Genomic DNA, 1,023,357 nt, shown 5'->3' with positions numbered 1-1,023,357 from the left:
TTTTCTATCTTCTCTTCCTGACCCTCATCCCCACTCTTATTTTGTGCCCTGTTGTTTTCTACCAACAATTGCTCTCATCCTATCTGCAGAACTTAGGTATTTTATTAAATATCCCCTAACCCAATGTTTTTATAGAGGCATTCTAGAGACTGACACCCTTGCTGCAATAAAAGGGAAAAGCCTATTCTGATAGAATGATGTGTTATAACTTTATAGGGTCTTGAAAGAACGGCAGAGATTTTCTGTATTTAAAAAGAAAATGTATTGATGCCCTGTCTGTTAAACGTTGCTTTATTTCCCAGGAAATGAGGGACTACACAGTTTGCTTTCAGAGTGTAAGGCAGACTGTGTGTGCATTTTGAGGTGAAAATTGGGGGATAGGGAACAGACAAGTGTCTGCATTGTTCTAGACAATTATTTTTTGTTTAAGTTAGGATCAAGATTGGAGAGAAAAATAGGAGAATATTTCATGATGCTGAAGTTGGTCATTATCTATCGAGTCCAAATATAGCTTAATAATCAATGTATCATTATGACAATATTGATTCTTCCAATCCAAGAACATGGTATATCTTTCCATCTGTTTGTGTCATCTGTGATTTCTTTCATCAGCATCTTATAGTTTTCAGAGTACAGGTCTTTTGCCTCCTTAAGTAGGTTTATTCCTAGATACTTTATTCTTTTTGATGTGATGGTAAATGGGATTGTTTCCTTAATTTCTCTTTCTGATCTTTTGTTGTTAGTGTATAGGAATGCAAGAGATTTCTGTGTATTAATTTTGTATCCTGCAAATTTACCAAATTAATTTATGAGCTCTGGTAGTTTTCTGGTAGCATCTTTAGAATGTTCTATGTATAGTATCAGGTCATCTGCAAACAGTGACAGTTTTACTTCTTTTCCAATTTGGATTCCTTTTATTTCTTTTTCTTCTCTGATTGCCATTAGGTAGGACTTCCAAAACTATGTTGAATAAAAGTGGTGAGAGTGGACCTGTCTCTATGATTTTCCTCTTAAGAAGACCACATGTTCTTTCTGTTTATTACTACTGTTTTTAACGTTTCATTTGGTATGTTTCGGGACAATCACTTGAACAAATAATTGTAATGCCTCATCAGTGGACAAGGTTTTGAGGTGATACCATACATGCATGTGTGTGGTGCGAGATGGGGAGAAGGGAAGAAGGAAAAGGGGGGTTAATACCTAATATCATGGCTACAGGTTATTACCAATGCCTCTATTGTTAAAGACAGCTAAAACCTTCCAGTTCTTATCTGAAAAAAAACCCCCAAAAAACCCAACACTTAACATTCTTTCATGACGTTTGATCTCATCACGTAAATGTAATGAGTAAAATTAATTGAATTCTGAGACTATGGATTTCTGGATTCATGAGTTTGTTGTCTCACTGTTCATGGCAGCACCCACTCTGTACACCAGATGGCACAGTCTGTCGGCTCTAGCCACAGAAGCCTGAATCACCGAAACTAATATTGTTGAAGAGAGTGGCATTCATTATTAATTTATCACATCTGAATCACATTATTTACATGGGAAGTGGCCATATAGTTAAAAATTTATTTTGTCGTAAACACATTTATTTAATAGAGTATATGTGTGCATGTGTATGCCAAATTGAAATATATTTACACGTATAGTTTGGTTGCATAAGGCCCCTAAAACATTTAGCATTGTAATTAATTATTGTATTAAATACTTTTCAACCCTGTTGAGAAGCAATAATAAGTAATTTATAGACATTTTACCAGACGAATAGCTATATGATGCAGGTGCATTGTAAAAAGAGACAAGTAGCCCCTATGAAAATATGTTTGACAATAACCACAATGTGACACTCCTGTACCTCTACCCCTGGAATTCACCAGAATACTTAGCGGCTTCTGGTGTCTTCTTGGATAACTGTTCGTTATTTGTTAATAACCATGAAGCATTACTAGCTTCATTCAAATCGTAACTCCAACCTTTAGTTGATGTGTGTCCCATGGAGTAAGCTATTTATCCCTGTTTTCTTATCTGGAAAATGGGAATGATAACAATTGTCCCTCCTTGATAGAACTGTCCTGAGAAATCAGTGACCTAGCACTTATGTTTCAGAATATTTAAAAAATTCAATAAGCGTTAGCTAGTATCACTAGTAGTAGCAGTAGTAGTAATAGCAATAGTAGCAGCAATAGTGGTGTGGATTCTGAAGATAATAAAGAAGCAATAACAAATTTTTAACAAGAAATTTTAGGAAAGTGAATAGTCAACTGATTCTCTCTTAGTATGTGACAATTTCCACTTCCCCCTCCTCCCTCTCTCTCTGATGCACATGTGAACAGAGATACACAGCCTTTACATATCATATCTTCTGTTTCATTGGTTTCCTTTGTCAGTTCTGTTACCACAACATCACACCTCACTGTTTTACTCATTGCAGTCTTACTATACACTTTCCAGCAGAGTGAGTTACCATGCACTGCTCTACCTCTGTAGGCTGTTACTTCCTTGCACCTTGTATCTGTGAGGATTCTGCAGTTGCAACATACAGAAAAAAAGTCAACATGTCCTGGGCAAAAAAAAAAAAAAAAAGAGATTTATTGGTGTTTTATCAAAGAACCCCAAGCTTAAATGGTGTCCTCAGGTCACCATTCATCTGTCTCTCTCCTAGACTCCGTGTAAGTGGTCCTCATTCCTCCTGCGTCTGCAGAAAGACTTACTTCGTACCCTGGGCGTACATGGCCTCCAACAGATCCAGGCTTACATCAGCTCAGGTAGTCATCCTGGAGGAAAGAAAGTTTTTCCCTCTCCCAATATTTTGTATTAAAAACGCAATATTTTATCAGGTCCCTGTGCCAATTACTGTGGCGCGAAAGATAAAGATAATTTTATTGGCCAAGCCTGAGATAAATTCTCACTTTAAAATTTAGAACAGGGCTTCCCTGGTGGCGCAGTGGTTGAGAGTCCGCCTGCCGATGCAGGGGACACGGGTTCATGCCCCGGTCTGGGAAGATCCCACATGCCGCGGAGCAGCTGGGCCCGTGAGCCATGGCCGCTGAGCCTGCGTGTCTGGAGCCTGTGCTCCGCAACGGGAGAGGCCACAGCAGTGAGAGGCCCGCGTACCGCAAAAAAAACAAAAAACAAAAATTTAGAACAGAATTCAGCACTTTGGACCCCATTAGAGCCACATGGGTGGAGGAGGCAGATTCCCTTATTTTAAGCCTGGGTGTTATTTCCAGAGGAATATGATGAAGGAGAAATCTAGCAAAATAAAAATAGGAAATGTTATACACAGCTATAGGAGTGAATGTATTCAAAATTTTCAATCTCCAGCTTAATAAGATTTTTACTTTATCTATTTTGTACAAACTTTGCTATTTTAATGGAATAAGCTTGCATTTATTCTTTTTTTGCTGTTCTGGTGAGATTTTGCAAATTTATATGCAATCATAATAACTCTAGTATAACAAAGCAAATCTCACTTTTGTCGTGCACCTTAATAAATTTTAAGAGTTAACTAGATTGAAGTGCTAAATAGTAACATTATCACAAAAACTGGTTAAAAATAACATTGCCACAAGGTAACATACAATAAAAAAATCAAAATCTTGAGCAGTTTGTATAGTATACACTTTGGCAGAATACCATATTGTTCCTTTGTACATAAAGATATTTGTAAATGATGTTTCTAACTTCACCATAAGTTCCTATGTATCTGGAACGAAATACAGCTTCCTAGAAGCTAATTTTGAATAGTCATTTTGTAAAGGGATATTATTCCAACACAACTGAAAGTGAATCTTGGCTTTTAGAAGATTTCATATATGCCAGTGTAAATTTAATTTCTGTAGAACTTAGATATGACTCTATTTTATTATCTAAAATAATTAAAACATTTAGATTTAAAAGGTTAAATTATAGTTTTAGTTTTACCTCTGCTTAGAATTGTAAAATCCCATTCACCATTACTTAGGTTTTACCTAATGTAGTCTGATTTTTACATAATGGAAACTAGGATGAATACAAGCAAAAATATAAGCTAATTTTTAAAATAGCTACAATAACAAGTTTTTCTTCTTAAAGTTTTTTTTGTTTTTTTTTTTACTAATTTACAGACTTTCAGTTTGTTCACTACAAAAGTGGTCTCATTTCACCTGGTATCTGTAATAACACTAAAGGAAAGATTAGGTTATGACGACAGTAAGGAGGTGACCCAATTAAATCCAATTATCAGATTCCATTATTTTTAAAGCTCATCCTTCTTTCCTTTTCTCCTGCAATTTCCTCAGGGACTTTACCCTGGAATCCAAAGGATTTGAAGAAGCTAAACTCCTCCTTCTTCTTTGATGCTCATCAAAACTCTCGTTTTTTAAAGCAGTCAAGGAAATAAAAACTCCTACCCACTCTCCAAACATTCTTCCTTTAGGCAGGGCTCTTAATGAAACCCAGGTTGCATTTAAAGCCACAGTAGCAAAATATTTAATTTTAAAAGAAAGTTATATTAGTATACATTTAAGTAAAATTATGTGGCTAAGGCATGAGGACAAGAGGCATGAGAGTTGTCAATAATATTAAAGCGCTACCACATGGAAAAAAGGATTGAAACAGCTTTGAGCTGCTTCTCAGAGAATAAATTAAACCAATGGGTGAGATGGGCATAGTGTATACAATGAAGATGTTGTCTCACAATTAGAGTTGTTCCTGACCCAAGCAGTTGCTAATTTATTGGCTGTTTTCTAGAGGGATGCACAGGGAAGAAATTGAATTGGATGATCTCTAAGCTCACTTTAGATCCTGGTGATTAAGCCTTTCATGAGCCAGAAGGGAGTTTTAAATCCCTTCCTCAAAATCATATTATGTAGCACAGCTCCCAGCATTTTATTAATACTTACCATTTGATGATATAGATTGTTAAGCCAGAACTCTGACATCAGAAAAAAATGGTATATTATCCTTTTATAAAATTGGCTCTTTTGACATAGCTAATTGCAGTTTTAGTTTATGTTGCTGACTTGTTTCATTCTATTTTCTTCTGCAAGCACTGAGAAGACATCATTGAATGTGCAGTCAGAAAATCCCTCATAGGGGAGATAAGATATTTTACGTTTGGGCAAAAAATTATAAACATTTCCCTAGCATGCACAAAAAGAAAGCCAACTTAATAAACAAATAGTACGTATACTGTTCAAGAACTAAAAAAAAAATTTAGAGAAAAGATGAAAATATGAACAAAGACCATAGTTTTATAACTTCCTAGACTCAATAGCACAGAAATAACAGCACCAAAATTCACCTTTTTAACCTAATTTTATTTCTTGAATTTGCTTCATGCAAACTTCAGCATACTTTGTACTTATGTGTCTTGAATGTTAAAAAGAAAACTGTATTTTCACAAAATCATGATTTCAAATTCCAGAAGCACGGCTTGAAGAGTCACACACTGGTTAATGGACTGTCGATGAGTGATTTTTTATGACCCTCTTTTTGTTAACAGATAACGAGAAGTCTCGTCAACAGAAGCATCTTCAAATATATGAAAATGAGCACATCCAAAGAAGTGAGCAGTGTCCTTTGATGTTCTTTTGATTAGACAAGTTGGACTACTCTGTACATTCACTCACTATTCAGACCAGGTCAGACAATTTAATTCCAACAATGGCTTTATTTGTTCATTTACAAATCAACAGAATTTCGTTAAAAAAAAAAAAAAAAAACCAAGCCAAAAGAAACCATTCTTACCTGTTAACCTTAAGGTACTTTCTGATTAAGAATTTTATTTTCAATTTTAAAATTTGTAAAGAAGGAGCTAAAAGATTAAGGTAGGATGCAAGTCAAATTGTGATTTCTCTTCATCCTGTAATTATTTGAAGGCTTTTGTAGTGAGAGTAAAAGAGAGAAATGTAATTTGCTCTATTGTAGAACTGGATTCTGGTAATGCATGGAAGTATGGTAGAAATAATTCTAGGTAGAAGATAAAGATATTTTGGTTTGGGTCTTAGCTGTAAAACAACTAAGTATGTGACATTGGAATGTCATTTCATTTAGTCATTAAATCTCATAGTCTATAAAATGAGGTAATTACTAGATACATTATTTGCAAACAGTGTTTGCTCATGAAATTCGTTTTCAGCCATGAAGGGGCACCACCCAAATCTTTCTTTAAGAGAGAACTTTCTCCAAGGAATGTAATTAGCTGACAGGCCCCAACTGCTGCAGCTTTAAAATCTGATGTAGTATTTATGCCAAGGCCACTTTCTTCCTGGGTTACTGCCAGCGACTGAGAAGAATGGGGGTTTAAGAACTGTGCCATTTGTGCCTTAGGAGGGTAATTTCTTCTACTAGGAAACCTTTGCTCAGTCTCTCCATCAGGCTAGCAGGAGTTTCTCAGAGCTCTACTGTGGTTTGAGGGTCTTACCCCTCAATCCTTTCCCCTTCCTTCTCTTTCTTCGCAGGTATCAGATCAACATTGTGGTCTGCAGCTCACCCATGTGGCAGCCATGAGAATGTACTTCACACACCTCCAACTGCAGGGAGAATAGTGGACCAAGGGCTCCATCTGCTGTGCTCTGACATCCATTGCCAAGTTCACAAGGAGACTACACTTTCCATGGGATGTTTCCTGCCAATGACTAACAGATGTTAAGGCAGGCCCATTCCTGGTAGACACAGCATTCCTCTGAAGGCTAACCTGCGCTTGCAAACTCCCTGAAGACCTTGCTGACCCTCTCGTAAGATTGCACAGCTGTCTGAGAGTCTTCCATTCAACCTTCCCTCTCTCCTTCCCTTAGGATAGGACTTTCATTATGGTCTGATGGCTCTCCCAGCCTTCTCCAGCCACCTGTCCATTTTCTTTCATACAGGGATTTCCACCATAAAGTCCTGATATTTAAAATTCCATCTTGGCATCTGCTTCTCTGAGGATTCAGAGATCTCATTCCATCGATTCCTGCTCCTTCCACCTTCATCTTTCACAGGTGTTTTGCCCAATCTATATCTTACACTTAGTTCCATATTTGTATATGCTTTCTGGAGATCCAAAACTGACACACATTTTTTCTTTGAATGAAATTCATCAGGAAAGCTTAATCTTGTAAGTCATAAAACGGGTCTCTCCTGGCTGAAGCAAGAGTTGGGGTCCAGAGAGCTCCTTATTCACTGCCACTCTCACCCCGCCTTTGGCTCCAGTGGAAGCTCCTGAAATATCTTTGAGACCTGTTTAGGATATGGGAAAGACAGTTCGGAAACTCCTGAACAAGATGTCCTCACACATTAAATGCTATAATTTTGTAACATCTGAATGTCTTCATTGGAGTCCATATCATATATAAGGCCTTGCTAGTTCTCCCCCAAATCTGAAATTTTACCACCAGAGCCAGGCCACGGTAAGGTGTCCCCAGGCGGCAGCCACAAAAATTGAGGCACCAGACAAGGGTATAAGCTCCTTTCGAGGAGACACCGGCAAGCTGGAGTGAGGCAGAAGGAGATCACACCAGCTTCTGTTTCCTGAGAGCAGTTGTGTATGCCCCTAGGTGTGTGCCAAACCAGAAGCCTGCCCCTTAGGCCAAGGCCTAGACAAGCACATGGGCCTCTTGCACAGAAAGACTGGGCTGTGTTTCAGTGTGCCCCCTGTACAGTGTCCTGGGGCTGGTAGCCTGCCAAGACCTGCCTCTCGCATTGCTACAGTCCCATGGGCCCCAGGAACACAAGCTCCCCTGGCCGCTAGAGACAGGCATTAACGGTGTCCCCTGGGAGGCAGCTGCAAAAGCCAGGGGCCAGACGTGTATAAAAGCTCCCTTCTGGGGGATACACGTCCTCTGGAGCATGGCAGCGGGAGAGGGCGAGGATGGCGCTCACGGGAGGGGGGCAGGGCGGAAGGAGAAGAAACGAGCCTCGATTTAAAAACAAAAACTTTTAAGGTGCCCACAGATGGGAGGAGTTGCGGAAGATGTGTCCTGAGGGGAAAAAAACAAGGGTGCCTGCAGGTGGTGTGGAGGGTGGAGGAAAAAAGAGAAAAAGACCTGGAATTTATTAAAGAAATTAATCAATTAAATTTAAAGAAATTCAAGGCACCTGCGGAGACGGGCGAATGAGGTGGTTTCTACCAAAAAAAAAAGAAAAAGAAAATACCCCCAAATGATGGCGTCCGGCAGCTAGAGCAACCCGGAGGGAGGGGGGACGCCAAGGCTGGCGCCCCACAGTGTCCTCCCTGGAGGGCGTCCAGCAGCTCCGGAAAGAGCTCGTTAAGTCAGATGCTTGCCCCTCAGGCCGCTTTTATATCAGCAAACGAGCCTCCTTCACAGGAAGTCCGGTCGCAGTCAGCTGCGTCTGCGCAGTCAGCCGCGTCTGCGTTGGACCTGAGGTGGGTGAGTCCGAGCCCTGGGCTCTTTGCAAGCCACTACTCAGCTTGTCACTGCCTGGGGGTCTCTTGGACACGAGCCCCTTTGGTTTGCAAAGCTAGATGTTTGGGGGGCTTGTCTCTCGTCTTAAAAGCGGGGCTGCCCAGCGCGGGGTTCAGAGCCTTTGCTCGTCAGAGAGGAGCTCCCGGTTTGAGTTCGGTCTTGACTGTGAGTCGCTGCACCAGGGATATGGGGTTTCGGCGAGCTTGTGGCCCGGCCTCTCCCAGCTGCGTCAGTGGGATGTGTTTCTTGTTTGCCCAGTGTGAAGTTGTCAGACATCCGGCGTTTAGGTTTTATTTTAGAGGAAATTGTTCCATAGGTAGCGGTAGAGTCGGTGTGTCCGTGCAAGGAGGTGAGTTCGAGATAGACCTCCACCTCCATGTTAGGCCAGCACCTCCTTTTGTCTTTCAATTGAAAATTTTCATTTGATTTAATCTCGTATTTCTTTGTTAGACTTTTACTCTTTCCTGACCCTACTTGTTTGTTGTGATTTGGGATATGAGGAAGATTTGTTACAAATTATATGCAGGATAGTAAGAGAAAGGAGAAAAAAAGTACACGACTTGTCAAAATCGTTCATTTGGAGTCGGCTGTGGACAAATACTTTTCGAAACCTGAAGGGAATGAGCAGAGACCATTTCACCTTATGATTTCATGTCTGCTTGTTCATATTTCCATGAGAAGCATTATCTTCAGTATCTAACGTGATTGTCGCTGGTTAATGGGAATCTGAGCCTGATCTTAGGCTCAATTCTGTTTAAGGAAAATGATAGAATCTTATTTGCTCATCTGTTGCTGTGATGTACAGGATGTGTGTGTGTGTGTGTGTGTGTGTGTATATATGTATGTATGTTTGTGTGGTGTGTGTGTGTCTCAGTATGTGTAGTTGGGGCTGAATGAAGGCTGGAACAGGCAGGAGGAAAGAGAAAAGAAGTACTTCTAAATAAGGCAGGTGAAAAAGACAGCGTAGTGTAGCAATCACCCAGCAAATAGATTCAGGTGGATATATAATAAGCAGTTCCTAAAGAGAACTGTCCTATTTATGTAATCCATGGGGATTTTAATAAAAAGATAGCAACATAATACAGCCTGATACTAAGTGACTTTCAGATTCTTTGAATAACAAGGATCAAATTCGAAGTTATATTGATGTCACTGAATCCCTGCAGCTTTTCATTAGTTCCCTTTCTAGTTTGATCTGGAATGCAAATTTCTCAGGCCCATTCACTATTGTAAGCATTAAAAGAACTGCTTGTTCACATTATTCGGATATGTCATCACTTTTGGGGGTTCATTAGAAAGAGACATGGTTTATACCTGTGAGTTACAGTCAACTCAGCAGGCATTTAAAACATTAAAGTTATGTGTTCCTCTTCAAAGGAAAAGAAGCTGTGCAAGCAGTAACTTTTCACGTCTAGAGTAAGTAGGAATGTATTATGTCTTCTGTGGTAGTCAATTAATCACCTGGAGTTTTACATATGATCCTGGCTGGGGTAGAAAGCTTTAGTCGTAATATTCATTCTGTTTTGTAACTATTTCAGCTTTGAATAGTTAACATGGTATTAATTTCTTGAATTGGCTTTCATTTTGGGTAGTTTAGGAGACTGTTTCTATTTCATTGGCAACACAGATGCTATCCTGCCTCCTCTATGAAGCCTCTTCTGACTGCAAGCTGTCTTCTCTGCTCAGAGTTTAACTTTCTCTACCATTAATTTGTCACTTTCTACCTTGCACTGTAATTTCCTCAGCCTATGCATGTATTATCTCCACAAACATATTTTAAGCTACCTGAGAGTCAGGTATTTCTCTAAGATCTCTTTATATCCCCCAGTTCTTCAAGAGTCTTTCATTCATTAACTCTTGGCAAAGTTTTGCAACATAAATTTCTTCAACACATCACATGATTTTTTTCTATGTAAATATCTTGCTCTGTATTTTAACTTGTGACATATTGTGATAATGCAAATAAAATACTAATTACAACTGAAAATTTCACTCATCTTTTTTGACCTTACACCATAATTTACAAGCCAAATACCACAAACATTGTTTGTTTATATGTAATTTTTCCAAATAAGTACATTACATGTACATCAAAAATGATTTATCATCTAGATAAAAACCTACCTGGAAACCTACCAGGCATTCAGTCTGTCAGGTGTATAATATTCGCTGATCTAATCATTAGGTTCTTGAACTGAAAGACCAAAGGATTTGGAATGTCAAGAAACATGGATACCAAAGGCAGTTTTACACCTTCAAAAATCATCTCTAGTGATTTTCTGTTGCCATCCTCCCTGTGCTTTTAATCAATATTTATTGAGTGCATACTATAAATTAGTAATTTATAAGTACATGGGATACCACAGTGAAAAAAAAGTCCTTAAATTAGAGTTCATTACATTCCTCTGTGTGTGTGTGTGTGCGTGCATGCTGTGTGTTGGAGCAGGAGTCAGTAGTGAATATGTAAGATGTCAAATTGTTACAAGAGAAGAAAACTAAATCAAGGTAATTAAGGGGGTAGAGGGTATCAGATACAGATGCTAATTTACACACGTTCAAAAAGGACTCCATGATGAGGTTACAGTTAAGAGACTTAAATGAAGTAAACTATTTGGCTATTCAAGGGAACAAAGTTCTAGAACTGTAAACAGCAAGTGCAGAAACCCTGAGTGTAGACCCTGCTTGGGATGATTAAGGAATAGTAGGTGACCTTGTACAGTTAACACTACCTGAGCGAGGGGAAATGTGGCAGAAAGTACCGTTGGAGATGTGGTCAGGTGTCTGATCGTGCAGGCCACATAAAGAATTTTAGGTTATATTCTGAGTACGATGATAAACCTTTGGAAGACTAGAGTCAGTTGAGATATAATCTGACTTACGCAATGCTTATAATGGTTAAAATAGAATTACTGCACTGATAAAACATGATTTACATTGTGAGAGTCAACTCAGCACGTATTTAAAACATTAAATATATGTGCTCTTTTCCAAAAGAGCATATTAGTGTATTAAGTCACATCTAGGACCATGAATGTTAGGGATTAATTCAAAAATAGAAAGATAGTTGATTTGCAATTTTTTGCCATTGTCATCTTTTAAGTGATGGTTACACTGGAGCTGGGTACTGTGGAATTTCAAAGGGCTTTGGTGACCCGGAGACCAAGGGAGTGGTGCTACTAGTGAGTGCCGAGTGACCCTAAGTGATTTAGGAGTTCTATCTGAATCACTCACATGGAATAATCCAGCTATATGATCACAGGCAACCTTCTTTTGTCTCTTGTATGCAATCAAAAACTCTGAAAATCATGCACTGTCCACACTTAAGAGACATTACTGCCAAACGCAGCTTGCACTACCAAATAAACATGAACAAAAAACTAGGGGAGTTACCAGTTGTCGCATCCTCAAAGCAATAAGCCATGAGACAGAGGTCCGATCCTCTGCATTTGGAGCTTTTCCAACTGATGGGGGAGAAAATTTTCAGCAAGACAGCCACTGCAAAAATCTCTTCTTCAATGACAGACTGAAACACATAGCAAAAGACATGATAAAAATAGAAGAAGATCTTGTAATTCTGGCCACAAATAGAGATTCTTGGGAGACAAGATTGGAGCCAAAGTAACTATAGCAGCAACATACATTCATTTATTCAATAAATATTTTTTAAGTGGCTGGTATGTCTAGGCACCTGGAGATGCTGCATGTGCAGTGATCACCGAGACAGACCACTGTCACTCATGCATCGACATTCTATGGTGTTTTTTACCCTGACTTTCCTCACTCAAACTGCAGTCAAGACAGTCTTAGAGGAGAAAAAGTCTTCAAGAAGGGATCAGAAGCTCTGGAAGTTTTGGAAGGAGGGACACAAATTCTGAGAAACAGAGAAGGCTGGTTGGTGTCTTTGTTCAAAGGAAGGAAAATAAAAACAGAGTAATCATACTAGCTCCATAGCTGCTAATTTTTTAGGTGTATATTTGAATCACCTGTGAAACTTTGAAAAAATCCCAGTGCCTAGGCTGTACTCCAAGCCAGTGAAATCAGCATGTCTGGAATGGGTGGGGCACAAGCATGGATAATTTTAAGAGCAATCCAGGTGATCCCAATGTGCATCCAACATTGAAAACCACTGCAGTAGCTTAACATTTGTTTTGTCCTAGGTATTTTCCTGGGCAAATATATACTCCAGAACATGTGTCTACATGTATATTTGTATGTACCATGGAGATACGTATGTTTGTGTGTTTGTACGATGCAGTTATTTGAAGGTAGTAAGGATTATCTGACTGGAAATATATTTGGAGGGATTTTGCTTTACTGAATAGATCCCAGCTCTTCTGTAAGATCTGGTAATTTGATATAATTAACAAATCATGTTTGATGTTACTGCAGAGAAAAATCCACCTGAAGTTACATAAACTCTACAATAATAAAAAATACGCCAGCATTAGTTTTTGACTAGAAGTTTTATTATCTCTGCCTTAAATCCATGATCATGTGTGCTACCCTAATTTATATTTTCCTATTAAAAAAACAGCAGGACCTCTCAAAAGTTAGGCTTTATCTTCAAAAGACATGAAACCATTTTTTTGTTTTTATAACTGTTTCCCATTCAACTATTAGATGTGGATGTTACTATTTCTTATCAAGCAAACATGTTGTTTGTTATAGTACTTATCTGTTGAAAGCCTCTTTCTTGCCCGTGATTAATAGATGTGTAAAAATATCGTACTCAAGTGTTACTTAACACCATCCCTTGACCGACACTGCTGTGTCTCTATTTGTCTCTTCTTCTAGGGTACAGGGGAACTTCTCAGAAAATAGTTTCCACATCTCTCTGTTCCTTATCTTCTGCCAAAGTGCTGGCACAATGACCCCTCCAGTCTCCCCCAGTTCTCACAGTAATGGCTACAAGCCCAGCCAAACAGAGGAAGCAGCTACTTCAGGAGCTTAAAGGAAATCTGGTCTCATTAAACAATAAGGAAGTGGGCCACACAGCTCACTTATATCCTCTGCCCTTGCGGAAACGTAGATTCCTTAGTGTGAGGCAGAGAAGCAAATCAACACTAAATTACCTCTGTGTAAATAAATCATGTGACACCAATAATTAGGAAACTGAAGAGCATGGCCTGATATATGAAAAGACTCAGATTTACTTCCAGATCAGCTGACATGCATCTTTAAACCCTTTGATGATGCAAACGAAACCTTTAAGCAGTTTGGTTCGCAGCCTGTGTCTTCATCCTTCCAGCAGGATTCCAGCTGTAATTTGTCAGATTTTATGGTGTTATTATCAGATCGGGACTGATTGTGCTAATTATTCTCCTAAAAGATGCCAGGATTTAATCATGCAATAACAATATTTTGCTCCCATTGAAATGATTTAAGAAATTTATCCCATCACACTATTTCTATTGCTTATTATTCTTTTATTTTTTGGAATAGAAAATGGAGCTAATTGTATTGATACTATTTTGGGATTCATGACACTCCTTTAAACAGAGTATAAGCATGAGTAGATTATACAGGGGTTTGTTACTGAAAATTCTAAGTCAGTTGCTTTTGGCTTCTTGAACTTTTTACATTTGTGTGTTATGAAGAGCCTCCAACCAGCTTGATTTAGTTGCTGCTACTACTGCCAGATATAGCAGAGCTAAGACATGTTGCTTTGAGTTAGGTCCTAGCAGTTTTTATTTGTGTTGTAACTTAGCTTCTCCACATTAGTTCAGTCAAGCAGTTCTGTGGATATCTTGATGTGTTCCATATTTACATGGTCATAAATATCCTATAAAGAATTGTGTACAATAGTTATTGCTTCTGGAGTTATGACATAGGTTCATTCTAGGGCTAAGACTTTTTTTCTACTGGTAAACAGTTCCCAGAATTTAATTATGCATTGGTTAATTGGTTAAACTGATAAAACACTTTATAGACCAAATACGTTTGAGGCACATGAACCAAATCATAACAAAAAACGATGTCAGGCCTTCCCTGGAACTTCCGTCATGAGGTTAAAAAGTTGGGTGTTTATTAGCACAGACCAGAGCTTCTCAATTTTAATGTGTATACAAAATATGTGGGGATCTTACTAAAATGCACATTCTAATTCAGAAGGTTTAGACTGGGGCCTGAGATTCTGAGCATTTTTCAGAACTCCCCAGTGATACCCATGCTGCTTGTCCAAGAACTACACTTTGAATAGAAAGGAACTAGGGAACTGGCTTAACACCCAGATTCTTGGGCTCTGTACCTCACTTATTAAATTGGAATTTCCATGGAAATCTGATTCTCCTTCTTTAATTCCTCTATTCCAATGAATAGCAAAGTTATAAACCTCAAACCATGAGACACAATGTAAAGAACTCAACGGGGTAAGTCAGAGTGTGGTTTCTAATCAATTTTTCTAATATCTAATTTCCTCTTAAACCTTGTAGTTAGCTCATCAAATTAAGCACTCCTGAGAATTAGGCTTTTAAAGTAGAAGGCTGCTTGGGAAGGCAGTGCTCAATCAGGAGACACCTCTTTTCTCAACTGTCCCGTCAATCCAAGGTAGAATGCCTCTCAGAGCAAGGCTCTAGAAGCATGTGGACACTGTGATGCCAGCAGGCGGTCTGAGAATGCTCTTCACCACTCCTGTCTGTTCCTGTCTTCTCACAGCACTTCAGAGTAGGCTTGGGTCTGAGGCAGAATTTCCAGGGCCGCTAATCCCATCATGTGCCAGGTTACTTTTTTTTTTTTTTTTTTGCGATACATGGGCTTCTCACTGTTGTGGCTTCTCCTGTTGGGGAGCACAGGCTCCGGACGCGCAGGCTCAGCGGCCATGGCTCACGGGCCCAGCTGCTCTGCGGCATGTGGGATCCTCCCAGACCGGGGCACAAACCCGTGTCCCCTGCATCGGCAGGCGGACTCTCAACCACTGCGCCACCAGGGAAGCCCATGCCAGGTTTCTTAATGTAAGATGTTAATCTATTTATATTCAAAGTACTGTTGAATTTGAAAAATCTAATAGTTTAGTTTCAATTTTACTCCATATCATTTTACTCACAAACAGTATTAATAGAGAAATAAAGGCATAATCCTATCACCCAATGAAATTTTTACAGATATTCTTCCATTACTTTTTATGTGCATACATTTTAAAAGAAAATTTTGATAATACCTTAAGTAATTATTTTTAAATTTTAGATGTGACAGAAGCATTATGGTTATATTTTTAATAGAGTCCTTTTATTTTTTGAAATACATACTGAAATATTATTGATGAAATGATATCTGGAATTTATCTAAAAATAATATGGGAGGTTGAGCAGTGGGAATAGAAATGAAACAAGATTGGCCATGAATTAATGACTGTTGAAGATGGATGAAGGACGTGAGGTCTCATTATACTTTTCTATCTACTGTTACACATGTTTAAAATTTTCTTCAATAAAATGTAAAAAAATGTAGATCACACTATACCTGTAGAGCCAGAAAAATCTTTCTAAAGGGAAGTCTTGTCATATTTATTCCCTTCTCACAGACTTTGGTAGTTCCATTGCTGTCAAACTTTAAACAAGTTAATTCAGCTCATATGCCCTATAGATTCTCTCCCTTGTGTAATTCTTCAACTTCATGTTATACCATGTCCCTCTTCATTCTCTGAGCTTCTCTAAGTTGATTTATTTGCACATCCTGTGACATGCTTTCAACTCTGGGACCACATTTTCTTTTTTGCCTGAAACTCCTTCCTTCAACTTCTAATCCCAGTTTTTCATAAATATTTTAATTTATGGTTTCCCTTTGTGATTACTCTTTGTAATTTGGTGTCTATACTTGGTTCACACATTTTTAATCTTCTCTCATATAACTTTTATCTCTCTTCTGCTACTTTTGTTACTCTTCCAAAGCTTTTTGATATTATTACTATCACCAGTGAAATGTAAAACAGTTGAATTTTGCTTTCAGTGTTATTGATGGTATTGCTAATTCCGCTATTGCTATTTAGCTTATTTGCCTTCTTAGGCCCATCACGCCTTGCTTTGTTCAGCTTATTGTGACATTTGGTATTGAGTATATGTTTTTTTTATTTTATTGACAATGAAAATGAGATTTTAAAACTTTGATTTTATCTACTAAATTAATTTTTACATGTTTCTCTTACATGTGCATTTTCAGGGCATTGTTTTTCTCATCTTAATTTGCAGAATCTTTTCCTTGATTCTGACTTAGATTGGGTTCCTGCAAATGGAGTCTGAGATGGAAATTTTCATTCAGAGTTTCCCTGAAGAGCACCCTTAGGAACACCACTTCTGAGACGTGAGGAAAATTGGGCAGAGGGAGAAAGTGTTACAATGCAGTTAGAAAAGTGACTTCAACTGCGCCACAGCTCACCTTGAGAGTAGCCTGGAGTGGAGGCAAGGGTGCCAGGTCTTGTATACCCACCCCTGCCTTAATAAGAAGGAGCAATTCCTGGGGTGGATGCAACTTTGAGACCTCAGCAGCTGAAGACCTGTCAGCTGGGAGATTAAGTGCCTTGGACCTTAAGGATAGTGCATCAAAGGATTGCTACTATCCACTCAGATCCAATTGCTTCTTTTTGTAATTTCAGCCTGTCTGGGACAACTTTCTCAGGATTTTGACTTGTCTCATTTCCTGGGGAAACTTAAAAGTGGAAGGTTCGTAGAATGGACGACAATCTCTGTTGTTGCAGCTGATCTAAAAACTCATCATCCCCTTCCTTTGGATCCCCCATTCCCGTGGACAGCACCTCTGCTGCTCTACGAGGCATACCTGGTGAAGTGATCCAGACTTAAACCCCCAGGCACCACATCCTTCTCAGGCCACGGCATTTTTTCATTGGTCATCATATTTGGTCACCAGAGAACCAGGAGATACACTTGGATCCCCCGAGTGCCAAAGATAACCCTCCCTGTCCTGTGGTACCGCAGGGGCCCCTTGGTGCTGATCAGGTCAGTAACTCCAGTCGGAGTGTCGCTTCTTTCGTTTGTATGCTTAACTTTGGGCGTGAGATCCTGAAGTTATTGGGTGGCAACCACATCTTACTGTTCAAGAGAACTCTTCCTCTGTCTCATGGTGGGAGCATTTGCCCCTCTGGGAGCCAGGACGTCTAGGTCAGCGTTCCTCAGCCTTGGCGCTATTCACATTTGGGGCCACATACTGTGCTATGGGGGGGCTTTCTGGTACAATGCAGGAGATTTAGCAGCATCCCTGGCCTCTAGCCACTAGTCACTAGTAGCATTTTCCAGTTGTGACAATCAAAAACATAAATAGACATTGCCAAATGCTCCCCCCAGCCCACCCCAGCAGGGGCAGCAAAATCATCTCCAATTGGTCTAGGCCCACAGAGCCTAATTTGAGGGAATGAGGAGCACACATTTCCCAGCTTCCCTATTGGGAGTGACAACATTACTATCCCTTTGTTCTGGTACCCATGCACCCTAGTATTCGAGTACAAACTAATATTCATTAATTTAGGGTGTATACTGTGTCCTCATGGAGAATGGCACAGGGTATCTTCTCTAAACTGGCCTTGCAGCTGAATCTTCAAAAGACCACCTTCACTCTATTTCTGAATACAGAGCCTCAGGGCAGTTCAGGGGCCAGGGGAAAAATCACCTGGTGGTTCTGTGGGCCTAGTGGGCACATTGCGAGCCAGACCTTGCCACAGACTTCATTTGTTACCAAGTTCTCACACACCTCTTGAGCAGTGGCAACATGATGACATTTTGGGTCCTGGGTTATCAGTATCGACTCATACCCTGTGTCCTGGATCTAAAATCCCTATTCCTCTCTACCAGTACGTAGTTGCCAAGTAGATGGTCATGAGTCTCTTTAGAAAAGCACTAGAAATATCATTACCATCCACACTTGGCAGTTGTACTGTAGAGTTCTTCGTTATGGGCACCTGGTGCCTCTCCCTCCATCAGTGGATTCCAGTTGTAGACCTGGCTCAGATCTGAAAATGGAATCTGAGAATGTGACATTGGCAGGAGTGCGGCCCTCAGCCTCCTAATCATCTGTCTTCAGTTGTTGTTTTTTTTTTTATTTTATCGATTAAGCAGTATTCCTGTTAGCTTCCCTACTATCTTGTGCCTCAGAACATTGTATTCTATTTTTTTCAATAGCTCTCTTTAAGTCAGGATCACAGCTGCCACTTAGACCTTGATACTCATCATGATAATTTCTCCCCCCTGAATTCCTGAATGCTGAGCTTTAAGTGGACCAGCTGGACTCTGTTATTTCAGGATCCTTACTACTTTCAGGGACCTTTGTTCTGAATCAGCATTTTCTGTGATGAGCCTAGCCTATAGAGGACAAACTCCAGGGAGCATCTCAATGATTTTGACTCACTTTTCCTTTCTGCTTTGATAAATAAGGTGTCCTTTGGCTCTCGCACTGAACCTACTTGGCTGATGGGTTTTTCAGCCTTACTTAGTATAGCCATTGCAGCATACACACCTGTCTGAGCCTTTGGAGACTGTTAAGTACTAAATGTTTGTGTCCTCTCAAAATTTATATGTTCAAGACTTTAGCTCCCAGTGTGATGTTACAGGGAGGTGGGGCCTTTGGGAGGTAATGAGATTCAGGTGATGTTATGAGGGTGGAGTCCTCAAAATGGGATTAGTGCCCTTATAAGAAGAGGAAGAGATGCCAGAGCTTCCTCTCTCTGCTGTGTGAGAATATGGCAAGAAGTTGGCTGTCTGCAAGCCAGGAAGAGGGCCTCACCAAAAATCAATCTGCCTTCACCTTGATCTTGGACTTCCCACCTTCCAGAACTGTGAGGAATAAATGTTTGCTGTTTCAGTCACTCAGTCTGTGATGTGTTTTAATAGTAGCCCAAGCAAACTAAGACTTAGCCTTTCCTCTAGCATGTAGTTCAGGTCATCACTTTCTCCAGACTTCCAAGGGCATCCTCATAGTCTGTTAGCACTGTCTCATGGGGTTCCTGCCAAAATACTAAACCTTCTATTATGGGAGAACTCTGTTATCCAAATTTATGCCTCTCTCCTAGATCCTGCAACCATAGATGTTCTTTTTTTTTTTTTTTATAGTGATCTTGGGGTCTTCTTATTTATTTTACTTATTTTTGGCTGTGTTGGGTCTTCATTTCTGTGCAAGGGCTTTCTCTAGTTGTGGCAAGCGGGGGCCACTCTTCATCGCGGCGTGTGGGCCTCTCACTATTGCGGCCTCTCTTGTTGTGGAGCACAGGCTCCAGACGTGCAGGCTCAGTAGTTGTGGCTCACAGGCCCAGCCGCTCCGCGGCATCTGGGATCTTCCCAGACCAGGGCTCGAACCCATGTCCCCTGCATTAGCAGGCAGATTCTCAACCACTGCGCCACCAGGGAAGCCCCATAGATGTTCTCTTAGCTTTCTTTGGTCTGTATGTTACTTAGATTCTGAAGCTTCTTTGGAGCGTGTTCCTTTTCCTCCCTTAACAGGTCCAAGACTATTTGAATTGGGTTATGCTGATATTTGGCCCTAACTATGGTGCTTGTGGCCAAGGAGGGAAGTAAGGTGAACTCTGAATGGCAGAACATAATGTCTTGCAAGGCAAAGGCCTCTGCATTGCCTACAAGCAAGGGGAAATATTAATATTTAACTAAGAGACCAAGCTACTTCTGCAGGTTCAGAGGGTTCAGGGAGATCTGGAGTTTCAGAGCTCTCAGACTCATAAACCGAGATGGTCCCTAACTCAAATCTTGGGTCCCAGTCTCTAATCTGTCCCGGCCTGTGCCTCACCTTGGTGTAGCAAACTTGCCAGGGCTGAGAAATTAAGCCTCTCTAGAGCTCTCCTATACTTATGGTTAAGCTCTCTGTCTGATTTTTTTTTTTCTGCCCTCTAGCTGCAGATGATGGGAATCTTTTTATGGGCAACAAAAGAAGCACTCTTTCACATTTCACCTTAAATTAGTGATGATTCACTTCTAGCTTTTCATTTTTATCTAATACATCAAAAATTCCCAGTAGCAAATACCCAATTTTATACTTAGTGAAATTACTACTTTCCCCTCTCAAATGCTTGGACTATTCCACCAGAGCTTATATTCCTTTCACAAGCATCCGTCCCCATTTACCACCAGGGAGGGTTTTCACAGTTGCCTCGCTGGAGAACACTGTGGGCTATCGATACTCTACTGGCCATCAGAGGCAGTTTCTTCACTCTCACCTGGCTGACAGGTGAGTCAAGACGCCAATTCTCATTTCAGGGTTGGCTTCCAAGGCCATTCCTAACACCAACTCTCTTGAGTCAGGTTTCCTGGAAACAAAATGCAATCGAGATTAGGGTACAAGAGTTTTTTTGGGAACACATGTTGGGCCTCTCCTGCAAGGCTGTGAAGGAAGAAAGCAGGACTGAGGAGGGAAAGAAGCTGAACTGCAGTTCAGCTCTAGTACTTCAGCTGATCGCACGGGGAGCTTTAGCGTTGGTGTGGCCCTTCAGAGTCATCCCAACTTGAGGCAACGAGGCGTCAGGCATTTGTTCACTACCACCTCCTTCTGCAACTCTTAAAAGTGGTAAATTTTATTGTCTTCAAGTCATATCTTAAAATACAAACAAGGGGGAAAATATTTTTATTCTTATTACAAGCAAGTAAAAATTTTAAAACAAGATCAGAAAAGGAGAATGAAGATTTTTCTGAAGACCTCATAGAACAAAAGGGAGAGTTAGAGAACATATAAAACAAAACTTCTTTAAAATCCTTTTTAAAACTCTTTTTGCCCAATATCCCACTCCTCAAAACAGTTGCTACATCTCTTCTATACTCTCATTCTGTTTGCAGATTTAACTATTCTTGGAGCATTTCCAACACCACCTTGGGCTGAGTTCTCCCTTTTTATCTGTATCCATATTTTCTCTGACCATTTTTTTCTTAAAAGATAATTTGGCTCTCTCAGCTTTTGCTGTATGCAGCCCCATCCATTGATCTACTTTACTAATGAGGGATCTTCTTTGGAATCCACCTGCCCTAGAACAGTCAAGACTGGAGATAATAAATTCTTTGTATTGAATATTTTATCCTCTCCTATCTGCATATGATAATTACAGCTCTCAAACTTTCCCCACAGGGAAAATAAAATCTTTTAGTATTTTACTCGAAAATGACAAATGATCTCGATGATGATAAGGAAGAAAAATCAGAAGTCATCCGTGTGAAATTAACCAAAGGCTGCAACTTTTAACACTCGAATTGGCAGGAGAAATTCGAAAGCTATCCTCAAAAGATACTGCATTTTTCGCAGAAGCATATTTTAACTGTATATCAAAACTTAAGAATATTTTAAGCAAAACTTTATCTTATTATATGTAGAAAGATTATTGGCTTTACTCTAAATATATATATTTCAGTTAAACGGTAGATAATACAACTCACACTAAGACTCGGTTTTAAAGGGTGATTGCAAATGAGAGTGATACCTCCTCTTTGGGATGTTTTAAAACTATTATCTGATCTCTGCCTGACATACTATCTTATTTACTTTAAAAAAATCCATAAGACATATTTATTAACCTATAGGTGAATTTGGATAGAATTTTTTATGCCAGGAGAGAAAATGAGAAATTGCTAACAATAAACCGCTTGTATTAGATGGAGCTGTGATACCAGACACTAATTTGAGAAAATAAGCCAGGTAGGTAAGCATTCCTCTCCAGCACAAGAGCAGGCTGCTTATCAAAGGTCCCCAGGGGAGTTTTTTCAGTGTCCTTTTTCTCATCCTTTCAGGGCCTCTGGTAAACTGCTTTAGCACTTCTTTGGACCCACCCGAGGTTTTCTTTCGTGATTTATTTACCAATCCAAAGCCAGCTCTCTTTTTTAAGAGAAACACATTGAGGAGGGGGAAAAAAATCTATAATATTGGGGACCATTCCAAATAATTGTAAAGAAGACTACAGACTTTCTCCAATGAATTGCACCATCATTATACACAAAACAAGGATTGCTTCATACTTGATCCACTGCATTTGTACTAATTTTGGCAATAGATTATAAAAATATACCACTCAAACATAATGCAGGCATTCACCACGAAATCTGGTTATTTAGTTATGAGCTCTAAAAACCTTAGAGATTATGATGCTTATTGGGTTGAATTAAAGTCTAAAGATAAACACTCTGGAACAAAATTTCGACTCAAATCCTATCAGGCTATTTCATGTATATGATTATTTCTCCAAAGATGCTGAAATTGGGATAAGCTCAAGAATTTTATAAAAAGAAAATTACTAGATTTTCCATCTTTAGCAAAGCAGTCTGACTCTATTCAGTTACAGTTTAAGAAAAAAAAATGACGTGCTTATATCTATAGTCGCAAAGTTCAATCCAGTACCAGTGAGCAGTTCAGACTCATTCTTTGAAAGTTGTTTGCAGAAATTCATCAGAGGCCTGTAAATATTTACAGAAGTAGGCATTTCTATGTCATGTTTACCTTCGTTAAACATTTTAGGCAAGCAGGAAGATTAGTCCTAGGCCCTCTAAGGAAAAGTCATTTCAAAATTAAAAAAACAGAGAAATTACCTCTGGATGCCCCCTTTCTTTACTAAGATATAAATTTCACCTTCGCCCACAGCAGGTTGTACATTAGTGAAGGCTGTGCGTAGAGAATTTTTGTTATTTTGCTTTAAATTAAGATTTTATTTAATGAAACTGACTGCTATAATTGAGATTTTTGATTGATATTTTATTGTCATTTTATCTCATTTATATAGTGCTAATTATGGTATAATCAAGGCACTGTTCTAAATGCTTTACCAATATTGTCATTTAACCCGCAGTACATTGAAATAGGCACTATTTGATATCCCTAAAATACAGAGAAGGAAACAGGCACAGAGCAGTTAAATAATTTCCCAAAGGTCGCACAGCTAGTAACTGACAAAACCAGAATTTAATCCAGGAATTCTCTCTCTCTGGAGTCCACACTCCTAACCATTGCACATGCTAGTGAAAAGATAAATTATAAAGCTAGAAATTCTTAAATTTTATGTTTCAAATTCATAGCAAAAATAAAAATCATTTTAAAGGAACTCTACCTGGTTCACTGTTTCCCTCTCCATTCCTTCTCCTACAGTCACTCACAGTGGCCGCAGCGTGTACACTGTGAACCCATGAAATGCTACAGCCCAATGCCCAGTAACTTAACCTTCTCTTTATCAGGCAGCAAAGCATAGGTTTTAAAGGAAGGAGGCTGCTGGAGCTGTGCTTTTGAGTTTGCATCCTGATTCTGCCACTTACAAACCATGTAACTTTGTGCAAATTATGTTTCCTCTTTGGGCCTCCATTTGCATTGCTGAGAAGATTAAAAAAAAAACAAAAAAAACATGAACAGCACTTAGATAATGAGCACGTAAATATCATTATCTTCTTTTTATTACGTTCTCTTCTCAGTAGAAATGCCTACTTTGTAAGAGTGCTGCAGGTCTTAACTCTGGCTTTCTATAAAACATCTAACTCCTTGCCAGGCGCAGGAATCAATGAATGTGAATTACTTCCCTCCAAAGTTCTGGTCCACTTTCTTTCCTAGACTATGGCCATCTCTCTAGGCTCTTTCTTTCCCAATATTTTAACCAATACTGTAAATTAGCTACAGTTCAAAGTCTAAATTTGAATTATACTCTATCACTTACAGATAAAGTTGTACATGTTCGGGAGCCGTTTGAGGTCCTGTGCACTTGGGTCCTCGCTTCCTTTTTCTGCCTCTCATCCCTACTCTTTCTCATTTACATGCATACTGGTCCTGTCGCACCTGAGAAGTCACTTATCCAAACACGTTTTGATACCTCTGGGCTGGTAACCATGCCTTTCTTGCTGCTTGGTTACCTTCCTGGCTAACTACTCTGGCCACAGGCCCCATTCAAAAGTTCTCTGTGGAGCCTGTTCAGTTTTTGGGGACAGTTTATTATTCCTTTATCTGTGCTCCAAAGGCACACCCACTTACAATCTTCCAGTAGTTCTAACCATCCTCCACTGTGTTTTATACTTAGTTGTATACATATTGGTGTCACTGTGTAGGGAGTGAAGGCCTTGCACTCTCCTCTATACCAAGAACAATGCCTGGTGTGTAAGAAGTTCTCAATAAACATATCATACGCACAAAATATGGATTGAACACTTAATGACTCCTCAAGGACAATTTGAAAAAGGTAGCTATGTCAGAAATACAGAAGGGAAACAAAAACTTAATATTTACACTGGAAAATTGGTTGGCATTCAACTTCTAAAAACAAATTTGGAAAAAAATAATATGAAGCAGATACTCAGTTAATGGGAGCAACATGGAAAAGGCTATTTATTGCCAAACCGTATTTAAGAGTAATCAAGTTCTCTAAATTGAGCATAAGTCTGAAGCATGATCAGTTTAACAAAAAAGAAAAGACCAGTGTTATTTTGACTGAATTGAAAACAGAGTGTGGGGAAATTTGTGTTTTTCCCTTGGAGAACTGGGTGCCTTTATTTCCTCAATTTAAGCCAATTTTGTGCCAAACTTTAGCTGATGCTTCAGATCTTTATCAGTACTTTATCAGTACTACCTCTTTCCCTGTGTCATTACTGCATTGCTCTGTTCTCTGCAAAGTAGTTGCTTACTCACCTTAAATTTTGTGTTAATGGGCATTAGTATAATATTTTCCCTTATATTAAATGCATGTTTCCTAGAGCTTTCTGGATTTAGAGACTCACTTCAAGATAAACTAAGGGTTGGATTTGCCTTACACTGACCGTGCCAGGTCAGTCATCAAACTCAGTGTCTGTTATGTGTCCACCATCATAGGATACAGCAGTGTCAAAAGAAAGCCCTAACCACTGTCTACCTGGAGTTCACAATGAAGTAAGGAACGCAAACATCTAAGTGTAGGTGAGGTACGTGTTACAGAATAATGCTGTGTATTTGCAAAACTCGAGATTACAACCTAGTTTTAAGGATAAGAAGAGTATCATTTAAAAAGTGATGTTTAAGTATAGTTTTAAAACACAACTTAGAATTAGCAAAACAGAATAATAAAGGTTGGGGGAGGTATTTTTGGATGACAGAGAGTAGTTGAGGTAGAGGGAACGATATCATACGTGTAGACTTTAGAAGCCTACACTTCTGTCTGAGGGACTATGGAAGAAATTAAAAGAATTCAGCATTTTTGCAGAGGAAATAAAGAAATAATAGGATATATAAAGCTAGTGATAAGGACAAAATAATTTGAGGTCTTCTAGTTGGCTTCAGAATTTTGGACTTGATCCTAGAAGCTCTACCTTCTTTCCTCCTACAAAGAACAGATTCTCCCTGCAGTTATGAAAAGCCATCTCATCTAGCATTCCAAAGACTTTATTCCTGCAATCAGTACTCTCTCTCCTGAATCTTTTCTTTTTCCTCCTACTGGATCATTTCTACAAAAATATGAATACACCATAAGAGATCACATATTAAAGAATAAAAACCTCATTCCCCCATTTTCTCAGCAACCCTTATAGAAAATCACACTTAGGCATTTGTCTGTACTCACTGTCTGTACTTTCTCACCAATCTGTACCACTTCAGTGTAATTTTACCAGGATTTTGTCCCCATGCTACACTAAAACCACTTTGGCAAAGTGATCAGTGACCTTCATCACACACATGCCAGCTAATCCAGTAGCACTTAACAAGCTTGCATCTCACTCTTTATACATTTGTGTCAGATGTCCGGCATTGGTCCACCACCATATTCCTCACCTGATTGAGTCCGTACCTAATTCTGTTGAGGCCATTGTCACTAGCTGTTCGTGAGGTGAAGAGTGTGGTGGGGTTCACAGTACACCAGTAGCTTTCTTTACAAATCCTTTCGATACTCTTCTCCCTGATTTTCTAATCCTGAATGTTTGATACCCTAAAGATAAGTAAAGGTTTAAGAGTTTTCAAACAGGTTTTCACCCACCTATATTTGATGTTTCTGTACAGTTTTCTCACGTTGGGATGTACCGTCTCTGGTCTGAATGCCTCAGATAAACTGAGAGGAGAAAAATTTCATTTTAATCACTGTTACCCATGTATCTTGAGATGGATCACAGATTTTCACTTAGAACAATGAATCAATCTACTTTGGGACTCTCAGTTCAAAACTCCTTAGGGACTCTTTTCTCTTTGATCATAAAGTTGCTATAGGTAGTGAGTAGTTGAGAAAGTGCCGACATGTACTAGTCTCCACAGTGAGGGCACTTTTTCTTAACAAGTGAGTTCCAAATATAGGTTCACAGAGAGCAGCGTGCTTGCCCTACTCCAAGTCTCTTTATATAAGTAGAGTAGAAACATATGGATGAAAAAAAAGGAAAAAAGATGGCTGTTCTGCTAATGTACATAAGAGAGCCATTTCACTCACATAGTTAAGCCCGTAGTGGACTGAACTTCCTAAGTATGGACAAACCTGCTTTCTGTGAGAGTTAGGCCCTGGTGTGTTATCTTGGAAAAAAATACACCCTGCAGAGTAAATTATGAAAGACTAAAAATATTGGAGAGGAAAATAAAACAAGGGAAAGGAAGAAAGATGGCTCAACTCAGTGATTTGCAACTGTGTTTTTCTTAATAGCAAAACCCAGTGTAAACTTCAGTATGATGTCCCGTTTCTCTGATAGTAGAAGCAAACATACATGTGGAGTTATATAGTAAGATATATGTTTTATACGTAAAAGCATAATTATTTTACACGTTAGAAAACAAGCCTTATTTTAAAAGATGCCGTTTTGGGCACTGTTATAAAGGGGAATAACTAGAAACAGTGCTGTTATTAGTACCACTGCAAACAGTTACAGACTTTCAAAGTTTGCATGGCTTTTAAAATGGACCATGTCAAAATCATTTAAGAAAAATGTAGGTTATAAAATGTCACATTAGAGTTGTGCCGTATCCACTTATGATATTTTTCACTTATATTCGTAGTTAAATGTTGTCAAATTTTATTGCAAGCCTCAGAAATACTGTGGTAATAAGGATAGGAACTTATTGCTGAATACATTTTAGATATGATATATGGAGGGGTTTGACTGATACTCTGCAGCCATTACATAATTGGGTGGCTATTATGTAATGTTGCAAACCTACCATTACTTAAAAAGTAACAGCTTTTCCTATTAATATTTCATTCCACTTTTTTATCAGATGCACTTACCTTGAGCATATTTTATAATTTAATTGCTTGCAGTGACCATGGGCATCAACAAGACAGTGCAACTATATCGTTTTATTTCTATACTAACCTCATACCCATACAGCTGAAGTGGCTGTCATACCACTGACATTTTGACATGGTATGGGTATGCCTATGCACCAATGCATCTACAATATTGCACATATCTGTTAATCAAGAGCAATATCTATGCAAGCTCTGGTACTGCCATTGCCTTTCTTGGACTAATTTTTTGTTTTTATTTTTTTGGCTGCATTGGGTCTTAATTGCTGCACATGGGCTTTCTCTAGTTGCGGTGAGCAGGAACTACTCTTCATTGTGGTGCAGAGGCTTCTCGTTGTGGTGGCTTCTCTTGTTGTGGAGCATGGGCTCCAGGCGCGCGGGCTTCAGTAGTTGCAGCACGTGGGCCCTAGAGCATGTGGGCTTTGGTAGTTGCCGCGCATGGGCTCAGTAGTTGTGGCTCGCAGGCTTAGTTGCTCCGTGGCACGTGGGATCTTCCCAGACGAGGAATCAAACCCGTGTCCCCTGTGTTGGCAGGCAGATTCTTAACCACTGCACCATGAGGGAAGTCCCTCTTGGACTAATTTAAAGAGAAGAATAATGAACACTTGGTGAGCTATAAGGACGGGAATATGAGTAATGGATTAAGCAAAAGCAAAGGAAAAGTGAATGCATATGTTGTATCTTGCAATACATCTTGATTAATACTTTGTAATTAATTAGTCAAGGGTCTATGAGCTTAACATGTCCTGCTTTATCTCATGGCACAGTGTGCTTCACCTCTTGTTGACTGTCTTCCCTACTAAGCTGGATCTCTCTCTTTATACTCGGCACTTAGTACCATGGGAATAAAACAGTATAAAAATAATGACTTTGAACTGTATTAAAATAAACAAAATTATAGTATTAAATATTCTTTTCAGTCAGGACAGTATCCAAAATAAAACCTTATTATTCCAGTAATACAAAGCATTATCACCTATAAAATGCTGTTGATAAATAAGTGAATAACATCTTTAGATGTGGATGAATAGAGTCAAAGAAAGAGGGCATTTACCACGTTCCAATAGCTCTTTATCCAATTGCTCATTTCTCCAGTTGATACTGGAGAAAAGAGATTTTGTTCTAAATTGTTGAGAACACATGGGGGAAAATATGAGAATTTGGAATTTTTAGCTGAACCCTAACCTTTAGGCATTTGTCTTTGTTTATTCTTGGCAAAATGCAATCCTAGTTTAGAGAGAAAAAGGGTTAACTGGGCTATTAAAAGTCTCCTTGAACGTCAAAGAGCTCTTCAATGAACATTTTCACAATTTAAATATGAATGAATGAAACCATGTGGGTTACTTTCCTTTAAATTATACATGCGTTTAGAAATTAAGGGAAAATACATACAGAAAACAAATTACAGGTTTCATCACACTCTATATTGAGTGGTCAATATGCCGTTAACATGTCTACAATTAGTTTAAAATTTAAATGTATCTAAAGCAGAAAAACAATCACTAGGTTAGAAGAAAAGAAAAAAAAAGCTTTACCATAATACAAATCATCAGTGTCACCAAAAATTAGTTACTGACTGTACATGGTAGTGAACCATAAAATGCTACCCAGATCCAGTCTCTCCTTTCTGGGAGTTTATAATAATTCACGGACATTGTGAGCTAAGTTCATTCATTCTTCCTCAAAAAGAATATTATTAATATTTACAGCATGTACAGTGTACCACAAAGTGCGTTGTTCTTTTCAAGACTGCATACTTGGCTGGAGAAGAACCATATACACACTAAGTCAAAATCTGTAATGAGAGAGAGAGATGGATGGGGAATTGAGAGCTTTTTTCTGTCACAGCTGAAAGAGAAATCTGTGAGATTTATTTTTAAATGATGACAAGATAGTGGCTTTTCAAGCTACAATTTGGAGGGACATTCTAAATACATGGTGCTGCTAATCAAATCAATTCAGTGCACACTTACTGAGTCCTGGCTATTGTACGGTGCTACTAGCAAACAGTCCCTACAATGGGAATGACTGGGGACTCTGTTTTCAAGAGGTATCTAATGGAGTGCTGAATCTTGGAAAGAAACAGAGAAATCAATTGCATTTTTTGGACCTAAGTCATTTTAGGTTCTCCAAAATCAGATGGGAGACAGCAAATACAATATGAAGAAGTTTCTAAATGGCAGGAACCATGTCCCAGGTAAACTCAGTGAAGTGAGGCTCACATCGACATGTGGCCAGCTACAGTTATTACATATGTTTATCCTCGCTTCCCAGTCAGGGTTTTCTTCTGGGTTATTGATGCAGGCTTCCAGAATTGTCCCTGCGGACTGTGCTTTTTCTCATATCAGGAATCACATTCACAAGTTTATTTTAAATTGTGATGCAAGAGTGCCTTCTGTGTGAGCCATTTCTTCATAGCCATTGCCTTAATTCTTCTTTAGAACATGCTGCTTGGCACTTGATACCTCAATTCAAAATTCAATACCTCAGTTTTTACAGACATCATAAGAAATTTCTTTTTACTATAGCCATATATGCATCAATTAACTTGAGAAAACATATTTGTTTTTGACGTTTCAATCTCAATACAACCAGGTTCCTATTTCTCCTGCATTTATCTAAATGGGATACTGTGCCTTGGACTAGGTGTTCTAAGTATAATGAATTTATAGGCACAATCTTCGATGTACTGGTTTCTCCCAGGTCTTTTAGGAACTCAGAGTCAACTCACATCCATCAATTTAGTCTTCATTTGCAGAAAAGCATAGACGAACAATGATAGTTCTTTCTTCAAGCACATCAAACAAACTTGTTACCAGGGCCAAAACCTAACTGAACCCTAAGGTTTGAAACTTGAGCCAGATTCTGATCTCACTGGGAAGGATTGACGTATCCAATTTAGACCCATGCACAAAGCCTCTATTCTAAACACTAATGGCAGTGTTCTTGTGTCAGTTGAAGGCCCTATGGGTCTCTCACAATTCTCAGCAATGAAACAATATGAAGTTTTGAAAAAAAGAAATCTCATTCTATGTATATTGTTTCCCAGAAGACAGCACTCAGTTGACTCAGTGCTGGTTTCTGGAGATGAAAGAAGTACCCATGACCTCTAGTTCTGAGTGAAATATTCTCTTCCCAAAGGAAGCCTCTCAACTCAGTATGAGTACCTGTTTATTGCACTATGTTCTAAAGAGGGCAGGGCAAGTGAGACAAGCAGACTTTGGTGCGCAGTCTTTCTTGTCATCTTCATCAGAGCATGTTTGATAGCAAGTAACTGAAACCTGCTCAAGCAGGTCTCGGGGATTTTCTGCAAGCTCGTGTGGGGTATCTCATGAAACACAAAAGAAAGAAGCACAGCTGGGCTGGCTTAGGGTAAGAAATGCTTGCTGGAAAGTCATCAGGGATTGAGCAAGTTACTCTTGAGTTAGTATGGGATTTTATAGTGGTTAAGAGGGCGGAATCTGGAACCAGGCGTCATGAGTTCAAATCCCAGTTCCTCCATTTGCTTGCAGTACTTTTTTGAAACATAATCTCTCCCTGTCTCTTCTTTCTTCAGCTATAAAGTGGGATAATATTAATTTCTGCTATAGAGGATTGTTGCTGAAGTTAAGAAATACAAAGGGTATGTAGTACCTGGCATGTGTAACTGCACTCAATAAGAGGTAATCACACTAATAACCTATTTATTGACAATGTGACATTTATTTTATTACCTGTGGGCAGTTATCCCTTCGATACTTACTTTTAGAAAAAGCTATCCCTTAACATAAAATATTAATAAACCGACTGAGTCAAAAAAGGAGTGGGACAGGGAACAACTGAGTAAATTAAAAGTAACATTGAACAAAATAGCACATAGTACAGAATATCCATGAAATAAGGTTCATATAAGATCAAACGCATTCAAATTGGTGGCTTATTTTATGCTGCACAAAAATTCTACATCAAGTCTTTCTGTGGCTTTAGTATGTATCAGTTACAAGTCAGCAAGATGTTTTGTCCTTTTAAAAAGTATAAAAATGGTTATACCAAATAAAAACCTGTTACATGCAATAACATTTGGCAAGTAAAAGAGAAAACATCATAATATTGATAAATCCATTGATTTTTATGTGTATATGTATACATACAAATCAAGGACATGTCCCCAAAGATATGGCAGTGTGTTAGCCTTCTAGAACTTAAACCTACAACAAGGGACGTGAGGGAGAAGAAAATGCCTGAATTAGCTGAGGCATCCTGACTTGACTGAGTTAGCATGCAGCAACTGAGTTTTCACTGTCAGGCAGAATGGGGACTCAAGAAACAAATTAAGTTCAGTTTTTATCTTTTTTTTTTTTTCCATAAATACTCTTCATAGCAAAGAGCATCATAAATAAAGTCAAAATATCAAAAGGCCATAAAAGTTTATTTAATTTGGCTACATATAATTATAACTTCTATAACTATACCATTAACAAAGTCAAAATACAAACAAAACACTGAGAAAAAGTCTTTGCAATGTGTTTCACAGAAAAGGACTAATCTCCTCAATATATAAAAAGCTCATAAAAAATCAGTAAGAATAAAGACATACAGCCCAAAAGAAATATGATTCAAGGTTAGTCACAGAAAAGAACTTTGGAAAATTTACCCAGCCTCATTATATAAATTGTATCCTAATGTCATAAGCCATCTAACAACATGCTTTGTTTATGAGTCTGTGGAGAAAAACACACTCTCATATATTATGGGTGGAAGTACAGTTTTTTGTTTCACAAACCCCGTGGACTATTAAGCAATGTCTCTTGAAAATACAAATGCATATAAATTTGATCCTGCATTTCATCCAGATTTATTTGCATGTACGTGAAATGAATGTGTTTTCTTATTATAGTACATCATTTTCTAAATAGCAAATTATTGGAAAAAGTTCAATGTCTATCAACAAAGGACCAGTTAAATAAATTATGGTAAATCAAAAGAATGAGAAAATATTTTATATATTTGTTCTGTGTGAAGCTATGTAAAACAATCTACGAATATTATATGGAAAGATTTCTTAAGTGAAAAATATTTACTACATACCTTTTTATACACTTTGAATTTTCAACCATGTTAATGCATCACCTATTCAGAAAATTAAATTTTAAAAGTTAGAGAAGTTCTGATAGTCCTCACAACAAATAAAATCTAATTAGAGAGTTGTTCCATCATTGCAGGAGCAGTGAAGTAATATGTTTGTTCAACATTTTTATTATAAGAAAACTTCAAATTAAAATCATGCTGTGATACTGCTTTTCATTTATCAGAAGAGGAAAATCTAAAATTTGACAATTCACAGTATTGGTGAGGCTCTCGGGAAATAGACACTTGTACATAGCTGGCAGAAGTATGACTTGTCTGCCTACTATATAGCAACATTCTCACCTATTTCTTTCTTTCTTTCTTTCTTTTTTTTTTTTCCCAGCAGAGCCTCCCACTGTAATAGCTGAACATATTAGCTACTTGCTCTCCCAGCAATGTGTAGTTAGGGCATGGGCATATAAACTAGTAGAGACAAATAGAACCTGAGAGGATGTCTGGGATTTGGGGTTCTTATTCCCCCTTTCTAATAGAAAGGAACACACAGATGGAGAATATTTTCCACTCCATATGACACCTTTGACTGTGGTAACTATCTTGGACCATAAGGAACAAGCTAAGAATGCCATGCTTTCAGATTTTGTGTTACATGTAAAGGACATCTCTGTCTTTTAGCCACTTTTAGTTGGGTATTCTTATTTATAGCTGTAAGCATTCTGATATTTGAAGTTTCTCAGAAAGTAGATCAAATGCTAATAAATAGAGCCACTTCAAGTTACGTTTGTAACTGTTCTCCACAGGTCAAAACTGGAAAATTAGAGAAGTGAGAGAGGGCGAGAGAGAATTAGAAGGTGCAAACATTGCAATTTTCTATAGGTGTGCATTGCTTTGCTTTAACAACACCGTTCCTTACTTGTGTGGTTTAAGAAGATACGGTTTTCGGGCTTCCCTGGTGGCGCAGTGGTTGAGAGTCCGCCCGCTGATGCAGGGGACACGGGTTCGTGCCCCGGTCCGGGAAGATCCCACATGCCGCGGAGCGGCTGGGCCGCTGAGCCATGGCCGTTGAGCCTGCACATCCCGAGCCTGTGCTCTGCAACGGGAGAGGCCACAACAGTGAGAGGCCCGCGTACCGCAAAAGAAAAAAAGAGAACATGTGGTTTTAATCTCACCATCAAATATAGTTTGTGGGCATAACAAATGCTAATATAGTCTACTGAATCAATGTGGAATTCGAGAAATAGCTTCTCAATGAACAAAGGTAACACTGAGTTTTACATCTTTCTTGATTTTGTCTATTTCAGGTGTCAGCACCTCTTTGTCATTTAGACCCCTAAAAATAGTGATCATTCAAAGCAGAATAACATTAGTGGTCTCTCCTAAGTTATCCACTAACCAGCAATTAACTTATGAAAATTCGGTTCATCTATGATCCTATGAAACCCTTGCAAAATTACTACTGCCTTATAAACTCAATAAATTGAAATTCTAAGCAAAATTTGTTTTTAGGCTTTCAGTTCTATAGACTAAAAAAAAAACCCAACAATTCTGTTTTTCTCTAAATCAAGTGATGCTACCAACTGACAGATTGTTAAACTATTTGTATGTAACAGACAACTGTAAAATTTACAAAGAGAAATGTAAGTAAAGATTTCTGTTAGGAATGTCTGAACCAGTTGTAATCAATCAAAAAGCTGATTAAAATTATTAATTTACTAGACTATGAATTACTTCTCTAGCTCTAATTTTCTGTACTGTAAATACTCATTTGCCATGAAATCAATAGTATGAGCCTGAAACTGGAAAATTCTATGTCAACCAATATCCTAATATGTATGTGTGTGTGTGTATATATATATTTTTTTTAATTTAAATTATGAGTATTAAGAACTTCCTGATTCCTTCATTTTGCCATTTCATTTATGGCCAAATCATACTTCTTATGTAAATTTATTTTCATGCAACTAGAGTTTGAGATACATTTTTCCAAAACCTTGTAAAATCTAGATTAAATTTGGACATTTTATTTGCAGTGGAAATGGCATCTAAGAAATTATGAAATTTCACAAATATTTAGGGTTTCATTTTCCAGAATTACATGAAATATTTAATGTAGGACTTAGTAGAACAATTAAATTATTTTGTTAAGTATTAAATTCTATGTTGGCCATTCAAAATATGTCACTCTACTTGTCTATAATGATATATATATATATATATATATATATATATGTATTTTTTTTTTTTTTTTTTTTGCGGTACGTGGGCCTCTCACTGTAGTGGCCTCTCCCGTTGCGGAGCACAGGCTCCGGATGCGCAGGCTCAGCGGCCATGGCTCACGGGCCCAGCCGCTCCGCGGCATGTGGGATCTTCCTGGACCGGGGCACGAACCCGTGTCCCTTGCATCGGCAGGCGGACTCTCAACCACTGCGCCACCAGGGAAGCCCATGATATATATTTTTGTCTTTATACTTAGATATTTTCATCAGCGTGAAATCCATATTGTATCTTTAGGAGGAACAGAAGTTTATAAAATTAGGTAGCAAATTTAGTTGATTCCCTTTACCTTAAGGAAACAAACTGTGCATTTTCTCAAGCAGGGAACAGATGTAAGACATGCTCTGAGGGAAAGAGGAAGAAGAGGGGGGCATAGTAAAAGCCACTTGTGATCTTTTAAGCAACTTGGTTATATCTGAGGGGAAAAAAATCACAAATTCAGCACCCAAAGCATTAAAGGATAATGTGGATTTCTCTGAATGAGTCGTGGGAATATGCAGGTGGAGGCAATTGTCATCACATATCACAAACAAAACCTCCCCCAAACCCTCCTTGGGCATCCCTTGCTTGTTACAATTTCTAGTCCCTAAGGCTGATGATGACTTCCATCTTGTTCTCATTCTCTCCTTCTGCCCAGACTTCCTGCTTCACAGGCCCGCCCTCCCAAAATTCCCTTTCTCTCCTCCCTCAGCCTCTCCTTTTTTCTGCTTTCCTATCCTACCAAGCAAAAAGTGGCTCTGCTATGAGCCCAATTTAGGTAGTGTTTTTCCTCTAACATGGCTCCTGAAGGAATGTGTGTTTGTCGGGGGTGGAGGAAAGTCTCAATTCTTCTGCTGTATATAATGTCTTAGGTATATCTGTGAGAATGTATTTGTTGCATCTATCCTATGTACCTAGCGCTGTGCTCAACAACAGTGATACACAAATAGATCTGTAGATACCTATCTATATAAATAAATACACACATACATATATCTACATATAAATACATATATCTACATATAAATACACACACATATATACACAAATATATGTATATTTTAATGTATATTATATAATATTTCCATTTCATTTCATATAGGACTAACTTTTTATTTTATAATTAAGTCTTGTACTCAGACACAGATTACATGCTTCCCTAAGTGATTTCACCTCCCTTTCAAGAATGCTTTGATAAGATTTTTAAGTAATTTTATTAGTCTTACACCTGATACTCATACTCATCATTATTCTCTTGCTTTCTCTGGTTTCATCTTGTTTCTGCTTCTTGGACCCTACAGTGGTCACTACACAATGAGGCTCACAAAAAGAACTGTATGCAAAAGTACAGAATTCCAGAAGGAATGTATTAAAATAATAGTCGAAGCAAGCCCCAGCTTCATTCCCAGCTACTCTTATTTTATTAAGCTCTTTGTTCATGGTTCATGATGAGCATAATGTCTTGTCTATTCTGCTATGACAAGAGCCCCAGACTGCACAACTTTACCATCATTTCATTCAGTTGCCCAACCAGTTCAACTTCCCACGCATGTAAACATGTACTGGTTTTACAATCCTGATGGATGAAACAGTTAAACTTAGTTTTCCCAGACCCCTCCCATTCTATTTTATTTCTATGCCCCCACTTTACTGGAACCTAACTCATTCCTTCTTGTTCTGTTCTTAGTAAGAATGGTCATATTTCAATCATCTCCCCTTTATCTGAAGGCCATTATATATTCATTTTTTCCATTCTATATAATTGTATCCCAAACCTTTTGTCATTTTAAGAGCATACCACAGCTAAGGAATAACTAATTATTCAGTGTGATATTGCATTATGATTTATTGCCTTTCCTTTCAATTTCATCTATATTTTAAAGATAAACATAGAGAACTTTCCAAAATGTATCTAATTTTGAACCACTACCAGCATTCATGGGCATTTAACCACAGTTTTCACGCACTCTGAAATACCCTCACATATCTCTAAGGAGTGTGTCTTCATGGGATGTTTTTCACTTCCATGTACAAAGCAGCAGTGTGAGTATAACTGGCAGAGAACCTTAACAGAATAAAGCTTTGTTTCAGTTAACCAACAGAAGCAATAGGCTTTCTCAATTTCAACAGTTTTTTTTTTAATATCACTCATCTACTCCAATTAGAAACATAAGGAAAATATATTCACTCTCTGTGGGCTCTAAATTTCTAAGCTTGCATTAGTCCATGGAATAATGAAACAGAAATGTCTTAGTTACACATCAGTGAAAATACTTGATTAAAATTTTTAAGTGAATTTGTATAGAGGCACATCTAAGTATGGTATTTGTGTCACAAGGATTGGGTAATACCACTAACAACTACAATTATTTTTAGGTCTCTTACATCATCAGTCGTAATGCACTTGAATGGTACACGCATCTTAGTACCGGTAAGCAGTTCAAATGAGTATCATTTTATGACAGAATTGCTTAGGGTAAGTGAGTTTCCTTTTCCAGATAACTTTCTTTCAGTGCTAAGGGGGAAGGAATTCATTAGAAGTCATGGAACATTCACTGTCGAGCCATTTCCATTTTCTGAAGGTAGAAACAGGTCATTAAAAAAACATTATGGGTAATGGTAGAAAAGCAACAAGAGAATGTTGTCTCACAACTCATGGGAGCATGAGAGGGAAGGAGCACCACAATAATCAGAAATCGTTTAAGACAGCTCTCTTGTGCCAAAAAGAAAGAGAAAGAAAGAATGAGGGAAGGGAAGGAAAGGGAAAGGAAGGGAAGGGAAAGGAAAAAGAAAGGGAAGGGAAGGAAGAAGAGCCTACAGTGTCTCATGAGATATGCCTTTACCTCTCTGGCCCTTAGATTCCCCTGCACCTGCTACACACTCACCCTGCATTCTATAGATCTATTACAATTGGGAGTTGCAAATAATTCTTGTCATGTGATTCTTTCTTCTACTCTTCCACGAAAAGCCTTCTTACTCAAAAATTTAAGAAAAATAAAAAACTTTTTTGAATGATATTGTGAGAAGAGGGCTTAGAAAAATGAAAGTCTTTTATTCTCTTTCCCTTCCCCTTTCTTCCCTCTCTCCCTTCTTTCCTTCCTGTCAATCATCTACTGATGTATAACACATATTCCTCATTTTGTTATATGATATCGTTCAATTTAATTAAGTTAGATAAACATATACTAAGTATTATGTACAAGGCACTTACCACTTTTAAGATAAATCTTAGAATTTTGAAGGCCAGGGATGAAAACATCCAGAATCAAGGATAAAAGGCAGCCAGAGCACACTACCACTCTGCCAAGCAGAAGTTCGTATGCGCCCTTGTATGTACAGGCTCTCATTCTTTCCATGGTATTCACTTGGTTTAGCACTTAGGGCCTTTATTTTGAAGATCTCTGTGACTGTGGTTATGTATCCAAATCTTACGTATTTTAGTTGCTTGATTCCCATTATTGACCCATTTAGGACATTGCATTTATTCTTTCCACCTCCATGAAAGTTTATTAAAGCCCTTCTATTCTGAGTGGGAGGATTTAAGATACTCATTAAACGTGGGCTATATTATTGCTATCAAAAAGCATTATAATAGAGCCTTACGTTATTGTATACAGTAAGCCGTTCCAGGTGGATTAAAGCTTCCTGTGTGAAAGGCAAAAGTAGAAAAACTTTTCTAAGAACATATAGAAAGACGTTTACATGGACTTGGGACAGAATACGATTTTGCAAACAAAACAGAAAAGTGATAACCATAAAAGAAAAGATCGATAAGCCACAAAATTCAATTAAGAACTTCCGTCCTTCAAAAGACACCATAAAACAATGAAAAGACAAGCCAGACACTCTGAAATATATGACTTCATAAGGAACCCGTACCAATCCCTAGACAAGTGCACAAAATTCACAAACAGCAGGACATTGATGCTGAGGGAGGCTGTGCACGTGTGGGGCGGGGAGTACACGGAAGCCTCTGTACCTTCTCCTCAGTTTTGCTGTGAACCTAAAAATGCTCTAAAAAATAAAGTATTTTAAAAAATCATGAACAAGCATTTCACTGAGAAGGAAACATCGACGATCTTAAACATGGGAAGATTGCTATTGATTAGAAATGTGCAGATTCAGACTGCAATTAATCGCCATTTCCATTTATTCCCCCAAATTAGCAAAAGTCAAAATATCTGATGATGCTGAACGCTGGTGTGCATGGGAATCAGTGGAACTCTTTTTATACAGTTGGAAAGTATGTGTATTATACAACCATTTTGAAGGATAGTTTAGCATTGCCTTGTGGAGATAAACAGAAGCATTTTCCACAACCCAGTGTTTTACTCTTGCAAGATGTGCCAGGATACAGGTGCTTAGATGCTGCAATAGCTAAAACTGGAAACAATTCACATGTCCTTGAAGAAGACAATATATAAACAAATCATGGTATATAACTAATGAAGTATTATACAGCCATTATTGAAATGATTAATGAAAATAAATGAAATATAACTATATTCAAAAACAGAATAATATTAGAAATATATATTTGAGGAAGGATATGAATTACAGCAGTATGATAACGTTTTTATTGAGCTCAAAAGCAAACAAAATCTAACAACATATAGGTTGTCTATACATACGTAAAGTGACAAAATAATTTAAACAGAAAAAAAAAGGAAAAGAAATGATTAGCCCAAAATTCAGAATAATGGTGGAGTCTGAAGGTGAGACAGTGGGATGTCGTTGAGAAGCATACACAGCTGGGTATAAGGGATTGGCAGTGTTCTAGATCCAAAATTGGGTAGTGACGATAAAAGATGTATACTTTGTTATTCAGTTTCTTCTGTGAATACTACATGTTTTTTTCCTGAGGAATTACGTGTAGCGTGCATACATTTTCACTATATCCATTTATTGCAGTGATTAATTACCAATAAAATATACCAAGTATTTATAAAATTTAAGGGAATGGCAGATTCAGAGAACACATTAGTCACCTTGCAGCTTTACCTCTTTTAAAGATAACGAAGACAATTGTAGCCAAGCAAATAATTTATTTTTCAAAAGATTAAATCCAAACTATACAAAATTCAACTCTAAAGCTTATTCTATCCAAGTATAGGAATAAAAATCAGGATCAATTCTCAACTTTAGACTTTCTAAAAAATTATATAATAGCAATCAGGAGAAGTTCTTGTTCAGAAGTACAGCAAAGCAGTGGTACCTCACCCTAGGCCTTAAGGATTCATTTGACTCCAGGGATGGGAGTCAGTGCTTATGATTCTAGTTGATCTTATCACAGACTCATATCTACTCTGTCACGGGTGGATGACTTGTGCAGTCTTTGAGTCTTCTCTTTCTTTGGCCCAGTTATGCTAAAAGCTGGAAGATTCAACTACATTTTACTGATTTATGAGGAAAATAGACTTTGGAAGACAGTGGTTACCATGCCAGCCCTGCTCTGGCTAGGTCTTCCCAGATAATACTGTAGAATAGAAAATTGCTATTTGGGGAGTTCCCTCAGTGTGCTAGGAATTGAAACTAAGACAATTTGGGCAAGGTCAACTGAGGTATGGACTTAAAATATAACTACACTATATATATACTAGAACATTTTTCCAAGACACAGGAATACTTTTTTATCATTCATTAAAAAGAAATTAAACTTGATTCAGAGCCGGGCTGGTTTCCACAAAGTGTTTGTAATATTTTTTTTTTTACAAAGCCAGCAGGAAAAAATAAATTCAAAAATAAATCAATTTTGAGATAGCTTTAAATAAAGATTCAACATTTCCTTTGAATTATAGGAAATGTATTCCTTATAGAGAGAAAAAGTGTCTCTCTGACTCTGTACCCTAAATTACTTCTTTTATAATGTTCCATTTCAGGGGAAGTTCCTGCTGTTCAGACTGGGCAAACAATGTTGCAACTCCATAGGAATTTTTAGTTATAAAAAATGTGTTTTCTACAAAAGCCACGTAACTAGAAGCGTAGAGAATGTCATTACAGTAGGTTGAAGCACCCTCCTCTTCATCTGTGGGCACGTGGGCATACATTGTTTAAGCTATAGACCAGGAAATCGGCCTACAACCGGGTGTGGAGCTATAATATTTACATATTCAGATAATTCTTCCTTCTCAACAGAACTGGTGATAGATATATAAGAAGGTGTTATGAGTATAGCAAGTACAATAGATTTACTTAAATAAAATAAAAACTCATTGAGTAAAACCTTGTTAATTTAGAGTTTGTCACATCATAGAAATTATATATAAAATCAGGCAAACCCAACTTGCCCTAATGCAGCTGTAAGAGCAAATAGTTGAAAAATCAGTGAAGCACTAACAACAACAACAACAAAGCAAAATAAAACAACCAAAAAACAGCAGTAGTTTTGTCCAAACTAGAAATGATTTTTTAAAAAGCAAAATTCTTAAATATTTTATAATTCCCAAATATTTTTACTCTAAAGAAGGATACTTGTTTTCTATATGTGTCTTAGTTTTCCTCATAGCTATTAGATTCATGCCTGAAACCTAAATCCTGTTTGCTTCCTCTCTGTATGATTAGGGTTAAATGGTCATTTAATGTGTTTCAGTGTCACAACTAAGGACGCACCACTGACTCTTAAAGCAGCTCAGACTCCAGACTCTTGTCACCTCCCTTTTGTTCTTTTGTCCTTCTTGCCAGAGTTCCTTCCAGGTACACATTACAGCCGTCTTGCATTAGGAACACCAGACAGCATTTCCAACCTACCCTTGGGGACCATTTTATTTTTTTGTTTATTGATTTATTTATTTAAATATTTATTTTATTTTGGAGCATAGTTGATTAACAATGTTTTGTTAGTGTCAGGAGTACAGCAAAGTGATTCAGTTATACATACATCTATTCTTTTTCAAGTTCTTTTCCCTTTTAGGTTATTACAGAATATTGAGCAGAGTTCCCTGTGCTATGCAGTAGGTCCTTGTTGGTTATCTATTTTATTTTATTTTATTTATTTATATAAATTCATTTATTTATTTTTGGCTGTGTTGGGTCTTTGGTTCCACGTGCAGGCTCTCTGTAGTTGTGGCCAGCGGGGGGTTACTCTTTGTTGGGGTGTGTGTTCTTCTCATTGCAGTGGCCTCTGTTGATGCAGCGCACAGGCTCTAGGTGTGCGGACTTCAGTAGTTGTGGAATGCAGGCTCACTAGTTGTGCCTTTCTGGCTGTAGAGCGCAGGCTCAGTAGTTGTGGCGCACAGACTAAGTTGCTCCGCGGCATGTGGGATCTTCCTGGACCAGGGCTCGAACTTGTGTCCCCTGCATTGGCAGGCGGATTCTTAACCACTGCACCACCAGGGAAGCCCTGGTTATCTATTTTAAATATAACAGTGTGTATGTCAATCCCAAACTCCCAATCTATTCCTCCCCTGCACCCTTTCCCCCTGGTGACCATAAGTTCGTTCTCTAAGTCTGTGAGTCTGTTTCTGTTTTGTAAATAAGTTCATTCGTATCATTTTGTTTAAGATTCCTCATATAAGTAATATTATATGATATTCGTCTTTCTCTGTCTGACTTACTTCACTTACTATGATAATCTCCGGGTCCATCCATGTTGCTGCAAATTTTAAACAGCAAAACACGGAAATGCAAAAAAAAAAAGAAAAAGAAAAAAATGGTAGTAACTAGATAGTGAAAAGGACACATGTTGATAGCATGAACGCTGAAACAAGGCAGAGCTTGGCCACGTTCAGCCTCAGCTGGGAACATGCACATTAGGTGACTCAAATTTTTTGCTGCTCTGCCCACGTCTGCGAGTAACCGCAGAGGCACGTCCCTAGTATTAATTTTACGTTTACAAATAAATTTTAGTAAGTAGGCAAATTAGCAAATTCTAAGTCCTTGAATACTGAGGATTGATTGTGTTTCTCTAATGCCACTTCTCAAACAGAGCAAGCCTATCTCTTCTTGTATTAGCCCTTCTCAACTTCGAGGCTAAAGTAAGAGCTAACAGTTATGTAGCCTTTGATGGTTTCCAGGCCCCTTTCACAGGACTTCACTTGTATTTACTTCTTCGATTCTCACAACAGTTTTATGAAGTAGAGATACCATGATCATCATCTTTGTTTTGTAAAGCACTCAATGAGCACACAGAGTTTTGATTATTTGCTCAGGTTACACAGGCAGTAAGTAGCCTAGGTGGAATTAAAAGCAAGCAGCCTAGCCCCATACTTGTTCAGGTAAACAGATGCTCAGCTGTACAGCTCACACAAGTGCCTCCTCTCTCCCCACCGCCTAAATGTCCTCAACATACCCAGTGCCTTGGTCTCAAGTCATCCAGGTTTTGCTACTTCGGTTTTATCTCTGAATCAAGTTAAAGTGCAGAAAATTCTGTATGTGTGTAACATGGTCTTGCCTCCTTGGAGGAAGCTTTTCACAGTATTCTGTCCTGGGCTTACACGGTTAGATACCATAAGTGCCATATGGAACCTGTTACTTTCTTTATTGGAGATATGTTGTTGAGGACATTGCCTTCGACATTCCTCAGTGTTCCCAGTATAAAGAACCACATGAATCATTTCCCTCAGGCCTAGTGGCAGGAAGAGCCTAAGTAATACGCATGCATTTTTTTCTTTTGGAACAATGTGGGTCAGATTAATAACCATATTTCTTAAGTGAATTTTAGGCAACTGTGGAACTCTAAAGGAGGCCATGTGTTCACAACATCCTACATGGTCATTAAAGCTTATGTTACCATGTACTCATTACATGTTTTCATTTTTCTCCTTCTCTTGACAGTTCATTCTATTTGAATTTCTACCTTACATATATCTATATATGCTACCTCAAAACAATTGTGGGATGAAACACGGGGAAAGTATATAAAGAAATGAATATATAAATTAATTTGATTTGGAGTCACCTCATTTTCCCTGCCACTGTCTTCTAATGCATTCTAGCTTATAGACACAACTTTAAAAGGGGCATCCAACACTGAATGTGAAATTCTAGAAGTGCTCTAACCAACACTCCTAGCCTTATTCTCATTTGCCTTGATCAATTTTGGTTAAAAGATAGCATACACTTTGTGTCTAAGTTTCCATAATTCGCTATGTGATAGAATTATAATATTTTAGAAATTTATAAGGATATTTTTGGTAAATTCCAATTTAGATTTATAAGCATATGTTTTTAAATAAAAATCTTATTTTTAAATTGTATCAATAATTTTATACAAACAATGAAGTTATATTCAAGCTCTGCAATATATTTTTAAAACTTCTGCAGATAAATCTAAACAAGACCAAAGTGACTACATTTCCTAAGACTGAGTAGATGAACATGTGTGGGTGTGAGCAGAGTCACATCTGCATAGATTATGCTCCAAAGTAAGGAAGGACTCCTAGTTTTTAAATGTTATGTCAGCTTAGCAACATGATCACATCACCTTCAACTCTAGGAATTTATCCACTGATCACAGTTATGATGGGATCATAATCTTATGTTTTGACCATTTTCTTCTAGAAATGTAATGAAGTTATTTACTGTGGGTTATAGACTGGCATCAAAAATTGTTTTTAACTAAATGTGATGGAGTTGAAAAGGTAAAATTATCCTATGAGCCTGTATATATTAGAACTTTAAAAATAATCTTTAGAGAGTCATAAAGGAGCAAGAAGAAGAGGAGACTGCTAACTGTCTCATAGGAGGGATGAGTTGAGCATGTTGTAAAGTAAAACATGGTTTGGTCTCAATATAAGTTAACTTTATTTTATTAAGGATAATTTACAACCCAGAAGATATAGTCCGTGCTGAGACTTTTAGGAGGCTTTAAATTTTATGTGTAGGAGGCTCTTATTTTATGTTAAGAGAAGTGGCATCTGTTTATTATCCAAGAGAGAATAATCCACATTTTGTTTCCATGATTATGGATATGATATTGAATACAGTTAAAGAGCGCATTGTGGATTGATTTTTTTGACTTTAGAAAGTGCCAGAGATAGGTAGATATAAATACACACACACACACACACATTCACACACACACACAGATTAGGTAGCTGTGATTACCAGATCAGTAATGTAAAAAGCAGAATCGTCACTTTTCCAGAGAACCAAGAGGGAAGGCTTGACTAAAGATAAAACAAAATTAAAAATATAGACTATTTCCCCCAGAATTTGTTAAATTTTAAACATACTAATTTTAAGCCTTTTCCCAATATTGAATTTTAATCATTCAAATTTAAGCAGGGAACTGTAGGAAGAAACTAAGCTTGATAAAAAGTAATAAAGAAGAAAAAACCACACTAGAACACCTAATATACATTATAGCATGGATCATTACAGACCATTATTGAAGAATTTTAATTTTGGTAAAAGATACATATTTTGCCACCTAATAGTCCTGGTATTTGTAAGTGTTTCCCTATAAAACAGTTCTTAATGCTACCACAGAGAGGAAAAGAGTGTTTCCCTGAAATAATTGTAGCAGTGAAGGAAGTAACAGAATCTTCCCTAGGTATTTATTATTCTCTTTTCTTTTAGGTGGTCGGCAAACTTAAAGTGTTCAAGGCAATACAGGTACTTTTTTTATATATGGCTTTTATTCTGGCATAAATCCCTTAAAGTCAATTAAAACTCATCATGCTCAACCAACAGAAAACTTCAGGAAGCACAGCTCCTTCTAATTAGTAGACATACATGTATTGGCATAGCCATAGGAAGTATAAGTTCCACTGACAACAATATTTTTGTTAGAGAAAATGCATTTATTTATAATGTATCCAGAGTCTTAAAATCATCTAAATAATGTATAAAGAAGCTTAGTCCCTCTTCAGCGATGGAGAGTACATTCTCTGTCTGATAGTGGATAATTACAGTCCCAAAAGTCAGCAGGAAAAGAACTTTATCATGTAAACAACATCTCAATTTCTATGCAAAGGGTTGTATGTTAAGAAAACACTTAATATGGGACATAAAGCCACGTAAAACTAACATTTTTCTGAATAATGACTAAGGGTGATGCTATTTTTCTGAGTTGTGACATAAAACATTGTGTTGGGATTTGAAAATATTAGAAATAAAAGAGAAATCACCAGAAAAACTTGCAAAATCTTAACCTGTCTTCTGGTCTACTAATTGAAAGCATAACATATAAAACAATTAACGGTAACATCCACTCAGTATATACTAAGTAGTTATTCTGTGCCAAGCACTGCTTACAATGTATAAGTGAATCTAGCACTCAAGGATCCTGTTGCATTCTCTTTGCCTTAACTGGTTTATATTCTTCTTTCCTGTATTACCTTATTTTGTTTATGTTTACTATTATTGTCAGTTGTTTTTCCCAGTACTTACACAGTGTGTATTATTTTAGTCTAGATCTGTGCTATCCAATACGGCATCCACCAGCCACAGGCGACTATTAACTTAACTTAATTAAAAATAAATAACGTTTAAAGTTTAGTTCCTCAGCCTCACTAGCCACATTTTAGCAGAGCTAACAGGATTTGATGATGGACTGCAGGAGGGATGAAGAGAAAGCAAGCCATCAATGAGGATCCAGGGATTTGGCCCTAAGCACTGCTAAGGATGAATTTGCTAACTACTGAGATGAGAAAGCCTGTAGATAGAGATCAGTAATTGTATTTGGAACACGTTAATGTAAGTTATGTATCTTCACATCTCTAAGTGGAGATGTGAAGAGGGCATTTGGCTATACAAATCTAGTGTTCAACAGAGAGGTCTGAGTTGGAGATTTTAGTTTGGAAATACCAACATGGAGGTGATGTTAAAACCTAGATAAGATTGCCAAAATAGCAAGTATAGATAGAGGAGAGAAGATGAAGGACTGAGAATTTACATACTACAAAATGAAGATGTCTGGTAGAAGCTGAGGAAAGAGTGTAGGAGAGCAGTGTCCTGGAAGCCAAGAGGAAAGGTAATCCATTGTATCAAATACTTTGATAAGTCAGCTATAGGGAGAACTGGAAATTAACCATTGGATTTAGCAACGTAGATGCAACAGACAGAAGCAGTTTCTGAGGAAGGTAGGAGTGAAAGCTTGATTAGAGTATGTTTAAGAATGACTTGGAGAGGGAGTTTGGAAACAGGGCTTATACTTGCCTTTTTGAAGATTTTCGCTACGAACAGGATAGTAGCTCGCAGGTAAATGGGATCAAGAGAAAGAACTTTTAAAATAAAGAAATTACAGCTTCTGTGGATGGAGATGAGAATGATCCAATAAAGAGGGAGCATTGGTGATGTCAAGGGGAAAGAGAAGAATTACTGGGGTAGAGGAGAGGGGATAGGATCTGTGCTCCATGGATGCATTGACTTTAGACAGGCTTGTGGGGTGCTCTTCCATAGTCTTCGGTAGTAGCAGAGATCATGCATGAAAGAATAGATGTGCAGGAGGCACGTAAGCTGGTGGGGGTCTGTGGAAGTTCTCTGAATGCTTGCTTTCCTCACCGAGATGGGAGGTTGTTGTTTGAGAGTAAGCATAAGGGAAGAGATTTGGGGGGTTAAGGGTTAAAGAAGAAAGTAGGAGATAGATATTTAAGAGTTTATGATGCATAGTATTGTTGTCTGGCAATACTAGGAGTCTTTTTTTTTTTTTTTGAAGATTTATTTTTTATTTTCTTTATGTTTGGCTGTGTCGGGTCACGCGGGATCTTCGTTGAGGCATGCGGGATCTTTCATTGCCGCGTGCGGGTTTTCTCTCTCTAGTTGTGGTGCGCAGGCTCCAGGCCGCGTGGGCTCTGTAGTCGTGGCACACCGGCTCTCTTGTTGAGGCGCGCGAGCTCAGTAGTCGTGGTGTGTGGGCTTGGTTGCCCTGAGGCACGTGGGATCTTAGCTCCTTGACCAGAGATCGAACCCGAGTCCCCTGCATTGTAAGGGGGATTCTTTACCACTGGACCACCAGGGAAGTCCCTGAGAGTCTTTTGAGGTTAAAGGGCGTGAAATGAGATCAGTCCACGTGATTGTGTGACTTTTCCCCAGCTCTCATCTTCACAGATGTAGCTGTGGAATAGGGCAGAAAAGTATTTAACCACAGTTGTGGCTAAAACTAGTATGATAAAGAAACATAGGCAAGAAAATTAATTTTATATACAAAGGAGTACCTAAGCTGGGTAAAAGGGGATAGGGGACCTCATGGAGTAAGGGGCAAGGAAAAGATGGTAGCATCTAGAATGGTAGTTCTCAGTGTGTGGTCTGGGCAACCCTGGAAGTGCTCCAAGATCCTTTCAGGGAGTCCTAACTATTATCTTAATGCTACTAAGACGTTACTTGCGTTTTTCACTCTTATTATCTCATAAATCTACAGTGGAGTTTTATAGAAGCTCACGATGTGGATATCAAAGCATTGACTACAGAAACATAGGAGAATCCATCTGCCTTCTTTTAGCTAGATGTTAAAGAGCTTTTCAAGATAGAAAACAGTGCTACTTTTCTCTTAAAGTTTATTTTTGCTTGGGAAATATAGTAATTTCCCCAACGTGGAAATTGATGCTAAAATGTGTATTTATGTTTATATAAAATAAGTCTATTTTTGCTATTTTTAATAAACTTTTAAATAATTTTAATTTTTTACTTTCGTTTGTGATTCAGCACAAAGCAGCAGACAGCCACATAAATAAAAGCTTTTTGGCATCCTCAGTAATTTTTTGAAGTGTAAGGTGTTCCTGAGATTTAAAAGTTGGAGGATTGATGAATTAGAGGAAGTGATAGAGTGAAACTATTGTTGAAGTCATATTAAAACAAAGAGTGGGCTGAAAGATAGGAGGTGTTGATAAACACACAAGGCATGCAGTTGAGCTTGGGGAGGGATTAAAGTTATTGAATTCAAGGTCTACAGCTGTACTAGCTAATGAAATTTTCTGTGATGATAGAAATGTTCTATCTATTGTACATCTGAGCTGTACAATATAATGGCCATTAGGCACAGAAGGCCACTGAGCCCTTGAAATGGGGTTTAGTGCCACCAACGAAGAAATTTTAATTGTAAATTGTATCTAATTTTAATTTTAATTAAATATGTATAGCCACATGTATCTACCATATTGAACACTGCAGTATCACTGTGAGACTATACAGCTGAAATAGGTTGGAAAACAAGATTATTGCAGAAGAAGAATTCAGCCAACTGAGAGAGGCCAAAGTGTTGGAAGGATTATCTATCCATAAGTGCATTTTGCACGTTGAAATCATCAAGAATTAATATAGTAACCATCAAAATGACTAATATTCATAGAGCACTTTATATACCGGGCTGATACCTTCACACGTGTTTATTCATTTGCTTGTCACAATAGTCCTGAGATTTAGGTACTATTATTATCTCTATTTTACAGATGAGGGGACAGAGGCATATGGCTGTTAGGTAACGTGTCATACAAGGTATTGTGTGGTTGAGGGAGATTTAAACCCGGGTGCTCCAACTTCAGAGTCCGCTCTTAGTGCATTATACTGCTTTTCTTATTTGAGGTTGGTCATCTTTTAAAGTTTTCTCTAAATATTGCAGATAGGTGATTTTGTACCAGGTATACTCTGTGCTAATTGCTAAGACAGGAATCCTACTAAAAGGGCTTGTGGTGCAACTAAAGCAAGCTTTATGATAGAAAATATACTATATAAATAGTTGACAGTTGTAGCCTGACAAATGTTCAATACATTTTTGAACCTCACCGCCTGAAGTGTAGTATTGGCTAAAATTTAGTTTATAAAGGCAGATACCAATCTTTATGAACTTACATTTTCCAACTGAGCTCATTAGCCCTCTTGGCTATTTCTATAATGCTGATAACCATAAACACTTAACTAGGTATTTATGATGATAACACGGCAACACTGAATAGGCCTTTTTTTCAGGGTGCATTTAAATATCTCCAGGGTAGGAGGGACATTTCTTTGTCAGGACAAGAGGTAATGTCACATTTACTTTACCAAATCCTTATCAATACCAATGATAATAGATTGAGAATATAGCATTTTTCTCATAAATACATTTGGATTAATAATTAATTAAACAACCCTAGCAACAGAATAAAATAACACAGTTTAAAAAGATTTAAACTCCCTTTTACTAAAGTGTTTATTAAACTAAGAAAAAGGTAGACATATTAATTACTTTGAAGGTAATATTTTATTTACTTACCTTTTATTTATATCTTTTATTAAGCATTTAACATCTAGAATTTATTTATTCAGAGAGGAAGAAGGCTTGGGTCAAAGCATGCAAGCACGAACCATGGGCAGTCCTAGTGGAATTAGACTCTAAACAATAAAATCATGTAGATAAGAATCATTTACTACAAAAATAGTGCTAATATTAAAAAGTAGTATTCCTGAAAGTTAAAGTCAGCGGCTGAGGCTAACATGTGAATTCATAACTATTGGTCAAGGGTCTGCAGTGTCCTGGCCTCCATCCTAATGGATGAGCATCCAGAGGTGATCAACACAGACACTGTCTCTGCTTTCAAGTCACCACAACATAGTGTTAGAAAATTAAAGGAACCTGAACTATTCAAACCTCTATGAAGAACAAAATATTTGATCGTGAAGAACAGTTATGAAAATAAAGACAAATCTCATAAATACCACTATATAACTTTTTCTTAATTAGAGTCGTTTCTAGGAGAAGCTGGTCAAAAGAAATGTGAAGTCTGTATACATAGTAAACAGTCTTTAACGCACTAATAATGTACTCTGTATTTTCAGTGTCTCTAGTGTGACATCAGGAGTTATTGTAACTCTTTGAGCCTTTTATTCTATCTGTCAGATTACCATAATGACTCACTCATATCAGTTAACAATTCTCGAGGGTCTAAGGAGCCATGCATATTTTTAAAAGAGCTTTGAAAATTTTTTTTAATACCGTTACAGTTTGATGCTGCTACAGGTTTGGCAAACTTTATTGCTACGATGTATTTATTATGAATATCAACATATAGAACATGCATTATTATCTATGATTCAAATAGATGTTTCCAGCTATGACATTTATTTAGGAGTAAACATTCTAATCTGTTGCTATATAAATATTATTAGTTTCTTAAGCTGTCTGACTGTTTACATGACACTCCTCTGGTTACTAAAACAAATGACGCACCATTTTTGCTTCTTTATCAGAGCAATATACTTGTTTCATTTCGTTTGTAATATATAGCTTGATGAACCATTATGCACATATTTCATTCAACAAATATATATTTGTTACTAGGTGTACAGCTAAAGTTTAGCTCATGTGAAGAATACAGAAGAATATACAAATGATTCCTGTGATCCAAAAGTTAAAATTTTAATCGAAGAAGAAAAATGAAATAAAGGGTATAATATAATCGTACTGTATAGTAGATACAATACAGTAAAATTAACATCACAGGGTACAGAAAATAAAATATATTTCATTATTGACTTTCATGAGCAGAATGATTTTTGCTGTCATTTTTAGATCTAGCAATTATGTTCTATCTCTGTTCATTTTGTTGTGGCTATTTCCTGAAATATACTTAGCCCATACTTGGCTTAGTTCATTATTGTTTTAGAACTCCATTGCGAAAATGATATTTTGCTCTCAAAGTAGAATGGTTTCCTTTGGTCATCTAGGTTTTGCCTGCTTATTTGCAAGTTTCCTAATTGTGTGTGTGCGTATGTGTTCATATATATGTACCTTTATTTATTGTGTGATTGGAGCTCGTGGTCATCAAACCCTGAAGAGGTGATTTTATTAGGATGATATTTATTTTTTTAATTTGCATTGCTAATCAGCCTAAAATCTTGATGTTGTTTGATCAGCTGACCACTTCTTCATAGGAAAGCTTATGTGGGATAGTAACATACTATCTTGTGATAGTAGATCAAAATAAAAGGACCTTGGACATAATGTTTGCAAGTTACGATGCTGTTCACCTTCTCCATTTAAGGATGCATCTTCCTAACTTATCACGATATCTATGTTAGCAAATCTCAGCATCACATCACAATCGAAAAAAGGAGGAAAACATTCTATCATTTCCCCATGATCTAAACTCCATGAAGATTGTCATCTTTTTGTATTTTAATGAATGTTACAATTTTAAAAGTTAAAATATATTTTGCCTTAGTTTTATTTTATGACAGTTGCATCCAGTTATGAAAAGATTATCAATTAGCGATCTCATTAAAATCACAAGTGGGGTGACTAATTTTTGGAAAAGAAAACAATGTAAATCTCTCTTTTTGTGCATTAAGCTTCTTGTATCTTTTCCCTGTTTTAGGGTTTATTTAGTTCTTCGTTCCCTGTCAGTAAAAAGAAAAAAAAAGTCCTCATATGGAAGCATTTCTCCTTATAGTCAGATAGCTTACTTTTTATATATTTGGAAATTTTCCATGGGCAACATATACTTAATCTCTAAATTTCTGAATAACTTGAAAGATTTCATTATTTGTCTTTGCAATTGACATTTTATTTATTTTTTATGTACAAGTTATATATATTTAACTTACGCTTTTAACACTTCACAGGCACTAGATAGATACATAGATAGATATTTAACCTTTTCATGCCCTTTAACCTTACAGTGGTAATTCATTTTATTATTTTATATTAGTTTTACTGATGCTACTACTTTGAAGAGTTTTGTTCTTTGATGAGCAATGCTTACGAGGAGTTTAAGGGAATAGAAGGAGATTGGGGCTTCTACAGAACAGATGCTATACATTATAATTGCTAACAACAGTCAAATTAGAGAAACTGCTTTTTTTACTGAATAACAAAAATCATAGCCTGTTTAGGACAATGCTTGGCATATACAGTGATTGATATTATTCTCATTAGATCTTTGTTGAGACTGTGAGCTTTCTTTATCTACTTTACTGATTATGCTGACCACTTCTCCTTGGCTAAGGATGGTACAGTACAGTACAGTATGGTACTGTCCCATACAGTACAGGGGACAGAGGGTAGAACACAGAGGACTGGCCCAAGTGCTGAAGACTCGCTGCAGATCAGAGCTGAGCAACCAAGTGGAATCTCTCCCAGCACTGATTCTCATCCATACGGAGATTCTTAATTTTCAGTGATTTCTTATTACCCTTTCCTGAATCAAATTTTATTTTTCTAAACCTAAATCCATGAAGAGATCTCAGCTAGTCACATGGTTTCGACTACCTGTATTCACTTTGCTGACTGAACCTGAATTTGGAGGGTACTTGTAACTGCCGAATAGGATAATGTTCTGGGAGTGATCTTTTGATATTTTTTTAATTTCCTGTGGGTAAGAAGGGGCAGCTGTATAATAAACTGTGTCTTAGGTACCAAGCAGCTGTGTAGAAGAGTTGCCAGTCAGATACTAGGCCAGAACATCAGATATATATTTGATCACTGTTAAATTTTTTTTAAACGGGTTACTAAGAAAGTTATTTTTATAGTAAAAACTACAAAAAAATTACGTACTTTACTAAAAGGAAATTCTGAATCAGTTATTCTCTATTTTTCTTTGTCTAACATAAGTGCTGTCAATATGGGTCAGACGATTGTGCCAAAATTCCAAGACTTGTGACAATGTCACCTAACAAATACCAGAAGCCCAGAGCAGTGCCAACTCCGATCAACACGAACTTTACTGTATTAATTGCCAACAGTTCATGTTTCAGATCTGCTTAATATTGAAGTCATTGGTAGCCGTTTAAAGGTTGGCTGTGAGTTCAGAAGAAAGTCAGAAAGTTCAGTGAACTAAATAATACAAACTAGTTTAGAGACAAGGTTCATATAAACTCAGAGAGTAACACTGAAGAGGGAAATTGCTGATTTCACAGAACAGAAATGAACTCGAGGAACATCCGTCTTACTGTAACTGTGTTTTCTCGCCCCAGTTCTTCCTAGTAGCTGAATTCACAGTGAACATTAGATTCCTCAGAGCAAGCTGCCAGTCTCAGTCTGGGCTTGTGGAGGTCATTGAAAACTGATTCTTAATTGGGGTTTAAGAGAATTTCAGCTTGAAGAAAGAATAAGATGTTCCACAATATGCCTTATTTTGTTCCTCTATAATTTAGATATCCTATTTCCCCTGTAGGTTCCCTGAGTTCCAAATTAGCAGTTTGAAATTTACATTGTACTCCCAGCAGCACTAATGTGATACTTGGTATGTAACAAATTTATATACTTTGTTAAAAAAAAATTAATTACATTATTTTACAATCTGTCCTTATTTAATTTCACTAAAAATAAGCTGGTATATATCATTTAATTTTTAAAATCCAATTTTAATATAATATGAAATATAATTTATATGATTGTATCTTATATGACTATACTATGTTAATAGTATATTATGTGGTACTATAAAATATATATTATAATTAATATATTTTAAAGGAATGTGACATATTCATTATAAAATAAAAATATTAACTAATTTAATGCACTCTATTATTTTACATTATATAATTGTATTGATTATAACTAACCATGAGTGCATTATTTACTTACATTACATTTAGTATCATCACATTAATATTATAGCATTAAAAGCCCTATTGAGTACTTGCTATCTGTTAGCCATTGGATTAAGTACTATACAGCACCTAATGTTATCCTCAAAACAACCTCTGATTTATCATTCCCATTTTACAGACAAGGAAATCGATACATTAATTTCCTTGCTTGGTGAGTGGAGCAACTGGAATCTAAACCAAAGTATGCTAATTCTAAAATGATCTCAGTGGACATATCTCTGTCTCACGTACTTAAACATTACATCCTTCTTAGAAATAACAAGCACTGCACAAATCTCATTTTAAAAGATTCTATTTTGATTCCCACATGAAATCACTCAGTATGTCACCTGATACATCAAAGTTCCTAGCTTATGGTACCACCAATATAATTAAATTATTTTAGATGACACATGCATACTTCCCATGGAATAAACGTTATTGTATATTTATAACAGTGAAACCGCTTCCAACAGCCCAGTTCACCAAGGAGAAAAACAGACAGATGTTAACATGGCTCATAATTATCATTTTTCTTAAATTCCAAATTTCAATTGATATTAGAAGAGGAAAAGCAAGCTAATTAAACTCGAAAAATCAGCTGATTATTTTAACGCCCAAATGACAGCACTGATGGTCTGTTACCAAATGTCACTCTAACACTTAGTTTCTAAAACTATGATATTTAATGGAGGAAGATGTGAGAATGTGTAACAGGTGCTGCCAACTCTACCCAATCTCAGTGCTCAGCTTTTCACTCAGGTGTTTGAGCACTGAGGAATCAAAGGATATGCGGGCCTGGATCGTTCCTTCTGTTGAAGAGGGAACCCATAGCTAAAGCCTGGAGGTGCATTAATGAGCTCAGTGGGAGTACATAGCATCGAACACCTTGTGACCATGCCTTCTGCTAATCAGTATGTCACCAATATTAACTGGCTATAATTAGTAAGTAAATTATGTCCCGACTTTTTCAGTGCTTTTCAAAGGGACAGGAATTTTATTTTTCTCTTGCCACAGTGTTCTGGATGTACTGCAAATTCTCTCCTTTTTATTCTTTTCCACTCCTGTAATTAGATAAAGAGCCTTACTTTTTGGTAGAAGCAAGGGAAGCCTTCCAAGATAATTACCGTCTAAGTTTGTATTTCTTTCTCCTACGTAGGGTTCTGATTTCCTAAATCCTTTGGTTCATCTGCAGATGTAGAAGCTTGCCAGGTTCTGCTCTACCTGAATGGAGGCATTAAATTTTCATTTGTTTCTTATGTATCTGTCTTCTAAACCTTCAAAATAATTCTCACCTAATATCCCATTTGGATGCCAAGAAACCATGAGTATAAATATCTAATTCATGTAATTAGCTCACAGGCTGTATTCTTTTAAGAGATGACATGCATGTAAGTTCTCTGTAAAAAGAATTAAGTAATTTAAATGTAAAAATCCCTAATATAGGTAATTAAGCTTTCTAACTTTTAAAAGTGTTTAAATTTAATTTAAACTGAGATATGAAGATTAAAATTCCCATTAAAGAAAGATAAAAATCATATCCACAAGGACACTAAAGAAAGACTCATTTTACTGCTGAAAGGCATCTGTTCATTTAACTTCTGTTTTTCAGTGAGTACTGATAATCTAATGACATCCCAGAAAATAATGGAAAAGAAAAAAAAAATCAAGATTTCAGACATATTATCTTTCCATTCTGGAAAAATCATCAGTGAACATCCTTTTATAATAAGTTGTACCCTAAGAGAATGAATGCATTATAATTCAGAATTCTTAAAGAATAAAAAAGTCCTTCACATAGATTAACACAAATTTAGAAAACTTATAAGAATAAAGCACTTATCAACTCCCCTGAAACTTTTTAAATTGCTATAAAAAGTGTTCAGTTCTGATTCTGATTTAATAAGACTATCATACTGAGGCGGGCTCAAATATCAGTTGGTAAAAATAATAATGTATAAAGTGATCAATAAAATTAGATGATCACTCTGTACACAGCACTTGGTGGAACAAAATATAGGAATGTTTTTAGTTCCTTTTTATCTGGAATCTAAATTCTTGCAATGGAGCTGAGTCTGTGTTCCCTTTTTAAGATGAAGAAGCTCAGTGACTTTGACCAAGCAGAGCTGGTTGCACCAGTGGAGCCCCAAAGGAATATGACACAGGAGGCCTCCATGGGATGTGGTGACTGTTTTTGATCCCCACATTAGACACACTAGTCCTTAAATCTGCAAGGATAGTGGCTAAGAAATAAATGAACTTAACAAATCAACACTTTTTCAGTTATACTTTATAAAGATAGTTAGCAATGAATGAAACAATAGCTTTTGTTAGATTGGCTTTACATTAATAAATATAAAGATTTTTTGCCACAGGATTCTTTTTCTGCTCCACTTAAATTTAAAAATAAATTGATTTCAATTAATGAAGAGTCTACAGACACGTGACACTGTTAATAACAGCGTTTTCCTCGATGTGTCAACATAGCTAAAGAGTAAAGGATGGCAAACCTTTAAGGAAAGTAAAATAGACTGCACAGTGATCTAATTCTTCCACCTCTGAGTACAGAAGCCTGCCAAGTTTTAAAAAGCACACATACACACTCACAAGATCTAACAAATCGCAAAATAAGGGGTAAGCAAGACTAAAAAAAACTTTCATTAGGCAAGTCCAAGAACTTGGCAATAGAGTAAGTGCTCTAAAACACATTTTATATTTGATATGTCAATGTATCTTTTGCTATTTGATGTTATAATACATTAAAACTGAACAGTAAATAATACTCCATACAAAGATAAGAAGTCTGATGATGAGAAACTATATAAATTCCAAATTATGACTCCATTTTCCTGTCCTCCATACTGATACAGAACACAGCCCTTAAGGTTCTTCAATTCTACAGCAATTCTGCGGCAGGAAAGGCAGATTTTTTAGCATAAGAAAAAGGAGCAAAACTTTTATTTTACCATTGACATAGATTTCAGTAAGGAGTGAAACTAAGTTAAAATAGCAAGTGCCTCAAATTTTGTTCTTTAAAAGTTAAGAGTAAAATGAGTAGCTAGAGTTCATAAAAAATCGAAAGCAAGATTTGCTACATGAAGCTTGACTTCAAAATGTATCTAAATGGTTATGTACAAGTATTTAAAAAATGCTATATAATTTAAACAATAAATATTCCATAGTGGTAGTTAAGATAAGATAGTAATTTCTACTTTTGCCATGAATTTTATTTTGAAGCCACTGGATATCTAACAAACATAGATGTATAGATTTGCACATAAGTTTGTTTTCTTACATATACATATATACATACATATGTTTGTTTTCTTACATATACATATTTTCCAAACCATGTGCTGGAGCAAATTTGTATGAAAAAACTGCAGATAGAAGGGACATGTAAAAACATTTCTCTCCAAAAATTTTAGGCTGTGTGCCTTAACTAGGAAAAAAAAAAAAAAAAAGGTAGAAAGACGGGATGCTATTTTCTTGTTGCCAATGAGATTCTTTGGTAAAACCGATCATTTCCAGAAGTACTTGAGCTAAAAATGGAAGATGTCTAATCAAGGAGCTCAACACAAAGGGAGTAAATTAAGTATTCTTGATCCCAACTGTGATCTTAATTTTTACCTTATTTTTGCTTAAATTAAATATATCTTTCTATAATTCAATTTCTTCAGCTTTGTAAAGGTCATATTAATTTTACCAAGTGCCACTTATAAGGATAATTTTGTCACTTCAAGTCAAAAGTGTTTTGATGAAAGTTCAGTGTAAAACTTAATGAATAACTACTACTACTTATAGCCATTTCGTATTTTACCTAGAAGTTATTTCGTATTTTACCTAGAAGTTTTAGTCTAGAATTTAATTTATATTTAGTAACAATAATAATATATCCATATACTTTTTCCAAAACTTTAGGGCCAGATGTTTTTTGGAATTCAGGATTTGGAAATTTGAAAAAGTTAAATGGCACATATACCATATCTTGTGTCATATTTCCTCTAGAGTCTGGGGCTACAATATACAATTACTCATTGAATGCTTGCAGTGAAAACAAATTATTCATTCCGTAAGCAGCCTTATATCAATTCAGGTTAAATATTGTTGCCAAATGAATTACAAAAAGTCTGTAACTTTCAGAGTATTTTGGATTTCAGAATTGTGGACCTGTGATAGTGACCATTTTTACATACTGCTATTTAATCCACAATGAATACTAAATACAATCCTGCATGCTAGGATTACTTACCCCACTTTGTAAACGATAGAATTGAGATCCAGAGAGCATAACCGCGTTTGACGGACTCCAACCATGTGATCTTTCCGAAGACATACTGCCTCAAAAAAGGAAAGTGTGGCGTTCATGTGGATGTGAGAGAGATTTTTGCACCTTTTCAAGCTGAAGGGAAGAAACTCCCCAAGTTTCTCCCCGTATTTAGAAATTATTAGGAAGAATAGGTGCTAAATTTATATAAAATAATGTACTTCTGATAAAAGTGCAAGATGTTTCTTGACCTTAGTCAACTGTGAGTTCAGTCACTGAAAAATCTGACAGATCGTTTTTTTCAGTTAGGCATCCAGTTTCCTAATGTGGACAGTGTGTATTCTGTTATTATTAAATCAAATCTTGCATTTTCTATCTCAGTTTTCTTAATAAAACCCTTGAAATCTCAGTAATAAAATGCATAACAAGGAAAGTCGTAGTAGAAATTTGGCACTAGACTCAAATGAGATTAAATTTCAATTTACTAGTCATACCATGAGCAATCACTAAACTTCAGTTTTTTAAATTGAAAAGTGGGAATAGCAATAGTTATCTAAAAGGGTTCTTGTGAGGATACAGGAGATAATATATGGCAGGTGCTTAATAAATAGTTGGTAATCAATAAATGGCAACCCTGATAAATTCCATTTTATAAATGAGGAAGAAGGAGCATTAAATTAGGTGACTTTCTCAGTGAAGTATATCCTGAATCATGGGATCTGGCATCCAACTCAATTGAGCAAGAAAAAAAAAAAAGGAAACGGAGTGAGAGATAAGGAGTAGTACCTTAAGGATATGAATTATATCTTTTCATCTTATTTTTTCTTAAAAAAAAAAGCAAGAAATTATGTTAATACATACCTCAGAGTCTCTCAAGAGTTTGCAGTCTCTCCAAAACACCAAGGATATAAATGCTCATTAATAATGGTGGATCTGAGCTCTTCTCCCATGTTATATGTTATAGAAATTGTAGCGAATAGGTCATCCTATGTAATTCATGACTGAGTAGAAACATCACATCCAAGTTTTGAGGACGTGTGGTTTCTAGAAAGAGAGAACCATAGACACAAACTACATAATGAGACATGCCAACCATACCCTGGAGGTCTGAGCCTGACTGCAAAATAATTAGTTTAAGTACTTATTTGAATTGGTTTTGAACAAGTACATTGTTTAAAGTGACTGTAATTTGCTTGTTCCAGGTAGGGAATATAATTAAAATTTGAGTGTACAGGGGAAAAAAGGCCCAAACCTGAGTAATGCTGAATAAGGTAATCTGAAATTATTTATACTCAGACTTGTTTTCCTTTTGCTTTTTCTTTCTCTTACTAGTCAAATGATAGGGAGAAGAAACTCAAATTTACTGAGTTAGTTTACTGTGTTGGGCTTTTGACATGAGGCCTTATTTAATTGAGAAAACATTATGACGAGCTATGCCTATGCCTACTTTACGAATAAGGAAGATTAGGCTCCAAGATGTTAAGAAACTTGTCTAAGGTTACACAGTAACTGAAGGAAGCCAGGTTACTCTGACTTCAGACCCCATGTTTTGAATCCATGTACATGTCCATATTCCTGGCTGTTTGTAGTTTGTTGGTTAGTATCAGGACATATTTTGCATGAAGCTGACTGAATGTCTGATTATCATTAAGAAAATGAATTTAAAACATGTCATTGTAATATATTCTATAAAACATTGCAAAAGGATTAAATATTTAAGGTAATAATAGTTACTCATCATAATTTTATCCCTGTAGAAAAGTGTAGTATCTAACCAGTTGAATGATTTTTTTTTCAAAGTTCACAGATTTTCATAGCACAGAAATTCATAACTCATAAACTTGACAGTTTTCCACACTAAAAACTTATATGAAAAAGTGGGCTGATCTTATTCTTCAAGTGAATAAAAATGATTAATCAACCAAATGATCTTTCTTCTAGTAAAACGTCTGGTATAGTATAAATATAATAAACATTACAAGTAGCTTGGCTGCTGTGAGCTTTGATCTCCCTGAGATACAGGGAGAGGCCCTTCTCTATTCTAAATATGAAATTTAACAAACAGTCCTCTTACCATATGGTTCTGGATTAACATTACTATGTATACTGTTCATCGATATTGTTCCCAAGTGAGAAATGTTCTTCATCAAATTGTAGGCTCTACTTTCCTGTGGTGCATATAATTAACTTGTTGAAATTTGGTTACTCTAGAGAACATAAAACTGTTTCTTATGAAACACCAAAATGATAGCTAATAAGGCATCTAGTAAATTTAGAGTTGACAAACTTTTATAAGGTCAGAATTGGTTACTGGATAAAATAGTCTGGGATAACTCAAGAGATCAGATTTAGATTAACATTTATTAACAACTTTTATTAGCATGAGTTATACAACTATATTATCTATATAACATGTTAAAATGTATTCTTATTTCTTATAAATAATTAGAAATTGAAATAAGGTTTGCTCATGAATTAATCTTAGTTTATTTTAAATGCTGAGTAATTGAAAAACTGTATAACTTAATGACACATTGCTTTTAACAACCCAACTTTAAAAAACTTAATGTAATTTTCTTAAACTTAATTTTAATTTTTTAAATTAATTCCCCAATTTTTAATTATATTTTAATTCCCCAATTTTTAATTATTATTTAATTATTTTAATTAATTATTTTAATTCCCCAATTTTTAATTATAGAATAAGGTATATTTTATTTTATGTAATTCACCATTTCTCACATTATTAGTTTTCATACTATTGTCAAATTTTTAAAAATGTTTTAAGCCAAGTAACAAAATTCAGAACATACAGGCATCTTTAGATGCTAAATAAGTGTTCTAAGCTTAGTCACACAGATTTTCCCCGTTTTTAACGTAATTCTTTTTCTTAACCAAAAATATTACCTGATGTTAAGTTTAATTTTGATATCACTGAATAAATAAAGCAGAAGGAAATATTGTCATTATTTCTTTCAAAATTGTTCTTTAGAGTTCTTTTGTAACTATGTAACTATGTATATATTGTACACCCAAATGACTTCACAAGAGAAATAGGCCTGAAGTCATCTTTTATAAATTTAAATGTTATCCTACAAAAACTGTTGAAAAGTTCATACTCAATGAGTATAGCAATAACCAGAAGTCTAAAGGCATATTTTCTGATTAAGTCATCAAAATGAAATAAAATTACCTAGTATTTTGCTGGATGATTTTACTAGAAATGTAGTTATTCACTATGCATTTTCATCTTTTAAGGTCTATTGTTACTAGTAAAAATTTTAGAAGTGAGTTAAAATCATTTTAAAGTCAATTTCTAGGAAAAATTTTCACAGATTTATCTAAAGATGTTACAAGGAAAGAATCAGAAGAAAACAAGTATTGGACTAAGACATAGAAATGAATATCATTTGCAAGAACAAATAAATTACATTCTAGTAGGTGAAGGAGTTAACATGAATGGCCATACTTAAAAAAATTATTTCTGATAAAAGCAAATTTAAATTCGTTAAAGTAAAATTCTTAAAAATTGAAATAATCTATGAGAGCAAATCCTTCTCTATATTCTCAATTAAATAACAACACCTAGCATTTATTGTATGCTTACTTGTGTCACGAACTGTAGTAAATATGCACCTTCATTCCTTACCGCATTACCTTTTGTAGTCCTCTCAACAGCATGAAGTAGGGGCTTTTATTATCTGTATTTTAGAGATAAGGAAACTGAGACCTAGAGCAATTATGAATCTTGCCCAGTCTATTCAGATCAGGCAACTAAGTGTCAGAGTCAGCACTGAAATACTTTTCTTATCCCAGAGCGCACATCTTTTAATACTACGCTAGGCTGACACTTAGAACACAATTGGTAAAATTATCTTCTAATTCAGTTGAAAATTACATACTAAAAATGCCTACTTTTTAGGATGCAGAAATAGAATACTGCTGATAGAAGAAAAGAGGCTAAGATCAGAGTAATGAGAAACAACACTGTTCTGTGAAGCTAGATGTAAGCCCAGAATAAAGGCAGAGAAAGAATGACCACTAAAATAACCTAGCTGGAAGCTGATGGAAGTCTAAATAAGAATTGTGGTGATAGAGAAAGGGATGAGGGAAAATATTCAAGAAATATTTAGGGGATAAAATTGGTGGAACTTTTTACTTCATAAATTTGGATTTTGGAAGAGGCAAGAGTTGACAGTAACTCCCAGATTGCTCTGAGTTATTGAATGGATGATTTATTATTGATTGCATTTGAGTGTTTTGCCTAAATATAAATTTTCTTATCCATATACACACATTGAAACAGAATTTTCATGTAAATCCCAAAGAAAAGTTAATGACTTACAAAAACATCTAATGTTTTCTTGAATAAAGCTTCTCATCTCACTGTTTAGTCTATGTTTTGGACTGAACGTTTGTGTCTCCCTAAAATTCATACCCCTAGATATGATGGTATTAGGAGGTGAGGTCTTTGTGAGGTAATTCAGATTATATGAATGTGATGGTATTAGGAGGTGAGTTCTTTGTGAGGTAATTCAGATTATATAAATGTGATGGTATTAGGAGGTGAGTTCTTTGTGAGGTAATTAGGATTATATGGGCGTGGAGCCCTTATAAATGGGATTAGTGCCTTACAAGAATCACCAGAGAGCTTGCTTTCTGTCTCTGCTCTTTCCACCGTGTGAGAATACAAAGAGATGTAGCCAGTCTATAACCCAGAGAGGTTTGTCACCAGAACCTGACCATGCTGGCTGGCACCTTGATCTTGGACGTCCCAGCCCCTAGAACTGTGAGAAATGTGTCTATTGTTTAAGTCACCCAGTCTATGGTACTTGGTTACAGCAGCCCAAACTGACTCTGACAGTTTACGTTCTTTACATTGCTGGACTACAACCCAATGTTGAATGGAAAAAACATTCCTTTTAAACATTCTGTGTTCAACATCGTATCTCCAGTTCAGAGGCTGTATTTAAAGACTAGTCTGTATTGCTTCTTGTACTGTATACAATTTTTTGAGAGCTTTGCCTTATGGTAAAATATTTACACATTGACAGTTAATGCAGAGATAGGTAAAGTTGGTGGGAAAAAAAAAAAGGACATTGAGAAAGTACCGAGTCTGCTACCTTCGTCACATTTTTTCCAGACCTTCATCATCTGTATTAGTCAGAGATCTCCAGAGAAACAGAATCAGTAGGATGTGTACATAGAGAGAAAGACAGATTTATTTCAGGGAATTGGCCCTTGTGCTAGTGGGAGGTGGCAATTCAAAGTTCTGACAAGAGTTGATGTTGCATTCTTGAGTCCAAAGGCAGTCTGCAGGCAGAAAATTACTTCCTTCTCAGGGCTTCAGTGAGGCCCACCACATTATGCAATATAATCTGCTTTACTCAATGTCTACTGGTTTAAATGTTAATCACATCTAAAAAAATACCCTCACAATAATATCTAGATTGGTATATGACCAAACAAGTGGGCCCCATAGCATAACCAAGTTGATACAGAAAAGTAATTCTCACGTCATCCTTCTCGACCCCACCATTGGTTTATTGACATTGATTTGCCTTTCACTCTAAAGGCAAATGATTAGTTATTTAAGAGTCTTACTGTGCTTCCTACGGCCTTTCAACAAACTGGTGCAAAAGTAATAACTTAGTACACTGCATTGTTTCTGATCAGAGATCAATGCATCAAGTCAAAACTGTTAGAACAAATTCATACTTAGTATTTTCTATTTACATAAATATTATACCAATATTTTCCTGAGATTCAAGAGAATTCTCTAAGTCAGCTATTTACATGAGAATCAAGAATTATATAAAACACTGCGGTCAAAATATTATAATTTTAGGAATGTATACAATGGCGATTTCTGGGATAGAGAATCTAAAAATAACAGGTTTTTTTAAACAGGAAATAGAGTTATTTTTCTTATGTTGTAATTCATGGCAAAAAAAATTGTAATTCATTTTTATTCTATTTGAGGACTCAAATCAATTTTCTTAATGAATAGAGACTGAGAAAGCTTATAATATAAAAATGTAACTAACACTAAAATTATGTAATCAGATTCTAGTCTTAGTAGAATTTTATCAAACCTTTGACAACATATCTCATGAGTTTTCAAATATTTAAAGCAAGAAAAGTGTAATTTCATTAAAAATTTTTGAGGAAACAATTTGAAAAATTAATATACACATTTTTCAGGTTTCTTTATTATGAAAATTTACATTTATATAAGTCAAAAACAATACTACAGTAAACAACCGTAAACACTTCAGCATGCATATCATTAACTAAATTTTTCAATATTTGTTTAACATTTCTCTTTGATGTAAAATTTACATACAGTTTACTGCACAGATGTTAATTGTACCATTCTGTAAGTTTTGATAAATACACACAGCTATGTAAAACAAATACCTACTAAACATTGCCATCCATCCAAAAGTTCCCTCATACTCCGTCCCACTCAGTCTTCATTCCAACCCTTTAGTAAACAACCAGTGTTCTAATTTTTTTTCCCTTCCTTAGAGTAATTTGCCTGTTACGGAACTACATATAATTAGAATCATAACAGTTTATGCTCTTTTGTGTAAGGCTTCCATCACTCAGCACTTGGGAAATTTTTGATTATACATATTTTTGTGTGTATGTGTTTTCTGTTAGGTTTTTGGCATTTTGGCAAGTATATTTTTATGATTCCCAACGTACACATTATAAGAATTCCATGTATTAACTTGCCTAATGTTTTTGAGCACCTATAGTATATAAGTCGAGGTATTTACTTTTTAAATGTGTTCAATGGTTATGTATTTGGAAGTTTACAGTTTAGTTGGGAAAAAAACATCAGAAAGCCAGAAATATCAATTCAATTTGTTAAACACAAACTGCTATCATAGCCAAAAATATATAATTAACCTAAAGGATCGTAGTTGGCTACCTCTTTGTTGTAAAGTGTAAATAATGAATTGTTTTATTTCTTAATAAGATTGATTAAGGGTAACATAAAAAGAGAAAACATATACACATACCACATTATTTGTTTCTTCATTAGTTTTAATTTCTTCAGTAATCGTTTAAAACCACACTTCACCAAAAACTAAATTTTATGAACATCATTATTTTTACATAAATTTTTTTAAAGGATTAAAAAGAAAGCAGTTGTGAAGCCTACACTATTTGCACTCTTTTGTAAAATGAATAATTAATTTGCCTTCCACAGGGTAAATACCTGACTCTAGTACATTTTAATCAGAGCCAAGAAATATTTTCAGAAAAGATTATATTTAAAATGATGACTAAGAAATTAATTTATATGATAACCAATCTGTTATGAAGTAACAGTGGTGCTATGATAAGGGCATATCACAGCCTCATCACATTGGGAGAGATCAGGACAACATTTATTCACAACCACAAAATAAGTGATAAGGTTCTGTTTAAAGATATAGCAGTTTTATGTTTTTAAAACTAACTCATATTTGAGACAATTATTTTTAATTTTATATCAAATGGTAAAGGCAAAAATGGTTCAATGTGTGATTTAAAGATTTCAAAACAGGTACAGGACTGCAAATCACAGAGCGGATAAAATTGTCAAGCTGGAAGCATAATGTAACAGATTGCATATATCTTTCACTTTTCTCTAAGAATTACTAATAATTTCAGGCACAGAGAATAAGTATGTGACAAAAACAAACATCAAAAAGCTTTCTTAAAGAAAATACATGTGTTGCTTAAAATGTAAAGAAAATACAAAAGTTGCTTAAAATATAAATAGCATTCATACATATTAAAACATTAACTACAGAAGAAAAACACCCCAAACAATATTGGCTCAAAAATTAATGGATCCTAATATAATTTTAAAACTCTCTGACTCACTATACCTAAATTTGATCAGTGCAATTCTTACGGTCTATGTACAATCTGTAAAATACCATCCATTCATTTATAAATAAGTATTTAGCATTTACTCTATATGAGGGATCACTTTGGGCACATTAAGTGTATTGGCAAACGCACAGAGCTTGCATTTATCAGGGGGTGACTGATAAAATAAAATTAATCTATGAGTAAATTATATAGCATGTTAAAAGGTAATGAGGAATGTCAGGAGGGGTTTTGAGGGACCACATGCAATGTTAACAGGGTGGTCAGAGTTGTCCCCATTGAGAGGATGACAGTGGAGCAACAAGACCTCTCTCAACAAACCTCTCTCTCGGTTTGTTGAGAGCACAAATCTAGATAGATATCTATCTAGAGATCTTCTGGGCAACGGAGGAGCCACCGCATAGACTCTAAGGCAAGGAAACCAGGGCAGCTGGAGCAACCTGAGTGAGAGGAAGAAAAGTAAGAAACACAGTAGAGATGGGAAGGAAGCCAGAATATATGTTGTATTGTAAGTCACGTTAAGGACTTTGGCTTTGACTTTGAGTGAAATTGGGAGAGTTGGCACAAATGAGTGACTGTAATAGCTGGAGAAGAATTGGGTGATGTTTGTATTAGAGAAAGAAAGGAGTTAGAGGTGACTCCAAGGAGGGTTTCTTGTTTGTTTGCTTGTTTCTTTTAACCTGAGTATTGAAGGATGGATTTCTAGGGTGGCCCTACATTCCAGATTCCTCCAGCTTGGTGTGTGCCTGTAATCCGATATAGTACACCTTTTACTTTGAAAGTACCTAGTTTGAATGATAAATTATATGGTTTTCCTGTAGTCAATGAAATACTGGCAAGAAGCAGAATTTTGAGGAAAGGTCAGTAGTTAAGTTTTGGAAGTACTCAGTTTGATTTGCCCATAGGAATTGTGGTTAGAAGGTTGAATAGGCAGTTAGATACTGAGTCTTTTCTTTCCCCTGGTTTTATTGAGATATAATTGATATACAACACTGTATAATTTTAAGGCATACAGCATAATGTCATGACTACATATATTGTGAAATGATTACCACAAGTTTAGTTACATCCATCCTCATATAGCTACAAAAAAAAATATTTTCTCTTTGTGATGAGAACTCTTTAGGGTTTACTCACTTCACAACTTTAACATATATCTTATAGTTGTCAGAAATTTGGTCAGGGCTCAAGCAGGTGATAGTTTTGCTCTTCAGAGCTTGACTAAGGTCCTCAGTCGCATTGAGCTGGTGGAGGGCTGATCTGGAGGATCTAATACAGTTTCCTCACGTCTGGCTTCTTAGCAGGGGTGTCTGGGAGGCTGAGTTCAACTGGGATGGTCTTGCAGAGCACTGACAAATGGCATCTCCAACCTGGCGGTCTCAGTGTTATCAGACTTACTACATGGTGGCTTAGAGCTCCCAGATGGAAAGTGTTCTTCAAGAGAAGAAGTAGAAGGTGCCTGTGCCTTAGGGTCTCGGTCCAGAAACTGGACCAACATGACCTCCACCATGTAGGGAAGGAGACATACACCTCAATTCTGAGTGGAGTGTTAAGAAATTCATAGCCATTTTTAATGTACTGTAGAGTGACTAAGTGTTAATTGTGGCTGCCAGCCAGATCATATGAGGACTGAGAATTGATAGTTGGATTTAGTAACATGAAGATCACTGGTTTCCTTTATAAGAGAAGTTTCATTGTCATAATGATGATGAAAACTTGATTAGAGTAGGTTTAAAACATAATAGGAAAGCCAAATACAACACATGGGTTGCCCCTTATCACCCCCTTGGTGATAAGATTGAGTGATTCTAGTAGTAATAGTGCAACTTAAATCACTCTGAATACTTTTCTAATGCCAGAAAATTGTCTTTTATTTATTTATTTATTTAACATCTTTACTGGAGTATAATTGCTTTACAATGTTGTGTTAGTTTCTGCTGTATAACAAAGTGAATCAGTTATACGTATACACATATCCCCATCTCCCGTTCCTCTTGCGTCTCCCTCCCTCCCACCCTCCCTATCCCACCCCTCTAGGTGGTCACAAAGCACCGAGCTGATCTCCCTGTGCTATGCAGCTGTTCCCACTAGCTATTTTACATTTGGTAGTATATCTATCAATGCTACTCTTTCACTTCGTCCCAGCTTACCCTTCCCCTCCCCGTGTCCTCAAGTCCATTCTCTACCTCTGCGTCTTTATTCCTGTCCTGTCGCTAGGTTCATCAGAACCATTCTTTGTTTTGTTTTTTTAGATTCCATATATATGTGTTAGCATACGGTATTTGTTCTTCTCTTTCTGACATACTTCACTCTATATGACAGACTCTAGGTCCATCCCCCTCACTACAAATAACTCAATTTCGTTTCTTTTTATGGACGAGTAATATTTGATTGTATCTATGTACCACATCTTCTTTATCCATTCACCTGTTGGTGGACACTTAGGTTGCTTCCATGTACTGGCTATTGTAAATAGAGCTGCAATGAACATTGTGGTACATGTCTCTCTTTGAATTATGGTTTTCTCAGGGTATATGCCCAGTAGCGGGATTGCTGGGTCATGTGGTAGTTCTATTTGTAGTTTTTAAAGGAACCTCCATACTGTTCTCCATAGTGGCTAGATCAATTTACATTCCCACCGACAGTGCAAGAAGGTTCCCTTTTCTCCACACCCTCTCCCAAGAAAATTAAGTCTTTCAGAGTAGAAACTATTGACCTTGAAACTCTGCCAAAAAGTCCCTTTGAGTATTTGTTATTTTTTATTCCTTTTTACCTACATTGTTGAAGTGGCAATGTTGGAACTATTCTGTAATAATTAAATAACAAAATTTTTTTCATAAGTTGAGCATAGATTTTGTGTATTTTTTCACATCCTCAGCATCATTTATCTCAGATCAGACATTAGGGAGTAAAAATACAAAAACATAAACCATCCTTTCCTAGTCTAGCAAAGACAGAAATATTTAATATCTTGTTTTATTATAATTTATGTTAATTTTAAAATATAGGTTTTGCTAATTAGTTTACAGTTTTAGAATAAGTTCAATTTCTTAAGCAATATAGAAAAAAAACATGGAACTGGGGAAAGAAGAGCAGTGAGTAATGAGTAAGCCATTTTGTAAAAGGCACAAGATTTGTATAATCTGAAGAGAAACATGAGTTTTGAGTAAGCCTTTTGGGAGTAAAAATACATAACTTCAAAAGCGTGACGTTTTAAATCTAAGATTCCCTTTGAGTATTTTAACTTGTTTAAACATCGTTGTTCAATCAGGTGCTTCAATAAAAAGCAAAACTGTGTCTTGTTATTCACCTAATATTGTTTCAAATTTTGCACAATAAATGTTTAATACTAGTATGAATATTTAATCAGTTAAATTTCCAATGACAGCATTGCAAGCCTAATAGATTTTAATTGAAAAGATGTTTTAATTGTTTGGGTTATTTCTTATAAATATTTAAATGTATAAAGTAATTTTAATACACTGTACAATCCAAATAATTCATGATATCTAAATAAGGTGTTTCTAAGGGCCAAGGAAATATGTTCCATAAATTTCAGGCAATGTAATTAATTTAGATGATGGAGAATAGAAAATCACCTTTAATTGCAGGCACCCATTTTCCCTGGTTAATATTTTCTTTAGCTCTTTATTTTTGTTACTTTTACTTAAATAATTACTGTCTTCAAACCATCACCACGTGAATTGGTTAAATTATGTTATCAACTTGGTTTAAATGCTGCTGCACAATTCAGTCATTACTAAGTAGGTAGTGAAATATCATAGGAGAGTGTAAAGAAAGTTATATAATTGATTTAAAAGAATTTTATAAATACTTGTTTTAAATTGAAAGGTTTTCATAGAAATATGTGTCCTTAAAAATTAAGTTTCTGAGAGCTTATGCAAAGTCGGTAAACAAGCACAGATAACTTCCAATGACTGCCGTCCTCATTCACCTATATAAGAGAATTAGACTATAAAATAACGTACAGGATTCATGTTCAAAAGATGTATGAATTGCCATTAGTGTTTACTGGCAGTATTGATATTGACAAAAATGTTGGAATAAACCAAGCTTATTCATGACCACTTTAACTATTCCTCTTATCATCTTTACTCCCAGTATATCTACACTTTTCCTACCACCAACCCTTATTGCTACCACAAAACACTTCTATCTTCTGCATTTCTTTCAGCTCATCTGTTCTTAATATTCCCCTGGATCTGTTGCACCTCCCTCCATGTAAAATGTCCAATAGTCTGTTTGATTTTTAGCATGTCCTCCTTAGTTGATAATAAACTTGAAAAAAGATTGGTAATCTTATTTACACCAAAGTGTTTGGTTTATAGCTAGCATCAGTATTAACAACTATATATGGTAGCATGAAGATGATCATGCTGTACAACATGGGAAGCAAATATTTGTTTCTTTCATTTTGTGTATACCTTATTATTAGTGTCCAGGGAACAGAGCGATGTCCATGGAAAAGGTACTGTTTTCAGGGCAGGGAATGTGTTTATAGCGTAAGCATACTGTTTTGGTCAGAGTTCTCTAGAGAATCAAACCCAAAATGATATATAGCTATATATAAGAGGAGATTTATTGTAGAAACTGGTACATAAGGCTATAAAGGCCTAGAAGTTTGACAGTATGCTTTCTGCAACCTGGAGAACCAGGAAACCAGGTGGTGTAATTCAGTCCAAGTCCAGAGGCTAGGAGCTCTAATGTCAAAGGACAGGAGACAGATGATGGACAACCCAGTTTAAGAAGAGAGGTTAAATCCATCCTTCCTCCATCCTTTTGCTCTATTTGAGCCCTCAAGGGATTGGATGATGCCTGCCCACATTGGTAAGGGCAGATCTTCTTCATTCACTTTATTGATTTAAGTGATGATCTTTTCTAGAAACAACCTCACAGATACACCCAGAAATGATGTTTTACCAGCTATCTGAGCATCCCTTAGCCCAATCAAGTTGACAGATAGAATTAACCATCACTAATACATATGTTTTCAAAACTAACATCACTTGTAGTCTACTTTCATGAGATTTGCCATATCAACATGTCACATGTACTGTTTAGCTACTTTAAAAATTTTAAGTCAACTCATTATTTGACTCATAAATTTATTTAGAGTAGGAACTGTATATCACAATGGTAAATGAAAACCAGTGTCACTTGCCGTAAGTAGTAAAGATTAACATCCATTAAAAAAGGTAGTAAATATGAACATTGAAAATATTCATGTGCTGCCTAAAATATCACACACACTGAAAAAAATGAAAAATGAAATCATCTACCTTCTATTATTTAAAAGATAAACCATCTTATGGCAGTCCAAAATAGCAAATTAAAAGATCAACTATTATGAATGCTTTTTTAAAATTTGTCCAATCTCTCTCTCTCTCTGTAAATCTCATGAAAATGATAGTAAATTAAAAATTGACCAGAAAAAATAGAATTGGTGAGAGGGATAATGACAGATAAAAGATACCAACAAAATTTGTTAGGGTTAAAACAAATCATTAAAGAAAATCCTTATAATCTACCAGAGAAGAAACTCAAATATGCACAAAAGTCTACAAAGAACCAGATGATTTGTACTGATTTGTACTTCAGAAATATCAGGAGTTAAAAGCCTATATAACCATGAATGAACTATTCTTGCTCCTGTCTAAAGCTAATCCTTCCACATGTGATGTGGGACTCATCACCTCTCATCTGCTCAAGAACAACAATCCAGGATTTCTCTCCTAAATCATCAGTGCTTTCTAATCTACTGGATGCTTTTCATCAGCATTCAAATATACTATGGTCACTACCATCTGAAAACACAATATAACAAAACAAAATTTAAAATCTTCTCTTGTTCCACTTCTACCACCATCTACCACTAAATTTCTTTGGTTTTAGAAGAGTTGTCCAATCCTGTCCTCCCATTTCCTTAAACTCACTTCAGTGAGGGCTTTTCTCTCCTTGGTCCTTAGAAACTAGTCAAAATCACCAATGTCTTCCATTCTGCAAAGTCCAATGGCCAGTTCTTAGTACTTATCATACTTGGCCTATGAGAAGTATTTGACACTGTTGCTCAATGTCTCCTCTTGAACCCTTTCTTCATTTGGCTTGCAGAACACCTCTCTTTTGGTTTTCTTTTCCATCTCCCTGAACAACCTTGTCAATTCCTCCTCTGCTCAATTTCAGTCTCTTAATATTCGGGTGTCCCAGTCTCAGGCTTGCTCCTCCTTTCTTTTCTGTGTATATTCATTCCTATGAATGAATATACCTTTAGTGATACTAAAGGTCAGATTTCCTGGTTTAAATACCATGTTTATGCCAGGAATTTTCCAATTTATATTCCTACCCATATCTGTTTTTCTCTCTCTCTCAAATTCCAAATTCATATATTCAAATGCCTATTTGACATCTCTATTTGGAGGTCTAATCGCAGCATCTCAAACATCATGTCCAAAACTAAATACATTATCTTCCCCCAAACTTCGTACTTCCGGTTACTAAAAATCTTAGGGTTTTCTTTTTTTTTTTTTTAACATCTTTATTGGGGTATAATTGCTTTACAATTGTGTGTTAGTTTCTGCTTTATAACAAAGTGATTTAGGGTTTTCTTGATTTGCTTTTTCTCACATTCCACAGAAAATTAATCAGGAAATCTTTCAAAATATATCTGATATCTAAACAAAATAAGTTTCAGGTTAGCATTTTCTCTTTACGAGATTACTGCAACCTGCCCTTTGGTTAGGTTTCTCACTGGTCAACCTGTATTAATTCAATACAATACCACTCTTTTAAAAAGGTAAAAATTATTGTCACAAAAATGGAGTTTCCTTTCAATTCGTGTGCCTGATTTAATTTGACTCTCTATTGGATTCAGAGTTTCAAGGTCAACATAGTATAGCCTATTCTAATTTAGGCAGAATGATGCCACAATATTCTTGCTGTTTTTGTATATTTCTTTGTCCTTAGTTTGGGAAATATTGAAAATGTATTTCTGAACAATATAATTATAGTGATTTTCCATAAGACCTGCTTATCTGAAGGAAACAATTTGTCCTGTAAAGTCACATATCGTCCTGTGTATCTAAGAAGCTTACGGGATAGGTCATATTGCAACAAGATATAAGTTTAATATTTCAGAATATAAGCTGGTCTGTGAAAGACCTTTGTAGCATTAAATGACCTGTGGGACAAATGGGAGGCCCTATTATTTTGGCACTCTTAATGATGTACAAATGTGATAGAAATAAGCTCTTCAATTGTGTAACACTTTATCTCTCCAGACCTGTTTTTTGTCTCCTCCGCTCTGGGAAAATTGAAGCAAATCTTTAGACCTATTTCTTGTATGTGAGCAGAGCTGGCCAAAACAAATAAAATATTCAAAATACAGCTTTATTTAAAAGCACTTTAAGGATGTTTTGGGGATGTGTTTTTTCATTTTATTTCTCTTCCAAAACGTTTCAAATCAAATTATAGTTCTTTTTCAGAGTCTCAATTCAGTTCCTTCCTTCCTTTCTTCCTCATTCTTATGAACAGAGTACTCTAACTTCAGGCCTTTTGTAGCCTCCAAAATGAAAACAAAAAATTTACATTGTGGATATAAACAAAGAAACAAACGAAAATCTTACATTTCGATCATCTGTGCAACCTTTTAGCCAATTTAAATATTGTGTCATTTGGCTGATAGCAATTGTTGATAAGGAAGCTTAGCAGAATGGTTTAGAGCATGGGCTCTGAACCAGACCCTGTCTGTCCTCATTCAGAACTATCACGTATTGCTCAGTGCTTCACCTCAGAGGTCAGTCCCTTTTGGTCTCTCCGCCAAATAAGATTCATTTTACTTTGTAACAACCTATGCCCTTAACATTTAACTTAGGTGGACAGGGAGTTTTAGTCAAAAGAAATAAAAATGTGCATTTTAGAAATCTCACGACAAGAACATCTAAAGTCCAGAAGAAATGCAAAGTGCTTGTTTTTTGTTTCGCCTTTCAGTAATTTTACCGTCCACGCAGAGGTTTTCTTTTACATAGTTCCTGCCCTCTTTTTTCTCCACTGATGTTTATTTCTTTCATTTTTATCTCTCAGTCCTCCCAACAAGATGCAGATTCTCAGTCATTTGGCCCCATCCAGTTTTCTGTGAATGCAAAGAAGGGGATGGCAGATCATTTTAGGTTGAAGACGAAATCGTTGACATCCTCCCATCTGACTAGATCAGAACTAGTAGTTTCTTTGGTTAATTAAAATATTTTGTTTAAGTGTGGAATTTTAAACAAATTTTATCAAATCTATACATCTTGTTTTAATGTAAAGAGTAAACATATGTGTTCATTCGCCAATTTTTTGATATAGACCCAGGTCTCTTGTTTTGAATACGTGTCCATTAAATGAAGTTTTTCAGAGTATTTTATATTAAAGCGTACCCATAATCATCTATGATTTTCACTTCAAAATTTGTTAAAGAGACTTAGAACTTAAGGATACTTAAAGCTGTCTGAGTGAATAGTAATTCTAGATTTTGAAACTTTTTCTCCTAATTTTTAACAGTTGTTTCAACATTACTAGGTTTGACAGCAATTTTTTGATTGGCTTGTCCTTATTAAGATTTCCCAAAGCATTCCATTAGTGGAAACCACATCTTTTTTTTTTCACTCTGTTTGCATTCATATTTCATTGGTTTGCATAATATTAACTGAATTCTATAATTATGTTAACAAGTAAAATTAGCATAAACAGACTTGAGAAAGTTAACACCTGACTTTCAGTAAGAACATAGCTCTACAGGTTAGGAGAAATGGTCAGATATTTTAATGAACAGTTTAGTAACCTAGACAGCTCAGCATATTGTAAATCTTAGTGAACAAACAGACTGCAGACTGTGTTAATCAATCTCATGAGTTGGTTAAGGTGAGGTAAATTACAATAGCTTTTGTTGGAATTTTAATGGCTCATTATGCCACTAGTCTCCTTCTCCTTTCTCATCTTATCTAAAGACCCCTTCTTCCAGCAAGGAGTTGTAGCAGAAAGAAGGGACAGGGTGAAAAAAACTCCACACCGCAACAGTTACTTGTGCGCCTAAAGTCTTAGGCTAGAGTAATATATCTGTAACACATTCGATGTGCTGAGTTTTAGCAGAATTTATCCTTGCCAGCAAATAAGTAGGGTATCTGAAGAAAGATACGTAGATTATGGATGAACTAAAGAACTATATGTTATACTACTAGAATAAGAAATGGTATATATTTGTGGAATTGATGTAATTTTAATTATTAGCCCAGGTGTTACTGAACACAAGTGCAGAGTGAGGCCAAACAAACTGTAACGTTGGAATTTGGAGCAGAGAAAGATTTATTGCAGGGCCATGCAAGAAGATGGGTGGCTCGTACCCAAAAAACCCGTGAACTCCTTGAAGAGTTTCAGTGAAGCACTTTTATAGGGAGGGTGAGGGAGAGGCGTGGTTAGTTGTTGCAAACTTCCTGGTGTCAAAATCCTTTGTTTTTGTAGCTGTCTGTGTAGGTCAGGTCACGATGTTCCTGTAAGCCTCCAAGAAAATAAATGTTATTCTCTGTTCTCTAACTTTTTATCTCTGTATGAATGGGCTCTTAAACGTCAGAGCCCTGAGAATAGGCTATTCTGTATATTTCAGGCTATAGGTAATATTCTTTTACAAAAGGTGCAGAGCCAGCATGACTGAGCACAGGCAATAGAACAGATCTAATATGGAGTCAGATTTGTTCTTCCCTATTACACAGGAACAAAGAATTCTTACCACAGCCTTGGTCCTTTTTTATCACATGTCATTGGTTAATTTACATTTTTGCAAATCTATTGGTAAATATCCACTTGAACTGTTTAACTTGTACTAGTCTTTTGTCTCACATTGGCACTGTAACTCATACTTTCTCTGCTCTAAGCTTACTGATTTACTCTGTACTACGTATTTCTATTGGTTTTAACTGCATTATAGAAAAAGTAGGATTAATGGGCACTTATTATATTAGTCTGCTGGCGCTGCTGTAACAAAATACCACGAAATGGGTGGCTTAAACAACAGAAATGTATGATTTCACACTTCTGGAGGCTAGAAGGCTAGCTCAAGATGTTGACAGGCTTGGTTCCTTCAGAGGACTATGAGAAAGAATATATCCCATGCCTCTTCGCCTAGCTTTTGGTGGTTTGATGAAAATCTTTAATGGTTCTTGGCTTGTAGAAACATCACCCAAATCTCTGCTTCCATCTTTATGTACGTTCTCAGGCACTCTCCCTGTGTGTATATCTGTCTCTTCATGTGACATTCTTTTATAAGGATACCAGTTATATACTGGAGTAGGGTCCCACCCTACTCCAATATGACCTCATCCTAGTTTAAATAATTATATCTACAAAAACCTATTTCCAAATAAGATCACATTCTGAGGTACTTCTGAGGACTTCAGTATCTGAATTTTTGAAGTACATAATTCAACCCACATCACTTATTATCTTTGAATACAAGAATATGTAGAGAAATTAAATAAATGTATAATTTGAACTAGGAGAAATTGTCATACATTTGTCTAACACCTTCCCTGTAAATCCCATAAATGAGGTAAGGGCTTAATATTGCTAGGACACAAGAATGAAAATCAAAACAACACCATGACCTAACAGATTTATGCTTGGCTGAAAGAACTAGATTTTTTTTTTTAATCTAAATTCCTCATTCACAGGAATGACAGCAAATCTTCCTTCTGATTTGTGTTTCATTTAGAATGTTTCATTTAGAATTATATTCAGCAGTTATAAACATGAATGAAAATATACTGTCTACCATCAATACCTTCAAATCACACATTCTTAATATGAATTATCAGTTTTTCATAGTTTATACTCTCTTCCTATTTAGAGCTACATAAATAATTAAATTATTAAAATTCTTTTTTAAAGTTCAGTAAATATATATACATATAAAATTTCCTTTCCCCTCTTCAACAATGTTTAAATAAAACTGACATTATTCTTTTAAAGTACAGGGTACTTTAGTGACCATTTTCATTGTTTCTATTATATTTACCATCTTAGAATTCTCTACATTTCTTTTCCATGTCTCAGCTTACTTACCATATTTGCTTCCTTTCTCTTCTATTTGCATTTGAAACACTGCTTTATAAGAGCTTCATTTGTCAGTTACTCAAGTTTTCATATGGTTTTCCTGTTATTTATTTTGAAAAGTGTGTTTTCTATCTTATGATTACATTTCCCCAAATTATAGTGTATAAAATTTTTGTCTCTTGAAATTATGTCATTTATGATACACTGTATTTTTTAGACTTCTTATATAGATTTTAAAAGTAAATGGGCAATGATAAAAAGTAACGTAGGAACAGACATCATATCAAGTAATACAATTTGGACTCCTTTGGAAATCAATTACATTTTTTTCTAAAATCATGTAAGCATAAATCATATCACAACTTTATTATTTTAAATGTGTCCTTTTAGTGTTAACAGAATTACAGCTAATAAAATAGAGTCCCAGAGAGCACTGATTTGCATCTGTAATGCCCTTTAAGGATCAACTCTTGCCATTATAAGTCAATCAAAAATCAAGTTAAGCCCCTTGACATAATTGGAAGTTTCAAAGTGATCTGAAGAGCACAATTTTCTGTTACATATGTCAAAGCTAGATGGGAAAAGTACCATGGGAACAGAAAGGTCAAGGGCTAATCCACTCCAAAGTCATTAAAGATCATATTTAAATTGCTTTGGAAACTTCAAGGTTTTTAAAGCCATCATCAAATTCCCCACCAGGACAAGGTGCCTCTGACATGACAGCCACTCCGTACAGGGAAGGAAGCAAGTTCCTTTCTCTGTCAAGCTGAAATGGATCTTTGGCTTTCAAAGTTTATTTTGTTATGCATATTTATGTATTACACAAATTTAGTTAAATTTTAAAACAGAAATTTATTCTGTGTTGTAACAGAAGGATTTTTTTAAGCTCAGTGAGCCTACTTCAAATTGAATAACACTGTAGTTGAAAAATTAATTGTGGCAGTTTGCACAATGCCATCATATTAAATGTTGAAGGAAAGGAGTTTCCCATTTGTCCTGAGTATATCACCAGCATTGAAGACCTGGAAGAACAAAGTAATTACCTAAGAATTAAGCCTACAACATGAGCATATTTTTCATAAATCATCCAGATAAGATAATTACTGCATTGTCACTACATTTGGGCAGTGCAAACCTATTTTATTATAAGCATTAAATCATAATCATTCAAACTTGCTATATGACTGTGTAATCAAAACAGTGTTAGGAGACATATAAACATATCCACACACCGCTAGTAAGTTGCTGGAACAGAATAAAGTACAGAAACATATCCAAATATGTATATATTTATGCATTTACTACATAATAAAAGCTGCATTTAAATTTAATGTGAAGACAGGTTTATAACATGGTTTTGGCAGAAGATAAAAGTAAAAATGGACAGCAAATCTATGAACCAGTATGCAACTGGAGGAAATGAAAATGCCAATGTGACTGGATATCACATTTTACCCATTAGATGGACAAATTTTAAAACAATAGTTGCATCATTATTCACAATAGCCAAGATATGGAAGCAACCTAAGTGAGTGTCAGTGGATGAATGGATAAAGAAGATGTGGCGCATATATATATATATATATATATATATATATACACACACATACACATACACACACACACACACATATACACACACATACATACATACATACAATGGAATGTGCGTTAATCGGCCATGAGAAGGAAGGTAATACTGCCATTTACAACATCATGGATGGACCTCGAGGGCATCATGCTTCATGAAATAAGTCTCACAGAAAAATACACTGTATGGCAACCCTTACATGTGGAATCCAAAAAAGCCAAACTCATAGAAATAGAGAATAGAATGATGGTTGTTAGAGGCAGGGAGTGGAAGAAATGTAGAGCTGTTGGTCAAAGGGTACAAACTTCCAATTGGAAAATAAATATGACATGGGATTGTAATGTACAGCATAGGAAATATAGTCCAGAGTATTGTATTAACTCTGTAAGGTGACAGATGGTAACTAGGCTTATTTTGGTGACAATTTCACAATGTATACAAAAGCTCAACCACTATATTGTACATCTAAAATTAATATATTGTATGTCAATTATACCTCAATTTAAGTAAGTAAATAAATAAAATGTACTTTTATCATACATTCTTTTTATATGTATGATATGTCTCACAACAAATTTTTTAATTAAAAAATTTGCAAAGTGGAAAAAAATACAATACATGAAACAATTGATAATATCAAATGTTGGTGGGGTGGAAGAAACTGAGAAACTTAAAAGCCACTGGTGTACGTATAAAGTTTGCTAACATATTTTTATAAAGGTATTTGTCAGCTCTAGTAAAATATGAAATATGCACACATTTGACAAAGCAGTCCTACTTGTAAGACTTTGCCTTCTGAAATAAATGCAACAGTAAATAAGAATATGTTATAATAGTATTTATTGCATCATTATTTAGAGTGACAAAAACTCTGAATAATGACCATTACAGTAATGACCGTTATTAGAAAAACTGAATAAATTATTTAATATCTATATTTTGGAGCTATTACATTTTTAAAAACATGAGTTAGATCTGTATATACTGACCTGAAAAGCAAGTAATTTCAAGATGTAGTTTAGAGGAGAAAAAAGCAATATTTGTTTTAATGTGTGTAGTGAGATGCCATTTTGTAAGAACAAGGCAGCGGGGGCAATATATAATGGTGTGTATAGCTACAATTTAAGGCCAAATTTATGCTACCTAAGCTTTATTTTAAGTCAAATCATATATAAAAAGATCTAAGCATCTGGATTGGTTTAACACTCTATATTGCTGTCATTCAGACATTTTGTTTAAGTATTTAGTGTTTCAGACAGGAGAAACACAGGAGTAAATTATTCGCTTGGGGTTTACTGATTTTTAAAAAGGAAAGTTCAAGTGCTAAAATAAGTCAATAGGTGACTACAAGTACTTCCTAAAATTCAACTCCCCTGACAGTATCCAGAAAAAATATATACTTCTCTTCACCAATATCTCTGACCAGAAGGGAAACAATGGAGTAAGAGAGAAGACGCGTAGCTGTTCAACTTGTGTCACCAATTTTTGCCTTCCTCTTAAATTCCTAAGATCCCTGCTCACCTTAGGGAAAATCATTCTTCATCCTAGAAAGTTAGAATAATATATGACAACTGGTAAGTTCATATCACTGCATCTTTCCAATAGTCCTATTAATATAAGACATAGTCTAGTGTGTATTTGATGCACAGTCCAGATACAAATTGATATTATGATTCCTGTATGTGAGGTTATCATTTTATCATTTTTAGAGTCATTAAATGGCATTTATTCATAGCCAAACTCATAGTAACTAGATGTGCTATTGTTTCAAATAAATAAATACAATGGACTGAATTGTGTTCCCCTCAAAATCCATGTGTTGAAGCCCTAACCCCCTGACTGTATATGGAGATGGGGCCTTTAAGGAAGTAATTAAGGTTAAATGAGGTCCTAAGGGTGGGCCCTAATCCAATAGGACTGATGTCTTTATAAGAAGAGAAGGAGACACCAGGGATGTACATACACAGAGCAAAGGCCATGTGAGGACAAAGGGAGAAGGTGGCCACCTGTGAGCCAAGGAGAGAGGCCTCCAGAGAAACCAAACCTGCCAACACCTTGATCTTGGACTTTCCAGCCTTCAGAATGGTGAGAAAGTTAATTTCTGTCACTTAAGCCACCCACTCTGTGGTATTTTGTTATGGCAGCCCTAACAGACAGGTGTACAGCTATAACATGCTTTATAATAAAACATGTTATACATATTGTCATACAATAAACAATAGTTACATTGTATATACATATATATACACATACATATATATGTGCTAGGATTGCCTTAACGAAATACCAGTGTAGCTTAAACAAATTTATTTTCTCATCGTTCTGGAGGCTGGAAAGTCCAAGATCAAAGTAGTATGTTTTATATTTATACAGAAACTCAGAAATGTGTAAGGCTATGTAAAACAATTTCACTATATTCATTAAAATAAAAGCTACACTGTGATGTTCAGGTAGAAATTTGTACCCTAACCCGTGACACCAAAAGAATGGTAAGGTACATTGTTCATAGAATTTGGAAAGTCAGGTTGTGAAAGAGACCAACGTTATGCAATTATTTTCCTTATTTTCACTTCCTTCATCTTCACCCTGTTCCTCCACCTACATCTGGTGTGAGTGGAGAGAACGTTTGCTACAAATGGTCACAGATTTATGGTCCTAGAAAAATTGAAAGGTCTACCAGGAGGCCAAGTCATTTAACCAGCTGTTCCTGGATCATGTTTTATTACTTAGGATTAGACCATAATGATACAAAGCCGTTTAACATGTTCCTCAAGGAAAAGTGGAAACTTGCTTAAGTGATCGTGAATCAACCGCTCTCATAAGGAATTAAATTGCTTTGGAAAAACTACTGGGAAATCCTCACTGGAGATAGCTATAAAGAAAAAAAGTCACGTGGCAGCATGCGATTTGTGACAGGAACACATGACAAATCACTTTCCCTAAAGAAATTTTTTAGAAAGCAGTAAGTTTACCTAGAGCAAGAAAACATGATTACAGTAAAAAGAACACTCGACAGAGAAATTCGACATCTGAAAATTTATACCTCTAGATCATGCAAGCTCAATAGGGCTAATATCACCCCTATGGCAGGACAGAGGGATTGATTCTTGGGGAGAGTGAAAAACTTTTAAATACTGTAGTGGTTTGTGGCCCTCCAAAAGACCACAGTACATAAACAGACTTACAGGATACCTGTGGTGTTACAGTTTCATGGAGTGGGGGTGAGGGGTAATTAGGAAAGATTTGACTACAAAGATTCCTTAGGGAAGTGATTGCTTAAAAAAAAAAAAAAAGGTTAAGAAACACTGCTGTTAAGTCAACTGTAACATGTATGTATGGAGATGAAAACTGGAAGAGTGCTGGACCTGTCTGTTCCTGCCCCTTGATAAGGAACCTTGGCTATCCCGCACTCACAGCCCACCAAATTCCCAACCTGCCGTCTCCAAAGCACTCCCCAGACTTTCTCTGAGTTGATAGGAGGCTTATGTTGTCTTGGTTTTCTCTACCTCCTGAGCTCTTGCTTCTCTCTCTTAGTCTCTGTTCACTCCTATATCAACCAAAATGTGGACAGAGCCACTTCACAAGATTCTCCAAAATAGTATTAATTTTTTTTGTAAATGTGCTCAAGCATTTGTGAGTCTGGTAGGTTTTACTCCAAAGTTGGTCATAATAAACAAGGTCACAGAGTTTAGTGGACAACAAGCCACATTAAGCTACAAATCAATTAAGTTCTTCAAAAGCCCTGCTGGCCAACCTCTCCCCAGACACACACACAGCCTCTCTTCCTTTCACACAAAAACGTTCACACCTTTTCTCTAGAACATTAGAAGCAAAGGATCTCTTGGTTACATCCCTTTCTAACCACTGGCTTACTGTCTGTGATGGTTAATTTTCTGTGAGCAGAGGGATACACAGGTAGTTGGTAAACATCATTTCTGGGTGTGTCTGTAAAGGTGTTTCAGAAAGAGATCTGCATGTGAATCAGTAGACTGAGTAAAGATTACCTTTATTCAATCCACTGAGGACCTGAATAGAAGGAAAAGACAGGAGAAGGGCAAATGTGCTCTCTGCTGGAGCTGGGATATCCATTGTCTTCCACCATTGGGCATACTTCTAGTTCTCAGGCCTCGGGGCTTAGACTGACACACCACTGTCTCTCCTGGTTCTCAGGAATCCAGGTTTGAACTATACTGGATTTGAATTATACCACCAGCTTTCCTAGGTTTCCAGCTTGCTGAAAGCAGATCATGAGACTTCTCAGCCTCCATAAATTACATGAACCAATCCCTCATAATAAACCCCTATCTATCTATCTATCTATCACCTGTGTTTATATGTATATCCTATTGGTCTGTTTCTCTGGAGAACTAATACAGTATCACTTATGCCAAAACGACTTATGTTACATTTCTAGGTGGTTTCAATAGCCATATAGATTTTTTCATTTCTCCAGGTTTTGAGTCCCTTCACCTTTTCCTCTCCAAATTATCTTCCACATTCAACTTCAGCCACTTACTTCAACAGTCATAAACTAGGCTTGTAATTACCAGTAGCTGAACCCTTTCTGTAGTTTTAATTCCAAGCATTACCAGTTTTTGACCACCACCTCTTTCCATTTTTCTCCTAATATCCTGACTGCAAAAGTACTGAAATATCCAACTCATGGATACTCTTACTATTTCACGTTCCCTCACCCCCCTTCATGTCTGCTCTAGGCTTCTAATCCAGTTTCTACTCCATGGCAATCATTATCATCTTTTCCTTTTGAAAACTTTTAACTCCCTCTCATCTCATGTTTGTTAAAAACGAATAAACAGAAACCACAATTAAACAGAACTGGGAGACCAGAGGAGGGAGCTCTCATGCCTGGTGAGACAGCAGAGCCCAACAGGAAGGAAAAAGACAGCTCTTCTTTCCTGGCAAGGGCTCAGCCAGTAGAAAGCCATGGACTCCTTGTTTACTTAGCCTTTCCAACTTCCTTTTTCTCTCTATAAAATTGTTCTCCTTCCCTTGCCATGGGGGGATTAACCCCTGGCTCGCCATGGTTGCAGACCCTGAAGTGCAATTTCCTGCTGATCCTGAATAAATCATCTTTGATGAAGAAATAAGTGGCAGTCTGTTTGTTTCAGATTAATATGTTCTACCATCCCTATTGACAAAACAATTACAAGCCTGGTTAAATATAACTTCTTTCTTTCTCCATGCCTGTACTGGCACAGCTAAACATGACTATAGAAAAACATATAATTAATGATAAATCATCTCACTTTAAATCTGTGACCTTTAACCTGGAGAAGGCCATTTTCCTGCCTGGTAATTCTCTTTCCTTTTCTGCACTTCATTATATCATTCATCTCATGTTACAACTTTGTATGCTTCCTCTCCATTCCCATTCTCAGCTGATGATCATGCTTTCTCATTGAGAATGTTGAACTACTAGAAGTTCCATAGATTTTTCACCACCAAATCTGTCCCTTTTCTACATCTGTATCCTTATATTCTGCCTTTCTGCCATCCATAAATAAACTATCTTCATCCCTGAAAACAAATTTCCTTCATTTCTACACTAACCCTTTTCCCTTCCATCCACAAGGGATGTGACCAGTTACAGTAAGAAGGACTGTAATTGTCTTGAGTATTTCCTTCTTTTTTTAATGAATATGTTTGTGTGTGTATGTGTGTGTGTGTGTGTGTGTGTGTGTGTGTGTGTGTGTGTGTATATATATGGCAAATATCTTTGTCTTCTTTCGTCTTTTACTCCTTTATTATGTAACATAACACATTGGCTTTATATCGTCTTTAAGTATTAATTTTACATCATGGATTTCAAGTTATAGGGCATCAAGAGAAGAGTAAACATTATTCAAGGACTTTACCTCCTCTTCTTGGGAAAGGATTTTTGCATTTTCAGCTGTATGCAGGAGAGTTGTATCATGTGAGATAGAATTATCATTTTATTATTGTCTTTATTTGGAGACCACGTATGGCTTAAGGAAATGCATATAGGCGTCGAGTTGATAGGGGTGAACTTGTGATTTTATGTGTTGTTAACCAAGAGATGGCAAGATAGCCCATAACAGATTATTTCTCTGTGTGTCTTTGACGGTGTTTCTGAAAGAGATTAGCCTTTGAATCAGTGAACAAAGTAAAGGAGATCCACTCTCACTGAGGTGGGCAGGCATCATTCAATCCACTGAAGGCCTGAATAATAGAAAAAGTGGGGTAAGGGTGAATTATTCCTCTTCTTGAGCTAGAACTTCCATCTTCCCCTGCCCTTGGCCATCAGAGCTCCTGGTTCTTATACTTTTGGACTCAAGGACTTATACCAGCTGTCCCTACTTTGTTCTCAGGACTTTGAACTTGAGCTAAATTTTATCACCAGCTTTCTTGGTTCTCCAGTTCCCAGATGGCAGACTGTGGCACTTCTTGTTCTCTATAACTGTGTGAGTTAATTTCTACAGTAGATCTCCCCTCCCTGACCCCCTCAATAGATAGATAAATATAGATAGAGCTATACAAATAGAGGAAGATTTATTTTAAATATATGTGTATATGTGTATATATATCCTATTTATATTTATTTAATATATATGTACACATTCTATATATCCTATTGGCTCTGTTTCTCTTGAGAACCCTGATTAATACATATAACTGTGTAAACAAAATGACTCCCAAGCTTAGTGGCATAAAATAACCATTTATTATACCTACTGACTGTATGGATCAGGGATTCTGACAGCACACAGCAAGGATGACTTGTCTGTACTCCAAAATGTCTGAAGCCTCAAATGGAAGTGCTAAAGGCTGGATGTTAGAATTATCTGCAAATCTGTTGATGCTGGCTATCCTAGAAAGGACTCAGGTCCTTTCTAGGTGGCTTTTTCTCCTTGTGGTTTCGCCAGAAAAGCTAGTTTGAGCTGCCTCTCGGTGTGGTGGCTGGCTTCCCCAGAGAAAGCATGCCAAAAAGAACAAGCCAGATAGAAACCATAACATTTTTATGACCTAACCTCAGAAGTCACATAGTATCACTTTCACTAACTCTATTGGTTGAACAGTCATAAAACTCCTACCAGGTTTAAAAGGAGGGAACACAGACACACCTCTTCCTGGAAGGACTATCAGAGTTACATTGTAAGAAGAGCAGGTGAGATGAGATGAGAAATGTTGCATCATTTAGAAAATTACCAACATCCACATTTGCCTCTGTAGATATGGTCAAGAATTTCCTTGTTCTCTGCCTCTTTACTGATGAATCTGGCTTGGCGTTCTTATTTTCTGTAGTTCAGGTGAAAGCCAGTCACATGTAATGTTAGACACGTGTTTAGACCTATCCTAACGACAACATATATACGTACGGAATAACCTGTGTGTGTGTATGTGTGTGTACCTGTGGCATAATAAGAAATGTATTTGGTCTTTATCGTTAGTTCTTGACACAGAGCTACTAAATCCCTTGGAACTTCCTGAGAGAAAAGAGCATCTTTTGTTTTAATGAGGTGACTTTTTTTTTTTAAAACATCTTTATTGGAGTATAATTGCTTTACAATGGTGTGTTAGTTTCTGCTGTATAACAAAGTGAATCAGCTATACATATACATATATCCCCATATCTCCTCCCGCTTGCGTCTCCCTCCAACCCTCCCTATCCCACCCCTCTAGGTGGTCACAAAGCACTGAGCTGATCTCCTTGTGTTATGTGGCTACTTCCCACTAACATGCTCCTAGACAGACAGCTTCAGGATGGGGGCTGGTCACCAGACAGATCAAACCTTGATTAGAAGTCTAGAACTTTCAGCCGCATCTTCTCAATCCCCGGAAATAGGAAAGGGCAGAAGATTGAGTTAATAATCAATCATACCTGCATGATGAAACCTCTTTAAAAACCCCTAAATGATGGGGTTTGGAGAACTTCCAGGTTGGTGAACACATAGAGGTACTGAGAGAGTAGCATGCTGGGAAAAGGCATGGAAGCTCCATACCCTTCCCCCGTACCTTGCTCTGTGAATCTCTTCCATTAGCTGTACCTGAGGTGTACCCTTTATAATAAAATAGTAATAATATGTCAAGTGATTGAGCTCTGTGAGCCATTCTAGCAAATTTTTGCACCTGAGGAGGGAGTCATGGAAATATCAATTAATAGCCAGTTGATCAGAAGTACAAGAGTCCCAGGACTTGTGACTAGTGTCTCAAGTGGGGGCAGCCTGTGGGACTGAGCCGTTAACCTATGGGGTCTGTACAAACTCTGGGTAGTTAGTGTCAGAACTGAACTGAATTGTTGGACACCCAGATTTTGTCTGGAGAATTGGAGAATTGGTTGTTGGTGTTGAAAAACACTGCAGAGTGTGCGTGTGTGTGTGTGTGTGTGTATACATATATATATATATGTAAAGTTGTACTTGAAAAATGACTCATTTTCCAACATATTCTTTCTGCAGATCAAAAATAGATTAGATATCCAGTCCTAACCACAGAGCTTTTTTTTTTTTGTGGTACACGGGCCTCTCACTGTTGTGGCCTCTCCCGTTGCGGAGCACAGGCTCCGGACGCGCAGGCTCAGCAGCCATGGCTCACGGGCCCAGCCGCTCCGCGGCATGTGGGATCTTCCCGGACCGGGGCACGAACCCGTGTCCCCTGCATCGGTAGATGGACTCTCAACCACTGCGCCACCAGGGAAGCCCTAACCACAGCGCTTTATTTGGAGATTCCTCAATTATTATAAAGGTATTTCTCAGCATGAACGATTTATTTACCAGAGATAGGTATTCCAATCTAGCTTCCAAAATTGGAAGCTAGCCATGTGACAGCTATCACATCCTTTTATGCAATTTATTTTAACAAGATTAACATTTCCAGTTCTCTAATTTATAGCTCCTCTATTATGTTTACCCTCCTCTACTGTCCCCTCTGGACCTATCCAGCTGGACCCAGATTTAACCCAAAATTTATCACAGTTGTCCCGACATGGTTTGACCAGAGCCTGCCATGTGACTGAACCTCAGTAAATGGGTTGAATGACTGTAATCTGATTTAATACTTACAGCAGTTTTTTGAGGTATGTTTTACTATCTCCATTTTATAGATGAAAAAGACCACATATTTAATCTTATCAAACTTTAGTTAGTGAGAGCCAAATTAGACCCCAGAGCTCTCTTAATTTTCTGTAAAACAAAGATGCCTGTCTTTGGGGCTGCACCTGTCCTCCGCTTTTATGACTGAGGGGCTACTCATCACTCATCTGTGAGGCATCAGGATTCTGCTGCCCTCTTGAGCCTGCAGTATTTTCCTTGTTTTGTCCAGTGATGCATAGCCATGCTTATCACAAAACTTGAAACCGTGGGTAATCTTTAGTCAAATCCATTTCACCTGCCTTCACTAATCAAGATTGTTTTCCTTGCTCCTGCAAAAGACTTGCATGTCCTCCAAGCAGCACGTTGCCTACAATAAGATGTTTGCCCAAGCTGTTTTCCAGGAACTTGGAGTCAGTTGTGTCTAGTTCGAGTTGAGCTGGTTAGGACTGTATAGGACCACCGACCTTCCAACAGGGCATGCGCAGATGTCCGCTCGGTGACGTTATGATGTCGGAGGGCCAAGAACTCCATGCTCAGATCCTGCTAAACGCCTCCAAGCTTTAATATACAGAGACCTGTAGCTTAGTTATGCCTGCGATTACTGCACCTTTGTCCATTCTCTTTTCCCCACACTCCCCATGCCTCAGACCACACTGATTCTTTATTCTTTTTTTTTTTTTTTTTTTCGGTACGCGGTTCTCTCACTGTTGTGGCCTCTCCCGTTGCGGAGCACAGGCTCCAGGCGCGCAGGCTCAGTGGCCATGGCTCACGGGCCCAGCCGCTCCACGGCACGTGGGATCTTCCCGGACCGGGGCTCGAACCCGTGTCCGCTGCATCGGCAGGCGGACTCTCAACCACTGAGCCATCAACGAAGCCCTGGTTCTTTATTCTTTATCCCATAAGTACCCTTATCCCCTTGTCTTCAGGGAGGCTAACCCAAGACTTGTTTTCCCGTCTCCTTGCTTGGTTGCCTTGTGGAAAGAACGAAACAGAACCTCTCTTTGCTTAAAACCTCGGTGTCTCAGTGTTTTGGCTTGCTGTTCTTCAGATAAAATGAAGCTGTTTGGGTAACAAACTGTTGGGACAAATGTTAGAGCAACCTAAAACAGGAACAATATGATATGAGATCACCACCGTGTTTGGTAACAGAATATCATAGTTGGTATATAAAACTTGGGGTGAACTTGGATCAAAGTGCTTTACAATGTATTAGGTTCAAAATTAGAGAATCAGGTAATTATATGGCAAGAGAAAAGAAATTATCCACTTAGAACCAAAAAAAAAACAAACAAAAAAGAAGAGGAATGAATTACTAAAACTGAAATTCTCCTAATTAAGCTCATCACCAAAGAGGAGTTAATGGAAAGTAACAGACATTTAGTTCATGCTGAGGGATAGTTATAAAGAAAGGTGCTGTGTTCCCTCTATGATCATAACACTTAATGGTGGAATAAGTAAAAATATAACTATAATATAAGGCAAAATAAGGTGAGGGCTGTAATAGAGCCATAAGTAAAGTGCAATGGGGAGTTGAAGGAAAGGTCAATGCCAAACAAGTCACAGCATAGAAACTAGATTGACAAAATAATATTGCAAATTTTGTTAACCAAAGAGCAGACATTTCTTCCTGACTCTGGGGGAATTGCTCATTGGTAGGGCAGCCTTCAAAAGCGGTATAACACTAAACAGAAGCAAGGCCAATATTAAATGAATTTGATGGCTGAAACAGTTTTCTGCTCCTGGGCCTGTAATTTAAAGTCATTATTGGGCCTTTCAGGCTAATCCCACTAGAACAAGTTTAGGGGCTCTGAGCAAAAGACAAGTAGAGAGGGGGTAAAGTCGCAGCAGCAACTTCTGGTAAACAAATTCTGAAACTTAGTATTTCGGTAATCTCTTGGGAACCAAATTCCAACCATCAGAGGTATTTTATGACTGTAATATATTAAATTTACTTACATGAGTAGCAGCACAGGTGTGTCTTGAACTATAAAAATTGAAAACAACCTTCTAATAGTCATAAGAGGGTGGAGGAATGCCTTCTTTTTTTTTTCTGTTAAATAATGGAAATGCACCTAAGGCCTGGAAACCCTTAGAATTAGGTAGCAAAATTGACAAACTGGACTGTAATTTATTTGTATGTAGAGCTTACATTTTGTGGATATATGTTGTTTTCTTCTATGTTACCTGTATTTAGTTTGAGACTAACTTGATGTTTTAAGATATTTCATTCTGTAGATCTTAGTTATTTAAATATGATTTTGAATGAAGGGATTGATATATAACAGATTTTTATGGGACGTAGGATCTTTACATTATAAAGTTTTGATAAAGGCAGACTCCATTGATTTTCCAAGTTAGGAAATAAAGTAGTCCCTTCAAACTGTTAATCATATTAAGGTTGATCCTTATTTAGTTTATCTAAGAAAAGATGAAAGCCTGGTCACTCCAGGCATGCGGCATTGTCGACAGACTTTTCAGCACTCCTCCTAATTTATGGCCATTCAGTGGGAACTGAAAAATACTCAGGTGACTGATGGTAGACTTCCCAATGATTTATTCACAGCATCTGCCATCCGATCACAGCTCACATAGGCTCCATTCAGCAGTCAGTGTCTCGTAAAATGGTGTTTCTCCTGAGTTCCTTCTCTTGGGCAGGTCATTTCCCCTCAGATAGGTATTGAAAGAGTCTGTCTCCCAAGAGAATGATAGTGAAGAAAGTCACTTTTCTGAATCATATCGTATTTAGCCAGGCAGTTAATAGAAAATGGGGTGGAGGGGGTGATAAAAGGAAAAAAACCCTACTGCAGGAATCTTAACCTTAGGATTTCATATCTACTTGTAAAATCCAGTAGTGTACTTTTATTTTTTTAAGAGATCAGTCTTCCAGAAAAGTACCTGTGATATTTATTTGTGAGAGAGATGATTTCAGGGAACTGAATATAATTACTTTCTTTGTATTACTGCAGAGAAAGTAAGAAAGTAAACGTGAAAACATAATTATGCACAGTGAGCTAATTACGGTTTTGTAAAAGAAAAACAATCTCAGATTTCTACCTATTGTGATGATTAAAATGAATAAAGCCACAGATTATAAACAAACATTGTAGCAGTTAATATGCACTGAGTACAGTTAGTTCCCAATACATTTATGACCAACTGTAAGCTTATTTAATAACACAGTGGAACACAATAAGAAGGATCAGTTGCCAACTTTACGTTAAGTTGGCAGTCTCTAAAAGTTGTGTCCCGTCAGATATGTGCGTGTTTCCGACACCCTCTGAATTTTTCAGAGACAGCATAATGAAACCGAAAAGCAAGTTTAGAGCTGTTTAGAAGAAACAATGTTCTGATTGTTTTTGAGGTGGCAGCAAACCATTTGGCACAGAAATAAACTTCTTAAACAAGTGAAACACAAAGAGCTCATCTATAAATCTTTCCTTTGTATTATGTACTTAACACCAAGATATGCTTGGCTGGGAGACTAGCCTCTAATTACATCGTGAGATATATGATATGCCAACCTTGTAGCACCACATAACCATTTTCTTCTTTTCCCAAAAGAAAATGCAGTACACTAATTTCAGAACCTGGTTTGGGATCCTAGCTCTGCAATTTACTTGCTGAGTGACATTGGGCAAATCGTTTAACCTCTTCGTCCTCGGTTTCCTCACCTGTAAAATAGAAATAACTTACTCATTTCATAGGTTTATTGTAACTAACGACTAAAATGACTAAACAGACGTGAAGTCTTTGGACAGGGCTCGGCACATTATTTATGCTACATGAGCATAAGCTATCCTTATTACCATTGTGTCTTGCGTGCGGGGGTGGGGGGGAATGCACATTGCGCCATCACTGCATCATGTACACACATCTTCAAATACCCGCCCTTACTTCTCTTTCGGGCTCTTCTCTTGCAGCTTCCTCTCAGTGCCCCCAGCATACTTTTTTTTTTTTCGGTCTTCAGCAGGCTCACTTGCTTTAGCCCCCTGTGTCCAGAATTGCATCCCACACCAATCACAGCTTTCCATTGCTCCGTTTCTTACACAGAACTTAGCTTTGTCTCAGCTTCTACAAAGTTGGATCCTCTCACCTTTACTTAATCTTGTCTTCACATACCTGAAAGTATATTTACTGTAAACATCAAATTTGTTCCCTCTCAGCAAACAAAAGACCTTCTATAAACTAGTCTCCAGTATTCTAGAAACGTGAGTCGGGAATTATAAATGAGGTTTTTTTTTAACGTTTTTGGTAATACAGGCCACATTTACTACCATTAATGTGATATATGATTTATTTTCATAAATATCCTTCACCATCCAGTAATTTGATACCACTGAAAGAAACATTAAATCTATGAAAACGTTAGCAAGTGTGTGTTCAGTGCAGTAATTTAGAACACTGGAAATGGTTTTATTTACTGTTCAGGCTACTTAGTGCCTAAAAGTCATGACTATCATCTTTAGTTAAGTTCCATATTCGGTTATAATAGGTAAAAATATATGAACAGGTTTTCTTTAATCAGGACTTTACAAAAACTGAAACGAGATTATGTGTATATGTATATTTGTACAAATTTACTCAGAGAGTAGTACATATTTTGTAGAGTTTTCATGTAGACAGAGATATAGATAATGCGAACTAGAAAAAAATAATAAAATCATTCTCACATAAATTTTCAATGCTTCCCAATTCAGGAAATAGTGAAAATTCAGAACACTTAGCTAGATGAATGTAAAGAAAATTGTTTTCTACTAGAGCATTTAAAACCAGCTGTAAAAAATCCTCAGTCATTCCCCTACACACACCACTCCACACCCTCCCACCCTCCCACCCAGCCATAAACAGTCATTCTCAGTTCCGATTTAATTTGTAAGTTTCCATCACCTGGATTTTTATTGTTCTAGTAATCTTTGCATTTACTTACACAGATCCGAGGTTTTCTACTTCCAATATAGTCTGAAAAATGCCAGTACTAGTTACCATTTTCTAGGACCAATTTGTCTCTGTGTGGAGCTGTATGAAGCTGTCTTGCATCTTCCCCTTTTCTGAAGGACTGTTCTACTACTTGTGTATTTACTGAAATATCATGAACTATAGGTAGGAAGAGGATATCATCTTAAAAGGAGAAGGGTAGTAGGCAAATTGAGTCAAAACTGAGACATACTCTCATTAATGCTGTTGTGATTTACATCGTATTCAAACACCCTGCTCCTTCAGTTACAGAGGTTTAACTATTTAACTTGCAGGAGTCCCGGCTTGAAAGACAAAACTAATGATCACAGGTGTCAGAGATCACAGTGTGCCTCAAAAGGATTATCTTGAGGTCTGCTAGGATTCAGTTGGCATGAAGGAATGTGAGACTTGCTATGAAGTAGAGGAGGGAAGATTCCTACCTCCAGTAAAGAGCCATGGACATGGGGCTGGTGTGGGTGAAAGAATTGTATCTGCTGTTCAAAATTTCTTCTGGTCCCGTCTTCATGGTATATTCTCGATGGATGGCTAAACATGGGTAAGATAATAGAAAAGAGAAAAACACCTGGAAGCGTTTTTGCACTTTACTCTCTGGGTGACTCTTCTGGGACAAAGTGGTGGTATAAATCTCTGGCGGTTTCAGGGCTGGTGGAATGTGGCACTGACAGCTCTGAGGTGTGTCCCTGCAGTCTAAACACGGTTGGTGGGGACAACTGCAGCCTATGATGCCAGTATCACCGCAGGCAGCTGGACAGGTGGACTGGAAATTGTCATATGCTGCATTGCTCATGAGCATGAAAGAAAGAGGGGTGAGGGGGTAGAAGGAAAGAAAGGAAGAAGAAAAAAAGAAAATATAGACCCAGCAGAAAATGCTATGTGAAAATCAACATTGCTACTTGCAAAAGTATACAATTCTATTACCTTTTAAAGGATTAGAGTAGTAATTTCCTGTTACTACTTTCCCTTCTTTGCAAGATTTCGCTCTACAAGTTACATCTGAAGGTCACCAAATAACGAAAAAGAATGTAAATTAGAAAGCTTTTGAAAAATATTTCAGCCTGAATGCCTTTTTTTCCTTCTTAAAATTAGCTCGTTCTTTTAAACTCACTCACTCTTTTATAGCTATGTTTTAAAAACAGGGAAAAATCTATGAAAAAGACAGGGAAAAACTGTCTTATATTTTTTTTCATTTTCTCTCTTTCCAGGAGTGAATTACTATTTTCAGTAGCATTTTCCTATGAGAGTCATGAATCATTCTGGCCTATTTTGAAGAGGGTTCTCATGACATTCTTTATGCCCTACCAATGATATAAATATTTGTTGTCACACCTAAATATGCAACTAATTTAGTACCCTAAAATCTTTCGGTTTCATCCACCATTACCTTGATGTACTTCATGGCCAGATTTGAATGTAATTTAAATATATCATATTTGGTAAAAATTGAAGTTAACAAAAGGAGTAGCAAAAATAATTATATGTTTTAAAATGCACTAGATTTAAAATGAAAAGACCACAAGTATCAGTTTACTCTAAGTGATAACAATGTGAGTTTTAAGATTTTAAAAATCCAAGTTTTATGACACGTTAAAAAAATATTTCTATAACAAGTTTAAGATATTTATAAAATTGATAAATTAAGCATTTAGCAAATAATGAAAGCTCTTTCATATAAATTGTAGTCTTTATTAAAACTCTATTTTTTCTACTAATATCAAATTAAATTATGTAAGGTAAATTTGAGTATGACTAACCTGTCAATTCGATTTAAAAATGACATAGTTCCCTAGAGTCTGTCATACAGAGTGAAGTAAGTCAGAAAGAGAAAAACAAATACCGTATGCTAACACATATATATGGAATCTAAGGGGAAAAAAAAGGTCATGAAGAACAGCCTAGGGGTAAGATGGGAATAAAGACACAGACCTACTAGAGAATGAACTTGAGGACACGGGGAGGGGGAAGGGTAAACTGGGACGAAGTGAGAGAGTGGCATGGACATATATACACTACCAAATGTAAAATAGGTAGTGGGAAGCAGCCGCATAGCACAGGGAGATCAGCTCGGTGCTTTGTGACCGCCTGGAGGGGTGGGATAGGGAGGGTGGGAGGGAGGGAGATGGAAGAGGGAAGAGATATGGGAACATACGTATATGTATAACTGATTCACTTTGTTATAAAGCAGAAACTAACGCACCATTGTAAAGCAATTATACTCCAATAAAGATGTTAAAAAAAATGACATAGTTCATAACGTATTTTAGTATTAATCACCCAAAGAGAACAGTGTTGTACTATGTATACTGTCAAGAAAGTATGCAAAAGAGCAGCTTTCTCCTTATGTTCCTTTGTTAAATATAAGTTAAAATCCCCCAAAATATTTTGTTCACGTTTTTAAGTTAACCCAAATCACCACTCTGTCAAGCAGGTGTTCTTTTTTGGCAACAGTCATTGATTAATCCTTGATTAAAGGGATGAATAGGAGAGTCTCGTTCTATTTCTCTCACAATACGAGAAGCAAAAAGTTGGGAATCCCACAACTCCAAACCTGCAATGGCCATAAACCGAGTTCAGTACAAACACATATTTATTGAGAAGCATCTGCAAGCTGAGGACAGTGTTATATAGTACAAAGGCCTAAGTATGAAGACAATAAATTCCTGGCTTGCAAAGAAGAATCAGACATAACAAATTGACTATAATAGAAAGAATAACCATCCAAGAGCTGTACTAGAACTACAAAATCAGGTCAGGAGCTCTGAGTACGAATACATTTGTATCCATCTCAAATCTGACTCTTTCAATAGATTGTTTTCCTTTTCCCTCTATTCTTGCATTTTGTTCTCACTCCTTTTTCCCAAAGGAATTAAAAATACAATATTCAGTTTCCATTTCAACTGATACAAGGTTGGACAAGGTCTTTAAAGGGAATATAAAGAAGAACTGAAAACGTGGTTCAATTATTGTGGTATGTGTAATACACTGTGTTCTTTATTTTCTTAATGTGATGTTGACAAATTAAAAAGACAACGCTGATTATTTCATATGTTCAACTTCTAGGTGGAAATGGCTCTACGTATAGTAATAATCTTAAAAGCCAATGTTTTTTTTTTTTTCTCCAAGTGCCCAAGTGCTTTAAAAAACACACACACTGTACTAACAGTGATTATTCAACATGGAATGCACTTACCTACTCCGTGAATGTTTTAAATTCCCCTTTCTTTCGGAGTGCACTTAGGCACATGAAACACAGTTTGTAGAGCCTTATGGATCTCAAGGGATAAACATTATGTGCTCAAAAAAAGTCGTGTATGGTTATGGCATAGGATCCCCGATTACTTGTTTTCAGTTACTCAAAGGAAAAAGATACTTTCGGCAATTCTTAATGAGAAAACAGATGCTTTTAGTTGAATTTATTTATAACATGTGCAAAAATATAAGTATCACCCCAAATTTCCATTAAGCACAAAATTCTTTAGGAAGATTTGGATGGATAATATTATTTCAGTTTGGGAATTTGTTACAAGATAGAGAATTACTATCTGCTTATAATCAGGAGAGCCTTAGTGTGGTACGTTTGTGTATATGTGAGGGTTTATTGTGGTTATAAGGCTTTTTTCCCTATATCTAAGTTAGAAAATAGAAACGTTCTTTTCACATCCGTGTATGGCCTGGAAAATTATATATCCTGTATTGTGAAAATATTGTTATGGCTATTAAGTTCTTGCCCTATTTACCCCACCCGATTTTTATGGAGATCTAATTTTTAAAAGAATGTGAAAATTAAAACTATATACTTATAAATTATAAAGCTCAAAAATTTGATGAATAACAATTAAAGGGCTTCTCTTGTGGTGCAGTGGTTTAGAGTCCGCCTGCTAATGCAGGGGACATGGGTTCGCGCCCCAGTCCGGGAGGATCCCACATGCCGCGGAGCGGCTGGGCCCGTGAGCCATGGCCTCTGAGCCTGCGCGTCCGGAGCCTGTGCTGCGCAATGGGAGAGGCCACAGCAGTGAGAGGCCCGCGTACCGCAAAAAAAAAAAAAAAAAAAAAAAAAGCCAATTAAAAATATCTTTATTATTAAGTATCATAATATAGCAACACTACTCTAGCATTGAGAAAATAGTACATTAAAAAGTTAGCAAAGGGGGAGCTGAAATTTTTTTAACTCTCTGCTCTTCAGTGTGAATACATATTTCATCCAATTGTATTCAAAGTGGATAATGACTAATAGAGTACACATCATAACCTAGAACTGGCATCCCTACCTCAAAAATAATTTTTTCCCAGTAAATGTTGTCAAGTAATAAATAGGTAAACCAAGGAGAGAGAGCAACTTAACTCAATGGCTTTACAGGACTGGAGGGAAGGGGAGAAGAGGGGAAAGGGAGACCGTAAAAAAGGTAAAGAAAACCAGAGAAACGTGTTAACAGGGACATTTTCCATCCTTTTGTCCTACAAAATTTATTTTCCTAAGGACAATATCAAGAAGGGAAAGGAAATTGAGGTTGCAGAATGAGTTAAAAATATTTGGATTTACCTGAAAGGTAGAGAGGTGCCTTCCAATGTGGATCCGCCCTTTACTCCTATGACACTCTCTTCCTAGTGATTCTTTGCTTTTGTCATCAGGTACTTCACTGTGGTCTTTTCCCTGAACTCCTAAATCTGCAACATTGGTCATTTCATTTCCCTTCTATATAGAGCATGTCATAGTTTTTTGGTTATAACTCACTAAGTATTAAATACTAAAAACTTAACTGTGGGCAAGGCATCAGGGATATAAGATGGACATAGTCTCTGTCCTGTGATTTGTGATTTTACAACTTGAGATGAGAGGGAGAGAATACAGCCCTAAAGTAGACGATATCAAAGGTAATAGATGGCCTCACAAAGGTAGCATAGAAGCCTTTGGTAATGCTTAACAGAGCAGCCTTAGTCCGATGCATCAAAGTAAGACTTCTCTAAGTATTGATAGTTAATCTGAGTCCTGAATGAGAAGTACCTATTAATCAAGTAACTCATGATGGGGAAGAAGAGGAGAGGTTGTATCCAGAGGGTTGGAAGGGGAGAAAACAGTCTGCTCAACAAACTAAGCAAAACTGGAGGAAAGAGAAGAAACAGGTCGATAGCATGAAATAAGTAAGGGGAGACAAGGAGGCAGGTAATGAGGACATTGTAAGTTTTGCTAATCCAGCTGAAAGGTATCAGCAAGCAGACATCCCAATGTTTTAAGCTGGGGAATAATATGATCAGATGTGCATATTTAACAAAAAATTCTGGAAATAATGTGAGAACCCAATGGAGGTAGATTCAGGGAAACCAGTTAGGTGGCTAATATGGTAGTTTAAGAAGATGTTCTTGCCTTGGGCAAGGATTGTGGTAGTGTGGACACAAAGGGGTATTTAGAGACAGGAATACTCAATTTGATGTGCCTGTGAAACGTCTAACTGAGTATGTTCAGTGGGCAGTGGATTGATGGGCTGAAGCTCAGGAGAGCCATCTGGGCCAGAGAGGTATTCCTTTGAGAGAAACAGTACAGTGATAGTAACTGAAGCCACCAGAGTGAATAAGACTGTGGAAGGAAAGCATGTAGAGGAAGAGAAAAGAGCTTAAGATGGAGCCATGAGGAGCTCTTCTATAAAAGGATTATATGCAAGAGGAAAAGCCAGGAAATGAGAATTTTTTAAAAGTAGGAAACATACTACAGTTGTAGTGTCATCAAAGTCCAAGAAAGAGGCATTTTAGAGAAAAAAATAATAGAAAACAATGTAGTAATATTGACAAACAGTAACTAACATTTTTAAATGCTTCCTCACTCTAATCAGTGCTACCACAAATTTTCTTGTCATGGTACACATGGCAAATGATAATATCACTGTGGCACACACTGTTCAAGGAAGCCAGACTGGGGGCAAGGAGGTTTGAGAGAGCAGGGCACAAGTCATTTTTTCCTTGCATGCCACCCAGGAATTCAGTCTAAATAAACAATATAAGTTTCTCTGATTTTACCACACTCTGCTCCCAAGTTCACTCTGAAGTACTTTTGTTACCCAAAAAACTGGGTTCACCTCTTGGTGAGTGTCGAGCCAGAAGACACAGCGAAGCCAAAGAGCAGGAGAAGGAAGGATTTATTATTTGCAGCAAGTAAGAACACCAGGGATCTTTCCCAAAGCAGTGTCTTCTCCAACAGCAGAATTGGGGAAGTTTTAAACTAAGGGTACATGCATATACATGAGGGGCTTGAGCAGAGCAGAGTTCAGCATAAAATTGGGGCAAAGGTCTGCAGAGTCCAAGCTGTGGTTGATTTTCAAGTTACAAGGGTCAGAAAAGGTCAACATCAACATCCCTTAGGTTCCAGTTGATTCAGTGGTTGAGCGCCTCAGGCTAATCTTTACCATTGAAACAGAACTGGGAGTGGTTACAATGGATCTGTTTTCTTTGCTATTGTTACTTCTCTTGACTGATAACAGTCCTTTGTTCATGCATGCTTTTGTTCCCTGAAGATCATTAATTACTGAGACCTGTTCAAAGACAAGCATGGCTTAGGCCAAAAATGGCTTCTCTTATATCAAGAAAGCAATGCTTGGTTCACCCGGGACCCTATCTGCTTATACTTTGTTCATTCTTGGTGCACAGATGACTTTCCAAAACCCTAAATGGAAAAAGGGCAGAAACCTGTATTCCTGAGGAGTCCCCAGACATATTTAACATACTTCCCTATTTTAATTGCCTTCTCTTCGTCCTGTTGGTGAGGAAAGGATTCTCTTCCGAGGGTTATAGGGATGGCTGAACACAGGACACCCAACCCTGGGCAGATGAGATGGACAACAGTTGATAAGTCCCATGTACTCATAGGCTGGGGGAGGAGAAGGTCACACCACACAGGGCCAATGGGGGTTGCACCCTGGGCTCTGGGAGGCCGATTTTATAGTATCAGGAGGATGTGGTACCCCATTTCCCACGGAAGAGTGATTGGTGTGTGAATAATTCCAGCAGCTTACAGGGAATGGAAGTCCACTACTCAGAGGTGAGTGGGAACTGTACCTGGTCACTGTGATAGGAGGTTGTTTGGCTACTGGACCTTATCCACAGGAGCAGAGTGGGGAGGGGAACTTGTAGTTAGGCCATTCAAATCCCTCTCTGTTTTCCCCAGATCTCAAGGCACACATGATACTGGGCCTAAATCTTAGGCCTTATGCCTCATTCCCATGAAAGCCCAGAGAGTACAATTTGGCTACATGGATTTGAACACTGAATATCCCTGAATATTTTGAACTCTAAACACTGAGGATGGAACTCCCAATCTCTCTCTCACTCCTATTTTCCTCCCCAATCCCAATGACTATTTTCCAACGTAGAATAGAAAACCTTAGATTCAGTTGTTGCTTTTCCATAATGTGGAAGAATGTTTTGAGCTGAGCCCTCCAGGCTTGGTTCTTGAAATGCTAAAAGAGAAGAGGAAGGATTTAGAAAATCCTCTCTGAAGATAGAAGCCTTGCTTAAAGGCTTTTTGTCTAGCCCAAAAGGTCAAGTGCCCATCAGTCCCTGCCCTGGGAAGGCAAACAGTAGAGTTTTTATTGGGGTGAAGACTTGCAAGAACAAGTCTTTGATGGGAATTTACATGTATTTGATATTTGTGAACTTTAGAATCTCTGCTTAGAATTGTTGTCTTACTGTATTGTATTATATGTTTAGAAGTTCTGCTCTATCCATAAATTTTAAACATCCTGCATATACATAGAATACATCCCTGTTATCCACACCAACAATCACTTAAAATTTCTTTTGTCTATGGCCTTGGACATTTTTCCCCACTGAATTAGTTCTAGGACTTATACTTATGTGACTGTGTAGATGGCTTTGCTACCCTCAGAGCTGGGGATTATAGGAGAGGCAGAAACTGAGTGGCTGGGAAGTGTTAGATTTGGTGACAAGCAGAAGTGGGCAGGAATTCAATTTGGGTCATACTGATTTTGAAGTGTGGTGAGACACCAAAGAAAAGACCTAGCTTGAAGTTCAGGAAGGGGTCAATCTTGGAAGAAAGGCTTGAAAGTCATCAGTTTACAATTTACATGAGTAAATAGATAGTTCTCAGGAGAGCACATAGAAAAAGAGAAGAATGCTGAAGCCCCAGGAACATGGGAGGTAGGCTCGCTGGGTCTGTAAAACTGAAAGAGAACGCAATGATACTCACTTTGCAGACTTTCCAGAATTATCCTGAGTGAATACCCCGTCTCAGGAATCAAGTTGTTTATATTCACGTGTCCTTCTTGTTTTGATGTTTCGTCTTGGTCACCATCTGTCTGGAGTTTACCAAAGGAAACTATTTTGTTTTATGTGCCTCTGAACAAGTGTTAGAAAAGGGTTGCAAACTTTCATTGGGTTCTACTCTAGCATCACAACCCCAAACTCCCAGCCTCACACTCAACTGATATCTCTACATTGATATTGGATAATCAGTGACAGTTACGATACACTTCCACAATATTCATTACAAAAAAATTCATACTCAGTATGATACTTGTAGTGCCCAGAATGTGTCTCTCAGATATACATGAAGAATATCTATGACACTTTTGTTCTCAAAATGAGTATTTTTTGCTTTCTTGGACTAAAAGGGGAAGCATGGCTTTTAATTATAAATTTAAAATCATGGGGGAAATATGTTCCCTCTCAGAGTCTTGAAGAATTTGCTCTGCCAATTGGAGTAGTAAAATACCATTTTCCACATTTTTTTGTCTGCTTCATATTTGTGAGGTTTGCACAGAACTTCTAACATAATGTGTTTCTAGAATCCAGTTTATAATGGCACTGCATGAGTTCATTGATAATCCCGTATGACTCATAAGGAAAAAGAAACAAGAAATAGTGTCACCATGTGCTTTGTTTTGAACATGTTAACTAAATATTACAAGAACAGATTAGAAAAGCAATCCCTTTATTTAGTTGAGTAATTGCCCACTTGAATCCCTAAAGATCAGTTATTGTAACATGAACTATAAGATTTCCACTAAGGGTCTTAAATGAGTCAATAAAAGGTCATGTTTATATACGTTACAAACACTTGAAAGAATAATATTAACATTGACTCTCAGGCCATGCCTACACTTGCCCAGTGAAAGGTATTTCTCTAGGAAATAAGCAGCTTTCGACATCAATATTCTTCTAAATGTGCAGCAGATGTGACCATTGAAAATCATTTTCAGTATCTTTTCATTGAATAGTAATATAGAGGACCCAATGCTAAGTTCACTGGTATGGAAGGAAGTCTTGTTTAATGCCATGCTGTTGATATTGGCCATGCAATTCATAGATGCAGAAAGCCTCAGAATTGTGTAACTAATGTGCTGTTTCAGCACTGTTGTTTTTAATCTGGCAAAGTAGATATTAAAAAGAGAGAAGGTTTCTCACTATTCTTTTCAGTCCAGTTTTAGCAGACAAATTGATACATGTGGTTGAATTTGAAAAAATGACTATGTACTTTGCAATTATAAAAGAATATGGATTCTTCTTTCCTATCAAGGATTCGAGATCACTAAGGACACTGTGATCCCTAATAAAACTTGGTTTAAAAGTTTTCATACTCTCAGAATACACTTCTCAGTTACTTGTACTATAAAATGATGTCATGAAATATGTCACATGAGTTAAGTTGTAAAAGTCAGAAGTGAAAACATAAAAGAAAAATAAAACCCTCTACTTTAAAATTTAAAAATAAAAACCTTATGACTTTTCCTTTTGATGAACACCTAATCATATATCAAAAAATTCAGTGTGTTCTCTTAGACCCAAGGAGTATGGCAAGTTAGTAAGGAATTTTACTATTTCAAATTATTTGTTAGAGTGTTTCTTTGTCATATTGAAAAACTTAATCTCTTTGGTTTATAACTATTACATTTTTGAGAGTTACCCTTTAGAATTTAGGGCCTAAGATTAAAGTCATAATTTTAGACCTAAACTGAGGGTACACTTTTACTACAATTTCTAGTCTTTTTTGGGAGGTGAGGGGAATCTGTTGGAAAAATATATGATTCATTAACAAATAATAATAAGTCATCATGACTCTTAGAAGAGCATTAGAAAGCCAAAGAGGTCTTGTGTGGATGACACCTAAGTTGAAGTTTCTAAACTGGTGGAAATGTAATGTTTGAGAACAGATTATAGCAAAGCACTTAGAAATTATGAGTCCATTAGATTGAAGACATCTAAAAAATCCCTTGTAAAACCAAACTCTGGACTGGTTTTTACACATCTCCAGAAATTCAATTTCTTACAAAATCAGAGTCCTTTGTAGTCAAAGGAAGACTTAAGTGCAACTACATTTGGGCTAGTTCAAATTCTCTGCCCTGTGCCACCAGGAGAGATCAGATCCTTGGGTATCTGCCTGGGATCTTGGAAGTAAGCAGGATTTGCAACTGCTGGTGCAGAGTAATTGCTAATAGAAAATTGAGAAATTCTTGGAAACTCCATTCCGGGAGCCAAAGTTTGGAACTTTGAGGGTAGTTAGGATATGCAGCAGAACCCAGAAAGTGTACGTAGTTTTGAAGCTAGAACGACGCTCCAATTTCTGCAGACATCTCTAAGGCCTTACACTAAAGGTAATTTACAGACTTGGAGTTGTGAGGAATCACACTATGTACAGGTGACTCTTGCCATCTTATGGAAATGCCAGGAATTCAGATCTCATCTTTATAATCATGATTGATTTGACAACTTATCCCAACATTTCTCAGATATCAGCGTCCAGTTGGAGTGAGATAAACCTAAAAACCATCTTCAAATTGTCCTCCCATTTTCCTCCAAACCTTGGGGAGTGAATGTGGTCCAGCACTAGCTTTGGTTTTGGCAAATCAGGATAAGGAATACTGCTACCATGAAATCATTTATTCTCTGCAATGAAGGAAAAGAATCAAGGGGATTAAGGAATCAACTCTCAGGCAGGTGTGTTTTCTCCAAAGGAGAAATTGTGATCTGTGAAATTCCACAGAAGGGAGAAGAGTGGAATCTTTTTCCCCTAAATGCAAGAGACTGAATTAAACAGTAAGACCAAGTAAGTACTCATAATGATACGCTGAAAGATGGAAGTTGCAAGAAATGAAAACTGATGTTACTGGGGAAAACAGGGAAGAAGTTTTAGTTGTAGGAAATTGGAAGAGCATGACTTTTTTTTGGTGAGATAATTTCTTAAAAACTTCAGCTAGATGTGCAGAAGTGGTTCTTGCCTCAGGTTCACAAGGGCTTCAGGAATTTAACCCACCTTTGTTGATAAGATTTGCAAAATAATGGTTCCATCATTTGTTGAAAAACTTTACTTGCTATTCAGCATATTTGTTTATACACAGAGGTCCCCTCTTCTTGAGATAAAGCTTGGTAGTCATCCAGTCCAAACCCTGGCACTGCTATGCTATTTGTCATTGTCCTTATGGAGATATGTACGTATATATCTCCATACAAAGGATAAATAAGAGTGTGCTCTATTTATTTGAGGCCTCCAGGAGAAAGGTGCTCTTACTCAAAGAACATAAGTGAACAGAATCAGGCAGTTTTCCATTCCCAGAATCCCATTAAAGAATGGATGTTGGTTCTAATAGCAGAAGTAGCATCAGTGAACCTAGAGTGTAGAAACCTAACTTCTCAGTGTGGCCTGCAGACCAGCATCAGCATCACCTGGGAACTTGTTAGACAGAAATTTAGCATCTCTGGTGCTTCCCCAGTCTTACTGAATCAGAATCTGCATTTTACCATGCTCCTCAGTTGATCTGTTTGCACATTAAAGTTTGAGAACCGCTGATGTGGACTACTCTTTCCAGAAACTTGGCTGTACAGAAAGTAAAGGAGATGTGAAGGAGGTCCTAGCTAGAGGTGGACCGTAGGTTCATGGCATTTTTTTTTAATTTGGACAAACCTTGAGTATGGAAGGAGAATGACATTATTTTAATGACAATGTGTGAGGGGTAAAGGGGGCCGGTCTTTTAAATTAACTAAATAATCCTTAATAAGTGTTTTCCACACTAAAAAACAAAAACAGTAGGAACTATGTTGCACATACTGGCTAGATGCTTATCAGATTCTTCCTGAACACACAGAATAACTTCATCCACTTAGAGCTGCAAACTGCCAAAGAAAATCAATCCCAGTACACATCAGACTGTGACAGAAGGGAGACATAAACCTTCGCTGTTACTAAGCTCCTCAGATTTCATGCTTTATTTTTAACCATGGCACAACTTAGTCTATCCTAATTCGTAAGTTGGCATTATACGAGGGTTCCTAAAATATTTGTTAAAGATTTAGAGATCAGGTGATAGCAAGAAAAATGACATTGAAATTTAGAAAGATGATGATCCCTGTTATGTAGAGGCAAACATTTGATAAAACTGTTGTATGCAGTAACTTGAAAGGCAGACGAGGCTATTTGCCTATTCAGTCAGAAGCTTTAGGGGATGTGGTTGCAGGAAAAAAAATCACAGAATTACTTTATTTTGGACATCACTGACTACTTTCAACAAGGTATTACCATTAAAGAGAGAAACTCAGGAGTAAATTGGGCATTTTGCAAGCAGAAATGAAAGAGAATACAGAGTCCTGAAATTCTGTGCCTTGTAAAGTTGGAAAAGGTAGCTGCTTATAGATACTGAGCAGTTGGTGATGGTATTTTTAAAGGACTGAACAACAAAGATCCAGTAAAATGTGTCAAGTGAATAATATAAATCAAGGGTAAAATCAATAAAGTATGTACAGTCTTCCCACCCTAGATAGGTGGTCCCAATTAAATGAAGGGAGAAACAAGTTGGTAAAAAGCAATAAAATAAAGATATTTGAGAACTACATCTGGAAATGAACTTTGGATATGTGATTACTGGTACATGTAAAATTAGAATAAAACAAATCAGCGGTCTACTGGTTTGAGAGAATTTTATTGCCAAAAATCACAAATTTGAACTAAAGAAGCCTTTGACTGTTTCAGGTTTAAACAAATGAGTAATAATAATAAAACCTTGAACCCCCAATTTTCCATCAACATGAAGCAAACTTTGAAGGCTGTAGAGCCCCAAAGGTATTCTCTCTAACATTCACTTCCAATGCAGCCATGGAGACTAATGGATTAAGAGGGGTCTCCAAATGGGTGGACCAAGGGGCCATGGAGAAAATAGATGTAATAATTCCCCCTAGAGAGATGAATTGGATCTTAATCCAGGTACTCCCCCCGCAACATGCTCAAGGTGGGGGACCTTCACAAAGTCTTCTCAGTGAGATTTCAGAACTGTAATGGGCAAGTCCACTGTCTTTTATTCTTTCTCTTTCTGACTGAGAAGTTACATTCTATGTTCCAGCATTGGGCAGAGTGTGTGTGTGTGTGAGAGAGAGAGAGAGAAGGTAGCTAAAAAAACTTGTTTATTTGGTTCACAGGTTCTAATACAAAAGAAGCCATCTATGGACTATTGGAGAGGACTACACCTCACCAAAAGGTACAGCACTTTGAGTTCAATGCAGTCACTGGAAAGAATTTGATTTTTCCTCTGTGAGGAGGATCGTATATGAAAAGAAACATGTAAATTTGATACTTAATGATCAAAAGACTAGACTGTGTTAGAAAATGGTTAGATATTCATCAAACCTGTTTCTTCTTCCTTGGCAAATAGGAAGATTATACCTGCAAGCCTCCTTTGCAATTAACTTTCGCATGAACAGTTCTGTTTAATGGAAAGTGGGAGAAAATGATGAACACGTGGCTGTTATTATTTCTTCTGAGAGTGTCATGTAGTTCTCTGTTGCCTTTCTGCTGTGATCTGTGGTAATGTGTTCAAGATAAAGGTAGTACCAGATGGAAGCACCTCCAAATCCCTCCTTATAGGGAAGTCACAAGAGGAAGCCATGAGAAACAAAACATCATTGACTATATGGGTTACAGTAGCTAGCATTCTATGAAATATATCATTGATCCATTTCCTCCATCGCTACTATTTCTATTCAATCTACATAATCTCTTCATTCTAAAACATTATCAACACAAATCACAGGGTAATATTATAGGTATGATTGTATTTGTTTGTAAACATTCTATAAATTTTCACTGACTGTGGCATCACCTTCAAATTAGTTACACAGACTGTAAGGATTCAGACTGCCTGTTATTGACTCATATACCTCAATTTTTTCTACAGTCCTTGAATCACTCCCTAACTTCATTTCTCTGGAAATTTTCTATTCATTTCTCAAGGCTTCTCGTAAATGAAGATTTTTCAGTCATCTCAGCAGGGCTGGGGTTGGGGGGGGTAGTTGTTTTTTCTGCTACTCCTTCCATTCCTCAGTGCATGCTACATATCACTTTTTTTATTTTTTGCGCTTTATAGTTTATTTCATTGCCATTGTTTTAATCTTTTAAAATATTTATTTGGTTGCGTCAGGTCTTGTGGCAGGTGGGCTCCTTATTTTCAGCTTGTGGGCTCCTTAGTTGCGGCATGTGAATTCTTAGTTGCAGCATGTGAACTTTTAGTTGCAGCATGCATGCAGGTTCTAATTCCTGGACCAGGGATCGAACCCGAGCCCCCTGCATTTGGAGTGCAGAGTCTTAACCGCTGTGCCACCAGGGAAGTCCCACATATCACTTTTATTTTATTATAAATGTTTGCTATGTCTGTCTTTAATTGTGGGTATCTCCTGAAAAAAAAAGTCAATTTACCTTCATACTGCCCTTCCCTGGCATACTTCATAGCACATATTAATGTCTTACATAAATAATAAACATAATAAATGAAAAAGTACCAACAGATACGTTATTCATGCTGGCCAGTTTATTCAGCCAATTCATTGACAAAAGTAGATTTGTTGAAGAACATACTTAGGGAATTTCTTCTATCATATATTTTCCTAACATATTTTTATAAGCTCTTATTCATTATTGTTGGACTTCTCACCTAATAACCTATTTAGCACAAAGCTTCTGTATTGTATTTTATTATGTTCTTATACTTTCTTCATGGTAGTTTTAATAGTCATGTTTCAAACAGTCTGAGAAGCCATCACTCTGAAAGGGAAAAATAGTAGTTATTTCATCCTTCTCCCCAGACACGACTAGAATGAGTCTTTGATGTAGATTGTTAGTACAAAGCTAAATTGGTAGTCTAAACTGTATTCAAAAACCAAATCACATCATTAATTTTATAGAAGATGTTGGGCTTAGAATTATAAACCCTTGTCTATTTTTGTCTTATTCTTACTGAAAATTGACTTCTGATTAAATTATTAAATGCTTTGAATTGCACTATAAAAATTAACTTCTAGGGGCTTCCCTGGTGGCGCAGTGGTTGAGCGTCCGCCTGCCAATGCAGGGGACACGGGTTTGTGCCCCAGTCCGGGAAGATCCCACATGCCGCAGAGCAGCTGGGCCCGTGAGCCATGGCTGCTGAGCCTGTGCGTCCGGAGCCTGTGCTCCACAACGGGAGAGGCCACAGCAGTGAGAGGCCCGCGTACCGCAAAAAAAAAAAAAGAAAAAAATTCTAACTCCTTGTCACTATGCAATGAGATGAGATCAAATTATTTATAAACCCCTGCTCTGCCAGCAAGTGATGTCTCTTGGACCTCATCAAGAAAGAAATTCAACACAAGCTCACTTTCTAACTTAGAACTGAATTTTATAATAAGGTGTCATTCTTTAGAAACCAGCAATTATTTTATGCTCACACTATATTTATTTCCTTGGCAATGTCAGACACTTGCCTTGAACATTTTTGTATATGACTCAGTATTCATAACACTGACAGTTGAAGTCAAAGTTTTCCTTCACATTTCCTCTTATTTATTTAGTTTTCAAGATATTTTGCCACCAAACACATTTAAAGTTTCCTATGATAAGTCAGCAAATGAAAGCTGTGAACCTATAATATAAAGCACTATGCTAAACGCATAGAGCTGCAATGCAAAAGCAAAGAGCTACAGTGCAGCACAATTTACAAAACAGCTAACATCCTGGGACTTTTCAGTTTAGTTGGAGCAAAACTAGCAAAATAAGCCAATGCATTAGAGGTGCCAAATGAGTGATAATAACAAAAAACTATGTTTCTATAATTATTTAAAGTATCTTTTTAAAAAAATTGATGTCTAGTTGATTGACAGTGTTGTGTTAGTCTGGTGTACAGCAAAGTGATTTGGTTATACATATATATACATATTCTTTCTCATATTCTTTTCCATTATGGTTTGTTACAGGATACTGAGTATAGTTCCCTGTGTTACACAGTAGGACCTTGTTGTTTATCTATTTTATATGTAGTAGCTTTTATTTGCTAATCCCAAACTCCTCATTTATCCCTCATCCCCCATAGTTTGTTTTCTAATATGTCTGTGAGTCTGTTTCTGTTTTGTAAATAAGTTCATTTGTGTCATATTTTAGATTCCACACATAAGTGATATCATATGGTATGTGTCTTTGTCTTTCTGACTTACTTCACTTAGTATGCTAAAGTATCTTTGTTTTTATATCAGTTGGTGACCAAGTATCAATTGGTCATCATTGAAACTATATAAGGTAGAATATAGAATTATAGGATAGAACTATACCTCCCTTTATACAGATCCATTACTATTTGAATTCAATATAGGAGTGCCGGGCTTCCCTGGTGGCACAGTGGTTGGGAGTCCGCCTGCCGATGCAGGGGACACGGGTTCGTTCCCCGGTCCGGGAGGATCCCACATGCCGCGGAGCGGCTGGGCCCGTGAGCCATGGCCGCTGAGCCTGCGCGTCCGGAGCCTGTGCTCCGCGGCGGGAGGGGCCACCACGGTGAGAGGCCCATGTACCGCAAAAAACAAAAAAACAATATAGGAGTGCCTCTCCATTGTCTTCATTCAGGGAGAAATATTGAACAGATTTCTCTAGCAATACCTGAGTGGGGAAGTTGGTGATAGGCTTTCCTTTCCGTCCACTTAGGGGTCCAGGATCTACTTTCCAGTTCTCTGGGGCTTATGACTATCCTGAAATGATAGAAGGATTGTCTATATGAGGGTAAATCTAGTGAGGACTGAGCAAAATCTTGGCAAATGTAACAGGAATCACCTATTAACTTTGTTAAGACTCAGTTTCCTGAGAAAACTGATTTCATATTAGGTACTGAACTTAGTACCTAAGTTCAGAGATTGTTTTATGTGTGTTGTACTTATTAAAAGACACAATCTTTTTAAAGTACTTAACAAAATACCAGAGAATGATAAATTTTCAATAAATGTTACAGTTGCTAGAAGATTTGTGCCTCTTTCAAATGGGAAAATTGGTGGAAACTCAGCTGTGCTCTACTTCATTCCTCCAGTAATTCTGGCAATTCTGAGATGCTGTCCCACAGGGCATGGCTGCATTGAGAAGCAGGGGTGTCTGTCACATGTGGAAGGAGCATTGAAGTGATAATGTTACCTAGTCCAAACTTATTCTCTCCTCACCACAGGCCAGTACATTGGGAGATGCGTTTTTGGGGCAAGGAATAACAACTTTATTCTGAAAGTCAGCAGACCCAGAAGAAGGCAAACTCATATCCTAGGGAAGGATCTTACCCGAGTTAGAATTCAGGCTTCTTTTATACTAAAAGTGGAGGGGATGTGGTTGCTTGTGGCGAACTTCTTGGTGTCAGAATCCTTTGTTCTTGCATGTGTCTGCGTAGGTCAGGTCATGATGTTCCTGTAAACCTCCAGCAGGACAAATGTTATTCTCTGTTCTGCAACTTTTTATCTCTATGTGAATGAAAGAGTGTTATACCTTTAAAGGTCAGAGCCTCGAGAATAGGCTATCTTCTATATTTCAGGCTGTAGGCAACATTCTTCTACAAAAGGTGCAGAGCCAGCATGGCTAAGCACAGGCAACAGAACACAAAGGTTAAAGTAAAAGAAACAGATCCAGCATGGAGTCAGATGTGTTCTTCCCTATTACAATAAGAGTGGTTGAGAACCACTGTTCTAGATCTTGAAGCCAAGGACACTAATTATTTTGAATCTTCATAAGTGCAGATAATTTTTTGTATAAAGCAGATGTCTCAAAATTTTTTGCTGACCTGAACTAAAATTTAAAGTTAGATGTCATTCTAGTTTTTCATTCAAAACGAGATTTTATGCTAATTCCAGTGGCTTCCAAAAACAATTTTTTTTTTTTTGAGAAAGAAATCATTTGTCTAGTGAGGAAAGAGTTTCAACTGGCGCTGTGAAATAACAACATAGCTGAGTAAGAATATAATGAACAATAAGTAGAATGTGGTCTTTTGATCATGGAGAGCAATGTTTGGAGCATCAAGTTTGCTCTGTATGGGTGTTAGTATTTGTAATTATTCACGGTAACCATTCAGCCAAATTGCCACTTAGAAGCAATGTCAAGGCAAACAACTCAATCTACTTCCTCCTGGCTGTTCAAAAAGTAACAACATGCCCTACAATCACACCTAAATCTGAACACTGTCATTTCAGGAACTGTGCAGAGGAAAAAGAGAATTCTTAAAACTACTTTTGTTCCAAGTTAATGATAACCTGATGTCCAAAACATGGATTGGAGAAATTAATTTTGTTTAGTAATTTATTTCACTTTAGACTAAAATTGCTATGAAGATACCTCGGCCTCCTAGAAACAAAGGAATTTTTTTTTAATGTTTCCAGAAAAAGTTAAATTATGTCACAGGATTCCTAGACTCACTCTTTTTAATGGAAAAATGAATGAAAGGCAACTTCATTTGATATAAAATAATGTAGATTTCACTTTAGTTTTAAAGAAAATTGTTCATCTCAAATTTATAAATTTTCCATTTTAAGTATCTGCTAAAAGAGTGCTTTGTGACTATGTTAATTTTTTTCACTTTTCTGTCTCAGTTAATTGAGTACCCTGTGATTAAACTGTCATCTGTATTTAATCATCAATTTTTTAATGCAAAATGAACTGTTAAGATAGTATTTACATAATTTTATGGGTTTATGAGTTAGTGTCTCCATAATAGATATTAGTGTAATTTATATTTGCCTGTTAATATATTGAAAAAAAATATTGGTGATTTGGGCTTACTATGCAGGGACCAAATAATATATATGGGCTACATTACACAATATATTTGTGTAATATATTAAAATATATATGATTTCAGTATTTTGTAGGCCAGAACATGAATTATATTTTCAAAATCACTTCATAAATTTATAAACAAGAACATATTATATTACCCAGACACTCTCTTTCTCAGAATGTAGAAGTCCACTAACAATACACTTCTTTTAGTATATATCTTTAAAATTTTGACAATGTAGCCTTTCTCAAAGTACATGAGGGTAATCATATTTTTAAGTTTAAAAAAATTAAGACCCTTTTAGAAAATGTTTTTGGGAAAATCTACATATAATTAGGGATAAAAACTCATTCTCCAAAATGAACTCTAAATACCCATGATCAAAATTTGAAATACTGAGGAGCAGCTCTGCAACTCCTCGAGTCTCTGTGTGCTTCAACCTCCTTGCCTCCTCTCCAGCCTCCACCATGTCCATCAGGTGACCCAGAAGTCCTACAAGGTGTCCACCTCTGGCCCCCGGTCCTTCAACAGCCGCTCGTACACCAGTGGGCCGGGCGCCCGCATCAACTCCTCGGCCTTCTCCCAGGTGGGCAGCAGCAGCAGCAGCTTCTGGGGCAGCCTGGGCAGCAGCGTGAGTCTGGCTGCAGGTTACAGTGGGGCCCCGGGTCTGGGGGACATCACAGCTGTCATGGTGAACCAGAGCCTGCTGAGCCCCCTCAAGCTGGAGGTGGACCCCGACATCCAGGCCGTGTGCACCCAGGAGAAGGAGCAGATCAAGATCCTGAACAACAAGTTTGCCTCCTTCGTCGACAAGGTACGGCACCTGGAGCAGCAGAACAAGATTTTGGAGACCAAATGGAACCTCCTGCAGCAGCAGAAGACAGTCCGGAGCAACATAGACAACATGTCTGAGAGCTACATCAGCAACCTCTGGCGGCAGCTGGAAACCGTGGCCCAGGAGAAGCTGAAGCTGGAAGTGGAGCTTGGCAACATGCAAGGGCTGGTGGAGGACTTCAAGACCAAGCATGAGGAAGAGATCCAAAAGCGCACAGACATGGAGAATGAGTTTGTCATCATCAAGAAGGATGTGGATGAAGCTTACATGAACAAGGTAGAGCTGGAGTCCCGCCTGGAAGGGCTGACTGACGAGATCAAGTTGTACAGGCAACTGTGTGAAGAGGAGATCCACGAGATACAGTCACAGATTTCTGACACCTCCGTGGTCCTGTCCATGGACAGCAGCCGCTCTCTGGACCTGGATGGCATCATCGCCGAGGTCAAGGTCCAGTATGAGGAGATCGCCAACCACAGCCGGGCTGAGGCTGAGACCATGTACCAGATCAAGTACAAGGAGCTGCAGCCCTTGTCTGGGAAGCATGGGGATGGCCTCCATCACACGAAGATTTCCGAGATGAACCGGAACATCAACCGACTCCAGGCTGAGATCGAGGGCCTCAAAGGCCAGAGGGCTTCCCTGGAGGCCGCCATTGCTGATGCCGAGCAGCGTGGGGAGCTGGCCGTCAAGGATGCTCAGGCCAAGCTGGCCGAGCTGGAGGCTGCTCTGAGAACCGCCACGCAGGACATGGTACGGCAGCTGCGCGAATACCAGGAGCTCATGAACATCAAGCTGGCCCTGGACGTGGAGATCGCCTCCTACCACAAGCTGCTGGAGGGCGAGGAGAGGCGGCTGGAGTCTGGGATGCACAACAAGAGCATCCACACCAAGACCGCCAGCGGGTACTCAGGTGGGCTGACCTCAGCCTACGGGACCCCTGGCCTCAACTACAGGCTGAGCTCCTACCAGTCCAACTTGGGCTCTGGAGGGGGCTCTGGCTCCTTCAGCCGTAGCAGTTCCAAGGCTGTGGTTGTGAAGAAGATTGAGACCCGTGATGGGAAGCTGGTGTCGGAGTCCTCTGACATCCTGCCTAAGTGAAAGGCTCCCGCGATCCCTTCCAGCCTCCCTGCTCACTTGCTCCTGCAAGAAGGAGTTATGCAGGGGAGTGTTGGAACCAAAGACCTGAGGCTCAGTCCCGTCCTTAGCCCACCCCTGGGGGAGTCAACTGCCTGGGGCTCCCTCTGTTGCCCACGCCCCCAACTAAAAGCCAATCCAAGTGTCTTTTTCAGAATAAAGCTTCAGCTGCCTCTGCCAACAACAACATCAAAAAATTGAAATACTGAGATTCAAAATTAAGACAATAATAGCATCTCTGCCATGGAAATATAATGTAGATCAATCAAGTGTTAATTATATCCATGTGTAATTTTCCTATCAATTACTAGATTGTTGAAATAATACATGTATTCTATATGTCCACATATGTATATGTTTCTATAACTTTTTCCAAGAGTAAAGAATAGTGAAATAAATATTATTTTAAGAAAAAACTGTGTCTTTACAAGTTTGATAAATTGATGCCAGATTGCCCGTAGAAATATTACCAACTTAAAATATATTGAACAGTATATTAAAGTGCGCATTTCTTCATGCCCCCTTCCAATTAGAATAGTATAAATTGTAAAACCATTGCTAATCTGGTAGGTAAAGAATACCTGCAATGTTTCATTAGTTTACAGTTATTTCATTACTAGTGCATGTTGTTGTCTTTTATCTGTTTATAGTTGCTTTTCTCTTTTGCTTTTGTGACTTTTCTCTTTAAGTATATTAAATGATGTACATTTAAGGCCCAGCATCCAGTCCACCTTTAGACCAAGGACACAAGCCCTAGAAGTCAACCTAGGGCAGCAAGAATTCCCTTACATAGTAGTAGGCAGACCGAAGAGTGCTGACGTGTCTCCTGTACCAGGATAACTATATAATTTTGGCTATGGACCTGAAACTCACAGTCACTCTGACTGGCAGCTTGCCACACATGTAGCATTATATAAAAACTTCAGGCATGCCTCTGCAAGGAACTCCAGAGGCATGAGGGAGCTCCTTTCATCCTTTGAGATTTTTTTATCCTAGTTCTGCATATAAATCAAAGTGAAGAAAATTTCAGCTCAGTTGTAATTCTTGTCCATATTCAAATTTGGATCAATTCTTTGTAGTCTGGCCTACCCCTCACTTTCCAGGAACAGAACTTATTTTCTATGAGAAATTATCTCTGTGCCATATTCTGTGTGGCTTGGATGAGCTAACAGCACATAAAAAGGTTCATGTGGCCAAGGATGACCAATCACAGAACTCATCTCTGACTTCCTGATTATACTTATTCTGGAGTACATGTCCTAATCAGAGCAAATTTAAGCTTATCTTAGATTTTGCTGGTGGGATTCCTTTCTTGTTTGGGGTAGCTGAGAAAGTAGGATGCAACCCTGAAACTGCCCGTGGTCCCCTTGCCACCAGAAGAAAAGGGCTTGTATGAAAATGAAGCCAATATATAGGAAAGCATAATTCAGAGATGGAAAAAGAGTTCCGATGCTGTAGCTTAAACAGTTGAATCTAGCTTTACATAGGTTTTCCAGTTAAATGAACAAATATATCCTTCTTTCTATTTGAGCCAATTGTGTTGGGTTTTTGATATCAACACGGAAAGATTCTTGACTGATACAGTAATCCATGTTTTTTGTCCCTTTTTCTTTTGGGGTGTACATCTTTTCATTGATATGTAAAAATTCTCTTTACCTTTAATCATGTTTATGGTATTTTTTGACAGAATTTTGATGATGTTACATTTTTACATTAAGTCTAACCTTTACTTTCTTCCTGGCATGACTCCCTGTTTATAAAATGATAATACACCTATTCAGCTCACCTTTTTTTTTTTTAATTCTCACCTGCTACACACAGTAAACTTCCCTGTTTTTGCAGGTCTTTCTTTTGTTTCATTGCTTTCTTTATCTTTTAAGATAGTACCACACTCATTTTGGTCATATTATCTTTTTTTTTTACATCTTTATTGGAGTATAATTGCTTTACAATGATGTGTTAGTTTCTGCTTTATAACAAAGTGAATCAGTTATACATATACATATGTTCCCATATCTCTTCCCTCTTGTGTCTCCCTCCCTCCCACCCTCCCTATCCCACCCCTCTAGGTGGTCACAAAGCACTGAGCTGATCTCCCTGTGCTATGCGGCTGCTTCCCACTAGCTATCTGTTTTACGTTTGGTAGTGTATATATGTCCACGCCTCTCTCTTGCTTTGTCACAGCTTACCTTTCCCCCTCCGCATATCCTCAAGTCCATTCTCTAGTAGGTCTGTGTCTTTATTCCTGTCTTACCCCTAGGTTCTTCATGACATTTTTTTTCTTAAATTCCATATATATGTGTTAGCATACGGTATTTGACTTTCTCTTTCTGACTTACTTCACTGTGTATGACAGACTCTAGGTCTATCCACCTCATTACAAATAGCTCAGTTTCATTTCTTTTTATGGCTGAGTAATATTCCATTGTATATATGTGCCACATCTTCTTTATCCATTCATCCGATGATGGACACTTAGGTTGTTTCCATCTCTGGGCTATTGTAAATAGAGCTGCAATGAACATTTTGGTACATGACTATTTTTGAATTATGGTTTTCTCAGGGTGTATGCCCAGTAGTGGGATTGCTGGGTCATGTGGTAGTTCTATTTGTAGTTTTTAAGGAACCTCCATAGTGGCTGTACCAATACACATTCCCACCAGCAGTGCAAGAGTGTTCCCTTTTCTCCACACCCTCTCCAGCTTTTATTGTGTCTAGATTTTTTGATGATGGCCATTCTGACTGGTGTGAGATGATATCTCATTGTAGTTTTGATTTGCATTTCTCTAATGATTAATGATGTTAAGCATTCTTTCATGTGTTTGTTGGCAGTCTGTATATCTTCTTTGGAGAAATGTCTATTTAGGTCTTCTGCCCATATTTGGATTGGGTTGTTTGTTTTTTTGTTATTGAGCTGCATGAGCTGCTTGTAAATTTTGGAGATTAATTCTTTGTCAGTTGCTTTATTTGCAAATATTTTCTCCCATTCTGAGGGTTGTCTTTTGGTCTTGTTTATGGTTTCCTTTGCTGTGCCAAAGCTTTGAAGTTTCATTAGGTCCCATTTGTTTATTTTTGTTTTTATTTTCATTTCTCTAGGAGGTGGGTCAAAAAGGATCTTGCTGTGATTTATGTCATAGAGTGTTCTGCATATGTTTTCCTCTAAGAGTTTGATAGTTTCTGGCCTTACATTTAGGTCTTTAATCGATTTTGAGCTTATTTTTGTGTATGGTGTTAGGGAGTGATCTAATCTCATACTTTTACATGTACCTGTCCAGTTTTCCCAGCACCACTTATTGAAGAGGCTGTCCTTTCTCCACTGGGTCATATTATCTTTTAACACTTGTTAAAATTTTTTGTCCCTCAATAATTTTCCTTGCTGTTCTTACACTTGTAGTGTCTAGATAGAATTTTACAATCATTTTACATAGCATATCTCAGCTGTTATTTAAATTTTCTCAGTGATATTTTACAGTATTTCCTAAAGAGGGCCTGTACATTTTCTTCTAATTTTTCCCCAAGGAACTCTATAGTGTTTACTTTGTAAATTAATTTTTTTCCATTAGAGTGTATTACTGTATGTATTGTGAATATATTAGAAAACCATAGGTTCTGGCATATTTTTTTGTTTGTTTTTTTTGTTTTGTTTTGTTTTGTGGTACGTGGGCCTCTCACTGTTGTGGCCTCTTCCGTTGCAGAACAACAGTCTCCGGATGCGCAGGCTCAGTGGCCATGGCTCACGGGTGCAGCCGCTCCGCAGCACGTGGGATCTTCCCGGACCGGGGCACGAACCCGCGTCCCCTGCATTGACAGGTGGACTCTCAACCACTGCGCCACCAGGGAAGCCCTCTGACATATTTTTTTCGAAGATATATTAATCATCTCATATTAGTTTTAATAATTATTTAACTAAATCTTTTGGGATTAATTGGTAATGAGTTGCATTTCTGTAAACCTTAATAATTTGACTCATCCTTTCCAGTATAGATACCTCTTTTTATCCCTTTGTGAATTGGCTAATATTTCCAACAAGATATTACATATTACTGGTGATGAGTGTAGTTGTTTTATTTCTGACATTAATGGAAATACTTCAAGAGTTGCCAGTAGGGCTTCCCTGGTGGCGCAGTGGTTGAGAGTCCTTCTGCCGATGCAGGGGACGCGGGTTCGTGCCCTGGTCTGGGAAGATCGCACATGCCGTGGAGCGGCTGGACCCGTGAGCCATGGCCGCTGAGCCTGCGCGTCCGGAGCCTGTGCTCTGCAACGGGAGAGGCCACAAGAGTGAGAGGCCCACGTACCGCAAAAACAAAAACAAACAAACAAAAATTTGAGTTGCCAGTAATATTGTGATGATTGTAAGTGTATGTATATGCATGTGATTTATATATTGTTAAAAGATAAACTGAGGCATATTACAATATTTAAAAGCTTATATGAGCAAACATGAATTCCAGTCAGGCAGTGCCAAACAGAAAGTGGTTAGGAACCCTCCAGTGACAGGAGCTAGGAGCAAGGTGTCTGTTCTTCCTAACCTTGAGGCGTTTGCAGGAATTGACTTTGGCTTAGGTTTCAGTTTGCTTACGTGGGCTATCACACATACAGCTTAAATTCACGTCACATGCAATGTGGTTGGATTGGCAGGAAAAGTCTTACTTAGGTCAGAGCAGCAAACATGATTTTCTACCAAGGAGAGATATTAATATGTAACGAAAAACTACATGGGCACCTTGGTAAACTGGATCGTGCACTGTTTACCTAAAGAAGCAACCAATATTCAGTACTGAAATTGTCAAATATTCTGGTTAAATCAAAAATCACAGTTTTTATGTATAAATGCTGGCGAATTGTAAAGGATAGGCAAGATTATGTTGTAGTAATGAACAATTTGAAAATTCTAATGACTTACAGCAACAAAGTTTATTTCCTGTCCATTCTACATGGCATCACGGTTTCGCTGCAGCTGTGCCACGTGTCTGCTACATGTCATATTCACTTGAGGCTGATTGAGTTGCAGCAGAGGACAAGGAGAATGTGGCAAAGCATCCAGTGGTCCTAAAAGCCAAAATTAGTAACATTTCACATACTGACACCGTCACATGGCCAAGACCAATGTCTATGAAGGCAGTAAATATAATTCTTCTTGCAGTGGGGCAGAGAATAGCAACTAATTCAGTCTATAGTAACTACTTCATAATTTATATGAATACAAAGTGGTACAAACAGAACTTGCCAGTGAACCACCTTTGGCTTGTGGGCCACCATCTTGTAAACTTTATTTCACACTCCTTAGTTTTAAATTCTGGTTCTAAAACTATATGATTGATAGTCTCCAATTCACTGAACCAAAAAATAGTTGATTTAGTGAATTGCAGCTATAAGCCTTTCAATGTCCACTGAAAAATTGGAGAAGCAGAACTCCACAATAGCCTTTGGTGACCTTGTTGGAAGAATCATTGAACCATAAATCATGAGTAATCATTTAACAAAACTAGAATTAAAATTCTTTTCTGAAAAGTCAAGACAAACACACAATCTCATGTTTTACCTTACAAATTCTTAAACTTGCCCAAATATCTAAACAACTAGGCTTCTATGGTATATTTATTTCTAGCTGTTATATAAACTAGATAAATTTAAAAATCTATTTCCTTAATCACATAATGACCTTCAAAAATAACAAACACATTTCTCAAAAAATTCCATTAATTTTATCACTTGTCAGCATTTCTTATTAAATGTTCAGTAGACCTTGTCAAGATATTCCTCATTGTCTGAAAATGTTTCTTGAACTAATATAGTTTTTCCAAAAGATTACATAAACCACTACGGTGGACAAAGAGATGCTCTATCCTTTTCAAAGAAAGACTTCTTGTCAGAGCTGCAGGGAGTGCTGTCAGTGGACCACATTCAGCTGCAAGCTCCTTCAGGATTGCTTCAGCTGCAATGGACCACTTGCCCAAGGTTATGCTTCTTCCAAGGCTGCCTGTATCTAATGACTGATGGTTATGAGGGTACGTCAGTCAGCCTGGATGTGGAAGGTAGAAGAAACTCACAGTCTTGGCCCAACTCAGAACAACTCTAGTGTGTTAGTTCCAGAGCTCCCTATGGGATCAACCAAGGCACATCAGTGGATACACAACTTCTGCTTCTGTCAAATTCAGCTTGTGTCCCCTCCCTTCTTCCCTTCCAAAGTTAGCAATCCTGAAGGAATTCCCTAATAAGCCTCCTATAGGCTAAACTCTGCTTCAGAGTCTGCCATCAAGAGAACCCAACCTAAGACAGTGTTTGAATATCCTGTCATTACCTTGCTGTTACAGTACATAAAATAGGAAGAAAAAGCCAGAAATTTTAAATATTTGGAGTTTAATATTCACAGAATAAAAATTCTAATGAAATTTGAAAATTATAAGTTTTTTAGAGAATGAGAGAAAAAGAAACAATCTTAAAGTACTATGATAGTATTCGTAAATATTTTTAATCTTATCTATTGATTATATTGACATTATTTTCATTATATTTTATTACAAATTAATACCATGTAATGACTATTTTGTGATTAAGTCTGGCATTCATGAGTGATTCCTGTATTGTTCTATGAGCAAATACCTTACTGTAATATTGGCCAAATCTCCCAGATATGTGCTATTGATCACTAGAATATCGTCAAGTGATTGCATTTGGGGAGAGGAATGAGCTGCGTGACCTGGAATGTGGACAGAGAAGGACCATTTTGTTCTAGTGTTGTTGTTAAAAATCTTTTAATGCTACTTTTAAAAATCATTGCATTAAATATTTGGATAAAAATAGAAAAAAGAAAAGGAAAGATAGACAATGGAAAATAAGGCGGGAAATTTGCTCTTTACTGAACATTTTTTAATGTTCTAGGCATTTGGTTGTATGTTTATCTCATCTAGTCCTCCCAAGAAACCAAAATTTAAGTCATTTGTTCGAGGTGTCATATTTAGTAAAATAAGACTCAGTTTAGAACCTAAGCAGTCTGTCTCCAGAGAGTCTAATGTGGAATCACAGCATAGTGTACTTAACCCTGTCTTTAAACCAGATTATTTGTACAGAGAATGATTGCTATGGAAATTCAAGTGTTAGATGGATTGGGAAAGGTAGCAAGAGGGATTAAGGATTTGACCTGTGTCTTAAAGTACTGATATGAATTTGAAATGAAAAGGGACGTCGGGGGGATTTCAAAACTGAATGTGATTGTATGTGTGTGTGTGAGAATCACAGGTCTGCAGACATCAGGAAAAGAGTGAACAAAGCTCTGGAGGTGAAATAATACAAGGCAAACATTCTTCCTTAAATTATAGTTTTTTTAAGATGCATAATTAATTAAAAACATACAATTCTCCTGGAAAATGCATGAACAAAAACAGTATCAATATTAATATATCACTAATTTGACATATAAGTCAGTATCAAAAGCAAAATTTACTTCCCTCTCAGAGTTCAAAGCTTAATAGGCAAATTCATGGTTCCCTGGCCCCCCTCTAGCAGGCATTGATAGTGTCATATATTGACTCATCCGACCTCTGATTTTTCTATTTAGGTTATTATAAATATACTAGAGGGCTTCCCTGGTGGCGCAGTGGTTGAGAGTCCGCCTGCCGATGCAGGGGACACGAGTTTGTGTCCCGGTCCGGGAAGATCCCACGTGCCGCAGAGCGGCTGGGCCCGTGAGCCTTGGCCGCTGAGCCTGCGCGTCCGGAGCCTGTGCTCCGCAGCCGGAGAGGCCACAACAGTGAGAGGCCCGCGTACCGCAAAAAAAAAAAAAAACCTAGGATTAAGCTTGGATAAGGACATGCATCTATAAATTTGATATTAATTGAAAGGGCATCTGTTCCCTTACATAATCGTTGCTAATCATGCACACTAAGGGAAAAAAAAAAAGGCAAGAGTCGATATTTGTTCGTTGATGCACATACTCACTCTACCTTTCACAAAGGGGAAAATAATGAAAACCCTCGCTGCAAGACAACCCTGTGTGGAAGGTGTCAGGTCAAATGCCAAGTGTTCTTTGGCCTTTGACTTGAATTCCTGAATTACTGATCTAACTCTTCTTTGTTTATGCTATCCTTAGTGAACAAAAATCTTTGTATACCACTCCCACATGTTTTCAACCTGTGTGATCATGTGCCCTCAGTGAGGCAAAGACTGTCTCCCTTTATTTTTCCCCCTAAACAACGTCTCCATTGCGTAGCTTAAAAAAAACCTACCCCAGTAGGTGCTTAGTAAATATTTACTGATTTACTAAATGGTCATTTGATGTAATAGTGAGAAATTTTTTCTCCATGTATATTTCCCATTACAAATTTGCTGATAGACCCTATTGGGGAACATTGCTAATGAAGTTTAGAAGTAGTTTCAGAGATGGTAAATAACAGATTAAATGGCATATGATAAAGAAGAATTGTAATTATGTCAGAATCTTCTTTGTGAACAAATTATCGTTTATATACAAACTTCTCCTGAAGATTTTCAGTAATTTTATTATTTCTATAAATGACCATAATACTGAATGCACCATTATTAGCATTTCATTGGAATCTCAAACTGAATACATGACAAAGCATATTTTTTGTTCAGGAGAATATGACATAAACTTGCAGCCTTTTATAAATGTTCAATTTAAAGTAGAAACTATAAATATGCAGTTCTATTTTGTTTTCTTTCAACTTCTATAAAATTATTTTCATTCCTTTTTATAAGTGATTGGCATGATTCTTTAGGAATTTTTTAACCAAATTAATGGCTATTTTTTTTCAAATTAATTGCATGGCTTCTATTAATACACCATTCTCCACAAAATGTATAAGATAGTTTTAAAGCCAAGAATGCAAAGACAGAATAATATGTTGTATGGTAAAAGTGCCAGTTGGATATAAAATATATGGTAAAACAAAAACTTGTCAGATTGATAAAAATTAGGGCTTTCTTGTTGTTTAAAAAAAATTATGAGGCATGAGAGATTTAAAGCAAATATTGCTGAACATTTTTTATTTACCAGTGTCCCCTGCTACAAATCTCATTATAAAAGGTCAGTCAGATTTTAGCCTTCCATGATTTCCATTTGGTTTCTAAAATAGTCAGTCTGGAAATATCAGTGAGCACTTACTTCCAAGTTTAAGTTTTAGGGAATGAAACTAGAAATTGGCGCAAAAACATATTCAATTTTGTACTGCTGCAAAATTAAATCATTACTTTAAAGTTTTATAATTTAGGCATGCATATCTTCATTCCTTGGAAATTGTTATATATATGGTATATTCAGTAATATATTCAAATGAGATGTATGTTTATTTTTTCCAAATCCATTTAATTCCATTAATTTTATATTTCTCTACTATCTATAAAATATTAATTGTTCTTTCCTACTTACATATCCTGGCATTACATCCACAGTATTTAATGTAAAATATTTACTGACCAAACACATTTGAAGAATATGATTAAGCATTAATAAATTGAGGAGAAATGAGATCTATCCCTTTAACAATTCCACAGCACATTACTTTCACAAATTTGGAAGTTAATTCATCTGGAAATATACACACTAATTCCCAGAAGCCTGTTGAAATCCATTATCCCTAGAACATTGAAGGCAACATACATGGGAAACAGAGTGAGCTTTAAAGCAGCCACAGCTGTGGAACTTTGGACAACTTCCTATCTCTTAACTGTCATTCTTTTATCAGGAAAATGGGCTATAATGATGAAACCTAAGTTACTAAGGTTGAACTTACTAACACATGCACCTGGGCATATTAGTCCTACAAAACTGTTGGTTTATTTGCTTTTCATTTCTTTTCCCTCCTCTTTTCTCCTTGGCAATATGTTGGTGCTTAAGAATGTGACCTCTGTTTAGAATATTTACAAGTAAATGTAGCTGTGTCATTTAACAGCTCTAATAACTGGGAAAAGATATTCCACTCCTCTTTTCTTCAGTTTTCTCATCTGTACATTGGGGATAATAATATCAGTGCTTTCTTCTCAGGGTTTTTCCTGAGTATTAAAAAAGTTAAAACATGAGTGAGTAATGCCTGGCTCATAAATAGGTTCAATAACTTTAGATACTCTTAATGCCTAGAAACAGAGGATGTGATTTCTCAATAATATTTACCAATGACAGTATTTTTCCATACCTGTAGTGGGTTAAAGAGTGTCATCTCAAACTTCATGTCAAATCAGAACCTCAGAATGTGATCTTATTTGGAAATAGGGTCTTACTGATGTAATTAATGATCAAGATGAAATCATATTGGATTAGGGTGTGCCCAAAATCCAGTGAGAGTGTTCTTACAGGAAACACAAAGGATACACAGGAACAGAGAGAATAAGGTGATATGAACATAGAGGCAGGGATGGAGTGATGTGGCTACAAATCAAGGAAGGCTAAGGATCCCTGGCAACCTCCAGAAGCTCGGAGAGAGGCAGCACGGAATGGTTTCTCTGCATCCGTGATGTAGATTATGATGTATGCAGTGTGAGAAGATCAAGTCTTTGTCATCTTTACGTCCTTAGACTAAGCCCTATAAGATTTGGAGACCTAGTGTTAGAATCAGCTTCAAAGCATTCATCATCTCCCTTGGAATATTCAGATGATCATTTATGGAGCATTGGAAATATCGCTGCTGGATGCATTGGGTCAAGACAACTATTCTATTTAGGAGATTAACTCTCCTACATCTGGGAGTATATCTATCTGGAAGGGTTTGAATGAATCTAATCTAAAACCCACTGATTTTTGTCACATTATTGTAAATAAATGGAGCATATTCATAAGGCATTTCCTCAGAGCACATGTGATAAGCCTCAAATAAGAAATGCGTCAGTTCATCAGTTATGTACAACATTATGTTGTGTTTGAGACTGATGTATCAAAAGTGCTTTTAAAAAATAAATAAAATAAAAATAAAAAGTGCTTTTATGTTTTTTAGAGGGTAGAAAGATCTTCATTTAAGTCAGCATCCAGAAACAGTCTGAGCATCCCATTTCTTAAAATAAAGATGTATAAATTAAACTCTATAAGCGGTTATGGAGCACGAAAGCTGAATATGAAATCTATTATTCATTTAAATGTTTTGCTACTTGAAGTGTGAGGAATTGACATATTTTTAAAATTATATTGTTAACACCCATAATATTCTAAATACTACATAAGACTGTGAGAAAAAAGTCTGAAACCCCATCATAAAGTAGGTGGAGACTAGTGTTAAAATCAACTTCAAATCAGTTGGCTAGATTTCTGAGTGGTTATTACATTTAGAGGGAAATTAGTGTTGTAGGATTGGAACTTGTTAAAATTATGTCAGTTTTTGTCTCAAATATAGCATGGCTAGGGAAAGAAATTCAGAAATCACTTGATGACAGCTGTGTCTTAACAGAGATTTGGATTTATTTTAGAGGTCATTTGATGTCTTTGCTTCTGTTACATCTGCTCAGTTGCATTTGGTTGCTTATTTGAAAAATCAACAAATTGCTTGCATGACTCCAGTATTGTTCAAAACAATGTGAAAAAAAATATCAAATTATAGCATTGTTATTAAGGTTAAACTTTCTAACACATGCACCTGGGCATATTAGTCCTACACAACTGTTGGTTTATTTGCTTTTCATTTCTTTCCCCTCCTCTTTTCTCCTTGGCAATATGCTGGTGCTTAAGAATGTGACCTCTGTTTAGAATATTTACAAGTAAATGTAGCTGTGTCATTTAACAGCTCTAATAACTGGGAAAAGATATTCCACTCCTCTTTTCTTCAGTTTTCTCATCTGTAAATTGGGGATAATAATATCAGTGCTCACTTCTTAGGGTTTTTCCTGAGTATTAAAAAAGTTAAAACATGAATGAGTAATGCCTGCCTCATAATATAGGTTTAATAACTTCAGATATTCTTAATGCCTAGAAACAGAGGATGTGATTTCTCAATAATATTTACCAATGACAGTATTTTTCCATACCTGTAGTGGGTTAAAAAGTGTCATCTCAAAATTCATGTCAGGGCTTCCCTGGTGGCGCAGTGGTTGAGAGTCCGCCTGCTGATGCAGGGGACACGGGTTCGTGCCCCGGTCCGGGAAGATCCCACATGCCGCGGAGCGGCTGGGCCTGTGAGCCATGGCTGCTGGGCCTGCGCGTCCGGAGCCTATGCTCTGCAACGGGAGAGGCCACAACAGAGAGAGGCCCGCGTACCGCAAAAAAAAAAAAATTCATGTCAAATCAGAACCTCCGAATGTGATCTTATTTGGAAATAGGGTCTTACTGATGTAATTAATGATCAAGATGAGATCATATTGGATTAAGGTGTGTTAGATTCTGCTGTATAACAAAGTTAATCAGCTGTACGTATACATATCTTCCCATATCCCCTCCCAACACTAACCCCCTCAGGCTGTGTTCACGCAGCCAACCCCAGTCCTCTCCCTGGGATCTTACCTTAGAAGCCCGAGCCTCAGCTCCCAGCCCCGGCCGCCCCGGCGCGTGAGCAGACCAGCCTCTCGGGCTGGTGAGTGCCGGTCGGCCCTGATCCTCTGTGCGGGAATCTCTCCGCTTTGCCCTCCGCACCCCTGATGCTGTGCTGTGCTCTCCTGTGCGGCTCCGAAGCTTCCCCTCCACCCACCCCACTTCCCCGCCAGTGAAGGGGCTCCCTCATGTGTGGAAACTTTTCCTCCTTCACAGCTCCCTCCCAGAGGTGCAAGTCCTGTCCCTATTCTTTTGTCTCTGTTTTTTTCTTTTTTCTTTTGCCCTACTCATCTACGTGGGGATTTTCTTGCCTTTTGGGAGGTCTGAGGTCTTCTGCCGGCGTTCAGTAGGTGTTCTGTAGGAGTTGTTCCACATACAGATGTATTTTTGATGTATTTATAGGGAGGAAGGTGATCTCCACGTCTTACTTCTCTGCCATCTTGAAGGTCTCCTATTTATGCTTAGAAACGTACTAGGCGAGTTCCCCCCTGCCAGCCATACAGACAGCCTTGCAGGCTCCTGGCCCCACCCACCAGTTGTGCAGCCAACCATGCAGAAAGCCTACCCCACCATCCAGCAGGCCTACAGCCACTATACCAAGTATGGCCTCGTAGCCAGCCAGGCAGGGGGCCAGGCTTGTGTACCAGTAGTGAACCCCACCACAACAGTAGGTTGCGTGCAGCCCACGTAGGGGGCACCCCTACAGCATATAGCTCCAGAGATCAGAGGGGGAGCATGTTGCACAATGAAATATTATGCGGCCATAAGAAAAGAAATCTTGCCATTTGCGACAACATGGATGGATCTGGAGCATATTATGCTAAGCAGAGTAAGTCAGAGAAAAACAAATACCATTTGATCTTATATGTTAAATCTAAAAAACAAAACAAATAAAAAAATGAAAACAGATTCATAGATACAAAGAACAAACAGGCAGTTGCCGGGGGGAAGGGGCTGTTGGTGGGGTGAAATAGGTGAAGGGGGGATCAAAAGGTACAAACCTCCAGTTAGAAAATAAATAAGCCATAAGAATGTAATATATGGCATAAGGAATGTGGTCAGTAATATTGTAATAACTTTGGCGGCAGATGGTTACTAGACTTATCATGATGAAATATCATTTCGTAATGTATACAATTGTCAAATCACTATGTAGTACACCTGAAATGAACATAATTTGTAAGTCACCTATATTTCAATAAAACTGAAGTTGTTTCATTTAAAAGAAAATTTGGAAAAATGAGAACATAGGCAACTGCCATCCCATAGCAAACATTACATTTCATGCGAAAACTTTGGCATCATTCACATTAAATTCAGGAACTGAACACCTGTTTGGTATGATATTAGAATTTCTCATTAATATTACAAGATAAGAAAATGGTAGATTTATTAATTGGAAGAGAGAGATAATACTGTCATTATTATTGCATAGTCACCTACTTAAAAACACCCCAACGTAAATGATTTATGAGTACCCAGAAACGACAACCAGTACCAGACCAACTTACAAAGATTAATAACTTTCCTCTAGACTAGCAACAACGTATGTGAGATTTTAATAATAGCAGAATTCACAGTGGCAGTGAAAAACTTTTAAGTATTTAGGAATCAACCTAACAGAAAACGCAGCAAATCATTACACCCTATACATGAAAGAATGGCAAAAATTAGGAAAGGTGTTAGCAAGTGTTAGCAAGGATTTATGGAGTACCATTGTCGGTCTTTAGCAAAATTATGAGTGTAGATACCCAATGGTTCAGTGCTCTTACTTAGGTATATATGGTTGTATCAGGTTTAGGTTAGGTAATGCTTTGGTAACAAATACTTTCAAAATCTCAAACCAGTGCTGATTTATTCTTACACTGTGTGTCCATTATGGAATTCGTGGAGGGTGTTATCCTCATGTCTGGATACAGACTGACCAAGAAATACCATCTGTACTATTGCTGGTCAATGTGGCAGATAAAAAGAGTGTTTTGGAGGGGTTCTCCCATCAAAAATTCAATAGTTGGGCCAGAACTGACAGAGGTCACTCTGTCGCACTGTCCTACTCCATTATTTGCCCCAAAGGCAGAGAGGCAGAAATATTTCATGAGCAGTATTAATGGTAACCATGGTTTGCCCTTCTGGTCATTTGGCCCACTCTCCTTCCTACAGGCAAACTACACTCAGTCCAAATTTGCATCTGGTCATAGGCATCACCTTGAAGTCCAGGATCTCTGGGTGATGTCTGATAGTCTCTACATCAAACCCAGATGTGTCTCTTCTCAGTTTGGAGAAATAAAAAAATTAGGTGCCTCCACACTGCCGGTATACCCTGGTGGAACAAGGAGTCGTGTTAAATGCTATTCTTCACAAAGGTGCGGGAATGATATGGACGCAGCAGTTTATTGGTCCGTTGCAATTCTGAAATATATATGGGGAGCAAGTTAAAATCTAATGTGCTCTTATCCAATGAAATTGAGCTGTTTGTAGTGAGGTGGATGGACCTAGAGACTGTCATACAGAGTGAAGCAAGTCAGAAAGAGAAAAACAAATACAGTATGCTAACACACATATATGGAATCTAAAACAAAAAATTTGTTCTGAAGAACCTAGGGGCAGGACAGGAATAAAGACACAGACATAGAGAACGGACTTGAGGACACAGGGAAGGTAAGCTGGGATGAAATGAGAGAGTGGCATGAACATATATACACTACCAAATGTAAAATAGATAGCTAGTGGGAAGCAGCCGCATAGCACAGGGAGATCAGCTCAGTGCTTTGTGACCACCTAGAGGGGTGGGATAGGGAGGGTGGGAGGGAGACTCAAGAGGGAGGGGATATGGGGATATATGTATATGTATACCTGATTCACTTTGTTATAAAGCAGAAACTAACACACCATTGTAAAGCAATTATACTCCAGTAAAGATATTAAAAATAAATAAATAATGTGCTGTTATCAAAATGAAAGCAAAATTTTCACATGGCATCACATGGGTACTTGTTCAGTAAGTTTATCATGGCATTGTTTTTGGCTCTGGGAGTTGGAATTACCTAGAGGAAATCACTGGGGAAATGGAAAAATAGAATGATTGTTGCATACTATGGAATACAGTGCTATAGTAAAAGTAAGAAACTAAATACTAGACAACAGCATAAACGTATCTCAAAAAGTGTTGCATGAATAAGGTAGATAAACATGTAAATTTTAAAGAAACAGAAATTTAACAAATATTATCCAGTAATTTATTAAGTTTAGGGACATATAGTAAACATATCAAAGAAAATGGCTAGGTAGAAAGTAGAATAAGAGTGGGGAGCAGAGAGAAAGAGACAAATAAAATGAGATAAAATGAAACCAGAGCAGACTTGCATTGATTGCTAATGACAGTGGTCAGTGTACTGCAATGCTGGCTCACCTCTACTCTTAGCAACAAAAGGTGGTAATAAGTAAAAATTCACAAAGAATACATAAACAACACAGTGGTATACAATACGAGACTGCAATTTTCTCACAGCAAAGAGCAAAACATATTTTAAATAGATGTAATGAATTACATATACCAGTTATTTACATAACACAGAGAAGAAATTTTATATAGAAAATTTTCCTTATATTTTGTGGAAACGATGCAAGAGTGCAGACTTTTTGTCCAATAGTCTTCATTGTACATTTATACTCAATATTGAGTGATGGTGTTTGGAATTTCCTCCCTGGAAAATGAGTCCTATAATTCAACACACTAACTGCTTTAGGACTGCGGCCTATATTGGGTTGTGCGTATTTGTCATCTTTTGGTTGAGTTTTGTTTTCCTCATAAAAGCAAGGAAGCTTGCTGCTGGCTCTGCCAGGCTGCTGGATGGTTTTCGAAAATAGACTTGCTTCTGGAACAAAAGTCTAACTTCACTGACCAGGTCAAGTCTCACAACACCAAAGGCATTTATTTAAAGTAGGAAGAACTTAATTATACACATGAGAACATGGTTTCAATGCTATGGTTAGAAGTGTCTGCTGGAAAATCGGCCACTGTAATTTGAGAGTAGAGAGCATACGAAGGTGGGAAAATTGTGGACTTGAACATTTATATTTACGACTTTTCTGTTTTGTGGGTAAAAAAAGTGGATATGGTCTAGCTTAGAAAATTTTTGATAAATTAGAAAAAGGTGATTCTTATAAAATAGCCAATTGGTGTATCAAGTACAAATGCAATCAGGGCCTTTACCACACAAATTAACACTATTTATCAATTCCTGATATTCATAATATTAAATGAGAAAGCACTATGTTGAAATCAAAAGCATTTTGGTGCTAATAAGTTACAAATTCGTATGCAGCTTATCAGTGTTTTACGTTACTTTGAACTAGGTGGAAAAAGTAAATAAAAGTTAAGGAATGTATAGAACTGTATACTTATTTGGTTGCCTAGCCTTTTGCTTACTATAAATGAGAAAAAAGTAAAATAATTTTTCATACCAGTAGGCTTTATTTTACCTGTGGCCAAGATCCTCAAATTGACTTTTTAATTTGAGGTGAAATTCACACAACAAAAAATTAATCATTGTATTTTACTTATTTTTTATTTATTTATTTTTTTTTGCTGTACGCGGGCCTCTCATTGCCGTGGCCTCTCCCGTTGTGGAGCACAGGCTCCGGACGCGCAGGCTCAGCGGCCATGGCTCACGGGCCCAGCCGCTCCGCGGCATGTGGGATCCTCCCGGACCGGGGCACGAACCCGCATTGCCTGCCTCGGCAGGCGGACTCTCAACCACTGCGCCACCAGGGAAGCCCTATTTATTTATTTTTAACATCTTTATTGGAGTATAATTGCTTTACAATGGTGTGTTAGTTTCTGCTTTATAACAAAGTGAATCAGCTATATATATACATATGTTCCCATATCTCTTCCCTCTTGTGTCTCTCTCCTTCCCACCCTCCCTATCCCACCCCTCTAGGTGGTCACAAAGCACTGAGCTGATCTCCCTGTGCTGTGCGGCTGCTTCCCACTGGGTATCAGTTTTACATTTGGTAGTGTCTATTAAAATGAACAATTTAGTGACATTTAGTGCATTCACGATGGTGTACACTCTCCACCTCTATCTCGTTCCAAAACGTTTCTATTACTCCAAAATAAAACCCCATACCTCATAAGCAGTTTCTCCCCATTCTCTTCTCTCCTCTCCCCAGCCCCTGGCAACCACCAAACTGTGTTCTGTCTCTAGGGATTTATATTCTTTGGACATGTCATAGAAAAGGAATCGTACTATATGTGACCTTTTGTGTCTGGGTTCTTTTGCATAGTGTAATGTTTTCAAGGTTCATCCAATGCTGTACACGTATCAGTAGTTCATTCCCTTTTACGCTGAATAATATTTCATTGTATGTGTATATCGCAAGGTATTTATGCATTAATCCACTGATGGACACTTGGGCTTTTTCCGCTTTTTGGCTGTTGTTAAGAAAGTTGCTATGAACATGAGCGTCCATGTATTTGAGTACCTGTTTTCAGTTATTTGGCTATATACCTATGAGTAGAATTGCTGAATCAAATGGTTAATACGATGTTTAACTTTTGAGGAACTTCTTTTTTTCTTTTGAGGCTAAAGAATTTTTAGCACTCTCTCCTCATGACCACTGTGTATGTGTATGTATATGCGTGTGTGTGGGTGTGTATGTGTGTGTGTATGTGTATGCGTGTGTGTGTGTATGGTGAGGGGACTGAGATGTAACAATAGGTAACATCTAAGAAACTACCTGATCATTTAGAGTAAATACCCTTTACCTTTCCTGTATTATTCAAAAACTGTGTTTGGTATATTTAGAAGTGGAGTGAGGGAAAAAAGGTTATTTTAAATCCTAATTTAGTTTTTATTAAACAGGCTTTCAAACGGTTTATATTTTCCAATTTGAATAATTTGAGGTCTAATCTTTTAGCTTCATTTGGCATCTGAAATTTGTCTTTATACACTTAATGATACATTTATTTACTCTTTTAGAATGGCTTAAAAGCAATTTTTAAAACAATAGGTTTAATTAAGCTTAAACAGCAAAACTGGAGGTATATTCTTTAAGAATTAATGTATAACTTTCTTATAGTTCTGCCTCTTCATTAAAAATTATAAAAATACACATGGTAAAAATTAAAGACAACATATTAAGCATTAGTACAAAATAATGAATTATTTAAATAATGACTATCCTTTAAATGAAGACTCTTATTAGGAAGACTTTGATTCCCTCCATTTTTAGTTTTAGTTGTACAGAGGTTCCCATTCTGTGTGATGTATCCATGCGAACCCTTCCCATTCTCTTACTTTATAAGTGCCTTAAAATAATAATGTTATCTATTTTAAAATTAAGTTTATGATACAATTAAATAACTTTAAAATACAATTTTATTATTAGTTAATTAAGATTAATATTAGTTTGAGGTTAAAAATCTATGTATATAGATCAGAGAAAAATCTATGTATATATTACATTTTGTTAAATTCAAAGGTAACAGTTTTATTCTCCTAGGGGTTATAATTTAAGGATCACATCTACTCATTTCTCTCTAGTCACAGTGCTACTTTATGTACTTAATGACTTTGCATTAAGGTCCACAAGTAAAGTACAGCATGGTGACTAGAGTTAATAATACTATCTTGCGTATTTGGAAGTTGCTAAGAGAGTAGATCTTAAAAGTTCTCATCACAAGAAAAGAATTCTGTAACTATGTGTGGTGGCAGATCTTAACTAGACATTATGGCGATCATTTTGCAATATATACAAATATCGAATCATTATGTTGTACACCTGAAACTAATATAGTGTTGTATTTCAATTATACCTTAATTTTAAAAAAAAAAGTTCCCTGAATAGAATGATGTTAAGAAATCTCCAAGATATAAGGAGAAAAAATAGTTTTTAAAATAACACACATATTAAACTTTCTGTAAAAAAAAAAGGGGGGGGGCAAATAATATATATTTATGCTTATTTGTATGTGCTTAAACAAGAAGGATAGACCTATGAATTATACGTAAGAAGTTAATAAGAGCAGTTATGGGTAAGAGTAGGGTAGATAATGATAATGTCTAGTTGGGAGACGGGCGTGAATGGAAGACTTTTCACTGTTCATCTTTTTACAATTTATTGTTTTTGAACCCTGTGAATATATTACCTAGTGAAAATTGTCTTTCATTTATTGTAAACTGTTCAAAAAGCCCACATTTTCAAAGCCAAACTTTTTACCAGATAATGCAGTTATGAAAAGGTTATTCTTAAAGAGAATTACAGTTTTGATTGGTTTTCTTCTCCCCCAAATTCCCTAATAAGAAGCTCACTTTGTTCACTTAAGGATTAATGTGCCTTCTGTAACTTTACCCTAAGATGGGTTTTCCATGTGACATTAACTTATAAATTTTAAGTTGACTAGGAAACCCAAACACAGGTCTGAATTACAAACTTCAGTAGTTTTCTAAGCAGGAAAGACAAGGTGTGCCACTTTATAAAAACAGAAAGGCTGAGTTTACTGTAAATGAAATGATTCATTCTTCCCTGTTGTTTTTGTCCTTCTGAGTAATTCGGATGGCTCACAAAAAGGAGATCAAAGTTGGATTTTGTAGGTTTACCACACAGTATTGTCAATTTACTAGACTGGAACTATGGCTGTCAAAAAGTAAGTGGGGGACTCTCTCCCTGCCACACACACACACCCACACACACACATATATATAAACACTGCACGCCATCCAGGCTTACCTCCTTTGAGCACAGTTTGCTTTATTGCACTTTGCCAATCCTAAGTTTTTTACAAATGGAAGGTTTGGACCAACCCTGTGTGGTACAAGTCTGTTGGTGCCTTTTTTCCAACAGCATTTGCTCATTTTGTGTTTCTGTGTCACATTTTGGTAATTCTCATATTTCAAACTCTTGCATTCTTATTACATTTTTTATGGTGATCTCTGACCAGCAATCTTTGACGTTATTACTGCAAAAAGAGTATGACTAGTTGGAAGCCTCAGATGATGGTTAACATTTTTTAGCAATAAAAGATTTTTTAATTAAGATGTATACTTTTCTTTAGACATAATGCTATTGCACACTTACTAGATTACAGGATAGTGGAACCATTATTTATATGCACTGGGAAACAGAAATTCGTGTGTGACTTGCTTTATTATAGTGGTCTGGAAGCAAACCTGTAATGTCTCCCAGGTATATCTGTACACACTTACTTTGAACTGAATAGGAAGGAACCATTTTTCTTGGAATTAAATTATATATAGTTATTGCTATAATAGAACAGAAACATCTATATCAAACTACTTTAATATGGAGTTCCCACTGCAGTGAGCTTAGGTTACCTGACTGTGGTTAAATTGAATTGTGATTTTCAAAACAAATAATTAGACAAAACAAAAGTGGAGTTTAAAGACTTCCACATGTCAGTCATGAAACTCAGAAAATTAAAGCAATCAATATTTTTCTTTATCTAATTTTAGTTATGGATACAATTATGAAACATATTGAAAACTTGAGGATTAACCTGATTCTGTATTCCAGCTACAGAATTTTAAAAGTTTTGTGACTTAAACTGTTCATCAAATTTTGAAGATTAATGTGCCTACGTACTTCAGATCTAAAAAACAGAGAATATTTCATAGTAATTTAGATATTTACCCCTAACTCTTCAAAGTTGAGAATCGGTCTGTGGTAAAATTAGTATTTTATTTCTGGAACAAACTTTTCACCCGTGACTGACACCTTTTACATAATCTGGACATGAACTATAAGACAGAAAGAAAATATTGCTAAGGATCATGGCTTTGCTACAGTGAAGAAGAGTTTTCTATCTACTTTTCAGCGGGCATTGCAACAGCTATAGAAAATTGCTAAAATCAATGAAATTTCAAGTTTAAAACATGACTTCTAAATAGAACATAAGTGGTATAATAAAATAATATGTATCTATATACCATACACTTAATAAAAGAAGTAGAGTTCATTTTTTAACTAAAACACTAAATTTACTTATTAACAATAAACCAGGAAAAGGGTCTACTAAAACTTTGCTCTTTAATTACAAGGGCAAAGATTGAACTTTGCTTAAGTATATGCAAAAACAGAATGTTCCTCAGACGAGTTACCATTAACTGATGTGCTAACAATTTATTTGTTCTTAAGAGGCATCAACAGGAAGGAGAAACTATTAATTCTACCAAAGCTAACATTTCTTTCACGCCAGAACACACAGAACTGGATTTCTAAGCCTCATCCATGTACAGAATATCAAACACCTGCTAATCATCCTTACTTGGAAAAAAAATCAGATTTTTTTCTGGAAAAAATACAAAAAAAGAAAATCATTTCTAAAGAAAAAAAGGCTACTTAACCGTGTTTGAAAATAATAATATATAAACTTTCTTTGCTAACTGCTGTCATTCCCCAATCCTTTTCTTTCTCTTTTCCCTATTCAAACTATTGTATTATACTTAAAAACTAAATAAGATGCTCTTAGTTGATTTTTGCTGCGATCTAACAGAATCCCAGTCTTGTTTGTGACAGCAGTCGGCCCAGTTGAAAATGATCGATTCCCCAAACACTCTTGTATCTAAGAGTCAACATAGTTCAGGCCAGTGAGATATAAGAAGTGTATTGAATGGGACTTCTGAGAGAAGTATCTTGTGTAAGTTTGTGATAAAAAGATTAAAAACCTGTTTCTTTTTTTTCCTCTCTCTTTGAATGGAATGGTTAGAGTTCAACAGTTGTTTTAAACCAAATTTTAAGATGATAGAGTGGTGAGCTGGAAAGAGACAGGGAATCATCCTATGATCCCGTACTTCCTAGCTCTAGACTTCTTTCATCTCCTGTAATGTTGTGTTGTTTTCTGTCAAATGTGCCTAAATCTGATACTAATACAGTGTTCCTCTGCTTTTCTACAATGCCCGTACCTTTATCACGGTACATTTTTCAGTGTTAAAATTACCGATTCATTGTACTAGACCAGATTTTTAATTTCACGGAGCAATATTTTTTTCTTTAATAAATCAGGTAATAAAAATATCCTAACATCAAATTCACTTCTTAGCATCATTTCATGAATGAAATAAAAGGTAGAAATGACATTTCTACCAAAGAGATGACTACATATGTATATTTTAAAGAATTTAGATCTATGAAAGTCTTGCAACTTTGTCTTCCCAGACCGCTTAAAATTTTTCATAAAGAAGCAGGCGCCTTATCCACATAGCATTTTTTGGGAATCACTGTACTCGGCTATGTGTTTCTCAGGGAAGGCTCACTATATTGTTCTCCTCAGCATAGCATCTATGCTCAAGATATATTTGCTGAATGACTGAATCACCCAAAGAAAAATCTACACCCAAAGAGAAAAAAGAAAAAGAAAGAAAAAGTCATCTCTTTTCCTTTACTGTGGCCATGTGAAAATAATTTAAAATGTTCCGTGCTGATTAGTGCAAAAATGAAAATGATAATTTGTCTGTTGGATTGTTTGTAAAATCTTGTCACTCTGAGAAGGAAAGCCCATTGTCTGTTGGTAATCCATTCCCATATCTATCCTTCTTCACTGACAGGAGGCTGAGTCCTCGAAGGCCACAGGGCCTGCTGCCTACAATATAACTTTACACACTGAGCCTCCCTCTGTGGGCTTTAGTTTCCTGCTCTCTGAAAGAGAGACGATGCACCAGACGATCTTATAGTCATTTTCACTCTGGCCTGCTATGATTATATATCCAACTTAATCCTCTTAGGCTGTGGTGTAAGTCTCTTCTTTCCTTTTCTAACCTCCAGGGAGATGGAGATCACAGTCTCTGTGTGCTTGAAAATCATTGCTAAATTTATCCTTCGATATTCCTAGGCAACCTGAATTACCTCATTTCCTCTGTTTTTTTATTTTCTTCCCCATGCTCCCTTAACTGTAGAACCTAAATTGAATATAATGACTTAAGAATTTATGAATAATATAATGGAAGGTGGGTAGGTGTGATGCCTGTATTTTACATGTCCTAGCGCTCTGCTCATGCGTGATGTGGATAGCAGAGAGAATTAGTAGTCAATATTAAAACTGGTCCTGTACATGGAAAAAATGCTGAAAATATGGTTATTAAAAGCAATCTTAACTATTTACTTCTATGCTCTCCACCAAACTTTACAATACTGCATTAGAATATGGATGTGTGTGTTTCCGTCATTTATTTTGAAAGTAGAGTGAGGAATGCCACCTGAGGATGACTGCAATGTTGTTCTGTAATTCTGCTTTAAAAAAAACAGTGTATTCTAAAAACATTAGGGAATAATATCCATGGAAGTTTGGAACAACGTATAAAGACAGAGAGAGCAAAAGAAGAGCTCAAGAACAAAGTTTATCTTACTGTTCCCTTAGGATATTTCCCATTTCTACTGCACAATTGACGAAACTTTATTTATTTTTAAACTTTTGCACAAAGGCCCTCAGAATTCAACAATAGTTCTCAAAGTATGAAGGTAATTCATCTAACTAAAACTCATTTAGAAATATCAGCGACATCAGAGAACAATAGCAAACTAATTGGAGTGAAGAGATGCTTTGCAGAAGGGCTCTGGGCTTTGTCATATCTCAGATCTGTGGAGGCAGAAGAAATATTCATATTAATGAATCCAAAATAGATCGAATATTCCTTAGCATACATATTTCTCTGGGGCTGTTTTCCTTCGTTGATGGTGTGTCTTTCTCCTGTGTGTTTACACAAACACAGACACTGAAGGTGCTGAGTTCTGCCCTGGTGCCTCTTTTCCCTCAGGCTCCCTCCCTAGATCAAAGGACAACACTGTGGTTAAAAGGGAACTAAATTATTTTCAAGGCAGAGAAAAGGGTAGTTCTGGTGTATACCCGTGAAACTGTTGCTTAACAGTCCATTCACTCCTAAGACATTAAATAGTCTACCAACACACATTCTGATTTCATATTGCCAGCATCCAGCTTGGTCCACAGGACCAATATGGTGCTATCATTTATTTACATTGTGATCTCCAGCATCTATACTTATAAATCAGGGCAGATCAGAAGTAGAAGGGATTCTAAAACCATTTTATGAAGTTCCCTTTCCACATCTATAGAATGGGAATAAAATGGGAATAATATTAATCTGTGTTTTAGATAGCTGCTGAGAGAAATAACTGAGCCTACATAAAGCAGAATAGTACCTATCCCACAGGTCTGTTTTAAGGATTTAAATGGCATCCTATTTGTAAAGGACATTTTTAAGTGACATCTTATTTCTAAATAAAGTAAAACATTACTCAGTACTCAACAAATATTACCTAATAATTTCCCCATGATACTACCCCTGATGTTGTTTCTAACGTTGATGGCAGCCTGTACTTTCAAGGAGTTTTTGTCCAACCTAGGCTGCAAACACACACCCAGATCATTTTTTAAAAATGACATAGTACGAGGACTCGAGATGTGCACAGAGCATTAGGGAAGCTCCACACAGGTGCATTCATCCGTTTGGCTTGCTCTGGGCTTAGTTTAAAAGTGAAGTCAGGAAAGAGTCAATTTGTTGGATCACCTAATCATTGTCTTCTTGCATATTTCTGCATCTTTTTGTCTTGAAAAGCCCAAACTGGCAAAGCAGCTAGAATTTATGTGGGGAACACAATATTAGCTGTGTTACTACTAAGCCTGAAGAGACGATGGTAATAATGAAGCTGTCAAGAGATTATAAGCATGAGGAATACAAGGCTTTGGTAACAAAAATTCATGCAGGTGTATTGCCTTAGGCAGAGGAAGGAGGCGTATTTAACCCTTTTTCTAAAAGAGAAATATAGCTGCAAACATAGAGAAACAAGACTGGTTTTTATGAAGACAGGTGGTGTTGTCCTTGATGTTACAAACTTTCAACCTGACTTGCTTCTTAGAAATTTTTCTTGTTCTGCAGTGGCTGGGAGTTTGTTAGGGCCCAGAATAAGCAAAAATGAAACGTTCACATGGCCTCAGCAATTAGAAAATAGTAGCATGAGTCCTTGGTGTAGGTCAGGGCCTCCTTGAAACATATGCCATGTTCCCAAAGGCTCCTTGTGTTCCCTAAGGTTCCTCTATAGGAAAAGATCAGTTCCAAGGGTAGCCATGCAACTTTGGAATGAAAATCACACTGCTGGGTCCTTCCTTAGACACAGGGAATTAGAATTGATAAGAATTAGAGATGTGATATGGAAATGTATATTTTTAACAAGTTCCCCCAGGTAATTTTGATGCTTTGCCAAATGTAGCCATTGTTCCAAATTCATTTTATGTAGTTATTGCCTCTCTGATACGATAAAAAGACATAAATTGGAAGGATAGCCAGAAAGTGACAATAACTTATTAACCTAAATTTTTAGAGAAAAAAGTGTTAATTCAGTAAAAAAATCGCTTTAAAAAATTACTTTGAAATCCCAATTAAAACTCTTCCAATTAAAAAGAAATCAATAGGTATATGAATTCTATTGTACTTCATTATGAAGAGCTTTAGGTATGAAAATAATATCAAGAAAAGACAAACCCACATAAGTGAGTTCTTTATAACAAATTAATCTTTAGTTGTAGAGTATCCATTTAATACTATAAGCACATTAAGCAATGTCAGATGTAAGAGAATCTCTTTGGGCTTAATTTCCCTTAATGGATTTTGCTGGAAAGCCATAGAGTAATTCTAATTCATATTAAATTCCCAAAGGACACAGATAGCCCAGAGTTATCAAGTTAAATGCAAATAATCCTATAATACTTTTAGTATTTGAAACTGATGTGATATTGAAATTTGGATCTCAATTTAAAGGACTTATTTAAATTGCTTATCAAATATCCATTTGCTATTAATTTCCTAAATGTCAAATACCACTTTAATTTTGAAGGCCAATATTATTTTATAAATATATGTGTGTATGTGTATGAATAAATGTATGTGTATATATGTATATACATATATGTTACCTTGTTTTTCAGAATGCCTTTGAAATTATGACATTAAGTTTGTAAAATCCTGTTTGGTAACATTTCATATCAAGGGATAAGTAATTGGTATAATTTGTCAGTATCAACTCTGTTCAATATAATAAGTGAATTCTGATTCTAATATTCAAAATATACAGTATTTAAGGCAATGACCACATGGTTTTCTATCCTCATTTAAGTTAGTTTTTGACAGTGGTACCATAAAAAAAAATCTATTCATTAATTCAGAAAAAAATACTCATGCATTCTCTCTTCCACTCACTCTTGAAAAGGCTCTTATCAATGTCACCTATAACCTACACCAGTAATTCTCAAAGTGTGGTCTGCAGACCAGCAATATCAATATCATCAAGGAACTTGCTGGAAGTATACATTCTCAAGCTGCTCTCAGACTTAATCAGAAAGTCTGTGTTCTAGCAGTCTATGTTTTAGCCTGTCCTATAGGCGTCCTTGATGACACTAAAGTTTGAAAACCAGGCTCTGTTGAAAGCCAGTGGTCAACATCACCTCTTCATCTTACTTGATTTTCAGGAAGAAATGTCACAATCGACAACTTACAAATTAAAAAAAAATTTATTTAATTATGAAATATCACAGAAGTATAAGAATAATACAAAATACTCATGACCTCACTCCTGCAACTTACCACACATTAAAAGTTTTGCCATACTTGATTCAAATAATTGTTTGAAAAGAAATGCTTCAGATTCTGGTGAAAGCCACTACCTTACCCGAAACCTTTTCTTTCTTTTTTAAGGTAATCGCTAACCTAAATATGTGTACATCCATTCGATACATGTTTTTATACCTTTATTACCTATGTATATGTCCATAAATAAATAGAACGATTTAGTGTGTTTTAAAATTTTATCTAAACAAATAAATCTTTACAGTTTGCTTTTTTCACTCAAAATTATGTTTTTGAAATCTGCCGATGAACATATATTGCAATTTAGTTTGTTCTTCTTAAATATTATATACTGTTTTATATTATGAACAATTATTTATAAATTTTTTATCAATTCTCTACTGGTAGAAATTATTTTTTTTTTCTAATAAGTGATGCTTCAATAAACATTCCTGGAATTGTCTTTGTGTGTACCTGTGTGATGTTTTCTAAAAAATAATTATATAAGTTTCTATGTATATAATTATAAATATTTTATATTTATATGGTATATTATAAAATTTTAATGATATGTATATATTTTAATACATATTAAATATAATATTTAACTATTATAGCTGTATTACATTTAAGTATTTAATATTAAATATTTAATGTTCAGTATTGAAAATATTTTAAATTTCTATTTTAAATACTTAATATTTAAAATAATTTATAATAACTGTAGATATAAAATCTGGTTTGAGGTATATGTGCAGGCCTGCCACAAATACAGCTCCAGGGGCTACAATTTACATTTTCTTTTATGTAAACACTGCCCCCTAGAGCTGTGTACTCCGCACCCTAGGCACCTGTAGAAACTTCACTAGACATTGATAAATGCTCATAAATATACAAACGTGTTATCTGGAATGGTGTCCTTCACCATTATTCTTTTCATTAAAATTATTTTAGTTAACTTTGGACCTTTAATATTCCATATGGATTTAAAAATGACTTTTTTCTTTATTTTTATTTTTTTATTTTTGTATTGAAGTATAGTTGATTTACAATGTTGTGCTAGTTTTAGGTATACAGCAAAGTGATTTAGTTTTATATATACATATATTCTTTTTCAGAGTCTTTTTTTGATTTTTTTATTAGAATTTCATTATATTTTTATAGATCGATATGGGGAGAATTGATATATTTATTACACTTCATATCCCTACATGTATTCATCTGTTGAGGTCTTTGTGCTTGTGGATAAAGTTTTGCCCCACCAGCCTGCATGTTATTACTTGGATGTCATCGTGGTAGGGTTCCTGAGTTGGCTTACCTGTGTATGTGTGCAGGTCTGCAGTTGGCTGAGTCCTAAAGGTAGCTTTTTGCAAAACTGAAGTACAAGCTAAGAAAGGCAGGCAAATCAGGAGTCCTTTTAGCCTTTGTATTTATTGATTCATCTTGTTCTTTAGTCTCTTTCAATACTGGGTCTCTGTGACATGACCAGGGATATTATAAAGAAATTTTATCAGGGCCCACCTAAGCATGAATATTCTTTGATTCAGTTATTTCTACCACAAATCACCTTTTGGTCTTACCTCAGGGTGAACTTTCTCCAGGGTTTCCTTTCTTAGGAAAAGTTGCTTTGAAAACTGGGCTGAATTTGGAGGAAGGTTAGCTACGGGGTGATGATGCCATGTAGATCACCACTTTCTATTACCTACAGAAGAAGAAATCTTGAACTTAGATCTGGAAGAAACCATATGCTGTAAACCTATCCCTTCTACAGATTAAAAGCAAGGCAAAGAAACAAATGAAACCCCCTTGACCCCTAGCCATATATACTGTTTACAAAGGACACAGCTGGTAATAAGGAAGAAGCCCTCTGCAAAAATGCTGTGAGAGTGGGAGGCTGCCTGACATGGTATGGTTTGGTTTTAGTTTTCTATTTTCACCCAGCAGCTCCTGGCTCGGAAGCTAGCTACATCAATAATATTCTCTCAGGAAGTTCAAGGTAGAGAAAAGTCAAGCTCCTGGGACTTTACTGTTTGTGGGATTTTACTCATGGATACGGCAAAACTGCCTCTTCCTAAGAGCCCTAAAATACTGCATTTGTACAAAGTACTTTTCTCAGCTAAGTTCTTTAAGGATTTTTTTCTGTCATTAAAAATACCTGACTCGAATGGCCATCCTCAAAAAATCTAGAAACAATAAATGCTGGAGAGGGTGTGGAGAAAAGGGAACCCTCCTGCACTGTTGGTGGGAATGGAAATTGATACAGCCACTATGGAGAACAGTATGGAGGTTCCTTAAAGAACTAAAAATACAGCTACCATACGACCCAGCAATCCCACTGCTGGGCATATACCCTGAGAAAACCATAATTCAAAAAGAGGCATGTACCACAATGTTCACTGCAGCACTATTTACAATAGCCAGGACATGGAAGCAACCTAAGTGTCCATCGACAGATGAATGGATAAAGAAGATGTGGCACATATATACAATGGACTATTACTCAGCCATAAAAAGAAATGAAATTGAGTTATTTGTAGTGAGGTGGATGGACCTAGAGACTGTCATATAGAGTGAAGTAAGTCAGAAAGAGAAAGACAAATACCATATGCTAACACATATATATGGAATCTAAAAAAAAAAAAAAGTTCTGAAGAACCTAGGGGCAGGACAGGAATAAAGATGCAGACGTAGAGAATGGACTTGAGGATATGAGGAGGGGGAAGGGTAAGCTGGGATGAAGTGAGAGAGTGGCATGGACATATATACACTACCAAATGTAAAATAGATAGCTAGTGGGAAGCAGCCACATAGCACAGGGAGATCAGCTCAGTGCTTTGTGACCACCTAGAGGGGTGGGATAGGGAGGGTGGGAGGGAGGGAGACGCAAGAGAGAAGAGATATGGGAACATATGTATATGTATAGCTGATTCACTTTGTTATAAAGCAGAAACTAACACAGCATTGTAAAGCAATTATACTCCAATAAAGATGTTAAAAAAAAAAAACCTGACTGACATATTGGTAATTAACTGTTCACATAGCTCTAGACTGGATGGGGAAAGTATAAAAAATCCCCGCATCCTGTTTTTTTCTCTCACTCTGGTTATTAATACAAATGAAGACTTAGATCAAGGAAAGTTAGGATCACTGTTTGTTTGACAATTAACTAAAACATGCTCACTTTCTAAAGTATTTACTTGGAGTCTTCAAAATTTTAGTTACATTAGCAAGCAACTACATGAATGCCGCAAAACGGAGGAAAGATTTATTACTATTTCCTCAATATAATCTCCTAGAGACTGACTGACCCAATATAAGCTTAAGATAAAATTGAAAACAACTCCCTATTTAAGTAACATTTTATTCTATTTACCAATTCCTTATTATACGAATCATAAATTATTTCTTTGATTTTAAATAAAGAGAAAAATGCCAGTGGAAGATATTAGAAGTACCATACATCAAAGCAATACTTCAAAAAGCTTTGAAATCACTGATCTAAAAGCCTTGAAATTACTGACCTAATTAGTCATAATAATCATGTACTTAAGGAAATAGCTGTATTTTCATTTTCACACTGGACAAGCTTTATTCAACACAAAGGTAAGGATTTTGTTCTGTGAGTAAAACATATCCCTATTCTTTTCACTAGGACAGAATATGTTAATTTTCTCTTGCCTCTTTTAATCACTACATTTATAAAAGAAAATATTCCAACTTAATATTTTTTCCAAGTAGCCTTCCTTATATTTCACACAATATTTGGAAAGTAAAAGAAGAAAATTATTTTTACAAATGTTCATGAAAACAAAGACATACATACCAAAGGGGCCATTCCAGAAAGGTATGTTAAGTAATTCTTTTAAACAGTCACTGAAGAACAATACCAAAAAGTTTTGCACACAGTTAAAGCAATAAATTTAAATGAACCCATGACCTTTGATCTGTACAACCCAAAGTATATCTGTGGTGTGCATATTGGAGGTGGGAGCAGGCAAAAAGGAAAGGTATAGAAACTAAAAATAAACACAAAGTAAATCTATAGTGGTGTAAAAACATGTCCCCAGATTCTTTGACAGTCCTTCCATCAAGAATTGGGACTTATGTTCCCTCCCCTCCAAACTGTGTGGGACTTTATAACTGCCTTGACAAATACTGTACAATGTAATACAAGGGACATGGCAATGCTGTGGCTTCTGAGGCTTGGTTTGAAAAGGCCATGTAACGCGGCTGGCATCTCTGGAGACACTTGCTCTGAGAGCCTTCACTCACCACGTGGAAAGACTGCATTCAGAGCCTGGAGCCCATGAAGAGAGAGAAAGAGAGACCCACAGAGCTCTTTGTGTCTTCCCAGCCCAAGTACCAGATACCTGAATGACGAATCCAGAGATGACCCCTACCACTCTATCTGACTGCAATCCAGTGAGAGACCCTGAGCAAACTGTCTACCTGAGCCCAAATCCCAGATTTGCAAACAAAATAAATGGTGGTTATTCTTTTAAGCCACTGTTTAGGATGGCTTGTTACACAGCAGTAGAAAGATCAGTATGTGATAAAATTAGCATACTCGTTGTAGGTGAACGTAAAATAATAACACTTTCTCACCACTGCTATGCAGAACTACCATATAACCTCATATAAATTAGATGTCAACCTAATAATAAAAACATATTCAAGGTAGATGCTGACATAATTTAGTTTCTAACAGTGGAAATATTATCATTTGTTTTCCTTATGTTATTAATACCAATAATTGCTGTGATTTCAAGGTTACCATTTCTCTATTTTTATAACATACTTTTAGAATAGCACTACTAATTGAGATCAGGATGCAAGAATATGATTTATTCTATATTTTTCTTGCTGAAAATAAGTAGTTCTTTATTTATCTGTCAAAGTTCTTCCCTAAGAAAATTGTGTTTCCTTATTATAATTTCCATTAACTTATTCTATGTAATATTCTTTCTCGATGGAATTATTGGTTTAAAATGCCTCCATCATCTTTTTTAAATTTATTTTTGGCTGTGTTGGGTCTTCATTGCTGCGCAGGCTTTCTCTAGTTTTGGAGAGTGGGGGCTACACTTCATTGTGGTGCGCGGGCTTCTCATTGCAGTGGCTTCTCTTGTTGCAGAGCACGGGATCTAGGTGCATGGGCTTCAGTAGTTGCGGCACGTGGGCTCAGTAGATGTGGCTCGCGGGCTTAGTTGCTCTGCGGCATGTGGGATCTTCCCAGACCAGGGCTCGAACCCATGTCCTCTGCATTGGCAGGCAGATTCTTAACCACTGCACCACCAGGGAAGTCCCCCATCTTCTTTCAATAACTGCTGGTTTTCATGATTATAGATCTGTTTTCCTAAATTAGGTGCAATGTAAATATAAGACTTAGTTATATTTCTATACAGATTCACTGTTATCCTCCTTTAGCTTTATATATAGTCAATCCTTATTTCTAACTACAGTAAAATGCAAAATAAAAATCCAGATGCTATATCATTATTCTTTTGTTATCACACCATTTTCTCTCATTTGTTGCTTTTTAAAAAATTTTTATTGAAGTATAGTTGATTTACAATGTTGTATTGGTTTCAGGTGTACAGTAAAGTCAATCAGTTATATATATACATATATCCACTGTTTTTTAGATTCTTTTCCCATATAGATCATTACAGAGTATTAAGTAGAGTTCCCTCTGCTATACAGTAGGCCTTTATTAATTATCTGTTTTATATATAGTAGTGTGTATATGTCAATCCCAATCTCCCAGTTTATCCCCCTTCCTCCCTTTCCCACTGGTAACCATAAGTTTGTTTTCTACATCTGTGACTCTATTTCTGTTTTGTAAATAAGTTTGTTTGCATCATTTTTTTTTAGATTGTACATATAAGCTATATCATATGATATTTGTCTTTCTCTGTCTGACTTAACATCACTCAGTATGACAATCTCTAGGTCCATCCATGTTGCTGCAAATGGCATTATATTATTTTGTTCTTTTTTATGGCTGAGTAATATTCCATTGTATATATGTACCACATCTTCTTTATCCATTCCTCCATCAGTAGACATTTAGGTTGCTTCCATGTCCTGGCTATTGTAAATAGTGCTGCAGTGAACATTGGGGTGTATGTATCTTTTCAAATTATGGTTTTCTCCAGTGTAATTGCTGGGTCATATGGTAGCTCTATGTTTAAGTTTTTTAAGGAACTTCCATACTGTTCTACATAGTGGCTGTACCAATTTACATTTTCACCAACAGTGTAGGAGGGTTTCCCTTTCTCCATACCCTCTCCAACATTTATTGTTTGTAGATTTTTTGGTGATGGCCATTCTGACTGGTGTGAGGTGATACCTCATTATAGTTTTGATTTGTATTTCTCTAATAATTAGTGATGTTGAACATCTTTTCATGTGCCTTTTGGCCACCTGTATGTCTTCTTTGGAGAAATGTCTATTCATATCTTCTGCCCATTTTTTGATTGGCTTGCCTGTTTTTTTTTGATATTGAGCTGCGTGAGCTGTTTGTATATTTTGGAGATTAATCCCTTGTTGGTCATTTCTTTTGCAAATATTTTTTCCCATTCTGTGGGTTGTCTTTTCGTTTTGTTTATGGTTTCCTTTGCTGTGCAAAAGCTTTGAAGTTTCATTAGATCCCATTTGTTTATTTTTGTTTTTATTTTCAGTACTCTGGGAGGTGGATCCAAAAAGATATTGCTGCAATTTATGTCAGAGTGTGTTCTGCCTATGTTTTCCTCTAAGAGTGTTATAGTATCTGGCCTTACATTTAGGGCTTTAATCCATTTGAGTTTATTTTTTCGTATGGTGTTAGAGAGTATTCTAATTTCATTCTTTTACATGTAGCTGTCCACTTTTCCCAGCACCACTTATTGAAGAGGCTGTCTTTTCTCCATTGTATATTTTTGCCTGCTTTGTCATAGCCTAGTTGACCATAGGTGCGTGGGTTTATCTCTGGAGGTTCTATCCTGTTCCATTCATCTATATTTCTGTTTTTGTGCCAGTACCATACTGTCTTGATTACTGTAGCTTTGCAGTATCGTGTGAAGTCAGGGAGTCTGATTCCTCCAGCTCCGTTTTTCTTCCTCAAGATTGCTTTGACTATTCAGAGTCTTTTGTGTTTCCATATACATTGTAAAATTTTGTATTCTAATTCTGTAGAAAATGCCTTTGGTAATTTGAAAGGTATTACGTTGAATCTGTAGATTGCTTTAGGGTAGTATAGTCATTTTGACAATATTGATTCTTCCAGCCCAAGAACATGGTATATCTCTCCATCTGTTTGTGTAATCTTTGACTTCTTTCATCAGCACCTTATAGTTTTCTGAGTACTGGTCTTTTGCCTTCTTCGGTAGGTTTATTCCTAGGTATTTTATTCTTTTTGATGCAATGGTACATGGGATTTTTTCCCCTTAATTTCTCTTTCTGATCTTTTGTTGTTAGTGTATAAAAATGCAAGAGATTTCTGTGTATTAATTTTGTATCCTGCCACTTTACTGAATTCATTGATGAGCTCTAGTAGTTTTCCAGTAGTGTCTTTAGGATTTTCTATGTATAGTATCATGTCATCTGCAAACAGTGACAGTTTTACTTCTTCTTTTCTAATTTTGATTCCTTTTATTTCTTTTTCTTCTCTAATTGCCATAGCTAGAACTTCTAAAGCTATGTTGAATAAAAATGGCAAGAGTGGACATCCTTGTCTTGTTCCTGATCTTAGAGGAAATGCTTTCAGTTTTTCACTGTTGAGAATGATGTTAGCTGTGGGTTTGCCGTATATGGCGTTTATTAATTTGAGGTAGGTTTCCACTATGCCCACTTTCTGGAGAGTTTTTATCATAAATGGATGTTATTTGTTTATTTTTTGTACAAGTTAAGATATTGTAAGGATTTCACTTGCTTCCAGACACTTGAGCAGATCAGACGTTTAATTGAATCTCAGGGTCTGAAATCAACCACGTTAAGTTTAAGTCTTGTAGTAGTTAGCTTTTATGGAGTAACAAATCATTTCACAAATCAGGGGATTAAAACAACCACGGTTTATTTAGCTCCTGATTGTTTAGTTGGGTAATTGGGTTGCCTGAGCTGGGCAGTTGTTTCGGTCTGGGCTGGTTTCTCAGACATGCATGCCAGTAGAATTACATGCTTAATATAAAATTGATACTTTACCAAACACATAATTCCTTTCAATTTAAGCTTTTAATTTCCACTTAGTTGCAGAGAGAAGGCAAAGAAGTTCTCACAGTTAATGTGACTTGATGACTTGAGACAATTTTCTGTATAAAGAGAATAATCCTTTAAAAACACTATGGTTGTTAATGAAGGAGAAATATTCATTGATCAATCATCCCTAGTCTAATAAAACAATATTAAACAGAAACAAGAAAAATAAATTGTTGCCTTAAGAATCATTAAATAAATTAATTTTGATGAGAGGGTTGCTTCTTTTAGAAGCTTCTTTCCATCCTCTAAACTTTTTGCACCAAATTCTTTCTTCTGTGGTACTTACTGCCAATTCATGCTTTACAGAAAGATTCTACTATGATTCGGCCATAGAGAGAGAATTCTTTATTAGTCAGAATTTATTCTTCACTGAAGAATTTGCTTTCATACTGTGTTGCAAATTTCTGAGGCAGCAAAACTCATTGGAAAAATACTGTGTAAAAAGTTAAAGAAGCCTAAAATGATGTTCCTGTATAGAAGATTAAAAATTCTCTGCTCCAACCATTCACTGCTTTGAAGAGAAAAAGAACGTATTTCTATCTCACATGTAGATTACAATTAAAAGCAGAGAACCACCATGCCAAATTTCATTTATTCATATACCACCTTATATGAGGATCAACTGTACTAACAATATTTTTCTGTAAATTGACTCACTTCTTAAAATCAATCCTACATTAATCTCATTCTAAACAATAATGTTTATGAAATGACAAACTGTTAGTTATTTTCTTATATGACCATTAACACATGATTATTAATAGAAGATTACTGTATAAATCATCTAAGATAACTTACATAATACCCTTAGTAGGTATATTATATCTTGAAAAACACTAATTAAAATGTTCACAACTGAGAATTAAGAGCAAGATTTTCCTTTCCCTGGTACCACATTCAGTAAGAAAAGTTGTAGTAATGATAGTGAATATTGATAGTAAATTCATAGTAATGGAAGTGATGTGGAGTAATTTGTTTAGTTCTCAGAACCATATTTTTAAACCATCATGGATAAACTAGAGCATGTTTCTAATCAAAATTTTAAAAATTAGACCATTTTACAAGTCACAGATTTTCCTGCAACTAAAAATAGTCAAGTACAGGTAGAATGAATAATTGCCAAAGAGGTGTGCGTGGACTACAAGCATTAATAGATATGTTCTAGGACTCCTTGCAATATTCATATACTATCACTTTCTCATTGTTTTGGGCTGCTGAAAAATAACTATGATTTTTAATATAGGTGTTATTAAAATCCATTGTTTGATGTATTTCACAGCAAAGAAAATTTCAGGAATCTATTGTGGTTCTTCCTTAAAATGTTTAATAACAATATAACTATAATAATTTCCTAAAGTACAGTTTTTCAGTTATACAAATATTTGTTTCTTTTTCATATTGTAAGTGTAAAGTTTTGAGTTAAGTACGTCAACACAGTCATTTGCACTATATACTTTTTTTTAGTTAATCCGTTTTAACTGACAAGCCAGATGCTACACAACAGATGGCTTATAAAATCACTTTGACCTTCCAGTAGTAGAAATTTTATGAATCATTAGATGAGTCACTTGATAATCTATGCAAGTAATATAGCTATATCTGTATTTCCTCATTCAACAAAATGTAATTTGAATGAAGTGATATATTATGTAAGAGTGATATACTAAAAGACAATTCAAATCTCAAAAAATTTTTTTCAAATTCACATTATTTTTGAATTATACCAATTTTAGCTAAAGTACAGTTCAGTTTCTGTCTCCCTCCAAACTTGAATCCTATCCTTCACTTCTCAAAGAAAAGGTGCAAGGGGTAGGATTTACATCAATATGTTGGGTTTGATGTGACCTAGGTATAGTTTCCCAAGTGTGTATTGGACTACAGTATAGAAATAAAATGTATTTATACTGGGCTTGTACCACTACATTTTACATCAGATCAAGAAGGTACTGGTAAAACAAAGTAAATTGAATATTTTCTGTGTGTGTGTGTGTGTGTGTATGTGTGTGTGTATGAAACCTGTGCTCCAAACCAGTAAAACTTAAAGTTTGCACTTATATAACAAACACAGAAACATCTAAATTAAGCCAGAATAACATACAAAAGAAAACTCCTTTGAATTTTGAATATGAACACGTTGTGATAAAATATTTTAATTAATAAATAACTGATCATTAAGTAAGGTGTGCTCTTGTTTCTGAAATGAATTTGATATTATTTTGCATATCTCATAATAAGTAATTCATCTCCTAAAAAAAATGTATGGCTGTAAAAATGTATTTTAATTATTGTTACCTCACTTTATTCCATTTTTATCAGAAGTGACATTGAATGTTACTAAAGTTGGAAAACTGTTTCTTTTAAGTCAGTCTATCTAGTCAGTATTAACCCAAAGGAGAATAAATTTCAAGTTATGTGTCATTTATAGTTGTTTTTGAAACATGCCAAGTAATTCACAGTAGAGATTTTATGCAGTTAGCCCAATCTGTGATTCAGGTATTTCTTCTAAATTGCAAATTATTTAAATTTCAAATATTTATGTGTTGTATTGTCTTTAAATAAGTATATCTTTCAGTGCTCTAAAATTAGAATGAGATGATAGTTGTATAAATCTGTACATATACTAAAAACCATTCAATTTTACAATTTAAATAGGTAAATTATAAGGTGTATGAATTATATCTCAGTAAAGTTGTTTAAACATTTTTTTTCGTACATCTGATATATGGTACCAAACTGTATGGGTTATCATACAGTTCGCTCTACCCCCTTGCTATTTCTCATGACTGTATCTTTGTTTATTCTCTCCCACTCAGGCACCCTGCTTTGTACATATCTTTATTATGAACGACCATGTAGATTTTTCATAATTACTTAATATCTATTTTCTTTACTAAAGTGTATGTGAGCATTTGACAATAGAGTTTTTGGTTTCTTTTTATATTCTTAATGCTTAGCATGGTAAATAATACATGATAATAAATGTTTGTTGAACAAATTAACTCATTAAGGAGTTAATTATTATTAATAGCTTTAAATTTAATAACACTAAAAGTGGAAATGCAAAGTTACTACACATAATATGAAAAAAACAGAAGCCAAATGTTGAATATATGGATAGGTTTCAAGTTACATGGATATAAACGTACACATTCCACACTAACATGACTCGACGTTTCAACATCCTCTCTGTACCAAGCTTACTCCAAAATATGACAGATCAATTTTCTGGAAAGCCTGTTCTTGCTGCAATGAAAGTCTGGAAAAAATAATTACAACTATGAAAATTACATTTGGAGCCCTGCCAACTTTTGGTTTCTCCCATGAGAAATGCTTCATGAGTATATTTGATAATTTCTATATATCACCACCCAAAATTTGGCAGATTTCCTAGGCAGGCAGGAACATATACCAGAATGTCCAAATCAGAGAAAAAGAATTAGTGATGCTATAAAACAAATAAATAGGCTATATTCTGTTAATAGGTTAACAGTTTGAGTAAAAATTCCCCCTTTATCATGTGAGTTAAATATTTAACATGTAGTATAGATTATGAGATATTTGATGTGCTGTTATGTTCATGATAAAGTGTCACTGAAACACACCAATGTAATTGACAAATTTAGCCAGATCTTTTGAAAGAAAATACATTTAATTTTAAATTTAGTTCTTTTAAATAAATCAATACTTTGGACTACTACAATTTTAGAAATTTCCAACTTTGTTGATTCCATCTGGTAGATTTATAGATCTCTTTTTTAAAAAAACCGCCTAAACGTCACTCTCTTCCATTTGAAATCCAGCCATCTCTTAAACAGGAAATGGAAACTGAAAGCAGTGCAAAGTGGCTGTAAAACAGTGGAACCCAGTTATATAATAATTCATTATTAAACAGATTTTATTCCACAATTTAAAATATTATAAAAACATGGTTATGTGCATTAAAATCTACTCTTACATGATTATGATTTCCTATTGTATAGCGCAGCTATTCTGTAACTATAGAATTATACATATTGTCTACTATAATTATGATAATGATGAACTCAGACTTCCCCCCAAAAAAGTGTCAACCAAATGAAAGAAAAATTTATTTTGTGAGAGAACAAGTGTGAAATTTTTAGGACTCAGGTAAAAGAAAATCTCATTGCAGACAGTCACTTGGAATAAATACTAATTGCTTGGCATTGAGATGATAATTAGGTACACCGTAACACACTACTATAACATCTTCACTGATATCATCGTAGAAACCAATGCATTCATAAATATTTTTGTGAAAAATATATGTTCCTAAAACATCTGCTTACATTTTAGTTTATCAATTTTTTTCTAATTAATGAAAAAAGAGAAACTCATTTCCTTTTAACCATTATGTATTCCATATTAAATGCTATTACTTAAAATGCCACATTGGATCATTTTCAATAAAAACACAATACAAAATTTGTATACCCTTTTCCATTTTATCAGGAAGAAAGAGATTCTCAGCAAACACTTTGCTTGGCGGGCGATATTGTGACTCTGAATCATTGGCAGGTGCTAATTAGCAAAAGAGAAGGCGGTTTGCAGTAAACACCTTTCTCCATAGAGAAAGTGTTGGGCTGCAAAACCCGACTACTTTGAACTTTATTGGCTGTTCAACCAATAGTCTTTTCATGGTAACAAATGCTTGGCTTTACATTAGCATTAAACAAAATTATTTGTAACTCTGAGTGTGTGGTAAGTTTCATTGGCTTAATTTCCCAATTAGTTTTATTGCTCCTACAAAAACGAATCTAAACAGTTCCATACTTTAAGCAGTTAAAGTTTTTGTTGGGACAATTATTCCCCTCACTGAACTGCAAAAGAACCCAAGTTACAGGCACAGTTTTATATTTATTATGCAGTGAAAAAGTGCACCCTGTGTAGAATTACAAGGGTCTAATTTCATTGAAAGTTTCTGTGATGTCATAAACCAAAAGGCTGAAAAATAGAATCTTTAAAATACTCATATGAAAAGTTAAAAGCATGTATTACCTCAGTATGCTCTGTAATTTAATCTTATATTATTTGTTTCTTAAATGACCCATTTCCTAGTTCCATTTCAAAATTTGTAAATTTTAAAATATTCAGAAAACGTTTACTATTTCATTTACCAATAAGTAATAACCAATTTCAAAACTCATTACAGTAGGAAATTAACTATTTTCTTGCCCTAGAAATGGGCAAAATCATATTAAAATTTATGACATCAGTAAAAACATCTATTAAAATGCACATATAGTTTAGAATAATTTAATCAGGATCTGCCTTTTGCAAAATACTAGGCAATCATGATGGCAATAAATCCCAAAGTTACCCCAAAGTAATAAGAATGGCTCTGTTCAGAGCTTTAAACCCTTCTGTGTAGCTTGGGGTATTTTATAGGCAGCAGATTCTTATAAAGAAACGTTGCTACCATTCCCTATTAGCTGGGGCCAAGCTTGAGCTTAACTATGCAAGTTGTCTCAGTGAATTTAATTTTCACCAGAGACAGAGAACCTTTGGGTCTGGGAGACTTGATCGATGGATTACAGTATCCTAGGAAGCAATAGAAATTCTGAATATACCACACTAATATTCACAATAGTTTGTATCCTATTCCAAGCCTCCCACAGATTTGCATATTGCGTTTTAAGGTCAGATGAGCTATAAATTAAAAGGTTCAAGAATTATTTTCAAACAGAAATCAGTGTGAGTTGTCTGGAAGCTTCACAGAAGGCATTGAGAGTCATAGCCTCCTGTGATGAGTAATGCCATGTGTCTTTGGCACATGGGTAACACAGCACAGCATTCTTAGAGCACACACTCCAGAATATTTCCCCAGCCTGGGGTGGGTATTCTCAGTCTCTTCATTAGCACCCAGTCTGAAGCAGTAACACAGTAGTGGCACTTGGGCAACTGCATCTAAAGCAACGGGAGGCTGGCACAGCTGTGATAACCGCAAACACGAACATCAGCCCTTACCCACAGTAAGTGGATGCTAGTGGCACGTTTGATGAAGGCCAGTTTTAAATGTGCATGCATGAAATGCCCCACAAGCGCGCTCAGAAAAAAAGCGCAAGAGATCTTAAGGGACCAGAGGTTCCCTAGAAATAGAGAAGAGTAGAGAAAATGTGTTTATTACTTATGATATGCAACCCCGTAATGTAAACAGTGGACTTGGGTGTTTATGGTGGGTCAATGTAAGTTCATCAGTTGCAACACATGTACCGCTCTGATGGTGGATGTTGATAATGGGGGAGGCTATGCATGTGTGGGAGCAGGAAGTATATGGGAAATCTCTATACCTTCCCCTCAATTTTGCTATGAACCTAAAATTGCTCTAAAAATGTAAAGTCTTAATAAAAAAAGTTTTTTTTAATTAAAATACAATCACACTTTCAGAAGCATAGATTCTTTACATGTTTTCTTTATATACATATTGACATTCTTTGGGGGAAAATTGAGGGGAAAGAAAATGAAAATATACTTCTAGGACTTCCCTGGCGGTCCAGTGGTTAAGACTCTGCACGTCCACTGCAGGGGGCACAGGTTTGATCCCTGGTTGGGGAACTAAGATCCCGCATGCTGTGCGGTGTGGCCAAAAAAAAAAGAAAAGAAAATATACTTCCACCTATTAAATTAATTACTCTCATCTTCCTTAAACATTTAAGAGACATCTGCTGTTTGCTCTTGAGAGTGATATTTCACTTTATTGAATAAAATAGCCTAGGTAAAAACTTGCTTCAGCTTCTCATTTACTAGCACTAACAGACAGAACTCATTTTCACCAATGAAACAGTAAATACCCTGACTGTGTGAGCCTTGGAAAACTTTTATACATGATATTATGCACCAATAAGACACTTTCAGCTGCAGTCATAAACTTATATTTACTATAATCATTTTCAGTTAGTTAAAATCAGATACGTTAAAGAATCACTTAAGGGGCTTCCCTGGTGGCGCAGTGGTTGAGAGTCCGCCTGCCAATGCAGGGGACGCGGGTTCGTGCCCCGGTCCGGGAAGATCCCACATGCCGCGGAGCGGCTGGGCCCGTGAGCCATGGCCGCTGAGCCTGCGCGTCCGGAGCCTGTGCTCCGCAACGGGAGAGGCCACAACAGTGAGAGGCCCACGTACCGCAAAAAAAAAAAAAAAAAAAGAATCACTTAAGATAGTCTTGTCCTGGGTAATATAAAATATTAGGTTCATATGAAACTTAATAACTTTTTTCTAAAGTACTAATGCAAATACATGTATATATGTAATATAATTTTACATAAATGTGATCATAACATGCTTACTCTTTTATGGTAGTCTTTTTTTTTTTCCTTCTACTTGACTCTGTCCTTTACCTTCCTCGTCCCTCTCAGGTAACATGTCTCCCTGTCCTGCGGTAACACCTCACAAGAACATCTTGTGCCAGTAGTTTTGAAAACCAGTGCTTTCATTTTTATGGAAGAGATGTCTATAAGTTAGATAATGTATAGAATGTCTGGATCAAAGTTTTAAAAAATAGATGATTAGATACATAATTGGTATCTTTTTAATACATAAGTTTGATATTGCCAGATCATTTTTAGAGAATATAATTTACTCTTTTTTCTGTATCTTCCTCTTTACAGGCATCCTAATCCATTTAAATACTTGCCAGCATTACAAGCAGTTCCATTATTATCAGTGAGTTTGAGATTTTTTTTGTTGTTTTTGGAGATTTTTTTTTCGTGTTTATCAGTGCTTCAGGTTTACATTTGTTTCTTCTTGTATTTCCTCTTTATAGCCTTTGTGCGTTCTCTTTGAGTTGCTTTCGCCTGTGTATAGTGTAGCCGATATTCATACGGAATTGTAGGAATATCCATGACATATTGTCAGTTAAAACGAAGCAATTGCAGCGTAAGATATATAATATAATTATTTATTAATTTTAAAAGTCAGATAAACAAACACCTCTCTGTATGTGCATACACGCCTATAAACATTGAGTGAACAAGGAAAAAGGTGTTGAAGAGCGTCACAGCAGGTTTCTCACACTGGCTGCATCTGGGGTGTGAAGCTGGAGGGGAATGTGGAGATGATCATCTTGCATACATACATTTTTACATTGTAATGTTTCGCTTATGTCACAAAGCACATTATGATGTTTGTAATTTAAAATTCTAAGAAATTTTTAAAAATAATAGAAGGTCTCTGATTTCAGTGACATATATCATTGCTTGGAAGATAAAAAGTATATACTCTACTTCTCATAGAAATAATCGTTCTAAACACAAATTTAGAAAAGAGAGAGTAAGAAAGAGAGATTAATCTCCCACAGTACTCTTAGAAAATTATATTAACATCTTTATAACATCCTGAAATTGTCCTTTTAGTACCAAAACACTTATGGGCATGTATTTATACTTTGGCCAGTGAATTTAATGGGAAAATATATCGTGGGAAAAGTTTTCTAGGTGTAAATTAATTTGTTCATATGTTTGAGTTCTCATAAATATGGGATTTTCAGCTATGAATCGCTGCACTGAGATACTAAACATATGAAAATCAGGCTGCAAATTATAAATATCAAGTTGTAACATCTTGGTATTAGCAGAGACCTTAATTCACCATACAGTTATCAAAAAATATCTTCGTTGTGAAGACAACAGAAGATTATATGAAATTTGAACAGAATATGGTGAAGTTACTCATCGCTTATTTGGTCCAATTTGAGAGAGGTCATGATACGCCCTCCTGCCAAGGGTACTGCTGAGGGGCACGAATTCTGACATTACCGCTCCTCTGAGAGCATGCAGTCGTTATAATAAAAGTATTACCTGTTATATCATTAACCTGGTAGTTCAAATTTCTTGAAAACATTAATTATCCAGTCACCCAGCAGTGTGCTGAGGTCATGAAACTCAAGATAGGTTGATTTTACATCACTAGGGGACTGGAAAGACTGTGGAAGAACATTTATTGACCTGAAAGGATTAGGCAGGCGAGAGGCCATGTGGCCTTTTGCCTGAGGTGAAAAGGCAGTGAGTTCCAGTGACCTGGAGACTGGGCCAGGGTGGAGTTGCTTGAAACTCTCCTCTCTGGGTTTTGTGGGCTTTTCATTTTCTTACACCTCTCCCCATAAAACAGTCCTTCAATGTCATTGTTCCCTAGCATTCCACCCACCACCTTCTCCTATTCTCCCTTTTAAGTAATCTCTTTGAGTAATGTCCATAGTGTTCTGTTTTTGATAGATGACCAATAGTTCTTACGTGTTGAATTTATGGAAGAATATAAAAACAAGCAAAATGTAGGTAGGTATAGCTTAAATTTTTAAAAGTCTGAGGCTCCAAACTGTGTACGTGAACTTATTATTTTTAGAAACTTTTTTATATGGATAGATATATATCTACATATATATTTAAATTATTTCTTATATTCTATATTTTTGAGGAAACAGAAAAATTATTTTCTTCCTCTCCTATTGGAAAGGATGTGTCAGTATATTCTCATTGAGGACAAAAAAGTAGAAAATCAGACAAGAAATAGTTTAATAAAAAAAATGCAAGATAAAAATACAAAGGAAATATATATCAGTAGGTCTGAACGGAAGGTGAATATATAAAAACCACTGAAAAATATTTATAGACCAGCTAGACCAACTAAATGATCTCATGGCACTGAAATTACAGTGGAGTTTTTCATGGCACACCTTTAAATGAGAATATCTTACAGCCATTATAAAGAATAAAGTAGAAATAATATAGAATAATCTTCAAGATAAATTAATGAAAAAAGCAAAACAGTGACCGCAAATGTTTTGCTGATTTCTAAAATGCTGCATCTTTTCCCCTTTCGTATACATTTTTTTTTTTTTTTTTTTGGCGGTACGCGGGCCTCCCACCGCTGTGGCCTCTCCCATCGCGGAGCAACAGGCTCCGGACGCGCAGGCCCAGGGGCCACGGCCCACGGGCGCAGCCGCTCCTTGGCACGCGGGATCCTCCCGGACCGGGGAACGAGCCCGCGTACCCCGCATCGGCAGGCGGACCCTCAACCACTGCGCCACCAGGGAAGCCCTACAATTTTTAATATAGTCAAATCTGCTGTCTTATTTGCAATTACCTTTACAATTTCTAAGAATAGCAAATCTTGTACTCTTCATATTTGAAAATAAATATTTGTGTGTGTGTGTAAAAAAAAAGCATGGTTCAGTATAGACTGAATAGTATGCTACTATTGGTGTAAACTTTATAAAAGAGATTAACATATACTTAGAGCCTTGTGAGACTGAAATTTTTTGGAAAGCAAGAAATTGGAAGAGAATTTTTCTAAGGAGGGTAATTGAGGGATTGGTGGTCAGAAAAATAGAGACTTATTTGGATTCTAGACTGTATGCTATTTTTTTAAACCAAATTCAGGTATTATTTCTTCAAAAACAATTTTAATTTTTAAAAAAATTATAATGTTTGTATTTCTTTACCATTTTATCAATCTACACCATTAATGGGTATTATTCTTTTAAAATTAACATCAGGGACTTCCCTGGTGGCGCAGTGGTTAAGAATCTGCCTGCCAACCAGGCGACACAGGTTCGAGCCCTGGTCCAGGAAGATCCCACGTGCCACGGAGCAACTAAGCCCGTGCACCACGACTACTGAAGCCTACATGCCTAGAGCCCATGCTCTGCAACAAGAAGCCCGAGCACCACAAAGAACAGTAAGTCCCGCTAGCTGCAACTAGAAAAAGCCCGCGTGCAGCAACGAAGACCCAATGCAGTCAAAAATAAATAAATAAATTTATTTATTTTAAAAAAAATTAATATCAAAAGTTTAAGAATCATAATAAGACAGTACAATGGATAGCTCTGGAGAGCTGATCATTGAGTAGATTCATAAATATCATTGGGTAGCACAAAATGTGGAGTACAATGCAAGAGTGAGTGTTTGTCAAAATAAAGAGAGGCTTTTAATTCCTTCACATCCTTGCCGACCCTTGTAATTTTCTGTTTTTTAAATTATGACCATCTTAGTTAATGTGAAGTGGTATTTTATTTTGGTTTTAATATGCATTGCTCTAATGAATAATGATGTTGAGTATTTTTCATGTGCTTATTGGCAATTTGTATTTCTTCCTTGGACAAATATCTCTTCAGACCCTTTCATACAATAGTGTATGTAGCTCGTTGGCATACAGTCTGGCGGTGTTCAAAAAGTGAAACATAGAGTTACCATATAATCCAGCAATTCCACCTCCAGGTTCCCGAGAAAAATAAAATCACATGAATATTCATAGCATCATTCATAATAGCAAAAGGTAGAGACAACCCAAATGTTCATCAACTGATGAATGAAAAAATAAAATACAGTATATCCCTATAATAGAAAAGGATTTGGCCGTATAAAGGAATGAATTACTAATACATGTTACAGACATGGATAAACGTTGGAAACATTATGCCATGTGAAAGTAGCCAGTCACAAAAGATCACATAGTGTGTTATTCTTCTTACATGAAACTTCCAAACTAGCTAAGTTCATAGAGACTGAAAGTACATTCATAGTTGCCTAAGACTGAGAGAATGAAGGGAAATGAGGAGTGATTGGTAATGAGGACAGGGTTTCTCTGGGAGGTGATGAAAATGTTATAAAATTGTGATGGTGGTACAACTCTGAGCTTAATAAAAACCATTGAATTGTACACTTTAAAAGGGTGAATGGTCATACACAAATTGTATCCCAATAAAGCTGGTTTTTTAATAAGAGAGAGGATAGAATCCAATGTCTTTAAACATCTTAGACTCTCTATATTTCCAAATCATTTATGTTTCTTATGAGACTGCTGTGGGTTCTGGGAAGGCAAGCAAATAACCATGGTTAAGTATGAATCTTTGTTCCCATACTGGTATATTTATTCAACAAACAATTCCAAGGTGCTTACCATGGAACAATGAATACAAAGCAGGGTTAGAGATATGAAGTTGAAAAACGTGTCTGTGCAGTGGGTAAGAGAGACAAGATGAGAGCTGGATAAGTAGCACTAAATACTATGAATGTATTCCCAGATGTGGGGAGAGTGAGGGGGATATAAGGATTTAACCAGAAAAGATGACACAAAAATTAGGCCTTGATGGTTGCATAGGAAGTTAGCCAAGTAAAAGTTACCGTATATTCTGAGAATTGCCCTTTCCTTCCCCACGCCCTCCACCAGGGATTTGCCCTTGACAGGCATATTGTTATTATTACATCCTGTCTGCTGGCCACAATGGACTAGACCATAAATAACCCCCTGACCCAAACTGCTCCAGATGTTCTCTCCTAGGAATTAGGAATTTGGACTTAATCAGTCTAGATAGGTATAACTTGAACTGAAGGATATAAATTTAGGAATTATGGATCTGCCATCCTCTGTTATCTCTATGTAAGGGCTGAGAAAGCCAGGCTGGGAAGATGGATTGAAAAAAAATGATACCCAGAGAGAAGCAGAGATAAGAAATGAAAAGTAAGTACGACTGGGTTACTGATGGTTTTCTTATTCCTGCTGCCAGGCCTGGCAGTCCTGCATTTTGTAAAATACTCCAGTATCCTTCTAATAAAACTTCCCTTTTTGCTTCAGTGAAAAACAAACAAACAAACACAAAGGATAGTGGGGTGTGAGACAAGTGGGAATGGATAGTCTAGTCAGGAGCTGGCATGTGCAAGGACACAGAAATGTGAGATTTGGGCAGTACTCTATTTATTTGAATATAAATTCACACCTTTTGGGACTTCCCTGGCAGTCCAGTGGTTAAGACTCTGTGCTTCCGCTTCAGCGGGCACGGGTTCGATCCCTGGCTGGGGAACTAGGATCCCTCATGCCACGTGGCATGGCCAAAAATAAATAAATTCATGCTTTTTATGTTACAGTATTTACTACAGTATTGGAGTCATGTGTAGTCATTCATTATCAAACTTATATTCTCATTAGAGAAAATCTGAGAAAAATCACTTGATTCATAATAACAATGTAGTAACCTCCAAACATCAATGGGTCAGATGAGAAATCAATGGGAAGAAATGCCGAGTCCCACTGGTAATTCTTATTCCTCTCCCTTCTCTGAAAATTCAAGCTACTTCATGGAATACTTGATACTTTCCAGTTTTCTTCTGCAACGGCTTTGACACAGGAGATACATCTGTAATTAGAAGTAAAAGGTGATCAGTAGCAGAACTTGATCCTCTGGATTACAAATGTGCACCAAAAACACATTGAAATTTCAGATTCAGGATATTTCCAAACTCCAGAGCAAAGAACAAACTAAATACTTTACTCACATACATATATTAAAAATTTTAATTTAAAAGAATTCAAAGTGAGAACTGATAAACAGTCCGATTAAAATACTGAACTATTATAAAACAAGAGTTAAAAATATATTTTACGTGGAAATATGGAAAAGTAATAAAGATTTTCACATCTTGAATTGCCTTATATAAATGAAAAGAAATAGAAAATCACTACCAACTTTCTTACAATTTGTTACCATTCTCTGTAGACTTTTAGCCAAGAAGGAAAATCTCCCCATTTATTTTGTTCATCTAACAAAACTTTCTCTAACATGTTTTCGCCTGGATTGATCCATATGCATTTCAGTATTCAGCAATTTCTTCCTATTATCGTATAAAGAATTTAGTAAGAGACATGATTATTTTCAGTATCACATCCAGATATGGGTCCTTCAAATCCTTATTATAAGGCAGACTCACTTCAGTACGTACAGTGCCGTTATAGCTAGTGTAGTTCCCACAGTTAGCATACTGCAGGTAAAAAAAAAAAAAAAATGAGGATGGCATTTTAAGTTCTTAAGCCACGTCATTTATGCTTTACATATATAATTCACACATAATTTTGAGTAATGTGTTAGAAGAAGGATTAAATGTGTCAACCAAGTTATGTTTCCAAATAAGAACATTTCATTATTTTGGACTAGGCTGGTGGATGCTGAAGGTTTAGTACTTCAGTTTCTGCTTCAAATAGCTGCTTTATACCATTATAGTTCTTTTTTAAAATTTTCTATTATTTTTATTATATCATTATTGTTCTAATCAAAATAGTGCTAATGTCAGTTCACTCTTCTATAAGTAACTCTATTGGAAATAATTTATACATTCTGTATATCAATGCAATTCTATATATTAGACACAGTTATAAGTGTTCTTGGGAATACAGTTATAGAGTTCTTTACCATAAAACTATTATGTCAAACCGGATGTCACTTAGGAAAGCAGTATACAAGTGTTAATGGGAGACTTTGAGTAAAAAAATAGTCACTTAGGGTAAACCAATTTTGTTCAGTTATCTTCCTACTACATACCCTATATCCTCTTTTTCCTCCTTCTACTTGAGCTCTTTAGTTAGAGTCTGTATACTTTTCATCATTTGGTCTCCAGAGTCTGGCACAGGGCCTGTTAGGATACTCAGGGATATTCATTCAGTTCATCCAATCACTGAGTCCCATTCATTGCCTGGCCCTGCCCTAGGTAATGGGTTATAGCAGTGTACAAAAATTAAAAATCCCGGGGCTTCCCTGGTGGCGCAGTGGTTGAGAGTCCGCCTGCCGATGCAGGGGACACGGGTTCACGCCCCGGTCCAGGAAGATCCCACATGCCGCGGAGCGGCTGGGCCCGTGAGCCATGGCCGCTGGGCCTGGGCGTCCGGAGCCTGTGCTCCGCAATGGGAGAGGCCACAACAGGGAGAGGCCCGCGTGTCGCAAAAAAATAAAAAAATAATAAAAAATAAAAAATCCCTACCCTCATGGGGCTTGCATTCTAGAATGGTGAAACTTACAATAAAAAGTAAAAACAGATGATACAGTACACTAGATGTTAGTAAATGCTATGGGAAAAAATAGATCTGTGAACAAGAATAATAAACATTGGGACAGAGACAGCTACAGTTTGAAAAGGGGTAGTCACACATGTTCCCACCGAAGTTCCATGTGAGTGCAGACCTGGAGGAGTAAGAGAACCAGCTGTGTGGAACTAGGGAGGAGAAGCATTCCAGGGAGAGGGGAGAGCAAATGCAAAGATCTTAAAGCAAAAGACTATGTGTTCAAAAAGCAAGGATGCCAGCGCGGCTGCTGTATGAAAGCAAAGGGGATACCAATAGGAGATGAAGTCGGAAAGGTAACAGGGAGACGAATCCTGTGTGTGTGACATCTAGGTCATGTGAAAGACCTGAGCTTTTAGAGTAATCAAGTTGGGAAACACTGAAGGATTAAAGCAGAAGCATGACATAATTTAACTTGTGTAGTCTACAAGATCACTCTGGTCCCTGTATTGAGACTGAGAAAAGAAGACCTGAAGCAGGGAGACATGGCCATGGAAAGGAAGCAGAGATACCTGCACCACCAGGTATAAACACTTTAAAAAAACGAACGAACATGTAATCGATCGGGAAGAAGGAGAATTCCCTGCAAGAAAATGATGAGTATAATTTGCCAAGCTCTCAGTGTGTCAGGTATGTGGTTTGAAAGGGAGAAATCACTTTTTGAGATAACTAATAGTGGGTATGTGTTTCTTTGTCACTGAACCGCAGGTCAAATAGACAGTAGTCTATTTTTTGTGTGTGGTACGCGGGCCTCTCACTGTTGTGGCCTCTCCCATTGTGGAGCACAGGCTCCGGACACGCGGCTCACGGGCCCAGCCGCTCCGCAGTATGTGGGATCTTCCCGGACCGGGGCACGAACCCGTGTCCCCTGCATTGGCAGGCGGACTCTCAACCACTGCGCCACCAGGGAAGCCCAACAACAGTCTTTTTAATGCTAGTTGCAGTAAGAAATCTGAAACCATATCAGTCAGTGTTTTGTACTCTGTTACACTGAAGTCCATTGGTCTACCTTGCACTTCGCTTGGATGTTTTATTCATTCATGATCTTATAATGTCATTATAAGAACATTATAGTGTTTTGATAATTTGGAAAATATCGGCTCACTGAGTTACGCAAATATTACAAACATTGACATAGTTTATTATACAATATTTTAAAATAGCACTTCCGTTTGTATCATGTCCATTTCATCAGAAAAACCTTAAGTATTAGGAAGCACAGGTGGCAAATACAAATTGTTTATAATCATAATTTTCAGTTGAAAGCTCAAAATTTACCACTGGCAACAAATTGTTAGTTGTTCTTCTTGAAATGACTCACTTTCTTTATTTGTGAGAAAATGTCTGCCAGACACCCAGTTAAGAATCACAATAATTTGTTTGTCAGTTGCTCTTTCAAATAAAAAGTGTATTCCATGGGGCTTCTCTGGTGGCGCAGTGGTTGGGGGTCCGCCTGCCGATGCGTGGGGAGCGGGTTCGTGCCCCGGTCCAGGAGGGTCCCACGTGCGGCGGAGCGGCTGGGCCCGTGAGCCGTGGTCGCTGAGCTTGCGCGCCCGAAGCCTGTGCTCCGCGACGGGAGGGACCGCGGTGGTGAGAGGCCCGCGTACTACAAAAAGAAAAAAGAAAAAAAGTGTATTCCATGAAAAAAGCACAAATGCTTTTCCTAGGGACAACTATCTTCCTTTAGTATGCAATAGTAATGCTTTATGTGTCACCCAGAATATTAAAGACATATACTCGAGTTGAAATCTAATATTAATTATATTAGTATTATATATAATATTAATATTTTTACTGTTTCCTCTAGGGCATTCTTAAATGTCATTTAAGAAACTTATTTTTTTAAATGAAAGTGCTTGTTGATGACTTCTATGATAGTTTGGTGCCAGTACCTTAGCTGTGCTGAGACACCAACAATTTTACCCTCTATTGCTTTTGTATCTTTGGGGCTAATGTGAAGAACATGGTGAAACAGACAAACAACATGTAAGTATTTTTATGAGAATAATTTTGATTTCTCAGACCCCTTGCAAAGGTCATGGAGACTTCTAGGAGACTGTGGACCAAACTTTGTGAACCACTGGTCCAGGAGACTGGGAGAGTGAATGTACTGGGGAAATAAAACATGATCATCAGGTAGCTTCCAAGTTCTTGGCATGAGCTTAAAGTGAAAACTGAAAGTGGTTGTGTGTTTTTCACTAGCCTGTTCAACTGTGTGCATATTGGCTAAGATTAGACAAAGGGTGGAATTAACCAATATTGTAGTTTGGTTGAGCAAACGCTTGGAAGGGAGAAGTTCAAGGGAATTGAGTGTGCATACCAAAGAGTGATAAGGATTGACTCTGAAATTTAAGCTGTACTAGGAGGAAAGTAAAGAGTGATGGAAGAAGGAATAATAAAAAAAGATGGCAGGATTAATAAAAGCTATGTCTGAGCAGAGTCTCAGGATTGTTTTATTTGGATCTAATTTGGAGCTAGGAAGTTGGGAGGTATCATTTGGACATGAAATATTTGAGAATGAGGTTAAAGATATTTAAAATGATAAAGGATGTCTAAGGTGTGACCAGAGGAGTGGCCCTCTATATAAACTGAGTGAACTCTGAATTCCTATCATTGTTGAAATTAATAAGGACTCTATGGTCAGGCCATTCAAGATGGCTGTTCTCTTGCTTTCTGTACATGCCGTGCTTGACCGGTCACTCACATGACTATCCAGTCCTCTGAATTACAGGGCTTAATCAGTAACTGTCTAAGTGCTTGCCCCCTGCCCAGCCGCTGGTTTCCCTGGCAACAAATGAGCCAACCTGATGTCAATTCCCTCTATAAACGGTAGCCTCCTTCTCCCCTGAGTAGCAAAAACTGCTTTCATGTTCTGTCTGCCACCATCTGCCATCCTCGGTGGGATGTTGCTGCAGGACCTTTTGCTTCAGATGTGTAAAGTCCCCTATCCTGTAAACCACTGATGTCTTTGTCTCTGTATCCAGGCTCTTTCTTCAGTCTCCTGGCTGGGCAACTACAAGGCTTGCAGGCCTACGGGTGCAGTCCAACAAGGACTAAGAAAGAGAATGACTACCATGTTGTTGCTGCATGGTCAGGGCTAAATACTGGAGCTAAGATCTGCCTCTCTGGTAGTGTGGGTAGTGATAATAGATGCTTCAGGCATAGTCCTACAAGCAAGGTCCTGGTGACTGGGATTAAATATATTTTGCATTACTGTTCAAGAGAACTCTCCTTCTTCCTCTCCCCACCCCTCCCCAAGAAAGGCAAGAGCTACAGTGGGAGGCTGTTCCCACTCATTTAGTTCCAGTGTGATGAAGAGGGTAACAGGTGGGTGCTTCTTAGCAATTTTGCTCTCATCAGCTGGTGCTTTACAAACAATAATTAGTGTAGGCCAAATCCAGTGTTTATCCCTAGAGAGCTGAAAACTTTGAGTGGGCTTAGCATTTCCTTACTTGTGACCTCAAGGAATATCTTATGGTAATTTGACTTTATGAGGAAAAGAACTCAGTATACACTATTTTTCTCCTTCTGCTAAAAAAAAAAAAATTGGAGGGGAAGAAAATGATATTTAAACTCTAACATTGAGGCATTTATTTTTCGGGAAGCCCATGTATGGGAGGAAAAATAACTTTAGCTCTACATTTCTAGGTTCTTGGCTGAGATCCACCTGTAATAAAAGAGAGATTGATAGGAAAAAAACAAACAAGTCTAATGATGTATATACCTCCTGTATACATGGAGAGACCAGAAAAACTGTGTAACTCTGAATAGCCCAAGCCACCACCTTAAATATCATCTCCAGCTAAAAACCAAGGATGTTCGGGGAGAGGAAAGGCCAGTTGTGGGAGGTTACCAGGAAAAGCGTAGTAAACAAGGGTATAATAGTCATGGAGATTTAAGTCCAAGCCTTCTTCACTGATAAGTTTCTAGAGATTTGGTCTCCTCCTCTTCCTGGCACAGAGAGGGAGACACTCCCACAAATGAAGATTTCTCTTATAAATGTGAATGGACCTTACAAAGGAAAGCTTTCACCCTTTTAACCCAATTTTCAGAGCTTCTCCTGTGTCTGCAGTTTCATAAAAATAACCAGTCTAAAATAAACCTTATGCTGCATAGATATAATCTGGGAGTGGCAAATTCTGCTCCCCTTCCTACATTCCTTCTTTGTAAGAAGGAAATGTTTTAGACCACGTAAGAAACTCCAGAGGCATCACATAAAATATGGAAAAATGGAATGGGATTAGACCATAAATAGAAGGAGTATCTAGACAGGGTAATTAAAACTGGAGCCCGCTTATGGAGGTTCATGAGATGGGAGAATATGTAATGGGGATAAGATTTATTTAACATGTGCATAAGACCTGTATTTCACTTACTTCCACGCTAACAGGACTGTAATTTTTGTTTGTCATGATACTGCTATGACCCTTCCCTCTTCTATGAATTGCCAACCCATTCCAGGATTTTTCTGTAATTGAGAATGTGGAGAGTATTGGAGGTAGACTAGAGGTCAGAGAAAGTAGGGAAGGATTTAGCACAAAAGATTAAGGGAAAGAAAGCTGGGATCCTGGGGGGCTGGGTGGAGGTTCAGAGAAGCATTGTTTGTAATGAACTGAATCTCTTAATCTTTCTTTAGAAGTTGCATTTAAATACAATAATGCCCCCTTATCTGAGAGGAATACCTTGCAAGACCCCCAGTGGATGCCCCATATCAAGGGTAGTATTGATCCCTACTTATACTAACAGTTGGGCAGCATATACCGCGTGGATACAGTGGACAAGGATAGTTCATGTCCTGGGTGGGATGGAGTTGAACAGGGAGAGATTTCATTCACGCTACTCAGAATAGTGCATAATTTACAATTTATGCATTATTTCTGGAATTTTTCATTTAATATTTTCAAACAGCAGTTGACCATGGGTAACTGAAACCATGGAAAGTGAAACCTTGAGTAAAGGAGGATAGTGTATTGGAAATTTTTTAATTCTAATTTCTAGATTTGCTTACATGCTAATCCATAGACTAGACCATGTAAGCCCTGCTTTTATTAGGATTTTACAGTCTTTACATGCAGCTCACACTGTAGAAAACTCTCTTGCCATTTCCGGCATACACTATAACCAAACATGCTATAACCATGGTTCTCAAACTTTGATTCAAGGTACCATGGGGCACTGCAGTAAACTCTCAGAGGCATTGTCAGGTCTTTTAAATATTCAAGGGAAATACACTTATATTTGTTGCATACCATATGAACTACTACTATAGTTTGTTTGGACTTAAACTACCTAATAAATGGATCTGTCCTGAATTTCTTTTGACCTACAGTTGATATGAAAAAATTACTGAGACATGAAGGGTCATGAATTAGAAAGTTCTGTAAGCTTTCCAAATTTCATTCCTTCTCCCATTGCTTTCATTTCACCTTAAATAATTTATTCCCCATCTTTATTTGAAATATAATTCCTTACTAATTTTCATATTCAGTTTCAAATGCTCCCTCCTGCAGAAAGACTTCCCTTATACCTACTGACCTCCCTGCCTCCATTCTCTGAACTTTTGGTCTAATATAAAGCGGAGCGGCATTTGCCACCCCAAAATGTACCTTTTTGACATAAGGATTACTTTAGACTGGTTATTTTTAAGAAACAACAGACACAGGACAAGCTCTGAAAACTAAGTAGGTTACTCATTTGTAAGGGGCATTTATATTTATAAGGGAAGTCTCCATTTACGAGGGTCACAAATGGACCTCTCTGTACCAGGAAGAGGAGAATGACTAAATCTCTAGAGATTTATCAGTGAAGAAGGCCTGGACTTAAATCTGCATGACAACTATACCCTTGTTTACTGTGCTTTGCCTGACAAACTCCCATAACTGGCGCTCTCTACCTCCAACTTCTTTTGTCTTTAGCTGGAGATGATATTTAAGTGGTAGCTTGGGCCATTCAGGGAGCAATTCAGTTTTCCTAGGCCTCTCCTATGTATACAGGAGCTATGTATGTTATTAAACTTCTGTTTGTTTTTGTCCCATTCACCTCTCTTTTATTATGGCAGGGTGGGGTGGGGGGGTGTCTTAGCCAAGAACCTAGAAGGATAAAGGGGAAAAAATTTTTCCTCCCCTACGATTAGAACTCTACTGTCTCCTCTCCTACAACACTATATAAACTCCTTAAGAGTAGAAATCACATCTCATTTGTAGATTGAGATTTTTAGAGGTGGCAGAGACTTGAGGGATTATTTACTCCAAAATATCTTTTACACAAATGAGGGCAGTGAAGTAGAGAAGGAGTAGTTGATTGACAAAGGTAGCACAGTAACTTACTGGCAGAACCGAGACTGAATCCCATATTTTCTGACTCTTGGTAACATTTATTCACACAGAGAATTTCAAGTAACATGTCTAAAATATTTGATGAATATATTATTAAACTAATGATGAAATTAAATTGACTTTTTATCAGGATAATATAAATTTTCAAGATATAATCTCCTAAGAAAAAATTAGGTCTGATGTACCATTTGTATTACTTTGAGATTGACATTAAGATAACTGAGTAATTTCTATTCATGTGTATTTGCTGAGTGAAAAATCTGGGCTTTAAGAACTTCCCATATATTTCTACCTTAATAGGGTCAGAAGTGTGACAATAAATACCCAATACATTATCATTTGAAAAACAAAATATATATATATGGAACATGTGATGGTGTGAATTTTTGCAGCCATGTGGGAATTGGTAATTTTATGCTGTAGAAATTATGATGTTATTACCAGCTATGTTATTTTTTGGCTGTATGTAATTTTAACTTACAGTCAATGAATTTAGAGATTTTTATAAAGTAATAGCATTAATATCTTTATACTACCTACTATTAATCTTTCATTGTAATCAGATATTTGTCTTTATTTCCTCTGGCAAAGAATATGTTGAAAGTTGTTGCTTTGGTAAATAATAATAATAATATAAATTAAAATTTACCTGACATTCGCATAGCACAGGGAGATCAGCTCGGTGTTTGTGACCAGCTAGAAGGGTGGGATAAGGAGGGTGGGTGGGAGGGAGACGCAAGAGGGAAGAGATATGGGGACATATGTATATGTATAACTGATTCACTTTGTTATAAAGCAGAAAGTAACACACGATTGTAAAGCAACTATACTCCACTAAAAATGTTAAAAAAAATTTATCTGACATTTATAAAGCTTAACACTGATTTTCAACTTATATGTGTTATAGTCCAAATTACATATTTATAATATTTTTTAATATCAATACAATATTCTCTCTGTATAATATGGACTTTTTATAAGCAGCTATTTTCTTTAGATTAAATAGACCCTTGAAGTTGCCAAATCTAATCATAAACTCTGGAAGAGTTCATATGTAAACTTAGTGTACAAATGAATTCTCTTTAGACATGTATACACACACACATGCAAATGTATATTATATAAATTTGGATAGCTCTAGAATCATGGAACTACCAGATTACTTGAGAAAGTCCAAAAATAAGACTGACTTTTAATATGTTCTTTTTTATGTTTCCAGAATTTCATAGTGATCACTTCCATGAAATAAGAGTCATGAAAGTTTGAATCTTAGGACAGATTGCCCTAAAATGAATTAGTGCTTAAGACAATTATATCAACTGTTTGTACTAAAAAAAAAAAAATTTTTTTTCATTTTCTTTGTATGTATACACATATATTACACACACATATACATGTATATATACAGAGAGATGTTTTCCTGAAAAAACATTATTTAAATTAATTTGGTTCTTGATCTGAAGTACTTTAATATATGACATATTTCTATTTCTTTTTTTTTGGCCTTACTCAAAAACTTTTCAAATATTAACGTGTCACATTAAGGGATAAGGTTTTTATGGAAGTATCTGTTACATGTATTAGTTATTCAGAATGAGACTGATTTCTACGCTAAGTAAATGGCATAAAAATTTCAGTAAGAATTTGTTAATATTATATCAACTTGTAAATATTTCAACTTATGACCTGATTTTAAGCTTTGCCTTTGATTGCATTTCACAATTTACCTGCCAGTTAGCACTCTAGCACCAAAAGGTGTAGGAATTCAAATAACAAATGCCTCACATGCCTCAGTCCTTGGATTTCTGTTTGGATGATATGGGTGTCTAAGACTTTCAGGCAACCAAATTATTTGGTTTAATGAAGAGGAATTGAGACTATTTTTACAACAGTAGCAAAGATTTCACCCTTTGAGCCACAGTTATGCTTAACACAAAACACACCACTCATCATCTCTCTAACTCCTTAATGGTTCTTCAAAATGTTTACTTTAGGTAGAGAAAGCTTCTTAAATATTTCTGGAACTAACCATTTAAACAAAGAGTATACACAATACACTGTGGAATGAATATTACAGACACACAATCGTCATTACAACAAGCAGACAAGCACAAAGTAAGGGCTGACCAACTTTTTTTTTTAACCCTACACTACAGCTGAGAAGTAAACTGTCAGGACGTAAAGAGCAATCAAGATAAAAAGATCAAAATGGCATATACTGAAGTAGATTTCTCAGAGTCTGTCTCTATTACACTTTCTTTATTATACTTTCTCCATAACCTTGAGCAGGACTAAATAGATTTAATCCCTTGTGTGAATCTTATTTATCTGAGGGTATTTTATGACTGAAAACTCAACATGCTTTTAGATATCTATCCGCCCTTGGTTGAAAATAAAACAACCTCATTGGTTGTTCAGTGTATATTAAGTAGTTTTAATCTGTTCTGCTGGGTTTTTTTTTAAAGCTCCTATGGCTTCATTTTTTTTTAAATACTCCCTTGTGTTAATTGTAGCTGATTTGAACAAAACTCTGCAGTTTTGCAGCTGGTTTTCTAAATATCCTTGGGGCAGTCATGTAATATGCTTCTGTGATTCCATTTCTCTCCACTATTTAAAAAGGGAAAACTAATCCATGTGTCACAGAGAGGATATACAGGCTCTATAAAATATTAAGATTTACATGATGGAAGGTATATTTTATATATGCATCTTTTGTAAAACAAAATTAAAATCTTATTTAGTAGTTCTTCAAATCCCCCATCAACTTTAAGAAAAATCTTATTGATCATTAATAATATTGAGATATGCTTTGGGTTCTTAGGGGAAAGGGCTTGTCGGTTACATAATTAGTGACCCCAAAAAACCCCAAAACCCCGTGTCTCTCTGCTAATTGCCCTGTGAGAAGCCCAGGCCCAGAGAATTTATAGCTTGGGTTTTAAGACTTATTCCTTTCTCCAAACCTGTCTGTGGAGTGGGAAACACACTGTTGCTTTCAGAATATATTCTTGCCAAGTATTTCATTTCAGCCATGTTAAAAATATTTTCATAGAAAAATCACTTAATGAAAGTTCAATGAAATGTTAACCAAAATTATGACTAATCATGATTTTTATACATTGTACAAGATTTCTAAATGTGTTCTTTAATTTAAAAGTAACTTTCATATTATGTCATATTCCCTTTGATATAACAATTCTACTTGGAATTTATCTTAGGGAAATATTCAAAGAAGTGTATAACTATACCTACTGAAACAAACAATAGCAGAAAGAAGCAATTGAATTGTTCATCAATAGATGATGTTGAATATTATCAATATATAATGTTGATCAGCACTAAGATGATTTCTTAAATAAATGATGATATGTACAAAATGTACATGCAGTAAAATATGCAGCCATTAAAAATAAAGAGAGGGCTTCCCTGGTGGCGCAGTGGTTGGGAATCTGCCTGCCAATGCAGGGAACACGGGTTCGAGCCCTGGTCTGGGAAGATCCCACATGCCGCGGAGCAACTAGCCCCGTGAGCCACAACTACTGAGCTTACGCGTCTGGAGCCTGTGCTCCGCAACAGGAGAGGCCGCGACAGTGAGAGGCACGCGCACCGTGATGAAGAGTGGCCCCTGCTCGCCGCAACTGGAGAAAGCCTTCGCACAGAGGCGAAGACCCAACACAGCCAAAAATAAATTAATTAATTAATTAAAATTTAAAAAAAAAACTTTAAAAAATAAAGAGAACCAATATAGTCATTGAAAACATACACAATATATTTTAAGACAAAAAATGAATAAAATAGCATGTTTTATGTACAGTATAATCCCACTTTATTATAATTTTATATATATATATTTTTAATAAGAAGTTTGCACTTAGAAACAGAAAAAAGTTTATTGTAGATTTCTCAGGGTGATGGGTTTATAGGTTTTCTTAACTTTTTTTTTTTCTTTTTTGCGGTACGCGGGCCTCTCACTGTTGTGGCCTCTCTCGTTGCGGAACACAGGCTCCGGACGCGCAGGCTCAGCAGCCATGGCTCATGGGCCCAGCCGCTCCGCCGCATGTGGGATCTTCCCAGACCGGGGCACGAACCCGTGTCCCCTGCATCGGCAGGCGGACTCTCAACCACTGCACCAACAGGGAAGCCCGGTTTTTAAAATTTAATAGCTCTCTGTTTTTGGTTTTTTTTTGGCATTGAGCATAAATGATTTTCTATCAGTACTTGGAAAAATAAAGGGTAAAACGACAATTTATGAATCATGCAAAGCTTATGATATTTATTTATTTTTAACATCTTTATTGGAGTATAATTGTTTTACAATATTGTGTTAGTTTCTGCTGTATAACAAAGTGAATCAGCTATACATATACATATGTTCCCATATCTCTTCCCTCTTGCGTCTCCTTCCCACCCTCCCTATCCCACCCCTCTAGGTGGTCACAAAGCACTGAGCTGATCTCCCTGTGCTATGCAGCAAGCTTATGATACTTAAAACAGACCAATACTTATAATTTTAAAATCAAGAACTTGAGATGATAGAATTTTAAATATTTATTCAAATGTCTTTATTTTTCAGATAAAGAAACTGAAGCCTGGAGAGGTAAAATTATCTTCTTTATGTAGCTCATTAAGTACCCAATGCATGCCAATTCTGTGATTCTGTAATGCTTTTAAGTTTGCTTTCTTCATTCTAAGTAATTAAGTAGATGTTACACATGCTTATATTATTTATGTGCTTAAAGATTACAGCACAATTTTGTGCAACACCATAATCTGATTCAAAGACCTGGCCATGCCAAGTCTGTAAGATGGGCTTTTAGATAACGTACTCTCTTACCTCCTCCCATTCCTCAATTTGTTGTTTGTTCGCTTTCATTTTTAAAATATATGTTGAAATAATGCAAGGATTATGTGATCACTGAGGTTGCGAAAGTGCAGTCCTCACTATGATTTATGGGGGACCCCTGGACCCTCTCCCCATGAGTCCCGAATGCCTTCCACTGGCTGAGGTCTTCAAAATGGTAAAGAGCTCCCTGCGGTTTCACAGCCCAAGGTAAAGTGGAGAATCCACATTCCACCCATTCCTTCTAAGGAGGGAGCCTGTCAGGCCTTCAGTACAGAGCACAGCTGCTGAGACCACAGCGGAGATTCCCACAGCCCTAGACCTTATCAGTCCAGGCTCTCTCCCCCAGGGCCCCACCCCAGCATCTCACCTCAGCACCTGCTTCTTTCCCGCCACCCTCCTTCCTGTGAATCAGATAAAAACCCAGGGTGCTTTGTGACCGCGTTTCTCACGGTCATTTAAGCAAACAAGTACTCCACACCCCGTTTCTTATTTCAGGTGTGTCAAATGCCCAGAAATTTGAAATCAAATAGTAATAGAGTCAGAATGATGGCAGAAAGTCCGATTTCCTATATTTCTTAAAGAAGTCCTTGAGATTTTTATGAAGATGGGCACTAACTCACACTATGGTGAAAATTAGGATTTTAAATAATTGGACAGCTAAGACCAATTTAATTTTTCCTTGAGAAAATACACAAACAGGCAATTATTCTCACCAAATCTATTTAAAATACACAGATGAGCACATCCTAACAGTCTAATGTCTGTGAAAAAAATAGAAAACTTTTTGAAATATAATTCTTTAATTCAATGACATATTGTTGCAATATTAAATAGTATCAGTAGGTACTCCACTGTTCTTAATGATAATCTTCACACTGTTTGTAAAAGTATAAAGCAGTGAAATAATTATTTATAGTTTCTAAATCTTTTATCAGATAGAAATTCTGGCTAAAATAGCCGCCTTGGTTTTATATTTTTTCTCTTTCCTTGAAGAAGTGTGTACTTGCATTCAGTTTGCTAGTTACTAAAAATGATGGCAAGGGGCTACATGTTCTTGACAGCCTTTCTTTAAAAAGGAAATTGATGTTATGTCACATAGAGCTCTTACTAAGTAACCCACTCTAATGTTTTCTTACCCTTGGGCTTTCTCTCATTCTCCACTGCTAGTTTAAGGACCCAAGAAAGCTGAATTTTGAGCTGGAAGTTTTCCTAATAGGAACCATAAAAACCATCCTTGAGGGGGCTTCCCTGGTGGTGCAGTGGTTGAGAGTCCGCCTGCCGATGCAGGGGACGCGGGTTCGTGCCCCGGTCCGTGAAGATCCCACATGCCACGGAGCGGCTGGGCCCGTGAGCCAAGGCCGCTGAGCCTGCGCGTCCAGAGCCTGTGCTCCGCGGCGGGATAGGCCACGGTAGTGAGGGGCCCGCGTACCGCAAAAAAAAAAAACATCCTGGAAAGATTTTGATTTCTGCCTTTAGATGTGCATAGTTCTCAGATTATAGAATAAAGGTGGACAATTATTGAGTGCAACAATGACAGTTGCACAGATTTGGTTATTTCTAAGACAATAAAAATTGTAGAACCTGACATAATCACCTCCTTTAAATTGTAAAGGAGCAAAACCAAAATTATAAGCCTTCCTTTTTTAAATAGTGGAAATTATTTTCTACTATCTTTATATATTGTATATTAATAACCAATCCTACAATTAAGTATATAGTCTAACATTTTTCCTCTCCTAGTGGTAGAAATTACAGAGCGGGATTCTATGCATAATTTTCTATTAAATGATAACTGTTCCTAAGAATATCATAATTTACTACCAATTGATAAATTACCACATTACATTTACAACCTAACGTTATATTGCATATGAAGTTCAAAAGCTTTGGTTGTGAGACTGCTGTGAATGGTGATAGGAATCATGGCCCTCCCCTCCACCGCAGAAACTAGAGATAGTCATCTACAGCGTAGGATCAAGGTGAGAATCGCTTGGGGAAATGTGGGATTCTTGGGATCCTAAACTTTCCACCACGCCCTCTTCAAGCAGCTGTGATCTGGCTTCTCTAAGGACAGTGACTGCACCGTGAAACAAACCAATGACCACCCTCAGTGACAAAGCCAAAGCTTCCTTTTACTTAGCGTGTGTATTTCAAGTGAGTTTCTACTTCCTTCTTGAAATTCTCTTTCTTCCCTTGGATCCTCTATGCTTTCACTTTGGCTTATATTTTCTTTATCCCTCCTGGGCGCTTCTGACTCTTTCTGAAAGTTAAATGTTACTGTTCCCCAGAGTTATTTCCTCAGCCAATTTCTGTTCCTGAATTGTCTCTTGCCGAGTATTCACATCCATTCTCACAGCTCCAATCTGTGGTTCTACCTGGAATCCATAGACTGGTTACTGCCAAACAGCTCTTTTCAGTCCATGCTGAGTTGGCCTCTTCCAACATGTCCCATTTTCTGCTTCACATCTCCACTGTGTGTCCTACAGGAACCTCAAATTCAACTTGCCTGAAATTCAGTGCATCATTTTGCGCTTCCTGTTGTGTTTTCTATCTTGTTTTTGATGCCAACTTGCACCCACAATCCAGGCAAGAAAACCAGGAGATGACTCCTACACGTTTTTCTCTTCTCCAAATAACGATCAAAACTTGCTGTTTTCACTTTTTACATGTTTGTAATTATGTCCACTTTTCCCAGTCACTGTTGCCACTTCCCTTAAAATCATATGTTCTTTTTCGTAGTTCATTGTAGCAACCTTCTAATACCAAGGCTCCCGTTCTCAAATACATTCTCTTCTAAGCTGCCAAAGTGATTTATATAAAACCCAAATCGAAACATATTGCACCTCTGTTTCAAATCCAGAAAAGCCTCCTATTATATAGAGGATAAAGATAAAGCTTTTTGGCAGACCGTCCAAGGCCTCCCTAATCTTACCCTTTCCTGGATCTCCACCCTCATCCTTCCCTTCTTCCCTTCCACTCTAAACCCCCTGTCTGCTCAACCCACTCCCTCAGCCCCCATTGGCCCTGGGCTCCAGCCTTTCATCTTTCAGAAAAACTCCTACTTGTGTTTTAAGTTTAAAAAAATGTCCTATTTCCTCTTGGCAACCTCTGATCCATCCCCCACTTCCTTTCCCAGTGGAGATTGATACCTTTAGCAATCAGTAAATTTTATTATTATCTGTCACTTTATTAAAATTAATGCCTTCACTTTCTAACTTTCACTTCATTCCATAACCCACCAAAATCTGGCTTTTACTACTTCATCCCACTGAAGCTATTAGGAAAAGCCAACCGACAATTTTTAGACTTGTTAGAAATGGACTGTCTGAGGCATCTCACGGTGTTGGCACCTACACAGTGTATTCATATCACATGTGAACAACAGCTGAGTTTCTTGCTTATTCTATGCAGTCTTTAGCAAGATATTTGGTGGTTCTGTCTTGTGTTCCTCATCTGTAAAATGAGTATAATAATGGAATCCATCTGAAAGTTTGTATAATGCATTAATACATGGAAACTGCTTAGAACAGTTTCTGGCCCATCGTTATTATCATTGAGCTGATGTACGTAATAAATGTGTCTGTATAGGTTTACAAGTTTACTTGAAAAGAATAAATGTTATCTTGAAGAACTGACCCCAATGGAGATATAAAGCCAGATATATACATTTGTCATTTATTAAGCCAGGATGCCTTCTAAAGAATGACAGTATAATAATAATTTTGGAATATAATACAATAATACAGATAAACATATATGTAACTAGTTTCTTCTCTAGACACAAGGAAATTCTCCCATTTAAAACATGTATTTTCTTGTCCATCTTAAATCATTTTGTTTTGGTAGATAACATAATAACTCTGAAATAACATTTTTATACATAATACCAAGTTTTCTTGGCCTTTGCACTACATTCCTGATTCATAAACTCAAACCTGCATGTTGTTCTCCCCCCTAAGAACATATTTTTTCCTTTTAAAAAAAATCACTTACATTGTCCCAGAAATGTAAATCACTGAACCTCTACTTATACTTTTTTTTTTTTTTTTTTTTTTGCTGTATGCGGGCCTCTCACTGTTGTGGCCTCTCCCGTTGCGGAGCACAGGCTCCGGACGCGCAGGCTCAGCGGCCATGGCTCACGGGCCCAGTCGCTCCGCGGCATGTGGGATCTTCCCGGACCGGGGCACGAACCCGTGTCCCCTGCATCGACAGGTGGACTCTCAACCACTGCGCCACCAGGGAAGCCCTCTACTTATACTTTTATTTGTTGTTGTAGGTATTATATAATTATCTTGTCTCAACAAATAAAAACAAAACCAAGATCTTTTACAATGAAAAGGCTATCTGCTGTATTTTAATCAAAAGCAATATAAGTATCAGTGTGTGATTAAATGTTAAAGTGGAAAAGTTGTCTTCCTTTCCTTCTTATGAATGAGTATTTCAACTGATAGATACACAGTGCCAGCATATTGTCCCTTTGTCACCTCACCTGGACCTATGTCCCTTAGGCCCAACCCCCTTCCTCAAGATCGTTTCCTTTCCATATTGGAAAGGATCGTTTCCTGATCATTGTTTATTCTGTCCATGACTTTTCCGCTTTTATGATTGGAGAGTGACAATTTAAGCTTCTGAGTCAGTACCTTAAACCTCAAAAGTAACGTATATATATATTTTATGGGAGGGGTCTTCAGACACGCAATAGAAATGGGCGTAATGTCAAGTCTTTCAATGGGTTGGGAAGGTCACATTTTGGAAAGGTAAGCTGTGTGGCATCTCAATTTTGAACATATATGGAGGTGGACAAATGAATTTCTCCATCCTCCCAATATGACATCAATTCTGTTAATATAAAATATTCTGTTATCTTTCATAATAATAGGGAAAAAGGTTAAAATTCTTCCACATTTGACTGAAAAATCATAAATAATTTATAGAATAACCTCTACCTTTATGGAGAAATATTTCTAGAAACTGTGTCATGGGATGGATGGCCACAACATAGAGAATATGTACTGCTGTTCAAACATGCTTCCATCTTCAATGAGCTGGTAGGGTGGTGAGAAAGGAAATCATTTTGACAGTAAGAGAATAATAAAAGAGTAAAATGTTAGCCAATGATAAATAGCTGTGATTGTTTTAAAAATGCATACTGGCCATACAAATTTTATATTATTAATTAGCATTGTAAAAAATGTTCTGGGGTGCACTCATACTTTTTTGCAATGAAAACCTACTTATATTTTCAGAAGCTCAGGAATGGAGCATGCTAATGTTTACAGAAAATAAAGTCACCTCCCTGAAGAATGGTACTACCAGGTATTTTCCAAACAAAGGGCAAATCTCGAAACAGGGGGAATCTGTCAGGTAGAATTTTTATTTAAACTGGCAATGCCACATTTACTTATGACATTGAGGAATGAAATAATTTGTATGACCAAAATTGCAGCTAGTGATATTCCTCTACTTTAAAAAAATCCTCTAAGAAAATATAATTTTATCATAATCTACATTTTAAGAATTAAGTAGTATTTGTAAAATGTTTGCATATACATTTGCCAATCATTAGACTAATATTAAGACTTTAAGTATTGAAGATCGGTTCAGTCCATTTTAAAAAGTAATGAATGGGATTAATTATGAAACTTTAAATCTCTATACTAATACATTTTATTTAATCCTTTTATAATGCAATGACTTATAGCCCAGATGTGTTTTGACTGCTAATGAAGGACGGTCTATTTTAGTCCAGGAATTTTCAAATATATCCCAAATAGTGAAATCTTATAAGTAGTCAAATATTAAGTGTTGGAGACTTTAATATCTAGATAATTGGAAAACTTTTCAGTTCTTAAACATTTTAAGGAATCTTGGTTATCTAAAGCTAATACGGAAATGGAATGTAAGAGAGTCCCAGGAACTGGCCTCCAGTAGGGACTCTGGCTAGGGCATGTTCTAATAAATGTTTGATATGAGGGAGCCATGGTTTATGCTGATTAATCACCTGTCTAGTATGGACTCCAACAGTCCTACAGCCTCACTAGGATCTACAGTCCTTGATCCTACCATCTCTTCAGTGTCCTTCACAGCCCACTTTCATTTTATCACTCGTCCTTATCCTAGTTACATTCTGTGGTCAGTCCTTATGATCATTCTGCATATACTCTTTCAACTCCTTTGTCTCTTTCTTTCTTCATCATATTTGCCTCAGGGCCTTTGAACTTGTCCCTGAGGATAGAAAAGGACTTATTCCCTTACCTCCTCAGGTCTTTAATTATCTTTAATTATCGCCTTCTCAGGAGATCATCACTGAGCACGGGATTTAAATGTTAATATCTCCATAATCCATGCTCCTTTCCTTTTTTTTTTCCTTTATTGCATTTATTATCCACCATAATACAATCTACTTACTCATTTATTTAGGTCCTTTGTCTTTTATTCAGTTTTTTTTTTAGTAACTGTAACAGTGCTTGAGTATAGTTTTTTCTTAATACATGCTTGTTATATAGATTATGACTCTTCCATAGTGATTATGCATCTTCCTTCTTAAAATTTAAATTATTTATCCAGAAAAGAAAATACAATTCATTTTTAACCATCATAATTGGTAAGAGCTTATGCTCTAGGATCAAAGATCTTGTGTTCACTTTTGTCTCCACCAGTTACCTGAAGCATGAGCACGGGTGTAATAACAATGTCTACTTCACAGAGTAGCTGTGATCTATTAAAGGAGATCAAGCAAGTAGAGTGTTTTGTAGTATTTCTGGCCAGAGTAAATACTGGTAATTGTTAGCTATTACTTTAATTAGAATGGGTTAGGTGGGCAGGGAAATAGTACTATAGATCCTGTATGCTGTATCTCATTAAATCTGCTTGCCTGAATGGTAGACGTGAAGTGCTCTTGCCTTTGGGGACTCCAGAAATATCTGGGCTCCTCCAGACTAAAGGAGGGTATGAGCAGGTTGATGTCTGGGGCTGTGTGTCATGTCAGGTGTTTACTGGGCATATTTTAATGTATTCTGCAATTACTCATACTCACCAGTACTTATTGGAAATGTAAATAAAGAATGCTGTGAATTATGATGAATAGGATGGGGAACCATAACAAAAACTAAAGGAGCTAGAAATACTCTCTGAAACCCGGACCAGTCCAGACACAATGATAGGTCTCGTAGGGGATCCCAGGCCCTAGGGATCCCCCCAAAACCCCAGGGTTTTCCTTTTCCATCTGTGTGTGGGCTTGTGACTCAGGCTGATTCATCACCACTTAACCAGCCCAGCTGTTTCCATTTCCAGAGCTGTGAGAACCTCCTTGGCCTCCAGGTTGTCAAAGGTAGTCATTTACAGTGCTTTTGAAATTGTTGAAGTGACTCCTGCCTTAGAAAAGCAAAAAATAAATTCTGCCCTGTTTTTAGACTTGTGAATCCACCTGGGAGCCCATTCCTAAATTACACAAAGGACAAAAAGTACTCCCGCTCTCCATTTAGAAACCGCTCTCGGACTGTGCCTCTTTTGATTTGATAGCACTTTCTAACATAGAGGAAAAAGAAAAGAGGAAAAACATTAAACTCAGTAAAAATGGTAATTTCTCATAAAAGCCTTTGGTCACAATTTAGGACTTGAAAGAAAAGGAATTAAAATTCTTCTTATTCTAACAGATAGTCCTACAGGGTTGTTAGTAAATATATCTAAACGGAAATCAATTTATTTGGGAAGAATGTATTTTATAACTGTTAGCAGAAGATTTTGCAAGTCAATACGTGGTAAAGTTTTCAAAGCTAAAAGTGCTAGAGATGAGTTAGATCAGACTCTGGCTTATTTCCCAGAAAATATAATATTCTATAAAGGAAAGCATTATAATCGGTTTCTTATGCTACTCATTCAGGTATCTTGTGTTTAGGAGAAATGTAAACCAGATCTTCAAAGAGAAATCTACTTAAAATGTAAAGGAATAAGACCAGATACCAACAGTAGATGAAGCATTTTCCTGTGCAGAAGAACTTTAGATGCATGAAATTTATAATTTTCATGAAATTAGTGGAAATAAACTGTAAAGTGATATTGATAGATTTATAGAATTAGAACATACTCATTAAGGAAAAAAGAGCTCAATTTCACTCTCATAGGTAACATAATCAGAGAATCCTGTTCTGACTTAAAGGCTAAACCACATTAAGAAAATACTAATCACTGTGTTGGGCACAGACATGTGCTTGGTAGATGCTGAATGAATGAAGGAAAGTAGCTTTTAACCAGACTCAGAATGAAACAGGCAAAGAAGATGGAGAAGCTAACCTGAAATGAACTGAATAGGTAGGTAAGCTGATATTAAGTATATTCAAATTATTATTATTATTTTTTTTTAACGTGCAAGCCCAATTTCTTTTTCTTTTTCTTTTTCTGTCTTGGGCAGTCCATCGGGAGAAAATGGCAAAAGGAAGTAAAGCTTCCAATCGGCTTGGAAGAACACGATGGCCCTGGGATGGGTGGACAGTCATTCATGCCGGTCGAGGATGCTGACACTGTGGGTCCTACTTCGGATCCGACTTTGGAGCTGTTCCAGTCTATTTTGGATTCTGTTGCCCGCAGTTCGTGAGTTGGCCCAGGGCTGTAGCTTGGTTACAGAAGTAGCTGGCAGCGGGATTGAGCTCCATGGCTTTTCCTTAGAAGTTCACGGCAGCTTCCAAGTCTTCTACTTTCATCTGCTCAGTTCTTCTTCTTTCCAGTCTCAGTCCTCTTCCGAAGACAAGGTTCTCTCTGGGCTTCACAGGTCCTGCGGCATCTCCTCGCTTGCGGCGGCCGCCTCATCTCTTTCCGGGATTGTCGGAGGAAATGTGAGGTCGCTGTTTCCCGCCATCATCCCAAAAGCGGTCTCCAAGCACTGGACTGGAATACACTGAACGTACACTCTTGTGCTTTTGAAAAGGATACATAATTTAAATAGCAGAGATAAACTCATTGCTACAAGAATTAAGGTAACGTATCCTGAAAATCTGTTTTTTTTATTACCATCATCATCGTTATTTATTCTGATTTTTTGCACTATAGCAGCAAACCTTAATGGGTTTTGTATGACCAGGGGACTTTTGGGATTTGTGGAGGTATTTTTGGTTTTCACAGTGATTGAGGGACACTACAGCCAGGGATGATAGCCATACTGCAATACAAGAATAGTTCGGCACAAGAAAAAATGTCTCACATAACTTTGAAATATTTTGCTTAACATTCATATACGTGAAATACTTATAATTATCTGAATCTAGAATCTCATTCTGTTTTATACATAGGCAAAAAAATTGGGGGGACATGTTTTTAAATATACCAGATTTTCTAGGAATGCAACTACGTGTAGATGGAAATGTAAATTTATGTGTTTATTTGCTTTTATTACCAGGGATTTAATCCCCCAATACTCTGGGAATTCCACTATTTCTCTAGTTTAAGGTCTAGACTAGAAATCAGGCTTACCTGCCTTTTTCCTGGTCTTGTTCCTCGGAGCACCCTTCCCTGTTGACAGAGAGGCAAAGTAAAAGGATATTTCTCCCTAAGGTTTAGAGAAGAGGTGCTATAAAGTGGCCACCCCAGGTGTCCTTTCCCTGGTTTTACTAGATCTTACAAAGACAAAGGGACCTCCCAAGAAGAGGTAATCACAAACTCATCTTTGCCACACCAGCCTAAGGGGAAAGGAAGCAATTTAGAGAGAAGGGAGAATCCAAACAGAGAACACTCCACACAACAGCTTGTAGCCCCTAAGTTCCTCACTGGGAAAGCTCTTCCAACACAATGGCCTACTTTGTCCCTACTGAGAAAGGTAGGCTTAGGGCCATCTCTGTGGCGTAAGCCAATACTTACAGTAACTTACCAGAGCTATTTTCTTTGTGACTTTTAACATAGTTTGAGATAATTTTATCAAAAAAAGGGAAAAGAATTAAGCAATTATAACCTAACAATTATGATAGACTTTATATGCACATTTATTACTACTATATTAAAATTGAACATTTTAATATCTTTGTAGGAATGTAGAATGTTTAATTCTTCTATTATTACGTGAATTACTATATTAGAAAATACAATCTACTGGAATATGTCAGTGTATTGAATACTTTATATATGCTAGAACATTTAGAAATTTTTCATTAAAAGTTTACTGTACATCAATGCTCTGTAACTATTTTATTACACTTTTTCTCTGTCCTTACTTATAATGTGTCCGCATCCATTTGCATTAATTTTTGATAAAAGGGTGATCTGAGGTCTCACACACATGCATAAACACAATGGAAAATGTCTTGGAAACTTTTTTTTTTAATATTAATATAACTAGTACACATTACATATTATACTGGAGTGGTAATCCAGAGCTTTACTACTCAGAGTATGACTCATGAACCCGCAGCATTAACATCACCTGGAACTTGTTTAAAAGGCAGAGTTTCAGGCCCCAAAATCAAAATCTGTACTTCAAGAAGATCCTCTTTGTGATTTGTATGATACAAAATTTGAGAAACCAAAATCTTGATCAAGGGTTAGCAAACTTTCTGTAAATGACCCCATGGTATACATTTCAGGCTTTGTGGGCCATTTAGCTTCTGTTGCAACTGCTCGATCCTGCAGTTGTAGTGCAAGAGCAGTCGTAGATAATGTGGAAACATGCGTATGGTTGTGTTGCAGTAATACTGTATTTATGAACACTGAAATTTTAATTTAATTTAGTATTCATGTATCATAAAATATTATTCTTCTTTTGATATTTTCCCCCCACCATTTAAAAATGTGAAATCACTCATAGCTCACTGTGGGCTGCCTTGGCCCCTGGTACTATAATTTGGTGACCTCTATTCTACGGCACAGTAATCTTCCATAAGATGACTTTTTATGCAGAAGTAAAGTATAGAGTTGCAAAGAGAATGGCTCTGGTCTCAAACATCTGCGAATTATATTAAAGACAATAATAAAAATAAGGCAGTCATGTAAAGAAAATATCCTTTGTTATGTATGTAGCATATGCTTACAGAATATATTGAAAATTATAAAGGAGAAATTTAAAGTTATGGAAACTATTTCCTTCAGGAACAGAAGCTGTTAAACTCTCTGTTTAGCAAGATATTTTTGTAGACATAGAAACATGTACAATTTTGTACTCCAGTTTTCCCACCTAATACTATTTCATAGTACTTTTACATGTTAATGAATTGCAGCCTAATATTCTAGCATGAAGCTGTCATATTTTATAAGGCCTTCGTATCTTAAGAGACCAGTGGAAAACACAGTAAGGATAACTCAAAGTTTGGAGAATGAGTAACAGTTACTCAGCTTAACATGTTAAATCTAAAATAAGAAGGGCTACAGGCATACCTAATTATAGATTTCAGAAGATGAACAAGGGCCTCAATTGAGGAATCACCTCAAGGAAGGGTGAGCACTTGGATATATGAAGAGAAGACACCTGGGTACATTTTGTTATTGTAAAGTTAATGCCTATGTAGAGAAGCATTTTTTTAAGTAGGCATAAGGTATTTGAAAAGTCTTACTTCTTCTGAATGTGTTTCTGAAATACAAAATAGAAGTACTACACACCTAGACAAAGGAAAGCAATTTCAAAGCTACTCTAATCATAATTCAAGACAAAAAGTTATTGAGATCATACTGAAATGCTGCTAAGATGTTTAATGTACATTGCCTGCATGAAGAAAAACAAAAGTAGATAGCGAGAATAGAATGGTTCCTCCTGCTTGAAATTAACAAAATTATTTATAGTGATGTGATGACAAAGATAATATATTAAATACAAGAACACTGAAATGAATTTTGTAGCTGTGTTGGCTTCTTGCCAAAAATTGTACCATTTGCACTTCTGACTTTCCTTCACTTATTGTTATTAGTGAAAAATACTGCACTCATGACATTTCATGATCATATTTTTTATTATTATAAAAGTAATTTATTGTCTTCCAACTTAGAGATGGAAAGAACCAGGGTAGAATATTAAATTGTAATCATTTAAATTCCAAAAATGTAATTATTTTATAGAATTAGCAAAGTATAAGCATTTATTTTTACCTAACAAGTTGTAAGTATTCCTTTGAATTCCCTGAATTTGTTGAGAGACAGTGTGTGTGTTTGTGTGCACGCATGCATATGCATAATTTGTTCCTTAATCTAAAGCTATTCTTGGGATTTATTTTTGAGGATTGCTTTATAGATAAACTATATTTTAATAAAAGTTCCTTCAGTAAGTGGGTAAGCTAACACTGTACAATGGTGTGCAAGGTACAATTACGAATACTTTTACAAGAGTGTCATTTTATGTGTACGAATAGCAAATTATTAGGCCAGCTGTAACTGTGGTCACAACTTGGTTAGAGTGTACCTATGAAAGACAACAGCAGACTCCCTGGACTACCATACTGGTTTTGCAGAGAGATTGTCTCAACAGAATTATAGAAATAGCCAAAGTGAGTATGACCAAACTAGTTTTTTTAACACAATGAGATCTTGAAATGATCTTTTGTATTGTGTTGTCTTTTTTTCAAAAGATTACTTATAACTAATTGAGAACGCTTTAAAATGGAAAGTACCTCTCGAGTGATAAATTATTGCAAAACAGCTGTTTAAGAATAAGATGTCAAATAGGAAGTGACTCACATAATATGAAATGGACATTGAAAGTTTCCCTTTAAGTAGAGAGTGCCTCCCTTGACTCAGAGTGCATTTCCATATTATAGGTGACTGTGTTGTATGAGATTGCACTGCGCATCTTGTTGGAGTCTCTTTCTCCCTTGCTCACTTTGAGGAAGCTAGTGACTATGTTGGGGAATCCCCTATGACAAGACCCTATGGGGGGCACCTCTAGGACTGAGGGCAGCCCTCAGGGACAGACTGTAAGAAACTGAAGCCATGGTCCTACAGTCACAGGAAACTGAATTCTACCAACAGTGAATTTGGAAGTGGATCCTTCCCTAATGGAATCTGAGATGTGACCTCAGCTCTGGCAGAAACTATGATTGAAGCCTTTTGAGACCCTAAGCAGAGGGCCCAGTGAAGCCATGCCAGACTCCTCCCACAGAAGCTGTGAGACAATGTGTTGTTTTAAATCCTTGAGTTTGTGATAATATTGTTCCTCAGATAATATACTTACCTAGAAAACCATGGTGACGTGTCACTATTTCTAAGGATGGTTTGTAAAGAATATTGATAATGATTTTTTAAAAAATACATGCTCAGAGCATTCTTCCTTTGAGAATTAAATGTTTATAAAATAGGTGATTGAGAAAGTAGGTCTGTAAATAGACAGAAGGGAATGGTTAGAGACCATGGTAAATCTTGATATAAGAGTTATATGACCTTGGTCTCTTATATCCTTAATTTTTTGTTTTTATTTTCTTCTTCTTTTTTTTTTTAATGAGAGTTGAAAATGAGCAGTGATTTAGTGACATGGAGAACATCACTTAGCTTCGGTCATGTGATGGGAGGGGTGGCCTGACTATAGGTAGCAATTTGTAAAGAAAGATGAAGAACAGAAAAAAAGAGTAAAAGGGACTTAAAATAATTGCTATAAGAAGAAAGAGAATGATGAAGAGTTAGTAGAGGGAATGAGGTTTATGAAGGTAGTTTGATGTGTATGTGTTTCTTTAAGATGGAGAGACGAGCACATTTAAACACTTACTTGAAGAATGATTGAGAGAGAGAAGGAACAATTGATAATGTAAAATTCATAAGAGGTTGAAAGAGACAGAGTCCAATGTACAGCTGGATGTACTAAAGGCAGATGAAGGAAGGACACCACATCTAATTTCCCCAGACAAAAAGGAAAGCATATGTGCAGTAAATTTCTAGCTTTTTCTGTGAAATAAACATCCAGATAATCTGCTATGACTAAGTAGAGATTTGAAGCAAGTGCTGATTACACCTTTCGGAAGAAAATCTGTGGAAGAAAGTACTGAGAAGAGTGGACCTTGAGTTTAACAGTAAAACTTCCGAAGACTGCCAGAGAGTATAGAGAGACCAATTGAGATAACGTTTGTATCTTTAGTGGAACATCTTTCCACCCTTCCATGACCTCCTGCAGCAATGCCCAGCTACCTTGGGTTTAGTCATGGAGAAAACAGGTAATCAAGTTAATCCAAGGCTGGAGTTTTGCCAGATGGTAGAAGAATAAAAGAGAGGGACTGAGGCAATAGCATTATTAAAATAAGGCAATCTTAGTTCAAAGCAGTACAAAGAGGGAAATAAAGACATTAGAGGGCTGATGAATTGGAAGGAAGTCAAAAGGTTAATAACCTAAAGGTCCTGATGAGATGTGGCCAAATCTGGCCCTGTTTTTGTACAGCCTGCAGCTAAAAACAAAGCGTTTTACATTGTAAAACGGTTGAAAAAATATCAAAGGCGGATATTTTGAGGCACGTAAAAATGGTAAGAAATTCAAGCTTCTGTGTCCATAAAATGAGTTTTATGTTTCTAACACAGCCATGCCCATTTGTTTACATATTGTCTACAGCTGCTTTTGCATTACAAAGGCAGAGTCCAGTAGTTGCCACAGAGACCTTATTGGTGCAAAACCTAAAAGTCTTGGTCCCTGAGAGGCCAGAAAGATTAGCAATAGAAGGATTGAGAAATTAAACTTGGGGTGGAGGAATTTTTGCTCAGAGGATGATTACTGAATTAATTCTCTTGAAAATAGAGCAGTTTGGTAGTGACAATACCCAGGTTGTAACCATGAGATTGTTGCTTAGGGAGAAGCCAAATCATTAGTGATTAGAAGGTCAAGGAATTGAAAGGGTTGCGAAGTAAGTCATTCATTTGAATAGTGAAGTCATTTGAATGCCATGAGCTAGTGCCATAGTCATTGATGAAAGACTGGAGGTAATGATGAGGTTGTAGCGGCATCCATGGGGAGAGAGTGGTTAGTTCGAAAGGTATAAGCTCCAAAATAGCAGAGCTTTTTAAAAGGACAATGAACTATCGCCTTTGGGAGGAATGGGGACTGAACATGGTCAGTCTGTGCTGCTTGTCTCAGCTTCTAGACCAGAGTGGTGGGAAACCCAAAGAATCCCGTTGGGAGAGGAAGAGATGAGCTTTGAAGCTTTATTCTCGACAAATCAAGGTCTTGGTCACAGCCAGAAGGAACCAAAGGATATTTTTTAGACAAAATCTTTATTATGTAAGGAGTTTATGTTAGTGCCAAATATAGTTTTAAATGATCATCTTATATTCAGAGCAGAGCACGATGATTGAAGATGTTTTTCTTTTCAAAATTTCTCTATGCTAGCCTCACCTTGAATGATTATATTCTAAAAAATTTTTATAATTTCCAAAATTTATATTAATTAATTAATTAATTAAAATATAACTAATTATAGTTATATTATAATATAATATATTATATTATAACTAATTATAGTTATATTATAATATATAAAATATAACTATAGTTATAGTTATAATATATAATTATATTTATATAATTAATATAAATATAACTATAGTTATAGTTATATATATATAGTTATATATAGTTATATATATAATTAATATAAATATAAATATAACTATAGTTATAGTTATATTATAATATATAATTATATTTTATATATAGTTATATTATAAAATATAACTATAGTTATAGTTATATTATAATATATAAAATATAACTAATTATAGTTATATTATAATATAATATATTATATTATAATATAATATAGTTATATAACTAATTTAATTAATTAAAATATAACTAATATTTTAATTATTAATTTTAAACTGCTTTATTGAGGTATAATTGACATACGAGAAAATATATAAGATTTATGATTTGATGTTTTGACACATGTATATGCTCATGAAACCATTGCTGTAATCAAGATAGTGAATATATCCATCACCCCCAAAGTTTATTTTTAATTATTAGTATACTATTATAATATAATGTCTTATATTATAAAACATAACCTTATTTTAACTTGAAGTATTTGATATATTTTCTTTCATTCATTTGTTCTTACATTCTTCAGTAATGAATAAGTGAGTACATTGAGATGAATATATATATATTTTTAAACATCTTTATTGGAGTATAATTGCTTTACAATGGTGTGTTAGTTGAGATGAATATATTGATATGAGTATATGCTCAGGCTTTTAAGGGTAATGTCACCTAAGCAAGGAGTGTAAATTTGGTCAGAAGAAATATCATTATCCCAACATGTAAATAATAGATTTTCCTTTTTAAATCTGTGGTTGAGCTTATTTTTACAAAGAAACATATCCCTAAAATAAATTAAATTACTGTAAGATACAGATTTTATAAAATATTTTGCTCTGCAGATTGAATTGTTCAGCATAGTTTTCAAAAGCATTTTATACTCTGTTAAATTCTGACCTTGTTGAAATGTGTTAAAGACTATTCCTATATTGATTGTAGGATATTAGCTCTCTTTTATTCTGAGAGATGAGATTGTCTTTCTGCAAAGTCATTCATTTCATTAGTAGGAATGGAGAAGTATAGGGTTGCCTAGTACCAACATCTCTTCAACCGTTCACAGGAGACATCGATATATACAGCACTGCTTCTGAATGCATGGAACATTAGGAATCACATAAGAGTTAAGTTATTTAAATCCTGAAAAGTCAGTTATTCATTTGTAATGTTATTTCTAGAAGTACCTGATCAGAGATAGTTCTTAAAAGGAAAAAAAATTTAACCCATTATTCAAATGGTAGGGAAAAAAACTAACATATCAATATTTATAGACCTTCATGCAGATCTTTTCATACCCCCCAAAATTGAAATGGAACTTATTTAAATATTTTACTATACAATGTTAATATCAAAACAATATAGAAAAATATAGAAATGTTTATATATTAAAGCTTTGAATGTAATCATATTAGTTTCAAAGTGCTTATTCTATTTAAGCTTACTTATTATAACTATCTCTATTATAGATGCTAGAAAATGATGCTCAGAAAAAATATTTTGGATAAGAGGACCCAGCTACATAGTATTAAAGCAGGATTTAAAGCATGCCTTTTTACTCTAAATATAGGTCTGAAAAAAAACTTCCACTTAAAAATATAACGATAGATATGTGTAGAGAGTTGAAATATAAGAAATTGGTGTTTAGCATTATACATTATAAATTAATTATGTTCAGCATTTATTTTCTTAGTAATTATGACTTGCTAGCTTTCGACTTGTAATAAAAATTTAGAGCTATTATAATGTAAGATATGGATTTCTGTAAGATATGGATTTCTGAAGGGAAAGCTGGATAGGCAGAGGAAACAGCAAATGCAAAGGCTCTGAAGTGGGAGTGTGCTGAGCTAGGATGGAAGCTGTCCGAGAACTCACTGTGATTCCAGTGGGGTGAGGGAGAAGAGGAATGATACCTAAGGTGGATAACACAGCGGGGGTCAGATCAAGGAGGACCTCAGAGACCACTATAAGGGTTTGACTTTTATTCTAACTAATATGGAGCAGAAAAGCATTGATGGAAAGGGACCTAGACATTTCCATTTACTGGGTTGGGGGAAGCAGGTTTGCAGATTGAGGAGGCGAAGGGCAAGTAGAAACCAACAGTTCTATTTGAACATGGTAAGGTAAGAATGTTTATTAGACATACAAGTGGAAATCTCTAGAAGACAATTGGATATACAAATCTGTCTGAGTTTCATGGAGGGAATGAGGGGTTGGATTTATTGATGTAAATTTGATACCCAGCACATAGACGTTATGAAAAATCATGGTCTTGGGTGAGGTGACTGGAGGATGTACAGTGGAAGAAGGAGAACCTCTAGAACATATAGATGGATTTGTTACAGAAACTTAACCTTATGCATTCGTGGAAGCTGGTTAATAAGTCTCTTTAAAGCTGTTGTCCTCATGTCTGATGCTGGACTTTGAAGCACACAGGGCAGGCAGTAAGAAGAGAAGAAGGATATAAGGTTGGAGAGGAATTACAAGCTGGAATCCACAAGTATGAACTGGAACTCAAGGAGGAAAGACTGAAACCCCTGTCAGCAGCTGTTGCCTCTGACCTTGATGTTGTGGGTGTCCAGCAAAAGCCAGGGCCCTGTGGTGGTGGAGTTAAACATATACACCTGTCCCAGGAGACAAAAGCTGAAGGAGGTTTCTAAGAAGGTGGAGTAGTTGCAGATGTAAATATAAGAAAATATGTATGTTACAAAATGACTGCTGTTTCTCTTCTGCTCTCCAAATCTCCCGTTTCCCCTTTGGCTCAACCTAAACGGAAACAGGCAAGAAAGGGAGTTCCGGGAAAGGGAGCTCAGCTTAGCCAGGTTGACTTGCTGCAAATCCACCAAAGGGGGTGAGCATAGAGGAGAGGTAGAGGAGAGATGAGGTTGTAGGTTTGAATCCCATGGCACTCAAAAACTTAGAGGTCGGGAATACGAAGTTTTATAGCAAGTGTCCTTAAATGCAGAGGGCACGTCCTTCTTCATTAATTCCTAATTATTTTTGGCTGCAGAGAGGTTATGATGGTTGGAGCTTGGACTGTGAGATGGAGTCCGCCTATTGAGATGAATAAGTGACAAGATAGAAAATGCTTCTATTAGTTATGGATTAGTTAGCTTCTTGTTCTGCCACTTCAGCCCTGGCCCTACCCCCAGACTATGTTTACAAAAAGGAGAAGTAAAATTTGTCATATTTAAACCACTGTTGTTTTGAGTTTTCTACCACCTGCAACCAAACCTAATTCAAACTGATAGAGTGGACTCAAGAGAAAATGAGAGGCCAACACATGAAGACAGACTATAGCCAATATTTTGAAGGAATTTAACTATAAGTTGGAACTCAGAAATGGGTCCCCAGTTGGAGGATTAGTGAGGATAGGGGGAGATTTCTTTTAAGATGGGAAATGTTACCATATTTTTCTATAAGATTGGGGATTATCTCGTAGAGAGGTATTATTAATCCTCTAGAAAAAGATTAAATTGATGCAAGGAATTGTGAACTGAAAAATAGGAATAACAGAAAATTCTAGGAGAAAGATTTACTTGGGGAAAATTATATTTGAATTCTTCTCTTATATAGATGTTAATATTGTTATAGTTAAAAACTAAGAAACAGCATTCTTGGAATTCAAGCAAATTAGCAGAATTTTCAATCAGGCGATCAGGAAAAAAATGGATGATATGCCATGTTTTTAATGGTGTAGATCTTACTTCATTGAAAATAATTGGTAAAGTAGACTTTTTATGTTAAAATGTAGATCAATCAAAAAATGTTTAATTTGATTTCCTCCTTTATTTGCAACACACATTGCTGTTTCTTGTATTTTAGTCCTAGATAGAGCTTATCAAGTTATTGTGAGGATGTGATGCACCAGTTAGCTTTTCATGCTTAGCTATTAAAATTTCATTCAAAGTGTACAGTTTTTATTCAGATTCAACTTTTACACCATTTTCACAATGATAAGTGATCCATATTCAGATCATTAAGCAATTTATTAAAATTCTCCTGCAATTAATTTTAGGCAGAGCTCTAATGCACATACACTAATTTATCCTTGAAAACATGCGAATTTCTTACTTGTATATAATACAAAGTAAAATTCTAGCTTGAAATATTCTTTCTCTTTAGGTCTCTGGGGAAAGACATTGCTTGATATGGTTATATATTTTTTGGCAAGCAAATAGGGTGAGGTTGGGATTTACTTGATATTTTCTGTTCATATTTTTGCATTATTTATTACCTAGTATAAACATGGGATTATATAAAGAAATATTTACACGCAATTATATCACTGTCTCATAGTAATCGTAATATTAGAGACGCTTTAGTATAGGACATAATAGTCATAAAATCAGGGATGATTAAATTTAGAGATCTCCAAACTATTAAATTTTCAACTGAGTTTGCTAAATTTTCATCAACAGATTTTCACAGGAGATATTTTCCTATTTAATACCTTTGTTTCTGACACATTTGTGGTCATCTCTTCAAAATTCTAAGCCTCTTGTTAAGAAATAGTTTCTTCACAGAAGTCTTAATGTTTTTTAAACTAAATGTTGTATAAAGAACATTTAAATTATTTATCCTTAACTGTCAAGACCCATTCTATCAGCCATGAAAAGTGACCATGCTCAGAATATAAAGTGTCACATTATCATTAGATAAAGCACATTCTTTATTTTGTAAGAGTAAACAAACTGTGAGCACGAATAAGCTTGTACTGTGGTTTCGTTTACAATTGAAAGCATGTAGTACCAGGCTTGGCCTCCACATGGTGCTAGTGTTATGTACTGGGACATCACAAGGCAGAACTACCTGGTAACGCAAAATAACCACTCATGCTGCCCATCAAAAATAATCCCAATAATGAAACAAATAACCACTCATACCGCCCATCAAAAATAATCCCAATAATGAAACAACAGATTCAAATAAAAAGACACTATGCCTGAAATCCTGCCTTCTTTAAAATCTGACTCATGCACAGTAATAATTTTGGCAAACCATTTGTGGAAATTGTTGTAAAGCTAAACAAAAGGTGACGTGAAATAATGAGTTTAGATTTCTTGTTTCATCTTTGGGATCTCACCAGTGGGTTCAAGATCATGTTCTTTTTTCTATGGATTGTTTTCTGTCTTCCATAGATGGTTATTTGGAATGGTGTTAAGGAAAGGAAGTCCTTGGGGGAAAAGAGGCTTCGTAGGACTTCTGCCAGGTTTTTATTTTGGTCATTGTGATTCCTTTGAAGTCTAAGATTCACCTTCATAGCCAAACTGTGATTTATTTTGAATATTCTGATTTTCTGTCAGATTCTTCACAACTTTAGTGTTTGTTTCCATTTCTTTTAATGTGAAACATTCATTGAGTTGATGGCAGCTTTATGTGATATATAAAATTTTATATCCATCTGCCAAGTGTATGACAATTGAAGATACTATAAAATATTGCAAAATATTTGGCCTTTTTGCTTAGTTTCTTGCCAACTGACTAATGGTTAATTGCATTGGCTTTATATAAATCCTTCCTTTTCTTCTTTCATAATGGGATACAATTGTTTTCTTCCTTTTATGCTTACGTATGGGCCATTTGTCCTCTGTAGAGTCAAAGTGAACTACTAAAAAAATGATCCAAAAAATTAACAGAAAGAAACTAATCTTTGGTTTCTAGATAGCTTAAGCTATACGAGTGCCTTGCAACTATCACACTCTCAAATATTTATTGAATAAATTACTCCATGCCAACTGGTTTGGGCCTGGCTTTAGCAGTGGTAGTTAAACAACAATGGAGATCATAAAGAAAATGAAAGAGGGTTCAAAACTTGAAATAAAGTTGAAAAAAATATTACATTGAATTATCACTTACTTTCTTCCTGCCTTCCTTCCCTGCCTCCTTCCTTTCCTTCCTTCTTTCTTTAAAAAAACAAATAATCTAGAAACTGACCTTGAAAAATTTAGACCACTTCTTGCCAGGAAGACAAAAAATACAGGTGGTCTTAAATTCTAGAAAGAGATTAAAGAAGCCAGTGGATGGATGACTCCTTTACTGCAGTTATGGCATTTATTATTGGTCTCATACTGAGTCCCTTTCTTAAGTAGACTATGAAATGTTTTTTTTCATTTGGGTACATTAGTGGTAACGTTGTTTGAAAATGTTGGAATCTTTTGGACAAAATAATCTAAACATCAGTTTATATTGTTAAGTGATTTACTACCCCTAAATCCTTTCTTGGAAACTTCTTTCTTCTCCTGCAACCATAACTAGAAATGTGTGTTTGTGTGTGTGTGTGTGTGTGTGTGTGTGTGTATACGTATGTATACATATGTATATATATTTCCACAAATAAGAGTAACTATTATTATCTGACAGTTTTTCTTAAAATATCTGTTTGTTACAAAACTATTGTACTTTTCAATGTGGAATAAAGATTATTAATAGAAAAAAACCCATTTGCTTAGTTCCCTTAGAAACTGGATCTTTAATAATTTTGCCTACTGCGTTTAGGTCCAGTGTTGTGCCTGATTACCAAGCTCAGAAGACTCCAGTCAAACCTAACAGCTTACAAGGGCCAGTATCTAGTCAACGAAACAAGTCACTAGAATTTGTGCAATTGGACACTATAGCCTGTAATGGAATGAACAGAGTATGCGCTGCCATCTGACACAACCTGGGATGGAGGGCTTTATCTGGTGAGTTCAATCTCAATCATAGAGGCTGGTTGTCGACTAAAGCACCAACTGCCTTGAAAGGTTTTTATTGTTAAACTGTGTAGATTTCCTTACTAACATTTATTAAAGATAAGTTCCTGCTAGTGTAATAATTTGGAAGAGTCATTACGAAGTCTTATCTAAATAATATTCTCCAAGAAGGCAAGTGTAATGATTGGAACACGGGCCCTGGAGTCTGGGTGTAAGAGGGCAGATTTGCTTATCAGTACTTCACCTCAGGCAAGTTACTGAACATCTGTGTCCCAGATTCTTTTTCTGAATAAATGGCAGTAAAAATGGTTTCTATTGCGTAGGGCTGTTGTCTGGATTAAACTGGATTATATGTGAATGTGCCTTGTACAGTGCCTAGTATACAGAAAACAACAAATGAACATTTTTGTTATTATTATAGTAATCGTTTTTGTTCTATTAAAATGGAAATACCTTGAAGTGCAGTGCTAGGTGTTGAGGACCCTAATCAAGTGTTAAGAACAGGTCACCATCAGTGCCACCAGTAACTCCGAAATATGTGTTAAAACAGGCATATAAACCAATAAATTACAATGTATTATTGAGGTTTAACCATATAAACCAATAAATTACAATGTATTATTGAGGTTTCTCTTACATTTTTTAAAGATAACTAATTGGATTGCTGCCTTTTTAAGGAATTCTCTATAGCCTATAAGGAAGAGTATATAGGGAAACCTCTCAGGACCTACAAATTAAAGGATTTCTAGAGTTAGTCACACATAATAATTTCATTTTGCCATTAAAAGGGCATGAGAAATAGCACTGCTCTTTGATTAAAGTCAATTAAAGCTGATACCTGGTCACAATGCTTCTGCTTTTCCTTATTATCAAGGACCTAAAAGAAAATTAGAGAAAACCTAGTGTCAGTCAGAAATAAAGAACTTCAAAATTCTATAACATGTAAATTTTGCTCAAATTTTGTCTTTTTTTTTTCTTACTAATACAAAAAAATGGAAAAAGAAAAGGCCAGTTTATTGAATTATTAGCTATCTAAATGATGACATCAGAATGACATCGGCCAAACCTCTCTCAGGCAAGCGACTGGATTGGCTCCTGGCTGGTACTGATGGATAGGATGCCGTTCTCTGAACTACTCTCAATTACATACAAACCAGGAATCATTTAGTTGTCTCTTTTCCGTCATCCTCTTGAATCACTGAATGTGAGAAATAGTGAATCCAGACTTCTGGAATCCTCACAGATCTTGTGCATCATCTGAACGGACTGATCAATAAACACATCAACAGTCTTGGTTGTACAACCCATCAGCAGTGATGTGGCAGCGGCAGCAGTAGCTGGCAGTATTGGTGGAGCATTTGAGATGCTCTAGATTACAGGGTTAGCAGGAGTGGAGGAAGGATTAGTGAACCTGAAAGGCCATGACCATTGTAGAGAAAGTTTATCTTTAGTTCTAAAAAGGATCATCATCCTTGCTATTGTGATCTGTTGGTTGTTAATAGTTTTAATCATAATGTTCTTGAGATGTAGTACTTATTTGTTCACCTATAAATACTGTTCATGACATCATTTTTGTGTGCAAGGTTCAACTGGAAAAGCTAAGGGCATGTCTCATCCCATTCTAAAAGTGACATAGGGAATCACGTTACCTCTTACTTAGCCCTCAACTATCTGTATCTCTCTCTGGCTGAAATAAGTTTTAGTGACAGATAGGAAGGAATACAATATCAGTGACTTACTGATGCTTTATGTTTGTCTAAGAACCTGTTTCCCAAATCACAGTAAGTAAAGTGAGTACCGTTAGTTAAGGGAGACTATGTATGCTGTGGTAATAAATAAACCAAATAGTTTAACATATGTTTAGTTCCTGCTTATACTAACTTTGCTGTAGGTCAGGGTAACTTTCCAGGGCAACTGTCCCCAGTGTGGTGATTCATAATTCAAGATGCTTCAGTCTCATAGTTTCACCATTTCAATGTAAGGCCTCCTCCAGGACTTGAGAGAGACAGAAGAATTGCTTAGGAGTATTTCACTGCCTCGGCCTACATGTGATACACGTCACTTCTGCTCACATTTATTTGGTCAGAAATTGTCACATGGCTTAACATAACTGCCCAGGGGCTGAGAAGGGTAGGCTCCCATATTTATCTTCTGTCTTCCTGGGTAGGAAGAAAAGAAAGAATGGATATTCTCAAGGCCATTAGTAAATACTGTGTCCCACAATATGTGAGATAATTTTAAGTGGTGCAGAGAATAAACTTTTATAATTTTTGCTTGTGTTCAACATGTGTTTGAAAAATGTAAGTAGCGCACTGTGCCTATGAGGTCATGGCTTCATTTTATATAAATTTAAACTTTAATAGCAGACACTGTGTTCTTATGGTAAAAATGGTAAAAAGTGCCACACAGATGTCTAATGTTTTAATAACACTGACCGAAAAGAACCACTCTAAAACAAATTTCAGTACGTAAAACTTTAGGTAAACTGGGAGTACAAGGTGGGGCATTAGAATTTGCTCTTTTAGCAAATACCCTATAGCCTTCGTGATTCAGGAGCAGATAGTCATGGACCACATGCTGGGAAGAATTGTTTCAGAGGCCAGCTGCTCTTCTGCTGTTAAAATTGTTAAAATTGGGGAACCAGGGACAGAACCCACCATGGGGGAGCCTGGAACTCCTGATGAGTACTCAGTTCCCCCCTTTTTTTTTTCTCACTACTGTGTGTGACACTAACCACAAAGGGTTAAGGTTTTGGACAGAAATATTTGACCTGGCAGGCAATACCTTCAGAGCTGCCATTTTCCTTCTTACCTGGTTTTCCATGTTGTCTAAGGTTGTTCAAACTGGCAGTCTCACTCCTCTCAGATCAAATATAATAAAATCAATAGGTATTATTGCTAGTTCCAAAGCTCTTCCATTTACTGAAGCTCCTCGTTCGTTCACTGTTGGTGGTAAGTCAGTTTTGTTATTTAATTTTTTTTTTCCATTTCCATATTTTCTAAGGGAGCCTAGAAATCTCTCCCAAGGAGGGTGACTTTGATGTCCTGATTTGTCTGTAATAGTCTTGGTTGTCTGTGATTATTCATAGAAGACTCTTTTACTTTTAAAAAATGTTCTGTTTGGATGATAACTTATATGGTGACCCTGCTCCTGAGAACTCTTCTTGTTTTATTTTATGATGTGAATGAGTGATTTGGTCCCAAAGACCCTTCATTCCATTGCTAGTGGCTAGAGCCACATGGGGTTGGCTGAGGCTATGGTTAGCATTTTGAATAGTCATTTTGTGGGGACATCATCTGTGTGTTCTGTAGAGACTAGAGAGAAAGGTAGAAGGACATAGAAAGGAGTTAAAGGGAATAAGCAATGACATTGATGACTGAGGGATAAACCAAAGCACATTTCTGAGGAACCCAGAGGAGCTCATTATTCGGGCCCAGACTGCAACAGGTCCTAACCTTATCTGAAGGATGACATGTAAACACTGAAGGTGAATCTTGGTGTATAGCTCTATGTATGTCACTAACATTCATAACCTTTATCCCTGCATCAAGATTTCATGGTGTGAATTCTGTACCCCAATGAAATGGTTGTATCATCTTACATTGCCTCAGCTCCTTACTAGGGTTAGGACAGGCTCTGCACAATCTTAAGTGGAATTTCAGTTGCATGAGTGTAGCCACATATTTGTAATAAAAATTATATGCATCACATTTACTTTTTCTGGAACCCTACCATTAGATAACACATATAAAAGCTGCTATTTACTTTCTAGTTATTTCAATTCTGGATGAAAGTAAAAGAGGATTCCAAAGGTATATTATAGCACACTTAGAAAAACCTTTAGGTCTGTAGCTCATCAGACTGGCTTTTAAAATATGCAAGCGCCTACAGAGACCACCCCAGGTTAAAAGTATCTACATACTTCATGGTACTTTACTCTTAAATAATGTTTAGAGTTTGTTATCTTTTGTAGACCTTGGAAATCCAATTATTTATAATATCCAGTGACATTTACATTTTGCTAAATATACTCTGCTTGTAATAGAACATACTGTGCTTAGGAAAATGGGTATAGAATGCCTGGCTCTACATTTGCTTATATATGATGCAAAACACCAGGGTAAACTGTGTCATCTTTTTGTTATAAGTACATTATTTTAAAAACATAATTCTCAAGAGGTATCCTTAATCATTACCATGTAAAATGCAGAATGAGAAAAAGTTAGAGTTGAAATCGTTTGTTGACCATTTAACTTTCAGCTATCAAATCAAATATCCATTCACGTTTATTGGTACCTAAAAATAATACCATTCATTTCCATGCCAACAGCCACAGAGTGTTTGGTTTAGTTTTTGAGACTGATTGAAAGTAGATTGTAAGGTTGACCTATTGTGTTAAGCTTATTTACACAAACATAGTGTCTTGGAAAATAAACTCTGAAAGTGCATAGCAGTTGAATCCCAAGGTATTTTACATCCTGAGTTTTCTAATGTCTACTGAGATCTGTCCCATACAGAATCTCAAGTTTACCATAGTTATCTTATATAAGAGAAAAATCACCTTTAAAAGTTAATTATTCCAAAATTTGAGATGAAATTTATGACTTGCTTATAAAAAAGAACTTGCTTTTAATTGATTTGAAGAATTTGCCTCTGCAAAATAATTTGTTAGTTTTAACATATCTATGAAACAATCACAGGTGACAGTTTTTCAGGTTCTTAAAAAGGCTTTCCTTACAAAAGTTGAAAATAACATTTCTAAGATGTAATCAATAGAAAAAGCCAAAAATGTGAAAAAAAATACAATTTCAGTGGAAACACCAAAAAATCAGTTTGGGTACTGGATGGTGACAAATAGATTGTTTAAAACGAATCTGTATTTATTCAAGGGTTAATCTTGATGAGTGAACATTTAAAAGCCCTTCCTGACACTCCATCCTCTTGTTATACTTATTCTTAAGTAAGCAGCCTATGATGTATCATTCTCCCTCCTGATTCCCCTTTCCCATCAAAATGCGAACTTCTCTGCTGTCGCTGAGTGACGCGGGGCCGACAATACTGGGAGGGAGGGTGGGGCGAGGGCACGTGGACCAGAAACACTTCCTAGAAACAGCAAGTACGCGGCTCAACCCTGCCTGAACTTTCCCCGAAAACACAGCTCGCTGACAGAGCGGCATCCCTGCTGGGTGGATCCTGCAACTCCTAGAGGGAATGGCACTTCTTGTTTTTAATTAGCAAGGTGAAAGGTGAATTAAAACTAGCTGTTTGGCAAGTCAGCGCAAGAGGCTGACTTCTGAGAGGCTAGAACGAGCCAGAAGAGAACAGGAGCTCCACGGGGGAAGGCAGTGGGTGTGCTGGTGTGGTTGTTTTTTCTGAATGAACCGCTTGCAGAAGTGACTAAGAAAAAAAATATACAGTTTCTTCCTGAATCCACCGGCATAGTGACTGAAGAGAGCTCTAGACAGGACATGGCTCTGAAGACTCACTCCTTGGAATGTCCTCTTGCTCCCGGCTTATAAACAACTATCCTGGGGAAAGGCAGGTTTTACTTATCCAAATACAGCCTGACAAATGGCACTTTGGAACTGTGCTTTCTGATGACAACGCGTTCGATTTCTGACAAAGCCTCTCTCGCACGCTGCCCCTGGAGGGGAGTCCTAAGTAAAACTCACGCCGCCTGAAAGTGAGGATCGCTGGCGGCAGGCTGGCAGCATGGCATCTGCCGGGTACCTCATCACCTGGCTCCTGTGGGGCTACTTGCTGGAGCTCTGGACGGGAGGTCACACAGCTGACACCCCGCACCCCCGCTTACGCCTGTCACATAAAGGTAGGTCACCCTTTCAGATCCTTTTGTTAAAAAAAAATGAGAAAAAAATTAAAGTCATTTATTTAACATTGATTTTTGGTCTTCCCATACCCTTAACATACACCTGAAAATAATGATTGCAACACTGACCCAAGCTTCTAAGTACCTCTAATGAATAGGTCATACTTAACCACAGCTGAAAATTGTATAAAATCACAGCCTAACTTTGGAGATGTTATTTTTGTCTTGTAAATATTAGGTTTTGTTAATAAGTTCACTCACTAGCAGACATAACAGAAGAGGGTAGGAAGCAGGTAGTAAAGAGCCTTGAGGGGCTGAACCCACCAAGTTAGCAAAGGGTATTTAAATACCAGTTTATGCATTTTGGGAAGCAAGTACGTTGGGGAAGGACCGTAGAAATAGAGGTGCAATTGGTTTTCTGTTTTGTATTGTCCATAATGGGGATGAGAGGAGGAAAAAAGAACACTCCTGAGAATCAAAGTGATTCCTTGCCCATGATAACAAAGTCATCACCGTGTAATTAAAATGACTAACAACTGTTGTAAATGAGCTTTCTAGTTGAATTGATTATTGGAAATTTTTTTAATGTGTGGCAAAAAAAATATTAGCAATCCTTGTGAACTGATTTGTACTGATTAAAGTGTTAGATACTATTTACTAGCATCTATTCTTTTTAATGTAAATTCATAGTGCTTAACTGAAGGTCCATCTATCAGAGAGTGCTTAAATATTTTATTCTGCAGCTCTGTCTTGTAAAGCAGCATTTAGTCATAAATGATTAAAAGATAGCTTTTGCATCAGTAAAGCCAGTCATGAATAGGTTTGACGACTCTTCCTGTAAACAAACAACAAACAAAACCCACACTCTAAGAAAGTGACTTTGCTGACTTAAAAGTAACTTGGAATAGATTTTCAGGAAAGAAGTATTTATTATCATTAACCACTGAGACAGATAATAGATGGAATAGTGAGAATTACATAAAAAACATTTTTCCATTGTGTAAGCTTTTAAATTGTCCCCACTGTAGAAGGAAGTCTGTATTTTAAAAATATGAGTGTAATCTTTACTCAAAAAGGGAGGGCTCAAATTTATGACACAGTTGTTTTTTTTTTTTTAATTGACAATCATCAGTAGATTGGGCTATAGAAGTTTCTCATTTTTAGAACAGCTATAATCTATGGGTATTTTCTTAGTTTAAATAGATTTCCTATAGTACTCCCCAGTAGATAACATAAATTTAAGAAACACATTGACACTGAATTTGTGAAGTATTTAAAATATAGTGCCTAGAATTAGTATAATTCATTTGATTTGGGAAGATGTATCATGGTGTGTATCAAAATACATATTCCTAAGAAGTTAAGATCAAATATATCTAAATGTAAACATTTGATGTGATGGAATATGGACACATAAGGATGTCAGAAAAAAACCCATAATAATGGATTCTTTTTCTTATGTAGACAAGCGGATAAGCTGCCAGTTTGGGCAAGCTGCCATTCTGCTATGCATGGTATCAATCTTTTATACCTCATTACTAGGATACTTGTTTTTTGATAGCTCAATATCAGTATGTGTCCAAAGATACCTCATTTTAATATTTCATTGGAGAGCTTCTAATTTAGTCAGTGCATACCAAAACTCTGATGCATAATGTTACCATCAGCCTTATCTCCACCACATCTCTCTTAGTCAAAGGAATAACTGTAATTGATTTTATGAGTCCTGTTAAGTGGTGTGGGAGGACCACTGCTAGAAGCTATGGGTACACTAGACAGAAAACTCATGTAAGATTTCCTTTTGGCTTTTCTTAACCTTTTGATTTAAGGGCACTAGCTGAAAATGTGCAATATTGTGCTGTTATGCAGACAGTATAGAGTTACCTGAAAATAGAATGTTCCCACTTGTGCAGTTTAGTTAGCAAAGTCAGCTAAGAGAGCACAGCGGAGATGCAACCTGAAGCAACAATGCCTCCTGCACCGCAGGTGATTCAGTGGAAGAGAAGCACAGGACTGCCTGAACAGGGATATTCCATCCCTTTGATACAGTATGAACAGCACATTCACCTCTCTACACTCGAGACTCAGTGGACATTTTAGTGGTGTCTGAAAACTGGGGGCAGAATATTTTAGAGTATACTCTTCTGCTATCTTAAATGATATCCAAAATGGTACAATTTTAGTAGCAAGTAAATTAGGTGATTAGTATTATAAATGAGTGCATGGTCCTTAAAAATAAGAGCCACTGCTTATAAGTAATCTAGCACCTCTGCACTGCTGCCTGACCCCCAGTGGAGAAAGCTGGTAGGCTCCCTGGAGGTAGCCTACTGGATTCATCCAGGGATTCATTTCATAGCAGTGGTCCATGCCATATTGGAGAAAGACAAGCATCTTTCTTATATCTTCCATTATCAAGATGGTGTTGGAGAACACAAACCTCGTGTCACTTCCCAAAGAGGAGGAGAAAGTTTCATATGTTTACAAAGCTTGAGTTAAATTATATAAAAATATGTTCAGAAAAAAAAAAAAAAGCCCAGGAATTGCCCTTTTTCTCTCTCCTCCCTCCTTCTCTAACTCTGGAAGTGGCATGTTCTTTTTTCTTTTTCTTTTTTTTTGCGGTGCGCGGGCCTCTCACCGTTGTGGCGTCTCCCGTTGCGGAGCACAGGCTCCGGACGCGCAGGCTCAGCGGCCATGGCTCACGGGCCCAGCCGCTCCGCAGCATGTGGGATCTTCCCAGACCAGGGCACAAACCCGTGTCCCCTGCATCGGCAGGCGGACCCCCAACCACTGCGCCACCAGGGGAGCCTTGTTCTTAAACACAGCTTGAGAGGAGAAGACCATTAGGACCCAAAGGGAGAAAAGGCAGAGAGGGAGAGAAAAAAGGTAGAAAGTTGGGATCAGATACGGAGCATCTTCGAGCTTCCTCCCCACTACTCTTCACCCACAGTGGGATAATATTGAATTCCTCCCTCTTCTTACTGAATATCCACTCCACCCCAATATTAAGCAAATATGCTAACTTCAGGCAGGCCTTGTAGCTAAAAAGATGAAATATTTGCTCTTGTTGAGGCAATGCATATCTTTTAATGCATTTTATAGGTACAAGATAAATTGGGTTAACAAATAAAAACATACAAAGATAAAAATGGCAAGATTCTGCCCTGCCCTATAAGAATTTTCAGTCAAGATTTGAGTCCAGATTAACTATATCAGACAAGAATGTTAAAATTTATGAACAGTTAAGAATTTATAGCCAATACCCTAAAGAGGGTAGTTTGGGTATAATTCATACAAATTTATAATATTCCACTACAAGGATTTCTTTGAAAAATAGCTATGCTCCTCATGACAGAAATGAAGGAAAGAGAGAATAGAGGGCGAAGTGTCCTGGTGGATTCAGCCACTTCCCTTCGTTGATGTCTGTTCTCTCCTTATCTTTCATCCATCCTGCATTAATGGGGTTACAGGGAAGGCAAAAATAGCCTTCTTGATAATGGAGCTCAAAGAAGAAAAACACAAATGAGGAAAGCCCATGTCAAAGAAGGAATCCCAATGCACGTGGAAAGCCCCAGAAATTCAATCGAGGGAGGTTCCAGATAGGGTAGGTGTTCAAAGACCCAATGAGGAACTTCACAATTGCAGAAGCCAAGGAGAATGCCTGCTGATAAGCAGAGGATGTTCTCTCAGGATGTTTGATGAAAAGATAGCTAAATAAAGGAATGAATATGGCAGAAGATCATTGCTAAAATATGTTGATATTATAAATGTAGATTTGAGCTTTGAATACATATCCATACATATAGAACGTGGGCTAGCGAGTGTTAATTAGTCTATCTGTATTTGAATATTATAACCAATTAAATACAGATTTGTCATAGTTCAGAGAGCTCACATTTGAAGTCAGAGGTCTGTACTCCAGCTCTGATTCTTCCACTTATACTAATGGTAATTATCTGTGCCTCAGTTTCCTTAATTTGAAAATAGGGGTAGTACTGATATTTTCCCTGTATATCTCACTGGGTTTTTGAGAGGATCAAAATGGAACAATAATACTGTAAAAGCACTTTATAACCTAAAAATGATCTTATTAATGTTTCCTGAAGACTGATAGAAAATGAGAAGGTTAGAAGGAATCATGTCCTAAAGACATAAACTCTTGGGAAATGGCTTAAGTTTGGATATCAATAAGTCCTAGAATGATGCTAGTATAGATGACAGCAAAACTTGGTCTTAATTTGCATAAAACGTGTGATTTATCCTGATTGCATTCACTCCAAATCCCATTTCCATACCTTTGACCTCTAGTTATAATAACTTAGAAGATAATTACATCATCCGCGCATTTTCCAAGATTCATGGCCAATATTTTTGCAGTACAAGTGTGCATATATCTGTTTATTACACATACTTTTCACCACACATTTTAGAATTTTTTTCAGTTTACATTAAAAAACTTGAGATAGAATTCTAGAAGAGCGCAGTGATAAATAAGTTTTGAATGATCATCCTGGAGGCTGTGGTATTTATTTTCTATCCAGGGCCAATGTTATGAAGGCAGTGACTGAGCCAGTTTTTCGTGAACCAGCTCATAGCTTGGGTTTCTCAGCCAGTAACTAGGTATTATCAATAGTGACATTAGTCACACATCCCTGTGTGGTTAATAAATAAAAACTGGTCATAAGGCATGATTCATAAAGAAAGTAGTTAGATAGGACCCAGGGGTAAACACAAACCTTACTGCCCAGATCTCCATGAGGGGGAGTCAGTGAGAATTAAGTGGTGGATTTATTAAGAAACAGTTTATATTTAAAAAAAATAAAAAGCCACTGGGTAACATGAAAGGAATTACAATATGTTTTGTGGAGTTTAATTTACACAGAATATACTTTTTATAGAGGAAATCTATGTAAGGATTTTAGATAACACTATTTTTTGTATTTTTATATCTGCTACATAGAAATATTGCTTGTGCATCACAGAAATGCATCTGGAGACACAAAATCTTCTGAATGATTCTATGAATTATTTGTTTGGTTTTTTTTAATAAATTAATTTATTTTATTTATTTTATTTTTGGCTGCTTGGGTCTTCATAGCTGCATGCGGGCTTTTCTCTGGTTGCAAAGAGCAGAGGCTTTCTCTAGCTGTTGCGAGCGGGGACTTCTCTTCATTGTGGCGCACAGGCTTCTTATTGTGGCGGCTTCTCTTGTTGGCAGCACGGGCTCTAGGTGCTTGGGCTTCAGTAGTTGTGGCTCGCGGGCTCTAGAGCGCAGGCTCAGTAGTTGTGGCACATGAGCTTAGTTGCTCCATGGAATGTGGGATCTTCCCGGACCAGGGCTCGAGCCTGTGTCTCCTGCATTGGCAGGCGGATTCTTAACCACTGCACCACCAGGGAAGCCTGAATTATTTGGTTCTTATCTGTACGTTGAGTATGACAGTGAGAACACGGTTATCTTTAGTATAGAAATAGGGTGAGGGAAGGTCAGAGTTAGGAAAAGCAATAAATGAACTGGGCCAGTTTTGGACCAAAAAATAATTTAGTCACATAAAATCATTTCTTAAAAGTTTTGTGAGGACTGTGTTCTATCCATAATATAGAACCAGTACTTGTTCTTGACTAAAAAATACATGCAACAGTCATGTTGTCACAATGGAATATTCTTTTTTTTTTTTACATCTTTATTGGAGTATAATTGCTTTACAATGGTGTGTTAGTTTCTGCTTTATAACAAAGTGAATCAGTTATACATATACATATGTTCCCATATCTCTTCCCTCTTGCGTCTCCCTCCCTCCCACCCTCCCTATCCCACCCCTCCAGGCGGTCACAGAGCACCGAGCTGATCTCCCACAATGGAATATTCTTGTAAAAATTTATGTTGCTATATTATTTTGCTGTCCATGTCAGATTTGTCATTTAACGAGGGTATTTCATAGAGACCGCCTATCTTTCTGTCTGGTATGAGATCACTTGGTGGCCCCAGTTCTACGACCACATTATAAAGCACCAAACATCGGGTTGGTCATTGCTGGTGAAAATTATTGTTAACAATCTGGTGAGTCAGTTTTCTTTCATCAAAGATATCTACTGGAATCATCCTGGGGAGTTCTGAGTGGGAGAGCGTGCAAAGATTTACTCCTTTATCTTGTGTCTAAGACTCCTCTGTGGTTTAGTAGAGGAATTCAGTCTGCAGGAATCCAGAAATGGCACTTTGCGTGCATGCATGCCCCTTCATACATAGCCACCGTGGTATTTAAGTGTTCTGGTAAGTTCAGTCTCAGAGAATTTAAAAGAAAACAAAACTGAAATTATACCGCTTACAGCATTTTCCCAAAAGGTGCAAAGTAAAGATTTCAGTTATTCTCTTTGTTTCAATAGACAGGGCCAGTTGCTGTTAGTAGTCTTTAGTACAACATCTGACACTTTGGAATATTATATACATCGTACAAAGGATGATGATTATTTTAATAAAGAATTTTTTCACGGTATGGTTTTAAATAACATTTGAAGCGTAAGGGAAACTATCAATGTCATTAGTTAATTCTTGGGCTTAAGCAAGCATTATGCTTTGTACTCATGATAAGGATGATAATGACAAGACTAGATATTTTATCAGCTGTATTTTTTGAACTATTTAGGAAAAGGATATGTTAATACCCCATTTGAACCAAGTGTTACAATCTCTGATATTGGAGAGCATTTTCTGTCAAAGAATGTGATGATTTCAAGAACAGAAATGTCTGTGGAATTGACAACTTGATTTCCTGTTGCCCTGGTGGTGGCCAAAGCAATTGATTACTCAAGAAGTTTTCAGCCTGCCTTGGGTCTAATACCTAGTTCAGGATATTCCCACCATAAGGCCCCATTGTCCTGGTAACCTTGACTCTATAACTAGTGTAGAAAAGGAAAAGAGAAGTTCATGACTTGCCTGATTTCTGGGGCTTAGAAATATACTTCTCCTTCTGTCTTTAGTCATCACTGCTTTCTGCTCAAGGACTTAGCTCATAGCCTTGGCACAGTACATGTAGAAAAGTAGTTTAGGCCCAGGTTTTACAAAACACTCTCACATTCTACTATCAATAGCCTAAAAGCTCTAGACTTTGGTTGAGGCCTTCCTAATCTGAATGTTGCTTCCGGCTGTATGACATGAGCAAGTTACTTATTTTCTGAGTATGAATTTTCCCATCTTTAAAGTGGGATAATATATGACTTGCAACACCCTGAAAGAATTACATGAGATAATGCAAATTAGTGTGGTAAATACTTTAGCCTTAGGAAGCTTTTCATAAATTACTCAATGCATCAGAAGAGGTTCAGGGAGAATTAGCCTACTCTGGTTCCCTTTTTTATTCTAAAAACAATCATGAGTTAATTATTAACTTAACAACTTACAATAAGGGAAAATCTTTAGTCATCAGTTTTTTACTTGAAAGCAAAGGTTTTTAAAAAATGAAATCCAGCTCTTATTGGAGTAGATGACTAGAAGTAACTAGGGATATTGGTATCTCTCATGCTTGTAAGTTACTGTAAGATTATTTTGTTGATAATTTAAGGAAAGTTGGAACTTCATCTGATGGCACCTTGGAGACAAGAGACCAAAGCCTTGAAATAAACAAAAGTTACTAACAAAGGTAATTGTAGGCCTGGCTTTGTAAGGCACAATAGAACAGATACTACTAAGACCAGATCACACTGTCAAAAGTTCAACCAGACAGTGTCCTGTAAGCAATCAGCCCAACATGCATTGTTTGCTTTGAGAGAAAGCTTTCCATTCTGCCTTCCCCTGGACCCACACACAGGTAAGGTATCTGCTGCAGAGCATGGTTCCTTACCCTTAGTAGGTGTTCAATCAATGCTCGTTGACTGGGTGTATGAATAAAACAGAATGATTTAGAGCAGTGTTTTTTAAAGAAATGTCTGATTCCAGGGGTGGGGTGAGGAGTACCAAGGAAACCAAGGAATCATGAACAACTATTTATGGCTCCTTTGGTGAAACATACATGAAGAGGAAGGCTGGGGCTTTCTCTGCCTATTCACCTTCCTTCCCCTCAAGCGTTGCATTGTGTGCAGCAGCTGGGGTCTCCAGACACCCTCCTGACAGGTCAGCCATATTCTCTCATCTATAATCAGTCTTCTTTTGAAAAAAACAAAACAACTACTTGGTGGGCTTCCCTGGTGGCGCAGTGGTTGAGAGTCCGCCTGCCGATGCAGGGGACACGGGTTCGTGCCCCGGTCCGGGAAGGTCCCACATGCCGTCCGCCTGCCGATGCAGGGGACACGGGTTCGTGTCCCGGTCCAGGAAGATCCCACATGCCGCGGAGCGGCTGGGCCCATGAGCCATGGCCGCTGAGCCTGCGTGTCCGGAGCCTGTGCTCCGCAACGGGAGAGGCCACAGCAGTGAGAGGCCCGCGTACCGCAAAACAAACAAAAACTACTTGTTGATGCTCTCGTCATTCCTGGATGATCACTACAACGCCTTCCTTTTCTTCTCTTCTCACTTCTTTCTTTAACTTCTCCTCCGTGTTGTGTCACCACCACCCCACCTCTTTTTTTTTTTTTTTTTTTCTTGGCGGTACGCAGGCCTCTCACTGTTGTGGCCTCTCCCATTGCGGAGCACAGGTTCCAGACGCGCAGGCTCAGTAGTTGTGGCTCACGGGCCCAGCCGCTCCGCGGCATGTGGGATCTTCCCGGACTGGGCACAAACCCGCGCCCCCTGCATCGGCAGGCAGACTCAACCACTGCGCCACCAGGGAAGCCCCCACCGCTTTTTGTCTTCACCTTGCTTCCTTCCAAAGAGATATTTTGATTTCTTCCCTACCTTAAGCCAAAAATGAAATTAAAACATTTTAAGTAAGTGCTATCTATTTATTGGTCCTCAGTTTACCTGAGTATTTCTTTTGTTGTCTCATTCAATGAACAGAAGACATGACGTTTGAATTTAAAAGAAGTTTAACTGCGTTCATTAGGCATTCAAACTTGGTTGAAATTCATGACTTAGGAAATAATGAAATATTAAATTAATAGCTTACTAGCCACTTGGACAGCTTGTCCTGTTTGTCTAGCCTGAGTTTCCAGTGGGAGGCTGCTGTTCCCAGCACCGTGGCACTGTGGGGACTGGGAAGGGAGAATTAGGGTCCTGAGCAGGACAGAGCAGGGCCTGCCAGCCTGTCCCCTTTGTGGCTAAACTTGCGTTAAGTGTAAGAATATTATTTATATAAACCTGTCTATTTCCATGTAGTTTTGCTTTGTGTTCTCTGAGTTATGATTTTTAACTCGTTGAAACCAGAATAGACAGGGGGTTTTGTTTACAGGATAGAGCAGAAGAGTAGCATCCCTAAGGGTACGTCTCAGTGGTGATTTTAGGTGGCTGGACTAACTCCAGAACCAGAAAAGAACAACAGCAATGAAAATGGGAATAAAAAAGGGAGAAAATAAGGTCAGCTGGGGACAGTGACCTTTTGCCTCCTGACCAGTTTCCTCTCAGGAAATGATGGGAACCGAGGAGAGCTTTAAATTCAAAGCTCGAGATACACGGTAGAACTAAAGCTGAAGAGGAAATGTGCTGACAGCCTTGCACATAGCTATTCACTCCTGCTGATTACTTTTTTCCTAATCCTGAGTCAAAAATGTATTATGGTCCATGTGATTTCGGAGATGGTTTCCAATTCTAGAAGTGTAGGACTCCTTTCTTCTCCTCACCAGACCTCCCAGTGTGTCTAGTTTCTCCAGAACACTTTGAACATTTTATTAGGAGACAGCATGTTCTAGTGGAAAGTTTGTATGGATTCACAGTTTAAAAATCCTAGATTTGAACCTACAGCTTGTCCTATTTGATGTCTATTATTCTTGCTAAATCATTGAACTTCTGAGGCTTACTTTCCTCATAAGTGCACAGAGACTAATTTCTATCTCGTGATTGTTGTAGAAAATTGAAATGTACCGTGGAGATGTAGAATATTGTATAATAATGGCTTATAATATTCTCTAAGTTATGTACTTGTCTTTAACTATATTTTAGGATCCTTGAGGGCAAGGAGCAGTTTTTTGGTGAGACCCTTGTGGACAGAATAAAGTGACTTAATCAGATCATTCCTAAAGTCTGGGTGTTTAGTATCTACTGAAAAAAACAAAAGACAAAAAAAAAAAGAAAACTTTTTCTTGTTGTTTTTGGCTTCCATGTTATGGTCAAAATGACAAAATAAAGACTTATTTCTTTAAGAGCTAGAGCTAATGCTGAATAATTAACCCAAGAGAGCCTTAGTTGAATTTCACTGCAGAGGAGATGATGCTACTTGTGATTTTCTTCTGCTCTTCGTCCAGAGTAGGGGCAGAGAGGAGACTGAGCTGGGATTAAGCCAGTGCTGTACAAAGTGTCCTGGCAGCATCAGCATCCCCTGTGAGCTACTGAGTTAGGCTTACTGAGTCAGTGATTCTGGGGCTCAGGAATCTGTGTGTTTTTTTTTGGTTGTTTGTTTGTTTTTTGCGTTATACGGGCCTCTCACTGTTGTGGCCTCTCCCGTTGCGGAGCACAGGCTCCGGACACGCAGGCTCAGCGGCCATGGCTCACGGGCCCAGCCGCTCCACGGCATGTGGGACCTTCCCAGACCGGGGCACGAACCCGTGTCCCCTGCATCAGCAGGCAGACTCTCAACCACTGCACCACCAGGGAAGCCCAGGAATCTGTGTTTTAACAAGCCCTGCAGGGGATTCTCAATGCACATTCGAGCATGAGAGACACTGGGCTAAGTGTTTGGGATGATGCTACAAAGGAGCCTCACTTTCATATTAATGTTTTCATTTTTTTTCCTCCCTTCAGATCCATTACCCAGGCTAAGGTGTCATTTATTTAAATTACAGCCTTGGTCTTCATACATATATTTAAATTCATAAATATCTAACTATTATACCATTCTCTACCTATTATTTTTTCTATTACATAAGATACAGTATATATAGTTATTGATAATAATTTAACATATAAATTAAATTTGTTTTTAATGATTATTCTTGGTGTAAATTGTGACACATGGTGCTATCATTGAGTTCAGATAAGAAAACATTTAATGTTGATGGATTGTGGAAAAGCATTTTGTAAGATTCCAGGTGTCGTTTATCTCTCAACAGAAAGTTTTCTTGGACTAATGAAGTTAGGTGCACTTCATTCCTCAGTTATACATCCTAACCTTTCCCTTAAGGGATACAGAAGTTTCTATATCTTTTTTTTTTTTTTTTTTAATTTTATTTATTTATTTTTTTTTTTGCGGCACGCGGGCCTCTCACTGTTGTAGCCTCTCCCATTGCGGAGCACAGGCTCCGGACGCACAGGCTCAGCGGCCATGGCTCACGGGCCCAGCCGCTCCGCGGCATGTGGGATCTTCCCGGACCGGGGCACAAACCCGTGTCCCCTGCATCAGCAGGCGGACTCTCAACCACTGCGCCACCAGGGAAGCCCTCTATATCTTTTTAATATTTATTCATTCAATCATTCACTTATTCCGTGACTATTTGTTGACCTTCTTCAATGTATTAGATACTGAGCATCATGCTAGGAATTTTAGAATAAAAAACACAGTTTTCTAAATGAAATGTGGTATCCTGGGTGGTATCCTGGAACAGCACAAGAATATTAGGTAAAAACTAAGGAAATCTGAACAAAGTATGGGTTTTCGTTAATAATAATATATCAATATTGATTCATTAACTGTGACAAATGTACCACACTAATGTAAACTATTAATAATAGAGGAAACTGGGCTTGGGTATATGGAAACTTTTTATACTAGCTTCACAACTTTTCTGTAAATCTAAAACTATTCTAAAATAAGTTTATTAAAATACACACACACACACACACACACACACACACACACACACACACACACACACACACACACACACACACACACACACACACACACACAGTGCCTCTACCCAAACCCTTTCTCCCAGAAGCTTAAGGTCTAGTTGTAAAAAGAGACAAGTCATGATAAAGCAGGATGTTTTTTATACATACTAAAAGTTAGAACAAAGTGCTATGGAAACATAGACTTGGGAATGAAAAAAAACAGAGCTCAGCCTTGGAGATGAATAGGAGGAGACTCGGTAAGAAGCAATAAGCAAACTGTCTATGTGTCTTAGGCTGTCCAGCCACCATGCCTGCCATCCTTCCACTGCCGTCCCCTCTGCATATAATGCACTGTATCCTCCTAGAAATGCAGTTAGCCTTGAATATCTGATTGACTGAATTCCATTGTATTCATAGCTTTACTACTGATAGAATCATGAATGTTCTTTACTCATGTTGTTGGCTTCATTTCTATATGACTTTAAGGAATTGTCATTTTCTTTGTATGACTAATATATGATTAATGCACATTCATGAGTAGATTTTGAAAGTTTTGAAGGCAAGTATATTGCATTTTATTGTTTGAATCCTTAGAATCTAACCAATTTAAGGTACTTAATGAATTTACCTAACCTATTTCACTTAATGTAAAGAATTTCATTATGTCTCTTCACATTAGTATTACCAATCTTAATTCTTTTGTCTGATGCCACATATAACTAGATTCCTAAAAAAGATGACAGAAAATGAGCTGTTGGAGCTTGGGGGAGCATTCAGAAATCAGGAAAAAGGATGGGAATACTTCTCTTCTGCCCCTGCTCGAAAATGTTAGGCGCTAGTTGGCTTCAGGTTTTGTTGCAAAAGCTATGAAGAGAAATTCAGAACGGCTTTAAAATTTTTCAGAAAATATCCATATTTTATTGAAAGATAGTGTGAAGCTTTTGCAGAGAGTGGTTTGAGTTCATCTGGGCCATTACATGATCAATGTCCCATTTCAATCACCTTTTCTTCCCATTTGCCCCTGCTGTGATCTTCCAATGTCCAATGTAGCATTTCATTCATGTCTAGAGTGATGAACGATGAAGAGAGACAACTAATGCATGAAGTCAGTGACAAAGCAGAAAGCAAAGGGAGGGCTTTGAAAACGTAGCAACTTATCCTACACCTTTGTTTGTAAGGAATGCCCTAAATGACCAAAAGCAAGAATGCTTTTTGTTTTTATCAGTTTATCCCTGTGAGAAGGTTGTTTTACAAATAATTTGACTATGCTGCCTTTTTGTTTTGTGAATTTATCATTGAAAAGCGTAGCTGTAGGTAATGATATTGTGAGAAGAATAAGGAATAGTTACCAGTTTTATAATTATGGTTAGTTTATGTAAGGTGTTTTCCAAACCAAGTTAATTGGGAAAGAACCAATGAAAAATTCACCTAAGATTTTATTATGTATAAGCCTTATAAAAATTGACAGTATATTTTGAAATGTTGTATCCTTGAATTTTTGTTTGTTTGTTTTTAGCACCGTATGAATCCATCAGATATGATACACCTAACATAAAAGAGGAAGTTAATGGACATAAACAGAAATGTTATAAGTAAAGTTAATTCAGGAGAAAGCGCACATTTGTCACTGCCCCTTACTGCTCTAAGGAGAAAATAAATATGGAAATGGGAGGTGCTTGATTATTTTATTTTTAGAGACTAAATCCAGTTGTCAAAATAAATGTGTAGAAAATAAGATCATTTTGATTGTTTTGAGCAAAGGCAAAACTATATGTTTTGTAAAGAAAACATTAGGAGAAGTAATGGAAAATAAAAATTGAAATAACTCTGTCATTATTGATGAAACTGATATAGCTAATTTTTCCTTATCAAAAGCAAAGTAGAAAAAAAGGAAATGCAAAAGAAATTTCAACTTTGACATTATCACAATGCATAGATGCTATACGTATTTCAGGTCAGATGAACGATATCTGACGGATACTTTACAATTGCTTAGAATGTGTACTAGAATATTGAGTTTGCTGGTAGTTTTAAGGGTCTGCATAAACTTGAGTTAACCATATGGTGTATTCTTAGAATAGTCATACCACCCCATGTTTAAAATTTAAATTAAAAAGAAAAAAATATTTTTTTCAAAGTCAAATGTTAGAATTTTAGTGGTTGGCATGTTCAACTACCCATATAATTGCACCTTCCCATTAGTAAAGGAACACAGAATACTCCCTTTTTTGTTCATCCAGAATGAAAGAAAAGAAAATACAGGACTTTGAAATACTGGAATGGACATTATGAGTCACCCCAAAATATCCATTTTATTACTATATTGTACCAGTTATGGGAAGTTAATATGTTTAAACTTCAACACCTTCATATATTTTGACTTCCTAGTAATTCCCCAAAGCAAAATTCCCTTGCAATAATATTTAGATAACCATAGAAAGAAGAAAAATATTACAGTTAAGTCAATTATACTTATAATTAAAAGACTATAATTGTATCTTTGTCGTTATAATTCTCAGAAATAAGACAAAAGTTATGTACTGGGCACTGCTTTTGACAGATTTTTTTGCCAAATGTTTTTTACTTGCTCCAAAATGTGTATTCCCAAACTGAAGCCTGACATATTTTAGGATTGTAGAAGAGTTTTTCATATCTGGAGAAAAAATTGGAAGTCTCTAAGGCTTCAATAAAATTGAACAAGAATAAAAATGAAAAATAAAATTAGAAAATTGATACTAATGAGACAGTCTACATGCAAATCAAGCAGTAATCACTCAGAAACACATTCGATGCCTATTATAATCTAGGTGTCAGGAGATGTAAAATAAATAGAATACTAGGATTTTATTAGATGCAGTTATGCTTTGGAATATGTGATTATGTTTACTATGCATTTACATTTCTATATTAGTGAACTAGGTGACAGCAATTTTTTTTTAGATTGGAAATGACATTTGTCCTTTTTAGTCTGCTAATTTATACCCACTATGTAGTTAGAACAGACAGTGATATTGCTTAATTTTTGAATGCCCAGAATACCGGGAATATGAGAAAATATAGACAAAATTTGTCATTGGGAAGTTTTGCTCTTGATGGAATAAAACTCTTGCCAGCAAAGGCAGTAGTGTAGGGAACACTTTCCCCGTGAATGGTTTGTGCAATACTGTAATTTGGTTGCTGACAGCACTGCTCCATTTCACTTGTGAGGCTCCCCCAGCTAGGCTCCAAGTTTCCATTCACACTGCTAGCCACTGAAATTTCCCTTTGTCTTCACTGAAGATTTTTTCCCCTTAACAAATAGGCCCAGCTGCTACTGCAGCCGGTTGCCCACACTCCCCCGTACCGCTCTTGCTGAGGATGGCAGCCAGAGTAAAGAATAACAGCTGGGATTGGCTTACTTTGGCATCTAAATAATTTTGGGTGGGTCCATTCCTAACTTTATTATTTCATTTAATTTGCTAATCTTTCCTTCTGCTGAACTTTTAAAGCATTGGCAAATAATGTTTTTCCAAAATGTTTTCCTCATCTGGATGTGACTCTTTTATACCTGGCTGCTGAAAATGATTCATTCTGCACATTGTTATTTTTTCCACTTTTAAGCACCATTTAGAAAACAAATGCAGCAGAAACTAATTTATTCACGTGATCTTGGAAAAGTTACTTCACTTTTTCTGACTGGAAGAGGTGGATGATAAGTAGCACCTATGTCATTGATTGTCTTTGATAAGGATTAAATGAATGAACAGTTGAACGCATGTAGAAGAGTGATAGAAAGGCAAAGAAAGAGAGGGAAAGAAGGGCAGAAGAGAGCACATGAAAGCAAGAGTGGAGCAAGAGGGAGGGGAGTGAGAAAATGAGGGAAGGAGAGGAGGAAGGAAAAGGGAGGGAGGGAGGGAGGGAGGAATCATTGCTGGAACGCAGAAAATCCAATAACTCTACTTACGCAATTAAGACATGTATTTAGCACTTAGCATTTTATATATCTTATTCCATGTTCCTTCCCCGCAAAATCAATAATTAGAAAAAGACTGGAGTTTAGGAAAGCTTGTGGAATTTTACCCAAATCAGAGAATTTTATTGAAGGTCGGAATTTCAGTGACTTAATTGTATCTGTGGCATCCAGACAGGTGGTCAGACACATTTTTTCATTTGAATTTGTACATTCTCATGGAAAGGGAAATTACTGCCTGATAAGAAGGTCTGTTCCATTTTTGACTGTTCTGATAAGGAGAAAGTGTTTACGTACCTAATCCCAAATCTGACTTACTGTATCTCCCACATTTTAGCCTTGGTTCTTTCCTCTAATGCCATAAGGTCATAAGTCGTAACAGACCTCCAAATGTTTAAAGATAGTTCTCATGCCCTTAGGTCATGGGTGAATATTCTTCATGCCATGATTGTCCTGACTGATATCAGCATTCTGATCAGGTTCCTGTTTGTTAATTTCCCCCTTAAACTCGAGCACCACAGTCAACACTCAAGAGATCCCCGACTTGTTCACGGAACTGTGGTGCTGCTAACTGGTGACTTTATTTATGAAAGCCACCTGAGTTGACAGCAGCTTATTTGACAAATATGCCAGCCTTTTGGTTTATGTTGAAATGACTGTCAGTTTTTCCAAGGGTTTTTCACATAGACTCTAAGCCAGCTCTTTCCTTTATTTCACATGTGTGGTTTATTTGTTGAAGTTAAGGAAAACTCCCTCCTACTCTCTCCAGTGTAGAATGTGAATCAGAAGCAGAGTAACAGCATGTGGTGCCCTGCCTGGACAAGGACATGAGCTCTGGAGTGAAACATTCCTAATTGCAGACTATTTTTGCTGTTGTGTGTTCTCACTTAATTTTCTTAACATCCGTGTGCACATTTATTGTCTTTAGGAAACTAGCTAGTTAGGAGAGATGAAAGTTGCATGCGTTGTAGAAATTCTTTTAAAGTATTTTAAAATTTTAAAATATTTAGTGGGCTCGTTCTAAAATGTCAGTATTTGGAAGAAGTGTAATGCACATAAAAGACAATTTTTAAATTAGAATATATAAAATGTATGCTTTTGGCTTTCAAGGTTGGTGTAGACCAATAAATGTAATTGCTGATTTTCTTTATAAATATAAAATAATTTGTATAATTATAGTAAATGAAAGGTTCCTTTGAAATTCCTTAATATGAAAAAATAAAACAGTCTTCCTTCACTGCTAAAATAAACAGGAGACTTTTAAATGTCTTAACAATTTTTATTTAAAAAGAATCTGGAATGGTCACCACAACAGAATGGCAGAATTAAAATACCATCATAGCTGTGATTGCTTAATTTTGTAACTTTAATTTGCTGTCATTTTGTAGATTTGCCAGTCTCTCTGGGTATTTGTAGAATGTCCTGTAATTTGAAAAACGAGGCATATGATTTTTCAGAATAATGTTTTTCATTAACTCCTTGTAAGTCAAATGGTAAGCTGTGGAAAAATAATTCTGCAGAAGACTTTATATGTTAAAAATAAGCATCATTAAAATTAAATTTTAAAAAACCTATATATATGTGTATATGTATGTATGTATGTATATATATATATATATATATATATATATACACACACACACACACATACATTTTAACCAAACTTGTTCTGTTCTTGTTATAGGATTCACTTTATCAAATGCTCTTTTCCTATATCACTGTATTAGTTTATGACCTGTTTACACTTTTTTGTAGTTTTGAATGTAGAGGAAGAATGACTCTAAGAATAGCGTTGAGTCAGGTGGTCATTGAGTTCAAAGAACACTATATATTCAATCAATTTATATGCCTGGTCCCACTAATGTTTTTATGGTCCATCTGCTTTATTACAGTAGCCTCCTGACTGATATCTTTTTGTCAATCCAATCTACTCTTCATACTACAAGTAGAGTGATCATTAAAAATGCAAATCTTACTCATTTCAACTCCCCCCAGTAAATATTTAATGGAAGAGTAGACATGGAGTTTTAGAGAAAACACACTCCTCTTGGCATGGTACACTAGGCTTTTTGCGATGTGAACCCTGTTTATTTTTCCCCTTCTTTTTGCTTTGCATCTTTTTTGAGTTCCAATCTTCAGTGATACTGAGCTCCATGATTTTCTGGCCACCTGTCAAGCTTTTTCTTGCTCTGGACCTTTGTATATTGCTTCTTCCTAGAATGCCTTTTCCTTTTGTCTCCATTCTCCCTTCCTGTGCTGCTTACTCTTAATGTCTGCTCATTTTTAGGACTCGATTTAGACATGGTAGGTTTTTCCAGTCATCCTTTAACCTCCACAGCACTCCATGCATACTTTACAACAATTATTTACTGTATTCCAATTGTCTCTTAATCTATTAAGTTCACTAGGATGAACTCGTTAGGAATAGGGGCAATATTTTATTCATCACTATGTCACAAACACATATCACAATATCTAGAAAATAGTAAGAACTTATTAAATATATGGGTGACTGTGTTGTGTTATGGTCAACCTGTCTTTTCTGGGTGCTCGTTCTACCCAAGAAACATGTGGGAAAAGCTAAACTTCAATGGCACGAAGGAATCTTTCTCTACCCTAGGAGGGCCATAGATAGCCTGTTCCCAGACAACTCCAAATTTATTCACAAATACGGTATCCATAAACTTAATCAATTTTAGGTTGGTGTTATTTTTTTCTTGTTGTGGAAGAATACTTTTTAGGGGCTACTCTACTATGTATGAATTCCAGATCATCGTCTTTGTTGGATAAGATCTACTACATGAAGCTACCTTTTAAAAAACCCATCAAACAGTGATTTATAATTTCCTCTTTCATAAAATCACTTAGTTACCAGTGTATCCAAATTACAAACTCTGGTAAAGGAAATGGAAGCTCTTTATATTCTATGACACAGTTATGGAAAAATATTTGCTGTGGTTAGTTTCATCCCTTTATGGTTAACCTCCTAAGGGCATTTATTGGCCCTCATATATGAAATGGAAATTGGTCATTCTCAAAGGAGGATTATATATATTCGATAAATTCCACTGCAAAGTGAAGATTATATAGGAATATAAAACATAAAAGATATAAAAATATTTTAATGATGAAAAGGAATTTATTGACTATAAAATATTTTAAATTATGCTAAAATATATTTTACACTTTGTATTTCCTATTTAAAATATTCTTAACATATATTTTGGAATTTTAACCAAAATAATGTTTAAGATGAAGAATGTAAATAGTGTGAATTGGATTTTTTTTTTTTTTTTTTTTTTTTTTTTTGCGGTACTCGGGCCTCTCACTGCTGTGGCCTCTCCCGTTGTGGAGCACAGGCTCCGGACGCGCAGGCTCAGCGGCCATGGCTCACGGGCCCAGCCGCTCCACGGCATGTGGGATCTTCCCGGACCGGGGCACGAACCCGTGTCCCCTGCATCGGCAGGCGGACTCTCAACCACTGCGCCACCAGGGATGCCCTGAATTGGAATTTTTGAAGAATATTTCTTGACAGAGCTGGAATCTCAGATCTCATCTGGGCCTTGAAGGACAGGTAGGACTTCAGGAAACAGAGAATGAAGAGGAGGGTATTTCAGCCTGATGCAAAGGCAAAAGTGATGTGGAAGTTGTGGCTTTTCAGGAGAAAGCTCGACTTTTGAAAAAGAACAGGGAATACCATTGAGTAAGTAGACTGGTGCCATTTTACCAGATTCTATCTTTCTGTTAGAAGATACAGAAGTGTGACAAATTGTGGTTTTTATAGAATAAAAATTCAAATATAGTTTCTTTTCCTATTCTGGCAAAATGTCCCATCTTAGAACTAGTTATGTCCAACATGAGATATATGGTGTTTCTATTTGATCTAGAATGTGCTTGTACAAAAATTAGGAAATGCAAAAACATGTTTTTTTTATGGAAAAGAGGTCATAACACGAACGACAATTGCCCTTGCTACTTACATCAAGTTTTGTAATAATCCAGATATGTCTATATTGTGTGTCACAATTGCTGCCGTAGTTGGAAATGTTTTTGCAGTATGTATACTCCCATTTGCCAAAAGCTTAAGAAAATAGACTCACACATAATTAACAGCAGCTATTTTCCCCCAGCTGGACCTAATGATTGAAATCACAAATCGTTGGAAAAGGACCCTAACAAATTCACTAGTTCATGGTCTGATTTCTTCAAGGGCATATGTTTAACCAACGACAGCATAGGTACTTACTGAGGACTTTTTTTTTTCCTTTTTTAAATCAAGCTAATCCATTTTACTAACTTTAGGCAGGATTGTTTAAAACCTTGCCTGATGAAAAAATTCCATTTAATAAATAAAACCCTCTGGAGAGAGAGAGATTCCACAGCAAGCCCGTAGTACTGAGCAAAGCTTAGCGGTTTTTTATTATATCTAAGGTAACTCCCCCATGCTTCTTCCATTTAAGACCATTTTCTCTAGTGTCATGTGGTTCACTTACAGTAGAATTGTTTTATAGTTGCTCTAGTCTGCCTTTAGGTGGGAAGGTGTGGGTGTATGTGTACAAACCTCTGTCCTTGAGTGCTAAAAACAATGATGGAGATCTATAAAGTGTGGCATTATTAAGTTATTCTTTTTATGACCTTAGAAGTTTCATGTCATTTTCACCTATAAAGTGCCTTTCTTTAAAAATAGAAACAGGCTTCTTCTCCTGCCAGCTTCAAGGAGCCTCCACGTTCACACACGGCTGCCCACATCATAGTAGAGCCCATCTGAGCCTGTTTTTTTCTCTGAGCCATAGTCTAAGCTCTTATATTTTCCCTACATTTTTCTTATCATCATTGTTTTATTCTCTCTGTACATCCCTCAATGCCACGCTATCTGCTAAGTAGGGGGTTTAAAAACAACCTTATGTGAATTAAATGTTATCCATAATCTAAACTTTATAAACAATATATTAACATTTTAGAACTGTTTGGAGGCATCAAATCTCAAATTAAGGGTAACAGTGGTAGTAATTTCAGATTACTTGTAGAGATATACGATATATGGTGTCACAGAAACCCTGAGAACAGTGCTGGACACAGAGAAAGTGCTAAATTGATATTAGCTCCTGTTTTTAGCTGTGATGAAGATGGTGACAGTGGTGGTCTTGTCTAAACACATCAGAGTACGGGCTGTATTGTATTCATTTGTATTTTCTGCAGGGAATATAGTGCTTTGCTCTATTCATAGATATATTCAATACATACATTCATACATGTATTCAGTAAGTATGCATTTGATTCAACCACATAAAATCCTCTACTTAAGAATGATAGGAAGTTACTTAGACATTTATGTTTTGTGAAGAATCATTTGAACGGTTTATTAATCTTTGAATTCTTCATTGTATGCATGATAGAACTGCACCTTCCTACCTCCCCTTGGAGGTTAACATGGCTTTGTGACTTGATTTGGTCGGTTAAATGAGGTCAGAATTGACAAATGCCACTTCCATGCAAAAACCTTCGAAATTAAGACCAAGAGTGTGATTTGTAACGTTTCCTTTTCCAGCCTCAGCAGTCACAAATGCACTTGCCAAGACGGAGGCTCTGGTACCCTGGGTCCCAGACTTACTTGATAAGCAGGGTCCCACTTGAAGACTTGCCTTGGTTACATAAACTGAGCTAGAAATAAACATCTGTTCTTTGAAGCCACTGAGATTTCCGGGGTTTTGGGTTTTTTTTTGTTTGTTTTTAACATCTTTATTGGAGTATAATTGCTTTACAATGGTGTGTTAGTTTCTGCTGTATAACAAAGTGAATCAGCTATACATATACATACATCCCCATATCTCCTCCCTCTTGTGTCTCCTTCCCACCCTCTCTATCCCACCCCTCTAGGTGGTCACAAAGCACTGAGCTGATCTCCCTGTGCTATGCGGCTGCTTCCCACTAGCTATCTATTTTACATTTGGTAATATATATAAGTCCATGCCACTCTCACTTCATCCCAGCTTACCCTTTCCCCTTCGCATGTCCTCAAGTCCATTCTCTACGTCTGACTCTTTATTCTTGTCCAGCCCCTAGATTCTTCAGAAGCTTTCCTTTTTTTTTTTTTAGGTTCCATATATATGTGTTAGCATATGGTATTTGTTTTTCTCTTTCTGACTTACTTCACTCTGTATGACAGACTCTAGGTCCATCCACCTCACTACAAAGAACTCAATTTTGTTTCTTTTTATGGCTGAGAAATATTCCATTGTATATATGTGCCACATCTTTATCCATTCATCTGTCGATGGACATTTAGGTTGCTTCCATGTCCTGGCTATTGTAAATAGAGCTGCAGTGAACATTGTGGTACATGACTAGGATTAATCTCCAAAAGTTACAAGCAGCTCATGCAGCTCAATATCAAAAAAACAAACACCCCAATCCAAAAGTGGGCAGAAGACCTAAATAGGCATTTCTCCCAAGAAGATATACGGATTGCCAACAAACACATGAAAGAATGCTCAACATCACTAATCATTAGAGAAACGCAAATCAAAACTACAATGAGGTATCACCTCACACCGGTCAGAATGGCCATCATCAAAAAATCTAGAAACAATAAGTGCTGGAGAGGGTGTGGAGAAAAGGGAACCCTCTTGCACTGTTTGTGGGAATGTAAATTGATACAGCCACTATGGAGAACAGTATGGAGGTTCCTTAAAAAACTAAAAATAGAACTACCATACGACCCAGCAATCCCACTACTGAGCATGTACCCTGAGAAAACCGGGGTTGTTTTTTATTGCAGCCTAACCTGTCCTCTCTTGACCGACAATTGGCAACACATTTATTTGGGAAGAAAACATTTTTGCTCCTAGACATGACTAAGCAAACTGTTTTTTTCCACACACAAATAAATTATGTTCAGGTGTCACTCTGCATAACCGACCGTGCCGTGCCACCTTTCTCTATACTACATGTGGTGAAATTCTTTCCTTACAAGGAAGAAACAGCATCTGTTGTATTTGCACAGGAAAACATCTTCTGGCTGGCTGTCCACAGTGCTGAATCGGGAATGTAATCTGTCTGGCTGTTTGTCTCCTGGATTGCAGGACTTTGGAGGAACGCGAGCAGCTAGACTTACCTGTGTAATTGTTGTCTTATCCTCCTTTTTCTCTTGGCTTATCCATTAGAAAGTATAGAGTGAAGTGACAACTTGTGACAGGTATAGTTGTTAAATAATCACGTGGGACTTTCCAGAGCAAACACAGCAACTCCTTTGTCTTAGTAACAGCAAGGGAGACTGAAGGGTGGAGAAAATAATCCTCACTTCCACAGACTTGGTAATTCTCTGAGAGATTCAACCATATTTCTTGAATTCTTGTTTCCCTGCCTTTACATATGAATATTGTTTTATATTTTAAATGCTTTAAAAGATGCTGCATCCTTAGAAGTCATTTTTGTTGCGTTTTTTCAGTAAATGATTACAATGAAAATTACATTTCCTATTCTCTAATGGTAAGGAGTAGGAAACTGGGATGAAATATGTAGTTTTAGTGACAACTAAGAGAGATATATGAAAAAATATTATTTTCAATTTGTTTACACCATCCTCAAGAGTACTGGTCTTGTGTTTGTTCTTATTTTTTTTACAGTAGTTTTACTATCTTGGTGTTAAGAGTGAAAAATAATGATCAAAAGTTGACATATGGATTGTGGAATACAAAAGACTATTAAATGCAGAAAAAGTACAAATAATCTTCATTCAAAAGCTTTGTTAAGTGTATTAATATGGATTATTTTTAGGCTTGAATTCTTATTCTCATATCATATTAGACTAAGTCTGTTTCTCTGTGTAGATGGTAAATAAGGCTGCTTGTTAGTTCAATTTTAGATAAAATGAGTAAAGAGAGTACTTTCTGAAAACAGTAAGCATTCCATATTTTGTGGTTTACATTGCTCCATTAAAAATAGCGTGATAGGGGCTTCCCTGGTGGCGCCGTGGTTGAGAGTCCACCTGCCGATGCAGTAGACACGGGTTCGTGCCCCGGTCCGGGAAGATCCCACATGCCGCGGAGCGGCTGGGCCCGTGACCCATGGCCGCTGAGCCTGCGCGTCCGGAGACTGTGCTCCGCAACGGGAGAGGCCACAACAGTGAGAGGCCCGAGTACCGCAAAAAAAAAAAAAAAAAAAAAAAAAAAAAGCATGATATTGTTAGGTCTATTTTAAGCAATCATACAGTCTGATTCACAAAGGAGAATTGACAGTTCCTTCCCATGTTTTATTACTGTATGTCTTAGATTGCATTCTGTATGCTATTTTTTTATTGATGGGAGGATGGTGAGAAAGACAGGATGGATTAACTGGATTCATTGGGAGACACTACAGAACACAAGTTTCTGTTGGTTTCAGGTTTCAGAGTAGTCAAGAAGTTAGGGTGCTTCTTCCAATATGAATAAAAATTACTGTTTTTAAGTACCTACTTTGTGCTCAGTGATTTAGATGCATCACCTCAAATCCTCCAAATACCTTTGTATTATTATTCATATTTTATGAGTAAGCTAAGAGAGGCTCAGTTGTTTAAATGCCTTCCCCAAGTGAAGCCTTGTAGCTAGCAAATAACAAAACTGGATTCAAACCCAGTGTCTGTACTGTTTGAATACAACAGGCTGAATTATGGGTGTGGGTTTTGAAAGATTATTTCCCCTTAGTATGTCAAAGTGTCTTTCTCAGTGGTGTGCAGATTTGTCATTACATTTACTACCTGTCTCAATCCTTCATCTGTAAGGTGTACCCATCTCCTTTATAGGATTGTTCTTTGGATTAATTTGAATATTAAAGCTTAAATCACAGTGCTTGTCATAGTAAGATCTTAGAATTTTAAGTATTTACTGAGAACATGAGAACATATGGTTAGAAGGAACTGTATTATTACTGTGCTTTAGCTCTGAAATAAATAAATATATATTTACATATTTAAATAAACAAATATATATTTATTTAAATAAATATATATTTATGTATTTGGGGGGGGACAGTTTTCCTTTATTTTTTTTCACAAATTAAGTCAGAGGACCCAGAGACCCGGTGTGTAGCACCAAGTGTCCTGTTGCAGCAGGTACTTCTCAGATACCTTGTCTTCCAACCCAGCCCTCTGACATATCCAGTTTTTTTTGACAAGTGCAATCATTTCAGCAACAGGGCCGTTCAGATCCACTTCATGTATTCAAAAGCTCTTCCGAGAGGATCTCTGCTTGACTGCTTCAAGGATCTCCCTGCTGGTAATGGCTTTTCAGTGGTTATAGAAGGACAGTGTCACTGCCTCCAGGCTAACCCGTTCCAGTTGCTGATCCTTCAGAAAGCCCAGTGCATCCAAGACCCAGAAACACCTGCTGAAGTCTGGGTGGGTTTGCTTTAGGATTTTCCCCATGAAACTAAAATAGGTCTGCTTCTTCCTCCTCTTCTTCCCAAAGGCTGAACTGGCCCATTCGTATTTCATTTTGTCTGGGATATAAATTGTAGTCTTCTTAGGAAATTGTAGTCCATGAAGCAAATGAAGTGCGCATGGAAGGCTTAATCCATATACACCTAACTCAGACCACTGGCCTAATGATTGAGATATATATATATGCTACTTGTTGAGTAACACTCTGAATAAAAATCAATAAAGTGGGTGAAAGAAGATAGAATGTGTCAGGGGTTCTGCTTTATATAGGGTGATCAGAAAGAGTGTCTCTGTTGAGTGATATTTCAGTAGGGAACTAAAACAAATATGGAAGCTTAGGAGGAAAACATTATGGACAGAGAGACTGTCAAGTGCAAAGGCATTGAAACTAGAGGGTCATTTATCCATTCTAACAGTGAACTCAGCAGGGAGAAATAGAGGTGAAATTAATGAGGCAGATGGGGAGCTGATCTGTGGGTCTTGTCTACAGTGCTGAAGAGCGGGCTTCACCTGCAGGAATAGGAAGCTGTTGGAGTTCTGAGTTACAATGACTTGGTCTGACTTTCAGATTGAAGAGGTCACTGACTATTGGATAAGCAGGTGATAGACTTTAGGGACAAGGTTTGAAACAGAGAAACCAATCTGGAGGCTATTTTAATAGTTCAGGTAAGGGAGCTTGGTGGCTTGGAGGTAAGTGGAATTGATGGAGACAGAAAGAAGAGATGTGGATATTAAAAGTAGATCCAACAGAATTAGCTGATAGCTTCTTATGGGATGTAAGAGGAAGAGAGGAGCCCAAAAATGATTTCAAGTGTTTTGTCCTAAACAGCTGGAATCGTGGAGTTGCTACTTTCTCATGGGAAATGTTGCTGGAGGAGTGAGTATGCAGAGAGATCGTGTGGTAGCTGAATGGGGACCTGAGTTCAAGGGGAGTGATGGCTAAACGTGTGTGATGTACCACATGCTTGTCTAGTGAGGGAATGATCTGGTGAGAGGGAACAATTGATGATGCAAAAGAGGGAAGAAAGTCCTTGAGTAGGTGAGAGATGGGATTTATTAAAGCAGAGCAGAGGCTGGGCTGTGACAGGAGTGCAGAGGGCAGCAGAGTATAGGAGTATTGATGCAGAGGGTTAGGTAGGATTGATGGTGGTGGAAAAACTGGGGACTTCTCTTTTTACAACTTCTAGTTTCTCACTTATATGTGAAGCCAGGTCCTCCACTGTGGGAGAGGAAGGAGGAAAGGCACGTGCATCATTTTGCTGGGGCTTCCAATAACACATACCACAGATGAGGTAGCCGAAACAACTGAAATTTTTTTCCTAGAATTTCGGGATCAAGGTATCAGCCAGATTGGTTTCTTCTAAGGCCTCTCTCCTTGGCTTGGTCATCTGTGCCCTGTGTCTTCACATGGTTTTCCTTCTGTGTCTGTGTCCTAACCTCCTCCTCTTATAAGAATACCAGTCACATGAATTTAGGGGCCATCCTAATTCCTTCATTTTAACTTAGTTACCTCTTTAAAGAGCCTATCTCCAAATACAGTCACATTCTGAGGTACTGGGGATTCGAATTTTAACATATAAATTTTGGGGACACAATTCCATCCATAAAAAGGTATTTGAAGTTTGAGGACAGTATGATATAATTCTCGAGAATGGGCTAGGTACATTTAGGACTGTATGGCAATGTTTCAGTTAATGCTATAAACATGTTCAGTCACAGTCACAGCATTGTAATATTCATAACACTTAAGAAAATCAAGGGATAACTTAAGTTTAAAGTTTTAATAACTCTTCATGCCAGTTAAATGTAAAAAATATTTTCTGTACATATACTCTAGTTGTATAGAAGGTAAAAAAGAATAATAGTTGCTCTAGATTTCTTTACTATGCATACATATGTTCTAGGTATTTTTGCCAAGTGATTTGCATTTGTTATTTCATAAATTATGCCCACAGAGGGTCAAGATTAGAAAACTAGAAAAGCGGGGGAGATAGGTAGAGTGAACTCTCTACATCTTTCATCCCATGGCCTTCAGACTAAAGTCCAGCTTCTGCTAGTCTCTACAACAGTCTTCTATTCAGTATGAAAAGTCTATGTCTACAGCAGTTTTATATTCAGTATGAAAAATCTATGTCCATTCTCCGCTTTGGGTATTTAATACATAATATACATTTTTTTCAAAATTTATTTATAGTTTGTCTTTAAATCAAGATTTAATATATTCCACAAATATCTTGATTTTATTTTACAGTTCATTTTAGCAAATTTAAAAATTATTTATACAAATGAAGGGGAATCTCTTTGGCTTTCTTAAAACTTATCCATAATCACTCAGTATGCGATGTTTAATTTTATTACTGTAATGTTTAAAATACAGTAGAAAATGAAGAAAACCAGTCTCTTCAATAAGTGGTGCTGGGAAAACTGGACAGCTACATGTAAAAGAATGAAATTAGAACACTCCCTAACACACACACACAAATAAACTCATAATGGATTGATGACCTAAATGTAAGACTGGACACTATAAAACTCTCAGAGGAAAACATAAGAAGAACACTGTTTGACATAAATAACAGCAAGATCGTTTTTGACCCACCTCCTATAGTAATGGCAATAAAAACAAAACTAAACAAATGGGACCTAATGAAACTTAAACACTTTTGCACAGCAAAGGAAACTGTAAACAAGACGAAAAGACAACCCTAAGAATGGGAGAAAGTATTTGCAGATGAATCAACGGACAAAGGATTAATCTCCAAAATATATAAACAGCTCATGTAGCTCAATATTAAAAAAACAAACGACCCAATTAAAAAATGGGCAGAAGACCTAAATAGACATTTCTCCAAAGAAGACATACAGATGGCCAAGAAGCACGTGAAAAGCTGCTCAACATCACTAATTAGTAGAGAAATGCAAATCAAAAGTACAATGAGGTATCACCTCACACCAGTTAGAATGGGTATCATCAGATACCAAACTACAAACAACAAATGCTGGAGAGGGGTGGAGAAAAGGGAACCCTCTTGCATTTTTGGTGGGAATGTAAATTGATACAGCCACCATGGAGAACAGTATGGAGGTTCCTTAAAATACTAAAAACTACCATACGACCCAGCAATCCCACTACTGGGCATATGCCCTGAGAAAACCATAATTCAAAACGAGTCATGTACCACAGTGTTCATTGCAGCTCTGTTTACAATAGCCAGGACATGGAAGCAACCTAAGTGTCCATCGACAGATGAATGGATGATGAAGATGTGGCACATATATACAATGGAATGTTACTCAGCCATAAAAGGAAACGAAATTGAATTATTTGTAGAGATGTGGATGGACCTAGGGATTGTCATACAGAGTGAAGTAAGTCAGAAAGAGAAAAACAGATATCGTATATTAACATATATATGTGGAATCTAGAAAAATGTTCCAGATGATCCAGTTTGCAAGGCAGAAATAGAGATACAGACGTAGCGAACAAACGTATGGACACCAACGGGGGAAAGCGGGGTGGAGGGGTGGTGGTGGTGGGATGAGTTGGGAGATTGGGATTGACATATATACACTAATATGTATAAAATAAATAATAAGAACCTGCTTATAAATAAATAAATATAATCCCCCCCAAAATAAGAGGTAAATGAGAGAGAAGAATAAATTGCATACGGTATAATGTTTAAATTATGTTTCTCAATACAAATCGTTAGACATTTCTCTATACTTTCTCAATACTTAGAAATATGTCAGATGGCTTTACTTTTACTTCTTGGCAGGCGTCCCTTGAATCCTTAAAATGAATGAAATTTTATGCTGCAAGTTGTACCACAGTGTACTTTCCTTTCACTTAGCTCTCTCACACAGTGCGACTTGGGATTTTACCAACTTTGAATGCTTATCTGTACTCGTAGCCGTTTGGGTTGCATGCCATTTGAAAACCAGATGAATACTATGGATTCTTTAGAAAAATTCAAGACTTTGCATGTACATTCAAAACATTGCATCCAGATTCAAGCAGTTCATGGATTCCCATAAGACAGCCCGTGAATATCCATGGCCTTCAGATTATAGTGCTTCTAGACTAATGGTAATAGCCTGGTTATACCAATTATGACTTATCTTGATGGAATATAATGTATAACAGGAACAGGGGGATGTTTATGATGAACTGAAGCATGACGAAAGCAAAACACAAAGTTATATATGTACTATGATTACAATGATATAAACTACACATCTCGACAAAACATTTTTAAACTCATAAAACTAAAGTAGCTGTCTAAAAGTAGTAGGATTATGAAAATTTTTCTTTTAAAAATTCCTTATTTTAAAAAATGCTATATTATTTTGTATTAAAAATAATATAGCAATAGGAGAAACCTACAAAAGAGATAATACATAACCTGGACAAATGCAATCATTCCTTAGGTGCTCATTGAACATCATTCTTTTTTTCTTTTCTTTTTATCATCTTCCTTTTTGTTCTCTTGACTGAAGCTAAAATAATCATAAAAAAAATTCAGTCTGGTTATACCACCTCTGCAATTAAAGCTACTCAGTAGCTTCTGACTATGGTCTCCAAGTCTCCTTTTCATGAGATGGCCTTTGCCCATCTCCCTACATTTCCCCCACTTCACTAGCCTTTCCCAGAAAAAGCCTACTCCTCCTTGCCTCTCTGCCTCTACACTCGACTTTGCACATTCATCCTCTGGTTCTCCTGCTCTCCTCTCCTCAATGTTACTCATCCTTTAGATTTCAGCTCCAACTTTACTTGTTAAGGAAAGATCCTGTTTATTCTCCAGCTTGAGAACAGTACTGCATTATTCACACTTACAAGCATTCTGATTTTAATTTCATAGATTTTTTTGTGGAAGGAATGACTAATAAACCCACAAGACAGTTCATATTTTTTGTAAACCATTAAAAGATTGAAAACATGGAGTTTTTTTTTTACATAAATATAGATAATACTGAGAGCAAAGCATTCCAATTGACTAATTTAATCAATACGGACAGCCCACTCCCATAATATTAACATATGTAAGGCAAGTCCTCTTCAAGATAGTATAGTAAGGAGATTACAAAGGTAGAGAAAGTGCTCGAGTGGAGAAAGTATTTTATAACACTTACAGTTTATTTTTTGAGATTTAGGCTGATAATATGACCCGAAAACATCCAGCAATTTTCAAACGTTCAGAGTAAATGGAAGTAAATTAAGTTAAAAAAAAAATTGAGTCAAACATGTTATTTGTCGTCATGTGGACACAATAGCTAACTGATTGAATCTGTATTTCTTTAAAGTTATGTAAGTCCTGCCTTAAGTCATTTCACTCTGGGGGGTTCAAGAGGAAAGACAAATTAGCTCAGTGGGTGCTAATCTCAGCATCATCTCTATGGTTGGAATAGCACTTCTGAGTGTTCATATAGAAGTTCAGCCTTCACAAGTTTATGTAGCTTCATTCCTGTGGACTTAACATTTAAGGAATGGTGATATATATCACATCCTGCATTTTGCTTCAAATAGCCTTAGTATAACAAAGATCATGAAATTACACTGTTTTTAGCTTTAATTTCAAATAGTCTTGGAAGCTTTACTTTAGTAGATCCTATTCTGTAATCTTATATTGGTCACAATATAATATGCAAATAGGAAAATACATATATTTGTTTAAAACCATAATATCCAACCTGACATTTTTAATCTCATAAGACTACTCAGGAAATGGATGACCTGCTAAAATATTAAGGCTAACAAATCATCAATTCAATGGCGTTTTATAGGTCACCCTGACCGGAAGAACTGTCAACCATTTTGTTCCCTTAATTCTGTAAATCAAGACTTTCAAAGGTTTTGCATCCAAGGCAGTAGTCTGAAAGTTTTCAATTTTCTTACCAGGTACCATTACCTAAACCTGCTGAATGCTGAGTAGATATCTAATGATTGCTGTTCACCAAAGGGCAATTAGGATTCTGGTCTCAAAATGTTTAATAACATATTTGAGAGATGGAAACTTTTATTATTTGTTTCAGTTGTTCTTAATTTTAAAATTGTATCTTTGTACATATTTAAAAGTTCATAGAATAAAAGGTTTCTATGCATATCTAAATAGTAAGGAAAAAACCACTTAGGTTTAAAACCAAAAAATTGGATCACGTCTACTTGAATTCCATCTAAGAGCCCTTACAGCCAGGTATTTTTTCATAAATTATAGACAGCTTGATTCAGAGTATATACACATAGCACTTAAATGGAACAATATATCTGAAGAGAGGCATTCCCTTTCTTTCTATACATTTATTGCTTCTTAAACAGATTTTGCTTCACTTTCAGGAGTAAGGGATGAAATTCCTCTCTCCTCCTCCTTAAACCTATTTGCTTTGCAAATGTACTAATGCATTTTATTCCAACAGTTAAAGAAGAAGTGCTTTATCAGAAGCTAGAACAATTTCACTTTCCAGAAATGTGATTATATTCAGTTTCATTAGGTGAACCATGCAACTAGGGATATCAATCTTCCCTTTCGGTACCTGAAGAAACTTCTGACAGTGGGTGATTTGGTGAGATAAGCTCTACACAAATTTAACTTCTGTTCAGTTTCTTAGCACCTTAATTTTCTTACAGCTTTTAAAAAACACATGTGCAAGAGGAGTAGCCAAATCCAAAGAAGGCAAGTGTTTGTATAAATACTTTTTATAAGTACTGTTATGTTGCAATAGACAGCTCCAATGATTAAATGGCTAGGTTTTTATACAATATTTTAGATGAATGCAGAGATTTACAGCAAACAAAATATATTCATGTGGCTTAAAGGATTAGAAAATATTTACTTTTGTGAGAAAATCATTGAACTTTTGGTCTTTTTCTTTACACTTTAAAATAAAACTGTACCTGTCTCACTGCTGGTATTAGAACTAAGTTAAAGAACTAAACTAAACTTAGCACAGGGGGCAGAGTACCTTCTGATTTCCTTAATAAAGTGTCTATAGCAGCATCTAGCTTTGTTCAGAATAGGTGTGCCATTTTTCTGTACGAGTAGTTATGATTTAAATAGTATTAGCTTTCATGTCATAAAAATATGAGACCTTTTCTCACTTCCTCTACCTAGTAGTAACTTGAAGATATTCCTATTCACAGTATAAAGCAAAAAAGAACCCACTGTAAAGTTTTATGCTTTTTTACTCCTTTTTCTCTTTTATGTTTCACCTTCCTCATATAGCCAGCAAGCAGTGACAATAATCCAACACTTGTATTAACGTATGAACTTCAGGGGTTTTTGGGGGGCGTGGGGTGGGGAAATGAGAGTTAATGATGTACACATTCATACTGTGCTTCTAAATGCTTTATTATTCCCAGAAGTAGGGGACTTCGCTCAGTGGGTAAGTGGTATTTCTTGGAGAAATATAGTGCTGGGTTGGAAGCTTATTGAAGAAATACTGTACAACTTAACTGTATTTTCTTGAACAAGTATCTATGAAATTCCGTATTTTTGGTGGACTAAATATCAGTTTCAGTTTCACTTAACAAATATTTATTGAGGACCTACTATAGGCAACTTATGATACTCAAATGAGTCAAATAGCCAAAGAACTTTAGCTGGTGAGTGAGGTTCACGTGGAATATTCAGGGGAAGAGCGTTCAGAAAGGGATCTTATGTGCATATCACAGTGAATAGGATGGATCAAAGAGAGTAAGTAGTTAATCCAAGTTCATACAGTAAATAAATGACAAAATGGGACTTCAGAACACAAATTTTGTCTGAGTTAAAGCCAAAGTGGCGTTCATTGAATTGTATTGACTTTTGTATTAGTTTCCTATTGTTAATGTAGCAAATGATTATAAACTTAGTGTCTTTAAACAACACAGAGTTATTAGCTTGCAGTTCTGGAGGTTGCAAGGGCGATGTTCCCTCTAGAAGCCCTAGGAAGTATCCATTTTCTTGTCTTTTTATAGCATCTAGAGGCCACTTACATCCCTTGACCTGTGGCCTCTTCCTTGAATCATTTCAAACCTCTGCTTTCTTCATCACACCTCTTTCTCTCACTCTGATCCTTCTGTTCCCTTTTCGCAAGGACCCTTGTGATTGCATTGGATTCACCTGGATAATCCAGGATTATCTCCCATTTCAAAAACCTTAACTTCTTTACAACACTGAAGTCCCTTTGGCTGTGTAAAGTAACATATTCACAAATTTCCAGCGATCAGGGTGCGCTTGTCTTTGGAGAGGCCATTATTCAGCCTACCGCAACTCTCTAGAGCCTAGTCCATTCCTACTTAATTTTGCCATTGGAATTTATCTTTCAATCTTCTTTTTGCCTCCTAACTTTCCACTTATTTCTAGTTATCCTTTTTTCTCTAAGATTATGACCCTGTTTAGAAAAAAAAAAAAAAAGCCACAATTTTTCTTTGTTTTACCTTCATATTGCTTGAGATTCTGCCATGCTTCTAATAATGAATATTTCTTGGTAGTGGTAATTCCTAGGTTTTAATTTCTGATGTAATCCGTCTGTTTCTTGAGAAGGACTTTGAGGAAAAGTTTTAATTTTGACAGAGATAGAAACAAAGGGAGAGTATTTTATTTTGAAGGATTTTGATGAACAAAGGCCCAGAGCAAGATATATAAGGTAGAACCAAATAAAATAATGTTACCTAGTCTATAGGGAACATTTGATACTCTGTAGGATGAGAGAGGAAAAATAAAATGTGGGAGCCATTTTTCAGAAGCCCTCAAATTAATCAGTAGTATACTTATGTAATATGATTGACAGAAAAAATGATCTTTATTATAAAATTAAGTTTTCTACAAATCCATTACTGATAAAATGTGTTTATTGTGTGGTAAATGCCCATTTTTAAAAAGCGTGCTCTTCTTTTTATACACTGACCTTTAAAATTCCAAAAACTTCTTTCAAAAACAATTGTACTATTTATTATTTAGAAACAGATACACACACACACACACACACACACAGCAACACATTAGCGGGACCTCATGCAATGCTGGCTATAAAACAGGATTGGAACACTATAGGCATATAACTTTGAACAAGGGTTTATTTATTCTGCTTATCTCATTATGTAGTTCTAATGATTTTTAATACTATTGAATGGTTTTTTGAATGTCTGAATGTGGAAATTAGTCTATATGTAAACTGTCAGGTTGTAAATGCCCAATGGGCCATCTGTATACTCACTTCTGTTGTATTCATCTTGTGTAGGACTACTCATATTTATGTAACAAAAATCAACTTAATTTTACAGTCATTAAGGAACAGCTATGAAAGTATTTAATAGCTATAAATCAACCTTGGAGCGAAAGTTTTAAATGATTATATTTAAGCTCCCAGTATAAATGAACTATTTTGGCATTCATTAGATTCAAATGATTAAATTGCTTCTCTCGTGTCTCATATTCACATAGGAAGTTTTGTACTTTTGCTTAACCACAAAATACTTTACCCTCTAGAAGGAAGAAAAATAATAATCTCATAGCTTTTTAATGAAAGGGACATTGTGTTATGTATAACTTAATGTTTCCTCTAGATTTACTATTTTAGAAAGGGCTAGAAGTGGAAAATGTTAGATGCTACTGACTTACAATGACATCATTCTGTATTTAATTAAAATGTGTACTTAATACTTCACTAAGACTTTTAAAACCACAGAGCTTTATCTACTTTCAGTTTTTGCTCTCAAAAACTCGAGTTCTTAGACTTTTCATATTGGACATTATTTTCTGAAGTGTGATAAAAAGTAAATCCAAACATTTAAGCAAATTTAACTCAGAACTATTTTGCCTACAAAAATTTTCCTAGAGACTGTGTTTATAAAGAAAAACTTCCATAATGTTTTCTGCTTATAAATTTATTTAGCTGATCTTTACTCAGTGCCACGTATTTAGGCACGCAGTCTTATAGAGATACGAAGTCTTAAGAGATATAAAAATATATAACATACAGATTTTGTTCTAAGGAGAAAATTGATATACAGTTAAGTACATAGCATTTCATGGGATAAGTGCTGACAAAGACACGTAGAGATGCTGTAGAAGCAGAGGGGTATCACAACAGGTTTTCCGGAGGTAAATTATGTTATCGCTAAGCCTTAGGAGCCTTGTTCATTCTGAGTGTTGATTCTTCTGGCTTAAGGTCTGCAAATGTCCAGAGCAGCAAACTGCAGGCATTATTAATGCAGCATATTTCCAATGAGAGGACTCTAGCCTGAGTAATAGCAGCGACGCACCATTGATTTTTATATATAAACACTGACTTAGTTGTCTACCTGGGAAAGCAAAGAAGGGATGAGTAAAACCCAAGATCACTTTATAAAAGCCACTAGTATTCAGTACTTTATACTATTTAATTATTTCACTGCTTTCCCTCACTAACTCATTTACTAAAGTTGACCAACAGAATAAAGTGACATCATTTATCATGGTACCATCCTTACAGTCTTTTAAAGGATCTCTAAAACAATTACATTTTAATATGGTGAAAACTTGAAGTATATAAAAAGATACTGGAGAAATGCTAGATCCAGGATCTCACTGCATTTGTTTTGGCCCAGTCCTTGTGTCATCTGGGAGATCCAGCCTACACCTACCGCTGCAGGTAGATTTAGCTCACCTCTCCCCTAGCATTCTCAGCTTCAGTGGAGCCAACGACCGTAAATCTCCATATTCATGAGAGACTATAGTACATGTGAGAACCTTTTGGAAACCACAATTGATATGTTTGTACGAGGTTTCATAATAATAGTGCAAAGTTAGTTGCAATGCCTTCCAAATAGTTTTCTTCCTCTCAATTCCCAGAAGTACACCATCAGATGAACATGGCCATTCTTTTAATCTAAATTATTTCTAATTCCTTGCCTCATATATATATTCTTTTGTACATATATATATTTTCCCATTAGGATAATTTTTTCTTCGTATCAAATTATGAAATATTAGTTCTATAGGAACAGTGAGGGATAGTGGTGAAGTATTTGAATTGAGTTGGATATTAGATTACAACAACTTGACCCTATACTACCTACAGAGTAAATTTTCCATTAATTCATACTGTTACCACAGCAATAACCAAGAAAAATAGAGTTGTGCTATATTGTCTTATCTACGTTGAACCTATGTTTGGACAAAGTTGAATATAGTCCAATAAAATGTAGCATCAGTTACTGATCGGAAATGGGCAAGAGACTTGTAAAGCTTGCTACACTGAAACAATGTGTATGAATGTATTCATAGGACACTTTCTAATTGGTAGGACAGTTCATGGAACCACAACTGAGTGAAAGCTGGTAACAAAAGAACTAGTGTTGAGCAAAACACAGTCAAGACAGTAAAATGGATGGACATAAAAAACAGAGTGCTAAGACAGTGTATTGATCTAATGCATTCTTACCAGAGAGTCCACAGAGATGGAATATTACAGAGTGAATATCACTGAAGGCTCTCCTTGCCGGTGACACATTTTCATTAACAAAAATAACTACCATAAAAAAGTATCAAGTTTTTCCACGTGAGATCTGGGTCCTACAATAACCAGAGACCTTCATGATCAAAACTGGCTAGGCTTAGAGCTTGATTTCAAGTGTTTTTTTCTGGTTCTTGTCTAGTCTGGCTCACTGTGGCATAAGACTTTGTGTCACAGTGTTAGTGTCAGAAGAGATACTTAAATAGATGTGTCCCTTGCCAGGACTATAAAGTATATGGGTGCTATCCATAGATAGATAATTGTGCTGATGGTTCTATAAGCTGAGTATTAGTGTTGTTTCTAGAAGTGTCAGACTCTCACCTGTCCAACTGGTCTAGCCATCAGTTTATAGATTAATTGAGAACAGTGTGGTCGTGGTGTTGAGGGTTAAATGGGAAATCTGTAATTGGGGTACACCACTGATAGACTGTCATGTAAGAGAGATCAGGTTAAGAGTCCTACCTCAGGAAGTTACCATTTTCAATTAGAATATTTGACCCCACTGATATTTTTTCTCTGTGCCTAGGAAAATTTTAGGGGGCAGCCAAAAGATTCACATCAATTCATATAAATATAGGAAGGTCCAAGGTCCAAGATGCCATCATGAGATCAGAGGGTGGGGGGAGGACATATGAAAGAGATTGGGACATGCAACAGTGTTTATGAATGTGTTAATATACATACATATATCTCCTGTCTTTATTCATTGAGAGAACCTAGAAACAGTGACACTCAAGCAGCGAAGAGCATTTCCAGTACATAACATTCTCCATTAAAAGGAGCTGAGGTTCTTTGGAGGAGTGGTTGGAGTTTGCAGACTGTATCTGCAAACAGATTTAATGTTTGACTGGAGTAGGGAAAATACAAGATGAGTCTGGAGCATGAATGTACTCTAAAGAAAGCAAAGAAAAGAGAAAAAGAGAGGGAGGGGAAGGGAGGGGGTGAGGAAAGATGGAAGAAAGGGAGGAAGGAAGGAGGGAGAGGAAGGAAGGAAAGAAGGAAGGGAGGGAGGGAGTGTGGGAGAGAGGGAGGGAAGGGAGGAAAAAAAGAAAGGGAAAGGAAGGAAAAGTGAAGTGTCAAAAGGACACAGGATCCAACCTAGAAGAGCTCACTATGGCCAAGCCTGGAACAATTCAAGCAACACATAAATTTTGACAGTATTTGATTATACCAAGAGAATGATGTAAATATCTGTGAGCCCATGCTATTATAAATAAATAAAAAAATAAGTGAATGGGAAAAGGGACAACTCTTTCCTATAGAAGAATTTCAGTTAAAACTGTAGAAGAAATGAGGGAAATAGAAAATCACCCTTAGAACACCATTGTAATAATTGCTGCAGGCAAGACCCAATGATGGATGCTAAAATTAGTGGACAAAAGTTTAAGGAGAAAGGGGATATTTGCATACTCAGTAGCTATCCCTTCCCCAAATCTATCAATTACAAAGAAAAACATAGTAACTTTACAGTGGAGAAACCTGGCAGTTGCTACCTTACAGAACAATCAGTGTGAACATCACCAGACTTATCAAATCTTGAGTTTCTATTATGATGCACTGAGACGTAAGGTATATCTGTGGTATCCCCAATGCATAACCTCAATCGAATTTTGAGAAAACACCGTACAAACACAAGTTAAGTAACATTGTACAAAATAACTGACTAGTATTCTTTTTTTTTTTTTTTTTTTTTTTGCGGTACGCGGGCCTCTCACTGTTGTGCCCTCTCCCGTTGCGCCCTCTCCCGTTGCGGAGCACAGGCTCCAGACGCACAGGCTCAGCGGCCATGGCTTATGGGCCCAGCCGCTCCGTGGCATGTGGGATCTTCCCGGACTGGGGCACGAACTCGTGTCCCCCGCATCGGCAGGCGGACTCTCAACCACTGTGCCACCAGGGAAGCCCCAAATATAGTTTTAAAAATTATTGCCTACAGGTAATTAAAGTATAGTTTTGCAAATGCCGTCAACGGAAACCAACTTCCATTTATGCACTACATGTTTCGTTGGGTATTTCTATAGTGTATTTATTTATCTTTTAACACCTTTATTGGAGTATAATTGCTTTACAATGGTGTGTTAGTTTCTGCTTTATAACAAAGTGAGTCAACTATACATATACATATATCCCCATATCTCTTCCCTCTTACGTCTCCCTCCCTCCCACCCTCCCTATCCCACCCCTCTCTCCCTGTGCTATGGGGCTGCTTCCCACTAGCTATGGGTTTTACATTTGGTAGTGTATATATGTTCATGCCACTCTCTCACTTCGTCCCAGCTTACCCTTCCCCCTGCCCGTGTCCTCAAGTCCATTCTCTAGTAGGTCTGCATCTTTATTCCCATCCTGCCCCTAGGTTCTTCATGATCTGTTGTGTATTTAAAAGTATTTCAAAATATATGGATAAATGGCTCTTGCACTGAGGATCAATTAAATCCACATCTGTAGATCTGAAATATTCGTTGTCAATAGATCCAGTATCTTACTGCTTGCTGGCATTCTCTTGACTGCTCAAACTCAGTCTTTCAAAAATGGAACTCATTATAATACAACCCGGACCTATTCTTCTCCCCACATCTCTACTTCCAGTTGAGAGTACCACCATCCTGCTGGTGACTTCAGTCTGTGACTCCCACTATCATCTCTAATTTCTCCTAGCTGCTTTTCAGCCTCTACATGCTGTTACTAAGTGCTCTTGATTTTATATCTAAATGTTCTTTTAATCTGTGCTTTCCTTTGCATTCCCACAATGATCAACTTGTTAAAACAGAGTACGTATTTTCTAGCTGGTCCAAAATTCTCTCCCTCTCTCAGCAACCCCTTCCCTGAACACACACACACACACACACACACACACACACACACACACACACGCACACACACACACACACACACACACACACACACACACACACACACACCTCTCAGAGATAATTACTACTACACGGATTTGATTTTATGATATTGTCACTCCCCACTTCAAAATATTTGACGGCCAGTGAAGTAACTAAAGTTTAATAGACAAGGCTCTCCATAATTTGGCCACTAACTACCTTAGCAGTCTACTTCAGGAAATGCTTTTTAGGTCTCAGCTTAATTGACTTTACTCATGTCCTCCTTTTTACAAACACTTGCGTCTCTCATTCTCCAAGGCACCTCTCTCTCCTATTTCTCTTCCCTCTTTGTCTTAGGCAGTTAGGATTCCTATATCAAAGTATCATACCATAGCCTTGGAAGCTTATAAACAGCAGAAATTTATTTCCCACCGTTCTGGAGGCTGGAGGTCTTAGATCAGGGTGCTAGCATGGTCAGGTTCTGGTGAAGGCCCTCTTCAGTGTTGCAGACTGCCGAACTCTCTTCATCCTCACATGGCTCAAAGTGGGCAAGAGAGTTCTATGGGGTCTTTCTTTATAAAGGTACTAATCCCATTCAAGAGGGCTCCACCCTCATGACCTAATTACCTCCCCAAACCCCACCTCCTAATACCATCACATTGCATGTTAGAATTTCATCATATGAATTTGGAAGGGACACAACCATTCAGTCCCTTATACTCTCCGACCAGGTTTTCTTCAGCTGTTTCATCCACTTCCTTTATTTTAGCTAGCACCTCTACGGTAATTATTCCCAAGTTTGGTGCCTTCAGCTGAGATACTTTGCCGAATCCCAAACTTATATATCAACTGCCTACTACTTACTATATCCTCCTGGATACCAAATTGAACCTATCACTTTCCTCTCCCCATTTACTATGTCCCTCTATATTCAATCATCAGGTATTGATAATCCCACCTCCTAAATATCACAGTGATGTTAGAAAAGTTCTAAGCCTTTTGGCTTAATCCGGATGATGACCATTGGTTAGGATGAGATAGGGGAAAAAATGTAAATTTGGGTCTGTTATTTTAAAATTATATGAATCAGAGAAAATGCTAAAAAGATAGGGTAGACGCAATAGTTCTTTAAAACCTAGAAATAATTAATGCTTTGTCAATGCAGCAAGCAAAGTATTACCCCCAACATACCCATTAGCCTAACCCTAATTACATATTTATTCATTTTATCTAGCTTCTGTCACACTTAGCACAAAGCAGAAGTTTGATTTTGAATAGTAATCGTCAGCTAGAGCAGCTGAATAATTTAGAAGTCTCAATTTCATCCTTTTCCATGTAAATGATATTCTAAAAATAAAAGCATTACCATATATAGTATTTCTAAAGTTTATGGCAAAGATGTGTTAAAAATGTACATTAGCATATTAACACTGTGCTCTGTGAATATACCAATACCTATAAATATTTTTATTCCCACAATTAGAATAGAACATTCATTATAGTTATAAGGCAGTGTTGTGGTTGTGCTTTTTTTTTTTTGTATGACTGTATCTGCAAACAGATTTAATGTTATAACTGGATCAAAAAATGTTTGACTTAGAATTACGTAGAATAAATTGATGTACATCAGCAAAGAATAAAATCCCCACCTATCCCTTTCCCATCTGCTATGTTACAGTTGTCTTACCGAGTAGAGCTCTAGTTTCTTAGGTAAGTGACATAAGCATTCTAAACTTCTATGATCATTATGAAAAGGAAAAAAACTTTGAAATTCAAAATAATACCAGTTTTTGTGTTTCTTGAAAAAGTTTTAAATGTTTATTTTAGTTCAAATCATGTGAAACTGCCAATATTTCATCATTTTGCTTACAAAAATGGTAGTTTTATATGATTAATTTATATGGTTTGATCCCACTCCATTAAATCTATCAAAGTTCTTAATTTCTATGTTTAGAAGTGTACGTTAAGTTGAAATGTTGAAAGGATATTTGAATTTGGCTTTACCAAATGGTAGCTAAAACTATTTTTGTTAATATTGTACTATATATTTTAAATATAATACATAGTTTATATTTTACTTTTCTTCAAGCTCAGGGTGTGGAATACTCTGAACAATGTGTAGACTATAGTAATTGAACAGGAAGAAAATCACCACACTATAAAAATAAACAATTATAACTTGCTACTGACAGCAGGTCCCATGATATCCTATAATCCAGTGAAGGTTTCCACACATACAAAAGCATTTTAAAATAAACAATTCTGATGGTGTGTTTACAGTTTACTTACCTAAATTGTGTCAATGTTATTTCTACTGGCAGTAAAACTGAACATTTGTTTTTCTATTCTTTTGAGAATTACTCTTTCTTTGCAAATAACTCTCAGATAAAGTTATAATGTATGGATGATGTATGGAAGTAAATTGACAGAAAATCAATAACTTCCTCATCGAGAACTGGTGGCTTAAATTCTCAATTCACTAATGAAAATTATTCCTATTTCATTTTGACTAATGTCTATAAAACATATTTTTCTTGATGTTTGCCTCAGTTAAGATGCTTTAAGTTTCAAGGAACAGAAAACACAACCAACAGTGGGTTAGCAATAAGAAGGTTATTATCTCACATCTAAGGAAGACACCAGTTCTGTGATGACATCAGAGATCCTGTCCATCATTTCTTATGCTTATTGGCTTTTTTTTGAATTTTATTTATTTTTTTATACAGCAGGTTCTTATTAGTTATCCATTTTATACATATTAGTGTATATATGTCAATCCCAATCTCTCAATTCATCCCAACACCACCACCCCCTTCCCCGCCACTTTCCCCCCTTGGTGTCCATATGTTTGTTCTCTACATCTGTGTTTCTACTGTTGTCCTGCAAACCGGTTCATCTGTACCATTTTTCTAGGTTCCACATGTATGCGTTAATATATGATATTTGTTTTTTTCTTTCTGACTTACTTCACTCTGTATGACAGTCTCTAGATCCATCCACGTCTCTACAAATGACCCAATTTCATTCATTTTAATGGCTGAGTAATATTCCACTGTATATATGTACCACATCTTCTTTATCCATTCGTCTGTCGATGGGCATTTAGGTTGCTTCCATGTCCTAGCTATTGTAAATAGTGCTGCAGTGAACATTGGGGTGCATGTGTCTTTTTGAATTATGGTTTTCTCAGGGTATATGCCCAGTAGTGGGATTGCTGCGTCGTATGATAGTTCTATTTTTAGTTTTTTAAGGAATGTCCATACTGTTCTCCATGGCGGCTGTATCAATTTACATTCCCACCAACAGGGCAAGAGGGTTCCCTGTTCTCCACACCCTCTCCAGCATTTGTTGTTTGTAGATTTTCTGATGATGGCCATTCTAACTGGTCTGAGGTGATACCTCATTGTAGTTTTGATTTGCATTTCTCTAATCATTAGTGATGTTGAGCAGCTTTTCATGTGCTTCTTGGCCATCTGTATGTCTTCTTTGGGGAAATGTCTATTTAGGTCTTCTGCCCATTTTTTGATTGGGTCATTTGTTTTTTTAATATTGAGCTGTCATATGCTTATTTTGATATGTTAACTTCTGTCCTTAGGCTGATTCCTTTCAGGGCCACAACATGTCATTGCAGGCATCACAGGTAGACAGCAAAGTCCAAAGAAAAAGAAGACTTTTCATTTCCATGCAGCTGTTTTATGAGCAAGAAAATCCCTTCCTTGTCCCTTGTTTTCATTGGACAAAACTACATCGTACACCTTTGACAAAGTCAGTCATTGGCTAGGGAAAGGGAATTACCGCATGGGCTCAGACAAATCAATATCCCACTTTTTAGCTCTTCTGTGCACACATGGCAACAGTGATTGTAAACGCTCAGACAAAATAGGAGCTCTACCAGCAAGGAAGAGTACAGTGCCTTCTGTTAGGCCACCTAATGTTTCCAGTAGTCATCAAACATGTTAATGCACTAGACTTTGCCAGTGAATCTGCTCATCCTCATTAGGCAAATCTGGATGCAGTATTTAGTACCTCTGTCTGAACATCTATTTAACATAGAAAAATGTCTAGAATGATACACAGCAACCTTGAGTAACTCTAGGGAACAGAATAGGGAATGCAAGGGGAGACTACTTTCAGTTTTTAATTTATGTGCTTCTGTGGTGTTTGATTTTTTACAGTAAGGATTTGTTATTAATCTTTTATTTTAAAAACGAAATTGTTTTTCCTAATTGTATAGTAAATTACAAAATGATTGCATTAAAAAGAAATATTGTTTCTGCAACTTTAAAAAAGCATTATAAAGCAGGTAGTGCAGGGAGCAGGCAATTATGTACTGATCTGAGGAAACCGTTTCTCAAGATGCGAGGGGTTCATCACTGGACATGCTGTACCGAAGTTAGTTTGGTATTTAAGAAAAGTCTTAACATGAAACAAGGTTTTTAGATCAAGCTTAAACTGTTGAGCCAGTTGAAACCCAGAATTTTTTGAGTAGCCAGATCTCTACTAAGCAATAAAGTAGCCACTAAACACATGCAGTTATGCATTTGCAGTGTGGCTAGTCTAAATTGAGATGTGCTATAAGTGTAAAATAGATAACTGCTTTTTTAAAAAATTAATTAATTTATTTATTTTTGGTTGCATTGGGTCTTTGTTGCTGCATGCGGGCTTTCTCTGTCTGCGGTGAGCGAGTCTACTCTTTGTTGTGGTGTGTGGGTTTCTCATTGCAGTGGCTTCTCTTGTTGTGGAGCACCGGCTCTAGGCGTGTGGACTTCAGTAGTTGTGGCGTGCAGGCTCTAGAGCGCAGGCTCAGTAGTCGTGCACGGGTTTAGTTAGTCGATCTGTGGCATGTGGGATCTTCCCAGGCAGGGCTCGAACCTGTGTCCCCTGCCTTGGCAGGCGGATTCTTAACCACTGCGCCACCAGGGAAGTCCCGATACTCCTTTTCAATAAATATAAAATTTGTCATTAAATTTTATTTTGATTACATATTGAAATACTACTTTAGATATATTTGGTTAATAAAAATATGTTACTAAAATTATTTTCATCTGATACTTATTTACTTTTTTAAAAATGTAGCTTATAAAAGATGTGAAGTTACATATGTGGTGCACATCTGTGGCTCACATTATATTTCTATTGTACAGCACAGGTCTAGATGTCCCATGTGGAGGGCCAATTAGGTTCCAGTTGTCTGAAAGCTAAGCAGCCTCATGTAAAGGCCAGTACTTGAATGTGCTGGGAATGAAGTGAAATTTACCAAACTCCCATCTTTAAGCCTCTCAGGAACAAGAGCAATTTTTAATATCATAGATAATTATAATTTATATATATATAATATAGGCAGAATCTCAATAAATAATTATCTTAGGTGGGAAAGAAACTCACACTGAAGAAACAAGAGAGGAGTATAAAACAAATAAGCCTGCTTACTTGTTAAAAGTCTCAGGAAAGGAATAGTGTTGAGAGTAAGAGAAAACCTTGCCAATCAGATTATCTTCTGGACTAGGTATAATAACAACTGGGTAAAACTACAATTAACTTGAGAAAATGATCATTGGTAGAGCCAGTGAAGTACCTTGAGGGCTAAGGATGGATGCACTTGATTCTGACTTGATGATGGAATTGAACACGGAAGTGAAGAGGGTTTCTACCCTTCTTTGCGACTCACACACCTCAGTTCAGTGAGCTGCGAAAGATGAGAAGTGAGGGAGGCATCCTTCTTGGAAGGTTCCAGGGTTGTCACCACAGAGACAGGAGCTTGTCAGCCTCTGTTGGGAGCATCTGAGGAGCAGGGTGCTACAGTTGTAAGATCCCCTAGCAGCTTTAGGAAGTAGCCATGGGGATTTGGGGATGAGATTTCCAGAGATTACACTAGTGGGGCTGTAACTAAGATTGCCTGTTTCTTTGTTTCTTATTATCGTGACCTTTGTTTACTTTTCATGCTAATGTGATCTAAGGCAAATGTGGACTATTTAGAACATTCAGAAACGAGATGAAGTCATTAAAGACCACTAAGATAGAGGGAAAAGGGTCTAACACCTTTAAACTTTAAGCTATTAGCAAATGCATCTATAATAATTGTGTGACTTTTGTCATCTCCTTCACTAGCTTCGAATACTAATAAGTGACATTGCATTAATATTCAAATTAATTAGTAGAGACGCTTCACATTAGATGAGCATCAGTGTCTTCACCTAGAAAGAGAAATACCTGGCTGCTTTTAAACGGCAGTTTCTTAATGATCATCTGCCCAGGCATTTAACTACAGAGGTTTTCACAATGCTTATGTTTTTATTTTTCTTATTTTTTAAAATATCTTTACTGGAGTATAATTGCTTTACAATGTTGTGTTAGTTTCTGCTGTACAACAAAATGAATCAGTTATATGTACACATATATCCCCATATCCCCTCCCTCTTGAGTCTCGCTCCCACCATCCCTATCCCACCCATCTAGGTCATTGTTAATAAACATTTTTTGAGCTTCTTTAATGTATGAGAATCAATTATTATACCAGTATAGACACTGAGTGACTTTTAACATTAAAAATAAGTTAGTAAAGGGCTACTAGTATAAATATTGTCAGTTTCTCGCCAAATATAATTAACGTATATAAAAATCAATAATAACTGAAGTATAAAAAGTTATGAAAACATAGAAGTTGCTGCTTAGAGCTGTATTTAAATATTTTAATTACATAAGTAATTCTCAAATAATCTGTTTGGGTTAAAAAAGTCATATAACACAGATAAATATTTTATAACACATTTTCATCTCCACTCCTTTTATATAATCATTATCTTAAAAAATTCTGTAGTATACTTTCAAACTTTTTCCTACATAATCTTATGTATTGACAATATGCCATTTATAATTATGTACACATGCATATATATTTACATGACCATGTATGCACAAGTTTTTATATGTGTATGTGTGGTTTTTAGCTGTTTTCTACATAAATGGGCTCATACCATAAAATAATAGACTATTTGGGAACTTGATTTTTAATCAACAGTATATCTGGGATTCTTCCCCTATCAGCATATCTCGATCTACCTTATTCTTTTAAAGGGCTGCTTAGATTTTTATAGTATGGATAAACCATAGTAAATAAAGTAAAATAATTTTCAATAAAATTGAAGAAAGCAAATTGCTTTATTTATGAGAATAAACTATATTTTTTTAGTCTAGAGTATGTGAGCTTCCAAGGGTTTCATATGTGAGATGCCCTGTATTATCATCTGCATTTACATATAAGGAAACCATGTCCAGAGAGCGTAAGAAACATACCGCAGGTCAAACAGTAAATTGCGTGCCGATGTCCTGTATTTGACAGCCTCCCATTTGTGTCAGCAATGTGTGAATACATTTGACTGAATTAAGGATGGTATAAAAGAAGAGATTTTTGAGCTGAATATGTAGTTGTGATGAAGCAGTATTTCTGATTAAGGAAAAACACACAAGTAAATACCTAATGGAGGGAGTTCCCTGGTGGCCTAGTGGTTAGGATTCTGGCCTTCCACTGCCGGAGCTCAGGTTGGATCCCTGGTGGGGGAACTGAGATCCCACAAGCCACGTGGAGCAGCCAAAAAAAAAAAATACCTAATAGATATTATGGAATATAGGTTGTGATTGGTATTAAAATGAAATTGAATCATGCATGAATCCTTAAGTGACTATGACAACATGGTAGCAATTACCCAACATATGTGCAGCTACATTGCTTGGATAAATTGCCATTTTAGTGGCAAGTATATATATATATATGTATATGTATACATACATATATATAAATCTATTTAAATGATCTGCATTCCTTTTGCAAAGGATCGAACTCAACAAATTTTTATTGAAAATTATAATGAATTCTTCTTAATTCCCTGTGATTAATATCTAAAGACACACTTTAGAGCCATGAAGCCCCCCCAAAGGGGTAGGATATGTATCTCCACAGTCCTTTCCCTTCCTGTCTGCTAAAAAGATTCTGAGTCTGCTAGGTCGGCTCCTGGTCCTTTGCTAAGCTTAATCGGGGTAATGGTTAGAAAAAAAGTAGATACCAGGAGTGGTAGATTAAATTGGAAAGGACAGCTTTATTTCTGGAAGAGAAAAGTAATAAATTCATAAAGGAAGGAAAGAGAAGAATGTTTTTATTATTTTTTATTTATTTATTTATTTTGCGTTACGGGGGCCTCTCACTGTTGCGGCCTCTCCCGCTGCGGAGCACAGGCTCCGGACGCGCAGGCTCAGCGGCCATGGCTCACGGGCCCAGCCGCTCGGCAGCATGTGGCATCTTTCCGGACCGGGGCACGAACCCGTGTCCCCTGCATCGGCAGGCGTACTTTCAACCACTGCGCCACCAGGGAAGCCCGAGAAGACAGTTTTTAAATTCTTGGAGAAAAGACTGAAATTTTTGTGGGCAGCTTCTGTGTAAATGAGATGGGAAGATGGGGAGGGTTTTTTGCTGTACATTATGAGTGGGATCTCTCTTTACCATTTAGAAAAGATTTTAGTATAGATTGGTAAACTTTTTATGATTTTTCAAATACGAACTTAAAGTGATTAAAGAATAATTTGAAAAATAGATTGAATTTGCCCCAAAGTATTTAGCATGCTGTATACGGGTGTATTAAATTGAACAAAACATCTTGAATAAACAAACAAGAAGAAATAGCAAGAACAGAAACAGAAAGTATTGGAAAGAGAAATACAAATGCATGAGAAGCCATAAAATATAAGAAATACCAGGCTGAGGAGTGTCAGTTGGGAGTTAATTTTTAAATACTTCAACATGAAGGAAAAGGGCACATGATGAAAACTGAATTGTAAGAGAGTGAATCTTTGAGCAGGGTACAGGATAGATGTAACTGAAGAGAAATGGAAACCATATAAGAATGTACTACCATGGAACAGGCATGATTAATAAAGGGTTAACTTTCCTACAGGCATTATTAAATACTAATACTTTAAGATAACATGGATATAACTGAATTTCTGACCTAACCTAAATGTATTAATTTCTGACCTAACCTAAATTATTAATTTACTAACATTTCCTGTGAGAAATATTAAATGTAACGTAGAATTCAAAATATTATATGTAAAATGGGATTAGTAGTATATCCTAATGTACTTTTGAGTCAGATACTGCAAATATCTGATTATAAGATGTTACAAAGATATTATAAGATATTACAAATATCTGATTACAGATATCTAAATACAAGAATGAGTGATCCACATGGTTCATAGTACATCAGGAATTTATTTCCTGTAAACCTCAATGCCATGATATTGGTATATAGAAAAACTTTTGAAACTTAGATTCAGCAAAGTATACATTAATAAAAACCTTTTTCATCATAATTTAAATAAGATTATAGCTAACACTTATTGGACACTTACTATATTCCATGAATTTAATAAATTCAAAGTAAGTTGCAGTATTAACTCATTTAATCCTCAAACAACTCTTAGTTACTGTTACTGGCATTTTCGAGAAAACTGAGACATGCATAAGTTAAGTAATGTTGCCCAACTTTTCACTGGTGGATACAACATTTGAATCCTGGAAATCTGGTGCAAGAACTTGTACTCTTAACCACTGCTTACCATTGCCTCACATAGCAGTTCATCTAAGCTATATTTAAAAGCCACAGCAAAGTTCATTTTTAAGGGAAAGCAATCACTCTTCAAAGGCATAACTTTTAAAACCAATTTGATGACTTTCAAGTGAAAGGCTTCCACCCACATAATTACTTCTGTGCTTTACAAAGAATAAAGGGACATTTATTGTCCATACCACATAAAAAGGGCTGTTTGTCAGATCTACAACACCTTGTTCCAATCTAATTTGTCTTCCGTATATTCTTCCTATGTATACATAGTGAATGAACTGAAAATTAAGCTTGCTTTAATTTTCAAGAGACACGGCCTGATAATCCATAATATATTTCTTTTTTAATTGAAGTATAGTTAATTTACAATGTTGTGTTAGTTTCAAGTATACAGCAAAGCGATTCAGTTCCATATATATAAATGGAACTGAATATATATATATATATATGTTAATCCCCAACTCCTAATTTATCTCCCGCACAACCCCTGCTGCTGCCACTATCCCCTTTGGTAAGCATAAGTTTGTTTTCTATGTCTGTGTGTTTGAGTTTTGTACATAGATTCATTTGTTTCATTTTTTTAGATTCCACATATAAGTGATATCATATATTTGCCTTTGTCTGACTTCACTTAATGTGGCAGTCTCTAGGTCCATCCATGTTGCTGCAAATGGCAATAATTCCTTTTTATGGCTGAGTAATATCCCATTGTGTGTATATGTGTGTGTGTATATATATATCTATATACATATATATATATATATATATATATTCGGCACATCTTCTGTATCCATTCATCTGTTCATGGGCATTTAGGTTGTTTCCATGCCTTGGCTATTGTAAATAGTGCAGCAGTGAACATTGAGGTCATTGAGGTGCATGTATGTTTTTAAATTAGAGTTTTCTCTGGATATATGCCCAGGAGTGGGATTGCTGGATCATATGGTAACTCTATTTTTAGTTTTTTAAGGAACCTTTATAGTGTTTTCCACAGTGGCTGCACCAATTTACATTCCCACCAACAGTGTAGGAGGGTTCCTTTTTCTCCACACCCTCCCCAGCATATCCATAATATATTTCTTATAAGCCTCCAATTACTTCAAGCCTCAAAGTTAAGATTCTGTTAACTTGAAAGAGGTTAGAAACATATACAATTTATTTATTTATATAATTTATTTTATTTATATAATTTATTTACAAGAAATCACTTGACATAAGATTTATTATATGTTTGTACTGTTGACATTTGCTTCATGGATCATATTCTGCAGAAAGTTCTTCAGTTTCTGTTTGGTAAACTTTAGAAAGGATTCACAGAGAAACAGTAAACTTTAAGAACATTAGTATCCAATTCTTCCTAGATGTACATCTATTCTAACTTTTCTTTCATAGCCTTCAATGCACAAAATGCAGAAATATGGCTGTTCTGATAAGAATGACCAGCAAAGAAGAAACTTCAGCAAAGAAGTTTCCTTTGCTGAAAGAAATAAGGAAACTGTGTATTTTTCATTTGCTTTTTTTTTCTGTCTTTATTCTTACTATGACCCTTTAACTTGAATATAGCAATTTCAGAGCTCAAGGAAACCTGGAGTCTGTATTTATATTGTTGACTGTAGAGGTTATTTCCTTTGCTGGAGGATGGTGGGTAATGACAGACTGCACATAAGAAAACGGAAACCTGTAGATTTTTATTATAATGTTTGGAAGAAGATAAGTTTACTTAAAACAACTTCTATTATAGTCTCTTCATTGGCTTGCTCTTGGTCTTCAAAGATAGGATCTTACTGATTAAAATAGCTTTCCAAATCTCTTTGGCTGTTTCAAAGTCATATAAACCTGAAACATTATATCAATATAATAGTTAGAAAGGACCTTCAAGATTCTTCAAATTTGAGATTATATCTCTTTTGGCAGTCCCAAACTCTTCTGAGATCTGATGAAATTTATGCACGTTCTCCTTAGAAGAAGGTATATTTAACTATAACTGTAACATTTGCATGCTTGGCAGGAATTCAGGACTCTGCAGGTGCCCCACAAGGCCCACTAATATCAGATTCACAACTTCTAACCTGGCCCAGTGCCACTGTTTTTTACACATATAATAAAAATGATTTGACAAGATGAAGATGATGACATGGGGATATGTGCTCAGCTACGTGCATTTCTCTCTCTATTTGCATATGCATGTGCAGTGGTATATTTGCTTTTTGTAATATATGTTAAGCTGAATTTAAGAAATCCAATTTCTGCCTTCATTTACACATGGCCTTTTCTTCTTCTCTCCATGTGTCACTTACAAGAGAACACTTGTCATTGCATTTAAGGTCCATGAGAATGATCTCGTATGTTTTTGGGAATGCCATTCGACTCACTATAGTTATTGTTATTGATCATATGTTAGGCAAGTGGTATTATATATATGATTTCTTTTGATTTCACCAAAATTCTGTGAAGTAGGTAGAAGGGTACTTACTACCAATGAGGAACTGGAGACCCACAGAAGTTAACATTCCAGACTTCGAACAGCTTAGTTAGTGGTGGAGTTCTTGCTTGGCCTATATTCTCACTGCTGAAGGCTTTTAAGGAGGACTCAGTTACCCAGAGTAAATCAGAACAAACAAATAAAAGTCCTTAAAGACCTCTTGGACTTTGTGATTTAATGAAATAGAAAATATATGAACACAAATAGCTGAGATACAAAATAGAAGGTACATAGAGTGAAGAGAAATATATATAAATTTTTAAGGGTTTAATCAGAGGGAGCTGATTACCCGGTCATTTATCAGTTTGTGGTGTCTTAATACCCTAATATGATGAGGCTGATTATAATGTCTCATGTGACAGTCTGTCTCATTATTTTAATACTCATATATGCAAATTTATGCTGCCTTACTTAATGAGCACTCAATCCTTCATCTATTCAATATTTATGGAGTACCAGAAAATTGTGTTATACACTTAAGATGTAATGGTTAAAAAAGAAAACAAAAACAAATGTTGTCTCTGTCCCAATATACATGCAAGTGGGAAAGACAGACAGCAATGGAAAGGCAAATATATAAACTGGTTGCTAATACTAGTGAATGCAAGGAAAGAAATGGGAATCTCTGTTAGAGCATACTGGATGGGATCCTAGATCAGGTGGGATGGTGAGGGAAGACCTCTCTGTGAATGGGGCATTGCTGCTGAGCTGTAAGCATAGAGAAGCACTTACCTATGGTAAGAGCAAAGAAAGAGCATTGTAGACTGAAGGAACAACATATTCAAATCACCCAAGACCAGAGAATGTTTAGCATCTTCAAAGAACTGAAAACAATGATTAGTAATAGGAGTATAACATACTTAGAAATAGGCAGGGGTCAGGAGATGCAGACTCCTGCACAAGGGAAACAAATAAGGATTTTTTTCCTGGGTGTTTTGGGAAAACACTACAGGGATTAAGGAGGGAAATGACATAACTGAGTTGCTTTGGGAATGATTGCTTCTGCTCTTCTATGGAGCATGGACTGGAGAGGGGCAAGAATGGAGGAGAAGGGACCAGTGAAGAGGCTTGGAGAAATTAAAAATTCTCTTTCAGTGTTCAGAGTTCACTTGAATGATGGCCTGTCTCTGATATTATGAAGAGTACATTGTACTTTAAAAAAAAAGTTTTTATGTATAGTCAATAGTACTGTGTGTGTGTGTGTGTGTGTGTGTGTGTGTATACACATATATAATCAATTATTTGGTACCAATTACCTTGTAGTATGTAAATGTTGAATATTATATATATATATGTATATATATATATATATACACACACATATGGTAGCCATTGTTTCATTGTTATATAAAGGAGAAAATTTATCTAAAAATAATTTATCTCAGGAAGAGATTTGATAGCAGTCTCTTCTTTGGAGCATTTGGCTATCCAAATAAAAATTTATCATTAATAAATAGTGATCCTTATTTACCTGTCTGTACTGCTATGCAACTTTGCTTTCACTTGAACGCTTGATAGAGGTGTGACCGTCTACAGAGCAGAATGATTACTGGTTGTCAGACCTTCATTCAGCCAATGGGGAAAGGAGATATATTATCTTATTGTCTAGATTTTCATGTGGACATGAACAATCTGAAAACAGAATTGTACTAATTTGTGTCTTAGGAAAACTCTAAATGCAGTTAGTTTCCAATTCTATTTTTCCTTATGAGTCCAGACTTCTAATTGTGATTTTTTTTTAAACAGGGATAATACAATTCTTTTTTCCTTGTACATATGAGAAAAATACTTGCACTTGTGACTTCAATAGAAAGCAATATTCTCTCCATGACTCAGAAGTCAAGGGTTGGTATAGAGCTATGACCCCTCATTAGACCTGCCTTAAACACTTTAGTAGTCTTAAGATGTGTGATTCTATTTCTTCTCATAGCACATGGAGAGGAATAATGTTGGTATTTTGCAGTTAATTCAGTTACTTTCTACTAGTGAAAATAGTAACAGGATTTCCTGTTGCTAAGTCAAGTCCCCCAACCATTACCCTTGATTGGCATTGTAGACAAAACTTCTTGTGAATGAAATAAAAACATTCCCAATTCATTTCTACCTATACACTCTGAAAGACTGTTTTACATGGGGTTTTAGTTTAGTTTCTAATACTCTGACTTCAGTAGCAGTTTAATGAGTAATTGGTCAGCTAATAGCTTTCATCAAATTCCAGATTTTAATTATCACTTACTGTGATATGCGTTGCGTGTCATTTTATGCCATATTTGTTTTAGATTTAATCTACTCATGTTTGCAAAATTTCTTTTCCATGGTGCAAAATTCAATTTATTAAATTGAAAATATTAAAAATAGTAGTTTGAAATTTTAGTTTTAAAAACACTCTACAGGTTAAACAAATAAACATACCCTAAAAACCAAAATAAAACAGTATTTCTAGTTTAAAACCCAGTGGTACTATTATTCACTAAGAGAGGTCCTTCAAACAGGAAAATTGATAGAATTCACTTCCCTCTTTTTGAAACATGGACGTTTAAGTTACAAGAAAAATAATTCAAGGTCCAGGCCTGTAGTTGTTACTATGAGTAATGTAGTAGTCTGCTACAGTAGACTGTGTGGAACATTTTTTAAAAGTTTGGAATCTTTAATGGTGAAATAATACTCAATGGTAGGGACTTAGAAAATATGTGTTGATTTTTATTTTTAAAGGCATTTGAGGAGTTAAGAACCTTAGCCATGATATGGATCCTTGAAAGATGCTGAATCTTGTGAAGTTTTAGATCTTAATTCCAGTTACCGTATAGAATGACTTTAGCATTCTGATATTACTTTTGAAGGGCTAGGATAATAAATCAGTTTCAGGGTAGACATGTACAAGGCTTAATTTATGAAACTTTAAACTATTTAACATTAACTTTGTTCTTAAAATACAAATTCATCTAGGGAATGTAATAAACTATGCAATAATAAAGATCTGATATTATTTTGACATGAAATTCAACATATTCATAAGTACAAGGATCAAGAATTAAAAATAAAATTCTTGGTAACAGTATTCATTGAACGAACATTCACAGTATTTAGTGCCTCACGTTTGCTTGGAACGGGAGTTAAAAACTTAAAATAATATAGGCTTTGCCTTCAAGGGAAAGAGGAGAGGGTTATATAAATTGACAATTATAGTTCAGTGGCATAAATACTAAAATAGAGAGGATTAAGGAAGTCTAGAAAAGAAACTTATCAAATTGAAGTGTTAACGAAGGCCTCCCTGAGATAATTCATGAACTGTGTTTGACATAAGAGTTGGAGTTAGTTATGTGGATGAGAGTTGAGGAAGTGCGTGCAAGACAGGTGGCAATCATTCAGTTAGTAAGATACAACCACAAAATGATCATAGTCTAAATGGAGGAAGGACCAGTGAAGGTGAAGTGGAAGGGATGCACATGATAGATAGTAAATGGATAGAACATACAGGATTTGATGAGAAAATGGAAATGAGAGAGCTGATTGAAAGGAAGGCGCCTGGAATGATTCAACTTGAGGCTACAATATTAACTAAAATGAAGGTGCTAGTAAGGGTGAATTCACCTTTGACCACATTATGTACTTTGCAGTAGAGGTGATTAGTGTAAGGAGAATAAATTTGAGAACAGTCAAGAAATTGTGGAATTTGTTGAGCAGTCAAGAAATTTTCTACTTTAAAAATAGGAAATAGAGAGATTAGAATATTCTGCCTATTTGTAATTTTTCCTGTTGAGTTTTAGGAAGAATTTTGGATAAAGGACTTAAGATGTCATCAAGGTCATCCTTTTACCTAAGTCAAAATTTTTGTTGTTGCTGTGCCTTTTTTTTTTTTAACGGAATTCACTCATAGAACTAAATTGATTGTTGTTTAGGCAGGGTAGAGTGTGCTTTGGTTAACTAAAGTGGACAAAAGCAAGAATCTTTATTATGTTCCTAAGAATGACTCATTCCTTCAGTGAGTTCATTCATTGTTAGTCTTCCAGAAACAAATTTAACAAGCCAGATTTATGGACTAGTCTTAGGTACTTTTCTAGCTAGACAATCTTTAACTGGCTATGGTAAATGTGAATTAAGAAAGGAAAAATGTAACTGCGGTGTTGAAACTTGTTCCTAGGGCTTTTATCCAAATTTACTTTATATTTCTATACAAAGTGGTAAATTATACAAAACATTTTGCATTGACCCAGAATTTTTATTAACAGTTTCTTTTTCCATATTTCTTAGCATATACCAATGGTATACAAATGATATTTAGAAATATCTGCCGGTGTAGTGGGCCAGTTTTAATCACAACCTGATTTACACTAATCTATGTCAAAATATACTGTACAGTTGTGCAACTCTAAATTCTATTTATTTGTCTATATTACAAATGATAGACTGATTTCTTTAAACTTTTTCTAAGATATTTTTAATTTCAAATTTAAATATGAAAATTGGTAATTTTTAAAGAATACTCAAAATTGTTCTGCTAATCCAAACTGAGATTATCACACTAAAGCAATTAAAACATATGAGTAGATTGTATTTACATAGTTTATTATATAATACACAATTTATGCATATAAGCAATAGCTTTTAGTTTCTTTCAAAACAATCTCTGTCCTATTAAAGTATCATTAAATAATGTCATTCAACTATGAAAAGTAAAAATCTAACAAAACTTCTATCCAATTCAACATATATTTGCAAACAGTTAAATTACATGATAGGATAAATTGTATTAGATCTTTTAGGATCTATTTGTCTTAATAAAACATAGCCAAACTTAGCTGCTTATATATTAAATACTACAATATGAGTAGTTATTAACTGAATTTCTATACACTTCTAATTAATTCAAATAATGGTACTAATTGATTCCATAACTTCTGTGACTTATTATTCCAGGACTTAACAAAGCTCACAAGTCTAAAGGGCCGATATTTGAATAAGCTGTCTTTTATTATGACTACATTTAATCAAATTTAGGCATAATATATTTTTATTCTGAAGTCATCTGCTTTTTATTATAGTGAGTCCTTCGTTTCTAGGTCTTCTCTTTTTAGTTATAACTGATTCTACTATGAGAGGAAGTTTGTTTTGGAATAGTCATGGAAGAAAATAAATAGTCTCTAAGTTCATCTTAATAATTACTTTTTTGTTTGTTTTATACATTGCCATGAATGTTTAAAACAGTTTTCTGTGTTGAATGGTACCTTTTAATAGTCCCCGCTATGGATTCTATCTTTTAATAACTGCAACAGTAAAAAAGGTAATTGGCGTAGCAATATTACACGATATAACCATTAAACCAAATTTAATATTAGAAACTTAAAAAAATTTTGGGGGAATGTGTGAAGCATTTTTATTATTTTATTGCAGCATTTTCTTATGAGAAAGCTGTCATAGTCATAACGGGATGCAAACAATGTTCTTTCACAGAAACTTAGAAAGGTAGAAAGTATGAGGTAATATCCTTTGCCTTACATGTGCCAACATTATGAGTTAATACTTAGATATTTTTCACATTCTGGCAGCTATTAAATTACACATGTTCCTCAGAATGAGTGTATTTTAGGTTTCTTTATTTAAAAATAAAAAAGAGTAATATAAAAATTGAGATTAAAATTTTATATGGAGACATTTTTGCTATGTCCTTACTGCTTGTTAAGATGCAAATGCTGTAAGATTATTTACACTTAAAATAAATATGAAAGAATAACAGAATATTACATTATTTTCAAACTTCTGAATTGAGATTTGTTTCTTCCAACTATATTTTAATTTCAAAAATTCCCTTTTTCTCTCCTAGGGCAAATTTTCCTCTCTTCTCATTTTAAACTGTCTATCATCTACCACAGGCCTCTAGAATTAAAATAAGTGGATAATCTGCCAGCACTTTATTTCAATTTCATCTAGTTTTTGTATATTAGAATATTATAAGGATTTAACTCATTTAGGCAAAGCATTACTTATCTGTGTATCACATTACAGTGATTTCCCCTACCTGTAAAACAAATGCGGTACTGATTAAATGGCTACCTGTGAGACATATATCAGTTCATAAGTACTAAGACATTTCTTGGACATTGCATTATCCCCTATTTTTCTTTAAATTTTTTTTGCGGCACGCGGACCTCTCACTGCTGTGGCCTCTCCCGTTGCAGAGCACGGGCTCCGGACGCGCAGGCTCAGCGGCCACGGCTCACGGGCCCAGCCGCTCCGCGGCATGTGGGATCTTCCCGGACCGGGGCACGAACCCGTGTCCCCTGCATCGGCAGGCGGACTCTCAACCACTGCGCCACCAGGGAAGCCCGTCCCCTGGTATTTTTTGAACAACGTCTTAAATCTTGGCAAGTTACTGATATCCTATTGTTCAAATTCTAACGTCAGTGAAAGTTGTAGTGAGTATGGCAAATACAAGCTAAACAGCAAAAGGCTGTCATACAACACAGGGTTTTTAAAACTTTCCTCATGTTTTGGTCCTTTTGGACGAAAGGAGCTGTATATTCTTCCAATGTCTATTAATTTATCTTTTTTATTCTTCATTTTTTTGAGTTCTGTATAAAATATGTCTCAACTCTTGTTAGAGACTAAGGGCAGGGTAGTGGCATCCTATCTATCTATCTGTCTCATCTATCTAATCTGCTATCCATATATATCTATCATTACATGTTGATACACATGTTCATGTATAAATTTTAATATAAATATTTTAAAATTTAGATCTAACTCTTCGGTGGTTTGAATAGTGATTAGGTGCATAATGTATATAAGTGAGGTGAATATAAAACATTGCATAAGTGAGAAAATGTTAAATCCAATTTATAGGTTTTAACATGATATAAAACAAATATAACTATCATGGAAATTATTTAGAATTTAATGATGATGACTATTAAATATAGATCAGTCATGTTCTTTCAGCATAATACATTTTACACATTCATCTGAGAGATTAAAAACACAGATTTATATGGCAAATTCACTTATAGAAAAAGACCGCTAATTAGAAACTCCTTGGTAAGTTTTAGCATTTCATGGTTATCTATTCTGTGACATTTTCCTCTTGTTGGTTAGAAACAGAACCTAATTTTTAGCTGGGCTTAATGTTACCTATTTTAAAGCCTGCATTTCCTATCTCCCTTATAATTTATATACTATTTACTCAACATTTACATACATCGGAAATTTTCCAATAAAATTTTTTAAATATTAAGTGTCAAAACTCGATAGATTAACTTCTGAAGAGTGCTCATGTAAATTAAAGAATAAATGACCAAGGCGTCTAGCATATGCGAATAAAAATTTTTTGTTATTTATTAAGACGCTGGCTATGAGAAACAAACCTTTAGTTGATTATCATTCGTATAATAATTCTTACAATGAAATTTATTTTTATGCATATCGTCAATAGATTTATATCCTTATATATATTCCAGTTCATATTCTTCAGTAGTAATGTGACATCATTCACTTGAAGTTATCTTTTCTGTGTGAACTAATATAACGATACACTGAAGCTCTGCAGTTGGATAAATACTTAACCACGCAAGTGCTTAACTACATGGATAAAGCTTTCTTTGTAATGCTGTAAATAGGTGAGGTTATCTAGTTGTTTATGGGTTTAATGAAATCACACTCTGCAGATTATAGCATGTATCCTTGTTCTTCCATTAAGGATTTATAAATTGGTACTTTCCCCTATAAATACAAGGGAAAATGTTAAAATAGCTCTCCTTTTTCTATTATTCTGAGGGTAGAAAAATCAGAGAGGAGATGGTATATATCTTTGGTGTTCAGAAAGGAATTGACCCACAGCTTACAGTAACATTTAATTATCACTGAGAGCACACTCTGTGCAGTTTCAGAGAGCTATGAGCCCAAGGGCTGACATAAAAATAAAAGAAATCAAATAGTTTTGCATGAGAGTTTTTTATCTTAAAACTCAAAAAGAGTAGAGCACAGAAATATGAGTAAAATGTCAGGCATATCAGAAATCACTTTCGATAAATACTTGTTGAATTTATAGTGGAACCAAATAAAACTTTATCGAGTACATATGTAAGTAAAATCAATCAATAATATTTATATTATTAAGTACTAATAAAAATGACTATTTTTACTTTGTCTCTAAATGGTACATATATTTAAGATATCATAGTCCATCGAATACAATGCTAGATCTGATCTTTGGTTTGATTGTTTCTTGTAAGCAAGTGATAAAATTGTGATCTATTTCTATCCAAAGAAAAATTTAAGATATTGCATCCGTGCTGCCCCTCTCCTCCAACTAGGGATAGGAGGGGAGGTGTGTACTGTTACTTCTAGCTTTTTAGCAAGGTGGTCTTTTAGGGTAAAAGCAAACCTACAATGAATCAGACCTATTAAACAAATGCACATTTCAAAGAGAAGTGAAATAGTAACCTATTCTGAAGCCAGCAACTAAAATGAAATACCAAGTGGAAAAGTGTTTTTTTTCTCTCAGCACAAGCTACTGTTTCCTCATTTCTGTTTATTGTTCCCTGCATCAGTTGGCTTTTGCCACTTTTGCCACCACTCTAAAACTTAATGACTTAAAACAGTCCAGTTTCTTTTGTTCACAGTTTTGTGGTTGGAATGAGCAGGATCTCTCCTGGGCTCTATCATGGGTCTGTGGCTAGTTGCCAGGCTGTCTGGCCGTGGATGATCTAGAATGGCCTCACACATATCTGGCTATTGGCAGATGGTTGGCTAATGGGCTGTTGGCTGAGGCTCCTCACTTCTCTACGTGGCCTCTCATTCTCCAGCAGATTAGCACAGACTTGTTCCCTTGGTCTAAGGTTTCCAAGCACAGCATGAGAGAGGAAGTCTCAGTAGGCAAACTCTGTTGAAGTCTCCGCTTATATAGTGTTGACACTTATCTCATTGGCTAGAGAGAGTCACGTGGCGCAACACAGGTTTACATGGGTGAGGGTTATCCAGTGATGCAGATGCAGGGAAGGGAGTTAATTACTGACATTTTGCTAGCAATCTCCCTCACTCTCTTTTTTTTTTAACTTTTTTTTCTTTTCTTTTTTTTTCCCCAAAGTATGGATCTCCTTCTCATTGTATGTATTATGGTCTCTCTTTCATTTGGAGACTCTCTTTTATTTCTTTTCCATGGGAGAGATTCCTATCCCATATCCCTATCCTTTCCATTTTCTTTTATTCTTTCTCTCTTTTCCTAAGGGTGAAAAATTAAGTTAAATTTTATTTTCCCACTTTTATTAAGTAAAAGTTTTTGACTAATATCAAATTAGAAAAATAGGATTATATCCTTTTCTATAGCTTTGTTCTTAAATCCTAAATAGTGCTAGGAACAAACTTGAGATCTCTTTCAGGCAGAAAAAGGCCTGAATGTTGAAAATTCTACACTGAATCATGCAAGTCCCTAAGGATTTGGTTTGCATTTCTATTTAGTAAAGAAATGGGAAGAGGAGTCAAGGTTAATATTTGAAGATCAAGCTGCAGTCCTAGTATTTACATATAAAAACATGAGCATTGATCAGAGGCAGGAGAACTTGTAGCTCTAAAATTTACAATCTTAGCCCATTTTTAAAGCCTATTTAAAACCTTACAATTGCTTTTTTTTTAACATGGCTTCCAGGAGCCAGTAATGAAACTGATTAGAGCTATTTTTTATTATTTTTTTCACCTTTCACATTTCCTTTTTTTTTTTTTTTTAGTTTTTACAGCTTTATTGAAAAATAATTGACATACACCATTGAATAAGTTTAAGGTATACAGCATGATGGTTTGATTTACATATATTATAAAATGATTACCACAATAAGTTTAGTTCTCATCCATCACCTCATATAAGAGCTATTTTTAAAATCATCTTATTTTATAAAATGCTAAAGGAAACAATATTACACAAGATTAAAATATTTCTCTGATAAAAATAAGAACCCAAGAAAAGTGGAGTATCTGATATATAATAAAACAGCTATTTTTATTACTTCCACAATTTAAAAGGATAACATTAATGTATACATTTCTTTATTTATGATGAACTAGTTACTCAAAGAGGAAAGATAAGAAAGCCAAAACAAAAGACATTAAATAAGTTGAACTCCCTAATTTTGAAGGTTATATTTAATTACAGAGGTCACAGAAAATTACAAATATATGCTCATTATTTATGCTTAAGTCAAAATATCTTTATCTTCCTCTTATTTTTAGAACTGATCAGACAATTTCAGAATGGTGATAGCAACCAACTAGATTTCCCCCCTTCATTCCCAGAATGTTGATTTTTGCCAGAAAATATCAATTTTTCCTGTGACAAAATTTGTCTTAAGACAAATTAATCATTTGTGTATGTGTCCATACACTTTGTGTTATGAATTTTAATTATGTTAAATATAGTAGTCTGTAAAAGTATGAATTTGACTAATTTAAGGGTATCTAAAAAAAAAATGCTTGAAGACTGAATAAAAATTGACAGTGACATTCTTCTTCAATGTAAGAGTCTTATAGAAACCAATTCTGAGCAGTCCCTACAATTTTGAAAACAATTCTAAAAATAAAATAGCTAACATTTATTGAGTGTCTATTTTGTACTCAGGATGTGTCATCCCTAGTTGTCACAATATTGCCTGTATTCCTCTAAAAATAAGGTTGTTGAGAGCTAGAAGTCAACTTGCCTTGTATCACATAACTATAAAGTGTTGGAACCAAAATTAGAAGAGTCCAAAGTTAATGTTCCAAAATTTTTCTCTATCTCATAGTTTCTTACAGAGCTCAGTTTTGGCTGCTTGACACTCAAAAGCCAATAATCAAAAGGCAAGTGTCAGTAGAAAGGAAAGATGCTTTAATCAGAAAAGCCGGCAATCTGGAGAGAGGGTGGACTCATGTCCTGAGACCAACTCTGAAGATTCTGCTCAGCCATGACAGTTTTTAAAGGGAAAAGGGGGGAAAGAATCTCTGTGAATCATCAAGGCAGAAGGTTGGGTTCTGCATCATTCTCCATTGCCTGCAGACTAGCTGATTCCCTTCAGATGTTACCTTCCCCATGTGATCTGCCTGCAGGATTGGTAAGGGGGCTGTTGTGGGTAAAGAGCTAGTCATTGTTTAACTATTTAATTCTTCATTCTTACTTCTTTTAATCTAGGAAAAGAATCAACAGGTTAGATAAGGCATGGTGTGCATTTGGGAGGGCATAAGTCAGGAATTAGGATAAATTGCCTAGTGATCTTATTGGGTTCTTTCAAGGTTAAAGGGTGACAGAAATGGGCAAACACGAAAAGGACAAAAGAGCTGCTTTCAAGTTCATTTCTTTGATAGAGAATTAAGATTGTCATAAACAAATTTTTTAGGCAAAGATTATAAGTATGAAGTTGTCAATATTCTGGAAAACCAAAATAGCATATAAATAGACATTGACAGAATGAAGGGGAAAATAAGTTGTTCTTCAAAACATGCTAGAATTTAGAAAAGCTAACTATGTTGGGGAAAATAATCAACACTAACAACACAGACTGGGGGACAGCTGTTAAGGTATAATGCCATGAGAATGTCTTGGACCTGCAGGCTAAAGTCAAACTCTGCTCTTGAAGGGAGAAATAGCCAATACCACAGTAGGTCATGTTAGAACTTGTAATAAGATGATGAGCCCAAGGGTTAATATGTCTGATGTAGACTAAAATAGTAACCCCACATATGAAATAGAATTTTAAAAAACGTGAGAAAGGCCAGAGAAGAATCAGTCATTGATTTTAAGGTTGCAAATGTAGCATATGAGAAGAGGTGAAATGAGTTAGGTGGTTTTAGAACAAAAGAATGAAAACTTTGGGTAAGTAAGGAAGGAAGCGTATAAATCAAATACAACTTTAAGATGTGTTCAAAAAACTGAATCATGGTAAGATTTAAAGTGCTCAGAAAAAGCTTTTTAAAAGAAATAAGTTAATGTGGAGAAGCTATTGGCGGGGGTGGGGGAAAGGAGTAACTTCTTTACTGTCAATATGATAAAATGCCAGAATTCCAAAGACCTCATAAAATTTCCACCCCTGGAAAGTGAGAAAAACATTGACAGCTGTTTGTTCTGTTTCAATATCCTGTAGCCTTGAGGCAAGGAAGCTGGAGCAGAAACACTCTCAAGTCTCTTCCACAAAACCAGTATTAAAGTTTGGCTATCAAGTATATATTCTGGGCATCCATACACAAATTGGCAATGAATCACAAAACACATTAAACCTTCATGCATTTACTGTCTATTCCCAGGAAGTATTTTTGAGCTCACAACAATTTCTAAGCCTATCATTATTTTCTTTTTGAAAAATTATGTTTATTCTTTTTTACCAACCACAAAATTTTCATCCTTCTATTCCATCATTCCTGCAAACATATATTAAACAACAAATATGAGCTGGGGGCACATCCCTGGTGGCCCGGCAGTTAAGACTCTGCACTTCCACTGCAGGGGGCGTGGGTTAGATCCTTGGTCAGGGAACTAAGATCCCGCATGCTGCGTGGTACGGCCCCAAAAAACAAAAAAACAGAAAACAAAAAAAAACCCAAATATGAGCCAGGTATTGAGTCAGGTGCTAAAGTTACAGCAGTTAAAAAGACAATTTCCCACTTTCATGGAGCTGACGGTTAATTGGAAGAAAGATTTGCATAAATGGTTAACAATTGTTATACAAGAACAATGCCTATGGAACGAAAATATTTACTAAAGATATTTTAGTAAAAATGGGAGTGATATATTGGTGGAAAACTTTTTAAAATATGCTAATGAAAGTGTAGTGTAGAGAACAGTGATCCAGAAAGACCTCAACGTGGCATTCCAGGAATGCAGTTTTGTGAATGTAATTTTTTCTGTAACACTTGAGGCTTTTTTTTTAAACTCCTTACAATGTAATTTTCCCCCAGAATACAAATTCATTTTATTTTATTTAATTAATTTATTTATTTATTATAAATTTATTTATTTATTTGTTTTTATTTTTGGCTGTGTTGGGTCTTCATTGCTGTGCGCGGGCTTTCTCTAGTTGCGGCAAACGGGGGCTACTCTTCGTTGCAGTGTGCAGACTTCTCACTGTTGTGGCTTCTCGTTGCAGAGCATGGGCTCTGGGCGCACGGGCTTCAGTAGTTGTGGCACATGGACTCAGTAGTTGTGGCTCGTGGGCTCTAGAACACAGGCTCAGTAGTTGTGGCCCATGGGCTTAGTTGTTCTGCGGCACGTGGGATCTTCCTGGGCCAGGGCTCTAACCCATGTCCCCTGCATGGGCAGGCGGATTCTTAACCACTGTGCCACCAGGGAAGCCCACAAGTTCATTTTAAAAAGTGGCTTTATTTGCAAAATATATTTTGAGAGGCTATATTAAGCAATGGCTTTTTAGAGAAACGGAGTTCATTGCCCACTAAGAGATTTTAATTCTGTATTTTATTATATTTCTAAAATCGTCCTCCATAGAGAATTACAGGAAGTTTGATGGCTCTTATTTGGCACTGTTTTCTTACATGATAGGTTGGACTGGTTGAAGAATGAAGGGATAAATGGTCAATCTAGTTGAATTGTTGTCATCTTAAATTTAAAATTGATTGATTGTATTTCTTTTTTGGTGAGTTGAGTTTTAGGCACAATTCCAGACAGATACCAAGTAAGAGTTGATTAACAGCTTTGTCTCCTGTGGGCAAGAAGAATAATGTGAAGAGTTGTGCTTAGCTTAGATGCAGGAAGGCTAAATGGGGGTGGGAGAATCATTTTAAACAGTTATGTATTTATATTTTCATACATGTCAAGTATTGAGGAACAATTAAACAGAGAATCCATTGAAGTTATCAGGAAGCAGGTAAAATAAAGGCAGACTGACATATTTGAATTGAAGGGATAAAGCAGCAGTTCTTCAGTTTCTGATTAAGTAGGTCTGGGTTAGACCCTAACATTGGCATTTCTAATGAATTCCCAGGTACTTCTACTGCCTGAGGTCTGGGCACCACACTATGAGACTCACTGGCTTAGAGTATCTCTGGTTAAGAGTAGTAGCCTTTGAGTAAAAAAGTCATCAACAATAAAAACAAAAATAATAACAGTAGTGGCAGAGGCGAAGTAATGGCAAAAGAAAAAGCTGTGGGCAAAGTGTGCTAGGGGTTTGTTTCATTGTATGCTTCGTTACAGCTCATTTATAGAAAAGTTGACTTCTCACAGTCCTGCTGCCTTTAAAGTATCATGTCCTATTACAAGCGATAATCATGACACTGTAAGCTCCATGAAGCCAGGGACTTTGCCTGTCTTTTTCATCACTGTGTTTGTTACACTGTCCCTGACTGCACAGTTTATTCAACCCATGGGCTGTCTAAGGACCAGATTCTGACTCTCAGGAATCTGAACTGAGACACACACAGGCTGCCCACAGTGGACACTGGAGCTAAGAAATGAACTGATTCCACCAAAATCATGAGTAAGTGGAAACCAAGAGTAAACAGGGAATCCAGTACGTAGAGAGGAGAGAGCTGGAGAAGATGTAGCCCCATTCTTGAAAGCAGCTGGTCTGCTTCAGATGACTTTCCTGTGCCACTGAAATGTGCTCTATTTTGTTTCCTCCTTTTAGATTCTTAAAAATTCCCCAATATCTATAGAGTAACTCTCCCCTCTCTCCCCTTTTTGAAGATAGATTGGATATGTCTTTGCTCCATGCCACCAAAAAGCTCACACTAGGACCAAAAGGCTCATTTCCTTGGCATTAGTTGCAAACATTATTATAACCACTTCTAAAGGTTGCAGAAGGCAGTTTTGTCAGCTGAAACCAAATTCCCTTTGCTACAGACAAATGAGGTTTTCTAAGGAAGATCCTGCTTTTACTGTCGATACCTGCCAATCTCAAGGGAGAGCGGGGGCAGAATGTGCCTTTCTGAGATAGTGCTTGTGCTATCATAGTCATTTTATACATTCAGCTGAAAAAGGAGATTCCACTCTGGCTGCCACTGCCTGTAGTCCTGGGTGTGAACCTGGGATTCTGAATGCTTCTTGGCAGGAGCCAAAGCCAGGTGGGACAATATTCAGACACCCCCATTCTCAACTGCATTGAGGAAAAGGAGTTTATAGTCAGTATTTGGAAAAAGTAAGTCCTTTTTTCAATTTAAAACTCTCAACCAAAACAAACAAAACAAAGAAACAAAAACCTGAAAGTAAATGTAATCAGAAATCATTTTCCAAGATAGAGTTTTCAATTTTAAGGTTAAGAAAACTCTGTGGTTCTAGATTGTTCCTTTTTAAACGTGCTTTTCGAATAATTTCTTTTGAAAGATTTTCATTTACAGTATGCACATTAAATAACTAAAATACTGAATGTCATACTTATGAATTATGAATACAATGCTTGGTAGCCTCTGGCATTTTCCATACTATGTATACAGGAGTCTAGTATCAGCCATGGACGAAATGCTTCCTCCTGACCCAGGGCTCAAAGTCAATAGGGAGCTTAGCCGTGATTTCATGTGTGTTTTTCTTTCAGGAAGAGTTCTGTGACTAAAGACTGTTTGAAAACGCAGTGCTTAGATATTATATAATTCCCCACTTATATAAGCTAAAAAGTCCAATATTTTCAATTTTATTAACTATAAATCAGTGATGCTATATATACCAGCAGTGGGGTATCTGAAAATATCATTTTCGTTAGCATATTGATGAAATACTTACCCCCAATAAATAGATTAACTTTTAAAGTCAGTTTGTTATAATTCAGCTACAGGTAGATTGACACACATTTTCTAGAGTGAATTGAAAACGCTATCAGCTAGTTACTGTGAGAGCTCATATGCTTAAAAAAAGCAGCTTAATTCAAAGTGTCAGTTGATTCTTTCAGGAACAGGGCATTACGGACAAAGTTGCCTGCCAGAGGTAAGAATATTATCAGGGAAGAAGAGGCAGGCAAAATTGAAAAGCAGGGAAGAGAAAACTGAAGTATTTGCAGAAACCTGAAAATTCTACCATGCAATTATTTTAGAAACTCAACAGGGAGGTAGGCAGTCAAAATTTTAAGGGAATCAAGAGAAGAACCCCATGGGAAATATTTTATCATAAATGAAGTATAGAGGAATGAAAAGTTTTTCCTTTGAATAAACTCCTAGTTTATTTTGTGGAAGATTAAAGCTCAGTTAAAATGGATTGTTATTTTGGAGGTCAAGGTGAGTTTTCACATCTGTCATGTTGAAAAAGTAGGGCTCTCAATTTATTCTGTATTTCACACTGGCAACTTTGTACAAAGTTTGGTAAATAAAGATTCCTTGTTGGTTTTGTTAATTCTTTGAGAACAGCTGTACTTTCTTAGCATAATTAATGGATGCAATAAAAGAACACTAAAATTCCCATATTGTATATTATAATTTCTTTAGGATTTCTAGATTAGGAAATTCTAAAAAAATAACTCATAGTTTATCATGTGTCTTTATTCCATTTTTTTAAAAACTGTGCTTTGGAAAGCAGCATTATGAATTGACCGGATTAGTTTACCCCAATCCATATGTTTAAAACTCCATTACACACTTCAAAAAATTATCTAGTGTGAAAAATAAAAAGATATAATAGGAACAAAAATAATAGGCTCAATGTAGTCTTCTAAAAAATTATTTTCTAATTTGCAAATTCCATTGATAAGTGGATCATACAATTTATTTAAAATGTAGAGCAGATTTAAAGAATATTTTTTAAAAGTTAGTCTCAGCTCATGTAAACATTAGATGAACATGTGTCAATGGTTAATTTAACTCATTACTAAAGAGGGAACTAGTAAGATGATATTATCAGTTCAAAGGAGAGCCTAAGAACCTCATATGAATAGAGAAAAAGGAATTTTCAAATGAATTTATAAATACATGCAAAACCTATCTATTCACAAGGCAATAATCAATTGCATACCGTCACACACAATAAATTTGCATTTCTGTGGACAAGAATCGTTTGGATTATTATCAGTTTTTTACACGAAAGGCAATTAGGTGAGCTAGACGGGGCACCACAATTTTCTCCCTGTTTTTAAAGTATTATTTTCTGATAGTAATAATACTTTGAATATCAAAACAAATATGAATATAACTAAACCACTAAGACTGAGTTTCCACCAATGATTGCTTTTTATCGTGGCACAACGCTGTATATCTATATCTATATGTATATATATGTGTGTGTGTGTGTGTGTGTATATATATATTCTTATATATATATATAAAAGAATATATATATATTATATAAGTATATATATTCTTCCAAGTCTGTCAAATACCATTAGGGAAAGGTACCATTTTACAGAATAGGGAACTAGGGCTCAAGGAAATAACCTTTCAGAAGTACCATAGTTAGCAACTATCACAGTGATGATGTGGACTTTTTCTCTTGCTCCAAGTCCAAAACTGTTTTTGCTACTTCAAAATTGATACAGTCAAAGAAAAGCAGTAATTATTGGTGCTAATTTAGGATGATTAAAGAGCAAAATCGTTTTATTTATCAACTAAACATGTAGCTCGTTAAGTTTATACTTTATTCAAAACCTGTGAAGTGAAATATTATTAAGAATAAACATCACTTTCAACCGGTGACCTAACTGGATTTAACAATTCAAGAAAAGCAAAAAAGAGAGCCAAATTTGGAAGCTTATATTTAATTTCTGTTGCATTTGTTTATTAAAGAAAATATTGTATATCTGTTGAAAATTTGATTTTTGTAATGACATGACACATGATTAGTCATTCCTAATATACTATAGATAAGAATTTTAATCTTCCATCTTTAGGATGCTAAAATAGAAGAATTATTATTGTATTTTATTATGGTTTGTCATTGTAGCATTGATTCTCAACCATATTTTTATTAAAATATATTAGAATATTTAGTTTAGTTCTGAAATATAACCATAATTTAGGAAACCCATCTGGAATACATCTCTGCTAATATTAGTGGCTCTATTGTTTTTTCCTGCTTCATAATTTGACAACTGCACTTTTTGAAAAGTGGATAAATGTATATTTTTATAACTTTCTTTCTCTCCCCAAATGCCACATTTTACATTTTAAAGGGAAATTACTAAAAATATGCTATTGCAAGATTCCTGTATTTGGCTTTTGAAACCAAATACCAGTAGCATAGAAGACCACAAAAAAATTATTCAGTAAAATCTTGGTACCAGTCCCTATAAATTAAAACAGTGTGGAAAGTGTGTTGTTTTGAAAAATCAAGGCTGGTATTTTTTCAGATATATTACAGCTGATCTTTGGACAACACAGGTTTGAACTGCACGAGTCCACTTATACATGGATTTCTTTTCAATAATAAGTACTACAATGCTGCACGATCTGCAGTTGACTGAATGTGTGGATATGGAGGGCTGACTATAAGTTATATGCAGATTTTCTACTACATGAAGTTTGGCTCCCCAAACCCCAGTGTTGTTCAAGAGTCCACTGTATTAGAGTGAAGTAAGTCAGAAAGAGAAAGACAAATACCGTATGCTAACACATATATATGGAATTTAAGAAAAAAAAATGCCATGAAGAACCTAGGGGTAAGACAGGAATAAAGACACAGACCTACTAGAGAATGGACTTGAGGATATGGGGAGGGGGAAGGGTAAGCTGTGACAAAGCGAGAGAGTGGCATGGACATATATACACTACCAAACGTAAAATAGATAGCTAGTGGGAAGCAGCCGAATAGCACAGGGAGATCAGCTCGGTGCTTTGTGACCACCTAGAGGGGTGGGATAGGGAGGGTGGGAGGGAGGGAGACACAAGAGGGAAGAGATATGGTAACATATGTATATGTATAACTGATTCACTTTGTTGTAAAGCAGAAACTAACACACCATTGTAAAGCAATTATACTCCAATAAAGATGTAAAAATAATAATAATATATTGGCACATAGTCAAAGATAAGTGGACACTTAAGCAAAAAAAATACATTGTAAGTGACAGCCCAAAGAAAAAATAGACAATGAAAACAAATTCAGAAATATTTCAGATATCAGAATTATGAGACAGACTATAATCACTATGTCCTACTATAGTTCAAAAAATTAAAAAATAAGCTTTAAAATATTTTCAGGGAACAGAAAATCCTAAAAAGCCAATTTGAAAAAGAATCAAATAGGACATCTAGGACTAAACAATATAATAATTGAGGGTTTAATGGATGAGTTTAACAGAAGGCTAAACATAATCATTAGATGATGATAAATGCGATGAAGAGAAATAAACCTAAGAGAGAATTACTGAATTAGAAGATAGACCAAAGAAATCATCCAGAATTTTGCCTGGAGAAATGAATTATATGAAAAAAAAATCTAGGATAAGAGACACAATGAATAGAGTGAAGAAGTCTAATATACATTGAATTTAAATCCTAGAAGGACAGGAGTGAGAAATGGGAAAGAAGATGATGGCCAAAAATTTTCCAGAGCAGATGAAATACACCAATCCAGAGATTCTAGAAGCCCAGTGAATTCTCAGCAGGATAAAAAACAGAAATTCACTCCTAGACACATCATAATGAGAGTGCAGGACATCAGAAAGAATGAAGGCTATGTTAAGGATCCCAGTTAGAGATAATGAATCTTGACCTTGGGCAGGAGCAGAAGAAATAAAGACAAGGGGATGGGCCTCTAGACGCTGGTCTTTAGAATACCTTTTTCTCAGACTTACCATGAAAGACTATTTTATAAACGTTATCCACTTCATTCTTCATTAATAAAATACATTTGCTAACAAAAAAAAATCAACTGTATTATCTGAATTATTACTCATGGTGGAATGGGGCACCTTTGGTGATGTATTCGTCAGGGTTCTCTAGAGAAACAGAACCAATAGGGTGTATACAGGGAGAAAGGGATTTGTTATAAGGAATAGTCTCATGCAGTTGTGGAGGCTGAGAAGTCTCAAGATCTGCAGTTGGCAAACTGGAGACTCAGGAGAGCAATGGTGTCGTTCCCATCTGAAAATCAGCAGGCTCCAGATCCAAGAAGAGACAGGTTTTTTTTTTTTGTTTGTTTGTTTGTTTGTTTTTGCGGTACGCCGTCCTCTCAGTGTTGTGGCCTCTCCCGTTGCGGAGCACAGGCTCCAGACGCGCAGGCTCAGCGGCCATGGCTCACGGGACCAGCCGCTCCGCGGCATGTGGGATCTTCCCGGATCGGGGCACGAACCATGTCCCCTGCATCGGCAGGCGGACTCTCAGCCACTGCGCCACCAGGGAAGCCCAAGAGACAGTTTTTAAGTTCAAGCCCAAAGGCAGGAAAAGATCAGTGTCCTAGCTCATGAGTCAGGCAGGTGGAGTTCTCTTACTCAGCATTTTTGTTCTATTCTGGTCTTTGATTAGATGAGACCCACTCTGCTCTACTCAGTGTAGATTCAAATGTTGATATCATCCAGAAATACCATCACCGACACACCAAGAATAATGTTTGACCAAATGTCTAGGCATCTCATGGCCCTGTCAAGTTGACGCATAAAATTAAGCATCACTGGAAATATCCTCAAATCCTTGTCTTTTTTTTTTTTTAATAGCTCTATTTATCTCAGAGCTTTCCCCCACCATGGATTGAAATTGTTTACTCTACATTACATCTACTTTTCCAGATTGTTAAATTATGAACGTTATGAAAGCTATTATTAGGAATATATTTTAGTGAACAAGTGAAATGAAGAGCTTAATTGGACAAGGACCTCAATTTTCTCCTATAACCTGGTACACAGAAGAAATGTTTATCCCTCTACACCGTGCTCATATAGAAAGGTGTATTACTGGGTTTAACAATCTTGGGTATATGTGCAAATAAGAAATTATATTTCAGAAGCACATTGTGTTCATTTTGAATGAAGTGATAATGCCTTATTCCTGGGGATAAAACTGGAATTTGCCTCATACCTCCGTGTCAGAATAATTCTTAGTTGGGGAAGATGAGGAATAGAGGAGTGTACATTTAATCAAGTAAACTTTATGCTAAAGAAACACAAGCTACCAGCCATAAAAATTTTATTTTTTAGATGAATAGGAGGAAATAAGGATATATTTCTTTTCTTTGTACATCTGTTGGCATTTTTACTGACATAAAGCATAGAATTTTACTTGTAATTTATAGAACCTCATAAAACGTTTTTCTTGAATAATTTGTCAAATGTCAACTGTTTGTTTAAAATAACTACTTGTATCTTTTGAGAGTTCCCTAATAACTGGCGTTCATGATAATTAATGAACACTTTAATATTTTTATTTTATTTATTTATTTATTTATTTATTTATTTTGCGGTACGCGGGCCTGTCACTGCTGTGGCCTCTCCTGTTGCGGAGCACAGGCTCTGGACGCGCAGGCTCAGTGGCCATGGCTCACGGGCCTAGCTGCTCTGCGGCATGTGGGATCTTCCCGGACCGGGGCACGAACCCGTGTCCCCTGCATTGGCAGACGGACTCTCAACCATTGCGCCACCAGAGAAGGCCTATTTTATAATTTTTAATTTTTATTTATTTATTTCTGGCTGCGTTGGGTCTTTGTTGTTGCATGCGGGCTTTCTCTAGTGGCGAGTGGGGGCTACTCTTCGTTGTGGTGCGCTGGCTTCTCACTGCAGTGGCTTCTCTTATTGCGGAGCATGGGCTCTAGGAGTGCAGGCTTCAGTAGTTGTGGCGTGCAGGCTTCAGTAGTTGTGGCACGCAGGCTCAGTAATTGTGGCTCATGGGCTCTAGAGTGCAGGCTCAGTGTTGTGGTGCACAGGCTTAGTTGCTCTGTGGCATGTGGGATCCTCCCGGACCAGGGATTGAGCCTGTGTCCCCTGCATTGGCAGGTAGACTCTCAACCACTGTGCTGTTAGGGAAGTCCCTTATTTTACTTTTTTAATTAATTTTTATTGGCGTATAGTTGCTTTACAATATTGTGTTAGTTTCTACTGTACAGCAAAATGAATCAGCTCTACATATACATATATCCCCTCTTTTTTGGATTTCCTTCCTGTTTAGGTCACCACAGTGCATTAAGTAGAGTTCCCTGTGCTATACAGTATGTTCTCATTAGTTGTCTATTTTATAGGTATTATCAATAGTGTATATGTGTCAATCCCACTCTTCCAATTCTTCCCACCACCACCCCCTTCCCCCTTGGTATCCATACATTTGTTCTCTATGTCTGTGTCTCTATTTCTGCTTTGCAAATAAGATCATCTATATCATTTTTCTAGATTCCACATATGTGTGATAGTATACGATATTTGTTTTCCTCTTTCTGACTTCCTTCACTCTGTATGAAGTCCATCCACATTTCTACAAATGACCCAATTTCATTCATTTTAATGGCCGAGTAATATTCCATTGTATATATGTACCACATCTTCTTGATCCATTCATCTGTCAACGGACATTTAGGTTGCTTCCATGTCCCGGCTGTTGTAAATAGAGCTGCAATGAACATTGGGATGCATGTGTCTTTTTGCATTATGGGTTTCTCTGGGTATATGCCCAGGAGGGGGATTGCTGGGTCATATGGTAGTTCTATTTTTATTTTTTTAAGGAACCTCCATACTGTTTTCCATTAGTGACTGTATCAATTTACATTCCCACCAAGAGTACATGAGGCTTCCCTTTTCTCCACACCCTCTCCAGCATTTATTGTTTGTAAATTTTTTGATGATGGCCATTCTGACCTGTGTGAGGTGATACCTCACTGTGCTTTTGATTTGCAGTTCTCTAATAATTAGTGATGTTGAGCATCTTTTCATGTTTGTTGGCCATCTGTATGTCTTCTTTGGAGAAATGTCTATTTAGGTCTTCTGCCCATTTTTTGATTGGCTTGTTTATTTTTTGATATTGAGCTGCATGAGCTGCTTATATATTTTGGAGATTAATCGTTTGTCCGTTGCTTCGTTTGCAAATATTTTCTCCCATTCTGAGGGTTGTCTTTTCATCTTATTTATGGTTTCCTTTGCTGTGCAGAAGCTTTTAAGTTTCATTAGGTCCCACTTGTTTGCTTTTATTTTCATTACTCTAGGAGGTGGGTCAAAAAAGATCTTGCTGCCATTTATGTCAAAGAGTGTTTTTCCTATGTTTTCCTCTAAGAGTTTTATAGTGTCCGGTCTTACATTTATGTCTTTAATCCATTTTGAGTTTATTTTTGTGTATGGTGTTAGGGAGTATTCTAATTTCATTCTTTTAAATGTAGCTGTCCAGTTTTCCCAGCACCACTTACTGAAGAAACTGTCTTTTCTCCATTGTATATCCTTGCCTCCTTTGTCATAGATTAGTTGACCTTAGGTGCGTGGGTTTATCTCTACGCTTTCTATCCTGTTCCATTGATCTATATTTCTATTTTTGTACCAGTACCATAGTGTCTTGGTTACTGTAGCTTTGTAGTTTAGTCTGAAGTCATGGAACATGATTCCTCAAGCTCTGTTTTTCTTTCTCAAGATTGCTTTGGCTATTCAGGGTCTTTTGAATACTTTAATATTTTTAAATTGGAAATGATGAGCATAGAAATGTTTATAACGTAAATTAGATAGAATTAATTTTAAATTATTATCCCATAATAAAAACATTCATTTCAATAAAATTCTATTTTAATGTGCTTCATTAATTAATTAAACTATATTAATGTAAGCTATTAATTCCTATATTTAAAAATACACGTAGTGATTTTTTTTATTTTATGTCCTAGTTATAGATTAATATAAATTAATAAAAATTGCTTATCTTTCTCCTGCTCAATGAAAAATTAGGTAAGGTTTATTACCTAAGGTTCACACATAAATGTAATTGTTATGTAAATTTAGTAATAGAAAATTCACTTTCAAGTGAAATATATTGACATAAGGCTTTTTTGATCCTTAATATATTATAATCCTTACATTTATTCAGCAATTTTTAAACTAATTAGTAAGCTAATTCATAAATCAAATATATTTTGAGATCCCCAGATAATATTCTATATCATTATTATGTGCCTGCCACCTGTACCTACAAATGCCTCCACTGTAAAACTCTATTAAACAAAATATAGAGTAATTAAATTAGGATTTGTTTCCTATCCCCTGAATGTCTATGTCTTTTTCTAAACAGTTTTTTCATAAAATATGAGATACACGAGAGTGGGAACCATTGCTTATTTTGTTCATTGATGTATCATGACTCTAAAAATTGTGCCTGGCATTTAATAAGGAGGTCAATAAATAGCTGTTGAATGAATGAATAATACTTAAACGAGCCACTTGGCCTTGATAAGATAGATTGAATGAGAATATCCATGAAAAGTCCTTGGCGTACGGAAAGGCTCATTTCTCCATAGATACATACCAAATTATTATCAATAGTTACTTCAGGAAGAAAAAGGAATATGCAGGGGGTGGGGAGGAAATTTTTTCTCCTCCTTTTAGTTTTTTCTTTAATTTTTTTTATTTTTAACAAGTTCATCTTACCTATATGAAAATTTCCTATCATGCCATAAATAGAACAGACCAAAGTGCATTTGGAGCTGCCTTTCTCATTTATTAGAGGTTAGACTGAGGACAATCACAGGTTGCAGGACAGAAATTTAAAAATCTGTAGTTTAAAAAATTGGATGTCAGAATATATTGGATGCATGGCATGGTCCCTCTTGGGTGGGAGTTCCTTGCAAGGTCTCCACACTTGTAGTTTTAGTATGTCCATGGATGACAGGTTTATAATGAGTGATCCATGCCACCAAACGTAGATGTGAAACAAGGAAAAGTAAATTGGAGTTACTAAAGCATGGCAGGAGAAATTAGTATATACAGGAAAAAAATGAGAATGTATCATGAGGGTGCAAAAAGACCCAACTTCCTTATGTGTAAAATGGGTATTCCAGAGTATCTCTAGTATCTTTTTTACATCTGTAAAAATTACATGAGTTGATTTGTTCAGTGATTTGCACTGAGACATGAGCAAATCATGATTGCACTGCACCTCACTTTCTTAGGTCCCATTTATACATGGGAAACACATTTGCCTCTTGTGGGAAAAGAGAATATGTAAAAAGAAAAGGTAATAGAAGTAGTTTAGGATATAGATAATTTTAGCTAATAAAGCACATATTTTTATCTCTATGGCAGAAAATACTGCTGTGACTTCCATCATGCACTTTGTTCTTTCCAACCCATTTAAGTGGGAGAAAGAAAAAAAGGAAAAAGTAACACACTCATCCACAAACTTTTTGATGCATAAAGGAAACTAGTATTAGTTAGATTTATTCCTGTACCTTATGTCAGGGAAAAATATTTTTTGGTGAAATGAATTTTTTTTTGGTCTACAATAAATTACAATAGGAAAAGTAGTGTTTGCATCACAGAATTCAAGGCTGCATCTGTTCTGAAGAAAGCATGATTATTTCACTTACATTTAAATCTTCTCTGTTAAATTGGATTGTTTCTAGGAGAAATCCAAGTCTTTAAAGTGTTCTTATGCTTTTATAAAGTGAATATTCTGACATTATGCATTAAGAATAATGCCCAAGAAACTTTCCCTTCTTTTACCTTAAGTGGCAAGGTCATCGCTCTTCACTGGATTAGGAAAATGTTGACATACTAAGTTTTGTAAACTGGATCTTTTCAAAAGTCCAGATACTTTTTTTTCCTCTTCAGATTTCTCACATATATCTACATTTCTAGAGTGGTCAGCAAAATTGGCTCAGCTCTATACAGATTTTAGAAGCTTTAGTGAATGCGCGTATCTCTACTCAAGGTCTGGAGAAGACTGGGTGCTGCTTCCTGTCAAGTGTCGGACTGCACCCCGCAGGCCTGCAAGCCCTGTACTTGCCCATCCTTCGATCCGAAGAAAGAGCCCAGAGTGCGTGACAGAGACATCAGTGGCTTAATGGATGGGGGATCTTACATGTCTGAAGCAAGGTCCTGGAGTGACACCTCCCTGTGTAGGGCAGATGACTGACAGGACAGGGCTGCAAGCTTTGCTCCCAAGGGGAGGGGGAGGTTACCAGTTATAGGGGGAATTGATGGCAGGTTGACTCATGGGTTACCGGGGAAACAAACAGAGGGGCCCGCCCCTCACTGCTCCTTTGCTAAACTATCATGGTGGAGATGTTCTGATCTAAAGATTAGAACAACCACTAGCTGGGGCCTGGGGCATGTTGGAAGGTCAGTCATGTGTGTAGGGCGTAGGTGAAACAAGCACTGGTCAAGCAGGGGATATACAGAGAGCAAGAGAACATCTTGGGTGGCCTGATCATATAGCAAGCAATTTGGTTTCAGCTTTTCTCTGTGGATTCATCTTTCCATTTCTTGTTAATTTGACAACATTGATTTTAAGATTACATTGAAACCTTAGAAGAAATTACAGTCTTTCACACCTATGTTTACATAGAAAGTCAATAATCATTATTTTTATCGTAAAATGTGAAAATAATTGCTTTATACATACAACATCCATAACTCTGAGTTAAAGTGCTATGACAAAGAGTTGTTATATTTATTTTTCAGTTTTTGTTACAAATGTGATTATGAGAACAAAGTCTTGACACATTCAAGTGTTTTAGAGTTGCATACTTAAGTATGCAGGAGTGAAATACTTCTGACATATGGAATTTGAAATAATAATTCAGCAAAGAAAATAAAATCAAAGTGGATAGAGAAAGCAATTAGGGCAAAATCATAATAATCATTAGATTTAAATAAGTGCATGGGGATTCACAGTGTTATACTCTCAACTCTTACATATGCTTAAAAATTTGCATGACACAAATACAAAAATATTGACCTGAAAGAGACATTCCATAGTTCTTCAAAGATAAGTCAGCAAGAGATTTTGTATTTAATTTATGGATTAGTATTGTATACAGGAGGAAAAAAATTTTTCCTTCTACCATTCTAGATTCTCAGCTGGGGCTGTGTAATGAAAAGTACATTCAAAGGGAAAAAGCATACAAATTTATTTAATATAAGTTTCACGTGACACAGGAGCCTTCCTAGGGAAATGAAGACCCAAAGGTGTGGTTAAACCTGAGTCTTTTTATGCTAGGTTTGATGAAAAGTGGAAAGATATGGTGGGGAAAAGGGTACAAGCTGAGTATAGGAAACTGGGGGAAACTTAGCAAGGTCTGTTTGAATTCCTCTCAGCGTCTCTCCATCTTCAGAGACAAAGATGCTCTAATCTTACATTGTGCGAATCTCACATAAATTATTCCTATAAGACAATAGGTCTCAAGTGGAGGATATTTTGCCCCCAAGGGGTATTTGCCAACTTCTAAAGTCATTTTTGGCTGTTACAACTGGCATCTTGCTTCTCGCATCTGGGAGTAGAGACAAGGGCTGCTGCTCAACATTCTACAATGCAAAGACAGCCCCACACCACAGAACAATGTTCTGGCCCAAAATGTCAATAGTGCCAAGCTTGAGAAACCCTTCTCTGAGATTACTATTGATCGTGTTTTATGAAAAGTGCAAGGAAAACAAAGCGCTGAGTTCTCTGATATTCATTCATGCAAGTAAATGTTTTCGTATGAGTAAATTATACTATAAATTATAAAACATGCGTACCTGTGACCCTATTACTCAGTTTAAGATCTAGAACCTTCCCTGTTCCATGTCATCTGCCTGTGTGCTATTTCCCTAACTCATCCTCTTAGTTTCTTCCAGGAGGTAATTGTTATTATGAATTTTATATTTCATTCTTATTCTTTTAAAAAAGTTTGTCCTTAAATAATAGTCTAATTGTGCTTGGTTTCACACTTCATAAAAACAGCATCATGACCCATGTGTCCTTCTGTTATGTGTTTATATTTCACTCAGTACTATGTTTTTAAGAATTTTTAACATCGTTGAGAGTAGCCATATTTCATTTCTGGTCACTGCTGCCTATTAGCACATGGTGAGTGTATGCTAAATTTATATAGCCAGTCTTCTTTCGATGGCTATTTGGGCTTATTTTCCGTGGTTTTTGGTGTTATGAACGGAATGTTATAAACATTATTGTATATCTCCTGATGGATATATACAACAATTCTTTTAGGGTATATGCTTAGGAGTGGAATTGCTAGGTCATAGGGCATGTGAATGTGTAGATAATGACACACTTTCCCAAAGGTTATACCAGTGTATAGTCCTACCAGCATGAGTATGTGAGTGTTCCTTTTGATTCACATATTAATCAACACTTAGTATTATCTGATTTCTTTATATTTTTTCCAATCTGATGGGTCTAAAATTATACCTCATTGAGGTCTTCTTAATAAAATAATTATTTTATTACTAATGTTTACATATGTGTTTTGACATTTGTATTTCCTGTTTTGTGAAAGCTAATCATATTTCATGCCTATTTTTCTACTGATATGTTTGCATTTTTCTTGTTGATTTGAAGGTTTTGTATATATTTTCCAATTCTATTGTGCAATATCAAGAATTAATGATCCCAGGAAATGCTTAGAGTTTTTCCTTGTCAACTCATCAGAACTGCTTGATTAAAAGAAAAAAGAATCCCCTGATGGGTACATGATAAAAGAATGTTAAGAAAATAAATCTCATTTGGAGATATTTTATTTCTGCCATTTTAAATAAATAAATAAATATATATATATATATATATTTTTTTTTTTTTTTTTTTTGCGGTACGCGGGCCTCTCACTGTTGTGGCCTCTCCCATTGCAGAGCACAGGCTCCGGATGCGCAGGCTCAGCAGCCATGGCTCATGGGCCCAGCCGCTCTGTGGCATGTGGGATCTTCCCAGACCGGGGCACGAACCCGCGTCCCCTGCATCGGCAGGCGGACTCTCAACCACTGCACCACCAGGGAAGCCCCATTTTAAATATTTTATCTTTAATCTGTCACATTGTAGTAATAGAGAGCGAGACATTGAAATTGATGGCTGTGCTATAGTATAAAAAGTGAAAAAAATTCTCTAAAAGGTCATGTTTCTTTGATAAATGAATGGAATGTCAGACGGTAGCTTCTTATTCATACTTAGAATGTATTACTATGTTTACCTTTTGAAAAAGATATGGCACAACTTTTAAAGAATCAACAAAAAATGAAGAAAGAACAACAACTCCATTTTCCCCTATTTGGAAAAGATAAATATAAAATGGTGAAATGAAGTATTGCCCCATCATACCTATATGTGCATATATGTATAAGCATTCCACTGATATTGTTGGGTTCCACACATATGCACAGGAATTCAGAAGCTAGCCTATGGGAATTGAATAGAATAATCATTTTAAGAAAAGAAAAATTTGATCAGTTCTTCAAAGCAAGGATTTCAGATCAACACAAAGTATCATCTGTCTTATGCAATTGTGAATGTAGGTGTTACTACTTCTCCAAATGATTGGTGACCTACAGATTCAATACCATATGTGTTTAATATTGAAGGGGGATTAGATAAATGAAGACAGTTGATTTTCTAGGCTCTGGATATTTCTTTAACATATTTTCTGCGATTAACTTGTGTAACCTAAAGCAGTGTAAATAAAACCGTGGTCTTTACTTTGCAAAAAATAAGGGACTCGAGTAGATTTTCTGCAGAATTAGCAGAGGGTATTCTGACATTCTAGTGTTTATAGTGTGGATGATCTAGCTTGTTTGATTAAACTAGAAAAACGCCTTGATTTTGAATATGAAAACTCTTATTAACTATGATTTATCATTCATTTCTGAGAAATTGGTAAGACAAGGGATGCAGAGAACAAAAGGGAGTAAGAGAATTGAATTTGACCTTACAAAGATCAAATTTTTTGGGAAAATTAGAAAATATTCAGAATGGCTGACACTAAAGTGAAAACTTAGAACTTATGAGAAATTTGTCTGGGATCTAGCAGATGATGGGAAAAAAGTGGATAAACTCCTTTTTAAATATTGTTTTTTCTTCAGTGGTGATATTGGTGGAAATGTCCTATGGATATAGGATTAAGGAAAGGTAAGTCAGACATTAGATGTACAGACAAAAATGATTCAATGGGAATTGATAAAATAGTTAAATAAGAGTAGAATTTCCATTAATTTTTTTAAAATGAATTTTTATTTGAGTATAGTTGATATACAATGTTGTGTTAGTCTCTGCTGTACAGCAAAGTGAATCAGTTATACATATAAATATCCATTAATTTTTAATAATAGAGATGGGATAAAAATTAAACAGATAAAAATGTAAAAATATATCGTTAAAGACAATGTGTCAAGGAAAACAGTGACAAATGTTAAAAACAGGAAAAGAATCATTGGATTTGATTATCAGACAATAAGTGGTAGAAATCAGGATTCTACTCAGGTTCATCTGAAAAGCTATTCCATTTACACTTAGCTGTATCCTTTGGAGTATGTAATCTAGTGGTTGAATATTTAGAGATAATAAGAGCAGTACTGGTTTGTTGAGGGATTAAATGAGAGAACAGGTAATACTTTGTAAATTAAAGAGACTTACAAGTATAAATTGATAGAGGATATTGATAGGAATGTTTCAAATGACTCAAAAATTGAGTCTTCAGTGTGTGATAGAATGCAAATTTCAGAAAAAATTCTGTTTGGTAGGAAACAAAATACAGTTTAAAATGAGATATTCATTTTGGTCTATTTTTACTTCTAAATTCCCAGAAGGTAGTGAGTTCCTTTGTCTTGGGAGCATATGTGGTGTTAGGCTGAAAGAAGAAGTTACCAGACAGAGGTAAGCCCTCTTCCTGGCTTTTGTTTTCCGAAACCTAAAATGTTGAGGGTTTCTGCTTAGACCGGAGAGGTAGGAGTTGAACTTGTGGGTAAAAAGAGTCCTTAGTTGAGAAGGCACCAGAGAGTTGGGACATTCTGGGAGCAGTGTGGACTCCTGCTCTCCTTAATTTCCCTGCTCCAAGGAGGTGATCATACCTAAGAGGAAAACACTGTGTGGTTTATTTACGGAGAATGTCCTTAGTGCCTCGGCACTAAGGTTCTCAGCCTCAATAGGAAGCTTGATTCCCAAGTTTGAGAAACACCAGAGGGATGACAACCTATCAAGCGACTATGCACCTGGGACCACAGACTATTTAGAGGTGATGAGGGTGAATAAGAACTAGAGAATCTGCTCACCAAACATTCTTCTGGATGTGAAAGAGGCTTCGGATCTTCTCAGGACTCTATAGGGAGGGAAGAAGTCTCAGTAGCGCATTAAATTGACACTCTTCCTTCCTGTATAGAGGAGTTTCAGAATAATATATAATTTTACTTAGATAAGAGATTTGGGGGGTACCTAACCGGAGTACTGTAATATTATAACTTTTATAAAAAAGGTAAATCCTGGGGAAGGACAAATCATAGACCTTTATACCTTGACTTATTTCTAACAATCAATGAAAAACATGATATAGGGCTCTGAGGTGGAACAAACTTAAAGTCATTAAATATTTCTAATTACCTGCATCATAATTACAGCATCAGTGTGGGTATGAGAAATGATCAAGTTCTCGGTTTCTTAAAAAGCTCTTAAACATGGGTGTGAAAATGGAGAAAGGAAAGGCCTGGGGATAGACACAGGGCATTAAAAGGAAAGTAGAGAAGGATTAATCCTGGAACAAAGATAGGAGATAAAGGAGACTAAGGCTCTGGTTTCTGAGCCTACCTTGGACTCACTGGAGCCAGATATGGAAGAAGATATTCTACTGAGGGTGGCAAAGTTCATTTATCTGGATCTGACAGCCTCATCCAGACTGGGGAATGCTACCAATTCCTCATTCTCGTGTATTTCATTTTCTGGTGAAAGATTGATGATTACTCCAGCATTAGAGTGGGAGAACCTTTTCACATATCTGCCTCAGTAAGCCTACTGGAGTCTGGCAGCTTGCCTTACCTGCCAGCAAAAAGGCAGGATATACCCCTCTGAAACTCTGGGGGTGGAAGAAAATTTGACTTGGCCTGTGTTTGCATTAGACAAACCTACTAACCACCACCTTTAGCAGCAAACAAGAGGTTCTGGCGAGCAGCCAGTTTTCTAAGGTTAAACAGAAATCTTTAAATATGATTTAATAAGAATATAATAATATCGTACATTCTTTATTTGGGCAGTGTTTATACCAGAGTGTGTCTGACCACAGCAGACCAGTCAGACCAAACTAGCAGGGGTTACTTTCCTTGTTTAGACTGTGAAAATGGCAGAATGAGTGATTCCATTGTGAAGAGAAAGCACACCTATAGAGAAAATTGTAGTTGATGGTATTTTTGCAGAAAGCCTGTACTTTCTGCTAAAATTTTACCAACAGTTTTACAAACTGGAGAAAAAATAGGGGAAGGTTATAGACCAGTGTTTCTTCTTGGCACCCTGATGAACTGGTCTTAGAATATTAGACCTTATATAGTGCTTATAGGTGAATACTGTGCAATTCCATAGATTGTGATTTCTGACTCTGCCTAATGCTAATTTAATTAAATGCTAATTAATAACCTGAACTATAACTTATTAAAGTTTATTAATAAGTAAAAGTAAATTTTATAAATCATTCATAAATAAAATTCATAAGATCCATAAATATGAATTTATTCATAATTATATTATAATTATTATTATAAATAATTTATCCATAAATAAAGTTGTAATATTTATTAAAGTATACTTAGGACTCTAGTTCAGTATCCTAAAAAGAAAATTTGGCTCCAGTTAACATTTGGTAGCTGTTCAAAACTCTTTTTTTAAAAAAATTTTTATTTTATATTGGAGTATAGTTGATTAATGTTGTGTTAGCTTCAGGTGTACAGCAAAGTGATTCAGTTATACATATACATGTATCCTTTTTCAGATTCTTTTCCAATTTAGGTTATTACGGAATATTAAGCAGAGTTGGGCAGGTGGTTGAAATTTTAGGAAGGACAATTTACTAATTCATCCTCAGCCTTGTTTTGAGTTGCTTATAGTTTTCAATTGTTGCCATTCTTGTTTCATATTAAGACATTATGCTTACTTAATTTCATTTCCAATTATTTTGTCATGCACTTTTTTTTAAACAAGTTTGAGTAAGATAAATATCTCCATCAATAGAACTTTGACCAAGGATTTGGTAACATTTACTTTAGTTTGCATTTTGAACACAGATCTTTCATATCTTTTTTGCTAAGGATACACACACACACACACACACACACACACACACACACACACACACACATAATTCAAATGGTCACTCTATTATTTATCGCTGATTTATTTATTTATTTATTTATTTTTGCGGTACGCGGGCCTCTCACCGCTGTGGCCTCTCCCGTTGCGGAGCACAGGCTTCAGACACGCAGGCTCAGCGGCCATGGCTCATGGGCCCAGCCGCTCCGCGGTATGTGGGATCCTCCCGGACCGGGGCACGAACCCGTGTCCCCTGCATCGGCAGGCAGACTCTCAACCACTGCACCACCAGGGAAGCCCATATCGCTGATTTATTCTTCATTAGAATGTGAGACTAGCATTAAATGGGGCATGCAATGTACAATAAAATCACATCTCCAAATATTCTTTTCAGGAGTGACAATAACTAAGTTGTTGGATTTAGCAAGGTCAGCAGATCCTGAGTTTCCTATTAATGTATTTATGATGCTAGTTCATTAATTTTTTTCAACGGGTAGCATTTATTAGCTGGCCCCAAAGGTTTAAGTTTGAGAGTGTTTTTATCCAGTAGTCTAATTTTTCCTGTGAATTAGAAAAAAAAATGGAATTTTTGATTTTATTAGTAAACATCTTTTGTCCAAGGAAACAATTAAATCATGGATTTGAAAACACATAACTAATCCAAGGAGCTATAAAGGAGTGAGTTGAAGGGTCCCATATAGATGAGATATAAATGTTATGAGACTACAGCATGAGACCCCTACTGGCTTAGTGATTAGGAAAGCTACCTTCAAGGCTTAGATTCAGAGATACTTCTCTTGGAATACCAGCTCTACCTGTGTATAGGCAGTGTGTCCTTGGGGAAGCTAATTAAACCCTAGGTCTGTTTTCCCATGAATAAAATGAAAAAAAAAACTTTGTATCTACTGTACTGAGTTGTTGTGATGGTTAAATAAGATAATGCAGGTAAAGTACTTAGGACAAAGTACACATGTAAGCACTTAGTTTCTGGCACTTGCTGTGTTAACTGGGACTTCTGAACACAGTTTTGTCTCTCAAAGCTTTCTTTCTCAATGATGCTTTCATGCCTCCCTAAGTAGAGCTCTGTAGTCTCCTACAAATCATACCAGTAAATAGTCATCAACTTGGTGTTGAAAAATGATTATTAGTTATATGTGTAGCTGCTCAAATGAAGACCTAACACTACTTTCTAAACAAAATTATTATTGCTATGATATACACTGGATTCGTTCAAGCACTATAGTTCTCATTTATCTGTACTTAGAGTTTTAGATAAAAGTTGAATAAGGAAGGAAACAATATAAAACTTTATAGAGTCTACTTAAATATATTTTAACCAGCCTGCCATTAAAGGCCCATACAGTGTTAGTGTCTTCTACTAGGCAATTAGGCAAGTGCTTATTTCCAAGATGTTTTATGAAGTCTTAGAAGTAATTTTATCAGTACTTTATAGAATTTTTTTGTTGATGTCTTATTCTAAAAGGAACCTACCCCTTGAAAGAGGAAACAGAAAGCAACAATTTAAAGGTGATTTTTAGGAGGAAAGGTTAAATGGAAAACATAATGATGAAAGAATTATTGACCTAACTAAAATGTAAAGGTGAAAGTAAACTGGTCAAGAAGTTTGAAACTAGAGTAGTATATACATCACCCTGACTTTGAAGTTTTAGCTTGTGTTTCCTCTTTTGCCTGTAGCTTAGCAAAAGGGGAGCATGTTTGTAATTCTGAAGTCGAGACTGTTTAGTGCATCATTTTATAGGCACACAGGACAAATCCAGGGAAATACGTGATCCATCTGCTTAGAAAAAGAGCCATATTTAACCAATTTCCCCACCTCTATCCATTGATGTCATCTTCTTGTGCCAGGAGGGATTCATTTTACTGTTTTTGTGTAGTTACAGTAGAACTGTCTTAGTTTGTTGCTTCCCCACAAGCATTTTTACATACATATATCACCTTAAATTTCTAGAGCCATTAAATCACAGACTTCCCATTACAAAGCAGCTTGTTAAGAGGAGTTGTTGGAACTTTACCATATTGAGTAACCAGAAACACAAACTTGAGTTTGTATGAGTCTGGACACATATGCAATCTCCCTGGAATCACAGAAGAGGTATTTTAGTACTTGTAACCCCTAACGGATTTGGCTTTTTATCTTGCCTAAGAAACAAAGAGAAATCTATTCAGTTTTATGTTATCTTTGCTTTTAGAATAACACCCTTAGTGTTTCAGAGGATCCATGGAAATTAGGGCCATATTTAAGACTGAGGTTTGTGAGGTTTTGGGGGGGTTTTTTGGCTGCCATGTCCAAATCACTTTAAATCTATTTGTCTCAGTTTCTCCAAACTCAAAATCAGTCCATCTATGTGTTTTGTCAGTGCAAGACTATCAATAATAGCAATACCACTTACTGAGCACAGACTATGTACAAAGAACTTATACATCGTCTCTTACATCAGTCCTACATGTAGGTATAATTAGGAAAACTGAGGCCCATATTAACATAGGAAGTAAACTTCTGAAAGTCTTAGAACTAGTTAATTTTTGTATTGTGTGTACATATATAAAGCATCTCTTTTTTTTGGACTTACAAGCCACAAAAATGCTATTGTTCAAAATTCTCCATTATTTATCAATACAATATGAATTTATAATTTAATAACTTGGTAAAAAGTTTTTGAGCATCTACTGTGTACCGGTTATAGTGGCTTAGAAACAAATAAATTACCACCTAAACCTTGCCCTTCAGGAGTCTGACAGTCTAGTGAGAGGGACAGACATTTAAGTTGATTATGAGACCAAGTAACTCTAATAAAAATGTAAGGATAAAATCTATGTCGGGAACAAAAATCCTGTATCTTCTGTCTGCCTTCTAGGGTGAATTATTACATGTTATTTCAAGTTATGCTTTAGAAAAGGTCAAGTTTTCCTCTATGAATTTTATTTTGCTCGCCTAACTATTCAAACAGTACAAAGTGCTGTCAACTATTCTATTACATATATAATATATATGCCTAATTCTATTATTTACAAAACAAAACATATTATAGACATTTAATATATATATACCTATGTATACATATAATATATGTATACATATTATACCAAATACATATGTATTTAAATGCATTATATACACATGTATATATAAAATCTATTATATACATAACAAAATCATATAACTATAATTTATATACACATATATAACTAGTTCTATTATATAAAGAGCAAAAGGAAATTGTTTTCTGTGTTAAAATATTTTAAATATGTTTTCAGACTTTTTTAGTATAAAACAAGAGTTAACAACAAAACATTTGATTTCTTTGAATACTAATGCTCTAAAAATCCTCAGAGTTCTCTTTCAGTTTATTTAATTCCCATCATTAAAGAGTCAGGCCTCAATCTTGGCTGTCAGTGATTGACTACACAGCAGACCTTATCAAAAGCTAAGTCCTACAGGATACCACTGACTGTAGCAGTGAGGTCATGCCAGTCTCTTCCATCCCGCTCTCCACAGATTCTGTTTCCTTTCATCTAATCCTTCTGGGGCCTCTTTTAGAGTATGTTTTCCCATGCATTCCCCTTCTAAGAGCACTTCTTGGAAATATGAGAGGTTATGTATTCCTTCTGACTTACAGAAAGCCATCTATCATAGTGTGTATTTCTGCCACCATCATTGGAGATCTCACTCTGAGGGCTTATACCAGAGTCAGAGTCCTTCAGTTCCTCTGCAGGGTAAGCTTCATGACTGCTCGGAGTTTTCTTGAATTTGCTGGCAGTACTGCATTGGTTATTCACAGTTCTCCTATCTACTTCAAAGAGATCAAAGTTAAGCCAAAATCACTCCCTTCAACCGTCTCCTGTTACTATGTTGTTGATGTTTCATTGGCCTCTGAGAGGGGTTCTCAGATGAGCTAACAGTAACCTCTGTTTTTGCCTCTCTTGAGGAGAGGGCAGGGATTGATGGAAAGAATTAGGCTCAGTGCTGATTCTGGTGGAATCCAGTAACATTACCCTATACAACATTTATATTTTCTTAGCATTGTAGCTTCTCACGGTCAAGCGTCAGTATCTGTTCGTTAATTCAGTGTCTACTAACCCCTACTGTGTGTGGTGGGTCCTGTGCTGGATGCTGAAGGTGAAACAAGGAATTTGATAGAAATGATCCCTGCCTCCACAGTGTACAGGAACTTTAATTACAACCTTTACATAACTTCAGAGATTGTTTGAGAAGTCCTGCCCAGTCTTCCTCTCAAGGAAGTCAGTCTTAGACTCTAGTATTCATGCTGCCAAAACTAATGAGGTAGAGAAAATGCCGGCAACTTCCATTCCCCAAATGAATTGGTTGGAGTCATTGTTGAAGCCCTTTCCTAAAGATCTGAGCATCTGAAAGTACTCAGTCATCCCTTCACTGAGGGTCTAGGCATCTCATCTCCTTTCTTGAACTCTTTTCTCCAGACATAACATGGAAGTGACCTCTAAGTCATTTGGATACATATTTGCCAAACCTTTTCTTACAGAAAACAGTTAAAACCCCCTGTGTCTTACGCAATTTGGCGTATAAAAAACAAATTCATTAAAACCTAGAGATAAAATTAAGTTCCTAACCTCACAAAACACATTCTTTATGGTTCATTGTGATTCTAAAATTTTATTGTGCTTCAGATTTACCTAGGAAGGTAAATAAAAACGAAGGCTTTGCCCTCAGAGATCCACACACAGTAGTTCTTGGCGGAGGCTAAGGAATTGACGTCGTTAATCAAACTTTTTGCATTTTTTACTGTAAATAGTCTGTGGATCAACACTTGGTGAATATTACTTCATGTTATACATCCCATAATTGTGGAGGTAGAATATCTGGTAGGATATTAATGTTGACATCTACTTGTGAAAGTATTACATATTTTAGAATGATATATTTAGAATGGATGTATGCATTCGAGGGACATAAAGTAAGACAGAGTGTAAGGAAGAAATATTATTAAACATACTTTGGCCATATATGTCCTTAGAAAATTATCTTTATAATAGGTATTGGGTTATTTCCAATTCCAAGACCAGCAGTACTGGTTGATATCCCCATTGATATAACACTCAAAATTAATATGGTCTTACTAGATTGATATTTAGAGAAAAATTATGCTTGGTGGATAATTTCAGATCTAAAATGATATCCATGTCCCTTTATGCAAAAAAAAAGGTGTTAATAGAAAAATTGAATTTGTTCTCCAACCGCTTTCAAGACTAAAATTAACTTCAAAAATGGAAGGAAGGGTTTTTTTGGTTGTTGTTAAATGACAGATAAAACATGCACCTTAGCTTTCACCTTTTCTCCAACAACTCAAGTGCAGATAAGGCCAATGGAAAATTTGGTAGGCATGACAATAGGAAAAAAGAATGAGGTGGGGCACGTGACAGCAGTGACTTTAAGAAAAGAGGATGAGGGTTTCCCCTGGTGGCGCAGTGGTTGAGAGTCCGGCTGCCGATGCGGGGGACACGGGTTCGTGCTCCAGTGTGGGAAGATCCCACATGCCACGGAGCAGCTGGGCCCGTGAGCCATGGCCGCTGGGCCTGCGCGTCCGGAGCCTGTGCTCCGCAACGGGAGAGGCCACAGCAGTGAGAGGCCCGGGTACCGCAAAAAAAAAAAAAAAAAAAGAGGATGAGAGAGGGCTTAGCTGACATTTGGAAGGCTGAAAACCACAGAGGTAAATGATAACAGATTTAGCAAAGCAAGAAAGCTAGATCCTAAACTGGAGTAAAGAAGACTGAGAGAAAATTTAATCTACAGGAAACACCCCCAAAGTTTGGGAATTGGGAGTACCAGATTCTCTGAAATTGGGCTAAGGTGGGGCTAACATAAGAAGATTGCTTGGAATTCTGTTTAAGAAGTAATTAGATAGATAAACAGCAAGGTCCTACTGTATAGCACAGGTAACTATATTCGATACCTTGTAATAACCTATAATGGAAAAGAATCTGAAAGAGCATGTATGTATAACTGAATCACTTTGCTATACACCAGAACCTAACACAACATTGTAAATCAACTCTACTTCAATAAAACAAAAAGTAATTAGAACATCAGACTCTCCCTTCTCTACAACCAGATGTCTGCCACTTTGTATATCATCAGAAGAGTTAAGGTTTATTACCTGTAGAGGATAAAGCAGAGACTTTCTGACTGGGGAATACCAGGCACAGTTGAGAGAGAGGATAAATCTTCTAAAAAATCTGGTGATAAAGAGAAATTTTACTAGAGCATGTTGAAATTCTAGCTCTCCTCCCCCCTGGGCTCTCAGAGCCTGGCACTAAGCTATACCTAACATAAAAAGATTGAAATAATCTTTTGTGATTAATGAGACCAGCCCAAAGGTAAGATCCTATACTTCCTTAGAAAGTTGCCAAACAAAACCACCCTGTGGGCCTATAGATGAAAACTTGGAGCTTCTAATCAACTTTTTAATGTCCCAGTCTTATATATGAGCAGATAGCCTTGAGTCTCACCAGGTAGTTGAGGAAAGACTTTAGTGACGAATCCAAATTACTATAAAAAAGCAAGTTAGGGAACATAGAGGTTATGCAGAAGCAATAAAACTAAACAAAAAAGTTCATTCATATCCTCAGAGATAATTCATTGACTTCTTATGGCAGTCATGAAGCAACAAAAAAATACTATTTTTTAAAATTAGAGAAAAAAGAGCTTTTTACATTAAACACGTGACAGTTGAAAAACAATCAGTAGATGAGTTGGACATAGGATTAAGGAAATCTCAGTGAAAGGAAAACAAAGAGACAGATGGAGACAAACAGAAAACAGAGAAGAGGAAATAATTAATAAAATAATTAATGTTTCCCCAGATGGAAAGGTTAGTATAAAAGCTGAAAAGACTCAATCTAAAACACAGTATTGTTCAGTTTCAAAGTACTGGGACCAAAGGAAGATCCCAGGGACTTCCAGAGAAAAAGCATAGTTTCACACAAAGAGCAGGTGTCAGAATGGCTTTGGACTTCTCATTAGCAGTGCTAAGCTAGAAGACAATAAACCGATTTCTTCCAAGTTCTGAGGCAAAATCATTTCCAGCCCTGAATTCTGTGCCTAGACCAATTATCAATTAAATGAAAGGGTAGAAGTAACATCTCACAAATTTTGCTTCCCTTTGCACACTTTCTCAGGAAGATACCAAGGACGTATTTTACTACCAAGACAAGAGAGTAAACCAAGAAAGTGAAAGCCTTGGGATCCCGGAAACCAGTCTTCAACATGAGAGAGAGGGAAGGGAATTCCTAGGTGATTGTGCAGAGAGATCCCCAAGTAATATTTGTGTAGCTGACCTAGAGCAGGTCAGATGGTGAGATTTATTCAAGAAGATAAAGTTGATTTTAATGTATTGAGAGGAGATTGATAACAACTGCGAAAAAGTTCCGAGATGCAGCAGTGAGAAGTACATAGAAGAAACAACAAGAAGGTAATTACTCCAGAGAGGGGAGAATTATGAAATCATAATAATTATATGGTTCAGTTGTCAAAAATATTTATATAGTTATAATAATGTAATAACCAAATACTGACTTAACAAAAGCACAATTTCAGTATATTGGAAGAAAGAGAATACTAGGTATGCATGTGCACGATGTGGGTTGCTACGGTAGGATGAGAGACAGATGATAATAGATATTTCTCCAAGGAAGATATGCAGGCGTCCAATAAGCACATGAAAAGATGCTCAACATAGTTAGTCATCAGGGAAATGCAAATTAAAACCCTGGTGGCGCAGTGGTTGAGAGTCCGCCTGCCGATGCGGGGGACGCGGGTTCGTGCCCCGGTCCGGGAGGATTCCACATGCCGCGGAGCGGCTGGGCCCGTGAGCCATGGCCGCTGAGCCTGCGCGTCCGGAGCCTGTGCTCCGCAGCGGGAGAGGCCACAACAGTGAGAGGCCTGCATACCGCAAAAAACAAAAAACAAAAAACACCGCAATGAGATAATACTTCATACCCACTAGGATGGCTAGAATCAAAAAGTCAGAAAACAAGTGCTGGCAAGGATGTGGAGAAATCAGAACTCTCATACACTGCTGATGGGAATGTAAAATGGTGCAGCTGCTTTGGAAGACAGCTGACAGTAACTCAAATGATTAGACATAGAGTTATCATATGACCCAGCAGTTCTACTAGGTATATACCCCAAAGAAATGAAAGCACATGTCCACACAGAAACTTGTGCACAAATGTTTATAGTAGCATTATTCATAAGAGCCAAAAGGTGGAAACATCCCAAATGGCCATCAACAGAAGAATGGATAAACTAAATGTGGTATATTTGTACAACGGAACAAAGTACTGATACATGCTACCACCTCGATGAACCTTAAAAACATGCTTAGTGAAGAAAGCCAGTCACAAAAGTTCACATATTGTATGATTTCATTCATAAGAAAGTCCAGAATAGGGAAATTTACAGACACAGAAAGTAGATTAGTGGTTGTTTAGAGCTGGTGGGTAACGGGGTAGAGGAGGGAGCAGGGCTAGAGGGGTGATAGCTAAAGGGTATGGGTTTCATTCTGAGGGAATGAAACTGTTCCCGACTTGACTGTGGTGATGGTTGTGTTTATCTGTGAATATACTAAACCCCATTTAATTATACACTTTACATGGGATTGATTGTATTGTATTTAATTGTATGGGATGTGAATTATACCTCAATAAAGCTGCTTAAAAGAAATATTAAGAAGCAGGAAAATGACCATATTGTTTAGAGATTTGAAGATAAACATGAAAAAAGTTGTAGCATAAAAGTGATTGCCTGTAAGGCAGAGTTCCTCAGCATGGGCATGATTGACATTTGGGCCGGATCATTCTTTGTTGTGCAGAGCTGTCCTATACATTGTGGAACGTTTCAAAGCATCACTGGCCTCTACCCACTAGATATTAATAGTAGCCCTCTCTCCCCCCATTTGTGATAACCAAATGTGTCTCTAGACGTTACCAAATGGCCACTGGAGGGGTGGGAGCGGGGGCTTGGTTTACCCTAGATAAGAACCCCTGCTCTACAGATTGGGAATTGGAGTGGGAGAGCTGCAATGTGGAGGCATGGCTATTTTTCATAACAAATACTGAAGAACTGTTTGATTATTTAAACTGTGAACATGTATGTCTTAGTTTGGACTGCTATAACAGAAAACCACAGACAGGATAGATTAAGAACAGAAATTTATTAATTTCTCACAGTTCTGGAGGCGATCAAGATTTGGTTTCTGGTGAGCACTTTCTTCCTGGCTTTTAGTTGTTTCCTTCTCTCTGTGTCCCCTTACATGGTGAGAGGTAGGAGGGAGATGATCTCTCACTTTCTCTTCTTCTTCTTCATTTTTTTAATGCTACTTTTTAAAAAATTGAAGTATAGTTGAGTTACAATGTTTCAGGGGTACAGCAAAATGATTCAGTTATATATATATATTCTTTTTCAGATTCTTTTCCCTTATAGGTTATTACAAGATATTGAATTAGTTCCCTGTGCTGTACAGTCGGTCCTTGTTGTTTATCTCTTTCTCTTTTCTTATAAGGCCACCAATTCTACTGGATTAAGGCCCACTCTTATCAGCTCCTCTAACTTAATTACCTCCCAAAAGCTCTGTGTCCACATAAGTCACATCAGGGGTGAGGGTTTCAACATATGAATTTTGGGGTGGGGGGACAAAATTCAATCTAAAGCAATGTATAACTTTGAATAAAACAGAAACTAAATACTAGACATTTGCACAGAAAACCTGTGATAAAATTAGCCATAATAGTTATTTCTTTGCCAGGTTGCCAAAGAGGTCACTGTCACTGGGGATATTATTAACTATAATAGGAATACTGTTTTTTTGTTGTTGTATTGTTTCTGGGTGTTTATATTCATTTGGCAATAATATGCCCAAGTTGTATTTGTGGTGGTTTTTTAAACTACCTCAGTTCAACTGGTTATTAGATAACTGTTTTATAGGCAAGATTTTTTTTTTTTATTACTTGCTTTACTTGTTTTGTTTTCCTTTAGGTGGCCTTGGCCATAAATATTTACCATAATTTTCAAATGATTCTGGAGAAAAAGTGCCATATAAATGAAACATTAACCTAATCGTTCTTAAAGCACTTTCATATCAGGACTGAAATATATAGGTAATTACATTATTTTTATAAATTGTTATTCGAAGCCCTAAATATGATATTCGTAACAGATATTAGTTTTAATTAATCTAAGATGCACTCCTGGTAAACTAAAATCATTCGATGTTGTGGTTATTTCCCTATTACGTTCAATCCTTTGAACAGAGATTCAGTTTAAAGATTTTATTTGGTCAATTCGTTAAAAAGAATCAAATCTTCTTAATCAAAGTGATTGAAGCTTTATTTCGATTTTTAACAAATAACTAATCTTGGTTTTACTATGTACATTCATCTACGTATTAAAAAAAACAGAGTAGGTACTTTTGAATTACCCCATTTATCAAGCTGACATTTTGGCTGCTTCACAAAAAAAGCAGATTCCATCACTGGTGTATATAGAGGCAAATTCAAGTCAAATCAGTTCTTCCACTTGGGGATGTTTGATTAATGAGATCCTGCTTGGTTTTATTAATCTTTCTGCATTCTTCACATCTCACTTTTGACACATAACCATTCTCTTTGGAAACCACCTTTATTTACTTTATAATGCAGATTTAACCATAATTTAGGTTTGGAAATTTTTTCTTTTAGAAATCTTCTCATAAGCCTTATAGGACCTTTATTTCTAAGCTATGTACATTTACCTACTATACTACATGTTGTGAAGATCTTCCTATTTTCTTCTAACCTCAGTTAATAAAACCCAGCTGGTGAATAAAACATTAAAATAATTAACTGAGACCTTTTGCCTGAAGCATATTTTTCTTATCATACCTTTTAGAATATGAAAAGATATAAAAAGTCACCTTTAAATTATAGCATCAGACCAGTAGGGCTTTAGTAATCATTCTCAAGGTCAACAACAGGTTTTTCAGTGCTGTCTTTGAAGCAAGCATGAATAGAATCTAAGTTGCCATTAAGAACTGTATGGTTGCTATGTTTACTTAAAGCAAAACATATTTGATGGATAGATGAATAGTGTAAATGTTTACTGTGTCAGTTTGATGAATGAATTAAGCATTACCTGCTGAAAAAAGAAAAAAGCTTTACTTTTTTTACTGGTCTCTTGACCACCTTTAATGGGCTTGCTGCTTATTTTATGCACCGTCAAAAGCACAGCAGCTTCAGGCAGGAAGCATGGTTGACCCACACCACCACCTCTCCTTAGAGAACAGAGGAAAGCCACCTTTAGGTGGAGCCAGAATGCCCACTGAATACAGTCCAGAGTTATGAAATCCTCTGATGAGACTCAGGCAGGAGTCTTTAATCTAAAAATAGGAAGATTATAAATTCCAGCAGTTTCATAGTCAAAGAGAAGCAAAGGCTAAGTGTACGTTTAGCAGATTCCCAGGGAACATCAACTATTGGAGCCTAGAAATGCACAAGGAACAAGACAGTTTCATCCCTGCCTAATGTGCTCTGTTTTCAAAGTTTCAGAACCCAGCTGGAGACTTGATCAGAAAAAAGGGTCACTCCTACATGGAAATGGTTCATTACTGCCCCTGGGATAAAATCCAGTCCTTAGCTTAACATTCAAGACCATTCAAGATTTGCATCCTGATTCTTTTCTAACCTCTTTGCTTCTGCCCCCAGTTCCACCCCTCCTAAGTTAAAATACTTGTTTTAAAAAAGGGGGGTAGGCAGACTTTCTCTAGGTCAGATAAGAAATAGCTTAGACTTTGCGAGTCCTACTGTCTCTGTCACATTGACTCAATTCTGCCACTATTGCAGGAAAGCAGCCATGGATAACAAATGAAAAAGTGGGTGCGGGTGTGCACCAGTACAACTTTATCAAAACAGATGGCGGATCTGATTTGGTCCATGGGTCATAGTTTGCCAACTCCTGCTGTACCTCAGTTGGCTTACAAATTGTGAGTTTAATAGAGTGTGCAATCAATTTTGTAGGTCACAGGATTTAGGATTTACTTTAAACCTTAAATCCCACAACCATTGTTTTTTTACAAATGGCGAACTCCGATCTTCATGAAGGGCTTATCGGTAGGATTTCTGGTAGCGCATACGGGCACCCGGGCCTCCGAACTGTTTGAATTAGCAGCGACAGGGGGCAGCCACCAGCAGGGTTCGGTCTTACTGAAGGGGGATGGCTTTGATCTTCTTGGAAGCCTCATCCGCGAATTTCTAGTACTACGCCACCAGGGCTTTGGAGATGGACTGGCAGATTGGGTAAATCTGGGTCACGAGACCACTACCGTTTACGCCGACACGCACGACCACGCCCCCGAATCGCTCTTTCAGAAGCAGAAGCGGTTCCGGTCGTTGCTTTGCGGCAGCCTGTTTCACCTCAGTGAGCTCTTGGCCCGGTTTGCAGCGAGAGACGGAGGCTGTGGCCTTTTCCTTGTGTCGGACGACTGCACAGACTGCAGAGGGCTGCACGGCTGCGGACGTAGACAAGAGTTCCTCACTGGGCAGCGCCGCAACGGGAAAAGGCCAGTTTTGTTGTTTAATAGATGCTTGTTTTTATTACTGTTTAACATTGTTTTAAAAATTCTGGGTAATACAGTAAAACAAGAAACAAAATTAAGAAATATAGTGATTTTAAATGAAGAGAGAACTATTATTATTTACAAGTGATAAAACCATATTCCTCAAAAATCCAAGAGGGTCACCTGAAAATCCTTTAGAAAGGTGGTTCCCAGAGGTATTTACACATTGGAATCACCTGGGCAATTCCAAAAAGAATCGCCAAAAACAAACCAAAAAACCCACAATAAAACCCCACAAAAAGCGAAAACAACTAGATGCCTGAGTCTTACTCCAAAAGATTGGGATTTAATTGGTCCAGCCGGTGTTTTGTTTTGTTTTTTTTAATATGGGATAAAATAAATCAGAAAATATCAGTGCATACTGCATATAGTAAGTATTGTTTTGTGAAACCTTGTTTTCGGATATATGACATGAACCTGTCTAATGGCTCCGAAGTGAAATCTGTTTGTTACCGGTGGACGTGGTCTCAAAAGTTTGAAAGCTGCCCTGAATTACCTAGAATTGCCAGCATAGGTTTAAAAGGGGAGCTGCCTTGTCTTTCCTTGGAGTATGTTACATAGAACAGTATTGAGTTGTCAGTACCACTTGGAGTAAAGAGAACTCCAGAGGCAAGAAGCCCTTGCAGAAACGCAGTCGTGGGTATTAGCAAGGAGAGTGAGCTCCTCTTTAGGACAGTAGGAAGGACCTATGGCAGTAGGGAAGGACCTTACCCAGCCCCAGTGCCTCTGCCATCTGAGGACAAGAGTTCCAGTAACTCCCTACTTTTTCTTCTCCTGCTCCTTTTTAATTATTCAAATCTCAGTTAAGCATAGTAACAAAAGGAAAGGAAGTTTCAGCTGGAGGTAACTTCCCAGTAGAGTGCAATAGCGCAGGCTGAGGCAGTAGGGGCTGTGGAGTCTCAAATGAAGGATCTGTGTAGCATTTAACTGTTCCTCTTCTGCCTCTGGAACTTGCTTGTTTTCTTTCCACTTGTGACTTAAACATAAATTGAAGTGAGAAAGGGGAGGTTCCCTTTTAGGTTGTAAATCCTGGGACTGTACATGATGCCCTAGGGAAATTCAGGTAGAGGCAGTTAAACAGGTGGAGGGGGAGGAGGGAAACATACAGAAGGAAGTGGTTGGCGAACAGCTTATTGGTATAGTTATTTCTGTTTGAGGGCTGGAGAAATCCTAGATGTTTGTAGGGGGTGAATGAGAAAACCATGTAAAATTAATCAATTTATGTTCAGGATTTAATATGCATCTTCATTAAAGTTATAAGACAGAAGTTCTGATGAGAGTTCCTTACATTACAGATCACATGGTAGTTCATTAACAAATGAACATAAATAGTCAAAGCAAGACTGTAGCCTCACATTTATTGCATTTTGTTTTTTCAAACAGATCATAATTTTACCTAGGTTTTATCTGAAAACTGAAAAGGACTTCAAAATTATATACAATCATCTGTCCCCTTTTAGGGTATTTATTTTCTTATGAAACACAAGTATTGAAAGTAAGTTAGTCACAATAGGTGCAGAGAAGAAACTGATCCCAGGTTTCAAGATTCCTGGTTAGATTGTTTCCATCAGAGCAAATTTCTTTTTCTTCAAAAAGAAAAGGTTACGCCTTCCTGTATGTTATTATGCCGTCCATTCATGCATTGATTCATTCATCCTTTCAGAAACTGTTTATTGAATTTGTGTTATGTGCCAGTCACTTTACTAAGTGCTTCTGTCTAAAAGTAGAATGAGGGGGACTTGGTGTCTGCCCTCATAAAGTTCATGCTCTAGTTGGGGAGAGAGATGTTAAATCGCTTTGAGAATATTCCTTTCTGGAGAGGAAAGGCAATTGAACACAGGTTTCCTAAATTCTTAAATCTGTCAATGTTGATTAACTCATTTTCTAGAATGTGAGGCTAGCTTCCTTCCTCCATTTTATGTCCTCAAAGAAAAAAGTCAAAGAATATAACAAGAAAAATAAAGATACCTTACATTCTAAAAAGATCCCTGATTTGTATTCTTAAGTGTTATCTTAAGTTTTTGCATTGAAATGTCTCCTTCAGATTTCCTTAATTTGTCCGTGCTTTTATCCAGAAGAAATAATAATCAGCAATACAGGATAATTTTAAAAGTCACGTTTATCACGTGTTGGTTTGAGAGCCAAAAGCCAAATGTTGCATCTCCTGAGGATGCCCATATGGAACAGTGGAATGCAAATATTTATCTTGAAGTTATTTTTATAGGTGCCAACCTTATGTCTTAAGGTGGTTCAGATTAATCCAAGAGAAAATAAATAATTCTTTCCCCCATAATTTTTGCACTAAAAAAGAAGAAAAATATTTGTTAAGTAACATATTTTGGCATCTTTAAATGTATGCATTTTCATACTTAGTGTCTGTTCTAAATTGGGAAATAAATTTTAAATAAGTAAATAAATCTCTTATAAACATGAAACAAAAATATAAATTTTTGAAGACATCTATATTAAGAATATTCCAATCAGGAAGCATAAATACACACAATGACTTGTTGCTTAAAACAAAGTAAGATATAATCATATTCTCAACTTGTTTGCTTTTCTTACAAAATAGAAATAAATATTTATACTGGAATAAACAAAATGGTAACCTTACATTCTTAAAAGTTATAATATTAGGCAGATATTAGGAGAAGTTGATTCTTATATTTTTATTGATTGTGTATGCCAAAATAAAACTTTTCATATAAGTGGGAATACCAAATTTCCTTTCTTTAAGAAAATCCATGGTAATTTCAGGGAAAAATGTTTGTGTGTATTTATAGACATATGTGTGTATAATGTATATATACACACATGAATCCACTGTATATTATATATGTGGAATATATACAACTTATAATAATATACATAATTTAGTATGTATTTAATGTGGAACATATATATTTCCACAGACACATTGGATTTATTTTATACCGACTAGAATCTTGAATTAAAAATATATGTCTTGGAAATTGTTCCACATACGACAAATAAAACTTCCTCCTACTTTTTAATGGCTATATAGTGTTCCATGTTATGATTCTTCCATGATTTATTTAACCAGCCCCAGTTGAAAGGTACAATATTAACTTTAGAGCTCAGGAAAGAAAGAAGAATTAGAGAAGTTAATGCATCGCTGAGTGCACTGCATCAGTGAAATGGCAAAACGTGCTGACCTAGAGAAATTGTGCGATTTCCCGATTTGTGGTCATATAAGCAAAAATGTAGAGGCAATGAAACTAAAACACAGAAGACTTAGAAGGAGGCTGACCTGAGCATCAGTAAGCACAGCCCCCAGGGCATTAAGATACGGTTGACATGTCAAATAACTTCTAGGTACATTTTTAAAGTTCACTTAGGCAACTGGGTGGTTTGGTTTTGTATAACACAACTACTGTGTGACCCATCATTCTGTTTTTCAGTGGAATTATTATTCATGTGTTTATACAGTGTTGTCTGATTTTTATGTTTTGTAGCATATTATTTGATATCTCATAAGAAGTCTAAAGTTAGACAAAGTAGATTGCTCATGTTACAGAGGAGAAGTTGAAGCTTAAAAGTTAGATGATGTGCCTAAGGCAGCAGAGACAAAAAGCATCAGGACTGGACTGGAAAAGTCCATAAAGAAAATCTCCGCGTTGGTTGTGATACTGCCTCTCAACCGATAAATACATTCTTTTAGTTTAAATTGTAAATATTTTGTACAATGCTAATTTCTTCCACTAGGATATCATGGTCATTTTTATTTAGTGCTATTTTGAAAATCAGAAAAAACAAAAAAGAAGTGAGGTATTTTGATCTCTTTGAAAGACTGAGAAACACCCTGTGAATAATGCTTATTTAGTTTCAGGTTAAAATGGCAGTATTTTCTATGGAAGCGTAACCCAAACAACTATCATAAAAGTATTATACTTCTGAATATAGGATTTAGTAAATATTAAAAACATTTATCCAAAATAAATATTTAAAGTATCTCATAAATCAACATGAACATTTTCCCTTAAAGCGATGCAAATTGATATGTGTAATTGGTATGCTCTCTTGTTCATCTCTTGGGGATAATGAAAAGAAAAAAAAAATTCAGGGAGGACAACTCTTGTGCCAATAACTATACTGTAGAGTAGTTTAGAGGGACCAAAATGATTTAGAGATGTGGAAATCAGGACCATAAAAATTAAAGTAACTAGGATAACTAGGATTAATTTTACAAGAAGGAAAAAAAGAGTGCGAATGCAGTACTGCAATGAAATATAGGAGAGCACTTTGTAGAATAAAAGAATGAACACAGAGTGACCCTTTGCTTCTGTTTATCATTTGATAGAGTTGCATCCCATTTATACTGACATATTTTATATCATCTGTAGGGTTTCTGTCCCGATGGAAATTTGAAACGTTGGGATTAATAGTGGGGAGTATTACAGGCTGGGTTCCCTGAGAAGCAGACTCTGAGAGAGATTAGCATTCAGGGAGTTTATTAGAGAGTGCTTTTCGGAGGGACACATATGGAAGGGAAGGGGGAAACCAAGAGTGGGCGGTCAGAGAAGGTTGGATGGAGATGCAGTCTCAACTGTGACCTCAGCCTGATGTGGGAGGAGCTCTGAGACTGGGATGATCTTTCAGAGTCAACCTGCATTTTACCCCTGCATGGGTCAGGCATAGGGTAGAGGCCACCCTGGGAAGGGGCTGGACCTTGGGCGAAGTGGCTCCCTTTCTCTCTAGCTGAGAGAGTTCCTGGATGGGCTGATTGCTGAACTCTGTTGGCAGCATGCTCAACAACTGTGGAAGTAAATTCCTTTCTTCCGAAAAGAAGGTGTCCCCAGTGCACGTCGCAGCGCTTATTGTCACAACTGAAGCAGAGAAGGAAGGAGTAAGGTTGTTTGTTAAGGCCTGGAGTTGAGATTGGTAAAGGAGACATCAGGCAGGAGAGCTGAGACACTGGGGACTGAAATTCTACAGGTGACAAATACTTTTGAAGAAATAAGTCCTGTTATTTTTTATGAGCAAGTCATTGACTAGTTATCGTCTATGTGTATAAAGATAATATTAAGAACATATATATCTTATATTTGTTTATGGTGAGATGCAGTGTTGCAGAGTGGTTCAGAAGACACATTTTGAGCCAGAATAAGCTGGTTTATATTTCAACTCTGCTACTGGTTGTTTAAGACCTTTTACAAGTTAAACTTTCCATTCAGTTTTCTAAACTGTAAAATGGAGAAAATAATATGACCCGCCCTGTAGGGCTATTGTAGAGAATAAGCAAGTTAATACCTCTGAAGCCCTTAGAATAGTGACAGGAAGCTTGTAGTAAGCAATTCACAACATGAACTCTGTATCCGTGTCTTTTGAAATGTAAGTTCAGGTGAACAGAGACTTTATCCCTTCTGCTCACTGCGTTATTCCCAGGACCTAGAAAAGTTGGCAGCACATAGTAGGTATGGATGAATAAAACCTGAATTCAAACCTGATAAGGTGTTTATACATATTGAAAAATACCTATATTTAATAATTTTAAGTAATAATTTTTAGGATGTAAGTAAGTATGTTGATCTTATTTTGAAAACTACATGACTAAGTTTCAAGATAATGTCTTTATCTTTTACAATTTACTTGAAACTTTAAAGTCATGAAGCAGGATACTAAAAATGTACCAAAAATGGCAATTCTTTCCAATTATGCTAATTTGAATTAATTTTTTTCTTTCTATATTTTTGTCCTAATATATAATGAAAAAGTTTGAAGAAGATACATAACATTTTATCTGTAATGTCTGTCTGTATAATGTTTTTCTCAATCAAATCTAGTTTACTCTTTTGGTTTTCATTCATTTTTTAAAACATTTAATTAAGAGCCAATTTACAATGACTTCTCTTTCCTTACCTCTTGGAAACTTCTACCTAGAATAGGACATCTGATCATATATTGTGTTTGGCAGACATCTTCTGGGAACCCATCCCTATGATGAAACCCGCTGTGGGAGACACAAATGTGAATGTACCTTCTATCTGTTCAGAGGACCCATGACTTAGCAGGTGAAGATGAATGAGGGCTGGGATGTGGTAAGAAAGAACTACTACGTATGGACTAGTCATAGAATTAGCCAACAGGAACTGGCAGGTGGGACTAAGGTGCATCTTTTTTTTTGAACATGTTTAAAACCATTCAGTTTTATTAATTAACATATATTAAGTTCACAGGCAGTCTAAATGAGGCCTTTCACAGTGCACTGCATGATACTAGATAAAAATACAGATTACAAGAAATCAGAAGCATTCTTCTGATATAATGATCTGAGAATTGTGATTTCTATGGTTTACAAAACAGAGGCTAATTCTTTATTAAACGTGGATGCAGGGCATCTTTGAAGGTCCTATCCTAGCAGCAGGACATCTGATATTAAAAGTTTCTACTCTAATATGTAGTGGTAGAAAAGCAACCCACCTTGCTTAAGAATTTCCAAGCCATTCTTACTTGAGTAGTTATCATAATAGTGTTACTGAACGCCAAGTTCCTGTGCCTGACGTACAGTGAGGCCAAACAAATTGAAAACGTCAGAGTTTGGAGTAGAGAAGGACCATGCAAGGAGTCGGGTGGCTAGTGCTCCCCAAAACCCTGAATTCCCTGAAGCTGTTTGAGCAAAGCATTTTAAAGGCAAGGTGAGGGAGGGGCGTGGTTGGTTGTTGCGAACTTCTTGGTGTAGGAATCCTTTGTTCTTACAGCTGTCCATGTAAGTCAGGTCACTGATGTTCCTATAAACCTCCAACAAGACAAGTGTTATTCTCTGTTCTGCAGCTTTTTATCTCTCTGTGAATGGAAAAGTGTTATACCCTTAAAGGTCAAAGCCTTGAGAATGGGCTATCCTGTATATTTCAGGCTATAGGCAACATTCTTTTTTAAAAAAAAATTATTATTTTTGGGGGGCTGTGTCGGGTCTTAGTTGCGACATGTGGGATCTTTCCTTGTGGCCTGTGGGCTCTTCATTGTGGTGTGCAGGCTTCTCTCTAGCTGTGGCATGTGGGCTTCTCTCCAGTTGTGGTGCGCGGGCTCCAGAGTGCATGGGCTTTGTAGTTTGTGGCACGTGGGCTCTCTAGTTGAGGTGCGCCGGTTCAGTAGTTGCTGTGTGCAGGCCTAGTTGCCTCGTGGCATGTGGGATCTTAGTTCCCTGACCAGGGATCAAACCCGCGTCCCCTGCATTGGAGGGCAGATTCTTTACCATTGGAGCACCCGGGAAATCCCAACATTCTTAACTGATAGCAAAAGCAATAGAATACAAAGGTTAAAGTAAAAGAAACAGCCCTAATACGGAGTCATATTTGTTCTTCCCTATTACAGTAGCACTTTCAGATCACCAACCAGAAAGTGTGTCGGTTCCTAGTATTTTTATTGTGTGTGTGTGGTACGTGGGCCTCTCACTGTTGTGGCCTCTCCCGTTGTGGAGCACAGGCTCCGGACACGCAGGCTCAGCGGCCATGGCTCACGGGCCCAGCTGCTTCGCGGCATGTGGGATCTTCTCGGACCGGGGCACAAACCCGTGTCCCCTGTATCAGCAGGCGGACTCTCAACCACTGCGCCACCAGGGAAGCCCCGCTTCCTCGTATTTTTAAAGAAAGTCTTGGACATCTAGATAATCTCAAATAAACAATCTTTTCCTTTTGCCCATCCAGTAGACGGGGATGTGGTAGTCGTGGTCCCATTTCCCTTTTCAGCTGAGGGTAAGTCCTTTTCTTTAGGGAGCTGCTCCTGAGTCCATGTACTTATGGAGAGGCTGACTTTCATGACATCTAAAAATCTCTCCACTATTTTTGACTTATTGGTCCATCACAGTACTCTATGCCCCTAAATACAAATTAGTTTCAGAGGGTGAGCATGAGATGCATGTCAGGATAATCAGAGTTATAACCCTTAATTCTTTGAAATTGTGGTGGAAGAGTAGTTTTCTGTGGGTTGCAAAGGGTCTCTCTAGATACAGTCCAGCCTTGGGCCTGATTGCAGCTCTTCTCCATCATACCGAGTGGGTCTGACAACAGCTGGAGAGAGGAAAATAAAATCAGAAATGAATGTGTAGGGGGAGAGGAAAAAAGAGAAAGAGAGCACTAGTGTAGAGTCCCTGATTTCAATCCCTAAAGCTCCTATTCCTTTGACGTTGAGAATTACCCCAATATACTTAACAATCACGTGAATCCTTTTTTTAAAAAATACGCCAATTAAGATTGAATTTCTATCACTGAGAAAATACTAAAACTTGCTTTCTGCTTCTATATCCCTGCCTAGTATTTCTGTTCCATGGATTCCTGACACACTGGTGGGTCTTTATCACACTGTTGAGTTTTCTCCTGACCCCTTTCCAGGTAATAGTAAATTCTAGATCTACTAGCTGGAGTCCAGTAGTGAATGGTCTGATCACCTGGAACAGCCACCTACCTAACCACAGCTTAGTCTAGGATTAAAAACCCTTTGTATTGCATAGATCACCTGTCGGCACAAAATGTTTGTGAATCTTTTTGAAGGCAGGATCTAGTTTCTTCATGAGAAATTGAACCTCTTTACCATATACTCATATATTGATATTATTTTGTAAAACATATTTACTGGTTTTTGACAGAGCTCAATTTTCTACCAGTTATCTAGAGTATGGAAAGAAGTTATTAACTCTTATATACCTTGGAAAATGGCTTTCTGAATCACTCACCCTTAGCAGGAAAGTAAAGTCACAGGCAAACAAAAACAGATATGTTGAGGAAACCACTACAGTACAGTTTTAGGCCGTAGAATATGCCAAGTTACACTGCTCCGTGGTAGAGGAGAAATAGCCTTTCTTCCCTTTGATCAGGAATATAATTTTCTAGTTATTTGAAGAGCTGCTTCTACCGGCAGTTATAAAATTCTTTAGTTACTATTTAAAACACTCATGTTACATTCCAGTGACCACTATGTGAATGATTTGAAATACTCTACCAAAAAGATAACTCTTCATGAGGGTAGAATAGGCAACTTGAGTGCTCTTCTATTCTCAGACCATGTTTGGAAGATTTTTGTAAGGACATAACACTCTCATTATCTAAAAAGTATTTACTTCTCCACTTGAGTGTATTTTTCACATTTTTAAGCCCTTTTACAGTATGGTTCATTAAAAAAAATTGTTTTAAAGACTCTCTGAAGATAGAGAAGGGTAATAAATCACTGCAATTTCATTTGTATTTTATTATATCTTATCCTTCTAATAGTCTCTGAAAATGTATTTGTTTTAAAGATTTTTTTAAAAAAGAACTTTAAAAAATCATGTTAGATATTTATTTTATAGGTGATACATTGCAAATGCAGTTTAAGCAAAAACGTTAAAACAGTTAAATATCTGGATAGGAGTAGCTTTTATAATGAGTCTTGGGTTTTACTTATTCAGCCTTTTTCTTTGCCTTTATGGATTATTGAGTGAGTATTTAATAAGAAAATGAATAGGGAATTGATTTAATTATGAAGGAAGTTTGGCTATAATATTTATCTATGACAAACTTTATGCTTTGATAATAATATCTTATAGTTTGTAGTTAGCAGTTTATTCCTTCACCCATTTTCAAGGCCCAGTTGGTGGTTCACGCTAGTTAGTCTTAAACTATGTCCTCAGTTTCAGTAAAGCTCCGATTTGATCCTTGATAATACTGCAGTGCCATTTTGACTTCGGAGAAAGAAATGAAAATATTGGACATTATAGTTGTGATTTTTGATAGTTTTTTCATCCTTCAAGGTGTTTTTAAATTTTTGAGTGTACCTAGTTAGAAACGCTTAAAAGCTCCTTTGCTTAAGATTCGTTTTTACAATGAATATTATATAGAGACTATTTGTACTTCATTTATACTCCATATTTTCATTATGTTAACTTAGATGACAGTTATTTTTGTCTTATCAAAAAGAGCATTATGGGGTCTTCCCTGGTGGTGCAGTGGTTGAGAGTCTGCCTGCCGATGCAGGGGACACGGGTTCGTGCCCCGGGCTGGGAAGATCCCACATGCCGTGGAGCGGCTGGGCCCGTAAGCCATGGCCGCTGAGCCTGCGCGTCCGGAGCCTGTGCTCCGCAATGGGAGAGGCCACAACAGTGAGAGGCCCACATACCGCAAAAAAAAAAAAAAAGAGCATTACAGTAAGAACTATGACAAAAACTATATGTAAGCATATAATTACATAAGTTCAGTAATTAAATATAAATTAGAGAGTCATTTTCATCATATGCGTAGACAGGGGTTATAAGTTGTTTTTCTTTTAAGGGTCCCTGCCTCATCACAACTTATTCTTTTACTTTCTTTCTGTTTTTCTTCTTTTAACCACTCACATCTATATTTACTCAATTCCTTCAGTAGAAAACTTAGGTTCTAGATATAATCACTGTGTAAATTTTTTTTTTTTTTTGCGGTATGTGGGCTTGTCACTTTCGTGGCCTCTCCCGCTGCGGAGCACAGGCTCCGGACGCACAGGCTCAGCGGCCATGGCTCAAGGGTCCAGCCGCTCCAGAGCATGTGGGATCTTCCTGGACCGGGGCACGAACCCGTATCCCCTGCATCGGCAGGCGGACTCTCAACCGCTGCGCCACCAGGGAAGCCCGTCACTGTGTAAATATTTTTATAATAATTTCTACAAATGATATAGTTTGTACCCTCCCATCACTAAAGACCAAAAGTAAAAAAATTTAAAAAACTCATTGAAAGGATTGTGTAAATATTCGTAATATATCTGATTCTGAGAAAAAAAATATATAGTAAAAATGCTGTCTTAGCTCAAGAAATCATTGAAATTATTGGTCTTTGCTACCAACTAAGATTGAACTTTCTAAATTTCAAGGGTGAAATATTTAAACCAAAAGGCTGCTATTTTATGTCTGCCACATGTAGCTTTTCAGTGTTGAAGCACAGATAGATTTGAACGTATATTTCTGAGGTCCTTGCACTAGTTATAACATTGATTCTTGAATACCTGAGGTAATTGGGCGATGTAGGCAGAAGAAGGGAACTAAGCATCATGTCCTCCATAGAATCAGGGCTTAATGATGGAGAGGTTATATAAGTGCGGACTGCCTAGTCTTCCTTTTCGCTCTTTGCCAGCTCACTCCAAGGAAAGAGCGAAGCAAAAGCCTTGGAAGCAGACTACTGGAGGTTGTGTTAATTTTCTAGAGCTACCTTAACAAAGTACCACAAACTGAGTGGCTTTAAACGACAGAAATTTATTCTCTCACAATTCTTGAGGCTAGAAGTCCAAAATTCAGGTGTTGGCAAAGCCATGCTCCCTCTAAAGCATGCAAGGAAGCATCCTTCGTTTCCTCTTCGTCTCATCTGGTAGTTGCTGGTAATCCTTGACATTCCTTGGCTTGCATTCTTCGCCTTCGCTGTCACATGACCTTCTTCCCTGTGTCTCTGTGTCCAAATTTCTCTCCTCTTGTAAGAACGCTAGTCATTGGATAAGAGGCCACCCTACTCCAGTATGACCTAATCTTACTTTGACTACACGTGCAAAATCCTTAATTCCAAATAAGGTCACATTGGAAGCTATCATACTTAAACTCCGAATGTTTAATTAAAAACATAGTCAGATAAAGATCGATAACATATGTGCCTATATTTTCATAAGCTCCCCCATCTTCCTACACCTACCATAAAAGGATTTTAAAGGTACAAACCACTACACAAAAAAAGGGGACAGAAAGCAATAGCAGCTTCATTTTGGAAAATGAATAGCACATGGGTGAGTGTAATTGACTTGGCATAACCAAGAGAACCATATGCTAAGCCCCCAGAAGCCCCAGTGGAGAAATAACCTGATTTATTGCATAGAAGCCCCCAAAGCTTCAGGCATTGGAAGCATCAAGTACGTATGAGAGTGGATTCAAAACTTTGGAAGTCTGTTTAATAAGCATTAAATCCCAAGATCTCCTGTCTCATCCAGCATAACCCTGCCACTTCCTCGCTCATATCTCTGTGAAGATTGAAATGTTTTCTTTGGAGTAGGAAAAACAGAGCATCTCTGCACTGAAGGACTAGACTGAAAGCAGTGGAACCAGATGAAAGACTAAATATTAAGACCAGCAGTGTGCTGGTATATGTTCAACAACCAGCTGTCTACTTGATTTGTAGCATTTACTGATTTCCTTGGTGTAAATAGCACCATCATGCCCAATTTCATGCTATCAACATGATGTCCCTGAATGTAAAGTAGGGAAGATAATGCACATCATCGGTCCTTCCGATTGAGTTCTCACCAGCCCCAGCCCACTATTGATTGAAAACTGCTTGTCCTTCTTCTCCTAAGGCTTTCGATTGCTGGCAGCCCTCCAGGAACACAACTGGAATATTCTTCGTAGAGGAATATGACCACTCTAAAGAAACGTACTGATGCTTGGCCTCCTCAAAGCAACAATCTACCAACTCTCTCTATAGCAAAGGTCTCCAATTGGCAAGGCCTACTCATGTCTTAGAGCCTCCATTCTTAAGCCCCCTCTTAAATATAAACATAGAGTTCAAGACCACTGGGCAGCTGAGGAAAGCTTCTAAAACAAAAAGTGGCGTTCCAAAAAAAAAAACAAAACAAAACAAACCGATAACAAATGAAGGAGCTTGGAGGGAACAGAACCTATGCTGAGAGAAAGAAAAGATCTTCATGAAGATCAGAGAAGATACTGCATTCATGGAACTGGATCACGTACTATTTTTAAAAGGGACAGAAAATAAAACAGCTCCCTGCATTTAAAATCTGAGATGAATAAAAATCATAAAAGGTTTTGAAAATTAAAGTTAAGGAAATATCCTAGATGTAGAGGAAGAAAAGAGAAGATGGATGGAAAAAGTGAGACAACATAAGAAAATTTAGGGGCAACTCAGAAGCTCAAAAAATAAGTATTGAAGAAAGAGAAAATAAGGAATGTGCAAGAGAAGTTATCAATAAAGTCACTGAAGAAAATTTCTTTGTACTTAAAGAAATTATTTCTAGATAGAGAGGGCCCAGTACAATGGATGGAAACAAACTCATAACAAAGCAGGTCATCATAACATTTTAGACCACTGGGAAAAAAATAGAAGACTCTGTGAGGTTCTGGAGAAAATAAGCAGATTGTATGCTTTTCAGAGGTTAGAAATGCTTGGTCCTTCATAGCTTCAACCCTTAAATCCAGGATGCAACAGAAAAATGCATTCAAATTTCAGAGGAGAATATTTTCCAGTGTAGAATTCTATATCTAGCCAAAATATCAATTAACATAGGTGGTTGAATAAATTTTAGACATGCAAGTTTTCAAATAGTTAACCTTGATGTACTATTTCTTAAGAAACTGAAGATGTGCTCACCATAACAGGAGAATAAAGCAACAAAGGGTTAGATCTAGAAACAGGCGATTGAAATCAGGAAGGAGTAAAAGAAATCCCCAGTGAAGAGTGATGGGCCATCTCACAATGAGTGTGTGCACCAAGGGAGGACTGCCAATCCAAGAGGCTTCTGGGCAGAGGGTCCAAGAGAGATTTCTTTGGGGCAGTGAATCTGATGGAGTAGTATTGAAAGAGAAGTAAGACAACTGGTGGAGGGTTGGAGGTTGGATTTGTGATATGCATGTAGAAAATTAATCAGATAAAAAAATCACAGAGAATATTAAATCCAATGATTAAAAGAAAACCAAAAAGAAAGAAAATATATTCCTATTAGGAATAACTTTGTTCTAAGACAAGCTTTAAAAAGCCACAGTTCTGTGTTATGTACAATGACTGGATAAATTCAGAAAACACACCACCTGCTTCTAGGAATGTGGCATGGCCACTGCACAGATTGTGTTCCCTGCATTCCTAGAAGTGCTAACTTGGTGAGTAATGAAAACAACTTGGAATTTTTTTTTCCTTTGAGTAAGAACTCACAGATATCAGACATTTCTCAGCTTTTGGAACTTTAGGTCCAGATTTCCTAGAGATAGTTCTGGCCTTTCTATTTCATTCTGTTGTAGAAGATTTGAGAATATCCTTTCCTTTAATGTACCTCAGGTGAATTCGTAGAAAATAAGTGCATGAGAGATTTTGTAAATTTCTGTACTGACATGACCTCTCTGTTAAGGGGGAAGGAAAGCTATTCCTGCAAGTTATGTAAGTCAGACCTAGGTAAGTAGGAATCAAAAATGTAACTTTTTCCAAAGCTGTGTTCTACTTGTGCAAAGGCAGTTTGCTTGGTTTATGTCATTTATAAAATATTGGGTAACATCATTTTACTTAACACAGAAAATAAAATGTTTCCATAGTTCACTCATGATGAAGCAAATATAATGTTTCTCTTTTATGGGATTTTTAAATGAGATTTTAAAGCATTTTCTCAAAAGAAGTGTGTATGAGTTATTATTTTTTGATTGTATGTTTATTTACTCAAAAATCAGTGACTAGTTAGTTACCTTCTAGGTCTCAGGCAATGGAAATGTAAAGATTACACATGGATTTGCCCTCATAATGGAATTTTTAGTCTTAAAAAAGACAAATACGTCAATGTTATTCCTTGTAATTTGATAAAACTGCTTTTGAAATCATAGATGTAATGTAGGGACAGAAAAAGAAAATACATAGGACGAGAAAGGCCTTAATGATATCTGTGTTTATGAAGACATTGAAGAAGAAAAGTCCAGGGAGACAGAGTGCCTGCCCAGAGAGGGTGAAGAACATCTAAGAAAGTACCAGGAAAACCAAGGGTAGACAGAGTTCAAGATGGCAGAATGGCTCGGGACAAATGCCACTGAAAGGGAAAGACGATCATGACAGGAGAGCTGGTAGTAACTTTGACAGGAGTGAGTTGTTTGATTACCTTCCTGAATGGAGCTTCCATGGATTGGTTGGGTTGAAACACGTTGTAGTGAACTTCTCTATTCACAGGGATTCTGTTACATTTTTTAGAGTACTACCCCTGTGATTCTCTCCCACCTCCATTCACTGACCTCTTTCCTGCATCCTCTCTCCTCCTCAACTAAAAACCAGTTCTCTCCTAGGAACATTCTTCTCTGTGAAAAACACAAGCAGAAACTATTTAGTCTCCAACTCACCAAAAGTTGAAGTCAGGAAGATGGCGGTCAGGCCCCTGAGTCCTGAATAGCACTGCTAAATAAAGAAGGGGCAGAGCCACCCCTGAGTGCATAGTGCGTGCACTGAACGGGAAGCATGGTTGCTCATTTCCCCCCTCACGCTCCCTCTAGCTCTTTTTGCCACTGCCATCTGCCAGCCTTCTGTCTGTTTCCTTGGATTCATCCCCTCTTTATGCTGGTATTGCAGTTATCCTGTGCTGTTCAAGTCTCTGTTACTACTCTATCAAACACCAGAGCCTGACACTTCCCCGCCTTCCCAACTGTATTTCCATCAATCCTGAGAACTGTGCTTTGGGGTTCATTAAGGATAACAGGAGTGTTAGGAAAAAGTAAGAAATAAGGTGAAATCATGTGTCTCAGACAGGCTGAGAAAAGTGAAAGGGAAAAAAAATAAGTCCTTGGTGAGACAGTGAACCGAAGAATGAGGGATTAAGTTTGAATTGCTAAAAGAAAGTCAGCTAGGAGGTTGTCAGTATAAAAGCTGCTAACATTTGACATCTCCTATTTATCCCCATTGTATCTTCTTGGTAGTGTCATAGATGTTATCTCAAGTGCTGTCTGAGGTTGCATTCCCCAGATGACCCTGAGTATTGGGGTGTAAGGGGTTTATTAAGGAAGCACTCCCAGAGGAGACTGGTAAAGTTGAGAGAATCTGGACAAGGAAGTAGGGGAGACAAATAAGGGTAGCGTCAGCCTCATCCCACAGGGAAAATTTAGGTTATACATTAACCCCTAGAGGTACCCCGACTGAAGCAAGGGACCTGGGCTTTCATATCCATGCATCTGTCACATATTGGTCAATGGCTGACTGAAGAAGTGAATTCCGAGGCACTTCTGGTTCTCCATTGCATTGGCAAAACAGCTCCAGTAGCTAAGGACAGTGATCTGAAGACAGCCACAAATACAGGATGTTAGAAATAAAAGTCCACTGAGTTAGAGAAACATACAAAAACAAAAAATGGAGGAAGTGATTTGAGGGGATGTACGTAGAACACTAGCAAGTATCTTTGGCTAAAATTATTGCTCAAGATAGCATTGAAATTTAGGAGAAACCTGATTTATAATTTCTCACGAATCAACCATGATATATCTCTGTGACACTTCTGAGTACTGCATCTTTATAATGCTTCTGTATAAATATCTTTGTAATACTTTCATAGAACACTCATAATTCTTGTCTCTTTCCTGAGTGTCCTCATAGCATTACTCTATTACATAACATGTGGCTTAGTTTTTTTTGTAAAGGTGCCTAATATAGGCTGAATTGTGTACCCCCGCACCCAACACCAAATTCATACGATAAAGCCCTAACCGCCAACGTTGACTGTACCTCATAAGGATATAATTAAAGTTTAGTGAGGTCATAAGAGTGGGGCCATGATAGGATTAGTGTGTTTTAAAGGAGAGACACCAGAGAGCTCACTTGCTCTCTGCCATGTGAGGACACATCGAGAAGGTTACTGTCTAAAAGTCAGGAAGAGGGCCCTCACCAGCACCTCGATCTTGTAGTTCCCAGCCTCTAGAACTGTGAGAAATAAATGTCTAAGCCACCAGGTCTTCGGTGTTTTGTTATAGCAGCTAAAGCAGACTAATACAGTACCACGTGTCTGTACTCGTCTTTAAACTCGTTTAAAAATAAAACTCGTTTAAAAATAAAACTAAAAACAGAATCTAGAGAGAATGTTTCCCCTTTTATCACCATCTTCTCCCTAGCTAGTGAACAACAGTGCACTTTCTTAGTCACGTATAGGTAATTTTCATATGTTCATTGTTATAAACTGTGCCTCTTTAAGATGGAGTTGTGCCTGAATTTGCTCTCCGACCTTTCCAGGCTGAACCTACCTGTTGCCTGCTTGTCTTGGTAAAAGCATTCTTTCAGTGTTTAGAAAGTCAGAACCTGCACCTGGCAGAGACTGGTTTCCAAGGCACTACAGGAAGGAATGTTCCTTGGCAGGGACGGCTACATAGGTCTCTGTAAAACTTCCACTGCCATTTTGTCCATCTATACACAGGACCTAAAAAACCTTAAAAGGTCCAGGTGCTTCCCAGAACAGGACCAAAGCATCTATTAACTGCAGTGAAAGCTTTCTGTTTACGGGCGTGCTGCAGAAGAGCAAGGATCCATGTGACTGACCCCCACATTCACCCCACAACCTAAGGCCCCCTCCTCCTAGAGCCCCACACAGCAGAGCAAGACAGGTTGCTTTTGGGAGCTGGCCAGCAAGACCTGGCAACACTCCAGCTTCTTCTGTAGGGTGGGTGTCTATAACTGGCCAGTCACAAAGAACTTGAACTTGCCAATTTGCTGTGATAGGCAAGGCTAAGTTTGGCTTAAAGTTATCTTTGAGTGGCTATGTCTTTAAATGGACTCAACAATAACTACTATCCTATCTATCCCCTAAACAGTATCTGAATTGGTAATGCTAAATTTGTGTCTTTTTCTTAAATGAAATAGAGGTTAGCAATGCAGTAGAGAGGTAGATTTTGTTCCTCGAGGAGCTTGCCACCCCTTCCTGCTGCAGAGCCAGCCTTGAACTTGTTCTCATGTTCCTTACACTTTGCTCAGCCTCTCTCTGAGCCCACACTTCTCAATTCCTTTCATTTACGACTGGTAGAGTGGCAGTGATGGGAGGTGTCAGAGAAATCAGGTGAACTTTTGTGCTAGCTGATTAAGAGAGAAGAAAGTATAAACGGGAAAGAAAAGAAAACAAAACAAAAAAACTAGCCTTGGTTCTGTTACCAAACATTCTCTCCAAGGTCCTTTCATTGGTGAAGGGGCTTGGTAGCTGAGCTTGGAGCAGCTGTCTGGCCAGGCCCATTCCTGAGATTCCCCCATCTCCTAATGAATGTAATTTTCTAACTGTACTCTCTCAGGCATCACTTGAAAGAAGAGTTGTAAGTGGCACTCAATAAATATTTAAATGCATGCAAGCTCTCTGGTGCAGAATGGTTTTGGAACTTTACCTACATAGAGAGATCAGGAGATTGCCTGAAAGAAGTTAACAGACTAGCAGTGCCAATGCCAGATGAATGTCAAGGCTGATTTTATTCTAAGCCTTCTTCAACTAAAGCTTACATGTTTATTCATCTTCTACATATTTATTGAGCACCTACTATTCAGCAAGCTTTTGGGATTGATTGGCCAGTGTGCTTAGGAGACTTGGATAGCTCAAGCAGCCTGGTTCATGGCCCAATTCGAAACCTTAAAAGTTTGTGACCTTGGGCAAATTTCTTCACCTCTCTATGCGTTGGTTTCCTCTTCTATAGAATGGCAATGATAAGAAAGATACATATCCCATAGGGTGGTTTTGTAGATCACTTGTGTCTGGTACATGGTAGTAGGCCTTCGATGTAATAGCTCTTGTTACCATCTTCATGCAGGTTGTATCCATGCAGAAATCGATCAGATAAAGCTTCCAAGATTCTCATAGTTTGGTGGGGTCCAAAGGAAATTCATGATTAAAACTCAGTGTAATAAGTACTGTAAGAGAAGATGTATTTCAGAGCTGTGACATTCATAGAGGAGCCCCCCCTTCTGAGGAGAGGGGTATGATGTTAGGGTTTGGCATGAGTCTTGAAGGACTTTACCAAGAAGGCAAGACGATGAAGACTACTGAAAAGACACAGAGGCATGAAAAAACGTGGTGCCTTCTAGGCATGTTACATGATTTAGCATATCTACTATGGGAGGGGATGCTGGGAGCGTGTTGGAGAAAGAAGTTGGGGTAATAGAAAGGGCCAGGCCATGCTTAAAAATGTCCATTTTCATTGCAGGACATTAGTCAGATTCCAGAAAGTTTGCCCTAGGTGTAGTGAGAAATATATATTTGAGTTGATATTCTGAAAGCCCAGGCAAGATAGAAATTTATAAGAAAAAAAGAACTGCAGTGGGGAGTTTCATTATGCTGTAAAGCAGGGTTATTGGCCCTGGTGGAAACAATGGCTAAATTCAAGGGCTGTGATGTAATAGAAAGGAGAAGTGAGGAGCTTGCCTGAGAGGGAAGGCTGTGCTAGGATCTCTGGGCATCACTGAGGAAAGGAAGAAGTGGAGACGGACAGGGAAGCATGACCACTGGCATTCACTGACGTCTCCTGTCACACTCTTATCCTCTCTTTTTATTAATGGTCATAGTACTATATTCTCCTGTTCTGCTGCCTTACATAAATCATTTAACTTTATCCTTATGATAACTCCATAGGTAAGTGCTATTATCTTCTTTGAGTGGATGAGGAAACTGACACAAAATGAAGATACGTGCTTTGTCTAAGATCAAATAACTAGTTAGAAGGTGAGCTTAGACTTGAACTCAGGCCAGACTGAAACCAAAAGCGATTTCTATACAGCTTTTCCAATCTGTGAGTCTCTTTTGTGTTTATGTGTCCTCTTACCTTTTTCCAATCTGCAGTTTCAACTACTGGTATTACTGTGACTGCAGATTTCTTTGTACCTTTTCCTTTTCTTACCTGTGAGTTATAAGTGCTCGGTCATCTGCTATGTCTTATTTCTGGGCTAACGAATATATTTGGCAAAACCCACAATTGTTGATTCATGTTCTCCAACTTCAACTGAATCCTTATAGACAGTTTTCTGTATGCGTCTTGTCCATTCTGTAACCTGTTCCCCATGAAATCCATCTCAGATTGAGATTATGGTCCATTCCTGACTCACAGATGTCATACTTTTTTCCTTTCATGAAGAAAACCAAGGCCATGATGTGCATCCGTTCAAATTTTTATTCCTTCTGTATATTGTCTCCTCATTACAACCCACGATACTTTTATGTGCCTCTAATGGAAACAATAGCTTTGGGGTTTCTAAGCTCCCAACGGGATTAACTCTAGTAATTACTTTTTTCACACAGAATCCCCAAACCATTTTCTTGCACCATGGTCCTCATTTACTACTTCTGTCTAAACACATTCTCATTTACCTCAGATCCTGCTAAAAATTTACCTGTGTCCGTTCTCTTTCAAATTGCTTTTGCCTCAGCTCTCCATAGTGGTTAAAAACTGGAAAAATCTCCTTTTCCATTGCATAACAGGTGTATGGGGTGTGTTGCCAGCACCTAAAGTTGGATCTCTAAAGGCGTTTTTTTTTAAATTTACATGTTGATTTTCTCTTCCTCATCCCCTACTTTCCTTTTTCCTTCCTCTGTTTATATAATCTTGCTACTCTAAGCTTCTACTCTCCTTTTCCCTAACCCTCCATTCTTCACGGTAAGGCAAGGGAATAGCTAGTCAAGAAAAATATTCTGTCTCCTTAGAAGTGGGTTTGGTGATAATGGTGAAGTTAGTATTTTTCAGAGATAATGGTGAATTAGTATTTTTTATGTATCCCTGGTTGGAGGGAGTATAGCAAAAGCAGCATTTCCTGGAGTATAATTACAGTTAAATCACAAAATGCGAATCGTTTTTCTTCTTCTGAACTTTGGGGTAAATAAAGTCGATGTATTTAGAATGAGCTCTGGAGGTGACAGTGCTTCATTGCTCGCTTTTCCTCCGCCTCTACAAAGCCAACTTGTTATTTAGAGAGCAGAGTGTGTAAAGGCCACGGAGCAGTCTTTCATGCTCTGTCTAGCATAAGGCAGCTGCCAAAACACATGATTTGGGGCATCAGGGCCATTGCGGAAGTCCTTCCTTGTCAATGCAGATGTTCAACTTAAATGTATGCACTTGTAGACCCTGAAAGGCATAGGGTCACTCTGTTGTAGAGACACTAACGATGTGTGGTGTTTCGTTCATTTTGATACTGACAAGAGTGCATTGAGTTTAAAGTTGTATTCCAGGAAGTAAAACTTTGTATGGAGTGGATGCAGTATTCTGACAGTCACAAATTCCCCTTATACTCTGTACTATATGCTGTATGCTCTATATACTCGACATGCATACATGATGCCTATGATTGTACATTCTTACTTTTATTGCTAAAATTTATTATTGTAGTGAACTGGAAGGTACTGTTAAAATTCAAACTCTCTCAAGCATGTCTGACTTGTGTGATAGTTAAAAACAATGTGGCAGGTGAAGAAAATATAAATTCCCTGCTATTGCTTAGACACACCACTGTGTTCAGTGATATTGAAAACTAAAATTAGGTGATGAAATATCAGAATACATTGGATTTAACGGCTATGATGTATTCTGTCTGTTCTAAGAATTTATGTAATTCATAAGTTATTGCGCCTACTCGAGCAAATACTGTCTCAGCAATGTCAGAATCAAGAAAATACTCTTCATGTTAAGATTTGATTATTTTTTATATTCTGAAAGATTTCAAATATCTTTATAATGTAAATATATTTTTTCCCTTAATAATTTAGCCTTAGTAGGTATTTTTCCCAAGTACAATGAATGTTGAAAAAAATAGAAGAAAGTATCTTTACATAACTTTGTATCTCTGTCAAATAATATTTAAAAATTACTATAATTGTGTAAATGCCTGTTTAGAGAGAAAATATTTTCTCTTTAATGGCGAAAATATGTTTTGTTAGGAGGGAAACTCTGTGAAGCCAGGGCCCAGGACAGTTTCACGTACTAATTTCACCAGAAATTAGTACTATGCATAAAAATACTTAACAAGTAAAATTACATTGACATGAAAGAAAATTAATTTCTGGTTGATTGTGATATGTTATATAAAATATCAATTTAATGATCAAAAGAGAATCACTGACAACTATATAAAAGCTCAGTATTTGGGAAAAAAATATATCAAATCCAATTTTTTTAATAGTCCAGGGGTCTTGCTGTTTCAGGTGACCAGTCTTCCCTAGAGATACTATTTCTGGTGATAAGTGTTTCTGTAGTAAACTCTAAGCATGAAGCGGATGGATTAACAATCACGGTACAGGCAAAGCTTGCGCTTCCATAAGTACTTTGTGATGGGAGGATGATGCACATTACGAATATCTCAAACTCTCCCCTCTTCCAAGCAGTACGGGGAGGATGGCTGAGGAGGCAGTAGGTTAAGGAGATCAGAATCATTTTCTGCTAGTTTTCTTGATAATTTGTCCTAATATTTCAGATCATCCTTAATACAGAACAACAGCTGGTGCTCAAGGTCCCAAATACTTTGTAACAACATTTGCTTGCAATTCAGGACAGCTCTTCTTTTCATAAGCAAAGCCCTTTATTGAGCTTAAAAAGTATGTAGACACAAAGTAAAACACCTGCAGGGCAGAAGGTTGCCTGAGAGGCCTCTGCCCCCTGCCTGGAGTAGAGAGAAGGAAAAGAAGATGAGGCAAGAAGGGGGGGTGGGGAGGTCCTGGGTGAGGGGAGGCTGGTGCAAACTCATTGTTTCCCAGTCTCCCATCTTTCCAAGGCTGTTGCTTAGTTTAGTTTAATCTCGTATTTGTCCTGGCAAGGACAAAGCACAATTCAATTAGTCAGGCTTCTGCTGGCAACGTGGTTGCTGTTTTGGGGCCGGAGAGCGGTCGTGAGGTTTGGGGAGTGGGGTGGTAGAGAAAATCTTATGCAGGAAAAATCATTTTTCTTCAGTTTTTGCTTACCGTGTATACGCATCTATAGGAGAAAAGTGTGTGCTTGTAGGCAGGTGAAGCATCTAAGTAAATATGATATTAAATCATTACCCAAGATAAGATTCAATTTTTCCCTGTCCCTCTTCCTAAATTTCCTGATTCTTTAAAAAAAAATCTTGATAAATGCAGGTGAAAGCAGCATATTTCCATTTAATTATTCACAGTTTGTTACAGAATATCTAGCTAATGATGACCGTGTAAATCTAACTTTCCGTCATTAATCTTTTTTCCTCTTCAGAAAAAGAATAGGAATGTTTCTCTCCTATTGCGGCTGGGTAGTTTCCAATTAAAGAGGGAAATAGAACGTAGATTGTGCATTAATCATGATTTTCCATCAGCCAGTAAAATGTGTGCTTGATATTTAAAGTCAAGTTTAGTTGCAGTTACATTGGACAATAAAGATTTTGTTCTTTTTCTTCCTTTTTAAGAAAACAAAATCTTTAAGAAAAAAGTTATAGAGGTAGATAGTAGAAACTTGTTAAACCCTGTTTTTGAACCCTTGGTACATTTATACAAAAAAATTTCAGGAGATTTTGACAGCTTGATCAAAATAGTATGGAACTCATTTGAAACATATGTAATTGGTTAATGATATTTCAAAACCTAATCTTATGAGTTTTAAGAACACAATGTGTACTGTTTTCCTAAAAGTGTATACCAAAGTCACCCAGCTAAATCATTTCTCTTGTAATATGAAAGTGTATGTATGTGTGTATTTTTAAAAGAAGAGCCAGTGATAGCTTTGACATTAACGAGAAAAGCTAGCCTAAATGTGGTCTCATAGACTTTTCATCCTGTGGCAAGTTCTCCTTCTCTATAAATGACGTAATTAAATTCAAAGGATTTTAGAATGTGTTTGTGCAATCAACATTGAGCAATCATTGTAAGAACTAATCTGTTTTGAAAAAAATGTGTACCTTTTTTCCTTCTAACTTAAAACATTTATGGCATCTCTGTGCTGGTTCTCCTGGGAACTCTATGCGGAGTGTTTGGAAGTGTTGTGGAAAGGGATAATTATTCTGTCCAGGGAATTTGTCAGGGAACAGAGCTGTGGGAGATGAAAGGAGATGTGATGGTTGCAGGGGTTACAGCCTTGATTTTGAGCCAAGACTTACTATCACTGTTTTAATTGAGTCTGAAAACTAGAAAGCTGTGATGTGGTAGCCACCTATTACCAGCGAGGCCACAGCTAACTAATTGGAAGCGAGTGAGCATGGGGCTTAACTCCAGAAACAAAGAACCACAACAACCAAATATGAATGGCAGTTCATTAAAACAAATACTCTGATAAATAGAGACTTTCATATTATAATTGATGTGCGCCCTCCCTTTGCTATTTAAAAAATATAAATTCCTCACTATCCCTGTTTCAAAGCATCTGAATAGTTTTAGCCTCTATTCTAGCTTTAGTCTTTATGTAAGAAACTGAGTAGAATTCTTTCCATTAGTGGTGAAGCTTTGAATTAGGATCATTTTTATTTTTATGTATTAAATGAAGTTTAAAAATTATATTGACAGCATTAGTGCATCATATTATATTTCTTTCTATATTATACCAAAATTAAAAAGCAGGTATAATTTACATCACATTGTCATATTCAGAGTACAGAAATAGCTTGTGTTAGAATGTTTAAAATACCTTATTTACTTAATTTAGTACAGTTGCCTTTGTACGGCTCCAATTCCTTTTCAGCACATTTCCATGTATATTCAAACCTTAGATGATAAATTACTGATTTCAAACACTATTTAATAAAACTAAGTTTTATAATAGCAAAATAATTTGCAGTTATAAAGACGTGTGACATATATTTTATATTCTTGTGAAGCTCAAATTAATATATTAAATACAAATATCTCTAAAAATAATTTTCTGATTTTTTTTTTTTTTTTTTTTGCGGTACACGGGCCTCTCACCGTTGTGACCTCTCCCGTTACGGAGCACAGGCTCCGGACGCGCAGGCTCAGCGGCCATGGCTCACGGGCCCAGCCGCTCCGCGGTATGTGGGATCCTCCCGGACGGGGGCACGAACCCGTGTCCCCTGCATCGGCAGGTGGACTCTCAACCACTGCGCCACCAGGGAAGCCCTGATTTTCTGGTTTTTATTTCCTGTTTCCTTTCTTGAGAACTTGCAGAGTATCAGAACAAAATGGAATGCCTTTTTGAATGTAATGCCCATCCCTTTGCCTCGTCTTATCCCGTGTTTATGTACACAGTAAAATGAATGCAACTAACCCATAGCCTGTATTTCAAGAGTTCTCTAGTGTGTGAGTCCTTGTAAATAGAGACTCAGATCAAGCGCTTCAGCCGTAAGTAATTTCACAGTGTTCATACAGCTTCTTCAGGGTTGCCAGCCTGAGAGATCTGCTAATTATATATCCCTGTCCAAAGACTCTCACTTTTTTTTTGTCCAGGAAGTGTGTTTGCTTCCTCCAAGCCCACAGTTTCGAGGGGGCAGTATAAGTATGGATTGGGGAGGGTGAAAGAAATCAGCCACTTGGATGATCACTTCAGTTAAATTAACCATGGGGATTAAGTGAGTGAAAATGTTAGTCCTAGGAGATTTTTGGACAGATTTACTGTTGTGGGCCTAAACAGTTTCTAGCATTCACCTTCTAGTTTTATATATACATACATATACATATATATATATATATATATATAAAATACATAAATATGTATTCATTTCTTTGAGGTTAAGAAATGAAGTTAGCAAATCATGACCTTTGTCTCCTGTGCTGAGGTAACACTGACATAATATGCTCCTTCCTCAGAAAATACTTTTCATGTATTGCCACAACTAGAACGTGCGATGTTCTCTTGTTTTAATGTTGCTATTAGAGAACAGACGGGGACCTTCCCCTTGACCCTAGCCTCAGTAGATGAATGGAGATCTCATGGGCCTATATCCTTACCCCTTAGAAGCATTCAGCTGCTGGTGGGCAGGGACTAGATCATCTCAAACCTTTTAAAAATGCTCATCTACTTAGTAGAGAGCTGCAGACATGAGGAGTAACCATGAGTGTTGTTTCATACCCTTTTCAGTAGAGAATATGACGTTAGAAGCCCTTGACAGGTCTCTGTATCTTGGTGTCCTAAAGTGTCTGCTTTATTTCTCACTATAAAATAAACACGTTTAAACCTAACCCATAGAAAAGAGTTTACCTCTAATATTGACAAACACTTCGTAAAATGTCCCACCACATCTTTGCAGTGCCTGAGTTAGACAGGGCCTGAAGTCTTTTATACTAGCTCAGTATCTTACCTCAGTGCCTTACAAACATTACAGATGACAAGAGACATATACGGTTTATTAAGAAATCTGGGAGTTGAAAGTTGCTCAAAATCAAACCTGTAGAACTCAACAGAGACATTTATTTTTGAGTTTATTCCCCTTTTGTCACAAGTCTGACTGATGAAGCACCATCGTTTAATACTTTCTTCCAGTTCAAATATTCAGGGCTAGCTGTTCAAAATATGCGATATCTTAAATATAATTATATGAACATTGTACAAATTATCTGAACAAAATAGATTCATCACATGTCTTATGGTACAGATGCAGGGCATACTACTAAGTGTCAACTAATCACACCATGAAATATGTACAGACACACCTAGGAACAGCCAGCATTTGCTTCCATCATTAATATGTTGATATAATATTCAAGTAAGGTTTTTTCCTCACCCCTTCTTGGTCTTGTGTATAATGTCAAGCAGTGATTAGTTTTAGTTTCCTCCTGTGACTGACATGATTGGATAATGACTGGAGCAGTTTGGTAAATTTGGCCTCTTGGCAGTTCTTTGTAACTGACCCCCCCAAGATGGTAAAACCTGTGATTATGTGCATATATTTGCATCTTGTCTAATAGCTGAGCTTCTGCAGAATCATTCTACAGCAGAGTTTCTCAGTTTTTATGTTACAGTAGAATTGCCTGGGGAGATTTTTAAAACATACCAATGCCAGACTGAATGCACAACCCTCTCTTGGGGAGGGACCCAGGCATCAGACTTTTTTAGAGCTTCCAGGGGATTCCAGGGTACAACCAAGAAGCAGCAACAGAATCAAAATCAGCATGAAGAAACCACCCCTCGACACTGAGCCCTGAATTTCCCAAAGAAATAGCGTTTTTCGGTCAGGTTGATGGACGCCAAAGTAAATTTTGACCAAATTACTTAGACTTTGGTGACACTGTTCAGACATACCCTCATGTGTCATGGAGTGTGTCTGATTGCCTCCAGAGCACTAGGCCAAAAGTGAACAATTTCCTTTGTTCTGGACTCCCTGTTTTGGCCACATAGCAAGCTGTGTGCCTGGACCTGGAAAGCTGGCCCATTAGGGTGACACTAGGAACAGTGTCCACCTCCACAGCCCCACTGCCCCTACACACCCTAACCTAATATCATCCCTTTTTCCCACGTGAAAAACACCCCTTCTCTAGGTTCATCTAATGATGTGTTCATGCTCAACCCGGTTCAAGTGTTCAGACAAAGCTAAGTTACTAGTTGATAAAGGTTTAAGATATAATCCCTCCCAGAGGTTCCAAAATTTTAATAAGGTCTCTTGAAAGCCACAAATATCAAAGTTGCAAAACTTTAATGACAGTAGTAACTGGGAGAGGATTAAATAATTGGACTCAAAGGGCCCTCTTCATTACCCCTTTTCAAATTATACCACTTGGGCAGTTGTGCTCATTAAATTAACCCTTCTGGAAAACATTAAGCTTCTGTTCACAGTAAGTTCAGAGAACTTACTATTACCCATTCAAAAAAAATTTTTTTGTCTTCTTGGTTCCAAATATGATGTCTCCTTGGTCATATAAGTAAGTAGTCAGTTACATTAGAAATTAATTATTATTTTACTGAAGGTAATTTGCCCCTGAAGCACTAAAAATACACTTTATTTGCTAAGGAAAATGTGCTAATTGATTGCCTTCAAAAATTTAATTTACTCCAGATAATGTATTATCACAAAATACCGTAGATAAAATAAAAATAAAAAATACCGTAGATGTCATATGTACTATGCTTTATCAATGAATATTAAAGACACGAATGAGGGAACCACAGAATTTTAAATGATGCAATTGACATTACAGGAGTTACGGCCTCTGTTGATAATCTTGCCTTTGCTAAAGAAAATTGTGTTACCAATTATTCACTTAGTTAATTTTTTTATGTTCTTTAATGTTTTCACTATAACTGTTTTAGCAACTGGAAAGCATTAATAATTTAGGTAGAGTGTATATGTTTTTATTTCTTATGTGGAAAATCAAGAGGCTCTTTGAGAGCTGGACTTGGTGAGTTCTACAAAAGCAGGCTGGGACTTGATAGCTTTAAACACTTCAATATCATATCTATTAATTTATGTTATTTTTAGCAACATGAACTGTAACGAAAATGATCACCTCCTGATGTTATTTACATCAGTGTTAATTACCATTTTTCTTTTTCTCTCTCCCCTGTTGCATTCAGCAAGAGGAAATGTTGAAGAGAAAGCTTTTACACCTCCTGCTTGCCTCTGCCTGCCACCTCCCCGCAACTACCTTCATATTCTTCAATTTTCCTCTTTCTCTTTCATACACATACACAGAGAGTTCTATTTTAAGGTGATAAATCCTAGCAGTCGCTAACCACAAGCATTCTAAAAAATTGCATCATCACTTTGAAGGGTGTCTGCCAGTAAGGGAGGTTAATGCATTTGCTCCTTTCCAGTGGCAGAGGCTATCTCTGCTTGGTCGTGGCAGGAAAGGAAAATTGACCTCCTGTTCCCAATTTTATGTGGCATTTTTTTTCCCAGATAGGGGCGGTGACCTTGCCAGAAGGATCCAAGTACATGTAAAATCATATTTGACTTGATGATGGATGGCCAGTTACGTGGGTACACGCCTCTGTTCTGATAAATTTGGGGCCTGGGGATAGGGCAGCTACATGTTAATGCATTTTACTCTTGCCTCCAGCTGGCAGGAATGATATTTTCAGAAATTCAGTTGATTCTCAAAGGAGATGATTGGCAGTCCTATCATAAAATATAGAATAAGGACCTAATCTTGAGTTTCGTGGCAGAACTTAGGTTTCATGCTTTCAACTTGCTCTACTAATAAATTGCTTGTCTAGAGCTAATTTTATACTTTGAAGTTTCTCAGTGAGTTCTATGAAAGACATTTTAATTTATCCCATAAAAATGTCTTCCAAGCTTTCCATGCTTTTTCTTATTTATCATCTATTCTCTTGCTCTTAGCATGTGGGAAGGTGTTCACATTTGCCAAGGTACTTGTTTCCTGAGTAATAAAGTTTTGGCTTAGGTGATGGCATTATAATTTATAAAGGTTTTGTCACAACTTTTAGTTCTTCTAATTTTAATGTGAATTCCTGTTATCTCATTTTCTTAATAAGTGTGTTATACCAGTATGAAGCTAGACTATATGTGATTTATTGCTTCCCCCTTATATTTGAAGACTATTAAAATTACAGGAGACAGATCAATAACAATAAATTTGTTGTTGTTTTTTTTTTTACCCATAGTGATATGCCTTTTTGGACACAAGAACTCAACAGATATGAAATGGTATCTTTATCATTAATTCTTATCTTTCCATACAGCTAGAATTAATTCCGCAGTTCTCACGGTTTGCAAAAGCTGACAAATTAAAAAATTCTAGAGAGCATCCTTTGGACACTTCTAGTTTATGTTTTCCCCAACTGGAGACAATATAGTTCCTGATGTGATATAGGTTGCGAAGCTAGAAGGAACCTTAGTAATGATCCCATTCACTCCTCTCATCCTGCAAGTGGGGAATTTAATCTCCTGTAAATGGTATATTCAGTGGTAAAGTTGGGAACGATGTCTTGATTTATTTTCCTCAAAGAATTTTTATTTTTCAGAACATTATCTCCTCTAACCAATTTGAAGTTAAGAGGTATATGTTTTCGTTTTATTTGCTTCTAATCTCTGTATTGTCTGACCCTCTGGGTCCCCTTTTTTTCTGTTTGTTGTGATTGGATTATGTAACATAAACATGGCTGCCATGAAATCGCCTTTAGGATGAGGCGAATTATGAGAAAAGGCTGAAGTACAGGCTGAAACATTGCCGACCTCCAAAGTTGTCTATGGCTGTTTATTATGGATAAATGTTATTTGATAAATGCATGAAATATGGGAAACACCGGTAACATACTCTTCAGAGATTTACCTCACTGACAACCTATGACTAATCTGAGTCTGTGAAGAAACTATATAATTATACAAATTCTATTTTTTTATGATCAAATATACAAAATAAGCAAAATAATATACTAGATCCAGAGATACTGACATTCAAATGATTTGTGACCTTAGGAAGTTTTTAAGTTTCTCTGTGAGCTTCTGTTTCCTAATCTGTAAAATGGGAAGCACTGTCTGTTCGTTGTTGCAGTGGTGTGAAGGGCAAATGAAATGATGCAAAGTGGATACTTCACACAGTACCTACCACACAAGAGCCTTTCTGTGAATGTGCATTTCCCTTCCTTCAAAGTTTCCAGAGAAAACACGGGTGGTCTTTTTAGGTACTATTTGCCTTGTGACAGGTTATAAACAACAGGGTTTTCTGGGAAGTGAATCAGTGCTTATTGACGATTGCCTGGAAAGGAAAACAGAGGAAGAATTTGTTAGCAGCTTAGTCACTAAGGCGACTTCTTGTGAAAGAAAGTCATCAGTGAATTGTACACATAGCGTGGGTTTGTCTTCTCTCTTCACTTTTCTCTTGGCCACATCTGAAGAGAACCCACCTACCCAGGGGGCCTATCACCTATTAAGGGGCTTCCTCCGGTTCACATGGCAGCAGCGACAGTAATTGAGGCATGTAATTTAAGAGCAAATGAGCTTTTAGTGGTTGTCTTGCATTTCCAAAACTATCAAATGATGGCACATAACACACAGCCTCATTTCTACATCAGATATACATCTACAGTGATAGTATTTTCTTTGTCATTATCATGTAGATGAGTAGATTCAATTTCCTTTTAATTCGTGGGATATCAAAAGATTATAAAATTGCCCTTCATTCTGCCTGGGTTTGAAATTCAGTTATTATTCTCTTAGTATTGACACTATGAGGAAAATGCGATGTTAAGAAAGTATCCAAATTACACAGTAGTCACTACGTTATGGTAATATGTCAGTCTGGAAACGATATATTTTTAAAGGTGCAAATGTTCAGTGTGTCAGATGATCAGATTGCAAACTCCCAGGACATCTGGAAGTCATTTTTTCTTAGAAGGAATGTTTTATAGGATTAAATTATATGGGTTGAGAGAAGGCTTTATTTTTATAAAGATGAGACTAAAGATCTTTATTAGAGGTCAAAGGAGGAGAATGTAGAGGGTGTTTAGCTGTGATGCCTTAACACCATGTCAAACCACGCACCTGTCTAGAAATGACAACTCTGTTCTTATAAAAACAACTACCAAATTAAATACTGAAAAACTCATAAAATTCGAAGGTTTAATAGTAGTAGCAACAATGTTGAAGGAATGTTTGCCTGCTGTTCTGCTACTTAGAATTTAAATTTGAGGGGTTAAGTGGAGAATAGTTTAGTATAATATATTTTTAGATGGAGCTTATAAGTAAATGGATGGTAAAGAAATGAAGCACATTTTGCAAGGACATATTCTCTTGCAAGCAGAGATGGATGTGGATTAACAAAAGAAATAGAAAACGATCCCAAACTGCTGTTGGTAGGAAAACAATGTTTTAACTTAAAACACAGACTAGCTGTTGACACTGATCATAGGAATCATGTGCTTGGAAAATTTCCTGTTTCACTTTAAGCCTATATAAAAAGCCTGGACAGTAACTATGTCCACTTGCAGAATATAATTAAGAAAGGCCTGTTTCTATAGGAGAAATTTTCATTCAGTACCCTTCACCAATAATTTATCAACATCAGTGAAAGGAGAAAGAAACCCCTGTATATCGACTGTCCATTATGTACTAGGAGTCATTTGATTCTTATAGCAATTCTACTAATTTGTTGTTATCCCCATTTTACACTCGAAGAAGTTGAGATGCAGAGAAATTCATTCATTTCATACACCTTTATGAGTGTTTACTAAACAGGTGGCTGACACTGGCCTTGGCTCTGGGGTATCACAGTGACCAAGGTGGAAAATGTCACACCTCCCATGGAACTTGCTTCTTATCAGAGGAGGAAGAAAATACACAAGTTAAGAAAAATACAAACAAGCCAAAACCAAGTAGCATTCGTGCAATATTAAAATACTAAAAGGGAGTGATGCAGCTGGGAGTGTGTAAGTGGGAACTCTGGATTCCTTAGTCTGGGAAGACTTCACGGAGACAAGGTCCAAATGGAGGGAGGAGCTGGCACTGTGGAGGTCAGAGGGAGGCACGGGGCAGGCAGGACGAACAGTCACGGCCAAGTTCTGAAGCCTGTGCCCTGCAGCTCTGTGAGCAAGGGAGAAAGTGCAGCAACGTCTGGGGTGAGGTAGGCAACTGATAGATCACTCCAGACTTGAATTTTAAACTGAGAACACTGTGAAACAGTTGGAGGGCTTTATGCAGAGGAAGGAACATCATGACCCAGTTAATTTTTTTTAACATCTTTATTGGAGTATAATTGCTTTACCATGTTGTGTTAGTTTCTTCTGTATAACAAAGTGAATCAGCTATATGCATACATATATCCCCATATCCCCTCCCTCTTGCGTCTCCCTCCCACCCTCCCTATCCCACCCCTCTAGGTGGTCACAAAGCACTGAGCTGATCTCCCTGTGCTATGCGGCTGCTTCCCACTAGCTATCTGTTTTACGTTTGGTAGTGTATATATGTCCATGCCACTCTCTTACTTTGTCCCAGCTTACCCATCCCCCTCCACATGTCCTTAAGTCCATTCTCTACGTCTGCATCTTTACTCCTGTCCTGCCCCTAGGTTCATGAGAACCATTTTTTTTTTTAGATTCCATATATATGTGTTAGCACATATTTGTTTTGCTCTTGCTGACTTCCTTCACTCTGTATGACAGACTCTAGGTCCATCCACCTCACTACAAATAACTCAATTTTGTTTCTTTTTATGGCTGAGTAATATTCCATTGTATATATGTGCCACATCTTGGTATCCATTCATCTGTCAGTGGACACTTAGGTTGCTTCCATGTCCTGGCTATTGTAAATAGTGCTGCACTCAACATTGTGGTACATGACTCTTTTAGAATTATGGTTTTCTCAGGGTGTATGCCCAGTAGTGGTATTGCTGGATCGTATGGTAGTTCTATTTTTAGTTTCTTAAGGAACCTCCATACCGTTCTCCATAGTGGCTGTATCAATTTACATTCCCACCAACAGTACAGGAGGGTTCCCTTTACTCCACACCCTATCCAGCATTTATTGTTTGTAGATTTTTTGATGATGGCCGTTCTGACATGTGTGAGGTGATACCTCATTGTAGTTTTGATTTGCATTTCTCTATTGATTAGTGATTCTGAGCATCATTTCATGTGTTTGTTGGCAATCTGTGTATCTTCTTTAGGGAAATGTCTATTTAGGTCTTCTGCCCATTTTTGGATTGGGTTGTTTGTTTTTTTGATATTGAGCTGCATGAGCTGCTTGTATATTTTGGAAATTAATTCTTTGTCCGTTGCTTCGCTTGCAAAGACTTTCTCCCATTCTGAGTGTTGTCCTTTCGTCTTGTTTATGGTTTCCTTTGCTGTGCAAAAGCTTGTAAGTTTCATTATGTCCTCTTTGTTCAGTTTTGTTTTTATTTCCATTTCTCTGGGAGGTGAGTCAAAAAGGATCTTGCTGTGATTTGTGTCATAGAGTGTTTTACCTGTGTTTTCCTCTAAGAGTTTTATAGTGTCTGCGCTTACATTTAGATATTTAATCCATTTTGAGTTTATTTTTGTGTATGGTGATAGGAAGTGTTCTAATTTCATTCTTTTACATGTACCTGTACAGTTTTCCCAGCACCCCTTATTGAAGAGGCTGTCTTTTCTCCATGGTATATTCTTGCCTTCTTTATCAAAGATAAGGTGACGATATGTGTGTGGGTTTATCTCTGGGCTTTCTATCCTATTCCATTGATTTATATTTCTGTTTTTGTGCCAGTACCATACTGTATTGATTACTGTAGCTTTGTAGTATAGTCTGAAGTCAGGGAGCCTGATTCCTCCAGCTCTGTTTTTCCTTCTTAAGATTGCTTTGGTTATTCGGGGTCTTTTTTGTTTCCATACAAATTGTGCGATTTTTTTGTTCTAGTTCTGAGAAAAATGCTATTGGTAGTTTGATAGGGATTGCGTTGAATCTGTAGATTGCTTTGGGTAGTAGAGTCATTTTCACAATGTTGATTCTTGCAATCCAAGAACATGGTATATCTCTCCATCTGTTTGTATCATTTTTAATTTATTTCATCAGTGTCTTAATAGTTTTCTGCGTTCAGGTCTTTTGTCTCCTTAGGTAGGTTTATTCCTAGGTATTTTATTCTTTTTGTTGCAGTGGTGAATGGGATTGTTTCCTTAATTTCTCTTTCAGATTTTTCGTCATTAGTGTATAGGAATGCAAGAGATTTCTGTGCATTAATGCTGTATCCTGCAACTTTACCAAATTCATTGATTAGCTCTAGTAGTTTTCTGGTGGCATCTTTAGGATTCTGTATGTCCACTATCATGTCATCTGCAAATAGTGACAGTTTTACTTCTTTTCCGATTTGGATTCCTTTTATTTCTTTTTCTTCTCTGATTGCCATGGCTAAAACTTCCATAACTATGTTGAATAATAGTGGTGAGAGTGAGCAACCTTGTCTTGTTCCTGATCTTAGAGGAAATGGTTTCAGTTTTTCACCACTGAGAACGATGTTGGCTGTGGGTTTGTCATACATGGCCTTTATTATATTGAGGTAGGTTCCCTCTGTGCCTACTTTCTGGAGAGTTTTTGTCGTAAATCGGTGTTGAATTTTGTTGAAAGCTTTTTCTGCATCTATTGAGATGATCATATTGTTTTTATCCTTCAGTTTGTTAATATGGTGTATCACATTGATTGATTTGCATATATTGAAGAATCCTTGCATTCCTGAGATAAACCGCACTTGATCATGGTATATGATCCTTTTAATGTGTTGTTGGATTCTGTTTGCTAGTATTTTGTTGAGGATATTTGCATCTATGTTTATCAGTGATATTGGCCTGTAGTTTTCTTTTTTTTTGACATCTTTGTCTGGTTTTGGTATCAGGGTGATGCTGGCCTTATAGATTGAGTTTGGGAGTGTTCCTCCCTGTACTATATTTTGGAAGAGTTCGAGAAGGATGGGTGTTAACTCTTCTCTAAATGTTGTATAGAATTTGCCTGTGAAACCATCTGGTCCTGGGCTTTTGTTTGTTGGAAGATTTTTAATCACAATTTTAATATCAGTGCTTGTGATTGGTCTGTTTATATTTTCTATTTCTCCTTGGTTCAGTCTTGGAAGGTTGTGCTTTTTAAGAATTTGTCCATTCCTTCCTTGCTGTCCATTTTATTGGCATATAATTGCTTATCGTAGTCTCTCATGATCCTTTGTATTTCGGCAGTGTCAGTTGTTACTTCTCTTTTGTTATTTCTAATTCTGTTGATTTGTGTCTTCTCCCCTTTTTTCTTTATGAGTCTGGCTAATGGTTTATCATTTTTGTTTATCTTCTCAAAGAGGAAGATTGTAGTTTTATTGATCTTTGCTATTGTTTCCTTCATTTCTTTTTCATTTATTTCTGATCTGATGTTTATGATTTTTTTCCTTCTGCTAACTTTGGGGGTTTTTTGTTCTTCTTTCTCTATTGGTTTAGGTGTAAGGTTAGGTTGTTTATTTGAGATTTTTCTTGTTTCTTGAGGTAGGATTGTATTGCTGTAAAGTTCCCTCTTAGAACTGGTTTTGCTGCATCCCACAGGGTTTGGGTGGTCCTGTTTTCTTTCTTTCTTTTTTTTTTTTGAGGAATTTTCTATTTTCTTTAATAAAAATGGTTTCAGGAGTTCAGACTCTAGATCCTATTGGTGGTTGTGTTTTCATTGTCATTTGTTTTTAGGTATTTTTTGATATCCTCTTTGATTTCTTCAGTGATCTCTTGGTTATTTAGTAAAATATGTTTCACTTCCATGTGTTTGTATTTTTTATAATTCTTTTCCTGTAATTGATATCTGGTCTCAGCATTGTGATTGGAAGAGATACTAGATACGATTTTAATTTTCTTAAATTTACCAAAGCTTGATTTATGGCCCAAGATATGATCTATCCTGGAGAAAGTTCCATGAGCACTTGAAAAGAAAGTATATTCTGTTGTTTTTAGATGGAGCGTCCTATAAATATCAATTAAGTTCATCTTGTCTAATGTGTCATTTAAAGCTTTTGTTTCCTTATTTATTTTCGTTTCAGATGATCTGTCCATTGGTGAAAGTGGGGTGTCAAAGTCACCTACTATTATCGTGTCACTGTCGATTTCCTCTTTTATGGCTGTTAGCATTTGCCTTCTGAATTGAGGTTCTCCTATGTTGAGTACATAAATATTTACAATTGTTATATCTTCGTCTTGGGTTGATCCCTTGATCATTATGTAGTATCCTTCTTTGTCTCTTGTAATAGTCTTTATTTTAAAGTCTATTTTGTCTGATATGAGAATTTTGAAAGCTACTCCAGCTTTCTTTTGATTTCCATTTGCATGGAATATCTTTTTCCATCCCCTCACTTTCAGTCTGATGTGTCCCTAGATCTGAAGTGGGTCTCTTGTAGACAGCATATATACGGGTCTTGTTTTTGTATCTATTCAGCCAGTCTGTGTCTTTTGGTTGGAGCATTTAATCCATTTACATTTAGGGTAATTATCGATATGTATGTTCCTATTACCATTTTCTTAATTGTTTTGGGTTTGTTTTTGTAGATCTTATTCTTCCCTTCTGTTTCCTTCCTAGAGAAGTTCCTTTAGCATTTGTTGTAAAGCTGGGTTGGTGGTGCTGAATTCTCTTAACTTTTGCTTTTCTGTAAAAGTTTTAATTTCTTCATTGAATCTGAATGAGATCCTTTCTGGGTAGGGTAATTTTGGTTGTAGGTTTTTCCCTTTCATCATTTTAAATATGTCCCACCACTCCCTTCTGCCTTGCAGAGTTTTCCTGAAAGATCAGCTCTTAACCTTATGGGGATTCCCTTGTATGTTATTTGTTGCTTTTCCCTTGCTGCTTTTAATTTTTTTTCTTTTTTATTTAATTTTTGATAGTTTGATTAGTATGTGTCTTGATGTGTTTCTCGTTGGATTTATCCTGTATGGGACTCTCTGCGCTTCCTGGACTTGATTTCCTTTCCCATGTTAGGGAAGTTTTCAACTATAATCTCTTCAAATATTTTCTCAGACCCTTTCTTTTTCTCCTCTTCTTCTGGGACGCCTATAATTCAAATGTTGGTCTATTTAATGTTGTCCCAGAAGTCTCTGAGACTCCTCAACTCTTCTCATTCTTTTTATTCTGCTGCTGTGTAGTTATTTCCACTATTTTATCTTCCAGGTCACTTATCCGTTCTTCTGCCTCAGTTATTCTGCTACTGATTCCTTCTGGAGAATATTTGGTTTCATTTATTGTGTTGTTCATCATTGTTTGTTTGCTTTTTAGTTTCCTATGTCCTTGTTAAACGTTTCTTGTATTTTCTCCATTCTTTTTCCAAGATTTTGGCTCATCTCTACTGTCATTACTCTGAATTCTTTTTCAGGTAGACTGCCTATTTCCTCTTCATTTGTTTGGTCTGGTGGGTTTTTACCTTGCTCCTTTATCTGCATATTTCTGCTCCTTCATCTGTATATTTCTCTGTCTTCACATTTTGTTTAACTTACTGTGTTTGGGGTGTCCTTTTTGCAGCCTGTAGGTTCGTATTTCTCTTTGGTTTTGGTGTCTTCCCCCAGTGGGTGAGGTTGGTTCAGTGGCTTGTGTAGGCTTCCTGATGGAGGGGACTGGTGCCTGTGTTCTGGTGGATGAGGCTGGATCTTGTCTTTCTGGGGGGCAGGACCACATCTGGTGGTGTGTTTCGTGGTGTCTGTGACCTTATTATGATTTTAGGCAGCCTCTCTGCTTATGAGTGGGGTTGTGTTCCTGTCTTGCTAGTTGTTTGGCATGGGGCATCCATCACTGGAGCTTGCTGGCCATTGGGTGGAGCTGGGTGTTAGCGTTGAGACGGAGGTCTGTGCGAGAGCTCTCGCCGACTGATATTACGTGGGGCCAGGAGGTCTCTGGTGGTCCAGTGTCCTGAACTTGGGTCTCCCGCCTCAGAAGCTCAGGCCTGACACCACGCTGGAGCACCAAGACCCTGTCAGCCACACTGCTCAGGAGAAAAGGGAGAAAAAGGGAAATTTAAAAAAAAAAGGAAAAATTAAAAGTAATTTTTTTAATTATTAAAATAAAATTAAAAAAGAGAGCCACCATGCCAACAAACAAATCCAGCAATGATAACAAGCACTAAAAAGTAAACTAAGATAAACATAAAAATGAGAAACAAATCAGTCATAGACAGCAAAGCCAAGTCTGCAGTTGTTCTCAAAGTCCACCACCTCAATTTTGGGACTATTCATTGTCTATTCATGTATTCCACGGATTCAGGGTACATCAAGTTGATTGTGGGGATTTAATCTGCTGCTCCTGAGGCTGCTGGGAGAGATTTCCCTTTCTCTTATTTGTTTACACAGGTCCTGGGGTTCAGGTTTGGTTTTGGCCCCGCCTCTGCGTGTAGGTCACCCTCAGGAATCTGTTCCCACCCAGACAGGAGGGGGTTAAAGCAGCAGCTGATTAGGGTGCTCTTGCTCACTCAGGCTGGGGGGAGGGAGGGGTACGGTAGTCACAACTGGAATGCGGGGCAAGCCTGCAGTGGCAGAGGCCCGTATAATGTTGCAGCAACCCGAGGCACGCCATGTCTTCTCCTGGGGAAGTTGTCCCTGGATTGCGGGACCCTGGCAGTGGTGGGCTGCAAGGCTATGCAGGGTGGGGGGTGTGGATAGTGACCTGCGCTTGCACACAGGATTCTTGGTGGCTGCAGCAGCAGCATTAGTGTTTGAAGCCCGTCCCTGGGGTCTGAACTGATAGCAGCGGCTCACGCCTGTCTCTGGAGCTCGCTTAGGTGGTGCTCTGCCTTCTGTGGGAACACAGGGAAGGAATCCCTTCTCCTCACACACCCCGAAACAATGATCTCTTGCCTCTTCGGCAGGTCCTGACTTTTTTCTGGACTCCCTCCTGGCTAGCTGTGGTGCACTAACCCTCTCAGGCGGTCTTCATGCAATCCAACCTCTGTCCTCTCCCTGGGATCTTACCTCAGAAGCCCGAGCCTCAGCTCCCAGCCCCGCCCGCCCCAGTGAGTGAGCTGACAAGCCTCTCAGGCTTGTGAGTGCCGGTCGGCACCGATCCTCTGTGCGGGAATCTCTCCGCTTTGCTCTCCGCACCCCTGTTGCTGCATTCTCCTCTGTGGCTCTGAAGCTTCCCCCCCACCCCCCGTCTCCACCAGTGAAGGGGCTTCCTAGTGTGTGGAAACCTTTCCTCCTTCACAGCTCCCTCCCACTGGTGCAGGTCCTGTCCCTATTCTTGTCTCTGGTTTTTCATTTTTCTTTTGCCCTACCCAGGTACGTGGGGAGTTTCTTGCCTTTTGGGAAGTGTGGGGTCTACTGCCAGCGTTCAGTAGGTGTTCTGTAGCTGTTGTTCCACATATAGATGTATTTTTGATGTATTTGTGGGGAGGAAAGTGATCTGCACGTCTTACTCCTCTGCCATCTTGAAGGTCCTCCCCTGCCACCCGCCCCCGGCAGTTAATATTTTTAAAGGCTACTATTTTTAAACCAATTGGGTGGAAGGGGGAGTTGGGGAGAGTAGAAGCAGGAAAATCGGAAGCCGTTTCACTAGCCTAGTTGGGTAGTTGTAGTGAGATGTTGAGGACCGATAGTATGGCATTCAGGGAAAGGAGAATCAGGACAAATCCTAGATTTTTGGCGAGATCCAAAGAACCATTTACTGTGAGTGGAAGTCTGAGAGAGGAGTTGGTTTATAGGTGGAAATCACGAGTTATTCTTCATTTGCTCAGTTGGAAAAGCTAGTTTGTTAGAGTCCAGGAGAAGATGGCAAGTAGGCATTTGGCTAAATAAGTATGGATTTGGGGGTCAATATAGGAGGCAAGAAATTGAGTATCATGTTACTTTGAAGAATTTCAGATATCAAATATTTGAACCAGTGTATGATGAAGTGAAAATTCAATTCCAGTTTTAGTTAATTTGCTTGTTTGTTGTTATGTGATGGAGTATTTATTAGAGAAAACATTATAGACCAGTGATCGATAAAGTTGTTATAGAAAGGTACAGAATTTCAACAAAAACATAAAAATTTAGGTGTGTGGGAAATGGGTGAATGTGTTCAAAAGGTACAAACTTCCAGTGATAAATAAGTCATGGGGATGTAATGTAGAGCCTGGTGTCTGTAGTTAACAGTACCGTATTTTATCAGTATATTTGCAAGTTGATAAGAGTAGATCTTAAAAATGCTCGTCATAAGAAAAAAAATTATAACTGTGAAATGATGGATATTAACTAAACTTATTGTGATCATCATTTCACTATATATGTATATCAAATCATTATGTTGCATACCTTGAACTAACCCAATATTACATTTCATCTCAATAAAGCTGGGGGGGAAAAGCCCCTAAAATTTATGCTACTTTTTAGCAAGTTATATTAATCTAATATTTAAAATGATCAACTATAAAATGAAAAAGTGGCTGATAGACCTAGTCACCTTCTTAGCATGACCTAACTTTAATTAAACATATAACCTGTATAAAACGTATTAGTTTTATAGCATAGAGCACTTCTGGGTCAAGATCATATTGAAATATATTTATAATTTAACAGCTAATTATGCTAATTACAATTGTGTATACCTTAGCCAACTTTGTTCAAAAATGAAAAGTATCTTACAAAAAGCAGTTTTTTGTGGGGTGTAGTTTGAGTGATGGGAGTCAAGATTGTTCAGTGTGTGTTAGAGGAAATGCATTATGAAGTACTGTTGCTCATTTATTTTAAATCCAATTCTAAGACAGAATACAGTGTAAATGTATAGAACAGTTGTGTTTTATTATTCAAGTTTTAAATATTAAATGAGAGCCAATCCTTAGTGAAATGACATAATCCAGAAAAAGTGGCTTTTAAGATATTACTGTAAAATGAATGCTGTTTATACATGTCTCACATTAAGAAATAAGTAACAAATAACTAAATGAAATCAAAGCTTTATTATCACAGATAATTTCGTAGATTATATGAAAATATTTTGAAAGGAAGATGTTCAGATGATGATCAAACCTATAGCACACTATGATAATGCTGAGAGCACTTCGTTGGACTTCTAGGAACATGTGTCCTTTCACACCCCTCCTCTCGATAAGTTTTAAATGACTAACAGTATAGAAAACGTTACGGCATTTCACACATATTCTTGGCTTTGTTAACTTCTGCTCTGACTGAACGTTTAAAACATCTTGTAGAATACTTGTTATTTCGAATTTTGGAATTCTCGTAAACAAGTGTCCAGAAATCAACACAGAGTCAAGTTAAGAAGAGTAGGGTTGAAAGGTCAGTTTTGAGTGAGTCATTTTTCCCCTCCATGTGAAAGAAACTTTCTCATTGGCTAGTGTTCAATAAAAGCCTGACTATAAGTAAAAATTGACCTCCACAGTAGTGGCCTTGGGGAACTGCATGTTAAGCACAACATTTCTGATATTTTATAGTAGTGAGTAAATTATTAAAAAAATATTATGCCTCTTAATATAACTCCTAGTTAATCTGTGTATGAGAAAGGGTTGTGAATTTGGGAATCATGAGTGACTGGAAATAATTGTTAAAGCAAAACCAAATGAGTAAAAATGGATTCAATGGGGATCTTCAAAAATGGAGCTATCGGAAAAATCCAGAGGAAGTCTGAAGGGGATTGGAGTCTGAAGAGGCCAGTTGGGAAACATGCCCCTGAAGGCAGGGAGGATGGATGAGGAAAATGTCTGGATCAACCATGGTCTCCTTAGGGAGGAGAAAACATCTCACAAAGGCCTCTGGCTGTAAAACCACTGTCACTGCCCCAACGGTGGCACCTCCACTGTGGCCAAGGCTCCACCTTTCCTGACCCACGTAGGGCTCCCCAGCTGAACAGCTGTGCCTGGGAGTTTGTTGACACCCAGTTCAGCCTCCGGGAGACCAAGCATGTTCCTTGATTTATAACATTTTTTTTGGTGAGCTGTTAATGACAAACTGGTTAATTTCCCTGGATAATCAAGAGTTAACTCTACTTACTAAAGCAAAACTATAACACATTAAATATATGTTTCTAACATGGTTGAAGCACAAATTTCTACATTTAAGAGCCTCGCCTCCTTCATCTTTCAGCCATGATGGCACAAAACATAAAAACAGTTTAAACATTTCTTAAATTCAGGTGTTGACAAAGCACCTTTAATCCTGTGGAAAAATAGGCAATGGACATAAAGGGAAAAATGGCAAAAAGTGACAATAAGGTACTCTGAGATATAGGAAAGGATGCTTAACTTCATCCATAATAAGAAAATTAATTTGTATTCCCACAATCAGATCTGCAAAAATCCTAAATTTTAATAACATACTGTTCTCTTAGGTGATGTGCAACAGTCACTCTCACATGTAGTAGTAGAATATTAAACTGATATAATTCCTATGGAGGCACATTGGCAGTATCTGTAAAAAATTATGAACTCATGTTTCTTTAGGCCCAGTAATTCCACTCTAAAAATGTATATTACAGATATATTTTCACATATGTGAATTGGCATATATTCATGTATACACATTGTTAGCACTGTTTTTTAAACCATTTTTAAAAATTGAAGTGTAGTTAATTTACAGTGTTGCATTAGTTTCAGGTGTACAGCAAAGCGATTCAGTTATACATTTATATATATATTCTTTTTCATATTCTTTTCTATTATAGGTTATTACAAGATATTGCATGTAGTTCCCTGTGCTATATAGTAGGTCCTTGTTGTTTATGTTTTATATATAGTAGCTTGTATCTGCTAATCCCAAGTTCCTAATTTATCCCTCCTCCACCCACTTTCCCCTTTGGTAACATAAATTTGTTTTCTATGTCTGTGAGTCTTTCTCTTTTGTAAAGAAGTTCATTTATATCGTTTTTTTTAGATTCCACAGATAAGTGATATCATGTGTAGTGCTGTTTTTAATAGCAAAAATTTATAAGAATTCAGTGCCTGCCAATAGCTGATTCATAAAGTGGGATATCATGCAAACTGTATCCTCTCTGAGTTTTGGTACAGGAAGACTTTTAAAGTATATAAAGTGAAGAAAAGCAAAGTAAACAACAGAGCTTATATTACGATTCTTTTTATATACCAAAAGTTAGGAAAGTATTAAAGACCTATATACTTACCTTATTTGTTGTGTAGGTGTAAGAAACTCTGGAGGAATACCCAAGAAAGTAGACAGGGTTTGACCCTTCAGGGTGAAGGAGTGAGAACTCTACAGGGAGAGTGAGGCCAGATGGAAGGGAATCTATCATTGTAAATCTTTATATTCTTTCTGGTTCTGAACCATAAAAAATATTTTCTTAAAAAAAAAAAAAAAAGGTAAACCGGCCTGATTTTCTCCGGTATGTAAGCCTGAAAAAACTTACCTAAAATTGATGTACAGAAATAAAATGAAGAATGCCAAAATCTGATTTGTGTTATTTTTACATAATTACATTGATTTTTAGTATCCCTCTGAAACCCCAGATCTAGTACCTAATGCAGATTATCTCAGTATGCATTGAATGTTTCATCAAAATGAATTACAATCTGTTACCCCAATCCTAAACAGCTTACATTTTAAAAAAGACTTTTACTGTATTGTGTAAAATTTGATGGCTAGCTTTCTTCCACTTAATCTTTCAGGGCTCTGCCGTCACAGTGCACCATGCTTTACTACTATCATTCTCCTCACCTGCTTATAATATATATATATTTTTTTTCCCCATACCTTTTATTCAACTTTTGCCCCCTGCTGGCAATTATGCATATCAAAACCCATTGGTATTTTAAAAATAAATCCAGTCATGTACTTGCTCTTAAAACCTTTGAGGGCCTTTCCATTATATTTAGAATAACATGTCCTAGTTTACAAGGCCCCAAAGGAATGTTGAATGAAGGACACAGGGTGGTCCCAGGTCAGGGTCCCTCTGGCCTGCAGGCTCAGCTTCGGAAGCTGTTCACTTAGGACTTGCTCCTTTGGCCTCCACTGGAATAAAATGTAATTAAATATTTAGGAGGCAATCAAAAATTGTTAAATCATTGACTTTTATGGAGTAGCACTTTATATTCTATGATTTTGTTCAGTTCAATGATTTAAGTATGTGCACTCACACACATACAGTACATGCATAGACAGTACACGCATAGACAGTGATTCTGTGTAACCTTTGTCCCATGGTGCCCTTGTGTTCGTTCAGAGACCTGTAAGGCAGAATATCGTGTATAACACTGAATAATGATAATTTATATAAGATAGGAACATAAGGAATATTAAAATTCTGACACTATTATTTTCCTTGACCAAGGAAGTAAAAGGCTGTTTAATGCCTAGGCTATTCATGTGTACTTTTGAACTTTTTCTGCTTTTGTTGGAAGCAGTTTATGATTAAAAGTTGGAACACCACAATGCCTGTCGTGGACCTTTGACTTGTAAGAAAGATAGAAATCTAAAAGTTCAGAAAGTGCCTGAAAGGCTGGCCACAGTCCATTGCTGGAAAGACCAATTAGGAAGCCCTGTTTACACTTAAAAAAAAGTTAATTGCTTATTTCTTTACCACTCTGTTTCAACGTTATTACAAGCCATTAGTGAGTATTGATCAGGTCTGTCAAAATCATCAAAGCATGTAGTAAGAAACCTTTTCCTTTGGAATTGTTAAGAAGTTGAAGAAATTTCTAACCTTTATTTCTACATTTCATTTTCTTTAATAATGCTGACTTTGTGTGTGATTCAATATTTTATTGTTGAATTAACTTTAAGACATTGAATAAAAGAATTGATTTGGAAAATAATAAAAAGTTTAAAGTCCTGGGTCTCAGGAAGTCACTACTTTGCAGGTGACTGGTAGAAGTATGCATTCAAAAAAGGAAACACCCATCCCTAGGAGATCTATTTTTTGTTTGAGAGCTTAAAAATATGTACTCTGTCCTCCCCCATCTTGTACATGGATGTGTGGAATTTAATTATATTTTGACAAAGTGAGGAGAACTGTCTCTATAATATATTGATGTCAGTGAGTTTCAAAACTATTTCCCTTGCAGTTTTAAAAGAAAGACCATGAGAGGAAATGACTAAATCCTCTGAGTATGCCTTCATTGACAGCTGATAATTAGCAGGCAGCTTAGCAATAATAATTAGTTCCCCCTTGAGAAAATTTCCGGATGAACCCTGAGTTGGTGCATCCCAGTTTAGTCTTGTTTCTTTGTCCACTGCCTCCCCCCAAGTAATTCGTGTTGTTTTTAGAGTAGGAAGAACTCAAGATGAGCTTCCTCCGGTTTATGCAGTCAGCACTGTCCATTATTTGCACTGTGTTTTCTGGAGATTACCTGAGATTAGAGTTTCTTTGTTCCCTCTTCCTGTATGTTTTCTGATTCTTTCATCTAAGCAGCTTGCAGCAGTGCAGAGGGATAAATAGGTCAGCCATTGCTTGGTAAATACACCAAGTCCACGGACTATAATTTGGTGCTAAGACCACTATTATGACTTAAAATGCTGGCTCTAAAACTAAAATGAGGAAATATTCTTAAAGAAGGAGGGAAGCTTCCTGCTTGAGGTTTTTGTTTTGTTTTGTTTTGTTTGCCTAAGTATATACCAAAAAATGTTTCAAATCATTTTGAAACTCTATCACAAGTTATCTACAAACATTTCAGTTTTCTTAAAGTAAGATGTATAAAACTGAAAATGTCACCAATTAATAAAGCAACATGAACACGTCCGTAGTCATTTGAGACAGCTTTTTAAATACATACGATAGGTAATTAAAATTGATATTAACCTAAATTTTCCTTTTGATGTTCTTGCTGTTGAATTGTTTTGAATTATATCAATCACAGCTATTGAATATTGGGAAGACCTTCCGTTTTACTTTATTATTAATATCAAGCTCTGCAAAAATGTATTCAAGTTCAGAAACATCATAATCCCTTAATAGACTAGACTTAGTTGCTTCTATTGGGAGTTTTCTATATAAGGTTATGGAGTCACTGTTTATAAGGAGCAAGCTTTTAACAAGTCAAACAATCTTGATGCTCTTCATCTCTGGGGACCAGAATTGGGGATGACTAAGCTCTGAGAGTATACAGTGGTGATAAACACCCCATCTCACATGGATCATTAATAGCTAAGCTCTCCAGTCAACCTCTTATTCAAATTTTGGCACCAACAATGACCAAATAACCTTAGCTGTGCACTGAATCTCTTAAAAGCTCTCTTTTTGCAATTAGAAAACGGAGGTAGTTGTAGGTCTTACCTCGTGGAAGTGCCCATGATTAAATGAGATGTTTAGCCAAATATCTGGGCAACCCTGATCTAGTCAAGTTGAGACCTAAAATTGATCATCACATCAGGCAGTACTCTTAAGCAATTGATATAGTTTTTCTCCTGTATTATAGTGACTTTTAATTTGAATTTTAAGAAGCCTGGGGTCAATTTTGATACTCACTTTAACAGTGTATAGGATATTAGAGAATAACTTTCACTTAATAGCATTTATTCCAGCGTTCCCATCTTATTTTCTTCGTTTTTTATTTCCCTTCATTTTAGCACCCCTAGCAGTATATTTGTTTGTTCAACTGAATATATTTGTATGAGTCATCTCAGATCCTTTTTGGAAAGATGCAAGTTAAATAATCAAATAAATAAAAGTAGAAAATTAGAGTTAGTATTAAAGCATAAATACGCACAACCTTTAAAAAATGTTCCTCTGTGTCCATTATTCCAGGTATATGTCTAAAACACAAATATTTACGCATAATGGGTGCTTTTAACCTTTCCTGACTTAAAGTCGAGGATGTTGGAGAGTCACAGACAGTGGTTAGTACCTTGATTCTGAAATTTCCACGGAAGAGCCTGAACTTCTTAGGAATCAGTCGTTGGCATTATTCTGTTGGGCGGTGATGGTCAAAGTGGAGAGTTGCAGAAACATTCAATGCACAGCTCTCATATTGGGAACATGTTTAAAGAAAACTGCAGTCTGTTTATTGGATCTTATATTTAAAAAAATAAGTTAGGAATTATCCCAGGAAGTGTCTTCGTAAGTGAAATGAAATTTCTTAACTTACTACCTAAGACATGTACGTGATATTCAATTTTATGTATCCAAACATACCTCGGCAGCAACTTCCTCTGAGGTGATATGAATGAATCAAAATAAATTAGCTCCAAAATTCCTGATAACCTAAAAGTATTCCCTGACCCTGTAATCATTTAAATATATGAAAAGTAATAAATGAATATTTTAACTACTTCCTTTCAGGCAAGCTTAAATAAGGGTCGTGGGATATGTAGACTTGTTCATTGATCACTCCCTCCATTTGTTAAGATTCCAAAAAATATAGATGCAGCACTGTACTTTGAAAGGCTGTAAAATATCTGTGGTTGGGTTTATTTTTTTTAGCAATGTTTTATCACCTCCATTTCAAAAATGCAATTTAGTCAAAGAATTAATCATTTTGAGTGTACAAGGGTGATTAACATGTGAGGAAACCAATCTAAAGAGGTTAAGTGGTTGTTCATAGTTACTCAGGTAATTAATGGCGAAGCCAAGACCAGAACCTGGCTCTTCAGATTCTCAGCCTACAGGACTTTCATTATGGCATATACATCTGTTGTACTTTAATTCTCATTTTTGTTTTTTTTTGTAATTTGAGTGATTTTTCATTGTAATAGTATATAGCTGTAGGCTGGTCATTTATTCTCTGGGCACCTGAGTTTCTTCATAAGTAAAATAAAGGACAGTGGTAATTCAGACGGTTACACTGTGGTTGTTTACTGTGGTGGAAAAAAAATTGATACATGTAAAGGCTGTAAGAAATGAACAGTTTAAAAATTTGCATTTGTTGAAATTTTTCCCTTTGCATTTTCCAGTCTACATCTCCACAGGAACATGAGTTCATCTTTGTGGTCTCATGGGATCGACTTCATCATAGTGATGGGAAGATGGGTCAGAATAAAATTTGATTAGAAGAAAATAAGACTGATGGGCCAGTAGTTAGTCTCTATTACTGACAAAGAAACAGGAACGATGACCTTTACACTATAAAAATTATAGTAAACATAGTATGCATTGCAGAAGTTGGCAAGTCATAAAAACAAGTAGAAGTTTTGATGTCTGTATCTCTATTTATATACAGAGGTAATGAAGTCCTAATGACTCATTGGGAAAAAGCAAGGTCATTCCATCCCTAGATGGAATTCATTTATGGAGTGCCTCCTTTACTGGTTGAGCTGCCTCTCTTTCCAATTCATACTTTTAAAAATTGGCACTGACTACTCCACTGTGGCAGCACTTTAGGGTAGCGCCCTCATGTTTCATTCCTTTCCTGGCTTTCTCTCATTTTCCAGCCAACTTATTCTTCTAAGCTTTGTACAGTACTGTGTTTGGTAAGTCTGTAGTTTAGAGACCTGCTAATTCTAGCTAGTGTATAACCATTCTTTGAACAGTTGAATCTTTTCAGATAATGATTTCACCATGCATAAAGCTTGAGGAATTATAGCAACATACTAGAATAACTGGGGAGCCTTTTCTGGAAAATACTCCACTTAGCAGCCCTGTTGTAAAACCATAAGTGAATACATGTGAAGACAAAGTGCAATGGCAGTGGAGAGCTCTGATTTATATTTTTGTTATAGTATTGAATCCCTAAAATACACATCTGTTTGTGAATGCCTATTTAGGAAGGAAAACAGTGTCATTCTACCTTGACAAAATTACTGAGTGGGAAAAATTTGTCTTCCAGGATTCAAGAACGCCTAATCTCTCAAATTCCTATTTTCATCTTCCCTAAATAAAGCACCTTATTATTATTTCCATCTGTCCCTCAAAACTTTAAGTTCTTTGTTTAGGTGAATGGTCAAATGATTCAGTATCACAAGTTTTACCTTTATAAATGATAATTTGATGTTAGCAAAATTGGTTGTTTTAACTAAAGGTTTAAAGTTAGCCCCATTCCACAAAACTTTGGACATCAACAGTTTCAGAGTAGACAAATAGAAGTTAATACATTCATAATAGAGGGGAAAAGATACTTCATTTCTCTTTTCTCAGAAATAGGCAGTGTAAGAGTGGACAAAGTGCTATCGATTTTCATATTTCATACTGCTGTCTGGGTTTGAGTGTTCTGGTTACCAGTATTTCACCTTCTTTGTCAGATGCATTAGGAGCTGACCTTTGGGAAATGAAGTTATCTTCTAACTTGTCAATATTTCCAAGGAGCCTCTTTAAGAAATCTTCAACATGCAGGGTTTCGTATTAATTCTCTCTCATCCTCAAAGGCTCTCACATTATCATTTACCAACCTTAAGTAGTGAACTGCCATATGCAATTAAATAGCTTCAAGAAACAAACAAATACACACATATGAGAGGTTTGCCAGATTCTGGCTTTCTAAAATTAAATGTATGTTAACTAAAACAAATAATTTGTAATTTCTGAAGTAGGGGTGAATGCATAAACACCAGCCCAAATCACAGTGGTGGAAAGTAGATCCCCATCAGTTTTAACAGTCATTCCCACTGTACTGAATACATTAACAACACTGATAGTTTCCATTCTTGGACAATTTGATTTTGGACATGACTTTCAAAACCAGTTTCAAGTGGAAACATTTTTTCTGAGTTGTTGTTCATCTGGAATTAACTGGACTTGCTTTGGGAATATTTATTGTAGAATTGGGATTTTTGTTATACATAGAAAAGTAAATATAAAAGTCATAATGGAATGACTTTTCCGTGTAGCACTTTACATTAAAGTTTGTGAAAAATAATTCTTTCTGTATTTAAAAACGTAGGATATTTACCTTACCTATTAAGTTGAATCAAAGCTTTTCAATCAGTAAACTTATAAAAGATGTTAATTTGTGCATATCACAACTTATTTCCATTGTAGTTTTTTTTACACACTGAACAAATATTTAAAAATTTTTTTCCAGTGTTATTGAATTATAGTTGATGTATAATGTTGTATTAGTGTAAGGTTACAACATATTGATTTGATATATGTACATATCAAGAAATGCTTACCACAATAAGTTTAGTTAATATCCATCACCTGACATAGAATATTTTTCTGTTGATTCAAACTTTTAAGATCTACTATCTTAGCAATTTTCAAATACACAATTAAGTATTGTTGATGCACTATATATTTTTAATCTTTTTGAGTAATAAATTTTAAAGACTTTGTATTTATGATAAAATGAATGTTAATTGCACAGTATTAATAGGTATGAAAATAGAGCCATGAGAAGAGTGTTATAAAGGTATTTATATTTTCTCTTGTGTTTAGTGTACATTTTGTTTTGTATTTCAGAGCTCTTGGATCTAAACAGAACGTCAGTCTTCCATAGCCCTTTTGGATTTCTTGATCTCCAGACAATGCTGCTGGATGAATATCAAGAGAGACTCTTCGTGGGAGGCAAGGATCTTGTGTATTCCCTCAGCTTAGAACACATCGGCAGTGACTATAGAGAGGTATGGAAACAGCAAACTATATTTCAGGAGAGAAAGAAAAGGAGTCAGGGAGATAGCTTCTTGCGTGGGTTTTACTTGGACTAGATTTTTCACTGTCTTGGCCATTTCACATTCTGAGTGATAATATTATTGAAATAAAATATTCATTAAAATCATTTTGAGAAAAAGTTACAGATGATGGAGAATGAACTTTTCTAGCACCCTACAGATCTCTGTGTCCCCAGAAGACTTCTGATTGGTGCACTCGACGTTTCTCTTGCCTGATGGCCCTTGTCACCACACCCACTGTCCTGACACCTGGGTTTGGAATATGCTGATGTAAAGTACCTTTAGGCCTTATTACTCCAGAAATCCCATCCTGAAGAATTACGGATGTGTGAACTCAGTATAGCTAACTCATGTATTTCTGTTGGTAAGGTCACTAATTCAGGTGGATGCTTTTTAAACCTGAAGGATTAAACTATTAAAATAGGAGAGCACCCAACTTTTCTGAGAAAGATTAACTGTAAGAAGAAAAATGGTTCTTATAATCTATGCTTATAGAGTTGAATTGAGGTAATATGTTTCCAGAAATATTGATATATCAACCTTATATAAAACATGCAGAAATATTTATAGACCATAGGATATTTTTGGCATAAATGTATTACATAATACATTTTCTTTATAATTTACTTATTTATTTTTATGTTTGTCGAAATGTATGATGTCCATATTTTTTAAAGGCATTTTTAAAAAAATGTATCATAAAAAGCAGCATACCTTCATCCCTGACAGTTCCTCATCTCCAGAGGAAATCATGTAAAACTCTCATTTCTTCTGGTTCTTACCTCCATATGTCTAAATAGCATTTGTGTACTGTTCTTCCTTGGTATTGTTAATTTTAGATAATATCTGTTGACTTTCTGTAAAGGAAGATGAGGATTTTAGCTTTCTTTTCTTGCAGTACCGTAGCTAAAATATCTGCACTATTTCACCAGCAACCCCTACTCATCTGCCTGGTCATCTTCCCAATAGAGCTGTACCACAACTTTCAGCTAAGTAATAACTATTTACATTATTATAATTGGGAAAATGGATCACACTTCTTCCCGCCACCCCAGATGAAATATTTCCTCTTTGTTTCATTTGCTTAGATTACTTTTACTCATTTTTCACCAAACTTTCTACCAGAGTTCTTATACTCCTTTTAATATTGTAAACCGTATGGCTTTCCAAATCAGTTTTTGGTTTTTAAATGAGATGCGTCCTTCCTGATTCTCTTGTCAGCCCAGAGTTGAATGCTGGAGCATCCCCTCAACCTCCCACTTGTGTGATATTCTTTCGTAGTTTAGTCTGACATTTTACTGAAACACACCTTCAATTAGCTTGCTGAAGGAAGATCCAAAGTAAACTTTTGAGGTATTTTTAATGTTTAAAAATAATATTTTTCAGACTCCACACAGAATTGGTAGATGCATGTAAAATTCTAGACTGAAAATCATTTGCTCTAGAATTTTGAGGATAGTGTTCCATTGTTTTCAGACTTCGAGTATAGCTGCAGAGAAGTGCAATAATTTCAAAATTTTATTTATAAGCTGTTCTAATTTCAAAATTTTATTTATAAGCTGTTTCCTTTCTAATTTCAAAATTTTATTTATAAGCTGTTTCCTACCACTGTGTTCCCCTAATCCTGTCCTCATGCCCTTCTATGTTTTAACATTTTCTCAAATTTTCTTTAAGATTTGATCTGTTTTTCATTCACTGTGTTGAGACACAGAGGGCCTTCTGCAGGGGAAAGCCTTGGCCTTCAGCTCTGGAAAATGTTATTATTTCTTTGATGTTTTCCCTTCTTTTCCATTTTCCTCCTGACTCTCTTTCTGGGACTTCTATAAGGCAGAGTTTTGTTCTCAATTGTCTGGCCTGCTGTTTATTATACAGACATTGAACGATTTCTCCTGATTTCACCCACACCCACCCCTTTTCCCATTTTCAGAAGAGCCCTAGACTTCTAATTCCTGAGAATTTTTCAAGTTCTTTTTCATGAATCAGCTTGTTTATTGGCTCCCTTCACCTTGCAGGCATTTAGATTTCAGCTTTTCTCATGTGGAAAGCCAGTCAACACCTGTCCATACGTTGTAGAACTTCCAAAATGTTGCTCATATTTCTTTGGCATCTCCACTCAAGTTCTATTTGTCCTTTTTGCATTATGTCCTTTGGCTACTATTTTAGTTGCAGGATGAAGTGGAGACACATAATGTGTTAAACTCTTTCCTTTTTTTTTTCTATCACCCTTAATTTTATTTTCTCTGCAGTTCTCAAAAGAGATGATTGCTCTCTCTCTCAATGTCTATCTAAAATATATATTATAAAATTGTATATTTATATATATAAAACATAAATATGGAATATTTGTATTATACACACACATCATTTTTGGGGATTTTTTAATTGAAGTATTGTTGATTTCCAATGTTTCAGATGTACAGCAAAGTGATTCAGTTATGTATATATGTGTATACATATATTCTTTTTCAGATTCTTTTCCATTATAGGTTATTACAAGATACTGAATATAGTTCCCTCTGCTATACAGTAGGACTTTGTTGTTTGTCAACTTAATATATAGTAGTTTATATCTGCTAATCCCAAACTCCTAATTTATCTCTCCCCCCACTGCCTGTCCCCTCTGGTAACCATAAGTTTGTTTTCTATGTCTGTGAGTCTATTTCTGTTTTGTAAATAAGTTTATTTGTGTCATATTTTAGTTTCCACATATAAGCGATATCATATGCTATTTGTCTTTCTCTGTCTGACTTCACTTAGTATAATAATCTCTAGGTCCATCCATGTTGCTACAAATGACATTATTTCATGAGTAATATTCCATTGTATATATATACTACATCATCTTTATCCATTCATCTGTTGATAGACATTTAGGTTGTTTCCATGTCTTGGCTATTGTAAATAGTGCTGATGTGAACATTGGGGGGCATATATCTTTTCGAATTGGAGTTTTCGTCTTTTCCAGGTATACACACATAAATCTTTAAGACCATCAAGGACCTCCTTCTTCCAGACAAATTCAATGGATTTTCCTCTCCCTTTTTTGGATGGTCATTTTCCTCCTAACTGTGGTGTTCACCACGTGGCCCCCTTCTTTTTCTCTCGGGTAGATCATCTGCACACTCCAGTTCTTTGAAGGAATAGCTAAGCTAGGGGTGGTTAGAATGGGGGCCATGGAATAATCTCTGTTATGGGATGATTTCCTCCCCACCCCCAGCCCCTAATTCATATGTTGAAGCCCTAACTCCCAGTCCTGAGAATGTGACTTTAAAGATGTGATTAAGTTAAAATGAGGCAATTAGGGTGGGCCTAATCCAGTCTGACTGGTGTTCTTATAAAAAGAGGAAATTTGGATACATGAAAGAGACATCAGGGATATGTACCCATAGAGGGAAGGCCATGTGCGGACACAGTGAGAAGGCAGCCATCTGCAGGCCAAGGAGAGGCCTCAGAAGAAACCAGAGGTGCCAACACCTTGAACTTGGACTTCTAGCCTCCAGAACTATGAGAAAAGAAATTTCTGTTATTTAAGCCACCCAGTCTGTAACATCTTGTTATAGCAGCCATAGCAAACTAATAAAATCTCCCTATTAACATTATAAGTATATGAATATGGAAAGATCCTTCAAGGGATCCGACACCCAGAAGATTAAGAATCTTTGCATTAAGGAAGTAGTTCTTAAATTGCTGTCCTTCGATCTGGATCCTGTAACTCTCATGGAGCGGGTCCCTGAAATCCACATTTATGACACGCTTTCTAGATGACTTTTATGTACACAAAATCTCATAACAGTTTTCCTGAGCCCTCATTTCCTATGTGGAACTAAGGCCAGGAGTTAGCAGCTTCCCACTTTAATGTGATTCTGCTTTAGAGTAGGGGAAATTGAATAACCTACTTATCCTTGATTGTTTTGGCCTAATTGTACCCTGAGGCCTTTAATGCTAGAAAGACTGCTGTAATGGAGGAAATGACCTGTGAAGACTATATAAGGATAAGAAAGCTGGAGAGTGATGAGTATTTATGAACTGCATCTTAGGGAGCTAAATAGAATAGTAGCTGGCTGTTGAAGCTTCAGGGTTCCATCCAGCAAGGATGTCAAGGAAAGTAGCTATACAAATTATTAAATTGAATAACTTTGCTGCATTCAAGGGTAAATCCTTGTTTTGTGGGGCCTGAAGTATATACAGTTTGCTGGGCCACTTCAGGAAATATAATTCAAACTTAAATTTCAAAATTGCTAACGCCCCTCCCAGGGCCACAGAAGGGCTGGGTACTCGTGAGGAATTCTGAGAGGTAAGCTACATTAACTCTGAGGTGACTTCACCCCACCTGCATTTGTTATTTTGTACTTTTCTTGCCTATTTCCACAGAATGATTAGCAATAAAACTCCACATAGACGTTCTGCATTTATTTTCAGTAACAGCAGAGTTAGACAAGGTCTACTTCATAGACAGTCTGTTTAAAAAAAGTAGACTTAAGAATGAGAGGGCTCCCCTGGTGGCACAGTGGTTGAGAGTCGGCCTGCTGATGCAGGGGACACGGGTTCGTGCCCCCGTCCGGGAAGATCCCGCGTGGCGCAGAGCAGCTGGGCCCGTGAGCCATGGCCGCTGAGCCTGCGTGTCCGGAGCCTGTGCTCCACAGTGGGGGAGGCCGCAGCAGTGGGAGGCCCGCGTAGCGGGGAAAAAAAAAAAGAATGAGAGTTGGTGCCTCAGTGCTGTCCAGGCTCTGAAGATGTGATGTTTCTGCTTCTTGGCCAAGTTCTCCTCCTGTCTTTCCTGGACCTTACTCCTTCAATGATTTACCTGTTATTATATCTTTAATCTCTCCTGCTTTATCTTTGGGTTTCTTAACCTCAATACTGTTAACATTTGGAATAAGTCTAGGTTGGAGCAGAGAGTGTCCTGTGCCATTGTAGGATGTTTAGCTGTATCCCTGGCTTCTATCCAATACACTCCAGTAGAATGCTGCCCCTGCGTCATGATAATCAAAAAGTCTCCAGACACTGTCAGATACCCCCCGGGAGGCAGAATTACCTCAGGTCAGACCACTGTGTCTAGCCCATCATTTTATAAGCAGGATACAGACCTCTCATTTAAAAAGTCCCACCATAAACATATATCTACTTGGTGCTACCACATCCCTGCTTCTTCCCCTGGGATCAGTCACCTTGGAAGAGTAGCCAAAGCCCATTTTCCCCACTTTCTCACTTTCCATTTATTTCTTAGTTTTTAATATCTTTTAAAATGTAATATGTGGGGCTTCCCTGGTGGCGCAGTGGTTGAGAGTCTGCCTGCGGATGCAGGGGACACGGGTTCATGCCCTGGTCTGGGAAGATCCTACATGCCGCGGAGTGTCTGGGCCCATGAGCCATGGCCGCTGAGCCTGCGCGTCCGGAGCCTGTGCTCCGCAACGAGAGAGGCCACGACAGTGAGAGGCCCGCGTACCGCAAAAAAAAAAAAAAAAAGCTATCCATGTTTAAATTGGCTTTTTGGCTTTCTTTTTTTGGCCGCACTGCATGGCATGCAGAACTTCCCCAATCAGGGATCATACCCATACCCCCTGCATGGGAAGCACGGAGTCTTAACTGCTGGACCACTGGGAAAGTAAAAAATCTTCTTCATTAAATTTCCTTTCAGTCACTACTTAATTTTAAAATTATCATTCTGTATTGAGGAAGAACTTCCAATCTAGATCATCTGAAAAGGAATGTACCTGTTTCTTCTCATATTCTCCACCCCCAATTTATTTATACTTAGTGCAATATCAAGATGTGGCCAAAAGAGATAATGAAAGTTTATTATGTTATTATTAAATTCTCTAGTTAGCAGCTGTACACTCAGCAATATTAAATGTTTTTTGTTTTTGTTTTTTGCGGTACACGGGCTTCTCACTGCTGTGGCCTCTCCCATTGCGGAGCACAGGCTCCCGACACGCAGGCTCAGCGGCCATGGCTCACGGGCCCAGCCGCTCCGCGGCATATGGGATCTTCCCGGACCGGGGCACGAACCTGTGTTCCCTGCATCGGCAGGCGGACTCTCAACCACTGCGCCACCAGAGAAGCCCTAAATGTTATTTTTACATGATGCATAGTTATTTGAACTTCAGTCTGGTGAAATGTAATTTGAGTTAAATCTAAGGGGATTTAAATATATGCATGCAAAATTAATGAGTTACGTTTTTTTAGCGTTAAACATGTAATTCAGAAGAAACTATGTATGTTAAAAATATGATCAAGAAAGGGAAGCAAAGGAATAAATACAAAACATCCTGGTATATTGCTAGCATTTAAGGAGCATTTAAGAGTAAAATTTACACAATTATTGAGTAATTCAAGCAATTCTTAAAAAGAGGATTTAAAAAAACTTTTCCTGTGACTCTAAAATATTTCAATAATATATGATATTATTTCATAATGGTAAATAATAATATTAATTAGTAAACCAAAACTAGTAATGAGTTAAAAATCCCTCTAGATATTACACAAAGTAAAGTTTTTTCATATAGCACCTAACAATTATTGAAAACATTTTTGTGCTGTTTTCCATATTCCATGAGAAAAATTTATTTCCTAATTCATATTTATCAGGTTTATTTGTATTACTATAAAGAAGCATCAGCCATGGTACCTTTATTTGTGTTTCTTTATTGGTTTAAAGTTTGTCTTCATTCTTTCTGATCAACATTTCATTTCTAGAATGAGATATAATGGATCAACAGCTACATTTTTTTTTTTTGATATTTGACAGAAAGAGCCAACAGATTATTTTTTTGTTTTATTTTAACTTATTTCCATTTGCAGATATTATAAGACCTTTTGAAAAGTAGCAGAATGTAATAGCAAAGAACACGTTTTATAGCCAGATTGCCTGAACTCCCGTATCTGGTCCAGCACTTAGGCGATGAGTGATCTTGGTCAGCTTATTCCATAGCTCTATTTCTCAGTTTTCTCATCTGTAAAAGAGAGATAATCATAGTATTTATCTCACAGCTTTCATAAGACAGTTTATTGACTTATTAGTTGCCTAGGCCAGTGCCTGAAACATAGTAAGTATTATCCAAATATTTGCTATCATGGTTATTATCTAAACAAGACATAGAATCAGCGCATGATTCCTATGTGCTGCCATTTCTAACTGAGGTAGGAGAGTACTGCATATTTTTAGAGATGATTCAACTAAGTTCTAGAAACAGTCATGGAGATACGAAGTATGCAGAGATGAATAAAACGGTCCCTACCCTAAAATATTTCTAATGCAATGGAGAAGATACATACATACACATCTGTCACAGGTAGCACAGTTTGAATAGAACTATAACAAAGGCCCAAGTAAAATGCTAAGAAAGTATACAGAAGCTGGGAGTTGAGGTTTCCTGGAGGAGATATAATTTAAAATTGGACTTTGAATCGTAGTTGGAATTTTGATTCACACAGATAGGTAGTGGGAACAGAGAGAGTACAGGGAAGACGGTCAGACATTTTAGAGCACTTTGAAGTAATGACTTGGCTGAAGTAGATAGGTGAGGTGGGGGCGTGAGGGTATCAACAGGGTAGAATGAGAGTTAAGGATGGAAATGGGGTTTAGACCAGATCCTGAAGAATACTGACTGCTGTGCTGTTGAAACTGAATCTTCTAGGCAGTGCAGGAGCCAGTGGGAGAGTCTGAATACGTGTAAAACACAATCAGAATGGTAGTTCAGCATGATTGCTTTAGCAGCAGCATGTTGGGTGAATGGAAGGAAGAGGAGAATAGGGCCATGAGGCCAGTAAGTAGCAGTTAGAACATAAAACCAGGTTCACTTGTCTTAGAAGCCTAAGGTCTTTGCACCATGTCACTGTTGAGAACCAGGCTGCTGCTCTGGTGTGAACTCCGTGTCTCCCAAGGTGGTCTTCAATGTACTGTTAGTTCTGCCTTTTGTCATGAGGTGCTTCTTTCCTCTTGCTTCTTATTCCCTTTGCATGACTAACGTTTACCTTCGTAATGGTTAAGAGACTAGTGGAACAGTTAGTGGTTGGTGACAGTAGTGGAGGAAAACCACTGACAAGTGCGAGAAGGAACTGTCTCTCCCTTGTTAACGGCAAAGTTGAGTTCCCCACGAGGCTCCGGTATTTCAACCACAGGTGAGGGACTAGCTTGTCCGTCTCCTGTGGACATAGCCCCTTGCAATCTGTGCACATTTGAGAAGTACTGAGATTCCTGAAAAACAAATCAAAATTATTCTCAGGGAGGTAGCAATAGTAGTTTGAGGTATAAAATCTTCTTTTCTTGTTCATTTCATGAAGAAATCAAAAGTGGAAATGTTTGTTTATTTAAGCTGTATTTTATAGGACGTCATAAAACATTCCATATTTAGTAGTAAATATTCACTTTAACAAATTTTCACCCCTGGCTTTCTCCAAGTTTCTAAATTTCAGCTTTATTTTTCTAAAATTACTCTCACCACCATTATTTTAAGCTAAAGTTACACTACTTAATTTGGATATCTCTAAATATAACTCAGTCACTTCTGCTTGTAAAAATATTTATACTTTTCTCGTTTACTCAACTTTACTGAATCCAAGGTGAAAAATAATGCTTGAATTTTAGAATTTAATTTTTTTAAGTGAGAGAAAGGCATTAAAATCTAATTTGCATATAAAATGGCAAATGGTATTTCACATTAATGATGGCAGTTTAGTAAATTTCATCCATTAAAAAGGGCACACACAAGGCCAGAAATGTTTGTGTCATAATAATAGTGTTCTAATTCAAAAGCTTTGGATTATAAACATTTCAAGAACAAATCTTGTCTATAGTCCAAAAGATTATAATTCTAGTATACAAACTACTTGAATAATGACAGCCATTGTAATTAAGTATAAAAGCATAAGCAGTAAGGATAACGTGTCAGGTTAAAACTACCATTTATAAACCATTAGGCCTCTTTTAATGTGTTATACTCAATCTATTTTCTTGATTTTAATGACATTTATAGGACCTTTCATTAAAATATACATTGATGGACACTGGTACTATATATAGATATAAAATATATAAAGAAAGAGTAAAATATAAACAAACGTTTTTCATTAGAATAATAGAATTAGGAAGAGAATATTAGATGAAGTTATAATAGTGTCTTAATCACTTAAATGTATTCCAAGGAAGAGAGACTTATATTACCTGGATCATTTTATTTAATTTTTTTCAATAAAAAAGGAAATAATGTTTTTTAGACAGTTAAATTATTGCTTCTTTGTTCATTTGTTTTTGCTCTCCAAAATCTCTGAGTGTCCTAACATCTTGTAACAATAGAATTGTTAAATCCTTAATCCTGGTGTAATTAGGAGACTCGGTAGGGAGTCCGGGTAAGAATTACTTTGTAATTTAATTTTTATTTTATTTTTCTCCTTTGAGATATGCAAGAATAGTAAATGGCCTGTTAAAATGCATTGGACAATTAAATTATATTGTAGGAGTGTTGTGATGAAATGATGTGTATTTAACCTTCTGCTTTTTGTACCTTTCTCAGTGCAGAGAATTTGGAAATGTCATTACAACCCTGTTGCTTAACTGCCTTTAAAAATGTTTTATGCAGAACAAATAGCTTAATTTTATGGGTTTTTGTTGATGCTATACTCTGGAGCAGAACCAAAAGGCATCCTTACTGCCAAAACAAATGAGGAAAATCATTTCCCTTACTGTCTTGGCAGAACATTTGTACATGATGGCTTTAAAATAACTTTTGATTTCCAGTGAGATCATTCTCTGATCTTTTCTCACCTGAGTGGACCTTTGAATGCAGTCCTGAGCCTGTTAAATTTTGTTAAAAAAAAAAAAAGAAAAAGAAAAGAAACCAAAGCAAACTAATGTATAAACAACAACAAAAGCAAAACTTGAGTAAATATATAATGACATTGTTCATTTGGAGAGTTCCCCTGTGTTGCACTTTAGTGGTGAGTGTTCCTAATTTAATCTTCTACCTCTCTCCCTTCCATGGACCCAGAGTGATCTGGTTAACACCCTTTTCTCTACCCTCAGAAATCCTGCCAGTCTCTCAAACTTGCTAAATCCTGCAGGATTTCCTCCCTGATTAGACTGGAAAGTTACTTGTCTCATTTATTTGATACTGCTTGCAGCATTTTCATGTCAGTGAATCTATATCTCACACTTTATTGTAGGATCCTTTACTGAATTGACTTTTTGAAGAATGTGATAAAGAAATGTTGACTGATACAAGTCTGCCAATAGACAATGAATGAGCAGGGATTGCATTTAAGGCCTTATGCCAGGTAGGCATTTTAGGGCTGGGGCAATAAGTCACTGCCTTGCCCTCTGTAACTTATAGCCCTAATAAGAGAGCTGAAGTTGAGTACACATATCATTATAGTCATAGGTAGAAAAAGTAAGAAAAGCAATATAGAGGATCAAAGGAGGGAGACATACTATCTGTTGAAAAAGTTAATCAGGAAACGTCTTCTAAGACGTGCCTGAAATAATGATTTCATTATTCCTAGAGCAACTGCCACTATTAGGTTTGCTGCTAGAAACAACACATGTTCTGGCAATCCTAGAAAAGCCATGTATTGTCTTCGCCACCACATAATATGTGATCTTTTGTTTGTGTCAAGAACTGTGAAGGGCCTGAAATTTTACCTTGCTTTTAAGACAACAAGTTAGCCTGTCATAGTTTCATTGATGCTGGCAGAAGACAACGCCTGGGCTAGAGACAGAGGACTCTGTCACTCACAGGACAGCAGGTAGCATGAACCTCGTGTTTCCATCTTGTCTTTTCCTCCTCAAGTCCCATAGGGGATGGGCAAAGCAGCCTAAGTAGACGCTGTACACACAGTGAATTTGTGTCATACCCGCTTTACCAACCTCCAGCTCAGAAAACTCCCAGTCTTACAAGGGATTTGCTAGGAAAGCTGTCCAACCTTTGCCCAGAGGGAGACATTATCTTTATTATCCTGGTCAGGAAACAAATCTTCTATTTGCCCTGAAGGGAGATTCTATCTCTGTCTTCCAAGCCTCTTTGAAAAGATAATGTGGAACAAAAGCTGTCAATAAAGTATAGGAATCCTCTAGAGAATTGCCCCCCAGACAATATGTTCAAATAGTCCCGGAAATAATCCTTATGAAGCAATGATTGAGGAGAATGAGGTAATACGTTGAGGTTGTTGTATTGTCTGGATACTGTTTCAACATTGAAAAGCTGAACTTCCGTATATTTTTCCAAGGGATTAGTTATCTAATACTTTGAAATTATAGAACTACGGTTTAAAGAAGTCACCATTTTACATAATGATGAAAAATGAATAAAAAAAGATGCTAATATTCTAAGAAGAAAAGTGCTGCATCTCATAAATTAAAGGTGTTAAGAATATAAAAGCATTATTCTGCTCTACTGGTGAGGTATTCTCCGATTTATTCATGTCAGTAAGCAAATTGGTCATGAAAATCTTTCCAATGATGGATGATCCTAAAATGAATTTGTATTTTGAATTTGTATTTACACACACATATACATTCTAGCATATCCTTTTGAATAATTTATGCATCCACAGTAAAATTATAATTCCAAAACCAAATTGAATCTCAAATTAGAATAAGTTTTAGAAATCATCTGAGAAAACCTACTGCTCAGTGCCTGAATTTTTTCCAAAATAAAGGATAAGTGAAGTTTATAAATTCTACAACTTCACTTCCAGAATCCTTTTGTCAAGTGGTGTTGGTAACCTCCCTCAGGCTGATGTGAAGCCTGCGGTCGAACCTGACATTGTCTTATTTATGTGGTATCTTTCCTGAATCATATATGATCCACTGATAGATCTACTGCTATAATGAAGCACATTGATTCTAGGGTATTCTATGTGTGCTTTGGACTTTTTAGTTGGTTTTCTTTTATATCCCTACTTTTTTCCTTTTGTCTTTTTTCTATGTTGCAACATAACAAAAAGCGCTTGTGTTTTTATTTAAAAGTTTATATACTGCACTATGAAAGCAAAGGAACACATGAATGCTGACTATTGTTAGCAAGAAACTTCAGGGGGCTCATTACACTAATAATAGCATCAAAGTAATGTCATACACCTATAGTGCAAACCCTAGAGTGCTTACTCCTATGATAATAAATTTAGTCATAAAAGGATCATCATAATCAAATGCCATTGTCAACCACTTTTATAAATCCCCAATATTTTTCATGTATCAGGGCCTGGATTTGACTACGTAATGTGTGAGTTAAGTGACAAACCTCTTCCCCATCTAGCATATAAATACCTAACCTGATATTGTATGGGACACAGCTTTTTTAAAAATCTTAAATTTTGACCATATTTGGGATTCAAACATGTATATCAGATTTCAAAAACTAAAACGCCTACAGGGGCCACTCAGGTAAAAGAAAAGTCTGAAGAGAATCAGAGAGTGCCTGTCCCAGTGAAGGAAGACTTCAGACTCAACTCCAGAAGAATGGTGCCACATAGGAAGGCATGCCTGTTGCTTGCCTTTTAGATTTTTCTAGGGACATTGTACACCAGGGCATGTAGATCCAAGGCACAGGCCTTTGGAGGCAATGAACAAAAAACTATAGGGGGTTCTGGTGAAAATCAGCATCGCTCAAAATAGAATTCATCATCGCTGACCAGCAGAGTCCATGAAGATGATACATTAGCATGAGAAGGCGATTCCATGGAATTCAGAAAGAGACACAAGAAAGGGAGCCGATTGAGCTTTTTCAGTCAGGGGAGGAGGAGTGATTGATCTAGCAGGTGAGGGGATAAGCTATTAACCTGGAGGCTTTTAGATCTTGAGGCACAGGAAACATTTGAGAACTTACCAGTTGCTACAATTACTTAAGGGAATTGTATACCTTGCTTCCCACCCATAGATCTGCACTGTAGAGTTGGACAGAGAAATATGCATTTTTTTTAAAAGAAGCTCCCAAATAATACTTAGGTAAAGTTCTGGTAAGGATTAAATTAAATGTTGAATCTGAAGTGCTCAGTACAAAAGTTAGAAAGCTGATAATGCCAAGTGTCAGTGAGGATTGCTGGTAGAGTATAAACATGTCACCATCCTGGAGAGCAACCTGACACTACAGTAAAACATTAAATGTATGCTTCGCTAAGACCCAGTGATTCTGCTCCTGGTTATACATACCAGTGGTATTCTTATACAGATCCCAGAGGGACGTGTACAAAAATGTGCTGCTGCTTTTGGTGGGGGGGGGGGGGGAGGGGGGAGGGAGTGGTTCTTGTCAATAAAGTACTTTATTAAAACAAAACAGACTATTGTGGTAAGAAGCCTTTTCCCAAAGTAGCTTATACACCATCACTTGTGGTGTAGTCACTGCAACTGAAATGAGCTGTTCATGGAGATCATAAACATTAAACTGATTCCTCTAGGTTTTATTGGGAGAAGATGTGCCGGTGTTTGCCGTGGTGGAGATTTGGAGACAATTTGGGTGTCCTCATTGGGAGAGTAGAAGAGGAAATATGGGGGATCCATACCCCAAATATTACAAAGCAGTTAGAAACAACAGACTGTGTGTATACATAGGGCTTTGTATAGGGGTCTTCAAAGCCCAGTTCTTAGTATAAAAGATGAGAAAGACTTTACATAAATTAAAATATGCCATTTACATAAATTAAAAAATGCACAAAAAGCAATATACACTTTATAAGAACATATGCAAAGAACAGAAAAACTGTTAGTCTTCCCAGGAACAATTTACAGTGATTGCCTCCTGGAGGGATGCAGGGAGAACATGGAGGGGGGAAGGGAAGGAAATAAATAGATAATTAAAATAAGAGAGGGACCTTTTGAGACCAATGATAATAATGAGCCCTCAGTTGCATAGTATAACAAACTCAAACCTCTGCACATGAGTTTATAAAGTAGAAGAAAGAAGAACTAAAAGTTCTTGCCACGCTGTCTGCCACATGGTGTGATTAATCTATCATTTAAGCAAAAAGAGGAACAGAAACAGTCTGAGAAAAGAAAAGGATAGAGAAAACCATTTCTTGCATTCCCAAAAAAAAGTACTTAATGATTTCTGCCTGTGGTCCCAGCAAAGTGCTAGGCACTATCTGAGATGAAAAAGAGGTATTTGATATATTCTCTCTTCAATGAAGAAACCAACAAATTTGAAATACAACGAAAATTTCCCGAAATCCAGTGGGAAACTGGTAGAGTTAAATTATGTTTTAAAAATAATCAAAGATGTTTGTGGTGTATTATGAAGTGATACATTATAAACAAAGGATGAATTATAAATTCATTCATTATAAATCCTTTCATTCTTTTGTTCACAAATGTTATTGAGAGTCCACCACACCAGGTTCAGTGCTAAGTGGTAGAAATGCAAAGGGAACTTAAGGAGGTTCCTGGCCTTTGGGGGTCAGACAAGTTCGGGAGAGAGATTGGACAGCAGAGGTCACAGTAGGTTAAGTGCAGAGCAGTGCTGGTTGAAGTATGGGTGACCTCTAAAGGCCTGAGACTTGAGATGAACCTTCAGAAAGATTAAAAAAAATAATAAGTAATAATAAAGTTTAGCATAAAATAAAAGCTAAAAGATAAGTGCCTTAATTTGGCAAATAATGCCATAAAGAAGATAAAGTCTTGCTTGATCTTCTCAAAGAAGGAAGTAGAACCAACAAAAATAGAACAAAATAAAATGTATTGAATTGCAGAAGAAAAATGAAATGGTTTTTCCGTGTGGTTTATTTTTATATGCAGTTGCATAACAGTCCATTATCTTTTATTCCAGATACACTGGCCAAGTACAGCAGTAAAAACAGAAGAATGCATAATGAAAGGAAAAGATGCCGTGAGTATTATTCATTGTAAATTAAACAAATCATCAATTATAGTCATGGTCAGTGACAAAAGACTGAATCTCTAACCTTTTATTTGCTCTTAAAACACATATATGCAATTCATTTCAAGAATAAATATCTATCTCTCTATATATCTATAGATATATATATTGATATATACATATATATCAATATATATGCACACATACATACATGTATATATACACACGTATACGCATGCACATATATATACATGTACATGTATATACATGTACATGTACATGTACATTTTCTATATATATATAATATATAATTTTTATATATATAATTACTTAAAAATTAATTTCAGTGTAGAGGTAGAGTAGGGCACCAAGGTACCATCTAGATCTTGGTTTTATTTTGTCTTATAATATTTTAGTCAACTCAGATTTATAAATTCCTTCTAGTCAGGCTTATCTCCTATGTACTGGGGACAAAAATAATTTCAGGTAATTTCTTAATTTGAGGAAAAGCTAAGCACCGTCTTTGTGAGATTTCATCTCACCCTGATTAGTAAATTAGAAACAAATGAAGAAACTAAAGGAGAAAAAACAAAAAACTTGAAAGAAGATGGCAAAGGCAGTAAACATGCTTTATATATTCCACATGTTTTGAGGATGTCTCCTGCTGAAAGAATCAATATTCCATCTCTCCATAACTTCCCTGCAGCATGTGAAAGGGAAGAGGTGGTCCAGCAGCAGCAGCCCTGCCATAGTTGCTAACACACGCATACACGTATATCATATGTGCATGCGTATACGTGTGTATACGCATGTACATGTGAAAGGGAAGAGGTGGTCCAGCAGCAGCAGCCCTGCCATAGTTGCTAACACACGCGTACACGGGTGAAAGGACTTTTCACGTGCTAGGAGTAGCTGGCCGACGACACAATTCACAGCTTTGGAGGAAGGCATGCACAGCTCCTTTTGAAAGTTAACTCATCCTTTTTTTCAGTAAGAAAAAATAATACCATGTAGAAATCTAACACACATTATACCAACTCCTGATTCTAACGGCAAAGGGATGAGTCAAGACATTCTTGCTGGCTTAGTCTACAGCGTGATGCTGAGTAATTGAACACATTCACAGGCTGTGTCAATCTAAGCCCACCCGAGCCAAAATGTGGTCTAATCGGCTTACTCAAGCTGTGACAGTTTCAAGAGAGGAGAAGCATGTGCTTATAGCAATATGAAAATAGGATATTAGATTTTCCCAACTATACGGGTCATATACAGACTAGGATGCTGCATGAAGGGGAAATTAAAGGAATAAGTCTATCGGTGTGCCCCAGATAATCGGTTCAGTAGTGTGTTACTTGTTCTTACCAAGGGAATGCTCTATTCTGAATCACTTATGATGAGATAGGTCTGCTGGCTTTTTCATCCTAATACTGTTGTATGAGAGAATTTAAAAGTCAGAATCTGACCTTATAAAACATAATATGTACTGATTATTGCATGTACTAATGTCAAAGTGCTATTTAGCAATAAAAGGGTTTAGTATTTCTCTCATAATTTAAATGAACTAGCAGTACCTGCTTTGCCAACAAGGTATTTGCTAAAATTAATTTAGTCAAGTTTTGTCTGAAGTAATTTTAAACTTTTTTTCACTCAGCATACTCAACTAATGACTGATCTATTAAAAGTTTGTTACACATGGAGTGTGTATCAGGTACTGGGTTTGATTAACTACAGAATACAAAGATGTGTAAAATCAAGATTCTGTCCTTGATACGATTACAGTTGAATCCCATTATGGGCAAACTAGAGCTCTGGGGCCGAATGTGACCTGCCATAAATGAAGTTTTGTTGGAACACTTCCATATACATTCATTTTTCTGTTGTCAACGGCTGCTCTTATGCTATAGCTGTAGAAGTAAATAGTTGCTGCAGAGACCAGATGGCCCATCAAACTAATTATATTTAGTCTCTGGTCCTTTATAGAAAAAGTTTGCTGATCTCAGGACTGTAATCTTATAGTAATAGGTATAAAATGTTATTTTTATCAGTTAGCTTTCTATCTGTTTACTTGAAAATTCTCTATGAAAGTACTTTATATGAATTTATGAGTTTGAAGATATGACTTATTTGCCCAAACATCAAAACTCTGTAGTGCCCTAAGGTCTGCATATGTTCCCTTAAGGGTAATGAAGCTTTTTCTAGTTATTTGTTTTCTGACTTTATGCTGATTCATTGTTTATATGAAATTTTAAAAAATAACAGGTTTGGGAAGAATTTAATTATTTAGTGAAACATATTGCCATGTAAATATACCTGGATACATTTCTGAACAGTGGTTTTTCTAAATTCCTCATGTACTAGAATACATGAAAATGATACACTCGCATTATTAAATGTAATTCATACGTCGCTGTATTGGTCACCTCTGTCTCTTCTTCCACTGGTCCTTGTCTTCTTTTCATCTGCCCCCTTTGCCTTCTCTAACCAAGCATGGGTTATACATGAGATTTCTAGGGCTTGGAAAAGCAATAATCAAAAAAGAACTAAACATATTCATTACAGTAATCACTTTCTTTTTTTTTTTTTTTCCTGCTTTAGAGTGAGTGTGCAAATTATGTTCGGGTTTTGCATCACTATAATAGGACGCACCTTCTGACCTGCGGTACTGGAGCTTTTGACCCCCTTTGTGCCTTCATCAGAGTTGGATACCATTTAGAGGTATGATGATTTCATTCATTGCTCTCAATGGATTATCAAAGGTAATGCTTAAAAGAACTTTGTTTTAAAAGAAAGGTTGTGGCATTTCTTCCTACAAAAGAGAAAAGCATTTGTGATCTTCTGATTAAGCTTGCTTGAGTCAGATAATCGATCTCCCTGGGGCTTTAAAATTCTTGCCAGCTACAAAATCTGTGAACCAATTAATTCTTTAATGTATTCATTCACTGAAGAGTTTCATTTACTTAATTTGTCCGCTTAAAAATATTTCTTAATATCAAACTGTGTTCTCTATTGTCTTCTTATATAAAATTTTATTGGTGTAAGTGCCAAACTAGAATGAATATGTATATATATGAACATATATATACAAGCATATACGAAAATAAATTACTACCTGCAGTATTTTTTAAAAGACATGCAAAGGCTTGTTGATCCTGTAATGACTCCTTTTCTTGGCCAGGTGAGGTGGGAGAGGTCGAGTTGGGCTGGGGGGAGATTGCAAACTGACTTAAGATAAACTTTACTTGATGAGAGCTATACATGTCCTCCCCTGAGACCCCACTACTAGATGGTATGGTATCCTGAAAGCAAATCCCAACTGAATTCTGCCACATACACCACATTATATTTACTAACAAGCAGGCTTGACATTCAGTCATATAAGCGGTTTCAACAAACTGGGTAAGCTCTCAGCTTTGGTTTATTTAGGCACATTTTCAAGCACCTTACATCAGTTTCACTGTGAATAAGCATACTGAACAATATACTGATGTCAGGGTCTGTTACCTTCCCTTGTCGTCAGAAGGCAGAATCCTGCACAAGATGGGGCACAGATAAAGCAGAGCTCTGGATGATCTATAGTTAGGCAGCTAGACTCTCTCTCTCTCTCTTTTTTTTTTATTCAAGTATAGTTGATTTACAATGTTGTGCTAGTCTCTGCTGTGCAGCAAAGTGACTCAGTTATACACATGCGAACCTTCTTTTTTTTAATATTCTTTTCCATTGTGGTTTATCACAGGATATTGAATATAGTTCCCCGTGCTATACAGTAGGACCTTGTTGTTTATCTGTCCTGTATAGAATAGCTTACATCTGCTACTCCCTTGATTCTTGGACCCCATTTATGAAAGGGCAGCAGTGACTATAAAATATTTTCAGCTACCACATATGAAGAGCAACATTCATTTCACTAGTGAAAAATTATTTCTGATATTCCTGATACTAGTTAACACACATGTGCACACACAATTAGCAGTATCTGAAGTGCTCACTCTAGCTGCCTTTGGAGAGTGCCCCTGATTGAGGCACTTCAGCTGTTAAGCATCCTTATAGGCAGGATTTTTGATTAGCATATTTTAAATGTTAACTAACCACCCCTAGTTGTAGATTAAACTTAAGTAGCGTACACAAACACATCACAGTATATTTACTAAATTATTTTAAAGAAACAATGCAGGTAATATAATAGAACATTAGAAGGCAAGTAAGTCCAGTGCAAAGTCAGAATATTTACATATATATAAATATACAAAGTATACATATGTATATACATATGCATATGTACATATGTGTATACAAACACACAGGTATACATAAATACAAAGTCAGAATATATACAACTTGTGTTGCAGATTTATTGGTGGCAGATCCTCTCAGTTTTCATTTATCTGAAAACGCCTTCATATCATCTTTATTTTTGAAGGATATTTTCCCTGGATATAGAATTCTGGGTTAACATTTTTTTTTCTTTAAGCGTCTCAGAAATGCCTTATAATCTCTTTCTCATGTAGATTTAGGTTTCATTCATGCTGGTATTATCCTGTTTGTAACTGCTTTATCTTTCAAGATTTTCTCTTTATCTTTGGTTTTCAGTAGTTTCTCTGTACTGTGCCTATGTGTGTGTGGTGACAGTGTTGGAGAGATTGATATCTATATTTCTTGGGATACTAAGATTTTTGGATACAGCGTATATATTTTACACCAAATTTTTGGCCATTGTTTTTTCCAAATAATATCTCTGCCTCATTCTCTCTCTCCTCTCCTTCAGGGACTCATAAACAGATAGATAGACAGACAGACAGACTGACTTTTGGGCAGTGTCCCACAGATCACCGCGATTCTGTTCATTCTTATTCAGTCATTTTTTCCTCTGTTTTTCAAGTTGGATAAATACCTTTGATTTATTTTCCCTTTCTTCTGACAGCTCCCATATGCTGTTAAGCCCACTCCATTAATGGTCCATGTAAATATTGTTCTTTGCAATTCTAGAATTTTCATTTTGTATATTTTCCATTTCTATCCTGAGTGCTCCCCCATATTTTTATTTATTATGACTATTTTCCTTTAAACTTTTGAACATATTTTAATAGCAGTTTTAAAATCCCTGTGTGCCCCATTTATGATAAAAACCCTGCAGAAAGTAGGCATAGAGGGAACTTTCCTCAACATAATAAAGGCCATATGTGACAAACCCACAGCCAACATCGTCCTCAATGGTGAAAAACTGAAAGCATTTCCACTAAGATCAGGAACAAGACAAGGTTGCCCACTCTCACCACTCTTATGCAACAGTTTTGGAAGTTTTAGCCACAGCAGTCAGAGAAGAAAAGGAAATAAAAGGAACCCAAATCGGAAAAGAAGAAGTAAAGTTGTCACTGTTTGCAGATGACGTGATACTATACATAGAGAATCCTAAAGATGCTACCAGAAAACTACTAGAGCTAATCAATGAATTTGGTAAAGTAGCAGGATACAAAATTAATGCACAGAAATCTCTGGCATTCCTATACACTAATGATGAAAAATCTGAAAGTGAAATCAAGAAAACACTTCCATTTACCATTGCAACAAAAAGAATAAAATATCTAGGAATAAACCTACCTAAGGAGACAAAAGACCTGTATGCAGAAAATTATAAGACACTGATGAAAGAATTTAAAGATGATACAAATAGATGGAGAGATATACCATGTCCTTGGATTGGAAGAATCAACATTGTGAAAATGACTCTACTACCCAAAGCAATCTACAGATTCAATGCAATCCCTATCAAACTACTGCTGGCATTTTTCACAGAAGTAGAACAAAAAATTTCACAATTTGTATGGAAACACAAAAGACCCCGAATAGCCAAAGCAATTTTGAGAACGAAAAACGGAGCTGGAGGAATCAGGCTCCCTGACTTCAGACTATACTACAAGGGTACAGTAATGAAGACAGTATGGTACTGGCACAAAGCCAGAAATATAGATCAATGGAAGAGGATAGAAAGCCCAGAGATAAACCCACACACATATGGTCACCTTATCTTTGATAAAGGAGGCAGGAATGTACAGTGGAGAAAGGACAGCCTCTTCAATAAGTGGTGCTGGGAAAACTGGACAGGTACATGTAAAACTATGAGATTAGATCACTCCCTAACACCATACACAAAAATAAGCTCAAAATGGATTAAAGACCTAAATGTAAGGCCAGACACCATCAAACTCTTAGAGGAAAACATAGGCAGAACACTCCGACATAAATCACAGCAAGATCCTTTTTGACCCACCTCCTAGAGAAATGGAAATAAAAACAAAAATAAACAAATGGGACCTAATGAAACTTACAAGCTTTTGCACAGCAAAGGAAACCATAAATAAGACCAAAATACAACCCTCAGAATGGGAGAAAATATTTGCAAATGAAGCAACTGACAAAGGATTAATCTCCAAAATTTACAAGCAGCTCATGCAGCTCAATAACAAAAAAACAAACTACCCAATCCAAAAATAGGCAGAAGACCTAAATAGACATTTCTCCAAAGAAGATATACAGACTGCCACCAAACACATGAAAGAATGCTCAACATCACTAATCATTAGAGAAATGCAAATCAAAACTACAATGAGATATCATCTCACACCAGTCAGAATGGCCATCATCAAAAAATCTAGAAACAATAAATGCTGGAGAGGGTGTGGAGAAAAGGGAACACTCTTGCACTGCTGGTGGGAATGTGAATTGGTACAGCCACTACGGAGAACAGTATGGAGGTTCCTTAAAAAACTACAAATAGAACTACCATATGACCCAGCAATCCCACTACTGGGCATATACTCTGAGAAAACCATAATTCAAAAAGAGTCATGTACCAAAATGTTCATTGCAGCTGTATTTACAATAGCCAGGAGATGTAAACAACCGAAGTGTCCATCGTCGGATAAATGGATAAAGAAGATGTGGCACATATATACAATGGAATATTACTCAGCCATAAAAAGAAACGAAATTGAGCTATTTGTAATGAGGTGGATGGACCTAGAGTCTGTCATACAGAGTAAAGTAAGTCAGAAAGAGAAAGTCAAATGCCGTATGCTAACACATATATATGGAATTTAAGAAAAAAAAAATGTCATGAAGAACCTAGGGGTAAGACAGGAGTAAAGACACAGACCTACTAGAGAATGGACTTGAGGATATGGGGAGGGGGAAGGGTAAGCTGTGACAAAGCGAGAGAGTGGCATGGACATATATACACTATCAAACGTAAAATAGATAGCTAGTGGGAAGCAGCCGCATAGCACAGGGAGATCAGCTGGGTGCTTTGTGACCACCTAGAGGGGTGGGATAGGGAGGGTGGGAGGGAGGGAGACGCAAGAGGGAAGAGATATGGGAACAAAAATATGTACAACTGATTCACTTTGTTATAAAGCAGAAACTAACACACCATTGTAAAGCAATTATACTCCAATAAAGATGTAAAAAAAAAAGTGAAGTATGAGGTAGCTGTGAATGGAGAGTAAATAAATTACAAGAAATTAAATTTCTCTCTAAAACAAAAAATCCCTGTGTGCTAATTTTAACATCTGGGTTACTTTAGGTTTGCATTGACTGTTTTTTCTCTTGATGATGAATCATATTTTCTTGTTTCTTTGCATGTCTAGTAATTTTTATTTTGTACTGAACACTATAGATTATATACTTTAATTCTTGATTCTGAACTCTGTTACCTTTGAAGAGAGTCTGTTTTTATTCTAGCAGACAGTTTACTTGGCTGGGCTCACACTCAAAACTACCTTGCAATGGGCAGCATCCACGCATCTCTTGTAACTTTCCAGCCACTGCTTTTCAGGGTCTGCTTGCACATGCAGTTCAAGTATCAGCTAAGGACTTGGGAAAGAGTATATACACAGATCTCAGGGCGCCTCCTTCAGTTTCTGGATATGCCTTCTCACTTTTAAGTTGATTTGGTACCTTACCTTTCTGTCCTATGCCTTTCCAAGCTAGAAGGTCTCTAGCTTTCTGCTTGAGTTCTAGCCATTCCTCCCCACATGAATTAGGACATTCCTTGAGTGAAAAACTCTCCAGTCTTTGTCTGCTCTTACTGAATCCACTGCCTTCAAATAATTTTTTTTGTACTTTTTTACTTAGTTAATCATCATTATCTGTGGGAGTTAGTTCAGTACAAGCCTTCTTGTCATTAGTAGACGTGGAACTCCATGTAGTTCACCTCATATACGTAATGTTGAATATTTTTCTCATGTAATTATCTTAATATTAGGTCTGATTAAAAACATATTTTGAAAAAAATTCTGTGTGTGTCATAAAAGGAATATGTGGTCAGATGATAATAAGGGCAGTGAGAGATTTATTCCCAAAACTCCATTTGGAGGCTTGATAAAATTTCATATGAGGGAATGAAAAATTACAAATTGTTATAGGCAAGGAAAACGTTTAAAAAACACAGAGATAGGCACATATAGAATAGGTTCACAGACATTAGTTGCTTGGGAAACAGCAGAAGATAAAGCTGGGGCAAATTGGTGGAGGATGTTGATGCTAGACAGTAGCATTCTGTAGGTATTTCTGAAAACAGCATGGAGACTAGGAAGGAGGTTGAGCAGAGTGTTTGATTGACATGTCATTAGTAATATTTAGCATTGATTCAAGCAGAGAGGGATGAAAGGCAGAGAGAAATTAAAGGGAACTATTATAAGAGTCTTCGTGAGAGATCATGAGGATATTTGAGTGTTGTCACAATAGCAAAGGAAAGGAAGTGTGGAGCTGATGTGAGAAGCCACTCAGCAGGAGTTTATATAACTTAACATTTTATTGGATGTTGCTGACGAAAAGGAATCAAAAACAATTCCAATTTTATTTCTTGATGACTGGGAAGAAAAACAGTCTAACAGCAAGAGGAAGCTAAGAAGATAAGAGTATGTTTCTGTGAGAACATAAAAAATGCTTAGTGTTTCTCAGTTATAACTGCTTTATTTCCATGTACAGTTATTTGAAATATTGATCCTGCAGCTAGGATAGGATGTTATCAGAATACGTTGAATTATTGAACCCTAGGGAGTTAATGGTCCCTGAAGGAGTCTCTCCTTTCTATTTTTCTCTCTATCCCTCATTCTCTATCTTATTTTTTTCTCTTGCTTTCCTTCTCTGCCGTTCACTTTATCAAAGTAACTTGGAAAATGCCATTATTTAGGTGACAGTAGAATGTTTAGGGAATATCAATGTAAACAGACTGAGCAGACATAGTAGTATAAGGCAAATCATGTCAGTGCAAATTAGAATCACACTTGTAAGAGTGAAAGGAAAAAAATTAATAATAGACGACATTATCAGTGCTACAGAGAGGGCAGTTTTGGTAAAGGGACGAGGAATTAGAATGTAGGAGATGAAGAAGTGACTGAATTGTGATAAAGGCAGTAATATTGCCTATTCAATCCAGAAATAGAATTGTTAAGGAAAAGAAATATGGAGAAGGATATAAAAAGTGTAGGAGTGTTGAAAGGTTTTTCTTAGGATAGTAGATGGGGAAACTTTATTTATTGAACAAGAAGATATGATCACTTTCCTTCTTGGAGTTAAGGAGGGCTGGGTGGGAAGCAAGTTTGACAAGGCGGGGGACTGTCTTATAGTCAGTGGAGAGATCTCATTAACAGTTGGATGTAAAGGGCTATTTTTCAAGAGAGAAACCAGAACTAGAAATGCAGATTTGAGAATTAACAGCATGTATATGTGTGAAAGCTGAGCCCTTTAGGTATGATATCATTGCTTAGGAAGAGAATTTGAGTAAAAAAGGGGGAATAGTTGAATATAGAGTCCAGAAACACCAATATTTGAAAGGCTAGTGGAGGAAGAAAAACCCACAAAGGAGACTAACAAGAAGTGACTAGAAAGGTTAGGAGGAAAATAGGAGAGGGGGATAGCACAGAAATGAGGAAGTGATCAACAGTGTTACAAGTCTCAAAGAGTCAATGTCATTGGACTTACAAAGTCTTTGGAGGAATTTATGAGAGGAGTTTCAGTAAAATGTGGTTGCAAATCATGGTTTTCTGGCATAAAGGATTAAAGCCAACTTTCTCTTGAATCACTTTTGTCTCTTTCTTCATTTCATTATTTTTAATTTTTTCCTGAAGTATAATATAAATACAAGATGTACACAGCGTGTGAATGTATTGCTAGATCACGTCCACAAATTGAATACCCCTGTGTAACAGACACCCAGATTGAATCATTTCTTTTATTTTTTGCTTTTATTTGCACCTTTTTTTCCCCTCATAGGTTGTAAACTCTTGGTTTTGTTTTATCTTTTTCTCTTATGCCCCTTCTAGTTTAGTCTTCATTTTCAAAATTATTTTTTCTTTTTATTTCAAAGTCCTTCCTGAATTCTATCACTTCATTTTTTAGTTTTCCTAATTTTGATTTATGTATTTTATTTCTTCTATCTTTTCTTAACTTCTTTTGAAATACTAAGTTATGTTTGATTCTCATCCACTTTGTGGCGTGTCTGTTTGACAAACTTTCATTGTCTGTGGTAATGTTATTCTGTTTATTATTCTTTTATCCTATGGTAACATTGTAGTAGATTCAGGTGGCATCTTCTTCTATTGCTCATTTTTATAAATAATTAGTTCCTGAACTTTTAAAAGGAAAGTGTGGATCAGAGTAGATGTATGTCTACCTTTACATTTTAGAACTCACCATTCTGTTTTGTCAAGTTTTCAAAACTATGGAGATATGGATATAGATACAGATATATAGACATGGATATAGATACAGATATTCTTCTGGCCATGATCTTTTTCTCTTTTGTCTGGCTGTTGCTTTCCCTTGACCTTCTTTATCCCTCCTCTTGGACAAATTGTATTCCACTTCCAGCAGTTTCTTCTTGGAAGGGAAATGGGCTGGTTAATTTTGAGAATTCATAAGACTCCATTCTTTCCTCAGGCCCCTTGAAATCACCCACAGATTGAATCAGCAAGAATTCCTCCCAGGTTCACCTGACATTCTAAAGCAATGCTACGCTACTAGTGAGTGCTTATTGGAAATATGAGAGTTATTTTCTTCTCACATTCGACAAAACCTGGTTGCTTCTCTCGGCTTCCTCTGGCAAGATGTTAATACCCTGTGTGTTTTACAGCTTGCAGTAGTTCATCCACACCTGCTGGTACTTAGGGGCTCATGGAGGTGTCTTAATAGCCACCTTGCTGCAGGTGTTGTGTTGTCTGTGAGCTTGTCGTTTGGCATTTCTAGTTGATCCATCTGTTTTTCTGAGAGAACTTATGGAAAATAGAATGTATGCCTCTGCTGCTATCCTCTCAGAAATCTCATATTACCGAGTCCAATCTTGTACTGCTTTCTGCACGACAGGCCAGTAAATCTAGAGACGGGTTGTTGGGGCAAAAGGAATAGTGACTTTATTCAGAAAGCCAGCAGACTGAGAAGGTGGTGGACTGGTGTTACAAAAAGCCGTCTTACCCGAGTGAGAATTCAGGCTTCTTTTATCCTAAAAGGGGAGAGGATATGGCAGGTTGTTGCAAACTTCTTAGTGCCGGAATCCTTTGTTCTTGCAGCTGTCTGTGTAGGTCAGGTCACTGATGTTCCTATAAACCTACAATAAGACAATTGTTATTCTCTGTTCTGCAACTTTTTACCTCTGTATGAATGAAAAGGAGTTATACCTTTAAAGGTCAGAGCCTGGAGAATGGGCTATGATATATATGTCAGGCTGTAGGCAACATTCCTTTACAGAAGGTGCAGAGCCAGCATGACTAAGCACAGGCAACGGAGCACAAAGGTTAGAACTAAAGGAATAGATCCAGCATGGAGTCAGGTTTGTTCTTCTCTGTTACAGTAAGAGTACCATTTATGTATTTATTTTTTAATTTTTTAATTTTCGGCTGCATTGGGTCTTTGTTGCTGCACGTGGGCTTTCTCTGGTTGCAGTGAGTGGGAGCTACTCTTCGTTGTGGTGCGCAGGCTTCTCATTGCAGTGGCTTCACTTGTTGTGGAGCATGGGCTCTAGGCACACGGGCTTCAGTAGTTGTGGCACATGGGCTTAGTTGCTCCGCTGCATGTGGGATCCTCCCAGACCAGGCCATGAACCCGTGTCCCCTGCATTGGCAGGCAGATTTTTAACCCCTGCGCCACCAGGGAGGTCCCAAGAGTACTTTTTAAATAATGAAATGCTAGCAGGGAAGTCCCAAGAGTACTTTTTAAATAATAAAATGCTATACAAATATAAAGTACTATGTAAAATACTACAAGTTTATGTCTACTTCTAATTTTACTCAGCTTTCATAGAAAATCTAAATTATGTGTTGAATATAGAGGTTCAGACAAAAAAATCCGGGGCTTCTCTGGTGGCACAGTGGTTGAGAGTCCGCCTGCCGATGCAGGGGACGTGGGTTCGTGCCCCGGTCTGGGAAGATCCCACATGCCGCGGAGCGGCTGGGCCCATGAGCTGTGGCCACTGAGCCTGCACGTCCGGAGCCTGTGCTCCTCAACGGGAGAGGCCACGACAGTGAGAGACCCGCGTAGCACAAAAAAAAAAAAAAAAAAAATCCCAGAGGTTCAGGTATAAAACATGTTTCTAGAGAATTGGCAAGGCCTTGAACTGCTGCAAAATAAAAATTGCTTTCATCACTTAACAACCTAAGTTTCTCTAACAGCACAATGACTTTAGCTCCATGCTATTAGCATGCTACTATTTGCATAAGTTTTCTGTGTTGCAAAACAAACTCCCACAGATTTGGCAGCTTAAAACAGCACACATTTATTATCTCACAGTTTCTGTGGGGCGGGAGGAGACCAGGCACTGCTTAGCTGGCTCCACTGCTCCACGTCTCTGAAGGCTGAAATCAGTGTGTTGCCTGGGCTGCCGTGCTGCTGGAGCTCAGGGTCGTACTCCAGGTTCTTGTAGTTGTTGACACAATTCAGTTCTTTGCAGTTGTAGGACTCACGTCCCCATTTTCTTGATGGCTGTCACCCAGGGGCTGCTCTCTGCTCCTAAAGGCCCCCAGCAGTTCTTTGCCACGTGGCCCTATCACAACATGACAACATACTTCTTCGAAACCAACAGGAGACTCTTTCTGTCCAATTTCCTAAGGAGTCATATAGTATAACCTAACTATGAGAATTACTATACCATCACCATATAAAGTACTATAATCTAGAGGGGGGTTTCTACCGTATTTATAGGTCTTGTCCAAACCCAAGAGGTGGAGATTATACTAAACCTCTGTAAGAGGGGGTGGGAATATTGGGTGCCATTAGTATTCTGCCTACCATACTCTCATTTACATATCTTTATATGGAAGGAAGATTGTATTAATAAATACAGGTGTTTTAAGAGGATGGTTCTGGGAGAGGCAAGGCAAAGGCACAGAGCAAAGGGTGAAAAATAAAAGTCATTCTTTTCTAAACTTTGTCCACGGCTCTCCTCTTAAAAAAAAAAAAAAAAAAAAACCCTAACATTCCTCCTGGTAAGAACTGTAAAGACTGAGGGGTGAATTTGTGGGCCGCCTCCAAATTTGGCTGCTCAAAAATGGGAAAATTTGATTGGCTTTGAGGGCATAGCATTTGAACGTAGGTTGCTGTGGTATTTCATTAGTGTAGGGTAAATTTTCTCAGTGTATTTTAATTTAAAGACTATTTATATCAGTTGTTAAGTACGCAGACTGTATTAGTCATGCAAATGTGTCTGGCACCAAAGATAATCAATAACACGCTTTTTGATTTTCAGTATATGATTTTGACACGTTTCATCTACTGCAGGAAGTAGCAGCTCAGCTACTTAAGTGGGGATACTGTCAGCTTCAAAATCAAAAGGATTATACATTAACTCAATCCAGTATAAGTCTCTTTGAAAATACGTTAGGAACTGTACCCAAATAATGTCTTTTACCAAGTTCACGTTTGTACTTCGTAGACTGGAAATTATGTATTTTTCTAGTTGTTTGTATTCCCTAGTTAAATATTCTCTGATGTGCCAGTAAGAGATTACTATCCAGACATAACAGATTCTTGCCTTTTAGAGTCATGTGTTTTGTATATTATCTCTTGGGTCCTTTAGAGCTTAAATCCTTTATTTTCAATAAATATTGAAAATAACTTGGGCTTCCCTGGTGGTGCAGTGGTTGAGAGTCCGCCTGCCGATTCAGGGAACATGGGTTCGTGCCCCGGTCCGGGAAGATCCCACATGCCGCGGAGCGGCTGGGCCCGTGAGCCATGGCCGCTGAGCCTGCGTGTCCGGAGCCTGTGCTCCGCAACGAGAGGCCACAACAGTGAGAGGCCCGCGTACCGCAAAAAAATAAATAAATAAATATTGAAAATATCTTTTCAGGCAACAATACTTAAGTGTCCAAAATAGATTGGAACATACATGTTATGAGTACATGGATTTTTATCAGATATATTTTCCTCACAGGTTCTTAATATTTGTTTCTTAGCAGATTTTTAAATTTTTATTTTCTGCTTATAGTACAGAGTGAAAATCCCATTGGGAGAGCCAGCAAAACTAATAACAATTCCCAGAGGTTTAAAAAGTTACTCTCTTAGAGTTATATGACTGTTCTTTGTAGTTTGTTTTACACAACTGAGATCAGTATAGCCATGCATTTAATATTCTTTGTGTTTTTCACAAAGAAATATGCATATTTTGATATCACAAATTATTTTGTTTAATATCAACTCTTGTCACACCCAGCTTTTAAACACACAAAATTTCAAGGATTTTCAAATTTGTTCTCTTAAAGCGTTTCTGTTAGGTCCCTATTTATTTCTATTGGTTTACCTGCAGTTATCTTAAAAGTAGATAAAAAATGTTAAAGATAATAAATTTTAAATTATTTTGTAAAAATCTAGGGTGAGCATTAGCCATTTGAATAGAATAAATACATGAAACTTTACGTTGAGTATTTAGCAACATTTATTTTTTCAGATAATTTTTATATATTAAATTAGCTATTAGTTAACAGAAATGTCTATATTATAATTTGTATCAAGATATTTGTATAAGCCTTGTTGGTCAAATGTTTTGAAGGGCAACTCTGGTCTGTAATTTCCTGATCTACTTATATGAAAATAATATATGGAAATGTTTTATTGATTTAAAAATTATGGCAATTTATTTTATATTCATTTCAAATAAGTGATTAAAAGGTTATATGTATGACCCTATGAAGTCAGGTTTATGTTTTATTCTGACCTCAGTCTATGAGGTTTTCGTTCTGGAGACCATGTGTTGTAAGTTATTTTTGACTGGAGGTGTAATGGAAATTATAAGCAAAGAAAATAGCGATTACCTAGCAATAATACTTTTTTGTTTAATTAAATTAAATTTATTTATTTTTGGCCGCATTGGGTCTCGGTTGCTACGCGCCGGCTTTCTCTAGTTGCGGCTAGCAGGGGCTGCTCTTTGTTGCTGTGCGGAGCTTCTCATTGTGGTGGCTTCTCTTGTAGCGGAGCATGGGCTCTAGGCTCGAGGGCTTCAATAGCTGTGACACACAGGCTCAGTAGTTGTGGCTCGCGGGCTCTAGAGCGCAGGCTCAGTAGTTGTGGCTCACGGGCTTATTTGCTCCGTGGCATGTGGGATCTTCCTGGACCAGGGATCGAATGTGTGTCCCCTGCATTGGCAGGCGGATTCTTAACCACTGCACCACCCGGGAAACCCCAATACTTTTTTCTGAAGTAGGAAGAATGAAAATATTTTATCCATTGGAATAGATATTAAAAGTTAAATGTGAAAAATGAAATTATACTATCATCATAGCTATCAAATAGGCAATAGTTCTGTTAAAAAGAAGACATCCTAAGAGTTACTATCACAAGGAAAAATATTTTTTTTGAGTAGGTAAAGAAGGTTAATTAAATTGCTTATCACATTGTATCAAGATTTATTATTTAGAAACTAGCATTAGAAGACTTAAATAGTGACCGATACTTTAAAAGAAATTATATCTATCTTGTCCATCAGGTATTCAACCATTTTCTTCATTGTTTTTCTACTTTCTTTACTGCAAATCAAAAGATATTTTTCAGTGCAGGTGATAGAAAACGTAATATTTCAACCTCTGGGACATAAAAAGATGAGCATGATACTTTCTCCAGGAGCTTGCAGTCTATTATTTTTGTGATCTTTAATATCCCTAAGGTTATTTTAAAATGTCTTTGATAGAGGGATTGTTCCTTCAAGGTCTCTGTCTCCTGTCAATCTTAATACTGAAAGCTGGTTACATGATCTTCTGGTGGGAAGGAAAACAGGATTCCTTGGGCTAGTTTTTGTTTGAGCATGATTATATGAAAGCTTTTGGAAAGGCAGACTGCTTGACGCTCTTGTGTGTGCTCTGCATGTGAGGCAGTTAGTAAGAAACCCCACTCTCCAGCACCACGTGCCTGGGACCAAAGGGAAGGTGCAGAGAAAAGCAAGTGATGCTGTATTGCTGAGCCACTTTCCTATTGGGCCCTGGAGGTAAGGGATCAGGAGAGGCTTATGCTGGTCCGGAACTCTACCTAACTAAAGAAGTAGCAGGCCAGATCCTCAGGGAGCAGTGAGCTCTGCCATGAGGGCTATTTTTTCCCACTTAATACGTAGAAGACATGGAAAAGGTCAATAAAATAAAAAGTGAAATTGCTCCAGTGCCAACTTTTGCCCACCTCTTCTGTGGCGCCCCTACGTTAATAGTTTGATATTTATTCTTCCAAACATGTGTGTGTATACGTGTAAGAGCAAAACACGTACTCTACATGAAATTCTGATTTTCTTAATTTTTACTCAAAAATATTTCATAGACATTACTATTTATATATTTGGACATCATAATTCTATCTCATTCATTTAAATGGTGCATAGTATTTCATAGCAAGAATGAACCATAATGTAATTAAGTGATGTATTTTTAAACCATTAATTCTCAGGCTACAGCAAAACAGAGAATGAATGTGGTACTTAAGTGGTTGGGCACCTAACGGACAAACGAGCTTCTATGGCTGTAGCCCAGGAAGCATTCACGTCTCTTTAATTTGATCAGACGTTATAAACTGGCAGCCATATGTCTGATTCAGCTCACAGATGTGCTTTGTTTATCACAGCGTTTCTTGTTTGTTTTCTTTTAAAGAGCCTACATTTGAAAACCGGTTGGTTTCACATAGTAAATTGTGATTTCTGTTGAATTGACATGAAAAGAATCAGTGGGTCCTTAGTAGTTGCTGCCCCATTGCACACATAGGGGCATGTGCTTAACAATATTGCACAGTCCCTGCCACTCACACGATGCACGCTTACACCAGGCCTCTGCTAGCTCGCCATCTCCACCTGGCCCTGATGGGCATTTGCATTTGTTACCCAAGCACTAGAAGGATTGTGGACTTCCTCAAAACACTTTAGTGCTTAGAATCCAATAATCAATAACATGGGATGAATGAATGAGTGAGCAAATGAATGAATAAATGAAAGGATTTTGTTACATTCGTACTTTGATGTGAACCTCTAACATTCTAACAGCCCTGATTAAGAAATTTCTGGACTTTATTTTGAGATCTGAAAGTTTTTGTTAAATTTGGTGAATCTTTGCTTTTTGATAACTTTATAAATATTTTTTGCTTTTTAAAATAATTTTATTTCGTTCAACTGGTGAAAGTGTTTATAAGATAGACTCTACCTTATAAATTCCATAATAAACAAATCCCCTCTATACACATACTGTTTTATTTTATGGACTCTGCCAACTCTTGAAAAGGTTTGGTGATAACGTGATAAATATTTGTTTTTACTTCTCTGGCCTTTATAATATAAATTAAGAAGCCTAACATAGAAAGCAGAGACATTCTTTAAGTATACTTTTTTGTTCACTTATAAAGAAAAGTGCACAGCTGCAAAAAAATGTACCCATGTTCTGTTTCACAAACTGAACGCCTCTGTGTAACCAGCACCCAGATCAAGAAAGAAAACATCACCAGTAGCCCCCCAGAATCTCTGCTGTGATCCTTTCCAGTCAGCATCCGCTACCTCCCCCACTGCCCAAGCCAAACCAACCACTGTTCTGACTTCTACACCATAGATCAGTTTTGCCTCTTTTAGAATTTTATGTAAGTGGAACCATACAGCACATCATTTTTTGTGTGACTAGCTTCTTTTGCTTAATAATATGGTAACATTAATCTGTGTTGTATATAGTCACGGTTCATGTGTTCTCATTGCCGTGTAGTGTTTCTCTGTACGGATACACCTCCATTTATTGACCCCATTCTCCTCTGGCTGAGCCTTTGGTTTGTTCACAGTTGCAGTGCTGTTATCATGCTGCCATGAACATTCTTGTGCCTGTCTTTTGGTAAACATGCCTGTGTCTTTGCTCAGTATGTTCTGGGAGTAGAATTACTGGGTCATAGAGGATGTGTATGTCCAGCTTTAGTAAATCCTGCCAAACAGTTTTCCAGTCATTGTACCGATTCTGTGCCCTCTGGCCATATATGCATGTGCCAGTTACTCCACACTCCACAGACAATACTTAGTGTTGTCTGTTGTTTTTTTCTAACCGTTTTGTTGAATGTGTAGTGGAATCACATTATGGTTTTAATTTTCGTTTTCTTGATGACTTAGAAAGTTGAGCACTTTCACATATTTATTGAGGCTTAGGATTTTTGAGTAACTCTTTAGTTGAAGCCTTCAGTTTGCCGTTTAGGAGCTGCTTGACATTTGCCAAATAGGTTTGCTGGGTGACTTGATGACAGAGCAAATGTAAAATGTCCAGTTCAGTGTTAGACATAGAGAAAAGAGTTAAAAATAGTTCTTATTATGACCCTTTTCCTTTTGAAACTGATAGAAAATTTAAAACAAGGGTCAAAAATACAATTGGGGGAAAATGGTGGAAGAGAACAGTTGGATTAAATATTAGAAGTGGTGGTAGGAAAAGAGGAACAGGTGAAGAGAATACAACCAATATTTCCTGATTATGATATTGACATTCTTGGTAATCAAGGTAAATCCAGGAAAAAAGATGTGTTACATAGTTCTCATCAGGAAGGAAGAGTTTAGAGATTAATAATAAAAGCTTTGTATTTTGGAGTACTGGAGTTTTCATTTATATATATATATGTGTATATATGTGTGTATATAGATTATATATATGTATATATATATATATAATTGAACATAAAATTTTCTAAATATAAAAGTATAGTAAAAATCATATATCGCCCAATAGTGAAGTGGTACCTCAATAAAAATTAGCTATTTTTATTAACTTTTCTATCTTTGAGCTTTGAGATATAATTATGGCATAATTCTCTATATAAGAGTGGATCGTGTCCATAATGTAAGTCCATTACTTAGAAAAAGCACAGACTTTCTACATATGGACTTTTGTACCTCATGCCAAAATCTTAATGTTACCATGGTGTATCACTTTCCACATTTATAATTCTATGGCAACCAGATGATTTATTTTCTTTATCCGATGGCTATTGAGTAATGGTGGATGTTTTGTAATAGCTGCATTAGCCTGCTTTAGGTTGCAAATGATGTCAAATGGATTCACTTTTGAAATGCTCTCATGAAAGTGTCCGAAGAAATTTTGAAAAAATATGCCTGAAGATGTTCAGTTCTCTACCTCTAAAGATACATTTGGCATTCATCGCAACAATGACTCTAAGGACAAAGCATGCTAGCTTGGGACTTTCTTGTTTTCAAGAATATTTTCACTAAGACATTTGAACAACATTAGGTGATTAAGTAATATGTTGCCTCCTTACAGCTAACTTGGATTTTGTTAGTGGAGTCGAGTTAAATTAGTTATAAATTCAATCACACACTATACTGCTAATTCATGGACATGAAACAGAGCACGTGTACATAGAGTTAAATTTGGTAGCCTAATTAAAATATTGACAATTAAAATGACTTGCTTACTCCAGTCTGGCAAATTGAACTTTGTCAGGTTTTACTTTCCAAAGGGAAATTAAAACATATTTTAAAAAGTAAGTAAACTCAACTTTACTCATTTGTTGTGTTAACTTTTAAAAGTCTACATTGTTGTAGATGTATTTTCCAGAAAACTTTCTTTTCAGCATTTGCATAGATGAAACATCTGGACAGAAAAAGGTAAGAAAGAGAAGAGAAGAAATTTGATAGGAATTCAGGATTCTTGATGTGTTGCTTATTACCATCATCTGCCTACAAGAAAATGAAGAGAAAAGTAATATAAGAGACTAAAACAGAATGGAGCCCTTTTATTATCCTGATATTGGGTAAAGTATCACTTGGCCACTGTGCCGCCTTTTTACTGATCTTACTGTCTTCTTCAGCATTTCCTACACTAGGTATATCTTCAGTGTCATTGGAAAGCTTAGATGCCCCAATTTTTCTCTCTCTCTGCCTAAATAACTTTTCTGCTTAGCATTTGGGTAAATAAGCTTCTGTGTCCACCTTTCCTCTTTTTCTCTAACAAAAGCCTTCCATCTTCTTTTAAGATTAGAATGCTAAATAAGGTCTTATATGTCTATCCATATCCTCATATCTGAAACATTTGTCAGACTTTGGTAGTCTGTCTAGCTTGATTGATAAGTATGTAGATTCAGTTTTATTTTTAGAATGAAATTTTAAGCAATATTAACAAGCTCTAGTCTCATCCCATTTCAGTCTCCTCAGTCAAGTTTGTTTTCTTCTCTAATTCCCCATTTTCCCTTTTGTAAAATGAGGTAAGAGGGCATCTTTTAGACCTAAAATCACTTGTCAATGAAGTAATATTGTCTACCTCAGTCTTATTTGATGAATCAAAATTTCCCCCAAAGAATCTTAATAAATACAAGTACCGCATATTGAGTACATACCATGTGCCAGATGTTTTTGTTCATTTGCTTTAATGCTTATAACTTCCCATGAGGGAGGAATTACTGCTTTCATATAACAATGTGGAAATTGAAAAGAAATTAAGTGGCTTCTTCTTGTTGCCCAGTAAGTGCCAAATTTGGGCCACATGGTCCAAGGCTAAGTGTTGTCCATTATGCTATGCTGCTTTCCTGAATGACCAACTATATTAAGGCATTTTGTAAACTGTGAAGTGCCGTGTAAGAGTTTAATGATGATGGTAATAATTGTCTCTACTCAGGCATCTTCTCCGTGAGTCTATGCCTTCCACAGCTTTTCCACACTTGATCTCAACTTGATCTTCATCATCAGCTGTCAGTAGACACGTTCCTATTTTCTCAATCCTTGAATCCCTCCAGATTTTACTCCCTTCTTGACACAGTGGCGACCTCACTGCACTGATATTAATGAAACACAACAAACTACTTTGGTCTTTTCGTCTTCACCTTTGTGATTTACTAACCCTGCTCCCAAACTGCTGAATCGTACTAGAGACAATTAGAGAACGTTGGTTGTCACCATCACTATTCAGATGGACCAGTGGTCCATCATTGGTCATATGGTCAATTTGGTTCATTGGTCAATATGGTCATATTGGTCATATGGTCATATGGTTCATATGGTCAATCATTCACAGTCCTCAATTAACAATCCTGGCATTGTCCAAGTCACTACTGTTCTGGAAGTGGGGTAGGGGCAAAATAATGCAGTGAAAATAATAGAGGCTTTGGGACCAGACTGGTGAAATTTCAAGTCTAGGTTTTGCTGTGTGACTTTGGGTCAGTACTTAACTTCTGTGAACTTCAGTTTCTCTATTTTAATACCTAGTTTGCCAGAGCTATATGGATTTTCTGAGATCATATGTGGAGAAGCAACTGCCCTAGGAACTGGTACATGGTATTGCACACTTGATGTTAACAGTTTTCTCCTGTTAAACTTAACTCTTGGCATTTGAAATGTCTTCTTATTAAAAAGGCAAGTGGAGATCATAAAGTAAAAGTCTATAACCTCTCCTCTTTTCTGCTTCTTAATTTATGTATTTGATGCTGCCTTTCCCTCTGTCCCATATGGAGACATTTCTGAACTCTTCCTTCCAAGATTACTTGTTCCACCTATGCCCTTTATCACATCTATTACCTTCTTCATTACCTGTTTCCATTCTCTTTTCTTCCAGCGCACAAAAATGTTTAGAATTGTCCATGTTTAGAGTTGTCTCAAAAATTAAAAATTATGAAACACAACTTTAGCCTCAACTCTACTTGGCCACAGGCTTATCTCCTGAGTTCTCTGGTTCTCACCCTTCCTATGACCACCTTGAAAGAAGAGTTGGTACTTCCCATCTTTCCTTCCTCGACTTCCATTTGCTTGTCAGCCTGGGGTGCACCTAGCCCTTTGCGAAAACTGCTCCCAATTCTGTTACCCATGACTTTCTAGTTGCCAAATAAGTACCTCTTTAACTCATCTTATACTCCTTCTTTGCTGCATTTGCTAGTATTTATAATTTTTGTAGAGATGTTTCCTCTTTTAGTTTTTAGGATCGTTATTTTTGTATAGTTTCACGATTCTGAATATTCTGCCTTCCCAGCCGTTTAAATTTCGGTGATTGCAGGAATTCCATCCTTGGTATGGATTTTCCTACACTGCATGCTTTCCTTGATGTTCTTATTAATTCACATGGCTTGATCTCTTATCTACTTGCTGACTCTGAGATTTTAGCCCAGTCTTGACTTTTATTCAGTACTTTAAATCCACGTTTCCTATGCCTGCAGGACAGGAAGAAAATAATTTTCTGGAGACATTGTAAGGAAAGAGTTTCTTTAATAATAAAACTCTGAGGATTCAGGTTGACGAAGGAGGGAGCCCTGGTGGGAGGAAGAGGAAGATCCTACACGCCCTTCATGACTCTCCTGATCCTATGAGACAAATGAGGCAACGACAGCATTTTGTGCCATGTCTTAAAGATGTATTCTGTCACTTGCTTATGTTTTTCACTCATGCTGATTCCTTTACTTGAGGAACTGTTATCCTTATTCTCTGTTTGGAAAATCCTAACTCATCCTTCAAGATTCAGCCCATAATATCACCTCCTCTGTGATGCTTATCTTTTTTTTTTTTTTTTTTTGCTGTATGCGGGCCTCTCATTGCTGTGGCCTCTCCTGTTGCGGAGCACAGGCTCCGGATGCGCAGGCCCAGCGGCCATGGCTCACGGGCCCAGCCGCTCCGAGTCATGTGGGATCTTCCTGGACTGGGGCACCAACCCCTGTCGCCTGCATCGGCAAGCGGCCTCTCAACCACTGCGCCACCAGGGAAGCCCTGTGATGCTTATCTTGACCTCCACCTGGTGAAGTTAATTACTATTCCTTTGGATTTTCATTGTACTTAAGACAAACCTTAGTTATGAATTACGATTTCCATATGAACGCCGGAGTGTCTCCAGGGAAGGCGCTGTCATTTCTATCTCAGTTTCTTCATGACCCAACATAATCTTGGCAGTAGTCATTGAAATCATTCACTAAAAAGATGTAATGAGCTTAGAGATTATCATACTAAATGAAATAAGTCAGAGAAAGACATGAGGAGGGGCGAACTGGTTCCTTAAATGGGGTAAGGGTAGAGCAGATCCATGGGTCAGGCAGGAGGAGTTGCTTAGGTGGTCTGCCCACCGCTTGGTGGTGCTGTGTGCAGGGATCATGCGCAGTACCCTACTTCTGCTCCCAGCACCTCAGAAGTGACAGCTGGTTTGTGCCCTTTTTGTATCTTATTGTTCATAATAACCCCAACTATGCATGCATGCAGTTATTTTTAGTCCCTTATTATTTCTTTGTGTTCTGTTGCTCCAGGAGATGTTTGTCCAGATGCAAGCACTCCAGTAAAGGGTCCCAGGACCCAGCCTGTCTAATATATATCAGGCTCATCATTTTACTTAACCTAATTATTTATAACCCACTATTTGCCAGACCTTTAAATTTGTTGAATTGATATGAATCTATAAAAAATGTTTCTGAATAGAATTGAGTGTTGGATTGACTTTTTTAGAATCAAGATGAGTTATGATCAAACATTTGAACATGCAGTAATTCAAGAAGATCACATATATGCATGTGTATGTAGAAGTATATATAAATGTAAATGTATATGTATGTATGATTATTTTCAGCTTTTCAGCTTCTGGACAATTGTTTTTTGAATGTTTCCTCTTCCATAATACTGAGTTCTTTTTTTAAAATTTAATTTATTAATTAATTTTGGTTGCATTGTGTCTTCGTTGCTGTGCGGGCTTTCTCTAGTTGTGGCGAGTGGGGACTACTCTTCGTTGCCGTGCGTGGGCTTCTCATTGCGGTGGCTTCTCTTGTTGCAGAACACGAGTTCTAGGTGCACAGGCTTCAGTAGTTGTGGCGCATGGGCTTAGTTGCTCCGTGGCATGTGGGATATTCCCGGAACAGGGCTCAAACCTGTGTCCTCTGCATCCGCAGGAGGATTCTTAACCACCGCGCCACCAGGGAAGTCCCTCTTCCATACTACTAAGTTCTTAATCATCAATTAGATTTTTACCTCTTACGTAATACCTAGAGTGAACTACTTTGATTTCAGCTCCAATAATCCTCCTGTACCCTCAGATGGAATTAGTTGCAGGCTGTCTCTCTCTGATGCTGTGCAAGTAAACCTTGCTTAGCTCAAATCAGCGAAGTCATGGTTGAGTAAGTCGTAAGAGGCAACATCTAGGCTGTTTTGCTGTGGTTCTGCTATGACCTGTGCCAGTTCATATAATGGTGATGCTTTGGTTTTGTGATGACACTTTATACATTTCTACCGAGATAAGTGGGCCTCCAGTGGGCTCTTTGGTTTGGGTTTTTGCCTATGAACTATATAGTCCAGCCCCAGGGTCCTACTTTTAGTTTTGTCTCCTTCTTTACCCACTACCCTGCTTCCATGTCTGCATGTTTTCCGCACTCAGAGACACTACTACCCTGCTCTCTCCCTTCCTGAATTTACTACCGTTCTGGGCAGCAACTAGATGTTGCTTTGCTGTGTCAGCCTTACTCTTTTGTTTGTGCCTCATCTTAATTTTTCTGGCTTTACCATCATACACGGCCTCAGCCATGGGTCTCTGCTCTGACAGTCTCATCTTCTGTAATTCCCTGCTGTTTCCCCAGTCCTTCACATGTACATCCTCACCGCAGCTTCTTGTTATTCATTTTTGTCCTATGCTGTCTGTCAGTTTCATCTTGATCTTTCTTTCCAAACTTGGCCGTTTTCCAGGCTCAGGCAGATCAACTTAGCTTTCACTAGTACCCCAGGCTAGTGATGTTGGACCTACAAGTTTCCACTGGCTCTTTCTGCTTCAAAAACAAGCATGCTCTGCCTCTGTGCTTTAAAAGAAAAAAAAAAGCTTCTCATAATAAGCTGAATACTAAACTTGATCAAAGAGATAAATTATCAAGCATATAAAGACTTACAAGAGCATACTTGTGATTAATTTATCTCCTCCTCAGCAGGGGAGGCAAAAGTCAACAAGAACAAAAAGCAAAAGGAATCTTGATATGTTTGGGTTATATTGGGTAATTAAAAAAAAAAACTTGTGTATTTAAAAATTGCATCATAAATTTACTCAAAACAGAAGTAACAGAATGAGAAAATATTTGTAACAGGTAACAAACATTAATATCCTAAACTCTGAGGAGTGTCTGTAATGCATGAAAAATATGCCAAGAACTTAATTAATAAATGGATATCAAGATAAATTTGCAGAAGAGTGAATACATATGCTACTAAATACATGAAATGTGCAAGCTCATTTTAATTAAATAAATGCAAAACAAAATAGAGTTATTTTGGTTTGTGAAAATTTTAAATATATTCGGTCAATTGTGGATGTCTGGACTCAGGAACTCTTACATACTTTTTCCTGGTGGGAACATAAAAGTATACTGACTTTTTGCTGTTTCTTTTCCAGTATTATTATTATTTAATTTTGCATCCAATATAGTTCACTTTCGTTCAATAAATGAATTCTAAATTTATTTTATGAATTTTGTCATGTGTGTGGATTCTGGTAACTACCACCACTAACAGGATTTGCAATCAAGCTTTCTGATCCCCTTCCCAGACCTTGGCAAATGCTGGCCTGTTATCTGGCTCAGTCGTTCTGTAATTTTGAGAATGCCATTTAAATGGAATTACACAGCAGGCAAACTTTGAGATTGGCTTCTGTCACTTAGCATAAAGGGTTTGAGATGCATGGAGTCGTGTGTATATCAATAGTTTATTCCCTTGCATTGCAGAGGAGTATTGCATCGCATGGATGTATCACAGTTTGCTTATCCACTCACATATTGAGGGACATTTAGGTCATTTCCAGTTTGGGGTGATTATGAATAATGCAGTTTGTGGTGGGCGGATCCATGCTCTGTATAATCCCTTTCCCTTGAGTGGGCAGGACCTGGACCTATAACTTGCTTGTACCCAATACAATATGACAAAAGTGATGTGATATCACTCTCCTAATTAGTTTATATTATGTGGCAAAAGGGAATTACATTCTCGGGGCATAATTCATTAGACCCTAATCCTTCACCTTTAAGCTGGCAGTTGCTAAACTTTGTCAGCAGATGGCGCTGCAAGACGTTCCAGAAGGAAGAGGCCATCCTCATTGGTTCAGGTTTGGCTTCTTCACCAGACTTCTGGAGAGTACACTTTTTTCGCCACTGCCCAGCCTCTTTGGTTTTCTTCAGTGTGAGGGTGCCCACAGGACACAAGTTTCTCTAGCATCTGGCTGCAGCTCTCAATTCGGACAGAGGCAGCATGAGATGTGGGGCTGCCCCCAGCTTGTGCAGACATGCTGCTTCCCTGCATCCTTTCCTGTCCCCTGCCTGCGGCCCCATGGGTCTGGCTGTCCGGTGAGCCACCCCAATCCAGGCCATACCAGCATGCTAGGTTCTGCAGGGGGCGATCTCTCCAGCTCCAAGTTCCCTCTGATGTCCTGTGCACGGGTGGTTTCAGAACTGTGTGCCTGAGGGTGGTTCCACTTGCCTGGGGACATTGGACCAGCCCTGACCTGGACACACTGCAAGCTTCTCCACCACCCGTTGGCATGCAACCGTACATCTTTCAATGACGTCTGAACCCCCCTTTTCAGTTTGTCCTTCCTCAGCGTGCGATTCATCTTTATACTTAATCTCCTATCATCCCGTAATGTTTGTTTATGTTAAATGTCCCCTGTTTAAACTTTGTGGGGTTTTGTCTCCTGATTGGATCCAGGCAGATACAGGTAATAACCTACTCCCTCTACTTCTTAAGAACCACCTTGTTGCTGATTTTCTATTGAATTTACCAGAAGGAGTCCATCAAAGGGGAGAACTTGCATCAGCATGCACTACGAAGGACGAGAGTGCTACCATATGCCTGAATGTCCAGGGACATTTTATTAGCTGTGATGCAGAACCAGATTGGAGGAAGGCACTTAGGGTCAAAGAGCGCGACTTGACAGAACAGTGCCTCCTCATGGGAAGCAGAGAAGTTTCTGGCAAACTCTCAGGACCTTGCCAGCAACATCTGGAGAGGGGTTAGGTGACAACACATTACTTACATGCTGTACAGCCTGGCCTGGACGTAAAGTTGTATATAGAAAGGCTATAAAACAGAACAAAAAGATGCAAACAAAAATCTGACTGTCCGTCTAACACCTTTAGCAAACACAAGAAGGAAGAAAACAAAGCCTGCACAGCTGGTGATTTCGTTTCAGGACTTTCTGTAGGGCTGCCATCCCCTTGCCCTCAGGTGGCTGAATCGCTGTTGAGATGATATAAAATTTACAGCAAATGAATGTGTGGGAGGCCAAAAGTAACAGGAGCCCAAAGGACACTGAGATCAGTACATGGGGACTTACTTATTACCTTGTTTCAAGACAAAACCAGGCTGGTAGACAGCTCTTCACTCCAGTGATATCAAAATAAAAATCATCGAATGTCGGGGCTAAAGAAAAGGTTCTGCCCATAAAGTATCACAGCATTGGAGACTGAAAAGTGTTTATTAAAGAAATGGAGACAGAACGTCTTATTACTTGTTTGACATCCAAGTGTCAAACACTTGGATGATGTTACACATCATGGCGTAACATGAGCGCCATGAAATAAGATATCAAAGATGCTATAAAGACTGGAAGGAAATGTAACAGCTTCAACAGTGGTTCTCTTTAAATAGTACGACTATGAAAAATCATTATTTTCAGCCTTTAGCGATTTATATTCTACACTTTTCTCCATAATGATATATTGATTTCATATGTAAGTAATGATATCGTTTCAGTCATTCAAAGTCATCCATGTCATTGCCTTCTCCTTTATGAGGGAGTCAAAGCACAGAGACACACTGAAAGTATTCCTTCAGCATTTCCCCAATCTCAGCCCCTCCCCCAGGCTAATTCACCACCAGCGCTCTGGGTTGTGTCTTTCAGCCCTCTCGCTCTCCGGAAGGCCACAAGCCAAACTGATGGTGGTGGTGCAGTGGTGATATTAATTACATATATAGAATAATTCCATACCTCTAGGCTTAATCCCAGTCTTTTACTGACTGTGTAATAATTTAGGGCAAGTCACTGTTCTCTCCATGCCTCAAGTGTCCTTTTCCATAAAATGGAGCTTATAATAGTACCTCAGATATAGGGTTGTTATGGGATTGGATTAATATAAGTAAATCACCTTGACGGATAATAGATATTATGTAATTGTCAGCTGTCATCAGCAGCAGCATCTTCAGTCTCATTCCTTTAACTTCTCCAGTGGCATCAGCTATTCACGAATCTGAATTCCTAGTCCTAAGACATCTTCTGACGTCCCATGTCAAGTTTCTATTATTTCCTGTCATCATTTAAAAAGTATCCAGATCGGGCTTCCCTGGTGGCGCAGTGGTTGAGAGTCCGCCTGCCGATGCAGGGGACACGGGTTCGTGCCCCAGTCCGGGATGATCCCACATGCTGCGGAGCGGCAGGGCCCGTGAGCCATGGCCGCTGAGCCTGCGTGTGCGGAGCCTGTGCTCCGCAACGGGAGAGGCCACGGCGGTGAGAGGCCCGCGTACCGCAAAAAAAATAAAATAAGAAGTATCCAGATCGATAAATCAAACAGATTCCTAATATGAAATTTATCATGTTTCCTAAAAACCTATTCTTTCATTCCTTTTTACTGGGCTCCTTATCATAGTTAAAAGATAATACTTCTTTTCTTTCCAATCATGCTTAAAACTCAACATTGTACTGTCAGCCTAGCTTTCCTTCAAGTTAAATCAGTAGCAAAACCCTTTCAGCTGTATCTTTAAACTATCTTTCCGATCCATTCCGCTTTCTGTTACTTCTGCCAGAACCATTGTCACCCTCCACTAGCTTTGCCCCAGTTTTCACTTGCTCTTCAATCTAGCCGTAACTCAGTCAGCTGTCAAATTAACCATGCTTAACAGTAAATCTTTTCAAAACATTTTTTCACGATTTCCCCTTGTACATTGAGGGAAGGAAGTTCAAACACCTTATCTCAGCATCCTTCACAGTCTGGTTCTAATGTACTTTCTCAGTCCTCTCTCCTTCCCACTTATTAAACTTCCTCTGTACAAGTTTGATCATAGTCAATCAGGGCTACTTGCTTCTTTCCTACCCACTCCTTCATCATGAAATGATTTTTCTTTTCTCCTAGAATGCCTTCTTTTAGGAGAGTGGTTGAAAGACTTTGGAATTAGATATTCGTGTTACTAGCTATGTGAATTTGGATACATTTTTTAATAGCTTTGAGCCTTAGAAATTTTATTTGTATAATGAGGATAAAATTATCTGTCTCTTAAGGTTGTAGTAACAGTGAAATAAACAAATAAACAGTGTTCTTAGCACAATATTTGAGCCAGAGAGAGTGTTCGTAATATAAATCTTAATCAACTTTTTTTTGTTTCCTTAGGAAAAACATCCCAGAATATTACCATTCCCTTCCTCAACCCAGACCACTCTACCCCCAGGACTAGAATTAGGTTCCAATTTCCTGTGCACATAACACCGCATTATAGGACTTTTGACACTGAGGCACTCATTATACTAATTGTATTTCCCTATCTAGAGCTCAGAAGGCACAGTTCCTTCCTGTGATGTTCTTTGGAGGATCATTGTGTTTGAAATAGGTTAGATATCTATCTTAAAGATTTGTGATAAGCAATAAAGGAAGAGCACGTAGGTAAAAGTGCTTTGTATCTTCGTAAGTGCTCTGCAGAAATGACTTATTATTCACTTTGCAGCACCTAGCACAGTGCCCTGCACGGAGTAGTGAAGTGCTCATGGAATTCAAGTGCACATTGAAATCATGTCCTCTGAAGTGCCTGTGAGGCCCTGTGTTTGTTTATTGTCCATTCTATGTTATCACTGATCATGGGGGCCTAGTGAAACATGCTGGTTGTCTCTTTTAATTGTACTCTATTTCTGTTCTGTTCTATTCTATTCTATATCTACAGGCTTGAGCCTCCAGAATAATCACATAAAAAAATATGCTCACATGCCTTTTGTCTCTATGTAATAAACTAATTTTTGTGGTTTGATAAAGGGAGGAATGAGATGCAAGAAGAAAGAGGGAACATATACTCTTAGACTCAAGCCTAGATCGTGGAGCAGGTTTCCCCATTTCAAGCATACAGCAGATTAGAGTGTTTCCTGGGCATCATAAAATCAGAAAGGGTTTAATTATTACCAGCTTTGAAAATAATTTTGGAATACTCTTCTGTAACTATGTAAGAATATTATAATGTAGATACATTTCCTCATGAGCATTTTTCCTCTTTCCATAAGAAAAGGCCAGGAATCCCTTAACCTAGACTTCTCTGATAACCATGAAAGTCTTTACTCACTAAACGTATTTTCCAAAATTTCCTTTGTTGACACCTTTAACTCTGAGAGCTGTATGGTTCCAGCCAGAGCTGAATGACAGATCACCTGTTATAGAAAGCGTCCCTTCCCTTCAGCTGTCCAGTGCTTACTGTGCAGGTGGTGGATTTCTTTTTCCTTTTACCAGCAGTTCTTTTCTTTCGTCTCTACACAGGACTGTGATCCTTTGTCATTATGTATGAGTCAGTCATCAGTAGGAACACTCATAGGACTGAGGGGTTTTCAGAAGTGTCCAAGTGAAAGGGAACAGGGATTCAGAAATGAGCAATGGCTCCGAAGCCTAGCTGCATATTAAAAAGGGACTATATCTTCCTTCCCGTGAAAAGTAGATATTCATAGTTTGATCAAAAGCATCTTTGTCCTCAAAACAATTTTGATTCTTGCTTCATTGTGTGTGGTCAAAATAACAGTGAGAGTAGTCAAACCCAGAGAAGCTGGACAGGAAAAGCAATGCAGAAGAGAAATCCAGATCATTAAACTGACTTGAGTCAAGATGGGTTTTCTCCTGACATGTGTAAAAGTCTAGATAATTATCTCCATCATTCAGTTAAATTTTTGAAAGTATACATAACTGTTTATTTTTGATTATGTCTAGCATTGTTCTATTTAATAGTTTAATATTAATAGTAAGGAATATTTAATATCTCCTATTTATACTTTACATATTAAAATATATAATGCTTACGTATGTTATCATATATGTAGATTATTCTATATACATATATATAAATTATCAGATACCGTATATTTTATCTAAGAAACAGACACAGTTTAATCCAATTGCTTATTAGATGTGCTGTGCCAATTATTTTATCATACAATGTATAGAGAATATCAGAAGGTAAGCACCTGTTTACATTGAACAAATATTTACTACCACTATTTTTTCCTCCAAATTCACCCGAAAATGTCTATGCACGACAGCACGTCCATACTGCTCAAAAGATAGCCATAATTGCATTCACTAAATTTCTTGGCATTCTATTAAGCCGCAGCTAGTTTTCATAATCCAGACCATGATGTCAGTTACTGCAAAATTTTATTTTCTTCAGCCTTTTCACATATAGATATACCTGCTTTTAATACAGCATAATTTGTTGATGTAAAGAGATTCCAAGTAAGCTACTTGAGTAATTTGTTATAGAATGCTGTTTCATTCTCAGTATGAGTTCAAAGTCAGTTCAATATGTAAATTCAATATGAATTCAATATGTAAATTCAAAGCCAGATTAACTGGGTAGTTCAGGCAGGGACTGACTAGACATATGTGATGGATTTTCTATCACATTAAACTTGACTTTTTCCAAAACCAAACACAGATGATCATAAGGTAAATGAATCAAATCAGCACCCATGATGTCATTATAAGCAGACTGGCTATGCTCATCTTTCAAATAATTAAAATACTAACTTTCCTAATCTTAGAACTACATAGTTAATTATAATAGGACACTTACTAATGTGGCCTTATAAGATATTTCCAGCAAATATTGCCAGTATTCAGCTTTTTAATATTCTTTGGCTGTTCAGGTTTATTTCAGTCCGTTGCACTTATTATTCTTATTGATCAATGAATTATCCCATATTTGTCCAGTAGATACCTCTTTAAGTTGACATCTAACTCTTTACAACCCTAATAGTTTTGATAGCTTTCTTTGCTTTCTGGAATGAAAAGGTATTCCATGCCTACTTTATACATGTATGACCCCAGACCATTTTTTAAAATTAATTTTGTGATCTTTTATTGATTTGTATAAGTTTATTATATATTAAGGCAAAAATAAAGGTCTTGTTTTTTATTTGAGTGAAAAAAATGTTTATTTTATTCCATAAAAGATTTAAAAAAATTTTGTCATATTATTTATCAGTCTTTCTTTTAAGTCTTCTGAATTTTGTGTCTTATTTTAAAAGGCCTTTCCCTGAATCAAAGGTTATATACAAAATTTTTGTCTTTTTCTATTCCCTGTATAATCCTATTTCTTACGTTTAAATTGTTGATCAGCCTGGAATTTGACTACAGGGCTATAGGACATGAGGTAGTAATCAAACTTTATTTTTTTCCAGATGGCAGTCCAGTTGTCCAAACACCATTTATTGAATAATCCATCACTTATCCACAGTGCTTTGAAATACTATCCATATTAATGTGCATTCTGACACCACATTGGCTTCTTATAATATAGAACAAGGTTTTAAAGTTCACTGTAGAACAACAAAAACAAAATGCTGAATGAAATCAGCATTATGCACCATTGGGTTTGATATGAAATATTTGGTTGCAAACCCTTGATTTTGTAAGAGGTCAGTTTTCTTTTCATGTATGGTTATGTCACATATTTGTATGTTCTAGTTCTTATGGTTTCTTAATGGTCTTTTATACCCATTACTTCCTCTGATTGTCACAACAGTCATAGAAGATAGCAGCATAGAATTGTCATTTCTTTTTTTACAAAGAATGAGTTACAAGTAATTGCAGTAGAAAGAGGTTATGGACTCGAGCAAGAGCAAATCAGAACCTTTCTTGTCTCCACTTTGAATTGACTCTCTTTGCGAAGCATCCTGACTCATTCTAGTTCTTATTCCTGTTCCTATTCTCCTTCTCCTTCTCCTTCTTCCTCTTCCTTTATTTCTTTTCTCTAATTTATGAGAAGAAAGTATCAGAGACTTTATTTCTGCCATTGAAATGATGTATTTGTCCAATATGATTCATTGAAGTTCAGTTAATATATTGATTCATGAAAAAATTTTATCCTATTATATATTACTTGCAGTCACCTGTTCATTTTGGTTTGCCATTTGTTAAATTGACGCTTATTATTTTAAATGTTTAGATTTAACTTGCTTCAACTAAAAAAATAAAAGTTCACCCGTGTCTCCTACCCGCCGCTCCCTGCTTCTGAGAAGCACCAGTTTGTTCTCTGTAGGTCTGAGCTTGTTTTTTGGTTTTTTTACATTCCACATATAAGGGAGAGCATATGATGCTTGTCTTTCTTTTATTTCACTTAGCATAATGCCCTCAAGGTGCATTCATGTTGTCACAAATGGCAAGATTTCATTCTTTTTTATGACTGAATAATATTATATTCCACATATATATACCACAATTTTGTTACCCATTCATCTATCAATGGACAGTTAGGTTGTTGCCATATCTTGGCTGTTGTTAATAATACTGCAGTGAACGTGGGAGTACATATATATTTTTGATTTAGTGTTTTCATTTTCTTTGGATAAATACCCAGAAGTAGAATTGCTGGATGTATGGTAGTTATATTTTTAATTTTTTGAGGAACCTCCGTAGTATTTTTCACAGTAGATGCACCAGTTTACATTCCCACCAACAAGGCCTAAGGGTTCCCTTGACTCCACATCCTTGCCAAAACTTGTTTTTTCTACACCTTTTGATATTAGCCATTCTAACAGGTATGAGGTGATACCTTATTGTGCTTTTGATTTCCATTTCCCTAGTAATTAATGATGTAGAGAATCTTTTCACATACCTATTAGCCATCATATGTCTTCTTTGGAAGAATGTCTATTCACATCTGCCCATTTTTAAATTAGATTGTTTGTTTGTTTGTTTGTTTTCCTATTGAGTTGTATGAGTTCTTTTATATTCTGGATATATATATAAAATCCATTGTCAGATGCTCCTTCTGAATCTATTTAGATGATCATATGACTTTTATTCCCCATTTTGTTTTGTTAATGTGGTGCATCACATTGCTTTGCGAATGCTGGAGCATTCTTGTATCCCTGGAATAAATCCCACTTGATCATGGTGTGTGATCCTTTTACTGTATTGTTGAATTCAATTTGCTAATATTTTGTTGAAGATTTTTGCATCTAAGTTCATCAGGCATATTGGTCTATAATTTACTTTTCTTCTAGCATATTTGTCTGATTTTGGTATCAAGGTAATCATGGCCTCATAAGATGAATTTGGAAGAGTTCCCATCTCTTCTATTTTTTGGAATAGTTTGAGAAGGATTGGTATTAATTCTTTGAATGTTTGGTAAAATTCACCAGTGAAACCATCTGGTCCTGGACTTTTGTTTGTTGGGAGGTTTTTTTTTTTTTTTTATCTTTTTTTTTTTTTTTTAACATCTTTATTGGAGTATAATTGCTTTACAATGGTATGTTAGTTTCAGCTTCACAACAAAATGAATCAGTTATATATACACATATATTCCCATATCTCTTTGTTGGGAGGTTTTTGATTATGTATTCAATCTCCTTACTAATAATTTGTTCAGATTTTTTATTTCATGATGATTCAGTCTTGGTAGGTCATATGTTTCTAGGAATTTATCCATATTTTTCTAGGTTGTCCAATTTATTGGTGTATAATTGTTCATAAGTAGTCTCTTATGATCCTTTGTATTTCTATGGTATCAGCTGTAATATCATTTCTTTCATTTATGATTTTACTTCTTTGAGTCCTTTTTTTTTTTTTTTTGGTGAGTCTAATTAAAGGTTTATCAATTTGGTTTATCTTTTCTCAGAACCAGCTCTTAGTTTCATTGATATTTTCTGTTGTCTTTTTAGTCTTTTGCCATCAAATAAAGGTTAAAGCAAATATTTATTTAAAAATTCAGCGCAAGACATTTGAGTTAGAATTTTACTTAGCTGTATTATAAGCTTTTAAAAAATTTTAGTAGCCTCTGCAAGCTATTCTGATAATATTTAAGGAAATAAAACATTTGAACATATAATTTAATAAGTACATAAAATAATAAAATACTTTTCTTCTTTAAAAAAATCTTAATATACATTTTTGAACCTTGATTATACATTAAGTACCTTATAAAGGACTCAACCATGCCTAGCAACGCAAATATATCCATCCTCTCCTTTATAATGGCAAGTAGGGTAATACTGTAAAGTAATGTGGAACTAGAAGACACTCTTTGAGACTAGCAAACCCTCATTCTGCCTGTGATTCCTCACCTATAAAGAGAAAGTAATATTGTGAACAATATTATTGACCCTGTCTTACTTTACAAACTTACTTTGAGGATGAAACAAAACAGCATGTGCAAGAATACTTCCTAAATTGTAAAGTATTATACAAATGTAATGTATCATTTTTGGAAAAAAAATGTAAAAAAAGAAAAAAGCAATTAAAATGCAAAACTATTAGCCTTAAAGTCAAAACATTTACTTACAACTTCACTCCCTTTTTGCATTTTTTTCCACTTTGTTTATTTAGCCTTTAGGAAATGTTTCACATATTCTTTAATAAATGATTTTATTGCTTGGCAGAAGAAAGGGAAAAAATAAATGATACAGTGAATCACATTCAAAATTAATGTGTGATACAGACCATTGAATAGCTGTTTTTTTGTGTGAAGGATTAAAGTGCATATTATGGTTATTTATTCTAGGCATTTTTGTACCCAAACCACCTTTATTGATAGATACAGGGCTGTGAGCCTGTGTATTTTACTTTTTTCCTATTAGAAATAGCTAATAAAATAAGTGATTACTTGTTTTATCTTGTTGTATTTGTAATGTTCCAATTTACTTTTGACATCTTGCAGAATATCTCAGTGGTGCTGAGGGCAAGAATAGTATTAGTTCACAAAGCTGATTTATTAATGGGAAGCTCATTTCATTTAATTAGCATCACGTTTAACACCTGATATGCAGCACCTCACGCCTACTGACAGTAGCTTACAGCAGGCTTCCTGGGTTTTGAGGGCTCTCCTCAAGACCTAAATGAGAAAATCCTTCTGGGAAGATGGACCATTTATTCTTTACAAACGTTTTTCTGAAGAGCACATGCATCTCCTGACATTTGTGAGCTAGATGTCCTGCTTTTTCTCAAGCACATGAGGATCTATTGAAAAACTTCTCTGTGTCACACTGAAACAAAAAGTGCAGCCCACATTGTTAATACTAGCGATGTCTTGTAAATTTAAGCCACATTACTCAGGCAGAAATTCCAGCTGTTAAAACATAGATAATGGAAAACCAGTCTAAGTAGTGACCAACATTCTCAAAAGGGTTAAACACCAGCATTACACATTACTTGAACCATAAACTCGATTGCTTTGGGGTCATTGACAAGGTCATTATGACTCAAGTTTTCTGGTTGGTTTGGTTGTTGAATTCTACTTCATGGAAGAAAATTATATTACTTGCTTTTTAGTATTTTATTGGATTGTGCACTAAATTAAACACTGCATTTAAGACCACAGTGAACTCTCCAAATAATGTGAAAAACTTCATTCTTAAATTTGTAGTTAATTTTGAAGTTAGCTTGACCTATGCAAAGCAAAGCAGTAAAAGCTTGGAATTTGCCTGTTTTCTATCATAATATCAATACTATTGTGTGTATGGTAAATTTTCTTCCTTTAAAATTTCTACATCTCAGCTGTATAAAGTTGCAAGAATAACATATTCAATCCTGAGGAATTAAGATGACTTGCATCAGTGTATTTTTTTGTCATATGCAGCTTAACAAGACAAAGGAAGCCTCTGCTTTAAAATCATGGCACAAAAGACCAATTAGTATGTTAAAAACTAGTGTCAAGTTGGTTGTTTGATAACAATTAAGAACTCGGTCTTTATTGCCCATTCAGTTTTCAAATTTCCTGACAATACACAATAGTATCGAGAGAATGCCTTTTCCTCATTAAAAAGAAAAAAAAAGTCATGCGGGAAAGGGAAGCCTTAACTAACAAGTATGTGTACGTCCATGTCACACCTCCATATTACTTCAAATTACATGCTGTCACTAATAAGGTCTTTGGGGATAAAATAAGTCATCTCTATAATTCTTCAGTACTTGATTTTATTTTTAATGACTGCCATGTGATTATTATGTTCTATTCATCCTAACCTTTAATATATCAAACCTCGCAAGAGTTCATCATATATTGTCAAAGTGTCTATGAAAATACATTATCTTCAATAAATAGCGGGGGAAATTAAGAACACGTTTATTTTTTCCTTTAGTTGTTACTAAAGCCAATGGCAATCAAAACATAGAAAAAATAGAACTGTGATACTGCTGTATGGGTAGCCCCAGGAAAGCATGTACAACAAAGAATAGCATAATAACTTGTACGTGTTGTCGCGTTTTAAATCAACATACCTAGCCACAGCTCTGTTTTGTGAGTTGTTTTAGATCTGTGAGAAAGTAGGCAAAGATCACACAACAAAGGAGATAAAACTATTTATTCAAACAATAAAAACAGCTGTGCATTTATTATACATCAGGTATTTTATTTGATACAGAGGATCGAAGATAAATGTCACATAGGCAGTTTCCTCAAGGAAGCCTCACAAACCAGTAGGGAATAGAGTCAAACAGACAGTTGTAATACAGAGGAGTAAATGATGTAAAAGGGGGATTTATATGATGCTTCAGGAGGACCCAGAATCCGTATTAGGGCAGACAGATGGGTCAGATCAGGATTCCTGGAGGTGATAAGGTCTGTGCTGAATTTTTAATACTGTGTGGGCATTATTATCCTAAAGACATTAATAAGTCCAAGAAAGATTAAAAAATCTACAAGCAGTCAGAATGGTTGGTACTCAAACTGTTAGAGCAGCATTTTAGAGATGAAGTATTTATGTATAAAGTCCCTCATGTAAATACCCTAAGGACTTTGGACTTTGTTTTCTGGAGTCTATGGGAAGTCAATGACAGATTTTAAGTAGGGAGGTGATAAGAGGAAATTCACATTTCAGAAAGAAGTCTTTGGTAGCAGAGTAAAGAATTAGTGGCTGGGGAGACTGCTCAGGAGGCTGGTTAAAATTAAGGTGATAAATGGTAGAGGAGTGAATCAAAAGTGCCATGGTGCAGGCAACAGCATTGAACATTGCAGATAGATACAGTAAAAAAAAAAAATCTATTGGGGGTAATTTTATGAGAATAGTAGAGTGATAAGGCTTGGAGTTTTGTTTGCTACTGTGTTTCCTGTTCCAGGGCCAGGACCTGACAAGTGGAAACTGATTTTTTTTTTTTCTGAATAACTACATAAATAATGGAAACTGATTTTCTCCATCAATCGTAAGGTGTGAGGCTGTCTACTGAATGTCAAGGGAGATCATGAGTTAGGGTGTCTGAGCACATAGCTGCTCAAAAGAGTTATAAAAGGACGTAACCAGGGAAACATACATTCCTTGGAAATTTTGAGGGCTGAGCTAAAAACCACTGGTTGTTAGTGATTGCTTTATATTTTTGAATGGTTTGCTTTAGCATCATCGCTATCCTAGGTTTAGAAATGGCGAAGGTAGACATGTGGATAAGAGAACAAGGGGCAAAGTGAGGGCTGACTAAGGGGGAGAAGATGGGAAGCGACCTTTGTATTTTGAAAAAAATAAAAGGGTCTCAACTCTGGAGGTTTGTATTGGGTCAAAAATATTTATAATTTTATGATTAATCATGTAGAAGAGCTGGGAGTGTGAGAAGCTGTGTGGAGCAATATCCTCATAGGAGCTGCGTTCATTTTTTAAGGCTGCTGTAACAAATTACCGTCAATTTAGTGGCTTAGAATGAAACAAATGTTTTATCTAATAATTCTGTAGATGAGAAGTCTAAAATGATTCTCACTGGAATAAAATCAAGATGTCAGTAGGGATGCATTCCTTCCAGAAGATCTCGGGGAAGAATCCATGACATTCTTTTTTCCAGCTTCTAGAGAACCACCCACATTCCTTAGCTCATGGCCCCATTCTTCCATCATCAGAGCCAGCAATGAATGGCGGGTCTAGTCTTCCCCACACTGCATTGCTTTGGTTGGTTCTTGGCTGTCATCATCACATCTTCTCTGACCATTTTTAGGACTCATGTGATTACATTGGGCTCACCTGGCTAATTCAGGGTAATATCCCCATCTGAATGTCCTTAACTTAATCACGTCTGAAAAGTCCGTTTTGCTATGCAAAGTGAGATATTCATAGGTTCCGGGCATTAGGACATGAACCTTTTGAGGCTCCATAATTATGCCTAGTATGGGAGCTATGACTCAATTAAGGCAAGGAGGTATTGAAGCATGTTGTAAATTGAGTGTGGTTTTAGGGATTCACTTACCATGGAATAAGGATTTCAAAAGGCATGGTAGAAAGGTTTTAGAGAAGCAATAAAATTAGATCAGAAATATGGTTTTAGTAGCCATCTTATCTCCAATAGAAGTTGCCTCTCTGACCTTGTTCATCTTTCATGATTTGTTCAGTGGAAATCTCATACTTGTTATCAACAAAGATTGATGGGTTAAAAAGAGGAGTTTTGAGTACATTCGTGAAAGAGGCAAACTCGGGCTTCCCTGGTGGCACAGTGTTTGAGAATCCACCTGCCACTGCAGGGGACATGGGTTCAAGCCCTGGTCCGGGAAGATCCCACATGCCGTGGAGCAACTGAGTCCGCGAGCCACCACTACTGAAGCCCGTGCACCTAGAGCCAGTGCTCCGCAACAAAGAGAAGCTACCTCAGTGAGAAGCCCGCAGACAGCAATGAAGACCCAATGCAGACCAAAATAAATAATTTTTTTTTTTTTTTTTTTTTTTTTTTGCGGTACACGGGCTTCTCACTGTTGTGGCCTCTCCCGTTGCGGAGCACAGGCTCTGGACGCGCAGGCTCAGCGGCCATGGCTCACGGGCCCAGCCGCTCCGTGGCATGTGGGATCTTCCCAGACCGGGGCACGAACCCATGTCCCCTGCATCGGCAGGCAGACTCTCAACCACTGCGCCACCAGGGAAGCCCAAGTAAATACATTTTTTAAAAAAAAAGGCAAACCATTTTTAGGTTTGATTAGCTTTCACCACAGGCAGATCTTTTGTTTTTACCATGTCATAAAACATTGATTGGGTGTAAGATAACTTTATCTTCTTACTTTTTCTGGCCTTGCTTCTTTTGTTTAACTTCTGTAAGTGTCATGTAATTATGTGTTAAGGTTTGACTGCACGTAATGTGCTCAGATAAAATTTATTGAGGCCAGTCACTGATTTATCACAGACAAATGAACAGTTGCGTTCAACTGACAAACGAGGCTGAGTTCAAAATAATAGGAATGTAAAGCTGTGTGTAATCATAGCCACACTTAGACTCTCAAGTCACTCGCGTAAAAAATGTCAACCATTTACTGGCTTTTATTATCAAATGTTATTTTAGTCATAACATCATAATAGCCTTTACTAAAAACCAGGCAACATATTTTTGTTAACAGTTTCATTTAACTTAGTAATTCAGAAATAAAGTAAAAAGCAGGGAGACGGTATTACTGTTTTTAAGGCATCCAGTGATTTAAATAAGGAATATTGACAGCACCTATATTATACTTCTGCAGAAAGATATGTTCTGATTAATAAAAATAAATATAGAGCTTCCTGTTCTATGTAGTGACATTTTAATTTAATAATGGAAATGTTCATTTAAGAACTAGTCAGGGGCTTCCCTGGTGGCACAGTGGTTGAGAGTCCGCCTGCCAATGCAGGGGACACGGGTTCGTGCCCCGGTCCAGGAAGATCCCACACGCCGCAGAGCGGCTGGGCCCGTGAGCCATGGCCGCTGAGCCTGCACGTCCGGAGCCTGTGCTCCGCAACGGGAGAGGCCACAACAGTGAGAGGCCCGCATACTGCAGAAAAAAAAAAAAAAAAAGAACTAGTCAGGTTTGGGTACAGGGTCAAAGAAGACTATGCGAAGTGATAAGATACAAGTTATAGAACTTTCAAGCGTTCAAAGCACCTCTTCACTATTTTGTTAGAAATAGTGTAGTCTTCAAATTTAAGAAGTACGTAGCAGAATTTACAATCCAGCTTAACACTGTCATCCATTTTGGTATTATCTGACTTCTGCAGTATTATTAACCAAGGGTTATGTATGCATGAAATGATTGTATCCTCTACAGATTTGGACCTTTCTTGTTTTTATAAAGATAATGGTGCTTGTCTAAAGCAGGGATGTTCTAATAGTTTATCTTTTTTTTAATCATTAGTGGGCTAAAAACCTACAAATTGCAGAATACACGTATTTTTTCCAGCTTTACTGAGTTCTAATTGAAAAATAAAATTGTAAGATATTTAAAGTGTACATCGTGATAATTTGATGTAAGTGTACGTTGAGAACACATGAATTTAAAAAATTAAAATGATAGGTATGTCTATCCTCTAAGCTCTTCAAAAATGTGGATTTTTAATACTGATGTGAAAAGCAGGCAAAAAGGCTTAATTTAATTTGTTCATTATTTCAAAAGACTGTTTGTTGAGGCAGTTTTAGCCATTAATCAAATTAATGAGAGAGAGATATTTGAAGTCTTCTGGAGAAAGGTGGGAAGGGTTCAGTCAAGGTACATCTGAGTCTGGACTTGAGGCATAGATCTCTGAGAATATATAAGTACTTAGTATTCAGTATTCAGTTGTCAAATTTGAAGTTTCATGAAAGAGTTCATCCTTTTACAGACTCAAACAGATTTTACGTATTGCACAGAGTTGTGCTTCATGCATCCTGGGTTCCACTTATTTGTTCTCAAAATGTTAGGGTTATAGGCTTTTGTGAATATAGTTTCCAGTTGATTCAATTTCCTTCTCTTGAAAGTTGAAGACACTGCTCTGTCCGATACTTGATATCTCAGGAACACGCTGAAATTCACAAATCCACAGTAGTAGCCTTAGGAACCTAGATCATGATTTATATTTACAAAAACCTGTGACTTTTCTAACAAATTGTAACTTCATTTCCTTCATCTAACTTTGTGGTTCTTCAAAATCTGAGATTCTCTTGATCTTAGCATTCTTACAGTTTGCATTTTCTGTTTCACCCACTTGACAGTTTAAATTTAAATGAATATATTATATTCCTTGAATCAATAAGCAATATACTTGTTTTTCTCTTGAAGTTTCAATTTTAGTGTTTACAGTTTCTAATTATATCTGTTAGATAAATCAACTTCATCCATCATTAGAGACAAAAAGTTGAGTATCACAGAATGTTGAAGCTATCAAAAGTCTTTTGGGCCTCTCCCGTTGCGGAGCACAGGCTCCGGACGCACAGGCTCAGCGGCCATGGCTCACGGGCCCAGCTGCTCCGCGGCATGTGGGATCCTCCCGGACCGGGGCACGAACCCATGTCCCCTGCATCGGCAGGTGAACTCTCAACCACTGCGCCACCAGGGAAGCCCCCAAAAGTCTTGATTTAAGAAAATAGTTCAGTATATTTCTTCAACTGCTTTCTGTGAGCAAACATTTGGACATTTGACTGTATTAGAGCAAATATAGTATGTATACCCTACCTATTTTTACCAAATATTCTATAAAGTGGCAGTGACTAAAAGGGTAAACAAGTATTTCATTCATAGACTTGAACATTTCCTCCTCCATATAACAAACACTGGATATGTTTGGCAAATTTAGATGAAACCCTTTCCTTTTAAGTATTAGCTGGGTAGACCAGTCATTTTAGCTCATTTCAACAAACATTTTCTTTTCATGTCATTGCAAATCCGTTGTCTGTGGGAAGCGAACACAAAAATGTTTCAAATTATTTACTGGCATTCTTTCTCTCTTCTGATTCGTGTGAAGTGTATAAATAGATAAACTTTTCTTTTTCTGGCTTAAAATATCAGTTTAGCCACACCTCTGGACTCAGAGGCCACATTTGTTCTCTAGGCTATGGTTCGGTTCCAAGAACAAGACTGGAGTTTTATAAGAGTCAGGTGAGCTCTGCACTTACCAGAAAGGTCTTGAAATGGCAGGATCAAAATGGTGATTTTAGAGTATCACAGAGAGAAAGAGGAATGTGTGTTGGATAAGAATGGCAAGAAAAGGATGGCATAGATAATGTGGAGTAAATAGGCTGTCTAGGAAAGTCCAGATCAAGTTCTAGAAAAGTGTATGCAACCCTTAAAGGTTCCTCAGGACTTTGGATTGGTTACAGGTTCATTATTCACAGGTGGGCGGGACTACTTATAGAGGCCACAGTGGGCAGTATGGACAATATTCTATTGCAAAGTGGGTTTTTTCTTCTGACAAAATATTCTATATTGATTTTTAATTTTTTTTTTTTTGTGGTACACGGACTTCTCACTGCTGTGGCCTCTCCCGCTGCGGAGCACAGGCTCCGGACGCACAGGCTCAGCGGCCATGGCTCACGGGCCCAGCCGCTTCGCGGCATGTGGGATCCTCCCGGACCGGGGCACGAACCTGTGTCCCCTGCAACGGCAGGCGGACTCTCAACCACTGCGCCACCAGGGAAGCCCCTCTATATTGATTTTTATTGTCACTTTTCCAGACTACTTTTTTTTTTTTTTAACTGAAACCACTTATAACACACTTAATGGAGATTACTTGTAAAAATACCTATTAATGAGAATTTTGCAATCTGAGAACATTCAGAAAAAGTTCTGTGGTTATGTGATTGCAATAGGAACCAATAAAGTAGTAGTTTTTCATGGAAATGTTTATTTTCAAAATCTCATTTGTGCAAAACCATACTGAAATATTGTTCATAATATGGCATCAACTTCTACATGTATATCCCAGTAATTATTTATGCAGTAATCATTCTCTAAATTATTAAATATTAGTTGTCTATACAAAGAATATGCAATGAAGAATAAAAATGATTGGAAATAAATATTCCAAATTATTGATAGAAAATTTGATGATTTTCTTTTAGAGATTATTCAAAAAATCAATAATGGCCTTTGTGGAATAAATTCCCATTTCCATGTTTATCAGAGTCTCCTTTTTACTCACCTTTTTTTTTTTTTTTTCAGCAAGTCTCCATTCATTTGGAATATTTAACTGACACATCTCAGAATAACTAATACTGGCTGATCAAGTGATTAAAAACTGCAAATTTCTTTCATTTCAGCACCTGCATCCTTTTTGAGAGAAGTGAGAAAACCCACATGGGCCTGAAAACCCTCGTGTTTATTTATAAAATCCAGTTTGTTCCTAAATAACTTGATGTTTCCCACTGGTGCCCTATTTACAATACCTGTTTTGTAAATAATCAAGGTTAAATGTATTTTTTCTGAGAAATTAAATTCTTACTAAAGTTGGCAAATACATAATGGCTTTTCTGGTTTTCTTTAAAGGATCCCCTTTTTCACCTGGAATCACACAGATCTGAGAGAGGAAGGGGCAGATGTCCTTTTGATGCCGGCTCCTCATTCATCTCCACTTTAATTGGTAATTATCATGGCTGCAGACATCAGGTGGTAGTCATATTGATTTCGAAACTTCAGGCAGATTCTTCGGTGTTTCTTCATATACATTGCTGTGTCATATCTATTTATTGGTGCTGGGAGCATGGATATTAAATTTCAAGCCATACTCACCTGAGCCAATTTTACTCTGAAATAAGTGCAGCTGCTATGAAGTATGGACGTCTCATCCAGAAAACACAAACTGTCCCTTAATACCTGATAGAAGGTATCTTGTATTATGTCATTTATTGTTCACAAAATGCAATTATGTAAATACTTTTTATAAAAATGTAGCTAGAGAAACCAAACTATTTTAACATATGTTAATTCTTTCTGTATTAATTACTCTGTGACTTTAAGGGAACTTCTAATATTCTCTTCTTGGTACCTTTCTCTGTGTCAGTAGAATTCAGCAGAGAGTCATCTCAATTTGGAATTTCAAAGTCATTCCTGTTAATTTAAAATGTAAGCTGTAGAGGTTGAGTGGCTCAAACTATGTCCACGTTGGCATAATAGAATAAGCTGGCCATGTCTGATCTGGATTTCAATTGGCTTTCAATTAAATTAGTCAAGATACATGAAAATCTCACTTAAATCTCAGAAAAATCCCTTTTCTTTAATACAGTTTGGGACTGAAAATGGAACACCTTTATCAAATACTCCAGCACTGCTATGGTACAGACAGCTGATTGAGTTGCCAAGTATAAAGTTGAAGGGAGCAATCCCTGACACCTCACATAGGTGCTCTTAGGAATCATTCTGTTTCCTCAGTGTTGAGAGGTTCTGATAGATATATGGTACAGATGTACAAGCTTCTGTTATTACATTTGCAGCACTTAGAGTTATCTGCTACTATTAGGCCATCCTGTTTACAGAAAACAACAAGTAGAGATTTCCTATCCTAAATAAGTGGGTAAAACTTAAAACTCCCCACTGATGAGTAATCAACATACCTTATGCTGGACGGAGAGTTGATGCAGATGTTCCTGTATATTCTAGAGACAACACGTTCCGTGAACTTATTCCAGACAGTTGATTCTGATGGGCCTTGCATCCGAGTTCCCACAGTCCCCTGTCGCAGTAATGGTACTCAGGTCCAAATAAGTAGAGCTTTTATATATACGGGTATTTATTTGTAGAACAAAAGTCTTACGTTAGCTCTAAACAGTAGGGAAGGTTTGATTTACTACAGCTTCATAATTTGAAAGTGCTTTAAGATGAGAATTTCACGTAGTGATTAGTTCTTTAGGAGCTTGAATAAAGAGATATTTTTAAAGAATATAAGATTTTTAAGAAAATACTATGATATCCTGAGTTCTGCTACTCACTCATATATGTGTGTGTGTAAACACAATATGCGGAGGGGAGATTTTAAATATGGGAATTGAGTTGCTTAAGTCAGTTTGGACTTAGTAGGAATCAGAACCTTAAGAATGCCACTTTTGGAGAATGCCAGATTCATAAATGTTAGAAATTCGTGGTAGATTGGCAGCATATGAGTTAAAATACATGCATTTGATAGACTCGACAATTTTTTTCTAATGTTTTTAGTGATTTTTGTAACTTCATAGGTTTAAGATTTGAATACGTCTGGAAGAAAGAGACTGTCTTATCATCTTTCTTTTACCATACAATATATTGCACAGAAAAGGCCTCCTATAAATATCGACTGAATGAAATACTCCCTGAGCTTCCTAAACAAACAAACCATAAATAAATTTGGGGATAGTGTTCACAAGAATATTATAAAAGGTATTGAAAGTCAAAAATTACACAGTAAACGCTACTTCTCTAGTAAAATCCTAAGAAGATTGGAAGAGAACACCATTTATTTTGAACATTTCTTTTAATGGTTAAAAGTAATTTTTTTTTAGCCACTCACCACTCAGCCTCCTTGGAGCTTGTTTTTGCATGAAACCAGGAATTTGAAATTGAATTTTTTTTAAGAGGGGAAATATTACTGGAGGGACATTTCCAAGTGAATTTCATTGAACTTCCAAATCGAATTACACGATGCTAAAATGTGAAGTGCTTGCCATCTGGGTGACTGTTTCCCTTATTCAGAAAAGAAATCAAATCATAAGAGCCCTCCAAGCTAAACACAAAAGTTATAGAATAATCCCTGCAAAGAGAAGAAATAAAAATATAATTCTTCTCATTTATCCGCTAGCTTTCATCCCAAAGTACCTTTGAGAGATCATTCACTTACTGTGGCTATGCAGCAGCCACTGGGATGGAAATCTGATAACCTCTGTGAGCCAGCAGCTCTTTAAAAGACAGGAAGTAGAAATAATTCACCCAATTGAAAAAGCAGCAGGAATTTGGACTGGAAAAAATGGAGCTACCTGAGTTGGAATTTGGTAGGCCTGGTGCAGCTTACTCTGACAGGAAAAGAACGCATTAATGTGGAATTTTATGACCGCACATGTTCTCTGCTGATGGGTTAGGACAGGACTCCAGCAAAAAGGTGACCATCTTTAGACCATTTCTGCTTCTTCGTTTCTTTGTTAATTATAGGTCACACTTAACTTTTAATACCTATTCACGTTAAGATTCACTTTCATCATTAAAAAAATAAACCCTCAAATTTGTAACAATAGTCATAAAACTAACAAGGCCCCCAAAGAAAAAAAACATGCTCACGAATCTGAGAATTTCTTATACTATCTTAACTTTAGATACAAGTTTCATTTTAGTTAACCTAAATTCTGTTGACTTAAGATCACATGGAGTAAAAGCTTACTGAAAAACTAAGTAAGGAATAAATATTATTTGTTAGGTGAAAGGTTAATGAACACTTTTATAAAATTTATAGTCTAATTGAGAATGGAAATGTTAGTAACTGGCAATGATTCTGTGTGAAACAAGATTTAAGGAGTAATAGCTCTTTACTGAGCTATGTTCTATATGTTTAGAAGCCAATCAAAATGAAATCATACATTAATTAGGTTTGCTCTTTAAATGTCACTTTGTATTAACAGAATTTACCTTGGTGGTATATAAATTCATATCACAGGTATAATATTTCTATATGTTTAACCACACTTTCCCTCTATGGTGATTACTAATATTACATTGAAAGTGGTCTTAAATAAGTGGTTGAAGAAGGCAAGACAGTATAATCGGGTTTTAAAAACAGTTTTTTGAAACAATGAATTACTTAGTAAAATGAATTGCTGCATTGCTTGTCTGTACCTTTCAAGTCAGCGAAAGATGCTTAGGACTTATCTTGCCACTAAAAATTATTAGGTTTGGTGGCCGGCCAAATAAAAATTCAGGAAGGGGCTTCCCTGGTGGTACAGTGGTTGAGAGTCCGCCTGCCGATGCAGGGGACACAGGTTCGTGCCCTAGTCCAGGTACATCCCACATGCTGCGGAGCGGCTGGGCCCCTGAGCCATGGCCGCTGAGCCTGCGTGTCCGGAGCCTGCGCTCTGCAATGGGAGAGGCCACAACACTGAGAGGCCCGCGTACTGCAAAAAAAAAAAAAAAAAATTCAGGAGATATTTTCTTTATGTCATATGTCATTTTGGTCAGGAAGGAAAAGTATTAACTGACTTTTTTGCATCAGTTTACATTTGATATAATATTGCAGTATTCTTTTTATTAAGTTGATAGCACCTTCAGTAACTTCGGGATTTCTTTAATAGGTTGTCAGCTCAATTCTATTGCTACTGTTTTAAAACGTTTCATTCTGACCCAGATTTTTATTACCAGTTCTAGGTGTAATTTAATACATACCATACCTAAAGTACCTAAGGTATGCTAATGTACATGTTACTAGTGTTTGGGGGGAAAACCACTCTGATTTATCAGGTACCTTTTCACACTTTGCTTTTGAAAGTGCTAGCTTTGTTGTTAGAATTTTTAGGATACTTTCAAGTTAAAGACTTACTGAATTTTATATCAACAAATAACCATGAATGAGGTATTTCATGGTCACCAAAATTTTCTTTCTGCCCTTTTCATGTCTTATGTTACATTTTACAGCAAACAAAACTACAAAAGTTAACAGCTGCTGAAATTTTCTTCCTGCACTTTTATTCATCATAATGAGACCTTTGTGAATATATCCCCTCATTACAAATTCTGTGAATTAAAGGTCAATGTCACTTGAATGAAAGGGAGTCGGAATTCATGCAGGGAAAATTTAAGTGATTATCTCAAGCTCTTAATACCATTAAAACTTTTTTTACAAATAAATGTTTCTATTTTATTAACTGTGTATTCAAGGCAGAATTACAAATGAATAGTTCTGGCACAAAATAGGACTTCATAAATGTTAGAAAAATAAATGAAATCATCGAAATGAAGGTAAAGTGTATGTCTTTACAATGACAACCTCTATAAACAGAAGTGAATGTGCTGGCTCGTTTCTTGAATTCGTCCCAACTGTGTAGGAACTTATGCCTTTAGCATGTTCCTGTGCCTAAAGAATATCTGTAATTTCTTATCCAGGTTAAGACTGCTGTGCTTTGTCATCTGGCAGAATGCCAAGTATCCACATGCTCACTGTTGCTTCTGGCCATTAACTGCTAGTTGCTAATGAGCTATTTGAATACTTGCTTATGGTTTTCTCAAAAAAAGAAGAAAAAAAATGTCGTCTTCAATTCCCCATGGACATTCTCCCCCTTAGAAATCTGATTTGACCATGCTGGTAGCAATGTCACAGTTTTGCCACCAGGGAAACTCAGCACTGTCATGGATGCTAGCAAATGCAGATGAACAGATTCAGAACGCAGTTTTCTTTTTTCCTTCATACGTCAGAAACCACCTTCCTGACATTGATAGCTAATGCTAGCTATTTGCCGAAGCAGAAACAAACAGAAAGTCCAGACACCTACATAACTAATAAAAGGACCTGCTTTTCCTGATTTCTTTCAGCATCCTACACAGACCATGAGTGTAAACTGGGAGGTTGGAACCTGTGGACCATTCTTATCCATCCTCATCCTCCCAAGTGCATTTTGTTTCTCTTTGCAATTATGCATGTAATAATCACTCTGTGAAATAGTGCAAAAGTAGAATGATTTTCTAACAAAATGATACAGTTCAGTTATAAAATGAGGTAGTTAAATCCATCTTTAGCCATGTCTTTTCCATGAAACGAACATGTTTCACATTCAGATTTGTAGACATTTACAACATAAATAGGAGAAATGCTTGAGCAAGACTTAAGAAAATAAGAAGGGCATGAAAAACTGTGAATTTTTCTCACTAAACACTTAAAATCTGTATTTACAACATGGTGAGTAAAAACTCTAATCGATTAATAATACCATCTGTGAACTAAGCTCTTGATAAGGTTGATAAAATATTAAGGCAATGAAGTATGTTTCACTAAAACTTCAACTGGAGTTTGTATTGTAAAAAAAGGAGTTGTGTAGAAAAGTACTTTACTCATGCATTTTAACTTAGAATTATTCACAATGGGTTTGTTTTTGTATCGCCAAGGTCAAATGATTGTTTTATTTTCTTTCCTACAAACTAGTTGAGAGTAGACACAGTCTTTTGCGGCTGAAACTATTGGGGACAAATACTAGAAGAAGGTAGAGTCCCTGTGTTCCTGGATTTAAATTATTAAATACAGTCTTTTTGAGGAACAAAAACTCAAAGAACTCTGCTATTCATATAAATGCCAACAGTTTTTTCTTTCTTTTGATATTTTCTCCCTGAAGCATTTTTGAAAAATCAGAATCTTATCCTGAGGTTTTTGTTTTTATTGCATTTCATAGTTTTTTTTTAAATTTGAACACTAAAAGTTTCAGATTTATTCACTTGTTAATTAACTCATTATGCCATTCTTTGATTCAACAAATGCTTATTGAGCATTTTCTGTATTCCAGATGCTCTACAGGATATTGGTGACAAAAGAATATAATAAGACACATCAAGAAGTCTGCATTCTAGTGAGGAATAATGTCAAACACAGGAGACAAACTATAGTAGGATGAGAAATATGATGGGCATGGGGGCTATGGTGGTACTAGGAGCTACTAAACTAACACAGGTTCGGTCAGGGAAAGCTTCATGGAGAAAGTGGGCCGTGGCCAGGTAAATGGGAGGTGAAGTGGGAAGGCGGGGAGGTGCAGAATTCCAGGCAAAGAACATACAAACCAGAAAAAGGGCAGCAGAGAGAACAGAAAAGCTTGGCAACCTCAGGAAATCACTTGTACACCTCTCTGATTGTCCAAATAACCAAGGCAGTGAGATTCCGAACAGTTTTGCCACAAGCAGTAGGTTTGGGGCTGGGGGCTTAGTTTGCCAGATTTCCAGTGCAGGATTGTTTCCACTCTTCTGGTATCTGTACACAGAGACTATTGTTGAACATGACAATGATAAGTTGCATTCACCTGTCAAAATACCCTGCAGATGTGTTTTATTTTTTAATGATAACCAACTAACATTAACATAACATCAGTTACCATCAGAAGCCTATAACAATGAAACATATGGCATACAAGTCAAATTGGTTATTTATATTCAGAATATCAAAATAGATACCAGTAAACTTTGTGACGAAGCTAATACATTTATTAAATATCATGTCTGTATAGACATAGAAAACTAAAAATTTGAGTAGTTCTGTTATTATTGAAAATCTAAAACATATTGTACTATTTGTATGAAATATTTTTTAATCCGTGAAAATATGAATTATGCAGATATTATTTTTTGCTCTATACAATACCAAAATATTGATTCACAAGTTGTCTCTATACCAGGTATAATTTTAAAGTTTTCAACTAGAAACTATGTATTTGCCGTAAATAATATCAATTATAATAATGTTGATTATTTTTGTTCATTTAATTAGTATTAGTTAACTTTGTGCCTAAAGCTTTATTCTCATTATTTTTCATTAAAGTGTTTATTTTTTCTTAGGAAAGTATTTTACCAAACATCATTATTATCTATTACTATAAATTTATTTTGTTCTTCACACTGATAATAAAATATGAAAGGACAGTCTTTCCCTTCTGAGGAAAAGCTAATGTTTCCAACAGGAACACGTTTGGTTCAGTTTACATAGCATATAGTTTTTAGCACCTGTCTAGTAGCTTCTTTGAAGTTTAAGTCATAAAGTTCATATTGTATTATTTGAATTGTTTACAAACCATTTTCTTTTATCTGGATACAAAAAGGGAAATTGGGTAAAATTGGTACTATATCATCTTTTCCTTTTCGCAGATAACCTGCCCTGGATGTATATTATTTGGTATCATATGGCTCCATCTAGTGGCTGCAAGGGGAACTTTTTTGTTAAATTTGTAGAATTGATTACAAGTGGAACTTGGAAACAGTGTTCAGATTGGGATAAGTGCAAGAAAATTGATGTGAACTAAAATAAAGATTATTTTTCCAAAGTAATATTTTCAGATATAAAAGTTCTGTGAATATTTTAAGAAATTTTAAAGAAATCTTTTTTTTGTACCCATTATGAATTAAACATTCAGTCCAGTCCATATTAGAAAAATAAATTCTGTTTAGGACAGTTTTACAAAATGGGCTTTTTATTTTATTACTGTATTTTATTGAAGTATAGTTGATTTACATCAGTATATTCTTTTTCAGATTCTTTTCCATTATAGGTTATTACAAGATATTGATAATAGTTCCCTGTGCTATACAGTAGATCCTTGTTGTTTATCCATTTTATGTATAGAAGTATGTATCTATTAATCCCAGATTCCCAATTTATTCCACCCCTCCCTTTCTCTTTTGGTAACCATAAGTTTGTTTCCTATGTCTGTGGGTCTATTTCTGTTTTGTAAATAAGTTCATTTGTATCATTTTTTTTTTAGATTCCACATGTAAGTGATAACACATGATATTTCTTTCTGTGCCTGACTTACTTCACTTAGCATGAAAATCTCCAGGTCCATCCATGTAAGATGGCCTTTATATTTTTATGGAAACTATAACCAAGTACAATAACTTTTTAAAATTTCAGAACAACCCTTGCTCTGGTGGTTCAATAGTCAAGTAACTCCTTTGTGCGTGAACTCGTTCATTTCTGCCATAGAGTTGATGATCTCCAAGGTCTTTTAATGAATTCAGCATGACTCTCTTTTATCTATGTTCAAGTAGTACAGATTGAACCCCACATATGGTTCATATCCCTAACCACTGAATACATTTTATCCCAAAATACTCTTTTTCCACATGGATATAAAACTTCTGGTGAAGACAGCGCTGATTGAATTTGATACAAATTATGTCGTTCTTCCCCCCTTCTAGTTTCAAAGAATATGCTTAAATAAGAGCTCTGATATAACTCTTCTCTACCAAATTTTATTTTCTTAAGTCTGGATATAAAGCATCTTTATTTTTTAGTTTTTGTTATTTTCCTTTTCATATTTCTCATTCAGCATGTATTGAATATACAGGATGAACTAAACAAATACAGCTTCTTTTTTAATTTTTTGTCTTGAAAATTTTCAAATACAAAGAAAAATTGAAAGAGGAATAAAAAATTTATAGCATTTACCTTGGCCCACCAGCTGTTAATATTCTACCACATTTGCCTCTGTCTCTCCTGTCTCTCTCTCTCTTTCTCACTTATTATAATATATATAGTTTAAAAGTGAATTCCTTTGCGAAGGACCTGAATTTTATTTATTTGTATCTTGTATAGTTTTTAAGTATCCATAGTGGGTTCTGTGAACCAAAAAAACCATTTATGATTACTTGTCTTTTTGTAAATGAAGAATAGTTTATTATAGTAACATTTATCAAAACTTAGTTTTCTTGTTTTTAAATTCAATTTATAGCTCACTTTTCTTTTTCTAAATCTAAATCTAACAAAAGCAATCATCTTTACTTTTGAAAAATTGTTAGTTATCTCAAGGTGGAAATAAACTTCTTACAGTGATCCTGTTTACAACTCAGTTGATTACTTTCTCAAATTTTAAACTTTACAAATATATTTAATCTGTTCAAGCTTTTGAAAGTTTTAAAGACCTTACCTTAGAGAAAACCCTTCCTAAATATTGAAACAATTTTTAAATCTAATCAATAACATTTATAAATATGACACTCAAGTTTTGTTTAATTCTGTTTAGATACTTGGTCAAATTTTTATACCTGTAACTTTAATAATTCTAATTCTAAAATTGAGTATACAGTTAAATTTATTAAATTGGAAATCCAATTAATTTGAATTCTCTTTAAAAAAGGACTTTAAATACCACTTGGACACCTATGTACACATTCCAGATTTAACAGAAAGGCATTAATACTTTGAGTATACTTTTAGTATACTCATCATGTCTATATTTTAAAAGCTGACCACAGTTACATGACACTCATTAAGAAAATAATTTTGTCACCCTAAATTGAGGTTGCTATATCCAGCAATCTGTTGCTATCATCTGCTTCTTGGCCAGAGATTTTAGCCCAGGACAGGATTGGAGCCTCATATGCCCAAGGCAATCCTTCTGGACTCACTGAGGAGCACACCAGTTACCTTTTGTTGTCAGTTCGACAAAAGAGAACCCCAAGTTCCTGTGCTTGAGAGGTTTTGGTCTTTCTGGAGGTCTAGTTATATCATTATGTTATTTTTCTTTTTGTTAATTGTTTTTTCTCTTCTCGTGAGCAATTTTAACGTCTGTCTTTCTGGCTGACCCCAAAGATATGTTGCCATGGCTTGAGATCCTGCGTACGTTTGTGTATTCCTTGGTCTGATTTAAGTCTGTGGCCTTCGCCACATGTTGCAGCTTACTTCATTCGTTCTGTTGACTGCCTGATTAAATTATGAGCTCTTTCTGTCATTTCTGTCTAAATAAGCCACACACTTAACAAATTAGATGACAACTAATTGGATTATATACAGCTTTGTCGGACTTTGTGGTTCCTGCCTTAAAATCATGTTGATGGAAGCAGTTTCGTACTACAAGAAGAATTTGAGTTAGCTGACTCACATATAATACCAGTCCTAATACTAATACCAATACCAATACTAATACCCTGATGATATGAAGGTTAAAATAAGTTTATTAAAATACCATGAAGCCAGGTTATTTATCAAATACTAATGTAGGCCTTAGTATATACCAGCTACTCTTCGAAATGCTTTACTCTTAACAACACTTCTGAGTGCTATTCCCCTATTTGGAAATGTGGAAACTGAGGCGCAGAGAAATTAAGCAATTTGCCCAAGTTCACACATCTAGTAAGTGGCAGAGTCACAATTCAAACCCTGGCCGTCTGACTGTACCATATATGCTCTTAGCAGTAGTATCTGTTTCGTTAGGCCGTATACATGGGAAACCTGGATATGTTGATTGTAATTGTGGTTTTATACATTGTCATCAGACCCAGAAACGAATACTGACTTATCTGATGTTTTCATGCAGGTAGTGAATTGTTTGCTGGACTCTACAGTGACTACTGGGGCAGAGACGCTGCCATTTTCAGGAGCCTGGGGCGACTGGCTCATATCCGCACTGAACACGATGACGAGCGCCTGTTGAAAGGTAGGATTGAGGAGAAAAGCATATGTAAATCAGAACTGAAAGCAAGTCTAGAGCTCATGGGAAACTTGCCCTTTTGATAATGATAACAATACAAATGTAATTTATAGTTTCCACAAATTCCAGGGGTTTTTTCCTTAGTAGTATTCCCGAATTAAAATATTATATATGATATATGTATATCATTTTATAGCAGAGGGGATCCGCTTTAGTATACAACCAGATTACCCTCATAGCAATAGTTAGAAATCAGGACTTAAATGAACAAGACCAATATATGAAAAGTGAAAACCCCTTTCATCCAGTAAGTTGCTTTGTTTTCTCTTGTCAGTTGGTTTAATTTTGCATGAATTGATTGCTTTGCTTTGCTTGTTTTGATAGGATCACATTGTACTTGAGAGACAAATGAAATTCCAAGAGAGTCCCTAGGCCTTCATTTACATAGAATCCTTTGTAAGGATTCATGTTTATATTTTGGCACATTGGTCTATCTAGGGGCTAAAATCATTTTATAGTGAGTGGTTTCATCATTTTCAGCCTTTTTATTAAGCTTTAGAGTGCATAATCATTATTGGCAGCATTTTATCATTAAAATATTTGACATTCCATATCAGTCAAAGGTCATTCCCTCAGATCCCTTTGACTACAAATACTAAAACTTAAACTGGTCTTCCATGAGCTGGACTGATAGATAATTTATGAATTAAAAAAATAATGATAGACTTCTTTACTAAAATATTTTACATATATTGACTTTAATATGTCCCTCCCATATATACATGGGAGGAAATTCATGGAGATTATAATCATGCTGCTCTTAATCTGTTCTTCTTTGAATTCATTTCAGGTCTATAATGTATGCTATTTGAAATTGATTTATTTCCCTCCAACTCAGTTAAATTTTAAGTACCCTAACATTTCTTAAAAATTGTTGATTTGGGGCTTCCCTGGTGGCGCAATGGTTGAGAGTCCGCCTGCCGATGCAGGGGACACGGATTCGTGCCCTGGTCCGGGAAGATCCCACATGCTGCGGAGCGGCTGGGTCCGTGAGCCATGGCCACTGAGCCTGCGCATCCGGAGCCTGTGCTCCGCAAAGGGAGAGGCCACAACAGAGAGAGGCCCGCGTACCGCAAAAAAAAAAAAAAAAAAAATTTGTTGATTTGCACAGAATATGGAGATAGCTACATGATTTTAATGTTTAGTACAAAATTTCAAGGGAACTATATTAACTTACTTTGTTGTAATAGTTACTACATTTTCATCTGTTTTTTACTTCTCTAGAACCAAAATTTGTAGGTTCGTACATGATCCCTGACAATGAAGACCGAGATGACAACAAAGTGTATTTCTTTTTTACGGAGAAGGCCCTGGAGGCAGAAAACAATGCCCAGGCAATTTACACCAGAGTGGGGCGACTCTGCGTGGTGAGGACCGCCTTCTTCTCTCACTAAGCTTGCCTAACTCGCAATTTATGGTCAGGCCCTTGTTCATTTTATAGTAGGTTTCTACTGTAAAATATTTTCTTCTATTCTCTTAGGCTCCCTAAAATTGGTATTTACTATCTAGTCTTCAGACTTCATATCTACTGAAAGTTTAATCTGAAAAGAGCTTTGCATTTTGTGTGATTTTCTCCATTTTCAAAGCCCTACTAAGAAATGGCCTATAATTAGGCTAGACTTCTTCCTACACAGAAGTTTGAGCTCCATTTTAAAAAGTTAATTTCACCAAATTCTTGCCAGTTTCTTTAATCCACATTCTAAATAATTTACATGAGCATGTTTCAACAATTCAGATGGTTGATTCTGTAGGGAAAACATATATAGTTTTGTTGGGCATAATCAGATAGGTTGTTTTGTGAACATTCAGAACCAACTGCGGTAGCCATGTATATTGAGAGAATGCTGATAGTGTTATAAATGTGAAGTTATTTTGATATTTAAGAAGATACTTGAATAAATTTAAGAAGATGTTTATACGTATGTTCAGTATATATGTGTGTGTATATATATTCACATATACACACACACGTATTTTATGTATGTGTGCAAGTATGTATGCCTGTTATGTGTATGTGTGCTTGTGTGTGAGTATTTCAAGCCTTTTTCCCTAAAATAAGAAAAAGAAGTGGATGCTTCTGTACTTCTGAGATAAGCTGATTATTTATCAATAAAATAATAATAAACGTTACTGTATCATAAAGCTTACTACTTTATTTAGGAAAGTGTACTCTACTCTCTACTAACGTTGTTTAATACCTGGAAACCGTATTTAATGGGCCAGGGTGAAAGTACACTGACAAGGCAGAATGTGCAAACCTAAAGAAAAAGTTTATGGGGCATTGCATCTTTAATATTATTTGAAGATTATGCTCAAATTTTCACATTAAATAAAAGAACTGTAACTCTTGCCATCTGCAGGTTTAATGGTACAAAATCTGTTGTTGATAAAAGTTCTCTGGGTACCCATGTACCTGCTTTCTGTTTTTTACAGAACGATGTAGGAGGACAGAGAATCCTAGTGAACAAGTGGAGTACTTTCCTCAAAGCTAGACTGGTTTGCTCAGTACCAGGAATGAATGGAATTGATACGTATTTTGATGAATTAGGTAACTATTATTGGGAGAGCTAAATTTTCCTCTTCAATATATGCTTCTTTGTATAACCCTCAGTGTTTCTAGCACATATGGAAAATTTGCTTTCTGCAGTAATTGACTGCTATCTAACTTGGAGCAAGTTTCTATTCTTTTCATCTTGGCCAGGTCCGTGTATGGGGACAAGGGAGTTGCGGGAACAGAAAGACCCCTCTTGTTAGTTTAGAGTCGGCGCCTCTAGTTTCCTCCTTGAGGCCCAGGTCACAGTCATCTTGAACAGTCATCAATCTCACTGTGTTGTGATTTGGTCATTGTTATATGACTGTATATGGAAATTTATATCTTAAAATCTGTCATGGGTTCTAAACTATTTTATGACAATATATTTTCTTCACATGCAGCGAGGGCTAAACATATTAAGTAACATAATGGTCTTTAATGTTTCAGAGGATGTTTTTTTGCTGCATACCAGAGATCATAAGAACCCAGTGATATTTGGACTCTTCAACACTACCAGGTGAGAAATTTATATGGCCAGTCACAACATCACGAAACAAAGGATGCCAAACCCCTTCACTGTATATGCAACTGAAAATACTACTGACCAATGAGTTATTCTCACTTTCTGTACTTTATAAGTCACCAATTACTCTTCGTTCTCCTGTGTTTGCAGTTGTACTTTGATGTTTACAGCCACAATCTCAATCCAGATCCTTATTTGTTTTTGTTTGAAGTACCAGAATCCTCCTATGCTCAATGTCCTAAGTTCTTCCCTCTCTGATCTACAACAGAATGATTTTTTTTTTCTCATACAGTTTTTAAGGTACTAGTTCCATGCTTTAGAGTCTAGGATAATTCTTTCAATCATCATATACTGTTGTCCAAGTCAGGCTTTCAAGGCTCTCTATCAAATATTCCCCATTCAGGATTGAAAGTTTTTCCTCTAAATTCCCACAAACTCTGCTTTTGACAAGATAATACCTTGTCAGAATCCCAGTCTCTGCTTTCCCCGTGACTGTGATTTTATTTATCTACTTTCCCTTCTAACGCTGATTTATATCAGTTTTTCCAATACTTGTCAATTGCCGTCTTCATGAAACACCCCTTGATTCCTTAATCACAGAGCACTCGCTCACTCCTTTACTCTGGTTGTCTTGGTCCTTTGTAGATTCTTAGAGAACACACATTTATGATTTACCCTCTGAGTTTTAAATTTTAAAAAGGTGCTCAAGTTTAGGGCTTATGATCTAGTATTTTTCTCTTTTATGCTTTTGTATTTTGTATCCATTGAAGACTGCTGGAAAAATGAATCAAATATTTCGTGTGTTGATACATGAATGAAAAAATGTTATTAGAATCAGTTTTGGCTGAAAGTTTATACATATAATTTCCTGAGTGTCTTTGCAAATAAGGCAGAGTGGAGATGATATGACTGGAATGAGAAATAAAGAATATACTTCAGTTCTCTTGACAGGAAAAGAATGGTATTACTCAATTCCTCATTTGCATTGCATTGGCCTTAAACTGTTCTATAGTCATGTATACCTTGTTTGCTTAGGATCTCTCCACATAGTTTTTGTTTACTTTTTCAGCAGGTAGTTTATTACGGTCACTTTGAAAAAAAAAATAATAAAGCTCTTTCGGTAAGTATCCTGCTATTGTAAGGAGATCTTTTCTTCATCACAGAAACATGGAAGCAGTTTTGCTATCAGTTATTCCTTGATGCAAGGAGATGTTAATGTAGATTGGTAGCTATTACAGTCCATGGAAAATCCCTAACTTCTTTTTACACTTCATCTTCTGCCTTATGCCAGTGAAGAATTTATACACTGCATGATAAATCCACGGCTTTATATGATAAATATAAACTATAGGGTAATCAGTATAGATTTTTTTATGGGTTATAATGATCAGTTTATAAGCTGCTTTCATAAATGATAGCATAATGGATCTGTCTGAGATTTCAAAGGCAAGACATTATTTTCTTCCATAATTTCAATCTTGACTGTTCAATTTATACATAATTGTGAGCAAAAGGCTTGCCAGCTGTTACCTGACGTAAAGGTTGATATCGTAGCATGGTGATCAAAGGTTTATTGCCATGTTAGTTGGAAGACTATCTCTGGTTTTCTCACTGTTGCAGGCATTTCCAATTGCTTCAAGGTGTGTTATAAGATGTGTGAATTGATGTCCTCAGACAGTAACATAACTGCTGTTCTACAGGTGTCTCAGAATGTAGGAAATGTTACACTTACAAAAAATTTTGCAAAGCACTTTCCCAAACTAATTATTTTAATTCTCACAATAAGGAGGCTAGGGAAGTGTTAGAATTCATTCAGATTATGCCAAATTAAGAAATGCAGCCAGATCTTTAAAACAAATCATTCTAAAATGTCCTTTTGCAGAATCTTATGTCCCCAATAAAGCTTGCTGTAGTTAGTCAACTACTGTCTTTATCTGCGACAAGTAGAAATTTTTATCAAAAAAATAATTTCAGTTGCTAGTAGTTCTGCAGGTAAAGAATCTGAGTTTTTTAGAATGTAAGTCTTTTTCTCAAAATTAATCTGGTGCAGCCCAGTAAACCTTTCCACTGTAGCACTGTTTTCAGTGACCTGAAGGAAGGAATATACAGCAGGCTTATAAATGTTTCTGTGACCCCAAGCTAAAGAATGAAACAAAGCCCCAAATTTTCTTTAGACTTTAAATTGTTCTTCAAATCATATACACTAAGAGAAGTAATAAAATTTGAATAAAATTTATAGCAATATTAACAGCATGGTGAATAGGAAAACACTGTCTACTTGGAAGAGAGGACAACGTACAAGGAGATAAAGCCTTCCTCAACTTGGGAATGAATCTTTAAAATATTAAGGCCAAATCTTAATAAAAAATATAAAAACACAAAAGAATTTGAAAAAGAATATGTGTGTATATATATATATATATATATATATATATATGTTTGTATGTGTGTGTATATGAAAAACTGAATCACTGTGCTGTACACCTGAAACTAACACAGCATTGTAAATCAACTATATTTCAATAAAAAAAATAAGATTTAACTGGAAAAAATGAAGTGACACAACTGCTTTTGTGATTCTAACAATGTCATTTTCAATTTATTATAATAAATACGCAAAAAATGGTAAATTTTGGAGTTTCCATACTTGAAATATTGCAATAGTTAATATCTCTAGAATATCCTATGCTTAAGAGATGGCAAGTCTTTTATCCAAAAGACTTCATCCTTATCTGTGTTGTCTGCGGGGCTTGACTAGGTGATCTCCTAGTCTGTTCCAGAATAGTAACTTATCTTTTTTTTTTTTTTTTTAGTAATATATTTAGAGGGCATGCTATATGTGTCTATCACATGTCCAGTATCCGGGCAGCCTTTAATGGACCATATGCACATAAGGAAGGACCTGAATACCACTGGTCACTCTATGAAGGAAAAGTCCCTTATCCAAGACCTGGTTCTGTAAGTTTAGGCATTTAACAAAGTATTCTTATTTTTTAAAGATTCTTTTAGTAATATTCTGTTCATTGTTTCAGATGCTTTACTAAATTAGCATGAAATAGTTAAATTCAGTACCTAAAAATATGCTTGATTACTTGCAAGGTAAAGAAATATTACTTCTTACATCAACATGTATGCTTGTTACTTAATGAAAAGAATATAATCTAGCATTATAGACTATATATTATTGTTGATATTTTAGCTATCTATGTAGCTCTCACTAAAATTTTATTTTTAAGGATACTGGTGAATACAGAAATATCCAGTGAGCATTATATTCCTCTCAGCCTCTTCAGAAGAATTAGTGCCACATGTGATTTCCATGCAAGAGAATGTTACCAAATTTTTATTATAATATTTGAGTCAGGCTCTCAGTTCCCTAGGCCACATTTTCTCCCTACTTCTCACTTTAACGTGTCAAGAGGAAGCTTTTTCTCTGGCTCTTCAGAATTCGGAGCACCCCATTTGCCATCCTTGCTGGCCTTGTGGAAGAAAAGTGACAATACAGCTGTGTTGCTAGAGAATAAGGAGTTGCACCATTCGCCTCTTAACTGATACTACCAAGATTCTCCCTAACTAGCCGTTCAAACCTTGTGCTTTTAATTGCACACACGATGATGATTATGATGAGGATGATTTTGTCTCATATGTCCCGTACACAACTAGGTTGGGAAAGTGTAGCATCATTGTATCTGCTGTCCATGGAGAACAAATACTGAACTTGTCATGCAAGTCACGGTCTACACTATTACGAGCAGCTGGTGAAAACCCAACACTAGGCTGATTCCACAAGTGCTTGCAAGTCGAGTAGAAACCATTTTTGCAGAGGCAAAATTCAAAGTGGAAACAAAGCTTACCTACGTTAACAAGTGTAAGGCTTTACCATTTCAATCACTCTCTCTCACTAGCTTAAAATTATTACTTCCAGTAAGACATAAAGTATATTTTATTTCACTCTATTGATTGAAATTACAATTTAAATGGAGAAAACCCACTCCTGTGGCTTTGCTGGAAATGCTTCTTGAAACCACATGGTATTAAAGGAGATTTGGAGGAAGTGACTGGTTACTGAACTGCTTCCAGGCTGGTCCAAAATGTTTCCAATTATATATCATGAAAGTACACTCAAGTGAAAAATTCATGCCAAATTAAGAAATATGGCCCAAATTTTTAAAACAAACCATTAAAAATGCCCTCTTTGCAGAATCTGATTACTAAACTACTGTATTTATACTCTGAAGTGGAAAATTTTTATCAAGGTCATCATTGCAATTGCTGCTGGTTCTGGAGGAAAATATGTGAAATGAGGGAGCGCTTAATAACAAGCATGAATCAACGCAGTTAAAGGTATTCCAAGAAGTAACTTAGGTACCGTTGAACATTTATTGTTAGAGTCAGTGATTTAAGAATTGAGACATGTTATGGCAAATATTTCTTGTCTTCTCAATTTGTTGTGTCTAATTCATACAAAAATAATATAAATTCATACAGATTACAGTAGAACAGAGAGGGTTTTTTCCTTATTCAACAGCGATGGCATTCGAATAGGTTTCAATGTTACAGCACTAAAATTCTGTAGTCAGTGAGCCAACTGGAACCATCACCAATCATAGTATCAATAATGGGAAAGCTGCTGTGCGGTTGTGATTCTGAATTTGGGGGGAAGATTTAGCACAATAAAGAGTCTCTTTGTTTTGCTATAAACAATATATTGTTCATAGCAAATTAAAATTTAATTTACAAATATGAAAAATAAATTTTAGAAGCAGGAAAAATAATTAGAATATTTATAATGTTATACGTTTGTATTACCTCCAGACTATACCAGTATTACATATACTTTACTTTTTCAGTATTTCACTACTATCTGTCTATTTCTACTGCTGCATGTTTGAAATAATTCGGTCTCTCTATGCAATTTTTAATGCAGATTTTATTTCTGTAAGGAAGAATATATGGTTACTAAATATTGCTAAATGCACAGTTGATTAAGTGAACATACCCAGTTTTTGTAATTTTTTTCATAATTGAGTATAAATTTGCTCCTTAGGTTTCAGGGGAAAAAAATTCTCTCATCCGTTTGTATTTCAGTGTGCCAGCAAAGTGAATGGAGGGAGGTACGGAACCACCAAAGACTACCCCGATGATGCCATCAGATTTGCAAGAAGCCATCCGCTTATGCACCAGCCCATAAAACCTGCCCATAAAAAACCAATACTGGTGAAAACAGATGGCAAGTATAACCTGAAACAAATAGCAGTGGATCGAGTGGAAGCCGAGGATGGCCAATATGATGTCTTGTTCATTGGGACAGGTAAAGAGATTAGAGAGTACTCAGAGAGACATTTAAATTGAACCTTAAAATCAATAACATTATTACATTAAAAAAAAACCCACCTATCAACAAAACCCTGGTTGACCCATTGACTCATTTACATACTACCTGTCTACTGCAATGGAAGAGAAGATTTGGGGTAGTTACTGCACATAATTCCTGATACATGGTCAATACTTAATACATTTGAACAAATGAATACATAAAGTAACGAGTAATTGATGTTAACAAACAATAAACAATGTTGGTTCCAAAAAGAGCTCACAGAGGAAGTAGGGTACCGTACAAGGATATCCTGTTACTCCCCCAGGTCCACTGCTACCTTTGGCTGCTCAGCAAGGTCTCAAGATTTTTCAATCTTTAGGTGAAGTTTAGGTAATTTCACCTAAATCTGTAATCTCAACTATGCTTATCAGGCCCCATCAGAAGTCAACCATGTGTCCCAAACAAGCCAAGCATTACACATAATGGAGATAAAATTTTAGACCAAAGCTATAATATCCTGCATTAATAAAACAAAGTGTAATAAATATGCTAAAAGTTAATATTTCAAATAAATTTGTAATTTCAGTTAATGCTGTGCATTAGATCTAGCTTGTGGAAGAGAACTTGCAATCTTTTAGCATCCAGGGTAATATGTATCAAATTCTGTCAAGTACTTTAAAATTATATAGTCATTTAAAGAATCTTTAAAATGATCGGGTTTTTTTTTCATATGCATCATAGTAATTGCTACAGCAGATCCTATTTAGAAGAGGAAACATTCTACCATACTTAACTTTAATCATTGACATTTTCTAAAGAGACATTGCATATGCCCAAATCAGGAATTAGGATATAGTATTAATATTGGTGCTTGAGTTTTTCCAGTCATGCTTTCTGAAAAAGCAAAGATTTAAGTAAGGAGATATTCATCAGATTTCCAGAAATTGATCTCTGGTGCAGGCTGTATTTTATTCATTTATTTTAGGAGGTTAGTAATGTGCTCTACACTGTGGGTTCAAGATCAACAAAGCATCAGATTTCTTTAACAAAGTTAGTTACCTGGCCATGAATTCACTTATAGTGATGTCCAACAGAGTTTAAAAAAAAAAAAAAAAGAATTCCATAAGCAAGAGTAATATTTGATAAAATTAATCATAGAAAAAAGTATGTTATTTTTAAATGAGAAGTCATATAATATAAGTCGAAGAATGTTTTCAGAAATACTTGTTTATTAGATTGACCAAAGCTATTTGAGAGAATTCCAGAAATATCAGGTATATACTTACACTCTCTTGTAACCTATGTTTAACGTAAAGATATTGTTATATTGAACCACAGCTTTTCAGCACAAAGAACATATTTGATAAATGTGTGATGAGTACAGCATTGGAAAACCCCACAAAATAGTTATTTTTCCCCAAATTTACCAGACACTTGCTTTAATGCTGTATAGTCCTTATTGCAAAATCACTGGTTGCAAATTGATAATTTGAGTTTCATCTTTGCTTTTTACTTGATATAATTGTGGGATATTTATAATGTGTGCTTGATATGATAATTTTTGTTCCTTTTAATGTATGATACAGGTAATTGTTATTAGTTTTATTTTAATCAAATTTTATTAACCCAACCACAAGATTTCATAATTTTTAAACAAATTGCTTAAATACCATAGAAACTCTTGAATCAGAACCTCCAACGTGCTTTTTCTCCTCTAAGTTATTTCTAGCCACTACACCAAATCTTTCTTACAAGCAAATTAGCGTCTCATTAAATTTTTCATTGGAAATAACAAGCTCAGAATATCAGGAATAATAAAAATAACGTGGAGTTGTAAAAGGTGAATATAAATTTATAAAATTATTGATAATTATGGAAGCTAAATGGTTTGTACAGGAGGACTCATTATACTATTCTCTCAATAGTGTATGCTTGAAATTTTTATTAAAAGTGTACATAACCAAATTTGTGGTTACTGGAGGTGACGGGTGGGAGAATTGGATGAAGGTTGTCAAAGATACATACTTCCAGTTATGAGATAAATAAATACTAAGGATATAATGTACACCATGATTAATATAATTTAACAGTGCTGTATGTTATACATGAAACTTTTTAAGAGAGTAAATTCTAAGAGTTCTCATCACAAGGAAAATAATTCTTTTTATTTTGTGTCTATGTGAGATTATGGATGTTCACTTATTGTAATAATCATTTCAGGATGTATGTAAGTCAAATAATTATGCTGTATACCTTAAACTTATACAGTGCTGTATGTAAATTATATCTCATTAAAACTGGAAGGAAAAAATAAAGTATATATAGATATAAACATGTTCTATCTATAGGCCTATCTATCTATCTATCTATATATATATAAATTTCCATAGTGTGTTGCTTGGAAGGTTCCATAAGATTAAAGGTATAGTTTCTTACAGGGAAGGTAGCTTTAGGTAAAAAGTTTTCTTTCATCATACATCACAGAAGAAGCTAGAATAATTTGCCATCTGTCTTATATTTCATTAATTCCAAAAGACATTTTGATTTCTGAACCTTTAACTAGATTTTTGAATCAAATTTTTGAAATAATGAATATGAATATGTAAGTAGTCATATTGTTTTCACTAGCAATGATTAAATGTTTTGTACATCTAGATTTCAAATCTTATTTGAATTTATGGTCTCTCCATTGTTTTTAATTGTTTGAAAACCAGATTGTGACAAAGCTTCTAGTTTATCTCTTTTGTTTTCTCACAGATAATGGAATTGTGCTGAAAGTAATCACGATTTACAACCAAGAAACAGAATCAATGGAAGAAGTAATTCTAGAAGAACTTCAGATATTCAAGGTATTTTTAGTGAAAAATATAGCCAACATTTATGTATTACAGACAGTTGCAAGTGAGTTATAAATAGGAAAAACATTACGTCAGTTTTTTTCTAACAGGTATATTGTGAATTCAGAGTGAATTGAAGAATGATTTAAAATTCTGATACATCTATTTGATTCTCATAGACTGTTCAGATGAAGAGGCCAGTATTTACCGAGCATGAAAAGAATTTCATTATATGAACTGTGACATAAATGACACTTGTCCCACAAGTGAATTCTAGAATCATTATTGCAATGTATCATCTTGAACAAATTTACTATCGATATAGACAGTTAAAAAATAGCAGTAGATTTCATGTTGTGGACTTTGTGGTATGATGAGTAGACTGCTTTTTTATGGCATGCAGTTTACACAGAGAATTTACTAAAAGAGAGAAAACTACAAAACGATAATGGAAAGATTAGACATGACGCAAACAATTGTACATATTGACACACACGCACACACAGTAAGTCTCAACATTTGTGGCACTTACCGTCTTTGAAGTCACCCTGAACGCTGAATTAATTAATAATCATTGCTCCTAGGGGAGATACAGGGTTAAGTTCCTGAGAGTCTCTAGTCACGACATTTTTGTCAACTTATCAATCCATAACCTTGTTTTATGTGTGTTTCTGTTTAAAGACACCTTAGTTAGTATACATAGTTGATTACTTAACGTTGAACTTATGGCTAACAGCACTATAACTAATGCCTGAACAAGGCTTATTTAAAACATGTTTTCTTCATAAGGCACATCACAGTCTTTTGGAGCGTAGGAACACAAGACAGCACTTCAGCACTGTGCTTAGGGGCCTTTTAATCAGCACAGTCACTAACAAAAAGCACAACAGTATGAAAATGGGGCACTAAATAGCCCATGAAAAGGATACCTGTTTACGATATGAGAGCTGAAACAAGAAGGCAGGGTATCACCTTGACCGACGTTATCTGGGAATGTACACGTTGGGCAACTCAGAGATTTTGCCATTCTGAGCACACACATGTCTGTGAATGACTGCGAAACACAAGTATTGATATTGGAGTTACAACTAAATTTTGGCAAGTAAGCAAATGTGCAAGAACACAATCTGCAAGTAATGAAGATTGTGTATGTAGGTGATGAATGTATATGAAAACATTTTTGATGAGAAACAGTTTATTTCGCGTTGGCTCTTCTGGAGATTAGATTCCCCATAGCTATGCACAAAGTTAACCACATTCTTATCTCATCCAGAGCAGCTATGCTTTTGTTTATTTTGCGTATTGGACCTCTGTAAGATTTCATTTCATATTAGGAATCATAGCTCTCATATTAACCACATTCATCACAATGTCTTGTTCATATAAACCCTTAAGAAGCATTGTGTTTTGAATGAATAAATGCATGCCTGCATATATGGTTCTGTAGTTTAAAATAGTTTTAAAAATTTAATAGAGAGGATCAGTTTTTCTCTTTCAGAAAATAATTGTTTGAAGGGTAATTATCCACAGAGCGGATCCCACGTGCCTATGGCGTCTCCACTTTCAGAATTGACTGACTTTGTGGTGTCCTTAGAGACACTGTCGTCTCAGTCACCCTCCCTAGAATTGCACATAGGCTCTCAAACTATCCTGTAGATTCATCCTTCCTCTGGTGCAGTTCTAAGACAGTGATGATGACAGTGCATCTTTTTCAAAGCATTCTGGGTTCGTGGAAATTGAACTCTAACAGAAAAGTATTCTGTGTAGGCCTGGGTTAAAACAATGAAAGATCACATGGTTTATTGGCAGTAAGACCTATTCAAAGACGTAACTGTTTTACTTCTAATGGTTCAACTTTCTTTATAAGAAAGAACACGCTGACTTTATTATTTTATTCAAAGATATTTGAGTTTCCAGAGCATGAGTAATATTCAAATGCAAACACAAAAATTATAATCCAGAGACAAACTATAAGATGCTTAGATTATTCACTACTTTTCTCATCCACATGTTGTCCTACTCTACTAGAAAATGTATTTTAAAAGAAAGCTGTATTTTATTTAAGTGTATTTTCCTTTTGATTTACTAAAATGAAAGCTGTAGACTGCTTGGCAGCAAACAACTCACATACCTAGTATGATTTCAGGTAATTTATAACCACACTAAGGTATGTTTCTATATTTTTATTCCTAAAAAGGAAACGTATCTTTTTAATTTTTCAGGATCCAGTTCCGATTATTTCTATGGAGATTTCATCAAAGAGAGTAAGTTGTGTGTGGGGGGGTGGGGTGTGTGTGTGTGTGTGTTTTGTATTATCAGATAAGGTCAAAGGATAGAAAGCTTAAGTATGTGTGCTTATATATTAACAAGTTACAGTTTTATTCTGACAAAAATACATAGTGGTTTACAGGTAACAGATTTCTTCACTTTCTGGTTTTAGAAAGGTTGACAAGAGTAGGTTTACCTCTACAACCATGATAGGACCTTATTCCATGATTTTTTTTTTGGTAATGTTTTTGCAAAAAACAGTGGTAATGATGGTAATACAAAATAGTGTACAATGAAACACAAACCTCTTTTCTACTTTACTGGAACCAGCTTCAGGTGTAAATTTCTTCAGAAGTAGTTGTTGCATATATTACCTCATTTATTTATAAATAACCTTTTATGTTTAGGCAAATGGGAACATGGGATGTTGATTGTTCTGCTCCTTCTACTTTTTACTTAATAACATATCTTACAGTTTATTCCACATCACTCTATATATATCTACATCACTTTTCTACGTTATATGTCTATGTGCGCTGTTAGTGGGAATGTAAATTGGTGCAGCCACTATGGAAAACAGTATGGAGGTTCCTCAAAAAATTAAAAATAGAACTGCCATATGATCTAGCAATTCTGCCTCTGGGTATTTATCCAAAGGAAACAAAAACACTAACTCAAGAAGGTATAGGCACCCCCATGTTCATTGAAGGATTGTTTACAATAGCCAAGACATGGAAATGAACTAAGTGTCCATCTATGAATGACTGGATAAACAAATTTTATTCACACACACACACACACACACACATATACATACATATATGCACACACAATGGAGTATTATTCAGCCATAAAAAAGGAAGAAATCCTCCCATTTGTGACAACATGAATAAAGCCTTGAGGGCATTATGCTAAGTGAAATAAGTCAGAGAAAGACAAATACCATATAATCTCACTTATGTGTGAACTATTGGCAAACAACAACAGCAGCAACAAAAACAAGCTCATAGATACAGAGAGCAGATTGGTAGTCACCAGAGGCAGGGGCTGGGTGAAATGGGTGAAGGTTATCAAAAGGTACAAACTTTTAGTTATAAAATAGGTAAGTCCCGGTGATATAATGTACAGCATGGTGATTATAGTTAACAATACTGTATTGTGTATTTGAAAGCTGCTAAGAGAGTAGATCTTAAAAGTTTTCATCACAAAAAAAAATTTGTAGATTTGTAGTGTGTGATGAGGGCGGTGAACTAGACTGTGAGCATTTCACAGTGTATACAAATATCGAATCATTATGTTGTACAGCTGAAACTAATATAATGTTATATGTCAGTTGTATCTCAATTAAAAATGCAAAAAAAGACCATTTACTTTTCCAGTCTCCTACTGGACATTCCTATAGATCTTTTAAAAAGACCTACAATGTTAGATGACGAAAGACTCTACTTAGATAATGAATAAAATAGTCAACTTCTTGAGATTTTTGTCAGCCTTGCTCTAGCAATTTTATTACTCATGCATCCAAGCCTGTAAAAGTATTTCAGGTCTTGGAGAAAATGAAAGTATCAGTGTTCCAGTATCTGTCTTGAGTAACTGCAGTCATTTAAGTGAGTGTCCACAGAGGCGATTGTGTAGGAATGTGAAAATCCAGGTGTAAGAGCTCAGTGAGAATTCTGCCCGTTTCTACTAGTGGCCTCTCTCTTCCTTGATGTCTCTAGCAACAGCTCTATATTGGATCTGCTTCTGCCGTGGCCCAAGTCAGATTCCATCAGTGTGACATGTATGGAAGTGCTTGTGCAGACTGCTGCCTGGCTCGAGACCCTTACTGCGCCTGGGATGGCATATCCTGCTCCCGGTATTACCCCACAGGCACACATGCAAAACGGTGAGACAGAGTCTTCCATGGAATCTTTCCCTTATTTAGAGAAACAAACCTAACACTATTTTCTTCTCTTTTTGTACTCATTCCATGAAAATAACCGTGTTTTTTTTTTTTGCTTGTTTGTTTCTTTTTAGTGATTTTCCATTTATTCCAAAGTAACTTTGATTTTTTTGTTTTTATATTGGAATATAGTTGATTTACAATGTTGTGTTTATTTCAGGTGTACAGCAACTTGATTCAGGTGTACATAGACTTTAGGTATATCTATTCTTTTTCAGATTCCTTTCCCATATAGGTTATTACAGAGTATTGAGTAGAGCTCCCTGTGCTATGCAGTAGGTCCTTGTTGATTATCCCTTTTATATATAGTAATGTTTATACATTAATCCCAACCTCCTAATCATCATAGTCCTATTTTGTTCATAATATAAGTTTTGAAACATCCACATTTTACTGAAAAATAACTCCCATTAAGTATTGTGTAGAGACTGGGCTGAGCAGGCTGCTGGGGTTTTATTTTTCCTCCGGCTTTCAATCAACTCTTCCCCCTCCTGAAACTTTTGCTGCAAGACATGAAACCAGTTTAGATAAACGTAAAATGTGGAAATGGCTAGCCACCCCACACATGAGGAATTCAAAGACTTAAAAGGAAAATAAATAAATAAATTCTAAAATACATCCTGCATTTGCCCTGTGTCCTCCCGACCAGCTGGTCTTCATTTATTTCATTTTGAAAGTGAATATTTTAACTCCTAGGCAAATGCATGACCTGTATAATTAATGAAATGTGTGATTTAATTCAACACAAATGAAAGGTACTTAAAGACCTCCAAACTCTAATATCGACAATTCAGTGGGGTCATTGCTACTTGTTAGAGAAGGTAAATCCTGGGATTCTTTGAACAGGAGACCTTGAGGTACAGAAAGTATTTTAAAGAATAAGGATCTTCACTCAAGTCAGAAGAAATTGTGCATTCTTTGGGGACAAAAATTAGGGAAAATATTTTTATTATAGAATAAGCAATTATCTTTTTCACTTGATAAAGTGACTAAAGATAATATAAAGCAAAAATATAGACTCATATACAGTTTCCCTACTGAAAAGCAACTTTTATTAATTTCATTTACTCTTGCTCTTTCACTTTGGGCTACTTTTCTTTAAACCTTTTTCAAAATCTAATTTAATCTAATTTAATACAGTTGTTATTTTTCTAAGTTTACACGTATAGTAGAATCTCATGTTTTAAAAACACTTAGTCACTAATTCAAATGTTTGTTAATTTGACCTTAGCTAAGTTAACATTGCAATGAGTGTTTAAATATATACTAAGCAGATAGTAAAAAGATGCTTTGAGGAGCTTCCCTGGTGGCGCAGTGGTTGAGAGTCCGCCTGCCGATGCAGGGGACACGGGTTCGTGCCCCGGTCTGGGAAGATCCCACATGCCGCGGAGCAGCTGGGCCCGTGAGCCATGGCCGCTGAGCCTGCGTGTCCGGAGCCTGTGCTCCGCAACGGGAGAGGCCACAACGGTGAGAGGCCCGCGTACCGCAAAAAAAACAAAAGATGCTTTGAGAGGACATTTGTGAACTAAATAATTTACCAACTGTATTAAAGAATTGAGTGAGTTAATTGATTTTGTACAAATGCTTAATGATATTTGAAAGCAATTCTTGAGGAATATAGCCATGTTATTAATTGAAAATATTGTTTTATGATTTATTCACTCATTAAGCCAGTTTCTGTACTGTGTTAAAGGGGTATGAATAAACAGTCACGGCCCCCTGTCTGTAGGAAATCAGAACCTGAAGTGGAGAATGGAATTGTAAGTAAGGATGATAGCTCACCACTGAGCACTTAGTATGTGTAAGGTACTGGCCTAAGTGCAATACACATAACACATTATTTAATTCTCGAAAGAACCCAACCTTTGAGCTCAGTCTTGAAGGTAGAGATATAAGGAGATTCCAGCTAAAGAGAATTAATTGTTTGTACAGAGGCACAGAATGTTCTGGGAAAGCCGTGTAGTTCCACAGGTTAGGAGTGAAGTGATAGGATCTAAGGGCAGAAAGGTAGTTTTACCAAAAGTAACAATATTATTTATCCTGTTGTTTTTAGCAACAATCAATATGTTTACAAGCCTTGCATCAAATACTTCCGAATAGCAAGGTTTCGTATTAGGCATGCAAGAGCGATGAAGAATTTTAACTGAGCAGTTTCCATAGCTAAGTATGTCTTGGTATACAGTACATCTTGTAAGATTGTACATGCACAAGTTTGTAAGATAGTATTTAAAAGGGTGGACAAAAAGAGTTATTTAGAAAAAGTTAAATGAATAGGCAAAATCATAGACAGGAAGGACTGAGATGCTGGTCAGGAGCCACGCTCATAAGTGAATTAGTTCAGTTCAGTGACATGTAATGCAGATCTTCCAGGAGCGTCACTCTTGTGAACCGTCACCCACCCCTGGAGGAGAACTTTTTGGATAAGTTCCAGGACATAAAGGGAAAATAGTTTGCTTTTATAGCAGATCGTTTTTGCTTCAGATCTGACTAGCAGCAGAAATTGAAAACTGGTCATTAAAATAAATACCCTTCTGTTCACGGAGTGAAAATGAATCAACAGAGGAAAAACATTAATTCACAATTCAAACCACTTGTTTAAAATAGTCTTCCAAAATACACTATAATTTCTCTAGGTCTTTTTCTTCCCCCTTGCTCTTGTATTCCGTCTATTTCCAGCATTCTCTTTAAAAGTTTCCAAGAGGCAAGAGATATAAGAAAAATATGCGACTTGGAGAATAAACGACAACTTTGCTTAACCTTTCTAAAACTCCTGCTTTGAATACACTCTTTTTTAAATGCTGAAGTAAAGAACAGCTATTTTAGGATAGTATAAAGTGAACTGAAGCTTTGTTGGAGAATGTGATATCTTTCTTTTTAAATGCATGTTTCCAGTGATTTTAAACAAAATTTGTGTACACCTATCCACAATGCTTATCTAGTCTTAGCTGATTGTAGTTCCCTTTATTCTCAAATCATCTGTATAATAAATATGGTACAATATCATTTCTGCAAAGTGGAACCTATTTCCCATTCCACTGATTTATTCCTGTTCCATTATTCATTATTCCTCAACAGGCTTGGGATTCCCAATACCAAAGCAATACTCAATGAAGTGAGGAATTAACAGCAGCCTTTTATTCTCATTTAGAGCTGCTATCTGTTGTATAATAGATGTTAACACTAGTATAAAATAATATAGAGGTCTAAAACTTTTAAATTTTGCTCCTTACTTTTCTGTCAATGTTTATTTTCAGTTTAGCTCCGTAGAATGATCCATGTGGCAGTTTTAATCTTAACTTTCTAAATAGATCCGTAGAATGATCCGTGAATGATCCGTGTGGCAGTTTTAATCTTAACTTTCTAAAATCTCAGGTCTTTAGGTAAGGTTTTCTAATCCACAATCTATCTTTTTTTAAACATGCTTTCGCACACAGATCATAATCCTAAAAATCGATTGGAAATATTCTTCTGTCCTGGCTTTCAATATAGGGAAATACTGAAATGGTTGTTTAAGTATTGCGTTCTTAACTAGGATCTGAACTCATGTGTGAGGAAGCACTCCATCTCTTGAAATAACGTTCCAATATCACTATTTGGTGAACTTGAGGAAAAGCTAGAATGAAAAAAGAAAATTGAGACTGGAATTTAGGGGTCAGTTAGCCCAATTTTATTTTACGAAGGAAGACACACAGAACCAGGATAGGCAAGGGGTATGTATAAGTTCATGCAGCACATGAGTGGTGGCGTTGGGATTTGAATCTGGTTCCCTTTTCCAAATTTTATCATCGCCTATGGTTAAAGCATCTCTTTATCAGTCTGGAAGTCTCACCCATTTCCCTCTGGGGTAAAACTTCTGTTTTGCCTTCTGATTTTCCCTCAGTCTTGAAGATATGCCATGATTTAGAGAAGCAAGTAGTATTTTCTGCTTTTATTGTAATACTTCTGTTTTTATCTCAAATCTGAATTAATATGCTGAAGATCTTGATTTTAGCTTCCCAGTACTAATAATGATAATTTCCATTGTTTAATTCCTGAGAACAGTGCTTACAAATTTGAAACATGGTATATATTCTGGAATTCTTTTTCCATGGATAACGAATATTGTCATTTGTCAATTATATGTCTAAGCGAACTATAAAACATGAAAATATACTAGAAGCGTATTTGCGTTTTAGAGGCAAATTGAGGAGAAGTACAATATTTCTTGAGTTCTACTATATGTAAGACATCCTGTTAAACAGATAAATGCACCATCACATTCAATGGAGACATATACTTTCTAAATGTTATAACTGAATAAAAGTAAATTGAGTATATTATTAGTTTATTTTTATTAGCAATCATATTGATCATGACGTCTGTAGAACAAAACATTTAGATCCAAATACCTTTACTTAATGCACTTTAATATAGATAGGAATTTTATGCATTTCTACTCGAATAGGTAGTCTGCTTCAAATCCCATTGTCTTTATCTGAACACATTCTTTACCACCCAAGACACTCATTTTGAACTAGAAGACTTCTTGTTTAACTAAATTCTTAACGAAATGTAAAGAGAACCTTCTTAAATTATAATCAAACTCGTGATGATTTAAAAAACAGTTTTCTATAGATCTTATCCATTGAATAACATTCAATGGAAATATGGTAAACTATGAAACTTGGATTGTATCCTGGTTTTGTATGACTGATCAGTTTTTTCAGTAGCAGAATACTACTTGAAACTTTAATGCGGTTGGCTATCTTTTAACGTCTGGAAAATTGAAATCTGAACATCTCCTAAATGCATTTACTTACTTTCAGGCGGTTCCGCAGACAAGATGTTCGGCATGGAAATGCAGCTCAGCAGTGCTTTGGACAGCAGTTTGTCGGTAATCCATAGAAAATCGATTGCCATGGGTTTCTTAGAGTGTGCACTGAAGATAAACTGTCAGCTTCTTAAACAGGGTCCTTGTTTTCTTGGTGATTGATACACACTAGAACAATGTTCCTGAAAGTATTCTGTTTTTCCATGTAGTTACGATTTTGTGCATTTGATATATAATCTTTCCTAATTAGGAAAACGTTTTACCTACCCTCCAAGCTTTATTGTTAGAATTCAAAAAGGGGACTCCTAGAACAAAAATGCTGCATACTTTAGGTGACAGTTGCCACAGTGATTTGCAGGATTTATTTCACCAGTTCAACCCTGGGAATATCTTCACCGTGTTTTTATAACTTACAGTAATTTTATCAAGAGTGATCTAACTTGAATCAAGTCACCTACTAAGCGTTGGATAGAATAAAGTGAAAAACTTGGACTCTTTCACTGGGTTTCTGATGAAAGATGGTAGGTGGTCCAATGTGTAAAGGAAGAGAGAAAATTTCAGCTGTAGACAAATGTGAAGAAGTCAGACAAGACGGAAAACCACTGTCCTGACTCTTTACACCATCATGGTGGTTGGTGAACAGGCTGTGCTCACCAGGAAGCAACAGAGGGAAGGGGCACCATGATTGGGAGACCAGAGATATTTATACACAGATCCAGAGATTGTGGTCTGGGATCAGTTTGCTAGACCCCAGGCTGATTCTGGATTGGATGCAAGATGTAAGCCTCTGAGAATATTAGCTAGAGAAAGGTGGCATTATAGTTTTAGGGAAATTTAGGGGTCAGTTTTGAATGCAAGGAGGACTCAGACATAGAAAAAAAAAATCCTGGGATCTAGTACTGAATTTGATCTTGGTTAAAACAACAAAAAATAAATCCACTTGCTTTTATTCGAAACTGCAGTTAGGTATACTTGCCTCTATGCCCATTTGAGTTCAAGTTCAGTGAGAGCCTTTCTGGGCCAAAATACAGATTATAATCAAGAAGCTCTGGTTCACAAAGTCCTTAGTTCAGTTTCGCACTCTTGTCTTCCTTCAGGAGCCCCGTATCTGGATAAGTGCAGTCCATTGTCAAGATAACGCTCACACTTTTGTTTGTGTAGTTCCATATCTCCTTGATTTCTGCTTTCCACTTTTGGTTGTAATCATGAATTTTAGTTCTATGCCTTGCTTAATTGTTTGGTGCTTACCTTGCCCACTTTATCAGTGGATGTTGCCACTGATTTTCCATGAATTTAACACTGATGCACCTTCTTACCTATCAGACTGTTATATCCTTTGGAACCAAACTCCCAGTTACTTCTTTCTGTCTCACTCCATAGCCTGCTGTGCCTTTTTAATGCCTAGATTTTGGTGTGCTACTCTCCCTAGATAACTCCTGTATAGAAATTAACAATGAGTAATAAAAGTTATTCACTTTGCTCTAGGGGTCTGAATAAAGAATCTTTTAAAAAATATTGTTTACCAGTAAAATCAAAGTCTCAAGGCTGATGTTAACATTTATGTTATAGGGGATGTTTTGGATAAGACTGAGGAGCGATTGGCCTATGGCGTAGAGAACAACAGTACTTTGCTGGAATGTACCCCGCGATCTTTACAAGCAAAAGTTATCTGGTTTGTGCAGAAAGGACACGACACAAGAAGAGAGGAGGTAATTCATAGCTGCACATTCACACCGTGGTGTCTTGCATACAGTGTGCCTTCAGTAAATAGATGATGCTTTATTTGGGTACTTAAAAATTAAACAATCTGTTGTGCTGTACCTGTCATTTTAAAAGTGGGGTTTTTTTTATTATGTGTGATTTATATCCATATAAATATATATGTGTATATGTATAGGTATATGTATATATAAAGGTTTTTAAATACATATACATGTAGATTTTTATATACATCTATACATTTATAGACATATAATTTTATAGACATATATAGACATATGTCTATAGACTTATATAGACATATATAAATAAATTATGTATGTATGTATAAATAAAATTTGGAACCTAGAATTAGATTTTAACTTAGGAGCTTTTTCCGGCTTCATGATTTTAGTGTCATGTTGTAAAATTATAGTCTCAAATTGTATCGCCCAAGGCAATGTTTCAGAAAAATAGCGAAATTAAACACCATTATCACATATATCTTAGGCACATGGATAATAGAATTGAAACAACAGTAGCAGCGACATTAAACCAGTTGTTGATAAAGCGATTAAATCATATGTGAGACATCAACTCAGGGGTTCCACTGTTGTCCAAAAAACAGGCATCAGCTCTTTTATCCTTCTAAGCAGGTTTAGTGGTGGAGATTATATTTCTATAATTATCTAACTAATGAGAGAGGAACGAGTTGGGCTGCTTTTACTGATGGAAGACTAGGCAGCATTTAAAGCACACATACAGAACAGGCTGGTGGCAAACACTGTATAGGTGCATGCGGGTCTAGGGAGCTGGTTTTATGTAGGGAGGGGTCAAGGGTGTGAAGCACGTAAAGCTTAGGGAAGGCAGATAAAGCATTGTTGATGTGGGCGTTGAACTTAATTTTTACAAAAATGGAATTAGAAAAATAGAAAATAGAAGAAAATTTGGTTATATTAAAGGGTGATAGACTTGGTGAATACTGGGGAAATGGTCCTTAGGAAAGAGAGGGTTACAAGTTGAATAAGGGGAAGAAATTCTAGAGGCCTGCCTTAGGACACAGAGGACAGCTAATAGGTACTCATAAGATAGTGAGTCAGGAAAGTCTGTACCTCATTTTGACGCTGGAGACGAAACCTTTGTCATCGGAAGTTTAAATGACTGATTCTACATGTAGAGCACAAGTACATTTTATGCCTTTTTTTCCCCTAGCCTGTCGTGAAACTAAAAATCCAACATGTTTTTGGTCGAGAATCATAAAGTACATTCTGGGAACTGACTAAATTTCTATATCCCGTGTTCCTGGGATAGCTATTAGAGAGGAAGATGATACCTCAACTTAACAAAGACTATTAGAGATAATATAGAAAGGCAATCAGGAGAGGAAAATTCTCCTAAATTTTCATGACATCATAACAATAAATACGTGTCCAAAAAAGTTACAGTACATTGCACTGAAATAAATTATTGATTTAGTACTGAAGTATTTTCCATTGCACAAATCTGAGATAAAACTGGTTTTTAAATTCCATTGTAACTGACTTGGCAGGAGAGGACCTGGGAATATTCTATAGTTCTTCCAGTTGAATGGCTTCAGAAGACAGAGCAGTAATTCTTTCATCAGTAGTTTTCTTCACTCAGTATGTTCTGTTTCTGATTTGGAACTTAGTGTAATCTGCCTCATTTGGAAAACTTTACCAAATCATTTTGACATGCTGCATCCAGTAGTGTTCAATTTTAAGTTTCTTTATCATATTAATATAATCTACTTCTTTTTCCCCAAATTTTAGTCCCTATTTTCAACTACATTCAAATTTCCCTGGTATATTTACTGGTACTAGAAATTTTGAGTTTACTCTATGCATGACAAGTGGTATCATAATCAGGTAGTGCCTGATTTCTGTAGACATAACAATATATATTGAGTTATTCACAATCTAAAACAAAACAAAACACACAGTTGCTGCCTTCGTCAAAAGCTGAATGTGCGTGCTGTGTACACAGGACAAAATGACTTTACGTGTGTATTCTTTCGGAGTTTTTTAGAGTCTGTTTAGAGTTTTTTCAGCGTTTAGAGTTTGGACCATTTTGCATTTATTATAGTTACTATAAGACATACAAGATAATTTTATTATCAGATCTTGACCGTTGCACAGGATGTTTAAGTTCAACTAGTCCAATTCTTAACTCACGTGGGTATGCGTTTTCAGAGTATCCCTGACAGTGGCCGTCAAGGCTCATCCTGGACGCTACAAGCCACGGTCAGCCCATAGCCTTTCTGAAAAGTTTTGATTGTCGTATCCTTTTATTGAACTGCTATTGTTGAGTCTGGAATCCACTTACAGATCCACCCTCAACTCTCCTGAGCTGTCCAGAAATCATGTATTCAGGTGGATGACGTTTTTGCTCCAATTAATATGTAGAAATGCTCCATAACCGAATTTCTAGAAAGCTTTTAGGAATTCAGTTATCTGGTTTCTAAACTGGATCACTGCAGTTCTCTCGAATATGCACTTTATAGTTTCTTGCTTCCTTAAATAATAAATATGATACGTAACATGTTATTAATTCCAGAAATGTTTATGGAAAGCCTAATTTATAAGTAATTTATAAGGACTTCATAAGGGAACATCTTCCCTTGGCTTGACGACCTGGTTAATTGTGGTGTGCATTGTGATTCTGACACCCTGGGGGAGAAGCCTTCATAGAAGGGACTTGGGAGATGAGGTTCTTTAATGTGCATCTACTGTATACAGGAACTGGGGTAGGCGCCTTACCTTCTTATTCTCGGATCTCACAGCTGCACCTTAGGCATAAGAATCCTCATCTTACAAATGCAGAAACTAAAACTCAAAGAGGTAGAGCTCATAAAGTCAGTTACAGACCCGAGGTTTGAACTCAGGTATTCCTGCCTCCCAAGCTGAGCTGCTTCACATTTATTCACCAGCCAAGTAACTAGGAATTTGCTCTCTGCGTTTTATAAAATGTACTATTTGATTCTTAAAAATGTATTTATAGATGAGATCATTGAGACACAGAATGTTTAATCACTTTCCTGGTTACTCATAGCTAGTGAGGCAGATTCAAATCCAGGTCTCTTAGTTCTTTCTACTAACTCACAGCATCTTCTGAAATCAGAATTCTAAATACAGTTTCACATGCTCTGGGACAAGCATGGGGCAAAGGGAAAACTGTTCACTGCAGAAGTTCTGGAATCTGATTTCTGAAAAATGCTCCTGTTGTCAGATATATATATGTGTGTGTGTGTGTATATATATGTACATATATATGTATGTATATATTTTTTTTCCATCAGAGTTTAGTGGAGCATGCTGCCTCAGCTTTGTTGGCACTCTACCTCATTTTCTTGGGTTTTAACTAAAATAACGCTTTATTCATTTATTTGAAACTTATTTAGTGAGCATCTATTATGTCCTGCTTTCGTAAAACTTGCACTCTGGAGAACAGAGAAAGATAGCAATAATAATACTATGACTAAGTAAGAACATTCTTTAAAGTATCAGTTGATGGTAAGGAGAAAAATACAAGAGAGATTACTTGCAGGGAAAGGTTGCAATATTAAACGGGTGGTCATGGAAGGCCTTACTAAGAAGTTCACCAACAAAGTGACATTTGCAAATGAATCGACAGAGGTGAGGTAATAGGCCACGTAACAGTGTTGGATAATGGCTTTCTGGACAGTGAGAACAGCAGGTGCAAAGGCCCTGTTTCATCAGGAGGGCACCTGATATATTAGAAGAACATCAGAGTGGAGGGCCACGTGGCTGGAGGAGACAGAGCAATAGGGAAACTAATAAACTGAGTCAAAAAGTGAGGTAAAGGGCCAGCTCATGCAGGGATTTGTAGGCCCTTATAAAGGGCTTTAGTTTTTGCTCTGAATTAAATAGAAAGCCATTGGGTAGTTTACAGGAGAGCTATGACACGGTCAAAATTCGGTTTTCAAAAGATGACTTTGGTTATTGTATCAAGACTGTAGCATGTGGGTGTGGAGATAAAGGTGGAAGCAGGGATGTTAGGGACATGCATCATCATGTTCAGTGGCACAACATTAACTGTCAGTGTGCCCTTCACCTACGAAGTCAAAGGATGGGCAAGTGACCGCCTCATACACATAAGAGCAAGTGCTTCACATATATTCTTCAGTATTATTGAAAATTGTGAAGGCTGTTTAATATATTTAATATCTCAACTGGAAAGCATTTTCAACCTTCTGTTCTCCTCCCCAAGTGTCTAAAATTAGTGTTTTGAATTCAATAAATATTCATTCAGAGCCTACCTTAATAGGTGATGAAAAAATCATAGCCTTAGCCTTGTTGAAGCCTATAGGCTTACAGTGTATACAGTAATGTGAACAGATAGTTATAATATATTGTGTTCATTACAACGTAGTGTGAAACCATGGGAAAAGAAAATTGTCTCAACCGACAGGTCAGCTGTGGACGTGGCACTATGGACACTTAGGAAAAAATCCAAGGCAGAGGTGACATTTGAGCTCTGTTTTAATGGATAAATAGAAGCCAACTAGCAGAAAGAGTGGGGTAATCATACGTGCTGGAGAGGACAAACAATACGGTCATTGTAGGTCTGTGGAGGACATGAGGATGCAACAATGAGTAGACCCACCAAGGAACCATTTCGCTTTATCTCTAAGCCCATGAGAATGCCTTAGACAAACTGTCTAGACACATTACTCTAGAAACTGGCTTACCAGCTTGGAGGATAGGCAAGCTGACAAGGAGACCATTTAAGAAGGTATTTCAATGGTCAAATGAAAGAGTTTTGATCAAACTAAACAGTGGTTGTAGGAAGGGAGAAGACAGATTTTAATTTTTATGAGATAACATTGAGTGCATTTGATATTTGAGATAAAAGAGAAATGATCAGAAGTGATTCATATGTTCCCGGTTTGGGTGTTCGTGTGGTTGATGGTGCAGTGATGTGATTCCAAGAATACAGGGAGGAGAGGAAGAGTTTGATTTTGGCCGTATTGAATTGGGGCTCCAGTAAAGCATGCGGACAGAGCTGTCCTTCTGGTATATGCATGCCTGGAATATAAAGCCCAAAGGAAAGCTTTGGAATGGCAAGAGATGTGTGAGAGACATTAGCAAAGAGGCGTTAAATTCATAGAGATAATAAAAGTAAGAATAATCTAGCAAGCATCTATACTTAAATATGGCTTACTGTGTGCCAGGCACTGTCCTATGAATGTTACCTATAGTACTACTTTTAATCATTGCAACAGCCTTATGAAATAGATAGAATTATTGTCCCCACTTTATAGATAAAGAAACTGAAGCACAGAGATTGAGTTACTTGCATAATATCACATAGCTTGTGAATTTGAGCCAGATATTCTGGTTTTAACCCTAGGCCCTTAGTTACACTGCAGTGGTGCCTCTAACTGCCATAGCGTGCCTTGGAGGCTTGGAGTAAATAAGAAGCATGTGAGCTAAAGCTAGAAGCAAGGGGAAAACGCACATATAAGGAAAAAATAGGAGAAGAAAAAACGCTAAAAGTTGAAGAGTAAAATCGTTAGGGAAACAAGTCATAATTGTAGTTAACATTCATTTAGTGCTTACTGTGTGCCCTGTACTGTTCTAAGTGCTTCATGTGTAGTAACTTTTTTAAAACTTACAACATTTCTCTGCAGTAGTTAGTATTATTATGTGCATTACAGAGATAAAATTAAGTAACTGATGTAAAGTACACAAACGGTTAAGTACCACTAGAGTAGTATAGCTTGAGGAAGTAGAGATGGTGCAGATGGGGATGTGGTATAGTAGAACTCAGAGAAAAGGAATTGGATAAGGACAAAGTAACAAACAGCACCCGTTGAAAAATTCAAAAAAATAAGTGCCCAGGCTCTAGTGCAAACGTTCAGTAGAATGGTTAAGCCAGGAGCCAGCTAGCAACAGGTGAAGTGATGTTGATGCTCGGGGCTGTGTGGGATTAGAAACAGTTCGTATCATGTTCTCGACCTAAAGGTTTAGGTGAGAAGTTTGAGAGAGGTCAACAGTAGGAGACGAGAATTGAAAGAACTTCTGCTTTGCTTTTTTGGCTTAAGAAAAACAGTGACTTGGTCATGGTTAGAGGTTGAAGGGAAGTAGCCATGAAGAAGAAAATGTGCAGTTAATTGATGAAGCAAGATGAAGAGTATGGGAGAGAATATCACTGCAGAAGTGACAGGGTGGATTCTAAGAAGGAAGAGGAAGAACCCTCGTTCTCTGAACTGAGGAGAAAAGAAAAGAAAGATTTTATGTATGTGGATGAGGGTAAGTTCATTTACAGAATCCTAGTTTAGCTGTTCCATAGGCCTTCTATAATTGTTTAAATTAGGTGGCCGTATATATTTCTACATATAATTTGAATTTGGAATACAGCTCAAATCTTCCTTTTATGAAGGAGGTATAAAGTATGTTTGTGTGATTGCAAAGGACAGAACTGTTAGAAACACAACTAAATCACCCCAAAATGATATACCCTGGTTTATGAAGTCTCGATTTCTGCAGCTTGATGTATTTGAATTGACAAGCCTCCAAAATAATTGCAAAACTTTAATTCTGAGTAACATCCCAAAGGAAAGGCATCCCTACTTGTTAAGGCATGTGGTTGGAAAATTGCATTATTTCTCTATGTATTTCTCTTTCTCTAAAATGCATGAGCACTGTATTTTAAAACTAAGTAATTGAGGGACTTCCCTGGCAGTCCAGTGGTTAAGACTGCCTTCCAATGCAGGGGGTACGGGTTCAATCCCTGGGCAGGGAGCTAAGATCCCACATGCCAGGGCCAAAAAGCCAAAACGTGAAATAGAGGCAATATTGTGACAAATTCAGTAAAGACTTTAAAAATGGTGCACATCAAAAAAAAAAATCTTAAAAAAAATTTTTTAATGAAATAAAACGAATTGAGGAGAAATTGAAATATGCATTGATTTGCTTAGATTTAAATATTTATTAGTTCACTGTGTGTAATTTTCACTTATCATGACAAAGAAAGCTGTAGTTTCTTCAAGCTACTCAGATTAGTGTAACTGCTCACGTTAATATGATCCTCATTTTGAATGTTTTAAGTTTGGAGTATATTATTTTTAACCTGAACATAGAATAGTCTTTGGAACCTTGACAATAATTTAAAACAGAAGTTGGCGAAGTACAACCTGCGGGCCAAATCTGGCCCTCAGCCTCGTTTATAAATAAAATTTTATTTGAAAACTGCCACGCTCACTTGTTTACCTGGTGTCTATGATTGTTTTCATGCTACAGCTGCAAGGTTGAGTAGTTATAACAGAGACCATATGACATATGAAGCCCCAAACCTTTATAGCCCTTTACAGGAAGTGCATTGACCTCTGATTAAAGAGCTCAAAATGAAAACGTATACAAGTAAAGTCTTATTAAGTACCTCTGTACTTTGGACAAAATATCTTTTCATGAAAAACCAAGCCCTCATTTTGTGCTGAGCACTGTAATTTCATTGGAATGAGTTTTCAGCAAAACCAAACAAAATGAATATTTTCTTGGAATGTGCTCTTTGGGATTTGATTCTTTACTGACAAAACCAATGTGCATCCCAAAGACATTGTAAACAAGGTTGGGTTCTAGGAAGGAGTTCATAAATCCCCAGTGGGGAAGTTTCAGAGCAATCCCAAAATGCGTAAAATATTCTTCATGCCCATGCCAAAGTGGTATAAGGCAGGCCAGTAAGCTGCTGGTCCATAAGACCATCATCATCATTTATCCCTTGGTAAGCATGGAAGATTTATTTCCCCCTTGATCTTTGTTGATCCTTTCCATTGGGGATTCTCTAGTTAAGGGAAACTATTTTTGTGTGTTTGTGGGTCTTAAAGTATCAATTTTATGCACTGTATAGACTGCTTAAATAATGCTCAGATGTGCATGTTTATTATAGAAAATTCAAGAGAGGATGTAAGTTGACAGCAAAACTCCAAAACTTCAATTTGACTTTACTCTCTCAATTCTTTTTTAACTCTCTACCAAAAATTTGTCACTTCTTAACTTCGTCTTCAGACCACCTACTGAGTAGGATAAATTCATCAGAGTTATTTAAATATTGTTGAGAAATCTAAGAGGCATAGTTAACTTATCAGTCAGCAGTTCCTTCTAGATAACTTAGAGTTCGTTGCATCTATGCTAAATTGGTACAGTCTCCATGAAAGCATAATTTTATTGATGATTCAATGCATTATGGAGACAGCTTCTCTTGTAAAAACAAAAGAAAGAAAAGTGGAGTACACAGATTACATCTTTTAATGTTGCAGTTGCATTATGTAGTCAAAACTCGGAAACTTTTGAAGCAAAATGTTATCTTCATTGTACCATCTTGTTGGCTAGAGGACTCATGTTTTCTTGACCTTCACCAGTCCTAGCTAATCCATGACAGGGATCAGTGACAGCCCTAGGTTTACATTTCTGTCTTTATTTACATGTTTTGAAAGCATCAGATTTGCTTCACGTGAATATTATTTCTTTGTTTTTCTTGTTATCATAACATTAAAGTATGTGAACTCTTTGCCTCGTTTGAAACATCTGTTTAGTAGTTTTGATGTTTCTACTTCAGTCTGTTAAAAAATGTTCTCATTTTTTCTAAACTAACAACTACTTACAGGTAAATATTCAAAACTTACATTTTTGAACCTTGACAGGCATGTTTTTATAATGTCATATGCCTCGTATTTTAGTTCTGGAGTAATTAGCAATATAGCTTATTAATTTCATTTTTTCCATTGCAATGGCGAAGACAGTTTCTATTGTGTGAAGGGAAAATATAAAGCAGCTATGTGATCATAAGAATGGATCTAGAGTTTCAGGTGGAACTGTCTTCTGTTAATTTTCCAAGAGAATGCTGAACACCTTTGAAAATTAAACATATATCTTTCTAGATCTATGGAATCAGATCACGATCTGTTTAATCCCATTGAGACCAGTCTGACTGTGGGCATCTGATTAAACGAAGTAACATGGTAATGCAGAAAGTAACTTTAAAAGTATATTTTAAAGACACTTGGATCTCAGAATTTATCATACTTTCCTCTTTCCTTTGGTCACTAGGAAATTTAGTTTGGAATTTATACTTCAATTAGAGTAGCTGTTCAATGCCTTATGGTATGCAGTTTTGTGTTCAAACATTATCTTTACTTTCTCTTTACTTTCATCCTCTGTCCTCTTATTCCCTTCATCCTGATCATCCTGATACTCTTTTTTATTTTTTTATTTTATTTATTTTGCTGCATCAGGTCCTAGTTGCGGCACGTGGGATCCTTCGCTGTGGCGCATGGGCTCTTTGTTGCGGTGCACGGACTTCTCTAGTTGCGGCGTGTGGGCTTCTTTCTAGTTGTGGCTTGCAGGCTCCAGAGCGCGCGGGCTCAGTAGTTGCAGCATGCAGGCTCTCTAATTGTGGCATGCAGGCTCTAGAGCACATGGGCTCAGTAGTTGCAGCACGTGGGCTTAGTTGCCCCACAGCATGTGGGATCTTAGTTCCCTGACCAGGGATAGAACGCACATCCCCTGCATTGGAAGGCGGATTCTTAACCACTGGACCACCGGGGAAGTCCCCTGATATTCTTATCTACAGAAATTTTCAACAAAACATGACTTTTAAACTGCTGTTTGCTTATTTTCAAACAGTATTTGTAAAAGTATATAATTATAGTATACTAGAGGATGAACAGATCTTACAGACAATTTAGTTTTTTGTTTTCCAAACCAGGATGATCACTACAAACATTTGGGGTTTATTTTATTTTTTATTTATTTTATTTTTTTATTTTTACATCTTTATTGGAGTATAATTGCTCTACAATGGTGTGTTAGTTTCTGCTTTATAACAAAGTGAATCAGTTATACATATACATATGTTCTCATATCTCTTCCCTCTTGCGTCTCCCTCCCTCCCACCCTCCCTATCTCACCCCTACATTTGGAGTTTTTGTTGGTTTGTTTGGTTTGCTTTTTGGTTCTTATTTTTGACTTCAGTTGCCTAATTTAATTATACTGCTTAGTTTATGGCACATTGTCATGATCAGTCCACACAAATGTCCTCTCTTGTTTGACTTTATTTTTCCTAGACCACCTTTCTCCATTTTCATCCTTGCTTCCCCATGTACATCCACTGTAATGATTGGGATAAGTCCAGTACTACATTTGTATATTGAACAAGTATGTAACATTTTTAGTGTACATGAGCTGAGAAAATAAATGTATCGTGTTATAACTCTTATTCTGCTTCTGCTTTTTAAAACTCAGCACTATGTTTGTATGGTTTATCCCTGTTGCTTTGTGTGTCTCTGTTTCATTGTTTCTGAAGGCTGCTCATCCCATCGCGTGTATTCATTGCTCCTAATTGATCCATTCCCCTACGAGTGGACCAAGAGTGTTGTTAATTCTCACTACCATATCTTTGGGTTTTTTTTGTTTTTTTTTCTTTGCGGTACGCGGGCCTCTCACTGTTGTGGCCTCTCCTGTTGCGGAGCACAGGCTCCGGACGCGCAGGCTCAACGGCCATGGCTCACGGGCCCAGCTGCTCCGCGGCATGTGGGATCCCCCCGGACCGGGGCACGAACCCGTGTCCCCTGCATCGGCAGGTGGACTCCCAAGCACTGCCCCACCAGGGAAGCCCTCAGTACCATATCTTTAATGATCATCTCTGCAAGTAACCCCTTATAGATCTGAGTGAAAATTTCTAAATTATTATCTGTCAACATCTTTCATTTCTATAAGTATTGCCAGCTTGCTTTGCAGAATTTCTGCACCATCTGCACTCTCAGAGCAGTTCATGTGGGTTCCCATTTCCCTATATCCTCACCTATATTTGGTATTTTCTATTTTTTGCCTTTCTTCTGGGTATAATGTAGTATTTCATTTAAATTTGCATTCCTAAAATTACTAGTAAGGTTGAACATTAACTTTGCATACTTATTAAACATTTGGGTTTCTCCTCTGAATTGCCTGTTTATATGCTTTTTCCATTCCATCTTTTATTTCTCTTTGTTGACCTTCAAGAATTCTTTGCATCTTCTGTGTATATTAATCCATTCTTGAATATAAATATTCCAAACTTCTTTGATATAGTTGACATTTTGAATACATTTTTTACAGTATAGAGTTCTTATTTATGATAACTTTCTTCTCAGCATCTTCTTGTGTTAGATTTACGTTTTCTCCAGTTGGATCTTTAATCTGAAGTAAATACAGCTTTACTTGTTCTCTGTGTAGTGTGGTAGGTTTCCCCAAATGAGCTATTAAGTAATTAATCCTGTCTCTCTTGGGGAATCATCTCTGTCATATAGCAAGTTCACATTGGAAAGTGTTTTTAATAAAAGGAAATTTTTATTTTTATACTGTAATATATGATACATTTTCTGTAAGTCAAACACATTTTTTTTTATTGAAAGAAGGCCAGATAAACAAATATATAAAATTGTTCGTCTTTATTTCTTTACTAAAACTGATTTCATTGTTAAATATATTCTGAACTAACCAATTCAAGGCCTATGTCTGTCCATTTCCTATAAAAAGTGTGGAACCGTATCATATGGTTGATACACATGGACATCGCTGCTTCTTCCTGACTAGCTACCAGATGTGCAGGGTTCTTTGTTCAATTACTTGTTTTATTTGACATTATGAAACATACTGAATCAATCTTTATAGCTAAAAATATTAAAACCATTTTCAGTAAGAAATTTTGTTTTTATTGATTGCCTATAAGAATATTTGATAAAGTGATGTATTATGTACCATCTTCTTTTTTTTTATAAATTTATTTCTTTTTTGGCTGCGTTGGGTCGTCGCCGCTGTGCGCGGACTTTCTCTAGTTGCGGCGAGCGGGGGCCACTCTTCATTGTGGTGCGCGGGCCTCTCATTGCAGTGGCCTCTCCTGCTGCAGGGCACAGGCTCTAGGTGCGTGAGCTTCAGCAGTTGCAGCACGTGGGCTCCGTAGCTGTGGCTCGCGGGCTCCAGAGCGCAGGCTCAGCAGTTGTGGCACACGGGCTCAGTTGCTCCACGGCATATGGGATCTTCCCTGGCCAGGGCTCGAACCCATGTCTCCTGCATTGGCAGGAGGATTCTTAACCACTGCGCCACCAGGGAAGTCCCTGTACCATTTTCTTGACCAGGGAAATCTGGTCTGCAGACAGAACAGCTGGATGAAAACAATTCTGTAAAAAGGATTTGATGTTGAAGATATCCGTGTTAACAAAAGGGGAAAGATTAAATTGTGGAAAGAATTCAAATCCAAATTTCTAAGTCATGTTTTATTTTTAGGCATATTTTTATCATAGGCCATGGAAGATATATTTAACTTTCAAAGCAGTTTAACCTTCATAGTGTACAGCTGTCCAGACTCAAGAGTTAAAACATCTTTTCCTAAATTTATGACTCACTGTAACCAGGAGGGGAGACCAAAATTCCAAGACAGGCAGTATCTATAACATGCAAATAAATGATGTAGGACAATTCTCATTGTAATTGTCGTGCTTCCGCATTTTTGAACCAGTCTGGACTTTATCTATACACAGTGCAGTTTCTCAAACTTGCGTTTCTGATTATGAAAGAAACACCTGCTTTTTATACCAGACTTGGAAACAGAAAACAGAAAACAAGAAACTACTTCTCATCCAGTGATGAAAGGTTTGTATTTATTTCTATTTTTGCTTTATTTCAAAACACTTTCATAGACTGCTTGCTCTATGCCAGAAACCAGGCTAGGTGACTTTCGTGTTTTCTTATGTATTATTCACTCTCACAGGAGGTATAGCAGGGAGAGATCAAAGGATCATATTCGTGATGATGTTTGTATGCAGATTCTTTTCAGGGGAAGACAGTGTCCTGGAACTGTTTTTTCTATGTATCTGTGGAGCACAGACCTCTTCTTTCATTAGTTAGTAACTGCTCCTGAAATCATGCTTGTTTCCTCTCTATCCAAGTCATTATTGAACTTACCTAGAAAAAGTGAATGACTTTTGGATGTATCTTTACGGGTATACCCCATTGTTTTGCATGTTTGTGCACTATGAACTAATTAGTATGTTCTCATTTTTCAGTGTGTTCTGAGCACTCACTGTGGAATATTCAGAGTGATTAGGAGATAGGCCTTTGCCATTATGAAACTTAGTATATGGTTCAAGAGATAAAAATTGTATGGAAAAATAATTTGAAGAGGAATAAAAATACCAACTTATGTACTACAGATGTGAATGCTATTGAGTTACAGAAAGAAACAAAAGATTTTTGTGGGCTGTAAAGAAAGTATTCATTTAAGAAGGGGAAATTTAAGCCTAGAAGGAATTTTTTTAAGTAATGGATGGGTGGAGTTCCCAACAACAGAAAGGAGTTCAACTAATGGAAAGAAAGACTAAGACCAGAATAAGACCTGGAAGTGCGAAGTAAGGGGAGAGCTCAGGGGCCAAGAGCAGTGGCAGTTGTGCGGAGGAAGGTTTGATTCTAGTATTGTATAGGTTCCCCCCACCACCTGCCGTTAAAAGTAAAACATTTTCTTGGGCTGCCATCATCACTTAGAATGTTTATTAAATATTCACAAGACTGAAGCCAGAAATGCATTCTTTATGCTCATAGCTTTTATTCAAATATAGAATGAAAATAAATTTACAAATAAATATATGCATCATTTAAATGTTTATTTAATGTGATGACTTTTTTTCACTGAAATAAGGTATCTCCACGAACATATTTTGGAATACAGACTACCACGTACGTGTGTGTACGTGTGTGTGTAAAACATCTGTCCACAGCACCTTGTGCCATATGATGACGCAGTCCCTACACACGTTGTTCAAGTGACCTCAAAACTTTTTACGTACATTAGTACGTAGAGTTGTTGTTTGATTTTCATATGGCTGGAATGTATCAGTAACATATTAAATTTACCTTTGTTCTCAGCAGCTGGAAACTATTCAAGCTTTAAAAATGGTTCAGAATAAACACAAAGACTCACAGTGAGGTTGATCTTCCACACGATCCCAAATAGAGTTTATTAATTTATATTGATTATCATGAAAATAAACACATTAAGAAATCCTTCTAGAAAATTCATTCATCTCCAGAAGTGTTCCTCTTCCACCAACCCTAGTGAGAAACACCACATTAAGCTGCTTTGGGATAGACAATCAGAAAGGCAGAATCTGGTTCCTTGAGCAATGCTCACCTGCTCAGAGGAGCAATAGAGTCTGAATAAGTTCTCAATCAGGAGCATGACGAAAAGGAGTGGACTTTGAAGAGTAAAATAGCGCCCATATGTTGACATAAAGGAGAAAGATACCAGGTAAAAGAAAACTTATTACAGGACTGTTGTTATGTATTTGCAGGTAATGTTGCAGGCTCGGGTGTACAAAGGTTAACAGGTGAAATGATGGTATTAAGGGAAGGAGATACTTTGACATTGGGTGTGAAGGAGACCTGAAGAAATGACATTTGGTTCAGCCTTTCGGGCTGAGAAGGAACCAGCCGTATGGGAGTCCCTCTAGGTCCTGAAACAGAATGAAGTTGGGCATGAAAGCAGGAACAGAAAGAAGGATTTGGGGGAGACTGCCATGAGATAAGGTCAAAGAAACAGTCATGAAATATGTAGCAAAAAACAGTGAAATGGAATGGATGGATTTTTGGGGGTTTTTTTTCGGTAAGGAGAGAGAGTATAGGTATCCCAGCTCTCTCAACACAGGTCCTTGTAGGTACATTGAGCATTATGATCTGGGAAACATAAGAACCCCTGAACTAATAATGTGAGAAATGGCATTTGTTCTGGCATTACAAAAGAAATTAAATTTGACAAATCTTCATTTCACTCAAACTTTGAGTGCTATGCTGAACTGGGAGAAAGCTCTCTCAGTTTGCTCTTAACAATACTGATGTAAATTGACCTCAAAGTCACTGATATGAAGTGATCTCAATATAAATAAGTTCAGAACACACACACACATACCTGATGTAATTACCTCTTTCTCATATATATTTATACTATATTTATATATAGTATAACAATATAAATATAATATAAAAGAAATATATGTATTAAAATATGAATTATAAATAAAATACTAACATCATTTATATACATTTATATAATATATAGTTAATATACTCGTATAATAGGTATATAATATATATAATTATATATATGATTTTTAGGATTTCATCATACGATAACAAAAATGAAAAAATTCTAGATAGTGGAAAGGGTTATAGGTTGGCGTTCTTTTGTCCTGGATAATACTTCAGTGCCGTTGATTTTCTTGTTCTTGCAGGTGAAGACAGATGACAGAATGGTTAAGATGGACCTCGGTTTACTCTTCCTGAGGGTACGCAAAGTGGATGCTGGGACCTATTTCTGTCAGACAGTAGAACACAGTTTCGTCCATACAATCCGTAAAATCACCCTGGAGGTTGTGGAAGAGGAGAGAGTGGAGGAAATGTTTACCAAAGACTACGAAGAGGACGGGCCTCACAAGACACCTTGTCCTGTTCAGAGCAGCATCCCACATGGGACCAAACCCTGGTACAAGGAATTCTTGCAGCTGATTGGTTATAGCAACTTCCAGAGAGTAGAAGAATACTGTGAAAAGGTATGGTGCACGGATAAAAAGAGAAAAAAGCTTAAAATGTCCCCTTCCAAGTGGAAGTATGCCAACCCACAGGAAAAAAAGCTCCGTCCCAGAGCCGAGCATTACCGCCTGCCTAGGCATGTGCTGGACTCCTGATGGAGCAAAACCAGCTACTGGCTTCTGAAGAATTTATATTTAGAAACCAAAAAAAAAAGAGAAAGAGAAACCATCCACCTTCTTTGCATTACTTAAAAGAGATTTCTGTAATACAGAAAGGACTATAAAGGTGTTATGATAAATTATTCTATATGCTCATTTGACTGGTTGAACCTTACATAAAATTACCTAATTTTTTAAAAACGTTATTGCTTGATGATTTCACGTTATATTTATCAAAAGGTGACCATAGCTGTAGCTTTGAGTACTTGTCTGCTTTTCCATGGCAATTATTATTTTACCCTGGGAGGACTTAAGATTATTGCAATATTGCTGAAAAATTAGAGATTTTCATAATCATGGCAAAAATATACGTTTTGATCCTTCTGAATTTTGCCTTTCCACCACGATGTAAAATATATAGAATATCAGATACTTTAACATTCTCATGTGAACCATCTGGAGTCTTTAAGAATTATTGTGTTAGTGTTGTCTAAGCCATGAGCTTTATGAAGCGGGTGTGTTGTAATTATCGTAAACCATGAAGGAAAAATTGTGGTCACCTTGAGGCTCGTGCTTTTCATAAAACGTTCATTAAACCACATTCACAATAGTCCTGTTTCAGGATGAAAACACATTCTTTCAATTTCACTCCAGTGCAGAAAGAAGAAAGTCAAGGTAGCTACTCAGAAAAACAGCAAAATATGTCAGAACAGCTGGAGTGACAGACTTTAACTGAAAACATTTTTGCTGCCCTCTTGTGGTAGAAAAGGTATATTCTCTCTTTTTTTTTTTTTTAATTCTATGGATTGTGCAGTAAAGATCTGAAACCAGTTTCTCAGTAACTGTATCTAGCTCATTTTCAGAAAAAAAACTAACTGGAGTAAAAATGTGTTAATACTTATATCATGTTTTAAAGTGGAGATAATATGTTTATTATTACCTCACAAGCCCAAAATGAAGATACTACGGCACTGAAGCTCTATTAAAACTTAAATTTTATGCCTTTTAAATAGTCTTCCGTGAAATCTAAAAGATATTCCAGAAACATGTTTTATTATTTAAAAATAAATAAAGCATTCTGCTCTCAGATACCAAAATTTCCTTTCAATTTTATATTAACAGGAAAATTGTTTCATGAGGTTCACTTAACTACTGAGGTGTTTAGAGCACCTTAACTTTTTTCTTATAAATCTTATCAGAAGTTTTTATTTTTGAGAATGCTTATTTCCTGAAGTTTTTTCTTCTATTTAGCCATTAACTTTCTAAAATATGAAATTCTGAGAGTTTTCATTTAACCACAAACTAAAAGCAAGTGAATTACACATGAAAACAGTTATGAATATTTAAATGTTCATTTTGAATAACGTTCATTTCAGTTTTCAAAATTAGCTTATAGGCTGTACATTTAAGAAAGTTAAAGTGTTGATAACTTGTGATGGTTTGCAATTTCATTCAAACATTAACAAATTTAAGAAAGTTTGGAAAGTTCATTCGATAAGCTACCAAGCTCCAAAAGTCCTAAAGGAAACAAATATATCAGAAGTTAACATTCTCTGAAACATGCAGTTGTTATTTACCTAGAAATCCACTGGAGGTCATTGCTGCCCACCAATATTAACCGAAAACTGTATATGTTTCAATAAAAGCCTGCCCAACGTGGAGAAATAGAACCACGTTCTATTTCTAAGGAGGGTCCTTAGCAAACTTTATGTCTGAAATACTCAAAGTGAACAGATAAGGCAAAGCATAATTGAAAATATTCTTCCATTAACACAAGAGAAGGGAAAGTAGGATTTTCTCCTGTATTCAAAATTTTTTAAAAATAAGGCAGTTGCCGTATAAGTAGTTATCACTTTAAATAACACACACAAGCAGTTAATAATAATGATAGCAGTGACGTCAATTGTGAGCTAAAATATTTGGTAACTGAAGAGAGAAGACTAAGGAAAATAACTTTTCTATGACGTGAGTCTTAAGAATAAATGGTCCTACAAGCTGTTCAACTAAAATGAGATGACTATTTTAACAAGAAAAGGAAAGAAGCTTTTTAAAATGCTAACTTGAAAGAAGCCTGATAAGAAAATTTTGAGGACACAAGTTCACAGTTTAGGGAGAGCACTAAATTTCATACACACTTATTTTTCTGTTTTCTCAGTTTCTGTCTCTCTGTCTCTCTGCCGCCGGCTCCTCCCTCCTCTTTTCTCCCCCCATACGTGAGTGCAGGTACACAATCTCACACGCACACACACATCATGACATACTTTAAGATAAATCTCCATTGCCCTCTCAAAAGACAAACCAACAACCTATGCTGTCCTGTCCTTCTTGAGAATCTGAAACATACCACAAAAACATATTTGCAATCTTTTTTTCTGTCTGGCATTAGAAATCAAATTTAGAATCTCCTTTGCGACATGCCCAAGCTTGGAAAATCACAGGTGAATTGATCCTTCTTATCCCCTTTTTCTTGAACTCAGGAAGGGCACATACTTAGTCACCTGCCTTGACACCAGCACATTTTTGCCAGACCCCGTGCCCTCTGGGAACACACAGCTGAGAGAGAATCGTAACCCATAACTACCCATCCTAGGTTCAAAGGGACACCTCCATGTGGGGTCAGTCTCCTGCTTCTTCAGCTGTCTTCTATGTTATTCTCTGGGAAGGGAGAGGACCTGTGAATAGAATGAGTTTGGCATAGGACAATGTGCACCTCTGTTTTCAGTTTTGTGTCGCCCATTGAGCTAGAGATGGAGATCTGTTAACTAGAAGGATTACAACTTGAATGGATCTTACTTTATGATTTGGAACGTCTCTTCCACATCTAGCCTTCTCCATTGCTAATGTTTTCTTTTGTGGTTATTACTGACTATTTCAGTGCAAAGCTATCAACTTGGAGAAACAGGATTTAAAAATAGTAATAAACACTCAATAAGAGCTCTAGCAAAAAGGGAGCAGAAAGTCTTTGCCTGCTTAGTAAGTGGCAATTCCATATATATTTTAGAGTTTTTTCCTTCCTAAAGTTAGTTAAATACTTAGGATGTTTTTAATCAAGTGTGTAATATTCGCTATAGGGTGTAGGGTTTTGTAAATCTTCATAGTTATTATGAACATTTGTAAAATTTGTAAATTACAGTAAATCGTTTTGAGTGTTAGTGGTAAGCATGAAACAAACACAGCAGCTGTTGTCCTTGAAATGAATTGTCTTCAGCCTGACTGATGTATTAAAAATATCACTTAGCGGGCTTCCCTGGTGGCGCAGTGGTTGAGAGTCCGCCTGCCGATGCAGGGGAGACGGATTCGTGTCCCGGTCCGGGAAGATCCCACATGCCGCGGAGCGGCTGGGCCCGTGAGCCATGGCCGCTGAGCCTGCGCGTCCGGAGCCTGTGCTCCGCAACGGGAGAGGCCACAGCAGTGAGAGGCCTGCGTACCGCAAAAATAAATAAATAAATAAATAAATAATCTTTACGAAAAATATCACTTAGCATTGTATAGGTATTTGAGATCCCAGGAGAAAGTGCCACAGTCATGATGCCTGTAAGGAGTTGCTGTTATTTTTCTTAGAGCAAAATTTCACATTGAGATACTTCTTCAAAAGCAGTGCTCATTTTTCAGGCCAACAACTGTTGCATTTGAATCAGATATAAATAATAGATTTTCCAGAAACACTTTCGATTTTAGTATGTTATGTAAGCTGGTACGTTTATTTTATTTTTGTTGGGAAGATAGCGTTATCTTTTTGGCTTTCATTATAAACTCAGTGTGTTCTGTTTGTGTCTAACTGGCTTAGTTACAAGCTAGAGGACTGTATTGGGGTATTTCTGTCTGTATGGCTTCCTTTTATTTGCTTGCCTGTGTCCATCACAGCATGTGCCGTATTGTTTCTTCTTACTGATGATAAGCCATGAGACTTATTACCATCTGGTGGCGAGCTCCAAAGACCATTGACAATGGGTCTCTTTGACTGTTGCATGAATCTGCCACTGTACACTGCAGAATTTGTACCATTATGTATAATTTCTATTTAGTTCAACTTAGAGGATAAAGAAATAAATATTTGTAAACCCTTGAGTGCTGTCCGAGGAGTGTTTTCTCACTTTTTGGCAGTGGAAGCCCAGTTTCATAACATGTCAAGCTGAACGTAAACATACAATGTTAGACAAGCACTGATTTTTAAGAAGTTAGAAAAGAATTCAGTTCTCTTCCATTTCAAACGTGTAAGTCAACTTTCTTAAGAAGGAGAGCTCGTTCATGTCAATACGTTGCAGCGGTTGGATTTGTTTATGTCACATCACGTTTCCAGGACCAGCATCCAGAAATCCCTTTCAAAGCTGCATCATCCAGGTAAGAGATACGGAAAATGAATGCCTTTAAGATGGTAACTAATAGGGTGTTTACGATTTTTACAAGCCTCGACTGGTGTCTAAATTGCTGTTTTCTCTGCTATTTTTTATAGGAACTTGGGGAGGTCATTTGAATGAGATTTAGTGTTAAATGACTCCTTCTTTGGGGAGTTTTGTTTTCAAGGCCAATCTTATTGTATCGGTAAGTAGTTCCGATGTTTTAAAGGAAGATGTTGGCAGCAACCTAGGACGTGTTTCTGGCAGCTTTGTGATATGACAGTGCCATTACTGCTTATGCATGCTTCACACTTGCATTTATTTATAATACAGGGCCTACTTTTACTGTAGTATTTGATGAACCCATTGAAACTGCTTTTTAGATCCATACTCAGTCATTAGTCGAGGAAAAGTAGAGAAACATTTGTGGGGATTAGAAATCGCTTACCTATTATTCAAAGGGAACAAAAGTCTGCACCCCTTTTTATTCAGAACTATGAGCCAGGCAGTGGATGGTTGCTTAATAATGCCATTAGGTTATGTAGATCAATAAAAATTGAATTATATTTGTTCTCAGAAGATGTTTTCATTGGAAAAATTCCAAATCTTCATTTTACCTCATGCACTGAGACACTCAACAAGAGTGTAGCTTTAAAATTTTTTTTTCAAGCGTTTTGAGTGTTGTGAAAAGTACTTCTAATTGTGAATCTTGGGACTTCTGGTCAGGATGGCATTGAAAAGCCACGCTTTGATTCAGAGGAGCTGCAGTGAGGTAGCAATGATAGTACATAAAAAGAAAAAATAATTTAACAAAAAAAAGAAAGAGACAAGTCACAGCAAGAAGGTGGTCACCTGCAAGACAGGAAGAGGGCTCTCACCAGGACTGAAGTGGCCAGTCCCCTGATCTTGGACTACCCAGCCACCAGCACTGTGAGAAATAAAATTAATTGTCTGATGTGCAAGTCACCCAGTCTATGGTGGTTTTTTTACAGCAGCCTGAGCAGACTAATACACAGTGAAAGCACAGAGAAGGCAGAGACATTAAGGAAGAAACAGAAACATGCAAAATGAGCCTAGAAACAAATATTCCAAGACATTTCAAAATATCTGAAGTTAAGTGAAAAGCGATATCTGGAAAAAGTGATGAGAAGTGGCCTCTCAACCATGACTGTCGGCTTAGAGCAATCAGGTTAGGGCATTCAGCAAGAGTTTCCATATTGTAGGAGGTCTCTTCTTTGTGGCTCAGAATAGGTTTGGGGGGAAGGGAAAGACAAAATTATAAGCTCAGTATTCAAGCAGAAAAACAAAAAGAGCTGGTGACAAGCAGGATGATCCCTTGGAGATTATTCCATAAATTTAATCTCTTTTGAAGGAATGATTGAAGAGTTTCTTAATTTTACATGTTTTTTTTTTTAAGCAGCTTAAAACAACTCAAATTTATTATCTTGTGATTTCCATAAATCAGAAGTCCAGGCCCATTGTGTTTCAGTTGGATTCTCTGCATAGGATCTCAAAAGACCAAAATCAGTGCATCAGCTGCCTGGGCTCTGGTGAAGAATCCACTTTCAAGTTCCTTCAGATAATTGGGAGAATTCTGTTCCTTGTGGTTCCAGGACTGAGATCCCGTCCCTGCTCCATATTCAATGCCAGCAGTGGGCTGTTAAGTCCTTCTGAAGCTTAGACTCCCTCTGACTTCCTGTCATGCTGCATTTCTCTGGCTCCAGTTGGAGAAATGTTACTGCTTTAAGGGTTTGTGTGATTAGACTGGGCCCGCCCACATAATCCAAGCTAATCTCCTTATTTTAAAGTTTGTAACCTTAGTTACATTGGTGAAGTCCCCTTTGCTGTGTAACAACATATTTTCAGATTCTGAGGATTAGGGTATGGGCATATTTCGAGGACCATGTAAATCTCCTGGTCCCCAAAGCGTCACATTCCTCCCAAATGCAATGTACATTTACCCCTATCTCAAGGTCCCCTAATGCCTTATCCTTCAGCTCAGAAGTCCTCAATCTTCTCATCTGCTTCTAAGTCAGGTATGAATAAGGCTCTTGATATACTATCAAATACCCTTTGGGGGTACAGTTCCTATCCATCTGTGGCCCTGTGAAACTAAAGGAACAAGTTATCTGCTTCCAACATATAATGATGGGTCAGGCACAGGGTAATAGTTTAAGGATATTCTGGCTCAAACAAGGAGAAAATGGTAGATAAAAATGGAGTCCCCAATCCAAAGCAGTTTGAAAATTCAGCTCGGCAACTTCCGCGAGGTTTCAAGGCCTGGAAATATTCTTCTGTGCCTCTTGGCTTTCTCTCTGATTATCCGTCTCTATGCTCTCTATCCCATTCTCTGAACTCCCTTTTTAAAATACCAAAATCAAAGACATAGCTCTTCCTAAAAACACTGATACGAAGTATACAGATAATTATCTCAGCTTTCAATTTTGTAAACTTGAAATTTTTTTCCTGTTAACATCAGGATGATGTGTAATTGACAGATGACATTGAGTTATGCTGACTATAACATCCTACCAGTTTAATAAATGAAAATGCTAAGTTCAGAGTTGTCTTTCCTCAAGGGCTTATGGAAAAGTGAAGTAGTTGTTCTATCAGGTATGTAGATGTATCTCACTGTAGGGTTTTTATTATGTTTCCTCAGTGACTAATGATGTGCTTATTTGTGCTTATTTGTTATTCATATATGTTCTTTGAGGACATGACTATTCAAGTTATTTGCCAATTTTTATTGAGTTGTTTACCTTTTCATTATTAAGTTGTAAGAGTTCTTAATATTGTTTAGATATAAGACCTTCGTCAGGTATAAATGGTTTTTATTAAGTTCTATTTATTGACATTTCAAGTTTTTTGCATTAAATTTAGGAAATGTTTGCCAAACACAAGGTCACTAAGATTTTTTTCCAATATTTTCTTTCAGAATTTCATGGCTTTACTCTCACATTTAGATCCATAATCCATTTGAAGTTAGTTTGTGTGCACTGCGAAGTATGTGTCAAGATTTATTTTTTTGCATGTGTTTGTTCAGCTATTCCAGTACCATTTGTTGAAAAAACAATTCCCCCATTGAACTGTCTTTGTACTTTTTTAAAAAAAATTGAAGTGTCGTTGATTTACAATGTTGTGTTAGTTTCAGGTGTACAGAGTAGTAATTCAATACTTTTGCAGATTATATTCCATTATAGATTACTACAAGATAATGGGTATAATTCCCTGAGCTATACAGTAAATCCTCATTGCTTATCTATTTTGTATGTAGTAGTTTGTACCTGTTAAACCCATACCCCCAGTTGGTTCCTCCCCCCTTCCCTCTCCCCTTTGGTAACCACAAGTTTGTTTTCTATGTCTGTGAGTCTATTTCTGCTTTGTATGTACATTTTTTGTTTTTAGAGTCCACGTATAAGTGATATCATAATATTGTCTTTCTCTGTCTGACTTATTTCACTAAGCATAATATTCTCTGGACCCATCCACATTGCTGCAGATGGCAGTATTTCATTTTTTTTTATGACTGAGTAATATTCCATTGTATAAATACCACATCTTAATCCAGTGGTCTATTGATGGGCACTTGGGCTGCTTACATGTCTTGGCTATTATAAATAGTACTGCTATGAACATTGGGGGTGCATGTATCTTCAAATTAGTGTTTTCATTTTTTCCAGGTATATACCCAGGAGTGGAATTGCTGGATCATATGGTAGCTGTATTTCTAGTTTTCTAAGGTACCTCCATACTGTTTTCCATAGTGATTGCACCAATTTACAATCCCAACAGCAAACGAGGGTTCCCTTTTCTCTACAACCTCTCCAACATCTGTTATTTCCAGACTTTTTGTTGATAACCGTTCTGACTGGTGTGAGGTCATACTTCATTGGGGTTTTGATTTGCATTTCTCTAATAATTAGTCATGTTGAGCATCTTTTCATGGTCTCTGCACCTTTTGATGAAGGTAATCAGCTATAAAATTTTTAGTTTTACTGAACCAAGCTAACCTACCAGACTTAACGGTTTACCCCTGTCCCAAAATGTGTAACATTCCACATATATGAAGGTCCTTTTAGTCCTAAAAACTCTATCAACTAAAGAATGTCTTTGATTTATCAAGCCATCTTCTTTAAAATGCCAGTAACTCTTGTAGAACTGAGGAGACTAGATAGAATTCACATCGGCAGTATCAGTTAGCTTAACCAGCCATATGGAGTCATCTGAACTGTTAGAATGACATTTTTGATGGAATGGGGGTGGGGGAAGGAAGTGAAAGGAGGAAAGGAAGGAGCTATTTGGCTTGTTAGAATGGAACGCTTTAAGGAAAAGTTCAGGCCTTGGTTGAGAGATTAGAGTAACAGAGGAGGAATGTGCCCCCAGGGGTAAGAAGATGAAAATAGGAGATAAAATGACATTTTATACAATTTTTCCTGTATTCGTATTGTTCTTTATTCAGGAAAACGTATAAACTTTAAAAATGCTTTCTACAACCCCCTTCAAGTTTGTTGTCAACTATCATCCACAGTTCCTGAGTCCTCAGATGCCAGTACTTCTTTCTCCTCCTTTCTGCGCTATGTGGCCTTAAATCTCAGAAAACCGAGCTCAGGCTAGTTAATACTCAGGTGAGGTCTTTCAGGGACATGTCGGTTAAAAAGATGCTTGTGGCTTTCAAAGTAATTCAACAGCTGTTTACAACATTATTTCCTTAGGGATGGTACATTTTTGAGTTATCAAAATGCTTTGGGCAGGGTTTTCTATGTTACATCATCATAAAACGTCATCTAATTCCTCAAAGATGTAATTATATGCAAAATAAGCTTAGTGCTAATATATTTTTTGAAACATCATCTTCTAAAATTTTAAGTGTGTATTTGGTTATCATGTTCTTTATTAACCAGACTATTATAATATATAGAATAATATGTCAAATATAAATTAGTTCCTAAAATGTGTGCATAGATGGGCATTTACTGTAACACTTTTACTCTCTCAGGAGTGATATTGCAGATATATTCTTGGTAGCAATCTGAAAATTAGCTTGGAGTTTATTTTTAAATGTGAGAATGTCTCATTTCTGCAACTAATTAATTCTGTTTAGTGAGGATACACATTGAAACACTGAATTTATTTATTCTGGTTTGTCATGTCTATATGTAGCCTAGCAGTCAAAGCTTTTCTAAACAGGACATTTTAAAACTGTATTCGTTTTACCACATTTTATGATATAGCACAAAAAATTACTACAGAATGTTTTCAGAGGATCCATAAATGAAATACTGAGGCACTTGCCTGAGGAGATCAGTAATCAGTATTTTATGTGCTACATTGGTCTGTTCATCATCTACTATGTTTGAGGCATGTGGTTGATATTGTATTTGGTACAGTGCAAAGCTCTCTCTGCATTATGTTAAAAATGATCCCTGCACCAAGGGACTAGCCTAATTCAGGTGTTTAATACCAATCCCCTTCCCTTGTCATTCTCCTTTCAGTCAGATAGATAGATAGATAGATAGATAGATAGATAGATAGATAGATAGATGTATAGATACATTTTATTATTGAAGGAACCTTTCCATACAGCCTCACTAAATCTTTTATTACCCTCCTAAAAATCCCCTCCAAGGACTCTATTCTTTGTACAGAAGGAAGCCAAAACTCCTTAGCCTGACATTCAAGGCAACTGCATTATCTCTTGTGTATTCTACGCTGTATAACAATTGAGAAAACTTAATGTATGGAGCCTTTTTAAACATTTTTACCTTGCTACCCTCAACTACTGGTATGTTATAAAATAGAGCTATATTCCACTTGTATTACAACTTGGATAGACAGAAAAATTGTAGTTTCTTTACTGTCTTTATCAAGCCCAGGTCTTTTTCACAAGCTCTGAGAATCTGGGTATCAGGAAAAAACACGAGCTCTTCTTATTACTATTTGATCTGATGAAATGACTGTGACAGACCTTGTAGTTAGGCGATAGTCCTTCTTGGACACTAATTCTCAGACTCAGATGGCGAAGTGCTGCCTGTCACCCAAGGTCTCTCGGGAGGATGGTGTACAGGGGTATGGAGGAAGGAAGACGTGTGATCTCCTGTCACTGTGAATGACTGTCTTCATATCCAAGCCATACCTTAGAGTGTCCTTGGGCTCCTAGAGTCTTCAGTAGAATTATGATGCCATTAAAATATCTCATTTTCTCTCAAGGCCTTGATGATCCGACCTCAACTCCCAAATCCCTGGTGCTTAGTTACACTAGGATCTGGCTCTCCCCCTCAAGAAACTCTTAGCCCACATAGTCCGCCTGTAGTACCACTTCGCCTCTTCTGGTAGGTTACCTGGCTGACACTCTTGACTATCTTTCACTTCTTTTCTCAAGGAGGACAAGAACTTCTGGTAATTTTAGTCAACTCAGTGTGTTGAGTGGAGACACCTGTGTACGTTGTGAGCTGATGTCCAGGTTCTGTTTACCTAGTTTCTCACTGTGTCACCAGGTTTCTTTGGTGAGACCTAGTCCCGGGTTGATATACAGACCATCTATATGGTAGCCTCCTCTAACTTTTCCAGGTGAGATGTGGGTCATTCTACCCACAGTAACCTCTTCTTGTTATCCACTTTTCCATGCTCTGGGGCTTTAAAGCAACTGAGAGGGAGACGGTATCAAGGCCTGAGATTTTATCTCACAAGTTAACGAGGTAGCCTATTACTGTTTCATAGGTGCTGGCGGAAGACACGAGATCCCTAGATCAGGGACAAAGGACTTATTATTCTTAACTCAGAAAGTAGCATGAGTATGATGTTGGCACTGGTTTCTCTTGCCCCCAGGTTCCATGGAGGTGACAAATTGCTCCTCCGGTAAATACTGAGTACATGTTGGGTTTGAGTCACAGCTGAAAGGCATTGATTTTGGGAAACGTGCTGCTTTTAATTTTAAGCTTTGTTTTTTGCTCTAGAGGGATACATTGCATCATCCCTTAAGGTTGCTTGCTGCCAATCCCACCCTGAGAAATGATGCAGGTAAGAAACGTCAAGGCTTTGAATACTTGCCACATTTAGCAAGAACATGCAGGGGGTCTTCTGTCCCATGGCAGAGTGCCTCTCCCAACAGAAGGTTCATATACATTCCTCACACTTAGCCTCTCCTACCGCTCACTCCTGTCCACACTTCTCCAGACCAGGAAGGATGAGGTTTTCTTTTTCTTACCCTACATAACATCCTTCTTTCTCATCACTGCCTAATGCTAGGACATCATAGTGGATAGGAGCAGCTCTCCTACACTACGGAAGATCTCAGATGTCCCTTCACATCTAGCACTTGACAAATTCAGTAGGAGCTAAGTCGGTTCAGGTCCTCTGGGAAACAGACACCAGGATGGAATTAGAAATGCAAGAGAATCTTTGGAGGCAATGCCTGTGAAAAATAAAGATGAGAGAGAGGAGAAGTAGCCAGGTGAATACTTTAAGAGTATTATACAGGTCTGACACCTATAGGAGGAGATGGGGGAAGGAAGGAATATTTGGGATGAAGAATCTCTGAATGTGATGTAACTCTGAGGAAGTGGTAGGCAGCCCAATTGGTAGTTCCCCATTGGGAAGGAATGACCAGATCTGAGTGTCCTTGCTACACTCAGTCATCGAGTTGCCCTGGGACTGGGCTTCAGCTAGGGGCCATCAGCTGCCTGTACTCTTTGCAGCTGGTTCTCTCTTACAGGGAGTTCTGAGCAGTGTACTTTCTTGGCTGCCACAGGGACCAAAGGCATTATCCATCTTGTCTCTTTATAATGGCTTGTTTTAAAGCCTGTCATCAAACTAAAGAGCTCAAATAACCCCCTTGTCTGCCTTGGAGCCATGATTGGCTTGTACTGGGAGGCAGAAGATTGCAATGGGGGAAATTAGAACATATACTTTAATTTTTCAAAAATATTCCCATTGCAGATATTCTTTTATGTCTTAAGATGTTGAAACTTATCCTTTTCAAAGCTGTTTTCAAGACATGTGTTCTCCATAAAGCTCTCCCAGAATTAATCTCTAACTACTAAGTGTATGTTTACATTACAGTATGAATAATCAAAATAAATGCTAATGGCATGACTAAAACCCACTCATTTTTATTTCATGTTCAAGGCTTCCCTACCTTCATAAAGGAAGCTCTAATGAAGTCAACCACCTGCAGCTCTAGACCTGCCTCAGTCTGTGAACAGATCCTCACAGAAGTAGGAATTTTGTTAGCACCCTCTGTCCCACTTTCTTAAAATCAGGTCAGTTCCCGCATATGGGATCTGTGGCCCAGATGCAGCCTATGCACCATGGGTGTTTTTTTGTTCATATATATATATATATTCATTTAACTCATGTGTAGAATCTACCGGAATTACACAATTCATATTTCATAGGTCCTACAAACATACGTATTTTGTTCTTAGCAGAACAGTGGGAATACACACACAAAAAAACTCATCTATTTTTTTCTTAAATGAATCAAAACAGTTGATTTTTAAGCAGATACATAAACATATATATGCATATAATATATAAAGTCAACATTTTAATATGATTCAAAACTGTATACCCACTTTACTGAGAGGTTTTATCATAAATAAATGTTCAATTATGTCAGATGCTTTTTCTGCATCTATTGAGCTGATCATATGATTTTTAATCTTCATTTTGTTAGTGTGGTATATCACATTGACAGGTTTACAAAAGTTGGACCATCCTTGTATTTCTGGAACAAATTCCATTTGATCATGGTGTATGATCCTTTCAACATTATGATTGAATTTGGTTTTCTAATATTTTGCTGAGGATTTTTGCATCTATGTTTATCAGAAATGTTGGCCTGTGATTTTCTTTTCTAATGGTGTCCTTGTCTGATTTTGATATCAGAGTAATGCTGGCCTCGTAAAATGAGTTTGGAAGAGTGCCCTCCTCTTCTCGTTCTTGGAATAGTTTGAGAAGGATTGCTATTAATTCTTTGAATGTTTGGTAGAATTTACCAGTGAAGCCTCTGGTCTTGGACTTGGTTGGGATTTTTTTTTTTAATTGAAGTGTCATTGATTGACAGTATTGTGTACAGCAAAGTGATTCGAGATATATATATTCTTTTTGATTCTTTTCCATTAGAGGTTATTAAAATATATTGAATATAGTTCCAGTGCATATAATAAATCCTTGTTGTTTATATGATATTTTAAATATGGTAGTCTGTATCTGTTCATCTCATACTGTATCTGTTAATCTCATACTCCTAATTTATCCCTCCCCCCTTCCCCTTTGGTAACCACAAGTTTGTTTTCTATGTTAGTCTGTTTCTGTTTTGCAAATAAGTTCATTTGTACTAATTTTTAGATTCCACACATAAGTAATATCATGTAACATTTGTCTTTCTCTGTCTGACTTGCTTCACTTAGTATGATAATCTCTACATCCGTCCATGTTGCTGCAAATGGCATTATTTCATTCTTTTTTATGGCTGAGTAATATTCCACTCTGTGTGTGTGTGTGTGTGTGTGTGTGTGTGTGTGTGTGTGTGTGTATACCACATCTTTATCAATCCACTTTTTTGATTACTGATTCAGTCTTCTTACTAGTAATCTGTTCACATTTTCTATTTCATCATGATTCGGTCTTGGTAGGTTATATGTTTCTAGAAATTTATCCATTTTTTTCTAGGTTGTCCAACTTTTTGGTGTATAATTACTCATAATGGTCTCTTATGATTCTTTGTATTTCTGTGGTATCAGTTGTAATATCATTTAGTTCATTTCTGATTTTATTTATTTGAATCCTCTCTGTCTTTTTTCTTGGTGAGTCTAGATGAAGTTTTATCAATTTTGTGTATCTTTTTCACAGAACCAGCTCTTAGCTTTATTGATCTTTTCTATTGTCTTTTTAGTTTCTGTTTCATTTATTTCTGCTCCAATCTTTGTTATTTCCTTTCTTCTACTCACTTTGTGCATTGTTCTCTTTTTAATTCCTTGAGGTGTAAAGTTAGATTGTTTATTTGAAACTTTTATTGTTTCTTGAGGTAGGCATTTATTGCCATGAACTTTTGTCATGGAAGTGCTTTTGCTATATCCCACAGATTTTGGTATATTTCCATTTTTGTTTGTCTCAAGGTATTTTTTGATTTCTTCTTTGACCCACTGGTTGTTCAGTAACATGTTGTTTACTCTCCATACATTTGTGAATTTTCCAGTTTTCTTCATGTAATTAATTACTTGTTTCATACAATTGTGGTCAGAAAATATTCTTGCTATGATTTCAGTTCCCTTAAATTTATTGACTTGTTTTGTGGCCTAAAATATAATCTTATCCTGGGAAATGTTCCATGTGCACTTGAGAAGAATGTGTATTCTATTGCTTTTGGGTGGAGTGTTCTATATATATCTGTTACGTACATTTGTCTAACATGTCATTTAAGGCTGATGCTTCCTCACTGATTTTCTGTCTGGATGATCTATCCATTGATATAAGTGGGGTAGTAAAATCAACTACTATTGCCATCTATTTTTCCCTTTAGTTCTGTTAATATTTACTTTAAATATTTAGATGCTCCTATGTTGGGTGCATAAATATTTACAAATGTTATATCCTCTTGTTGAAATGACCATTTCATATCTATGTAACACTCATCTTTGTCTTTTATTACAGTCTTGTTTTAAAGTCTATTTTGTGTGATATAGTTATGGCTACTCCAGCTTTCTTTTGGTTTCTGTTTGAATCGAATATCCTTTTCCAACCCTTCATTTTCAGTCTGTGTCTTCTTACATCTACAGTGAGTCTCATGTAGGCAGCATATACATGCTTCTTGTTTTTTTAAATCTCTTTAACCACTCTTTGTCTTTGATTATAGAATTTAGTCCATTTAGATTTAAAGTAATCATTAATAAGTATGTACTTATTGCCATTTTGTTAATTGTTTACTAGCTATTTTTGTAGTTCCTTTCTGTTTCTTTTTCTCTTGCTCTCTTCCTTTGTGGTTTGTTGACTTTATTTAGTGGTATACTTATACTTCTTTCTTGTCATCTTTTGTGTATTTACTGTAGATTTTTGGTTTGTGGTTATCACGAGGCTTACATATAATACCTTATATCTGTAACAGTCTGTTTTAAGTTAATAATAAGTTAAATTTGATCCCATTCTATATCTTAACATCTTTACTCTCCCCCTGCCATGTTTTACATCTTTGATGTTTCATTTTACATGTGTGTCCCTTAACTACTTACTGTAATCTTAGTTATTTTTACCACTTTTGTCTTTTAATCTTTATACTAGTTTTATGCATGCTTAATCCCCTACCTTTACTATAGATTTACCTTTCCAGTGAGATTTATTCTTTTATATGTTTCTTAGTTACCAATTAATGTCCTTTCTTTTCATTAAAGAAGTCCTTTTAACATTTCTTGTAAGGCAGGTTTAGTGGTGATGAACTCCCTTAGTTTTTACTTTTCTGGAAAACTCCCTCTCCTTCAATTCTGAATGACAGCTTTGTCAGGCAGAGTATTATTGGATGGAATTTTTTTGGGGCACTTTGAATATGTCGTGCTACTCTCTTCTGGCCTATGAAGTTTCTGCTGAAAAATCTGCTGATAGTCTTATGGGGGTTCCCTTGTACATAATAAGTTGTTTCTCTCTTTTTCTCTCTCTCCCTCCATCTCCCACCATTTCACCCTCCGATTCTCTTTTACTTTCAATCATACCACAGATCCTCTGAGTTAGGGTTAAGTGCTAGTTATCTGTATAACCAATGTGGAAAAATCATTCAGAACACTGTGGCATTGAAATCATTCAATCATACCACAGATCCTTGGAGTTAGGGTTAACTGCTAGTTATCTGTATAACCAATGTGGAAAAATCATTCAGAACACTGTGGCATAAATTTCTATTTGAAAATACTGAGTATTAGAAAGCGCTGAAGGAATGTTCTGTCTCAGGAGAAAACAGTGGCAATTTGTAGCCTTTAGCAAAAGAAGTGAGCCTAACTCAGCTACTCTCAAGAATTGTCAGGGAAAAATGTTTCTCAAAAATGGTTGTCCTCTAAAAAGCAGAAGTGGTTCCTTTTGTGGATTAGTAGCCATTGAAATGGAAAGGAAGATCTAAGGGATAAGCCCAGCTTAGATCTTATCCCTTAGACGGATGAGGTGAGAGGACCAGCTCTGGAGTGCAAGGACATAAAAGGGACTCAGGAAATTCTCAATCCTTCTGGTCTCTTATACCTTGAAGTTTATGTCTTTGCTCTCCAATTCCCTATACGTCCAGTCCAAATCCCTGGGCTTCTCATCCACCTCCTATAGCCTAATTCCTGCTCACTTATCATGCCTCATGCTTCAGCCAGTTACTGGAACTGCCTAACCTGATGTAGGCATCTGACGTCCTCTTTATCTCCGTGTTAGACCCTTTACACTTTGCCCCTAATAATCTATCAGGGCTCACCACTTAAGCACAAATCATAAACTGCTACTGAGCACACTGCCTTGTTTTTTAATTGGACAACAGCTACAGCATTGAACTCTCCTATAACTATGTCCCAGTAATACTGATGATCCTGAGCTTTATGTAACCAGTTGGGTTGTCTGCCTGCCCTCATGGTGGCCGTCTTTGCTCTAGTAAGCAGGTCTCCATTTGGCTTCCTACTCTTCTCTACTGTTTCCATTTATGCCAAGGTCATGGATTATTTCACATCTATGTAATCTTCCCCAACTCTTAAAAGAAAAATAGATGGGGTTTTGAGAGAGAAATGAGATACGGGAAAAAGATAGCAAAAGTGCAAAGGGCAAAATGAATTCAAGAGACTGCGAATAATTCATTGTAACCATTGCAGCCAGAATGGTTTCTGGAGCATTTATTTAGCAAAGCAGGTATGGCTGCAGTAGAAGTTAAACCGTTGCTTTTCACTGGGGAAGGAGCCAGTGCTAGACATTGCTGATCAATTGCAATTACCATTCTTCTTCCTCATTATAATAGAATCCTTTCCCTCACACCTGGACACAGAGCCACCAACCTAAACTCCCTTGCAGCTAGGCAGAGACATGTGACTACACGCAATTCAAATGAATCATATCTGCAATTAGTGGGGAAAGTCCCTTACAAAGGAAGTTTTTGTCTTTTCTCTTGTTTTTGTGCTGGCAGAGAATAGTGAACATTGGACCTGATGCCTTGGAATTCATGTCTAAAAGAGAAAGACCACCCCATCAGTCCTAGATCTTTGAGCTTTTATGTAAGAAAGCAATAAACTTTTATCTTACTTAGGTCTCTGCTTTGAGGTTTTTTGTATTTATTTTTTTTTGCGGTACGGGGGCCTCTCACTATTGTGGCCAATCCCGTTGCGGAGCACAGGCTCCGGACACGCAGGCTCAGCGGCCATGGCTCACGGGCCCAGCTGCTCCGCGACATGTGGGATCTTCCCGGACCGGGGCACGAACCCGTGTCCCCTGCATTGGCAGGCGGACTCTCAACCACTGTGCCACCAGGGAAGCCCCTGAGGTTTTATTTTTACACCTAGTTATGTCCTTATTAACAAAGAGCTTTGGAGTAAATTTTGATTAAAAAAACTTAAGGTTGCTATGCCAAAAATAATAGCGCCAATCAAATGAAGGTTGTCATGAAACATAGTGAAGCCCTAACTTACACTGATACCAGGATGACTCTCACAGTTTCTCTGGTCACAGTGCTTTTTCTGCCCAATGTCATATTAGCATAAATACATCCAGCAGAGACATCTCTTCCTCCTTTTCACTGAGCTTGATGGATGGTATCTTTTAGAAAATTAATTGGCTTTGGAATGTTAATATTGCCTTTCAGTATCAGTGTTCAGCAGTAGGGCAAGCAGACAGCCATGTTTTTGAAATGATATTTGACCTGAAACAAGACACCTCTTTTATATTCCGGCCAGATGAATGTAGCTTTTCCTCTAAGCATTTTAATCCAGACATTGCTAATGTTCATATGATCCCTAGAAGAGACAGAAAACTAGAGTCTTCCGATATTTTTTGTTTTGTTTTGTTTTGCGGTACGCGGGCCTCTCACTGTTGTGGCCTCTCCCATTGCGGAGCACAGGCTCCGGACGCGCAGGCTCAGCGGCCATGGCTCACGGGCCCAGCCGCTCCACGGCATGTGGGATCTTCCCAGACCGGGGCACGAACCCGTGTCCCCTGCATCGGCAGGCGGACTCTCAACCACTGCGCCACCAGGGAAGCCCAGAGTCTTCCAATATTTTAACTCTTTGTCCAGGCAAATTGTTTCTTCAGGAGTTGTCACGTAGAAAATGGCAGAGCAGTAGATACAAAGAAATTCAATTTTCCTAGGAGATTTGGTAGATGAGGCCTTCTTCCCAGCAAAGGAGGTTGTGTGAAGAGTGCTGTCAGAAGCTCTTTATCAGTGGTTCACACTTACAATGAGCAAGGCCCTGTACAAGCATTATCTCCTCTAATGTTTCCAGCAATCTTAAGAGGAAGGACTCTTTACTACCCATTTTACAGATGAGGACTCTGGTTTAGCAAGGTTCAGGGATCTGCCCAAGGTCATAGGAAGTGGTAAAGCTGGTATTCAAATCCAGTGCAACTGACTTCACAGCACTGGTTTAACCTACCCACTCTGCTCCCTCAACATTTTATGGCTCATATGAGGAGTTGTCAACAGCTAATCTTTACCTCTCAGTGTTGCATGGAATCAGCCTTAAAGCCATTGGGTAATAATCCACCATCTGTGAGCAGTTGACTTGATACGGCACAGCAGTAAAGCAATTTTCGTCAGGGTGCTACTATTCCTGACCCTGGAAAGGCAATGACGAGAAGAAAATACATGCACAGTATAATCAAAGTTTGATAGATGTTTCTGAGATTAAAGCTATGTGCGGTTTCTAAAAATATCTGAGCCTAACCTATCATTTCATTAGTTGTAAACCCGGGTGATGTTTCTTAATGAAAATCTTGCCAAATCCAGTTTTAGGATCATTTTCCTCTCCTTTGAAAATTTTCTCTTTTAAAGTTTTCAAATAGAAATCTTCATACACCTCTTCTAAATATATTATACCACTTCTTTCCCGTTTAGAGATCACTTAAATTTGAAATAGAAGGAAAACCTGGAATGACCTGAGCACAAGAACAAGGGCTGCCCTCATTTCAATGTGATTTAATCAGTGGGTCTGGCTGTGAATTTTTCGAGTGAGTAGGCTCTGTAATGAGCCGCTTATTTTTCTAGTTATCATAATAGAAAGGGCATGAACCAGAAACTGGTTCCAGAAGAGTGCCTCGTGACTGTCGGATAGGAGGAGTTGCTTTGCAGAACTCGCTTGTGACTCAGCTCTGTGAAATTCACCAGCATCCTTCTCCTAGATAAAGACTTAAGTGACAGCATGAGAAATCTGTTCAAGTCTCTCAGTGGAGAAGGAAGATTCTGAGAGCTGAACTTTCTCCTTCTACTGAAAGGATGCTGACTGCTGATCTAGATAAGAATGGGTGGAAGTGCTCTGGTTTTTTTATGAAACTGAAATGAACACAATTTATGGTCCTGTAGATTTCTATGAGATAAAAAGCTTCTTTGGCTTCACGTGTGGCTCCCAGCGCATGTGATTTCTCTCTTCTCTGAGCTGTAGGAATTTGGTTGTGCTTTCTCGATGGGACTAAGCATACTGCGCCATAACATGCCTCAAAATATAGTTACTCTATGTCAATAATTTTTACGTTCTTTATTAAATTCAGTTTCTCAGAGGGTTCTGGGTCCTACTTACATTTGTATTTCCCTGAGATTAGTGTTTTGCACATAGATGTAAGTATACTTATTGAATAATGAGGGGGAATGATTCCTCTCTTTCTTTTAGATATTTTGAAGAATTTTCCCTTTAGTTGTCCAGTGTTATTCTTTTGCTCCCTGGTCACAGACTGCTTAATGAAATTCTTTGTATTTGATCATTTGTGACCTATAAAAGCAACAATGTCTATGGTTCAACTTAAATTTTCCACAAATCAGAATACTCAAACTATTAAATGAAAGTTACATTAATATACAGTTCATATTAGGTTAAGTTTATTACATTTAAAACCCCATATTTGAATTTCTGTGATTAGAGCCTCAGAACATAGGTCCCTGGATGTACTTTTCAATATTTTAGAGTCTAAATGCATAAACTCACGAAAGAAATCTTTTTTATGTCTTCTTGGTCTGTGTTCCACAGTGTAAGACTGTACTAGTTGCCACGCAGACTTATTTATATGTTACTCTGAGAAATTTATAAAAACAGATGTAGCTTGAATGCAAGTGATGATGGTAAGAATTATTTTACTTTTGGTTAGTAGATTGCATAAATATTAAAATTCATAACTCTATTGCATTATAAAATATAAAATATTTACCCATGCACTTAACAAGCATTGCCTAAATGCCCAGCATGGTCTGGGGGAAGGGGGAGCAGAGAACACTGAGTGTGGGGCTGCAGACATAAATGAGATGCTCTATATCCTCTCAAGGAATTTGTAAAAAGATGAACAACATCTTTTCATAGTTCTGTCCCTTACATTCTTACGTTATGGAATCAATCATCCTTTAATGATTTAAGCCCTAATTTGTTGGATAAAAGAACGGCCTTTCATCTATTATTACAACTTACCTTGTAAGTAATTGTGACATAAACTCTGTACGTTATTCTAAGACTTAAGTTGCATCATTAGGTCCAAATCTTTCACTTTAAAGCCTGGGTCTAAGTGAGGGAAATTCTTTAGGAACCCAATGCTGCTTTTACTCGAAGGTGCCTTTAAGAAAGCAAAACTCTAAGGCAATAGTTCACAGAGAAATACTAATTAGTGCTAATTCACTCTTACTGCCTCCTCTTCAAAGCTATTTAAAAGAGCTATTAAATAAACCTGTGAACAACCCCAGCTATAAGTAGCGGGGGGGTTGGAGGGCTTTGTGCAGTAGGTCTGATGTATTGGCATGGCTGGCAAGTGAGCCTGTTACCAGGCAGGAGGGAGTTTGTTATAGTTCCATGGTGGTGTGGTAGGCTGCTTCTAAATGGCTCCCAATGACCCCTGCCTCGTGGAATTGACACCCTTGTGCAACCGCTCCTTTAGTGACTTGCTTCTAAAGAAGAGAATACAGCAAAAGTGATGCCACTCCCGAGATTAGGTTATGAAAAATGGCGATCCTCCCTCTCTTGATCTCTCGCCTGCATACTCTGCTGAGGCCAGCAGCCATAGTGAGCTGCCCTTTGGAGATGAGCAAGTAGTAAGGGACTGAGGGCAGCCTGGAGACTGCAGTCAGTGAATTATTCCACGGGGAGCTGAATCCTGCCAACAACTGTGTGTGAGAGGTTGGGCGTGGATCCTGTCCCAGTTCAACCTTGAGATGACTACAGCCTTCGACGACACCATCACTGTAGCCTGTGACAGACCCTGAGTCAGAGGAAACACCTAAGTTGTGCTGGATCCTTCACCCAAACTGTGAGTTCACAAATATGGGTTAAACTACTACATTTCAGGGTGATTTATTACACAGCAAGAGATAACTGATACAAATTCCTGTTTCCTTGGAATTTGTAAAAGTAAAGGTTTTAGCTATGAAATAAGATGGTGGAGAGAAATAGGAAAGAAAGAAAATTAGGATGGCTGAGTCACATGAGGGCAGATTAGACTCGTCACCATAGGCATCTTTTTTTTCTCAACCAAGATTTTGAGAGTGAAGTGAAATAAATGAGTACAACAAAAGGAAGTAAGGGTTTTGTAACAGTTGAATCAGAACAACTCCAGAGATGAGGTTAATCGTGGTGGGAAATCTTTTTTATTGTGGCATCAACACAGTATTTATGAACACAATCACCAAATGGCAATTATAATTAACTTTTAAGACATGCAAAGACTAATCAAATTATAAACATAACATACATATGCATACACATCTTGATGACCCACTAGGTAGGGGAACTTCGGAAAGTTATTTTACTACCCTAAGCTCTGTTTCTGTACGTTTAATGGGTAGACTGTACTACGAACCCCCTAGGATTGCAGAAATGAGAACATGTACGCAAATCACCCAGCGCAGTACCTGGTACAAGGGAGTTGGCTCCTCCCTGTATGGTCTAATTTTGCTCTTTCATCATATAGATAGAGTGTAAGAGTCCCCTTCAGTGATTGTGACCACTCAGTATTAACTTGAATAATGCTGGCCCAAGTGCTCACAGGTGTTTTGAGAGAGGTCATGAGGGAGGCTGGTCTGTCTGAGCCCTGAGGCTTTTACCTTAATGCATTCTGTAGAGAGAGATTTTCTAATCAAATTAGATTTCTAATTTGCCTTCCAAGTTTGGAATTTGGAGTTCACATTGCAGAAGTGAAATCCATTTTAACACCCACTTTTCAACACATACATACATCTAAGTCTGACGTGCTATATCTTACTTGAATTCTGCTGAATTTTCTGTTGGAGGCTGCCTGAAACAGGATTATTTTTTTCCAAATAATCATGGAGGCCCTTTCTTCCTCCCTCCCTTTCTTCCTTCCTTCCCTCCTCTCTCTCTCTGTCTTTTAGGATTAGTGTCTGAAATACCAGTTAATAAATATTTTACTTTTTTTCCTACATTACTTTTTTTTTTCTCTCATCTGGCATCATATTTTGACCTAGATTATCAATCTTTCAAAATGGTCATGTGGCGTTTTGAAGCAGCCAATGCCAGGAATCTAAGTAAGGGAGGACAAAGCTATTAGCAAATGAAACACACCTTCTTCCTGAAAAATGGCAGTCCTAGGATTACTAATTATTCTCCACCTATCATATATAACAGTTGGAAAGCAACAAAAACCAGCTGTGTGTAATTTAAGTTGAAAGTGAGTTGATTAGAAGGCTATGGAGGCACTCAGGACGGAAGGGAGAGCTAGAAAACAAGCTTGAAAGGGAAAGAACTTTTCACCTAGAGAAAGTCTCCAAAGCAAGAACCACTGGATAGTCTAGTTCAGGCACCACTCCTGAAACAGGTAAATAAGTGAACAAAGTTTTTTTGTTCTTGATTTTTTCTCCATTTGTGACATTTTACTTAAATTTCAAAGTCTCAGAATCTGATTGGGGGAGCATAGGTCAGCTGGGCATGCCTATTTGTATGAGTGAAGCAAAATAAATGATGAAAGAAAGAGACTCCTGGTACCCTTAAGCTTCTGAAGGAGAGGGCAGAGCGTCCTAACCCTAACTCACTTTCACAGCTGCACATGCTGTGAAAAACATAATTTCCCAGGAAAATCTCGGGGTGCTAGTGGGAAGTAGAAATGGATGCTGGATGACTTAAAATGACAAATATTGGGGCTTCCCTCGTGGCGCAGTGGTTGAGAGTCCTCCTGCCGATGCAGGGGACAGGGGTTCATGCCCCGGCCCGGGAAGATCCCACATGCCGCGGAGCGGCTGGGCCCGTGAGCCATGGCCGCTGAGCCTGCGCGTCCGGAGCCTGTCCTCCGCAACGGGAGAGGCCGCAACGGTGAGAGGCCCCCGTACCGCAAAAAAAAAAAAAAAAAAAAAGACAAATATTGACCACACATGTTTTTTAAACAGCCAGTTGACAGAAAGCAACCCACTTGAACTTCATGTAAGGTCCAGGCTGTGAAACCCTACGCCTCATCCTCGGGTCTGGGGAGAAGCATTATTTCGTGGTGGCTTAGACCACAGACTCTATAGCCAGACTGAACGGATTCAAACCCCAGCTCTGTAGCTTAGTAACTATCAAACTTTGGCATATTGTCTAAGCTTTCTGTACCTTAGTTTCCTTATCTGCAAAAGGACATAGTAACAGTACCTACCTGAAACTGATGCCATAATGATTACTTGTGTTATTCTATACGCAACAGTAACTTTCAATTAGTGTTACTATTAAAATGGAAGAGTGTAGGATTAAAACATCTAGAGTCATGAGCTCCAGGATGAGGCAATTAGGCTGATTGGTAGTCAACTAGGTTATTATTCATTGGGCTAAACTCACAAGTAATCAAACTGCAGGAGAGCGAGGCAGGAACAAAACTTAGGTGCCATAGATACCTGGGACCAGGACCCGATGTGAGAATGACAGCAGGCACGTGAGAAACAGGACATAGTGTGAAGGACAAGGCAAAACACTAGGCCATAAGGCGTTGCAAATAGGAACCAAGAGGTTTACAGGAGCACTGAGGAAGGCAAAGCAGAAAAAACAGATGCGTGGACTATCAGGGAATATTTTTCTGAATAATTCTCCTGTCTCTGTCAAGAGCGTCTCATATTTCTATCACTAATGCTAATAAAACCTAGGTTTTAGGAAAGAGATAGTGGGCTGAGCCACCTGCAAAAAGGGGGACATGATTAAACCTAGAAATAGGGATTGTGGGGATGAGTGACACGTTAGCATTGAGGTATCTACGCCTATCAATTAAAAATAATGATGATACCACTACCACTAATGATAATAGCAATAATGATAACATTTATTTAGCTTTTGCTAGGTGCCTGGCACTGTGCTAAGTGCTTTATATCCACTATGTCACTTAATTCTCATGACCAATCTTTGAGGTAATTACTAGAAAATAAAATCCCAAAGGACACACAGTTTGGCTCCTTCACTATTCTGTCCACAGCTCAGAATAGGAGCTGGTACATAAGAGGTATTTCCAAAGTGTTGGATGGGCCCCGATTAAAGAACAAAATGAGGTGTTGATGGTCCAAAGTAACTTGCTCAAGTCAAATAATGGTATATTACAGAGTTAAGGTTCAAAGTCAGGGAGTTTGACTCCAGAGCCCACAATTAAACTCTATAGTTTCTACCCAACACCCACCAGTCTCCAAAGCATCACCCAAGCTAGTTTTTTACTTGTTATTCCCTCATTGCTGTAATTCCTCATGTGATCAGAGTGAAATAGATTGTTATAACGAGGGGAAAAGAGTCAATGATGGGGCTTCCCTGGTGGCGCAGTGGTTGAGAGTCCGCCTGCCAATGCAGGGGACACGGGTTCGTGCCCCGGGCAGGGAGGATCCCACATGCCGTGGAGCAGCTGGGCCCGTGAGCCATGGCCGCTGAGCCTGCGCGTCCAGAGCCTGCGCGTCCAGAGCCTGTGCTCCGCAACGGGAGAGACCACAGTAGTGAGAGGCCCGTGTACCACACACACAAAAAAAAGAGTCAATGATGAAACTTTATTTTGAGACTGTATTAGTATTAGGCAAACATAAGCACTTTGAACCAATTATGTACCAGACATTGTACTAATTGGATGATAAAAATATCAAGATAGGTCTCTAAACTCGAAGGATCCACATTCTGTTGGGAAAGACAGGGATATAAACAAGCTTAAAATAATCTACTAAGTACAGAAATCAAGGTGTTGGATTTTTTTTTAAGTCCAGCTGGTTCCAACAGCAATGCACTCACTGTGTGTGGGACACACCAGACGTGCAGGAGTAATAGGAGTGAGACAAGAAAAGTAGCTGATCTGACAGAAGATGTAAGAAGGGCTTTAATGTGATGCCAAGGAGACTACACTTTATTTTGTCAAATGTGAGGAGACAGCAGGATTACTATGTTAAGTAATAATTCTGGTGGTTGGATCACAGTAGAGAAAGATGGGCAATAAAAGGCCCAAGCAGTAGAGGAGGGCAGAGGTGAACAGGGCCTGCAATGAGGCTGTAGCAGTGGATCCATGCACAGTCAACAGGATTTAGTGTCTGATTGAATTTCAGCATGAGGACAGCTAGAACGAAACACGACACTGAAGTTTCTCACTGAGGTAAGTGGGTAGATGGTAACACTATTAATCCTAGGAACAAAAATAAATAGAAAAAGCAGTTTAGTCCAGCATAGGGAGAAAAAAACTGAACTTAGATCCATACATGTAAAGGACTAAAAAATGTGAAGAATGAACTTAGGTATACATAATGGTGCAAAATCACATATTGTTGTTACATGGTATTATAAGTGGGAAGTAATCCTATTAATTCAGCAGGGTTCTTTTTTTAAAGTTATTTTTTAAGAAGTTAGTTCCAGGGCTGTAAGTGAATGTAATATAGTTTACTGGGTGGTACTTTAACAGAAAACCTCTCTTCCTCTGGCTGCTTTTTCTTTATCTTCCAGAAATAATTGTAGCTCTGTTTATAATCTACCAGACACAGTCTGAGTTTACAGTACTTAATGTTGAAGTTAGTGGCCAGGGCACATGTGGATAAGTCTTTGAGAAGATAATTTTCTCATATGAAACATCATTTTCAACTTATAAATGTAACTTTTTAACTTGAAAGAGAATAGCCCTAAGACAGAGGAAAACTTACTTTAGCGCAGCATTAATCAGGAAAAAAAGCAAGAAATCTAGATATTGTGAAGACATGACTGTCAGGCTGTGGTGTCTGCAATTTGTTAGAATGAAGAGAATTAGAATGTTGAAGACTGTCCATAGTCAATGGACTCTTCAGGCTTTATTGGTTGACTAGACTTACTAGGATATGTAAACTGCTAAGTCGTCTCTTCCGTAATTGCTCAGCCAACAAGATATTCTATTTTTTCCTTCCAACGTTTTTAAGGTTTAATTGATAGGCCAAAAAATTGCATATAATTAATGTATACAATTGAGTGAATTTGGACGTAAGTATAAATTCATTAATTACCTGGATTGTGGTGGTAGTAATACAGCCATCACCTCCAAGAGTTTCCTTGCATCCCTTTGGTTTTTATTTTTGTTTTTTTGTAGTATAAGGACACTTCATGAGATCTACTCTCTTAACAAAATTTTAAATACACAGTACCTTATTGTTAACTACAGGCACTGTGTCCTACAGCAGGTCTTTGGAACTTGTGTAACTATAACTTTCTATCATTGAACAACAACTCCCCTTACCTCCTTCCCCCCATCATCTGGTGACCATCATTCCACTGTCAATTCTATACTTTTGCCTATTTTATATTCTTTAAAGTTTAAGTATCTATAAACACAGTTAGATACTTTAAATTTGAGGAAAGTAAGGTACTTGATGGTATTTCCTTTCAAAAGACATAAGATAATTGCATTTTTTGTGTCTGTATCTGAAAAATGGGTAAATAGAGATTTTCATGTTTGAATTTATATTTTTGTTTGAGATATACACAGTTTAGGCCTTGATATATGTATCACAGAATCCAAAGCTTTTCATTTCTTCTGCTTTTTCATGGCCATTGAACAGACCTAACAGATACATTCATATTCCTGAAGGGTATAATTAAGAGAAATATCTGGCAAAAGTTACATCCATTAAATTGTTTGTCTCTTTTATGGTGGAGCTATTTCCAGTTTGTGTAGTCTGAAATTATCATTTTGAGGAGGAATAATAACACAAATATGGAGTATTAAATAAACTACCATATTTTTCTCTTTCATCTAAGTGGCAACTTAGTATTTTTTTTTTTTTGGTACGCCCGCCTCTCACTGCTGTGGCCTCTCCCGTTGCGGAGCAGAGGCTCCGGACGCGCAGGCCCAGCAGCCATGGCCCACGGGCCCAGCCGCTCCGCGGCATGTGGGATTCTCCCAGACCGAGGCACGAACCCGCGTCCCCTGCATCGGCAGGCAGACTTTCAACCACTGCGCCACCAGGGAAGCCCGCAACTTAGTATTTAATGAAGAGAAAATCAGCATAAAGATTTTAAATACAGTAAATTTAAATATCTGATCTAAGAAAAAGCAGATTATAACCTATCGGTAGATATTAAAACCTGAAAGCTTAATTGTCTATGACAAAGGCTATCACTTGTCCTTCATTCACGTGCTTCTTTTCTGTGTTTTTCTGGTATTCCCACCAGAATTGGATGCACATATGATCATTCTATGTATATATCTTGTTGGTCATAATTTTAGTGTAAGTGACGCCTTCTTGAAAATCATTAGTTGGACTTTGATTTAAATTTCTTTTATAGATGATACATTGGGACCAATTAAGCAAGTTGATGGAGGATAAGGATGAATAGAGTGCCATTAATAAGTTAGATTTTCTTTGCCTCTTTGAATCATGCTTGATTAGTAAGTCCCTGGATTTATAATTTTGTTCGCAGAAAGCAAATTGAATTTCTTGATATGAAAATACAGTCTGCTATTTGATATATCAAAATCTCTGTTCTTCCAAAATCTGTTTCCATTTCAAATCTGTTTGGTTGCTTCCCACTTTCTTAAAGTATTTTATGAAGGTTTTAGTGCAATCTTCATCATTATTATCATTTACAAACATTAAAGACCCTCAATTAGAGAAGCTGATTAGAAAAATGAATGTTCAGAGGCAGAGGCCTGTCTCTGAAAGGAGGATTCACAAAACAACTGCTTTGTAATGGCAAAATTCTAAAAAATAAGTTGATCATTTGTCTGATATCTGATTGACATTCACCACAGCGGATCTTAAATTTAGGTTAAGTTCCTTAATTGTCACTAGATTATATCAACTAATATTAACAGACCATTTAAATTGTATGGACTGGTACTTAAATGGCAATACAGAATAGCTATGATTCAGGTACTTGTTAAGGAATTTGGTCTTAAAAATATAAAAGTTGGGACTTTTAAAGTTGGTGGCACAGTGGTTAAGAATCTGCCTGCCAATGCAGGGGACACAGGTTCGTGCCCTGGTCCGGAAAGATCCCGCATGCCGTGGAGCAACTAAGCCCGTGTGCCGCAACTACTGAGCCCGCGCTCTAGAGCCCGCTCACCACAACTAGAGAAAGCCTGTGTGCAGCAATGAAGACCCAACACAGCCATAAATAAATAAATAAATAAATACATTAAAAATATATATATATTTAAGAGTTGATGAGACAAAAGACTTCATGAATAACTGCCTGAAGAATCTGCAATCTCTGTTTGTCTAGATGGCCTAATGTCTGCTCCTGGGTTAATCTAAAGCAGCAAGAGTTACACGTTTGAGGTTTATCCATTGACCGTCATGTAGAACTGTAGTTACTGAATTATATTTGGCATCATGACTTTGACTTACGCGGAGGTCCTGTATGAGGATTTGTATTAGGAAGCACCTTTATAAAACTTGTTTCCGATTTTATTCTAAGGATATTATTGAGGACATATTTTGTTCAGCAGGATCCTCCTTGTGAGGACTGACAGAAGAAGTTAGTTTTTATTTGTAGTATCAGGAATTGCTGAGCTTTTCCTGAATAGTTTATTTATCTTAATGTTTCCATGAATTATGTAACTCAGCAATTCCAAACTAAGATAACAATCAACAAAGGAAATATTCAAACTGCAGAGTCTCAAGCCTTTTCCCAGATACGCTGAATCAGAATACGGAGGCTCCAGGTCCTAAGAATTTGTAGTTTTTGTGAAGGTCTCCAGGTGACACTCTTTGATCAGACATTGAAAATCATTAAAGTAAATAATCGTTTCCCGTTTCTCACTACCAGTTAGAAAACTTGAGGCAAAATTGTAGTCAATGCTTTATGAGCCCATGTGATTTCATATTAAGGATGTATTTTTTTAATTTACCCATTTAAAAATGTATCCTACTTTGATTTCTCTTTGCCTTAATTTTAGCATTATTTTCTACTTCATACTTCAAACATATCTGTTGTTTGACAAATTGCTTCTTACCACTTTTTAATCCTTTTTTTAATCAGGTAAAATTATATCCTACAATATACACAGATTTTAAGTGTCCTCCTGTTTAAGAAACATTTATGAATTACACATGGTGTAACAACTGTTCAAATTAAGATAAAACTACTCCAGAAAGTTGCCAAATGTCCCCTTCTAGTCACTCCTCCCCAATCTACCCTCTAATTATATCAGTGAATGATCTAAGTCATTATAGTTAATTTAACATATTCTAAAGTTGAAATAAGTGGAATTATATGGTATGTGCTCTCTTGTAACTGGTTTCTTTCATTGAAAAAATTGTTTTTAAAATCCATCTATGTTGTTATACAGTTGAACAACTGTGTAGCAACTTAGGGTAGGGATGCCAATCTGGATACAGTGGAAGATCCAAGTATAACTTTACCGCCAGCCCTCCTATCCCCAGTTCTGCATTCTGGGTTTCAACCAACCTGGGATGGTGATAAATATAGTTGACCCTTGAACAACATGGGTTTGAAATGTGTGGTTCATTAGTATGTGGATTATTTTCAATAAAAACAGTACTACAGGATTCGCAGTTGGTTGAATCTGTGATTGAGGAATTGCAGATACAGAGGTCCCACTCTGGAACTTGAGCATCCTGGGATTTTGGAACTGATGGCAGGTTCTGGAACCAATCCCCTGCAGATACTGAGGGACAACTGTAGTTCAATCTTTTTTATAGCCAAATAGTAATCCATTTTCAAGAATATATCAAAATTTATTTATTTATTTATTGAGTTCTTTCCAGTTTGGCCTCTTATGAGGGAACATTCTTATACAGGACTTTTCGTGATCCAGTGTTTTGATTTCTCATGGTGTATATCCTAAGAGTGGAATTGTTGGGTCAAGAGTAGATCTATGTTTAACATTTTAGAAACTACTTTTCCAAAGTGGTAGTATCATTTTACACTCTCACCAGCAAAGTATGACAATTCCACCTGCTTAATGGCCTTGCCAACAATTAAAATTTGTTAGCCTTTTACAAATTAGGAGATATAATATCTCATTGTGGTTTGAATTTGCATTTCCCTCATGTTTATGGATGCTGAGAACGTTCTCATTTGTATATAACTGCTCAGTAAAGTGTCTTTTCAAAATTTTGTCCATCTTTATTAGCTTGTTTTTATTTTATTGAGTAAAGGAGTGTTTTTTTTTTTTCCTTTAATACATGCTGGATGCAAGTCTTTCCTCAGATAAGTGTCTTGTAAATTATTTCTTCCAGTCTGTGACTTGACTTTTGATTTTTTAATCATGCCATTTGAAAAGCAGAAGTTATTAATTTTGATGAAGCCCAATTTATGATTTTATTTTATTCTTAGTGTTTTTGTGCCCAGTCAAAACTTTTTCGCATGCTCTGTGTCTGAAAATATATTCCCCCATATTTTGTTCCAGAAGCTGTATGGTTATAAGTTTTACACTGAGGTCTATAATCCATCTCAAGTTAATTTTTCATAGGTGTGATATAGGAGTTAATTTTCATTTTGATCTCTACAATTATCCAGTCATTGTAACACTATTGCTGAAAAGATAATCTCTATCTCATTAAGTTACCTTGGTGCTTTTGCTGAACACAAGTAAATATATGTATATTTGGATCTAATCATGGTCTACTTTCTGTTCCCTCGATTTATTTCTCTTTTTTTTAATGACAATTACACATCAACTCAATACCTTTTATCTGTGTAGTGAGGATTAAAATCAAAGGGAATAAGTAAAATCAGCCAGTGTAAGTATAGTAATCTTTTCAAGATTACTTTTCCTGTGTCCTTGGCATTTCCACATAAATTTTAGAATTAGCCAGTCAAAATTTCTCCACATGAATTGATATTTTGTTGAATATATAGGCCAACTTGTGGAGAACTAACACCTTAGTAATATTGACTCTTTAAGTCCATGAAAATGGCATTTTTCTGCATTTATTTGGGTCAAATGTTCTTCTTCATCTGTTGAGTTGGTCATACGGAATTTCTTCTTTAATTTGTAAGTGTGGTCAATAAATAATTCTTTTTTAAATGTTGAACCAGACTTGCATTGCTTTCTTTTTTGTTGTGGAGCACAGGCTCCTGACACACAGGCTCAGCAGCCATGGCTCATGGGTCCAGCCGCTCCGTGGCATGTGGGATCTAACTGGGCCGGGGCACGAACCCGTGTCCCTTGCATCGGCAGGCGGACTCTCAACCACTGCGCCACCAGGGAAGCCCTACCTTCTTTTTTATTGAGGTATAATTGATGTATAACATTATATTAGTTTCAGGTGTACAACATGATTTGATATTCCTATATATTGCAAAATGATACACTTGCATTCTTGAGGTAAACCCTGCTTCCTGGTGATGTATAATCATTTGATAGATTCTGGACTGACTGTTAACATTTTGTTGCAGATTTTTCAGTGTGTTCATGAGTGATATTTGCTTGTAATTTTCCTTTCTTTTTGATGTTTTTGCTATGCGTTTTATGCTCTATTTCACTTTACTCTCCAGCTATCTCTTAAGTATTCAGAGGAGATAAAATGCTGATCATCTCCTGTTCTGTTTTGTCAGGGTGTATAAGTTCCTAGGCTAAAGTAAAAAAAATTACCACAAACTTGAATTTCGTGGCTTAAAATAACAGATATGTATTCTGTCATAGTTCTCCAGGCCAGAAGTCTAAATCAAGGTATCAGTGAGGCTGCACTCCCTCCAAAGGTTCTAGGGGAGAATCCTTCCTTTCCTCTTTTAGCTTCTGGTGGATCCAGATGTGCCTTGATACTGGCTACGTAACTCCAATTTCTGCCTCTGGCTTCTGTGTCTGTGTACTCTCTTCTATCTCTTATAAGGAATTAAATTTAGGGCCCGCCCACATAATCAGGGGTTATCTCATTTCAAGATCCTCAGTGTAATTACATCTGGAAAAAAAAAAAAAAAGAAATGAAAAACTTTTTCCAAAATAAGACCACAGTCACAGGTTATGGGGGTTAGGGTATGAACATATCTTTTTTGGGGGGACAACTATGGGACCTCCCGATACAGGGCTTGAATCGTGTTTGTTTTCAAAAAGAACATTCTTTATGTATGTTAAGTTTTAAACCCGAAGACTAGAGAATGTATATAATTTTTACTGGAAGAAATGTAGTTAATACAAAAGATCTCAGTCAGGCAGGGGTAAAATCACTTAATGCAGTAGTTCAGGTCGTCTGAGAAGAGGAAGTCAAGAGAGAATTAGGTGCAAGAGATATATTGGGAAAAGAGGAAATGGGAAAAGAAACGGAATAGCTGAGGAAACGCTGAGCCCAGTGAAGAAGATAGGTAAGGAAGGAGGGTTGTGTAGGCTGAGTCTCAGGTTGCAAATAGTTCCAAGAAAGTTTCGTCCAGGTTGAAGGGAAATCTTTGAGCCGAAATTACATCAAAAACATTCTGCGTTCTTAGAGGACTGGGTCTTTCTTAGCCATTGGTTGAGAGCAGCCCACTGGAAATGAGATGATGGGGAAAACAGGATGGTAAAACAACTCAGACAAGAGCTAGGGCTACCAATCAAATATCTTCTCGGCAGCGGGACATCTGACTGGACCATTCTCATGGCTGCCACACTTAATATGTGTGAAGGTAAACTTTACTTGTCTTTGGGCTCCCAATGAAGTAAATTATCATTAAATAATGATTGTTCATCCACTCCCAAACCCTCTCCCCATGCTGTGATGGTCTTGAGGGATTTTTATTTCATACATAGAATACATTTTTTCCAGTGAAAAGGGGTGACTCCTCCCAAGATTAATTAATTTAGACCATTAATTTATAATCTAATTTAATCTAATTATAAATTATGCTCTGTAAACTATTTAAAACAGTCTTTCTTTTTTTTTTTTTTTTTTTTTTGGCGGTACGCGGGCCTCTCACTGTTGTGGCCTCTCCCATTGCGGAGCACAGGCTCCGGATGCGCAGGCTCAGCGACCATGGCTCACGGGCCCAGCCGCTCCGCGGCATGTGGAATCTTCCCGGACCAGGGCACAAACCCGTGTCCCCTGCGCCGGCAGGCGGACTCTCAACCACTGCGCCACCAGGGAAGCCCAGTCTTTCTTTTTAAATATGGAATCTGGCCTATCATTAAACAGATTTTTAATCCCTCCGTTAAAAATTTTTGATACTTTCCATACAGATTTGAGTATTTGAAAATGGAGGGTTAGAATATTATAACATGACATTCTTTTGTCCTCTTTACAGCCTTTTGCAAACCAGAGTCAAGGGGTCTAATTTGTTAGGAAACCTTGTGAATTCATATGACTTTCTGTAGCTGTGAATGTTGCTGATACTGTTTCCACCCACACACTTGAACTACACCATCACACTCTGCCTGCTGCCTTAACGCTGGTCGGGAGGGTCATGTCTTCCAGAAGTCTGGTAAGGGCAGTGAAATGAGTCAGGATGACCTCTAACTTCATGTGACATAAATATGGACTTTATTTTTAACCACAGTGGCCATTTTGTGGCAGAGGAACCAAATGCATAGGTCTCACCCCTAGTATAGAGAGTCCGGTTCAGATATTCCTCTTTCCACCGTGCTATGAGGTTTTACAATGGGAAAATGTAACAGGATGGATTGCTGTTACATCTCTCCAAGAAGGAACGTGTGTGGTAGGGAAGGTGGGTTGAGCTTCAAATGCTGGTCACTAAAATATTGCTTTTTGTTCTCTGCCTGGTTACCGTGAAATGCATCTCTTATGGCCCCTCGTTCTGTATCTTATCAGTGGAGGATTGGGTGAAGATTTGTAAGAATGAAGCCTGTAAGCATCTGGAGTTTTCTGAAACTAAACATCGTACTTAAGGTTTCTGGGTTCGGACACCTGCTCCTCCAAGTAAGAGTTAGAGCTAGAGCTCTAACTCTAGAGACACCTGCTCCTCCAAGTAAGAGTTAGCTTTCACTTTCTAACTTTCTAATCCAGCATTAGCAATCTGGATAACACATTATTAATAACCATCTGTTAATGGATGAAAATACAGATACATATATTTAGTTACACAAGCTAGCAGAATTTGAGTAATAACTATTTATAAGTGTATTTTTCGAGAGCATTTGGTATGGACCAGGCACTTTGGAAAGTATTTTGTAAAATAAATAGTGTTCTTTCTCCTGGATACTAGTCTGTCCTAGGGATAGACCAGCAATCATAGTTGCAATGTGCAGAGTATGTATACAGATATACATGGACATAGTATACACAGATATTGCACAAATTATATGCCATTTATGTGGATTTTTTCTGAAAAAACTATGGTGGTGACATCTAAATAATAACTTGATCAGTGTGAGTATACCAGGAAATCTGAGGAAAAGTTATGCAAACGTAAAAGAATAAAAAAAATCAAAGTTTATATTTTATTCAAATTTCTTTAATAATTTGGTGTAGTTGGAATAGAACATATACGTAAAAACTAGACTTGAGATTGAAAATATATCAGTTGGGGCCAAGGTGGCAACAGACTGTATTCTGTAGAAAATGGGTGTTGCCAGGGGTTTTCAAACAAAAACAAGGCCTGAAGATAGGGCAGAATCCAAAAAACCAAGATTCTAAGAATTTAAAGGATGTTTCCTGAGAAAACGATTAAGAAACAAGATAATACGATGACCATTCAGGCTCTCTAACAACCTCACTATTGGGGAAAACCATCCACGGCAGTTCTGGTGGACATTTGTAGTTGAGATTGTACCTGGCAGGTGTCTACCCAGCATTGGCTTTTCCAATCAATGGTGGTTAGTCAAATAGGACTGCAGGAAAGGAGGTATCCTATATAAAGCTGCACTGCATAAGGGAGAGAAGGGGAGGCAGAGTTGGGAGGATAATGAGTTCTAATTTAAAAGTCTGTTTTGCATTTCATTTAAAGAAAATTCCAATGGCTCAATGGTCTCTCACCTGTAGTCAATTTAGACCCTTAATGGTGTACACATTAGATGTTACCTCTTAGAATCCTTTTCAAGGTCCCCTTATCTCTCAACAGTGACTTCCCAGCATTTTCTCAACGTCTCCCCTCCCCTGCCCACCTGCTCAGGAACATTCATTTGGCTTACTAGTCTTGCAAGGTGTCTTCAATTGTTGTTAGTGCCACTGTGCATATGGAAAGCAAATGGGCACACGCTCTCCCCAAGGACCCAACACACTTGGCCCTGACAAATTGTGATCGCATATTATATTTAGAGCAGATACCTACTTCTGACAAGTATTCAAAAATAAATTCGCACTTCAGTCAAAACTCAGTCATGCTGACAAAGTTGTTCATCCTGAGGAAGTAAAACATTTCTCTCTCCCTCTATTGACGTATTGATTTACCCTGCACTCATCACATACAGAAAGCAAAAATGGTGTGGTGGGTGCCTCTTGGGAGAGCTATTTCTAGCACAGCCAGCTACTGAAATATTGAACATTGAAAATATTGAAAATCTAGTATCATAATAGCTAGGACAGTTTTTGCTCCCTGAATAACCAGCCCTCTCCAAGTATTTTATGACACTTAGATCCCTTTTGTGAATTTGTACCTCTGCTGCCTTTTTGCACTCAGAAAGTGTGCAAATTATAATTACAGATTGAAGCAGAGGGAAAGGAATTAGAGGCATCGTGTTCTTTCAGTAGATAACCAGTCATGGTGAGTGAAATACTGAAAATTACTCTAGCTTTCTGAAAAAATTAATTTACAAGATACATGACTTAGAAATCTGTTATTTGGTAGACTTAAACATATTGAAACACTTAAAGACCTAAAAATGTATCTATTAATTTCATTCTAAAAGTTTTATCAGTCCCATCATGAAATAGATCATATTGAACCTTTTCTTGTCTTCTACCATAAGCAAGGGAGTCACCATTCATAGTGCAATCACATGATACATTATCTCTGCTATGTTTGCTATATGCTACTCATTTTTAATTTAAATATTCTTGAGCTCTCATGGGTTTTTTCTATTGTCATTATTGGACTATTTGTATAGTTTACCATACATAAAAATATCGCTGGAAAATGAAAATCGTACTCGAAGGACCTTGCTTATTTTGTATTTACAGTTATGAAGACTTTTTATGTTCACCATGGTCTTTAATTTTAAAAAATACTATTTTGCCATGTAAAATTTCAGCCTTGTTATACTTTAAACTTCTCATATATCAAGAGAAGATTTGAGCTGTGCCTACTTTTCTTATTCTTTACGGTTTGACACAGAGGCTCCTCTGTGCTGTCTGGCTTCCAGTTGGGTTCAGACAATGATAGGCAACAAAAAAGGCAGAAGCTAGAAGCTGAGACATTGAGAGCACTTATTTTCCTTCCTTGTGCCCACCTTGCTGTGATGCTGAAAGTCCCTCAGCAGACCCAGATGCTGTCCTGTGGTCCTTCTTCCAGAGCACAGCTCTACTTGTTCTCATCACTTCAGGCCTAGAAGTGATAGTGGGTTCTTGCCTACCAGTTGTTCCTTAATCCTTCACACATCTGAAAATAATCGCTTAATTGAATTCTCTCCAGTGAAACAGTTTTGTGTATACCTTTCATCTTCTAACCAGGATGCTGCTTAATACAGTATCATCAGTGGCCCCAGGAAACAAGCCCCATACTTGAGAATCTAGTATTGGTTGGATCATATTTCTAATGAACGCTTGGAGGGAACACCGGTCATCTATAGTATGCAGTGAGCATCACAATTACTTAATTAATCAAGGAGCAGAGTGCTGTACAGCAAGGTGGTGCTGTAAGATCAAGAGGTTTCGGCACATAGTTGCCATGTCAAAAGTGATTGCAAAAATAAGGGGAGTTGGATAATTTCTTATTATACTGGGAATATTACAAAAAGAAAAATATATGATTAGAACTTTGACCTTCTAATTCAAAGCACAGGTAGAAAATCAGAACTCTCTGGTGACCAAGAATTGTGTAATTGGTATGACTCCAGGACAGACAGGTTTGAAGATCCTGTCCCCAAGCCTGATTGTATGGGTCAAAACTATTTTCACAATAAAACAGTGATGGTATTTGCCTTATAATTTCGATTCTCTAATTCGTCAGTGGAATCTGGTAGAAGCTACATGAGGTGAAATAGTTACCCTCTTATGTGTATTGGTATATTCTCATCTCTGACAATTTTCTGTTTTAAGTTGAAATATTAAATATCAAAAGATATATTCCATGTACTAAACTTTCATTGGGATTATCAATAACTTTTCAAAAGATAAAGGGACCTTGAGACAAAAAGTTTGAAAACCACTGCACTAACATATGGGCACTAGTTTCCCTTGTGTTAAGTACTAGTTAATGACTGAGACTCTGAGACATGTGATGAGAACGTTGGGATAGATTTAGACGCTGCTGAGAATTGAAAGATTCGAATTTGCTTGAAGCTTCTTTGCCAGTGAAAGCTGTCCTACAAGTATCTGAGGAAACTGGCCTTCCAATGCAAAAAACAAAACAAAAAACCCACCACCAACAACAAAAAAACCCAAACCCTTCCATTACTACTTAAAGGAAGTCAGAGCAAGCCAAATACTGTATGTTTTCATTTATATGTGGAATCTAAAAAACAAAACAAACATAAGAAAACAGAAATGGACTCACAGATACAGAGAACAAACTAAGGTTTACCAGAGGGGAGAAGGGTGGGGAGATGGGCAAAATAGGTGAAGGGGCTTGAGGAACAAACTACTAGGTGTAAAATAATAATTTACGAGGATGTAATGTGTAACACAGAGAATATAGTCAGTATTTTATCGTCTTATTTAATATTTTAGAGTTTTATTTAATATAGTCAATAACTTTGGAGTATATTCCATAGAAATATCAAATTACCATGTTGTACACCTGAAACTAATATAGAATTATAAGCCAATTATACTTCAATAAACATAAATTGTAAAAAACCAAAAAGAAAACCAAAAGAAGTTGTCTGCAGAGAACGACTCTTAGCAGCAGCCTCCCCCTTCCCTGACATACACATATTCAGATACTTTTTATTCTCTTGAGGCATATTCCAAGGGTTGGATTTCAGCATAGTCCAGAAAGGTAAGAATCAGGTTTTCTACAGGAAGAGAAAGTGAATACACTAAAGATGTAACATCCTGCCAACCTGCATCCCTGTAGAGGGTTGGGGAGCGTGTATAGGAATGTATCCTGCAGATGTAAGATCAAGGAGAATGAAGGGTAAGTTGGATCAGGCTAAATTGATTAACATGGACATGTCCATCCAGAATTAAAGTTTGGACTAAGGGCCATCTAAGATTGGCTGTAAACGTCTGCTATGTACTTGAAACCTGAACATAGGTGTGGCTACAATATGTTAGGATGGAACGTCCTAGTTACAGTAGAAGAAGTAGTATAATCCTCAGGGTGTTAGGACTGATGGATTGGATCCACTTCTACAGGTCGTTCAGCCACACCCTAACTATTTCCACTAGGAGGACTCAGAACCCTCCCTTTACCAAGAAATTTAGAAATTCATGCAGTGAGAGGAACACTGGCCTTCAGAAAAGCTCTCTGTGTTACCTCTGTAAACTGGAGATGCAGGAAATTTCACCACACTATTGGTCTCCCTGGCATCAATGAGAATAATGGCCATGGAGGGAGCACCAAAGACCATGCTTCAGCTGGACGGCCAAGGACTTGCCCCCTCCCCAAGGCTCATCTGGCTACCACTACTACTGATTGCCCAACTTCATTTGAGTAAAGGCTAATGCTATGTCCCTGATAAGGCACCATTTCCCAGGTGGCCCACAGCTACTCAGTGTCAGGTTGATTACATAGACCATTTTCCTCAAAGAGGGGGCAGGAATTTAATGTTATAGGAATGTATATAGATGCATTCTGCATGCAAATTTCCCTTTCTTGACTGAAATATTTCTACTAGCACTATTATTTAAGGATTTCTATAATGCCTCAGTCGTCACCATGGTGTCCTCCATAACATATCAAGGATCTTAATTTACATTTCTTTAAGTTTCTTTATATTCAACAGTGACATCAGACTATGGTGTCTCTATCTTTACTATGTACTCCATTACCTTAAGACATCTAAGCCATAGAACCATAGAGTTTCCTATTGGAGTCTCAGTAATGGCCCCAGCCATGGAATACTATCGTGTGGATTGTTGATTTACAGGATGTAGTTAAACTAGCAGCAAATTATTATGGTTCCCCATAAAATGAATAATTGGGTCTGGGAACCAATTACTATTACCCTTGATATCTTACTTGCTTAATTTTCCTCTCTTTAGTAGACAATAAAGACACCAGCAAAAAAGAAAAAAACAGGTTAGAAGGAGAGAATGATTTTGGTACATTATTTCTCCTCTTTCTCTCACTGCCTCATTGAGGTTTTGGCATGGGCTGTGTTCATATATGAGGATGTATTAAATCAGGTGACCCCTGTTCTATAGTTCCAGTTTTCACTGGGTTCTGGGAACTCCATGCTTTTTCTTTCCCTTTTCAAAGAATGGTAGCAGCTCCCCAAATTCCTGCCTGTGAGTAGTCCTTGGTACTTTACCTTTGTTGGTTTATCATCCTAGAACTCTGCCTACACCTCTGTAGATAACTCCTGAAGTTAATCTTCACTTAAAACCTTTGGGTGCTCCATCTATTTCCTCCTCTGGCACTAATTAATAGAATAAGGAACGATTTTAGGTACCCTACGTTTATAATTGGGATCACATACATAGCCCGTCTTGAATGAACTTAAATGTAGCAGAAGAAATAAAGCGTGGCTTATACATAAAGCTATAATAAAATACTTAAAAGTAATTCTTTACCAGATGAGTATTTAGACAAGGCAGAAAGTATTTACATCTTTTGGAACAACAGAACACTTCAAAGCAAACATTTGAATAGGACATAGAAATATTGTTCCAACTTACACTTGTGGTGAGTAGGCGTAAGGGTGAGGAATCATCCAGATGGAGAACAAATGCTTGAGAAAGAGCTAGTGTGATTCAAAGTGTAGTCGAGTTGTCTAGACCATGTCTGGGAGGTTAAAGATTGGTGTAGAATGTACTGGAATTTAAACAGCATGGACTTTACATACGTTAGTATGTTAAGAAAATAATGGACTATTCCAAGATAATGGAAAGAATGGTATTTGGTTTTCTTTCATTTTTATCTTAATTTTAGAGAAGACTGATAATTTATGTCATCCTTCAGAGTTCTTTTTGTGAAACACTACTGGGAAATATATGTACAGCTTTCTTGCACCCGTTTACAAATGTGCAAAATACGGTAGAACCTATCTTATCAAATGCGATCACTTCGTGTCATATGTTTTTACTGGCAAAAGTGCTTAGGACATTGGAAATGTTGGTTTATACATTCATATTTTAAAAAAATGAAATATTTTTCGTGGATTTTTTCGGTAATCCTTTTTTATGATGCACTGTGAAAGATATTTAAATTCTCTTCCTCTGTAGTTCAAGGCATTGTCATATGAAATAGGGAATTATTATGTAATACATGAGGATAATTTTTTCCCAAATAAGGAAGAAAAACAAAAAATAGAGAATCATGTTGCCCATAACAACCAAATGCTAGATTATTGTTGCTGGGTTATTTACTGAGAATTTAATGAAGAAAGATAATGACGAAATTGCCTTGAGCTCTGCTTTTCAGTATTTTTGTAAACTCCTCAGGCAGTAATACAAGGTGTTTGCTCCAACTCTCTACTCCCAAAAGATAGCCAGGTCTTTGTTCTCTTAAGGCTTGAGTATTCTTCAGCTCAGCGCATGGGTTTCGATGCTTCCAGGGCCTGTGTCTGTCGGTGTGGGCCATTTACTTCCCCATCTTTCAGATAGTCAGCCAGCGCTATAATTGTGTTAAAAGGCTGGCGGAGCAAATTAGAGTGACGTAAGTATTACACAGGTTTGTGGGACCTGGGGGAGAGGTAGGAAGTGTCGATACCTCTACTTCAGTCCCATCCAGTGCTTGGGAAATGAGAGGACCGCAGAGGCAAGGGCAGGGCGGTCAAAACAAAGACTTTGTGAACCTAGACCGCAGGCCTCAAGACTGACAGTAGAGTAACGGTGTTGAAGCATCTGATGTATCAGTCTTACAGAAAATTTCAGAATTTCAGCTGGTGTGTTTTGTATCCCCTTGGCCACAGTGTTTTTGTCAGGCATTCCAGATGAGTTTTCAACATGAAACACACAGAAATATGGGAAAGCAAAAGGAGAAGATATTCTCATGTCCACATCAGGGATTACACATTCCTCATATTTTTCTTAAATATTAAAAGAGCCCCAGCCTAAATCTTTATCAGGATTATGCTGGTTTAAACTTATTCCCAGGAAATAAATAACGCATCAAACATTTTTTTAAACTTAAGTTTACAAATAATTCAGTAGTTTTGTAGAAGCTTAAATAAATAAAAACTGTACAGTGACACAGATCGAATACCATGCATGAAGGCAAGAAGCAAAAAGGCAATGAACTTTCATAGACTGCATGCATATTACAGTTTCTGAAAGAAGTAAACAAGTCTTGGAGAACACGTGTGACTCAATAGATGAAGCCACAAACAAAAGATATCCCCTGTACTTAAAGGAAAATGATGCAAACAACTTCAGCATCAAGGTTAAATGGTAAAAGATGAAAGGACTCCATTTTGCATAACGTCGCGAATAAAATCTCTAGAGCAGTGCTTTCCAAACTTCAGTGTGCATGTGAATCACCTGGGGACTTTTTAAGGCGAGATTCTGACTCAGTAGCTCTGGGATGCGGTCTGAGATTCTGCAATTCTAACAGTTTCCTGGATAGTGCCAACGTGATGGTCTGTGGAGTAACGGGAGTCTAGGTTCAATGCAGGTTATATGTGACTATCACAGGAGCAGGCTATAGCCATACTAGCAGATTTCAAGCACACCGACATCCACTAGAAGTGTTCTGCTACTGAAAACAAGTCATCTGATAAATTTGTAGTCTGCCTTAAAATTTTTTCTCAGAAAATGGAGAAAGGAATAATAATAATAACAGTTTTATTGAGGCTTTGTTATATGCCATGCATTGATTTGAATGGTTTACATTTAATATTTAATTTTTGTAGCAACCCTTTGTGGTAGGTGGGTAACAAGATCCAGAAATTGACTTCTACAGAGTAATAATAAACAAGAGAGTATGGAGGAGGGTTAAATAAATACTTTCCCATTTATGTAGAAATGCAGTTCTGCACAAGTATCAGGTTAAAGCAATCTTACTATCAGAAATTCAGATAAAAAAGACATGGTCCCAGTAGTAGATCAAATATTTAACATGAGCTAATAGGATGAGTTCCTTGTGAAACCAAAGTAAGAGAACTACGTTACCCGTGTTACAGGATGTTAGATATAGCATTTATCAGGAACAGGAAAAATGTAATGTTTAGATCAAAGGCATAGCATGTCCATTGTGCTCTGTTCTGGTTAGAACATATTTCTCACAATTTCTTGTTAAATCTGGCAGCCAGAAATTAGAGGCATGAACAAAATGGTGTACATGCATAAGAGAGTAAAGCAAAATTTTAAAGTGACTGAAAAACAAATACAACCCAAATGTCTCACAGTCACTCAGCCTTATGGATCATCCTTTGATAGCATAATAAACTGGCCCAAGTTCGATTCCTGGGAGTGAAGTAAATCCACGAAACTTTCAGAGATTTTGAGTTTTCCTGAGGGATTTTTTTAATTTCCTTGATTATCTCTTATTCCAACTTCTTGCTTTCTCTTCATGCATTATAAATTCCCATTTCTGGTTCTGTTTTGTGAGACATCTATCCTATTTTTATAATACTTTGTCCCATGCCTAACCACCACCACTTCCCTTTAATTCCCTAGAGTACCATGAACACAAAGTTCGTGTGTGGAACAGCCTCTTATTCTGGGGGATTAAGGATAATTTAGTGTTCAAAACATGGAAATGTATACTGCAGTCTCCTTCCAGGCATTTTAAAATAAGGGGAAAAAAACCAAATAAATGATTTTGATTTTAAATCATTTTGTTTTGAATAGATAAGACAAGCGTAGGTATCAATTTATAACTAAGATGAGCAAAGATATGAGGAAGAATTCTTACCACTCCATATCCCAGACCACAATCCTGTTGCCCAGATGCACCCCCATTATCTTTTTCTTGTATATTTTTCCAGAAGTAATCTTACTTGAAGATTTTGAAAAATAACAAATACTAAATTCTTTAAAATTAGGTTTTTTGAATGTGTTTCTTGAAGATTGCTCTACACACATTCTTAGCCTTTCCTTTGGGTAATAAGACACTGGTTAGAGCCCAGCCTCGGAAACAACTTAGAACTCACATTTGACCTAATAATTTAAAGGTCATTTTGTCTTTCCCTAAAGAAGAAATGTATCACCCAGCATCTGTATCATTCTCCCTGATATTTGCACCTTCCCTTGGGGGTTCTGCTCTTGCCAACTCCTTATTCAAAATCCTCTCTTTTTAAGACAGCCTCCCTTCACCATCAAATCCTTTGTCTCTCAATCTGCCAGTTTAAAATTTCAGATATGTTATTATACAGAGCAATTTAACTATTCGTGGCTAATAGTTTTCTTCCTGTTGGCCCTTCACAAGGACTAGCCATGCATTAACAACACCAGCACAGTTCTCTCCCTAAGAGGTTTGTTCATTGCCTCTTACTAAACTCTCAAACTGCAGCCACCTTTTAAAGTAACACTCCCCCCTCCCCCGCAACTCGATTATTTTCCTTCCTTAGCAAAAGTTGTTAAATCACTGGATAGTTTCCAGGAAATTCATTCCCCGAATGCCAACGGGGGAGGGAAGGGGGAACATGTTATTGTTATTTAATCAGAGCCTAATCAGACAGTAAGCTTGTGCCTAAGGGGTGGGATCTTCCTTAGGCAAAGAATGTGCACCTGTGGGGATGGCCTGTGTTCAGCGCTGTGAGAATAGAGAAGGGGAGCCTGACCTTAGAACAAATTCCTTCCCCATCTCTGAGGTCACACCTCAGCTCTCCCATTCAAATCTTTCAGGACAATAATTTAAGGAAAGGAATTCTGAGTCGGAGAAAATATCTGGCAGAGCTCCTGTACCAGGGATTGGGCAGCTCTCCTCTCCTCAAAGGTAACAGCACAGTTTAGATGTGGCCAGAGAGGGTGAGCAGATTCCCCACGTTCCTCGCTGCATTTCCTTTGCCCTTCGTCTACCTGCCGCCTAAGGAGAGATCATCAATGTAGATTAAACTGCCTGCATTCTAAGTAAGGTACCAGTAAAACAAATCCAACAGGTTATAAAAAGAATATAAAAATGGCAAATTAGGCTTTATCCCAGAGTAATGTAAAGATAATATCTCAATGAATAAACATTAAACAATAGGACTTCTATTAATGTAATTGGTCACATTAATAGTGTAAAGGAGAGAAAAAAATCAGCTTAAAGAAGACTGAATTAGTCAAATTTAGCACTCATTTGTTTTTTAAAAAATATTTATTTTAAAATAATAACCCATTAAAATTAACAAATTATGTTTTTATGGAAATAATTGTATTTTCCAAAACAGATAATAGTAAGAAGAGTAGCACCCCTTTATATTTTTGCAAATCTTTTTAAAGCCTGGCTTGTACAAGACAAATTCTCATATCTGCTTCAGCATTCAATCTGTTGCAATATGTTACTTTAAGTATATGAAAAAAATCTGGCCTCGCATAGGTATACAGTTGGACAAGAGAGGAGCTTGTGAGACCCCTGAAAGGGCTTGAGAGACCCTCACATTTCTCCAAATCATATTTGAGAATTAATGTCCTAGAGAATCTGTATTTAAATCTCACTAAAATTGATTTAGCAACATTCATTCTGTATTAGATGAATCAAAATTTATAGATCAGGAACTGAAAAATTATAAGAGTTCGGATAAACAATGAACTGTTTTCAACATAAACTTATGGTCAAAATGGTAAATGAATGCTATAAAACTTTGAGATGACTTTAATTATGTAAGAAGATATTAAAATAATTTGTGTTAATGAGTGTCAGCTGTTCTAGGTCTTTGGCACACCAACCATAAACTAAAACCTTCTTTATTGATGTAATATGTGTGTGTGTGTGTTTTTGTGTTTTAAATACCTTTGAGGCTCTATTAGAGGGAAAATTTCCTCTTAAATCTTAGCAATGTCACTCAGTGTTTTTAATTTAAATGATCTCATAGTTTTTCTGTTCAGAAAAATGCACAAAGGTTTAGTAAACAGTATAACTATTTATACACACACACGTGCAGATCAATATAAAGTTGAAAAAGTGAACTGTGATTACTTTCATAATAAACACTTATTTTTAGAAATTTAATATATGTCTTAATTATATGTATATTTTCTCATGTATAAATGTTACCAAAGAGCAATTTTATGCATAATTTTATGTTAATTTATTTAATGAATTTTTTATTTGAGCCTGTCTATATACCAGAGACTATCATAGGTTCTGGAGATAAAACAATACAGAAGGCAAAGTAGCAAGCTTTATAAACATCACCTTCTAGTAGAAGAAAACGGATCATAAATTATCAAATAATAGTAACAGGTCATTAAAATTAAATACCATTTACACTCTTGGCAAATATTAAGAAGTCTTATGATACTATTAGAGATGGTGTGGGCTGAAAGAATATCTTAAATATAGCTGGTAACAGTGTAAATTGGAAAACTATGGTTTTGACTTGTAAAATTGAGCATAACTTAAGACCCAGTAATTCTATTCCTAGATACATACTTAAGAGAAACCCCTGGACATTTTCACTACAAAATATTTTCAGAAATGAGCACAGAAATACTGTTAATAGTAGCAGAAAACTGGAATCTACCATAGAAAGAAAAAGAGGGGGAAAATGATATATTTATACTATGAAATATTATATATAGGAAACAAACAACCATGGTTACCTGCAGCAACATGGTTAGATTGTATTTGCGCACAAGAAGTGGGCCACAGATTACATTCAGTATAAAGACTTTTTATATAATTTAAAACAGTTTTAATAAAATACTGTTCAAGTGTGGGTGTTTGTGTGTTTAGGCAAAAAAATGATGAACAAGATAGAGGAGAGCGGTTAGCTGCCTCAGAGGAAGGCAGGAATGATAAAGGGTACATAGTAGAATTTACTGTCATGTTTTAGATCTAGGGTTGGATGTTGGTTTCAGGAGGGATCGATTTGAATTGGCCAGATTTAGCATTCATTTCTTATATGAGCCTTTTAGCAAGTTAATGATAACAGATAATGTCCTAAACTGGTAAAGAAAAACTGTCTACAAAATCACCATCAAAATAACACCTATTAGAATAATTCCTTTTAAAGTCATGAACAAACCAAACAGCTGCTATATTGGCTATAATTTAACAATATTATAAAGATTCAAGTCAGTTCCATCAGTTGAGAAGGAAAAATAAGCTATATGTTTTTGAAAAGAAAAATTTAATTGTTTGAATATAATAGGATTGCTTACTTAGAAATATTTGTGTCCCTTGAAAAATTATTTAAGCTACTATAACCAGTAAGATAACTGATTTTAAAATTCATTTAGAAAGAAAAGTGTAAAGAAAAAGTGAGTGAATCTTGCTAATCTATGTAATAGAACATATATTGAAAAATATAAAAATGAAGAGATGAGTGGGGTAGAATGTAGCATATATGTGACTTATTTTTAAGGTGGGAGTAGGGAATAATTAGCAGGGAGTAGTAAGGAGGAACAAGAATGAAACCAAATCCCCCAGTGGTCCTGGGAGTGAAAGAAACAAAACAGCATTAAGAAACAAGACAACAACCAGATGAGAGGGATGCTTGGAAAACAGGGTCTTTACTGATGGTGAACTCCCACAGTGTTCCTCAGTATGGACCTTTGGCCTATCAGGAAGGACAAATCTTCTGCAGGACTTGATGTATCCAGTCCATTTAACGTTCCTGACCCCTGTCCACTAAATGCAAGGAAAGGTCTCCAGTGATTGGGGCAGATAGTCTTCCAAACATGTCTAGCCCCATGGACTGGGAGTCTTTTGGAACAAGAAGGTGCTCTGGATCAGGAAAGAGGTTGACCGTTTGGAAGTTTTGTTTATGACCATAAATTCAGAGAGAATGTCAAAAGGTACGAGAAATTGGAGCTGTATGGGGCTGGTAGTGACTGACATAAACAGGGTTATAGGACTCGATGAAATTTTCTTGATGATCTCTTAAAAAGGTGTAGATGATAGGTTCTAATTGCAACTTCCTTGTCAAACTTCTCTCTCAAGAAGTTTCCAGTAATGAAGCAGATAGTATGGACCTAGGGGGTTGCACCAGGAGCATTTAGAAGTTCATGGACCCTCATACCACTCCAGAGGTGGGCAAGGTTCAGTCAGCAGAGGGACAGCCACCCTGATTGAGACATAGAAAAATATATTCTATCATAAACGATCAGATTTTTCTCATTTCAATAGAAAGATTCAGTTTATATTATTTTCTGATCCTCTCTACAATCCACAATTTCATATTTGAAGCTAATATAAATCTGATTTGAGGAATTAATCATATGACCCATTATAGTAATTTCTGCCAACCATATTTACTTTTGTTACCTATTTTAGGCTGTTTTAACCTTTTGTGTCAAACCATTCTGCAAACTGCTACCAAGTCAGCATAGCCTGATTATAACTCGATAGAAATCAAAATTTCAGCATTTCATATATGAGGTGAATGTTATGGTTAATTCTGATTCATTTCAAGATGCTTCTGAATTTTAATTTAATTTAAATTAAAATAATTTAAATGAAATTGGCTGTTAGATTTTAAATTAAATTTAATTTAAATTCCTTAGATGCTTTTCCATTTCAATTAGGAATTTTAATTTATCACAAATATAAACTAATTTAAATTAATTTTAAAATTCAGATATCTTTCAGATTCAATTTGAATAAAAAGCATTTATTTTGATCTGTGATTTCAGCCCATCAGAATAGACTAATTAAAATTATTTTTTTAATTATATCTTCTTTCTCTCTCTCCTGTGGCTTACCAAAGGCCAAGATAGGAGAGCAGTCTGCCTAGGTGCAAGTGAGAAGGGTGTGCATTGTAATCCAAAGTCAATAACAAAACCAGCTAAAAGTCAGTCTTACTTTTAATGTCATAATGCACCAGCAATTCTTAAAAAATTGATAGATTCTAAAAGAGTTATAAATTATTCTTCTCTGATAAAAGCTTCTGTTGGCCTCAGCTCTAAACAATGGTGGTGGTTACTGTTCAGTTTTAAAGTCCAGATTAACACAGTTTTATTACTCACCTTTTCAAAAATGTTTTATATGGCGGCTTATTTGGAGAACTGCCAGTTATACATCTGTGGACTCAACTATACATGCTTATCTGGAGAGTAAGCTTATAATCGTTTAGAATCATTCAAGTTAGCTTTGGTTGTAATTTCTGTCTCCAACCCCAGTTGATAGTGTATATTTCTACATTTAAGAACCAGATTCAAAACAGTGAACAGCAGAGTTATTGTAAAAATGAAGGAAAAAGCTTGAGTCAATTCAATTCTGCCATTCTACGTGACCACTTGGTTATTTTTAATATATAATTAAAACAACGAAAGAGCGCAAGTTGCAAGATGTAATTTTTTTTTTTTTTTTTTGCGGTATGCGGGCTTCTCACTGCTGCGGCCTCTCCCTCTGCGGAGCACAGGCTCCGGAAGCGCAGGCTCAGCGGCCACGGCCCACGGGCCCAGCCGCTCCACGGCATGCGGGATCCTCCCAGACCGGGGCCCGAACCCGCGTCCCCTGCATCGGCAGGCGGACTCTCAACCACCGCGCCACCAGGGAAGCCCAAGATGTAATATTTTTATTGGATAATGCAAGTTTTAGTTCAGTAGTGAAATATTTTATTAAATTTGAATAATATCTTTAAAATTAAAATCTAATTTTTTTTAAATTGCTGCTCTTTTTCATTATTAAACCATACTGTTATTATTCATCATTACAACAAACCAACATATACGTGTAACTCTTCCCCATTTTATAAAAAATGCATTAGTGTAATTAAGCAGTATTAATCTAGTACTCTATTTTCCCTTTTTGTACTGTGATATTATTTATTTGTCTTATTATGGCATAGTTTTATACACACATATATATTTCAATAAAAGAAAACGTTTACCGCCTGTCTTTTTTTCTAGCCATTATTTTATTAATTTCGTGTCATGATTGTTACTGAAAATAATTTTATCATAAAATGGGGGTTCTAAAAAATGATCTGCCCTCCTCCCCGCACCCCACCCAGTGTCAAGTACACTAGGAATACCATTCTGTTCCTCCGTCTCTTCCTTTCTCCTTCTTTCCCCAAACCCAATATGTGAGCATGTGAGGTTTGTGTGTACTTTGGTGACTGTCCTGAATCTAGAACAAGTTCTGCAACACATCTTGGGTGTTCAGTAATCATTCATTATGGAATAGCACCGTATTATTCCAATTTTCTTTATTTTTTAAAATATGTTGGGTTATTTTATGAGGATGAAAGAAAAATTCCTATTATGCTTGTTATGGGTTATAATATTTAGGATTCTGATTTTCTTAAAGAAAATGTAATTATAAGAAAAATCTGTGCTTGCTTTGGCAGCTCACATACAAAAAAAAATCTATAAAATTCTGTTCAAATAATAAACTAGAGTTGGCTGAGTAGAAAAGAGTGTGGAGAGAAAGCATTAGAAAAAGATAAACCAATTTATTATTTTACTCTATTTATATATTGAAGAGCTATAACAAATTTCCCAACTCTGTGACTATTAATATATAAAAGAAAGTGTTATTTGATTCATAGACTTAAGTTTAAGTTTTGTTGTTGCTGAGTCTGAGCAAATAGTTGGAGATTTCTCTATACCCTAAAAACTAAGGCCAGCTTTATGACTGCAGCACCATATCCATCACTAGAAATGAATCACATAGACAGAAGCCCCAGACACAAGAACCTTTAACACTATTTGTAAGGTGAACTCCATTTATCTGTATCCTCTACAAGCAAGGACTCTGGAGACGGCAACATTGATCTGAATAGTATGTCTGTCATTTAGCTGTGTGATCTTGCAAGTTACTTAGCCTCTCATTGGAAAAAAAAATATTATCCATATTAAGTGGATTAATTTATGAAAAGTACTTAGAACATATTAACATATGTAAACTACTTAGAACAACATATAAATGCTTATTATTATTTCAATAAGTAACATCACTGATGTATTGATCCTTTATGTCTTTGATTCTTTATTTTAACCACTTAAGTATGACTAAGTGGATTAATCATCCCAATTTTCTCAAATGGAGCGATGAATCTTAGAAAAGTAAATGATTTTCTTCAGGTTGGCTAAATGGGGTTAGAAAAAATATTTTAACTCTTTCTCATGGTTTGGTACAACCAATGCATTTAGAGGGTTTGCTTTAATATTAAGAAACTTCGTAGTTCCTCTTTTGCAAAACCATTTATATAACCTGTAATTGTTAGTGTATTTCTTGTTACAATCTTGTGACTCATGGAGGTGATGGACAAGTACTATGATAAAATAAAGCCTTGTTTTGTAACATGGTAATTGTTGAGATGATGATATTCCTAAGAGAATATCAACAATGATTCTAAAAAGACAGGGGCAAGGACAATAGAACATAATGTGTTTAAAAGAATATAACCAGGGCTACTTTCCAGGCACAAAATGACTAACCGTCTTTCCTTCTGAGTAATTGCTGCCTTTTTATCAATGATGTCTCCTTTCCCTCGTCACACTCCCACAGTATAAACATAAATAAGACACTGAATTGCTGAATTGTCCCTAATTCTTGATAGCGTCCCATCCAAAATTAGCCCTTATCCCTCCTTAGAATCATCTAACACAAGTCCAAACCCTGTCAGGGATACTGTAATGCCCAATTCCTATGATATGTATCTCATCCTGGCAGCAAGTCAATAAACTTCTTTTTGTTTTAAGCTATAGGTGTGTTCCCTGTGATCTTTAGTCAGTGGGCTTTAAATTGTACTTTCTCTCAAAGAATATAAAAACTGTAGAAGAGAATTCTGCACACATACACACCAACACAAACACACTTTTCATCTCCCAGTGTGTTTGTACCACTATACTGCATTCTATAATTGACCATAACCAGTCATTAATTGGCTGTGAAGCAGGAAAGTTAGAAAAGACAGTATTTTGTCTGTACTAATGTGACTTCAATAGATCAAGAGTTTGTCTTTAAAAGTGTACTCTGTTAAATGCCTTAGAGAAAGAGAGATTTTACTCTGATGCTCAGTAGCCTATACGTCATCTAGGAGATTAAAATAAATAAAAATTAATTTTCCTTTTTTTCTAGATGTTTTGTTTTAAAAATTACTGCTAAAACAGCTACCCTTGGAAAAATGATGACATTAAGCAGACATTATAAAATCCTTATATACTCTATTATTGTTTGAGCAGACTGTGATATCATTCAGAAATGCATAGATTCGTGTTTTATGAAAATAGTTAATTTTAGAATTTATAGTCTCACACTAGGAAGGATGCTGCCAATACGCATACCTTTCTTCTCTTTCCTTTTTGGTTCTTCTTGACACAAATATGGACTATGGTTAAGCAAAACTTTTGTACATGAAAAAAATGTATACAAACAGTCATTGCTCTATGGCTTAAAGAATATATCTGAGTACCATTTAATGGTTCTTTTACTCTTATTTCTCTTTTTCTCTTGAGTTTCTCATTCGTTTTTGCTTTTATGTTTTATTAGGAATTTCCTCTGAAGTGCTTATGCTTTTAGAGTAATCCTTAGGGTAAGCTCTTCCACATTTTATAACCTAGTGAAAATCACACAGGTCTTTAAAAATTCAAGAGTAAAGAAATAATGTTGGCCACAACAGGCTGAAGAATTCAAAATTCAGACGAATACCCCTAACCTAACCACGTTTTCTAAGCTCTCTCCATTTCCCCCATCTAACACTTTTATTTGCATTTTTGCTGTGTTTGATGATGGAGAAGTGGTGTTGTCTGGGTGGCAGGCTCACTATACTGTGAAATGAAAGTCCAGAACATGCTAATCCCTCCATTAGCTAAGCCCTCCAAGATAACAAGGCTTGTAATTCTATTACGAATACTTGTCAGGTTATTACTGTAGGTAGAGTATTTCGAGATTTATTGAATTTTAATCTGCTTCTGCCCTGCCAGCTGTTAAACAGAGCTGCACAATAGGCCTGTATTTCTCACTGAGAATTTCTGTAAAACTAAGAAAAATATTCACTAGCAACAGGAAGAACAAGGACCCACTTTTTTTTTTTTTTTTTGTGGTACACGAGCCTCTCACTGCTGTGGCCTCTCCTGTTGCAGAGCACAGGCTCCGGATGTGCAGGCCCAGCGGCCATGGCTCACGGGCCCAGTCACTCCGCGGCATGTGGGATCTTCCCGGACCGGGGCATGAACCCGTGTCCCCTGTATCGGCAGGCGGACTCTCAACCACTGCGCCACCAGGGAAGCCCAGGACCCATTATTTTTAAGTGCTGGCATTAAAGCCGAGCCTCAAAAATCTTCAGCGCTTTAAGTCAGAAGCTGCGTGAGCAACATTTTTGAACCCCGTGATTTATCATCAGTCTAGATTCTAGAACTAGGATCAGATGACTCAGAAGCGGCCACAAATGATGACTGTGCAGAGGGGACAGAGAGGAACCCAGCCAACCTGGCATATAACTTTTCTCACAGTGAACACAGTAAAAAATTAATTTTACTAATATTATTGGACTATATTTGAAGTTTTAAATAGTGTCCCCTGGAAGCATTACACATTTTTTTTGAATTAGGCAGACAGAAATCCACTACAAGTGGCACAACATTAGAAAGTATTATGTTTTTCTTTACAAGGGAATATTTGAAGTATGAGACCAGAAGATAGAGGAATGGAATTCTGTTGAAAGAATAATAATATAGCTGACAAAGAGTTTACATAAAAACATAAATTAAAACAATTCTGTGAGAACATTATTCTAAATATTTTTAAATTCTATATTTCAATTTTGTGGCTGAAATAGAGGTCCTATTTTAAATTCTTTTTGTTTGCTTGTTTATTCATTACGTTTCCCTGCCTGCAAAGGAAAGGTGTGATGTGCCACCAATGGAATCAATACTCAGGAATTGATGCGACACACACTAAGTACCTTTGTGTGCCAGGAGGGGGCTAGAACAGCGTCTGGTAGAAATACGCGTCAAATATATATGTGCTCCTCATTGTTGCAAAGCCACATTCTGCAAAGCCAGAATTCTTTTTAATGTTCTAGAGAGCTTCTTAATTAAAGTGTGGCCAACTACTTCAAGTCTCAGCTTAAATATCTCCCCAGAGAGGCCTTCCCTGCCTGACCAACCTTCATAAATTAAGACTCCACTGTTATTTGTTATGTCAGTTCTCTGTTTCCTTCATAAACAGACCAATATCTTCAAGCATTCATTTAATTTCAATTTTTCCTTTCACTTTCTGTCCACTCACTACAGTGTAATCTTCTTGCGGTCAGGGACCAAATCTGTGTTACTTACCACTGTAACTCCTGCATTTAGCGCTCTGCCCCAAAGCAGGTTTATTTTATCCTCAACTAGGGTTTTAACAAAATTTTAGTCTTGAATGCAACATTATGTTTCAATTTGATAATAGCATGTTGGATTTTTCAATTAACTTTTATTTCACTTGTGTTGAGACACAACCAGAGTAGGAAGTAAGGAAGAAAGGTAATGTCTGTAAAATGTTTCTACATGCTACTCCTCTTCTTAAATAAGAAAATAAATAAAACTTTATTCATTCTAAAAGAAATACTATAGAAAATTTGAAACTACAGAAAAAATTTCAAATTTTAATTTTGAAATAATTATAGATTCACAAGAAATTACAAAGAGAGTACAGAGAGTTCTCGTGTACCCCTCACCCTCTTTCCCCAATTTCATATTTTATATAACTATAGTATAGTATCAGACTCAGGAAGTGAACACTGGTACAATAAGTGCCAATAGTTCTATAACATGTTATCACATGGGTAGTAGATTCATGTGACTCACGCCACGACCAACACACAGAACCATTCCATCGTCACAAAGATCTCCTTCACACTACCCCTTATAGTGTAGTCGCATTCACCCTCCTCCCCACTGCCATTCCTAACCACTACTGTGTTCTCCACCCCAAACAATTTTGTTATTTTGAGAATGTTGTACAAAGGGGAACGTATACAGTATATAACACTTTAGATTGGCTTTTTCTACTCATTATAATGAACTTGAGAGGCATCCAGGGTGCTGGTACATCATTAGTTTGTTTCTTTTTATTGTGGTGTAGTATCCACTGCATGGGTATAACATGGTTTGTTTAATCATTCACCCATGGAAGGACATCTAGGCTGTTTCCAGCTTTTAACTATTACAAATAAAGCTGCTATAAACAAGTATGTAAGGTTTTTGTATAGACATAGTGTTCATTTCCATTTTTATATGAACATCTGTTTCCCTTTTTTCTTATTTCTATTTCTATTAATGAAATAAGTAAAAGTTGTATGAAAAGGTACTCACTATAGAAAATTTAAAACTACAAAACACTTTTAAAAGGAGGAAAAGCAATCACATACATTCCTGCTAATGAAAATCAGTCACTATTAGTATTTTGGTACGTTTCTGTCTAGTTTTCTTCTAGACTCAAGATTTTTATTGCTGTTTATAAATAGTTATGATTATAATACATAAGTGAAATTTTGTATCCTGATTTTTTCTTTACTATTATAAAATAATTGTTACAAATAAAAATGTGGGAAAGATATATACATATACGTGTAAACATAAGTGTATTTGAAATAAAATATAATAGAGAAATATTCCCTCAAGCCCACCACTCAGTGTAAGAAATAGTATACACTATTACCACTAACACACCCTTAGGGTCTCTTTGTGTTTTATCCTTTTTTTTTTTTTAGGTGTTTTCAGGACCTCTTGTCAACCATACTGTTGAAAACAGATGTCATTTTTTTAAAACAAAACTTTAAATGAGGAGAGGTAGGAGGCCCCCTGATTTTTTTCTTAACTCACTGTATCTGATAATCTCCTTTACTTCCTCTTAATAGTTCTTCAAAAAAAGAATCTTACTGGAAGCATCAGAACTTTCTTCTTTTGAGAATCTTATGCTTTAAATTTCTTCCAAGTAAAGGGCCAGTTAATCCTAGACTGTAGTATACCTTTAAATAACCAGTGGAAATTAAAACCTTACCTGTGAGCATTTTTCCAAATTTGTTTGTTGTGTAGTTAAAGCAGCTGGTCAGTCTCTTTTCTACATCATTATTGAGATGGAAGCACTCTTCTTGAATTGTGAATATGGATTTTTCTAAATATGGATTAGTTTTATTCTATGTACTGTACCAGAAAGCTAATCTTTTGGTCATAATTATGTATTGTGAGTACATTATGTTTACTTAGTTCCATGTACTTTATCTCTAATCAATATCATAAAAGTTATATATTTCAAACTATAATCATTCCAACTTCTGGAGGAATTTGAAGTTTAGATTTATACATATCTATCTTTTCTTCTAACTTTGCTGTTACTCTCAGGTTCTCGGTTATTCCTCAAAAAAACGCCATCATGCTATTTATTTAGAGCATATTAAAATAGTAATAAACGTTCAAATCACTCTTGAAATAAGCAGAAATACCACAAAATCAGATTTAGGAAGCTATATGTAGATTCTAATGAGTTTTAACCTGTTATTGCCTGCTCGATATTCAGAAAATTTAACATGGGAAGATGCTTCTATTGAGATCTGTGTCAGGCACAGCAGAAAGGCAATGATCAGGTAGAAGGGCAAGCTTCCTGACAAGAGTTTTCGTGAGGCATACACATACATAACAAATTCTGCAGTTTAAGCAATTCTGCTTTCAACTGGTCTTTGGCCCGCTGATAACCTTAAAATACAATCTTTCCTAGAAAAGTGATACTAAAACAGTGACATATTGGGCAACGAAACTGATGGCACAGCACACACTAAAAAATGGCAAGGAAAATGGTCAAGATGCTCCAGGATGAAAATCAGTCCTCAGGTGTAAGCCTCACCAGGATACCCCAGATGTCCTCCTAGACTTTTCATTCTGAGATTTTAGGTCACATCATATATACATACACTTATACATATACATTCATATTTAATGTTAATGAATAAATTCTGTCAACTTTAACCCTTACTAGTCTGATTGCTGGAAATTAGTTCCACTCAAAGTACCTGCCCATTGTTTCCAAGAGTTGTTTAAAGGGCTTCTCATATATTCTCAAAATCAGTCTGTCAACTGTGATCACTGCAATATCCACCCCAGTTTTGCTCTCCCATTCTGTCTCTCACTCGTCTGCTTATCTGCCTGCAAAGCCACTGGATAATGTTCAGTTACTACTGTCTTTCTGTGACTCATTTCAGATGTTCTCCAGACCTCGAGGTACCAAGGTTGTTTTTTGTTTTCCCTCCAGTCATAACTGTACTTTTGTCTCCAGGAACCTGAACCACTTCTTTTTAGTTCTAGATTAGTTCACATTTTTTTCTGCTAAATTCTGACCACTTCTTACCTGTATGCTTCCCAAGACTCAAAAAAAAAATCAAGAAAACAAGTGAACAAAACCCAAAAAAACCTAACTCTGGTTCTGTTTATTGCTGGACTTCTCTCCACTAGCCACAGACGCTTAAGTTCAGTTCACGAGACCAAAGAGAATAGAAACTACAGCTATAACTTTCTCCACTGGTTGTAAATGACTCTCCTTAATGTTGCCCCGGATATCATATAGGCATTTGGTATGCGTGTTAGTTTATACAAAGAGTTATTGGGGAAGGAAGATTATGGCTTTACCTACACTCACAGCATCTGGGACCTAGATCAGCAATTTCCTCATTCATTAGGTGTTTATGAGGGGTGACTAGTATGTGAAAGACACCTACCCTCATGAGTTTCCATTCTAGAAGGAAAGACATAAACATAAGCAAATAAGAAAACATACATTTAAGAGTTGGAGGTTGGTCGTGCCGATGGCACGGGAAGAATATATGTCGGCAGATAACTGGAGTAGGAGATGCACCTTATTTACATAAGATACTCAAATCTCTGAGAAAAGATCCTAAAGATAAAACTTTGGAAACAGCTGAAGAATGAACATTTTAAGAAGAGGGCAGGGCGCTACAGGACAAAGTCTTGGTGAACTCAAGAACAGAAAGAAAGCAGTTTTTCTGGAGAATTTTTTCCTGGGGAAGGAATGAAACCAGATTCAGAGAGTAAAGTTGGGCATCAAGTTATGCTGTAAGGGAAGGAAGAAAAACTGAGTGATTGCTGCATTGGAATATGGAGTCGATGGTATTTTATTTTTGTGGCGGGGGGTGGGGGTGGTTATGTGCAGTCTTAAAAATGGGAGTATCCTGAATGGCTAATCCAGCGGAGAGGGCGAGTCCAATGATGTAGGGCAGAGTAGATAGCAGAGGAGTTGGAAGGGATCCAGAGGCATCCGGAGAGATTCCCATTTGATAGGAGTGACAGCGCTTTTCTAGTTGTGATAGAAGATAAATATAGGCTCAAGTAGGTTTAGAGATTTGTTGAAGGGAATGGGAGAGATTTCTGCTGAGCTAGCAAAATTCTCTTTGTTAGACAAGAAAACATAACCAGATAAAAGTAGATATGATGAGTTACAATGATATTTGTGTAGGAACCAGGTTTTTTTCTTTCCATAAAGCTAAGTGTCATGTCTTTTTTTAGATTAATGTTCAGTCATGATTTTAAAATTCAAATGATTTTTTTAAAAGAAGATGACCATAAATTTACTCTTCACCTGTACTTATTGGATCATTTACTGTGTATTAAAAAGAAATAGAAAAAGTTAAAATTTTCAGTCTGGCAGAGAAATAGAAAAGGTTTAAGCTTTCAGTCTGAGAGAAATCTTAAACTCCTTGAATGATATCAAAGAATATCTTGGGCCTATTTTATAAAAAACAAAAATGGCTTCAGTCTTTCCTTCTGTAAAATGGCTCAGGTCAATTGACATATTCTTAAATTATTAGCTCCAAGAGAAGCCTGACCAACAGAAGGCGGAGAAAAGATAATTTTGATATAGAAATACAGTAAGTATATTATCCAGAATTTCATTTTTAAACTCACATGCAGAAGGAGTTTTCATAAATTTGAGCATTCCTGTTAAAAATTGTCAGTGAATCAAAGTAAGTTAGGAACAGGGATTACCACCATCTAAGAAATATGGGAATACCAATGAAATTTATTTTATGACATAATACTTTTCTACATGTTACGTTTTACTTATCAACTTTATGATGTATGCTTGTTCTAGAGTTAAACTGTTTTTTAAAAAATTCATTTAAGTATTGCTTATATTTGGCAGAAGAATGAGTTGATTTTAAAATGCCACCTAAGATTCAGAATAGCATACAAAACCCTTTGTGTAATAAAGAGGAAAAAAATATATAATATGTATTTTGTATTTTTGTTTATATATATTACATATATATATATATATATATATAAAAACAATAAGAACATGAAAAGGTTTCTCTGGAAATAATTTTAAAATATATATGTTGTTTCCTCCAGGAAGGGGAATTGACTAATGGGGAGTGAAAGGAACATTTTCACTCTTCCAATTTATACCTTTTTATTACTGACCCATTTGGAAGTAATACTAGAATATAAAATTTTGGAAAGGAAGAAAGAAAGTGAGAAAGAGGGAGGGAGGGAGGAAATGGAAATAACACGTATTGATAAGTAAGTACTTGCTGTTTATGTAGCTGTATTTAAAACCTATGGGGCTTTTTTCCCCCAGTTTAAAAATCTTCTAAGGAGTTTGATGAAGAAGTGTAATGAACAATATAAACTAGACAGTAAAACCCTTTATTTTAAAGGCTGGTTATCTCATCATTAAAATGTTAACTTTAAAACGGAAAAATATCACCATGCTATGTGAAATCAGGGACGTATCAAAAGTGATCTCCTCCCCGCAATTACACCTTTGGCTCACAAACATTCTCTTTAATAGATAAGCTCAAAATTGGTGGCAAATTTTAATAGAGTGGAAAGACTTTGCTGTATATTATCTGTAGTTAGAGTGTGTTTGTCTTTCTGAAGAGAGAGTTCCAAGACTAATGAGCACTGAAGATAAGAATTAGATAAACTGCTATTATGTTCAGATTGTTTCACCTGTTGGCTACAGCTTGTTAAGTTAAACTTATATATTGGTTGGAGTGTGATGGGTGGTGGTAACAATTTTCCAAAATAATGAATCCTGAGATGTTTGGGCTGTAGAAGGACACCACACCCCTAAAAATACCATTTTTTATAATTATTTTATCATCATTTCATTGGTCAAATTTAAATACATGTTTTATATACTTCAGTCTATCTAGTTTATTTCTCATAACAGTTTTTGAAAACTACCCAGCGTAACAGGACATTTCACAGAGGGAGGGACTTACGTAGTGCACCACAGCCATCAATCACCCATAAACATGACACATCTCAGAGTCATATACCTCCTCTCAATTGCCCTGATTGCCACACTCTCCATCCTGGAGAAAATGGTCATTTCCGTAACCAAGCCCCAGACGATCAGGTTCCTTCAAGCCTGAACATTATTCCTACCTCTATCCATTGCTTCCCACCCCTAGCGCGCACGCACGCGCGCGCGCGCACACACACACACACACACACACACACACACACACACACACACACACACACACACACACACACACACACACACACACACACACACACACACACACACACACACACACACACACATCGTTACAAACCGGTATGTGCATTGAGCAACTTAAGGGATTCGAAACCTGTCATTCTAATATCAAGTAGCTCTTTACAAACCTTAGTAAGCACATAATCACTTGTTATTTAATGCAGACTTCCATGAGTACTCTCAGAGCTTTTTTTCTTTCTTTCTTTTTTTGCGGTACAGGGGCCTCTCACTGCCGTGGCCTCTCCCATTGCGGAGCACAGGCTCCGAACGTGCAGTCTCAGCAGTCATGGCTCACGGGCCCAGCTGTTCCGCGGCATGTGGGATCTTCCCGGACCGGGGCACGAACCCGTGTCCCCTGCATCAGCAGGTGGACTCTCAACCACTGCGCCGCCAGGGAAGCCCTCTCAGAGCTTTTAATTTCATAGTTCTGGGTGAGGAATAGGTATTTTCTAAAAGTTCTCCTAAAAAGTGATTCTGGAATAGGTAGTCTCAGAATCATACTTGGAGAAACTGTGGTATAAAAGGAACCTCAATGACAAATTCTTTGCATACAGAGGCAGTAAATTACCAAGTCACAGTTCCAAATGTTTCAAGTGGCAATTGCTCTCCTGTTTCTTTTGTCCTCAGTGGTTATCTACAAGGCTAAGAGAGATGTTTTTCCTTGAGACCTCTCCTCTGGAGAAAATAATATCCTAGTCTCTTATAGACCACATGGCTCCAGATTGAAACTGTTTTCCTGAAAGTCACAAAACCCCCATGTCATTGGAATTCCCTGTATTCAATGCAAAGATGTTCTCTTTCTTAGCCTCTCCCCTCCGGAACAATGCTTTGTGCATCCGAGCAGCCTCCAAATTTCTGCCTCATTTAAGCTTCCTGAGGTTGTCTAGATCAAAAGAGCCTACCTTTCCTAGTGTGAACAGCTCCCACCTCGCTTGCAATCCGGACACCCCTGGATTATTAACAGCAAGTATCCAGCTCTCTGTGCCGCATACTCACGCGCTCACGGCTGAGAAGAACCCGCTTACACCCAGCCTGGGGACGATTGTTTCTTCTCAAACCACATTTCAGTAGCAAAGAATACTTTTTAATTTTTTTTTTACAGAACAGCTGAAAATGATTTTTTGAAGTAAAATAGAAGGAAATACAATTCTCAAATAATCTGATATATAGCCTATTAGAATATTATGCTTTGCACACTTACGTACTCACACCCACATTAGAATTTCAAAATGCACATTCCCATGTTTTTAGCAAAGAAGTCCTGAAGTTTTTCAAAGTCTTTAGTTTTTGCCTAACCAAAATGAATTTCACACATATGACAGTTTAACCTTTTTTTTTTTCCCCCACCATTGAACATTCTGTGAGTGGTCTATGAAACGCACTGACAGATATTTGAAAAACTCTGACAGAGAATAATAACATTCTCATAGATGAGCAATAGCTTCCATTTCTTGGTCAGCAGCCAAGTGGGAATATTAGATTTAAATATGAATAATGATATTTAGAAAACCCTCTGATGATAAATGCAAGACTCTTCAAAACTAAAAGTTGACTTGAACTTTGCAGTTTGGGAATTATTACTGAGTTAACCTAAGGGACTTGGTTTGTGGACAGTCGATCAATTTGCATAATTCAGCAATAAATAAAATCAATCAGACAAAATTCAACTTTCATCTTCTTAATATGAGATTATTTCTGTAAAATGGTAACTACTTCTTTGTGTGAGTCAGAGTAGAGCTAAAAAGAGGTGAGGCAGTAACATTTATAATATGTCCTCTGATATATTAAATCTTTGCACTGTGGAAGAAAAGGTAGGAGGGAATGGCTTGCTGAGTGCAGATCTGGGTGGTGGGCAATGTGTTATACATGAAAGTGCCAAGGGGAAAGATGACAGTTGCTGTTCTCACACTTATTAGCACCAGTCATAGGAGATGAGATCTAGAAACAGCATAGGGCTCTAAGTGCTGCTGTAGCTACCGGCACAGGGCACAGTGGAACCAGTTATGTGTTCACTAGAATGCATATAAAGTCTTCTTTATGGATTTACATCATGAAATAAAATCAAGTTTTCTTTCTGAGCATTTTTCTCTTTGGTGGGAGTGAGGGGGATTATTTATTTTTATTTACATTTACAACGGGCTGAATAATGGGTGAATAGCATATGCAACCTATGATCAGGATTTGAGGTGACAGACATAAAGGGAAAAGCAGCTGACATTGAAATAAAAATAATGGAGGGCTTCCCTGGTGGCACAGTGGTTGAGAGTCCGCCTGCCGATGCAGGGGACACGGGTTCGTGCCCCGGTCCGGGAGGATCCCACGTGCTGCGGAGCGGCTGGGCCCGTGAGCCATGGCCGCTGAGCCTGCGCGTCCGTAGCCTGTGCTCCGCAACGGGAGAGGCCACAGCAGTGAGAGGCCTGCGTACCACCAAAAAAAAAAAAAAAAAACTAAAACAAAACTGAGTTTGGGCTTCTCTGGTGGCGCAGTGCTTGAGAATCCGCCTGTCAATTCAGGGGACACGGGTTCAATCCCTGGTCCAGGGAGATCCCACATGCTGCGGAGCAACTAAGCCCGTGCACCCCAACTCCTGAGCCCGCACACAATAACTACTGAAGCACGCGAGCTCTGGGGCCAGAGTGCCACAACTACTGAAGCCCGCACGCCTAGAGCCCGTGCTCCACAACAAGAGAAGCCACCACAATGAGAAGCCCTCGCACCACAACAAAGAGTAGCCCCTGCTCGCCGCAACTAGAGAAAGCCCGCATGCGGCAACGAAGACACAACGCAGCCAAAAAAAAAAAAAAACTAATTTATGGTTCCCTTCACAAAAGAATTAGGTGTATTAAACTTTCTTACAAATAAGTAGTTTTGTAGTTCACATTCCTAACTGCATATTAAAACCTCCTGAGGAGCTTTGAAAAAACACATATTACCACCCACAGAAATGCGGATTTAATTGGTCTGAGGCAGGACCAGAGGATATTTTCTCATAGTTCCTCCAGTTGGTTTTAATGAACAATCAGGGCTGAGAATCCTTGCAATGAATCTTTTTCAAACAAGTTATGAGTATGCTAGTCGGAATGGGTGGGATGTGTCGCAGAGGAATTTGGGGATGCCCTACTTCTCAGGCTAAAATTTGCAGCCAGGCCTGGGGATTTGGTTCATAGATTGGACACAACTTTAGAAAGCTAGCTTAATCACAGAGGAAAGCAGTGAGGTTGGAGGAGTTTCAAGTTATCTTGGTTGTTTTTCTCAGAGAAACCTGGGAGGGGGGGAACAGGTGGTATGAGGTGACATCTTGTTTAAGAAAACTCCATAGTCATGAAAATACCCATGTTTAATAAATATGACTTAAGGTGGAAAAGACAGGTGAGTAAAATTTTATCAGCTTCAGCACGAAATCTAAAATTGAAGTAATTAACAATACTGCACAGCTCAGATGCATGCAGGAAATACCATGTATTTTCTTAATCATAATCCAAAGGGATGTGATACAACCCAAATGCAGCAACATGCATGGTGATAGTAACAACACAAATACTCAGGTGAAAATGAAACAGATGCCAGGCAGGGTCTTTTACAATCATTCTGTTATAAAATAAAACATATAGACAGAAAATACTACCAAGAAAACAAGTCAGTATAAAGGTTAATGCATTATTATAAAGGAAACATCCTTGTAATTACAAACCAGGTCAAGAAATAAAATTTTGCCAGCAAGCCTGCCCTTGTGGTCCAACACAATCACAAGGAACTGCTCCCTGCAAAAGAAACCACTAACCTGGGTTTTATAGCAACCACTTCCTTGCCTTATTGTACAGTTTTATCACTCTAGTGTGCTTCCTAGACATTATTGTTGACCATGTTGCAAATTTCATATGCCGCTTTATTCTTTTTCAATTTCAGTTTCCCGCTCCTTCCTTTCATTTCCTTATAATTTATCTGCTGAAGAAACTGGGCCAGTTAACCTTAGCATTTCCCACAGGCTAGATTTTTACGTATTGAAAACTCATCATCCAGTTTGCTGTTGATGAGTCCTGTATTTCCTCATAATTGGCAGCTGGATCCAGAGACATGATTAGACGGAGATTATATCCCTTTGACAAGAGTACAAGTGGTGTTACATTCTTAAATCAGGAACACTATGTCTGATTGTCTCTTTTTCATGATAGTAGATGTTGATACTCAATGCAAAGATCCATTAAGCGGTAACAAAATGATGATATTCTAAAGTTATCATTTCCTTACTTAGCTGGGAAACCTCTATAAAGAACTCCTTCCCTCATCTCTTGTTTACTTAGAGATATATATGCTAGGTTTCTCTTTTATTTATCAGTTTTCAAGATAAAAAATTTCCCTATCCTCCTCCATATGTGACCTATTGTTTTATATTATGATGACCACATAGATTTAAACATGGGCTTAAACATATATGCTGGATTTATCCACTTCAATTATTATTATTTTTAAAGCTCAAGTTGTCTCATCTTTGTCCAGTGAGGTTTCTTGAAAATGGCTCCTGAGTCTTTTTGATGTTACCCGTGTGGTCCGATGGCTTCCTTGCTCTCAACTATAACAGAATGTCCTGAGATTGTATGTTTTCTATTGTTGAGTAAAAAATTATCACAAATTTCAGGTCTTAAAACAACATCTGTGTTTATTATTTCACACTTGTGTAGTTCCAAAGTCCAGCTCTATGGGGTTCTCTGCTTACGGTCTAACAAGGCTGAAATAAAAATGTTGGGTGAGCTGCCTTCTTACCTGGAGACTCAAGGAAAGAATCTGATTTCAGGCTTATTCAGATTTTCCAAAGATCTTGTTCCTTCAGGCTGTAGGACTGAAGTCCCATTTTCTTGCTGGCTCCTGACTGGTGATCACTCACAGCTCCTAGAAGCCTCCTTCAGGTCCTTTTCACATGATCCTTTCTCCAACTTCCCGTAAGGAATGGCACGCTAAATCTGCCGTGTGTTTTGTGGAGTTTCGGTTTCTTTGCTTGTTTCCTTTTTTCCAGCTTTGTTGAGGTATCAGTGACAAATGAAATTGAAAGACATTTAAAGTATACAGTGTGATGACTCGGTATGCATATCTCTTGTGTTTTGATTCTCTGACCTCTTATACAAGCAGCAGGAGAAAAGTCTGTGCTTTTAATGTACTCAAGTGATTAGGTCAGCTAACCAAGATACTCTCCATAACTTTTCGACTTTAATTACACCTGCAAATCCCTTCACAGGGATATCTAGATAAGTATTTGGTTGAATAGCCAAGATAGGAATCTGGGGTTATATATACACACATATATGTAATAAATAATATTAAGAATAACAAACCTCATGAGTTTATACTAATATTTCTAATTCAAATTCGGGACTCCGAGACTTTTACTTAACTTCCATCTTATTTATATCTGTATCTCCATTCTTTCAACCGGACTTCTGGTTTTCAAAGACACATTTGATGAAAGGAATTAGAGTTTCCTGTAATCACTCACTGGTTTATAATATATTACACACGCAACTATTTCAGTATGTGTGTGGCGGTACACATACAAGTATGCGTACAACATAGTACAACTATGGCGGCACTAATATACAACCACTGATAAGCTTACTGAAAATGTTAATTTTTTTAATTTAATAAAATACCTTACATATTCTTTGACCAATAAAAATAGTTTGTATATATTTTCAAACCATATAGCCATTACTACACTCCTCTTTTAATACTAGTTTCATCTTTTTTTTTTTTTTTTTTTTTGCGGTACGCGGGCCTCTCACTGCTGCGGCCTCGCCCGTTGCGGAGCACAGGCTCCGGACGCGCAGGCTCAGCGGCCATGGCTCACGGGCCCAGCCGCTCCGCAGCATGCGGGATCCTCCCGGACCGGGGCACGAACCCGTGTCCCCTGCATCGGCAGGCGGACTCTCAACCACTGCGCCACCAGGGAAGCCCACTAGTTTCATCTTGATGTTACAAGTTACTGTATGTTTAAAACTCACCACTTTTTATGTAGGTGACTCTCTAGTTGTTTTGGGATTTTTTTATAAATGTATTTATTATTATTTATTTATTTTTGGCTACACTGGGTCTTCATTGCATGTGGGATCTTCCCGGACCAGGGCTCGAATCCGTGTCTCCTGCATTGGCAGGTGGATTCTTAACCACTGCGCCACCAGGGAAGTCCCTCTCTACTTGTTTTAACTGAAGATTTTTCTCTAGTAAATTTCTCAGGGGGATTCTTGAAAACAATATTTCTTGAGTTCTTGCATGATGATAAAATTGACCTGTGCCCTTTATAATAAAATGTCAGTTTTGCTAGGTATTAAGTCTTTTGTCCACATTTTCTTTCCTTTAGTATCTTAAATATCTTATTCCTCTTTGTTCCGCTATAGAGAGTTGCTGTTGAAAAGTCTGATGACAAGCTAATTTTATTTCCTTTATGAGTCACTTGCTCTTTTTGCAAGAGCAAAGGGCTCTTTTGACACCTAAAATAATTTTTTATTTTTTTGATATTCAGTAATTTTATTGACTATGTCTTGGTGTTGTTCACTTAAATTAATATTCTTAAGTATGCAATGCATTCTTTCATTAAGTAGTTTCAAAAATTTTTTAAATTCACAAATGCTTCCTTGAATTACAGCTTTTAATAGTAGCTTGGTTTTCTTTGCTTTTGTTTTTGCCTTTAGGGATTTCTATTTTCATATATATATATATATATATATATATATATATATACAAAAAACCATACATATTACTTTTTTATCCCTTTTAATCTGTTTTCATTCTTTTTTAAAATAAAAATTTTCCATCTTTACCTTTTATTTCTATCTGAAGACATTATTTATTCATTATTATTTTTCTTATAGTTTTAATGTTTGAATTTTAAAAATTTCTGTCTTCGCTGCATTTTATCAATTAATTTCTGAGTTTTTAAAATTATTTTTAATGTTTTTTCCTCATGTTTTTAATCATTTTCCAAATATCTTCTAGCTCATTTTGTTCTCTTTGTGGGCATGTCTTTGGTGTGTTTTCATTATTTGTAGAAATGTTATCCTGGTTTTTATTCTATTTTTCCTGTTACAACTACGTTTGGGATTAGGTATTTATGCTTTCTTATTCTTAGTTTTCCTAAACTTTTAAAAGGAGATTTGATTCAAGATACCTTTTCTAACTTCATAGTACTTCTTCTCAAGTGTTCACATACTACTAAAAATATGACAGCTTGCTCTCTGGACTTCCCTAGTTCTGTTACCCTTTCCTACTTTTTATCTGGACTTTTTCAAACTCAGGTCAGGTGAATACACAATAGCAAAATGGTTCATGCACTTATTCTAAGAACAGGGGACTATGTTTTGTTAACTATTATACACCCTGCAGTTTGCACAGTGCCTGGCACATACGAACTCAGTAAATATCTGTGAAGATAAGAATAAATGAAAGTACACTGATGCATAAGCATGGCAATCCCAGAAGTCTTAGTCTGGCATAACAGCTGAATCGAATTGATGGATAACTGAACCAATCATCACATAAATAAGCTTTCAGTTTTTCACCAGTGTTGTAGCAGCTTCAACCTATTGTTACTTTTGGCATCTTTCAGATGTGGCCTTAGATTAGGGGAGGTTGGCTACTTTAGGGTTTATTCAATACTCTGGTAGGTGCTGGTATTGGAAGAGTAAAAAACAAGCAGAGCCCTTGCCTTTTTTAGTGTAATGAGAAACACAGGTGATGTGTGTTTTGCTGGAGTGAGTACACTCTATGGATATACGTAAAATGGGTGCTCAAATAGTTGATTGGCTGATTGATTTGAGGTGGGCAAGAAAGTCGTTTGTTATTTATGCTGATGTCTCAAACAATGTAGAACTTGATCAGCTGAAGGGAATAAAGGGACGCTGGGAGGCATTCTAGAGGAAAGCTCTTGGAGAAAGCCTCGGCGGTAAGAGAAGCGTGTTAAGTTTAGGGGAAACGCTAAGAGTTTCTGTTGTTTTGTAAGTCCCGCAATATCTGTTTTGAATTCATTTAGAGCGCTTACAACATTCAGTGTAATTCAGTTAGGGTGTTTTGTTGTTGTTGTGTTGCTTTTAGTGAAAACAGCTGGGTATTGTCTTAGTCCGTTCAGACTGCTGTAACAAATTACCGTAGGGTGAGTGGCTTATGAACAACATAAATTTATTTCTCACAGTGCTGGAGGCCAGAAATCTGAGACTGGGGTGCCAGCATGGTCGGGTTCTGGTGAGTACCCTCATGGAGGTTGCATTCTGCCAACTTCTTGTGTCCTTTCATGGTGGAGGGCGGAGAGGGGAAGCAAGCTCTCTCCTGATGATTGCTTTCTGGCAGATTTTGGGGGGGTTCATGCTTTGCTGTTCTTTAAAAATGACATGATACAGAAATGTTAGTACAAGAGGATTTTTCCGTTCCAAGCTTCTGTAGTTTTTTCCATTGGTTTGATGCTTCTCCCCTCCTTTGAAGCTGTGGCTTAGGCAGTAACTTTCAGTAGCTAGTTAACAGTTACAAATGCCATCTTCATGTTTCTTCTCCACAGGAGCTAGGGCAGTGCCTCCCGCAATCCTGGGAATTATGCTCAGGTCTCATTCTTGTGTCTACATTAGCTGACGCATTAAAATATCGAATTGTTTAAAGATGAAATTGAGTATCCATGCTTAACATTTTGAATTTTTATAGAAAATTTGAATTCAAGTAGTGAAACTAAGTACAGATTAAACACAGCTGTCCAGATGTCTGAGTTATCAAAAGACTTCATAAGTAAGCAGTTCTTTAGAAAAACGAGCTCTTTTGTTCAATTCCTGTAGCGGAGCCCACATTTATTTGTATAGGAAAATTCCATTCCGCAAATAGAGTTGGAGTAGAAATTAAAGAACTTTTTAATGCGTGTGTCACTTTTTCGGAGTCTAGAAAAAGCAGAGTCCAAGTGACTTATGGGAATGATTATGGTAGATCTACATTAATTTACATCTTTTTCTTGATATTAAGGTTGTTCAATATTAAATTCCCTTTTAAAAATCCCATGTTATTCCTGCAGTTTCCTCTGGTGTCTGTTTCAGAGTTTTAGCCTACTCAAGCATTCTTTAGTAAAAATCTCTGAAATCATTAGCATTTAATTGTTCTTTAGAATGCCAGCAGTTTACTTAATCAAAGATTTATTTTACTTCATTAGAAAATTAAAAAAAGGAAAACTTCTGTGATTGTTCCTGGCTTCTGTGGTCAACATTTTGAATAAGCTGTAGTCTTTCTCCTTGAGTCTACTCACTAAACTGAGAGTGGGATCCTTTCCCAGCCAGTTCTTTGCCGGAGGCCAAAACAAGATGAATTCTTAAATAAGCATTTGAGAGCTTTGTAATTAGGAGAGCAAAATCTAAACTACAATGTGTCACATAATGCCTATTTGCAATAATATTTAGCAAAAAACTGGTTTTCACCATTTTAAAAGAAACTGTTTCTCTTCTATAGAATTCAAACGTTTTCTCTACTTGTAGACTGTTTTCCAGAGAAAAGTGCCAGGTGGAGAAAGGCACGTGATAACAATTAAATCAGAACTTGGTGTTCAAAGGCATCCATGTAGGAATTGCCTCTCTTCCATCAAGTAATGTGTACGTTTACTTGAGAATAATTGTGTGCTAGCTATGAATTATGTACTGAAAATCCAGGAGGTAATTTCTTAGCTTGCTGATAGAGGAGGGCTTTTGGAAAAGTGTCATCAGCTTCACTCTCTCCAGTATAAGATAATTTTGATTGGTTACCTAGAAGCTTTTACCCTAGGGAGATGCTAAGTATGTAGGCCCATCTTGTAACCTCTGGCTTACCTTTGCATTGACCTAACATTTTTTAGTACAAACAGGATATACCATTTCAAAGAAGGTTCTTAAAACTGAATAATCCAGGGGTTTATTGTTTTTAGTTTCTGTCATCACGTTTTCATAGAACAAATAGCAGGAAAAAACCAAGATAGTCATATTTGTTTCTCACTCCCTGCTGACTTTATAAACCCTCTACCTTTTGGTGTGAATTACGCAAAGCACTAGATTGCAACGTGCAGATGCTCTATTCACTACAGACAATTACCTTCTTTGTCACGAGGTGGCACTGCATGCAGCTCTAAATGGGCTATTCTTCCTCAGGAAAGAAATTTTACATCATTCAAGGGAAAGCAGTATAGCCCTTGAACACTCATACTTTGCTTCCGTGGTATTGGAAAGTAAGACAGGATAGCCAGACAGAAGGAAAAACAATTTTCCAAACTTAAAATTTGTGTCAAAAGAAAGAGGATTAAAATCCATTCTTGAGAATAATTTTAAAAAATTTTTTATTGGAGTATAGTTGCTTTACAATGTTGTGTTAGTTTCTACTGTACAGCAAAGTGAATCAGCCATACGTGTACATATATCCCCTCTTTTTTGGATTTCCTTCCCATTTAGGACACCACAGAGCATTGAGTAGACTTCTCTATGCTATACAGTAAGTCCTCATTAGTTATCTGTGTTCTACATAGTATCAATATTGTTTATTTGTCAATCCCAATCTCCCAGTTCATCCCGCCACCCCTCTTTCCCCTATTTACAAAGCACAAATAGAGACACAGACGTAGAGAACAAACGTATGGAAACCAAGGGAGAGTAATTTTAATGTGGAATAAACAAGAGAATAGTGTAATCATCAATATAATAGTTCCTGCCCACACAGGTCATTTATTCACTTCACTTTTGGATAGAACAGCGACAGGACAAAAATGAAAGGGAAAGATGAAAAACTAGGAGTATTAAAGTGGCGATTTTGAGCAGTGTGTACCTACTTTTTTTTCCTTTTTTCTCTCTATATTTTTTTAACATCTTTATTGGAGTATAATTGCTTTACCATGTTGTGTTAGCTTCTGCTGTATAACAAAGTGAATTAGGTATTCATGTACATATATCCCCATAGCTCCTCCCTCTTGCGGCTCCCTCCCACCCTCCTTATCTCACCCCTCTAAGTGGTCACAAAGCACCGAGCTGATCTCCCTCTGTTATGCAGCTGCTTTTCACTAGCTATCTATCTTATATTTGGTAGTGTATATATGTCCATGCCACTCTCTCACTTCATCCCAACTTCCCCTTCCCCCTCCCTGTGTCCTCAAGTCCTTCCTCTATGTCTGCGTCTTTATTCCTGTCCTGCCCCTAATGTGTGGGGGCATTGAAACTGCTGAAAGGAGAAGCCCTTTCTCCCGTTTTCTTCCTCACTGAACTTAAGTACAGGGTCAGACGGGACAGTAGAATCAGGTATCATTACATTTTAGATATGCAAAGGTAAGCAATGGACAGAAACAACCATCTCTGGTTTTCATCATATTCTCGGTGCATTTTTGCAGAACGACTATCACTTTTTTGCTTAAAGATCCTCCATGCCTTTCCATTATGCTCAGAATTAACTTCTGCCTCCTGGAGTTACTCATAGTACACGGATTATGAACCGTTGTTTCAGTTTTGCTGTGACATAATGTACTTACAACAGATGGAAAAAGATAAATCGTGTTATTAAACACACTGTTCAGCTCACCTTTTCTTACCTAGAGCTTCTCAATGAAGGAAGAAGTGCACTGATTAACTGTCAGCACAGCAGGGTCATTTTAGAGGCCTCCACCCACCTCTGCCTGTTTGCTTTTTCTGACCCTCTCCCTGGCTTCATATGCTTAATCCACTGTGGCTTTTGAGCACCTAAAATTAATGAGCCAAGTAATTTTTCACCATTAGGGCATCTGTACATACTGCATCTATTGATGAAATACTTGTCACCTTCCTCTACGTGATTTCTTTTCATCCTCATGTCACAATTCTGATCTCACAGAGGTATTCCCAAGCCACTTAATCTATAATCTATAGAAGCTTATCGCATTTCATAGCCCCCATCTTATTTTTTTAAATTTTTTTTTTGGTTGCATCGGGTCTTAGTTGCAGCACGCGGGATCTTTGTTTGAGGCATGTGGGATCTTCATTGCAGGGCGTGGGCTTCTCTCTAGTTGTGGCACGTGGGCTCCAGGGCACGTGGGTTCTGTAGTTTGTGGCTCGCGAGCTCAGTAGTTGCAGTGCACGGTCTTAGTTGCGCCATGGCATGTGGGATCTTAATTCCCCGACCAGAGATCCGAACCCATGTCTCCTGCATTGGAAGGCAGATTCTTTGCCACTGGACTACGGGGGAAGTCTCCCCTGTTCTTTTTCCTTTATGTCTCTTGTCATAAATTGTAATTATATACATAAATGATGCACAGGCTTGATGTTTCAAATAGATTTGAGAAAGGCATTTAATGGACCTCTCTAGTGAGCTACTTTGCACATTAGCCTTGATAGATTATGGAAAGTCCTAGTCTAAGAAACTTACAGAATTTTATTTAATCCAGAGCTTCCACAAATCACGTTTTAGCATTAACATTTCAGGAAGCTATACAGAAGACCCTTTAGAAAACACTACTCAAATCCATACAAGCTCTACATGTTATGGAAGAGGAAACATGCTCAGGTTAGTGATTGCCCGTGCTACAAATTTCGTTAGCAACAGTTCAGGGCTCTTTTTGATGGACACAGTATATTGACAGTGGATTTATTTCCACAGAATGATGGGTCTACTCGTATCATTATTTTTTATTACCTCTGTCTCACTATATTCTGGCTGTTTTTACCAATCTTTATTCCAGTAGCTCTCTCGGACTAAATTTTGGCAGATACTTATTTGGGTACACGCTACTTTTCTCTCTGTACCTACCTACAAAAAAACATTCATTACTGCATTACATTTTTGGCAGGTCCCTATTATAGCAAGGATCAAACAGAATAACAAAGATTAAGTTCCATATCTCACTTCCCTTTCTAATTTGAACTTTTAAAGGAAAGGGCACTTAAGTTATTCATTCTTATATCTCAAATTTATTCAGGGCCCCACAAAAAATAAATACTAGAGGATGTAAGGGTGAAGACAATTTCTGTGGAGGTATTCAAGGTGTAAATGGGAGACTGACATAAATACAAGCAATTATAATGTGTCAGGCTGTGATGTGTTATGTATCAGAGCAAGGTTCATTGTGATGGGGGTTCTGGGATAGGATCACTTTCCAAGTGTGGTCCTTTGTAAGTTAGACAAACAAATAGTGCTTCAGCATGTGGGGGAAGAGAAGAAAGGCCGAGATAACACCATAGCCCAGTCATGCTGTTTTTCCCATTTGGAATGCTCTACCCTAATTGCTGCCAACCTTTAGGATTAACTCTAAGTTCCATAGGGAAGGCTTTCTGGGACCCTCACAAACCAGACCCACATGAGATCTCCAGTCCCATCTTTTACTTTTGTTTCATAAAATCCCAATTTAATATTAGGCATGAAAAAATATAGTAATAATTTTTATTGATATTTCCTACTAAAATGTAAGCATCACCAGAGGAAGACACTGTATTTTCATTAGTGTACTTGAAGCACCTAGCAAAGGGTCTTGTGTATAGTAGGTTCTCAATAATTACTTGTAGAACATGTGAAAAAGCAGAGAAGGAGGTGAATTGCTTATGGTGAGGAGGAAGCGGCTTCAAAATTTATGCTAAAGCTTTGGGATGTTATTCTGTCGCTTACAGGAAGTTACTGAAGGTGTTTGAAGAGTAAATTGACCAAGAAAAGTATCATTGTCAAGACTTTATACCAAGCATTCTGATTCCCTAGTGAACCATTCCACAGTCAAATCCCTGAAGTGACAGAATATGCTATATAGAGAGATAGACTGTGTGTGTATATGTCAGGATACACATTGTCAGAGTGAGAGTCATGTGTAAAGAGATTTTCTTTTAACAATATAGTTGTAAAATATAGTTATTAACAATATAGTCACTAACAAGTTCCTTTCTTCATCTGAGATATTTTAAAGATAATCTTTATTTCTAAGATGGCCTACCCTAGAGAAGGCTAGAAATCTAGATCTCATTAATTCTTATATCCTCTAGACTAACCTGCATTATTAGGTTAGTGGTTGATAATTTGCAAGTGTTTAAAAACAGTCTTAGAAGGCAATAAATAATAAAAACTATTTAATGCCCTAGAGCTGTGCTGTCTGTTTATGGCAACCACTAGCAAGATGTGCCCATTTAAATTAAAATTAGTTAAAAGTAAACAAAATGAAACGATTCCTCACTCACACCACATTTCAAGTGCTCCTTTGATCACTGCGGAAAATTCTACTGAACAGTGTTATAGCCTAGAGGGCAATAACTAAAACAAAAATACAAAACTTTATCATGCTATGTTGCGTTTTTCAGTCTATAAGTCTTTCAGAATTCTTTTTCCTGTGAAATCTTGTTTGACTCTGAGAATGAATGGTTGACGTAAGGTGTACACAAATCCTTACCATTGCCAGGATGAGGGAAGGGGGGAGAGAGCAACTCATAAGACTCCCCAACTTCACATTGGTAGCAGCACCAGGGCTTGAAGTGAATTTTGACTCAACTACAGTCACCTTTCCTGGGTGAGAGGTCAAAAAAAACCCAAACAAACAAAAAACCTCTTGGGAATGGATTCTGAGAAAACCCCATTCTAAAAGCAAGCTAAAAATAATAAGGAAAATGTGAGATGAATTTTCACCCTTGCTGAAGTCATCCCTTGTGTGATTCTATGTGACAATTTCTCAGCCACGTACTGTAAAGCCATATGACAGGATAAAATGGTAAGCGAAATATATACATTTTAATCAGTTGAAGGAAATGTAGCTAGGAGAATGATCCTTAGCAATAATGTGGAGTAAAGAGCTCAAAATCCCCTAGTCATCCCACGCAGGGCTCTTGATCTGATTGGCTGCGAGGATTGGCTATTTCATAGTGAGAGCAGCTTCCTAGCAACGTCCTTAGAGCCTAGCATCTCCCAGTCGCTCAGGCATCCAAGCAACACTGCCGTTTCATAGTTCTCTATCCTACTTTTGTTTATATACAGCAAATGGGGGGAAATAAAATGAGAAGGATATATTAACAGCTCTACTTATGAGACTGTTCTTCGTAATGTAGATTAACAGGAGAAATATGTTTAACAAATAAAACGGATTGTAAAACCTTCAGCTTAAAACCCAAAGCTGTAAATCACATAAAATCCAGGGCCTGGAGTACAATGTGCTACTCATAAACTTTCAGTTTGTGTAAGTGGATTTTGTTACTGGTTACACATAAAGACACAAAGCTGCAGTACCATTTCCGTAGGAGGCTACTTTGACAACATCTGTCTTCACTTCATGTGTGGCCTCTCAGAGTCTTGGTTGAGGTCTTCAGGATGTGCATTTGGGGATGCTAAGGACAGCATCTGGGTCATGAGACTAAAAGGAAAACCCACTTGCTGCTTATTCAGTTTAATAGAGCAGAATAAAGTTGAATAAAATGAGGTAAGATTAGTAGGCACTTTACAAGTGAGCATAAATGTTTGCTGAATTAATAAACATATTTCTGGAGGATGTCTTCTCACTTCTGACTTACCTCTTGCACGTTCGTTATTTTATCATTCATCACAGTAGAAAAAATGCTTAATGTAATAATAAAATCCATTGGATTATAAGCTGTTATTCATCTTTCCCTCCCTCCTTCCCTATCTCCCCATCTTTTCCTGTCCTCCTTTCTGGAATCTGGATCACTGCAGATGCTCTACTTGTGCTATTGACATGATCAAGAACTAGTTGACTATTTTAACTCAGAAAATTTGGACTTTAACATATATTAGGAAAGAATACTTTTCTGGAGGAAAAATTGGAAGATAAAGTTTTCCAATTGTCAGTAAACTGCCTAGTTTCAGAATCTATTTGCAGAAGTTTTGATTACAAGGGGATGATTATTTTTGCTATATATATTAACAGAGTACCCATCTTTCCCCTTATTAGCTCTCCTTATATTTATACATGATTACACACCCCATAAGTAGGGTGACCATATGACATCTTCCAAAACAGAAAATATTTAAAAGTGAAAGGGCAGTATTAATAATTACAAACATGGATAAAAGAAGTATATACAGGAATAATATCAGGCACGCTGTGATGTATGTTTGCCCTGCTCCTTGTTAGGTAAGGTCATTGTCATCCAAAGAATAGCACCTTGTGTACAGACTTGCTGACAAATGTAGAATATAATTGCTTGGTAATAAATATTGTAGAGTACAATTGTCACTTTCTGCCTGCATTTTTCAAAGTCTCTGTTTACCTCTTGGTAAAATACTTGATATTGTTATTTGTTTATAAAGAACTGAGGGATAAGCTAGTTAGAAAGCGACTTTGCTTTCATAACTGTCAAGAACCTATGGCAATGGTTTCTAGTTTGAGATTGTGAGGCTCTTTTCCTCAGTGGGTCTGGCAGATTCCAAATTCATATCACTTTTTGGTTCGACATCACAAGTCTAGAAAACTTTGAGAATGGTCCTGGGCGTTTGGTTCAGATACTCAACATTCTCTGTGCTCACCAGTACTTGGGCTGTATTTTTACATAGCTATTTTTATGACTAATGTTTTAAATTCTCACTGACTAGCAGAAGATAGAAATACAGCTTAAATGTTACTATTCAGTAATTTTTTTTCCCCCGATTCCATCCATAGTATCCCTGAACTAGTTAGTAATTACAGTATGGGTTTAATAACTGCATACTTTCATATAATACTTTGAGACTAGAAAGTGAACAGAGTTAATAGGAAGGTAATGTAACCTGACAGGGTGTAAAGATTATAGAGGTATCTTTGTTATGATACAAACATACAACTGAAATAAGATAAAGAACTGAAGGCACAGGAACACCAGCATTGAGAGAAAACTAGGGAAGGAGACCAGAGATATGAATAGATATAAATACAGATATAGATTCAGAAGCCTGATACACAACCAGCTCTGTTTACCTGTCCTTTTCCAGGACAATTATACAGAGAAATTCAAGAGAATTTCTAAATAAACAAATATAAACCATAGACCAAGTTTAACTTTCAGCTCCTCTGCCTACCATCCCCCTCTTCTCCCCGTCCCCTCATTTATATCAGTGAGGATACTTCCACCTGAAAGAAATAGAAAACACAAGCCAAACTTACTGAAATATTAAGGGGCATTTTGTGGTTTATATACCCAAACGTTCCAAAGGAAGTATGATGAGCAGCCATGCTCTGAACAGGGCTATAGTGTCAACTCGTTGTGTTTCTCTTGAGATGTGCACTTCTGTGCGCTATCTTCCACCACAGGAGGCATACTTCATGGTGGCAACGTGGCTATCGTTTAGGGGGAGGTAAATGTTCTTAGTACGGTATTCCTGGCCAAAGTCTCCAGTTCTTTGCTGATTACTTGGGGTTGGGTAACCAGAACAAATTTTTTCAGTAAGAAAATTACTCTTCCCAGAGTCAAGAGTGAATTCAGTCTTACCTCCAACTACACGGCCGCCACACCGTTAGGTAAATGTGGTGTAAATGACAAATGAGTGTAAATGACACTTCCCCAAAGGAAACCTGGCTTCTAATAAGGAGAGGCAAAGGGAGGAATAGACAGGCATGCAATAAATACGTGCTTATTTCTACCAGATGCTTCTCTTCTGTCATACCTTTTCATCCTTCTTTTACCCATGGGCTTTAGTGTTCTTGTGTTCTCTTTGCATTAAGAGAACTTATCATAAAAATTTTACTTCAATGGTGTATAAATATCTATTTTTCAAGAGAGAATTTTTATGGTAGAACAACCCCCCATTACATTTATTTTCTTTATGTCGTAGAGGTTATAGATCTTTCTCTATCCAGCCCCCAACATTCAATCTGGCCATTTTAACCTAGTCCTGTTTTCTCTCCTGCCAATCAATTTTTTTTCCAGTTATTCCCCAAGTGGATTGAATCCCCCTCTTTTCAAGACTATTTTAAAGAGTAGCGCAATGTAGTTATTTTTATATATTAAAAAAAATTAGTTGCAAGCAACAAATCCAAACGTTATTTCCTAAAATAACATTAATATGTTTAAACTTAATAGTCACATTTTGTTCCTTCCAGATTAAAATATGATGGAGGTAAAAATAAAATAGAATATTTTAAGTAATTACAATAAAAATACCACTAAAAATCCTCCAGTGTTTTTTACTTAGAGTGATTTTAACGGTTGTATATAAAATATTGGGGGAAAGATAAAAGACACAAACATGGTTCATCCGTAAAAAGAAATCTCGTGCAGTTATAGAAATTGAAGGATCTCTTTATATACTGATGTGGAAAGATGTCCACATGTGTTGTAAAGAAAACTTAAAAATTCACAGAATAGTATCTTATGTGTTTTTATTTTTTGCATAAAAATGAGGAAAATAACAATTTATTTGCTTGAATATATATATATAACAGCCTCAGGAAGGATACATATGAAACCAGGAACAACAGGGGTTCCCCATGTTGAGTGTGAGGGGAACTAGGCAATTAGGGACATTTTATGGACTGCAATTTTTAATTTTAATGTCAGTTTACAAAGAATCATACAGGTCTATATGTAGTGACAATGTAAAGATGTACTAAATTTAGAAAAGAAATCAGACTCAAAATAGTAACCTGATTTTGCTAACTATAGCATATTTAATATAATGTGGTCTTTTTTTTTTAAGATGCTTCAGAATCTTGAGTTGCTTTCTAGTTCTGAAGATCACTTCTTATCTTAAAAAGCTCTAGAACAAGATGTTGGCAGAAATTGTTATTTTTTTTTTCACAGTCACCCCATTGAATATTTCTATTCAGATTTCCTTTATTTTTCTCTTTGCTTAACTGAATGGAAATTCCATGAGTTAGGGGTGTTTCTCCATTTTGTTCATTGCCATATCCTAGCATATAAAACATTGCTTGGTACATAGTAATCAAACCATAAATATTCCTTAAACAAGTAAGATTATTTTTTAATGTAACTCTGATTCTATGAAGGTAATCAGTCCCTCATAATTTCAGAAAATTTTCTTTTGTGCCATTTTAAAAAGATTCCTTATTGGTTCTTTTTATATTTAATAACTATTTTGCTTAATTTATTACATTTATGAATAATTATTGTAGATTTTATTGAAGAAACAGTTAAGAAATCAAATCCAGAAAGACACAAACTAGAAGTTGGGCAGTCTTCATAGACTTTCACAGGATGATTTACTGAGTAATCTACAGATTGTTCTCCCCAAATAAGCCCTTATTATCAAGACAGATAGAACATTGTTTAAGATTGTCTCTGATGCAAAGGGAATTATAAAAATCATAACTTCTTTGAAACATGAGCTTACTCAATATTTTGATCACTCTAAATATTAAAAATACAGAAAATAGCTGCTCTGACAACATGCTTTAGATTTTTTGAAAATGCATTGAGCTAATGCACCTAATTTCCTCTTGTAAACAAGTCTATCTTGTAATAATATTCTTCTATTAGTGGTTATCTTTTCAGGATCTTACGATGATATTCCAAGCCTTGTTTTATAGACTCCCTGAAGGGCCATAATCAGTCATGAACATCTTCAGTAATCACCATGCAGAAGAAAATTTCCTTGATTTTTGGCTGGCAAACTTACAAACCATGCATTTCTGCAATTGGCAATCTGTAGCGTCTGCTTAATCTCAAACCACATGGATTGGTGCTGAGTAAATAGACACGAATCATGATACCATGCTACATTTTATAGAAAATGTGACATTTATTTATGGCAAATGTCCTTGACAACCCATTTTAAATTTAGCAACATTTTTTGTTGGTATGTCTCAAGACCTCTTACATCTGTAAGTGATGCTGGAGGAAAGTCATCTGATCTCACCTGAATTGTTAATATATTAATTTTAGTAATGACTTGGAAAAAAAAAATCTAAGCTACTGCTTTGAGACCTGTCTCTGAGAGCCTGAATATATCACAAGCTCTGTAGTATCTTGCATGTTACAGTAAGCTTCAAAGTTGGAATATGAAGCCCTATTTAATTATTTTGAACCATGGACTTTCAAAAAGGCAATAGGAAAATGGACGGAGGAGATGAATGTAGAGTTAACAAAAAATAGATTCTAACCATATGAAAAGTTATTCACCATCACTCATAAATAAAGGAAAGCAAATAGAATTATGAGCTTTTTTTGAGCAGTGAATTGGCAAAAGATGAAATATTTAGTGATACAAAATAATGCCAAGGATGCTGGGGGGAGAAATATTTATCCATTTTACAGAAAGAATCTATAGGACAAAAGCTTTTATTGCAGCTTTTATTATAATAATAAGGGACTTTTAATAATTAAAACAATTATCAGTAGGACACTAAATGTATAATACATTCATCCACTGGAATACTTTGCAACTATTAAAAAGAAAAAGATAGATTTACATGTGCTGATATGAAAACATCCCCAACATTTATCATAAAATGAAAATGCAAAATGAAGAATTATAAGTACAGTACTCTCCCATTTGTGTTCAAAGAAAATATATATATGTACACACACACTTTTAAATAGCTATCAAATCCTTCTGAAAGAATATATAAGAATATTAACATGGTTTTCTCTAGGGAAATGCACTGAAGCACTGTGATACAAAGGAGAATTTTTTCATTTTATTTTTTTCATGCTGTTAAACGTTTAAGCCAGGTGTGTGTATTGTCTTACAGTCTTAATATGGAATTTATATTGTTTAAAAGTATAAAACCAATGTTTTGTGAAGTTATGTATTTCATAGTGCACGTAAGCCTACTGTTCCTTTTTGATTCATCTCGCTGTCTCATGGAAAATGAGTTGATACTAAGAAAAAAGTTGTAAGCTTGTTGACAGGGTGTTCTTTGAGTGATGGGGTGGAGGTGTTACTGTTACAGCTTCTCTCTGCTTCAGAGGCAGTCAGAAGGCAGGATGCCTTGCGTAAACATGCAGGGCAGGCTCTCTACTGAACCAGCTGGGGCAGGGTGCACAGTCTAGTTTAGGGAGAGAATTAGACAATATATTGGGCTGTATATCCAATGCCACATTTTCTGATGGGATTCATTGTTAAAAATGAAAGTGAACATTTGAGCTCCAGCAGATTGACCCTTATGGTTAATTTTTTTTTTTTAACTTGAAAGGGAAAAATGTTACTATTTGTTGCCCCTCCACAAAAATTTCAATTTTTTTTAACATTATATATTCACAGTTTGGCTGGTGGTCAATTTTAAGTTGACCCCTTTGCCCTCTATCACTGGCCCAGATAACCTCAAAGGCATTTTTGCTTTTTGGCAACAAAAGCTGCTAACCTAAACTGCTGTTTTTCTAATTTTGAGAATCAACTACATTTGAGGAGTCCTGTTTCCTTTTTGGTATTATGTTATTCTTAGTATCATATTACATTATATATAATTACATATAGACATTATATAAAAGAGATATTACATTATATTTAATCTTGTAGATCAAAAATCTGAAGGCTAGGAGTATACGTCAGTATCAGTCATGGGAAAAGTGCCTCTGATGTTACTGCTACTGGGCCACTTCTAGAGAGACAAAGCTGTTTTTATCTCCACCCTAATCTTTATTATCTCCTTCTTCCTGTTTTATTTGACTTTGGTTTGCTCATTTTTTTCTACTTCCTTAAGGCAGAAATTTAGGTTATTGATTTGAGATCTCTCTTCTTTTTTAATATAGATATTTACGGCTATAAATGTCCTTTCCTTACACTGCACCTCGTAAGTTTTGGCATGCTGTGTTTTTATATTTATTAATCTCAAAGTATTTCCTACTTCATTGTGATTTCTTCTTTGGTCCACTGGTTGACTGATTTATTTGATTTTCACGTGTCAGAATTTCCCAGATTTCCTTCCATTATTGATTTTTAATTTCATGTGGTCAGAGAAGATGTTTTGAGTGACTTAAATTTTTTAAAAACTGTATTGAGACTTTTTTTGTGACCTAACATTTGGTCTATCCTAGAAAATATTTCATGTGCACTTAAGAAGAACGTGTATTCTGCTGTGAATGTGTATGTCTTTTGATCTAGTTGGTTTATAGCATTGTTCAAGTCATATTTCTGTGATCATCTTCTGTCTAGTTCTATCCATTATCAAAAGTGGAGTATTGAAGTCCCCAGTTAGCACTGTTGAATTCTTCCTGTATTTTTGTCAGTTTTTGTTCATGTATTTTGGTGTTCTGTTGTTAGGTGACTATATGTTTATAATTGTTAAATCTTCTTGATAAGGTCACTTTTTTATTATTATAATTTTCCCTCCTTGTCCCTTTTAATACTTCTGTTCCAATTTTACTGAGAGATAATTGACATATAACTACAGTTTTTGTCTGAAAGTCTGTTTTTTCTGATGTTAGCGTAGTCACTTGAGCTCTTTTTTCATTCCTGTTTGTGTTGTATAATTTATTTCCATTCTTTCACTTTCAACTTATTTGTCTTTCTATCTAAAATGAGTCTCTTTTAGACAGCATATAAGTAGATCTTTTAAAAAATTGATTCTGCCAATATCGATTTTAATTGGAGAGGTAAATCTATTTATATTTAATGTAATTACTGATAAGGGCTTCTTCCACTTTGCTATTCAATCTCTATATGTCTTGTATCTTTTTTTCCTCAATACTTGCACTACCGCTTCCTTTAGGGTTAAATAGATATTTTCTAATATATCCTTTTAATTCCCTGGTTGTTTCTTTTGCTATATATATTTGACTTATTTTCTTAGTGATTATCTTGGGGATTATGATTAACATCTGAATTTGTAAAAATTTATTTCAAATAAGTGCCAACTTAGTTTCAGTAGCATATGAAAACTTTGTTCTTATTTAACTCTGGCCTCCCCTTATGTTGTTATTGTTATAAATTACATCTTTATATATTGTGTACCCACTCACAAGGATTTATACTTATTGTCTTTACAGTTTTCTTTTAAACTATATGGAATCTACTTTTCTAAAAAGAGAAGTTACAGTAATAAATACAATTATACTGACTTTTATATTTACCTATATAGTCACCTATATCTGTGATCTCTGTTTCTTCTTGTGGATTCAAATTCCTTCATTTCAGTCTAAAGGACAGTATTTAGCATTTCTTGCAACACAGGTATGCTGGTAATGAGCTCTGTTTTTGTTTATCTGAGAATATCTTAATTTCTCCTTCATTTTTGAAGGATGGTTTTGCAGGCTATAGAATTCTTGGTTAACAGTTTTTCTTTTTTCTGTTTCTTTTAGCACTTGAACTATGTCATCCCACTTTCTTCTGATCTCCCGGGTTTCTGATGAGATAGCTTTTACAAATCTCAATAAGATTAACATCTGCTGAGTTGTTTATCTTTTGCTGCTTCCAAGATTTCTTGTCTTTGATTTTCAACAGTGTGATTATAACATTCCTCAGTGCAGATGTCTTTGATTTTATCCTACTCGCATTTGTTGAGCTTCTTGAATGTGTATATTAATATTTCGAATCTAATTTTGGAAGTTTTCAGCCATTATTTCTTCAAGTAGTCTTTCTGTCCCTTTGCTCTTCTCTCCTTCTGGGAATACTCTTAAGAGTCTGTTGGTATACGTGATGATCTCCCAAGAGCTTTTAGGCTCTGTCCATGTTTGTTCCTTCTTTTTTCTTTCTACTCCTCAGACTGGATAATTTCAACTCTCCTATCTTCAAGTCATTGATTCTTTCTTCTACCTGCTCAAATCTGCTGGTAAGCCTTTTTAATGAATTTTTCATATCAATTATTTTACTTGTCAGTTCTGGAATTTTTATTTGGGTCTTTTTTTAGTAATTCCTATCTCTTGATTGGTATTCTTGATTTGGTGAGACATTGTTCTCATGTTTTCCTTTGAATCTTTGCATTTGATTTTATTTACCTCTTTTTTTGCTATAATTTCTTTAAAATATTGACATAAAAAATCTTTATCTGTTAATGCCAAATTCTGGATCCTTTTTAAAACTGGTTTCTTGTTTTATTTTTTTCTTTTCCCCCGATTATTGATCACAATTTCTGCCTCTTATTTTATCTCATAATGATTCATTATTTTCTGAACATTGTGTTTCAAAGACCCATAGAAATGGAAGTAAATATTATTTTCACCCCAGAGGTGAAATATTCCAGGCAGGTAGTATGACTGGCTAAACATTTTGACTCAATCCAATCAGTAGTTAAGCTGAATTGGAGCAGTGTTACTGCTGTAGTTAGTTTTGTTTTACCTCCTGTTTCAAAAGTTGTTAAAGGCTATGTGTCCTATGTATACGAGAGGCCCCTTGCTCCAGTAGAAAATTGAAGAATTGGAGAAACCTGAGGTTATGTCTTCTTTCTAGCCAAGATCCCAAATTCTGTTGTACCCACACTGCTGCAAACTCAAGAAGAGTCCCATACAGGAGAATTAGAAGCAGCGTGAAGAGATCTAGCTCTTCAGCTAGGACTCTTACTCAGGCTCATCATTTAGAATGGCCATGTGGCTGTGAAAAGTTCCTCTGGATCGCTTTAATCAAGCAGAGTTCCTGTACCTGTAGCAGGTCCAGTCCTCTGCTCACCTAGACCCAGTGACAAACAGTGGCCACAGATCTCTGCTGGCCCAAACAGGACTTATCTGTCAGTAAGATTTAGTTCCTTTGGGTTTCTTTGTGCTTATTGTTCTTAGACGTGTTTAATAGATACATGATTTTTTTGTTTACATGCATATTTTTGGTTGTTCTGGCTGAAGGATGTTCTGTTTAGACTATGTCATTTCCTTTGGAAACAGAACTTTCCAAAGATTGCCTTTAGAGTACTGAGTGTATTACTGCATTAATTCTGTTGTTGAAAATAAATTGAAAAATACTGAAAATCTCAGTATATCTTCTTCATTTTATCAAATTCTATTGAAATACAAAGACATTAAAATACATAGTATCAATCTCTAGTGGCATTTTAATTCCTTACTTTTCTTTTTGAAAGAGAAAATTACTAGGACAGTATCGAAGATAAAACATGAACATAACATTAATATTTGCTATCCCTTAAATCACTAAAGTTTATTTTTACTATTTAATATAAAACTTACATTTTATACTACTTTTGTTTTAGTCTAGGAAGCCACTGAATTTGAGAATTATCTAACTCCAACATTCTGAAATCTACACATTTCCTTTATTTTAGAGGCCATTTTCTTTTTCTGCTTTTACTTTTAAAATTTACTACTTAACCAGCTTAGCAAAGACATTTCTTTTTTCCCCCTTTTGTTCTTTTTAAATTGCTTCTTCATGAATCATTCTGATCATTCTCTACATAAAAACAGCAGAAAATTTGTTTCGAACAGAATGGCTCAAACTTACCAACAAAACGTGTATTTAGTCCTTACTAAATCTCAAGAAAATTTTACCAACTTCAATGCAAACTATTTCCTGCTCAGTCAGCTTTCTTGTTGAATAATTATCTTAATTCTGATAAGGATTCAGTTGGATCCTTTTCAGCGAATGTAATTCAAACCTGGAATAGAAGAAAAAAATCTTAGAATTTTATGGCTCTTGAATTTTCTCTTTGACTAAATTAATGATTCCTCCATTTGTGTTACCCAGTAGACTCCTCTTTACTTTCTATAAGTTCACATTTGGAGATAGTGGTCCCCTTCCTCTATCGGTGAACCTCAGTCAGGCCCATCACAAAATATTCAGAAGGCCCTAATAATTGATGAACTGCAAAGGGAATGTTTAGGGATCTTAAACAGGCTCCTTAAACAGCTTTCTTAACCTCTTTATTTAGATATGTATATCTTCTTTTAATCTTCACAATAACCCTATGAGGTGTGTACTATTATATCCCTGTATTATAGATAAAGAAACCGAGAGTTGAAGAATTAAGAAAATTGCCCGAAGTAGTACATATAGCAAATATGTGGTGGAATCCAAATTCACCAGCAGTCTGACTCCAAGGCTTGTTCTGTTGATTACTACATAGTGCTTCTACTTCACACTAGGCCATGTGCTATCTAAAATCCACTAAGCATATCAAAGATTATTGGAAACAGATGCTTTGTCAATACATAAACCAAAAAGTTCTTTCCCTTGGTATTGCATTTATATAATAAGGACCGCTTAAATCTGATTTTATTGCAGTAATAGAAAATCTCTCTTCAGTTACTTTGCTCATTCCACTCAGGAGCATATAAAATGACTGCCAACTTTTAAATGGCATCTTTCTTATTTGGTCAAAAAATTACTTTTCCAGGCACCTTGTTATATGTCTCTGATTCTGGATTCTATCATCTACATGTTCACGTCAGAAAAGGATTGTTGAATAGATGAAACTGAAGCCAGAAGTGATAATTTTATAGAGGTCGCTAATTGTTGACAGTGAATATCAAATTACTATAAATTAGTGACTGTTTCCTGTCTTTTTAACTTAACAGATCATGATATTTTCTTTATTATTTTAAAAATTAAATTTAGTCTAGCTCCATGCCCTCATCTCTATGAGCATGAGAGATATTTAGTCACAGTGGTTTGGGAGTTTGTGTTTGTGTGTTCATTCGAGTGGGAATGGTCTTATATCTCCTTAGGGATGTAATGTTATGGGGAGATTTCTGGCTGACTTAAGCACAGAGAAATTTATTGGAAAGGGTCCAGGGCAGCAGACTCAAGATGGCCAGGAATTCAGGGAGTCCTAGAAAGAAAGAGGCAGGAAGCATAGCAGCCAGGACATCTTTTATCGCTGCTGCTGCCACCAGAGTCACTATGATGAATAGTCTCCAAACATTCTTTCCATCCCCGTGTCAACCAGCTCAAGATTTACAGTCTCAGGAGAGAGGATGTGGGTTGTCAGACCTTAGTCTCAGGCCTACCTCCTGTTTACACCAAGGTACAAGAAGAGGGGGAATCTGCCTTCTATAATGAGGACCAAGAACATGGAATCTTCCTCATATCAAGAGTAGACAAACCAAAGAAGTTTTCCCAAAGATATATGAGGTTACTGGACAAACAAATGACTGCATACTCTGCCTGGAAAAGAGAAAACTTTTTATACTTCAGTACATCATGTTTGTGCCTGATATTCTAATTGCTTGTGGTTATCTATTTCCATGAAGACAGGCAATTCAGCTATATTCTTCCCAAGCTACAGTGCTTAAAACATGGCATAAGTAGAATGCTTTCAGCTTGGTGTTCAGCCTTCTGAGATCCTGCCACCACCCAGAGACCTTGCAAGGGAATTGGGTCAAGCTAATCTCTGCTATTTCCCAAGTGTGGAAAACTTACTTCCTCTCTCTCACCATGACCCCTCTTACTCTGAAGAAGACAGTCCAATTTTACCCCTACCCTTTCAGATTAACTAATGTTGCAGTTGTTAAACTTTTTTCCCTTGACTCTCCTAAAAAGTTATTGAGGATATCAGAAGAACTCTGTTTATGTGGGTTCTATCCTATTGATATATACCCTATTAGAAACTAAAACTGAGAAAATTTTCGAGCATAAGAACATGCAAGCACACATTCTAGTAGCTGTTAACAATGATATCACCTGCCATGTAATTAATAATAAATTGTTATAACCTTGCGGACCCCTACAAGAGTCTCAGGGACCCCCAAACACATATTGGGCACCTGTTAGCTAGTCTAAACTTCTAGTGACTTGAAGCTTTTTTGAGAGATGGAAGCTTTTTTGAGAGATGGAAGCTTTTTATGCAGACAGTGAGTTTAAGCTCTTATAAAAAGGTTGTCTTCACAAGCTTCTATTTTCAGCTCCTTCAGCCAGAAAGTCTGGCTACCTTCTTGGAATGGAGGACGAAAAAATCAAATGAAACAAAGATAATTAACATTTCTTCAAAATGTTTAAAACAGTGAACATAGAATACAATTTAATGTCCCAATATTGTGCATTAAATTTCCTCTTCTGGTAACGTCTCTGGCAATGGAAGAAAAACAATGTATCTGTTTTCAATTCATAGACTGATACCAGATGAGTAGCATTTTGCCTTTTTAGATATACTTAGAAAGTGCCTAAAACATAAACAACCATAGTGTCAATTATTGCTATATTGATATTTTCCTTCATTACAAAATTTGAAACCGTTCCATGTAATTACTAATGAATTGTGAACCCAAATGTAATGAAGAACATATTTTACATTTAGCAATGTTTAAAATATAGGAACTATTGTTGCCAGTAAATCTTCAGGGAAATAAGTGTGTCACTTTGATTCTTATTGTAAGAATTGACATACACAGGTCTTTGTTCTGTATGATACTGTTGGTTACTTTGATATTTAACTTGGGAAGTGTATGGTCACAAGGATGGTGATTATTATTATTACAGGCAAAGAGGAAACTTGTGTCAAAGGCTACAAGGCGGCTCACACATATTTGGGAAAGAATACTTAGATATAGATAAAAATCACTTGTAGATTTTTAATTAAGCAAAATTCACCAAGTAAATTGTCACACAATTTAGATTCTGGTATTAGTAAGAAAAGACAGATAATAGAGAACATATCCTTCTAAGACTTTTGTCAAAGGGTCGATTTGAATCAGATAATAGAAAATAATTACTCCTTGAAGGACTTTTTTTCTGGTCATTTTCTTTCCTTCATAAGAAGGCTGCAGATGAATTTTACCATAGTATATGCTCCTTAAACACCAGGGAATTACAACTTCTTGAGGTATTCATAGTCTGCTTTCCTCCAGGACCTTTTTTGAAAAGCTGCTAATAAGTATAGTTTCATGTCTATAATCTCATTGTTTTGATTTATTAAAGGCTTTCTAAATTATTTTAAGGAACCATTTGTAAGCCTTAAAAAAGGCTGTGGGTTTGGACTTTTATGTTTGAAGATTAACAATGGATGATTCATTAATCAAGAAGTAGAGGTCAAGATAACTGCTAGATTCTCCTGGGGGCTATGGGTGTGTGTGTATATATATAATGTTAGCACAACAGAAGTAGACTATTTGACAGAGTTCTTTAGTCTGTGTTTTTCTCCTGTGACATTAATAGACATAGTGTTTGGTGAACAATCCTAAAACTGAGCTGATTTTTTAAAAATCTGCTTATAAAAAGATTGAAAGGTAATGCATTTGCTAATGCGTATCTCACTACTTAAGAAAAAAATTTTAAATCTCATGCTGCATGTAATCAATGGTGCCTTCGTTGTTTCTATATGTTCTAAAGTATTGTGCAATGCTTTTCATTAGTAAAAACGGAAAGACATGGGTTAACAAAATTTCTGTGTCAACACTTTAAATGTTTTAAGTTTTCAATTTATCCATTACCCATGTCATTCTCATGATCAGGATGGATAGGTAAAGATACAGATATAGATATACATACATATGTAGATGTAGATGACCCCTCTAACTCTATTTTTACACTATTTACATAACCTTTTGAGGTTCAGTTCTTTTTCTCCAGCTATCAGGTTTATATTCTCTAGGTAGCTTCTATAGATACTTTCCCAGTATGGTGTTGATTTTTTTTTTTTTTTTTTTTTTTTTTTTTTGCGGTATGCGGGCCTCTCACTGTTGTGGCCTCTCCCGTTGTGGGGCACAGGCTCCAGATGCACAGGCTCAGCGGCCATGGCTCAAGGGCCCAGCCACTCTGCGGCATGTGGGATCTTCCTGGACCGGGGCACGAACCCGCGTCCCCTGCATTGGCAGGCGGACTCTCAACCACTGCGCCACCAGGGAAGCCCATGGTGTTGATTTTGTTTTAATTAACAAAGGATTCTTAGTGCTTTGTTCTACACTAAGCAGTATTCTCAGCGGGAAAAGGAGATGAGGGAAGAAATATGGCGATTTATATATGAATAAATATATAACAGACAGATATGAACTCAAATGAAATTTTCTTCAAGGGATTGGTAGGGGCAGGCTTTTGGTAGTTGCCTCATTAGAACCCACCAGCCTAGAGAAAAAGTGTCATTTTTCCCCTTGATATTCATGGCGGATGACATGCTCCCCTGGACAAACACAGGTCACTATTTTCTCATAGATGTAATAGACTACAAGATATGTGTGATTCACAGAGGAATAGATTGGAGTTCTCAAACTTGGGTCTTGGACACTTTTACACTCGAAAAATTTATTAAGGACTTGCTTTTGATATTTACCATATTAGAAATTACAACCTGGAATTTAAAAGCATATGTATTAATTTACTTAAAAATCACAGTAAAAACTCATTACATGTTAAGTGAAATGAGATATATTGGTGGAAAAAAAATGTTTTCCCCCAAAATAGAAGAATGCTCTTATTTACACCTGTACAAATCATTTTAAAGCCAACTTACTAGAAGATAGTTGAGTACTGATACCTGCTTCTGCATTCAGTGTGTTGCAATATGTTGTATATTTGCAGTATCATAAAAAAAATTTTGCCTCACACAGATACAAGTTTAGAAAAGGAGAACCTTGCAACCCTGAGAAGGCTAGGGTCATGTTTTTAGAATGACTATTCCAACTCTACCTCTTTTTCCCACTCAGAGAAGCATGTAGAAGTGTAAGGAAATGAAGGCAGCAGTTTTAAAACCAGAATTTTACTTTCTTAAAATGCATGCTTTGCATTATTCCATGACACCTAACCTCTGACACCCCTCACATCATCCCTCACTGGTTTGTCACAATATTTACACTGACGTCATCCATTAAAGGGCCGCTCTGTTTAATTCCTTTTTGTGGGTGGAGTTCTGCAGGCCTCATTTTCCTCTTGTGATTATTTTGTCATAACAAGACCATGCCTGTAAATCAGGGAGGTTGACAGTGCTGTGAGGGTTAATTCAAGCAAGTCAAGAATTAGCCTGATCTGTTTTATTGAAATAAGAAACACAACCATAATATTAATGATATTGATTGTAACCATGATCCAAGGAGTTTCAGGATGATTTATACCAATTTGTTAACATTATCTATTGATAACAGAGATTGATGATTTATATATAGTCACAGTAAGACCCAAAGGATTATGCCTTTGGGGTTGCTTATGTAGCAAGACTGTTCTTACATAACCAATAGTATATAAGAGAGTCTAGCCAATATTCCATTTGACCTACCTGATTTTGAGATGTTTTATATACACACCAGTGGTTCCTGATGGCAAGAAAGAAAATGCATCCAGTATGCCGTTGCAGAAGGGAAATAATTAAAGCTTATGCCTGAACCTTTGCTGTGAGGCATATCCTTACTTCAATATTGCTCTATTATATTCTTTACCTACAGCAAACTGTAGCTACATTTCACTTCGGATCCTATGAGTCTTCTTTAGTGGTCTCCTGTTAACTTCAGTGGAATCCTGTTTAACCAACTGGTAACTCTTAGTACAAGATTTTGAACCATTATTTTTAGAGAGTAAGATATTTATGCAAGAAATATCATGATCAAAAAAGGCCTTAAAAATGCCTTAACTACATGTAAATTGTAGGGATGAATAGAATGATAACATTTGAGCTGTCTGAAAAAAAAGTTACTGTTCAATAAAGGATAATTCTGGAAAATATACAAAAAAGGGTTGAAAGAAATAAAACTCAAAGATTGTCTTTCTGGTTTTATGTAAGAATATATTGTTGACTTGAAATAAATAGACTGCCAGGTATTTCTCCATCAAAGATGGACATATTTGAGATCAGCAGAGAATTGCAGTTTCAGGGGCTACAATCATGGCAAGCCACCTGCAAGTCCTCCCATGACAAGGGAATGAGAAAGCTTTATAGAGACGGAAAAAAGAATCCATGGCTTTTCATTGGCTGAGTCCTTCCCAGGAAAGAAGAGTCTTTCTTCTTTCTGCCATTGTCACAGGGGGAAAGAGCTTCCCGTTTTGGTCTCCCACCCCTATTTAACTGGGGTTTCTATGTATTAATTTTTTATATTTTCCCATTTGGATCAGATGTTTTTCTGAAAGCATAGCTGATCAAGAGTCAGTCTTTCTAGTTGCAGCAGTTTTTGTCCCTCAATGCCAGGAAAGACTTGGGTGTAATGTCTCACATCAGAGAGAAAGTACACAGATTGGACACCTGTTAACATCACATTCAAGTAACAAGGAGGGGTGGGAGGGAGAACTCTCAGGCAATTTTTATCTAAAGTTCGTATATTATTAAGAGCATAGACATTGCAGACAATCTGATGCATTATGTCATGATCAAAGGTTTGGCAACAAACTTCCAACAGGTCTGGTCTGGATATCTTCTTGAGAAGTCTGTCTCATCAAATTTCTTCTGCTTTGATTCCAGTATGTCTTTACTTTTAGGTCATCAGATGAGGTGCAGTTCCAGTCAGGGTTTAGCAATTTCTTTAGGTGTGTCATGGGAATCCATGAGTCTATTCCTTCGAGTTTGGTATCACAAGGGTTGGTTAGCAGTACTTGATAGAGGGCTTTCCAGCAAGATTGAAGAGGGTTCTTCTGGAGATGTCTTTTCCTGTAGATGAACTCTCCAGTTTGCAAGGCGTGATACTTAAGGTCTTAGTTTCCCAAAGGCATAGAGTGAAAAAAATGTTCTACCAAATCATGGTGATTTTCAATAGGAACAATCAGGCCTTTGAAATATTGGATTATATCTCCTTTTATCACTTGTGGGTCAAAAGAAGCAGGAACCAAGTGCATTTGGTGTCCTGTGATTATCTTGAAATGGTGAGAGTTTGAGTTCCATAAGGGGTGGATCTGAGATTTAAAAGGATGAATAGCATTGCTTTTGGTCAAGGTATTTGGACGGTCTCTACAAATTTTGCCAGTGGAGCCTTAATAATGCCATTAGTGTGTTCAACTAAATCAGAGGATTGAGGGTGGTAAGCACAGTGAAAGTGTTGTAAATCCAGACACATGACACAGACTTGTCAAAGCACCTGGCCAGTAAAATGGGTTCCTTGATCACTATGAAGTTTGGAGAAATTCTCCCGGTAGGGATAAACTTTTCTAAAAGGACTTTAGCCACAGAACAAGTAGAGTAGCCTGTCTTCAAGGGAAGGCTTCAGTCCAGTGTGAAGACGTAGACCTGCCTAAAACATACAACCATTAGACGAGGGGACCTATGAAAGCCATTTGTCAGACCATGAATAGTCCATTAGGCAGTTTAAAGTGTCTGGGGGCAGTATGAACAGGCTTCCCTGGATTGTACTTTGGACAAACAGAGCAAGGCATCTGTGAGGTAGGCAATTCCTGTGGCCTTGTTAGTGTTTCCCCACCCATATCGATTCATGAAGGCTATTATTTTGTCAATATACCAGTGGTTTCATGCATGTACTGTGGCGAGGAGAAAGAACTTTAGAGTCTCTTGTAGAACTGGGTTGTTATTTGGTCTGAACCAGAGCTTTCTCTTCTTATCAAACAATTGTTGAATTTCCAAGCTTGTTTTACCTTTTCTAAGGCCAATTGTTGGGCCTTTCTAGCCAGTTTTTTCTAAATTATCATTTGAGAAACGTTATGTCCATTTAAGGCTGAAGTAGCCATTGGTAAATATGCCGCCTCAACAACATCCAAAGGAGTTGTAATGGCATACCCAGCACAGTGTTTGCCATTGTCATCTTTTAAATAAGAGCCATCAGTGAACCATGAGAAGTCAGCAATACCAAACAGAATTTCCTGTAGATCATTGCCGGGAGTCAGGAGGTGGTCTGCCACTTTTAAGCAGTTGTGAGGGACTTTATTGGTGATAGAGGGGAGACGAGTAGCTGGGTTGAGGTTATTACAACTTAAAAGAGTTATATAAGGAGCAGTTGACAAAAGGAGTTCATAGGTGGGGATGCAGCTGGCTGAGAAATGTTGAGTATGACAAGAATATAGGAAAGACTCTATTGCATGAGGTATAAAAATGGTTCAAGGAGATCCCATGATTTTCTCAGTGGCATTAAGCAAAAAGGCAGTGGCTGTAATTTCTCTAAGGCAACGGATGTGTCCTTGGGCCACAGGGTCAGGTTGCTGCATATAACACCCTATGGGTTGATGTAGGTCCCTGTGATTCCGGGTGAGTAATCAAGGGCATTCCTTTCCTTTTCATGTACAATAAGGGAAAAAGAAATCTGATAATTGGGATCCCCAAGGGCAGGTGGGGTCATCAAACGTTCCTTTAAGGCCTGGAAGGCTGTGTTGTCCGGTTCTTCCCATAAAATTGGTCGGGGTTGTTACTGCTTAGTAAAACATATAGAGGTTTGGGCATAAGAGAAATGTGGGATCCAATTTCAGAAATAAACAACTAGCCTGAGAAAAACTTCACAGTTGGTACTTAGCTTTGGGTTTTGGGAAACTTAGAACACCATGAAGCCTAACTGCATCTAGGTATAGCCCTTGTTCTAATATCAGATGCCCTAAATATCAAACCTGGGTTTATGCAAACTACACTTTTTCTTTGGCAGCCTTATGTCCATTTAAGTCTAAAAGCTTTAGTGAGTGGATGCTGTCTTTCTGTGAGAAGGCTTGAGAAGGAGAGCGAAGAAGTAAATCATCCATATATTGCAACAATATCAATAGAAGCTCTGGGGAACTTTACATCATCCACCTTATCCTTCAGGATTTTTGAGAAAAAAGAAGGAATCTCAGTGAAACCCTCAGGAATTACTGTTCGGAAGAATTGTTTTTCTTCCCAAGTAAAGGCAAAAAGATATTGGCTACTTTCATCAACTGGAATACTAAAGAATGCACTGCATGAATCAGTTACAGTAAAGAATTTGTTTCCTGTGGGAATGGATGTTAGTAACCTAACATCCATTAGAATGTTAGGAACAACAGAGTGTTTAGGAATAATAATGTTGTTTATTGCTCAGAGGTCCTGGACAGACCTCCACCCTCAGTTTTCTCACCAATAAAATGGGAGTGTTACAGAGACTCTTGAAGCCCTTGAAGGGCTTCTTTACTCCTAAGGTATTGATTAATTCCAGGAAGAGATTTTGAGAGATCTATTTGAACTTTAATGGGGGATGGGCTGTGAATTTTGCCATCATCAGTTGGAGGTTTTGCCAGTAAGGAAACTGGTGACAGATTCAAGAGGGACAAAATATCAGTGTTCTCAGAATCTATTCTAGTACCACCAGAGACCAAACAAATAAAATATTTCAGACGGTAATTTAATTCACCTGGTGAGCTACTTTGATGACTACTGTCAATTTCTAGAATTACTTCCCCATTTTGGGAGAAAGAAATTCTGGCATGATACTTCTCTAAGAAGTCTTAGCCTAATAAATGGATAAGGAGAAAAGGGTGGGTAGCTCTCAAAGGGCCTAAACAAAAGGGAATATGTTCAGAGACAGGAGTCTCTTGATGTTCATTAAAGAACCCCACTATCTGAACTGTTTTAAAACTCGAAGGCAGGTTGAGCACCGAGAATGCAGTGCCAATGTCAGTTTGGACTGGAAGAGATTTGCCCCCAATCTGAAAAAAAAAAATGTTTCCCCAAGCTGATTAATAGGGAGGAAATGGAAGAGCCATTGTAGTCCCTCAGAGCCCATCATTAAGAATTGGGAGGTTGTTGGAAAGGCTACTTAGATGGCAGAAGGTGTCGAAAGCACTTAAATTTCTAACAATCTCTTTTCCAATGTCCTGGATCTTTGCAGTAATCGCAGGAAGTAGGTTTTTGGTTTTGTTTAGGGGTCTTCATTTACTGGAACTGAAGACTAAGAATTTTGGCTGTCTACCTTGGAGGTCACATCTAGAGTATTAGAGAACTGGTTTGCCAGATTAAGTAAACCTGGAGTGAATAGTTTCCCATTCCATACTGGCCTTTTTTTTTTTTTTAAACATCTTTATTGGAGTATAATTGCTTTACAATGGGGTGTTAGTTTCTGCTTTATAACAAAGTGAATCACTTATACATATACATATGTCCCCATATCTCTTGCCTCTTGCGTCTCCCTCCCTCCCACCCTCCCCATCTCACCCATCTAGGTGGTCACAAAGCACCGAGCTGATCTCCCTGGGCTATGCAGCTGCTTCCCACTAGCTATCTATTTTACATTTGGTAGTGTATAGATGTCCATGCCACTCTCTCACTTTGTCACAGCTTACCCTTCCCCCTCCCCACATCCTCAAGTCATTCTCTAGTAGGTCTGTGTCTCCATTCCCGTCTTACCCCTAGGTTCTTCATGACTTTTTTTTTTCTTAGATTCCATATATATGTGTTAGCATACGGTATTTGTCTTTCTCTTTCTGACTTACTTCACTCTGTATGACAGGCTCTAGGTCCATCCACCTCACTACAAATAACTCAATTTCGTTTCTTTTTATGGCTGAGTAATATTCCATTGTATATACGTGCCACATCTTCTTTATCCATTCATCCGATGATGGACACTTAGGTTGCTTCCATCTCCTGGCTATTATAAATAGAGCTGCAATGAACATTTTGGTACATGACTCTTTTTGAATTATGGTTTTCTCAGGGTATATGCCCAGTAGTGGGATTGCTGGGTCGTATGGTAGTTCTATTTGTAGATTTTAAAGGAACCTCCATACTCTTCTCCATAGTGGTTGTATCAATTTACATTCCCACCAGCAGTGCAAGAGTGTTCCCTTTTCTCCACACCCACTCCAGCATTTATTGTTTCTAGATTTTTTGATGATGGCTATTCTGACCAGTGTGAGAAGATATCTCATTGTAGTTTTGATTTGCATTTCTCTAATGATTAATGATGTTGAGCATTCTTTCATGTGTTTGTTGTCAATCTGTGTATCTTCTTTGGAGAAATGTCTATTTAGGTCTTCTGCCCATTTTTGGATTGGGTAGTTTGTTTTTTTGTTATTGAGCTGCATGAGCTGCTTGTAAATTTTGGAGATTAATCCTTTGTCAGTTGCTTCATTTGCAAATATTTTCTCCCATTCTGAGGGTTGTCTTTTCATCTTGTTTATGGTTTCCTTTACTGTGCAAAAGCTTTGAAGTTTCATTAGGTCCCATTTGTTTATTTTTGTTTTTATTTCCATCTCTCTAGGAGGTGGGTCAAAAAGGATCTTGCTGTGATTTATGTCATAGAGTGATCTACCTATGTTTTCCTCTAAGAGTTTGATAGTTTCTGGCTTTAAATTTAGGTCTTTAATCCATTTTGAGCTTATTTTTGTGTATGGCATTAGGGAGTGGTCTAATCTCATACTTTTAAATGTACCTGTCCAGTTTTCCCAGCACCACTTATTGAAGAGGCTGTCTTTTCTCCATTGTATATTCTTGCCTCGTTTATCAAAGATAAGGTGACCATATGTGCATGGGTTTATCTCTGGGCTTTCTATCCTGTTCCATTGATCTATATTTCTGTTTTTGTGCCAGTACCATACTGTCTTGATTACTGTAGCTTTGTAGTATAGTCTGAAGTCAGGGAGCCTGATTCCTCCAGCTCCATTTTTCATTCTCAAGATTGCTTTGACTATTTGGGGTCTTTTGTGTTTCCATACAAACTGTGAAATTTTTTGTTCTAGTTCTGTGAAAAATGCCAATGGTATTTTGATAGGGATTGCATTGAATCCGTAGATTGCTTTGAGTAGTAGAGTCATTTTCACAATGTTGATTCTTCCAATCCAAAAACATGGTATATCTCTCCATCTATTTGTATCATCTTTAATTTCTTTCATCAGTGTCTTATAATTTTCTGCATACGGGTCTTTTGTCTCCTTAGGTAGGTTTATTCCTAGATATTTAATTCTTTTTGTTGCAATGGTAAATGGGAGTGTTTTCTTAATTTCACTTTCAGATTTTTCATCACTAGTTTATAGGAATGCAAGAGATTTCTGTGCATTAATTTTGTATCCTGCTACTTTACCAAATTCATTGATTAGCTCTAGTAGTTTCCTGGCAGCATCTTTAGGATTCTCTATGTATAGTATCATGTCATCTGCAAACAGGGACAGCTTTACTTCTTCTTTCCTGATTTGGATTCCTTTTATTTCTTTTCCTTCTCTGATTGCTGTGGCTAAAACTTCCAAAACTATGTTGAATAACAGTGGTGAGAGTGGGCAATCTTGTCTTGTTCTTGATATTAGTGGAAATGGTTTCAGTTTTTCACCATTGAGTACGATGTTGGCTGTGGGTTTGTCATATATGGCCTATATTATCTTGAGGAAAGTTCCCTCTATGCCTACCTTCTGCAGGGTTTTTATCATAAATGGGTGTTGAATTTTGTCAAAAGATTTCTCTGCATCTATTGAGATGATCATATAGTTTTTCTCCTTCAGTTTGTTAATATGGTGTATCATGTTGATTGATTTGTGTATATGGAAGAATCCTTGCACTCCTGGAATAAACCCCACTTGATCATGGTGTATGACCCTTTTAATGTGCTGTTGGATTCTGTTTGCTAGTATTTTGTTGAGGATTTTTGCATCTATGTTCATGAGTGATATTGGCCTATAGTTTTCTTTCTTTGTGACATTTTTGTCTGGTTTTGGTATCAGGGTGATGGTGGGCTTGTAGAATGAGTTTGGGAGTATTCCACCCTCTGCTATATTTTGGAAGAGTTTGAGAAGGATAGTTGTTAGCTCTTCTCTAAATGTTTGATAGAATTTGCCTGTGAAGCCATCTGGTCCTGGGCTTTTGTTTGTTGGAAGATTTTTAATCACAGTTTCAATTTCAGTGCTTGTGATTGGTCTGTTCATATTTTCTCTTTCTTGCTGATTCAGTTTGGCAGGTTGTGCATTTCTCAGAATTTGTCCATTTCTTCCAGGTTGTCCATTTTATTGGCATAGAGTTGCTTGTAGTAATCTTTCATGATCCTTTGTGTTTCTGCAGTGTCAGTTGTTACTTCTCCTTTTTCATTTCTAATTCTATTGATTTGAGTCTTCTCCCTTTTTTTCGTGATGAGTCTGGTTAATGGTTTATCAATTTTGTTTATCTTCTCAAAGAACCAGCTTTTAGTTTTACTGATTGTTGCTATCGTTTCCTTCATTTCTTTTTTATTTATTTCTGATATGATCTTTATGACTTCTTTCCTTCTGCTAACTTTGGGGTTCTTTTGTTCTTCTTTCTCTAATTGCTTTAGGTGCAAGGTTAGGTTGTTTATTCGATATGTTTCCTGTTTCTTGAGGTAGGATCATATTGCTATAAACTTCCCTCTTAGAACTGCTTTTGCTGCATCCTACAGGTTTTGGGTCGTTGTGTCTCCAATGTCATTTGTTTCTAGGTATTTTATGATTTCCTCTTTGATTTCTTCAGTGATCACTTCATTATTAAGTAGTGTATTGTTTAGCCTCCATGTGTTTGTATCTTTTACAGATCTTTTCCTGTAATTGATATCTAGTCTCATAGCATTGTGTTCAGAAAAGATACTTGATACGATTTCAATTTTCTTAAATTTACCAAGGCTTGTTTTGTGACCCAAGATATGATCTATCCTGGAGAATGTTCTAAGAGCACTTGAGAAAAATGTGTATGCTGTTGTTTTTGGATAGAGTGTCCTATAAATATCAATTAAGTCCAGCTTGTTTAATGTATCATTTAAAGCTTGTGTTTCCTTATTTATTTTCATTTTGGATGATCTGTCCATTGGTGAAAGTGGGGTGTCAAAGTAGGGGTACTGTGAATGTGTTACTGTCAATTTCCCCTTTTATGGCTGTTAGTAGTTGCCTTATGTATTGAGATGCTCCTATGTTGGGTGCATAAATATTTACAATTGTTATATCTTCTTGGATCGATCCCTTGATCATTATGGAGTGTCCTTCTTTGTCTCCTGTAATAGTCTTTATTTTTAAGTCTATTTTGTCTGATATGAGAATTGCTACTCTAGCTTTCTTTTGATTTCCATTTGCATGGAATATCTTTTTCTATCCCCGCACTTTCAGTCTGTATGTTTCCCTAGGTCTGAAATGGGTCTCCTGTAGACAGCATATATATGGGTCTTGTTTTTGTATCCATTCAGCCAGTCTGTGTCTTTTCTTGGGAGCATTTAATCCATTTACATTTAAGGTAATTATCGATATGTATGTTCCTATTCCCATTTTCTTAATTGTTTTAGGTTTGTTACTGTAGGTCTTTACTGTCTCTTGTGTTTCTTGCCTAGAGAATTTCCTTTAGCATTTTTTTGTAAAGCTGATTTGGTGGTGCTGAACTCTCTGAGCTTTTGCTTGTCTGTAAAGGTTTTAATTTCTCCATTGAATCGGAATGAGATCCTTGCTGGGTAGAGTAATCTTGGTTGTAGTTTTTTCTCCTTCATCACTTTAAATATGTCCTGCCAGTCCCTTCCTGCTTGCAGAGTTTCTGCTGAAAGATCAGCTGTTAACCTTATGGGGATTCCCTTGTGTGTTATTTTTCCCTTGCTCCTTTTAAAATGTTTTCTTTGTATTTAATTTTTGACAGTTTGATTAATATGTGTCTTGGCATGTTTCTCCTTGGACTTATCCTGTATGGGACTCTCTGTGCTTCCTGGACTTGATTAACTATTTCCTTTCCCATATTAGGGAAGTTTTCAACTATAATCTCTTCAAATATTTTCTCAGTCCCTTTTTCTCTTCTTCTTCTGGGATCCCTATAATTCAAATGTTGGTGCGTTCAATGTTGTCCCAGAGGTCTCTGAGACTGTCCTCCCTTCTTTTCATTCTTTTTCTTTATTCTGCTCTGCAGTAGTTATTTCCACTATTTTATCTTCCAGGTCACTTATCCATTCTTCTGCCTCAGTTATTCTGCTATTGATCCCTTCTAGAGTATTTTTAATTTCATTTATTGTGTTGTTCATCGTTGCTTGTTTCATCTTTAGTTCCTCTAGGTCCTTGTTAACTGTTTCTTGCATTTTCTCTATTTCCAAGATTTTGGATCATCTTTACTATAATTATTCTGAATTATTTTTCAGGTAGACTGCCTATTTCCTCTTCATTTGTTAGGTCTGGTGGGTTTTTATCTTGCTCCTTCATCTGCTGTGTGTTTTTCTGTCTTCTCATTTTGCTTATCTTACTGTGTTTGGGGTCTCCTTTTTGCAGGCTGCAGGTTCGTAGTTCCTGTTGTTTCTGGTGTCTGTCCCCAGTGGCTAAGGTTGGTTCAGTGGTTTGTTTAGGCTTCCTGGTGGAGGGGAGTAGTGCCTGTGTTCTGGTGGATGAGGCTGGATCTTGTCATTCTGGTGGGCAGGTCCACATCTGGTGGTGTGTTTTGGGGTGTCTGTGGCCTTATTATGATTTTAGGCAGCCTCTGTGCTCATGGATGGGGCTCTGTTACTGTCTTGCTACTTGTTTAGCAGAGGGTGTCCAGCACTGTAGCTTGCTGGTCGTTGAATGAAGCTGGGTGTTGGTGTTGAGATGGAGATCTCTGGGAGATTTTCACCATTTGATATTACGTGGAGTTGAGAGGTCTCTTGTGGACCACTGTCCTGAAGTTGGCTCTCCCACCTCAGAGGCAGAGCACTGACTTCTGGCTGGAGCACCAAGAGCCTTTCATCCACATGGCTCAGAATAAAAGGGAGGAAAAATAGAAAGAAAGAAAGAAAGAGGATAAAATAAAATAAAGTTATTAAAATAAAAAAATTATTAAGAAAAAAATTTTAAAAAGTAAAAGTAAAAAAAAAACACGGATGGACAGAATCCTAGGACAAACGGTGAAAACAAAGCTATATAGACAAAATCTCACAGAGAAGAGTACACATACACACTCACAAAAAAAGGAAAAGGGGAAAAAATAAACTATCTTGCTTCCAAAGTCCACCTCCTCAATTTGGGATGATTCGTTGTCTATTCATGTATTCCACAGATGCAGGGTACGTCAAGTTGATTGTGGAGCTTTATTCCGCTGCTTCTGAGGCTGCTGGGAGAGATTTCCCTTTCTCTTCTTTGTTCTCACAGCTCCCGGGGCTCAGCTTTGTATTTGGCCCCGCTGCTGCGTGTAGGTCGCTGGAGGGCGTCTGTTCTTCGCTCAGACAGGACGGGGTTAAAGGAGCAGCTGATTCGAGGTCTCTGGCTCACTCAGGCCGGAGGGAGGGAAGGGTACGGATGTGGGGCGAGCCTGCGGCAGCAGACACCGCTGTGACGTTGCACCAGCCTGAGGCGAGCCGTGAGTTTTCCCTGGGAAGTTGTCCCTGGATCACGAGACCCTGGCCATGGCGGGCGGCACAGGCTCCCGGGAGGGGAGGTGTGGAGAGTGACCTGTGACAGGCTTCTTGGTGGCGGCAGCAGCAGCCTTAGCGTCTCATGCCCGTCTCTGGGGTGCGCGCTGATTGCCGCGGCTCGCGCCCGTCTCTGGAGCTCCTTTAAGCAGCACTCTTAATCCCCTCGCCTCGCGCAGCAGGAAACAAAGAGGCAAGAAAAAGTCTCTTGCCTCTTCGGCAGGTCCAGAGTTTTCCCCGGACTCCCTCCCGGCTAGCTGTGGCGCACTATCCCCCTTCAGGCTGTGTTCACGCTGCCAGTCCTCTCCTTGCGCTCTGACAGAAGCCCGAGCCTCAGCTCCCAGCCCCGCCGGCCCCGGCGGGTGAGCAGACAAGCCTCTCGGGCTGGTGAGTGCCGGTCGGCACCGATCCTCTGTGCGGGAATCTCTCCGCTTTGCCCTCCACACCCCTGTGGCTGCGCTCTCCTCCACGGCCCCGAAGCTTCCGCCCTCCGCCACCCGCAGTTTCCGCCCGCGAAGGGGCCTCCTAGTGTGTAGAAACCTTTCCTCCTTCATGGCTCCCTCCCACTGGTGCAGGTCCCGTCCCTATTCTTTTTGTCTCTATTCTTTTTTCTTTTGCCCTACCCAGGTCGTGGGGAGTTTCTTGCCTTTTGGGAGTTCTGAGGTCTTCTGCCAGCGTTCAGTGGGTGGGTGTTCTGTAAGAGCTGTTCCACATGTAGATGTATTTCTGATGTATTTATGTATTTATGGGGAGGAAGGTGATCTCCGCGTCTTACTCTTCCGCCATCTTCTCAAATGCCCCCTAAACCTTTGTTTTTAAGTGTCAAAATTTTTATGCAGTTTCTCATTTACCTTTTTACTTTGCTTATAGTGTCTTTTCCATGTTTTTGAAATTTTTATGCTTCTAGATTTTGCGTCATAGTTGGGCAAGTTTTGCCAATTGCAGGGTTACATAAAAGTCTCACATATTTTTCTTATGTTTATTGCTTAATTATTTACATGTAATTATCTTATTTGTTTATCCTGGCCTGTCATATGAGTTATGGATCCAAATCTCTTTTCCCATAAGGGTATCCTGTTATTACAATACAAATACTAAAGAGAAAGTGTCCCATTCTCCAGAAGCAGCAATAAATGTGATGTGTTTGTGAAACAGAGAAGACTAACTATAGTATATGGTCATGTTGGGGAACAACAAGGATGTTGAAAGCCCAGTAGCCAAAAAAAAGCAAGAAAAAATCCCCCAAGTATTTTGTGCAAAGAAATAATTGGCTAAATTATTGTTTAAGCAATTTCCGTTTTGTAATATTGTTCAAGATGTTAAGTTTGTTTCTTGGTTTAGTTAATTAGTCAGTCCTAAAAGGAAACGTGAGACCTGTTGATCAGGAAGCAGAACCTTTACTCACAGAGCATCTTTGCAGTGCCACACCCCAATTCCCCACACACAGAGCAAGCGGCATCTGATGTCATCTGTGCATCAGTGCGGTTTGCATCAGCCCCAAATTCTGAGACTTGGCCCTTCTGTAAGAAGGCTGAGAGAGAGACAGAGTGAAGGAAGAAGGGAGAAAATAAGAGAGAGAAGGAAAGAGGAGCGGAGGAGGGAGAGTAGAGAAGGTGGGACAGACTTTCACTCTCTACAGCTATAATGTAACAAATCCTCTCCAAGGAATGGGAGGACACTGCTGCCCTGGAGGTGAGCAAAAGCCTTTGAGGGAGGGGAAAAAGCACCTCTGAGTGTTACCCTTACCATGTAAGCAGATGGCTTTGGGAGACATGCCTTTAGATCTTCCCAGAGCAATTCATTAGCTTTAACTTCCAAGACTTGTTTACTATTTAGTCATCCTCTCACCCAGGCTGTCAGTACTCTACTCAGAAAGCCCAGACTGTGCAGAAATGTGGAAATACTCATGGAGAACTGTTTTCCTAACAAACACTGGTTGCAGGGGAGGCTAACACAAGGAATGTAGCTAGGAAAGTGCTTAACATTTGGGTCTAGAAAATTATCCAGATTCAGATCAGTCCAGTGGGAATGAAGAGGATGAAGTAGACATGAGAGGCATATTTTATATAAACTTGCAGGACTTTGTGGTTGAATAAATCTCAACGAGAATGATGAGTAAAAGTACAATATGTACTTTCGAGCACAGATGACAGAAATGGTAGGAAAATTAAAACTTTTTTTTTCCAATAGAGAGAAATAGGAATGGATTTGAATATACAGTGTTGGAAATGTTGGGAATAGAACTGGAGCAGCAGATCAGAATTCACTCTTTTAAGCACTGTTATACTTAAGGAGCTTCTGAGGCAGAAGTATATGGTGTATGTAGTTGGAGAAAAGGATCTAGAAAGGGGCGAAGACTTGTCAATGAAATAGAAGGAATAATAAAATAGAATTTGTCCAGACAGTATAGGGTCATGTGTTCTAAAGAAGACGCCACCCTGAGAATAGCACAGACAATGCTGAGACAGATTATAAACAAAAGCTGTTTGATTTAGCAATAGGGAGGCCATCAGTGGCTATGTGACACAAGTTTAATTACAGTGACTGAGGCAGAAGCCAGATTACATGGTTAGAAGAAGAGGTGAATAGAAAAGAAGTGAAAATAAATACATATTACTCCGTTACACAGAGGGACCTCTATCCACTTAGTATAAATGAAACAATTCCTCTTTGTGCTGACATCTTTGGCTTTGCTTCTTTAACCATAGCTTTCTGTCAATGGCTTTACCCTGTTTCCCTCTGAGACCCCAAAATACAAATGCATTTAGCAAGCAAGCATCTGTATTGAACCCGAACACTAGCACTTTCTTTAAACAGACTTACTATGTTTTAGGATGAGTACTTCTGGGATTGTGTATGGTCTTCAGGATTTTTTGTTAATTGAATTTATGAAATCAAAACAGTTACAGTGGGTCGCACTCCAGGTCATAGCAGTAGCTCCAGCAAACAAAAATTTACATTGAAAATGAATTAGCTTCAAATAGAATTTTACCTGCAAAAATATAAATATGCAAATAGACACTTTTTAAACTTTTCCTGAGATTGTCACATTATTCTCTTTAAAATTTCTTGACTTTGTAAAAAATAATTTCAAGAGAATCTTTCAGTAACCTTTAGACATTAGGAGAACTGAAGATTATATATTAGTGTAATTATAAAAGAGAACCCCTTATGTTGAAGCAAGGAATTACATCCAGCGTGAAATTGAAACTCTAATAGTTGATAAGTGTTAACAGTGCCAGGCTAAAGTGTATTAAGCAGCCATCTGGCCGTCTCTTGGGGAGAGATGAACGTTAAAGTCTATCCTGGCTCCATGCTTGGTTCTGTTCTTTACATTAATAAGTACTCTGCCATGATTCAGAATATTGAGGATATGTTACACTTTAAGAAAAAAAAAACCTAAACAAATGTTATTTCAGATGTCATACTAGAAAAGATTTACGCTTAGTGTGTCACGAATATTATTTCCATGAAGAATTTTGAGAGTAAATCAAAGATAATCTGAGTTTGTACAGAGCACATTTTAGCAAGTCATTATGTCATATTATTACCACTAAAGTGGAAATCTCCCAGTTATACATCTATTCTGCCTGATGTCTATCAGATAATCTCAAAGTCTTTCCCAGTGGATTGTGACAGCAATCTAATGTCTGTGGCTAACCCTGGTTTCTGTTTAGGCATGGGAGCTCTGTCATTCCCCGATTGCTACCTGGTTAAGAAGTACTAATAGGAAGAGCTTGCACTGACAAAAATCTTATTAACCAGGCTGTATTCTGTGTGTTTTATACCTTTTAATTCATTTACTCTTAAGCATCCCCATGTGGTAGTTGCTATTATTATCCCCATTATTGCAGAAGAGAAACTGAAGTGACGTGTCAAGAAGAACAATTTGGGGAAAGCCTAAATACAATATGAATGTTTATAGAACAATTAGAACTTTGGCTCCTGGATGATAACCACCAGGATTTTCTGGGTGCTTTAAAAACATGGTGATTGGTAACTCTGTCTCCTCAAATCAGAGAGTCCATCAGTACCCACCTGGGTTTTTCTTCCCTTTCCGGTGTCTCAAGACAGTAAGTGAAGGCAGTCCTAGGGGTCAGTTGTTTCCCTCTTCTAAAAGCACTCTCCTTCACTGACTAATGTCCAGTGACTTGAAACCTAGTGACTCATATATCTGGTCTGCTTTTTGGTTATTTAAGGCAATAGAGGAAATCTGGTCCCCATCCCTTCATTTTAGTCAGAGGTAGATGACCTTTTGAAAAACCATTTTATTGTAATCTCTATACATACAGCAAAGGCACACCTGTCATAAGCATGAAATAGAATAAATGTTCATAATCTGTAATCAAAGGATGATAAGACCACCACTCAATATCTAAAATAAAAAGATTGTTGAATTTATTGCTTATTTTTGTGAAGGAGAATTGTATTAGATGCAGTGTCTCTGAGCAGAGCAGATGATGATCTTATATACAAAGTTGGGTGGAAGTGTGGAATTCTGGTATTGACACTTTGTAGCGGCTGAGTTAATGTTAGCTGTAGTGTTCACCCAGGTGAGATTTTTAATTGATGTGTTGTCAGCCAGAGGCGTTCTTATTGCAGAGAATCCATTCCTGACGAACTGCCTCTCAGGAAGGCAGGGTTGTCACTGATTATAAAAGCACATTCACTGAGGTGAGTTTCTGATCAGTTCAGCAAGTTTCAAACCAGTTCTGGTGACTCCATGAAACCACTGCTATCGGACAATCAGTCTTTGCCTGGGAGAGCTAGAACTTCTTTTTGTCATTGATTACGCTTAAGTAAATAACACTGAAAACAAAACAAAGCATTCAGAACATCACTAGTTCCTCAGAATCTCCACCTTGTGCTCTCAGCTACTTCCTGTCTTCTTTTGAGAGGGACCTTTATTCTGACTTCTAACAACACAGATTACCTTTGCCTGTTTCTGTACTTTACATAAATGGAATTAGTATATATTTTTTCTTGTCCTAGTTTCTTTCACTGAACATTATGTTTGTAAGATTCATGCATATATAATATTAACTGAAATATATATGAACGTATACACACCTTTGTGTTGGGTATATACTAAGGAGTGGGATTGCCAAATCATAGTATATGCATATATTCTGCTCTAGTAGATGTTACTAAACCATTCGGTAACGTGGCTGTGCAAATTCATGCTCCCCTCAGCCCTCATGAGAGTTTCAGTGGCTTCTCATCTTCACCAACACATGCTACTACCTGATACATAGGGTCGTAATTTTAATTTTCTTTCCCCTGTTGATTAATGAGGTTGAACAGCTTTCCCTGGTGATTAGTCTTCCAGCTCTGTCCATTTCTTGGATCCCAGAGCCTTGGAAACTAGGTTTACACCCTCTAAACAGGAGATGTGAGAATTATTCTCCAGAAAGGCTAACAGAAAACATTGAAAGACACTGAAATTAGTGGTATCCCCCAATATAATCCAGGCATATTCTACAATGAAGTCATATTTGACAAATCTGTCCATGTATACAAGCTTCCACTCAGCATTGTAAAGTACAGCTCTTAATTATGAGTAGGCAGACAAAAGTCACTGAATATTTTAGAAAATTACCTAACATGAAATAGAGACCTAAACCCTCAAATAATAACAATTTGGAAGAAACAGTAACTTATCAAAGACATTTATTGTCATAATAATATAAATACTGGTGTATCCACAATTATGCTGTAATTCTGTTGGGAGGATGTATGGGTTGGTTGCATATTTGCAGTGGGCGTATTACTGAGTTTGTGTGGTGTACGCAGTGTGTAGTGGTTGTGGGGGACATTATGAAAATTATCTAAGTTTTCATGTTCCATTGTTAAGAGTAAATACACAATGCTTAAAACTGAAAAATAAAAAACAAGGGATCTTGATATCTGATTGAATGATAAGGATGATAAGATAGAAACAGCGAATAGTTGAAAGTAGCTGCCTCTGGGAGGATAAAATAGCATAGGGTAGGAAGAGCTGCTTTTTGGTAAGAGTCTTTGTAAAACCGTGTAACCCCTAAAACTGTGCATGGATAAATATAAGAAAAATAAACCAAACTGAAAACCTCCTTCTTTTTAAATGCTGAATAAGATTCCACTAGTGTAAGGGGAAAAAAGGAAAGTAAAAAAAGTAGAACAGTAATTTCTAGGGGTTGGGGGGAGGGGGTCATGGGGAGTCACTGTTTAATGGGTACAGCGTATCAATTTTGCAAGATGACAAAAATTCTGGAGATGTATGGTGGTGAGTTCCTCGGGAGGGAGATAAGATAAACATGTGGAGACACTTGGCCACATTTAATCAGTGGTGCTCCAGTAGATGCTACAGGTGCTTAGCCCAGAAAAAAGAAAAATCCAAATTCTTAATACCAGGAAGTAGTAGAAGGAAATTACATTATTTTAAAATAAAAAACAAACAAATAATTCAGCGTCCTTATACTAATGGATTTCTGAAATGAAGGATGCATCAATTTTATAAAAAGGTAATAAAATAATAATACCTCCTACATTGGATTATTCATTCTCTCAACAAATATTTATTGGGTACTTACTATGTGCTAGATGATACAACAATGATTAAGGCACATTTCTTTACCGTAAATTGTTTGATCTAGTGGAGAAAATAGAAAAGCACGTCAACAGTTGCTCTACAGTACAGGGAGTGCCACACACAGAGGAGAGCTTGGGAGCATGTGAGCACACACATGCACATAAACAAACCTCAGGGAGATGTGAACACTTCCCCAGGAGCAGACATTTGAGCAAGTCCTGAAGATATATATATATATTTGTTGTTGTTGTTTGTTTTCTCATTTATTTGGAACAGTTGCTATGAGAAAGGGAAAGCCAAATGTATGAAGAACTTCAGTCAGTAGCTGAAGGCACAAACTCAGTAATAGGACCAAGTCATTTCTCAGGTCAGTCCCTAAAAGTAGTTTGTACCTTGGACAAATCTAGTGAACTTCAAAAGATACTGATACCTGTAACTCACAACCACAGACCCTGATTTGACTGGTCTGGTGTGTGACCTGGGCATATCATATGATCCGGCAATCCTACCTCTGTATAGGATTTCAAAGAAAATGAAAACAGAATATTGAAGAGATCTGCATTCCCATGTTCAGTGCAGCATCACCCACAGTAGCCAAGATATGAAAACAGCCTAGGTGTCTATCAATGGATGAATGGGTAAAGAAGATGTTGTGTGTATATGCACAGTGGAATATTATCCAGCCATGAGAAAGAAGAAAATCCTGCCATTTGTGACCACTTGAGTAGAACTTGAAAGCATATGCTGAGTGAAATAAGCCAACTAGAGAAAAACAAATACTGTGTAGTGACAATTTATGTGTATAAACTAAAAGAGCCAAACTCCTAGAGACAGAGAGTAAAATGGCGGTTATCAGGGGCTGGGGGGTGGGATTTGGGAGATGTTGGTCAAAAGGTACAAACTTGCAATTAGAAGATGAATAAGTCCTGAAGATCTAATGCACAACATGTGCTTATAGTTAACAATATTTCATTATATACGTCAGAGTTGCTAAGAGACTAGATCTTCAATGTTCTCACCATAAAAAAGAAATGATAATCATGTGACACAACTGACGTATTAGCTAACACTTGGGTGGTAACCATATTGCAATACATGAATTTATCAACTCAACACCTGTACACCTTGAACTTATACAATGTTATATGTCAATTATATCTTAATGTTTAAACAAAGATTTCTGAAACATATATATATATATATATATATATATATATATATATATATATATATATTCCCTAGGGAATTCAAATGTGCAGCCAGTGTTAAGAACCAAAGATGTCAGCTATTTTGAAAGATAATTTCGTAGTGGGAGAATATCTCAAGGAAAAATGACTACCCCATAAAATGGGTTATAGCAGAACTCCAGGACCACCACATGTACACTTAATACATGTAATATTTTCATACGATACAATGGAAACAGTGTCCCTTGCAGTCATTAAGGCAAGAGTACTGAGGACTAGAAATTTAATTTTCTCTTAAAATGCTGTTTAGTTTTTAAAATTCAAAATAGTAAAATCTCAAAATGATGACACCAGATTTTGACTTAATGTACACATCTCTGAAATAGTTTCAGGAATATGGCCATTTTCAAACATCCTTTTCATATGATGAATGTTGATGTCACATTTGGGGGTTTGTCTCTTTGCGGTATCTCACTGTCTTGTGCAGAACATACAGTTCCCTTCAAACTAGTATTTCATTCTCACCAGAACATTGGCTCTTAAAATGTCTACTTATCTTGGGCGCTTACTGAGTGTGTGACTCTTCACCACAATTCACCATATTTTTCACTGTAATTTACTTCATTTCAGTAAAATCTTATTTCTCGGTTAGGTAAAAGACAAATTTCAAATATTTCTTAAAATAGTTGACAGTCCTTTTTAATGTTTTTCTGTCAATAATTATTTCTTGGTTTGACAATTAACCACTGTGAAGAATTCAAATGTAAATGATGAATACATAAAACAATGTAAACAATGCATTGATGCACCAACCTGTAAAATTAAGCAGATATTAATGTTTTCAATGTTTTCTTTATAGTTTTCTTCTTTAATTCCTTTTTTAGAAATAAGTCATTATAGATGCAGCTAAAGACTCTTTTCCCATCGGTTTCCCTCCTTCCATTCCCCAAAGTTTTTTTTAATTCCACTATGTATTTTTGTTTTATACTACATGAATGTAATCATAAAACAGATACATGATTTCAAGTGGTATACACAATTTTGCACCTGGATTCCTACCATCACCACCAAATGTTATGATGTATACATGTTGATACATGTAGAACTAGTTCAGTTATTTTAATTGCCTTATAATAATCTATTGGATGAATGAAGTAGTTTTTCCTATTCTCCTGAAGAACAGTTCATTTTTAAAAATACTTTTTACAGTTATAAACAGTGCTTCTATGAACATTCACATACATATTTCTATCCTATTTCAGCCATTCTACTCAATGCTTGGTGGTATCACACTTTGGCTTTAACTTATACTCCTAATGAGTAGTACTTTATGTGCTTATTGACCATTCAGATAGTATCTTTTGTGAAGCGACTGTTCATGTCTTTTAACAGTTTATTATTATTATTGTTGCTGGACTGCTGCTTTTCTTATTCATTTGTAGGAGTTCTTTAAATCTAAATGTGAACCCTTGTCAGGTAGGAGTATTTGGAATATTTTCACCCTCTTGATAATGTTTCTGGTGAACAGAATTTCTTAATATTTATGAGGTTCAGTTTATCAATCTTTTTATGGTTTGTGCTTTCTGTCTCCTGTTTGAGACATCTTTCTCTTCCCTGAAGTCATGCACATATTCTCTATTTTTCTTTAAATGATTAATGTCTTTTCCCTCCACATGTAAGCTATGCCATTTATTATTATTATTTTTTGGTATGGTGTAAGGTAGGAGTCAAGATTGATTTTTTTTTTCCATTCAGATATCCAGTTGACTCAGTTCCTTTTATTGAAAAGACCATCTTTTCACCAAGTGTTTGCAATGGTAACATTGTTATAAATCAGGGGATAACATATGTGTACATCTCTTTCTGAACTCTATTCTGTTCCATAGATCTGTTTCTCCTTAGATACTACCTTATGTATATGCCTCGATCTCATATGGTAAAATTCCTTAACTTTGTTCTTCATAATGATCTTGGCTAATAAAATTCTAGATCCCATGCATTGTCATATAAGTTTGTGTGTGCATGTGTATCTGTGTGTTTTCATCTGCTGAAAAATTTGAATCATATATAATTATATAACATTATATATAAATAAAATATTTTATAAATATAAATAAAATATTAAGTTATATAGCATAGACTTTATATATTATATATATATATATTTACTAGTAACTTTGAACAGTTGCTGTTGAAGTTGTTCCCTGTTTGTTTGAACTGTGTTGTATTTTTCTGTACAAAAACATTTGGTCATCCTCTGGGCGAGTTGTTGTGACAACCTATGTGACTTACTTAGTTCCTGGGTTCATTTACTTCTTCCTTCTCTTGTTATAGTATAGGGCATTTTCTTTACAATACATGGTGCCTTTTATTATGTTTCTTTCTCTTCTGGTTTTTTGTATTATTTGTTTGAGAACTTTCTTTACACTTAACCTCTTTTCGTCCCTTCACCAAGAAATTTCCAAGAAATATGGTATCTTTCAAGCTGTCACATTCTATCCCAGAAGTCCCTTCCTGGGACTGTCATATCATATCTTGTGCACTTTCCAAGACAGTTCCCTCAGGTCCTTGGCATCCAAGGTATCATCTACCAGGTCTTGTTAATGATTTCAGTATTTTTTCTCATAGTCAGTCTTTTCCTTCTGGGAGTGAAGCCTAATTGATATTATCAGTGGTCCACTGCTGCAATAATCTGCTACACTTTCCTTCCTTTTGCCTAATCAGAATGCTAAAATACATCCTTCATTTTTAAACAACTCACTCCAAGATAAGCTGACACATAGCATATCTATATAGATGTCTTGTTTCACAATGACCTATATCATATTCTTCTCCACAGGGATCAGCGTAGGTTTATCTATTATTAAGGACTCCTATGTGAATTAGGTCACTATGTCATTCTTTTGATTGATGGAGTTCATATATCAGAATGCATAGGATGACTCCAGGAGCTTTAAAATTACATATCTGCCTCTAGTTTCTGGTCTGAGATGGGGCCCAGTAATCGACCTTTGTATGAAGCCACAATTCTGAAACAGGTGGAAGAAAAGCAATGTTTCTTGACCCCTCTCATATATTATGTGATGAGATCATATAAGCCAGTGTCTCCTCGGTGATAATCAGAACACCTTATAGTCTATGAAATATCTTCAGGGATGTAAAGCCAGCCCCTGACTTAAGAGAGGGACATATAAAAATAATATTCTTTAGGCTCAAAATTATCTGTGTAAAGATACAGAATTTCTGCCAGCTAAGTGCTCTCTGATCTCGTTCACAGAAATACTCCACGCTGAGAGTCTGTTTTCTAAGGACTGGTTTAAAAGAGATAACATATGATTCGACAGGTTATGCTCCATGTTCTCCATTATCTGATTTTTCAAAATTAACAATAGTGTGGAGTTATATGATGTCTCATTTGTAATTGGTATCTGAAAAAAAAATCTCACATATCTTAAATTGCACATATCTTTTGTAGAAGTCTGACAAGAAGTTATGACTTACAAGAATCAGAAAAGGACTTGTATCTGGGGATTTGAATATCTTAGCTTAAAGGTGCAAGTTATGCTATGATCATAAAATGTATTACTCTTCCTTTACTTTAAAAACATACTATTGTTTTTTTTAAAAAATCCTCTTAAGCTAATCAGTTTTTTTAAAAACATCTTTATTGGAGTATAATTGCTTTACAATGCTGTGTTAGTTTCTGCTTTGTAACAAAGTGAATCAACTATATGCATACATATATCCCCATATCTCCTCCCTCTTGTGTCTCCCTCCCACCTTCCCTATCCCACCCCTCTAGGTGGTCACAAAGCACCGAGCTGATCTCCCTGTGCTATGTGGCTGCTTCCCACTAGCTATCTATTTTATGTTTGGTAGTGTATATATGTCCATGCCACTCTCTCACATTGTCCCAGCTTACCCTTCCCCCTCCCTGTGTCCTCAAGTCCATTCTCTGCATCTCCATCTTTGTTCCCATCTTGCCCCTAGGTTCTTCATGACCATTTGTTTTGTTTTGTTTTTTAGATTCCATATATATGTGTTAGCATATGGTATTTGTTTTTCTCTTTCTGACTTACTTCACTCTGTATGACAGACTCTAGGTCCATCCACCTCACTACAGATCACCCACTTTCGTTTCTTTTTATGGCTGAGTAATATTCCATTGTATATATGTGCCACATCTTCTTTATCCATTCATCTGTCGATGGACCCTTAGGTTGCTTCTTTGTCCTGGCTATTGTAAATAGAGCTGTAATGAACAAGCTAATCAGTTTTTTGGTAGAAATTAATTTTTGCACTCAAGAATGGAGTAATTTACCTAAATTATACAACCTTTTAAAGGTAATTTATCATTTATACATAATAATTGTTTTCACAGAGAAATATGGCTATGTATAAGTGCTATTTTACATCAAGGGAAAGTGTAGCTGAAATTTAAAGTTAAAAAGACTTTAAAAATTACTTGCCTATTAATTTGGTTCACCTAATTTTAAATACTACATATGTTCATTTATAAAGTGACACCAGATATAAGTTAATACCCATTTTCTAATTGGACTGTCCCCAAAATGTTATGATATAATTTCTTGTAGATCTAGATAAAATTGTTTTTTCACTTTTACAAATGTATTTAAAATCCCATATGCAACGCATTTCAAAGAACATTATTTCTATTCCCACACCTTATGAAACTATTTTAAAGTCTTCACACATAACTTTGACATTGATACCTTTGAAATGACTAGAGTCACTTTTGAACTCATCTAACAATTTCTAAGAACCTACTGCCGGTACTTCTGGCTGCCTAAATTGTTTAAATTCACTTTTTGAATCAGCCTAGGATGCTAATCATTGGAAATTTTATACCAACCCAATTACTGATTCACATAACTTTTGGGTAGCTTAGGTTTTGTTTTTAACATTGTTTCCTGCGGGTATGTATTGATACCTCCAGAACATACTACTTATTATGTGGCTTTAGAAAGTATCTTTAAAAAGACTTTTAAAAATAATGATATCCATCACTAGCAATGTGAAGTTACACCTCTTAAAATTACTACATCCGTGATAAACCTTGCTCTCTCACTATTTCACTTAATCCACCAGATGTCCTCAGTAAACATTCAAAATACATCAAGGTCATTGTCGGCTAAGATATCATTCTCAAACAGCACTTTAAAGTAAAGAAATGGGAAGAATTCTGCTACAGTGAGAGGCTGTGTAAGGACTTAAATATAAAGCAATTTCTTTCTCAGAGATGATTTTGGAAATGAAGCTTCCTAGTCAAGTAATCTACATTTATTATTTGTACCATAGTTCATTTCTTCTTGAGAAATATTTATAATACAGCATCAAACATAGTTCAGTATTTTAAGCTTCCTTAAATTAAAAAATGAGAGTTTAGGATCTTTCCTTAGTTTAGAAATTAATATTATGCCTTTTGAAAAGAAAGAAGGATTTTTTTATCATCAGTTTTTCGATATAATGTATGAGAGTTCCTTTAGCAATTTTTACCGCTGCCCCTCTAGAAGTGGGTAAGTAGTACAGAAGGTGGCCTCTTGATGTCAGCCTATAGAGGGACCACAACTCATAAGGGTTCAGAAATTCCCCCACTCTGGTTCTACCTTGATCCATCCCCAAAAGAAATAGCTTATATTTTAGATTTTTTTGTAATGTCAGTATCCAGCTTGAACACTCAAATATTTGATTGTCTTTTTCTGTTCTTACCTGTAATTTTTTACTATTAAGTGAAGAATTTTTACTTTTTCCCCCAAGTATTTCAATGACTCTTCTTTCCCAAAGCAGAATAATGATCATCTTGACCTTTGTTCTTAATTAAAATATCAAATTGAATCAATAAAATTTTCACGAAGAACAGCAAAGTTTTTCAGAGTGCTCAACTTAGATAATGAAACATGACTTTGCTTTTCCATGTATGTAAAGCTATCTAAAAGAAGTTGGCATGAAAACTATACAGATTAGTATTGAGTCCTTTAAAAGCACACTAAAAGGATATTAGTACATTACTTGAAATTCCATAGAGGAATAAGTGATATGCTTCATAAAGAAAAGCTCTTCGTTCCATATATCACTTTTTAAAGTTGAAATATAGTTGATTTACAATATTCTGTTTCAGGTGTACAGCATAGTGATTCAGTACCTTTGCAGATTATATTCCATTATAAATTATTATGAGATAATAGGTCTAAATATAAAATTAACAACTACCTATCATAGAACTTTAAAAATTATAATTTATTGTAATCATAAGATATTAAAATGGTTCATAATACTACTATTTTTAAACATTTAATATTTTGGAATACTTTCTTTTTATTTATTTATTTTTAAATTTTATATTGGAGTATATTTTATTTACAGCGTTGTGTTAGTTTCAGGTGTACAGCAAAGTGATTTAGTTATATATATGTGTGTCTGTGTGTATATATATATGTGTGTCTGTGTGTGTGTATATATATGTATACATATATACACACACATATACACATAATTTCTTTTTCAGATTCTTTTCCCATCCATGTTATTACAGAGTATTGAGTAGAGTTCCTTGTGCTATACAATAGGTCCTTGAATGATTATCTATTTTATATGAAGTAGTGTGTGTATGTTAATCCCAACCTCCTAATTTATCCCTCCCCCATATTTCCCCTTTGGTAACCATAAGTGTGTTTTCTAGGTCTGTGAATCTGTTTCTGTTTTGTAAATAAGTTCATTTGTATCATTTTTTTAGATTCCACATATAAATGATATATTTGTCTTTCTTTGACCTACTTCACTTAGTATGATAATCTCTAGATCCATCCATGTTGCTGCAAATGGCATTATATCATTCTTTTTTATTGCTGAGTAATATTGCATTGTATATATGTACCATATCTTCTTTATCCATTCCTCTGTAGATGTACATTTAGGTTGTTTCCATGTCTTGGTTGTTGTAAATAGTGCAGCAAGGAACACTAGGGTGCATTTTGTGTCTTTGAAGTATGGTTTTCTCTGGATACATGCCCAGGAGTATGATTGCTGGATCATATGGTAGCTCTACTTTTAGTTTTTTAAAGGAATCTCCATACTGTTCTCCATAGAGGCTGTACCAATTTACATTCCCACCAACAGTGTAGGAAAGTTCCTTTTTCTCCACACCCTCTCCAACAGTTGTTTGTAGACTTATTGATGATGGCCATTCTGACCTGTGTGAGGTAATACCTCATTGTAGTTTTGATTGTAGCATTTGTCTAATAATTAGTGATATTGAGCATCATTTTATGTGTGTGTTGGCCATCTGTATGTCTTCTTTGAAGAAATGTCTATTTAGGTCTTCTGCCCATTTTTCGATTTTGCATTTTTAATAAGCAAAATACAACTTGGGAGGACAATTCTAGTGCCAAATCTCCCTCCCTGAGGGATCAGCTAAGTTTGTAGTTGCCCCACCCTGCTTCCCTCTCCTCTCTTCCGCAGATATTGACCACAAACACCCCTAATAAAAATCCTATAGGTTCAATTTTCTCTCAAAGTCTGCTTTGAGGAGAACTCAACTTGCAAAAAATATTTGAGACATGGGATTATATACAGTTTGTGAGAGAAAAATTCATTCAGAGTGATAACACATGATTTATATAAAGCAGTATAATAGTATTTAAATAAATCTAGATTATCTAAATGTAAAAACTATAACTCACTTATGATGAGAGATTGTGCTAGTATGTGTGCATATGTGTGATGCAGTAGAAGTAAATATTTAGGTCTGTGGCAGACAAAGTGAATTTTAAAAGAAATATTAAATTTTCTCCTTCTCCTTCTTTACTTCTCTACTTCTAAACCAAAATGACACTAGGTTCGGAGCAACATTTTATCTTATCCCAGGCAAAATACTTATTTTTCTAGCTTGTCTTTGCCATATAACATATTTCAGGTTTGTGAGATAGAAACAGCATCCTGCTGCATGTCCTGGGAAATGGAAAAATGGGAAGATAGGTTTGGCACTTCCCTTTCTATCATTCTTTCCACCTGAAGCCTGGATGTGCAATCTGGAGCTGAAGCATCCATGCATTTGCTATGAGGAGAGGGGAAAGGGGACAAGGTCAGAGGATCCCGAGATACTGGTCCTTACATCACTGAGCTGCTGAACAAGCCTCAGCAGCCATCTCTTCCCAGACTACCTGATATGTGTGGACAATAAACCCCTTTACTTAAAACAAAGAGGCTTTGAATTAAATTTGTTTGTTTGTTTAGAATAAACTTCCCTATTTAATTAAATTAATTAAATATATAGATATACCAGGAAAATTCCGTGTCACTGGGGATTCTATTGGAAGAATGTCAGATCTTCCAGAAACTGTGTGCCGTCTGAGAAAGCCAAAGTTTCTCTTTTATTTTTTATGTTGTTGTTTTCTTTTTTTTAAACATCTTTATTGGAGTATAATTGCTTTACAATGGTGTGTTAGTTCCTGCTTTACGACAAAGTGAATCAGCTATACATATACATATATCCCCATATCTCTTCCCTCTTGAGTCTTTAGGAAGATATGAAAACCATGTTTTGTCCTGAAATTTAAAAAATCAATAAATCCCTTTAGCTCTGTTTAATGTATTCAGAATCTATTAAAGCATCACATTTTCCATAAAGGTTGAAGAGAGGAAAATTAGTCTTTTAAGTTCTGGTGGGTGATTGGGAATAAAAGAGAGTGAAGAAGGGCGAGGGTGTCAGAGGCCAAAGCTCTCATCCCTGCTCATCCTCTGCCTCGTCTACACATCAGGCTTGGTGCTGTAGAGGTGTCTCCAAATGTAACTGAGGGAACGCAGTGTTAGGAAGCTGTAGGTTCTTAGGAAATATCTACCCTTCAGTTCAACCGTATTAAAATTCCCTGTCACTAGGGACATGAACAAGGCAGACGAGAGTGGGTAACTAGATGAGCCTGAGGCTGTGGCCCTGGTTCCTCAAAGCTTGTTTGGCATATTGGGAAGAATGGAATTAAATATCTGGCCTGGGATCCCTTTCTAGCCTTTAGGAGTTGAGGTAAGGATGCTCCGGGGAAAGAAAGCAAGCAGACACCTGGTCTAAACTTCTTCTAAACATACTAATAATACACCTGCTAGAAAATAGACCAATATTTATCAGGAGTAGAATTTTACCTCTTGTATTCTCTTAGCAGGCGTTCCCTGGTTTAGGATTGCTTATGGTAAACAAATCTAGTATGTATGGATTTATGAAATGTGACTCCAAACAGTGTCATGTAAGCTATGCAAATATCCGAGTGCAAAATGGAGATGTTTGGTAACCTATGATACTCCTTATTATGAGTGGTAGCCCCGTGCACCTCATTAAAGACCTCATGCATTATTCTGGGCCATGGAGAATGATGTGTGAAGAAGGGACCTGGGACCTGGTGTGTCCAGACCTCTCCCTTCTTCATCTGGTCCTGACGACTTGTATTCTTGACATTATTAGTAAAGCTTGACAGTGGATAAGATATCTGACTTCTGTGTTAGTTGGATCTGACAACCCAATCTTTGAGTTAGCTCACCTGTATAGGGCCCTTAATTGCCCTTCGGATATACAAAGTATATGCAGAGGTGCTAAGAGGGCCAGGAGACTGTTAAATACCTTACTCTGGAAAACAATGCACAGTACTCAGGGAAAATATGTTTGGTCCAATCTTGGCGAAGTTAGTGTGATCCAATAATTTCAGTAAAATAAAAGCTTTGTGAGAATGAAGAATTTTTTTCTCTCTCTTTGGCTCACTCTATGTCTAATATATTTACTGAACACATAGTAGGTTCCCAATAAATATATTAAATAAAAGTATGAGTAAACAAATACATACTTAATAATCTAAATGGCCTTGTCAGGTACTTCGCCCTCTGCTTGGATGTCTCGGGTGTGTGCTCAGTGTTTTAACTCTTGTGCTCCTCTCTAGATAACTTCAGTGTATATATAGTAAGAGCTTATGTAACCATATGACAAAGTGGGGGTGAGGAGGTCACTGAATTAATGTTGGAGTCTTCTGAGTCTCCTGAGCTCGCTGCTGCAGTTCAAGTAGGAGTGATCTCAAATGTCAATGTCCTGGCATCAGATGTTGAGAGCTATAGTCCTACCTATTTGCCTCCGTCCATAATGTCCATGAATAAATTGCCTTCTTTGTTCACAATCCATGCAGGCCCATACTTACCCACTGGCCCTCACAAATTTCCCTTTCCCCTCACATGGACATGTTGGAACTTCTGGTTTCCTTGTACACATCACAAAAGACCAAGAGCACTGCCTTGCAGTAATTATATTGGCCTTTTAAAGACTTCCTTTCTGCCCTTTCTCCCATGCCTATTTCACATGGTGCTATCACTAAAGCTGGAAATATACAAGGAGTGGATGGGGGAGGGTTGTCGGCAGACCTCTGACTCTTCTCTCAAAGAAACACACCATTAATTAGATGTGTCTAGGTTTTATTCTGGTTAATTTGATTTCAACTTGGAAATTCCAGTGTATAATTCCTGTTTTTCCTACATTACTCTTCTTCTCTGTGAGCCCTGCAAGAGGGAAGGAGGTAGATTTTGGCTTTTTGTTTCCTTTGTCTCATATCCTGCTAGTGTCCTAGAAGATAGGCCTCCTGGATCACCTACCACATGAGTCATGGTCATCTTTCAGCAGAATGGACTAAAAACCATAATCTGAATTCTCTAGGCTTGAATATAATATTTTTAATATTAAAGCCATTTAGAGACTTATTTCTCTATAAGTAGTTTTGGCATTGATAACCATTGCGAAACTAAACCTGTGAGGAAATTCAGCCTCAGGACTCAAAGCTGACTAATGACCTTTTTTGTTCTAGGTGGTCCCTGTCTGTTCCTTTTTAAATAATACACTATCTGATTAGGACTTAACCTTGGAAGGCTGTAAGGGAACATGTTTTCAGGGCAAAACAAAATCAATGTTTTAATACTTGCAATTTCTGGTCTCTGTTACCCAGAGTCAAAAAGGCCCTCCCACCTCCTCTCGTTTCCTTTCCACTCTCCTCCGCAAATTCGCAGCCTTCCTTAAGCGGCAGCAGCAAGTGGTTCTTGCCTCCCATTATAGACTGGAATTCAAAGATATCAAAGATGCAAAAAAAAAAAAATAGCTGATGGAAAGAGAAGCTAAGGAAAGTGAAGTGGTGGATGAAGGCATGGAGAAAATGTTGTTTGAGGGATATGAGGTCGATGAGTGTGTGTTCCTCTCTAGTCAATGCAGTAGCTCAGGTAGGAGACGCCAAGTCCAGGGAAATGGATTCTCTGTCTAGACAAGATCACCATTGAACTACACTTAACAAGAGAGCTCTGCCCCTGCCATCTTTGATTACTGGCAGATACTCCTCACAGTGAGCAGCACATGGACACAGATAGCTCACAGTGAAGACTGGGGAGTGATCAGAGTTGACTAATAGAGTGGGGAGAAATCTAATGTTTGAAGGGAGAGGAAATCAGATTAGTTAGTAGAAACAGAATGTAGGAAGGCAATGAGTTCAGGAGAGGGTACAGGTTGATCAATAGGGCATTGGGGGAGAAATCGAGAGAATAAGGAGAGGAAAACTGTAAGTGTTTATTTTCTGATGGCTATAAAATGAGGAAAGAGAGGGCAGAGTGGGAGATTAATCAAGTAGTTAAGAGCTTTATGCATATAGCATTAGAAAGAGAAAGCATGTGCAAATGAATTAATCAGCACTGTACTTACAGATGCAGGGACTGGTTAGGCCCATCCTGGGAAATGTCCAGGGAAAATTTGGGAGGGTTTGTGCTGCACAGAAAGAGCAAAGTCTGGATGTAACATATCTGAGTTTTATCAGCCTTACCACTGAGAAAGATACTTGTGTGAGAGAGCGATTCTACACAACTGCAGGGGAAACCTTTGCTGGCTACCTAATAGTATGTATAGAAAACCAAGGATCAGCACAATTGAGAGAAATTAACAGCATGAAATAGAAAGACGAAATATAGACAATCAGAACAAATGACACGGAAGAGAACAGATAATTTAGGGAACAAAGGAAAGAAATTTTGATTAGTGTCCTCGGAGGGATTATAGAGGATGCTGATTCTTTTTTTAAAATTTTGTTTATTTTTGGCTGCATTGGGTCTCCATTGCTGCGTGCGGGGCTTTCTCTAGTGGCAAGCGGCGGCTACTCTTCATTGCGGTGCACGGACTTCTCATTGTAGTGGCTTCTCTTGTTGCAGAGCACGGACTCTAGGTGCGTGGGCTTCAGTAGTTGCAGCACACGAGCTCAGTAGTTGCAGCATGCGGGCTTAGTTGCTCCGCAGCATGTGGGATCTTCCCAGACCAGGGCTTGAGCCCACGTCCCCTGCATTGGCAGGTGGATTCTTAACCACTGCGTAACCAGGGAAGTCCAGAGGATACTGATTCTGAAAAGAAGACCAGGCTTCCAAAAAAAGAAACAACCAGAGAAGAACAAAAAGTTCGGGGAATATTAAAAATAGATTGAAAAGTTAAAAAAAATGAAAGGGCTAGTTATTAAAAGTTAAATGACTATAGAGCAAATAAATAACCTGATAGATAGAGTCAAAAAATGCCCCAGACATTCCTAAAGAAAACAAAACCTTTCCACAGCTTCCTAAAGAGAGTTACAGATGGAAATAGGTCAAAAGGTAGGAGTAGGGAAAAAAATCAAAGACATAAGAAAAGAATCTTTCCTTGCTTTGAAGAAAAGCATACTTTTTCATACTCAAAGGAGCTCTGTAGATTGCACAACATAACTGAGAAAAGACTAGCACTTATACAGACCGTGCAAAAAGTGTTACAACCACGAGGATACAGAAAGGCATCCACAATTTTTCTTTTTTAAAAGGATAAAAAATAGGTGGACTTCAGACAGCTCATCTTTAATAATGAATACAAGCAGAAACTGAAGTATATTTTCACAGTCCTAAAAAAGTGGGAGAGAACCTAGAATTTATTATCCAGGAAAATTATCATTAATATATGGAGGAAAATAAGTATATTTTTAGATGTCTAAGGATGCTGACATTATACCTACCATGTTTAGAACTTCTCTTAAAGATTGACTCAAGTAGGTACTACTTTATGTCAAAAGGTAAGTCCAAAAATGGAGATAACATGATAGTTAAGAAGCAGTGGTTAGAAAAGAGAGAGTGATTATTAAAGGAACTTAGACTTATTTCTAAAAATCTGTAACTTTAGGAAGACACAAATTTCCAAAACAAAAGTGGTCATGTTAACTGTGAAGGCTGATCTCTTTTATCTGTGATCATCAGAAAGTTAGGTTGCTCTGGATGTGAAAGGTAGGTGATTTCAATGGGTCTTCCAGGCCTCTAGATAGAGAATGTGATATAAACAAAGCATAGACACAGGAAAGAAAAAGTGCGTTTGAGGAGTAGCAAATGCATCAGTTACACCGAGTCACTGTTGGACAAGAGTTGGAGATTAGAATGGAAACATTGATAAGAATTAGAGGATTCTTGACATTGAAATTAAAGTGAACAAATAGAATGTTGATTATTATTATTATTTTTTTTTTTTGCGGTACGCGGGCCTCTCACTGTTGTGGCCTCTCCCGTTGCGGAGCACAGGCTCTGGACGCTCAGGCTCAGCGGCCATGGCTCACGGGCCCAGCCGCTCCGTGGCATGTGGGATCCTCCTGGACTGCGTCGGCAGGGGGACTCTCAACCACTGTGCCAGAAGGGAAGCCCGAATGTTGATTATTTTTAACACCTTTTTGTAGTAGAACAAAGCAACAACAAAATAAAAACAATCTCAAAGTTTTGCCAAGGACCAGTTCATGCCTTTTGTTTTCTGGTCAGAAAAGAATACAATTACAATGATGCTAATTAGTACTCTCCTTCTATATTCCATATTTTTGTTCTTACATGTAATTATTTTATCTTTGTGGTGGTCTGGCTAGAGTCTGAAAGTCACTCGTATGAGTAAGATAGGTAGATAGTGGAATTTTCTATACCTCCATATAATAATTCAAATAATGCTATAGCTTATTGTGAATACCGTAATAATTAATATTATGTTGTTTTTATTAATTTAAAATATAACAGAGCAGGTGTACAAATACAAGAGAGAGTTTTAATATGCTTCAGCTGATGCGATAGGCAAAATTTGGTCTTATCTATATGAAGAATATGTGTATGGACCACTGATAAATAATAACATTACCCTGAGTAGCGTTGTTTTACCATGTATTATCATGCCAATAGAAAGTCATGAGTGGAATCTTCCTAAGGATGCATGCATGTTAGTTGCATGCATGTTAGTTGTTACCCTGTAGTGATGGGTTTTATTAAATTACACTGGTAGTAGCAACCTTACTTTGGTTGGTTGTGTGTCCACTTATAAATAGTGTACCCAAATTACCACCATAAGTGACATTACAAAGAACACTACAAAAAAATGTTTGCAAGTTTTAAAATCTACAATAAAGAGAACAAAACTTTTGTATGAAATTCCTTGCCAAGTTTCAGTTTTTGTTTAAAAAACTGAAAGAAGGGAAGGAGGGAGGGTTAAAAGGAAGAAACGCCGAAAAAAATTGTTTTTTAATTTATTCTGTCATTAAAGTCAAACATTTTTTCAAATTATAGATTTTCCTCATTAACCTTAAGTGGCAAGGAGTCAAAATAGTTAAGGTAGATAGTTACTTTTCTTAAAGGAAAAACAGGTTCTTTTCTTTCACGGAGCTTACTTTCTGCGTCACCTTGGGGCCTCTGAGAAGCAGGTACCACGGTGGGTGTAGATATACAGGTGATTTACAGGGGAAATGCATGTAAACGATAAAGAGGATAGGGAGTGGAGGGAGGTGTGGAGATCCCTCAGATGGCTGCATCCCTGATGCCTGACCCTGGACACCCATAACAGAAAAGGGAAGGAAGGAGGATTGGGGAGGAAAGGCTTCCTACTTCAGTGGAGCCTGAGAAAGTCTTGCTCAGGACTTTCAAGAGTTTTTGAGCACTGGTTGCCCATTGGAGGAGTCCTGGGTTCAGGTAGAAACGGACCGCTCTATACCAGTGTTCTGCCCAGTCAGTGGCCAGGAGCTGTCCAGTGGACGCGTGGCCTTGATGAAAGTTAGGGTGTGGTCGCTGGAGGCTGTCACGTCAGCAGGTAGCTGCCTTGCAACAGGTTCTCTGAGCCATACAACTCCTTATTTTCTCACCTGTCGTTTTCCTTTCTTACTTTCTCTTACTTGGGGGAAGCACCAGCCAATAAGAAATGTTGTTTTCTGTTTGTATTTATTTGGCTGAATATTTACAACCTCTTCCCTCTTCTGGTCCATTGCTGATTTATTTCCTAATATATTAGAGCAGCCGGCCAAAAGAGGGAATTTAATGGAAGTGATGTTTTAGATTTCTGACTCACTTAACTCTGGCATTTCGGTGGCTACTTTAAGGCCATTAGAAAAATGTGATTGATTAACAATTTTCTAACCTTTGTTTCCCATACCTAGACAGAAATGCTTTTTCCTAACATGTGAATTTATTACCACACATATGTGGGAAGCAAATGGGGACGGACTGTGGTTGAGTTTCCTTAGCCCACACAGTTACAGAAAAGCTATTGAATACAATCTCAGCCATAAAGTTGAAGTGATTATTTTACCTGTTAAGTCTAAGTTCTCTAACTTAGTAACATGATACAATTTGATAGAAGATTGTAATGGGTTATATAACTGACAAAGTAAACTTTATTAAGGAGTATAAAAGAATGTCTCTTTGGTAGAATAGCTGCAGGTTGTTATAGAGGCTTCAATTTAATGTAAAAGAAATAATGCATTATAAAAGGATTTATTACATGAGAGTTCTCAACCAAGGACAATGAAAAATCTTGATAGACTGTAACAAAAAAGTCTATGAAGTTTAAAATACCCATTTTAATAACTTGGGGGAATTTGATCTGAAACCATGGAGAAAGAATCAAGAACTTCTTCTTGGCCTACTAAGAGGTTAGCTCTTGATACTTGAAAAAAACTGCATAAAAATATTGAAACAAAAAAAATTTGCATGTTTCTAGAGTATTTTAATTGTGAGACATAATAGATGAGAATAGATATATGATCATTTCTGGACATATGATTCAAAAACTTTTGCTGTGCAGATGTAAAAAGGATACAATCACAGAGGATATCTCTTCTCTTTCTTGGTAAATGTTGTGAATTTTTTGAGAAAAACATGTTTTCTCATCTAGTATTTAGGTCTTAGTTCTTCATAAATATAATATCCAACAAGCTGTAGCCCATAATTCTCCCAGTTCTACCATTATCCTGTACCATGGCAAGCCTTCAGGGTAATCAATTCATTCATCAGTAGCCCAAGTTATAACCAAATTAAGAGCATATTAAATTTGACAGCCAACATTTGCTAAATACTTGCCACCCTATTCTTTTAAAAACTTTAAAATATTTGAGGCTTCACGTTTAATTTTTAATATTGAGACCTTGGTAACTGGTCTTCAGAACCCTCTTTGAAGGAAGCGTTTGTCACAGTAAAGATATGACTGAGGTAGTGTGCTGGTTGGGTTGCTGTGCTGAAGGCTTGTCCTGGTAGAGGATAATTATGTTGAATGATCCTTGTATTCAATACAATACACTTCAATTAATTATTATTAAGCTTCTATCTATCTTGTTTTAAGAATCTACTTTTGCTCTTGAGTGCAACTGGCATCAAAATATATTCACAATATTGTATTAATTGGCTAGAACTACTGTAACAAAGTACTGCAGACTTGGTGGCTTAAACAGCAGACACTGATTTTCTCAAAATTCTGGAGGCTAGAAGTCTGAGATCAAGGTGTTGGAAAGGTTGGTTTCTTCTAAGGCCCTCTCTCCTTAACTTGTAGATTGCTGTCTTCTTCTGGTATCTACACTCGGTCTTCCCTCTGTGTGTATGTCTGGATCCTAATCTTTTTTTTTTTTTTTTTACAAGGACACCAGTCATACCTGATTAGGGCCCACCCATATGACCTCATTTTACCTGAATTACCTCCTTATGTCCAAATACGCTCACATTTTGTGGTACTAGTGGTTAGGACTTCAACAGACAACTTTTTCGTGGGGGCTGAAACACAATTCAGCTCATAACAAGGCGTATCGAGAGAGAGAGATTTGAAAATTGTCTTCAAGTTTGGAAATAAGAATCAAGTTTAATTGTATACAAAAATATTTTTACTCTTGCTTCATTTTATGTCCTACTGTGATGTGTGTAGTGTGTGTGTGCATATGTGTGGTGTGCAAAATCCTTGCGGGATTACCAATTTACTCAGATATATAAGATTTGATATAAGAAGTGAAAATCAGGGGCTTCCCTGGTGGCGCAATGGTTGGGAGTCCGCCTTCCAATGTGGGGGACATGAGTTTGTGCCCCAGTCCGGGAGGATCCCACATGCTGCGGAGCGGCGGGGCGCGTGAGCCATGGCTGCTGGGCCTCCGCGTCTGGAGCCTGTGCTCCGCAGCGGGAGAGGCCACAACAGTGAGAGGCCCATGTATCGCAAAAAAAAAAAAAATGTTAACAGCATAACAAAATGCACATGCTGATATGGGTAGTAACTTTACCACTAATGGTAATTTCTTAGGTAAATATAATTTATTACTAAAGATCATTTAGAATGACAAGTTTCATGGTTCTTATTTGTTAGATCATCATTATATTTAGACTAAACATTTTGAGATTAACAAAATAATTTCTCAAACTGTATCTCCAACACAGAATTCTTTCTTTACCTTGCTTCCTAGTCAGTCAATCCCTTATATTGATACTCTTAGAAGAAAGTCTTATTTAGGGCCAGGAAGAGATAAAAACAGGGAGTTGGCTCTGCCATCTAACTTATAACAGTTTCCAGGAGGTCATTCATCTATTTTATAATGTGAATTAAAATATGTCCTTCTTGTTGTCTGTCTGGTTCTCTAAACTGAGTTTTTTGAGGATGACTACATTTTTATATTTAATCACTGCATGGGGTTACTTAAGTGATTTTTGTTGACTGTGATGTATATTTGAACTTAAAGAGTCTGTATATTTAATAATCTCAAACAGATGAATTGATTCTCATAAATATGAAAAAACAGGTTAATTAATATGATCTAGAGGGAAACATTTGTATAGATGATTGCAATAGTTCCCTAACTCTACTAGAGTTAAAATATTTATTTAGAAAACAAGCAAATATTTTCTAAGATGTGGATGGATTTCCTCAACAAGGAAATTCATATTAATGTAGACATTTATTTCGTTAGGAATATCATTCTTAAGTTTTCTCTAATTAAAAAAGAAACATTTTGGTAAAACTATTTAAATAAAGCAAAAATTTGTCCTGTAGAAATAGAAATTCTCCTATAGGCAGTCCCTATTTTATATATACAATATGTATATCCACCTCCTGTAACCATCTCTGTTAACAGTTTGAAAATGTACCTTCCAAAGTCTATTCACATTTAAATGTACTTTTAAAAATAAAACAGAAGGGAGAAGCTGTGTAACAGCAGCTTCAATTTGTTTTGCAAATTAAAAAAAAAAAAACCAAAAACCCGACACGTTGTGTCTTTTCTGGCATTATTCATAACTCCACTTCATTCTTCTCGATATTGCATTATACCGTATTTAATGAATTTTCATGATTTACTTTAATCAAATTCCTATGTGATGATGTGCATATTGGTTAAATCTCATTTTGTTGAATTTCACTGAAATCTGCTTAGGCTTGGTTAAGCTTAAAAGAGAATTAATTAGACAGTTCCTGGGATATCACACGTAATCCCAGGAACTGTCTAACTGTGACAGTCAAATGTAGGGAAAATGAGAGGAGAGAACAGTTAGCTTTGGTCAGGGTTGCAAAGCAGCAATGTGATTGACAGTGCCCAATCTTGAGTGGGCAGTTCTCCTGGTAAAGGGGCTGACAAACAACCTAATAGGTGGTTTTTCACAATCTTTAAATTGATTACAATTCTTTTACTGATCCAGGCAATATTATAATCACAGATGTAATGAACATCTGATCAGTACCGGCTACATAATTTGCACGGCCCAGTGCGAGAAGAAAATGTGAGGCACCTTGTTCAAATGTTCAAAGAATTTCAAGATGATAACGACGAAGCGTTGATTAAGCCAACAATGGGGTCCTTCTAACACGGTGTCTCTGTGACAGTACAGGCTGAATGCTCGTGAAACCAGCCCTGGATCTGAGCTATCTGCCAAAATTCCATGAAATGTTTTTGTAAATCTTACTAAAAATTGAAAGGTAAAGAATAATAAGTCTAAAATTTCAGTTTGTATGCATCTTTATCTGTCCTTTCCCCTAAAATTATTTTTCTACAAAAGTTTGAAACACAGTTATGTATAGGACACTTTGACAAGCTAAATAAGGATACACAATGGAAAGCTCATACGGTAAAAATAAAAATAATTTTCATTTCATTTTTAATTCAAAGTTTTATTTTGCCCATGTAGGTCAAAGTATATTTATTCCTAGGAGTATTTATCTCCCCAGTTGAACTCATATGTCACCATAAATCAGTGCTGTCATTTGAGAGTAAGCAAGGGAGCAATTTGGGGGTTGGTTTAGCAGATGAAAGGTTTAATAGTAAATTGTTCAAGGCACGTGGATGTTCTGTTATTGGCACCCGAGACAACTAGTTCAGTAATCTAGTTATGTTAACTATTGTGTCTCTAAAATTCATCCTATTTGTTTTTGTTTGTTGCCAGTCAAAACTGTTTATTTTACTTGTAGGTCTTAGATATTCCTAAATTAACAGCAAATGTTTATGTTAATGGGGGATGTGCTTCTGTTTATTAAGGACCGTCATGGTGCCTTAGCTCAACTAACAGCTGGCTCCCCCATTCAAAAGAGCAGTAGCACTAACCTAGTTGGGGGGCTGTTAAATGAAGGGCAACAATCTGGCAACTGACTAAAAGGAAATAATTTCTAGCATGTGAACAATTTTCCTAGTTATGCAGATTTGGAGCTATATGTGTGAGGTTTGTGTGTGTGTGTGTGTGTGTGTGTGTGTGTGTGTGTGTGTTACGCGGGCCTCTCACCATTGTGGCCTCTCCCGTTGCGGAGCACAGACTCCGGACACGCAAGCTCAGCGGCCATGGCTCACGGGCCCAGCCGCTCCACGGCGTGTGGGATCTTACCGGACCGGGGCACGAGCCCATGTCCCGTGCATCAGCAGGCAGACTCTCAACCACTGCGCCACCAGGGAAGCCCTATGTGTGAGTTTTTTAAAAGCATGGAAGTCTTTTTTGAGAATATATTTTTCTTTTTTATGGCCAAATTATTTTATTTTTATTTTCTTTAGAAAATCTTTGCCTGTGTGTTCTCTTTCCCATGAATTACTTTCAAAATTCTTACTAAAAAGTAACAAAGTAGTAGAAAGCAATAGAAGAAATACTACTTGCTTAACAAATGATACTTGTAATCAAGTTTAAGGAAATTATATGTAGTATAACTGAATTTTATATGCAATTTAGAGTCATGTCATTTTTCAAAGCAGCTCCTCAAAGGCAGGCAAGTTAATGTCAATACAACTTTGAAAAGCTATATTTTCTCTCTGGCTACTACAGTGTTTTCTTAAAAATCAATGTCTAGATGTGGCTGCTTTTTATGGAGATGATAAATATGCAAAGAAAATTCTAAATAAGTAGCAGCAGTCTTACAAAGAAAGAACGGTTTGTGAAAGTAATGAGGAAATACAAAGAAGAATTCACTAAGCTGCACAACACGGAAACATTGGTGCACATATTTTAATCAGAGATCTAGAGATCATTCAGTTCAGGTATCATTCAGTTCTGGACTTTGGACAACCAAATATTATCTGTTGACTTAAAAATATAACATGTCACATGTGATTTGTTTTTAGACATACAGCCAGGCCATAGACCTCTAGTTCATTGTTGATCCTTCCCCAGCCTCCCCTTACCACATACTTTCACCAAAACAGTGTAAGCTTCTCAGTACTTGAGATTGTCAATTTCTCTCCACACATTAAGGACCCAAATTAAAGCTGCCTTGCATAGTTCCTGGAATATCAAGGTGCTAACAGCCTCTTTCTTTAAAGAAAACACTTTATAGTTGTTAATGAAAAGGCTCAGCAAGGGTTAGTGACTTACCCAAAGGTGTGCAAACTGAGTCTAACGACTAAGTCTAGGGTCACTGCCCTCTGTGTTCACCAAGCTGTCCTCTAGGGTGGAAGCCAGGGATATCTAACATTTAAATAACAACCAATATTACACGTGAGTCGAGAAGATAGGAGTTCAGCATCACGGGGGCACTACCAGGCTATCAGTCACGTAAATTCTGAGCTAGAACATTGTTGTCAGTGCCAATCGGGACCTAAAACTGATTTTTGAATTTGGTAATTTGGATAAATATTTTGTGAATCCTTCATTGCATGCTAAATATTCCTTAAGTCTTTTTCAAAAGTCAAAATTCTATGCACTGCCAAATGGGGTTGATATTTCAAAATTAGTTTACTTAATTTAACATAGTCAGTGGTCCTGGGAAGTTTCTTCCCCTTCAAGATTAGGCCTGATTTATCTGATTTGGAAATCTAAATTTAATAAAAACAAGATAATCTCTAAAACTTAATTTTATGATTCCAGACACTATTGCTACTCTGTCGCCAGCTTAGCAATTGTCAGCACTTACCTAAAACTTATTAGGCGAAAGGTTTTTGACATCCATTTAGCCATACTTGAATTTATTATATTATGATAGTACGCAGAGTGTACAGTTATACTCAACCATGCCATCATTTTGTATGGGTGTAAAGGTATAGGTTTGTGGTTTAAAGGTATAGATTTGTGGTTAAGAGCGTGGGCTCTGGAGATGGACCACCTAAGATAAACTCTCAATTCCACTACTCAAGTGGACATGGAGAAGCAAAGTAACCTCAATTTCCTAATCCACAGAATAAGTCTCTAGTGAAACTTAAATGACATAGTGGTTAGAACAGCAGCTGTCCTGCCCTTAATGCCCTAGGTAGGTTGGCTATTACTACTACTCAGAGAATTGCACAGGCTACAGAGCACAGCTAGGATTTGAACCTTTGTGTTGAAGTCTGAGGTTATACTGCCTCTCTGTTGCTGTTACTTTCCCCCCTTGCGCCATGATTCTCAGCAGGATAATGTATCCCCAAACATATAAGGAGTGGCTTTCTGAGTGCAGAATGAATCACAGTAAACTGTGGCCACATAAAACTGTTTTTCCTTCTATTTTGATTTTTATTTCTTCTTTTATTTATTAACCATTTTTTATTGAAGTATAGTTAATTTACAATGTGTTAGTTTCAGGTGTACAGAAAAGTGATTAAGTTAGACATATGTGTGTATATATATATATATTATTTTTCAGATTCTTCTCCATTGTAGATTATTACAAGATAGTAAATATAGCTCTCTGTGCTATACAGTAGGTCCTTGTTTATTTTATTTTTTAAGGGAATGTTTTATATTTTATTTTTATTGAAGTACAGTTGACTCACAATGTTGTGTTAGTTTCAGGTGTGCAGCAAACTGATTCAGATATGTGTGTGTGTGTGTGTGTGTGTGTGTGTGTGTATGTATATATATATATTCTTTTCAGATTCTTTTCCCTTATAGGTTAGTACAAAATATTGAGTAGAGTTCCCTGTGCTATACAGTAGGTTCTTGTTGGTTATCTATCCTATTTATAGTAGTGTGAGTATGTTAATTGCATCCTCCACATTTATCCCCCCGCCCCCCCCCCTTTCCCCTTTGGTAACCATAAGTTTGTTTTCTATGTCTGTGGGTCTATTTCTGTTTTGTATATAAGTTCATTTCTTCTTTTAATTATTTCTTCTACTTGTAAATAAATGTATGACATAAAAATACTGAAAATTTCCCTAAGCTCTAGGCAAGGGAAACGACACAAATTATGCAGCAGTTACCAAAATCCACAAGGTAAAACGCCGTCACTTAAACTAGAGCTGCATTCAAACTGGTTTGAAATATGACTGTAAACAATCAGAAAATCAGACTTCTAACTCGGGTATTACTTGCAACATACAGTTCTAAAAAGTAAACCTATCATCTGCTTATAAACCACAAATAAACAAGCATATTATTTGGTGACATCCTTGTTCATTTTTCAGTCTAATTTAACTACATTTCTATTATATACTTAAGTAAAAGAATAATGAAAATTTCTGACATAGCCATGTTTAAGTAACTATGTGCTTTTGGAAAACATACATTTAAAAGGTTAATTAAGCTGTATTTGGTACTCACTGAATGTGATATGTATAAACTTTATAATTATATAGGATTATCTATTTATGGAGCAGATTTCCTTACTAACTGGAAGAGTAATCATGTATTCTAAGTTCATTTTATAAAACATTATATTCTAGAGAAATTTTATTTCGATAAAACAAACATGTATTTTACATTAAAATATAACTTATTTCACAATCCATATATAGTAGTGAGAGAGAGAATGCATTCATTTGTTCCAAGGAGAATATAGGGAGATTAGCTGGACCAATGTATCACAGTTTTACCTGCTTGTACTGAATGTATTCCAAGAGAAGAATAATTATTCCCTTAATATACATTCAGATAATTAGAAAGCTTTTTAAATTGTTTGTTCAGTCAGTAATGAAAAAGTTACATTGAAAATCACAACTACAAAATTTTAACTGAATCACTAATTTACTTATTAACCAGTCTCTCAGAAAACTTTTCATCATAGAAGTGAAAACTATAATTTATTTTTTATATTTTATTTGTTAATATTTGACTTCAGAAATAAATAAGGTTAGATTTTATCCTTTACCTTTAGCACAAGCCTTGATGTATCCCTTATTTTTAGCAATAAACGCTAACATATGGGCCACTGAGCCATTGGCATACATTTTTTTTAACATCTTTATGAGAGTGTAATTGCTTTACAATGGTGTGTTAGTTTCTGCTTTGTAACAAAGTGAATCAGTTGTATGTATACATATATCCCCATATCCCCTCCCTCTTGCGTCTCCCTCCCACCCTCCGTATCCCACCCCTCTAGGCGGTCACAGAGCACCGAGCTGATCTCCCTGTGCTATGCGGCTGCTTCCCACTAGCTATCTATTTTACATTTGGAAGTGTGGCATACATTTTAAAATATAATGGGTGAATTGAACCTCCAAAAACTCACCTTTTTTCCTTAAGGTCTTTTCTTTTTTTTTTTTTTGGTGGGGGTGGGTACGCGGGCCTCTCACTGATGTGGCCTCTCCCGTTGCGGAGCACAGGCTCCGGACGCGGAGGCTCAGCGGCCATGGCTCACGGGCCCAGCCGCTCCGCGGCATGTGGGATCGTCCCGGACCGGAGCACGAACCCCGCGTCCCCTGCATCGGCAGGCGGACTCTCAACCACTGCGCTACCAGGGAAGCCCCTTAAGGTCTTTTCTAGGATACCATACCACGTGAAAAGAATGATCAGGTAAGTTCTAATTTCCTAAAATTCTATTTCTAAGAATATGACGATTCCGATGCTCTAAAGGAAGTGGTAGGGGAATATCCTGGAGTGTTACCAGAATCACTGCGATGGTTTTACTGACTTTCTTCTTCACAGTTCCGGTTTATTCTACTGTTCCCTGGATCCCCATGTTCTTCACAAGTTCTGGGCATTTACTTCTCCTTCTCCAGGTTTCTCTCACATTTTCTTCTACTCCTTGTATCTTTCTTCCCTTATGATACTGAAAGGTGAAATGTTGAAGCATAAAGTTCAGGTACAAGGGGATGTGCTGTGGAAAATGTCCCTCAGATTGTACCCATATAAACAGCCCCCTTATTTCCTGTTGACTTGTAGGACTGGCTGTGATTTATATCAAAAAATAGTTAGGGCTTCCCTGGTGGTGCAGTGGTTGAGAGTCCGCCTGCCGATGCAGGGGACACGGGTTCGTGCCCCGGTCCAGGAAGATCCCACATGCCGCGGAGCGGCTGGGCCTGTGCGTCCGGAGCCTGTGCTCCGCAATGAGAGAGAACACAGTGGTGAGAGGCCAGTGTACTGCAAAAAAAAAAAAAAAAAAAAAAAGTTAAAAATGCCTTCCTACAATATAAGGAAAAAAAGATGGAGGCAGGGTTCAGTTGTAAGATTTCTTCAGCTTTTCTTTAATATTTAAACTCTGAAAGGATTTTCAGGTAAAAGAAGTCATAGAAGTTCTAAGTCTCTCAAAAGGTTATTTTCTCCAAACAGGGCAGCTTCTAAACTCTCCCAGAACAGTATTCTTTGGTGCCTTGACTATAATTTTCCGAAGAAGGTGACTCTAATTTCTCAGGGTACAGAGTCCAAGTCTCACAACCATTAGTTTGAAAATACGCTTCATAAAATGAGTTCAAAATTTAGCAGTTTTCTACAGAGATAATTCAGAACAAAAAAGTTGTCCCAGGTAAATCTCAGTGAAGCAGTCATTCCTATATAGCCTTTATAAAAGGCAGGCTATATTTCCCTGTCAAAAATCACTAAATTATTGATTTTATATTAAGAAATAACACCACTGACATCCTGCATCCTGATTTCTTTCCCAGTTTTTCTCATACAGAGGACTTTGACTTTCTACTGTGTTTCGAAGTCTGAGCCCTGTAGTTTCGTTAGGGATGCCAAAAACTGGGATGGGTGAGGGTGATGCCATCCTACGGTTTGTGTTTTAAATAGTCTTTGAGTGAGGCATACACAGATCCAGACTGTTGATGCAGAATCCACTTGAGAAGATGGGAATTCCAAAGCAGCCTTTCTGATCTACTGCCCCATCTTCCCTTCCCCAGAAACTTACTGCTTTGTGGGTCTCAAAATTATGAGTGTCAGGATCTGATGGTGGTGACGATCTTCCTTCACCATACCCTTCAGTCCTTTGTTCCTCTTCTGCTCTCTACGCCAGGGCCACACAGTCTAGATGGTTGTCCAACTGTTCAGTGCTCTTCTATTTTGGAATCCCATGGGTCTGAAGGGGGCGAGTCTTCACAGGACTCTCCCATCAGATAATGGCAGTCTGGAAAAGAATCTGGGCTTTTTACATTATTTTCACACAAGGCATTTCTCTTTCTTAAACTAGGAGACAGAAATGAGGGAGAGAATATATTATAATTCTTAGGACAATTCATTTCTCTATTGGTTGAACTTTTATGCTACTATTATTTTTTCCTTACTTCCTATGGTCCAGACACTAATTGTTTTACATGTGTTATGCTATCTAATTTTCATAATTACTGGATTAACCGCTAAAATTGTATCTATTTAATAGATAAAACAACTGAGTCAAAATGGATGCATTATATTGCTTGAGCCAAAGGAGGATAAGAAACGTGGCAAATAATGGTACAGTTATTAAGTGGAAAATGTAGAACCAAATCCAGTATATGTTCATACCCATTATGCTCTTCGACTTCCCATATTCAAGGATTCACCATGTAATTACTGATGGTTTACTTACTATGCGCCAGGCGTCATTGTAGGTGTGCGGGATACCATGAGCAAAATCACACAAAATTTGCAGAGCCCAGAGCTGTTTCTATTTGCCTTCTGATCTGAAACAACAGAGTACAGAGCAAACCTTCAAGGCAGGGGTCATGGTCAGCTCCTTGAGCCAAACCCTTCAGTTGGTGAAGTTATTTTTTTTTAACCAGCCTTCCTATCCTACCTATAAGGCTGACCTAAACTTATTGAAGATCCTTAAAGACAGGCTGTGTCTAGTTGGCCAAACCGGCTCACCTGGTAGATAGTACATTTTGTTAGTTTGATTTTTTAAATAAACTTCTTCATTTTAGAATAGCTGTAGATGACAGAAAAGTCATGAAGGTAGTACAAAGAGAGCCTGTTTACCTCACATCCACTTTCCTGTCAGAAACCTTAGTGTGGCACATTTGTCACAAAGAACCAATATTGATACATTGTTATTAACCAAAGCCTATACTTCACTTACTCAGATTTTCTTTGTTTTTACTTAATGCCCTCTTTTCTGTTCCAAGATCCAATCCAGGATACCAAATAACATTAGTATTAAGCATCCTTATGTTGGCTGTGCCAGTTTCTCCAGTTTTCCATGTTTTTGATGATTTTGAGAGTTTCAAGGAGTAATGGTCTCTATTTTGTCAACAATGACCCTCAACTGGGATTTGTGCAATATTTTTCTCATGATTAGATTGAGAGTTTGGGGAGGAAGACTGGAGAGATAAAGTATCATTTTCATCACATCATATCAAGTGTACATGTGCTCGATATAACTTACCATTGTTAATGTTGACCTTGAACACATAGCTGAGATGCAATCTATCAGGTTTCTCCACTCTTACATATTTTATCCCCTTTCTACATTGTACTCTTGGGAAGGAAGTTACTTTGTGCAGCCCACACATAAGGAGTGGAGTTATTCTCCATCTCCTTGCCAAGGAGTATCTACATAAAGTGTTTGGAATTCTTCAGCATGAGAGATGAGTCACTTCTCCCCCACTTATTTATTCAACTTTTCATTCAAGTATATCATTAAGCATGGACTCATGGATTTTTATTTTATACTTCAGGTTATAACCCAATGCTACGTTATTTATTTATTTTGTTCAAATTATTCCATCTGTGGCCATTGGAAGCTCTTTCAGTTGGTTCCTGTGGCCTTTTGACCTTTCCCATTATTCTGGCCAGCCTTCTTCCTTCTTTCCTTCCCTCCCTCTCTCCCTCCCTCCCTCCCTCCCTCCCTTCTTTCCTTCCTTTTTTAGTACTTTCTTTCTGATACTTCAAGATGCTTAGACTCAACTTGTATGTGCCCTGTCTCAGCCCTAGACTAGGTCATTTTCCCAAGGATCTCTGGTTCTTTTTATTGAATAATGGCATATGAAACTAAGAACTTAGTGCTAGGTGTGCTAAGTGCACTGGAACGTTGTTATTTCTAAGATCTCTCTTCTGACAGAGAAATGAAATACATGTGTATTCTACCTATGTATATACATATCTGTAAGTAATTCTGTGTGTATGTAGCTGTATCTGTATTAAGCTTAACTTGCGTTCTTACTGATGTCTTCAACTGTAATCTATTACCACATGGGTCATCCTAGCTTTCTCCCCTTGCTTGCCTATAAGCTCCCAATAATTGTGTTTTTACCCCAAGGTCATTGTAACTCATTCTCCGGCCAGTATACTACAAGGAATTGGAAATAAAAAGATGAAAAAAAAACACCTCTACTCTTGATATTTTTGAAATTGTTCTTCACACCACTTCCCCAATGACCTTTTAAAAATGGAAATCAGACCATGTTACTCTTATAATTAATAGCCGCTAGTGACTTCCCATTGCTCTTGGAATAAAATCCAATTTTTTTGCCTTGGCTTAAAGAGCCCTGTATGATCAGGCTTCTACCTACTTCTCACTACCTCATCTCAGACTCACTCTCACAGCCTCCTTTCTAGTCATACCAGCTTACCCATTTTTATATTCCTTATTCCAATCAGACTCTTGGTTATTTTCTTATCTTTAGACTTAGATATTTTTTCTTCATCGAATACTTTTTCCTCCTGTCTTCACCTCTTCAACCTTTGGGTTTCAGCTCAAATATCACCTCTTGAGAGACCTCTTCCCGTGCTGTTCTATCCAATATAGCTTCCTCTAGTTACTCTTCCTCATTTTCCTCTTTGTTGACTTTCTGGCATCTGACAAGATCGGTAAGTTTCTTGTTAATTGTACATTTACTTCTGAATAACAATTCTCACCACCAAGAGCTCCCCTAGGGGAGGACTTCGACTATGTACTTTACTGCTACTTTCATTCCTGAGATGCCATGTTTATGAATAACTTGGCAAACACTGTCAGTAATCTCTTCCATGAGTTTTGGCTCCGCATATAAATCCCTTACCCCCAGGGACTGCATGCTCCTGCTTACTCACCTGTAAAACAAGATTGTTTTGAATTCATAAGTCATGCTCTATAGGCTACGTGTTATTATATGTATAACAGAGCCACAATCAAGGATAATAAAGGAATGCTTCTGTGGGAATGTGGTTGGGAGGAGCAGAAGGGGAGTGCATGCAGGATTTTGTTGAAAAAGGTTTTACACTGAGAAAATGTTTTAATATTTGCTAGTGTGGTTATTTTTCTTTTATACCTTCTACAGCACAACTACCACAATGGTGGTCACATGAGGACTGTCAGAGAGTTGAAACAGAAGTTGTTTCTTTAAGTAGAGTTTCTGGAGATGGGAATAAAATTGTTTTAAGGATGGGAAAGGCATGTTTTCCTGAGAAAGTAGGCGTCTGGGTTAGGTCTTTAGCATATGCAGGAAATTTAGATGGAAGATGTGGAAAGGAAAACAAAAAAGACAGTGAAGGTCATTTCTCTGGATTGGAGTCATAGGGAAAGAGACATGATTGTTTAAGGAAGGAATCAGCAGAAGACATATTCTAGGATAGAGACAATAAAAGGAGAGGTTTCAGAACTGCCTTGAAAGTCAGAGGTTTTTTCTGGGACATCGGAGAAGATTGTTACAGAAGAGGACTATTGAACACTGACTCTATGTGGAAACTGTAGGCACTGTGGGCACCACTGCTTACCACTTCTGCTTCCAAACAGGTCCATGCACCACAATATTTTGCCTAGGTTTTTGGAGTAGCTTCTAACTGGTCTCCTTGCTTCCATGTTTGCTCACTAGAATCTCTCCACAGCAGGGAATGTGATCTTGTAAAAATTTAAGTCAGATAATATCACTCCTTTGCTCACAACCGTCTACTAGATTCCCATCTCACCCAGAGGAAAGTCCTTGTGCTCTGGCAGCTCCTGTGTGTCTGCAGTCCCCACTGTCTGTCTTCCTCACTGCATCTCTCACTTCCTCCACCACTCGCTCTGATATAACGACACTGGCATCTTTCTTGCTGCTCTGGAACAAGCAAGGCAGCCTGCTAACACAGGATTTTTCAATTTGCTTTTCCTGACCCCAACTCTCTTTCTTCAGTTATATGCCTGGCTTGCTCCCTCACCTCCTTCAGATCTTTGCTTAAATACCATCTTCTCAGTGAAGTCTTCTCTGGCCATTTCAGTTGGAATTCTGGCCTCCCTGTGAGGGTGGGGACTCTTCCTTCCTTCATTTATTTATCTAGGAAATTGATTGTACACTATAACCAAGGAACTAGGGATAAAGTAGACAAAAATCCCTGCCTTCATAGAGCTCATATTCTAAAGTATAGAGATGAAGAGAAGTGAAATTAATGAGTTTGTGTGTGTGTGTGTGTATTGGAGATAAGTGTTAAGAGGAAAAAGAAAAGTGGGGGAAAAAGAGTGGAATTGCTAGGAGTGGAGGTAGAGGCTGTAATTTTACATAGATCTCTTTGAGCTAGACCTCTTAAACTAATAGGCATTTCTAATACAATGAAAAAATCATAAAGTGTAAAAATAAACTTTTTTTTTTTTACCATTGGTTTAGCTCCTAAGTGGGTTTTTAAATCTTCCCAAGTTATCATTATGTATCAGTGTATATCTATGTTACTGAGAGGCGGTATAAAATAGTACAGATGTTATACTCCAAATGACTGGATTAAAATGTCATCTCTTACACTTGCTAACCATGTGAACTCAGTGTACTTTTCCGTAACTTCATACTTTCATACCTTCATCCTCATCCTTCATACCTCATCATGGTAGTAGCTACTGGATTTTTTCAAGCTTTTTTTAAATTTTGAAATAATTTTAGACTTACAGGTAAGTCAAAAAGGAATAGAGAGTTCTTATGCTCTTCACTCAGCTTCAAGTGTTTACGTCTTACAAAACCACTGTATGTATTAAAACTAAGGAATTAACATTGATACAATACTATTAACTAAACTACAGATTTTACCAGTTTTTCCACTATTGTTCATTTCCTGGTTCAACATCCATCTAGGATCCTACACTGCATTTAGTTTCCATGTTTCCTGAATTTCCTCCAGCCTGTAACAAGTTTTCAATTTTTCCTTGTCTTTTATGACCTTGATACGTTTGAAGAGCATTGGTCAGGTATTTTGAAGAATGTCAGTCAATACAGATAGATGTCATGTTTTCTCATAGCTAGACTGAGGTTATCCCTTTTGGATAGAGTGCCACAAATGATTGCTCTTTTCACTGCATCATATTAGGCAGTACATGATGTTGATCAGTTATATGATGTTAACTTGATCATTTATTTAGTTACAGTGGTATCTGCTGGGTTTCTCTTTTGTAACGTTACTGTTTTTCCTCTTTGTAATTAATACAAATTACAAAGGGGGAGACACATTGAGACTAAGCAAATATTCTGTTTCTTCTCAAACTTTTATCCACTAAGTTTAGCATCCATTGATAGAATTTGCTTGCATCATTACTGCAGTACTTTAGTGGTGAATTTCTATTTGATGGAGTTGTTTAGTGGTTTAAATAGGTTAAATAATAAAAGCACAGTGGATGCATAATAATGTTAACTATTAGTATTTTATTAATGAATATTAATAACAGCTACTGTTTATTTAGAGTTTACTCTGTATACTGTCCTGCATCTCTTATGAATATAACCTTGTTTAATCATCACAACAGCTGTATGAGGAAGGCATAATTGGTATCTAAATTTTACAGAGAAAAGAATAAGGCACAGACTGGTTAAGCAAGAAAACCAAGAGAGTCTTTTAGCCACTAAAATGGAAGATATTTGTTGGGAATTTTCTACACAGTCTGGATCTCAGAACAAGAGGGCATTGAGAAAGCCACATCATTTCTGTGGCATTCTTGCCAAAAATGTATGGCCCAAATCTACTCATGAGAAAATGTCAAACTAAAACTGAGGATAGTCTGCAAAATAACTGACCAACACTCATCAAAAGACCCAAAGAGCCCTTTTTGCAACCCTACCCCTTCCAGGGTCCTAAATTTGTTTCTAATCATGCAAAGTCAGTGTAATCAGGAAACCTAAAAGTGGGAGGGATGTCTGCCTTTCAGAGTTTCAAATTTAAAAAACCTTAATGGCATAAATAAGCATGCAATGCTGTTTATAAATTGAAATTAGTAAAACCAGTTTTGAGAAAGAAGAATCTGAAAAGTAGATTATTTAATATAAAAAAGGATGTTGACAATTTGTACCTTGCTTAAGAATGACGATCTTTAGTGGTGAGTATGTTAACTATAGGAATCTTTTTTTTATTCTTTTTTATTGAAGTATAGTTGCTGTACCATGTTGTATAAGTTAAAGGTGTACAATATAGTGATTCACAAATTTTAAAGGTTATATATACTCTATTTATAGTTATTATCAAATATTGGCTATATTCCCCATGTTGCCCAATATATCCTTGTAGCTTATTTTATACGTAATAGGTTGTACCTCTCAATTTCCTATCTCTATATTGCCCCTCCTCCTTCCCTCTCCCCACTGGTAACCACTAGTTTGTTCTCTATATCTGTGAATCTTCTTTTGTTACAGTCACTAGTTTGTTGTATTTTTTAGATTCAATATATGAGTGATAACATACAGTATTTATCTTTTTCTGTCTGACATTTTACTTAGCATAATGCCCTCCAAGTCCATCCATGTTTTTGCAAATGGCAAATTTTCATTTTTTTAATGGCTGAGTAGTATTCCATTGTGTGTATATATGTTATGTATAAAATGTGTATATATAGATATATATAATATATCTATATACACACACACACACATATATATACCACGTCTTCTTTATTCATTTACCTGTTGTTGGACACTTAGATTGCTTCCATGTTGGCTCTTGTAAATAATGCTGCTATGAACATTGGGGTGCCTGTGTCTTACCAAATAAGTGTTTTTGGGTTTTTTTGCTATATACCCAAGAGTGGAATTGTTGGGTCATATGGTAGTTCTATTTTTAGTTCTTTGAGAAGCCTCCATACTGTTTTCCGCAGTGGCTGCACCAGTTTACATGCCCACCAACAGTGCAAAGGATTGTCTTTCTCCACATCCTCACCAACGTTTGTGATTTGTGTTCTTTTTGATGATAGCTATTCTCACAGGCATAAGGTGATACCTCACTGTGGTTTTGATTTGCATTTCCCTGATGATTAGCAATGTTGAGCATCTTTTCATGTGCCTGTTGGCCATCTGCATTTTCTCTCTGGAAAAATATCTATTTGGTTCTTCTGCCCATTTCTTAATTGGGTTGTTTGCTTTTGATGTTGGGTTGTATGAGCTGTTTATATATGTTGGATGTTAACCCCTTATTGGTCATATCATTTGCAAATATTTACTCCCATTCAGTAGGTTGTCTTTTTGTGTTGTTGATGGTTTCCTTTGCTGTGCAAAACCTTTTAAGTTTAATTAGATCCCATTTGTTTATTTTTGGTTTTATTTCCTTTGTTTTAGGAGACAGATCCAAAAAAATACTGCTGTGATTTATGTCAAAGAATGTTCTGCCTATTTTTCCTCAAGGAATTTTATGGTATCTGGTCTTACATTTAGGTCTGTAATCCATTTTGCGTTTATTTTTGTGTATGGTGTTAGGGAGTGTTCTAATTTCATTCTTTTACATGTAACTGTCCACTTATTGCAAAGAATGTTTTTTCTCCACTGTATATTCTTGTCTCCTTTGTCATATATTAATTGACAGTAAGTGTGTGGGTTTATTTCTGGACTCTCTATTCTGTTCCGTTGATCTATGTCTGTTTTTGTGCCAGTACCATACTGTTTTGATTACTGTAGTTTTGTAGTATACTCTGAAGTCAGGATGCATGATACTTTCAGTTCTTCTTTCTCAAGATTGTTTTGACTTTTTGAGGCCTTTTGTATTTCCATACAAATTTTAAAATTATTTGTTCTAGTTCTGTGAAAAATGCCAGTGGTATTTTGATAAGGATTGTATTGAATCTGTAGATTGCCTTGGGTAGTATTGTCATTTTAACAATATTCTTGTAATCCAAAAACATGGTATATCTTTCTAGCTGTTTGTGTTGTCTTCAGTTTCTTTCGTCGGCATCTTATAGTTTTCCAAGTATAGGTCTTTTACCTCCTTAGATAGGTTTATTCCTAGGTATTTTATTCTTTTTGATGCAAACCATAAGAGTCAAATTGTATTTGACTCTTAAATACAATTTGTGTACCTGTTAGTACCTTTCCCCCACCCTGTCTGTTCTTCACAGTGTCTGCTTTCCAGTTAATCCATAGGAGTGGGAGGAAGTGAGGTGTAAAGGTTGAGGATATCTTCTTTTCCTAATTCTGGGTAATAAAAGTAGTTATAATTTTCTGTTTTAGTCTGCATTAAAAAGGTCCCTTAGTCAAAATGGCTTCATTAATATGCTTGAGTCAAGATTCGTTTGCTTAAGTTCATCATTTCTTCCCCTTATCCATCACCTCCGCAAGGCCACCAGCTCCTAGTCTCTCTAATTCATTGCTTTTCTAAGATTTTTGGTTCTTGGGAAGATTGTGACCCTAAATCAGCTTGATGCTGTTTTGTACAGAAGTCTGTTTTGTGTCAGTGGACAGTTTTACTTATTGAATGTTATTTAATAATGGGGAAATGAGAGAAGAAAAAAGAGACTGTACTCTCCCAAGGTTAAAAGGCATGATGAAAAGTTGAAGTTCTGGAGCTTTAGAGCCTGTTTTTTTTTTTTTCCCTTGGTGTTCAGAAAAGTCCTTATCTGAATTGTTAGTCATACTGGTGACTTTGTTTCATAGAGAGACACAGAGAGAAACAATTGATTAGGTCAAATAAATCTTAGCCTACAAATGCTGAAATACCATGGGTATGAATTTAAAGCTCATAGAGCAAAGTGGCTCAGTTATACCCATACAAGTATCCATTCTTTTTCAAATTGTTTTCCCATTTAGGTTATTACAGAATATTGAGCTGAGCTCTCTGTGCTATACAGTAGGTCCTTGTTGGTTGTCTATTTTAAATATAGTAGCGTGTACCTGTCACTTTGCCGTATACCTGTAACTAACACATCATTGTTAATCAGTACAAAATAAAAATTAAAAAAACTAAAGTTGATAGAGCCTCCATTCTGCTGAGTGGGTGGGATATTCAGGGCTCCATGTGTTTGCTACCATTCGAGATCTTCAAGACCTTCTGTGACAACAAGGTAGGTCACTGGTCATTGGTCCTCTTGGTGTCATTTAGAGTACCATTATTAAAAAAAAAAAAAAAAGAGTACCATTATTATAGTCTGCATTCCTTTGAGTCTGGAGACTTTCCAGCTCCCAGGTTTTAATGGAAGAGTGTAGCTCTTTGGAAGGTCTAAACACCAGTGTGCTTAGGACAGAGCCTTCCTGGGAGAACCATGTACCGAATACAACTACTTGTTCTAATGTCTTAATCTTCTCTCTCTCTCTCCTCCTCCTTTTCCTCCTCTCTCTCTTTCCTCCTCCTCCTCCTCCTCCTCCTCGTCCTCCTCCTCTCTCTCTCTCTCTCTCTCTCTCTCTCTCTCTCATTTTTCTCCCTCATACTCTTTCACTCCTTTTGTCCCTGTAAATACTCAGCTTCTACTTGAATGCTGAAAATTCCTGTGCCAAGAAAATACTACAGGTCTACTCTCCTGCTTGGTGTAAAAGAGCAGAGAAAAACGAAAAAATCCCCACAAATTTGTCTCTCAAAAATTATCTTGCTGTAGTTTCTTAGAAAGAGAAGGAAAAGGCTGGGATACCCCCTGCAATTCATTTTTTTTCTTTTTTATTGAAGTATAGTTGATTTAAATGTTGAGTTAGTTTCAGGTGTACAGCAAGGTGATTCAGATATATATATATAAATATATATATATACACACGCACACATATATGTCTATTATTTTTCAGATTCTTTTCCATTATAAGTTATTACCTATAATATAATTATACTCAATAATATAGTTATTGAAGATATTGAATATAGTTCCCTGTGCTATACAGTAGGTCCTTGTTCATCTATTTTATTTATAGTAGTGTGTACCTGTTAATCCCAAACTCCTAATTTATCCCTACCCCGCCCCCCGCTATCCCCTTTGGTAACCATAAGTTTGTTTTCTATGTCTGTGACTCTGTTTCTCTTTTGTAAATAAGTTCACTTGCATCTGTTTTGTTTTTTTTTTTAGATTCCACATATAAGTGATATAATTGTCCTCTCTGTCTGACTTACTTCACTTAGTGTGATCATCTCCAGGTCCATACACGTTGCTGCAAATGCTATTATTTCATCCTTTTTTTATGGCTGAGTAATATTACTGGAGTGCTGAGATTGCTTATACCAGATGAGGGAGGATTCTGGGAAAACTGCTACATATCTGGCTTGGGCAAGAAGTGTTGCCATTTAGTGAGTTAGGTAGCATGACAGAATGAGTAAGTTTGAGTGAATATGATGAGGTTTGGGGCATGTTGAATCTATAATGCCTGAGGAACATTTTTATGCTTCGTCCATCACAGAGGTGAGTAGGGAACAGTAGAGGGTAGTGAAAAACTATAAGAACCTAACTGTGTATATGGTATCTAAGTCCAAAAATGTGGTTTGTATCATCCAAAGACAGCATGAGAACTTCCCTCTGAATTTACCAGGATAAATGTATTATAATTGCATTTCACCTATAATCTAGTTTTACAATAGATAATGTTAATCTTCTCATCATTCATTCAACCATTCTTACATTCAGAAAATATTTATTGAATAACTATTACATGCCAGCCACTGTTCTGGGCATTAGGTATAAATCAACAAATGGAACAGATAAAGAAAACCCCTGCTCTAATGAAGTATGCATTCTGGTTGGTAAGACAAAATAGATAAGTAAAATATACAGTATATCAGATACGGGTAAGTAATGGAGGATAATAAATAGTGCTAAGGTGAGTAGAGAGATTGCCATTTTAAAGAGACTGTTCATGTAAGGTCTCACTGAAAAGGTTACACTGGAGCAAACTAAGGAGCAAATACCTAAAGGCAGGAAGTTTTGTGGAACTAGTAAGGAAGACTGTACCAAGCAGTGAGAATGGTAAGTGCAAAGGCCCTGCAGCATGAGTATGGCTGGTAGGTTTGAGAAACAAGTTGGCCAATGTGGCTGGAAGGATACAGGTAGAGGGGAGACGACTAGGGGATAAAGAGAGTTGGCTTAAAATGACATATGGCTTTGTAGGTCCTTGCAAATTCTTTGGCCTTTCTTTTGATTGAGATGGGAAGACACTGGATGTGTTTGAGTTAGAGAAGTGACATGATCTGATAGCAGCATTCTGACCACATGTGTAGAGAATAGACTTAAGCTGGGTAAGGGTGAAAGCTGGCCGAGCAGATAGATGCTATTGAAATAATCCAAGCAGGAAATGATTGAGTAATCATAGCAGCAGTGTGGGAGGTGACAAGTGTTTGGATTCCAGATAAATTTTGAGGCTGGAGACAATAGGATTTGCCATTGGATTGGATACTGGATGCAAGAGAAAAAGGCATCTGACCTTAATGCTAGAAAGATATAGTTATTGTTACATGAGTTGTGGGAAATGGCAGGAGTAGTGTTTTGAGTCATGGGTGGAGATCAGTATTTATTTTGAACATGTTAAGTTTGATTTAACTGTTAGGTATCATATGGGCTGGACATTTAAATCCATGAATACTGAGTGAGACCATCAGTTCAGCTACAAAGGGGAACAGAAATGGACTAAGGCTAGTGGGAGATATGAGGTCAAGAGAAGGATATTTTTAAAAACATACTAGGAATAGAAGTATGTTTGTCTGCTGATTAGAAAAATTTTCTATGTAGAGAAAGTTTGATGATGTAAGATCTTTGATTTAAGCTATTAGATCTCAGAACCAGACTGTCAGTGTGTATTTATACAGTTTTATGGAAAGAAATTTAGTGGATAAAAAAAATGGGATACAGGGCTTCCCTGGTGGCGCAGTGGTTGAGAGTCCGCCTGCCGATGCAGCAGACACGGGTTCGTGCCCCGGCCCGGGAACATCCCACATGCTGTGGAGCGGCTGGGCCCGTGAGCCATGGCCGCTGAGCCTGCGCGTCCGGAGCCTGTGCTCTGTAATGGGAGAGGCCACAACAGTGAGAGGCCCGCGTACCGCAAAAAAAAAAAAAAAAAAAAAAAAAAAAAAAAAAAAAGGGATACAGTCCATTTCTTTCACAAACATACTACTAACGGATTAAAACATGTTTACTTAATAAGATGAATAATATTTTAATCTGGCACATGATATATGCCAAAGGATTGACTCAGAAAGTCATATAGTAATCAGGGATGGTTTCATGAGGGATATGCATTTGAGAAGGTCCGTGAAGTTTGGGTAGGATTTGGATAGACTGGGATGGGGTAAGAACATAAGACCAGGGGATTTCAGAGCACCAGAAAAGAAAAGGCATAATATGAGACATCTTAGAAGGGAAAAAATTCATATAGGGGACAAGGGGATAATAAGTCAGGAGGGGCATATTTTTTCTAGAATTTTTGGAGTATATAATTTAATGACCTTCAGGAAAGGAAGGTGTCTCAAGTGACTCACATATTTCTGGCTTGGGCCAGATTTTTTCTGAAACAAGTTAAAAATGTATTACGGGACTTAAAGATTAAATAGAATTTTATTTTAATATTAAATTTATGGCCAGATATATGGCATGCTAATTTTTCAAATTATCTATAAGAGATTTTCAAATATTGCTAACTTCTCCCAAAAGTTAGTAAGTCCTAGAGAATTTATGAACTCCAGAGACAAGGGTTTATCAAAGAAGACAGGCAGTGTTAATTTTTGACTTCAAAAGGATTTTTAGAAATAAGAAGAGTTACATGGAAAGCGAGTTCATGTATGACATTTATTATTTTGGGAGGGAAACGTTCTTTGCTGCTAAAGGAAGAGATTAATTACAAAAAAACCCTCCAGACACTAAGTTAGGAGGATGACTCTTCTCTTTCATATTGCTATCACTGTTATTCTACCTACGTGATCGTTAATTGCAAGTCTGACACATGCCGTACAGAGGAATTTCAACCTGTCAGGCACACAAACCAATGTGCTCAAAGGAAAATCAGTGGAAGGAATCAGTGGAGGTGCAAAGGAGAAAATGTGGCTGAGATCTATAATGTAATGCAGGTCTCATTCCTCATCTTTTAAAATTGTAGTTCAATTGCCACATTTAAAATCAGTTAGGAATGTCATAAGCCCTAGCTAGTCATCTTTAATTGGTAGAAAGATTATGTCCTCTCTTGGTAAGAAGTAGAAACTGTAGAATTGTCAAATACAAAATGTCTACAGGAGGCAGACAAGGAATATCAACCACAAAGTCAGGAGCAGGTCTGAAGGAGAAACTGCTACCCCACTACAGTTGATTGTTGCCAAGTAAGAACCAGGACAGTGCTGTGAGTTTCATTTTAACATGAAAGCAAGAAATCTGAACTTTGAAATGGGAAATATCCCAATTAAAGAAGAAATAGCACGTAAAAAATCACTGTGTGAGGAAGGCAAAACATCTCTGGGCCACACTCAGTCTTGCAGTAGTTGGCTTGCTGTCATAGTCACCACCGTTAGAGGAAATGGGTGTGTGGTCACCATCTTATCCTAACCTATACCTGGATAAGGGCTCCTAAAGCTTCCCATATGTTCTTGCCCAAAACTCAGTTCTCATGATGAATTTAAGGATTTGTTCACTTCCCATCTTTTGTTTTTCATTTAATTTGTTTTCATATTGGCTCTACACGTGATAATGAATATTTTACTAACAAATTGTAGCACAGTGTTGCCAAAGAAAGAATAGTTGGTGAAACAAAAAAGTTGGGAAAGATGTTAGTAGCACATCTTCATGCTTCATGTAACATTGAAGTTTACCAAGGTAGCATAAATCTTTCTAATTTTGAAAACATAGTTAAATTATTATTATTTTTTATTTGTTGTGCCAGTTTGAAAGCACGTTGAAGCACAACTTAGCCGTCTCTCCAGGTGCCTAAATTAAGAAACTGCATGGGCTCTAAAATCAAATACACAGCATCTACAGTTCCATCATTCCTTCTCCTTTCATGCTTCATTATTTTCATTATGTCAAATTTATTTCATTCATTATTTCAAATTTAATGTGCATATGAATCACCTGGGGATTTTGTTAAAGCGCTGATTCTGATTCAGTAGGTCTGGAGTCAGGCTTCAGAGTCTGTTTTTCCACAAGCTCTCAGGCAGAACTGATGTAGAAGGTCCAAGCACCACACTTTGCCCAGAAAGATCACAGACAGTTGTTACAATCTCTGGCGCAAGGATCAGGTGGACATCTCTTACTCCTCAGGGTTTTGTTTAATTTTACTCTTTTTCTTAGTTTCCTTTCCCATTCTTCTCATAAGCAACTCCAATCTTGAGCTACATTTCACTAGCTCCCCTGAAACAACCTTAAATCTCAGCATCTGACTTCCTCTCTCCCAGAAAGAGCAGAAATTTTTAGAAGTCTAGGGTGAAAGTACCTTCCTCCAGATAAGACCTTCCTGTGCTTTTGCCTTCCACCTAGTGGTACGTACAGTCCACTTTAATATTGGAAACGCAAAATTTGAGACTTGCGTTTTCCTACGTAACTTAAGCAATGGAAAGAAGTGATTCCCCTTCTAGTTCACCTTGCCCTGTAGCACTTTGGTGTTCTAGCTTATTGGGAGGATCTCATGTCAGTCTCTTCACCATTTGCAGACTCTGGGCTTTTATTTCAGTCTTCATCACTCTACAAGGCTGTTGAAAGGAAAGCTGACATTTTTCTGAATCACCAAATGCTCTCAGCACAAAAGCAGCTTACGGGTTTCTACGTCCCTTCAGTTTGGGACTGGTAATACTTCGCTGTATTATCAGCTCTGTGATGCATCTTAACCTTCTTCTAAACGTATTTTGACCAACTCAGTTTTTTGCAATGGGAGGACTTGTCCAAATAAGCTGGCTTGACATTTTTGAAAATAAGCAATCTGTAAATACTTTTAAAAGTATCTGTTTCCCCCCACTACATTATACACTTTTTAAGCACAGGAACCAGGAAACCTGATTTGAATCCTTTGTATCACACTATATTTCTAGCATCAGCACATAGTAGGTTCTCAAACTGGTTGCTGAATGAAGGCAGCCTGCCCCACTGAGCAAAGCCAGGAGGTCATCACTAGCCATTAAGGCAGGCAAGTAGGAAAGAGATGATTCCAAGATGGACTTCTTGGACACCTAAAGCAAATTGATGGGCTGCAAGGTATGACCTTGTTTCTGGTGCCAGATAGTTCGTCTTTTTTCAGGATGCATTTCAGAATGGAATGACACCCACAAAATGACTAGAAAGAAACTAACTTGTTCTCTTCAGAAGGAGCCTTTACTTGTGGAAGATCTCTCTAGCAGTTTCTGTCTGAGTCTTCTACTATCTATGATTAAAAATAGCCACCATTTCCAGCCAAGAATGGCAGAGAAATCAATAAAAGACCGTGATTATCTTGGAGTGTCATTTATTAGATTGATACAATTACTTTTTTTCTTTGAAGTGCTCAAATTTTGAATTTGTCATTGGTATGTCTTTGGTCTTATGAGATGGATGATGATAACAAAATGTGTGAAAAATTAAACTTCGCTCATGGCAAGTATAAATGATTCAAGAGTTAAGCTGGAGACTGGCTCATTGATTCATTTCTGCGGTTTAACCATTTGTAAAACAGACCTGTGATGGTTATTGCAGTATTGTATGGCTGTCGGATTTCAAAAGCTGGAGATCCCTGCAGTGAAGGCCATTAGAAAACGTGAAGTTATTATTACAGGCAGATTGTGGACCATCCACCAATAGCAGACACTGATTTTTTTTTTTTAATATTAGTACTAAGTCAAATGGAAGACTTGGGAAGCCTGAGGCAGAATTATATAAAATCCTTTCCATGCTCTGCTTGCTCATCAATAATTAACCTAGCCAATCTAGAACTTCGTGGGAAATAAATTCTCCAAATGGCTCCTGAAATGGTGAACAAAAAAATTCACACCCTGTGATTTGTGGCAAGACATCTAGCATTAAATGCAAATAAAACATGATAAATTGATAATGATGAAGGCAACTTTTTAAATTAAATTAGCCTAGAAAATCATGAGAAAGTTTTATTACTTCTTGTTTTTTAATTTATTTTATTCATTTATTTTTGGCTGTGTTGGGTCTTTGTTGCTGTGCATGGCTTTCTCTAGTTGTGGCGAGTGGGAGCTACTCTTCGTTGTGGTGCGCAGGCTTCTCATTGCGGTGGCTTCTCGTTGAGGAGCACAGGCTCTAGGTGCGCAGGCTTCAGTAGTTGTGGCATGTGGGCTCAGTAGTTGTGGATCGCGGGCTCTAGAGCACAGGCTCAGTAGTTGTGGTGCATGGGCTTAGTTGCTCCACGGCATGTGGGATCTTCCCAGACCAGGGCTCGAACTCATGTCCCCTGCATTGGCAAGCGGATTCTTAAACAGTGCGCCACCAGGGAAGCCCTATTGCTTCTTTCTGAAATATTTTTTCCCCTCTCTCTGTCTACATGGGATATTTCTCAAACAATTAAAGTACTATATGCCATTTTTCAATTATTATTATCATTTTTGATTAGCATGTTAAAATACATGTACCTCTAATATACTTAATGTATTAGCCAAGTTCTGAAAGTGGCCACAAGACATACCACCTCATATAGACTCTTTAGCAGTGACTGTCTTTTCCGGTTAGAAATGGAAGGTATTTTAATACAAGTGAAGAAAGTAGTAGTTATAAGATTCAGATTGAGTTAGGTTTGAATTCTCTCTTGTTATTTATTGGTTAAGTGACCTTAAGAAATTTAAATAACTTTCTTGAATCTCTGTTTTCTCATTTATAAAATGGACAAAACAGTAGTTAAATGACAGGACTGTCAGAAGGATTAACTGAGGCAAGAATAGATAAAATACTGAAGAGACTACCTTAGTAATATACTAAATATGTTATTTATGGGTTAAAAATTGTACCTTTACAGAAGAGGTTTCTTTTATCTCAATGAAAACATTTCCTTACTCCCCCCCCTTGTAGATGTCCTCTGCAAAATAACCTAATGTGTTTTTTGCATTATTCGTGTTTTTAACCTGAAGACTCCTCACTAAGTAATGCATTTAATGTCTGTTGGTTTGAGCACTGTGTGCACTTGATACTGATAGGACTGCAAGAGAAACAAAAACACTTTTGATTCATTCTAAGAACTCAGTTCTGAAACAGTTAATCAAATAAAGCAAGAACATATGTAAATAAATGTCAAATGGGTAGTAAGATTTTCAAATAACAATGGAGAACAATAGCAGCTTCAGAGTAGGAAAAGGTCTTATTATGGTAAATGGGCCTTGAGCTTGGCCTCGAGAAATGCATAGATGGATAGAGGTGAGGGCACAATTTTGCCAGATTAAGAAAGAACAAAAGCTGGAGAAGAGGTGAGCGTGGCATTTTCAGGGGTCAGTGAGGCACCCAGGTTTACCCATCCTGCTATTCCAAAAGGAAAATGGAACCAGGATCACTGATGTGGAATGGGGGTAGGGAGGGGATGTATTTTATTAATGTTAGTTTCTCCTGTATAGAATTAGCTCCTGCTATCTTGGATTAGTTAAGATGATGCTGACTACTTTAACAAAAACACCAAGAAAACAAATATACTGTGGTTCGAATATAATACATATATTGTCCCCCTCATTTACAAAACTGTCCAGGGAAAGTGGTGTCAGTAGGGGAATGCAGAATTCCACACATGGTCATCCAGGGAACCCTCCTGATGGAACCTACCCAATGACTCTGTCATCTTCAATCCATGGACCCACTGGAGTGGACATGTTGTCTCCATCCCTACCAACCACAGGAGGCTGAACACCAGAATTCCTTTGGGCTAGGCCTGGAAGGAGCACATTTTCATTAGGTGCAGCTGGGTCACAAGGCCACATAAAACTGCAAGAGAAATTGGCAACTTTGGCTTAGCTACTTGCCCAAAAGGGGAGAAAAATGATGTTCGTGAAGAGTTTGCATCCTTCATCCTAATTTGAGATGTAAAAAAATCCATAAATGTACTGTACCCTATTATTTTTTTTTTCTTAAGCATGTCTTTTCCATGTATTTAAAAAGCCCCTTCGTTTTAGTTTACCACATTTTGGTGAATATTTCAAATTCATATTCTTCAGTAAGAGGCTCCAATCTTTCTAGATTCCCCCTTCAAACGTCTAGATTGAAGTGACTGATATTGCTTTTTCTTTAATTTGCTGTACCTTTCTTAACTCTGTTACACATTTTGCAAAATGCAGTGGCCAGAATTGTACACCATATTCCAAATGCATACACCACCATTTTGAACAGGGTAAATCTGTGTCTTTTTTTTACCTTTTTCTTCAAAATTCATTTCTGATGATGGCTACTATGTTGCAGATGCCTTTGGCTGCAGCTTCAAAGAAAAGTCTACACTGACACTGATTCCCAAGTGCCTCTTTCTTGTTTTCAGTCTTGTAATTGACATTAAAATCCACTAATCTTTCAAAGCAGTAGTTCTCAACTCAAGCTGTATATTACAATCATCTGGGGAGCTTTCAAAAATACGAATGCAAAAAAAAAAAAATACGAATGCCACCCCCTTCCTCAAGATTCTGATTGAATTTGCCTGAGATGAGGCCTAGCTATTGATCTTTCTCAAAATGTCTATGTAAGATCCTCTCAGGGCTGTGAACCGTTGTTGTTTGAATAATTTGTAATTTTTTCCAATTACTCTTTACATATCCCTATTGAAATTTATGTCTTCTTTTTCTGCTTGCATACAGACAAGAGCAAAACTTTCCAAAGTTTTCTCCCATTAGTTTGGAATGAGCACATGGGAAAATTATGGGGCTCTCTGCAAACCATAATAAACCTTGCACTTTAGCATATATGATAATAATGACGGAAACACAGCGGTCAGATGTCCTTTGACCTTCGGCTCCTTCACGTGTGTATGCATGTGATATCTTACTGCATATATATGTGTATATATATATATTTTTAGAGATAGTAGTGTTCTATTTAGAAGTTTTAGACAGTTTAGCAATATGCAGAGGTCATGTTTCACAAGGTTTCACCAGAGGTACATCACTCAAGTTTTACAAATGTATCCAAATCAATAATGACAAACACCCTTAATTTAATCATGTAATAAAAATTAATCAACTTCCTTATTTTTTGTTATAATTAATCTAGAAGCTATAACTGGGAAAATAATGAACCTTAGCATGTTTACTAAACAGATTCCCCTATTTAGGTATCATATTCCACTAGTTGCAAGGTATTTCTATATACAAATACAAAGGAAATTATGAAATTCTTTACCACTACACATGGATTTGGAAAAAAATTATACAACAATAAAATAGTATTTTATTATACAGTATAAATTATTGTATAATAATATAATAAAATTATACAATAATTTTATACAGTAATTATACAGTAGCTATTGTATAGTGCCTGTAGTTTTAATGTTTATCAGCTTGGATGTAAAGCTTTGCATCTCTTTCTATGCCACCCCTCACCTCTCAAAGAATCCATGTACAAATGCCTTAGTAATGTGGACTTTCCTGTAATTTGCATGTGAGAGACAAAGCTAGTACAGTGAGAACATTTCCATTTCCCCTTTCCACAAAATAAGTGGCATCGGGTCCCCTCCTTCCCGTACACGTTTCTCTACTTTTGTCTTCCAGTGGATGCTGCTCAACCAACTCAAATTGCTCTCTCTTTATTCTGCAGAGCAATTCATGTAAGCCCTATCTTCTCTTCCAAAATGTCTGAACTCCAGTCTATCATCCAGCTAAGTAAAACTAAGTATCCTCTAGTTGATGTGATCCTGAATCCTTTAAAAGTTAATGTGAATATTAATAGGTCTTCCTGGATATATAGTAAAGGCACGGTTAAAATTTATGTATCATATTAACTTTATAAAATCCTAAAAATATTTTTGAACCTCTGATTCCAAGCGTTTCATCTAGGAGTCTGCACATCTGTCATCTAGCCACTGTCTTGAGTGTCCTCCCCTCCCACCAGTTTCTCAAATTGGTCTCCCTCAGAAAAATTCTCATGAATAAGTTTTCCACTTTTTTCGTATAACTTTATCTTTGGACAGCATTATGTAGTTCAAAGATCTTCCCATATATTTTATTGTTTTAGCGTTTCACAACACAAGCATGTAAGTATTTGGTATAATTGGGCTCTTTCCCATTGATAGTTTAGAAGGGTGGTATTTGAAAATTTTGAACAAATAGCTCAAGTCCCAACTGGACAGTAAATGGGTAAAAAGTCACTAGAATTCAAAGAGTGAAAAGGGAACTTTGAGAGGTTATACATAATCATAATGTATAAAAACTGAATGATCAGTTAAGTACTTTAAATAAAATCCCCAAAACGTAGTGACTTAAGGTAATAATTACTATAATAACTGTTATCATTTTGTCTTATGATGGTTGGGTTGATTGGGCAGTTTTGCTGGTTTCAGCTGGTTCACTGAGGTGACTGTAGCTGGCAGGGTGATCCAGGGGACTCGTAAGACCGCAGATGAGATTGCTGGAGGCTGCGGCAGCTGGGCTCCTCTCTTCGTGGAGTCTGGGCTATTCTGAGCACAGAGGTCTCCTGGTATGGAGAGGGCCAGATTGGAAGGCTAACCTGGGAAGTTACATGCCACTCCCACCACATTCTTCTGGTAAAAATAAGGCAGGGGTTCATTTCCAGTCAAGGGGTGAGGAAACAGACCCTATCTCTGACGGGAAGTGTGGCAGTCCCACTGTAAAGGGCTGTGAATACATGGACGTGTGATTCATTGAGGACCAGTATGGCAACAATCTATCACAGCTGCCCTACTATGCATCCCAGTTTACAAGTGCATTCACATCTTTTTCTCATATCCCATTATCACAAGAACCCTGAGAGGTAATATACAATCTTCTCTATTTTCACAGTAGAGAAAGGAACCTCAAGTTCTGGAAGAGTCAATGACTTACTAACCCCAACGTAGGTGTAAGATGGCAGAGCAAGGATGTGAAGTAACACCTTGCCATTCCAAAAACCATGAGGTAAAGACATGCACACTCATCCAGGTTTTCCAAAGAGTAGGCTCTGAATTCTAAAAGCCTCTTTATAAAATGGGTGAATAAATAACGCTGAATAATCTGTTATAACCTCATGACTTACTAATAATTTTCAATTTACAAAGTAATACTGTAAAGTGACATAGAAGCTAATTTTATTCTTAATATTTTACACATTTTATGTCTATAGGAACTTTTTTCAGTAGCATTTATTTTATTTTTATTTTTTTAATTTTTATTGGAGTATAGTTGATTTACAATGTTGTGTTAGTTTCTGCTGCACAGCAAAGTGAATCAGTTATACATACACATATATCCACTCTTTTTTAGATTTTTTTCCCATGTAGGTCATCACAGAATATTGAGTTCCCTGTGCTATACAGTAAGTCCTTATTAGTTATCTATTTTATATGTAGTAGTGTATATATGTCAATCCCAATCTCCCAATTTATCCCCCCCCACCTTTTCCCCCGGTAACCGTAAGTTTGTTTCCTACATCTCTGACTCTATTTCTGTTTTGTAAATAAGTTCATTTGTACCTTTTTTTTTAGATTCCACATAGAAACGATATCATATGATATTTGTCTTTGTCTGACTTACTTCACTTAGTATGATCATCTCTAGGTCCATCCATGTTGCTGCAAATGGCATTATTTCATTCTTTTTTATGGCTGAGTAATATTTCATTGTGTATATGTACCACATCTTCTTTATCCATTCCTCTGTCGATGGACATTTAGGTTGCTTCCATATCTTGGCTATTGTAAATAGTGCTACTATGAACATTCGGGTGCATATATGCTTTTGGATTATGGTTTTATCCAGATATATGCCCAGGAGTGGGATTGTTGGATCATATGGTACTTCTATTTTAGTTTTTTAAGGAACCTCCATACTGTTCTCCATGGTGGTCCTACTAATTTACATTCCCACGAACAGTGTCGGAGGGTTCCCTTTTCTCCACACCTATAAGAACATATTTTAATACAAGCAACTTTCTCTTTTATTTTAAATTACAGATTTAGTTTGGGAAAAAGTATAAAGGGAAGGAAACTGCCTGATATTCCAGATGTCAGAATTCAAAAATATATTTATCAAACTTTTCTCTAAAAGACTTTTCATGTTTTTTTCTCTCAAAATTGAGAAGCCAGTTCATAATCAACTGTACTCTCACTTGAATTTTCTTCAAATCTCATTTTCTGCAAATCTCATTTAAAAGCAGAGCTCACAAAAATGGCTGAGAGGAGCAATTGAGAAACAGCTCAACCACAGCAAAAATGAGGTTGGACCTTAAGTCACTGCAGGTTCCTCCTCCACTAAATTAATAATCCTCTCTTACCTTCTGTTAGAGAGGGAACATTAAAAAAACATATGTGTCTATATAAAAATATGTCATGGGACTTCCCTGGTGTCGCAGTGGTTGAGAGTCCGCCTGCCGATGCAGGGGACACGGGTTCGTGCCCCGTCCGGGAAGATCCCACATGCCGCGGAGCGGCTGGGCCCGTGGGCCATGGCTGCTGAGCCTGCGCGTCCGGAGCCTGTGCTCCGCAATGGGAGAGGCCTCCACAGTGAGAGGCCCGCGTACCGCAAAAAACAAACAACCCCCCCCCCCAAAAAAAACAACAAAAAAAGTCACGTTCAGTATACTTATACAAACATGAATATATACATCCACACATACACTAGGAATGCATGGACTTTTAAATACAGAAAGTACAAGAATTGTTTGAGTTGTAGCACTCATCACGTCATATGAATTCACTGTTAGGATATATACTGCATCATTTTCTTCAGCTTCTTCAGAGGCATTTGTTACGAAAAGATGTTCACATTTTGATTCCCTAGCTGAACGGGTTATGTTATTTTTGCTGTTAAAAAAAAAAGATTAGTAATAATTACTAGTGCTGTTTCACCATTACAACCTACAAATTCATTTTGGAAAATATAGAAAATTGTAAAGAAAAAGGAAGGTTACCTATGGTCTTGCCATTAAATATATATGGATTTTGTTCATTGTCTTGTTTCCTCTATTACTTTTTCTGTGCATTTTAGTGGTTTCATTTTTTTGCACATTTGAGTATATAACTTTATGAAAATTTACCCCGTGTATACTTTGAGAAATTTTCCCCATGTTATAATGAACTCTTTAAAAGCATTATTTTAAATAAATATCTTCATAAAATACTACCATCTAGTTATACCAGATTTTACTTCTCTGTTTTGAGGAGTAAAGACTGTTTTACTTTATTGCTGTTGTAAATAATAGTGCAGTGAACTTTTTTTCACAAAATCATTTTTGTAACTCAAATGATCTCTTCAGGACTGGTTTCCAAAAGGGTATCACAGGTTATGAATCTTTCTAAGGCTCTTGATAAGTACTGTGAAATTATTTTCCAGAAAGGTTCAATCTGTTTTTACTTTTGAATTTAGCTTACAAAACACTCACTAGCATTATTATAAAGGTCTTAATAGGGACATAAAAGGCATTTAATAAATAAGTATTCACATTATGCCTGCTAGAGTTTAATAAACATATGCTATTATTTTAATTAAATAGGCTACATTAAATTATATGAAGTTTATTTAATTGTAGGTTTTTAAAAACTAGTGAGACTACACATTTTTCGATATTTGATGACTATTCTAACTTCAATTCTTGCAGTCCTTAATTTATTCAAGTATTGCACATGTGATCACATATGAGGTGGTCTGTTTGATTTTATCCCCATTGAATGGTATCTGTAAGGACTTGGGTAGACTGGGCCACCCCATTCCAAGGAATCATGACCTAGTTTAGTTGTTAACTATCACATTTAGATTGGTTCTAATCTACCGAAATAGAAACTACCTGGGAAAGTGAAACAAGAATTAAAAGAAAAAAGATGTGGTTTTCTGGAGTTGAGAAATGTTAGAAAGACATAACAGTATATGAGTGGAGGTTTTCAGAAATTGATTCATTTCATGACCTACCTATCAAGCTAAGTGAATGGGAACTGAACTATCAGCTTGTTAAGTTAAATCAAAATTCAAATAAATGATTATTAACTATATAATGAACAGGAAGCAATAAAGATTTTGAATCTAGTACCATTAATTAATTTGCAGAATGAAAGTAATTATGATAGTTTTCTGAGTAAACAAAGAGAAATTCCATAAAGTTATCCTAGCCTTTAACTTCTCATCCTCATCCCTAGAATTCTGAGAATTCACACAAAAGGAATGCACCTGGACTCTGCTCTAGCATTTCTCTTTAAGTCAGAAACACCTCCCCAGTACAAGCAACTAAGCCCAAATAAAGGATTAAAAGAATAAATGTTACCTCAAACTCAATAGTTATAAAGGTCCCAAAGGCAAAATCCTTTTTTTTCTGCGGTACGCGGGCCTCTCACTGTTGTGGCCTCTCCCGTTGCGGAGCACAGGCTCCGGACACGCAGGCTCAGCGGCCATGGCTCACGGGCTCAGCTGCTCCGCAGCACGTGGAATCCTCCCGGACTGGGGCACGAACCCAGTCCTCCTGCATCGGCAGGAGGACTCTCAACCACTGCGCCACCAGGGAAGCCCCACGGCAAAATCCTTTAAAAAAAGAGTCAACAAGCGATAAGTTTCCCAGTGTCACCATCACATCTCTTGTTTTCACAGTTCATTTACTCTTCCCACCACATGCTCCATTTTTGTCTTTTCTGATGATGTTTGCTCCTGGGAGAGAGTAGGGAAGGAGAAAGTAAATGCACATATTTGCACAATGGGTTATAACATTCCTATTTTACAAATTACTGCTTTTTGTTAAGCCTGTCAACATTACTTTGCATGTTGACTATCACTTTTTATTTCTTACTACTTGACAAGCTCCTTTCCATGTACAATGGCAGAGAATATAGAGTTAACAATGTATTTTCTCAGTTTTTATATTATTCTGAGGCTAGAGTTTGAAAGGGTATTTATCTTACCAGTTTTTTAAGCTTGTGGTTTGTGAATCTGAGTACATCAGTATATTTTATTCTCACAAAACTTGAGCATACTATTAGAAAATAGCCAGCATGTGAATCATCTCCTTCCTCACCTTCATCTAGAGTGTTACTTATTCCGAGGGTAGCCTGAGCCATGAAGCAGTTACTCATTTTGTCAGAGAAGGCATTATGATTCAGAATTGTGTACCTAATTATCTACTTTTTTGAAGCAAACTCCTTTCCAGGAGGTATGACAACAGTGTATTTGCCCCCATATGTGGCCACTGGACTGTCAGGTTGCCTCAGCTTGATTTGTTTGTATGAAGTGTGAGCATTCTCTTCTTTATTTAAATGAATAACTCTTTGCAGTTTTGACTTTAGAAGTCACATCTCAGCATCTTACAAGAGAATCAAAGTTTTTCTAGGAACTCAGCCAGTAATAATAGTTCATCTGCCGACTAGCCATCTTCCAAAGCAGTAAATTTAGTACAAACTGTTACAACTGTGCCATTATTTAGTTTTGATACAAGTGTAATGCACAATAACAAACTATTATAATGATTATTACAAAACCTAGGAAACTTTCTGAGCAACTCATTCATTTCTGTTTGATTTATTCTTTCGTTCCCAGTTGTGAGCTTTTGATTTTCTTTAATTTCAACAATTGGGACATTAAGTCCACCTTGTTAGGAAATGGGTAGCAAAATTGGGGCTGCAGATCCAGTGCTGAACTAAAACACTCCCTTCCAAAGCGCGCAGTAGCAAGAAAAGAGTTGGTTGGTGGGTGGCTCTGGGTATTAGTTATACCTCTGCTGCTAGCCAGCTGTGTGACTCTACACAAGTTAATTTTTCTGGGCCCACAGTTGTACGGAAAAGGGTTGAACACACGTTTTAAAATTTCACACTATTGTAACATTTTAATATTCGACAATCTGGATCTTACTACAGTATCCTATCCGCAATTTCTCCACATCTTTACTTTTGCGTAGTCCCTTTAGGGAACAACACAGCGGTAAGCATTCAAAAACTTACCTTTTTACTTATACTGTATCTAAGATTATAAAATAACTGTTCTGGCAAAATTATAAATGAAAACGGCCAGTTTTATCTCTTTTGGGGAAATTTGTTCCAAAGGCATCTGGCTTCTCTATTAATCTCCAGTTACCTGAAAACATTCCTAGAATCTTTTCAAGTTCTCCCTTAAAAAAAAAGAAAAGAAAAGAAAAGAAAAAAAACTACAAATCCCATGAGTCAAAGATGGAATGGAAACAGACACCTCCCCTCAAGCCCCCTTCCCGGTCTCCTTGAATGTAGTCCGCTAAAACTAGGGTTGAGGCATCCTGAAATATGCCTGAAAGAAACGTCGGCTGTTTTGTTCTGCTTTTTAGCTGTGCTCTCGCTGGGCTCCTTTAAGTCGGTGCTGAGAGTGAGGAAGGATACAGAGCGACGCAGAGTGGAATGGGTGCGGGCGCAGGCATCACCTGTTCCAAGACGGGCATGCGCACTGCGAGGGCGCCGGCGAGGAGGCGGGGCACGGTGGGAGGGGCAGACGGCGCCCGGCTGGCACCGCTCAGATCTGCTTTTCCCCGGCTTGGGGCGCTGAGGCGGCGTCGGGAGTTGTCTTCCGCAAAGGTTGCCTGGCGTTGTCCAACATGGAGGAGTCACTGGCCTCGGTCATCACCTGCAAGAGGGACTAATCTCCGCCTGGTGTTCAGGGACTTCGCCGCCTGCACGCCCGGCGGCAGCCCCCGTCTCCGGTTGCTCCTGCGGCCACGGGCTTCCCGGCGGGGAGGCAGCACAAGGAGGGAGCGCGGTGGCCCCGAGTTTCCCTAAGCCATGGGCAACGAGGCGAGCTTGGAAGGGGAAGGGCTCCCCGAAGGGCTGGCGGCGGCAGTAGCGGCTGCCGGAGAAGGGGCTGGCGGGGCGGGGAGCCCCTTGCACACCGTGACTCCGGCCGGCATGGAGGCGGATCTGAGCCAGCTGAGCGAAGAGGAGAGGAGACAGATCGCTGCTGTCATGTCAAGGGCGCAGGGGCTGCCCAAGGGAAGCATTCCTCCGGCCTCTGCGGAGCCGCCTTCCATGCACAGGCACGCACAGCATGATGTATATGTCCGGGCATATATGTACAGCTTCCCGTGCACATATGTGCCAGCCCGTATGTGCCGGCACGGCAGTACATATATGTCGCCTCCGTTCATTTTATTCTCCCTAATGGGGTGGTGGTAAAGAGAACATAAGCTTTCTGTTGGGCAGGATAAAAATGATGTCTTATAGAGTTTCTGATGGGATAGTCAAGGGTTGCATTCTTGGAACTGTGATTTTAGGTTGTGATTTCTGGCCTTTTGGAACCTTTTCTCTCTAGGGTGGCGTGGAGAGACGCCCTCCAGTGTTTTACTAATCTGGAAGTCTTCCATTAATACAAAACGGACGTGTTAGGAAATGGAGAGAGCTGGGTGTTTACCTGTTTCTGTTTAAACCTCCTCAGTCATTTCGGGGTCTTTCTCTCTGTGAATGATGTCTAAATATTTCTGTAACAATACCTTTAATTCCCCTGGAGGTGATTTGTCTTTCCTTCCCACCCTACCCCCCAGAGGAGAACAGGAGCTGTTTAGGCAGAAGGTATAGAATAAATACACCTTTTATATTCAATGAGAAACCCTAAAATATGTGTGGCATTAAACAGATGGTTTGGTCACAACAGTGCAGGTGCTGTACGTGTATTTATGAATTAGCATATGCTATTTTTTAAACCACCGCTCCTTTATATGGAATAGCGTTTTACAGTTTACGGAAGAACATGTGAATTTGTGTTACCTTCAAATTAGTTTCCAGTACATACTTTTAAAGACAAATAGCAACTTGGACAGGCAATTAAGAGCTAATCTATAATAGTAACATATTCATTTTCCTCTCTAGGTCTCTGTATTCCTCCATCCCAATAAATTAGTTGTTTTCTAATTAGAGTACTAAGAGGGTATAATCACTGTGCCTGCCCTGCCTTTATTTGTTGTAAACAAACCCTTTAACTTTGCACCCTCGTAGCATGTTCAGAGACAGGACATTCCTCTGTCCGTGGTCCTGAAACCACTCCTACTTTATGATAACCTAACAATTTTCATTAGAGATACTGGAAATATGAAAGATATGGATATAGGTGTAGGCTTTTATCCTGTACTTTATAAAATAAAAACACTTAGGAGCTATAATATAAGTATATACATATAATTTTGTCAGGTAACTAATACAGTAGAAATGTAAAATGTTTTGTGGATAGTGGCAATGGCAATATGTTTCACATAAAATCTTAAATTCGTAAACTATATCAGGTAAAAACCCTATTTTCTTGAAGGGGAACCAACACTACTAGTAAAGACTAGCTTTATTATATTGAATATATTTTTCTGTGTTTTTAAACTAGTAATATATTGGGCTATTTCTGGTATAAAGCCTTTCTTATCTATTTCCTTAAGAGTACAGTTTATGATATGTACTATTTTCTCTACTGTTTAAAACCTGACTTAGAAAAAATTTTGAATGTTCATATACTAGATTTTTCTAGGGTAATAATGAGGTACAGTACTTTTATTAACCCTTTAGAAATGTATGCCAACTCTTCTACAATTTTTCCTAAGAGGCACAAGCAACAGGTTTACCATGCTGGTTACAAATACCAAGAAGAGTGTGAGCTTTGATTTCTACATTTCTTCCTTGTATTCAGAGGGTGGCTAAAAAATATTATCTCAGCCTATGAAAGTGTGGTGTTTTGTTCAGTATTTGTATCAGTTAGCATACTTTTAAAGCTCTCTGTTGATGTTTTTGTTACGGTAGAATTCTTATCAATAGGTGGTCTGCGGCCTAAACAGTTATTGATGAAAGCTTCATTGAAATATATAAACGTGTCTGATTTTGGTAACCTGCTTATATTTTACTGAGAGATTTCTATAAATGTCTTTAAGTTTGGAAAGTTATCCCCATATGTGATAACCAAATAAACACATATTAATTTAAGTATATATAAGAAAGTATATCCAAATCATTTCAAGTTTTAGGAGATTATGTGGTGCGAATTAGGGTGGGCTTTGATTTTTTATTTATTTTTTTAAAGAAATAAGGGTTGAGAGCCCAGAGACCTTATTAATTTTAACTGACTCTCAGCCATATGTGCCTGAGTTTCCTTGCTTCTAAATAAGGCAGTAATACTTATCTTACTCATCTTGTAGAGCCATAGTAAGGATTAATTAAAATTTGACAGGAATATTTTTGCTTGGATTTTAATTTGAAGGAACCCTATACATATAAAGAGTAGTGATATCAGTATCAGCAGTGAAAGGCACTGGCAGTGATGGCTGCAGACAAGTTGTATATTGAGTTATTCACTGTCGTGAGTTATTTTGATGTACCTATACTCTTTTACATATGGAGAAGTCAGTGCAATGTACTGGAAATCCTGCCTCCCCTTCCTGCCCACCAGGAGTTAGGATACCAGATTTCTGTGACTAACTAGTTTTATAACCTTGAATTAATTTCTTAGCCTGTTTAAGTCTTGGTATCCTCTGCAATATACAATGAACGGACATTCCTAAAGATGCTTATATTTCTATTATAAAATTTTATGACTTAACGCTGTCAAGTGTCATTGCCTGTTGTGTTACATTTAAAAATATTTTAGTATTCCAACTGCTTTTATATTCTTAGTCTTGAATACATGTTTATCTCATTTGCTGCTGAAACTTTTTTTTTCTGTTAACCTGTGAAAGAAAAATTCTAATCTGAGGATGACAATAGTAAAATGAAAAGGGAAGTTGTATAAGACTTGAGTAGTTAGAAGCTAGAAGTTAGAGCTTACAAATGAAATGCTTCTGGATTTTCGATTCATTGTCGATCCAGGGAAATGCAATTTTATTATGTCTTCTACTCATTCTCTTTACACCTACAGATGTGTCATATGAGAAGAGCTTTACTGAAAAACACCTCTGATGAGTAGAATATTTAGTAACAATTCTGACTGAGTCAGTTATTTTCTTTAGCATTCTTTTAGGCCTCCGCTGCTGGGTAGACACCTCCACAATTGTTTTTCTTCCTAGAGCAGCAAGCCAAAATGAATATGGAATGTTTCCATTTATATCTCACAAGACCTGTAGAAGAATTTAAAGTGAAAAGAATTCAAGAGACGTTAATCTAGAGGGAAACAAAAACCTGATATGTTCATTCATTTGTTCACTCACTGTTATTCATTCATTCATTGATTCATCAAACATTAATACTCATCTACTAGTTACCAGGTTTGGTTCTAGTGATGAAAAGATGAGTGAAACATATCTCTCCCTAGGAATTCATAGTCTAGTACAGAAGACACAGATTGCATTTTGGTCATTCTTCTTTTTAACACAACTGTCATACCAATCAGAAATTCATCAAAAGACATAGCTAAGACATCTTTATATTTTTGTTTGGTATTAAGCCTGTATCTTCTCTTAATGATTGTCTTTCTATTTTTCCCTCCCAGATCTCCATGTTTGACGTTTATTTACATAATTATAGCAACTAAAACTAAGTTTAAATTGTAGTCTTTATAGCTGTATGGGTATTTTCTCACAGGGGGATTCTATAATATAATAGAACTTAATATTCATAGGAAGTACATGCAGTTATAATTTCTAATGCAAGTAGCTTCCTTTAACTTTTGGTATTTATTGTTGTCACAAATATTTGGTATTCACAAAATTTATTTGTTTTGTACGTATGTTGGATTAAGTGAAATATCACAAAAACAGTGATTAAGTTTAATAGTATTTTCAAGAGAGCACAGTTAAGAATAGATTTTTTGGGTATTCGTTTAAATATAGATTTCTTTAATAAAATGCTTAAACGCTTATAGGATAGTTCCTAAGCATCTGCCCCTCAAGGGAATGGTAAACTTTATTAATTGAATATGGAACATTTCTAGAATAATGTGATTATCTAAACAGTGGAACTTTTTGAAAATAATCTATTTGGGGTTGTTTACTATGGTTCTTTTGCCTTCATACGGAAGGGAGCACATAATGGGGCCTATAAGGAAACATTCAAAATTATTTTCCCCAATGGAAATATGTAGCAGTGTGTTTTGAGAGATCTCTTAGAACTGTTGGAATCAATTAGGATAATAATTTTAGTTCCTTATTTAAGTACAGGCTTCAGGGACATGGTAGCATCTAAAGTTTTTGTAACCTTTTTTCCTGGAGGAAATGGCCAGAACTAAGAATTGTATTTATTCACCTTTTATTAGAAAATCATTTTGTGGCATACATTGCCATTTATAGATTATTTTCTTTCTGACACTTTGCTATTTAGAAGTAATACTTCTGTGTTTCTTCCTACTATGCCTTACATCTTGATCTATACTCAAATTTCTGTATCATTAGGGGTAGTTTAAAAACTTAATTCATAATAAGTACCAGATGACCTGAAATGAAAAAGTTATAGGCTGGTCCGTTAGCAGGTAAATTTTATTCAAACAAATTAAAACCTATAGAACTTTATTGTGATCATCTCATATTTTAAGTGCTACTGAATCACTCTGTTTATCTCTTTTTCTTTTAATTAAAAAGAAATCTTTTCCAAAATTAATGTTACATAAATCAAACAAAGTACTTATAATTTGATTTATCCCATAATTCTAGTGCAGCATGTTCTTATTAGTTGCAATTTTATCAGTAAAAAATAGCTTGTTTAAAATTTAACGTACTTGGTAAAAGTGTATATGAGAAACAAGTATTTTAATTATTGAGCCATAGTCATTTAAAATTGATGTTTCCAAAACTATTTTAAAAATATCCATCTTGTGTATTTGTCTATGAGTTAAAAGAAATCTTGCAAATTAATTACTTGTTGCATTTTTAAGTCATTGTCAATAATAGTGACTAATTAACAATGGTAATAGTAAGTGTTGTAGAAAACATTAAGTAAAGAGATCATTATGTTTTTTCTTCCTTTGAGGAAGGTAACAGTACTTTTCAAAAGTGGGGTCACAACCAGATTGTTGCTATTTGTACATCAGGCTATGTATGTCTCAAGATGCTTTAAGCATCATATTGTTACATAGAGAGATCTCAGATTAAGAAAAATAATTGAATGATATAACACTGTTCTTCCACAAGAAAGAATTGTTTCTCAGAATTTTCTAATTAAAGTAGGAATTCTTACTCTATAAAGTTTAATAAGGACAATATTTGATAGATGTTACCTTTTTTGACAGATATTCTGTCAACACTTGAATAGATGATCAGCTTTTTCAGAGTTCCTGAAAAACCTCCTTTACCAGGTCCTGTGATGTCATGTTGTATGTCTTATGTAGCTAATGTAAATTCTACTATTAAGTAAAAAACAAAACAAAAAACAGTTGCAGCAATCTCATTTAAAAATGAATATTTTCACTTCTTAGTGTGCTGGTATTTGGGAGGCTAGCATTCCTTGACTATAACTTTTGGTTAAAAAGGATACATCCTGTGAGCATAAAAGTACTGGAACATGGCTTTGCATTGATCTGTTGAGTTAATATGTTTAAATAGGTTTGAAGTATGGCTAGATTCTATTAAGTAAATATAAATTATTTTTATTATAAATACTTTCTAACTAGATATCTTAATAGTTCATTACTTACAGTAGCAAGTATGGGGTTTTTTCCCCTTCCTCTTCACTTCCGTGTTGAAAATCTGTATCCATGTAAAGAAAGTAACAAAGACATTAAAAATTTTATGATTACTTATAGGATGCTGCAAAAATGGATTTTAGTTATATTTATGCATCATAATTTTGAAGATGCAAGAAAGTAATGGGTTTTAAATATTATTTTGAGTTGTGATAGTTTCCATTATTTTCACTTCTTTTTGTTTCATTCTTCTAGGAAACAAGAGTTGGATAGTAGTCAACCTCCAAAGCAGCCAGGAAAACCGCCGGACCCAGGGCGTCCAGTTCAGCCTGGTCTCAGTAAAAGTAGAACTACAGACACTCTGAGGTCGGAGCAGAAATTGCCTGGAAGGAGTCCTTCCACTATTAGCTTGAAAGAATCGAAATCCAGAACTGATTTTAAGGAAGAGCACAAGTCTAGTATGATGCCTGGCTTCCTCTCAGAGGTTAATCCTTTAAGTGCTGTCTCCTCTGTTGTAAATAAATTCAGTCCTTTTGATTTGATATCAGACCCTGATGCCTCCCAGGAAGAAGCCTCCAAGAAACAAAAAATGTCTCAGAAGGAACAAGGAAAACCTGAAGGAATCACAAAGCCTCCATCACAACAACAGTCACCCAAGCCAGTTCCTAAGCAGCCAGGACCTGTGAGGGCCCTGCTTCAGCAGGACGGTTCTCCCAAATCAGTATCTCCTCAGCAGCCTCCAGAAACAGGAAAGCCAACTCAGGGCCTCACCCAGGCTCCTCAGACAGACCAGGCAAAATTGCCACTTCAAAGAGATGCAGCCAGGCCTCAGACTAAACAGACAGATACAGTAAGGGGAGAGTCAGTTAAACCCTCACTGCAAAGCCCATCCAAGCCACCTATTCACCAAGTAAGTCCTGGAAAGCCTCCAGCCCAGCAGCCTGGACCTGGAAAACTTTCCACACCACAGCCTGGGCCTGCAAAGCCCTCAGCTCAGCAGCCAGGGCCAACGAAGGCCCTAGCTCAACAGCCAGGGACCCCAAAGACCCCGGCCCAGCCACCAGGAACAGCAAAGCCTGCAGCTCAGCAGCCTGGGCCAAAGGCTCCAGCTCAGCCTCCTGGGCCCGCAAAGACTCCGGCTCAGCCTCCTGGGCCCGCAAAGGCTCCGGCTCAGCCTCCTGGGCCCGCAAAGGCTCCGGCTCAGCCTCCTGGGCCCGCAAAGGCTCCGGCTCAGCCTCCTGGGCCCGCAAAGGCTCCGGCTCAGCCTCCTGGGCCCGCAAAGGCTCCGGCTCAGCCTCCTGGGCCCGCAAAGGCTCCGGCTCAGCCTCCTGGGCCCGCAAAGGCTCCGGCTCAGCCTCCTGGGCCCGCAAAGGCTCCGGCTCAGCCTCCTGGGCCCGCAAAGGCTCCGGCTCAGCCTCCTGGGCCTGCAAAGGCTCCGGCTCAGCCTCCTGGGCCTGCAAAGACTCCAGCTCAGCAGGTTGGGCCAGCGAAACCTCAGGTCCAGCAGCCTGGGCCAGGCAAGACTCCAGCTCAACAGCCTGGCCCAATGAAGCCTCCTCCTCAGCAGCCTGGCCCAGCAAAGCCCCCTCCTCAACAATCTACAAAACCTGTAAGCCAAACAGGGAAACCTCTGCAGCCACAAACTTTTCCATCTGCAGCACAGACTCCAGTACAAGGCCTCCCCAAAACCATCTGTCCTCTTTGCAATACCACTGAACTTCTGTTGAATGTTCCAGAAAAGGCCAATTTTAACACATGCACTGAGTGTCAAACCACTGTTTGTAGCCTCTGTGGTTTTAACCCCAATCCTCATTTAACCGAGGTAAGTGCATTTTTTTTGTTATGTTCATGCTCTTAAACCATATCATCATCTTACACAATGGTGCTTAGTTTATTGCTGTTAACGATAGGATGGCACTGTTTTTCTCTGGTTCTTTTCTTCTTTCCCTTCTTCCTTCCTACTTTCCTCTTTTTCTTCTCTGCCAAATGTAAATTAGAGTTTTTCAACATTTTCTCCAATAATATTTCTCCAAAATATTGCTACAATTTCTGATAAATTTGGCACATAAAGGAAGTATGAATTGATTGATAGATGCTGAGCTTTTGCTCATTGCATTCTATGGGTAAAATCCACACTATTATTACATTATATTAATTTTTTCATCAGCTATTAAATTCATGCTCCTACCTACCATGACACTCTTGATATGATATTCTTAAATGGGATCCTATTTATGCTGCGAAAAAAAGTGGACAGTGTTTTCAGATTCTAAATACAATTTTGATACGAAATTGAATACATTCTTTCAAACTGCACATCCCCTTTTCCTGCCAGTGATTTTGCTATACACTGTGAGAGCATGCTTCCCTCGTTAGTTGAGAGTCATTCATAACAGCGTAAGTCACTTCAAAAAAGTGAAGTCATTGGAACAGGTTCAACTTTATGGGTGTCTTCTTAGATGGATCACAGTTTATAACTCCAAGTCTTTGGGTAAGCCTTCCTGGCAGACTGAATCATGAAGGGGCCAGTTGTGACACAAATGAGTTCAAGGTTGTTTACTCTGGTTCAGGATAGAAAAGTTATTCTCAGCAGGTCAGTTACTGTCAACTCAGTGCTTAAAGTCCCTGAATAAAATAGCATTTTAATAGGTAGAGATTTGGGGACGTTCAGGGGAAGGGACAGAAAACATAAAACTGCAGAACTTAGAAATTCTCTGGAGTTAAGAAATAATACAGTGAAGATGGTATAATAATATAAAATAAGTGAGAATAAAAGGGCTTAGGGTTTGAAAGAATACATTTTTAAAAGAAATGCAGTAGCCCCTACCCGATGAGAAGGCACAGAACCATTGAGTCCATCTAGAGAACAGCTGTTAGTGGGCTGTATAATGCACAAGAAGGAATGAAGGCAGCAGGCAATGAAGGATTCTGTCATTTAAATATCCGCGAGAGAAGAGACTTGTGTACCCTTGTTATAAATGCAATCTATGTTCTGATAAAAACAACAGTGATAATTATTGGTAGCTGTTACGTTAGTTTGGATACTTACTGTGATGAAAGTTGAAAATGATGTCCATTTAAAATATGTCAACCTCTGGTTTTCCGCTAAGGTATCTTTTACTCTTTTTACCAAAAGTCATGTTGAGTACTTTAAATTTTTAGATAAGCCATACTTCAGTGGTAAAATTGCAATTAATAAGAACATTTAAGTTATGGAGGAAATCAGATTATAAATAGTTGGTTTATATATTTGTAGCTTTTTTTCATATCTTAAACTGTTTTCCACATTCTTTTTTTCTTTTAATTTTTTTATTGAAGTATAGTTGAGGTATAAAATATGTTACAAGTGTACAATAGTGATTCACAATTTTTAAAGGTTATATTCTATTTATAGTTATTATAAAATATTTGCTGTATTCCCCATGTTGTGCAATATATCCTTGTGGCATATTTTATACATAATAGTTTTGTACCTCTTAATCCCTTACTCACATGCTGCCCCTTTCCCCTTTTTTCTCCCCACTGGTAACCACTAGTTTCTTCTCTACATCTGTGTGTCTGCTTCTTTTTTGTTGTAGCCCCTAGTTTCTTGTATTTTTTAGATTCCATGTATAAGTGATATCATACAGTATTTGTCTTTCTCTGTCTGACTTATTTCACTTAGCATAGTGCCCTCCAAGTGCATCCATGTTGTTGCAAATGGCAAAATTTCATTCTTTCTTACAGCTGAGTAATATTCCATATTGTGTGTGTATATATATATATGTGTGTGTGTGTGTGTGTATATATATATATAAAAATTCTGATAAAGATGTGTTTCTGTTCATAGTATACCATCTTGATAGGAATGTGTAGTAATAATGACTTCAAACAGTAGATGATCTTTTTATAAAATGTTTGTCATGTTTTTGTGGCAATTTATAAGGCAGAAACCTGTAGTTGGACCTTCAAGCCACATATATTATTTGAGTACCTACAATGTGGAAGACATTTTACTACACGTTCGGTAGGCTATAAAGATAAGTAAAACATAATGCTGATCTTAACATGATCCAAATGTACTAGCTTAGGTCATACACACACAAGGAAATATGTGGTCAAATGATAAAAGCTGTGAGACATGAGCAAACATTATGAACTTCCAAGTAGGAAGTACCATTTCCAGTGGGTGAGATAAGGAAAGCTTCATGGAGACAATGGCATTTGTGCTAGGTATATAGTGATGGATATTATTTCAACAGATAAAGAACATGAAAGGCGGTAATGATTTAGCCTAAGACCTAGAGCCAGAATAATACAGGGTATGTTTAGGGAATCAGGCATAAATCTAGGTTGCCTGAAGTGGTGGCGAAGAAATGCTCAATGAGATTGGAGAAAAGTTTAAGTCAGATTTAGGTCTTCCACATTTAGTCGGTAGTGGTGAGCATTCTCCTTTATGAAACTTACCTTGTTTAATGTAGTCATGCCTTCAATCCTTCATTCATTTTACAAATGTGTATCAAATGCCAGGTTGCGAAGCACCATCAAGTACTTTGATAGAATCAAGTATGTGTTAGATATGGAGTCTTCCTTCTACCAGAAAACTGGGGAAATAAAAGTTGTAAATAAGAAAGGAAAAAATAGATATATATGAAAAGTAACTTTGTATAGGTCTTTACAGTTCACATAGTTCCTTCTTATTTGTTTTATCAAAATTAAATTTCCAAATAATTCAATGGTCATGTATTCTGTTTTCTCTTATGAGAGAAAATTGGTGTTCAAGTGGTTACTACGTTAGGATCATCCTGATAGTAAATAACCAGAACCCAAAGTAAATCTTCTGATTCCAAGTCCATTTACTCGTGGTAAGAAGAGAGAAAGTGCTATGAGATCAAACGAAGAAGTCATCACTATCTTTGGGGGGTATGACAACTATCTTCATGGAAATAGAAGTATTTGAGCTGGGAATGTGAAGAATGATAAGAATTTGGACACACTTGACAGGAGTTGGGAATGTGGGGGCGGCAGTTAGAGGGTCTCAATGGCTAAAAAAAAAGCATCCCCGTTATTAAGGAGATGAGCTTGGGCAAGTCACTTACACTTTCTGTAACAGTGATACCATATAAACAATGGAAATAACATGTTCTCTGTCAAACACATTGGGTTTTTAGGAGGATTAGCTGAACGTTTGTATGAGAAGGTATTTTTCAATATATGAAGTTCTTTTGAAGTTGTAATATGATGTCATAGATAATCTTAATATTTTAAACAGAGTTGACTTTGACAGCTTACTCTCAAATTGTTTTCTACATAGATACAATATCATAAGTTGTTGGGTTCTGAGATAGCAATCAAGAGCCATTTGATCTACAGTATTAATTGTAACATTTCATTTTAATTCACATTTTTCCCTATAAGGAAAAATGTAATCTTATGGGTCAAATTGTCCAAAAATACTCAGATTGAGTAAACAGTTTTACCATGCAGGACAGCGCCAGAGACTAGACATTCTATACTACTTTAATTTACATGAATTTATTATTTTCAAGTTTGAGTTATATGCAAGTTATTCTCTATATTATTACTTTTACAGCCTATTGGGTAAAAATAAAATAAAAATAAAATCCTGGTCTCTTGTATGTCTCCTTGAAAAGATCAGGAGAATTTCTCTGATATATTTTTGTCACCAAAGCAGAATTATGACTATATATATTTGCTTTGAACATCCTGGGTCTTAAATGACTGCTAGATCTGAGGAGGACTGGAGAGGTGTCAACACCCAGACACAAGCTTCAGGAAAGGGGACTTTTACTTCCTTAACTAAATTTGCCAGCTGTCTCCCACCTCTGCCCACCTGACACACATATACACACACGTACACATACATATACAAACAAACACACTCATACCTTAGATAACTCAAATATTTGTGTGAAGGGGATGATGTTTAAGTGTCCTCTCTGGTAGTTGTCAAGATGTGTGCTGTTTAGAAAAACCTTAAGAATCCACTGGCTCCAAGCCTAGACTTTATAGCTGTATCTCTTCTTGCTAAGAGGCGTTTATAGTTGTATCTCTTCTTGCTAGTCCGTTAATGGAGTTAATCTCAGCAATACAGGTTCACTCTTTGGGTTTGCTTTCTGACACAGAAACTGAACATTTGCTTTACAGTTAGTAACTACAGTGTTTCTTGTTGTTGTTCTTGTTGTTGTTGATTTACTTTATCTCTTTTGATATCTAGGCTGGGACCAGGTAGGTTTAAGGAGAGATTGAAAGACTTATTCCTAATGTGTGATAATTCTCCTGGTTCTTAGGAAATTTTGTAATATATGAAATGACTTGTCATTTTTTAGACTGTTAATAATGAACTAAATGTTAGTGATAAAAGTGGGTTTAGGTGGGTGTTTTTTTCCCTCATATTATTTCGATCATGATGGCCCATATATTAATCTTGGCTGAAGCTAGATGTTTTATTTAACAAAAACATGGCCATCTCTCAGGAGCTAAAAAATAAAAATGAAAAACAAGCGCACTTAGACTTCCATATACACTCTCTCAACTTTTTAAAGAACAAACAAAAAAATGACTGAAATTTTTTAGGTTGGCAAAATGACTTAACTGGCCACCTCTTTTAGGTGGATCAGCCTGCTACTTCTAGTAGGAGAAACTGAGGGGGAAAAATCTGTTAAGAAAAGTAGAGATATGCCAAATGTTAGGAGGCTGGAATTTGTGGAGAAAGAAAGCCAGTAAGACACTCCTGATGATGGAGTAGCAGAAAGAACTTTTAGAAAAAGGAATATTCTCTTTAGTTGCTTGCTGTTTTAGCACAAAGGTGATTTGTCACCCCAAATTCTAAGCAGAGACAGCAACACGGTTCTGAGCACATATGCGTTCACCTCCTCTCTAGAGGTCCCAGTTTTAAAAGATTGAAAGTATAGTAGTTCTGTATACCTCAGTTAAAAAATAAATGAATAAGTAAAACCAATAATAAAAAGTACTCATTAAAAAAAAGTGTAGTAGTTTGAAAAAATGGGAAAGCCCACCAATAACATAAATTGGCAGGTTGAAGAATTCCTAGAAGATAGAAAGTAGATGGAAAGGTAGTGACAGAAACAGAGCTAAAGAAACCACTGTCAGGTGGCTTCCTTATGGAGCCTCAGTGAAGCTCTGAGCTTAGCATCCACAAATACAGACAGCAACAGTGGGTCGTAGGTAGTGATCAAGTAATAAATTACAGAACTACAGGAGGAACAAACAGGACAAGTGGACTCTTTCCTAATCTCTAGTGGAAGACAGCAGGTAGAAGAGGCTTTATTTTCTTCTGCTTAGCCTAAAGCCAAAGAATTCTCCAAATGAAGGGATGAACTGCCTGAGGAAGGGCGCTCATGAGAAAAGTAGGGCTTTCGAAAGAAAATGAGAAGAAGTAATGCTCCTCTCCCACAACAGAGTGATTTAAAGGAGGAAACAAACAAAACACTTAAGGAGTCAAATTTACTAAATCTATTACCCTCCTAGTAAAGCTGTCCTTACTTTGGACACTGACCCTCTGCCATCCTACTTCCTCTTATTCAAAGAAGAGGACTAATGGGGAAGCAGAACTGTCAAGAAATACAGAAAAACCTCTGTTGATTACCCATTCTAAATAATGGAGACATTCACTGTAAATGAATGGTTTGAAGAGAGTCACTTGACATTTTAGCAATAATATCACAGGAAGGACATGGATAAACTAGTGAAAGACAAAACAAAACACCTGACCTCACAGGAAGGAGTCCATTCAGGAAATATAAAGAACTTATAAAATTCTTATTATTCCTGAGAAATACTTAAGAGAGGGTATATCATCAATAATTAGTACACTCAAATTTCAGTGGGCTGATTGAGGGTAAAAATAGGCCTGGTTGATGTTCTGGAAAAGGAAGACCCAGAATTTTCCCAGCTTGTAGAGCAAATTATCCAGCTATTTAACTGAGCACCTACTATGTTTCAGGCACTTTTCTGGACTGTGCTAGTTGTAAAAGTGAATAAAGTAGCCAAAAATTCTTCCCTTGTGCGACATGTATTCTAGTAAAAGTGGCAAATAAATAAAACGTATAGTGTGACAGATGGTAATAAGTGTTATGGAGAAAAATGAAGTAGAAGGTTATAGCACAGACCAAGGGAGGGTTGGTGATGTGGTGGTAGGGTCCTCTCACTCCCTCTAATTGGGGGATTGGAGTCTGGGAGTTGAGGGATGACTCAGGAATCTGGAATTTTTAGTGGTGACTAAAGGTCTAATTTGTATAGTTCTGAGGCTGGGAGCTCGAGGGGGGTTAAGAAAGGAAAGAGTGGGAATGTACCCAGGAATGTGCACAATTCTGAGATGCCTCTCTTTACTCCTTCCTGTGGTGATGTGGAGGCTGGGGAATGAGCATTTTACTCCAGCATAAGGAGCTCTTTCTAAACTCTTGTCCATGGAGTTGTAGACATTTTGGGGGTGTGGTCATCTGAAATTCTGGGGCTCCCTTGGGACTCTGGGAGTTCTGAGGCTTTAAGAGAAATATTAAAAATCATGGAAATTATATCTAAGAGCTCTAATAGGAGTTCCAGAAAAAAATGAATGAAGGCTATGGAGTCAGGCTCTAGAAGAAAGAAAATGTAAATCTTCAGATTTTGATCCACCAATGGATCAAGCAAGATTAGTAAAACATCTGATAGATACATCCTGGTGAAATAATCTGATTTCCAAGGGTAAGGAGAAAAGTTGGAAGACTTCCACAGAGAAAAAAATTAGCATCTACAAAAAGATGAGAAATCAGGCAGGTGTCAACACAGAAGACAGCCAATTTCTTTAAATTTGTAGAGATGGTGATTAGATGAATCCTCTATCCAGGCAAGATATCAAGAGGGAGTGTGAGGGCAGCTTAAGAATTTTTTTTCACACTTAAGGGTCCATAAAAATCATTGGCACTGTATAAGTGTATGTATATATGTATAAATGTGTATGTAGGTGTATGTATGTATATATCACAATCACTGTAGGAGTTCCTCTATTAAAATGGAAAATGAAAAGAGTGGGATGGAGTAGCTGATTATGCCCCAGAAATGAAGAAAACTAAAAAGACTAAAAAGTCATTTTTTTCTAAAATGTGATTGCATAATAGTAGTGGAATGTGAAATGATATTAGATGGTACACAAATCAAACTGAAAAAGTTATACATCTTTTAACTGTGTGTTAAAATATTTAATTAATACATCAAATATAATTTCTTGGATATTGCTTAAGACAACCCTAAAACATGATAATATAAGGTTGTTTTTTGAAAAAATGTTGCTTTTATAGAAGGAGAAAATACATAGCATCTTAAATTTATAAATCAAAACTTATTATATGATGTTATAATGGCAGCCACTAGAAAAAGTCACAACAAAAGTTAACACTGATTGATTCTGAAGATGCAAGCTTGGTGCCTGAGAGAGAGGCTTTTACTTTTAATGTCAAACCTTTTTGTGCTATTTTTTTTTTTTTTTTTTGCGGTACACGGGCCTCTCACTGTTGTGGCCTCTCCCGTTGCGGAGCACAGGCTCCGGATGTGCAGGCTCAGTGGCCATGGCTCATGGGCCCAGCTGCTCCGCGGCACGTGGGATCTTCCCGGACAGGGACACGAACCTGTGTCCCCTGCATCGGCAGGCGGACTGTCAACCACAGTGCCACCAGGGAAGCCCTTTGTGCTATTTTTTTAACCTTGGAAATTCGTTTTTTTTTTTTTTTTTTTTTGCTTGTTTTTGTTTTTTTAAAAATTTTCCTGTGCTTTATTATTATTATTTTTTTTAAACATCTTTATTGGAGTATAATTGCTTTACAATGGTGTGTTAGTTTCTGCTGTATAACAAAATGAATCAGCCATACATATACATATGTATATCTCTTCCCCATATCTCTTCCCTCTTGCGTCTCCCTCCCACCCTCTCTATCCCACCTGTCGAGGTGGTCACAAAGCACCGAGCCGATCTCCGTGCTATGCAGCTGCTCCCCACTAGCTATCTGTTTTACATTTGGTAGTGTATGTGTGTCCATGCCACTCTCGCACTTCGTCCCAGCTTACCGTTCCCCCCCCACCCCGTGTCCTCAAGTCCATTCTCTACATCTGCGTCATTATTCCTGTTCTGCCCCTAGGTTCATCAGAACCATTTTTTTTTTTTTTTTAGATTCCATATATATGTGTTAGCATACGGTATTTGGAAATTCATCTTATAATTAACACTTGAGTAATTTAAAAAATTCTCATACATCACATGACTGATTAAACAATTTATATGATATGAAGGAATGGGTAAATTAGAGTCTCGATTTTCACATCTTTAGCTTTGGCATTCTACTTGGTGAAATGTCAGGAATTTTTGGTTCTAGATAACAGTAATGATTTGAAATGCCTTATGCCTGTAATGCCAGATTTGGTCCGTTTTTTCATTTGTTCTTTGCTTGTCACAGGCATGTATACTTTAACTGGCACAATTTTAAATGAACCCAGTAAAGAGAAATAAAGTCCCTTGATTCTAAACATAAAGTTTTTAGAAGACAAAGAATATTCTGGGTTTGTTTTGTTTTGTTTGTTTTGTTATTCTCTAATAATCCTTAGGTATCCTTCATAGTATTTAAAACAAAAATACCCTGAGTATAACAAAATTTATTTAAAATAATTTTCTCATGAATTTAGAGGACTAGAAATAATCATTTAAAAATCCTTATTACTTAAATGTGTTCACGAACGCCATGTTTGTTTAGCTTTCATTTTCCATGAGGTCTAGTTTGCAGCATTTTCCTCATTACTTGGATGTTGCACCTATAAAATAAATATGTATTCCTCATGCTCTACCCATAAGTTTAATCATTAGAACCAAAGCTTTTTTCCACTTTCAGCTTTTAAATAACTAGATGTTTCAGGTGTCTTTCTGCATGTCCAGCTTTTTGTAATGTCTACTAAGTGTTGCTACATATTATTGCAGCTAGTATGATGATCTGTATAGCTTAGTAAGAACAGATGTTCTGCTGTGAAAGCAGATACCCACAACTAACAGAATCATTATTGGATCAGTAAACTTAATACAGTGATGGGTTAACTTGCTCATTGTTCACATCCCTGGAGAAATCACACATACCTAACACTCTCCGCTGTTCCATATCTTAATTAGCTTAGGTGAAACTGGGCTCTTACTTACAAACATTTCAAAAGTACTACATTGAAGACAAAGATGTAAATAATCTATTAGAAGTTTATATATCTTCCTTAAAGTAATGCCAATATCGAAAGCATCAGTAAGGCATATAAAGATCTGGGTTGTAGTCCTAGCTCTGCCCTTTACACATAAATACTCTCGCTGATATTCCTCTGAATTCAATCAGCAGTAGTTCTAGTTACCTTTGATAAAGAAGCAGTAACTTCACTATAGACAATGTTTCTTGCCTGTCTTCTTACTTTACTCATACTGTAATTTGGTCAGGTCATTTTAACTTTTCTGAGTATTTATTTTTCTTATTTGTGAGACTTGTCATATACTAGTGTCCATCATCAGATGAATGGATAAAGAAGATGTGGCACATATATACAATGGAATATTACTCAGCCATAAAAAGAGACGAAATTGAGCTATTTGTAATGAGGTGGATAGACCTAGAGTCTGTCATACAGAGTGAAGTAAGTCAGAAAGAGAGAGACAAATACCGTATGCTAACACACATATATGGAATTTAAAAAAAAAAATGTCATGAAAAACCTAGGGGTGAAACAGGAATAAAGACACAGACTTACTAGAGAATGGACTTGAGGCTATGGGGAGGGGGAAGGGTAAACGGTGACAAAGCGATAAAGAGGCATGGACATATATACACTACCAAACGTAAGGTAGATAGCTAGTGGGAAGCAGCCGCATAGCACAGGGAGATCAGCTCAGTGCTTTGTGACCGCCTGGAGGGGTGGGATAGGGAGGGTGGGAAGGAGGGAGACGCAAGCGGGAAGAGATATGGGAATATATGTATATATATAACTGATTCATTTTGTTGTGAAGCTGAAACTAACATACCATTGTAAAGCAATTATACTCCAATAAAGATGTTAAAAAAAAAAATCTAAACCATTAAAAAAAAATTACATTTGGCAGTATAAGTGGAAGTGCTTTGAAATTGGCAGGAATAAATATTTGTATTTATTATTAATCTGTATAAAAATTCTAATAAGTAGGGATGTTGCCATCATTGTTAACTCCGTTTGTCACTGGGAAACCGAGGGTAAGAATTTGCAAGGTCACAGAATTACTTAGCAATGAATCTCATACAAGAAGCTAGATCTAAATTTAGCAACATTTTTAAATAGAAGAGCACATTGATTTTAAACCAGTCATTTCTAGATTACAGAAAGTGTGTGTGTGTGTGTGAGAGAGAGAGAGAGAGAGAGAATTTTACATATTCTTAAAGTTATAAGAAATCAACCTTCTTGAGACTCACAGACATAGAGAACATGTTTATGATTACCGAAAGGGAAAGGTGGGGAGAGGGATAAATTGAGAATTTGGGGTTAACAGGTGCACACTACTATATATAAAATAGATAAACACCAAGGATCTACTGTATAGCACAGGGTACTGTATTTAATATCTTGTAATAACCTATAATGGAAAAGAATCTGAAAAAGAATATATATATGTGTGTATACATATATATCTAATATGTATCTATATCAGTATATCTCAGTCAGTTTGCTGAACACCTGAAACTAACAACATTGTAAATCAACTATACTTCAATTAAAAAAAAAGAAATTAACCTTCTTGGCAGGAGTTTATTTTTGAAATTTAGTGTAAAAAATTGAGGTGTAAGAGCACTGACTTTATACCTTTCTACTCACTCTTCCTCAAACCAAAGCCTTATTTATATTGCTGAGCTCTTTTTTGTTCTTTAGAAAGCCATGAGCTCCTACTATGAGCCAGCCACTCTGTTAGATTTTGAAAATAGACATAATGAAGTTGATAACTTTGCTCACTGTTAAGAATAGAACTCAGAGATTAGAGGGAGAGTCAATAATTTAGCAAATGCAGATGGAGTCTTGTTTGTAAAATAGAAAATAATAAACACCATATGGATGAGATACATTCTTTTTTTTTTTTTTTTTTTTTTTTTGCGGTACGCGGGCCTCTCACTGTTGTGGCCTCTCCCCTTGCGGAGCACAGGCTCCGGACGCGCAGGCTCAGTGGCCATGGCTCACGGGCCTAGCCGCTCCGCGGCGTGTGGGATCTTCCCGGACCGGGGCACGAACCCGTGTCCCCTGCATCGGCAGGCGGACTCTCAACCACTGCGCCACCAGGGAAGCCCTGGATGAGATACATTCTTACCTGAATATAAAACAATAAACTACCTTTCTATTATTTTCTTCTATCTAATCAGAAATAAAGATTTTTAAATCAGTTGGTAAAACAAATATGACATTTCTATCATTTATTCAGGAAAATCAAACTTCAGTAGAATTCATCAAACCTTCGGATCAGATTTCTACTTAGGTAAAAGAATTCAAAGAAGTCAATGGCAGGCTTCATCATGTGAACATGTAACTATAATTGTATTTGTTGGGAAAAATTTTAATATGTAGATCTGTGTGTTTTTTAACTTGAAAGAGGAAGGATTTAAAAAAATGGTCAGAAGGAAATCAATGGTAATGAAAAATGTGGCTAGGATTTGTGAAAAAAAGGTGAAAATAATGTAAAGCTGATTAATTTTAAAGTCAGATTTTCCTTAAATACATTCTTGAAAATGCACATACATAAAACTATTTAAGATTTGAATAAATTATAGGGGGCTCCCATTCACAGAAAGCTGAAGAGGCTAAAATCCCTTATGAAAGTGTATTTTTACACAAGGTCCGTGCAGTGGCAGCAGAGTCTTAACCAATGGACCGCCAGGGAAGTCCCTCATATATGTATTTTTAAAAGCACTTCTTTCCTTTCCAAGTTAACATACAAATGATTATCTTAATTCCAGTTACTATCTGATCAAATTAAAGATATTTAAATTTCAGCATATATAATGAGTTCACAAAGTTTATGAGCCCTTTGAGTCTTTTCACTAATGTAATTTTTTTCACTTTTAAGTGAAATAATAGGACAATCAATAAGTTGTTTAAATAATTGCACAAACATTGCCTAATTGAAACTATTGGATCGCAGGCTACAAAATTGTGTGATAGTTCAAGGCGTGTTAATCATTTGAGATATAGAAGTTTGAATTCACCATGTGAGAGGCAGTCAGAAGTGTTAATATATATGTAAGTTCAGTTTACTGATTTGGGGTCTTCTGTGTTGCTGTAGTAAAATACAAATAATATTTTCAAGTCTTTGTACTGTAATTATTTTGTAAATTGATTAAAGTGGCAGTTTTTTTTGGTTGGGCTGCACTGACACTCAGATATGCTTTTATCATTTGACCCTATTTTGTGAAGATTTAACAAATGTTATTTCTAGCCTTTGGTGAACATTACTATGCTTTATGAAGAAAAAAGTGCAGATTTAGGTTACATTTCACAAAGTTTGTTAATGGTTTCTGAATTATGCAGCAGAAATTGTAAGCGACACAGTTTCAGAAGGTATCCATTCAAATTCTGGATGGATTGTCGTAAATAAAACAGTTTCATCAAGTCGCTGAGCATGTCATCACAGTTCTGAGGAATGCTAGTGTCTAGTTTTTATCCAAAATAAATTGTGCGTTAATATGCATAAAGATGTCAACTGCAGTGAGCCATCTGCAGCCAAACTGCTGTCAGCTAGTAGCTGCCTTTGTGGAGGAGGTCATGTGGGTTGGGCATTCCTTGAATAGCAGAACGCATAATCTGTTATCAAACTTTACCTTGGGTTTCTCTTGATAATATTATATGTTATTATCTGATACATATTATTTAATTATATTCTCTATGGCATTCAAAATAATATGAATAAAAATAATACATAGATAACTTAGAGATCATTTGATGAGAAGTAGGAAACAAGTTTAGAATAATTCATCAATAAATAATATCTAAAATTTACTTGGTATCTAATACAGAGGTAAGAGTAATCATAAGAAGTGGTTGCTCTTTTTAAGAGTCCATGTGAGGATAGGAAAAGCGAGGAAATAATTGGAAAAAAAATATAAAGCAGTATCTATTTGAGTCTAAATGCTGTGCTTCAAACGATAGTAGGAATAGTTGAGAAGGGGCAGATCTTAATGGAGAATGGAATAGTTAAGTGGTAAAGGAGAGGGGTCATCGTGTAAAGCCTAGGAAGCATTTGGTAAATGGAAGAGGAGTACAAATTGGATTTCGAATCGTGACTCAGGTAAGAGAGAATGAGAACACTGCCTTGATGGAGTAAATGGTACATTTAGATACCGTGGTTTGCAGAAAAGTTGAGTTGTGACGCATCCAGAAGTAAGAACCCAGCAGATTTTAGTACAAGGGCAGGGTGATTGTGTGATTGAAGAAAATGTATTCAGTAGCTAACGTGAATGGTATGAACACCGGCAAATACAAATTCCTAATATTGTGTTTGTTCTTTAGATGGTCCATTATGCCTCCTACTATGCTGTGTTGTTGAGCAGAGATTCCATTATAAATCTTCTGTAGGTTTGGCGTTTAAAATGTCCAATTTGGAGCACATTGAAGGGTGGATGTTAGTCATAATGCCTTCTGGACACTTTTGTTTTGAGAAGCTTCCATTATCTTTTGAAGCGAATAGATTAAGAACAGTTCCAAGAAGGAATATACTTTAATTCTGGAACCCCAGTGTTTGCCAACTCATCTTATTTGTTAGATGTATTGAGTTAATTATCTTGAATTATCATTAAAGACATACTCTTAAAAATCAGAATCTAATTTTTCAGTACTTTTTTGATAGTGGCACCAATAATTGAAACTCTGTGTGGAATTTACAATTAAACTTTCAAGTGGTACCCTTTGAAACATTTAGTAAGACATTTATGATTATCCAGCAAAAGCCTTAGCCAGTGAAGTTGTATTACTATATTTCACATGACTCGGCTCTGATACATAACATAAAAGGGAGCCGGGGGAGTTGGATTAAACAGGGAGCTGTGTTAGTAATTATAAGCAGGTCCACGTTAGAATACACAATGACCTCAGAATGAGCAGAAATCCTGGCTGACTACTCTCTTACCCCCATTTGTATAGCATATTGTCAGAAGACTGAATGAACAATTTTATGCCTTTTTTTTGCTTCTTTCTATAGAGCTAATTGGATTAGAGTAGCTCATTAAACACTTGTGTCTCCAGATCATGAATTCCATTTATTCATTGGCTGTAAGTAAGACTATAGGTGGGGGAAGGAAAAGATGACTATTTTTCCTTATTTGTTATATAAAATCTGGAATTTATGAATAGTTAAGGCATGACATATTTATCTAACACAGATTCTTTCATTTTACTGCTTGTATGTTGAAGGTAAGCTCCAGTGTTAACATTGCACAGAGACTTAAAATTTTACCGATAAGACCAAAAGCGTCCGAAGAAGTGGGGAGGGGGGGAGTTGAGGGGGGAATTGCAGGAAGAAAGGAAAAAAGCACTCATCGAGGGCCAGATCAGGAACCGTGGCTTTGGAAATACTGATGCAGTTGTAGGCTCCCCTGGTATTGTTTCTTGAATTTCTCCCATTGCTTATCAAATGGATGTGGATAATTAGAGGAACGGGTGCTACTCGTGTCAGGGGACCTGGGAAGTTGTTTATGAAATATTGGTGAAAGGCTTCTTCTGAATTAGGCTTGGCCTTGGCTATTGTCTGACTTCTTTGGCATAGGTAATAAGGGATAAGGACTAAAGTCTTCTAAGATCCACATTCATAGCTATAGTGAAATGAAGACCCAATCATGCAGAACTAGGAGAACCAGCTGTGTTATAGATGTGGATACCAAATGGAACGGGCAGCAGGTGTCTGAGGCAATGATGGTAGTAAATTCAGGTTCATCTCTGTTCATAGTTGGAGATAAACATTTAATTTTAGAAGTTAAACAAGACAGTAATTGTCTCCAAGCAGTGAAAATATGTATGGTTAGCAGGTGGGGTAAGTATGGGGTGTTACTTCAGTTCGAATCAAAATGAGGATGTATGATCCATGAGCAAAAGTATGGTATAGGGAGAATGGCTTGCAACCAGAAAATGAAGGTAGAGGCCTGCCATTTAGGCAAGGTAAACAGTGGCGATTAACAGAGTACACACAGAAATGTTGTAGCTTGAAGAGCATAAACATTTTAAATTAATTTATGTAATTGAAACCAGCTCAAAAAATATTCGTGAACATCTATAATTATTAAAGGGTCAGACCGTACCAGGAAGTCTTTATCATTTGTTGCTTACAGTCTTTTGGGAAATACAGCCCTGGAGGTAGCAGAATTATGTCAGACTATACCAGGAAGTCTTTATCATTTGTTGCTTACAGTCTTTGGGGAAATACAGCCCTGGAGGTAGCAGAATTATGTAAGTGCTAACATGAGAACAGGAGCAAAATTATATATTTTGAATTTCTTGCAAAAATTAACTTTATTTCACAGTTATTGGAGAGGCGTTGAGGTTTGAAGAGAAGTAGAGTCAACCCCTTCTGTGGTGGTTTGTTTTAAACAGGTTATATTTGGTGGAGGTATGAAGTATTTGAGAAATGACAAGGGCCAAATGAGGGACAGTGGCTTTGGAAATGTGAACGAATGAATGGGGAATTACCTTTCACAAGCAATGCAGACACCCTTTAGAAATAACTGAAAATGCAGTAAAGATATAATGGGATTTTTAACTGGGATGAGTGAGAGGGCAAAGGTGCTATTACTACTCCTTAACTCTCCCTCAGTGCATTGTGAAAAAGTAGATGGTGGTTCATGATATTAATGTCAGGGCGGGCTATGGAGTTTTTCATTTGATTAATGTATAGGAAAGATTTTTTGTTTTTGTTTTCAGCTCAATCAGGGACTTGGAAATGCTGCTGTGTTCAGTAGTAGATTAAGTTCTGAGATAAAACTCATTTCTGTTTTCAACAGATTTGGCCAGAATTAAATAAAAAAGAGGCTCTTTCTGAAAAATCCTAAGAGGATAAAATGCTTTTCATATTGTGAAAGCTACAGACAATGATTTTAACCTGTATTCTCACAGTGAGGAGGAACATTGAGGGATCAGATGTCTTTTATATGTTGCTTATCAAAGTGAAGAAAATGGGGTCACGAGAAGGACAAAAGATGTTCGAAAAAAGGGTGTATTAAGAGAAAAGTAGAATTGTATCCCTATGAAGAAGCAGTGACCTGTGTTATCCACCCCTCTTTTCCTAACTCTCCCTTGTCTGCTTACTGGGAGACATAGTCACATACATTTATTAACTACAAGGAAACATTTGATTTTGGATTGAGGACAGTATAGTATGTGTGACCCACTATTGAAGTAAATCATACGTTAGATATGCTGTGGTAGTGTTCTAATTTTGCAGTGGTCCAAAGATGGAGTAAAAGCCTACTGGCCAGCTATGCATGACGCTCCAATGTTCCCATGGCAAAGAGACTTAAAATTTTGCTGATAAGACCAAATGCATCCAAAGAAATTGGCGGGGGTGGGGGCTTGTTTGAGGGAGAACTTGCAGGAAGAAAGGATAAATGGACTCATCACAGTATCACCATCAGATACTTATTATATATCTGTGATTATCTTGAAATTATATTATGCTTTAACCTGTTTCTTACCTGATTCTTCTATAATATAGTCTCCATGAGGACAGAGATTTTTGTCTCTTTTGTTCAGTGGTATGTGCTAAGTAGAAGTTGCTCAATAACTATTTGAATAAAGAAAGAAACAGATGAATACATTTTGCATCTTCTTTGGCTCTGCCATTTGTTAGAAAGAATAAGAGCAATTAATACAATGACAGACACTAGCCCTAGAAGTTTGTAGTTTAAAGTGGTTAATCTGGGTATAGCTCTCATATAATAATTTATAGAAAAAAATCATTGATAAAATATAAGTAAAGAATTATGCTTTTAATTATATTTTCTTTCATCTTGTCTGGCTGCATGATTATCAGGTCACATGGTATCATTTAAGACTGTGGAAGAAAACAAATGAGAAAAAATAAATAGTAGAGTAGCAGAATTGACATTGGCAGTAGGGGAGGGAGATGGCTGAATGTGTAGGGGCACGTTTATGGAGAAATTTCCTTCCATCAAGAAGGGGACGAAGTGGAGAGAATTTCCTTACATTCAAGCTCACCTTTAGTCGTGTTACTTACATAGGTAACAGTTGCTTGATTATGTTTTGGGATTCAAATATCTTTATGTTTAAAGAGTTATTTATTAGTGAAATGCCTCAAACATACAGAAAGGTAAAGACAATATGGCGAATACATAGGTACTCAATACTCATGTTGAAAACAAATGTAATGAACACCCAAGTATCCCCCACCCATATGTAACAAATGTTTTCATTTTGCTTTTTGATTCACATTTTTAAACAGAAATATAACTTGTCAGAGTTTAAAATGTTCCTTCAACCTTCTAAAAACAAAAGTTTGCTTTCCATGAGATTGCAAAATAAGCCCTGTTATACTGGTACCTGAGTTTAAATAATTTCAGTGTCTTTTTTTTTTTTTTAAGCCATTTTAATGATTAAGAAAAAGGTACAGTAGAGGTTTTTTTCATTAAAGTTTAACAGCATAAAATGTCAAGTGAAAAAAGTTTTTAAAAGTTTAGAAATGACTAGTTTGGTTTCTTTTCAAAAGGAAATTGTTTCAAATAGAGAGTATGTTGTTTGCCAGCCTAATACTTTACAATTTTGTACTATAGAAAACTTTTCTCGTACTTATGCTCCATATATTTAGTTTTTCACTGTGTAGATTTCTGAAGAAAGAACTTCAGTGCTAAACTGGTAACATTGGTTACTTGGGGAGTTAAAGATTAGATCATGAATTTGCCCTTCAAAATTACTTTCGTAATATTTAAAGTTTTGTATAATGAGCATACATTATTTTGGAATAAGAAAAGGTAAATTTTAAACATAGGTACTTTAAAAATATCTTCTAAAATATGGTAGTACCAAATTCAACATCTCCTTTTAACAATGAAGGTGATATGAAAAGAACAGATGCATTTACGCCTATACGTGATGCATATACGATGTGTATCTCACATATATATCTCACCAGTCATATAAGTATATTGCATACTTATATTGCTCTTTCCAATAATGAAAAGGAAATGGAAGCAATGTTTTCTCTGTTAGATGATGCTATCTATGATAATTTGAGGGTGTGCCATTATTTTTCATTTATTTTCTTAACAGAGAATGTTCTCTTTCTAACCTACAGTGGCTAATACAAGTTTTTTGTTTTCTCACATTTGATTATATCACCTTGGAGGGGGAAGTGATGCTCTTGCTAATTTAAGAAGGTAGCAATGTGTTAATAATTTGACAAGCATACTCTGGGTTATATAACTAAAAATTGTTTATGAGCCATCAATAGAGAAAATATCTAACATAACTGATTCTAGAATCTAATATGTTATAATTAATTTTCTTTTATCATACATGGTTTTCTATTTCTAGGAGTAATCAAACTGAGTATTTTGTTTTACAAAGGCAAAGAATAACAAAACTAACATTAGAAGAAAAATACAATTCTGTGCTGATTTTTATTTTGTTTTCAGAGCTTAAGGCTCAGAGGTTCATTAGTTATATTGTAATGTACCTAACATTTTAATATTTTAATAGAAATTAAGTAACATTATTTGATGTATATTTTATGTTTTGCATAATAAGAGACATAGTTTCAAAAGGTACCATGCAGTTTAAAAAATGTTTTTGTTTCTACATTGTTATTATCTCACTGACTATTGTTTTATATTATTTATATTATTTCTAGATAAAAGAGTGGCTCTGTTTAAACTGTCAGATGCAGAGAGCTTTAGGAGGTGACCTGGCTCCAGTTCCATCATCACCCCAGCCCAAACCGAAGACCGCCCCTGTTCCTACATCAGCAGTGAGCAAGCCAACCCCACAGTCACAGCAGATTTCTCCAAAGAAAGATACTACACCCAAACAGGATGTCTCAAAGGCACCTGAGTCTAAAAAGCCCCCACCACTAGTGAAACAGCCAACCCTTCATGGCTCCCTCCCAGTCACAGCCCAGCAGCCTCCCGTGGCAGAGTCCTCCTCCAAGCCGGCCCCTCCCAAAGAGCCTTCCGTCCCATCTGAACAGGCCAAGGTCTCCGTGGCTGATGATAAACCAAAGCAGCCCAAGACAGAAAAGCCAGCCACAGACGTTGTGTCTTCATTGTCAACAGCAGCAAAACCGGATGTTCCGAGCTCCAAAGTACCATCACAGGATCAAGAGAAAGCAATTCCTGCTCTAAAACCAGACTCTGCCAAACCCTCACAGAGTTTTCCACCCACAGGAGAAAAAGTCACCCCATTCGATTCTAAAGTCATCCCTCGACCTGCATCAGATTCAAAACTTATTTCACATCCTGGGCCTAGTTCAGAGAGCAAAGGTCAAAAACAAGTTGATTCAATTCAGAAGAAGGACGAACCCAAGAAAGCACAAACCAGAATGAGTCCTAAGCCAGATGCCAAGCCTATGCCAAAAGGGGCACCAACACCCCAAGGTCCACGACCTTCCACTGGCCAAACTGCCCCCCCATCTCCACAGCCCCCGAAACCTCAGGAGCAGTCGAGACGTTTTAGTCTGAATCTGGGAAGTATTTCTGACGTCCCTAAATCACAGCCCACAACTCCTCAAGAAACAGTGACTGGGAAACTCTTTGGGTTTGGAGCATCCATTTTCAGCCAGGCATCGAATCTCATCTCCACAGCAGACCAGCCTGGGTCTCACTCACAGGGTGGGCCAGCGGCCCCGACAAAACAAGTCCCTCCTTCACAGCCACCTGCTTCTCAGGGGCCACCCAAGTCCACAGCACCACCTGCACCTGCAAAGGCTATCCCTGTGAAAAAGGAAACCAAAGCTCTAGTAGCTGAAAAATTAGAGCCCAAAGCTGAACAAGTTTCAACAGTAAAAACAGAAACGGAAAAGAAACCTCTGCCCACTAAGGACAGCAAACTTTCAACAGCCGAGCCTCAAAAGGTTGTTCCTCCCCCCAAACTGGAGGAAGTCCCCAAACCAGAATCAACCTGTCCTCTCTGCAAAACTAAACTCAACATAGGTTCTCAGGATCCTCCTAACTACAATACTTGCACTGAATGCAAGAAAGAAGTGTGTAACCTCTGTGGATTTAACCCTACACCACACTTGACTGAGGTAAGCAGTATTTGTATCACATATGAATGTGAGTATATCGTGTTTATTCTGGAATATTTTGGTGGCCAAGTTTCTGAGCAAAAAATACATTTTTAATAAAGAAAAATTGATACTGGTATCTTTGAAGAAGTTTCAGTTACTTATTATAGGCTTACTTTCTTATTAAAAGTTAACATAATTTAGATTTTTCTGGCTTAAAGTACCAGAAGTAAGATGATGAAATAAGCTGACAACTTAAAATAACAATTATCCCATCCTTTATATGAATTAACAACCTATAGCTTCAGAGCACTATTTGATTTTCACCTAAAAACACCAAATAAGAGTTGTAATTTACTATTCCCAGTATCTCTAATCCTTCCAGTCTCTTTCATACCTTAAAAAGAGAAGCTTGATTGATTGCAAATCTATAAACAATGTGAGATCTGTTATCTTACAAAAGTTAAGAGCTTTGAGTAAGTTAATAATATTGTCTGCTAGAAAATATTGGTTCAAATATATAATGTCTAGACTTTTTATAATTCTGTTTGAACTGTTATCTGACATAAATATAATAGAGCACTTTATTAGGAACTGTGAAAAGAAAAAGAAGTTATATGGATTTCAGTGACTAAAGTGAAGGATTATTTTTTAATGGGGTGACCGAAACACTTTTTATACAGTGTAAATGACTGAAAAGCAGATGACAATTTTCTACCTAATACAGTTATAGAAGAATGAATCTGTAAGCATTAGTCGTGTGTTAGGGCTATTAGAATATTTGGATATTGAGAGACTGAGAAGTTGAATGATGCTGCTGTCTTAGATAAGTAACAGTGATGTTTTAGTGAACATTTTGGGATTGAATTTAGATCATTGTTCATTGTTTTTATACAAATCAAAAATACTTAAGGGTTGTTTTATTCTCCTCTCCTTGATTTTGTAATTCATTGGGTTGGAAAAAAAACGGAACAGATTTTTAGCAATTATACAAAAGAAGCTTTGAGATTCTTGGTGGTGTTTTTGAGTTAAATTTTTAAAATAATAATAAGTTATAAAATATTTTTATTTTTTACTTTTGAAAGATATTCGGTTGCTTTGACATGTTTAACACCATATGAAAGTGTTGTCCCTATGGACTTAAGCTGATTCTTATCCTCTCTAACTGTGATGAATAATGTTAACCACAACCCATTTGAAAAGTAGATAAAATTTGGTTTCTCTCAGCACTTCATGAGTGGTAACAACTGTAATTATTACTTACAGTATTCAGGATTCATTGTAAAAGCAAAACAACCTTAAGTGTCTTCCATATTTTTAAAAGAGTTGTTTTCTGTTGTGTAATTATGAAGAGGGAAATTTCGGTTTTCCTAGGACAGTTGTATGAATTTCATAGATTCTAAAAATTGTACCCTTTAATGAGGAGCCTATGGTATCAACACCATGCAGTTAGTTTAAATAGTTAGAAAACATACCGCACCGCTAAAAACAAAACCGTAATGTCTGCATTTAAAGTGCATTTTGTGCACACTGAAAAAAGGGCTATAACTTGTGTGTGTGTGTACATATGTATATGTACACATTTGGGCCATAATGATTATTAGAATTCTGTCAGTGTTTCAAGGTGTGAAATGAGAGTCCTTGGGCAGAGGGACAGTAAACCTTCAAGAAAATCTTTGATTTTCTGTGTGTTGGTAAATTATATTTCAGAAGTGGTAATTTGGAAAGGAGATTCCTTGAATCAAGCAGAGAATTATCTAGGATGTGTGTGGAATTTAAATAGTTTGAAAATATAAGTGGTTTTAAGTTTTCAAATGGTTTAGGGGAAGTCTATTTTAAGTATGATCAGTGGGATTTAGATGATCTGTCATTGTTCAGATTGTTTTTTTCTGTGGTCATTTCTTTGAATCTGGAAGATCGTATTTCAGAGAAGAAAATTTGATGTAACAGAAGCCGTCGACTCATGTTCTTGGTTCCACTTGACTATGTTAATCACAGTGAAGTTTTTAGCTGATCTAAGGCCTTAATGCCCTCTGGTCTCTAGGTAAATAAAGTCCATTAGCTGACCTGGCATCAGGGGAGTGAATGAAGGTCAGTGGAGTTAATCCCTGTCACCATAGTTCCTACTATTTTACCTAGAAGACTTTAGAGGACTGGCAGAAGGGATTCGTTGAAGCAAAAGCCACTCTGTGTTTGCGTGTGTGTGTGCGCGCGTACATGTCCATGTATATCCAGGTAATTGTGAATTCGGTGTATATGCTTAACTTGTGGTGCTGTCCCAGCGTTTATACTACTTACTGATCTCTCCTCATTTTGAGTGGTTAGAAAGTATTTCCTCCTTGATCCTTGTTTTATTTCCATGATTTCTTTGTTCTGCTTATGTTATTTTTCTTGTGATCCAAGATTTTCTGCTGCGCTGGCACTGTAATTTCATTCCAGTTGAAAAGAGCACATTCTGAAAATACTCAGACTTTCGCCTGTAATGCAGAGTAATGGTGTTCCTTAAGAAAGGATTCAACTATGTATTTCCATTTATTTTTCTAATAAAGCACATGTAACTCTATTATAAGCCTCTGCTTCTACTACTCTCATCACTGTGAGGTAGGATGTCTTTTCCTTCTGGTGTCTCTCTTCCCTCCCCTTTTTCTGTCCTGTTCTGGGGGTGAGAAGAGCTGGTCCTAGTTTGTCATGGGTTGGGAGCTATAGACACTATCCTCCTTCCCCCGCCCATTCATTAAACACACCTGTCTCTAAGGTTGTTTCCTGTATCTCCTACTCAGCATCTCCCACAGCACCTGAAGAGTGCCAAGACTGCCTGCAGGGCCCTGGGGTGTCGCCAGGCTTCCGCCTAAGCCTTACGGTTTAACTGTTTTATGCCCAGTTTGTATAAATGGTACTCTAATCCATTAACCTCTGATAGCAAGGAACATTTTTTTTTCAGGCTTTAATTTCTGCCAAATCAGGAAATATTTTGTCTTTGAAGGAGTTTTAAACGTGATTGCAAGGCTTTCTAGTCTTACAGAATTTGGAGGCGTGCTGAGAAGAACAGCCTAAATTGGCAGTCAGTTTACCTAGTGAATTTTAATCATTCTGACTCAATTCAAGTACAAAAAGGAGTCAAAATGACTCATCTTGGGTATTTGTTTTATTGTTTGTACTACCCTTTTGGAAAGTAAATTTTTGCTATGAAAGTACGATTTAAAATTATGTTTCCTCATGCTTCAGGAAGCCCTAGAGTCATAGTTCTGCTTCCTTAGTAAGATAATCATTCATGGCCTAAATGATGTTGGAATAGCTAGCATAGATTTGTCACCAGGCAACAAATGGGCCTTTTGAGCTAGTTAAGACCCAGTGGTGTAACTGAGTTCCCTTCAGATCTTTACTCTCTAGTCAAGGTGGCTTTTGCATTTTCTTTCATACCCTTAAGAAAGGCCTGCTGGGGATGTGCTGCATTTCTTAGTTCAGTAAACACATAATATCTTGCTTTAACTTTAAAAACCATTACTTAGTACTTGAAGAAATAGATCTGTTACAAAAAAGCGTTTAAGAGTATGCATATACACATATATGAGCAATTAAAGACAGAGTGATCAAAAATCAATAAGGAGAAAATAATTCTACCAATAACCCATTTTTAAAGAATTCCATGATGGAGATCTACATTCTGTTTAAAAATTTCTGGCATGCGTGGCAAAGAGGGACACCTGATGACACTTTTTGACTGACATAACAAAATTGATAAGTTGGTAGAAACAAAATTTTTACTTAACTAATCTTTAGGAGAAATTTGATGTTAACTTTTTATTAAGTGATATTTGAACAAAAATCCAAATGTGGGTTTAAAATAGAGATATTTTGTTTAAACAGATTTTTTCAAAAAGTAGTTTCTTCATTAGTCTTTTTTTCTGTGCATTTTTATGTATTTAATATTCTACTCTATGTGGTAGTTCTATATCCCAGTAGTAACATGATTATATACCATTTTACCATGTGATTAAACATTTCTTAAATACTATATGAAATGATTACATATTATTCAATTCTATGGTTGTATGTTTTTTTCATACACATTCTCGTGGTATTAGGGATTTAGAATGTCTTCATTTTTTCACTATAAATAAGATGAACATTTTTGGATGTAAATATTGATAGTTTTAACTGTTTCCCAAGGAAAGCTTACTACTAAGGTTACTGAATCAAAGAACAAGGACCCTGAAGTATCAGATTCTCTTTGGAGATGTGATAGTCATTGACATTGCCACTAGCATACGTGATTCCTTTCTTAATGCAGACTCTCCAAATTTGAATATTATTTAAAATGAAATTGGTTAATTTGGAAGTGTAAAAGTGCTATAATATGGTTCCTTTGGTTTGTATTTCTTTGGTTACCAGAACTTTTATTTAAATATTAAATGTATAAAGATGATTCTAATTATGATCCGGACAAAACATTGTGCAGACATTGTCGGAAAAAGTAAACTGGTATTTGACTAGGCCTATGTGAAAGGCATTGTGTCAGTCGTTTTTTCACAACAACTGTGTGGGGTAGGTTTTACAGCCGCTCTAGAGATCAGGAAAAGAGTATCAGAGAGGTAGTTACCAAGCCACAGAGGTATCATTCAGAGGCTGAGTCAGTGCTCTATCTCCTGGACCATGTTTAAGTAACCTGGCGAACTGGATAACAAATGTCACTTCTTCTGTCCTCGCTTACCTATAAGTTGTGTCAATGGTAATTACTAGGACTTTAATATCAACAAATTTGCTAATACGTGCATCAAAACCAGGTAACATTTGGGGACCCTAGAATAATGGTGGCTGTGTTACATGGCTGGATTTAGAATCACATGCAGATGGAGAGCTTCAGAAACGTAGAGGCCAGCAGCATCCTTTTTTTTTTCCAGATAAGCCTACCAACTGGTCAACATTTATTTAGGTGAAAGCATATGGCTGAATGATGAAGCATAGGTTATATTTATCTTAAACTGGTCCTCCACAGTAGTTTTATCAGTTTTTATTTTGACCAACTTTGCATACATGCTACTGTTGTTCTAGGGATGCTTTGTCTGATAAGATAGTCACTGGACAAACGTAGCTAATGAGCACCGTGGCTGGCTCAAATGAAAATTACTGAAAGTGTGAAAAACACACTGGATTTCAAAAACTTAGCATGAAAACTGTAAAGTATCTCACTGATAATTTTATGTTGGTTACTACTGTGTAAGGCTTTTCTTCCTTAAATATCGAGGTTACGACTACCTTTTCACATGACACTTTGCAGTTGCATATGTATGTACTGCGGTATATTGCTGTGCGGGATATATTTCTTTCTCTTCATACCAAAAAAAACCCATGACTATTACTATATTTGCTGTACTCTGATTAGCTTTTCCAGAGCTTAATTTCCTCATGTGACACAAGATAGCTCGCTCTTTTTGCATGCTCTACTGAGCAGATAGTTCTCAGGGCTTTCATCTTCTGGAAGTAAAATACCGATGCCTGGCCTGACCCAGCCTGGCCTGAAGATCAATGTTCTAGGCCCTGCTACTCATCAGTAAGAGATATCTGTACTATTGATTAGTGTACTGTGGCCATACCAACCTTTAGGTCAGGATCTCTTCTCTTTTCTACTAACTCCTCTGTGTCCAAATGTTTCCTCTGTTATTTCTTTTCAGAACTTTTGGGTCTGTTTCTATTCTCCCTGTGGCTTTGGGTGAATATCATCAGTTTTTGGGTCACTTCCTATCAGAAGTCTCAGCAATACAGAGTGTTAGAATTTGAATATGTCATGTGGTCCATCCACTGCTTTCTTCCTTTCTTCTCTTGTTGGCAATTTATTTTCTTTTAAAATTCTGTTCTAATAATTTGTATTACAAAAGCAGTATTCCTTATAACAATCCGTAGAGTACCAAAGTGTCTGAAGAAACATGAATAGCTTCCTCTTGCCCTTGCACTTCATGTGAATGCTTTAGTATCTATTTAGATGTCTTTTTTTTTTTGCTTTTTGTTTATTTCTATAATGGTTATACCAACAGTGAAATGTAAAGGAAAGGATTTGAGATTTTTCAAAAAGTCTTATGGGCTAGTTGTTTTTAAAACTAATGTATTTATTTTGAAATGAATATGTTTTCTTACTATACATATTTTCATTGAATTCTTTTTTTTCACAAAATTTTATACATTGGACAAGTGAATTTTCACTGACTTGCCTCATTCTACTTATGAGGGAAATAGCTGTGCAGTATCTCAATAGTGATGCCCATTCTCCTCATGAAAACTGAGATGTTGAAGATATTTCGAGTTCCTGTTACTGTACAAACAAGGTTACAGTAAAACATCAACACATATATTTTTCCATTGTATCTTGATATGTTAGATAAATTCCTTAAAATGGGCGGGCAAGGTTAAGACAAATCATGTTTGACAGAGTTTCCATATTACTTTTTTTTAAAAGGGTGGTAATTATAGTCCTGCCAACAAACTATTAGTGTCTCTAGTTTCCCACGCTGGATAGTAGTTCATATTTATCAGTTTCAAGAGTCAGAAGTTAAATAGTATTGTTGCATAATATTAAATTTCCCTGCCTACTTTGAGAGTAAACATTATATATTTATCAAAATCAAGAGCTTATCAACTACTTGTATTTCTCCTGTTTTTTTAAGTTGCCCATTTGTACGCATTGGCCATATTTTCGTGTGCATATGTTGTATATTTCTTAACGTATTTTAGAGAATTTAATTCTTTGTCATCTTATCTTGAAATGATTTTCCCTGTTGATCACTTGTTTTTAACTTTCTTTATGAAATTTTCTTCTGTACATGAGGTTTTTAAAAAAACTTCTATGCAATCAAATCGTCCAATGTTTCCTTGCTTGCTTATTTTGCTAAAGAAGGCCTTTTCACATTTTATTATAAAAATAGCCTTCCACATTTACTCCTAAACATCTGTAGTTTTATTTTTCACTTCCGATCACTTATTTATCTGTAATTGATTTTTTTTTGGTATGATGTGAGGTGAAGGGCCTAACTTTATATATTCAAAACGTATAGCCACTTTTCTCCATGTTATTTATTAAGTAATACGTCATTTTCCCTCTGGTTTTTATTGCCACTTTCTTCATGTAATAAATTTCCATTGAGACAGTTTTCTTTTCTAGATTCTTTAATTTGTACTGTTAGTTATATATCTAGTTCAGAGTGTCAGCACCTTACTATTTTTATTAGTCTAGTTTTAATATTTAAAGATATTAAATATCCATGAACACCTTAGCAAGAGTCTAGTAATAGGGTATTGTCCTTCCCAGGATTTGGCTTTACCTTATTCTACTTATAAACTAATAAATTAACTTGTTACAGTTTCATGGATGCCAATAGTAGACATGAGATTCCTGGGTTGGACGCAAAGAACTTTATTACTCACACCACAGGAGGCAGCGTGAACATCAGCATATTTGCATCAGTTCCCCTTGTCCCCCACTCTCACGTGGGTCACATGAGACATGGGCCTAGATTGATGCTACACACGTAGGTTTGAGTCACAGGTGAGGAGCACTGAGCTTGTGGAATCCACCTCTTTTATAGCAAGCAGTAAGTTAGTCTGCTCTTTGTCCCAGAGGGAGACATGGCCTCATCCCTAAGGTTGTTGCCTATTCCACACAGAAGCTTGAGAAATGGCCAAGGTGAAGAGCAGTAAAGGTCTTGCATTGTTGGCAAACCCCGTAAGATGTGTAGGTATAGGAGAGACCCATTGAGGATTGTCTTTCCCAAAGGTATTAATAATCCAGTGGTTTTAAAGCTTAAAATATTATCAACTGTTCCTTCCAATGATGTTGAATATAGACACCAAGTGTAGAAAGCTGATAAATGTGGAAGTGTGCTGGTTGAGGCCAACTTCATCTGTGTGACTAAGGGCTGGAAGCTGCCCATTTGGCAGCGTCTCTTATTCTTGGGCCTGCCTCTGATCCAGCTCCATGAAACTCATGAATAAAGGCTACTTCTCAAAACTCCTACTTTAAAGATGAAGAAAATGGGCTCAGGGAACTGAAATGATACGCTTCTTAAGGTTGGGGTCAGATAGTGGTTGCTGAAGTACTAAATAAAAATACCCTTTTCATTGTTTGTTTTCTGCATCTTCTTTTAAAACTTCCCTCCTTGACTTGCTCGTGAACAAAAGAAACGAGAAAAATTTGTGAAACAAACAACTCAGTCTTATATTCAAACAAGCATTGCTGTAGCAGAAAATACATGCTCCAAAATCTAATATATATATTAATATTTTCTTGCCTTATTATATGTGAGTTACATAACCCCCCATGTTAGCATAATGTTAATATGATTTGAAAGTAAATTCAGTGGCATTTTCACTACACGGAGTTGTGGCATGACTCTGAGATTACTCCTTTATTAAATTATAAAAATTGATCTAGTCACATAGCAAAATAATGTTTTGGTCTAATAACAGTCTATACTATTGATAATGTAATTTACTTGGTCATTTTATACAACTTATTGTAGATCTGTCTTAGTCTAGGAGGGAAATGTAACAACAGATATTCATGTAAATAATTGAAATAATGTTTTAATATTTCTTAACATTGGAAAATTTTATTTGTGTGTATATCTGTATATATACAAGTAGATGTGTGTGTGTGTGTGTATATGCATATGTATATATTTTAGAGCTAAAATTAGAAATTTCCCTGGGAAGAAATTAGGACTTAAAATACCATGAGGTTTAATTTGGGGAGATAACATACGTGCAGTGTTGTGTGTTAGCATACAGAACTGTGAATCACATCTACCAATTTTAAAAAATGTATAGTGTCAAATAGAAGCATGATCAGGAGAAAGCAAAATATGCCTTGCACATGGAATTAACCATTGGAATAAAAATAACCTCATATGTCTATGTGTGGCATTCTTAAACTTGGATTTAAGTACTTTTTGCTTCTCTTGTATATTTTAAAATTTCATGTGAAAAAAATGGACAGTCAGATGTGGGAAGACATGTCATTTTAATTTACCAATCTGGGAATCCACAGAAAGAAAGGATATTCATTTAAAGCACTTTTAGTTGTTGTTGTTGTTTTTTTTAAGTCTATGAGAAGACTGTTTTAACAGCTAATAAGTAAATAGGTAAATGATGGTTGTGAGTTTATCTTAATTGTTTTTAAATCCTTAAATTAGATTTGTATTCACTTACATTACCTTTTAAGCATGTCAGTTATACATTTATAACTGTAAACATGTATAACAGTTATACATTGTCACCCAGTTTATCTCACGATTCCATAACTTTATAAGTAGAATGATTTTTTTTTCAACATACCACACACTGTCACTGCTCTCATCAGCTCAGAGTACCATCACAAGCAGTATTCTTTTGCACCTGCTAAAAATAGAACCTGTCTACCTGAGCCACACTTCCAAAGGAAAGCTAATTAAAGCACTCAGTAGGGGCTGGGCCCATGAGCCATGGTCGCTGAGCCTGCGCATCCGGAGCTTGTGCTCCGCAGCGGGAAAGGCCACAACAGTGAGAGGCCCGCGTACCACAAAAAAAAAAAAAAGCACTCAGTAAACAATTTACTTTTTCATTGAGTAAACGGCATGCCCGAATGCCTGTTAATTTCTTTTGCTATTTACTCAGCCTTCTTGAAACTCTGTGGACTTCTTTCATCTGTTATATATCATGTATTTATTCTTTCATTCTTGTTTAATTCATCAACATACTGCAATACATGAGTAACTACTGGAAAAATAACTACTCTCCACTTTAAAAAAAAGTCACATTCATACAGAAGTAATTATGTAAGTATTATCTAAGTATACAAAAATCTTAATAATAGACTTAAAAGACTTAAATAGAAGTGAAGAGTGTCAGCTGAGCCATGCAAAACAAAAGATTGAATGTGTTTTGTGACTTTTATAAAAAGAATCATCCTCTATTTAAAAGCCTTCCTCTTTTATGGGGATCTAATTGACCTAGAGTCAGTTTTCTCATGGCATTGTAATACAGTGTAAAGAGAGATACACTAAATGATGGACACAACATATTTTGATAATATACCTGTCTGAATAATCTAAGACAGGTTTTTTTTTCAAAAAAGCATTTTATGTGCATCCCACACAATGCTACACTAAAAACATCTCCCTCAAGAAAATTTGCAAATGCTTCATATTTAATTTCTCTTAAAGATATGAATTGCATATATTACTTCTATGACAATCCTTTTAATAAAGGACTTTGTTGAACCAAGTATAAAAAAAATTATTTTACCACATAGTCATTTTACTTATTTGGCAGAACTAGTGTTCTAAATGACACATATTGCTCAAGAAATAGTAGTTTAAATACTAAATACATTTTAATTAATACCTTCATTTTCTTTTTTTTTTTTTTTTTTTGCCGTACGCGGGCCTCTCACTGTTGTGGCCTCTCCCGTTGTGGAGCACAGGCTCCGCACGCGCAGGCTCAGCGGCCATGGCTCACGGGCCCAGCCGCTCCGCGGCATGTGGGATCTTCCCGGACCGGGGCACGAACCCGTGTCCCCTGCATCAGCAGGTGGGCTCTCAACCACTGCGCCACCAGGGAAGCCCAGTACCTTCATTTTCTTATTCGTAAAATTCTTTCTTTTGCCTCCAGAGACATAAATGACACCATCTAGGGAAATTTTCCATTAAGGTGTATGACACACACTTCATGTTCAATATGCCCCATGTTGGAGTTGTCATTTTTTTCCTTGTGTCCCTCTTCATGTGTCCCCTGTCAGACTGAAAGGCATCACAGATCCCGAGGGTCATTCTAGACTTCTCTTTCTCTATCACTCGCCCGGAAGCAGTAGCTTTCAACTGTTGTCAATTCTACGTGCTAAAGATATCTGTTCTCTTGCCTCCTTCTTAGTCTTACTGTGAGAGCCTTGTTTGAGCCCTTGTTTATCGTCTTCGCTAATGTGATAGACCATGAATACTTTATTTGGGGAAACTCAGTTTCTCAAATTCATTCTCCTACAAGTTGCCGAATATTTCTGCAGTTTCCTTGTGTATCATGTTCTACTGAATCCCTTAGTCTTTTCTCACTTAGGACTATATTCAGTGCCATGAGCAAAGAATATACTTTCAGTCCTCCATGTGCCTCAATACTTTGCATGTGCCTCAATATTCTCCACCTCCCCACATCTTTCTCTCCTGTCCATTCTTTGAGATTCATCTCAGATACCATTTCCCCTTGACCCCCTGCTTCATGTTCTAATACTCCAGTCAGCCCTCTTACATATCTTGCAGTTGCCTGTTTAGTCGTGTCATCCCATGGGAATGTGACCCTTGGAGCACCGTCGGTGCTATCAAAATGCCAGCATGTGGTAGGTAGTCAATACGTGTTTGTTCAATGAAGGAAAGACAGAATTTAGGGAAATGGCATGTAGAGTAAAAGTCATGCTTTGTGTTAATAGCATCATAATTGTAGTTAGAAGTAGTATGAAACTTGGTTATTTAGTTCTATATTGGCTGCGAGTATTTTTGAAGCCCTCTTAAAAAGTCTTACATACTAATATATATATATCTTTGCATGTGTTCTTAAAGTACAGAAGTATTAGAAGATGAAAATGTAAGAACTTTCTATTTTTTAATTATTTCTTTAAATATTACCGCAATGAGGCCAGCCTAGACCACTCTGTTTACTACTGTAACCTGCCTGGCACCTCCCATAATGCAATGTTTTCTTACCCTGCTCTCTTTTTTCTTTGTCCAGAGCACTTACTACCTTGTAACATAGTATTTCATTTACTAATTTACTATGTTTTAAAAAAATTATGTCTCTGCCTCACTAGATGCAAGGCACAGAGTAGACTCACAAATCCAGGTACTTGGCTTACGGCAGCATACTGTCATGAAATCTTTATACAACCAGTGAATTAGTCCTGTATGGTTACTGCAGATGCAGTACCTGAATAAGGTATACTGGAAAGTTGATTCAGAATGCTAAGATCTGGTCAGACTCATATCTGGTGAGCTGCAAATGTTTTTAACGACTTTCCTACCTCACCTTTTCCCAATATGCTTCATTTCAAAAGGTGAAAAGAAGACACATACACCACATATTTGGAAGAACTTTCTGCATGTAAAGCCTCATTATAAAATTGAGTCCATAAAGGATATTGTATCCTCTGTTATGGCTGAGGGATAAACGAATGAAACTAAGTTTCAAGGAAAAGAGACAATGGGTTGGGTGATCTGTTGAGAGGCAGCATAGCAGAGTTGTCAAGATGGCACCTATACCACCTCCTAGTAGCTCGGTTTTGTCACCTATCAAAGAGGACCTCCCTCATGGGGCTGTTGTGAGGATTAGAAGAGTGGATACCTGTTAAGCTTTAGGAACAGTTCATGACGCTGCACTTGATGAAACTCAGTAAACGATAGTTTTGCTCACTACAGTTGGCAGATCTAGAAGGCCTATGGTACCAAGATACACCTTTTGCTGAATAGACGGGATGAAAATGATTCCTTTCTAAGTGAAGCTTCACTTCTAAAAAGAGTTAAGCTGCTTAATGAAATGTGTTTTTATGTTAAATAGTAAGTGTGAGCCTTTACTGCAAGCTTGAAAGATTATGTCAGGTTATTTTATATAATGCAAAACGTAATGGGCCCTGACTAAAAGAAAATACGTGCATTGCTGTGTGCTTTTATTTGCTATGTCAACAGTGCTTCTATTTTTACTTATTTAATGAGCTTTTCTCTGTGATTGTGGCATATTAATATGAATGCATTCTTTACATATGAAAAGAAGCAAAGTATCTCTAAGATTTGGAAAAGATTTTCATTGGGAGAAGTTATAGCATGGATTTTCTTCAAGCGAGTATATTTGGAAAGCCTTAGAAAATGGCCTATAAATGATTACCAACAAGAATATGTTGACATGAGAAATGCTCACTGAAAATTATGGCTAAACGGCTTAATTCATGTTAGCAATGGGCTGAGATTTTTTTTCTTTCCTCACATTTAAATGAGTTCACATTTTTGTATTTATAGGCTTTATATCATCATGACTTTTTACTAAATGAAGCCCAGTAGCCAGAATTGTTAGAATGATTTATCTTAGTTCTTAAAAAACAAGCGTGTATTTCCTAATTAAAACACTCTGTCATCCTCAGGGAAATTGTAAATATACTTCTTGACAGATACAATGTTATTTAAGTTACACAGAAATAATTATATCATTTGTAGTTATAAAAATGATGTTATATTCTCTATTTAAAAAAATTATATAACATTTAAAGGAAAACTAAATATAGAGTCAATTTTAAAACTGACATTACTCTAAATTCAAGTAGTGCAGTGAAGACTGATTTTTTTTTTTTCCTGCATGGGTGTTAGTTTTCTATTGCTTTGTAACAAGTTGTCACAAACTTGGTAGCTTAAAACAGTACCAGTTTATTAGCTCACAGTTTTGTAGCTCTGAAGTTTGGTATAGTGTGGTTTGGTTCTCAGAGCAGATCTTACAAGACTAAAATCAAGATATTGTTGGGGTGTGTTCCTTTGTGGGGGCTCTGCCGAAGAACCTGCTTCCAAGTTTATTCAGGTTGTTGGCAGAATTCAGTTCTTTGTGGTTGTAGGACTGAGGTCTCTGTTTCCTTGTTGGCTATCCACCGGAGCCACTGTTAGTTCTTGCAGGTTGGTGGCCTTCCTTGTCTTAGGGCTCCCCCACCTTCAAAGCCAGTAACAGAGAATTTCCCTCATGTGGAATCCATCTCACACTTTAAATTTCTGGCTTGAAGAAGGACCCAGGCTCTTCCAAAGGATCACCTGGTTGGATTGAGCCTGACTAGATATCATCTCTTTGGATTTACTCAGAAGTCAACTGATTAATAAACTAATCATTGAGAGATGTCCCATCATATTTATAGTCTCCACCTATACTAAAGGGGAGGGAATTAAATAAGGTGTGTATACCAGAGGGCAGAAATCTTAGGGGTGTGAGATCCATTTTATTTATTTATTATTATTCTTTTCTTTTTTTTTAACATCTTTACTGGAGTATAATTGCTTTACAATGGTGTGTTAGTTTCTGCTTTATAACAAAGTGAATCAGCTATACATATATATATATCCCCATATCTCCTCCCTCTTGATCAATTTTAGAATTCTGCCTAGCAGAACAACTGAATTATTGAACTTAGTAGTAAAGGAGAACACACCTATTTAATTGATTTTTGTCATAGGACATGCATACTTAATTGTACATGGGTACTTCATTGATGCCTGAATGTAAAGCAGAATTAATTTATTTCAGATCCCATTGGAAGGAGAGTGAGTTAGAGCAATACCAGAAGTGATCTTTATGGTGTCATCTCTCCTTTAAAGCCTTCCCCTCCAAAATAGTAATGAGTTGGAGTTCCATGGCGGTCCAATGGTTAAGACTGCACCCTTCCACAGCAGGGGGCATGGGTTCGATCCCTGCTCAGGGAACTAAGATCCTGCATTCTTCACGGTGCGGCCAAAAAAAAAAAAAAAAATATGTAGTGCATTATTCTCTCTATTTGGGATAGTAATGAGAGGGCTTTATGAATATACAGTTTAATGCTTGACCTCATTTTTTAATCTTATCATTAATTTATTAAATGAACCAGATTATATTGGAAATTAGAGTATAGGATTCCCTCTAGGGGAGGAGATGGACCACAGGGTTTAGCAACTAGCTGGCTGTTTGGAAGTGGAAGGTAAACATGACTCCATGGTTTTCATTCTGGAACATTGGGGCAGCGATTGTAAAATCAAGCAAAATTGAAGTTTGTGCATTTACTGGAATGTTGATTTCAGAGGGTAGTTAGATTACTCAGTTCCAGATCTCAGAGGATATTTCAGGGATAACCATCTTGTTTTGGATATCATCAGAATAGAAAAGGTGTCAGAGCATGAAATTAGATTATAATATCAAAGAAGAGAACACAGAAACGCATAGAGGCTGGAGAGCTAGGAAAGGCCACAATCTGTGGGGAAGGAGGAAAGGACGCAAAACATAGCATATTGAGTGCTTAGAGAGAAAGGAAAAAAGAGGGCATTTTGGAAATACAAGGGAAGAGAGATTTTTTTTTTTAGGAAAACAAGTGATTAAGTACCAACAGTATGGTGATAAAATTGATCTCCTAATAGCTGTATTATAAATTGTTACAAATCTTTTTTTAAAAAGGCATATTCAGAGCCAAAGAGCATCTGTATTCTTGGATCTAGTTAATATTCCTTAGGGTTTTACCAGACAAATGATTTAAGAGAAGAAAGGCCCTATGCTTATTGCATCATTTTCTTTAGTAGTAAAAACAAATAAAACCCCCAAACTATAAAGATCTACATTTCCAGCAATAGAGATGGTTATATAAAGAAAACATGGCACATTATAATTTATACAGTCTAGCACTTATTGAGCACCGACCTGGGTGTCAGGTTCTAAGAGCCAGATATACAGAACTACATCAGGATGCATGATTGTTCTCATTCTACAGATGGGATACTGAGAACAGAAAAGTGACTAAGTTCCCGCTGCAATGTAAGTTGGAGAATTAGAGTTTTAACTCAGTCTGGCTCCAAATTGGGAAATCTGAATTTATCTGCAAGATTGCCTTTCAAAATTGATGGAATGTTATGAAACCATTGACATAATAACTGATTGTTATTTGGAGAAATCATATATTTATGAAATAATATTAATTAAAATATGGTTTTGCTCTTATTATAATTTATAAGGCTGGAAAGACCATTCTTAAGTGAAAATAGATGAATTAGAATGGTAGATTTATCTTCATTTTTTCTTGAAATTTTTTGTCTTTAATCTTTTAAAAGTAATTGGAAAGAGAGGCTGTCTATAGCATCATGCTACAAAATCATCGGCTAGAACAGTCATTCTAACTGATATATTTTATTCAGTATGAAGCCAGACAGCTAGAAAGAGCAAATACATCAATATCAAGACCACAGAAGATAAAGAGAAAAAGGAGCTAGCTGTATGTTAGGGTTAAAGCTATTGAGAAGGTGTTGAAGGTCTATGGAAATGAGATTCATGCATTGGCAAGGTACACTAAACAATAGAGCTTTCAAAAGAGGAGAGTAGTTTGTTAGGGAATGAACTGTGGTTGGAAAGTAGCAATGGAGAGTAGGAGATATACAACTCCCCTCACTCCATCACACTCCCATGCAGATATTTTTGGGAATCAGTCTAAGAAAAAAAAAATAATTTTGGAAAAGCTGGCAATTAAGCAGAAGAATAGAGGGAAACGTTATAGAATTAAAACAGGGTTTGCTTGGGGCATATTTAGAGTCCACTAGAATTGCAGACACCTGTTTAGTTCACCTGGTGAGGTACAAGGTTAAGGTCTGGGTATAGATGTGGGTATGTGAGTTTGAGAGTTGGGACAGGTACTTAGATCTGTGATTATTATTTACAGGCACAGCGAAGTGAGGGGGCTGAAAGCAAGAAGTCCAGAGAGTACTAAGTCCAAACTTTCAAAGTAGTTACATTAGTTATAGTAGAGGCATTTCAAGTAGCCACAAACATTTCTAGGTCCAGTACATTTTGCAGGCATAGCCCTGATTCAGGTAAGAATTAATGAAGGAGGTTGGTTAATAACAGTGGTCACGTAAAAAATTGAGGAGGGAGAATATGTTTTGCACAATAAAAACAACATAACTCCTTAAAATATTGAACATTTATCCCTTTCTGCCTTTAATGATTAAAGGACTAAGGATGAGTACAGTCTGTTTCAGAATTGTGTACTTGCTTAAGTATTTGAATTTGGGTAGTATTTTTAAAAGATAAAACTTGGGTATAAAATTGTATTTAATTTTTTACAGCACATACAGTGGGAAATTGAACTTTTAAAATGATAATTTTAGGTGAAACTTTCCATGTGAAGGTATTTCTATTTCTCTGATAAATGTCTTATGATAGATAGAATGATAGGTAGATAAGAAAGTAGAAAGATATGTATACAGGTGGATGCTATAGGCTAGGATAAAAGTTGACATATGTGGTGTGAAAAATGACCAAATAAATATGGACTTAGGATCTAATATACAAAGAAGAGCAAAGGAAAAGAAAATTCATCAGTTTCACTGCTAATAGCGACTTTTGCTTCTTCCTTTTTCAAGTCAATGATTTTTTAGAGATGAGTTTTTTTCTCTCACTCACATGTATACACACCTACATGCACACATGAACTATTTTACTTTATGTAAATTATATTACTTTTAATTTGCCAAAAATATCTGAAAACTATTATAATTTGAAACTTGAGTTCTTTAATATATATAATTTATGTATAGTTTTGTTCATTTGTGAGTTGTGTTGGTCTTCCAATGAATAAGTTTTCTAATGAATTCAACTGGGTATATCTATATATTTGAAAAATCCAAATCAAAACTAAAAGTTATTAATTGTAAAGGTGACTAAGCATTGACTTTTTAATAGATATTTTAGTTATGATTAATTTATATTAAGTCAATTAAATCTCAGTTAAGGCCTAAGTAAAGGAAACATTATTGTACTTTGTGTATTTAACAAATGACAGAAGGGTAGACTTGGGCAAAATGGATTCATGTTGGTCTTGATTGAATATTAAATTTTGTTCTCCACAACACTTAACTCCAGCAGGTGCTAAATGAAATTCACCCAGGCATGACAGTGGTGACGTGAAACTGCTGACATCTAGCTGTGTTTTCTTCCTGTTATGTTGGTCACAGGATAAGTCATAGGTGCATAGGTGCGACACCAATGATAATACAGCTTCTTTAGTAATTCTGGCAAATGTCCACATCCACTTGCAATTAATAGATAGTAAATTTCTTTCTTTTAAGTATTGCTTATATTATTTCTTTTTTTCTTAAGTGGGATGGCTTTTGGTAAGAAATATATTTAATTGATTTCAGTATTGTAAAATACATATGAATGATCATAAAATAAGGTAGTGAATTTTCTTGAAAAAAGAAAGGTACTTCCAAAGAGAATAAAGACTAAGAATTTGACCTGTAAAATAATCCTTGATAACTTTTATTTGTTATAGTTACTGGCTAATATAACTATAGCAGGTGGTATTCACTCAGGATGGGATCTAAATCCTGAAAGAAGGATTCTGGAACATTGACTTAGACTGAAAGAATAAAATCAGGCTACAGTTGATATTAGATTGTTATTTCTTCACTTATAGACAGAATTCCACAGTACTGCAGCACATGGCTACATACATGTATATGATCTGTGAGTATGAGTAAAAAGAAAAAAAACATCAAATTGATCACTTAAATCTATATATATATTGACTACTCTTTTTGTCTTTTAAAATGCAGTGAGTCTGTGTTTGATGCATGTCTTCAAAGTATTTAGGTATATTTACTAACTTTTTGTTTAGTTCTTCAGGCATGAGAATGTGCTAAAAATTCTCAGATAATTTTTAAGTGATTCTAAAAAGCTGGGTAAAGTGATAAATCACACTATTAATAAGCACAGATGTTTGATATATTAGATCATCTTGGTTAAAATAAAGTTAAATATTTTTTCTTACTGTAGCGAATACTCAGAATTTTGAATGTGGTAAGGTACATCCCATAAAGGGATGTTAATACCTTTCTCATACTTATTTTGTTGAATATGTCTAGGGATTTGTGTATGTTATTTGAGACAAACTTCTGGAAATGTTGACCTTGTTAAATTTGTTATATTAAAATTGAATAATAATGACAAAACATACCTATATTTTCCTTTTCTACTTGCATATTTTACTGTTTCATATAAAATGAAGCTGAAATTTTAAATGCTTTGGAAGATTTTAGAAAAAAAGGAATGACATAGCATCTGCCCTCACAAAACTCATAATTCAGTAAAATAGGAAAACCTATAAAATGGCTAATGAAAGTTAGACCATTGTAATTACTGTAGTAGAAGTATGAAAAAAAAGGATCATAAAAATGTAGGAAAATGAGGGTTTTGATGAGCAAAAAAGTATTCTGGCACATATATAATATGATCAAAACTAATTCTTATTATTTCTTATCTTTTATGTTCATCAAACTCACACTAGCTTAAGACATTTACAGATAAATTGGAACTGAAAAATGTGGTTTCTTTTTCAGATTTCCTGTACTGTTACTGTATTTTCTTAGAATGTGTGTTTGAATGAACAAGACTTTGAAATTATAAGGCTCTAAATGTGCCACTCAATGAAGTAAACAATAACCAACTTTAAAAAATAATCTTGGCTCAACAGGGAGATCAGCTCAGTGCTTTGTGACCACCTGGAGGGCTGGGATAGGGAGGGTGGGAGGGAGGGAGACGCAAGAGGGAAGAGATATGGGAACATATGTATATGTATAACTGATTCACTTTGTTATAAAGCAGAAACTAACACACCATTGTAAAGCAATTATACCCCAATAAAGATGTTAAAAAAATATACATATATAAAATTAAAAATAATAATAATAATCTTGGCTCAAAGGCCATAATCCCTTAGATGAGTCTCTGGCATCCATCAGTGCTAAAGTGCATTGATATTCTTGAGATTATAATTTTATTTTTACTAAGTATAGGCAAATAGCCTTCTTTGGAGAAAATGAGGTTTCTCTTTGGGAAGGCCTATGAAGCATTAACTTAATACAGTAAACTGTTTTGTGACTTTATAATAAATAATGATGGTGAGGAAGGATTCCTTGCATTTGGTGTTGCTTAATATTGTGTGACTTAGTCTGTCTTGACTTTTGTATGACAGCATAATTAATATTATGTTGAAGTTTTAGGATTATCATTTTTTTTCTATGACAGTTTGATAAGCAAGAAAGAGCATAAACATGAAGTATTTGTTATGGTTTGGCAAAGTTAGAAACTGACTTGCATTTAATTGAGATTCTAATTTTGAAAAAAATTTCCAGGCTTCCTTTTCTATGTTAAGTACAGATGTATTAAGACAATTATCAGACTCTCATAATTGTTTGTCTCATAAACACTGGAATACCTAATGATTTGTGTATGAATAGCTTTTTTTTTTTTTCCTTAAAAAAATAAGGGTGGCTATTAGAGGTAGTAGGTAGATGATCTTGGAAGGTTTTTCTGGTCAAAATTTTATATTGAGCTTCTTAATATTCTGAGCATTGTTCTAAGCACTTTACTTATTGAGGTATTACTACCTCTATAAGTCCTAAGAAAAATTTGTAATAACAGCAGAAGTAAATTACTAATGTTTTACAATAGAAGTCCCCACCACACAGGGTTTTGTAATTACTTGTGAGGTATGTTAAAAATATGAGTTTCAAATGTAATCAGGCTGTATCTATTGGATCCTCATGATATGCCAGACATTGCATCACCTTCTAACTCTAGCGAATAAAGTAGGCAAGCACCCTCTTGCTCTGGCAGTTCCAATCTATGAGAGAGAGGAATAAAAGTGAATAAATGAGTACAACTAAAACAGGGTGGTTCCCTGAAGGCCTTTTTGAGGTTGGATCATTTTAGGTGAGACCGGTGAGGTGAGACGGGTCAGGGGAATGGGGTAGGGGCGTGCAGGGCAATTCAAACAGAAGAGATGGCCTACGTAAAGGCTCTGAATGTTAGAAAATGCCGGATTGTGATGTTGAATAGAGAGAGCCAAAAAAAAGTGTCATGAGAAGGCACTCTCCAGTTCATAGAGGACTAATACTTGTAAATAACTGTCATACACAAGTAAATTAATGCAAATTGAAGTTTACCCTAGAATTACGTCCTCATTCTAATGTTTTCTGATAGGCTGCTTTGGTGAGTCAAAATAGAAGTATGGTTATTAACTAGAGCAGCAGAAGGTACACTAAATTTGCTCCTTATTTCTAGTGAGCAGAGGATTATTTCTTTCCCTTTCATATTTGTGGTAGTTGCAAATTACTGTAATGCTTTATTTCACCACAAGTAGTTTCTAGAATGCCCATGAAAGTAAGAATGCAAGTATCATTTGTTGCATGTGTCCAGGTGGAAATACATTGAGAAATTATTTTTTGGCGGGATTGTGATTCTCAAAACTCTTATATCTTGGGCTCTTAAGACATCTCAATGCAAGTTAGATATTCCTTCACATTGCAATGCTTCCTTATGCTAAATCTGACATAGTCCTTGAAACCGATGAGTTTTAAAAACAATTTCAAATTAGGTAGTATTTCAGATACAAAGAGAAAAACATAATGAACACCCCATCCAATCTTGTCAAATCTTAATATGTAACCTTATTTGCTTTAGGCAGATATCATATGAGTCCAGGCACAGCACCCTTGATACTCCTCTTTGATTCCATTACCATCCCCCACTTCTCAGAGAAAACTACCATCCTAAATTTGTTATATCTTTTTACCCTAAACAGGGTTTTATATTTTTATTATACATATATGTGATCATAAGCAATATAAAGTATTGTTCTGAACTTTAATTCATGAGGATACATGTATCTTTGGTTCATTCATCTTAACTATTGTATAGATTGGCTTATTGTATGGATGTTTTCTGAATATACCATATAATGTGTACATTCTCTTCGTGATGAACATTTAGTTTGTTTCCAAGTTGAATTTACTCTTAACTTTTATCTTTGTCCATTGGTATATTTTCCTCTTCATTTTTTTCTCTCTTCTTTTGAAAAGGTATTTTTTTAATAGCCTAACCTTATAGACAAACATAAAAATATCTTTTAAATATCTTTTTTTTTTTTGCGGTACGTGGGCCTCTCACTGTTTTGGCCTCTCCCATTGTGGAGCACAGGCTCCAGACGCACAGGCTCAACGGCCATTGCTCACGGGCCCAGCCGCTCCACGGCATGTGGGATCTTCCCGGACCGGGGCACGAACCCGCATCCCCTGCATTAGCAGGCGGACTCTCAACCACTGCGCCACCAGGGAAGCCCTAAATTTCATTTTTATTAATATGTATTGTATTAGTAAAATAGATTGGAATAGATTAAAGTTAGTATATCTTCTCAAAATTAATAATTCCTTTTATAACAATGGTTAAACAAAAAAGAACCATGTGTTATAAACCTATAATGTTTAGAAAGATCCTGTTGGTATGTGTTTCTGAGGATAGCCAATCAATCTTCCTAATTATCACCTTTAAAATTTTTCAATATAATTATAATTTTCAGATTCCTTGGAAAGGTATATTTTAATAGACATTCAGTTTATAAATGCCATATAATTGTATTTATAAGACATTTGATATGTTTAAGAAAATAAAACATGCCTTTTTTAGTATGCAAATTAATAAATGTCTGAGGTTTGTTGAAATAACAGATCTTTTCTTCTGTAAGAAACACCCCACTCATTACTTAGATTATAGAAGCCTGCTATACAGTGCACTATCGGAAGTAATTAATTATTCATCCTGCATGATTAGAAAAATCATAATGAACTATGTTGGGGTTGAATTTAGAAGACACATAACAATGTTTTGTTGTAACAAAACTTTCCCCTCTACTTCTTAAAGTTGTGAATTCAGTTCTTAGAACTGTTTCAGGTCGACTTGTTTGCTTGATTAAAATCACATTGTTCTTTTATTTCTGAGTCACAAAAACTGGTGACATTATCTTCTCAGGAAAAAAGTGGGTTTATTTGAGTTTAATCTTCTATCAGTGAAATACTTAGATGTCTGCTAAGAAATGTTAGACTTCAGGTTAGTTCTGGGAAGGATGATACCTAAATAAACAAACTTGAAATTTTTTGGAGTGTGAGGTAGGATTGCCTCGTGATTGGCAAAGTTAAGTTTAGAAGATTTATTCTTAGAAGCAACAGATTTCAGCCATTGCCGCATTGAAATGTCACAGGTTCTTATGCCAAAAGTAAAACGTATCATTCAAATTTTCCTTCACTTCCACATGTACTAGTTAAGTACCATCCATCAACAGTGTGCCAATTAGTGGCCTTTGTCTGTATTGATAATTATGTTTTCAATTTAAAGGTATATTTGTATACAATTGTATTCTGTCTTGTGATTCAGAGTTCCAAAGGAAATTTAAGTATGGTATTTAACATTACATAACACTCATGAACAATTCTGTCATTTTATGTGGGGAGTAACTAACATCATAGAATTTCTTAATGACAAAAGTAATCATCAAGGAAATAAACCATTAAGTTGAGGAAAGATTTGTCAGTGGATGTAATTTAAACTAAACCAAAGCTGTCAAACCAAAGAGAGCTGAAAAATATGAAATTTTTTAAATTTATGAAAGCAAAATTAATATTTTAGCTAGAGATAAAAAAATTCCTGAGTTTTATAAGTAACAAATCTGTATAGTTTTCAATAAGAAATGTATTCATTGTATATTGATTATGTGCTTACTTTATGACAATTGCTTTACGAGGCATAATTTAAATTATTATGATATAAGGTGAGTATTGCTATTTCAGTTGTAGAATGTCAGAGATTTTTAATTAACTTGCTTTATATCATAAAATGGCAGAAGTAGAATTCAAACCCAGATCTTTCCAATTCCAAAGTCTCTATCTTTATGATTTCCTTAATTGAGTGCTCTGTGTATTTGTAGGGTGGGGCAGAGAGGCAGGAGAAAGTTATATAAAATATCAGAAACTGACTATTCAAATAAAATGCAGTATTTGATTCTTGAGCCAAATCCCACAAGTAATTTGTGTTGAGTAGGTGGATGGATGGGGTTTGGAATATTAATAAATTTTTGCAGTTACGATTTTTTTCAATCATGTAGGTAAATGTATGCCTCTTATTTGTTCAAGGTCATAAAATATGTAAATAATTCCATTGTCAAGTCTGATCCTAAGAGCATTTTAGAATCTACAGCCGTATATAGCTAATAGCCTGATTACCCAAAGACACAGCAGGTAATATCTGCTAAATAGATTTATTTATTTATTACATTTATTTATTGTTATTATGTATTTTTTTGCTTTAGTTCATGCTGAAATTGGTTGAGCTTTAGCACACCTAAAACATTTTCTTTTACTGTCTTATTCACATTTCACAGTTCAAAGAATTAAGAATGACAAGTGTCATTTGTGGTTTTAATGGCCAGGTGATTCTGGTTGTTTTTTTTCCTTGAGACCTTAAAAAAAGAGCCACTTAGTTCACATTCTAATGTACTTTAATTCCTAAGGTTATACGTCAGTCCTGTGTGAATTTAATGTGTAGATTTTAGTTAGACTATCTCATGTAAAAGTCAAGACATCAGTAATAGATACTTACATAATGTTATATAAAACTACCCTTTATTCCTTGAGTGCTAAGCAAAGTAGAATGTGGCTTTGGTATATTTTAAATGAAAAACATTTTAAAAGAAAATTCATTCTTGAGAGCAAATTATTGAACATTATGACTCCCCAAATGTGGGACTAAGGTATATATGTCATTTTAAATGGGAGCGTAAATTTATAATCTTATAATAAGAAAAAATACTGCTGAGGGTCTTATGTGGTAACAGAATATACCGTGAGGTTAATGCCAGCGATGAGACAGATGACTCCTAGGCTCCTTTTCGGAAGTGACATCTGAACCAAGCACAGATACCAGCTTTTCTCCCTCTCAGCCTTCATAGTGCTGTGTGCTGCGTCAATGACTTGATTACATTTTCAAGATTGACTCTTTGGTATTTACTGCAGAAACATACCTAATTCTGTAACATGCACTCTTGAGAAGCTCTCAGTCCTTCCTTAAGTACATACACACATTTAATCTCTGAGGTACCCTCACACCTCGCATATTCCCTCCATTGCAGAATTCTGCTCGTCTTGAACAGAGATGTGATTCAGCTCAGAAATAGAAGAACAGTGATGGTTCTTAATAAAAACGTGAATTTTTTGTCCAGATGGGAACTTTGCTTATCACTGATTTTAGAAAAGAGTCTGATGCTTTCCATGGAACCTTTCTATTTTCTTAGCAATGGTCAGGAGGCCGTTAATTCCCTCAAACACTGACAGTTACATAAAAGAGGGAAAAGCACATCTTCCTCCTGTTTTTCTACTTTTGTGGCCACACAACCAAGCAAAAATCACCATACTCTATGAAAGATAGCTTATTACTTAAAATAAATGGTAATAGAATGTTAAATATGAAACTTAATTGTATGTGTGCCTTTCTTGTGGAGTAGAAGAGAGGAGGGTTTCTCAAGTAACTTCTGGATGTAGCGTTAAAGTCTAAATATAGCTTCATCATTGTCTCGCCAGGTGTCTATAACCACACCTGACTGGCATTTTTGTCTTCTAAATTCTGCTTCAGTGACATTCTTACATCCTGCCATACAGTAGCCTCTCCCATACCAGAATATAAACTCTGTAGGGAGAAGAGCCTTGATATTTTTCCCTTTTTTCTTTTTTTAATCCTAGGAAGAACAGGAGTAGACTTCTTATTTTAAAGAATAGACACTCTATTCATGCTGTTGAAATAAACCAAAGTGAAACCTGTGTGTGTCACCAAGGGTTCGAAAATAAGCATAGGGCTTTGTTAAGCCACAGCTGTAGTGTCCTTGACACCATGATGTCAATATGTATGAACACAACCCCACCATCCTCATCCCTCACCTTCAGAGTTCAGTTGCATTGAACTTCAGGGACCTGCTTTGGATGCCCAGCATTGTAAACACTGGTCAACATCCTTCAGCCTCCTTGCCACAGGAGATATAAGTGTGTAATGTATAGGATAGTCAAATAGAAAAAGAAAAGAAAGAGATGGAGAGATTGATTAAAATAAAAACTGAGGTTTTCTCTCTTTCGTGGCAAAAGAGTTTTTAAACTAACGTAATTGTGTCCATTTTAGTTGTACAGTCAAAGAAGAAAGAATGTCTCAGAAAGATCTAGACATGCTTTTAAAAAACTTCCAGCTATTTAGTATTAATTATCATCACTGCAGAGTTAAGTCAGTTGTCCACTGTTGCACAGTGCAACCTCAACACAATTGTATTGAGTAATCTTGACGTAAATCAAAATATTGAGAAACGGAACTTAGATCAACTCGTCCAACATTTAATCTTTCCTTCTGTTATTGTGCTCCTTCCTTCTTCAGAGTGGAAATCTGAAGAGTATAGATGGTTGTAAATGAAGAAGGCCCTACTTTTATCTCAAGATTATCTTGATTGAGCTCAAACTGTGATACCTATGTAATGATCTGCCTGTGTTCCTTTGATTAGTTGTACTGATCCCATATGGCCCTCCTCTCTAGACATCCAAGTGAGAAAGGACATCCTTCTCTGGTTCTCTTTGAATCCTGTAGAACACTGGAAACTTTTTCTCATGGTTATGGTAAAGCTTCTGTGTAATTAATCTTGCCTTCTATCCTTGTAGCAGGATTTGCTCTGGGAAATGATGAGCTGAAGCTCAAAGCTAGAGTTACAAAGGCATGGGGTTTAGTTCCTCAACGAAAGGATAATTCAGTTGGTGTAAAGGTTATGTTATATATGAGAAATTCATATATTCTAAATATCATGTATTTACATATATAAATAAAACCATAAATTAAATAAACAATATTATTTAATATAATAAGTGTAGTAGATTTTAGTCTAGAGTGTGTAGCTTGAAAAAGATAGTATGCTTTCTAATAAACTGCCCTAAAATGGCTTTAGCACGTTGACAGTAGTATTTTCTCTACCAGTTTATGGATTTAGTGTCAATAGTAGAAGAAGGAGGAAGAATGGTTGGAAGTGCTTTATGGAGAGTATATAACTTTTTAGATCTATGTTTAAATCAATATATATCTAAAATGTATGTAATCCTAGCAGATTTGCAAGTACATTATACATAAAGAGAGTAACCACCATTGTACTCTGGTTCTGTGAGTTCAGCGTTTTTAGATTCCATATATAGTTATCACATTGTACACCTTAAATATACACAATATTTATTTATAAGTTCTACCTCAGTAAGGCTAGAAAAATTAATAAATATTAATAAAAAGAAAGTAAACAAATTTCTTTTGACTGTAAGTTGCAACATATTGTTTGCTGCTTCTTCTACGTTGTTTCTTTATCCAATTATTTTTTTCCTTTCATAATCCTTGTTTGGAGCCTTCCTGCCTCCAGCCGGCTTTCTTGACACTCCCCTTGCCTTTAATACCTTGTTGGCTCTGGTCACCTCTACTGTCCCTCCTACCCTTCCCTCATCATGCTGCCCTCAGAGCAAAGCATTGCTAGTAAACATTCAGTGGCTTTCCTTTGTAGAAGAGAGTTGAAATTTCTTAGCGTGATATGTTAAATCCATTAAATTTGTATTTAATTTCTATGCTTAGCATTTTTGTAAGCTATTCAACTGATCTAATTTGTCATTCCAACCTTCCAGATGTACTTCCTGGCCTTCAAATGTGTCTTGTGCTTAACCATCCCAAGGCCTTTGTTCACACTCTTCTTGATGTCACAAATCCCTTCTTTACTATGTAAATTCTATTTATCCTTCAAGACCCAACTTGAATACCTCTTCTTCTGTGCAATGATTGCTGACTAGCGCAGCTCATCATTGCCTTTTCCTGTGCTGATCTCCTATAATCCATGTCACCCAAGAGACATAGCATATCAAGTCAGCAACAAAGGAAGGTGACGTGTTTACTGAAACATGAGAGAATGTTTCCTCCTGAATATAAAAGAAAACTTGGTCAGGGAAGGTTACTGTCTTAGTAAGAGAATGCAGAAAGATGATCACAGAGAAGAATGCAGGACATGCAGATGCTTTTATGGACATATGCTAAGGCAAACAGTAGGAGCAGTTGTTTGGGACTGTTATTTATTTCTTTTATATATGCCATCCAAAATTCTAATATTCAAAGATGTTCTACTGATACATAAAGTTTAGGATTCACTGTTATGACCTACGGTTGTCACTTTTGCTAGACTGTAACCTTGGAAGGCGAGAATTCAGCTTTCCCTTGATGTCTGACGCAAGGCTTTATGTGTAGCACATGCTTAATTAATTTCTATTTTAGTAATTTGATTACTAACAATGCACTAATTTATACGGTTGGTTGTATGTGGTGCTTCTTAAAGAGTGTAACTTCTACGTTCACTCTGTAGTATTTATCGAAAAGGATGGTATTTCTTCCCCAAATTAGAAATCTGTTTGTAAAGAAATTATTTCCAGGGGTGGATATTAATGATCTTTTTTGTGATTATCTTAGTTATTGAATTAGTAAACACCCGGAGAAGCTTTGATCCTCTAAACAATTTAGGTCATGGCATGTCCATAACCCCCCTGAAATTAGAATGATGTTTTTGACATCCATATGTGGTATATGGAGAGAGACACTTCCCTTAGCTGAATAAACCTAACCTGTCTGGCTTGTATTTACTTATACAAATACCTTCATTCATTTCTTTAATAACAATGTGGAGTTATGAGGCCATCTAGAAGAGCTCTTATTAATATTTATTTCATCTTTTTCATATTATGATTTTATCAGCAAACAATATTAATCTAAGTGTCATTTATTATAAATACTGAGAGTGGGGGAAAGAAAATATGTTCGTCAAGCATTGAATAGTCAGAGTCTTGGAGAACTTTTTATTTGTTAAACAAAGAAGAATCTCTTCCACATCTTGTAGAGCATAGCATGGATAGTGAAGATGTTCAGCTTTTCCTGTTATGGCAGACCAGTTGTCAAAAGATGATCATGCTTGTGAAGTTTTGTTAATTGAAGTTTAAGCATATTTTTTTTACAAGGACAATTTGCTCTGTTCCACAGTTTTCTAAAGCAGTTTAAGGGGGTTGCAATGTAGAAATGTGAAATGTATTATTTAGACCCGAGTCCATTTAGCCATGTGTATTCTAGGCCACAGTTTATAAAACATGGTGGTGAAAAAAACCAGAGGGGTGAGCACTTTAATCCATGAAAAAGAATATTATATATAGCAAAACTAACCAGACCTGTGAATTTACCTTTGGAAGTTTATTTACTTTTATTTACCTTGCTGCTTTACTTTTATTCCTTTAAAATAGTGACAGTGTAAGTCAAATTAGAGGATACTGACGTGCTGAATTTCATTGCCGATCTTGCCCTCTTTTTCCATCATAGGAGATGTGCAGTCATAGCCGACGCACATAGCATGTATACCTTGTGCACTGATCTCTAAGCTCGTCACATGTATTAGATCTTTTAACTCTTACACAACCCTTTGAGGTACATGGTATCATTACTCCCATTTTAAAGATGAGAAAACTGAGTTAAAGTGTTAATAACTAACTTGTACAGGTCACTCAACTAGTAATTTTCAGAGCCAGGGTTTAACTCCAACCACTTTCCGATACTAACTCAAACAGTGACTAAATTTCTGCAGTGCAGAATGTGAACCTGGGGTTGAGAATGTTTGTTTTACATTAGTTGTATTAGTTTAATCATCAGCAAAAAAAAATGGAGATGCCAATCATATCAGCAAGCACTCCAGAGAGATAGTATGTGTGAGGGTCATGTTAGTTCCGATATAGGAAAGCACTCTAAAACTTGTGAAGTGCGAATCATAGTCTTTTCATGTATTAAGAATGTCGGAAGTCTGAGAGGATAGAGTTAGGAAGTTTAAGATACATTCAATACCATTACTTTTTTTTTAAACAAATGTATCTGGGATGGAAGTGATATAGAGCCCCTGGCATTTAATGATAGGGTGCGCATTGTTTATGGAGAGTAGATTTATTTGAGGATTTTATAACCAGAATCTGATACAGAAGAATCTACATTCTTTTCGAACAGCAAGGAAACATATTCTAAGATATATCATATCATGGGTCATAAAACAAACCTCAACAAATCTAGAGGAATTAAATATATAAAGTATGTTCTCAAACCACGTGGAAACAAACTAGCAATTAGTAACAAAAAGATATAAGAAAAATCTCCAACACTTTGAGATGAACAGTGCACATCTAAATAATGCGTGCGTCAAAGTGGAAGCCTTAAAGAAAATAAAAAAAAATACATGGTACTGAATGAATATGAAAATATATCAACATTTGTGGAGCTCACCTGAGAAGGGCATTTATAGCACTGAATGCATACATTAAAAAAAAAAAAAGTCCAAGTGGGTCTCAGATCAGATTAATAATCTAAGCTCACACCTCAAGAACCCAGAAAAGTAGAGCAAAATAAACCCAAAACAAGAATAAGGAAAGAAAGAAAAAAGAACAGAAATCAATGAAATTGAAGATAGAAAAAATAGAGAAAATGAAACCAAGACCTGTTTCTTTGAAAAGTTCATCAAAATTGACAAACTTTTAGCAAGACTGACAAAGAAAAGAGAAAAGACACAAAATGTTGATATAAGTAATGAAACAGGGGATATCAGTACAAATCCTGCAGACATCAAAAAAGAGAATAAGGGAATGATGCAAACAACTTCATACACATAAACTTGACAACACTGACAGAACAGATTAATTCCTTGAAGAACACAAACTAGCATAACTCATTTGATATAAAAGAACTTGAATAGCTGTGTAACTGTTAAGGAAAATGAATTTTGTAATTTTGAAATGTCCAAAACAGGAAATCTCCAAGTCCAGATGGTTTCTCTGGAGAACTTGAAGAAGAATTAACACCAATTCTACACAGTCTTCTCCAGAAAATAGAAAAGGAGGGAGTGCTTGGCAGTTCATTTTGTGAAGTTAGTATACCCTGATACCAAAACAGTACAAAGACAGTAGAAGAAAATAAAATTACAGACCAGTATACCTCATTAATATAGACACTAAAATGCTTAACAAATACATTAGCAAAAACAATTCAGCCATATATAAAAAGAAATTATACCATCTGTAAAACATTTGACAGTTTCTTAATAAACTAAACATGTAAAAAAAAAAAAACTAAACATGTAACTACTATATAACCCAACAGTTGCACTCTTGGGCCCTTAGTACCAAAAAAAATGAAGACATATTCATACAAATATCTGTACACAAATGTTTATAGCATCATTTTTTCATAATAGCCCCAAACTGGAAACAACCCAGATGTTCTTCAGTGGGTAAATGGCTAAACAAACCATGGTACATTCATAGCATGGAATACTCAGAAAACACCACCAGCAAAAACCCCAAACGTGATACACACAACAACCTGAATGCACCTCCAGAGAATTATGTGGAAAAAAAAATCCCCAAAGGTTGCATATTGTATGATTCCATTCATATAACGTTCTTGAAATGTCAGGTTACATAAATGGAGAACAGATCCATATTTGAATGGATTTGAGCATCCAGAACATTAGCCTGAGAACGTGACCTGGGCTCACTTTGAATGCTGTCAGTAAATTTGGGAATTAACTTTTTGGATTGGTCCTAGGCTAAGTGGTAAAATAGATAAATTCTATATTTGATGCTGCCCCACCTCCCTTTTTCTGGGCTTTTCCTTGTCCTCTTTCCTATTGTCTGTTTTTTTCCCAACCCCATGAGTCTTGGATCTCAAGTGGTTGCCAACTCCAAGCCATATGTGAATTAGGGATAATGGCTTATGGTGTTTTATCTTCCTGTGTGTTCAGGTTTAGTTGACAATCTCTCAAGACTGAAAAGCTTTCAGGATTTTAATGGCAGATAATGAAGAGGACATTTTGTTCAGGACGCCCCTGTGGTGACTCAAATCATGTTATAGATGCAGCTGCCGACTCTGGGGCATCCACAGTTATTCCTGACTTAGTGCTTTCCACATATTGCGTCAGAGTTTTCTAAGTGAAAAATTTTTTAATGAATACACTGCTTTTTTCCCCCACCCAAAGGTAATATTCAATAGTCATATTAAACTCAGGTGGGGAACAGGCACATTTTTAACAAACAAGTAAGAAATAAAAGAAATTTGAAAGTGACAACCTCCATATTACTTCCTTACTGTTACAATTCGGGTGGTAACTCCCGAGTGATGTTTCATCATAGCACGTAGAAAATTCTGTCAATTAAGTACATTTTTTGTAGTTGTTTTCTTCACTGAACCAAAAGCATTTGTTTTAATATGACACATGATTACAATCTTCCCGGTAAAATCTTTTTAAAGAATTTGGTAGTACAATTGAATGGCCTTATTTCTTATATCATTGAAACACACATTTTTCTTTCAAGCTCTGGCCTTGTTTTTCAAAATGCAAAATCAATTGAATATTTGTTACAAGCAAATCCAAAATCTGTATCAGTAAGTGAGGGAAAAAAGAGGAGAAATTTTGGAGCAATTCCTTCCCAAGTCTGTTTAGCAGAAAACGCATACAGAGTGGCAGCTGATTAGAGGTTTTAGCTCTTGCAATCACTTGAGTCCTTACTTGTGAGATTACACCATTCTTACTCAGTAATTCTCCTAAGCCCTCATAAAAGTGGCACAGTACTAGGGAAAAAAGTCCATTTTCTTCAATTGGCTAAAGAGAATGATTCTATTTTCCGTTGCTATTTTTGTCTCATCATTCCTTTGATACTTTTTAATGAGTGTTGTTTTCTAGTCATTCAGTTGGCAAGTTATTTTCTAGCTTTCAGACATGATTTGACATTAGAAAGATGAACATTTTCTTTCTTTTTTAAATTTGTTTATCATTATTTAGTGGTGAGTACTACATGTATATATGCATACACTTGAAGTCTTTTCAGAAGCAAGGTTCTATATATTTTTTTAAAAGTCTGTTTTCTAGGAAACTAAAATGAGTTAATTGAATCAGCATATTTCATTGCTCATCAAAACATCATTTAGGCGACTTACATTATATAAAGATTGTTTCTCTAATTGGAACAAAAAAGTACTGTGTACATAAATTTCTCTCTCAGAAACTAAAATCTGTCTGCAATCCCACTCCTGTGAAAGATGGGTGACAATGATAGGAGGGTATAATATTTTGAATTTAGCACAGGCTTAATACAACTTTTATTTATTTACTTGGAAAAAAGGATATTTCCCTGAAAGTATAACTAAATATTCCAATTTCAAGTTTATCAGAAAATATGTAAATTTTTAACGTAGCTTTCAGAATGTTTTAGTCTTACAAACAAAAATAATAGGGCTTCCCTGGTGGCGCAGTGGTTGAGAGTCCGCCTGCCGATGCAGGGGACACGGGGTCGTGCCCCGCTCCGGGAAGATCCCGTATGCCGCGGAGCGGCTGGGCCCGTGAGCCATGGCCGCTGAGCCTGCGCGTCCGGAGCCTGTGCTCCGCAATGGGAGAGGCCACAACAGTGAGAGGCCCGCGTACTGCTAAAAAAAAAAAAAAAAAAAAAAAAGTCAATTTGTAGGTTCTCTTGGTTCCTCCGGAAACGCATGTCTTTCCTTTGTACCCATCACAGGGCCTTGTGTGTTATTAAATTATGAGATTTTAGATCTGGGAAAAGACCTTAATGAAAAGCAAGTTCCTTTAATATTGAGGAAGCTGAGATTAACAGATCTTAAGCAGTATGCCTGGTTCACACAGATTAATGTAGAACTCCTGATTTGAAGCTGATGACATTTTGTGTGAATGCAGAATGTTTATTGTTGGTGGAAAACTTTTTGGAATGCTGTCATGCTAGTACCTTCCTAATTGATGCTGTGTTTGAGGGGAATTAAACTTCTGTTGTTTTGGAGGGACAAATAAATGTCACCTTTTATTTACTTTTTTACTTCCTGGATTTCTAGCTCTACATAGTTTAAAATGTTTATGTCTTTAGCACACATCAACCAATAAATCACATTAGTTTGCATAGCTAGTATCTATGGTTTTATGAGTGAAGGTTAAACTTGTTGACTTCTACTTTCTTTGTTAATTTGGGAAAGTTAGTTGCATGTTCTACATGAGCACAAACTACAGAATATTCATGAGCTGAAAGAACTACCGAATTTAGTGAAGTCTCCGTACTCTGTAATCCTGACAAAGCGAGGATAGGTGTTTTGGAAGCCTAGGGGGCCTTGGGGCAAGCCGGGGTAGATGAGTGATGTGCTGTGGGACCATGGCACACCAGGTTCTGCCTCAGTGACCTCAGGTCATGAGTACCGAAGCTTCCTGTCCTGCCTGTCTGTTCCTGCCAGTGGTGATTGCACTGGCTGCTGTAGTGAACAATGTCGAATCCTTTCAAGTAAGTGGACGGATGGATGTATTAAATACTGAGCAGAGAGTTTGACAATTACTAGGTGTCATGGTCAGCAAAATTGTATGGCAGAAAATGAGGGTGAAGCATTATCTATAATAGTGTGTGGTTTGAGTCCTGAGCCAAGGGGGCATTTCCAGAGAGGTGACAGCCGAAATGGGTTTAATGAGTTAATAGATATTTCTCTCAGAAAAGGGAAGGACCACCATTTCACTCAGCTGAAAAAAAGTACAAACTGATGGGGCATGAGAGCGCACGATATGTTCTAGAATATGCAGGTATTTTAGGAAGACGGGAGAAATGTTGTCGAGGTGTGGAAGTGGAGAGAGAAAGCTGGTGAGTTAGAAAAAGTAGCCTCAAAAATGGCAGAGCGGAAATCAGGCAGTCCTGAAGGCTTTAGCACCTGTAAATCTCTCCACTCTGAGTGTGTAATCCAAAATAAATGTAATATTATCCTTTCGATAAAACATAAAACTTACCTATATACTGAAATGATGGTAGGTTCTTGCCAGATTTTGGTTGTAGACTGTTAGACAATTTACTCAAAGCTGAACTTGACTCATTTTCTCACACATGCTTGGTCTTCTGGTGTGTCATACAGTTCTATTGAAGGAACTTATAAACCATAATAAGGATTTTGATTTTATCCTGAAGAAATTGGCGTGATATTGAAGAATTTTTCAGTAGTGGTTTTTGATCAGTTTTGCTTTTTCAATAGCTTGTCTTGTCAGCATTGTGGAGAGTAGCCAGGAGGAGATTGAGATAAGGTAGGGAGGGACCTTTTGAGGGAGGCAACAGACTTCCTCTGTGGTAAGTAAGGACATCTCCACCCAGGCAGGGTCCACCCAGGCAGGGTCAGTGGTGATGGAAAAGAGGAAAAAGGACCTGAGAGGTATTCATGAGGCCGGAAGTGCAGAATGTCCTGACCAATGGAAGCTGAGGGTAAGAGAGAGGGAAGAGTCACGACCAGGTCTGTATTCAGCGTGGGAGAAAAATGATGAATCAGTGGCGGGGGGAAGGGCAGTGAGTGCTTGTGGAATATGCTGGTGGAATTAATCCACCGGTGCTTGAATATACTCCTCTGCTGACATAAATCTGGAAACATGGACAGTTGAAACAATGGAGTGAACAAGGTATGGTGTTAAAAGCGAAGAGGATCTTTTCTCCCAGCTCTTTATTGGGGCTTCAGGGACTTTTTTTTTTTTTTTTTTTTTTTTTTGCGGTACGTGGGCCTCTCACTGTTGTGGCCTCTCCCGTTGCGGAGCACAGGCTCCAGACGCGCAGGCTCAGCTGCGATGGCTCATGGGCCCAGCCTCTCCGCGGCACGTGAGATCTTCCCGGAGCGGGGCACGAACCCGTGTACCCTGCATCGGCAGGCGGACTCTCAACCACTGCGCCACCAGGGAAGTCCTCCCATTAAGTTTTGAAAGCTCTTGTTTTTTTGTTTTTTATTTATACTTTTTATTTTATTTTTTTTACATCTTTATTGGAGTATAATTGCTTTACAATGGTGTGTTAAGTTTCTGCTTTATAACATAGTGAATCAGTTATACATATACATATGTTCCCGTATCTCTTCCCTCTTGCGTCTCCCTCCCTCCCACCCTCCCTATCGCACCCCTCTAGACAGTCACAAAGCACCGGAAAGCTCTTGTCTTTTTCGTCTTACCTGTTCTACCTCAAACATTTCCCCCTGTTGGATCTCATGAGCTTCTGTTTTTCAGATAAATCTTTTTATCAGATGTTGGCTTCATATGAAAAACAGTAATCCATTTGTGGGACAGAGTGATCCAGGTACAATTTGATTCCATGAACTGGAATCTACTGAAATCAGAACAAAAAGGAAGAACTTCTCCCGGTGCTAGCAAATAAGTGTTTTTCATCTGATTGAAACTTTATCTAGACTTGGTTGTCTTTTTTGGTTAAAAAAAAAAAAAATGCATCTCTTCCTTGTGCATTTTTTTCCAGGAGAGTGCTAATGAGTATTTCTTCTTTTAAAAATTATATTGAAGTATAGTTGATTTACAATGTTGTGTTGAATTTCTGCTGTATAGCAAAGTGACTCAGTTATGCATACATATTTTATATTTATTCTTCATATTCCTTTTCATTATAGTTTATCACAGGATATTGAATATAGTTCCCTGTGCTCTACAGTAGGGCCTTGTTGTTTATCCATTCTCTATATCATAGTTTGCATCTGCTAACCCCAAACTCCTGATCCTTCCCCCGCACCATCCGCCCTCCCCATCCTTATGCATTTTTATCTGTAGTTAGAGTTATTAGTTGTTTTTGTTTTTATAACTTGGCATTGAGTCTGGAACCAGCCTCCACACTTGCATTTTTTTGATGGTGAAACCACTCACAAAGCCAAACAACAGTAACAATGGCCAGGAATCGGGCATGAGTCCAGGGAAAGAGATGGCTGATTTGAAGAGCAAGAGTTAGGGAACACTCACAAATTCATACTGGCCCCTTTGAAATTGAATCCTCTTATTAATGACTGAGAGACAGCCTTTGCCCCTTCTTCCAGTGACCTCTTTCTCACACAAGGTGGACAAGAGAAATGATATCAATAGAGTAGCAGAGCTGGGGAGAAGTGGCAACCATTATTAAAAGGCAGCAGGACCCTATAATGTAAATGTTAATGCTACTTCTTTGTTATATTCTGTATATGAGATTCTATAAAATGGCCTCCTATGTGCAGAATATAATCAATCATATTTTAGTCCAAAAGGAGGAATATTAGACATTTTTGAAACCACGTAGCCTTATGACACACACATGCATGCACACATGTCAATGTACTTTTAATTTTAAAATTGTTATACTTTTAAATTGTTTAAAGCAGGGTATCATGTTCTAGATATAGAAACAGTGCATAAAGGTATCTTGAGAGAAACTACTCTTTTCTAGTCTACACTATATTTTATCTAGACTAGATACAGATTGGAGAGCTGATTATTAAATAGCTCTTTAACCATAAGAAATTCACGTTCCCCAGTTGTTATTCATTGATGAACAGAGGATTAGAAATATAAGAGGGTTTTGTTTTTTATTTACTTTTTTGTTCATTTGGTTTTGTTTTATTTTTTGACCGGAGGAATGCAAATATTTTACATAAAGATTCTAAAAAGTAAATTTCTCCACCATTCACCTTTTGAAGGATTATTCCTTGGATAAGCCAACTGCATGGCAGGGATAAATCAGAAGGATACAAGGATCTGTAGATATTTCAGTATGAACTTGTATAGGAGACTTATGAAAATTTTTATAGAAGTCTGAGAAAAGCTAGTTTAGAAGTGGTCTGGAGAGTCACACTGAAGTAATGCAATCTTAGTGGTATCTTATACTAGATATTAATTTAAAAAATTCAGGTCCTATAAACATTTTAATGTTTATAGCAAAACTATGGTTATGATACATTCAAAATTATATCTGAGAGTTAAAAAGAGTTTTCTATTCAAAAAATTTCAACCAACTTTTCCTGTTTTTCACTTCTCTTATCTCCCTATAAACTATACAAGATGTGTCCAAAAAATCCCTTGGATATATTACATGTGTTTATTTACAGGACATAAATTAGGCTTTTTTGTGTTAACATTTATAATTATTAAAATTTCCTAATTCAATCAAAAGTTTATATATGCATATACACATACATACATATGTATTAGAACGATTTCCCAATACTCTCTTTTGATATACCAGATTTTAACTTGGTGTTACAGAGAGGAAATCATGGTGACTTACTCTTTTGACATGCAGGGTTTAAAAATGCATTAAAGTCTAATGATTATTTCAAAGTAATAAACTGCTTGGATTCTATCAGTCCTTAATATCATTTAATTTACTCTTGACAGAAACAGCATTTGTCATGTTTTATCATCCATGGATTTTGCTATTTGTTATATTTTCTACAGTCATTTTATATTAAAAAATGTGTGGAATGTAGTTTAGAGCTCAGGCTTCTTTGGGTGGAACAAAAGATCAGCTCAACTAGGTGGGACCTGTTAGAATTGAAGGGAGACCTGGTATCATCGAGGCTCAGAAATGGAACCAACAGCATCGGAGCCTGACTGGCTCCTCTCCCAAATCCATCAAGTTAGTACCTGACAGAGAGCAAAAAGTGTAGCCATTAAAACTCTGGCTTTTGCGGAGCGACTGGGCGCGTGAGCCATGGCCTCTGAGCCTGCGCGTCCGGAGCCTGTGCTCCGCAACGGGAGAGGCCTCTAAAAAAAACTCTGGCTTTTATTTCAGAAAAGCTCTTGATACTACCTGACACTCACACTTGATGATATCTTTCAACCTTTACTTGTCTTTTCAAAGTATTTTTTAGTTTTAATGGAAAAATGAATGGTATATTGATTTGTTTGGTAATCTCTTTTCCAAAGAAGTATATTTTGTTAAATACCTGTAATTTTGGTAAGGGTCTCTAATGGGCTCAAAATATCAACTTGGTGACATGATCACCGAGCCATTTCAGATGCAACCTCTTCAACTGTTTATTGGATTGATTCTATCTACTAGGGAGCCCTTAGATTTTTCTCTTTCATTTCTTTAGGAAATATTCTGTGATCACCTTATTAAAGTAACTCATCAGATATTTGGTTATAGTTAAAGCTATAAGGTATGAAAGTATTATTCTTTCATTAGTTGCACATGTCCCCTGTCTTTTTCCTGTGAATACGCAAATGGCAGATGTCAAATTGGGAGGAAGTATGTGTTTCAGACAGTTCTTAGATTGATCAAGTACATTCTTTTACCCCAAATAGGTGCTGATTTTTGTGTGTGATGCATCACCTTTTGTTAGTTGCTTTAAGGTTTTCAAATACCTAGTGACAGTTCATCTAATTTCCCCACATTGGCCTATACCGTTAAGCACTTAAATAAAAAAAAAAATTGATAACTCGTTGCTCCATCAAGTTTCCCCATGAAAAGGTCTCTTTTAGAATTTTTAAATTGCTTATGTGGCTCAGATCGATGGTCACTGTTGTGTTCTTTGACCATCATTCTACATCTTGGAAGTGTCCACCCAGCTTATCTAGGCATCTTATGTGGGCCTACTTGCATGTAATTGGGCCTAATTCTTACAAGATTTCTACAGAGGTAATTTCATCTCATTAAAGTTAGTTCAATAGTAATGCATCTGAATGGTATCTATTCAGTCACTTCTTGGTTAACAAAACTTCTTTCCATATGATTCTAGGATGTACTAAATTTTGCGTATATAGAGGGTCAGTTTTACCTATGAAATTCTCTAAGAATGTTGATAACTCTAGGTGTTAAGATACCTATTAGAGATTTTCTCTCTGTCTCTGTCTCTTCCCCACCTGCCCCCGTGAATGAACTCTAAAATAAAAAGTAATGACCGAATTGTATGTATTCGTAGAAATTTTACACGGATAGAATTATTTTACAAATGAATTATTGTGAAATTCCATCTAGTTTTCTTGCAGTTATAAAGAGATAACCTAGACATATTGAAGAAACATAGGTCATTTATCCAGAATTATAATGTGTTTCCTTTGTATTTAATAATATTCTGAATTTAACTTTCTACATCCAATGCCTCCAGGATTGTATGGAGGTTTAATAGTGGAAGGTTTAGAAACATATCTAAAAGGGATTTGTTTTAATTACGAATAAAATTCTTTTTATCTGTCATCCCCACATATAGTTTGGTTTCATGATCATAATTTCAATAAATCATTTTTATTATTGAATTATTTTTAAAAGACTATAATTTTAAAAATAAAACTCGATTTCAGCTTTCGAAGTTATAATATCACAGTATCTGTAGTTGCATTTCAATATTACAATGTACTTCTTGGGTATTTTAGAATTAATATGTTTCACTAAATTTTTACAGCAAAGTAACAAGATAAATACAGGGTAGCTACTTTGCATTAAAAATGTTCTTCCTTGGTAGTTGAATGGGGGAAAAGCTAAATGCAAGGCATAAAGTATATTTCTCCTCCAATGTGGGCTTTTGTTTGGTTTATATTGTGATTTCTTTTTGTTTGCATTTCTGTCTCCTCTGTACAAGGCAGTGAATTCTCAAATGCAGAGAATAGTAATTACTATTTACCTAACATCTAGCATAATATCTGGCACGTGTGTGGGAAAATATTTGCTTCATATCATTTTGTGATGACTTTTAGTTTAACTATAATTTTAATATAAATGTAATTTAAATCATTTTACAAGATATTCAAAAGTTTTGGGCTGATCGATACCATCTTTAATTCTAAAATATTGCCCCATATGCCATGGGGCTTAGAGGTTAGAATGGTATTATCCCTGCATCCCAGTCATATTTCCAGTCTGTTGCTGGATGGTGGGGACTCTGTAAGCAGGGAAACTAAGTTGGAACCTTAGTATTTGTCTAGGGGAGTAGCAATAAAACTCAGAAATAGCATGATGGAAATAGAAAGATACTAGACTGAAGGGAGATGGAGATGAAAAACTCACATGTATTTTGCAAGTGATTTGATGTTGAAGATGAAGGGGCGGTTAAGACAAGAATTACGGATTTCCAAGTCTGGGTAGTGGAGAATGATGGGGTCCTTATCCGGGAAAACAGGGAATGGCTCTGTATGCAGACCTTTCTCATTAGTTTAAATGAATTTGAATTTGAAGCAACAGCAAGTGGGAAAATGTACAGAAAGGGTGAAATACCAGAAAATTTGCACCTTAGGAGGTGTGTAGGATTTGAATATCAGATTTGAGAGTTATAAAATGTTGTAGCTGAACAAGAACTGGCACAAAGCTTAATTTGGTAGCTGAAGAAAATGAGTCCCGGGAGAATGAAGTCATATGGCCAAGGTCCCAGAGATGCTGTCAAAGTGAAGACTGTAATCCTCATCTCTTTTCTCAATACCTTCTTCCCCATTTTCTTACCTGTAAATTGAAAATATATGTAGGAACAAATGTAAGATTTTTGGTGAGGAGTACAGTAAAAAGAGAGTCCAGAGGGCTATTTTAGATGTGAAAAAGAGAAAAAGGAACACTGGAAATGTTGGATAATATTATTTTAAAAATCAAGAAGAAAGGGACTTTTGAGCCTAACTTTTTAGGCTCTGGCAGTTTCGTGAAACTTTTATTTTAAGTAGTCAAGCTTAGGTTGTGAAATATTTGTTCTTCATAAAGTGTTGAAGTGCTTTCTGTAATTGAAATTCTCTCATGGATTTGAATTTTCTCATAAGTTTTTCATACTAAGCCCTTTTGATAGAAACCATAACAACAAAACCACAGCATAACCTTTATAGTGGACTTATACAAATCTAGAGAGCCATGATAAATCGTTGATTGTTTTCTTTTTGAGAAAGATTCTCTTCAACGTGCATATTAAGCTGTTATTTTAATCCACAAAAATTGACAAAATTAAAGAATTTGAATAAAATAATTTGTTTCAACCACAAATGGATAATTCTCCATGTAAGAAGTGTACAGTATTTAATAGGTCTCCTCTTACCTTCCAGGTGGGTCTTAAGCAACCAATTGCATGATTGTATTCTAAATCCAGGTATATGTAATTATTGTGAATATCCTTTTAAAGTGTTTTCTTTACTCGTTCCTTTTCCAATAACAAGACCAAACAACCATTATAGCCCTCATGTATTTCTTTGGAAATTAAGTGGAGAAAATCTATATAGCTCTAACTTCTGTTGTTTCTCACTCTCACCCGTGGAAAGCAATAAGAGATTCCTGATGTATTAATTAATGATAGGTAGCACTTGATTGCTATTCAGTTAGAAAGCTCTTTTGTCCCATATAACGCTCTGAAGAAAGAAAGAGGGGAATGAGAGAGAGAAAGAGTAATTGATTGAGATTAAAATAATTATTTCAGTCTGGGAAATGTGCCATTTGTTTTATTACTGGAAAAGTGATCCACTTAGAAACAGTTGCCAAGTCTTCCTTTACTGAAGCTGATATATGGTTTCAGGTACAAGAAATACACGTTTTTTAAATGTCCAGAAGACCACTAGATTTAACTGTCCTTACATGGAAAGAAAATAATAGTAAGCACAAAAAGATGTAACTATTGTCACATTTGAGAAATATTTTAAAGTGATTTAAGAACTTTCATGTAGAATCCAATTCAAACGTAGATATTAACAATAGTGATACTTGCCTTTGTACAACTGAATAATCGAGATGGGTAGGATGATGACAAATATTATTGGAGTTTAATAGAGAAGCTGGGGTTGAGTAATTCATAAGTAAAGAGGCAAGAAGCTGTGCTCCATGATGAAATGGCTGAGTCAGGGACAACTCCTGAGTACCCATTTTCTGGTCTGATTTTATCACCATTCCCTTGGATCAGTTTCTGTCACTATTCAGGTGTGTATTATTTCTGCATAATAACTGACCGTTAAACATACAACTTACAACAACAAATATTTATTTATTTCACATAGTTTCTGAGGATCAGGAATGTAGGAATGAGGTAGTTCTTGTCCAAGATCTCTAATGAGATGCATTCAAGCTATTGGTCTTGGCTGTAGTCTGAAAGTTAACTGGGGCTTGAAGTTCCAGGCTCACTTGTGTTACTGCCATCAGGAGACTTTAGTTCCTCACCATGCAGGATCCTCCTTAGGGCTGTTCCCAATATGGCTTTCCCTAAAAAGAGTGATCAAAGAGAGAGCAACAGAAAGAACACCCAAGATGGAAGCCACGCTGTTTTCATAACCTAATCTTAGAAGTGACTTCCCATTACTTCTGCTGTGTCTTGTTTTTAGAAGTGAATCACTAAATCCAGCCCACACTCAAGGTGATGGGAATTAAGCTTCACCTCTTGGGCTGCGGAGCAGGGTATATCAACAAATTGGTAGACATACTTTAAAACCACCACAGGGCTTGCAGATATACTTCTCCATTTGCTCTCCTTTGGGTATCTTTTTAGTTCAATGGTTGTTTCATATCTTCAGTCTACAGACTGATATATATATATATATATATATATATTAGAGTCTTTAGAGTACTTGGTGAGTAGCTAAGGATATAAGGCGTGGTGATAGTGATGATGATGACCGTGCATATTTATATATTCATTAAAGCTTACTATGTCACAGTCACTGAACTAGGCACTTAAGAACTAAGCATTTTGTTAATTTGCCCAACAATCCTATAAAATAGATACTAGTATTCCTGTTTTAGATAAAGGAACTAAAGAACAAAAGTTAAGTAACTTAAGTTGAATAAATTATAAGTGGCAGTTTTAGAATCCAAACTCACGTTATGTGATTCAAAAAGATATATATATAGGTAAATATATGTATATAATCTGATTTTACAAAGTTGATACTGATTTTAAACTTGTAATTCTTAAATGATACATATTTCATTAAAAAAAAAGTGATTTTCTTCACTTTCCCTTTAACTATGATCCCACTATGATAGTTTGAGGTAGTGCAGTCTCTCTTTAATATCTTTCCTTTCTTGTTTATTTGTTATCTACAACTCTTAGATGTCAGGCCATTTTCTTCATCTCAAAGGGCCTAGTGTTAGGAAGAAATCCTTATTTTGATTGAATGTGGATAGTATCTGAAAATTTGGCTAAATTTCAGTTTTTCTTGTTTGGTTTTTTATTTGTTTATTTTTGGCTGCATTGGGTCTTTGTTTCTGCGTGTGGGCTTTCTCTAGTTGCGGCAAGCAGGGCCTACTCTTGGATTGTGGTGCATGGACTTCTCATTGCGGTGACTTCTCTTGTTGCAGAGCATGGGCTCTAGGTGCGTGGGCTTCAGTAGTTGTGGCTCGTGGGCTCTAGAGTGCAGGCTTAGCAGTTGTGGCGCATGGGCTTAGTTGCTCTACTGCATGTGGGATCTTCCTGGACCAGGGTTCGAACCCGTGACCCCTGCATTGGCAGGTGGATTCTTAACCACTGTGCCACCAGGGAAGTCCCTAAATTTCAGTTTTAATTGAAAAATCTGGAGTTATAAATTATCCAACACTGCTGCAAAGAGAATTCTCAGTAACTTTTATATAAACCTCTCTTTAAAATATCATGTCTTATCATATTACCTGTTTAAAAACAAAAAAAAACTTAGCAAAAGTAAACAAAAAGTAATTTCATTAAAACATAGAGGGGAAATTTTCCTTGGTTTCAGATACGCACACAAAGTCTGTAAGGTGTACCCCAGAAGGGTTCCTTATAAATCTTGCATATTGGTTCCTTTGACCTTTCTTCGCACATGAGGGATTCGTTGTATGCATTTTTAATCTAAATGTGATAGACCAACTTCCTACTGAATTGTGTCAGAGCAGAAGGACACGTACAAAGATGGTGCATCTTACTTAGAGAAGAAAACTCAACATAACAAAATCAAACATGTCAAACAAGGAAAGGTATGGATCTTCAGTAACCAACACAAAGCAAGCTGGTGGCTGAACAGTGGGGTGCTGTGGAAGCCAGGCCTCTTGACAGGACAGTGCTCAGCTGACATGGAGAGGGCCCCTGCTGAGGGCATTCACTCTGGCTTCAGCCAGGGGACTCATTAAAAACCCTCTTGGTACTCTGCTCTTTCTCTATATTTCAGTAACTTGTTCAAAAGGCGTGCCTATGGACACACAGAAGAAAATGAAAACAAAACAAAAGAAACTCCTGCTGAGAAGGAAAAAAAATTAACTCCCTGCTTTGAAATTTATTTTGAGGAATATCTCAAGCAACCAACTGACTTGATATAAATTGATAAACACTTGAGGCAGTTTCTAAAACTGAATAAAGTGTGAGAAGCCAAGAGAAAGAAGCCCCAGGAAAGCCAGTCAGTATGTGTTCACAAGTAATCTCGTTAATCCTTATATCAACTGAATGAAGTAGGTAATAGCATTGTTATTTTACAGATTAGAAAACTGAGTCACAGTTTTTCTCGTACGTGAAGAGCAGTGATCCAACCCCAATTTCATAGCTAAGGTCCTGATTATTTCCATTTTCCCTTCTGCTTCATCAACATGCCTCAGAGCTGAGTTTAGTGTGGCATTTTGACAGAACACATGTTGTATAATTGAAAATGTAGAGAGGTACATTTGGTTATTTATCAGTCATAATCCAAGTTCAACAAGTTCAACAGATGTTTCAATCATATAAATATACTAGAAACCTAACATTTTAAAGATACAGGTGTTGATATGCTAAAAAAAAGAAGAGTATGAAAATAATCCTTAATTTAACTACTTTGGAAATAAAAATAAATTAAAATGGAATGTGAAAATACAGATGGACAAAGGCCTAGTCTTTGGTACTGAGACTTCTTTGTCTTCAATTTGTTCTTTAGACCTATGTGCGTACATACGTGTACATATGAGTAGTATAATGGTTTCTTCAATGAGCAAGTATTTAAAATTCAGTTATGAGTTGGAGAAACAAAATGACCTTAAAAATGGAGAAAAGTGTATGTTAGACATAGCAGATAAAAGATAGGTGTGAGGGCTAGAATGTAATACCATCAATATAATAAGTACCATCAATATAAAAAAATCATAAAATTTGACAAATCAGACTAGCGTTAACAAATCAGACTAGTGACTCTGGAAGGGTTTTAGAAGTTTCGACAATCTATTCTTTGATATATAGAGCTAGAAGTCATTGGGTTAGCAACAACTTTTCATAGAAGAGAAGCTGTAAGAAGTAAAACGTTGTATTTGCTCACAAGAACTGAAACTCATGAAGGAACCAGAGATCATCAGAAGAAAATATAAGAGCGAAAGCAACATTCTCTCGATTAGTTCTGTCCCAGAAACCTGAGTACAGCAGGCAGGATACATTTAAGGTAATAGAACCTCCATTGTAGTCTGCTGAACATAAGATGGCAGAAGGGACACAAGGAGATTATTAAATTCACCCTTTTTCACCATTGTTAGGGACAACTTCCCGTGACCAAATTGCATCATAACTTTGACCTGTTTTCAATAAAATTCATGTATAATACTAGTGTTCTGATTTTCATGTATTTGTTCATTTATCTGGGGCACAGGGAAAACAAATGAAAGCTTTCCTAGTTTTATTTTTCTCTCTGTTGTATAATAGCAATAATTACAATTGTTATTTACTTCTAGCTAAATTTATCTCTGTCTTCATTTTATCTTCATATTTATCTAAAAATAACATACTTGCATAATAAAACTTAGTTGAATATAAAATGATATTTCATGGGACAGGAGAGAAGTTTAGTTCTCTTTTTGGACTTCAGTGTTCAGTTGAAGTCTGGGGAATAGTCACCATTTATGCTCATTTTTAGTTGCATTTCAGAAAAATCTTAAGAACCCTTGAACCAAATGGAAGCAGACTTCTTCAACAGCAAAAGAATTTGTGGATTAATAACCTTTTTTGTTCTCTTTTGAGTAAAATAAAGTTTAAAAGAACTCCACGAATTCTATGTTGAAAATTCTTAGAATATTGGGGTTTTTTGGTAAGCTTTTATTCTGCTAATTACTTAGGAAAAAAGCCACAGGAATATAGCACGAGAATAACTATAGCAAGAGAATTAGGTAAAAAAGAATTTATAGAAATTCAGTGGAATGCAAAGAGAATGTGTAGTGAGATGATTGTGGCTATAGGAAGCCTTTCGGCCAGGAAGGAGAGAGCAGTCAGCAAGTCTTCAAGCCCTTGATTAAGTGTCTGCGTCTGGAAACTGGAAGACCAAATGGGTCAAAATGGTTGGTTTCCACTTAATTTCTTTCTTGGAGCCAAGCATTTGTAAAGATGATTGGCCAGAGGTAATTTGTGCAAAATGATTCCAGTGAACGAAATGAAATGCCAGAGATGCTGGAAAGGGTAAGGCAGTCATATTCTGTGTGCCGAAAGGATCCATCTCCCACCTTCAGAGGTTTCTTCACTTCAGCGGAAAAATAAAAAGTGAATTTAAAAAGAAGGACTACTTAGAATTAATCATTTTGATTCTTTTTAACATCTCTCTGAGGACACATGAATGTCCATGGCATTCAAGGAAAGACAAATTAACTTATGCTTTTCTTACTGCTCTTACTGAGAGCGTCTTACTCTCCTAAGAGCATCTCTCTCCTTTCAGGGACACATTGACTGACAGTTTGCTCTCATTGCCTCCTTTTTGTCCCCATCCTGTGGAATCCAGGCAGATTTTTCTGTTTAAAGGAGAACTCTGATCAGTGAACAATGACAAGGTATCCTTTGGTGAACATCTGTGATTTTCCAGGCCCGATACTAGGTGTTTTACAAACACTCTCTTCTTTAATCATAACAGCAACTCTGCATGGCAGTGTGCTATGTTCATTATGAGCTGGTACTCAAAACCATGCTGAGGTTTTTCCTGGTGACAGAGTGGTTAAGAATCGCCTGTCAACGCAAGGGACACGGGTTTAATCCCTTGTCCGAGAAGATCCCACATGACATGGAGCAACTAAGCCCGTGCACCACAACTACTGAGCCTGCTCTCTAGAGCCCATGAGCCACAGCTACTGAGCCCGCATGCCACAGCTACTGAAGCCCACGTGCCTAGAGCCTGGGCTGTGCAGCAAGAGAAGCCCCCGCAATGAGAGGCCAGTGCGCTGTAACGAAGACTAGGCCCTGCTGGCCTCAACTAGAGAAAGCCTGCGTGCAACAATGAAGACCCAACGCAGGCCCAAAAATTAATTAATTAGTTAATTAATTAATTTAATTTAATAATAATTTTTTAAAAACATGCTGAAATTCAAAGAGAATCCAAAATCCATAGCCTGTCATTCAGGGTTCTCCCTCCTTTGTTCCATCTATTGTTTTATTAATTTCCACCATTTCATTTCCTATTATATTTTTGTCAGATTAGCCTATTTCCTCCTCCTAAAGTATGTAACCTGTGCTTCCCTAATCGTATTTCTTCTTTCTGTTCCCATGATATGGCATATCATCACTCAAAATATCGTACTTTGACTAAGCCTTCCCTGAGTCTCTCTTACGGTACATGCCAGTGTCTCTCTTGCTGTGGTTATTGTAAATATACAACAAATTACAAATTTGACTAGGAATTGCTTCATAGCAAGGACACTCTTTCAGGGAACATGTATATTCAGCTGTTTGTACCTTCCATTCTCATTGTAGGAGCTTGCCCATGGGAACTTCTTACTAAGTTTGTATTGAATGAGGGCCCGCTATCTGCAAAGCACTTCCTAATGTAAGGTATTATTCTGTATGCTGTGAAGGCAAGAGAGAGTATAAGGCAAAATCTGTATCCCTAAATAATTTATGTTCTCTCAATAAGTCAGATGTCATAAAGCACAGTCAAATAAGTTGAATATCCGCAGTAAAAAAAAAAAAGACATAAGTGCAAAAATGAGATAGATGTTCATGAAATTCAAAGGAGGGGATAAGACAATAACCTGGTTGGTCTGGACTACTTCAAGGAAGAGGCTGAACTTGAGATGAGCTTGAAAGATAAATCACATTTGAACAGGTGGGGAAAGATGACGTGCCAAATGACAGGAAAAGTCAATGGTGGGAGTGATCCGTATGAATACAGATGGGATGAAGAAGAGCAGATTTGAGTTCTAGGTTGAAGCATTCAGACTTAGCTTCACGGATACTGGGCATAGGTCCAGGCTGTTAATTTACAAAGGAAGGCAACACAGTAGTGATTATAAGAAGTAGCTTTGGGGTCAGATACCTACCTTAGGAAACTTCCTTGGTATTTATTGAGTCTTTCTCTGCAAAATGGAGATAAAGAGGGTTCAGCTAGGTTGTTTATGTTTACAAAATGCATATAGAGTCGTTAGAAGAAAATCTGACGAATGGCACTCCAGTATGCAGAAAACATTAGCTTCTACTAGGCATTTGGGCATGTCAATCGAACAGTTGTATATGTGACAGTTTGGAAAGAGTAGTCATTTTAGGCAGGGAATCTAGTTCAGTGTTAGAAAGCTAGCGCAATCTTGACAACAGGGGAATGAAAATTAAGGGATTTGTATGGTGAGTATTACAGTAAAACTATCAACAGCGTTGCTTATGGTGAACAGGGGTGATGTGATATGTCAAGGAGAATGCGAAGTTTTGAGCTTGAACAACAGAAAACAGGATAGTAGCACTGGTTGAAACCAAGAGAAATGGAAGCTGGATTTAAGACGTTTGATGCCACGTAGTGCGGTGTTAAATTTGAGGTAGCCTCACACACACAAGTCTGTCAATGAATGTCTGCTGTTGATGGGCAGGACTAGTGGGGTGTTCCACCTTCCCCCAGCTTTTGGCGAAGTTGTTTTTGCTTTTATTTAAATAAGGATTACTTATCACACACAGTTGTTATTTATACCCAATTTAGAGATCCTATCATGAAAGAAAATGAAAGAAAGGTAAATAAACTGATTTTTTTTTCACTTCAACCCAGGATGTTTGTTCAGTTTCAGTTGCCTATTCTCTGTCCCTTTAATGTGGGTTTAGATGCAATTTGCCTTTTATCCAGAGGAGACACTGAGTGTTACATTTCACAGTATTTTTATTTCGCCCATGACATAGCATATTGGTGAAGATAAATAATATTTTTTAGCAGGAGCAGTAGTTCTCCATAATTCTATATTGGCCCCAGTTCTGTGAGAACTTTGGAATCAGATTCAATTGCAGATACAATTGTTAGTGTTTTGTAAGAGTTTCATTAAGACAGACTTTTAATAGGGCTTGTGGTAAACTACAGGGAACCAGATCTGTATTTGGCATATCCAGAGACATACTTCTTGAAGCCTGGTGTACATTTCTTTGCTAACCATAAACTTTATGCCGTTTGGCTCTTCGTCACCAAATGTCATATAGATTCTGATAACCTGAGTAAGGTCATAAGAAAGTCCTTTGCCTTCTCTTCACTGTCAAATTAAAAATCCCGGATGTTTAAAATATATGACCTTGATGCCAGTATAGCCTCAAGTTCTCAGGAGTAGGATTGGATTAAGTCATTTTGTATGTATTCCAAGTACCCTAAGACCCAGATTCAACCCAAATGATTAGAGAGTGAAGCCTGAGTTGACTCAGGATTATTCTTAGCTTTAAAGCTAATGGCTTATGACTGTGTCTGGTTGACGGGGCATGTGGGGTAATATCATTCACAGCTTAACTGCAGAGGCAGAAAGGATCTTATCTTCAGCAAGAAAATAAATGTACCTAGGGAAAAAATAAACAACTGGAAGCTGCATGTATGGTTAGCATGTGTAGTTAGAATACCAATTCACCTGTGGTAGGAAGAATTTTAAGATGGTCCCTAAAATCTCCACCACCTGGTGCACATGCCTTGTATAATCTTGTCCCCTTGAGTACAAGCTGGACCTGTGAAGAAGATGGATTAGCACTCCCTTGATTGTGTTATGCTGTAGGGCAAAAGGTATTTTGCAGATGTAATTAGTTTCTTAATCAATTGACTTTGAGTTAATCAAAATAGAGATTATCCTGACCTAATAAGGTAAACATTTAAAGACAAGAAACGGGAACAGATACTGTTCACAAGTTGGCCTTAAAAAGGCAAGCTCCTGTGTTTTGGAGAGGGCCATATGGCAGAGAATATGGCTAGAGGCCACTAGTAGCTGAGCACCTCAGTGCTATAACCACAAGGAACTGAATCCTGCCAGCAACCTGAGTGAGCTTGAAAGAGGTCTCCAAGCTCTACATGAGAACAGAGTCTAGCCAATACCTAGATTTCAACTTTTGAGGATTCTGAGCAGAGGACCCAGTGATGTCATTTCCTTTATTTCTGACCAACAGAGACTGAGATGATACATTCATATTGTTTTAAGCCACTAAATTTCTGGTAACTTTTTATACATCAACAGAAATTAATAACGCCCTTCATATACTCATTCTCATTTTATTCTATAATTTATATTCTCATTTAATCCCCAATTAATAAAGCAGAAAAAACTTTACAGAAATAAATTAAAATGTTCCAAAGTTGAATTTTAGACATATTCTGGTATAATAAGCTGTGGACCAGCAGTCTGTGGTTGACAGCAATAGCAGAAGGCAGATTATCAGGATGTACAGTGTCGTCCATAAAAAAATATATATTTATTATGATAGCATCATTTTGGAGCTGGACTCAACAACCTTGACTAAAGGGGCAAATAAGTATTGGTTCAGTCCACTCTTCTTTGTTTTTTTTTTTTTTTTAACATCTTTTTTGGAGTATAATTGCTTTACAATGGTGTGTTAGTTTCTGCTTTATAACAAAGTGAATCAGTTATACATATACATATATCCCCATATCTCTTCCCTCTTGCGTCTCCCTCCCTTCCATCCTCCCTACCGCACCCCTCTAGGTGGTCACAAAGCACCGAGCTGATCTCCCTGTGCTATGCGGCTGCTTCCCACTAGCTATCTGTTTTACGTTTGGTAGTGTATATATGTCCATGACACTCTCTCACTTTCTGCCAGCTTACCCTTTGCCCTCCCCATATCCTCAAGTCTATTCTCTAGTAGGTCTGTGTCTTTATTCCCATCTTGCCCCTAGGTTCTTCATGACCATTTTTTTGTTTTGTTTTTTAGATTCCATATATATGTGTCAGCATATGGTATTTGTTTTTCTCTTTCTGACTGACTTCACTCTGGATGACAGACTCTAGGTCCATCCACCTCACTACAAATAACTCAATTTCGTTTCTTTTTATGGCTGAGTAATATTCCACCGTATATATGTGCCACATCTTCTTTATCCATTCATCTGTTGATGGACACTTAGGCAGTCCACTCTTCTTGAACCTGTCCGCAGCTACCCTGTACCCACCGTCCTGCCATAGGTGACTTTTGTGCACCTAGGAAAAACAGTTACCTGAGTAAAATTGGAAGAATAGTGTGACTCTGTGCACCTCATGCTCCAAAGGTGTCCTCTAAGAAAGTTGGACTTAAGAGGATTGAGTTTCCTGCTGATACCATAAAAGAGAGAATGTTGTGATGGAGGGTAGAATGGTGATGTCATCACACTGAGGGAAGGGCTGAGCAGTGGCTGGAAGCAGAGGTGCAGTGCTGTGAGCAGCAGTCTGGGGCAAGTTTGCAGCCCTTATCTGATAGAAGCTGTAGCAGAGGGCAAGCCGTAATGAGCAGCAGGTCAGCTGGCATTTCTGGCAGAGCAACTGGCAGTTACTTGGAGCACAGTCACAAACAGCAGCCTCAGCACCGGCCAGAGCTAAGCAGGGGCAGCATCCTGATTTTATCCCTGGGAGCATGTGGGACACTTCTTCATGCATAGGCCATGGGTTGTGTGTCGGGGTTGAGGGAAGGGGAGGGGCATGGCTTAAAAGGGGACCGAAGTCCAACCATTTCACCAATGAAGCCTATCAAACTATCAAGTTTGAGTTTGGATTTTTAAGGTGGCATTTGTTTACCTGCTGTCTTTGCAGTCTAGAGGCACTGGGTTGTACTAGCTAAAAAATAATTTTACCAGGGCAGTTTATTCAGGTGTTTTTTATTTCCACGCAGCTCTCTTCTTACTGTAGTGAAGATGATTTAAGCCATAGTGCAGATGGTTTAAGCCACAGAAAATGAATATTATTTGCAAGTTTCTAGAAACCATAGAAATCTGTAGATCACTTTTGCTTCTTTTCAGATTCCAAAGGGCAAGAGAATAATGCTACTATCATCTTCTTAACCTCCCGTCACATACTACTTTATACTCAGCACATTTCTAAAGGACTTAAATATTCCTTTATTCATTTTATCTTGTTACATGGCTTTCTGTATCTCTTAGCATCCTGCTGCCATTTCTACTTTCCATTTAGTGGGGGAAACTTGATTGCTGTTTCCTACCCTGCTTCTCTTTGACCTCTTGTCAAGATTTCCATCTTGATATTCCTTTCAGATGGCATAGCTCTTCACTTCCTAACCACTGATATGAATGAATCGCATGATTTAGTGCTTATCTCAGATCCATCTCTTTTGGGAAATTGCTTACCGTTGTAACATGCATTAAAGGTTGGCTAGATATTTTTCTGTCACGACTGTATTTTAAGCCTACTCTCATTTTTTTTTAATTAAAAAAAATCAATTGATAGTTACTTTTGTTTATGCTAGCATGAAAGTTTCTCATGGTTTTGTGATCTATACATTTCTCCCTTTTAAAGCTGGAATTCCGTACCGATCAATGTATGTTACCCAAACCATTCCTTTATTAGTTGATCCTTTCTTATTTTAAAATTATACTTACGTCCTGTACTATGTATTTATATACTACTGTAGATGTGTATAGATATACATCTATCCACATATATACATACAGACATTTTCATAATTTTAAAGAAGATGCAGCTTATAAAACTATTGATAATTGTGCTTATAACAAAATAAAAGTACTTTTTAGTTCTTTCTAATCTGAGCTCATTTATAGTTTATATCCTTTTAGAAACAGAGAAGAGGCTGCTATTTCTTAAGGTAGGAATGGTAATTTTGCTTATGTGAACATTGTCACTGTTCATGTTTAATGATCCTTCTTTTATAAATGCTAACATTTCATTATTTCCATCCTATAATATCCGGGTAAGTCCCTGGCTGCCTCCATGGATGTGACATTGCAGAGTTGGTAAGAGGGCAGGCCCTGGAGTCAGATGGGCCAGGTTCAAATTTTGACTCCATCCCTCGCTGATGATATGAATTGGGGTATATAACATAACTCCCCCCATCTCTCAGTTTCTTTACTTGTACGTAGGAAATGATAATAGAGTACTAGTGAGGATTAAATGAATTAATTCATGTAATGTCCTTAGAACAGCACCTGACACATATTTATTGTTTGATAAATTTTAGCATATATATGTAATTTATCCATACTCATATATGTTATGAATTTCACCCTTGCCCTGGAGAATGTTAACTACAAAGCAAATAACAGAGTTTTCGTTTTGTCTGTAGTTTAATGCTAGGCTGATGTCAGACTGTCTATAAGGGAAGTGTCTCAGATTCTTTTATGGTTTTTGTATCCCAGAAGGATTTAGTACTTTTTGATACATTGTCAGAGCTAAGTACCATGACAGTGGTTCAGAATATACTGCACTTTGAGTTTGAGTTGCAGAGATTGCTGTTTCCTTGGAGCTTACTTTAGGCGAATGTCACAAAACAACAAGCAACTCCTAATAGATGCCTGAATCCTCAGTAGAACATATGAGGCAGACTGTTTTGATTTCAAACAACTCAGTGTGAGAATGTTCTTCCAAATAATGAACTCAGGGTTCTAAGTTCTGAAGCTGCATGAAACAGGACTGAACCTTAAATATATATGAAGACTGTTACCAAGCCTCACCATTCTCTTCTTTAAAGTGAACTTGTCTGGTTAAGCCTCAGAAGCCCCAAACTGCTCACTTTCTGTTTCCCCAAGACACTAATTCATTCTGTCCTATCCTATTTGGAGTTGGCAATAGGTTCAGTATTCAGTTTTCTAGTCTCATGTTATTATAAAATCAAATTAGCTAATGGTCTTTTATTCAAAAGATTTGGAATCATACTAGCTGTATTCTTTTCAGTGTAAGATAACTTTCAGAGTGGATATAAAACACTGCAAGTCTTTACTGTTTCAGAGATTTATACATCATACTTTGAGTTTAATTATGTGAAATCATAAAATACACAAAATTGTAAGATTTGGATTTCCTTTTCATTACAACCCTTGTAAGTTCCAGATCTGATTTTGTCTTTCAAGTAGAGTATGTTGCTTGATAGTTATATAGGTATGGAATCCCAAGAAAAAAATTATTTTAAAAAGCCTTAAAGATTAAAGAATGAATGTTTTAAAAGTGGCTGTATGGCTTAATGATATAAACATTGGTGAGTGTTGATGTACGTAACATTTCTGTACTGTATTCACTTTATGAGAAACACAATTTGCAACACATGCTAGATGACTGTAGTAACCTAAAAAAGCAATTAAAAACTGTTGAAAGAAATTTTATTATTTAAGAAAATTACAAGACAACAGTGTAAGAAAGTTGTATGGTCTAGACAGTAGTAAAGAGTAATGGTGTTAACATGAAGAATTCTGGCTGAGCTTCCCTGATGGCGCAGTGGTTGAAAGTCCGCTTGCCAATGCAGGGGACCCGGGTTCGTGCCCCGGTTTCCGGGAAGATCCCACATGCCGGGGAGCAGCTGGGCCCGTGAGCCATGGCCGCTGAGCCTGCGCGTCCGGAGCCTGTGCTCCACAACGGTAGAGGCCACAACAGTGAGAGGCCCGTGTACTGCCAAAAAAAAAAAAAAAAAAAAGAATTCTGGCTTTTTACTCTCCCTTATATTAACATCTGTGCTCAGCTTTGTAAAATGAAATGAGTGGACTAATGACCCCAGAGCTTTCTTCCAGTCTTAATCTCTGTAGTTCTAAAGGGTTCACCTCCATTTAGCTTGAATTTGTAAAGTTTGGAGATTAAAATGATATGTTAGGCTGTTGAGAAGGCTGTTGAGAACAGTCTCAGCATACACATAAAGATATGGATGGGAGGTAAGTATTTTCTTTGTTAACTCTCAAAGTAACAGTGGGTTTATGGGTTTTTTCTGAACACTCAGGACTGAACATCTATGTAAGGATAGGCGCATTTATCATCCTTATTCTGTGTTGATAATTATTGACTAATTTTAATTAATACTCGATTGAGCACAATTCTATATAAAAATAGGTATTTTTTTTCCTAAAAATGTCTGAGTACAATTGAATTTATCCCCAAGATTTGAGAAGTCTTATTTTCTGCCCTTCAGTGTAGAAGTAACTGATCCTTTCTTCACGGTGAACTGTGGAGGAAGCCTTCCTTGGAGCACACACACTATTTGTTTTAACGCAGTGGTTCTCAGATTTTATTGTTTATAAAGATCTCAGGGTTAGATTGTGGAAATGCAAGATTAATAAAATTATGAATATCTAGTACTTCAAAATGATTTGAGATTCAATCTGAGGTGTAAGGTTCAGAAACCTACATTTTTTTTGTATTTTTTTTAAATTGAAATACAGTTGATTTGCAATATTGGGTTAATTTCATGTATACAGAAAAGTGATTCAGTTATACACATATATATATATTTTCTGATTGTTTTCCATTATAGGTTATTACAAGATACTGACTATAGTTCCCTGTGAATGTAGTTCCCTGTGCTATTATAGAATAATGATTCTTTTCCATTATAGGTTATTACAGTATACTGAATATGGTTATTACAAGATACTGAATACTGTTCCCAACAGTAAATTCTTGTTGTTTATCTATTTTATATATAGTCTTGTGTATCTATTAATCCCATGGTACTCTTAATTTATCCCTCCCCCCCTTCCCCCTTTAGCAACCATAAATTTGTTTTCTATGTCTGTGAGTCTATTTCTGTTTTGTAAATAAGTTCATTTGTAATATTTTTTAGATTCCACATATAAGGGATATCATATAATATTTGTCTTTGTCTGACTTACTTCACTCATTATGATAATCTCTAGGTCCATCCATGTTGCTGTAAATGGCAATATTTTATTCTTTTTTATGGCCGAGTAATATTCCTGAGTGTGTGTGTGTGTGTGTGTGTGTGTGTACACATCTTCTTTATCCATTCATCTGTTGATGGACACTAGGGTTGCTTCTATGTCTTGCCTATTGTAAATAGGGCTGCTATGAACATTGGGTGCATGTATCTTTTTTAATTAGAGTTTTCTCTGGATATATGCCCAGGAGTGTGATTGCTGCATCATATGGTAACTCCATTTTTTTTATGAGGAACCTTCATACTGTTTTCCATAGTGGTTGCACCAATTTACATTCCCACCAACAATGTAGAAGGAGTCTCTTTTCTCCACACCCTATTCAGCATTTATTATTTGTAGACTTTTTGATGATGCCCAGTGTAAGGTGATACCTCACTGTAGTTTTGATTTGCATTTCTCTAATTATTTGCGATGTTGAGCATCTTTTCCTGTGCCTGTTGGCCATCTGTATGTCTTCTTTGGAGAAATGTCTGTTTAGCTCTTCTGCCCATTTTTTGACTGGGTTTCATTTTTAATAAATACTCTAAGTGATTCTAATTTAGAAGTGCCATATTCTGAAAAATACTGTTAAACTGCCTAGATTATGAAAACAAATTTAGGTTGCACGCTGGTTCCAAATTCATTGCCTATAAACTATTGAATTAAAATATCTCTTTATGCTAATCACAACAGCTACCCAACAGAAGCTACATGTCTTCTCACTCATGACTTGAAGCATTTCAGTGCTTCAAGATTTCTACTAGATTTCAGTGCTACTAGATTTGTAAAAGTATAGTAGCATTTGTATATTTGACCTGAATATAGAAAAAAACTAAGAGTAAGATAAAATAGTTTAGAGAGCACTTAACGCCAACATCTTTCTTTTAGTCAACTCTGTCTTGTTTTTCAGAAAACTCACAAATTTTTAAAAGCATTTATACCTACTGACAGCCTTTTTCACCCTTCATCTCTGCAAATAATTGACTTAGACAGCTTTGCAAATGCCTACCTTTCAAAAACAGACCCAAAAAGTGTCTGACTGATGGAGACAATCACAAAAAGTCCACATACACAATGGAAATGCAGTGTTGGGGGAAGTAGATCAACTAAATAATTTTATGCTCATGTTTTAAGATTAAAATAGATTTTTCAGAGGGTTCCCTTAGTTGCCCCCAAATAGAAGGTTATCATTTTTTATTTCTTCATAAAGGTTGTAGTGAGTCTCCTCAACTAAAATCAATAAGTAATTTTGACAGAATGTCACAGACCATTAAGGATCTCATTCTAAAATCCTTCTCTAGCCACTTTCATCTCCATATTCCCTGACTGCCCGATGGGTAAGAAGGCATCCCATTTATTCCACAGTCTTTGTGGCCCTCTTTAGGGTTTGAACGCATTTGGGGATTATTTGCGATACTGGGGGAAAATAGTGTTGAAAAAGGTCAGCATTTTTATTAGCAAAGGCATGCTCTTTCCTGTAGTTATGAAATTATGGTGGCAGTGCAGGAAATACTGAAACACTTCAGGAGACTTTTAGACTTTTAGGAGATACTGAGTTTACAACTAGGATGGTTCTGATTTGGCTCTTTCAACAAATAAAAATAGGATACTGTGTTTTTTAAAAATCAAACGTGGAGGTGCAATTGAAAATAATTTAAAATGTTTAGATTTGCCAATTTACACTTACGTTACCGTGCTGTGGTTGGACCATTTAAATGCCATTTGAGGTAATGTATGTACCTATGAAGTTGTTCGACTGATTGAACAAAATTTAACGACCAAGCGTGAAATTCCTCCTCATTGGCAATGCTTCTACCTTAGTGCACACTTGCCTGCCAGTTATTTGTATTAGAATTGTACTCAGTTTTGAGCCAGTTGACCTTTGATTTTATGTGGATGAGCTGTTATGCAAATTTTGACCTTGATGTTGCTTCCTAGCCACAAGGGAGAATTTTTGTTCAGCCACTTGATTCTTTTGTATCTGGATTAATGCTTGAGTTGATTCTTTGATTCCTACCTTAGAACTTATATCTGTTTTATTTTAGTTTGTTTTAAAATAATGTTTAATTTATTAAATATTTCAAACAATGTTATAATATTGAAGAAAAGTACTTGTGAAAGATTATAGTTACTTCTGGGCCTATATATATTATGCCATTCCTTGAAAAGGAAAACATGGGGCGTGGGAAACCACTATCTCTAGAAGCTTGGTTGGATTTGCAATATGAAGGTGAGCTGTATGACATAAGAGCATTTCCAGGACTTGGCTTTGCAGCTTTCCTTTTTGCATAGGAGTTCTCCTAAGAATTGATTTTACCTATTTTAGAAAGTTTTCTCTTGTCTTAGTAACTTAGAATAATTTGTTATACCTGAACTTGTTAATATTTTATAACCCTTCTGAATCATGTAAAATATCATGTTTCCCTCTTGGCAGCAACTACTGAAAATTTTAGAGCCAAAATTAAGATTATCCTGTGGTTCTCTAACTGATATTTGCAGACATGCAAGGTTACAAGCAATGGCTAAATGTTTCTCTTCCTTTTGGGATACATAGTGAATGGTCCATGAGAATTGTGTTCACTTATATCTACCTGTTTTTCGTAGATTCTACAATGCATATTTTTTGCATTTTAACATTTGTGAAGTGGAGATGTATTTTATGATTTGGTTAGAGTTTATTTGACACTATTTTTCTTTCTCCAGGATACATAAAATAGTGTAGTCTTAATATAGATGCCATCTTAGAGTCAACAAAATAAAATATTACAATAGTATTGTTTAGGGAATGCTTATTAGGTTGAAAACAAGAGTTACTGAAAACTCAAAATGACTGGGTGGATTTAGAAGGAATTTGCAGGCTATGATACATATTCGGGTAACTCTAAAACTTAGCTCACTTCCTTGTTTTCTGTGAAACTCACTAAGTGTTTTATTTTCTATTTGTTTAAGTGATCTTACCTGAATAATATCTGATCTAATTCTTCTATTCCTTCTTCCTTCCATCACTTCTTACTACCATCTTACCTTCCATCCTTCTCTCCATCCATTCCTTTCTCCATTCGTTTCTGTCAATATTCACAAATATTTAATAAGCACATTTCATGTTCTAATGACTTGCTAGTTGTTAGAATATAATTTTGAGCTCAGTATAATCCTTGATAGCAACATGCTTGTATTGAGTTTGCAAGACAGATAGGAAAATGTTGTGTAATATTTTACAGGAGTGATGTAGAAGGGAAGGTATATTATTTATCACAGGGTGAGAAGGGAAATGATTTGGTGAAGATTAGTCAGGGTCTCAAAGGATAAGAAAGAAAATATTCAGATGAAAAAGTAGATAAAATGTGCCTTAGGAAGAGGAAATTGCATGAAAGAATAGGGAATGTACAGAAAACTTTAAGTAAGCTAAGAGAACTGAATACTGAATGTCAATTTGTGATGCTGGCAGAAGAGGCCAAAGAGGTAATAAGACCAGATCATGAAGGGCCCTCTACATTTTACTGGGGAAAATGCCATCCAGACCATTTTCTGTATAGCACTGTGAACCCAACTTGAGAATTATTTCTAGGTCATTATTTGCCTTTAAAAAAATCACTCAGGCAGGAGCGTGGAGAATTAACAGGAAGTGTAAAGGTTAAACTGAAGTCAGAGACTCCAATTTGGAGGATGATGTAATAAATTAGATAAGAGATGATTAGTACAGAAAAGTAAATAAGGTTGAACTATAATTACATGGTACAGTTGAGAAGATTTGGTGACCAGTGATATACGTGTAGTCCAGTTGAGAGGGAGGAGTCAAGACCATCCCTGTTTGTAGCTGGTACAGCTGGGCTCAAGGTTGTCTTAACACTCAACAAGATAGAGACATAGGGGGAGCAGTTGTGAAATCAGTGAGATGATCTTACTTTCGTTTGGGGTCATGGTGATTTTTTTAATCCCTGTGGGACATCGGTATTTTACAAATATGAGCTTGAAATGAAACCATTAGAGACACTGTACTAAACATGTAGCATGCAAAATGTCACTTAAATATCAATATTATTCTAAGTCAGACTGTCAGTGTTCCCTTTTTACAGATGCAACTATTGTCTTAGAGAAGTAATACCTTAGCTCAGATTTCTAGAAAGAAGTGGAGATAGTATTGAATTTCAAAGTTTCCAACTCTAGAGCCTTTGTGTTTTTTTGTTTGCTTATTTGTTGGTTTTGTTTTTATTACGACTTTCTTTTTATAGAGCAATTTAAGTTTCACAGAAAAATTGAGGAGGTACAGAAATTTTCCGTATACCTTCTGCCCTCACACATGCACGGCCTCCCCCATTTTCAGTATCCCCCACCAGAGTGGTACATTTGTTAGAATCATATCTACCTCGACACATTAAGAGTTACCCAAAGCCCTTAGTTGGCATTACAGTTTACTCTTGGTGTTGTACATTCTGTGGGTTTGAACAAACGTATAATGACATATATCAATTATTATGGTGTCATAAAGAGAACTTTCACGGCCCTAAAAATCTTCTGAGCTCCACCTAAATAGTCCCTCACACCCCTACCTCCAGATAACCACTGATCATTTTACTGTCTCCATAGTTTTGTCTTTTCCAGTTGGAATTGTATAGTTGGAATTACAGTTAGAATCATTTAATTGTAGGATTTTCACATTGACTTCCTTCACTTAGTAACATGCATTTAAGTTTTCTCCATGTCTTTTCATGGTTTGATGGCGCATTTCTCTTGAGCACTGAGTAATATGTATTTCATTCTCTGGCTGTACCACTGTTTATCTGTTCGTCTACTAAAGGACATCTTGGTTGCTTACACGTTTGGGCAATTATGAATAAAGCTGCTGTAAACATCTGTTTGCAAGTTTTTGTGTGGATATACGTTTTCGACTCCTTTGGGTAAGTAACCAAGGAGTGTAATTGCTGGGTTATATGGTAAGAGTATATTTAGTTTTGTAAGAAAGCACCAAACTGTCTTCCAAAGTGGCTGTACCATTTTGCATACCCATCAACAATGAATGAGAGTTCCTGTTGCTTTACATCCTCACCAGCATTTGGTATTGTAAGCGTTTTGGATTTTATTGTTTTCTTTTTAAATTAATAGACTATTTTTAGAGCAGTTTTAGATTTAAAAAAAATTATCAGAAAGTGCAGAGTTCCCATATCCCCTGTCTCCCTTTTCCAAACTGCCCCGGTTTCCCCTATTTTTAATATCTTACATTACTATGGTATATTTGTTATAATTGATAAGCCAATACTGATATATTGTTTTTCATTCATGGATCTTAATCTGGGTGTTGAATCTAAAATGTCATCTCCAAAGTCAGGATTACTTAAATTTCTCCTGTGTTATTTTCTAGGAGTTTTATCATTTTGAATTTTACATTTAGGTCTTTGATCCATTTTAAGTTAATTTTTGTAAAAGGTGTAAGGTCAGAATCTAGGTTCATTTCTTACATGTGGATATTCATCTGTTTTAGCACAAGTTGTTGAAAATACTATCCTTTCTCTATGGAATTGCCTTTGCTCCTGTGTCTAAAAACAGTTGTCAGTATTTGCAGGGGTTTATTTCTGGGCTCTCTGTTCCGTTCCTTTGATCTATTTGTCTGTTCTTTCACCAATACCAAACTGTTCTGATTACTATAGCTTTACAGTAAGTCTTAATGTTGTGCAGTGAGAGTCCTCCAACTTTATTTTTCCTCTTCTTCTTCTTCAATAGTCTGTTGGCGATAGTAGGTCATTTGCCTTTCCATATAAACTTTAGAATCATTTTGTTAATATTCAGAAAATAAATGTTCAGGATTTTGATTGAGATTGTGTTAAATATGTAGATCAAATTGGGAAGAGTTGACATTTTAACAATGGTATATTATCTTCCTATCAATGAACTTGAAATATCTCCTCATTTATTTAGATCCTTTTTTTTGATTTCCTTCATCAGAGTTTTATGGTTTTCCTCATGTAGATCTCATATATGTTTCTTATATTTATACCTAAGTATTTCATTTTTTAGAGTGCTAATGTAAATGGTATTGTGTTTTAAACTTCAAATTCTAAAAGTTCATTGCTAGTATGTAGGATGGCAATTGACTTTTGTATGTTAGCCTTGTATCCTGTGACCTTGTTATAATCACTTAGTTCCAGGAGTTTTTTTGTTTATTCTTTGGGATTTTCTACAGAGATAATCATGTCATCAATTTAAAAATATGGCTTTATTTCTTCCTAATCACTATACCTTTTATTTCCTTTTCTTGTCTTATTGTATTAGCTAAGATTTCCAGTATGATATTGCATAGAAGTGGTGAGAGGTGATATCCTTGCCCTGTTCCTGATCTTAGGGGGAAGCAGAGAGTTTTCCATCATTAAGTATGATGTTAGTTGTAGGTTTTTGGTAGATGTTCTTTATTGCATTGAGGAAGTTCCCCTCTATTCCTAGTTTGCTGAGTTTTTATCATAAATGGCTATTAGATTTTGTAAAATTATTTTTCTAGATCTATTCATATGATCATATGATTTTCCTTATTTTGTCTGTTGATGTGATAGATTACGTTCATTGATTTTGAATGTTGAACCAGACTTTTGAATGTTGAACCAGAATAAATCCTACTTGGTTTTGTGTATAACTCTTTAAAATACTTTGTTGGATGTGATTTGCTAACATTTTGTTGAGAGCCTATGTTTAAATCACTCCCTTATAGTATTCTAGAAGAGAAATTTTAATTTGGGAGTCAACAGTATATAAACGATAGCTGTGGTGTTAGAAGCCAAGAAATGATAGCAAACAGATTAATAGTATCATTAATAATAATAATGGCTTATATTGTTTAGTGTTTTTTTTAATGCCAGGCAGTGTTGTATATGGTTTAAAAATATTTACTCTTTAAAAATGCACTGTTAGTTTTCTGTTATATTCATCCCCATTTTACAGATGAGCTAAGGTTAAACTACCAGCGAGTTAAGTAGTGATCCTGGGAAGTATGTTTTGAACACAGAGTGTCTCATTCTAGAACTCAAGCCCTCAACTACCATGTAATAGTAACAATTGTAATTCTCTGTGATAGACTGGGAAAAGCAAAAGACTAAGGCCTGAACTTTGGGAAAGCTTTATATGTGGGTTATCAAGGGAAAGATTATATGAAAAATATAATCTTTGATTTGGAGGATGGGTAGGAGAGAATGGGGACCAGAATTTTTGTACCATCTCTTAGCAATAAGCTGAGGAGACCTCAATTAATCTTATTTTGTTATATAACACTCATTGCATCATATTATCAGACCGTAAAGTGCTTTGGATCATGTTCTGTGAGGTCAGTGGATTTATCTTTCACACATTTCATCGTTCATGTCATCACTGCCAGATTCCATCAAAATATTAGAGAGTGACAGTGCAAGCTGGAAGTTTAGCATGGAAGTTTAGCATTTTCTTCTCTTCCTTAAGAGGTGAACTTGATGACTCCAGGTGAAATTAAGATAGTGAGAAATCAGCAGCAGGTGGCTAAGTCAGCTTCATCAAAGTACCAAAGAGTACATTATTGTCATTTGGGAGGACAGTCAACCATGAGTAAGCCACCTGTTCTGAGAGCTTCCATATGCAGAATACTTAAGTTCCCCAACTATGTAAAAGTTTAAGGTAAGAAATGTGTTATGATTAAAATATAAGTGACGCATATGTTAGATGGTCAAATTAGTGAATTATAGTTGTTTCAGAATAGTTTTCTCATCTGTCATTGGAAAAAGCAGAAAGGAGTATGTGAAGTTTTGCAGTACTGTGCTCTTTAAGCCATGAGAATGAAGGGTGTGGAGAATGTAAAAGCTATCATAAATAAAGGAGACAGTAAGAATCAGAATGTTTCACAAACTACTAATTATTACTTCTAAGGATATTCTGCCAATCAGCTACCTAACTGTCTTCTTTGGGGAATACTGTTTTGCTTTTAAACAAATTTGCCAAATTGCCTGCAGTATTAGTGGGGAATGGGGTGGGGGAAAAAGAAAATATTTTAATTGTCTCATATCTCCAGGGATGGTTTGGTTTCTGTCTGACCTGAGGCATGGATCAAAACCCCAGCTATCCAAGGGAGTAGCTGACTTTGTTTCTGGGCAGGAGATCCTTAAAGAAAGGATCTGATTCAACGGTGGTTTCCCCTTCTAGGTAGCAAGGTAACTTATTCTAGGGCATCCAAACTGATCTGTCCTTATAAGTACTGTCTGCACTATGGATCAACAACTCAAGCAAGCCAGCAACATGTTTATTAAAGAACAGGCTGTGTGCAGCGCCTTCTTATGAGACCTATGGACAGACAACATAGATATGGTGCTATAACAATGTTAGATCTCACATAGCTGTAATACTATAGCAATCTAAAATTTAGATTTGAAATAAAGGTGGGAACAGAAGACAGGTACATCTAAGACATCAAAGTAGTAAGGCAATATGCAGTTCAGTGCTGAAATATGTGGTTTAGGGCATAGATAACTATCAGAGTTCAGAAAAGGAAGATATCAGTGTATGCTAGAGTAGTGGAGGAGAACCCCATGAAACAAGATGTGGACCCTGGACTCTGGAACAAAGTTAGGTTGTTAGGCCTGGTCCTCACGTAAAATATGTTGCTTCTATTCCTGTGATTATCTACAAGAGTTCCATTTAGTTCTTGCAACATTTCTTTTGTGGGTGTGTTCGCTGAGGGGTGTGTGTGTGTGTGTGTGTGTGTGTGTGTGTGTGTTGTTGGGGGAGGTGGCTAGAAGTCAAACAAACTTGGGTTAATATCATGAAACAGCTAGTTTTTCACAGGTGACATTGAGAAAATTATTTAAATTCTCTAATTCCCATTTTCTCATATTTATAAGGAGTGAAATATTTCTTAAAGGGATTTTTGTGGATTAGGTATGATCATGTTTAAGCATTTAAAATAGTACCTGGGAAATAGTAAATCCTCAGTAAATGGGAATTGCTAGTATTTGTGCTAAAAAGTGCAAGATAGCAATTGTTTATATGTGTTGTGGATTCTTTATAGTGATCTCTCTATCGTCATTAATATGAAAACCAAGGGAAACGGATTTTGAACTCAGTATGCAAGTCGAGTTGACTATGATAATGTAAAATATTTTCAGCACATTTAAAATCAGCAGATATTCACTGGACATTATAAGAAAGCAGCTCATTTTTAATGTCTTAATTTCTAATGTGTTATATTTGACTTAAGGTGGGAACTGTATATTATGCTCCTTTGGAAATTTAATCATACATGTTTTCTGATGTTAACAAATGTCATATCTGTACATATAAATTCATTTGTAGGTAGATAATAAGTAATTCTATCACAATCTCTTTGATGTTGAAAAAATGGTCACATAAAGGCACTTTACTCATTGTCATTCTTTCCAAAGAGGTGGCCATGTTATCCGGCAAAAAAGAGTAAACAAATGTGATTTTTATAATAGGAAGCTTTCTTTATCCTGCTTTTCCATATTTAATATTTAGAGTTTGAGCTGTTTCCTATTTTTACTTTTGATTTGTATTCATAGTGAAGTTTTAGTAGCTTGCAAGATAAGAAAGCACAGATAAGGATACTATACCTAGCCGGAACAGTTTAAAATAACTAGCTATTTTTATTTCTTTAATTCTACTTGGACAAGTTTATTGTCTCATATTGATTTTTCTTCTTCTTTTTGAAATAATTGCCCCTGGGCAAAACACATCTATCCTCTTATTGTTCCATATTTGTCAGCATGTTAAAGCACAGAGGGTAAAAATGCCAAAGGTAGCCGAAGTGCTCATGTTTAAAAATTGATGTCTCAGCCATGGAATCAAAACCTGAATTACAAGCACACATTTGTGTTTGGGACCTTGGATATAGATAAAATTTTATTCCTTTCCTAAAAGGAATATTTTTTAGCCAGAATTAATAAGAATGAAATAATTCAGAAAATATGGGTGTGCTTTTATAGTCTGTGATTTATATTTCAAATCTGGACAAATTTAATATTAAGATCTAAAAACACAGAAGAATCTAATTCAGGAATTTTGAAAGTTATTTAGATAACAGTGTTTATGAAATGCTTTCAGATTCTCCTTCTTGAAAAAGTTTTGGAGAGCTAGAATTATTATCATGACTTGGAAGATGCTGTTTCTTACTTAAAAATTAGCATTTCTTTATTTATAAAATCCAAAGCAACATGGTAAGGATATAGAGAACATACAAGATACATACCTGTATTAATTCCGGGACTTTAACATGGGGAAATATTAAGAAGGTGACAATGGTGTAGTCAGAAATTTAGAGATTAAAATAGGCCATGTTATGGGCTCAGTTGTGCCCCCACCGACCTTCGGATTCATATGTTGAAATCCTAGCCCCTAGTACCCCAGAATGTGACTCTATTAAGAGATAAGGCTTTTAAAGAGAGGTAACTAACTTAAAAGGGGTCAAATGACCAGTGTCCTTATAAGAAGAGATTAAGACAGCACAGACTGAGGAGGGCCTATGTGAGGACACAGCAAGAAGGTGGCCATCATCAGGCCAAGGAGAGAGGCCCAGAAGAAACCAAACCTGCCAGCACCTTGATATTGAACTTCTGTCCTCCATAACTGTGATAAAATACGTTTTTGTTGTTTAAGCCACCAAGTCTAGGTTATTTTGTTATGACAGCCCTAGAAAACTAATACAGACAGGTATCTGCATATCATAATATTTACATCTTGGTTCTTAGAATCCCCACTTGGTAGTATTCCTCTTGAAAAAGGTCTGCCTCTATTGGAGTATTGGACAATTGTAATAAAGCCATCATTTCCGTGAATGAGTCACAGGGCATATCTCTCAAAGATCATCATCTCCAATGAATCTAGGAGATTCATTGCCTATGGGCTAGGTAGAAGAAAAAAACATTAAATAATAATTGATTGAATATTTTTATGTTAGACAATCTGGAGGATATAAACTAGAGTCACTGATGTACCTAAAGAACATACAAACTAGTAGTGATGATAAGCTCTAAACACAAATAGCTATAATATGAGCCAAACTCTGCTCCAAGTCATGAGAAAGGTCCATGCAGATATAGAAAGTTCTGAAGAGAAAAAAACCTTAGTCATTTGTATTATCTGTTCCAGAGGGCAGATTAAAGAAGTCACTTCCTTGGAGCAGTGGGCATTTTAGCTGGATCTTAGAGGATGAGTAGAATTTTTAACAGATGATTTTTAAGAGCAAATCACATTTTACGCATTAGCAATGCATAAGCAACTCGCTTATGCATTGAAATTCATGGAAAAACCAATCTCACTTTTCTATCCATCCCTAATGTAACAACACAACCCTTTTTCTGCTATTTTCCTTTCCTTGAGTACTGATCTTTTCTCTACAAAAGGATATAGGTTGGACTTGAGAAGAAAGTAGACAATTTAGCCATCTAAGAACTATTGGACTGGTATATTAGCTCAACAGGGAGCTAAACGATGCCATTAAAGTTGAATTGCATCAGGCATGTATCTGCTTCAGAATCATCAGGTCTTAATCATATTAAACAACTGCTTTGCTGTTAGATTTGAAAGCTACCATCAGTTTATAAGAAACATTGAATAATAGGAGTATATGGTCATTTTACAAATATTTTTGGCCTACACTGTGGTTAGGAAGATTGATTTTGTTCCTTCATTGTTGCTTTTCGCTGGAGCTACATTAAATGACAAAAGAAACATCTTCCAAAACTTTGACTTTCAATCAGCCAAATAATGTCCCTACCCACTATATCCCCACCATTTATAGGCAAGAAATTATAGTTCACACAATATTGTGAAGGTTCTTATTTTAGAAGCTGAAGCAATATCAATACTTGACCACCCCTTGTTCTTTCTATACATGTAACCTGTGCAATGTTTTCTTCCAAATAATCAGTAAAATAGTTGTTCCTTCTGTTTTATAGAGACTGATCTTTACTTGTTTTTCTTTTTTTTTCATTTTTTACATCTTTATTGGAGTATAATTGCTTTACAATGGTGTGTTAATTTCTGCTTTATAACAAAGTGAATCACTTATACATATACATATGTTCCCATATCTTTTCCCTCTTGCGTCTCCCTCCCTCCCACCCCTCTAGGTGGTCACAAAGCAACAAGCTGATCTCCCTGTGCTATGCGGCTGCTTCCCACTAGCTGTCTACCTTACGTTTGGTAGTGTATATATGTCCATGCCTCTCTCGCGCTTTGTCACAGCTTACCCTTCCCCCTCCCCATATCCTCAAGTCCATTCTCTAGAAGGTCTGTGTCTTTATTCCTATCTTACCCCTAGGTTCTTCATGACTTTTTTTTCCCTTAAATTCCATATATATGTGTTAGCATACGGTATTTGTCTTTCTCTTTCTGACTTACTTCACTCTATATGACAGACTCTAGGTCCATCCACCCCATTACAAATAGCTCAATTTCGTTTCTTTTTATGGCTGAGTAATATTCCATTGTATATATGTGCCACATCTTCTTTATCCATTCATCCAATGATGGACACTTAGGTTGTTTCCATCTCCGGGCTATTGTAAATAGAGCTGCAATGAACATTTTGGTACATGACTCTTTTTGAATTATGGTTTTCTCAGGATATATGCCCAGTAGTGGGATTGCTGGGTCCTATGGTAGTTCTATTTGTAGTTTTTTAAGGAACCTCCATACTGTTCTGCATAGTGGCTGTACCAATTCACATTCCCACCAACAGTGCAAGAGGGTTCCCTTTTCTCCACACCCTCTCCAGCATTTATTGTTTGTAGATTTTTTTGGTGATGGCCATTCTGACCGGCATGAGATGATGTCTCATTGTAGTTTTGATTTGCATTTCTCTAATGATTAATGAAGTTGAGCATTCTTTCATGTGTTTGTTGGCAGTCTTTATATCTTCTTTGGAGAAATGTCTATGTAGGTCTTCTGCCCATTTTTGGATTGGATTGTTTGTTTTTTTGTTAGTGAGCTGCATGAGCTGCTTGTAAATTTTGGAGATTAATCCTATGTCAGTTGCTTCATTTGCAAATATTTTCTCCCATTCTGAGGGTTGTCTTTTGGTCTTGTTTATGGTTTCCTTTGCTGTGCAAAAGCTTTGAAGTTTCATTAGGTCCCATTTGTTTATTTTTGTTTTTATTTCCATTTCTCTGGGAGGTGGGTCAAAAAGGATCTTGCTGTGATTTATGTCATAGAGTGTTCTGCCTGTGTTTTCCTCTAAGAGTTTGATAGTGTCTGGCCTAACATTTAGGTCTTTAATCCATTTTGAACTTACTTTTGTGTATGGTGTTAGGGAGTGTTCTAATCTCATACTTCTACATGTACCTGTCCAGTTTTCCCAGCACCACTTATTGAAGAGGCTGTCCTTTCTCCACTGTACATTCCTGCCTCCTTTATCAAAGATAAGGTGACCATATGTGCATGGGTTTATCTCTGGGCTTTCTATCCTGTTCCATTGATCTATATTTCTGTTTTTGTGCCAGTACCATATTGTCTTGATTATTGTAGCTTTGTAGTATAGTCTGAAGTCAGGGAGCCTGATTCCTCCAGCTCCATTTTTCGTTCTCAGAATTGCTTTGGCTATTCGGGGTCTTTTGTGTTTCCATACAAATTGTGAATTTTTTGTTCTAGTTCTGTGAAAAATGCCAGTGGTAGTTTGATAGGGATCGCATTGATTCTGTAGATTGCTTTCGGTAGTAGAGTCATTTTCACAGTGTTCATTCTTCCAATCCAAGAACATGGTATATCTCTCCATCTATTTGTATCATCTTTAATTTCTTCATCGGTGTCTTATAATTTTCTGCATACAGGTCCTTGGTCTCCTTAGATAGGTTTATTCCTAGATATTTTATTCTTTTTGTTGCGATAGTAAATGGGAGTGTTTCCTTGATTTCACTTTCAGATTTTTCATCATTAGTGTATAGGAATGCCAGAGATTTCTGTGCATTAACTTTGTATCCTGCAACTTTACCAGATTCACTGGTTAGCTCTACTGGTTTTCTGGTAGCATCTTTAGGATTCTCTATGTATAGTATCATGTCATCTGCAAACAGTGACGGCTTTACTTCTTCTTTTCCAATTTGGATTCCTATTATTACCTTTCCTTCTCTGATTGCTGTGGCTAAAACTTCCAAAACTGTGTTGAATAAGAGTGGTGAGAGTGGGCAACCTTGTCTTATTCCTGATCTTAGTGGAAATACTTTCAGTTTTTCACCATTGAGGATGATGTTGGCTGTGGATTTGTCATATATGGCCCTTATCATGTTGAGGAAAGTTCCCTCTATGCCTACTTTCTGCAGGGTTTTTATCATAAATCTGTGTTGAATTTTGTCGAAAGCTTTCTCTGCATCTATTGAGATGACCATGTGGTTTTTCTCCTTCAGTTTGTTAATATGGTGTATCACATTGATTTGCGTATATTGAAGAATCCTTGCATTCCTTGAATAAACCCCACTTGATCATGGTGAATGATCCTTTTAATGTGCTGTTGGATTCTGTTTGCTAGTATTTTGTTGAGGATTTTTGCATCCATGTTCCTCAATATTGGCCTGTAGTTTTCTTTCTTTGTGACATCCTTGTCTGGTTTTGGTATCAGTGTGATGGTGACCTCATAGAATGAGTTTGGGAGTGTTCCTCCCTCTGCTATATTTTGGAAGAGTTTGAGAAGGATAGGTGTTAGCTCTTCTCTAAATGTTTGATAGAATTCGCCTGTGAAGCCACCTGGTCCTGGGCTTTTGTTTGTTTGAAGTTTTTAATCACAGTTTCAATTTCAGTGCTTGTGACTGGTCTGTTCATATTTTCTATTTCTTCCTGATTCAGTCTTGGTAGGTTGTGCATTTCTAAGAATTTGTCCATTTCTTTCTGGTTGTCTATTTTACTGGCATAGAGTTGATTGTAGTAATCTCTCATGATCCTTTGTATTCCTGCAGTGTCAGTTGTTACTTCTTTTCATTTCTAATTCTATTGATTTGAGTCTTCTCCCTTTTTTTCTTGATGAGTCTGGCTAATGGTTTATCAATTTTGTTTATCTACTCCAAGAACCAGCTTTCAGTTTTATCGATCTTTGCTGTCGTTTCCTTCATTTCTTTTTCATTTATTTCTGATCTGATCGTTATGATTTCTTTCCTTCTGCTAACTTGGGGTTTTTTGTTCTTCTTTCTCTAATTGCTTTAGGTGCAAGGTTAGGTTGTTTATTCGAGATGTTTCCTGTTTCTTAAGGTAGGATTGTATAGCTATAAAATTCCCTCTTAGAACTGCTTTTGCTGCATCCCACAGGTTTTGGGTCGTTGTGTCTCCAATGTCATTTGTTTCTAGGTATTTTATGATTTCCTCTTTGATTTCTTCAGTGATCACTTCATTATTAAGTAGTGTATTGTTTAGCCTCCATGTGTTTGTATTTTTTACAGATATTGTCCTGTAATTGATATCTAGTCTCATAGCGTTGTGGTTGGAAAAGATACTTGATACGATTTCAGTTTTCTTATTTACCAAGGCTTGTTTTGTGACCCAAGATATGATCTATTCTGGAGAATCTTCCATGAGCACTTGAGAAAAATGGTTTTCTGTTGTTTTCAGATGGAATGTCCTATAAATATCAATTAAGTCCATCTTGTTTAATATATCATTTAAAGCTTGTGTTTCCTTATTTATTTTCATTTTGGATGATCTGTCCATGGGTGAAAGTGGAGTGTTTAAGTCCCCTACTATGAATGTGTTACTGTCGATTTCCCCTTTTATGGCTGTCAGTATTTGCCTTATGTATTGAGGTGCTCTTATGTTGGGTGCATAAATATTTACAATTGTTATATCTTCTTGGATCGATCCCTTGATCGTTATTTAGTGTCCTTATTTGTCTCTTCTAATAGTCTTTATTTTAAAGTCTTTATTGTCTGATATGAGAATTGCTACTCCAACTTTCTTTTGGTTTCCATTTGCATGGAAGATCTTTTTCCATCCCCTTACTTTCAGTCTGTATGTGCCTCTAGGTCTGAAGTGGGTCTCTTGTAGACAGCATACATATGGGTCTTGTTTTTGTATCCATTCAGCCACTCTGTATCTTTTGGTGGGAGCATTTAATCCATTTACATTTAAGGTAATTATCGATATGTATGTTCCTATTCCAATTTTCTTAATTGTCTTGGGTTTGTTATTATAGGTCTTTCCCTTCTCTTGTATTTCTTAATTGTTTTGGGTTTGTTATTGCAGGTCATTTCCTTCTCTTGTGTTTTTCTTAATTGTTTTGGGTTTGTTAGTTTCTTAATTGTTTTGGGTTTGTTACTGTAGGTCTTTGCCTTCTCTCCTGTCTCCTGCCTAGAGAAGATCCTTTAGCATTTATTGTAAAGCTGGTTTGGTGGTGCTGAACTCTCTCAGCTTTTGCTTGTCTGTAAAGGTTTTAATTTCTCCATCAAATCTGAATGAGATTCTTGCTGGGTAGAGTAATCTTGGTTGTAGTTTTTTCTCCTTCATCACTTTAAATATGTCCTGCCAGTCCCTTCTTGCTTGCAGAGTTTCTGCTGAAAGATCAGCTGTTAACCTTATGGGGATTCCCTTGTGTGTTATTTTTCCCTTGCTGCTTTTAGTATGTTTTCTTTGTATTTAATTTTTGACAGTGTGATTTATATGTGTCTTGACGTGTTTCTCCTTGGATTTATCCTGTATGGGACTCTCTGTGCTTCCTGGACTTGATTAACTATTTCCTTTCCCATATTAGGGAAGTTTTCAACTATAATCTCTTCAAATATTTTCTCAGTCCCTTTCTTTTTCTCTTCTTCTTCTGGAACCCCTATAATTCGAATGTTGGTGCGTTTAATGTTGTCCCAGAGGTCTCTGAGACTGTCCTCAGTTCTTTTCATTCTTTTTTCTTTATTCTTCTCTGCAGTAGTTATTTCCACTATTTTATCTTCCAGGTCACTTATCCGTTCTTCTGCCTCAGTTATTCTGCTCTTGATCCCATCTAGAGTATTTTTTATTTCATTTATTGTGTTGTTCATCGTTGCTTGTTTCCTCTTTAGTTCTTCTAGGTCCTTGTTAAATGTTTCTTGCCTTTTGTCTATTCTATTTCCAAGATTTTGTATCATCTTTACTATCATTATTCTGAATTATTTTTCAGGTAGACTGCCTATTTCCTCTTCATTTGTTAGGGCTGGTGGGTTTTTATCTTGCTCCTTCATCTGCTTTGTGTTTTTCTGTCTTCTCATTTTGCTTATCTTACTGTGTTTGGGGTCTCCTTTTTGCAGGCTGCAGGTTCATAGTTCCTGTTATTTTTGGTGTCTGTCCCCAGTGGCTAAAGTTGGTTCAGTGGGTTGTGTAGGCTTCCTGGTGGAGGTGACTAGTGCCTGTGTTCTGGTGGATGTGGCTGGATCTTGTCATTCTGGTGGGCAGGTCCACGTCTGCTTGTGTGTTTTGGGGTGTCTGTGGACTTATTATGACTTTAGGCAGCCTCTCTGCTAATGGGTGGGGTTGTGTTCCTGTCTTGCTAGTTGTTTGGCATAGGATGTCCAGCACTGTAGCTTGCTGGTCGTTGAGTGAAGCTGGGTGCTGGTGTTAAGATGGAGATCCCTGGGAGATTTTCGCTGTTTGATATTACGTGGAGCTGAGAGGTCTCTTTTGGACCAGTGTCCTGAAGTTGGCTCTCCCACCTCAGAGGCCCAGCACTGACTCCTGGCTGCAGTACCAAGAGCCTTTCATCCACACGGCTCAGAGTAAAAGGGAGAAAAAGTAGAAAGAAAGAAAGAAAGAGGACAAAATAAAATAACGTAAGATAAAATAAAATAAAGTTATTAAAATAAAAAAATAATTATTAAAAAAAATTTTTTTTAAAAAGTAAAAAAAAAAGCAACGGCCGGATAGAACCCTAGGACAAATGGTGGAAGCAAAGCTATACAGACAAAATCTCACACAGAAGCATACACATACACACTCACAAAAAGAGGAAAAGGGGAAAAAATAATAAATCTTGCTCTCAAAGTCCACCTCCTCAATTTGGGATGATTCGTTGTCTATTCAGGTATTCCACAGATGCAGGGTAAATCAAGGTGATTTTGGAAATTTAATCCGCTGCTCCTGAGGCTGCTGGGAGAGATTTCCCTTTCTATTCTTTGTTCGCACACCTCCCGGGGTTCAGCTTTGGATTTGACACCGCGTCTGCGTGTAGGTCACCTGAGGGCGACTGTTCTTTGCTCAGACAGGACGGGTTAAAGGACCAGCTGATTCGGGGGCTCTGGCTCACTCAGGCTCGGGGGATGGAGGGGCACGATGCAGGCCTGCGCCTCAGAGGCCAGCGGGACATTGCACCAGCCTGAGGTACCCCATGCGTTCTCCCGGGGAAGTTGTCCCTGGATCCCGGGACCCTGGCAGTGGCAGGCTGCACAGGCTCCCGGGAGAGGAGGTGTGGAGAGTGACCTGTGATTGCACCCAGGCTTCTTGGTGGCGGCAGCAGCAGCCTTAGCGTCTCATGCCCGTCTCTGGTGTCCGCCCTTTTAGCCGCGGCTCGCGCCTGTCTCTGGAGCTCCTTTAAGCAGTGCTCTTAATCCTCTGTCCTCGCGCACCAGGAAACAAAGAGGGAAGAAAAAGTCTCTTGCCTCTTTGGCAGGTCCAGACTTTTTCCCAGACTCCCTCCCAGGTAGCCGTGGTGCACTAACCCCCTTAAGGCTGTGTTCACGCCACCAACCCCAGTCCTCTCCGTGTGCTCCGACTGAAGCCCGAGCCTCAGCTCCCAGCCGCGCTCGCCCCGGCGGGTGAGCAGAGAAGCCTCTCAGGCTGGTGAGTTACGGTCGGCACCGATCCTATGTGCGGGAATCTCTCCGCTTTGCCCTCCGCACCCCTGTTGCTGCGCTCTCTTCCATGGCCCCGAAGTTCCCCACTCCGCCACCTGCAGTCTCCGCCCGCGAAGGGGCTTCCTAGTGTGTGGAAACCTCTCCTCCTTCACGGCTCCCTCCCACTGGTGCAGGTCCCGTCCCTATTCTTTTGTCTCTGTTTATTCTTTTTTCTTTTGTCCTACCCAGGTACGTGGGGAGTTTCTTGCCTTTTGGGAGGTCTGAGGTCTTCTGCCAGCATTCAGTAGGTGTTTTGTAGGAGTTTTTCCATGTGTAGATGTATTTCTGATGTATCTGTGGGGAGGAAGGTGATCTCCGCGTTTTACTCTTTCGCCTTCTTCCTACACGTCCCTCACTTGTTTTTCTTTATTATATGATCTTCAACAAAATTTGTTATGTGTAGTAGGTTCAGACAAAATTTATGTGCAGTAGGTTCAAAATTTGTTATGTGCCGTGGTTCATTTCAACCACTCAAATAAGTAGTTAATATTTTACTGATCGTCTCCTATATGGAAGGTGCTAGTTATTTAACTACTCAGATTTCTATTTTATAGTTATCAAAACCCTTCTAGTTGAAATAATTGTGTTATTTGCTCAAAATTCTTATACTTGCACACTTTAGGTATATGCATGATATAAAGATATAAGGGAAAAAAACAGTAGTAAAGTTGACTTCCGGCTATCTTTTCTGCTTTGTGTGAAGCAATCAAGGTCTCAGTTTCTCTTCTGGAATTGGAAATAAAACCTTTAGCTAAAAATGGATTTGTATTGTGAGCATTTGCAGCCATTTTTGCTGTGGCAGGCTTCTGTTCCCGTCAGTCACAGCCTGAATCTTTAAGTTGCTATCAGAAGCTTTGGGGGCTCCATAGATGCAGGAAATCCAGTGTGTGGGATGCAAATGAAAATTGAGGGCAATTCAAATGGTGCATGAAAGAGAAACAAGCACCACTTCAGTTCTCTATTAATTTCTCACTTCCGTACTTATGTAAGAAGTTGCCATATGACTTTTAAATGTAATCTTTTGGCAGTTTTTATGCCTTTTTGGAATGCAGTAGGGTGCACATAATCAAATACCCAACACATTTTTCCTTTGGACAGTTTTGAAATAATGTCATTTCATACCAGCTTATTTACTGTGTATCACTTCAATATGCTAGGGCTGTAAAGGAGCAAGACTCAATCAGATACAATTCTGTATTCAAGGAGCTTACATATACTGAAGGTCAAAGAAAATGGAGAGGACCAGCAATGAAATTCATATATATATATATTTGCCTTGACTTAAGGCTTTCTCCAGAACTTCAACTTCATTAATTTTAAAACAGTGGTTGTAAGTTGGGGAAGAATTTGCCCCCCAGGGGCTATGTGACAGTGCCTGGAGACATTTTTGATTGTCACAACTGGCAAATGCATGCTACTGTATCTAGTGGGTAGAGGCCAGGGTTAGTACTGCAAGGCACAGACCAGCCATTCTACAATAATCATGCAGCCCCAAATGTCAATAGGGTCAGGTTTACCTGCTATAAGGAAATAATACTTGATAGGACAGAGTATGACATAGACAGTTGTTTCCAATTCTGTCATGTTTTACTTTGGGTGCCCTGTTGTCTTAAGTTATTTCCCCACCCTGGTCTAGTTTCCTTATTTATGAAGTGAATATTTTGATTATATTACCTACCAAGAGACCTAAGTCTATAAATCTTGCAAAATTCATCTCTACTTTTCTCATATGAGAGGGAAAGACATGGGGGGTTATTTTAAGAGCTCATTTAAGTTATTCAAGTTTTAATCATTTTTAGGTTAATAGTCTTGGAGAAACACCCAATATGTATTCATCAGTGCAGAGATACCAATGTGATTCACATCTGTCACATTTCCATACACTAACAATGAACTATCTGAAAAAAAGACATTAAGGAAAGAGTCTAATTTCCTGTAGCAACAAAAACAAATAAAATACTTAGGAATAAATTAAACCAAGGAGGTGAAAGATCTATATACTAAAAACTGGAAACCACAAAACATTGATGAGTGAAATCAAACAAGACACAAACAGAAAGATACCGTTTTCATGGATTTGAAGAATTAGTATTGCTAAAATGTCCATTCTACCCAAACCAGTCCACAGATTCAAAGGCAGTATCTATCAAAATTCCAATGACATTTTTCACAGAAATAGAAAAAAAAAAAGTCCTTAAATTTGTATGAGACCACAGAAGACCCCAAATAGCTAAAGCAATATTGAGCAAGAAGAATAAAGCTGGAAGCAACATACTTTCTGACTTCAAACTATATTACAAAGCTATAGTAATCAATACAGTATGTAATGGTATAAAACCAGATGCATTGATTAATGGAACAGAATGGAGAACCTAAAAATAAACCCATACATACTAATTTTTGACAAAAGCACCAAGAATATACAGTGGGGAAAGGATAGTTTCTTCAGTTAATGATGCTGGGAAAACTAGATAGGCACATGCAAGAGTGTAATTGGACCCTTCTATTATATCATTCACAAACATCAATTCAAAAAGGATTAAAGACTTGAATGTAAGACCTAAAACCATAAAACTCCTAGTAGGAAACACATAGGGGAAAGTTTCCTTGATAGTGGCCTTGGCAGTGATTTTTTGGCATTAACACCAAAGCATAGGCAACAATAGGAAAAATAAACAAGTGTGACTACATCAAAGTAAAACGTTTTGCACAGCAAAGGAAACTATCAACAAAATGAAAAGGCAACCTATGGAATGGGAGAAAATATTTGCAAACCATATATCTGATAAGGGGTTAAAATCCAAAATCTATAAGGAACTGATATAACTCAACAGTAAAAAAATATATAACCCAATTTAAAAATGGGCAAAGGACCAGAATAGACATTTTTCCAAAGAAGACATACAGATGGCCAACAGGTATATGAAAAGATGCTCAACTTCATGAATAATCAGGGAAATGCATAGCAAAACCACAAGGAGATCTTGCCTCATATCTGTTGGGAAGCTGTTATCAAAAAGTCAAAAGATAATAAGTGTTGGGGAGGATACGAAGAAAAGGGAACCTTGTGTACTGTTGGTGAGGATGTAAACTGGTATAACCTTATTCAAAACAGTATGGAGGTTTCTTTAAAAAAAATAGTACTACTATTTGATCTAGCAATACTACCTCTGGGATTGTAGCCTAAGGAAATGAAATATGTATCTCAGAGAGATACGTGCACTCCCGTATTCATTAGAAGCATTATTTACAGATATGGAAACAACCTAAGTATCTATCTACAGATGAATGGATAAAGAAAATGTGGTATGTGTGAACAGAGTAGATTCGCCTTAAAAAAAGAAGTAAGTCCTGCCATTTTCAAAAACATGGATGAATCTGGAGGATATTATGCTAATAATAAGTCAGACACCATGAAGACAAATATTGCATGATCTTACTTATATGTGGAATCTAAAAAAAAAAAATTGAATTCACAGCGATAGAGAGTAGAATGGTGGTCACCAGATGCTAAAGGATAGGGGAAAATGGAGATATTGATCAAACAATACACATTTTCAGTTATACGATAAGTGCATTGGAGACCTAATGAATAGCGTGGTGACTATAGGTAATAATGTATCATATACTGGAAACTTGCTGAAAGAATAGATCATAAGTGTTCTCACCATTAGAAAAAAATGACCTGAGGTGATGTCTATGTAAATTAGTTTGACTGTGTTAATTACTTCACAGGGTATACATATATCAAAACATCACATTGTGTATCTTATCAAAAATAAATAATTTTAAAATGTGATTCACATGCTGTTTTTTTATCAGTGTGCAAGAATTGAAAGAAGCTGAAAAATACAGGAGTTAGTATTCATACTTTACATGTGCTATAACTGCAGTAATATGGGTCTATTAATTTTTGAAATAATATCACTAACCTTGCCTAAAACCTCTCAACCAGAAGACTAGTGGTGCATCTTCCAAAAAAAAAGGCATTTTTAATACAACTCCTATTTCAGTTCATCTGTAGCACCACAGAATGTATCAGTGTTTATGCTGTAAAATGCATTTGACTTTAATAATTAAAAATCTGAGTTCAAGCAGAAGATTTTATTCCTCTTTTAGTCTTTTCTGTCCCTATGAAACAAATACATGTCTTTGGAAGCCCTAGCTGGTGCCTCATATGTTATTATTCAGAAACACTTAGCAGTTCAGTTTAGGAGTATGTAATGATAAATGTAGACCAAGTCCCATAGTATTTTTATACCATGAAAAAATGTAATTTTAGGAATTAAAGTTAAACCTGTTATGAAAAACTAGAATTTGATATTGTCATAACATTCTTGAATGATAAGCTAGATACTTGAATAAATACTATATTAAAGCTTCATGCCCTTGACTGCCCCATTTTTATCTCCACCTTTCTAAAATGACTTTATTTTATAGGGCAGTATTTGCTAGGGAAATAAATTAAAATAAAATAATGCTTTTACAAGATTTTTTGAAAGTTTGAATTGTAGAAGTTGGTCATTTGGTTATGTTTTTTGGATTTTATCAACCATACATTCTTTTCCTATAGCAAATAACTGAAAGTTAAACTGATGCTTTAACATGGAGGGGAGAGTTTTTAAGACAGAACTGAAAAGTAGGTTTTGCTGCTTTGAAAATAAGTCAGTTTTCAAGGGTAGACTTTGCCAGCCTGTGGAGTAGTGGCAGGAGGTGGAACAGCAGGCCACTCACAGTTACTCTGAAGTGAGCAACTGCAGGTTCACTTCATATATACACTTTTTTTTTTTTTTTTTTTTCCGTACGCGGGTCTCTCACTGCCGCGGCCTCTCCCGTTGCGGAGCACAGGCTCCAGACACGCAGGCTCAGCGGCCGTGGCTCACGGGCCCAGCCTCTCCGCGGCATGTGGGATCTTCCCGGATGGGGGCACGAACACGTGTCCCCTGCATCGGCAGGCGGACTCTCAACCACTGCGCCACCAGGGAAGCCCCACACTTACTTTCTGATATTTCTGAGTCTTCATTTCTTTTGAATAAAACTTGTATTGGCCTTATAACCATTTAAGGTTTTTAAAAGAAACATTTTTTATTTATTAATGTTTTATAAAGTGCATTGAACATCACGATAGTTGTGGTTTTGATATATTTTTTAAAGCAGCACTGATGAAGTCAGCAGTTAATAATTTTTAAAGGAAAAACACCCATCATAATTGTCATTAAAAGCTATGACGTTTCAGAGAGGTTAAATTTCCTGATTAAATGGTATTGTCAGTCTAAAAACCACTCACAGTTATCCTGTAAAATATAAACTTTTTAAAGAGGTTTAAGTATGTAAAAGAAGTGAGAGCTCACGATGAATAAAAATACTATTCTGTTTACTATGTGATTAGTGCAGCATTGCAGAATATTCTATCTGAATATATACATTAGAAACAGGAGAAAGCAAAATATATTTCATAATTAATTTTTCACTCCCTTAATGGAGATTATATTATTGATACAGTTTATATCGCAGGGGTAAGGTTAATGACTACCTGTGAAAGAGTAGAATTTTGGCTTAATAATTTCCTGAGTCAATAAATTACAGAATTGGCTAGTAGTTTGCTTGTGTTGAAGGTGTATGCATTTCTGCCTGTTCTTCCGTTATTTAATATAAAGAAAACCATAGAACTAGGTGTATTTATTAAAGAGAGAGAAGGTTGTTAGTGTCATAGAGACTTTACAAAAATGTTGAGGGACTTCCCTGGTGGTCCAGTGGTTGGGACTTCACCTTCTAATGCAGGGGGCTGTGGGTTCGATCCGTACTCAGGGAGCTAAGATCCCACATACCTCAGGGCCAAAGAACCAAAACATAAAACAGAGCAATATTGTAACAAATTCAATAAAGACTTAAAAAAAAAATGGTCCACATCAAAAAGCTTCAAGAAAAATGTTGAAAAGGAAATTATTGATACGAAAGGTATCATGTTATAATCCATCTTATAATTAACTCAGTTTTGGTGTACTGCAAATCTGTTCATGTATTTGCTACCAAGGGCCTAAACCTAATCCAGCAATTCAGAACACACATGCACACATACGCACATACACACACTCCTACCCACAATGTTAAATGCTAACTATATGTTTTAGGCTCTACTAAGCTTTTCTTGATGGCCTAAGGTGAAAGTAAATTCTCTTTCTATATGATTATCATTTTGTCCCATGTAATGTTACTGCCTGCAATTCTAGTACTTGATTTAAAAAAAAAAGGTTCTCCAATTGGTAAAAGACGTTGCAGTTCAAGCTTATTAAAAATAAAGGCCCTGGGGCTTCCCTGGTGGCGCAGTGGTTGAGAGTCTACCTGCCGATGCAGGGGACACGGGTTCGTGTCCCGGTCCGGGAAGATCCCACGTGCTGCGGAGCGGCTGGGCCCGTGAGCCATGGCTGCTAAGCCTGCGTGTCCGGAGCCTGTGCTCCACAATGGGAGAGACCACAACAGAGAGAGACCCGCGTACCGCAAAAAAAAAAAAAAAAAAAAAAAAAAAAAAAAGGCCCTGGAATTCCACTTCTGTCCATGACAGCATGCGGAGCTCTGAGGATCTGCTCCTCAGTGAAACTGGTGAAAATTATGAAAAACAAACAAACAACCATTTAAAGTCTCTGGAAATGGCCCTGTGGACATCCAGCAAATGAGGAAACATTAAGAGATACACTAAGTCTCGATAAGAATTGAGAGTCTGTGGTGTTTGAACCAAGACCCTCTGTCTTCTTCCCCTCTTGCTACTGAGTGAGAGGGAAACTCCACTGGGTTCTGGTATTACCGAGAACACAGTTTTCTCTTCCCCGGGTTTCCTGACGGCTGTTTTTCTGGAAGGGGCAGGACCTCAGCACTTCTCGTCTTGCCTCCAGCTACCTATTATTATTGAAACTAAGTTCTGGGCCATGATGGCCAAGAGGTGATAGCTCCCTTTTTAGTACCAGCCCCCACTCCTGGTACAGATGCTCTGCCGTGGGCGGGGCACTACTGAGAATACTGGGGCCCACCTTGCCCTCACCCCAGACCCTGGCACAGAGAAAGGCAAGCCAGGAAGACCTGGGAGTCTGCAGGAGAGAAGTAGGGAAAGAGACTACTGGGAGGAGTTTTCCTGAGCTCAAAACAAATTTCAAACACTGACCTTGGGAACTATTCCTTGAAAGGAGCCAGGGTTTGATTAGATTAGACTGTGAAACAATTGCTGCCCCAGGGTGTTGTTGACAATAATAGAAGAATCCCCTGGCTATTAGTGGACTTTAACAGCTGCTGTGATCTCAGGGAAGAGACCGTCAAAGGCAGCCCTGTCAAAAGCAGTCTTCCCAGGGTGACTGTCAGCATTCCCAAGGCAGTGATCCCTGAGGAGCATTATCTGAGACCTCATAATGCAGGCAGACAAGGGTAGGGGAATCCACTTCACTGAAATAATCCAGCCAGTCGTTAAACAAGTAAATAGTAATAGATACTGGAGGACTTTTGCTAGGATTTGCTATAATTTATTCTCTAAAGATCCAGTTTCTAACAAAAATTTATGAGACTTGCTAGGAAACAGGGAAGTATGATCTATATTCTCAAACACCACGATCTTGTATTTAAGAAATCCTAAGGTATCTACTAAAAGTTATTAGAATAAATGACTTCACCAAGGTTGCAGGATCAATATACAAAAATCAATTGTATTTCTATATACTTGCAGTGAACAATCCGAATAGGAAATCAAAACAATTCTATTTATAATAGCATTAAAAAGAATAAAATACTTAGGAATACATTTAACAAAAGAAATGCCAAACTTATACTCTGAAAACAGCAAAATAATGTTGAAATATATTAAAGAAGATCTAAATAAATGGAACAACATTTCATGTTAATGGGTTGGAAGATTTAATATTGTTAAGATGACAATACTCTGTGAAATGATCTACTGATTAAATTCAGTCCCTCTCAGAATTCCAGTGGCTTTTTTATAGAAGTGGGCAAGGTAATCCTAAAGTTCATATGGAATTGCAAGGAACCCAGAAGAGATAAAATAATCTTGAAAGAAAAGAACAAAATATGAGGATTCACATTCCTGGTTTCAAAGCTTAATACAAAGCAACAATTATCAAGACAGTATGGTACTGCATAGGATAGATATATAGATAAATGCAGTATAATTGAGTCCAGAAATAAACGTATATGTTTGTGGTCAACTGATGTTTGACAAAGGTGCCAAGACAATTCAGTAGGGAAAGAATAGTCTTTTTGGGAGATAGTATTGGGACAGCTGGATACTCACATGCAAAAGAATGAAATTGGGCCTATACACTGTATACAAAAACTAGCTCAACATGGGTCAAAGACCTAAATGTAATGTAAGAGCTAAAACTATAAAAATCTTGGGAGAAAACACAGGGATAAATCTGCATGAAGTCAAAAACACAAACAGCAAAAGAAAAAAAATAATAAATTGGACTTTATAAAAATAAAAAACTTCTATGATTCAAATCACACTATCAAGAAGGTAAAAAAATCCATAGAATTAGAGAAAATATTTGCAAAACATATATCTGAAAAGGGACTTGTATCCAGAAAATATAAAGAACTCTTAAAACTCAGTAATACAAATAACCTATTAAAAATGGGCAAAAGATCTACATAGATATTTCTCCAAAGAAAATATACAAATAGGCAATAAACACATGGTTGACAATTTCAATTATCAGGGAAATGAAAATCAAAACCACAATGAGATACTACTTCTAGGATGACAAGAATTGGTCAGAAAATAACAACTGGTGGCAAGGATGTGGGGAAATCAGACCAGTCCCTAATATACTGCTGGTGCAAATAGAACCAAGCAGCCAATTTAGAAAATAGTCTGGCAGTTCTTCATACAGTTAAACTTAGAGTTTATAGCAGCGCTACTCATAATAGCCAAAAGGTAGAAACACCCCAAATGTCCACCGTGGATGAATGGATAAACAAAATGTGATATATTCATACAGTGGAAGATTTCTCAGCCATAAAAGTGAATAAACATACGGAAACATGGCTGAACCTTGAAAACATTATGCTAAATGAAACCCGTTACAAAAGAGTGCATGATATACATATATGATTTCATTTATGTGAAATCCAGCATAGTCAAATCTGTAGAGACAGAAGTAGATTAGTGATTATTTTGTGGTTAATACAAACTTTATTTATAAAAGACTCTTAAATTAGTTGTTTCATGCCATGCATTCACACAGAGTATATTGACTATTCAGAGCTATAGGAAGAGGAGCTCACAAACTCAAAGGAAAACTATTAAGGAGTTTCTAATAGTTAAAAGCTAGGAAAGATTAGGACAACTTTACAAATGAGCAATTAAAAATAAAACAAAATAAAAAATGTATGGAAAATAGTCTGAGCTGAGAGTAGGGCTGCTTAGGACTGGGGATAGGGTAGGAGAAAAGGCAAAATAGGGGGGGTAATAACTAAAGTGTATGGAGTTTCTTTTAGAAGTGTTGAAAATATTCTAAACTTGATAGTGGTGATCATTGCACATATCTGTGAATATACTGAAAATCGTCAAATTGTATATTTTAAGTGGATGAATTTATGGTATGTGAATTATACCAATAAAGCTGTTATTAAAAAAAAGTCCCTTTCCCCACACCTATACACTTCAACTAATACAGGAAGTTTACTCAAAATTTAATCCACATTCTAGCAAATTGTACAGAACCAACATTATTTGGCAGTAGTTAATACGCACTTTATCCCTCAGTGGTCCCAATAAAAACAGTCATTACCGTGACAGTTTATAGATTAAAAGGTATTTTTAAGTGGTGAATTATAAGATAGTTTTAATTTTATTTATTTTTTAAAATTTTTATTGGAGTATAATTGGTTTATAATGTTGTGTTACTTTCGGGTGTATAGCAAAGTGATTCAGTTATACATATACATATGTTCATTCTCAGATGCTTTTCCCATATAGAATATTACAGAATAGTGAGTAACATTCCCTGTTCTATACAGTTGGTCATTGTTGGTTATCTATTTTATATATAGTAGTGTGTGTATGTTAATGCCAAGCTCCTGATTTATCCCTCCCCCTGCTACGTTTCCCCTTTGGTAAACTTATTTATTCATTGATATCCTATGATATTTGTCTTTCTCTATCTGACTTCACCTAGTATGATAATCTCTAGGTCCATCCATATTCCTGCAAATGGCATTATTTCATTCTTTTTTATGGCTGAGTAATATTCCATTGTATACATGTACCACATCTTCTTTATCCATTCCTCTGTTGGTGGACATTTAGATTGCTTTCATGCCTTGGCTATTGTAAATAGCTCTTCAGTGAACATTAGGGTGAATGTATCTTTTCAAATTATGGTTTTCTCTGGATATCTACCCAGGAGTGGGATTACTGATCATATGGTAGTTCTAAGTTTTAAAATAAAAGTAAACAGTATGGCATCATTTTGATAGTTGCCACTCACTTTAGATTTTTCTGGATGATTCATTTTGAGGGAGTATCATAAAAGAAGTCAGAGGAAACTGGGGCCCCAGGATAAGCCTTTTCTTTTTTCTTTGCCATAAAACAAGTTAGAATTGATATCCTATTTATGAAAGGTAAAACATCCTATTTATGAGTTAGAAGTATGATTTTAAAAGTAACTGCTTCTTTCCCTTTGGTCTCTTCCTGACCAAAGCCTGTTGATGATCCTTCTTGCTAGCCATCAGAAACAAGTAGACTGCTCTTTCTGATGTCCACTCAGTTTGGTTCTGTAGCTCACAAGCTCCAATAGAAAATTATATTTCAGTAAGAATCTATCCAACCTTTCAAACCAGCTTCTATCTAAATGTATTAACACTTCTGGCATTATATTCTTTGGTCTTATGATGTGGTAATAGACTAGGTAGCTATTGGAAAATCTTCTAATAAGAAAATGATACGGAAGAAAGCTGTTTTAAAAGCACATTTGCAAGCCAGGCCACTGTCAATAATGTGCATTAGGCTTCGTGTGGCCTGGCAACCTGCTATAGTTTGATCACAAACAGGCTTGCTGAACTGTCAAAAAAAGGTTTGATTTGTCAATAAGTAATAAGCAATATTTCTTCACTTTCGTGTTTCTCTTTTTTTTTTCCAAAATATTTTTTCCATTTACTTTTCTTCAACCCCAGTGGAACACCGTCAGAGAGTTGAATGCCAAATCTGTTGCTCTTCATTTCTCATTATGATTTAAACAATATCGCATTGACTCCATAAATCAATGCCAGAACAGGAGGTAACTTTGAAAAAAGGACACAGTGCCCATAAAGTTATTTGGCCATGAAGAAGCAGCCTTGGAGCTAGGAAGCAGTAGGGGATAGGAAGGAAGCAATTACAATAGTGATGGCAGTAGGAGCAATGTAATTAGCAGCTGTTTCAAGGGTAATTATTTGCAGACATATGACAATGGAGAGGTGGTATCTCAGAGAACTTCCTACTCGCTCACCCCCCCACCACCAAAATGTTAACTGTCCTGTATTCATATGAAGGCAACCATGACAAATAGGCTGTGCACTGGAGCCTTTAGGAGGTTCAGTCGCTATGCTCAGGTCATCCCCCCCGATACATTTCAGATTATCTACCTATGTCGTTGGAACAATATTGCATATGAGGACAAGTGTTCTGTGGTAACAAAAGGAGGCAGAGGGGAGGTGAAACTGATCCAGGAAGAGCAGGTGAACAATACAAGTATCATGATCAAGAAATAGATGACTATGACCACCTAGAGGGGTGGGAGGGAGATGCAAGAGGGAGGGGATATGGGGATATGTGTATATGTATAGCTGAATTCACTTTGTTATACAGCAGAAGCTAACACACCATTGTAAAGCAATTATACTCCAGTAAAGATGTTTTAAAAAAAAAAGAATAGATGATTGTCTCACCCAGATTACTTGGCAGTCATCCTGCAGGAGATTTAGCAGTATATACAAAGGCAGTGGTTTTCAGAGTGTGGCCTCCAGACACAGGCAGTGTTAGTGTCACTTGGGAACTTTTTAGAATTTCAAATCCCCCCCTCCCCAGACCTACTGAATCAGAAATTTGTGGGATGGGACTCAATAATTTGTATTTTATCAAGTCTTCCAGGCAGTTCTGATGTCTAGTAAACTTTGAGAATCACTGTACTAAGATGTTTTATAAGACTTGAGAGTCACCTCACAGATTGGACATTAAACATAGTTTTGGAATCAGTTGGCAGTGAGTCTCAGAAGGAAAGGAATCAGGACTGGACCTCAGTCCCCCCAAAACAGCATACTGGGTAGGAAGCCATCCATTTCGAAAACTACATAGCTATAAAAGGCAATATACAGAGTCAAATAAAAATATCTGGCTGGGCTTCCCTGGTGGCGCAGTGGTTGAGAGTCCACCAGCCGATGCAGGAAACACGGGCTCGTGCCCTGGTCCGGGAGGATCCCATGTGCCGCGGAGCGGCTGGGCCCGTGAGGCATGAACGCCGAGCCTGCGCGTCCGGAGCCTGTGCTCCGCAACGGGCCACAACAATGAGAGGCCCACGTACCAAAAAAAAAAAAAAAAAAAATTCTGGCTTCACATAGGTATAACCTTCAGCAAGCTAGACTCCTTATGCCTCAGTTTTGTCATCTCTAAATCAGTTTAATAATAATAGCGATAGCTTTGTAGAGTTACAGAGAAAATTAACTGAGCTAGAGACCAAACCCAGAATAAGTCTGTCACATAGTAAGGGCAGAATAGATGTTAACTGACATCATGATTTTTATATTATTAAAACTGTGATTTAAGGTTTGCGATTCCTAAATTATAATTTTGTAAAAGTTAAAAACATGGCTCTCATGTAACGTAAAATAAACGTGTCAGAGATTTTTTTTTTTAATTCATTAATTAGAGAGGTAACTGATAAAATGTCAAAATTGAGTTCAAAGGAGATTTTGGAGAATGGAGTTTATATAATCTGTCAAGAATGCTGAAATGTTTCTAATACATGTAAAGCTGGATGATATCCTACAGAACAATATATTGTAATGTTTGGAGTTATCGTTTTTATCAGACTAAAACCAATTGTACCTTTCCTGGACAACATTTATTTACATTGGTGTAGACCTGAATCATTTTCATTACTCTCACACAAGGATCATTTGAATTGATATCAATTTGCTGCAAGATAACCTCTAGGCCTACAGAGTTATAAAAGAGCCTAGTCAATAGACAGTCAGTCAAAGATGTACCCCCGCACTACTCTGAAAGAACATGCAATTAAGGATTTTACCTGTTTTCCAATTCTGGAATAATTTTTCTTGATGGATGTCTCACAAGAAAGAGTACAGAAGCCAGGTTATTGGAATTGATTTACAGGAACGAGGCAGGACCCGAAGCAAAGGTGATATGTCTAGTACTTCAGAATCCTGGGCCTGCAGATAGTGGGAGAACAACAACAAGAAAACAGCTCTGAACATTGCAGAGTCTTGTTGCCAGAGCATCGGAATGAACCTTGCAGCGTATAAAAGATATATACCTTACAAAGGAAGAGAAATACACCCTGAATTTGAAAAATATTTTCATTACACCTGGTCAAGGAACCAAATGAAACATTATCCTCAGGTGTATGAAACATTTTCTTATTCAAAGTAAAACTGTAATCAAGGGTATAAGATAGATAAGGAATTTTTATTGTGGTGTCACTTGTGGTATAACATTCAGTGCATTTTTCTGTAATGCAAATGGTATCAGCAGTTTGAGACAGAAACCTCAGCAAGAGGCTTTAAATTCTTATCACGTATTAACTAGAAATAAAACACAGATGTGGATGCTGCCTAAGCACAGTAGCACGTTTATGTAATTAAGTCACCAGTGTGGTTTGCATTGAACGATGATTTTTAATAGAGCATATACACAAAGATTAGATTGATAAATGTCATATCGCAGAGACTTGGCTAGGGAGAAGCAGTGCTCAGGTAAGGAGATGAGTGGTAATTTGCTTCTAAAAATTGTCCTGCATCATTACGGGAAAGTTATATCTGATGGTTCTCTTTCTCAGAAGTGTTTTGGAGAAAAGAGTGTTGGCCCTTGGGGAAAAAACATAAGAGAAGTTTATTTTAAATGTATTCTGATTTTCTGTCATGGAATGGAACAAGTGCAAGAAAGATATACTTTTGACTTTTTTCTTAACTCTTCTGGACTCATTTTCAATTTACAAGTATTCAGATTAAACTTATTTAACAAAAGTTTATTTAGCACCTTCAATAAAGCTATGTACTATGCTCTGAAAACAAGAAAAAAGATAAATTTGATAGTTTCTCCAAGAAATTTACCATTTTATCTGGGAATGAACTAAATATGACTTCAAATAAAGGGAGAAAGAATGTGATAAAATCAATAATAGTCTAGGTGAGCAATGGCATTGCAGCAGGAATATTTTGAGGAATTTGAAAATATGGTGGAGAGAGAGATGTCTAGTAAATAGAAGAAACAAAAATTGAAAAATAAAGGGCTGAAAGTGGCTAAAGTGAAGTGCAACGCATCATATGTGTCCCAAACAAGTTTAAACTAGTATGGAAGGGTAGTTTATCAGCAAAGGCTTCGTGGAGGAAGGACTGTTGAAGGTGGGCCTTGAATTATGCATAGGCTCTAAGTGGTATGTGATGGAGCATATTCAAAGCGTAAGAAAAAACTGGTGCCTTTGTACATAGATAGGAAGCTTTAGATAATACTTGAAGAATAGGTTACATATAGGGAAAAGGCATAATAATAATGATACCATTTGTTTAGTGGTGTCATATTGTATCCATCTTTCCGAATATTATTTTGTTTAATCTTTACCTATTAGGTAATATTTTAACTATCATATTTGGGTTAGTAAGTAATGGGGATAAAATCAAATAGGTAGTGGGGAGTTGGCCTGGTATTCTTAATCAAACCTTTCTGATTAACTTTCACCCTGTGCTTCATTTTCACTCAGCTGCATCTCAGGCATTTGAACTGTTACAGATGTTAAAACTTGATGATTTGACTCTAGATTATTGGAAGTAGGGCCTAAGGTAAAAAGAGTAGTCAAAATAGATGCCAGTGTTTCATGTCTGGGTGATGTGGAAAACGGTAGCACTGTGAGTGAAAAGAGTTTTCATGTGGGCATGGTAATCAAAAGTTACTAGTAGACCTGCAAGAAGTTATATCGAATAAAAAAGAATTTGCCTCTGGAGTTCAGGAGAAGTCTGAGCTCAAGATAGGAAAAAGGTAACAAGAGAACAAAATCTTGGAGAACATTAATGTTAAAAAAAGAAAGCAGAGGAGCCAATGGAGACTGAGAGATTAGCCGGGATGAAAAGAGAGGCCGGGGAGCCTTGTGCTTTTTCAGTAGAAGGAGAAGGAAAAGAGAGTTTGAAGAAGGAGTAGAGGGGAAATGTCCAGCACTCAAAGGATAATGAATTTGTCAATTGGAACACTCAGGAAGACTCTTAAGACACTAGTTAGAGCTGTGTGGTGAAAATAGAAGCAGATTGAAAGAGGGATAGGAGTGGCTGGTAGACAAGTGGATGCGAGGGGCATGAGCGAAGAAGTTAAAACAGTTCTACTGCATGTCTTAAGATGATGCCGCAATTTTAGTAGGTAAGAAAAATCAAGGTAAAAATCCCATACTATTTACACATCCAGATCATAAACCCTGCCGCTGAATTGAAGAAAGTAGCTCACTGAATAAGAACAAGCCTGTTAGTAGAGCAAAGGGTGACAATATCAAGGGTAGACCTGTAAAGGAAATGAGTAAAGGAAGGGGAATTACTGAAAAGATTATATAAAATGTGATATTAAGCCTCCCTAATGTCAGTGATTATCTTTGTTTGAGGGGACTTACTTTTTCTAGTGGGTCTGAAATAGGAGCCAGCATTTGTGTGTGTGCGCGTGTGTGTGCGAGAGAGAGAGAGAGAGAGAGAGAGAGAGAGAGAGAGAGAGAGAGAGAGAGAGAGGCAGAGAGAGGCAGAGAGAGACAGGCAGACAGACAGACAGACAGAGACAGAGAGAGAGAGAAGAGAGAGAGAGAGAGGTTGCCTTGAAGTCTCATTTCTTGGTGCAGCTTTTTATTCCTTATGTAGTTGTTAGACGATTCTTTAAAAAGACATTACAAGTATGTTTAGAATCTGATTCTGATGACTGGTCAGAATGCCTTTGCATTTGTTCAAAGACTCCATCTTGATTTTACCATTTTCGTTCTCCTTGTAATGTGGTATTTTATCAATGAGGCTATGACATGGCGCCCACATGGCATCCGGGATGCTAGATGGTAAAAAGGGAGAATACCTGGAACAAAATTTAAAACGGTAGCTTTTGGCCTGAGTTTTAAAAGTTCCAAGATCTTTGATCTAACTGTTTAGAGACTCTTAAGTAAAAGGCCCTTAGATCCTTTCAGTCTGGTGGTAAAACACACTTGTGCTCAGAGCCCCAGGCTGCTGAGGGGAGATTACAGTTGCCTGTTTCTAATAGTGTGGTATGAAATAGACGTTTGGAACATGCCTGTGATGTATATCTGAATTTCAATTGATCAGAGATTGCTAAATTGATATAGTGTAAGCTGTAGATTCAATTTACAAAGGCTTTTCAAAGTATTTTCCTCACAGTAGCTCTGCTGTTACAGTAGTTGCTCTTATCCCTGATTTATGAGGAAGTATGAACATTGCAGCCAGAGGCGCTAAGTGACTCCCCCAAGATCGTATAGCAAGTCAGAGCAGGGCTGGGAATGGCAGTTCCCACAGGGCAGTGTCTTCTGGAGCCATATGGGGGCCTGAGGAAAGAAAATTGGGCCTCTATATACACTTACCTAAATATCTTCCAGTATTTTTGAACCAAATACTAAAAGCTCTACAAAAAAAGAAGTGAGTGTACATACAAAGCCTGGCGCTGCCCAGTGGGTTTGCATGCCATTATGTTTTCATAAACTCAGCCATTCCAGGGCCTGAAGTAGACCTGGGGGGCTCTTGCACACCTGGAACCCTTGGGCTGATTGGAACCACTCCTCCCATTGTACGATAATGCAAGGTTGTAAAACCATGCATTATTGTTTTTATATTTTATTGTCTTTAATGTTTTTATATTTTATTCATCCTGGAGTTTTGGGCGCTAATTTTGATTTTTAAAAATATTACATGGCTGCCAGGCTTTTCCGGTACTGCTGCCCCTTTAAATTTGCTCTAAATTGTGTTCTTCACTCACCTGATTCTAATCCCAGCCCTGCAGCAGCCTTCTTTCTGTTTGGCTTCTCTGCAGTGTAAATTGCACAAAAGCAAAAGGGCCAAAGAAACGGAGGTGGAATAAATCAAGGGCAAAAGACTGATTTACAGTTGTTTTTAGAAGACAGCTAACAGTCTATAGACAGTTCCAGGTGGTCTAACTTGCCCACGCCTTTGCTCATGCCATTTTAATTGCCTGACATAGCTTTTTTCCTCACTTTGAAGAAATCCTAGCATTTTTTCAAATCCCAGATCAAAGGTACATCCTCTGTAGAGCTGTTTTCATATTCAGACAAGATTAATTAGTTGTAGCTCTCTGCTGCATACACAGATCCCTGTACAGATCCCAACTGTTGGGCTTATCAAATTGTATTAGAGTTTTAAATGTCGGTCTCACTCCATCAATTGTGAGGCTCTTAAAGCTGAGCAGGAGCCCTTTCTTATCTGAGTCTGTATCATTAACACCTCACATAGTGACTGGCCCACAGCCAGTGGGCAATAAATGGTCATGGAGTGACAGAATGGTTAAGATGAGTCAACTCTCAGGAATTACCCAATGGGTAGCTCTTCTGTCTCCTTAGTTTGATATGCATTCCAGAAAATAAAGTTTCCAGGAAGGCTTACTGAAATTTCAAGATTGGTAAACCATGGTACTTCCTAGGCACCATTGTTTCTCTATCAATGGCCTGAAGAAGTTAGAGTTATTCGTCTCACTCCCCACCTGTCCCACTCTGGCACAAGACATGGTGACTTCGTTTTTGACTGAACTGTTAAAGTTTGGTCCCAAACAGTATTAAGCTTTCCTTAATCACAGCACCCAGATACATCTATTTTTCTTTTTTCCAAGGGAAAACATTGTTGCTGTAACTTTAATCATTTCTCTTGCTGCTCAGGGGCACAATCTTTGTGCTGAAGCACTTGGGAACTAAAATTAGTACTTTTATGTAGGGATCAGTTTCAAATTCAAAGATATGCCCTATTATATGGTGCTTTAACCCCCAGTTAGAATGTGCCTTGTGAATAGGCTATGTGAATAGGGTTTCAGGTGGGAGGGTGTGTGGTTAAATGGAGCAAACCAATAGAACATACTATTGAATTCTAAATGTGTTTTAACCACCTTTCCTTCTTGTTCATTTCACATTGTTTCTGGATTGTCATGTTGTCAGTCATCATACTGTAAATAGCTCTATAATATTTTACATTTAAGAATAATAACTTTTGGGGCTTCCCTGGTGGCGCAGTGGTTAAGAATCCACCTGCCAATGCGGGGGACACGGGTTCAAGCCCTGGTCCGGGAAGATCCCACATGCTGCAGAGCAACTAAGCCTGTGCGCCACAATTACTGAGCCTGCTCTCTAGAGCCCGTGAGCCACAACTACTGAAGTCCACGTGCCTAGAGCCCGTGCTCCGCAATAAGAGAAGCCACTGCAATGAGAAGCCCACACACCACAACGAAGAGTAGCCCCCGCTCGCCGCAACTAGAGAAAACCCGCGCGCAGCAACAAAGACCCAACGCAGCCAAAAATAATAAATAAAATAAAATAAATTTATTAAAAAAAGAATAACTTTTTGTATTTTGCTCTGCAGCTATAATTTTTACATTATAATCTGCAAAATCAATACATGAATAGATTTAGAAATTATAAATTCACTTTGTTATATACTAAGATCAGCTTTTTATATGCCATCAATAATTCATGTGTAAAAATTAACATGCTTTATGACAGTAAATTTTGTATGTCAAAATAGCTAGTGTAACAGTTTTTGAAAAGTGTGATTCTGTGATTTGGTATATACATTTTACATGTGATATTTACTTCAAACGAAATAATAAAAATAGGGTCATGTGTCTAAGGACACAGTCAGATCTCAAGTTAGCTTTCTGTTTTTCAACATTTGTTCATAAAAGTTCTTGGGGAACAAATAAGAAATCTCTTTCTTAAAAATACCTTTGTGAAGCAATTAAACTCCAGTAAAGATCTATTAAAAATATAGTTTAAAAAATACCTTTATCTTACAAATAAGACAAGATGTGTAGCCATATATGCAGGCTTTTCAGTTTGTTCATGCCAGAGGCACTTACGAGCTATTGTGTTTCTTACATAAAGCAAATAAATGTGCTATAACCTTTTCCAATTTAAAGAATTTTTTTCTGTGCAGGCTTAAAAAAGACCTGCAGCTAAAGTAGTTTCTATGAGTCTAAAAAATGGGTATTTCTATTTCAAAAGAAAATATGGAATCTTATAATAACAAATATATGAAACATGAATGATTTATTCATTCAACAGATATATATTGTTTACCTGCTGTATGTCTTTTACATATTTATGGAACACAGGATTTTCCACCGATATTGATGATGATTCTTAAAACAATCCTATGGGCTTTCAGTAAAGACTCTTTGTTGGTCCTGAGCAATAAGATTTTGGTATTTTTTTACCTTTTGTAACACTGCCATTATTTTCCAGCTACCTTTGAAGTCACTTTGCTTTTTGAGCTAAATCACTGCATATGTGATTGACAATTATATACAGAATTTTTAAAATTTTAGTTTACATAATTTTCTCTTGCCAGAATGCTTACGGGTCCATATAAACAGCTTTATACCATACACACTACAATTCCTTGTAGTCTTAAGAGATCCTTATAAATATATTTTATTTTTCGTATTTTGTGATAAAGATTATAATTTTACCTTTTATATATAATACTATTTTAGGAAAACTAAAATATGTCAGAGCACTTACAATGAAGCATTCTAAAAATTGACACCTTATTCTTAATCATAATATTATTTTACCTTGTTTTAATGCATGCTAATCTTGTTCCAAATATGCCAAAATGTGTTTTTATTTCTATGGTATGGTAAGTATATAAGGAAATGCATGGTTAAGAGGAAAGGAAAGGAAGGGAGAGGCAAGCAAGGAGAGAAAAAGAGAGGGGGGGTATCTACTGAATACATACGATATTATAGTATGCTCGGTTTTTCCAGTATGTTTGCTCATTTCATTCTCAATATTGATTTAAGAAGTAGCTATTTTTATCTTTGCTAGATAGATGGAGAAACTGAGGGCCGTAAACTTTACATAACTTGTCCAAGATCACATTGCCAGTGAATGGTGAATTCAGTTTAGATCTAGGACTCTCTGGGCAGTGGTTTCTGGCTCTGTTAGCTCTTCTCAGTGTCACAGTTAACATGACATTCGTTAGCAAATGTTATCCACTCTTAGCAAATTCTGCACCTCTATGAAAAGTGGGATGTAACAGAATGCAGCAGCACACGAAACATGGATTTTTTAAAATGCTTACTTCTTTCAAAGAAATAATCACATAAACACTTAGGGATCAAACTGCATCTGAGTAATTAAAGGTCTTCTTTGGATGTGGGCCATTTAATAATTTTAGTATGTAGGGCTATGCTACTGCTTTCCAAGTTGTGAATAATTAAATAGGATACATTACCAAGTAATGATCTTATTTAAAAGTTCTAATTCATCTAATGAAAAAGACTTGAAACCAGGACTATCATATTCCCCTTCCTCTTTTAGATTCTTTCTGTTTACTTCTTTTTTTTTTGAATTTTATTTTATTTTTTATACAGCAAATTCTTACTAGTCATCAGTTTTATACACATCAGTGTATACATGTCAATCCCAAATCGCCCAATTCATCACACCACTACCACCACCCCCACACAGCTTTCCCCCCTTGGTGTCCATACGTTTGTTCTCTACATCTGTGTCTGAATTTCTGCCCTTCAAACCAGTTCATCTGTACCATTTTTCTAGGTTCCACATATATGCGTTAATATACGATATTTGTTTTTCTCTTTCTGACTTACTTCACTCTGTATGACAGTCTCTAGATCCATCCACGTCTCAACAAATGACACAATATCGTTCCTTTTTATGGCTGAGTAATATTCCATTGTATATATGTACCACATCTTCTTTATCCATTTGTCTGTCGATGGGCATTTAGGTTGCTTCCATGACCTGGCTATTGTAAATAGTGCTGCAGTGAACTTTGGGGAGCATGTGTCTCTTTGAATTATGGTTTTCTCTGAGTATATGCCCAGTAGTGGGATTGCTGGATCATATGGTAATTCTATTTTTAGATTTTTAAGGAACCTCCATACTGTTCTCCATAGTGGCTGTATCAAGTTACATTCCCACCAACAGTGCAAGAGTGTTCCCTTTTCTCCACACCCTCTCCAGCATTTGTTGTTTGTAGATTTTCTGATGATGTCCATTCTAACTGGTGTGAGGTGATATCTCACTGTGGTTTTGATTTGCATTTCTCTAATAATTAGTGATGTTGAGTAGCTTTTCATGTGCTTCTTGGCCAGCTGTATGTCTTCTTTGGAGAAATGTCTATTTAGGTCTTCTGCCCATTTTTGGATTGGGTTTGTTTTTTTAATATTGAGCTGCATGAGCTGTTTATATATTTTGGAGATTAATCCTTTGTCCATTGATTCGTATGCAAATATTTTCTCCCATTCTGAGGGTTGTCTTTTCGTCTTGTTTATGGTTTCCTTTGCTGTGCAAAAGCTTTGAAGTTTCATTAGGTGCCATTTGTTTATTTTTGTTTTTATTTCCATTACTCTAGGAGGTGGATCAAAAAAGATCTTGCTGTGGTTTATGTCCAAGAGTGTTCTTCCTATGTTTTCCTCTAAGAGTTTTATAGTGTCCAGTTTTACATTTAGGTCTCTAACCCATTTTGAGTTTATTTTTGTGTATGGTGTTAGGGAGTGTTCTAATTCCATTCTTTTACATGTAGCTGTCCAGTTTTCCCAGCACCACTTATTGAAGAGGTTGTCTTTTCTCCATTGTATATTCTTGCCTCCTTTGTCATAGATTAGTTGACCATAGGTGCGTAGGTTTATCCCTGGGCTTTCCATCTTGTTCCATTGATCTATGTTCCTGTTTTTGTGCCAGTACCATATAGTCTTGATTACTGTAGCTTTGTAGTATAGTCTGAAGTTAGGGAGTCTGATTCCTCCAGCTCCGTTTTTTTCCCTCAAGACTTCTTTGGCTATTTGGGGTCTTTTGTATCTCCATACAAAATTTAAGATTTTTTGTTCTAGTTTCGTAAAAAATGCCATTCGTAATTTGATAGGGATTACATTGAATCTGTAGATTGCTTTGGGTAGTATAGTCATTTTCACAATATTGATTCTTCCAATCCAAGAACACAGTATATCTCTGCATCTGTTGGTATCATATTTAATTTCTTTCAGCAGTGTCTTACAGTTTTCTGCATACAGGTCTTTTGTCTCCTTAGGTAGGTTTATTCCTAGGTATTTTATTCTTTTTGTTGCAGTGGTAAATGGGAGTGTTTCCTTAATTTCTCTTTCAGATTTTTCATCATTAGTGTATAGGAATGCAAGAGACTTCTGTGCATTAATTTTGTATCCTGCAACGTTACCAAATTCATTGATTAGCTCTAGTAGTTTTCTGGTGGTATTTTTAGGGTTCTGTAGGTATAGTATCATGTCATCTGCAAACAGTGACAGTTTTACTTCTTCTTTTCCAATTTGTATTCCTTTTATTTCTTTTTCTTCTCTGATTGCCATGGCTAGGACTTCCAAAACTATGTTGAATAATAGTGGTGACAGTGGACATCCTTGTCTTGTTCCTGATCTTAGAGGCAATGCTTTCAGTTTTTCACCATTGAGAATGATGTTTGCTGTGGGTTTATCGAATATGGCCTTTATTATGTTGAGGTAGGTTCCCTCTATGCCCACTTTCTGTAGAGTTTTTATCATAAGTGGGTGTTGAATTTTGTCAAAAGCTTTTTCTGCATCTATTGAGATGATCATATAGTTTTTCTTCTTCAGTTTGTTAATATGGTGTATCACATTGATTGATTTGGATATATTGAAGAATCCTTGTATCCCTGGGATAAATCCCACTTGATCATGCTGTATGATCCTTTTAATGTGTTGTTGGTTTCTGTTTGCTAGTATTTTGTTGAGGATTTTTGCATCTATATTCATCAGTGATATTGGTCTGTAAATTTCTTTTTTTGTCATATCTTTGTTTGATTTTGGTGTCAGGGTGATGGTGGCTTCAGAGAATGAGTATGGGAGTGTTCCTTCTTCTGCAATGTTTTGGAAGAGTTTGAGAAGGATGGGTGTTAGTTCTTCTCTAAATGTTTGATAGAATTCGCCTGTGAAGCCATCTGGTCCTGGACTTTTGTTTGTCGGAAGATTTTTAATCACACTTTCAATTTCAGTGCTTGTGATTGGTCTGTTGATATTTTCTATTTCTTCCTGGTTCAGTCTTGGAAGGTTATACCTTTCTAAGAATTTGTCCATTTCTTCCCGGTTGTCCATTTTATTGGCATACAGTTGCTTGTAGTAGTCTCTTAGGATGCTTTGTACTTCTGTCGTGTCTGTTGTAACTTCTCCTTTTTCATTTGTAATTTTATTGATTTGAATCCTCTCCCTCTTTTTCTTGATGAGTCTGGCTAATGGTTTATCAATTTTGTTTATCTTCTCAAAGAACCAGGTTTTAGTTTTATTGATCTTTGCTATTGTTTTCTTTGTTTCTATTGCATTTATTTCTGCTCTGATCTGTATGATTTCTTTCCTTCTGCTAACTTTGGGTTTTGTTTGTTCTTTTTTCTCTAGTTCCTTTAGATGTAACATTAGATTGTTTATTTGAGATCTGTCTGGTTTCTTGAGGTAGGCTTGTATAACTGTAAACTTCCCTCTTAGTACTGCTTTTGCTGCATCCCATAGGTTTTGGATCATCATGTTTTCATTGTCATTTGTCTCTAGGTATTTTTTGATTTCCTCTTTGATTTCTTTAGTGATCTCCTGGTTATTTAGTAACATATCGTTTAGCCTCCATGTGTTTGTGTTTTTTACGTTTCTTTCCCTGTAATTCATTTCTAATCTCATAGTGTTGTGGTCAGAAGAGATGCTTGATATGATTTCAATTTTCTTAAATTTACTGAGGCTTGATTTGTGACCCAAGATGTGATCTGTCCTGGAGAATGTTCCATGTGCACTTGAGAAAAAAGTGTAATCTGCTGTTTTGGGATGGAATGTCCTATAAATTATCAATTAAATCTATCTGGTCTGTTGTGTCATTTAAAGCTTCTGTGTCCTTCTTTATTTTCATTTTGGATGATCTGTCCATTGGTGTAAGTGAGGTGTTAAAGACCCCCACTGTTATTGTGTTACTGTCGATTTCCTGTTTTATAGCAGTTGCCTTATGTATTGAGGTGCTCCTGTGTTGGGTGCATATATATTTATAATTCTTATATCTTCTTCTTGGATTGATCCCTTGATCATTATGTAGTGTCCTTCCTTGTCTCTTGTAACATTCTTTATTTTCAAGGCTATTTTATCTGATATGAGTATTGCTACTCCAGGTTTCTTTTGGTTTCCATTTGCATGGAATATCTTTTTCCATCCCCTCACTTTCAGTCTGTATGTGTCCCTAGGTCTGAAGTGGGTCTCTTGTAGACAACATATATATGGGTCTTGTTTTTGTATCCATTCAGCAAGCCTGTGTCTTTTGATTGGAGCATTTAATCCATTCACGTTTAAGGTAATTATCGATATGTATGTTCCTATGAGCATTTTCTTAATTGTTTTGTTTTTGTAGATCCTTTTCTTCTCTTGTGTTCCCCACTTAGAGCAGTTCCTTTAGCATTTGTTGTAGAGCTGGTTTTGTGGTGCTGAATTTTCTTAGCTTTTGCTTGTCTGTAAAGCTTTTGATTTCTTCATCGAATCTGAGTGAGATCCTCGCTGGGTAGAGTAATCTTGGTTTTAGGTTCTTCCCTTTCATCACTTTAAGTATGTCATGCCACTCCCTTCTGACTTATAGAGTTTCTGCTGAGACATCAGCTGTTAACCTTATGGGAGTTCCCTTGTATATTATTTGTCATTTTTCCCTTGTTGCTCAATAATTTTTCTTTGTCTTTAATTTTTGCCAGTTCGATTACTATGTCTTGGCGTGTTTCTCCTTGGGTTTATCCTGTATGGGACTGTCTGTGCTTCCTGGAGTTGGGTGGCTATTTCTTTTCCCATGTTAGGGAAGTTTTCGATTATAATCTCTTCAAATATTTTCTCTGGTCCTTCCTCTCTCTCTTCTCCTTCTGGGACCCCTATAATGCAAATGTTGTTGTGTTTAATGTTGTCACAGAGGTCTCTTAGGCTGTCTTCAGTTCTTTTCATTCTTTTTTCTTTATTCTGTTCTGTGGCAGTGAATTCCACCATTCTGTCTTCCAGGTCACTTATCCGTTCTTCTGCCTCAGTTATTCTGCTATTGATTCCTTCTAGTGTAGTTTTCATTTCAGTCATTGTATTGTTCATCTCTGTTTGTTTGTTAATTCTTCTAAGTCTTTGTGAAACATTTCTTGCATATTTTCGAAATTTGCCTCCATTCTTTTTCCGAGGTCTTGGATCATCTTCGTTATCATTATTCTGAATTCTTTTTCCGGAAGGTGCCTATCTCCACTTCATTTAGTTGTTTTTCTGGGGTTTTATCTTGTTCCTTCATCTGGTTCATAGCCCTCTGCCTTTTCATCTTGTCTATCTTTCTGTGAATGTCTCTGTTTACTTCTGAGAGCCACTCATCTCCTAAGAGTTTTTTAACTGATAGTGACTTTGAAATGCTCTAAGGGTCATTCTCAAGTGCTTCCTTTCTCTGTCTCTTTTGAAATAAGATATTGCATCTTTCTGGTATTTAAGTGTCTTTTACTGATTCATCAGTTGTTTCCAAATCTGAATGGTTTTCTAGCCATAATATATTGTATAGAAATAGTGATTTGGGATATATGTAAGGAAAAAACACCCTGCTTCTTAGAGATACAGCGTAATAAGGGCCACATAGTGCCTAGAGATTAGAAATTATTTTATACAGTAAAAATGAGACACTGGTTCTCCTACATGATAGCTTTGTGTATTCCTGTAATTCATGCAGATTTTATGCCATCCTTTCTGTTAACTTCAAAGACTAACAGCGGACACTTGCCCTTTGTTTGCACTCTTTTGGCAAAGCAAATCTGACTATTAAAAATGTGCCAGCCAATGATATTCCATGTGTAGCTTTACATTAATTTGTTTTTCTCTTAAAATCTCATCATCCTGTTAAACATTCATGATTGAAGACAACTGATTACAATAGATTAAATGCAGTGTATTAGACTATAACGTAGATTTACATACTTTTGCCCAAATAGGTTTAAATCGAAACAAAACTTAGGTCTTTATTTCTGCTCTTCTTCCTGCCTTTCTCCACCCCTAAAAGATTTAAAATTCATTTGGGCTACTTAAGCTAAAATAGCTACACTGTTAGCAAGCAAAGCAAAATGCACATATGTTGAGGGAACTGAAAATTCTTTAAGATTTTTTAACAATTTACATTGATACTTTCATTTATTCATTTACTCATTCATTCATTCATATATAAATACATTGATTTCAGGAATATTTATTGAAACTTTATTTCAATATTTATTGAAATTCCATAGTAGGTGTTGTAAAATACAAGTAAATTGGAACTCTCACCTACCTTAGTGTGTGCCAGCCCTTTTCGTTCATTCCACCTCCTTTATTTCCTTCCAAAGTTGTATTTTCTGCCTAACTCAAATTTTCAAAAAGGGTTTCTCTCTATTATGTATTCTAACAGAATTCTAAAGAAAGTGACGTTTAAAACATAGAATACTTTTAAACTTGCCATCAATTCTTTGAAGTTGTGGAATATTTCACTAAGTGCACTCCAGTTATCTCCTGATGTACAGCCTTCCAAACTGAGTTTCAAAGACATTTGTATAATAATTAAAGCAAACAATAAAACACTAACTTAAACTATAGTTTAACTCCTCCCTAAAATGAAAGGGAAATTAGTATTACTCTTAAAATATTCATTAATATTTAATATGTATATACTTGCAGAATGATTTGTAGACCCCTACTTAAAATGGGGTTTATAATATTCTTAATATGCCCCATGTTAGAAACATTCTAAAACTAGGTAATTCTGTCACAGGTATTACAGCTCAAATACCAAAATACACAAACTCTTTTGACAGAATATCACAGTTTAACATTTTTTGTACCTATATTTTTTTCTGGTTATAGTAGAACATTTTAGAAAATTTAAAAAATACATAAAATTATTTTACAAAACAAAACAAAAGCAGTGTATCATAACTGTTTCCCCTGATGATGAAGCTAGTCTTAACATTACTTATTTTCTTTATTCCTCACATTTGTTCTGATATTCTGTTCAGATTAGTTCTCTACACACATTTACAACTTTATATTTTATCTTTTTCACTTAACAGAGTTGTATGGTAAACATTTTCTATGGCACCAAAAATACTTTGTAAACATTTTGATGCATAAATTTTATGTCAGTGTGTGACAGTTTGTGGAGTCCTTAGCTTGCTAACAATTTAGCTTTTTTATAAATAATACCGCTATAAACAGTTTTACGCATTTTGAGGTGTTTCATTAGGAAAGATTCTTATAAAGGGAGAGTAAATTCAATTCATTCATAATACAGCATTGCCATTTCAGAGTGCTTCTTTGCATTTATTTCTTAGCCATTTGAAGTATGTTGTCAAGTATTTTTTCCCCATAAAAATCTTATAGTTAATGGTACATCATAAGTCTTTATATATGGTATAGTGTATTTTCCTGTCATCATATAGGAACTATAACTGAGTTGTTTATGGTTTGTGTTTTTTAATGTCTCTCTTCTCTGAAAATGTAAATTTTTTTGGTTTGTATTTAGTGATGCAAAAGAGCAATCTGATTTTGTGGATGTAAATGTAATATGTATTTTATTAACTCTGCAAGAAAATGATGCTATAATAATAACTTAAAAATAAGAAATCTAGTTATACCTCTTTGCATTGATTTTTCTTGGAATTCAGTGAACCCATCTGCATAATCTGGTCTTTTTTCTTCTCTGGAAAGATATTGGCAAATGTGTCTGATTGTTACTCCTGTGCCAGTTATTCTGGTTTTATTCTCTAGAGTACTTACAGTTCTTTCATTTTGTGTCTTTTCATGTCTGTCTTCATTTTTCTTTCTTTTTCCAGTAAAGTTCTCCACATTTTTCTTAATGTTTATACTGTTCTAACATCAAAATAGAGCTTAATCCTGTGACTGTATTATTAATTTATTTTCCATTCTTCCTTTCCTCACCCATTTCCACAACCTTATAGAAGATATATTTTCATTTCTAATTCTCCCCCTCCTACTTTATAAAAAGCATTTTTAACATTGTATTAAAATGGCTAAATTGTTTTCTAATTATTTTTTCTGAGTCTTTATAAATTATTTTTAGAGATTTATTTTTCTTCCAAATCTTCAAATTTTCACTTTTCTTGTTCTCCTTTAGACCTTCATAGAGCCACAGTTTCTTCCTAAAGGGAATACAGCGTGTTTCCCTCTTTCTATCTACTTAAAGCCCATCTCCAGTGAGGACTACTTATTCCTAACATGGTTTATGCCAACAGGTAAATCACTTGAATTGTCTTGGACTCTGCTCTCTGTCCTAGGAGTGTTGGTTGAATCCTTCCCACAGCCTGAAAGCAAAGTTGATTCAATTTCTCCCGACTTCCGAGTATCTAGTGTACTTTTCAGCTAAGCTACTGCCCAGCCTTCGTTCTTCTCACCCTGTATAACACTCAGAATCATTTTCTGAATATTTACGTTCTTGATGTCATACTTAACATTTTTCTACTCAGAATACTGCAGTGATTTCTCTCTTGTTTAAGAATGACTTCATGTACCTGGTGTGCAGGACCCTGCATAACAGACCTATTTCTCCAACGTCAACTCAGTTCTATGTTTCTACCCTCTCCCAACTCTATCGATTGTCCAAAAAATAACTTTCCTTTGAAGCGAACATCAAAAGACACATTCTGTAATGGCCCAGACTTCTATATTTGCTTCTTAGCATAAGCTTCCTAAATAAACAGAAGAAAGTCATGACCATCATTTAAAAGTATCAAAAAATAAGCATCCCTCTTCATTCCTTCTGTTAAAACATTTACACATGAACTGAGTTTTTCTTACAGCACTTGAAATCACGTGTTTAATTGTGCTTCCTTCAACATTGATTCTAATTTCATGTCCCCATTTTCACACATATTTTTTTCCCTTTTTCCTCAACCTATGTGTTTTAGTTTATTTTATTGTGACATTTCCAGATTTTGGCAGCAGTGCTAATTCTTAGTCAGTCCATCTGTTGTTGAGCCTCTGATAGTGGGTGTCCAACCTTGTGCCATGTCCTTTCTACACCAGGAACTCAGTGAGCTGGTGAGAAGAGAATCCCCTGCGTCCCGATTTTTGATTTTCTACCCAGGCTGTGCACTTTCGTGAAAACAAATTAGGAGCTGGTGCTTGGGTATTGCCAGTTTTCTGCATTATTTTAAGGAAATAGACATAAGAATGTGTGACATCTCAAAAAATAGAGTCTGTGATGAACAATTGTGCGAAGGAAAGGTTTTTTTTAACCCTGGCTTTTGGCCATGCCAAGAAGCATACGTTCTTTAGGGTAAAATAAAAGAGTTATATTCTTGGATCTTTTTTAAGAAACTGTATTGTTGTGGGAGAAAAACAAACTTTAAAAAAAGGGAACTACAGGGAAACACCCAGACCCTGTCCACCTGGATGGCTGCAAGAAAGAAGAAATTAACACATCCCCTCGCCAAGGCTGGCCATTACAGGGCATATTTGCAAAACTTATGGCCTTTTTACTTTACTTCCTCATCTCCTCCCCCTCTCTGTGCTGTAAAAGAAACTGGCATCTGAACCCCGATAAGATGGTTTTTCGGAGATACTAGTTTGCCGCCTTCTCGGTCTGCCGGCTTTCCGAATAAAGTCGTATTCCTTGCCTCAAAAAAACAAAAAAAAGGAACTAATTCGTAATGTGGTAGAAGATTGTGATATATTTCAGTGTTAAGGAAATGGGAAGATAATGACTCTGCATCATTTAGTTAATTCAAAATGGTGCATATATGGGTAACATGTTATTTTTTATCTAGCCTGGTTTTCACAGTAAAAATTTCTAATGATAATTTGTTATAGATCATTGCCTATACCATCTGTTTATATCAGGAAGCAGTAGCTTATATACAAATCTCAATTTTTTACTACTAAATCTGTTTATTTTTAAAATATAGTCTTATTTCAGAGATACAAAGTGTTTTATGTACATTTTATAGAAATAAATGAGAATGTGTGGAACTTTGTAGAGTATATGTGCAGATGAATGTATCAATAAAAAGAAACTCCTGTTGAGATCATTTTCCACATGGAAGGGGCTGAATGTACACCCAAGAATATGATTTTTTTTTTTTTTTTTGGCTGTACTGTGCAGCATGCGGGATCTTAGTTCCCGTACCAGGGATTGAACCCATGCCCCCTGCAGTGGAAGCATGGAGTCTTAACCAATGGATTGCCAGGGAAGTCCCAAGAATGTGATTTTTTTTTTTTTAATCTAGACCTAGTATTGAGAGCCCGGAAATTTAATCTTCACAGGGTCTAGAACTGGTAGGGGATTTAGAGATACTGATTTATGCCCACCAAGCTCACAAAAATTATAATGTCAACTAATAAGATCCTATAAGAAGCAGTAGAGTATAGTATTTAAGAAAGATCAAAGACTTAAGAGTCAGATTGCCTGGCTCTGAATCTCGTCTCTGTGGCATACTGTGTGATCTCAAGCAATAACCATTACCCCCTCTGTGCCTCAGTTTCCTCATCTGCAAAATGAGGATAGTAGCTAGGCATAGCTCATAGGGTTGTTGTGATGGTTTAAATAGTTAATTCATGTAAAACATTTAGGAAAGTGTCTAGCATATAGTAATTGCTCAAAAAATATTCCCTACTATAATTACTTACTGTGAGAAATGCAACCAAAAAGGAGCAGGACACTTGCATCCTTTTTCTGGCATTTTTCTCTTACTCTCCTTTGGGAAGCTACCAGAGAAGGTCTAAGGCAATCCAGCCTTTGCTGTTTTAAGCAAGAGATTAGGACAGCAGAGATGTTAGTTGCCGAATTTGATCATCTAATGCATTTAGGAAGAGGTAGCCTGGTACATCCACCTTTATAAATGGTGCAGTCTTGCCTCAGGGAACCAAAAAGTTGGTCGGTCTATGAATCAGGATTCTTCCCAGTTGGTGCTGAGATGAGTACTGTTAATTTTGAGCCTTTGCTATTCTTTTTTCTATTTCCAGTGTTACACAGCCATTCCCCTCCACTCCCTTATGACTCACACATTCTTTTTATATTTATGTTACTTTCAGGAAATTTTGCTCTAAGAGCTTCACAAAGAAAATACTGTATTCATTGATCCATTATGTACTGATTTTATAGTTAAACCTCAGCAGGCAACTGTACTTATTTCCAATTCCTTCTTTTTTAATTGAAGTATAGTTGATGTGCAGTATTATGTAAGTTACAGGTGTACAATAAAGTGATTCACAGTTTTTGAAAGTTACATTCCATTTATAGCTATTATAGAATATTGGCTATATTCCCTGTGTTGAACAATATATCCATGTAGTTTATTTTATACATAAGAGTTTGTACCTCTTAATCCCCATCCCTGTGTTGCCCCTCCCCCCTACTCTCTCCCCACTGGTAACCACTAGTTTGTTCTCAGTATCTGTGAGTCTGTTTCTTGTTTTGTTATATTCACTAGTTTGTTGTATTTTTAAGATTCCACATGCAGGTGATATCATACAGTATTTGTCTTTCTCTGTCTGACTTATTTCACTTAGCATAGGGTCCTCCAAGTCCATCCATGTTGTTGCACATGGCAAAATTTCCTTCTGTTTGTGGCTGAGTAATATTCCATTATAGTAGTATAGTCATATTCTGGTATATATATTCCACAACTTCTTTATCCATTCATCTGTTGATAGACACAGGTTGCTTTCACATCTTGGCTCCAAGTTCTTGAGGGGAATTTATTTTTATCATCCTGTATTCTCTATTCAGTGCATATACAAATGCATAATTCATCATTCTTATAAATTCCTAGCAACTGATAAATATTTCTGTTGGATTTGACAGTAGATCAAGCTAGATATTTAATTGAAGACCTTTCCAGGCATGACTTGACCTCTCATTTATATCACTCATTCTGACTTTGTTTTTTACTTGCTGACTTATCTGTCTCATATGTGTCTCTTGCCTTCCTAGGAAGATAGTAAATTTCTTAAGAGACTGTTTAATACTAATGCCTTTCTTCACAGTGCCAAGCATAAAGCTGGACCCAGAATCGATGCTGAATAAGTATTTGGTTGTTTTCCATGAAACCATGTATTGTTTCCTCCTGCTTTGCAGGGGCTAGTGGTATAAAATGGTATATTAAGACTGTCGTAAGAATTGCTATGCTACAAAGGATACAGGAACAACAGCAATAAAACCCCTCACAGACTATGTTTAATAACATACTATGAATATCTAATATATATTTTAAAATAATTCTTCTGTAGGAATTATTATCCTGATATTTCCAAAAACATTAAGTGCCTTGCAAATTTGTTTATTCACACCACTGTTCCTTTTTTTTTTTTTTTTTTTTTTTTTTGCGGTACGCGGGCCTCTCACTGTTGTGGCCTCTCCCGCTGCGGAGCACAGGCTCTGGACGCGCAGGCTCAGCGGCCATGGCTCACGGGCCCAGCCGCTCCGCGTCATGTGGGATCTTCCCGGACCGGGGCACGAACCCGTGTCCCCTGCATCGGCAGGCAGACTTTCAACCACTGCGCCACCAGGGAATCCCCACTGTTCCATTTTAAATCCATTATATAACTCTAGGAATATAGTCTCAGAAGTTTCATTTCCATCTGTTGTTTCCTCATGTAGAAAGTTTGAAAAACTTTTTTTATTTGGATTGATTAGAATCCAGACAAAATATTAGGATCCCCTACTGTGAAATTTTCTGAGGCAGGGATTTGCCTTATTTAGATTGACATCTCTGGCATCAAGGTTCCAGCTTCTGTTCCAGGAAGCATCCATAAAAGTCATTTACCTAGTAGTAAATAGATGTACCTTGTGGTAGATATTGTGCAAGGCTTCTGTGCATGTACTTTTTTTGTTTTAGAAGATGCTGGGGGTAGGAGTTTATTAATTAATTAATTTATTTTTGCTGTGTTGGGTCTTGTTGTGCATGTACTTTTAATTTTTTCCTGACGACAACCATGAGAGAGCGATAGTCTCATCACTTTGAATGAAGAGCATCAGGCATATAGAGGTTAAAAGATTAAACTGCCTGTGATCACATAGAGAATACATTCCAGAGCAAATACTCTAACCTGAGTTTTGTTGTGTTAAACGTCAGTGCTTAAGTTTATCTTCGCCAATTTTCTTGTCTACTGGAATCAAATTTTCAGATATCTGATTTTTTACTTCTACTACATTGATTTAAAAGCATGAAATATCTACATTAATTGGTGAAGACTGATTGGTGAAGATTGATTCTGTCTCTTCTGGTTAGGAATTCCATTTCTTTTAAGTTCTTTCTGATATGAGTTTTCAGTGTGTCAAATCAAGGATTTGAAGTTATCTAGCTAAAATTTCTAGAGCTGCTCTCTTTATTGAGATGGAAATGTGTTCGAGGTAATGTTAGGCACTGATTTTTCAGGGCTAATGTTCGTTCAGGGCCAGTGTTTGGCCTAATTCTGAAATTAGCAAATGTTCCTGAATATTATAAGGAGAAGTCTTAAAAGGCTGAATTTTGGTAGAATCCGACTGGCTTATCCCTCTCGATTATCTATACCTGATATATCTATATCTGTCTATATCTATCTTGCCTTTGATTAGGCCATTTTACATCTTCACAGAGCTATAAGTTGTTGAAACCTGATAGTAATGTAAATAATTCCTAATTCCTGTCCATAGGAAAAAAAAAATTGTTTCCTGTCAGTTGATTTTCTCACTGTAAGTAATGATCAGCCGTTTTGTATCCACTTGTAAGTTCATTTCAGTATTCTTATCTGACTGTAAATGTCTGGTACTTTGAGTTCTCTTTTGAACCAGTTTTAACATGTATTAATTACCTCATTCATTAAGAGCTAATTAAAATCTTTGATAAGTGTTCATTTTATGTCTGTATGAGAATAATTTTAGCGGCTCTTATTTTGAAAATTATCTTTTAAGACTATCTTTTTCTGCTACATTTTATTTCTGCCTCTAGCTCACCTTTAAGCGCCTAATGAAGTCTCTTAATCGCAGGAATCTAAGGTTAGGTATAAGTATCAAGCCAGTTATCTCTCCCAGCATTGTATTGAATTTCACATCTTTTGGTGATTTACAACTATTAAGAGGGCTAATAAGCAGCAGAGAGATCCAGGGATATGAGTGAGTACTCAAGCGACAAAGACTTGCATGTTACCGAAGTTCCTTTATTCCCTCATACTCGTATTTTAATATAAGATATATATACACTCACACACACATATATAGTGTATGTATATGACAAATAATAATATTTTAAATGGTATGAGAGGGTTTTTTTTCCCCAAACTGGTTTATTATAAAGAGACAAGACACTAAGTGAACATTATCAAGTAGGAAGAGAAACCAGTTTCTAAAATTTGCCTGAGGATCACAATATATCAGAAGGCATGTTGATTTCATGAGGCATCATCTGATAATATACAGTAGCATACCAAGGAGAATTTAATTGTTCAATCCTGCAATACTTCACGTATATACATACTGCCAAATTGAGAGGTAAAACATATTATTCGTGTGTTGAGTTCTCAGTTTCTATCAGACGCCTTCATAAAATGTATTATCATCATAGAATATTTCACGTGTGACTAATTTTTATTCTTATTATAAATGGTATATTCATGTTTATTTGTATTTCCTATCTGGAAAATATATACAAACTGAAGATGGAGGTATCAGAAGGCTGACTAGAAAGCTACAGTAGTAAGAGAAGGGAAGCATGGGATGAGGGATGAGCTTTGAACTCACAGCTAATTTGAAACCCATCAGCCTTTCTCCGGTGGGGCAGCGTGGACAAGGGGACTTTCCTTCTCTACCTTGGCTCAAGTCCAATATGATCTTGTAAGTTATAAAATTCATTTTGGTGGGACGTTGAAAGAAAATATCCATAACTAAATAGATTTATGTTATTATATAAAACTAGAGTTTAACCTAGAGGTAGGATCTGGTGGCCAACAGGCCAGAACCAGTCACCAGGGGTTTTTTCTTGAGTTGTACTGTACTGGTCCCCATAGTGTTCTGCTTTGTTTTTAGAGTGGTTGTAACTATGAATACTTGAACCACAAGGAGTTTTATATGAAAATCAGGGTTTCTGGCTTCTCTTTGAAAATTGTGTTTCAGGAAGCTCTGGGCTAATTCTTTAGAGTAACAGTAAGCTCTCCATAGTGATTTCCCTCCGTATTAAGGACCCATATTCTCCAGCTCACAAGAGCCCCGTACCACGTCCTATTATATCCCTAAAAATATCCATAAAACATCATTATGCTGACGTTGTGGTTTTTCCTGTGTCTGATTTGCTTTACTTGTTTGTGTTTCCTGCCTGGACACTTTGATCCTTTGATTTTTTTTTTTTTTTTTTTTTTGGTACGCGGGCCTCGCACTGTTGTGGCCTCTCCCGTTGCGGAGCACAGGCTCCGGACGCGCAGGCTCAGCGGCCATGGCTCACGGGCCCAGCCGCTCCGCGGCATGTGGGATCCTCCCGGACCGGGGCCCGAACCCGTGTCCCCTGCATCGGCAGGCGGACTCTCAACCACTGCGCCACCAGGGAAGCCCGATCCTTTGAATTTTTAAACCATAATTTGTTAAGTGTGAGTTTTTGGAGATTGTGACTGATATACTTTTCTCTGATTCTCAGTTCCTGGCGGAATCTGTCACTCAGGAGACGCTCAGTGTTTGTTGTATGAATGCATTAATGCACTCTCATTGTAGATTTCAATACTAGCTCTAATCTAGGGATAGAGAAGCTAATCTAGGGACCTTTAAAGTGCAGATCAACCACTGTTGATTTGTTGGTTGTTTGGGCTTCTTAGCTGGTTTAAAGTGAGATGAAAATTTAGTCGTGGTTGGGTTTTAAGAAGTCTAGTTTAGAAGAGGTAGGTCAGTAGTTTAAAACTAAATTTAGAAGATATATCTTAAATTCTCTTGGACTTTGTTTTTCAGCTTTAATATTATATCATACTTTTACATTGTGCTATGAATTTGTCTTGCTCTATTTAGTAAGCTCCTCAAAATAAAATCACATAATAAGATTGGTAGAGAATAAAAATACTCTCCAATTCAGGTGTTTATGCTTTTAGTAGAATATGTATATTCCCAGTATAGAATATATCCAACAAGTATCTAGCAAATACCAGATTAAACAAACAAATAAACAACAACAAAAACGTTATGTAAGAAATAGTCATATAGAAACAAGAATATAATAGCTATAGATTTTTAGGAAAGAAATTTATCTAGTACACAACTGGATATAAAACATATATCTAGTTAATTTTTAGAAGTTAAAGATGTTTGTTTTTAAATTGGATAAATTTTATATGGTGGTATGGGGAAGACAAGAAAAATAAAAGATAAACATAAAAGTGATAAAGCAAATTAGGCTATTAGGAGGAGGTTACTAATGACAGGAAATTAAAGATAAAAAACAACAATGCAGTCAAAAAATACAAACTGAGATATAGCTGGTAAAACTTAAAGATTTAACTTTTGTTGTAGATTTGAAGAAATATGATTTACTTTTCTTAAAGTGTTTAAATATATGGACATACCAATCTCTATATTTTTTTATTCCTTTATTTCTGTATTCTGTCGCCAGAGTATGCTAGGTCTTGTCCTAGGTGTTAAGAAATCAGACCTATAAGACAAATTCATTGTTTTCTCTTGAGAAAACAAGTAGAATACAAACCATTACGGCAGTTTTATAAGAGCAGTTATGCTCAAGGCATTAATGTTAGAATTATGCTCAAGACATTAATGATCAAAAGGGATCACAATTAACTATGCAGAAATAAGGGGAGCATTCCGGATAGTTGCACAGAAGATCATGTGTGTGCTGAGGCTCCCAAATGCATGGGCAGTGGGTATTAAGCCAGAAAGAAGAGCATGTAGGGCTGAAATCGGAAAGAGAGAATATGATGTGTTTGAAGTTTGGCAAGTGTTTGCATGGGTCTAAAGCAGAGTGTGAAGTGAGAGAGAGTGGTAAGAGATGAGGCCAGATAAGATATAGGGCAAATGATTGAAGGATTTCTTGGACCAAATATTTGGAGATTTATTCTTTACATGAGGAAGCATGTTCATATATTGTGGGCAGGGAGTGACATGATAATATTAGTGCTTTGGAAATATCACTAAGGTACTATGTGAAGGGTGGGTGGTCTGAGCTACAGATGGGTGATAAACTGGAGGTAGGGAGACAAGTAAAGAGGTAATATCAGTAAGTTGGGGTGAGAGCTAAGGAAGGATGGTGGTGGGAGTGCAAGTAAATCGACATTTAGGAGGCAGAATTATCCTGTTTGATGGCCAAAATAGTATTGGTGCTAAGGAAAGGATAATTTCCATTTTTCTAGAATTGCCTGTCAGCCAGCTAGGATGGATGTTGGTGCTATTCACTACGTTTGAATTTGGAGATACCTAAGTGTGGGAAGAGTTTGGTGGTGGGGATGTGGTTTAAGATCATGAGTTTAGTTTGGAGCATGGTGAGTTGAGATGCCTAAAAAATAGTCAACTGTGGATGTCAAGTAGAACAGTTGTTAAATATGGATTTGAAACTCAAGTCAACACTGGAAAAGGATGTGCCTCTTCAAATGGTGCTAGAACGGAGTCCTAGGGGGCACTGATAATTAAGGGCATGCAGAATAGAATGAATGCATATAATAAGAAACAAAGATTGTACGGCAGTTACTACTTTAACCTTAATAACTACCCTATAAAACAGGTGCAGACCTTATCCACAGCGTAATGTGGAGCTAGTTGAGGCAGAAAGATAACAGGTAACTTGTTCAACAGTGAGAAGTAGAATCTAGAAATGTTAAAAAAAAAAAAAAAAAAGATAGAAACGAAGTGGTGTTTAGGACTTACCATGTTACAAATTAATATACTGTTGAAAAAAATTTTAATTGAGTACTTGATAATACTTCGTAAATGATAAATTATATTCTAACCCTAAGACTTTGTGATGCTAATATTTAGAAAGTGCTTTTAAACATCATGCTTAGTTAATCCCCATCTAACCATTATGTAACCTAATACTATTTTTCTTTTCCTAGAATAAAGAAACTCTTACATAAATTTTTAATGTAATCCCAATTTTTATGTTAGAAATAAGTATTTATTTTAAATCTGTATTATTTCAGCTCCAGGTAGTTGCTTATACTGAGAAGCCATTCGATTTGATATGGGCTTTATATTCTTTGTACGTTATCAAATGTTGTGTTAATTAATCTCTCAAAGTAGTATAAAAGTGGAAAAGGATTTTATTATGTGCTTTCAGGTCCTAGGATGAAAAATGCTCTTTGAAAAGCAAGCTATTACCTCTTTTCTATTACACTTAAACCATTTATCTAAAGTTTATAGAATTCATAATTAAATAGAAATCAGAAATTAAATAATTAAATAGAAATTGGAAATCTTTGTCACAGATGGACCAAGTAACCTGTCCAAAAATTACAGAGAAAACATGCCAACTTCAGGCTGTTGTCCTTCTCTAGTGTTAAGTTCACAGTACCAAAATGATTTGTTCAAATTATTACTCTCTATCTTTATGTTAAACATTGTGCCAGTGAGTGCATTTGGTGCTAGTGGAATTATTTATCTCTGAAAATGTTCAGATATTACATAATATTCTAGGTCTGTGGTTGATCCATTACTTGCTAGTCTGGGAGCTAAGAATAGAGGCAAAAAGGAACCAGTAGCCACTATATTCAGAAATTTTGAAATACCTTTTACAGTACCCACTAAAAATCCTATTTTAAAATAAGCTAAAATGAATCAGGATAAAGGTGATTTTTCTGTATGGGATATTACTGGACATAGAAATTGGTAAAGAGATGAATTTTTGTCTTAGCCTTTATGTAAATATCTCAAGAAAGTGCAGCCTGCCCCCCCCCCCCAAAATCAGATTTTGAAATATAAAAATCTTAAGAATTTAAAGTGCTGCCTAATGCATTTACTTACTAAACGTAGGAACCTGTTTTATATAACAGATCAGTAACCATTTAGGCTCTGATTGAATAGTTCCAGTGACAAGTTGCTTTTTAAGGCCTCATTCTACATTTAAATTAATCATTGCATATATGCTTTTGGGTGGCTACTTTTCGTACCTCCTTTTTTTAGATCTTTTTTATTTCATTCCTTACCTCTCTTTCTTAATATATAAAAAACAGCAACATGTAGTAAAAGTTTAAAAATTGTATAATGTAAGAAACACTACTAAAATTAGGCAGATATTAGCGTTTTGCTATACTTTCTTTGAATATGAGTCACGTATACAATAAAAATGTTACATATACATTGATGTAAATGTTAGCTATGAAACATCCTGTGTGTGTGTATGTACGTGTGTGTATTGATGTGTGTTCTAAATTCTTTATATAGGGACTCATATTATGGGTTTTATTAATTTTGAATTTTTTTGTATTGTGATTAAATAACATCATTTGCATGATGTTGGTTTATTGCTGTTTGTTGATATTTGCCTTGTATCTTGACATCTAATCACTTTTTATAAATGGCCAATTCTGCTTCTAACGAATATTAATTTTGTTATTTTTAAGTACAGGATCATATATATGATCATCAGGTCACATTTGTTCAGTTTTACTAATTTTTTGGTCAGCTTGAGCAATCAGTAACTAAGAAATTATTTAAAATTTCTATACCATGATTGTGAATTTTCCCATCTCCTCTCCTTTTTTTCTTGAAGTATAGCTGGCTTACAGTATTATATTAGTTTCAGGTGTACAGCATAGTAATTCAGTATTTTTATAGGTTATTCACCCTTGAAAGTTATTACAAAATAATAGCTATAATAATTCTCTGTGCCATACAGTGTATCCTTGTTGCTTATCTATTTTTTTAAATTAATTTTTTTTTTTTTATTTATTTTTGGCTGTGTTGGGTCTTTGTTGCTGTGTGCAGGCTTTCTCTAGTTATGGTGAGCGGGGGGCTACTCTTCGTTGCAGTGCGTGGGCTTCTCATTACGATCGCTTCTCTTGTTGAGGATCGTGGGCTCCAGGCACACGGGTCTCAGTAGTCTTGACTCCTGGGCGGTAGAGCGCAGGCTCACCTATTGCGGCGCATGGGCCTAGTTGCTCCACGGCATGTGGGATCTTTCCGGACCAAGCCCTGAACCCGTGTTCCCTGCTTTGGCAGGCGGATTCTCAACCACTGTGCCACCAGGGAAGCCCCTTGTTCCTTATCTATTTTATACATAGTGGTTTGTATCTCTTAATCCAGTATCTATCTTGTCCCTCCCTCGTTTCCTCTCCCCCTGGTAAGCACTAGTTTGTTTTCCATATCTGTGAGTCTGTTTCTGTTTTGCTGTATACATTTGTTTCATTTTTTAGATTCCACATAAAGTGATATCATACAGTATTTGTCTCTCTCTGTTTGACTTATTTAACTAAGCATAATATTCCCTAGGTCCATCCATGTTGCTGCAAGTGGTATATTTGCTTGATAGAGATTTTTTTCCATCCCATTCCCTTTATGCCATTTTATTTTGAGTGTGCATCTTATCTGGATAGATATATATTCACATATATATACACACATATGTTTATATATATATAAAGTTGAGATTAACAGAATATATGTGTGTGTGTGTGTATATATATATTCCGGTAATCTCAGTTTTAACCAGTGAGTTTTCTTTATGTATACTAATGTGATGATGGATATATTTAGATATATTTGCTGAAATTTTTCAGTCTGTTAATACTAGCTGTGCTGAGACAACCTATACATTTCTATGGAAATTATTCTTTTCTATACTTCCCCCATGCAAAATATTTTATTCCTTCTCTTGACTACACATTCTTCGCCATTTCAAGTATTCATATTAGCAAACTCTAAATGTTGGTATTAAACAGTAGAAACACCAAATTACAAAATACATGAAGGGCCTTATATATGGGAAGCACTCAAAAAGATTAGACTCCTGCCCCAATAGTATGTAGCCAGTTAAACTTCTAGAACCTTTTTTGTTTCATATAAGCTGATTTCTAACGAATAGTGTCATTCAAATGACTATTTTGACCTTGAAAGTGGTTATTTAGGCCTTTAAATTTAAGAGATTAAAAATAATTCAGTCCTTTGAGGAGAAATTACTAGTATATAATCTATATCTTTAGAGGACAGGGGAATCCTGCAGTAAACATAGTTTGGTCATGTGTTTTACATATTCTTATGTTGTATGTGTTTTCATGTGTCTGCTCGTGTGAACGTATTTATTACACAAATAACAGGTATTACTTGGAATATACAGGTAGGCTTTAAAACAGGAAAGAAAGCATAAAAAGTACAAGAAAACCAATCTTTAAAAATAATCACAATTATTGTTTTATTATATATCATTCCATATTTTTTATTCACACACATATGTCCAAATAAAGCATATAACAACAACAAAAACAACAAAAGTAGCTAACATTTATTCATCATTTCAGTGACTCAGACACTCTGCTGTATGCTTTACGTAGACTTTATCACACAAGCCTAATCATAACTTTCTAAAACAGGTACTATTATGCCCTCATTTTACAGATGTGTAGACTAAGGCTAGAGAGATACTACAGAGTTAAGTAACTTGCCATTATTTCATGTTCTATAAGTGATGGAAAAGAGATTCAAACCCAGGCAATATGAATCCACAGGCCCACACTCTTAAATTTTACCTTGAATGACCTCTCCCCATAGATATTTTGTGATACATATGTTTCCTTGCCTTTTTTTCCACTTGGTAATAATAAATGGATATCTCATCATAGTATCTTTTAATTGCTATGTAGTCTTATTTACAGAACAAATTTGCCTAAGTAATTCCCTATTGTTAGAAATTTGTTTCTATTTTTTCACAGCTATAAAATAGGTAATACCATCTTTTTTGCATTATTTATCCAATTTTCATATCAAAAATAACACACGTTTTACAGCCTTCTTTCCTTCCCCTCCTTGTTTTTACTACACAAAGTCTTTTCAAATCTTTGCTCAAATATCAGTTCCTCAATGATGACTACCTATTTAAATTTGCAATTCTACATTGCCCTCTACATTAACAAAACAGCCAATAAATATTATACCAATTTACATATCTTAGAGCAATATGTTCAACTTTTGTCTCACTAACTCATTGCCAACACTATGCATTACCCTGTTTTATAATTTTTCAGGGTGATTTTTCGCTGATGTTTGTTTTGCAGTGAAATTGTACCTCTTTACTTTTTTCCTTTGAGAATTTCCTGCCATATGCCTTGACTATTTTTGGAAAATACTTAAGTTTCTAAGGAGACATATATCTCATTTGAATCAACATAATTATTTCAACAAATATTATTGAGGTCCTAGTACTTGACAAGCTATGGTTAAGGATCTTGGGATACATCTGCAAACACAATAGACAAAAACATTTCCCTGTCCTTGTGAAGTTTCCAATCTATGGCAGTAAACAGATAATAAATGAATTAATCTAATAAATATGGAAAATCTAACATGTTAGAATGTGGCAAGTGATAACGAAAAAATTAAAAGCAGACCAGCATAAAGGGAGATTGTGGAGGCTAAGACATGAAGGAGAATTGCAGTTTTCAATAGGTAGTGATCAATGAGGAGCTAATGGTTGAGCAAAGACATGAAAAGAGTGTAATAAAAGTAAGGGAGGGGGCTTCCCTGGTGGCGCAGTGGTTGAGAGTCCGCCTGCCAATGCAGGGGACACGGGTTTGTGCCCCGGTCCGGGAAGATCCCACGTGCCGTGGAGCGGCTGGGCCCGTGAGCAATGGCCACTGAGCCTGCGCGTCCAGAGCCTGTGCTCTGCAATGGGAGAGGCCACAACAGTGAGAGGCCCAAGTACCGCCAAAAAAAAAAAAAAAAAAAAAAAGTAAGGGAGGAAGAAAAGCAGGCTGTATGGTTTTATAAATATTACAAGGGGCTGTTGGTAACTCTAGTAGAAACATCCATCTTTATCAAAGTATCATTGTCCTTTTTGATAAGTTTTTGGTCAGGTTTTGCTATTAAAGGTATGCAAACTGGGCTTCCCTGGTGGCGCAGTGGTTGAGATATACAAGATAAAAGTGAGAAAAGAAATTGAATCACAGATAAAAGAGAACTTAGAAAAAATATAAGGAAATATTACATGTAATACTATGGCAAATACTTTGAAAATGAGAGGAAAAAGACAAATTAAGCATAAATTACCCAAATTGTCCCAATAATAAGTGGAAACCTTGAGTAGGCCAATTACCACAGAAGAAATTGTAAAGCTGCTTAGAGATGTGTCATTAAGAAACATACAAAACAAGGTGGGTTCACAGCTGAGTTTTACATAACTTTTAAAGATCAGATAAATAAATCCAATATTATGTGAACTATTCTAGGCCAGAGATAAAGAAGTCTTCCCAGTTAAACTTATAAAGTTTGCATACTTTTTTTTTTTTTTTTTGCGGTACGTGTGCCTCTCACTGTTGTGGCCTCTCCCGTTGCGGAGCGCAGGCTCCGGATGCGCAGGCTCAGCGGCCATGGCTCACGGGCCCAGCCGCTCCGCGGCATGTGGCATCTTCCCAGACCAGGGCTCAAACCCGTATCCCCTGCATTGGCAGGCAGGCTCTCAACCACTGCGCCACCAGGGAAGCCCCCATAATTCTTAAATCCATAAAAATCTTTTTTTCAAAAAATTGGGAAAGTAAGCCTTAAAAATATCTATTAACTTTACCAGGTTACGTGATATGTATTCAATTACTTCAAGTTTTACAGCTACTTTAAGTTTTATTATTATATTTAAAACACAAAATTCTAATTTTAAGTACTGTATTCTGTAGGTTAAGGTTTTTAATTTCCATGCATTATTAACTCATCACTATCTCTTAAATTGTATAGTCCAGCGTAAATCTGACCCCATTTAAAATTCAATAGAAGAAATCATTTGTGAAGCTGTAGCTGTTTTCCATCCCAGACTCCTGGTTGACGTTGTTATCTTAATGAAATCCTGTTGGAGGGCCTTGTTAATTGCATTAAATAAAGGCCTTCATCATCCGCACTTCTGTACAGTTAAAATCAAGTGTTATGTTTGCCAGGACAAAAAGAGCTTAAGAAGTGTATACATTCATAATGTTTTCAAATACGCCTGTACAGAATGATTGGGATAAAACAGAGGACCTGGGCATGGGGTCCCCACTGTAGCATATTGCAGTAACATGCCCCCGTGAGGCACACCACTCAGAATCCAAGTCTTTGTGTACTCACTTGGCCCAGGGACTTACTTTGGTGAATTGTATACCAGCAAACATGATGCTGATACAGGCTGAGGCTTGATAAGCGTGTGTGCCTTGGGACCTTTTTGGAATGCCGCTCTGAGACTACCATGACATGCCAGCATGAAAGACAGTGTGGGGGGTGGGCCCCTGCTGTAAGGGGCACCATGTGGCAGGCGTGCTCATGAGGCCACATCTTGTTCTGCCCAGCCCAGTCTTCCCCAGCCTAAGTGGAAACCACAGGAGGGAGCCCAGACAACACACAGGATCATGGAAAATGCAACTAAGTATTGGGAGGTTTGAAACTCAGTAATAGATATCTGTTTCAGTTCCCAACATTCTTTTTCAATTTGAGAATGAAGGAAGATCCTCGGCACAGGCTTGATTTTCTTCTTCTTCTTTTTTTTATCTGACACACCTGCTAATACATTTAGTTATGTGATACAGAGTGTGAATTAGTCATGAAGGTTTTCTGTATATGCTAGTGATTCTTTTTTCACTCCAACATGCATAGATATTCCTTCCAATAATTGGTATTCTTTTCCATGACAGGAATAGCTAGCATTCTGATTATTTCTCTTTGTGCAATCACACACCTCAAAATCTTCTTACTTAAAACTCCACTGACATACATTAGAACCATGGTTTCCAGACTTGTAGAATTCACAGAATATTAAAGAGAAAATAGTGTGTCTGAAGTAAATCTGTCAGATTTTTATTTTGTCACTTAAAGTCATAGAAAGAGAAAAGAAAAAAACCCTGACTAAATGCTACTATCATTATTTTAAATGGTGTGGATATTGTTAACGTCAAAAATGTAGGAAGGATATGATCTCAAAATTAAGTAGTATCCTTTAGTTGAAAATGTTTGGCTTTGAAAATTTTGTTTTCATTATGTTGGAGACAGGTAAAAATAAAAGTGGGTTGACAGTAACCCATGGACCAGTGGATTGCCACCTCTTCAATACTGTTTGGTTTGCTTGATCCTCTCGTTTCCTTTGTTTTTCCTCATTTATCTCATGCTTATTGAATGCATCATTATTTGGCTGTTTTTCTCTTATAACTATAATAGAAAGTCAAGGAGAGTATGTTTGCCCAGCTGCTTCGGAGGTTATTTTCTTTTTGTGGCAGAGGTAAAACCTTATTTTTCCATTAATTGTCATCATCATCATCAAATCAGAATTGCTATTGTTAAAAAATACAACTTGTTTTTGACCAATTGTTGTAGGTCTGTATTAAGAGCTTTATAATGATTACTACACTTACTCCTACAACAATTCTGTGATTAGGTATTATGTTCCATTTTACAGATGAAAAAACTGAGGTTTAGAGAAGTTTACAAGTTGCTTAAGCTCACACAGAACATAGTGGAGCCTGGAACTTGAAATCAAGATCTGTCTGAATCCACTACCTATGTTCTTATCAAGTTCACTCTACTCTCTCTTCCATGGACTATCTATCTATCCATCTATCTATCACCTATCTATCTATCTATCTATCCATCTATCATCTATCATCTGTCTATCCATCTATCATCTATCGATTTATCTATGTATCATCTATCATCTATCTATCCATCTATCATCTATCTATCCATCTGTCATCTCTCTATCATCTATCCATCTGTCTATTATCTATCCATCATCTATCTATCCATCCATCTATCATCTGTCATTGATCATCTATCCATCATCTATCTATCATCTGTCTACCCGTCTATCATCTATCATCTATCCATCCATCTATCTATCATCTATCCATCCATCTATCTATCATCTGTCCATCATCTGTCTATTCATCCATCCATCTATCATCTATCTATCATCTATCTATAATCTATCTATCTATCCTATCTATTTATCTATCTGGATATCACTCCTCTGAGAAATCAACCTACTTAATCCTGACTCATTATATTGGCGAATGACTTGAAACATATACTTGTGGAAAATTAATAAAATGATATTTTTGGCACAGGACACAAGAAGTTTCATGTGCTTCAAAATCATGTTAAACATATTTGATGGTTAATTTTATATGTTAGTTTGACTAGACCGCAGTACCAAGATATTTGGTCAAGCACCGGTCTGGATGTTACTGTGAAAGTATTTTTAGATGAGATTAACATTAATATCAGTGGACTGAGTAAACCATATTACTCTGTATGTTGGTAGGCCTCATCCAATCAGAGAAGAAGACTAAAGTCTCCTAAGAAAGAGAGAATTCTGCCTTTAGGCTACTTTGGAATTCAAGCAACAACAGCTGTTCCCTGGGTCTCTAGCCTGCTGGCCTGCCAGCTTCTGTAATAGTGTGAGCCAATTCTTTAAAACAAATCAGTCAGTCTCTCTCTCTCTTTCCCTCCCCTCCCTCTCCCCACTCTCTCTCTCCCTCTTACTCTCCCACTCTCTCTCTCTCTCTCTCTCACACACACACACACACACACACACACACATTCTGTTGGTTCTCATTGATTCTCTGGAGAACTCTGTGACTGAGAATATGGTCATTTGAACAAGTCACTCAGATTCTTTAATTTCCTCATATACAAAAAGGAATTATTTGTGATTAGTGAATAGTGCAATATATGTGAAATATTTACACTAAATGTGATTACAGTATATCATAAATTTCAGCTAATTTTTGTTGTTTTCCCCCTAGTACTTTAACAAGCCAATCCATTTTCTCTGTCTTGACTTCTAGAAAGCTCCGGCAAATGGTTTATGCTTAACCCCTGTGACTCCACTAAACTTGAGTTTATTATTTTCCTTTCCTTTCCGCTCATTTTCACTGTTTGCTTTTTGTGTTTTGTCCTGTGTTAATTGTACAGTTTTTATTACATTGTGCTTTAACTACGTAGTGTCTCTTTTGGATATAGCAAAATGTTCTGTCTTTGGAGATACAAAAATATACATAAATCGAAGACTTCATGTGCATTTACCATCTAAGTGACCAATTAGAATGAGTTTAAACTGGTTCTTCATTTGCTAACAGCAGTTTCCTGCCAGGTCTCTTGACCGATATCACCAGAATTGAGAAGTGTTATGCATGTGACTGTTATGAGGGCACGACTTCTAGCTGACTTATATGTGTGACCTTTATAAACTTGTCTGTGGTGTATGTGTTTGTACCTTGAAAATTTTTGTTGTCACAGCTCTACCTGTTTATAAGCAATTTATAGATTGTTTTTTTGGAGGGGAGGAAGAATTTCTTTCCTTACTTTGTAGTTGTAGTTATCATTACTGATCAGTTACTATGTGTTACACTTGGGCTTGTTAAAAGAATTATTCAAGATTTGAAAAGTGACAACCATAAAAGCAAAGGAAAAAAGATATATTCTTCCATTTTTTCTTAAACATAACAGAAAGAGTATGATGGTTACAATTATCCTTGGGTTATGGAGAAAATTATCTGATATAAGAAGGTGAGCCACCAGCTAATGGCTTTAAATTCAGTTTGGAGTGGATCCAACAGCATTCAACCTTGTACTCTCCTGAGGTAGCCTATAATAGCTTTTCCTAACAGATGGTTGCTATTCTATTTACCCATTTACCATGGTCAGATCAGCTGGTGCACTCTCTCTTTTTTTTTTTTTTTAATATTCCACATGTAAGGGACATTATCGTGTTTGTCTTTTTTTTTAAATTTTTTTTATTTTTGGCTGCGTTGGGTCTTCATTGCTGAACGTGGGCTTTTCTCTGGTTGTGGCGAGCAAGGGCCACTCCTCGCTGCGGTGCTTAGGCCTCTCATCGCGGTGGCCTCTCCCGTTGCGGAGCATGGGCTCCAGGCACACGGGTTTCAGTAGTTGTGGCTCACGGGCTCCAGAGCGCAGGCTCAGCAGCCGTGGCGCACGGGCGCAGCTGCTCCGCGGCATGCGGGATCCCCCCAGACCAGGGCGCGAACCCGTGTCCCCCGCGCCGGCAGGCGGATTCCCAACGTCTGCACCACCAGGGAAGCCCAGCTGGTGCACTCTTATTCCCCAATTTAGTCTTCAGTGTTACTAGTGAGAAGACCCTTTTCATTGAAGGCTTAAGTATAATTATCTATTGAAGGGCAGTGATGACCTAAATGTATTTGGTCTACGACTCTAAATTCTCTAGTCTTTCCTGTCTAAATTTTTAAAATTTAAAACTGATTCTAGGTTTTTCCTTGGACATAAATGAGAAAAGTATAGGATTGCTCTTCTTTTCAACAGTTTTTTTCAAAGTCTAACTTCTTTATCAAAATTTCAAAGAGGCTTTAGAATCTTTAGGTCCACTAACCAGTTTGCTTCAAATTAATTCAACGCACTTAGCAAAATGTATTGAGCTAGATGCATAGATATAAAAATTATGTGTGTGTGCACGTGCTTGTCCTTGCATCCAAGTGGCTGAGAGTCTAGATAAGACCTGTAGAAAGAGAAGATCACTACAGCATATGCTTTGGCAGCATTAACTAACCAAGCAGTGCTTTGAAGGAAAGGCACAATTTGGTTATGTGAGAAAGGAAAGGAACGGCCTCTAAGTAAATACTTCTGAATGCATGTGGCAGAGCTTGCAAACAGGCTGTTTTATTCATAAGGAAGGAGAGCCACTGTAGGAGTTTGCCTTGGCCACATTTGCATTTTGTGAAATTGCTTGAACAGCAGTAAGTAGATAACAAGATTTTTGCTTAAACCTCAGGGATTTGGGTTGAAAAGGCTGGTGGTGACTCAGTTGCCCAAGATTGATGCAAATATCAACTAAGTAGCTTTGCATTCTGCTCAAGCTCTATTTGTAGACTTTCAGTCAACAGAGAAAAATGTCTAATTTTTTGAATAGAATTTTCCTCTTATAAAAATACCATTGATGTTAATTGTAAAAAATTTTTAAAAGGTACAGGAGCACCGAAAATAAAATCAAAATACTCTATAACCCTACCACTCATAAGTTGCTACTATTGATATATATATATTTTTACATCTTTATTGGAGTATAATTGCTTTACAATTGTGTGTTAGTTTCTGCTTTATAACAAATTGAATCACTTATACATATACATATGTTCCCATATCTCTTCCCTCTTATGTCTCCCTCCCGCCCACCCTCCCTATCCCACCCCTCCAGGCGGTCACAAAGCACCGGGCTGATCTCCCTGTGCTATGCGGCTGCTTCCCACTAGCTATCTACCTTACGTTTGGTAGTGTATATATGTCCATGCCTCTCTCGTGCTTTCTCACAGCTTACCCTTCCCCCTCCCTATATCCTCAAGTCCATTCTCTAGAAAGTCTGTGTCTTTATTCCTGTCTTACCCCTAGGTTCTTCATGACATTTTTTTTCTTAAATTCCATACATATGTGTTAGCATATGGTATTTGTCTTTCTTTCTGACTTACTTCAGTCTGTATGACAGACTCTAGGACTATCCATCTCATTACAAATAGCTCAATTTCGTTTCCTTTTATGGCTGAGTAATATTCCATTGTATATATGTGCCACATCTTCTTTATCCATTCATCCGATGATGGACACTTAGGTTGTTTCCATCTGTGGGCTATTGTAAATAGAGCTGCAATGAACATTTGGTACATGACTCTTTTTGAATTATGGTTTTGTCAGGGTATAGGCCCAGTAGTGGGATTGCTGGGTCATATGGTAGTTCTATTTGTAGTTTTTTAAGGAACCTCCATACTGTTCTCCACAGTGGCTGTATCAATTTACATTCCCACCAACAGTGCAAGAGGGTTCCCTTTTCTCCACACCCTCTCCAGCATTTATTGTTTCTAGATTTTTTGATGATGGCCATTCTGACTGGTGTGAGATGATATCTCATTGTAGTTTTGATTTGCATTTCTCTAATGATTAATGATGTTGAGCATTCTTTCATGTGTTTGTTGGCAGTCTGTATATCTTCTTTGGAGAAATGTCTGTTTAGGTCTTCTACACATTTTTGGATTGGGTTATTTGTTTTTTTGTTATTGAGCTGTATGAGCTGCTTATAAATTTTGGAGATTAATCCTTTGTCAGTTGCTTCATTTGCAAATATGTTCTCATTCTGAGGCTTGTCTTTTGGTCTTGTTTATGGTTTCCTTTGCTGTGCAAAAGCTTTGAAGTTTCATTAGGTCCCATTTGTTTATTTTTGTTTTTATTTCCATTTCTCTAGGAGGTGGGTCAAAACAGATCTTGCTGTGATTTATGTCATAGAGTGATCTACCTATGTTTTCCTCTAAGAGTTTGATAGTTTCTCGCCTTACATTTAGGTCTTTAATCCATTTTGAGCTTATTTTTGTGTATGGTGTTAGGAAGTGGTCTAATCTCATACTTCTACATGTACCTGTCCAGTTTTCCCAGCACCACTTGTTGAAGAGGCTGTCCTTTCTCCACTGTACATTCCTGCCTCCTTTATCAAAGATAAGGTGACCATATGTGCGTGGGTTTATCTCTGGGCTTTCTCTCTTGTTCCATTGATCTATCTTTCAGTTTTTGTGCCAGTACCATACTGTCTTGATTACTGTAGCTTTGTAGTATTCTCTGAAGTCCTGGAGCCTGATTCCTCCAGCTCCATTTTTCATTCTCAAGATTGCATTGGCTATTCGGGGTCTTTTGTGTTTCCATACAAATTGTGAATTTTTTGTTCTAGTTCTGTGAAAAATGCCAGTGGTAGTTGGATAGGGATTGCATTGAATCTGTATATTGCTTTGGGTAGTAGAGTCATTTTCACAATGTTGATTCTTCCAATCCAAGAACATGGTATATCTCTCCATCTATTTGTATCATCTCTAATTTCTTTCATGAGTGTCTTATAATTTTCTGCATACAGGTCTTTTGTCTCCTTAGGTAGGTTTATTCCTAGATACTTTATTCTTTTTGTTGCAATGTAAATGGGAGGGTTTTCTTGATTTCACTTTCAGATTTTTCATCATTAGTGTACAGGAATGCCAGAGATTTCTGTGCATTAATTTTGTATCCTGCTACTTTACCAAATTCATTGATTAGCTCTAGTAGTTTTCTGGTAGCATCTTTAGGATTCTCTATGTATAGTATCATGTCATCTGCAAACAGGGACAGCTTTACTTCTTTTCCGATTTGTATTCCTTTTATTTCCTTTTCTTCTCTGATTGCTGTGGCTAAAACTTCCAAAACTATGTTGAATAAGAGTGGTGAGAGTGGGCAACCTTGTCTTATTCCTGATCTTAATGGAAATGGTTTCAGTTTTTTACCATTGAGGACGATGTTGGCTGTGGGTTTGTCATATATGGCCTTTATTATGTTGAGGAAAGTTCCCTCTGTGCCTACTTTCTGCAGGGTTTTTATCATAAATGGGTGTTGAATTTTGTTGAAAGCTTTCTCTGCATCCATTGAGATGATCATATGGTTTTTCTCCTTCAATTTGTTAATATGGTGTATCACATTGATTGATTTGCATATATTGGAGAATGCTTGCATTCCTGGAATAAACCCCACTTGATCATGGTGTATGATGCTTTTAATGTGCTGTTGGATTCTGTTTGCTAGTATTTTGTTGAGGATTTTTACGTCTATGTTCATCAGTGATATTGGCCTGTAGTTTTCTTTCTTTGTGACATCCTTGTCTGGTTTTGGTATCAGGGTGATGGTGGCCTCGTAGAATGAGTTTGGGAGTGTTCCTCCCTCTGCTATATTCTGGAAGAGTTTGAGAAGGATAGGTGTTAGCTCTTCTCTAAGTGATAGAATTCGCCTGTGAAGCCATCTGTTCCTGGGCTTTTGTTTTTTGGAAGATTTTTAATCAGTGTTTCAATTTCAGTGCTTGTGATTGGTCTGTTGATATTTTCTATTTCTTCCTGATTCAGTCGTGGCAGGTTGTGCATATCTAAGAATTTGTCCATTTCTTCCAGGTTGTCCATTTTATTGGCATAGAGTTGCTTGTAGTAATCTCTCATGATCTTTTTTATTTCTGCAGTGTCAGTTGTTACTTCTCCTTTTTCATTTCTAATTCTATTGATTTGAATCTTCTCCCTCTTTTTCTTGATGAGTCTGGCTAATGGTTTATCAATTTTGTTTATCTTCTCAAAGAACCAGCTTTTAGTTTTATTGATCTTTGCTATCGTTTCCTTCATTTCTTTTTCATTTATTTCTGATCTGATTTTTATGATTTCTTTCCTTCTGCTAACTTTGGGGTTTTTTTTGTTCTTCATTCTCTATTTAGGTGCAAGGTTAGGTTGTTTATTCGAGATGTTTCTTGTTTCTTAAGGTAGGATTGTATTGCTATAAACTTCCCTCTTAGAACTGCTTTTGCTGCATCCCATAGATTTTGGGTCATCATGTCTCCATTGTCATTTGTTTCTAGGTAGTTTTTGATTTCCTCTTTGATTTCTTCAGTGATCACTACGTTATTAAGTATTGTTTAGCCTCCATGTGTTTGTATTTTTTACAGATCTTTTGCTGTAATTAATATCTAGTCTTATAGCATTGTGGTCGGAAAAGATACTTGAAACAATTTCAATTTTCTTAAATTTACCAAGGATTGCTTTGTGACCCAAGGTATGATCTGTCCTGGAGAATGTTCCATGAGCACTTGAGAAAAATTTGTATTCTGTTGTTTTCAGATGGAATGTCCTATAAATATCAATTAAGTCCATCATGTTTAATGTATCATTTAAAGCTTGTGTTTCCTTATTTATTTTCATTTTGGTTGATCTGTCCATTGGTGAGAGTGGGATGTTAAAGTCCCCTACTATGAATGTGTTACTGTTGATTTACCCTTTTATGGCTGTTAGTGTTTGCCTTATGTATTGAGGTGCTCCTATGTTGGGTGCATAAATATTTACAATTGTTATATCTTCTTCTTGGATCGATCCCTTGATCATTATGTAGTGTCCTTCTTTGTCTCTTCTAATAGTCTTTATTTTAAAGTCTATTTTGTCTGATATGAGAATTGCTACTCCAGCTTTCTTTCGGTTTCCATTTGCATGAAATATCTTTTTCCATCCCCTTACTTTCAGTCTGTATGTGTCTGTAGTTCTGAAGTGGGTCTCTTGTAGACAGCAAATATATGGGTCTTGTTTTGTATCCATTCAGCCAATCTGTGTCTTTTGGTGGGAGCATTTAGTCCATTTACATTTAAGATAATTATCAATATGTATGTTCCTATTCCCATTTTCTTAATTGTTTTGGGTTCGTTATTGTAGGTCTTTTCGTTCTCTTGTGTTTCCTGCCTAGAGAAGTTCCTTTAGCATTTGTTGTAAAACTGGTTTGGTGGTGCTGAACTCTCTCAGCTTTTGCTTGTCTGTAAAGGTTTTAATTTCTCCATCAAATCTGAATGAGATCCTTGCTGGGTAGAGTAATCTTGTTTGCAGGTTTTTCTCCTTCATCACTTTTAATATGTCCTGCCAGTCCCTTCTGGCTTGCAGAGTTTCTGCTGAAAGATCAGCTGTTAACCTTATGGGGATTGCCTTGTGTGTTATTTGTTGTTTTTCCCTTGCTGCTTTTAGTATGTTTTCTTTGTATTTAATTTTTGACAGTTTGATTAGTATGTGTTTTGGCATGTTTCTCCTTGGACTTATCCTGTATGGGACTCTCTGTGCTTCCTGGACTTGATTAACTATTTCCTTTCCCATATTAGGGAAGTTTTCAACTATAATCTCTTCAAATATTTTCTCAGTCCCTTTCTTTTTCTCTTCTTCTTCTGGAACGCCTGTAATTCCAATGTTGGTACGTTTAATGTTGTCCAGAGGTCTCTGAGACTGTCCTCAGTTCTTTTCATTCTTTTTTCTTTATTCTGCTCTGCAGTAGTTATTTCCACTATTTTATCTTCCAGGTTACTTATCCGTTCTTCTGCCTCAGTTATTCTGCTCTTGATCCCATCTAGAGTACTTTTAATTTCATTTATTGTGTTGTTCATTGTTGTTTGTTTCATCTTTAGTTCTTCTAGGTCCTTGTTAAATGTTTCTTGCATTTTGTCTATTCTATTTCCAAGATTTTGGATCATCTTTACTATCATTATTCTGAATTCTTTTTCAGGTAGACTTCCTATTTCCTCTTCATTTGTTAGGGCTGGTGGGTTTTTGTCTTGCTCCTTCATCTGCTGTGTGTTTTTCTGTCTTCTCATTTTGCTTATCTTACTGTGTTTGGGGTCTCCTTTTTGCAGGCAGCAGGTTCGTAGTTCCCGTTGTTTTTGGTGTCTGTCGCCAGTGGCTAAGGTTGGTTCAGTGGGTTGTGTAGGCTTCCTGGTGGAGGTGACTAGTGACTGTGTTCTGGTGGATGTGGCTGGATCTTGTCTTTTTGATGGCCAGGTCCACGTCTGGTGGTGTGTTTTGGGGTGTCTGTGGACTTATTATGATTTTAGGCAGCCTGTCTGCTAATGGGTGGGGTTGTGTTCCTGTCTTGCTAGTTGTTTGGCATAGGATGTCCAGCACTGTAGCTTGCTGGTCGTTGAGTGAAGCTGGGTGCTGGTGTTAAGATGGAGATCTCTGGGAGATTTTCGCCATTTGATATTATGTGGAGCTGGGAGGTCTCTTGTGGACCACTGTCCTGAAGTTGGCTCTGCCACCTCAGAGGCACAGCACTGACTCTTGGCTGCAACACCAAGAGCCTTTCATCCACATGGCTCAGAATAAAAGGGAGAAAAAGTAGAAAGAAAGAATTAGTACAAGAAAGAAAGAAAGAGAGAGAGAGAGAGAGAGAGAGAGAAAGAAAAAAAAAGAAAGAAAGAAAGGAGGGAGGGAGAAAGGAGGGAAGGAAGGAAAAAAGAGAAGATAAAGTAAAATAAAATAAAGTAAGATAAAATATAATAAAGTTATTAAAATAAAAAATAATTATTAAGAGAAAAATATTTTAAAAAAAGGACGGATAGGTGGAAGCAAAGCTATACAAACAAAATCTCACACAGAAGCATACACATACACACTCACCAACAGAGGAAAAGGGGAAAAATTAATAAATCTTGCTCTAAAAGTCCACCTTCTCAATTTGGGATGATTCGTTGTCTAAAGGATGGACGGAAGGAAAGAAAGAGAGAAAGAAAGAAGGTAAAGTAAAATAAAGTTATTAAAATAAAAAATAATTATTAAGAAAAATAATTTAAAAAAACAGATGGATAGAACCCAGGACAAATGGTGGAAGCAAAGCTATACAGACAAAATCTCACACAGAAGCATACACATACACACTCACAAAAAGAGGAAAAAGGGAAAAAATAATAAATCTTGCTCTCAAAGTCCACCTTCATAATTTGGGATGATTTGTTGTCTATTGATATATTCCAGAGATGCAGGGTACATCAAGTTGATTGTGGAGCTTTAATCCGCTGCTTCTGAGGCTGCTGGGAGAAATTTCCCTTTCTCTTCTTTGTTCTCACAGCTCCCAGGGGCTCAGCTTTGGATTTGGCCCCGCCTCTGCGTGTAGGTCGCAGGACGGCATCTGTTCTTCGCCCAGACAGTACGGGGTTAAAGGAGCCGCTGATTCGGGGGCTCTGGCTCACTCAGGCCGGGGGGAGGGAGGGGCATGGAGTGCGGGGCGAGCCTGCAGCGGCAGAGGCCATTGTGACGTTGCACCAGCCTGAGGCGCGCCGTGCGTTCTCCCGGAGAAGTTGTCCCTGAATCCCGGGACCCTGGCAGTGGCGGGCTTCACAGGCTCCCGGGAGGGGAGGTGTGGATAGTGACTTGTGCTCACACACAGGCTTCTTGGTGGCGGCAGCAGCAGCCTTAGCATCTCATGCCCGTCTCTGGGGTCGGTGCTGTTAGCCGCGGCTCGCGCCCATCTCTGGAGCTCCTTTAAAGCAGTGCTCTTAATCCCCTCTCTTTGCGCACCAGGAAACTAAGAGGGAAGAAAAAGTCTCTTGCCTCTTTGGCAGGTCCAGACTTTTCCCGGACTCCCTCCCGGCTAGCCGTGGTGCACTAACCCCCTGCAGGCTGTGTTCACGCCGCCAACCCCAGTCCTCTCCCTGTGCTCCAACCGAAGCCTGAGCCTCAACTCCCAGCCCTGCTCCCAACCACCCCGGCGGTTAGCAGACAAGCCTCTTGGGTTGGTCAGTGCCGGTCGGTCCTGTTGATCCTCTGTGCGGGAATCTCTCCACTTTGCCCCCCGCACCCCTGTTGCTGTGCTCTCCTCCGCGGCTCCGAAGCTCCCCCCCCCACCGCCACCCGCAGTCTCCGCCCGCGAAGGGACTTCCTAGTGTGTGGAAACCTTTCCTCCTAAACAGCTCCCTCCCACTGGTGCAGGTCCCGTCCCTATTCTTTTGTCTCTGTTTTTTCTTTTTTTCTTTTGCCCTACCCAGGTACGTGGGGGGGTTTCTTGCCTTTTGGGAGATCTGAGGTCTTCTGCCAGCGTTCAGTAGGTGTTCTGTAGGAGTTGTTCCACATGTAGATGTATTTCTGGTGTATCTGTGGGGAGGAAGGTAATCTCTGCGTCTTACTCTTCCACCATCTTCCTACATGTCTCTACTATTGATATTTTGACAAATATTATTTTAGTGATTTTCCTGTATGTATATATATGATTTCAATAAAATCATTATAATATTTATTTTTTAATCATCGTTCTTATTCTCTTCCCAGCATATTATGAGCAATTTTCATGACATTATGCATTTTCTTCTAAAGCAATATTTAGTATATTTATTATAAAAGTCACAAAGTGCTCATTATGAAATAATAGAATCTACTCTTAAGCAAAAATAAGGTGATTAGAATCATCTTTGATCTCTCTTTCAGTGATAATAATAAAGATATTTAACTTTTTCCCTGCTGTATTAGATTCTTCCAATCGACATTTGCATGTAATAAAGATTTTTACATGTTGAACAAAACAATAGCAAACACTTTTACTATGTACCAGGCATGATTCTCAGTACTAGACATATGTCAACCTTTTTTTCCACAAAACCTTATGACATTGTTCTCGTTGCCAATTTTAAGATGAAGAAATTAAAGCACAGAAAGATTAAATAACTTACCTAAGATCACACAACTAGGAAATAGCAGAGCTAATGTCCAAACCGAGGACATATGTTTCTAGATTTTATGAGCTTGAAACGTGTGTAATATTGCTTCTCCCATGATACTGTATTCACTTTGTGCAGTGATTTATTTCTACCCACCCTGTCATAGCCAGACTTCTTTGAAGAGTTATTTGTATTTTATGGCTGCATTTCCTCATATCCCTACCGCTTTGTGACATACTCCAATCCAGCCCTTTTTTTTTTTTTTTTTTTGCCGTACGCGGACCTCTCACTGTTGTGGCCCCTCCCATTGCGGAGCACAGGCTCCGGACGCGCAGGCTCAGCGGCCATGGCTCACGGGCCCAGCCGCTCCACGGCATGTGGGATCTTCCCGGACCGGGGCACGAACCCGTGTCCCCTGCATCGGCGGGCAGACTCTCAACCACTGCGCCACCGGGAAGCCCCCAGCACTTTCTTATACCAGTTTACCAAAACTATTGGTTCTTGCTATAGAGTCTCTAATGAATTTTAGTCCAGGGGATGCTTTGGCTACCCAATTTATTTGTCCTATCAACCTACCAAGGGCAAGGACTACTCTTCTTTCACTCTTTTTTCTCGGTTTCCCTGGTACATACAACCTTCCTCCTCTGTTCCACCTATGTCTTTGCCTACTCCTTCTCAGCCTCTGCTGTTGGGCATCAGATGATTTTGGTCTTCAGCCTGTCTTCCAGATGTTACATAGCTTCAGGGCTTGACCATGGCTCCGCATGTCTTCTCACTGTACATCCTTTCCCTTGGAGTTCATCAGTTTCCATAGCTTAAAAGATTCTTTAGTCACTGTAACTCCCATATGTGTTTCTCTGTACCATATCTCTTTTCTGAATTTCAGACCCATATATCCAGTTACCTCAGCATCATCACTTGATATCTTAAAGACTGCCTTTAAAATATTGGATATCCAAATATCTTTTTCTCTCTGATTTTGCAATCGTAGTAAATGACCCAATAATCCACTCAGAAATTTGAGCCAGTAATCAGGGAGTGACCTTTACACTTCTTTTCTTCCTCACTGCCCACGTTCAGCTAAACACTCATGTCTATCAGTTGTACTTTCTTAAAGAACTTCAGTTTTCTTATTCCTTCTCCCACTACGAAAACCTCACCCTCCTTGTCTTATCTGGACTCTTACAATCTGGTCTTTCATCCATTTTTGTCTCTCTCCAATCTATTTCCCACATAAACTGCTGTTTTGAAAATAGATATCTGATCAAGTCATTCCCTGGCTAAACACTCTGGTGGCCTCTTGAGTGCTTTAGATATTACGTTTAAAATCCTGACAAGGCCTATGCCCTCGGGCCTCAGTTTCCCACACATTATCACTTCCATCCACAAACTCTCATCTCCCAATTTAACCACCTCACCCTTTGCATTACCTAGTTTTCACCTCATGTCACTTCCACAGGGAAGTGGGATCTTTCCTTTCTCGGAGTCCACTACACAGTTATCAAGCTGAGGCTGTAAGCTGAATTCTTTTGTTTCATAATCGGGAACAGATCCAGGAGGAGTGACTTTGCAGCCTCTTATAAAGCCCTGAATTTCAATTCTGGCTTTACCACATGTTAGCAGTTTGATTTGGAGTAATTATTTTAACCATCTCTTTTGTCATAGGAAAAATAGTGAAATAATTAACTGAAGCCGTAAAATGAGACTTTCAAAGCTAATTAGATATGATAATAGACTGTGTCTGGTTTTAATGAGAAAAAATTATTAAGAAGAAAAAAAATGGGCTTTAAGCCTTAGGAAAGCTAGTTAGTGGATGCAGTAATATCTCACTAACTTGGGAGGTAAAGGTTGAAGTGAGGACATCTAAATTATGGAAAAAGGTTGAATGTTAAAATTTTTAAATGAGAGGCAGTTTTGACTCATTGCATGAAGTAATTTAAACAATAATCTTAGGTTCAATATAAAACACAACAAATATATAAAATCTCAAAGTACAGCTAACTATTTTTAAAGTATCATTAATCATTCAATAACTAGGTATTGATAGACTATTATTACAACAGTGAATAAACAGATACAGTTTCTACCCTCTGAGGGCTTACAGTGTCTTTATAGCAGACAGTGGTGGATCTTTTACTCTCTTAGATTCTACAGAAATACATTGCATTTGCTGTGTCCCTTTATGTAAATTTTGTCTTTGAGTAAGATACATGAACAAACTTAACCAAATGTAGCAAGTTTTCTTTCGAGATGGAACATGTTTGATTCTAAAGATACAATTTATTGGAGGGAGGAAAAAATGACACTTTATAGAGTTTCACCTTGGGTGGTAAGATCAAGTGCACCTTCAATGAGCTTAAATTTATAGTCAGTACTGAGAACATATCTTGATTATCAGATGTATCGTTACTGTTAGGTATATTTAATCATTAAAGTACCCCTCCAACACATTGAGTATAGATGACTAGATGATTCCTGTCCTACTTCAGAAAAATTTGAAATCATTTCTGAAATAATTCCTTTGTGAAATGTACTTTAAAAGAGTGGCAATAATATAAATGTCAGTATTCTTTCTGAATTCACAAAGTAAGGCATCAATTTTTATGGAAGTCTTATAAGACATTGAGGTGTATCAATCTAGTATGATGACTTTAAAGTACAAGGTAAATAGGGTATTCCATTATTACAACACATCACTGTAAACTCTTTGAAGAAGTTTAGGCTACTTTCTTAACTAATTACTCTTTTATTTGATATTAATTGTGGAGAGCAGCTGGAACACAGAGAGTAGCCATTCATCTCTTTCCCCCTCCAGGGCTGAGCTCTGTGATCTTGGAGGGAAACTAGGAGGATAAGCCTACATCTCTCTTTGTAGCTGTCTGTGGAAAGAAGACCACACATAGTAAGACACGTAGCTCTTACAGTGTGGGGCTGAGCTTGGTGTCAGTCAGTTTACTAATGTTAAGCATTTAGGCAAATAGAAATAAGAGAGTTAAGTGTTTTCTCATGTAGGCAGAAGATGATGCCTGACTTCCTGAGTCTGACAGTCCTGTGTCTCTTGAGCCAGTAGTAGGTTTTGATGTTAAATGCAATTTCAGAACTATACATAATAATGCCATAAGATCGTTTAACATACCAATAAGAATATATAGGACAGAGGTCTGAAATGACTGCTCTATGAAACTAATTTAAGCAAGTGCTGGTACTGAGAACATTTTTACATTTGCTCTATGTATTATTCCCCCTGGGAAGAGACCCTAGTAGTTGTTACATGCAGTTTGATAATGTTGCACTGTAGTGCACTGATATTTTGTTTTGACAATGAACAGCCTTTTCACTGAATAAGGCTAAAATAGTCTACACAGAAAGCTTTTAAAATCACTGTATGATCCTGCAGTGTTTAGATGTTTAGAATTGGCATGTATCTCTTTTCCTAGTGTGTATCCTTGAAAAATCTCTTTGAATAGTTCCAATAAAAATTTTATTGAAAAATATTAAATTATAATAGCATTGATATAGCTATGATCAAGTTATGACTGAAAGGGTTGCTGATAGGTGGTGAGAAGGAACGGTGGCCCCAAAACATTTGAATAAATTACTAATCAACTTCTCAAAATGAAAATGACTTCTACCATTATACCACCAAGTCAGTCTCTTCAAAGAAAATCAGTTCATTGTCATGAATATAAATTTCCCAAATAACAAATGTATACCCTTTTCTTTATGTTTATCAAAGATGTTGTGAGGATAAGAATAGAAAGGGACATTAAAGTTTTAATAATGTATATCATAAAATATTTGAGTAAATAAGATATGAATAAATTATTATGGCTAATTCATGATATTAAATTTTAAATTGACACTCTTAACTTCAGTGTTTCATGACACATTTAAAAATGTCTGAAGGTATAAAATTTATATTACAAATGTATATAAAAGCATAGCATTTTAAAGTTATGGTAACAATATGGATAGACAGACAGACAGATGTATTAAGATAACTGAGATACACAGTTATGTGGTGGAAAAGTCCACGTCTAATTCATATTTTATCCCCACTGGATAGTAAGAGTTCTTGGAACATTATTGTTCATAATTACTTTTTATGAGCATTATTGTTCATAAATATTTATTGAATAATTAAATGAAACAAAAGTAGATGACTGCTTTTTGGAGAACTTGGATTAAACATTACTACTGGTCTACTAGCAAGTGGTAGCTGATTTTAAAATTAATAAGCAAGAAATTAATACCATTTTTGAAAAACTTAGAAATAGTTCATAATGCTTCATTTGATAATTTGCTTTACTGTTATGTATCTGTATCTTTGGTGTTGATTTCATTTGCCTGTTTTATCATAATGTGCTTTTATTTTTTTAATTTTTATTAATTGAAGTATACTTAATTTTCAATATTGTATTAATTTCTGCTGTACAGCAAAGTGACTCAGTTATACATATATATACATTTCAAAACAATTTTTTATTGGAGTGTAATTGCTTTACAATGTTGTGTTAGTTTCTACTGCACAGCAAAATGAATCAGCCATACATGTACATATATCCCCTCCCTTTTGGATTTTCCTCCCATTTAGGATACCACAGTGCATTAAGTAGAGTTCCCTGTGCTGTACAGTATGTTCCCATCAGTTGTCTATTTTATACATAGCATCAATAGTGTATATGTGTCAATCCCAATCTCTCAATTCCTCCCACCCCACCCCTTTGCCCTTGGTATCCATACATTTGTTCTCTATGTCTGTGTCTCTATTTTTGCTTTGCAAATAAGGTCATCTTTACCATTTTTCTAGATTCCACATATATGCGTTAATATAAAATATTTGTTTTTCCCTTTCTGACTTACTTCACTCTGTATGACCCTCTCTAGGTCCATCCACGTCTCTACAAATGACCCAATTTCATTCCTTTTTATGGCTGAGTAATATTCCATTGTATATATGTACCACATCTTGTTTATCTGTCCCTCTGGGGTTTTTTTTGTTTTTTTGTGTGTGCGTGTGTGTGGTTTTTTTTTTGCGGTACACAGGTCTCTCACGGTTGTGGCCTCTCCCGTTGTGGAGCACAGGCTCCGGACGCACACGCTCAGCGGCCATGGCTCACGGGCCCAGTTGCTCCGCGGCATGTGGGATCTTCCCGGACCGGGGCACGAACCCGTGCCCCCTGCATCGGCAGGCAGACTCTCAACCACTGCGCCACCAGGGAAGCCCTCTGTTCCTCTGTGGACATTTAGGTTGCTTCCATGTCCTGGCTATTGTAAATAGTGCTGCTATGAACATTAGGGTACATGTGTCTTTTTTAATTATGGTTTTCTCACAACATATACATTCATTTTTATATTCTTTCCCATTATGGTTTATCCCAGGATACTGAATATAGTTCCCTGTGCTGTACAGTAGAACCTTCTAGAGTCCATCCATTTTATATGTAATAGTTTGCATCTACTAACCCCAAACTCCCAGTCTATCCCCCCCACCCCCCTCCCCCTTGGCAACCACAAGACAGTTCTCTATGTCCATGAGTCTGTTTCTGCTTTGTAGATAGGTTAATTTGTATCATATTTTAGATTCCACATATAAGTGATATTATATGGTATTTGTCTTTCTCTTTCTGATACTTAGTATGATAACCCCAGTTGCATCCGTGTTGCTGCGAATGGTATTATTTCGTTCTTTTTTATGGCTGAGTAGTATTCCATTGTACATATGTACCACATCATGTTTATCCCATTCATCTGTTGATGGACATTTAGGTTGTTTCCATGTCTTGGCTATTGTGAATAGTGCTGCTATGAACATAGGGGTGCATGTATCTTTTTGAATTAGAGTTTTGTCCGGATATATGCCCAGGAGTGGGATTGCTGGATCATATGGTAATTCTATTTTTAGTTTTTCTGAGGAACCTCTCTACTGTTTTCCATAGTGGCTGCACCAACTTATATTCCCACCAACAGTGTAGGAGGGCTCCCTTTTCTCCACATGCTCTTCAGCATTTGTTATTTGTAGACTTTTTAATGATGGCCATTCTGACTGGTGTGAGGTGGTACCTCATTGTAGTTTTGATTTGCATTTCTCTAATAATTAGTGATGTTGAGCATCCTTTCATGTATTTGTTGGCAATCTGTATGTCTTCTTTGGAGAAATGTCTATTTAGGTCTTCTGCCCATTTTTCGATTGGGCTGTTTGTTTTTTTGTTGTTGAGTTGCATGAGCTGTTTCTGTATTTTGGAAAGCAAGCCCTTGTCCATTGCATTGTTTGCAAATATTTTCTCCCATTCCGTAGGTTGTCTTTTCATAATGTGTTTTATAATAATTTTTTCTCAGTTTATATGATAATAATTGTATCAGTGTTTAATGATGTTTCTCAGAGAGCATAATCACATTTAGATATCTCTCAGGAGATAGTATATTGAATCAATAACAACACCATTTATGCAAAATAAGTCTTTCTAAAGACATCATAGAGGGCAAAAAAGTCTTTTCTGTTTGTAGTAATTATGAATTACAGTTGACATTCTGTCTTGTGCACATAACAAACTTACACTCATTTATTTGTCTGTAAGCAAACTCAGGTTCTGTTTTGAGCCCCATTCATTAAATTGGTGAAAACTTAATCTGAATCAATTTGGAATCCCCCTAGACTAGCTCCCACTGTGTACAAGATCCAGTAGATTTATAAAGAGTCATGGCAGGGTGGTTACCTTAAATATAATTACCTGTATGATAGTTAAGTCCTGTGTCTATAAGGTAAATATTGAAAAATCTATCTTGTCCATGGTCTTGGTCTGCACTATTTAGTGAGCCATTTCTTTTCCTTTTCCCATGGTTCCATTAGTTTAGGAAGCAATAAAGGAGTTAAAGAAATGTTTCTCTGCTTTGGTGTAATTCTGGGTCATATTAAGGTCTGACACTCAGTGGTCCTATATTCCTACACAAAGAATCCATGGACTTTCTGGGTCTTGCCCTCAACTCCCACAACTTCTCTGGGGAAGGATTTCTTCATGCTTACCAATTTAGGCGTTTTCCTAGAAAGCATAACTTAGGGCCCCTCTCCCGCCATCTCCTTTCACTATTCTTCATAAATGTCCTTTAATCTTTCTTATCATCCAAGGCTAGTAAATCTTTTCATAGTCACAAAGAAATTCTTTACTCTTAAGTTTGAATGTTTTCTCATCTGAGGTACTCCCTATATGATGCTGCAGATACACCAAACATATTCTCCTTAATGGATTGAACTTCGGGGAAACACAAATCCAGAGACTACTAGGTAACTACTAATTCTCTTAGCCATGTTCTACCTCTTCCCCATGGCACTCAATACACAATAAACCATATGATGGAAATAAAGGGAAAGGGGAAATTCTATAAGAAAAAAAAATTTCAAAATTAACAGCATTCTATCTACAGAGAATATATATCTGATAATTTTTATAAACGTGGTACCTTAAAAATCACTGGCTTTTTCTTCTTTTATTAAGAATGCTATCTTATCATTTGAATAAATTATATCCTCTTAAGGATCTAGAAGCACAGAAACAAATAAGTTCTCTAAGGTATTTTGAAATAGACTTGATTTTAGTCTGGTATTTTTCTGCCTTTAAAGAAAATGGTAGAACCTTTCTTGACTAGAGGTAATTGATCAGGAAACCCAAGGATTTTACTTTTTAGTTTCTGTACATCATTGGATTGCTTTTTGCCCTAAAAGTTTTTACCTTTCTACAAAGAAGAAGAAAACAACTCCTTCACCAGATAGCAGCTAATAATAATCCAGCTTTTATTTTTTCATTTAGGAGGATCTATATGTACTTTAGAAATTCAGCCTATTCAGAAATAAATGCTCTGATAAGAAAACCCTACTCATCCAAGTCATTGTTACACATGGATTTGTGATGGCCCTAGAAATACAATTTAAGAGCTTCCTTAGTGAAAACTGGAAATATTTTAAGTATGTAATAATTGAAAATGGTTAAATAATTTTTGTTTTCATAGTAGAATACTATTTCTGTTTTTAACGATGTAAGCAAAGATATTAATAAATAGCATTGAGTGTGCTCATATTATAAGCTTAAGTGGAAGTAGCAGGAAAAAGTGTATATGTACCAAATGAATATATAACTCCTCCTGCATAGATGATTGATAGATACAGATAAAGTAAATGAGTAGTATATGATGTCAACTGTATTAATGTAGAAAAGAATATTGGAATAAAAAAAATAGATTGGAATGAGATATAACAAATTACAAGTTCATGTGATTTTTTTCATATTTCTTCCATTTTCCAAGTTTTCAGTAATTCTTATTTACTGCCTTTAAAATATCAACAGACATTTCTGCTGTTTCTTTAGTCTTCTTCTGTCAGAATTGTTAATAATTAAAAACAACCTTCAAACTTCTGAGAAACAAACAGTAGTAAGGTAAGAGACCAGAATAACCTATATGTTGTATAAATTATTTAATAACAAAGAGAAAAAGTGCATAAATAGTATGTGTTTGTGTATGTGTGTGAATCCATTCATTTTGCTTAGAGTTATATTATTAATACCTACTAAATTTAATTTTATGTAATTGATAATGCGCTATCTCCAAGTTTTTTAAAACTGTTTACAGTGTTAGCCACCATTAGCATATAACATCTGAATGAGCTTACCCTCATCTTACTTTGTTTTTCCCCTTTTAACTCCCACCTTTCATATCTAAGAAGAACAGCTGTGTCTGTGAGTGGGAAGGACTAAGGCCATGGGGAGCAATAGGCAGGTTAATTTTCTCCATTTTTAATTTCATCTTTAAACATATAAAATATATAAACATATAAAGCAGTGCTGATTGTTGGTTGGAACTAATAGATTTAAATTTACTATATGCAAAACATATTTCTGCAACCTTCTTTGAATTAGGAATTTTTCTTATGAAATTCTTGCGTAATATAGCACACTTGAGCACTATTTAAAATTGTACTTTATTTGCTACTACCTGATTCTAAAGTATTACCTGATTAGGCAGAGTTCTGTTCAATACTTGACATATAATAATAGACTTAATAATATAAAGCAAATATTTCAACCCTAAATTTTTACTGTTTTTTCCTGCACACACCATTATGTCTGGCATATTATCACCAGTTGCTTTGAAAAACACTATGCATGCATTACCTCTCTTAACCAAAAAGGCTTAGATGATAGGTGCTGTTATTTCTACTTCAGAGATGAAGAAACTGAGAAAGTTGACTATTTTTCCAAAAGTCAAGTCAGTAGTATATAGAAAAATGAAGATTTTACTTTATATAGTACCTATCCTAGACTATTGGCCACTTTGCTGTAATTCTATTTGTAAAACCCAGTCAAAATTTTGTATCCTCAGATCTTCATCCGTTGAAGTTGATTGATAGTTTAAACTGGGCAGCACATTACATATATTTAATGTGCCTACTAGCTACTGTGAGTCATCAGTTGTAAAATATGTTTGATTTAAGTAAAATGGAATACCCCTTTCTGTTGTTTTTTTTTTTTGTATGCTTACCTCTTTTGGTGCAATATATAGATAGATAGATTATACATTATATAAAAGTAAGAAAACTTTTACTGTTGAAGACTTGCTCTGCCCTTGCCAATTTCCATTTGCCTCTATGAAACATCACAGGTTCATTTAATGAAATAAATTTCTGGAGGTAATGAAATTCTTGAGTGATCAAAAATAATATTGCAATAATTTGATAGAATATCCCCATATTAATTTCTTTAAATTATGTGTTTATAGAAGTTTATTCAAGTTTTAAATTTGAAAAGTAACACATAGTTTTTACCAACCCAGCCGCATTTTACACATAAGAAAATTGAACTTTAAATTAAATGTACTTTAAATTTTGTTTCTAAAATAATTTAACTCGTTTGAGTGGATTTTATTCAGCATCTTGTGTTATACATTTGTTTAAAGAACAATACCTGGTTTAGATCTAAATTTTAATATTAATAGTAAAATGTGAAAATCAGCTAAATTAAAATAGGACTTATATGAATAATTGAAATATGAAAGAGTTAAGAAAATCATTCTCCTTTGTGCCAGTGAAGCTCTCCTCACTCAAATATTGTTCAGTATTTAATGGGAAAAGAAGTGGCTTGTTACTTTAGAGGGAACATATTTGGACTTATTAAAAAATGCCATATCTTGTTAATTATGACAGCATATTTCTAGTTTATTTTGTGTATACTATATTTGAGAAGAAAACTACTACAAATCGTATATGAGTGAGGCCATTTGCAGAGAGTGCAAACAATAATATTTGTAAGTTATGATGAAATTTGATGACCGATTTAAAAGGAAAACAACCTATAATCTATTTTTCTGATTCCAGTGGTCCTCTCAATTGTAGAGTTCTTATGGGTTTTTTTCCTCCTTCATCCTTCTTAAATATAGTTGTAACCTAATTTGTGACTTTATTAAGTAATTATAAGAAAAATGTAGTCTCATCAGAATGACTTGCCCTGAATTATAATGTATTGGTAGGCGTGATATAAAAAAGTATATGAAAAATAAGGACATTGACTAAGTATTTGATACCATTTCTCTTTCAAATGTACATAAAATGAATACTCTTTTCTAAACTTAATAGAGTTTATTCACACATACAAAAATGTAAAAAGTATACTTGAGAATAGATAGACAACAGTATTATTATCTCTGATTTTTAAGCACATGGTTAAAATGCAGAATGATTTTTTAAATAACTGTACTGGGCATATTATAAGATTTTTTTTTCTTTTGTTTTGCGATACGCGGGCCTCTCACCGTTGGGGCCTCTCCCGTTGCGGAGCACAGGCTCCGGACGCGCAGGCTCAGCGGCCATGGCTCACAGGCCCAGCCGCTCCGCGGCATGTGGGATCTTCCCGGACCAGGGCATGAACCCGTGTCCCCTGCATCGGCAGGCGGACTCTCAACCACTGCGCCACCAGGGAAGCCCTATAAGATATTTTTAATAAGTAAAAAGCGATCAACTTTCTTCTGTTATCCATTCTTAAAATGGAGGACATTTTTATTTTTTTCCCTATTTGGTTTATAATATTTTTAGTACTTAGTAATAAGTGTAGCTTTGGATTCATGTTGGTTTATTTCCACATACATTGACAATTTTGATCAAATATTTAGTTAAGATGTTTTATGAATCTGTGATAGTAGACACTACAGAAAGCAAGTCCAAAGAGATACACAGCAATGCCTGTTGAACATATGCTCTTGTTCAGCAATTAGCATTCACAAGATGATACCAGTATATCATTTAGAACCCCAGTTTGGCTAAATATTAAAACACGTGGCTCCTCAACAAGTGGGCTATGTGAAATAACTACACTGAAGGGGCTTGACACAGTATAATGCTGAATTAGCCTCAGGTCAGATTTTTCTGAAGCTTGGTCAAAATAAACATCATGGAGGTTTGCTTGAAGAATGTTCAGTCTATTGACTCTTCCTGATCATTTTTTTTTTGGGGGGGGTACGCGGGCCTCTCACCGTTGGGGCCTCTCCCATTGCGGAGCGCAGGCTCAGTGGCCATGGCTCACGGGCACAGCCGCTCCGCGGCATGTGGGATCCTCCTGGACCACGGCACAAACCCGTGTCCCCTGCATCGGCAGGTGGACTCTCAACCACTGCACCACCGGGGAAGCCCTTTTTCTCATCCTTTTAAATGGACTCTAGGACTGAAACAGAACATCAGAAAGCCATCTGCCTGGGCACTGTAATCTTGCCTGCTCTACCTCCAGGCAATTGCTTTCATAACAATTATAACTGTTTTTCATAATTTGAACTTTTGTCACTATACCATCAGCCTTTATCGAGGACATTTAAGGACATACGGTTATGTAATGGGTCAGTAACTGCTCTCTGTGAGGATCCATTTCTGGTCTCCTAGCAACATTAGTTGGACTAAATAGTTTCAGTCAGTTTATATAGGGAGAAGCTCCAGGTTTAGGAAAGTTCAGGTGGTAACAATAAATTATTGTAATATTCCTCCAACTTTATCAATAGAAAGTACTTTCAGCTTCACACTTGATTTTATACAACATTCTAAGAATATTTCAATTTGATACACGTTCTCTACTCAAGGATATTTTTCAAATTAAAATATAAGTAAATTTATCATTTAAAATAACACCTGTTCTGATAATTAGAATCCCAGAACAGCTTCAGATGAAGCAAGAAGCATGCATAGACCTTACTGAAAGCTTTCTCAGGGATGAAGTGTCCAAAATATTATGTTCTGTTCAAATAGAGAAGAAAATATACAGGGCTAAATGTAGCTACGTGAGCAAGAACTTTGGTAGCAGGCTGGAAAAACAAAATAACAAACAAACAGGTTTAAGGTCACAGGAGGGACCTTACCGCATGGTAGGTAGATGATGCATTTTTGTTGTTCAAGGTTGTTACAATATTGACAGTGTTTCTGGAGTTAGGCTCAAGATCTCCATACCTAAGCCCTTGACTACAATACTGATTTTATTTTTTTTTGTTTTTTAATGCACACCTGTCTCATGATTTCTGCAACACATCTGTACCCCGCATTTGGAATAAATTAAGGAGAATGGACAGTTTTGACATTGCCATAAGAGAATTAAAGTCTGTTTTGTTCAAGATAATAATAGTTAATGAGATATTGATTAAATGAGTAAAACAAATATATTTCTTGGAATCGTAATATTTGAAAAGGACACCACAAAATTAAGTAACCCTCAGAAAGAGAAAGGAAATTTTCATGTTAGAAAATCAACCTTTGATATGGCCTGAGGTAGTGTTAGTACTGAGATTAATTTCTTCACACAACTAAATGTTTTATATTTGTTATAGTCATAAATATATATCATGATTGTAGATGTTGAGCGATTATTAGAAAAACTTTCTTTTTTCACGTACCTAAATCGTTATAGAACACCAAATGAAACTGAAACGTGCTTAATCTCAAGGTGTCAGTTTTTTAAATTTTATTTTCCTAGTAGCTGCTAAAATAGATTTGTGTTTTAAAGTAGTCCTATTCAGTCTAGGCAGATATCATCTTTAGCTGTTTTTCTGACTAATGAGGTAAGGTTACCTTGACTTTTTATGCAGAAACTAAAAGAACATATTACCCAAAGGCATTTGGAAAAATGATTCTTCTGAAATAAGGATTGATTATATCTTTAGCAGTACTGTTTCCTTCAGTTTGCTCTTTTGCCCAAGACCTCATTCACACTTGCAATGTGAATTACATTTTATTAACTATAGTTGTTTTAAATAATTACATAATATATATGTATGCTAATGTAAATATATATTTTAAAGTTTGGCACCATGTACTAAAATTTAGTGTTTAGTTAGATCTTCAGTATTTATGCTAATGGTATGTTATATATTATTTAGCAAAATGTTAATATATATAGCATTTCTTTTTCCTAATCCTAATTTCTAAGAAATCAAATAGAATCAAATAGAATGTGAAATAAGCATTTAATAAGCTAAATATGAGCTAGAATATTACTGATATGAAATATATTTAATTCTGTAAAACCAGTGAGAATACATAGAGATATCTTTTTTAAGTCCTATTTTTCTGTTGACTGTTATAGAAAGATAGTTTTAAAAACTAGACAAAGTCCTATTTACGTTTCATATATAGTTTAGTAGTTTTAGGATTGCCTTAAAAAATTGACAGTATAAAATGAGTATAAAATTACATTATGATTAACAAATAATATTTTCTTATAAAAGTCAGGAGATTCTCTGAGACTGATGTCAATAAAGAATATGTATAACCTGATTTAAGAGCGTGTTTTAAAAATAACAGCAAAAGTAACTTTAGGACAGCTAAAGTTTATAGACAGCTTATAAATTACCAAGTAACTTTCACGTCACTCTTCTCCAGACTAAATCAGGAAATTAAATAGCATAGGTATGAATATGACTGTCCTAGTTTTGCAGGAAGAAAATGAAAATATAGAAAGATTAGGTTTTAAAAGTCTCCTAAATAATAAAATTACATTTAAAATTTTATTATTTCATTAAAATTTTTTAACATCTTTATTGGAGTATAATTGCTTTACAGCGTTGTGTTAGTTTCTGCTGTATAACAAAGTGAATCAACTGTATGTATACATATATCCCCATATCCCCTGCCTCTTGCATCTCCCTCCCACCCTCCCTATCCCATCCCTCTAGGTGGTCACAAAGCACTGAGCTGATCTTCCTGTGCTATGCAGCTGCTTCCCACTACCTATTTTACATTTGGTAGTGTATATGTGTCAATGCCACTCTCTCACTTGTCCCAGCTTACCCTTCCCCCTCCCTGTGTCCTCAAGTCCATTCTCTGTGTCTGCGTCTTTATTCCTGTCCTGACCCTATAGGAAGACCTCTCTTTGACATAAATCACAGCAAGACCCTTTTTGACCCACGCCCTAGAGAAATGGAAATAAAACCAAAAATAAATAAATTGGACCTAGTGAAACTTAAAAGCTTTTGCACAGTAAAGGAAACCATAAACAAGAGGAAAAGACAATCCTCAGAATGGGAGAAAATATTTGCAAATGAAGGAACTGGCAAAGGATTAATCTCCAAAATATACAAAATTTTTTATTTAGTATAGATTGTATCAGTATATCAGTAGTATTAAAACACAACCAAAATGTTGTGTGCCTTAATTTATGGGAAGCTATATATTGGTTAGTATTACTTTTATAATATGGATCTCAATGCTAAATAGCCAGTCCACTTTAATAATTATATAATATACATTTAAAGCTAAATATCAAGTTTTTCTTTCCTTCTAAAAAAATCAATGAAGCTTTAATACCTGAAGTTTGAAATATTTTTTTAGCTTGGTCTTCAATGCAAAGGGGTACCTATAATATGGGTATAAGACATATAATATGGTATAAAACAATTTATGGAAATGCAGGAAAGCAAAACTCCCATTTATTGAGAATTTACTGTGTTTTAGTCACTCTCCTTTTCCATGCACATTTCCCTTTGGTCATAATAAATTCCCTGTCAAACTTGCCCCTCAGCCTAGCATGCTCTCCTTTGGCTAACACTAGTTCTTCACAGTTGATCCCAGTTGTCACTTCTTCTGAAAAGCCTTTCCTGACTCTCATTGTCTTCTATTCTACATTAGTTGCATCTTTATCATGCTTTCAGAGCACTTTCTACTGACTTTTATCATAAGGATAGTAAGTTTGTGGTTTGTTTTTTTTTTCTGCTAGACCTTGGGCTCATCCTATTAAGTAACTGTGTGTTTAATCTCTGTCTTGACAGAGCCCAGTAGTATCTGGTGAAAATATGTGGAATGAGAAATTAATTGAATGAATTATACAGTATGATAGCTCATTAACTTCTCCAGGAATAAAGGTTATCACAGTAGTTTCAGTGAATGCATTAATATACAAAACATATAGAATATTCTTATATTTACATCTTAACCAATTTTTCCATTTTAAAATCTGGGAGAAAAGAAAGGAAGAAGTATTGAGTTTCATTCTATGGTAACTAGTTCACATAAAGTCTAATTATTTAATGCTCTATAAGGAAAAAATGATACCCACAAATACATTTCTACATCAAAATCTAATGTTGTTTAAAGAAATATTCTAACTTAGAACGTGAATTTACTTCTAGAGTTTTTACATTTGTGTTTTTAAATTCTTAAACTTATCACATAAACATGAAACAATGTAATATACATCATAACTCACTGTTTTCAGGTAGAAGTACATATTTAATCACTGGTAAAACAATTGTTCACAGTCAGTTATGCTGACCACTTGAGAAAAATCAAAACAATTATTGCAAAGATGAGAGGAACAAAACAAACAATTAAGAAATCTATATATATTTGTATATATATATATGTTTATATATAAACAGGGTACTTGGTTCAATGATAAAAAAAGACATGTCTGCCAACCTTTTTGAGATCTATGTTATTTAACCTCAGTGCAATACTTGGCAGTGTTGCCTATCACTTCTTTGAAGTCCTTACCTTTCTTTGCTTGAGTTTACTAAACACTGCTGGTTTTCCTTCCACTTTCTTGTATGATCCTGTTTTAGTATGCTTTGCTGTTTTTTCTTCTTGTCTAAATGGAGCTCTTCTCCAAGAATCTGCCCTCTGTTTTCTTCTTTTCCACTTCATCCCTGGGAAATCCCACCTCTAACTCTGGTTTAAGTATCCCTTATATTTTTTAAGGTCGAAATCTACAGCTATGGCCTCATCTCTGACATCTGCCACTTCTAGCTTTAGATATTGAGAAGGATATTACTTCTTTCTGTGCTTTGATTTTTTCATCTGTATAACAGACATATTTAAAGAAACTCTTTCCTAGGTTTGTTACAAGGATTAAAAGAGTTAGGCGTACTGACTGGCTCCCAAAACTTGTGTTCCTTCCATTTTTAAATCATTAGGGTACTTGTAAATTAGAATAGTTTTTCTTTACTCTGTCAGTTCCCTCATTCAGTTTCTTCTGTTGCCACCCTAGTCATCTGTGCAAGCTTGTAATCTCTGCCTTGCACTGTCGTTCCTTCAGGGAAAACTTGTCCTCTTGAAATAAATGCATATAGCCTAGGGAGGAAGTTACATGCTAAATGGAAATCAGTTATCTGTTAAAAATGAGAATTCTGTCTTATAGTTCTTTTTTTAGCCAAGAGCACTATGCATACTTAAAGACTCAGAAAGCAGTGTTGTTCTTGTTTTTTTTCAGGGTAGATTTACCAGATTCTTTCCAAGATGACATACTCAATCATGCCACTTTCTGACTCAGAAATGTTCATTTGATTCAGCTGAACATTTTAGGCAGTGAGGCTCACCGCTAACTTCCCCTTAGAGCAGTTCTGCCTCTGGTATGTTGGAAGGGCTTTAGAACACCACATGTTCCTGACAACACCACTCTGACATTGATCCTGACAGCAATATGAATAGGTGTGAAAACTAAACATCCCATGTGTTTCTGGTGAGACCTTTTCCCTTTTTTCTTTGTCTGCCCCTCCCTTCACCCTGGCTTATCCCTGTTGTCACATTCTCATTGTCTGGGAAACACTGAGCAAATTTGATGAGATGGAGAATGAGAGTCTAGATAACAAGAATTGACTGGGGTGTTGTAGGCTCCTCGAGATGGCTAAGGTATACAGACTGGGCTCAGTCCTCAGATTATTTCAGTGGTCTTTCTAGTCGATGCTGGTTGTGAGGCTGAGACCTGGAATCTGGTAGGATCCATCAGTAAATTCGCTTGTTCTTTAGCAGTAAAAAAAAAAAAAAGAAAAAGAAAAACATCAATTGAATTTATACCCTTTATTTAATACCTGGTTATTAAAAAGCTGGTATTTACTTTCTGTTATTATGTATCCATTAAACTATAGTATAGTTCTACAATTAGTAGCATATGCAATGCACAAATGAACAGGATAATGGTAGTGTTTTTGATACCTAATATTTAATAATATCTTTGCCAATTTGACTTTTCATACTGTCTAGTCTGCCAATCTCAATCCCTCATCACCACATCCCATCCTTACTGGCTCTAAGACCAGAGACAAACAACACATGTGGAAGTTAAACCTACTTGAAATATCTCTTCTTTCATAGATTCCACGAGTAACTAATGAGTCTTCAGGCTTAGGCGGGCTACATCTGCCTATTTGCTGGCAGCAATATAATACTAAACAAAAGATTGAACTATGAATGTCTTGAATATATAATACACATTATTGGCATAGTGTTTGAGTACCAGATAGTGAAGCAAATGAATAATATTTTATATATGAAATTAAACAAGCTACTTTAAACCACTCTCTACATCCTTGCATTGACATTCTGACTTACATTTGCATTGTCGTATTTAAAATATTCCTCTAATAGAGAGATCATTAAATAAATTAAAATCCATCCACACAATTGGTCATTGCATCATCACTAAAAATTACATTCTTAAAAAATATTTAGTGGAATCAGAATATTGAATTTAATGGTCAGTGATTGTTTCAAAGTGTTCAGAAATTTTCCATGAACAGGTAATCCTATAAAAAAGCAATATTTCAATATATTTATGTGTGTATATTTATGTATATATATTTTTTAAATACAAATGGATTTCAGGGTCAGTATAAGAGACTTCAATCTATGTCTATTGAAGAGACTTCAATCAGTCTATGAATGGCTACAGGAAAAAGAACAACTTAAAAAAATGACTAGCTTTAAAACAGATGCTTCTGGTCATACCATATTGAGGAACAAAGTCCTTCTTAAATGTTTACTTGAATTTGATATTTTTTCTTTATTCCTACTAATTTTAGCCTAGGCTATATAATGGATAATTGTCTTCCATATATGAATTATGAATTATATATTGTTTTCATTATCCATGTAGCTATCTACTTTTTTGTAATATTCCAGCTAAGAAGGATGTACATTGTGTGTGTGTGTGTCCTGTCCTTTAAGCTTTGGTCCATTTTTTCTGTTTTCTGAATCTGTCTGGCCTGTCATATAGCCCACAGTAAATTCTACTGCATTTAGGTTTGCTTGACTTGACCAATTTGGTTGCTACCTTCCTAATCCTGATTTTATCATTTTTACCTTAATCACATCATTTGACTGAATGAGGAGGTATATATATGAATTTATATTATAGTATACTATAGTATGTATTATTTACACGTAATTTATGAATATATATTTATTGTGTTTTTGTTGGTTCTTATATAATCACTTTGGTTCTAAGAGCAAAGATCAAACATTTAATACTCAGAATAAAATGCATATTATAGGAAATGTGATAAATACCCAATGAATGAATTTAATAACACTACTTCAGAGTCTCACTGAGATTTCTCAATATTGGTTAGTTATTAAGTGTAAAGTAAAAACTGTTTAAAAATTGAGTATTCAAAATCTTTTTACTTGGGGTATAGTTGCTTTACAATGTTGTGTTAGTTTCTGCTGTACAACGAAGTGAATCAGCTATATGTATACATGTACTCCTCCCTCTTGGACCTCTCCCCCCCCCCCCATCCCACCCATCTAGGTCACCACAGAGCACCAAGTTGAGCTCTTTGTGCTATATAGCAGGTTCTCAGTAGCTATGTGTTTTACACATGGTAGTGTATATATGTCAATCCCGCACTCCCCATTCATCCCACACGTTTTTTCTCTACATGTGCGTCTCTATTCTTGCCCTGCAGTTAAACTCTATCCATATTTTTTAATATTTGAATAATCATACTGTCTCTTTTAAAAATTAGCCTCTTAATAATTGAGTAATCTGAGATAACTCAGATTGTAAGGTCTTCACCAAGTTTTTAATTAAAAACTTGGTGAAGACCTTACAGTGAAGGGAGTGTACACTGGTAGTTCCTAACCTGAGTTTGACACAGATGTGTTTTGTTGGGTCTCTAATATTTTAAAAAATGTAGTTAAATGAGTTCAGGTAAGTCATGCACTCTCTAGTTTGTAACAATGCCTACATCTAGCTATGGTCTTATACATAATGTTTATCATCATCAATACTTGCTAATGGCACCATAGCTTGGATTTGAGGAAATACTTTGATTTTGAAAGAGATAGATAAATAGATAGATAGATGACACTTTAATTTTAACTCTAAAATCATAGGGAATCAAAATAAAAAAGAAATGTAGTGACCATCTTTCAAAATTGTCAATAGCAAACAGTATATTATTAGGGATCCAAACACATAGGGTAAAAATATACCCCAAAACGTCATAATTATAGACACAAAAGTTAGGATAGTAATTAACTCAAAGGAGAAGATAAAGGAGTGAGTCTGAAAGACGCTTTAAATATAATGATAATGTTCTATTTCTTTAATTGGATCAGTGGCTCGCAGGTGTTCACTATAAAGTTATTCTTTTTTTTTTTTTTTTTTGCGTTACGCGGTCCTCTCCCTGTTGTGGCCTCTCCCATTGTGGAGCACAGGCTCTGGACGCGCAAGCCCAGCGGCCATGGCTCACGGGCACAGTCGCTCCGCGGCATGTGGGATCTTCCCAGACCGGGGCATGAACCCATGTCCCCTACATCGGCAGACGGGCTCTCAACCACTGTGCCACCAGGGAAGCCCTAAAGTTATTCTTTATGCTCCACACTTACTTCATAGATGATTTTTGTACCAAGATAGTGTTCACTGAAAAGAATAAAAAGAAAAAATAAGAATAGCACAAAACTATTTATATATAGTTTTTAAATGTCCAGAAGCAAACAGTATATTAAAAGTATATGTATAATGTTAAAACCACAACAAAAACAAAGGTCTAACGATACAGCAGTTAATATAGCAGTTTTTGGTGGTGAGTATAGACTAGGATGGTATTGCAGAGGGCACCTGGTTGTCTCTAATGATATTGAAAGTGTTCTGTTTCTTAAGTGGATAGTGGGTACATGGGTGTTCAACCCTTTAAAATTTTTTTATTGTATGTGTATGTCACAAATTATTTTTGATGACTGTTTTTAATATTTTACCATAACAGTTTTAAAAAGTAAAACCTTTCAAATGACTCATTTATGCATGTCACACTGACAGACTCAAAAGACAGTCACTATTTCTGTTGAATTCCAGTGAAGTGTACTTTCTTTGCCATGCAACTTAAAATCAGAAATAGTCTATCATAATTACTTTGAACATACACCAACATTCATGATAAAAAGTCATCATATCTTGAATAACGACAGAGTCAGCGTGACTGTATCACGTCGACTTTAATTAGAAAAGCAAAACTATTAGCAAGTATAGAATGTATATAGCAGGGATTTATTTTAGGAATTTGTCCTTACACATTGGTGGGAGCAGGGAAGGTGCTGAAGGGCCTCTGGAGCTTGCAGTCCAAAGGGCTGGTAGAGGGAAGGACGATGAATTTAGAGTAGTTGAGAGCAAGGACAAGCTGGAAGCCATGGGGACGGACCAGAACACGTGTCTGTTTTCACTGCCTCCAGCCTAAAAGCTGATGAAGATGCTGAAGGAGAATTCAGAGGAAAGTAGAGCAGCTGCATGCCTGCCTGCTGCCCCAAGCCAAACAATAAGCAACAGTGTGGATGAACTTCACCAGCACCTGGGGATTGTACCCAAACTGTCTGAGCATCCAAAGAGTAAGGTGGCTGCTGCTTCACTTCTGGCCTCCACATCTCACACAGAAGGTCTCTGGGGCTAAACTATAATGGGAAACGTTTAGGGAAGGGAATCCTAGGAAGCATAGTTCAGCTTAGACAAGTTTACACCTTGCCGAATCAACACATTGATTCTTCCCGGTACAAAGAACCTCCAGTACTGCACCATGTTCTACTGCATTGTAGGAGGGCTTAACACCCAGCCAGTCTCCCCAGTCACCTTGCATTCATTCTCTATCATCCAGTTGTGCAAGCCCCTTTCCGATATATTTCAGGCTCCCTAGTCTGGGAGATTATTCTGTCTTTGAATATTATATTCACAATGATGCTTAAATTTAAAATTGGGATTGGTTTTTATTTATCCTGTAAAATGTTCGGTAAATTTTATTCAGCTGTAATGTGCTTTAAATAATCTGTCTTCCAAATGCATATAACTTTGTAATTTTAACATCTGTGATGAAGTGTATTAAAATCTTCAGAATAAATCTTATTTTAAAATTCAGTCACACATTGCCTGAAGTGCTGACTAGTGACTAAGACTAAAAAGGTATTTTTTCTTTGATGTAATTATTCACGCATGCAAAATATATACCTCATGTAATAGGAGATAATAAAATACAAGTCTATAAAAGCAGAGGGATGAGAACTGATTATATAAAAACTTGAAGTTGATATTCATATAACATAAACAATACATTTTTAAACTGTTGCTTATTTTTTATGTTAAACTTATATAAATATCAGCCCAAAGTGTAGTACACTAGAACAATTAATCACAAATAGAAATGTGAATCCACAGATATCTTACCTTTGAGACTTCAATTTTTGCTTAGAGCCAAGTTAGCTAAGGTCAACATAATAAGTACATATGATTACCCTTAAGTTTAGTGCATCATTGGTTACCAGTGAGAAATCATCTGTGTCCTTGGAGTTGTCCTTTATACACACTGGTAGGCGATCAGTTATCATAGTGCTTCTGACTGAACCCAAATCAGGTAGATTACTTAGTCAAAACAGTTTTAGTGAGCTGTTCTCTGTTCCTGCTGCCCTCTATCCAGATAGAAAGAGAGAGAGGAAGGAAGGGAGAGAGGGTGGGAGGAAAGAAGGTAGAAAGGAAGGAAGGAAAGAAGACATTATAGGGAAATTAACCCTATTTAGTTCTCATCCATGCAAATAAATATACATATTTACATAAATATAAGTATTCATTTTCAGGTATCTATAGTTCCAAAAGAAAACTAAGCCCCTGATTTTCCTCAACAAATTCTGTCAAAATTGTGTTAATGTAATTATTCAGAAGTATTTTAATGAATGCTTGTGTGTATTTATATATTATTTACGTAATGGTATTTAAAACATCAAACAGTTTACTTTTTTTTTTTTGGTAAATTTATTTTATTTATTTATTTATTTTTGGCTGCGTTGGGTCTTCATTGCTGCACGTAGGCTTTCTCTAGTTGCGGCGAGTGGGAGCTACTCTTTGTTGCGGTGCGAGGGCCTCTCATTGCGGTGGCTTCTCTTGTTGAGGAGCGCGGGCTCCAGGCGCGCGGGCTTCAGTAGTTGTGGAACAACGGGCTCAGTAGTTGTGGCTCACGGGCTCTAGAGCGCAGACTCAGTAGTTGTGGCGCACGGCTTAGTTGCTCCACGGCATGTGGGATCTTCCCGGACCGGGGCTCTAACCCGTGTCCCCTGCATTGGAAGGCGGATTCTTAACCGCTGCGTCACCAGGGAAGCCCCAGAGTTTACTTTCTTAGTTTAGGAAAATACTTATTAGTTGTGATGAGAAAGTGACTAGAAAAATGATCCTGGTTTTATTCAAAGAAAAATGGACGTAGAAAAATGTCAATCAGCAGTATGCAGTAATATTAACCCTGTTGTAATATACATGATGGCATGTATATTTAGTTGGCATCTTGCTATTTATGGAAATGTTTATGTAGTTTTACATTATGCAGAAACACATGTTATATAGAAACTTACATCAAATGAGTGAAACAGACTTCATGTGATAGATAAGGGTTTGGAGATCTTACAGAAATAAACATAAAAGAAGAGATGAATAGGGACATGACCAATGATCAATTTAGACCTAAGAATGATAACCCCAGTGCAGGTTCCTAAAAGTACGAATATTCTGTTAGGTTTCCTTATTGATATGTTACCCTTCACATTCACTAACTCCACTGGAAATTGATGTTTAAATTGCCTACTTGGTTTTTTCTTAGTTTTCATATCAATGTTAATGTTCTAATATACTCTAATAGAATTCTTACATCTACATATGAAGTAAATAAGGAAGAGCCTCAGTCAGTCAATTACATATATTGGGTATGAGTTATTCTTGTTTCAATGATTATAAAAGGAACAAAAATAATCCCATTCAGTTTTAGGAGGGACACAGTAATAGAAGTATCACAAACACATTACTGCATTCACTTGTAAAATGTAGTCTCATAAATGATCACAGATTTTTAATATCCTGATTGTGTAGTCTGAACAATTGTGTAATCTGAAAAAAAAAAAGTGTATCAACTGTGAACTCAATCCTTTTCCCTTTTACAAATGACCAAAGGAAATAAATTTAGGAATTTAACAAGCAAAAAATCTGATTTTCAGAATGTCAAGTTGAAGAGTGTGTGGGCCTTAGAGAAATAGAACAACCCTAATGCCGAGACTATAGGGGGCATAGATACAAGTGGCAAGTTGCAAATAACATTGCTTCCCAGTTTTTGAATGTGTCAGTAAGTAAAACAGTGACGTCTAAGCAGATTATTAGTGTAATTATTTCTTAGCTAAAAAAAAAATAACATTCTGAATGATAAGCAAATAAACAGACAAAAATGTGTGTAAAATATTTATTGTTGACTCAAAAGCTTCATGGTAGGCAGGAAACTCAATGGTGTTATAGTACCAATCCCCTTGATTGCTTGGTTTTCCTTCACAGAATTTTAAGTAGGGGCCACCCAGTCTCTACTTAAATACTTCTATTGATGGAAAGTATATGAGCTTCCAAATCAGTCCAGTTGGTCTTTTAATGAAAATTCATGTTAAGATACTATTAAGATTTCTTAGACACAAATATGAATGCTCGTGTAGATTTTGGGACCATCACTTCTCTACCATTTATAGTCTAATGGCAGATTTTAAACCTGCTGCAGGTCTTATTATCATGCTGCAAAAAAGATTTTTAGAAAAATAAATAGACGGGCCTGAAGTTCTGAGATTTTCCTTAATGATATTGTTGCTATAGTTACAGCTGAAATGTTATATAAAGAAAATTACTTATTGATCGAAAAATGCTGAGTAGCACAGCAGCATCCGTTTTGGGGGGTTTTTACTGCCTTCATTTCCTACTCTGCTCTTAAGATTAATGGATTTTTGGAGTGTTGTTTTGAAGCCCTGGTGATTTGATGTTAAAATAAATACATTATTAACGTGTACTAGCTGGCAACTGGATATATTCTAGTACGTTATGATCAACATGGAGTTATTTTTTATACTCTTTATCAGAATTGTTCCTACTTGGAGATGAATTTTGATATCCTGGATATTAACATTAAAGTACTAAAAAATGTGATTGGTCTCATAGTATAGACTCTTCTGAATTTATTTAAAACATTTAATAACAATATAGATGAAATGTAAACTTTTAATATGTTTATACCATTAGGAGATACTTACAGTATACTGAGAATAAAATATATTTTAAAAACACAGAAAAACAAATGGAAATGGCCTGAGAGCATCCATAATAATGACTAGTATGTTTTTTAAAAAGCCTCCATAAGATCTATATTTTCTATTTTTCTATGTAATAAACTCAGTAATATAATAGAAATGCCTTCAGTTTATATATGTAACATACATTATATATACTATATATTCATTTTCTGATTGTCTCACTGTCTTTATAAGGAAGTGCTTCAAAGATAAAACTGTAACTCACTTTATATTTAACCTTAAGGCAAAATATGAATAGTCATGTGTGTCACAACTGTAACTATTATAGAAAGAGTTTTCAGCTAGTAAAAGTCATATATGGCAGTGATATATTATGCATTGAATTTTAATAGAATTTAAGAAATCTTGCTTAATTCTCCAGATTGCTGCTGAACTAGGAACATTATGACTCTTTAATAATGTTGTGTCTAATAGTATCGCAGCTATTGAGGAACTAAGAGTGGAGATACATTTCTTTGGACCCAGAAATATAATACTTCTTAAGTTAGGCTCCTGAACAGTGATACAAAAATCTTTGGGATTATTTTTGATAAAAAAGGCAAAAAAAATTGTGAACCACAGGTTTTTACATCATCTTATGTGGTTATAGAGTATTTCCCAAATTGTCTTTTGTGAAGAAAATTTTTCTAGTAATTGTGTCTATAATTAATGATGATGTGATAATGGTGATGGCCTATATTGTCCTGAATGAACTTTCTTGAAAATTCATTTTTACTTTCTCCACTTTGTCAAAATTTGATCAATTTTACTTTTCTCCTTCCTACTTTTGATTTTACCGTAGCCTCTGCCTTTTCTTGTCTTTTCTCTTAATAAACAAAATTTAATTTTATATGTTTAAAGAAATACAAAATTTTGATGCTACTATAGTGTTTTTTCCCTTTCAGTCCTTTTTGATTTTATAATTTCCTCTACTTGCTGAATTTGTTGGTGGTCTAATTTTGGTTCTAGGGCTGCAGAAAGAAGAGACACACATATGAGACCACCAATTCAGTATTTCTAATTGGTGAAAAAATACTCTTGTGTGCTTTATAATTTATCAAATTCCTTATGTTCTAAATGGATTCATCAGATAACCCTTTTAAATCCATTCCATCTTCCTTAATTTTTTCCCTGCATATTATACTTATTTTTAACCCATGTCTTCTTTCTTCTGCTCGAGTATGAGTTTCTGATCAAATAAGCCTTGCACGTATAATTTCTCAAGAGTATATGTAATCCATAGTTATAAATAGACTAGAGATATACAGAATAGATGCATAAGTGAATGCTGTTATAATTATTTGACATGATAGTAACATCAGTTTCCAAATTAATTTTGGTGACAAAGTGTAAAGTCAAAAAAAATTAAGCTTGGCCTTATAATCTTCTTCAAAACACAAATCAGTCATGTAACCAAGTGACCACGTGTAGCAACATCATGTTAAAAATAATTACAGGATAGTACTGACTGAAGAGGATAGGTTTAGGGAATTCCCTGGCGGTCCAGTGGTTAGGGCTCCTCGCTTTCACTGACAGGGCCCTGGGTTCCATCTCTCATTGGGGAACTAAGATCCCACAAGCTGCAGGGCGCGGCCAAAAAAAAAAAGATACTACGTTTAACTGAATCAGGATGCAAATTTAAGCAAAACACGAATTTGAACTAGCCAATGAGGCTCTCAACGTAAGGTCCTTTTTCTCTTAGACAGACGCTATTGCCTTCTGTTTGCTTTTAGTAGTGAGTGGGTTATCACTGCTTGTAGGTTTACCAAACATTATTTTAAATCAGGAAAATGGAGCATTTTATGTGACATAGTAGATTAAACAGAGTATACTCTTTATCCTCTTACCTAAATTTTCAAATGTATGAAAATAATGAGTATACTACCTTGAAATAATCACTACATTTATTTTCTCAACACATTTTCCTTTTAACAAGAGCTGTGTACCATTGTGGCATCATATGCTATAAGTAGCAAGACGTGACACCTTTTAAGTATAATTTGTCCCTAAAACTCAGATAAAGTAATCACATTTTTATAATTGACAAGAATTTCCAGTGGGATGAAACCTTTATTTCTGGTATATTAAAAACTTCCTAACTTATTTACATTCAGACCTGCCCTGACAGGAATGCATAGCACACATCTGCATTTGGTTTTTAGAGTCCATGTGACAAAACAGCACAATGACACAGCTATTTGTGTCTGTTTTTGTTTTTTAAAATGTCAGTCTCTGAATGAAAATATCCTAAGATGTGGCCCCACCAAGTAATGTTTTTTAAAACCACAGGACAGGTTAAGATTGATTTTCTGTAGGTATTATGGAAGTACCTCCTCTAGTGACTATTCAGCACAAGGGCTGGAGCTTTTAGAATTTGACATAGGGATCAAATCAGTTTCTTTCCCAAGACTCTGTATAAAGTTACTGTATAGAGAAGCCACAGTTCACTTTTTTGCTGCTTAGACATGAAATGAAGAACAGAATTGGTATTGGATGATCATAACACAAAAAGCAAATGAACCCGTAATACATACTAATGTTTTATAGACAACATTTTACTGAAATTAAATAACTGACTTGGGTCTTTACTCTTTTAGATCACCAAGTAAGAATTATAACAGCTTACAGATTGCAAAACAGTCATTAGTATTAAGCAACATTTTTTATGTCTTTAAAGAAATGGAAAGCTGAAGTAAGAAATGAATCTCAGATGTCCAATAATATTCTAGAACAATAAATGATTTTTGTCTCTAAATAATTAAAGTTGTGGTACTGGAAAGAATGATCCAATATGAAAAGCAGTTTGAAATTGAACTTCTCAGAAGACAATACAACATACGAACACAATATTATTTGCATGACTCTCCAACCATGCGCTTTAGAGAATAGGTACTCATTAAATGGTAACAATTAGAAGCTACATGTATAGTCTTTATTTCTTACATTTTAATAGGTATGATGTAAGAAAAAGCACAACATACAACAATAAGGGGGGAATTCTGCAATATTATTGGTCTAACAATCTCTCTCCCATGTGATTATTTATATGTATTATGAGAGGGTTGTTCTCAGTCTTTAGTTTGCAAAAAAATTAACCAACAGGTTATTTAAAAGGCAGATCCTCCTTCTCCTATCCCAGGATTCTGATAAACTTGTTTTGGTGCAGTTCCTAGAATTTGCATGTGTAGGGACAAACACAGGTGATTTGGTGCAAGTGGCCCATAGATTACACTTAGAGGTATAAGGAAGTGTTTTAATTAGCAATTGAGAAAACTCTGGGGAAAAAGAATATCAGACAATTTTAACCTGTGAATGCTTCTTGACACAATTGCATGAGAAATGTGACTTATTAAGAATGACATTATTTTTTAATCTTAAATTAGATGGAGAATTATGCACAAGTGATTCTTGAAAACTCTACGTGAGCCTTGTAAAAGTTCTGCTCTGGTGGATAGAACTACATTTGATCCAAGTCAAGAGACAGGAGATTATAGGCTAAGTCCTAAAAAAAACTTACGATTAATTGGCTGTTAAAATTACTACGAAAATTAATAGTTTTTGAAGGGAAACAATTTTGAAGGCACGAGGCTTAAAAATAGTTGTATTTGGAACAAATTCAGATTTTTTTTAACCAAAAAATTGATATTCCCCTGGGTCTATCTTTGATGCATTTTTTTTTTTTTTATGGTGAGGTGAGTTAATTGCTGATCTCTAAGGACTCCTGTTTTTAGATTTCAAATAGTCTTTTTGCAATCTTCTTTAAGTCACCATATCATTGATCCAGAAAACAATGACCCACCTTCTCCATATACAAAAAAGCAGCTAGAAATTGCCAAGTGCTAACCTTGGTAAATGCACCAGAACAGATGTATATAATATAGTTAATCTTTTAATTTCTGTTTTATCTGCAGATTCAGGAATGGCTTTGTTTAAATTGCCAAACCCAGAGAGCAATATCAGGACAGCTTGGAGACATGGGCAAAATGCCACCTACACAGACAGGACCAAAAGCCTCTCCTATGCCTGTCCCTACAGAACAACCTTCTCAGAAAATAGCAATGCCTGCCCAAGTAAAAGTGAAAAAGAGGGAACAAGAAGAAAAAACAGAAGGTGAAAAAATCATTCCAGAAGAAGTGAAAGAAACACCTTCAGTTGAAAAAATTCCCCCTAAGGGAACCACAGATCAAGTCCAGGAGGAGAGTAAACTAGAGAAAGACAAAACTTCAGCCCCTCAAGAAAAGAAGCCAACCCCTGACGACAAAAAGCCACTCGTAGAAGAAAAAAAGCCGCCTCTTGAAGAAACAAAGCCAACCCTTAAAGACAAAAGGCCAGCTCTTGAAGACAAAAAGTTACCCCCAGGAGCAAAAACATCAGCTCTAGAGGAGGAACAGAAATATGACTTACTTAAAACTCAAGTACAGATTGCTGAAGAAAAATCTGAAGGCAGAGTGGCTCCAGAGGCAGTGCAAGAAAAGAAACAACCACTGACCAAGATGGAAGATTTACCATCTGGCGCACCTCAGAGTTTGTCTAAGAAAGATGATGGAATGACTCAAAAAATAAAAGAACAGCCACAGGCAACATGCTCGGCAAAGCCTGATCAGATGGAACCTAGGAAGGAAAAAACAGTAAGTTATGTTTTTTTCCTAACTTTGCAGATAAGTGAAAGCCTTCAATTAATAGCGTTTTCAGAAAAATGTAACAGTTGTTTGCTAAAATGATGAACTTTGGCTTTCTGACAGCTTAATCTAATTTAAATAAAGCATAGATATAACATTTATTAGCTTTTATGCTGATCAAATAATTTATAAAAATCTATGGAGTGATAAAGAAGGGTTTCATATAATTTTATTTTATTTTATTTTAATATTTATTTATTTGGTTGTGCTGAGTGTTAGTTGTGGCAGGCAGGCTCCTCAGTTGTGGCAGGTGGGCTCCTTAGTTGTGTTATGTGAATCTTAGTTCCAGCATGCGTGTGGGATCTGTTCCCTGACCAGGGATCGAAACCGGGCCCCCTGCATTGGGACCGTGGAGTTCTATCCACTGCACCACCAGGGAAGCCCTCTTATAATTTTAAATGATTGCTTTTTCCTTCCACTATGAACATAAAATCAGTATCCTCCTTTAACATAAAATAATGTTTGTCTTGGAATTTCTGTTTACTTAGCCACTTGGTTAAGCAAGACTCAAGTTTCTCCTCGCTTGAAAGCTTTTTAAGGTATGGTCACCCATAAAATGATTAAATAATTGTGATTTTAAAAAAAGAAATATGGCTAAAATTCAGGAGAAACTTTTTTTTAAAGTTTATTTTAGCATTTAGTGTGAAATCAGTTTAATATATTTTGTTCAGTTTTATTCAGTGTGTTTAATATTGGAGGGTTATTTATAATCCAAGCATCATCTGGAATATATATTATTCTTTATATATTTTCTTTTTCTTTAGTGGAAACTTTTAAGGGTACCTCATCTTAACCTATATTTGCACGGGCAATAATACCATTTCTAGAGGAACTCTGAACTCTTTTCAGAGCTTCAAGAAATCTTATATCAGGCTGAATAATTTTAATTCACAGATGGCAGCAATGACTTGCAGGAAAACGAAATGATTCATTGGTATTAAAACTTAATATTAGAATTCTAATTAGAACTTTTAGTCCATCCCAACCCTGGTTCAGTTGTTGTATTGTTTACAGTTTTAACACATGGTTACTAGACTGTCTCTGGTATATAAGACCTCACTCATTAAATAAATCCTGATCTTCCTTTGTTATATGAGTTTATCCAACTCAGAGAAAGCAGATGCCTATGTATTCTCCATTCTAATGGCTGGATCTAGCTACCCCGCCACCACCACCTGCTGCTTCTCCCAGTTAACCACCTTGTAGAACTTGATGCTTTTTACCATTTATCTCTTTGTGAAGCTTCATGACTCTTCCCTTTTTGTTCTATTCTTGTCTTTCTGATCACCCCTTATGAGTTCTACTTTGATTATCTCTATTACTTTCTCTTTTCTGATCGGTTCTTCTTTGAACTCTGTCTTCTTTCCTCTTAGGGGAGCCACATGAACATTTCCTAACTCTCCTTGTGCACCTTCTGCCCCTCTTGAGTGTTAGACCTACATTTTCAAATACTGAGTAGATCATTCCACTTCAGAAACTCACTGTAAACTGGAACTCAGTGTGTTCAAATCATATCCAACTCTCTATAGAAGCAGTTTCTGCTTAGCTCCTATTCCTAAGGACAGTATCCTAACGGCCTTCGTGACCTTTTACCAACGATTTGGGTAATCTAATTACTAGTCACTAGGCCTTCTCTTTTTCCCTTCTCCATTATATAGTTATCAGATAATTATTTTCCAGAGTTCAGATAATTTAACTCTATCACTCAGATATTTCTAATGATCCTCTGTTGTTTGTTAAATATAATCTAAACAAGAAGTATCCAAATATTTTGTTAATGTACTTTATTTTATTTTACAAATGTGTCACTTTTAATAATTTCCTTTTACCACTACTTTTGCTTTTAACGAGTTCAATATGTGTATATATATTTATTTCTAAATTAAATCTATGCACTATTACTAACATATTATTTGCAATATAAACATTCACAGAAATGTGTAAGTCAGTGAAATAAGCTAAAATCACCATTTTTATTATATTTATTTAAATATATACATTTGGTCACAGTAAAATATGATTAATAATAGCATTTTAGAGAGAGCTTTGATTGACTGTGCTTCAGTGTTTGAAAATCTTGTTCTAAAATTTTATGATAGAGTTCTTTGAAATTCAGCTTAAGTTTATTTTGATATTTTGACTTTTAGTTTTAATGACGCTCCATAACAAAAAAGCTAATCCACAGGATATACCAGAAATGAGAGAAGTGTATCAAAGGTTGTACTTGCCAAATCTTGCTACCTGTTTTCTAAGTTTGGAATTGAAAACGGTTTTTTTTAACTTGTGGAAATTCCAGAAATAAATGTTACTCTAACGTGATACCAATCATTTCCTCTTGCTAACTATCAGAATATGTGGTGTTTTAAAATATGTTTTTTAACAAATGACTTTAAAACCCACTGCAGTTCTTCATCGGCAATGTTTATAAAAAGATTCAAGTATTCTGTTTAAAGTTTGTCTGAAAAGGCAGACATGACAACTTTTTTAAATGATATGTCATTTTATGTAGCATAATTACATGATGATTTCCAATTATCCATCTTCATTACCGGCTTACTTGTAACAGATGCAGTAAATGAATTTCACATACACTGCTATCTATGTAACTTTACCTTTTTAAAAAACTAATTCCAATTAAAAGAGCCACTCCTCAGAATTTAATATACAGTTTTTTCATTTAAATATATATATATACCTTTTTAAACAAATCACTGAATATTGAGCCATTTGGTGGCTCACAGTAGTAATCCTTTAAGTATTTTATTATTGAAACAGAACTAGTGAATATTATAAACTGAGCATGTTAGAAATATCTGCATGTTGATTTTATTATTACCAAACCTTTTGCTACTTACTTTGTTCTAATGATTTTCCCCCGAACCTTCCACAGTTCTTTCTTTCTTTCCAGCAATATTGACTGACAAAGAAATGTAGTTTAATTTGTCACCATATTGTTTCCATGGCAGAAAAATCAAGTTTCCCCAAATGTTATGTGACTTTTTTGTCTTTTACTATTAAATAAGACAGCTCCAAAGACGATTTTAAGTGTTTATTTCAATTCATTGAAAATGTGTGAAGTACTGGAATATTTATTTGCCAAAAATTCTAGAAGTTTGTGATAGTGTCTTAGGATGACTTGCTATAAGTAGCCTAAGCACATTATGTGTTTAGTCAAGGTTTGTTATTAGCAATAACATATGTAAGACAGATATCAAATGGTTTTCCTGGTAATGTCAAACTTTTTTGGCCAGTTTTGTGTCAGTTTTCTTTATTAATGTGTTTGTGTATGTCTTGCATTATTACTATTAACTTTGACACATGATTTTTTGGCAAGAATATTTTGTCTACCACTTACCTATTATAGGAACGTTGGTTTGGTTGGTTATATCTGTTTTAAAGAGGGGGAAACTAAATTTGTTGTGCCCAAGATCACATGGCTGGGAAGCAGCAAAGCTAAGATTATAGTCCTGTTCTGCCTATAAAGGCTGGCCTCCTAAACACTGCACAGAATGCTTCTTCCCTGTGACACCTTTAGGATGCTGCCTTTTTATTATTTTAAGTATTCATCTCCCTTAGCAGCTTCCAGTTTGTGTGATTTTTTACTTTGTTTATATATTTATATTATTTTATTTATTCATTTATTTGTCATTTGCGTCATTCATATCGTTATAGTATACTGTTTACGTTTCTTTATTGATACATCATTTTGTCTCTCCACTCATTCCTGTCTTTCAAAGTGTGTTAGTTGAATGGAATTAAAATTTATCCTGAAATATAATAAATATTTTGAAATGTACATTCTCCTTTTTTAGTTTAATATTTTAAAATTGTACATCACTACAGAATTCTCTTTCTACCTATACACTTAAACAGAATACTGCTTGTCTACATTTGATATATTACATTGAAACGTTATAGCTCTCTTGATAAAAAAAAAATTTGAACATCCTTTAGCATAAACTTCTATTTATGGTTAAAATGACCCAGGGTTAGTATTCAAGTTATATATAGCCATGGTATCTAAAGGCAGCATAATTGTATAGGATGGAAAATGATGAGGTTTTCTGAAGTGAAAAGGATTCCCATGTATGTGGGACTATCCAGTTTTTATCTCCAGACCCAGTGAATTTATAGATTTAATCTTGTTTACAGTGCTTGGAACACTCAGACTAGCAATCCATTTGGACCCAAACATTGTATAAATGATTAAAGAGTATTCATCTGTTGTTTTACTTTAGCCCATTAATATAAATGACTTGGGAGACATTAGGCAAAAACTTAATATTGCCTCCTTTCTTTGTACAGTCTTATATTTAACCAAGAATTCAGTTCATAACCCCAATGCTAGTTTTTAAAAACCTTCCGTTTTCCTTCAACATGGAAGGCTAAAAGTTTCAAAATCTGTGAAAGGGGCAGAACTAAGCTTGGCAGTACACAAGTGTCTTGGTACTAGGGAAGGCCTCAAGATATGACACCATGGGAAGGTTTCAAGCGGGTCTCAATTCATCACTGCCTCTCTCTGACTGGTCTTCAGGTCAATAAATGGCAGTGGAGTATTGGAAAGAAAAGAATTCTGTGCTTTCTGCTTTTGGTTAGTGAGTAAAAAATATGAATCTTGGTTTCTGAAAATTTTGAAGATTTGTTTCATATACACAGACTAGAAAGGCTCAAGTACCATAATTCTGTACATAGAGAAGACTGCAATATATACAAAAAAATAAAAGTCAGTGTAATAGAGTTGAATGCTAAATGTACTTAGGAAAATACAAGGAAAATGTGTTCATCAGGGAAAATGTGTTCCTGAAAAATAACATTGCTTTTTTTTCTTTTTTAAAGTGCTTAAATTATGGATCTTCCCAAAAAAACAAAATTCTCATGCAAGGGGTCTTGGCCTGTAATTTTATTCTTATGTAATAATTTTGGAGATCATTCTAGGTTGTATTTGGACTACATGTAAAATATTAAATGGATAATTAATTCCAACTCCTATCTATTCAAATGAAGAAAATAATGCATAAATGAGAAAATTCAGTGATATTTAAACACATATGTATATATGTGTTATATATGTAATCTACGCATGTACTTTAGGAAGAATCATTTGAATCTATTTTATTAAATCTTAATATGTTACTAAATAGCTTAATATTTTTCTCAGAAATAAGCATACAACTACACATTTTTTTCAATTTAACATCTTTATTGGAGTATAATTGTTTTACAGTGTTGTGTTAGTTTCTGCTGTATAACAAAGTGAATCAGCTCTGTGTATACACATATCCCCATATCTCTTCCCTCTTGCATCTCCCTCCCTCCCACCCTCCCTATCCCACCCCTCTAGGTGGTCACAAAGCACGGAGCTGATCTCCCTGTGCTATGCGGCTGCTTCCCACTAGCTATCTGTTTCACCTTTGGTAGTGTATATATGTCCATGCCACTCTCACTTCGTCCCAGCTTACCCTTCCCCCTCCCCGTGTCCTCAAGTCTATTCTCTACCTCTATGTGTTTACTCCTGTCCTGCCCCTTTTTATTTTTTTTTATTCTTAGATTCCATGTGTATGCAACTGCACATTTTTGAGGCAACTGAGAGAAAACTGCCAATCTTTTAGTCCTAGGGAGTTAGAAATTTGAAAGAATATAAGCCTCCCTCACATGGATCCTTTGAATATAGTCATCTAGGTTACAGTACTTCAGACATCCATTTGAAGTTTGAATAGAGAAAACCAGACCCAATTTACATGCTATGTTTTACATTCTTCTCAGTGCCAGCTACTCTTTCTTATTTGATCAAATTATTCCCTCGTTAAGGAATGTTATTCAATAAAGCAAGGGTTTGTGATGTTAAATCTATGAGAGACCAGTTAACCTGCATGGGAACAAATTGCACTAGAACTTTCACCCAGATATCTCACAAATGAGAGTGGAGAGCTGCAGAAAGGGTAAATGGATGGACGCATAAGCACCTCAGTTTGCTGATCTCTGTATATGAAGAAAAGCTTTTTTTTTTAAATTTTAGCAGCAGCAGGTGAAAAGAGGAATGTGTAGGTATCTTAAAGAGGTAAAAGGGCTAGTTGGTATATGATCTGATAGTTAACAAGCTAACAGTAATGAAGTAGAAGGTCACTCACCTCTGTCAGGGGAATTTATACCCATGGTAGTTAGTATGAGAAAAATTGACATTTTGAATTTTTTCAATATCTCATGGTACAATAAGTACATGACCAGTTGTTCCTTCTAAACAGTTCAGCCAGATGCCCTTTGGTCACCTAACTTGATTTCCTTATTAACCACTCCAAACACTTTATCTTAGACGCACAAAGCTGTAGGGCAACATCTTTGCAGACTTTTGCCACCTTATAATATGGAGAGGAAGTCATTTAGGTGAAAAATCATCACAGCATCATCATAGGTAAATGACGATTGAATCCCGTGAGGAGGAGAGGAAAGAGACCAGGAAGAAAGTGGCAAGAGGGAGAAGTGGGTAGAACATAGCACTGAGAAAAGCAGGAAAGCATGAACACATCCAGAAGGGCACATAAGGGGGATTGTAGGGTAGGGATTTTGATGTTTATGCGTCTGAGTCTTCTGTCTAGTGTACCTTAATTTTCTTTGTTACATTATGTATGTCTGATCCTAATCTTATTTTTGTCTAATGTCAGTAGAACCTTCAGAGTTCATTGTATACAATTATAATTTATTCTTTATTATACTCAGTGAATTGTTATATGTAACCGCAGTTGCATTTCCTCCTTATATGTATAATTTTATTACATTGTTATGTTTTATAATATGTGCAGACTCAAAATAAAGAACACAAATGACACCATCAAAATTTGATTATGAAAGATCATTTTCTTGACCTTTTTTCCACAAGAAGTTTAGGTACCCCACCCTTGTGGTTACGATATTTACTGTGATTGAGTGAAGGGTGGGAAGGCAGACAAGGAAAGGCATAGAAAGCATACTGGACTCAAAATATTGTGCTGGTATTGTGTGGGATGTGAGGAGGTGGAAATATCCCTCCACTGTGACCATCCAGAAATATTTTATGAGAACACTGCTTTACCTGTTTTTTTTTTTCTTGTGTCTAGTAGCTCTTAAGAGAAACAAACCAATTAGTTGCGTGCTTGTCAACCCAACTACTATAGTCTCACAACAGCAGATAAGTAATCCTTTTCTGGAAAGACATCTGAAATGGTCTAGGAAAGTTAATTCTTAGTAAACCAGAGAGTATTCATTGCTTTTGCATGACAGTTGTAAAGAATGTATCCGACTGTCTTTCTGAATTGCCATGTTGTAAATTCAGCAAAAAGCATTTTACCATATAATGTGCATTTTACCCTATGTGCTCGAGATACATCCTTAGCCATACATAATAAAGACAGATATTGAGATGGAAATGAATGTAAAATGAGTATCAACCCAACAACTTTTATATTTGAGAATGAGGGGAAGGAGGAAGAGAAAAAGAATGAAAGAAAAAGGTAGGGAAGGAACAAGGCAGGAAAGAAGGAAGAGGTGTTTGCATGGTATTTGTTTTTTGTGCAACCTGACATCTGTTCATTCGAGCTGTGGATAGGTAGGAGAAACCCATGGCCATACACCCACTGAAAATATCAAGATTGTTAGTTCAAGATACATACTTAGTAGAATCCAGGTGGCCTCATAGGCCAGGGTCAGACAGAGCATGTCCTCCTGCAACTCTTCCTCTGACCTCTTCATTCCATAGGGCTGTGGGGTTATTTTGACACTCTCTGTAAAACATGGAAACTAACTGTAAAACATGGAAACTAACTGGATCACTTGGGTTTCATTTTGCCCATAGGTATTTTTAATTTGGATTTATGCAAAAAGGTCTCTGTTTCATACTTTCGCTTAAGGCCTCTCTGATTCTTAAAGCAAACTGCTGGCATGGCCTCATCACAGCCCAAAGAAAGCAGCTGTTTAAGACTGATGTGTCTCTGAAGTGTCCCAGCTCCCTGGAAAGCCCCTGTTCACATTCACAAGTTAGTTATTGTGCTGGTTGAAGGGAGCTGACTTTGAAATAGCGTGAAGGTAAAATTCCAAGTATTTTAAAATCCAAAGACATTTATAAGAAATTTATTAAATTTCTTTGAGATGGGCTGCTGAAGATAAATGTGATTGAACAACTCTAGAAAAATACTAACTGGATATTTCTCTTTTTCTAAAACCTTGAGTGAGACCAATTATGTCATAGCTTCTTCAGAGTTTACGCTTTCTAAACATTCATTTCAAGTGTTACAGAATAATAATATTAACAGTCATACCAAGTAAAATATAGTGTTTTACATCTTTCAAAGTGTACTTAAAAGGCAATGCCTTGTTCGAATCTCTCTCTCAAAAAAAAAAAAAAAAAGTCCTTAGCGGTAGGTGAGATGAGTATCATACTGTGGCCATGTTACCTACTTGTTTCTGTTAAGTAAATTTTTCAATATCCCATGCTACTTGGAGGCAAGTACAGTGCCCATCCTCTGATTCTTTGTTTGCCTGTCCTCATAATCCAAAAGTATTAATTATGTTAATGGAAACTTACTAAAATTTTTCTTCAACCATTTGAACTCTTTCCCAAAGTAAATGTGCCGAGAAAGATAATCACGTTTTTGAAGAAAAATGGTATTGAGATGTAAAAGGATACAACATTGATGAAATAAAATCAATTGTGATTGAAAATAGACATTTAATTAAACTTAAGTTAAATGAAAACTAACCTTTATATGTATCAACCACTTTTATTTTTGTGCTCAAAGATTTTTTTTAAAAAAATACTGTTATATAGTTGAAAAAATTCCTATAATTATTCCTCAGTTTGTAATAGTTATTTGAGAGTAATGGAGAGGCCATGTTATTAGTTTAACCATGTTAAGTTTTCCTGTATCTTTTCCTTCCCGCTAGGAAAAGGAAGATGACAAATCAGACACTTCAAGTATTCAGCAGCCAAAAAGCCCACAAGGTCTGAGTGACACAGGATATTCTTCTGACGGAATATCAAGTTCGCTTGGTGAAATTCCAAGTCTTATTCCCAGTGACGAAAAGGATTTGCTCAAGGGACTCAAAAAGGACTCCTTTTCACAAGAAAGCAGCCCATCCAGCCCCTCGGATTTGGCTAAGTTAGAAAGTATGGTCCTATCCATTTTGGAAGCTCAGGCAAGTACACTTGAAGAAAAGTCAGAAAAGAAAACAGAACCCCACGAGGTTTCTTCTGAGCAGCCTAAGGACCAACAGAAAACTCAGAGTTTAGCCGAAACACTGGAATCTACAGTTTCAGAGGAGCTTAAAGAGAGTCAAGAAGAGAAAGACACTGTTAAGAAAGAGAGCCAACAAGGCATCCCTTCCAGAAAGGACCATGAAGAAAAGTCTGAATTTGTTGATGAGTTGCCTACAAGAAGACAGCCTTATGATTCAATTGAAGACAGTAGTGAAAGTGAAAACTCACCTGTTCCACAAAGAAAACGGAGAACTAGTGTTGGTTCATCAAGCAGCGATGACTATAAACATGAAGATAGTCAAGGATCGGGTGAAGAGGAAGACTTCATTCGAAAGCAAATCATAGAAATGAGTGCTGATGAAGATGCTTCAGGTTCTGAAGATGATGAGTTCATTAGGAACCAGCTCAAAGAGATTAGTAGTAGTACTGAAAGCCAGAAGAAGGAAGAAACCAAAGGGAAGGGAAAAGGAACAGCAGGGAAACACAGGCGGCTGACGCGAAAAAGTAGTGCAAGCTTTGATGATGATGCAGGGAGACGCCATTCATGGCATGATGAAGACGAGACCTTTGATGAAAGTCCTGAACTTAAATACAGAGAAACTAAAAGTCAGGAGAGTGAAGAACTTGTAGTTGCTGGAGGAGGAGGGCTACGCCGATTCAAAACGATTGAACTCAATAGCACGATCGCAGATAAATACTCTGCAGAGTCATCACAGAAAAAAACAGCTTTGTACTTTGATGAAGAGCCAGAATTAGAAATGGAAAGCTTGACAGACTCTCCGGAAGATCGGTCAAGGGGGGAAGGATCTTCTAGTCTTCATGCTTCCAGCTTCACTCCTGGCACATCCCCTACATCAGTTTCGTCACTTGATGAGGACAGCGACAGTAGCCCAAGTCACAAAAAAGGAGAGAGCAAACAGCAACGCAAAGCTCGACACAGATCGCATGGCCCTCTTTTACCTACGATTGAAGATTCTTCAGAAGAAGAAGAATTGAGAGAGGAAGAAGAATTATTGAAGGAGCAAGAAAAGCAACGGGAATTAGAACAGCAGCAAAGAAAGACTTCTAGTAAGAAATCAAAGAAAGACAAAGATGAACTTCGAGCTCAGAGAAGGAGGGAAAGACCAAAGACACCACCCAGTAATCTCTCTCCCATCGAAGATGCGTCTCCAACAGAAGAATTACGTCAAGCTGCAGAAATGGAAGAGCTCCATCGATCTTCTTGTTCTGAATATTCACCTAGCATAGAGTCAGATCCAGAAGGCTTTGAAATAAGCCCAGAAAAGATAATCGAAGTACAAAAAGTTTATAAATTGCCCACAGCTGTGTCTTTATACTCACCGACAGATGAGCAATCTATTTTGCAGAAAGAAGGTAGCCAAAAGGCATTAAAAAGCGCTGAGGAGATGTATGAAGAAATGATGCATAAAAGCCAGAAATATAAAGCTTTTCCAGCTGCAAGTGAACGAGACGAAATGTTTGAAAAAGAGCCTTTGTACGGTGGGATGTTAATAGAGGATTATATTTATGAATCTTTAGTAGAGGACACATATAATGGTTCCGTTGATGGCAGTCTGCTCACGAGGCAAGAAGAAGAAAATGGATTTTTACAGCAGAGAGGGAGAGAGCAAAAAATAAGACTTCCAGAACAGATTTATGAAGATCCCATGCAGAAAATTACAGACCTTCAGAAAGAGTTTTATGAGCTAGAAAGCTTACATGCTGTTTTGCCTCAAGAAGACATTGTTTCAAGCTCTTTTATCATCCCAGAAAGCCATGAGATTGTGGATCTGGGTAGTATGGTAACTTCTACCAGTGAAGAAAAGCAGTTATTAGATGCTGATGCTGCCTACGAAGAACTCATAAAAAGGCAACAGATGCAATTAACACCTGGATCCAGCCCAACCAAGCCCCCCATCAGGGATGATATGACAGAATCTACTGTGGACTTTGACAGGGTGCCTGATGCATCTTTGACATCAAGTGTTCTCTCAGGCGTATCTCTTACAGATTCGACCAGCAGTGCCACACTCTCCATCCCAGATGTTAAAATAACCCAACATTTTTCAACAGAAGAAATTGAGGATGAATATGTGACTGATTATACAAGAGAAATTCAAGAGATAATTGCACACGAGTCACTGATTTTGACCTACTCTGAGCCTTCAGAAAGTGCTACGTCTGCCCCACCCTCTGACACACCCTCTCTCACATCATCTGTTTCTTCAGTTTGTACCACAGATAGCTCCTCGCCCATTAGTACCCTGGATAGCATAACCACAGCTTATACTGAGCCCGTGGACATTGTAACTAAATTTGAAGATTCTGCGGAAATTTCTTCATCAACATATTTCCCAGGCAGCATTATAGACTATCCAGAAGACATATCTTTAGATCGGCCGAGCATACCAGATGGTAGAACTAGTGCTGGTCACATTGTGATTTCCTTATCTGATAGGGAACCTTCTCTCATAGAATCTGTAGGAACTAAACTTGAGGGGCTAATTGCTGACACTATTTCCACTGACTTGTCTGTATCTGAAAAAGACCCAGTGAAGAAAGCCAAGAAGGAAACAGGGGATGGAATTATTCTGGAAGTTTTGGAAGCTTACAGAGATACAAGGAAGGAGTCGGAGGCCGAACTAACAAAAATTAGCCTCTCTGAAACTGTGTTTGATCAGTCACCTTCTTCTCTAACAGCCCTTCCAATGAAGGAGCAGGTTTCAACTACATGCTTTTTATCTGAAGACGTTTTTGGTCCAGCAAAGCCTGCATCTCAGGTGCCATCTGGCACTCCTTCTATTTCCTGTCTTCCAACTAAAGCTCGTCCATTCCTTCGAAGTTCTTCTTTGGATGCCTCAGCCCAACCTCCTCCCCCACCCCCTCCTCCCCCACCCCCTCCTCCCCCTCCACCCCCTCCTCCACCCCCACCTCTTCCCCCACCAACCTCACCTAAACCAACTATTCATCCTAAAAAAAAGGTAACGGTTCCAGCTCCAGTTACTGCAACTACTGCAGCTCCACCTCTAGTAGATTCCGTTGCTACAGTAGAGACCACAGCTGCTCCAGGAAGTAATGGGTTACCTATAACAAAAATATGTACCACCGTACCTCCTCCTGTCCCCCCTAAGCCATCTTCAGTTCCATCTGGACTTGTATTTACACATAGACCTGAGCCAAGCAAACCTCCAGTTGCCCCTAAACCAGCAGTTCCTGAACCTCCAGTCACTACCGCAAAACCAACAGATACGCAGCCCAAACCAACAGGTCTACCTATAACTTCAAATATGACATTAAATTTAGTGACTTCAGCAGATTATAAATTGCCTTCCCCTACCTCTCCGCTTTCCCCTCACTCTAACAAGTCCTCGCCAAGATTTTCCAAGTCCCTCATGGAAACTTATGTGGTTATCACATTGCCATCTGAACCTGGGACTCCAACAGATTCTTCAGGGAGTCAAGTTATTACCAGCTGGCCCTTGGGATCACCCACCAAAGATCTGATTTCCATTGAGCCAGTATTTTCTGTAGTTCCTCCTATAAAAGCTACAGAAATTTCAAGTTCTTCACAACAGAGCCTGTACATCTCAGGAGCTTTGGAGACATTTTCTGCTATCCCTGTCACAACACTATCTTCATTTCAAGAACCCCCAACTTCAGTTACACAGTTTCTCCCAGCTGAAGTTTCCAAGGCTGAGTTTTCAACAGCCAAAAGTACAATCGCTAGTACTGGTCTCAGCAGCGTCTCTATATCCATTCCTCCAGAGCCTCTTGCTCTAGATCACCTCCATTTAGAGAAGCAACAGTATAAAGAAAATGTCAAGTTGCAACTTGTTGGTGATGCTATTGATCTGCGTACAGTACCCAAAGTAGAAGTTAAAGTAACTGAAAAATGTATGGATCTTTCTGCTTCCATGTTGGATGTGAAGAGGCAGACCACAATAAGTGAAATGTATGGGAGGCAAATTAGTGCTGTCCAGCCCTCTATTATAAATCTCAGTGCAGCTTCATCAGGAGTGACTCCAACATCCCTGGTCGCTGAGACAGTGACTGTTGTCACGTGCACAGCTACTGCAAGTTACACCACAGCCACAGAAAGCCTAGTGAGTCTAGAACATGCAACAGCAATGCCACTCCAGCTCACTACATCAAAGCATGTAGAGCCCCCATGCAGGGTACCAAGTGGCCAGGCCTTTCCTACAGTTAGGGAGGAAGCACCAATAAACTTATCTTTAAGCACTTCTGTACACCCAGTGACATCAGCTCTTACGAAACCCATCACTGCACTTCCTGGTGGTGTCACAAATGGATGGACTGATAGCACCACATCACAGGGCATCACTGATGGGGAAGTAGTGGATCTCAGTACCTCCAAGTCTCATAGAACTGTTGTAACAATGGATGAAGCTACTTCAAATGTGGTGACCAAAATAATAGAAGATGATGAAAAACCTGTTGATCTGACCGCAGGAAGAAGAGCTGTGTGCTGTGATATGGTTTATAAGTTACCTTTTGGAAGGAGCTGCACGGCACAGCAGCCTGCAACAACTCTTCCTGAGGATCGTTTTGGTTATAGGGATGATCACTATCAGTATGATCGAGCAGGGCCATATGGTTATAGAGGGATTGGGGGAATGAAACCTTCCATGTCTGACACTAATTTAGCAGAAGCTGGACATTTTTTCTATAAAAGTAAGAATGCTTTTGATTATTCTGGAGGAACTGATGCAGCAGTAGATCTAACTTCAGGGAGAATTACTACAGGTCAGTATGATGTAGCAACAGACCTTTCCGTGAAATACCATTATGGTGTTCCTCATCTCATTTCAGGATGACAATGTGGTCCCTTCCCCAATTTTGTTACTTTTCATCTTTCTTTGGATGTTTTGGCACCATATTTTGGAGTACATGTGCGCTTTTGTTTCTTCATTTTTTTTTTAATCTGTTCCACGCAAAGTCGCCTGCATGTGCCTGCATGTTCAACATTGCTTTTATTCCGCACCTAGGTAGGTTAGCCTGTGGATTTGCATGCAGTCCCATTCATTATGTTCTTCAAGACTGAGTGGGCTTTCCAACCCCAAAAGCATCATTCGTTCTGGGAACTGCACTATAACTCTACCCTGTGTTTCAGGTGAGGTAATGGATTATTCAAGCAAGACTACAGGTCCATATCCAGAAACACGACAAGTCATTTCAGGAGTTGGGATTAGTACCCCACAGTATTCCACAGCAAGAATGACTCCACCTCCAGGACCTCAGTATGGTGTGGGGAGTGTTTTGAGGTCATCTAATGGTGTTGTCTATTCTTCAGTAGCAACTCCAATTCCTTCCACATTTGCTATCACCACACAACCTGGCTCCATTTTCAGCAAAACCATGAGGGATTTGTCTGGTGTGCACACAACTGACGCTGTGACTTCACTATCCGCCCTGCACCAGAGCCAGCCAATGCCTAGATCATATTTCTTGACAACAGGGGCATCTGAAACAGACATTGCAGTAACTGGTGTTGATATCAATGCCAGTTTGCAAACTATCACTATGGAAACTCTGACAGCTGAGACGATGGACTCGGTTCCCACTTTAACCACAGCGTCTGAAGTCTTTTCTGAAGTGGTGGGAGAGGAAAGTGCGCTTCTAATCGTCCCCGAAGAAGGTAAGCAACAACAGCAACTGGACTTGGAGCGCGAGCTCTTGGAACTGGAGAAAATTAAGCAGCAGCGTTTTGCTGAGGAATTAGAGTGGGAACGGCAGGAAATTCAAAGGTTCCGAGAACAGGAAAAGCTCATGGTTCAAAAAAAGCTGGAGGAGCTGCAGTCAATGAAGCAGCACCTCCTGTATCAGCAAGAAGAGGAGCGGCAAGCCCAGTTCATCATGAGACAGGAGACGTTAGCGCAGCAACAGTTGCAGCTGGAGCAGATCCAGCAGCTGCAGCAACAGCTTCACCAGCAGCTCGAGGAGCAAAAGATCCGCCAGATCTACCAGTATAACTATGACCCTTCTGGAACTGCTTCTCCACAAACCACTACAGAGCAGGCCATTCTGGAAGGTCAGTATGCTGCCCCAGAAGGTGGTCAGTTTTGGGCGACCGAAGATACAACCACCACAGCCTCTGCCGTGGTGGCGATTGAAATACCACAAAGCCAAGGATGGTACACAGTTCAGTCGGACGGCGTTACTCAGTACATTGCCCCACCTGGCATCCTGAGTACTGTTTCAGAAATACCTCTGACAGACGTGGTTGTAAAAGAGGAGAAGCAGCCCAAAAAGAGAAGTTCTGGAGCTAAAGTCCGTGGCCACTATGATGAGATGGGGGAAAATCTGGCAGATGATCCCCGCTGCTTTAAAAAGATAGTGGACAGCGGGGTACAAACTGACGATGAAGAGTCAACGGATCGGAGTTACGTGAGTAGGAGAAGGAGAACTAAAAAGAGTGTCGATACAAGCGTCCAAACGGATGATGAAGATCAGGATGAGTGGGATATGCCTACTAGATCAAGGAGAAAAGCTCGCGTAGGGAAATACGGTGACAGCACTACAGAGGCAGACAAGGCCAAACTCCTTTCCAAAGTCTCCAGTATAGCAGTTCAAACAGTAGCAGAGATATCTGTGCAAACTGAACCAGTCGGAACCATAAGAACGCCTTCGATACGGGCACGCGTGGATGCCAAGGTAGAAATAATTAAACACATTTCAGCACCAGAAAAGACTTACAAAGGGGGCAGTTTAGGATGTCAAACAGAAGCAGATTCAGACACACAGAGTCCTCAATATCTGGGTACCACATCTCCACCCAAAGACAAGAAACGCCCAACACCTTTAGAGATCGGGTATTCATCTCACCTTCGGGCAGATTCCACATTACAGCTGGCTCCTTCCCCGCCCAAATCTCCAAAAGTCCTTTATTCACCCATCTCACCACTTTCACCAGGCAAAGCCTTAGAATCAGCCTTTGTACCTTATGAGAAACCCCTCCCTGATGATATAAGTCCACAGAAAGTACTGCACCCCGATATGGCTAAAGTTCCCCCAGCAAGTCCTAAGACAGCCAAGATGATGCAACGCTCCATGTCTGACCCCAAGCCTCTGAGTCCAACAGCAGACGAAAGTTCCAGGGCTCCTTTTCAGTATACCGAGGGCTACACGGTAAGAGTGCTTCTTTTCAGTTAGAAGACAATGGATGAGTTGATATTAACTGTGTGTTTGCAGACTTTAGGAGGCAGTAAAGGCTCCTGGTGCCTAATTCTAAATTTCAGTGAGGACTATTTCATTAGAAATTTGGGGGAAAAGATAGAAAAGTATACATCCATGTAGAAGTACCAAAAAAAAGACCATATTATGTGAGACAAAAATGAGAGAGAAGGTTATTATGATGTAATGAGATTGAAATTTTGTTCTAATCTTGAAATCTCCCAGGTGTCAATTGTAGACTGATTTTGGTGAGTACAGTTAATACTCATATTCAAGTATGATGGAATAAGCATTGAAGATAAATAGATAAGGCAAAGGATGACCAAACGTTTAAACCCATGGATACTGGGATTCTTTAGTGGGAAGATCTGTGGTGATCATTTAATCAGTCTGTTCTTCCTTCCTCCGGAATGTTAACCTTTGTTGCTCCAGAGAGAGCATTTCTAGAGCAGAAAGTGTAAAATAATCTTCATAGTTCATCCATGCTTATTTTGTTTCTGGAAACTTTCTTAATCTACCTCAGATAAGCCTTAGTCCTAGTTCTTAGAGAGGAAAATTTAATTTTTAATGTTCCTTTGAATAATAGAGTTTAATTATTTAAAAATATGCTTCAAAGGGAAAAGAACATATATAGGTATGTCAGACACATTCGTGAAGATCTCTATAGCTGAAAATAAGAAATGTTAGTAATCAGGTATAAAAGAAGGTGTATCCTACTTAAAGAAAACCTAATATATAATTCTTCAGAAGGTTATTGATAAATCTGATAGTTCTATTTGAAACTAGATTTATGTTCAGATTAAGAGTTCCCCTCATGCACTGGTTTCTGAAGTCTAGATCTTCAAACCCTGAAGCATCTAAATAGGTTTTTCTGAGATATCACTCTGTTGCCAGCAACCCATATACATTAAACATTGGCTGTGGGCTGAAAAATATGTCACTATATGTAAGTCAATTTTTAGGTATATAGGCATATTGATAGACATATTAATAAATTAAAAATTCTTACAAGTTTTCTAGTTTCGTAGGGGCATTTTGTTATTATGGACTTTCTCAAACAGTGTGTAATTGTCTTTATGTGGGGGACAGGTCATAACTGTTTTAAGTCAGGGAACCACTGGTGCACTGAGATTTCATTCAGTTTACAGAGATTTGTTTTAATGTATAACTGTTTCTAGAATTAAATATATTGCAAAAAATATTTTTAACGCGGCTATAATGTATAGGTATTTATTTTTACAGCTGTGCCCTATGAACTCATCCAAAGAGTTACTTGGAAATCTTTGAAAATACATTTTTAAACAGTATTTTAAAGTTATATTCAAGGCTTCTGTCATTAGAAAGAACAGGCTTTTCCACTTGGTGTATTCATCATTTACTTAACGTATGGCCCTATAGCCTTAATTCAAATGAGCTCTGGGATAGAAGAGATTCAGGTGTCAATATTTTTTCCTCGCAGTATTCACTTTGGATTTAGAAGTACAAAATGAAAGATACAGTGGGCCATATAAGTTGTATTATTGATTGTACCAGCGATACTGATTAACTGTCTAATCGTAAAAGAAGTTGAACAGAATTACCAAATACTCTGAGCCTGAAAAATCCTAAGGGTATTGAGCCTTGGAGCACAATCCAGTAGTTCCTTTTGTTTACCCTGCGCCCTAGCCCATGGACCTCACCACCCTTGCCTTCCTTACAGTTTATTCTCCGAACTGCACCTAGGGTGATTTTCTAAGTGTACGTCAGATTTTGTCACACACTCTCCAGTAGATTCTCAACAGATTCATCAGGATACATTAGAAATTTCTTAACAAGGACCCATGTGATCCCAACTCACAACCTCATTGGTCACTCCTACACTTACCCCCCTTCTCGCTCTGCTCCAACCACTGACCTTGCCTTTCTTTGGATGTGCCAACCTCATCCCCACCCAGGACCCCTGTTGGGATCTCTCTCTCCCAGATCTTTGCCTGGCTCGCTCCTGTGTACAGGTTTCTGCTTAAATTTCACTTCCACAGAGAAGCTGTCCTTACCTCACTCTCTAAATGTCTATCAGCATGAATCCCTGCACCCTCTAAATTTGTGTGTATTACTTATTAATATAGATTTAATCAAATATCATCTTCCTTCTCCAGTAGATCATAACCTCTACAAGATCAGGAATCTTACTTTGTTTGCCTCTGTATTCCCAAGAGCCTAGAAGAGCACCTGGCACAAAGCAGACCTTCAATATTTATTGAATAAATGTATTAAAGGAAGGATTATAAGCATAGAAGCAATGGGTTAAGGCATGCATTAAAAGACTCTGGCTGCTGACCTTTTCATTGCCACAATCTAGACCCATCCTAGCAAGTCCTGTTGATAATCTAAACCGATACCTCCTTTGCTTAAAGTGTCAGTTCCACTTTGTTTATTTTTATGTATTGGGTTGACCAAAAAGTTGGTCTGGGTTTTTCTGTAAGATGTTATGGAATAGATATTTGAAACAACTGAGCACAAGTTAAATAGCATTTAGCTATTAGTCCAGCCACCTTACAGATAAGGAGCAAAGCCCAGAGTAGGCTAGTGCCTTTATCATGGTTCTTTAATAAACCAGTGACCTGGCCAGGGTTAAAATGTTAAACTTGCTGCCTGACAGTTATTCTTTGTTAGTCTCTTCTAAGGCTTATGGGACATTTTCTGATTCTTCTCGCTAATTCAGTACCATGCTTGTTGTCTATTTTTTTTTTTTTTTTTTTTTTTTTTTTGCGGTACGCGGGCCTCTCACTGTTGTGGCCTGTCCCGTTGCGGAGCACAGGCTCCGGACGCACAGGCTCAGCGGCCATGGCTCACGGGCCCAGCCGCTCTACGGCATGTGGGATCTTCCCGGACCGGGGCACGAACCAGCGTCCCCTGCATCGGCAGGTGGACTCTCAACCACTGCGCCACCAGGGAAGCCCAGACTGTTTTTATGGTTTGTTGCTTTGTCTGCATTTGGTCCTCTTTCCATACTCAGTTATTTTTTTCTTAGTAACTATTTCCCAAGCTTTTTGGAGAGCTTTCATTATTACAAAGTTCTTCCATATGGGTAAAATCTCTCTTCCTGGAGTTTCCAAACATTTGTCTTAATTCTGCAATTTTAAACATTAGAGATTTAAATTTATTCCATTCCTACTCTATAGGAATCCAACTATCTGAGATCCTTTAACTCTGATTGAGTTTTTCCATCATGGAACTGTGGTCACACCTTTGGCACACAAATTTCAAGGCAGGAGTCTATATCATCTGCTTAGTCTGTCACTGACACTTTGAGTTCATGCTTAGCCCTAAGATATTGCATAGATTTAATTGGTTAAATTAGCACTAATTAACATAAAATCATAAAATAATACAGAGTGGGCATAACTGGTGCAGGGAGTTATCAGAGATCATTTTATTGAGTTATGTAATATTCCCCTGTGTCTGTAAGAGGTGAGCTGTATCTCTTTTCTAGACCTTATCACTCTGGTATCAAAGTCACAGCCCCAAAGCCAAATTCTATTTTTGACAACTTTATATAACCAAACACTTTTATCTTGTGGTCTGCTTCCTTTTACAAATAGAAAATTTTAACTCTGAGTAAAGATGGAAAAAAATTACCACGTTTTTACTTGAGTTCTTCTGATTGCTCCCCAGGAAAATTCCCAAGAGATACAACTAAAGTAAATTTAGAATGTACTGCTTCCCATGGGGCTGGGCTTGCTACTTAGATACCACTTGAAAATAATGTATTTTCATCATGATTTAGTAAAAGCACAGAAAGGAATAAGCTTTGTAATGAGGAAATGGTATGCACACAGAGATTTTTTTCTAACTTTCATCAGTGGACTTCTTCAATTAAAATGTTTTATGGAAGTCACATAATGAAAAATGAGTGGACACTAGTGGAGAGTGACCAAATCATCTGTAATGATTGAATGAAAGTAACACTACCTTCCCATCACTAAGTCTGGCAATTGTAGATATCCTGTTAATTCCCTTTCCTCACGGTGCGGGGTGGGGGGGTACATTTGGCAGTTTCTGTATTTCCTCAGCAGAAATTTGCTGACTGTCATTAAAGAGCTTCACCTTATGGGTTAGTAGAAAAAAATTTCAAATCTCCTAGTAACTGTGTACCTTTCATGGTCTATGAAGTATATAATGGTGCTTCTCTAGAAATTTTAGATTCCTCTTCTTTATAACCATTTTAAAGTTATTCTTTTAGGTAATAAGGCCTTTACTGACTGACCAAATGAAAACCACCCACCTTTCTAACACTCTATCCGTATGCCTTTCTTGATTTTTCTCCATATCACATATTATTGTCAAAAGTACTATGTCTGTTCCTTTATAATTTCACATATTGTCTTTCTTCCCCAACCAGAACTTATGGGTGAGCATTTTTGTTAATTATATTCACTGCTATATCCCCAGTGCCCAGAACAATGCCTGGTTCACAGTAGGTTCTCTACAGCAGTAAATTAATTTGATGAATTAGTGAACAGGCCGCTTTATCCACCAAACTGCTTTTAATTTGGGGGTGATTCCCCAATTCCTTGCTCCCACCTAAAACAAAAAATAGAAACAGGGCTTCCCTGGTGGCGCAGTGGTTGAAAGTCTGCCTGCCGATGCAGGGGACACGGGTTCGTGACCCGGTCCGGGAGGATCCCACATGCCGTGGAGCGGCTGGGCCCGTGAGCCATGGCCGCTGAGCCTGCGCGTCCGGAGCCTGTGCTCTGCAACGGGAGAGGCCACAACAGTGAGAGGCCCGCGTACCGCAAAAAAAAAAAAAAAATAGAAACAAAGCAAAACAAATAAATAAAATCTTATTCATTCTCCGTACGACACTTCTTGTGTAGCTCAGGGTTACAGTTTTTCCTTCTGCTTTCCCCTGTGTTTTTCTTCTTTTGCTGAACGGATGACAATGCGCTTTCTCAAATTTATTTCAGTCCAGTATTTTTGTGTGTGTCTGTGGATTACCTCGAGCATCACACCTATGAAACTTTCATAAACCAGAGCACCAAAACATGTTCCTCATGCTCTTTTTCTTTCTTTCACACAATGAAACTGTTTACATCATGACCCCAGATGATCACGAACGTCAAGAAAGGAGGTTAAACTCTCACTCTTTTTGCAAAGTATAACTTCCTTGTTCCCACTCACCTCTGCCTGTAAAACTCATTTTGTACAGCTCTTCAGAGCTTCTTTCTATCTGCTAGATTGGATGCCGCCTGACTCAAGTGGATTTTTGCTCAGATAAATTGTTAAAATGTTATAAAAAAAAAAAAAGGAGGTTAATGTAGCATGTTCTCTACAAAATCAGGAGAGAATGTCATAGCCATTGGAAGAAATAGCAGTGTAAATTCAAAGGATTTGTTTGGAACTAGATTTATCATTCCAAGGTTTATCTGTCTTCAAAAAAAAAAAGCAATGATTTTTTTTCTATCAAAAGGAATAGCACGTTTTATCAATAATGATACATGCCACTTTTGTGCACTAAAATAAGCTACATTTAAAATGTTGTCACCTCTGTCTGGTCTTAAAATTACATAAACTGCCAAGTGTTAAAACTGTTTTTCCTACCCTTAGACTTGTTGAACAATTTTAGAGCTTTTTTAGTAATAGACAAACTCCTTATTAAAATATTTTTGTTCTAGAGTTTAAGCCAGGATCCTATTGCAAAGCAGATGGTATTCATGAGCTGATTTTTACAAGAATGTGTTTTGCTTCACTGATTGCTGTTTTGATAGCTATTTTTAAGATTTTTAGAACCCTTTAATGTCTATTTCTGAGAGTAATTTCCATAACCTAAATTGAGAAATTTTATTTCTGTCAATTTTATTTCTGTCAGAATATACAGATTTAAGAAATAATGACCGTGATAACCAAGTGTGATTTGAAGAATAATATTTTTTAGGGATTGTTTTTCATTACTGTCTTTGGAAAGCAACATAAGAAACCAGTCTATTAAAACTGACTTTGACGAAATAAGCTGTTTTATAATGGTAGTATTTACATATATGAGAGAAAAAGTATTCATATATTAAAGACTGGCTTTCTACATAGCTGAGGCCTCATTTTTTTCTATAGCTTTTACACCCTCTTCATTGCTAGTACACTTTTCTTATCATATTTCTTCTTTATGATTAAAATCTTGGATATTATTATATATTATTATACTATTATATTATAAAATAGGAAATAGTATGTTAAAGTGTTTTTCAAAATAAATGGCAGTAAAATAATAATTTATGGTCATTATTATTAGGGTCTGATAAAAAGCAGATTGAATGTATACATGTAGACAAATGTCAGTGAAAACCAGAAAATTTTTAAATTGATCTCATCAATCTAGTGTTCAGTAGGTAACCTTTGCTATTTCATTGTAATCAGTATCTAAGGATTAATTTCAAAGCAAACCTTTTCAGACTGAAGGGGAAAAAAATCAGATTATTTGTGTTATTTTTTCTCAACGTCAACATTTCAAACTATGCCAATAAACATAATTATAAGAAACAGACGTATGTTCCTAATGTTCAGTGAAAGACCTTTGCTGAAAATGTAACCCTAAATATTAGGAAATACTAGTTTAACACGGGGGAGTTCTGAATTAATAGAGCATTGATTATTACTGACCCAGTTTAAAAACACTGAGCATCATTTAACAGTTATTAGCTTCCTAAGTATTTTATCATAATATTCTTAATTCAGTACACTACCTGTTTCGAACAGTTGTGCAGTTTAAAACTGACTCTACATAAAGCTACCTACATATTCTCAAAAATACATCCCGTCCCAACAAACAGACATGCATTTTTGTATATTTGTTTATGTTTTGGTTTTTTTTGTTTTTTTTTTTTGCGATACTCGGGCCTCTCACTGTTGTGGCCTCTCCCGTTGCGGAGCGCAGGCTCAGCGGACCTGGCTCATGGGCCCAGCCGCTCTGCGGCATGTGGGATCTTCCCGGACCGGGGCACGAACCCGTGTCCCCTGCATCGGCAGGCGAACTCCCAACCGCTGCGCCACCAGGGAAGCCCTGTTTATGTTTTTTAAAATTACTACTTATGTAGGATTCTATAATCTGCCACATGTGCTATTACTGAAATAAAATAACAAGCAACTAAAATGATTGTGATATAAAAATTTGGAAAAGTTTTGAGGTACATTGTACATAGTGGCATCAAATGTATTCCACTAGTTGCTTTACTTTTTCTTATCACTATGTTCAACATAAAAATACATGTTTGTAATAGACATATATGCCTATACATATACATCTATACATAAGCTAGTTAATACTTTTATAGCCTTATATAACTAATAAAATAGTTTCAAATTCAGTTGCTTGGTAGAGATCCAAACCATTTCTTTTCTGTAGGTTTTATATTTATTTTATTACATATTTTAAAGATGAGAAATCTGAAGTCCAGGTCAGTGTTCTTTGCACCTCCATACCCACCCAACATTAATTCCATTTGTAGAAAATGAATTTCTTCTATTTAACAGGATTTTCTTTTTGGTCCTCTTCTGTATCTTGACTTATGTGTAGAGTTTGAATTAGGAAAGCACCAGAACAAGTATAGTGAGGTAAATTGAGCCTGAAATGAACTGGCTAAATAAACTGAGGTAACTTAGTCTAAAGCTTTAAACAACAAAGGGAATTTTTATCTATTTTTTTTCTCCTTAAGAACAGTTTGCTAGAGATTCAAATTAAAACAGTAGAGAAAAGCGATGGTTGAGCACAGTGTAAGAAATCTTTAAGCTAAATTATAGAACTGCTATCTCTATTTATTTTGGTTGAAAAAATTTTATAAGATGACAAATAAAAGCTTAACTTTGTGAAGAACAGTAAGTAACCCCTATGAGGGAGTAAACAGTAACATTAGAAGAGTTGAAGCTAAAAGTGATTACACTCATCCTCTCTCCTCCTCCTTCCTCAACTGAATGAAAAAGATATATACGAAAATTGTTTGGGCTCACTGATAAACCATTTTAACTACATAAGTAAATCACTCTTAATAAGTTGGACCACATTTTAATTTCTGACCTGTTGGGTAGTATATTTTAACATGACAGGGACAAGACAAGTCTCCAGTGTTTTTTCTGATAAAACTCAGCCCTAATCACAGAGCTCAGTCTCCGGGCATAGAGGCTACTTTTATGGGTTAGTCATTTACTTTTTAGAAGGTCGAGCTGAAATCACTGTTTAAAGTACTAATAAGCGCTAGTTGTAGAGAGTTTCAGGATACTTCACGAAAGACTCAACGTCATGACATTTCTCCTTTTGACATTAATAAATGTGCATGAATTTCTTCAGTGTGTCATAGGTATTAAAATGATAGTAATGTTTCTAATAAAACAATGTTATTTTGTTTAGAATAAGCTTCTTTGCGGCGCTTTCAACCAGTTCTTCCATTTATGGCATGAGCTGATGCCTGTAAATGCTCACTCAAATGCACTGCAGTCAATAAGCTCAGGTTTCATTAATTATCCATTTGGAAAATCATCTAATCACCCATCCAAGTATACCTCTGTTCTCATGTAACTGAATTTATAGAATTAAGGATTGAAAAGTTAACCTCTTAAAATAACACTTAGAAAAAATATTGTTGAATTTACATAAGTCCATGCATGAGCTTTATCATCTTAGAAGACCAAAAAAAAATATTTCTTGCCACTTAATTTAATTGCCATCCTTTACCAGTTCTTAATAGCACTGTCTTCTAAAGAACCAGATGGTTCTCCAGTTCATATGGAAGAAGGACCATGGTCCTCCTTGCCAAGGAAATTTTGTTGTTTAATTTAACCTGGGGGAAGCTATTCATGTGATTTAGGTTTATGAAAAACAACTATTTTTATTTACTGCACTCATGTAGGTCAAAGCAGCTTGGAAGTATTTTAATGTCATGTTGCAAAGTTTTATAGGCCAGAGGATAATAAATCAATGAGAAAGGAACAAAAAACAATAACAGAGATTCCTGTGATTTTGTGGTTAGGCATTTCAAGAGTCTAAGCATAAATTATCTTTATTATCTCAAGATAATTTAGTAAAGACTGTGCCACTATTAAAAGGTCATGATGTTTCTCATGGCTTTAGGTAAGTAGTTATTGAATCATCCCTTAAATTGCTAATGATCTGAAGTGCTGGAAAACATATCACATAGTAATCAATCATCATTCTAATACTCCATGTACAAAACTGTAGCATAATTAGAGATTTACATTTTACAGCATTTGAAATACAGTTATTTTTGTTCTGAATACAATTATTTTTGTTCTGATGAGAGATTGTCAATGAGAAATGCAAATGAGGAGATATTTTTGGAAGTGTTGGAATCACTACAATCCCTCTTTGTGGATCAATAATTTGTTCTCAAAATGAAGTAAGTCACAGGCAGGCAATACTATAATATTCAGCATGCTGGGAAAAAAAAGCAGGTGGAAGAGATGTATCTTACTTTTTAAATATACATTTATGTTTTAGGGTAAGTTTTCAAGTTAATTCTTGGAAATTTTTATTAACTTTAATTTTCCACTTCAGATTGCTCGTATAAACCATTAACACATTTTCTGGTAAAGGGATGTAGTCGTTATCTTGTGGTAGCATGTTAGAACTGTAAATGGATTTGCCCTTGAAGAAGGAGTCAACGTTAGATAGTTCTTCATAGCATTCCGTCTCCTAGTCCAGCAGCACTATGTAAAAGTTAAATGGTATAGAAATGAGAAAATAGGAGGTATCTGTGTTTATTTTCCAGTGATCTGATCTGATTTTAATTCTTATGCTATCATGTTTTCATAGCCTTTAGGTTAGTCAGTGCTTTTAAATTACTTCTTTGTTTCTCTTTATACTCACTGGTTATCAAACCTTGTTTCTGCTTAGCTAAGAGCATATAGGCAAAATACGTTTTGCTGCCCCAATAAATTTTTGAAGTAATAACTACAAAAAGAGTGATTTTAAACATAGTAATAACTGGATGTTGGGAGATTAAAAGGAAAAGAAAAAGGAGGTCATCAGTACCTTTAAGCATTTTCTTTTCTCTTAGGAAAATGATCAAGAAAACGTAATTTTGAATGAAGCAACACACCAGTGAAGAAATATATCTGTAGTCTTGCACAGAAATGTGTTCTTCTAATGAAAATGTAAAATCTAGAAATAACAAAGATGGATGGATGGGAGGGATAGAAGGTAGAAGGGAGGAGGGAGAAATACATACACATACATATGTATAAAAAATGATCACCTTAAAAACTTCTAAGAGGGCTTTCTAAAATACCTTATACAGATTTTAGGAGAAAAGAAATTAATCTGTTTGGGACATTCCAGAAAATAGAAGGCAATACGTGTTGCACAGACTGATATCTCTGATGCGTCTGTCCAGTGAGGTGGAAACTAGTTTTCTGCTTGGCTGCCAGCCCAAGAGCAGTGACTTTCAGCAAGCAAACAAGACAAACTGGGGCAAGAGGCACATCAAGGAAAAGCTTAAAGATGCCTGATGAAATATTGAGTGCCGCTTTCACAATATTAATTGGAGAACATTTTTGCCTCTGCTACTAGACTTTGAAAAATAACTTGTGTGTAACTTTTAAATATGTTCTATTACTTTGTTTTTATTTTCTGACTAATAACGTCTTGTGTTTCAGTTTCTCACTTTTTTCTAGCTACTAGAATATTACAATAATTAAAGAACTACTTTAAAAAAACAATTTCAAGTACATTCACAAATGTTAAATTCTCTCCCATAGCTGTAGAGACTCAAGACTGTTTATTGATAAAGGTCTTTATATTTTTTCAGTGATTCGGTGATATTTTCATAGCAATGATGATACTGCTTGTTTTGAGTTTGATTCATGGAAATAGTTATGAAATTATTCCACAGTACTCTAGTTGAAGAAATTTGATGGCTTTATTTTGTGTGTGCCAGGCACTGTGCCTTATTGCAATGCCTAGTGGATTCTAGATGTTGTATCAGTTTTTAAAGTATTTTTCCATGAGTGGTATCATTTAGAATTTCATTTTCACAGGTCACTCCTCCGTTGTCTTTCATTTTTCTTGTATATCTTAAAGCAATAGAAATTACTGAGCCCTTGCACTCAACATTTGGAATGTTTTAGCTGTGTGTAGGGGTAAGGGTGGGATGGTGGTAAATAACGGGTCTGTTTTGGGAGCACATTATTAATGATACAATGTATAGGATAGAATGCTGAATATTTTTATATTCAACTGCTATTTTGTGTCAAAACTGGAAACTGTAGATGTTGGGGTAGAGAGACCCCTGGAAGGTGAATTAATGCTTTCACTGACATTTCAGAGAGTGAAACTCTGCTTCTAGTCCTTTTTCAAGGAAGGACTTGTAGTCATATTTTCCAGCTTGCAGCCTTGTGTTTATCTTACAGCTTCATCTTCATCCTCCATCCTAACTTTACAAAGTTAAAGGAGTATGCTAACCAGTGTTCATATAGTTTATTTGTTTGTTTGTTTGCGGTACGCGGGCGTCTCACTGCTGTGGCCTCTCCCGTTGCGGAGCACAGGCTCCAGACACGCAGGCTCTGCGCCCATGGCTCACGGGCCCAGCCGCTCCGCGGCATGTGGGATCTTCCCGGTCCGGGGCACAAACCCGTGTCCCCTGCATCGGCAGGCGGACTCTCAACCACTGCGCCACCAGGGAAGCCCTCGTGCGCATTTTTAACCTCCTTTGGTAGGGAGAATTCTTACTTTCAAAGTAAGACTTTTCAAATGTCTTCATATTATGCAATGCCATTACACTTTCAAAGTAATACACTTAAACGCTCTTTCTCAAACAATTTCACAACCACAATCATGTAGTACACATGAACATCTTAAATTTGAAAACTCTTAATGCATATACCAAATCTTCCAAATGCTAGTCTAGGAAAAGAAACAATCATTAATTTCAGCCTCCTATTGACCTCCTTTATATTCAGAGAACTGAGAAGATTATTGTGAAAAAACTTTTTAAAAACAGAAGACGTATATTTGTTAGTATTTTGGAAAATTATTAAGTAGTAAGATTTTAATTTTATTACTATTTTATTATGGTCAGTTGATATTAAGCATAATAACATGTGCATTCATTTATTAAAAAAACAGTTTTTAAAAATATTTGGAATATGAATTTACCAAATTCCACAGTTTTCTGTGGAAATAAGGGGATTTTATAAGGAAATAATACTTAATGGATGCCTACAATGAGTACTAAATATTTTACACAGAGTTCTCATTTGCTCTTCATAACAACCCTATGACTTGATTGTGAGTATTAAATACAATGAAAATAATTGAGGGTGAGAGAGAATAAATAACATGCCAAACAGCTGCTTTTGTGGTTCCAATTCCCCTTGAGATTTCTCTGTGAGGATGAATAAGCTATGATTTCAAAATCACTCTGCCATATTTTACAAACTCACAACATTTATTCATTGTGAATTTGCATTCAGATATTTAAAATTTCAGAAATACACATAAACCTCAATTGACCTTTAGGATATTGCTTCTGATTATTTCTATTAAACAATTAGGTCGATAAATGGAGCAGAAAAATAACAGAAAACAGATTAAAAAAACACCAAGGTAACAAATTTGGGAGTAGTAAAAAGGCAATAAAAGTTCACGGTCTTGGGCTTCCCTGGTGGCGCAGTGGTTGAGATTCTGCCTGCCGATGCAGGGGACACGGGTTCGTGCCCCGGTTCGCAAAGATACGACATGCCGCGGAGCAGCTGGGCCCGTGAGCCATGGTCGCTGAACCTGCGCGTCCAGAGCCTGTGCTCCACAGTGGGAGAGGCCACAACAGTGAGAGGCCCGCGTACTGCAAAAAAAAAAAAAAAAAAAGGGGTCTTGGACAAATATGATATAATTAATTAGACATAATTCCCATATACTTTTTGTTATTTTGGGGTCCTTGATTTTTAGTGATTGGGAAAAAGGGAAGAATTAAGGTCTTTGTATTATTAGTAAGAAGAAAAAAGTAAAGAATATGCAACTAGAAGGCAGAAGGCCTGAGATCTAGTTGTGAATATGCTGCTACATGGTTGGGTAACTGAGTATATCAGCTTATTTTAATTATAGTCAAAATAATCTCTCATGTCTTCTGATATTCTAAAATTGTATGATTCTCAAGACCAGTGATTCTTAGAATGCAAGTTTATGACAAATTAACCAAATAAAATTTAAAATATCTGACAGCTCACTGATAAACTTTATCTGATTTTTTTTAAGATTTTAAGGAGTTTTTGAATTGTTTGTAGTCACTTCCTTTTGCTTCATGTAGAAGTTACTAAAGCATTTAGAAGAAGCTGAAATTACTAAAGAATAATAGCATTGAAAGAAAATAGAAAACTCAAATAGTCAGAAAAATATTGAAAGATTAAATAGGAAATTGGTTCAGATAACTCTTGGGGAAAAAGAGACAGTAGCAAATGAGAGGATTTCATTTCAAAACACTTCATGATTGGAATAGGAATTACAGTCACTTCAGGGGGTGAAAGTAGGAATGGGAAGATAGAAGCAAACAATTGAACAGCACAATGAGCATCTTCAACAAATATAACTTAACCTTTAGATAGTTAACACGAATGCTCTGGGCATACCTTCAGTAAGTAATACTATGTATATTCAATAGGATGGAAAATGAGTTTTTAAGAGTTCTCCTGAGAGTCTAACTAAAATATAATCCTGCCTAGCAGTGTACTCTGTGCTTGATTTCAGAACTCACTTCTAATGTTACAAAGTTGTAATAATAATCAATTTACCAAGAAGAGGAAAATTATTTTTCAGTTAACTGCACTTGTGACTAATACTTGAAATTATGTGTAGAATTTTAATTTTATTATGCACTCATAGCTAAAACATATATGAACTCACTTTTATTTAAATGTAAATTATGTTTTTTTTGACCTTTTACTTTTTTTCGTTGATGATAAAGTATTTTGTTAAGTATTTTGTTTACTTAATTACAGACAAAAGGTTCTCAAACCACGACACCCTCTGGCACTCAGAAAAAAGTGAAGAGAACTCTGCCAAACCCACCTCCCGAGGAGACCTCCACAGGAACTCAGTCAACATACAGCACTGTGGGCACAGTTTCCAGGAGAAGGATCTGCAGAACCAACACGATGGCACGAGCCAAGATTCTCCAGGATATAGACAGAGAGCTCGATCTTGTGGAGAGGGAATCTGCAAAGCTTAGAAAGAAACAAGCAGAACTTGATGAGGAAGAGAAGGAGATTGATGCCAAGTTACGGTACCTGGAAATGGGGATTAACAGGAGGAAAGAGGCATTGTTAAAGGAGAGGGAAAAGAGAGAAAGAGCCTACCTCCAGGGAGTCGCTGAGGATCGTGATTACATGTCCGACAGTGAGGTCAGCAGCACCAGACCCGCCCGCATCGAGAGTCAGCACGGCATAGAGCGACCGAGGACTGCTCCCCAAACTGAGTTCAGCCAGTTTATACCACCACAAACCCAAACAGAATCTCAACTAGTCCCTCCTACAAGTCCTTATACCCAATACCAATACTCTTCCCCTGCTCTTCCTACCCAAGCACCCACCCCATACACCCAACAATCCCACTTCCAGCAACAGACTCTGTACCATCAGGAAGTTTCACCTTATCAGACTCAGCCAGCCTTCCAAGCTGTGGCAACGATGTCCTTCACACCTCAAGCTCAACCTACACCAACACCACAACCTGCTTATCAGTTACCATCACAGATGATGGTAATACAACAAAAGCCCCGGCAAACTGCGTTATATTTGGAGCCCAAGATAACTTCAAACTATGAGGTGATTCGCAACCAACCCCTGATGATAGCACCTGTTTCTACTGATAATACATATGCTGTTTCCCACCTTGGTAGTAAGTACAACAGCTTAGACTTGAGAATAGGATTGGAGGAAAGAAGTAGCATGGCAAGCAGCCCAATATCAAGCATATCTGCAGATTCTTTCTATGCAGATATTGACCATCATACTCCACGAAATTATGTCTTAATTGATGACATTGGAGAGATTACAAAAGGAACAGCCGCTTTAAGCACTGCATTTAGCCTTCATGAAAAAGATCTGTCAAAAACAGACCGTCTCCTTCGAACCACTGAGACACGTAGGTCTCAAGAAGTGACAGATTTCCTAGCACCTCTGCAGACTTCTTCCAGATTGCATAGTTATGTGAAAGCAGAGGAAGACCCGATGGAGGATCCTTATGAGTTAAAGCTTCTGAAACATCAGATTAAACAAGAATTCCGTAGAGGGGCAGAGAGCTTAGATCACCTCGCTGGTCTTTCCCATTATTACCATGCCGATACTAGCTATAGACATTTTCCAAAATCTGAAAAGTATAGCATTAGTAGACTCACACTTGAAAAACAAGCAGCAAAACAACTACCAGCAGCCATACTTTATCAAAAGCAGTCAAAGCATAAGAAATCACTAATTGACCCTAAAATGTCCAAATTTTCACCTATTCAAGAAAGTAGAGACCTTGAACCTGATTATTCGAGCTATATGACTTCTAGCAGTTCATCTATTGGTGGCATTTCTTCCAGGGCAAGGCTTCTTCAAGATGATATCACTTTTGGCCTCAGAAAAAACATTACAGACCAACACAAATTTTTGGGATCATCTCTTGGCACAGGGCTGGGCACGTTAGGAAATACCATACGGTCAGCTCTGCAGGATGAAGCAGATAAGCCATACAGCAGTGGCAGCAGGTCCAGACCTTCTTCCAGACCTTCCTCTGTCTATGGGCTTGATTTATCAATTAAAAGAGATTCTTCCAGCTCTTCTCTAAGACTGAAAGCTCAAGAGGCGGAAGCTCTAGATGTTTCCTTTAGTCATGCATCACCCTCTGGCAGAACTAAGCCTACCAGTTTGCCGATTAGCCAGAGTAGAGGAAGAATACCAATTGTGGCCCAGAATTCTGAAGAGGAAAGTCCACTCAGTCCTGTTGGCCAGCCAATGGGAATGGCCAGGGCTGCAGCTGGACCCCTGCCACCAATATCTGCAGACACCAGGGATCAGTTTGGATCAAGTCACTCATTGCCTGAAGTTCAACAACACATGAGAGAAGAATCACGGACTCGAGGCTACGATCGTGACATAGCTTTCATCATGGATGACTTCCAACATGCCATGTCAGACAGTGAAGGTAAATTGGGCCTCAAACTACCTTGTTACTCTCAAAACTCAAACTCTTGTGTTTCTGCATGTTTAATTTTCCTACTCCAAGGACGTATTCTACTTTTCTTGGTGCGTCTTTTGCATGTTTACTTCTATTTTATTTCTTGTAAATGGAAATTTTATCTTGTGTATAGATTTCGTAGCATGCTCTTCTTTATTTCTTTTTAGTTTATTCTTTTACTGTTGTTTCTTGGTTGTTTGCTTGATTTGTTTGGTGTCCACTTTTCCAAAACCATTACCAAATAATTGTGTCAATAAAATATGGTCATCCTTTAAATCTATAGTTGGAAATATTTTCATTGTATGTTTCTTTTATTTTTTTAAAAGGCATTTTTAAAGTTATTAGTTTCTTTCAGTTTGTGAAATGATTAAGGTTTTGAGCCATTAAGTACTATTCTGCTAGACTCTGTAATAGAAAATTATTTATGTCATTTTGTGAGATCAGTGTTCGTTAATTCAGAGAATGTTCTCTTTTTGAGAACTTTCAAATAAGTCCTTAATGTTAACATAATGTAGAGTTTTATAATTCTACTTAAATAAAAGGTTTGTATTTTAATCTCTCTCATTATGAATGTCATAATTGACAAGTTTGTACATTTTGCATTACATACTAGAAAGCTTAGTACTAAGTATGGTTTTGACAATAAATAACAGTACTATCCACATGCTTGTCAATATGTATGAAGCATTGTTTAGATTTTAAAATTGGAAATTTGTACACTGCTTTTGTGAATTTAGCTATTTGAGCTGAAGCCTTCCTTGTGTGTTCAGTTAGCCTTTTCCATGACTTTGCTTTTTGCATTATTCCATTTTTTTTTTACCTAAATTGTCATTACTGGTTTTTCATATTGAACAAGAGATTTATGGCAAGTACGTACTTAACTGAAAACTGGTTCATGGTAATTTTCTTTGTTTAATCATATAGAACCATAAGGATTTTAGAAAATGACCTAAACCAAGTCTAAATTTGAAGACAGGGTTGGACAGGTACAGAGATGTGAAGTCTTGCCCATGCCAAGAGGACTCATGACACTTGGTTCTTTTTTTTTCCCCCTCTGTGGTATACATTTGAATGTAGGTGTGGTTTGAGTCCTAAAAATAAAATATTTCTCATCAAATAAAAATGTATTACTTCATGGCTTTAGAGAGTGCAAAACACTAAGTTAACATGAACATCTCTTATTTTAAATCTAACATCTTCCCTGAGGACTTAGAGGAAAATATGTTTTCATGAAAAGGATTTTCTTTCTTCTGTATCTAGACACCAATATAATTTTAGAAGTTCAAATGTAGGTTTGATCAGGACTGAGGTAATCACTGGATCTGAAGGAAGAGAGACTGCTTTTTCTAGTGAAATTCCAAGAGACTATTCACCTCCTGATTTGTTTTATTCTCTACAGGCTATTGGATTGACCATTTTTTATTGATAACCAGCCAATTAAATAAAACACTCTGTGTGTTTTTTTTATTTAGCCGATTGTTTGAATCAATCTACATAGTTAAGTAAGTTATATAATGCAGAAACGTTTACTTTTTTTCTTTTTTCACAATCCACATTTTACACACATTATATATGTATATAAATATATATATAAAATGACTGCTACAGAAGAATAAAAAGGCTCTTCAATAATTGTATCTGTAAAATAGCAAAATAAAAACTAACAGGTCAATCACATAACTAAACACCTAAAATCTGTGTGTGCATGATGAACATATACCTGGAGAGAATTTGACAAATTAATTTATTCATCACAGATGTTTTGCCATCATGGTTCCAGACATACAGATGTTTCTAGATATTCCAAAATACGGCAGTCATTTACGTACAACCATGTAAAAATAACCAAATTTTTATTTCTCATATGTTCGGATGATGTGTACTTATAGTCATCAAAGACTATGAAAACTTGATAAAATATTAAGACACATCAAAAAATACTTATCAAATACAATTTGGTAAATATTTGGAAATATCATCAGCTTTAAAAAAAGCATGTTAATCTCCAGAAACTTATTTAAACTAATTTGGATAAGACATCATGCAGCATACAAAATTATGAAATATGTAACGATGACACCAGAGAAGTAAACAATTACAATGAAATTTACACAAAGTCAAATTGAGTTAAAATGTATTTTTAAATTAAGCAGACAAGAAATTTAGTCATAAAAATCATGTTGATATAGAATTCTACAAAGAAAAACTATAACAAACTGAATTACATATGTAATATTATGTGTGTGAATTGTAGTGATTATCTTTAAAAGATGTATGTTTTAAAATGTTATCTATTTTCTTTGTGTTTATATCTCATAAGCATATCACTTTTCTTCTGGTGAACAGTGGTCTGCTTTTCTTTTGAAATCTTGGATTCCTTGGGTAATTAAGAAAAATAGTAGAAAATATTCTTTCCAATTACATAACTCAAGACATTATAAACTCATGAAATATTAGGGATTTTTAAAATAACAATTAACCACATATATACTATATCTGTGTTTGAATGATACTAAAACAACTTTGAAAAGTATAACATTCCAACAGGCTATTTAGTATCATGTAAACAAAGCAAATTTAACTGATTTCAAATTTTTGCGCTTTCTCTGAACTCAGACTCTAGGTTATAGACAACAGGATGTTTTTCAGGTGTATTCTGTATAACTCCAATTAATTTTGAAATATCCCATTTGAGGTATAATCTAGGTAGGCATAATTTATGTTGCTTACTATTTATGACCATCAGCTTGAATTCTACAACTTAATATTCATTCATGGTTAAGAGAAAAACTAAACTAGAAACAGTCAAATTGTATTTCTACAACTGCAAATATTTTGTTGAAAACATTCTTTCAAAATATACTCCATGTAAAAAGAGAAAAAAAGCATCGGTATATACAGTCTTTAAAAAAAAATTCCAGTGAATATTTCGTACAGAATAGAAGTAAGCTGTTCGTATAACTATTGTTACAGTCAATAATGTGAATAATGCTAGACCCCAAAATAGCTTTCTTGCATTTTACATTTAAGAAAAGAAAATATCAGTGGCTTAAAACGATGGGATGTTAATCTCCAGCAAGATTATTTAATTTGGAAAATATTATTATTATTATAAAATTTAGTTTTTAAAGTTCTGATCTACCATGGCAGATCAGACAATTGCAGTTATAAACAATTAGCAATTAAGTCCAACTTGCTGTAAATGATGAAGACAGAATCCAATATAAGAGCAGATTTATATAATCTGGTTTTTCTTCGTTGATCTATAAATTCCTATGCAAAACATGCTAGCCATCCTAACTTGGTTACGTATAGAGTCATTATAAGACATAACACAATCAAAGTATGTCATCAGAATTGGAAATAAATTGACAAAATTTATATATCAGGTTGAGATTCTGCCTTATCTGTATAGACACAACCAAGGAAACATTTTAAAGGATTGTTATTTTAAATGCATTAAGCAAAGTTGTATATTCAAGTGAAATCATGTAGTGCATTATCCAAGATAGTCATTTATTAAAATCAGTATAGACTATTTTTTATGAGAAACATGTAATAAAGATATACAAAAATTAATATAAAATGATGTTTGTTGATAATCTAATAAGTTTTAGAGATTAAATAATGGATTTTCTATTTACTTATCAAGTTTATATTAAATATTTCTTTCATAAATTTAGTCACTTGATGTCAAAACTATGAAAAACCATAATAAATATTGAGTAGATTGTGAGAAAAGATTGTGTAACTGTTAATGAGATTCAAGGGACAAATTAATATTTATTTTAACATGTGCTTATCATAATTAGGATATTTAGCTTTCTTTAGTTGATGACTAATTTTCCTGTGTTTCATTCATTTCCTGAATATTTAATGAATATTATGACATTTGCAAGGCATTGTTTTTAGTATTGAGGGAGAAAAAAAAAACAACAAAAGAAGACATGAGCCTTACCCTCAAGCAGCTTAGAGTCTAATAGGGGAGATCAGATAAGTACATATGCAGCCACAAACCAGGTATGTATCGTATTTCCTCAAATCTAAGACTGACTAAATTATGACACATCATCTATCATTCTGTGTTTATTCGGGGAAAGTGCTGTGGTTAATCAGTGGCCTTGACCAAGATCACGGGAGGTGTAGAGGTGAGTAATGCTGTATATGCTGTGGGTTTGCCAGCCCTGCCAGTAAAAAGCTAATGGAAATTGCCTGGGAAAAAGTCTTGGGAGAAAGTAGTAGAAGAGAAGTCAGTGATGTAGACAGAAAGAGAAGTGTAATGAGATAGAGAGGAACACTCAGTAGTACGGCATTGTAGAAGCTAGAGTTTCAAGAAGGCATAGGTTGATAGCATCATCAACAGATCTTTCAGGATGAGCACCTGAGAAGGGGTACTCCATCTGCCATTTAGGAAGCAAGAATGTATTTCCAGAGGCTATTAATTAGGGATCCTTTTACAAAGAATAAAATTACATAAAGTCAAATTCTGTATATTAGGTAAACAATGATTTGGGGGTACTAAATAAGAAAAAGACCTTGGAAGTACCAAGAACTGAATGGGGTGAAAATTTTTAAATAATATTTATATACTCAAATATGGTTGTATTTTTTAAACAGTATTTTAAGATGTCAAGTTTTGGCACATTTTAAGTACAAAAAGCAGTCAACCAACTCTTTAATTCCAAAATCTGTGATCCCGCAGAAAATAATTATTTAATTTTTAATGAAAAATGCTAATAGATATATTTTTAGTATTAGGCTACCAGGTGATTATGGCACACATGTTCCTAGCAATGATACCTGGGATTCTCCTAAAAATAAATGCTTTTGTTTATTTATGGATGTCATAGAAATGTCAGGTTTTCAAAAAATGCTCACTTGATGTCCAAAGCCATAGTGGTACTGGGTTGATATGAGAGTGGGGAAATAACAGAATCTTCTGTATTCAAGGAATATATTTTCCTTGGATTTTGGTGATGGGTAGTGGGGAGAGGTGAGGAGGTGATACTGATGGACTGAGGTTGAATAGAATGACCTTTGAGAAATATTCATTGTACATTTATTTATTTAATCACTGTCTAAATTTCTTCTTTCACCTAATCTAAATTTAAATTTTGTTTTATTTTGCTTTGAAAAGTTTCACAGGTGGCACATCATTTTTTCTAGGTTATTCCATGGTACAAAATTTTTAACATAGTATTGGAAGTGATTTTTCTGATCCTGTTGGGAATTGTGCTTGAAATGCATGAATGATTAATAAGCCTGGAGCATGTTAGTACTTCAGAACATCTGCTGCCCTCTGTCATCTGTATTTGTTAGAGTTGGAATGTTTGATGTTTCCTTGGTCTCCAAAGCCTATCACCTGCGTCGTGAAGAAACAGATTGGTTTGACAAACCCAGGGAATCTCGTTTGGAAAATGGACACGGTCTGGATCGAAAACTGCCAGAAAGGTTGGTCCACTCTAGACCACTCAGTCAACATCAAGAGCAGGTAAGTGCTATATTGAGCAATCTCTTTCAGATTTATTAAAAAAAAAAAAAAAAAAAAGATTCATTTCATCCTAAAATGGTCTCAGTTATCCTGCAACGAATGGGACTTTTGTCAATCAAGTTCACAAATGATTTTTCTTTTCAGTATCTTAAAGTACTAAGTAACCTTACTTCATCATCCATGACTGATGTCACACCATAACCATGATGCTTCTACCAAGGCAATTTAAGTGATTTTTTTCCTCTAACAGATAATTAAGTTTGTGCAATATACCCAACACTGCCATACACAGAGAATACATGAAGCTCCTAAAGAGCTTACAGAATATTGGGTGAAATAGATTTGGGTAATTTCAATGTTCTCCATAACAGTATGTTCAGGTGTCAAGCAAATAAGAGGATGACCAAACCAAGTCAGCTGGGGACAGGGAAGGCGTCAGTTGCGGGTGAAGGGATGATGTTTTAGGGTCTATTATGTGGAAGTGTTTTTTTGTTTTACATTCATTTTTGGATTTTATCTTCAGAACAACTTTCATAAAGTATGTTTTATTAATACCTATTTATAGGTGAAAAACTTAAACTTAGAGATACTATTCACTATTACATAAATATAATTTTATAATTCATGATCTTATTCACTTTAGAACAAATGTGGTGATGTTTGAATTGAATTTTGATAGATTTTAGGAGATTAACAGTTGGATAATCTGAGGGAGATTCCTCTGGTAAGCCACGTGGCCTTAAATCTGTTGCCTTAACAGACCAGATTTTTGCAGGCTGGTATATTCATTATGATTATTAAAATACCCACAAAGAGATAGTTACTTATATCATGTACATTAACTCCTAAATCATCCCTGTCTGATTAATGATTCACTGATGTAAATGACAACTGTATTTTGAACAACACAGAAGAACCATATGAATTTACTATAATTCAGTGTTTGTCACATTAAGGTGTAAAAGAAAACAAGACTTTTACATGTATAAGTACTGTCTAAAACATATTATCTATGGTCTTAGATTTGTTTTTTTCCTAAGCAATTTCAGCTTTCATAGACAAATTTCCAGCTGATTAGAATTTTCTTTTCTCAGAAGTTTGTTCTAAATTTTTCAGAATTGTTCTGAATGTTTTCTCAGAATTTTATTTTGTTTTTCTAGATGCTATCATATTTTATAGAAATCTGTTCTTCTCTGTATATTGTAAGTATTCTAGATCTAGAATAGCTCTAGCTCAGAAGTGGGAAAATTAAAGGATTAAAATCATTCTGAACATGTTTAAAAGTTTCAATTTACCTCTTATCTACAATTACTAAAACAATCAATTTGTCAACTGAAAATAATTTCCTTGAATTTTTTTTATTACAGGAATCTCTCTGTAATGACTTACTTGTTATATCTTACCCATCTTGTTTGTTTCTCTGAAGTTTACTATTTCTGACAAACCTAGATCAAGTTAATGAAAACACAAATCCTTTAAAGAAATTCTAATAAGATGAACTATAAAAACTGAAGAGCTAAAAGAAATAATAACTTCCATACAATTATTTCCCTAAACTTCTGAGGCTCCAATCAGAATAGTCTTGTCCAACTAATTTATCCAACTAATATTATACAGGATATATTTTAAAATAATCTGTGTCCATCTCCAAAAATATTTTCTAAAATTATTGTATGTAGTTTAAACATAAATATTCCTAATGACTTTTTTGTTCATAATTTTCTGTTACATCTACAGATTTATGATTTTGGTTCACTGAAGTCATAGCACATCATGTTTAAATATATAATTATAGAGCAATTTAATACCAAAATTAGAGTGGCTGTATTTGAGAATCATTTAATTAATTTCTCTCTTTGATAACGTAGAAAATGTAAGGATCCTTGTTAGAATTATATACAGGTAAATGTAATAATGTGTATTTTCTTGCTAAAAGATATTTTTTACATTTGTATTTTGTTATCTAACATACAAACAAAAACACTGCAATACTCAAAACTGAAAATATGTAGAATTATAAACTAGTTATAAAGTGAACAGCCATATAACCACCACACAAACAAAGAAAGGGAGGATTTTCTGCGCACTGAAACCTCCAGGTGCCCTTTGCAGATTCTAATTTTCAACCTCTCCCAAACAAGTAGCAAATATACTGACTTTTGTGACAATAATTTCTTTTGCTTTATAGATTTCTCTAAATAAAAGCTTTATTGAAGACAACATATGCTTTGATTACATTTATATAAAGTTCAAAATTCATGCTTTTTTGCATTAATATTTATCTTCAAATACTGTCTTCCTCATTAACTCATCAAAACTATATTTTGGTCTAGAAAGAATAGCAAAATAGCATTCTTGTTTTAGTCACTTTGCATATTTAATCACAAAAAGGTAATACTGAACTCTTGGTACCAATAAGTCCAGCTGCTTTTATTTGAAAACTTATGCATAATAAGAATTTATGTTCATAAAATGCTCTGGAGGCAGAAGTAATAAAACCAAATAGACTAATGCAAGCACTAATTTGTCTGCTTTAAAAAATATTTAATGTAAACATACATTAGAGAAATTGAAGAGTATTTCTGAAGTTAGAGTCAAAAATCATATAAACCATAAAAATAAACCAAATCTTCAAAACTATATGTTTCTTTTCAAATATATATATTTATGTTTAACCTCTGCACTGTTCAGTAGAAATTCAACTCTGCTTTGTGAATTGAACAGATCACCTGCCTCCTTTCTCTTTTTTATTTTTTTAAATTTTTTTCAGTCTCTTCATCTATAAATAGGACTAATACCCTTCACAGGGTTGTTACAAAAGTCAACATTTCTCTACTAGTACAAAATGCCTTCACTCTGCACTAATGCCCATGCCTTGTGCAATTCCCGTATAGCAACCGCTGTATTGCGGTACATTGAGCTCCTCTGAAAGAGCCACTCTTTCTCTTTCTTCTGGGCTTTTGAATGTCTTGTTTCCTCTTCCTGATCATTCCCCCTCCTCTCTTCTCTTGGCTAACCCTATTCATCACTCAGGTCTCCATGTACATGCCTCATCTTACAAGGAGCCTTCTCTGACACTACCACCACCACCTCCCCACAAGTGTTCTTCCTTTGTGCTCCAGTAGCACTCCATGCATTGTGTCTTGGTCTACGGGCTTTTAGAGAGCAATTGCTGTCTCCTCCATCCACCATGGTATATGTGCAGTGCCTAACACAGGGTTTGGATCCCCAGAGGGGCACTCTGTCCCCTGCATCTGTCATACAAGGTATTTAGGTGAGGGAAAGCATGAATGACTGTATAAATAAAAGATATATTAACACAAGAGTTGTTATTTCATAAGTATGAAGGGCCAGTTCATGAACATAATTTCTCTTGAAATATTTGTAGGTAGGGAAGAGGAAGAACCCTTTTTCTGGGCAGCATACAGGTGATAGTTCTGTCAGTGTAGAATCATCAAAAGACTATGCTATCAGAAACCTGGCTCTTGGGGAGAGGTATGAGGCACTACTTGACGTCAGTCCCGCCCTCTGGCCTTGTTCCTACTCTTAGTTGGCAGAAGCAACACCTGCCGTAAGACTTCATCTGCTAGAGAACTCTCTCAACACTTACCTGCGTTGGTTAGAAAAAAGCCAATATCCAGCTAGTGCAAACGTGGGAGATGGATACTTCTGCTTTCCTCACACTCTTGGTCACATTGATCAAAATTGAGGCAGTTTAATGTTTTTAATTGATTAAACGAATTCATGAAGCTGAAATTACAGGAAATTCTGTGAGATGCTCTGAAAGCAATATTCATGGAAATGAAGAAGCTTAACATCCCTTCTACTTAATATCATCATAGGTACATATTGAAAGGCAGTAGGGACTAGTTGATAAAACTGATGAAACATTTGGGAAACCTGATTACTCTTCTAGACTATGCAGTAGGGGGACTATCAGATTATATCAGCTTCTCCCTAGACTGGAGAATTAGAGTAAAAGGCAAAATTGTGTTTTCTTAGTTTATTTTTGGCCACGTGAAATTAGAAGACATTTGAAGTAAAATGAAATAATATCCATAATTTTAGTGAATTATCTACAGTAACAAAGTAGAGTTATATCTGATAGTTGTAGGATTTTCAATGCACATGGTTTGATTTTTAGTAAAAAATAAAGATCTTTAAATGCAGATTAGGGGAGGGAGGAAGGAGAGGAGGAGAGGAAGAAGGAAAGTAGAAGAAGGAGAAAAGACGAAGGGAGGGAAAGTAAGGAGGCCAGGAGAGAAAGTAAGAAAGAGAAAGAGACAGAATGGGAGGCAAGAGTATGGAAGAAAAGAGGAAAATGCACACTCTTTTGTTATGAATATATACAAGGTTTTCAGTGGTATACAAAGTTAGCTTCAGTATAAATTATCAAGATTGATTATACTGACCATAATATTTTTACAATCTTGCAAACAATACTTTAGCTTTACTTTGCAGAATTCATATAATATTCTTGGACTTGACAGGATTCTGCTGTTGACTGGGGAGTGTTTTGTATCTATCAGAGGCCTGATTAAGCTTATTCTTTGCCGAAGAGAATAAAAGCTAAAGGCTATAATTTAAGTTTGTATTTTTTTTAGTACATTTTCCTTTTAAAATCCAGAAGTCTAGCAGTTTTACTGATGGATTTTCAAAGACACATTAATATCACAAGAGTATTACAAGGAATCTTCCTTCACAAAATGTAGATCCCTTTAGTTCTAAATTCTGTTTAATATTTTGGTTTGGTAGTTCCAAAAACTTCTTAAACGTATTCTGAAATTGTTAGTATTGAATGTCTCTTTACTGTTATTTCATTTGTAATTATAGTCAAAAATTCTCCTGAGGTGATAAATACAAGATTCTATCCTAATAAAATCCTATTAATATAGGTATATAAATATTTTACTATTTCTATCTTTCATTATTTCACAAATCTCTTTTGAAAGCCAAATTCCATAAAATATAAAGCATAAGTTTGGATTTGCTAATTTACTTTTGTTTCAGAAATCTCATTTTGCCAGGTGGAAACAGCAATAATGCAGTCTATAGTATTCTCATGTTCAAGTCTCAGTAATGAGAATTGAAATCACAGGCTTGTAACAGGAACTTTGAGTGTTGTTTCTTCTACCCGAAGGAACATCAGAAGTAAATGAGAAGTAACACCTTTGCATACAAAGAAGGCTTCAGAAATATTAGAATGAGGAAAGATTTGATTTATTTATAAGAATTAGTCTCAGCATCAGGTATACATTGAAACTGCTAGTAGATGTGCTCAGCAGAAGCAAAATTCCACAATGAAATCAAAATAACATAAATATGCATTCCTAGTAGAGTGATAGAGATGCAGAGTATGAGGATCTTCTCTGGCTTTTCTCCCTTAGGATCACTTGATTGCTGAAAATTGACAATGCCTATTTCTAAGCTGTCCAGAACAAAGTCAGCAGATATCAATTTTCCATATACTTCCTCTATCCACTGTCATCACTACTATGCACTACCATAGTAACAGACATCCTTTAGGTGTTACATGTGCTCGTTGATTTTCCAAACACAACAAATCAGTTTGCAAGAGAAACGGGTTGTAAACCTAAAGACTATAATGAACTCAGAAACCAATAACGTCATTGTGTAGTATTAAATGCTTAAAATTGTCATCATTTGAGGGTCTTCTAATATATTTTCATTGATTGAATCAATGTGCTTTGAAAAATAAGTGAATTCTGTAAATTGCCTTTTAAGTCTCTTTAACATTGCTTTTTCACCTTATCACATGTACGTCTTAGATTATACAGATGAACGGGAAAACTGTGCACTACATCTTTCCTCATGCAAGGATAAAAATAACAAGAGACTCCAAGGATCACACAGTTTCAGGTAAAGGAAATCAAATAATCTAGTTCTTTTCACTTTAATGTCGCACTGAGATATGTATTTGAATTTCAGTTTAGATGACTCATTAAATTTTAGAAAACACCACTTTTTATGTAAAAAGTTGTGTATTGGAAAATTTCAAAAAATAAGCAGGCTGTGCATTTGAATATAAAAGACAATAATGGCATAATCGTTAGTATGATACATTACTAAATGGCATATGTATTTAGATCATTCTATTAAATATCTTCATTTTTAAAAATGTGCATGACATTACAATGCTACGTAATTATTGCACTGTTGAGTAATATGGTCATAGGACCATTCAACATTCTTACACAGAAAGTAGAAAACTAACTTGAATTTTTCTAAAGAATAGATTCCCCTGTACCTTATCAATTTGAAGAGTATCAATTTTGTTGATTTTTGTTTGTGTTCTTCTGTAAACCAAACTTATGACAGAAATTTTAACCTTGTTATTTTGAAATACTTTGGACTCCCAGAAAATAACAGTCAGTTCTTTTGCCCACCCTTTACCCAGTTTCACTAATGTTAACATCTATCTAACCACAAAAAATGATCAAAACAAGAAATCAACATTTTTATGATAGTACTGAAATATCTACAAGCCTTATCCAAATTTTGAGTATCCCCGCTAATTTTTTTTTTCTGATGCAGAATCTAATCCAGATCTCAAGTTGCATTTAGTTTACAAATAAAAAGTGCTCTTATATTTGTGAGATGGAAGTATAAATTTTCTCAAAGTTAATAAATTTTTAAAATATGACAATTACCTGTATTCTCACTCAAGTATTTCCCTATATTCTCACTCTTTGTTTCATAGACACCGTACATCAACAGAAAATATTCATGAATATATATGGATATATGTATAGGTGGTATATCTAACATGGCCTATGTGTTGGAGGGTTTTTTTTTTTAAGGACTGATAGAGAATAAAAAAGAGGTATTTCTTCAGTGTTCTTCCTGTTGTTCCTTGCAGATTTTAGACCTTAGAGAATGTAGATGCAGAACAGGTTTTGCTTTGAGCAATTGTCCTCTCTTTATTTTCATAGAAAATGAATTGATTTAGAGCCTAATATTGTTGTTTTCCTTTTAAGATTGGGTAATTTTTCTTCTGCCAGAGATAGATAATTCAACCTTTCAAGATTTTATTGCATGCAGACTGTATTTTAAGTACTGATGAACATTCCAGGGATGAGACTTAAAATCCAGGGACTATTTTTGTAGAAATAATTACCTGCTACAAACTATTTCAGTTCCCTCTAGCTCATAAAGCAAAACAACATAATACTTTCTAGCAATACCAAAATTATTTTTTTCAGGGAGTACAACAAAAATCTTCAAAGCATTTTTACTAAATCATCAGGACTCTATATCAATATGTCTGTTTTCTAGTTGTATTACTATTAATATACTATGTCAAAGTAATTATCCCTTCAACCATATCATTTTTCTTTTGCAGCTTATTTAAATTTTTCTTTTACTACAATTAGGAATTTTTTTAAAATTTGTTTTCTTTTACTACCATTTAAAAAAATAATAATTCTTATTTTAAAATATAAGAATAACAGAAATAAGAGCTATTGATTTCTTGTTATAAATATTCTAGTCTGAAAACTAAATTCAGTTTCCTCTGTATATAGATTTTGCAAAATGAGAAAAGAGCATTATAGGTTTGAACGGTAAATTTACTAGAGTATTATATTATTTCTCTTCAAGCTCCTTTTTATTTTGATATTTGCCTAAAGTAATAATAAAAATATTTTCCTTGTTGTACTTACCCTGCGTTACTACTGAATATATTTTCCATGTATCCTGTAGCACCATCTCATTCTAAAGTAAACGTTTTGAAGCAATTTGTATTGTCTTCAGATAAGTCTTTAAGTACCTGAAAGGGATTTAAATGCATGTATATGCGAGACTAGAACCAGAAACGGCAATTTTTAGCAAACAGCCTCCAGCAATTTGAGGTTAGTAGGCAAACCCTGGCATAGAGCATTTACACTCCTGGCTAATCTCTGTTATTTGCTGGTCTACCAAAAGCTTAGTGTGAGTGACAAAATGTTTGGTGACAGTAAAGTTATTCGTAGCTATCAGTGTCATTTTTATGTTAATGTTTTCATTAAAAATGGAATATATCTTTTAGAGATGCATACTAAAATATTTACAGATGAAACAATGTCTTGTGTGGAATTTGCTTCACAATTAGCTGTGTAGAGAGTGGTAAAGAAATAGATGGGACAAAACTGACCATGATTTGATTAATTGTTGGAGTTGGAAGATCACCCACACTGGGTTTTATTATAGTCTTGTCACTACTTTTTTATATGCATGAAATTTTTCATAATAAAAAATAATTAAATTCCTGTTTGTCTCTCACATTTAGAGAAAAACAGCAGTGTCCAATAGCCTCATCAATAGTGAAAAAGCTATCTAAGCTAATAATTTAACTCCCTTTGTCAAAAAGATAAGGATATAATCAAGGAAGGAGAGAAGAATAAAATGTAGTATTTCTGCTCTCCTAAACAGAGGGGCAAATTGTCGTTAGTAAATTTTCATTTTGGTTATATAAACCCATCGAAAGTAGAAATAAAATATATCTTTTTTAGTATTTTAATAGACCATTCTAAATGGGTCTAGCATTAAAATATTTTATAAGAATTATATGAAACCAGCATACATCACAGAAAAGGAAAAAATATATTTCTATTTATTGGAAGCAAAAGTAATTTCAAAATAGCAGACAGGATTAGAAAGTTTGTTGTTTTGTTTTTCTTAATTCTTTCTACTATGTGGACCTGGGAACCCTCATGGTTATCCAAGATTCTTTCAGGGGGTTTTCAAGGTCAAAATTATTTTCATAGTAATGCTAAGGTAGCATTTGCCTTTTGCACTCTTATTTTCCTGTGAATATACAGTAGAGTTTCTCAGAGATTAATTGATGTGTGACATCACAACAGACTGTATATAACAGATAAGAGAATTCAGCTGTCTTCTATTTAACTTAATATCAAGCAGATTTGCAATAATATAAAACAATGCCACCTTTCTCATAAATATTTTGTTTTTAAAATACATTTTTACTAAAAATGTGATTTATTTTAACATAGAATGAGTTTTTAATACTTTAAATTCATTAATAAGTACTGTAAATTCTCAGTTTTAGTTTATAATACAGAAAATACACATAATTATAACCCATATAAACAAAAGCTTTTTGAGGTCTCTAATAATATTAAAAAATATAAATGGCTCCTTGGAACCAAAATGTTTGAGAAATACTTCTCTAAGGATCTTTATAGAGAAAGTTTAAAAACTTCTAAATAAGCTTTTATTTCTTCCTATAAAAAACTTACACAAATAAAGTGTATTTTATAACTGCTTTTAAACTTATATTGAATTTATTAAAAAATTTTTATTCATTAATAGTTATTGAGAGAACACCCATGGTGTGATTTACATTGTGTTGGTTGCTGTATTACTAGAATGAATCCAACAAAGACCTTGATCTACAAATTACTCATACTTTAGTAGGAGAATCTGAAATGTGAGTAATTATTACAGTAAAATTTTAGGAACAACTGAGACAAAGCCGGGAATTTATAAAACTTTATTTTTCATAGACATATGTATATATGTATAAGTGTGTACACACATATACATATGTACCATTATTTATAGTATTTTTATGATGTATGCAGAGAAAAATACATGCATACAATTTTCTATTAAGCGGCCCATAATTTTAAGGAAATAGACACTTTAACTTTTTACCGTAAACTTCAAAGGTACTCTTATAGGTGTTGATCAACAACTGTACAGTGGTTTTGAAAACCTTTATTCAAACAAGTAAAAGGCAGCAAAATGGAGAAAACAGGTCATGAGTTTTAGAATTAGAAAGACCTGAGTTGGAGTGCAGCTCTATCCTTACTTAAATTTTGAGAATAAGTTTGCTCAACCATAAAATAAGACCAGCTCTCTCTATCTCACATAATTGCAAGTGCACCTAGCCCAAAATGTTATACTTACTATACACTCAACAAATGTTATTTCCCCTTCTCTTAGACAGAAATTATCAGAAAAAAAGATAAAATGTAATGCTCAAGAAATTAGTCTCTTTTTTATTTAGAACTCGTCTTATGGCTCCAGAAACACAGCTGTTTGAAACAAGTCAAAGAAATTCTTCTGATTTTAAAAAAGATATTTGCTTATGTATAGTTCTGCAATAGACTGGCTGCATCTGCAAGGCTAGAAAGACTAATTAGGAAGTGCAATAGTGAAGAACATTAAAAATGTTTGGGTTCAAAAGACAGCAGTGTCTTCTGTGGAAATAGCGGCTCATTTTCTATTCCTCTTTAGTCCACCATCTTCATGAGCTTCTAGAAACAGATAAATATAACAGATCTCATTGGATCTGCGTTGGTAGGAATACCATTGTGGATAGCCCTTTTTAAATTATTATTTCAACAACTTTACATATCATAAATATGCACGTTGTATGTGTACAAATCAATGACTTTTATAAATTTATGGAGTTGTGTGACCATCATCACAATTTTGTTTTAGAACATTTCGATCGTTGCAAAAAGTTCCCTTGAGTCTGATAGCAATAGCCACTTCCAACACTCCTCTCCCAGCCACAGGCAGGAAATTTATGTCTCTGAGTTTACCCTTTCTGGGCACTTCACATACATTAAATCACACAGTTTACAGTTTTGGTGTCTGGCTCCTTTCCCTTACCAGTATTTTTTAGGTTTATCCATTTTGTAACATGTATCAGAAGTTTGCTATTTTTATTATTAAGAAGAATTCCATTGTTTAGATTGTGTATATTTGTTTATCCATTGGATTTTGCCTGGCTTTTCTTAATATTTGCATACATGTTTTAGTTTGGACATACGATATTTTTGTATGGCATCCTAGAAGTGGAACTGCTGAGTTACATGGTAAGTTTCTTAACTATTTAAGAAACTGCCAAATAGTTTTCCAAGGTGAAGGTACCATGTTGCATTCTCACCAGCAGTGTGTAAGGATTCCACTTTCTCCATGTCATTGTCAACACTTGGTAATGTCTGTCTTTTGGGGTGAGTGTGGATGATATCTCATGGTTATTTTTAGCTTGCATTTTCCTCATGACTTATGATAATGAGCATTTTTTTAGGTTTATAAGCAAAGCATACGTATTCTTCGGTGAAATATGTATTAAGAAATTTTGCCCATATTTATTTGGGTTGTTTGTCCTCATAGAGAGTTGTAAGAGTTCTTTATATATTTGGATGCGTCTTTTATAAGATACATGGCATGCATATATTTCCTTCTAATCTGTGTTTTGTCTTTTTATTTTCTTAAAGGTGTATTTTAATGAAAAGTTTTAACATTTTAATGGAATTCAATTTATTGATTTTGTTTGTTTGTGAACCTTGCTGTTCTTGATAATGTATTAAGAACTATCCCAAGGTCAAAATGTTTTCTCTTGTGTTTTATACCAGAAGCTTTAAACATTCAGGTCAGTGACCTGTTTTGTGCTGTTTTTTGTATATGGTATGAGGCTGAGATCCAGGTTCATTTTTTTGAAGCACTAATGGATATCTAATTGTACAAGCACCTTTTGTTAAAAAAATGTCCCCCATTGAATTGCCTTGGTATCTTTGTCAAAAATCAATCTACCATTAATACGAGAATTTATTTGTAGATTCTCAATTCTGTACTGTTTGAATATACGCCTAACTGTTACACTCCTTTGCTTACTATATAGCTTTATATTACGTTTTGAAATCTGGTAGTGGAAGTCCTCCAACTTTTTTTTTCAAAATTGTTTTGGCTCTTCTTGATCCTTTTAACTTCCATATTTTTTTAGTACCAACTTACTGGGATTATGATAGAGGTTGCATTGAAATTATAGATCAATTTGGAGGGAATTGCTCTCTTACCAACATGAATCTTCTAATTCATGAACATGTAATACCTCTTCATTTACTGAGATATCCTTTCATTTTTTTCAGTAACGTTTTATAGTTTTCAGTGTACAAAACTAGCATTTCATTTGCTAAATGTCTCCAAAATTATTTTATTCTTCTTGATGCTATTGAGAATGCAGTTGTTTTCTTAATTTCAATTTTGGACTATTCATTGCCATTTTATAGAAATACATGTGATTTTTGTATATTGACCTTTTGGCTTATAATCTTGCTAGTGTTTTTAGTTCTAATAGTTTTTTGTGGAGTTCTTAGGATTTTCTACATGCAAGATTATGTTATCTGCAAGTAAAGACAGTTTTACTTGTTCCATTCCAATAGGGATAAGTTTCATTTTTGTCCTTATTGCAATTGCTAAAAGTGTGGTACAATATTGAACAGAGTAGTGAGAGCAGACATCCCTGCTTTGTTCCTAAAGAACATTAGTGACTCGTTGTGACAACAATGCAGGAACTGTACCACCTGCCATAGAATTCCTTCGTCTCTTCCCATTTAATACTCACTGGAAGGAGTTTTATTGGCCTAAAATTTTAAAAATCTGAGCAGAAGTATTTAAGAACAGCTTTAAAAGCAAACAATAGCTAGTCAGACTTTCCGCTTCCTTTTGTGAATCAATGGAGATCTCAAATCCTGGCAATATGAATAGGCATTGAGTGAATTATGTTTTCATTTTTGGAAGAGGATAGGGAGTTTACATACATGCATACATACGTATATACACAGCAGATAAACCCTCATACTCACTATGGTTTATATTTCAATAATTTTTTTAATGGAAATGATTACATTTGTGATAATTGCCTTATTTACATAGTTTGGTCAGTCCATTATGTTGTCCCAATATGCAACCAAAGAAATTATGTATGCAGAATCCTAAGAAAGCAAATGAAAATCTTAAATATGTTAAAAAGATATGAAAATAATTATACTGTTTACTTTGCACTTGCATATTTTCTGTTCACTTTTGAAATTGAAAGTATAACCATTTCCACCAAATACTGATATCATTCTCCTCCTTTTTTTCTTACTTATGAGTGTTTACAGAGAAAATCCACAAACTTAGAGGTGACTTAGATAGATATGTGTATTCAGACTTTAGATGGAACCTTCTAGGTGGTAAGAATAGTTCTATATATCTTACCCAGTATTTCTCAAAGATATGATCAGCAAATTAGTTTAAAAAAATACCCCCATGTTCCATAGAATATGTTCCATAGTCAATAAAAATACTGAAACAAAAATTTAGCAACCTTTTTTTTTTTTTTTGCGGTACGCAGGCGTCTCACTGCTGTGGCCTCTCCCATTGCGGAGCACAGGCTCCGGATGCGCAGGTTCAGCGGCCATGGCTCACGGGTCCAGCCGCTCCGCGGCATGTGGGTTCTTCCCGGACCGAGGCACGAACCCGTGTCCCCTGCATCGGCAGGCGGACTCTCAACCACTGAGCCACCAGGGAAGCCATAGCTACCTTTTTTAACTGTTACATTTACTTGAAAATTTTTCAAATAATATAGGATTACAGAAAGTAGAGTTATGATAAACAAAGACCTATCTTTCACTTGCCCACTGTAAAAAAATAAATAGTTCATATTGAATATAGATTCAACCTTAACCTAGCTATGAGGCAGATACGGGAAGAGCCTGTGGCGACCACTCTGCTTCGAAAAATTTGCAAGACACTTGAAGAAGTGGAGCTAATACATAGGAAGCAATGAATACATGAGACTATCTAATGAAAATTAAAATATGGCACAAACCACGGGTACATGTTTGTACACGTACAATTTTTGCACTGCATATCTTCATTTGCTCAAAGAATTTTATCAATGGGATGTAGAGAACACATCTTTCCCCTTTTTCTCATGAAGATTTTCATTTCTTTTTCCTCTTTTAGAGATCTATAAGGGAAACCTCCCATCTGGCTTTCAGCTACCAGTAGCTAAATGGCTAAATGCATGTATCATTTTCAACTGTGTTCTTTGTATGTATACGTAAAATGAGCGTGTGTGGGTGTGTGTGTGTGGGTGTGTGTGTTGTGTATGTGTAGATAGCTGGATGGATGGATGGATGGATAGACAGATAGATAGAGCTATCGATCCTCAGTAAATTATGGTAGTAGTGAAAAATATAAAGATGAAAATAAAAGCCATCGTAATTTGACAACTTATATTCTCTTTCCTTTTTATCTTGTTTATACCCATGTACACACACCGTAAAAGTTAGGAGTATATTGTAAAGTAGTTTACATATGTATTTTTAATATAGTGTAAATTGCCTAACAAAGACATTTACCTGTTACATCAAAAGTTCTTCGTAAACAAATTTAATTACTTGTTTTTATCATGTTTGTAGATATTTAATCATCTACATCAACCATTCCTCAATTGTTGGACATTTGTCCTTCCCCTTTTCAGGATTATAAACGATACCACAATACTGCAGTGAAAAAATGCTGCCATGATATTCATTATTTCCTTAAAATATATAGGCCACATGGGGGTTCTACTTAGGAAAAGCGTAAACAACCAGCTGTGGAAGGCCAACATTTTAGTATCAAAAGGTTGGACTTCCCCTGGTTCTTGAAGGAAGATATGATTGACTTGGTTGAATAATTTCCTCGACTTGGAGTAAACTCAAACCCAGCTGCTCAGGGATAAGCAGAAATTGTACTTGATCCCCTTGATAAAGGGGGCGGTTTGGCTAGGGGTCCTTATATCCACCAGAGTAGGGAGGGGATCTTATGGTTAGACCATTTAAGACCCTGCTAATCTGAGCAGTTCATGAGGCAGCACATAATACTGAGTCTTAATTTTAGGCCTTAGACCGTAATTAGTGCTGTTTTTTTCTTTTCAATGACTTTATCATTGCAGGAAGACAGATTATTTTTGTTTGGGTTTTTCTTTATTTTTTTTTCCATTTTGTTTTGATAGAACACAGAGTACATAAAAGGAACCAAAGTTAGGGCCAGATCATGGTGGACCAGACAAGTAAAGAATCTGAATTTAATTTGATAGGTGGTATGGGTATCATTGAAATCATTGAAGCATGATTTTGTCTTGTTTGCTTCAAAGCTGAATTCTGAAAGAAACTTAACCATAATCAAATAAGTTGCACCAGGTGATCAAATAAAAATGTTTGATCACTTTTATTTGAGACTGCACTGCTGTCCTCACATGTGGTATATAAAATAAAAGGGAACTGAGGCAAAAATGTGGTGAACTCTGCTCCATGCAGTTGATATAAATTATAGCTGACATACACTTAACATGCCTCCGATGTTATTTACATGAACACTTCACGAGAAAACTTTTTTTTAAGGCCAAGCCTTAGAAAGTTAAAACAATTTTGTCATATCTTCTGTTTCTTGTGGGACATGAAGAAAAAGTGTCACTGTCCATTTGGGAACATGTGTGTTCCATAGTAACTGCTGCAAGTTCTGGGAAACTGAACAGATTCTGCCAAGGTGCCTTGGCCCCCAAATTTCTCCCTCCCCATTCAGGATGGCTTTTCCTCTTTCATTCTTAGCAACGGTCCAAATTATGTATGACATAATTTCTTGCAAGCCTCTCAAATTATTTTTAGGAATAAACAAAGTATACAACTATAGAAATAAAATACTATTTGGACTGAATCTCTTCTAAAATCACAGTTTCTTCCTGGTACATCTTAGTGAAAGCTTGTGTGCATTTCCTTAGTGACAAAGGAAGTATCTAGTGTCAGGACTAGTTCCTCATTCACATCATCACTTCTCCTGACATCTGTCAAGATAAATATTGCTTGTGGAAGTGTGTTCCTGCTAAGGAAGTGACATTATAGGCTATGCTTCTAACTGGAGATAGAGGAACGTATTTTTCTGTTTTTCTTAATAAAGCAAAATTAAAGGAAGTAATAATTGATTCTGTGAGGATACGGTGAAGACATTCAAGATATTTAACCTACAGGTTAAGGAGAATAAATTGGTGATGCTAATGTTAAATATAAGGGTATAAATGTAAAATGTATATGAATGGGCCATGGAAAGTAGGTAATAAGAAATGAGATTAAGTTAAAGGAGAAAGGATTTATACTGATCTTCTAGAATATTTTCTTGACAATTAGAGCGATGAGCAAAGTTATATAGAAAGAACAAGGACGTGGGACTCAAGAAGATAATGGGCTCTAATATTAGCTTTTTTACTTGCTAGCCAACCTAGGCAAGTTTCTAACCTTCCTTAGTCTCAGCTGCTTTGTCCTGAAATGGTATGGATAGTAACTAACATGAAAAGTTATAGAGATGATTAAAAAACACAGGAATTAGTATAAGACAAATAGGAGAAACTCTAGAAATGTTAGTTACTTTCTTTTTCCTTCTATCCCTGAAGATGATAGTGAAGAGATTAGGAACAAATAATATATTAAATATAAAATAATATTGGCACAAGGTAGAGACACCAAATAGAATTCATTGGTTTCAAGTCATATATTTTGAGACATCTGACAACTAAAAGTTCAATAAATCTGATGTAGTAGAAAACTAGATGAAAATAAATAAAAGCAGCTCACTTTTTGTTTAAAGCACAATTTCAGTGGAATGTTTATTCTTAGCCTGGTCACCTAACAACATATAACGTTTCTTCTCCATTACAGATAGTAGTAACAGTTTTTTTAAATAGGGTAACGAATATAACCAAATTAATTTTATTAAATAACTCTTTAGTGAAAAATATTCCCTGACATATACTGGACAGTAGAAGCTGTTGAACTTCATTGAATACCTCCTTCACCAAAAGCAAATTGATTTCGATGAGAGCAGGTTTAGCCTGTAGCACAAAAATAATACGGACACCTAGATTTTATTTACAGTATCCCTAAAGTGACTCAGCAAATTCAGAACCCTTCTCTCCAAATCAGTTTCTCAACTACTCCCCCAAATAGTGGTAATTATAATATTATTATGGTACCAGGCCTGTATATACTTTCTTCTATATAGATTTGTATACTAAGATATGTAAGTATTAACTACTTATTCATTTAACAGATATGTATATGCCATTCATCTTTTTAACACAAATGGTAAAACACAAAAATGATAAAATCTGTAATACTTAAAAAGTAACACTTTCATCTTTGTAATGTCTGATAAAGATATAAACAAGTCATAGACATTTATGCATCAATAGAAAAATGGAAATTATATTGATAAAATGAGCACAGTCTGTCCCAACTGATCAGTTACAGCTTCAGATTAAATGGTACAGTATAATCTGCAAACGGCCTAAGCCAGAAATGTTTCCTCTCCTCATTACTGACTGAGAGATACTGACTCCCCAGCATTTTTTATATCTTGGTAGTTTCTCCTTTTAATGGCCTGATTGTGATGTCTCTCATCACTCTCCCCTCTGCAACTGAATGAGAAAGGGAAGGGCTGGTTATGCTGCTCCCAAAACCACCCTTTCTGATTCCAAACCAGGTTCCCTCGCCCTAACCCAACAGGAGACTCATCACTAAGCCACTTATTTATTTGGACTAAGAGTTTGGGCTCCGCTTTAGCATTGCCATATATTAGGTGTTGTCTTGAGCACTTAACCTCACAAAACTTTATTTTATTTGTGTAAAATAGAGGGTTTCTTGTTTGTTCTTTTACTTTTAAGATTCATTGAGTTAATATACTTTTACAGACATTTTCTAAGAACAGAATACAATGCGAATTTATTATTTTTAACATCACTGTCACTGATGCATCAGCCCCGCTTGGGGAAAATTAGGCATTTCAATTTTCATCCATTCATTATTCATTCAGTTATATATTTAGTGCAGCCTAGATGCCATGTACTTGCTACATATATTATACCATAACCCCAGCATTGCAGAACTGATACACAAATCTCTTCCTCTTCATTTATGAAGGGCAAAATGTTATCTATTCATGGCCTATTTTCCCTTTATCTCCTTGTTTTTTTTTCTTACAGTGCCCTCTAAGTCCATCCTCTATAGCTGCTCAATCACTGTGGTAGCTACTATAAACAAAATGTTCCACAGGTTTTGCTACCAAGATAAGGTTCCTATATATTTTGTGCAGAGAATACAATTTTCATCTTCGTATTAATTTTCTATTGATGCATAACAAGTTACCACAAGTTTAATGGCTTAAAACAACACACATTTAGTATCTCACAGTTTTCATGGTTCAAGAAATTAAGCATGGACTGGGTGCCCTGGTAAGGATCCCACAAAGCTGCAATCTATGTGTTGGCCAGGCTGTATTTTGTTCTAGAGCTTGGGGATCTTCTTGCAGGGTCACGAGATTGTTGGCAGAATTCAGTTCCTCCAAGTTGTGGCACTAAATTCCCCATTTTCTGGCAGGCTGTCAGCTGCGGACCACTCTCAGCATCTGCGGGGCCCACTCAGTCCCCCTCACACATCCCAGTTTACTTTTCTCAAGGCCAGCAGAAGATTCATTCTAGTCTGCTGAGATGGAGTCTTACATAGTATAATCATGGTGGTGACTATCACATCACCTTTGTCAGGTCCTATTGGTTAAAAACAAGTCACAGGTACATGGACTCAAAGAGTGTGGTTTATACAGAAATAATTCACTGCGAGTCAATAGTGTATGTCTGCACAATCTATTATGTTCAGAAGTACAAAAGGAACAGTTAATACTCTATTTTGAATTAGGATATTATTTTTCTTCCTACTATCTTTTGTTTAAGTAAAACTATCATTTGGGAAAGCACATCATAGCTTTACCCTAAAATAAGTGTAAACTATTTTCTTTCCGGTGACATCATAGGGTTACATAAGCATCTCCCAGTACAATGTTTTTCTTTAACACATGTAGTAGATGACCCTACCCCAAGTCCTGGCTGCCATCAATGAGATCAGCATCTAAACAAGTCAGTATTAAAGCCATATCTATAAATTGACCCTATTTTCTCACTTCATAGCATCCACTTTCATATCAAAGAATCAGTTCATTTTGGACCCTAAGTACTGCTAAATGGAATAATTTTTTATTTAGATATAGTTGACATATAATATTATATTACTTTCAGGTATACCTCATAATGATTCAGTATTTGTATATATTGGGAAATAATCATCACGCTAATTCTATTAACATCCATCACCAAACACAGTTACAAATTTTTTTTTCTTGTGATAAAAGCTTTTAAGATCTACTCTCTCAGCAACTTTCAAACATGTAATATTGTGTTATTAATATAGTCACCATGCTGTACATTACATCCCCATGACTTAATTTATTTTATAGCTAGATATTTGTACTTTTAACCCCCTTCACTTATTTTGCATGCCCTCCCACCCCCTGCCTCTGGCAACTGCCATCTGTTCTCTGTATCTCTGAGTTTGATTGTTTTGTTTTTTTGGTTTTCTGTTTGTTTTAAGATTCCACATATAAGTAATGCCATGTAGTATTTGTCTTTCTCTGTCCGACTTACTTAGTACAGTGCCCTCTAAGTCCATCCATGTTGTTGCAAATGGCAAGATTTCCTTCTTTCTTATGGCTGAATAATATTCCATTGTGTATATATACCACATAGTCTTTATCCATTCATCTATAAATAGACAAGATATAGTTTGCTTCCATATCTTGGCTGTTGTAAATAATGCTGAAGTGAACACGGGGGTGCATGTGTCTATTCAAGTTAGTGTTTTCATTTTCTTCAGATAAATACCCAGAAATGGAGTTGCTGTATCATATTTAATTTTTAATTTTATGAGGAACCTCCATACTGTTTTCCATGATGGCTGCACCAATTTACATTTCCACCAACCGTGCACAAGGGTTCCCTTTTCTCCACACCCTCACCAGCACTTGTTATTTCTTGTCTTTGACGATAGCCAGTGTAACAGGTGTGAGGTGAAATCTCATTGTGAGTTACATTTCCCTTATGATTAGTGATTTTGAGCACCTTTTCATGTACCTGTTGACCATCTGTATGTCCTCTTTGGAAAAATGTCTGTTCAGATCTTCTGCCCATTTTTCAATCAGATTGTTTTTATTTTTGTTATTGAATTGTATGCATTCTTTATATATTTTGCATATTAACCCCTTACCAACTGTATGATTTGCAAATATTTTCTCCCATTCAGTAGGTTGCTTTTTCATTTCATTGATGGTTTCCTTTGCTGTACAGATGCCTTTTAGTCTGATGTAGTCCCATTTATTTATTTTTGATTTTGGTTGCCTTTTGCTTTTGGTGTCAGTCCAAAAAATCATTGCCAAGGTCAGTATCAAGAAGCTTACCACATGTGTTTTCTTCCAAGAATTTTATGGTTTCATTCAACTCTCTGATCCATTTTGAGTTAATTTTTATGTATGGTGTAAGATAATGGTCCAATTTCATTCTTTTGTGTGTAGCTGTCCAGCTTCCCCAACACCATTCACTGAAGAGCCTGTCCTTTCCCCATTGTGTATTCTTGGCTCCTTTGTTGTAATTCACCATGTTTGTCTGGGTTTATTTCTGGGCTCTCTCTTCTGTTCCATTAGTCTATGTCTGTTCTTATGCCAATGCCATACTGTTTCAATTACTATAGCTTTGTAATATTGCTTGAAAATTAGCATGATGCTTCCAGGGAATAAATTTATTTTAATTGCCTTTTATAGGAGTATCGTGCAAACCCCTCAGATTTTGTCTTTATGCTTGTAGCTTTGCAATTGACTTATATAAGCTAAAATAAAGAAAAAAATCCTTATCTTATTGTGTGAATGAAATGTGCATTTATGATGTGGAAGTCCTGAGAACTACTCTTCATGAGAATTATTTCTGAAGCATTTCAGGAAGAGGAAATCCTATGCCCTTTTAGTAAAAATACTTTATCAGTACATACATCATCTGCCATTTGAAAGATGTTGCTCAACAAATCCAAAATACCAGTGTCTTTTGATGTATATCCATGACTTATCTTCCTTATTTCCCATGGCAATGGCCATTTCAGTCTTATGGCAGGCCAATTTGGACCCATCTCATCCAGTATGATGTAAGTGTGAATACCATTTTATACATGCTATGAATCCCATGCAACAGTTTTGCCTTAACATTATTCAAACTACAATAGAAAAGACAAGTGGTGAACTTTTGTTCGTGGAAATGTGAAATACGATGTTCACTTCAAATTCTTCATGTATGTTTACATATTTAAGACTAGGAAAAAGGATGTTATACAGCAGTTGGCTGGATTAGAAAAAGTTAATGGGAATAGATGAGTTTGTAATTTGCATGCCCAGACTTAGAGTTGGATTGTATTTGGCATGAACGTGGTGTTGCCATTTTGATGTTTCTGGAAACAGTCAAGTAGGGATTGCTAATAAGGCAATTGATATACTTTGTTATATTTGTAGAAATGTTTTTCTTATAGTGAGCGAAAGTAAGTAAAGTTAAAAAACAAATAGTGAAATATTCTTTAGGTCTTCGTATTCAAGTATTAATGAATTAATGTACCATTTGATAAGACATGCAAAGGAAATGATTATGGACTTCTAATATAATTTGGTTTATTTTCCTAAATATTTACTTGGATAATTGATAACATTAGTCGGTGCAAGAGTGTAAAACTATATTTTCACAGCCTTATGCAGGAATATAATTAACAAGAACTATAAAAATAGATTTAATTGAACTATCCTTTGGAGACTTTTTCATTATCCTTAGTACTTCATTAGCATTAATATGTATAGAGACAATCTTCTTCTTCAGCCCAACTAATGACATGACTAACCTATGCAGTGTATCTTCTTTCTGTAATAACTTTATTATGAATAATAAACTCTATTGATTTAAAGACTACTATTCATAAGATAGTATGTTCACTGATAAAAATTTTGCTTTTCCTTGATGCTTAGATGTAGAACATGATAGTATTGAAATGAGACAAGTATTTTAGTTTTGTCCACACTTAATGCTCTAATTATAACATCATAATATTTTCATGTTATTTTAATAATAGAAATGACATTTTTGTAAGACTTTAAAATATCAGAGCTTTTAATGTAACATGTTAATAAACATGTAAAATTAAAGTAGATTTAAACTGCAAATTTAAATGCAAATGTGAAGATTTTTCCTTAGTATGCTCATGTTTATTTTATGCACAGCTTATTTTTTAATTTTTTTATTTCAGCTTTGTCAAGGTATAATGGACTTATAAAATTATAAGATATTTAAAGTGTACATCGTGGTGATTTGATTTATGAATACATTGTGTATGAGACTAAGTTCTACTTTCTTGGCAGATTTAAGATTCCATGCTTTCACTGCAGGGGGCGTGGGTTCAATCCCTGGTCAGAAAACTAAGATCCCGCGTGCTGCGCGGTGTGGCCAATAAATAAATAAATAAGAAATAAAATACAGCGTTAGCAACTATAGTCACCAGTCAGACCTTTTCCAACTTATAGCTAAAACTGTATACCCTTTTACCTATTTCCCCCATCTCCAACCTCTGGCAACCACTCTCTATGAGTTTGACTTTTTTTCCCCACATATAAGTGATACCATGCAGTATTTGTCCTTCTCTGTCTGGCTTATATCCCTGAGCATAATGCCCTCAGGGTCCATGCATGTTGTCCCAAAGGGCAGGATTTCCTTCTTTTGCATGGCTGAACAGTATTCTATTGTATATATGTACCACATCTTTTTCCAGTCATCCATCAATGGATACTTATATTGTTTCCATTTCTTGGCTACTGTGAGTATTGCTGTAGTGAACGTGGGAGTACAGATATCTCTTCAATATCCTGTTTTCATTTCCTTCAGATATATACCTAGAAGTGGGATACATGGATCATTTGGTAGTTCTTTTTTTAATTTTTTGAGAAACTACCTTACTGTTTTTCATAGTGGCTGTACCAATTTACATTCGCACTAACAATGCACAAAACTGTTTTTCATAGTGGCTGTACCAATTTACATTCGCACTAACAATGCACAAAACTGTTTTTCATAGTGGCTGTACCAATTTACATTCCCACTAACAATGCACAAAACTGTTTTTCATAGTGGCTGTACCAATTTACATTCCCACTAACAATGCACAAGGGTTCACTTTTCTCCACATCCTCGCCAATGCTTGTTGTTTTTTCTTGGTAAAAGCCATTCTAACAGGTGTGTAGTCACATCTCACTGTGGCTTTGATTTGTATTTCCCTGATAGTGATTTTGAACACCTTTACGTGTACCTGTTGGCCATTTGTATGTCTTCTTTGGAAAAATGTCTATACCTTTCCTCTGCCCATTTTTTCAATCAGACTGTTTATTTTTTTTTGTTATTGAATTGTATGAATTCTCTATATAGTAATATACATTTTCATATCAACACCTTATCAGAAATATATTTGCAAATATTTTCTCCTCTTCCAAAGGTTGCCTTTTCATTTTGATGGTATCCTTTAAGTCCCTTAATCTACCTTCATTCTTTTTCATGCTTTTTTCTTTTTACTCCTCTACTTGGATGGATTCCACTGCCCTGTCAGATTCACTGATCCTTTCTTTCAGTTCTCTAGTCTGCTGTTGAACTGGCCTACGAACTTTGCAGTTCAGTTACTGTATTCTTCAGCTCTGTAATTTCTGTTTGGTATGTCCTTATATTTTCTGTTTGTTGAAATTTACGCTTTGTTCAGGCATTGTTCTCCTACCTTGGTGAGCATCTTTATGACCATTATTTTAAACTTTTTATAAGTAAATAACCTATCTCTATTTCATTAAGATCTGTTTCTAGACTTTTATCTTGTTCTTTTATTTGGAACATATTCCTCTGTTTCTTCATTTTCCTTGACTCTCTGTTGGTTTCTGCACACTGGATAAAACAGCCACCTCTCCCAATCTTGATGGAGTGGTCTCATGTAGGAGATAAACATTATCATTCCGCCTAGCCCAAACTCTTGATTGTCTATCAAACCTATGTGATTGTACAAGCTGCCTTCTTTGTTCTCAACAGCTCCCAGTAGTTGAGGGTATGCCAGGACCTGTTTTGTTGTGGGTATTTTCTCATTCACCCCACGTGTAGGACTTGCTCAGCTAGTTTCTGGATTGTTTCCAGTGGGAATTGCTCCATGTATAGCTGTATATTTCAATGTATCCATGAGACAAGGTGAGTTCAGGAGCCTCCTATGCTGCCATCCTGGACCAGAACTTTAGAACTGACTACATAATAGTATACTGATCCCATAATTATAAAATACATACACTTGAAAACACCAATGCATTTATTTATTTATTTATTTATTTTAAACATCTTTATTGGAGTATAATTGCTTTACAATGGTGTGTTAGTTTCTGCTTTATAACAAAGTGAATCAGTTATACATATATATATGTTCCCATATCTCTTCCCTCTTGCGTCTCCCTCCCTCCCACCCTCCCTATCCCACCCCTCTAGGTGGTCACAAACCACCGAGCTGATCTCCCTGTGATATGCGGCTGCTTCCCATTAGCTATCTATTTTACGTTTGGTAAACGTAAAAGCACTCTCTCACTTTGTCACAGCTTATCCTTCCCCCTCCCCATCTCCTCAAGTCCATTCTCTAGTAGGTCTATGTCTTTATTCCCGTCTTGCCCCTAGTAGGTAAGTCAGGAAGAGAAAAACAAATACCGTATGCTAACACATATATATGGATTCTAAGAAAAAAAAAAGGTCAATGCATTTAAATCCTAAGGTTCATCCTAAGGTTATCAAGATACAGTAATACATTTTCTTAGGGATTTTGTTACTTTTATGATAGAACTTCTCTTTTTTATAAATATTTCCTATATATTTTAATGGATTTCAGAAATTCAGATTTCCCTGCGAGACTTCCTTAACCACATTTATGCTTATATGGTGTGAAGTTACTCTAACTTTTTGTGATCTCTTTTCCTAAAGCTCCTATGTTCATTATAGTAACTGTTGGCCTCTCTACTCTGCCATACTGTGAACTCAAGAGCAAGACCAGTGCATTTTCATGGCATCTAACTGAGGAAGCATTTTAGCAATGTTTCTAGATGGACTAGAAGCAGAGAAGAAAATAAGTTTATGTTGATAAAAATTTGTAAAAGTTGAAAACAAGGATAATATAAATACCAGTTATCAAGGAACATTTAGATTTAAGCATTTCAGTTAAAAATTAATGTTGCTTCTTGAGTTTATCAACTCTTTTATTGGCATTCTGCTTTTTAGATTTGAGCTGAGGTGTTTTATCTTTATAGAAGTGTCTTTATTCATTTTATCTGCATTCAATACATAAAATATCAAAGTTTCCACGGTGGTGCAGTGGTTGAGAGTCCGCCTGCCAATGCAGGGGACGGGGGTTCGTGCCCCGGTCCAGGAGGATCCCACGTGCCGCGGAGCGGCTAGGCCTGTGAGCCATGGCCGCTGAGCCTGTGCGTCTGGAGCCTGTGCTCCACAATGGGAGAGGCCACAACAGTGAGAGGCCCACGTACCTCAAAAAAAAAAAAAACAACTATATAAGCGTTAAATCAAAATGTCCAGATTTAAATTCTTAGAAATTGTGTAAGTTAAATTTGTACTTGTGACATCCAAAGTAGGATACAAGCAACTATTGTAAAATAAACAAAAATGTTACCTTTCCTGGGTTGTTATTTTCTACCTTGCTTTTTCTTTCACAGATTTTTAATATTTCTATGGTACTTTACTGTATACGTGAAAAACAGTGGGAGCCACCATAGCAACATCAACAAGAGGAAAAGTAATTGTTGAAAATTTACTATATGCCTGAGTAGTTTCTATATACAGTTGACCCTTGAACAACAAGAGTTTGAACTGCATAGGTCCACTTATATGCAGATTTTTTCAATAGTAAATACTGCAGTACTATCCAATCCATGGTTGGTTGAATCCAGGGTTATGGAACCGAGTATACAGACGAACCTTGTCTACGGAAGACTGCTATAAGTTATATGAGGATTTTCGTCTGCACAGAGGGTCAGCACCCCTAATCCCCATGTTGTTCAGTGGTCAACTGTATATCAAATATCATTTCTCATAGTATTTTCATGGCTATATATTACTCCCATTTTACTAAAGACACTGAAGCTTATAAAGTATATTTAGAAAGTTTTGAATTCACTAGCATGAAACTGTATTTTACAAAATTAAATAATTATTGTGTCATGCTACTTTATGAAGATAGATAAGATTGTAATTTCCTATCACACATCCTATACTACAGGGTTTTGGAATGTACTCAGTCACTAAAAATCAAATGACACGAAGGACCCAGCTACTTAATCCTCAAGACAATGTCATCTACAGAATGAAACTATAATCAAATTTTTAAAAATAGTCACATGTTAATTAATAGATTTTGAAGTTCTACTTTTCAGCTATACCTTTACAAGGTATAACAATTCTCTTTGTAGATTCTAAGCGTATGGCTGCACCATATATTGTATAGTGCTGAAATTATTTTTATGAGCTACATTTATATTCTAATTTTTAAGCTTAAAAAGAAATAAGTGGGACTTCCCTGGTGGCGCAGTGGTTAAGACTCTGCGCTCCCAATGCAGGAGGCCAGGGTTCGAGCCCTGCTCAGAGAACTAGATCCCACGTGAATACTGCAACTAAGAGTTCGCATGCCACAACTAAGGAGCTGGTGAGCTGCAACTAAGGAGCCCACTAGCTGCAACAAAGGAGCTGGCAAGCCACAACTAAGGAGCTCTTGAGCTGCAACTAAGAAGCCCACCTGCTGCAACTAAGGAGCCCATGTGCCACAACTAAGGAGCTGGCAAGCCACCACTAAGGAGCCCGCCTGCCGCAACTAAGACCTGGCAAAACCAAATAAATAAAATAAGTAAAATTTAAAAATTAAAAAAAGAAAGAAGTAAGACCCATGCCACAAGCACTCTATATACTCCACTATAGTCTAGCATAAATTATGATAGATTTTGATATAAGGCAAGGTCTTGAAACTATGGCTTTACACTAAGGAAATCTCATGAATCATTTTTTGGGATCTCAGACTGACCATGTCTTAAAATTGATATGGTTATACTGACTACTTAGAAATTCAGTATCTGTGTGGGTTTTATGAGATCTTTAATAAGTGAGGAACTACAACTTGTGAGTGATTCAACCATGGAAAGTGAAACCAAACCTTAGATTAAGAATCTAGTTTTATTTTTTTGGATAAATTCCATGGAATAACCCTTTAAATATGACCAACTATTTTTAAGTCCTCATTTTGTAATTTCTAAAATGTCTTAGTACACTAAAAAAAGAAAAAAACTAGGCTAACCTAATTGAATGAAGAGTGGCTAATAACTTTTCTTCGTCTTCTACCCTTTATTAGTATCTATCTGATGTCTTACTGTAGAATCAGTCCTGGTGAATCTTTAAAGGCTAATGTCTAAGAAATCAACCATCTCTATCCAGGCTTAGTTGAGACTAAAAATCATATAGTAGATGATAGTCTTCATTCATCCAGTTATGTTCAGCTTGTATCATCAATTAATCTCTACAAAGAACAGTAACAGTGAACCAAGAAACTTGTGACAGAAAAGGTCCACAAGTGGGGCCAGAGAGAGCTAGTATCTTACTTAACTCTGACCCTTGACAACCCCTTGTAGAAGAACACAGTTAATTTGTTTCACTTTTGTTTTTGTTTTGAGGCTAAATCATTTTTCAGAACACTTGCTCTACTGTAAAAGTAGGTCTGGGGGGTAAGGATGGAGGTGGGGGTACTAGGGAAAGAGAGGGAGAAGAGAGGGGAAAAACAAGGATGGAAAGATGGAAGGGAAGGGGGGGAAGAAAAGGAAAGACGAAATTCATTTGGAAGTATCACATCACCTAGAAATAAGAAACAGTATTTTTCCAAAATATATCCCTACTAGATAAATGAAGAAGGGTTCCATAATTCCGCTACTACTTGTTGAATGTTTGGACTGTGTTGATGCTGACTCCAGGGATGGTTTCTGAAGAGTTAAGTAGGAAGGGAACAGGATTTGGAAGAGAGCTGGCTTTTAATTTTGGAGATTTTGAAAGAGTTGAAAATGGCACTTCAATCACTGAATGGAATGAAGTTTATTTTAAAGAGATAATTGTGTCTTCAGTAAAGGAGAATTCTGCTTTCTTTTAGTGCTTTCATTTTAAAATCTTAACATTTGTAACAAAAATATATCTGGTGCTGTAAACACTAGCTAATTTTTAGATTATTTTTTTAAAAAGATAAAATATCAACAGTTTATTTCTGTCTCAGTTAGATTTCTCACAATAATCATTCTCCATCTTTCTTCCATGTGGCTAATTACAGAAAAATCTGTTCTGTGGAATAAGGAACAGTTTACTCAGTTGCTCATCAATCAAGAATGCTTTTATTGTCCCTGTACTAAGTGCCATTAATGCACAAACAGTATTAGTTTATGAGTTAAGGCTGAAATGTGAATAATAATTCATAAGTTATGATCGTGTTTTCACTTTATCAGTTGCAGTCATTTATATGTTTAGATTGTGTCTTCTCAATTTATGATAGCCATTAGTATCTTTTTGTAAGTTAAATGCTCCTTGATTTCATAAATGAATTACATGCTGTGGAATTTCTTATACTGGGAACATCCTCATACAAAATTTTTATAAAATATCTGATCAAAATGGACAGAGCCTTATTATATTACTGAATATGGCTAAAATAAAAATTATTTGTTAATATCAGATTAATCATTATAGATCCGACCAAGATCTCAGAAAGTTCTCTTTCCTATCAACTATTATTGAAATCAGAATATTGTTCTTTTGATATTGGTATCCAGTTCCAATATTCATATTGTAGTTAACTTCTAGATACCAGAACCCATTTTTTGTGCACCTTATAACTTGTGATAATTATTGTTTCTTCTTAACTTATTGCTAATAATTTGCTAATTTTTCAATACAGGTAATGGATTAGGAATTAGAATTGTGGGTGGTAAAGAAATCCCCGGACATAGCGGAGAAATTGGAGCTTATATCGCCAACATTCTTCCTGGGGGAAGTGCAGAACAGACAGGGAAACTTGTAGAAGGTAAGAATAAGGATTTCAGAGTAAATTAAAATGAATGTGCTCATATTAAATATATCTTAATTTGATATGAAAGTTTTCGCTTCTTTTACTGTCTAGGAAAAACTCTCCTTATGGTTAATTATGTTATTTTGGTAGAGTAATATAAAAGATGATATGTCCATAGCTGTATTCATTTTATTTTCAGTTGCATTGTCCTTTTTGGCAGTTGGATTGCTATGGGAATATCTTGTTTAAGAAACAGTAATTAGTCAAGATTTTTTACTGACTGGGGCAACATTATGTTTAAAAAAAACACATTGATTAAAAGGATTAGTGTTTCATAAACACCAGGAAAAATTATATTGAAATCAGAGCCATAAAAACATCACATGATTCAGTACATGGTAAAGTCAGGTCAGCAAACTATGGATGACCCACAAGCCAAATCCATCTGCTGCCTGTTTCTGTAAACATTGTTTCATTAGAACACAGCCAGGATTATTAATTTACATATTGAACACGGGTGTTTTCCCACTACAATAGCAGAACTGCATTCACAACAGAGACTGTATGGTCTACAAAGCCTAAAATATATATATTCTCTCTGACCCTTTCAAGAAAAAAAATTGCCAACTCCTGTGCTAGGTACTATTCTATTCACCTCATTACATCATAAAGTATTTTAAAGTAATGAACTTTACAGATGTGTCTTATGGGCCATAAAATGATGTTTCTTTCAGTAAAAGGTTACAGCTTGATTCTCAAGATACACAATAATTTTCAGTCATTAATTAGACGATGTGATCATTTGCATTTTCCAAAACCTAACATAGATATAGTTTACAAGTTTTCAGTTAGATTGCTTACCACGAATATATTTATCATAAAGCAGCCTCAGTCTATCCTTCTATTTTTATCCTAAATTAAATGTTATTTAGAAAGCATTTTTCTGTCGTTTCATCGTTTAATAAAATGTTGCCTGTTATTGTTTGAAACTGAATTATGTTAAGATTATTCCCTGTCATTGTCTTAAATTAAATATATTGGAACCTACTGAAAAAAATCCCTAGATATTTTGATAGACAATTCGAATAAACACAAATTTGAGGCAGTATTTATTCATCACAGTGTTCTGCTGGAAGCAGCTTGCCCAACTCACTAAGAGATGTTTTGAATATCTCTTCCCAACTTCACACTCAGTACCATCACATTGTTAGCTTGAATTGGCCATGGTGACAGTATTTACAACATGAAAATAGGCAAATGCTATGAATCAGGCCTTTTTTGTCCATTTATTTGCCTGTTGATTTTCAGAATGCCAGTTTACCAGGACATCACCACATATATAACTGAAAGCATATTATTGAAAATATTCTAATGGTATTCATACAACAAGGAAAATTGGAGGTTTAGCCACATAGCTAAATGAAGGAAAAGACTATATGAATCAAGAAATAACCATTATGAGCAAACACTGGGTCTCTGTGAATTTTCTATGACTATAATCCTATCATGCCTAATGCTACTCTGTTGGTATTGCAGTCTAGTTAAGATACAGGAATTGAGGCCTGTTTGTAAGGATGGGAGTGATATGATTGCTTTCTAATAGCATACTTCAGGAAGAAATGAATATGCTATTTTTATTTTAAGATAAAATTTGCAACAGTAACTTTGCCTGATATAGTTGACAAAGATACTCGAATAATTTAAAGATAAAATTTCATACCCTTCTTTGTCCTTACACCATGAAAATCAGCAAATGCTACAAATCAGGATGATTTTTATGTACAATTTCAGTGAAGCACTCTGTGATGAAGTGATGCTCTTTGCATTTGGCAACTTATATGACCATTTTTAAGTTCATGCACCTAAATTAATAATAGATATAATACAAACCCATTCAAGAAAGGAAACTGAAATGAACCTAAAATTACATCTGTGATTTTATAAACTCAGAGACTGCCATTAAAGTCATCATCATTTTTGGAAATAATAGTTTTGCAGTTTGTTTCATTGGGTAAAGTGGGAAATCATTAAAAGCTGTGTGCATGTGACTTAAGATTTTACTTTTATTAATTGTATTATTTATTAATTCTCCCAAAGTTTTGCCAAGTGCTAAGCCAGGCCTCTCTATGACTATAGATCCTCTGATTATTAGAGTCCAGTTGTTACATAACTCACACATATAATTTGTTATTTATGATTTCCAGATTTACTTTATTTTCTTTAAAACATAAATCTTTATTACAACTCTTGGTAGTATTTCTGTTAGACTCACGATGCTATCTTGACTGTCAATATCTAGATCCTGTTTTTGCCAGTACAACCCAGAATCTACAGTTGTCTACTGGGTTCTTCACCAGTCCAGAATCTCCCAGTCTTTGTGTTGGCTGTCTGGTGGAGAGAGGGTGAAGGGCACAAAACAGATGAGTTTTAAATTAGAAATTAAAATCTAAACTCAAAATAGCAAGTCCTACATGGAAATGTTTGCTGCCTGACACGTCTCTTTCTGATTCATTTGCACTTAAATGGTGAGTGAGTTTTGCTCTCAATCTTGGAAAATTTTACTGAAGCAGCTCAGTGGTTGCATTTCTCCGTTACACGGTAAACACAGGAAGTCAGGGTTTGATGTTTGCTAATTCGTTGAAAGTGGATGTGATTTTCCTTAGTCTGGGCCTCCTCCACAATCAGGAAAACTGCCTTAAAAGATTTGCCTTGGGGGCTTCCCTGGTGGCGCAGTGGTTGAGAGTCCGCCTGCCGATGCAGGGGACGCGGGTTCGTGCCCCGGTCCGGGAAGATCCCACATAACGCGGAGCGGCTGGGCCCGTGAGCCATGGCCGCTGAGCCTGCGTGTCCGAAGCCTGTGCTCCACAACGGGAGAGGCCACAGCAGTGAGAGGCCCGCGTACCGCAAAACAAAAACAAAAACAAAAACATTTGCCTTATAAGATTTCTCATCTATTGGGTTGTGCAACTCCACATCACACATCTTCTGTTCTGCCTTCCCCGACGGAAGTGGGGCAGAGGGAGCGTCTCAGCATTCACGGTTTGATGTATGCAGTTTAACAGTTAATTGAGCACTGACCTGTAATTTTCATTACAAGTGTTTGAGTGTACAAAAAAGCTGTAGAGAATAATATGGCAAACAACCATGTACTCACCATATTGTTTTAAGTCTTAACATTTTGCCTATTTGTTTCATATTTTTAGGAGAGATAAGTACCTATAAACCAATTAAAGCCTCCTGTAGTTACCTCTCCTCTCCCAAACCTCTCTTACTCGCCCAAAATAAACCACTAGACTTAATTTGAGATTACCCTTCACTTGCTTTTCTTTATAGTTTTATGTATGTATTCATAAATTTTATAAGGATTCATTTTGCTTGTTTATGAAATTTTATATAAATGATAGTTTACTGTACATGTATTTTTGCCACTTTTTTTAGTTCCAGAGTTTATGAGTTTTATCTAAAATGGTTTATCTAAAATAGCTACGTGTACACACATGTCGTTCTAGTTATTTATTTTCACTTCAGGACAGAATTCTATTACTGTATGTCTCTACTACAGTTTAATTTAAACATTCTCTGGTTATTTCGGTTATATATGAGTTTTTTTTTACTATTTCCAACAATGCTGTAATTAATTTTTTGAATTAGTCTCCTTTTGCACATGTACAGAAGTTTCTTCTATAATAAAAGTGCAAAAAAATTTAGAAGAAGTTCAATTCCTGGGTTATAGTGACTATCTTATTAAATAATATAGGAGAACGTTGTGTGGTTTCTTCAACAGTAGTTGATTTTTCCAAGTTGCTCTCCAAAGTGTTACGCTATTTTTACATTCATCCGTAGTAAATTAGTGTTCTTATACCTTTATATCCTTGTTCCTCTTTCTCAACATTTTCTTTTTCAAATGTAATGTGAAATGATAGGCCATTGTTTTCTTCGTTCACCTTACCTTCAGTCATGTTGAGTATGATAATATGTTACTAATCTTGTTAGCACTTGGGTTTTCCTCATCTGTGATTTGCTTTTTCTTTTGCTTATTCTTTATTTGGATTGTTTATGTCTTTTTTTTTTTTTTTTGTGGTACGCGGGCCTCTCACTGTTGTGGCCTCTCCCGCTGCGGAGCACAGGCTCCAGACGCGCAGGCTCAGCGGCCATGGCTCACGGGCCCAGCCGCTCCGCAGCATGCGGGATCCTCCCAGACCGGGGCATGAACCGGTGTCCCCTGCATCGGCAGGCGGACTCTCAACCACTGCGCCACCAGGGAAGCCCTGTTTATGTCTTTTAAATTGAATTTTAGAGAATCTTTATGTATTCTGGTTATAATCGTTTGTCAAGTATGTAGGCTGTAAATATCTTTTCCAAGTATGTAGGCTGTAAATATCTTTTCCCAGTATGTGGCTTGTTTTTTTAGTGTCTTTTTTTTTTTTTTAAAGTTGAAATTTTAACATAGTTGGCTTGTTTTGTTTCTATTAAGTTTTATAAATGTTCTATATTATTTAGGAAATTCTCCTTGCCCTGAAGTCTTCAAATATTAGCCTATATTTCCTTCTAAAAATTGTGAAATCGTACTCTTTATATAATGTCCTTATAGACACAGAATTAAGTTATTTTTAGTCTATCGTGCTCGGACTGGAAATTTTAGTTTTCTCCCCCATCAGTATGGATAATCAGTTGCCTGTGCACCATTTATTGAAGAGTGTATCGTTGCGCCCACTGATCTACAGTGCCCCATCTGTCATATATTGATTTTTTTGTACATGTGTGGGTCTTTTATGAGATGTTTGTTCTAGCTTGTCTATTTGTCTATCCCTACATCAGCGTCACACTGTTGTAATTATGATGACTTTAAGTCCTGACATATGGTAGGTAATCTACCATACTGTTGTTATTCAAAATCCTCTTGGGACAATTCTTGACCTTTGGTCTTGCATATACATTCTAGAACCGGCTTGTCAGTTTTCAGGAAAATCTCTGTTGAAAATTGGTAGTGATTATATTGAAGGTATAGGTTAATTTAGAAAAAAAAAATTTTTATTTTGAGTCTTCCATGGGTTCACAATGCTGGACCTTTGTTCTTCTTAGAGATTTAATCATTGTATTTTGAATCAATACAATAAAATACATTAGGACATTTAAAAAAATTAACACATAGCAATTGTTAGACTTATTAACAAGTTGTATCATTTTATATCAACTTACAACAATTTTATATCTGCAGAAAAGGAAGAGTAGAAAATATAAATAAAATAAAAGTTTGTTTAGGAAGTATAATGGGCCAAACCTAATCCTTTATGTGCATATCATTGGTTCTAAGCTTTATTTAATCGCTGGACTTCTGAAATTATTCTCCAAATGATTTTCCCCCTAGTATTGTGTATCATAACATCATAATTGTGAAATATGTTACCTGCATGATACCTTTCATATTTCAACAGTTTTCACAAGAGAACAGTGAATCCATAAGAACTAAACACATTTTAGCCATTGAACCAAAAACAGATATTTGTTTATATTGTTAGGTTTTCCAGCTGAAAATCAATTTAGTTGAAGTATTTTGAAGATAAATTGTGTCTTTATTATTGATAATAAAATCATATTTGTTTGGACAATGCTGTTTGGAGCTAAGATAGGAATATAGTGTTAAGCTCTGAATGTAGCTTCAAGAAGCTTCTTAATGAATCAGTAGGAACATAGACTAGGAGAGCAAAAAGTTAAAACCAATGATATACAATGTTTGCTTAAGGATTTAGCCAGAGCTATGTGGAAAATTACCTTCTCCCAGGCCAGTAGGTAGACCTGTAAGGAAATTAGTTTACCTTAGTTTGTCTATATGCTATTCTGTGAGGAAATGTACCTGTGGCATAAATTCTAGTTCATGGATATTTCCAAATTCTCAGTTTCTAGTTGTCTCGGTGTAGGGGATATTGATTCGGCTAGTTAGCACCTCTTAAAGATGAACTGACAGGGTTTCGGGCAAGAAAATGTTGTTGGATTTATATTTGAGAATCAGTGATTGGAGTGGAGGTGAGGTTAGGTGTTTTTGGCATGGTGGTTTTGATTTTAGAAGTTCGCCTCTGGAATTCCCTGTCCTGAAGAACTATGGTAGAAGAGCTAATTCCAGTAGAGGACACACTCCTGTGTGACTTAAAGGATAATGTTCCGAGGCAAGAAAGTCTCTACTTCTGCTTATGCTTTTTTGGCATATGTTACAGATGGCATGGCAGTGATCAAAGCTGGAGACCAGGAAACACACCACACAGATGAGTGAGCTTCCTTATTCTTGTTCCAGGGGGATTACCAGGTACGGATTGGTCATTAGCATGAGATTTCTCAGAATTCCTGCAAGATAGTGTGTCAGGTACACATGGCACAAGATCATATTTCTTGTTGATACAAGGATTTTTCTAAAAAATATTTAGGAAACTATCTTCTGGAAAGAAAGAATATAAATTGTGGGTACCTGGACTGGTAGGTTGTAATATACTATTTTTAAGATGCAGTGATATCATACTTACATATTAATGATTAGCTGTATTGCCAGGACAAAGAAAGATGTTTCTCTTCTTTATCCATTTATTTTGAAATTAATCAGAGGAAACTATGTTTGAGTCAGTATTTCCGATAGGGACATCAAGAAAATGAAATAATTGCCCTTTTTTTTTACACATTTTTTAGTATGTATAATACTCCATATCCTAATTTGATTGCTTTTATCAATAAGAGTGGTATAGCTTGAAATATATATGTATGTTCAAGTGATACTGATTAATGATTAACAGTTGTTTCTGTTTTTAAATTTCTGGATTTGTCTAATCAGTATGCCATAACAGGCTACATTTTGGTGTGTATGAACTTGGAGTTGCTATTTTGGAAGCAAGGATGCTGAACTGTCTTTAATAGCTGTAAAAAATCTTCAAACAGCCAGTGCTTCAAGGTCTTCATTATATAAAGAGAATGTTTTTAGAGTCAGACACATCAGGATTTAGATTGAGCTCTGCTACTTTTTGCCTGGATAAGTCGTTTAACTTTTAGTACTTTGGTGTTCTCATTTGGGAAATCGGGATAATAATAGTGGCTGCACAATTGTTATCAGGTTTACAAATAATGTGTCAGAAACATTTAATATAGTGTTTGATATAGTATTTCACAGAAGTAGTGAAAAGATGGTACTTACTTTGGAGATCTTTGATGATAAGAATAGTATGTGCTACTTAAGCTTGAATTCCGTCCCCTCTCTCTGAACATGCGTAGATAATTGACCGTGGTCAGGTCTGAGCTCTGAACTGCAGGGATTTGGAATATTCCTAATGGAAAAAGCACAGATTTGAAGTCAGAAGACTCTGAATTAATGTCATCCTCATGATGTTAGGCAAGTTGTTTATGTCCTCTGAGTCTCCTTTTATCTCATCTGGATGGGTTGATGTTTCAGTTAGGAGGTTTCAAGACCTATCTCATGGGGCTAACTGTGAGTATGAAAGGAGCTGATGTATTTTTCATGCTTAGTTAACTATGAAGATCTAGACTAAAGAAACTACTTTGTTAAGGATAGACGAAATTATTTTCATAGATGACAGTTAATCTCACAAAGTTCAGGCTTCCTGTAAAGGAGCATTGATCTGCTAGAGGTATTCTGCTATAATGGAATATCATTTTAGGTATTTATTAGGCCTGAATAAATTTTAAAAAAATTTAAAACCTGAAGTGATTAAGTCATGTCCCATGTAAATATATCACCTCCTAACCGTAAAACCATACTTTTGGCTAGTCTTATAAAAAGGCTTCTAAGTTTTTCTTCTTATCAACAATTTATTAATCTCATGTCTGATTAAAGTCTATGGACATACATACAATGAATATCTGCTTATGTAACTCTCATGGTCTGTAAGTCGCTGAAAGCATATCTTGTTAGTGAATAGAATCGTGGTGTAGGTGTCAGATGTCAGGTGTCTGGCACCCAGTGTGTGGACTGATCTTTCTCATCAACTCCTTTTTATGGCTGTTGACAAATCACAGAAACTCACTGGGTGTTCAGCATTAAGTGAAGGGGGCCCTCCACAAGACCCTTCTGTAATGCATACTTTTGAGACACTTTATCTGTTGAAGAGATGCAGAGAGATTGAACCTTGAGAAGAATCATACAATCTAAGGTGTGGAAAGAGGAAGCAAAACAGTAGTATGTGTGCTATAATAAGTTATGTATGTTACATAAGACGGAAATGTGAGCCCTAGAATTAAGAATGTGAGACTAATTACATAGAATGAAAGGAATGAAATCAGAATGGATAAATCATGACCCTTACGTCTCAGGGCTCCTTCCTCACCTGTACACGTCCCTTCCAAGGCTCCAGGAAGTTAAAAAACATATGTGATGTTTGTGGCATTTGTCAGCTTTTTAACTTTTGTAATTTGTTGTGATTTATTTTGTCCTTTTAACAGATATTCACATGTATCAATTTTGTATTCATAATTTTCTCTTTTTTCTTAAAATTGCATAAGCTTCAGGCCTTACAATACTTGAATTCATCCCTGCATGAGATATTGTTTCTTATTGGGGGAGAACACTGGAGTGCTTACTGCGGAACTGTAAGGACGTATTGGTATGCAGCAGTAATATACTGACAAGATAGATGGAGGTGATAAAAAGGGAGTTCAGAAAGAAGGTTTTAGGAAGGAGTAGAGGTGAGAATATCAGGAATATGGGAAATAATAAAGAATGCAAATGGGTCAAAACGTTTCTTCAGTAACTACTCTACAGGTATATCCTAGAATTCTATCATTCTATAATTCCACCTTGCTTTCAAGGTGGTTACAGCCTAGAAGGGCAGTGGATAGAGGATGTTGACTGTGGAGGAAAAGTTTGGTCAGGGTCTGAATGAACAAAAATATAAAATAAACCTGAAGAACTAGGAGAAAGATGTATTTACGGAAAGAAAACCCATGATTTAATAACTTTTTTGACAATGTGTATTTTCTTCTAGTTTCAGTAAGAGAAATATAGAAATGCAGAATACATTGGTTGATTCTGCAGGCTTCTGTCAGAACCAGTATCATAACTAAGTGTGGGTTACAGATATGCCTCCTCCCCTCCCAGAGAATTCCAGGTAACTTTCAGGTAATGTCTAAGAACAGACTGTAAGCTCCTGAGGGCAAAGAACTCTCCAGGAACTGAAACAGATCTTTTTAGACTTTTATCTCTTTCATTGGTTAATTTTTTACATAGTTCATATTTTACTTATTTATAGTGATGGAGTACAGCCATGTTCCAGATATAGTGACGAGGCTGGAGCAGAAAGAATATTCTGTGGGAATGCAGATTTTCATATCAGACTACAGGTTTTTCATATATATACTAAGTTACACTGAGAGTGGTGGAAGAAAATAAATTTGCTTTTTTTTTCCTCTTAGGCTACTTTTGTTTTCTTTTACTCTCTAGTTTTTACTAGATCCCCGTCACTGTCAGGTATGGTGCTTGAGATTTCTAAGTTCTAGCGCGTGTGCGCACACGCACGCGTGCGCGCGTGCACGTGTGTGTGTGTGTGTGTGTGTGTGTGTGTGTTTGTAAATACATGGTCTATAGAGCAACCTCTCTTGGTCCTGTGGGATATGAATGAAGAAAACATGGACCATACATTTCAGTAGGTGAGACAGAAAGTAAAACCTACTTATAAGTATCACATAATAAGTGGTAATAAGTGCTAAGGAGAAAAAGATAACAAGGAGAGTGGATATGCCAAATAGGAAGGTAGGGTTGAAATTTTAGATGGGATGTCAGGGAAGGCCTCGCCAAGAAGGCAAAAAATGAGGAAAGCCCCCAAGGAGAGGAAGGAGTGAGCTTGGAGTTATTGGTATTATAGGCAGAGGAATGAAAAGGGCACAGGCCCAGAGCAAGAGCCTGCCTGGTGTGTGCCAGGAATAATAAGACCGCAGGGAGGCCAGCATGGCTGGCACTGAGTGAGGATGTGAGTGAGAGAGAAGAAAGCAGGAATTTCCGGCTGAGAAGTAACCGATGTAACAGAATAACAGAAGTAACAGAGGTAGCATCTTCTAGGTCAGTGTAAGGACTTCAGCTTCTATTAATGTCAAATGAGAAGGCACTGGGCTGACACAAGCTGAATGACGTTTAAATAAAATCACTCTGACTGCTATAAGGAGAACAGTTTGAAGGAGTAAAGAATAGGAAGGAGAGCAGTTAGGATGCTGTAGAAATAATCCAGGCATGAAATGTGGCTGTTCAGACCAAGGTGGAAACAGGGGATGTGGGGATAAATGATATTATATCATATATCTATAAATACTAATACAACATGTGTATTAAATTTCAGCTCAGTGAAAATGACCTCAATATGTCCATTCATTTGTTCCTGTACACAGTATTCAAGTTTAGTGGGCCAAAATGTACTTCACCATTTTTTTAAAAAACTTAAATCTCTACATAATATAACAGACCTACAGAGCATTTAACATTCAAGTCTTAAATCTTATTTTGATTAATACAATAAATATACATTCTTTAATAGAAGTCATACAACCTAAACAGAAATGAAGCCCTCAGATTGCTAATATTCTTGAACGTAGATGAGGAATCAGGAGTCCTGGCTTTTTGAACTACCACTCCGTATAATTTCTAAAACAGATTTCAGATCTGTAAACATAGTAATAGTTACATTTACCCTACCTATTTTACTGAAGTGCTGTAAAGATAAAATGAGAAAAAGTGGTCAAAATAACTTCGTAAAAAAACAACAACGAAGTCCCATGTTGGTACGATTAACATAAGTGAAATAGATCTAATTTTATTCATTTTAATCAAAAAGACTTCTTATAATTAGATGGTATACATCTGAAAGTTTTGTGTAATTCATCTAAAATATGTTACCATTATTTTTTGTGATTGTTAATCATGTTTGCTTCTGAATTAGAGGAGATCATTTCTCTACATGAATTTTAAAGAGCTGGAGGGAAAATAGCTGAGTTTTTTCTCTATTATTTGACAGATATTGCTGTTAAGGTGTCTTCTTAAACAACTCTGGTTTATTAATGGAAAAATCAATAATTGTAATATGTTGTATATACTATATTATATAGAGAGATTGAAATTACATTCTGTTTACTGTGAGAACTTTTTGAATAGAATTCTACCATCAAATAGCATTTGTTATGTGTTGAACATCCATCCAGCCAAAGTGAATTATTTGCTAGTTCTTCTTCATGATGTTAATAGAATACTGGCACTTCTTATGAAGTAACTTAACACATAATTCATTTTATTTTTGTAAAGTTTCTCTTAGGGTGATAAAATGGTTATTGATTTTTTATTGTTTGAAATGACTTCTCTGTTTTATTTCTATCCTTTAACTCTTCAAATGATGAAAGAATTTATGTATTTAAAGTTTACTCTTAGTTTTGATTATACCATTCATAATAATTATATAGTGTCTTTGGCTCAAATAAGCAAAATATAAAAACAACATTTTTATGCACAGAAATTGACCATGTTGTAATATTTCTAGTGATGAGTACTTAGGTTATGATTTTTTTAAAAAACTCTCCTTCTTTGTAAAAAAAAAATGTATTTTCTTATACCCTAGAATAGTATATTGGAATTTTTTGCTCTTAAATTTTGATTGGGAGATTTCTTTTTATAACTTTACTTTTCAAAACATAGTTTCCTTTTTGTCCAATTTTGCACATGATTTAAAGTTACAACTCAGAAGTCAAAGCAAAGCTCTGTGCATTTTGTCTGTCAAATAATGTTATGAAGTGGAATTTGTATCTTCTATATATATGCTCAGTGGAGAGGATGATGATTTTGCCACTGGTTCAAACGTTTCCTGTATTTATTAAGAAACACTTTTCCTGGTATAAATTGATGATATTTTATGTTAAAATCCATTGTCTGAGTAGTGGGGTACATTTAAATAACTTTATAAAGGGAATAGTACAGAACACATGAGTATCAAAAAAGGTTAAGAACATAATTAAAGTTAAAATCCTTGCTGGTTCGCTAGGGATACTGCAAGTAGAGGAGGCACCAGTTAAGACAAGCATTTCTCACGCACAATTGTGTCATTTTCCCTAGCTTCCTATGTCCATTTAACCCAACTCTGTATCTCTATATATAATCTTGAGTGCATTTTGGATTAATCTGTTACTGTTAGCTGGTCATGATATCCTTTAGATTTGATGACATTAATCTGTTCATGCCATTTAATTAGAAAGTCAATAGAAAACATCCATTCTGAGTATTTTAACAAAATAAATAGGGAAATTAAACTGAGAAAAGTTTATAAATTTATGAACTGCACCCTATTTGAAATGAGATGATAGCATCACAAACCTATCATTGGATATCTCCACATGTTACATTATTTTCAGGGGGGGTCAATAAAATTTTACTAATCTGTGCATAACCCCTTTCCTGCCTTATTCAGCCACATTCTGTTGTAGCCTGTTTCAAGTAACATATCTAATTCTAAACACCATAAACCGTAGCCATAGAGTGACTTTGGTATCTGTACCAATCCTTCCAGGAAATATTGAACTGGAATAATAGATTATTTTAGTGGTCAGAGTGATTAGAAACAGAATCCTATCACGATAATCTTCTTCAAATTGTACCCACAAATCATGGATATATTCCCCTATTTACCTTAACTCTGTTTAAAAAGCATGAATTTGCAACACCTATACTGGAGTGTAAGAAACGTACGACTTTTTCTGTAAATCAAATGTAGTCAGTTCCAATCTTCCCTTCATCTACTGGTGAGAAGTTGAAACACTTCAATTTTTTGACGTTGCCTGCCCCACGAGCACTGGGGAAGTTCCCAGTGAGGCTCTTACACATTCTAGAACACTGGGGGTTGGGCCTCTGTACCTTGACCCACACCGCATTGAGAGCAGTGTCCAAGCCTGCATGCTTCCTTGGCAGTGGGTGGCTCCTTTAAACTGTGACCAAATTTTCACGAGAGTAATTCTGCCTAGGTTGAGCCACCAAATCTAAGGTCAAGTTTTCTAATGGCACCGTACAGAAATTGTTCTTTTAGGTAATGCCATCTTCCCTGGATAATATAAGCAAGCAGGATACTGCTCTCTACTGCCCTTGCAACCCCCAGCCACCATTGTTGGGGGAGATCTTCTCCCTAGAACTCTCTACCTCCCCTTCCTTTCATTCACCCTACATTCTTCTTTTTTTCTTTTTAAAATTCTGTTTAGTACTTTTAACATTGAAACTTAAAAACCTCTTCATAGGTTTTTAAGTGTACGATACAGTATTGTTAATTAAAAGCACAATGTTATTTATCAGATATCTAAAGCTTATTTTGTCCTGTATAACTGAACTTTTATACAAGTTAATAAGAAATTCCCCATTTCCCCCTCCCCCAGGCCCTGGCAACCACCATTCTATTCTTTGCTTCTATGAGTTTGACTATTTTAGATACCTCATATAGATGGAATCAAGCAGTATTTGTCCTCCCGTGACTGGTTTATTCCACTTAGCATAATATTTTCAGGGTTCATTCATGCCTCATATTACAGGATTTCCTGAATGCTGAACAATAAAGGCTGAATAATATTCCTTAATATTTATAAACCGTATTTTCTCTATCCATTTATCTGTTAATGTATATTTAGGTTATTTCCACATTTTGGCTCCACATTTTGGCTCTTGTGTATAGCACTGCAGAGAACATAGGAGCGCTGATATCTCTTTAAGATCCTGATTTCAGTTCTTTTGGATAAATACCTGGAAGTGAGATTGCTAGATCATGTGGTAATTCTACTTTTAATTTTTAGGAAGCTTCATACTGTTTTCCATAGTGGCTGCTCCATTTTGCATTGCAACCACCGGAGTACACTAGCTCCAGTTTCTTCACTTCCTTACCAATACTTTCATTGTCTTTTGTGGGGTTTTGTTTGTTTGTTTGTTTGGGTTTTTTTTAAATAATAACCATCCTAACAGGTGTGAGATGATGTCTCATTGTGCTTTTGATTTGCATTTCCCTGATGATTAGTGATATTGAACAATCCTTCCTACATCATTTTCCCTTCCAGCGGGCCTCAGCCTAATTTCCCATCGTTGTGCCTGTAGAAATGTGAAATTGGTTTCCCTTCTGGGAGTGAAGTGGAGAAAAGAGATGAGAAAACCAATCAGCTTTCCTAATGGTCACTGTTTACCCACCATAAAATGATATATCCCACAACAACTTTCTGTTTGTTCAATAAGATCTTCAATTTTTGCATGCCCAAATCTTCAAATGATATTGTCATATAGATAATGAAATAATTTCTAAGTTATCTTTCTTTATTGTGGTTAAATATGTCAGTATAGATAATATATGTATTCTTTGTGCTAGGTTTTACACATTTGAACATTGTTTATATTAAGGTGGGCTACTATGTAGTTTTGGTTAGCATAATTTGAATGAGTTTTCCTCTTTACTGACAGTAGCATTGGCCTGAGAGTTAAATGGAGTTCATATTTCTGCATTACCATCAGCTGTGTGATGTTAGAAAAGTCATGTCACTTCATGTTTCACTTCTCTAATGTATTGTACAAAAGACTAAAACTAGCACCTCTATACAGATCTTGCTTTATAATGAGTCTATGAATTAGTTGCCATGCCTTTGCAAGACATTTCATTCATGTAATCCTCCTTCAATGACCCTTTTATTATTGACCATTAATACTGCAAAATATGTGATCATCTGTTTTCTTTACAATTTTTTTAATGAATGGAGGCATATCTGTTTTACATCTGGAAGTGTGGAAGTCATTAATTCTAAATATTTTCAGTAGACTCAGACCTAGAAAAAAAAAACTGTGGGTAAGCTCAGACAGTTCAACAGTAGTCTTTGATATTTCCTAGATAATTTTTTATATTCAAAATGTGATAATTTTGTAATATGTAAATTTCATTTGCGAATTTATATATGCAAGCCATACCTTGCTGATTTTTAAAGTGTTTCAGGTGTACAGTATTGAACATCTTATCATAATTGAGGACATCTCCTTTAATCTGTAAATAAGCAAGACACTACTCAAATACTATTTTTTTAACTTTACCTCCCTCCATTCTTTTTTCCTTTCCTTTTTTCCACCCTTCTTTCTTTCTTTCTTTCTTTCATATTAATGTATAAATAGGCTAAAATTGTAAAATATTTTAAAGTGTAGTTTTGAAAAATAATAAAATCCATCTACCTGTGCATTTCTCTTATACTAACATTGCCTAACTTGAAAATGAATGAGTAATTAGTATAACTGTTGGGGACAATGTATTGGACTCCTGAAAATCACTTGCAGGGTTTGTTTGCTATTTAGAAAGCCAGGGCAGATAACCAGTTCAGCTGAGTTTTTCCTACTGCTGCTAGTTTATAGAGGGTTATTGAGAGCAGATGTCCAAATTTAGAAAATTAATCTAGAGTCATAGTTAATAATATCAGTGGAAAAAAGGATAAAAAATAAATTATAAATAATTTATTATATGCATATTTTTAAATTGTTTTGTGGGGTTTTTTATCCCAGCTGCATCCAATTCTCATTTCACAGCACAGCAGCCCTGTTGGTTCCCATAAGGTCCCCTCCTCTGTGTGTGTGGTGGGGGGGGGTGTTTGCTTGTTTGTTTATTCATTCATTTATTAACTCGTTTCTTTCTTTTTATCTCACTTTCTTTTCCTATCTGTTCTTCCCTCCATGAAAAACCATGATAATTTATGTAATGGTCTGTTGTTTATTTGTATGATATATAATGTTAGTATGTGTGAATATCATTTTAATGAACATAAATGTCATTGCCCTATAGATCAGATCCTGTTTCTCACTTGTTTTTACTCGGCAGATGATTTTAAGATGGATCTGCCCTTTGGTGTTAACACCTGGTATGGTCTCTTTCCTAAAACTGCAAAGCGTTTCCATCATGAGTATTTAATAAGCTCTCGTTGTCCATTTTTCCTGATACTACCACCTCCACACAAATAGAAAGTCAAGAAGATTTCTGGGTCCTAGGGTGTACATATGCTTAATTTAACGACGTTCTGCCACACTGCACTCCAGAGTGGTTGCATTTGTCTGCATTCCCATTAAAATAATTACATGTTTATAAATTGTAAATGAGCAGTTGTTTTTTCTCATCCTAACAGTCATAGTATTCTCACATCATAGAGTGGGGATAAAGCTAAAAAACCTCCAAGCAATTATAATCTCTCTTGAAGTCAAGGTCCCCTAAATCCCATATCCTGGTCAACATGCTGTATTTTCTGGCTTTCAAACTTTCCTCAATATGATGAGCGTTAAGTAATACATCATTATTGCTTTGATTTGAACTTTCTAATGTCTAATGAGTCTGGGCTTTTCTTCATATACTTAAAACACTTTTGAATTTCCTTCTCTGTGAATCTTCATTTTACGAATTGCCAAGATACTTCTGCTTTTTCTAGTAGAGTATCATTTTTATTAATTTTTATAACAGCATAAAATAGTAGATACATAGGTGGGGATCATCACAAAGGTGATGAATTGTGTAGTGCCTGCCACATAAATATTTGTGGAATAAATAAAAGACATGAGCTTTCGTGTGATATATGTTTGGATATACATTAACTTATAAGATTTTGACTGTTAATGCAATAATTTTAATACAGAAGATGTTTTTGCAGTAATGGTAAATATTATAGACAGAGAAATAACATACATGAACTTCTGAATTGTAAAGATAAGAATAGCTTTTGCCAATTTGAGAAACATATGAAATTCAGTAATCCCAGAAGTTATAAAAACACATATTTGAGAATGTTTTATAGTGATTGATGTTTTTAGAATTCAAAAATTACCTGATTATTGTCTTTCTTCAGTTTTTAATAACCTATTAGGTGTAAGACTTTGAGCAGCTAATTCTATCATGACTGTTGCACATTCAAAAAAATTCATATTATCTTAGTTTTCCTATTAAAAGTTATTAGAAGAGGCACTTTCTAGGGATATAATTGAAGTATCTATGCAATCTCAAACTTGAACAACTGGTTAACATACATGTTGATATAATTTCAACATGAAGAAAATGTGTTTGCTCATAATGCTAAATAATAGATAAAACCATTCATGTGTTCACTGTGTTCTGGGAATTATTTCTAAACCAAAATCAGAGTAAAAAGTTTCTTCAAACAATCTCTGCATGCATTTTAAAATAGTTTATAGGATTTTACAATTAAAGTATTTTCAAAGATATCATATTTGAAGACACATACTTAACAGTACTTAATTCTCACAATGACTAAAAGCCATATTATGAATTTAAAAGTAGTTTGTATATTCACTTGGTTATTTTACTGTGGTTCTTGTAGGATTTGTAGGAAGTTGGAGAGGCAGAGGAAAGGGAACTGTGTTCAAGTCACATTCCCTATAGATCGCATACTCACCATTGAAACCAAAAATAAAAGGATAAAAGAACCGGCAAAATCTTTTGAACTGCAGTACTGCCCCAGTGCTAGTGGGAAACTCAGTAAGGGGAAAAGAAGTTCAGCTGGTATATCTTAGGACAGAGTAAATCATGTAGTTCATGATCTCAGGTATATATCTAGGTTAAGATCCTAGTTATCTGTATTTTTCATCGGTTTTATTAATGTGTCTAAATAGTTTTCCTGTTTACAACTAGAAGCATTTATTCATTTCACTGGATAAATATGTTTTATAAATTTGCCCCTTTAAGATGTGAAAAATGGACAGGTAAATTCAACAGAAGAAGCATGAAGATTATGCAGCTATTTCCTTTCATAGAATTTGCTCCTGCAGAAAAGTGACAATGCAATTTCTGAATTATAGCACTATTAATTTGTTTCAATTCAGAATCATCTGTTCATAAATGTACTCTTTCTTGTGACTAAGAAAAAGTGTGTTTTTCAGTGTGCTTTTCCTCTTTCAGCTCTAAATTTTTCTTTAGTGGTATTATCACTGTCTTTTATGTAATTTTCTCATTTTATGTGTACAACAGCCTGGGATTGTTGAAATAAACCTAAGGCCCATCTGAAGATAAAGTTTTCTTGGAGTAAGTTATAGAAAAGTCATTCTTGTTTGTGTTATTGTGGGCATTTTTATGGACTTCTTTTGCCATTTCCCAATAGTAAAAGAACTTCCCTTACTTGTTTGCAACTGGTAATATGCTTTCCAATGTATATCAAAATCATTAAAACTTTTAAAGACCCAGTCATGCCATGTTGAGAATTTCCCATGGAAGCCAATAGTGAGTAATAGGGAATTTCACATTGGCATCTGTGAAGCTCATTGAAAACCTAATTGTTCAACAAGTATTTCTTTTTATTTAAATTATAACCTAGTCATGGCATACAGGTATTTTTTTCTCAGGTAAAGCTGGTAGCATTCACAAATATCTGGGCACTATAACTCTGGATGGCTTCATCGAATTTATATCTAGCCCACATAGCTACATATTAGGACCATGTGATTTGTGCCAAATACGTTCCCAAAATTATTTGACAGCTCATATAAAATGGACAAAAATACTAAATGTAAAATATTGAAATACTAATTATGTTACTACTTTTTTGTATGAAAATTACCTTTCTAGGAAGAGAGGAAACATGAAATGCTCTGTAATCAGTCCAGCAACATAATTTATGGGACCCAGTGCAAAATAAAAATATAGGACTCTTTGTTCAAACAGTGTTAAGAATTTCAAGATGGCAGTAGCAAAGCATTAAACCAAACATGGGGCCCTTCTGAGCACAGGGCATACTATTGCACAGGCCACACACACACCCATGACGCTGCCCTCTGTATAACATTTCTGCTGCTTCTACTCAGGACTGTCTTGCATGCAGCAAAGAAAAACACACACCATGGGAATCTTTTTTATCTGAGCAAAGTTGAAGCTGTAACAATTTCTTAAAGGGAGCTTCGCAACAAAATCCTAATGACTTTTTTCTACCACTCTTATTCTGCAATAGAATGGAAGTTTACACTCTTCTAGTTGCTCGTTGCCCGTGGAAAAATTATATTGGTGGTTGCAATTATTTTTTTCCCACACAAAATTGGTTTAAGCAGTATACAGTCAAGAATGTTTTCTTTAAAGCAGTGTGAACAAAATGCATGTGTTTGATACTATTTAATAGATTTTCAAGAGCAACGTTTTGCATGTTCTGTTTGACATATTTTATATGTTCAGGTAAGTTGATGAAATCAAACTTCATATGATTTTGATATTAATGTTCCAGAGAACTTTGAACTGATGTTCTCTGAAATGGTGTGCTGAGTTGGTTTTTACATGCAAAGCAATGTCTTCTGTGCCTTGTGGACCCAGATGAGACAGCACACCTTTTTTATTTTATACTTGAATTTGTCTTTGTAGGCATGCAAGTATTGGAATGGAATGGAATTCCTTTAACTTCCAAAACATATGAAGAAGTGCAGAGTATCATTAGTCAGCAAAGTGGGGAAGCAGAAATATGTGTAAGACTGTGAGTTTTTCCCCATCTTTTTGTTTCCATTTTTTGGCTATTCATGTCTCTTTTAATTTAAAATTGTTAAGGTGGAACCTTTGCCAGTCAGCAAGATTTCCTGTAATTAGAACATGAAGTGAATACAAGTTTTATAGATTTCTTGTGTTCAGAATCAAAGTCTAAAGCATAGAAAGAATCCAGCTAATTTTGTTTCTGATTATGTCCCCTTTCATGCTTTTATTGAAACATGCGTCATTTAAATGAAAGCCTAAACCCATTTAGATTTCATGGATGTGTACAGTATTTCAAAATGAACTTATATTTAATCCATAAAGATTTCACCTTAAATAATCATTTTTATCAGCTGACTTTTAACAGCATTGCAAATATAGATTTGGTTAGAAGGGTGAGCATGCTTTGAAATTGCTTTATATCATTAACCACTTCTCATTTACCTACTGAAAAAATATATTCAGCATAGTTGGGAAAAAAGGCCTTTTGTCTCAGACTTCCTCAGTTGCTTTCTTAATTTTTTTTGTTTTGTTTTAATTTTTAGGGACCTCAGTATGCTATCAGATTCTGAAAATCCCCAGCACCTAGAACTTCATGAACCACCAAAAGCTGGTAAGTGAAAGCAGTCTGCTTCCAACTGTGGGTAAAGATGTAGATTTAAATGGAGGAGTAATTGTAGAGGCAGATGTAGCTGTAGATGAAGACATAGACATATACATAGATATAGGCAAAAATAAATTTATAGACATGTTTATATATTTATGTAATCATAAAGAAAATCAAAAGCATTGTAACTACACTTTTAGCGTTCTAGGAAGACACATATTTACATGTTAGACCCATTAAAGAAATTCATATGAAATTCTTACTGTGAGAGTTTATATTTTTAATTCTTTAAAATTAAATTCACTGTATGAAAGTAATCCATGGAGCCATTTGTTTGGGGTCCTATATAATTTTTAGATGATACTGGTTCTTTTTTAGCAGTTGATTTTGGAACACTTACTCCTAAACCTTTTGATTGCCTTTTATGATAAATAAAATTCAACATATAATTTCATAACTACATGATGAGGTAGATTTATCTCTTAGATAACAAATACAGTCTATACATTTAAATCACTTATAAGACTAAAAGTTTCACTATAGCTTTGTTCAACAAATATTTATTGGGCACTTCCTATGTTGTAGTCAGCATTTCTAAGAGGCTGGGTCACTGCACTGAACAGAACAGGCCAAGGCCTATAGAAATTTTCATACATCTGTAAATGTAAATATGTTCTTTGAAATTTCTCGCTTAGAGAAATAGATATATAAGATTTCAAGAAGGAAAAACAGCCAGTCATGCAAATTAAATGCCAGTGAGTAAAACAATATTTTATCATGCATAGAATTCTCTATATAAAACATTTAAAAACATTTTTCTGAAGATATAATAGGAACCTCCATTTTCCTTTGTAATTTAGTATTCTTTCACTTTTCTCTGAACCCTCCAGACTTCTTTAAAAATAGATTCATAAAGGTACAATTGCATGTATTTTTTTAATTTAGCTTGTTTTATAAGTAACTGTAAAACTTTTATAAGTTCTAGATGACTTTGTTATCTAGAACTCAGATAAGTTCCATGGTATTAAGTACCTATGAAACTGAGACTGTGTGAAGCCATTTCATTTTGTTGCAGTGGATAAAGCAAAATCCCCAGGGGTTGATCCTAAGCAGTTGGCTGCAGAGCTCCAGAAGGTCTCGCTACAGCAGTCACCACTGGTTCTGTCGTCCGTCGTTGAAAAAGGATCTCACGTTCATTCAGGTCCTACATCAGCAGGATCCAGTTCTGTTCCCAGCCCTGGGCAACCAGGGTCACCCTCAGTGAGCAAAAAGAAACACAGCAGCAGCAAGGTGAGAAGTGTCCAATGCAACCTCCAAGTTACTTATTTTCTAGCTCCTTATTCAGACTAGGAGATAGGAAATACAATATTATTTCCTAAGGTGTTTTTCATGTGATTTCTCCTTTCCTAATGATCTACTGAAACAAACAAAAAATGTTTCCATTTCTGAGTTTATAACTGATCAGGATGTATCAGAATGATGTATTTCTACATCTCTTAAAATATTGTAGCAGTTATTATTATGGGGAACTTGAAAAATGTCTCTAATGCTTCATGGTCTTTTTCTTTGTTGTTGTTACACAAATCTGAGCCTCTGTATATCAAATATATCTTTGTATCTTTTTGGAAACACAAGATATACATTACAATAGATTTTGTAACTTAAGTAGAAGGTAAAACGGACAAAGAAATGATGATAATTTAGGACAACAAGAAAGAAGGAAAGCCAGTAATATAGTATTGCCATTTTGAAATTTATCCCGAATTCCGTAGTAATAAATTTTCTCTTGATGCAGCTCTTCATTTAGAACAAACGTTTCTAACATTATTATTTTGGAGTTACTGGGGAATTAAAAGAAAACATGAATTAATTTTTTAACTTTATAAAATCAGATGATAATATAGACAATTTGTGATTTTCCCCCATAGATTTGATTATTAATAGAGAAACTCTCTTCATGGTTGATAAATACATTTAAAAAGGTTTTTTGTTTGTTTGTTTAACCACAAATAAGATTTTTTCTTTATATGTTGAGATATATAGGAAGGACAGGCTGTGGTTGGATAAGTTGACTAGACTTCAGAAAATAAAGTTTTTTCTACTAAGTGTAAAAACACAGCAGATGTCACTAAAAAAACCCTTTTATTCAGAAGCAAAAAAGAATGGTAGGATGATCTTAAGCATTGCATCATAAAATGACTTGTTTCAAACTAAGTATAGTAAGGTTTTGTGAGGAATAAGTTCAAGGATCGACTCAATTTCAAAATAAATTTTAACACAACTGTATTTTACCACATGTGTTAATTTTGAAGAATTACCTCGTGGAGGCACCCTGTCTCTGGAGTTACACACTGATACCATTTCTGATTCCTTTCTCAGTATCTCCACACAGTAGAACTAAAGACATGACAGACTTGGCTAGCAAAGTTTTCACACCAAGCACATTGTAGTTCTATAAGTCTGTCATCCAGATATTTTTTATTTCAGCATTTGACATCACCATCCTCCCAGAAAATTAAGTACAAACGTACGACATTTGCCTCTTCTTTTATCTTCATTCACTGAATCTTAATCCTGTGAATTTTACTTTTTTAATAAGTCTTTAATAATTTTTTATGTTCTCTGAACTTGCCAACTTCTTTAGCTAAGCATTATTTTTTTGGCCAACAGTATTGCACTCACTGCTGGTCACTCCACTCACCAGTCTCTTTTCCTTCCTCTTAAACTACCCTACAACTATCTGATCTGTGACACCATGTTCTGATTGGATCACTGTCCTGTCAAAAATGAAGCCCTGCTCCCAGGAATGTCAGCTTCTCTACCTCTGTCTAAGACCCTGTCCTGCTCATTCTAAGAGAGCCTGGTCAATGGTTTTCCTTAGAAGATTATCACCATAAGCTTAATGTTGTCAGATCTTTACAATAGCCTTGCTAATAAGTACTCTATTTATTAGGGTTTTAAACTCATTCCTACTTTCCACAGACGTTTTTGGATGCCACCTCAGTGTCACGGGTCATAATTGGTACCCAAGATACAAGGAGGGGTAAAATCCTTCCCTGTATACTACGTAGATGAGTGGTTCTTAAAGCGTGCTCCCAGTCTAACAGCACCAGCATCATCTAGGAACTTGTTAAAAATGCAGACTCTTGATCCCACCCTAGGCGTTCTGAATCAGAGACCCCAGGGATGGGACCAAGCAACCTGGGTTTTAATAAGTTCTCCAAGTGAGTGTGGTGCCCCTTGTAATTTGAAAAGTGCTGATCTACATATAGATGAAGAGGATATATAAACAAATTTAGTAAAGCTGTAATGTTGGTGGTCATTAAGAAGTACACGGAGCACTCTTAGGAGAGTGGGGTTAGAAAAGCTGGCATTTAGCTAATGAACTGGTTTGGTAAAGGGGAGAAAGGAACCAACATCCAAAGAAGAGAATGCAGCATGAAGAAAATCTCAGAAACAGAAAATTGTCTGCTTAGGACATAGGTGTACAAAAGATATAGGGGTAAGAAATAGAGGAGAAGCCTAGATGATTGTAAACTGGAAGACATTACATGCCATGTATGGCTTTTACAATCTGTGGAAAATAAAGAGCCAGTGATAAGTGAAAATAAAATAACAGGAAGCCTTCCTCCACAACGTCTTTCCGTATTCTAATCCTTCCTTAAGTCAGAAGTTATCCTTCCTTCCTCCTTCCCTCCATCCAAAGTGCCAGATGCTTTATGTACCTCCTAAGACAATTTGTATCTTGATTATAATTACTTGTCTCCTTATTTTATCCTCCCAAATGGGCTGCAAACTCATTGAGAACCAAGAACCATTTCTTGCTTCTTCTAGCTCCCTAAGTGCATGGTAGAGTAGCTTGCATAGACCGTAACAGAATAAATTAAAATTAAATTAAAACGTCAGTGGCACCTGTGAGTCTCTGTAATATTATGGGGGTACAAAATGTAATTGTTTTGTAATATGTTAACTTTTTTGGTAATGAGTAGAAGATGAAAACAGGTATTGTAGGACAAACATCAAGGAAATAATATGAGCAGGTTTTATGATATGTGGTCATTCTTTTCTGTGCCAGGAATGTGGCCTATGTAGTTTTTATAGAAGTTTTGCTAAGATAAAGAGTTATAGAGCTGCGCTGTCCCTGACAGTAGCTGCTAGCCACATGTGACAGCTGAGCTCTTGAAATGTGGCTAGTCCTAATTGAGATATGCTGTAAAAGTGAATTACACAGCAAATTTCAAAGACTTAGTATAAAAAAAGAATGTAAAATAGCTCATTACAACTTTTATATTGATTTCATCGTGAAATGATAATATTTTCAATGATTTGGGTCAAATAAAATATGTCAGTAAAAATTCATTTCACCCATTTATTTTTATATTTTTAATGTTACTACTAGAATATTTCAAATAACCTGTGTGGCTCACATTATATTCTACTGGACAGCGTTGGTATATTCCTTTTTAACTCTTATTAGTAGTAATAATAATCAAATCTGGTTATTTTTGAGATTTTATATATATATAGAAATGTATAGTCAATAGTTGTTAACACTCTTGAAGAAAGGTACTACCACCTATTCATCTTTTGGGGGGGTTATCATCAACATTTAGCTGGTACTGAATTTCTTAAAACATTTTTGCTGAATGAATGAATGAATTTAACGATATTTCTTGGCCAGTCAACGTGTAGTATGCATAAAAAGCAATACTTTTGTTTGTTCTCTAAATTCTGCAATGTTAAGAAAATTGATATTGAGAGATTAGAGAAATATCAAGCAGTTGTCTAAAACTCACATGTTCCTGAGTCAGGTAATATAATATTTAAAAATATAGCATATGTTCTTCAGTTAATTTAGAAAATTATAGTTTTAACATCCTTTTGTTTTTACTAGGTATGAGGCTAACTATATATTAAATAATAAAACATTAATGTAATAGAACGTATTAAAACTAAAAATTTAAATCATAGCATAATTATACATTTAGATATTTAGAGCACCATCTATTAAACATTTTGAATGATTATTCATAAGTAATTATTAATCTATTAATACTCTAGTTTAAGTGATTACTTCTGAGTAAATGTAAGTAAAATATGAATCTATTTAGATATATGTTTAAGTTAAATGTTATGTATATAAGACTTTTTATTATTTTGCTTACTAATTCAATATGAATTTTTGTCTTCAAAATTTTTAGTTTACTGCCTCAAGGTCTTTTATGTCTGAAATCTAATCAGACTTTTTTCATTTTATCTTTAAAATCTGAATAATTTCTTCCAAGTCATGGTATAAATAAATAATTGAGCTAAGTGCTTACTAGTTTTAAGTGTTCTAATGAAATAGGTTCTTGCTTTCCCAAACTTTTCTATCATGGCACACAACATCTCAGTAATTTTTTCATGATGCCCTTATGCCCAAAGAAATACATAAAACAATTTAATTTATTATGTAGTTAGGTCCTAACAATTTAACTAGTATTTATACCCTAACGTCTTAGTAACCATTGGAAAAAATAATACCCATAAAATGAAATAAAAATAATATATTTATTTCATTGTTAATAATTCAAATTAGGTATCAGTGGGGTATGTGCCTGATGGGCACTGCACAGCTACTCAAATGGTGGAATTGGTTTGGACACTGACATTCTCATTTCCTGTTCCACACTGATCTCACTGATTTTCTTGCAGTACATTTTTTTTTATCACCACAGTCATCACAAACCAGCCTCACAAAGGTATGACATTATCGAAAAGAAATACTTGTCTCTAATCTTAAACTGTAATTATCTGGAGCTGGTAGTTTGCCCACTGTACAACAGATATTACAACATCCTTCTGTGCTCTTATGAGTTCACTGCCATACCCCAGAACATTTAAAGATGGTCCATACATTTATTCTCTGTGTTGAATCTAGCTATGTTTGCACAATCATATGTCAAATGAGTTACAACTGTCAAAAATAAATCAAAACAAAATACATTATCATTATTCTTTTTTTTTTTTCTGGTCTTATTTTTGACTTTTTATCTCTAGTTATTCCCCAACGTTCCTAACTGAGATGCAAGGATATCTGGTTTTAGGAAACTCCCCTTCTTTAATTGAGATAGAAATAGTTTGAGGAAGTTGTGTGGTCCCTTTTCTAGATTCAGTTTCTTTCTCTTAAAATTTAAACAGTAAAATAATTATTAAGTAAATATAATGGTTCATTACCTAGCAGTTTATCCTTTGCAGCCAGAGCATAGTTTCTTATAAAAGAGCTGAACTAATAAAGGATATATGGCTTAGAAAATTTAACCCTTACTCCATAACTTTACCAATGATTACATTATTTTTATTCTTATTTCACAGAACAAGACCTGGAATATAGCTGTCTTCTTTGATTGCTCTCATTTCTAGCATAAATTTATAAAAGAAAAGGTAGCAGAAGAAGTATATACACCTAAGTATTATGAATTTCTCCTTTTCTCGTTAATTATGAAAATAAAACCAATATTATGTATATATAGGGAGACAGGACCTTATTTGTAGGGTAGCAAGCTTGCCTCCATTTTAGTAAATATTTCCCTATAGTGATGCCACGTTGCCTGAAATTCTATTATAGATCTAGTCAGGAACAGCATCTCTTTTTCGGTACAGATTTGTACATTCTATTGAAATGTAACAATTCAGCAATTAGTCACTTAATCAGCAGAATGAATCACTTTACCAGATCACAGTCCTAACGGTTTTTAAGGCTTTACTGACATAAGGAAATTATTAAGGAGATGAGAACTTATATAGACTGGGATGGAATTTTAATTAAAGGAGTATGAAATACTAAGAAGTGATTGCCTGGGTGTTCCACTCTAGAATAGGCTGAGAACCCAACAAAGGAATATACGGATGGACTTTTATAACTTCTGGGCTCCTAGGCAGTTGAATGAAAACAGTACCATTTTCATTCTCTTATAGATATTTAAAATCTGTTCATATTTAAATTGAATACTTTCAACCAAAGTTGTTCCATTTCTTAGGTAATTGAACGTAGATTACTGCAGGTATAAAATTATAGCCTCAAAACAGGCTTCACAAAATGAAAAAGGGATTTATGTATTTATAAGCTTAAACATGTGTTGAGAAGTGTAAGTAGACACCCTAATCTGGAGCAGCCAAATGGATGAAATGTGTTCTCCAGGCAGGGTGTGCTCTGACCAACAGAAATTAATTCAGAAGGAAGTTGAAATGGTAAATCCTATGAAAGGTTTATCCATTAATCTGTGTTTTGATATTGCAGCCTACTGATGCAACAAAGGTTGTCTCTCATCCAATTACGGGGGAAATTCAGGTATGAAAGTTTTTAAAAGATCATTGCTATACCATCTTTTGTGGCTCTTTTTCCCACTGGTCTATTGAAATTGTAAGCATTGTTAGAACCTTTCCTGTTTTATAACATATGTAGATGTATAATGAAAAAATACAATTTTACAGAAAAGTATTTTAACACAAATACATGTTTTATTAAATCTAACGATATCTGTGGAATACTATACTTCAAAGTCTGCCTGATAACAGTATAAATGTATTATGCCTCGGTTACTTCATACATGTTGAAAGTGTTTCAAACATGACAGATTCTCCGGGAAATTTGAAGGTTTCTCTTTAAGAGTTTCATGCGTCTAATGCTGTCCTCTTTTCTTCCTCTGATCAATAATTGTCAAATAATTGCTCAGCAGTTCTTTTAGAGCAGTGTTTTTCATATTGGGGGTCATAACCAATCTGTAATTTATCAAATCAATTGAGAGTATTTTGACCAGGAAAATAGAAGAAAATAGTGTAAATCACTATCTTTTTTAGTTTTGTATGTGTGTTTCTGTGTTTATATTGCATTGTACATGGGCAAATTCAAAAATGTTAGAAAAACTGTACTTTAGATGGTACCAAAAAGTAATTTAGTGTAGATAAGAAATGTCATGTGGAAAGAGTTAACACAATACCAAATAATAACTATTTGAAGATAGTACATTTCAGATAAGGGAAAGAGAACAGTGAGTCTTAGTTGCATCTACAGTACATTTTCACAAAGTGTAACAGATTTGAACTAATTTGAGGGTAAGCATAGAGAAAGGGGGAGTGTTTTCCTGGAAGAAATGGTACAAGGGAACATTCTTCTGCCAGAGGGTAGTGAAAGGAACAGATCTGCTTTGCTGCAGGAAAATGTTCCTGTAGAGGTAAGTTGAGACTAAATTAAGAGAACCTTGAACAGAAGCCAAGGGATGTTAGCCATGACATAATAGAGTGATCAGGAAATAAATATTTTCGAGTGAGGGAGAGGCTAATTCAAAGCAATATGTGATAGAAAATTCATAGAGCCTTGGCCTCTAGAAAGTATTATGAAGGGTAGGACACAAAGACAAAGAAATCAATTAAGTGTTATCTAGGTACACTCTGATTGAAGCAGAAGCGCAGTATGAGAGTGGAAATGGAGAAAGAGTGCAGAACGTGGGCACCTTAGTAAGAAGGACCCAGCAGGATGGAGTCGGGATCACCTGTGTGCTCTTGATCTTGCTGTATCGCTGCTATTTCCCACTTCTAGAAAAACAGACCTGATCTTTCTTCATTTCACATGCAGCACAGAAAATGCTATGTGTTCTCATTCATAATATCTCCTTCTCTCTGCTCATTTTTTTAAACTTCTTGCTCATGGGCCAATATGTGCTGTTTCTTTTTGGCTTGTTGTTTTTATTTGTCCTTATTTTATTTTCCTTTCCCTTCAGTCGTTATATTTAATTCTATAGTGGAAATTTACTCTAATAATTTTCCGTCTTCACACCCAGGTTATTTTCTTTTCTTTTCCTTTTTTTGGGGGGGGGATATTTTCTTATGACAGTGATTTCAATTTTTTACATTTTATCTTTTGTCTTTTAGCAAAACCTTATTCCAAATGAAACCTTATGTAAACACCCAAACAATGAATTACCAGCATGGCGTAGCTCTGGTTGAGGGTTACTGGGGGCATCTCATTCTCTCTCAGATGTAACCTCCAAGCAACTCTAAGTGTTCTCTAAGGCACCAAATTTACAGAGTACATTTTGGAAAGCACTCTCTTAGGGTAGCCTGCAAATCTCAGTTTCAATAAGAAATGATTTTACTGCCTTACCAGTTAAAAGTGGACTTTCAGGCTAGCAGAGAAAGGAGAAAATTGAAAAGAATTTCTCCTTAAAGATTTGGAAGCCATTCTAAACCTCAGTGAAATTAATTGCAGAATAATTCTTCTATTTCAGTACTCCATTAGAGCACAGTTACTGCAGTTCTAAACTTTTCATTTCTCCTCTTCCTTCACAGCCCTTTGTTTCATGTTTCATATTGCTTCCATGATAGTCAGAGAGACTCTGGGCCTTTCTGTACTGAGGAAAGCAAAGATTTGTTTTCTGCCACAAAACATAACCAGATCAAGATTATGCTGAAATTAGGAAATTATTTTAATCATTAACATGAAGATTATCTCATCTAAATTATTCCATTTTCAACATAAACATAGCATATCTGTTTTGTATGATTATAAAAAATACATTCATTTTTTATTTATGGATTTTCTTTTTCAAAATATAGATCCCTTCCCTTCTGTTATTTGATAAACAGAAAGAGCAACAAACAGAATTGTCTTATTCTAAATGATGCCAAAAGAATCTTTCATTTTTAATGGTGAAAAATTAGTTAATTTGATTATTTTGAATCATGCAGGCTTCTCAAATATTAATTTGAATTGTAAGTCTTTTACTATTCAGTGACAGTTTTACAACAGCCATTAAGCATCTATGAGACAGTGCCTCTTCTTTTCTCTTCAGCTTCTAAAATTAAAGAACAATATTTCATTTTCTTAGCATCACTATTAAGAAAGCACGCACAGAAAGAATAGCTATAGGTTTATCAGCTAATGTAATATCGGAAGGGATAAAATCTACACATTCTTAAATATTCTTACAATTCAGTACTAACATCTTTGTCTTTAAATAATGTTTCCACCCACTGCTAATTACTTGATGAAATGCAAAAGATATTTTCTAATAAATCCATCAATTAGTTAATCTATTTTCAAAATTCTGCCAATTGTATTTATGAATGTTAACATTTCTGATTTTCCTAAGAGTACAAATTTAGTTTAAAAATGGAACTAGCATTCACTGTGTGATTATCCTAAATGAATTTTTGACAGGCCAGAACTTTCACCGTAGAAAGAATGAACAGCACATTTACTAGTAATTAATGTGTGCCTGGGAGTTCCCAATTAAATTAGACATTAACTGGTCTGTTCAGTTTCAAATAAAATGAAAGTAGCAGTTGATGCTTCTTATGAGAACTTTTTTTAAATACTGTAAAATACTGAATAATTATTATATGTTTTTTATACAAAAAAACATAATGTTCATGGAATATTTTCTGTCCCTTTAAGCTTCAAATCAACTATGATCTTGGAAATCTCATAATACATATTCTCCAAGCAAGAAACCTTGTCGCTCGAGACAACAATGGTTACTCAGACCCCTTTGTTAAAGTGTACCTTCTTCCAGGGCGAGGGTAAGTAAAGAAGCACTATATTCTTAGTATTGTAAATATTGCCCTGTGGTTTAAAAAATAGTGACAGTGTCTTCTGGTCTCTAATTTAAGGAGCTAAATATCTTTTCCTTAGTTTTATCTACATGTCATATTTATTTATTTCCAATTAGTAAGTAAGGTGGAATTAAAAATTTGTAATTAGGCCTTAAAGGGTTTTAGGAGAGCCATGATGGTAACAAAACCTGACTGGATGAGAACACATCAGTATTTCAATTCTGGAAAGCACTTGTGCTATGACCAATCAGGTAGACAGTAAAATCATTTCAGGAATTATTTGTGGAAGATTTAAAGAATTAGTTTACTTTTCAAAATGTATTTGTGAAACCAGTGTTCAAGGACTAATCAGTTAGTCTTTTATAGGATGTGTATTTTTCAATACATTAAATGTTCATTAACTGACTTGATATATTATTATTCATATGCATATTTTCAAATGGGTGTTTTAAAATTATAAAATAAAGCTTTAGTTAGCATCTATCGCCTCATACAGGTGAAATAAAATGAAAGGAAAAAAAATCTCCTTGTGGTGAGGTCTTAGCATCTACTGTCTTAATAATGAGATAAACAATATATTTAGTCAGAAGACACAATTAGCAATCATGAAGACAGGTCAATTGAGTTTGTTTAGTTTAAGGTACAGAAAGAAAAAAGAATGAACGAAAGGGAACAATGCCTTAGAAACCTAGGATATCATAAAGTATACGAACATACACAGAGAGGCAATTCCAAGAGGAGAGAAAGAGGCAAGGGCAGAAAACATTTCTGAAGAAATAATGGCAAAAGATTTCTCACATTTGTTGGAAAAAATCTGCACAGCCAAGAAGCTCAACAAAATCCAATCAGGATAAACAGAAAAAAATTATACCAGGTCTCTTCTTAACCATACTATCAAAATCCACAGACAGAATCTTGAAAGAAGCAAGAGAAGTGGCTCATCATATCCAAGGGATCCTCTATAAGATAAACAACTAATTGCCAATCAGAAACCATGGAGCCCAGAAGGTAGGGAGATGACATAATCAGTGTACTAAAGGAAAAAGATGGTCCACAAGAATTCTGTATCCAGCAAAACTGTCCTTCAAAAATAAAGACTTTTTTTTTAAATAAATAAGACATTGGAGAGGACCTTCAAGATGCCAGAGGAGTAAGACATGGAGATCACCTTCCTCCCCACAGATACATCAAAAATACATCTACATGTGGAACAACTCCTACAGAACACCTACTGAATGCTGGCAGAAGACCTCAGACTTCCCAAAAGAACAGAGGGAGACCTACATGCAGAGACGGGGCCAAATCCAAAGCAGAACACCAGGAGCTGTGTGAACAGAGAAGCAAAAGGGAAATTTCTCCACGCAGCCTCAGGAGCAGCGGGTTAAATCTCCACGGTCAACTTGATGTACCCGGCATCTGTGGAATACCTGAATAGACAATGAGTCATCCCAAAGTTGAGGCAGTGGACTTTGGGAGCAACTGTAGACTTAGGGTTTGCTATATGCAACTGACCAGTTTCTGACTTTTATGTTTACCTTAGTTTAGTTTTTAGCGCTTGTTATCACTGGTAGATTTGTTTATTGGTTTGGTTGCTCTCTTCTTTTTTTATTATGTATTTATTTTTTTATTTTAATAATATTGTTTTAATTTTTTATTTTAATAATTTTATTTATTTTCTTTCTTTCTTTCTTTCTTTCTTTCTTTCTTTCTTTCTTTCTTTCTTTCTTTCTTTCTTCCTTCCTTCCTTCCTTCCTTCCTTCCTTTCTTCCTTTCTTCCTTTCTTTCTTTCTCCCTTTTATTCTGAGCCGTTTGGCTAAGAGGGTGTTGGTGCTCTGGCTGGCTGTCAGGCCTAAGCCTCTGAGATGGGAGAGACAGGTTCAGGACATTGGACTATGAGAGGCCTCCCAGCTCCATTAATCAGCAAGAGCTCTCCCAGGGATCTCTGTCTCAACGCTAATATCCATCTCCACTCAACGACCAGCAAGCTCCAGTGCTGTAAACCCCATGCCAAACAACTAGCAAGACAGGAACACAACCCCACCCATTAGCAGAGAGGCTGCCTGAAATCATAATAAGTTCACAGACACCCCAAAACATACCACCAGACCCTGTCCTGCCCATCAGAAAGATAAGATCCAGCCTTATCCACCAGAACACAGGCACCAGTCCCCTCCTCCAGGAAGCATACACAACCCACTGAGCCAACCTTACCCACTGGGGCAGACACCAAAAGCAGCAGGAACTATGAACCTGCAACCTGTGAAAAGGAGACCCCAAATACAGTAAGTTAAGCAAAATGAGAAGACAGAGAAATATGCACCAGATGAAGGAGAAAGGTATATACCCACCAGACCAAACAAATGAAGAGGAAATAGGCAGTCTACCTGAAAAAGAATTCAGATGATAGTAAAGATGATCCCAAATCTTGGAAATAGAGTGGAGAAAATAAAAGAACTGTTTAATAAGGACCTAGAAGAACTGAAGAGCAAACAATGATGAACAGCACAATAAATGAAATTAAAAATTCTCTAGAAGGAATCAATAGCAGAATAACTGAGGCAGAAGAACAGATAAATGACCTGGAAGGTAAAATGGTGGAAATAACTACTGCAGAGCAGAATAAAGAATAAAAATGAAAAGAATTGAGGACAGTCTCAGAGACCTCTGGGACAACATTAAACACACCAATATTCGAATTATAGGGGTCCCAGAAAAAGAAGAGAAAAAGAAAGGGACTGAGAAAATATTTGAAGAGATTATAGTTGGAAACTTCCCTAATATGGGAAATGAAATAGTCAATCAAGTCCAGGAAGTGCAGAGAGTCCCATACAGGATAAATCCAAGGAGAAACACTCCAAGACACATATTAATCAATCTATCAAAAATTAAATACAAAGAAAAAATACTGAAAGCAGCAAGGGAAAAGCAACAAATAGCATACAAGGGAATCCCCATAAGGTTAACAGCTGATCTTTCAGCAGAAACTCTGCAAGCCAGAAGGGAGTGGCAGGACATATTTAAAGTGATGAAACGGAAAAACCTACAACCAAGATTACTCTACCCAGCAAGGATCTCATTCAGATTCGACGGAGAAATTAAAACCTTTACAGAGAAGCAAAACTAAGAGAATTCAGCACCACCAAACCAGCTTTACAACAAATGCTAAAGGAACTTCTCTAGGCAGGAAACACAAGAGAAGGAAAAGACCTACAATAACGAACCCAAAACAATTAAGAAAATGGGAATAGGAACATATGTATCGATAATTACCTTAAATATAAATGGATTAAATGCTCCAGCCAAAAGACATAGACTGCCTGAATGGCTACAAAAACAAGACCCGTATATCTGCTGTCTACAAGAGACCCACTTCAGACCTAGGGACATGTACAGACTGTAAGAGTGTTGATGGAAAAACATATTCCATGCAAATGGAAATCGAAAGCTGGAGTAGCAATTCTCATATCAGACAAAATAGACTTTAAAATAATAACTATTACAAGAGACAAAGAAGGACACTACATAACAATCAAGGGATCGATCCTCAAAGAAGATATAACAATTGTAAATATTTATGCACCCAACATAGGAGCACCTCAATACATAAGGCAAACGCTAACAGCCATAAAAGGGGAAATCAACAGTAACACAATCATAGTAGGAGACTTTAACACACCACTTTCACCAATGGACAGATCATCCAAAAGGAAAATGAATAAGGAAACAGAAGCTTTAAATGACACATTAAACAAGATGGATTTGATTGATATTTATAGGACACTCCATCCAAAAACAACAGAGTACACTTTCTTCTCAAGTGCTCATGGAACATTCTCCAGGATAGATAGTATCTTGGGTCACAAAACAAGCTTTGGTAAATTTAAGAAAATTGAAACCATGTCAAGTATCTTTTCTGACCACAACGCTATGAAACTAGAAATCAGCTACAGGGAAAAAACTATAAAAAATACAAACACGTGGAGGCTACGCAATACGCTACTAAATAACCACGAGATCACTGAAGAAATCAAAGAGGAAGTCCAAAAATGCCTAGAAACAAATGACAATGAAAACACGACAACCCAAAACCTATGGGATCCAGCAAAAGCAGTTCTAAGAGGGAAGTTCATAGCAATACGATCCTACCTCAAAAAGCAAGAAAAATCTCAAATAAACAACCTAACCTTACACCTAAAGCAATTAGAGAAAGAAGAACAAAAAGCTGCCAAAGTTAGCAGAAGGAAAGAAACCATAAAGATCAGATCAGAAATAAATGAAAAAGAAATGAAGGAAACAATAGCAAGGATCAATAAAACTAAAAGCTGGCTCGTTGAGAAGATAAACGAAATTAATAAACCTTTAGCCAGACTCATCAAGAAAAAAAGGGAGAAGACTCAAATCAATAGAATTAGTAATGAAAAAGGAGAAGTAACAACTCACACTGCAAAAATACAAAGGATTATGAGAGATTGCTACAAGCAACTATATGCCAATGAAATGGACAACCTGGAAGAAATGGACAAATTCTTAGAGAAGCACAGCCTTCTGAGACTGAACCAGGAAGAAGTAGAAAATATGAACAGACCAATCACAAGCACTGAAATTGAAACTGATTAAAAATCTTCCAACAAACAAAAGCCCAGGACCAGATGGCTTCACAGGCAAATTCTATCAAACATTTACAGAAGAGCTAACACCTATCCTTCTCAAATCTTCCAAGATATAGCAGAGGGAAGAACACTCCCAAACTCATTCCACAAGGCCACCATCACCTTGATACCAAAACCAGACAAAGATGTCACAGAAAAAGAAAACTATAGGCCAATATCACTGATGAATAGAGGTGCAAAAATCCTCAACAAAATACTAGCAAACAGAATCCAACAGCACATTAAAAGGATCGTACACCATGATCAAGTGGGGTTTATCCCAGGAATGCAAGGATTCTTCAATATACGCAAATTAATCAATGTGATACACCATATTAACCAGTTGAAGGGAAAAAAACATACGATACTCTCAATAGATGCAGAAAAAGCTTTTGACAAAATTCAACACACATTTTTGATAAAAACTCTCCAGAAAGTAGGCAGAGAGGAAACTTACCTCAACATAATAAAGGCCATATATGACAAACCCACAGCCAACATTGTTCTCAATGGTGAAAAATTGAAACCATTTCCTCTAAGATCAGGAACATGATAAGGTTTCCCACTCTCACCACTATTATTCAACATAGTTTTGGAAGTTTTAGCCACAGCAGTCAGAGACGAAAAAGAAATAAAAGGAATCCATATCGGAGAAGAAGAAGTAAACTGTCACTGTTTGCAGATGACATGATACTATACATAGAGAATCCTAAAGATGCTACCAGAGAACTACTAGAGCTAGCCAGTGAATTTGGTAAAATTGCAGGATACAAAGTTAATGCACAGAAATCTTTTGCAATCCTATACACTAATGCTGAAAAATCTGAAAGAGAAATTAAGGAAACACTCCTATTTACCACTGCAACAAAAAGAATTAAATACCTAGGAATAAACCTACCTAAGGAGGCAGAAGACCTGTATTCAGAAAAGTATAAGACACTGATGAAAGAAATTAAAGATGATACAAACAGATGGAGAGATATACCATGTTCTTGGATTGGAAGAATCAACATTGTGAAAATGACTATTGTATCCGAAGCAATCTACAGATTCAATGCAATCCCTGTCAAACTACCAATGGCATTTTTCACAGAACTAGAACAAAAAATTTCACAATTTGTATGGAAACACAAAAGACCCTGAATAGCCAAAGCAATCTTGAGGAAGAAAAACGGAGCTGGAGGAATCAGGCTCCCTGACTTCAGACTCTACTGCAAGGCTACAGTCATCAAGACAGTATGGTTCTGGCACAAAAACAGAAATATAGATCAATGGAACAGGATAGAAAGCCCAGAGATAAACCCATGCACATATTGTCATGTTATCTTTGATAAGGAGGCAAGAATATACAATGGAGAAAAGACAGCCTCTTCATTAAGTGGTGCTGACAAAACTGGACAGCTACATGTAAAAGAATGAAATTAGAACACTCCCTAACACCATATAAAAAAATAAACTCAAAGTGGATTAAAGACCTAAATATAAGGCCAGACACTATAAAACTTTTAGAGGAAAATATAGGCAGAACACTCTATGACATAAATCACAGCAAGATCCTTTTTGACCCACATCATTGAGAAATGGAAATAAAAACAAAAATAAACAAGTGGGACCTAATGAAACTTAAAACCTTTTGCACAGCAAAGGAAACCACAAACAAGATGAAAAGACAACCCTCAGAATGGGAGAAAATATTTGCCAATGAGGCAACTGACAACAAATTAATCTCCAAAATATACAAGCAGGTCATGCAGCTCAATATCAAAAAAACCCAACCCAAACCAAAAATGGACAGAAGTCCTAAGTAGACATTTCTCCAAAGAAGATATACCAATTGCCAGCAAACACATGAAAGGATGTTCAACATCACTAATCATTAGAGAAATGCAAATCAAAACTACAATGAGGTATCACCGCACACTGGTCAGAATGGCCATCATCAAAAAATCTACAAACAATAAATGCTGGAGAGGGTGTGGAGAAAAGGGAACCCTCCTACACTTCATGGGAATGCAAATTGATACAGCCACTTGGAGAACAGTGTGGACGTTCCATAAAAAACTAAAAATAGAACTACCATATGATCCATCAATCCCACTCCTGGGCATATACCCTGAGAAAACCATAACTCAGAAAGAGTCATGTACCACAAGATTCATTGCAGCACTAGTTATAAGAGCCAGGACATGGAAGCAACCTAAGTGTCCATAGACAGATGAATGGATAAAGAAGATGTGGCACATATATACAATGGAATATTACTTAGCCATAAAAAGAAACAAAATTGAGTTATTTGTAATGAGGTGGATGGACCTAGAGTCTGTCATGCAGAGTGAAGTAAGTCAGAAAGAGGAAAACAAGTACTGTATCCTTACACATATATATGGAATCTAAAAAAAAAAATGATTCTGAAGAACCTAGGTGCAGGACAGGAATAAAGACACAGACATAGAGAATGGACTTAAGGACATGGCAAGCGGGAAGGGTAAGTTGTGACGAAGTGAGAGAGTGGCATCAACATATATACACTACCAAATGTAAAATAGATAGCTAAGGGCAAGCAGCCGTGTAGCCCAGGGAGATCAGATTGGTGTTTTGTGACCAGCTACAGGGGTGGGATAGGGAGGGTGGGAGGGAGATACAAGTGGGAGGGGATATGGGGATAGAAATATGCCTATAGCTGATTCACTTTGTTATACACCAGAAACTAACACAACAATGTAAAGCAATTATACTCCAGTAAAGATGTTAAATAAATAAATAAGACATTGCCAGAAGAACAAATAAATAAGACATTGCCAGAAGAACAAATCTGAGAAACAGTTTTTTTCCCAGCTGAGTTGCCCTTCGAGAAATATTAAAGAGAATTCTGCAGGCTGAAATGAATTTAATTCATACACTACCAACTAGCCATATAGAACAGGAAAGGGAATTTTTTATTTTATGTTAGTTTATATCTTTATGTAGTAGTTATAACTGTAATTTGTCTACCTTTTTGATGTAAAGTTGATTTATAATGTTGCATTAGTTTGTAGTATACAGCAAAGTGATTGTTATACATATATATGTATATATATTCTTTTTTATATTCTTTTCCATCATAGTTTATTACAAGATATTGAATATAGTTTCCTGTGCTACACAGTATGACCTTGTTGTTTATATATTTTATATGTAGTAGTTTGTATCTACTAATCTAAAACTCCTTATTTATCCCTCATCCCACCACTTTTTTTTTTAACATGAATATAACAAAGTGATAACTTCATTCTGCCTTTGATTTGGGTCATTAGACCTTCAGTGTTATTTAATGACAGTATTATGGGACAAGAGGAAATGACTGCCAAGGGTATATCTCCAATCAGCATTTGCTAATGAATGAATGAAAATAAAGCACTGTCTTTTATTTTCTATCTTCTTTAATATCCTAGTATCACCTTTTATACTATAAGAGAGTAGTTATCCTTTATTTGTTACAGGATATGTTTCCATTAGACTATTGCAAACTTGAATAACTGGAAAGGTCAGGCAGGTGGCATGAATATGTCAATCCATTCTGGAGTAGGTAACAGAGAAAGTGTTGAAACTATAGTGAAATGAAGAGTGAGGTCCCACCTAAAGCTATCCCCGTGCCATTTGTCAAACAAAATATGCCTTCTGGGTGGAATTTGACCAAACAGCAGGCTAATGTGCTTACTCGTATTCAATTCCTAGCCCTTTCATTAAATTACTCTTAATTATTACAGTGGCCAAGACCTTGGAATTTACTACACTTGTGAGGTATTATTTTCACTTTAGTTCTAAGATTATTTTCTGCCTCATGTTGTTAATATATTATGGTATAGCTCCTCTAGTTTTTATTCTCACATTTTCTTCCTTATTTCTGTTCCTAACTTTTTTCTTCCTGTCTTTCCTACTTTCCTGCTGTATCCTTCATTCTCGCTCTTGGAATCAATGCAGTCAAGTCATGGTTGTCCAGAATGCAAGGTAGAGTTGGTTCTCTTTCAGTGTCACCCTTCAATGAAATGTCTAGAGTTCTCTTGTTTGCCTTTTAAGTACATTCACCTGCAGTTCAACTTCGGCTGTAATTTTTATTTTTCTACATGTTGGTATCAGTTGAATTAGGCTAATAGCAGACTATTCTGACCACAACATTATTACTAAATATGTGTAGCAGGTATGTGCATTGGAGCCCAGAAAAGTAGAAAAGAGCAAAAACATAGAAAGGTATGAATAAGGAACTATCACTTTGAAATGAGATATAACTAAAGTTTTCATTTATAATTTGTCTGCTAAAATTCATTTAGCTTCTCTTGCAAAAATTATGGCTCAGATTCTTCTGAGTCTTCTATGACAACCAAACAAATAAATCTAGTCATTTTTCAAAAGGAATTAACTGATCTTCTGGATGACCAGTACTAGGTGTGTATGTCATCTTAAAGATGATAGCTGTCTGGTCTTTTACCCTCACTTAGACCTGATATTGAAACATTTTCATGCCTTTATACCTTCTGTACCACAAAATTATTGCTGTGTAATATAGGATGTCATAATCTGCCTGCTCTAGAGTGTTAGCAACAGCATAAGAGCAACCTCCGTGGTTTGTCTGTTTTCTGCTAGAGCATGTTGCATCATTACATTGTCAGCTAAGGATATTTCTCAACACATAGCCAAAAGCACTTTTTTGCACATCTCATTGCATTGTAAATTAAATGTGTTATTTAATTCGGGAGGTGAATCTTGTACCATCTGAAGCAACAGGGTGATGGGAATTTTAGTCCCACCCAGAATATTAGTGGTACAGGATTTTTGTCTGTGACATTAAAATTCAGCATCTTTACTAAACCTGACAAGCTGTGGCCCAAAAGAGGCAGTTTCTGATTTGTAAAGGCTTAAATATTTAAATATCTCAAAGAATAGTATTAGTCAATACAACCTTTCTGGTGCCCAGAAACTTCCTGTTTCTTTGCAACCACATAATTATGGCAACCAGTAAAATTTGATACTGAGAAAGGTTGCTTGTTATGACTGGCTCTCTCATCTTCGGATCTCTCAGACTGATACGCGAAATGAGTTTTGTTTCAAAGAGATAGTGTCATTTTAGAACAAACGTTATCAGTCACTTTATTCAGAAGCTTCTCTCTTTTATCCAGAGAAACCAGGGGGAAATTGTCAGAATGATAATGATTGTCTATATTTAACTTAGAAGAGAACGTGTTTTCTGTAAATGTAAATAATGGTCGAAATAATCTGGGATGTATTAGATTACAATTTAGAAGATCTAGAGTCACTTTCTCATCATATCTTTCATCTTGAAATCACTTTCATCATCTCTTCGAGAATTGTCAGTGTGGAAAGGAATTATACTGATGAGGTACTGACATTGTAAGTTAGGCTGAGGAGGCCCACGAGCGAAGTCCTTAAGAACTTGGATTTGAATTTCAGTCCTGCCACTTAAAAGTTGTGAGGTTTCTCTAAAACTGTTTCCTCTTCCACCTAGGAATCATAATAGCCCCCCTCCCAGGGATTTTTGTGAAACACAGGGAGAATGCACCAAAAATGATAAGCATAATGTCTGGCACGTAGTAAGCTCTCAATAAATGGCAGTAGCTATTATTGCTAGAAATATGTATAATAAACTCCACGTAGCCAATGGTCAGTTATCCCTGCAAAAAAGAAATGCAGAATGCTTGGGCTACTGAATTACACCAAATTATTTAACAACACTATATAGAAAATAAAACAACTTTTCTTCAATAATAAGTATAATACATCCTTCATTCTTAAATTTTTTTTTTAAATGTCCTGTTAACTAAAAGAATTTCACTGGTCCAGTTTTCTTGTCTCCTTTCATTTCCTCTTGCCATCCTTTAATCAAGATACTCATAAGCTCTGACAGCCCAAATGTCAGCCAAGATGAGGTGAAAGAAAGACAAGGAAATAGCCTGAAGAGTCCATGAACTCAAAATTTGTCCCCGGATAATTAAGAAATGGAAATGAGCATATCTGAAGGATTTCGCTGTGGTTTTCTCTCATTACACTGTTGGACAAAGTACAGATTTTTTCACACTAATGAGATTTTGCCATGACTGAAGCTGATTTTTACTCTCATGATAGCTGGAAGCCTAATTCCTGGCTGGACTTTCTCTAAACACCCTTGTTAGCATCTCAAACTATTTCCTCTGGAAAGAATGTAAAGCAGATTCAGGTGTTGTATGTATTTACAATTTGAAGGCCAAAACATTTTATTTTAATAGATTTTTAAAGGAAAAAGAGAAGTACAAACATGTTTTAAAGATACATCCGGAAACCATTTATTTAGCACAGACTGCTCCAGACTCTGCTGGAATTGAGAACACAGCCATAGTGTCAGACTTCAGGGAGCACAGAGGACAATCAAGTGACAGCCCATAAATGCACTATTGCACACAGAGAAACAGAGCTTATAAAATGGCATATGCTCTGTGCTTCTTTCTAAATTAAAGGCAACATCCTCAGAGGAGTAATTTTGAAAAAAACTACACACACACACACACAAATATATATATATCTTTATTGGACTCATTATATATTTTTTCAATAAAGAAATTTATATGTATTTTTTCCAATCAAGAAAAAACAAAAGAAATGAAGACCTTCAGTACTTTAGATAATTCTGTGAAAGTTAAGAACAAACAAGCCATTATATTCCATTCTTCTTTCTCAATTTTTTTTTTACAGAGAGAACTTTTTTTTCTTCTGGTTTAGGAGAGGGTAATTGAATTTTAAATACCTTTTTCTGCCAGCCTTAAAATCATATCTACCTATGAGAAAATGATTGTCCAATAATGAAAAAGAGAAAGAAAAAGGAAATCAGTCAAAACTTTAAGGAAATAAAGGTTTAGATTTTTTTTTTTTAAGTTTTCGGCTGCACCCCACGGCATGTGGGATCTTAGTTCCCCAACCAGGGATCGAACCCACGTCTCCTGCATTGGAAGACAAAGTCTTAATCACTGGACCACCGGGGAAGTCCCTAGATTTTTGTTTGATAAACACCGTGTTCCATCTTGATTAATTGACTTTTTATTTTCCCTTATTAAAAAACTTCTCTGATTATTACATATGGCTTAATTGTCCTAAAATAATGTCATTATTGCAGTCTTCCCATGAGGGATTGCAGTGTGTTTAACAGACATGGTAGGAAAGGAAAAGGAACTCCACTTATTTCTCAGCCTGGACTTCTGCTCACATTCAAGAATCCCTCTGCTTACCTGGCCACCTTCAACTTGTAAATCCACAGATTTTGATATGGAGATGAGAACTGTGGAGTTTTCAATTGTGTAAAGTGGGAACACAGCCCATTGACATCATGCCCAAGATGGTCAGTACATGGTAGCCATCAGACAAGGGTTCTTGAAGGAAGAGCTTTATGTGGCCATCTCTGCGTGTCAGGAAATTCAAGCGTGAAAAGATTGCAAAGAGATCTCATTGGCATTTACACAGGTCAACCAGGGCTGGTAGAGGCAGGATCAGGAGAAAGGTGTGTTTACCCTCGTTAACCCTAAAGGACACAGACCTTGAAACTTGAGAGAACTAGAGATTCAAACTTATTAGTAAGATTAAGATAACCTAGTAAAGTGAACATCTAGATTTTTCCCGACTAATTGGGGTTATATGTGAATGTATCTGAGCAAAAGTAAATTTTAATAATAATTATCCCTAGTTGTTCCACAGCACTCTCTTAGTCTTAGGATATACCATTCAATATTTCCCTAGGCAACTCTAAAGCTGTCCTCATTTTCTATATGTGTATATATACACACACTATAAATAATTTATGTTATATATATAAAACATACATTTAAGTTGAAGTGTACAGTTTTTGACTGTAAAATAAAGAAGACAAACTAGACACTTCAGCTAATGAAATATGCAATTAAGAAATTTTATGATGGGCCTAATCAACTGAGTTCATATAGCTCATGTTTCAGAGCAAGAAATTAGTTTCCCTGTGTTTGAAACCTGGTCCTATGAATTAATAACTATGCAGCCTTGCCAACGTGCCTGAATTCCTCTGAGCTTCAATTCTTATCAGCTATAAAATAGGGTAATAAATAATACTGGACACATAGAGTTGCTTTGAGGATGTAACACATGAAAAGCACTTAGAACTCCGCCTGTGAAAAAGTAGCGTTTCGTAAATGTTAGCTGTTATTATTTCAATGTGCTTACTTTATAAAGTGCTTCTCATGACATAATGGTATGTCAGTACAATTAAGAGTTTTGCAGTTGTACATTTTGATAGAGCATAATTCCTGGTGCAGAGTTGGCATTCGATAATTTTGCTACATACGGGTGAAAAAATGACTAAAGTATGCATGTGAAATATAACAATTATTAATATTATAAATTAAAATATGTTAACTAATATATCTTTTTGAAGACATTTCAATAGTTCAGGCTATTTTAATATACACTGACATATCTAGAATTTTAGTAAAAATACATGAGTTTGCATTTGACATTAATTTTCCATCTTCAATCTTATTTTAAAATTTTGTGCATTCAGTTTTTCAGAATTTGAAAAAAATAACAATTTTACCACTGTTCAGTGTATTATGAATCTTAATCCCTAATATGTTTTTCCCATGGCCTCACCACTTGGATAATTAAGTCAAAACAGACAGAAACTTTAAAGCTCATACTACACAATGTGTTTTTTTCTTAGTGTACCTACTACAGGAATAGCCATGAATTCTAAAGTAGCAACCAGAGTTGGCTGTTAACTTAAAAGTGGTCATATTCATTCTTCTTATGTCATTAATTTAAAGAATCAAAATCATAAAGTATAAAGGGACATAATTTGCTAAAATAGTTTTGAATTTTGTTATAAAATATTTTAAACTTACTGAAAATTGTAGATAATACTGTCACAAATACTTGTGTTCTTGCTATCCAATTTTATCAAATCGTAACATTTTGCTATATTGGCTTCAGATTTTTTTTAATAAAAAATATATTACAAGTACCCCTGAAGTCCTCTGAAACCATTCCCCTGTCCTCCTGAGACAACCACATAATAGAGTTTAACATCTATAATTCCCAAGCTGTCGTATGATATTAATGTTTGTCATACATATATACAAGTAGACATAAATAATTTACAGTATTATTTCATGTAATTTTAACTTTATATCATGATAACTTACCATAGGTTTTCTTCTGCAAATTATTTGCTCAAGATTTTTTTTAAGATTTATCTATCTTGATAAATGAAGGTATATTTCATTTAACTGCTGCTTAAATTTAATTGAATAAATATAATGTATTTATTTATTATATTATTAACACACTATTAGAAACAATGTTGCAATGAATGCTCTTTAACAAATTCCTTTTGTACGTGTGGGAGAATTTCTCTAAAGTAGAAGTGGAATTAAGTCAAAGTGGAATTTTCTGGGTACTTGAGTGCATGAACTTCACTAGACATAGACAAATTTACCTAAAAAGTATATGTACAAATGTATACTTTCTGTTCACAGTCTATGAAAGTTCCTGTGTCTTTGAATCATTGCCTATACATTTCCCCAGAATTATTTGCACTTTGTGCTGAATGAAAAAATTGTCAAATCCTGCTCTCTTTTTTTGTACTTTCAGATAGGTTGGTTACAAATGAGAATAGTGCTGCTTCATTTCTTAAATTGGATTCAGTTCACAGTGGCTGAAATGTGAGGTCTCAGGAGACGTGAGCTCAGTGGTTCTCAGTGGTTCTCAATCTTGGCAATACTTTAGATTTACCTAGATCATTTTTAAAATTCTGATGCTCAAGCCTCACCCCAGACCTGTTAAATAAGACTCTCCTTGTGGGTGAAGGGCAGGGGGATGTGGGTGCCGTGCTAGTTGCCCCACCTACCACCCTGGGAACTCAGATCCCAAAGTGATCCTAATATGCAGTCAACGTTGGAAATTATTGCCCTTGTGTATGTCTGATAAGAAAGAGAATAAAGCCAGAGGGAGAAAAAAAGATACTTGGCTGTAGACCCATCTCTAAAAGTGAGTGGTGAACTGGAGCTTGATTCTTTAGTTTTATCTAGGATAGTTTTATCTAGGATGAATAAGTAAATTAGCATCTGGGGAACAATAGTAGGTATTCCAGAATTTGGCAATGCTTGAGACCAGGAATATAACAAGAGTTAGTCTGTTGACAGCAGTTGGGAATAGAACTACAGATCCAGGGTCAGGATGCAGTACCTTTAGGGTAAGGCAGTTTATGAAGTCCAGGCACGTGAATGGACCCCAAACAAATAGGTTTGTTTTCTAGGCAGAACATTTGGAAAAAGCCAGTGAGTGTTAGAGAAAAGCTTTGTCTATGTGGGCACCATTGGCTCATAGCAAATAGCAATAATTCCAACCCCATTAGCTGGTTGATGCCTGTTATAAATGTTTTGTCAGACTTAATTAGAATAAGTTTTGAAAGTAAGTTATGCTTAAACGTGTAAGATATAAGCTTCTAACTGGTGATCAGAGGGTATGGAAGAGTCAAGGATAAACTGAAATGCCCCAAGTTATAATGCATGAGGAAAAATTTTGATTTGGTTCATCATTTGTAACATAAGCTATTGACATAAACCAAGAATTTGTATTTAATTAAGATTGTTTCATAACTAGATTAAGTATTCTACTTTACCAAGAGTGTCAAAATCTACTATAAATATAAGGTAACAAATGTTCATGGAATCTCACCTATAGCAACAGCCATTTTTCATCCTTTCCTCAGTCAGTACAGTTATTTCAGCTTTTTACACAAAAAAATGAATTGAAAGACCATTTGGCTTTGCTGACATGATCAGTTGCAAAACTATTGGAAAGTTAAATATCCAATTATTATTTATGGGACAAGAAGATATTGACATTACTGTATAGTTCATGTAATTATCTCACACATTCAGGAGAGATTAAGATTTCTAAAATTGTATTCTAGTTAGAAGACCTAAAAACTTTTCTTTAAAAAAAAAATACCTTAGGGAAAATAAAACTAAAGGCATCCAAGATATTTTTGAATTGTCATTGTGCATTCAACTTAAAATACAGTTTAAGACATGAGGATGAGGAGATGATTACATAGTGATTCAAAACAAAATACCTTTAAAAGTCTGCATGCCCTTCAGGTTGACTATGAAGTCATCGGTCAAGGTAAATAATCAGGGTAATTCTTTCTCTTTTTCCAATTCAGTGCTGAGTACAAGAGAAGGACTAAATATGTTCAGAAAAGTCTTAATCCTGAGTGGAATCAAACAGTAATTTATAAAAGTATCTCCATGGAACAGGTATGCAATGATTATTTTCTATATGACAGATTCAGGCTAATATAAAAATAGTGATGATAGAATTACTGAAAGATTGTGATTCATATCAATTTTTCCATACAAACAAAAAAAATTAAGTAAAATACATGCAAGAAATATAGCCAGTAAAAGGAACTGGGTGCAGTTCGAAGATACAGTGAAAGAAAATGTGCACATTTTCACAAAACAGCTAAAAAATAAAATGAATAAGACTAGTGGGACATTTTCCACTGATTATTTCAAAATCAAATATTTCAGTAGACTGGGCTCTATTTATCATATTTTGAGGGAAAATATTTTCCAGCTAGCTGTATTTTGACTTTCATAAACAAAGAAAAAATAAGATTCAGATGCACTGAAATGAATTACCCCTCCTGGCAACAATTTAGGGATCATCTCTTTTCTAAATTGAGGCTTCCTACGGATCTGGCATTGTGCAACTAAACTGTACAGAAGAAAGCGTGAAGAAGACTAGTGTAAAGGATTATCACAACAAATAGATGACTCTAAGCAAAATTGCATCAATGTGTTTCTGAAAATCTTCATGTCATAACTTTGTATCAATAATAGAAAATAACTGATGGTTTATAAAGATGAATTCAGAGAGAAAAGAATACAAATAGAATAGGAAGAAGACATCCATGAAAACAATTTACAAATGAGTTGTCTTTCAAAATGAGGTTTCTTATTTATCCTTTGGAAGATTTCTAATTTGACTATGAAATTGAAGCTGGATATAAATTGTAATCTGGGTTCTTGAGTTTAAAATAAGTTACGTTCACCTGCAGAAATAAGACAGTGCTACTAATGTGTTTTGGCAATTTACTGAAACAAAAAACTATAACCCAAATACTTTGAATAACCTAGACATTTTTGCAACCTATGAATTTCATGTATTTAAAGAGTATATATAGATTCTGCTTGGTACTTTTAATAATGGGCAGGGGTAGAATAACAGGAAATAAGTAAAAATCACCCTTTTTTTTTGCAAAATAGTGAGGTATCTTATGACCAAATACTTGGTTGGACCACAAAATGATTGACAGTTTACATAATATTGAATGTAAGTATACAGTTTTATATAAACTTAAAGTATTTTTACATAAGCGGAAAGAGTTCAAGGAATGAAAATATAAATGAGTCTATTATATGAGTATAATGAAAATTTATGATGAGAAACGAGGTTAATGACATTTTGATTTGAACTGTAGCTCAAGAAGAAAACACTGGAGGTGACAGTCTGGGATTATGATAGATTTTCTTCCAATGATTTTCTTGGTGAGGTGAGCCTATGGTTTCCTTTTTTTTATTTGCTTCATTATAAACCATCAATTAAATCTTTATGGAAAGCATATTTCTTAAGTGTATAAGATAACTATTTCTGGATAAAATTCTTTGGTGGATAGAATTTATTTACAAATGACTCTGAATAGATGAATAGCAACTGGAGAAATAATTCTCACTTTACCACTTGATGTACTTTCTAATTAATTTGAAAGATGAAATATTAATTGTTTTGATAGAAAGTTATATAATCATGCTGTGAATCCAAATGATTATGTAAAAGATTGGAGATAAATTTATTGTATTATAAAATGAGCTGGATTTTTTTCAAATGCATTTTCAGTTTATTTAATTGCTATTCCTCATTGCACGTATGAATGACTTTATGTGACATTTTACATACTTCGTTTAAGTGTCCCTCAAAACATCTCAAAATATTTTAAGAAGCAAAACTAGAAGTAGGAGAAAGCAGTAAAAACAATTTTTATAAATTCACAAGGAATGTAACCTAATTATGAAGTGTGGCAGGATGGTCAGATTCTGTGATATTTTTCATCTATCATATTCCAAAAATACATATTTTGTTTAGTGATCTTTGCTTAAAGCAGAAGTTATGAATTAATGTTAAAAAAATAAATCTCCAAAAATATATAACACCTAGAAAATACAATATCCTTTTGATAGAGACAATAGAAAACAGTTGAGTAGTCTAGGTGACATGATGTCTTGTTTGGCTCCTACACTCTGTACCTTTTTCCCATCAAAACTAGATCATTTGAACTTCACCTACAGGCTCCATGTGGTATAGCCACTTGGACTAATCTTGGTCTTAGACAGGACTACTCTAGAGTACGGTTATATCTGATTTATTTTCCTATTTCAAAAAGCTGATTTATTGAAGTCCTTATAATTTATTGTTCACATGAACCTAAAGCATATATCCATTGTGTGGTTTTATTTTTTAATATCTGCTCAAATATAAGATGCCAACTACTGTAAAATGCACCACTGTTTATGTACCACTAAGAAAAAATGTTGCCAATTAAACCATGACACAGCGCTTTCTTATTGTAAACTGTTGGTAATCTCTCTGTTTCAAATGTGAACTAAAGTATGTTTTAAAATAGAGGGAATAAGTTAGTAATTGAAAATTAGCCATTCTTTTTCATTTTGTTCCTCTTGTAACTAAAATCAAACAATCTGCAAAAAAACACTAGCCCAGTTTAAGAATATCATGTGTCCATTTAACAAAAGAAGACTTTATTTTATGAAGAGATTGACTTGTGACTCTACCTTTTTGCATCATCTCCAAATAATTTAATTAATAGAGATGTCATACAGTTCAAGTTAAACAAACGTTTATACAGCATCTGGTATGCACAAGACATTCTCAGTATCATGGGTGAAGAAAAATGAGGAAGACCTCATCATCCTAAAGGTTATACTATATCCTTTGACTTATGTCCTTGAATAAGTTTCAGATCACAGAAAAAAAACAACAAACGAATTACAGCTTAATCCATAAATTTTACTCACTTATTGCACTTTTTTCCAGGTATTGATTGATTTATCTAGCACATCTCACCTCGATAACACGCCTAGGTGGTATCCTCTCAAAGAACAGACTGAAAGCATTGATCATGGCAAGTCCCATTCCAGTCAAAGCAGCCAGCAGTCCCCAAAGCCGTCTGTCATCAAAAGCAGAAGCCATGGTATCTTCCCTGACCCATCCAAGGGTAGGAGATATTTCAAGTAGAAAAAAGCTTTTGTCTTTTTGTTCACTCAGTATATTCTTGAATATGAGTGCCTGTATATTTAATATCTTTTGAAAGGTATTATATTGGGAAATATTTAATATAATATCATGCAAAGAGTAGTGGATGTGGAATCAGGAGAAAGGGGCTTTAGTCTCAGATCAGCCCTTAATTAGGTTGATGCCTTTGTGATCTTCACCCCTCTGGTTCTCTGTTTTTCAACCTATAAAATAGAGGAGGTTGGGTTATATGAGCTTTTGGGTCTTTTTCAGCTCTCAAAATCTAGGTTAATATGACTTCATAAAATACGTTGGGGTATTTCATAAAGAAAACATAAAAATCCTCAACAGTTCATTGACTAGACATAATCATCATTACCATTTATGCATGTTTCTTCTGTTTAAATCCCTATTTTTTCATATGTATATTCTTACTCATAAATCATATATGTAATATATGGACACAAACAGTTTTGCATTCTGCTTTTTAATGATATCAAAAACATTTGCCTCATGTCATCAAAACAATTGGTATGCTGAAAATTACTTAAACCTTTCCTAAGTGGTGCATTCAAACTAATTCTATGATTTTTTTAACTACTATTATTATTTTTTAATTGCAGCATCATACATTGGGTTTGGCAATATGCACAGCTTTCCCATTGGAATGGGCTTTTCCTTTGGGAGGTTCATTGACCAGTTATCCTACAACACAACAGTAATCTTCATCATAAAATGAGTTAACTGCCTGTATGAGAGAACCATGTAGTATCTTTCCAGGATATGCTGAGCTATTTATAAGTATTAAATAAAAATTTTTATATTGGATCTGAGTATTCCTTCCTTTTCGCCATTTCTCAGGAAGTACAGCAAATTGAAAAGTGGTTCTTTGCAATTTGGATTGGAAATGCAAGTGTTCTAGGAGACGAAAAACTGAGGTCGTGTCCAGGAGGCCACTGAGTTAATACAATAAACAACTGACTACAATAAGTGCTGTAGATTACTTATGAGTTGTATAGATCATTTCTGGATTCCACTTAGCCAGATCAGCTCTGCACTAATTAACATTCTGGAAGATGATTGGTATAAAGACCTGTCTCTCTATGACTACCACAGTAAATGTGTGATCTTATATATACATTCTCTAAAATCACCTGAGATGATGATATAATACAGTCCCCACTTCCATGTATCCCAGTGACTCGCACACCTTCCTCCAGGAATTTTACTTAAAACTCCTCCTGCGGCAATGTCAGCCTATTGTTTCTTCCCTGGTCCCTACTAGAATTAGCAGAGTTGCTTGGTGAAACTGTAAGTTAATATATTCATTTATATGAGACTACTTAGAATGTATTTATTCCTCTTCTCAAACCTTTCTTCTCAAGATTATCATCCTCTTGCCTTTCCTCCCAAAAATTGTCTCCCAAATGTTGAATCACCTCGCTGTATGGTGAGCAGTTGCATAAACACGCCAAAAAAGAAACAGAGTTAACTTAAATCTTAGACGGTTTCAAATTATGTGAGACCCAGCTTGACAGGAGGAACGCTGGAGCAAATTTAACTCATGTTTTACCCTTTTGTAACCAGACATGCAGGTTCCCACCATTGAGAAATCCCATAGTAGTCCCGGTAGCTCGAAATCCTCATCCGAAGGCCATCTCCGCTCTCATGGACCATCTCGCAGTCAAAGCAAAACCAGCGTCACTCAGACCCACTTGGAAGATGCAGGGGCTGCTATAGCCGCTGCCGAAGCCGCCGTGCAACAACTCCGCCTTCAACCAAGTAAAAGACGCAAATAAATTCCTCAGCATGGCAGCTTAATGTTCATCTGTTGCCTTTCTTTCCTGCTGTCCTTCCCCATTTGCTTTGTTTTGTGCTTTCCCTGCTCCCTCTGTTCTCTATCCCTTTGTCTGTGTAGGAACAGTATCGATACATAAATATGCTCTCTCTCATTTAGTTCTTTTTTGTTTTACTTTACATAGGACGAAATAAAACTGGCTGTTTCTCCTTTGTCTCCACCATCCATCCAACCTGGCTCATAGTATTTGGTAGCTGTGTCTGTGATGTGTGCAGGCAAAACTATGTTGTGTGTCCTTTTTGTGTGCACTTAAATATCCTTTAGAATACAGGAATTATAAGCACAAGTGGCTGCCAGTTTTCCAGGCATTACACCAAAAAAAGGCACACACGTAAGCATTGAGCAGATTAGCAATGAGAGTCTCACCTCTGAAAAACACTAAAAAATTTTAGGCAGAAGAGTCATGTAACCAACAGTCAAGTTCTAGAACCTAGGGGAAATGGAAAAAACATTTTACGCTTAAAATTTTTAATAAATTATGCATGTGAAATAATGAGGCTTTCCACGTGAGAAACTTTGTAGTCTTTTGGAGAAAAAAAAATCTGTAAAGAAAATAATGTTTCCTATATTCTCAAAAAAGTATGTAGTATTAATATATGTCTAAGCATATTCGATGAGGCCATGTTACCTCATTAAGGATCCATTCTGTTGGATCACACTTTGTATATGATACAAGAGAATTTATAGGGTTATTCTTCTTTCTAACCACTGGAAATCATTTGGAAGCCAAGATATCAATTAAAGCGTAACAATTCACCCATCTTAACTGCTGTAATTTCAATTGATAGAATTATATAAGAACTTAGTGAGTACAGACACTTTAAAAATGTAGGAGCACTGTTACTTCCAAGAGGCATCAGGCAAACAACGGAGATAGATGAATGTTCTCCCCATCTCCCAAAGTCATCATTTACAAAGAAACAGCCAGTTTTAACCCCCTTTAGTGCTGTGCATGTGGTGTCATTTTGGCATTTGAAAACAAAACTTCCTTCGATAGAGCAAAAGATCACTTCTGTTTGCATGAATAACATTCAAGCTGGTTCCATCTGAGGATACATACTCTGGGTTTCCATTTCACCCACACTACCACAGCAGCACATAAAAGCGGTCAGTCTAATCATGCCAGGAAGCAGCACAGACACAGCATAGCAGGAGTCCTCCCCATTCAAAGAACTCAGTCTGATAATCTGCCTCCACCAGCTAATGGCAACCAAGACCAAAGCCAGCTAGCCCTCAGGAAGGTGATGTCTGATGGACCAGTCAAGCCAGAAGGAGGTGAGCAGAAAGGCGCTATTCAAAGCACACAGCAAGAACATCCCCCAAATTTAAAGCCCTCATCTTTTAATTTTTAGAGATTGTCTGATAAAGTATGTTTATCCACTTTTTAATGTGCTTTTGTGGGCATGGCATTTCAGGACTTCATCATCACTGTGTAAGTCCCAAGATGAGTCCCATAATATATTGACTACAGTGATTTGTATTTTTCTATGCACTGGGCATCTTTTGACTTTTGTTGGGAAATAGATTAACAGTATTCATATTGCAGAATGGAACGCATGCTACTAACATAATCTGTTCAAGCATGACTATAAATATGTTGCACTGTGATAAAAGTTTAAACTGCTCACAATTCGAGTTAGCATACCAGTTGGAATGTAGATCAGTTTTTGTTGAATATTATTTCAAGTGTAACTTTTTTAAAAAATTCAGTGGATTTTGGAAATCTTAGAGGAAAGTAAAGGAAAAAATTGTTAATGCACTCATTCACCTTTACGTGGTGAAAGTTCTTTCTTGATCCTACGAACACATTTTTTCCACTCATGTTTCCATAGTTTTCAAGTGTATCAGATGTGTTGGGCATGTGAATATCCAAGTGCCTGTGTAATAAATAAAGTATCTTTATTTCATTCATAAACCACTGGGTTCTGAGCCATTGTTATATGATGCAGCTTAAAATGAGTGTGTCAGTTTTTGCTTTCTCATTTGATTCCTTGCAATAGAGAATTTAAAGTTACTGCTTCGTTGCCAGTGCAAGCTATAATGATAGAATATTGAGTTGCAGGACAAAGTTTCATGTCGGAAACATAAGATAGATGGGGAGTTATTACCAAATAAAAGTACCAGAGCTTACATAAACATGTAAATAAATAATGGGTTTGGGCTACTCTAGGCAATGCTTCCACTCTTCCTTTCTTGCACGTCTGATCTACTTCACAATCTTCTCAGCTTTCTGGATAAAGGAAGACAAATCCAATGAGTCTTGCTCCAGACAGGCACCTAGACTTGATCCATGGCTTTGTTAGGAAGGAAAGCAAGTTAATATCTGTCCCTAACTTGACACCAACAATTTGTGGAATTTTCCCCAAGAAAGAATGCCACTCACTGCCAGTGACAGGGATCAAACCAGGGTGATTATAAAATTATCTTCATTGTAATTCAAATTTAAATTTAATTTTAATTCAAAAACATATATCAAAGAAAGGATAAAAAAAAAACGATAGCAGTGTTTGCCCCCTTAAGTCCCTTCCAGCCGTAAAACACTTGATTCTATGATTCTGTACTTTCCACAAACTAAAATTAAGACTTGTACTTTCTTATTGCATTTCTCTGTATTCTCAGAAATTTTTATAATTTAATACGCTTTTGTCCCAACTAATCAGACATTTAGGAGCAATGGAGGATGTATGTGGCAGTACAAAGGCCAAACCACTGTGATGTTCCTTGAATTAGGCAATTAAGGAAACAGTTTAAATATTAAGATAATTGTGAATATGCATTTACTCAGCCCAGTTTATAGACTATCACCAAAGCAGTTTCCCTTTTCTAGTTAGCCTTCCTAGTACTGTCCAAGAGTACTTAAAATTCCACCTCTCACCTTTTTTTCCATCAAATAAGTTCAGTTGATTTCTTCCTTCATTTTCTTACCGCAAATATTTAATAATTGTAAATGTCACAGTAGTCAAATGCTTCTCTTATTTCACTCTATTTTTAATTATCATGATTTAAGTATTCCTATGATAGTTTGTCCTAGTTTTCCTAGATGTGGGTCTTAAAATTTGCAGCAAAATGCATTTAACTCCCTTTCTTTGAATAATGCTCTAATGGATATTCTCATACATTTAGAATAGTTCTTCACATTGTGCAAAGTGTTTCATCACCCATTTTCTCATTTTGTCACACCTAGTGGGTGAGGGATTCGTTGCAGATATTTTCATTTCTGTTTTCTGAGTGAGCCATCAGAGAGTCGGGGTGTGCGTGTGGCAGCATGACTGGTGAAGAACACATACCTGGAAATTGTCAGAATCGGCAATCTAACCCTTGTTTATGACCGCACCTAATAAGCCTTTGCTTTTTAAATACATTGGCACCTTTGAAATCAAACCCTCCTGATTTCACTAAAAACAATTGTCATTTACTTATTTGCTATTTACACTCCAGTCCTTACAAATGATTAGAGGTTGCTAGAAATTATGGCGGAATACAATTTAGACTTGGTCTACCTACTTGATCCTCTTTTCTGAAGGCTGATAATTAAACTGCCACAAATCAGGGAAGTAAAACCTTCCCACTGCACAAGCCGAGTGCAGCAGTAAGCAGGCTCTGTAGAGGAGGCGGTGTGTACATCTGCAGTCATTGCTATCAAGGGTGACGAAATTGTCCCTAAAGAGCTTTTCATATATATATATATATATTTTTTTTTTTTTTTTTTTTTTTGGTGAGCTTTTCAGCGGGTTTCTGCTTGAAGTAGCAGAAAATATGGGTCAGGTAAGAATTATGGAGTAAGAAAGGAGGAACTTTTTCTCTCCCTCCAGGGTTTAGTTGCATGCTAGGAAACCTGAAGGACAGGATTTAGACAGATTGTGCCAGGTCATCCTGACACCTAAACAACTCTCCATTTGTATTTAGAAATCCCTGGAAATGTTTTTTTCCAAGCCAGTTGGTTTGGTGGAATATAGGCCCGGCTGTTTTAGAAGGTAACGCCAACCAGGGAAAAGAGTTTCAAAATAGGTTGTTTTTTAAAACCATACCCAAACTAAAACAAATTGAAGTATTTTTACAACCTTGAAAATTAATTTAGTTGCTATGGAATATATTACATATTTTATATATATATATATATATATGTGTGTGTGTGTATATATATATATATAAAGGGCATTTTTAAATTCCTGAGCTGTTTTTGTTTGATCTGAGATTTTAGGTAAGCTTTAAGTTTAGAAACACTCATGCAGGATAGATAGAAGTATCCCTCCACCCTGGGCAGTAAGATGAGAGCTTGGAGAGGTTAGTAAGAAGATGAATCATTGACTGAGTTGTGTGAGGAACTATGACTGAAGGTCCCTTGTTGTGGCCGAATTGTAGGAGAAGGTCCTGAAGCTACTTCCACAGACCGCTGCTGGAAACTCCACTTTCCGTAAGGCTCCTTTGCGGCACCTGTCAAAGAAGAGTTTCCTATCCATATTGCCGTGGTGAACTCTGACTAAGCCATCTCTCTGTGAGAGCTGCTGTCTTGGGCAAGTGGTATGGGTGGCTGGGTTGGGAAACAGGGCGGGCACTGGGAGTGGAGAGAAGTGTTGGTTACAAAGGCAGTAGTTGATCAGTGGTCCATTCTGTTCTGACCCGAAGCAGATGGTCACTTTTGATCAGAAAGAATTTGGTGTTCTCTGTTTCTGGAAAGGAGAGGGTTCAAAAGGGAAAGAAATCAGAATGAGATCATTTGGAGGTGAAGTCTTCTGGAATGTGTGTAAGAGGTTAATAGAAACAGACTTAACATTCCTCATTTCACTGTGTTTGTGCAAAGAAAAGAAAGGCAGCAAAGCTTTAAAAAGGAAACTTTGCATAGTTTAAAATAGAAAGAAAACAAACTGTAATGATGTGAACACAGCAAATAGCCAGCAAAAATCTGAGAGCATCAAATTGGATTTCAGCTTTCAAAGTTTTCTGCCTGTTTCTCTGGGGGCAAGGGTTGTATTTCTTTGTTGTCTCTGAAAATCAAAGTGTTCTTCTAAAGTTCTGGGTTTTTAAGAGTTTCCATATTTTCTTAGAAAGATTGGTTATGCATTTTCAAATCTTTCTATAGTCATTTAATATTCATTGCCAGAAATATCTCTGCTGCACATGCAGAGGCACAGACAGTAAATATATAGCTCGGAACATATGACACTGTCTCTTGTTTGTGCACCTTCCCTCCCAAAGGTGAATTCACTGACGTATCATCAATGGATACTTTTGTTCTTTTCTAGTAGTAGCCATGAGTGTGTCAAGCCATCCACGTAAGGAATTACTGGTTCATACTGCAGTGTGCCTTTGTCGCGTGATCTAACCAGGGGCCTATATGATTGAGCGGGACTATTAATACATGATCCGAGAAGAGAAAGGCCTAATTTTTAACATGTCAAAGTGCCTTAAATGCTATTTATGACATGTCTTTAACAAAGTTAAACTTATTTTTGATTGCAAATTATTGTATTTTAGGTTTAAACAAATTTATTTTTAAAAAGTTAATTTACCAAATTACCAGCAGAGAGCAGGACCCAGAGCCAATGAGACAGGCAAGTAAATGCTGATGGAGGAAAGAAATGAGAAGCATGGAAGATGAGAAGGCTGATGGGGACACTGCGGGACCATGGACAGAGGGTACAATCTGAGCTTGGGGCTGGGAACGTTATCGCCTGGGTAGGAAGGATCCTGGAACTGGGTGAAGTGCCACCTGGGGAGAGGCAGAAGAATGCCAAAAGCTAATAGCTTAAGCTAAAGCTTAATAATAGCTAAATTAATAGCTAAAGCTTAATAGCTAAAGCTTAACGACATTGCCTAATTCCAGATATCTATCCATGAATTACTTGATTTTTTTCCCACTTTTCATCCGAATGTACTACATTATGTAAAATCATGATATTTCACCCATTCTCTGTTGTGCAAGATAATCTTTGGGAGGGAGGGGGACATATGGGGATGGGATAGGATGAAAGGAATCTTTATGTATAATGAGTCAGACCGTGAAAAATAGCCTTTTTATTTTATTACTTTGTTGAGTCTGTAAATATATATTTTAATCATTGAGGTGACAAAAAAAACTTTCGGATTTCAAATGAAAACATTTCCGCAATATTTTGATTGGGGTATTACGGTTTTCAGATGTATAAAGAGAAATAATGTAGATAGAACCATAGCTTTATACCTCAATGTGTTTTAAAATACTGAAAGCTAAAATTAATTAAATGATCATTTGAACAGAAACTAATCAAAATATTAATAATACAAATCAAACAAGAACAGATAAGTTTTTAAGAAGAAAATGTTTGATGAAAATCAGGAGTTAGGAATTCCCTGGTGGTCCAGTGGTTATGACTCCACACTCTCAACTGCCAGGGGCTCGAGTTCAATCCCTGGTTGGGAAGCTAAGATCCCACAAGCCTCAAAGTGCAGCCAAAAAAAAAAAAAAAAATTAGAGAAAATGTCAGGAGGTAGGTCCCTATTTCTAAACCTAAGAAACAAAATGGAATAAAATTTCTACTTCTACTTTATTCTTAAAAGAACACAGAAGCAAAATCTACTTTTCCTCATTAAGACATTTGAAACTAAAAACCACATTATTTTAAGTTCTATAGATCACATTTTTTTTTCAGAGATCTTATAGCTTTCATTTTTATTTAAAAAAATTTTTGAAGTATAGTTGATTTACAATGTTGTGTTAGTTTCTGGTATACAGCAAAGTGATTCAGTTATACATACTGGTCACATTATATTTTTATCTGACTCTTTAGGTAAAATGAGGTCGGAATCTAGAGAGAGAGAAAATGTAATTTTTATACTACACAATTCAAATTTCTTTCTATATGGATATATTTATAATTTCTATATATACTTTTAGTTTCTTGTAAAGCATTCTTATTGCTACTGATATTTTTAAAGTAAATAACTACTTTGGCTCCATCCAACTATTAATGTACAAGAAAATTGAAGAGACAATGTAGAGAAAAGCCGTTTTGGGACGAATTTGCATTGTTTTATGCCTGCCAAATTTCATTATTTACTCTGGATTTCTGTGTAATATAGTTTTTTGTGGGTTTTTAGGCAAAAATAGAACAGACAAGCAAATTTTTATGATACATATAATATTTAACTCAGACCTTATAATTCTAGAGTTGTGAAGTTCTGGGTGAAACAAATTCTGAAGAAGCTTAGAGAAATTCAAAGGGTGATGATAATAATAATAAATCTTTTCAAGTAAGGTGTTAGAACTTGATTTTTTTAGTGCAGAAAATAAAAAATAAAAGACACCATAGAATGATTGTCATGTATATACTGGTTTAAGATGATTGTCAAAAAAGGTTGGTGCTAATTGTTTTTTTTTTTTTTTTCATTTTCACAGTTCATACTTCATTTTCATCACTGTAGATGTAGACCAGTGATTCTCAAAGTGTGTCCATTGATCCCTAGGTGTCCCAGAGACCTTTTCAGGACTCTACAAGGTCAAAAAATTCTTAAGACTCTTAAGATGTTATTTGCCTTTTTTACTCTCATTCCTTCCTTAGTGTGCAGTGGACTTTTCCTACATTTCCATGAGATGTCATGACATCATTGCTCTGATGGCTAATGGAATATGTATTTGTCAACTGCTTATGTTAAATTTTTCTTAACTTTGAATATGATAAATATTGATAGATATATTTCACATAAAGCAAAGTTCTTTAAGAAATTCAACAATATTTAAGACTGGAAAAGGGGTCTTGAGACCAAAATATTTAAGAGCCACTGATCTATACCTGGGTACAATCATAATTTTATCAATAGTCAATGATGTTGGATAATTAGAAATTTCTTACAAGATATAATTATCATATTTGCCTCTAAATTTTCTATGCCTTTTCTATCTTGTATTGCATTTTGGAACCCCTACTTTCTTTTCTTATTTAATGTTAATTTATAACTTAAGATTGACAAATGATTTTATATTCTTATTTTAAATATTTTATTGGGCATGATTTAGATTAAGTTATGATTATATGCCCATTTTCATTATTTACATTTGCAGTTTGACTGGTAAGTTGTCTGTCAACTTTAATCAAGTTGTTCCTAGCCTAAGGTAGAATGAAAGGGAGTATTATAAAGGTAGAATACATTTTATTTGTGTCCTTATTTTGATGATAAAATTTATTGGAAAAACATTTATAAATTATTTGTTTCTTTAATCTTCTATTGTATTATCTATATTAGTGGTCCTATACTTTGCAAATTCATTGTTGGCATAAATAACAATAGAAACACTGAAGATCATCACTTTGATTCAAATTTGAGGAAATGTTAAGCTTCTTACCTCTTACTTAATCCTTGATCCTTAATTTCAAACATACAATTTATTGTGTTTTTAAATAATTAAAGCTAAAAAGGGAATTCTGAAAATATTTATCATTTATAGAAAATATTATCTGAATTACCCCTATTAGTTGCTCATCATTTATTCACATTCATACACACAGTTTTTTTAATGAATAGTATGTTTCAGAAACTCTTCAAAGTGTTAGTGATTCTGCAGTGGACACAATAGACAAAAATCACTGTCCCCATAAATATCCCATCCTAGTAATATTTATCAAATAACGGATTAAAGATATGTGGGAAAAATTTGAAGACTGACAAAAGCATGACTTTTGTCTATCTTCAACTGAAATTGAAGTAGAACATTGCAGTTAGTCATTGACTTAAGTTTATATACACAGACACCATCATGTTTAGAAATATCTGAAAATAGAATTATTTTGTTATTTGTTCTGGTCTGGTTATCTCTCGTAATCTTTACAGTTCACTGGGATATAACCAAGTATAGGAGGAGAGAAAGTGTTTGAAAATGATCTATTTGGAGAAGGTAGGAATATTAATGAAATTAATTAGAGACATTGTATTCCATGGGACTGGACAGGTGTTTACCAAATAATTGTCCAAATTCCTCTTTACTTTATGGCCACTGACTACATTTGAATGATATGAAAAATAATACTCAGTGTTTGTTGTAGCATTAGCCATGTAAATCAGTATGCTATTATTAATTTGTATTTGTTTACACTGGAAATGTCTCCTTTGGGCAGGATTTTTATATAAATCAAATTATTTGGATTCCGTTTAAAGGTAACATCCTTGTTATCTTAGTATTCATGATCTAGGTGATCAGTTTCAGGATTATATAAGGACATTTTTCAAAACTATTTTTATAATTACTTTCACTCAAACAGGACCACTTGTTTTGCAAGCAAACTGAGAGAGAATATTTCAGTTTCAAAGGAGAATGAAATAAATATTGAAAAATTGAGTTGCCCTTGAAAAATTGATGTAGATCTTGAAGATTTTTTTCTGTCAAATATATTTCTCCTTACTCTTAATCTTTTAAAGGTAAAGATTTTTCCTGTGTTATTTAAAGGTAAAGATCTTAATTGTGTTAGCATTTTTTTAGCACAAAACCAAAACTTGGTCCTTGATAAACTCTTTGTTCATTCTATTTATTTGGACGTAGCTAGAATTATAAACTAAACTTATTAAAGATAAAATGAATTTACTATCTTTGTGATGTCTTAATCAAACTCCATTATTTACTCTGAAATTTTGGTCCCCACTTAAACTGTATTTATTTTAAGTGTCTTCTTCCAAAATAAGTTCTGAACCAAAAACACCTTTAGAAAGGAAGACACACCTAAAAGGCAACATTATAGCATAAATGCAAGAACTATAGTACAGTGAGCCATCACATATTGTATTTATGTAAGAAAAAAACCTTCTCTACCATGTTATTAAGCTAACTTTACTCTCATTTCAAACACATGTTGTATTGAAGTTATATGCTCTTACTTTTGTTCCCTAAAGTGATCATTGATCCTATTATCCATAAAGCTAGGGAGTGAATGGGAGACACCTGCAAAATAGTGATGCATTAGATCAAAAAAGATTGAACTGATTATTAAAATGTCTTGAAAAAGTCAGTTGTAAGGCCAGTGTGGATGGAGAGGGAAGAGTGCGAACATGATTTAAAGCTTTACCACCTTTCCCACGACATAGAAAATAGAGGCATCACATCTTCCTCTCCCTCTCTGAAAGAAGCTACTATGTGAATAATATGGAATATCTTGAGGGACATGTTTTGATTTTTTATAAGTTTGTTGTAACTTTCTGATATATATAATTATTTTTTCTGAGTGACCAAGCCAAGTGTTAGTGTTAATTTCATCCTCAGCGACCCTGGGAGAGAGGTAATATAATCACCAATAATTTTTCATTTAAAAAGTATTTCAGTGACATCCTTCCTTTCACTGACCCCACCTAGGGGTTTACAAATGACTGATATATTCTAGAAACCAGAGTTGTCTATTTTAAATACTTTTATTTGTGAAAACTTGTAATTTGGAGGTATGTGAACATTCCTACAAATAGTTGTATTGAAGCTACCTATGCCATTTTTCTAGTGTCTTCTTTTAAATTTTTCCAAATTGGATAATGAATATACTGAAGTCAATTCAGAAAAAAGTATATTAAATTTCTAAAGTCCTTGTAAGATGCAACACCCCTTCTTAATACCCCTGGATGATAGTAGAAAACCTAAAAATGTTATTGCACGTAATTCAAGGGGAAAACTACCAACAGTGCTGGTAACAGAGGAAATTAAAAGTTGACATTTTTCAGGGCTACATCCAAATGCAATCAACAAATGAGATAAAACTGCAAAGTCTCTTTAGTAAATATAACAACTAAAACAACAGCAATAATAAAAGGTAGATAGATAAATAGAGAGTGAAAGGTAAAGGAGATAAAGTAGAAAAGGTCACTAAAGTTAATACCAGCTAAATTAAAGTTAAACCAGCTAAAGAACCAAAAAAAAAAAGCATGCTGTAAGTATATAATTTCTAAAATAGCCAGGTAGTTATTTCAGTTCCATCATTATACTATTGGAATAAACAAAAGAATTATTGATTGTTTTCTCTTAATTTCAAGCAGTTGATCCTAAAATCCTATACATTGTATCTATGAAGATAATACTAATACTGCATCAACCAAGTAATTTGGGAAATTACAGGTTACCTACATAATAAATTACTCCTGAAATATTTGGAAATACCTTTGAGCGAGACCAAAGATATAAAACCAATGGAAGTGAGGCTTCATACATTCCAGGCACTGAATTCTAAGGTAGGTAACCTCTCTTAATTTGAGACAATTCAATATGATAGAAAAGTGGATGAGCACTTTTCAGTTTTGATTTGTGACCTGGAACAAGTCACTTAAAACTTTCCAGGGCTTAGTTTTTCTGTAAGCAAGATGATGGTTCTGGAACAGGTTATCTTTAGAGTCCTTACCAGCTTTTAATTTCCATGATTCCACAATTATAAAATCATCTACAATTCTGATCCGAGACTTTGCTCATGGTGCTGCCATCGTGTGGTAGGCACAGTGATAGTTCTGCATTTTTTTAAGTATGTATATATAGTAGAGGGGAAAAATCAACAGAGCAAACTAATTGAAGACAGATGTTCAGTCAAAGAGACACTACCAGGTTTAATTAAGGTTAGCCACAGAGGAGTAATAAAACAAAATGTTTTCTAACCACCTAGCAGCCGCAGAAAATGAAGAGGTCAAAGAATAATTTAAAACAGATTGAATTGCCTCACTGAAAATAAAATTCGTTTACCTGAAATGACCCCTCAATAACTGAGTCACAAAATTATTCAACACGCTAGTATTTATTCTTCTAGCATATAGGGACCCTCTTTGTAGGAGTGGACTTCTTCCATCTCATATTTATATGATACATTCTTTTTTCTGGTTGGTACTTAATAGTACAAATAAAAATTCAAAAAGAAGGTAGGCCCCCCAAAATGTAACTCTTTAAGAAAATGGCTCCAAAAATGTTTTTCATTATTAAATAAATCTCAATTCTAATGTAAAATAAATATTTCCATATGTAATACACAGGTACATAATACAGGATTTCTGAAATTCTGATTTCAAGATTTGGAAAAAGCAGGTAGAATATTTTTAAATTGTTAACTTTGAAATCATAAAATTATGGAAAGTCATATTTAGTTTTAATGTTTTAAAATAATATTTTCTACAAGAACATAGAAAGAGAGACGTTACACTGAAATATAAACTGGAGCTCACCATCTGTCTGTATACCAAGAGGTGCAATCAGCCTAAGTACTAGTGTCTGTATTAGCACCATCTAGTGCCTCCCATGGAATGTTACCATGCAAATTATTTTGTCACTTCAATTTAGAAATATATATATAATATTCATGGTCTGATATGAATTTTTTAAATTCACAAGCCTATGCTCTCCCATGTTTCATGTATTATTAAATATTTCAGTTAAGCCAGTTTTGAGGGAATTGGGATAACAGAACATCTGGTTGAGTGATCACATTTTTATATACAGTATGACAGATTAAAGTTGAATCTCTGATTTTAAAAGGTGCCAAAAAGAGGTTACCCAAAATTTCATTGACAAAGAAAGTGGGGTTAAAAAACTATATTGTGGTATCTTTGATGAGATTTTTTTGATTTGTATCAACAGAACTGGATTAAAAATGAAAAATCTACTAAATCACTCAGATGTTTTAAGTTGTTTGGTTAAAGGAAAGAATTATTAATATGTTATCATTATTATAATTTTACTGTCAATTTATTAAATATTGCTTAAGCATAGTCCCAGGATTAAGCTTTTAAGAATGCTACCATGGAGCTAACATAGGTAGGTTCTGTTTCCAATAACCACATGAATGTAACAACTACAATTAAAGATACAAAGTGACAGTTGCCATAAAAGACAAAAATTATGTGCTATGAGAGTCTAGGTATAGAAGTCCACTTCTGATTGTAAACATGAGGAAAATGTATGAAGCAGGTTCTATCTGAGCTGAGCCTTTCTGGATGAGTATAATTTAGATATGAGAAAGTGACAGGGTCAGAGGAGGGTATAACAAAACTGGTAAGAAGAGGCTTGGCTAGAGCTCAGGAGAAAAAAAGCCGAACTATAGGGATTCAGAGTGAGTGGTCTGAATGGGCTTCAGTGAAGGGTATACAAAGGAAAATTATGGGAGGTATATATGGAAAGAAGTAGACGATAAAGGACTTCGAGAGGCAAACTAAAGAATTTGACTGAAATCATGAGATGTCTTGAAATTGCATACGACCTGGCCTCCAATATTAAATCCTAAAAGCACTTTATTCATTAAGAAGTTTGCAATAATACAGATTTAGTTCAGTTTAATTGAGTTGATGGTTTCTTATGTGGGGGCTGATTCAATTAAACGAAATCAGCAAATAGACGTGTTGTTTCAAGTAACTGAAAAAGAACTTTTAAAATTTTTGGACTCTTAGCACCAGCTTATCAAAACCTCACCATTTCTGTATTTTTAGTCTCATTTTATGCTACGTATATATAGCCCTGTACAGGGAAGATCCACTTTGCATTTTAGTTTAAGTCATTTTCAGAAACTAACTGTCAGGCTATCTATCTCTACGCTTACATACCAGGTTAAGTCTAAAAAAATTCAGTCATGCACCAGATGTTTTGAGATAATGCCTAATATCTAGACTCATTTGAATTATTCACCTAACCGCCCAAAATTTCTTTAGATTCAACATTACGTGTAATTTTGTTTTGCAAAGATGTTAAGGCAGACTTAGAGTTATTCTGAAATATGTATATATGCCCTATATTTAGTTTTCTTTCTTGTAATATTTCTTATAAACTGTGACTTGTTTGCGTTTAAAATATTGCATTTAAAATATTGACGACACTTGCACAGGTTTTCCAAATGAAATTTCTATTCACCTAGGCAGTATGACAAAACTGGCTTTCCTTAAATTTATTTCTATCCTTGATCCTTTTCTATTATTATATTGTTTTACATTCTGTTCACATTTCTCAAATTTCCCAGAAGAGGAATAGAACTAGAAATTGCATCAGGTAAAATCAAAGTTTGCAAAAGAAAGATTGGATATTTTGATATGTAAATAAGAAGACATCATTTCTATAATGTGGATATTTTGATATATTGTGAGATTTCTCTGGGATAGAAAAAAGTTTTAAATTAGTAAAGATAAATTGATTTTAAAATTAATGTCTATTAATTAAGGTTTGTCTTTGAAAATGGTATATTGAGATTTTCCAGTTGATGAAATTAAATTTTTACATTCAATATCATACTAAAAATTGTTAACAATCTAGTAGGTTGTATTATATAATGACAATCAAAAGGTATGATAGCTTTTCCTTGTTTACAATCAGTTGACTTATCTGACTCATGTGGTTGTTTATACAGTTTAATATTCTTTATAATGTTCATAATTTTATATCAGTCATATTACCTTTACATTTTTTAACTTATCCTTTTAAAAGGTCTTTAACACTAAATACGTCAGCTGGGTTTCTTCTACATAAGTTGAAGAAAATATTAAACAAACATTATGACTATTATTCTTTTCCTGGAAATCTAGTCCTATGAGTTACTCTTAATTCACTGGTGACTGGCTATGTAACAGGATTCAGAGCCTTTTCTAACTAGCTATTCCCAATTTATAGATACCTGATATATAACTGACTACTTATCAAATGTTTCTTCCTTCTCTATTCTGAGAAAGGAATCCTACTATCACTGGAATAGATAGTATGAAAATTTCTGGTGGCTTTAGAGAAACTGCTAGTTCAGAAATAGAAGGGAAGAAGTGAGGAAAAGCTAAAGCCTTTGCAAGACTTGATCCTGGCTAATCTGATGGAGAGTTTCCTGCCCTCAGATGATTTCCCTCACAGCATCTATGCTTTTCACTTTATTTGGGTATATTGGTTAAAACTCCACCCACCGGATTGTCATTGTGTTTTTATACATTTCCTTAAGAAAAATGTTGATAATTTAGAATCATTAAATGATTATCAACTCTCTACCCCGTTGTGTGGATCTGTCCAACTGCTTGAGAAACTCCTGAGTGAACAGGAGGAGAGTATTTATGGAGGAGAGAGACTCTTAAGTACTTTTGCAGCCTAGAATACATCTAAAATTAGAAGAGAATCAAGGTGAATTCATTGTCCGGGACTAGGTGTGCTGTTCAGTGGGGAACAGCCATTGACGATAAAGCCCTGAAGAAGAGCTTGGGGGTACAGCAAATTAAATCACAAGACAAAGAAGAGTGAGTTCCAGTTTTATCTCACTCCTCATAATCACAATCTTATGAGGGGGGCTTTACTGACCCCATTATTTTAAAGTGAGGAAACTGAGACCACCTAGAGTTAACTTCAGCAGGAGTTGGGATACAAAACCAGATCCGTGTGATCAGAGCTTATGCTCTTAAACTCTGACCATATGTCACAAGACAAATGACAATTTCAAAAATTTGCCTAGAGAATCTCCACCCCCACAAAAAAAGAGGAAACACTTGCCTTCTGTTTCTTTTTTTTTTTAGTTATTTCTGAGATATACATTTTAAAGTAATAACTAGAATTATGATTTATAACATTATACCAGAACATATAAGATTTTTAGAAATTTCATGTAATGTCTGAAACATTTATATTAACATATTTCCATACAAATAACCCAAAGAAAGTTTAGTATTAGTTGTTTTTTTGTTTGTTTTTTATACTGCAGATTCTTACTAGTCATCAGTTTTATACACATCACTGTATACATGTCAATCCCAATCACCTACACCTGCCTTCTTTTCATTCCTTTTGCATCAGAATTTCCTCCCAAATCTCTAGCCTAGAACTCTGCTAACAATATTACCATTCTCTACTGCATAATTTATAACACAAATTCATAACTCTTCTATGGGAATATGGATTCTTATATACAAAAAATCAAACTCATGGGTTATTTAAAACAAATCCCAGTCATAAACTAGGATGTGCCTAAGGGGAAATAAATATCTTCAAATTTAAAAACATGCTGGAGGTAGTTGATAGAGCTACATACAAACAAGTCCAGGATTTTCAGTCATTTCCTGAAATTATCTATTCTATTTTGCATCTTCACTTCTCAGGAGAAAAACAAATTACTGGTTATTAATATGGGAAATAATTAAGCAATTTTCACATATTCTGTCATTTCTATCTACCCAAGTCTTCCTAAATTCCTTTCTCCATGAAATAGCCACAATTCTTATTTGTTTGCCATATCGTTATTGCAATACTCTATAAAGAAATCACAAGTAATAATACTGTTTAACTCAGTCTAAAAATGTGATGGTTGATTCCTAGAAGTTAATCTTTTTTTTCTTTTATATCCAACAAAAACAATCAAGGGCTTTATTGTTGCCACTGAGAGTTACTGGTTAAGGAAAAGAAAATGAAAGGCAGGTTAAGAGATGTGGAGTTCTTGCTAGAGCTGTTTCTTTACACCCGTAAATGAAGAAACATATAAGTATGCATTCGGATATCAATGGGAGGTTCATTGATTGACTGTGGTGTTGACTCTTCCCACACCATGCAGCCAAGCCCACCAATCACCGGCCTGCAGAAAGCTCCGTGTCCACTGGCTCCTCGGGCAGCAGCTTTGGCAGTGGGTATAGCGTGGACAGTGAAGGAAGCAGCAGTACTGCAGGGGACACTAATCTATTTCCTATTCCAAGGATGTAAGTGGTGGTTTGTTTGCTTTTTTTTCCACTGGAACGTTAACAGCCTCATGAGTAAGCTTTTCTTAACATTGAAAAGGAAATAACTAGATAATTATCCAAGTCTGAGTCAGTGTCCCTGAAGGACTTCAGCTGTTTATGCCTATGTAAAAAATAGACTGTTCAGGAAAGACTGGATTAACTTAGTGAATTCTAAGCATGAATGCTGGTGACCACCAGGACTACTTAATCAGTGCATTCTGTATTTAATAGAAAAACTGCTAAAATAATAATAACTTAGCTATGCCTGAATCAAGTTCAGCAGCAGTAATACATGGCTGCTTTAACTGCATAATGCATAGATTAATTGATTTTGAATCAGGAGATATTTGAACATATTTAAAGAACTCATATATCACATTTGAAATAGCACATTGGACCACTCATATAGACTTTTCAACTATAAATTCCTCTACCATTAAAATAGAAGATTTTGAAGTGGATCCATATTTTCTAGAACAAATAACAAGCAGGACATAGGTCCCCAAATAGATACTCTTGGAATAAAGTTAATTTATAATACGTTAAGCCTCGAGAAAATCATATTGCAAATAAAATGCAAAACTAAAGCAGACTGTATTTAAAATGTGTTAGAATGGGTTTAGTCATATCGGTGGCAAAATCTAGCAGCATCCAAGATAAATATGTTATCTCTATTCCAATATCAAAATCTAAACTTCCTGACTTTCTCCAGTAACTAGTTTTCTAAGTTTACAAAAACAACATTGGGCCATGCAGCTCCAGGATCTAACCCAGGGTGAGTCCAGCCTGCTGCCTGGTTTTGTAAGGTCTGTGAAGAACTAAAAATGGCTTTTGCATTTTTAAATGTTTCCCAAAACCCCAGAAGAATAGCATTTTGTGACACATGATAATTACATGAATTTGAAATTTCAGTGTCCATTATTAACTTTTATTGCAACATGGCCACACCAGTTTGCTTATGTGTTGCCTAATGTTGTCTGTGCTCTAGGGGCAGACTTGTATAATTACAACAGGGACCATTCAGATCATTCACTGTCTGGCCCTTTGCAAAGTGAGTTTGAAGATCCCTAGTCTGGGCCCTTGTTAGAGGGTCTTTTTCATTTTCTCTGTTAAGTGAAACCATCTCTGGGAGCAGAACTTCTATTTCTCTTTGTTTAAATATCACAGTTTTTTATGAATCTTTCCTTTTGATCCCCAGAATAGTTCTAATATTTAGATAATGGCTCACGTTTATAAAAGCAAAATAATGGGGAAAATGGATTTGTAAGGTGAAAAATGTGTTTATTTTGTGATTTTCGGGTTACATTATTCCTACTTAAATTGACTAATTATTGGATTATCTGTCTATTTTTTTTGAGACCTAGGCTGTGGATTCAATGGAGTTATTTGTATTTAATCAGTTCTTTTTATATTGACAGTTATTTCTAAAAGGAGTGTGATCTCATTAGTCCGCAGACTCTGATGATCCAATTTAACTGAAGAGAATTTCTACAAATTCATTACACTCCTCTCTCCAAGCTGTGAATATCATATAAATTTGTAAAGGTTTTGCACCACACATCACTTACTATCCTTCCAATTTATCTGTATCTTTCAAAATATATAATCTAACACTGATGATAAAGTTACAACTTTCAGAGCGTAAAATACATTATTTCCTCAATATCTGAATGTCTGAAGTGGAAGTAGATTGGTTTTTTTACATACAAACCACATTTCAATTTTGCTTTTTCCCATTTTCCTGTTTCTCTTGTAAATCAAAAGCTTTTAAAACTGCGTAGGATGCTTTTGTTTTTGCCATATGAGCACAAAGAAAATTCTCTTTTCTAAAGCATCACCGGATATAAGTAAAAAGCAGCATTTGGTGGTTCTTTTCTGTCTCTCTTTGTATCTGACACAGTTTTGCTTGGGCTAGCATAAGTATTCAATAACTATTTGGTGATTGTTTAACAAAGATAAATTATAACCTGTGCAGTCAGAATGTCCTGAGATGAAGATTATTTATTGGGAATTCAGAAAAATTGCATCCTTTAAGACCCACACAGTTACATTTCCTTTGTACTTCATTTAGCTTCACAGTGCTGCAAGTTTTCTGTATAATCTTAGAAATGCACCTAATCCACATTTTGGCTAAATACCAAATGTTAAAATCAGTTTTCATTAGAAGCAAATACTGCAGCTGAATAGCATCATTAAAATATGAAATGCAGTCCTCAAGATCAAATAAAAATTATCAAAAAATTTTTTATTACAATTACTAAAAATTATACTTATTTTGTTAAAGTTTGGCAAAGTATAGGATAGTAATTTTTCAGGACTCTCATCTACTCGATTAGCACTACTAAAACGATCCTCACTTTCAATTGAGTTTGGCTCAGTAACAAGATGTGTTTTGGCCCGCTCTGCTTGTATAGTATACTGCTAAAGGTGAGATTGCTACTAAGTTATGAAGCTTTCTCCATGTCTAATCCTGGCAGACAAAGTTAATTTTTTTAATTTATCAGCTGTTTGTCTTGAATCTCATTGAAGTAATTACACAAATTGAAGTTTTGTGCATTGCTTAATCAAGACTTTTTTGTATATATTCAGATGCAAACTATATATAATTATAGATATAATTTATAACATTTCTTCATGCACTTTATCCTTCACATAATCACTTAATAAAAATTTGTGTTTAAAACTTTGACCTAGAATTGTCATCTTGGAGCAATGTAATGGCTTTCAAGATAAAATGATTTTTGAATTTACATCAGTTCCTCTTTCGTTATGTGCAGAACCATTTCAGTAGAATGATGAGAGGATCGTTAGAGCAGTTTTCAAGTAAGATCTAATTGGAGTCTTAAGCAATAAGTATGGTTACATTTTCAGCTGGTTGGGCAAACTAAATATTTTTTGTGAGAGTAAGAATGAATTGTTAGTAAATACTGCTATGTTTGAATTATTGTCTAGAAAGTCTAGTATCAAGACATTCCTTTGTTCAAGCACCATTTTTAACACTTAAGCATTTTTATTCCATTTTTTTAGAACATCTTATATAACTACGTATAAAGGCAACTTCCAAATCTTTTGTACGCCATGTAGCTTTTTCTCTGAAGAAATAAGAAGTGACCTATTATCGTTTGGCTCTTACGTTATCAATATTCTGAACCCACAGTGCTCAGAGTATAATGAATTCTTCATTTGTTTGGCCTTCGAAGACATTTAAGGCTGAAATTAAAAATGGTTTGCAGCCTTTGGCTGAATTCTAAAGCTGTTATGTACACATCTACCTATTAGTACTTTATATTTATCGAATATTATGATGTTTCAGGCACTATGCTAAGCACTTACCTACATTTTCCATGTGATTTTCCCATAACCAAATGGTAGCTCATGTTACTATCCTTAAATTACAAAAGAAGAAATAGTCTTCACCGGATTGAAAGATTTACCTTACATAATGTATAGCTTAAAGTAGCAAAGCCAGAAGTAGAAACCAAGCTGTATGACTTCAAAAGCCAATGTGCTACACACAGCTGAAAATACAGGAAGGATCTGAAAGAAATAATAATCCATGTAATTATAATATTATATTTATAAATTATTCAATTCAACATTCCCTTCTCACCAAAGGATCTATACAACTCCTCATAACAAAGTGTGAATATATAAGAAACCCTTCTCCTTCTTGAGTTAAAAATGGCAGAAAAAAAAAATTCTAAAACAAAATTTGAAGATTTCATGATGGTCATGTCTTTGATAAATGAGTCCATGAATAGGACACTGAATTTTGAGGTTCTATGTTTGGACTCAATAGGAATGATAAATTTCCACTTTAAAATTAATATGATATAGAGTGATTTATTGTGTTCGTACAACATTTGCCATTCAAGTAATTTGTTGCAGGTCTGAATATATGATGTCATTCTATTTTTTCAAACTTGGACTCCTCATTTGCATTTAGGATTATAATTGAATATATAAACTTTTATTTCCTTTTTAAACAGAGGAAAGATGGGGCAGAATGGGCAAGAGACTATAAAACAGCCAGGAGTAGGCGTAGGACTAGCAGACACTGAAGGTAAGTTACAGTTTACAATACACTGGATTTTGGTTGTATCTGTATGCTATACTGTTTGCTTTGTTTTCGTTTTAATATGAACGTTAATTTCTAAGTACTAATACCAAAAGCAGTAGGAAATAAGTCACCATTATCCATATGATCTATTAAATTAGAATGACTTTGTCACTTCATTTAACATTCATATTTAACATTTAAGCACTTTGGGGTACTACAAATTTTAAAGGGAAAGAAGAATGAGGATTACAGAATGAAACTTGAAGACTTTCTCTGGGAAAAAATATCTTGAAATTTAAAAAAATGTTTTTGTTTAAAATACTATACAAATAGAAAATCATGAAACCTCATTTAAGTCAATGGCAAGCCTTAAAAATGTGGAACTAAGAGGAAACTAATGGTGTAAAAATCTTTTTATAGAAAAATAATGACTGAACTAACTTCTAAAGTGAAAACTTAATTTTAAATTAAACTTTGTTTTATTAAATAGTATTATAAATGTATTACAAAATGCAAAAAAAATCCTTTTATTCCACACATAATCAGTATCTCTAAGGTGCACAATGACTTTTCCTTCGTTTAAAAAATTTTTTTCCTAATGTTTTGATAAGATCTGATAGCACTGGTATACATCATGATTTACACTCTCAATAATTTTAACTATTCTAAGTACTTAACACTATTCTAAGTACTTTTCACATATTATCTCATTTAATTCGTACAATTACCTATGAAGGTACCTGGTTTTACATGAAAAGAAACTGAAGTGCAAACATCACACAAGGTAAGAGCAAGTGATTGAATCCATGAAAATGACACCAAATCACACGCTATTAAAAAGAATCATTAATGCCATGGTACCACATGGACATTCGATGAGGAAATAGGAAACCCAGATTTAAGGTTCAAATCTTGTCTTGACTGGTGACCTGATCTTTCTATCTTTAGAAACCTGATCTGAAAAATGCTGGGTCTAAGTGATGCTTAAGTTTCCTAGTGGACTTAAGTAGATATCACATATTTCTGGTTCTACTAAAAATTTTTATTTGAACTCATTCAAAGACTGTGCTTCCTCTACTTGTTGCCATGGTCCCACGGTCCCATCCTCAATCCACCATTCCTTTTACCCATCTTCCTTCTGCATAAACTCATCAACTCTTGTTTATATGTTGATTGCCATCCAAGCTCCCTGGAATTCAGACTCAGATATCCACCAGGCATTTGTGCCCAACCAAGAAAATAGAAACCAAATTAAAAATATACGTATTTTAAAAATAGGACATTTATGGCTGGCAATTATTATATACGTGTGGAAGATGCTGAGAAACCCAGCAGGGGGTACGGAGGTAGCAGAAGAAAGCTACTGTCCCTAAAGGCTGGAGGGCAGGGAGAGCTGAAACCAAGATAAGCCTGTCTGCTGGGATCAGCAGGTAAGGAAGAGACACAACAAAAGATAGAAATATATATTGAGATAGACAAGGATGGGGAGAAATATCCCAGTTTCTCCCTTCCTCCCCTTCTCCAGTCTCTGCCAGGGCCTGGTCAAATCAGCTGGAAGCCAACTAACAGGGGAGGCTGGAAAACATGCTAGGGAGCAGCTCTTCTGAAAGCAGGGCAGAGAAAGACCAAAGATGCATCCAAGGGCACACAGGCGTAGGGCTGGTACAGTACTTTACCTGGAAATTCCATAGATGCATCAAACTACATATGCCCTGAATTCAGTTTTCCCTCTTTCTCCTCCTATACTTGTCTATCACTCACAAAATCTGTGCCTATTTATACCGTAATTTTCATCTTGTGTTATTATTGTTCTTTGACTTAAATTTACCTATTTCTATGCCTGTCTCCTTCATCAGGCTGAACAACTCTCAGACCAGAGCTATGATTTATTCATCTTGGTGTCCCAGCACTTAGCAGAAAGCCTTGCCCATAAAGTTGCTTCAAGAATGTTTAAGTGAATGAATAAACAATATAATCTTGTATTAAAGTAATGGCCATTGATTTTCATCTGACCCTATACTTCATGTATACAGAGAAGCAATTCATGTGCGCTTTTTCCCAAAAGTTTTAACTACTTAACTTCATCTTTCTCTTAACCTTAAAGTTTATAAATAAAATTATTTTAGTATAGATGTTAACATTTGAAAAGAATAGAAATTGTTCATCCTAATGCTACCTTCTTATTTCCTATCAGTCCCACACAAAACATGCTTGTTTTCCAAGAAGAAGCCAGTCGGAGGCTACTTTATATTTTATTTAAACTTATGAGTCAATGTGTTTATATTTTAGTGAACTGACCCTTATCAACAGTTAATCTCAGATTAGTTACTGAGCAGAGGGGTGGGAGTTGAGGACGGGAACCATATGGAATATGTAATGTAATGTGAGTCATGCCCTTTTGGCAGCAATATTTTGGACAAATTATTTTTGACTGAGTTACTTATGACATTTTGACGATAAGCAAATTTACAGGTAACACATTTATGTGAAGTTATGAGTAGTTCTATAAGAGATACATAAGAGATTGCTAATAATATGAAAAAGAAAACTGCAATAAATATTAAACCTTTATAGGAAAGTTATACTTCAAAATCCAGCAGGTATACCCTGGACCAGCTACAGGGATATTCTGGCCTCAGAGAAGCTGCCAGTGGGCTAGCAGTGCCCTGGCTGTAGCAGGGTCCCTGCCCCCACATGAACACTAGCATACCACAGAGAGGGGTATCTCAGTTAGGCCTAGCCACGTGCCAGAGTTAGAAAGCATCCATGTCTAACAACAAACAAAGAAGTACTATGTGAAGTACTGTGATGATTAAAGTCCCAAGTGAAGAAATTTTACTTAGATACCAAGTAAATATACATTATACTTATAGGAGCTTTAAAATGGAACACAAAATTTCTCCATTTATTTAGTCGAGTCTTCAAAATCTATGAAAAAATTCATTTTCACATTTCTTTGCTTTTCTGTATTATTTTTCACAGGGTGTAGTGTGTACACTTACAATTAATGCACTAGAAAGTCCCCTCCTTTGAAATAGTATAACAAAAACACAAAACAAATTGGTACTGATCATATCAAAGGAAATAGCTAAATAAGGAGACAAAACACTTGGTATAGATTCATTTTATAAATCATTTCATTAAGACCTTTTCACTATGCTCTTCATGTAATAAAATTTTCATATCATTAGTAAATTTTAAAAAGAAATCTAAAATAATATTTCAACATAGTTTTCTTTTAAACTATGGTCAGACAACAATATTTACTGAGCAAATACTATGTGCCAAGTACTGTGCTACATACAATGATTAAGACAGACTGCCCTCATGGAGCTTACAATCTAGCAAGAAGAGTAAATGTTAAACATTTATTACAAGTGTGATAAAGAAGATGTGGCACATTATACAATGGAATATTACTCAGCCATAAAAAGGAACAAAACTGAGTTATTTGTAATGAGGTGGATGGACCTAGAGTCTGTCATACAGAGTGAAGTAAGTCAGAAAGAGAAAAACAAATACCATATGCTAACGCATATATATAGAATCTAAAAAAACGGTACTGATGAACATAGTGGCAGGGCAGGAATAAAGACGCAGACGTAGAGGACGGACTTGAGGACACAGGGGTGGGGGAAAGGGAAGCTGGGATGAAGTGAGAGAGTAGCACTGACATATATACACTACCAGATTTAAAATGGATGGCTAGTGGGAAGCTGCTGCATAGCACAGGGAGATCAGCTTGGTGCTTTGTGTCCACCTAGAGGGGTGGGATAAGGAGGGTGGGAGGGAGGCTCACGAGGGAGGGGATATGGGGATATATGTATACATATAGCTGATTCACTTTGTTGTACAGCAGAAACTAACACACCATTGTAAACTAATTATATTCCAATAAAGATATTTAAAAAAAAACCTTTATGAATAATTTTACATTAAGAAGAATATATAGGCAGAGGTTGGGGAGAAAATTATCGAATCAGACAGAAATTTATTTGTTCTAAGCAGATAAGAAGAAGATACCAATTTAAAGTGTAAGATTTTGTTTTGTCCCCATAGAAATATGGACTTAACCTTGTGTTGTACTTGAGGTATATGTATGATGTAAATTTTGTCAGGTTTTTTTTTTTTCTTTTTTTCTTTTTTTTTTTTTTTTTTTTGCGGTACGCGGGCCTCTCACTGTTGTGGCCTCTCCCGTTGCGGAGCACAGGCTCCAGACGCGCAGGCTCAGCGGCCATGGCTCACGGGCCCAGCCGCTCCGCAGCATGTGGGATCTTCCCGGACCGGGGCACGAACCCGTGTCCCCTGCATCGGCAGGCAGACTCTAAACCACTGCGCCACTAGGGAAGCACGACATGGTATATCTTTATACGCCAGTGTGCACATGACAATTTTTATATGTATGATATTAGACAAGTTACTCATATTCTCTAAGTCTCTGATTCCTAATCTACAAAAGTAAGAATAACAGTAGTATTTTACCTTATCAGTGTATTGCAAGGATTGATGGAAATAACGAGTGTAAGGCGCTTGGCACTGTGGCTGGCACGTAGTCAATAAATGCTAGCGGTCATTGTCCCAGTCATCGCCTATATCATGTAAGTGAATACTTCTGACCTGATTTTCCCCAAGACTTTTAAACTCATGTTTTCTAAAATGGTTTCTTTTTCTGCCTTTGGCATTCCACCAGAAAAGATGTTTTCAAGGTCCTGCATTTTCCAGTTTGTTTTGAAAAGATGATACATATATTTATTACAGTATTTCAAACTACTCTTCTTCCCAGAATAAATCTGATGTGATCCCTTGTATAGTAATGTCTCCCCTCTATGAAGGATGTCTTTTCTAGACCTTATTATGCTTTACTAAATGGCCTGAGTTTAAAATTCAGTGCTACTGATTTCTAGTCCTGGATTACTGACTGGGAATTTAACATTGAAAGCATATCCTAAAAATTGTCTATTATTGAAACAAAAAATAATTCTGGGTCTTTACTGTGAGACAGATGCATCACTGGAGGTTATTAATTGACCACTAAAAACAAATTAAATGAATTAAATTTCTGGAATAGATCTTGACTGTTTCTTATCCTTAAGCACTCATCAAAGAATTGACATTTGCTAAATTTAAGCCCAGAATATTTTAGACTTTCAGGGATTCATATCTCTAATGGCAGTTTTTAATATTTTTTGAAAATGTCTTCTTTGCCTAGAAGTCCCCAAACTGCTTGCGTTGGGAGTTGGTGCTCTGATTTATTTATGGGAGAGGGGCTTTTGAATCAAGATAAGGACGTTAAAACATAGCAAAGGGTAGTGAATGAATATAAACTAAGAATATTCTCTTAGCATAGTTGTAGAAAATTAACAAAACAAGACATATAAATATTACAGATATATAGTTTTACTTTGTTCTAAATGCCTTTACATTATCCGGTTCATTGTCACAAAACAGTAGGGGATATAGACATAGAATAATGATTTCGATTTTAAAGTTATGGAAACAGAGACATAGAACAATGACACCATTCACCCAGAGTCAACTAATTAAACAGTGTGGGTTAAAATCTACAGATATATAATCTAATATCAACTGACTCTTGCCTACTGTACTTTCCAAGATTTTTTAACGTTAATGGTTACAGTGCTATTGCATGAAAAATAAATTTATAAAACTAGCTGCAACTATTCGAAAGAAAACTAACATTGTTGATGATTATGGCCAGTTAACTGAGATTAATATCAATTACATTATAGGTACTATGTAGCTTATAAAACCATTTTAAATCTTGTTCTATCTGATATTAAAAATGTCCATAAAATTACTGTATTCAAAACAGCAAGAGATATAAAGAAGATTCCGATATTCCCATAAACCTAATTAAAATACATTACACACAAAGGAGGAAGGATAAGAATCCATACGATGTCTCAACAGCAATAATTGACACGTAGAAGAGGGTCATGGGTAATGCCCTTGAAATTCCAAGTGGAAGAGAGTATAAACTAAAGTTCTATCCACAAACTATCCATTAAGTATAAGGGTTGAATAAAATCATTTTGGGATGTCTAGTTCTCAAAAAATGTTAGGTCCCCATGCTACCTATCTGGAAGTTACTTGAGGGTATGTTCTACCAACATAGAGAATAAACCACACTCAAACTCACACTGACCCCTCCCCCCCCACCCCCGCACACACACACAACTTGAGAGCCAAGAGACAAGAAGGGTAGAGAAAAGAAGAGTGGGGACGTCAATGGTGAAATGAGGAGATTCTAAAGACAGTAGTCATGCAGCAGGCAGAGAGAACACGTGGGAAAATCTGAGCAGATATGGTGAGTTCTAGCTGCAAGTGGATGACGAGTGAGGTGTTAGTGTGGGAAGGAAAAGAGGAATTGACAGGCGTCAGTATCTAGCCAAGTGTAAAATGGTCTTCAGAGGGGTTGAGTACTCTTGGAAATTTTGGGAACAGTTAGGAATAGGTACATAGAAAGCAAAGCAAATTGTAAAACAGAGTAATTAATAACTTGAGGATAAAACACAAAAGAAATCTTTGAGAACTCCATGAAATACCCAATGGTCTCAGAAGTGAACAATATTAGTCACATTAATGTAAATTCCAAACATTAGTTTAATCAAGATTGTGACATAACTATATGTCAAGGTGGAGGAAGGCTAACTCTTCATCTACCAGAATTTAAATATCAATAAATTAATGAAGGCAATACAAAATTATTCTGAGAAATATGAATATAAAGAAGCAAAGAAACATATAAAAAGACTTGACGGTAGATTTTTCTTGGCAGTTTTATTAAGGGTTTGGGGAAATGAAGAGTTGGGCCAAGGGAGAATTGATATTTGAAAAAGAAGTCATAAAATTATGTAAAATGATTCAACCTTTTGATATATGAGGAAATAAAAAATGAGGGATAATGATCAGTGTTAACAAGTATGAGAAAAAAAGTGGCAGTTTGTAATAAATAATTTCCTATTATTACCCTAAATGATTATGAATATCCATTCTCTTAAAGCTTTTTAAGTAATAGTTATTGCAACTAAGTACTCTGTTTAACATACTCATTAAAGATATTCTGATAGCACCAATGCTATACACAGGGAGCTTTTTCACTTTTAAGAAATTTAACTGTAACCAATAACAATAAAATACAAAACCTCTGGGGAAAAAATGCTGTAGAATTCAAACTACCAAGTAGTTTTAACCTTTCTTTCACTTCAATCAAAAGTCAAAATGAATTTTCTAAATGCCCAGCAAGAAATAAATTTCAGAATTTTGGAAAATGCAAAATTCATTGAAGATAATTCATTTTTCTACCATTTAGTTTATTAGTTACTTTCTCTGAAACATTCTGATTTATCCAGAAAGTCATTTGGAAATTTATATAACTTTCTACATTTAAGTAAAAAAGAGTAGAACTGACCAAAAAAACCCCACAAAAACAGCACATTTCACAAAAGTAGCCCTTGCTCAACCAAGTAACACTTTCCCTAAAGGAACCAATTTTACAGGTAAGAAAGTAACCCAGACATGAGATAATACACTCTGAGGAAAGTCCACACTGCTTTATTAAGTGACTGCTGGTCTCTAAAAAAATCAATATATTCTACTGTTTGCTTTGCAACAATACAATTGTAGAAAAGAAGCATTTGCCTGTTTAAATGTTTTATTTTAAAAATATGCTTTGCTATCTACTCAAGTCATCTTTTGCATCTGAGTATTTTCCTGCACCAAGCAAATGCAATTTTAGACTGTTATCACAGAAGATGCTTCTTATCCATTAAATAACATACCACTGTGATTCCTGTAATTTACATAACCCTCTGGCTCACAGACAACTATCACTGGTGTATGAAATACTAAGTAGCAGTAACAGGGCTTTACCTTACATATTTTATTGTGACACGGTTGCTATTGAATAAATAAATACATATACATATTATCCATTCTACTTGATGACTCATACTCTCAAAAAACCCAGCACATCCTCCTTAACAGCAATAACCACGGCAACATTACAACTGATAATTATTTGCTAAACATTTTGCTGGGATCTTTAAAAATTTGGCAGCTCCATTCTCACAATAACCCTCTAAAATAGATATTATAATATTTATGATATTCCCAATGTCTAACACTGAGACTTCTACAAAATTACCCACACAATAAATATTTTTTGAATCAAGGCATTAAGACTCCAAGAGACTAAAGGATAAATCAAGCCTAGTAATACACCTGTGAAATTGAAGTGAATATTTACGCAAAAAATATTTCGTAAGATGCTATGGAAAATCCGAACGAACTTTTTGGCCAACCCAAATGTATCAGATTTTAGTGTAGTTTTGTTTTGTAGGGAGTTTTTAAATTACAGATTCTATTTCTCTTCTAGGCTGTATGTTTCTAGAAACTTGTCCATTTCTTCTAGGTTGTCAAATTTGTTGGCATATAATTTGTCATAATCAAGAAAGAGATTTATAGCACAATATTATTTCCATTAAAAATAAATAAATACAAAGTAATACTAGATTTTTTATAACTACCTCATTATGTAAATATTTACATAAACAAATATATGGAAGTTGGATTGAAAGGATTGTAGTAAATATACAAGATTGGGTGGCTGCTGTTGGGAGGGTGATGAGTTGAAGTTATTGGGATGAAAGGGAAAACTATAAAGATAATTAAATACTATACAAAGAAGGATCCTGGCAGAGACAATGCTGATTGAGTGCTTGTGGGCTATGAATTGAGGAGTGTGAGCAGCTCAATTCTGGGCACCTGCAGTTTAAAAAAAAGTTGGGAATAGTGTTTTCTGGGAAAGCTTCACTGAGAGACAGTTGTGTCAACACTGGAGGAGATGAAAGAGAGCCGTGCGGATACCTGGGGGGAGAATTGTCCAGGCAGAACAAAATGTTTTTAAGGAGAAATGAGCCCCACACATCCAATGAAAAGGGAGCTAGTGTGGCAAGGAAGAGCAGAGGTGAGGAGGTCAGAGGAGGAACAGGAGCCTAGGAGAACACAGCATGAACTTTGCCTCCTATTGAAAGTGGTGTGGGACATTGTTGGAGGGTTTTGAGCCAAGGAATGCAACAGTCTAACTTAAGTTTTAAAAGATTCATCCCAACTACTCTTTTGAGACTATTCTGCAGGGAAGAAAAGCAGAAGAAGGAAGAACTGTTGGGTATTTATTGCACTTATCCAGGGAACAGATGATGATGTCTCAGATCAGGTTTAGGGTCCAGTGTAGTGAGAAGTGCTTAGATGATACATATATACATAGTAATAGTATTAAAATATAATCATCAAATTAATAATGATTACTTTGGGGATGTGGGAAAAGGACGCAATTGGGGAAGGGTTCCATAATTGGCTTCATCTGAATTTATGTTTTATTTCTTAAGCTGACCTGTCATTACATGAGTGCTTACTACATATTATTTATACTCCATTAAACCTACCTAAAGTATTTTAAATTTTTAGAAAACAATATTGAGTAATTTTGACATTTATTTGTTCATTACATCCAGGGTGCAATTTTTTAACATGATATTTCCTCAACTATACCTATATAAGGCAGTATCTTTCACTGTTGAGAGACAGATAGCAACACAAACTAACTTAAAAGAAAAGAATGTTTATAGGTTGCTATAATTGAGAAGTTGATAGCTGGAAATAGCCTCAGGAAATACCAGCCTCCAGCCTGTTCTAGATTCTCAACTCTTTTCTCAGTTTTCCCTGCAAGTTAACCTTGTACTCAGGCTGTTCCATGAGGCTGGGGACAGAGCGCCCAGCTATTCTGGGACCCACTTTTAAGCTCTTAACTGAAGGGAAAGAGAGAATATGTCTCAAATATCCTAAGTGAAGCACTCTACTTTTTCCTACGTGGCTCAGATGCCCACCTCTGGAACAATCATTCTGGCAAAGAAAATGAAATATGGTGGTTTTCAACCTAACAGACTCATTTGGATTTGGGGGCAGACCTTCCCAGTGGTAGTGGTAGAAGAAGACAAGGGATACTGGAAAGATAAAATAAGAGATTTATGTTAGAATATATCTGCGTATACTTTCAAACATGTACTGAAATCCATGAATCTGAATGGAGCAGTCAGGGATATGGCAAAACAAACACACACAAAAACCTCTTAAATAGATGCTAGAAAATTTTCTACTAAGTATTAAAGGGAATTTTTTTAAATAGATAAAGAATGTAACTAATAAGAATAATAATAAAAATAAGTATCGTAACTACTTATTACATAGAAACGGTAGAAGAGTTTTGCTTGGAATGAAATACAGAACAGAGGGCTAGACTAAATTTCTGAAATGTGTTTTGATATTCTATAATAACGTGAAAAAAGTTTCAAAATTCATCAAGTATTAATGGATAATTCATTTAGCGTATCATTTCCAATGTGGCATGGGGACTATTTCCAGAAATTCAATATTTTATTCTTTTTTATTTCGGCTTCTTCTGGCTAAACATATATCACCACAATAGATTTACAATCTTGGATGCACTACTACATTATCAGTCCTCTTAAAACTGACATAGGGCTTCCCTGGTGGCGCAGTGGTTAAGAATCCACCTGCCAATGCAGGTGACATGGATTCGAGCCCTGGTCTGGGAATATCCCACATGCGACGGAGCAACTAAGCTCGTGCGCCACAACTACTGAGCCTGTGCTCTAGAGCCCGCGAGCCGCAGCTACTGAGCCCATGTGCCACAACTACTGAAACCATGCTCCTCAACAAGAGAAGCCACTGCAATAAGAAGCCCACACACTGCAACAAAAAGTAGCCCCCACTCGCCGCAACTAGAGAAAACCTGCATGCAGCAACGAAGACCCAATGCAGCCAAAAATAAATAAAAGTAAAATAAATCAATTTATTTTGAAAAAGATAATATTATTTGGGTAAATTTCAATTAAAAATTTACAGGTCATTGCCTTTCTTTTCAAAGCACTGATTATTTAATTTTTAAAATATTTATTGGTGTTTTGATTATTTAAAAATAATTTACTCTTCTTTTTCAGAAAACTTACTCATGTCAATCCACTATTGATGAAGCATTTTTATGAGTCTGATTTCAAGGATTATTTTACTGTGAGCTAAAGTGACATTCCAATCTTTGCAATACCTAGTAGTATATTCTCAATATACTTTGGCCAATCTAAAATTATGGTTCATCCATTTCCTATAATTTCAACCTTTAAAAAAGAAACCAAAGGAAGTCTAATTTACTAATTTGGGGGATAATAATGCCAAGTGCTTTTGTACCAGATACTGTCTTTGTCATTTGAGGAAAATGATTGACTTATGAGGACTTAAAAGAGAGCTAATATTAACTACTTATTCAGAGTATCACTGTGTAAACTGAGTATAGAGAGAATATAGGAGGCTTTTATTTTGCTGTTGAAGCACTTGGGGAAATGATAGCTATTTTTGATTAGGAAAGGGCTTAGCTTCAGTCAATCAGAAATAGTAAAATTGGTAGCAGGTTTTCAGAAGTGGTGGCAAGCAGTAGCAATTAGTCCATAGAACATTCTATTTTTTGTTCTTTGAAGGTAGGTTACTAAATTCTCTACTTAATAATTTCAACTTTAATAGTAATTGTGTTTTGTATTTATCAGGAGTATCAATGATCTTGCATGCTTCATTTACTAGGAAGCCTGAGGTCAGTGCTGCTCATGTATGTAAGATGAGCAAAACCCAGTTCCAGGAGGCACTGTTCACCTAAACCAATTAGTGATTGGTACACTCTGGAGGTATCAGTGTGAAGTTCCTGCCAGAAGGATAGGGTACAATATACTGCCTGGACTTGGGGATCAAAATGATTTGGGGTTTATAAAAATTGGATAATAAGAAATGATTTCCATTATAGTAAAGAGGAAATGTAAATAACTTAAATCTGTCAAGAGCTTAAACATGCTGAGCACTATGTTAGCTAATTTGATTTTTGTGAGAACCCTGTGGTGTAAAATCCTTTTCTCTCTGACCCATATTATTGTGTCTGGAAGGTAGACGTGATGCCTGGATATGTAGCATGCATCTTGCAACCATTAGACAAAAAGGGCAAAAAAAAACAAGTACTAAAAATGACACAGTAGAAAGAAAGAAAGAACTTGGGTGCCTGCCTCATTACTGAAATGACAAACCTGTGCTAATCTCTGGATTTCTTTTATATTAAGAAATGAATCCCTATTTGTTTAATCATTCTAAGTAAGTTTTTCTGTTACTTACAGATGAAAGCATTCCTTAAGGAGGCAGAAGGAAAACAATAGAGAAAAGTGCAGTTTTAAAACAAAGGAGTTAAACAGAAAGTAAAATTTATTCCAACTTACTTCTAACTTGTTGATGTATTAAAATCACCTAATGAAAGAGAAATTTCATCCAAGTAGTTAAACACATCTAACTGCCTGCTATTTACAGAAAATCTACCTAAAGTAAACGTCTCACAGATGAGTTGAAAATAAAAGAAGTGGAAATATATACATCACACAATTATTATTCAAAATAAAGCAGGTGAAATGGTATCAGAGTCAGAAAAAAATAGAAAAATCAAGGCAGGAAATAATAGCCTTCTTATGTCACCTATAATGACCACTTCAAAAACATTATTTAAAAAGAGAAACTCTTCACAGTAGAGATAAAGTCTAAGATTCCAGGAGATAAATCTAACAAAATACTCACACTTTTATGAGAAAATTGCAAAATACTGTTGAAATTCCAAAAAGAAGGCTTGAATGAATAGGCATGTAGAGCATGTCATAAAGATTAATATCATAAAGATTGCAATTGTTTCCCACTTAATATGGGGATACCATGAAAGTTCAATTAAATAACTAAAAGTTTGTAGTGGAATTTTGAAAGCTGACCCTGAAATTTATATAAAGGAAGTAAAGGCTAGGAAATTTTGAATAAAAATGATAAAGTAGGGTTATTCCTAGTTATCAAGATTAATTAGAGAGTTATAGTATACAAAATACTGTGGCACAGCACATGTATTATCCAGTAGAACAATGAAACAGAGCAGATGGACCAGAAAATATTTTCCTGTATATGAAACCTTAATTTATAACAAAACTTGCATTGCAAATAAAGAAATGATTAAAGAAAATTTGGCTGCCTGCAAAGAAAAATAAATTCCTACTAACTCACACTGTAAAAAAGCAATAAAGAGTAACTGAGGCTGTTTTGAGTATCTAAAGTGAAAAACTTTTAGAAGAAAATAGAGACTTTCTTCCTAATGGCAAAATATGAAAGAGCTGTTAAAAAACAAACAAAAAAACAAAACTATTTAAACACAAAACCAAAACTGTAGTGTAAAAAACTAACAAATTTGACCACATTGCAATTAAAATAAAACTTTTGTTCAAAAAATTATAACATAAACAAAAACAATATGAAGACTGAAAGTAGATATTTGTTATGCATATAAAAGAAATGGATCAGGATTCAGTATGTGTGTGTATGTATATATTATTTTTCTAAAAGTCCTTTAAAAAAATTCAGAATTTGCAGAAGTGTGACAAAATTATTATAGTGCTGATAGAAAAGCAGTACATAAATTGTTAGTATAAACTGTTTCGAGACTAATTTGACAGTAACAACTAAATTTGAAAATTTGCATTATGTTTGATTAATCATTGGCTAATGATTCCAACATATCCTAAATATTCTACTATATTCTAGCTAAATTCTTTTATCCATGTGTGAAGAGTTGTGTAAAAATGTTTATTTTAGCTTTGTTTATAATAATGTAAATTGGAAAACTATATTTATGACAGATTAATACATAATTTTAATATATTCACTAATATAATAAATTAAACTACATGGATGAAGAAAAGTCATTTGATTTACATTAAACATCTGTTTTTGATGACAGTTCCTAGCAAATTAGGAAAGGTAGGGCCTTTCCTTAATTTTGTAAAGATTATGTTAAAAATTATTTTATTTATAGGTGAAATTTTGGCACATGCCTTTTAAGATCAGGATTGACAAGGATGTCTACTATTAATATGTGACATAGCATTGGTCTCGGTTAATATATAGGGAAAGAAAATTGAGTAGGAGGTACAGTGATTGGAAGGGAAAGAATAAAACAAATTATTTGTATACAATTTGAATATGTATGCAGAAAATCTGATGGAATCAACAGATAAATGTTAGAACTAATAAGAATTACTCTAGATCACCAATAATTAATCATAAATACACAATAGCAACAAAGCAACAAAAATAATAATATCACTCATAATATCAAAACTAAACAGTATCTTAGGTTTAACTTGTACAATAACCAAGATACCCATGGCAACTTTTAGACTCTATTAAAGGGCATAAAAGGAAATCTGAATAAATGTAGAATCATTCTGTGCTTTGTAGTGAAACAATTTAAATATAAAAATGTAAATCTAATAAAATTCTGGTTAAATTACCAGCTAGATATTTTTGAGGAACTCAATATAATTATTCGAACATTCATATGAAATAATAGAGAACTTTCAACATCCAAGTCAACTTTGAAAAGGAGCAAAGGAAGTTTTGGTGTTCATTTTTGTTGCTCACTAATTATTTCTGTTTCTCTGACTCCCAGACTGTTTGGCTCCTTTGTGACACAGTTGACCCTTTGACTAGTTCTAGCCAATGAGTCATGGATGGTCAAGATGTGTGCCATTTTTGGACTGATCATTTAACTGCTGATAGAGACTTGTAGAGTTCTCTTTTCTTCCAGACATGGCAGTCAGCAAGGGGGAAAATTGTGACTCCCCATCAGCCTGAGATGGTGTGACTAAAAAGAGCAGAGACCCTGCCAACCTTTATTGGATATGTACAGTGAGAGAGAATAAAATCTTGCAGTTTTTTTAAATTAAATTTTTTTAATTGATGTATTGTTGATTTACAGTGTTTTAGTTTCAGGTGTATAGCAAACTGAATATATGTACATATATATATATATATATATATATATGCTTTTTCAGATTTTTTTCCATGATAGGTTATCACAAGATATTGAATATAGTTCCCTGTGCTAAACAGTACATCCTTGTTGGTTATCTATTTTATATATAGTAGTGTGTATCTGTTAATCCCAAACTCCTAATTTATCCCTTCCCCTATCCCTTTCCTCTTTGGTAACCATAAGTTTGTTTTCTATGTCTGTGAGTCTTTTTCTGTTTTGTAAATAAGTTCATTTGTTTTTTGTTTTTTTTTTTTTAGATTCCACATGTAAGTGATATTATATGATATTTGTCTTCCTCTGACTTACTTCACTTAGTATGATAATCTCTTTTGGTAGTGTTTCTTACTACAGCAGAATCTAATCTATCCTGACTGAAACAAGGGTGAGGTTACCCTGCAAGGTGTTAAAACATAAAGACAAAAGAGTCTGGTACTTGTGCAAGATGAAAGGAACAATGACATGGAATACAAAGCATAGATATAGACCCAGGAATATATGGGAACTCAAAGTGGCACCACAAATCAAAGGGGACTGTTTCATAGATGGAATTGGGAGAATGTCTCCCTATAGAGAAAAAGCAAACAAACAAAACAAAACAAACCCTGGATTACTGTCTGACTTTATATGCAACAGGGGATGTCCTGCGAAGCCCTAGTGGGAAGCAGGTAACACATTCAAAGGGGAAGTATAAAAGAATTTAATGACCATTTACAAGGTGGGGAAGGTTAAAGGAACTAACAAGGAAAGGTGATGCGTATTAAGGACCAGCCACAACAAAAAGCCATTCCTACCCTGGGTCTAATGAAGCATGGGGAGGGAAGCTATTGCCAGAACCCAGCAAGATATACAGCCACGGTACAGGAGATCGCAGACAGGAGTGGTAGCCTTTGTAACAAGGCACGGCCACTGCAAAACTAGCTGACAAAGAGGATGGAGACAAAGAAGACAAAAAATAGCCCAGCCTCTCTGCTCCTACCCTCACATCTCCTTCTGGCTCTTCATTTCTAAAACCCCACAGAAGTCATATAAGGTAAGGACACCCCGGTGATGAAGTGCAAGCGAGTGTTCTTCTTGGGGCAAAGCAGGTAAGACTGATGAAGAGGGGAACTGGAATGGCAAATATATACACATACAGTCCAAGTGGACTGAGAATACAAGACTGAGGTAGAATTATAGTGTGCTCTTTTATCTAGCATGGCAGTTGAGGACAAGGAAGACAAAGTGATTGCTGCAAAAATTGTATTGAGGAATTGAGGAATGGTTTTATAGAATGGAACAAATATTGCATTAGTAGTAAGTGAAAAACTGGAGAATTGGTTACAACTGAGAGGAGGATCAAAAGTACTGTACGTTAAGAGTGGTAGAATTAATCTAAACACAAAGAAATCAAAATGATATAAGTAACCTAGTGGGCCAATGGAAACATATGACTCTCATAATCTATTTAACCCTCATTCAGGTGGTTTTCTCAGGTTTATTCAGAGGTTACCTGACTGCCTGATCACAAGAAACTGGGGATTGTTCTGCAGTGGATCGGTAGCTTCACTCTTACAGAGACAAACTTTTTTATTTTTCACAAGAACTTCTAGTTTCCCTAATATTATACTCTTACCTGATTTTATTTTCTAAAATCATTACATGACGATGATAAGGTTTCTCTGTAAAAAGAGAATATGTGTAGACCCATCACTTCTCCTGGGTGGGTAATCTTCCTGGTTTTAGACCAGAGGTCAAGAAGTTTAGATGGGAGGTCTAGTCAATGCCTTGTGAACTCAGGAAACTAGCCTTGTTTCTTAAACTTGACGCTTCTCTGGAAAAGAACATTACTGCCCTCTTGTTATATCATACCAGCTCTCCCATTTCAGTCATTTTAGGATTTGTTTTCCTGACACATCTGAGGGGTATTTCATAACTGCACATGTTTAAAATGTAATGTCCTTTTAGGTTTTCAATTTTTATTCTCTAACAGCGGATGTTGTTTTGTTTTAGTGAGGATTTTGGGGTTTTTTTTTAGGTCTCATACAAGATAATGGATGGGAGGCTTTAATTAAAATTTTTTTTTTAAAGAGCTCTGGTTATTTTCAGTCACAGCAAAATGAATGCTAAGAATCATGTACCAAAAGGACAAAAGATGCCAAAAACACTGAAGATCAATCAGAAAAATCTATTTTTTCCTTCTAAAATGATGTTCTTTCTGGCTTTGTCTCAGAAAGAAAGGCTTTCTTTATGTAAAAAGAGATAGAGAATGTTCAGGCCTGGCCTACTTTCACAAAACTCTTAAGTCATATTAGACCCAAATGCCTGCCTTATTGTATAAAATATCTCCTTGAATCTGGGTTATTTCAAATAAGGGCCTTAATGAAAGCTTATAGAACTCTTTTGCCTTGCAAAAAAAACTTAATGAAAACATAACAAAATGCCTCCTCCTTCGGCTCCATTCAGCCCTGAGACATGACCATGTATTAGGATGTCTCCCCATGGCTTTGAATAACAGAGGCTTGTATATGCACGTAAACAGAGAATGCAATTAATAAACTGACAAAAAAGCATTCATTTGGGGGTGAAAACCACAGGTTTGAAAAAAGATTCCAAAATATCTCCAGATCTATGGTCTCAGCTTAGTTTAATGGGAAGAGCATGGGCTTTTAAGTCAAGCCTTATCAATCACTTTCTTAAGAGCTAAATGAAAATGATACCTCATTTGTAGGTTTGCTGTAAATATTAGAGAAAGTTTTACAGATTCATTCATTAAATATCTAACATATTCTAAGTGTCTTTTCTGTGGGCTAAAAAGACCAGGATAAATAAGGAACAGTCTTTACCCTTTAAAGGCTGTAGTAGTCTACATCCATAATGTGCCTGGAATAGGAGAGTTGTTTAAGAAATTGAATGCATTGTGGATACCATTCGAGTATACTGTAATTCCCTACATGCAGCAAATCAAGAAGTATATGATCACAAACTAATGCTTTGGAAAGGGAATGGGTGAGCATTTGCTCCTGTCTGTACCTGGTCTTTCCAGCACAACTTCCCCACAAAACCTGAAATTTACGCCCCCCAACATAGGCATGCTCACAAGCATATACATGAATTTGGCACATAATCGCTGTTACATAATAGATAATCAAAATTTTGGCATTAACCTTGGGGTGTCTTGCTGGAAGCATCTAATCTAGCTATGTGGCTTTTGGCAGATTAATCAACCTGAACTTTTTTTCTTGAAAGTGAAGTTAGTCATACCTCTGTCTATTTCAAATGGTTTAGGAAAAATTGAGATGATATGACTGATGTTTACATGTTATTTTGTTTTTTAATTGAAGTATTGTTTATTTGCCATGTTGTGTTAATTTCTGCTGTACAGCAAAGTAACTCAGTTATACATATATATATATATATAACTCAGTTATAATATGTATACATATACACTTTCTTTTTTTATATATTCTTTTCTATTATGGTTTATGATAGAATATTAAATACAGTTCTCTGTGCTATACATATGTTATTTTAAAATTTATTTAATCTGTATTCTTTATCCATAATATTATAGTAATATTTATTCACTTGGTTACAGATGAATATATACTTAACCTGTTAGAGAGTGGAAAATTACATTTTGTGAAGTATATTTGGGATGAGGATTCATTTATTTTGAAAACCAAATATATTGAATTGTCCTATAAAGGAATTACTTATATCTAATCACAAAGCATTTCACATATCCTGTCTTGGGAATTCTCTAACACTTTATTAATGGTATGTTTTAGTAAAAAGTGCTGGACCCAAGCATTTACAGTCATCTGTTATATACAAAGGTAGCAAAGAAGTCAGATAATGGAGTTGGCTGCATGGTGTCATTCTCATTGTATGAGCAAGCTGATTTATGGAGCGTCAACTTCAGGAGATCTTACAGTGAGAGTACTTGGAATAGAATTTAATACAATATAGAATGAAGAAATTAGTTTCATTTTTGCTTCCTCCTTTCAAACATTAAATTACTAGCATAAACCTTTAAAAACTAATTCTTCATTCCTTCTATTCAATCCTGCATATAAAGTGTTCTATACAGGTAAGAACCTTTGTCCAGAAAACATGTTTCTGAGAACTAAGTTTAAAACATATCAATGACTTGAATACAGCCGCTAGAAAACAACGATATACTAGGAGATGAAATTCAATACAAATAAGATTACCAGACTTGTTAAAAGATCTAGTAGCTTTCCCTGCTACTCAAGGACATGGTGTAAAGAAAAAGGAAGTACCAATTTTAGATAATTATTGGATACCACCATCAAATTAGTGAGTACCACTTTGAACTTTCGGAAGAGAGAGAGAATTTCAGCATGGAAGGTAAAATTTATTATAGGCTGTAGGGTAGGGTTGATACACATGGTTGCAAATTATAGAGAGACTGTTGAATAGAACAAGCTACAGTTAGCTCACTTCCTTTCTCTGAAAGGCTCAGTGAAGTAGAAGAAGACCTTTAATTAAAGAAATTTCCATTTAAAAAGTCTTGATTTATATGGATATATCAAGATATATTTTTTTGTTTTGTTTGTTTACTTTGAATAGATTGAGCAATTGACCTAATGCTATAGAAACGTTTGCTAGGTGTAAACTGTCAATTACTTCTAGAACTGATCTTCCATTGCATCAAATGTTGAGACATAAAAAAGAATTAATGCTTATTGAATAATTACCATTTTAGGCATTCCGCTAACAATTTGCCATTGTTGTGCTAGCTTTTTTTTAGAGGATCATCACTTAGACTAAAACTGATAGAGTAAAAATAATTGAAATGAAGGAAAATACAACTATACATCACTACTTTGGCTATTAACAGGTATTAGCACATTATTAAGACTTTCTATAATGAGAAGGTTTAGAATACCTGAGTAAACAGACAAAATTATCTAGGATAGAAGATACTTAGTAGAGGGTCAGGACTAAATAATATATAGATAATATCAAAAAATGTCTAAAAATTTATTATTCTGTAAAGTTGACAGATATTATAAATGGTCTGTAAATAATCGTATTACATATTTTCACTTTACAATATGAGGAAATACAAAACAGAGATATTTAATGACAGGCCTGCCATCTCACAGGGCTAGAAGCCAGAATTCCTGGTTTTTAATCCATCTTAATTCTATATTGAACTTTTCTTAGACTTGGAATGAGTGATAGGAGCTAGGAGACAAATTATGAGGTGATAGACTGTCACAGCTAAATATGCGTCTTACCTAAAACCATTTCAGACTGTATTAGCTAGCACCAGTGACCTGCAACATTGCTATGTAGTATTTATTAACGAAAATTTGCAAATGCAAAGAAATCTAAGTGTTGAGAATTGTATTCGCTGTTTTTTTCCTTACACAGACTTTCCTTTTACAAAGTAACATTCTTTGCTTCTTTACTTTTCCACATTTTATTCACTTCCAGCTCATTAAACATTGCCTCTAAAGAGACTTTTGCTGGAAATGGTCTTGCATTGGCAAAAGCTGCTCAAGTTGCAATATAATATGCTTACAATTTTGGGAAAACGTAAACCTCAATTTGTACTCCATCCAGTTAAGTGTTAAAAATACCAATAATGCAAATAAAAAAGAAATATTTTCTTAATCAATAGACACTTCTTTTACTTTGTGTGTCTAAGTCAATTCCATATAGACTCTCATATAATTATGAATATTTCAGAAAGTATTTATTGCTGGTTTTTGTTCTTTAATATAAATATTCTGTATAATCAATCTAATGTATAAAGGTAGACGATAACTTCTAGCTATTGTTTAACCAACTAAAATAATTGTTTGCTATGCCTTCCCTGCTTTCTAAAGTCCTATGTCTGGGTAAAATAAAATAGCAAAATAGCCCCTGAAAAATCCTTTCATTCTGATAATATTTTTTAAAAATATTTTTAAATGAATATTTCCATGAATGAGCCAGTGTTCTACAAATATTATTCATAAGAAAATATAAGGTGTGCATGAGAGAAGAGAGCCCTGTGCTTAAAATAAGAAGATCTAGAGTAAAGTTCTGCCTAGGATGCTTAACAGGTTGGCAAGTTACTTAACACATGCAAGCCACTATTTTCTCATCTGTAAAATGGGGATTTTACCAACTTTATTTCTTGTGAAATAATGATTGTGTTCTGTTAATTGCAATTTTTTCTTAAAATATACTTTACTAAAAATATAAAGTAGTTGGAGATATAGATCTAGGTATGTGTATAAATGTTGCTTACAGATAAAACATACACATTTTTTCAAAGATAAAATATATGTAAACTCTTTTTTAAGAAAACAAAAAAGTGGAAAGAACACTGCATATCTTAAAGGAGAATAAAGCACTGGAGAGTGTGAAAAAAGAAAGCTGGGCAAGATAAAAGTAAGCCAGTTGTACAGTTCCACTTACTTGGAGCACTTCAGCTAGCTAAAGAGAGGGACACAAACAATTTTGTTAAAATGGAATTAAATTAGTCCTGTTCTTTGTCAAAAAATAATTATATTGTTTTTAAATTTAACAGAAAAGAATATAACATTGTAAAAATAAAGAAATAACAATTTCAATAACTATTTTAGTCATGTAAAATATTTCGATAAATATTTTAGCCATAGTTTATAAAAGATCTCACTAAGTTTAAGAAACAAAATGGAAAATATTAAGAGGTTGAGTAATTATGTTTTTTAATACTTTATTTCAAATTTACATTTTATTGATTAACTCTCCGCTTAAAGGAAATCAACGCTCATCCACTTTCTTCCACTTTCCTCTTCCATTGTTTTATTTGTGGCCTGGATTTCATCTTCAGATTTTCCCTTCATTCCCTCTTCCCTCCCTCTCTCCCCCTCTCTCTCCTCTCTTTTTCTTTCCCTCATTACTATAGCCTCTATATCCTTGACATAGTCTTTTAAATATTTTAGGAAGGCTGTTTCTTTTATACACAAATGTACTCTTGCAGAGGACTTTTTTTTCCTCCTGGATTTTTAAAGAATGTTTTCTGTATCCTTGAAGTAGCTTAAGCTGGATATATCAGTGTACCAACTTATCACTTCAGTGAGTGTAGGATGATCTTTTGGTCCAGAGATTCACTCTCCTGTTATTTCAGAGAAATATCTTTATGTTTTAAATAGATGTTATTTCCTATTCTCTTGAATTTACTTTTTCTGAGCAATAAGTTATATTGGATCATATTTTTCAGTTCTAATATATCTGCCATTGTTCTGTAACTTCTTTACTTTTCTCTCTGTATCATCCTGAGCCTTCTTCCCTCTATGTCAATAATACTGATTTCTATCTTATTTAATTTTGTTCCCAGGATGTTTCTAATTCATTAACAGCTTTCAAATGGGATTATTTGTGTTTTAGCTCTGTTATCCCCATTTTCACCCCACCTATTATTTTGTCATCTCATTTTTGAACTATGCCCTGTATATATCCATCATCTCTTCTTCTTTCTATTCTTTTTTTTTTTTTTTTTTTTTTTTTTTTTTTGCTGTACGCGGATTTCTCACTGCTGTGGCCTCTCCCGTTGCGGAGCACAGGCTCCGGACGCGCAGACTCAGCGGCCATGGCTCACGGGCCCAGCCACTCCGCGGCATGTGGGACCCTCCCAGACCGGGGCACGAACCCGCGTCCCCTGCATCAGCAGGCGGACTCTCAACCACTGCGCCACCAGGGAAGACACAATTCTTTTTTTTTTTTTAATTGAAGTATAGTTGATATACAATGTCGTGTTAGTTTCTGGTGTACAGAAAAGTGATTCAGTTATATATATGTGTGTGTGTGTGTGTGTGTATGTATATATTTGTACATACATATATTCTTTTTGATATTCTTTTCCATTATGGTTTATTGCAGGATATTGAATATAGTTCCTTGTGCTATACAGTAGGACTTTATTGTTTATCCTTTATATATATAATAGTTTGCACCCCTCTCCCACCCTTCTCCCCCCTGGCAACCAAAATTCTCTATGTCTGTGAGTCTGTTTCTGTTTCATAAATAAGTTCATTTGTGTCATATTTTAGATTCCACATATAAGTGATATCATATGGTATTTGTCTTTCTCTTTCTGGCTTACTTCATTTAGTATGATAATCTCTAGGTCCATCCATGTTTCTGCAAATGTCATTATTTCATTCTTTTTTATAGCTGAGTAGTATTCCATTATATATACATATATTGATCACATCTTCTTTATTCTTCTGTTGATGGACATTTAAGTTGTTTGCATGTCTTTGCTATTGTAAATAGTGCTGCTGTGAACATTGGGGTGTATGTATCTTTTTGAATTATAACTTTGTCCAGATATATGCCCAGGAATGGTATTCCTGGATCATGTGGCAACTCTATTTTTAGTTTTTTGGGGAACTTCCATACTGTTTTCCATAGTGGCTGCACCAATTTACACTCCAACCAACGGTGTAGAAAGGTTCTCTTTTCTTCACACACTCTCCAGCATTTGTTATTTGTAGACTTTTTAATGATGGCCATTCTGACTGGTGTAGTTTTGATTTGCATTTCTCGAATAATTAGTGATGTTGAGCATCTTTTCATGTGCCTATTGGCCATCTGTATGTCTTCTTTGGAGAAATGTCTACTTAGGTCTTCTGCCCATTTTTCGACTGGGATGTTTTGTTGTTGTTGTTACTGAGTTGTATGAGTTGTTTGTATATTTTGGAAGTTAAGCCCATGTGGGTCACACTGTTTGCAAGTATTTTCTCCCAGTCCATAGGTTGCCTTTTCATTTTGTTTATGGTTTCCTTTGCTGTGCAAAAGCTTGTAAGTTTGATTAGGTCCCATTTGCTTATTTTTGCTTTTATTTCTCTTGCCTTGGGAGACTGACCTAAGAAAACATTGGTATTACTTATGTCAGAGAATGTTCTGCCTATGTTCTCTTGTAGGAGTTTTATGGTGCCATGTCTTATATTTAAGTGCTTAAGCCATTTTGGGTTTATTTTTGTGTATGGTATGAGGATGTGTTCTAACTTCATTGATTTATATGTGGCTATCCAGCTTTCCCTATACCACTCCACACAAAAACTACTAGAACTGATAAATGAATTCAGCAAGGTAGCAGGATACAAGATTAACATACAGAAATCTGTTGCATTTCTTTACACTAACAATGAAATATCAGAAAGAGAAAGTAAAAACACACTCCCTTTTAAAATTGCATCAAGGGCTTCCCTGGTGGCACAGTAGTTAAAAATCCTCCTGCTAATGCAGGGGACATGGGTTCGAGCCCTGGTCTGGGAAGATCCCACATGCCGTGGAGCAACTAAGCCCATGCACCACAACTACTGAGCCCACGTGTCACCACTACTGAAGCCCATGCACTTAGAGCCCGTGCTCCACAACAAGAGAAGCCACCACAATGAGAAGCTTGTGCACCACAACAAAGAGCAGCCCCTGCTCACTGCACCTAGAGAAAACCCACACGCAGCAACGAAGACCCAACACAGCCAAAAATAAAATAAATAAAAATAAAAAATTATAAAATAAAATTGCATCCAAAAGAAAAACATGCTTAGGAATAAACCTGACCAAGGCGGCAAAAGACTTACATGCTGAGAACTCTAAAACATTAATAAAGGAAATTGAAGATGACTTAAGGAAATGGAAAAATATCCCATGCTCTTGGATTGGAAGAATTAATATTGTTAAAATGAAAATACTACCCAAAGCAATCTACAGATTTAATGCTATCCCTATCAAATTACCCATGACATTTTTCACAGAACTAGAGCAAATAATCCTAAAATTTACATGGAACCATAAAAGACCCAGAATGCCAAAACAATCCTGAGGAAAAAGAACAAAGATGGAGGTATAACCCTCCCAGACTTCAGACAATACTACAAAGTTACAGTAATCAAAACAGCATGGTACTGGCACAGAAACAGACATATGGATCAGTGCAACAGAATAGAGAGCCTAGCAATAAACCCACACACCTATGGTCAATTAATCTTGGACAAAGGGACAAGAATATACAATGGAGAAAAGACAGTCTTCTTTCTACTTTTAATCATAGGTATGTATCATGTTGTAAGATAAATATCTTCTCTAGAGTAGGATTAATTTTTATTCTTTTAATACAACCAAAACATAAATTTTGGGACACCAAGAGACCTGGAGGCTGGTCAAAGCAGTTTTTACTGCCCATTTACTCTCTACTCCAAACACAATGACAAAACACCCACACATGGCCTCTATGTGTGCATTGTCTTCTTCAGTTCAGAGGCCCAAGCAGATCTATAGTTTCTGACCCCCCACCCACCACTCTCCCTCATCCTGTGGAGAGAGTGAAAACAGAGGTTTTTGTCACCATCCATATGCATCTGTTTCCAATGACAAAGGTTTTCTGAACCAGTGAAAGGGCAAGCACGATTGATAGTGATAACTCGTAATTAATGCAAACGTCCTTTGAGACCACCTCAGTAAGTATGTTCCTCTCCTCCTTTAGTATAAAAAATAAGGAACAATCTGGAGTAGGAAAAATTTAACAAGAACTTCACAAGTACCACACTGTGAAGCATGTGAATTTAACCTTCCAAGAAAAAAATAGGCAATGTGATGCTTTGAGAACTTTAGTTAGCAAGTGTTTAATTCTACCTTTCTTCTGAAGTGAGAAAGTGGTAAACAGCAACAATAAATTTTATATGCTTGGCATGTTGGAGTTTTAGAGCAATATGACCCATAACAGTGAAGTTTTCCGAGAAAAAAATTGTCTTGGTGTTTCATTTCATCATGTTCAGTGGTGTGATCAATTCTGTCCACAACTCCTATTGGCTCCAAATACTGGGAGTATTTTCCTTGACTCCCTCCTTATCAGGTAGAATACTCTTTTTTCCCCTCTATCCCAGTTACTGTTTGAGAGATGGAGCAGTAGTAGTTCTATCCAATTTTCTATGCCTTTGGAGGAAAGAAATAGAGCTGTTTCACAGGTAGATTTGCTGCCCTGATGGACTATGTTTTGCTCTCTCTTGAGATTTGATTTAAATGGTTTTTGGTTTTGTTTTTGCTTTTGTTTTGCCAGCATTCACTCAACCAAGCCCAGGTATGTCTTACTGCAATGAAAAGACTCTCTCAGCTTTGGATTTTGCTCCTCCTTAACCTTGGATCCCCAGTAAATGGGGAGCACTTGTTGTTTTTCCTATTTTCAGTGAAACCCTCAGATCTTCCTAGCGATTAGCCAAAGCTGCCACTCTCAAGGGTTTAGTATAACTTTTCTGGGGCTGCCTAAACTCATTGTTCATCCACTTCTCTGTGCTGGGGACTTGGTGGTAATTCTCAGGATTTTGGCAATTCATCTCTCTTTTTCCTGGCAAAATTTTGTGATACGTGGTATGGTTGGGGATGCTGCTAAGCTGAGCCTTCCCAGAATCTGCCTTTCCATTCCTACACACCACTCAGCATTTTCTGGCAGGAGACTATTCTTTGGTTAGTTGCTACTGGCTAATACTTTCCTGAACTTTACTTTTTCCCCTAGTTTTTCTAGGTATTAAAGAAAGGAGATTCTAACATCTGTCTTCTTTTCTCATGTTTATATTGAAGATTCTTCATTTTCCTGCAAAGTTCTTTAAAATAAAACAGATTGATTTCAATGGGCTTGTTTATACTTATTTAAAATCATTCAGTAACCTGAGCTAGATGGTCCCTCACAAGTTCAAAGAAATATATTAGACATGTTTGCTGTTTCTGCCTGTCAGGAATGTGTAAACAGAATGTGAGCTGATAGTATTAGGGTATATCCAGGACACTAAAATGTTTACACCAAATCACTGAGAGGAGCATAGTGTCATAGTTAAAAGGCCACATGCCATTTGTAAATCATAATATTAAGGCCACATGTTATTGACTAAATTCATTATTGGTTTTTCTATTTTATTGATGCTAGTCAAAGTACCAGAATTTTGATCCATTAATTTTATCTACTATTTTTCTATTTTTTCTATATGCTGCCTCATTAATTTCTCTGTATATTTTTATTATTTATTTTCTTGTACTTTCTTGTATATTACTTTGTTCTTTTTCTAGCTTTTGGGATTTTAAATCAATTGTATTTTTAAAAATTTTGTTGATGGAATATTAATGCATATATGCACTTTCTTCTGATCACTGCTTTAAATGATATAGGTGTTTAAGACTGGTGATTTTCCTCTGATCATTATTTTAATTCTCATTGATTCTGATAGTGTTTTCATTATCATTGTTTTTCAGAACTTCTGTATTTTCTCATTGTATTTTTCTGTTCAGCCAAGAATTGTTTCGTTAAAGCCTTTGTGTGTGTGTGTGTGTGTTATCAGACAATGTATTAGCTTCATTTTATAGAACTTACCGTTGTCTACTTTGTAAGTCAATACATAATCAATCAATATGATCCATGTTCCATATTTAATTGAGGAAAAGATATTTTCTTTCTTATCAGAGTGTAGTGTTTAATATATACATCCTGAGATCTGCTATATTGGTTCTGGTGTCTCAGTATTCTGTCTTTACGTATTTTAGTCTACTTCACCTGTCTTGTACTGAAAATACTGTGTTAAAGTATTTTATTATTATTCTCTTTATTCTGGCTTTCATCTCCTACATCTTTACACCTTATTTTCTAGTTTCAACCTATTTTAATGGTGCATAGATATTCATAATTGTGTCTTCATTATGATTTATGGATGTTTAACTTTATAACATGTCCTTTTTTTGGTCTTGTTTACTACATTTCAAACTGATTTCTATTTAGCCTCACAATAAGATATCAACCCCTACTCTCTTATTGTTTCCATACATCTGGCATGCTTACAATTTATGTATTTGTGACTATTTGAAACGAAACTAAGTTTTAGCATAGCATAGCTCATAAGCTTTGCTTTATGGGCCAATCTGAATATCTTTTTAAAAATATGCTCACTGAGCCTGTTCATGTTTATTGATATGACAGATATGTTTGATCACAGCTCTGCATTTTGTTTTATAACTATTGTGTATATGATGTTAGATTTGTTGTGTTTCTTCCTCCGTTTGGTGTCTTTAATTTTTTTTAATTTATTTTGTAATTAAGAAAGCTTTGTATCTTTGTTCCAATGATTGTCTTTTTTTATATTTTTTATTATGTTTGCTCTTACTTACCATTTACCATCTGTCTTGTCAATTTTAAATAGTATAACTTGTGTCACCTACCATTTACCTATACAAAAATCAACAATCTCATTCTACTTGTCCCTTTCTCTCCCTTTGTCATCCATCTCTTTCAGTTTCATTCTGTATACTCTATCAGAATACATGACAATTACATGCTGCCCTTCTACCCACCTATATTCTGACTCTTATTTTAGTCTCAGTTCTACAATTAAATGTATTAAATATTCACCATCACTCCCTTGGCTGAAGTCTCTCTAGTTATCTCTTTGATGTGATGAAATTCATCCTCTCATATATTTCTTGAGAAGGAATTTTTCTATGGTATTCTTGAGTTCCTTATGCTTAAACTTATGGGCTTGCTGCTTGAAAGACACTTTAGCTGTATAAAAAAATCCTTGGCTTGCACTTTATTTTCTTGAATTTCTCAAGGGTAAAGCTAACACCCAGCTACTGTGAAGTATCTATGATCATTGGCTGCTGAATTATCACGATTTAACTATGTCTAGAAGAACTGTGTTTCAGTTTATAAAACATATGGAGGGCAACTTTGCCTATTTGGGGAACTTAGTGTTTTGAAAGAAGGAAGAGAGCAGGCCAAAGTATGGTATTGGTAGATAGTTTTCCACATGTTAGGGTACATCTAGACATGAAAATATAAGTTAATTAAAGCAAAAATTAATGCAGGGAAGAAATGCATTCTAAAAACCCATATCCAAATGTGTGATAAAATTAAATCGCAATGATTAAATAACTACAATCTAATAGATTTTGTACATGATGCTTTTGTTACTTTAATTTCCAATTGGAGATTACTCAACTATATTCTTTAACAGTCATTCTCAAAGCATGGTTCAGAAATCCTCGTGGGTCCCCAAGACTGTTGAAGTGCATCCAGGTCAAAATTATTTTTTAAGTATACTAAGATATTATTTACCATTTTACCATGTTGACATTTACATTGATAATGCAAAAGCAATGCTGCAGAAAACTGCTGGTGACTTAGTATAAATCAGGGCAGCAGCACCAAATTGTACTAATAGTGACTGTATTTATTTATTTTTTACCACCATGCACTTATATGAAAAACTTGCCTGTTTCACTTAACAATATCCTTTATAAAGAAATTAAGGTTCTTGTTATTAAACCTAGACCCTTAAGTACATGTGTTTCTAATAGTCTATGTTCTAGACTATTCTGTGTGATAAAATGGGAACTACACACAAAGCACTTCTGCTGCATACCAAAATATGAACGTTGACTTGAGAAAACATGTTAGTGCAATTTATTTGAGTTGCAAGCTGAGCCAGCCTTTTTTTACAAGAGATATCATTTTTACTTGAAAGACAACTGACAGATAAACTCTGCCTATTCAAACTTTGGTAACGTTAACCCTTGGTATCCATGGGAGATTGTTTCCAGGAGCCTCCTCAACCTCCACAAATACCAAAATCTGCTTACACTAAAGTCCCTTATATAAAATGATGTGATATTTGCATATAACCTATGCACATCCTCCCATATACTTTAAATCATCTCTAGATTACTTATAATACCTAATACAATGTAAATGTTATGTAAATAGTTGCCTGCATGTGGCAAATTCAAGCTTCGCTTTTTTGAACTTTCTGGAAAATTTTTTTTTGATATTTTGATCTTCAGTTGGTTGGATCCATGGATGCAGAAGCCATGGGTGCAGAAGGCTGACTGTATTCAGCTGCCATTTTCTCAAAAATTAACAAAGTGAGTTTTTCACTTTGATAAAAACAATTGGCAATAGTTGTTGTCAATAATAAAAATCAACTTTTAAGTAAAAATAAAAATTTCCAAAACTTATACCTGCCTCCCTGAGCTTGTCAGCTTTTCAATAGTCAGAATTTTTTTATGATATCGATGGTGATATTAACAAATGTGCTTTTAATATTGTATGAATTGTGTCAATGTTTTTGAAAACCTGCATAACTCAGTAAACCGGTATTTTCCAAAACGAACAATATAGGATGTTACCAATTCAGGCATAGTTAACTGGTCCATTCAAGGTGCAAGATAGACAATTGTATTTTAAAGTAACAGTCCAAAGGTTCATTGATACGGTTTCAGATTTCACATTTACACTAATCTTAAAGAAACTACCACTTTTCAAGTGTTAATGTAGTATCAAAGATTGTCCACAGTTGTCTGAAAGGATATTAAAATACTCCTTCCTTTTCCAACTATGTATATATATCTGTGTGAGACTGTCATATATTTCAAATAAAACAGCATATTGATCTGGATTTAGTGTAGAAACAGGTATGAGAATCCAGCTGTCCTCTATTAAGCCAAGCACTAATGAAATTTGAAAAATATAAAATGTCACTCCTCACTATTTTTTGTTGCTTTGGAAAATACAGTTATTTTTCATTAAAATACTTATTTATAGATATATTGTTGTCATTTTAACTGAATCAATAAATAAATTTTTAAATATCCAATTTTACTTTTTAATTAGAAATTTTAATGTTCTTTGAGTACCACCATTTTTTTAAGACTATAAATAAATCCTGAGACAGAAACATTTGAGAACAAATGATCTACATCCATGTTAAAGACCTTTAATAGATTCCTGTTGTTCTAAAGGTAAAACCCAAATTCTTAACATAGTACCACTTAACAGTATCTTATAATCACACAAATATTTATTTAGTTCCTCAGTCCCATTATGTTGCCTTTTGTGAACACACTGTTCCTTCTCTTTATAATGTTCTTCCCCGCCCATGTCACCTAGTTAATTCTTTCTTATTCTTCTGGTTTCAGCTCATGAAGCCCTTTCCTAGGCTTTTCTGTATCCATGCTCTTGTACTTCAGAACCTTTCCTCTCTTTCTAATTGTACACTTATTGACGAAAATATTTCATTGATGGATTTCTTCCCAATAGACAGAAAAACCATAAAACCAATAAGCATGTGTATGTTGGCTTATCATTGTATCCATTCTTCCTAACAGAGTGCTTATCACAGAGTAGGGTGGAAAATAAAATATTTGTTGGTGAATGGTAAGTGGATAAATATATGCATCGATAGAGAAAAGGATGAAACTATAAAGAATTTGACCTAGTATGAATAGCTTCTTCAGTAATGGAAAGATCCAAGATAAACACTAGAAAGAAATACATTGAATTCATTTCAATCACTCATATTTTCCCTTGTGTAATGTTATTGCCATGTACTCTTGTTGCCTACTTCTTTTACAAGAAAAATAGAATGGAAGTAGATATAATATACAACGACATTTAGTTGTATTAGCAAGTGTTCTTTTGCAAGCCTGGTAAGTAGTGAGCAATTGTCGGCAAACAACTTCTTGCATTTCACTTGACTTAATACTGCCTATATATTATATTAGAATTCTATTATTTTTATGTATGACTGTCTTCCTATAGTCCCCTGTAGTCTCATCTATTACCTCTTTTGGCCTAAAAATCTACAATTGAGTAATACCTACTTGCATTTCTTCCATACCCCTCTTGTCACTTGCTTATCATTATACTTAACATACTTTATTGTAAGCATATAATTTATCAGTCTCCCCATGAGGCCTTCCTCTCCTTAAGGGCTGGGACTGTATTTTATTCATCTGTGTATCCACGGGATGCGATAAGGTGTTTAGCACTTGATAAACACTCAATAAATGAAAATATGAGTAAATTATTGAACTAACCACTTAATTAATGGCATGACATATTCCTTAACTTTTTAATTAAATTGTTCCAGTTAAAACTCAGGTAATGGGAGAAATCAAGATTGCACTGAAGAAAGAAATGAAGACAGATGGGGAACAACTCATAGTTGAAATCCTCCAATGCAGAAATATCACCTACAAATTTAAATCTCCTGATCACTTACCAGGTATCTAATTTTATGACAATGAGCAATATAATGTATCTAGGAACTCTTTAGGAGTATGTCCTAAATAGCTAAAAAAACGCTCATTAAAATTTGGGCTGTGTACCAAATATATCTGAAAAATATGAAATAAGAATGAGTTTCTCTTATATAGAGCAAGTTGATATTTTACTAGTTAAAAATTAGATTTTTTCAACACAAATGTAGAGTGATGTATTTATTATACAACAAGAAAACATTTAAGTTGCTAAGAAAATTGATGTATATTTTAATTACTCTATGTTATCTGAAACAAATTGTTCACAGGCTACTGGCTTTGTGTAAAATGTAGGAGAACTGTCCATATACAATTATAACTCTTTCAATAGAAAATTGTATTATTAATGGACACTTAACAAGCTGAATTCTTATTTTCAGATTTATATGTGAAAATATATGTGATGAATATTTCTACCCAAAAAAAGGTGATCAAGAAAAAAACAAGAGTATGTAGACATGATCGAGAGCCTTCATTCAATGAAACTTTTAGATTCAGCCTAAGTCCTGCTGGACATTCTCTTCAGGTAACTCATACAGTTCCGATTTTTAGATATTCATTTATACTGTAGTTATTTCCCATTTAATTATTCAATATTTAAATGCCAATCATACACTATGTGATATTTTATAAGTTAATTTTTAGAGGTAACTTCCCAGGGGCCCTTTAAAATTCCCCAACCCGCTCATCCCATCCTTTTAGCTACCAAGTAGCCTCTCCTACCAACTCAGTTTCTTGTACATAGATTTTTTTCCATGCTCACTGCCACACTAATTCTCTTTGGGTCCTCATCTTTGTTATGCAAATCATCTCAGCAGTATATACCTGGCCTACTTGCCATCAATATCTTACCCTTTAATTCATTTTATCACACTGATGGCAGAGGTATCTTTTAAAAACACTGGCTAGGTTTCATTGAAACCCTCCAGTGATTCTTCATTATTCCTGACTCATTCAGAGTCCTCTAAGGTGAGTTCTAATTGTATTGACTTAATTTCATCTCCTTGTATACATTTCCACTCACGCTTGACCCCAGTCACACCAGAATCTTGAAATCAAGTTAAACCTCTAATTCTTTGCTCATATTCTTCCTCTCCTTCAGTACTCCCTTCTCCATCTCTCTCCATCTATCGCAATTTTCCATGTCTTTTGACGTAAACAGCTCTTTAATAATGACCCTGGGTATAATTTATCACACCTTATTCACATAATGTTTTGCTTATCTCATTAGGCCATTAATCCCAGTCTTGTACAACAATTTGTGTACTTACCTCTCACTGCTTCTGTACTATCAGCTTCTCTAGTGCAAGGCTTGATTTTCATTGCTCTTTGTTTTGTAGCCTAGCACAATGCTTGTGCATAGTATATCTTTAGTAGATACAGAGACATGGAATGAAAGAGGAAAAAGGAGGAGGGAGGGAAGAGATGAAAAAATGTGGGAAGAGAAGACCATGGTACTGGCACTTAGAGACCTGTACTAGAGACATATATAAGAGATATTGCAAAGCAAAAACTGCACTGAGAGGATTAATTGACATTAGAGTTGAAGGGAGTAAAAAAGTTAAAGGATACTCTGAAATCTGTGTGAACAAATGTGTCAATCACAGAGATTGAGTAGTTACAGAAGGGACGGATAGGGAGAAAGAACATGAGTTTGAAATGTGATAAACTTGATAGGAAGGCAGGGTCGGTCCAAGTAAAACATGTAATGTGCCATTTGAAATCCCCAAACCAGAGGCTAAAAGAGACAGAAAAGTGGATTTTGAAGTCAGAAACGTAACAGTAAATTTTAATCAGGAATAAAGATGAATTATCTGAAGGAGATTCCAAAAAGAAAGAGAGAGCATGAGAGAAGAATTGTCAAGGATTAATGGTTATCTCCATCTCAATTTCTCTACCTTTCTTTCAACTGATCCCTAAAAGAAAAATATTTCTTGAATATGAGATCCCGTGGAATTTCAACTAGTGTAAGTTCTACATATGACAAGAAGCCACTTTGGAAGTGCTTCCTATAATAAAATTCCCAGTAAATTAAATGGCATTTAAAGTCAGCATTATGTTCTATCCGCCTTGTAAACTCGTACTCGTATGTACTCACCACTCAAATAATTCTGTATTTGAGTTAATATTTCATTAAGTAATAAAACATGCACCTAGCAAATTTCTTTTTTGAAACTTTCAATCAGTTTAATCACAAACCTAGTTAGAGTTAGCTAGGTTTATCTAGCTAGCTAATATTATCTAGAATTCTCCTGTCCTTCAGGATATGTCTTTGCCTTTGGGAAATGTTGAGGTAAATTAATTAATATTATGCAAATCTTTTGAGGACATGTTAGTTATTAGTTCTCCTACAAGTATGCCTGCTATTTCTCTCACCCTCACCCTTTCTTGTCTCTGTTACTTCTTTGATGAGCAAATGTCCATAAAAGAGGTTGAAAATATACACACAAATATATATAATTTTGGCTATTTTTTCTAGATTTTACTTTTTTCCAATGGAGGGAAGTTTATGAAAAAGACCTTGATTGGTGAAGCCTGTATCTGGCTAGACAAAGTGGATCTCAGAAAAAGAATAGTCAACTGGCACAAACTTTTGGTCAGTCCTACTCAAGCCCACTGAAGAAATGTGTCTGCTCAGGGTATAGAAAGTGCTTTAAACAGTCTTAAATCAAGACTATGGTCGAATACTATTGTTCTAAGCTATGTTTACAGGGGTAACCATGAGAAGAAGAACAAAAGGCAAAAACATACTCAAAGGCTTGCAAATGTATTGTTGTGGAACATAGAAAAAAAAAACTCAAATGAAAAAGTTCATATATTGAAGACAAGAAAAAAAGTTCTCAAACCTTGGATTTCTTGTGGCTGTCAAGAAAAATGGTGAGAGAAATTTTGTTTGCTTAATGCAAAAATTTTTGAGTAGAGTTGAGCTACAGCTATCTAAAGGCTGAGAGTCAAAGATTAATATGTTTTCTCATGCAGACAAAAGTAATCCTTTATGCAAAAGAACTTGGTTGAAAGGAAAAAACTAATGGAACAAATCTCAGTTTTAAAAAGTCTCTTCTTCATCTTATCTTCTCAGACAACTAAATGTTTTGAGATTCTGACATAGGATACAATATGTGTCCAGACTAGAAGTAAGGAGCTTGTGTTTACAGGAAAAAGGGAACCAGGGATGTAGAAATTATAGCTTTTAGATCATGTTGTACAGGTTTTCTCTGTGTCTAAATGTTACAAGGGTGAACACCACCAGTTTTAGAATTCATGTTGTAAAAGCACACTAGTAAAACTTGAAATAAAGTATAGTTAAGACAATACTAAGTAGAAATGAGACGACATTTATCTAGAAATAAAGCCATGACTGGCTAACAAAAAAGAATATTGCCCCACAAACTTTTGGAACCTTGGTTGAAACATCAAAAACTCCATAATTTACCCTTAATCCAAGACATTTTCAGTCTACATAGCAAAGGACCTAGATTAAATTAGTATGTTCTAGGAAGCATGATAACTTGTTCTTTGTGGAATTGCAAATAAATGTATTATCCCATATATTTTCTTTCTCTTGAATGATACATGGACAGAGAGAAAATTCTTCCTCTGGCAAACAAATCGTATTAATCTGTGACATTGATTAAATTGGTGTCATTTCCTGCTCTTCCACAATGGTCTTTTTTTCCCCTTAGTACATCAACTTGTACAATGAAAATCCTGACACTAAATTCAAGTTCTCTTTAGTGCTCTATTTTCCTACTTTAGTGACAGTATCACAGTGATCAAGTTCATCAATGTTGGGAAAATATGTGAAAAATCAACATTATATTAAAGTGAAAACATCCTTTGAGCTATTTTAATAATATGGAATAAAGGACCAACGTCTAAGTCATTAAAATGAAGCATCCTCTTCCCCATCAACCAACAACGTGAACAAAGGAGGTAACGTGGACTTATAGGATATGTACTCGGCTAGGATTAAAAGCCTGGCTTCTGGTCTTGGTTCTGCCACTGACGAACTGTGTCACCTTGCACATGTCACTTAAACTCAATTTTCCTCAGTTTTCTTATTTGTGGGAAAATATAATTATATATTCCTAGCCTTCCTAATGGGATGTTGGGATGATCAAGCTAAGTGATCTATGAGAGAAGATGAAAGCACATTTCCAAATATAGTTTTATACACATAAGTGAGGAATAAGTATTATGCAGTTTTTTATTTCCCAATTTTTATATGTGAAAAAGCATCTTCCAAACCAATAGCAAGCACTGACATGGATAAAAGCAGTACATTGGCTCTAAAACTATTTTTTTCTTTAAAATATAAACTTTCGTTTAACCTAAAAAGGGGAGAAAATTCAATGAAAATGACTTGCAAATCGGATTATCATAAATTAAGTAAATTATGCCGATTTTATCCTATTCCCATATCCACAAAAATAAATTAATTAAATTGCTTCTCTGTGAATTCTGAGCTTAAGAGCTGATTCTTTATTCAAAGGTGAGGTTTTAGTGGGATCAGAGAAATCATCTCCAAATCTATTGCTCAGATATTGAATCTTCTCATTTTTAGAGAAAAACATACTTGAAATCTGAGAGGAATTGATTGAATTTAAGACATTAAAAAATAATTTCTAATAAATATCAGGTTACATATCTTTATTATATTCATAAAAAATACAAATTCACTCCTTTCCAATCTGAGAAAGATAAGTCACTTTTCTTCCCTCTATTTTTTAAGACCCTCTCCCCCGAAAATGCAATGTCATTTATCATTGATATTGCTGTAAAATGAACGTGCAGCGAGGGGATCGCTAAGGATTTGATATTGCTAGGATTCTATTTTTAGAGACAACTAGATCTGCTGATGGTTGCCATGGTTATTTCCAGCAGAATTTAGCACTTTAGGAAGCTTATAATCATCACTCATAACTGGGGAAGGGAAGGGTTCAGGAAGATCTCTTTCTGACATAAAAAGGCTCTGCTGTTTGTCCTTAAAGGAAACTCTGGCTCCCGTGGATCCTTTTCTGCAGCCGCTTACATCCAGAAGTGTGCGTGAGAGGTTTATGACCAGTTAGTTTACTTCATTCCAGCTGCAGTTTCTTTTAGGATACACAAAAGGAGGTGCCACCAAAACAAAGGTCATACCTTGGTAGCTATTTGACCTGAAAAAGTAGGAGTCTTTCCATTACAGGTGCCCCTCTGTTCCAACAACTAGTAATGGGGCCAGGCCAATCCAGAGAGTTAAGTGACAGGGCTTCTTTTTGTGCACCAGCATCCCCCTTCAGAGAGCATAAGTGTGCCAAGTTTGCAGCTGACCAAACACCTAGGTTGTACTGGAATTATTCTATGCAACACTGATCCTTCTACAAATGCATTTCTTCTGAATGATATTGATTACCCTTCTTACAACAAAACTATTTCTTTTTTAATTGCAAATAGGGCTCTTGGTGTTTTTTACTTTTTGTATATATCACAGCACATGATTTTCCACTTTTTATTTCATTTGTTTTACCAGAATTAGCTTTTTTTATCCTAATAGAGACAAAGTTTGTAGTCTCTAAATAACACGTGATTAGTCCGACTATAGCACTTATACCTTGAAAAGCATCTTAATTTTTCCTACAACTTCATTGAGTCATCAGAGACGGAAGTTGCTTCTTGGTTTAAAATTCGGTCCTCAAGAAACCTTTAGCTGTGAAGCAAAAGCACAGAGTGAATTTTTACAAAAGACAGGGATATCTAGAATGGTCGTGACAGACACAGACAACGCTAGGAGCAAGAAGTTGGTGTTTCCCTGTTTTACTTAAGGTTAAGGAGACTTTTGGCGACTCTGAACTCTTTATTTATCACTTCAGTTTAAAGGAAGAGTATCCAAGACTAAGGGGTAGTGATTGTCTTTGCTCCTTAGTGTTGCCCATATTGTAATTAATCACACTAGTAAATGCATATTTTCAGCATATCAGTGGATTTAATTTTGTGGATCACACACATTAAGATAGTCATATTGTGGGAATATTATAGCTGGTAACCAGCTGATATTGATTCTTATTATAGGAACGGTTGTGATGATCATGGTGATAGAGGTAGTGAACTAGGTTGGTGGTGATGTGAAATAAAATGAAATAATATACTATATTGTGCCCAATTTATTAGAAACGATTTGATCAGTGTTTCATTTCATTAAGATATCATAAAGATGTTTATAGTATTTTTTTACTTTATTATTTAAATCATAACTAACAATATTTTTAAAAACTTATTTTCATTGCTACAATGTCTAATATTCCAAAAGCAGCCAACTACAGCTATATATGTGTTTATAACTCTATGTGTGACAGAGTGATTTTCCCTCTTTTTGAGCTTGGAGCTGGAAGTAAAAGAAAGCTCAATGAATAATTATGAGCTGTCTCTTTAATAATAACTTGCCTTTGATGTAACACAAGAATGAATGAGTGAAACAGATAATCTCATTGAATATGACACATTGATGTTTTCTGTATGTTCCATGTTGTTATTATTAAAGATAATAAATCAAAAGCATTTAATCAAGTGATTCCTTATCTGATACGTAGATTGACAGCATTTTCTTAATTCGTTACCCTGTACATAATTATACATTTGGTAACCTAGACGAAGTTGAAATATTAAATCCTTGTGGCATTCAGCATGTGAACATGATTCTTGTTTGATTGTGTCTGTATATTTGTTGGTGATGTGCTCAGGTGCTCCCACTACCAATTAATGTGTGTGCTGATATCCTAACAAAAACACATCTGATGTTAAAGGAAATAAATTTCTTGTCTGAAAAAATAAAAACCTAATAAAATTGATTTCAAGATAAAAAATAGAGTACTTGGAGATATGTCTTGTTTCTAACTGTATGTTGCATGCTGTGTTGGTGATTTGCTAATGTGTCCTTTTTTTCTGTTCTACCCAGATCTCTCTGGAAAATCTAATGAACAAATAAAAATTCTTGGGCTAAATGTTGTATAAATTGAACTGAAATACATGAGATTTGTATAAAAATGCTTGTAAATCTGTCTTGAGTTTTATTCTATGTAAAAATATGTCTTGGTTTTGTGATTGTATACAAGAAGTATCTTGATAACTTACGCAAATTGTGCTGTATAAAGGCTGTGGCCTCAGCCTTACTAATAAATATTGAAAATATCAACTTCGACTTCTTGTGTTTATCAACTTGATAGATTGATACTTAATATAGACATGGAACTTTCTGGAACATTTTCTCTGAAAATTATATGATGGATACATTCACTCAGTTTAAAAAGTATGTTTTAAACAGCACGGTTACAGAAACAGAATTAAACAAATGTATAACTTAATAAAATTATTATATCAGACATTCTTATAACCACCACCCAGATCAAGAAATTGAACTCTAACATATTTGATACATTTTAATTCATTGAAGTTGTTACTCTTATTAATCCTCAAATTTACCCTCTTGGGCCAGCAGGTAAGTCTTTGAGTGGACTTACATGTATCTTAGTTTATTCGATAACTTTCTCTCTGTGGCAAGAATGTTATATATCATTTCTTTAACCTTAAAACAGTGTAGGAAATCTACTTAACTTGAATTTTTATTTTTCTTTCTATTTATCTCTATAAAATAATTAAATTTAGGAATGCATTGAACTGATTGAAAAACTTTTATCTAATGTGCTATCCCTTCTCAATGTTTTGCTAAGATCAAGTGTAACATAGATGCCAATACCAAAAGCCAAAATTTAACAAACCCAATCAAACAGTGTATAAAAGTGGTAGACTCATGGCCATGTTGAATTATCCCAGTGACACAAGATTATTTCAATATTGGGAAATGAATTAATGAAATCCAGTACATTAATATATTAAAGTATAAAAATCATAAGATGGTGGAAAACATTTGATAAAATCCAACATCTATTTATATCTATAAATTGAACAACTGAACAAAATAGTGAGACCAGCCGACTCGCACAGGAATGGACCCTTCATATCTAACAGGAGATAAAGCAGAGCTGCAAAAAAGCATGAACTTTCTAAGCACGGGTCAGTTGGGTAGCCACTTGAAAAAGGTGCTTAGCAAAATAAGGTTAATTAGAACATGTGTAGCCTGTTTTGAGTGGAGTGATGGGGACAGAACCAGTTTTTTTTAATGGACTCAACAAATATTTAATTCTTTTTAGACCTCTGGATTGTATCAAAGGTAGACTGAAAACCCTTGGACAGAAGTGGACCTGCAGTCCACAGGTAGAATTTCTTCATTTTGGAGCCTAAGCTTTTGAAAGGTTTTTAGGACTTTCAGCTGATGAGATCAGCCACACCCACGCAGATGATTGAGGATAATCAACTTACTTAAAATCAGCTGTTTAGAGATGTTATATATCTCTACAAAACGCCATCTCGGCAATGCCTCCAGTCGTGTTTGGATGAATAACTGGGTGCTACAGCCTAGCCAAGCTGATACAGAAAACTGCTCACCACAGGTAGGCTGGAGAAATTTAAAGTTTTTTGTTTTGGTTGGTTGATTGGTTCGTTTGCTGGTGGATTGGTTTGGTTTGTTCTTCTGTTTGTTTGTTTTTAACGCCTCTGTGGGTTTTTTTTCCTTAACATCTTTATTAGAGTGTAATTGCTTTAAAATAGAGTGTTAGTTTCTGCTTTATAATAAAGTGAATCAACCATACATATACATATATCCCAATATCTCCTCTCTCTTGCGTTTCCCTCCCACCCTCCCTAACTCACCTCTCTAGATGGTCACAAATCACCGAGCTGATCTGCCTGGGCTATGCAGTTCTTCCCACTAACTATCTGTTTTACGTTTGGTAGTATATATAAGTTCATGCCACTCTCTCACTTCGTCCCAGCTTACCCTTCCCCCTCCCCATGTCCTCAAGTCCCTTCTCTACGTCTGTGTCTTTATTCCTATCCTGCTCCTAGGTTCTGCAGAACTTTTTTTTTTTTTTTTTAGATTCCATATATATGTGTTAGCATACGGTATTTTTCTCTTTCTGACTTACTTCACTTTGTATGACAGACTCTAGGTCCTTCCACCTCATTGCAAATATCTCAATTTCATTTCTTTTTATGGCTGAGAAATATTCCATTGTATATATGTGCCACATCTTTATCCATTCATCTGTCGATGGAAACTTAGTTTGCGTCCATGTCCTGGCTATTGTAAATAGAGCTGCAGTGAACACTGTGGTACATGACTCTTTCTGAGTTATGGTTTTCTCAGGTTATGTGACCAGTAGTGGGATTGCTGGGTCGTATAGTAGTTCTATTTTTAGCTTTCTAAGGAACTTCCGTACTGTTCTCCATAGTGGCTGAATCAATTTACATTCCCACCAACAGTGTAGGAGCGTTCCCTTTACTCCACACCCTCTCCGGCATTTACTGTTTGTAGATTTTTTGATGATGGCCGTTCTGACCGGTGTGAGGTGATACCTGGTAATTTTGATTTGCATTTCTCTAATGATTAGTGATGTTGAGCATCCTTTCATGTGTTTGTTGGCAATCTGTATATCTTCTTTGGAGAAATGTCTATTTAGGTCTTCTGCCCATTTTTGGATTGGGTTGTTTGTTTTTTTGATATTGAGCTGCATGAGCTGCTTGTAAATTTTGGAGATTAATCCTTTGTCAGTTGCTTCGTTTGCAAATATTTTCTCCCATTCTGAGGGTTGTCTTGTCTTTTTTTTTTTTTTTACACCTTTATTGGAGTATAATTGCTTTAAAATGGTGTGTTAGTTTCTGCTTTATAACAAAGTGAATCAGCTATACATATACATATATCCCGATATCTCTTCCTTCTTGCATCTCCTTCCCTCCCACCCTCCCTATCCTACCCCTCTAGGTGGTCACAAAGCACCGAGCTGATCTCCCTGTGCTATGCGGCTGCTTCCCACTAGCTATCGGTTTTACATTTGATAGTGTATATATGTACATGCCACTCTCTCACTTCGTCCCAGCTTACCCTTTCCCCTCCCCATGTCCTCAAGTCCCTTCTTTAGTAGGTCTGCGTCTTTATTCCCATTCTGCCCCTAGGTTCTTCATGACCATTTTTTTCTTTTAGAGTCCATATATATGTGTTAGCATACGGTATTTGTTTTTCTCTCTGACTTACTTCACTCTGCATGACAGACTCTAGCTCCATCCACCTCACTACAAATAACTCAGTTTTGTTCTTTTTTATGGCTGAGTAATATTCCATTGTATATATGTGCCACGTCCTCTTTATCCATTCATCTGTTGATGGACACTTAGGTTGCTTCCACGGCTTTGTAAATAGAACTGCAGTGAACATTTTGGTACATGACTCTTTTTGAATTATGGTTTTCTCAGGCTATATTCCCAGTACTGGGATTGCTGGGTCATATGCTGGTTCTGTTTTTAGTTTTTTAAGGCCAATAACAATTTTTATAATGATTTCCTGGCCATATGCATACGTATATCCCCTCCCTCTTGCGTCTCCCTCCCACCTTTCCTATCCCACCCTTCTAGCTGGTCACAAATCACTGAGCTGATCTCCCTGTGCTGTGTGACTACTTCCCACTAACTAGCTATTTTACATTTGGTAGTGTATTTATGTCCATATATACACTACCACTCTCCCACTTTGTCCCAGCTTACCCTTCCCCCTCCCTGTGTCCTCAAGTCCATTCTTTAGTAGGTCTGCATCTTTATTCCCATCTTGCCCCTAGGTTCTTCATGACCTTTTTTTTTTTTTTTAGATTCCATATATATGTATTAGCATATGGTATTTGTTTTTCTCTCTGACTTACTTCACTCTGCGTGACAGATTCTAGCTCCATCCACCTCACTACAAATAATTCAGTTTCTTCCCTTTTTATGGCTGAGTAATATTCCATTGTATATATGTGCCACATCTTCTTTATCCATTCATCTGTTGATGGACACTTCGGTTGCTTCCATGTCCTGGCTATTGTAAATAGAGCTGCAGTGAACATTTTGGTACATGACTCTTTTTGAATTATGGTTTACTCAGGGTGTATGCCCAGTAGTGGGATTGCTGTGTCCTATGGTAGTTGTATTTGTAGTTTTTTAAGGAACCTCCATACTGTTCTCCATAGTGGCTGTATTAATTTACATTCCCACCAACAGTGCAAGAGGGTTCCATTTTCTCCACACCCTCTCCAGCGTTTATTGTTTGTAGATTTTCATGATGGCCATTCTGACTGGTGTGAGATGATATCTCATTGTAGTTTTGATTTGCATTTCTCTAATGATTAATGAAGTTGAACATTCTTTCATGTGTTTGTTGGCAATCTGTATATCTTCTTTGGAGAAATGTCTATTTAGGTCTTCTGCCCATTTTTGGATTGGGTTGTTTGTTTTTGATATTGAGCTGCATGAGCTGCTTGTAAATTTTGGAGATTAATCCTTTGTCAGTTGCTTCATTTGCAAATATTTTCTCCCAATTTGACGGTTGTCTTTTGGTCTTGTTTATGGTTTCCTTTGCTGTGCAAATGTTTTTAAGTTTCATTAGGTCACATTTGTTTATTTTTGGTTTTATTTCCATTTCTCTAGGAGGTGGGTTCAAAAGGATCTTGCTGTGATTGATGTCATAGAGTGTTCTATGTTTTCCTCTAAGAGTTTTACAGTTTCTGGCCTTACATTTAGGTCTTCAGTCCATTTCGAGTGTGTTTTTGTGTATGGAGTTGGGCAGTGTTCTAATTTCATTCTTTTATACCTATCTGTCCAGTTTTCCCAGCACCACTTATTGAAGAGGCTGTCTTTTCTCCATTGCATATTCTTGCCACCTTTATCAAAGATAAGGTGACCATATGTGCGTGGGTTTATCTCTGGGCTTTCTATCCTGTTCCATTGATCTATATTTCTGTTGTTGTGCCAGTACCATACTGTCTTGATTACTATAGCTTTGTAGTAGAGTCTGAAGTCTGAGAGACTGATTCCTCCAGCTCCATTTTTCTTTCTCAACATTTTTTTGGCTATTCGGCATCTTTTGTGTTTCCATACAAGTTGTGAAATTTTTGTTCTAGTTCTGTGTAAAATGCCATTGGTAGTTTGATAGGGATTGCATTGACTCTGTAGATTGCTTTGGGTATATGTATTTTCACAAGGCTGATTCTTCCAATCCAAGAACATGGTATATCTCTCCATTTGTTTGTATCATCTTTAATTTCTTTCATCAGTGTCTTATAGTTTTCTGCATACGGGTCTTTTGTCTCCTTAGGTAGGTTTATTCCTAGGTACTTTATTCTTTTTGTTGCAATGCTAAATGGGAGAGTTTACTATTACACTAATTTTTCATCATTAGTGTATAGGAATGCCAGAGATTTCTGTGCATTAATTTTGTATCCTGCTACTTTACCAGATTCATTGATTAGCTCTAGTAGTTTTCTGGTAGCATCTTTAAGATTCTCTATGTATAGGATCATGTCATCTGCAAACAGTGGCAGGTTTACTTCTTTTCCAATTTGGATTCCTTTTATTTCTTTTCCTTCTCAGATTGCTGTGGCTAAAACTTCCAAAACTATGTTGAATAGTAGTGGTGAGGGTTGGCAACCTTGTCATGTTCCTCATCTTAGAGGAAATGGTTTTAGTTTTTCACCATTCAGAACATTGTTGGCTGGTGGTTTGTCATATATGGCCTTTATTATGTTGAGGTAATTTCCCTCTATACCTACTTTCTGGAGGGTTTTTATCATAAATGGGTGTTGAATCTTGCCAAAACTTTTACTGCATCTCTTGAGATGATCATATGGTTTTTATCCTTCAGTTGGTTAATATGGTGTATCACATTGATTGATTTGTGTATATTGAAGAATCCTTGCATTCCTGAGATAAACCCCACTTGATCATGGTGTATGACCCTTTTAATGTGCTATTGGATTCTGTTTGCTAGTATTTTTGCATCTTTGTTCCTCAGTGATATTGGCCTGTAGTTTTCTTTTTTTGTGACATCCTTGTCTGGTTTTGGTATCAGGGTGGTGGTGGCCTCGTAGAATGAGTTTGGGAGTATTCCACCCTCTGCTATATTTTGGAAGATTTTGAGAAGGATAGGTGTTATCTCTTCTCTAAATGTTTGACAGAATTCGCCTGTGAAGCCATCTGGTCCTGGGCTTTTCTTTGTTGGAAAATTTTCAGTCCCACTATCAATTTCAGTGCGATTGGTCTGTTTATATTTTCTATTTCTTCCTGGTTCAGTCTTGGAAGGTTGTGCTTTTCTAAGAATTTGTCCATTTCTTCCAGATTGTCCATTTTATTGGCATAGAGTTGCTTGTAGTAATCTTTCATGATCCTTTGTATTTCTGCAGTGTCAGTTACTTCTCCTTTTTCATTTTTAATTCTATTGTTTTGAGTCTTCTCTCTTTTTTTCTTGATGAGTGTGGCTAATGATCTATCAATTTTGTTTATCTTCTCAAAGAACCAGCTTTTAATTTTATTGACCTTTGCTATGGTTTCGTTCATTTCTTTTTCAGTTATTTCTGATTTCATCTTTATGATTTATTTCCTTCTGCTAACTTTGGGGTTTTTTTAATTATTCTTTAATTGCTTTAGCTGTAAGATTAGGTCGTTTATTTGAGATTTTTCTTGAGGTAGAATTGTATTGCTATAAACTTCCCTCTTAGAACTGCTTTTGCTGCATTCCTTAGAATTTGGGTCATTGTGTTTTCATTGTCAGTTGTTTCTAGGTATTTTTTTATTTCTTCTTACATTTCTTCAGTGATCTCTGGTTATTTAGGAGTGTATTGTTTAGCCTTCATGTGTTTTTTTTGTTAGTTTTTTTTTCCCGCAGTACATGGGCCTCTCACTGTTGTGGCCTCTCCCATTGCGGAGCACAGGCTCCAGACGCTCAGGCTCACTGGCCATGGCTCATGGGCCCAGCCGCTCCATGGCGTGTGGGATCCTCCCGGACCAGGGTACGAACCCGTGTCCCCTGCATCAGCAGGCAGACTCTCAACCGCTGCGCCACCAGGGAAGCCCAATGTATTTTTTACAGTTTTTTTCTTGTAATTGATATCTAGACTTATAGCATTCTGGTAGGAAAAGATACTTGATATGATTTTAATTTTCTTAAATTTACCAAGGTTTGATTTGTGACCCAAGATAAGATCTATCCTGGAGAATGTTCCATGAGCTCTTGAGAAGAAAGTGTGTTCTGTTGTTTTTGGATGGAATATCCTATAAATATCAGTTAAGTCAATCTTGTTTAATGTGTCATCTAAAGCTTGTGTTTCCTTATTTATTTTCCTTTTGGATGATCTGTCCATTGGTGAAAGTGGGTTGTTAAAGTCCCCCACTATGATTGTGTTACTGTCAGTTTTCCCTTTTGTGGCTGTTAGCATTTGCCTTATGTATTGAGGTGTTCCTATGTTGGGTGCATAAATATTTACAATTGTTATATCTTCTTCTTGGATTGATCCCTTCATCATTATGTAGTGTCCTTCTTTGTTTCTTGTAATAGTCTTTATTTTAAAGTCTATTTTGTCTGTTATGAGAATTGCTACTTCAACTTTCTTTTGATTTCCATTTGCATGGAATATGTTTTTCTATCAACACACTTTCAGTCTGTATGTGTCCCTAGGTCTGAAGTGGGTCTCTTGTAGACAGCATATATACAGGTCTTGTTTCTGTGTCCATTCAGTCAGTCTATGTCTTTTGGTTGGAGCATTTGATCCATTTCATTTAAGGTAATTATCGATATGTATTTTCCTATTACCCTTTTCTTCATTGTTTTGAGTTGGTTACTGTAGGTCTTTTCCTTCTCTTGTGTTTCCTGCCTAGAGAAGTTCCTTTAGCGTTTGTTGTAAAGCAGGTTATGTGGTGCTGCATTCTCTTAGCTTTTGCTTGTCTGTAAAGGTTTTAATGTCTCCGTCAAATCTGATTGAGATCCTTGCTGGGTAGAGTAATCTTAGTTGTAGGTTTTTTCCCTTTCATCACTTTAAATATGTCCTGCCACACTCTTCTGGCTTGAAGAGTTTCTGCTGAAAGATCAGCTGTTAACCTTATGGGGATTCCCTTGTATGGTATTTGTTGTGTTTACTTTGCTGCTTTAAAATTTTTTCTTTTTATTTAATTTTTGATTGATTAATATGTTGGTGTGATTCTCCTTGGATTTATCCTTTATGGGACTCTCTATGCTTTCTGGACTTTATTGACTATATCATTTCCCATATTAGGGAACTTTCCAACTATAATCTCTTCAAATATTTTCTCAGTCCCTTTCTTTTTCAATTCTTCTTCTGGGACCCCTATAGTTCACATGTTGGTGTGTTTAACATTGTCCCAGAGGTCTCTGAGACTGTCCTCAATTCTTTTCATTCTTTTTTCTTTATGCTGCTCTGTGGTAGTTATTTCCACTATTTTTTCTTCCAGGTCACTTATCCACTCTTCTGCCTCAGTTATTCTGCTATTGATTCCTTCTAGAGAATTTTAAATTTCATTTATTGTATTGTTCATCATTGTTTGTTTGCTCTTTAGTTCTTTTAGATCCTTGTTAAATGTTTCTTGTATTTTCTCCATTCTATTTCCAAGATTTTGGCTCATCTTTACTATTACTCTGAATTCTTTTTTCAGGTAGACTGCCTATTTCCTCTTCATTTGTTTGGCTTGGTGGGTTTTTACCTTGCTCGTTCATCTGCTGCATATTTCTCTGTCATCTCATTTTGCTTAACTTACTGTGTTTGGGGTCTCCTTTCCTCAGGCTGCAGGTTCATGGTTCCCGTTGTTTTTGGTGTCTGCCCCCAGGGTAGGTTCAGTGGGTTGTATAGGCTTCCTGGTGGAAGGGTGTTGGTGCCTCTGTTCTGATGTATGAGGCTGGATCTTGTCTTTCTTCTGGGCAGGACCTCATCCAGTGGTGTGTTCTGGGGTGTCTGTAAACTTATTATGATTTTAGGCAGCCTCTCTGCTAATGGGTGGTATTGTGTTACTGTCTTGCTAGTTGTTTGGCATGGTGTGTCCAGCACTGGAGCTTGCTGGTCGTTGAGTGAAGCTGGTTCTTAGCATTGAGATGGAGATGTCTAGGAGAACTCTTGCCAATTGGTATTATGAGGGGCCAGGAAGTCTCTGGTGGACCAATGTCCTGGACTTGGCTCTCCCACCTCAGAGGCTCAGGCCTGACACCCAGCCAGAGTACCAAGACCCTGTCAGCCACATGGCTCAGAAGAAAAGGAAGAAAAGAAAGAAAAAGAAAGAAAAAGATAAAATAAATACAGTTATTAAAATAAAATTTTTTTAATTTATTAAAATTAAAAAGTAATTAAAAAAAGAAGAGAGCAGCCAAACCAATAAACAAATCCAATTATAACAAGTGCTAAAAACTATAATAAAAAAAATGGGCAGACGGACCCCAGGACAAATGGTAAAAACAAAGCTATACAGACAAAATCGTAGAAAGAAGCATACACATACACACTCTCAAAAAGAGAAAAAGGAATAATATATGTGTGTGTGTATATATATATATATATAGAGAGAGAGAGAGAGAGAGAGAGCAACCAAATCAATAAACAAATCTACCAATGATAATAAGCTCTAAATACTAAACTAAGATAAACATAAAAATAGGAACAAATTAGATGTGGAAAACAAACCCCAAGTCTAGAGTTGCTCCCAAAATCCACCACCTCAGTTTTGGGATGATTGGTTGTCTATTCAGGCATTCCACAGATGCAGAGTACATCAAGTTGATTGTGGAGATTTAATCTGCTGCTCCTGAGGCTGCTGGGAGAGATTTCCCTTTCTCTTCTTTGTTCACACAGCTCCTGGGGTTCAGCTTTCGATTTGGCCCCACCTCTGCATGTAGGTCGCCTGAGAGCATCTGTTCCCCATGCAGACAGGACGGGTTTAAAGTAGCAGCTGATTAGGGGGCTCTGGCTCACTCAGGCCGGGGGGAGGGAGGGGTACGGAACGTAGGGTAAGCCTGCGGTGGCAGAGGCTGGCATGACGTTGCAACAGCCTGAGGCGTGCCGTGTGTTCTCCTGGGGAAGTTGTCCCTGGATCACGAGCCCTGTCAGTGGCGGGCTGCACAGACTCTCAGGAGGGGAGGTGGGGATAGTGATCTGTGCTTGCACACAGGTTTCTTGGTGGCTGCAGCAGCAGCCTTAGCATTTCATGCCCATCTCTGGTGTCCGTGCTGATAGCCACGGCTCGCGTCATCTCTGGAGCTCGTTTAGGTGATGCTCTGAATCCCCTCTCCTCGTGCTCTCCTGCCTCTTAGACAGATCCAGACATTTTCCTGGACTCCCTCCCGGCTAGCTGTGGTGCAGTAGCCCTCTTCAGGCTGTGTTCACTCAGCCAACCCCAGTCCTCTCCCTGGCATCTGACCTCCAAAGCCCAAGCCTCAGCTCCCAGGCCCAACCCACCCCGGTAGGTGAGCAGACAAGCCTTTCGGGCTGGTGAGTGCTGGTTGGCACCAGTCCTCTGTGCGGGAATCTCCCCGCTTTGCCCTCCGCACCCCTGTGGCTGCGCTCTCCTCTGTGGCTCCGAAGCTTCCCCCCTCTGCCCCCCGCAGTCTCCACCCACAAAGGGGCTTCCTAGTGTATGGAAACCTTTCCTCCTTCACAGCTCCCTCCCAGAGGTACAGGTCCTGTCCCTATTCTTTTGTCTCTGTTTTGCCTTTTTACTTTTGCCCTACCCAGGTACGTGGGAACTTTCTTGCCTTTTGGGAAGTCTGATGTCTTCTGCCAGCATTCAGTAGGTGTTCTGTAGGAGTTGTTCCGCATGTAGATGTATTTTTGATGTATTTGTGGGGAGGAAGGTGATCTCCACGTCTTACTCCTCCGCCATCTTGAAGGTCCTCCCTTTGGTTTTGTTTTTAATGTGAGAGAAGATTGAGCAAATTGCAGTGTCAATGGAAAAAATGAATTTGAGAGGGAGTGATTCTCTAAACTCCCTCTATATATAAAGAACAAACAAATTAGTTTGAGTGTATGATATGAGAAGATGGAATGTTAATACTTGTTCAGCAACTCCTCTTTAAGAGGAGAAAGAAAAATTTTTCTAAGGATTGATTCCCAGCCTTGACTACGCATTAGAATCATATGAGGAGCTTTCAAAAACATGGATACCCAAACTCCAACCCAGACTATTTAAACCAGCATCACTGGTGTTTGAGCCCAGGTAGAAGTATTTTTTGAAAGCTCCCCAGGTGCTACTATCAATGTGGAGCCAAGGCTTAAAACTACTACCCTAATGAAACAAAAAAAGAAAGGGAGATCTTTAGTACAGAAGTAGACATTGTAAGTTTGATAGGAAGCGGTTAAGAGTCTTTGCTTCTGATGGCTATATTTTTCTCAGTGAGCTATGAGGTCATCTGCTTTGAGTGAAGAGGAAATGAATAGAAGTTAGATATTTGAAGAGCAAAGGAGGTTTAAAATAGTCCTGGAAATGAGTGGGAGAGCAAGTAGACAGGAAGAGAAGGATGCTGTGCTGTATTGAAGGCTCTTTGGAGCTTAGTGACAGCACATAGTCACACCAATCTTCCTTCCATATGGCTTTCCCCTGCCTTGACTTGGTTTATTTCTAGGAGCAGAGAACAGACACTGTAAATTTTAATTAAGTGAATTAGACAAAAAGATAGATGTGCAAGGGAGCACAGGTCTCAGGACCTTTACATTGCCAGACCATAGAAGGCATAACTGTTTTGGTTTTTTTTGGCTGTGTCAAGTCTTTGTTGTGGCACGGGGGATCTTTGTTGAGGCATACAGGGTCTTTCATTGTGACAAGTGTGCCCTCTTATTGAGGCACACGAGCTCAGTAGTTGTGGCACGCGGGCTTAGTTGCACCACTGCATGTGGGATCTTAGTTCCCTGACCAGGGATCAAACCCACCCATGTCCCCTGCATTGGAAGGTGGAGTCTTTACCACTGGACCACCTGGGAAGTCCTGGTATAATTGTTAAGGAGGGAAGTAAAGAAAGTGAATGATGATTGGATTGGGTAAAAGAATAATATAAAAAATTAAGTAAGATGGAATAACTAATTCTTCCTGGGAAAATCAGGGAAATTTTAGGGAACTATGAGTAAAGTTTTAGAAGGGGACTAGAATTTACCAGTTGAAACAAGAGACTAAGAATTAGGCTAAGGGAATATTGTAAACAAGTGTTGTGAAGACGCATTGCTTATTTCAAAAATACTGAGAAACTGTATTTCCCAAGCTTACAATGGTAAAGAAGAACTGAAAAGAGAGGTTTATAAAGTATCAGGATCAGATTGCATAAACTGTCATAAATTCTGATTTTTGGTAATAATGGTATCGCTATAAAATAAGTGTTATGATTCCAGGGGGGCAATATCTGATTCTATCTTTTATTTATCAATTGAAAATTTTGCAAATAATATATTTCTAAACATATTTTAGTCTCTATTCTTCAAAGAATGTTTCCAAAAAAATAAGAGATTACCACTTTCTTCAAAATATACAGTATTGCACCTAAAAGTTTGAAAAAAGCTGAACCAGAGACAATAACTGATTATTAGCAAAACTGACCAATTTTCCTTTATCAGATGACATTTCTGCTTTCAATGAAGAAAAGTTTCTAATGTGGGGGCCAGCTTTATTCTGTTGAGCTGGAGAATTTAATTTTCTGCTCTACCTGTGAAATTCAAGGAACTATTTTTGTCAATTGATTAGAGCTTTTGAATGCTTCCCATATTCCCTTGAAAGGGACTACTCAAATCTGCTGTAGACCTTGAAAAGAAAGTCATACACTATTGAATTACTTCCTTTTAACAGTAGTTAGGACTTGCAGACTAAATGAATTACAGCTGCCTAGAATATTTGATTCAGTTATGCCTCATTCAGACTCTATCAACTCCTACTTGGATTTCCACAGTAGCTTCTTAATGGCTTTGCCACCTCCTCTCCTTCAAATGCATCCCCTGCACAGTCACCTGTGACTTATCTAAAATCCATATCTGACCATAACAGGTCCCTTCTAAAACTTCATAGTGGTTCCTATTGCCAAACCATACCAAGAAACTGGACAACATCCTTGACACCTTCTTCTCTTATACTCTCCCCCTCAAATTCAAGCCATTTAAAAAACTGCATCCTTCTGTTTTTCTAATTCTCTCTCGCACTTGAACTATTGCAAATGCTTCTTGTCTGGTTCACCCACTTGCATGGGGAGTTGTTTTTCCATTGGTATAAAGTTTCAGTTGTGCAAGATGAGTAAATTCTAGAGATCTGCTGTACAATGTAGTGCCTAGGGTTAACAATACTGAATTGTGCACTTAAAAATGTAAGTGGGTAAATCTCATGTTAGGTGTTCTTATCACTAAAAAGGGAGACATGAGGAAAGTTTTGGAGGCGATGAATATGTTTACTAACTTGATTGTGGTGATGGTTTCCACATTTGTATATGTCCAAACTCATTGAATCTTATCCATTAAATATATATCTTTTGTATATCAAGATTATATTAAGAAAAAATTAAAGTAAGCTCTAAGGAAAGAGAGGTCCGGGGCCTAGAGGCAGAAAGAAGCCTGTCTAAAGTTTGGCAAAGCTGAATGAAATGTTAAGGCCATTTTGGTCACTTATTTCTCACTCACCCCCCATCTTCAACATACACACAGACACACACACACACACACACACACACACACACACATACACTTACACATACATACTGCATACACACAGACACTTTTCCTTTTCTCTTGAAAGAAAAAGGATAAATACCAGGTGGGATGAAAGTCAGGAGAAACACTGATAGAACAGAGAGTTACATCTGTCTTAGTCTTTATAAGCAGTAAGGTTAGGAGGGAGGTGATGGCTTGTCAGAAAGTGTGGTGTGGAAAGGGAGAAGGGGAAAAAGGACTTTGAGGCCAGAATGGTATTGGTATAACAGTAAAAGATTTTCACAAGTTTCAGTACTTTAGAGAATAGGAGAGTAGAAAAATCACTTTAACTTTCTTGGCCTTATGTTATTTCCTTTCTGATTCTAGCATTCAGTCAAATCTTAGACAAGTGGACCTTTTTTCTTACAATTTCTGATAGAACATTTCTTGTCATTCAATATTTTTGTCAATGAATTTAATGTAAGGTGCTCATACAAAGTACATTTTACATAATAAAAATATTTCACAGTAAAAGGCTATTGAATTTATAAAATATATAGAGAAGAAGGAGAAAATTATTCTCAGATAAACTTTTGTCACCTTATGATCTCAGAATCATCACCTGAGTGATGAAAATACTTACACTGATGAGGAATCTGAGAAAGAAAACAAAATTCAAGAAAAGCGGTGTGAAATGCTGATTAGCTAGTGCTACAGAAATAATCTGAAGTTTAGAATTGGAAATGGGAAAAACCCTGAAAGTGAGCTCTTGTCGTTAAACTGATCAAAAGCAAATTTAAATTTTAAATGAAATCTTAGAGTTGAGGATGGATAATCTATAACCTCATCTCAAGAAGGTACATGGTAATCAAAGAAGAGTGTCCAGGGGTAGAATAGGTTGATTAACATTTTCTAAAAAATGGCACTATTAAATATGTGAGAAAACAGCTGGTATAAATTCATAATTTAGAAAGTTACCTGTTATCAATGTTCATACTTTTCAGCATTATCACCATTTCCTCAAGTTGCATTTTTAATTCTTCTTTTTTTTTTTTTTTTTTTTTGCGGTACGCGGACCTCTCACTGTTGTGGCCTCTCCCGTTGCGGAGCACAGGCTCCGGATGCGCAGGCTCAGCAGCCATGGCTCACGGACCCAGCCGCTCCACGGTATGTGGGATCTTCCCGGACCGGGACACGAACCCAGGTCCCCTGCATTGGCAGGTGGACTCTCAACCACTGCGCCACCAGGGAAACCCTAATTCTTCTTTTGGACAAAGCAAATGCAGGATTTATTCAGGGCCACCATTAAGACGAATTAAGAGATCAGTTATTTCAAGGAATATGAATTTCATGTGGGTAACGACAGTATTTTCAAATAACATTATTCTAAGTACAATAGACTATATGACATAGTGGAAAAATAATAGACTGTCAGAATAGCTGGATTCTAACACTAGTTTTACCACTAATTAGTGCTATGACACTGTCTCCCTTCTCAAGGCCTGATTTTCCCAGACTAAAGAGTTGAACTACATAATCTGCAAGGTACCCCACAAATCTAACAAAATTGAGAATGCAATTGCATTCCTGAAACAAAACCTTTCTGCTGACTCATTTGCTCCCATTTTATGTAATTTCTCCCCCCACCGCCACCAAATCACTATAAGTAGCCATGTTTTAAAACAAGATTTTTCTACAAAGTCTGAGTCAAAATTGAATCTAAATAAGTGCTAAAAAAAGTAAGGCTCGGACTTCCCTGGTGGCGCAGTGGTTGAGAGTCCGCCTGCCGATGCAGGGGACACGGGTTCGTGCCCCGGTCCGGGAAGATCTCACATGCCGCGGAGCAGCTGGGCCCGTGAGCCATGGCCGCTGAGCCTGCGCGTCCGGAGCCTGTGCTCCGCAACGGGAGAGGCCACAACAGTGAGAGGCCCGCATACAGCAAAAATAAATAAATAAATAAATAAAATAAAATAAGGCTCACTTTCTGTGGAACTTGCTGTGCTTCTGGTTGAATACTGTCTTGCTACATAATTCTGGTATTGATAATTTTCTTCTAAACCTCATGACTTGTTTATATAATTATCATAATTCTTCGTTCTATATTTTAAACACAATAGAAACGTATGGGGACAATTAAAAGACAAAGCTGTAAGCATAAACATCATTTAAGCTTTGCCCATTAAAAAAAAAAATCTTTGCCCATGATCAAGAAATACCTGTAGTGTGACTGTGGCCATTCCATTCATGAGTCCCTAATGCCAGTTCTAGACTGGACAATGACAAAAGTGGCTAATGTCAACTGAGCCAAATCATTTTGTCTACTTCATTGTTCAGTGCCTCTTCTTTGGTGGATACTTTCTGTTAGGCATTAATATATGATTCAAAAATTATACTCAGTGCCAACTCCCACATATCCATCCACAGCTATTCCAGACCTTCTCGTCTCTGATTTTCCAATCTTTTCCTTCCATGCTCCTGACCAGTCTACTAGGCCATTAGCAAATGGCCAGAAATGTACATATGTTCTCCCCTTAGGTCACTTCTCCTTCCACAAAGAGTGGGTGATCAGATTCTCCGTTTGGACTTCTACCCATTGGGAAGGTTTTCTCTCTTCACTATTATCAAGAAATACTGCTCTCCACTGTTATCCAGTTTCAGTTTGCATTCTTATACCCATCTAGAAATTAAGCTTAGGCCTTTTCCTCTTTCTTCAGCTCGTCATAGGGAATTTACCCACAAAGGGGCTCTAGTACAACAATTGTGAATGACATGGGGTCTGGGCCACCTGCTCATGCAGCTTGCCTATCCCCTCTGTTGTCATTTACACTTGATCCCAAATGCACTGTTTCTAACTTATGATGGACTGCTGCTCAGCCTTCTGCTTTTTGAGGTTGTGGGCCTAAGAGAATTCAACCCATTATGGGCAGTTCCAGACACATGGTCACTTGGTGCCCCTTTGTCAAGTATCATGCCAGGAGACGATTCTCTAATGAAGTAGAATTCTCCACTGCAGATGGCACGGCCTTGTTCCAGAAGCCCAGTAGCACGCATTAGGATTCTCTCACTAAGGTTTGCCGTAAACTTGGATTCCATCTTTCCCACCACTGACACTTCTAACAATATAGAACCTACAAGCTTATGTGGCCCGAGTAGCAGGACCGCTTGTACCATAGCCTGGGCCAGCTGCAGAACCCTTTTCTACTCTGGGATTTTATTCAATTCTGGGAAGCTTCCATATCGTTGTACTTAAGCATCATAACATTTCTATGTGCACAATGTGTTCCGGCCAGAACCCCAAATGTTCTACCATGTGTTGTGTTTTCTTTCCTATTATAGGAATTGTAAGACACATCAATTTGTCTTTTACCTTTCCGGGGATATTGCAAATGTCCCTGGCCACTGGACCCCTAAAAACTTTACTGAAATAGCAGTTCTCTGAAATGTGTCTTAGCAAGGCCTCCAATTTAATAGCCACCAGTTTTTCATAGTGCCTAACTTACCATCAATGTAATGTCATCAGTGTAATAATGTGATAATCTGTCCAGATAATATATTCAGAAGAAATCTAAATTATGTCAGAGGAGTGAGAGAGTTAATATAGTCCTGGGGGAAAGCCATAAGTAAATGTTGTTGTCCATTCCACAAAAATGCAACTTTTTCCTGATCTTTTGTGATCAAAATTTTTTTTAAAGTGCATTCGCAAGACCCATGTCTGTATACCATGACTTGAAGCCTTATTAGTAAGCTTTAGCAGCAATACCACATATAACATAGCAGCTACGACCAGAGCCGTTACTTGCCTGAGCTTATAGTAGTCTGTGGTCACTCTCCACAATCCATTCATTTTCTCTGAGGGCCAGAATGATGAACATTAGGGCCATGCATCCTTTACGTCTGTAATGGTGGTGCCAATTTCTATATTCCTTCCTGTCCCCCAGGGATGCTTTGATTTACTATCTTGGCTGGGAGGAGAGTAGAGGAAGTAATTTTGGAGTCTTCCACTTGGTCTTTCCAATAAATTCAAGGACTCAACATGGGGAATACCCCAACTTCCAAGTGACATGCCAATTGTGTATTTGGAGACCAAGAAATGACTATCAGTTATACCTATTGACACAGTGGATCCACTCTAAGCCAGATTTTAGCAGGATTCCATTTATTCCATGGCTCCTGTAATCCGCAGAGTAACTAGGGGGTCGTGATGATACACTAAATCTACAAGTATCACTGTCAGCTCAGACTCTGTGTCTAATAGTCCTCTGGGTGTTTCCGTCTCCCCAGTATATAATCACATGAGAAAATGGCTGTAAGTCTCTTTGGAGAAGGACCTGGGGAATCAGTACAGCATACACTTGCTGTGGTGTTACAGACTTGTTCCTCCTGGATACGTGGTCCTCTCTTCAGTCCATGAATTCTGTTTTAGGTTTGAGAACTGAGCAAGGAATTTCGAGTTTTTATTGAGACAATAGCCCTCAGCTTCCTGCTTTTCCGTTCTAGGCTGCTTCTGATTGTACAAGTCAAACAGCACACTCAGTGGCTACCTATCTATTTTGCGTGTGGTGGTGTCATGTTCTATTAACAATCTCTGTAACTCCCTGCAGGTCCAGCCCCCTTTGGCTACTACTCCAATCCTATGGGCCCCTTGTTTCCGGCAGTTAATCACTGCCACCTAGACTCGATTACTTCAGAGCTTCTCATCCTCATGGAGAGTGATCAGACCAGCTCTATGAGCACTTCTTCTAATGACTGCCCTGTCACTCCGAGATGAGCCGCCCCTGAACTTATGGATGCTGGTACCCCTACCAATGCATTCCTGACTGCCCTGCTGAATGCTGGATTCCCCTGAATGCTGGCATCCTCTAATGGGTCTTCTGACCTCACATAACATCAGTTCCACCGGGCCCACATTCCTGAGTCTTCTTCTTCTTCCTCTACAACCTGCCAGGCAACAAAGGCATTTGCACTTTGCTCAGTGTGAACCATCTTATTCTTAGCTTCTAAGAGCCACTCTTAGCAGTGAGTGTTCCATTTTCTGGGGTCCTTACCCAGGTATAAAATCAAACATTCCAAGAAGATGCTGCCGAGTCAATATATTGCTCTTGTTCAGTTTTTAATTCTGGCCCCTTTGATCAAACAGCCTCAAAACCTAATCCCAGTGGTATTCCCTTGGCTACCACTTGTAGCTTCTTCAGTGTATAACCTCATTCCTCCCTTCTCAGGCCCATCATATCTCTCATTAAATGATGCTAGGATTTAATCATAGTCATCAGCCTAGTAGCCAGGATGCAGGGCGGGGCAACTCTTGAGAAAGACACCTGCTTGGTGTCTTGCAGCCTATTCCTGCCTGGAGAAGCATTAGCTCTTACTAAGGAGGGACAGCCTCCTCCCCTCTGTAAGTCCCCAAGGTCAGAGGGATCTGAAGAACTACTATTCTCAGGGATGTTGTGAAAACAAAAATTGCACAGGAAAACTTTACTCAAGGCTGTTGAAATAGGAGAGAGAGGCCAGAACACATCTGACCTCAACCCCATGGAAACAAATGTCAAGAGGGTTTTCCAGCTCTGGGGTGAGCTAGCAAAAGTGTGCAGGAACTTTCTTTGCCTCACATTTCATTCAAGATGAGGTCTCACTTGCCAACTGGACAGTGACCCCAAACCACATCTCGTCACCTGTATACAATTTGTGTCAGTTTGTGTCTTCCAAGAAGACATCTGGAGTAGACATCTGGGCAGGATTGGATGTGTCAGGGATTTGGGGTATTACCTGTGAAGGATAAGGCAGTGGGGAGAGGAAGCAGGCAGGGAGAGCATTCAGGATGAGATGGAAGGGTGACAACTGTGAAGACAGAGAAGAAAAGGAAGGCTGGGCAAGCAAGGGAGCCTCAGATCACAGAACAAGTCTGAGAAAATCTTGGGCAAGCTAAGGGAAGGCTCCAAGGAAAATTCGTTCGTTAGAAGTATGACTTCAGGCAGGCCTGGGCTGGGTCTCATCCCCTGTCCTGCTTAGCCATTGGCTGGGAGTAGCTGGGATGCATGGCTTCAGGGCTCATGGGGGTAGCTCATCAACGTGATTGATCCCCTAGTCTCCACACAGCAGGTTTTCATGAAGGCGTGGCCACTTCCCCAGCTACCACAATTCACATGCAAGAATCCACTGTACGACACAGAAACAGGCTAGAGAAGTTTAAAGGCAATTAAAACTTAAGACTATGGAAAAATTGGGATTGGGTTTAGAATTAGAAACCAGTGTACCTCATATTCCATTCTACTTTAGAAAATACTGAACACGACTTTTTGTTTGTTTAAGTAAAATTTAGATATTTAACCCAAATGAATATGTTTCCCTCAAATAATCTATTTCTTACACCAAATACAATGCATAGGTAAAGTTTGCCCTTTAAAAAATTACACAATTTGCAATTGTATAAATGTGCAATTAAAGAGAGATACAATGTTTCAACTGTAGCTTCAAGTCTGGTGATCTTGGAATTTTCAGAAATATGTTGTGTGAACTATGTTATCTACTTGTTCCTTTAGCTCAGAGGAGAGGCTTTTGAAATGTTTCCCAAAGTCAGAAATTTAGTGGTCTTAGGTTAGAATCTGCAAACTCTAATTTTAGTGTTCTATTAAGTTTCCTTTCGAGAAAAAGATTTTTTATTTTTGGAATTTTTGTTTGCTTACTAAAAAAAAAGTTTTGGAAAACAAATCATGCCTTCTAGCCAAATAGATTCAAATAATTTGAGAAGTTTGAGTGCAGGAATAGAGTTAAGCATTTTTTAAAAAAATCAGATGTGAATCTGATAGTAAAAATTTTAGGAAGCATAAGTGTTTATGTCTTTATTACTTGTAATAAATAAAAATAATAAAAAAATTATACAAACAGAACACTAAAAATGCTAAGAATATGCTGGCCAAGTGCTTTATTTGTTGATGAGTAAACAAGAAGAGCCCTTTTTAACAAATGATTTTGGATGGCTTGATGTTCTTTTAATGTATGAAAGAAATGTTTGAGCCTAGTGTAAACATGCTTTTGGTTCCTGAATTTTAATACTGGCTTTTAATGATAGTGCAGCAGACATTTAGTAGAGCTTGAAATGCCTCCTTAGTAAATACTTCAAAGGAATGGCGAGCCACTGCCTCTGCAATTCTTTGGTACTCTCATAAAATGGAAAATGAAAGTGTGTCTGCTCCCAAGGAAGAAGAAAAATCCCAGGGCCTACATACATTTAGATATGTAATTGAGATGGATATTTTATTTTTTTCACTGGGGTCCAGGACCTCAGTTGAAACAGCCTATTGCCCTTTCTATTCGTATTTGTTTTCTATGTTCTCTATTGTTCTTTGTTCTATTTGCACAGTGTTGTTTTTCATTACCATCATCAACATTATCAAAAGTCACTATTAAAACTATCACTTTGCCTTCAATGTGTTATATGTTACCCAATCTGAGATAATGTCTGAAATCTCCTATGTGCAACAGGACAGATTCAGGGCTGAGGGCCAAATACAAGCTAAAGCTAAAAACTCAAACCCATCGTTTTCAGAAACATCGAGATCAAATGTTGGGATCTTGAGTCAGAAGGTGAGAGAGAGCTATTGGGGATTTTTTTCTTCCAGTCATCATAAAGTTTATGATGGACAAGGTGTCGGCGTTGGGTGGGGTGACCCCACCCACAGAGGAACGTTGTATGGAAGCTCCTCTGAGGTCAGGACATTTTGGGTAGGCGGAGAAATCCTGATGATGGAGATTCGTCCCTCAGCTCCTCTACCAGTTTCCTCATATTCCCTGAATATTTTTGACCTCAGGAATATTTTTAAATTACAACATATAGATTTTAAGACACTCGCCTGAGAAGAAAAGCTAATTATTATTCAGTGGTGGGGTTTATGTCTGTGTGCATACATGTGCTGTTTAGAATTCATTATTAAGAACTCTTATCAAGCTCTGGGTGCTTTCCCAACTGTAGTCACCTTTCCTTCCTAAGATAGGCTGTTAACTTGGCATTAAAAAATATGTTTTTTCCCCCTCCTTCAGATTCTGGACTCAATAAAGCAGCTCATATCCATAAAGAAAGAAACATAGTCAAGCATTTTAAAGAAAAATGCAATTTGCCAAAAAGAATCATTTTTCAGTAAATATTTTAAAATATTTTATTCAATAATTAATCTCTCTCTAGAAAACCAGCTTCCTGTTTCTCATTGCCATTTTCGTTTGTTTGTTTGTTTTGTTTGTTGCGGTACGCGGGCGTCTCACTGTTGTGGCCTCTCCCGTCGCAGAGCACGGGCTCCGGACGCGCAGGCTCAGCGGCCATGGCTCACGGGCCCAGCCGCTCCGCGGCATGTGGGATCTTCCCGGACCGGGGCACAAACCCGTGTCCCCTGCATCGGCAGGCGGACTCTCAACCACTGCGTCACCAGGGAAGCCCTCATTGCCATTTTCTAGGGTAAAAAACATGAAGTATATTAGCTTTCATTACTAACGCCCTGAATGAAGCCCACTACAAAAGGAAAGCAATCTGAGGTTGAGAGAAATTGGAAATTTCAGATCCATCTCCAGATAGATGGATAGATAGATAGATAGATAGATAGATAGATAGATAGATAGAATAAATAGATAACGCTTCCCCCTCTGCGGCATTTGTGAATCATGCCCTCTGCTGGAGTCCTACAGCTTTGGTTTAAAGATGTGGGATCAATACTGCATGATTATACTAAGTGCACCAAGAGCTCTTTCATCAGTGCCAATCCTGCTAATGGAGAAGATGCACAAAGTGTATGCTCAGCAGTCCCTCAGAGATGACAGCTTTTCTATTGTGATCTATTTATGATTTATTTCTTAAATGACTAACGTGGCTTAGTCAGATTTTTCTGACAGCTTTGGGTCTTCAGCTTTCTGCTTTCATCATTTGTCCTTAATAGCAAAATCTAGATTTAAAGTGTTTTAGTTTTCTATTCACTTATACATAGTTATATAGATAAAAAATGTCAACATCCTATACAAATGCACCCTTCCCTACTTCTACCTCTCAGTATTTTGTGGAGACTTTTATCTTTATGCAGAGAGTGTATTTGGAGGGGGGAGGGGGGAGGGGGGGAGGGGGGCCCTGTTTAAATAAAATTGCATTTAATATAAACCAAAATCAATACTTTATACCGTTAGTACCACCAATATGCCACTCAGGCTGTCCTAAAAGCATCCCTAAAGCAGTTCCTGTGGAAAACAGAAAACAGGCTGTTTGCAGTTCGTGAAGAACACCCCAATACTATTCCATTGTATTTTATGTCAAAAAAATCACGGTCTCTATCAATTTGAGACATCATGTTTTAGAAAATTCAGATATAAGATGCATTTTTTCCCTTTCCTAGCGAACCTAAATTAATAGCAAAAGTAATCATTTATTGAGCACCTACTATGTTACACAAATTATTTATAATCTTTATAACACACCTGCAATGTAGGCATTATAGTTGCCATTTTTTAAATGAGGAAATTGAAACTCAGAAATACAATATAAGCTGAGCATTTACACAGCTATTGAACAGCAGAGCTAGTATTTAAACCTGTCTTGTCATATACAAAAGTCTATGTCTGTATTAAGATAGGAAGACTATAACTTTCTGATACTCAATACACCTAAAACAGTGAAATTTAGAGAATTTGAAAATTCCCCCCATATCAGAAAACTAGTCTAATTTTTAAGAGAAGTATCATGAGCAGAATCAGGCAATTAAGTAAAAGTACTATTCAAGTACACAAATCACTGTGATCATTGGAGAACGTGTTACTGTCACATGAAAGGCAACGAGAGAAGAGTAGTATTTACAGCGGTGGGAGAAAATTTCTATATCTTTATGCTTCTTTTCCTTTTAAAATGTTAATCTCATAATGATAAAACTAAAGGAACAATAAGGTTTTGTTTCCAAAAGCTGCTAATAATGATGTGTTCACTATACCATAGGCTGGCTAGGCCAGTGTGTTTGTGCATTACTTGTTTATTTATGTATATACTTAATTTTTAAAATAAGTCTTTTATTATAAATATGATATAACTTCATTGCTACATATTCAAGCCATAGAGAAAGGCACAGAATCGTTTTTCATTATATTCTTCCAGATTTTATTATTTTTTCACTTCCTTTTACTTTCCTCCCTTTATTTGAGGTTGTTATTTATGGAAAGGCTGTCCCAAAGCTTGAAGTTTCTAATGACTCTATTAAGCTTCTACCATCCCACTTCCTGTTTCCAAGTGGCAACCGCTTTGAATTTTTCAACTTGATCTTTTGGTATTTACCTCTGCATCTCCATGTAACATGTTTAAACATGTTTCTACTTCTTGTATTTTCTCATTGAAATTACCTTTTGACTTCCCATTTTTGGAAGATGAGGATTTATATCTTTTCAAAATCCCTTCTCACCCCCCACTACACACACACCACACACACACACACACATACACACACACACACACACACACACACATGCACACACATCCTTTCAACTTGGTAAGAGTGAAATTTTGGTTTCGTTTTTTAGGACTGAATCCCGTATACTATGATCACTTTTTCTTGTACATTTTGTTTAACTTTGAGCTAATATTTTCTTATGTACTCTTCACTAATTCACCCCCAAAGGCTCCTTCTCTTATATAATAAACTTCTTATTATATCCAAACACGTTAGGTCTTGTCTGAATTTTCTCTTCTTACTAAAAAATAACTTTCCTGGAAACTTCTGAACTGCTAAAATCTGGACTCGATCCTCTCTGTGCCCACCTTTGGTCCTGGACACACTTCACTATCATTTTAATTCCCTTCATTGTAGGATCTCCTGTTTCCTGGGTTCCATCTCCTGTTGGGGAAGAAGGGAGTGTTTGTTTGTTTACTTCCTGTTTGGGTAGAGTATATCTTCCAGCATATTCCTAATAAAGGGATGCATGTGAAACATTTTTTGAGAATTTGCATATGTGAATATTCCCTTACTCTATCATCTTCCTACTTAATAGCTTGACAAACTATAGAACACTAGATTGGAAATTGGTGTCTCACAAAATTTTGAAGGTATTTCTCTGCTGTCTTCTAGGCCCAAATGTGACTGAAATCATTCAAATTCTGATCTTTTCTTTGAAACCTAGTTGTCTCTCTCTCTCTCTTTCTCTCTCACCTTGTCAATATTCCTCTGATTCGCAGGTATATACTTTGATGGGCTCTGTTTCCTTCCATTATGTTAGGCACTCTGTGTGTGAATCCCTTTTGAGTGCAAATTTATATTCTCCAGATCTGCTAATCTTTTGAAAAATATTTTATTCATGACTTTATCCTTTCTACGGACTTTTTTTCTCTTTTTGGAAATTTCTATCAGATCTCTTGGACTGTTTCCTTTCTTTTTCCCCCTCACTGTTTCCTATTTATTTGCTTCTTTACCTTACTTTATGCGAGAATTGTTGACTTCATATTCCAAATCTTGTGAATTTTTTTCTTTTCTGCTCTAATAGTTTCAATTTTCAACATATCTCTATTAGTTCTTTGAATGTTACTTTTTCAAAGAATCCATTTTAGTTTATGAATGCAATATCTCATGGCTTTGAGGTTACTTATGATATTTTAATAATGTTTTTCTTCTCTCCACTTAATTCACATTTTCTTTTTCTTTTTTTTTCTACCTGTTTTGTTGCTTGCGTGTTTGCTCATATTTAAGAGTGGTACATTAGAAACCCAAATGGAAACTCTGAGAGCAGATGAATTTTTTAAACCGTGATCTTTATGTAGAGTGATCTGGCGGGGACATTTCCTTGTGGAAATCCCGATGTTGGCGTATTTAGAGCTTTCCTCTGGGGCTGCTCAAATTCCCAAGCATAGTCTTCCTCTGTCCTGTTTGGAGAGAATCCTCCTGGTTGCTACTTCGGGAATTTGTTTTTTCCCCAGCTTGCTAACACACACCCAATTTTGTGATTTATTATTAAAATTACGTTCTCTTGGGACTTCCCTGGTGTCCAGTGGCTAAGACTCTGTGCTCTCAATGCAGGGGGCCCAGGTTTGATCCCTAGTCAGGGAATTAGATACCACATGCCAAAACTAAGAGTTCACATGCCACAACTAAAAGATCCCTCATGCCACAACTAAGACCTGGCACAGCCCAATAAATAAATAAATATTTTAAAAAATAATAAATAAAATTACATTCTCTCCCTTGAACACAATTTATGTGAAGGAACTAGGATAACTAGGAGGCAGAGGTGTCAGGCACTTAAAAATTATCTCAATGGAATTTTTCTTTTCACTGACGTCCTTAATACTCTACTGTTTGTGAGGGCCTGTTACAAGAGCAAACTCTTGGAGTTAACAAAACTGTGTATAAGGTATGGGATTACGAAGTTGAGGTCAGCTGATAGAGAAAATTGAACCAGGTGACATTAGCACCACAATTCAGGGTTATATTTTTTCTGTAAACTACAGCACCAAAAACTTAATTGACTAAATCAAGTTGTCCTTCCTGATAGAGTTCACAATCTATAATGTTGAAAGCTATTTTGGTGAGTGTGATGTTGCAATTTATAATAAAAAGTATATATTCAGTCTTCAAACCCTGTTCCTGCCACAAATCTCCTAAAAGTCTTGGAATTTCCTAAGTTATAAGGGCAACAAAAGTGTGTTTTTACGTTAATGAGGTGACTTTTGGAAAAAACCTAAGGATGGAGGCTGGTTGCTAGCTGAGTCAAAGATTTGATTAGAATGTTGGAACTTTCGCTTTCCTCCCCACCCCTGAACCTCCAGCCTCAGGGGAGAAGACAGAGCTGGAGACTGAGTTCAGCCATAAGTGTTGTAATCAGTCATGCCTTTCAGGAAGCCTCCATAAAAACTCAAAAAGAGGGGTTCCAAGAGCTTCCGAGTTGGTGAACAAGTGGAGATTTGGGGAGTCACACCCAAAGAGGGCAAGGAAGCTCCATGCCCTTTCTCATACCTTTCCCTAGGCATCTCTTCTATCTGGCTACTTCTGAGTCATATTCTTTTACAATAGACCAGCAATCAGTTAAGTAAATGTTTCTCTGAGCTCTGTGAGCCACTCAAGCAAATTTACCCCAAACCAAGGAGGGTCGCTGTAATTGCTGATCTATAGTCAATCAGTCAGAAGCACAGGTGATAACCTGGACTTGCGATTCACATCTGAAGTGTGTGTGTGTGTGTTTGTGTGTATGTGTGTTTGTAAGGAGGTGGGTGGCAGTGGAGGGCCATGTGGTCTGGTAGGACTGAGCCCATAACCTGTGGAATCTGATGCTGTTTCCAAGTATGTAGTGTTAGAATTGAGTTGAACTGTAGGACACCAAGTTGGCATCCAGAAAACTTCTTGGTGGTGGGAAACACCCTCCCTCCACACATTAGAAATAAGGTGTTCAGAGGACCAAATAGTAAGTTTCCAAAATAATTGAGATCAGTTCAAAAGTGACACTGAGATGCGTGTGCACAGACACACACAAATCCTTCACTGTGTTCATGAAATTCACATTTATTTAATAGAGTAGGAGGTTTGTCAGTGTGTGGGGGGAAGAAAAAAAATACAAACCTCATTAAGTAGAAGTAAATAAACTCATATTGACTCAGACAACAATCTGTGATTTCAGATATTGAATAAAAATGTAGCACATGTGCTGGTAAATTTAAGAGGCCCCCTGCAGATGACTTTAAAATTGTAAAATTACCTAATTTTATTTCCAAGTCAAAATCTAGAATAACTTTATGAATATCACCAGCTAATTCATGGCTTCTTGGGATAGATCCTCAACCACATGACAGCTTCTGATAACTGGAATATTACTTTTATGTATTAGTTCAAATTCCTTGGAAAGTGGATCGGTTTGGTCTAGCTAATCTTAATGAGCCTGTCCATCGAGTTCACTGGTTACCTGTCACCTTTGGATCTGCTGCCCATTAGTCACGTGCCCACACCTGAGCAATGAACTCTGGAGGAAGGACAACTGGAGATGGGCTGCACGTCATGGTCACTAGGCAAGAAGGAACTGTCTGAAGGAAAACTTTTACCTAGAAGGGAAATATCATCATTTCCTCCCAAGATTTAAGATTCAAAGTTTTTCCATTGCTTTTTTTAAAAAAATTTTTTATTAGAGTGTAGTTGATTTACAATGTTGTGTCAGTTTCTGCTGTACAACAAAATGAATTTTATATATATATATATGCTCTTTTTTAGATCCTTTTCCCATATAGGTCATTACAGAGTCCTGAGTAGAGTTCCCTGTGCTATACAGTAGGTCCTTATTAGCTATCTATTTTATATATAGTAGTGTGTATATGTCAATCCCAATCTCCAAGTTTATCCCTCCCTCCCATCCTCGCTGGTAACCATAAGATTGTTTTCTACATCTGTGACTCTCCTTCTGTTTGGACAATGATTTTTTTCTTTTTTTACATATTTCTTGGAGTATAATTGCTTTACAATGGTGTGTTAATTTCTGCTTTATAACAAAGTGAATCAGCTATACATACATATACATATGTTCCCAAATCTCTTCGCTCCCACCCTCGCTATCCCACCCTTCTAGCTGGTCACAAAGCACCGAGCTGATCACGCTGTGCTATGCGGCTGCTTCCCACTAGCTATCTATTTTATGTTTGGTAGTGTATATATGTCCATGCCACTCTCTCACTTTGTCACAGCTTGCCCTTCCCCCTCCCCATATCCTCAAATCCATTCTCTAGTAGGTCTGTGTCTTTATTCCTGTCTTACCCCTAGGTTCTCCATGACATTTTTTTTCCTTAAATTCCATATATATGTGTTAGCATACGGTATTTGTTTTTCTCTTTCTGACTTACTTCACTCTGTATGACAGACTCTAGGTCCATCCACCCCATTACAAATAGCTCAATTTCCTTTCTTTTTATGGCTGAGTAATATTCCATTGTGTATATGTGCCACATCTTCTTTATCCATTCATCCGGTGATGGACACTTAGGTTGTTTCCATCTCCGGGCTATTGTAAATAGAGCTGCAATGAACATTTTGGTACATGACTCTTTTTGAATTATGGTTTTCTCAGGGTGTATGCCCAGTAGTGGGATTGCTGGGTCCTATGGTAGTTCTATTTGTAGTTTTTTAAGGAACCTCCATACTGTTCTGCATAGTGGTTGTACCAATTCACATTCCCACCAGCAGTGCAAGAGTGTTCCCTTTTCTCCACACCCTCTCCAGCATTTATTATTTGTAGATTTTTTGATGATGGCCATTCTGACTGGTGTGAAATGATATCTCATTGTATTTTGATTTGCATTTCCCTAATGATAAATGATGTTGAGCATTCTTTCATGTGTTCGTTGGCAGTCTGTATAACTTCTTTGGAGAAATCTCTATTTAGGTCTTCTGCCCATTTTTGGATTGGGTTGTTTTTTTGTTATTGAGCTGAATGATCTGCTTATAAATTTTGGAGATTAATCCTTTTTCTCCCATTCTGAGGGTTGTCTTTTGGTCTTGTTTATGGTATCCTTTGCTGTGCAAAAGCTTTGAAGTTTCATTAGGTCTCATTTGTTTATTTTTGTTTTTATTTCCATTTCTCTAGGAGGTGGGTCAAAAAGGATCTTGCTGTGATTTATGTCATCGAGTGTTCTGCCTATGTTTTCCTCTAAGAGTTTGATAGTTTCTGGCCTTACATTTAGGTCTTTAATCCACTTTGAGCTCAGTTTTGTGTATGGTGTTAGGGAGTGATCTAATCTCATACTTTTACATGTACCTGTCCAGTTTTCCCAGCACCAATTATTGAAGAGGCTGTCCTTTCTCCACTGTACATTCCTGCCTCCTTTATCAAATATAAGGTGACCATATGTGCGTGGGTTTATCTCTGGGCTTTCTATCCTGTTGCATTGATCTATCTTTCTGTTTTTGTGCCAGTACCATACAGTCTTGATTACTGTAGCTTTGTAGTATAGTCTGAAGCCAGGGAGTCTGATTCCTCCAGCTCCGTTTTTCATTCTCAAGATTTTTTTGGCTATTCGGGGTCTTTTGTGTTTCCATACAAATTGTGAATTTTTTGGTTCTAGTTCTGTGAAAAAGGCCAGTGGTAGTTTGATAGGAATTGCACTGAATCTGTATATTGCTTTGGGTAGTAGAGTCATTTTCACAATGTTGATTCTTCCAATCCAAGAACATGGTATATCTCTCCATTTGTATGCATCATCTTTAATTTCTTTCATGAGTGTCTTATAATTTTCTGCATACAGGTCCTTGGTCTCCTTAGGTAGGTTTATTCCTAGATATTTTATTCTTTTTGTTGCATTGGTAAATGGCAGTGTTTTCTTGATTTCACTTTCAGATTTTTCATCATTAGTGTATAGGAATGCCAGAGATTTCTGTGCATTAATTTTGTATCCTGCTACTTTACCAGATTCATTGATTAGCTCTAGTAGTTTTCTGGTAGCATCTTTAACATTCTCTATGTATAGTATCATGTCATCTGCAAACAGTGACAGCTTTACTTCTTCTTTTCCGATTTGGATTCCTTTTATTTCCTTTTCTTCTCTGCTGTGGCTAAAACTTCCAAAACTATGTTGAATAAGAGTGGTGAGAGTGGGCAACCTTGTCATGTTCCTCATCTTAGTGGAAGTGCTTTCAGTTTTTCACCATTAAGGACGGTGTTGGCTGTGGGTTTGTCATATATGGCCTTTATTATGTTGGGGAAAGTTCCCTCTGTGCCTACTTTCTGCAGGGTTTTAATCATAAATGGGTGTTGAATTTTGTCAAAAGCTTTCTCTGCATCTATTGAGATGATCATATGGTTTTTCTCCTTCAATTTGTTAAGATGGTGTATCACATTGATTGATTTGTGTATATTGAAGAATCCTTGCATTCCTGGAATAAACCCCACTTGATCATGGTGTTTGATCCTTTTGATGTGCTGTTGGATTCTGTTTGCTAGTATTTTGTTGAGGATTTTTGCGTCTATGTTCATCAGTGATATTGGCCTGTAGTTTTCTTTCTTTGTGACATCCTTGTCTGGTTTTGGTATCAGGGTGATGGTGGCCTCATAGAATGAGTTTGGGAGTGTTTCTCCCTTTGCTATATTTTGGAAGAGTTTGAGAAGGATAGGTGTTAGCTTTTCTCTAATTGTTTGATAGAATTTGCCTGTGAAGCCATCTGGTCCTGGGCTTTTGTTTGTTGGAAGAATTTTAATCACAGTTTCAATTTCAGTGCTTGTGATTGGTCTGTTCATATTATCTATTTCTTCTTGGTTCAGTCTTGGCATGTCGTGCATTTCTAAGAATTTGTCCATTTCTTCCAGGTTGTCCATTTTATTGGCATAGAGTTGCTTGTAGTAATCTCTCAAGATTTTTTGTATTTCTTCAGTGTCAGTTGTTACTTCTCCTTTTTCATTTCTAATTCTATTGATTTGAGTCTTCTCCCTTTTTTTCTTGATGAGTTTGGCTAATGGTTTATCAATTTTCTTTATCTTCTCAAAGAACCAGCTTTTAGTTTCATTGATCTTTGTTATCATTTCCTTCATTTATTTCTCCTTCATTTATTTCTGATCTGATTTTTATGATTTCTTTCCTTCTGATAACTTTGGGTTTTTTTTTTGTTGTTGTTGTTCTTGTTTCTCTAATTGCTTTAGGTGCAAGGTTAGGTGGTTTATTCAGGATGTTTCTTGTTTCTTAAGGTAGGAGTGTATTGCTATAAACTTCCCTCTTAGAACTGCTTTTGCTGCATCCCATAGGTTTTGTGTCATCGTGTCTCCATTGTCATTTGTTTCTAGGTATTTTTTGATTTCCTCTTTGATTTCTTCAGTGATCACTTCGGTATTAAGTAGTGTATTGTTTAGCCTCCATGTGTTTGTATTTTTTACAGATCTTTTCCTGTAATTGATATCTAGTCTCATAGCGTTGTGGTCAGAAAAGGTACTTAGTACAATTTCAATTTTCTTAAATTTACCACGGCTTGATTTGTGACCCAATTTATGATCTATCCTGGAGAGTGTTCCATGAGCACTTGAGAAAAATGTGTATTCTGTTGTTTTTGGATGGAATGTCCTATAAATATCATTTAAGTCCATTGTGTTTAATGTATCATTTAAAGCTTGTGTTTCCTTATTTATTTTCATTTTGGATGATCTGTCCATTGGTGAAAGTAGGGTGTTAAAGTCCCCTACTCTGAATGTGTTACTGTTGATTTACCCTTTTGTGGCTGTTAGTATTGGCCTATGTATTGAGGTGCCCCTATGTTGGGTGCATAAATATTTATAATTGTTATATCTTCTTCTTGGATCGATCCCTTGATTTTTATGTAGTGTCCTTATTTGTCTCTTCTAATAGTCTTTATTTTAAAGTCTATTTTGTCTGATATCAGAATTGCTACTCCAGCTTTCTTTTGGTTTCCATTTGCGTGGAATATCTTTTTCCATCCCCTTACTTTCAGTCTATATGTGCCTCTAGGTCTGAAGTGGGTCTCTTGTAGACAGCATATATATGGGACTTGTTTTTGTATCCATTCAGCCAATCTGTGTCTTTTGGTGGGAGCATTTAGTCCATTTACATTTAAGGTAATTATCGATATGTATGTTCCTATTCCCATTTTCTTAATTGTTTTGGGTTCATTATTGTAGGTCTATTCCTTCTCTTGTATTTCTTGCCTAGAGAAGTTCCTTTAGCATTTGTTGTAAAGCTGGTTTTGTGGTGCTGAACTCTCTCAGCTTTTACTTGTCTGTAAAGTTTTTAATTTCTCCATCAAATCTGAATGAGATCCTTGCTGGGTAGAGTAATCTTGTTTGCAGGTTTTTCTCCTTCATCACTTTAAATATGTCCTGCCAGTCACTTCTGGCTTGCAGAGTTTCTGCTGAAAGATCAGCTGTTAACCTTATGGGGATTCCCTTGTGTGTTATTTGTTTTTCCCATTATGCTTTTAATATGTTTTCTTTGTATTTAATTTTTGACAGTGTGATTAATATGTGTCTTGGCATATTTCTCCTTGGATTTATCCTGTATGGGGCTCTCTGTGCTTCCTGGACTTGATTAACTATTTCCTTTCCCATATTAGGGAAGTTTTCAACTATAATCTCTTCAAATATTTTCTCAGTCCCTTTCTTTTTCTCTTCTTCTTCTGGAACTCCTATAATTCGAATGTTGGTGCATTTAATGTTGTCCCAGAGGTC

General features: G+C 36.3%; 3 protein-coding genes across 5 annotated transcripts; all 3 read left to right on the top strand.

The window, feature by feature from the left end:
• The first annotated feature begins 59,829 nt into the window (after positions 1–59,829).
• Positions 59,830–628,240, top strand: SEMA3E (semaphorin 3E). Of its 3 annotated transcripts, XM_079932521.1 has the most exons (29): positions 59,830–59,847; positions 104,164–104,255; positions 106,616–106,674; positions 159,999–160,180; positions 175,235–175,258; positions 180,751–180,820; positions 183,707–184,476; positions 197,478–197,662; positions 351,009–351,169; positions 365,971–366,030; positions 368,617–368,736; positions 410,825–410,918; positions 421,291–421,410; positions 422,689–422,831; positions 423,898–424,012; positions 424,445–424,514; positions 427,334–427,478; positions 429,609–429,831; positions 432,595–432,686; positions 434,897–434,938; positions 436,661–436,827; positions 441,690–441,757; positions 443,264–443,403; positions 458,691–463,487; positions 463,600–463,688; positions 466,419–466,486; positions 467,164–467,223; positions 470,437–470,500; positions 628,179–628,240. In XM_079932521.1, the coding sequence occupies exons 9-24, from the start codon at positions 351,074–351,076 to the stop codon at positions 459,141–459,143; spliced, it is 2,148 nt and encodes a 715-aa protein (XP_079788647.1). In that variant the 5' UTR covers positions 59,830–59,847; positions 104,164–104,255; positions 106,616–106,674; positions 159,999–160,180; positions 175,235–175,258; positions 180,751–180,820; positions 183,707–184,476; positions 197,478–197,662; positions 351,009–351,073; the 3' UTR covers positions 459,144–463,487; positions 463,600–463,688; positions 466,419–466,486; positions 467,164–467,223; positions 470,437–470,500; positions 628,179–628,240. The 3 variants fall into 3 exon arrangements, with proteins under 3 accessions (XP_079788647.1, XP_079788648.1, XP_079788649.1); XM_079932522.1 differs by lacking the exons at positions 466,419–466,486; positions 467,164–467,223; positions 470,437–470,500; positions 628,179–628,240 and having other exon boundaries at positions 432,571–432,686; positions 458,691–459,008; positions 459,801–459,915; positions 463,600–463,614; XM_079932523.1 differs by lacking the exons at positions 59,830–59,847; positions 104,164–104,255; positions 106,616–106,674; ... (3 more) ...; positions 183,707–184,476; positions 197,478–197,662 and adding an exon at positions 300,607–300,735.
• Positions 93,643–114,328, top strand: LOC307191511 (keratin, type II cytoskeletal 8-like; the record flags this gene model as incomplete). The annotated part of the gene is given in 3 exon segments (XM_079931638.1): positions 93,643–93,743; positions 112,637–112,707; positions 112,710–114,328. Coding segments are annotated over 3 exon segments (1,626 nt in total). The 3' UTR covers positions 114,164–114,328.
• PCLO (piccolo presynaptic cytomatrix protein) lies at positions 621,439–986,564 on the top strand. The gene is made up of 25 exons (XM_079932524.1): positions 621,439–622,380; positions 628,179–629,745; positions 648,799–650,190; positions 811,693–812,409; positions 821,374–826,450; positions 826,818–828,832; positions 842,849–845,036; positions 850,424–850,560; positions 856,350–856,440; positions 879,297–879,422; positions 898,766–898,874; positions 899,413–899,480; positions 900,550–900,764; positions 906,754–906,804; positions 909,910–910,034; positions 925,929–926,022; positions 927,252–927,323; positions 928,880–929,060; positions 930,665–930,859; positions 932,028–932,210; positions 947,411–947,552; positions 951,563–951,636; positions 983,503–983,637; positions 984,052–984,197; positions 986,151–986,564. The coding sequence occupies exons 1-25, from the start codon at positions 622,130–622,132 to the stop codon at positions 986,289–986,291; spliced, it is 15,492 nt and encodes a 5,163-aa protein (XP_079788650.1). The 5' UTR covers positions 621,439–622,129; the 3' UTR covers positions 986,292–986,564.
• Positions 986,565–1,023,357: the final 36,793 nt, after the last annotated feature.

Source organism: Stenella coeruleoalba (assembly GCF_951394435.1).
Source record: "Stenella coeruleoalba genome assembly, chromosome: 9".
Lineage (NCBI taxonomy): Eukaryota > Metazoa > Chordata > Mammalia > Artiodactyla > Delphinidae > Stenella > Stenella coeruleoalba.
Note: the sequence above shows the minus strand (reverse complement) of the source record. Positions and strands in the feature narration are given on the sequence as shown.

What these genes read in the sequence shown, in the direction of transcription:
- SEMA3E (XM_079932521.1), top strand. Translation starts at nt 351,074, where the DNA reads ATGCTGCTGGATGAATATCAAGAGAGACTCTTCGTGGGAGGCAAGGAT. An exon ending in TACGTATTTTGATGAATTAG is followed by an intron (nt 424,013 to 424,444) that starts GTAACTATTATT and finishes TTAATGTTTCAG; the next exon opens with AGGATGTTTTTTTGCTGCAT. An exon ending in ACGACACAAGAAGAGAGGAG is followed by an intron (nt 443,404 to 458,690) that starts GTAATTCATAGC and finishes TTGTTCTTGCAG; the next exon opens with GTGAAGACAGATGACAGAAT.
- PCLO (XM_079932524.1), top strand. Translation starts at nt 622,130, where the DNA reads ATGGGCAACGAGGCGAGCTTGGAAGGGGAAGGGCTCCCCGAAGGGCTG. An exon ending in GACAGGGAAACTTGTAGAAG is followed by an intron (nt 879,423 to 898,765) that starts GTAAGAATAAGG and finishes TTGTCTTTGTAG; the next exon opens with GCATGCAAGTATTGGAATGG. An exon ending in CAATTACGGGGGAAATTCAG is followed by an intron (nt 906,805 to 909,909) that starts GTATGAAAGTTT and finishes TGTCCCTTTAAG; the next exon opens with CTTCAAATCAACTATGATCT.